The sequence below is a fragment of the Stegodyphus dumicola genome, chromosome 3 (genome assembly GCF_044657685.1).
Source record: "Stegodyphus dumicola isolate Sdum_Otavi_A_Nest chromosome 3, ASM4465768v1".
Lineage (NCBI taxonomy): Eukaryota > Metazoa > Arthropoda > Arachnida > Araneae > Eresidae > Stegodyphus > Stegodyphus dumicola.
In genome coordinates, this window is record NC_140770.1 from 43,018,500 (window position 1) to 44,001,056 (window position 982,557).

Genomic DNA, 982,557 nt, shown 5'->3' on the forward strand with positions numbered 1-982,557 from the left:
AGTCAAAAGTCTTTAATCCAGACGTCCATAATCCGGACCTCAAAGCTACAAACTTTCTGTGCATGCGTAAACGCATGCACATAATACGTTTCCGAATGCACATACTATGTTTATGCATGCGCGTTTAATGTATAACAGACGGCATAAGCTAAGCTAAAATTATCTAATTATCTATTTCAGTTAATGTTGCGGATTGCATTGTTCCTTAATCTTTGAATTGGATCCGGCTTATTATTTTTTGCAGACTGTTAGAGCAATTTTATAAAAGTAAGCTTGAACTTTCGATTATGTCAGCAGAACTTTGTAACTGAACAAGAAATTATGTCTGTTTATAGAATTAAAGAGAAAGTATTAGCACATAAAACAAAGCAACTTAAACAACTTACATTGAAAGAAATATTTAATAAAGTAAACAAATAAATATTAAGCTTTTTTTTGGTAAATTTTGGTACCCTTTACGTCATAATTGCTCTTTATTTCATAAATTATGGTTTCATATTTTTAATTTTATAATTTCTGCATGCCATCTTACCAGATTTAAGCTGATGATCTATAATCCGGAAAAACCGATAATCCGGAATCGCCGAAGTCCCGACGAGTCCGGATTAAAGACTTTTGACTGTACATATCCTAAGTTGCGCTTTCGAGACATGAAAAAGTCAAGTTGAGTTTCATCAGTCAGCCCAGTAGAGTCAGCTGATGACTCATCAATTCCGTATACAGGCATGTTGGTTAGTGTTTTAGATTCTAAAAGAACCACTAGCACAACACAAACCCAAATGGGAAGAATTAATACTTCGTCCTTCATCAGAGAACAAAAAATTAAAAGAAATTTTGACATATTGCCAAAAAACTTATTCTAATATGACTATTGCAAATTAATTTCCAAGAATTAAATATCATTGCTTTCTAGCATCACTTATTAGACTTTTTAACTTTTAACATTCCTGAACTGTTTACACTACTCTGGCGAAGAATTTCTTCAACATTGTCATTTATAGATTTTCGGATTTATGAACATTTTAATACCTTAGTGTTTAAAATGACAGTCTCTAGGTTTTAAATTACAAATTTCTGGAGCTCACTTGTTAACAACTTTGGTTTAATAAGTGGTAATAGTGACTATCTTATGCTTCAACTTATTGATGTATGAACTCATAATCAAGCGGTGATTCTAATAGGTTCCTTATATAGGAGCAAGTACTCTTTATTTAACTTACTTAACTTTTGTATTAAATAAATATTGCATTGTATTGAATGCATAGGACTTTCAAAATTATATTGTCAAAGCAATGTTACTAGGCCATTTCCTTAAATTAATATTTGTTAAGATATCTTGAATTCTATTAATATTTTTTAATTGCCCATATTTTGTTTATATATTGTGTTTATTTATGTTTTTATTTGATATATTATTGTTCCATGTTATCTAGTATGTATTGAATAGCATGATCTTATTGTGTAGTGTTTTATTAATTGTACCATGTAAATATTGTACTGTACTTTGCTGGCATTGTTGCCCATGTAAACATTTTCTTTTGTTTAAAATAAATGCTGCATGGTCTGCCATCCCTCCCTGGTGTGGTGGAGCTTCTGGAGACAAGGGTATATCCTATCTTATGTGAGGTGAACTTCGAGTTCACCAGGCAATGGTGTCCTTGTTCTCTGGTGTAAAAGTGTTTTAGATTCAAAACCAAAACACTTTTTCTTGTGTCTATAAAAACAGATTTTTTGAATTTGAATAATTTCTTTAACAAGATGGAAGGGTAAATAACCCTTTATTATTCAAATAAGATTTAATAGAACTCCGTCTTGTAGTGAACAATAAAAGCCGACACTTGGACTTGAACTTAAGAGACTAAGAATTAAACTAAAACTAATCCAAATTAAAGAGATATAGCCGAAGCTATCAAGATTCTAACCGAGTTGGCCCCTTAACATTAATTGACTGTAAAGCTATCAAGGGCCTAAAGTACTGCCGAGCATAATAATAGCTTACAAGAGAGCGGCCTAAAAAGGCAGACGCGTGCAGACAGGATAGCTGGTAACTCTCTCGCTAAGACCGAAGAACTTCGTGGTTAAGTACCGCTCTTCCTCATTATGTATTCAGACATGATTCTAAAACTATGTTCTAGCCGAAAGTAGTAAGTTGAAGTTAAGAATCGACAGGAAAGAAACTTTAATTTAAAGTTTAACTGTTAATAAAATTAACATAATCCTTAGAACTCATATGAGAGAAAAGGAGGGTGAATACAACAAAGTGTGTGTAATTTGTGTACATGATATATAGGCTATAAATTGTTTTTATGAAAGCAGTAGTATTTTTTAATGGCATTGAGCCTTTCATATTCTTTGTTTGTCATTAGCCATTATTTTACTGTCTTTGTTATTCTGCGGTACTGATATTTCAATTAAATTTAAACTGCATTTGTTGAATGACATTTATATATGCAAATACTGCTGATTGTTTTTCAGGTATGTTATTATGCGAGATTGTTGGCGTTCTGTTCCAGAGTCAAGACCTCAGTTCAGAAATCTTGTGCCAAGAATTAGAGCTATTATTGATAAATATTCTAATTATGAATGCTCTAGCTAAGAGAAATTTAATTTTAATGAAACAAGTTTATGTATTTTAATGTAAAATGTGGTAAATAAAAATATAATAAATATTGTTATAGAAAAGAAAAGCTGAGAAAGGTTGCTTTGTTTTTAAAGAACAAAATGCCCATCATCAGTTGTGGATAAAATCACTAAATACCTATGACATAAGTTGAAGTTATTCAAAATAAATTTGATAACTTGAAATAAATCTTTCTAAATGTTACAGTGCACCAGCAGAAAATCAACTATTTGAGGGTTTCTTTTCTTTTGAAACAAAAAGAATTGTGCAAAAGGGATAACAAGGTTACTGATGTTATTTCTAACACAGAATGTTTTAAATAGTATCAGTAATCTTGCAGTTCCATTTCTGTTTCTATCAGTTTTAAAATTGCTCAGATTCTCTAGAACAGGGGCCGGCAACTCGTTTCTTTTTTTTTTTTACCAAGAGGGCATATTTCAGAAATGTGGGAACATTGGGGTGTCAACAGTAATAATAAAAATAAATATAGAGCAATAAAAAATTTAAAAAAAAATTATAATTATATCAAAACAGAGTTAATTTGTGTGGATTGTAAAAGTTGTAATATTCTAAAAATTTGTTTTGTTACTGCAAAAACATTTATATTGTATCGTTCATAAATGTTACTAGCTAAGCAAGAAAATAGCAAGTTGTTGTGCAACTCAAGCAAGTTGTCGACACACAACAATCAGCTGAACTGAAATGATTTTCTTAGTATCAATCACAGGAAAAGCAATGCTGCCCGTATATTTTCGTTATCTCTTAATTTCAAGAGAAGAATGCATACTCTGCTTACTCAAAATACAAAGTAAACAAATGACAAGTTTATGTACAAAAGAGATTACGGATGTAAAGCTGTGGACAGTATATGAGGATAACGGAGATAGTATGTGTATGGAATCGGATGTTTCTAGCAATCAATGTCGTTCATCTAGTCATTGTACTGTTATCTAAATATCGCCAAGATTCAGTTTTTCTCAGAAGTTTAATTATGCAATTCATGCAACCATTAAAATGACGAAAATAAAGTAAAAATGTTTTGTATAATTATTCATTATAATTATAAGTGCTTATTGTCCGTATTTTTAAAATTTAGAATTTAGGTGCTTAAAACTGTGTGCACTTAAAAATTGCTTCACAGGCACCTTAATACCTGTAGGTATCACGTTGTTGACCCCTGCTTTGGAAGTTTTCAGGTCATTCTTTCACCTATGAATAAAATTCGTTGTTCAACCCTTAAGATTCCATCTCTGACTTAAATTCTTGGTAAATTTATAGCATATTTTGTCAATGTGGTTTATGGCAATACTGGCCAAATTAAAAAGAGCATCAAGAAGTCAATTCTTATGCCCAAAAAGAGGGAAAAAAAAATCTCCAATAGCTACATAGTTGGAAATATAATCAATTTTGACTGCGAAAATTATATATAAGGCTTCTTAAGTTGGTGAATTGGATTTGCGTGAAGCGCTTCACATTAATTAAATTTTCTCTTCTTTAGTTAATGATATTCCAATCCAATTCTTCTTAAAACTTTTAAGATTCTTATATCTTATTTTATATGTGTCGCTACTGTTTTCCTTAATATATGGAGCTACTACTACTTTGATTTGTCTATTACTTCTGATATAAATATGATTGTTATTTTTCTCCTTTTTGCACAGCTTTTTTTTTTTCCCCTTCTGAAGAAGACGGACTTTTATCTGATCGCTCTCGAAGTTGATAGAGATTTGGTCAAAATCTAGGCCAAAATAAGAATCTGTTTTGCCTAATTTTATGTTTTATAATATCCCAAATTGAAATCCGAGACATCCGAGCCTTTAAATAAATGTAAAGTTTTTGTGAATATTTTAACATATCATAAAACAGACTATGTCTACAGTCCCAAATTGTACATCCTAAATTGAAATTTGAGACAGCAAATAAGTCTTTAAATAATGTGAATTTTTCGAGAATATGTTAATGTACCATAAAACAGACTAACATTAACTATGCTATTGTCTTCATTTTCTATCTGAATAAATTGTGGATTTCCTACTCAATAACAGAAAATGTGTAGTCTTAAGTGCTGTGAAAAACAATTACAAATAACTTTGCATCTAATATTGTTAATCTGCCTTACCACTATTATTGCTGTCTTTAGTGAAGATTACTAATACACAGCATACTTAAAGCTTTTTCACCTAGTTGGAAAAATCTTATTTTAAATTCCTTTAAATCTAAAACTGGTCTGAAATTAGAAAATATCAATCATATCTGGGAATTTGTAAATCTCAAAGGAAGAAAAGTTTTATTTTAAATACAAAGTTTGCATTAACTTACTTAAGATGGGGTATTTGTTCTTAATATGGACCTTGAATATTGACCTACATATATTTCCAACTGGAAATAAGGTAGATTTTATAAAAACAGCTCAAGTAAGGGAGTAAACACATTTCATTCAAAGTGCAATTTTTTATGTGTGGCCCACCTAGAGCAGAAAGTTCAGCCAATATATTGTTCACTACACTTTAATAAGATCAAAAGTCTCCATAGATTTGCTACTAAACATTCGCTGAAATATAATAGTTATTTCATGGAGCCAGATGTGAAAGTAATAAATGCTATTTTATCTTAACATGGAATCTGTCTGCAGAAGCCATATAAAAAGTTCAAGGTTTTGCATTTATGGAATTCTCTGATCTACAGCCTTGAAATTGTTTCTCTAAATTTCTTTATCTTATTTTCCTTAAGTATTAATTTTAAACATTCGATCTAGTAAGAATGACTCGTCTCGAATCAATATTTAAGCTAGTAAAAGTGTGCAGATGCTTTTGTCAAATACCATGTGGTTTTACCATAATTATCATTATGTAATTTAGAAGTTTTTCATTCTTTGTGACGTGGTGAGAGTTAGTTACCATCAAAGTAAACGGCAGGTCGGCTTTAGGTCGCCTGGTGAGTTCTATATTCTTCTGCCGACCCTGGAAACAGTAATATATTGTTTACTTTCAGCTCACTCTCTGCATGTGAAAAACACACTTTATTATAATTTTTAACTATAAAATTTTATTTATGAAAGATTCTATTTAGAATTTATAGTTGGGCAGGCTGAAGCTTCTTTTATTGTCATCGCTGTTAAGACATCACTGTAAAAGTACACTGGTGAAGTAAATTAAGAGAATTTTCATATTTGATCTACGATCTCCAGAACTACTGGAGAGATTTTGATAAAATTTAGTGTGAACATAGGTTGATATAATACAAACAAAATAAACATTCAACAGTTATAATAATAGACACACATGTTCGTGTGTAACACTCGCGGGAGTCTAAAGGTCTGAAACAGCGGTTGCAGAAGACACAAAAGAAATGGGTTAATAGGGGGTATGGTCCCCTCTTGCAGCCATACAGGCCTCGCAGCGTGATCGAAATAAGGCAGTTTATCTGTGCCTGTGGCAACTGGTCCCACTCAGTTTTTTGAGTTCCTGAGCTGTTTTCAGTTCCTGGATGGTTCTTGGGGGGGGGTTGCGAGTTGCAATTGCCCTCCCCAGAGCCTTCCAGACATGCTCTATAGGGTTGAGGTCTGGTGACCTGGCTGGCCAATCCACCTAACGAATATCCTCACTCTCAAGAAATTTGTCGACCAGAAGAGCTCCATGTGGCCTCGCGTTATCGTTCTATAAGATGAACTCTCAGCCAACTGCACCCTGGAAAATGCGAAAATAGGGCTTCAAGACATCATCCATATACCTCACACCAGTCACAGAGCCTCTGTCAAAGACGTGGAGAGGTGTGCAGCCATCCAACATGATTGCATGACCATTACACCGCCATAATTGTTGATTTCGAGGACATTGGAGGGTCTCTGGCTCTCTCCGTATGGAAGTACGGCAAGAATCAGTGTTTAGGCTAAAACGGGACTCGTCGGGAAACAGAACGGTCGCCTGTTGCTCTATACTCCAATTACTATGCTGCCTGCACCATGCTAATTGGACTCTCCTGTCCGTAGACGTGAGCAGGACGCAAAGAGCCGGTCTTCTGGCAAGCATCCCTCTCTCCTTCAGTCTTTTGGAAACAGTCACCCTTGTTACACGGGTTCCTATAGCTGCATAAAGGCTTTCTGTGGTCGAATTAATTGAATGAGAAATACTAAATCGTCTGTGAAAAACTGTTTCTTTTCTGTTTTGTTTTCTTAATTTCTTTTATACATCGTTCTGGATTTATTATAGTATTTGAATGGAACATGTGGCAACGATTAGATAATACTTCAAATGATATAAACTTTGTGCATTCTGAGTTATAATGAACGAAATATAACGCTGTTAAGTGAACCTAGCGCCAGAGTATCGCTATGGTAAACAAATACAGTGAATTTTAAAGAGTGCATTTATTCTATTGTAATTTATGTGCTATCGACGAAAATTCAATCCAATAAAGTTTAAATGAAATATAAGAAATATATATCTATCTATATATATTATATATATATATAAATAATTTAATAAGAATATAAAAATAATTTAATATTTGTGCAAGGAAGTCATGTGGTGTACACATCAGATTTCTTTGTTTTGTGATCTGATAATATAGGATATACCATCAAGCATGCTTTGTCACCTGGTTTGTACGAAGCTCTTTGTAGTTGAAGATCATGATATGTTTTTTTCTCTTTTTTTTCTGTTCGATGCGTTCGCTCTTTTATTTCTGCTGTTAAATGGGCAAATCGTTTGAGATATGGGGTTAATCTCAGCCACGAATTTATCTTTCTCGATCGTTCGCTCTTAGATCGTAGGTAATGTCATATGTTGTTTTAATTCTTTCTTAAATTGAAAAACGCTGCTGTGCGATTAGTGATTTCACAACTGGAAGTGTTCATTGAAAACAAATGAGAGGCAGTTTTTCTTCGTAGGAGTCGTGTTCATTTGGAACCAGTATAACGAGTCAGAGTTTCAGTTCACTATTTTTACGTTCAGTTAGATTTGCTTGAGGATTATGCACAGGAATAAGGTTTTGTTTAATTTTGAGAAAACTGCAAGTTTGTTGCAGAATGGCATGCACGAATTGTGACCATTATCACTGATTAAGGAAATTCATATCGTAGATACACTTATTCGATTAACGTTTTGTCGCAGTTTACAGGTCTTGTTTCTTTAAGGGAAAAAAAGTTCTACCCATTTTGTAGTGGTATCTTTATCTTATCAGTATTTATACTGATAAATCCATTTCTTACCAGGTGAAGTCTCTGGAAGAGATCCAAAAAAATAATAAACAAGGTTTCAAACCTCTGGGTATATACTGGAGTTCGAAGAAGACCGGTTGGCTTCTGATTAATCGGTTTATAATTGTTGCATTCGGAAAAAATTTTTACATATTCAGAGATATATTTACGCATTCCTGGAAAGAAGTATCTACAGGCAACTAGTTTATAATTTTCAGCCCCATAGCGTCCAGTGGTTGAAACATGGTACTGATGTAACACTCTATTTCTCTTTTGGATAGGGAACTAGGAGTTGAGTTTCTTCTGTTTCTACTTCAGGCAAGTAACGATTCAGAATACCTTGATTCATAAGATAACCTCTACTAGTCCAGTTTTCATCTTTTGAAACGCTTTCAAAGTAGTCAATTTTTTTTTCCAGTTCTTTGCCCTTTAACTGTTCTCGAATTTCTTTGGACTTCCTAACTGGAAAATCTGCTGATATTGCAAATAAGTCACAAGGATTCATTTACATTCGAGGGTCTAGACAACATGTCTGCAAACACATTAGCTTTACCAGATGTATACTAAATTTTAAAATTGTAAGATTGAGTCTAATGTGTATATTTTGCCAAGCGACCTGATGGTGACTTGATGCTCATAAACCATTTTAACGGTTGGTGGTCAGATGTTATGATTATTTCTTCGTTTTCGCCGTAACCTTGATATTTCTCTGGAGCCCAGACTACTGCAAGCGCCTAATGTTCAGTAGTGAAGTAATTTCGATCTGCTGGGATGAACAGGCTGACTGGCGTACTTGGTAACGTGTTCCTTTTGAGCCTTCTCCTTTCCTAAACCATAATTGCTAGCACCTGTACAGATACGAAACATCTGGTTGTTTTAACACCAGGGGTATTATTAATCTTTTCTTCAATTCTTTGAAAGCTTCTTGGGGTTCAGGACCACAAATTCATTATACACGTTTTGGTAAGATCACTAAGTGGCCTTACAATGTTTGCAAATACCTCCTAAACCATGAGCAAATTCGCAAGAAGGACTGAACGTCCTTCAGATTAGTTGGCACAGGGATTCTGTGAATAGAGGTTGCCTTGCGATTATCCCTCCCCCAATGACCTAAATATTTAACTCGGTCACACGCGAAATTTTGTATTTTTCTGTTAGCAGTGATCATTTCTGCTATTTAAAACGAGATGCAGAAGAGTATGTTATGGGATTCAAAATTTTTTTTGTTTTCGTGTATTATTTTATATTATAAACAAAACGATTGCAGTATGCGTCCTCCAGCAATGGACACGTTCTCTACTGGAAAAAATGAGAAACTGAATTTGGCAAATTCTTGTTCAGAATGTAATATGTAATATTTTTCATTTTTGATTTTACTTTTTGTTCCTTATTCTTTAATTTAATCAATTTACATTTATTTTATTTCCATGAAACGGTCGCGGAGCCCTTGGGAAATGCAGTTGGAGCAGATTGGGTTCACAAAGCACATTTTTGGAGCCGATGGAATACATACTTAATATTTCAAAATACGCATTACGTATATTAATACCTTCAAAGGGGGTAATTTCACTTCTCATATTTCAGCAGAAGTAGCGAGTCTTTTTCAGAGTTAATAATGTCTACTTCTTTAGCTATCTAGATGGTTTGATTCATCATCTCCGTCCACCCTTCGAAAATGTATGAGATATATTCAAAAGAAAGGGAATGCGTCTTAAAAGTCCTCTATAACATCTTTACGAATTTTGAATAAGAGTTTGGGCAGTTTGGATGACTATTCCACAAAATTAAACTAAAATTTTATTTCAATACCAGAACTTGCAAAACAAGTGGTACAAGGCAGAGGTGGACGTATAGAATATTAACTGTGTCGAAATATGTAATGCGTATTTTTACATATGTGTATTTGTTTGTTGTTATGCAAATTGTATTTCTGTCGTTGAACTGAGGAGAGGCGCAGATGCAAATTTGTTAGGATTTTTAAGCGTGTGTTTGGAACTTCATGCTTGCTGGGAATTAACTGGAATTCCAAAGAGAGTAGGTTTTTTAGATGTGCTTCTGAAGCTAGAGGTTTGACGTGTCCTGTCGCCGTTCCTCAGCCAGCGTGATGTTTGAAAAACCAATAAAGAAATTCGGTCAAGATTATGACTCTGAAGTTATTGAAGTTCTATTAAGGTAATCGCAAGTCACCTTACAGTCAACTTTTCATGAACAACGGAATATACAGTATTAATGAATCATTTGTTATATATTACCTACTTTGCAAATTAAGCAAAATCAAAAGTTTTAGTTAATATTCCTTTTAAGTATTTTTTTATTAAACAGTGGCATATTATTTAAAAAATCTTTCTTATTTATATTCATTTCATGTCATTTGGGTTTAAAATTGACTTTTTTTTTCCTAGAAAAATTCAGTAAACTTTATGATGTCCCAGGAAATATACAAAGGGAGATTTATTTTAGAAATATATCGAAGAAATTTCCCAAGATATTGTATTGTTTTTACTTTTCAGGCAGAAAAGTTGTAAGATATCACATGGCAACAATATAGGAACGAAGTCGACAAATTTTATGTTCACATGATGTTTAAAACAGGTGAATGCCCTGACTCATCATCTACGTCTCCGTTTCCATATCACCTACTAAAACATTTCTTTCAGCTGACCAAGCGATTTTCGATGACCTGCAGATAAAAGTGTTCGTGATTTTTAGTTGTCTGGGAGATAAAATTTCAAGTGGTATGATGAAATATTTCGTATGCATGAATGAGGCTACACTGAAGATTTCGGCGAAGATATTATAATAGAAAAGATACCATGAAAATTTTCAACTACTAAATAAATATAAATATCTTTCCTCCAAAGTGTTTTAAAAGGCAATGGAAAATATAATTTAAAGTTCTCAAATTTTATGTGTTTTATTTCTTTTTATTCCTGATGTCTTACGAAAAAGAACAACACAAGAATGAAATTAATATGCTAGGTAAATTTCAGATTTGTTTGTTACACAACATTATTATTCGCATGACTCAGTCCCAGCCAGTCATTAGCATTGATATTGGCCGAATGTCTAAAACTGCAAAACACTGATAATTCGTCTGAATTTAGTTATTAAAAATCAGCTAGACAAGCAAACGCCATGAAAAATAAAAGCAAAGTTTATTTACATCTGGGAGGAAGTTCATTTTTTATGACCTGTACAATAAATGAGATAAACATTGATTAGTGTTCTAAGTAATGTGATAAAGTATTGCTGAAAATATTATTGTTCAGCATTTAAAAGATTTGACACTACATGAAATAAACTTAGTTACCGTTATTAGAGTTTAAATTTAAAAAAATGGGAAGTATTATCTGAAAACCCATCCCCTTTTTTAAATAAAAATGGCACATTTACAGTATTTAATTAATAAATTGGACATAAGAAGTGAAACAAAAACAATTATATTATTTAAAAAATCATTGAAATAAATTTGAAATTATAAAACAAATAAATAACTAATTTTAGATGGAAAATATTTTGGTACTTTGCAAAGAACACACTTTTTACACAATATTTTGTAAATAGGTATCCTCTAAAGTTAATCGATGGAGCCCATTAATCTTGCATGGACTATTTGATTGTTCACAAAAGTACTTGAGTCCGTTCAAGTTTATAAATTTAATTTTCCGAAGACTGGAGACGGAAAATTAAATTATGTCTCTTCACTGAATTTTCACCGTATTAAACTGGCAACGAAATATAACACAAAAGAGTTGCCCCAATTTGCTTCTTATTTTCCTTTCAACTCGGAGAACGAATTCGATGGTAATCACTTGGCCTGCTGGGCGAGCTTGTCAGTTAAATATGCGTTTATGCTTGTCTTTCAAATATAGTTTATAGCTGCATGACGGCAACATTTGTGGAATATGTGCCCTCTATGAGCGACGCATTGTTCAAATGTACGCATAAGTTTATCGGCAGTTGGATCAGGTTTCCCTCTGAGCAAAGCTGAGATTTTCTTATTATGAGCTCTGTTGTAATTCCGATTACGGATACGAGCAGCATAAAAACGAGAAATGCAATGATATCCTTTTTCACCAGCCATCTGTCCCAGCATGCAGCATTGTTCTTCTTTACTTCTGCGATGTCCTGAAAGGATTCATTTAGAAATCAGGGTTAACATACAGGGTAACATAATTTTAATGAAAAATAGAAACATCACTTGAGGGAGAGAAATTAAAGAAAAGCTTTAGAGCAAATGAAATACTTTTAAAGATCACAAATGCAGGTATTCTAAAATGTAACGGCGTGGTTTGTGTGTCTTCTAGCACCATGCATATAGTAGATATCTCGGGAGTCTTAAAAGTTTCTTATCAAGATTGTGAAAGGAGTCGATCGTCATATTACACAGGATAGAGCACCAACTTACTTTTCAAAGATTATGCAAAATATTAAACATTCATTTCCTAAGGTGTACTGGAACCCATTCTTAGGTTATCACCAAGCTCTGTTCTTAAGCTATTGGATTTCTACTGGAGTCATTTAAAACACGGCTAAAGTGAAACACCATCACTTTAAGATAAGAATCATTGAAGCAATCGAACCCATTAAACATTGAGTGATTAATGGCGCAGCACTGGTGATTCGCTCTACATTTATGCTTGGAAAGGACTGGCTTGCGTGAGGTATTTGTAATATTTCTCATGTGTAGCTTGAATACAAGCTAAATTCCTCTGAAGAGTCCCTCTTTGGGGCAACACTTTCCAAGGTAGAGAGCCATGTGTAATTTGTAGCAATTTAACAGTCCATTTCTTTAAAGTAGTTAGAGATTGTAACTTCAGACATTCTTGATGAGGTATGAATGGTAGCCGAATATCGTTGGGAGATGTGCTATGCTATTAATAGCGCGCTTAGAGACACTGTAATGATTTTTAGAATATTTGTTAACTAGAGGGAGAGCCAAAAATAATTGATTGTCTTCAACCGTAAATAGATAAAACGGCGCTGTTACAGTGGATCCTCATAATCAGTATCGTTGGGAGTTTAGTTAAGATAAACACTGGTTTTCGTAATACCTTAATTTTTAACATTATTGTGTTACGTTTCTTTTCCTCCTCAAGTCCTGCAGGCTGCCTCAACGTAGCGAGGGGGTGGCACTGGGTGGAATAGCCGAAGTACGTCGGGAGTATATACTCCTGGTAGGGCCACCCTAGGCGTGAATGCTATTCCGCAATACCTAGCTAAAGCCTACAGGCATCTGAGCCAAGTCAGTCCTCTACCATTGGTGCTCGGGTCTCACGACTTACAGAGGCTGCCCTCTTTTCTTCCACCCATGAGTCATGGAACTTTCTAATGTGATCCATACTGCATCGCCCGTCGCGCAGGTTGAAAAGGGGCACGTTCGAGGTTTAGGAAGAGGACCTCGACCGAAAAATAAACTACTGTCTCCTACATTACGAACTCTTAAAATTATCCAATGTAATGTTAATGGTATTTCAACATTGGCAGCGAAATTTAAACTTGACCAAATACTGAAGTTGGCTGAAGACCAGGGAGTTCAAATTATCGCTCTACAGGAAACTAAACTGAAAGAGAATTCTCAACTAAAAGTTAAGGGATACAACATCATCCGTTTAGATAGACACGCGAAAGGAGGCGGTGGCCTTGTTTTCCTTATCAGAGACATTAACTATATTTCCAAAAGTTATAATGTACTCACTGGTTCAGATTTAGAGTTGCAAGGCGTCACTGTTTTGTGGAGAGGTGGACCACTAAACATCTTTAATTTATATTACCCTCCTAACATTGGTAATCTGCCTGGAGTCCTTGATAATCTTTTATCTGGAAATACTCTACTTCTGGGTGATTTAAATGCTAAGCACCCAGCGTGGTGTTGCTCTTCCCAGAACCAGAGAGGACTTAATCTTCTTCATTCTGTTGATGACTCAGGTTTCATGATCCTTAATGATGGTACTCCAACGCACTCTTCATATAGCTATAACACGTCTGAAGCCCTTGACCTGTCTATAGTAAGCCCCATTATCTTTCCAAATTGCACCTGGACAGTTATGAGGAATATTGGGAGTGACCATTCTCCAATATTAATTGAAATACAGAAGAAACAGTGTACTTTCCTTAATCGTAAAAAACATTGGAATTTTGTTAAGGCAGACTGGAAGGCATTTGGTGGTCTTGTTGACACCCTGGCTGAACCTAGCATTCACTCAAGTGACCTTGATACTAACTGGAATACTTTTCAGCATATGCTCTTTGGAGCAGCTAAAAGAACTATACCTAGAGGAAGGGTAAAGCTTTTTAATCCTTACTTTACTCATGATTCGCCGGTTTTGCAGCCTTTGCTCCAGAAGAGAGAGAACCTGCGACTCGAATTGAAAAACAATAATACAGAGTAAAACAGGACAGAGATGAAAAAAGTCAATGCAGAAATAAAAAGAACTTATATGCTACTTAAGAGGAAAAAATGGATGGATATATGTGAGGGACTTGATGCTAGATCATCTGACACGAAATTGTGGAAATTGATCAAGAATATTAGCAGTGAACAACCTCAGATAAAGAGATGTAATGCTATCTTAGATACGGATGGCAACATCCCTACAGACGAAAAAGCTGCGGCTGATCTCCTCAGGGTACATTACCAGGAGATAAGTGAGATGACTTTTACAGAAGTTGATAAGAAAGTGAGAAAAAGGTCTAGAGATCTTGCACATGGATGTCGTAGTGCTGTCTCGGGCAATCCCCTTTTCTTTAAATCCTTTTCCATGCATGAATTGGAGATGGCACTTGAGTATTTTGACTTGACCAAAACTCCTGGACCTGATGGTATCCATGGCCAGATGATTGGGCATCTTGGCACTCATGCAAAAAAGAAATTTTTGCATATAGTAAATCAATCTTGGAGTCTTGGACGCCTTTCTAAAGAGTGGAAAAGAGCCACGATTATACCTGTTGAGAAACCTGGCCACACCGATGGATCTCCTGGGAGCTTTAGACCCATTGCCCTAACTAGCGTTGCATGAAAAGTCATGGAAAAAATGATCATGGGGCGGTTGCTCTTTCACCTGGACACCCACGACCTCCTACCAAAAGAACAATACGGTTTCAGAAGAGGTCGTAGCACCACTGATCAATTGGTCTATCTCAGCCAGAAGATTAGAGATGCCCAACACAAGCGACCTACCAATCATACTGTGGCTGCTTTTCTAGACTTGTCAAAGGCATTTGGCCGTGTCTGGAAATATAAGCTAATAGTTAAACTCTATGAAGATTTTGGCATTAGGGGTAAAGCCTTGATCTGGATCGCAGATTTCTTAAGAAATAGACTGATAAAAGTAAAGCTTAATTTCACTATGTCAAACACCTTTAAATTGAGCCAAGGCGTCCCCCAGGGTTCTGTGTTGAGCCCAATTCTTTTCTGCCTATATTTGGCTGGAATTGAGAAGATTATATCAATGAGATGTGAGGTTGGTATATTTGCGGATGATGTTGCCCTCTGGAGCTCTGGCCCAGATGTGAGTTCAATTGACAACAATATAAATTTTATCCTTGAAGAAGTGTGGAAATTCTCGAAAGACCACAAATTGAGTTTTAATTCAACTAAATCTATTGTTAATTTTTTTACCACCAGTAAGAAGATTTATAATTATCATCCAAAGGTTTTTATCAATAATTTGCCTCTTACATATGACAAACATCCCAAATATTTGGGCTTCGTTCTCGATCCAGAGATTACTAGTAACAAACATGTGGATGCGCTGGTTTTTAAAGGCGGAAAACGCCTAAACATTCTGAAGTATATCTCGGGACGTGATTGGGGAGCCGATGCTTGCACTTTGAGAACTACTTACTCAGCTAGCATACGACCTATTTTGGAATACGGTTTCCCCGTTTACTGTCGTGCCTCTTCCACCAACCTCCAGAAACTGGAAAGAGTCTAACTCAGTGCTTCTCGCATTATAACTGGCTTGCGCAACATTTGCCCGAATAAAATTGTGTTGTATGAAAGAGACCTTCAACCTCTTAGTCTAAGAAGAAGTGCAGGCCTCGTAAAATATTAAATTAAACTTCTCAGTTACAGCTCCCAGAATAGAACTTCCGAATTTCTGCAACACTTAACCAAAGACTTAAGAAAGAAGAGTAATAACCAAAGACTTAAGAAAAATAGTCCACTTTGTCAAATTGATTATGTTGGTATAATTGACCGTAATGTTGAGCAGCATTCCTTGAAACAATGTTTAGATCCGTATGAGGGACTCTCTGGAGTCGGGTTCCATGCGGAACTTTTGTCTCGAGTTTCTAAGAAAAATGATATTCCGGCCCTGTTACGACAATCTGCCTTGGAAACTATACATGCAATTCCAGCTGAAGCTAGCCTCATCTATACTGATGGGAGTAAATGCGAGGACTCTCGCTCCGGTAGTGGTGTTGTCATTAGATGCACAAATGGAAATATTGTTAAAATAAAGAAAAGAAATTCTGACTTCAGTTCGGTTTTTAAGAGTAAGCTTATAGCCATCGAAGAAGGACTAAATGCTGTTTTGTACTTTACAGATCTTAAGGCAGTTTGGATTTTGTCTGACAGTCGTAGCGCTATCAAATATCTTTCAAACTGGCAAAGAGTTGGTGATAGAGCCGGAGCCGCAATTCTTAGCAAACTTAGGCAGGTCTCGTCACTCTGTGAAGTGCATCTTCAGTGGATTCCTTCCCATGTTGATATTTGGGGGAATGAAATGGCAGACATTCTGGCGAAGGAGGCTTCTGAAGAACCATTGCCAATTATCAATTCACTGACATTTCTTGAACTGCATTCCATTAGAAGACATGCTGACAGGCAAATTTGGCTCGTTCCCCCGAGTCATCCCTGGTATCAAGCAGATTGTCCTGGAAGATCCCTTGCTATAGACTGCGAAAGATGTGTTCAGACAACACCTTCCCGATTCTTCAGTGGGCACCTGAGGGGACTTACTTTTGAGAGTGGTATCAAGATGCACCCAATTTGTTCTAAGCGTCACAATGCACCCGCATCACCGGCACACGTCCTTAAGTGCCTGGAGTTGTCTCTTGTGGACCTTTACAGGTCTCCTAAGCTTGTTTTCGATTTTTTAAAGGTGAATGGACTCGTGGACCTCGTCTAGTATATTCCTAGGCATGGAGATTAGTAACAACAACAACAACAACGTTTCTTTTGAGCTCATGTATTTCATATTTGCTTATGATGGTAGGCTTTCCACCAATGGAAGCTACAATTTTATAATAAGACAATTTGACACACAATAATGTAATACATTAATACAATAACTTATAATAAGACACACAAGGCTCAATTCTCTTGCGGTCAAATTTGGATACGATTTAATTTTTATTCTGTCTTTCGATACGAGTCATCTTAAACCTGTTCTGTTCACGTTTTTTTCCGAAACTTCTAAGTGGTTTTTGATGTCCACGATTTTGATGTACATGCGTTATATTGCTAATCATTTATATGTCTAATGGCCTTATCAGACCTATGGACGTGAAATGCAATAAGAAACATTTCCAAGAAATATGTTTCTCCCAGAAAGAATTTGAAAGCCATGTTTCTGCTCGTAATTTAGGAGAAAATATTACGTTCAGCGATCTGGTTCACGTAGGTTATCCAATTAAAGGAAGATTCTGCTTCTGTATTTCCTACTGAAAAGTATTTTCTAATACTTCTAGAAGAGAAAAAGAAAGAGAAAAGAGAAAAGTCGTAACAGCGATTTTATATTAAGAAAATATTTATTACTTATTCTACAATAAATTATCTTTCCTTTTTTTTAAACTTTCTTGTATGAAGTAAAGGAAGTATTGTAACCCCGAAAGATTTCGTGTATCACATTTTAACGAAAATATCATTTTGACCGCTTTCGAATCCATTTGAACGATGTTTTTGCGTGACATTTGTACTTACGGAAAGAATAAAAAACTATTTTCTCCAAAATGGGTTTAAAATGTTTTCAGAAGAGATTTGTTTCGTGAAGCCTGCCTCAAAAGGTTGAAATTTTGTATATGGGATTGCTATAACATGTAGTTGTGCACCTCCCTTTTTAGTTGCAATCGTCGACACAAAACATGTTTATATATATACCCACTCTGTTACCGAATCGGCGAGCTCAGTTTTTTTATTCTTACACTAGCGACCCGCTCCGGCTTCGCACGAGTATAAAATATATAGCCTATGTCACTCACTGAAAAAATGATTAATATCGATCCAGTAGTTTTGAGTTATTCATTACTGCCCGTGGCCCGCACGCGTTAAATTTGGAGTAAAACAATTCCACTTTCCCTATACCATGAATATTTCCTGCTATCTTTGGACTATCTAAATTCATACACTACATTTTTACTTATTTACTTTTTACATTTTTGCCTATTTATTTTATTTTTATAACAATTAATATATTACAGAATGTCTCCACAGCTTTCTTGTCATTTCTTGTCACGTTCACAGCTTTCTTGTCATTAGTGAATGCGTAGTACAGTGATTGCCTAACTGATACGTTGTCGCGCTGAAAAGCACGTTTTTATTAAGTATATTGTTATTTTCCTCGCTAGAGAGCTCCGATAATAAACTCGTCCTATCGCTGCTAAATTCAAAGTGCTATAGGGAGAACCGCGGTCTCCGACGCGCTATTTATAGGCAGCTCCCGCCGCCCCGGCCGGCCGGTACCGCCGCAAACGCTACGTCCCACAATTTTTAAATCTGTAGACCTTTTCAATGTGTACAATACTTAGTACATTATTTTGATAAATCTCGTAGGGTTCAGCCTGCGTTTGCAATGCAAGTGGAAAAAATGTAATTATTTACGACATCACATTAGAAACCTAAAAAATAACAGTATTTCTCCACTATTTAATGGATGATATACATAATAAACCTTCGTCTTCAATCACTCTATCTATTAAAAAAAACCACATCAAAATCCTTTGTGTAGTTTTAAAGATTTAAGCATACATAGGGATATAGGGACAGAGAAAGAGACTTTGTTTTATACTATGTAGTGATGTTGGCAAATTGTGCATTTGTTTCCTTAAAAATGATTGAATTACTCGTATGTTATGTTTCGTTTAAGGTTTTTATGCCTTTAGTTAATATTCATGGAAAAGTTAAAGAATTATCAACAGTTTAAGTTGTTTAAGTGGTACTAAGCCCAAAGAATTTGTTTATATTTGAAACTCTTAGACGAATACTGATTTAAGTCAATTTATGTATCAACTTTAGTGTTTTTGCAGAGCAGGACCAAAAAGTGAATTTCCAAATTTGTGCAGCGAAAAATCTGTCTTCTCGCCCGCTGACCGAATTGCTTGTTTTTGCGTAGAAACTGTAATTTTAACTGTAAAAATCGTTTTTAATTGTTAACTGTATTTGGTATTTTATGTTTTTCTGTATTTTACAGTTTTTAATGAAGCCAAAATATTATTATTCTCTATTATCCTTTTTATCAAAATATTATCCTTTTTATGTATTTTTGCCTTGCTGCGAAGTGAGATTTGAATTGATTAAATGAAATTAATCAATGAATTATTCTCTAATGAAATTAGAGGAAATAGGTTTAAATGAAGTGCAGCAAGAAATGTGTACAATTTAATAGGCCGTACAAGGAAATCATATGGTATCTACATCAGCCATTTATTTATGAACAATGGACGATATAATTTCTTTCTATACAAGATGTTTAAATAACATTGTAAAGTAACTATGATTAGCTAAAGCAAATTTAAAATAGAAAGTAATTATATGATTAAGGAATTATCTACTAATACGTTTCATGAATTTACTTAAAAGTTATTAAATGCATTAACAAAAAGAGAAAATTTGTTAAAACGCAGTTAGTTAAAAGAAGAAAATGGAGACAAGTAAAATTAATTATTAAGGGCAAGTCTAATGGTTATTAGTACATTTAACGAGCGTAGATAGGAGTTGTAACATAACAGTTTTTGATCACAAATACATGATCTTCGAAATAATCCTCAGTATAGAAACTTTTAATGCAATTTTTGCAAAGTAAAATACTCATATACGGGAATGTGAACATATTTATTGCACATTGCAAAGAGGCACTGAGAGTTGCTTATAGTATGAGTTAATACAGATTTGCCGTTCTTTTTCATCTAGTTAATAGCTTCCTATTTCAACTTGTGCTTGTTATTCTTTTGTACTAACCAAGTTATTTTTCTGACACTGTGATTCTTCTTTCTGATAATTCTCTCTTTACAGCTCATAGTAATAGTTATGGTATTAACTATAAAGAATTCACTCTCTCTCATACACACACACAAAAGAAAAAAAGAATGTAGATTACCAAGAAGTAATGTTACTTTCATAAATGAATAAGTGTTTAGCTGTTTGAATAAACTATCACACACGCAAATTTTATTTCTAGCGTTCATATTTCCGCATCAATTTCTAAGATTTATATATATATATATATATATAAAAAAAAAAAAAAAAAAAAAAAAAAAAAAAAAAAAGGAGAAAGCGAAGGAAATAGTTTTATATTAACTATGGAATTCGCTGATGACAAAAACTAATTATTCAAAAAATTCGTTTATGAAATACACAGAAAATTCTTATTTACCTGTCCTTAAAGGCAATGGCTCAGAAATCCTGATCTCCACCTGTTCGACCAGAATTGACTGTTGTCTTTTTTCCAGGTGCAATAAATATTCTGAAATAAAAACAAGAAGTAATATAATTTTAAAAATCAGTTATGTCAAAGAATTCAAACATCACGCAATTTCTTCATTCCCGGGGAATTTTTTGCGTTTGAATTGCTTACCCTATGTAGTGATCAAGATACAGCTTGTATTCCAAAGTAAATGACAGAAAATAAAGTTCTTTACTGACATTTAGGAAAAAAATATTTTTTGATTGTACAGGTACTATGGGTTTGCTCTTCAGCTCACAGAATGTGATATTTTTACTCGTTATTTTATTTAACTTATTTCAAACGGGAAAATTGTTATCTTCTTCATTGCATATCAGTAAAGTTTAATCGCATTAACTCTTGCTTGAGATCTAAGATAGTAGATGTATCTTTCCAAAACTCTTGAAACAATATTCATTTTTAGAGAATCCAACATAAAGTTTCACATCATTAGCCAAATATTTGGTGGTGCAGCGCTGTGGCTTATCTCACTTATCCTGATTTAATCAGAATAAGTCCACGAATTGTATCGTGGCAACGAGCGCAGATTGCACCTTTCGTTGGTTCCCTATAAGGTGACGGTTCTACTTTGCCCAGCTTCGTTCCCGTTTTGATGAACAGCACCACGAGGGATGGGTCTGAGTGTCTCGTATCCCTCTTCCCCTACCACCAAATCACTCTAGAAGACTTTCGGCTCACCGTCTCTTTTGAGCGCCTCCATACTGCTCAGACATTATACGCTTACAAACATTTTAGCCTTCTTCGAGAATCCAAATCAGCCTGACGAACAATGCAGCGGAACGAAGCACTAAATATATTGATTTAAATATGATTAACTTCACTATAATTTCTCAAGGAATGCTTAAAGGGATCGCTATAGCGGTTTATCATGGTGTGGTGTAGTGGCGAAACCGCTACGCACACCCTGGGTTGTGACACAACATTGATATGAACCTCAAACTCAATTTTTAACAATAACATGAATTTTAACAAGATGAAAACCTTAACAGTTGCATATCTTGACAGTATAGGACTTGGATATATTTACTTCTGTAATTTCAGAATTTTGTTACAGGAAAAATGCTCTAACGCATTATACACGAGGAATGATCGTTCTTAGCAGGCCAACATGCCCATAGCTCCAAACAGGAAAGTTGTCCCCTCTTCTCAGGAAACCACCTTATATATCTCCTTGTGTTTACTTACGCTGAACTCACGGGGAGGGATGAATCTTTCACTCATACATAAAAAAATATCCCTCTCCTGACCTTGACGAAAAGACTTCTTTTACCTCTTTGTCCACTGGTGTGACATTCGAGGCTGCAAACGGAATCATCAACAAAGGCGCAGGATTTCACCACTGATATGAAAACTACTGCACTCTGAAAACTCATCCCAGACAAAAAAACCTTTATGCCACCTTATCACAATGGAATTCAAAGATTCTAGGGAATCCCAGCTGAAAAATTTGATTTTAAATTGCGTCAGGCAAATGTTCCTCCTTATAACATTAAAAACGTAGATTTAATCGCAGAGGTTAATGACAAAAAAGTATCACAGTGTAAGGTTTATCCTAAGTTCTTAACAGTTATCTTGGGTTTAAGCTACTTTTCTATCCTTCTTAATTTCAGCTTACAACTTCCTACCAGAATCTGTTTTTAGAATCGCTATTAATACAAATAAGTAAGAGCGGTATTTAAGTTGAAGTTCCACTGACTTCGTTAGAGAGCCAGAGATTCTGACTAGCTCGCGTTTGCCTTTTGGCTACACTCTCTCTAAGCTATTACTACACTCGACCGTATCTTAGGCCCTTGATAGCTTCGCCAGCTTAATTGATATTTAGGGGCCAACTACTTAGAAATCTTGATAGCTTCGGTTATATCTTTTAGTTAAGCTTTAGTTGAGTTTCATTTCTTACTACCTTGAGTTCAAGCCCAAGTGGAGGCTTTTCTGTACGTCCCGAGAAAGGGACCATCTGCGAACTTCTTATTTTGAGAAGTAAAGGGTAATTAACCCTTATTGAGTTTTACGTATCTGTTCATGAACTAAAGCGAATATTCGCTTACCTGTTCACAAGGTTCCTACACACTTAGCTGTTAGATAAAAGGTTGGAACCCCACAACAGAATCAAACAAATGTATTTATGCATATCCTCTGCTATGCAGGTTTCTATTCTTTTGTTTATATGCTTTATATGTTAGTTACTTGTTACTTACTTAATGCAACGTTATAATAACACAAGCCAAAACAAAGCAAAACTAATGCTAAAATTTTGGAGCTACAAAACTATTGAAGAACAATCTAAAACGGAGAATAACTTTGCAAAAACATAAATAACTAATATAATTATTGACAAAACCCGCTTTGCACTTAGACAACTAAAAATCCTGAAAGGTAAAAGCATATTTTTCCCTTGAACTCTGGTATACAATCCAGAAGCATTGTTCATTATGCAAAAACATTATCAAGGTCGAATTTTATAGTTCTGGAATGTTTTCATCAAACTTCAGAAATTCTCATCAGAAAAACAGATTTAATTAATAGGGGGACCGGAAAGTAATGTTGTTTCTGCGCATGTCGACAACAACATGCTAAGGGCAGAAGTGGAAGCAAATCCATGTCAAACACTCTTAACCATCCTTGGTCGACCATCCAAGAACATTTAAAGCAAAATGGGAACATAAGCAAAGCAGGTGTTTGATCCTCCCATAATCTGTCCGAAAAGAACAAAGCCAACCTATCCATCACATCCAACATATTGCTTCAACGGCACCATACAGAACCCTTTTTTTGATCGTTTGATTAGTGGAGACAAAAAAATAAGTCCTATATGATAATCCAAAACTCAAAAGGCAGTTTTAATAGGGGTTTCAAAGGGTTTACATCCCGAAAAGGCGCTTCTGGGTGTTTGATGGAGTATTCGCGGAATTGTTCATTTTGAATTGCTGAAACCTGGACAAATTGTTAATGCAGACCTTTATTGTGAACAATTGCATGGAGTGAACCAATCTTTAATCGAAAAATATCAATTGTCAACAGAAAAGGCGTCCTTCTGCAACATGAGAATGCAAGACCGCACTGTGCAAGACGAACACTGGAAAAAATTAATGAATTGGGGTGGAAGGTACTGCCATACTCGACCGATATCGCAGCATTGGATTTCCATTTATTCGGATCCCTACAACATTTTCTTAGTGGCAAAAAATTTGTAAATTTGGATCATGTCCAAAATATCCTCTCGAGATATTTTCCTCAAAACCAATTGATTTTTATCGGTCCGGGATTGAAAATCTGCACATTAGATGGCAAAAGGTTGTTGATAACGAGGGTGATTATATTATTGATTAAAAATAAAAACTTGTTAAAAATGTATTCGTTTGAATTTAATGTAAGAAAGCGACATTACTTTCCGGTCCCCCTATTATTTGCACTGCTGAAGTTTTATCTCCAAAATAACTACACTGTTTCAAGTCATACGAGCTGGCCTAATCTCAGTAAACTTTCTTTTACTTACAAGTTTCTAGAGTAAGCCAGCTTGGAAAAAATAAGAATGAAAAAGACGGAATAAAATGAATTCTAAATGGTTAGTCAAAACTTAAATTTTACTTGATTTGCAATTTAATAAAGCAAATGTTGAGTCAATTTTCTTTCGATAAAGATATAGAAAATTAAATGCAATTTATTTTTTCTCAGTAGACTTGCTTCAAGGGGTTCTTAGCAATTTTGGTAAAGAAAATTATTGAGAACATGTTTTCGCCCATCAGTGATCCAGCGGTTAAGACCGCTGAATATCGGCAGTTCAAACTGGATTCGAACCCATGCGAACGAGCTGGCTGCATGGTTAGTTTTCCTCATGTGTAACATGAATACGGCCAATTTCTAGCTGCAAGTCTTCCTTAAAAGCTTCCCTCTCCTTAGTCAGCTACTTCTTGTAAACTTTGCCATATTAAAAAATAAACTCTGACCTAATTAAGTTCTGTCTAAAAATCTGAGAGAAAAGTAATATAATATTTGCTTCGATTTTATACATACTGTAAACATCTTCGAAATCAGGACCTATGTTTATCAGATACGATTAAATACGCTATTTTAGGCCCATGCTTTGTAAATATAGATATTAATAACTAAGGCTTAGAGGTGATTCTTCTTTTAAAAAGAGGATCAGTCTCAAATTAGGCGTTTCAAAAGTTTTCTCCCATTCTATGAGTTTTAATAAGATTTGTACGTTAGTTATTACTCAGAAGTAATTTTTGTTTCGTAGGAAATTTCAGTTTATTCTGCTGCTGAAAATGTTGCTTGCTTATTTTTTGTAGTTTTGTAAAATCTCAATCCAGAAACGCTTAGAAGTATTGCTTTACTTTTCAAATCTTAAACTCATGTCGTGTACGCGTTTTTTTTTTTTTTTTTTTTTTTTGAAAACGGGGAATTATTTAAAATTTTTATTTGATGTTGCCATTCTCGAAGAGAAAATTTTGAATCATCAGAATATGCCATCAAATTTGCTAACTTTTTATTAATTCTTTTATTACTTTTACTATTTCTGCTTTCTTTAGTATTTACCTTTCTTACATCTTCCTTTAAAGAATAGAATAAGTAATTTTTTTTGAAGAAATAAAAAGCACGTTTTTATTTCTTCAGCAAGCACATAAACTTGATTCTTTGTTGAAGACGTAAACAAGGGCAGTATTATGACAAACAGTAATTTTAAAATAACCAAGGCTAATAAAAAAACACAATTTACATATCCATTCAGAGTAACTTCAAAGAACCATATTATTTCTTTAATGTATGCAGAATAAAATAAAATTCAGTTTTAAAAGATCACACGAATGCATTTATTTCACATACCACGTACTCGAATGAAATATTCTAACCAGTATCGAATGATGAAAACAGCTTTAATTTTTTCTCCAAAGTTCAAGGAACCAACACATCGTGAAAGAATTTAATGAGTTGAGAAAACATATTAAAACTTTCTATGGGCTTCATGCGCAGAGTTTATACACGTGTTAAAATGCCTGAAGTGCCGTGAAGCGAAAATAAGTTCAGAAAAAATTTTTTAAAAAAAAGTTTTGTCACTTGTGGGTGGTAAGAATCATAGAATTAAAAAAAAAAAAAAAAAAAAAAAAAAAAGGTTAATTCTCAGTATATCCCATAAAAAGGGCCGTCACCCTTCTTAACGTATCACGTTTCGCTCTTTTCAGAAATATAATTCTATCAGACAGCAAGCGATTTGTTTTCGTCTATTCCCCACCCGAAAAGGAAGAAAAAATAAAGGAAGATCTTAGGATTTGGTTTCATATTCCTCGCGGAGAATGTCGTACATTTTGATCACGCCACCATGATTTGACAGCTGGGATGCTCTTTTTATTTTTGAAGGGTACGCGTGCAACAATTCTCTTGAATACAACTTTCATAGTTAAGTGTCAATACAGAAGACAAATAATGATTCTTTGTGTTAATTTCTAAAATCAGATATAAAGAAACGAGTTTTTGCTGAACTGTGCCATCTGCGCGGAAGATTCCTGTCAAATATACATCTGAAGTGTTATGCAATAACGAAATACATATCCCGCTCTTTGCAAACTGCAGAATCGGATTTAATTTCAACACATTAGTTTATTGTATAACTACAGAAAAGAATATAATAACGTATAACTTGTACCGTATAGTTATTTCCCACCATTGATACCTTTAAAATATTTTTATATCTTGAAAAGTGCGGTATTTCAGAATTAGAAAAATTGAAAGTTAGGCTGATATTGATTTTTATAGCAGTAAGTAAGCCAGTAGTCTCAAACGTGCCGCATGCAATCCCCGATGCTATTTTATACGGCCCGCGAAGACACTTCAATCATGTATTTGTTGCAAATAGGTTGTTTGTTCCGCAAAGTTTACGACTTTAGCTATTTGAAGTCAGAGTTTACATAATTTTTATTTCTATTAAAAGCGAACAGGAATAACACACTAGAAAATCTATAAATGAATTTAATTAATTTATAAAATTCCCAGTCAAAGATTTGAATTATATAATACCTAGTCAAAGACTTGAAGATATAGATTTCATTATCTTCGATTCGTACTTGTCAAAAAAATAAAATAAGCTCAGTTATTAATTTATGCACTAAGATTCATCGCTTTGTTTGGAAATATATTTATATGTTTACAGACTTTTTTTCACATTTAAAAATTAATAAGAAAAGAATCCCATTTATAGTGATACCTACAATTCGCGATGAAGATATTTTCTAATACTTTTTCTCAAAAGCTATAAACTTTGTTAGAATCAAAACGTCAAGTATCAAGCCATAGTACGAAATAAAGAAGCTATCATTATTTACACACACAATATATATATTTTGATTTATGCGTCGAGGAAAAATTTTATAAATAAAAGAAAGAGACTTAAGTTTTTCATTATTTATTCTGAAGTTTTGATCCACTTTAAATTTTCCCTGAAAACTTAGAAAGTTTTGTAATTTGTTTAGTTTTAGTTTTTTGTTTAGTTAGTTGTATTAGTTTAATTGAAAGCAAGTTACTTAATTATTAATTAAACATGTAAATTCTAAGCATTGAATTTTTAGCCTTCAATATATTTGAATTACAAAGTGTAACCCAAAAAAAGAAAAAGTCATGCAGGTACCAAATAGAAAATAAATATAAATTTGAATTTTTTTCTTATGCGATTTATTGGTTTTATTTATTTATGTTTTGATAAATATTTAGTAAATTTAATTTACATTTAAAATTTATTTTTAGTCCAAAGGGATTTCAGTCCCGAAGGACTATTGCTTTCGTTTTGGCATTTTGCGTCGGACTCATAAACGTCGGTTCACTTTTCAAACTGTTGCCACAAAATGTTAGAGTCCTGCATTATATTTGAAGAAATTAAATAATGAAAAATCTGCATAAATGATTGTCTATTTCTCGCATTGTGATAAAACAATGGTACATAGAGCCATCGAATTTTGAATGACGAAATCCTACTGCGAATCTGAAATCCCAAATTTGGAATTTGTTTTATTATAGATTTTATATTTTGTAAAACTTTAACGAATTTTTGATTTACAAACTCAATGCTTTAAAAGCGAAAAATGGCAATGTTATATAGAAAAAAAATACTTTTATCTCCAGCTCGCGAGACTGTGTATATCGGAAATTCTAAAGATATGCTTAATTTAACATTATTTTGCGATATTGCTCTTGAACTGAATTTTATGGTTTAAGTGCAAAGAACATGATATTTAATAAATAAAGGTAACACTCAAAACGTTAAAAAAACGCCCCTTTGGACGTAATTTAAAATCTGAAAAATTTCAGATTTTTTTTATTATTTTATTTTTTATATTTATTTAAAGTATTTTTTTATTTTATGATAATATAATTTTTCTTTTTATTAAAAAAAGCCTTCAGCCGTTTTCCGATCCTGCATGATGCAACTCGCCTGCAATCTGAGTTTCAAACCACGAAAGAATCACAGTTTGATTTCTATTCTTTAACCAATATAAAAACTGCGCAAGAATTCTTTCAAATACAGCTTTTAATATTAAGCAGACTCTTGTGTGTCCTAGACATATGGATCAGAACTGCTTTTGATTAGCATTCAGAATTTTTCGAATAAGAGTTAAAAGGAGACAAATTAACATGCAACAATTTCTTTTCTTTTCCACTTCATGCTGAAATTTTGTTTCAGAGTTACATAGCAGTGTCTCCAAAAATTAAACACTGCACTAATTTAAGAACTGTATATCAGAAATATAGAAACCAAACATTCATTATCTTTTACGATATCATGATTTATTCAACACGACCCAACACTGAATGGCGCAACATCACTACAAACGATGCTGACTGTTCACAGGCAGGCGAGAAGATGGCCACTAGAATGCAATGATGCTTTACGAGTGCCATTGCGTCAGTTCGAGTAGATACATTCTTATCTATAAATATTGTAATATGGCCCTGGAAATTAAAAGCGATGTCATGTGTGGTATTCGAGAAAGTTTTATAAGCGCTGTATCTCATGTCTTCCATTTGGATTTTGACTACAGGCATGCCATTGAATTGTACTTTCCACACTAACTAATGGACACTACGCTCTGATCCTCTCTAAAGTTGTCTATATATGATCCATCTTATGTGGAATACTGAGACGGGATCAGACCTTTTAAGCTCAATAGTAGATTCTCTCAACATCACTCAACTGCTCGCATAATATAAAATGCGACGTCGATGCACTCCAAGCGCGCTATTAGATTCATAAAATGTTGCGATAATTTTAAATTAGCCACAGCATTTCCTGGGATTTTGCATGTACAACTGCACATAAAATTTTGCATATGGTTGAGTTTTTATTCAACCGATAGCGCCAAGTAGAAATCCGTTATTATGATTCGCAAAGGAAGATTCTGCTCATCTTTAGCTTCCTCTAGCTGAGATAATCGTACCATTATTTGAGAAGCAAGACTTTGATCTCAGAATAAAAAGATCGTCATAGAAATCTATATTCCGAACCCTTTCTATAAGCTCGCGTTTTACAGAAAATCTGTGAATCTGTTGTCCAGTCTGATATGTTTACAGTTCGTAGGGTTTCACAAAATTGAACTTCACTCTAATAACTGCGCTAATGCTCGAGTGCTGAGTCTCATTCCTTAGCGTTTTCCATACATTACGATGAGCCGTTATGACAACAATGTCCCCGAAGTTTTAATAAGCTGAGTATTTAGTTATGAAGATTTTGCTTCTGAACTTCATCCGGATGTAGGTTGCTCTCGCAGTGCAATTTATTTATTTTTGTTAAAGATTTACAAATATTTACGAAGTTATTGCCGAAGATTTATATTATGAAAACTCAGAGGGAAATACCAGTGCCGCTTGCTGTCCAAATGTAACGAGCGAAGAAAAACTTAAAGAACTCAAGGTAATTTTTATATACAATGCATACTTTTTTATTTATGCATTGAACTCCTTTGTCAGCATTGAGCAATAATATAAATTTTACATTTTTTGAGAAAATTATTCGGAGGGGGGAAATCTAAAATCTAAAACAATATTTAATAGGAAATAAAAGCGGAAAGAAAGAAACGTCACTTTTTTTTACTTAATGCGATATTACGTTCCAGTTACCTTTTAGAAATTTCAAATTTCACAGTACTGGTATGAGATATATGTAACTACTCGCAATCAACTAAACTATCAAATAAATACAAAAACACTTAACAAAGTAATAGTTAAAAATCCTTAACAAAATTATGCAACTGATGAGGAAAAGATAAACTTCCTTCCAGACATATATTTGACGAAGAAAAATAATTCAGAATTTTTTGCTTATTCCATAGAATTTACTGAACTTGAAACCTTTGAGAGACGTCATCCGGGAACTGGAAATCATTTAAGATGAATATCACGCAACATAGAAGACTGGAACCGAAAGAAAAGGAAACAAGTGGGAAACGAAATGCGAAAGTGAGACAGGACACAGACCTTGAACTGAATACTAATAAAATATGATGTCTTTCCAAGAACAAAATTAAACAAAAAGAAACAAATTAAACATTTTACGATATACATTTCGCGTATTAAATTGAAGTTTAGTGAATTCATTTTTATCTTGGCTTTTAAATTAATAAAATGTACATTTAACTGGAAATTTTGGAGCTAAAGAAAATGAAAGTAAACAGGGCTGCAGTATGTAGAGTAATAAAAGCCTATTGATCTGGAGTAATACGAAATTTAAAAAAAAATTGAAACTTACATATGTCTTTAAATTACAGCCGTCCGGTAAAGTAGATTTTTTAAAAATCGTTTTTGCTGAACTATCATTTTATTTTCCTTCAGATTTGAAAGGAATAGCATTTTATTAAAATTGATCGTTGAGATAGCTGTTTGTTCTTGCATAATTAATAAATGCATCATATCGCAAGTTAATAGTTTTGAGGTCATTCTTATGCACGAAAAATGATAGCACATAAACTGTAATTTTCAGCAAGAAATGAGAATACATGCATTTTCACTATATTTTAAACTTATTCTCTCTTAAGCAAAAAATATTTTAGCTCAATTTTCTACAGCTGATGTTGATCATTTTCTCTGTATGTGATGTGGCTCCTCCCAGTAGAGCGGTGTTTGCAACACCAGGGTGCCTAGGCCAGAGGCCTTACCCCTTGTAGAATATATCTGGTATCATTTAATATTATATCCATAGTTAACCTTTCAATATAAGCATATAAGTAATTTCAAAAATAATATTTTTTTTTTTTTTTAATTTTAAGGTTTTTAGAGGGTAAATTGCTGTTAAGGTGGAAGCCCAGGAAAGCTGTCGAGCCGTGACTACATAATGACAAGGTAGGTGAGTAAGTCAATAGTCTGTATCCATGAAGTACATGATACATGATTCAAAAAATATGAGCAATAATTAATGATACATTAGAAGATAATAAATATGAAAACATACATCACATCAGAGGCAGGTACAAGGTGAGAAAGATAATACATAATGCAGGCATAGGAATGGTTACATAATGTACACATTGAGCTGAGCAAGGGGACGATCAATATTCGCAAGATCATTATAATCATATTCACATATTTTGATGCAAGGATTGTCAATAATTTGCTGCCTATTGTGGAATCTTTTGGCAAGCCTCTAGTAGAATGATCTAAGCTGCATCATGCCCAGCTCTTCATGTATTCTATTATTCCTGATGTACCATTCTGCGTTGGTAATTTGCCTTAAAACAATATTCTGGCAAGCCTGCAGCCTGCCTCTGTTAGTTTTACGTGTGTGGGCCCAGATGGGGCTGGCATAACAGAGTAATGGTCTGAGAATGGACTTGTAAATAAGTAACTTGTTGTCTATAGATAACACACTGTTCCGAGCAATTAAGGGGTTGAGTTGCGCTTTACGAACCCGGAACCTTTGGATAATAGAAGTGATGTGTGGGGACCATGTAAGAGTATTGTTGAGGATCACCCCAAGATATAGGACTTGCTTGGCCCAGGGAATGGTAGTACCAAAGAACTGGAAATTTTTCTTGATCTTGGTTTTCCTAGTGAACAGGATGGCCTTGGTTTTGTCTACATTAACTGCAATCTTCCACTGGGTGAGCCAGGTCTCTAGTGTATGGATGTGATTTTGTAGTCGTTGAATTGCTGGACCAATAAATGCACTTTGTGCCAGGATCGCAGTGTCGTCCGCATACATAGCTAATGTTGTGTCGTGTGTGGTGGGAATATCGTTCACATAAATGTTGAAATATGTAGGTCCAAGCAGGGACCACTGAGGGACCCCTGCAAGGATTGGGTGGAAAGTTGAGTTTGTGCCTGCTACATGAACGACAAAGTATCTACCTGTCAGGTAGGAATTGGTGATGTTAATGATGTATTCTGGGAAACCCAGAACATGTAACTTGTATGTGAGTGCTTCCAGCCAGACTCTATCAAAAGCTTTTGCTATATCAAGAAAAATTCCACCAGTGATCATCTTGTTAGCCATTCCTTCAGCGATGGTCTCAACAACCCTGTAGAGCTGATTTGCAGTGGAGAGTTGCTTCCTGAAGCCGAACTGATGGGGAATCAGAATGTTGTTGTCCTCCAGGTAGGTGTTGATTCTTTTGAGCAAGACTGCTTCGAACACTTTGCTGATGGACGAAAGCAAGCTTATTGGCCTGTATGACTCTGGTTTGTTCGGTGGTTTTCCAGGCTTTAGTATGGGGACTATTTTAGCCTTTTTCCAACACTCAGGAAAGTGTTGCCATTCCAGGATGGTGTTACAGATCTTGGTGAGAATGAAGATAACTTTGACTGGCAGCTTCTTTAGCATGATGTTGGTGATGTTATCAATGTGATGTGGCTACGAGACTTTCCTTATAAAGTCCTTCACGAAAACCTGCTTCCCTTAGGCAAATAACCTTAGTTTGCTTAGCCATAACTCAATAAATACAAGCTAAATCTAAGCTCAGGAAAATATCCGTACACTCAGAGGAAAAGGTTTTATATGATTTAATGTTAAAAAAAATAATGAAGGAGTTCAACATAATACATTAGCACAAATAAAACAAAGTTATCCCGCACTGGTGCTTCTGTGGAGCTTTGTCCAGCATTCGCAAAACGTTGTTTTCGTGGTGGTAAAAGCATTAGAAGTGTAGTGCTTATGTGGTCTGTGGTGAGTTATCGAAAGAAGAAGCACTCCAGCTTAACTTCTACTTGCTGCACTTAAATTTGTATTTCGTTAGATTTTTACTATATGCCTGTAACAGTATTCTCTTAGTCTGCACTTCTATTACAGGTGAAAAGTGAATCGGAAAATCTATAGTATGAATTTTATTGACATTTCTTTGACATTAAAACCATTGTACTTTTGAAATAATGATTTTTCATTTCTTTCACTTCTTTAAAAACACTGAAATGCAAAATACAGGCGTTTTTTAATGATTTACAAAGAATCATCATCATCGACTTACATACAATAATCAGACCTGACAACCTACAATTTATGTTTTTTGGCAAATTTTCAGTTCTGCAAGTGCAAGAGAGCTTGAAAGTATTTTTGCGATCCCATAGCAAATAAATATTAAGAAAGGAGAATGCTACTTTCCCAAATCTGTCATTTCTGAAGCAGCTTTCCATAAATAAACATAAAAAATAAGAACAGAATTTTAAAAAAAATCTGAAAGTTCTCATTTTATATTACGCCTAAAGGGGCGTTTTTTTAACGTTTTGTGTGTTACCTTTATTTATTAAATGTCATGTTCTTCGCATTTAAACCATAAAAAATTCAACAGCAATATCGCAAAATAATTTTAAAATCAGCATAGCTATAGAATTTCCGATACATAGTCTCGTGAGCTGGAGATAAAAAAAAAAAATTTTTTTTTTCTTTTTCTTTTCTTCACCCCCCCCCGTAAACGTAAAGTGTTGCCATTGTTCACTTTGAAATCGTTGATTTTCTTAATCAAAAACTCATAAATGCTTTACAAAATATGAAACAGGTAATAAATCAAATTCCGAATTCCAAATTTAGGCTTCCAAATGCCCATAATCGGTGCAGACGTACTTTATTCAAAAATTGATGGCTCTAGCTACCGTTGTTTTCTCACAATGCGAGAAACATGCATACATTTGCGCAGATTCTTCATTGCGAGAAACATGCATACATTTGCGCAGATTCTTCATTATTTAATTTCTTTAAATATAACACAGGGCAAGATTATTTGGTGGCAAAAATTTGAAAAGTGAAATGGACATTTAAAATTTTCGACGCAAAATGCCAAAACGAAATTAATAGCTCTTCTGGGCTAACGCCCTTTGGATTAAAAATACAAATATAAAATTTCTGTCGAACTTGTATATTTTTGTACAGTGGTCTTAACTAGTAATGACATCATAATAATACATTTAAACATAATAAAGTGAACAATAAATGCTAAATAAAATTAGTACTCCTTAGGCTGCCGCAAGTACATGAAATACTCGTAGTTTAAATGACTTAAATATAATTAAGTGGAACTTTTTTTATATTAATTAATCTCTTCAGTTAATCCTGATCTCAATGTAAATGTTGTACATATTATGATTTTATTCTTGATTTAATGCTTTGAGTAAAGGTCGCATAATTTATTTTGATTGGATTGGATTGGATTGGATTATTCAGTTATGGCAAAGCACACGAGGGCTATCTGCCTAAGGGGAGGGATGCCTTTCGTGGAGGACTTTCTAAGGGAAACTGGCTCGTATACACGTTACACATGGGGAAAACCACGAAAACGCCCATGCAGCCAGCCCGTTCGCGGGATTCGAACCTCAGACCGAACTACCAGTGTTCAGCGTCTTTACCGCTCGGCCGCTGGTGGGCTAATTTATTTTGAATCAAATGCGTACGAGCGCATGGATTCCGGCTGGCGACCGGACACGAAAATGAACTAGTGTTCCTGAATTAATACTGTAATGATTAACAATTAAGTTCATATAAAAGTACTGGATTTGCGGATCTTTGCAAGAAATACAATTTGAATATTTAAACACAGTCATGTGATTTTAAATATTTTATTAATTTAAAATATGATTAATAAAAAAGTTTAAAAAAGTGTAAAGAAAGTGTTATAGAAAACAATATAGCGAAAACAAATTCTAAGCTTTCATAAAAAATATCACACTATTTCTTAAAAACACTTCATGGAACCCAGTGTGAATACCACTGAGCTCTATATTTTTGATTTACTAATATTATAACGTAAGATGCGTCAATATTTCTGAGTAATATTTATCACTATAAAGGCCAGACGATGATATGGACAGTACATTTTGCACCATCTAGCCTGAAAACAAAGAAATAATATGAGGGAAATATTTCATTTCACAGAAATTTTTCGAAATGACGATTATTAAAGCATTTTTTTTTTGAACAGTGGTTTTTCTTTTGGCATAAAAGGAGAAATCTGTCTGATGATGTTTCCGCAGATATTCGTAATTTCCTGTTTCCTGCATGAATATAGAATTTGCAGAATCAACTGAGTTCCAGAAATTAGTTATTCAAATGGACGTCTGAAAGAAACAGCAGTTAAAGAGTTTACGTAGTGAGGTTTTAAAAATATTTTTAACGAGGCTATTAAGATGATAATAGCTATTCAATAAATTAATATTTATCAAACTAATAAATAGTAGAACTTTACCAAGTTGTATTTCATAAAAATCCTTTGGTCCAGTACAGTTTAGGAAAACTGCATTAAAAATATTTAAGTACTAAAGAATTTGCTTTTGTCTAGGTTCCCAACAATAATAATATATATATATATATATATACATATAATCTTTTTATTTCCTATGCATTCTTGCACTAACTGAATTTTTCACTGATATAGGAACTACCAAAATAAAATTTTATTAGTTTTTTAATGCTCGTTATAACCAAATTCCTCTGTTTAAAATAAATTGATTCCTCTGCTTGATAAAAATTGAAAAGAAAAGCTTGATAAAAAATTCTGGAAAAAAATAAGGATTTTTTTTCCGTTTCTTGATTCTACAACTCAAATTATGCCAAAGTGACAAGTTTTGTAAAAATCGCACCAGTACATTTCAAAGAATGAGCTCTCAAAATTATCAGTGTTAATTGAATTGGGTATATATTAATATATCTCTTTTTTATTAAACTTACTTGATTTTCTTCTTTCACAATTAGAAACTTAGGTTACATCCGAATCAAATTCATAGGTACTTTCTGATTTTTTTTTAATTTTGTAGTAATTTTTATGAATTTTTAGAAAAAAAATGAATTATAACCTATGAAAGTTTTACTATCATCTTAAAGTAAGTATTTCTAGGCATACCTACAAAAAAATAAGATATTTTATTGAAAATTTCCCAAGATATACGTAAATTTATATTTTAGCACGTTTTGAAATTTGGCGTATTTGTTACACGCGATAATAACGCCAAATATGGTTTCTGCAATTTGTTAAAAATTATTTTAAGAATGAACGATTCAACTTTCTTTTCCGCTCGTAAGCAATGAGAAAAGGGAAAGGAAAATAGGTTACTAGAAATTAAAAATTTCGCCAAGTGGCTCAAATTCATGGCGCAAATTTTAAAAAAAGTGCGCCAAGATTAATTTTTTAAATTTCTAGGTAAGTTTCTCACCAAATTTTACGATTATTATTTATTTGATTATATTTACGATTATTATTACCAAATTTAATATTTTGGCATAATTTGAGTCGTAGAATCAAAATATGGAAAACAATAGGTATGCCATTTCAGAAAAAAACATATTTCGTGTCAGAATACCTATGTTAGAACAAAGCTGTATGTAAATCTAATAGATATTCTAAGCTGTGCTTTGGAGACATGAAAAATGCAAGTTAAATTTCGTCAGTCGGTCGAGTAGAAGGGGAGATAGAGAACTATCCCATATTATCTGTGCAAAGTGTACCTGAAAAAATACAGGCAAACTTCTCAGATACATATTAATTATTAAATTTTACATTAAAGAAAAACTTAATCATTGGAAACTCTTAGCAAAATGAAATAGAGGTACATAATTTTAAATCGGAGAAAACTTGATAATTTTCATATTTTCATTTCACAAACATTTTAAAGTTACTGAAAAAAAAAAAAAAAAAAAAAAGAACAGAAAATTAAAATGCTTCATTTTAATTTTAAAACCGATATTAAGCTAATCCTTTTCTATTATTTATATTGTAGTAATTTAAAACAATTTTAGCTGTTGTAGTAATTTGTCACATCAAGAATGCTAAGATTTGTATTGTTACATATAAGGACTTTGAAGATGCAAATTCATATAATTTTCAGCTATAGAAATAAAAATGGAGGTTAAAAAAGTTGTTAAAAGTTGTAACAACAAAACAATACAGAAGGATGTGGTATTCACTCCTGCTTATAATGGAATTGTGATAGCATAAAGTTATTTCATCAAACCTAGGTCAGTTAAAGATCAATAAAACAACCCAAATATGATCTTGCTATAAATTCCTCTCAACGCCCGAATTCTTTTAATAAGAAAAGAACCACTTTATTGTAGTTTACAGTAAAGTGCTTCTTTCGTACTCTAATTTAGAGTAAAATAGTTCTTCTACCTTTAAAATGCATTATTTTTTATTATGGTTTATTTAGCAGAAGTTTCTTAATTTATAAAGGTTACCTCTATCGCTTTCATTAAAGAAAAATTGAATTCAACATATTTAAGTAGCCATCACTGATTCAAACTACTATTTTCAGCTAATTAATATCAAAACTAATATTTTTAACTAATTAATATCCAAAAATGAATAAGAGTAATTTATCAAGCACCTTAAAATCTATGATTAACAAAATCTTTTCTTTCTCTTTCTTCCTATAACATCTAAAAATAGTTTGATAATGCAAAGCATTCATAACACAAATTTTCTCAATTACCATAACTCAATTTAAAACTAAATTACAGCCTTTAGTACGAGAACAAGTAAAATATGAATAAAAGTTGTGTCACGTATGACCTTGAATAATAGCAGCTTCATCCGAAATTTAAAGACAAGGAAAGTTGCTAAACCACTCTTCGTGCCTTCTTCGTAATTAGAATTGCTTGCCCCTCCTTACAGACTGCACTTTTGCACCTGTTATTGGATATTGTATTCGAGGCAGGTACATTTTTTTTAACAATTACGGCCATTTCTCTTGCCATACACTAATATAAAGGTTACTTGTATTTTATATAGGCACATGAGATTTAGTAATTTTACAGGTGCATAGATAAAGTAGCATAATAAGAATTTATTCGAATTTAAATATTTCGGTAAATGGAAGACAATCCAAACTATGTATGCTGAATTAAAAAAGCTTTATCTGTGTTTCCACATATTTCTTCCTATTTCATGTTAAGTACATATTTTTCATTTTAAAAATAAAATAAATTGCTTTTTAAAAATAGCTTATGTAATAAATTCAGATTATTTTATACTGCAATTGGGCAAAAGTCATTTTATACTGCAAAAGGGAAGATTAAAAAATTTGATTCTAAATTTGATGGAAAAATATGCATTATTGAAATACTGTTAGAATAAATTTAATCCCTTATATTTGAAAGGAAATGTTTTGTTCAATTATTTATTTTGTTGATAAATTAATAAAATAAGATATAATATTATTATGAATTAGTTACAAAAATCGCAATATAAAAAATTAAGCAGGTCAACTATTTTAAACGAAATGAAATTTACAAGAAAAATTACTGAGTTAAAGAAAGGAATTTTAATCGAAAATCCTTTTTACACATATAAATTCTTTAGATTAACAATAAATAAATAAATAAATAAAATATAAAATAAAAAAATATAATAAAATAAAAAGCTAGAAAAGTTTGTTTAGTTAGAAAAGTTTACATTAAAGTTAAATTTTGATACATAGGAATAAAAGTTCAGTTAGAAACGTTTTTCAGCATTTAATCTTTCAGCTTCAAAAATTAATTGCCAAGAACGTTTAATAAGTGTAATAAAGTTAAGTTTTAATACACATAAAAGATTTAATAGATATATTAAGTTTTAATATATATTCACTCAGATTTTAATATACATTTTAAAGTTAAGTTTTTACATACCCACCCTCCCCACTAAAAAAAAAAAAAAAAAAAAAAAAGCTACTTAATTACTTAATGTTTCAGCTGAAACATTAATGATGGCTCAAACATTAATACATTCAGAAGATTTATTAAATCCCTTTCAAAAATTAATTAAAATGATTTTAAAATTAATTTTTAAAAATCTCACTGTATTTTTAAAAACTGCCTGATCATGAAAATGTCAGGATTTTTTTATAATAAATTTATTATTAAAAATTTTCAGTCTATGATTTAAAATTCTTACAAATTAGATTTTCTAACGAAAGTTCTAAGACCCCTAAAAATTATATAGCTGCATTCTTGAAGCTGCTTGTTCAGGTTTGTTTAGACTTTCCTTAAGAAGAAGGAATGAAATAATAATGGACGGTATGGATTGTAAAAAACCATTGATTTATTTTACTGTTAGCAAATTTTTCATAAGTGCTTACACAAAACGTTTGATTTACTTTTAAAGCGAAATAAAATTTTAACAGTTTTAAAAAATAGCAACTATTAATTTAGTCTGCTTACGAAATTCAGAAGTATCTGTATAAATTTTACGGTGCGAATAATATCAAAGGAAACTATTTATTATATTTCTGTGTTGATATAAAATGAAGTTTTAAAAGTTCTGAATGCAAACTAAACGAGTATAAAAAGAAGAAACATGCTGACGTTCGTTTCGCAAACACATAAGTATTGTTCAGTTAATAAAAAATAATTAAACCTAGAGATAGGTTAGAAATCATTCGACAAATATACTTAATAATAATATTATCAAAAATTAAAACATTCCTCTTTTTTAGACTAGATAGTTTGGTTTGAAAAGACGAAATTGTGACTTGCCCAACACATCCTTCCACAGAAATAAAAAGAGAAGAGCCAGAATTAAGATTAATTACGTAGAAGCTTATTTATGAGTGGGGAAAAAGTAAGAAATAATTACGAACCATCAAAATATCTATATTTCATGTGCAGTGAAGAAGCTATAACCACTACCAACAACAACAAGGCACCTCTGAACAACATCTCGTGCACCCTTGACCGCTGATCCGGATCTGACTAACAAAATCCTGAAGTCGCGTCGGAAAATCACTTTCAAGCTTGACACCTCGGGTGTACTCCAATCGCGATTCGCACACTAAACGCATGCGCTAGTAATCCACTGCCAATTTTCTTTTAACTAGATCTTTTTTCCTTCGTACACACGTGGCGAGGTTCGCGCGCGGTGTTTCTGAGAAATATTCCAGGGAATGTAAACAAACAAATGTTGTCTGGCTCGCCTTCAAGAGTTCAGTACAATCCACTCTTGAGAGATAAAGCGGAATTATGTGTTTGTAGTCCGGGATAAGAATTCGATGGGAATGGAATGGAGATAAATTTGATAATCTATTAGATACGAAGGCACGAGAAAAATTTGTATTCAAGAACAGAACTAGCAATCAGAAAACTTTAGGTAACAGTCTAATACATAATAGAAAAATGCATTATTTAAAAAATTTTAATAAAATAAATTAAAAAAAATCTGTTTAAAGGATTCAGATTTTTAAAAATGCCCCAAAAGGACTGGTTTCTTGAATATGGTTTAGCAAGTCGCGATTATCGATAGAGAATTGTCAGATGGAATAGCGAAGCATTTTGTAAGATACTAGATGAATATATATTTAGGCTTGTAGAGTCATTAGCTAAATGAGTAACAGCTATGGCTAAGGCGGCTCAGAGTAAAGCAAATTCACTCTTAAAAATGACCAGGCAGCAAAAACAACAGGCAAAATCCTGGGCTAACATTGAAGACACATGGAAAAGGTTTTGTCAAAAACCCCGCAAAGAGGCTGTGGCAAACTTCAGACTGCAAACAGGTCACGATTAAAAAATTCTCGCGCGCGATTTTAAAATCTTATAAACGGAGGAAAACCTCTCAGTTCGTTGTAGTTACTTAGTCTGCTGTTGTTTAGAAAACTGCTCTTGTTGACTGTAGCGAATTCGGGGATTAGCTTTCTTTAGCTGTTTTGAATTAAGTTTTCTTGAACGTTTGAGTAGTTAGAAGATAACTACTGTGATTAAGACACAATAACACGCCGAATAAATACTAATTCAGAAGTCAAACAACAAAAATCAGCGTTAATTTACAAAATTTTCACAGGACTAGTTTCGATGGTTTTACCGAACCATCATCTTCAGCTGCAAAACCGCAAATGAACAAGATAGGAAATAATGTTTAGATAAGATAAGAAAGCCTGGACAAGAATAAGCAAGTGGCGCCATCTGTTGGCGAAACCAGAACTAAAACATAATTTCTCTAAAAGCCGAAGGCAAATTTGGATTGGAATTAGGATCGTTAACTAGAACAGAAAGATTTTTATGAATGTGAAATGCCTCTAGAAAATCCAGGTCTCCAATGGAAGATGTTTTTTGAATAATTTTGGCAGCAGAAAAATTGAAAGTGTGATTTTCGGACCAACAATGTTGAGCAACAGAAGACTTCTGTGTTTCCTTTTTTCTAACATATGCCTCATGTTCTTTGACACGAAATTTTAAGGCTCTCTTAGTTTGGCCAATGTAAATTAAACCGCACTGGCAAGGAATCCTATAAATACCCCAGGAATTCATATCCGGAATGGGGTCCTTGAGTATAGAAGTTGGAATTTTATTGATGGGAGAGTAAACAACCCGAAAGTTAAATTTCTGCAAAATATGTGCAACTTTATAGCTAATTGATGGAAAGAAGGGAATGACAACAGAATTTTTATAATCTCCTAAAATAAGAGTGTGTCTTTTAGTGTGTTGAGATGAGAATTTTTTAACTGCTTGATTAATAATGTTGGGTGAAAAGCCCCTGTCAATAGCTATTGCTTTTAAATAATTTAGTTCTTCATCAAGGGCTAGTTTGGAGGAGCAAACTTGAAGAGCACGGAAAACATAGGAATAAAATGAAGCTAACTTTTGTTTAGTCGGATGACATGATTTAAAGTGTGGTGGAAGGCAAACATTTTCCTATCTTGTTCATTTGCGGTTTTGCAGCTGAAGATGATGGTTCGGTAAAACCATCGAAACTAGTCCTGTGAAAATTTTGTAAATTAACGCTGATTTTTGTTCTTTGACTTCTGAATTAAAACTACTGTGATATTTTGTGATACTGCACGATTATTTGAGGACATTTAATCATATTTGTTGTGATAATAATAAATTTTTGTTCATTTTTCATCTGACTTGTGCATTCATTTCGTAACAAACCCGTACACACGCAACAATATGTACAATATGTGATATTTGCTCTGTCTGGCCTAGAGATATCTTAAAAAAGTTCCTAAAAGTTGTTGTCAAGTTATACGGAATGTCTAAATATCGGGAGTTGAGTTTCCGAGACTCTGCTGTATTACATTACGTTACCACAGTGTTTATGATCTGTTAAGAATGGAAAGTATTTCTGTTCTACGAGGCATTTGATTTTTCATTTATCATCCACTCGGATAGACGATTTGCCACTATTCAAAACTTTTGCCATTTCACGTTCTGTAAAATCTTTATTTATCTTTCAAATTAAAACAAAGCATAGATTAACTAACTAGTTTTTAGCTTTAACTGAATAATTTAAGAGCAATATATATTCTTTTTAATGGTTTATTCTTTATTTTTTTAGACTATATGCAATTTATGTATAGTTACAATAAATCTACGTCGTGATTTAAATTACGTTTAACCGACAGTTTTCGTAAACATTTCTCTCCTTCTAATTAATAAAGATGAATTTGATGTTATATATTAACATAAAAGAATAATTATTTTTATAAATTATTCTTTTATGTTAATATATAACATCAAAATCATCCTTATTAATTAGAAATAAATATAAAAAAATAATTATTTTTGTGAATATAATAAAAAATAATAAAAAAAGAATAATAATAATAATTATTTTTGTAATTATTATTATTATTATCCTCATAATAGAATAATTATTTTTGTGCCGTCTTAGAAGGATTTTTTTATTTTTTAATATATTGACTTTGCTAGTTAGAATCGATTTAGTAAAATATTAACTGGTTAAACAGAAGTTTTTATTCTGAAAACTTCACACATTTACAAACGCTGTTAACTGATGAGCTAGCTTTACTCGAGAGAATGGTACATATAATTATTAAACTAGAATTATTAACGAGCTAATTATTTATATATTTACATCTAGCAAGCATGCTGGAAATCTTAACACGTTTCCTTTCATTCGATCGCGCTCGTTTCCTTTCATTCGATCTCGTTATAGCTTCTAAATTTTGCGCCTTCTAACAGCGGCTTTCTTGCAACGCCATCTATCCGCGCTTACATGCATTATAAAAATTAAACATTAGCAGTCTGATTTCTCAAAAATAACGGCAACTGAGTTCGAAACGTGTTTTCATTAAAAAGGAAATCTAAGCTTAATCAAGGCTTTATTGCAATAACTAACCTTGAATTTGACATTTAAGGTTATCACAGACGATTAAAATTACATGCAGATATCAGCGAAGGGTAATCTAAAAAATTAGAACTGTGTTGGAATGCTGTAATACTCAACTATTTCGTTGACAGCATTTCAATTAAGATATTTTTATCGTCATAAGGTTTAAATGTCAATGCCACATTCTGTTTTGAAATAACTCATGCAACCTTAGATCACGAATAATGTAAGTATTTGTAGCTGGCTTGTTTATCATATGCTATGTATCATTTCTTCTGTCTTTAGTCTAATCATAGAAATTTCGAGAAAAAGTAATTTTCGAGAAGCTAACCGTTTTAAGCATTTTCGAATTAGCTACTTTATATGATTAATAATAAGTCGATGCAAGTCCTTGCATACACATTGAACAAAGAATTATAATGGGAATTGTGAATGAAGAATAATCCATAATTCTAAGTAGTCATCAAATTACTCGAACAGTAATTTAAAAGAATTGTTTTATTGATTATTCTAAGCAATGACTATTAAATAGAAAATTAAAAGAATTTTACCAGCACAAGAAGTTTGATTAAAACTGAGAACATCAAAAGTTAGTAATTCAGAAGTCAAACAACAAAAATCAGCGTTATATTTACAAAATTTTCACAGGACTAGTTTCGATGGTTTTACCGAACCATCATCTTCAGCTGCAAAACCGCAAATGAAAAATCATTTATCAAATATAACGCTGATTTTTGTTGTTTGACTTCTGAATTAGTATTTATTCGGCGTGTTATTGTGTCTTAATTATCAAAAGTTAGGTTTGAGAATAAGAATTTTGAAAGTTTTCAGCCAAGAAGTACCAAACAACATCGTAAAAGGATTTATTGCATGTCATTGTGGAATCTTTTAAAGGAGCAATGAAATAAGGAGGAAGAAATTAAATGAAAACTCTTTAAAATTAGCAATTATCAGGGCTTAATTTCTAAAATTAGAAGTGCCGGAGCCCTATGGAAGACTGTAAAGAAAAGAAAGAAAAAAATATTAAATAAATAAAAGAGCTAAATTAAAATAATCAAATAATAAATTTAAAAGAAGATTAATATTGATTTAATTTAATTTAGCAATTAATTAATTAATTATTTAATTAATTATTTTAATTGATTAAATTAAATTAATTAATTGATTAAATCTAATCAATTAAAATAATACATTTAAATTAAGAAAAAGGTAAAGACATAAACAGAAATCTAATAAATTATTAAATTAATTTTAAATAGTTAAATAGAAAAAAAAGTTTCGAACCTTCTCTTATTTGGCGAATCGTCTGGAATTAACAATTCCACATAGATGCTAAGAAGCAGCTAAACCGATCTCCATCTGAATTTATAAGCTCTGATTAGACGTATAATGTACTGTTTCAAGGGATGACAGGTACCACTCTTTTTTTTTGCAGCACACCAAGGAAAAAAGGTAAAACGATTAAAGCTGCACTAAGGAGAATAATGAGAATTCTGGAAACAGTATGAGGATATGGAAAGAAATTTAACGGAAAAGTGTAGTTTTGAAAATAAAGAGTTCAAGACTTTCTGATCGCGATGCCCTGTCGATATAATTCTAGCCGTCAAGTAGAAATTTTCCCTGAATAAATTTTCCTGAATACAGCGTAAGAATAAACACAAGAGTTCTCTGTATAATTGACAGCAGTCTCAACCTCTGTGCAAGGCTTGATTGCGAGGGAAAGACAGGCCTGCATTCAGAAGTTAGTATTGATTTTCAAGGTATATTTACTAATAAAACAAAATTTATGTCCTAAAACTGTGGTTCATTTATACGTGAAAGAAGTGCGGAAGCCATTTTATTTAGGGCTCCGGTGCGCTCCGGCTGAAATTATAATTTATCTCGAAAACTGAGAAGTATCTGAGCGGGGCTCCGGCGCAATTTAAGCTCTGGCAATTATTAAATGTGGATAGGAGTTCCATATATTACCATAGTTTAATACTATGATTTTAGTGACATTTAGCTAACATTCACATATATTTTGTTTTCTGCCTGTGATACAAGAGCTCTTAAAAGCACTAGCGAAAACAAGTGTTCGTATAAGAAGTCTTGTTACAGAGATGTGCCTCAGATCAAAATGTGAAAATCCCTCAATTAGAACAATTCATAGCATTCTAAAAGACATCCTGAGATGTTCTGAAAAATACTTTAATAAGGAATAAAAAGGATTTGTGTTATCGTACTTTATATAACTAAAGGGAAATTCTAAGCGATTTCACGTAGATTAATAGAGTTTATAGCATTGATCCATTAAAGATATTAGAACGTGTATGTGCTTTAAAAAGATCTTTATCCATTTTATTTGACAAAATCTTTGAAATTTTTCCCGCAGGCGTTTGATTTCAGTTTTCTGCTTCCTCCAAAATTATGTTATATCTGACTGTTTGCAAATTTATTTTTCCCATTTAGTTTAGATCTCGAAAGAAGGACATTGCTTTCATTTAACAAATAATAGCCTTTACTGATGAAATCGGGGAATGGAAAGAATGGTTAGAAGCAACTTTTAATAAGCTCTGGTAATGCGCTGAACATAACCTTTAACTTATCTTCTCACAAAGGAAATTCTTAGAATTCTGGCATTCAGCAAAACCGAAGGTCTTTAATTTATCTTTTAAATTTATTTTTTAAATATTTGACGTAGTAATTAGTTTGATACTTATTAGCAAACCGAACGATTTAAAAATAATTTACATATTTATTAATAAATTAAAACTTTATTTTAGTTTCTTCCTATTTATTTAATTGATATTAATTAAAATATATATTTAATTCAAAATACATCCAACTAATAATTTTTACAAACATTTGCGGCTTTACTTAAGTTTAAAAATGCTTCTAATGCCATATATTATGTAATTGTTTTTTAGCTTTTAATTCGATTATTAATTTCTTTATTAGTTTCCCTTAGATTCTTTATTAATAAATTTCCTTGCACGCAGCTCATCCTCTACTCAAAAAACTAATTTTCTTATACAGCGTCCGTTTAATTTTAACACACTGTATAGAAGTTTTCAGTTCATCTGCACTGAATTGTGTGACTACTTATTTAATGCTTTTGATTACTCTAGGCACGAATCAGAAATAGTTTCTGGCAATCGGAGATGATAATTTTGCTGCTTTGACGGACTTGACCTTTCTAGAGGACAATACACCAACAACATCATGCGATAAGACGAGGATTTCCGGTGTCTTATTTAAATCATTTTTATAGCTGTTAAATTTTTGTTTATGTTTGTCTCGAGTCAATAAAGACGTCTGAAGTGAACGGTTTAAGCAAAATTTATCCGTATAAAATACTTAGACAAATATAAGATCTTAAATGTCTTTCTTCTTGAAATCTTCTACTAGAATAAATGTGATCAAATGTGGAGAATTGCATTATAATACCATGGAAACACTAACTTAATTAAAAATTACACGGTGCCTGAAACAAAGTAAACTTATTACAGCGATAATGAACCTTAGGTTAGGTTATTTAATTACGGAAAAGCCTCGAGGGCTAACTGCCTAAGGGGAGGGATGCCTTCGTGGAGGTCTTTCTAAGGAGAACTGGCTCTTATACACGTTACACATGGGGAAAACCACGAAAACACCCATACAGCCAGACCGTTCGCTGGATTCGAACCTCGGACCGAACTACCAGTGTTCAGCGATTTTACCGCTCGGCCGCTGGTGAGCCCCGCAGGCGAAAGAGAGAAACGCAGTTAGTAGCTATTTATACTAGATTTTTTTATTATTTTTTAGGCGCAGAAAGTATTCTAAGCTATGATTGGTTAATTTTAGTTTTAGTTACCTTTTTCAAGCGGCGTTGTGTAACATGGAAAGATCTGGAATTTGGGAGAACATGAATTTAGGGGAAGAGTATAAAATCTAGCATCGTTGATTTTGAGGTCGACAATTATTTTCTTAAAGCAGCTATCGTATATTGTTATATCTGACACACACACACACACACATATATATATATATATATATAAATGCTTATTATACATTTATTTACTTAATTTTCGAAACCGATGATTCAAATTTAAGTAAATAAAAGAAGAAAACAAGGAATAATGAAAAGAATATGTATTTGAAAAAAGCTATTATACAAAACACAGAGAGAATAACCGCTAAGAAAAATGCAAATTCTACAGCTTTGTAAACCATTATTGTAGTAACTCTTACCTTTCATTATTGTTTGAATGAAGTAATACACTGTTTCGAAGTACAATGAATTAAACGTTTTGTTAGAAATCGATCAATAAAAATGCACTTCTTTATCATTATTGAAAGTAATTCAGCATTTTCTTGAAGTGTGTGTATTTAAGAGGAGATATTTAACTACGCAGAAATATACTGTCAAAAAACAATAAAATAAAAATCAGTCGTTGAGTATTCAAAAAAAAAAAAAAAAAAAAAAAAAAAAAACACCATGCTCCGCAGTCTGGCTTTTTTTAGATTAGAAAATGTCCCACTTTTACTACTACTACCTCGCATACTTTTAACAGTGCTTTTGTATTAATGCTAAAAAAGATACAGATTTTTACTTTCAATATGATTAACACCAGTTATTGAATTTTATTCGAGTTTTGCTACATTAATTTGAAATTTTAGATATATGTTGCAACTTCACTCATTAGTCGATGAAGTTAGTAGTGCCTTGTTTAGTATAATACGATGTCTGGTGTTCACTTTAATGTTATTTAAAGAACCGAAAATAAGGTTAGGTTAGGTTAGGTTATTTATTTACGGAAAAGCCTCGAGAGCTATCTGTCTAAGAGAAGGGATGCCTTCGTGGAGGACTTTCTAAGGGGAACTGGCTTGTATACAGGTGACAGGTGAATGCAGGGCCCGGACACCCGGACGGCTTAATATGACAAATCGGGTGTCGTCCGGTACCCGCACCTATTTAGAACAACACAACCCTGGCGACTTCCTGAAAGGGCTGCATCGGAAATATATTAAAGGAGAATATGTGGTATTGACGTGGCCAAACAAGGGCGTATGCATATATATGCTTCAGTATACAATTAATAAAAAGTTTCATACTTAGGTACATTGGTGGTATAGGTACATTGGATACATATGTATATTGGTCTAAGGGGTTAATGAGATAGGCAAACAATAAACACTTATACATTAAAAGAAATGAAACACTGACGCAATTGGCGCAATAATGCAGAAGATGACAATTAATGAATACGCGTAATCGTGTGTCATCCTATATGACTATACATAAACTACTAGAAATGATATGCATAAACACATACAAATGATGGCGATAAATGAAAACATACGTGTATACTGGCTTGTATACACGTTACACATGGGGAAAACCACGAATACGCCCATGCAGGCAGCCAGTTCGCGGGATTCGAACCTCACACCAAAAATAAGGTATGGCCAGCACAAGTAAAGTAGAAACTATCTATGCGGCAATTGCTTAATTTTTTAAGTAAATAAATAAAATAAAAACATAGTTACTCTCAGGTGGTGGTGATTGCATAATTGAATTTGGCTGTTAAAGAGAGTTAGCATACTGTCTATAGAACAGATGAACAAATGAGAGCAGGATTCGGACCCCCGAGCGGCTTTCACGCACTATTCGGGTAAGGTCCAGATCCAGCAACTGTCTTGAATTGAACTCTCCCTGGTCCCCACAAAAACCGCATCGGGAGTTGATTTTATAATGATAAGATGACAGTACAGTGCCATACTGGGGCTATAAGCTTTAAACATTTCTCACAAATGTTACACAAGGGCGATTCTACGGGTTATGCCACCATCCTATATGATGATTCATTATAGATAAGACGTGAAAATACATAGCTGGAACATAAAAAATTCACAACAATATAAACAACAATATGTGTTACTTGATGCAGTTATTTACATGCAGTATGCATAATATAACTCCTATACATGAAATATATATTAAAAAAACACCTACTACGTACATAATAATATATCTTACTTAATGCCTATAATACTATTATTAATACACTACATGGTTGTACACAAACATAGTTTTCATATAATGTGAAATCATGATATGTAATTCATATGCACTATACACCTTATATGTTACACGAGATTTATGCTAATACTTAGGGTTATGTTATCACATAACATAATGTTATTTAGTAAATAAAACATAAGATTATCGCCTTACATAAAGATACATGACAGGTAATAGAAAACAAAATGCATGACTGGTGCATACTTATAGTTTTGCTGTCACCTTACATGACGAACATAATAGATAACACATAAAAATACATAGTACGTGCATAAGGTTGTTCTCTCACCTTGCGTAGAGATTTATAAGAAATTAAATATAGATATACATAAAACGTGTATAACAGTATGTGTTATAGTGCCAATATTCAGCGTACGTGACATAACATCTCTACTATTATTATTATTACACTTGCATGATAATACATTGGCTTTGTATGCGATGAAGCGTGTGTATTACATACCTTATATGTTGCACAAAGGTGACATTGCTATTTAAGTATTGTTATTACCTAACAGAATGATACTTGCTAATTGGAACATGAAATACATGAATAAAACATGTAAATGCATAATGCGAGCGTACTTTTATTTAAGGTTATGTTATCACCTTATATAATGATACATATTTTATAAAAAAAACGAAGATATATGCTTTGTGCATACTAAAAAGGTTTTTATGTCACCTTACATCGAGATACATAATATGTAAAGTATAAAAGTATATAATATGTGCATTCTAATAGTTAAAGTTATGGTATCACCTTATATGAGAAATAAAATTTAAACTGTATAATACCGTACGTACCAGTATAACGTCTTAATATATACACCATAGAATATACGATATTTATTGATCCTACGTTGCAGTTTACTATTATTATTACGTTGCTGTTTTGGCATGAGCCCCTTGTACTACGCGCTGTGCTTTTGAGAATTTTCACGGCTGCGTTTTTACACTGTGCTTTGCGTGAACTTTGCGCGTAATACTAGGGAAGAAGGATATGAATTGATATTTTAGGTTTGTAACGTCTCAGGTACTTGCGGCGGATGTGGTCCCCATAAAGTCTTGCTAAAGTGCCTGCAGTTTGTCCATGTTGTCTTTATTTTCCTTATGACTGCTGGCTCTTTGATAAACAAGTGCTTGAAGGATGATTCATTTTGTACGTGTGGCATGTGCCGCTCTTCTGTGAGAACACATGTTGAGATGTAGTGTTCGGTTGTACCAACTTCACCGTTCTCGCACACGTTGGAGGAGAATATGTCCCTCTCATTAGAAATACACTGGGAACGAACGGACCGTGACCAGTAATGTGTCTAGTCAACTGTGGTGATGAGATGAGTCGACCCGTTGTGATCTGTTGTGACAAAATTCAAGAGTACGGCAAACTTGTGGGACGGTATGCCACTCCTCCTACAACTATTGCATAGCCAATTTTCATGTGTTTCTTTTGAAGTGAGAATGGGGATTTCGTCAATATTGATGTTCTGCGCAGCCTCCTTAACTAATATATCTGCTTCTTCGTTTGCTTAGTGCCGTGCGTGCTCTTTGATCCACAAGATTTGGATAGGTTCTGTTAGTATTCTTTGCTGTAGCAGGGCCTGTATGTCTGCGATGGTGAGGCTGTATGATAAAGGTTTGCTATGGCGAGAATCACCAATTGGCTGTCTGTGTATTTCCTAGTGCTCTGTATCCTTCTTGCATATTTCATTGCTTATTCTATTGCGGCTGCCTCCGCTTGGAATACTGAGTTTCCAGGATTGAGGTGACCCTTCCAAGTAGCGAGAGTCTCAGCCGTCTAGCTTAGAGCCATCAGTGCAGATGCAGATTGCTTGTGCGAGGTCTTCCTGTGCGGGGGGAGGAATCTGTGTGAGCGTGCACTTCCTTTTCATACTCCGCTGAATGTGGCGTTTGCACAGATCTCTTTTCCGCGTAATCACGTGGCTGGTCTTTAAAGGATGTATACTGCCCGAGGAATATTGTCTATAGAGGGAAAAATGAAATGCCATCATCCAAGACAACATAGCTCGTGTTGTATCCCAAACAATTATAACCAAGCCGGGCAACATCACATTTTGAACAAATGATGAATGAGCAAAGAAACTTGGGTTTCTTTGGTCAGATACAGATCCCTGTCTTGCCACAATATCTTATTTTTCCTACTTCCCACTCTATAGCCCGTTGTTATGCCTTACTTAGATGGTTCTGCCTGGTCCATATTTTCAGATAACTGGAATTATTCATAATGAGACAACGGCCATTCTTACTAAAAGAGACGTTTTACTGTTCCTTCCAGATATGCCTGGAACATTGGAGCAAGTGTGAGTATTCCGATGGATGTTAGTTCAAGCGGTACCAGAGTAATAAATTTTTAACGGTACCAGAGTAATAAGTTTTTAACGGTACCAGAGTAATAAGTTTTTAACGGTACCAGAGTAATAAATTTTTAACGGTACCAGAGTAATAAATTTGTAACGGTACCAGAGTAATAAATTTTTAACGGTACCAGAGTAATAAATTTTTAACGGTACCAGAGTAATAAATTTTTAACGGTACCAGAGTAATAAATTTTCACGTTTCAAATAGAGCTTTTTAAACACAGGCGTATTCTGTGAGAAATGAACTAATTATTTTTAAAAGTCCAGACCTTTTAATTTTGTGTGAAGAAGTTACAGACTGGGTAAATGAAGAAACATTGACATATAACACGTTGCGTTTTTGGGATGCAACATACAGTCTTTTAACATGCGTAAGATAAGAAGATAAGTTTAAATATTTTGAGAAATATTTGCTTTTTTATGCACTAACGTAAGGTAAGTAAGTGCTTGGGGTAACACGCAATGTAATGTGACAAAACGTGTCATGATAAGTAAAATTAAAATAATCGCTTTTAATCTTTACTGGTGCACTTGTTTGGAAATTTGTACAAAAATGTAACGATAATCTTTACGTCAAAAACTAGGTTTTCATGAAAAATGCTATTTGCAGCCACAGTTTTTTTATTTTTAGCTGTCATTGTTCTGGTTACATCTATTGCTTTACATTTTATCAAAAACGTTATGTTTACAGTTTCTTTATTATGAGTCTTTGGAAACTGTTTACAAACACAAAAGTTTCAAGCATGCATCTGACATTCAGTTTACTTCACAACAACATTTCTCCTACTCTGTGCGTGATAAACGGTCATATCACTACCGAGCAGACATTTATCGATTTCGTACTATTGATATTTTTGATAACTCTGTCTACGGCTCAACATTTTTAACACAGTTCGAGAGATCATAATATTTACTATCACATCGGAATGGACGCACGTGAAAGACAGTACAAAGGTCCTTTTTTAAAGACCCGGTAGGAACAGAGAAGCATAAGTGAAAGCGTAAAAGGAAATTTGTCTATGGCAAGTGTTCTCCGACGATCAACGTAAGCAGATGATGGCCGTTATTCGTTTGATAAAAACAATGATAATCAGACTGTGTCCTGATATGCTATGTGGCTCTTTGACAAATTTCTAAAAATTCACTATACCATTTAAAAACTTAGATCATGTCACTATAAAAACGTTTATTATAATTTTTTATTGAAAAATTTCAGTAACCATATTTTAAATTGAAAAATTATTATTATACATATTTATCTTTCTCGATGGCTGATATTACGCAGAAAAATTCTCGAAGATAATAAGACATACGAGGTTAATTCTTTTAGGTGAATAATACTTAGTATACATAAGTGCAGGACTGTGAATTAGCCGGATATTCCAAGAATGGAGGCCTTGAAATAAGAAATAAAAAGCTTCAAGCTTTAAAAGTTTGAAGTTTTAAGATTGCTTTGACGTAAAATAGTTTTTTTGATGACTGTTAAATGATTGCAATCTTTATTATAAAAAATTTTTCTATGGATTTTGACATATAACATTTTCGAAAGCATATTGCTGATTACGAAAGTCATGCACAATTATTCCCATTTTTATCTTTGAAATCCAAACACGCGTCTTCTAACACTGCAAGCAATAAAAATCATTATTGTTGAAATTGTTTTTTTTTTTTTTCAATGAATAAAATGCTAGTTTATTATATTCGCGACATAACTTGACTCGATTCTTCTGCTCTCAGCTGCAATTTCATCTGGTAGTTACTATGGTAGATTCCAGAAAATTATATTGTAAAAATTTATTAAACCAAATTTGCTATAAATTTCATTAAAATTTTATTATTACGTTGCAATTAAAAAAAAAACAAGGATGTAAAAAAAATAAGTCAAACCAGTTAGAAAAATGTCAGATTTCATCAAAGTTTGAATTCAAATTTTAGTAATCGTAAGTATCTAAATTTTCTTTTTTTAACATTTGAGCTCAACATTTAAAAAAAAAAAAAAAACAACTGCTTGATTCCCCAATCCTATAATTCGTTATATGATCAATTAATTTTAATTGGAAGGCAACTTAACCGAAACTGAAAGACTGAACCTTTTTGTGCCACAGAATTTTCAAGTCTAAAAGGATCATCGAAGAGCTGTATTACACAATGCTATTAACGTACAAAATCTGTAGAAAGACCTTGCTTTGACCAAGGACAAATACCCCAATAAAAGTTTGGCACACTAATATTTTGCGTTTCGTCTCACAATTTTATATCATCGTACTACTTTTATTAAAAACATTTTATTGCTTTACCCTCACTTAACTCAATTTTCTTTATTCCCTAACTTCAGTCTTCAGATTCGCTTTACACAGCTTGCTAGAAAGTGTGCTTAGAACAGCAAATAAAGACTTTAAAATTCATTGGTGTTTTATATGCTTAGATTGCTTCACTAGACTGTGTAGCTGCTCGAAATATATGCACAACATTTGATGAAGATGCACCGCAATAATAGTGTTTGAGTCTTAGATATGGGGATTTGAGACTTAAAGGCGTGCCATGTACTGTACTCGAATCAGCGATGATTATATAAAGGAACTGGTTGAAGTTAATCCAAAATGAATATGAATTTAACAAAAGAATTTGGTACTTTTATCTAGTGAATTATTGTACTCAACAAGGTTACAAGGTTTGCTCTTTTCGATTAAGGTCAACTAGTGTAGTCACGTCGATGCCCTTGACTCGTCTGAGCAAGTCTGAGTCTGATGACGTCTGAGCAGATAGACACGATGCATCACTATCTTAAACGTCCGAAAAAGAAATGTTTGAACTTGACCGAACATAAACTTTTCTGTCTACTCACCTTGGTACCAACTACATGCAGTTGTGGCAATAGTAAAACAACAAAAAATGGATATTACGCTATTTATTACAGGAAAAAAGTGTAGAAATAATTTGAAATCCGATCTCCTCTGTCCCTGTGTAAGAAAAAGACCCATTCTCGAAATAAATAACAGCATGTAACCAAAAAATATCTTTGAAATAAGACGTGTTATTTCAGTGCTAGGATACAAACGATTTTATCTCTTCTCTGAAAATTTAATATTTACTTTATCAGGCCATACCTTCAGTTTGTTGGCCTGCTGTTGGTTTAATAGCATAGCGTTTTGAAACACGGCGTAATAGGCAAATATATACTCATAATAATATATTAGAAGTTACTCATCAAAACTTGAAAGCAGAGCCCAGCACCCGTATACAAAGCATAGCCCAGATTGGCTTTGGAATCTATCTAACCAATCTGGACTATGCATGTAGAGTACACCCATGCATAGCCCAGATTGGCTTTTGGAAAATAGATAGAGCATTTCTGGTTCATTTTACATCTTCCTGGTTTATCAAAGATTATCTCTTTGAAAAGCTTTGGAAGCGAAGAGTATTTTCAACAAAATTAAGAGGAAAGTCTCTGGTTCGGTAGATTTTTGTATTCTAGAGAAAGAGATTTTTAATCATACGCAGGTATATAAATATTAAGGACGGAGCAGGTTTTTCTCATGTTACATCTCGCAGTAATTTTAGATTGCTACGAAGCTTATTTATGGTACAAATCATAACATCGTCAAAATGTAAAGCTATGTGAAAGATGAACAACAAGGAACAAGAAAGGAATCCATGTAACCTTAATTCGCAAGAGGTTCCGGGCATAGCGGAACAGAAGACAGCAACGTTCATGTAACAGGAGACAGATTAGAAAAAGAGCAGTGCTTAACCATGGAGGTAGGAAGTAAGATGGAGTGGCCCTAAACAGGTTTCTCCCGTACCCTGCTCTGAAGCATTGGCGATCCCTACATGGTTACCAAAACATTGAGTCATTTACCATTAAGTTCAATGGGTTTTGACGCGATCGAATGTAAATATTTTGTAATTACGTCGTAAATATACATATAAATGTATATATTTTCTTTTTCTACAACACTTCAGAGTCCTAAGTATATGAAAGCAACATATTTTTAAACATTTCATTCTGAACGGAATTAAATGCTATACTTTTCTCAGAATGGCTTAATTTGAATGAAATATTTTCACAAGTTTTCGTTAATTACATTAGAAAAAAAAATTTAACGTAATTCGATTTTATTCGGTCAGGTTACAAAAATGAAGATCAAAGTTTATTGTATTATTAATATTAAAATTATGCATTATTTCTTTTCTATTTATAGAGCTTCTTCCTAAAATACTTTCTTAAATATGACATGATTTGTTGGTTTCTGAGGCATCTTTTAAATCGAAAAATATAAGTCAATTTGTAATTAATGCTCTATTCGGTTCATTTTAAATTAGAGAATTATTAGAAATTAGCGAAATACTCTAAATAGTACTTAACATTCTCTGAACATTTCTGAAAGGGAATAAAGTAAGGATTTTATTTTTAAATAACCCAAATAAGTAAAACGTGTAAGCCCAAAGTGATTATTTTTCAGATATATAAAATTAAAACGATGAGTTTAAAATGAGCAGCAGTAAAGCCTCTCCTCTAAAAAATTTTAAAAGATACATGTTACAATAATATATGGATGTGAAAAAAATTTATTTTATTTAAAACATTTTGGCGTTTGTAAAATAAAATAAAAGTAGCGAATACTCTATCAAGGGTATCGAAAGACGTATACAATTTTAAATGTACCGTAAGGTATTTTTCATTCTTTAAACATAATATTTTTCTTAAAATCTATATTTTTGTAGTGCAACAGCTTATAATTTTATAAAACAAATTCATAATCAAAATCGCTGTTGTTAGTTATCGAAAAATAACCAAGATGTGAATTTTGCGTAAATGTCACTAAACTATACAAATTGCTATTATCCATCACACTATGAATGTTCCTTTTATGCGAAAGTGTCCCTTTTTCGATTTGTATAGAACTGTCGTGTGTCGAAATACTATCGGAATACTGCCAAGCGAGCTTCTGAATGTAAACAAAGAACACCCCATCTGGTGACCGAAGCGTCGAAGCAGTGCTTCACTTCTAGTGCCGGTTGGCCCCTCCTTCCTTTCTTACCTCCATGTGCTTAACAGCTGATGTGATCTCCTTTGACTGCCATGTAGATACACGCCGTCTTCATTGCCAATACAACAGCTGAAGCATTATGGCCAGTTCTTGCTGATAGACATACTTTCAAGAATGTCCCACAAGTGTTCGATTGGAAAAATTTTGCAGAGGTATTGTACTTTTCTGACGCAAGTCTGCCAATAATACGTACCTCTTACAGACGTACGCTTATAATGATCTCTGCTGGAAATATACAGCCGACCTTATCGATTCAAGATAATCTGATTCAAGGTGATTTGCTTATTCACAGAGCAGATATACGTATTTAGCTTATAAAGGTTCTGGGAACAGTCCAGAAAAATGTTTTCCAAGCATGTTCCATACATGATTGATGAGATTCAAGTTCAATGATCTTGATGGTTATACCATGCGAAGCAATATTTCTGATTTTAAGTACTGGCCATTATTCCGGACCCTTATGAGCTCACGCTTTGCCCAAAAACATGGAATCAATGTCTATGATTGCAAGAAATAGATAAGTTAAGCAAAGATGTGATATTTATACTGTACTGAAGTTATCACAGCATTGAAGACAAAGATATAAAAATCAGGGCTGTGGTCGATAGGAATCCCTCTTCAAACCATCAAAGCACAACTTATGCATGTGTGCACTTTGTGGATGGGGATAATGAGTTCCAGTTATTCTCTAGACTAGTAGAGAGAATACCCAGTACTAAACTTTACATCACAGTAAAGTGATGGCCTAGTGACTAATCTTTGCATTACAGTTGCTTCATTTTATTTCTAGTTTGATACCTGCAATATTTAATTTTTAATTTATGGAAATAATGTTACGAGCTGGTTATGTGCCAACACTGGATCCTGCCATTGTTTCCTAGCGCGAATTCTATAGCATTCAGTCAATAAGATCTAAATTTTGAAAATTTTTCTCTTGATCAAAACGTTTCACTAAAGTTCACATTTCAATACTCGTCACTTAATCTGTTTATATTAGTGTGTGTATTGAGAATACGGCAAAGCACACTAGGGCTATCTGCCTAAGGGGAGGGATGCCTTCGTGGAGGACTTTCTAAGGGGAACTGGCTCGTATACACGTTACACATGGGGAAAACCACGAAAACGCCCATGCAGCCAGCCCGTTCGCGGGATTCGAACCTCGGACCGAACTACCAGTGTTCAGCGATTTTACCGCTCGGCCGCTGGTGGGCCTCTGTTTATATTAGAGAAATCTTTCTAAACTGGTATTTAATCCCAGTTATACATAGGTTTAAATATTTTGATCTTCAGTCTATGTGTTACCCCTGAATATCCAGGACACGTGATCTTAAATTTCAATATTAAAATTCTCAGCCAATTTTGTCGTACGCCGAAATGTTTTGTGTTTTATTTTTTAGAATGCTTGTATAAACATTTTTTAAATGTAACTGCATGAAAAGGGAGACCGTATAAAAATTTAGATTTCGCAGTTTTTAAAATTTAGATTTTGTTAAAAAATAGAATTTTTTGATTTCTGAAAAGTGCGCATGATATTTCTTTTGATAAAGCTAAACAATGATGTTATTTATTTGTATTCGCTTAAGGACAACTCAGTGCATAATTTTTTATAAAATTAAGCAAAGAATCTAAGCACAAAAACTGATTGCTGTTGTGTTGTACGACAAAAATTCATTTTGCACTCATTCTCTATAAGTATGATTGTTAACTCAAATTTTAATAGGTCAAAACTTTGACCTTAACAAATACAGATAATAGATATACTAATTTCTATTAAAAAAAAACTATTTAAAACTGTGACAGACATTGTAAAAGCAGAAAAGAAAACAGTTTGTTGTTATTTTGTTATTCTACCAGCACTGAATGTCTTATTTTTAGTATCTGTCAATCGACTCCTTGTTGACTTTATGTACGGCGTGTCAATTGTAATTGCTAAGCATACAGAAACGCAAAGTTTCGATCCATTCGCCGTCCAATGAGACGGAAAATTGATTGAACTTCAGAAAGTCGGGGAAAAAATATGAGAAAAATGTAATATGTGTTGCTTTAACCTCAATTTACTACCCTCGTCCCTCCGTATACCAAACGTGTCTCCCGGGTAACAGATCTGCAAACCAATGACAACATCACATCAACGTGTCCAAACAGTTTTTATGACTGGGGAATGTCGCAGCCCATGCGGTCTACGTTTTCGCTGAATTTAAAATCTATGATTTTGCAGAAGTCGCCAGCAAAATGAACTTATATATGCTTAGCAAAGGTGCACTTAAAATGTGAGTAATATACGGATGGCATATAATGAATTTTTTTGCTTAAAACTGCACTTTCTAAAAACGAACATTTCTTTAAATGATAAACAGTTTGGATTGATTTATAATTTATTACACCCGAAGAGTGAGATTCTTTTATTCTCTGGACTATAAAATTAGCCTTATGTCTCGTGCGTCTGAATTTACTTTGTGCTATGATGGAAACATTACATTATGCCCAAAGAGTGTGAAATATGATGAAATTGTACACAGAATTCTTCATTAAGCAACAAAACCTACAAAAAGAAATTGAGATTTTTCTAGTTTAGTATGTGTATTTTCCATTTTAGATATGTAGCTTTGGCTGAAATATATCCATTGACGTTTACGTACAACTTCTTATCTTCATAAATGATAATATCAGACATGACAATATTCACTGTGCAACATAACTTTATGTTCATTTATTTAGCAATAATTTCAGGCCATTTGAATTGTTCTTCCATTACTAGCACTGGAAGTTATAAGATATGATGCACAATTTAAGAGCATTAGAACTCAAGAATTTGACGACATGAACAACGCACAAACGTTTTCGTATTACTTTCTATTGATATGAATACCCGTGGTTTAAAAAGGGTACCTGTGGTTCAGAAAGAAGGAATGGCTATGAAATATATGAGGTATTTTTTATTTGGAAGTTTGAGGATTTAAAATGATTGAAAATTGAAGCTGATTTATTTGCAAAACATCTAACGTGTATGTTGAAATCTGCACGTACAGTGTAAATGCAATTTTGATATTTCTCCAGCATGACGTATATTTCGCCATTTTTTGATTGAAAATGTGACTTCCTTTGAAGCATATCTTTAATTTAATAGAAGCTTTTTAAATTTTACTTCTTGTGTTATTAGCAAGAAGGAAAAGAAAATTGAAACATTTTTGACTCTGCAATTTTATATAACTATATAAAACTATTTTGATTCAATAATGAAAATTTTTATTTAGAAATGAAAATATTTCAGTAACCCTTACCTAAAATTATTGTAGAAAAAATTTTTCGGAGAGAAAAAAGGAATTTCTTTTGGACTGAAATTCTTCTATCAAAATATTCACAAATAAATGCATACGATAAATTTGATTTCAAGACTTAAGAATTTATTCCCTATATTCGAATATGCTCGAAAAGGAGAATTAATTATTTTGTCAATTTGCTACATTGCTTTGAAAATATTTTAAAATCGAGCCTCGATAGTTTATATTTAAACATAATATATGAATGTTTTGATAAAATTAGATTGCTAAATTTATTGGATGTAAGATGAGACACGATATCTCCAGTATAAGACGTAATTCCATAAAATTATAATTTTAATTATGTCAAACGAAGAAGAAACCAACACTAGCTGGGAAATGCGTCCATTAAATGAAAAAGATGGGAGGTGCCACACGTGGCCTAGACGAAGGTAAGTGAATCATTTTGTCACTAGATGGCGCCAGCTAACTAAAGTAATATTTACTAGGTATCAAAAATTAACGGCGGTGCTTCTGCCGTTTTTACGAAGAAAACGGATATGGGAGAGCAATATATAGTAATCGGTGCAAGAAAAGTTTTTATTCAGCCATAAGAAATACTCAAAAAGAAATCTAGCATAACTGATTTTACGTATAAACTATCTGATTTTAATATACATAACATTATTTTGAAATATTTATGCACCAAAAATTTAAATTAGGTTACATTACAATTTTAAAATGCTGAATATTTCTTTAAGGTTAAGTCCTTAATACAGACAACCAAAAGTGTAACCAGAGTCAGGAGGCGACAAGGCCAGATAATTACTATCGGCCACTCTTCGACTCAGTGTATCAATGTGTAGAAGTATAATTTTAATACTTAAAAATATATCATTTAGAAGAAATAATGCTCACAATTTCTTTGTTACATGCGAAAATTATAGCGAAAGATTTAAATGAACGAATATTGTAAATATTATAACTAAAAATTAGAATATTATACCGAAAGATTTTAATGAACAGATCTGTTTTATTGAATACATCACTAGCTTATTATTAGTTATCAGGCTTAATATTTATAGATTCTATAAATATCCAGCCAATCAATATTACTAGCAAGTTTCTCAAACACACAAAATGCAACTTGATTATTTCATCCATCACTGTTCTAGTAGCAGTGGTTCTTTATCTTTTTTTTTTTTTTTTTTTGTTTTGTTTTGTTCCTGGAACATTATATTTGTCCCAAGTTCGCGGCACTTGTTTTATAATACCTCTTACTTGCCATTCACACGTCTAGTTCTTTCGCAACATAGCTGCAGAATTTTTCTCCACATTGTTTGAGAGTCACCATTTTACACCATTATAATCCGATAATAATTACCTTTTCACAATGTCTAATTACTGCCTACATCCAAAAGTCCCGAACCTCAAAATTTTAGGGCTTCAAAGTCATCCCATACTTCCCCATAATCCTACTTTTCCCTTGTAAGGTAATGAAGATGGCTACTGAGGGGCTGAGGGCGAACTATTACATTTTATACCATCTTACAGTCCTCTCTTTGGACACTTCGACGGGCTTCATAAACTGTAGTTTGCTTTAAAGAAAGGACAGTTAAATTATAAGTACTACAACGGACAGTTTTTGCAAACAGTTTTTACAACAATAAAAAAAATGAAATAAAATAAAAAAATAAACCTAACTGGATGCTATTCTGATGGAATAGAAAAGAATAATTTTATATTCTGCCACTAATTCAAGATTCGACTCAAATTAAATTTTTTTTTAGTTCTTAGCGTTGAGACTGATTAGGCCTCTGCAAAAGTGTTCTACCTAAAACTACAGGCTTGCTTAATCACAATCTGCTCTTCGTTTTCTGACAAGACTGCACTGAACTAAATTATTAAGTGGCGACCAATTTAAAGAAAGCATTTAGTGCAGTTTGCTGATTTTTTTAAGTTTCGGTAATTTTTACATACTTCCATAAACAGACTAAGAGGCCCTTTTTATGTAAAGACAATAGAATTTTTTTTGTTTATTTTCGATGAATAAGCAAATAAATAAACATTTTTCATTTACGTTATTCATTATTATTTTTTATTAACATTATTTCATTCGAATAAACACTGCTTATCTTTTTAGTTACAAATCAGAAAAATAAATTAATGGAAACAAAGCAAAACTGTTTCGCCACGACCAAGAGTCCAAGAGTTTATGTTCTAGACTAGGCAACTCCTATACTGCGGTAACGGCTGGTCATAATCCAGTCCCCATTTCTCCCTAAAGGTGGATTTTACGCATTGGATCACAGACATAGGCACCCAGGTCGCCTGATTTCACTTGATTGTGGAATCTCGGAAAACCAGTTTTGTTCTAGACAGACGTCCAATGTTTTACAATCACGCACAACGGAACCTCGATCTGCCAAAACAACGAATGTGGAAAAAGGGTTAAACTGGATAACAATGCAAATAAATGACATATTGCACATAAATAAACATCTTTTACTTTCAAACTGAGTGCCCTACACCAAACAACTGCTTTTTAACAGGAATGTGGTACACTGTCCTCCTTGGATAAATTTTGCATCAACTGAAGATACAGAATTTTCGAGACTTAAAAAAATATTTATGTTCTACATCGTATCCATTTTATTTATTCATAGAAAAGTGCTTTAACTTTCTATAAAACTTTTCAATTATCGGTGAACGTTGTCATGTTCTCTTCTTCATTTTCATCTTCAACATTTTTCTACCATTTCTTCCCACACTTCACAGACCCAAACTGAAAGATAATCTCGAAACGCTCTGAAAGATAGCAAGAACAAAATAATAACTACCAATAATACTTAACAATGCAATAAATTGCAATAAATAAACTTATTGCAACTTTCAGCGAAATAACATTCAGGATTGGTGTTAATAACGCTGATACAGAGCTTAGGAGCACGTGCGTTGCGTTGCTACATTATTATATTACCAGATTTATACTTCAAGGAGAAGGTAAATCAAATTATTAATAAATAACTCATTTTAGAGTTCTTTTCAAAAACGATCCAAGATGGAAAAGAGCAAGTGATTACATTTTAAACCATCTTACAGTCCTCTCTTTGGAGACTTCGTCTGTCTTCATAAAGAGGGCAGTTAGTAAGATTCCTGGGATTGGATTGGATTATTTAATTATGGCAAAGCACACTAGGGCTATCTAAGGGAAGGGATGCCTTCGTGAAGGACTTCCTAAGAGAACCTGGCTCGTATACACGTTACACATGGGGAAAACCACGAAAACGCCCATGCAGCCAACCCGTTCGCGGGATTCGAACCTCGGACCGAACTACCAGTGTTCAGCGTCTTTACCGCTCAGCCACTGGTGGGCTGGAAGTTTGCTGGGAAAGGACAGTTAACGAGCCTTTAGAAAGTCCTCCACGAAGGCATTCCTTCCCTTAGACAGATAGCCCTCGAGTGCTTTGCCTTAATCAAATAGCCCCCCTCCAAAAAAACAAAACAAAACAAAACAAAACAAAAAAAAAAAAAAAAAAAAAAAAAAAACCACTGATTGACCTCAAAATTTTTCATTTATAAACGGGAAGGGGGGAAAGAACACGTCATTTGAACTTTAAAAGTACAGAAAATTTACTTTTAGACTGATGCGGGTCAGAAAAGTAAGTTTCTTACATTGCTCTGCGTTTTTCGAACTCTTTATCAGGAACGTATGAATAACATAAAAGGGTAACGAAACATTGAATGAAAGTGAAGAGAAGTAAAACGATAAAAATTAATTTTGTAAGTAATAAATGCTGTAAACGGATAGGCACTGAAGTAATTGATATTGTTGAGAAATCAATTGCAGATGTTTTTGACAGATTTTCTTAACATTATCGGAAATTAATATTCTCATGAAATGTAACGATTACCCTTGCACAAACGAAAGATGAGTTACAATGTGAGCATACATAATGGAAAATTAACTCACGAGGTTCTAAGCGTAAATAGAAAATAAACATTGATCCTTTTTCACATTTGACGTATTTATTTTATAGAGAAAATGCTTGCTTGCTTGCATTTATTTTATAGAGAAAGCAGATTTCGATAGTTTTAGATGTGTGACATATTATTAGTCTGCGTTTGGATTTTATATCTTAAAAGTAATCAAGCAATTTTAGTTTTCATTTCTATCCCTAGTTCTAAATTTGATACACTGTGATGATGAGATGATTCCAAACTTTTAAAATTATATTTAATTGATTTTAATTTTAGCATTAATTATTCATTTGACGCAGTTTTGTTTAAAATGAAATCAGGCTTATATATGACATTTAGGTATTCTACATCTTTTTAATATTATTCTAAATGTTTGATATTTTCAAATGCATTTTCGAAGATAAATGCTGATTTTACGATTTACATTGAATTGTCGATTATCTGTACTAGTTCACTACTAGAACTATCTGTACTAGTTCATCACGGATAATCGAAAAATCATTTTGAAAAATTATTTTTAGTTAAATAGGTACTCTAAAAATGATGAGTTTTCAGAAGTTTCAAATGAATGGCTATTTGAGACAGGATTTAATTAAAATATTAATGTTAGACTTACCATATATTTCTCATAGGTTTTCATATTTTATAACAGAAAAAGGTCTGCCCTATTCTTTTTCTGAGTTAACATCTTCTTTGTAATACGGCAAATGCTGTGCATGAAAAAGCTATGATATCCTTAAGTTTGAACTCACAAATATTAAGATCTCTCACCCTTGAAATCTCAGAAGTATATATGAATCTACTCATGTAAACATAAATAAAATTAGCTGTTATTATTCTATAAGGAATCTCCACAAAATATATAAATTTATTAAATATGGAGTTTCTAATTGTTAATAATGAACTTTTAACAAAATTTAGGGCAATTCTAAAATTTGGTTTATTCCTAAAACAGCACTGCACTGCCAAATATAATAAGATTTGTAAATTTTCAATTTTCTATTTACATTTATTTATCAGTTAACGTTTTTTAGCACTATGCATTTAAAAAAGAACAAAGGTATACTATATTTCCAACAATGTCAATGTTTTAAAGAAACCTTTCCTCAATTTTTCAACAAAATTGCAATCTGGACTTATTTGTACTTTAAATTGTTTTAGAGAACATGACAGGTGAGTCTACACACTCGAAAAGAAAGCTTTAAATAACCAAGCCCCTATAGATTGTAGAGACATTAGGTATTTTTTGGAAGCAGGAAAAATGAAAATTTTTTTTTTCCGATAATCTTAGATCACGCAAAAACTACAGCCAAGTTTTGTCTTGAAGAACATTGCAGTCTCTTCTTTGAAGTTAATTACGATAAAATTTTTTACGTTTTACTTATGTTACCATGTATACAGAAAATATATAAAAGTCTTTACGTAAAATTTTTTCTCTCAACTATTGGTCACATACACGCAGTTAAATTACAAAAATTGTTTAAGTGATGCAAATGTTTGTATTATAGTACTTTTAAAATTAAAACACCAGTTTTGCAAAAATTAAGAAATGTAACTTTTGTTCCTTGTTCATATAGTTATGTTTATTAACATTTTATTCTCATTTTAAAAAGTAAATTAAAAGAAGTTTCATTACTTTACTGCAAAAGTTGATCGAGATACTTAAGTTTAGAATTTTTCAGATTTTCAAAGCCGGAAAATAGCTTTTGTATCCTTGTTTGAGAGATCTATTAAAAATAAACTAGGATAATACGAGATCCGTTTTCTTTCCATTTAATAACATTCGGCTATATTTCTTTGTGATTTAGTTGTGAATTAAAATTATTTTATTGATTTTGAAAATCTGAAATATCAAAAGCGTTTTCACACAAGTAATTTGCAAATTTTCAGACACAAAAGCACCTTAATATCCTCACGCAGTTTCATGACTTCAGAATCATAACCTAATTATCAAATAAAAGAATCATTCACTACAAATAATTTTTATTTTTAATTTATGCCAATAGAGTTTTTGCTAAAAGTATTAAGCAACTTAAAATATTCATTTATTTAAATAAAAGCTCTAAGGTAAATAAAAACCAAACTTTTTATTATTGAATGCAAGCAATATGTATTTAAATTTTAATATTTGATGTTTCCACTTTTAGTTTTAACTGCAGCACCTACTCTACTCGGTATACTAGCCACTAGTTTACGACTCTCTTTCAGATTTATAGCATTCCAAACTTGATCGAGAGCATTTTTACGGAAAACTTTGGATAGTTTTTTCTTCTAAAGATCTCCAACATGTTCTTTGGGGTGACATAAGGGTATTGTGGTGGTTAATCTAAAATATCGATATTATTATTAAGAATACACTGCACTGAAGTCACCGATTTATGGTACGATATCTTGTTAAAATTTGACGCAATTCATGCTTGCATCCCCAAATAAGTCACTGAAAGTTAAATAATTTATAAAAAGACGGTTTTAGAGTCGTTTCAAGAACATTATGCATTTTTGTTTATTCAAGTGACCTTCACAAGCGAACTTTTTGTTCATATTATTGGCCACCAAGCAGCCCCAGATCACAATATTGCCTACTCCATTGCTTTACAGTGCTGGTAGAGTGGTTAGGGGAGCCTACTACGGTATCAAATGGCCCGGTTTTGATCCCGAAAAAAGCATGGATGCTTGTAAATGTCTAATGGCTTTACAGCATGGCAGCATTCTAAATACATGGCGAGCCGAAAGTCCTCTCTAGAGGTTGGTGGTAGGGGAAGAGGGCTAGGAGACTTCCGGACCATCAAAATTAATGGCGGAACTCACCATCAAAATTGGGGGATGGAGCGACATCGTACTATCACCTGTATGATGCTCAAGGCTGTTGCCAACGATAGGCGCAATATTGCCCTCCCTGCCACAACGAATTTCGTGGGCTTGGTCTGTCGGAAGGTCGCTCCAGTGGACAAAGAGACAAAGAGTCTTTTCATCAGAGTCAGGAGATGGGCACTTTGTTATGTATGAGTGAAAGAATCTTCCCCCTTGGAGTTCAGCTCAAGTAAACACAGGGAAATATATGAGGTGGTTTCCTGAGAAGAGGGGACAATCAACCGGTTAATTCTATAAGAGAAGAGTTCTTGAGAAGCCCGAAGCCGAAAAAAGAAAAGGGAAAAAGGCGCAGAAAACCAAATCGGAAGAAATGTTAGAACAGCTGAGTCAAGAAACTGATGAAAGCCGAATCACGTTCATTAAAGGAATTATCAGAGATATGGAATTTGATGAAGCGGTTTCTACGTTAAAAACATGCGGAAACATAGATGGAGGAAAAGGTGCTAAAAAGGCTCGCACAGAAGGAAAACCTACCAAAGAAAATCCTGCAGAACCGATAGAAAGGGATGGACCATGGACATCTCCTTAAAAGACAGTAAAAATTCATGAGAAGCCAAAACCGATGGAAATTGCGAACAGTAACAGATTCCAGTCACTCGATAAGGTAAATGAGAAGGAGCAGTCCAGCAGGAGACACCTCCACCAATTGTACTTCAAAGCAATACAAGTGATTGGTTGAAAGTTGAGGAACTACTGCGACAAGCATGCGAGAAGGAATTCCTAGCTGATACAAAGGCAAAATAATCTTCGTTAATGTGAAGACCATAGATGATTAGAGGAATGCTACAAAACTGCTGAAAGAAAGGAACATACCATTCCATACCTTCCAATTGAATGCGGAAAAACTACTGAAAGTAGTGCTGAAGAACATCCCGAATAATATAACTGAAGAAGCGATATTCAAGGATCTAGAAAGGAGGAAGTTCCCGATGTTGAAAGTAAAACAGTTCCAAAGAAGTAAGAAAAATAATTCAGAAAAACTGCCCATCTTCTTGCTGGAGCTTGAGAAAACGGAATCAGGATATGCCATACACAACCTGAACTGTATGCTTAGTGTAAACATCAGAATAGAAAGGTTTGCACCGAAAAAGCGACCTATTCAGTGTTATAGATGCCAAAAGTGGGGACACACACGCAGCAGTTATGCACCAATGCAGAAAGGTACTGCAAATATGGAAACAACCACAGAAGCAACCAGTGTAACCTGAAACCAGACGCAGAACCAACGTGCATTTTTTGCCAAGAAAAACACGTTTGCAGTTATCGTGGTTGCGGGGAGTATAAGAAGAAATTTGAAAGAAGGATCCTGCGAAAGACGATTTCACCGCCTAAAAAAGCAGACTTCCCAAAACATATTCAAGCTGAAGTAGACAGAAATCATGAAAACGCCACCAAACCTCTTTACAGCGAGAAACTGCAGAAGAAACTGAAGCACCCCCAGCAGATGCAAGAGAAGCTTTGGACTGGCTTAATAACCGGAAAGTTAATAGTTTCCTTAAAATTATTTATTTCGCAAATAGAAAAAATAAAATCGGCAAAGACGACAGCAGAAAAATTATCAGCAGGTTTCCAAGCTGCGATGACGCTAATGAAGATTGCAAAATCAGATGATTAAGTTGCTGATCGAAGAACTTGGACCCCGATTGGACTTCGAATGACTACCTTGCACCTACCACGACGGTCTGCTAATGCAAAAGACCTTCCAACGTTTAACACCTCACATAGATCGTATGCTCTGCATATTTGTGTTTTTCGCCTTCGGGTGGTGACATGTAAATTTATATGTCCTTATTTTACTCACAACCGCGAACGGCCGTTCTTGATACGGCAACATAGATCGATCAGGTTTAAACTCTTAGAAGTTGATGCCTGTAACGAAAGTAAAGCATAAGGGGAGGCAATCTTTCCTGTTTGAAGCTATCGGCATGTTGGCCGGCTAGAACGATCATTCCTCGTGTATAATATGGTGGAATAGAGCGTAGTGCGTGTATATATCCAAGTCCCATACTGTCAAGATATGCAAATGTTAAGGTTTTCATCCTATTGAAATTCGTGTTATTGTTAAAACTTGAGTTTGAAGTTCAATTCAACCCTGTAGTACAATCCGGGGTTTGTGTAGCGGTTTCGGCCACTACACCACATATTCTTTACCTTTTCTTCATTTCAAGTAGGATGCACTGGGTGCACCAAACATTTAAATGTTAAAGGAAAGGAATGTTAATGTTATGGAACTAATACTACTTTAGTTTATAACCAAAAACAATTTGGATATAAGGCTTTCCTGAAAGTTTTATTCATTAGAAAAAAATATTTGATCATTTTTCCTTTGCAAATCATTTGTACGGCATAATAACCTAAATTTTACCATAATCATCATAATCTAAATTTTCTTTTTCTTTTTTTTCTTTTTTTTTTTTTTAGAATCGAGGTTTCTTTCTAGCTTTACAACTCTTCCGACCAGCTGCTACAAATCTCCTTTTTAAAGTTTTTACAATAATTTGGTAGCTCAATTTTCTCCAACAGCTCTGCAGCAAGCTCACGAGAATTTTTTCTCCGATTTCTTATTGATTTTTGAAACAAAATTCGATCGTCACGTGTCGATGTTACTTTTTCCCGCATAGCTTCTTTTCTATTTAAATGCGAACTTATTTTCTTAAAACGTTTCGAAGTAAATTGCATAGCTCACATGAACATGCAACATTTTTTGGAAATCTCAAACTGAAGTTCTTCTTGCTTTTGATACAATATTAAATTCTTAACGCTTTGACTTTTCTTTTAAGAACCACTTTAATTCTCAAAATTATCAATTAGCCAGCACAACACGATTGCGAAACTTCCACTAAAATAAATGAACTTGACACTATTAAAAAAAACTCGTTTTTTTAAAGAAAATGATAAAAATACATCAAAAGTTGACTTATTTGTTTACTTTAATTTTTAAAAATTGTTATAACGTATAAGAGAAAGTCATAATTGTTTGCTCATAAACAGTTTTGTACCTGAGTACTACTTGCATAGTTATGTTTAAAATATGGGAGTGCCTAATACTGTCGCCAAGGTTGTTAACTTATGAACTAGCGATGTAACAAACTAGAAGTTTTGCAACTTTTTCTAGAATATGTCATCTGCAAAAATTTGTGAATAAGATTGCTTTTTGAAAAAAATTACCTTATTTGAAACTCTTCTCTAATTGATAATTTATATCTATGACCGACGAATGCTGTCGTAATGATTTTTAAGGATTCGGTTTCAGTTAAATTAACTGGAAAGTCAAAAAATTAATCAAGACTTTTATTCTTAAACTATAATTGATTTCTAGGTCTAAACACATACAGTGGGGTTATTGGAGGAGTCAAACAACAAGAATCAGAGTAATATCTATAAATTTTGCTTATAAGTAATATTTGATGTTTTTGCTTGTAAGTATTACAAGAAAACTGTAGGATTAGCCATGGGAAACCCTCTCATTCCCATCCCTGTTGATATCTACATGCATTATTAAGAAGCAAAATTATTTAAAACTTTAAACTTTTCGGTATGGTTCTGCTACGTAGACGATACGTTACCTTGTTTGTCGGTAATAAAGATGATTTAAATAAAGTTCTTTCAATAATGAATTCCATTGATTTTGCTATTCAGTTTACTTTTGAACTTGAGACATGCAATTCTCTTCCGTTTCTCGACATTTTAATCCCACATAACATGTCCAACTTCAGTATTATTGTTTACCGTAAACTTTCATTGGTTTGCTTTTCACCACACTTCAAATCATGTCATCCGATTAAACAGAAGTTAGCTTCATTTTATTCCTTTGTTTTCTGTAACTTCAAGTTTGATCCTCCAGACTGGCTCTTGATCAAGAACTAAATTACCTAAAAACAGTAGTTGCTACTGATAAAGGGCTTTCACCCAACATTATTAACCAAGAGGTTAAAAAATTCTCAACTCAACACATCAAAAGGCAAACTGTCATTTTAGGAGTTTATAAGAATTCTATTTACAGAATCATCTACGTCAGCTACCTAAGTGCAAATGAACGAGATAAGATATGGTGATAAGACAAGATAAGAATAGCTGGACGGAAGTTAAGCTACTGGCTCCATCTATTGATGAAACAAGAAAACTAAAAAATAATTTCTTTAAAGGCTGAAGGTAAAGATGGAGTGGAATTAGTGTCGGTAATTAGAACAGAATGATTTGTTTGAATGTGAAACGCCTCTAGAAAATATAATTCACCAATGGAGGATGCTTATTGAATAAAAGATCCAGAAACTGGAAAGTGTTATTTTCGGACTAACAGTGATAGGCAACAGAGGATTTCTGTGTTTCCTTTCTCCTAACATATCCTTCATAGTTTTTAATGCGAAATTGTAGTGCTCGCGTAGTTTAACCAAAGTGAACCACACTAGCAAGGAATCCTGTAAATACCCCTGGAATTCATATTCGGAATGAGGTCTGTAAGTATATAACAGGGAATTAAATTAATAGGAGAAAAAACCACACGAAAGTTAAATTTCTGTGAAATACATGCAATTTGATAACTAATTGATGGAAAGAAAGGAATGATATCGGAACTAGTCCTGCAAAATTTACGAATATTACTCTCATTCTTGTTGTTTGACTTCTCCAATAATCGTTATTTGGCGTATTATTTTAACCTAAACATACAGTGTGGTTTGGATGCAATTCCAAGATTATACAATCAGGCATTTGAAAACAATTAACAGAGAGTTCAATTGAAAAATCTGATTTATGAGATTTTAAAAGAATATGTAAGGTCTCAGGAAAATAACGTTTGGCAAAGCAAAGAAGAAATCTTCAGCATGAGGTCATCAGTTCAAGATTGTGAGTATGAATATGAATCGAGTAGCACAGTTGAAAGAACAAGGTGAGCTCATAAACTAAGCGGATAAATTAAAAGACCAGAAGATAATATAAAAAAAGTAAAAGTATAAATGCGTGTTTAGAAAGCGTAATATCTCAACTCTTGTTAAAGCCAGTTTAAATTGATTATTTTGCCATTTAAAAAACGCAGGAGCCATTTTCATTTACATTCATCGGAAAAAAAAAATGCTTTTAGATGGATCAATGTTATAACTTTAAATTTTGTTACAAATTAGGTAAATCTGCTGAGGAAATGTTAAAGATGATTCGAACAATATATGGTGATGCCTTTTATCAAGAACAGAATTGTATGAGCAGTACAACCGCTTTAAATATGGGCACGAAAGTGTTGAAGATAAACCAAAGAAAGGGCGCCCTTCAACTTCATGAATGATGAAAATGTAGAGAAAATTCGTTCTTTTAATAAAAGCCGATAGACGTTTAACAACTCAGCAAATTTCAGACGAGGTTAGGATAAGCAGAAAAGGCTCTAATTTATGAAAATGAAGAACGTTTGTGAAAACGATTTTCGCCTCGCATTTTGAGAAAACAGGAAAAAGAAATCACAAAAGCTTTCTGTGAAGTGTTTTGCTTTCTACTGCGAGACAGGGCAACAATTTCTTAAAATATATCATAGCAAAAGGTGAGACCTGGTATCTGCAATATTATCCAGGACAAAGTGCGCATAGTGAAAAGAGCCGCCTTTCCCCCCCCCCTCCCCACCACACAAAAAGAACAGGAATGTCGAAATCAAAGATTAAGGTGATGCTGATTGCATTTTTTTATTACTCAGAACTTATTGACCGTCAATTCGTCTCTGAAAATCAATTAATGATTATTTTTACAAGAAGATGCTTTTTCGATAAAGAAACAGGATAAGGCGAGTTAGGAAGGAAACTTTTGATCCCGGGCAATGGTTTCTTTTACAAGATAATGTTAGGTCGTATACAGCATTGGCTATACAACATTTTACTACGCATGTAACTACAATGATAAATCACAAGCCATATTTTTTCGATTTATCGCATGCTGATTTTTTTCCTTTTTTCAGAAGATAGCTATGAAAGGACAGGCAGCAGACATCTGGGATATTAAATCAAATCTTACGCGTATTTTGCGAATGCTTAGTTCCAACGCTTATAAACAGTGTTTCGATGACCTGAAGAAACGTCATCAGTCAGTTTATTCACCTCTGTAATCTAACAGTTTGCCTACACGTTATAGTTATCACCCATACAATTTATTTTCATTTTACCTTCTACATTCTTTTAACGCTATTCTTGAGCCGTTGCATCAAAAATAGTTTTAGACTGATAAAAGCCTTCATTATTCTTCATTATTTCTATCTGTTCTTCTGTGTTTTATTCATCTATATTCAGGGTGCTGAATACATGAATTGAACAAGAATAACCTATAACATATACCTATAAATACCTCTTGTTGCTCTTCGGCTATATTCATGAAAATATGATCCTAAAGATGTCAAGTTTTTGCACAATGTACACCCTTATCCTCAGATAGACAGCCAAGCATTTTGTTCCGGTTTCTTCTCTCTCTCTCTCTCATCTCTTGGTTATAGGTGTTAGCTAATTTTAAAAGGAATTTATCAGTTTAGTTTCGTTTATTTGAATATGGCAAAGCACACGCAGGCTATCTGCCTAAAAGGGTGGAATGTCTTTGTGGAGAACTTTCTAAGGGAACTGGCTCGTTTACTCGTTATACACGGGAAAAACCACCGAAACGTTCATGCATCCAACCTGTTCGTCAGGGTTCGAACCCTAGACCGAACTACCAGTATTTAGCGACTTTACCGCTCGGCCGCTAGTAGGCTAGGAATTAATTGGTTTTGGTTTGGTTTATTGAGAATACGGCAAAGCACACTAGGGCTATCTGCCTAAGGAGAGAGATGCCTTCGTGGAGGACTTTCTAATGGAAACTGGCTCGTATACACGTTACACATCGGAAAAACCACGAAAACGCCCATGCAGCCAGCCCGTTCGCGGGATTCGAACCTCGGACCGAGCTACCAGTGTTCAGCGATTTTACCGCTCGGCCGCTGGTGGGCTAGGAACTAATTGCAAAGGAGAACTTTAGTAGTTTTCCAGTAACGCAGCGTTACTTTTATTTGATTGAGGAAAAAAAAAAAAAAAAAAAAAAAAAAAAAAAAAAGGAATATCTAAATAAATAAATAAATAAAACTAGATTTTTCTTTGCTTCCTAATCCATATGCTGTCCTCTGAAAAAACAAAACAAATTGATATAGATACCGTGCGCTGCAGAGAAACTTTTATTCAAGATATCAAAATTATTTGAAAAGAAGTGTCATCTTTTTCCAGAAGTTTTGAATAAGAAATAACAGCTTAGTTTTTCCACCAAAATAATATGAGAACGAACATACGTAGATTAATATTAAATAATTGAATTAATTTATTAGATTATAACTGTATAATTATAATTTATTAGATTATAACATTAGATACATCCAGACGGTTCAAGATAAAATTATACATACATTGACTTCAGTTTGTTGTTTAACAAAGCCGTTCAGCAAATCTCATATACATCAACAAAATAACATGCTATCAATGTACTTGTATATTCTACAGTTCCGATAATTATTACGTACTTTAAAATAGATTGGCTACATAACGAGGAATTGTTTGCCTTTTTATTTGTTACTTCGATGATTAGTGTTTGGTGCATAGTTTAAAAGAGATTAAAATTCTTTACACGTAATGTAATTTAAAATGTTAAACTATTGATTGTTATGAAGCGTTTTGTGATGTGATTTCTCTTTCAAATTATAATTATACGCAAAAATAAAAAATTCTGGCTAATATTTACAAAGTGAACCTTATTTAAGAATCAAGGTAGTATATATTTTGGCACATAAATGAAATTTATGCATAATGTTTATCCATACTTGGCATAAATAAATGAAGCCATACATTGAAAACTTATGCGAAGTACTTTTATAATATACAGTCGATAATTAATACAAATAATTAATTGCTTATACTGAAAGCATTGAATCCCGATCTCATTCAATTTTGAAGTATCACACTAAATTATTCATCCTAGAAGGACAAAATATCTAATCCACAGTAAGTCTTCTAAGGTCCTAAGGAATTCTAGTCGCTGTATTATAGATGATTGGATATTCTTTAAGATATTGATGGAGTTATTTCTGACATTCTTTGAATAAAATTAGAATAAGAATCCCTGACATTTTTGTCGTCAACTTAATAGAATAATTTATGAGCGCTGTAATTTCATTTCTTTTGCACTTTGTGTAAAAATGTAAGGGATAAAATTAAAACCCACCCTTCAGTTTTTCGCCATCAGTATGAACAATGGAATAATTTATAACGACTGCAGTTTTTCATCTTCACCTCATGACTTATTCATGTTCTTTCTTTCAACGCAGGAAGAAACACCAGAAGATACAACAGACGAATTTTATATCTGACCCGACCAACTGTAACGTAAGTTCAATTCTCTTTTACCATTCTACAATATAAAACTTTTTGTGTTTTATATATTTATATGTCATGAGCTTCAGCATGCGTCTTTGTTACAAAAGATTTTAATTAATTATTTTGCAAGAAGTTTCTTTTTCTTTATCTATGTGTTTGCATTTTCTGCGTTTTGAATTACTTTATGAGTCATTCCTTGATTGCTTAAAGTGAATTAACTAAGCATTAATATAAACATTTCTCTTACTAACTTTCCAACAGCCGTGAAATGAGTACTAAATATTTTCGAAGCCGAAAGTTAAAAGGTTCTTGAATATCTCGAAACCCTTAAATAAGAAAAATAAGAAAAAATTACACCATATTCAAAATTTTATTAAATCTATTTTTAAAATACAGTGATTTTTCTCTAATAAAAACATCCAGGTTTGCAAATGAGTTTAGTCTTTTGTGGAAGTGGTCATTTTAGAGAGGTTAAAATTCAATACCGATTTGTATTAATGCTTTAGAAATGATGACCACTTTGAGAAACAACGGTATTCTTAGGGAGATGGTCATTAGGAAAGGGTATGCTATATGCGTTTAATGGAAAACGAATTTAAGAATACTGGTTTTAAAAAAGCATCTAAATTCATTAAGAAAATATAAATGAAACTGAGTAGAAGAATCATATAATTAACTCTTAAATCCTGGGGTTAATTTTATCAGCATAACAATATATTTGAATAACAGCTCTAAAATTTTACAGTTTTTGCTAAACCAAAGCAATGGTAGAGGGTGAGGGAGAATTATTTTTCTTCATAAAATTAAGGATGGCGCATTCAGGGCCGCCTTGAAGTTGTACTAGTGATCCAGATCTACTACAGTGGCAAGAATCAAGTTAATTTTTAAAGAATGCTTCTACTGGGTTTCAGGACAGGAAAATAGTAAGTGAAAAGGATGAGTGGGAACCTGGCTTGCACTATTATTTGTAATCAGAACCAGGCTTTCTTATATTAGAGAAATATGTTATATATATATATATATATATATATATATACATTTCCAAGGTGCGTTGTAAAATACGTATAAAGTAGTCTACGATATAAGTTTTGCTATGATTTTTGTGTCTTTGTTGTTAAGATAAACTTTGCTCAAAGCATATTTTTAATATGCTGTAAAGTATGTGTTTTTTGCGATGCTTAATTTATGTTAGGATCGTATCTGATCATCCCTTCCTCCAAGAACTATCTGGTATCTGATGCCTATTTATTGGGAGAAAAAATCGAAAAGAAACTTGTTCTTTTGTACAAAGTTGTGTAGGGAGTTGGCGGAAATTCTTTTTGAGCGCGTTTGGCATCTAGGTCTGCGGGCGTTCCGCAAGGCTCTAGCTTGGCGCCGATATTTTACATTTTGTATGGCAACGACTTCTCCAGTTTCAGAGCCGACCACAGCACGTTCCTGCCTTGTTACGCTGATGATAGAGTTGTTGCTATTACTTTTCCTTATGCAAGCTTCAAAGTGTTCTATTTATTCAAGAAACAATAAGAATAAAAAAAATTGCTATTCTTTTCATAGTTATCATAATCGTGTACAAAAGCATCGTTCAAAAGATAAATTGTATGGCGCTTCCAAATTATTTTGATCCTAAATAATAAAATATACAACCCCAACGAATTTTCACATTAACCTTTGGTGGTGTGATTTAATTTAGAAAATCTGTGCATAAAATAAACACTTTTTATGAGTCACTATGTCATATAAAATTGCTATAATAGGAATTTTATATTTAAATTTGCCCAGTGAGATTCAGGATTGCACCAGCTGCGCAGATCGCATTTCGAAAATCCAAATTATGGATGAACTTGGACCAAGACTAAAAACAGTTGAATGTACGGATTAAATGAAGAAGTTGATGTTTATCCAAAAACAGATGAAAATTGTAAAATTCTATAAAATTTTCTATCTTTAGTCTAGCTTAGTTGTAAAGTTGGCCCTAACAACAGAAGTGACTTTAGTTAATGAAAGTGTTAGAAGTGTGAGGTTAACGTTAGAAAGTTTTCAAACTTTAAAGTCTTAAACAAGGTCGTTTAAAGACCTTTAGCTTGCGACTATTTAAAATCTGGTCGGAAGCTATGTAAGGATTATGTTAATTTTATTAACAGTCAAATTTCGAGCACGTCTGAATACATAATGAGGAAGAGCGATATTTAACCGCGAAGTTCTTCGGTCTTAGGGAGAGAGATACCAGGCATTCTGTCTGCACGTGTTCGCCTTTTTTAGGCTACTCTCTCGTAAGCTATTATCGCGCTCGGCCGTACTTTAGGCCCTTGATAGCTTCGCAGTCTATTAAGGTTAAGAGACCAACTCTGTTAGAATTTTGATAACTTCGGCTGCATCTCTTTAGTTTAGATATTAGGTTAGTTTAGATTAATTCTTAGTATCTTAAGTTCAAGCCTAAGTGTCGGCTTTATTGTACACTCGGAGTTTTGTTAAGCTTTAGTTGGAATAATAAAGGGTTAGTTTACCCTTCTATGTTCTTGTTGTTTTCTGTCACACGTACTGAAGCGATTATTCGCTTATCAGTTCTTAAGATTCTTCACTTCCAACAGCAACTTAGTTAGCAATTACAAAATGAGGAACTTCCAACAGCAACTTAGAAGGTTTTTATGTATTTTTTCCTTGCTGCGAAGTAAGAACCTAATTTTGAGGTTTTATGTATTTTTCCATTGCCGCGAAGTGGTTGAATGAAAAATATATTTCGAATAAAATTCGGCGAAATAAGTTTTAATGAAATGCAGCAAAAAAATGTGCATAATTTAATAGGCCTTACAAGCGAGGTGTGGAGTGTCCACAGCAGATTTTTTAAAATTATTTAAATTTACCCATTTAAACCATAATAATCTTCAATAATTTGTGTTTAAATGGAACATTTATTATGTCGGTGAATATAATTTTAGTACTGAATGGTAGAGAATTTGTTTCTGTTGATACAGACAGGAAACAAATGTTCTCTTTTCATCTTGGTTCAGGAATGTTTTTCAAAATGATAGAGAATATTTCAAATGTTTACGAAAATATTTGTCATGTTTCAATATGAATTATTCATCTACGAATGAAATGAATTTAAAAATAAAGCAAACAATTCCATGCTCGGAGATATATCTCAGATACAGAAACGTTTCCTGAATGAGAGCTTAAATCTTTATTGCAACAGAAAGTTTATTTTGAACGCTACAGAAATTATATTCCCACTTATGGAATTTGTCTAGTTCAGTACAGTACGTACAATAATGGTTTATACATAAGATGATTTTTTCTCTTTTAAACGCTCTTTTGAAAACTATACTCGTTTTGCATGCATAGATTAGTATTCAGGAAATGTTCTAGGAAGTTTCTCAACTCTCCCTTAAATTTTCTTTAAAGGAAAGCATGTTTATTTATTTCCATCTCAAAGTAGGATTATAAGATATTAAAAGCATTCCTCTTATGTCGTGTTTTGGCGTAACGATCAGCACAATCAGGTAGCATCTAGAGCAGGGGTTCTCAACCGGTGGTACGTGTACCACTACACAAGAGCAAAATGTGGTACGCAAAGAAGCAAAGTATTTGTAACTATTAAATTCAAAAATTAAAACCTCAATATCCTGATTGAGTTTTTCTCTAACACTCGTAAATTTATGCGATCTGAGCTTTGTTCAAGAGTGATGGTACTAAAAATTTCCAATTTTTGTTTAGATGATACGCGTTCGTCAAAAGGTTAAGAACCACTCATCTAGAGGATTCTGGTTCCTGTCCCTTCTCAATTGAATCGAAAGTACTAAAATAAAAACATTTTTTCCATGCAGCTTAATAATTCAATAGTCACATACCCAGGTATAGTAACTAGCGGACACGGACTCAGTTTCCGGTTAGGGACAGCTAATCAGCGTATTAAAACAAGTGTATTTGGCGTAATTTTTCCAAACCTTTTAACCAGCTATGTTATTCTATGTTATCATCCATGTGGTTTGCAAGCGTGCCACTGACAACAAAATAAATTCTTTAAGCCGTTAATATATTAACAGTGGACCTGTTAACAATAATCCTGTTAAGAGGAGTTTTTGCCATCTGGAGAGGATCTGCCGTCTTTCTAAACATTAGAAAATGCATAAAAATTTTACAAAATCCATAAAGTTTAATAATAATGTAAGCATCTAAAACAGGAAAATGGAAAAGCTTTGTCTTCATTTTTTAAGTTATTCTTTAATTCGATTTCCTAAAATTCTGTTCCCTTCCTTCTTTATTAGAAAAATTATCACTAGTAGTATAGAAGTATATTCTAGTTCAAGGGTTCTCATTCAGGGGAAATTCAACCCAAGGTGGAATTTCATAGTTTTAGGGAAGGAAATAGTCAGCCTTTTATTTAGCTGTTAAGTATTTGCTTTTAGTTTATAAATAATAATAATAATAATAAACTATTTTTACTGAAGTTTTGGTATTTGCCAATATTTTATACACTTTTTTGTTTAATTTATAAAATAGTCTAAATCTAAATAAATGTGTACATGTATTTTTCAAGTTTTGGGAAGGAAGGGGGTGATATCCTAGTAATGGTGAAAGGGGTGCATGGGGCAAAAAAAATGCTGAAAACCACTGCACTGATTACTGTTTTGTAGAAAATATAACAAGATATCTGAAAGGAATTCGTTCGTAGTCCTTTGGTACTTTTCGGAGCATGTATTACTCTCTGAAGAAACTACAGCTAATCTTTGGAATATGGTAACAGGTAGTTTGGCGACATTTTGGTAAGGCGATAAAGGTTACTAGCTAGGACTTTAGCAGTGTACATGGATAAAGTCAAGAGTGTGCGCAATGTCATTTTTGTGCAGTTCTGAGATGTTCTTTTTAAGTGAAAATAGGTCGACGTGTACATGGATACCGTGTATGTGCAATTCTTAAAAACGCGGCAAGCAGTGGGCGATTCTGCACTTTCTCCCAATTTCGCACCTAATCTTCGTCATGATTAAGCATTTTTGTTCCATAAAAGTTCTAGTATAAGCGTAATTCGGCTAGCAGATTGCTGGAAAAAAATGTTGAGTAAAAAAAAAAAGCCTTTACTTCGTGAAAACAAAATGGCGTCCAACAAAAAACTTGCAGGTTGCTGTAGCAGGGTTGGTCGCCAAAAAATCGCCAAGTTACCATAATTCAAAGATTAACCGAAACTACATTTAAATAACTTACAAAAAATCCAAGAGACTAATTTCCAAGTATGTATCTCGTCTTCCTTAGAAGCAACTGATGCAATTCTCTTTCAGCGATGAGTTTTCATTATTAAAGTCATAGTGATTATAACATTTGTATTTTTAATAAAAAATTTCGATGCCGTAAGAAAGGCGTAGCAGAAATTGATGAATTCTTGTCTTGATTTTTTCGAATGCTGTGTGGAGCATAAAAATAATTTCTATCTTTCTGTCTTCCAATCAATTATGTGAAACAATTTTCACCTCGGGATTCTTGATTTATAATCAGTTTCTTTTTTCTGCCCGAATGATCAATGATTAAGTCTTATAAAATTAAATTTTATGTAAAAAATGTCACTTCTAAATAGTGTGGCGCCATTGGCAAACCGCCACCTCCCTCCCTACCTGTAGCTACATCCCTGCCTGTTAAATAACCGATTTCTAGAATTTTCCCTCTCGATATAGCCTTTAATATATTTTCCAAATTATAGTCGTACTATTTAAAATATTAAGCAATTTGGAGCCGATGAATACATTTTTATATATCTAAAATTTTATGTCACTTTTAGTAATATATCATTTGGTAAAATTCATTATAAATTTAATTGATATAAACTTTATTACTAGTATTTTTCATAAACATTTCTACATCTAATGAAAGTTGCTACTAACACGATATGTTAATTATATCGTGAAAAATCATTTCAATTTTCAATATTTACTGTTGCAGAAACTTTAGACCGTTTAATTGTGCTGTAGAGTTCTTTAATACTAAACCTGTTTAGTTTGTTAATGCAAGAATATAAGTAGGTCTTTTTTTTGTGAAACAGTTTAAAAAATGTCGGATTAAATGACACCATTTAATGTTAGGTCCAATACGGTTAGAATAATTTTATCATCATTCGTAAATATATCAAATAAAGAAGTACAACTGAGCAAATAAAAATTACTTTAATTGTTAAAAGTATTTATGCCGTTTATTGATGCTAGTTCGGGTCCCTATTTGTATGTAGAGACTTACACATTCACAAAAAGACTAATTCATTCCGCACTAATAGAGAAGAATTCTGTGTCATAATCTAAGTAAATGCTAAAGAGAAAATGCGTAAAGATAACAGGAAAATTTCATCTTAACGCACGTAAATCATAATAACAAGCATTTCAGTTTCAACTGGTCTAGTAATCTCTGTGAATATGGCAGTGAAAAAAAAAGATATTTTTTAGATGAAATGGCAACAGTAAATTGCTATTTCGTCTATTGCAACACACTAGATAGAGCGCCCACTAGCGGTTGAGCGGTAGAATCACTGAATACTGAGAGTTTGATGCAGATTCATGTCCCAGAGAAATGGCTGACTGCGTGGGAATTTTCCTGGTTTTCCCTCTGCGTAACGTAAATACTAACCCCTTAATGGTGCATATCAGTGAATTAGTTTAGATCTTCAAATAAACAAATTTCATTGATCTATTTTATAGACTAACCGTTGAGCATATCACACATTTATCTGAAAGTTTAATAATGAGCTTTTCCAATAAATTTATAGACTTAATAACTGTTAACTTAAAATGTCCTTAATAGTAATTATTAGCTTAAAAGATCAAGTAGATAAGCTTAAGCTAATTAACTAACTTTGAAAAGACTAACAGTCATTTGCATTTTTCATATTTCTTACCCTCATTAAGCCACTAATTTCTTAGAACTAACTGAAAACAATGGGGCTTTCCTCCAGCGGCTCCGCTATGGATGTCTGCATTTTTTACAGACAGTTATTACTGGCTTATTCTATGTTATTTTGGCATTATATCAAACTCTTATCTTCTGATATTTTGACATTTTTGCTTTCATTAAATGATCGATTTTCTATAATATCAGCAGCTATTACGTGAGTGTCAAAAGATAGTGCCTTGTATTTATGGGTGATATGTGCTAGCATAATAAAAAGTTACATCATATCAGTTCAAATAAACTCTACTTCTTCTCTTAGGCAGATAGCCTTAATGGGCTTTGTTGTGAAATCTAATAAATCCAAATTCATTAGAATCCATTCACTGTACGGATTAATATAGGCTATTCCACAGGAAATGACAGGGATTGAAATGCAGAGTAAAAATGCGAGACTTGTGATTGTGGTGCCTGCGGAAGAGAAGGAAGAGTTGAATGTAGTACCTATAAGGTATGAAGCCCTCTCTATAGGGGAGTGACGTCATGCAAAATCTCCCTATTCTATCAATTGATATGCAATAGTTGTAATGTTTTCTAGGATTATTCTTGCTTGCTATGATGTCCAATTAGGCAACATTTTGACCTACCTGTTGTTTTGGTTTCTATTCTGTACTTCATCTGCGATTATTATAACGAAAATCTCTGCAGAATCAGGAAATGGATGAATCAGAGAAAAGACTGCAGATCTAACCATATCGTGTATTGGCAGGATTATGGCAAGGAAAAATAAGATTAGTTTGAGCGGAAAATCAAATTATCAAAGCTGAAGAACAATACACAGCAATACTAACTAGACTCACTTTATTGTCTCACACTTTTCACTATTTCGAATGCTTCCAATCCTCATTGATGAACCTGTTCAGTGCTCCTGAGAGTTCTTCAATACGAGGTTTCCGTTTTGAATGTTTTCTGCATTTTCTTATTATCAAGGGCAAGAGTGTTGCTTTAAAATCATATTTATTCATCTTATGCCTTCATGATTGTTCCTAGAATTTTTAAGTTATTAGAAAAATCATTACCTACATCGATCTAGACCAGCATTTGTTAAACCGTGGGTCGCGAACCTCAAGGGGGGGGGACGGGACCTGCAGTAGGGTATCCCCAAAAATTTAACAGTTTTGATATTTCTTTAACTTATTATAATAATTTTACAATTACCAAATATTTTTATACAATGTAGAAAATAGATAAAAATAAGACAATACAGACAAAAACAAAAACAAAACAAAACAAAACAAAACAAAAAAAAAAAAAAAAAAAAAAAAAAAAAAAAAAAAAACAATTCGACTCATTTTTTTTATAATAGAAACGTTCATTTTCTTTGTTTTGCACGTGACGCTGACATTTCTTCTGTTACTTGTTTAAAATTTGCACATTGTTATATATCTTAAAATTAGAAATTAAAGTTAATGATTTAAAACTGCAGTAGTATATTACAGTGCGAAAAAACTGTCAGTTTCACACACTCGTGCGTCAGATTTGCGCAATGCTTATGAGGACCCACAAAATTTTGGTAAATATTATGGGGTCCTGGAGGTCGTGAAAAAATCTCAGAGATAAAAAGGGGTCGCGAATGAAAAAGTTTAAGAAACCTTGAGACAATGATTAGTTGCATTATCGGCGATTGTAAACGTTAACGTACTTATTGCACCTTCTTCTGTACTTATTGTATTCTTCTTCTGTACTTATTGTAACTTCCTGCTGGATGTTTATTATCCTTTTGTATAGTGACATAAATTCCGGCTCTTGACTCTTACTTGAAGAAAAATAATTAAAGTTTCAAATTGAGAGTATTAATTCATTTTTTTAAAAATTATTAGTCATTTCCCTTTATACAAGGCATAAACATTTACTTCAAAAGTTGTAACCGTATTTCGAATTCACCCTGTACACGACTTGTTCCTTTGTTATTTACATTGTTAATTCTAAACATTTTTTGGCCATTTCTACCTACAATTAAGTTGAGGATTATTGATTCTTTGATGCTGAACGAATATACAGAGTTTAAGCGAATCACTTAGTCAGCTCATTCTCCAGAAGGCGAGATATTCTCGATTAAAACTGGGTGGATTTTACAAAATCTTCATATAACCAGCGATGGCATTACAGCATGAATACTAACGTAGTTGTAATATTAGTAGTTTTCTCTTAGATTCGGTTTTTGTCGTTTGTGGTTCTTTCCATATTTAACGTACACACAAGCTAAATATGAAGCCCTTTACGAAAGCATTCCGCCTTTTAATCAGACAGTCCTCGAGTGCATGATTCAATAATTCATCCATTATTACACCCTAAGGTTTCTTGAAGAATTAGCTTGAAGATCTTCAACAGTTAGAACTGTAAATTAAATGAATTATTTTTTTTCATTGAATTATTTTGTATTATTTATAGTAGTTATTATTCTTAAATATGAATATGAAGGCTCAATTTAAATATGAAGTTAAAATACACTCATGTCCATAAATTAAGGATAATTCGGAGTCACGCGGAAATCGAACTCTAAAATAAATATATCACCTGTAAAATCACTACACACATCTTCAAGAATCATATGCAAATTTCAGGAAGTAACCAAATGACACCGATGGTACGTCACAATGACGAGAGTGTAAGAGAGTGATATATAAGGAATACAGGCAAAGAAGTAAAATTGTTCGCAGGCGCTTTATAAGCATTTCAGTGCAATAACCGAATAGTTATGACACAAAGGACGCATTTGGATGATTTTTTAGGTGGTAGAATTATCGGCCGTCTGGAATGTGGGCGTACCCAATTGGAAGTATCAGACGAACTTGGAATTGCCCAGAGTGTCATCTCCAGGCTTTGCCAACGATTCCAAGATGATGGTAATGTGAGTAGATGTTACAGCACAGGTCGCCCCAGAGTTACAACGCCGAATGAGGACCGGTATTTGGCAATTACTGCCAAAAGAAACAGGCGGAGCAAAGCCTCAGACCGATCTCGTCAGCTCTATTCAGCCACTGGTACGACAATTTCAAGGCAGACCGTGTACAGACGCTTAGGGCAGATTGGTCTATATGCTGGTAGATCTGTCAGATGCGTTCCACTTACTGCAACTCACTGTCGCCTGTTTAGCTTGCAGTCTGATTCGCGCCGGACTTTCATATGGAGAGCTCCAGGTACCCGTTACCACCAAGAAAACATCATTGAACGACAACGGTTCTGTGGTGCAAGAGTGCTCGTTTGGGGTGGAATTATTCTGGGTTCCAGAACTGACCTGCATGTTCTAATTGGAACCATGACAAGCCAAATCTATCGGGACGTCATTCTGGAACAACATGTACGTTTTTTTCGGAGCGCAATAGGTGCACAATTTGTGTTTATGGATGACAACGCCCGTCCTCACCGTGCAAACATCGTAAGCGAATGCCTTCAATCGGAGGATATCACCCGTATGGACTGGCCAGCATTGTCACCGGACTTGAATCCAGTAGAGCACGTGTGGGACATGCTTGGCCGACGAGTTGCAGCCCGTCAACCTCCTCCTACATGTCTACCGGAACTTCGGAGAGCATTGCTTTTTGAGTGGTGTAATATCTTCCAAGATCAGATCGATAATTTGATACTCAGCATGCCTAGGAGTTGTACGGACTGTATTGCATCGTCTGGGAGACATACAATGTATTAATAATCATACCAACGATGTAATATTGGTTTTTGTAAATAGGTTTTTTTTGTAATTTGCTCCAGGGAGAAAAAATCGCTAATTTTTTTAATAATATGAAACATATAGCATCTTTTTTTGCTCTTTATCTTTTGTTTAATAAATAAGTTTTACAAATAAGTCAAATTTGTTTTGCTTCTAACTCTTCCTTTGCCTGATTTTGCATTTTACTGAATTTATGGACATGAGTGTAATTTGCACGCCAGCATTTAAACGGATATTAAATGCAAAGAATTTGTCACACCAGTGTCAGTTTGTGAAAGCAGGTAAAAGAGTCTCTGTAAAATATAAAAGATCCCACAAGCTTGTAGGAAAATAAAAAGACTTTTCTAACGTAAATAGCATGCGAGATAAAAAGAAAGCCCATAAACATTACTCTTGGCACTTTAAAAAATAGATGACATTAATGACACTGTTGGACGGATATTTTGAGAAAATGAAAGTAGCCTTTCTAAGTAATGAAAAATAAAATGCTTTGAAGAAAACAAAAAACATATAAAACGCTTGCAGAACACCTGAGAACTTCCTCATCAAAGTCTAGTATCTTCCATATCACACAAGCAGTTATGTTTTTGCCCTTTTTCTTTTTCTTCTAGAGTATATCATAAAATTTTGTGACTGAAATTTAAGCATCGACGCTGTGATGAAGATGAAGTTGCTGTAAAAGTGTAACAGCACTATAAACAATAGTTTATCATCAGAAATGATCGATGGGAAAACAAGACATATTCTAGCGGCTAACATTTTTCCGCTTCAGTTCAACATCAAAAATTTATGCCAAGAAATGCTCGAGCAACTATTTAAGCTACATTTGGGCATTGTTCCAAATATTTTTGCGTAGCATTTTTAAAAGAAAAAATAGCCATCGATATAATGAAGATAATGAATGGAATTTTTGAGAAGAGTTAAAATCTCGCTTAACGTTGCTTCGATATAACATGATTTTTCCCACCCTGAAAAAATGCAGAGCTATTTTCTATGGTTCATTAAAAGATCATTATACCTGAATTTAAAAGAAACCGGTCTAAACTGCGTTGACGTATTACAATCCAACTAATACGTTTACAACTACACTGTTGTAAGTTAGCATATAAAATTTGTTTCGTTATTGTTTAATTGATGAGGAACAATGAAGAAATCCATCACTGAAATTTAAATTTGCTCAGTTTTATAAAAGTTCATTATTAAGTGGCATTTTTTTTTTTTTTTTGCACAAAAGATAATTCGTCAATGAATCTAACAGCGAAGATTTTCCAACCATGAACTGTCAGTTTTTCTTAAAAAGTAAATTTGGATTTCCTCGTCTAAAAATTCATAACAATAAAATACCAGCTACTAACATTCTTAAAATAATAATAGAAAATATTAAAACATGGAGAATTTGATCGCCAACGGCGAACTTCCTGAAAAACTTTTGGCTAACCTGACAAAATTTGGTTATTTATATTGATTCAGCAGTTAATATTTTTTAAACATTATGTGCTTCTTTATCAGCAAAAGCGCTTGCAGTTTTCTGCATAGCGCTTTATTTCCAATAATTTAATGGTTTATAGAAAACGCTTCCTCAGCTTTTCAACAAAACTGCTATTTGCATTTACTTTAAATTAATTCAGGAGGAAAAAAGTGCAATCACTTCTTCACAGTCTAAAAGAAAGCTATTATACTCAATTTAACAGTTAAATTGTGAATGAATTAAAAGTAAGAAAACAAAACAGAAATAAAAATTTTATTAACTGTAAAAGTAAATATTATTTCAGAATTTGCCATATTTTAAGAACTTTTATTTTATCGATAGCTGAAGGTTCAAGAAAATACTCAAAGCCCACCAGCGGCCGAGCGGTAAAGTCGCTGAACACTGCTAGTTCGGTCCGAGGTTCGAATCCCGCGAACGGGCTGGATGCACGGGCGTTTTCGTGGTTTTCCCCATGTGTAACGTGTATACGAGCCAGTTTCCCTTAGAAAGTCCTCCACGAAGGCATTCCTTCCCTTAGGCAGATAGCCATCGAGTGCTTTGCCATAATTAAATACACACACACACAAGAAAATACTCGCACGAAATTTTTCGCCTTGTAAATCATCATTATCTGTCCTTTAAAGTTAACTGTAACTAAATTCTTTATGTTTAAGTTGCCTTATATATGTTCACTTAATGAAGATGCTATTACTTTATAAATATTTTTAATTTTGCAAGCAGCAAATAACTTAATTTTAAGTTGCCGTCATATTTATTGATAAAACCTAAAATTTGGGAGATGTTGGATAAAATTTTAGTTTTAAATTTTCTTTATTTGGTGGAATAAATACATGCAGTGTAGCCTGGATGCTGTTTCAAGATTATAATATGAAGACATTAAAGTGAATAGACTTCTAGCAATAGGAATATTAAATTAAAAGATCTGATTTCTGGGATTTTTAAAAGAATATGAAAATCCAAAAGAAATTGTAACTGTGAGCTAAAGAAAAGAAATCATCATCTCACTAGATGAAAAGATTGACTCTGGAAAATGAATCAGGTAATGGATTTGGAAGCGAATTTAGGTAATCCGTTTTAAATTGTGTGTTAAATCTATTTTAAAATCGGATATTTTGACAATGATGAATCCAAAATAAAAAATCTGATGTGTACACCACATGACTTCCTTGTACGGAATATTAAATTATACGCATTTTTTCTTGCATTTCATTTAAACTTATTGGATTGAATTAAATCTACTTCGCCGACAGCGCATAAACCACAATAGAATAAATGCATTCTTTAAAATTCACTCTAGTATTTGTTTACCATAGCGACACTCTGACGCTAGATTCACTTAACAGTATTAATAATTATATGACAGTTAACTTATATAAAAATTATATAACGGAAACTAAGTTAACTGTTATATAATCCAATAATTATATAACAGTTAACTTATATATTTCGTTCATATTATAACTCATAATGCACAAAATTTATATCATTTAAAGAATAGAATTGTCTAATCGTTGCTACATGTTCTATTCAAATACTATAATAAAGCTGGAATGATGTATAAAAGAAATTAAGTAAACAAAACAAAAAAGAAGCAGTTTTTCACAGACGATTGAATATTTCTCATTTAATTAATTCAGTTCTCACTTCGCGAGAAGGCAAAAATGCATAAAAACTCAAATTATCTATATTAAAAATTACGAAGTAAATCTCAAACACTTATTTCCTCGAAAAAATTCCAGAAAGAATTAAGCATGATTTAATTGGCAATAATAAAGGAATGCATTATCTTTGTTGTTGCGAATCTAAGTTTCTCTAGATTGGCAGCAAATTCACTAGTCTCTCTGTTTCAAACGTAAACATCAATGGCCACCATATAAAAAAGGCTTAGCGGCACTTAGACAACTTTAAAATTGTTGATAATTCTCAAAATATTGCATACAGATTTACTAAAGGCATAAAAACCTTAACCGGAAGATAAAAACAACATAATACAATCATTTTTAAAGCAAAAAATGTACAATTTACAAACATATAAGAGTAAAGAAACTGAGATCACTGAGCCGGGTAACAGAGTGGATATATATATAAACATATTTATATACGTTTGGTGCGGCCGATTGCAACCAAAATACGAGGTGCACATCTACATGTTATAGCAGTCCTATATACAAAATTTCAACGTTCTGAGGCTACTCATTTTTGAGTTATGCGAGATACGTACGTACGCACGTACGTACATACGTTCGTACAGACGCCACGAAAAATTCTCTTCAGAATTAATTTTAAAGCAGTTTTATAATATTTTTTAAGGAAAAGAGTATTTTATTCTGTCCTTACCTACAGATATCACGCAAAAACATCGTTAAATTGCATTCGATAGCGGTCAAAATGTATATTTTCGTTGAAATATGCTGCCTGAAACTTTTCGCTATTACAATACTTCCTTTTTACTTCGTACAAGGAAGTAAAAATCAGTATCAATCTCTTATCATATGGTTTTAAGGAAACGACGATAAACTTTTGGCTTAATATGAAATGAAAAAAAAAATAGTTAAACTAGACCAAAGAAAACTTAATTTTATTTTACGATACCTGTATAAGAAAAATTAACGGCCAAAGGAGAAAGTTATGAAAAAGAGAAAAGAGTTCATGTTTGGAGGAGTTCCCTTCCGCAAAAATATCAGGTAATTGTTTAAGGCATCTTTTATTTCTTCTTTGTATCTTATCGCCTTCGCATTCTGCTTGAAATTTATTAAAAATCCATTTCACCGAAAACTCTGTTATGATTATTGTTCTCTACTTCTTAAAATGTTTCAAAACGGAAAATGACACTGGAAGTCGAAATGTTTATGCTACAAATTGCTACTACTTTATCAAGTCATAGTGTCACATGAAATTTGCATTTACCACCATTTTGAACAAATTTCGCTCATCGAAGAATTAGAATCATCTTCTTTTCCTTTCTCTTTCTCTGAAGACATTTTCTCCAGAATCACTGTCTATTGCTGCATCTAGAGTTGTTCCATTTCTTTCTCACTGAGTTCATTTTTATGGTTTTTTTAGAACTTCTCCAAGTCTTCACTGTGAAATTCCAATCACAAGGTTTTATTTGCAGACAGAATATCGCAGCGAACAAAACCATCCTCACTGCCAATACACTCAAAATTTGTGCCTGCGAAACAATCTGGCACAGTTTCTTCCAGACTGTAATCCTAGTCCTATATTCACTTGTTTCCAGGCTTTTTAATGAGATTTAATCAATGGAAAATATTAAAATGATGTCTGCAGAGATTCAGATTAATGTTACTTTGAAAATAATTTATTGTTGTTTTTGGGGGTTTCGTAATTTGAGACATCATTCGTCACTCAAGGCGTTTTTCGCAATTTATTCGCGAACTGAGAAACCTTTATGTTAAGAGGTTCCACTATACTAAGGCATAAGCTTACTGCAGTTTTCTGATAAGAAACGCGAAAGGTTAGGCACATCACGATTATCAATAAAGTAGTTGAACAGGATACTCAACTTTGCCTCACTGTGTAATATTTTTAAATACGGATAACATCTATAGTCTGGACTTATTATTCACTAGCTTTTTCTATGCTTTCTAGAAATATCACCTTCTTTTCTTGTGTAACATAGTTTCTCGCAATGTATTTTTAGTTAAATTTGTAAAGTGTAAGTTTTCTATAAAGTGACTTGTAACCGTATTGTAAACTATATGTTTCACAAACAACTACGAAATATGTTTTGTTAAGTACTATTTTGAGTATTTCGTCACCTGAAACTGGTTGATAGAAAATAATGCCCAGAAGTACAAAAGCAACAACGCCTTACAAGGTAATATGATTTAACTACAATATATGCAATATATATTTGTACAATATGATATAATTGGATATTTGAAATCAAATGCCCGTGGCACGCGCCCCGAATCCTGCAAGTTAGTTCTGGTAGTGTATATGTGGAGACACAAGACAATACCAGCTAAATCTCTTAGAAGAATGATGATGTCTCCAACTATGTGAATTGTACTCTATCTGTATTATATATTGAGTCCATACTCAGTATATGTGTTATCGCATAAATTGTGTACTACATCTATTGAGCAAAAATAACTATAATATGAGACATAGTTCTATATTGAGTTATACGAATTCCAAGATTTCTTGTACTCTGGCCTAACTTTTCTAAGATTAAATTTCCAATATTTTTGAATTTTAAATAGTTTAGTACTAACAGCCAAAATAAGTATCTTTCGAGTTTCATTTATCCTTTTATATTTCGTTGCGTGCATTGATCAGCGTGACGACTAGCAAATTTTCGAAACTACGTTTTTACTTCCTTGTACGAAGTAAAAAGGAAGTATTGTAATCGCGAAAAGTTTCAGGCAGCATATTTCAACGAAAATATCCATTTTGACCGCTATCGAATGCAAGTTAACGATGATTTTGCGTGATATCTGTACGTAAGGACAGAATAAAATACTCTTTTCCTTCAAAAAAATTATAAAACTGCTTTAAATTTAATTCTGAAGATAATTTTTCGTGGCGTCTGTACGAACGTATGTACGTACGTGCGTATGTACGTGTACGTTCGTGCGTACGTACGTATCTCGCATAACTCAAAAACGAGTAGCCTCAGAACGTTGAAATTTTGTATATAGGACTGCTATAACATGTAGATGTGCACCTCGTATTTTGGTTGCAAAAGGCCGCACCAAACGTATATAAATATATTTATATATATATATCCACTCTATTACCCGGCTCAGTGATCTCAGTTTCTTTACTCTTATATGTTTGTAAATTGTACATTTTTTTCTTTAAAAATGATTGAATTATATAGTTTTTATCTTCCGGTTAAGGATTTTATGCCTTTAGTAAATCTGCGTGCAATATTTTTAGAATTATCAGCAATTTTATTGTTTAATTGCCGCTAAGCCTGTTTTTAATGGCGGCCATTGATGTTTGTTTACATTTGAAACAGGAGACTAGTGGATTTGTTGCCAATCTAGAGAAACTTAGCTTCGCAACAACAAAGATAACGCTTTCATTTATTATTGCCAATTAAATCATGCTTAATTGTTTCTGGAATTTTTTCGAGGAAATAAGCGTTTGAGATTTACTTCGTAATTTTTAATATAGATATTTTGAGTTTTTATGTATTTTTGCCTTCTCGCGAAGTAAGAACTGAATTAATTAAATGAGAAATACTCAATCGTCTGTGACAAATTGTTTCATTTTTGTTTTATTTGCTTAATTTCTTTTATACATAGTTCTAGCTTTATTATAAGTAAGAACTGAATTAATTATTATTATAAGTAAGAACCGAAGTAAGAACTGAATTAATTAAATGAGAAATACTCAATCGTCTGTGACAAATTGTTTCTTTTTTGTTTTATTTGCTTAATTTCTTTTATACATAGTTCTAGCTTTATTATAGTATTTGAATAGAACTGGCAACGATTAGATAATTCTTTAAATGATATACATTTTGTGCATTGTGAGTTATAATATGAATGAAATATAATGCTGTTAAATAAACCTAGCGCCAGAGTGTCGCTATGGTAAACAAAGTGAATTTTAAGGAATGCATTTATTCTATTGTGGTTTATGCGCTGTCGGCGAAGTAGGTTTAATTCAATCTAATAAGTTTAAATAAAATACAAAAAAAAGTGCGTATAATTTAATATTCTGTACAAGGAAGTCATGTGGTGTACACATCAGATTTTTTAAATTTAGAAAGCTGCCGAAGAGCATTGTACTGCCACATCTCGTTATTTTGTATGGTTTCATAACTGTTCTTCTATAGAATATTAAAAAGCTTAAATTTTCACTGTTATGTATTTCTAGATGAGTAATATTATATATGTATATATAGTATACAGGGCGTATCAGTGCAGCGGTGACATACTTTCAGGAGAGATAGAGTACATCTATGCGATGGGAAATCACATAGCAATGCATGGTCGGAAACACTTTCCTGGCACGGTAGTGACGACACAAAAGGGAAAAAAGGAAGGACACAAACAGTGAGACAAAACATCTTTTATTATGTTAAGTACAGCAGAAACCTACAAATAAGAACAAAAACAATCAACGATCGTCATTAAAGACAGTTTTCGAAAATCCCGGGTCGTGATGCAGGCACTTCTCTGCCTCGTGGAAGATCTGCATCACAAACGGAAGATCGCATGCAAAATGCATGATGCCTGTATCACAGTCCAAGTCGTAATTTCAGACACCTTCTTTGATGATGATCGTTATCTTTATGTTGTTTTTTCTTTATTTTTGTTGTACTCAGAATAATAAACGTGTTTTCTTCCATTCGTGTCCTTTCTTGGCTTTTGTGTCGTCACTATCTCGCCAGGAAAGCTTTTCCGACCATGCATTCCTATGTGATTTCCCATCACCCTCCTGCAAGTTTGTCACCGCAGTACTGATACACCCTGTATATTTCCCACTGAAGTACCGAAATAAATAAATCCACACTGAATGAAACATTATTTCTATGGGAAATTAGTAACTCCTTCTTCTCAAATTTTGTTAAAACAAAAATATTTACACATATATCTAAAATTAATGGAAACTAATAAAAGGGTAAAAAGCACAATACCTAACAGAAAACTGTTATTGATTGTTTACAAAATCAAAACGAAAAACATTGTTTTTTAACTAGAAAATAAAATCTTTTTGCACCAATGTTTTTTCTTCTTTCTTCGTTCATCATGTTATGACAAAGAGTTGCATTTTCTAATTTTCGCCTTGTTTTAAGACTCTTTTTTCATTCTCTTCAATCAATTCACATGCTGTTCCAATGGTATTGAATAACTATAATATGAGACATGGCTCCGGGATGAATTAATGTGAAGTTTTTTTCCGTTTTCATATTTTTTTCAATTTCACTTTGTCCTTCATAAGCCCGTTCTTCTTCTGTGCTGATGATTCGTCATCTGATTTCTCGTCATCATTCTGATTCGTCGTCAAGATGCCGAGATTTCGTTAGAATACAGTCGATAACACTGGCAGCGTGAAAGCCTAAATGAAGTCCAAGTTTTATGACTTTGATGATATTATATCCATTTCAAAATCAAAGCCGCAAAAATCATTAGAGCTATAACGAAAAACGTATTTCCACATGCTTTTCATGTTATTTTCACTGACTTCGTTCCATCAGTGTTAGACATTTTCAATAGCATTTCGGACAGTGTAATATTTCCAAAATGTAATGAGGTATTTCTAGCAGAGGTTGCTGCGATTTCAAAGTTTATTTCAACGAGTCATCCAAATCTGCCTTTTTTTTTACATTCCTTTTTTACAGAAGACATTCACCCATCTTCGAAGTATTCTCAATACTTATGTTTGGAGATAATCCAAGTTCTTTATAACGTAGACGTTTTCTTGCGTATTTTCCGTTGCCCAACAATATATAAAGTGGAAAACTATTTTAAACAAGTTATATCTGCTTTTAAACCAGATTCTGACTCGCATTCTAATGTTTTGATTACAGGTTTTCACATTTGCATTTCCATAAAATTTGGTCATTTTATAAGATATTTCTGCCGCTTCCCTACAGTGCCTTCGTGGTGTAGTGGGTCAGCACACTGAGCCGGTATTTCAGAGGTCCGTGGTTCGATTCCTGGCGAAGGCGGTTGCTAATTTTTCATTTCCAAAAAATCCTAATGTCTCTACAGTGGCGCCTGAACTAAAAGGGTGTTGGATGAGGATTCTCCACACCCAGGATTTGGCGATTGAGTCCCAGAAAAACCCCAGTCGCCCGTTAAAAAGGGGAGTATATAAGGTATTTCTCCTGCTTCCCTAGCGTGCCTTCGTGGTGTAGTGGTTCTGCACGCTGGGACGGTATTCCACAGGTCCGTGGTTCGATTCCCGGTGAAGGCGTTTGCTAATTTTTCATCTTGCCTGCTTTCAAAAAATACCTAATATCTCTACAGTTTAAGAAGCACAACTTCATCGAATGGGGATTTTTTACGCCCTTTAGTGTTCGGCAAAATTCCAGTACTTCTAAACAGATGCAAGTGGGTTTTAAATTGCGCTTCTTTTTATTCCGTAATGAACTAATCAATCCTCTAAATATGTTAATTGATTTTAATTTTTTTACATATATTCTTCACCATAAAAGCTAGTTTATTTCTGTACAAGCGACAAATTACCAACAGCAGCAAAGTCCACCTTGTAGTTTAGTGATTAGATGAGGTTAAATAAGATTAATACTACCAAATAATCATAAGAAGTGTCTTTCTTTCTTTAAGTCTTAATTTAAGTATGATTTTCGCTCTTCCCAGAATAATTTTACATCTCTTTAGATCGGCAATTGAATGTAAGAGCAAAACGTAAAAATACTCTATAATGAGAAAATAGTACGTTATCATTAAATAAAACAAAATAACAGGTATTTTCATATTAATGCAATACTTTGGCGCAATTTGTCGATCTTTTACAGAGGAAGTTCGGAGTTTTCTCTCTTTTGTTCTATCAGAAATTTCGGGAGGATTCTTTTAAGAATGCAGAGCAGTTGTTCCCTTCAATGATTTTTACTTCAGACTCTTCCTAGAGAAATATTACTGTAGTCTCTTCGACGTGTAAGTCAATATTTTAAAGTTGTTTTTAAGACAAAAATTATCATGATTTTCTTAAAAAATCATTATAACTTTGCGGACTACGACTAAAAGAATGCACACAAAATGGCGAAATTCTTGTTAAAACTGAAGAATTGTTTTGCGAATGATTACCACAGTATAGCTCAATCTGAAAATTTGGTGACTTCTATTCAGGGTTTGCCTTAACATATAAGTAACAAATAATATAAGCTGAAAATAATTTCTTAAATGTCTGCTTTCAAATCGTTAAACTTATTACACTTTGTTTTTGAGACTAGCTATTTTCACGTCAGTGTACTTCTTAATATTATGCGTCATAAGAACCCATTATTTTGTACACAAAAATACTTTAATGTTACATTTAGAACTGAAAGTTTTCATTCAAATGAAAAGATTTCATTTTCAAAAGTTAAAAAACATTTTGTCAGCTAAAGAGGAAATTGGAGTACTTTCAATTTCCCCGCTTATTTTATTTCGCCAGAAGCAACAGTTTGGAAACTACATTAAGGATTTTATTCGAATTTTTTTATGCATCATCATATCCTGATCGCTTATAGCTTCTACTTTTTGAAAACAGAAATAACTGTCATTTTACACAACCTTCCTTACCTCTGTGGAATTAACAGGCGTGGGGAGGGAAGGAAGAACTTAATTTTCAAATCTGGGCTGGGTGTGGGGTGAAGAAAAGAAAGGTGTAGAGGAAATGCCCAAAGGTTAAAAGCAGAAAACTCATCGAAAAACATTCTTCATCAGCATTAAACTAGGGCTTTTCTAAATCAGTTCTTTGATGTTTAAGACCCTGAAAAGTGTTTAACTTTTTCTTGATTTCTGAGCGATTTGTTACGACATAGCAGATGCACATAAAAAACTAATATCAAGAGAGAAAGAAAAAAAACAGGTTTGTGCCTTCGGGCAGGGAGCGTACATGAATGTCTTCTGCATTTATAGTACGAAAAGTAAGAGTCACTTAATGGAAAAATTAAGTTTTCTCATAAAGGTGTGCCCCAATCACCTGGAGAGTTCTCATAATTGAGTGAATATGTTTACGTGTTCTTTAAATTTCATTTTACATTTCAGTTTCATAAATTCCTACTTTTTGCTGCATCAAAAGTTTGCGTATTTAATAAATAATAATTTAAATTCAGTAAATGATATGAAATTTTATAAAAAGGATCAACTTAAATTAGTTTAATTGTTTAAAAGAGAAACAAATACTTAAGATACAATAACACGCCGAACAAGTATTAATTTGGAAGTCAAACAACAAAAATCAGAGTTATATTTTCAAATTTTCACAGGACTAATTTCGATGGTTTTACGAATCATCATCCTCAGCTGCAAAAGTGCAAATGAACGAGATAAGATATAGTGATTAGATAGAATAAGAAAAACTTTTTGGCTGCAGAAAAATTGAAAGTGTGATTTTCGGACCAACAATGCTGGGCAACAGAAGACTTATGTGTTTCCTTTATTCTAACATGTGCCTGATGTTCCTTCACGCGAAATTTTAAGGCTCTCTTAGTTTAACCAATTTAAATTAAACCACACTGGCAATTAGCTATAAAATTGCACGTATTTTACATAAATTTAACTTTCGTTTCGTTTATTCTCCCATCAATAAAATTCCGAGTTCTATACTCAAGGACCCTATTTCAGATATGAATTCCTGGGGTATTTACAGGATTCCTTGCCAGTGTGGTTTAATTTACATTGGTCAAACTAAGACAGCCTTAAAATTTCTCGTTAAGGAACATGAGGCATATGTTAGAAAAAAGGAAACACAGAGGTCTTCTGTTGCCCAGCATTGTTGGCCCGAAAATCACACTTTCAATTTTTCGACAGCCAAAATTATTCAAAAGACATCTTCTATTGGTGAATTGGATTTTCTAGAGGCATTTCACATTCAAAAAATATTTCTGTTGTAGTTAACGACCTTAATTCCAATCCATCTTTGCCTTCAGCCTGTAAAGAAATTATGTTTTAGTTCTGGTTTCATCAGCAGATGGCGCCAGTAGCTTGACTCGTGTCCAGTCTTTCTTATATATCTCGTTCATTTGCGCTTTTGTAGTTGAGGATGATGGTTCGTAAAACCATCCAAACTAGTCCTGTGAAAATATAACTCTGATTTTTGTTGTTTGACTTCTAAATTAAAACAAATACTTGTTAAAATACCAAAACAATGCTCAGGGATTTAAATAAGAAAACCTACATTTTCTGCCGTTGTACATGAAATGCACTAAGTGTACATAAAATGCACTAATAACTCTCAATATTCACGGTTTCATACTATTACTGACTGAGAGAGCAAAGCTTCAAAGCACTACTCTTTGTTACCGGCAATTGAAGGAGCTGCCCAGTTTAGACAATTCTTCGACTTTTTTGAAGCGAAAATGGATTACTGCGCATTTCTGGAAATTTTCCTATGTGCAACTTAACCCTATGTGGGGCGTAATGCCTGTTTAATATCGTTTCGAAAGTAACTATCATGGACCTTGTAATATACTTTCAAGACTAATAGCAAGAGTTAAATCTGGACGAGTTTTGTTAGGAAGACATTAACAGATTACCAATTGCTTCTCTATGAGCGAAATTAGAAATTAACTCCTCATCTTTCATTAGACACTGTTTATTCCAATTCTTTCGAAGTACCTGTATCTTTATATTCAGTTATCCCACATTTCTTACAAACATCTAGTCAGTATCATGACTGTTTTAATGCTATTGATTCTTCATTTCTTTCCACTTGCATTCTACCAAAATAACTTAAATATTCTCTTACTTTTATTTCATATTCATTTGAAATTTTTTTTGTAAATATGTTTGCAGTTTTTCTATGTCTTTCCAGTCAAAATACCATCGAAAACAAATATTGCCCAAACCATCGACGAATAATTTTTTTTAAACACACATCTATCACATTTGTTTTGAATGAAACTTTTCCTATTTAGAAATTTTGTGAAACAATCATTAAAATTGAAAAGAACTTTTTTTAGCCCGTAAAGAGACTTCTTTAACTCGTGTAGTATCGTCTTTATATAATCAAAGCTTTCTGAAACTGCCATGAGTACTTTTCCATACTTCCGTGTAGAAAAGCAGTTTTTATATCAACCCGCAACATTTGCAACTTGTTCTAACGTAATATTACAAATAATATTCTTAATGTTGCATTGTTTACAACCACACTGTATGTTTTTTTCGAAGTCAATTACTTCTTTCCCAAATCCACTTGCAACAAGCCTAGACTTGAACCGACCATCTTTCCCGAAATTTTTCGTAATCACAATACCTTCTTTACTTCGTTAAAGGAAGTAAAAATCTTACAACAAGGTACATTTTGTTAATCAGAAACTCTTTCGTATAAAGTGAGACAATTTTCATTAGAAAGTTCTCATGAAGACATCCCTGCCCTTAGGCCCTAGGGCGCTTTATAATAATCAAATAACTTTTCATATATAGAACACACTTGATGAAACATAGCTTTTGAATTAGCACAATTTAATCTATGCATCACTAGATCTTTAGCTGTAGGAAAACAAATATGTGTGTCTGATATTCTGTATCTTTCTTAATACACTAATTTTCCCTGTTAACGCGTTCATATCACTTATATTTCCATTTCCTTTACTATGTTATAAAAATCAAATGCCTTGAATAATGTTATTATTTGAAATTTCTATACCTGGAGTGACGTAACATCTCTCAACTTCTCAATATAATTAGGTTCATTTCCATTAAAACAATTCCATTCATATTGTTTCGTGCGTACGAGTTCGTACTGGATTGAATGCACACAGAACTGATAATAGCTCGATAAAATTTATATTCCCAAAAGAAACACTTTACAGTTCTCGAATTTTCTACAAAAGTACTCTTATAGCTGTCAGTAAGATAGAGCGCAATCAATAATTACCCATTCAAACTAGTGAGAATGTTAAACACAAAGCGCATTTAAAAGAGACGCTCACGCGGTGATCTCCAAAACCAATTCTGAAATAAAAGCTGAGCGCTCGTTCCGTTTATGACGTTGCCGCCGCATCTAGCTTTCAAAGCTGCAAGGTGTATAACAGCTATCTTCATTTGGTTGCTTCATGTAGCGATGCAAAGACAGAAATGCCTAAGTGAGTCCTGGAGATAAGATATTGTTGCGTTTTTCTTTTTTTGACACCAGTTGTTACATTATTTTATTCCTTCACTTTCGTACGGGGTTCGTAGATTTGGCGTGAATAGCGACGACACTTGATGAAGTATCGCAACACACTTTTACAGTCGTCGAAGATCTACAATAAACATGCTGGAACAATCAGCGACATAGCCTTCACACTGTCAGGCAATAACGGTCGAAACAGCTTCACTGCAAAGCACCAGACTACAGCTCCCGACTTTGTTCGGTCGTTCTCGGAACTCCACGTACGCTCGAGGAGACTCTCCACGCTACAACTCGCGATGCACTCGACGACACGCAGAACACAGCTCCTGACTCTTCGGTTCAGTCGTTCCCGGAGCTCAACACGCTCTCTCGATAATGCACTAACTGCGATAATCTACGAGACCATTCGTTGAACTCGACGACCCACTCAGTACTCGCTGCCCGGCTGTCAACTCGATCGACTCGGCACGGACTGACTTGCTAGACGAGACACCAAGTAACTCGTAACTATCTATCTCGCACTCTATGCGAGGCACACTCACTAACTGACTGCAGACCAGCAGGGTTTATATAGCTTTTGGCTTGTGTTCGAGAACATTCTGGGCTAAACCGGTAAGAATTCGTTCCAGAAGATTCTCCATCCATTCATGGTATATCGCCAATTTCATTGCCAAACGGACGATTTCTCGCCAACGGTGGCAACCCTGCCTTCCCTTGCCATTTTATGGCAACCCTAAAACTACTTTGCGGGGAAGCCATCTCACCGCGCCTGTACATTTCGTAACAATATAATACATAACATGCAAATTTTTTTTTATAAACTGGAAGACTATACTATACACAATATTTACAACCACTTGCTTTGCATGATGAGTGATGAGAATGAAGTCAAAATCATGCTATAAACACATATTCAGCAGAGATTTTGGACAGAGCACAGACGAAACCAAGCGCTCATGCTCTCACCTCACTTCGGCTAACGAGAAATTTCCAGTACCTTCCGTTTCTCGAATCTACCGGAAGGCATAAACAGTTAGTTTCACGCAGAGCCAGTTACAGCTACTTAGGACAATCGTTGTTAGACAGGGACCGGACCAGACATTCTTTAAATGCTTTAAAATAGAATTTTTTACTTTCATTTAAAAACGCTCAGATCATTTGAAATCCCTTACTTCAGATATTATTCTAACAATCTTAAATCTATGCATTTTAAATACGAATGGTCTCTTGAGGTGTTAATGGTCGAGAACAAATTATGAGACTGCATATCCCATTCACCAAGATATTGTCATCGAAAATGCAATAGAAATTTTCTCATAGAATGGCACCTAGAACCTCTCACTAATGACAGGCACACTCGTTGATGTACAAATAGACAGTAAACTGTTCAACACTTCAAATACATTTTTAGAATAATGCAGAGGATTCTAGAGATGTTTAGTTTTAGAACTGTCTTCTAAATTAATTTATTATCTTTAATTTAAAATCTTTGTTCTTTCAGTTTTAATTAGCTGTTTTAACTTTCTTTTTCCTCCTAGTATTTCTACAAGTATTCCCGTTTCGTTTTATTTCTTTTCATTACATGCTTCAGTAATTCTAGACTTCTTTTTGACATTTATCCTTCGTTTAGATTTCTTTTGATTTTCTATTATTACTTGTACATTTTATATCTGTAAGTTAGTTTCTCTGTGTAACTTCCTTATTGCTTTTAGAAGTTTTAGTTAATATTTTTTCTCCTCAGAAACGCTTCTGAAATGCATTTGTATGCTATCTTTGTTCATATACGACATTTCGGTATAAATTGGATCCATCCAAAGATATATTGCAAAGCTGGGTTTGGAACAATGTAATATGAACTAAAAAGACAAAATATTTGTATCAATACTGATACAGCAACTTAGTAAATTTCTTCTGGTCCGAAACAAAATTAAATCAGCGAGGAAAAGAAATCAGCAGAATAGAGCAATATATTTTCTTTAATAGTAATTTCCTTCTGACAATAAACAGTTCATTAGCAATAGCGACACGCACGCAATTGTCTCAACTACCTTTTTATCTAAATATATATAAAAAAAGTTGGTGTTAGTGTTATGTTCCCAAAATATTAGAAAACGAAGTTATATTATTTTCTTTACTTGCAAAAATAACAATTAATAAAAATGTTAAACAACAGTTGTCTGGATTAGAATAACAATGAAACGAGTCTTTGGAAATTTATTTTTAGCACTAGCTAAAGTAAACAGGAAGAAAAGTAATCCGGCAGCTGCTAATGACTCATAACTATATTTATAAAGCTCTATTGTTGTATTCATTAAAAAACTCTTATTGTTAATATCTGTATAAAATTATTTCAGGCTGAAAGAAAATCAATTATTTAAGTGAAAGACTATTATAAGAATGAAGTAAAATTCAAAATACTAACAGAAGGCAAAGAGTTTATTTATTGATTTATTTATTAATATCTGAAAGAATTAATTGTTTTTTGTGTTTTAATTTGTATAAAACTTATCCGACACAAAACAGGAAGATGTTCCAATATTTAAGATCTTTTCACATTATAAAACTTAAGCAGGAAGTTTGTTGTGAATGCAAAAAACGAGACCATGTGAGAATATATTCATTTTCAAAAATTTCAGTTACCTTTATTATATTAATATAATTAATAAAAGCGTTTATTACACTAGTATATCAAATAAAACGTTTTTAATTACCTACCCCGTCAAACTATCTTTTCTATGTATTTTGTATCTACATCAAAAATAAGATTGAAGGATTATAATAAAACTGGCAACAACTATTCTATATAGTATCTTTCACTTACATTTTCGCCCTCATTTCATTTAAACGACAGATGTTCAATATTTCAGAAATTCTGGTTTGCAAGCCCTAACAAATATGTGCCCGTTAAAAATGTCAAGAAATGCCAAAAATGTCGCATAGTCCGTCAAAAAATGCTGAATAGAATTCAGTTTATTAAAGATCGTAATGTATTATTTAAAATTAGTATTTCGACTGATGAAACTACATTTAATTTTTGAATCGAAAGATATTTACAACCGAAAGTAACAACTTGACCATAGTATTTTTAAATTAAGAGTGAAGCCTTAAGAAATTAAAATAAATAATAATAATAAAAAATCAATACAGCTGCGTTTTGTTGAAAAGCTATAATAGTGGACAACATATTCAAATTACTCGTCAGAAATTTTGTTGTTTGCATGACGGGAAGAACGGGGAGACATTTGTACAGAAGATGAGGAGAACATTCCTTGCAAACATGTACATTTTCAAGATATCATTTTATTTGATTTAGTTTATTTGATTATGGCAAAGCATGTGAGGAATATCTGGCTAAAGGGAGGAATACCTTTGTAAAGGACTTTCTAAGGGAAACTGACTTTTGTTTGTTTACACATGGAAGATAGCGCCCCTCCAGCTAGCTCGTTCGCTTGGAATCGAACCCAGGTAGAATCACCAATGCTCAGCGACTTGAAAAGTGTTGCTATAAACTTTTTTTTTAATGGCACGCACTAGCCTTTCTAGGCTTTGGCCACTACTGAGGCCAGAAGTGGTCGTCATTTTATTATGGAGGTACCTAATAGGCGTCCACCGTTACCTCCTTTGAAGGGACAGACGTGGAGGACTTTCTAAGGGAAACTGGCTTGTATACACGTTACACATGGGGAAAACCACGAAAACGCCCATGCAGCCAGCCCGTTCGCGGGATTCGAACCTCGGACCGAACTACCAGTGTTCAGCGATTTTACCGCTCGGACGCTGGTGGGCTGAGTGCGACAGTCAGAGTTACTAACCACTTTCCCGTCTGGACGGCTTCTTGCCAGAAACTGATTGGCCCTTGCAAGAGCGTACATCATGGATTAAAAAATATTCCTGAAGAGCTGAAATATCTTCAGGTATAAGTACAAATTACAGAAGTCCACTTAAATAATCTGATTGCAAGTTAATATATTCCCTTTGGAAGTTTCAATATACAGTTTAATATACAGCCTGTAAGTCTGATGTCAAATGAAAATGAAGTAATAAATGCAGTTGATGTGTTTTGATGGATTGTTAAATTACGGCAAAGCACACGAGGGCTATCTGCCTAAAGGGAGGAATGCCTTCGTGGAGGAATTTCTAAGGAAACTGGCTCGTATACACGTTACACATGGGGTAAACCATGAAAACGCCGATGCAGCCAACCCGTTCGCGGGATTCGAACCTCGGACCGAACTACCAGTGTTCAACGTCTTTACCGCTCGGCCTCTGATGGGCCCATGATATGTTTTGAAATCTCTTTCTGAGTGTTGTCTAATAAAATGCCATCCAATGCTGCATGCTTGTGTGTTTCTTTCACTTTGCCTAGAATAGAATTATTGTTAATGTGAGATTATTGTAATTTCAATTTAATTTTGAATGCTGTCATTCTTCAAAGTATGATTTAGAAACTTCTCTCTCTCTTTTTTTTTTTTTTTTTTTTTACATTTCGGGGATTTTCTCCCGGGTGTAACACGAATGTTACCCAGTTTTCCTTAGGAACTCCTCCATGAAAGCATCATTTCCCTTAAGCAGCTAGCTTTCGTATGCTCTGCAATAATAAAATAACCTAACCATTTTGGGTCCGTCAATGGCTGAGCGGTAAAGTTGCTGAACAGTGGTAGCTCGGTTGAGGGCTCGAATTCCGGCCAAGGGGATGGCTGCATGGGTTTTTTCATGTTTTTCCTACGTGTAACGTGTATATAAGACCCCCTTAAAAAGCCCTCAATGAAGGCATTCCCATCTAGGCAGATAGCTCTCGAGCGCTTTACCATAATCAAATAAACAAAACCACACCAAACCCCTAGAAAATATATTCAAACAAAGCATGCTGCGTAGCGATTGCTTATTAAATAAAAATAAGACAGTTTCTTCAAAATTCCGCAGAAATGATTGGCGCAACATTGGCGGTTACTCCGCAAGCTTTCATGGTCCGATGGTGGTCAACTTTCAAGACGACGGGATAATACGTAAGTACCTCCTTTCTTTTTATTTTTTCCTCTTTCATTTTGCATTAAAAGAGTAAAATAATATTTAATAGAGCAATTTCTTTTAAACGTACACTCTGCACAAAAAATGAAAGAGCTCAATATCTCCTTTTCTACTCTGTGGATTGACAAAATTTAACTTGCGATTTTCATATCTCAAAAGCGCAGCCTAGGATATATGTTAGATTTATATACAGCATTCTTCTATTCTAGGTTATTTTAACACAAAATCGAACATTTTCTGAAATGGCACACCAAATTTTTCCATATTTCCATTCTACGACTCAAATAATACCAAAGTGCTCAAGTTTCGTAAAAAACGCGCGAGGAGTTTTTTGAAAAATTGTCTCTCAAAATTTTAGCTCCTCAGTGTTAATTGAAATTTGGTCCATATTTAGGTTAGAGTAGATTGAAGGGTACCCTTGTATTATCGCGAAGTTGTTTCATTTATCGACAAGTTTTTGTTTCGTTTATCGCCAACAAGTTGTGGTTTCATTTATGGTAATCTGAGTAGTTGAATGTTACGGAAACCCTATTATGACGTGGGAAAAACCTCGAAAACGTCCATGTTGCCAGCCCGTTTGTGGGATTCGAACCTGGGACCGAACTGTCAGTGTTCAGCGACTTTACCGCTCGGACGTTGGTGGGCTCAAACTACTATGAAAGATAAAATAAATATTTCTAGTAATTACTTTTATTAACAAATGTTTTTATGTTTCAGTATTTATTAAGAAGAAAAGATTAACATTTATGGAATAACAACGCAAGTAACCTTTTCATTGTTTTGCAATACATCTTCATTCGATTACCATTAAAGCACTGATTAATGGCGAATTTATAGTCTACCCGAACGTTTTAAGAGGAGAAATAATGAAAACATTTTCCAAAATTCATAATATTTGGAAAATCGAAAACAACAATATTTAAAAATGTGTATAAAATGCACAGTTGTTTTAATCAGTCAAGTATATATAAAATGGAAGAGAACAAATTATTATTATTTAAGTTTAAAAAGAATTTTATTTCGGTGTTCTGTAATCCTACTCTCGAATAAATCTTATTTACTGAGAGAAAGTCTTATGTTCCTCGAAACAAAGTTATTGAGGATCTGAGATAGCTTTGTAGAGCTTTGCCGACAAGCTTAATGCATTTCGAGACAAGACAGCCTTTGGGGACTTTAGTGGTGCATTATACGAGAGTTCTTTTTTCTTATAGCTTCAAGCTTCACTTGATTGATTTCCCAAGGTACTCAAAGTGAGCCAAATCTTCTTCAGGAGTTACTCGCAATGAATTATCAGTAAGTTATTCAACTCAATAAATTTCCTTTAATTCGTTGGTTAGTGATAACCAATAAGGAAGAAAAATATTATCAAATTAAATGGAAACTTCTGTATTCTGTAGATAATTAGAAAGTATAAAATGCTTGAATTTGATCCCAAAATGATATTATTTATAATTGTTATGAGCTATGTTAGAATAAATTCGTATCACATTTGCATAGTGAAACTCGGCAACATCAGAAAACAAACGACCGCCAAACGATATATTGGCGAGAGAGGATTCTGCTTGAGTTCTGAGGCAGAAGTCTTAAAAAGATTTTGTGCTAACCTTGTACTTGTGCTTCATTTTTTTCAGCATGTTACCTTCTTTTATGGAATATACTCCTGATGATATTGCCTAATAGGTAATCCTCAAGATATTAAAAATTTATAAATGAGTATCTTGTAAGCTGCACTGAAGCCTGAAGATATTTAAAACTTATAAATGAGTATCTTGTAAGTTGCATTGAAGCCTGAAGATATTTAAAACTTATAAATGAGCATCTTGTAAGCTGCATTGAAGCCTGAAGATATTTAAAACTTATAAATGAGCATCTTGTAAGCTGCATTGAAGCTGAAGATATTTAAAACTTATAAATGAATATCTTGTAAGTTGCATTGAAGCTGAAGATATTTAAAATTTATAAATGAGTATCTTGTAAGTTGCACTGAAGCTGAAGATATTTAAAACTTATAAGTGAGTATCTTGAAATTTCAACACTTTGATTTAAATGTTTGTAAAGACTGTTGACTTCGATTTGTATTCTATTTGTGTTTTATGCGAGTTAAGAATATTCTCTAACTTGTTGAATAAAGATTTCATATAGTTATTCTAACTTATGTTCTTTAATAAAACTGTACTAAATAGTGGAAGTATTCTCAAACGCCTTAACTGTGCACGAAATGCTCGAATTAAGAATTGGTCTATTTTGGTAATACTAGAGTCCATAATCCAAGGTGGTCAAACGTTGCGTCAGAAAGCGCCGCACATTAGAATTAAAAAATATTAAAGTGCTGTAACTAGTAATTTATATAACTTTTAAAGAGGTAGGTCAATATTTGGGCAGAATTCTGACATTTGAGTTAAATCAGCAAACATTTCGTATTTTTTAATTAATGTAATTATTTGTAAGTAATCCTTTTACTTCTTAATCCGCATTCAGAACAACATTACCGAGGTATATAAGTTTTAAATTTCTTCATTGATGTGCCGAATATTTCTTTTTTCAAGCAGAATAACCAAATATTTTCTTCGCATTTCTAAAATTTATATTTTAATAATAATTTCCAACTGACTTTAATTGAGTAAATAAAAAAAATGTGCAGAGATTTTTACAATAACATGAAAAGCGTTTAATTAAAATGGAGAATGATAATTTAAAATATTATATTGGCAATTTGTCTTTATTCTTAGTCCATACACACGTCTTTGGTGGAAAAAGAAATAGGACACTTCGTACTGAGGGTAATTTTTAGTTCAAGAAATGAAAATTATTTTAAAATGGCGTGAGCTTACCAATATTTGCACTACACTAATAATTTTGCTTTTTGTGCGCAAAACTAATGTCAAGACACACAGACAGAGGTCCCATTCTCTCTTAAACTAATTATTAATTGAAATGGGAATTCTATAATTAGCAATTTTTTACCTTATAGTGGAAATTACAATTATAAAATATTTGTAGTATTCCTTAGCAAGATTTTGAACACATTGGTATTTGCCCTTTCTGGTATTCTAATAGCCTTTTCGTTTTCTGAAAATCGTATTCCCCCTTTAATAAGTCGCAGAAACAAAATTATTCGACCTTCATTTGCTTTTTTCCTAATCACCTCACCGGCAACTTTCAAAATTCTATTGAAGTTATTATACGGGTAATACAGTTTCAAAAAATTAAAATGCTGATTCTTAAGAAAATTTCATAGAATGGCTTTTACTCGGAATTGTATTGTAAAAATTAAACTAAGGTTTACTACAAAAGAAGCCCATTATTGGAGGAGTTAAAGCAACAAGAATCAGCGTAATATTCAAAATTTGCAGGCATACTGTTTCAAAGGTTTAAATGCAGAATATTCTTCTGCAGCTGAAGCAATGCATTTGCATTCACAGCTGCAGAAGTGCATTTGGCACTTCTGCAGCTGTGAAAGAAGGTACAGAAAAAGGTTCTACATTTAAACCTTCGAAACCAGTCCTGTAAATTTATGAATATTACACAGATTCTTGTTTCTTTAACTCCTCCAATAATCGCCATTCAGCGTATTGTTTTAACTAGAAAAAGAAGCAAGCCAAATTTAATAAGCAAAATAATACAGTTTGGCCATGCTTAGAAGGCGGAAGAAATACCTTATATATCCCTCTTTTAAAGGGCGACTGGGGTTTAGGGGACCCAATCGCCAAATCCTGGTGGTGACGAATCATCATTCACCGCCTTTTAATTCGGGCCCCACTGTACAGACATTAGGTTGTTTGGAAGCATGAAAGATGAGCAATGCCTTCCTCGGAGCTCGAATCATAGACCTCTCAAATCCGCGTCGAGCGTGCTTACCACTACACTACGAAGGCATGCTCAGCCAGAAAAATACCTTATAATACATAATAGCGAATATCCACGGTGTTTATATGTATGTGATATTATGTTATATACTACCTTTCAAATGTAATAGAAGGAATACAAATTTAAAATAAACGATAGAGAAAAAATAGCTAAAACAATATGAAGAAATAAAAGCGGTACTTTTCCGTTTCGATGGCGCAAATCTCGCTAAGCAGACTTTATTGGCGACAACATACAGTATACATATAAAAAATGTTAACGAATGTTAGTTCTGAGAATTTTTTTTATTTTGAATTAATAAACATTTTAATATCGTTTAAAGTTTTGTAAAAAGACAATAAATTTGTAAAAAGACATTAATTTAAGAATTTACTATGCTTTCATGGTACAACATATTGATTCGCCGTTTCGTATCACGTGACCCCCAAGTGATCTCATTTCGTAAAATACGCTACAAAAATCTAATTCTCTCAGTAATTATTTACAATAATTTGAAGCTAAATCTTGATTTGGAATACAAGTTTAAATGCAAGAATGCAAGCTTAAATAATTTTTAATTATATATTATATTTGAGTAAGTTAAGGTGTAAGCAGTCATGAAACGAAAAATTTAGAAGTTAAGAATTAGTGGATTTACATGTTCGTTTGCCAAAAATATTATGAAGACGTCTAACACATACATTTAAAGAGAAATTTAACTATATTCTCGATTCAAGAATTGTTATCGTTATTCAAAAACTGTTATCAGGTCCTAAGGAATTCATGATTCATTGCTGCATGAATTTGAATTTGACAATTTGACAGAGTGGAATTCGAATTTAACCGATTCTGTCCGTAATACATATTAGTTGTTGGTGTTGGAATATTAAACGTCTGAAAGAGGAAACTGAAAAAGCGTTGTGGGCAACTTTGGGAAATGGCTTTTATAATTAAAATAAGGCTTTTCCCAATAACATAATAAGCCATTTAATGAGTGGTGCAATATAACTGCTAAATCAGGTTTATGTGAAACCAAGCCTGATCATGACGGAGAAAAAATATTAATGATTAAAAAATTATTACCTCACGGAGTTAATGATGTTAATTGCAATCTAGCTCTTCTAAGAGTTGTAACTCAGCTTTTATTTATTAATTTTATTAGTATTTTTCTTACACCGACTGTGCTACATTTAATTTGTCTATGCTCTACCCTCTATTTTTTCTATTAACTTAGTTGTCTGCTCCACTTGCTTTTGCTCCAGAAGAAGAGGCACCTATATCAAATCAACATCGAGAACAATATAATTTTGTTCTAAAATTTAAGTGAATATAAAATTGTAATTTGTCTTGATTTAAACCGTGTTTAACGTTTTTTAGTTTCATTAGAAATACTCATGATTTGTTACTTCAATAGCCAGTGATAAATAAGTTTTGAAAACATTTCTCACTGCATTTTGATATTTATAAATACAAAGTACTTTCTCTCAGACGACTACACACAGTTTCAGAAAATGTTGGTCTTTTTTGCATATTCTAGTCAAGGTTTATAAAATCGGTTAAAAAGAAATACTGAAGCAGAAGTGGTTCTTATAGCTTTATTAACACTTTGTCATATTAAAAAAATACGATATATTGCAAAGATAACTAATGGGTGGTATTAAATTTGCAAAGACATTGAAATTTCAATAACATCCATTAGTTATCTTGTAATATATTGAAAAGATATTATAATATCTTTGCAATATATTATAAGTTATTATTTGCAATATATTATAATAAGTATATAATTCATTATATACTTATTATAATATATTACAAAGCTAAGTAATGGATTTATGACAATGGAGGGTATTAAATAATGACGCAACGGCTATCAAACTAAAGAAAGAGTTGTGTTTGGGCAAGATTTTTTTTGGGAAGCTGGTTCATACTCACTTCGCAAATGGGAAAAATCACAAAAGTTCCTTACACGAGAGTTCAGTGATGTTATTTTTTTCGTAGGTTCAAATAAATACGAGATAAAGCAGGAGAAAATAACTTGCACCTAGTTCTTTGAAGCACTTTAGAGAACAAGATTTCAAAATTTATAAAGCAGATCTTATGTGTAAAGAATCAGTTGCGAAACATTTTTGTTATAAATTATGTGTTGGTTATAAAGTTTCTCCTATAAATTTAAATTATTGTTTATTATAATACTCATAAAAGGAAACCTGATTTAACTTTCGCTTTTAGTAAACAATTTGTTTTTCTATAAAAATTAAGCATCGTCATTTCATCTAAAAAATTTAAGCATCAGATTAATCGACTTTCTTAGCGTCAACCAGTTAGCGTTCTTTACTGCCAGATTAATGTGAACAGACTGAAAACAGTTTAGTATCTTTAGGTATTTCAAACTGAATTCTTTTACATATGTTTTTGCAATATCTTAATGTAAGATTAATTACTCAATATATATGAAGTTTGAAACAGAAAAGTATGCGTACACATACTGGTTTCTCGGCTATTAATTTTGAAGCAACTCTGACGAGAAAGAATAACGTCAAAAACAGAAATATGAAACTGCATTTGTGCCTCTTGACTATGAATTTGTTACATGTCAGGAAGATAACACTGCTACGAAATAGGGAAAGACGAAAATTAGCGTGAACAGCTTAGAAGTATAGCCATTTAAAGAGTGGTGCATTGTAACTGCTAACTCAGGTGTATGTGAAATCAGTCCCGATCCTGATGGAGAATAAAATGAATGATTCAAAACTTATTTAGCAACTACTTTCCATAAAACATTTTTGCTGTTGCTGTAAGCAACTGAGAGGCTTTGTTTAGTACATAAAATATTAAATAGTGAAATTAGACACTTTTTTAGTAAATTTGATGCATGTCTCCTGGTTTTATTTAAGTAAGAAAATTATCGCGTTAGAAAATATTATTATAATTATCGGTACCGATTTTGTTACGTTGTGACGTAGCAAACAATGAAGACCTGGATTTGCATGCCTAGGTTAAATAACTTAATAATATATAAAACTATGTACAACAGCTACATTTAAGTGCTTTAAAGTATATTTTTTTCCGCAGCGGAGCGAAAGAAGTTTCTGCTTCTTCTTGTTTTAATTCCAATCTTTTCTCAACTGTCTGAACATCCGTGATGAGGAACTAGATTCTGCCTCTTCGGGCAGAAACGGGGAGAAGCTTCTCTGACCCTTTTCTGATGTCGGCAAAATGGTTTGGTTTATTTGATTATGGCAAAGCATGCAAGGGCTATCTGCCTTTGTGGAGAACGTTCTAAGAGAAACTGGCTCGCATACACGTTACACGTGGGGAAAACCACGAAAAAGCTCATGTAGACGGCACGTTCGCCGAGATTCGAACCCCAGACCGAACTACCGGTAGTAATTTATACTGGCACCAAGTTCTCACCATTGCAAAAAAATTATGACCGACTGTTGGAAAGAAAAATCCAAGCATGGTAAACTAAGGAGAAGTTCTCTTCATGTCTTAGAGTTCCTTGAGAAAAAGGAACATTACATTACCCTTGAAATGCTGAATACTTTCAGATATTCATCTTAGAGATATGATCGCAACAGAGTATTTATTTTATTTAATTGCTAATTTATCACGCATCGCGCAGCAGCACCACAGGTCCTTGGTCGGATCCCCGAGCTGGGCAAGTTTGACTTAGCCTTTCATTCCTCGAGTGAGTCGTTAAAGTGACTACCAAGTCTGCTTTGGAGACTAATCACCTGATCACTTGTCCAGGCCATAAGTTCATGCACCCCAGATCAAAGCACTGCAGGCCGTGGCTCTCTGAGGCCTGTTGTGCCATTTTGTTTAGTTTAATTGGTAATATATAACAAGAAGCATAGTGATGGAACGAAAAGAATGAGGTGTCACATTTGGTTGTGCAAATCCAAAATTATCTCAACGGAAATGCACACAATTGGACTTCTAAAACTAATTTAACATTTAAATCACATTTTTTGGTCCTTAATAATAAGAAATACCATTTCACGGTATCTCGGTGACAAATTTTGTACTATTTTCCTTTTATTATTAAAGCAAGGAATTAAGTAATTGCATCTAAAATAATGTCAGTGAAAAATATTTCAACATAATTATAATGTCTGTTTTACTAACAGGATAGGTAAACATTTTTAACATTTCGTTATCTCTATGCACATAGTTAAAAACATTACTGTTTTAAGAAATTTTGCAATTTAAATTAGAAAGCGCTAGTTTATAATCATGTTTATTTTCCTAAAAGTGTCTTAGAAGCTTCTAGGAGCTTTTAAGAAATTAAAATTAAAGTTTCGGTTGAGTTTCATTTTATTTTAATCAAAAAGTTTTCAGAAGTTCATTGCCTTTGTGAAAATAATTAAGTATTTACTTAAGTGGATAAGCTCTAATTCATTGTACTAACAAAGTAAATGTTAATTGCATACAGCTACCCGCTCTTTACAAAATTGGGAAGAACCATAATAGGAAAGAAATAAAAGAGGAATGTATTTAACTTAAAAGAATTCTGAAAGAAAATTCATTGTCTTCTCTTTAGAATATTTCATTTGCTTTAAAAGTAACTGGAATCCATCATTCGTGAAACATTATGTCGCTTACTTGAAATACTTATATATTTTTCAGTTTGCTTCATTAAGAGTTTACTAACCGCAACAATTTCCTATAATTTTAAAAGGAAAGAAAAGGTACCTATTCTCTGCCTTTTTGTTTTATTTTCTGTCAAGAAGGCGGCACGTTTTAGAGCTATTGCGAGGGAGAAGACTCAGACTTTCATGCTACTACTCCTACGACACAGTTAGTGACCTTGGATATGACTACCATTACATATTATCATATTATGTGCAGTGGAAGCTGGATCTTGTCGGTCGTGTATGGCACTGTAAGAGTGATTATTAAGGCAGAAATGTTTAAGTTCGTAAAGATTATCGTTAATTTTTTAGCCGAAAAAAAAAAAAAAAGATCTGACTTTTAACTCTTGTTGCGATCACATCTCTAGCCTGGCTCATATATGTTAACCTGGCTAAAGTTGGAGAATAATGACCGTCGCATATGGGCTAGTGAGACGTGCTGTAACATGCCCCCCGCCATAGTCTACATTCAGCATCCAGTGTTTCCAAAAGTCATCATAACAATTCGAAAGCGGTTACCATCCGAAACAAAGAATTTTTTGAAGAAGAAAAGAAATGCATCTAGAAAGCTGAAAAAAATTCATTGCAGATCTGAGAATTACTTTGAATAAGGTTATGTTTCGCAAGTAATCTTTTCATTTTCTTTCAATCCTTCTGTTCTTCCTAATCAAATTTGAATGCTCTGTTACATGCCACATAGTTACTTATCTGAAACATGCGAATTTTTGATATGTTATGTCGCATTATAAAAATAGTGTTATAAGTATAGGATCGAACTATATTAAAGGAGCTCTCGCGCGTTTAACCGATGCTTAGCAGCTGACGAGTCATTGGAATAAATCTCTAAGAGATCCATTAACTATTAAATAACATTTAATTCAAAGCAAAAGAAATTACAAACTTGCATCGATGTGTATTTTTCGCATTGTGATTAAAAAAAGATAAATTCTTTAGCTTCTCCATTAAATCCCTTTAATTCAATTTTCGGGAGTTTCAATTAGTAACGTAAGCCCAGAGGAAGTAGTCAATGCAATGCAACTGGCGATCTTGCTGACCAATGCACCGGACTACCCCTGCCGATCCAGCATTGAGGATGCGTTGTTTTCAGGTGGACACGAACATCAAAGCTCTAGTGTGGGAGGCCCCATCATGCTGAAATCATACGGCAGAACGTATCCCTGTGAGCACATGTGCGTCCTCCAATAGCTGCGGCTGTACTTGCTGAAGAAAGATTAGATAGGTTGCATCCGTGAGACGTTGGGGCAACAAGTACAGTTCAATGCACAGCACGACGGAATTTTCAATGGAAGTGATTTAACAGCAGAAGACCATTAAAGATGGCTTGCTGTCACTTTAAACAAGAAATCACGGTTGCTGAGAACTCAAGAGCACAGGCACTCGATTCTTAATTATTAGACAAATGTTGCTGGTCAAAATGAATATATTTTTCTTCTACTTCATTCGAATAACGGGTTCTGAAAGCGCAAACAGAATGAACTCATTGACTCCTTTTGCTTAGTGACAGTTCTTCAAGCTGGAGCCGTGGAATTATGGTTTGGGGAATTTTGAGTGCCAATGGGTCATTTGATTTATCTATGAACATTTCTGAGCCGCATGACGGTATTTCATACAATCGTGGATGACGCACATTTATTTATGGCCGCGATGATTCCTGATGCAGATGGTCATTTTCAATAGGACAATGCTCCTTATCATGGAGAAAGATTGTTCTAAAACTGGTTTGAACAGCATCATTCACAGTTTGAATTGCTCTACGATCAGCTCTATCCAGCATTTACGGAAAGGAGTGGAAAGATTATTCAGAGCTTGAGAAAACAATCATCCAGTTTGAATGAAATCGGAGTTGCTATAATGTCAGCATGGGCAGCAGTGACATTAGCACCATGTTGAGTCCAAGTCCAGAAGAATGTCGATTGTAATCAAAGCTAAAGGTGAAGGCGTTCTTAAGAAGTGTCGCTAATCTTTTGCCTTTATTTATAATACATGCACATGCGTACAAGAACAAAAAAAGCACTGTGAATGCGTAAAAAAGTTTCATTAATTAAAAATTAACGCATTTCTTAAAAGTTGGATTTTTTTTATTTCAAATTTGAAAAATAAAAATGCACTAACATTTAAGTAAAGTAATAAATCTGAAGTTTATCTCGATTTATTCTTTTGTCTACACAATTAATTTACTATTGCCACGACTTATTTGACTCGTCTAAAAGTAAAATTACAAGCCTACGAATGTTATCGTGGCTAGGAGCTCAGAACTGCACATGGTGCTGACATAGGCTTTGAGCATTTTACGGCTGACTGTACGACTTTGTTCAACTCCATTCCAAATTTGAAGAATAATTCCATGGGCAACCCTTTCGAGAGTTTTCTACCTCTACGTACCACCAAACCACTCAAGATTACTTGCCGTACATTTAAGTTATCCCATACCGCAAAAGCACTATACATTTACAAACATCCGAGCTTTCTCCGGGATTAGAGCCCAGGCCTATCTATAAGGCAGCTAAGCATTGTTAACTGCTATGTTGGTCAGGGCGATTTCGTTTTTAATTTATTAACTTGAACATTTAAAGCGTTATTTTAAAAATCATAACGATAATATGGACTAAATACCAAAATTCGGAACAATGTGAAAAGTGAAGAAGAAGGAAAGATCATTTATTAAAAAACTTTTATTTTGGATAAAGAAAGAATTTTTGAGTTTTGATTATTTAGTCTGACGAATTTTACCACCTAAATATCCCATACGTTTAGGTATAAATTTTCATATGAATTGCCAATAATATTAAATAGATACATTTTTAGGGGTTACCTTTCGTATTTTATCTAATATTAAATTTCACTCTTACGGTTTTAAGTAATTTACTGATGCCAAAAAAGAAATATTTATTTAATATTGTAAATTAAAAGTTTCTAGACATTCTGTATGGAATATACAAGACTTAAGGAGACCTTATGAGATAGGCATGTGAGGATTGACTGAGCTATATATGTATAGTTAATGCATGGATAGGAAATCTTATGTGAGCTTACGATCAAAATCGTTACGGATCCGCGAGATATATGAATAGAATACCAGTCTTCAGCTGCATAATTCGCATTATCTTCTTTAGATTCTTTTTAATTAAATGATATCTTGAAATGCATAAGGGGAAAAAATTCAGTAAAATTAGCTGGCGGATAATTTCATAGTAATCCGAGGCCTCACAGGTGGTACGCATTAATTTGAATTATTTAACAATCGCATTGTTATGAATTGTGTTGCGAGGGAAATGATCTACTCAATTTAATTAAACGTTCAAAGTAATGCAAACGAAAGGTATTCTTACTCCTTTAATTACTTTTCTGTACCTACAGAACAATTCGAAATGTTAAAGTATCAAATTATCCATTAAGCCTACAATAAAGTTTATCCAAGCTGTTCGAATAAAACAAAAACTCTGTGTGTTTACAAAATTAAAGTCTTTCTTTTTTTTCGTGTCTTTTGATCCTATTGCAATTTGTTGTGAATACAGATGAACATAGTTACTGCTTGACAATTGCAGTAAGTCTCAGTGTGTATGTTAAAATAATTTTAAAATAGGGTTTAGCTTTTTGTCTGTCTAACTGTAATGGACAACCTCATCACTATATAAGGCCACTTATTATTTCTAAAAAAATTAAATCTGAAGAAGTAACTACCGTGATAAATGCAAAAGCTAATCATTAACAGGTAACTAGTAATTAAAGGTTACACATACTCAGTATAGATATAATTTAAAACATTTGATTATTTTCAGGGTATAAATACTTACGTGTAAGTTGTAATAAAAACTATCCACAGTACTCTAGTATGTCTTCAGCTTAAAGGGGTAAAATGCTAAAGCTTAAACTCTCACTGATGTCTTAAATAAGAATGCTGATTTGTAATTTATTTCCAGACTTAATGTTCGGCGACTACGTTTGTCAGCTTAGTTGAGATTACTAATTACTATAAACGGCATGTCATAAAAACTGCGCAGTAGAAATTACAGCTAATAATCGCGTAACAGGCTCCACTTATCAGCTAGCCTAAGTAGTGCAATTCTTTCATTGAACTATCGGGATAACCAGCAGCCAAACAGTAAAGTCTCCAAACAATGGAATATTGGTCTGAGGTTCGAATCCCGGCTGGCTGGTTGTATGGGAGTTTTCGTGGTTTTCCTTTCTTCGTGTATACGAGCCAGTTTTCCTTAGAAAGTCCTCCACGAAGGCATCCTTCGCCTCAGACAGATAACCTCTTGAGAGCTTTGCCATAATAGAATAAACCAAACCATTTCATTTTATACTCGCTTTTTTTTTTCTGTATTGACTCATGCCGTTAAAAGAACGGTGGGAAGGACAGATCCAGTATAAGGATTTGAAGTATAGATTTAAACCATCAATAACATTATGATTAATTATATGACTGCAAATCAACATAAAAGAAGCTTTTCATACGGGAAAGCGCATTTGTCTTGATTGCTCTCTAAGTTTGAGAAATCGAGTTAATAGAGTTGAAGAATGATGATGAATGAGACGTCATTAGAGTTCTGTCTACACAAATGTTAAAAATATTATTATATTAAATAACTCATTATTATAAAGGTAAGCGTAGAATCGAAAAGAAAAATAATTTAATAATATTTCATTTAATAATATTTTTGTATAAGAAAGCTTTGACTGATTCACTAGGGCAGTGCAGACTGGTTGGTATCGATAGCTTTTGAATAGTTTTTGCTAAAATGTGTTGAACCTAACGCAACATTTTACTTCTTTTATTTTTCATTTTAATTTAATTTTTATTTTCAGCATTCTCGACATTCAGTTATATTATAACAAGGTTATTTTCTCCGCCTTTTCCGCATGAGTTTGTGGTGTAACTGGAAGCGAACTCGACGCGTATTCGAGAGATCCAGAATTCAAGTTCCGGAGAGGGCACTCTACATTTTTCACGTGTCCTGCTTCTACAAGTGGCGCCCGAACTAAAAGATGGGAGATGAGAATTCGCCACCAACAGAATTTGGCGATCGGGTCCCCTAATCTCCAGTCCTCCTTTGAAAGGGGAAGTGTATATTTTCTCCCTCCTTTCCGTATGCCTTCTTAGGATAGTCGGAAGCATACTCGACATGCATTCGAGAGGTTCAGGCTTCGAGTCCCTCCGAGGGTACTGGCCGTTTTTCAGGTCTTCTGCTTCGAAAAAACCTAATGATTCTACAGTTCTTCTGCTTCGAAAGAGCCTAATGACTCTCCAATTTGAATTACAAAATTCCTTCATATTTAAATAGGATTCAAAAGTAATAACTGTTTTAAATAGCAAGGTGACTGTAATGTTAAATTTCATAATTTTCATAGTGAGGAGTTTTTTAACTAACGGATTTTAATTATACAATCTTTCTTAATTATTGAATCTTAACAAATCTTAAACGTTTAAGATTTAATTTAATTAACTAATAAATTACATTCAGCTTAACCTTCCTGTGTTTGCGATGAATTCTTCTCTACTTACTTAGTTAACAAAAAGTCTGAAACTTTAACAACCCAGACAAGAGAGGAAAACTTTACTAGTATTTATTGAAACTCGACCTTCAATATACGCAAAATTTAACAAAACTAATCCGCCGCTGCTGCGGGGCTTAAAACATCAAATGCTTAAATACACGCAATATAAGAACTTGCCTTAATGCTAATCAACCCACCTTCATCTATTCCAAAGACAGAGAGCTTTAGCATGCTGTTCTAAGATCAAATAAACCAAACCAAATCCTTTGTTTTTGACTTCTAACCCAAAGCTAACAAGTTAACTATTAACAAGTTAAAAAGAATCTGATGAGGCCAGTACATAACCTGCTGTCAATTCCATGCTAAGAATGAAACTGTATTGGCGAAATAGCAACGAGCTTTAAGTAAACTGTCACATCCTATTTAAAATAAAATCTAATTTATTTTAAAATTTATGACTTGGTGGTAATTATAAGCATTATTCATTTGTTATTATTCTGTCCTATCATACAATGGACAACGACAACTACACGTGCTGATGTGCACATCCTTTCTCATGCTTTGATTTGAAAATATCGTTTAGTTCACAGTACATCCTTTGGTTGTACAGTACTTTGGATTAATGAATCAGTGACTTCACAATCGAATAATATTTTAAAAGCAACTTATCTTTAGAATCCCCGAAAGAGTACTAAGTATTGCCATATATTTCTTTTCATATTCGCTATATTATTTATATTTGCTATATTATTTCTTTAAAAATAGTAAATAGCGATAACATTTGGTGGTGGAATAATTTTACTTCAAAACTGATTCGACATTAAAAGTGAAACGAACGCAGAATTAATGACCGAGGCAGTTACATTTGATTTCTTTATAACGAGAGCTCGTTTTCATAATGAGCGTATTCTCGCTGCATTTAGCATAAATGCAAGCATACATTAGATGCTTATAAATGTAATATGTTGTTCTCAATCAGATACCTATTTTAAATACCACATTTGAGAAATTTTGAGTTATCTCGAAAGTCTTTTCAAAGCTTTAAAGTAAAACATCACTTCCGTTTTATCAATTTTAGTCAAAACATAATATATTGCTCTCATTGATATAAAAATAAACTCAAATTTGAAAAGTTTGAATGGGGCTTCCTTTAAATTATCACTTCCATTTGTCCAAGTTTACCCCAAATCTAATAAATTTTATATGAATGTAGAAAGCTTAAAACGAAAAACAGAAATTTTATGAATTTATACAAGAGCTATTGTGAACGAAACAGCCTTCACACACATAGACATCATTCTAAAAATAGTAAAAATGTGTTGTAAGGAACCTAATCTGTATTTATTCCCTAAAAACATTACGTCTCTTACCTCTGTGTGTACATTGGGAGCTAAAAATAATGAGAGCCCTTTCTAAATCCCACCGACACATACACACACATTACATGCATACAGATTCATACTTTGGAAGATAATATTTTTGGTCCAAAAACGCAGTTGTAAGTTTTCAGTAAAAACCAAAAATTGGTGTCCCCAATGCACAGAGTCGTAGCTAGGGTTTTCAGCGCCCAGGGAGAACTGAAGATTTCGCGCCCCCTACTGCTTGTCAAGGATGAAGAACATTTAATTCTAAAATGTCGTAACATCAGTTTGGCGCCCCTTAGATTCTGCCCCTGGAGACAGATGCCCCCTTGCCCTCCCCCTCTAGCTACGCCCCTGCCAATGCAGGTTTTTATTATTTTAACATTGTTAACTATGAGTGCACAAGTGTGTAACAATTTTTGCATCCACGCCAGCTCTTACATCAAACTTCAAATATTTCATTTTCCGTATTTAAGCATTCTACATTAATAAAAAGATTTGATTAGATTTTGGATAAAACTAAACGAATGAAAGGAAGCCTATGACAGTTTTTCATTGGACAACCGGAAGTGGGACATGATCACGTACCACATCAGTCCTTTCCCTTTAGGCTGAGACGTCAAGTTCATGGCGTGTTTTGGGCTCACAGTAAACCTGCCTTTATATGCTTCAAGTTAAGTACTACATCTGGTTGCCCAATTTTCCCAAAATCTAATCAACTCTTTATGTAAATGTAGAAAGCTTATTTTCTTCCGCCTTTAAGCATACCTTCGTGGTGTAACGGTAGAGCACTTGGTGAGTATTTGAGAAATCCAGGTTTGAGTATCGGCGAGGCTCTGGCTCATTTTTCACGTCTCTTAATTAAAAAAAAAAAAAAAAAAAAAAAAAAAAAAACATAGTGATTCTACAGTGGCCGGATGATGAACTAAAACAGATGGTGGATGATGATTCTTCACAACCAGGATTTGGCGACTGGGTCACCAAAACCCCAGTCGCCGTTTAAAAGGGGGAGTATGTAAGGTATATTCTCCCTCCTTTCTGCATGCCGTCGAAGTGTAACGGTAGCACACTCGGCGTGTATTTGAGAAGAACAGTTTCGAGTCTCGATGAGAGCATTGCTCATTTTTCAAGTCTCAAGATTTAAATAAACCTAATGTCTCTAGAAGCTCAAGTATAGAAAATCAATATTATTAATATTATTGGGAGTTTAATATAAGAGTTTTCAGGGGCGAAGAAATAGTCCTATACATACATACGGATACACAAACACAAAACAACAGGCAAGTCTCATTCTAAAAATAGTATAAGCGTGTTCTGGGATATTAATTTTTGCTTATTCACTGAAAACTCAGTATAGGATATTCGGACTGAAAACATTACATTTCTTACCTATACATTAAAGTAATAATTCGGCAAATTACATTGATATATTCAAATAAATGACAAGAAATAAACTGATTTTTGGCACGTTATCGAAGTTGCCTGTCAAAGCTACAGTTTCGCTGATTATCAGTATTCAATATAGTTTGAAGCCTGATGAAAGAAATATATATTACAGAAGAGAATTAGCATAAAAATAACGCATTAGCCGAACTAAACCTTATAAATAAAAGTTATTAATTATTGTACTGAAAAGTTCCTGCGATCACATGAAACATAATTTTTGAAATCTTGTAAAAAAAGGCCACATGAAACATTTTCCACCAGAAAAAGTTAAGTAAGATCTTCATAACCAAGAAAGTATTTTTATATCAAGTCAGATTATATTTGTGCCTTATTTTCAGTAGATGTAAATCTTCCAGAAGTGTTTACAAGCACATTATTTTTATACCCCTTTCTGAATAATCTGAGGGAGAACTGACAGTAGTATGGAATAAATCGTAGCTGCAAGTAAAAGCGCAGAAACTCCGCCTTTAAAAGATCCACTGAGAGGTAAAAGGAAATTCAGAATTTTCTCTGAGCGTCGAGACGGCACAAACAAGAACCCAGATGGCCGAATGCGCGGAAATTACTCCCGCAATGGGCACTTGAGTGAAGCAATTAATCTTGTATACAAGCAGATTGGGACTACTTCCAGTTTTCTGGTGGTCTTAAGGAGTTCCCCCATAGACTACACTGCATTTATATTTAAGCAGCTGGGAAAAACTAATGTTTCCTTTCAAAGTATTTACGTCTGCGTAATTTCAGCTTAATTACCTTTTGATTAAATAAAAAAAATTCTGGGATATTTTTGAGAAGTACTGCATTAAATTATCATTTCTACGTTGTATTTCAAACTGTCTCACAGTAATTATCTAAATTACATAGCCGTTTATGAGAAAACAAAATGAAGGAGGGCATAAAAACGCACCTTTTTTGAAATTTTAGTTACTAAACCCCACGTATTCCAAAACTTACGTGGTGCACTTTCACTCAATATCAAGAGGGTCCCACTGCATATTTTTCATGTTTCCTACTTCGACAAGCGTAATGACTCTAAAAACTTAGGATGAAGATGCTCGTATATCAGTCTTCCTTTGATTGTTCAAAATTCAAGCAACAGCGCATTTGTATTAAGGCTTTTGAAATTACTAGAAAAAAAGCATGAATATATTCATGCTTTTGAAAGACGAATTTTAAATGAAAAAGAATGAAATAAATTATTAATTAAAAATTAGTAATAAATTCGGGCTTTCTTGTTAATTTAAACTGTGAAATGAAACAAAGCACTGGAAAATTTTGACTGAAACACTTAAAGATATTTACAAATTATAAATTAGAATAAGATGATAAAGAAAGAGAAACAGCATGCTGTGAATGCATATTGCTATATAAATTACAATTTCTTGCTTATAATATATGCCCAATAATATTGACGTGTCGTGAAAGAAACAGAGTAGCTTTGGTTACCAATAGATGGTGTCAGCATGACAGCGACCTATATACGGATATCGAAAAATATTTCTAAAAGTGCTCTGTTGTTAATACCTTAACAGCAGAGCACTAAGAAAGCCCTTGAAATTTTGTGAGGTTTGTTTTAAACGATAAAATAAAAGAAATGCAAATTCAACATCGAATGAAAATTCATTACGGTGACAATTATTTTGAGGCGTACGGAAATATCTGCATAGACTGAGTTGATGAAGATGACGCCATTGTTATATTCTCCTCGCCCGGATCTAGCAGTTACGATAAACAACATTCTAGCTTTGAAGAATGTTGTTTAGTGTAGAACAACATTCTTCAAATAGGGAAGGAATACATGATAGGGACAGAACACCGAAGGTGTGGACTCCATTACCTGGCATGCCTTTGGGCAGCCTTACATAGTTATACATCCAGCCTTCAGAGACTGTCCGGAGGGGCGCCACTCCCTCCGATCAGTTCACGGGGACTTTACATGTCTCCATCATCTATCACCGAGCCTTGACCGGGGGCCAACGCCCTCCCCGGACAGCCCATGCATCTTAATAAAGGTAATGGGGCCACTATCGGGTATTGTTTTAGAGAAGGGCATCAGATCATTCATGACGGGCTAAAATTCCGCAAAGTGGGGAAAAGATTGCATTAACTACTAAACTACTCACTGTCTAACCTGTCTGAGCTTACGATAAATTCTCATCTACGCTTTTGAGCAGAAGTATGATATTTCTGATGGGTACCCAAGTTATTGATATCTGAAATTGAAGAAAAACATAGCGATGCTTGCAGAGAGCTTCTTCATTAATGTGAAACAAATAATTAAAGTCTTTTAGTAGGATACAGTCACTGGAGATGAAGAGCTGATCCACGGGATACAGTGATAGGTACCAATAAAATGTTGAACTGTGTCCATGACGAATGTACTTCGTTTGCCCATTTGATGCATAAACAGTGTAATTTAACGGAACAAATGGAAAATAACATTTTTGAGAACCCATGGCTTTCGTATATGGAATATTGATTGCGGTCAGATGAATGGCAGTTCAATAAAATGAGCATTTGCAATCATATATTACACACTTTAAAACAAGCGGAGGAGAATGGCTATCTAAAGGATCCCAGAAAATGACTGGGAACTGGGAATTCTTCTGGGAACTAGGAACATTGTCACGAAGATTAGATCAAGGCCGTTTAATGGCTATGACACCTCATCAAGATCTGAACTAATTAAATGAACATTTCCGAGAGGAAGACGCTGCCAAAGAGCTTTCATTTGAGCTCCGATTTTCTGCTAAAGTAGCAGGGCTGCCACTAAAACTTGGAAGTAGCTGTAAGAGCTAATTACGATATTAAATCAGAAATAGAGAGTAGTTAAAATTTTTATTTAAAATACTAGTGACCAATACGGTATGTTCTTGTTTACTCATGTAAATTTTCAAATATGGTTATTTTGACTGGACATGTGTAACATTAGCAGCAGCAACAATAGATACGATATTTCACTCGAAGTAAGTATTTAAATAAATATATCTGTATATCTCGACTTCACTTTTTCTGAAATTCTACGCAAGGAATATATTTTCTCACGAGGGAATTGAGAGAATTAAATATGCAACAAATCTTAAAACGTATGATAGGAATTCTTAACAAGGTTACCTATACTGGAATACAGTGTTAGGTAAGGATGTATTTTGCAATCGTGGATCAGTGAGCGTGAGAGGTTAATGATCAAGAGAATAGTATGAGCTTTACAACTTCCACCTTTAATCATTTTCGCTCTTTTTTCCTTCATTAATATTTAATTTTAAATATAAATTACCATCAGCCTGTTTATTGCTTCTTTAAAACCCTTTACCTAGTAAATTTCTTGCGTATTTTCTACTTTCTGTTCCTTTCTCTTCTTTTAAAAGATTCAATGAATTTTTTATAGCCAGATTTTACAATGCAAACTGTCGTAAGTCTCGAATATTTTCTTCATAGAATGGCCATTTTTTCTGTAAAGGTCGTTTCAAAAGTTATGCCCTTTTCTAGCAGTCCGAATAACGATTACATATGCCTGTAGGTTTAAGGTTACTTGTAGTAAATTTTTAACTACCTTCTTGTGAGGCAGAATTTTCTTTATACCCACCTGCTGTTTTGTTAAAACACTAGTGTTTTAAGCTAATTCAATTTATATACTTGTATAAAAACAGCAGTTAACATAAGAAGGGGTAAAACGTAAATGTGCATTAATTTCCTTTTGCATATATTATCGCAAATATAGTGTTTTCATTAAATTGTATTTCATTAGGTTATTTTGAAGCAGAAGCCATGAAAAATGTGCAACCTCTCGAATATGCGCCGTGTGTACTACCTTTACACCACGAAGTCTTGTTGGGAGGAGAAAGAAAGCCCCTTACCCCCCTTTTAAAGGGCGGCTGGAAATTAGGGGACCCGATCGCCAAATCCTGGTGGTGACGAATTATTGTCCACCACCTTTTAGTTCGGCGGCCAGTTGTAGGGTCATTAGATTTTTCGAAGGACGTGAAAAAATGTGCCGTGTCTTAGCCCGAGCTCGAACCTGGACTTTTCGAATACGTATGGTATCGTTACACCACGAAGGCATGCTCGAAGGAGGGAGAAAATACCTCATAAAATGATCACTAATTTATGTAAAACTGATAATTATGTCATTATGTATAATAGTTATGACAGTGTGTTGGAACATAAGTTGTACAGACATTAAATATTTTTTGGAAGCAGGAGAAGTGAAAAATGAGCAACGCCTTCAACGGGAATCGAACCACAGACATCTGGAATATGCGTCCAGCGTGCAGACCACCACACCACGATGGCATGCCAAGAAGGCGGGAGAAATACCTTATAAGGTACACTCAAAATAATGTATTTACTCATGAGTGAGGTTATCATGATAAATTTTCTCTAATCCTTACCATGCAGATATTCTACAACATGTGTGACTAATTCTGGTTTTTAAGAGTGTAACCAATCCTTTAAAATAAACTATTGGACTAACTGTGACAACAAGAGTGCCCTATGGTGAGTAGCCAGAGAAAGACTTCAATAAAAGTCAAGTGTCTAACCTGACAGGTTGCATCGGTTTCTTAAAGTTAAATGTAATGTCCGTGTGTAACTTAAACCTCATAGAAAGCCTTCCGGGTGCCCTGTCCTGCTGTCACCTGTCACCTGTTAATAAATACTTGTTACACTATACACGACTCTTCTATGAACCTATCTAAAATGACCGATCGCCCCCTCACAAGAGTTATTTCTTTGGTCATAAATTTAAAGATAACGCTGATGTTTTTTATCTCGAAATCCTTTTTAATTGCTTATAAAGCTGTACCAAAATTATACTGTGTCTATTTTTTTTAAAGTTTTGTTACGTTTTAAAGTAGTTCATGTACTCTAAAAGTAGCTTTATATGAGCCTGCAGTATTTTGTGTTTGTATAACTTCAAAATGATAAACTGTTAAAGTCGGTGTCTTTGTTTACGTTTATTCTTGTAATAGTTGCGATGCTATTAATTTAAAAGGCTATTGAAAACACTTCATCATGAACAATCACATGCAGCATAATATTAAATATATATACTATAATAACCTGCCTTTTCATATAATAATATACCTGCCTCTTCATTAATGGCTGAAGATTTCGGTGATTCAAATCAATGCGAAAATTATTTCCATAAACTAAACTATTAGTTTAAAGTCATTCATAAGATATTAATAATTTTTAAAAGAATGCTCTATGTTTTCTTTGATAAATTAGATAATACAGGAAAATGTAAATTTCTATCATGTTTAGTTAGTTAAAAGAATCTATCCAAAAAATCAAAAATAAAATTGTTTCAATATAAAGCGGAACTATAAAGCGGAGGGGGGGGGAGGAACCTGCGTAGATAATGCATGGAGCAAAAAATATCCACAAGCATAAATTTTAAACTGATTCGAACATAACGTCTATTCGAAACATAATAATAACCCATTTACTTCAAACCACTCTGTAATGGATTCGAAGGCTTTTTTTTACCTTTAAGGTATCAGAATTACCCCAAAAAATTGTAGCAAAAAAATTGATTCTTGAGACACACAATTACGCGTAGGGCTTTGAAGACTCCTTTACCTTTTTATATGTAGATAAAGTCAAGTATATCATTGGCTAATATGAAACATTTCATAAGGAATATACAGAGAGCAGTGTCTAGGAGCTTCATCACCTGAGGCTGAACGATAGGTGTACATTCCTACATAAAAATATGCGGTATGTAAATATTTTAAGTACAGTTTTGCTGTTCCGCTCTCTTTTTAGTCGAGATGAATTCTTCTCTAAGCTCTATGTATAAGAAATGGAAGAATTCATTATTTTAAAATTTACATTTAAGGGCATATGTTCATACTGTGTTAATGTGGCTGTTTTGTGCCATAAGGTTTTTCAAAGCTGAATGAAAAACACAAATCACATCATGAATAATTTGCAATGCAGCTTGTTATTCTTTAGAATTTTCCATGTAGAGTAAGTACCCTAAAAATAATGTTTTCACTTGGATCATATACAAAATTTCATGATCAGATTCTTATCCTGCTATAAATTTTACTGTAGAAACACAATATCTGATGGTACAATTCCCAACCGCAAATTTGTTATTTTTTCTTAGACTGAATAAATCATGAATTTGAAAAATTAATTTTAATATCTGCTTTCCGATAACATCTAACACAATGAGATTTTTTTCTTTTAAATTATTTTTGAAAATTTCTAATACACGCTGACATAAATAGAAACGCTTACAAATAATACACTAACTGCACATAAAAATAGAACTTGGCGGAGTAATGTGAAGAAAGGGAGATGAAGAAAAATAGAGAAATCAGTTGAGATAAGAGTAACAAAGAGAGAGAAAATAAAACAAAAACAGAAGAAAAGAGAAAGGTATAGAGAAGAAAACCAGAGTCTCGATCGTAACAGAAACCTGAAAAAACGAATTTGCTGAGCAGTGAGCAACGAATACATCCATAGAATCTGAGAGTTAAGAAATAGCACAGGATTTTCTAACAGAAACTACTATTGGATGCAATAGTTGAAGATTATATTAGCAGTTCATTGTTTGAGGATTGTTACTTATGGTTATCGAGATATACCTCAAGGCAGAAAATAAGACCGAAAGAAGAAAATAACATATAATTAATCTGAACTGTTGAAAAAGCTGTATTATTATAGTTTAGTTCATAACTGTAGGTGAAACAATAGATTTTGTGCATTACTATTCCACCTTCTAGAGTGTATGCATATTATATTATAAGCATTTATCTTTATAAAAGTATTTTTTAAGATGTCAAACATTTAAAACAGTTAAAGGACAATTCAATCTGACAAATATTGATCTTCTTCATTTTTGTCAAATTACAAAGTTACTGAAAAAGGTTTCGGTTTAGTTGAAAAATGCTTTGCTTCAGTTTGTGTGGTAATAAAACTGTGTACTAAAATCTCTTCGTCAAGCATTAGATGAAAACCATTTTAGTGTTTTTATGTCTTTGTCATGAACAGCGTGGAATGCATGGAAATGGAATTCATAATTCGTTCGCACTTCAGCATGAATGTTCGCAGTTGTTCTTTCAATATTCCTGATGAGATTTTGTTTCCTTATAGAAAATATTTTGAAATTTTTATTGCAATTCAAAGTTCTCAATAAATTTGAAAGCAGAAATACAGTGGTGTGGTATCCAGGCACCTCGGAATCCAAGCAACTAAAGATATGTCATTTGCTTGCAAACTGATTCAAAGAACCAAAGAACCTATTCAATTTACTAAGCGAAGGAACGGTGATTCGTCAAGAAAGAGCGACAGCGTTTTCAAAGTTCATTCAGCGAGAGCTGTTGCTGGAAGTGTGCCAAAGAAGTGCGAATCCCAGTTTACTGGAGAAAAGGATGTTTATCATCTCATGTTAAAAGTGAGTTCACTTATCATCATTTTCCAACTTTTTGAATGTTATTTTGTTCTGCAATTTTATTTAGTTCTATGCAGAAAGGAGGTTTTAGGGAATCTCAAAGCTATAGTCAAAGGAAGTCATTTCAAGGAGTGATACGACTGAGTTAATTCTCCCGATTCCGTAGCAAGTTCCATGCTTTCCGCTTTTAGCTCTTTTCTCGCAGACCACTCTTAAATCCACTGCCCTTTCTCGAACTTATTTTTCAAGGGAGCGGTGAGTTTAAAACGAAACTTGCTTAGTTCAGAGAGCAAACGGTTCTGATTTGACCCTATAAAAGAGCGGTTTTATTTGTGGCTAGAAGGAACAGTTTAATTTTGTCAAATCAACTTCGTTTGTAAACTACTGCTTAACACATACTGCAGGATAGTATGAATATGATGTTATGGTGAATCCTTGTGTAAAAGGTTTTTCCATGTCTTCCGTTTAAGGAAATAGTAGGAAAAGTGCTATAACATGAGTAGATGGAAAATAATAAGTGTTTATAGCAATACAGAACTCCGTCACTATTTTTTGACACAAAACAAAGAGCTCTAGAACTAATTTTATTAGGAAAGATGAATGTGTGTGCCGTGGACGCAGTGTTCACCTTTACAGAGTGTTAAATATTATCATATTTTTTTATATTGGCTATAATATTTATATTTGGGAGCCAGTGGAGGCTCGTAATAAGCACTGTGGAACTGCAGCACCTCCTATTTCCACTTATTATTATTTTTAATATTTAATATAGTGTGTCCTTTACAGCTTTACCTTTTAATTATTTCTTTATACATTTACAATACATAATCCTTAAGCTTAATGTCAGTAGCCATCCCCTACTTTGTGAAAAAGGTACGAAATTCTTTGTTTGGAACTGCGCGCTTCACAGTTCCAGCGACGCGCTGTTTGGCTGTTTTGCGCATGCCCACACAGAAAGCAGCACACGAGCCGAGTGGAGAGAAGAGCATTGTCGCTCTTGCAGTATCGAAATTCTGGCATGCTGTTGGAAACGAGATATCTTTTTACTCCGCGCGTGTGGTATTCCTCCACAAGGTAGAACTTCATCATACGGACCATAAACAGAGTTCATGAAAATTTGCATCCTTTAAAAAATTGCCTTACTGAAATTCAAACAACATGAAATGCAGATCAAACTATTGCAAAAGCAACAGGAATTTAAAAATATCTAAATGATGATAATTTCAAGTTTTGGTTAGAGGTTTTTTATCAGATGCTTCATGTTGAAATAATATACAACTAAATGCAATCCAGAGAAATTAGTGTGTTTAAAGTTAACGAATATGTAACAAATTTCAAAACTGCTATTTTACAATTAAGAAACTCAAAGTACTGTAAGAATTTTTCAAAGACGCTGATGGCAGAAGCTACGGGAATATGTGACTTTATACTATGTATTGATATAATGTACATATATTCTTCCACTAAACACTTAGCAGCTGCTAAATTGTTAACACGTTGAGCGCCACGCGTATGTTTTAGGCAGTCCCGTTCAGGCCACGCGCTTCGCTTAAAAGCGCTGGTATTGTAGGGCCATTGATTCGTTTATTACGCATTGACTTTGTATTACCTGATTTATACTGACTTTTTATATTATTTATTTATTTATTTTTTTTACTGTATCGGATATGTGCTGATTAATATTAACTGCATTGTCATATACTGAATTGTTCTATACTGAATTGGTAACGCATTTATAGTGTACTGCCCTTATACTTACTTATATTTCTATTACTCACATGCACTCATATCTTTGATTTGTATTTGTTATGTACCCATGCCATTATTTTATCCTCCCTAATGTACTCTGGCCTATTTAATATATTTAATTTTGATTCAGATTTAGTATTATTGTGATGTCATTAACCAGTAATAGGCCTATTCTGTCTTATCGTGATGCCCTTAACTTATAACACGCCTTCTGTGTTCTGTACTCATTTTCCTGTAACTTGCTTTATCTGGTAATCTTGTAATCTTTACCTCTTATTGTTAAATTTGTACAATCCTTGATATATTGTTAATGTACTTAATTGTATCTCTCTCTGCCCTTGTTTGGCCATGTAAATATTTCTTTTATAAATCTGACGCCTGGGCGACGGGGTGTGGGTCCCCTATGGGCCTTTGGTTCGTTGAACTGCCCTGGGTGGATCCGGCGTTGGGCTTGGTCTTTCTGTGCGCGGCTCTCGTGTGGCCTCTTTGGCTGCTCTAGATCTTGGGGGGCGCGGTGCTGAACTGATTCACCCTATGGTAAAGGTACAGTGCTCGCGTCTTCCGTCAATGGAATGGAATGGAATGGAATGGTAGAAGATAGCAACAAGTTGTGAAAAAGAAGACATTCCGTCGAACAAAAATGCAAGAATATCTAGGAAACGACAACATAAACTCCGAAGAAAACCGGGAAAAGCCTCTGAAGTACGAAAATATTGTAAATTATGTTATGATAAAAATGCAACAGAAGCTGGTAGAGTAATGGTCAGAAAAAAGACTAAAAGAATGTTGTCACATTTTGTAATAGCTGTAACGGAGAACCGTTTTTATATTTACCATGTTTCAGTGAAATCCAATGAATCTGAATCAAAATTAAGTGAATTTTAAATAAATTTTGTGTAATTTCATAAAACAGTGTAAATTTTACAGTTATATATCATGTTACACGCTGTCAGCCAGCGGCGGTCGACGCGGCCTAAACGAAAAGGTCTAGTGTCAGCCACAAATGGCGTCAGCCACGTGGCTAACGCAAAACGGAAAGTTTAGTGCAGCCACAGATGGCTGACGCGGCCTAAACGGAAAATCTAGTGTCAGCCACAGATGGCTCATGCGCCTAAACGGAAAATCTAGTGTCAGCCACAGGTACACGACGACCGGCACCCTCGGTCCGGGTCAGGGTATTTCAACCCAGCATGCCATACGAGGTTTGATGTATCCGGGTCGTAGAAGACCCCTCAGTGGCGGCGCAGACCCCACTGTCTCTGCCCAGCTTTATACATAGCCCCAGTGGGACAGAGATTCACCACTCAGACAGGATCAGAAAAACGCTAGAACACCTTTGCTTCGGGGCACCACTCCCTCAGCTTTAATCAACGTAAATCGGTGCTCCACCTTGCCATGTCAGTCCCCGCTACGAAGACTGAGGAGGCTGAACACCCATCGAAGAGCCCGATGCATCAACCATACAACTCCACCACAGTCGAAGGAACGGACACGACAGTACCAGTACGGTCCCTGCCAAGCCTGAACCTACCTGAGCATAAACACGGGTTCTAGTCCTGTGAAGATAATTTGTTTACCACCGTGGTTGAGACTGCCTAGGTACAGATCCTAACCAGTACTTCCCAGGAATTCTCCTGAGTCAACCCTCGGGGGAGGAGTGTCAGCCACAGATGGCTAACGTGGCGCTCAACGTATTAAACAAGAAATGCTTCGCTAGTTTTAGGCATGAACATTCTACAGAAGAAATAGCACTGGTCACTGAAGCATATGCAATGATTGGCAAAGAAAAGCTTGAAACTGAACTAAAAGTATTGTATTGTAGGTCTGATATCCATGAATACTGCAAATTAATTGAGCTATTGAAATTTATCTTCGAAATTAATCTAGATGATGTTCTTAGTGAAATTACGAAACAGATAAAAATTCTCTTGAGAGTTTCTATGACTACATCAGAGGCAGAACGCTGCTTTTCAACATTGAAAAGAATAAAAACTTTTCTAAGAAGCACTAGGAATTCAGAAAGACTAAATGCGCTTGCAATGCTTTCAATAAAGAAAAATTTCCTCAGTTGTCATCCAGAGATCAAGGAGAAAATTATTTAGCTTTTCGCGCAAATTAAAACAAGAAGAATGGATTTCATTTTTAAATGAATAGACAAAGATTGAACTGTAACACTTTTGGTTAAAGTAATTAAGAAATGTTCAATTTTTTTTTTCTTGTAAGATTTCATGAAGTTTCAAAATAAATTTTCTTTTTATACATGTTTGTTTCCTTTTAGACAATTTTAAAACAAACATAGAAGATTCATTCAATATTTAATTTTTAAGGCCTTAGTTAGAACCCATTACTTTTTATTATTTTATTTTTACCTTTTTGCTTTTCATGCTACTAATTTTTGCGAGGCTTTATTTTGTATTTTAGTGCGGAAGAAAGAGATAAAGTTCCTGATTATATATATACCGTAATTTCCTGCTTATGATGTGCATTCTTTTTGGTTAATTCCATACTACATTTTTTAATTTTCGGTATATTCGCCATACAACAAGCACCGATTTCTTCACGAAGAAACCTGAAAGATATATGTGCAATGCTCCCATTTTTTGAGGTCACTTATTCGAAAATTTTCCTACCTCTCGAACAGTGTTATATCGAAATGATAAGCTGTAAGGGAAAGAATATGTGTGAGGGTTTAAATGCATGAGGGAGTCTATGAAAGATTACAGTATTCAAATGTTGATGGCTGTAGGTACAGTCATTTTTTCACAATGCGAAAAACATACATACATTCATGCAGATTCTTCATTATTTAATTTCTTTAAATATAACACAGGGCTCTAATATTTGGTGGCAACAATTTGAAAAGTGATTCACCATTTATAGTTTTCAAAGCAAAATGCCAAAACGAAATTAATAGTCCTTCAGGGCAAATTGCCCCTTTAATTATTCTTTTCAGATACCGCTTTAATTATTCTTTTCAGATAGATTAAAAGAATTCATTAATGCTGGACATTTTCTCTGATCAACTTTAAATTTATTCGACTTATAATCTTCTATTTTGTTTAGTCTCGCATCCTCCCGTTGAGCTATAAAAAGATTCACATTTGACAGTTTAGTGGCATTAGTTCTTTCAACTTCGAATTAAAGCTGTTGTTTTTTGCATTTTTGGTTTCGTCTCCTGGGAGATTGCTGATTGACATATTTTTCCCTCTTCGAATGCGTGATCCCATACATCTGGTGTAATTAAACATTAGCGTTACGTTTATCTGTCAACACGAAAAGAAAGCGAACGCAGAGAGCTAATTTTTTTAAAAAATAAATGGGAATAGTTGCTAATTTTCGCTCGACATCATCAAACGCAGAACTTAAAAAATAATTTTGCCCTTGCTTTCAATTTCTAAATTAGGAGATAATTGCCGTGTTCAAAATTGATATTTCTGTACCCCAATCTCTTATTGTTTCTCTTCAGTGTAACCAGTGCAGTAATCTTTTGCAAGGGATATTAAGTTTTTCAATAGGACACTCACGGTTTTGTAAATGTTAAGGATTTACATTAGTAACAACATCGTTGTCTTTCAGTTTACTTGAAGTGTTAACTTCAGATTTTACTTGCACATTATCCTTTTGTTTATTTGACCTATCAAATTTATTTCACCTGTTTGGACACTCTTTAGCTAAATGGAAACTGCTGCTATGCATGTAACATTCTCGCGGTTTAAGCGGATGTTTTTGTTCATTTACTGCTGAATTTATTTTAGCCTTTGGTTAACATGTTTAAAATTCTTGTTGAATGAGTCAGGATAAGTGGGCGTTTTCCACCTCGTATCTCGTCGAAAGATCTACCTTTTGTGGTGAAATAAATATCACCCAATTTGCTAATTCTTCAGGACGTACCTAACTTTTACCTTGTCGAAATGCAACATGGAATGCCAAATTATTATCCAACGTTTGCAAAAGTTTATCTGAAATGATTAAGTTCATTAAAGACAGTCAGTGGAAGACGTTGACATTTCTGCTTTTACAATTACATTAACTGACATTCTTTCGATGCCTTTACATTCATTGAATGCTTTTACATCCATTTACATTTCTACTTTTACAATAATTTACCTAAAATGACCTTAAAAGAGAAGGAAACTGCAAATGTGTTGTAGCGTCATTAGGGTTTTTTTTCCCGGCACCTCTTGAATACGCGTCGAATATGCTTCCTGTTACACCATGAATTCACGCGGGAAGGAGGGAGAAAATACCTCATAGAGTTTATGCCATCAACGTTTTAGCTTGGCTCAAATTTTTTAAACATATAATAGTCGATGAGTCATATTCACTAATGATTGAAATTTTAATTTTCTCGTAATCATTCACATCATCAATGCTCACGTGTTTGATCTATTATAGTCAGCTCAAGCCCACGACATTCCTCGTTGCAAGGAGCGCAAGTTTGCACCTGCCGTTGGCAACAGCCTTGAGCACCTTACAGTACGATTTAGCTCCAGTTTACTAAATGCAGTTTTATCTTGCATCATTGTAAATTATAGTAGATACTGTGCTGTAATTTTCAGTGTTAAAATTTCATTTTTACAGTTTTTCACATAATAAGTGTGACTTGAGGTGTTCTTCATTGGATTCAAAGATTAGAATTAATAAGTTTATCTTACTTATTACTCCAAAGGGCCTTTGTCCCCGAAGGACTATTGTTTTCGTTTTACGATTTTACGTTGAATCACTATAAATGTCCGTTTTCACTTTTCAAACTGTTGCCATCGAATTTTGAATGACGTAATCCTCCTACGAATATGGATATGTGGAAGACCAAATTTGAAATTTGGAATTTGTTTTATTACCGATTTCATATTTTGTAAAATTTTAACGAATTTTTAATTAACAAACTAAAGGATTTCAAAGCGAGCAATGGCAACACTCTACGGGAAAAAAAAAAAAAAAAAAAAAAAAAAAAACTTTTTATCTCCAGCGCGCGGAACTGTGTATCGGAAATTCTAAAGATAGGCTCATTTAAAAATTATTTTGCGACACTGCTATTGAACTGAATTTTATGGTTTAAGTGCAAAGAACATGATATTTAATAAATAAAGGTAAAACGCAAAACGTTAAAAAACACCCCTTTGGACCTAATTTAAAATCTGAAACCTTTCAGATTTTTGTTTTTTGTGTTTAATGTTAAGTTGTTTATGTAATTTGCTGACATCATCAATAAATACTGGTATCATCATCATCATTGCTGGCATCATCATCAATAACTACTCATTGAACATAACTAGAGTTTATGACTAATGTTAATCAGAACAAATGAAATACATACTGAATAAATGGTGTAATTTAAATATTTAAAATTTGCCCAAAATTAAAATCCACGTAAGACATCAATATTTTACCGATGTCATATGTTTTTTCATGAGTTGCTACTTCTAATCCTTTCAAAAAAAGTATATAAAAAATAAAGTATGTAAAGTTTTAATATTATAAGTTACAGTAATTTCATGTTATATAAATTTAATTTAAATAATATTATTTAATTAAGAAAGCTAGTTTGAATTAGAAACGAAAATGTTGTAAAATTCAGATTTAACAGTCTGCTGGCTTAGGGAATTTTTATTTGCACATTATTTTTTGTTAATAAACTTTAATAAGGGTTTGTTTACATTTGTTGTAAAATTAGTTTTCGAGTATGCAAATTTGCACGATTGTCTGATTAATATATCTGATGAAGTGAGATTTGATTATGTCAAAGCACTTGAGAACAATATGCCTAAGGGAGGTATAGCCTTTGTGGAGGACTTTCTAAGGGGAAGCCGCTAGAACTCCCAATGCTGCCACCCCGTTCGCCGGGATTCACACCCCGGATTGATTGAACTACCCGTATTCAGCGAATTTACCGCTTGGCTGCTGGTGGACTTGACGAAACAAAAGTCTAAATATTGTTTTGACCTAAGGAAAACAAAAAATGTTTAATGATATTTAATGTTTAATGTTTTTCTGTTAAAAAAACCATATATTTTGTACGATAGATTTTGCTTTAAAATGGGGTGCCTGAACTGATATGATGTAACTCTTTGTTATGTTAGCACATATTCATAAATACAAGGCACCATCTTTTGGCACTCACTTAATAGCTGCTATTACCGACCGGCCATAATTTAATGTAAGCAAAAATGTCAAAATAACAGAAGATAAGAATTTGACATAATGTCAAAATAGCATATAATAAGTATTTTGACATAATGCCAGTAATAACTGCCTGTAAAAATGCAGACATTCATAGCCGAGCTGTTGGAGGGAAAAAACCCAATATTTTCAGTTAGTTCTAAGAAATTAGTGGCTTAATCAGAGTAAGAAATATGAAAAATGCAAATGACTGCTAGTTCTTCCATGGTTAGTTAATTAGCGTAAGCTGATGTACTTGATCTTTTAAGCTAATGATTAGTATTAAAGACCCTTTAAGCTAATGATTATTAACTTTTTAGAAATTTATTCGAAGAGTTTATTATTATACTTGCAGATAAATATGTGATGTGCTCACTGGTTAACCTATAAAATAAAACAATGAGATGTGTTTATTTGAAAATCTAAACTAATTCACTGATATTTACACTAAAGACAGCTACTATGCATAATATGTTTTAAATCACATAATATCACAGGAAAATTAAATACAGTCAAACCTCTTCAATAACGGATTCTCATGAGACTAAGAGATCTGTTTGTTAACGAGGCGTGTCCGCTAAAAGTGAGAGCTACTATGTCAAGAATTTGATTAATGGTAAAGCACATTAGAGAACTAAGAAGAGGGATGCCTTCGTGGAGGACTTTCTAAAGAAAACTTCATTCGAAAACCACGAAAACGCTCATGCAGCCAGCCCGTTTGTCTGGAATCGAATCCAGGTCGGAACTACCAAGTGTTAGCGATTTTACCGCTCGACTACTCGTGTTTCCCGACAGAAATCTGGAAAGGAATTTGTTGTGTCCATAGGGGGATTTAAAACCTATCTAATAAGCTAAATATTTTAATGTTATTATGTTGCAACATAAATAACATTAAAATAATTACATATAATTTATTAATTACGCGGGAATAAATTTGCAAATTAAGAAATAAATCAAAAAGGTGAATAAAGCGAAAAATAATTTAATTTCTGGTTAAAAATCAGGCCTAATATATCATAATTACTGGAGATAATCCCTAAAACTGTTTATTTTTATATGCAAGTTTTTGTTGCAAGTTTGTTTACAAGTTATCGTTTCGAGATGAATTTTAGATTGTCATGAGAGTCCTTTAAAAGCTCAAAATAAAGAATAGAGCTCTTCGCAACCTGATTATTAATGTATATTGTTATGATGCTAAATTAATTTTGAAAAATCCTGTCTTCTGGAAAAACTTTTGAACTAGCTTGGGCTAAGGATAATTCACAGCTTCAAGTACGTCTAAACGATCAGAATTTTGCTGATTACTGGTATATTAATGTATTTGATAAAATGTGCTCAATAATACTCATGACTGTAAAAGAGAGAATTGCTCTTTTATTTAAGGGCTGACACACTGAAAGTATCTGGCGAGGAAAAAAGTTTTTAGGTTTTTAATTTTAACTGTATTATGGTATATCAAGGTATAAACAGCAAAATTCTTTTTTGGGGGGGCGGAGGCTTTTATATCAGATTTAATCGGAAATTTCACTATAATTCCGAATTCCATTTTATCTGATTTGTTGTCTCCCTATTACTCGCAGTCTTTAACACGTTTAATATATTCTTAACATACCTTAGCATTTTTCGTGTGCCTTTCTTTTAAATAACTCCGCTCTTAAATAGACTTATTCTTTTAATCGCATTATGTTGTTCAGGTTATTAAAACTTATGAGTTAGATTAATACACTCAGAAATTAGTATGCCCGTTTTGTAAAAGATAAGACGAAACGTATTTCAGTTGACAAGACATTATTTAAGCTTAACATTTTCTTTTGGCAGGTTATTATTTCGCGTAGGAAATCATGGCACTGAGGCACTTATCGTTCCTAAAAGACAAGTTTGGTCAACTATAACGAGTTTACGCTTAGGAATTATGTTGCGAAGAAAACAACCATCGCAAAAGATACTTTGTTTTCAAAAGTTGCCGTTCACCTGTTGCTGCCAAATTTCTGGCGAGCGCAGATAAAGGATGGGATACTTTCTGAAGATGAGGATTTTTTACGTTGTTGAGGTTAAACTAGAGGTAACAATATGTCTAGAACTTAGAGAGTGGACAGAAGTTCTGCTTTTCTATCAAGAAAGATGCTAATTAAACTTTTTTTTTTTTTCAAAATGGAATGTAAATATTTCTGCAAGAAACAAAGGCATATTTAATCCAGGACTCCAACATGGGTTGTTCTTAGACTACGTCACAATGGCCTTATCACATACTTTTGCCGCCAGTCTGTTAAGAAATGTTGTAATGGTTTTCTGGAATTCATCATTTTCAGTAAAGTGATTTTTACGGAGCTACTATTTTAAATTCTGAAAAGGATGGTAATCGTTGAAAATGAAGTCGGAACTAGAGGTTCCAAGTACTACTAATCCTCTTATGAAATATTCTGAAGTAAATATTGCGTGGATTTGTTGGTACGCGGCCTGGCTTTATCGAGATATATAACCAGTTCTTTGATTAAAAGGGCTTAGCTAACAAAAGAAATCTAGTTCCAAAGAATAGTAACATCATTTCTCAAATTATTGGCCACCGAAATGTATGGCGAATGTATAAAAAAACCGTCTTTCTGAAGAATAAGTGGCACAGTATTATGGTTCAGCAGCTGGAAAAACAAGCTATTATATTGTTACAAAATGTCCAGGCGCGTAAGATAGCCTCCCGCAAAGCAGGATTAGGGTTGCTAGAAAATGACACGGCAAGGCAGGGTTGCCACATTTGGTGAGAAATCGCCCCTTTAGCGACAAACTGGCGATGTGCCATACATGAACCTTCTGGAACGAATTCTTATTGGTTTAGTCCAGAGTCCTCGAACGCAAGCCAAAAGCTATATAAACCCTGGGTAAAATCCCAGGAGAGCTCACACCCTTTGGTAACCAAGTGGGAACGTACGCACTGCTTGGCGCATTTCTCAAAATCGCTATCTTGAAAATAACAAGTCAAAGAACTGCACAAACTCGGTATCCATGTAAACATCGACCTATTTTCACTTAAAAAAACATCAGAGTATTGCACAAACTTTGCATTGCACACTCCCATGACTTTGTACATGTACGCATCAATACTCGCCATAACCAAAATCATTCGCAGGAAGGGTGTGGGCTCTGCTAGGATCCAATCAAACCCTGTTGGTACGCGCACAGTCAGTCAGTGCGAAGTCCATCGAGTTGGTAAACAGTTAGAGATTGCCTATTCGAGTTAGTTAAAGGGTAAGGGAGCGAGTGTCTCGTAGTCTAGTGCTGAGATGGTCGTCAAGTGTATCGCGAATTAGAGTATCGTCGAATTTTATCTTAGAGTGTGTTGAGCTTCGAGAACGACCGGACCGAGTCGGGAGCTGTACTCTGTATCGTCGAGTGCATCGCGAGTTGTAGCGTGGACAGTCTCGAGAGTACGTAGAGTTCTGAGAACGACTGAAAAGAGTCGGGAGCTGTACTCTGGTACTTTACCGTGAAGCTGTCTCCATCGTCTTCATGTCTCCATCTCCAGGCCTGATAGCCTGGAGGCTGTGTCGCCGGTTGCTTCAGCGTGTTTATAGTAGTTGTTCGACGACTGTAAACGCGATTTTGGAGCTGTCTTGGATAATACTGGCTAATAAATTGCTTTTTGATACTTCATCAAATGTCGTCGTTATTCACTCCAAATCCACGAACCTGTACGTACGTAAAGACGAAAAACCCAACATTATGTACTTTGAAAATAAAAAAAAAAGTTTTTGCTGTACAAGCTGCTTTATTTGATTTATATTATCAAGAAAATACCGGTTTTCGGACTTGCTTCGTAGAAGACATGACACTGTTAAAATGCATAGTAGATTGGGGCTGATATATTATCATGTATGCATGCCAATTCGTATGATTACTCAAGTGGCTGGATCGCCTTTCATGCTGTGATGCTAAAACGTAGGTGTGAATGAGGTTAATTTGAAAACTTGCCGAATATTTCATTAGGTTAGATTCAGAATGTGGATAAAGTTAATTATCCTTCAAATTAGAGTAAATTATCCCTTCAAATTAGAGTACGTGCAAATTTAAAGTAAATAATATGTCGGTTATTTTTTAAGTAACATCCGTTTATGAATACTGTTTAAAACTGCAAACATGCGGGAGAATAAGTGTACGCGCAAATTATGGGCATTCGTTGCCCATTCATTCATTTATTAAGGCTAACTCCGCTATTTGACGAAGAAGTGATGTTTCTGAATGATTTTTCAAAAGAATGTAGGTCATATTGACATTATATGGGGAGAAAGCCATTAAAATACCATGCAGCTAGCTCCTTTCCAAAGAACAGAACCCAGGGCGAACTACTTGTGCTCAGCGGCATCAGATATTTTACCTTTGGCAGGTGAGAAAGAGTACTAGGTAACGAAAGTCAGAAGAGCATTGGATAACAAAGAGCCATGGGCGAAATATTAAAGCTCATTGGATAGCGAAGATGCTTATTTTAAAAGACACTCTTATGAAATTTTAAAACTATAACATATTTTACCAAACGTCTTACTTTTTTGCTTTTATTTTTAACTTTAGTGGAAGACAATCTAATAAATGATTACATTTATACACATGTGGAATATTTTTTATTCTTTAAACTGTAAAAGAGATTAGTAAATGATACGTCATAAAAATTAGCTCGAACTAATATTTTCGTTTCTTTAAATAAGTAATTTCTTTGAGAATTAAATACACGAGGAAAGACTATGAGTCTCAAAGAATGGCTACAAAATTACATATTGAAAAACCCGTTGATTTTAACCATCATGAGCTCATATGTAGACGACTGGATATATTGTAGAGATATTAGAATTTTTGATGCCGAGAGACGTGAAAAATGAGCAATGCCCTCGCCGAAACTCGAACCTCGGACCTCTCAAATACGCGCCGAGTGTGCTGGTCATTACACCATGAACTCATGCCAAGAAGGCGGGAGAAATACCTTATATACTCCCCCTTTGAAAGGGCGACTGGGGATTAGGGGACCCAATTGCCAAAACCTGGTGGTGAAGAATCATCATCCACCACCTTTTTGAGTTTGGGCGCCATCTGCATTAGGTTATTTAGAAGCAGAAGAGATGAAAAATGACCAATGCTCTCGCCAGGACTTGAACCTCGGACCTCTCGAATACGCGTCGAGTGTGCTGGCCATTACATTTCAAGAAGATGGGAGAAATACCTCACACAGTTTTTTTAACATTAATGAGTTGATTTTGGTTAAAATTACAGTTAGTGGGGTGGCTTCATAGAATTTTGTCATGTGTAATGTAAACATAAGCTAGTTTTCCTTAAAAATATCGCACAAGTTTAGGTACAAAGACACGGAACACCCGAATTTCAGTATTGGTCGTACAGGAAGTCTCATGGTATTAACTGTCTAGCTCCGCCCCAGTTTTGATGGGGGAACACTCAGGGATATGGGCCTTCAAGTAGCACGGCAACGTCGTAACGACGTTGCAAACTGGTCCGAGAAATTGCAAAGTGGTCGTGGTAACTTTTACGACGTCTTTACAACGGTGCGAAGACTCAAAATATTTGCCGTTGCATCTTGGCAATTTGTCGACGTCGCTTTTAGACGTTTTAGCCCCTTTTTCATAGTTAATCAGCGTTACTTTTAGAATGAAAAGAGACTAAATCTGCCCTTTCAAGAATCAAGTGAAGATTTATTTTGCAATGTTTCATTACTTTATTTCATCTAAATATATTAATCTAAGGTAGATTCATCTAATGAAATATAAATTTAATATAAATACTTGAATTATTAAATTTAATTAGTACTTAAATACGTGCTAAATCATTGTTAAAATTTTGTTAAAATAATTAATACTTAAAATATTTTTTTATAAATATCATAGCAAAATATTTAGAAATGAAACAAATCTATAGTTATTAAGTTATTAAGTTATGATTACTTATTATGTTTATTAAGTTATGATTTATTAAGTTATGTTACTAAGTTATTAAGTTATGATTTTATATATTTTAAAAAATCACATTTTCGAAATGAATGCAAATCACATGTTGGCAATTATTTTACTGCTGAAATATGACTTTATTTATTACTTTTGAAGTAAGGACGAATTTATTTGAATTAATATGCTGACATAATATGAAACATTTTTTACCGCCTACAGAGTAAAAATAACAACTTTCGCGAAGCTATGATTGTGCGTGAAGATGTATTCACGATTATAAATGGGGCGATTTTAAGAATTCCGAGAAAACGTCCAATGTTAAAAGACGTTGCGTATCCATGCATATTTAAATATATATGGCTGCCCAAAATATCTGACGGAAAATTAATGGAAATATTAACACTTTTAATTGGAAACTACAAAATTAAGAGAAACTGTGAACAAAAATACGAAATTCATTACCTATTAAAAGTTCTGATGAACTGTTTGTTATGTTTTTGTCCATCTCCATGCATTTAAAAATGTTTGGTTTAATCCTAGTATACGCCACACTCGGGATTTGGCGATATTGACATTACAAATATTTTAGCGATCGCGATAAATATTTTTTGTAAATATATAACCTTGTGAACATTGTTCGTAATTCTATTCAGTTGAAATAATTCTTCTAAGCCATTTAAAAAAAGATTCTATTAAATTATCAGAAGAACCTTCGAAAGATTTAATGCAATCGTATAACTCGCTGAAAAGTTACACCGAAACGCTGTTCAACCGATTGACATTCCATGCATATAATTTAATGGATAATTATATAAACGAACATCTGAGGTCGAGGCTTGCACGCTTTGGCTAGCTGCCAAATTCGAACAAGTTAGTTAACGGCGCGATAATTTCAGACTCCATCTTATTTTCAGAAATGTTTTCTTCACGGTTTTGCAATTCACAGTCGGAATTAAATAAGAAAGAGAACGACGTACAAGAATACAGTGATGGCAGTTTATTTTGAATTGAGGAGAAATCTTCGCGGTAATGCCGAACTTCTACGTATTTTGTTTGTGAATATCTGCTCCACAAGACCACACCAAAATTTTGAATTTTGGATGCATCGTTTAAAGAAAATATCGAATGCAACTTACTAAAACTGTCCACATACAGTGAAATAGTGTTCTCTTTTGGTATTTTATGTGTTACTAATGATTAAAATTATATGGTGGTTTTTTCCAATCTTCAGTGACCCCAGCGGTGCAATTTTCGATACACGGATTCGGTTAAAGTGCTATATCGTACATCATTCATATTAATCGATTATTGTGTCGGTGCTAAGAATTAATTCATATAAAACCAAAAACAACATACAACGTTAAGGCATTTTTTTATTTTGCTGAAAATGCAATCCATGCAGAAGCAACAACAATTCAAACTGTTATGGTATGCTCATGAGTTTCAAAATAGAAAGAAATTATTGGACTGATACTTAATATGACTGCTGAAGATGAATTAGATATATGTAATAACATATTAGAAAAATACAAGGAATACATTAAAATTAATAATAATGCACAATGTATATTATGTTGTCTTTTGTATAGTATGCAGGAAAGATTAATGATTTTAAAGTGTATGAAATGTATGATCGAAAAAATAGCGTTAAGGAAACATTAGCATTACTATGAAATATTGTAATTTATAATTAAATGATATTTAATCGTGTAATATTAAAAAGCACTAAATATTACTTCCTTGTACGAAGTAAAAAGGAAGTATTGTAATCGCAAAAAGTTTCAGGCAGCATATTTCAATGAAAATATCCATTTTGACCGCTATCGAATGCAATTAAACAATGTTTTTGCGTGATATCTGTACGTAAGGACAGAATAAAATACTCTTTTCCTTCAAAAAAAAATTATAAAACTGCTTTAAAATTAATTCTGAAGAAAATTTATCGTGGCGTCTGTACGAACGTATGTACGTATGTACGTACGTACGTTCGTGCGTACGTACGTATCTCGCATAACTTAAAAACGAGTAGCCTCAGAACGTTGAAATTTTCTATATAGGACTGCTATAACATGTAGATGTGAACCTCGTATTTTGTTTGCAATCGGCCGCACCAAACGTATATAAATATATTTATATATATATATATCCACTCTGTTACCTGGCTCAGTGATCTCAGTTTCTTTACTCTTATATGTTTGTAAATTGTACATTTTTTTGCTTTAAAAATGATTGAATTATGTTGTTTTTATCTTCCGGTTAAGGATTTTATGACTTTAGTAAATCTGTGTGCAATATTTTTGAATTATCAGCAATTTTAAAGTTGCTTAATTCCCGCTAAGCCTTTTTTAATGGCGGCCATTGATGTTTACATTAGAAACAGGAGACTAGTGGATTTGTTGCCAATCTAGAGAAACTTAGCTTCGCAACAACAAAGATAACGCATTCATTTATTATTGCTAGTTAAATCATGCTTAATTCTTTCTGGAATTTTTTCGAGGAAATAAGTGTTTGAGATTTACTTCGTAATTTTTAATATAGATATTTTGAGATTTTATGTATTTTTGCCTTCTCGCGAAGGGAGAACTGAATTAATTAAATGAGAAATACTCAATCGTCTGTGAAAACTGTTTCTTTTTTGTTTTCTTTGCTTAATTTCTTTTATACATCATTCTACCTTTATTATAGTATTCGAATAGAACATGTGGCAACGATTAGATAATTCTATTCTTTAAATGATATAAATTTTGTTCAATATGAGTTATAATATGAACGAAATATATACGTTAACTGTTATATAATTATTGGATTATATAACAGTTAACTTAGTTTCCGTTATATAATTATTATATAAGTTAACTGTTATATAATTATAATTTCTATTAAGTGAATCTAGCGCCATAGTGTCGCTATGGTAAACAAATACTAGAGTGAATTTTAAAGAATTCATTTATTCCATTGTGGTTTATGCGCTGTCGGCGAAGTAGGTTTAATTCAATCCAATAAGTTTAAATGAAATGCAAGAAAAAATGCGTATAATTTAATATTCCAATTTAATATTCCAATATAAGGAATCTGGTGTAGTAGATGATGTAGTGTGCACATCAGATTTTGTTTTATTGATTGCAAATTGCAGTTTTATTACCTTTCGTTTGGTATCTATTCTTCCAAACACTGTATAATTCGCGTTTTTTTAAATATTGCCGTCTAGATTATCTCAATAAATGAATGTTGGAAATTAGGTTTTATGTTTTGTTAAATTTAAGTATATTTTATTTTCTTCTCTTACTTTTTACGTGCTTGTGATAACAAAGAAATTCATAATTAATAGAAACAAAAAGTTTCATCGTGTGCCATTTAACGAAGAGCGTACTTTAACCTATTTAGCTTACTACCGTATACTATATTATTTAAATTATTTCTGTACAGTAACAAAAGGAAAAGTTATTGATTATATAAAGTCCATGAAATAATCATTGTAATCTACCACTATTCTAAAATGTAGAAAATAAAAGTAAATACATTAACATATGATCGAAAGAAATGGTGTTAAAAACATCAGCATTATTAGTAAATACTGCAATCCATAATTATTGCACTTTTAATTGCTTACTATTTAAAAAATACGAATAATTTTTTATTAATTGGAAATTTTAGTTCTGTTACCTTCCTTCTGCTTATTTATACTTTCAAACAGTTCATGTTTTTTTCTGAAATAGTGCTGACATGTTTGTTAGGTTATTATTTCATACAGTGTTTCATTTGGATATCTTGTAGATATAGACGTTAATGGTTATGATTTTTACTATACAACGCGAATAAATTTATACTTGAATTCAGGTAAAATACTGATTATGCTACCTTAAGAACCACTTCCTAATTTATCATGACGGTGGCAATTTTCAATGTCTCTGATATTTAACAGAAAAAAATATGATAATGCTGTTATAATCAGAAACGCTCTTTTTTTCACCCACATATATAACTTTACTTTTATTTATGTCTGATTGAGTTTTATTTACTTAAAACCTACTATTAATGTTATATATTTATAATAACCACTTTGATAATTATTCTCACTTACATACTAAAGGATTAAGGAAAAAAATATGAAATCTTAAATAATCGTGACCTGGAATTTAAGTTAGTTAAAAAATATATTTTAAAGTACTGAAAATAATTAAGGTTATTATTAACTATGCATATTTATTCTAAAGAGAAAAAATTGTATTATCTTCTGGTTTTCAGGAAATGATAAAATATTTAAACTTTAAATAAATACAAGGAATACAAAATTTCAAAAAAGAAGAAAAATATATTAATTATTAAGCTTATTTTTCTGCATAAATTAATATGTAACACAAGGACATAATAATGACATTTTCACAACTGTTGCAAAAAGGTGGAATTGGGCGAACATTTAGGCATCTTTAAGATGTCGTGATACGATGCTTTGACAACCAAAATATCACCTGCGAAAGACGCAATAACGAAGTCTATGCGACAAAAAACTCACCTGCAAAGACGTAATAAAGACGTCTTTGTAACGGTTGCAAAACAGTGGATGTTCGCGGACATCTGGGCGTCTTAAAGACGACATATTGCAATGTTTTTACAACGACATCCGCGACGAGTTTGCAACGTCGTGACGACGTTGCTGTGCTACTTGGGCCGGGGTCTCTTATCCCTCTTTCCTTCTGATTACAAAGGCATTCGAGAGGACTTTTGGAGAGACGATGCTTTGAATATTCCTATACCGTACAGACATTACACACTTACAACCGTCCATGCTTTCTGCAAGATTCCAACCCGGGATCCAGCCCACCAGCGGCCGAACGGTAAAGTCGCTGAACACTGCTAGTTCGGTCCGAGGTTCGAATCCCGCGAACGGGCTGGCTGCATGGGTGTTTTCGTGGTTTTCCTTATGTGTAACGTGTATACGAGCCAGTTTCCCTTAGAAAGTCCTCCACGAAGACATCCCTCCCCTTAGGCAGATAGCCCTAGTGTGCTTTCAAGGCCGAGGAAACGGTCTACAAAAGGCACTTTTCCTTCAGGCAAATATTCTAAGTATTTTGCCTTAATGGACTAACCTGTGTTAAGTTTTATTATACTGTTCTGTTATTCAATATAGCATCAATTCACGTTAACTGGAATAAGCATTGCCATCTGCAAACACGAGGGATGGCTGGGTTTAGTTAAACAAGCATACTCATCATTTCGAAAAAATATTCGAATATTTAAAATAGAAAAATGCGTTGAATTTATTCCTTTTGAATAAAAAATAAATTCACCATCAACGTCCAGCATTGAATAAAAAGAAATGTTTTGAATTATAACGAAAATACTTTGCTCTTTTCGGTTTGAAAAATGTGAGCTTAAAATATGTCCGCATGACAAAGGACGTTATTTTTCAATGTCACTTGTATAATACATGGTATTTCATGTGTTTAAACTTTACTTTTTACTAGTCTTCGTTTAGTTGCGTTTTTGTTTTATAATGTACTCTCAAAGTTTTGATTGACCATGCTTGAAATTCGAATTCTCCACATTTTATTTGCAGAATTCTAGCACATTTAGGGATTTAGTGAAAATAAGCGCAATTGCAAGTTTTATTTGGTACCTCCTCATTCGTTTTACTGCTCGAGTTCTTCCCAGAATAGCTTTGTTCTCCATTAAGTGTAGTGGAAAGAAATATGCCTTTTTAATAGTAAAATGTTTGTCATTATAGAATTGTTTTTATCTCAGCACGCAAAATAACCATGCACTACTTCTTGGTGGTTAATAACTCTGATAACATGAATCTAAAGACTGAGCTTAGTCAAAACTGTACGTTGCTATTTATAGATGAATTCCGATAACTACAGATAAATAACTGAAAATGCATTAAAATAAGCGTGCATCAGTTTAGATGTTTTTGAATTTGTTCGGTATGTTAAAAATGTTCACGTGCAAATGCAGATGTATTTAATCTTCAGAAACGTTTTTAAAATTTTACTTTCTTTTAAATAATTTAATATTTTTTACAATCAGAAGTTATTATATTAAATTTACTTATATTAATTAAATTAATTATTAATTATTACTTATTATATTAAATTTAAGGTTCATAGGCTGAATGCAAGAAAATAACGCTAGAGTGGTATATATTATAAATATAAACGTAGAATTGTATACTAGTTTGGAGAAGAGATTTGGATTTGTGCAAAAGGATTGTGATAAAGCATACGATTAGGTAACTGAGATCTGTTATGAGCTCTGGAGTTCAGTCTCAGATTGACTGTTAATACTCGCTGAAAAACTACTTTATCTAAGCCGTAGGTCAAGCAGTTAATTTCCAGAATCCATTGAGGACATTTCTAGTATGTCATTACCATATCTTTGTCACCTGAACTAACTGAATTAGATAATACACCATTTAGTATAAATAAGTTGCACCTGTAGACCATTTTTCTACTAGAATGACACTACGATAACTCTGTAAGCTAAAATGCCTGATTTAGACAGTGGACCAATAAATTTGAATAAGTAGCACTTATGGGGGACATTTCTGACATGATATTATCATAATCCATAATCCCATAAGGAAATTGTTGAAGGAATTGAAGTAAGTTACATGCTACCATCAATGACTGAAATCACTTGATTTCTTTCAGAATGGCAAATGGCACGTAAACAAAGCTGCTCAACTAATTCCTTATAAGAATATAATTTCCTTAATGAGATCGAATTAAGTTTCTGACAAGCCGCGTAGAATTTGGAGACTGCAGTAAACAATGCCTGACTTCATGGAGCAAATAGAGTGCCTGATTTGATATGTAAGTCGATGAAATGCAGCTGAGCATTGTTTCATCTAAGCTTGGAAAGGTTTACTGACTTAAGGTGGTAGATTTATACACTAGTATTCAAAATTAAGTGAACTTTTACATTTGGTCGATTTTCTCCAAAAATGATGTTCAGATTTTAATGAACTTTGGTGTGAATATAGTTTGATACAAAAAATATACTATACATCAGTCATGGTACACACACATGATCGTGATTCACGCTTATCAACCCTGGAATGTCTAAAATAGGGGCTGTAACATCAAACAATAAAGGAGGCTACTAGGAGGTACGGCTCGTCTAACAGTCACACAGTTGTTACAACTGATTTCATACTGGAGATGAGGCAGTTCATGAGTCCCTGTAGTCGCAATCGGTCCCCATCTTGCAGCAACGTTGTTTTCAGGTGTGAAGAGTACTGTGTAGGGTAATGCAAGATGCAATGCCCTCCCAAGGGCTCTACGGACATATCCTATACAGTTAGGATTAGAGATGTACTATAACCTATACAGTTAGGTTAGAGATCGATTCATCCGATACTATCCTTACGTTTTAGAAAATGAGTTCCCAGGTTAAACGCATGTGAACCAGCGTCATTGTCCACAATTAGGAATGAAGAACTATCTGCACCCCTGAAAAAAATATGAAAACTCTTTGAGATCTGTTTGCACGAACACCTATTATTTGCGCCCCGCTAACTTCTGTGCATAATAGTCTTCTTAGCCTGTGCAGACTACAATTTAGTAAAAGATCATTCTATTAGTGGATCAGATCCAGATTTAGTTTAGCGAGTGAATTTCAATGAAATTTCATCTGTAGAGGACTAAAGGTTGGTTCCTTACCCAGCCTCCAGCATCGGATGAAGAGACCAGTATAGCACTCAGGGTTTGAAGCTCTGGGTAACCATCATATTGTTGGATGGACGCGGAAACTTTAATATATTTGACAGTGGTTATATGGATGCTGGAGGTATGCAAAGAGATTGTGGAATCCCTATTATTGTTTTCTCGGAGTTTCACATGGTCTTCAGTTCAATCTTATGGACAACAATGCTTGTCCTAATATGACTAATATTGCGACTGAATTTCTGATACCTGTCGAACATGCCTAAGACGTTGTTGAGAGGGCAACTGCAACTCGCATAACTCCTTTTCAGAATAATGTAGGATTTTATAAGAGCAATGCTACAGGAGTGGGATCGATTGCCATAGGGACTTTCATTTCAAGTATGAAGCCACGTTATAAAAGTTGTATCATCCTTAAAGGGAACTATGCCCCTTATTATTCTCACTTTTGTCCGATTTTGCAACCTGTGTTTTATACCTTCTTGTGCCTTATGCAAGATCATGCATATATATGACTATTGTAGGATACATTTTCCTGTTATATGTCTGTACCAAATTTTCATAAAAATCTGCCTATCGGTTTTTAAGATTATTGACAAACTGTGAAAGTTTTCTTTGTTTTGAATGATGCTGATACTCTGTAACACGACCATTAAATGGTACATATATTTTTGTATTATATCAACGTACACTGATGTACCAAATTTCATTAAAATCATTGGGTACGGAGATAATAGATCAAATTCAAAAATGTTCTTAATTTTGAACATCAGTATAACACTTCGCAGATTAAAGAGAGGATTTCAAATTCCTCAAATGTTTTGTGATTCTGGTGCTAGGATGCAGTACATCCTGTACTACTGCAGTTGTATAAAACCTTGCAACGATTAGGTATGCATAATTTAACAAAATAAGTAAGCGTAGTATAGTAATAATAAGTAAAACACCATTTAATGGAAAATTAAAAAAAATATACATTATAAAGGAAATATACATACACCAAATATATAACAGAATGTGAAAATTAGATACCGAAATTTTCCCAAAATATAAACAAAGATTTAGGCTGTTTAAGGATGCAATAAAGCGATTTTATGCATATTGTGAGTTCAGTTTAAAATTTTCACTTCGAAATAATATTAGTAATGCAAAAACAAAAAGGGCATGGAAACTGTTATTCTTTTTCAAAGTACATGGTACTGCGCATTAGCAACATTTTTTACTAATTTTTCTGTAGAAGTGTTCTGTAGAAATGTCTGTAAAAATTAAGTGAAATATCTTTAAAATGCGAGAAAGGCCTAAAAAGTATGAAATAAATATAGTATGAAAGTATGAAATAAATATACTATACTCCAAATACTGCAGCCATTGTAAAGGACCAAATGTATAAGGTCACGAAGTATTGGTAATTTAATCCAAGCTCGAATCCCAAGAACGAGATGATATTTGTTTTTTGTTGCTTTCCCGTTATGTGGCTACCACATGTGTAACCCAGCTAGTCCTCTTTATGTTATGCAGTTTCTCGCGGGCATTGTTCTCTAAGACAATTATCCTCCTCCCTAGTATGCTTCATCGTATTCAGTTAAACGAAAAACAAACAACGTACGTAAATTAGAAGTACTGTATAAAAATTTGTTAACTATAGGAAATATTTTAGAAACGTTGGTTGTGCAGCAGATGCTTAAAGAAAAAGCTCACAATTATGACCGATTTAAATATTCCATTTTATTTCTCGTTAGCCAAGCATTTTAATGAGCCAAAAATATGATGAGCACTTGTTACTGAAAAATTACATCGATGCCGATAAATACTTGAAAAATATTTAAGCAGAAAGCGTTAACAGTACAGAAGTAACAGCGAAAATATGACACATTCAAAATGAAATATTCGGATAGAAGATAAAAGTTATGGTTCGCAATCAGTTAGTTTTCGATTTCAACGTATTTACATCTGTCAATTAATAACTCTCCAAAATTATTATTAGATGAAAGCTTTTGTAAGTTATGTGCAGTCATATGATGGCTATTAATTTCGAAATGGCGCAGTTTAGATAGGTTTCTTATAAGCATTTATTATATTTAGAACAAAAAGAGGGAATATCCACATTAAAATGAACGTAGTATCAACTCTTGTCGTTCAGGTCTTGTTAGACTGACAAGTGAATTTTTGTTCCGTGTGCAGCATTACGACAAAAGTCTTTTATGCGGACGAATAAACTTCACTCCTTGAGGGTATTTTAAACTGCACAACTTAGGCTCCAAATTAAAATGTATCGTAGTGAGAGACTACACAAACTGCCCCACTTAGACTGGATCAAAACTTTAAATGGGTTGTATTAATGTCGACTAGTAGAGTGCCTAAATCTGGAATATTCTCTAGCAAAACTGAGCCATAGATCATACACTGCAAGTGTCGCTGCTCTCTGCATAAAACTGATTCAAAGCCCTGTACTTAAAACTTTTCCATCTAATTTGCATCCTGGTGAGGATTATGGGAAAGAGAAGTTATAGTAAAGGTTTAAATCATAATAATTGGTTAATTCATATAAAATACCTTATAAGTTTAAGGACCATTGCAAATTAAAGTTAGAATTTAACTTACATATGTTTATCTTACGCCTTTCTATCTTATATACACCCTTTCTATTCAAAGAGAAAATAATTTAGCAAAAGGAAAACTTTTTAAAGAAAAAGCATTAAAGTGTCAGCAAATGAAGACAAACATGACTGTACAAATATGCAGTCTTACAGAACACAGAAATGTGAGAGCGAAAAAATTTTTATCAAGGACATAGCCTTTAGATTTCACCAAGCGTCATCTTTTTTTCTTTAACATACACCAATGACATAAAATGATGAATAAAAATGATAAATTACGAATGATGCATAAATGATATATAATATGTAAAACAAAGTAATAACTCAAAGATTTCAAAAGTTCTTTGTCATTCGAAATATCATAAAACTGTCCTAAGTTTTTCTGAAGAATAATTATCAATGTACAGGATTTCTGGTGTCCGCCGAAAACGTCGCGGAGAAAACAAGGCAAGGCGAAAACGTGGTGGTACAAAACATCGTGGGAGAAAAGAAAGCAGAGAAAACATCGCAGTTCTAAAAACATCGTGGTACAAAATATCGTAGTCGAAAATAAAGTGGTTAAAAAACTTCGCAGTTTACAAACATCGTCGTTCAAAATGTAATAATAAAAATTAAAGTACAAAAACATCGTCGTTCAAAATGTAATAATAAAAAATAAAGTACAAAAACATTGTCGTTCAGAATGCCACGATGAAAAACATTGTACCTCCAAATCATCGCAGACATGTGTTTTCAGGTTTTGAAAGTTGCAAATGCATGTTCATATAAAGATTTTAGAAAGCAAGAAGGAAAAAGGAATTCTTTTACTTATATATTTCATATTTTTGAACGAACTAATAAATTTTTGTTGAAAAAATAAGAAGGAAACTTAAGTATTTAAACATTGAAATTGAATATAAAATTAATGCAACTTAAAAACTTAATTTTAAATTTATGTAGTTAATTAACAAAGGTCATTAATAAATTAACCTTTCAATTATAATGTTTAACGGATAATTCGTTATGAAAAATACTGTTTTAGAAAAAGGAAGATAAATAACTGCATAAGGTTGTAGGGTTTATATTTATTTTAACTAACATTTATTTTAAGTTTAAACTATCTTTCCTGTCAAGCCTTACTTTCCTCTGGAATTGCCAATGCCAGAGTATGTAAATTTTAGTAGAACGCGCAAGGATTCAAAATAGTCAGCGGAAGTTTCTGAGTTAAATAGAAGGGAAACGAGTTCGAAGGTGTGCTTTCTTACTTCACGAGCGTGGAGGTGGCTAGTTAGAAATTGAAGAACCACGCGTTTCGGCCTGTGTGCTTGCCTCGGCAGTTTGTTAAGCTTTCAACGTAATATTCAGAGTTTGCTGAATTATCAGCGGTATTTTAGAACGCGGTGAGGTTAGTTACGTTTAGAGAGCCTCGTAGTTAGTCACTTGTTACTATTCTTTTCTTAGTTTCTTATTTTTATTTTACCGCCGGGTCGGCGTAGTTTGTGAGCGTCAAGAGCACGCATTTGTAATTTCTAAAGTTGAATAAAAAGGGATTTAAACCCTTCTCAAGACTTTGGTCTCCTTTCCAGTTCTCAGCAGTCACCACTATTGTTGCGTGCAGGTTGGAACCGCGCAACGTTACAAGGTTAGCACTATAAAAATTGCTTAGTTAATGATCAAATTATTTTCTTTCACATTTGTTAAACTGATATTGTTTTAATGAAAATTATACACTGTTATGTTTTCATTTATTTTTAAAATATCGTTAACATTTTCATGTATAGGTTGCAATCAATTTTTTGGATGTCGATTTGTTAGTTCTGACGAAAGTGAGTTACATAATATGTCACTATGCGAGTTGAAAAACGCATATGTGCGATGTTATCGCCATGCAATCATTTGCAGGTACTTTATTTTTAACCACGATTGTTTTCGACGACGATGTTTTTAACCGCTTTATTTTTGACCAGGATATTTTGTACCACGATGTTTTAGATCTGCGATGTTTTTTCCCACGATATTTTGTACCATGATATTTTCGCCTTGCGTTATTTTCTCCGCGACGTTTTCGTCTGTAACCGGATTTCTTGATAATCCTGATTTGAATATTATTACATAATTTTTAGAGTCCTCCTCATGTTAATGTTTTCAAAAAATTTCCATTTTTAAATACAAAACGTAAAAACTTGTATTGCCTATTCATCAAATTATGTTAAACTATGATTATGAATTGGGGACAATTTCTTAAAGCAATGTAAAATGAGCTTATATAGAAAACTAAGGAAATACAGTATTGAAGTAAGCTTTGATAAAAAATGGATAGGTCATCTACAAGGATATCAGCGTAACTACTTACTGATGGTTGTTGAGGGGATTGAATATAATAACAAGTAAAGAATCTTGTAATCTCCAGTGCTATATAGGATAACTTGTATTTAGAATTTCATATTTATGCCAAAGTTATTAGCGTCTGCATCTTCTTTTTTTCATCAGCATATGTATGTAACGTTTCAAATCACTACAGATATACATTATTAAGAATTTTCATATGTTGGTTTTATATCGTTTCGTTCAAGCAATGAATAATTTTAACTTGATAAAGAAAAAAAGATCATATGCTTTGTTTAATGGCTATATATCTGGAAATTGCAGTTTCACAGTGTGCTTCGAGAGATGTTTCTAATCTCGCAAAGTGCTGAACATTTAACGCACGAATAATTCCCGTTTAATTCATGTATGTAGGGATTCGTGACCATTCAATAATCTGTGAATAATTCGTGACGAAAAATTTTATATATAATGTGAAAGATAAAATTTCAAAAATTCATCGTACTAGTAAAACGTTGATGCTAACATCTGCTTTGGTAACAACATATTACAAAAATGTAAGAAAATAAAGTTGAGTTTTGCAGCTTACGTTTCTCAATACACTGTTTTTACTTTTCGCACTTTATAGCTTTAAAAAGGAGAGAACAACCCTGTCACGTCATGACATTTATTTAATCTCGATTTAGATTTTGATGCAGATATTTTCTATTTAATTAATTTCACGAGTGAAAATGTAAACAATTTTTGTTTATGGAAAGTAATATTCTCGAAGCAGAAATTTAATCTAATGCAAGTAAACACTGATGAGACTTTACATGCTTTTTTTTTTCGTGACATCTATGCTTCGGTTATTCTGTCGCAGTATGGAAAAGTATATTTAGATCGTTGTCTAAATAGCTCCCTTGATTCTGTCCAATTTGAAAGGCCGTCTGAGCCTTTCAAATTGGATATTGAAACTTACTTATTTTCGAATGAATTCTTTTATACTTATAAAGGAACCTAAGCAGATTGCTATTTTAATAATATATTTGAAATTATTGACATAATTTGAAAAGATAGTATAACATCAGTTGACTAATTGTTTATTTGTGATTATCAACAGATCGCTTTCATAAAAATAACTAAAAAATATATTCCTTTCCTTCCCAAGAAAATAAAATTAAAAAAAAAAAAAAAAAATCTGAAAGCTTTCAGATTTTATATTATGCCCAAAGGGGCGCTTTCACGCTTTTATACACAGCATACGTTTCGAGAGTATTTAGGCTAACGCCCCGTTGGGTTACAAATGTTTAAAAACAACATATCTTTAGAATTTCCGATAGACAGTCTGATGCTCTAGAAATAAAATTGTTTTACCTGTACAGTGTTGTTACTGCTGGCTTTGAAATCACTGAGTTTTTTAATCAAAAATTAGTTAAAGTTTTACAAAATATGAAATAAATAATAAAACAAATTTGAAATTAAGAATTCGGGCTTCAAGGTAGCTATATTCGGGTGGAGGATGACGTTATCCAAAATCTGACGGCTCCGTTGTTTTTTCACAGTGCAAGCATATTCATGCAGATTCTTCATAATTTAATTTCTGTAAATATAATACAGGTGATCATATATGGTTGCAAATATGATCGCCCTGTATTATAATTTTGAACTGTATTATAATTTATACAACAATTTGAAAAGTGATTCAACACTTTCAGCGATTCGACATAAAATGCCGTTAGAGACTAATAGCTATTCTGGGTTAACGCCCGTTTTGTCTAAAAAGGAGATACAATTTTTCCTACATTTAGGTTCCCAAACGTAAATTAACTAAAGTTAAATGCTTTGCTTAATGTACTTTTTGGCCGTACCTGAGGCACTAATCCAAACCTTATGCAGGGTGTGCATAATGTATGATTTAAATATTCGAGGTCTGATGAAACCACTTCTATACGTTACGTTACTCTTACACATTTATTTACAGCAACATGTGCTTTTTTCTTATTTTATGTGTTCTGTGAGGGCTATTTTAAGTTCCGAAGAACTTAATGAGAAAAGACTTTTAATCAAAGCTTTTTAATGCATGCCAAATGTAGAAGTATATTATTATAATATTGCCACGAATCTACTGTCAGTTAATTTGTTGAAATGGGAACAATTTAAATAAACTTATGAAATTTGTAAAAATTTGTCACCAGTTTTTGCCTTTGTCAGCGGAATTTGCAGTCAGTTTTTGAAACGACTTGTCCGAAAAAATCATCATAATACGCAAATTTTTCTTCATGATCGTTTTTTTGAAAGTTTTTAAGTTTTCATTAAACATCTCGCAATATTTACCCATAATAGCACAACAACTTATGGAGTTTTTCCTTAAGCGTAATGCAGATTGATATTAATTTTAACTGTACTTCAGCTCGAAGAAATCTAATAATAAGTAAAATACTTCGATTTAATTTTGGAGTGCTATCCGAGAGCAGGAGGATTAGAAATAATAATAGAAATATGGTAATCGCAGCGAGACACCCATTCGGCCAGAGCATCGATACATTCGCGCTTTAGAAACAGAATGGGTGGAATAAAGTACCTTTAAGGGTAAACTGCGTAACGATTATTTTTGTATCAATATATGCATCAAAATATGTTTGAATTGTTTTTATTCATTCTTATTTTTAATCCCAAGCTGTTGGGAGTGTAATTGAAATAGCCCATATTTATCACATCTGTTTTAATACCTAATCTTAGATTAGCATATTATGGCATCTTCCGCCGTTATACTAGATAATTAGATAGATGTCTAATATAAATATGTCTAGTATAAACAAAAGGTATACAAGTATCCTCTTCTTCATACCATTTCTCTAGGACACAGCTTCTTAAACATTTTTTCAGTCTCGATCTCCGTTTATCACTGAGATTTTTTTTCGCGACCCGAGGACCCCATAGTATTTACGAAAATTTCGTGGGGCCCCATAAACATTCCGCAAATTAGACACACGCGTGAGTGAAACTGTCAATTTTTTCACTTGTCAAATTTTCACTTTGTAACATACTATTGCAGTTTATAGGTCATTAACTTCAATTTCTAATTTTAAGACACAGAACAATCTGAAAATTTTAAATAAGTAACAGACGAAATAACAGCGCCACGTGCAAAGCAAGTAAAATGAACGCTTATATTATAAAAAGAATGCGTCTAACCCGCGACCCCCATGGAAGTCGCGACCCACAGTTTAAGAAACCCTGCTCTAGGACAACATTAATTGATGAGCTACATTTCTGTTATGGCACTTATTAATGGATTTTTACTTTTTGTTATGTTTGCACATTTTCAATTTTAAATCTAGACATAAAATATTAAACTTTGAAAACTAAATTTTGATAACGAGAGGCAAGGGTTCTTCTTTTGTTATGCCTTTTTACCATTTCTCCTTGACAGCAACATTTGCTATTATTACACTGTTTATTTTACAAAGCTGCTGTTATGATACTAAGTATTACATTAAATAAACTCTAAGGCACGTATCAAAATTTTCAAGATGGAGAGCTGTTTGGTAATTGTTAATGAAGGACACAATTCAGTACCGTAGTACTGGAGTAGAGTCCTTATTTTAATTATTTTAAACCTCGTCTGCTTATTTTTACCAGTTACCTCTTTAACGCTAATAGGTCTTTTGCCAAGAGCTTGCTGCGATGTGCACTTTTAACGAATATATGAAAATATAATGATCAGAATACCCTCTTTCCCCACATATGCAGCTGCCATTGAGAGAGAGAATACTTTTGGGAAAATATGTCTGGAACGGACAGTTTCAACTCAAATATTGATTTAGAGAGAAAGCTAGTATTTTATTTGTAGGCGAAATTCGTGGAGTCTCTTTCTTTGAGAGATATTAGCCCAATCAGTTTGCTATTGCTTGTTTTTTATATTATTTATGTGATAAATACGTAATGATCTTGGCCATTTTATGTCTAGAGTTGCGGCACTGATATTCTGGGCCGCTTCTTTGCTAGTTCGTCTTACCCGACAAGAAATAGTAGTATAAAGATGAGGAATGTTTGCAGATTACTGAAAAATTATCTTGACTATCTTGAAAGAATGCTTCATTTTAGAAAATGCCTCTAATGCCGAAAGACTGTTGCATTTTATCGTTAAATTTGAAAACTTGTGTGTTGTTTCATAATTAATTGTGTATCTAATTGCCAATAGTTCAGCTTAGAATACACTGTGCCCGGTCTTTTAGAAACTTTTGCAAGTAATCTATTGTTTTGATGGCATGAAAATCAAATATGCAGTCAACCTTTCCATCGATATTTGAGCCGTCGTTAAATGCCAATGGTAAGATGCAGTCATGATTACTGTTCTTAGAAATCATTATTCAGTCGATGCGCAGAATGTTTCATTTGTTACAGCATTTAAATTTGTATTTTTCCGGAAGAAAGGTTGTATCTCGCAAGTTGTGGTAGTGTTGCAATGTTTCCTTCTTTTCCTGACTGGATGTATAATGAAGTGATACTTGATAAAAATACCAAGCATTATTAGACGTAATACGGTAGAACTTCGTAGCTTGGAGGAGAAAGGCTTGTAACTGTTTTTTCTTACTTTCATTCATTGGAAGAGCCCAAGCAGCTGCTCCGTAGTTTACAATACGTTTGATATAGGAATTTTCGGATGTGGGGATTTAATCCCCAATTAGAACCCTCACATGCGATACGTTTGGAGTTTTCAAACGCTTGTGCAATTAATGAAGCAATATTTTGAGGATCTGAGAATTTTATATTAATGATGATTCACCAGAATTTAATTTTCAGAAGTTTATTTTGGATTCTATAAGTAAGATTTCTTGTCATTGTTTGGTTCCGTTTGCGAATGGTAAAGTCTGTCAACGTTTCTTCCAAGATCTTGACACACTTACATCCTGGAACATTTGAAGGGAGATGAGAGTGTTTTTCGATGGTGTTCCTCGATTTTTACTGTATTATTACTGTATTACTGTATTATTAAATTATTATTGTTATTTTAATTTATTTTCTTTTTAGTATTAGTAGTATTATCATCGTTTTATTATTTATACATCCTTTCTCAGAAAAGATCCAAGACAAAGGTGGTAAAAAATAGAAAATTGCATCAACTAATTAATGATCCTAGATGCTATCAAAGTAGTCCCCTTGGCTATCTATACACAACTGCCAACGTTTCTGGAGGTCTTGGAAGCAAGCGGGGAAATATCCAACTGCAATGCTTGCAAGTTCATTGCTTTTTGTGCCCATTTGATGTCTGCAATAATCTTGATGAATCTTTCATTTCAGTCACCCTTTCACTCACGGAAACACGAAAAAAATTGCAGTAATTTTTGGCACAAATGTGGGATCACGTCTTGCTCTATACAAAAGTTCAGCAGAAATTCTTCGTCTTCCCTCTTTCTGTTCATCTGTTAATGAGGGACGATTCTTGCATAAAGTTTCCGTTTGCCTAAATCTTCGCGTAAAATCTTATTACAGACATCACAATTTAAATTCAGTACTTCTGATATCATACGCACAGTTACACGACGGTCACCTTGCAATAACTACCTTGCACGCTTCATGTTTGTATCGGTACTAGCTCTGGGATCGTCTTGCACTGAATCTCTGCCTTCACGAAACCTTTTGTACCACTTAAACACACGACTTGTTGAAAGTGCCTCTCCTGCATATGCTAATTAATCATGTTTCACGTTTCCCTAGGGGTTTTCCCGAGCTTAACGCAGAACTTAATATTCACAATAAGCATCCATTGTGTCACCTTAATGAATGCGAACAGTGTGTTCAGATTGTTGTCGAGTTTCCACCTAGTAAATTTGCTCGGAAACATGGCTAAGGTCAATGTCGCGTAAGAAAACATACCAAAATAAAAGCAACATTTGTTCCTTTTTAGTAATGCAAATTTCAGAAATAAAAAAAATTGTCCTGGAACGTTTCTGACAAAGGATGTAGTATATTTTAGTATTCACATTATAGTAGTATTTGTATTATTATATATATTCCTTATTTCTACCATAGCTAGATATTATGTATTATTGGTGTATCATATCTCCTTTCTATTACTGAGTTATTTACTTCTGTAAATGTCGGAGTCTACTTTGTGGAAGACGAAGAGTTTTGTGTTTGTTTCTTATATAAGGTATTTTCTTCGTCCCTTCTACATGTCTTCGTGGTGTAACCGGAAGCACACTTGACTGGAAGGTCCGGAGCTCGAATCTTGGTGAAGGCGTTGCACATTTTTCACGTCTCCAGCATGAAAAAATGCCTTAACGAATCTTCAGTTGCGCCCGAACTAAAAAGATAGTGGACGATAATTTTTCATCACCAAGATTTGGCGATTGGAATCCAACAGTATGACAGTCGATATTACAAGTAACTGTATTAACCAGGGCGAAAGAAAATTTAAATACCTGTTTTGTGAGCAGCCATAACGTTTGTTTCTGCAGATTGATAGCAATATTTAAGTTATTCGTATGTTAATTTAATTTGAATTGGAAACACAGTTTTATTAGCTGCCTGCTATACGTACGTTTTTAATTTCACATATAAATCTAAGTAATTTTAAGTTTGATTTCATTTATTCTGAGTTCTGTTTTATTCTAGTACAGCGGCAAAAACTTCCTGGCACATGCTAAAGAAAATTTTAAGAATAGATGCTGAATAGTCTTTACGGATGTGTGTAAAACGATCGCAGGCGAAAAATCATTATATATTTAAAATTTATTTCTTTATATTTCATATCAAATTCGCACAATGCCAATGACAGAATGCGATTTTCACAGTCGACGACTAGAAATGCGGCATGTACAAAGCAGTTTTATTTTCTCAACTTATTTATTTTTCTATTTGGAAAATAAGAAGTGTTTTCACCTCATGGTTATCCAAGAACTGATACTATCTTCTGGCTCTACTTTAGTCAGATACTGTTTTGATGCTGGTAAAATTATGTGTCACCAATCTAAAAGAATTTAATTTTGTTGTCAATACCCTGTAAAAAATGCTTCCAAGGGCCACCGAATGTGTGAAATGTTCTACATGCTTCCACTTGTGTTTCCAATATTCAAATGCTTGAAGCACAATAATTGGAACTTAATTCGAATATCACTATTCTCAAAGGAGTAGCCAAGCATCAATGATCACTCTGAAAGCTTTAATGATCACAAGGAAGCAGATGTGCCATTAAGCCCATTGCTTCTCAGTTGTATAATATATGCCATAACTGCAGTAATTCTCTTCCCCATGGTAACTGCCGCAGCTACGCGTTAAATATAAAAGCTTCCCTAAAATGAATATTTCACAAAACTCAATTAATTGAAAATATGGAAGCATTATTCATTGTTACCATCCTTCCAAAGAAAATAAACAAGAAATACCATTAAATAGAGTTAGCCCCAAAGCACATATTGAGTCGAGAAATAAAGTTATATTTTGATACAGACTGATACTGTATATTCATATAGAAAATTATTTAATGTTTATGAATATTTATGAATCTTTCTATGAAGCTGTGAGGGCTATTAACCTTAATAGCTAATTTATGAAATTCAGTGATGACGTTCAAAAGTCGTTCCATTAATTTTAATAATATCATATGTACTAATTCAAACATTTAGGGATATTATCATAAATAATTGAATTACCCATCATAAAAAATTAACGAATTTTGTAATAAGCATAGTTATTAGAAGTCAAGTGCGATGAAATATAACATTTAGGATAAATGTTAAAATTTACTGAAGTACTTTCTACTTTGTATTTATTCGAATGCATTTTAGGACGTAAGTACTGCATGCAATAGAATACGGATTATGGAGTCCAGAATTATCCGTGCCCTGCATAATCTGGAATTTGGCAGTATGCTGTTCAGTGAAAGTGATTATTTTTTTTTAGTATAATGCTCACCACAGTAACTTTGTCATGGAAAACTCACAGGAAAGTCAGATGCAGTTTTCATACAGATTCCGTAAACGTAATCGAAATAAGAGGCGTGGGGTGGGAAAAGAAATGCACAACCTATGAAATTGAGGTGATTTTGCAAATCTGGAAAAGAAGACATTAAATAATAATAATAAAAAAATGGCTAAAAAGACGAAGCTACATTAAAATACTTTAAGAAGGCTTGAAAATGATAAAATGCAATGCAGAATGATTTAGTTTTATTATCTTTCATGATATTACTTACAACTTCAGTATCAGAGAATCGTTCACATTAAAATGCAACCAGCACTGTATGCAATTTTACTCGCATTGTTATTATAAATAATGCTAACAGTGTAGAGACATTAGTTATTTCGAAGCAGGAGACATGAAAAATCAGCAATGCCCTCGCCTGCACTGAAATCACGGACCACTCGAATTCGCATCGAGCGTGCTGACCACTACATCACGAAGGCATGCTAAGAAGGCGGGAGAAATACCTTATATACTCCCCCTTTTAAAGGGCGACTGGGTATTAGGAGACCCAATCGCCAAATCCTGGTGGTGGAGAATCATCATCCACCACCTGTTTAGTTCGGGAACCACTGTAGAGACATTAGATATTAGAAGATCTAGTTTAGTTTTGTTAAATGTTATTAAATTCGCGTCGAGAATGCTGACCACTACACCACGAAGCATGCTAAGAAGGCGGGAGAAATACCTTATAACTGTAGAATAAACGGTGCACTTCAAACGCAAGTATCAGTGCATATTTTTATTCATACTTATGCAGCATTAAGTTCCTTATTTTCTCTCTCCTTCCAGCATTCCTTTCTTGGTGTAACGTTCAGCACACTCGGCGCGTATTCAGGAGATCCAGCTTCGAGACCAGCGAGGTCATTGCACATTTTTAATGTATTTCTGCTTTAAAATAACCTATTGTCTGCAGTGGCGCCCGTGGTGGATGATGATTCTTCACCACCAGGATTTGGTGATTGGGTCTCCTAGTATCCAGTCGCCCTTTAAAAGGGGGATTTTTCTCCCTCCTTCCAGCATGCCTTCGTAGTGTAACTGTTAGCACACTCGGGGTGTATTCGAGAGGTCTAGGTTCGAGTCCCGGCGAGGACACTGCACATTTTCCATCTACTGCTGCTGTAAAATAATATAATGTCTGTACAAGCTGAAAATAATATTTTTATGTATATTCTGGATGATGAGTGCACCATGTAAATCGGTGAAAAATTTTAAGTTGGTAAATAATGGACCCAAATAGTTGTGGCCTTCTTTGGTCTTATTCAAGTTTTAGGATAGTCTCCATGTTTTAACGATGTACATTAGCTCGAATAATATAGATACTGACGTACCTTAGTTTTTCATTTCATATTTATCATAAATTAAAATGTAATGAAAAATTACTACTTCCATATATTATTTCTTTAATCAATGCGAAGAAAATTGTTGCTAGGTTTGCAGGCGTTTTTTCGATGCCAAAGTGTATAATATTTGGTGTTAGAATTTTTTTTTGGTTTTTTTGTTAAATACAGCAATAGAGGAAATGTTTACAGACATTATTAGTTAGGCATGTTACATAATATATGAATTATGTTTTAATAGCAGTGTCAGTATGGTATATTTTTGAAAGAATAAAATTAAGAATACTTATTTTAAAAAGATGCTTAATCTTTGTAACTTATTGTTTTTGAGTTCATTAAGTAATATAAGATTTAATTTCAAGAATAAATCACATATTTTGTGCCTTGTGGAATGATAATAACTTGCAGTTTGTCAATGAATGATAAACAGCCGGATGACATAATATAATATAAATTGGAAAAATGGTTGGAATAAGATAATTGTTTCAAACTTCTGTGCTTAGGGCATAACCTGACCTCCCATCATAAATGAGATTCAGTTTATAATTAAACAACAAACATAAAATAAAACGTATAAATGTTACGTTAAATTTCTTGTTCACACACATTAAATTTTCTTGTTCCCACACGTTAAATTTTCTTGTTCCCACACGTTAAATTTTCTTGTCCATGTTCATAAATTCAAAGCTTAATTTCCAGTATAATAAGTACGGGAGTCCTTTTTAGAAATGTATTAGGAACAAAGAGGGTAAACAAACGGGTTAAGGGTAATCCGAACAGAGAAACAAACAAAAACAATAATAATAAAGAAACAAACAAACAAACAAACAAAAAATAGTAATTGAAGCTACGCAAACTATAAACATATTAAAGCTATTAATTTAAAGACAACTAAATATATAGTAAATTTAATTAATTAAATTTTGCATAACCGCATAATGAAATTTTAATTTAATTATTAAATAAATAAAGGTGAGTAAATTAATGAGACCAGGCTATAGGATTGAAAGTTAGAAAAAGAGTAAGAATGTTAAAGAACATTCTTGCGTGGTTAAATAAAATTATTATTTTATGGCTTTCTAATCCGCTACAGCCTTCCCTTGACCTTATAAATGTTCCACTTCCTAAAGAGATAAGATTGTAGTTGGGAATGTTTCTTCTTAGGCTGCTTAAGGTTTCCCACGTATTTTGATCTTCTCGAGAAAAGTATGCATATTTGGTTGCTAATATCAGTTTTACTTAACTGCCAGAAGAAATGCTGCATGAATCACACAATTTTCGCTCAATATTAAGATTCACTTACGGAATAAATTGCCATAGTGTACGTCGTTTGAAGCACCGGCTTGAAATATAACATGTTTGAAAAACTGGAGCTCATCTGGAACAGGAGACCATCCGGGATTAAATCTTACATAAATCACATACGACATCGATCAAAAATTACATGAACAGTTGAAAAAAATCATTAAAAACTATTAACAGATTTTTAATCTGTAAAACTACCGGGTTTGCTTATACTTGCGGACGTTAGCTTGTTGTTATATTTATTTTCATAAAACAGTTAAAATGAAAATAATGATAGAAATTATTGAGTATCACATCTACTAACTTAACGAATTGTTACTAGATCTATAGTTAGTTTTAAGCTTTCCTGACCGCCCCCAAAAATGTGTGCTCCATGTTCCTCAGAGATACGCATACCACAGTTTGAGAACCGCAGAACTAAGACGTTTCTAACATCAAAACGGAGGGTGTGGGAACAAAATAAGACATTTGTTCTCTGGGAATTAACGAAACTTCGAGTATTTGCTTATAATAAATACCTTTATCACTTTCTTTTTATTTGTCCTTTACATAGCTTAGGAACACATACGTAAAAGGCGGATGAGGTCACCGGGGATGCGTGTGCTCAACGACAATAATTCTACGAAAGCGAGACTAATTAGTTCTGAAGTGGGCTTATCGGGTAAAATCCTCTACGCCGAAAACATCGAAGTAGTTGCGCGTAAAACAGGGAGTGCAGGAGACCTAGCGTGCAGTGCAGTCATTGTGGGTGTGGCCCTTCAGGATGAGACAGGCTTTTAAAGGGCACTGAGAGCGGTGAACTTCCACAATCTAATTATCAACTCAATTAGCTGTGACCATCTATTATACCAAGATCAAAACCGTGGAAAAGATAATTTTTTTTTTTGGGCTGAGAGAATATTTAACATTATTAAATGATTTAAGAACTAAGCTTAGGGGAAGCATTTTGATTAATGAATTAATATTACTGCTTGTTACAGCGAAACTTTAAATCATTTTAAAAGTGGGTCATTAACGGGAGATATTCTTAGCTAAATAACAGATCTAACGAATATATATTTCTCACAAATTAAAATAGAGGACGAAGCATTTTATTTTGTAAATTAATACTGTAGCTTATTACTAACGAACTTAATTCTTTTAGAAACAAATCATTAATTTGGAAAGTTAATTCGGAGTCCAGAGCTGTAATTTAGCATTCGAATTGAAACTGCCCTGAAAATATTCCATTCTTCTTATTATAACGATTTATTTAGTATTATTGCAAACGGTTGTACCAAATCATGTTTCTAAAATAAATGCATAGTTGAAATTAACTCAAAGTATAAGAACACTGGTTTTGTATTAATTGCCCATTATGTTTTCGTGAATGTTAGTTATTATTTGTACACTTACTATAAACTCCTTGCCTTTTCTTCTATGTGCAAGTATATCGAATCTTGTCCTATCTCGCAGGTCTGACATTAACAGAATTCTTTCAACATCATGTTATGCTATTTGCAAATGAAAATATTCATGTCACTGCATAGAAACCCAGAAAACATTTGGAATTCAAGAAATATGCCATCATATTTTACTGCCAGGTACAAGAATAGAATTGCGAGTTTAATGTACTGTTATTTCGAAAACACATTAGAATCCCTGAACATTTTAATTTTAAAATTACAGAAAAGCTGTTAAGGATAAGATTTTCCGAAACAAAACTGAAAAAGAATGTCATTTCTCTATACGAATTTTGTTGCATGATACTAGAATAAGACTTCTCTTCACTATTAAATAATTCTTTGAAAATATCAGATCACATAACTAATCCAAAACACACAAAAAAACAATCAGTTTTATTTACATCACAGTTTCTCTGAATGGGTCTTGATTAAAGCTAAGAACGCTTTTTTGATTCTACAGGCAGTACATAATACTGAAGACTACGTGGCAAAATAAAAATGTTTTTAAAAATACTGATCATTTAAACACTTTAAACTTAATCATAAACAATTTCAGCTTTGTATTTTTCCAAAAACGTGTCAATATATCAGTTAGCTCTTACTGCATGTTGTTTAAATAGTATTTGTATGTAAGATTCAATAATGCTTTTACCTAAAATGTATAAAATGTAAGGTAAAATCTGTTTTCCTAAAGCTCTGCGACCAAGACTCCAAACAGGTCTGCATTAGGCAATGATTTCCAAAATGCACAATAGCATGTACTTAGTTCAGATTTGGAAAAAAAAGAGGCGCTTCCGGTAGGAATTTGAATGTACTTTGTCAAGGTCTTTACTGTAATTATAATACATATGAAGACACTAATCATTACAAGTTTAACATATGGGTTGTGGCAGTGAAAAACGTTGCACTGCTCTTCTTCTAACTGAAGTCTGATTTAATACAGCCATAAATATTTTGATGGAAAATGTGAACTGACTACTCATAATTCATCACTGAGATTTAAAAGTACTTTTGGCTAACGTAGAGATAAATACAAGTAATTAACAGCACACCAGGTTCAAATTTCCCACTAACCACTGTTTTTAAGCTTTTAAATTTTTATTTCATGTAATTACAGCTTTAAAACGTAATTTTAATAATTAGCTTCAAAATTTTAGCTTTTAGCAGTTTCCTTTATTTTCTGTTTAATGCTTTAAGATTAACAAAATAAACTCAGGAAAGGTTCTGGAAAATTTAATAATAATAGTAATAGGTTACAGGAAGGAGACGCGAAACACAAACAAAAACAAACAACAAAATTGGGTAAGACGGGTGGTGAAACAAAATTAGCCGCGACACAATAGTTTAAGTAAAAAATATTTTAAATATATTCGTTTAGATGTTTCGATTAAATTTCGACCAAATGAAGGGATGTATTTGAAACGATCATGATTTAAGAAGATTAAAAGCATTCCTTTGTTGAATTCCTTTCTTGTTAGAAGCGTCTCTAGCACGGATGTAACGTATTCGATCTATGTATGTATTCAGTTCTGTTCTGGTAATGTATGAAATTCTGTTTAAAAAAGAATGACTTATGTTTGTACATTTTTTTGGAAAAGAATTCAAAGCACAAAATTCAAATAAAATTCATCCAGGTGATGTAGGGACAACTAACAGTAACAAAGATTATGTTGAAACGTTAGTTGCTAAGAGAACATAAATGCCATTCTAAAATTCCCTCTAGAGGTTATTAAACATATACAGAGTCACGGTAGCGGTTTCTCTGGTGAGTCGATTTTTCAGTTCTTCAATGCTGAGAATCTCTGCAAGTATAAACTCGGTTGGTTTTTCAGGTATGCCAAAGAAACGTAGTCGAGTGAGGAGAATTCTGGAGAACGGGGTGGGCATGAAACTGGCCAACCTCTACCAATCCAACGATCTGGGATTGTTTTAGAAAGGAACACGATACGTATACATTTGTAACCCAATGACGGAAGGTCCCATCCTATTGAAAAAAAAATGGCTGCATTTCTTCTAATTGCAATATGGAAAACAATCTCAAAATATCAACTTAATCATCCGTATTCATTGATGACTCTAAGAAACAAAGGGTCCAATCACTTTGTTATGAAAGGGCTACATTGCTCTATTTCTCATACAAGATGCGGGTTTTCTGGCACTCAAAACCTACAGTTATGTCGATTAATCTCTCCTCAAACCTGCTTCATCATAGCATACTGCTTTATAAAGAAATTGATCACCATTATTGATACGATCAAAATTGTCTAAAGAAAATTCCTTGCGAAAGACTCGATAATTAGGTTTGATTTATTGACAAATCTGTAATTTATACTCAGTCAGTTTCAACCGTTCATGAACAACTTTATGAACAGTCGACCTAGGAATTCCTTTTCGCAGGCTGGCACGGCGAATGGATTTATTGGGACTTCACAAAAACACATGAATGGCAAAAACATTTTCATCACTAACGCTTGGCCTACCTGCATTTGCTTTATTCAGAACATGTACCGTCTCTCGAAACTATTTTAACCATCTTTTAATTGCCTATTTAGTTGGTGGAGGTTTATTAAATTCATGAATGTATCGCCTCTAAAATGTTTTTGGAGATTCCGTTTCCCGTAAAAAGAGAATGCACATTGCTTTTTCAATCCATGAAGCCATTTTCTCTGTAAACAAACGAGTTCCATGTTGTCATTCCCAAAAGTTAGAGAAAGGAAATTCCTGAAGCTAAAGATTATACCGAAATAAAAAGAATTAAGAAATTAAAGAAATTAAGTTTAATTTTGTTATCCGCTGATTAAATTATTGAAACCCTGTGTCTCAGAAAAAGACTTTTAACTCTGCACTTGATCCTCAGATATGTTTTGCGCATGAAACGACTTCATCACTTACTCAGATGGTGATGCAATTACATTTATCGCATATGCTATAGTAAGAAATAAAGTTCGCACTTAACAAGATGGGAATCGAATATGACCACCAAGTTAAATTTGATAGCATAAGTGCATGTTTCGGACGTTATTTCTGCGATTTACGTGATCACATATGGTATAGATTAATATGCATACCTTATATTCCCACTCATAAAATATATTGTTATGAATTTCGTACATAGATAGATGATTTTAATGAAATTTTATGTGAAACTGTTGTCTTTTTCTGTGTAATGAAATGTAAAAAATCTAAACAGAGCAGCTATGGTAAAAAGGTAAGCATACTGGGCAAGTCCATTTCACATTGATTAAATGGGTGTCTCGGTAATTTGGCGAGATATCGCCATGCTGAAAATGGTTTTGGCGACTTATTTTGTAACGAAATTTAGAGAGAAATGGCCAAAAGTCGCCAAATTCGGCGATGTTTCCTTCCGCTTCCTGTATCATCTTAATAAGAATTGTAACCGAATAAAGGTAATTTATCATTGTATCAGCTGTAACCATAATTCGACCCTCAAATTGCTTTCCAGTAATTTCGAGAAGTAGAAAGTATAGTTTGATCGTCTGAAACGCGACCTTGGCTGGCATTCTGCCAAAACACACAATATTCGTCCAAAATGTACTTGTTATTACTTGTTGCGACTCCGGCAAGAGGGAATTTTTATGCCCGAGGGAAAAAAAAGTCTCCCATCCTTCCACCCTCTTTTGGGAATAATTTGGTCCAATTTGCGCTCATGGTCGAGGATGAGGCTTTCGAGCTATACTAGAAAGATCTCGGCGGACAGTTAAAAACTGTATACTATATATACTGTCTCAGTTAGTTGTTGTTCTTATTATTGCAAGTTGTTAGTTCAGCTTCAGTTCGGAGATATTTCCTGGTTAGCTTTCTCCTTAGATCGTTTTGCATTGCGTTGTGTTTAACGTTCTTAGTAATTTGAAGCGTAACTACTGATTGTATGTGATATTCTTAACACCTGTACGAGTATTTCTGGGAAAAATTCTAGAATTTTGAAGGGTTTAATTTGATAAAAATAAAAGTTTTTAACCTATCATCGGACCTGTGTGCATCCAATCTGAACACGTACGCAAGCAGACAGCAATATTATATATATTACATAGCTGCCTTGCCACAAAAATCATTATGATCGAAGCGTACTATTATAGGAAGGGTACTATAATAGTACTATAATAGTATAATAGGAAGCGTACTATTATTCACATAATGATATTGGAGAAGGAAACATGTTCAATATGTTAGAAACATAATCAGCGTCGTAACAGTTAATTATTACTGGTATACTAACAGTAAATTGTACAAGTACAACGTTCTGTCCTAAATTCTTAATATTCGTTAAATTTGTTACACCCTAAAAAACTTTATTTCTTTGAAATATTTCAAAATGTGATATTATTGAGATGAAGAATGAGTAAAAAGTCTTTAACTGTCTAATTTTGTTCAAAATATCAGCAGCCGCAGAATATTGTTTAACTGAATTGAAGAAAAACCAGTATCGAATAGATGTTAATAAAATGCTTGAAATGTGTTCAGTCTATTTTATCGATATATAGGTTTTTAACAATATTATAAATGTATGTAAATAAATGTGATACTTCTGACGCATTTTAAGAGATCTCTTATTTATTCTTATCTTTTAGGGTTCCCTTTTATTAATACAGTCCAAAAGCAGAAAATGACCTTACAGATAAAGAAGAATTTCATCCGAGCTACATAATATAATAGGCTTAAAATATCGTTTGTCAATTTAATGATGAAAATGTCCAGAAAGTTATCGGTTGGTATATTATAATTTCAACTTTGAGTCTTTTAATTTATATCAAACTAATGAGAAAGAGAAAATAAAGGTTTAAATTATTAATAAGTGCATTTATTGCTTTTTTTCATCAGTCAGTATTCTAACCAGCTGTTATATTCGAAATTCGAAAGTTATTATATAATGAATATTCTGCTGATTACATTCGGAAGGAAAATTATAGATATTTTAAACTTTGTTATGCAGCAAGATTCTGAGAATTGACTATTTGAGAATCCGAATATTAATCCGAATTAAAATAAATTTTGTACAATGGCACCACTTAGCAAGTCACATGTTGGTATATGTATTTTATAGTGTGACACGCAACATAATGCCAGCAGCTCAAAAATTTTGCAAAAACGTCACCAAAGATATCCCTATAAATTTAGAATATCATAAGCACTATGCGGGAAAAACGAATCTTCATATTTTATTATTTGTATGCACATTTTGAGATGTTTTCCCACGTGTGTCAGGGCAAGAAGACCACGAAAGAATAATTATTTAAAAATCATAAAGAGATTTATTGCGTCTCCAGGAGATTCCGTTTAAAGTGCCTTTATTTCTAGGCAGTGATTCGGTATTGCTATAATAGTATGATATGTTACTTTTTGATCGCAAGAAGAATGGATTCCCGGTTACAGAGATCTCCAGTTAATGTTAGAGTTTTCACAGCTATAAAAGCGGAATAAGAATATAATTCGTTTACGTATGCAAATTCCTCATAAAAATGAGAAAATTCTTTTTTAAGAATAATCAAATGTAATATATTAATATTTTATTTTGCCTCCTGTTTCCATAGTAAGATTGTAAGTAATTTAATTGTATACTTTAGCGTGTTATTTTCTTTCAAATTTAAGTTACATTTTGATGGCAAAACGTTAAATATATTGCTGTGCAAGCATACTTTGACTAAATCTTATGCCACTCCCCAGCCGCCCTTTAAAAGGAGAGAATGTAAAGAATAATTGAATGTCTCCATGCGTGTTCTTATGATGCTAAGGAGAGTTAGCACATCTTGCTAGCAACTGGAAGATTCGTGATTCGAATCTCAGCGCGAACACAATTGTCTCGTGTTCCTTGCTACGAAACACCTTATATTCTCTCCAAGGAGAGTTTCTAAAATATATTTTATCAGTGACTTGAAAATTTGGATATCATAAAATTATTGCATTCGTTGCAGAGTGAATAACACGTCTGAAGGAAAAACAAAGAGCTTGAAACAAGTTTGTCAGTTTTCAAATGACGCACGTACAAAAATGTTATAATTTGCTATGAACTTGTAGAGTCATTAGGTTATTTCAAAGCAGGAGATATGGAAAATGTGGAATGCCTTCGCCGGAACTCGAACCTGGACCTCTCAAATACGCGCTGAGCGTGCTAACAGTTACACCTTAAAGACATGCTGAAAGGAGGGAGAAAATACTTTTTACCAAATGTTAATAAAAAAATTATGAATAAAGCTTAGAACAACATAAGGCACATTTCTAGAAATTTGAAAAATGCATTTGAAGTATTAAGGAAACATGAAAATATCATACGTAGTATTACATGTCTTATACAATGGTATATCAGGAATTTAATATGTAATGCTACATATTGAATACGTAACAACATACACCTGAAGTATATGTACAGATGTATACACCTGAAGGTTCAAATACAGATGTGTAAATGCATAATATTTTACTGATCATTTGAATGTAATAAAAAAAATTTAATGGAAGCAGGATATTTTGCTTTAACGTTTAATATTGACCAACCAGTGGCCGAGCGGTAAAGTCGCTGAACACTGGTAGCTCGGTCCGAGGTACGAATCTTGCGAACGGGACGGCTGCATGGGCATTTTCGTGTTTTTCTCCATGTGTAACGTGTATACGAACCAAATTCCCTTAGAATGTCTTCCATGAAGGCAACCCTTCCCGTAGGCAGATAGCCCTCGAGGCTTTACCGTGATCACATAAACCAAATCCAAATAACGTTTAATACATATTTTCTTCTCAAAAGTTAAACGCACGAATTTAAATTCTATACAGAAAAAGAGGTTAGTTTTGGTTGAATCAAAATTCACATAAGGATAGACAATTCGTTTGCAATGCATATCTAACACATTACAGTATACAAAATATAATTAAATAAATTTGTAATAATACAAGCGTTGAAGCGAAGTTGCATACTTTTTATTAAGTGGTAAGCTTCAGTAAAGAGAAATAATTATCATTTCTTTAACACAGCAATATATGGCCGTTTGAGAGCTTTTGAAAGGGATACACAAGCAGAGATTACGCCATGAGTATTCAATGACTTTCGATGGAGTTGAGGTCGAATGAATATCGTAATACTCCATATAAGTAACTCTTTCATTCTCAAAGCCATTAACCAAATGTTTTCTTACATACATACACAACATTCATAATGAATGCATGCGTGGTCAGTTTCTACTGCGTGAAGTCTTACAATGAGATCAAGGACTTCAGACCGGGAACATGGACCTATCATATTATCTCTTTTAAGAGCATGACGATTGGTGGGATAATTCAAAGAAGATTAAGACGACACCATTTAAATGTCAGCATTGAAAGCTAACATTCAAAGATACTACATGGATTCCGTGCATCTTCTTCTTCAGTTCATCACACTTTTTATAGGATTCTAACGCAAATCTTGATTCGTAGATGGAAAGGCTTTGGTCTTTTCAGCTGCTTCGAAAACAGTTTTTCATATTAATTTTAATGTCAGCACTGAAAGCTATCATTCAAAGATTCTACATGGCTTCCGTGCATCTTCTTCTCCAGTTCATCACGCTTTTTATAGGATTCTAACGCAAATCTTGACACATAGATGGAAAGGCTTTGGTCTCTTCAGCTGCTTCGAAAACAGTTTTTCATATTAATTTTAATGTCAGCACTGAAAGCTATCATTCAAAGATTCTACATGGCTTCCGTGCATCTTCTTCTCCAGTTCATCACGCTTTTTATAGGATTCTAACGCAAATCTTGACACATAGATGGAAAGGCTTTGGTCTCTTCAGCTGCTTCGAAAACAGTTTTTCATATTAATTTTAATGTCAGCACTGAAAGATAACATTCAAACATATTACATGGCTTCCTTGCATCTTCTTCTCCAGTTCAGCACACTTTTTATAGGATTCTAGCGCAAATATTGACTCATAGAAGGAAAAGCTTTGGTCTCTTCAGCTGCTTCGAACACAGTTTTTCATATTAATTTTAATGTCAGCACTGAAAGATAACATTCAAACATATTACATGGCTTCCTTGCATCTTCTTCTCCAGTTCAGCACACTTTTTATAGGATTCTAGCGCAAATATTGACTCATAGAAGGAAAAGCTTTGGTCTCTTCAGCTGCTTCGAACACAGTTTTTCATATTAATTTTAATGTCAGCACTGAAAGATAACATTCAAACATATTACATGGCTTCCTTGCATCTTCTTCTCCAGTTCAGCACACTTTTTATAGGATTCTAGCGCAAATATTGACTCATAGAAGGAAAAGCTTTGGTCTCTTCAGCTGCTTCGAACACAGTTTTTCATATTAATTTTAATGTCAGCACTGAAAGATAACATTCAAACATATTACATGGCTTCCTTGCATCTTCTTCTCCAGTTCAGCACACTTTTTATAGGATTCTAGCGCAAATATTGACTCATAGAAGGAAAAGCTTTGGTCTCTTCAGCTGCTTCGAACACAGTTTTTCATATTAATTTTAATGTCAGCACTGAAAGATAACATTCAAACATATTACATGGCTTCCTTGCATCTTCTTCTCCAGTTCAGCACACTTTTTATAGGATTCTAGCGCAAATATTGACTCATAGAAGGAAAAGCTTTGGTCTCTTCAGCTGCTTCGAACACAGTTTTTCATATTAATTTTAATGTCAGCACTGAAAGATAACATTCAAACATATTACATGGCTTCCTTGCATCTTCTTCTCCAGTTCAGCACACTTTTTATAGGATTCTAGCGCAAATATTGACTCATAGAAGGAAAAGCTTTGGTCTCTTCAGCTGCTTCGAACACAGTTTTTCATATTAATTTTAATGTCAGCACTGAAAGATAACATTCAAACATATTACATGGCTTCCTTGCATCTTCTTCTCCAGTTCAGCACACTTTTTATAGGATTCTAGCGCAAATATTGACTCATAGAAGGAAAAGCTTTGGTCTCTTCAGCTGCTTCGAACACAGTTTTTCATATTAATTTTAATGTCAGCACTGAAAGATAACATTCAAACATATTACATGGCTTCCTTGCATCTTCTTCTCCAGTTCAGCACACTTTTTATAGGATTCTAGCGCAAATATTGACTCATAGAAGGAAAAGCTTTGGTCTCTTCAGCTGCTTCGAACACAGTTTTTCATATTAATTTTAATGTCAGCACTGAAAGATAACATTCAAACATATTACATGGCTTCCTTGCATCTTCTTCTCCAGTTCAGCACACTTTTTATAGGATTCTAGCGCAAATATTGACTCATAGAAGGAAAAGCTTTGGTCTCTTCAGCTGCTTCGAACACAGTTTTTCATATTAATTTTAATGTCAGCACTGAAAGATAACATTCAAACATATTACATGGCTTCCTTGCATCTTCTTCTCCAGTTCAGCACACTTTTTATAGGATTCTAGCGCAAATATTGACTCATAGAAGGAAAAGCTTTGGTCTCTTCAGCTGCTTCGAACACAGTTTTTCATATTAATTTTAATGTCAGCACTGAAAGATAACATTCAAACATATTACATGGCTTCCTTGCATCTTCTTCTCCAGTTCAGCACACTTTTTATAGGATTCTAGCGCAAATATTGACTCATAGAAGGAAAAGCTTTGGTCTCTTCAGCTGCTTCGAACACAGTTTTTCATATTAATTTTAATGTCAGCACTGAAAGATAACATTCAAACATATTACATGGCTTCCTTGCATCTTCTTCTCCAGTTCAGCACACTTTTTATAGGATTCTAGCGCAAATATTGACTCATAGAAGGAAAAGCTTTGGTCTCTTCAGCTGCTTCGAACACAGTTTTTCATATTAATTTTAATGTCAGCACTGAAAGATAACATTCAAACATATTACATGGCTTCCTTGCATCTTCTTCTCCAGTTCAGCACACTTTTTATAGGATTCTAGCGCAAATATTGACTCATAGAAGGAAAAGCTTTGGTCTCTTCAGCTGCTTCGAACACAGTTTTTCATATTAATTTTAATGTCAGCACTGAAAGATAACATTCAAACATATTACATGGCTTCCTTGCATCTTCTTCTCCAGTTCAGCACACTTTTTATAGGATTCTAGCGCAAATATTGACTCATAGAAGGAAAAGCTTTGGTCTCTTCAGCTGCTTCGAACACAGTTTTTCATATTAATTTTAATGTCAGCACTGAAAGATAACATTCAAACATATTACATGGCTTCCTTGCATCTTCTTCTCCAGTTCAGCACACTTTTTATAGGATTCTAGCGCAAATATTGACTCATAGAAGGAAAAGCTTTGGTCTCTTCAGCTGCTTCGAACACAGTTTTTCATATTAATTTTAATGTCAGCACTGAAAGATAACATTCAAACATATTACATGGCTTCCTTGCATCTTCTTCTCCAGTTCAGCACACTTTTTATAGGATTCTAGCGCAAATATTGACTCATAGAAGGAAAAGCTTTGGTCTCTTCAGCTGCTTCGAACACAGTTTTTCATATTAATTTTAATGTCAGCACTGAAAGATAACATTCAAACATATTACATGGCTTCCTTGCATCTTCTTCTCCAGTTCAGCACACTTTTTATAGGATTCTAGCGCAAATATTGACTCATAGAAGGAAAAGCTTTGGTCTCTTCAGCTGCTTCGAACACAGTTTTTCATATTAATTTTAATGTCAGCACTGAAAGATAACATTCAAACATATTACATGGCTTCCTTGCATCTTCTTCTCCAGTTCAGCACACTTTTTATAGGATTCTAGCGCAAATATTGACTCATAGAAGGAAAAGCTTTGGTCTCTTCAGCTGCTTCGAACACAGTTTTTCATATTAATTTTAATGTCAGCACTGAAAGATAACATTCAAACATATTACATGGCTTCCTTGCATCTTCTTCTCCAGTTCAGCACACTTTTTATAGGATTCTAGCGCAAATATTGACTCATAGAAGGAAAAGCTTTGGTCTCTTCAGCTGCTTCGAACACAGTTTTTCATATTAATTTTAATGTCAGCACTGAAAGATAACATTCAAACATATTACATGGCTTCCTTGCATCTTCTTCTCCAGTTCAGCACACTTTTTATAGGATTCTAGCGCAAATATTGACTCATAGAAGGAAAAGCTTTGGTCTCTTCAGCTGCTTCGAACACAGTTTTTCATATTAATTTTAATGTCAGCACTGAAAGATAACATTCAAACATATTACATGGCTTCCTTGCATCTTCTTCTCCAGTTCAGCACACTTTTTATAGGATTCTAGCGCAAATATTGACTCATAGAAGGAAAAGCTTTGGTCTCTTCAGCTGCTTCGAACACAGTTTTTCATATTAATTTTAATGTCAGCACTGAAAGATAACATTCAAACATATTACATGGCTTCCTTGCATCTTCTTCTCCAGTTCAGCACACTTTTTATAGGATTCTAGCGCAAATATTGACTCATAGAAGGAAAAGCTTTGGTCTCTTCAGCTGCTTCGAACACAGTTTTTCATATTAATTTTAATGTCAGCACTGAAAGATAACATTCAAACATATTACATGGCTTCCTTGCATCTTCTTCTCCAGTTCAGCACACTTTTTATAGGATTCTAGCGCAAATATTGACTCATAGAAGGAAAAGCTTTGGTCTCTTCAGCTGCTTCGAACACAGTTTTTCATATTAATTTTAATGTCAGCACTGAAAGATAACATTCAAACATATTACATGGCTTCCTTGCATCTTCTTCTCCAGTTCAGCACACTTTTTATAGGATTCTAGCGCAAATATTGACTCATAGAAGGAAAAGCTTTGGTCTCTTCAGCTGCTTCGAACACAGTTTTTCATATTAATTTTAATGTCAGCACTGAAAGATAACATTCAAACATATTACATGGCTTCCTTGCATCTTCTTCTCCAGTTCAGCACACTTTTTATAGGATTCTAGCGCAAATATTGACTCATAGAAGGAAAAGCTTTGGTCTCTTCAGCTGCTTCGAACACAGTTTTTCATATTAATTTTAATGTCAGCACTGAAAGATAACATTCAAACATATTACATGGCTTCCTTGCATCTTCTTCTCCAGTTCAGCACACTTTTTATAGGATTCTAGCGCAAATATTGACTCATAGAAGGAAAAGCTTTGGTCTCTTCAGCTGCTTCGAACACAGTTTTTCATATTAATTTTAATGTCAGCACTGAAAGATAACATTCAAACATATTACATGGCTTCCTTGCATCTTCTTCTCCAGTTCAGCACACTTTTTATAGGATTCTAGCGCAAATATTGACTCATAGAAGGAAAAGCTTTGGTCTCTTCAGCTGCTTCGAACACAGTTTTTCATATTAATTTTAATGTCAGCACTGAAAGATAACATTCAAACATATTACATGGCTTCCTTGCATCTTCTTCTCCAGTTCAGCACACTTTTTATAGGATTCTAGCGCAAATATTGACTCATAGAAGGAAAAGCTTTGGTCTCTTCAGCTGCTTCGAACACAGTTTTTCATATTAATTTTAATGTCAGCACTGAAAGATAACATTCAAACATATTACATGGCTTCCTTGCATCTTCTTCTCCAGTTCAGCACACTTTTTATAGGATTCTAGCGCAAATATTGACTCATAGAAGGAAAAGCTTTGGTCTCTTCAGCTGCTTCGAACACAGTTTTTCATATTAATTTTAATGTCAGCACTGAAAGATAACATTCAAACATATTACATGGCTTCCTTGCATCTTCTTCTCCAGTTCAGCACACTTTTTATAGGATTCTAGCGCAAATATTGACTCATAGAAGGAAAAGCTTTGGTCTCTTCAGCTGCTTCGAACACAGTTTTTCATATTAATTTTAATGTCAGCACTGAAAGATAACATTCAAACATATTACATGGCTTCCTTGCATCTTCTTCTCCAGTTCAGCACACTTTTTATAGGATTCTAGCGCAAATATTGACTCATAGAAGGAAAAGCTTTGGTCTCTTCAGCTGCTTCGAACACAGTTTTTCATATTAATTTTAATGTCAGCACTGAAAGATAACATTCAAACATATTACATGGCTTCCTTGCATCTTCTTCTCCAGTTCAGCACACTTTTTATAGGATTCTAGCGCAAATATTGACTCATAGAAGGAAAAGCTTTGGTCTCTTCAGCTGCTTCGAACACAGTTTTTCATATTAATTTTAATGTCAGCACTGAAAGATAACATTCAAACATATTACATGGCTTCCTTGCATCTTCTTCTCCAGTTCAGCACACTTTTTATAGGATTCTAGCGCAAATATTGACTCATAGAAGGAAAAGCTTTGGTCTCTTCAGCTGCTTCGAACACAGTTTTTCATATTAATTTTAATGTCAGCACTGAAAGATAACATTCAAACATATTACATGGCTTCCTTGCATCTTCTTCTCCAGTTCAGCACACTTTTTATAGGATTCTAGCGCAAATATTGACTCATAGAAGGAAAAGCTTTGGTCTCTTCAGCTGCTTCGAACACAGTTTTTCATATTAATTTTAATGTCAGCACTGAAAGATAACATTCAAACATATTACATGGCTTCCTTGCATCTTCTTCTCCAGTTCAGCACACTTTTTATAGGATTCTAGCGCAAATATTGACTCATAGAAGGAAAAGCTTTGGTCTCTTCAGCTGCTTCGAACACAGTTTTTCATATTAATTTTAATGTCAGCACTGAAAGATAACATTCAAACATATTACATGGCTTCCTTGCATCTTCTTCTCCAGTTCAGCACACTTTTTATAGGATTCTAGCGCAAATATTGACTCATAGAAGGAAAAGCTTTGGTCTCTTCAGCTGCTTCGAACACAGTTTTTCATATTAATTTTAATGTCAGCACTGAAAGATAACATTCAAACATATTACATGGCTTCCTTGCATCTTCTTCTCCAGTTCAGCACACTTTTTATAGGATTCTAGCGCAAATATTGACTCATAGAAGGAAAAGCTTTGGTCTCTTCAGCTGCTTCGAACACAGTTTTTCATATTAATTTTAATGTCAGCACTGAAAGATAACATTCAAACATATTACATGGCTTCCTTGCATCTTCTTCTCCAGTTCAGCACACTTTTTATAGGATTCTAGCGCAAATATTGACTCATAGAAGGAAAAGCTTTGGTCTCTTCAGCTGCTTCGAACACAGTTTTTCATATTAATTTTAATGTCAGCACTGAAAGATAACATTCAAACATATTACATGGCTTCCTTGCATCTTCTTCTCCAGTTCAGCACACTTTTTATAGGATTCTAGCGCAAATATTGACTCATAGAAGGAAAAGCTTTGGTCTCTTCAGCTGCTTCGAACACAGTTTTTCATATTAATTTTAATGTCAGCACTGAAAGATAACATTCAAACATATTACATGGCTTCCTTGCATCTTCTTCTCCAGTTCAGCACACTTTTTATAGGATTCTAGCGCAAATATTGACTCATAGAAGGAAAAGCTTTGGTCTCTTCAGCTGCTTCGAACACAGTTTTTCATATTAATTTTAATGTCAGCACTGAAAGATAACATTCAAACATATTACATGGCTTCCTTGCATCTTCTTCTCCAGTTCAGCACACTTTTTATAGGATTCTAGCGCAAATATTGACTCATAGAAGGAAAAGCTTTGGTCTCTTCAGCTGCTTCGAACACAGTTTTTCATATTAATTTTAATGTCAGCACTGAAAGATAACATTCAAACATATTACATGGCTTCCTTGCATCTTCTTCTCCAGTTCAGCACACTTTTTATAGGATTCTAGCGCAAATATTGACTCATAGAAGGAAAAGCTTTGGTCTCTTCAGCTGCTTCGAACACAGTTTTTCATATTAATTTTAATGTCAGCACTGAAAGATAACATTCAAACATATTACATGGCTTCCTTGCATCTTCTTCTCCAGTTCAGCACACTTTTTATAGGATTCTAGCGCAAATATTGACTCATAGAAGGAAAAGCTTTGGTCTCTTCAGCTGCTTCGAACACAGTTTTTCATATTAATTTTAATGTCAGCACTGAAAGATAACATTCAAACATATTACATGGCTTCCTTGCATCTTCTTCTCCAGTTCAGCACACTTTTTATAGGATTCTAGCGCAAATATTGACTCATAGAAGGAAAAGCTTTGGTCTCTTCAGCTGCTTCGAACACAGTTTTTCATATTAATTTTAATGTCAGCACTGAAAGATAACATTCAAACATATTACATGGCTTCCTTGCATCTTCTTCTCCAGTTCAGCACACTTTTTATAGGATTCTAGCGCAAATATTGACTCATAGAAGGAAAAGCTTTGGTCTCTTCAGCTGCTTCGAACACAGTTTTTCATATTAATTTTAATGTCAGCACTGAAAGATAACATTCAAACATATTACATGGCTTCCTTGCATCTTCTTCTCCAGTTCAGCACACTTTTTATAGGATTCTAGCGCAAATATTGACTCATAGAAGGAAAAGCTTTGGTCTCTTCAGCTGCTTCGAACACAGTTTTTCATATTAATTTTTGCCGGTCAGTAGTCTCATAGGTTAACCTTCGTGTTACTGCAGCTGTTAATACTCTTACAGGTGATTCTGTTGTCATCGACTAAAATTAGCTAGTGAACTCTTACACTGATCATTAAAGCGTATGGGGATTTCTAAACTAAAGAGACTTACTTGCTGACCGTCTTTTTTAAAATTATTTGATCGAGAATTTATTGGTAGATCAATTTCAAAGAAAGCAGTGACATCTTAAATAGACTGTGCTACTACTTAAAGCACGTCAGCACTGAGAATCATCTTCTTTGAATCGCGACTGATCGTTTGAATAAAAAAAATAACAAGAATTATCTTTCAAAAATTTTATCAGCAATTAAATTCACCTATTCAAAAATCTTGAGAAAATGTTGTGTTTAACCAAAGTTGCATATTTGTGGAAAGCTCGCAACTCAATGCAGTTTGCATAACGCACCTAACTTTTGGAAGGCAATGCGAAAGGAAACATACAATCCCAACTCATTACATATATTTTACAAAATGTATTCTTGAGGTATGTTGTTTTTGTTCTATTGTTGTTTGTTTAAGATATGTTGTTTGTTTGTTTGGCATTTGCAACATGAGGCATTCATTCGACTTGCTCAATATCCGTTAGTCATTAGCCGTCTCATACCGAGAACGTTGCGTAAAGTCCGAAACAAAGGGCGATCATATATACACTTGAGGAGGACGGGGTAATAGAGATAGTCTAAAACGCTTCAATATAAATTTAATTTATATTTGAGTTCGCTATGTAGATGAATGATTTAAAAACAGATTTAAAGCCTGATTATATTTTACTAATTTCAAATTTTGTGGATGAAACATGTGTTTACAAAACTATAAATCGCTTTTATGTTTGAATTAGATTTATTGATTATATTATTACTGTGATTTGTAATTCATATAATTGGCATGTTTCCAGTATACTTCAATAAACTATAAATTTCAACCTAAACTCCTTCAAAACAAGTTTTAATTTTATTGAACGTTATAGGTGACATGGCTCATATCCATTTTGTATTCTACCTGAACTCACGTGGTCAGAAGAATTCCTTGGATCCTGTTATTCTTTCTTTTAATTAGAACTAGCACTTTACATGCTTGGAATTTCAAAACAACATGAGCTGCACATTATTCAAATGAGTTTTGTAAATTTGAATTGAATATCTACTCCGACAAAGATCATAGGGCCAATTTGTTGTTGATAAATTCTTCAAGGATATGTCTTTTAATATAAAAGGCATTCTACTATATTTAAATAAATAATTTGGTACAGAATGATAGTTGATAGTTGACGGCGGACGTGTGCACCATCCCTTTACCGTAATGGTTAATTGGCATATGCAACACGTCCACCTCTATCTTGAGCCAGATAGGCCACACAGGCGCCTCGCACCATACACCGAAACCCAGCGACCAGGCCATTCAGGTGGCAGTCCAATAGACCAAAGAAGCCCCCAGAAGCATGTTCACACCAACCGCCCGAGCCTAGTATTTATTGAGTCAAAGTTCAACGAATACATGGCCAGACAAGGGCTCAAAAAATAAAATAAATAGATAAATAAAGGGTACATTTGTAGTTTTGACAAAGCATAAGATTACAAAGGTGCAAGTGCCAGTTTTGAATAAATACTATAATCACATAGACATAATTAGAACAAAACACATACAGATAGCGATAACAATAGAAAACCAAAGGAGTAAACGCCATTACAAAACTACTACTGCTACATACTACAATACTACAAAATTACTACTAGAATACTTACAAACAGTACTACAAACTGATACAATGCTAAATATTACAAAATTGCTACTGCTGCTATATACTAGGCTGATAATAATGCTGATAGTATGATATCGGTGATGTAATGATCTTAATACTGATGGTAAGTTCAATACAATAGTTAGTGTACAAAGCAAGGATACAATACATAAATACATTATGCAACTATATAAATACCAATACAAGGTAAAGAGGATACATTATACAATTATATATATATATATATATATATATATATATATATACACATATATATATACACACATACACACATATATACATACATACACATATACAGATATATACCAATACAAGGTAAAACGATACTAATGATTCTATACGAGATGCAAGACAAGATAGATAATTCAATATAAGATCAATAAGCCATATTGTTCAATACAATAGTTAATGCAAAGTTAATAAAACACTATTTATATTACTATACCAACTGTATATTTCCTATATTAGTGCAATTTTATACAAGATGACGCATATCTATACGATGCTCACAATTTAGTATATATTACACAGTACTGTATTGCAGGGAACTTATAATTCAATTTTATACAAGATGATACATATCTATACTATGCTCACAATTTAGTATATATTACACAGTACTGTATTGCAGGGAACTTATAATTCAATTTTATACAAGATGATACATATCTATACTATGCTCACAATTTAATGTATATATTATATAATACAGTATACAGTACAATATGATTTACAACTAATACGTAAGATAATGGATGCTATATCATTTAATTACAAAAGTTAATGCAAAATTAATGATACATTATTTATATTACGATATCAACTACACATTTCCTGTATTGCAGGGGACTTATAGTGCAATTTTATTATGTATACGATGCTCACAACATTGCAATTTCATATAAGAATGTACATATCCATACGAAGCTCACAATTTAATATATATATTATACAATACGGTTATAAGATATAATATAATGTACTGCAAATACATAAGATATGTGATACAATAGGTAAATTAACATGCTTACAGGGTTAGTATACAAGACACAACAATAGGTACAATACAATACTAAGAGTAAATAAATAGAGTATGTGACAGTATATAGACAAATGCAATGTAGAAAAATACATATTGTCAAGTAATTGGTAATAATTCTATGCAATATGCAATATAAGACATATGATACAGTATAACATCGATAAGCTACGTCTATGATACTATTTATAATTTAATGGAATATTTAAAGCAAAATGAGACCAAAATACTACTTTAACTTTCATACAGTATTTTAACACAATTGCTAGTTCAGTAAAATAATTAATACAATATTTAATTCAGTACGTATCTCAGGGTATAAAAAGAAGTGCAATATATATATTCTTAATAGTATGATGCCTATAAGGCAATGTTCTTAATAACTAAAGCGAATTAAATGCAATACTTTGTATACTATACACAAGAGCAACACTTCGGTATAATACTGAGGATAAAAAGACATATTTTGCAACAGTATAAATATACAAGTGCAATGTATAAAAATACCTATGATCAATTCAATATTATTAATTCTGTGCAATATGCGATACAATGCAACAATATAGTTATACCAATATAATATATAAAAAATACTTATGATCAATTCAATATTAATAATTCTGTGCAATATGCAATACACGACATATAATTCAATATAATCAATAAACTAAATCTAAAAACTAAAGTCTAAAATTCTGCATGTAATTCAATAAAATAGTTAATGCCAAGTTGAATCAAGACTACTTATAACGTTATGCTAATAATCCAGCTAATAATCCAGTTTCTGTATTGCAAAGAATTTAATTTACAGTTCCATACTAAAGCATACATAGCGATACGATGTTCGTAATTTCAATATGTTGCATCACATATTCTTATGGTAGAGCTTATAACTCAACATAATATTACATAACTACTAACTTAATAAAATAATTAATGCAAGAATTAAAATAATAAGTAAATTAAGTTAATAGACTAGTTAGAATATAATGCAGTACTTAGGGTGCAAATATTGTATATTGTAATTATAATGAAATATGATACAATGCTAATAGTTTGATGCAATAGTTATTACAATGCTCGATACAATATTTTTGATATATAACCAGATTAGAATACTTAATATGTAGCTTGTAATTCAGTAAGATAGTAATACCATATCTATAGTTTGAGATTGCGAGTATAATACTTATTGTGCAATATCTTATAGTGCATTTAAAATACAATACAATTTGTAATAATATTTGTAACAATACTGGGACTATTAAAAAGAAAGAATATAGTTATAATATGTAAATAGACAAGAATGCAACTGGAGTGTACAAAAATACAATTGTATTATGAAAACACTATGTAAACAGACAAGAATGCAACTGGAGTGTACAAGAATACAGTTGTATTATGAAAACAGGACAAAACCATTAACATTAGACAACCTGACATAGATCAGATCCATAACTGTGGAGAATGTCCATAATTTTTGAGAGTTTTCTGATAAGGTACTTCTGCTTAATTAAAAATTTACTAAATGCTAGTTGATTATCCACAGGGAAAGGAGTGTGAAATTCCTCCGTTAACGGGCATGTAGTAATATAATGTTCAGGTATGCCTAGAGTTCCGCAGACACAATATTCACTATTTGCAATTCCATGCTTGTAAAAGTAGCTTGGAAATGGACCATGCCCTGAGATATATCTTACTAGTTGATGATTTGTTATCTGACGACATTGATCCACATACGTAATATGATTGTACGTTCGTCGACCGGTTTCATCAGTATCCCATTCTAGTTGCCATTGGGATATAACTTTTAAAAGAAGAGCTCGTTTTAAGTGAGATGTTGGCCACTTAAGAATCACTTCTTCAACCTCGGCATCGGTATTTTCGGCAGCTGATTTGGCTAACTTATCTGCCAAAGTATTACCGTGATCCCCAGCATGGCCCTTAGTCCAAGCTAGCGTGATGTTATTTCCCACTTGATTACGAAGTTCACATTGGATGTCCGAGATAAGCGAAGAAGAATGTCTGGTTTTGAATCGCTTGAAGCGACGAAAGATTATCAGTGATAATTATTGCCTCCATAGCACCACTTGTTTTACAGTGTTGAACTGCTTTGAGGATGGCTAGGGCCTCCGCTTGAAATACACTATTATTTCCATGGGAATGACCCAGCCACTGATAAATTGACTGATAGTGCCTTGTAGCCATTATGAAAGGCTACAAGGGCACAGCCTGTCTGTTGATCTATTTTAGCTCCATCAGTGTAATATTGAATGCTTGGGATAGGTGGCAGTGTTACGTCTTTAAGGAAAATCCGAAGTCCTGTTCCTTGAAGGACTGGATGCACATCCAAATGTTGTGAGGGTTGTTCATAGTGCAATGGTGTGAAAAGTTCATCAAATAGGATGAAAGGTTTTTTCAAAACCTTGACGGATTGTATTGCTGCTTCCTGCAGAGTACGTAGATGAAGAGGGATCAGTCCCGCCATGACATTTAATGCACTGAATGAGGTAGTACGAAACGCCCTAGTTATCTGTAAGGCAAATTGACGCTGTAGACTTTGAAAGTGGCGTACTTTGCGACCCTGCATAGGTTCAGCCCAGAAAGAAAATCGCCCCCCCCCATATACACACATATTTATTGTTACAAATAGCCTTTTCTTTAACTAAAATGACCAACGTTATGATGGCCATGAGTAAATATCAGATGTAAATATAAAATGGGTTATGTGTCGAGTCTTTTATGTTAATTGGAGACAATTAAGAAGTAGCTGTTATAAGCAATTCACATGTCTTACTTGATATTAGAAATATATACCAATAATTAGTTATGGCCATAAGGCGTATTTTACACTTCGAGGATGGGTTACCTCTGCCCACATTCGTATCATTAATTAAATACTATGTACTATATTGCAACAATTTTTTTAGTCTTGAGTGTCTTAAAAAGCCCCATCCTCGTTCCCTGATAATCTATATTAATTTAAAACTTTCCTTATAACAAAAAATTTCACTTGTTGTAGTTTACGATCTCCATTTATTGCCGCTTATTAATTTTGTTAGGGGATAGGTAGAAATCTTAGGAACATGAAAATAGTCTTTCTTAACAATATTCACTGAAGAATTTAATGATTACCACTTCTTGTGGAGTAAAATCTTTCAAAGTAATCAGTATTTTGCAGAATTTAAATAAGCATCTGTATTTGTAATTATACACTGTTTTGCAAAACAAAATCGAAGCACCACGAAGGAAGCGGTTGTTTTTGATGAAATTGAATATATGTATAGCTCATACACAGATAATAAAATGATTAAAAAATCAAGGTCATAGTACCTGTCCACGACTCACAATCACCCACTGAGTGTTCAAATTAGTAGTTGGTCGAACCGTCCCTGGCGGCAATGCGTGCTTGAATTCGTTGAGGTAAGGAGTGGTAGAGGTTTCTAATGTCATCCTGTGACACATTCTGACAGGCATTCATCAGTTGTCTCTCCAGATCTGCGATATTTTGTGGTGCCTCTTTGTCGAATCTGGTGGCCTACCATGTCCCAGACATACTCGATTTGAGAAAGGTCTGGTGACCATGCTAGCCAAGGAAGAGTATCAACCGGACGGAGACGGTCCAGAGATATGCGAGCGATATGTATCTTGGCATTATTTTGTTGCAAAATGGTCCCAGGATGACGTGCCATGAAGGGTAATGCAACGGGCCACAGGATGGTATCAACATATCGTTGAGCTGTTAAAGATATACGGAGGATAACTATAGATGACCTGCTGCTATAAGAAATAGCGACCCACAAATCCATCTTGATAGGAGATGGAGGAGATCCCATCTCCCATCAAGATGGCCTTGTCTTCAAAAGTCGGCAATGATACCGTTGGGGCGGTTTGGGCCTGGCGAATAATCTTTCTGTCTTGCCTCGCATTTATGCTCCTCCGTGGTCTTCCACAGTCTTCATTTCGTCGGCAATTTTCTTGTAACAACCATTGTTGCCAATATCTTTGCACAACAGTGTCTGTACGCTGCAGGTGGCGGCCTATTGCTCGGTATGACCACCCAGCTTCACGCAACCCTACAATGCGACCACGTTCGAAGTCCTTTAGTTGTCTGTAACGTCTTCGATACCGTCAGAATGGCATTTTTAATTGCTTCTTTACGGAATTACAATGGCAACAACAAAAAAAAAGAGTTAAATTTTCCACCTCTGTTACTGGTTTTATACTTTGCGAATTGCGCACTGAAAATGCGCGCTATGATCGCAATTTCTGTTCATTTGTCTTGAAACTTTGATCATTTGCATGTTCGATCAAGATGTTTTTGCATACCAAATTTCGTCACGATCGCAAAACTCCTTTATGGTGCTTCGATGTTTTTTGCAAAAGAGTGTAATTATCATCTCGCTAGCCATTCCATATGCTGACCGAGATCATTAAATTAATTTATTAAAGCTACGTATAATATTTCCATTATCATGGTAACGTAAACTTTAATCTGTAATTGAAAGCTTAGAGCCACTGGCAACAGAGCGGCAAACCACTGACGACATGTAATTCGAACGAGATCCAAAATCATTGCAAAAGGATTGGTTTCGAGGCAGTTTTCATGTGTTTTCCTACGGGGAACGTGAATACGAGTCATTTACTTTAAAAATTTTCTGTTTCTCTTAATTTTTTTCTGCCGTCACTAGACGTTTAAACCCAATAATAAAATTGCCGAACATTTTTTCACAAGCGTAAATTTATTTTGGACACAATGGAAGCTATTTTGAGATTATAACTTTTTTTGTTTTTTTACTAAGCCACAATCTAACCCATTTTAACAACCTATATACATATTTAAGGGAGATAAGTTTTCGGTCCTAAAATTCCATAGTGAGTTTTTAGTAGATAAACACGAATTAGAGTCCCTACAATATGTTTTTACTATTCTGACAATGCATATATGTATGTTTGTGAGTATGTGTATAAAGATGTTTTAGTGTGTGATAATTCATATATCAAACACAGAAAAATTTCTATTTTCTATACTGAAGCTTAACTGAATTTCTATAAAGAGTTGATTAGAATTTTGATAAAACTGGGTAACCGAATGTTTTATACTATCTGTAATTCATAACAGTTTTGCAGCAATCAACATAATATATTTTTGAAGCTAAACGAGCACTAAATTCTTCCAGCTGAACCTAAATATCGTGGGAGTATAATGTAGAAGAAACTTAAGTTATGCTATTCGTTACAAAGCATATATTACTTATATATTATAAACTTAATTTTTTTTATTTCTTAATTAAAAACTAAATAAATTATTTGTTATCCAATAGCCCTATAAAATATAATTTTTAATAAAAGAAAATCAATGAGCAAATACTTGGCTACGATTGATTATGCTAGTATTAATTTAGGAAAAGCAGATTTTACACATGCTCAATTATACCCAAAAAATATTTTTCAAAATTTCTTATTACATACTTTTCTATTTATTGGAACTATAAATTAGATTTGCTTTTCAGACGATCAATAAGAAGTAAAACATTACTTAAAACTCGTCGCTATTTCAAACATGAAACTGATGAAAGGTTATGCGTTTCTACATCAGAAATTGTTTTCTTATTGGCCCATGGTATGTTATTACATATTTAGTTTTCAAGTCATCAAATTATTTGAATTTATTTTCACTTTTATTATGTAATTCCTTTTCAGAACTGATGAAACGAGGAATTTTTCTAATATTTTGTCAACCGCAATTTCTATCGAATATTCTTTCAAATCTAAAAAATAATCCCTTGATTTAAGTAAATCGTCTTACGTAAAGTCTGTTAATTAATTTTAAATGTCTTGCTGTAAAAGCTTAAGCAACTTCCAGACTACATTTCATGCATTTACTTTCCAAGTCAAGACATGATTTTGCATTGTCTACTTATTGTCTCCTTAATTCTTTAACTTTGACAATCAACTTGAAGTGCAGATTACAGTTTTACTGAATCTAGGGAACGTTTTCGAAAAAATATTAAAATTATTGGAAGCAAAGCAAGAAGCAAAATTGCTGAAAATGAGTTTTCTTATTTAGAAGCACAAGCAAGAAGCAAAATTGCTAAAAATACTCTATTTAGAAACATATTATTATTATATGCTTCTAAATAAAGGAGTTAACAAACATTAACTGGTATATCGGTGCGAGTAAGAAACTAAAAATGCACAAATCTGCTTGGCAGTGCAGCACTATTTTAGAGATTAATTAAAATTTACAAATTTCATCCGAAAAGTTTGCTGTTGGCGAAGAAATATATCAGAAAATCCGCTATTGGCCATCAAAAACCCTATATTTAACAAGTTTATTTCCAGCCAACATACCAGCTTAACTCGGAGAAACTTAAATATGGTAAATTCATATTTATTTCTTGCGCGTTTCATGATGCGAGGTTGTCGTATGGTATTAAGCAAAAGTGAAACTTTTTTATTTGTTTACTTTAACGTGGAATCAGGGATATAAATACACATATTATTAATATAAATAATAACGTAAATAATAAATATAAGCATATTATTTTAGAAATGTAAAAAGGAGCTATACAATGCACATGAAATAAAAAAAGTATTTCTAAAACTTAAAAACTTACTTGTTTGTTAATTATACGCACATTAATGTTTAGAAAATATGGACATTATCATGTAAGTGTTGACATTTTAATCAAATATTACGTTCGTCAAATTTTCGAAGTGCAAATTTTGTTTAATGGTAAGTGTATTAAAATAGTATACTATTCATTGAACATGAAAAAAATCAATTTTTTTTTATCCTTGTATCAAGTAAATTTTCAAGTTTGTTTTAAAGGGTGTTCTGTTTTCCAACTAAAATTCTCAAATGAACAAAACTCCTATTTTACTTTTTGTAGATAATTTGAGTCAGATGCTGCTTTTAACACAGAAGAAATACAATTTCAGTTGCAAAATATTTCAGAAATGTCAGATGAGAAAGTTATTTTAGAGCTAATTTAGTGTTAAATGGGAAATAAAATTATGAGACCTGAAAAATTCTCAGTGTTATCTCACGCAAATTTATATATTTCCTTAATATTTCTTTCACTAATTTCACATTTTTTGCAAGGCTTTTTAGAACCGGAAGCTTTTTTGGTTCCCAAACAGGCAATCAAAAATAATTCCTACACATTTTTATACATTGTGTAGTGAATGTAAGCATACGACGTGAATATGAATTCCCACCCCTTTCGACCGATTCAAGATTCGAAGCATGCGCATTCTGTCATGACGTCATCGGGTCTTCAGGTGAGGCCCGCGGACCTTTTCCTCTTCATACACTCTATCGCACTCTTCTACATTAAAGACAGAAAATTCGCTCTTCATTTTGTCTTGTTTTTAGAAAAAATTCCTATTCTCTGCAGCAAGAATAAAAATGCAAAATTTTCTTCATACTAAAGCATTATTTACAGTGAATGTAGTTTTGCATTAACTCCATTAAAAACTATTTATAAAGTTTCGAGCAACGGAATGTAACATTGATTAGTGATGTGACATTTTGCTGATAGGTTGGTCAACGCACCCCATGAGGTGAACGCGCGATGTTTGGCATGACATAATAGCAAACGATAAAATGAATAAGCCGTTTGGCGCGCTCCTTAGTTTAGGTGGCACATAAGAATTTGCTCATAAATTACGTTGACGAATGTATTCATATAATTGCGTTTTGTACACTGGAAATTCAAAAATATGTAAAAGGCATACTGCAATAACTTATTTTAATTGCAGACAGAGGTTATGCATTATTTAAAAAAAGTCTGTGGTATATAAATCTGTGCTAACAGAAATAAAAAAAAACTTCCTTTCTGTGCTGAAACTAAAACTAACATTTCTGAAATGAAGTTTACAGCTGGCTTCACTTTTCGCGGAAGCTGATATCTGATTTATTAAGAAGAAAGAAAAGTCAAAATATGTTTTTGGTTAGATATTCGCATCAGTTTTAAAACCGTAGTTAAAATTAGATTCATACCTATCCGTCGCTGGTGCATTTCATTCAAGCGAAGAAACTGTTTTTGGTAACTGAAAGAATAGGTAAAGTCCATTTCTTTTTCTTTTATATTTTCAAAATTCTAATGCTTATAAAATTACACATTTATATCTGCATAATATTTGATTTTATCATCTCACTATAATTAATAATTTCTTCTTTATTTTAAAATGAATGCATAAAGTAATGTTGTCTAAAATGAAATAGTTATCATTAAAGTCTAAAAGTTTACTTTTTAGGCATTTTTATTTTTTTTTAACTGTAGAAGCTTTGATATTTTGTAGTAAATAAAATTTATATATATATGTATGTATGAAAGCTTTGTTAAATAAGAAACAAATAAAATTCTAAGCGAGAAAAATCAATTATCATTAAAGACGGGAATATTTTTGTTACTTCCCCCTGCTTTAAAATCAGTTATTATATGAATTAAGAATGTTGATTGTCCTTTGCCTTGCTTTCGCGAAAGTCTTGCTGAATAATAAACTCCAATATAAATTTCAGGGAATTTTAAATCAATATTAAGAAGTTATATCCGGTGCTTAAATTTGTCTTAATGTATTGAAATTATTTCTATATATCATATTCTGCTACTGAAATGCTGCACTTTGAGTATTTTAAAAAATAATGATATTAATGCTAGCAGAGAAAACCAATGCCGATAATATACATAAAAATTGTACTGGGTACGAAAGCTTTTGAAGTATAATAGAAGAACAATAGGAAAAGAAACAGCAACAAATTATAGCTCTATATAGCTTTTCCATAATTTATATAAATGAAAAATATAAAATTATTGCCTTATTAAATTTATCAGTGTAATGTAATTGCAATTAAGTATTTCTGTCCATAATTTATTTTAAAATGTGTCATTCTATTTGTGAATTTTGTGTGGGTCGAAGATATTTCAGAAAGTAAATTCCCGTTTCAAATATTAACATTTAAACAGAAAAATAATTTTATTTCCTGATATTTATATTTTTTCTTCCAACTCATTTTTCTTTATATCAATAAGGATTTTGATTTTGTTTCTGAGAATACTTTTTTAACTTTGAACAAAAATAGCTTCAAATACTCATAAATTCTCATCTAAATTATTTTACATTGCTATGTATTTAATATTGCGTTAGTGTGATGGATACATATTTGAAAAGAGAAAAATATATAGATATAACCAGAAAAAGTTAATAAATCATAAACCTTGGTCAAACTAATATTGTGTAGCAGATAACATTGTCTTCTGCATATGCATAAAAGTTTATACAAAATGTTAAATACACATTAAGGTATACCAAAAAGACTTCTAACAATGATATACTAAATTCAGCTTAGTCTTGTGAAAAAAAAAAAAAACTGTTTGATATTTTGAATAATAACTCGACTAGGAATACAAACTCGACTAGCGTTCAAATAATCATGATATACAAGAATATTGACTGTTAATCTAAATACCGCACTTGTTATTTTTAGCCAAATTTTAAGATACTGTAAGAGCTACTTTATGAGAAATGAGCATCAAGTCTGAATTCCTAATTTGATCATAGTATATTATTTTATATACTAAAGAAAAAACTATTTAAAATATCATGCAATTTGTATCATTCGCTTTCTCTGCTTTTTCACAAAAGCTATTCAAGTCCTGGCGTAAAACAGTAAATTAAATTTTGAAATATTATCAAAGTGTTGTATCAAAGCCTTTGGATAAACTATTTTTAAGCACTAAAGGCAAAAAATATTAAATAATCTATTGACAGGTGTATTTTTATAAAAGGGCAAAGACAAAACTTAAATATTCCTTCTTGACAGCTGTCTTTCATATTTCATGCATATTCTGGTGAAAACGGAAAAAGCAGAATTTTCTGTAAGTGAAATGTTGCATTTAAAAGTAAAAGCTGAGAGAAGCTTATGGAAAAACGGGGGCACTTAGACACCAAATTCTGAACACACATAGTTCTGCATCCTAACATGTGCATTTCAAAGTTTGACTTTTGAATTTCGAATTTAAGATAATTTATTTTATGTTTGGTGAGAATTTTATGAATTTTTGCTTACTTAACTGAGTGATTTAAAGCAAGGGTTTTCCACTGCTCGAATTAAAACACTTTGATCATCTAAGAGCCAGCGTGTTACCATTCAGCAAAGATTAAATACTTAACTTTCTGATTTAATGATTATCAAACTAAGTAATAAATGTAGCCTTTGATACTAGTATTTAAATCATGATATATAAAATTAATAAACGTTGTTAACATTTGCAAACGTTTTAAAAATCTGCAGAACATCCATTTTTCATAAACTTTATTCCCTTGTACATTTTTAAAGACAAATAGAAGCATTTCAGAGACATTTCTTGCCTAGCTGAATCTGTGATTCGTAGCGAAATTCTTTGGTATTTATTACTTTCAGTACCACCTATTTCATGATATCCGTTAAGCTTCTTTGTCGTGTTTTTCTGAGACTATCCGAAACAGAATTCGTCAGGTTTCCTTGCATAGGAACCAAAAAAAAATTAACTATAGAAATAATATATATGATGAGAAACATTCTATGTGAGCAGACACCAGTACTGCAAATATATACTGATAAGTACACTAGTGTTAAAAAAATTAAGAGAATTCGAACATTATGTCGAATTTCTGAAGACTTAATGGATAGATATTATTGAAATGGAGTACGAATATACATTTGTAGCAGAAAAAGAGATATAGCATTCAAAAGTCATTTTATGCACCTATGATTATCAGTAAAACTCATAGTGCAGAGATGCCTCAAATCCCCGTTGTGATATCTAACTGGAAATGGGTTTAATATGGGTTATGACTCCGGGATGATTCTGGGAGGAGTATGGCGAAATGAAATTGCCCTCCCAAGAGCGTCCGAGATATGCTATATAGATATTCATATAGGCCAGGGGAAGGGGCTGAGCAATCTATGCGGCGAACAATCCAACTTTCCCATTAAGCGTGACCAGCTGAGCCCTATATTGGTGATTGGTGTCCATTAACAGGAACCCAGGCTGAACTGCACCAATAAAAATTCGAACATAGGACTCTAAGATATCCTTTCTATAACAAATAGCAATCTGGGAGCCTTTGTCAAATACATGCAGGGAACTGCAGCCTCCAACATAATGCGTAACCAAACTCTTATACCCCCACCACCGTAATGATCTTTTTCCCTGATGAGGGAGAGATGGTATCGTGTTCCAGGCTGTCTCTAGATACAAGTACGCCGAGAATCAATGTCCAGACTGAATCTCGCCTCATGTGTAAGAAGCTCGGTGTTCCATTGGAGTCTGCAACAAGCTAAACGCGCTCTCTTGTGTACTGCAGTAAACGGGACGTAAACAGCGGATCTTCTGGCATAGAGTCCTATATCATGAAGCATTTGGGCAAGTAAAACCGTAAAATTCGGGTTCCAATGACAACTTACCGCTAACGAGGGAGCTGTGAAGCTGTAGCAGTCCTTTGCGCTTCGCTGAAAGGGTCAAATAACGATCTTCATTCTTCATCGTGGATCTTGGTCGACCTGGTTCAGGTATTCTCGATATGGATCCAGTGTCCTGAAACTGTTTTCACAGATTGCAAGCGACACTGGGCATAAAAGTGAGCTCCGTAGGCACCTGCTCTAATGGTTGGCCCGTCTACAGTCTACCGACAATTTTCCATATCATTTCGTCATCCCTACGTTCGTGGCCAATCATTTTACCCGATACCTTATAAATTTTACTTAACGCTTGGGAGAAACATGGTGAATATCTTGAAGGAGTATGAGCACACGAATCCCGAAAACCTCTCTTATATCCTCCTCACACAGCTCCTGAGACACGCACGAGTATACATATTCGACTCTGCATAATATAATATTTGCATAATTCGTCGGCATAATTTGTATCTTTGGTTCAATAATTTTCTTACTTCTTCTTTTACGAAATTTGAAAATTATCTTAATTTTGTTCACGTGTATAGTTTGGTTTCATTTGAAATAAGCTGATATTTTTTCATTTTCCGTATTTATTTGTTAAACAATAAGATGCGTTTATTCACTAAAAGATAAAATACTTTGAAACCTTTCCCTTCATTCCAGTCTTTGAGCTGTTTTATGAAAGAAATTATGTAACAATGTAGGATTCTGTACTCTTCATTGTATAATTTCTATTTTATCTAAAGTCCAGAATCATTGGACTAAAACGATTAATTGAAATAAAAAAAAATCAGTGAATGTGGCTTTTTATTAAAGACATGAAATATTTTTATGAAATATCCGTAGATTCTGTGAAATTACACTAGCTGAATTCATTAATTTTTTTATGACATCTATTTTAAATGCTTGGTGACGCAAGCAGCTAGGGTAGAAAATTACGTCTTCATTTCAAAGATATAAAAACTGTGCGAGAAATGTAACTGACACAATATTCGTTAAATAGATTTTTATTTGTTATAATGTTTTGCCACATCATTTAAAATGAAGTGTGTTTTATTTATTTATTTTTTTTTGCGGTAAAATTTTGATGTGATAACTAAATCTTTTTAATGCATCTTCAGTTTCAAAATGTCGCTCCTGTAAATAAAATAAAATATTTTGTTGAATTTTTAGATTTTGTCGATAGAGCACAACAGAGAAATTTGGAAAATATGATGACGCGAATTTCGAAATCAAAACCGCTTCAGAAAATGCGACAGCAAATTGCACCTTTTTCTTTACGAATGTTAATACTAAATATATCTTCTTGAACAGAAAGTTTTGCAGATATAGATTCAAACGGAGATTTTTAAACTGATTTCTGTTAGATCAAAATAAATAGTACAAAAAGTGAATTAAAGTTTTCTTTTTTAAAAGGGTAAAAAACAAAACTTTGAGAAAAAATTCACGTTTAAAATTGTTTTAAGTGAATCTTCTTCAAATTCAGGTAATTAGTTTTTTCTTTTGCTTTCTGTGTTTTGTAAGCCAATCATAGTGAAATATGTTTAACGCGAAAACGCTGAAGACGAAATATCGGTTAACACGAAATAAGACAACGGTCCCGGCAAACTGCTATGTATTTTCATGCATTTTTTTCTCTTAACGCGAAACAAAAATCGCTGAACACGAAAAGATATCCTCTCTGGGAATGAACAAATACGGAAAACACCGGCTTCGCAGGCGAGATTTAAGAGGGGGTGTGAAATGAATGAAAAGATGGTTTCACATGTTTCCCTAGAAAGGAGGCTAACTTGGCTTTGAAATATCCTCGGAATAGCCTGCGGCACGAGCCAGTTTTTTTAAATCTAAGCTACTTTCACCTTTCACCTCTACAAAATCCACACAAAATCTCATCTCTCATCAGCTGGCTTTGGAATTCGGTGGCGAGTATATCGCAGTGTGAGTAAAAATTTGTGGGTTTGGTTCATATGTTGCACTTTGCATGGAATTCAGTGACTCCAAAGACGAATGAAAATTGTTTTCGTCATGCACGATTCTCAAAAGCATCAGATTCTTTGGCGCCAAAAGAAATGGAGAAGGGGGATATTGAAACTAAGCTGACACTTAATTAAATGTTTGAGAACGTTTCTGTATTATTGGACTATCCTTAGTGTATTATCTTAAGAATTCGTTGCAGTAGTTGATGATAATATGTGTTCAGCCCCAGTTACGGCAGATAAAGACATTTTGAAGTTTGTTTAAAGCTAAAAAACATCATTCATGCAGATTCCGACGAGGAAAATGAAATGAAAATTGCAGTTCTGTTCCCACGTCATCCGAAATGAGGAACGTCATGAGAAGGATGAGCACTTATTTAGACGCACATTCCAATGGTGAAATGAGTAACAAAATGGACGATATTGAACAAGCTGATGCTAAAAAGACAATGCAAAAAAAATATCAGATAATTTTCCCCAAAACTCTGAATGTTTTGTTTTTCAAAAAACTTGAAAATTTTGTATTCATTTTCATTAAGTTCTTGTGGATGATTTGGTTCATTGATTTTTATTAAATAAATGCACATCTACATATCTACGTAAACAAATATACTCTTATAAACTTAAGTTTGTTGAAGATATGTTTTTTTCAATATATATAACACGAAAAGACATTTCAGTCCCCAAACGACTTTCACTGTGTATTTAGTTAACGCATGATATTACTACACCGCGTATAATGAGACAAAAATTCATTGTTAGAAGGAGGTAATTTCACCAAGTATTTTTAAATTATTTTTTATAAAGAGAGCACTTATTATAATAAACAGCGATGTCCTACAGGTTAAAAAATGTAAAAATACTCTTATATTACTGCGAATAATTGCTTTTCGTTCAGTGTCGTATTTGGTGAGCAATGCAGGCTAATCTGTACATCACACATATTCATCTAAATCAAATTAATAGTTTCTAAAGCATAAACTTAGCATTTTTTTATTATTTAAGTAAACAAAAAAAAAAAAAAAAAAAAAAAAAAAAAACCGAGAAAGTGGTTTAATTTTACTCGACGTAAAATGAAGACCAAGCGATCCTGATAACTCGATGTTTGCATATCTGAAAAATAATAAAAAAAAAAAAATTCTGCTATACTAAATACATCATAGAAATAGGCATAATGTAAACTAACTGATAAAGTACCTGCCTTTGCTAATCACCAAAAAGTATCTTAAATAATACTATCTTATTAATATGAACATCGTAATACTAATTAAAATGCTGGAATTTTATTGCAGTTTTAAGTTTTTAAACGAAGAACGTCCATTTTACTTCCTTGTACGAAGTAAAAAGGAAGTATTGTAATCGCGAAAGAAAAGTTTCAGGCAACATATTTCAACGAAAATATCCATTTTGACCGCTATCGAATGCAATTTAACGATGTTTTTGCGTGATATCTGTACGTAAGGACAGAATAAAAGACTCTTTTCCTCCAAAAAAATTATAAAACTGCTTTAAAATAAATTCTGAAGAGAATTTTTCGTGACGTCTGTACGAACGTATGTACGTACGTACGTGCGTACGTACGTATCTCGCATAACTCAAAAACGAGTAGCCTCAGAACGTTGAAATTTTGTATATAGGACTGCTATAACATGTAGATGTGCATCTCGTATTTTGGTTGCAATCGGCCGCACCAAACGTATATAAATATATTTATATATATATCCACTCTGTTACCCGGCTCAGTGATCTCAGTTTCTTTACTCTTATATGTTTGTAAATTGTACATTTTTTGGTTTAAAAATGATTGAATTATGTTGCTTTTATTTTCCGGTTAAGGTTTTTATGCCTTTCGTAATTCTGGAAGCAATATTTGTACAATTATCAACAATTTAAAAGCTGTTTAAGAGCGGTTAAGTTTTATATAACATGGCGGACATATTTGTTTACATTTGAAACAGCAGAATTGTAGATTTTTTGCCAATCTAGAGAGACTAAGCTTCTCAACACAAAAATAACGCTTTCATTTATTATTGCGAATTAAATCATGCTTAATCCTTTCTGGAATTTTTTCGAGGAAATAAGTGTTTAAGATTTACTTCGTAATTTTTAATGCAGATATTTTGAGTTTTTATTATGTATTTTTGCCTTGTCGCGAAGTGAGAACTGAATTAATTGAATGAGAAATACTAAATCGTCTGTGAAAAACTGTTTCTTTTCTGTTTTGTTTGCTTAATTCCTTTCATACATCATTTTAGCTTTATTATAGTATTTGAGTAGAACATGTGGCAACGATAATTCTTGAAATTACATAAATTTTGTGCATTCTGAGTTATAATATGAATGAAATATAATACTGGTAAGTAAACCTAGCGCCAGAGTGTTGTTATAGTAAGCAAATATAGTGAATTTTAAAAAGTGCATTTATTCTATTGTGGTTTATGCGCTGTCGACGAAGTAGATTTAATTCATTCCAATCAATTTAAATGAAATTCAAGAAAAAAATGCGTATAATTTAATATTCCGTACAAGGAAGTCATGTGGTGTACACATCAGATTTTTTAATACATAGAAAGCAATGTTATCTTAAAAAATAACGCATATTTCAACATTTATGGGCTAAAATAATAACTGATGATAAATAGAAATTTTAAGCGCTTTTTTCAATAAAAATGCAAAATTTGTATTCTTCTATTATTACAGAAATATAGAAATTCAACATAAAAATCACCATACCACATTTTCGATAGGCCCATCCTAGTGAGTTTCTACGGTTTGAAAATAAATTTTGCCTTTTTAAGTTACGTTAATATAGAAATATTTCATTAAAATTAAATACACATTAAATTTCAAAATATTAATTAATTTTAACTTATTTATAATAATTTAATAGGTAGACTTTACTTTTTTACGTGATCTTTTTGATAAAACTACCGAATAAATCGCTTTTATTTTGTCATGCAATTTTAAAGTTTGCTATATAAATTAACTTCGGAATCAAAATTGAAATATCAATTAAAAGTATTTTATTTCTTTAAATTTATTTGGATTCCACTAGAGCTTTTTAGTTATTAAGAAATAAAGCATGTTAGTTTCTTTAAAGTATTATTTTCGTATTTCTTTTAACTTTCTTTAAATTAAGTTGCAGTTATCAGAAGTTACGATTTCATATTCATCAGAATTTCATATTCACGAATGCTTAAGGGATATGTGTAGATTTTAATATTTCTTGCCTTAACCTATTGCTATTAGCATAATTTTCTTTTGTCTGTTCGTCATTTGTTTTCTCAAACGCAGACATTTCCTCTTAGATCTATTAGAAACTCCGTATTATTGTGATTTTGAGGTTTGAAGTTCAGGAAAAAGTTTTAAGCATTTAGATATATCTATCAACAGAAAGATATGATAGATTATTCTGAAAATAAAAAAAAAAATAATTTACGACTGTAATTATCTGAAGCAAAAATCCTTCGAAAACTAAGATTTTTTTTTTTTTTTTTTTTGTTTTGGTTCGATATTGTTTTAGCATATGACGGTAGAAAAAGCAGTGTTAGACTATAATTCAAGTAATTTACATTGAAAAATAAAATCATTCTTACTTATAATTGCAAAAATAAAACTTGCCTTTGAAAACTGCAGATTTTTATAATTAGAGCATAGTTATTGAAATTAAATAAGGAAAAATTTGATTCATAGTCATTTAACTAACAAGAATTCAATAATTCTCTAAAGTAGCTTTCGTATTTATCTAAGGAGTAACAGAAGCAAAGTTTTCAGTTTTAAAAATAATTTTTACTATGGGTTTCTTTAGCGTTGGAATTAACTTTCACTGAACGCGCACAAATTACAAAGGCTTCTGTAAAACAAAAACAACAAAAAATAAAAAAATAAAAAATCTGAAAGGTGCAGATTTTAAATTACGTCCAAAGGGGCGTTTTTTTAACGTTTTGTATGTTATCTTTATTTATTAAATATCATGTTCTTCGCACTTAAACCATAAAATTCAGTTCAGTAGTGATGTCGCAAAATAATTTTAAATGAGCCTATCTTTAAAATTTCCGATACACAATTCCGTGCCCGCTGGAGATTAAAAAGGTATATTTCCTCCCGTAGAGTGTTGCCATTGCTCGCTTTGAAATCTTTGAGTTTGTTAACCAAAAATTTGTTAAAGTTTTACAAAATATGAAATCGATAATAAAACAAATTCCAGATTTCAAATTTGGGCTTCCAGATGTCCATATTCATAGGAGTATTACGTCATTCAGAATTCGATGGCTCTATGTACCGTTGTTTTATCAAAATACGAGAAATATGCATACATTGTTGCAGATTTTTCATTATTTAAGTTCTTCAAATCTAATGCAGGACTCTAACATTTGGTGGCAACAGTTTGAAAAGTGAAACGGATATTTATAGTGATTCAACGCAAAATCGCAAAACGAAAACAATAGTCCTTCAGGCACAAATCCCCTTTGGATTAAAAAATACTATTTATATTAAATTTTTTAAGATTGGTAGTTATAGTAAATTATTATTCTTTCTTATTCTTATTATTTTGTTATTTGAAACATTCAATGCCGCGGAGAAATTTTTGGATTTGGATAATGATTAGTGTAATAAAAATTAGTTGTCTCATTCCCAATTAAAACATACTAACCCATGTCTCTCTTCATTTTTTTTCAAATGATACAATGGAATATTTAGCTTAACGTTATACCACTCTCTGTTAGTTGATGTCAATGGCCTTGAATGTGCTTATATCTGTCTAGGAAACTGCCGATAAACTATTTCCATAACCATCAGCTGTCCATAAATTCTGACGCAAAACTTTTATTTTCTTGATGAGCTGACAGTTAATGCAAAAAGTATTGTAAATTTTAGATACACTCTGTCCTCCTTTCCAACCTCTCTCTTCCCTCGTTGTTTAATTGTTTCTCTATTAAATAATATGAATGTTCATATTGGTAAATATTATACAATCCATACTGGTATAATATATATCGGTATAAATCCGTATTAATATAGTATATATAATGCGCATATTGGTACAGTATACACATCAGAAATATGAATCTAGCATAGCCTTAAATGGTCATTATAATTTAAAATAATTTTTGGCTTGTTGATGCTGTTAGTAGCCCTATTTTTAACTTTCATTATGTAACTTCAATGTTACGTTTGAAAAGGTTTAGCCACCGAAGGATAGAATAAGTATATATTTTACGACAATAATGAGCATTTTATTCCTAATCAAAAAGTGAGTACTTTAATTGATACGAGATCTGGTCGTTAATTAATTAAATGCAGTAAAATACTCAAATGCTTCTGTCTAATTAAAGTAATGCTTTCATGGAAGATTTACTAAGGAAAACTGGCTCACATTTATTTCAAACACGGGAGAGCCTACAGAAATGAGGGTAGAGTTAACACTTTTGACTGGAGTTCAAACCCTTAACCTAACAAAATTTTGGCAGTTTTTATCCATTCAGCTATTGATGGACACGATGTCAGAATAATACTGTCGTACAATCACGGAGAACAAACTTTCGTTGAAATGCTGTGGTGACCGAAATTAACACATGCATTAACAATTAACAAAAATTTAATAAAATGTTTACCTAACATAACTCAACTATAAATATTTTTATATATTACTATATGATTTTATTTAAACATGTATGCAAGCGAATAATATCTCATACGTGAAGAATTAAATGTTTCATACAGTAACTGAAGTATTCAAGAGCTTAAATGTGTGTGTGTGTGTGATTATGACAAAGCCCCGAGGGCTATCTGCCTAACAGGAGGGATGCCTTCGTGGAGGACTTTCTAAGGGAAACTGGCTCGTATACACGTTACACATGGGGAAAACCACGAAAACGCCCATGCAGCCAGTCCGTTCGCGGGATTCGAACCTCGGACCGAACTACCAGTGTTCAGCGACTTTACCGCTCGGTCGCTGGTGGGCCAAGAGCTTAAATGAGCTGCGCGGTTTAAAAGAATCCATTAATGGTATACGTTAACGTTTTTAAAAATATGCTGGAAAGCTTAAAATTTACTACATTAATTTAATTTAAACATGAGAATATACACCTTGACAGAATAACTGTGACATATATTTAAGTATGTAATATTTATTGAAAATTTTAAAGTAAAACCTGTCGGGGATATAACCTAAGAAAGATCATTAGTTTAAGTAAAATGCCTTTGGTTTCAAATATTTTTGTTTCTGTAGGGATGCAAGATAGCGGTGTTATTAAGAACACGAAAATTTTGATGATTATATACAATAGCTAAACATAATTTATTTTTTATGTAAATGAGGGCATTCAGTTAAAAACCGCGTAATATTATAATAAAAATATTTGTTTACCATCATCTTTAAGATTCCGTGGTATCTTAAAGAAATAACTTTTAAATCCTTATATATTCTTATATTCCCTAAAACACATGGATGTAAAAAAATTGCGCAGGAATGTTTTTGCTTTAAGTTTCCTTTAAAAGCTAAACTTTCGCTTAAACGATTTTAAATATTTTTACCGTTAAACTTATTTTTTCCCGTTTCAAAAGCATACATTTTGTTTTAAACTTGAAAGCTGTTGCTCATAGACAATGCTTTCATACTAAAAAAATGGAAAGTATTTTTTCTGATATCAAGGCGTCGATGATATTCATATGTATTTGCTTCTTACTTTCATGGTATCACCATGAGGAAATTCCTGAATTCGAAACACCATTTTCAAGAGTGCATATTCCAAAGAATACCTCTCATATCGGCACAGTAGGACATATTTCTCCCTTTCCCCTTTTGTTATTTATTTATCTTCTATCCATTTTATGTTATAAAGAAAAAATAAAATAGAATTTTTCGAATTTGGAATTTTTTTCAGCAAGTGAACGTTTTTCGAGTTTCAATGAATCCTCAATGAATAATTTTTGCGAGAACGTATTCTCATGTGTGGCTTTGGAAATATGCGTAGTACAAAGCCTACTAAAATGTCAGGAATGTCGGAAAATTCAACTACATAGGATATCTGTTAAATTTTGGAATTATAATGGACTCTGACCGAAATTTCTGTTGCTGAGATAACGAACATATTGTAAAGTTCTCATCAATGTATTTTAAGATTATATTCTATTAAATGGGAATTTAACGAAAGAGAGTTTTTAAATTCTATCTAAATATAGTTCAATCAATTGTAGTATAATTATAGTGAGATTTTGCATCTAAAGTAGATTTATAATGAAATGTTAATTAAAATTATTTTAGTAGTAAAAAGGGATTTTGCACTTGTACTCCAAATATTAGTTTTGCAAATACGGGTAAGACATTTTAGCCTGGACTTTAATCTAAGGTAGCGTCGGCCGCTGTTATTATTCTTACACTTCATTGCTAACTATCTTAGAAACTTTTATCTCTAAACAGTAGCATTAGATATTTAGTTACAGAATTACATGTTGAAGTTCATTCGATTCCGATGAAGTTTCCCATATTTATCATTGATGTCTAGGTACCATAATTTTCAGTCACTGTTGACGAAAAAGTCTTTTTAAATTTCTAAGCAGACATTAACATGTTTAAGAAGCAATATATGGCAAACAAAATAAGTAAAAAGTCAAAGATAAAGTAGATTTAATAAGTAACTAATTCACCATGAGCATTCAGAAGCAGTTTGACGCTGAAAGATGAATATAGATTATGTGCTTAAATCTTCGCTCCTTCATTCCTGTATTAAAATGTCTTAAAGTGTGAAGGAAACAGATATCGAGTTCCTGCTTGACGCCCTTTGAACTATCATAATAGCTGAGTAATATTAAGGTTCGATGATCCGAAAACGTTAAGGTATTTGTAATACTTCATAATCGTCTTCTCTACCCATTTTGAGATGATGAAGGAAATATGTAGCAATTATTGAAGACAATATGTTTATGATCCGCGTATAACCAAGATTAACCATTGCGGAAGGTATTTACATGCGTATTAACTCTTCTCGAATTGGAAAGAAATATAAATGTAATTTAGACCAGGTTCCAAGTCTGATGCTGCATTTATTCCAAGTATAAATATACAGAACAAAATGATACCATTATGCTCCTGAACTACTTTTGATGCTAGTCAATTATTTACAGAGTCGTAGCTAGGGTTTTCAGCGCCTAGGGACAACTGAAGATTTCGCGCCCCCTACTGCTTGCCAAGGATGGAAAACATTTAATTCTAAAATGTCGTAACATCAGTTTGGCGCCCCTTGGATTCTGCGCCCGGGAACAGATGCCCCCCTTGCCCCCCTCTAGCTACGCCCCTGATTATTTATGCATTTGTAGAATAATATGTAGACAGATGGTGGGCAAGTTATCTGCTTTGATATTGGGTCTTTCCTATCGGAATTTATTTACTTAGAGCACCAGGAGGACCGGAAACCCAGACCAAGTTCGGAATTGTCATACACGGTTAATCGCCCCCAACTCTGGAGGCAATCTAAGGAGGCATAACCCTCAATCAAACCAGGGGGAATTATATGATTCACACATTCTGTGTAATTGCACACAAGTCAGAGATGGACGGCAATGCATCCACTAACAAAGAGAAGAATTTAGTAAAACGTAATCCGTCCCCAAGTGTTGATAAAGGGGAGCCAAGCCCTCAAGGACAACCTTCGAAATATAACCATGTAGCCCCCCCCCCACAAATAGGGGGCAGACAAGAGAGTAACATGTGGTCCGAATAAACGATGGCTCTAGTCCTGTGAGTCGCGGTCGAGACTGCCTAAATACAGATCTCAGCCACTAGCTTCCCAGGTTTAACCTACGTAGAACTCCAGGGAGGAGGGGCAGGAATTTATTTTCTCCGACTGTTCCTTTTTTATTGACTTATTATTCAAGATTTTGCTCCTTGACTTTAATACCGGTCATGTTCCTTTATTGCCTATTTGAAGGAAAACGATATTCTGTGTGGACATGCTTGAGCATGATTTTCGATATTAAAGAATAATTTTTACAACTTTATTTGTTGAGGTTTCTGCTATATTCACTCAGATATTATAGTTCCTTTGCAAATTACTGAGATTATCCAGGTAACAAAGTATAAAGCAAAAATTTCCTCGACTTGGTTGTTAAGGTGCAATACTGACAGGTTATATTTTATTACATATCTTTTTCTGTATATGCCCATAGAATCACATCTTAAGCTTTCAATTGTTTCTATTAGAGACTGCATTCTGTTGGGTATTTAATACTTGCAGGAAAACTGGTATATGGTTAAGTTCGGTGAGGTTACATAATTTTGGATATAAAAGAAGAAAAATACGAAACGAAAATAGAGCTCAACCATTTTAAAACTTCAATGCCTTGAATGCTTCTGTGCCCAGTAAACATTTGTGTTGTTAAACGGTCTGGGATATGTAGATGACGTATTAGCAGATCAGTAAGCTCAAGTAGCACGTAACTATAGTTTTTATTTCTGAAAATCCTTGTGCCATACTTATGAAGTTTCATCTGAAAAAATGACGGCTATGCCGAAAAGGCTTCAAGCAGAGTATATATAATATTCAAACGTGGTAGAAATTTCAAGATTTCTGTTGTTTCCTCCTAACATTGGATATATAATACACATACATAAATATTTTTTATTTTCTTTTAAACGTGCTTTTCGCAATATTTCATTTTCTGTTTTAGATAATAATATTTCTGTTTTAGATAATATATTTCTAGAGACTTACAATGTTAGTATTAAAAAGCTAAAAGAATTTTGTTTCTTATTATGAACGTAAATTTGGATGCTGTTGAATGAATAAGAGGCAACTAATTGAGGTAATTCTTGGGAACATTTCAAGAATGGAACCAAGAATCGGTAAAGTTAAACTGACACAAGACTGAAGATATTTTGATGCATAGATGATAATAATCGCTCAGAAGGTATCATTAAAGTTGAGATGCATAAAATTTTCCATCCATTCTCTTTGATCTATAACTCAGGAAAATATGAATTCTTGGACAAAATTGGATCCCGAAAAAATACGACTTGAGTGACTGCAGAACTGCTCAGCTGCTTCGGATGCGTGAAGAATATTCTTCCATTAAAAGATGAACTCAGCATACCTCGCTTTAATGGTCTTTATTCAGAGTACGAAATCTTATAAAACCGTGAATGGAGGAGATATGGATTTTTTTTTCGTTTTATAAACTCAGCTTGATGGTGCCAATGTTCGCTTTAGCAAAGTTGTATTTCTATCTAGAATTGTCCATATTTATGGATGAAAGCCTAGCTTTTTCTTTAAGGAAATGTTCTGTAGTTTTCACAAAATGTCTGATGCTCAAAAGAATGAGCTTTAGTAAGAAAAAAAATCAATCTTATGTTGTGAATTTTGATGTTAATTAATTTATGAGCTCCTTAACTGGAAGTGATGGGGGTTTAAATAGATTTTGTTCGATAATCATAAGATTAACTTTCAGTTTAATTGTGTGGTTATTTATGTTAATTTTTTATCGTTTCAAACAAATGCTATTCTTTGTTAATCATTACTTGCTACTGAATTGATAACACATGAAGATATCTGGCAGATGCATTAAAGTTTATTCTATTTTTTTCAAAATTTTTTATTTATATTCTTTATATTTACAAGAAAATGTTTGATATATATATATAATATAAATATAAATAATATATATATATATTTGTAATAATAAAATTCCATAGTCAAGAATACACTTAAAATCCTAACTGTATGTTCTTTTCATTTTTAATGGTGACCGTCTCTTATTTGAAATATAAATTTGTTTTTCCCGCCTTTTCTACACGTACAGTTTTAGAATGTTCTGGAGATATTTAAAGCGAACTGGATTGGCTGACGAGGCTGACGTCATTTCTTGGAAGCTCCGCCTTTCCAGAGGCTATAAAAGGACTCGTTAAAGAATATCGGGGCTTTTTCTTTAATGTCACTATGCAGTAAACTTCATACAAAAAGTTATTAGTAATTCTTTTTTATTTACTCCGGATATCTGATTTTGTAACTGCTACTTTCTCCTGAAATATAATAAATGGATCTTGTTTTTTAAAACTTATCGTCTGATAATTTAACCTACGACAAAAGCTGGTACATCACATATATATAAAAGAAAGTCTCTGTGTTTGTTTGTTAGCTAATAACTCACTTACTACTATAGATATCGTCACCAAACTTTTTATAATTCTTTTCTGGTTCTTAAAAAAGGTCGACGTAAACTTTTTCCGAAGAAAGTAGTTAGATCAAAGATACCAATTAAAGAGGCTTAAAACGCTAATTTTCACCCTCATTTTTCCGAGTGGCAACAGTGCTGATATCAACAACAATGGCAACAGTGATATATCAGCAACAATGGCTGCGTGCCATTGTTGCCGCTCAAAATAATTCATTTTGATCAAAATAATGATGTATTTGGTTTTATTTTTGACCCAAATGTTTATTCCATACATCATATGGATATATATCCCATATGGTTCTACTATCATTACGTAATCAGTTGTGGTGCATGTACTGAATATTACTTTGTTTCTTTGGCATTTTTTATGCATTACGATGACGCATCATATTCCTTATGACATGTAATATGCTATTACACGAATTTTCAAATGATGTCATGAGTAAAATAATACATTACTCTCAATCTAACTTAACTGGCATCGGGTACGTCCGCTAGTATGAAGTAAAGGTTATACAAAATTTTATTCGATAGACTGTTTGTTTTTCCTTCAATGTTTTCCAAACTCGGTCGAAAAATATGAATAAATGAAGTAAAAATGTTTTGTTGTTTGTTTTTATTGTAAACAAAAGAGGTAAGATGAAATGATGCATTAATTTATTATGATTTAAGGTATTTTCATCACAAAAAAAATAAAGAACCGATGATGAAAGTAGATTAAAAGTGCTTTCATAACGTTACAGTAATTTGGATAAGACTGGCAGAAACTTCTATTAAGAATAAGTTCTTAAACTTCTATATAACTGAGTATTTCGTATTGATTTCCTTTGTAATTAACTGGTGATGTTTCAGGACTGGAGAAAATGTAAGTTGATAGTTATTTTCTCTATGCAAATATGTATCAGAAAAATGTTAAGAAATTGAAAAACATAATTAACTTCTCGTCTTAGCAATTAACGGACTGCTTATTCCAGATAAGTACTGCGTTGTAATTTAGTTTCTTTCCAACTCTGCTATGTAAAGCTGTTCGAGAACATATAGCAAAAAGTGGTTTTCCTCGAAACTGCATTAATTTACAGTGCAACTTCAATTTTTTGCTTTTTTTACATCACCACTGAAAAGGAAATATTTCTATTTTCTCATATAATGATGAACATAGCATTCCTTGCTCATTGCTGAAATTCTGGTATGTTCCATTGATTAGTTTTACATGTTTTAAACAAATAAGACTTGATCTGGTTGCCAAGACTTTCTTTTAATACTGTTTATATTGTTGCTGAGTATCCTTAAAATACAAGCAAAATCGCAGTTAGATTGGGCATTGAAACTGTTTAAGGCATCCGTGGTAACAATTGCACTTTACCCATTTATTTCTAGATATTGATAAAAGGAGTCTGTAGGAATGAGATCCAAAGATCTCGCAGTCTTCTTCCCAAACTAACCTTTCGAGACTCTTCTCCAATTATTAAACTTTCAAGAGCATTTCCAGACTCATGAGTTCAAGCGGTGATGTTCCTCATTGGTACTGCACGCATATATACCTATTTTGATAGAGATACGAGTCCTTGCCGCATAAAGTTGGAGCAGATTTTAAGTCCATTAAACGGCAATATTGCATATATTATAGATATTTTTGAAGAATATGCATTATTTTGTGTCCATCACCGTTGCTACTGTAATATTCGTAAGCGATATATTTAATATTCAACAGTAAAACCGTATTTTTTAATTACAATATTGGTGCAAATGTTCATAGAACTTCAGCTGTACACATTGCAAATCCCAACATTTATATATATTGTAAATTATATCAAAGCGATTTACCATTAATAATGAATAAAGACATGTAATAGCAAGAAGTATATTTTATTGTTTCTCAATAACGCAATTAAAACAACAGTTACACAAAAATGAGAAAACTATACTCAAATTGTCAAAAATAAAGATTTGATAACATGTCCATTGCAGCACTCTAAGAATAAGTTATATGTCGAGCCAGTCTGAAGTTAGGTAAAAGTCACCATGTTTAGAATAACCATGTTTAGAATCACCATTTAGTCACCATGTATTAGAATGGCTAAGCATGTCAGACCGTGTGAGTAATATATGCCCCGGTAATATAAGGTAATATCTTGCCCCCTTTCAAGGCAGAAGATAGCGCAAGCCGCTAAAGAAATTTTCAACATCAAGAAAAGAGCTAAAGATTGTAATATATCTTATATAATCAAACTTTTAACTAAATTTTATGAATATGATGTATATATGCACATATGTAAGATAAACAATATATAAACCAGGATTCTAACTTTTCAAATTTTTTCCTTAAACGATATGTAAACCAAGATTCTTTGCAATACCCTAACTCTTCCTTTTAATTTGGCTGTTTCCTCCTTCTGCCGTAAAAATAGTAATTGGCTTATAACAAAACTTCCTAAACTGTAAAATTTCAAAATTAATCACTGCTATATGATTCTACATGAAACTAATGACTTACATAATGTTTCAGCCAATTAATAATTTCAAATTTCTAAATCGAAATATTTAACAGCCAATCAGGAAAATGTAAATGTAAATTTAATCATATTGAACCAGATTTCATCTTGAGCACGTCGCACTCCTACTCTACTTTTTTATTTATTTAGATCGCTGTCATTGATTTTCCTACAGCATCTAAGAAAATGATTTTTTCAAAAACAGGCGCGGTTATTGCAGGAAGTTATGTGAGGCTGAATCTACCGAGAATGTAAGATATGCTTAACCGGCCTAGTTGACTGCTACTATTTTTATCCTCAAGATTTAATGAATGTATGTAATGTATGGTTTAATGTGTGTATCCTCATAATTATGTATGTGTGTATGTATGTAAATATTTACGAATGGGAGAGAAGACAAAAATTATTTTTAGCCATGGCTACTGGTTATAGATGACGCTGGCATATAGAATGAGTAATTGCGTAGTAGAAGAATGACACTTGCAGTCAAACGTAGCCATAGATACAACAAAATTTTATTTCTGGGCAAAATAATTCTTGAGATGCATTTTCTAATTCACACATCATCCTGTGTACAATCTACACCCAATCTTCATTACGTTTTTGAAGTTTACTACATCTTAAAACAATGGCGGATACAGAAGTTAATGCGTTAGTGGGAAGCAAGGAAGCGGGAAAGAGCGAAACGTTTCAATAAAAGCCTGAGAAAGCCTCAAAAGGTATATTATTGATACTGTCTCTGTCGTCGGTAAACAGACAAAGAACTATATTTCTAGGTCATTACTTTTGAATTTAAAGTCTAACGAAGCATTGTTTTGCCATTTCGAGCTTAACGGAAGATAAAGAAATACGCATAGTTTTTATTATTTTTTTATTTCTCTAGGTAAGAACTTTTCTTTCGAATTCTTACTCCGGGATTTTAGAAGGGGAAAAAAGAACAAACATTGTTCTTTACAAAAGACTTGAATACGATTATGTTCATCAATGCTATAAGTATGATTCTAATAAAAATTTTCTTAGACAATTCTAAGAAATAAACTACTTCGTCACGTTGTCCTCACGTTGGCAGCAATGCCCGTTACTGGTTTATGATTACTCTGTTTACAAACATTTGTTGCTTCCCTTTTCTGTTTGATTTTAAAAACTAAATAAATTTGGCTATTTCATTTGCTAAAATATGTAAGAGTAAAATAGAATTTTGACATAAATAAGTAAATATAGAATTTTATCATACTATGCTAAAACATTCGATTGTTTCCCATTAATTTAATAATTTAGAAGGTTTATACTTAGATTTTTGAATTTATTTCTCGATTTTTAAACCCAACCTTCTAGTTTCAATATTTTAAGCTCTTTTATTTCTATAAAAATACTAAAAATAAATAAAAAATATAAAAAACCTTTATCTTCACTACATTGTAAGTATTTACTTATTGTTTAAAAATCGCTATGTCTTAAATGTTTATTTATTAGTTAATGGAAGGTATAGAATGCCTCCCCAGAATTTCATAACCTATTTTATTGTACGAAGATCAAGTATTTATGATTTTATTGGTTTCTGAGCAGTACTTACAACGCAGCTGAATTTATACCATTATTATTATCGATTGAAAGAGTCCCAGCCCGCATTTCTGCTTGCTCAGAATAAAAATGTTTTTGTGCTTTGCTGATTTCTTTTTCAGTTTTCCCAGGGAAAGCTTGTACTGACTGTAGCTCAGTTTGATAAACTTGATTAAATTGTATTGATATATATGATGTTAGACAAAGAATAATGCTTTACAGCATTGTTTGTTTACTTGAAAAAATACTGCATTAGTATTGTAAAGAATATATGATATATTGGCATTTTACTTTAGTACTAAATTTTCAGGTTTCCTTCGGATTTTATTTAAAGCATTTGCTCCAATATTTTGAATGCTGAAAATATCCCTAACCCATTTCATTCTAAAAAGGCATTTAAAATAAAAATACACATACTGTTGCATTTGAAAATTTCAATGATTTCGTCATATGTTTAGATTTCGAAACTGAAAAAAAAATTATTTTTTATAAGGCACATTTTTAAAGTAGATGACCCACACGTTAAAAATAATTGTGAAGGTTATCGAATCTTGCATTAATACATAGTTAATTTCTTAACTACTGAAATATTTGGAGATTTATATTATTATCGATGTGTAACGTTGAAGAGACATTAGGTAATTTCGAAGCTGGAGAGATGGAAAACGAGCAAAGCCTTCGCCGGGAATCGAAGCACGAACCTCTGGAATACGCACCCAGCGTGTAGACCACTACACTACGAAGGCATGCTAAGATTGTGAGAGAAATACGTTATAAGAGAAAGTAAATGACAACCAGTTTTTCTTAAAAAAGTTCTACAAGAAGGGATCTCTCTTCCTAAGCAGATAGCCCTTGTCTGCTTTGCCATATCTAATGACCTAATTTGGTTTAGAGCAGGTTGTTCTGGATGAATCATATTTATATTTTTGAAGAGATTCACATTTGTGAAAGCCTCAAGTAGTCTTTGACTTAGTTTAGTTAAACTTATGTAAGTTTAATTTGTGTTTGCAAGTTGCTGATGTGTGTCATACATCAGCAACCTTTAATCATACCTTTTATTTCTACCAGTTGTAGAAACAATAATAAATAAATAAATAAATCCAGTTGCGATTCAGATTTGAGTTTTCATTTTCGAAGCAATGATCTTTCGTGGTATGGATGAAAATTCACCAGCAACTAACAAATTCTAACCTTTTATAAGAGCTAGAGTGGACTTGCTTATGACTTGCTTATGACTCCGAGCTGTTTCCTTGATACATTTATAAGGTATTTCTCCCGTCTTCTTAGCGTGCCTTCGTGGTGTAGTGGTCTGCATGCTGCGCGCGTATTCCAGAGGTTCGTGGTTCAATTCCCGGCGAAGGCGTTGCTCACTTTTCATCACTCCTGCTTCCAAAATACCTAATGTCTCTACACATTAATAATCCTGAAATAACAATAATGACAAGATACATGTACTGTTAGGAGATAAGCTGAATGCGTTGTTTGAAATGAGGTAGATTTGAATTCTTACTTTATTTTTCGATTCTTCCTTTCATTGATCATCTTACCGAGTTATGAAGATAAAACCAAATTCCAAAAGAACATACACAAATTCGACTTTCTTCCACGCAATGCAATTAATTATTTTCATATCATTTGCAATTAAAAGTTTCAATATACGTAATGCGTCGTTAATTATTACCTCGTGAAAGAGCATTGAAAGCATTAAACACATGTCCCATGCATAGGAGAGTTTTCATCAATCTGATCTGATATTATGCAACAAGAAATCCCAATATCTCCTACAAGCTTCAGGTTTGTGACCGGTGTATTAAGAATTCTCGATTAAATCAAATTAAGAACCCAATACGTTATAGTTGTTATCAGCCTTTAATACATATTTCTTTCCTATCCACAAATGAGCTTCAGTGTTATGGGCTGTACATATGAAATAAAAACACTTTAATAATGAGCAGGTGTTCTCCTTTTCCAGAGTATATGTCGTTTTATAGTACAAAGTTTCAAAAATGCTACGATAGAAGTCGTAAGCCATGACAGTTTATATAACTATGATATAAAATCTTCTTTGGAGTACAATATTATTAAAATTTCACGGGCGACCATGAGCAACAGACCCAACATTAGAAACATAACTGAAAATTACGCAAGAAAGATGCTGTTAATATTGTTACGGTTTTTGTATTTATTTAATTTAGCTATTTTTAGTAGAATTTGTAATTAAAATTGTTTTATATTCCTGTGCAATGCAGCACGAGACTTATTTCAAGAGAAAGCTAAGCCGGAAAAATTAAATACAGGAGCACGGGCATCTAACGTTTTAATAATATATATCTCGTAATTGTGCTCTCTTAATATCCCGAAAAATCGAGAAAATACGAGAATTTTCTCGTGCATTTAAAAAGTTTATAAAAAGCTGGAGGAAAACATCTCAGTTCAGTTGTTTACTTATTGCTGTTAATGATTGTAGCGAATTCGTGGCGTAATCGGATTAGCTTTGTCTGTTTTGAATTAAGTTCTGTTGAACGTTATTAGTTTAAATGATAACTACTGTGAGATATTGGGATATTGCACATATATGCTAAGGAATTCTAAGCATTTTCTTTTTATTAGCTGTGATAATAATACATTGTTTTCACTTTTTATCGGACTTATACATTCAATTTATTACGAACCCGTACGCACACAACAATATTATTATGTTGTAGAGAGATTAGGTAGTATTTTTTGGGAAACAGGAGAGATGAAAAATAAGCAACGCCATCACCGAAAATCGAACCACGGATCTCTGGAATACGCGCCCAGCGTGCAGACCACTACACTACGAAGACATGCTAAGAAGGCGGGAGAAATACCCTATATACTCCGCCTTTTAAAGGGCGACTGGGGTTTTAGGGGACCTAGTCGCCAAATTCTGGGTGTGGAGAATCATCATCCACCACCCTTTTAGTTCGGGCGCCACTGTAGAGACATTAGGTATTTTTTGGGAAGCAAGAGAGATGAGAAATGAACAACGCCCTCGCCAGGAATAGAACCACGGACCTCTGGAATACGCGCCCAGCGTGCAGACCACAACACTACGAAGGCGGGAGAAATACTTTATAATGTTACGACACTGTTATTCTAATATTATTATGTTATGTAAGCAATGCGACATAAATGAAGAAGTTAGGTTATTTAAGTGCGAAAAAAATCTATGAGTGCTTTCTGCCTTTGAACACGAAGAACAAAAGTGAAGAAGGAATTTAACATAATGCTCTTATAAAATGTTTGGATTTTACTACTTCAAATTGTCTGTTGTACTGATAGCATTGTCTAGAAAATCTCTTGTGAGTAGTTACTCCATATCAATACTAATGTAGGCAGCTCAAAAGTATTTTTGCTATTCTGAATGCTTTATAACTCATAGGTATATAGCAAAGAGCGGAAAACAAACATTTATATGTTAAAATATTTTAAGAAGAATAGGAAACTCGTTATTATTATACTGATTTAAATAAAAGAAAAGAAACACAAAAGGAGGAAAGGATTAAATTGTTCTAAAAAATTGCTTCTGTACTAATTGAGCTTTTTCTTATTACGTGGGTATAAATGAAACAAATATAAAAAAGAAAAACCCTTAACGTCTACTAATAAAAATGCTTCCGTATTTAATTATCAAGTATGTAAGAATTTTAATAATAGTAGTAAAAAGCATTATAAACTTAAGGATTATATTTTTACTTTAGCTATTTTTTCGCATAGCAAACTTCTACGAGAACCTTACCCGCTAATGAGGAAACTAATATGAAAATAATTGCCTTTTTCCTCATAAGCTCTGTATAGTTTGCATATAATTACTCACTTTCTCATAAACTTTAAAGAACACAGTTTATATAGCGTTATGAAGGGAACAAATTTTTTAGCATGAATTAATGCTAATTTATGGGATTAGTATAAGTTCCCTGAGAGACTTAAGTACATAAGCTGGCGAAAATTATGTTGTGTAATTAAAATATGTGATATGGATTCCTAAGAGCTTCGGAATGAATATGCAATGTTTTCAGTTTCATTTTGAACGTGAACAGAAAAAATATGATTTTGAACATATGAGCTGCAAAGGAAAAAGGATTATTAAAAAAACATAAACGGAGCTATGATACGTGTAAAAATTTAACTTTCAGAGAAAGAACTGTAAAAAATGTAAATTTTAGCAGCAGAAGCATATTATTTGAAACAAACGAAATCACAATCGAAGAAATATCATCAGAATCCTTAGACATTTTCTTGAATACTGTGTACATCTTTTGAATTTATAAATAACCGAAACCTGGGAAGCTTAATTTCATGCATAAATTATTTTAATATAACTCATTTTCTAAACTGTAATTAAAAACATTCATATTATTGAGACTAAAAATAATTTTGTTATTAGCTTTGGAAAAGCTATAAACAACTGTACATTAATTTCTAGAAATAATCTAAAAACATTCATATAAACTCAGAGAAATTCTCAAATTAGTTTAAATTTATTTCTGAAGCTTTGAGTTATATCCAAGGATAAAAAACATTCGTGCAGTTTTCTTAAAAATATACTTGTAAATATATTTTAATAACTGCGTTATCTTATCTTACCTGTCAGATATTTTAAAGAAAATATAGTGATTTAAGTATTAATTAACTTGGAAACATTGCATGCAAACTAATTTCACACACTCTGTTTCCGTAATTGCTTACCTTTTCGTAACTCTTACGAAGCTATTCCGAAACCAGTTCTTAAATACTAAGCTTGTGTAGAATCAGTCTAATTATCATATAAATTTTTAATTTTAAAACTACATTTTAATAAATTGCATGTGTAGGGATCACCTGAGAAAGGTGGCTTAACATTCTGTAAACTTTTCCAGTTTAAACTAAAACTGAAAACTATTGCTCTTCCTTTGCGAGGAGTTCAGATTATGTTACATTTCTATCGCTCAAACAACGGTACATTAATTTGTATTACAAGGGTCCTTTGGTGTTAAAAAGAGCATTATTTAAATAGAATAAAATCAGTTAAACTCGTATTTTCTTGCTTGGTTGGTTGCAATTTGGTTAAAACATAGTTATAGATCCTAGAACTTTTGTACAACATAAATGATTCTATGGGTTAAAGTATAAAATTTAACGTTTAACCTACTTTTTATAACATAAATTTACTTCCTCAGTTACATAATAAATTCTTTAAGTTATAAGGCATCTACTCTAACTTCTAAATAGATACAATTATACTTCTAAGTCTGTAAGAAATTGTAGCTTCTCCCAATGCGAGTTCTCATGGTGTAAGAGGTCAGCATATCTGACTAGTTACTGGAAGGTCAGGCTTTCGAATGCCAGCAAAGGACAGCTGATTTTTTTATGTTTTCTATTTCAAGAAAACCAGCAACTGGACGATACGCCGTTGGAGTCTTAGCAAGGACATAGTTGATGTCTCATGTTCTCTTCTTTAAAGACTCTTAATAATTTCTACAAAGTCAAACTAAGGAACCCATGAACATTAATGGGACAGTTCTATATCTGCCGTTCTACAGGGCAGATTAACAAAATTCAAATTGCCTTTTTCATGTCTCGAAAGCGCGACTTAAGATATATATTAGATTTATATATACCACTATTCTAATATAGGTATTTTGACACAAAATCGGACTTTTTCTGAAATAATATCCCAATGTTTTCTCATATTTCGATTTTACGACTCAAATTATGTCTAGATATTAAATTTTCAAACATTTGATGCGAAATTTAAGGAGAAATTCAAAAATTTATCTTGGCGCATTTTTTTTTCAGTTTGCGCCAAGAATAATTCACTTGGCGTACTTCTTAATATATGGCAATCAATTTTCCTTTCCCTTCCATTATGTCGGAGCGGAAAAAAGGCACCTCGTTCCTACCTTTTTACATTGTGCATGAGCGGAAAAAAAGTCACTTCGTTCTTACTTTCAAATAATTTTAGCAAAGTGTCTAAACCACATTTGATGTTTTATCGCTTTCAATAAATATACCAAATTTCAAAACACGCCAACATATAAATTCACGTATATCTTCGGAAATTTTAAATAAAAATCCAATTTTTTGCAGGTCCTCTTAGAAATACCTCTACTTTAAGATGGTGGTAAAAATTTTATAGATTATAATTCAAATTCCTTTTTGAAAAATTTATAAAAATTATTTAAAAATACAAATTGTAAAAATAAATCATAAAAATGGGTGAATTTTATTTGGAATGAATCTGAATTTCGAAATGTGAAAGGAAGAATCAAATAAGTTTAATGAAAAAGTAGAGATTAATAAATATATACCCAACTCAATTAACATTAAAGAGCTAAATTTTTAAAAACTACTCGTGCTATTTTTACAAAACTTGTTAGTTTGGCGTAATTTTAGTCGTAGAATTAAAATATGAAAAAAAAAAGTATGTTATTTAAAAAAATGTCCGATTTTGTGTCAAAATAGTTATATTAGAACAAAGTTATATTAGATAATAAAATAGCTATATTAGAATAAATCTAATACATATCCTAAGTCACGCTTTCGAGACATGAGAAACGCAAGTTGAATTTCGTCATTCGGTCCAGTAGAACGAGAGATATAGAACTGCATCCCTTTTTTTTTTTGCACAAAAAAAAAAAAAAAAAAAAAAAAAAAAATCTGAAATTTTTCAGATTTTAAATTACGTCCAAAGGGGCGTTTTTTAAAGTTTTGAGTGTTACCTTTATTTATTAAATATCATGTTCTTTGCACTTAAACCATAAAATTCAGTTCAAGAGCAATATCGCAAAATAATTTTAAATTAAGCATATCTTTAGAATTTCCGATATACACAGTCTCGCGAGCTGGAGATAAAAGTATTTTTTTTCTATATAACGTTGCCATTTCTCGCTTTTAAAGCATTGAGTTTGTAAATCAAAAATTCGTTAAAGTTTTACAAAATATAAAATCTATAATAAAACAAATTCCAAATTTGGGATTTCAGATTCGCAGTAGGATTTCGTCATTCAAAATTCGATGGCTCTATGTACCATTGTTTTATCACAATGCGAGAAATAGACAATCATTTATGCAGATTTTTCATTATTTAATTTCTTCAAATATAATGCAGGACTCTAACATTTTGTGGCAACAGTTTGAAAAGTGAACCGACGTTTATGAGTCCGACGCAAAATGCCAAAACGAAAGCAATAGTCCTTCGGGACTGAAATCCCTTTGGACTAAAAAATCTGAAATGATTCAGATTTTAAATTACGTCCAAAGGGGCGTTTTTTAACATTTTGTGTGTTAGCTTTCTTTATTAAATATCATGTTCCTCGCACTTAAACCATAAGATCCAGTGCAACAGCAATATCGCAAAATAGTTTTAAAACGAGCATATCTTTAGAATTTCCGATACAGAGACTCACGCGCTGGAGATAAAAATGTTTTTTCTGCACAACGTTGCCATTGCTCGCTTTGAAATCCTTGAGTTTGTTAATCAAAAATTCGTCAAAGTTTTAAAAAATAGGAAATCGATCATAAAACAAATTTCAAATTTCAAATTTGGTCTTCCACATGCTCATATTCGTTGGAGGATTACGTTATTCAAAATTCGATGACTCTATGTACCGTTGTTTTATCACAATACGAGAAATATACATACATTTATGCAGATTTTTCATTATTTAATTTCTTCAAATATAATGCAGGACTCTAACATTTTGTGGCAACAGTTTAAAAAGTGAACCGACATTTATGAGTCCGACGCAAAATGCCAAAACGAAACTAATAGTCCTTCGGGATTCCTTTGGACTAAAAAAAAATGGGACAGTGCTAAATCTCCCGTTCTACTGGGCCGATTGACAAAATTCAAACTACGTTTTTCATGTCTCGAAAGCGCGACTTAGGATATATATTAGATTTATATATAGTACTATTCTAACATAGGTATTTTGACACAAAATCGGACTTTTTCTGAAATAACATACCAATTTTTCTACATATTTCGATTCTACGACTAAATTATGCCAGAATACCAAGTTTTGTAAAAATCGTACGAATAGTTTTTAAAATATTAGCTCTCAAAATTTTAGCTCCTCAACGTTAATTGAATTTGACAAATATTTATTAATATCTCTTTTTTATTAAATTTTTTTGATTTTTTCCTCTCACATTTCGAAATTTTGGTTCATTCCAAATAAAATTTACCCATTTTCTGCGTTTTATTTTTTAAATAATTTCTATACATTTTTCGAAAAAAATTTTGAATTATAACCTATAAAATTTTTACCATAATCTTAAAGTAGGTGTATTTTTAAGCATATCTGCAAAAAATTAGACTTTTTTATTCAAAATTTTCTAAGATATACACGAATTTACATAATTTCGCGTTTTGAAATTTGGCACCTTTTGTTTCAGCGATAATAACGCCAAATGTGGTCTATGGATTTTTGTTACACTGAAATGCCACAGCTATTTTTAACCTTAAACTTCAAGTAAAATTTTACGGAGAATTAATTATATGACATTTTTTTCCCTCAATGATGCGTAATAAATATTTATTAATACTATATGAAAGGCTATTTTTTTTAAATTATAGATGATATTATTCAAATTTTTAACTATTTTTTTTTTAAATTTCTCTCGTATCTTTTCTTTTTTTTAAAAAAATTTAAGAGTAAGTTTTTGTAAGAGTATATTTTTACCTTCGGCGTTTTATCGTCTGCTACTTTACTTCGTTTAAATCGAATTGTCTGAAACTGAGAATTTTCGTTTGATATTTATTTGAATTTTATGACATTAACTGCATAATTTATTTCTAAACAAACTGTTGCTTTTGAAGTGGCTGAAAGAGCGGCTGATACTATTATCCATATTTTTAAAGCACAATATATTTTTATAGAAACATAATATTTAGAATAATCATTTTTTATAAAAGTCAAATTATGATATAAACATACAACCCTCTAGAGACTGAATTAATGGAAGTTCAATGGTTATGTAGAAATGATCTGCAGCTACTTAATGGCTGGATAAGTCAGCAGATTCTGTGGACAAGTAAGAATAATTATATAAACGACACCAACATTCTGGATTCAATAAACAACGAGGATACGATGTTTACTAAATGAATTTAAGAAGTTTTAAAACATAAAAAATCAACTCATTTTTTTCCTAAAATGTATTTTTGTGCGTAGCGTATTTTCATTATATCCTTAAAATTCTAATTTAGAATGTAATTGTCAAGAACTGAATCCTAATCATCAGTAATATAATAAATAATTATTACGGTTATTAATAAATCCTTCTTATAAAGTAATTGCAAATATTTCAAAAAACTTTCTGTCTGAATGCAAACATTTTTCTATGCAAATATTTTTAATTTTATATTAATCAAGATTGCACACCATATTACTTATTTCCACTTCAATTCTTACCGTCAGTTCTAGTAGAATTTACAAATCAATTATATTTAATTAAGGATTGGATTGGATTATTTAATTATGGCAAAGCACACGAGGGCTATCTGCCTAAAGGGAGGGATGCCTTCGTGGAGGACTTTCTAAGGGAAACTGGCTCGTATACACGTTACACATGGGGAAAACCACGAAACTCGAACTGAACTACCAGTGTTCAGCTCAGCTTTACCGCTCGGCCGTTGGTGGGCTATTTAATTAAGGAATGACCATCTAAGTTAAGAAACAGCGTACCGTAACAACATTTCAATTATTGGTTCCGTATCTTTCATGTTACTCCCGATTGGCTAGCTACATGATTTTTAATGAGTATCCGGATTTTACTAGTAACTTCACTTGGAAATCGCGCTTGAACTAGGTTAGTTGGTTATTTGAACATAGAAAGAACATGGGAGCTATTTGATTAAGATGCTTTCATAGAGAATCTTCGTAAAGAGAACCTAGAAAACTACGAAAACCAACCATGCAGCCTGGGTTAGACTGAGCAGCAAACAATTAGTATTTAACAATCTTTTCTTTTTCAAATGCTAGGCAACTGATGAGGCTCCAATTAAATCTCCAATTTAATATTTTATTTGTAAATATTTAAAATATTGTTGTATTCTTTGACACAAAAAGCAGAATTTAAGTTTTGTTAACTCGTTAGTAAACTACCAAGCCGTAGTGAAAATGAATATTCAATTACTTTGGCAATAATTGCATTCACTTAATATTCTTGGAACATGAGCTAAAGAAGGAACGTTCTCGGAAGATTAAAGTAGTGTTTAAATCCAGTGATATTAGGTTTTTGTATAAGCTCAGGATCAAAACGATTCTGCAATTGCCCGAGTAGTTGACTTGTAAATGGATGTGAATTAAGCAGATGACTTTTAATCTTACGTTATTCAGCCAGAAAACGTATTCCAAATGTTTTGTATTGCATGACAATGCATCTTTTCATTATTCAATAACCAGTCGGAGAATCGCTTGTGTTCGGGAAATAAGTATGTATATTCAATCGTCCTGCATGTTCTTCAAATTTGTCTTCCTGTGATTTTTTTTCTTTCTCAAAAACTAAAGTTGCCTCTCAAAGGAAAGTTTCTTGACATTGAAGAGACAAAATTAATATGACATCTACTTTTAGAGGCATGTCAAAAACAGATCTCTACAAACCTTCTCTTCCATTACATGTTGTGCAGTCAGACAAAAAGTTACATCAGCGTAAATTCTATAATCTATTTTTATTACACTCTGATTACTTTATTAACATACAGTGAATATATACTAAATCTTTTACTTTAGCTTAAGTAATTCGGAATTTTTGACGGAATTTTTGTCGGAACTAGGACTTAGAAGATAAGTCAAATTAAATATTTCGATAACCCAGTAAATTCAAATTCGAAATTTCAATATTTTATTTTCGGAGGGAGGGGAAATGTTTTCAGTTTTGGTCCATTATACTAAGTATATTTGCTTCGATTTTTTATTTTTCCATAAAAGCGAAAATTTTACGCATGGTATACATATAACGCATAGCTTCAAATTAAAATTTAATAATATACAGAGTGGTTATAATTAAAGTTCCACATTGAAACGGTCATAAAAGGAAAAGTACTGGATCAAATGTTATCAAACTTGGAAATCGTGTAAAGGAGGTCATGGGAATTTATTTTCCGCGAAAAAAAGGAAGTTCGAAACCTCACCACCAGGAGGGGGAAATGGCTCTGTATGCAATATTGTTAAACGAAATATGGGTCGGAATCTAACTTAACCTTTTGTTAAACGGGTTTAATATGTTGTATACCCTTAAGAAACTTTGAAGTAGGCAAATTACCATTTAAAAACGTTAAATTCGATAAATGTCGAGTGCGCCATTCCTGTAAGTGAGAATTTCGTCCGTGAAAACCACGAATTAGCGATTAGAAAATGTGAGATCGCAAATCACTCTCACAAGTGCGTACAATCTGGAAATAGTTTTCTTACAGATCGCTAATTTGTAATTTTTTAAGCCTGAATTCGGCACTAAAACATGAAGATACTGATTCAAAACGCTTTTAATCGATTTGGGCCAAAGAAATCGCTTATGTTATCTATCTAGTTCCATTGCATTCTCTATTTCATTCGATTGCATAACAGTCATTTCACACCGTTTACTGTTGAATGACAGCTAGTTTTATAACTGAACCATTTTTTTCTGAAGAGCAGTCGACAGCTAGACCACTGCGATTGCAGCTCACTTAGAGCCAATATTAAAATGTTTCGTGATACATGAACTGCAGTAACGTGGCATTTTAGATACTACGATTTTTATGCAGGGCTGGGCACCACCTCAAGAGTGTCGCATAGTTACTTAGGCAACATTTCACGAATGAACGTCTTAGAGGCCAACACTTCCCCTCTTCCCACCAGACCTCAACCTCTGTGACTTTTGGGTATGAGGTTATCTCAAAAGCACTGTTTATGGTGATAATCTAAACAATTTGGCAGAAATGAAAAATGTGATACACTGATAACATTCCTCCTGATATGCTATGTGTAACGTGTATACGAGCCAGTTTCCCTTAAAAAGTCCTCCACGAAGGCATCCCTCCCTTAAGGCAGATAGCCCTCGAGTGCTTTGTCGTAATCTAATAAACCAAACCAAAACCAAACCTGATATGCTAAGAGCTGCTGTTGAGAATGCAGTAACATGATTTAACTTGCTTTCGGAAAATGCTGGACGCTACATTGAACATGCTTTGTAACACGTTTCGGAAAATATTAAACACATTTTAAACAGATGTTTTCGTGTCTTATTTCATTTAACAATATTGTATACAGCGTCATTTTTCCCCTGATGTTGAGTTTTTGAACTCTTTCTTTTTTTTTTTTTTTTTTTTTTTTTTTTTTTTCCGCCGAAAATAAATTCCCATAACCTCCTTTACACGATTCCAAAGTTTGATAACATTTGGTCCGGTAGTTTTCCTTTTATGACCATTTCAAAGTGGAACTTTAATAATAACCACCATGTAAAATAAGCTTTAAAAGTCTGACAGTTTGGTTCAAGTCCCAACTTTAAAAAATATATATATAAATATAAATTTTTACATTAATTCTCTTAGAAAGCATGTTTTAAGAAGCTAATTTTTCTCTCGCGTTATAGATTGTATAAAAAAACATGATCTTTAATATGATTTAGATTGTTTCAGCCGGTATAAGAATCGGGTTACTCTGTGGTACAGAATAAACCCTGCTGGACTGTCTTATTTCTTTGTCATTTAGCAAAAAATCTTTCAATTAAAATATTTATCCTTTGGACTTCGCTTTAAGCTTTATTTATAGCTAAAATGACTAGAAAATGAAAAGCTGTCTTTAGCTGAAACGCAATTCATATAATTGATGTTTTAAAAAATTGACAAGAATGCAAAATGTATGGAAGTCTAGCAGTCGAAAAATCTTAATTTTCTTGTGTGAGCACTGAAAATAACTGTAGAAGGAAAGAAGAAAATTAGGGAGAAAAGTAAGCAAAAATTTGCAGGGAAATTTGTCTGTCAGACGTACCAAGATGTTCAAAAAGTTGGACGCTTTCGAATATACTATCAGGATACTTCAAAGAATTTAGGTGTTCAAAGAGAAAACAGTTGGACGTGTACACCAGCAAATACCATCAATTGAGCTTGTATTAACAGAAAAGACAAAACGATATCATTGCAGATTAAAGCGAAGAGCGACTGGTTTTAAACTATATGGTTGTGTAAATTACGTTATAGAACATCATATCGTATCATAAATGGTGAATCCCATGATTTCCTCAGTCGAATTATTTGAAGATTCAGGAGTTTATCCAGTGATGTATGTAGATGTCACTTAAAGATGTTTTTTTCCCTTCCTGATGAAACAGCGGCCGAGCGGTAAAGTCGCTGAACACTGGTAGTTCGGTCCGAGGTTCGAATCCCGCGAACGGGCTGGCTGCATGGGCGTTTTCGTGGTTTTCCCCATGTGTAACGTGTATGCGAGCTAGTTTCCCTTAGAAAGTCCTCCAGGAAGGCATCCCTCCCCTTAGGCAGGTAGCCGTAGTGTGCTTTGTCATAATAAAATAAACCAAAACCTTTTGATGAAACCAGTCTTTCCTTTCATCTCATAGCTTCAAAATCTTTAGCCTCTAAAGACTGATAAAGGCTCTGACGAAATACTTCGTGAAGAACTTTCTAAGGGAAACCAGCTGTCATACGCGGTACACATGAGAAAATCCACGAAAAGGCCCATGCAACCAGCCCGTTTACCGGGGTTCGAACCTCGGAGTGAACTACCAGTGTTGAGCAACTTTACCGCTCGGCCGTTTGTGAGCCTTTATGAAATGGAAGGCGATAACTTTATTTAAAATGATTGTCAGAAATACCAAAATGTTTCGAAAAGTTGGATACTTTTCAATATACTTTCAGAATGCTTAAAGAAACAGAGAAGAAAAATAAATTTTTTCGTAAAATTTAGTATTCGTATTATTTTAATTTAAAACTTTTCAATCTTATGATATTTGATTCTTGCGATTTCAAAAATAAAATATTTGACTAAAATATGAATAACATTTTAAGAAACCAAATGTAGGATAAAACTGTGTAAAGCAATGGGCACAATGATAAAACTGTTTAAAGCAATGTATGCTAGCCATCCTAAGTTAAAATATCGGTTATACATCTCTCTTATTTATATATATTTTTTCTGAACGGAACATTGAAAGGCGTGTAAAACTGTGCTTTACTGTATTTTCTCTTTTAATATAGTATGCAGTTTTCAAACGCATCGTAGTCTGGGTTACAAAGTATTCTTCCGAAAAATACGCAGTTCAAATAAATAAAATCAAATTCTGGAAAATTGATATTAATAAATATATAAATTATTAAATTAATAAATATATTTAAAATGCTCAGTTCGAAGGAATAAATAGAAAATTTTAAAACAATTATCTGAAGAGACTATGCAACACAAACAATTAAAATAAAAGTATAAAAATTTAAAAATGACCTAAAATAATAGCTATGACGAAAAATATATATAAAGAAAACTATTTGAAAAAAAAAATAAATAAACGCTGCACCTTTATTTACGCAGTTCGAATAGGTAAATAGAAATTTTTAAAACAGTTATTCGGAAAAAAAAAAAAAAAAAAAAAAAAAAAAAAAAAAATGCAACTTAAACAATTAAAATGAAATTCGAAAAAAAAAATTACTTTAATAAGTTATAATTAAAAATATAATATAAAGAATATTATTTGGAAAAAAGGAACGATGGTGACTTTTTTTCCTAAGGAAACTAGGTTGCCATATATTAAGAAGTTCGCCAAGTAAAGTATTCTTGGCGCAAACTGACAAAAAAGTGCCAACATAAATTTGTGAATTTCTCCGTAAATTTCGCTCCAAATTTTACAAAATTTCATATTTAGGCGTAATTTGAGTCGTAGAATCGAAATATGTAAAAAAATTGGTATGTTATTTCAGAAAAAGTCCGATTTTGTGTCAAAATACCTATGTTAGAATAGTGCTATATATAAATCTAATATATATCCTAAGTCGCGCTTTTGAGACATGAAGAACGCAATTTGAATTTTGTCAATCGGCCCAGTAGATCGGGAGATATAGGACTGTCCCATTTTTTTTTTTTTTCCTTTTTTTTTTGAGCAGTGTACATACCTTATGCTCTCTAAGAAACTGAATTTTTAACGGTCAGTAAAATAAAAATAATTCTTATACGTAAACGAAATAATCATCTGTGGTTCAGTTTCCTTTGCCATTGAAAGAGGTATTGAGTAATGATAATTTATTTAGAAAAGCAAACATAATTTAATACATGCTTGTTTTTGAAGTTAACAATAAAATTAAAATATACTAACATGTTCTTTCTGCGAGAGAATTAAGAATGAATAAAATAGTGCTAGGATTAATTGGGATATAGGTGTAAAATTCCAAAAACAACGTAAGATATATGATGAATATTCCAGTCTTAGTCGTTTGTTAATATCTTTAACAAAGAAAACCCTCTTCAAGAATAAGAACTTATAATACTTTTTCTAGATACAAGTAAACAGCTACTATATGTAAGGCCACCTCCATTTTTGTGCACCTTTTTCTTAAGTATAGGAATGAAAGGTTACAGCCAAAAACATCGCAGACGAAAACGTCGCAGAGAAAACAACGCAAGGCGAAAACGTCGTGCTACAAAGCATCGTGGGAGAAAACATCGCAAAGAGAAAACATCGCAGTTCTAAAATATCGCGGTACAAAATATCGTCGTCGAAAATAAAGCGGTTCAAAAACTTCGCAGTTTAAAAACATCGTCGTCGAAAATATCGTGGTAAAAAATAAAGTATCTACAAATCATCGCATGACGATAACATCGCAAATATGCCAACTATAAATGGATATTCCCGTAATGATTTGTGAGCACAAGATGGAAAGAAGGATAATTTGTTGTTCATATTTTATATTAACTATAAATTCTTGCTGAGAAAATAAGAAGGAAACTTAAGCATAGAAAATTTATGCAACTTATAGCACTTAATAGAATTTTAAACCGACATAGTTAACTAACAAAGACCATTAATAAATCATTTTTTATAAAGTTTTTACAGGTAATTTTTCATAAAAAGTATAATCTATAAGTTGCATTTAATTTTCTTTGCTTAAGTTTCCTTCTTAATTTTTCAGCAAAAATTTATTAGTTAATAAAAAAATGTGAAAGTAAAAATTATTCTTTTCATCTTGCGCTCAAAAATTATTATGGGAATATCTATTTACAGTTATTAAAGCCTGAAAAAAGCTTGTCTGCGATGTTATCGTCATGCGATAATTTGTAGATACTTTATTTTTTACCACGATATTTTCGACGACGATGTTTCAAATTGCGAAGTTTTTGAACTGCTTTATTTTCGACGACGTTTTTTACCGCGATGTTTTAGAACTGCGATGTTTTCTCTCACGATGATTTGTAGCACGACGTTTTCGCCTTGCGTTGTTTTCTCCGCGACGTTTTCGTCCGCGATGTTATCGGCGGACACCGAATGAAACCCAGTTAGCTAAATTCTGAAAGCCAGATAATTTTTTATAAATACTAAAAAGCATTCTTTTCTCATTTTCGAAAAATACTTTTGCAAATATATATATCAAATTTATAGCATAGGTCATATTAAAACTAAAGAGATATTAGTAAAACACACACAATAAGAATAAAGTAACTCTTGCTCAAAATATTAGCGATAAAAAATAGAAATAATGGCAAAGTTATTGTTCTGAGCTCCATTCTCGGTTAGCTTCGACCGCATTTTTATGATTCATACTGTATGCAGCATACTAAGTACATATTAAGTAGGTATTCTTAGGAAATCCTTAAACAAAGATTTATTTAAGTATTACTTTTCCTCGCTTATGCTTCAACAAAGGCTTACTTTCGACGTATTATTTCTGCGTATTATTTGCCTAAGTAGGTAAAACTAATCCCAAAGTACATGCTTTAAAATTTAAAAATGTTCAGAAATGAAATTTCTGAATTTCAATGAAACAAAATAGAATTTACTGAAGAATATAAATACAGAGGCATAATAATATTTTACAGCTACTTTTTCAGTGAAAACAAAAGGCTTAAATCGAAAATAAAATTACGAAACAAGTATTTTTCTTGCCATGCCTTTGTGGTGTGGTGGTCTCCACACTTAGCGCCTAATTCAGAGGTCCGTGGTTCGATTCCCGGTGAAGGAGCTGGTAATTTTTCATCTTGCCTGCTTCCAAAAATACATAATGTCTCTACAATGCTACTATAAAAATTCTTTGCTTTTAGTAAGCATTGACCTGATGTACAACGTCATTTTCTAATAGTAAATGTGGTTGCTTTCTGTCAAATGTATTATTTATTTTAATACGTCTTTATATGGTCTTCATTCATTTAAGACAGTAAATAAGATAAATTTCTGACTGAGATTCTTTTAATCTTCTTTTAATTCTAAACTTTTAATCAGTAGACTGGATATGGACGATTCATATGTGATGAAGCCATTTCACAAAACTAAAAAACAGTTTTAGAATACTTTTTTAATGAAGATTCTGATTTAATTAAGATTTTAATGAAGATTCACAATTCTTTCACTATATTTTATCACACAATATTTTGCTTGAACCCTTCCTGCAGATCTGTAATATGTTTCAAAATAAGAACAGTTATATGACAGTAGCACCATTGATTTTAATTTTGCTGAGTCTGGCATAAAATTTAACTAATTTCCATATTATTGAGTTTTCATGCCGTTCATAAAGTGCTTCTGTTATGCCAGGTCAGCGCGGAAATTGTAGCTTTGGAAATTGAAAGGTACGAAATCTTTTCGGCAAGAAATGTTGTGATTGAAATAAGCATTGCCTTATAACTGATTAATAAAAAGTGTCAAAACGAAAAGAAATTTCAGATGTTAGTAACTAGCTGTATCGGTCAGGTATTTGATATCAGACTTAATTATAGGTACAGGCATAAGTAGAAGTATAGAGGACATCAGTTACTTACCAAACGGTGAAGCAGGTATTGTCCCCCATATGCTAATTACCTAAAACCATCAGCACCATGCAGAGTTCTAGACGATATCTATAGAGTCCGTAAAGGATAAACCCTCGATCCATTTCATCCCGCAGGCCTTTCCGCCACCTGCTGCTCGTTTTGGAAATCCCATCCTTTAGTTCGGGTGCTTTATTGGTATCTTGACATATTATCACATAGATTTATATTTATCACTGTATATATGATATTGTTATATTATTACCTGGCTTAAAATTTGCTTGGCACTTTACGCTGCAATAATTTTACTATACCTTTGCAAGAATTATGTTAATTTTATTAACAGTTAAATTTTAAGTTCCTTTCCTGTCAAGTTCTTAACTTCAACTTACTACTTCCGGTCGGAACGTAGTTTTGGAATCATGTCTGAAGACATAATGAGGAAGAGCGGTATTTAACCGCGAAGTTCTACTTGCTGAGTTAGAGAGAATCAGAGTTTCTGATTTGCGCGCGTTTCCCTTTTGGCTACTCTCTCTCAAAGCTGTTATTACGCTCCGGCCGTACTCAGGCCGTTGATAGCTTCGCAGTCAATTAGCGTTAAGGAGCGAACTCGGTTAGAATCTTAATACCTTCGGCTATATCTCTTTAGTTTAGATTAGTTTTAGTTTATTTCTTAGCCTCTTAAGTTCAGGCCCAAGTGTCGGCTTTTATTGTACACTCCAAGACGGAGTTCCGTTAAATCTTATTTGAATAATAAATGGTTATTTACCCTTCCATATTGTTGTTTCTTGTCATACGAACTGAAGCGATTATTCGCTTATCAGTTCTTAAGATTTTTCACGTTCAACTGTAAATTAGCATTTACAAAGTGAGGAACTCTACACCTTTAATATACATATAGAAAATATATTTTATATATGTTTAATAAACAAATATAAAATACATAATATATATACCGCTGGCTATTCAAATTGTAACACCAGGAAGAAATGATCTGACGAACGTCAAAATCACATGAAAGGAAGAAGTTGCGATATGCAAATGATTATCATTTCAGTGCATTTAGACGACGCTGGAGGGAGAAACGACATTTGAAGTACTGCATAAAAGAAAAGTTGTGTAGTGGATTTCTCATTCGAAAAGTGCTTTGTAAGGTTGCAGTTTGCTCAGAATATGTTATGCCTTGAATGCTTACCAGCAAGTTTCGAAATTCGATAGAGGCAGGATCGTTGTCTATCGAAAATATAGACATCATTCTGTAATATCTACGGTCGCACTGTTTGACATCCAACCACTGTCATACGAATATGGAATCAATGGATTGCTGACGGTCATACTGAATGGCATGCAGGATCTCATCTCCCTCCTATGACTAACGCCAGAGAGGACAGCCTTGCAAAACCGTACGACCATTCACGGACTCTTAGTCAGGAAATGGGCATGTTTGCTGCACGCCCAGCATCGGCTCTCTGAAGATATCATATCCTTCAGGCAGATAGCTCTTACGCAGTTTGCACATATTCTAAATAATCCAATGTAATCGGTTCAACTATTTTCGCTTAGTCTTTTCACGTGGTGAAAAAAAACAGTAATGCTTTTGCATCGAAAATATTTGTTGTTAGTTTCCTATTTTCTAATGACTCACTGAATCTTTTCCGAAATTTATATTGCTCAACGCTCTCTTCGAGTTTGTTTAGCACCCCGCTAGCTATGCAGCAATGATGCGTTACCTGTCTTTTGAACGCAGTCTATTTGTATTATTTGAAAACTTACAAAACGCTTTATATACTGTGTTGCGCTTCATCAAATTATCAATTGAAACTCATCATGCAATATGAAAAGAGATAGGTTAATTATTAAAATGTTTAGGTAAAGGTTATTAAAAGGTAATTGGTGCTACTTTGGTAGACGGTTGCACAGATTTTTGGCGATTTACATTGGCGCAATTGTTGGCGCGGTTTTTACAGTCGTCAGCCATCTTGAAAAGTGCTGTTTTTACGTATTTCACGCATAGTAAAGTATTCGAAACTTTAAAAAAATAAATATCGTTAAAAATAATGGATTAATTTTTTGTTGAAAACGTTGTTTTCATTAAGATGGCTGACAAATGTAAATAAATACATTTACTAAGAGTATAAAATGCTAAAGTAAGGTTAAATTATTACTTTCATATAATAGAATAAAATCATCGCGCCAACATTTAATTGGAATAAAATATTACTTAAATTGAATATTGAATTGAAAACATCATACCAACGTTTAAAAGAATTAAAATTTTTCAACTACTTAAATTCAAATCCTTTAAAATAAGTTTTATAGGATATAATTATTTAACATTAAAACATGTGGCAATAAATATCTCAGGAAATTTCAAAAATATGTATTAAATTTTTAATAAAAATTGAGTACTATACGCATATTGATAAGCACCAGGAAAAAAAAAATCTTCATCTGTTATCCACATTTCTCGCATTTCATTGAAGAAGCAATTAGCGAGGTTTCCTTCAAATATTTTAAATAAATTTCCTCTGACCCTTGTAACAATAAATAAATCTTTGAGTAGGAAATCCAGGTTGGCCAAAATGAGGTCTCAAACGGCAATTTTTTTATGCCGATACCAATAATTCTTGGTAATTACCACTAACAACATTCATCTTCGAAACGGAGACATCATTCGCTTTGAAATCTGAGGCATTCGAAGAGATGAATAATAAAATTTTAAAATGGCGCGGTAATGCACAAATATTCAGTTATTCAAGGAGCTGATTACATCACGCCTAGAATTAAAATTATTTAAATAATCATTCATAATAAAATCATATTTAAAAATGCAAAATTAAATTATGTTTTAATATTTAACAGCCATAAATAATGTTTAAAACATTAGATTAAATTTATAGATATTAAAACCAATTACTTTTAAAATAATGTGACGTCATTCATTACATCACTCACAACATAAAATTCCATAAAATATCATAAGCAATAAAATTTTTATTTCAAATAAAAATGCAAAATTAAATTCATTTTTATTATTTAGAAGTCATAAATAATATTTAAAACACGGAATTTATGCATAATAAAACGCATTATTTTTTAAATAAAATGACAACAAAGTATCGGTTACCATAAATAACTTATCTAGCAATGGGTTTACCATAAGTCGTATCGCTCGCCAAAAAGAATTCGCCAAAATTCGTGCAACCGTCTACCAAAGTAGCACCAGGTAATTATTAAAACATTTATAATACTGTACTTGCAAATCGTGCAGAAATTTCTGACACAGTATGCACAGTTGTATGTATCGAAAGAAATATTACTTCGACATACTGTTGACATGACCACAAGTACGGATTGGTTGACATGTGTTTAGAATATTAGATCGGTAGTTAAGTTTCGATCTCTTGGAATAATGAAATGGAATAACTTAAACCATTTATATGAAAGCTCGATTGGCATAATTTAGTGTGACTTTTGGAAAGATTCGTGACTCTCATAATTTTTAACTGCATAATAATCATTTGAAGTGAATAATCAACTGAATGCTTGAATGATTCTTTCAAAAAGGGCTTAATCCACTTGTTTCTTAATTCCTTCTTATTGCTTCTCAGACTAAATCTATAAATCTCTTCAATATTTACTTTTAGGCGATAATGCTCACATTGGGAAACTTTACATATTATAGCTTTAGAATCTATGATTTACTTGTAACTGGACATCTGTTGTTAAAAATTTTAATTCACCATTAGTTAACAAGTTGCAGTAATGCAGTACATGTCAACATGATTTATGAAAGGAAGCAAATGAGAGCGGTTTAAAGAAAAATAGTTTTGTCTCTTGAGAACGTCATCTTTCTTCAGGCTTTTTTACCTAATATTTTTATTTAGAAATTTCTACATAATGTTTCCTGTATACTATAAATAGGAAATGACAAATAGCATTTAGAAGTATTTTCCGCTGTTGGATAGAATAACGGAAATTTAATTGATAACATGTATAATTCAAATAGATATAGTAAAACGCCCTTATAAAATAAACAAGATTCAGGAATTTATGCTATTAAAATCTGTGCGCTTTTTTTTCTTTTTTGTGGCATGTGGCATTATATCCTCTGGAACGGCAGGGAGTTGAGTTTCGAAAGAAGTACTTCCCCGGATTACAAAAATTCTTGGAAAGCCATTTCGACCATTCTCATCTTCGTACAACTTTAATCAGCCGAGATATTAATTAAAAACTTTGAAAATGCTAATTTTGGCATTCATTTTCCCGAGTGGCAACAGTCTTTTGCGTTGAAGACAAAAATCTGCTTTATTTCAAAAAGTGTTGCAACTGCTGGCTTTCAGATCGCAAAGTCAGTAAATAAAAAATTTTAAGTTTTAAAAAATAGGCAAAGCCATTATTATATAACGTCGTATTCTGACGTTCAAGAAAGCACGCAGTTGTATGTGACGTCATTGTAAGTCGAAAATGTTTCGTGAATGTCAGCATTTTAAATAAATAGCTGCTATTGGCAAATTTTTTGTTTCGGTTTAGGATAAATCTCACGATATATTATTGCCACGTTAATTCTTTTATTGATATTGAGAAAAAATTGTTATATTACATTAAACTTAACTCATGAAGTCTTAAGTATTAATCTGAAGTGTCAAACGTTTTTGTTTCCTGGTTTATCAACAAAAAATTATTTACGAATTGGTTGTTGCTTGGAAATAATGAACTCATTTTATTTATAATGAAATTTTTTTAAATACATTTTCTTTTCAGGTGTACATAGAACATATAAATCTTGCCTTGGCTGTAGCTCGCTCATCTGGCTGGCTTTCTCTCTAGTATTAATCTAAAATTTAAATTCAAGAATTTAATTAATAATGCAACTTCATTTTTCTTCTGATTAATTTTTTTAATATACACAGGCAAATCAGCGCATCTGAAAAACACTGAATGCCGTATGTCTGCTCAAGTTTTTAGATCTGAATGTGTTCAACGAAATTTGACAATGAAGAAAGTATTTTAAATCTGAAAATTATTTTGTTTTAGGATGAATACAGAGCTTTGGAAATTCATATTATTTGCATATTATCTGTTTTCTATCCGATTTAATTTTCAGATGAATCATTTGCTCTTTTTACCATCAATCACAAAATTTGACACATTATTAAAACAAATTTCTTGTGTTAGTTATGAATTCCGATTTGCCAAGGAAAAAATCTCTTAGTTCATAAGACTTGGGAATACAGCGTACTTTCGATTATCCGTATGCGGATTATCCGTGCGTGGCAGTGCCCATGTCCGCACACTAAATGCTGTGCTCGAAAGTGTGTAAAAACATCCTAATACAGAAATCGGAAATTTATATAACTGTGAGGAAATGGAGGTAAAAACTGAAGTTGTATGCCAAAAAATTGATAATGTGAAATTCTTAGGAAAGGTCGACCGGGAATGGTTCGATGACGCTTCGATTGAGTTGGACTTTCAATGCTTCAGTGATGCGGATATCGTTTCAAATTTCATAAAAACACAAGAGGCAGAGAGTGATACTGAAAATACAAAGCTTAGTAGATACTGACTATCACATTAGTCCTGAGACAGTAATGACTTTGTTCGACGAGTGGGGATTCGAAATACAATGATAAAAACATCATTTCGAAAAATTTTAAATTCGGCAAATACTTAAATGTTCTCAAAAACAAACCAATTACTGATTTTGTAAGAAATAAACGCATGAAATATGTATGAATATCAATCGATTCGATAATAAATGTTTTTTAATTATACTTGACATGCTTCCCCGCCATTAGCCCGGATAATCGAGAGTACATTGCATCTAACTTCAGAAGTGAGAAGTACACGAACTGCATATGCGCGTAAGAAGTCTTTGAAGATTTAAAATTCCATCACATAACCACTAGAATAGGAGTTTCGGATAAAAAAGTCTCAGTCGCAAGATATATATGAATTTGAAATTTCGTCTGTAATTCACGATTCACACGGTAATCTGAACTTTTTATAACAGTGTATAATGTCTTGGATTTCAAATAAATGTAGTTATACTGTATTTTACTTAATGTCGTTTGGCCACTAGTAATTATTTAGTTTAGTTCCTGGAAAGTGGCAACAAAAGCAATTCATAGAATTAGGAAAATATGTTTGTGTAGTTAGGCTTATTAAAGAATAATGACATGTTATTTACATGAGCGATGTTTTCATATTTAAGTTCCAAACATCTTTTCCGAAAATAAATGAATACATTAGAATAATTTTAGCAGTCTATTAGAGTCCGTGATACGCTGGTAGCGTAACAGTTTATTTTCCAGCGTAAGCGAACAGATAGGATATAAATATCGGTTTCTATGACTTTTGTACTATTGCATGTTTTGTTGTAAAATAATCATTTGCATGAGTTTTGAAGTACATTATTTTTAAATACACCTATCCGAATTTTGGTGTCTAAATGCAGTAATTTCATTCTGAAATACTTTTGAAGCTAAACCACGTACTTGATAAAGCGTCATACATTATAAAAATCCTTAGCTGTTGAATCAGTTTATTTTTCAAAGATAATGTGCTAGTTCTTTAGTAATAACGCTGCAAAATCGTAATACATAACCTCAGAGTGTTTTCTATTCCGTAGTTCTGTTTTATATAAAGAACAAATGTTTAAAGATCTTCAGGATGAATATTTATGATAAATCATATTAAATTTTGTGTCAAACTACAAAATATTATTGCTGATAAATACATTAATTAATTTAAATTTCTTTAACGAAAATGCAAGTTCCTTTACCTTTCATGTGTGCGTTTTAGTTCCCACACTTTAATCAGTAGATATTTAAATAAATGACTTTTAATTATTCCATAATATTAGCACATTTAATGCCTATAATTACACATCTTAAAGCATTAATTATTTGCTAATTTCCCTTTATTCTTTGGTATTCGCTAACTTCCCTTTATTCTTTGCTACAAAGTAATGCCGTGAGCTTCAGAAAGCTTTCAATTTATTCAGTTTTGCCTTTGCGTTTTATATGAACATCTTAATCAATATATTTTAATCAGTTATTTCGTTAAGTATCTTATAACTATTTTACAATTTGAACAGATTTTATGCGGATAATTACACATCTTAAAATCTATAATTATTCACTGATCTCCACTTATTCTTTGTTGAATACAAAAGATACGCTTTTACTTTGAATGTAATGCCGTGATTAAGACAGCCTACAGTCTATTCATTATACATTTTGTTGCGCTCCTTCTCCTTTAAAGATTTCTCCATTCCTGGTAAAGGTATAATTAATAAGGGAACAAGTACTGCTATTTAATGACTCTCTAGAGTTTTCGGAAGTCTTGTGTGCAATCCGTTCAGTCATTCATCCTGCGCCGGCTTAATTATTCACCGTCAAAATAATTCACCTGCATTCCATCAGACATGGAGCATCAGGTGGGCAATCGATACTCCCAAATACCCGACGGAATTGCTGCAGTAGAAGCAAAATTACTGCCATCTAATCGGCGTTATGATATTCATTCTCTAAACATGCAAAGCAATAACAATTTATCATAGCATCCTTGTTTTATAAATATCTTTCTTACGAAAACGCCAATGAAACACTAATAAGTATATGAAATCGGATAACAGTTTTTGTCAATGTATTATTAAGTGTTATCACAAAATGGTTAAAAATACACTTATTGAAAATGGTAATTGTAACTTCAGTGGTAGTTAATAGGAAAAGTAATGTTAAACCTGTAAAGGAAATCTGTGAATAGTTTTGATAATACAGTAAGACCTGGTCTAAAGCTTAACTTGTTTCTTTTCCGATCCCTAAAAATTTGATAAATTAATTCTATAATACTATTAATTCTATAATTAATGATTGAATAAGCGAAACATTTCGCTTGATTAAGAAATTAAATATTTACCAGTTACAAAACGAAACAACAGTTTTTCATTCGACATTTCAAATCATTACGCAAACTAACTTAAATGTAGCATTCGATAATTAATTTGAATATGGCAAAGCACAAAAAGGTATCTGCTTAAGGAAAGAGATGCCGTTGTGGAGAACTTTCTAAAAACTGGCTCATATTCACTTTACCCATGAGCAAAAACACGAAGACGAACCATGTAGCCGGCCGTTTTACCTTGCATTGAAGCCGGCTAGGACTCCCAATATTCAACCGCCTTAACCACTCGGAGGACTTTAAATCCAGAGCGAAGGATACAAAGAATATACATTCTCTAAGAATAATACTACGTTTCGTATTTTAGCAGTAAAAGTTTTAGTTATTAAAAATCATTTCTGAATTATAGATAAAAGAAAGGCAAAAATATTACATAAAATTTACAGTTGCTTGATTTTATAGAATTTATTCCTCACATACTAATTTTTCATCAAACAAGAATCCTTCAATGAATTCATTTCACGTATCAAGCTCACAGCTTTTCACTTTTTTGAATGAATTTGAATTACAGTCTTTCGACAGAGGCACCTTAAAACTTCACTTTTAAAAAACAAAATATTTTAGGTGAGTCAGGCTAATAACTATAAAAAAGTAAAATTAAATATGTATATGATTATTCAAGTTAAGTATGAAAACTGAAACAGAATTAACGTAAATCTCCTTTACTCGTCAGCTGTTTTCCTTATTCCTATTAACTAAACTTCGTTTAATTTTGTTTCATTTAGCCCTCTGCTTCACTAAAACTCATTCTGAGCGTTAACTAGAGTATTCGAGTATTTTATAATTATCAGTTCAATGTTTCTTTTGCATTGTACCTCGATTTACACGTTAACAAAGTTGGCAGCACAGTTGTACTACGAATGCAAATAAAATTCTTTCAAATAAATTTACCTTCAAAAGACACCGATGGTGAAATGTGCTTTTCACATGACATGCATTTCAACTACAAGATATACTTTACTTTTCCAATGGTTATTATAAATACGTAGATCATAAGAGCTCTCAGGTGCACAATAAGTATACTTAACTCTTATTACATATGTACACTTCTTGTTTTCTGAAATTAGGCTTTGTTTTAAAGTACTATGTCTACCGCCAGACAAGTAATTAGGTACTTCGAGAATTCTTCTATATATTCTTGTTATCTCCTGCTGTAAAAGACATATTTCTTTTAACACAACAGGGCCCACAGCGGACAAAGGGTTAAGTTGCTGAATACTCGTAGTTAGGGCTGGGTTCGATTCCAGGCAGACGGACTGATTGCATGAGCTTTTTTGTGGTTTTACCTATATGTGTAAGGTGAGTAGGAACTAGTTTTCCTCAGAAAGTCTTCAACGAAGGCATACCTTCTTTTAAGCAGATAACCCTAGCATGTTATTCGTAACTAAATAAACCAAACCAAACCACATTTCTGATATAATAAATATTAGAATGAAAAGTAGAATAATATATAGCTTTATATATATATATATATAAGCGGCTAAAGTGTGTGTCGCCGATAGTTTATTGTTGCCACTCGGAAAAATGAGCTCGTAAATTAACGTTTCCGCAGTTTTTAATTAATATCTCAGCCGATTAAAGTCATACGAAGATGAGAACGGTATCGATGGATTCGGAGAATTTTTTGGAATCCGAGGATACGCGTCTCGAATTTCAACTACGCGCCGTTCCGTAGATATTCGAGAAAAAAAAATTGGCACGTAGCCAAATCCCTCTAATAGGAAAGCTCAAGAAAGAAAGTGGAAAATGTAGGGGAAAATTTGTTTTTAATTAATATCTCGGCTAATTAATGTCCTAAGAAGACGCGAATGATCAAAATGGCGTGCCACAGACCTGCGGAATCCAACGGTGTGCTTTGCTAATCTCGGGAGCCAGCCGTTTCGGAGGCGATGATGTTAATTCACCCCATATATATATGCGGCTTAAGTGTCTATTTGTCGCCGAAAGTTTATTGGTTGCTTGCGTAACTGTACTAGCCAATGGGGTGAAGTTGCCACGGCACAGGGTTGCCGTTTCAATTGAGACGTAGATAATTTCTTGTAAAACTTGCCTTTGCTATTACCATCCATAAGTCTCAGGGCCAAACGCTTAAGGGTGTTGGCATTTTTTTACCTGAGCCTGCATTTGGACACGGTCAACTTTATGTTGCCTGCTCAAGAGTTCGTGAAAGAACGGGTGTAAAATTAAAAATAATGGATGGTCCTCTGCAAGGCGAGCTTAAAAATGATGCAAAGATCTACGCAAGATATGTTGTGTACAAAGAGATCTTTGACATGTGAATTAACATTTCATTATTTAAATCACTTTTATTTATTGAGCTAGCGGTGGCTCTTAAGAAATGTACCGCCAGCGGTTTCCTTCATTGCACTCTACTTTAAGCAATTAAGCAAGTAGAAGGGGAAACCCCATGGGGCAATAAGTACAGGGGCGTCCTCGCCGCCTGCCCTGGGTAATTCAGTTTGAATTAGCAAACACCTTTGCATAAATCATTTTAATTACAATTTATAATATCTAGAACAGCGGTCATTTCGTATGACTGCCTCGCTTTCTAGTATATATATATATGCGGTATCAGTTAGTTCAACACAGCCACCAAAGAGCATCACGTGTGCGCCGACAGCGACAGCGAGGTGAAAGATAGATGTTGATTCCACGCGAAGGTGGTAACAAAAGAGCTCTGTTAAAATAGCAAGTGCGAGTAGGCGCTGTGTAGCTATTTTAAATACTTAAAGTCATGCACAACTGTATTTGTATCTAACGAGCGCGAGAACGCGCCACGGTACTGTTATTTTAATTCAACTCTGTAGCTATTCTATTATCAATTATTATTCATTAAATGTTTTGTGGTGTGAACGTGTGGAAGTGTTATTTTTTTAAGGATATCATCTTCAACTCTCCACCCGCATATATGTGAAAAATTACTGAAATTATATTTTAAATTTCAGTAAATATTCGAATTGAAATAAAAGTAAACTATAACTATTATAGCTCATTTAAACAGTTAATGGTATAATTAAAAGCAGGAAAAGAAACGTGAAATGTAGAAATAGTATTTCCTTAAATATAATAAATGGTACGTTAAGAGTATTTTAGTAAGCAGTGAGCAATAAACTTTCCGTAATTATGATGCAAGTGTTTAAAGAAGGATGAGAAAGAAGTTTGAGATAAACTGAGCTCCAGAAAAATTGTACTCGTAGCAGATACAAGTTTAATTTTCATATTCAATTGCTGGATAATTTCCGAAAGCATTTAACGTTATTTTTATATTGTTCATTATAATTTCTTTAGATTTTTGGTATTTTTATAATAATTGATTATGCATTCTATACTGTCAATATCTTGGCAGATTTCGTAATTTAAAACTACATAAAATAGTATCCTTAGATTGGTAAAGATTTTGAATAAACTTCTATCGATTTGTAGGATGACCAATCTTAGGTCATTCTTCGCCAGAAGCTAAATAATCTTTAGAAAAATGTTTTGCTTCTAAAGAAGGAGGACCTATATTTAATCACCTCGAAAATCAGTGCAGGTTTTATTCGAAATCTTTGAATTTCTTGCCTAGTTTTAAATTTTAGTTTGGCGACCTTCTCTTTCAATTAAAGATTTCCATATTACGAATTTACTTCTTAGCGGTTATATTTATTCTGCTTACTGTGAAAAACTCCTTCTCTCAATTTCCTTGTTTAATATTTCCTTGTAAAAGAATTATTGTAATCGTGAAAAATTTCCAGTATCTGATTTCAACGGAAATATCCATTTTGACCGTTCCTGAATCAATTTGGATGATTTTTTTCTGAGTGACGTCTGTAAGTACGGTCAGAATAAAGTACTCTTTTTCTCCCAAACATATTGTAAAAGGATTTAAAATGTGTTGAAAAGGGATTTTTTTTCGTGGCGTCTGTACGTAAGTACGGATCTCGCATAGCTCCAAAACGACTAAGCGTAGAACGTTGAAATTTTGTATATGGACTGCTATAACAAGTTATGTAGTTATGTTTATTATTGCAATAGGCAGTACCAAACATACATATATACCTATCCCTATCCGTCTTACCCGGCCGTTTTTTTTGGGGGGGGGTCTAATCGTTTGTCGTGTTATATATACTACTTCCAACTGCAAAAGTGTTTTAAATGACGAAAATATTCATGTTTCGTTGTTGTCGAATTAAAAAAAAAAAATTAATTTTCGGCAAATTCCAAAATCTAATTTTTAATGCGGTTTCTCGGTTCTTATATTTGTGAATATTTTATGCTCGTTAAGAAAAAAAAAAAAAAAAAAAAAAAAAAAAAAACTTGTAAGTTGTCTGCCGTACGACAGATATTGACTGGGATATTTAATTTCAAAATTTGCAGTTTTTGATGTTATTTTGTCGATGCATTAAGTCAATTCTAGGAAATAAATTTTAATGAAGTGCAGCATAAAAATGTGAATAATTAAATTATTCACATTTTAATTACATTAGGCCTTACAATGAATTCATGTTATGTCTACATTAGATTTGCTTTAATTAATAGTCGTATTTTTATGCTTAAGAAAAAGTTTTTATTCTGTTTCATTTACAAATGGCAACGGTTTAACCCAGATTACTCCTACATTTACACTACATTTTAAGTTTTTCTAGTAATTAATTTATACACATTTTCCTCTACTAATATCGTGGTTTCATCTTTGGTGTTAACATTCTGTTCTTCTCTGCATATTTATTTCAGATACTTATAATATGGAATTCACATTATAATTTTAAACCATTAAATGTTTCCAGTTATTAATTAAGTTAATAAATAAGTTAAACAGCTCGAATAGGAAAAATGTATGATTTTTCAGACATCACTCTAAATGGTACGGCTGGTTCCATTTTATATCTATATTAAAGTATTTGCTTCTTTTGTTTAATTGTTTTGTGCTTGTGAAGATGCTACGCTTCTCTTGAGAATATGGATAGCTTTTTCATTTTTAAATACAACTAAATCCTCATTTATAGCAACTGTTACATACTCTTCTGTTTTTATACGTCTTTTGCTGACATAACGCATTTCACAAACTTCTAAACTGCCGTTAATGATTGCTTCAACTTAGTATTTTATATCAGAAATACTTTCAAATGTCTTATTTTGAAATTAATTATTATCGACATTAATTTTACGGGGTAATTCTCCAAAAATGTCAACTGAGCTCTTGTTCCGGTGAGATCTGTAAATCTGATGTTATGCTAACTGCTTTATTTAATCTTTATGTATGCGTTTCACTAAACGATTTCTTATATTTTGTTTTATAAGAGTCGAAAGTAGTAAACTAAAAAGGGAGACCTATTTGGTCAAAAAATTTTGCTCATTGAGCTGCAAAATTTTAAAATACTTGCACAGAAAGAACTGCTGCTTTAAAGCACATTTGATACTGCAGTTCCAGAGTAAAGAAGTTACACCAAGTATAAACAAGAATACAATATTAAAGCAGTAAAAGTTAACGCGAAGAAACTTACTGTAATCATCCCAACAATATATACTTAAAAAACAAAAATGGATTGAGTAAAGACTAAAAAAATTTTACAATCAAAAATATTTTTAGAATGTACGCAAACAAAAACATTTTAAAGGCAAATAAATTATATACAAAGAATTGCAAAAAATGGTAAATTAGCCATGCACCATTTAGATATTTGATTTGTGGGATTACGGCAGAGCACGTAAAGCCCAAAGTCACGAAGCCTCCACGAAGAGAGCCAAAGAGAAGGATAGCCTTCATGCAGGATTTTCAAAAAAAAAAAAAAAAAAAAAAAAAGTCCAGGCAGGCTGCGTGTTTAGCTGGAATTGAATGTTGAACTATCAGAATTCAGACTTTACCGCTGTACCACTGGTTAAGGATGTATGTTCTAGTCTTTTGATTTATATGAAACATTCACGATTCTAACTTCGATTTTAAATTTGTATAGTGAATTTTGCTGCAGCTGCTAATAGTGAACTCCCAAGATTAATTTCGGATTACTTTCTTTCACTTCCCCGAAATAAAATGTGGCAGTTGTAGAACCAAATGATTGGCAAATTTTGCTTTTCTACTTAAAAAACAGAATCAATTATCGTGAAAATAATTTTGTTCCTTCTTGCCATTTTACATTAGTAATGTAATTAAACATTTCTACACTTTAATATTAATTACTTTATCAGATTTACGCAGACTGCTTTAACATTACCGTTGTAGTTTAACTTTTGCCACAGCGCATTTATAGAAGTGTTTTACACATTTTTCTAGAAATCTTGTTGTAACTGATTTTCTGATCTCAAGTAGCGTTGCTCCTTTTCGAGTGAAAATTTATTGTTTTCTTCCCAGGAAAATTTACTGTTATAAGCTCTTTAAGAAGTAAGAATACCTCACACGTTTCTTCATTTTAAAGTTTAGGCAATATAATATTTTGGAAATTATTTATACCATTTTGCTCCAATGAATCAAATGTATTATTAGCATAATATATATTAACATTATATATATTATTAGCATAATATATATTAACATTATATACTATTACTGTTTCATAAATACTGTTGCTAGTTATAGGTTTGTGAATATCTCTTTAAATAATCACTGCGGATGATCAGGAAGAAAGTGACAAATTATCATGAATAGTAATAATAATACATAGCAAAACAAAAGGCTGTGAACAGCTCAAGGAGGACATTAATAATATCCAGTACTACTTGGCTCATGAGAAGTATGATAGATTCTCGATATCACTTACAGAATGAACTATAAAACTTAATTAACTATAAATGTAATAACTCTGTTTGAACTGCAAACTTTCAGTGCTGATTAATAACTGAATCCTCCTGGCTCTCGATGTCGTTTTTATATCGTGTTGTAGAAACGTCTAGAATCTTCGAAAAATCGGTTTTAGTGCTTCGAAAATGCGAAGGCGTGTCAGAAAAGGTAACGAGATAACAGCACCATACTCGCCAATATTTTTCGCTGTGCTGTTTTTATAAATTTTAAGGTTGCTGGATTCAGAACTGAAAGATGTGCAATTCATTACAAGAAATAAAGACTTATATACAAAACATGCGGCGACAAATTCAGTTACACATATTAAATTCTAAAATTATCCCTTCAAAAAACAAAGAAATAATGTACTAAATAAAACATACAAAATATTACCAGAATGTAAAAAAAACAACAATGCGATCAACTGAAATGGAAGATTTACAGGACTTTACAACAATACGAGCAAATTAGATTCTTGTGAAGCCCATGCTATCAGATACTTGCCAAACAATGTGCTTTTATCTAACACGTATACTTTTATGTTCAAGGAATTCTTCAGCTACCATTTTACTGTTTATATCAAATTGCATGTTTTTTAAATCTGTTCAAATGCTGCTTATTGAATATGGTACTTATTTTTTCCCTATCAATAAAAATATTCTAAATTTGAATTAGCGTCACAGTACATCTTTTTTTGGAAGAATAAAAGCCATGATGATGTTTCTTTAATTAGTTTGAATCAGAAGATAGCAATATTTTTAACATCACTTTCTTCATCGCTTGTCATTATTCTCTCTTTTCCTTTTGCTCATTATTTGTTTTAAAAGTAATGTTCTATAGCGCTGCCATTTCTGAATTTTTTTTTGGTTCGTTTGATAAATGGAAGCACCGCTTCCTTCCATTGTTCTGGAACTTCATCTCAGAGTCATGATTTATGGCCTGCCTATATAATTGCATTTTTGTTCTCGGTGTTCGGTTCTTTTACTGCTATGCCTGTTAGCAGAATAAAGCATTTTACTTTTTTAATTGCATATGGAATTCATTATTAATATCAGTTTTGCAAACCTTAATTGAAATAATAGTTATATGAAATTTATTCGCTAATTTAGCATTAAATGTAGCTGACATTAAGGTCTCCTCTTTTGTATTTTAAAAACTTTGTGTCAGGTATTTTAATGAGGAGTTAGCATTCAACGTCATTATTTTATTTTGTTATATATTGTCCAAAGATTTTGAAGATATTGTTTTTATACTTTTCTGACTCAGTTTCCCCATTGCTGCTTGCTTTATATCCAAACGTCTGTACTTAAAAGGATGCTGTCTGATTTTAAATATTTCTTCTTTAAACTTTACAGACGTACATTCAGCTTCCCATTTTCTTATTTTCACCTTGATGACTTAATGTGTGTTTTTCGAAAAGGTTTTCTAATCTCGTTTAAATATAGTAAACTTGATTAAGATTCCTTTCCGGCGTGCCTTTTAAGGTTAAACTCATATTTTTTCCCTTATAATATTTTTAGGATTGTGCAGTTTTCTATATAATGCGTATTATGATGAAACAGAAGTTTTCTGTAACTAATAATTATACAATTACCATTCACAGTGCTAACTTGCATTGGAAATGGATCCGTTTTAAAAGCCCATCTCACAAATGAGCACTTAATTATACTGCAGAGTGGGGTGAAATATAATAACATTTCAACGCAGAACCTGATTTTTACCATTAAAATTACTGTCCTATTTCCAGTACACTTTTAAAAAAGATTATTGTCTCATTGTAGAAATGTTAATGGACTCGAGATTAGGATGTGAAAGTTGATAATATTAACAATGATAGGCCTTTTGAGTAACATAATAAATATAGTGGTCAAGTCTTGATTCGAAACCGACTTTTAGGTAAATAAACAACTAATAATCTGATTTACTCCCTTCAGTAATTTCACGTTGTCATTATTTGACTAATTTCTGCACCTTACTTTCAATTTTAAACTAGTGGTACATACAAGTTTTTTTCTTATGCCACTAATTCATTTTGCGTAAAAGAATTATTATATTTTCACCGCAGGAGGGGCGAAGTTTTTGATACATGGCTTAGAAACATAGTTCCATTAACCCAGTAAAGAGAGGAAAATATAAAAAAATTAAATTAAAATTTGTCCTACGGTCTGTCAGGCCAAACATACAACATTTAAGCGAAGGTAGAGTGGGTAAAATGTAAATAAAAGTCATGTTTTTTTAACATTCGTTGTTTCTTCGTAAACTGATTCATATACAACAAGATGGATCATAACAGGACTTTGAAATCTTGTTATCTGCTGGTCTACTTTAAAAGGCTTACAAATCTAGGGTCACAGGAAGTGATATTGGAGCATCAGAACATATTGATGGAAGTAGTGAAACAGGTCTTTTCAGGAGCTACATATGCAATTATCTATCATCTCTCGAATCTGTGAAGTTATGCAGTTTTCAAATAATACTTAATAAATTACTATGTAGTTGGAAATGAAATAGAGTTGAATTCAAGAAAATATAATGGAAACTTATTATGTGCGCTTCTTGCAAGATGGTGACCGTTTCTTGAAGCTTGCTAAATATACAGTGTTTATGACAGCGAGGTCATTAAAATGCCAGATTTGTAAATAGATTGATGATTAGAGAATAACAGCGTTATTTCCAAGTAATTAGCTAGATTTTTTACGAAGGTTGCCTACTTCAAATTTAAACTCGTACAAATTTATCTTGTCTAAATATAATACGCTTCCTTATGTTGAATATTAGGATGTACCAGAAAGTGCCTTTACTATTGCTAAGAAGTTGGATTCAATATCCATATAAAAATGGCGGCGTGGTTTTTCGTCAGTGTACAGAGTGCCGATTAGATGACTAAACATTCTACTTATAGATGGAGCTAACCCCTGATAGTCAACCGTAGTCTCAAATTTCGATGAATCCTTTAAATTGAAAAACTCAAAAATGCTTCTCATAGCTTCATCTGTTTTTGAATCATTTGTGTAAATATTGAAATTTGTTAGAGGAATAGTTCATGTTTGGCGAAGATACACAGTTTATCAGTGCCTGAGTGATTGTTGCTGTTGTCATAACTATATTACATGGAAAAATGGTCGCCAAAGAGAAACTGGACTTCTATTTTCCACTCTTATTTTGAGGGACAGCTTCCAGGGGGGGAAATCCGAGGGTCCCCCCACATCTCGCCCCTACCACCAAACCACACAAGAGGACTTTCGGCTCAGACCTCATATTTAGCATGCCCCCATGCCGCACGGACGCTGCACATTTACAAACATCTATGTCTTCTCCGGGATTCGAAACCGGGCCCGTTGGTACCGCAGTAAGCTTCCCTAAACACTATACCGTCTGGGCAACGCCTGAGTGATTATAAGTAAGTTATTGTTATACAGTCTATAAGCTGTAAAATTATAAGCTATACAATTTTTTTTCATCTATTTTTTTATAACCTGTTCAAATTAGAAAAATAAAGGCGTTATCGATTAACACTTGCTGCTTCTTTTTGCGTATTCAAGCCAGTTTAATCTGGCTGTTTGATTTTGTAGTCATGAAGGTAGCACAATAATAATTCATTGATTTCTGAACCGATCCCTACCAAAACTCCATAGCTGAAAATCTAGAAAACAGCATCTTTCACAAAACAGCCCACCAGCGGCCGAGAAATAAAAGTCGCTGAACGCTGTAGTTCCGTCCGGCTTGGAGTTCCGGCGAACGGGCTGTCTGTATGGGAGTTTTCTCCAGGTGTAACGTGTATACCAGCCAATTTCCCTTAAAATGTTCTCCATGAGGGCATCCTTTTCTGTAGGCTTTAATGAACACATTTGTAACTGTGAAGCATTAAAAATATTTCTTAAAATGATACTACTAGTAGCATAAATGTTTTCATAATTTCTTCGTTAGGATTTGTTCATTAGCTATTTAATAGATAACTGATTAATTTTACTTATGTATAAAACTATCTGTTTATCAAGGTATTTCGAGTTTCATAAAATGATGTATAATTATTTGCAATCTATTTTATTATCCTACTTTTATTTTTGTACGTAGCTAATTTTTAATTTTTTCGTATGGTCTAGCTGAATATTTTTACAATATTTTTACTTGTGATACTTTTTATCAAAAGTCATTTTTCCTGATTCCTTCATTGTGTTTCCGAAACCGAGAAAAAATTTTATTTATTGATACTGGCAGTGAGTACAGAGCTTACTAAATTCCAATAAATAATTTTTCAAAACAAATTTCTTCTACGCAACCAAAAACTTCACTAAAAGGGCAGATGTGTACACCACATGACTTCCTTGTACGGAATATTAAATTATACTCATTTTTTCTTGCATTTCATTTAAACTTATTGGATTGATAGTCGATAGCGCATAAACCACAATAGAATAAATGCAGCGCTATATTTGTTTACCATAATGACACTCTGGCACTAGGTTCATTTAACAGCGTTACATTTCATTCATATTATTACTTATAAACATATTACCGGAACTATTACACAAAAGTGTAATTTTGCTTGCTCAGTGAGAATGAAGCCTAAAAGGCGCATGACTAAGAGTTTCCCGGCATGGTAATCTCTTTAAGGAGAAAGGGAGGCAACGAGAAGAAAGAAGGGGACGCTTGAAGCTTGAAATCAGAGAAGCGGTCTGACTGATGAATAAGCTAGAATCTAACTGGACTGTTGAAGAAGACGTGAAGAATCAAATTATTACAGCATGGCTGATGTTACAATTAATAATGCAAGTTGGACAATAAAACTCAAATAATGCAGAAACAAAGTGAAAATATGTACACTATATACAATATATAGAAAATTCATTCCGTGAAGCAATGTTTAAGCAATGAAATTATGATCACTGTCAGTGAAAAATTGACTTTGATAAGTCTTGAAGAATTATTCAACATGCTCAGCAGTTATGTTTTCACCTGACGCTTTGGGTGTGTCTTTTGCTCTGATTATTTGAGCTAAATAGTGAATAAGCGATAAGCGATAGAGGACGTGGACACTGTTCCTTTGCCATTAGATTAATCAGTACAGCACCACGTCCACCCTTATCTAGAGTTGGCCAGTTGGTGCGGCCACACGAGAGCATCGCACAATACGTCCAGATCCAGTGCCTAGAGCATCCGCTGGGCAGTCGAACAGACCAATATGCCTCCGGGAATTCACCTTCATCCAATCGCCCGGGCCCAGCATTTATTGAAATCATATCAACCAATATATGGCCATACAAGGGCTTTGTCGACGTGGTATGGCAGACTGTTGTTATTGTTACATAGGACTTACATGACGATGACCTGCTAGACGTTCTTGGTTATTACCTAAATAAACATGCATCGATATAAACATTACAATATATACAATTGTGTATTGTACATTATGCCATACTTTGCGCTATACTGTACCTTATATTACGTCACACATTACATATGATACCTTACTTTTGTACATTTCACTAAATTACAATCTGCGTTTTACCATACACTACATTTTACCACACGTTTCATTACTTTATACATTTGCCTTACATATTTAAACATAAAAACATACATTGAATACATGTTATGAATAATGCCGTATGCTAAGTAGTGGATAACAGAGTCTTTAATAAAGTTGACTAAAGTAGTTAAATCTTCAGGTATTTTTTTTATTTAGCATCATTAATAATATTTTTGTTCAGGCCGTTAATTGTTTTTAATGAGTCGGCATAAGATTTATTTACAATAAATCTATTTGCATATGATTTATTGTAAATTAAGGGTATTTTGCACAACCCTTGAAAGAAGCTGTGTGATTTTGACCACAGTTTGCGCAGGTAGCAGGTTCCCTTTTATCTTTTTTACAAGTTCTAGAATCATGATTTTGACCGCATTTAACACAGCGATAGTCATTATTGCAAGCGCTCTGTGAGGGCTGAAAATTTTGGTGTAGGCCAAGTATTTTATTCTCGTAGTAAATATTAGCAGAAGTTGCTTTTTTGGGGAGTGACACAAGAATTTCGTTTTATTAGATCAGTTTTAATTTCCTCTGGATCCATATCCATTGTAAGATGTCTTTTAACAACTTTCAAATTTCTATCCCCTAAAAGGAAAGAAGCTTTATCATAATTTTTCACCTTTCCAATATCCTAAATTTCTTTAACATAAGAGATTGGATACGACAATCCGAAAGCTTGAAATCTATATTTGCATAGTGAAAATTTATAAACTAAATATGTAAAAGCTTAAACCGTTTACTTCTCGAATTATTTTCACTGAACACATCGTTGTAGTTATCTCTATGATTTGAAAATTACTGCATAATAATATTATGATATGGTACTCATTATGTATATATGTACTCATATACTGGGGAACTATATATTGTAATATAATAATATAACAACATGGTAGTCATACTTAATATATGTATTATAATGTATTAACTTATTATATGTAATAACATGATACTCCTATTTAATATAATATTATAATATAATAATATGGTACTCATGCTTACTATATTGGAGTGCTCATGTAAGAGTATTTCACTTCGAATCTGTTTGAATAATTTTTCAGTTATCATATATTAAAATCAAATCGCATGAATGAGATAAATAAACAACAATAAACTTGGGATTACAAATTCAGACTTTTATGGTCGATAAATGACTTCGCGATGTCTGATTAATCTTTTACTATGGCAAAGCATATGAGAGCTATCTGTCTAAGGGTATGTATGGATGCCTTCGTCGAGAATTTTCTATGTAGTAATATATAAGAAAAAGGAAAATAATAATATCATTTACGTTATTTGGCAGTTTTGCGATACTAATGAAGGCATAATTAAAATTATTTAATATAAAAAGTAATTTAACAACTATAACAAATGTTACAAAATAATAGAAATAAATCTTGGAGTCTAGGATTTAACTTCTGTTCTCAGAAAAATATGATATTCGCTAAATCTGAATGACCCCTAAAATTCATGAAAATTCGTGCTGCGATAAAAGAAAATTAAAGATCGCAGAAATTCATGCTGAGGTAAGCTTTCTGACTTATATATAAGCGACGAATATGGTTAACAATACTTTATCGATTTTTCTAATGTTTGTACTTAGTGTCTTTCAATAACGGTTTTTATGCGAGATTTTGTATTATGTTGAATGCCATTAGCGAAAATCTATAAATAATGGAAATCGATTAATGCTTGTTGGTGTACTGTGCCAAGATGCCATTAAAATTTGAATGACGTATTTTTTAAAATTATCTTCTTAAACAATTATGCAGCATCCGACTATTATCTGATCCCTCCCGTAATAAATTTAATAAAAGTTTTTCTTAACGTGTAAATTTAAACATGCAATGTTAAAAAAAAAAAAATAGAAAGTAAATGCTAGTCTTAACATTTATAAATAAAATAAACGTTACCATTGTTAATCTTTATTATAATTGTATTAATGTTTACTTAAGTTTTCAGTTTTAGTTTAATTAATGTCTGTCTTTACTTCACATTGAATACAATAATTCTTTTGACTCTTCTTTTATAGCAGTGTATTAAATTGCATTTTATATGTATAAGCAACTCATAATTTATTGAAGGTCGATAAACTTGTTTGAATATTCACTGTCCTAAAAGAAACTTAAACCTGTATGCTTAAAAACTTTGGAAAATTTACTGTCAGAAAACTCCAATCTGAGAATATTTTTTATTTTACAAAAATAGGTAATTTAATTGTTCACAATAAAATAGGTATAAAAATGTACAAACAATGTTAAGTCGTTCATTAAAAGAAAATTTCTTATTTGTATCAGCAGAAACAGCCATTAATACTGTGTAGCCATTAATACTCTGCTTCACACTGACTTCTATCGAGGCATAAGAGCCTATCGAGGCAATTATAAACAAAAACAAACAGCAGGAGAATCGTGAAGTGAAAATTGAAACATAATGTTGCTGAGCGGAAATCACTGATAGTCCAAAGCAGATTTAAATCCCAGCAAACGGATGGGATGACTGCGTGAGAATTTTTAAAGTTTTTCCCCATGTGGGAAGTGTATACGAGACAGCTTCCTTTAAAAGTCTTCCACGAAAGTAGTACGTTCTTAAAGCAGATGCCCTACTGTACTTTCCCACATTCCAAATAAACGAAACCCAAACAAAAATAGACAGGAACAGGACGAAACAATGCTTTGATTACTGTAATATTTGTAACCTGACTTACGCTAGTTCCATAGTGGCAAGGTCTTTGTACCCAGGTATCCTGGTGTCAGACACCACCACTATATCATGTGCTCTGACTTACGCGAATTCGAAGTTATGCGGTTTCTTATTTTATGCTTGTAATTAATTTGCATTTGGAAATGCCGACAATTAAAAAAATATTGATAAACAAACTATTACGATACTATAAGAACTATCTAGAAGGTAATATGTATCAAAGCATAAATAATTTATACTAAATGCTATAAAACTCCACACTCTTATTCGAAACTTCTATAGCAAACTCTATAGCAAATTTATATACGCAGTGTAGTTAGTCTTTTACTCTTTGGTGCTTGAAAGTGCAAAATTTTCTTCAGTTTTTCTTTTCTTCCACTTTCTTCCATAATTATGAGCTTAATGATCAGAGGAGTTTGTTACATTTTATGAGGCTTTCGACAATAAAATAACTCCATTTTATGTAGCGCATTTATTTTAATACTGTTGTGTAGTGAAGGGGGATTGTGTGTGGAAATTATATTCTTTATTGTACACTTTGCTTCTAAGGAAGTGTTTTGTTTTCAACTTTTTGTCCTTTTTAACTAAAACCAGACCAAAGGCAAAATTCGGTCTCGACTTAACGCGCTTTTCACAAACCCCACCTAATGCATAATTTCCGAGTCTTACTTTATCGATTTAACTCAAGGAGCTAAATGAACTTATTCTGAAGATTAAACTGCTTGAAAGTACAAGTAAATTATTAACAGTATTTTTTATTAATTAAAACACAAATTAATCCTCTTTCTTTTTTTTAAGTATACTTTAGTACCATTTTCGTATGTTAAGACAATTATTTCTCTCTAATAACTTAAAACGATTATGACTGATATTTATCAAATTAAGTTTTAGTGCAAAAATAATATGTTAGGTACCCTTTAAAATTTTAAAGTTCTAAAATAACATCAACTCATGCCGAAAGACAAAATTTTGCAGTATGTAAGATTTAGAATTGTCTAAACATAAAAGTTTATGAAAAATTCATTAAAACTTTTATTTGTTAATTTTTACAGAAGATAATATGAGAAACATTTCTCAAGGATAATAATTTTTATTTATATGAGAAAAATTTACAGTGAGAAAACTAATGTTTTAAAAGATTCATTCTCCTATATTACAAAACAGATAGCTCTTACGTGCTTTGCCACATTCAAACAACCTACCTGTAATATGCTTGTCTTAAAACGAACGCATACATTTACTTAAATTAGTTTTTTAAATGGATTAAAATAAAAGCAATTAATTTTAACTTTTCAGCAACGTTTTAACTGTTTCCGTTTTTCGTCGATTTTCAGAACACTTACATTATGGTTTCCACGAATCTTTCTCTTTCAGTTTGACCGCACCCTCTTCTAAGTACACCTTCTCTATAATTCTCTTTCTCATCAAATGTCTGTTATTTATGTATAGGCAGATTTTATTTTTGTTAATATGCGAGTGCAACTGATATCTCGCTAGATCTGCAACCTAGAAATTAAGGAAAATAGTTTCAGTACTTTTGTGTTATTTTCTGTGTAATATTTTATGTTGAATAATAATTAAGGAAGTAATACAGGACTAATCTACCCCACATAGTATTATAGATAGGGAATCAATATTCCTAAAAAGTTGGCTTTTAGGAAAATAAGTGATATTGTTCTCCGTTTTTTGTGCCTTTTCATTTAGGAACAATATATATATTTGACGTATATAGTTGTTCGACTTATTTCGCCATGATTTGTAGTTTAAGAGTAAGCTTATAAGCTTACTTTTTAAAAATGAAGTAAGCCATATAGCTGTAATGTGCCCTGGAAAATAAAATGAAGTAAGTAGGTTTTAAAATGTCCTTTTAGAGTCAAAATGTTTATTAACATTTAATATATGCATGACAAAATTTCGTTTATAACTAACAATATTAAATTTCCCCCTAAAATTTATTATTGGTTTGGCAACTAAGTAATTGCGGATTTTTTTTTAGAAAATCAAAGACAATTTTTTTCAGGGAAATAAATAACTTTATTCTATAATGTATTGCCCATTTTGATCAATGACCTTTTGCCATCTTTCAGGCAGCATCATAATCCCACGTTCATAAAACTTCTGGTTTTTATTAGCAAAAAACTGAATCAGGTACGATTTGACATCATCATCATTATTGAAATTTTTACCATTCAAGGAGTTTTGTAAAGATCGAAACAAAAAGTAATCAGATGGTGCAAGGTCAGGACTATATGGTGGATGTGGCAAAACATCCTAACCAAGCTCCAATAATTTTTGCCGACTGACCAAATATATGTGGGGCCTTGCATTGTCATGATGGAATACAACACCTTTTCGATTTGTCAATTCGGGCCGTTTTTCTTCAACTGCATTGTTTAATTTCGTTAGTTGTTCAATGTAGACATCAGAAGTGATCGTTCGGTTGGGTGGTAGGAGTTCAAAGTAGACAATTCCTTTGTAACCCCACCAAACTGATAACAAAACCTTCTTTTGATGAATATCAGCTTTTGATGTTGTTTGAGTTGGTTCACGTGGCCTGCTCCACGATCTTTTCCGCTTGATATTGTTGTAAACAACCCATTTTTTTATCGCCAGTTATCAGTCGTTTTAAAAATGGATCATTTTCATTACGTTTCTTTAGCAAATCGCAGCTGTTATGCGTTGCGTTAAATGCGTTTCTTTCAGTTCGTGAGGAACCCATGTTATCAAGTTTTTGAACATAGCCAAGTTGTTTTAAGTGATTTTTAATGCATGTATGTAATACATGAAGCTTCTCTGCAATTTCATGTGTTGTACTGTGACGATTCGAATCGATTATTGCTTTGATTAGGTCGTCATCAACTTCAACTGGACGACCAGAGCGTTTTTCAACTTTGAGTGAAAAATCACCAGAACGAAATTTGGCAAACCAATTTTGACACTGCCGTTTTTAAGGCTTCACCATAAACAGCACATAACTTTTTATGAGCTTGCGATGCGTTTTTCCCTTTGCGGAAATAAAAAAGTAAAATATGACGAAAATGTTCCTTTTGATTTTCCATTTTTCAACGAACGCTAAACAAAAACTACGTAACCGATCAAAAAACTTTTTTTACTGATTGACAGCTGAATTGCCAACTATCAAATAACAAAATGTGTTTTACATTTGTACTACGTCTGCAACCCTAAAAATTCAACTGAAGCCATCTATGATTGAAATCCGCAATTGTTGCCAACCCTATACAATACAGTTTGAAATTTTGGCTCTCCATTAGGACTCTCCTTTTTCGTAATTCAAGCCGCTAATTGGAACTCTAACGCAACGAAAATGTTCTGAATTTGTTTAATTATTTGATGAGTTGTTATGGTGGCCTTGAACATAAACTAATGTGAAAGACATGATTACTCTTCTGGTTGGTACAGCAATTCGTGAAGCCCAATGACATACTGTTGGGTCTGGTTTCAAACCCCATAAAATACATAGCTGTTTGTAAATTTATAGTGTCTGTGCAGCCACAAAACGCTTAAATTCCATCGAATTGGCATCATTGCAGGAACAGCCGGTAGTAGAACAGCAGCATGAAATCCTTACATTCTGTGCCGTACGATGCTTTTCAGCAAAAGGGGAAAAAAGCTAGGCAAAAGTCGTTTTAACTTAATCTTCACATAGGCCTTAAAGCCCAAGGAGAAAGATGGGAGGAATATCAAAGACAGTTTCGTTACCTTTCTTGGTTATGATGAATTTATGCATTTCATCTGATTCCGGTCATGAGGATAAGTGAGAACAATAAATAAGTGGCTTTCGTGACTAGACAGCTGTTTGAACATGGTTCTACGTAGTCTCAAGCGATAACAGTGTGTCATCGGCTTCATTTATAGAGATTCTTGTAAATCGAAGGTAACATTCAAAACTCACCACAACTTTGAAGTGTTCTACTTCACAAATGCTAAATTTCAGTAAGCAATTTACAAGTAGAATGAAAGCTCGATTATCTTTCAGTCTGGAGACCGTCATCATAATGGAGTACAAAAACTTCTCCAACCGCTGCTATCCCAGATGCAATCGATAGTAAAGATACACATCTTTATAGCGTAGATCATTATGCATAGTATCCACCCCAACCAAAATTATATTTGAAATTTAGACCTAGTGTACGTAAGTTTAATTATGTAAGTACATTAAGAGAATTTTTTATGTTGAGTTTCAAGTTTCGTGTTTAGGTTTCATGAGTCATATTTAAGTTTGGACTTTTATTCTAAATTCAGCTGCAAACGAATTAATTTTGTTTTATAATATGGTCTGCCTGAGATTATGATTTTCCATGTATTGTTTTTATTTTTGATTTTTTGATAAAATCATTACCTTATTGAAAAGTCTAGTAATGAAAGCTTTGTCAAGTAATATAAACTTAAGGTTAAAGATTAAAAGAAATATATCTTTGTTGTGCATACGTAATATTAAGATAAGCAGTTAACTTGGCACAATATTTAGAAACATCTTATGTAGCGCATTATTTACATGTACCAGGGAACAGTATGATTTACAAATTAAGAACGTATTTGGACCACAATTTTATAATATCTAGTTTTTGATTTTACTGTAGGTCCCCAGTTTGTTGAATATGTAGAAACAGTCTTATGAATAGAAGAGAAAAATAAATATGTTTTAAATGAGATGTAAAATTAAACTTTGTTAATAATAAATGTTTTTCACATATTTATTTAAACAATCCTGTAGGAATGATTTATTGAATGAAAATTGGAATAATGGGCTCTTATTACTTTTCAAAATTTAACTTAACCATCCTATGACATTTATTTGAATTGACGCAAATTTAACAAAAGGCGTTTTTTGTAATGACTGCAGTAAAAGAAAATTATGTTTTCGCAGGGCTAGCTCAAATACGTAAAAATTTTCTTCTTACTTATATGTTCAGAAACTTAATAAGAGATGCTAATTTTTAATTCACTACTATATTTTCAGCTTCAATAAGACAACTCAAAATATCAGCCACATGATTCAGAGAAGATGAGTATAGTAACTTAATTTTTATGAGTCTAACGAAATTCTGCAGATTTTGAGAATAATAAGAAGGGATAAATAGGCAGAAACATTGCGTACTTACTCCAAAGATTCTTAACAACATTACGATCAAAAACATTTTACACTATGTGTACCAAATACCGTATATTTTAACTGCCTTGATTCTGAAAAGCATTATCCACAAGAGATGCTTCATGTGGTGAAACTCGTCATCTCAATGATAAGGTTATATTAAGGCTCGTACTCAGTGACTTGATCCCATTACAAGCGGTGCTCACAGTTACAACTGTGAGCACAAGAAGATTGGTCAGTCAGTCTAATGCCGTGTTTCCCAGTCTAATGCCGTGGGGCCCACGCCCCACAAGGGGCAATGCGACTGTTAAGAGGGGCAATTCGAAAATGGACTCGTCCAGAGCTTAAGGGGACAAAATAGGTTCAAACGAGACAAAGGACGTTCTAAATATGTTTCATGAAGTAAAAATTTTTCGAAATTTCATTTCTTATTCCCCAAAATAAAGAAAAATGTAAGTGATGTACACGTAAAAAAGTTTTTAAATTGCGGTGCATTTTAAATATTTTATAAAGAATTCTCGCTGTAGACATGGACATTTAAATGCTTTTAAAGGCATTTAAATAACTGACACATTATGCTTTCCAGACATTTTTCGCACATTTCAGCCAGCGAATTTATTTTATTTTTTACTGTAGGAATGACAACCGGTATATTATTCTTTCCATGAATAGCAACAGCAGCTGCTTTCAGCTTTTTTATATTGATCTTATATTTATTTCTTTCAGCTCTTAGTGAAATGAGGGGTGCAAGCAAGAAAAAAACGTTCGTCGATATTCGTAGGCATATTTAAAATTTGGTTTCATACCCGGTCCATAAACGGTCAACTTTTGTCCTTTTATGCCAATAATGCCTGACCAGCAAATCAATGAAACTAGGTCGTCTTGAGGCACATTTGAAGGCGAAACATAATGCTGATATTAATTCAGATTCGAATTATTTTCACACTTTAAGGAAAATGTTTGAAAATAGAGTATATTTATAAAAATTTACAAGATAATTCCTTTACTCTTCTATATCCTCCATTACCCTCCAGCTAAGGTTTAAGGTAATGTTATCATACCATAAAGAGCCAAAAAATTATAAAGTAAAGTTAATGCCTGCCTTTTTAATATGTAAATTAATAAATTTTGGTGGTACTTGGTTATCAACTTGAACATTAATTAGCTTTATTATTTCTTCCTTTAAATCTTTTATTTCAGTGCATATATTTTTTATTCTGATTATTTGGCTATGAAACGTGTTTTCTATTATTTTTCTAGAGATATTAGAGTTCCAATTAATTAGCTTAATAGTATGAAAATGGAAATTCCTTCTTTTATCATATAATTTAATTTTGCTGTGTTTAATAATTAGCAGCTCTAGGTATTCAATAGTATCTTGATTCGTATTCGTTTTATTAAGCGTTAAACTATTTGGGTAAATTTTGAATTGCTCAAAAGCAGAATTATTATTGAAAGTTATAATATCATCTATGTATCTAAATGTATGTGCAAATAGCTTTAATTCATTATTATTTAAACTTAGTTGGAATTTATATTAATAAGTAAAAAGAAATAGGTTACATATTTATGTAGAACTGTTTGCTCCCATAGGAATTCCTCTCACTTGCTGAAAGATCTTATTATTGAATTTAATGTAGTTATTAAATAATGCACAATTCAGATAAGTATTCCATCTTTCAATACAAAGGATGTCAAGTATGTCAGGAAAAAGTTGTGGGAGTTGCATTAAACTAGTAAAAATTTCTTCTAATGGTAGAGAAGTATAAAGGTTTTCAAAGTCATAGCAGTTAATGTTCTTGATTTCTAAACTTTTAAATCTGCTGAGAACTGGAGCATTATTATAAATAATCCAACTATAGTTGTGTTGTTTGTTAGCGAGTTGTTGGATTAAATTACAGATTTTTTTTTTAAGTTTAGTTGCAAATATGTAATCTATATTCTTTTTATAATTATTTGTACCATTAGCATTACATCTAAATTTGAGTGGTGATTTATGAAATTTTGGGAGAGCATATAGATTTGCTAATCTATTGTAGTTAGATGGTTGTGAAATTTGCAGTTTCTTATGAAATGCTTTTAGCTTTTTTGCAATGACATTTTCTTGTATATTGGTGAGTTTGTAAGTAATTGCATTATTCCGTTCAGTATTAATTAATGCGAAATAAAAAAATTTTCATATTATGCTAAAATTATTATTATATATATATACCGTATTTGCCGGCGTATAAGACGCACTCTTTGCACGTCCATACTGCGTCTTATATGTCGATTTCAGTTTTTGATTACATTTATTTTTGTAAATTTCCTCTACTCGGAGCTACAGAATGGTTTTCTTGTTTCCTTCCTTGAGAGTGGGAATATTGCACTTACGTTGAGTTCAGTAACGCATGCGCATGCGCTGTCATCGACGATTACAGCTGGGTTCGTTTAAACTTTCCAGTTTGGGTGAAAGACTTTTAAGTGTGTGAAATTTCTACTGTTCACTTTTTAAAATTTGTTTACAAGTTATGGCGTAAAAACAACGTCGGCATTGCTATAACATAGCATACAAACTACGTGTGATTGCACGTGCTAAAGAACATGGAAACAGGGCTGCAGAGAGGCATTTCAGGCCACTCCCAACTGAGAAAATGATAAGAACTTGGAGGAATCAGGAAGTGGATCTAAAAAAAGCAACTCATAGATTGGGTATTTGCAGAAAGTATTACTTTGTATTTGTATTACTTTATATTTAAAATACTGTAAATTCGTTATAATGATCAGTAATAAAATTTTATCCTTCAAAAATGTATGTACCGTCAGGGTATGTAAAATGTTATTCAAAAATGTAATTTACCGTCGGGGTAGGCCACAAATGTTTGCAAATAACGAGTGTGTTTTTTTCGGAAAAAGAAAATCTGAGAAAGGAGAACACAGACGGTTGCCAGCGATGCGTTACTTATAGGAGTTCAGTCATCACAAAACGCTTCACAGATAAATTCACGCTTATAGTGTAAAACAGTTTCCCCCAAGTAACGATTCTTATGTATTTTTAGCACGCCGATATCAGTTACCCAATGATATCATTTCCACGACATTAGTCAGTGCCTCTGTATTGATTTAATTAAATCATGCATCAGGAAATGCGAACAAATTAATTAAATGGTGAATGTGGAATATACACGACTAAGAAGATATGTAAGTCCCGTTAGAAGGGACCAGGAGTTTTGACACCGGAGTTGTAAAAATTTCAAAGCTATGCAAGAGGATCTGGATGCAGCAGGTGCTTCCCCACGTCAAATCTTAAAAATTTATATAAAACGTGGTTAAGGAAACGCTCCCTAATAAATTGATTCCTTGTATAGGTGTCGTCCCACAAGTTCCGATAAGTCTTGTGTTTTTGGCTGCCAACTATATTTATGGAATTATCTTAATAGTCGCGTATACAGAAATAGTATATTAACAACAATAATCCAATTGAAGTAAAATATTCGTGATGAGAAAGTTGCAATTTTGTGCTTCATATACCAGCGCATTTTCCAATACTTTCGTGCAAGAGTGGCAAAGGCACGAATATCAGTAATAAAATATTGATGATATTATTTTTTTAATGTTTATTCTACTAAATTAAAGTTCGATAAGATAATTCAATCACATTTTTTTATTTGGTTTCCAAAAATGCAAAATATTTACCTCCTATTCTGTATTTATTTTTATCTTTTCTTAACTCTAGTATGATTTGATGGATTTTGATAAATAAGATTTTTTCAAAGATTCTTACAATTTAATTATTGAATGATTTGCATTAGTTTATTGAAATTTCGAACCAAAATAAGCAAATTCAGAATTTTCTGAAATGCTTTAAATTAAATATTTCAGAATTACTATGTAGTCAGTTTTATTAAAGATGAAAAATCCAAATAATAACATATTTTATAATTTCTGTGGTGCAAAATAACGTACATTCGTTTCTTACACATATAATGACTATCCACAATTTTAAGTTAACATCAGGAATATCGCCACTCGTACTGCTTAATTGCTCAAAGCGACTTCTACTAGTAAGGCTACAGAATCATTAAGATTAATCGACTGCTTTCAATGCAATTCTCATTCAATTAATTCAGTTCGCGACCAGGCAAAAATGCATTAAAACTCAAGATGTCTGTATTGAAAATTATGAAGTAAATCTTAAACACTTATTTCCTCGAATAAATTCCAGAATGGATTAAGCATGATTTAATTCGCAATAATAAAAGAAGGTGTTATCTTTGTTATTGCAAAGCTTACTTTGTCTAGATTGGCAACAAATCTACTATTCTGCTGTTTCAAATGTAAGCAAGCAATGTCCGCCATCGAAAAAATTATTAGGATTAGCAGCACATAAACAACTTTTAAATTGTTAATAATTCTAAAAATATTGCATACCTATGCATATATGCATTTTTATTACTAAAGGCATAAAAAACTTAACCGGAAGATAAGAACAATATAATTCAATCATTTTTAAAGCGAAAAATGCACAATTTACAAACATATAAGAATAAAAAAACTGAGATCACTGAGCCGGGTAACAAACTGGATATATATATATATATACATATAGTTATATAGTTTTGGTTCGGCCGATTGCAACTAAAATACGAGGTGCACATCTACATGTTATAGCAGTTCTATATACAAAATTTCAACATTCTGAGGCTACTCGTTTTTGAATTATGCGAGATACATAAATACGTACGTACAGATGCCAGACGCCACGAAAATATGCACAGACGCCACGAAAAATTCTTTTCAGAATACATTTTAAATTAATTTTACAATTTTTTTTGGGGGAAAAGAGTCCTTTGTCCTGTCCTAACATACAGATGTCACGCAAAAACATCGTTGAATTGCATTCGATAGCGGTGAAAATGGATATGTGGAAGTGTTACTTTATTTATACGTGTATTTGAAGATAAGTTATAGAATCATTAGGAATGTTTTTTTATGCTGGAGATGTAAAAAATGAGCAATGCCCTCGCCGGGACTCGAACCTGGACCTCTCGAATACGCGCCAAATGTTCTAACCATTACACCACGAAATCATACAGAAAGAAGGGAGAAAATACTTGTGTAGTTTTCCTTTGAAATTTATATATTTCAATTATGTGTCTTTTATGCTTCAAATTCAAATCAAGTACCAAATGCAGATTTTTCAAACTACTTGTAGTCAATTTTTAAATCTAATTCTGATAAATAAAGATATTATCAGTTTGTAAATTTAATTCCTTTTTTCTGTCTCCTGACGTAGGAAACATAATGCGAATGTAGGGTTGATTAAATATTTTCGTTTCCTTACGATTTCAAAAATATGTAATCCGTTATAGAAATTTCAAGGATCAGGTTAGTAGCGATTACAAAGTTTTATGCTTAAATGTCGAATCCAATTTTCAAAATGATTAATTATGTTGTACATTTTTACTTTTATGCGCAATTAAAACGTTTGTATCAAGCCTGTAGATAGTAAATATTTCTTTTTTCATGATGGATATTTTTATTCGCTTCTTATGTTTTCATGATAGATATTTTTATTCGCTTCTTACGTTTCTTAAGTGCATTTATTTTTATTCTTACGAAGATATAAGATAAAATGTGTTGCTCTCATTTTCTGAAGGAAAAACTTCGACAGTTCAGTTATGATAATCACAAAATGAAGCCCTTTCCTTTTTTATTTAACGAAAAAGATCTAAAATATTCCATCAGAAATAAAAATCATGAAAAAGAATTTATTTGGTATATTTGTTTCTGTAAAGCACTTTAAGCAGAAAGAGCAGAAAAGAAATTTTTTGTTTTGTTTTCGATTTATTTTCTATCGAAGGCGAGTGGGTACTTTTATTTTATTTTCTGGCGTTGAAATCCATTTACCAATCATACACTTAGAAGATTTGATACTCATACTTTTCTAAATGTTTTGCGAAACCGATTTTCTATTTAGACTGCCTAATGCATAACGACACAAGAATTTATCTTGCTAAATACGAAAATCATAGAGTGGTAGCCGCTTAATGCGATCACGTTTGTCCACGGCTATTTTGATAACGTTAATCGAATGATACTTTTACACAATGGCAAAAACAACCTTCGAAACAGCATTGACATTTAGTTAATTTAACATAAATACAAGAAGAAATATATAAATAAGTACTTCCTCAGGATTCTTGATTAGGAGAATGCAAAAGGTTTTGGGAACTCTTCATAAAATTTCTGGAAATTATCTAACCGATGCTATACGCCTATCCTAATACTTAGAAGGCATCTGTCATTCAGTGGAAGAACGTCTGCAAACATAAAATTTGAAATTAGGAAAAAAAAACTAATCTGTTTGATATTGTTTTCTTCAGGGAAGGTTTTTTTTTTTTTTTTTTTTTTTTTTTTTTTTTTTTTGTTTTCGGGAATAGGGAAAAGAAACTGCAGAAGTTCTATTGCTTCTGAAGAAGAAAATGACCTGCGTCTGATCAGCCTCACAGTCGAAAGAATTATTCAACATCTACACCAAAAAGGTAGCTGTTTTATGTAATTTTAAATGTTTGACTGAAAGCTGTTTGGCTACTTAATCCCTTACTAGGTAATTTTTAGAGGCTCATTTGACCTTCTTGGGCGAATTCACTTCAGGTAAAAAATGATACTGTAATACTTTGATAATAATAATCGAGTTGTTTATAATAATAGGAGATATATATTTTCTATGTTTTCGTATACAAAGGGCGGAACTTCGGCAATTCAATAACAATACTCGAATGATAACATTAATTGCGATCACATTAAACAACGTCTACTGTATCGCATCAATCTAAATAAAATGGACACCCTGTTATTTTCTTCAGGTACAAACACTACCTCAGCTAATTCTATGGTCAAAAACATTACTAAACGTCCTACAACGTACATACTACGAGTATATAGCGTTGTTGAAAAATAAAATACCAAACATAGCGAATCCATTTTGAAATCTGAAAAATATTTATTTCTATTTTGTCCATTTTTTGGACTAGTAAAAATTGTTAAAGAAAGTGGCAGAACACTGGCCAATTATTTTTGCTCTTTTAGAACTTGAAATAAGCGACTATATAAAACATTTTATAAATTATTTATATAAATAACGTGTATATCCGGGTTCTCTGCTGATCAGGCTAATGTGCCAACTAACGCACGTATGAGAATAAATACCTCTGATAGAACTAATTACCCGTACAAGAGATGTACTGAAGGAAGTGAAAGGGGCAATATACCTCAGTAAATATATGAGTATGAATAAGGTAGAATTTTTGCAAACTTTTCACTTAACATAAAATGTTAAGACAGTACAGGATATATAAACATTATACAGCTCGTATGAAATCATTGTCTAAAAGCTATTGTTATGCAGAGTGTATTCATTATAATGCTACAAGATTAGTTGGAGGTACTATATACAAAGACACATCGGAAAAATAACAGTTATACAAGAAGGTTACAACATGAGAAATTAGTTATAATTACAGAAGTGAGTGAAAGGAGGAATAACGGCATTCAGTTCAGTATTAGAGGCACTGATTGCCACTTTACTTTCTTCCAGATATTTCAGCATATTTGTATACATATTTTGATAGTAATTTGTGCCAAAAATCTTCAGTTTCCTGGTGCTGGTTTCTTGAAAACTTTTGAATATAGTTGTTCGAGTCACCTTCCATTAACAGGTATATAGTTCGACATCGTATCCTGTCAGTTATTAGCTAACGGTAAGATATAATGCTGAGAAATTCGTTCCCTGCTTTCGGGAAGTATATATATACTCTACGACTATGTTTCAATTTGTGCTAGATTATCCATAATTAGCTTATGCCATTGCGTGTTTTAACTGTGAATTTGGTAATTGTACTTAAGTGGTATAATTATCCCTCTATAACTGTTCTTCCAGTTTTATGCTGTCTGAATGTACATCCTTTAATTATCCACAATGTAAGGTCTTGCTTTTAACTGCTTAGCACTGCTATTAGCTACGATTACGACTGACCGTAATCTAAAAGATTAGACTTAGATTACCACTGGTCGTATTTTATATAATTTGAAAATGCTGACCACGCAAAAAATGAATAAAAGATAACACAGTTATTATTGACTAATAACCTACAGGCACCAATAACCTACAGACCTTTAAATAATTACAGCTTACGTAGCTTGCAGCTCTATGCACATATGTATATGTCAGGTTATAGCTAAAACGTAAGGATAAAGTATTTTTTATATTAATGTCAGTTAGCATTAAAGGAGCCAAAGAGCATTATGGAGAATCTGTGAAACGGGAGATACATGCGTTTAATAGATAAGCAATAAAAGCTACATATAAACTAATGAACATGGGGTATAATGGAACAGAGAAAGCAAGCATTGCTCATTATTTGATCGAAAGAGAAGGTTAAGAATGTTTGTGCCATTTAAACAGTAACCGTGTTCGAGAATTCAGAAATACTCTCATTTAATGAGAAACAGTGGGCTACAGGACATTTTTCGTAGCAGAAGAAATGGTAAGAACTTAAGTTCATAGATAAAATATACGGAAATTTACATCTTCAGAAGCTTCGTTTCGCTGTTCCTCGTATCACTCACTATAGAAGGACTTGTACACAACGACTTCTTGGATTTTGCAAACTGTTGAATAAATACTTTCTCTGGATCAGTAATGCTATGCCTGCTATCTCTAGCACCGTATGCCCATGTCTGTTATTTTATGTCACGTCATGAGTTCTTCATTGACAATCGGCATTATTGCCCGTTCCATGAGTTTTCCATTATAGTCTTCGATAAGATTTGTAATTTATTGAAACTTAAACATTTACTTCATTTACTTTTACTGAAAGGATGAGCCTTTAATATTTCTATATATTACCTTCTAGTGACTGAATTAAATTCCACTTGAGAAAACTGCCAACAGTTTGCTTTCAGAATAGTATTCGTACCTAAATTTGAGCAGTTCTGCTTATCCGAGAAAGCTGCCAACATATTCTCTCTGGCTGGTTGCTGCTATGCTAATTTAGTTCCGATCAACTCTATTATAATGCGATTACAAGTTATTAACTTCCCTTGCCAAGTGTGATACGAGTGTGATTGCTGTTTCCTCTTCCTTGATGCTTGGATTCCTTAATGTATTTGTTGAAATAAAGTGCTGCTTATTAACTGCACGCGTTTCATTCTTTTGTTTTAAGTTGGCTTTAGCAGCTGTGAGCGGAATAATGTGACTCGAAAAGTGAGAAAAGAGCAGAACAATCTGTGAATTTAACTGGTTAATATAACTTAAAATTAACTTTACAATACAAACCGATGTAAGAAACAAGTAAAAGGTTTTCTGATTAATTGGAAGATATTAAAATGTTCTTTCTATCAGTGTAGGGCAGATTTGTGCTTATGAAATGTTTGCAAGCGAATTGAAATTTTAGATATGAAAAAAGGGTAAAATCAATCCATTGAACATAGTACTGTTTATTTTGTCCTACTTGTCCAAAGGTTTTCAAATACATCGCTTGCAATGGAATTTAAAATGTTTTAAGTGGCTTTATTCTTTTATTTCTATGAATACTTGAAACTGGAAGCAGTCGTTTAAACTGGAAGCAGAAGCGGTTAATTTTTATTAGGAAATTTTAGATATTCTAATAGAAAACAAAGTATGTGCAAGGAACTTTGATAAACTTTTAAAATACTTTTCCTAACATATGCCATATACACGAAGCTTAGAATTTAGAAGTATGTATCGACCTTCTTTTCACATAAAAAAAAAACACATTTGCTAAATTTTACCTAGAGGTGTGATATGTATAAGAACACCATTCCAGTATTAAGCTCATGTATTTCAAGCCATTTATTTGCACGCGCTTGTATATTATCATAATTGAGATAACACGCAGAATCATTCTTTTTTTTAAGTGGTTAAATTTATTCATTGTATATTATTGGGGAATTTCATCGCTGTAGTGCTTCTTTCCGAATGGCTGTTTGTAATCTCTGTTGATAAGCACAACATGAAAACCCTTTCCAGCTATTGGAAACTGTAATTTGAAATTTGCGTTTTCTCACATAAGTTAGAAATAAAAGCACTTATAAGAAAAACGTTCAGATTTCAGGTGAAACGGCAGAAATATTCTGCAAAGAATTTCTGACCGAACAACTATTAGAGAACGCATTTTTCGATTCGAGATCGTAATTGACGCTTTGCATGATTTTTCTGTCTGGATACTTCCATCTACTATAAATGAAGAATCCTTTATTTCGGTTGTTGCTGAGGGTGATTTCCTTTTTTGAGAAAATATTCGTGCGCCGATGCTTTCTTAAATAAATTCCAGGCACGCGCCATTTTTGTCAGCGAAGAATATTGTAGATGTAAGATACATTTATTTTCTTTCATCTTTCCTTTTTGTCATTTCCTCTCTTTTATGAGTAGATTCGAACTTACCAATTTAGAATGTAGTCAGAAAAAAACATATTTGCCGGTTTTATTATTTGACGGTTTTTACGTCTTATTTTACTATATATTTTGACATTTATTAACATAAATAATAATTTTAATTATTTTTTTTGAATTTCTATTAATACATTTTGGTTAGGTAATATTTTTCTTGCCCATGTAATATTTACACGGAGGAAATTTTCCCTTCTGCCAAGATGACTATTAACACTGTAAGACTTTTACAACAAAGTCAGGTCAGTGATTATCTCATGCGGCGCTCAGTAGTTTACACACATTTTAAGAATTAAAAGGCCATTATTTACATAAATAAAGAAATTATCGCTTTCAAGTATTATTCATGTGAAAAGAGCGATACGTCCTTATTATAGCAAATGTTTGTTTTTACAAATGGCGGGCGCTTGCCTATAACGATATTGGCCACTACTAAGGCCAGAAGCGGTGATTATTTTATTATGAAGGCACCTAATAGGCGATCACTGTTAGAACAATTTTGGGACAGAACAATTTTGCCTCCATGCTTTCTCCTGGATTCGAACCCAAGCCCTTTGGTATCGCAGTCAGGCTCCCCTAACCACTATTCCGTCTGGGCAGTTTAATAACGGCATTGGCCTCTCCTAAGGCCAGAAGTGGTGTCCATTTTATTGTGGGAGCACCTAATAGGCGGACACCGCTACCTCCTATGAAGGGATAGATAACTTTACATCCATGCCTTTACCGGGATTCGAAGCCGGGCCCTTCGATAGCGCAGTCAGTCTTCTTTAATCACTATATAGTCTGGGCCAATATTTCGGCTTGTCTCCAAAATCGGAAAATTAATGGCCAAAATTGGCAAACATTATCAAAAAATTTTTAACGTGTAACGTATTTTATTTTTAGAGTGTTTGATTATGATAATGCTACCGTGGTACAATCTATTCGGTATATATTTTTCCCACTACAAACATCTTAAACTTATATTCAATTAGAAAAAAGTAATTTTTTTCGAGATATTTATAACATGCAAAATATTTTATGTTCACCCTCACATTAAATCACGGGATTTAATTTTTTAATTGATTATTTTTTCCTCTAAAATGATGACCATTTTTAGCTTCTATTAATTGAAAAAAAAAAAAAAAAAAAAAAAAAAAAAAAAAAAAACACTGTGGTTTTTTTCCGTAAAATGCTTACCATATTTAATTTATCATCAATAGAAAAAGAAGCAATCCCTCTCCCAAACGCACGGAAGTATCCCAACGCATACTAAGTAAAAGTGCAAAAATGCCCGCAAAACCAAAGCTGCAGAGTAAAAAACGTCTTCGTGCCTGTAAAGGGCCTTTCTCACCGGGGTTTATCTGACCTAACGGAGTCAGTTCCAAGTGTCGACTAGCTCCGCTGTGTCTGCAGTTCAGATTTTTCAACTTGCTGCCCTATGGGAAAACCTGGTTTTCAAGATGGGTCAGCTACGTCAGTTGTATTCGTTAGCTCAGATAAACCCGAGTGGGAAAAGCCCCTAAGTGGTTTCATGGTTCCAGAATTCCTTTTTCTTACGACTAAGGAGATTTAGTTTTAGACCTTCAGATTGTCACAGGAACTCGAATTATACTGCTGAACTACTGCCATTCTGTTGCTGAACAAAGGCTTAATGGGAGTTGGATTATATACCAGAAAACCAACAGTTTGTATCCCATTCACTCGGACTTCCAGAGCGGCGCCTTTAAACTTGTACCGTTATCATATTTAGTGGGGGCCCACCAGCGGCCGAGCGGTAAAGACGCTGAACACTGGTAGTTCGGTCTGAGGTTCGAATCCCGCGAACGGGCTGGCTGCATGGGCGTTTTCGTGGTTTTCCCCATGTGTAACGTGTATACGAGCCAGTTTCCCTTAGAAAGTCCTCCACGAAAGGCATCCCTCCCTTTAGGCAGATAGCCCTCGTGTGCTTTGCCATAATTAAATACACACACACCATATTTAGTGGAGCCAAGAAGACTCGGGCCGAATATTGTTTACTTACGAGTCCAGATATAATCTGAACAGTGATTCTAGACGTTTTTGATCTGAAAAGAGGAAGGAACACGCTAATTTACCTTCCTCTATCCGTGAAACATCCCGTTTCCTCTTTTACTCGCGATCGCGGCTGAATGGCTTTGGGAAGAATCATGACAAATAGTTACACCGAGCTGAAAATCTTTCAAGGAGTTTATATAATTGTTCGAAGATATGTGGAAGAAGTAATAGAACCCCAAATTAGACTGCTGAGGAGTGCTGTCGGCCCAGATTTTTTGCTAAAGGATGACAATGCTCCATCTCATCGAGCATATGTGGCGCCAAAATACTTGAAAACGGAAGATATCACTCGAATGGATTGGCCTCTTACTTTCTCGACTTGAGCCCAACAGAACATGTGTGGGATGCCTTAGGGCGCCTAATTTTAGCGCGAAAAATTCCTCCCCGGACCTTCCAAGAGCTGAAAAGTGCACGTTTAGAAGAGTGGCGTGCAATTCCACAAGATCTTGATCAACATTTTGGTAAATGTCAATGCAATCAAGATGTGAGGGATGCATTTCTATCCAGGATGGCCATACACCATACTAAAGAAAAAAGTTTTCCACAAGAGGTGACTAAATTTTTCCATCATATCCCAATCTTCATAAACTTGATTTTATTTCAATATTTTGCAAATAATCAACAACCAAACGTTTTAATTTATGTTAAGTAATGCTTTTTTACAAATTTCTATTAATAATTTTTCATTAAGCATCAATTATGTTTGTGTCACTATTATCCTTTAATTTTGATGACTTGTGTATTTTTCATTTAGTGTAACCAAACCAGTGTAGTTTTTATTTAATGTTGATGACCAGTGCGTTTGAGAAATACGCTGTTCAAGATCCAAAATTCAGCACCATGAAGGAAATATTCAGTAGGTTTGAAATCAGCATCATGTGTAGACCTCCACAGGATATGCATGTGATTAGCATTGCAGCACATATCTAAATATATGCCGAATTCTTAGGCTACTTCGAAACAGTATAAAACGACAGATTAAAATGAGGAACGTTTCACTCGGGAATCGCGTTTAGTCGTTGTTATTTGTATTGAAGTCGTTTTGTATCTCGTTTGACAACAGAAAACTTGCAACATAACGTATAAATTTGATTGCAGGAGAATCATTGCCTATCGGGACTGGTTTTTATCGTATCACAGAACTGTTGCACATGTTGGCTAAAGTGCAGTGACTGTTATAGGAATTTCCCATCAAGAGATCCAGGAGTGCCATTATATTCAAGAATATTCCTAGTGGCAATAAGGAATATTCAAGAATTTCTCATTGCCACTAGGATCTTAACTGCTCTAACTCCCGACACTTGAGACTACAGACATTTTGACTGCATCGTTATTAAGGAACTTAAGCGACACCCTATCGTCTAAATCAGGAAACTGTTTGTGTCGCATAGCACAAAGTATATTCATACCGATGCATCAGTGGTGTGACATCGAATGATGTGATGGCATGACATCTGCTATGAATCGAATTGTCTGCAAAACGACCATGAAACAATCATTGTTTCGGTTTGAAGCGAAATCGAGGGGAATCTTTTCGTACTATCTTGGACCTTACATGGACTTGATCTCACAAAAACTCTCACTTAGTTTGTTACACTCAGCAGGTGGAGAGCTGATAAAGCTTGTGTCGCCATTTACTACATTTTTCTATTTAATAAATATGCTTCCATATTTTATCTGTGTTTTTCATTTTTCACATTTGGATTGACTTTTAAGGAGGAAAGGAATTTTGCCTAATTAACTAAATTGCTTATCATCTGTAAGCTGCGTTTAGGTGATCATCTTCAACATTGCGATGGCCTTGGTCAAGTGTTTCAGTACCGCAATGACATACATCAGAACCTTAGCATTATACATCAATATACCTGTCCGTCACCTGAAGTTAAGGTTTGGAATGCTACTGGAATTTACTCCCGCACCCGCGCAATACTCATTATAGGCGAATACAGCACTCCACACCAGAAGTTACGAAACTTCTTGTTCACCTTTACCTCGATGACCAAGTTTCAAGACAAGTATATACTACCCACACGGTACGCAACGTTCAAGGTTGATGGTTGGGGAAGAAAGGTAGGAAAGTCTCAGACCGCACTTCGGAATGTTCTCGAACAAAATTGGGGCGAAATTGCACAGTTAATGCGGTGGGACTCTACTTGTACTACCAAAGACGAATTTTTGGAGTCCCGTCCACTTCTACCTGTACCTGACTGTGCATACGCCCTCTGTGGCTACGCCAGGTATAATTCGGTAAAATGTGGAAACAGTATGGATTGGCATACACTGAATACGCTTCCTAAACCTCTTTCTTTCAATGGGCCGAAGAGTTTCGCAACTGTAATTGTCAGTATAACTGTAATTGTCAGTGGCCAGTATAAAAAATATAGGCTTTTTAATATTTCGCAAATCTGACTGGACTGTTAATTTAATTACTTCATTCTTGTACTTTATATTATTTACTCTGTGAATTTGGCTCTGATATTTTTGGTTCTTCAGCGTTTTAAAAAAACAAACATTATAATATTATTATTCATAATACAGCGTTTTCGTTATTACTTCAAATAACAAATTTTCCTTTGAGTATTGTACTAAATGGCATTCTTAATTTATATAAAAAGTAAAAGGCTAGTAAAATGTACGACCACAAATCAAAAACGAAAAATAGTTCGGTATTTTATTCTCGAATATCAAATTTAATCGATAATTTCACAATTAATAACTCACAAATATTCGAAAGACGCGTCATCACACAAAAAATATAATATCGTAATGAAGAAATAGTGTTATGTAATTATTAAAGACAGATTTTATTCACTTATTTGCTCAACATAACGAGAAAAAAGTAAGATCGAAGATAAGTCATTTTCATGACTTTAATTAATGAAAAGAGAAAGACTACTGAAAGCATTTATCGGTTAAAATATATTTTATTTAGTTACTTCATGTTCGTTACTATAACGTAATAAATAATTTTACATAGTTTTAAACTTGAAGTTCTCAGATTTTTTTATTTTTTGCTTTATTAGGAGAAATAGATTTTCTGTATGTGGAAATATGTATTATCAACAGATGTTTGTTCTCCTCTTTTAATTAAAAGCATATATCTAATATTTTATAAACTGCCTTTTATTTTATTTAAAGCGTAATTAGATTTTCTGTTCTTAAAATGTAAATCCGGTTTTCATTTATTCATCTAAATTATTCATAATTTCATTCTCTTGGTTAGACACAATTTGAAGTTTTTTGCATGCGCTAGATGCGATTTGAAAAGCTCATAAATAATACTTAAATTATTCATTTACTATGAGACAAGATGGCTGTCTTCCCTTTTTTCTCATGAAAAATTAAAGTCACTGTTTATTTTATGCATGATGTACAAATTAATTTTTATTACATTTTATTTTAATCATGAGAAGTTTTTAAATTAGGAATTCCTATTTCCGCTAAACATTTTAAAAATTCATAACAAATAGAAAAACTCAACTGATAAGAAATGTTATTAATTGCAAAAGAAGCAAATTATTTTATTACATGTTTCACAAACAAATACATGCATTTCGGGTACTACAGCTCTCATCGATGCATCACTGAGAAGATTTACTTGGAGAACCTAGCTGAAACCACAGCTTAAATTCGCCCCACTACCGAAGAGACAGTTTGCGAGAATATTTCTGACAAAATTGCTACGAAGATGGAAAACATATACGTTGGTATCTTAACAAAATTCTCTACAGAAAAGCACAAGACGCATAGGAAGAAGATACGAACCGGTACTGCAATGATTAGCACGATCTTCGGTTAAGCTATCTGAATATGGCAAAGCACACGAGGGATATCTGCTTAAAAGACTAAATGGCCGCCCAGACGGTATAGTGGTTAGATGACCAGACCGTGGTATTAAAGGGCCCGAGTTCGAATCGGCGGAAGACATGGTTGTAATTGTCCGTCCTTCACAGGGGGCAAAGGTGGCCTACCTATTAGGTACCTCCCTAATAAAGTGACCGCCACGTTTGGCTGAGGGCCCGCCATTGGTTAAAAAATAGACTTCAAGTTAAAGACTTTCTAATGGAACTGGTTACCATTTACGTTACCCATGCAGCCATCACTTTTTCTAGATAAAACCCAGGTTTCACTCGACCAGTAAATATGCAGTTTAACATTTCGACCACTGATGGGGCACTTCATCATCGAATTCAAACTAATTCTGGCGTTTTTGTGAGGAGATTATAAAGAACACTATATTTTTTGCTTAAGGATCTTCGCAACTGATGCTGTGACTATGATATGATGGGACAAATATGTTGAGCAAAATATATTATCGCATAATTGAGTACTGAGAAAAATAAGACACTTTTGTGAAGTGCAGTAGATACATGACTAATACGGGCGAAAGCAAGGACAACGTCCACTGTTAATCCAAAATAATGGCTTTTCCGATAGCAATTGAAAAAAACGCAGGAAAGAGGAATAATCTATATTATAATTAATAGAAGAAATACATTTAACAATTTATGTATATTTTTAAATAGTTTAATTTGAAGAATAAGTGCATTTGCCTAAATAAATTAAATCAAAGTTTAAAACAAGAACAAAACGCTTCAGAGCAGAAGAAACCAAGTTTTTGTTTATAGTACTACTCTTGTTCAATGAGTCAATGGGAAACAGAAATTAATAGCTCTAAATTTACTTTACATTTGTGATTTAATCATTTATTTTTAACGGATAATTAATAATGTTTATATATACCAGATTATATGCAATTAAATCGCTTATTTTTGTGGAGGAATGCGATTGATTCCTAATATTGTGATATCATCAGCTATCACTACTGCTATCCAACGAAGTTTCTCCTCTTTTACATATTTTTAATTGAAATTTTGATTTATTCTGACAAAGTCCTGCTCATCAAATCCCGGTTTGTGGGGATTTGACTGTTTGGTTTATTTAATTACGCCAAAGCTTCCGAGGGCTATCTGTAAGGGAAGAAATGCATTCGTGCAGGAATGCAAGGGGAACAGCACCTTTCCACATTACACATAGGTTAAACCACAAAAATGTCCATGAATCCAGCCCATTCCCCTGGATTCGAACAAACTACGAGTCCCAGGTCAAACTACGAGTGTTCATCTACCGTTGATGGTTCTCGGAAGCTAATTGCATGTTTGAAAACAAGTTAAATTAAAATGAGTCTCATCTTCTCATAGCCAAGCGTCATCAAACTCCATCCTGGCAAGATATGTCAGAACAAATGCCACCCGTTTATCATAATCGTTGATTTTAATTCCTACACGCAGCTTATCTAGTAGTAGTAAAAGTGAAGAACTTTCCTCAAGATTTGCCATGCTAGCTGAAAGATTGAAATTCAACTGTCGCGCTATTCCTTAAGCAATGCTAATACCAGTAATAGTCTCGTGGGTGTCTTCGCCGACTGCCAGCGCGACATCAGTAATTGTCTTTTCTGACAACGTTTCCGTCCTGTACAAAGCCTCTGATAAGATAAGGCAAAGACTTTGTATGTGAAGAAGCAAAACTTCAATAAACGACGTAAGAAACCAGTTTGACTACAGCGTCACTAAATCATGGAAGGACAAATTCTCGTCTCCAAATTGCCAGGTGTACATGTAATTCGGTACAAAAACCAAAGAACACACAGAATCCCTTCTTTGGCAAAACTTTTCACGATAATTTAAACTCTGATTGAGAGATTTTGTTACTGAAAATTAATAATCCATTAATTAATCTACTTGCACAGATCATTGATTTGAATTACGTCGATACGGCGGGGAAAAATGGTATAACAGAACTTTGAACTCTTGACGAACGTGAACTTCGACACTGGCTCGACAGCTATTTCGCGTATGCGCGAAAAAGTGTAAGAACGTTGGATGGTAAGAACGTAGCCTCTGTTAAGCAAACTTCATGTATATCTTCCTGCGGTTTGACTAAGCCTCTCACGTTTCTTTCTTAATCCTAGAAGTTCTTTGGCTAAGAATCCTATTTCTTCAAACTTCTGAATCATGCTTTGACAATGCATTAATTGGTAGAGGGTCTTTACCTAATTGGTAGAAAGTCTCTACCATTTTCTTATGACATCTAAACTCACGAAGAGTGGCAGTAGCGTTCGCTTGATGAAGGTAAACAAATTCACAATTAACACGCGCTGAGATATAGTGAGAGACTGAAATAATGAGGCTGCTGTCATTTATGTAATCCAGCATTTCTATTTTAAAATTTTACCTGCTTTCCATGCAAATTTTCTATTGTGTAGATTAGAACATCACTTTTTCCCTATCAGAGTAACAGAAGTTTCCCTATCAGGCAACTTTCAGAACTTATTTTTCCCCCAAGGAATCGTTTTCAAATGTCATCATTAGTCTCACTATTATTAAATTTGGTGATGTTACAGCTGAGATATGACACATAGCTCTGAGAAGCGTCAGAAAAAATGTACAATCTGTATTTGAAGAATTCTTTTGACTGTTTGTTATTATTTTCATCTGATTCTTTCACAAATTTCATTTCCAGGATAAAACGATTGTTTCCTGAACAAATCAAATTTGTGGTTTTGAGTTGTTTGATTAAGTTCTGCTGAGCTACTGAAATAAAATCAATTAAATATATCTTCTTGTAGCAATTTTTCCTAGAGGAGTTTTGCTCTTTATTTTGTTCATTTCAGCTGACTGTGTTTCCTGTATTATAATATTTATTTCGTTTCTGACGGGAAGTATTTTGTTGGCTGCTTTAATTAAAATTTTTATTACATAGCATAAAATTTAATGCTGATCTAATTTTCATCTAACAGCGCATTATCCATTGACAATAAAATAGTTTCGGTAGGAATAAAAACGATAATTTCTTATAGTGTATTGTTACCTGCCAGACACAGTTCTTGATCTCAAAAGTGGAAGCAGCTGTATAGAACTGTGACAGTAATATTATAAGTTCAACTTAAATACTCAGAGAAATGACTATCTTACAGCAAAACTCAGAATTTCTTACTGATATTTTAAAATTTTAATATGAGCTAAATTAATTTACTTTGCTATAATGTTTTAAAGCTTCGAAAATTTCTCAGGTTCTTACCGATCGTGACTACGATTTAATGATTAATTTTTATTCAATGTGCAAATTCGGTTTCTAATATATACCTTCGTAATTCTAATTGATTCTCAGAGCTTTTAATGCTGTTAATGATAAATAAGTGTTATCTTTTAAATTCTGGAATAGCTAATTTGTTCGAGTTCAAAGCATTGGTATTAGATTTTAGAAAATGAAATTTTGGATTGCTTTCAGTTATAAAAGTAGAGTCATTTTAAACAGAATGATGTAAAAAATCTTATTTTAGATGTCAGAGCACTTCAACAGTTGAGTTGCATTTAATACTAACATAAAAGGCTTTCAACACGAACTGGATTCCATAAATTAATATCAGTTTCACTCTCGTAACTACGCCCATTTAGTTTCCTATCGAAATAAGCAGCGGCCGGAAATCAATTTAGTAATATCCATTTCGAGAAGAGACTGTAATAGCTAAATCAATAAAAATGGTCTATAGTTTTTTAAGCAAGCTATTTTTACTCGATTCACTCGTGACTGAAAGAAACGCCATTTCATTTAATATAGATTGTAAAAGTCAGTTTATCATCCACTCCTCTCATAACTTATCAGACAGGATTTATGAAATAAGTGCTCCTAAATTATGATAGTAAAGACTCAAAACTGGCAACTAGAGGTTCGACATCCAAAAATAACGGGTCTTGATTTATGAATGAATTGATACTTGCATATATACCATTCGCCTTTTTATATAAAATTGCATAACAGCTGTTTTTTATATAAAGATACTTTATGATATAATATTGCACTTAAACTAATCTAAGTGTACCGTAGTATGTATGACATACCTATGTTTGCCTTCCCATATATATATATATATATGTACCGTAAATGTTGCGACAAACTTCTAGGGGAGGTAGGGCACATCATCAGGATTAAGAATTGCATAGGAACCCATACCCGGAAATGTCAGAAGTGAGTGTTAGCAGAAGTAGAAGATGGGAAAGAAACAAGAGTGATTAATTTGAAACATTTATTGGACATGGAAATACAAATGGTGTACAACAGCTTGAATGTTACAACAGATGCTCGAAGTTTGCACATTCAGACGCCAAACATGCCTCACACCGACGGACCATTTATTGCCGGACATGTTCAAACACACCGGGAGTTTCTTTGAATGTAGCAGCTGCGTAGACGAGACACAACAGGATCATGATACGCAACTCTTTTGATGGCTTCCCACAAAACGAAATTAAGGCTCGATAAATCCGGGAGCGTGGGGGGGGGGCAGGGAACTGGTGTCCATCCCGCCCAATCCATCGATGCAGGAATAATCTGTTCAAACGGCTACGAACATCCAGTCCAAAATGAGCAGGGCACTATCATGTTGGAATCACGTGTTGCGCTTCACATTTGGTGGAACATTGTGAAGCAAATCGGGAAGAACCTGCTCCAGAACGATCAAATAATTCGCGGCATTCAAATGGTCCGTCGGTATCAGGCATGTTTGGCGTCTGATGGTGCAAACGTCAAGTATCTGTTGTAACATTTAAGCTATCGTGCACCATTTGTATTTATGTCAAATAAATGTTTCAAATTATTTGCTTCTTTTCCCATCTTCTACCTGTGCTACCACTTACCCCTGATATTTCCTGGTATAGGTTCCTATGCAATTCTTAATCCTCACGATGTGTCCTACCTCCCCTAGAAGGTTTTCGCAACATTTACTGTACACCCAGTATATATCTATACATATACATATACGTATACATATATATATGAAGAAAATCTTGTTACCAAATTAAACTTAATTGGAACGGTGCTTTAAATTCTTAACTCTTATTGCACGCATCCCTCTTCAAGGCTTCATATCACACCAAGTTACATACATCAACCTTTCCCTGCAGTAACAGCAGTGTGAAATCTTTTGCTTACTCGCTGCTCAGGACTGAAACAAAGACTTTTCAAACTTATTAATAGTACCTTAACTAACTTACGCGCCTCTTTCGCCACTTCGTTTTCTTACTGGTTACGTGTCGCTTAGCCTCTGATAGTTCTTCTTCCGTACGTAAGATGTGATTGCGTATCTAAAATTGCGGGGCGCGTATTATTAAAGAAGCTATGTACTGAGAAATTCGTTATCCAAACGTAAGTGATAGTTAATTATAAGCAGGTCGGGCTTATTCTAGAATTCCATCTGGTCATTCCCTGCATCACCGTCTCCAGTCAATTCCGCAGCAGTTCTTTTCTCGGCCTGATTTCAAAGCCCGAGAAATTTCGATTTCAAAGTGAATTAGTGTATTTCCTAATCAAGCTTTTCTAATATAGAGGCTAGACAATTTAGACAATTTTAATTGTAATTACAGAAATAGTTATTTTATCCAAAATTCTTATGTTATAAATGTTCTATTTGACAACCCTTATTTCTCACTATATTTATGCAACGTAATTTCCAAGAGAATAAACGCTTTCGTAGTATCGGAAAACGATTTTATTCCATTGCTCTCGAATAGCTTTCTAAAGTCTAAGGAGGTTGTAGGTCGACGTTTGGACAATGTGCTTTTTACAAATCCAAAAGTGCAAAAATGCAGTCGTTATAGATCAGAAATTTTAGTAGGGATATGAGTGAAGGGTACGGCCTTGATACCAGTTTCTTGTTCCATTTTTTTCTAGGAAATTAACAGTACATTTTGACGTATCGCTGCTTGCTTTGGTTTGATGCAGTTCTACTGATGGATCGCACTGTGTGTAAACAGAAGGTATTTCATATTTGAAAATTAGTTATAAAACATGTTTTCGATAATATGTGGAGTTGATTTTAACATTTTCTCTACTCCTTTTATTTTTAATTCGCCGTTATATAGAAAACCAGCAACAATCATAAATCTCTTAGAAAAAATTTCTTTGTACTCCTTTAGAACCATGTTTTATGATTTTTTCTCCTCTTTGATGATAATAAATGGATCTCTTTTTATTGCAGTCATTTAAGCACACCCAAGATTCGTCTTTTGCGATAATATTTTTCTATTTTTATTCGGATAAATGTTTATCATAAAGAATTCTGGAGCGCGTTCTGCGTTCGGCGATATGTCGTGGAGAAAGACGATACATTTTTTCGCCTTTATGAGATTCAAAGTAGCATTAATCACTTTGTTTATGACTGCCACTCAGCTTTTAATTATTTTTCAATTGTCCTTTAACTTGGCAGATTTTCTTTTAACATTAATAATTTTACTTTTGTAACATTTGAAAAATTCCATTATCTTCTTAGGATACTTATTTGGAACAATTTTTCCACTTGAGGCTAAATTTTGCCGTTTTTATCTTTGGTATTGAGAACATTACCTAGCGTAGCTTTAGATATCAAATATACATGTCTTTTACAACGTTCTTTAATAACTACATTCCGCAAAAGTGAAAGTGCAACCCCAAGAAAGAATGCTTGTAGCATCATGCAAATTGCAGGAGAGAGAGTTAATAAAAACGAAGCAGGAAATACTGTTTCTTAAATATTACTTTGTGGTAGCTACGATAATTTGTCAAATCTTCAAAATACAAGGAAATTTTTTCAGAAGTGTCAAAATGTAACATGAATTTTGCTGTAACATCTAAACAGACTTCAATCTTAGAAAATAAACTACTTATTTCTATTTATGACGTAAAGTTTAGTAAAAAATTTTAATTTTTCATTAAATTTTGCCAAATTCTCAAAATACTTGTAAAATATTGCTTATGAGTGTTATAATGAAGCATAAAGTTTGCTTTAACTTCTAAATGGGAACCAGTTTGAGAAAATAAAGTGCGTATTCATGATTAGATATGAAATTTAGTTAAAAAACCTTATTTTATCCCTATAATAGAAAAAAGTGAAATTTGTCTAGATAAGTATAATAAAAATGATAATTTTTATATATTTATTCAAGATTTTTGAAACAGCATTTTGTTTCTTCCCAGTGATTTAATTTCAATTTTATAAAACTACTCTTACTTTATTTGTATTTACTTATTTATAATCTTTATTTGAACGACCAGAACTTTATAGACTAAGGTATACAACAAAAGAACATTAAGAAATTCAAGAAAAATAAGATAAAGTTTTACATATCTTGCATCATCGCTCAGAGGTTTAGTTCAACGAGATAATGCAAAAATATAGCCTTGTTTCTAAACCACACAATGAGAGCAAGGCAATAATTCTTAGAATATAAATAAATACAAATAATAATTAATTCGTATAAATTAGAATATATACTAGCTAATTGTTCGTTAACGTATTCCAGGTAAACAAGTATATTTATGTTGCAATTTTTGGTCACATTTGTGTTTATTATTTTTAGTAGCCAAAGGAGTTATTAGTCTGGAAACACGATTTTCTGTTATTTTATTTTGATGCGTTCTTTCACTTTTCATTCAAGTGTGTTGTGATTAGGTAAAATGTAAGATATTTATCTTTAAAATTTAATTTGTCTGTTATAAGCTAACAAACTAAACTGCTTAAATTCAATTCATGCAATTCTTAAGAATATTTGAAATTTTAACTTTTTTTATTTAAATAAAAATGAATTTAATTCATAATATAGCTGATTACTAACAATTAAAAATAACATCAAAATTACGTTGCATATCTTTTCTCTTTTAAAGTATACAGGAGATACATACAGTTTCCATATTAGCCTATACATCTACTATTCTATAAAATAATTCGCTGTTCCACGTGGACCATCTCTATTGATAAAACCATATTTAGCTCTGAAACAGTCTTTTTGGACGACAGTTAAAAGTTGAAGACTCTCATATTTATTCCAGGTTTTTTTCTTTTTGGTTCATTTTTGGTTGAACTATTTCTTTTGCGCGGCATTTTTTCTTACATTGTTATATCCCATGGTAAATTTGTGAAAACACCTAGCTTCAATGTACTATTTAGACTAAAATGCGTAAAAAAAATAAAAAAAACCTAAAATGCATTATTACTATTTTTGATATCGAATATCGAATTATGAAAGAGGTTATGCAATTTTATATATGGTGTGGTATTAGGAGCTAAGGAATTTCTGAGATTTTTATGCGTAAAATAGTTCTATGTTTCAAATACTCAATGGCGCAATGTTTCAAATACGAGAATTTGATTGATTCATTTTGCATTGTGTGTATATGTCCTTCCTGCAAATTGAGAGGAGTCTCTTGCTTGGCAGAAGTAGTTACGTTTCTTACAGAAAAAAACTGATGCATATTTATTTCTTTACCTATTAGTAATAAAATATCGTCGACGATTGCTACAAAGACAACGTGTTGTAGTAAGCATTTGATTGCAAAGATCAGTGTAAAAAGTTCTCGGGTGATTAGATTATTCTAAATTCATTTTCGTTAAAGCGAATACTTAGTATAAAATTATTTTCAGTAATATGAAGGATCATTATAACGAGCATGAAATGTATTCCGATACTGTGGTTAGGAGTTTGACATTTTGTTCCTAAACTGGCATCTTAATGAAATCATATTCTAGTTTTGCGCACCATTGCATCATTTCTAATAGTCTCTAATATATCTCAGCTACACAATGAGACTAAGAGTATATCTCTAGACATGCTCAAAACTAAAGTGACATTTCCCTACCAATCCAGTTTTTACTTTTTATTTTACAAATTGGTTTCTTTAAAAATAATTTTTTCTGTATTATTTTTCAATTACCTGGAATCAGATTCACGGATATACTTATATGCTTATATGCCACCGTCAAATATTACAAAGATATGAATACATCAGAATGGAAGGCAGTTATAATGAAATCAGTCGCGTTATGTAAAATGTCGAGCTTATGTTATAGAACTCTTCATTAATTATGTCAGCTTATTATTAAATCAATCACAAACTATGAAGTATATTTATTAGATTACATTTAACATAAAATGTGTATTTTAAAGTTCAGCAAAGTGAAAAAAGATGTCACACTAAGTTGGCACTGTATATAAGCATAAATATATCTCTGCTTATTTTTTCTTGAATTTCTAAAGCAATCTTTCTCTTATCTTATTTCCTAGTGAATGAAGCATTTTACATTTTTGTTTTCTAATTCTAAACAATCTGTGTTTTATGTTATGTATAATGTCAAAAAAAGGAAACATTTTCCATTGTTAGACTTCTGTTTGAATATTACTACAAATCTGTTACTTCTAATACAACACGATTTAAAATAAGTGCTTTGATTTGGGCATTTTTAAAACATAATTCTTTCCCTTTATTTGAGCAAATAATTATGTAGTTTAACTTGTTAAAAAAGTTGTTCTTCATATCATTAAATATAACAATAGAGATATTACAAGCGGAATTTCATGAGTAATATTTGTTTCCTATCGTTTTTAGCATTAAAATCATAGTTTAATGTAACTTACTTCTTGTGTCATAGAGTGACACTAATGCTTAACAGATTGAAGGATACTCTTAAAATAATGCGTATGGATTTTGAATACATGTCGGTTTTTAGTTTTTCTCGCGTATATCTTGATAAACAAATATTTCAACCCACACCGAATTCAGTTACAGCCATAAGGTAAGAGAATTTATATTTAAAGACAGCATATATCAAAAGCTGCAAAATGTTATTCTGAACCGTTAAAATTATATCCGTTAAAATACGAAAATTCATCCTTTTTTAAATCCCTGTTTTACTGTACCTCATAAACTGTTAAAACGAGCTCTGCTTATGGAACCAAAGCAGCCTTAATAAAACTCCTCGAAGCTGTTTCTCACTTGAAAGGAACATAGAATTCCTATTTCGTCACACCTACTATCTGTTAAGCTGTCTTATATTCCTCGCCTCTCTACCTCACAGGCGTCAGTCTCATTTGAATTCTCCCAGTTACGACTTTAATATCTTTCGTGCCTCATTACGCTTTTCCTCTGTGGGATTCTTACTGATGCCCTGTGAAGTTAAGCGAACGTCATTTTCGGTCGTAAGCCATTTTTAAATTTTTATTGAAGCATTTCAGGGAAAGTAAGCGGAAGATAGAGGTTTTCGTTCCATTCCACATCTTATTATTTATTCATTTATATGTTGGCGGTAAGTATACTTAATGTTTGTTTCGAAATTCTCAAGTTAGCGTAACATTATTCAAACTCAGAAGCTTGTAAATACAAAAAAGAAATAAGATATGATGACTTTTGCAAATGATATTTTTCGACTATTTGACTTTTCACATATATTTTAACTTAAAAATAATTTAATGTGTTATATCTGATAACTTATTAATAATGTAATGCATTCCGTTAAAGAAATATTCCATTATCAACAAATTATTTTTCCTTCGTTCTTTGGAATTAAGACCTATTATTAAATATCTTTCGAATCGTGATTTAGCAGCTGTAAGTTCATATCAGCTTTAGTTAGTTGAATACTGCATAACCATCTTAGATGTTAATATGAGTTCGTAACTTTAGGTTGATATCTCCCAAATAAGAGTTTTTACACATCAGCAACAAATTAAGCTTGTCCCAGTCGATCACTATACCATGTGAAATTATATGTGAGACAATACAGACCTGGAAAAAGACAGAATTTCAAAAATATCAATAGGAATTTATATCTTATCTGCAAACTTAAAATTAGTGTGTTTTATCGTTAGTTAATTAAGTGAATGCAGGCAATATCTATGTTTCTCATGTCTTTGAGACAGCAGACTAAAATAACTGTATTTGAAAATAGACGTCTTCCAGAAATGTTGTGACTGTAAAACAAAATGCAACGAAGTGGCGTTCTGTTGGTGGAGACAGAATCAAACTATTACTGTTATACATCACAAACTGGAAATAATAATATAATATGGCATAACTAAGGTTCACTTGTAAAACATTGATTGACAGAGAAAAAATCAACCTACCATCGTTACATATCAAATTAGAGCTCCTAAAGTGATTTTCGACAGCTATACAAAAATAAATTAAGTGCTTTAATTATTTATGAAACTTAATAATAATTTGACGGAAGTCTCTGAATAAAATACGAAAAAAACTGACAAAAGAAATTTTAATTATTCCCAGCTAAGACAATTCATAAAAGGTTAATATTTCATAAATGCCGCTCAGCCTGTATAGTTACAGCAATGAGCTTTGGTTCGAATACCGGAGTAAGCTAGGTTTGTAACTGACCATCCTTTCATAGGATTCAACAATGGCCGCCTATCATGTGCTTCCACAATGAAATCTCCACCACTTCTGGGCTTTGTAGTGGCGCAAGGCTAATGGCTATTAAATAAAGCATCCGGGCATTAAAAAATACTTCATAAATTCAGTAAAAACGAATTATTCGCATTTGTTTTAGCAATTAAAGATATGTATGGCGACGTAATACACAGAATTATGCTCAGTTGGTAAAGAATATGCTTTTTAATTTCAAAAAGCTTGAAAATGATATGAATATTAAGGTTTATTGCCTACATAGCCAGTACAGATTCAGTTTACAAAACAGCATGTATGCTTCGTTTAGTGATTTAAACGAAGAGCAAGGGAAAATGTTCCATCAGGGCATGAAAATTATATAAAATAGGTATTTTACGTAGGCTGTCTGAAACGTTTCTGATCTATCAAAGAAAAAATATATTTTTTCTTCAAAATTATCTTTATTTTTTGATATAATCTCCTTGTAAGTCTATACATTTCTTCCAGCGATGCTGCTATCCTTTTAACCCTCCCAAATAATATGTGGAATCTTTCTCTGTAATGCCTCCCCATTTGACGAAAATCTTTGCCCTCCAGGTACTTCTTAGCTTAGGGAACAAAAAACAAATCACTAGGTGCCGGGTCTGGCGAACAGGGCGGGTCGTCAAGCAGTTCAAGTGGTTGCAATGGATTTTCGCCATTGCAACCGCTGAAGTGTGAGATGAAGCAATGTGTTGGTGAGACAAATTTTTTCTTTTGAAAATGTGGCTATTTTTCCGAAATTTCTGCCTTCAGTTTGTCAAGTAACTTTGCATAGCATGCTCCATTAAGGATTTTTCTTTTCAAGATAATCCATTGAGACAATTTCATAGCTGTCTCAGAAAACTTGCCATCACTTCCCCACAAAAACGAACAGTTTTTGCCATTTTTAGAGCCTATTCTCCCTTTTTCAATCCACTGTTTTGACTGTGATTTTGTTTCTGAGCTGTAATAATGAATCCAGGTTTCATCTACAGTGATTAATAGTCGAAAAATTTCTGATTTGGTGCTCCAACAGAAAGGTGCAAATGTTAATTCGGACTTGTTTTCGGTCCAAAGTGAGCCAAGTTGGTACGGCCTCGTTTAGATGCAGCTGCCAAAAGTTTCACAATAGTAAATGATGGTGCAGATTCCCCGTACACTGTGTCCAACTCCCCTTTAATCTGAGTGTCCTTTCAAAAACGCCTAATCTAATGACATCGCGATTTTTTCCACTTTTGTAAAAACGGTCACGTAAACTCCCAAAAATTAATTGTCAAAAAAATTATAAACACTTTATTTAGCTAAGTTCCATTTTCCTTCCTCGCAGATTTTGGATCTTTTCCGTTATAAGAGAAGATGCGCCAAACAAATTTCTCCGGAAGGTTATATTTGTCGACTTGATATTTTCAGTGAGAAAAACATACTTTCATAATCAGTTCATTTCAACAGCAATACAATTTGTCTTTAGGGTCAGTAAACGGAGAACAACGGATTACTATACTTTAAAATTTTATTCACAATACTTTTTTTGAAAACAACAATATAGTCATAAGAGATAAGAATTTAACTGTGCTTACTAGGCAACTCTGTAGAAAATTGTGAAGTTCGGGTTGTTATAAAACGAAAAATATGATGTACTTTAATATGAGCTATGGTTTCCTTATATAAAGTTTGCAAAGTTGTTTTACCACAGTTGTGTTATTAATGCATCAAACTCAATTACATTTCTTAATTTAAATTACTAATCCTCTGTACACTGCAATATTAATGAAACCTGAGTATGGTTATTATACTGAAACCATTTCGAATTTCTAAAATTATACGAACATGTTTCCGTCATTGGTTGAAATTCTCTTATGCGCAATAAATTTTATAGTTCTTTCATTTTCTTTTCTTTTTTCTTTTTTTTCCCTTTTCTTTTTTTTCTTTTTCTTTTTCTTTTTTTTAAAATTTTTTTTAACGCAAATAATCCTTTTCCAGAAATAATCCTCTTCGGTATGTTAAGTAAAATTGCGACTTTCATTTTAAGCACTTAAAGAGATATTTTTGATCGCGGAAACAAACAGTTCTATCAGAACAACCCCATGAAACCATCGCTTCTAAATCGTATAGTGTCGCGAGCGTTATTATAATAGATTAATCAATGAAATCAGTCTTTTACTATTCACATAATCTTTCATTAGTTAAACTATCCACCCCCGACGAAACGTTTATTTGAGCTTGAGCAGAAATTTATATGCCAAATGCAGAAATTTAAATATGCCAGTAGTTTCGCTGTCAGACACTTTTTTTCCTAATAATCTCATGATGTCTTGACAATAAAAGCATAATTTAAATTTAACAAGATTTAAAGATACTTCATATTTTATCTTTACTTTTATTGCGCCTCATCTATTAACTCAAGAAACTTCTATGTGTTAAATTTCGTGACTATGACATAGGTGTTTATCATTAATTTTTATTCACAGCAGCGAATATTTCCTAATTTTTGTAGCAAGAAGTATATATTTTAAATATATTTTTATATCGATGCCGTTAGAGTCAACGGAACAAAACTAAATTTTTTAAAAGATATTTGTTACGTCAAAATCAATTAATTATATTAGAATTATCCAGAACAGTTTGTCTTAAATTTTTCAAAAAGTACTAAAAATTTTAAACTCCCTTTTTTAAGTTCTCTAAAACTGAAAAATTTATTTTATTGTTTCAATGTAAACAATAGAATTATTAAAAAATATTTATCTTACCTTATATCTTTAAACCAATTTGTTTAATCTTTCAACATCTGCTTCAAAAAAAAACTTTAAATGAAACAATACAGACAGTTTCTGTGATATCTGGCGACTGTTTGGCGATCAACAGAGCATGCTTGGCGCAGGTAGCTCTTCTTCGAGAAGGGTTAATGTATTTATTAGGAGTTGCATGTTAGCCTCGGAAGAGGAAGGTAGTAGATTGTACTATGCGGTAGGAGCGACGTACTGCTCTGAGTAACTATTATATTATGCTTTGAATTATATATTTAATAAATGTTTGTTTCGTCTTGCTAAATGGTGCCTTATTAAACCATGAAGTCATCACAGTTTCCACGCAACATGAATGCGACTACAAGCCAAAAACCTCGATTCATGCGCCTCGTTTATTAGAAAATTTTATAAAAAAAAGTAACTAAAAATCTGAAGGGTTTCAGATTTTAAATTACGTCCAAAGGGGCGTTTTTATAACGTTTTGTGTGTTACCCTTATTTATTAAATATCGTGTTCTTTTAACTTAAACCATAAAATTCAGGTCAATAGCAATGTCGCAAAATAATTTTAAAATGAGGCTATCTTTAGAATTTCCGATACACACTTCCGCGCGCTGGAGATAAAAAGGTTTTTTCTGTACAACGTTGTCATTGCTCTCTTTAAAATCCTCGAGTTTGTTTATCAAAATACATTAAAGGTTTGCAAAATATGAAATCGATGTGCAAGAGTATAGAATTAATATGAAAAAATGCTAAGTTGGCCGCCCAGACGGTACAGTGGATCGGGGAACCTACTGAGACACCAAAATACCCGTGTTTGAATCCCGGAGAAGGCTTAGATGTTTGTAAATGAATAGTATCTTTGCGGCGTGGAGGCACTCTTAATATATTGGCCGAAAGTCCTCTCGTGTGGCAGGTGACAGGAGAGAGCGGCGGGAGACCCCACCTCCCCGGCTTCTGTCCCTCAAAACTCCCCCCGAGGGTTGACTCAGGAGAATTCCTGGGAAGTACTGGTTAGGATCTGTACTTAGGCAGTCTTCTCAACCACGGGGGCACATAATTCGTCTTCACAGGACTAGAACCCGAGTATTGTACTCAGGTAGGTTCAGGCTTGGCAGGGACCGTACTGGTACTGTCGTGTCTGTTCCTCTGGCTGTGGTGGAGATATATAGTGAGATAACATTGACCTATCTCGATGGGGGACCAGCCCTCAGAGTTCCAGCGACGGAGACTGATATAGTAAGGTAGGGCACCCATCTTTTTCAATTCCTGCGCCGAGGTAGTGGGGCCCCGAGGCAAAGGTGTCTGAGCGTTCAATTTTCTTCTGCATTAGCGATTTTCTCTTCGTCCTGCTGAGGCTATGTATAAAGCCGAGCAGGGACTGTGGGGCCTGAGCCGCCATTGAGGGGTCCTGCGTGACCCGGATATCTAAACCTCGTTAAAGGTTGACCAACGTCTCCAGGTCGAGGGTCCTGGTAATGGTGAACGTGTCCCTCAAAATTAGGATGGTAGTAGAAGTCTAATCTCCTTGAGTTTCTGGCATTCATTCTTCCATGAATTATATGGACAAGAGAACAGCAACAACAATAATATGCAAATTTTTGTTTGGATAAGGCTAGCGGGGTTCAAAATGGGTATAGTATAGATAAACTAGAGATGTGGCACTTGATGTTAATTCTGCTCATTGTTTCATCAACAAGAAAGCTTAAGGAGCTAAAGGTTTATTAAGAAAAAGCCTCTTAACAGGACACTGCAGTCAAAGTGAAAATGCATCGAGGTGATTGATTTTCAACAAAAAGGGATAGCCATACAAACTAATTTGTGTCTGTTACCAGACAAAGAATTTGCATTCAAAAATTCATGATTCATGCAACTACTTCAGATACTTTTATGGTTCAGTTGCCTATATTTTAATATAAGATATATTACTGCAGGCTATTTTAGCTTTATTATTAAATAATACTTGAATGTTCATTGTTAAATAAAAATTCAGTGTTGATTAAAGTAGACTTCAGATAGAAAGGCTCAATTTATTTCGAGGAATTCTAGTGAGTTACTTCTGCTATGGTGCAGGTCATTAAATGTTTAACAATGACGTTTTAATTCACTCGCCTTAAATAAAAGTAATATGTATGGCCACCTGTTGAATAGAAATGAAACAAAAATTATTTATTGATTATATATATATATATATATATATATATATATAATCAATAATATATATATTCCATGGCATGTATATATATATATATATATATAAATGGCACACATTGTGAATTTCTATTCTGACTCGCAAATCGATCGTATAATGAAATGGGACAAGGTTTCTGTTTGAAATCCACTGAATTTCATTATCTTCCATTAGGGATGTTCTTATATAACCTACTTAACAACAATTTTCTTATTATTAGCGAATAGCTTTCTTTTAATTACATTTTAAATTTTTCTTTAGTTTCAAAGATAAGGATGTACTTACAGAGTTAACTAGAACTCTCATCTATTAAATAATTCACCTTGGACCTTGTTCTATATGGTCGCCTTGAAAACCGTACAGCATCTCCTGGGGAATGAAGCTCCTTCTGCAAGATTATTATCAGGCTTCGGGAGTGAATTGTTTTCTTTAACGCTCGAAATGACGTATGAAATTTTGATGCAAGCATGCTTATATCTAGGAGTTGCATTTAAAATGATCTAAGATGCACGTGATAAAAGAAGTTTTTTTAACGACATTAGGTAATTTCACATAGAGCTTCTTTACTTGAAATCAACGACAAGCTGACGTTGAGTTCCGTCTGTTTTGTAAGTTTATATTGACAATCGTCTCTGTTTATTTTTTTTTATCAAATGCAGATACTCAAAGGTAAATAAATGACTATCGTGCTGATTTGTTCACATTTTAGATAATGAGAAAGTGAAAATCGATAGCTGTAGCTTCGCATTTTGGTTATTTTTTCTATTGCTTAATTTTCGGTTTATGTTATGAAATTTTGTTACACAATCAGAACTTATATTCGGTATTATTTTGTCTATTATGTTGCTCGAAAAGGCAAAAGAGCATTGAATAAATGCTGAAATGAAGTATAATCTTCTACAGTTACGGAAACTGATATTTTAATCATACGTATGCATACGTATTCTGTAAATCAGACTGTGAGCCATGGAAGAGCACACTACACTCCTGTTCCCAAGTACAGCTGAGATGATCTCGAGATAATTTAAGAGGAGGCCCCTTCACCCTCAGATGACTGCTCGAGATGGTGTGACATCTATAGAAGTGAAACGCAAAAGAAAACCTTTCTCAAGAATTAGGATAAACGGCAGTTCTCTAGAGGCAGTATATCGCAACGATCGCGGAAAGATTCCCTTGAAGAATTTACTTTGTGTTAATTGATCAATCAGTAGCAGTTAAAATCATGGGGACTAAATAAGTTGCTTAACCTCATAAAATACCTGAAAACAATGATTCGTTGAAAAGTTTCACCTGAGAAGCTTTTGTATAGACTGATAACAGTTTCAATGATCTTCACGATTTAGTTTGATACTGATGTCAGAGGCGGAAAATGACAGAACGGCTGACACTTAGAATTCTGGCTTTTTTATACCTCTTTTCGAGATGCTCCGTTACCTTCCCTGCCGTGGCATCATTCAGATCATATTCATTTTCCAAACTTTAGCTGTTTTGCTTTTCTTTCTGAAATCTATAACACAGAGATACAGTTTAAACGTCATTTTTGTTACTAAGAAGTTTCCAGAAAAATATTGGTACGTAAAGTTTTACTGCATGCTCGTTTCCTCGTGCATACATCTCTTACGCATAAGAATTTTGTAGCTGCATGTTTCTTCTTTCATCGAACAGCTGATATTCCCTTTTGCTGTTTAACCTTTTTGGCACCAATTTAACTTTATTCAAGAGTTTGAATATTAAACTCTTTAATATCTGGATGTAACTACGTTCATTGTAAATTCTGACGTAACTATGTTGTGTACTCCAATACCAGACTTCTTTCTTGCTTTTAAGTTCAGATAATTTTACTTCCTTTGCATATGAAAAATGAACTTGTGCTATCAGTTAGCTAAATGCTGTTTGGTAGCTTGTTTGATTCGATAGGGTAAATACGCATTTTATGACACTAAGTACCGTAGAGGGAACATGTGGCTTCAGATTACAGAGATTATCAGTAACCACTGCAGACATTTAACTGATCGGATGATTTAATGCGAATTTAAGAAAACTGTATAGTTAAACCAGAGTGACAATATTTCTTTTTAAATTTTTATTGTACCTTGACTAAGAAATGTTAAATATAAATTTTAAATTTTTTTAGAAGCAGTTGTTTTGAGGAGTCATATATATTTCGGACTAAGTACTATGATCAAGCCGCCCAGACGGTATAGTCGTTAGAGAAGCCTGAGTGCGATACCGAAGGGCCTGGGTTCGAATCCCGGAGAAGGCATGGTTGTAACTGTCCGTCCCTTCATAGAAGGCGATGTTGGCTCACCTATTAGGTGCCTCCATAATAAAGAGACCACCACATATGGGCTTGTTTGGTTTAATGGACTATGTTACACTGTAACTGTTTTCAATCTGCCATCGGAAAAAAAAAGTGTTATGAAAATTAGTTATATCTTTATCGGAGTTATGCTCTGTATATGCCGATGCTAGCCAGATAATATACTTAGTTGTACGCCACAAGAGCACACATAAGTTAAATTAAATAATTCTTTATATTCTCCCTCAAAAGACAACTAGAGAGAGAGGTACGAGACCCAGTCAGCCAAATCCAACCGATAACAAATTAATTTCCTCCACGTTTTAGTCGTTGGGCGCTGTAGACCATAGCGTTTTGCAAAGCCAAAAAGTGAGAAATCAGGTTATGACCGGAATTCGAACTCTGAATCTTCGAATCCTAGATGAGCGCATTAACAATTACGCCACGAGGGAACGTACGAGGGAAGGCGAAATTGTCTTGTAACTTTAGAAATGCTTGATGCAATCTCTAATATTCTGCTTAAAATTCATAAACACAATTTATATTTTCTCCCTAAGGCTTTTGTAAAATTTCTTACACCTAAACAAGGTTTCCTAAATATGAATATTTATTTACAAGCGTAATACTAATCGTCATACATATTCATGTTTCTTAACTTAAGATTATTTCTTAATTTAAATTTACAGCCTGCCACAAAGTTAACTATTCATTCAATTTAACTGAACAAAGACGGTTATATTTTAAAGAAATTCTCATACTGGAAGTCAATTTTACGGCGTCTTTCAGCTTTTTAACACAGAATGAATTACTTTCAGTTACTCATTAGGGAATCTTCAAGAGAAGAAAAACGTTCGCTTTGAACAAATTTAATTGAAAAACCGAACCCATGGAGAGAGAACGTATTGATCGGAAACGGAACTTTAGTAGCTAAATAAGAACGTAGCCCAAAGCTGGGTTGCCTAGTGTCAAGAATCATTATGCGTTTCGGAGAAGAAACACAAATTTTGAGCATATTTAATGAACCTCGGCTCAGCAGGGAAAACTTTTCTGCTGGAGACGGCACTTCTGGAAAGCTTATCAGTAAATGTTTCGTTTCTTTATTTCATATCAAAGAACCTCGTGTAGTCTAACGAGTAAATTTAATGATTTTATTGATGCTTAAAATGGAAATTTTATTCGACCTAAATTAGTATAATTAAATGTATAGAACAAATAAAGATTTTCGGAGTGACAGATAAAAGCACGATTTGCACTTTTGCAACTGAGGATGGTGGTTGGGTAAAACCATCGAAACTACTCCTGTGAAAATTTGAAAATATAACGATGGTTTTTGTTGTTTGACTTCGTAATTTGTTCCATATTGTTAAATAGCTTGGATTACGATTGTTTTCATATATTTGTTTGATTCAGTATTTTGTGGATTGTAGTACTACAGTGCTTCTATTCAATTCCGTCATGCTTACATTTCTTGCACGGAATTCCTTTCCCCCTCTTTTGATGGAAAGCACACCAGGGGGGAGGGGTACGACGGTCTCCCACCCCTCTTACCCTACTACCAATCTCTCGAGAGGATTTTCGGCTTGCCGCATATTTAGAATGCCATGTATTACAGACACTATACATTTACAAACATCCATGTCTTCCCTAGGATTCGAACCCGGGCCCTTCGGTACGGCATATAACGTCGCTAACTACAATCCCGGCTATATGTTTTAGCTGTATTACAACTCTGTTATAGCTCTGTGCTAGGCCATAACACTAACTGGGTCGGAGAGAAAAAGAAAAAAATAACTTTTAACATTTACCGACAGTGATAACGTCAAGCATTCACTTCTACTCGAACGCGCGACTCTCCAGGCAAGCAGCAGCATCTGCGTCTAAACTACATCTACGGCTACAATATCCTTCTCATTCTAACCCATGCCGCTTGCCATAAAATTTGCATAAACATCCGAAGAAACAAGGCATAAATGACAGAATCAATATAAAGTTGATTATAAATAAAATTTAAATAATTTTGATTTAAGTTTTTGCTGTTTGCCTTCGATGCACATAATTTGAACTATTTTATTTCTGTCAGATTTGCTGCACCAATAAATTACACCAAATACTAATAGCATCTTGTTACTTATCTCTATGCGTGGGCTAGTTTCACGGATGAATAAAACCTTGAAGAATTTTACGTCATTTTTACTGCTTAATTGGTATTAGTATTAGTGCAATAAGACTTTTTTTGCCTAATTTTATAAGTATCACTTCGAAAGCAGTATTAGCTCGAAAGGGCGTTAGCCCGAATCGGATATTAGACTCGAAATGGGATTTTGCTTCGTCCACTATAAACGGCTGTATCACTTTTCATCTTGTTGCCATCAAATATTATTGCCCTATATTTTTATAAAGAAATTAAATTATAAAGAATCTGCATGTATGTATGCATGTTTTTTGCTCTGTGGAAAAACGACTTTACCTACAGCCATCAAGTTTTGAATAATGTAGTTATCCACTGGAACATGTGCACTTGGAAGCCTGGATTTTGAATTTCGAATTCTATATTTCATGTTTGTAAAACTTTAATGAAGTTTATATTAACAAGCTCATGGATTTGAAAGTGAGCAGTGACAACAGTGTACAGAATAAAGCATTTTTACTTCAGCTCCACATCGGAAATTCTAAAAATGTACAGATTTTACGTATTTTGCGATTTTGTGTTGAACTCAAATTTTATGCGGCGCAAATGTGAAGAACATGGTACTTAATTAATAATTAACTACCTAACATATGCCGATATGCTGCTTTTAAAATTTTTGTAATTTTGCAATTGAATTACAGATGTTGTAAGTGCGAAGGAAATGATGCAAAATAATAAAGCTAAAAGGACAATAAAAAAGGATTAGCAGGAATGAGTCCAACAGCAGACTGGTATACTACGAAATCAGTGAAAGAATACCTTAAGAAGCGCTTTTGGGCGATTGTTAAAATCTTAGAACTTTTAGATTTTTTTAAATACCTTTCGTTTCCACGAAGAATATGATTGACATAATACCTGAATTCAAAGCATTATCATTTACTAATAAAATGAGTAAGAAGTAAAAGATGTTATTTTCAAAATTATCAAGACAGACAAAAATTGATTTCTTAATATTCCTGGGCTAAAATAATATTAAAAGAAGGTTTTCATTAACATTTCACTGCTTCAATACTAAATAAGTTATTTAATGGTAAGATTATAGAATAGATATCTTAAAATAATTTATTTTTGAAACCAAGATTAAGAGGAAATTTAAGTTTTAATTTATGAAACACATGCGTGCAATCCGAAGAATTTAACTTGGAAATTTGAATCTGTTCTGGTTAAATAAATTTCGAAATTAAATATGTGAGAAAACGTAATTTTTTTCTACTGTAAACTTAAGTTTCAGGAATGCATTATTTAATCCACAATTGGTAACATTTATCAAATGTAAACTTTATTTTAAGAAATTAACCGCGTATATAGAACTATCAGACACAGCATGTTGAATAAGAATAAAAGACTGTAAATTATTTACGCATGTAAATGTTTAGTATCCGTCCAGATTTAAGTAAAACGCAAAGCGGACAGGAGAAATATTTTTATAACGGCAAAATATTATTTGGTTGCATATACAAAATAATTTAACGGAAGAATTTTAAATACATTGTTCGAAATTTAAATTATTCTTGCATTTATATATCTTGCATCCCGAATTCTTGCATTCCGAAAGATAAAATTCCTAAAAACTATTAGATTTGCTTCAAATCTATGCTTTATCTTATAATTAATGCCTTTGGTAATTTTCAAGGTTTAACCCCAGTCCCATCCACAGTAAGTGTTTAAAATGCAGTACTGTACCTTGTGCAATCAACATTTGGTGTATTTTACGAATATATTTGTTGTAATCTTTTACTAAATATTAAAAACTGCTGAGCTAAATTCTTTACTCAGCTTATAATATAAATTGTATATTGAAACAAAATTTAAATTCCACTAACGTCATGTTGGAAAAGGTTTATAGCTGCTTTATTTAAAGCATGATTTCTCTTGAAAATGTACGTTAGTTAATCATTTTATTTTGGTTTTGCAAAACCATTCATTCTTGAAAACCAAAACAAAAATGAGTTCATATAGGTTTCCATAAAGTCAACAAAGAATGCAAAAACTATTCAAATATCCGAGCTTATTATTGTAAGAAATATATTATTTGGATTTATTATCATTCTTATAAGTCATATATTTTATATAGCAGAAACGTAGCTTGTTTATATGATGAAGTTATGAATAATAATTGATTACTTAGGCTTATTCTCTAGAAAAGTGAGTCTTAGAATGTGGCAAGGATAATTAAATTTTTATGAAAACAATCCAAACACGTATGCTTGCATAAATGCGAGAAAGGGTATGCTTTTGCTTTATATATGAGTCTAGTTGGTACTTAGTTACGCATATTTTTATTTTAAGGCATGTATAACTGCGAATAACAACAAGAAACCTTAATTATTTATTTATTTTTCTAGGAAGAAGGCAATGTGAGGAACCACTTTCATGAAATATTTCCCGCCGCATGGTAAGTCATCTGTTTGCTAAAACATAATGCATCAAGCAGGTCTGAATTATTAATTATCTCAGGGAGCAATGTTAATAATTCATTGAGGAGTTGCTAAACCTATGTTTTAACTTATTTATCTACTTGATGCAATAATTTATAATCCAGCAACAGTGCATACAGCGTATTTACCTACCTTCATAAATACCAAATTCTGTGTTTAATGGCTGGAAGTTTGCTTAACTGATTTTTTATTTATCTTGTAAGGAAATTTTCTTTGCGGAAAAAATTGTTTTGCTTGCGTAATTAATTTTGAAAAAAGGTTTTTAGTATAACTACGATTCGTTAAAATTTTGTTACATTCTAAGAGCTCCTGCTTAGCCTATTGAATAAATAGGCTAACAGCATGAAAAGTTTCATGTGTCTTGAAACTCGAAATAATAATAATAAGAAGAAAATAAACATTATTATTTATTCTCATATTGTAGAGAGTTTTGTAGTCCTCTAGACGGAGATCAAAAGACTGTTGAAAAAATTTACATTTTCTCTGAAAATAGAACTCTACATTTCAGACTCTGAGACTGATATACTGACTGGTACATTGAATGAGTACCTAGAAGGAATGTTATTAACTTCGCAAATTCCTTTTCACCTAATTGTTTAGAAATTATTCCAAATACATATATTTGGACATAGCATTTCATATACTGCCAATTTATTCCTGAATTCTATCGGCAGATTTTGCAAGGCTGCAAACATTTCAGCACTGCTTATGTTATTTACAAGCTTTAGATGATTACATGCTTTAAAGCGTCATACACTCACATAAAACTATGCATAAATTTTCAAGAGCACGAAATCCTAAATAAACATACTTACGTGTATATGTACATAATTAATCAAAATGGATTATGTATAACTCTCCAGGCAATTTTGAATTTTAAAATTAAAAGAAATTTTATAAATCGTAAATAAAACTCTGCCGCCCAATCGATGTTAGCGTCGCTGACTACAGTGCCAGAGGGCCCGGGTTCGAATCCCTGAGAAGGCAGGGATGTTTGTAAATGTATAGTGTCGTGCGACATAGGGGCACTCTAAATATGCGGCGAGCCGAAGTCCTCTTGAGAGGTTGCTGCTAGGGAAGAGGGCTGGGAGAAACTCGGACACGCCCCGAGGGGTGCTCTCGATCAAAGTTGGGGGCGGAACTGCAAGACAGTGGATTTAAATCACACTGTCATCTGTAAGGTGTTCAAGACTGTTGCAAATGAGAAGCGTAAACTTGCGATCCTTGCCTCGAGGAATTTTGTAGCCTTGAGTTGGTTAGGTTAGGTTAGGTTAGGTTATTTAATTACGGCAAAGCCTCGAGGGCTATCTCGCCTAAAGGGAGGGATGCCTTTGTGGAGGACTTTCTAAGGGAAACTGGCTCGTATACACGTTACACATGGGGAAAACCACGAAAACACCCATGTAGCCAGCCCGTTCGCCGGATTCGAACCTCGGACTGAACTACCAGTGTTAAGCGACTTTACCGCTCGGCCGTTGGTGGGCTAGCCTTCAGTTGACTATACGTCATACAAGTGAGCATTAGCAACAAAACAACAACAAATAAAACCGTTGATGTAAATATGTAAAGAAACTTTCGGCTAAAAATGACATTATAAATGTAGAAAATTCACACACACATAAAAATAAAACCCTCTAATTTTTGTTAGATTTTTCTGAAATGTAAATCAGTTACTTCTAAAATGTAAATATAGCTGATTTATTGCTTTCAGAGTAAAGCTGAATTTTGGCTAAAAACATTTAAAAAGTACACAATGATTTTTATGATGATGCATTACACAAAAGATGTTTTAAAAACAGATAATGATTTTAATAAGTCCAGCTAGTGTCATTTCATAAAAATAATTTATATTTTTACTTAGATACCTCATGATTTAAATGCATCTTTACATAAATCAAAACTGAAAAGGCAAGAAAAAGGTATTTTTAATAATTGCGATTTTCGCTGTACAATGATTTCATTTGTCATTCACTAAGAGGAAGATTAAATTTGAAAGTTAAATATAATTTACTGAATGGCAATATGCTGGTGCGTGGAGATGATAAGTATTCTATTGAGGAAGTGGCAATTGCTTTCAAATAGCAGAATTTTGGGATTAAAATATAAAGATAAATATGTTATATTTTTCCGAATGGCAATATTCTAGCAAACTGGAGATAGAAGTGCTATTCTAGGATGTTAGAATGGATTGAGTGAGCATGATGTCGCAAAAATGAAACCAAGAAATTCTGAATAATGTAACGTCATTTATTATCATGGCTGCCGTGTAGACTACGAAATACATTGTCAAATACACTTACGCTGACTTAGAGCAAATATCAACGCGATATACATTTCTCTAATAGTTACCATTTACATATATTCATATACCCATATTTTATTAAATTTAAAACAGTTGGTTTCAATGCTTGTGATTTTTCTATACTAGGCAGAAAATCATTCATGTTAAGTATTAAGATTAGAAGACACTTATAAATATTGAATGATGAGTAGCTAACACGGAGGCAATGTCGATTAGTATCTAAGGCAAAAACTAGATGTTTGCGTATGGCAGCGGCCATGATAAATCGTGACGTCATACTGTGACGCTTCATGCTTTCATTTTCATTGCACGAGATATACGGGGGAAGACTACTCAAATCATTCTAACTTTCTTGGTTTTATTTCGAGCAGTGTTGCCACTTCTCGCTTTCAAATAACCGAGTTTGCTGTACAAAAATTCATTATATTTATACGAAATAGGAAATAAATCAAAAACAGATTCAAAATTCAAAATTCGCACTTCAAGGGACCCATGTTTGGGTGGAGGACTCGTGTATTAGAAATTTAAAGAGAGCGAGAAAGAAATTCAAAAATGACAATTCTGATTAAAAATTAATGCCAGATAAAAATATTGCCAAGAGAGAAGAAACGTGTTGTATTTTCCGCGCCTTTTAGAATGAAAGTGAAATTGAAATTGTTTGCCGTAAAGTAAGCAGCTCGCCAAGTGAATTATTCTGAGCACAAGATAAAAAAAAGAGCATTAAACTAAATTCGTAAGTTAGAATAACACTGTATAAATCTGCTCTTCATTTTAAGTTGTGCTTTTGAGACACAAAAAGCACAATTTGAATTTCCGCAATCAGCAGAGCAAAACGGGAAATACAGAACTGTTCTTTTTTTTTTTTTTTTTTACTCCGTGTACATGAATTCGAAGAAACAACATTGAGTTGAACATTGTTGAACATTGAGAAGTTCAACATTGTTGAACATTGAGTAATAGCATCTTGAATTTTATAACAGTGAGATAACACTATATTCATTATTTAATATTATGAAGAGAAGCAGTATCTTTGATGAGAAGCAGAGGTAAAAGTCATTTAATTTCATCCAATTAATTTGAGTTGCTTTGAGGGCGTACATAAAATAGAAAAAAAATACAAGGTGATTAGAAGATACGGCATCCTTAACCTCCAGATAAGGTGTTGGCGTAATATTTTTAAGAACAAGAATGCCAAGAGTTTCGCCATTGCTCTTGATGTGATTGATATCATAATAGGAGGTGAAAGACCAATCATTTTTACTTCCTTGCACGAAGTAAAAAAGAAGTATCGTGTAAAATTTCGGGTATCATATTTCAATGAAAATATCGATTTTAACCACTATCCAATATAATTTAATGATGTTTTTGTGTGATATCTGGAAGTAAGGGCAGAATAAAGGACTCTTTTCCCCCCCAAAAAAAATTATAAAACTGATGTAAAATGAATTCTAAAGAAAATTTTTCGTGGCGTCTGTATAACAAGGCGTACGTACATATCTCGTATAACTCAAAAACGAGTAGCCTCAGAACTTTGAAATTTGTATGTAGGATTGCTATAACATGTAGCTGTGCACGTCGTATTTTGGTTGCAATCGGCCGCACCGAAAGTATATAAATATATATATATATATATATCAACTCTTACTTGGCTCAGTAATCTCAGTTTCTTTATTCTTACATGTTTGTAAATTGTGCATATTTTGATTTAAAAATGATTGAATTCTGTTGTTCTTGTCTTCCGGTTAAGGTTTTTATGCCTTTAGTAAATCTGCATGCAATATTTGTGGAGTTATCTTCAATTTAAAAGTTGTTTAAGTGCGGCTAAACCTGATGAATTTTGCAATGGCGGCAAAGTGTGTTTACATTTGAAACAGCAGAATAGTAGATTTGATGCCAATCTAGAGAATGTAATCTTCGCAAAAGCAGTGATAACGCCTTCGTTTATTATTACGAATTAAATCATGCTTAATCCATTCTGGAATTTATTCGAGGAAATAAGTGTTTAAGATTTACTTCGTAATTTTTAATGTAGATTTTTTTGAGTTTTTATGTATTTTTGCCTTGTCGGGAAGTGAGAACTAAATCGAATGAGAAATAGTGAATCGTCTGTGAAAAATTGTTTCTTTTTTGTTTTGTTTGCTTAATTTCTTTTATACATCGTTTTAGATTTATTATAGTATTTGAATGTAGCAACGATTAGAGAATTCTTCAAATGATATAAATTTATATGCATTCAGAGTTAAAATATGGACGAAATGTAACGCTGTTAAGTGAAGCTAGCGCCAGAGTGTCTCTATGGTTAAAGAGTGCATTTATTCTATCGTGGTTCATGCGCTATCGACGAAGTAGATTTAATTCAATACAATAAGTTTAAATGAAATGCAAGAAAAAATGTGTATAATTTAGTATTCCGTACAAGGAAGTCATGTGGCGTACACAATCAGATTTTTTTTTTCCTGTTGGTGAATAGCATTATTTCCTAGAATGCTTCCATTAGTGGTAAGAGTTCTTGAATTCCAATGTTGATTTCTGTCATTTGATGTCACTTCCATTATAGTTACGAGATGCGAATCGTTCGTATTATTAAGACTTTACCGGACAGTTAGGTTAGATGGAGGATTATAATATATAAATTGTGTTTTATATGATGCATTCGTTGTTTATATCTATTTTGTGCTTTAAATGTAGTATTTATAATAGTATAAATAACCGCAACAGAAGCCCTCTTGAGCTTTTTATTAAGTACATATATATATTAATAATTAATATGTTAGTTAATTTAATTCAGCTTTGGTATTGTGTAATTGCTTTGCTCAATACAACATCAATTATTTTAATAGGTATTTTCAAATTTTACATCTTAACAGTGTTTTTGCCATGCATGTCATTGGTTGACTACGAAACTTCTAACTTCAAGTCTTGAGCACACTACTCCTGCTAGCTAAATAAAATTTAATCATCATAATGAAATTTTCTCATAACACATGTCCTCTTTATTTTTTTCTTCAATTATCTTGAAAGTTGATACGTTTTAATATTTTGGTACTTTTGTTAATATTATTTTACGTACAAAATACGAGTACTGAATCAATCAGAGGATTTAAAATCAAAATTATTTGTGAGATGAATTTTAATTTTATTTAACAGATATTGTGATTGTGCCAGCAGATATAGTTATTATGTTTATTTTAAGAAGAAAAAATGTATTATTTATAATTTATTTTATATTTATTAAAATTTTTGATGACTTTAATTATTTACACTTTTAAAGATAATTTTCAAGGTTTTCAATTGGTTGTCCGAAACTTTCAAATAGCAAGTGTATTTTTTGTTTTCATGCTTGAAGAATGGAGTAATTTTCTTTTGTGGTTAAAATACTTTCTTGCCCCTGAGCTAAAGCAGTTTCCAGCTCAAAGTTGGTCTTTAACGAAAGAAAGCTTAATTTTTTTACCGAATGAAAGAAAGCATCTAAATGTATTTTTAACTTTGTTTCTCGTAAAATCCCAGAAGATTGAAAGAAGATTAAAAATAAGAAAGCTTTCTAAGCATTCTTTTCTTCAAAATTTATCGGAAATTTGGTGTCTGGAAATGGCGTTAAAGCATAATATGGATCCACGTTAAAACGTTCTTTTACTGTAACAGTCTTTCTAATGCTTAAGTAAATTCTCTTAAAATCTCTCGAAATAAGGAATCCTACTTATTTTATGTTTTATTTATATGTCATAATGAAATTATATCATTTTGATTTATATTTTATTTATATTTGAAACCCTATTCGTTTGCAATCCGTTCCTGGAAATGCTTTCACAAAATTTATATAGGATTGATTCGTTTCCTTTACTTGATTAGGTAATATTGTCCAGGAAATGTTTAAACAATGTCAAATTGAGAGCTTTTATGATAAAAAATGTTTTAATATTTCATGAAAGTAAGATTAATATAGATAAACTTACATTAGACAAAATTAAAATATTAGAATATTATAAAATATTAGAATTTTTTCGCATTCATGGAAATTAGCTGTCTTGCCCAGATTAAAATTCTCCAGATTTTCTAGGAAATTTCAAAAAGATATTTTTGATAATTTTATAAAAACGATGTAATAGTACTCGTATAATAAATAAAGAAGCAAATTAACAAGTGCATTCTATAATAGAGCAAAGCAAATAACATCAGTGCTCATATTTTGAGCACTGATTGTCATATGACAATTTAACTGCTAATGCGTTAGGCCTTCATAATCGCGAAAAGTCAGTATTTATTTATCGTAATTTGAATGCATGTACATATTAAATGCATGTACATTTTAAATATAATATATATGATACATACGTTTTGCTAGAAATTAATCACTTTTTCAAAATATGAGCACTGATGTTATTTGCTCTATTATAGATTGCACTTGTTAATTTACTTCTTTATTTATTATACTATTACATCTTTTTTATAACTCATTATATGAAATTATATTACTTGACATAAACCTGTGCCTAATTTTGCTAGGATATCCATTGTTTTGTGCCTTTTTGCACTGCGTATTTTTATTTTACTAAGAATTTACTAAAAGCTTGAATATTTGTTGTTGCCATTTTAATATGAAAATCTTTAGTGAGTGAGCAGTTAGTAATGTAATGTTCAGGCGTTCCCAGCAATACTGATATGTAAGTAGTACATTAAAAGCTTACTTTCCTTAGTATTATCAGCAATTATTTCTAACTTTTTAACTGTGGATGATTTATCATTGGCGATCCCCCTCTCCTCCCCCAAAATGAAATTCAAAACGATTTCCTTTGAATAGTTTAGATAAATAGGATTTTATTTCATTATCAATAAAAATACTAATACCATCTATGATTATCAAATATAAGACTGAACTAAGTTTAAAAACGAATGAGTAAATTGTAGGATTTTTCTTATATAGCTAACGTCAAAAATAAAGTCATTATGTCTGTTGCCAAAATTTGAATTTAGAGGAGCTCCATTTTTTTACATCTCAGTAATAAATCCTGCTTGAAAGATCTGAAAACGCAAATTTTTCGCAGACAACTCAAACAAGTCTGCGAGAAGAATGTGTCATAAAAAAGAAGTTCGTAATTTGATTTGGAACTAGCAGACATTGCTATAGCAACAGGAGTTGGTGTTTGCCGCGTATAGGGTATCCTCTGCATACGAATTTCCCATTTAACAGGAACCATTATTTTTGAGGGCCATTTATCCGTTTAATCGCTTTTACCCGCATTCCGCTATTGGTCAAGGCCAGGAGGATTATTTTCAAGCATTTTAACGGAATTGGTTCAGGCGTCTAAAGCGTTATAATAATATGTAGCCATCATCGAGATTTATTGGAGCGTTTTCCATGATCTATAGATTAACGCCTTAAAATGAATCTATACTTCAGTTACAGAAATCACATTCAAACTATTTTAGCATTTGAATTTGTGTAATATCTCATTTCAGTGACGTTTTCCCTTAAATATGACATTTCTCTCTGACATAATAAAATCTTTCAAAGCAGTTTAATTTTATAAAAATAATTTAATTCCTTGATTAATTTTATTACTTTGGAAACTCATATATTTTAAATTAAATTATTCAGTTTCAGTATAATCACAACTTTTGATGCGTTTCTGCAGTTCATCATCTTTACGTAATCATTTTCGAGATATTATTTTGTTATTTTGTATATGATTTACCTCTACTATGTTATCCCGATCTAAGTAGCTTTCTTACGGATAAGTTATCTCAGCTTTGAGGAAAAAAAAGAATAAGAAAGAAATTAAATAAGTGACAGAATTGATCTTGACTGAACTAAACTGAACACATCTTGATTGAGAATGCTCTGAATAAACGATTTATCTTGTGAAGACGCCCAATAACGTTCCAGGCAATTATATTACTGCAGCCCAGCCGTTAGAGTGGTTAAAGAAGCTCTCTGAGATTCCGAAGAGCCCGCGTTTGAATCCCGGAGAAGGCATGGATGTTGCATAGTGTCTGTGCCGCGTAGGGGCACTTTAAATATGCGGCGAATCGAAAGCCCTCTCGACAGGTTGGTGAAGAAGAGCAATGCAATGAAGAGGGATGAGAGACCCTCGGACCCGTCCCTCCCCTTCAAAATTTGGGGGTGGGCGAAGTGAGCGAAGTCGTACTCGTAGTATTGCCTGTATGGTGTTCAAGGTTGTTGCCAACGGCAGGCACAGTCTTACTCTCCTGGCGGCAATAAATCTGGTGGGCTTGTTCTGATGTTTTACTGTTTTTAAATATTTTGTGATATTGCTGTTGAATTTAATTTTTAGACGGTTTAAGTACAAAAAAAAAAAAAAAAAAAAAAAAAAAAAAAAAGCCGCTTTGAGAAAATATAAAATTAGAAACCTTTCCGATGTTTTTAAAATTTTATTTATTTTTCTGCCAAAAACATATTCAGACTGATAAATTAAATTGTTTGAAGAAGGACAGTGTTAAAAATTATTATGCTGTTACAAATAAAGCTTTATGATGTTACAAATGATGCTTTATTATGATGCTTTATTATGATGTTACAAATAAAGCAACGTAATGCTTAGTAGAAGAGTAGAAGTAGTAATGCTTAGTAGTTTAGTAGAAGAGTTATCACAGATCCTAGAACTTTCTCTTTACATATTTTAATTTTTATTTTATAGCTAGTTTTCCTTAACAGTCTTATATTTAGTGTAGTTGTTACCGTGAAAGACCGAAATTGGAGAATGTCGACTTTCACCGGAGAATATCAGCATTCACCAAATACGTCGGTGAAAGATCGAATATTTTTTTACATTCTTGTACATTCGGAGCCACACCGGCGTATGTCGACAATCACAGATATGCTCTGGTGTAGGTCGAAAAGAGAGGAGTATATGTACACGCTGCCATTCCAAAAGAAAGTGTTCTAGAAATAAATGCAGTTGTAAAAGCAAGGGCCTCTTGTGCAATTCAAAGTGTCATAATAGTTTAAGTTGTTACAATAAATAAGATTTGAATCACATAATTTGGTAAGTTTATAACTTCTATTATTTTCCTTTCTCATTTTGAATGTACTGTGTGTTTTAAGTTCTTATTCTGAGTCTCAAGTGCGTTTTTTCGCGAATGAATTAAGGAGAAGGAAATATAATATTCTTATATGTTCAACATTCACCATTAGTACATGACGAATGTCGACATTCACCGGTGTAAGTCAGAAATAAGAGTATTTGGAAAATATTTCGGACATACACCAAGCGACTATTTGACATTCACCGGTGAAAGTCGACATTTTCCAGATTTTGGTGTTTCACCGTAACATAGTCATTAGAATGGATGGATGTTCCTTCTTCTAAAGCTTAAACGTAGAACACCGATCTATTAAACGGATGCATTAAAGTTATTTTGTAAGTAACGAAACAGAAAAATGTAAAATCGAAAGCGGTTAAATTCTTCTACTTTCTCCCTGCTTAGGCAGAGGAGCGTTTGTAATTGTGCATAGTAGCATTTAATGTAAAATATTGATTATTTATTTAACGCATTTTTATTTAATATGAATAACATTTAACGTAAAGGACTCTGAAATATGTATTAGTAGTTATTAAAATTAAAAATGTTTCGAATTTCTCTTTCTGATATAATACTAATGCCATTATAATTAGATATATTTTGGCCATAATCGTACCTTAAATTAATATATCAGAAATGGCAAGAAGCCTGAGACAACACCGATTAAGGAAGCCATACACTCAGTTAGATTTCGGTAATTGATATTGGGCTGGAGATATTAACTCAGTTCAATCGGAGATATGACTTCTTCCCAATAAGCATGGATTACTAATACATTGCATTGTGTCTTTGCGGAAATTATTTCTTCAGAACATTCTACATTAAGTTTTCTTGTTAACAAAAGAGTATCCCAGATAATAATATTTAAAATTTTCAAAAATATCTTACAAAATAAAAGCAAATTTTTCAAAAAATATGAAATGTTATGTTTCTGCTATCTTGTATACTAATGTATATTTGCCATTTAGAGCACTATCAGTTACATTTTATTTATTCTCTGTCCCTTTATGATTTTATACAACTCTAGATAACACAGCTCCCATGTAATGAATGTTTATAACTAATATTCCTAAAATTAGATTGCCGATATCGTTTTATAAATAGGAATTTTTATGCGAAAGTTTTTTTTTTTCATTAAGAAACGCATATTTCATGATCTTAAAGTTTTACATTTTTAATTAACTGACCTTTTAATTATTTTTTATCTTAATTCGCTTGCTAAATTGGTCCAAATGCAGCCGACACAACAGGGACCGAGCGGTAATGTAGCTGAACACTTGTAGTTCGGTCCGAATTTCGAATCTCCCGAGCGGGCTGGCTGCATGGGCGTTTTCGTGTTTTTTCCCGCGTGTAACGTGTATACGAGCCAGTTTCCCTTACAAATTCCTCCACGAAAGACATCCGTCCTCTTAGACAGATAGCTCCCAAGTGCTTTTCCGTAACCAAATAAACCAAATCAAGCCGCCCAAACGGTATAGTGGTTAGGGAAGCCTGACTGCGATACCGAAGGACTGGGTTCGAATCCCGGAGACGGCATGGTTGTAACTGTCCGTCCCTTTATAGCAGGCGAGGGTGGCCCACCTATCAGGTGCCTCCATAATAAAGAGATCACCACATCTGGCCTTGTATAAATTAACGGACTGTGTTACACTGTAACTGCCATTGGAAAAAATAAATAAATAAACCAAACCAAACCAAAAGCAGCCGAGCGGTAAAGTTGCTGAACACTGGTAGCTCGACCTGAGTTCGTTCGAGGCAAACGGTTGACTGCATGGGGATTTTCATGTTTTTCCCATGCGTAACGTGGATGCAAGCAAATTTCCGTTACAAAGTCCTCCACGAAGATATCACTGTCTTTCAGCGGATAGAAATCATGTGCTTCACTATAATCAGATAAACCACACCAGTCTTTAGCTCAAGCTGACATATAGGACACGTGGTATAAAACCCATTGTGTTTCATATAGGAGTATTCTGTCTTATTTAAATAACATTTAAATAGAAATAATTGAATATGTGTCTATATAGGTTAAAATGCGGTAAATAATAGGTGTTATTTATCGCATGACCTTATCCATCGTAATCTGTTAATCGTGAGCATGACACCAATGAAAGGTATAGATACCCCACAATAAATCAAAGCTTATATTAGCCAGCGGTAAACAGGGCGAGAAGAATTTAACATATTCAGGAGATTAATTCAGATAGTTAAACTCAAACAAGTACAAAAAGCTCAAACCAAGAACCGATTGCTATGCATCTGAAATGGCGTAACCGAAATGGCTCATATGGAGTGAAATCGATTGACATGTTCTCGTTATATTTATTAAAGTAATATTAATGTATTAAAAACAAACATTGCATATTTTTCGCATATAATAATTCTCATGTATATATTTTTTTGAAGTGGGCTAAAACAAAATTTTATAGCACCTACAGGAAGTTTAGTTTGCTACTCTGATTAATAAAAAGAACCAAAAATCTTTTTTTGAGCATCTAGCACAATTGGTCTGTCATCTTTGTTGCAGTTGTTTTTTTCAAGTTATAAATTGATACATTTGTAAAGGTGCCGTCACATTAAAGCTGGATCGTTGCTGTGAAGATATCTGGTCTGAGTAAACTTGCAACTTGCATAAATGCGAGCATTTCTGATTGATAACGGTTACTGTAATTCGGTGGTTTGGAACTGAATAGTTTATATTTTGTATGTAAACACGCTCCAGCCTTTTCGTATCTTCGAATCCATGCCATAAACATTTCAGGGAAATTCCGAGACAATTCCAAGACGTTTTACAATGTTTTATCAGAATGCATTAAACATTTGTTTCTCGAATTGGGGATTTAATATAATGGACTCAGTCTTTGGCTTTCGCAGAGGTCAGAACTTAGATTATGATATTTTTAAATTGCATTTTAGGTTTTTTGAAACTCTAACTCACAATAGACAATTTCAGAATGATGTTCATTTGAAAGAAAGAATAATTGTGAACATTAACTCTGGATATACGTTATTTGGAATTTAAACCTATTCTGAATATTATTTTAGTGAATTATTTATTATAATAATTTTCAAAATTTACGTTAGCTTTAAACTGAAATAAAGCATATCTAAGAACCCAACGCAAAGCATTTATTACACACGAATAAACACTTACTGCCGTTTCTGGATATGTTATGGTGTGTTGTAAATAGCTTTTTTACATTGATGTTTAAGTTATTAATATGGGAATAATAAAATTTAGGCGCTCAGTTTTGCTGACATCACTCGAGAATTATTATCATTGTTGTTTTATAATGTAATATTGCCACAATTCATTAACATAGATAATTTATTGAGTCACTAAAATGAAGTTAGGTTTACAGAGTTAGAAAGGATTAAGTAGACAATTGGTGCTTTTCCAAAAATTGTATGGAAATCTTCGAGCCTTTTTCTTTTTCTGTGGTTTCCAAAAAGGAATTTTTGCGAAATCATAGGTTTCTCGTTTTTCATAAAAGCAAATATTATTACTTCATGAAGTGGGGAAGTAGTATTTTTCAGTCTCAGTCTTTTCAATTCTCGCAGAATAGGAAATCATAAAAAGAAAATCTTAGAAAATGCTTTTTCAATCCATCTTTCTTCCAACGAAGCGCGACTGGAAGTCATTTTAACTTATTTGTTGCGACGCATGTTTTACGCATCTTTGCTCAAATAATATGCATTCGTATCTAATTTGATGCTTCCAGCGTCAAGTTATTTTTTATTTTGTCGGAACAAATAGTTGGAAACGGAAGTTATATAATTTGTTCCAAGTGTCCTTCGGGAAATTTTCGACTCATGCGATTTATTTCTGACAAAACGGAAAGAACTATTGTATTTTTGTTCAGCAGTATTTGAACATACTTCGAAATGAATTTCTGAAAAGCCGTGAAGTTGTTAAATTTTGCCTGTAAAATTCGATAGAAGAAACGCCTTATTTCAGCATTATTTAAAATGCAAAAAACGCTATGCTTTCATTAAAAATACTCTTCTCGGCAATTTTGTATCAATAACAATTTAGTATTTTACAATTAATTTGAAGATAGCAGTTATGTAATCGGGAATGAAATATTTCAAGTGAAATAATCAGGACAAAAGTTCAAATAAAGAAATAAATGCACTGAATTTACTCTTTCTCCTAATAATTGTTCCTAATATATACCTTTGTAATGTGATATCTGCATAAAATGATTTAAGCTGACATACTGTAATATAAAATTCAGTACTTAAAATATCTTCATTTCAGTGAGTTTGCAAAGTAAAATAATTCACGCAGATTCGTCCACAAAATGAAGGGTTTTCTTAAGTAACTGGATAACGCAAGATTTTGATAGCGGTTATATCAGTCGGGTTCTTCCATGAAAGAGCAATATATGATTTTTAGATTAAATTTAGTACCTTTTTCTGCCCCCTGAGGAAAACAGACATGCTGTCAGAACAAGAGGCTTTCACTCCTTTTCCTCTGGAGAAGAAAAGCTACTAACTGTGCACAATGGCCAAAGCCCGGGAGGACAAGAGACATACTTTAAACAACTGTTGTTAAGTTACATATGCCATGTGAATGAGTTACATGGCCTTTAGGAATTGCATTGGAATCCTAAATTGCTACAAACGAAAAGAATATCATAAGCTTAAAAGTTGCACTGCATAATTTATAGGATTATTTACATCACTTTCATAGAATCAAATACTGTGCCAGATGTTATAAGAAAGTTTTACAGAATAATTGCAGGTATCAAAATAATAATTCACAGATCTATTTGCATAATATTTACAAAATAACGGCTTAGATAACGTGAAGAAAACACGTGCTTGACAGACTAAACTTTATGTGAGACTGAGGTAGTCTACTTCGCAGTAGATAGTTCTCAATTAGGAGATACTCGCGGAAGACGTAAATGGTTATCACCATTAGCGTTAATATATGCAATTAACTTGAGCGTTTGCTTTAGACCATTTTCATTTTTCACTAGTTGAGCTCTTCAGATCTGAAGAATTGTTCTGAGAGATGTATGTCCTATGTTAGGGGTGCATTCATGCATGTAAAGTTTCAAATTACCTACTTTACCACAAGGGCATGGGTCCATGTTTCCAAAGCTGAACTTGTGTAGATAGGCCGATGAAGGACATTGTACAATGAGTACATTTCGGTCAGCATCGCAATTTTATGCATTTCTGTCGTAATAAATTATCATGCGATGAAAGTTTCATAAAATATAAATTCTTAAATTCTTTTACCTTTACTTCGAGTTGTAATTCACCTGCTATCGCAAAGACAGCAGGTGCTAATAAATTTATAAAATTCTATTATTATGTTTAATTTTATAAAAAAAATCTGATGTGTACACCACATGACTTCCTTGTACGGAATATTAAATTATACGCATTTTTTCTTACATTTCGTTTAAACTTATTGGATTTAATGAAATCTACTTCGTTGAGAGCGCATAAACCACAATAGAATAAATGTATTCTTTAAAATTCACTCTATTTGTTTACCATAGCGACACTCTGGCGCTAAGTTCACTTAACAGTATTATATTTCATTCATATTATAACTCAGAATGCGCAAACTTTATATCATTTTAAGAATTATCTAATCGTTGCCACATGTTCTATTCCAATAAAATAATGAAGCTAAAACGATGTATAAAAGAAATTAAGCAAGCAAAACAAAACAAAACAACAACAACTAAAAAAAAAAAAAAAAAGAAACAGTTTTTTACAGATGATTGAGTATTTCTCATTCAATGAATTTCAGTTCTCAATTCACGACAAGGCAAAAATACATAAAAAGTCTAAATATCTGTATTAAAAATTACAAAGTAAATCTTAAACACTTATTCCCTCGAAAAAATTCCACAAAGAATTAAGTATGGTTTAATTCGGAATAGTAAATGAAGCCGTTATCTTTGTTTTTGCGAAGCTAAGTTTCTCTAGATTGGCAACAAATCCACTGTCCTGGTGTTTCAAATGTAAACAAGCAATGGCCGCAATCGAAAACATTATTAGGCTTAGCGGCACTTAATCAACTTTAAAATTGTTGATAATTCTAAAAATATTGCATGCAGATTTACTAAAGGCATAAAAACCTTAACCGGAATATAAGAACAATATAATTCAATCATTTTGAAAGCAAAGAATGTACAATTTACAAACATATAAGAGTAAAGAAACTGAGATCACTGAGCCGGGTAACAGAGTGGATATATATATAAATATATTTATCTACGTTTGGTGCTGCCGATTGCAACCAAAATACGAGGTGCACATCTACATGTTATAGCAGTCCTATATACAAAATTTCAACGTTATGAGGCTACTTCCTATTTACTTCGTACAAGGAAGTAAAAAGGATTTCATCTAATTTGTCAAACAGTAATTTAATTCAATTCTAAATTTCAAGTATTGTATGGACAAGACGATCCTGTATACGTATGTGAACACTAAGATGATAATACTAATTAAAAAAGCAATGAATTGCTGGCAACATGGAAGTCTGTAAGAAAGTACCTTTGAAAGTAAGGAAGTCTAAAAAACATGTGTTGTATCGATAGATTGCGCTGTGGATATAGTTACGAAACTTTACTGCATAAGGTGGATAATAAAATGCAAAGGTGCTTTATTAATATAAGTTTTATTAATTTAATGAATACCATCTCTAAACAATGTGATCAACATAAAGCTCTAAACAAAGTCAGCGTGATTGGTTATTTTTTATAACTGAATTACTTTAATTGGTAGTAAGGAAATGCGGTATACTTGCTTTTCTTTATATCACATATAAATTTCTATACTTTCTGAGTATTCTGTCGATTACTTTTACCATTTTAAGAAACTACTGAGTTTCCTCCGTGCTTGTTTTTAAGGTGTAAATGGTTGGCCCAGAAAAAAATTTCTTCGAGATTTTTTTTTCGGTGTTGATTTTTAAAATTCCAAAGTTACATTATTATTAAATTATCATGCAGGTGATAGTTTCTGCCTAATAGCCGTTAGAAGAATCCATTGAACTTATTTGTGCAGACAAAAAAGTATAATTTGTAGTAGTACTTCGTATTCTAAGAATTGTTTAATTTATCATACACTGTGTGAATTTGTGAAGTCTTTGTATCCTATAAAATGAGTCATTCCTAGCATTTTATGTGAACTCCATGAATTATGTTAGTTACACAAAATAATTTGTAACGAATCGAATAATTCGTAACATTTTCTGCAAATTCTGGGAAATTATTGTATCCTGCAAATTATCTAACTTGTAATAATACCTTATGTGAATTCCGTGGAATTTTGTATTTTATTTATTTTATAGTACGTAACATTATCTGTGAATTTCGTGCATTATTTGTATTCTGAAAATTATCTAACTTTTAATATATTATGTGAATTCTTAAAACATAAACTGTATAAGTTATAACACGCGAAAGCTGCTATATTTTTAGCCCATAAATTACGCAGTTTATGATAATGCAGCCGCCCAAATGGTACAATGGTTAGCGTCGCTGATTGCCGTTCGAAACCCCGAGAAGGCATGGATGCTGGTTAACGTATAGTGTTGGTGCGGCATGGCGGCACTCTAAATATGCGTCGAGCCGAAAGTTTTCTCGGGTGGTTTGGTGGAAGGGGAGAGGAGTGGGAGATCCACGGACCCTTGATGAACTCCATCAAAATTGGGGGGGGGGGGGGTTGGGAGACGGAAGAGCTAAATCGCACTGTCACTTTATAAGGTATTTCTCTCCCTTTCAGCGTGCCTTCGTGGTGTAGTGGTCTGCACCCTGGGCCGGTTTTCCAGAGGTTCGTAGTTCGATTCCCGGCAAAGGCGTTTGCTCATTCTTCATCTCGCTTGCTTCCAAAACAATCCTAATGTCTCTACACTGGCGTCTGAACTAAAAGGGTGGTAGATGATGATTCTCCCCACCCAAGATTTTTCGATTGGGTCCCCTAAAAAACCCCAATCTCCTTTTAAAAAGGGGAGTATATAAGGTATTTCTCCCGCTTTCCTAGCAGTGCCTTCGTGGTGTAGTGGTCTGCACGCTGGGTCGGTATTCCAGAGATCCGTGGTTCGATTCCCGGCGAAGGCGTTTGCTCATTTTTCATCTTGCTTGCTTCTAAAACAATCCTATGAATCCTAATCCAATCTGAATGGTGCTCAAGGCTGTTGCCAACGTCAGGCGTAATCTAGCGCTCCTTGCTACGAGGAATTTCGTGGACTTGTGCTGACTACGTAAGACAAGTGAGCATAAGCAACAACAACAACGTGATAATACATACAGAGTGTGATTGTGATCACAGAAAGTGTGTGATTCATGCAATTTGTGATGTTTTTGTGTGAATTACGTGAATTTTTCGCATTTTACAGTGTCTAATATTTAATACTCTCGTAAGCGCTCATACATAGAGGATTTTCTGAATTAGTAAAACCATATATATCTGAGCGCAATAAATTTCTCCTGTTTCTGTAATAGACATTATATCGCCCACCAGGGGCCAAGCGGTAAAGTCATTGAATACTAGTAGTTCAGATCTTGATTTGATTCCAAGCTAATGGACTGGCTGCGTGGGCATTTCGTGGTTTTCTCCATGTACAACGTGTATGTGAGCCAGTTTCTATAAGAACGTTCTCCACGAAGGCACCTCTCACCCCCCTGACGCATTATGTAAATGTCTGCCTAAACGTTATGTAAGAGTCATATGATAAAAATTAATTTTGAAACGACGCGGCTTAGAGAGAATCTTTAGAAGCGTGTTAATGTTTTTAGAACAGAAAGAGGAAAAAACCGAATTAAACTGGAGATTTAAGGGACTTTTACAAGTAAATGTTAGGATTTCGTATTTCATATTCCTTATCTTAAGCAAGGTACAGAATATGTGATATAAAATCCTAGCACTTGAGCGAAAATAGGTAGAAATGCTATAAGGGGTAGCTGCTGCTTTCTCGAGCTTTCACACACATATATATCACACTAATATCAGTTTAGTTTTCCAGTGGTTAAGGTAGTCACTTGCGTAATAAGAAGTGAAGTCTATAAACTTTTCCTGGTTAACAGCTAAATAATACTTTAAATTTTGCTCCTTTTTATGTCGTAATGTCGTATTTCATATATAACTTATAAGGTATTATCTCCCTCGTTTCTGCATGCCTTCGTAATGTAACGGTAGCACACTCGCAAGTGTTCGAGAGCTCCAGGTTCTAGTCCCGTTGAGAGCATTGCACATTTTTCACTTGTCCTGTTAAAAATTCCAAATGTCTCCACAGTGGCGCCCCAATAGGGGACCCATACCACGTAAAAGGTAGTGTATGGTGATTCTTCACCACCAGGATTTAGCGACTGGATCCCCTAAGTCGACCATTAAAAGGGGAAGTGCATAAGGTATTTTCTCCATCGTTTCTGCATACCTTAGTGGTGTAACGGTATCAAACTCGGAGCGTATTCCAGAGGTCCAGATTCGAGTTCCGGCGAGGGCAATGTACATTTTTCATGTCTCCTGCTTAAAAATGCCTAATGTCTCTACAAACTTTTCAGTTTATTCATCTTCAACTAGCAACGCTTCACAGGTTAGATTTAAATGAGGATTGCTTAAACGAAATTGCTAAATTTATGCATTTTATTAACTTTACGGGTACTCAACACTTAGAATTGAATAAAACCTATATAAGTCTTCAGAAAATTGCTAAGAATTGTATATTTTCAGAAAGCGTGCATATGGTTTGCAAAGGTACCTGCATAAATGCGTTAAACCTCACATGTGAGGGAAGCTTTTGAGAACATAATAAAGACTAACTTTATTTAAGGCCAAAGGTAAAACTTGCCCTTGTAATGAAATTTTTTTTTATCTTTCTATTCATGGCAATGCACGTAGCTCTTTTTAAAGTGGGCAGACCGCCAAAATAAATTGGCTCACTTGAAGACTCTTTCAACCGAAATGTCAGGGTTCCAGGCCATCTAGGAAATTTCTTCGGATATTCGAAAGATAAGAAAGAAATCTGGTTTTGATCGAAAATTACGCACATAGAGATATTTTTGCTCTGCGATTCGTCAAATTTTCTAAATAAAAAAATTACCACTTTGCTAAAAGTTTCTAAAGAAAATATGAAATTATTTTCCGATGAAACATCTTGCCGTATTTAACTCAATTATCAGCCACATATCCGCAATTTATTATACTTGACACCTAGAATTTTGCAATAATGAAAACTGAAACCCTATGGTATTGTAGTGAAGGTTAAGAAGAAAACTATCTGTAAAAAGTCTTCTTTAATTGTCACATATAAATTTTAAAAGACACGGAGTATTTTATTCATCATTGTTGCTCAACTAAAGCTTATATTTATTCTGATGATTCTTTTCTAATGATGATTTAAACAATCAAAATATTTTGGAAACCCATGTTGTTTGATATACCAGCAGAAATGAAAGAACAAATTAAATTCACTGCTTATTGAGATTACTTTTATACAGTGCAAAGCAAAAGGCAAAAAGGCTAAAAATAAAAATTATTATATACTGGTAATAATATACTGGTAATATATACTGGCAATATATTGTCAAATATTTATTATACACTGGTCTGCAAAAATTAAGGACGAAGTCGAAAAATTAGCATATCAGCTGAACGAAGAGCCAGAGTGGACAGAAAGACCAATCAGGAGATTAAGTAAGGTGATGTATGGTAGCACATGCGCAGATATGCAGGTAGACGTAATGGGGGAGTGTCTGAGTAGTATAAAGCATGTCGTCGGTGTAAGATCAGTATTTCTGGCAAAGAGATTGCACGCCGTATAGCAGTTAAAATCACACCGAGTTGCTGCCTCAGCGAGAAATGGCGAATAATCAATCTGTTAGACGACATCTGGATGCTTTTACCCGAGGTAGAATCATTGGGAAGTTGGAGGAAGGCCGCAGTGTGACAAGTGTGGCTTCAGAGTTCGGAATTGCTCACAGCATCGTTTCACGACTTTGGAGACAATTTCAAACTACAGGAACAGCTATCCGGGGGTTTAGTAGTAGTCGTCCACGAGGAACCACACCCGCAGATGACCGGTATATTGCCTTACTGGCCAGAAGAAACAGGCGGCAGACAGCGGGAGAAATCGCTAGACACACGACACAGGCGACTGGAAGACCGATATCGCGTTTTACCGTGTCCAGAAGACTGCATGGTGGTGGTCTGTTTGCACGACGCCCTGTACGGTGTGTACCTCTAACGCCTGCCCATCGGAGAAGGCGTTCTCTGTGGTGCCGGAACACCGGAATTGGAGAGACAATGAATGGGGACGAGAACTCTTTACAGATGAGAGCAGATTCAGTCTGAGTAGCGATTCTCATCGCATACTCCTCCGGAGAGAGCGGGGAAGCCGCAATCATCCCTCGAACATCATTGAAAGGGACAGGTATGGAGGTGGCGGTGTTCTCGTTTGGGGAGGCATCATGCTTGGTAGTCGTACAGACCTTCACATCTTCGATGCAGGTTCAGTCAACGGGGCCCGTTATTGTAACGAGATTCTTCTTCCATATGTGCGTCTTTTTAGAGGCGCTATGGGTCCGCAGTTCCTCTTCATGAACGACAATGCACCATGCCATCGCACAGTAGCTGCCGAGCAGCTCTTAGAGAGTGAGAATATTGTACGTATGGATTGGCCGGCACGATCTTCGGATCTCAATCCTATCGAGCATGTATGGGATTTTCTAGGCAGACGCTTGGCAGCTCGTATCTTACCACCAGTAACGATTCCGGAGCTTCGATTGGCGCTGCAAGACGAATGGGCAGCAATGCCTCAACAACTCATTGACACCCTCATTCTCAGCATGGGCAGACGCTGTGAAACCTGCCTAGCAGTCAGGGGAGATCATATCCCCTATTAAAGACCGGATGTTTCTTGCTGGACACCCGTCACAGGGATATTTCGGCCTTCAGTCGCATTGCGCTCCATGCTACTTTTTCAATAAAGCTTCTTTTTATCCCTCTGATTTCTCTTTTAGTAAGCGTTGCTTACATTACTCATGTCCTTACGTATTGGGGATCTTACGGTATTAAATGTGTTGATTTGGAAAGCTTTTGTACAAAGTTGTATTGAAAAAACCGTCTCGTCCTTAATTTTTGCACACCAGTGTATACTGGTCTACAGTCTACTGACGATTTTCATCAGCAGACTGTAGATCTGCTGGATCTACAGCTAGATATGCTGGTCTGTACCTAAATTGGTTGGATCTTCCTACAGACTACAGTCTGTAGGAAGCTTTGCTGTTTATAATGTTTTCGGTTTATCGTTAAATGTTCATTATTTACCGGAAGATTAGTGAAGCTACTTGGTACACCATTCTGATATCTTGATCAGGTGTTGTTGATAATGTTTTCGCTGGCTTTAATGATCGAATATATAGTCTTGCAAAGATCATCACATGCTAGATTTAATTAGATAAGATAGCTTAAAGAAATCTTCACTTTACTGTAATATTTTATTTATTCAACAACGCATTACAGAAAAGAATATTTTAGGCTCACAAACATGAAAACTAATAAGGTTAACTAGAACTATAAATACATTTTAATATGTAGTATGATTCCTTTGCAGCCTTCCGATAAATTTATAACCAACTAGTTTTAAATATTTTTCTCTATCTTGTCCTGCTTTTCATGTCCTTTCCATTACTTCACTTTAGGAGAAATTATGTATTAATCACTACGAAGAAGAGATCTTAAATCATTATAAATACTGTGCGTTAAGGAACTTTGATCATTATTTAAACTGACTTTCGCTGGCGAAAGTTGTCACAACGTTGTTAAAATATTTACTGTCATTTGAATTTGAACGACTGCATATGTTAAGACATGTTATAAGGTATTTCTCTCGCCTACTTAGCATGCCTTCGTAGTGTAGCAGTCAACACGTTCGACACGTATTCGAGAAGTCCGGGACTTCTCGAATACGTGTCGAGGGGATTGCTCATTTTTCATCTGTTCTGTTTTCAAAAAATGTCTCTACAATGTGACTGCATGTGTTCTGAATTTATAACAGATAGACAGATCCAGTACGTTTCCAGGAGCTCATATCAAATAAGTTAGACTTATTGAAATAAAACTTTGAAGGTGTACAGCTGATCTGTAAGAAGCAACGTCTGTTCAGTTCTATAACTTGCAAGTTGAACTTCACTTTTGATTAAAGATGGATTATTCTAATTAATTAATTATTGATAATTCATCGTTTTGATACATACATTAATAATAATAATCATATCACCACTAAGTACTTTAACCTAAGGTCTACTTAGCGACTAAATTTATGCTAGAAGGGAATACCCTTATATGATGTCTCATCTAATTTACACAGTTTCCACAGAAGATCAGCCTAAAATGATACTAAAGACAAGAGCCACCGTAAATGTTTTCCTTCAGTTAGGCACTCAACTTATTGACTGGCAAGCTGTAAATCGCTGTAAACGTTGTAAGTCGTTTTTTAGTTTTCTTTTCGAAATATGATAGAAACTAAGCCACTAAATGAGATGCCTCGCTAATTAAAGCAGATGTTAATTTAGGCCCTGACTGAAATACGATGGTTGAGGTGTTTCATGCTTCTGCCTTTTACAACTAATACAAATAACAGAAGACTCACAATACATATACAATATATTCATACCATTAAGAAGACAAAGAAAACATGCAGTAGTACTAGCAAACTGCTCAACTCTATGACTGCGTGGAAAATGAAATCAACCTATTTTTCAAATCCAATTCGCAAGGAAGATCTTCCAACCTTGAACTTTTATTTTTTGGGAAAATATAGGCATCAGTCTACCCATTTAAAAGGCATAATAGTAAAAAAGCATAATTTTTAATATTTTTTACTTTGGTCCACCAGTGGGAGAGCGGTAAAAGCCGCTGAGTACTGGTAATTCAGTCCGGAATTCGAGTCTCGCAAAGAAGCTGGCTACATGGGTGTTTTCGTGATTTTCCCCATGTATAACGTGGAAATGAGCCAGGTTCGTCAGAAAGACTTCCACGGAGCTTCCCTCTATTTCTATGTAGTATTCAATGGCGGAGCACGTAATAAACAAAACAAAAAAAAAAAAAAAAAAAAAAATGATTATTTAGTTTCGTAATTGCAAAATACAAATACAAACACAATTTCTTTTATTGCTCTCAAAATAGAGTGTATTTCACTTGCAACATGATCAGGCATTTTTAATTTCATTCAATCATCTATAATTTATTGCTTATTTTGAAGTTCTTTGCTGAAGGCAGATTTAAAATACCTTTAGTCAGTTTCAAGTGAATTTGGGTTTGCACACGTATAAAGCAAACCCTGCTTCTTCTTTTACTGTGACTATATTCTAATTTCTAATTTGTACGTAGTAATCTTTGCGAGTACTAATAAAAGTATTACCAGGGACAGAAGAAAACTTTTTGAATTAATTCAAATTGTTTTACAAACGATGTGTATTTACTTATTTTTCTGCATCGTTTACAATTTATTTCTGTGTTAATTTTCCTAACCAAATTAAAACATTTTGAACTAATCTATATTTATACATCGAGCTTGTAGTAAACATAGCTGTTAGTCTGGAACGTGGGCTACTCTAAACTATATTACACAGTTCTCTTCTCGGGTAGAATCTCGACTGAAAATGACTGTAGCACCGGGAAACTGCGAAGAGGCCGGATATTAAAACATCCCACCTCTCCATAAAGTGCTTATATGGAGTTGTTAGCAGTGTTGTAAGATGTTGACATCACCTTACCACCAGCTTTCAACACGCCCACTAACTTTGAGTATAATTCTCTCACATACATTTAAGAAGGTAAAAAAAAAAACGAACTCAGTAAAAAGGAAAAAAAGATATTACATTTTTTTTCCGATTTTGAATCTTGGAATGATGTGTTGAAACCGATAACTAAAAACGTAATCACAATATATTGAATATGCCTATCATCAAGCAGTGGTAAAACACAGCCTCTGCATTTTCACACTAATTAAAAAAGAACATAAAGATCGCTATCTTAAGTGTAGAAAATAAAAAGTGTATTAATTTAGTCATCAAATATTAAAATGTCTTTTATGGAAAAGGAAATGCAAAATTTAAATCTTTTCTGAAATTATGTTTAAGGAATTATTCTACCGTTTCCCTTTTTAATTCCTTTAAAGATGTGTTTTAAAAGTATGTTTCATTCTAGTTCTCTGCAAAATGCAGCCCTTCGCAAACGCATTTTCATACTGATTAGACTTAAGGGGACTCATACACCTTAAAACCCATAAGATGTTCGAATAGGTGACTGTTGCAAGAATTGAGAACTTATTTATTTAAAAGCAAATTACTACCAAATTTTTACAGCTGACTACATAATATAGCTGCTTTCTGAAATAGTAATCAGAAAGTTTGTGTTGCCACAAATATTTTTATAATTTAATCCCCTTTGTGACAACATTTTTCGTCATGTTTCCACCTTGCGCGCACAGTTTAAAATATTCTGTTTCATAACTTAATTCCATATTTAATATATAGCTTTTATAACATTTGGAAACTGCTGTGAACTTAAAATTCTAAAAATTTCATGTTAAATTTTTATTTTATTTTGAGTTCAGTTTATAAAATGTATTTTATTAAAAAAATTTGTACAGTTTTCGTCCATAACATTTTTCAATATTAAAATATTCATCAAATTGTTGGTTCAGTTAGAAAGTAGTGCCCATATAAAGAATTCCATCCTATTTCAAGTATGTACCATTAGCCATTTTTAAAATATCTTGCGCGCAAGGTGGAAACATGGCGAAATATTTTGTCACAAAGAGAATTAAATTACAAAAATATTTGTGGCAACACAAACTTTCTGGTTACTATTTTCCAAAGCAGCTATATTATGTAGTCAGATGTAAAAGGTTGGAAGTAATTGCTTTTAAAATAAATAAACTATTCCAATTCTTGCAACAGTCACATATTCGAAGATCATAAGGGGTTTAAGGTGTATGAGTCCCCTTAAAATAAGATGGTTCTCATTAAATTTAAATACAGTTGCTAAACTTGTGTTATTTTTTTTTATTTTTCAACATTAGGAACAGCTGTTTAACGAAAGGAGAACCAACTTCTCCTCATATATGCTTGTTGTTTTCAACATTTTTCTAAGAAGTTTAGCCTACTGTAGATTTCTTGATTTTTCTTAAAATCAGTATTTTTGAATATAAAACATTGGACATTTTCCCATTCTATTAAAATGTAACTGGTTCATTATTTCAATCACAGTTAAGCAACATGCACAAACATGTTCTGTAGGGCTTAGGTCTAAAAATAGGGTTGGCCAGTCCATTCATCAGTACCATCACTTTCAAGAAAATCATCCAACAGATCAGTCTAATGTAGTTGAGGTTTGTCGCTCATAAAAATAAACTAAGGATCATCTGCACCTCTGGAAAAACACAAATACTTACATACATGTCTTACATACTAAGATCTGTATGTAAGATCTGATGTTTGCGAGGTAGAGTACGAACTGCGCGAAATTTGATCGAAGATCCTCTCCCTCTTACTTAATAGACTTTTTCCTGTTCCCTCTTTCTAAGAACTTGAATTACCAAGAAGATTGGGTGCTACAAAAAGTCATTTATCGCCATTAATGGGTCATTTTATTGAGACGGCAAGCCTCTATTTTCGTTTATCAAATTTGTAAAAAATTGTGCATACAAAACAAATATTAATTTAAAGTCTGGCGGGCGCTTAAGTAAAAATGAACTTCGTTTACACTCATTTTAAAGTTTTATGATGCTTAAAAGAATGATGAGCCAGATCTTTTTTATTCTCTGTACGAATTCAAAACTTTCCAAGTTGTAGATTTTATATATATATATATATATATATATATATATTTTGAATAATAAAATTCATAGATTAATGATGTACACAAAACTGATACATAATCAACCTACCAAATGTCGGATTTGTAACACACCTTAAATAAATTTCTTGTCTAAATAAATATTAACAAATCTTCTTAGATAGCAGATTGGTTTTTAACTTCCAAATTTACCATTTTAGGTAAACAATTCTAATTTAATTTAAACAATTCTCTTTATTAAATCTAAAAATTGGATTTCTTAAGTGGTTCTAAATTCACACTAATATTATTGCAATATATTGCCATAGTAAGCTTTCCATTTTTAGTCATTGAAATTATTTTAAGATTATTTAACTTTCTTACAAAGTCCAGATTTTAATACTAGAAACGTTTAAATATTTATTCTGTTTTCCAATTACTCTACCTGATGTACTTTGGCATATATTTAATTTCTAATACACATTTAATTTAGAAATTGATAATTATGAGCGTCTACAGAATTTTCATAATTAACAAAAAAAAAAAAAAAAAAAAAAAAAAAAATCGAACTCACTTATATTCATATCTTGGAATTTTTAGTTCCCTTTTTTATCCATTCCTTTTTCACATATTGCTGCATTGTATTCAAGTTTTCATGTATGTAGAACTTATATATTTTGTATTGTATTTATGCCAATTTATATTTAAATGATAATTTTTACAAATTTTTGCATCATAACTCTATTTAAGAGAAGATATTTCTAACATCTTGGTAAAGCTTAATCATCAGCATGCAGTTTATTTTATAACCTAGTTTCAGGGTGAATTATTTGTAAAATTAATTATTTGAAATTATTTGTTAACAAAGATGGCCGCTAAATCACGCTAATAATATTTCAAACTGTTGTAATTTATAATGCAACAAGTTCATGTGATTTATAATAAATAGAATTCATTTATAATTTAGCAGTATTGAAATTAATAGCAGATATTGATCATGTTATACATTTAGATTACAATGATTTAGATTGCCATTGCCTTCTTTGCTGATAGCGTTTAGCAATTTGTACTGTTTCTTTGGCTTCATTTTCAAGCAATGGAAATCCTTTAAAATTGTTCGTAACTTCTGGCCAGAGCTGACGTCAGCAAGCTTTCGTTGTTAATTAATGCACCCATGCGAGTTGAAGCATTTAACAGCAGCGTCTTATGTTGAATTGCTTCTAAACTGCCATTAATATATTGTGTTTCTTTCGATTAGTGCAAGGATTCTCAAACAGAAGGGAATGCTTCTTGACAGAAATTTCATAGTTCCTGTTTTTATTTACCATTTGTTAGTCCAAAGGGCCTTTTTTCCTGAAGGACTATTGTTTTCGTTTTGCGATTTTGCGTCGGAACCCTATAAACGGCGTATCAATTTTCAAATCGTTGCCACCAAATACTATCGCAATGTATTATATTTGAAGAAATTACATAATGAAGAATTTATGTATGTATGTTTCTCGCATTGTGATAAAACAACGGTATTTAGAGCCATCCAGTTTTGAATGATGTACTGCCAATATGAGCATCTGAAAGCCCAAATTTGAAATTTGGAATTTGTTTTATTATCGATTTCATATTTTGTAAAATTTTAACTAATTTTTGATTAACAAACACACCGATTGTAAAGCGAGCAACGGTAACACTCTACGGGGGGTGAAAACAAAACTTTTTATCTCTAAAACAGCTCGCGGAACTGTGTATTGGAAATTCTAAAGATATGCTCATTTTAAAATTATTTTGCGACATTGCTGTTGAACTGAGTTTTATGGTTTAAGTACAAAGAACATGATATTTAATAAATAAAGGTAAAAAAACGTTAAAAAAAGACGTTAAAAAAACGCCCCTTTGGGACGTAATTTAAAATCTGAAACATTTCAGAATTTTTTTGTCATTAATTGTATTCTGTAATACAATTGTTATTCAAGTTTTGATATTTATCAATATTTTCAGCACTTTTTTGTATTCAATTCATAAGCACGTCAAAAATAACCTAAATTAAAATAAATGTGTGTGTATTTTTGGAGAATTTTCGAAGTAATCATTAAAAAGTATTATCGCAAGCCTTTCAACGTACCACATATAACTGTAATTCTGACGTTGGACATATTAAATTGAGACAATTATTGTAACACGTACATAAAATCGTGTTCCGCAAATCCGTATTCGGCAAGCTTTATTGTATTATGATGATGAAAGTTGGATTGCCGGTGCCTTCATAATGAGTACAGCAAAGGCAAAGAGAGTAAGAAGAAATAATTTAAGTTGTTGATGTCAAAATAATAAACGAAACGTAATCAATAAAATTTTAACCAATGAAAAAAATTTAAATGAAATTAAATTAAAAAGTTAAGTTAAAAAATTAAAATTAAAATAAAATTAACGTTTTAATTCAAGTGGGGACATTGTATAAAGCAAACCTATTTTGAACTAACCATTTAAATTTTTGCCGTTGTAGAGCTGATTTATCAAATAGATAAATATTTAATACGGGCGATGAAGACAAAAAGATGAGAAAATGTAATGCAGAAACTTAATATCTGATGATGCATACGTTACAACTGAAAAGAAGGTAAAATGAGGTTAAAATGATATGAGGTCAGGAAAAAAAGTAAACCTTGAATTATTTGTTAAATATTTATTATTAGTCTTAGAATACTGCCTTGAATTATTTGATTGTAAAGCATAATTACAAAAAACATTACGAGGTAAAACACGTTGTTAATAATTCAAAGTGAGCAAAACCTTTTGAAAGTCAGTTTTGTCTATCTTTGCATTCACATAAAAGGAGCCAATCTTACATTCAATTTTATTTTTTATCAAATGAATAAATACATTGGCTTTGTTCTTAGATTTTGTTTCTTCTTCCTGTATCAGTAATATTTTGAAAAGGAAACCTCAAAGAAAGATCATCTTACCTTTGGATTAATTAAATTCTGACAATCATCTTAGTCACGATTTTTAAGAACGAGCGTAGTTCTCCGTTATTCGTAATTAACTCTAAATAATTACCTTCCAGAGTGGAAAAGAAGACGTAAAAGTTCGTTCCAAACATTGCTACGAAAATCAATAAGATATCTGTAAATGAAATTTGTATTAGTGCACAGATAACATGATATCAGTGTCATACGAAGCAAAACTAATCTAAAATTTAAATTAAATTTATTTTATTCTTTAAAAAATACGAAGCAAAAAGCTTTGGAAAAGACATGAATGGTACATAACATACTAAAATTATTTTTTAAAACTTAATCGTTTAATTAAAGAGTTGAAAAATAAAAAAAATATTCGTACGTGTTGTGAGAAATGAGTATAATAAACAACAATTACTCTTAAGTTTGCAATAAAGTGCTTGACTAAATTATGGGAAAGTTGTTTTAAAAATTTAAAAACATCTTTTATTACACTGAAGCTCTCTATGCACCACAAATATAAAAACGGGGTTTACAAAAGTACTGACAGGCTAGGATTTGGTACAAAGTTCTTGGGCAACCCCACAAGAATATGATATTCCATACACAATTCACAGGATAGTTTATGCAGTCTTTTGCACGCTCTGTACTCTGTTATCCCTGGTACAATTCGCTGTTTGTTCATATAAGTCATTATTTTATTACATTTCTTTTGATGAATTCTGTGTATACAGCCACTGATGATGAGCAGATATTTCCAGCAGTATAATGATATATAATGAGCAGTATAGTGATAATGTATTTCGAAATTTACTAGGACTGGTGAATTTAGTGACGTTTGGTATTTTCTAAAGTGTTCGATTTGGAAGGTTTAACGTACATTCAAACAGGATTTCTCTATCTTCATTAGCAGCAACGAGATCTAGCGACTGTTGACGCATCAATTCGGTGAATTAATTAAGATGGAAGTTCGGAAAAATGCCGTTTGGTTCATCAATTTATTATGGCAAAACAGACGAGAGCTAGTGACGGATAGCTTCATGAAGGTCTATTAAAGGAAACTGGTATGAATTTATATCACATTTGTGAAAATAATGAACAGTTAATGCATTTAGCGTATTTTCCGGGATACGAACAAGGACTAACCGTCAGTGTTCACTTATGGTATCATCTGGCCACTGGCGAACCAACTCGAAGACAGAATAGAGAATTTTGGGTCTTAGTTAAATGAAAGAGCTTACAATTTTAGTCAGAATTTTAAGTTTGATATTATGTATTTTAATAGAAATTTTATATGCTTTGTCTCTCAGCTTGATATACTTCTATTCATCTTAAATTTCTATTTGTTCGAAGCTTTCAGCTATGTCTTCACTCACACTGTAGCTAAATTTTGAACTCAACTGGATTGAGTCAGATCGATTTTCAGGATTAATAAAGATCAAGTTTCTTTACCTTCAGTCTCGGGAGATTAAACTTGAACCTTTGATATGCAACAATATTGATCATGAATATCGGCAGGCTTCATTATTCTTACATTATTGCTTAATGGACTTCGCTCGAAAATATTTCACAAAAATCTAGTACCAGTTCGAAGAAAGGAATTTTTTCATCCCTTCACAGAAAATATCATGACATAAAATTGCATTACCATTTAATTAATTACCAAAATTTCTGATTGCATTGAGCTAATATTCTTCGAAAAATATTCCTCGAGTATTCTTCGAGATATGTAGAAAAAAAATAAAATCAACGCTAGCATGTAGTCTTCATAAATTTGAAAAGAACAATACCGCTAAAATTAACGTCTGAACATGGAACAAGTATTCTTTGGTAAAAGAAATAGTTCTTTTTAAATTCGTCTTTTTCCTTGTGGAGCTAATTAACTCCGGTATGCAAATAGAATTTGTTTAAAGAAAACTTTTAGATCGAGCAGTTAAAAAAATCCAGTGAAATTTGGTTAAGAAAGTTTGTTTCGCCATCATGCTTGGATAGGAACGTAATATTTTATTATTCTATAATTGGAAAAAGTGTATCTTAAAGTAAATATTCTTCCTGTCGCATACTTTAGGTAGTTGGATATATTTTGATAGTTTCTAAGTAAGCTATAAGTGTTGTTTTCTTCTCAGGAAACTGGTTTTAGAAAATTCTTTCTTAGCACTCCGCTGCACGTGACTTTCTAGGGATTTTTTATCATTTGATTACAACATGCGTGGTTCATACGTACTTTATACATGAAGAAATCCATAAAAGCATGTGTAGTCTGTCCATTCAATGAATGGATCCAGACTCGGAAAAAACTATCAGTGTTTGCTGGGATTAGCAATTCAGTAACAAATGAATCCAACAGTTTCTATTTGTTAATGTTTTAAACCTTGTACATAACACTAAAATACATTGTAGGAAATTAAATAAATTAAATTATATATTTTGTAATATTATATTTTTCCAAGCCTTGCCAAAGCAATTTAAAACATAAGCTCATGAAAGCAAATAAGGAAGTAAAATTCATAAAAGTTCGGTTAGATTACGGAGCGTTACATAAAGATGATACTTCTTCCTTTATAGTTATGATCCTCTTCAGATGCTTTTAATATTCGAATTTACTAAAGGCCTAAAAACATATCAAACCTTGACCTAAAAATACATTCGTTAACTCGAAATGTGTTACTCGAAGTGTAATCTCTAATCTCTGTTAAATTAATTTTGAAAACGCCTGCCACTTGAAAATGTTTTCAAACTTAACTTTCCATATCTTCTAATATTCAGAAAGCTTTATATAAAACGGTGAATGATTTTTAATAGATAATTTGTTTATAATAATTTTTCTGGACTGCGTTTTTCCAAATTAATTCGTTCATGCTTGTTCATGTAATACTATTACATTGAGAATGGCTCTCATACAATCGCAATGGTCAAAACGTTAACAAAGGAACCAAGTCTTTAAATATCGTTGTTATTAGTGCGTAGGCCTTTTTCTCTCCTCGCCTTGCTGCTAGCCACATGGAGTTTGCTTTCTGCCTCGTCTTCTGTTTAAGATGATGTAAGCAGTAAAAAAATTGTGGGGTGTACTTTGCCCCCATAAATGACATTGTGTGGATATGTTTATGCGTATCAAGGCTTGCTCTATTACAAAAAAAAAAAAAAAATATGTGTTCAAATTAGGTGAAATATCCACGTAGCTATTCTCGAATCCTCAAGTCATCTCCTGATCATTTATGTATAATATATTCTGTAGTAATTACAAAAAATTTAAATATAGTATAATTATGCTTGGTATTTTCACAAATTAAGCTGCTGAATAATTATCAGTAAAGACATAAAATAAGAAATTTAGAACTAATTTTACACAAAATCAGAAATCGAGATTCATACGTAATAAATTTCAAAAACTGTTATAAAGGTATAAAAGAATTTAATAAACGTTAAAACTAAAATGCTTCACGCAAGTAAAACTCTAATTCCTAATTTATCTTCTTTTTATACCCTTTTTTGTTCATTAATTTTTTTAATTAGGGTTTTACTAATTTGAAGTATTTTATCTTTATTATTTATTAAATTTTTTTACACATTTATAGGAGTTTTTAAAATGTATTACTTATGAATTTAAATTTTTGGTCATTGTGTAAAATTGGCTTTAAATTTCTTACTTTATATATATATATATGTTAGACTGTATATTTATTGTTACTGAAAATGATACTATTACATAGATATATGTATATATTTATTTAAATACATCTGTATAGTAATATTGTTTTCAAGTATATATGTAAGATATAGTAAAATATGATAGCTGTTTCAAAAAAATATGTAAGATATAATAAAATATGATAGCTGTTTCAAAAAAATAATTGACGACCTCAAAATTAACATTCTAAATTTGGTAATCTGCCCCTAAATTCATCTCTTCTCACAGGTTCCAGAGTTTTCTATCTTACGTAACGTTTTAATGCAGATACCTGTCGTCCAATGAAATTAATTCTAAACCAAAACTGTGAACTGAAACTTCAGCCTTCTTGCTATGAAAGTACTATAACCTTGCCCTTTCCCACGTTAGCTCTCCTGCTGGTAAGACGCTTTTAATCCATGCTGCTGCTGCTTACTTGCTTAAGGTGACGTCGTACTTCAAAATGGGAGTTATTCTATTCAAATATAATTAGGAAACATCTTGTCTGAAAAAGGATGATTTGATATGCATGGAAAAAGTAAATATTGTGATTTTTCAAGATATGTTGTGCTAAATTGCGTCATCATGCTTTCCACTCTGCCACCTTCGAACCACAGTTTCATTACAATAATATGGCGCAGCCGATTTTCGACCCTACAGGCGTGGAATTTCAGTGCAGTTTATTTCAACTAATCTCACATCGTTTAACGAATGGATAAAATAAAAAAGGTAACTATTCATCTGAATTCCCAATCAAGCCACTACGGTCTTCTCGGTCATCTACGCAGTATCGTAAGCTGTTGGGAGGTCCACTGCTTTCATCTACGCATTTGAAATCATTACATATATATATGTAATAATAAAATTCCACAGTCAAGAATACACTTAAAATTCTAAGTGTCCGTTCTTTTCATTTTTAATGGCGACGTTCGCTTATTTGAAAGTACGTGGAATTAAATCCACAGCCCCGTAGTCAAGTTGTTTTCCCCACCTTTTCTACACGTACAGTTATAGAATGTTCTGAAAATATTTAAAGCGAACTGGATTGGCTGACGTCATATTTTTGAAGCTCCGCCTTTCCAGAGGCTATAAAAGGACTCGCTAAGGAATATCGGGATCTTTTTCTTAAATGTCACAATCGTAACTTGTTATTTACACAAATGCAACAATTTTACTGCCAAAGTATACCACAATTGTTTGTAATCAATCATTCATTTTCAATAATGTACTCAGTATTTGAATTAGTGTTGTCTTAAGGGTTCTCTAGATCATGGTGGACGTGGTGCTATACTAATTAACCGTATGGTAGAGGAATAGTGCCCACGTCCCCTGTTCCTTATCCCTTATCCCTTAAATGACACGATGCAGTAAACTTCATACAAAAAGTTATTAGTAATTCTTTTTATTTACTCCGGATATCTGATTTTGTAACTGCTATTTATTCTGAATAATAATAAATGGATCCTGTTTTTTTTTAAACTTATCGTCTGATAATTTAAGTTACGACTAAAGCTAGTACATCACACACACACACATATATATATATACTTTATAGGGTATTTCTCCCGCCTTCTTGGCATGCCTTCCGGCACTTCTAATTTCAGAAATTAAGCCCTGCAGTATCTGTATACACTGATGTGACAAAAGTCATGGGATAGCAATATGCAAATATGCGGATGGCAGTAGTATCGCGTAGAAAATATATAAATGCGAAGTGCTTTGGCAGGGCTTTCATTTGTGTTCAAGTTATTCATTTGAAGAGGCTTTGACGTGATTATGGCCGCACGACGAGAATTAACAGACTTTGAACGCGGAATGGTAGTTGGAGCTAGACGCTTGGGTCATTCCATTTCGGATATCGTTAGGGAATTCAACATTCCGAGATCCACAGTGTCAAGAGTGTGCCGAGAGTATCTAATTTCAGGCATAACATCCCACCATGGACAGCGCAGTGGCCGACCACCTGCACTTAACGACCGAGACCAGCGACATCTGCGTAGAGTTGTCAATGTTCACAGACAAGCAACACTGTGTCAAATAACCGCAGAAATTAATGTGGGACGTACTAGGGACGTGCGGCGAAATTTGTCTTCCGATAAACGATAGGACAGTGCGGCGAAATTTGTCTTCCTTGGGCTATGCCAGCAGAAGACCGACTCGAGTGCCTTTACTGACAACACGACATCGCCTGCAGCGACTCTCGTGGGCTCGTGAGCATATCGGTTGGTCGCTAAACGAATGGAAAACCGTGGCTTGGTCAGATGAGTCACGATTTCAGTTGGTAAGAGCTCATGGTAGTTTTCGAGTGTGGCGCAGACCCCACGAAGCCATGGACCCAAGTTGTCAACAAGGCACTGTTCAAGCTGGTGGTGGTTTCATAATGGTCTGGGCTGTTTTTACATGGCATGGACTCGGTCCTCTGGTGCAACTGAACCGATCATTGACTGGAAATGGATACCTTCAGCTACTTGGAGATCACTTGCAGCCATTCATGGACTTCACGTACTCAAACAACGATGGGATTTTTATGGATGACAATGCGCCATGTCACCGGGCCACAATTGTTCGCGATTGGTTAGAAGAACATTCTGGACAATTCCAGCGAATGATCTGGCCACCTAGATCACCTGACATGAATCCCATCGAACATTTATGGGACATCATCGAGAGGTCAGTTCGTGCCCAAAACCCTGCGTCAACACTTTCACAATTATGGACGTATATAGAGGCAGCATGGCTCAATATTCCTGCAGGGGACTTCCAACGACTTGTTGAGTCCATGCCACGTCGAGTTGCTGCACTTCGCCGGGGAAAAGGAGGACCAACAAAATATTAGGAGGTATCCCATGACTTTTGTCACTTCAGTGTGTGTATATATATATATATATATATATATATATAATAAGAATGTGAATTGTTAATGAAAATTATATTAAAATTCACATTATTTACCATGCAAGCTGAGTCATGAAAAAAGTAGATGTAATTTTCGATTCCTTTTTCTATTTTCAGACGGTTTTATTTTATGCTAATCTTTTACGTTATTTCAAGTATATGTATTTAGCAAATTTCCCAACGTTCCGTAATAAACTTCACTTTTTCTTCTTTTTTTGATAAGACTCGACTAGTCCGCTCTTGATTCTTCGGGAGCTGTTATGTAGTTTATTTGTTGTTGAAACTTGGAACTTATTCCATTGAATTCATTATAAAAATTAATATACGCTTATTTATAGAAAGCAGTTAAAACACATGTGAGTGGAAGATGTAAAAATTTACACGTTGTGTATAAATTTCAAAGAAATGTTTTATTTATTTTCGGAAACGCGATTTTGTGGAATAATGAACTTGAATATAAAATTTCTTTCTAAAAATTAGTTTTAAAACTTTTGATAGCAATGTTCATTCATACTGAAGTTTAATTAAGAATAAGTTATATAAGGGCATTTTATCAGCTTATTTATGATCAACTGTAACTTTCTTAATTTTAAATAAAAATCGCATTTCCAGATTCTTTAACTTTGATCTTACCTAGAGTAATAAATAATTAATTATTTTTTTTGAGAAAATCGGTATGGTCTTGGAATTATAATACATTCTTATTTTAAGAGCAGAACTTAATGATCATTCATCTCTAAAATATTCCTCGAAGAAAGTACGAAATGTTTTATCAACGTTTAAGATAATCTAATGAATGTAAACGAAACAGTTATTTCTTTCCGGTAATTAAAGTTTATTTAATCTCCTTCTACTTTTTTAAGACAGTAGAATGAACTGATGATTTCTTTATGTGAGAAAATAAATAGCATTGAAATAATAAAGCAATAGAATTGATATTAAAATCTTCATTTCAAAGAGAATTCTCAAAAGAAGATAAATACTTTTGTATCTTTTGTAACGTAAAAAAGAATTAATTTATTCAAAACAAGAAAGGTTAAGGAAATGGAAATGTCATAGGATAAGTACAAAAAGAAAATGGTTTATTTGTGCATGCCATCCTTATTTCAGTATTTAAATTATTCGATGATGCAAGAAATTAAACACATATACCTGCATATAAAATACGAAGGAAGTTATTAATCTTGTAAAAGACATCTTCTGGGAAAAAATTGTAAAAGGAGTACTTTTATGTTCACCGTTTGAAAATTAATTTCCTTTACCGATACTTTTTTTCCTAAAGGCATATCTGTATACTAGTAATTTTATTTGAGGCTTAAATGCAGGGAGGAGTAAGTTTATTTTTCTGTAAAACGTTGATTTGCATTTTCATAAAATGTAATATTTTGTAATAAATTGGTAGACTTACGAAAAACTGACATTTACTAAAGCTTTTAACTTGACGCTGTGACACATTTGACTAAATGTGACACATTTGACTAACTTGACGCTGTGACACATTTGACACACTGACATTTACTAAAGCTTTTAACTTGACGCTGTCACACATTTCTAACTTGATATTGTGTATGACAAAGGAAACACAGTAAAAAAAGTTAACGCTTCTGGGAAAAAAAAGCGATATTGCTTTCAAACCTCTGTACGATTTTAAGTTTTTTGGTAATCAAAGTAAACGTTTACAATGACATGTTCGTAATAAGATAATTTAAGGAGCGTGAGAGTAATACTGCCAAAAAATTTTGTTTTAATTAACGATAATATTATTGAAAAGTTGTGAAACAGATTTTTTTACACATACGATGTCTAAAAGAACGTATGATTAAATATTTCTTCAATAGCTTGTTAGAAGATTATTAGTTATTAAAGGCATGAACCAAACAAGTTTCTATCAAAATAAATTGTGGAGACATTAGGTTAATTGGAAGCAGACGAGATGAAAAATGAGCAAAGCCTTCTCCGGGAATCGAACCACGGACCTCCGGAATACGCGCCCAGCATGCAGACTACTACACCACAAACGCACGCCAAGAAGGCGTGAATAAAGTGAACACATGCTTGTTAACGTTGTCCTAAAATAGCCGAACTTCTCGGCCATTTGAAGTCAGTTCTTCACAGTAAACATTGTCTAACACAGAAGTAAAGAGTGTAGGCCAGATAATACATCTATGAGAAGGGGAGATAGATAGCTAAAAACCGCTATGCTTCCTCAGGGGTTAGATCCCAAGCTCAGCGATTTGGCAGGCTGAGCACTGTACCGAACACATGACTGAGTAAAGCTGTTCGAAAATTAAGTTTTTAGTAGGTTTGCAATAGGAAAATAGTTGTCAGTAAGAAAGGTTATTTTTCATTAGCAAACTAAAGCTTCTCGCATCTGCAAAGTATATCTATACTTATAAGATTAATATTATCAATGATATTTCTTACAATAATTAACAAATATGAGATCCACATGTACATTGCGCAAAAAAAGGGGGAGAGTTCTATAGCTCCCGTTCTACTGGCCCGATTGAAAAAATTCAAATTGCGTTTTCCATGCCTCGAAAGCGCGACTTAGGATATATATTAGATTTATATATAGCATTGTTCTAACACAGGTATTTTGACACAAAATCGGACTTTTTCTGAAATAACATCACCAATCTTTTTTTTCCATATTTCAATTCTACGACTCAAATTATGCCTCGATATTAAATTTTGTAAAATTTACGGAGAAACTCAAAAATTTATCTTGGCGCAATTGTTTTAGTTTGCGCCAAGAATAATTCCCTTGGCGAACTTTATAATCTATGGCAACCAATTTTTCTTTCTTTTCCATTACGCCGGAGCGGGAAAACAGGTTCGTTCCTACCTTTTTACATTGCGCATGAGCGGGAAAAAGTCACATCGTTCCTACTTAAATAATTTTAGCAAAGTGTCTAAACCACATTTGATGTCTCATCGCTTTTAACAAATATGCCAAATTTCAAAACGCGCCAATATATAAATTCATGTGTATCTTCGGAAATGTTGAAATTTTGAATAAAATCTGTAATTTTTTGCCGGTATGCTTAGAAATACGTTTACTTTAAGATGATGGTAAAAATCTTATAGATTACAATTCAAAATTTTTATTTTGAAAAATTTATAAAAATTATTTAAAAATACAAATTTTAAAAATAAATCATAAAAAATGGGTGAATTTTATTTGGAATGAACTGGAATTTCAAAATGTGAAAGGAAGAATCAAATAAGTTTAATAAAAAAAGAGAGATTAATAAATATATACCAAACTCAATTAACATTGAGGAGCTAAAATTTTAGAGATAAATTTTTAAAAACTACGCGTGCAGTTTTAACAAAATTTGGTAGTTTGGCGTAATTTGAGTCTTAGAAGTGAAATATGGAAAAAAAAAGGGTATGTTATTTCAGACAAAGTCCGATTTTGTGTGAAAATACCTATATTAGAACAATGCTATATATAAATCTAATACATATCCTAAGTCGAGCTTTCGGGACATGGAAAACGCAAAATGAAGTTCGTCAGTCGGTCCCGTAAAACGGGAAATATAGAACTGTCCTTTTTTTTAGGGGGGGGGGCGGTGTACATTGAAATTACTTAATGTGCATCAGCAGGCAAGTAAAAATGATTTCTGGTGATTCGTTACTGGCTCAATTTCTAGAAAATGCATGTGAATGCATGTTTCTAAGGGAACACTTAGAAAGACATCTGACAAAAGAGTAATATTGCTCGCTTTAAGGGAATTTTTGTAGTGTTTTTCCAGTGTTGCTTGAAGTTATGCATTAGTCTATGCATTAGTTTCCCTTCTTCGCAAAGGCATCTCTCGTTTTAGGCAGAGTACTCCAGTGTCTAATGTATTTTACTGTGGTTCAGTAAATCCAGTCCAATTCCTTGAAAAATCTTCCATGAATGCACCTTTTTCCTAGAGCATCTAGATATTGTCCATTTTACGACTAAACAAACAAATCTTTTCGAAAGGAAAATTTTATATACATTTTATAGTTCCTTGAGCCACAATATAAAATATCATAAATTCGATAAAATACTCAGTAGATAGAACGTTTCTTATGGCTTCATTTCGCATAATTTTGCTTAAATTGTCATTTGGTCCAAAATGTTCAAATCTAAAAGCTTGCTTTTATTTTATTAGTTTCGTAAACTGTACGGTTTTACGATTAGTTGCCTAGTAAATAATTAGTTCTGTTATAGTTTTAAAGCTTACATAATCGCAATACTTGGGTTTGAAAAAAAAATCACAAGATAAAATCTTGAAAAATATTAGATTACCATCTATTTTCAGAACATGTGGAGACCTGTTGTTTTATTTAACTACCATCCTAAAAATACGGTACATGAACAAAACTGGAGAACCTGAGATTAATTTCCTGGTAAATTATATGTAAAAGATACGAGAATTTCCAGTCTCATCCATGTCTGATGCTTTGTGTAATTACGGCTGCTTTGCTTTGTGTTCAAACCACGCGTTGAACTGACAGGTATAAAGATGCAGACATCTTGCATCTTTTATTCGAGTCACGTTTCCATGTTCTCAAAGGAATTCTTAGAATACCTGAAAGCTAGCTACATAAGAGAACGCTACATGGAATATTTAACTCAGACTTCTCTAATGCATTTGTCGGGGTGGGGGAAATTCTTAAATCCTTTATTGAATTTTATAAGGTGCGCATCATACAGTGACTCGTATTTCTCATCGCATTTTAAATAAATTTACTTTCAAAAATTCAACGTTGTAGTCAGAAAAGACAAGAGCAGAATCAAATGTAAATATTATTTGCATTTTAGGCAGGCGTTATCAAATTTCAACCCGTTAATTAATGATTGCCTTTTGCTATGAATAATTATTTTGCTAATTCAATCGACTCCCTACATATATTTGTTTTTATGTATATATTAGAAAAACGTTTTAAAATAATTATTAGCCCAAAGGGCGTTAGCTCAGAAGAGCCATTAATTTCGTTTTGGCATTTTGCATTGGTTCACTATAAATGTCGGTTTACTTTTCTAATCGTTGCCACCAAATATTAAAGCCCTGGGTAAAATTTAAAGAAATTAAATAATGAAGAATTTGCATGAATATATATATGTTTCTCGCATTGTGGTAAAACAACGGAAGCTAGAGTCATCAAATTTTGAATAACGTAATCTTCCACTGAATATGGGCATCAGGAAGCCCGAATTTAGAATTTGAAATTTGTTTTATTATCAATTTCATATTTTATACCAATTTAACGAATTTTTGATTAAGAAACTCAGCGAATTCATAGCGAGCAATGGCAATATTCTACGGGGTAAAAAACCTTTTATCTCCAGCGCGCGAAATGGCCTATCAGAAATTCTAAAGATATACTCACTTTAAAATTTTTTTGCGATATTGCTGTTGAATTAAATTTTATGGTTTAAGTGAAAAGAACATGATATTTAATAAATAAAGGCAGCACACAAACTGATTAAGAAACGCGCCTTTGTGCGTAATGTAAAATCTGAAAGCGTTCAGATTTTTTTTTCTTTTTTTTTAATTCCGTCAGTTTGTTTTTTTCTGTTTAGAATAGTAAGTATACTATTTATTATTTTAACTGCCTCCTTATGATGGCTTTATATGGTTTAAGTCGAATTAATTTAAACACTTTGTAGAGATATTAGGATTTTTTTTTTTTTTTTTTTTTTTTTTTGAAATAGAAGAGATGAAAAATTAGCATTGCCCTCGCCGGGTGCTATTTCGAGAAGCCCGTGGTTCGAGTCCACGGGCTTCTCGAAATTGCGTCGAGCGTGCTGACCACTACACTACGAAGGCATGCTAAGAAGGCGGGAGAAATACCTTAGATGCTTCCCCTTTTAAAGGGCGACTGGGGATTAGGGACCACAATCGCCAAGTCCTGCTGGTGAAGAATCATCATTCACCACCTTTTAGTTCAGGCGCCACTGTAGAGGCATTAGGTATTTTTTTGGAAGCAAGATGAAAAATGAGCAATCGCCTTCACCGGGACTCGAACCACGGGCCTCTCAAATACGCGTCAAGCGTGCTGACCACTGCACCATGACAGGATGCTGGAAGGCGGGAGAAATATCTTATAACTTTAATACTTCTAGCTAAGAATTTCAACAAATCGTCCGAATAAGGTTATGTTAGGTTAATTGCTATGAAAAAGTAAAGAGCAGAAAGTGGAGTTGCATTAAACAGCCATAAATATTTTATGGAGAAAATAAAAATGTTGATTATTAGGCTATCAGGCGTATATTAATGTGATATTAAGTGTTCTTTAAGGAAGGTATATAAATGGTCTAAATCAGAGATGGCCAACCCTCACGCTGCATGCGGCCCGCTGCGAAGTTTACGATATTGTTTCGAAAATGAAATTAAGGAAAATTACAGGTTTCCATAACCGACGAAAACCCGCAACATCACTTGCGATGTGCAAATGCAAGTATTGAGATCGACGGGGAAAAATAAATGAAATAGTAAAGAAAGAAATATCGCACTAATTACAGCAAATATAATAGTATTCAATTATTTTATTAATTTTTTACAAAAGTTATTTATGTATAGTCATAAATAGCTTACTGTTCTATTATTTGTTTATGAATAATAATAAAAATTATAACAATTTTTTTCTGTTTTAAATTTTCACATCAAAAGATTTATATATAACTAATCCATGTCATATGGCTCCAACAGAACATTGCTGATGTAAATGGAACTAAAATTCGAACAACCAATAATAAATTTACAGCAATATTGATTACCCAATCTAAATACACTGGGAACTAAAACTAAAATCAGTTTGATTTAAGATTTCATCCTGAGCAAACCACTCTTGCTTTCTACCTTCGACCTAGCAGGACTACTGGGTGCTGCTCTGTTCCTGCCGCCAAATCTATCAAAAATGTAAACATTTTGAAATAGACAGAAGTAGCGTGCCAAGTTGTTTGTGACCGCAACATGTTTACTGAAATAAAAATGACGATTTAATCTGGCTCGACTGCCAGGTTTGCTGTTAATTACGGATTCGACATTCTACATTCTATGCTATCTACGTTTCTCTACGTTTCTATGGTACCAGTCTTATTGTTAAGTCTGTTTCTTTACATGTACACTGTACACATACACACACACATATATTTATGTCATGAAACTATTCCATTAGATGTAAAAAAATTGCGTTATTATTGAAATAAGACTGCTTTATAAGATGGAATAAGATGATTTGGTAAGAGTTGCAACGGTCTGACTTGGAGAGGACTGCGACTTGGCTGCGTAGTTAGCAAGATGACATTTGAAGAACACACATAACGGTAAATTCCACACATCATTTTATTTTTCAATAATGCATATTCTCGCTGTGGGGGCGCTAGCGCCCCCCACAATTTCCTACAGCTCACATTTTAAACAATAGAAAAGTAAACTTTGCGTAGCTAGCAGAACAGCCGAAAGCAGCACAAGAGACGACGAAGAGAAGAAGAGGGACTTGCGACGTAATTAAGCTTTTTATATACCGAATTCCATTTCAGATCACCTGACACTTTAATGTTCAGGATTTTGGGTTCAGATTTCATCGGCAAGTGCGCATCAGAACTGCAGGGAGTAAAATTTATTCCTGTTACTTTTAGAATGAAACGGAAGTTAAAGGGCTATTAATTTATTATTTGAAAGCTAGATTTTATATTTTACACACACACATAGATAAGACCCACCGGAATAAAATGCAGTTCCAAAGCGGACCTTCAGAGTGTACAGGTCAGGTCTAAATATTATGATTTGGGTAAAATTACATAAATATGTTTTTGTTTTCCAAAGTTAAGAAGTAAGTGACAAATTACCCTATTTTGCATTGGCGTAAGAAATAGCGGACTCTTTCCTAAGTTTTAAATCGTTTTGTTGTATTATAGTACCATTCATTTATAACACACATGTCTTGGTAAGTCTCTTTACTGCGCAAAATGTAAGATCTTTATTTTCCCACTAACTTACGCATAACCAGTTCTCAGAGTGCTGCAGTTCGGCGAAACGTAAGATGTATAATTTATATTTTCAGTATAAAATTTTAATTTGCTTAAAACTCTGAGGGTAAATGATAAATATCTAACTGATAGAAATTGAAGTATGTTTAATTTATAGTATTCCCAGGCAGCACGTCTCCAAAAATATACGTATAATTTTGGTGAAATAAGGGTATGGTATTTTTTGCACGTTACTTTTACGAAATTTATACGAATGAAAAAGGCTGAAGTTACTGTTAACTCTTGATCGTTATTTTCCACACGTTATTTTTACGAAAATTATACGAATCCGAATGTACTGATAAAACTACCACCATGATTGTATATTTTATTCGTCACTTTTACGCATATTATACGAATCCGAATGTTCTGAAAGAAACTACTGCCTTTATGGTTATTTCATTCGTCACTTTTACGGATATTATACGAAGTCTAAAAAGATTGAAAATGAAGTTTATTAATTCAAAATATTTAGTGTATTTCTGGCATTTCACTTTGTTTTCCTTGTCCACGAACATGAAAAAAGGGGCATTCATATATGAGGCTAAAATTTTTCTATAAATTTTAACATGTGAGCTAAATCTTTACGTGCATTTTTGCAAAAAATTATATTTTCTTGATTCAAACATCTTCAAAATAACTTATTTATTTTCTTATATCAAATTTGTTATTTTTATTCATATCAACACTTATATTAATTTACACAATTTAATTTCTTTTATGAAAATCCTATTACCCATTTAACTGGAATAAGCTGTATATTAAATTTGTGTACTTACTGAGTTTGGTACAATACTCTTCTTATTTTATTTAGCAAATGTGGGCAATTGAATTGGAATAAGACTAGCAAATCTTTCATGTCGAGGAATAGAATAATAAATACAGCAGAAGATGCTCGAAAACGTTTAACTTCTTGAACAATAGTTTAATGTAGACCAAAGGATCATTAATTATAATCAAAGATATACTAATATTTTTATTTAATAATAATAATAATAACTCTACGAAATTGCAAGCTGAATCCTGATATTTTACATATATTTCAGTTCCTTTAATCTTTGTTATAAAAATTATATGAGGCTAATTTTTTTAAATTTTGTTTAATGTACGGGAAAAATGATATAGCGATTTTAATAATTTTTATATGAGGAAAAAATTAATAAATAATGTAAATAAATAATTATATTATATTTTATATTTTTCCTGAAACAGTTAAAGACATTCTTAATATGGAGATCTACAGAATAAGTACAAGGGTCCAGTTAAATGAACTCAAAATTTGCATAGTTAATTTTACGCTATAAAAATTAACCGGATTTACGATTATACACTGAGCATGCGCATATACAGACATTTCTATTTTTCGTAGAAAAATTTAATTATTACCTTAATACAGAGATGCTGTGAATATAAATTTATATAATGCAAAAGTAAGTTTATTTCATATGCTAATTTAGAGGCTTTCTTAATATGTTTAATTATAAAGAAAAAAAAAGCGTTGCAATTCTTGTTCACTGACCAATGGCAAAGCAGACACTTTCTACTTCCGGTTGTGGCGGGATATTTGTGAAGTCAGCACTCAGCAATGGCGGTCGAAAAGAATGGTAAAGTCGCAAAGAATGCTGTTTGTTCGTGGATTGGCGTTTGTGACAGAATCCATCGAAGTTACTAATTATTTGAAGAAAGTAAGTGAATATTTTATATTTTCAGTGTTTAATACTCGTACTTTTTTCACCTATATAAAATTTTATAAATAGCGTCTGTGTAGGAAATGTGATTTTCCATGTGTTGTTCTTTTGTGTACGTGCCTAATGATTCATTTTCAGGATTTGGTACTGTTAAATTTTGCACTAGTCTGTTTCTTACTGTTTGTGTCACTCCTTTTTGTATGTGTCTCACCTTTTTATAGTTGTATTATTTTTACTCAAACGTTTTAATATTTATCCTAAAGCATACTGTAATTAAGCAGGAAATAGCTTTTAATGGAAAAAGAAAGGCAATATTAACATGAATAATTGTTCAGAAATCTGTTATGGAAATGTTATCTACCTTATGCCAAAAAATAAAGCATGTAACTTTCATTTATTTATGAAATTCAAAATTTTTTATTTGCTTAGTGTTTTCCCTAAAAATAATTTAATTTCTTATTTTTGAATTTAGTTTTATAAATTTGCTTTAATATATAATATTTAACTCAAAGATATTGTGCTATTAAAAAGGAAACTTTATGCCATAGAAACACAGGTACTTTGTTCCAAATCTGTGTTCATTTTTTTATATATATACTGAATTTTTATGCACTAGTAATTACTGAAATATATCCTTTCATGAATAATAAGTAAGTCCTAATTCCTTTCATGAATGCATTTCTTTTTTGTTTGATTTTGTTGTTTTAAAAGATCTGCCATAGTTAAAGAAAGAAAATAAAGTAAGAATGCTTTACTTTCAGTTTTGAATAAATTTATTACTATTTACTGCAGCTTCAAGTTTCTCTAAACATAATTTTCGAAGTCAAAACTTGATAGTTATGTTGATTATTAGACTTGCATGAAAAAATTTATTGAAAAATTAGTATTTGATCTAAAATACCTTAAATTATTTGAATTATATTTTACTAAATCATGTATTTTGATATAACTAGATAGTTAAAAAAATTTAAATTGTAAATGTGCAGAAATGCTTATATAAAACCAAGAAATTGTTTATATTTTTGTTGCTTTTTCCCTTGTAAATTAATTGTATATATATATTACAGTCTGGGGAGTCAGCACCCTGCTGAATTGTAGTAAACGAGACGTCCAATCTACTAGACCATCAAAGATGCAGATTTGGATTTTCTATTTCATAGTTATTGAAATCATAATGGTATGTTTGTTTAAATTAGTACTGTTTATGAATGTGATAAAAATAAATTCTGATAAGATAAGAAATGATTTATTTTCTATTAATTATGAACTGTAAATAATGTAACCAATTTTCTTCATAGTATATTTACTAAACTTTTTTTTTTTTTTTTTATAAAAGGGAGGTAGTTTTATTTATACAATTCTTGCAGAGATACCAAGAAATAAAACATTTCAGGAATTTTCACTCAGTATATCTTGATGTGTAAAATCGTGTTGTTCAATGCCATATTACTTTTTCACAGGAAAGTAATTTTATTGATCAAACATCTGCATAAATCAAACTTTAAGAATGATTACAGTTTCTAAGCTAACTTAAAATTTTCAGATTTAGAAAATGTATGTTTACTGTAGCATTAGTTTTCCATGGAATAGAAAAGGTTTTCAAAATGTTCAGTTGTTAGAGGGAAATAATATAAATGAGATTGTCCTGATACAGTTTCAGCTGGAAGTGAAACTGAATTTTCGGATAGTGAAGATTTCATTTAAGAATTCTGATAAAAGTGATTAATGTAAATCCTCTGCATTTAAAAATTCTAATAAAACTGATTAATGTAAATCCTCTGCATTTAAAAATTCTAATAAAACTGATTAATGTAAATCCTCTGCATTTAAGAATTCTAATGAAACTGAATAATGTAAATCCTATGATTCATGTAGGTATTCTTCTGTTATCAGGAGATTCAGAAATGTGTGTTTATATGCATGCATTTTTAAATGTAGGTGCTCGTGTGTGCATGTGTATATTCTTTATTTCTTTATGTATGTATGTGTATATGCGCATACATGCATATACACATGCTTACATATCTACAGTGGAACCCTGAGATAAGAGTTTAATTCGTTCCAGCATTCAACTGGTATAGCGAATTTCTCGTATCTAGAAACAAGCTTCCCCATTGAAAATAATGGAAATTCAGTTAACCCGTTCCACACCCCAAAAAATATCATTTTAATATCAAGTCAATTTTTCCTAATAAATAACACTGGTAAATAATATAACAATAGTTTAACTTTGTTACCAACATTTTAACTCATTCTCATTAATCCACACCAACAACAGCTTCTCAACATCTAGGAGTACTTTTATGGTGCTTGGAAGCAACGATAATTCCTTTGGCTACATCAGGTTTCTTAATTTCTTTCTGCTTCTTCAGAATAGTATAGATTTTCGATGTTGAAAGGCCGCAAGTCTTCGCCAATTCCGTCACCATGCTTATGTTTATCTACGATTTCTTTCTTGATATCGACGGCCATGGCCTTCTTATTTTTCTTTGCAGCACCATCTGAGGCAACAATCTTCTTGCGAGGCATCTTGAAATAATTATTTTCACGTTAAATGTCAAAGCAATTAACTTGCAAGTGCACAAACACGTATATAAAAGAACACCGAGTGATCTGACGAGGGGATTCCCCGAGTTGAGCCGGATAGGGAAATGGCGCCACCCATACCAACAGCCTGGCTCATTGCTCGTTACTCGAATTAATCTCGTATTTTGCTCATACTTTCCTCGTATCTCGAGGTTTCATTGTACATTTCTGAATCCCATCCTAATAACGGAGGAGTACCTTTGCCAGTATTGCAACAGAGCTAGAATGAATTATTGTGTTAAATATGTGGAAATTGCATGCTTAAAGTACTGTTATTTTCTAAAAATATTATGTATGTCTATTTTTTACAAGAAGAAAAAATAGCTAAAAGCTGTTAATTTACTCGGATTTATTAGTCCAAAGGGGCTTTGTCCCTAAAAGAACTATTGTTTTTGTTTTGCATTGGTTCACTATAAATATCTGTTTCACTTTTCAAACTGTTCCTACCAAATGTTAGAGTCCCTAGTGTGGGATTAATACTCTCTATCTTAGTGCCCTCTATAACCTATGTTAGGGTTAACCTGTATAACCTACAAGGATTGCCAGTTTAGGCGAGATATCTAGGTAGTCATCATAATACGTACCATATTTTTTATTATTTTTAAATTAAATTGAAAGTAATAAACTAGTTTTCAAGAATGGAGTTAAACTAGATTTGCATTCAACTCTAATTTATTGTATTAATGATGTTTTGCTGTAACAAATATGAATTTTTTGTTTAAGTATAATAATTTAAAATGTTTTTTCTAGAGAATGAAGTACTGCCACTAAGGTAAAGGTGCTAACTTGCAAGGTAATTTTCTATTCTACATTAACTCAATCTTTATGTCCTGTTACAGATATATTGGCAGAAATAATGAAAACCTGACATTCAAAAAGAAAAATAATAATGTTGAATGTAGTATATTAGATAGTTAACTGAGGTTTGGCAACTCATTAATAATCTTACACATATTGAGTAGGAATAACTTTGACAATTACCGGTATTTTCAATAATATAAAATTAGGCAAGAAAGCAGTTTTAGCTTAGCACCGATTTTAAATACAACTCTCTTACCAATATTGGTTTGACGAAGGTAAAGTATAATTGAATTTAATAAGTTGGAAATACTGTCTGCCTTTCCATGAGTTAAAAAATAATTTCAAATAAAACTTCTTTTATTCAGTTTTTCATGTTATTTGTTTAATGTTATTGTAATCTAATTTATCATATTTAGTCACATATTCCATCCCTCTTTGCACTATAGTATATAATTTAAAGGACTTATCAGTTTCAGCAATATTTTTTTTACCAGTATACATTTTTACCATAACTCTGTTTCTAAATCATATCCTGAAAAATTAAGGAGTAAAGTACACAAAGAAGGAAAATATGCAAGTAAATAATGGCATTTAGTGTTGTTTATGTGTCTAATATTTCTACTAGATTGTAAAAGTTATATAATTCTATTAGCTTTTTTAAATTATTCTTTTTGAAATTCAGGTGCTTCTTTGCACCCAAATGGTTAAAGCCCTAGTGTGACTTTGGTACTTTGATCTAACTTCTATATTAATAAATAATCCAGCTGCATACAGTTTACTCAATTTCTGCTATGTGTAAGGTAAACAATATTAGCTTTTTTTAAATATATCTTTTACAACTATTCCATCAGGTAGATTTCTTTCATATTTTGCCTTAATTGAGTCATCCTGCTAATTAAGAATTTATTAAAGTTAATATGTTAAGTTTTTGTGTGTATAATTCATTTTAAGTATGTGCAAGCAAATGCATACATTAACAGTTACGTAGAATTATGTTTTGGGTATCAAATTCAGAAAATTTGGGGCTGTTTTTAGAAGATTTATTAATGATTTATACTATATTAATATTGGTAAAAAAATTCTGTGGCTTTTATATGAGAGTATATATTTTAAAATAGCTGCATGATATGGTAGAGGTAAAAAGCTTCATGTGGATCATAAATTAATATTATGTGGCAATTTTTCATTTATTTAATAAAGAAAATATTCAAGCCACAATTAAAATTTTTTCACTGGATTATTTGCATACAAAGTTTGCAGCAAATATTTCCTGCAACAGAAGTGACAAATTTTATTTTGCCAAGACAGGAAATTTAGTTAGTGAAAGCAGTAACCCTATTTTGAGATGTTAAACAGGAAGGCAAATTTTTGAATTTAAATTGATTTTTGAAGGAAGACTTCATTTAGTCTTGCTATCATTCTACGTGGCTCTTAACTTTTTTATGGTATTTATAATTTTATTGTTATTCAGCATTCTGTTTGCTTAGAATGCACATGAATGTAGACTTGAAATATTTTATATTGCAAACTGAGATGCCATTGTTATCATAATTAAAGATTTTTGCTCTGATTTTGGAGGAATTTACTGATAATACTTTTGATTGTGTATTGGTTTCTGGTTTATTGAAATGTGTAAAATAGCCTGTTAATGCATATACGTATGTTAATGAAATGTATATGTTTATGAAGTATTCTGTTATATGTATATAGTGTTGTGATTAGTTTTCTGCTTACTCTTTATTTAAAAAAAAGTTATCTGTAAGAAAGCGAATATTCTTTACTATATGTAGGAGTAAAATTGAAAAGGCTAATGCAATATAATTAATACAAAATTAAGTTTTTTCTCATGTACTTAAATACAGACATAGCCATTAAAGACTTTCTCAACCTTGCAGTTCTAAACAAATCTTAAGTATTTTTCACTTGAAATTATAGGCATTGTGTAAGGTATATAATTGAAGCTTACTGTGTGATAGTGTGAAATTAAATTTTTAATTACTTAAATGTAAATTTTTAAATATGAAATACTCAGTGCATTTTATATGCATCTTTTAATGCTTCAACTATATTTAAAAACTGAAAACATCTGAAGTGTGAAATTATTACAAATTTTTCTTTTTCTTGTTTAGGAGCTGTTCTCAAAACATTGGGTGACAAAGAATTCACTTTTACAAAAATCGAGCAGGATATTAAAGACAGCGAACTATAGAACAAATATGGCAAAGCTGCATGAAGTCTATGTTGAATTTTATTATTGAAAAAAATATGCTCTTCAGATTTAATGTTAATTTTTATTGTTTAACAGTAATTGCAGTTTTTGAATACCTGTAAAATAAACCTAATTCTTAAATTAATTTCATGTGTATTTCTTTTGCAAGTATTACAGTTCATAATACTTCAAACAACTTGAAATTTTATGCTTGTTAATTTATGTGGGATATGTTCATAATAATTTTATAATTTAAATAACTCATTGTCATCATATGAGCATAATCTAAAATGCACAGCGTTTGACAACAAATTAATAAAAAATTAGCCAACTTCTAATTGCTTTCTTTTGTCCAGTTGCCTCTTTTTAAATCATTTAATACCATAAAGCTATTTGATGAAAAAAATAATTGGTATGTCCACATCAACATGCACATTTATAATGATGTTATAGAAAAAGTCACATGAGATAAATATTAAAAAATTCAATATTCCTAAACAAATTAACTTTTTGAAATTTTATCTGGTATATAAGATAAAATAAAGAACATATTTAGGTAATTTTGAATTTGCATAATTTTATGAACTTATTTATGAAATTAACAGTTACCTTGTAAAAGGGAACTTTTTAAAAATACCTCAATAAAGCATTTCTTTTGTAGAGGTGAACTTTTAGTACTGATCTAATATATTTAAAAGATTTTAAACTGAAAAAGACAACAATAATAGATTACAATACATTGCAAGATTGATTGATAAATGTAAAATTTTTACATATCATAATTATGTGTGTAATTAAAACAGAAGCTACTCTATTAACTTGCATGCAAATTAATATTTTCTTTAACATGTTTGAGATAAACTGAATTTTAATAAATAAATAAGTATATATTTGTGTATTATCTGAAGATATGAATGAAATATTTGTGACATTAGACATTCATCTTCAAGGAAAATAACAAAGTCAACTTGGTAAACTATTGGAAAAGGTAAGTTTTATACAATTTCCTGGTCTATATTTAACAATTTTAAAATTTAGCACACTCATTCAAATAATCTAAACGTATGATGTTTTCTTTTGTGCTACATTCGTTTACTGAATTTGTTAATTAACTATATTGTACTTTAGATAGAAATTAACGTAGATATTCCTTGTATTTTATGGTATAAAAACTTATATATTTGATAATAATTGACCTAAATCTTCCCTATGTTTTCTTTGCATATACGAATGACTTTGGTAAAAATTTAGTCCGATGTCTTCTCCTCTTTACTGTGTAAAGTGCACATTTTTGGTAAAAAATTTGCATAAATCTCCAATTACCTATTTACTGCATTTTTCGTAAAATGTGCTTATTTTAATCTATTTTTTATATAAATCTATGCAAAAATGTTCTGCATATTATGATTAAAAGATAAAATTAATTTAATATCAAATTTTTACATATCCACCTTTTAGGTATGTACAGCAATGTGGAATATATATAACTGGAAAATTTAAATGCAAAAAAATTAATTTCTATTCAAAAATTACATAACACTAAAAGGCTGAAAATCACTTTTAATATTTCATTTAAAAGTGACTACAATATATGCAATAAATTTTGTAAACCTGAGTTCTATGTTTTAAATCAATTAATGCTATCGTTCATTTACATGGCATAAGAAAATGTCCTTCGGAAAAGCAAATAATTTATTTAAAGTGTTATTTAGTAAACAACTGTTGGCTACAGTTGTTTACTAAATTTAAATTTATGAAATAAATTTAGTAAACAAAAATGCAAATGAACGATAGCATTAATTGATTTAAAACACAGAATTGATGTTTACAAAATTTATTGCATATTTTGTAGTGACTTTGAAATGAAATATTAAAAGTAATTTTCAGCCTTTAAGTGTTACATAATTTTTTAATAGAATTTTTTTTTTTTTTTCATTTACTAGTGCATTTAAATTTTCCAGTTATATATATTCCATATTGCTGTACATAACTAAAAGGCAGATATGTAAGAATTTGATATAAAAATTATTTTACCTTTTAATCATAGCATACAGAAAGTTTTTGCATAGATTTATATAAAAAATATGAGATTAAAATAAGTACATTTTATGAAAAATGCAGTGAAAAGGTAATTGGAGATTTATGCAAATTTTTTACCAAAAAATGTGCATTTATACACAGTAAAGTGGAGAATACATCGGATTAAATTTTTACCAGTCATTCGCATATGCAAAGAAAACATAGGGAAGATTTAGGTCAATTACTATCAAATATATACGTTTTTGTACCGTAAATTACAGGAAATATATACGTTAATTTCTATCAAATATATACGTTTTTGTACCGTAAAATACGGGGAATATCTACCTTAATTTTTACCTAATATATACGTTTATATACAGTAAAAATTCGAGGAAATTTACACGAATTTTTACTAAATATATACGCATACGTGAAGCAAAAAATTGAGATTTACGTATATGCGATAAATATACGTAAATTTTTACTAAAAATATACGTAAATCCCTGAAATTTACGTATATTATACGTAAAAGTAGCGAATGAACAGTAGTCTCTCGCGTAAATATACCTAAATTTTACGTAAAAGTTACGTATAGTATAAAGTAAAAATATACGTAAATATTTAGTAATTGCCACTGGACACTTTTTATGATATTTTTACGTTCAACTTGAACGTTTTTTATACGAAAGGCCATTCGTAAATTGCACGTATTTTTCTCGTGCAATTTACGAATGCATGCTGCCTGGGTTACAATCTGATAATTTTTACATGCATCTGTAATATTTTTAAATTTTTAATTACGTGGTGGTGGTAGTTGAGTTAATGGCGCATAACCAGAAAGGTTATATGCACCAAACACATGGTAGTTTATAAAAAGATGGATAAACTTTGTAAAACAACAATTAGCTAAGTCATAAAATCTACATGAAATAATAAAATGGTGAACATTTAAAGAAGTAGTTATTAAAACTCAGCAAATGATATGTAAGAAGCGATGAAACACATTAAAATTACACTATAATAAAAGCTAAATTAAATTAAATAATAGAAACCTGTTTCTTTCAGGTATAGAAATAAATTATTATTGGCCTCTTTCCCGATTAAACGGTCAAGAGGCAAGCCACACTCGTTAAAATGCTTTAGTCTTAGTCTGTTAAAATTCGGACACTCTATTAAAAATGACGAACAGATAAAATGCTATCACAGTAGAGACAAATTGGCTCACTCTCTGCTATGAGAAGATAATTGTGCGTGATTCTGGAGTGGCCGATTCGAATACGAGTCAAGAGTACTTCTTCCCTTCGGTTTCGAGTACTTTTCCAAAGTTGCACTCTAGGCTTCACACTTCTTAGCTTATTATTTATTTGTGCATCCCTAATTTCTTGCCATTTATCTAAAATTTTCTGCTTGATGGTTTGGCTGATATCTCTGAGAGGAATGAGTTGACTAGATTCCTCGACAGCAGCTTTGGCTGTGATATCTGCCAACTCATTACCTTTTATTCCTACGTGTCCAGGAATCCAGCAGTAAAGAAATTTTTAATTACGATAAGAATGTTTAAGCGATTATATTAAGCACGTGGTACAGAATATTTACAACTTTTTTAATGATAGGCTATCTGCTTAAGAAGGTGTGGTTTTCAAGATGACATTTTAAGGGGAAAAATGTCTTATACTGGGGCCAGGATAGGTTTTCTCTCATATTTTTACTCTCCCTTTTTGTATAGAAGGCTATGTGAAAATTTTGGTAAACTTGTAGAAGAAAATTTTGGCAAAAATTGCTTCGAATTTTCACAAAATTAATTTTATTATTTTTAAACATCGCTATGCGCAAATGTTAAAATCTAATCGTTACAATAAATTCTGCAGCAGGGCCTTTGCTTTATGTTTTCTAGTGTTTTATGGAATTAGAGTTCTATCCCTTGCCTTAGGCTTTGACTGTCTGTTTGCAATTACTTAGTTTGCCTTTCGGCATGGAGATGTGATTAAAGATGCAGTAGACCTCAACATAAAAATAAAATAAGAAAGTAGCGTCATGGATTCTCGTATTAAAAGTCCATCTACTAATAATTATTTCCTAGAAATGCATTATATCTAACATAATACGCTAGAAACAAATTAATATGTATTCTGTGAGTAATAGTATAAAAATGTTAATAAACAACAAACATGAACAGGAGCAGTATATGAATGAGGATTAATTTAACTGTGCAGGTTTTAACTTATTTATGGATTGCACTTGCAATGCAGAAATTCCAGTTATAATTACTTTAAGGTTGTCATAACTAGCAGGTTATTAGTCATCAGTAAATATATTAGTCATTATTACTTTATTTCCATCCTCCTTACAACGCGTCTTTCATGCTATAACTGGAAACCACTTCCGGCTGGCAATCGGAAAGTTTGACGTTCGAATCCATGCCAAATGATCTTTACAACTTAGACTTTTAATAAATGAAAATTCTTTCCAAACAATTTAAGCATTAATAGTAAAGTTAATGCTTACGATAATTATTAAACAATGGCTCTCTAAAGATCTTACAATTGTATGATGGATAGATAGTAAATCTTAAAAGTATAAAGGCTTATGATAATTATTTTAAGCAATATATGACTATAATTGAAAATTGATGACATATACTTGAGTATAATGAATTTTGAAAATGCTTAGAAGTATCACAGTTTTACAAATTTAGTTTTAAGAGTTAATTTTGCTTCAGTGTGAAAGACAATGTTTTCATGAACTGAGCAAATTTGTATGAGAAGCACGATTGTTGTAAACTATGAGAACAAAAGTTCATGCAATACTCTTGTAATCTATAAAACTTCCTATGTTCTATTTCTTTTACTATTTAATCTCACAAGTATTATGTTTTTGCACATTGAGAATGGTCTTTCTATCTTCTCCATCTACAAAACTATCTTTATCGGATGCTCTGTCTGCTGCTTCAAGTATTGGATATTTTTGGAAAACAGTTCCCTACTCCCAAACCTGAATAAAAGAAATGAAAGGAACAAAAAGCTTCAATAACCAACGAGAGAAAGAGATTTGCACGATGCATTGCCAGAACCCTAAAGCTTTCAAATTGAATTTTTTGTCAGTGATCAGACTGGAAACGTGATCGGAAGAAGATTCGCAAAATGTGTTGACTGCTTAAAGGAACTTGAATTGAAAATCTCATGGCAATATTGTTAAGTGCTCACATATCACTACGTAGTAAAGCTACGAATGCAATTTCGAGATATTTGCTCATGAAATTGTTTTGGAAATATGGCTTACATTTTCTGAATCTCGTTAAAACATAGGAAACTTGAGAATTTCCTATGTTTTCCTACCTTGTTTTTGCTTTTTGCTGCATGAAACTGAAAAAAGAATGTTTTCACTTGCTTTTAAATTTGACGATCGAAAATTATTTATATCAACAGATTTTAGATATTAGTTATTTTCATTTTAATGCTTTATCCTGTTTTATAATTGACTATTTAATGCTTTATTACTGAAATGAGTATCATCTCATATTTGATACTTCGCGTGCGAAAATAGTAGCATTTCTCCAATTCTGTCTGACGAAAAAATGCTTCTAAATTTTTAATTTTCCTTTTATTATAGTCTTGTAAACGGTTTGATTTGGTATACGGTGCAAATTTTTAGTTTTGTACACAATATGCAGGAATACGTAATTTTCATATAAGAAAATAAAAATTTCAGATATCAGAAATGGAAACTTCTATTTATTCGGGGTTAGGGAGAAACTAAAAGTTTTCTTTTTTTAATCTATTGTTTTCTAATAAACAAGGGAAAAACATTAAAAGAATTAACTGAAATGTAACATCGTGCACTTTAAATATTCTCTTTAAGTTAATCCTTCCTTAAGTTAAGTTCTCTTCCTTCTTTAATAGTTTTAGTTTTTAATCTTCTATCTGTTTCTCATATCCTTCTCATGTTATAAATGCTAAAATATCTCTCACCATCCTTGCTGTTAACGGGATTTTGATTAGCTGCATCTATGTGTGTTTTTTTCTTTTTTGTGACAGACTGTATGACATCAGTGAAACTGTCTTCGATAACCACCGTACGAGGTTGCTTATGAAAATTATCGTGCCATTCATCTTTTGGAATGTCTTTAAAATTGGTATTTTAGAGACATTTTCCAATGATTAGTTTGACTTAAAGTTGATAAGAATGTTTATGATTGCACTTTAACAAAATATGCTGAAAATATGACTATAGGGCTTACTTTTGGCGTCGGATACACGTTATCCAACACCAAAAATGAACCTTATAGAATCAGCCTATTTTTACACTCGTTTCTATTACTGTTGTAAACATCATTTTGTCCTTCTGATCAGTTTCATTTTTCTCTTTTTCCATATACTCTGTCTACATATTCTATCTTCTCCTTAAATATCTACTAGTATGGCTAGAAGACTTTAAATCACATGACTGATTCCACAGGATGTGAGCGAATGCACAGTTTGATACTTATAAACGATTAATCAGCGTCCTAGGTTTTCAGCAGAATTCCGAAATAAAATCATTTAATCGCATATTTTAGGAGATAATTTTATTTTAAAAGCATTCATTTAGGAAAACTAATACTCAATTTATCATCCTTATATTCAGCAATAAAAGTAAAAATATTCTCCATATATTCAATAAAATAAACTACAGCTTCGAACTGGTAATAGAAAGTGCAGGAGAGTTTTGCCGCCAGTTAAGCTGTCTTTAGATTTTGTTATCAGCTGAATCTTTTAAGTACTTTAAATCCACCCTCTCCATTTTTTCGTGTGCAAAAAATAATATTTTTATTTCATCTACAGCGATAATTAATCCATTGAGGTGTTTCATAAATACGTCACCAACACTTTGTAGAGATATTAGGATTTTTTTCGATATCAGGAAACCGAAGAAATGGGCACTGTACTCGCCGGGACTCGAACATGGACCTCTCGAATACGCTCCTAATGTGCTACCGTTACACCATGAATGTATATTGAAAGGGGGGAAAATATCTTTCTAAGGGGCGACTGGGGATTAAGAGATCCAATCGCCAAATCCTGGTGGTGAAGAATCATCATCCACCACCATTTAGTTCGGGCCGCCACTGTAGAGTCTGTTAGGTTATTTTGAAGCAGAAGATATGAGCTTTGCCTTCACCGGGTCTCGAACCTGGACCTCTCGAATACAAGCCAAGTATTCTAACCGTTATACCACGAAGGCATGCAGAAAGGAGGAAGAAAATACCGTATAACTTTATAAACACAGAACTGCTACTGAAAAATATCACATGCAATAAGTGTATTACGTGCGTAATGTTCATATATATTGCAAACATTTGATAGGAGAGAATAGCCAATTTCATATTCATTCAGCATATCAAATATTGCTTGAGACAAAATAGAAGAATTAACAACATCTGAAATTATTTGCACTTGCCAAAAAAACATGACTGCTCTATTTCTCAAATAATAGTTTTTACTAAGGCTGTACACCTTTCCTTTTTCTTGTATGTTTCCTCGCCCACTTCATTTGCTGACTTAGCTGCTGGTTTATTGTTGCTTTCCAAGAAGATCAGTAAAAATAATCGCAAAGAATATCCAGATGGAAGATTTCTTGAATCAGGCATGTATGCTGCTAATTATTGACGTCCAGCTGAGTGATCTAAATTATGCAGTGGGTTGGTTTTAAGCACATTTTCGTCGTATGTTCAAGAGTTCTTTCTCAATTTTGACATGTGTTTGCATTTGAAAACTTCTAGGAGCTGTAGTTTGTCGCTTAATCCCATCTGGACCTGGTTTGAGAACGTTTTTCTTCTTTAAATGAAAATCACTAGTAGTATGTTTCATCAGATTATCGTTTCTCTGTTTTTTAGCGACACAATACAAAAGAAAGAATGCGCGTTTCAATACAACTCGCTTGGGAAAACTCCTTTATTTTGTCAAACGTTTCATTTGTATGATGACCCATACTGATAAAAATTTACTATCACTAAATGCAATTATGTACGTAGGTGTCCAGCCTGATATACTTTCAAAGATAACACAGAAAATTTCAATAGTTCTTTTTCAAAATAATTTAATTTAGCTTTGAAATAATTTTTACATCTTTTAATAAGTAGTTATGCTCAAAGTAATTTAAAGATTTCCCCTAGTATTCCATTATTGCTCATTTTAAGATATCATCATTATTAAATCACTTTTCACGAAAGCCACATGTCTGTCAACAGAACAAATAAAAATCGCATGGAGCTAAATCCTAGTCTCCAGGATCCCAGAGCTCTAGGATCTTTGTCTTCCCATCCTTTCGTCGTTTCGTTTCTATTCTCTCAGCTATTCATTTTCCTTGCTACCCCCCTTTTGGTTTCTTCTTCGGAGGATGGAGCCCACTATGAGATTATATTACAATTATTTTGTCTTTGACTGACCATGATGGGAAAATTGCCTGCACATTGGAGGTGCCATAACTGCTGAGTTTCTTTATATCTGAGACGCGATTTGTTAGCCCCAGCACACTGCTTTCTTTCAGATCAAAATTTAGGCATTTAGAAGTCCCCGATGGGGTCAATCGGCAGTTCAGAAGTCATCACTGTCAGTGTCTTAAATAAACTTTCGGAAGTTCCTGCTTTTGGAAAAGATGACTGTGAACCTTCAGGCTGCGTATAGATTCCGCTAGCCCCGGGACAGGTATCTGCGTCCCCTTGTTTGGCTCAGTGATGAGTGGGGCTTCCTAGTTCGATTATTTTATAGCCTGCAATATGAATTCAAAAACTGAAACAAATACTGAAAATAAAAGTGCTTCCTGTTCAAAAAACTGAAAACGATTCTAAATGGCAATCCCGAAAAACAATCAGCGCGTTTGCTTGTAATAAATTATTTTACAGACTCCTCCAAAAATTCTCCTTTTTGTTATTAAAAATTTCTCCTGTATTGCGGAGCATAAAATATCAACCGGCTGCTCTCTAGAGATCTTTTAATTGAATTTTCTTGGTCAACTCAATCTGTTCCTATATTTCTATTTGAGCAAATCGACACCAATGTGTCAGCGCATAAAACGTAAAATTATTCTGATGGTTTCAGAAGAGGAAATAGTCTCTGAGTTGTAATAAATGTTCATCAATTATTTACTTCTATGATTTTTACATTTTCTCTCTGGTTTTGCACGAAGTGAAATAGCTCAAACAATTATTTGGCACATTACGGCCTATTCGTACTACGAACCATGAATCTTATTACCTTCCCATTGTCACACATGTGCCTCTACATGTCTGCAAGAGAAATTTATTGCCCCACTTTTTTTTTATACGCGGAACTATAAACGTTTGAATTTGCCTATGTATTTAGAAAACAAAACAAAAGAAACATTCTGTCATTCTACTGTTTGTGGTAAGACTGAACTATATGACTGAGATGAATAGTGCAACAAGAGTTGAAGAGTTCTGTACATGGATGGAGAGTGCGTGTAAGAAGGAGATAAATTATAAGGTATTTCTCCTGTCTTCTTATCATGCCTTCGTGGGGTAATGGTCAGCTCACTCGGCGTGTATTCGAGAGGTTCAAAGTTCGAGTCCTGGCGAGAGCATTGCTAATTTTTCACGATTCCTGCTAAAAAAAAAACAGAATTTCTCTACAAAATTACAAACAATATGCTGCGAGTCACTAGACGGCGAGCGTTCCAGGAATTAAAACGAATTTTTCTTTACCTAGATTCCCCCAATTTTTGTTCAAAAAAGATAACCAAAATTTCACATTTAATGAATAATACGAATATTTTTCACATTAATAATTCCCACATATTTAGTAAATATGTAACTGCATAACCCTAACAATATGTTATGCGGTACTGAAATATGATTCACAATTTGTTTAAGAATATTTCTGAGTTTATTGCTTTTAATCCATGCGAAGTATTGTATAGATTTTGATGTTTGAAGTTTTATATTCAGATTTCCACAGCAAGTGAGACACATTACGAGTTAAGTCACGTACTGCGTCAGCTCCGAAGCAGGCGCATAATTCCAATTTTCCAATTTATATCTCTTTCGAGACAATATTCAGCTTTAAAAATTGCATGTATGCAATCAAATGCATCATACTAGAATTGTGGTTGTCCTACCTCAGTATGATAATATCAAAGTTGGAGCCTCGAAACATGAAAGATATACATTATGTATGAAAATATGACTTTATGGATCAGCTAAAAACATAAAATTTGTGATGACGTGCTGAAATATATCTAAAAACGAAGTGTAGAGGGCATCGCCCTTGCGGAAAGAATTTTCCAAGCAACAAATTCTTGCTGATACGACTTCTTGAGAAAGTGACATAATCTCAAACTATGATTTTTTGTAGGAAGGACATTTAAAAAATCGAATAAAGAAAAGAATTGCGTTTAAATTTTTCATGAAAACTACCAAAAATTAGATTAAGTTATTATTGACAGCAACAGTCTCTTAAACACTGCCCTGGAATCTTCGTAGCGTAGTGGACAGAAAATGTTTAAGAAAAATAAAACTAAATAAGGGGGTTTTCTTTCATTTTCTAACTCTAAAAACTTAAAACAAAAGAAACAATGTCATGTGATGAATTATTTTGTTCTTTATTAAATAATGTCTCTGCCAATGGTATGAGATTGTTTAGTGCAGCATATATTTATGCTTTCTTTTTCTAAATCTTAAGCATGCTACAGTCCCACCGAATATATTAAAAATTCGGGTAACCGAGTTGTTTTATGCAATACTTGCCTTAATTCCCGTAAAAAAGGTTTTGTAGTCTTGTTCGGTTGACAACTGGTTTTTCAAGAAATGTATGTACAATCCAACTAGAAATAACGAACTAAAATAAAATACATAAACTCAACTTTCAAAGAAATATTTACTTTATTTCATTAAAAATCAAGAAGAATTTTCTTTCATCAAGCAGATTTTGCATCCTAACAAATTAAAAAGTTTTGTTTGGTCTATTTTACATACCATTAGACAAACACTTTATTATCCCACATTCTATTTACGGTCACTTTGAAGAAGCTACTTTTAGAGTAACATTTTGCTGAATTCTCTTGAAAAATCTAGAAAACGAATTGTGAAGAAAAAATTCTAATTAAGTTTGTGTGTAATATTTCTAAAGTTTACACTTAATGCGAGCACTAGCAAAATTACTTCATCAATGAGAAAATATGACCTACAGAAATGCTGACTAAAGCTAGTGAAGAAACGAAATGGGAAAGAGATAAGTTAACGCTTACAGTATAAAAGCTATTACAATCTAGGCTGTTTCATCTTGTACGTTAACATATCATTGTGCACCTGTAAAATTGAAATACAACTATTATATAAATCGTAAGATATTTACAGTACATAAGTACAGACAATATAAAATATCATATAAATTTATGATTAAACAGATATTTTTCTCCTAAAAGTACATGTAAAAAATATAGCAATATTAAGTGAGTTATAACAATAAAATATACATATGTATTAAATACACAAACAAAATAGCATATATATTCAGGTATACTGTGACAGTATGTTACACTTGTATGGAGTACATTCCATATTAGTGTCACTTGTTTCATTATTCTTTCAGTGCATTAATATTTTTATGAATGTTTTACACCCAAGGTACTTAATCTATTTCAAACGAAATATTTAACTATTTATTCATTCAAACACATAAAGGTCCAAATCATTATCACCACGGCAAGGAATACCTTATTTGAAGAATCTTTTAATGAGAAACTATGCATAATTACATTATGAATAAAGGAATGAAACTCTTCGCAGCGAACCGTTCTACGTTGCGGATCATTAAAACTACTATACCACGAAAAAAAGGGCAGAACAGTCGTGAACATTCCACGAAAAGTAGAATATACTATGATGTGCAAATGATTAGCACTCACAATGTGCAAAGTTCAATAATGTTATCACGAAACAAAATAAAATGCAGATTTAAATGCTGAGTTTTAATTTGAAAATTGCGTTTACTCGTTGTTGTTTGGTGTGAGGTTCAGTTATGTGTCATGTAAAGAAGAGGAAACCCGTACCAAGCCGTCTAATAATTCAATCTTAAGAGAATTTTAGATTGCGAAGACCGAAAATTACCGTACTGAGCATCTTCTTCTTGTGTTGTTGAGATCCGATATTGCTATGAGAATTTGTAATCAGTGAATCCAGACAGGCCCCACAAAAAGACATACAAAGTGGATCTCAACGGCCCCAACCTCACCAGTGCCCAAAATGACAGACTTTTAGTTTATATCGCTGTTTGAGACTGTATAGGCACATCCCTTTGGCGTTTCTTGATATTATATTACAGAATCAGCGCATACAATGGTGTGTTCAACAACTTACATGGACGGATCAATGGCGAGACGAACTTGCATTTTTCATGGTCATAGTGGCCCAACATATGGATTGAAAATATAGGATGCTATTGGGTACACGTTCTATTCATCTCTAGTTTACATATTCGATGCTTTGACCAGCCGTTAGACTACCGAGGTTTTATTACTTGTTGCTCTGCTTTACCTTCGAGGCTTAATGCCCCACAACTGCCATACAAAGTTTATCCGATACTATTTACTCAACCATGTAACAGATGCTATTGCTGCTAAGCGCGAATGCCAGCCGTACTGATTTCTGGATATTTTGTACCCCAGATTACCTGATTCATCCTTTCTGCTATGATGCATATGTAAAATAAATGTAATTATGTTCTTTGTTTTCTTTCGTGGTGCAGCAATTGTGATGACCAGCAATGTATTTGCCAGAAACCGAACCAGTGGACGACTCTTGGACCGTTGCATTCTATTAATACATGAAATACACTTAACAACTGAGCTGAATACTTTCACTCATGTACATGTGTTTGTTCGAGCATTAATGCAACTTACAAGAAAACATTTAAAAAAATGTGCAGCATTTAAATTCCTTACATTACAAATAGATTTAATGTTTCTTTTAATGCTGTTATATGCCATTATAGTTCGCATAACATCTGCAAGAAGAAACAAATTTTGGCAAGAAAACTTCTATATTATTGAAAAACATATCATTCACGCCATAACTCGAAAACGCAGCGACTTCTCTTAATTTCCTTTCAAAACGGGAGTTTTAATGATTCATAAAAATCGCGTAGAAAGATAATTCTGCCATCGTCTGCGATGGATATCCTCTTGCTATTCATTTTGATTTTAAGTTTTATACTTCTTTCAGTCGCTTCTTATTTTTAATGAGAAGAACGAAGATGAATCATCCAACAGCTATACAATGATGTTTTTCTGTTTATTTAATCCCAAAAAGTTAGTTTTTACTCTAAATAAAAATAAACTGGCCCAACGAAAAACGTCGCACTTGGATATTTGGAAAACACGTTCTTCTCTTCATGGTTAAACTCAATAAGCGTTGTTTTTTAAGTTAAACAAATAGAGCACATAATTAAAAGCCAAAAAAATTAATTAAAAGATTCTTCTCGAAAAACAAAAATTTAAATCAATTTCTTGCATCTGTGCTACGAAGCCGATAATACACATCCTGTGGCTAGAAGGAAATTAATTACTTTTATGTTGCGACGTATATATTTTACTTTAGTTAAACAATTCGTAGAATTAAACCTGCGAAAGGAAACGTTCCGTTGTGCATTAAAATTCTCCTTTGTTTAAAGTTGTGAATTACCACCATCAACTTGGTTTTAACTTTATATTTAAATTAAACCTCATACATTAGGAATGTATCGATTATTCCCTGTTCTGAGAAGCATCATATATCTCTCTTTTTTTAATGTATTTTAATGTTCTCAGAGTGGTTAAACAAAAGTAATTTAAGAACTAAGAACTATTACAAAGTAAGAAAGTTTTATACATTCTGTTGTTTTTTACGTAAAGAACTTAGCAATAAAAGCAAAAGGATCACTTGAAAATTATTATTATTATGTAAAACGCTTTTAATTTTTTATACATCTACCCAACGGTAGAGTGATAAGACTGCTGAACACTGATAATTATTCAGATTTAAATCTGTATTAACAAACTAAGTTTATGGAGTTTTTTAATATATATATATATATATTGAATTTAAATAAATTTAATTTAAATACAAATTTAATTAATTCTTTGCGCCATTGCTGCAAGGAATGAAATTTAAATTTAAACAAATTTAAATTTTAACAAACATGTATGTACGTAAAAAAGCAAATTTAAAGTTAAAAATAATAAAAAAGTGTGCAAACATTTAAAAGATTTAATTTTCGAATTAATCTACAATATCATTTAAATTAAGATAGCATAAGCAAATCAAGTGCAAAACCAAACCATGAAAATAAATTCACCAATTTAACAAATTAAAATTAATCTAAAAAATTTTATTAAAAATGCATAAGTGAAGGAGGACCAGCAAGACAACTTCCCCTTGATAAGTTTGTCTCCTGCCTGCTCAACAGTCATTCATTCAACAGTCATTTGCGTCTTGGTCGTGCAGGTGTTTGAGAATATTCTCCGAAACAAATCGGGACTTCTCTAGAAGCCGGGAGAATGTCAGATATGATGAACGCAATGAAATAGAGAGGCATCGATTCTGGTTTTGCCAATGCAGCGGATTGGTTTTGCCAAATATTGATAGCTTTGCCTATTCTTGGTAATCTATAAAGTTTGGAATTAAGGTGGTAGAGTAGCTTTAGCATCAAAATACTTTATTATTTTATTCATTGTCATCGTATGAGAAGGGGCGCTATGAAAATTATAATTAAAACCTGGGTCGCAAATACTGAAAGGTTAAGAAACGCTGATTTATACCATTTTTCTCATATGTGTATATAATATGGCAGAATGCCGAGATTAGTTTCTTCTGGAAATAAATGGCCACTTTAAGCTTTCGTTGGCCCATAAAGCAAAAAGGAAACAATGTTTTTATAACAAGAAATGTTATCGTTAGCATTGAAATTACGATATTTTAAATAAAGCTATCTAAAAACTAATGGCATAAGAATTTTGTTTATGGAAAAACTGATGACATAAAAAACTGATGGCAAAGTGGCTAAAATAAATGATAAAACATCTATCTTTGTCGAGGTTAAGAGAATAAAAATTATCAGCTAATCACTGGTGGAGAAGACGTAGTGTTTATTTACGGTGAATAACTCAGCACTTTTGTCATTAAGCATTACATTAAAGCTGAGTATGTATTTTAAATTAGAGCACAAATTCTAAATCAGTATTATGGTGATTAGATTAGTATATCTTGTTAATCTGAATTATTACCTAACAAATTCTGCTAGCATCTGCATGAACTCGACTGACAAGCCCATCAGAATGAATGCTTCATAGATGATAATAAAAGTTTATAAGGTATTTCTCCTGCCTTCTTAGCGTGCCTTCGTGGTGTAGTGGTCAGCACACTCGGAGCGTATTCGAGAGGCCCGTGGTTTGAGTCCCGACGAAGGCATTGCTCATTTTTCAGGTCTTCTGCTTCCAAAAAATACCTGATAGCTCTACAGTGGCGCCCGAATTAAAAGGGTGATGGATACTCCACTCCAAGGATTTGGCGATTGGGTTATCAGTCGCCCTTTAAAAGGGGGAGTATATAAGGTATTTCTCACACCTTCTTAGCGTGCCTTCGTAGTACAGTGATCAACTCGCTCGGCGCGTATTCGAGAGGTGTGTGGTTCGAGTCCCGGCGAAGGCAGTGATTATTTTTAAAGTTTCCTGCTTCCAAAAAATTCCTAATGTCTCTACAAGGTTAGCTCTTAAGTGGCCGAATTTCAGCCTAGTAACTTACTAATGTAAATGATTTCTGCAGAAGCTTATAAAACGTTCAACTTTTAAAATCACATATAAAATAAATCCTCTTATTTTGTAAATAAAGTAATATGAAATCGAATGGCAATTTTCAAGATATTTTAATCAAAGTTGAATAATCAGTGCTATTAAAATAGGCAATCTCCCTTGCATCAGCAAGCGACGTCTCATATTTCCTCAGTAGCAACTGTGTTTAAGTAACAGAACATTTTCAGAATTAACAATTATCCAAAGACTAAACATTTGAAATTGCCTAAAGCAAACAACATCGTTCAGATACAATATAGTATAGTATCGCGTTAACTGCTGAATTTAAATAACAAAATATATTTCTCAGGTTTTTAAACTTTGAAAATTATTCTACATTGCTTCATGTTATAACCGAGATTTTATTGTTAAGTATTTCAGGGTGTGTATCTTGCTAGTATATTTGCGCCAATGTTGCGTTCGAAAACATATACTTCAGACATATAAAAATAGTTATTCCATTTAATTACTTGGTGTGGGTTGATTTTCATTCTATATTTTTTCTTGTTTGCCTTCCCTTGTGAGTGATATAATAACTACTCATCTTGAATAAAAGTTCTATCACCAAACCGAATGATTTCATCTTGCAAATATTTCCCTAAGGCTGCTTTTTCTCTTAGTTTCTTGACGAGATTTTTACATTTTATGTTTGTTTATTTACAGAGGACGATGGTTTAGCCGTTTTATTAACGCTGGATGAGATTCTTATTCATGTATAAATACGAGTCGGGATCGATTATCTAGAAAACGAAAGCATATGGTATACAAAATGTTATCTAGTAGTTCGTCTGCACTCTGGGCATTTGGGGATAAAGCTTAAGAGTTCTTACTATTAGGCAGATAAACCATAAAAAGGTAGACATGCCTCTTGTACAACAACGCAGGAAATTATCGACAGAATTTTCTGAGAATTGGCTTGATTGAGACTTTATTTATTGTTATAGAAAATTTAGATTAACAGTTGACATACGATATGACATTCTGAGATACAGGCATGAAGTGTAATATATGACATGACTACCAATTAAAAAGTGTCCAAATAATTTCAGAGAACTTCTAGAACATTTTAGACACATTTAGAAGTTTGTGCTTGAAAAATAATTTTCTTCTACCATATAGATGAAGAGTATAGTTAAATGTGTGGCTAAATAAGGAAACAGATTTTAATAAATAAGCCATAGAATTAATATGAATTTCAACGTTAATAACGAACAATAATAATGCGTATGAGGAAAAATCAAACAAATAGATTCTTAAATTTAATACCAGTATTTAGTATATAACACTACATATTTTAAAATAATAAAAGCAACTTGTATTAACATAAAATTCGTGATAAGTTTGTTGTTTCGGCAACATTTCAGAACAGTGATGGCTGTATATTTCTTTATTGTATAAAGATTTAATAGATTACAATTTTAATATATTGAACTGAAACAGCTGTTTTAACTGATTTCTAATCTTGATTTTAAGCATATATAATTATATTGATATGAGCATCTAGTCTCAAATTATTGCGGAGTAAGTTCATGGAAATCACAAAACGAGTGAAGTATATAAAAGTTTATTTTACCCAACAGAACAGATGCTATGGGTAAGTGAAGATGAATAATGAAAACACATTATTACGTGACCAAATAATCTAATTTAGAAACAAATTCATATAGTCAGTTCTTATGTTACAATGAAAATGATAACCCTGTTGACTGTAATTCCTTTTGTAGCAAGAATCAAAGAAAATCAGTCCTTGAAGAATAGCCTCGTAGGGGGACGGCATTTGTGATCCTCAAGCTATGATCTGGTTCATTAATTATATGGGCACTGATTTACTGCCTCATTTCTGCAATCCAGTCAGCTTTTGCTACCGCTAGTTTCTTCTATCGCATTACCACGTTAGCTTTCGGCAACAAGCACATAACCGGATTTCCACTGGGGAGATTAAATAAATGTTCATTACCTGTCCCTTTCAGTATTGCTCAGCTGAAAAGCGTTTGGTTTGCTTTGTATGATTATGGCAAAGCTTCGAGGGCTAGGGAAAACCACGAAAACGCATATGCAGCCAACCCGTTCACGAGATTCCAACCTCGGGCCGAACTACTAGTGTTCAGCAGTTTTACTCCCTGTCGCTGGGGGGGGGGGCTCAACTGAAAAGGGAATGCAAATTTCTGGCACAGTTCTCGAAACGCTGAAAAAAAGGAAGAAAATAATAAAACCCCATTGATTAGTTAAAACTCGAAATCATGACATGTCCTATGTTTGTATCCGCCGAGATTCTTTGTTGAACCGTCGGTGAGCATTTCTGATACAGACACATATTTGTCATTGATTTCTTCCTTCCCACTGATCATGCAACTTTCCACCTAAATAATGAAAACGAATATCAATATGTTTTGTTCTAGAATGACGAATGTTATTTGAATACGGCAAAACATACGAGGTGGTAGGTCTCGTTCCATTTTAAGGAAAGCTGGTTCATACCTACAGTTAACATGAGGGAAACCACTAAAACACTTATACAACCAGTCCGTTTGCCTGGATTAGAACCCAAGTTGAATTACCAGTGTTCAGCTATCTTTACCACTCGGCAACGGTAATCTCTAAAATTGACTAGCTGAATTCGTTACTAAATGTTGTACCCTTAGATCATCATTCCGTAATATAGTTGGTTTTGCTATGTCTCCCGAAACCTAATTCTTTCAACGGTAGGCGGATGTGCATCTTTGGTATTCTGCATCAGTGCTTGATAGTTGCGAGATATTTAAATCTTCTTGGTCTTCTTTCAGAGTTTTCACCTGAAATTGCGTTTTCCTTCAACATCTAATTTCTCTTTATCTATTTTTTCAAAATTTCTTTCATTTTCTGAATTTGTGTAGGAAAATGCTGCGTAAACTCGTTTTTATGAGCTGTTGAATCTTTCAATCGAATTTCAGTTCCAGAAATTTCAAAATCTGAACATCACGATACTGTATTACTTGATAGGTTCCAAGTTCCAGATTTCTATAGACAATATGTTTTTGCTTCCTTTGAGTTTCCAGTATGAATGTATTCATTATTCATTTTCTGGGATAAATTGCTTTCCTCTGCAATTCTTCAATGCAGAAGTCTTAATGACCAATGCAGAAGTCTTAATTACCACAAATATTGGTGCTGGTGCGTGCATTCTCAAGAATGTCATAATTTACTCCATGAGAGAATAATAACATAGTCTGTTTTCATTTTACGTGTTTAACAAAAGAAATTCTCATTATTCTATTTCAAAATCTTTAGACTAAGTAACCAACATCGTAGAATACAATGCTTTTAAATAAGTTTAAATTAAAGTGACCACAGGTTTCATGCTACAGTTCAAACACAGTGTTTGGAGTATTTGCCTCTATGACATTTTTTATTTTAGGTACGTCTTGTTGACGTACAACATACAACCTATTTTGTTTAAACGCTCAGAAGAAAGGTGTTTATTTTTATCTTCAATCCGAGCATAATTATTTTTAAACCAAGCACTGCATTTACGTTGCATCGTTAAGTTGACTGAAATTAAGTTCACTTTCAGTTCAAGAACTTAGAATGCACCATTTAGTATTATACTTTGTGCAGTTGAATTTACAGTTGCATAAGTTTAAACTTTCACTTTGCTTTCAACATTAAAAAATTTGCTGAATGTATCTAATAACACAGTAATATTTTATACTATGCTCTAGTCTCTGTTCGAACAAAATTACTTGCGAAATAGGTTTAGGACAATTATTCAAAGTCTTAGAAGTATGTTAAAAATCTGACAGTTAATGTTATTTGAGGAATTTTTTCATTTAAGGTCTGAGCAATGGAATATTAACTATGTGTGTGTGTGTGTGTGTGATTATGGCAAAGCCTCGAGGGCTATCTGCCTAAGGGGAGGGATGCCTTCGTGGAGGACTTTCTAAGGAAAACTGGCTCGTATACACGTTACACATGGGGAAAACCACGAAAACACCTTTGCAGCCAGCCCGTTCGCGGGATTCGAATCTCGGACTGAACTACCAGTATTCAGCGACTTTACCGCTCGGCCGCTGGTGGGCCCCGAATATTAACTATGAAATAAGTATTTTTTTTTATTTAAAGGAAGAGTACTGAATATTTTTAGATATCTACGCCTAACATAATTGTAAATTCTTAAATCTTTGTTTCTCTTTAAATGAAACATGTGTTTCATTTCACCGGCGTGACAGATAGCGAAATGCATTATACTTTGCTAAGCTACACACAATAATTTGCATTAATATCTAATGAACTTCTCCGAAAATTTCACGCCTTAACACGACTGTCTTGGAGTTTCCTTAAATAAAGCTCAAGTTTCATATTTTATGTAGGAATCTGAGGAGCGAAACTTAATTTAAATGCAGTTCTTTCATAATTTCAGGCTTTCGAATTGAGATTTTGAAAAATGTGACTGTATTACGCTTTGCTATAATAAAATAAGAATTTTAGCGCTTCCTATATCATATATAATTGAAAATGATCTCATGGGTACTAAGAGTTAACAGCTTTACTCTTCTTTGCGCATACCATTTCATCGAAAAAGTGTAACCGGAGAAAAGTTTAAAAAAATAAAACATTAGGGATAAAATTTCTTCCCTTATAATCTCTTCATGATAAATGACATGTGATATTTTAACTTTAACGATAACTTTCCTTATTACATATTTTAAGATACCAAGAAACTAATAAATTAAAAAAAAAAGACTTTGCTGGTAGTAGGAAAATAGTTAAGGTTTGAAAGTTTAAACAAATATCTTGATACTGATGACAACATGGATAAATAAATTAAGAGTTAAGTAGTTCATATTCCTTCAGAAAGATAATTTATATTGATTCTTTCACAAAAATGCGGAAATTTGCAAAGAATCATAGTTTTATATTAAACTTTTAAATGGCATTTTAGTTGCTGAAAGTAAAACCTTTGATACGAGTTTTAAATGTCGTTTGCATGAAATCTAATTTCTGTAAGAACTAGATTTTTATACTTATTTTTCAGAAATCTATAATTTTCTTAAATTTTTATAATGCATTTAATTAGAAACTGAATAGTAGTAAATTTTATTTACCACATATTTTTAGTCTTTCTTTTTCATGCATAAAAACGGGATCCGCAATCATTGCCATTCGATGCATTTAAACTAAATCAAGTAGCAAGTACTATACTTTGACATTAATTGGTAACTCAGTAAAAGAAATTTGAAACAAAACAAGACTACTTTACAGACTATATTCAGCACGTGCTGGAAAAAAGGCAACAATGTCATGTCCCCTATATGGAAGGCTAAATGAAAAAAATATGCTCCAAATACTGAAAGATATGAGATTTCACAGCTCCATGATGTCATTCTGATCAGCTGAATGAAGTGACACACTTGTTGTAATTGCACGTTTATAGTGGAGCAGAGAAAACATACATACATGCAGAACTGAACACTGGCAAATATTAACTGTACCGGAAGTGTACCGAATGCAGCACAGACAAGGAATAAATGAAAGCAAATGGGTGAAAGAAAACAGCGCCTGGAAATTAATTCGTATGTTACAGTTAATAATGGCTATAGTACGAAATCATGGTCTGGTGGTGAGTAAATAGCTGTCCTTTGAATATAAGGTTGATAGAAACGAACTCATCTCAGACAACAAATAACGATATGTTTTTTATTATGCATAATGAAAGATGCAATTTGTATTGCATATTACGTATTGTAACAATACATTATAATAACCTACACAATTCAGTGTTTCACATTATCAAATAATGCATATGACAGTACATACCCACAAATGTCACCTGCTGTGTCATGCATGATGTACCTTATTCATGTATGACACAGCAGGCATTTGTGGGTATGTACGGTCATCTTCATAATTTGATAGTGTTAAGTGGTCAAATGTCTGAACTTTGATCCCAATGCAAGCAAATTCCATTGGTATATTATGAGTTGTTTAATAGATTCAAAGATGCCTGGCAAAGTATTCAATATGAGATCTTTAACGAAATCTATAAATTTCAATTATAATAATCTGCAGGCAGATAAAATATAAAAAAAACAGTTTGGGTATCTTTCTACTCTCTTAACCGGGAGTAAAGACATAGGACTTAGTTCTTATCTCTTGAGCGAGGTGTTATAACGAAAACCATTCTAACGGCATTTTATTTCTTCTATCTCCCGAAAATTCGATGTAGTATTGCACTTCCTGTGGGAATCAAGCAGAAAGTTTTATGAGTTAATTATTGAAAAAAAAGTTGTTCATTATCTTAAATGTATACAGCATCTTTCAGCTTTCAATGTTTTTTTTTCTTTAATTTAATTTAAAACTTTCATAACAAACAGGTTTCTTTCAGATGTAAGAATAGTAACAAGCTCATTTAGTGCATATTCGAAAACAAATCTTTTACTACTTAAAAAAACGCAAACGCTTTGGAATTTGTTTCCAATCTTTAAACATCTTACTATTTACGTAAGCGCTAAATGTGATTCTTATTGATACAAAGTTATTGCTCATTTGTTTCCCCAAAGAATTAATTAAATTTTCTCTCTTATCTCTATGATTATGTGTAACTAACAATTTGCCTCCTAGCCTTTTATAGTGACTAGTGACGCTGACTGCAGAAGCAATGGATAGAGTACGAATCCAGGTGAAGTCATGGATGGTTCGTAAGAACATGTTGTTAGGGCTGCGAGGGGGCAATCAAAATACGCGGCTAGCCGAATGTCCTCTCGGGAGTTTGGTGGTTGAGGAAGAGAGATGAAAAACCCTAGAAGAACCATAATCCCTTCCGAGATGTTTGTCATCAAAACTGGAGCAGAAGCTTAATAATTAGCAAGGTCTCGGGATACCTAATGCCTGCCAGAATTGCTTATACCTGTGTAGATTGTATTAAACAAAGTCACAAAAATACAAAAAAAAAAAAAAAAAAAAAAAAAAAAAAAAAAAAATAAATATTAAAAACTAATAATAAAATAAAGGAATTGCGTAACAGGCGCAAATTTGTCTAAGTGTCATGTGTATCAGTTACGAATAGGAAAAAAAGGTCTTCCGCATCTGAAGAGGAAATCTCCATCAAACGTTTGAAACTATAGTACTCACAAACAAATCTATTTAAGAATAGAAGAGAAACACGCCAATGTGACAATCAAAATCGCAATGACAACCTTGTATTTAGTGTACATATATTGAAACAATTGATTTCGAGGGCAGCTAAAAGTCCCTGCTCATCAGGAGAACGAAATTACTAGAAAGGGGAAAAAAGAAGAAAAATAAAGCATTGGCAAAGGAGTCTCAAGAACACGCTAAATTATTCGAGGTCCAGACTTGGTACGTGAAGGTACAAGTGCCCCTTGCTCCCTATCTTTGACTTTGCTGATTTTTTTTTCCGTTTTAGTCATTGTGTTATATCTTTGATCACATAGCCTGGTTCAGTAAAAGTAGGCGGCCAGTCTAACTCTGATTCAAAATCCGGTTACGACCACGCTCAGTGCTGATAACGACCACGTTTTTCTGAGACTCCTTTGCCAATGCTTTATTTTTCTTCTTTTTCCCCTTTCTAGCAATTTCGTTCTCTTGATGAGGAGGAACCTTTAGCTGCCCTCAATCGATTGAGTATTTCAATATATGTACGCTAAATACAAGGTTTGTTATTGCGATTTTGAAATCTATTCAAGTTATGCAGATTTCCATTGCTTATTATTAGCTTCCTTGCCATTACATAAAATGTTTGAGATTTTAAAGCAAGTTGGTAGGAAACATCAAATGCTATTTTACTATTTTTCCTATACATAATACTTACAGTGGATGGACAAAAATATGTCCATCCACTGTAAGTATTAAGTGGATGGAAACACCTTGTAAAATGCATGTTTGAAAAGAAAGATTGATTTTAATGAAATATGTAGGTGGCGCTGCCATTTTTGACTACTGACGCCACCTATACAACTTCGTAAATGTGCTAAACAGTTCAGTTGTTGTCTGAGTACTGTTATGTGAGGCTGTCATTGCATTATGTCAGAGTTAACAGACTTCGAACGTGGGCAAATTGGTGGAGCACGTATGGTAGGTGCTTCCGTAAGCAAGGTAGCCGAGGTGTTTAGTGTTTCAAGAGGTACTGTATCGCAGATTTATTCCGCATATTTGAAAAGCGGAAAAACATCATCTGCTAAATCACAGCGCAGACGAAAGTGTGTCCTGAGTGATCGTGACAGACGATCATTAAGGGCAATTGTGACGAAAAATAAGAAGACCACAGCTGCAAAAGTTACTGCTGAAATGAATGTTGTGTTACCGAACCCTGTGAGTACCAAAACAATTAGAAGGGAGCTTCATAAACAGGGAATTGTTGGCCGTGCTGCAATTGAGAAGCCACTCATCAGTGATGCTAATGCCCGTAACAGGAAAAGGTGGTGTTTAAGTCATAAAGCCTGGACTATAGAGCAGTGGAAGCGAGTAATATGGTCTGACGAGTCTTCTTTCACATTGTTTCCCACTTCTGGCCGAGTTTACGTCTGGAGAACGCCATCTCAAGCCTATAATACAGACTGCTTGTTGCCAAGAGTGAAACATGGCGGGGGTTTTGTTATGGTTTGGGCAGCCATATCGTGGTTCTCTGCTAGCCCCATGTGTCAGGGCACATGACTGCCAAGACTTATGTGAACATTTTGGCCGATCAAGTCATCCCATGGTACAAACTTTGTTCCCCGATGGTGATGGTGTCTTCCAAGACGACAAAGCCACTGTTCACACAGCTCACATTGTCCAGGACTGATTTTCTGAGCACGAGGATGAGTTGTCCCATCTCCCCTGGCCACCACAGTCACCAGACCTGAATATTATCGAACCTTTGTGGTCTACATTGGAACGGAAAGTGCGTTCTCGTTATCCACCGCCAACATCGTTATCTGAACTTGCCACCGTTTTGCAAGAAGAATGGTATAATATTCCCTTGGCAAACATACATGAACTGTATTTATCCATTCCGAGAAGACTGCAAGCTGTTTTGGATGCCAACGGGTTTCCTACACCATATTAAGCAAAGGAACATGTTTTTTTAAAGGTGTTTCCATATTTTTGTCCAACCCCTGTAGGTGTTATATTGAATAACAGACTCTATTCAGAAAAGTATGACAAGGGAGTTCTGTAAACATCTTTATTGAAAAGATATATACGACAATTAAAGAAAATCCTCATTTCATATCAACATGCCATTCTTCGACACGGAACTTTGCTCCTTCCTCTGTTCCCGCGCGAAACCTAAACTCGTATTCTTTTTCATAGAGGAACAGTGATTCAATTAGACATTATGAAATACTTGGTAATTATTTTTCGGTTGAGACAATTATCGGAAATTTTGCGCCTCGTTAACATCACAATATCATTGCAATGAATTATCATTAAGCATTTTAATATTTGTCGGTATGCTTTCCGACTTTGCATATAGTACGTGGGTAAATGTTTGAAATGTTAAGCGTTTGTTACGCTTACCTTTGATGTGTCATTTTAAATATCCTTCGGATTTCCTGCCCACTCAATATAAAACTAACAGAGATGGGATATCCGCTCGCTGACTGATTCAAAGAACTCATTTATTTTATTGAGCTAACGGTGATTCCGCAAATCGAAACGGTAGCTCCCTTAGAATTCAGCAACCGAAAACTTTATTGGATGAGTGGCAGAATAGTTTTGTTTCTGTCTTAGAGGAGAAAAATATTACTCCTTCGTATTAAAAGTGAATTTATTTGTTATCATTTTTCAAGCTTTTGAAAATTTTTTATCCATGAATTCTGTTGTTAGTTCTTGTTAGAAGGCTTTATGGAATCCTAAAACTACAGTTAAGTCACAACAGTCCAGTGAATTAATGATTCTATTGAGTCAATTCTTCCTATGTCACTACACTTCGATTGTTTCTGCTCTTCGCTCCAACCTTGCATACCACTCTTGATTCACTCGTAACTCAAGATCTTATTCGACAAGTTTATTATTAGTGATCAGCGAGTCATTGAAAAGAACCAGTTTTATTCAGGGAACGAATTCTGATTTGATCCCGTAAAACCGAGGTTTTTGCCTACTTCTAACATCTGATGCAATATAATATTATTAACATATAGTTGATACTACACCTACTTACTAATAACATGGATCTTCCTCTTTCCGACACATTCGTAAATAAGCTATTACTTATATATTTGGAACTTAAACCTCTAACGGGAACAATTTCCTCTTACTTCGCATATTTGCAGCACATTATTTCATACTATATCAATAGCTCTCAACGTTTTCTGTCCCATGCACCACTTTCACGATTGCTAGGAGATCATTACCCCTCTTCTTTCCAAAATTATAAAAATAAAAATACATGCATTTATCTAAATATAGATGATTTTTTAACGTTTTCTATGTTAGATGATTCTTAACGTGTTATAGCAAAATTTGAACATGTTTTATGTTATATGATTTTTTTAACATGTTACGGCAAAAAGTGCAGAAATTGTTAAAAAACCCCAAAACTTCAATAAAAGTAGTTTTTAATATTAACAAGAAAAAAATAAATACTTAACAGCTAAATAGAAGGCTACCCGCCTTCTCCCCTCTGAAACTATAAATTCCCCCGAAGGGGAACTCTTGTTCATAACAATTGCTCTACACATTCTAAAATACATGAAATGTGTTATTTAAGTTTCCTTGTTTCTGGAATTGCCTAATAAGGTGTTACTTTTTATGGTTTGATTTATTATATTATATGTTACGTTTTTCTGTGACTGATATGCATTTATAATCTAAAAAAGACTGGGTTCATATTTTGATGATTCCTGGTTTTCGACAATGACGTGGTCCTTAATCTGTCGAATGAATGTTTATCTTATAATTTAACTTTATTGCAATCAACCGACATCACAAAAACACTGCATTTTGATTCTATGCTAATTTATGCAGGAAACATAATCAATAAATTAGTGGCAATGAAATAAAACCAACAAATTCGAAGTTTAGTTTTTAAAAATCCATTGACGGAATTAGCTGCAGATCAGTATCATAGTTTTTTCCACACAATAATTCTAATTATTCTTCTTAACAACGCTCTTTAGCTATTATTTCCAGGAAAGTAATTTTTCTAGTGAAATTGTGTCTCAGAAATAAAAAATAGCAAGGTTAAAGAAAATTGCTACAAAAATAATTCATACCTTAATGCAAATATGATGTGTCATATAAGCATGAGATTTTAGTGTCATAGATATAAAATCACAGATTATTGTAGCAGTATTCTGATTAAAGTAACGAAAAAGGAAAATGCTGCTGCAAGAAATGATATCACTTGTTTACGAGTTGAATTTTGTATTCTGCATAACTTTTGAATTCAATAAATAATGTACCCGAGGCAGGAGTACGATAGCAGTCTTACAAATAAAAGCGGTAACATACATTTTTCGAATTTTAAAGTAGGAATTTATACACATAAAGGATGACTGCTATGTGCTTTTCGTATTATATGCTTTACGGAACACTGTATTGCGATTCTGGAATATGTTTAACCTTATTTCGTAACTGAAAATATTATTTAAGTAAATGCTTATTTTACAAGAAGTCTTACTAAAATAAAAAAAATTCTCAATTAATAAAGGCAACATCTGAAATCATATAATAATTATGTATTGAAGATATTTTTCGTTTGAGAGAAGAAAAATATATGATAAAGATATCATTAAGAATAGCTGTTTTAAGTTAAAATAAGTAATAAAACTTACGAATAAATAATTCCGATTATCCATTTTAGAATACAGTACAAATTTATAAAAATGATTGACTTGATGTTGTCAAAGCATATTATAAGTACTAATTCAAAAATACATAAATGAAATAAATAAAGGAGAGTTAATGGAGGGAATCCATTTCGGATAACACATCTTCGCAAAAACATGCATGGCCAAGTTTCTTTTTTGAAAAGGATCGAACTAGTTCCTTTTTTGTGAATATATTTTTTGCGTAAAATAAACTTTCCATTTAAAACTATTTATTTTCATTTAAATAACATAAAAGAAATTATGTGCGTTTATGTAAATGTGCGTCTCTAAAAATATCACTTTTATCATTTTAAACTACTAACCATTACAAATGCAATTTGTTTCTGCCACGTGAGAACTTTTAAGATCAGATTAAGTCTTGCAGTCTAAAGACTTTTGTGCTGTGATGTAGTTTTGTGATCTGATTGATTGTAAATATATTGTCATCCATGATAAACTTATAAGGTATTTCTCCCGCCTTCCTAGCGTGCCTTCGTGGTGTAGTGGTTCTGCACGCTGGCCCGGTATCCCAGAGGTCCGTGGTTCAATTCCTGGCGAAGGCGATTGCTCATTTTTCATCTTGCCTGCTTCTAAAAAAATACCTAATGTCTCTGCATTGGCGCCCGAACTAAAAGGGCGATGGATGATTATTCTCCTCACTCGGGATTTTTCGATTGGGTCCTCCCAAAACCCCAGTCGCACTTTAAAAGGGAGAGTATATAAGGTATTTCTCCCGCTTTCCTAGCATGCCTTCGTGGTGTATTGGTTCTGCACGATGGACCGGTATTCGAGAGGTCCGTGGTTCGATTCCCGGCGAAGGCGATTGCTCATTTTTCATCTTGCCTGCTTAAAAAAAAAAAAAAAAAAAAAAAAAAAAAAAAAAAAAAAAACTAATGTCTCTACAAGCTACGTTTTAGTAGTATCAAATGATAACAGTATTAATGAAGTGATAAAAGTAATAATAATGATGTTCAACTTCTAAAAGTGGAAGATGCTAAGAAATAAAAAGCATTTTCATAGCTCGCAAAAAGGAAACGAATTCTTATTTCTGAAGAAAAATCTGTAACATAAATAGATTTTGAGAATTTTCTGAAAAAGCAGGGATAAAAAAGAATGAACTTACTTTCTCTCTAGTACAATTGAATAAAATGCATTTCTTTTCTATTCCTTTTTTTTAAAACTATCATATTCTTTTCTTCACAAGATTTCAGAATTTCTAGGCTCTGGTAAATTTAATATATCATGCTGTAAGCAAGTAGTAAAAATTCATTAAAATCATACAAGAATGCAAGAATATACTACGAGTTCATACACTTTTTTTCGATTCATTCTTAATAATTATTTACATATTTTAGATATTTATAAACTTTTTTAATCCTGATGCCTAACAATATAGCATAATTTTATGTATTATGATAGAAAAATAAAATTTTATGTAAGTTCTATTAATGTTTGCATCGAAGTTTCTTTTCACAAGTATTGCATTAAAAATATTTTATTAAAATTAAAAATCATTGTCATTAAACAATAATATTCCAATAATTATTTTCCGTAACCATTATGTTGATCAGAACATCGCGTCTCAGTTTATGTTTGACGCAGCATAGTCTACATACGATAAGCAGCAAAACTATTTATGTACAAATTAACTGATATGCTTTATTTTCGCAATCAGATTTCTTTGGTTTCCATTTATTCCCAAATAGAAGTTAAGAAAAATTTCGATTGTAAATAATCCAGCTGAATTAGGAATTAACAGCATTGATTAGTTCTGAAAACTGTTGAGATTGCACGGCATCCTGCGCTTTGTTACAAAAATTAATTCATAGACAAACAGAATGTAGAGCCTTTACGGTATTGTAATGACCTGTATATAATTTAAATTTGACTAAAATACACCATACTCTCGACATGAAGAATTCTATTTTGTCACTCTTTAATCTGAATTGCAGCTTTTACAGCTATCACTTCGCTATAAACGAGGCTTTCTAGTGCCTATTAACTGAATATGGCCTAAAGCTTCCTCTATAGAGTAAGCTTTAGGTAATTTGGTTAGCTTTAGAGGAAGCTTTTGTACATTAAGTCTGTTTACAAAAGTTAATTCGGAAGAAATTCCAGTTTCCCGAAAGTTAAATGCTATACATATACTAAACAAGTATGTTTTAAAACGAGACATACTTAATTATCAGTTTCTTTCTACATTTTCCACGTAACTTGGCTGGCTTCATTTTGTTTTATAAAGTTCTACATCGAATAACACGGTATGGTTTGAATTTTTATCGTGGCATGTATCTGCACTATTTTCGTTCCTGAGTAATTTGTTTCATTTATGGTTATTTCTAAAACAGCTATAGTTATTGCTTAAAAGATTAAACGAATTGACGCCAGAGTCTCATTTTCTATTAGGTCTTAAATGTATAAAGTAACACATGACTTATCCTTTTCTGAATGTTACTGTTTATAATAAAATAAGTACAGGTTGAAATAAGGGGAATACTAGATCCTCACAGCTAGATTTTTACAATGAAACAGTAAAATAATTTGTTTAGTCTAAAAGCAAAGAAAAAAAATCTGATGTGTGCATCACATGACTTCCTTATATGGAATATTAAATTATGCGCATTTTTACTTGCATTTTATTTAAACGTATTAGATTGAATTAAACCTACTTCGCCGAAAGCGCATAAAGCACAACAGAATAAATGCATTCTTTAAAATTCACTTTGTTTACCATAGCGACACTCTGGCACTAGGTTTACTTAAGAGTATTATATTTCATTCATATTATAACTCAGAATGCGCAAAATGTATATCATTTAAAGAATTATCTAATCGTTGTCACATGTTCTATTCAAATACTATAATAAAGCTAGAACTATGTATAAAAGAAATCAAGCAAACAAAACAAAACAGAAACAGTTTTTCACAGACGATTGAGTATTTCTCATTTAATTAATTCAGTTCTCACTTCGCAAGAAGGCAAAAATACATAAAAACTCAAAATATCTATATTAAAAATTACGAAGTAAATCTCAAACGCTTATTTCCTCGAAAAAATTCCAGAAAGAATTAAGCATGATTTAATTGGCAATAATAAATGAATGCGTTATCTTTGTTGTTGCGAAGCTAAGTTTCTCTAGATTGGCAACAAATCCACTAGTCTCCTGTTTCAAATGTAAACATCAATGGCCGCCATTAAAAACAGGCTTAGCGGCAATTAAACAACTTTAAAATTGCTGATAATTCTAAAAATATTGTACACAGATTTACTAAAGGCATAAAATTCTTAACCGGGAGATAAAAACAACATAATTCAAACCTTTTTAAAGCAAAAAATTTACAATATACAAACATATAAGAGTAAAGAAACTGAGATTACTGACCCGGGTAATAGAGTGGATATATATATAAATATATTTATATACGTTTGGTGGTGCCGATTGCAAACAAAATACGAGGTGCACATCTACATGTTATAGCAGTCCTATATACAAAATTTCAACGTTCTGAGGCTACTCGTTTTTGAGTTATGCGAGATACGTACGTACGCACGAACGTACGTACGTACGTACATACGTTCGTACAGACGCCACGAAAAATTCTCTTTACAATTAATTTTAAAGCAGTTTTATAATTTTTTTGAAGGAAAAGAGTATTTTATTCTGTCCTTACGTACAGATATGACGCAAAAACATCGTTAAATTGCATTCGATAGCAAGATTGGATATTTTCGTTGAAATATGCTGCCTGAAACTTTTCACGATTAGAATACTTCCTTTTTACTTCGTACAAGGAAGTAAAAAGAAGATTTGAAATTTTTAATTTTGTGGTGGAAGAATAAATACAAACCGTTATTCTAAGGTAATTGATGTGAAGCTTGTATAAAGACACCGATATCCATCAATAACAATCAGTATCGAAAATAATGTTTCAGCCCTGGTAATAAAGGGAATAAATTAAAATTGTGTTTTAATGAAGTATAATAAAAATAAAAGTTTTCCTTTGTTAAAATATTACAAAAAAATCGGTAATATTTAGTTGTAAATACGTTATTTTCAAATCAAATTTAATCAAAGCCTTTATTTACATATTAGTAGTCAAGCAGTTAAGTGCATAATCCCACTGAACACCAATAGTACGACCCAGACTCAACTTTTGCTGTAAACGATGCTTTCATTGTCTTCTCCCACGTGTAACGTGACCAGTTTTCATTAGAGCATTTTCCCACGGGTATTTTATTAGACAGATTACCTTTGTTTGCTGTGTCTTGATTATTTAATGAAACCAAATATAAAATAATTTAATTATTAAGAATCAAATATTATTTAATTATTAAGAATAAAAGTATTCAATATTTACAGTAAGACAGAAAACGAAATGTCTCCTAGTTCATAAAATATTCGTATAATAATTCAGTTAGGAAGGCTAATACATTTATCCTAATTAATCAAATATATTTAATGTATCAAATGAAGGAACGTTCCAAGCGATTTGAAAATTCCTTTTGTGTAAGGAAGGCCGGTCATGCAAACTGTAAGTTCATTTATCGTAGCAAACCTTTAAAAATAACGATTTTATTACGTATTTTAAGTTATATTTTACCATTCTACTGGGAATTAATACCATTTGAAATTGCTCAGAGGAGTTTACAAATTAATCTCTATTTGTCTCCTCTGATGAAATATTATAGTAAAGAAATGGCTAATAACAAAAGGTTTCCGGCATTTGCCAACGTCTTAAACAAATGTATGAAAAAATTACTTCAAGTTCTTTTATCGTAGCAAACCTTTAAAAATAACGATTCTATTACGTAGTTCTTAAGTTGTATTCTACCATTCTAATGGGAATTAATACCATTTGAAATTGCTCAGAGGAGTTTACAAATTAATAGTTTACAAATTAATCTCTATTTGTCTCCTCTGATGAAATATTATAGTAAAGAAATGGCTAATAACAAAAGTTTTCCGGCATTTGCCAACATCTTAAACAAATGTATGAAAAAATTACTTCAAGTTCTTTTATCGCAGCAAACCTTTAAAAATAACGATTTTATTACGTAGTTCTTAAGTTGTATTCTACCATTCTATTGGGAATTAATACCATTAGAAATTGCTCAGAGGAGTTTACAAATTAATCTCTATTTGTCTCCTCTGATGAAATATTATAGTAAAGAAATGGCTAATAACAAAAGGTTTCCGGCATTTGCTAACGTCTTAAACAAATGTATGAAAAAATTACTTCAAGTTCTTTTATCGTAACAAACCTTTAAAAATAACGATTTTATTACGTAGTTCTTAAGTTGTATTCTACCATTCTAATGGGAATTAATACCATTAGAAATTGCTCAGAGGAGTTTACAAATTAATCTCTATTTGTCTCCTCTGATGAAATATTATAGTAAAGAAATGGCTAATAACAAAAGGTTTCCGGCATTTGCCAACGTCTTAAACAAATGTATGAAAAAATTACTTCAAGTTCTTTCATTGTAGCAAACCTTTAAAAATAACGATTTTATTACGTAGTTCTTAAGTTGTATTCTACCATTCTATTGGGAATTAATACCATTAGAAATTGCTCAGAGGAGTTTACAAATTAATCTCTATTTGTCTCCTCTGATGAAATATTATAGTAAAGAAATGGCTAATAACAAAAGGTTTCCGGCATTTGCTAACGTCTTAAACAAATGTATGAAAAAATTACTTCAAGTTCTTTTATCGCAGCAAACCTTTAAAAATAACGATTTTATTACGTAGTTCTTAAGTTGTATTCTACCATTCTAATGGGAATTAATACCATTAGAAATTGCTCAGAGGAGTTTACAAATTAATCTCTATTTGTCTCCTCTGATGAAATATTATAGTAAAGAAATGGCTAATAACAAAAGGTTTCCGGCATTTGCTAACGTCTTAAACAAATGTATGAAAAAATTACTTCAAGTTCTTTTATCGTAGCAAACCTTTAAAAATAATGATTTTATTACGTAGTTCTCAAGTTGTATTCTACCATTCTAATGGGAATTAATACCATTAGAAATTGCTCAGAGGAGTTTACAAATTAATCTCTATTTGTCTCCTCTGATGAAATATTATAGTAAAGAAATGGCTAATAACAAAAGGTTTCCGGCATTTGCCAACGTCTTAAACAAATGTATGAAAAAATTACTTCAAGTTCTTTCATTGTAGCAAACCTTTAAAAATAACGATTCTATTACGTAGTTTTTAAGTTGTATTCTACCATTCTAATGGGAATTAATACCATTTGAAATTGCTCAGAGGAGTTTACAAATTAATCTCTATTTGTCTCCTCTGATGAAATATTATAGTAAAGAAATGGCTAATAACAAAAGGTTTCCGGCATTTGCCAACGTCTTAAACAAATGTATGAAAAAATTACTTCAAGTTCTTTCATTGTAGCAAACCTTTAAAAATAATGATTTTATTACGTAGTTCTCAAGTTGTATTCTACCATTCTAATGGGAATTAATACCATTAGAAATTGCTCAGAGGAGTTTACAAATTAATCTCTATTTGTCTCCTCTGATGAAATATTATAGTAAAGAAATGGCTAATAACAAAAGGTTTCCGGCATTTGCCAACGTCTTAAACAAATGTATGAAAAAATTACTTCAAGTTCTTTCATTGTAGCAAACCTTTAAAAATAACGATTCTATTACGTAGTTTTTAAGTTGTATTCTACCATTCTAATGGGAATTAATACCATTTGAAATTGCTCAGAGGAGTTTACAAATTAATCTCTATTTGTCTCCTCTGATGAAATATTATAGTAAAGAAACGGCTAATAACAAAAGTTTTCCGGCATTTGCCAACATCTTAAACAAATGTATGAAAAAATTACTTCAAGTTCTTTTATCGTAACAAACCTTTAAAAATAACGATTCTATTACGTAGTTTTTAAGTTGTATTCTACCATTCTAATGGGAATTAATACCATTAGAAATTGCTCAGAGGAGTTTACAAATTAATTTCGTCTATAAATTATTAATAATACTATTAATAATTTATATAACGTCTATAAGACTATTTAGACGTCTATAAATTATTATCGTAATTAATAACGTCTTAAACAAATGTATGAAAAAATTACTTCAAGTTCTTTTATCGTAACAAACCTTTAAAAATAACGATTCTATTACGTAGTTTTTAAGTTGTATTCTACCATTCTAATGGGAATTAATACCATTAGAAATTGCTCAGAGGAGTTTACAAATTAATCTCTATTTGTCTCCTCTGATGAAATATTATAGTAAAAAAATGGCTAATAACAAAAGGTTTCTGGCATTTGCCAACATCTTAAACAAATGTATGAAAAAATTACTTCAAGTTCTTTTATCGTAGCAAACCTTTAAAAATAACGATTCTATTACGTAGTTCTTAAGTTGTATTCTACCATTCTAATGGGAATTAATACCATTTGAAATTGCTCAGAGGATTTTACAAATTAATCTCTATTTGTCTCCTCTGATGAAATATTATAGTAAAGAAATGGCTAATAACAAAATGTTTCCGGCATTTGCCAACGTCTTAAACAAATGTATGAAAAAATTACTTCAAGTTCTTTTATCGTAGCAAACCTTTAAAAATAACGATTTTATTACGTAGTTTTTAAGTTGTATTCTACCATTCTAATGGGAATTAATACCATTTGAAAGTGCTCAGAAGAGTTTACAAATTAATCTCTATTTGTCTCCTCTTACTCTGATGAAATATTATAGTAAAGAAATGGCTAATAACTAAAGGTTTCCGGCATTTGCCAACGTCCTAAATAAATGTATGAAAAAAATTACCTCAATAAAAATTGAAGTAGCATGACAGAGATATGCATTTGTCTTTTGTATGTGAAATAAAGCAGCTGCATGTTTGAAGAATATTGAAAAGCTGAATTAATGATAAAAACTCCCGAGAACTAAGATGTGGGATATGAAGCGAGGTTGATGATTATTTAATCCAGTTACAATTTGAAGATTAAATGAGTCCTCCCAATTATGTTAGATGATGAAATCATTCAGCTGTAAAGAAAATATATCACTTAAATATTTATTTGTTTTCAAATCCAAGTAATCTCCAATTCCGAATTAATTCGTATCATCTTCTATACTCTTCAAGGGTGTAATTGTTTAAATTTGTTTATGATTAAGGTTTTATGATTTTCAGTTTGAAGTAACTTCATTAAAAAGCTATGAAAATGAGCTTCTTTCTTCTGTAATTAAATCTAATTTCTGAAAAATAATACAGTGGAAGTACTTCCATGTAACAATTTAATAATTAATACGCGACATTTGTGTTAGATTCAATGCGAATTTTTTCTACCTTTGTCTGACAAGAAGTAAATAAAGCTATATTTTTCGCTGTAAAAAATTTTTTATCCTTTATTATTTTCCATAACAACAAAATGTGAAAATCTTTTCAGTATAAATCTACGCATTAATGATAATTTTGACTTGTAAAACTAACTCTTATTGTCTGAATATCTGTAAAACTATAATAATACCTTATTTATCTTTCTGCTATTACTTCTATAGAAGATGATAGCTTCTTCAAACTGTGAAAAATGTTTAACATATTGAAACATATTTAGCAAAACTGTTTTTCCTCCAATTTAGGTAGGTATATTAAATATTCCGTTTATATTTTATCTTCGTTTTCCTTCATCTTTTACTTCCTTGTGCGAAGTGAAGGAAGTATCGTAATCGCGAAAAGTGTTAAGTATCATATTTCAACAAAAATACCCATTTTGATCTCTCTCAAATTTATTTGAACGATGTTTCTGCGTGACATTAGTATGTGCGGACAGAGTATAGCACTCTTTTTCCAAAACGGATTGTAAAATGGATTTAAAATGGATTCAGAGGAGACGGTTTTCTTAACTTCTGTACGTATGTATATATCTCGCATAACTCAAAAGCGAATAGACTCAGACCATTTCAATTTGTGTAGGCGACTGCTATAACATGTAATTGTGCACCTTCTTTTTTAATTGCAATTGGCAGCACCAAAAGTATAAAAATATAAATTATATATATATATATATACCCATTCTGTAACCCGTCTCCTGAGCTCATTTTTTAAAAAACTTTCTGTGTTGGTAAATTACGCATTTATTTTTTGCTTTAAAAATTATTGAATTATGTTGTTCTTATCTTCCGGTTAAGGTGTTTATGTCTTTATTTAATCTGCATGCAATAGCTGTAGAACTATCAAAAATTTAAAATTTATTTAACTGCTACTAAGCATAACGAGGCCGCCATCTGTTTACATTTGAAAGTTTTAGTAGAACGGTGAATTCAGTTTCTGCACCAACTTCAGTGTTTTTTGCCGAGTGGAACCAAAAGTAAACCGAAAAATCTTCCTTCTTGTCATGCTGGCCGAATTACTTCTTTTTGCGTAGAAACTCTAATTGTAAAAATTATTTTTGTATTGTTTTCAACTGTATTTGGTGTTTTATGTTTTTCTGTATTTTACAATTTTTAATGAAGATGTTTTGAGCTTTTGTATATTTTTGCCTCATGTATATTTTAATTGGCTGAGAACTATGTCTCTAACCAAATTCGATGAAATAAGTTTAAATCAAATGAAGTAAAAAATGTGTATAATTTAATAGGCCATACAAAATAGTCATGTGGTGTCCACATCACATTCTTTAAATTTAATTATCAGTGTCAGATGCTTCATCACATTCGATTTCAAGATTTTCGTAACCAAACTAGGAACACTTTTTAAAAAAATTTTAGTTTTTCTTTTTGTGGATCTCCAGTTGGTAATCCGATAGGATCTTCTTGTCTTTATACCACGAAATGTAGTTTATTTTACGCTTCCGGGAAATGACCAACTTGAGGCAAAGTATACATATATCCTGTAAACTGGAGAGACGTTGGCCTTTTTATTCCAGTATTTTATTCTGTAGCTATCTGAGACATTTCACTTTACACCTGAAAGTGACTATTTATGGTTACCAAGAGGGAAAAACTGCCCAAATTCTATAAGAAGAAAAGCACGTTCTTATAAGACCTGTCATAGTATTTGGTCTGTTGAAAAATAAATTACGTGTGGCGAGAAAAAGCGGACTTAAAAATAGATTGCTTGAGAAGAGGCTTGGTGGTTTTATAGCTACCAAAAAATAAACTACCCCAAAAAGAATACACTACGAGAACGAAGAATACCTATTATAGCAAGTTTACGATGGGCATATTTGGTTATAAGAGTATCAGTATCAAATCAATTAGTAAATGTAAAATTACTTAAATCTCCATTTAGTAAAAATTTTCGAAAGCTGATTTACAGCTTTTGTGAGTTTGGGTAGAAAGAAACCTGTTAGCGGGAAGCATGTCTCTACTCAAGGCTGAAATAATTTACTTTAGAGGTTAAACAAACGGTTTTCAAACATGAGATTTTTAACAGAATGGTGCGGGAACACCTTTCGAATTATATAGACGTATTTCAAATTTCGTTCAACTTCATTAAAAGAGGTATCTACATCAAAAACCTTTAGTAAAATAGCTTTAAACCTTATTGCTAAGGTTTAAAATCGTGAACGTTTGAAAATAGTGGCTGATAAGTTGTGCAATTAAAAACTTAAAGTTAAAATATTTGCTGTTATGTTACCGAAGATAACTTATTTTAAATCTTCAGAAGCATGCTGCTCTCATTATGAACATGAAGTCTTACATTTTGTTCTAAAAATAAGTTATATACCAAGGATAATTCCATTATAAACTCCTGCACGAAAACAACTCTACTCTTCAGCAGATAGTCCTTGGTGCTTTGCCATATTAGAGTAAATAAACGAACAATTAACAACATTCACATTTTAAAGGTTATAAAATCAATAATTATCGCTGATAAAGAAAGATAATGCACATAACAACTTTTAGAAGCAGAATGTGTATTGCACCTCAAATAAATGTATATCTACCGCAATAAATTACCCCTAGGGCAAGGGCTATGAAAAATCAGAAGCATAAAATGAATGTCATTTTGAAATGGTAAATTACACTTTGCACATAAATTTGCTTTTATGGCTGATTTTCAAAAATATCAAATGTTGTGCTGGCTAACGGCAGATATTACGAAATCGTAGATGTACCAGTTTTTTTTTTTCTTGTACGAATATGTAGTGCATTAAGAAGTGCGCACATATGTATTTTTACTATACTTACCTACTGTATCATACATATAGAGGAAGAGAAAGAGAGTAAGAGGTAAAATACGTAATTAATGTAACAAAATATCGGTAATTTTGTAAGCGTAAGGCAACAATTAATTGCAACTGAGTGAATAAGTTGGTTCATTTGTGAAGTCATTAGGGTTTTTTTGAAGAAGAAGACGTTAAAAACGTGCAGTGCCATTTCTGGGACTCGAACCCTGGACCTCTCGAATATGAGCCGAGTATACTTCCAATTACATCACGAAAGCATTCGGAAAAGAGGTAAAAAATATCTTATATACTTCCCTTTTTACAGAGAGAATAGGGATTAGGGGACTCAATAGCCAAATCCTGGTGGTGACGAATTATCATCCATTATCTTTTAGTTCGCGCACCGCTGTAGAGTCGGTTTTATATATATATATATATATATATATATATATATTTTAAAAAGCAGGAGATGTGAGAAATATGTAGTGTTTTGGCCGAGACTCGAACTCTGGACCTCTCGAATATGCGGCGAATATGCTTCCAATGACACCTCGAAGGCATGAGGAAAGGAGAGTGAAAATGCCTTATGCATTAATCAAGAAAATTCTTTAAATTTAAAATAATAATTTATTTTGTTATTAAAGAATTTCTTCGTTTATTTTTTGCAATTCGTTCAGATATAATTCAGAAACATGATTTTAAATTTAAAGAATTTCTTGATTATTTTTATAATTCACCCAGATATAATTCCGAAACATGGCTTTGTTGATAATTCTTTAGACTGCTCCTTTACAAATACCAAAGATTACAAATTACAAATACCATACAATTATCAACTGTTATTTCATATTATATGAATTTTGATTTATTTTTTTTATTAATTTACTTCTATTTCAGTTTTGCTTTCCAAATTATTGATTTAATTGTTTTCAATTTGTGCCTTCTTTATAGAAAATTTGCTACATTTGCTTGGTAATAACTCTCTGTATTTCTTTTTTAAAAATTGATTTCGTAACTTTTTGAGTGCCAGTAACAGTATTTATTAATTAAATATTATTCTTTATAATCTTTGTAGCATAAAAATATATAAAGCAATACACTACAACTTTAATTTGCATTATTCAATTTATAGACAACTTTAATTTGCATTATTCAATTTATAGACAACTTTAATTTGCATTATTCAATTTATAGACAACTTTAATTTGCATTATTCAATTTATAGACAACTTTAATTTGCATTATTCAATTTATAGACAACTTTAATTTGCATTATTCAATTTATAGACAACTTTAATTTGCATTATTCAATTTATAGACAACTTTAATTTGCATTATTCAATTTATAGACAACTTTAATTTGCATTATTCAATTTATAGACAACTTTAATTTGCATTATTCAATTTATAGACAACTTTAATTTGCATTATTCAATTTATAGACAACTTTAATTTGCATTATTCAATTTATAGACAACTTTAATTTGCATTATTCAATTTATAGACAACTTTAATTTGCATTATTCAATTTATAGACAACTTTAATTTGCATTATTCAATTTATAGACAACTTTAATTTGCATTATTCAATTTATAGACAACTTTAATTTGCATTATTCAATTTATAGACAACTTTAATTTGCATTATTCAATTTATAGACAACTTTAATTTGCATTATTCAATTTATAGACAACTTTAATTTGCATTATTCAATTTATAGACAACTTTAATTTGCATTATTCAATTTATAGACAACTTTAATTTGCATTATTCAATTTATAGACAACTTTAATTTGCATTATTCAATTTATAGACAACTTTAATTTGCATTATTCAATTTATAGACAACTTTAATTTGCATTATTCAATTTATAGACAACTTTAATTTGCATTATTCAATTTATAGACAACTTTAATTTGCATTATTCAATTTATAGACAACTTTAATTTGCATTATTCAATTTATAGACAACTTTAATTTGCATTATTCAATTTATAGACAACTTTAATTTGCATTATTCAATTTATAGACAACTTTAATTTGCATTATTCAATTTATAGACAACTTTAATTTGCATTATTCAATTTATAGACAACTTTAATTTGCATTATTCAATTTATAGACAACTTTAATTTGCATTATTCAATTTATAGACAACTTTAATTTGCATTATTCAATTTATAGACAACTTTAATTTGCATTATTCAATTTATAGACAACTTTAATTTGCATTATTCAATTTATAGACAACTTTAATTTGCATTATTCAATTTATAGACAACTTTAATTTGCATTATTCAATTTATAGACAACTTTAATTTGCATTATTCAATTTATAGACAACTTTAATTTGCATTATTCAATTTATAGACAACTTTAATTTGCATTATTCAATTTATAGACAACTTTAATTTGCATTATTCAATTTATAGACAACTTTAATTTGCATTATTCAATTTATAGACAACTTTAATTTGCATTATTCAATTTATAGACAACTTTAATTTGCATTATTCAATTTATAGACAACTTTAATTTGCATTATTCAATTTATAGACAACTTTAATTTGCATTATTCAATTTATAGACAACTTTAATTTGCATTATTCAATTTATAGACAACTTTAATTTGCATTATTCAATTTATAGACAACTTTAATTTGCATTATTCAATTTATAGACAACTTTAATTTGCATTATTCAATTTATAGACAACTTTAATTTGCATTATTCAATTTATAGACAACTTTAATTTGCATTATTCAATTTATAGACAACTTTAATTTGCATTATTCAATTTATAGACAACTTTAATTTGCATTATTCAATTTATAGACAACTTTAATTTGCATTATTCAATTTATAGACAACTTTAATTTGCATTATTCAATTTATAGACAACTTTAATTTGCATTATTCAATTTATAGACAACTTTAATTTGCATTATTCAATTTATAGACAACTTTAATTTGCATTATTCAATTTATAGACAACTTTAATTTGCATTATTCAATTTATAGACAACTTTAATTTGCATTATTCAATTTATAGACAACTTTAATTTGCATTATTCAATTTATAGACAACTTTAATTTGCATTATTCAATTTATAGACAACTTTAATTTGCATTATTCAATTTATAGACAACTTTAATTTGCATTATTCAATTTATAGACAACTTTAATTTGCATTATTCAATTTATAGACAACTTTAATTTGCAATAATTCATTTACCCTCTGTTTTAATCTGGATATTTCAACTTTCTATTTTAAAAATAATAATTGCGTATCTCTAAACTTCGTCATTTCAAAATTAATAAGCATCCTACGAGATTTACATAAAGCTCTGGCATAGATAACTGACATAGCTACTTAATTCAATTATAAATAATTTTACATAGTTATAAATCAGATGATCACGTGCCATAGAAATTCAAATTAACTTATTAGGGAATCATAGCTGTCTGCTTTTGTCCCAGTTTTATTTTGAATCCGTCACAATTTCGTTCTTACTTCTGTCCTCCACAGTTAACGATTGTTGCTTTAAACGAAATTCAAAATTTATCAGTATTAATATAGCTTTCAATAATAGGGGCTTATTGTGCCCATTTATTCTTGTTGGCTCGTTAAAAATGTTTGGCTAATGAGAAATAGAAAGGAATATTTAAATCCGCCATGAATATGAGCTTCTATTTCATGCATCTACTACGCCACATACGTTTCTAAAATATTTAATATTTATATATACCGCTATATTATCGGATCTTGCCGTACAGAAGGATCTGGTTTTGAATCCCAGAGAAGGCACTGATCTTTGTAAGCGTATAGTGAGTTTTCGGTAAGAGGTCAGTCGAAACACGCAACGAGCCGAAGTCCCCTTAAGCTGAAGAAGGGGAGTGAGGGATAGGAGACTCTTGAACTGTCTCCCCAGTGTGCTTCCCCGGCAGTCTAATGCTTAGGAATGGGGTGGAAGCTTAGCAGTTAGTAAGACTCGGCTATCCTAATATATCTATATGGATACATAAGTGTTGGCCTTTAACATATTACTATATTATCGGATCCGCAACAATTTATATCGTATTTCCAGCGAAGGTAAGAAACAAAGGTAACAACAAAGAGATGATATCCGATCACGAAGAGAGGCATCGTAATCCGACAGCATTGTAGGTCTTCCAAGCACTTTTTACAGTCTTTATTTTTTGTCTTCGTGTTATGCACAAATCTTGATTACTCTTTAGTGCACATTCCTTAACTGCAGTTAAAAGAAGTAAGATACAAACTAATATTCTCACACCGATGACATTTATTCCTTTTTCACGAATAAATTTAAATCAAAACTCTGAGAGATGAGATATCCGTGGCTAAATAGTTATAACGGAGATATTTTGAAACATAAAATATTCTCGTACCCAAACAACAAACAACAATCGTAGAAAGAAAAGATAATGAAGTAGAGGTGACATCGCCGAATGCAAATAGGCAACCAAAATTAGCTTAAAACGCAATCCCCAACCACAGCATGCCTCTTTATAAGGCCACAACGCCTTATAAAGAGGCCTGCTGGAGCTATGCGTCAATTCGCAGGCAGCGATAATTCTGTGTAATCTAAGATAGTCAAAGCGGAAAGCAGGAAGGATTAAGACCCCTGTAGAAGACGTGAGCCTGGACCTCGGAGGATTAGCACAACAGCAGATGATCGCATCTTGTTGCTATGTGCAAGACGCCTTAGATTACTAACAATACGGCAAATGGCGTCGCGTCTATATGCTACTGCAGGACGTCTCATATCCCCCCAAACTGCGTCGCGTCGACTGCATGAAAGTGGATTGTGTGTCCGAAGACCTGTATTTTGTATTTTATTGTCCCCAGCGCTTGTCAGAGCGTGGTTAAATTGGGTCCTTGAACATCGCAGTTGGTCACCAGAGCAGTGAGGCCACGTACTGTTAACGGATGAATCTCTATTTAACATCTAGAACAATTCCCGAAGGTCAATGCTTTGGCGAGAGCCAAAGAAACGCTGTCGGACGCCAAACATTGTGGAAAGAGATCATTTCAGAGGCAGAGGCTTACTTCTATGGGCTGGGAAAACAACGAACGGTCACAGCGACCTCTACGTGATTCCTCACAGTCACAGCCCTCTGATATCGAGACGAAATTCTACGCTCTCATGCCGTTCTTTCATCGCTGCAATGGGCATGGACGAGATATTTATGGACGATAATGCCAGCCCGCATAGAGTACGAGCGATGCGGACTTATTTGGGGATTGAAACCATTCCACGTCAGCCGTGGCCTCTAGATCACCGGACCTGGAACCCATACAAAATGTGAGGAACGCGTTGGGACTACGGATAGCAGGTCGCAGTGTGCCACCAGGCACCCTCCACGAGCTACATGCATTATTACAGGATGAGAGCTACTGCGACAACAAGAGATGAACGACATCATTGGCAACTTTTTCCGCCGTTGTCAAACATACATTTCTGCTCGAGGGTATCATACCTTTCACTAGCGTTAAGTTTCCATAGCACATTCTTGCCACGCATTTGGTCTTTCGCGATGTGATGGTCGTGTCTGTGTTTTTGTATGTGTTTACTTCATGGTTTGCTATCTGGTCTAGTAATGCCATACAGACAGACCTCTTGGATCAACTTCATACACATCCATAAAATAGTTTTTGTTTTATTCTGCATTTGGCTGTTATTGCTTATTTTTTAGTAGGAATGTATAACTTCCGATTAATATCAGAGTTTTGAAACAATATAAAAATTTGTAATATTATATTAGAAACTCAAATGCTTCAAAATATTTGTAAAATTATAATTGTAAAACGATCATGTCTTAAAGATCAAACTTTACTTTCACACTCAGCTTGGGTTGTTGTTAAGTAGATTAAAACAATATTAATTCAAATGGAAGAAAAGCAATTCAATATAAAATTTTAAATTAAGGTAAAAAAACAACTCGCTTTAACAGCAACCTCCTCCAGACACAGTACCCCTTTTCCTGAAGCAAAACAATTGCTTTTTCTTGAAGATAAGGCGCTCGAAATTGATCGCCTTTGATCAATTTTCATTAAGATCCAAGCCCATTTTACGGCTTTTCTTTTGAATGGAGAGGAAATTCGAGATGCTTTGAAGATCTGTATTCTTTAATCCCTTCCATATTAACTCATCTGCAGAGTTTCGAGTCGGTCTTGTCGATTAATGTTTGCCTGGTTAAATATAAAACATAAACGCTTCATATATAATTAAGACAAATAAATATGCTTAATTTTGGTAATCTGGAGCTTTAAACATGCACTACCACTGATATTTCTGTAAAGGTTTGGCTTGGTTTTTTTAATTATACACTAGGGCTATCTGTCTAGGAGGAGGTGTTCCTTCGTGGAGGATTTTCTAAGGGAAACTGGCTCGTATACACGCTACACATGGGGAAAACCACGAAAACGCCCACACAGCCAGCCCGTTTGCGGGATTCGAACCACCAGTGTTCAGCGATTTTACCGCTCGGCAGCTGATGGGCCTATTTTTTGTAGAGAACCGGTTAGGTTAGGTTATTTAATTAAGGCAAAGCCTCGAGGGCTATCTGCCTAAAGGGAAGGATGCCTTCGTCGAGGACTTTCTAAGGAAAACTGGCTTGTATACACGTTACACATGGGAAAAACCATGTAAAGAAACGAGTGTTAATGTTTTTTCCAGACGCACGAGAAATTGTTACATCTTTTTTGGCTTAATTCAGAGTTTTCAAGAAACAGCCCTCCATTTCAATTTCTTTAATATCTTGTTTCAGTTTTTGTTGCATTACTTATAAGGTATTTCTCCCATTTCCCTAGCGTGCCTTCGTGGTGTAACGGTAGCACGCTGGGCCGGTGTTCCAGAGGTCCGTGGTTCGATTCCCGGCGAAGGCGATTGCTAATTTTTCATCTCTCTGTCTTCCAAAAAATCCTAATGACTTTACAAGTGGCACCCGAACTAAAAGGGTTGTGGATGATGATTCTCCGCACCCAGGATTTGGCGACTAGGTCCCCTAAAACCCTAGTCGCCCTTTAAAAAGGGGAGTATATAAGGTTTTTCTCCCCCTTCCCTCGCGTGCCTTCGTGGTGTAACGGTAACACGCTGGGCCGGTATTCCAGATGTCCGTTGTTCGATTCCCGGCGAAGGCGATTGCTAATTTTTCATCTCTCTGGCTTCCAAAAAATCCTAATGACTCTACATACTAAGCTAAGTGTGAAAATTAAAATTAGAAACAAACAGCTGCTAACTTATATTCAGGAAACATTGTCTCTTCAAAACATAAAGAGGTCATTGTAAATTAGATGATGTCCATATAAACAAAAAGATAACTACAATTAATGAACGTTTCCCTTTGTAAACATAGAGTTGAAATTAATATAGCAAAAGGATTTATAATAATAAAATATGTAAAATTATTTCAGTATGATTAATTCTCCGCTTAGTTGAAAGATATTCGAAACTATTTTATTTATTGAAAGAACTATCAGTTATGATCCTTTATTATCTACAAATCCAATGATTAGAGTAATATTAATTAGCTATATTACATGTAATTAAGGTATTCAGATTAAAAAAGCAATGGGTATCATTACGATCATTTGAAAACTTTAAATTTCTCTCCGTTGGTCTTCATTTTCTTGGAACTATGAAACTGCATAATTAAAATTTTTCTTTGATAATTAAAACTTATTTAATTAGAATATTTAGAAGATTATTACGGTACTTTCCAGCTAATTGAAACATTCTTTAAACCTAGAAATTCAGTTTAAGTGTAATGCATGTTTCAGTTTATGAATTTAAAGCTTAGTTACAGAATTTTTGCCTACCATCTTAATGTTTGGTTCAAAGAGCATTTGCTTCTTTTATTTATTACAAAAGCAAGGAATATGGATAGAAGTTGGAAGTAACTGTTTTACTCTTTAGGATCTTCGAGACAGATCACATTGGAAAGTTAATTAACTTTCAGGAGATAAATTTTCGTTAATAACTTCAGAATATTTGAATTGTACTGGAAGAAAATTGCTTTTTCATGTCTGATAGCTTTTCTGAAAGTTGTATCCTAAGTGTTAACAACGAAATAGATAAACAGAATAAAGTTTAACCTTTAACTTTCCTCACTTTTGACTAGACTATAACTGTCGAGAAAGAGTTTTCTCTTTATTAAGACTTTAATCAATTCAGTAATCGGCTAAAAATAAGTAAAAGCTTATTGGTAAAGACAGTCTCGTCTATTCATTTATCAAAAGGTAATTAAAACTTATATTCAGGAAACATTTCAGGTTTGACACGGGCATTACAGTTAAGCTCAAGAATGGTAAGTATTTATAATTAAAAATGCTTCAAGATTTTCTGGAGCGGTATTTGCTTAATTTAGAACTCTCATCAACAACTAATCTAGAAAGATTATATAAAATCTCAAATTACTAGAAATTTCGTCTGTATTCACAGACCTTTTAACTTCCAAATTTTAATCTATAAAGATACAACTTTGTAAATCGTATTTAAATTAACTAAGAGAAAGAAAAGAAACCAATTACTCTTTTCCTGCTGTTTAATAGAGTACTTTCATGTCTCATATACTTAATTTATTTGCATTTTAAAGAGAAAATTCAACTCTGGCTAAAATATGGAAGAATCAAGCCCAGATTAAACAGAAGTAGTAATAGCGATTGCCAGAAATTAAGTAGTATCTTACAAAAGGGAATTTTGTTGAGTTTCAAGTTTTGCAATATTAACACAAAAGAAATTGTGTGAATTATTTTTCTCATGTGCCAGTTCGGAATTTTTTTATGTATAAAAATTTAGCTTTTTATATTAAGTATATGCACATGTAAATTGCCTTAATCACTTTTGCTAAAAGGCTAAATTTAAGTTGTTTTTTCAGTTGTTTGTTTGAGTTCAATCGAAAAATGAAATTTCCGCACATGACTTTCTAACTGATTTTTGAAATTTCACGCACACACACACATGTGCACATAGATAACAGACAGAGACAGATATCAGAAATTGAAGAATATTTAATTAATAAATACTACTAATATTGTCTAAAATAGATATTTGCAACATAAATACGCTATTTTGAAAGAATTTGCTTGATATGTGGATACGTATTTATTAGCCCAAAAGAGCGTTAGCCGAGAAGGGCTATTAGTCTCGAAACGCATTTTGCACCGGTTCACTATAAGTGGCGTATCACTTTTTAAATTGTTGCCACCAAATATTATCGCCCTATGTTATATTTAAAAATATTAAATAATGGAGAATCTGTGTGAATGTATGTATGTTTCTTGCATTGTGAAAAAACTACGGTATAGTTTGAACGTCTAAGCGCAACCTTGGTTGGCATTCTTCCAAAACACATAGACTCGTCCAAAAGGGGCGGTATTACTTGCTGCGACGTGAAAGGTCTTCTCTTCTCCGGAAAGAGCTGTGCTGGAGGGAAAGAAAGTCCCCATCCTTCCACCCTATTTTGAGAGTAATTTGGTCCGAATGGCGCATGCGTGTTTGCTCTCAAGGTCGCGGATGAGGCGGTCGAAGTAGATCTAGAGTCATGAAATTTTGAATAACGTAATCCTTCACCGACCATGGGCACCTGGAAGTTTAAATTTTTAATTTCCAATTTCTTTTTTATTATCTATTTTGTATTTTGCAAAACTTTAATGAATTTTTGATTAACATGTAGAGACATTAGGATTTTTTGGAAGCAGGCAAGATGAAAAATTAGCAACACCTTCGCCGGGAATCGAATTGAAGACCTCTTAATTACGCGCTGAGCGTGCAGACCACTACACCACGAAGGCTCGCTAAGAAAGCGCGAGAAATACCTTATAAACAATCTCAACGATTTCAAAACGAGCGATGGCAAACATTGTACGGAAAAAAACATTTTTATATCCTTTTTTATCATCCCATGTTACAACGCTGTTGAATCACATTCATAGTCATTTACAAAAAAGTCCCCGGGCGGGACAATAACTCAGCCTTTCATCCTTTGACTGGGTCGATAAAATGAGTACCAGTTTCGTACTAAACACCGGGGGTCCTACAACAAGCTAATCACTTGCCCAGAGGATATGCTGATGCACTCCGGGGCCCAAGGTCAAGAAAACAGAATTTCGGGGCACTGTAGACCGTGGCCCACCAGGGCTTTTGCGCAACTGACTCTAGTTTTTATAAGATCAACAGAGTAAAAGATGATGTCAGTAAAGTATCCTTTAAGGTTAATTCTCTATTTAATGACCAGAATAATTCTTGTAGGTCTTTGATATGGAGATAATCTGTAATACTAAGCAAAGCATAGCACAGAAGAAATCAGAAGAGGCGGTTTATTTTAAATACACTGCCTAGAGATAAGATGGTTTATTGCTGTGGCAGGAATAGCAATGAACGGCAGTGCTGACATTCGTTTTAATAACAGACGTCTGATATTGCTATAAAATTCTGAATCCTCTTGTTTACCCATTATTGCCACAATGAATATCTATATGGCATTTATGATATATAATATATAATAATTCCCGATCCCTTTAGCTCGCTTCGCTCAGAGGTATATGGAGAGAGACATGGTTCTACGTATGCATTCTAAGCATTAGATTTGAATCTGATGCAGCATGTATTAATCATATTAACAATACAGAATGCAGGTCGCAGTGCCCTGTAAATGCTATCTAAGGTATTTTCTCCTTCCTCTCCGCATATCTTCGTGGTGTAACTGGAAGCATGCTGGACAAGTATTTTGGAGGTCCTAAGTTGGAATCCCGTCTAAGACACTGTACATTTTTCACGTTCCAGCATCAGCATAACCTAATGACTTTACAATGACTTTTTTCTGAATACGACTCAAGGATAGAAAATTATAAAAGATAAGTAAAACTAATAATATAGTTGTTTTTCATTAAATAATGAAAGAATAATTTAACTGAAGTCAGTAAAAGGAAAATAATAAACTAGCCAAATAGTTTTCCCGGAGTCTCATGCGAAGAACTTTATCCGCAACGAGAAATGGTATCATCAGAATTAATAACAGAACAAAAACCGAACAAAATCAGATCAAAGTTTATAAAATCTTTTGACAAGGAAGATTCAGAAAAGAATCAGCGGCCAAACTATATCACAAAAGTTTAATACAAAGGAAGAAAGTTCAAACTGCTGTTACTTGAAGAAACAGGAATGTCTAACTGTGAAAAGTTTAAAGTTCTTATATATATATCACATTTAAGAACTTCGTAATTCATTTTAGAAGACTGATCTATTGGAAGAAAAGAGGAAGGGGAAACTGTTCTTTGATTTAAACGATAAATAGAAAAAAAGCAATCGAATATCAATGTATTTCAACAAATTTTCTTTTTTTTAATGACTCATGGCTTTTAAATATAGCCTAGTGTAATTTCTTCATACTGACGACTGAGGTAATTTCTTAAAGCTTTATTTCAGGTTTAATTAGTTTTACTGTAAATACTGTAATTTCTGATTAGTTCTTGAATAAGTTACATAATTTCTAATCAAGCCAACATGGATAACTGAGAACCCAAATAAAACTGAACACTCGACTCTGATTGAAGGCCTCAAGTATTTCGGTGTAAAGAAAGAAAATGTTTTACCAGTTCTGAAAATATTGATAATTTTTTTTCATATCTCGGTTAATATGATGTCATGAGACAATTTGCATTCTAAAAAGCTTATAATTCTACTTCTCAAAGTAGAGTTTACTGTTAAGTATTTAAAAAAGAATAAAATATCAAACAATGCTTTGTGAAAAGTTGAGATTGTGCATTTTCTGGAGTAAAATTATTACCTATTGCAAAGCCTGAAATCTAAATCTCTATTGTTATTTTAAATTAACATTTAATCTTAAATCAGTCACAGAGCCTCTATTAAAGACATGATGTTCAGCGAGACCGTGCCATATAATATTACGTGCGTACGGTTTCGTAATGAACTGAATGTACGACTTCGATGAAACTTGAATAATTCTTATCACAACAAATAAGAACAAAATGCTTAAATTGCTTAAATTTCCTTAGAGGTATTCATGTAATATGGCAATTATCTCACAGTAGTTATCTTTTAAACTTCTGAAACGTTCAACAGAACTTAATTCAAAACAGGGAAAGCTAAACCGCGAATTTGCTACAGTAAACAGCAACAGTTATGCAAACAACAACTGAATTGAGATGTTTTTATCTCGCTCTTATAAGCTTTTTAAATGCGCACGAGAATATTCTGGTATTTTCTCGATATGCTTCTGGATAGCAAAAGGAACAATTACGAGATATCTATTTGTTAAAATCTTAAATGCGCGTGCTCCAGTATTTTTTCATTTTTCCTACGTAGCTTTCTAATCAAATTTGTGGCGCGCAGCATTGCGCGAGAAAATGAAACAATTTAATAACAATTCTATTAAAAATAGCAAACTAAATAAATACAAAATCTGTAACACTATCTACCTAGACCATTAAATATTTCTTGCCAGAGTGTCGTTTTCTCGGATATTGGTCTGAAGAGGCTGTTCGCCCATTTTTTAGATGATTTTGTTTTGTTGTAAAAACAAATCTGCTGCTTGGAATTGTTTTAAATTGCAGCTATAGTTTTTGAATTACAACATATCATCTGCTACTTGACAGTTTGATTTTCATGTAAAATGTCGCTTTTGAAGAAGCAATGGATGGAAGGCTACGTTTGTGTTTTTTACAAAGAAAATTCGTATCTAATTATTAAAAAACGTTGTGAAAGCCATGGTTTTTCGATATCTAAATCTATGATAGTGCCTATCGTACTATATGATATCGTAAATATATGATCGTAAATATATGATATCGTAAATATATGATATATGCCTATCGTACTTTGTTACCTCTGTATTTCTGTTGTCGACAACAGAGGGAGAAAAAGTCAAAATTTAGCTTCAAGTGGACAGATTGTTCCCAATAAGCATCGAAGGAAAAAATGGAATGTTTCGAATGTTGCAAAAGTAAGGTCCTTAGTGTCAAAAGAAAATCCGCCAAGGTCAAAGAACAGTTGCAAAAATCATTAAAATACTCAGCGTCAACTGCAAACGAACTGATTAATGTTGTTTTGAATCTTAAAAAGGCGAAAAAACATAACGTGCAGCGTCTTTCTCCATGACATACTGCCGAACGCAGAACGCGTTGCAGAATTCCTTAAGAGAAACTTTTATCCGGACAAAAATAGAAAAATGTTTTCATAGTAGATGAATCTTGGCTGTACGTAAATGACTAAAATAAAAATGGATCCATTTATTATCATCAAAAGGAGAAAAAATCTTAAAACATGGTTTAAATAATCTAAAGAAAATTTTTCTAAAGGATTTATGATTGTTACTGGTTTTTGATAAAACGGTAAATTAAAAATAAATAAAGTGGAGAAAAGTGTTCAAATTAACTCCACATATTTTATCAAAACCAAATTTGATACCCAACCTGCAAATATGAAATACCTTCTCTTTACACACAGTGTGATCAATCAGTAGAACTGCATCAAGACAAAGCAAACAGCGGCACGTCAACATCTGCTGTTAATTTCTTGTAAAAATGGAACAAGGAACGGGTATCAAGGCCATACCATTCACTAATATCCTACTGAATCTCCTGATCTACCTCCAATTTATATTCGCGCTTTTTGACTTTTAAAAAGTGGGTTGCCCAAACGCCGATCTACAACCTTCTTAGACTTTCGAAAGCTATTCGAGAGCGATGGGATAAAATCTTTTCCGATACTACAAAAGCGTTTATTCTCTTGGAAATTACGTTGTATAAAGATAGTGAGAAATAAGGGTTATCAAACAGAACATTTATAACATAAGAATTTTGGATAAAATAACTATTTCTGTAATTACAATTAAAATTGTCTAAAATGTGCGAATAGATTAGGAACGCTTGATTAGGAAATACACTAATTCACTTTGAAATCAAAATTTCTCGGACTTTGAAATCAGGTCGAGAAAAGAACTGCTGCGGAATTGACTGGAAACTGTGATGCAGTGGATGACTAGATGGAAATCTGAAAGAAGCTCGACCTGCTTATAATTAACTATCATTTACTTTTGGATAACGAATTTCTCAGTACATAGTTTCTTTAATAATACGAACCCCACAATTTTAGATACACAATCACAGCTTACGTAAGGAAGCTATCAGAGGTTAATCGACACGTAGCCAGTAAGAAAACGAAGTGGCGAAAGAGGCGCGTAAGTTACTTAGGGTACTATTAATAAGCTTGAAAAGTCTTTGTTTCAATCCTGAGCAGCGAGTAAGCAAAAGATTTCACGCTGGGGTTACTGCAGGGAAAGGTTGATGTAACTTGGTGTGATATGGAGCCTTGAAGAAGGATGCGTGCAATAAGAAGTTAAAGGACCGTTTTAATTAAGTTTAATTTGGTAATAAGACTTCATATATATACTGAGTGTACCGTAAATGTTGCGAAAAACTTCTAGGGGAGGTAGGGCACATCATAAGGATTAAAAATTGCATAGGAACCTATACCAGGAAATGTCAGGGGTAAGTGGTAGCACAGAAGATAGTAAAAGAAGCAATTAATTTGAAACATTTATTGGACATAAATACAAATGGTGTACGATAGCTCGAATGTTACAACAGATGACGACCAGCGATACTTGGTCCAAAGTTTATGTTCTGTTCACCACGCTAAATGGTTTCTTTTGCACACAGAAGTGACTGGAAAGCAAACAGCAGGTTTTGCAAACAGCATCGTGCATCTTTCTGAAAATAATAGCCGTTGGTACTGGGCTTTCTATCAAGGCATGAAGGTCATGCAGAGCGTTTAAAAGCTGTTGCATTTTCTTTCACCCACTAAAATGGACAAATGTCTATCTTCATTGAAATTAGACATTTTTGGACGTTCTAGTGAAGTCTTATTTTGTACTGAAAGGCTATTATTAAACTGTTTTCATAAATTGCACACGCCGTTTGAGGTAAAATTCAAATCTCGGCTTCAATGTGCCTTGCTTCCAGTTCCCTGATGATACTCTACTTCATTCCATCATACACACGTGGTGGCCATTCATTTTATTTTTGGTTTTTAAATATCATCTACTGTTGCAAACATTTGGTGAAATTTAAAAGAATGAAGAAAATTGCTGGTGTACAACATTTGCAAAGGAGAGCATTCTAAAAGGCCAATAACAACACAAGAGAGAAGAGTGACATTTTTTACAGGAATTAACAAGTTTTCGACGTGCCGAGCTTCGAAGATGATAACATACTGTATGCAGAAGATTGTTGACAATAATGCTGAACGTAACATTCCAGGAGAAATCTGTATAACTTTACATTTTATGGCATCTTTCAATTTAGAAAATCATGTGGATTTGATGTGTGCACCTTAGATTTTAGATAACCCTAGAAGCAGAAGTCCATCAGAGTGAAGTCGGGAGATCGGGTTGCTAAGAAAGTATAACGCTTCGGGAAATGATTCTATGTTGAAACGTTGTGGACGTTGAAAACCTATAATTCCAATAAACGTTTTTTGTCTCTCTCTCTTGGGCCAATCAATTTGCCTATAAACAATGGGTGTTGCGATTGGAAAATTTCGAAACTTTTTTACTATAATTGTAACCTTGAGAGCTCTATTGTTGTAAATCATCACAATCACGGGCGCTTACCTTCAGATTACAGTACCAAAAATTTCATTTTGATTAGTTGGAAGAATAGGCCAGTAGGACTGATATATCGGTGAAGTTTTTTTTTATGACCACCCTGTACCTACATGGATCTTAGTTAAATATTTACGTTTTCTATTGCTTATAATACTTTCCCTTTCATTATTTACCCATTTGCTGTCATTAAGAAATACCTTACATTTTGTACTTCGTTTCAAACGTAAGATTTCCTCGTTTCTTATTATTTCCGTCTTGGAAGATTCTATGTAGTTTGAACAGTTGATTAGCTGGCTGAGAATACACTGCCAGTGAGAATTACTGAATCTTAATGGTGCAGAAGTCTGTAGCTTGGCCCTCTTTTCTACTAATAATATCTAAGTATTAAAAACTTTAATTCGCGTACTTTCAGAGGATAAGTACATGCTAGTCTGGAAATCGTTTTGAATTTAATAGAAAATGCTAAATGCTGCCTGATTGTGTGAAAACGTGAAACCGGTAGCTATGTGGCCTGTGTCTTTTCTTTCTAACAAGGCCTTGAATTTCAAGACTTGTTAATTTTTTAAACAGTTACACATTACTGCCAATGGTGGTTGACCACAAAAATCTTTCGCATGCTGCGCTATGTAATAATGCGAATATAAAATTACAATTTGTACTTCTATATGTGTATGAGGTGTTTGAAAAACTTGTCTACAGCTTTCATTTCTGAAATATTGAACCTAAACGTAAATTTCCATTTACAAAATTTTCAAAATAACGTAGCGAATATTATCAGTACTGTATGTTTCAACACTGTGGCAGTAAGGCAGCCTTAAATATAGAATATTGCACTCTACAATGCGTCCGTAAAGTCATGCTGCACTTTTGTTTGGTCACAGTAAAGCAACAAAACAAGATAGAAATGTGAAATCTTCACCAAACAATAGGAAAACTTTCCAAGTTTCCGTAGTATTATGTACAAGCATGGGCGCACACAAGTGATGAAGCAGCACCGCGAAATGCGAAGGAGCAGATCAGCCCATTCACGCTCACGCTAGTCGAGACGTTGACCGTACAGAAGAAAGTTCAGTGTGTTCTGTGGCTTGCCAAATTCGAATACGTGACCAATGTTCAACGTGAATATCGTCGCGTGTACAACGAACCGCCATCACATAGAAATAGCATTAATCGGTGGGGTAAGCAGTTGAAGGATACTGGCAGTTTGTTGGATAATTCCCATTTTGGCAGGCCATCGGTCAGTGACGAGTCTGTAGAGGCTATATGGAAGAGTTAACTAAGAAACTCCTGCAAATTGCAGCTGTTGCACACTATCAAACCGACGGATAGACCCAAACGATTTGCGCTTGCTACAGATATGCTTCATGTGGTCGACAATGATAACGGATTTCTGCAGAAGATTGTTTTTAGCGATGAGGGACATTCCTTGTTAGTGGACATGTTCATCGCCATAACATCCGAATATGGGCTGCTGAAAATCGTCATGCCGTCGTAAAGTACGAAAGTAACATCCCTAATAGTGTGGTGTGGCCTGATGCATGATAAAGTGATAGGACCATTCTTTTTTTGGAGTAGGCTGTGACGGCATGAATGGAGCCCACATCAAACTGCACTGAATAGGTATAAAACTTGAGAAGAGATTTTTCTTTTGTTTGGTGAAGATTTCACATTTCTATTTTGTTTTGTTGCTTGTGACCAATCAAAAGTGCACCATGACTTAACAGACGCACTGTATATGATCTACGAAGCGATAAAACATGCAATTAGATATATATTCATTGTGCTTTAATATGTTAAAGCATAACATAAATTTATATTCAAAATACAGTGAGAAACGCAAAATTAATATTTTCCTTGTTCTACATATGCAACAAGTACTGCCATTTTCTTAATATGTAGCCAGTAATCGACAAAACATGAGATTTCTATTCTGTAATTATTGCCTAAATTTTGTCCTAAGAAACTCAGATTTTTCTACCTAACAAGCATTGTTAAGCATTCTAAATCAATAAATCCAGTATCATTACATGAGAAGATTTTAATGATTAATTTTGCACGTGAAACTTTAAATACGACGCATTAAGATGTAATTCAAATTTTGGTAATTTAAGTCTTACTCTTATGGAATCATATATGAGTTAAAAGTTTCATTTCCGATTTACAGAATTCTGTTATTTCTAGAGTTAAAAATTATTATCTTGACAAACCATTATCTTCATTATTTTCATAAAGCTTTAAATTTTGGAAACAGACATCTAATATTTAAAGAAACAAATCCTGTAGCTGTTTTCGAGCGATATAATATTTACACGCATGCGTATAATGATCAACTAATCCCATAAATATGAACGGTATGAGACTGTGTTCTTAGTTTTTTGCTTTTCTAAAGAAAATTCTAATTCTTTAAAATGTTGCTATTTATTGGATACCAGCTTTAATCATGTGTAAATGTAAATGTTATAGTTCAAAACTACATATAAAGAATATTTTTAGGAATTTCCACACACACAATCCTGAGTTCACACAAACATTACAAACCGTATTACGTTTCATGAAACACAGTGAAAATTTACTCTTTGCACCATGTGTATGAGACTAAGTATGCAAATTTAAAATAGAATTGATTTGTTGTTTGAAAGGTGCTTCCTGGGTTAATTTATAACATAATGCAAAACATTATGCATTGATAACATTATGCATAACTGCGCTGTATTCACATAGCCTCTTCTTGATGATTATTACATTTATTTACTTAAAGTAAATTGTTCTTCATAATACACAGCATTATGTTGTTACGTACGTATGGGGTCGTAATGGATTGAATGCACACGAACCAATGAGAGCTTAAAATTTATTTTCCCAAAAGAAACCCTTTACAGTACTCGAACTGCTTTCAAAAGTACTCGTACAGCTGTTCTCAGTATGAAAGAGCACAAGCAGTGGTTACTAACTCAAACTACTAAGAACGTTAAACACAACGCTATGCAAATCGAAGCTCGCTATTGGATCTCTCAATACTTCAAACTGAACTCTGAACTAAAAATTGGGAACTGATGCTCTCTCTATTATAGTTTTCCCTTGGCCAAGAAGCTTCCAGTACCTTCTCGAAATTGCCAAAAGGCGTACAAAATTGCACTTACAAAAAGCCGGATATGGTTACAGTTAAATAATGATAGGACCAGTTATAGGCTGGACAAAACTTTTGCCAAATGGTCGCCAAGTTTGGCAACATTTGGTAATTTGAGGCCAAATTTGGCAACACAGATTAGCGACAGAAAAATCGCCAGTTGGCGATTGCCAAGATTGCCATTTACCTTAATGTTAAACGGACTTTCCCCGATAAACTTTTTTTCCAGCGAAGCTTCCCACTCTTGAGGTCTTTTACATTACATTATATGAGAGATACTACAATTTTGCATATAATTTTACTAAAATTATTTACATATATACAAAATTCGTAACAGTATTATAGTGATTTTCCCCAAAATTGTGAACGGGAGCATATATGTATAGCTTCTCATTCACTATCTTTCTGCACGCTTTATGCGTGAATTATGCATTTTCTTTTAGCTATTGAACCCTCTTCGGATTATGGTTTAATTTATTGTAAGCACATTTGAGATCCCTAATAAGTTTATCGTTACTGCTTTTAATTAAGATCTGTTGTAAACTTTATAACATACGATTTTCCCACGTATAGTAAGCAAAAGCAAAGATGAGCAAAACTTCGTGTAAAAGGTTATCGAAACGTAAATCTACGAAAAATGAAAAAGAATATATTCCTTTATGATCAGATATATGCAAATAATCCAACTGAACATTTTATTTACACACTACATATATAACAGAAGTATCTAAATCGGTGAAAATCATATCGTGTTTAAAAGTAGACAAAATTTAAACTGGTATTGCTTATTTGAAAAAATTCCATCTATATTGACTGCGTAGTATGAGTTGAATTATTCGATAAAAGCAAAGCGCACTTAAAGTATTTATTTTGCTCCATCTCAATTTTTACCGAGAGAATTTTGGGAGACACAATTTAAGGATCTCGCTTTCCTCATTTATTTGCCATCAGCGTTTCTCAGTGACTGTGGATGAAAGATTCATGCCTTATTTAGAGTTCGACTCAAGCCCACGAAGAGTGTAGCCAGGCTTCTGGTAACTACCCTGTTTCACTGTTGCGCCTAACATATTTCTGGAATTCTAGTTGAGATATCCCTTCTTCCTGGAGCTAAAATATTCTATGGAATATTTTTTGTATTTACATTTAGACCAGAAATTCAATCATACAAATTCTTCGGCTTTTGCATGAATATAAGAGCCAGAAACCAACGAAATGCATAATGTATTTTCACAATGCAGATAGCAAACTGTTGCTGAATTTGGCTAAGTTGGAAATTAAAATTAACTATATTAACATATTTGTTGATTTACTATCTGTATCATGCTATATAACATTTCGAAGACAGTGCGATACATTAACTCATTTGCACTTTTATCATCCACTCTTCTTAACAAATCGTCAATTGTCAGAGTGTTGCCATTCAGTGTGGCATAAAATCATTATTTTAGCTTTCTAATTGCATAATTATAGTTAGCTGACAAACTGAGCAGATGAAAATGCGATGAGTGTACTTCTGAAATATCTTATATCTTTAATTATTTTTTTAATAATTAATCTAACGATTCGGTTTGCAAATCATAAAATTTATAAAGCTTTTAAATGAAACAAATTATATTACGTTCAACATATAATATTTTGAACCGTTCCATCAGTACTATTATCAATAAATAATATTTTATTGCTGGCATGGTAAAGAATAATCGTTCGGTTTAAAATTAGTAAATAAAGTGTAGATGGCGTTACATTAATTGCATATGGCGTAGATTAATATAGTTAAAGTACCATGTTACATTTTTATATGGCGTTATGTTAATTTCATATGGATTGTTTATTACGTTACGTTTGAACCGATAATGCTTATTTTATTTTGTTCCTTAATTATTATCTCAATTTTAGAATCAATGCGTATTGAGAAGAATTCATTTTGAGGAGTAACATTTCATTAAAAGAAGAGATTATTTGATGTCCTGAACAAAGTCTAAGAAATGCTAAAATATTCACTATTTTAGGAATACAAGAATTTATCCTGCTTATTTCCTCAGCAGCATTAGCATAAATAAGTTAAAGAGGAACCGCAACGACCAGAGAATAACTTCAAGAAAATCAATTCCAAAAACAGTCATGAATGCATTGCTTTGCTAGAATATCTTTGAAGAAGTTATTTTCGTTCGTATTGTTCGTTCGTTTCGCTTTCGACGTGATTGGGTGTTCTTGTTTTAAAAATAGCGATTCTGTATAATAAAAGTTTCTACGGACTTTGAGAAATAAATTCTTATTTGTAAAAAAAAAAAAAAAAAAAAAAAAAAAAAACGAAAGAATAAAAAAAATATTTCTCGTCATTTTCTGAAAGAAATTTATTCTACTTCAGAAAATTTAAGTGCACTTTATTATATAAAAGTAATCCTTGGACATACTACAAAAATATTTAAATAGAGTAGTAAGATTAAGTAAAACAAACAAAAGACAAACCATTTCTGATATTTCCTTCTATAGAGGAGGATTTAAGTGTGGTAATTTGATATATTTTCTAACCCCATCCATATGTTGGATGTACTTAAAAGTATCTAATTATACAATTACCTTTGAATTTTTTTGAAGTTTTATTGTTTACAGATGTATGCATACAAAATGTATGTGCTTCTTTTTTGATTCGTAGTAATTATTAAATGGTTTTAAAAATTAAAGAATCTTAAATGTGGATCCATAGGTCGTAAGAACTTATTTTATTGAATTAATATCAATTTAAGTACTTTAATATTTTAAAAATAAGTTAAATTCTGTAGTTAATTGATTAGAAGCTAATAATAATCTATCCAAAGAATTTTCATACATTAATGAAAACAGTTATTAAGAAAACGAAATGTTCATTTATAGATAAAATATTCGGATTAGTGGTGAAGTGCAGCGAAATATTTTTCACGTATAAAGTATATTTTTATATCTGAATAACCCTTGATTAGCAAAGCAAACGCAATGCTTAACAAAAATAAATAAATAAATAAAATTGGTTTTCTTTTTAAATGATAAAAAGTTCCCCTTTTCGTACTGAAGTTTACTCAAGCATTAAACATAAAATTCTTTTCTGATGATGGTTTCTTACAATAATTTAGCATATTTGTGTAAGTAAACTACATTTAAATACCCAAACATGAAATCTAAAATAACAATTATCTTTTATAATTTTCATAAAGCTGAATCTCAAACAGAGTATATTTTAATTATAGTATTTCCCAAAAACAGAATATAAAGAAGAAAAGAAAAGTAAAACTCCTCAAAAACATAAAAATTTGTGGAGATCCTTAAAGATTTCAAACTTTTATCAAAGCAAATAGGTATAATGGACTTGCGGTTTGCACAAAAATGTAACACATATAGGATAATTTGTTTTTGAGAGAGGGAGGTAATATTTGCTTCAAATTTTCACTGACATAGTTCCTTTTTTTTCCACTTTCTAACCATGCAATCTGGCTACTCCTCAGCCAAAATATTTCTCTTTTTGCGATGAATTTTCCAAGCAATACCAATTCGTTATATTTATTTGCTAGATTTTGATAATTATTTTAATTCTTTTGTTAGCTTTGGGACAACATGTGTTGCATGTGTTTGCCTTTGATTGTTGAACCTCAAAAAACATGGATAGAGAAATTTGCTTAATAGACAATTAAAACATCAGTAATTTTCCGTGAAGCTTTGTGCATACCTGAATGAAAACAAAATATCTCTCAATGAGCTTGGTCTTTAGTTAACTCACTTTTACAAACATATTGAAAACCATTGATTTCAAGCGTGCAAATCTTTTTTTAACAAAGTCATCTTCGAGCTTCCTAAACGAAACTTGACGATACTTAATAGTAGAAGAAACTATATATTTAAAAAGATTATTAGCCAATTGTTTTCCTGAATTATCAGTTTCACTGAAAAATTAAAAGTTTATGCATGGCAGAAGATTAATGATAAGAAAGTATATTTAAAAAGAAGCGATGAATAAATTGGGCCATTATGTCCTTTTTAGAAGATGCTTTCCTTCTTGTAGCTTTTAACTTGTCTCTGCATTAAATTAAACATGCTAGTTTAAGAAATATCTATGTTTCATTGTAAATGTTTCTGAACATACTTTTAGCAACAGGTAAATAGCCACATAACATTTTATAGTGCTTGCTTTATAGTATTTACGGAGATTTTCTAATTTCTTGGCTGTATGCATTTGTATAATCTTTGGGATCTGTTTTAAAACATCAGTCGCTACATGTAGGATTATGCATGCAGATAATCCAAGTGCATAATTATGTACATTATGCACGTGGCATGCAGGTTTCTAACGCGCATAATTATTCAGAAGTCTTGGTAAACAAGAGGAGATTTGGGTATTTGTGAGTGTCATTTAGATTGCAATCTTCTAATATTTATGAAACGTAGAATATAAAACATTTTCAGCTTGCTCTCGTGGTCGTACGTCCGGCTAGAAAACAGAATATTGATGCGAATGTTCGAAATGTTGCGAGTGTTCGTCGCAATCTGAAATTCCTGACTGAGTCTCCAGCTATTCGCCCTTTAAATGTCTAGAATATAAAAAATTTTTGCCTTTTCCACTAACGTGTTTGTAAATGGTAGCATGTCCGGCTGTCAGTTGGAAGATCTGGATTTCAAGTCCCGACGAGAACATAACTGATTCACGTCTCAGATAGAGCTTAAAATTCTACAAGACAATTTAACAGATTTTCAAAACAACACGTCTAATATATTCTGGCAAATTTTGAACTATTAAAAGCCGCAGGAAGTAAGCAGTTATAAAATTTGCTCCATATTCAATCATACGTGATTACGACTGCAGTATTTCCAATATTTTAATTAATCTCGGTCTCAATCAAAGTAATTTGAAAATTGAATCACTAATAAAATGCTTGAGATAATATGTTCACAACATCGCATTTAGATGAAAATATTATACCAAAAAGCAAAGCATTAATTTTAACACAGTATTCAGGTACTAGTTCTGATGCATAACAAAATGCTTTTCTGCACAGCATGTTATTTATACGAGATATATATATATAAAGAATGTTCGCTAGCTATAAATAAGCAAACAAACGTTTTATTTGAACTTTAAAGTTTTAACTTGTCGTAGCATTTCTAAGATTTACCTTAATTAAACTAAAAACAGAGTTGGGTTTGACTCTATGTAATTCATTGTTTAAATATTTCGCGTTAGGTAAAGAAATTATACCGACAAGCGGTTCTTGAATAATTTACATTTTATAGTTGTGGTATAGTATAAAGATGTGTCTTGATTTGTCTATTTTCCGCAATACTTAGATTTTTCATTCTATCAAATTAAATGTTTCGCAGTAGTTATTCTCAAAATCTTTTGACTTGAAAAACCAAAAAATTATAATTTGTTTTTCTAGAGCCCCTATCGACCAAAGAATGTTTTGAAAATATATCAAATAACGTGCACTTTACGTGGAAAATGAAGAATATCATGATTTAATTATAACTTTATTCTTAAAGACCACCTAATACATGTTGTGTTAGGTAATATTAACAACAGAAATACAAAAAGCATTATTCAGTTTAATGTTTTAAATATTTAGTTTTGCAATACACGAGGTATTCAAAAATACTTTCATCTGTTGATTTGGACATGCAGGATCTTAGAAGGAATTACATGAAAACCTAAGATTCTGTAGAATTTGAAGTGTTTTGTAGTATAGTAATTTATGATGAAAACAACGAAGCAAGATTAATCCTGTCAAAAAGTGATTAGTATTTCATGCTTGAACCCAGTTCAAAGAAACCTCGTGAAATTTGACCCCAAAATATGAGAAAAAATGAATCCATTTATGAAAGTTTACGTCTTGACATGCTTGCAGTGAACTTTCCTCTGTCGTAAAAAGTACACAAAATGTTACATTGTTGTTATGTTACAATGTTACATTTTGAAGAACCATTTCCAGGATGCTTCGGATGACCTTGCAGATGCTGAAATGCACTAGCCTTTAGAAAAGAGGGATTTAGGACGTTTATTTTTCGTAGAGCACATCCCTAAATAAATTACGAATTTCAGAAACAACCGAGGGATTGCATCAAAGAAATGCACTCAAAGAGCTGTCTTGAATAAATTGTACTAAACCGTAGAACGTGTTTTCTTGCACGCTGTAGCTTTAAATGTGAATTTATTCGTTTAGAATAAATTAAGCATTCTAGTTTGGAAACCAGGGATAACACGAGAATGATTTTTGCACATTCTTTACAATGAAATGTAAATAATCACTTGGAATTGTAATGATTCTGTTATGTTAAGGAAATGCTAACACAATTAAATGAAATTTCGAGATTTATAGCATTTGTCTGAAGATATCTTTCTGATCCATTTCCTTAAGGAAATAAAAGCTGTGTAAAGTAATCCTCGATCATAATTAAAATGTACTTTTTATTATAACAGCAGGGAAAGCAGGTGATTTTTAGAAGGTAATTAAAATACGGTAATTTTGAAAAGCTTTGAGCTCATTAACTTGATGGAGATACTTATTTTGATTTTCCTCGAATCCAGGTTTAAACTTTATTGCTTATATATATACGCATGCTTAGGTTTACGTCGTTATTCGCTTATGCTCAATGATTCAAAAGTGTTCAATGATTCAAAAGTATTCAAAAGTAACGAAATCATGGTGGGAGCACTTATGTGGTAAACTGCAGCAACTTTAATATTTAATGGTGCATATTTCAAATAGCATAGTAATTTATTTTTAAGCCGTATTTTTTGTTAATTTTAAAAACTAAATGGAAAGTTACTGAAGGAAGTAAAGTATGTTTAATTTTAATCATATATTGTTATCAGATTTGCCTTTACATGAAAATGTGTTGAATCGTTTAATAAAATATTAGAATATTAAGGTAATGAATGAATACACGAGACAGAAACTCATTACAAATTTTCACTTAATTAAACCGCATAAAAATTTACTCGTTACTAATTGCCACTTGATATAAACTGCATAAAAATTTCTGTTCCCACAATAGGTTTCCTTTTTTAGTTAGTTTGTAAGTAGCTCCTTCAGAAATAATAAAATGTACAAAATAAGTTTAAAAATATGGCTACAATTTTGATTAAATGCAGTGTATTACCGTACACTATAGAGGAAAATGGTAAGTGGTACACTGTTATGTAGCAATCTGAGTTCAGGGATACTTCTAACTGCATATTCGATTTCATGTCAGGAAAGACAAGAGATTTTGGATGTGTTGCAAGTGGATAAACGAAAAGATTGTAAATAAAAAATTCCTTCATTTTCTGCATCTGTAGCAGAGAGAAAGAATGCATTCTGTTGTTTAAATGAACAAAATTGTTTCCGAGTGGCGGAGGCGTGGCGGGGGGGGGGTTGCTCGCTGAGAGAATCGGACGTTGCTTTGAGGGAAAAGACTTCCTTGTGCGCGTAAGGCCTTGAAGCTAAAATTAGGGAAAGTTGGAACATATAGTAAACAAATTCTTTATTGGAAGTCAGATGAGCGGTGGTTTTTGAAAAAAAAAAATCATTTTCACTGAGCGCGGTGTCATTTTATTATTTATATGGTCCTTGGATTGCCAAGGAAACAAATTATAGGCAACCTGTCTACTAGATCTATTTTGTTTAAGAAATGTTTCGTTGATTTCTTTTGCTAACAGCCCAATAAAATACACGAGTCGCCTTTCGTGGGACGAAGTAGGAAAACGTGCGTTGCATATTGCTACTTGCTACTTGCTTGTAATTTATTTGAAACACTGTAGGATGGCTGATTGTGACCAATGCAGAAGGCCGTCAGATGAACGTTTCAAATTAATAGTTAGGTCAAACGTTAAGTAGGCAAAGAAAAGAGAAACTTCATTTATTTATTACAAATATGAATCACATGTCGGAATGTATGTCATTAATCAACATATTGTTAAACATACAGTGGCAAATTGTAATTGAAACATGAAGTATGGTTTACAGTTGCCGATGTTGCAGCTAATCATTGCCAAGATAACAATGGGCAAGATGGTGAGGCTGTGTGACTAGAGGGACATGATTTCAATGCAGTATTTTCGCCTCGGCTGTGAGAAAATAAAAAAAGAACTCTTTTCAACTGGAAACATCCAGTAAAGAAAATCTGAAAGGACTGGCAGTATCACTGACATAGTAACATTCGTAAGGAATGGAATTACTTGAGAAACAGTGAGCAGATTGGGGCAATAAAGTGACTCTGGTAGGCATTACTTTTCAGATTGAAAATTTCAGTCACTATCTTCGACTCACTCTCACCCTATGCATGTTCTGATAAGAAAAATTTTAACGAGTTGGATTCTTTTAGTTTTTGGAGTTTTAAAAAAGAAGATGTTAAGAATTTCTTACCAAACGTTAACATTTTACTTTTCATGTATACTAAAGTGGAAAGGAACTGAACTCAAGTGAGCGCAGTTTTTCTTTCAGTCTCTCTCGCTATAAAAGTGAAAGATTTTCTGATTGGGTCCCACATGCTTATACTGTTTTATCTAAATTTGGACTAATAATTTAAATTGCACTTAAAATGTTCCCTCCATTATCTTATTTTATATTAAGCATATTTTTTCTAGAAGAGACAAATATGTTTAGTATAAAAAGAAAAAATTCATGATGGATGGATTGTTTGAGTGACTGATTTTCCTATTATCTTTCTACTGCTCGAAAATCAAGTCAAAATTTTGTTTTTACTGTGTAAGGATTCTTGTTAACTGTACATATAGTTATTTAATTAATTATGTAATATAAAAGTTCACGAATAAACTGCTACATGAAAATACATTTAGACTAACATGGAAGCATTATGTATCTTCTGTCTACCCGAAAAGTGAGAAAATGCAAAACGTAATTCTATAAAAGTACTTAATGTTTTTAGTTAACTATATCATGAATAAAATGAATTTTTATTTAACTGAATCAGATTAGAAAGTAAAAGTATATCATTCTTAAGAACTAAAACCAAATGTTTAAAATAGAGTAATTTGTTAATAAATAACAGACAAATTAAATTTGAAAGATAATTAGCTTATATTTTGCCGAATGGAAATGGTCTCTAATGAAAAGCAAATCGTGTTTCGAGACAAATAGCCTTCTTGGACTTAAAAAACAAAGTCTTTCAAGAAGCGTTTTCTTGTCAGGACATTACTTCTGAAAACACTTTCTGTTATCATAGCTGCTAATTTGATATCATTCTCCTACATTCTATGTTCATGTTTACAGGTTGAGGTTAAACTTAACACCAAAGTGCCAGAGTAATCAATCTGTGAATTCATTCAGTTATAAGACTGCAGTTTTTGAGTTTAATTACTTATAATTATTTAGAATACAATTAAGCAGATTAATAAATTGAAGACGAGTTTGATCAGGTTATATTAAGTCTTTGATCTACAAAGATATAAAAGATAGTGTTGCCTAAATCTGGAGAAAATACATCGAGGATTCTTTGTTATCGTTACAAGACTTGATGCAGTAAGATCTCTGTTCTGTGAAAGGTAAAACAAGATCTTAAAAACTAAGTGACATTTTCCAGGTTTTAAACGAATAGCCTTTCTAACGGAGTTATTAGCCTCGAGCATTCGCTAGTAGAGGAATCATGCCACAGCCGAATTACCACGATCCAAATCGACGTGATAGCTTCCTCTAGGGAGACATTAAGACACTGATATACCATTTCAATCCATCAATTATGAGGGAACTGAAAATTGCTATCACAAATGAGATCATAAATGTGTTTACCGGTAGATGATAAGTAACTACGAAGACTTAGTTTGGAAATGAGTCAAAATGATGCGAATAGTATGACTACTAAGACCTATCTTTTCCTTCATATTTCTTAAAAGGAAAGAAGCATTGACAAATAAATATCCAAAACAACAGCCAGCCATCTAAAAAATCTATTGAAATTGACAGACACGTAGAGGTATGCAATAAATAATATAAGAATCTGTACTCTCAACTTTAATTCTCAACTTTTAAATTTTTGATAATTTTTCTAATGAGCGTTTTAATGTGAAAATGTGATACTCTGTTACATAAAATATATTATAAATAAAAAATAAAATGATATGTAATAAAAAATTTTAAATGTCAAGTGCAGCAAGTTCGAAATTAATGCATTCAGATTCGTTCTTATCAGCAATGAGAAGCTTTTAAAGCTGGAAATTGTCGTGAGCGGATTCTTATATTATTTACTGCATATCGCTTGTCAATTTTAGAAAATTTTTAAATGTTCAATATTTTTCGTATTTATTCATCAATGCTTCCTTACATTTTGTTTTTAATACGCGTATTAAATTCGGTTCTAAACCAGTACAAGGTGAAATATTACACTTAAATAATGTACAATAGCACAGTATTTTGTGCACGAAATTTGGTGATCAAATGATTTGGAAATAGACAATATGTTCACTGTATATTAAGAAAGACAGTAATTATATCTTAAGTAGTATAATCAAACTACATAAATGGAAATAAATTAAAGATGTAGTATATAAACGTTTGATAGTTTTTATAATTAGCATAAGTGGGAAAACTTAATACTCTTGTAGAGACATTGGGTATTTTTTTTAAAAGCAGGAGAGATGAAAAATTAGCAACGCCGCTGACCTCTGAAATACGCGCCAGCGTGCAGACTACCACACCACGAAGGCACGCTAAGAAGGCGGGAGAAATACCTTATACTCTGTTAGACAAAATTAATCATGAGGCAAAACTAAAATGCTATTTAATATAAAATTAAAAATGTGAAGTGAAACAAATCCAAATTAATGCATTGAGATTCATTTTTATCAGCGGTGGAACGCTTTTAAAGTTGGAAACTATCATGTACAGGTTCTTATACTATTTAGTGAATATCGCTAGAGATGTGACAATTTGAGCACATTTTCAAATGGTTGTTATTTTGCATGTTTCTTCAGCAATATTAATTTTTTTTCGAAAACTATCTTTTGTGTAACTTACGTCATTCATGAATATGTGTTTTAGAAATCATAGTCTGTTTGTTGTACTGGTAACCAGAATCCACGGTCTGTCCTCGGAAATTTTTAATATTTCATTATTCATCTTTGAGTGCGTAATTACTTATTTTATGATGTACGTAACATGTAATCTAAGGTGCACTGCTATTCTTTGAAATATCCACTCAACCCGCCTACTGTACCGTTTTTGAAAAAGTCTAAAAGTAAGTTAGTGGACGTTTATAATTTGATAAAAGCGATCAAAGAAATAGAGAGATTTTATTGGCCCCTTAGAAAAGAGAAATGAAGTATTTCTGTTTTACTTAAAGCAAAAATCAGATATGAATTCTATTTTCTAGATAAAGAAAATTTTGCAGGTAATGTGTTCTTTTCCAATATCCTTTCTTTTTAATAAGATCATCATAAATACGAATTTGTTACGGATTTAGAAAATGAGTCGTACAGAAATATGGCTTTCGTTTTGGCCCGTTGCTACTACTCGCAAGATAAACAAGTATTAATTTTTGTCTTTTCATGAAAGCTAATATCTTGATGGTGTCTCTCGTTTTCTCTTAATAAAAATATTTTCCTGTGGGAAAATGTTAGGAGCAAAGGTTTATTGTAGATAGCCTCTGTATGCTGTCAGAATCAAACGAAGATTAACACGTTCCAGCTTCATTTATCTTGCTTATACCTTCATCACAGATTATACAGAATTCTTTATGAGTATATTAGAAAAGTATGTGAAGCTTAATGTAAAGGTTTAATCAGTTTAAAGAAGATTAATACCTTATATTGCAGTGTATGAAAAGTAAATAAAAATGGCTGTGTAGTATTCCTATTAATAAAACTATATATATTTAATACAACTGTCTCAGAATTTCTGTAGTATATTTTAAGTTTATAGTTAATATTCTTTAAGAGGCTTATATATAGAAAGCAGCTAAATGGAGGTCAATGTTTATCAACTTTAATGAATTCTTTCATTACGAATTATTGTATGCTAGATTATGGACTTTAAAGGATAAAGGACGTTTTGTGGAAACTTATTATATACTTGTCAATCTAATTTATCTAAGTTACAGGAGGGATTCATTTGTGGGATTTTTATTATCAGTATTGACATCACTAGTTTTACATATTTTATATTATTTTTGCGTTATCACTGCGTGAATTTGATTTTAATATTTTAATGTTAGATCCCCAAGAAAATTTACAGGTGAATCGATACAATCTAAAATCGGAACTGCTAATTCTTAGTCATGTAATTACTTAGATTGATTGCGTTTGTGGTAACATAGTTTATAGTCGACACAATTCTTTATATATACAAGCGGCTAAAGTGTGTGTCGCCGATAGTTTATTGTTGCCACTCGGAAAAATGAGCGCGGAAATTAACGTTTCCGCAGTTTTTAATTAATATCTCAACCGATTAAAGTCGTACAAAGATGAGAACGGTATCGATGGATTCGGAGAATTTTTTGGAATCCGAGGATGCGCGTCCCGAATTTCAACTCGGCGCTGTTCCGTAGATATTCGAGAAAAAAGAATTTGGCACGTAGCCAAATCCCTCCAATAGGGAAAACCCAAGAAAGAAAGTGCAAAATTTAGGGAAAACGTAGGGGAAAATTAGCTTATAATTAATATCTCGGCTAATTAAATTCCCACGAAGACGCAAATGGTCAAAATGGCGTGCCACGGACCTGCGGAATCCAACGATGTGCTTCAGTAAGCCCGGGAGCCAGCCGTTTCGGAGGAGATGATGTTTCTTCACCCCATATATATATGCGGCTTAAGTGTCTGCTTGTCGCCGAAAGTTTATTGCTTGCTTGCGTAACTGTACTAGCCAATGGGGTGAACTGCCACGGTACAGGGTTGCCGTTTCAATTGAGAAGTAGACAATTTCCTGTAAAACTTGCCTTTGCTATAACCATCAATAAGTCTCAGTGCCAAACGCTTAAGCGTGTTGGCATTTTTTTATCTGAGCCTGCATTTGGACACGGTCAACTTTATCTTGCCTGCTCAATAGTTCTTGAAAGAACGGACATAAAATTAAAATTAATTGATGGTCCTCTGCAAGGCGAGCTTAAAAATGATGGAAAGATCTACGCAAGAATTGTTTTGCACAAAGAGACCTTTGACTTGTGAATTAACATTTTATTATTTAAATCACCTTTATTTATTGAGCTAGCGGTGGCTCTTAAGAAATATACCGCCAGTGAGTTCCTTCATTGCACTCTACTTTAAGCAATTAAGCAAGTAGAAGGGGGAAACTCCGTGGGGCAGTAAGCAAAGAGTCCTCTCCGCCTGCCCAAAGTAAGTAAAACGTCTGCCCAAAGTAAGCAAAAAGTCCTCTCCGCCTGCCCTGGTTAATTCAATTTGAATTAGCAGACACCTTTGCACAAACCATTTTAATTACAATTTATAATATCTAGAACAGCGGTCATTTCTTATGACCGCCGGGGTTTCTAGTATCATATAACAGCATTACGCGCACGTTTATTTTTAATACGATATAATGTTTTTTGCATCATCTCTGTCCTGGCCGTTTAGACTATGCCGTTTTTTAGATTTGTTATATATGTTTTTTTAACTTTACCGGTATATTTCAATTTATTTATTATGTAAAACGTCAGTTAAATACCAGAGCAGTCGGCTATCTCTAGCTCATATGACTCAAGTTAAAAAAGCCACTAAAGAAGACTAGAAAAAGATTACTTTTCGAAATGCAGTATGTCTGTCACTAGAAAATGCCTTTCTGAATATAAACAAACTTTAAATATTTAAGTTAGTGTACTTAATAACTAATATAGAAAAATAAAAATTTAAGGATATCTAAGGCTCATTGTATGTTTCTACATAACCGGCCTTACTACAAGTATAAATATAAATTTCATCGTTAAATATTGGGGCAATGGACGTAAAACATGTTTTAAATTAAACCCTAAATGGCTTAAACTGGTATAAATCTTTTAATTTAACGGGGTAATGTAACTAGATATCCGTTGCAATGAGAGAAGATTGTCTTATATTAAAGTTTACTTTTCCTATTCATGATATAACTCAAATTTCTTCCTCTGAAACTTTTAATTCCTCACATTTTTCATTTCGCAAAATACTATGTAAAACTAAAAAAAGTTAAAAACATGATTTATTTAAAAATTTACTAGTTATTTTACTTAGCCTCTTTGTTAAAACCAAGTATATTGGGAAAATGCAAATATTATTAACTCGGTTAAAATTGGTGTTCCTGAGATGCAAGAAGCGATATATAATGGGAGAGAGAGGATGGTAACTATCAGATCAATGGTTTCAATCAAATTGGTCTGATGGTTACCAGAGTTATTCTTCTCTCCCATTATATCATTATATTCTTTATATTTAATCGAATTTACTAGTTGTTTTACTTAGCCGGTTTGTTAAAACTAAGTATATTGGGAAAATGTAAATATTATTAACTCAGTTAATAGTGTTCTTGAGATGCAAGAAGCGATATATGTATAATGGTAGAGAGGAATAACTCTGGAAATCATCAGATCAATTCTGTCAAAATACTGCCCCAGTAGGCTGTTTTGTGTTTTTCACTGCATGTTGAATTTTGTAATAAAGTAAAATATTATACAAAGAGTATAACTTTCGGATTATTTGTATTATATTTATAGAATTTAAAATATTAGAATTTTCATATTTTTTATCTTTAAAAATTTAAAATAATAAAAGTCTGTTCAAAACAAAAGTTTTTTTTATGAAAACTGCATTTTATAAAGCTCCTATAGGCATTTGTTTCATTAAATACTAATCCCAAACGTATATTTCCGCCTTGCATAAATTTTTAAAACAGATACACTTTTGAAAAAGCAGTTTTAGTATTAGAAATGAGAACAATCCTTAAAAAATATCATTGTGGGTAATATCCGTTGAGAAAATATTCCAATCACCGCATATTAGTTATGCTTAAATTAAATTTAAAAAATGTTTCATACGCTCATGTCAAAAATTAACGAAGATATGTTTAGTATTTGGTTTTAAGTAACCAGTCACAAATTTTATAATGAGTGCAGCTTTACATAAGCTGAAAGCCATGAAGCGAGCAAATTATATCTTGCATATGTTCCCTGAATTTTTTCTCATGTGTCTTAAATGATATATTGGCAGTACCAATAAAAACTATCTTGGCTTTTATTTATAATAGCAACAGAAAAATGCTATTATTTCTACCAACTCAGGAAATTTATTCTTGAGCATCTTTAGGAATACCGTACTTAAGCATATATCTTTACGCGCCATTTGTGTTTCTGTTCTAACTTACTAGAGTCATAAAGAGTATTTTACTGATTTAAATTTTTTACCTCAAACGTGCAAGCAAGATATAGATTTTATTTTTACAAAATCCCATCATACACAATTTTGGCACTGTTTTCTTAATATTAACCACATCATTTTAAATAACTTTGCAACTGAACATAAATATAAAAATTAATAATCAAGAAAATATTCGAAAAGCCACTTGTTTTCGAAAATGAGCCATTAATTACTAAAACCTTCAGGCTCTGTTTTGTACTTGCTACTTAAATTACCTAAACATATCATACATGGCCTTTTAATGTACATTAATGGGCAGTAAGTTGGAAAATTTCTTTTTGAATGTTTTTGATAAAGATATAAAATATGTTATATTTAAATTATTATCATGTGTAGAATATATTAATAAATGGAAATTTCATTTTACAGAGAGAAGGTAAAATGCAAGACAGATTTTGCATTTATAGAATTTTCAGAGATAAGCATTGATTAAGATTTTCATAGAGCCAGTTTTAAATTTAATAACAAGTGTTAATTTTACTCAAAACGAAGCCTTTAGTTATTAAAACATCCAGTCTCTGTTTTGTACTCGCTTCTTAGCCTCTTAATATATATTAATGGTAAGTAAGCTGGCAAATTTATTTTTTAATGTTTCTGAATAAAGATATAAAATATCTTATATTCAAATTATAAAATGTAGAACATATTAATAAATGGAAATTAATTTAAGGATCCTCAACTTTACGGAGACAAGGTAAAATGCTAGATAGAATTTGTATTTTTAAAAACATCCTTCAACCAGGCTTGAATTCTACAGTGTATATTGTAAAACGTTGAAATTAGATTACATGACTACGAGCAATAGTTTTAGGGAAAAACAAATTGCACTCACTTTGTACGAATTATTCGTATAACGTAACAATATAAGAAAAAATGGCATTCTAAGTAAAACTGACTACGAATAAAATAGAGTTATTGCGCGTTTTCCTAATTTAGAAAAAAATGTCACCAAACAGCGTTATATCTTGCATTTTACCTTCTCTCTGTAAAATGAAATTTCCATTTATTAATATATTCTACACATTATAATAATTTAAATATAACATATTTTATATCTTTATTAAAAACACTCAAAAAGAAATTTTCCAACTTACTGCACATTAATATACGTACGTTTTGTTGTATTCCCACTGAAATTCGTGGTGTATTGAATAAAGAGGAGAAACTACGTTTCTGTTCTGAGAAAAGGGATTTATTAAAAGGCTTGAAAAAAATTTCCAGTTCACCTTTATTAAATTTAAGTAGCTAAATATTTCCATCAGTGTGTGTGTATGAGTATGAGTAGTTTTTATTTTATTTTTTCAACTTTGTTTTTTTACATTTTTTGCAAGATTACCATATCTCGTTTCTTCTATATTATTTTCCAAACTGCATTTTCATTTGCTCAATAGTAGATTCACAATTACGTCAAATGTCACATCTGACCTTTGAATCTTAAATATGGTAAAATATATCCAGGGAAAAGGATCTGAAAATGAGATAATTTCAGAACTTTGTTAATAACTCACAGTATCCATTCTGCGGCAATGCATATGATTGTTGTTGGACACACGAATGCCATTCGTAATTAAAATTTCAACTGTTGTAAGCCACAGGGGTTTGCAATTCGATTCTATTCACGGAATATGAATAATGAGAAATCCAATCTGTAACTGCTCAAATCGATAAATAATAGAACGCGGTTGTGGAACGGCTGAACACTGTATCCATAATTATAAGCCAAATAATAGAGACATCATTCCTTAACTAGAATTTTGGTAAAATTATAAAATATTTAACTAGATCATAAGTGCAGTATTCCTACTCTACTGCAAGATCATTATTTATAATTAGTTTCTTGTGTTTTTCTCAAGTAACTCCCAAGACTACAACACTTAATATTTTAGTTCCTTATTAGGATGTCAACTCAAAGAAGAATGTATTAATTTCTCTTAAAACCCTTTTCTCTGCAATTATGTCGGAAGGTTAATAGAATAAAATGCGATTTTAAGTCAAAAGTTCTTAAAAGGATGCTGGATTATTTTTAGAGCAACGTATACACGTATTGTTTCATTATACAAATATTACTGCAATAAAATCTCTATAAGAGAATATAAAAGTTGTATAAAAACTTGCGCTGCTATAATATCCTTAAATTTGTGCAATTTTTGACTCTAAGCAAAAGTTAAAAACAGTTTTAAATGTGTTCAGATGCACTAAGTCTTACATTTCTAGTAACGTTATAAAGTATTTTATATTAATTAACAAATCTTTTATAATTTGGATCTGTATGTTACTTCACCTTTATGTTGAGCCTCACTAGGATGGCAATAAATAAGTTAAGAGTGTTTAAAAGGAGGATTTTGAATGTTTTAGGTATAAAGCTTCAAATATATCTCAGGGGCGCTTACAGATTTATTGTCGATCAGCTTTGCTAGTAAATATTCCTACAATAGTCATTTGCTAGTCGAAGATAAATTGCACCATTTAAAGTTTGAGCCAGCTTAGTTAGGCTACATTTGTGTAGTCTCGTGTTACGATTCCTTTCTGAGTTTTTAATTCGACTTTATTTTAACATCCGCAAGTGGCGGAGTTTGATTGTACCCATAAGTTGTGTCTTCTGCTCAATTCAAGCTTAAATAAAAATGTTATTTAAACATTAATAAGATTGCGTCGTACATATTTCAGACAAAGTGATAATTCACTTTGCAGTCTAATAGGATTTGAAAGACTAAAAGTCAATATTTCACAATTATAGGACACTATAACGTCTCCATAACCACATTGCATATTGTGAAATCTATACGTATAAGCTGAAGAATGTATGTATCAAAAAAGTACTAAAATACATAATACGTCTACATAGTTATCGGACGAAGTTCGTGTAAAATCAAAAGTTGAAAAAAAAAAAAAAAACAAAGTTCTCACCTTTTAGCCTTCAATACTCAGTCCTTACAAAGTGTGGGTCGTTCAACAGCTGCTTGATTCTTGTGTAGAACTCATCTTTTGGAATACTGTTCAAGTCTTGAATCTCTTTAGTGCTGTTAAAATAATGACCTTCGAGGTAAGACGTCAATTTAGGAAAGAAAAAATAAACTACAGCTTACACATACGGTGATTACATAGCATAGCTGTGAATTTTTACAATTTTCTTTGTTAGAAACTGCTTGATGAGAATGGAATTGTGTTACAACGCACTGACGTGCAGTACAAACCAGTTATTTGATCGAGTCTTTTCAGGCCTAAATGCACTGCAATCTGTACAGAATCTGTCCATTGTATCTTTATAAAACATGGAATTCACCGTCTACACCTCAGGATTAAATTCCTTGTGAATAATCATCTTTTAATCTAAAAATACCCCATGTCATCATAAGACCCGCTGGACAAAAATGTTTCTAGGATGTGAGCTCTGCGGAGGAGACCACATAGCCTTCTATACAGTTTGCCCAAAGTACCCTAAAAATGTAAAAAGATAAGAAAGAATCTCAGACCCTCCACCAAAAAAAGGGATAAACATTATCCAGATTTAAGTAGAGTTTCTATAGCTAAATCTAAAGAGCCAATTAGTGGTGAACAAGCCTTAGCCAATGACATGGTGTCACAGGGTGTCACATGACATGTGGTGTCACATGACATGGTGTCACATGGTGTCATGTGGTGTCACATGACATGGTGTCACATGGTGTTTACGAACTGGATTAAAAATGTTCTAATAAAAATTTAATCACTCGTTTAGAGATTCGAGCTACAGAATTCTCTAATGGGGAAAATAAAAGTAACCATAGAAGACCTTGACTTTTTGACCGAACACACTTGTTAAATGTAATCAGTTACAATTGTTAACTTCAAAAATTATATATTTTTATATTTAACTGTGCTTTATTTTTATATTCTTCATGATGAAGGACCATTCCCTGAACAGTTTATCTTACAAATATTGTCCTTTTTTCTGCAGTGTATAAAGTGAATAGTCTATATCAGGGGTTCTCAACCGGTGGTACGCGGTTCTCAACCGGTAGTACGTACCACTGGTGGTACGCAAGAGAAAAATAGGTGGTACGCAAAGAAGCAAAGTATTTTTAACTATAAAATTCAAAAATTAAAACCTCAGCATCCTAAATGAGTTTTTTCTCTAACACTCGTAAATTTATGTGATCTGAGCTTTGTTCAAGGGTGGTGGTGATAGTAGTACTTTGTAGTGGTGGCACTAAAGGTTTTCAATTTTTGTTTATATGGTACGTGACAGTCAAAAGGTTGAGAACCGCTGGTCTATATGCCATTTCAAAATAGTATTATTATTATAAATGCGTACCATTTCATTTTCCTTAACTCAACAGGAAGAAATTTTGCAGGCGCACATCAGTTGGCGTCACACATTCCACAGACCAACTCACTAAATTTCTTTGTTGACTACATCGGCGACATTTTTTGTGATTTCTATCATAAATAACAACGCTTCAGGGCAAGAGTTTCAAACGCATGGGTAAATATTATTTTTGTAACAAGCCCACTGCAGCTTGCGTTCAGAATTCAGAAATTGATATTCATTGGTCAATCGCGTTCTTTTCTGAGATTTATTTATTTTCAACTGCGAATAACACTGTTCATATATAAATGTACTTTCAAACAAAGCGATTATTACTATTATAAAAATTCGTAGCTGAAGGTATCTTTTGAGTACTGGTAAAAAGTTATCAAATCTGGATCTGCAAATCCTTGAATAAGATTTATGTCACAATTCTAACTTCATTAGCTCCATCTGTGGGTTTTCTGGTGCGTTATTTACGTTCGTTTTAATGATAATGAAATGAATGTAAATTTGGATTCCGATGCATTGCAAGTAATGCATCTTTCTTCAAATTCTTGTTGTAATAATTCTAATTTTCGTGGATGTTTTTGAGATTTTTCATTTAAAATAATAGCGTAAGATATAAGATGTAGGAAATGAGCAAAATATGATTGAACTAATGTTTCACGTAACTGCAGTTTAACTGTAAAAGGTTTAATACAGCCACATATATGTCAATTATATATTATTAATATTCTCTATTTATAGCTAATAATAATAATTATTCATATTCTCTATTTATAGCTTTTTATTGAAAATCTTAAATGCCTCTTTAAGTCAACAAGAAATGCTAAATCCATGTACTATTATGGAACTCATTATGGTTTTATTTACTTATTAATTTTATATCTTTTGAATTTACTTATTAAATTAAAAAACAGTTTTAATAAAGCTCCTCGACATAACTATCTCAGTATAATAAATAATTTCTCTATGGGTCACTTTCGGTGTCTTCAACGAATGCAAAACACTTCGTGACTCAGAGCTTGTCTGTGGATAAAGTTTAAAGTTTCAGTTATTACCTCAGTTGCAGGGTTCACCTTAGTTTTACTAACCAATTATTTTTATTACTATCTTATATGAATTCTCTATTTCCCCTTGCATTTCCTCGCCAGGATGCTAATGAAGTAGGTGAATGAGAGTATTCATGCGTGTGAAACGAGAAGGTTAGACAGAACGTGATTTTGCTAGCATAGCGCAACTTTGCTAGTTTGTCCTCCAGCTATTAATCTTAGTTGCAGGTAAGATTGTTGGCATATCGCCAGTGTAGATTGCTGAGTCAGCCTATTAGATTAAATTAAATTGTGTAACCTCGCACTACTTCTTAACTTTTGAATATATTGTTAAATTATTTTTAAGTTCTCACCGCAAGACGTCGATGCTGTTAACCGCAGGTCCGTGCTTAGGACGTCGATGCTGTTAACCGCAAGTCCGTGCTTAGGACTTTTTACACGTTTTCCCTGGTGTGTTGATCTTCCCACCTGGACGAGAAGTCGCCAGGTTGGACACTAAGATCCAATCACATTGCATGATAGCTAAGAAGTCCAGATCTTACACAATAACCTTATTCAGTTTGCAAACATTTGGCAACGTATTTACAACAAATGCATAACTAAAATGCTTCCGCCAGCCGCATAAAATTGCTTCGGATACCGCATGTAACCTTCCAGTGAGAGATCACTCTTCTAATCAATATTAATTTCCAAAATGAGTCATTTTCATTAAAACGAATCAAACCGTGAGTCATCTTAAGAAAATGAGTTACCGCAAATGGTATTTATCCCTCATTAGTTTAGATGAATGAGGCTATTCTACATTCTTAGAACGCGTTTCGTAATTCCAACAAATAAAAGCATAAAGCATAGTGAAACAAAAAAAAATTTACCGTTTATTTGAAATTAAAGTGAGACTTATAATTTTCATTAGAAAAAAATCTAAAATCTTCTAACTGAATGCTTAGCTGATGCAACGAAAGTTACAAATCATTAGTAAAGAAAAGGCTGAGTTCTGTAACTGGAGATAAAACAAATACTTACTTCCTCTATTCTCTCTTCAGTTTATATATCCTTCTTTATATTTTGTATTTTTTTCTTGTGTTATGTAACATGTTTAAACTTCTTCTTTTTATCATTTCTTTCTCTTTTATAGGCTGTCGGCGGAGGGCGGCGGTCGGCGGAACACTTGGAGGATCGTTACCATGGCAACAAGATTGCTAGTCGCCACGGTAGGCTGCTTGTTCTCTTAATATTCCATATTTTCATTTTTTCTGGACCTTGCCTCGCAAACAAAACTGTTGCGTTTTCCCTAAAAGAACTAAGATGTTATCGAGATGTGTGCTTGGACGAATACAAGAATTTTGTTTTTGGCTCTTCATATATTTTCTTTTGCCACTTTACCACGATGCGTTTTTGAAGCAAGCGTATAAAGTCTTAAAATAGAAACTGCATGATGGTTCTATGTAAATATTGTACTTTATTTGTTGTAGTAAACATTTATTGCTTAAAAAGAGTTCCTACTAGAAGTGGTGAAATTCTATGGGTTTTTCTGCCCATGGTTATTCCATGGATTATTGTGTATTTTTCTGGCACGTTAGCACGCTCAGCAAATGAAAGTTTTTTAACAGGCATTAAGTTTACGACGCTAAAAGACCGAAAAATTCTACTGAATACCTGGAAGGAAGTTGTTTTTCATTATTTATTTTTTCCTTCTTAACAGGTTCAATGTGCTTGCATCAAGCCAATTTTCAGAATATTTTTCCAGAAACTAGTTTCACGCATGCTCAAGAATACATGAGAAGAATGTCTTAATTTTTCATTTTTCCAAGCCTCAAGGCTATTAGTGCGAGGACAGACGGCCCCCAAATAACTGATTAAGTCTGGTTGCGGACAATGTTCAACAACGTAGTTTGGGTGTCAGATGTGCAGAAGAGATCTGTTTGAGAGAATACTAAAATTAAAGAATATATAAAGAATAAAATCGGAGCATTTAAATAACCAACTCAAAGTACAGCGATGACAACGCAAGAAAATGTGGGAGGAATGTCATAATTAAAAATAACTCTTGACTACTCACACCTGTGTGAACAAAATCAGAATATCTTCGTTGTAAGGAACTTTGGTAGATCAGTCTGGATCTGGTTATAGATTATACCCTAAACTGTAGGACGTGAAATATTGAGAATGGAAGAGTTGCTAGTAAGCACTATAGAACACATAGATTGATCCTAACCGTAATCTTTCAATAATCGACTCGAACCGTAAAATCACAAGAACACATGTAAGGAATGTTTTAGCTTTTGCATTTCGTAATGATTCAACAAAAACTAGTTATTCAATTTTTTTCTGCACAGCATCAGAATGACTCCTAGTGAAATACCGACTCTATATGCGTTATGATTGTTTATAATTGTTCGCTTTGTTTTGGACCCCAGATATAGAAAGGACAAATAACTTCAAGAGTAGGAACTCTAGAAAATATGAGCATTAACTTTAAAATCTTTAAACAAATGACAGATTCAGTGTGCTACTAATGGCTACGTAAAAGTGTGACAATTTCTTAAACCCGTAGTTATTTAACAAACCTTGGCTACTGAAAACTTTCTGCTCGAAACAAAAATGTTTCTTTGGAAAGTCCGAGCCTTTTTTAACTTAGCTAATATGTTGGACTTTGCTACTGTAAATTATATATCACTCAAGATGCTGATTAAAGAATGAAAGTCAAAGGACATAAACTTCAACGGTAATTTTACTTGAGATCTGCAATTGTAATATATATATGAACTAAATGAAACTTCACAGATTCGCTACAAATTCAAGCATAAATAAAGAATTTCCCTAGGATTCACTTAATAGTGTTTGATATATTTCAAACCTAGTACTAATTACATTAAAACTCTCTCATCAGCTTTGTTTTACTCTGTTTAACTTACCGTAACACGTACAAGGGAAGCGTTTGAGAGTACACTTGTGGCAACGATTGAATTTCAATTAAAAGTTGCCATATTAACGAAAAGCTTAGAACAGCAAATAGTTTCATATTTGACTTCCAAAATTTTTAGCCTGTAAGTATTATAAAATGGATTATAAAATGGAGAACATATTTCTAAATACTAATAAAGTTATAAAATGGAGAACATATGTCACATTCGAAAGTGGTGACCCGGACGTGATACTTTGAAGGCAACAGCAAGATGAAAAGCAATTAGCAACACTAATGATCGCTGGTTATTGAAACAAGTATGAGACTTTATACCTAAATTTATTCATAGATTAGTTCTGCATATCAGATAGTGAATGACAAATGCAAACCAGTTGCAATGAAACTTGTCAGCAGTAAAACATCTATTAAATGGTTTGTTTTTACATTCATTCACATTTGCTCAGTTAAATCTAAAATACACAGTTATATTCCATATTTTTGAAGGGTACTGAATTAAAAAATATAACAAAATTTAAAACAAGAAACGGGTAGTCGAAAAACAAAAAAAAAAAAAAAAGATTGTGATGACCTATATATGTTCTTACATTTTCTTACATTTGTTCTTACATTTTTATATACTATCCACTTTTAAAGCATTTTTTAAGGTTTTAGAGCAGCTTTGGAGCCTTTTAGGGCATTTTGAAGTATATGAGTAATCAAACAGAAAAATAAAGTTACTCTTGAAACAACAGTGTCTTAAATAATTGTTACAAGGCAGACATGTATTGTCCATAAAAACTGATTATATAATCTGTTAGTCCTATCTATCATAACGGGCGTTTTCCATAATATTCGAACACCGCTTCTAAATCGCCGGAAATCGAACCGCGGACCTCTGGAATACCGGCCCAGTGTGCAGACCACTACACCACGAAGGCTCGCCAAGAAGGTGGGAGAATATACCTTATAACTGTTTGGGTTTCAAAACTATGGGAAAAATATCCCTCGTATTGACAAGAGACACAACCGTTTTTGCAATTGAAGAAAAGTAACGAAAAGGGATGCAATTTATTATTATTATTTTTTTTTTAGTATGCTCCAACAACTCCAGTAGATGTCTGGAAAAGCTGCTAACAATACTAACACTTATATACCGATAGACAATAGAAGATCTTTCATATTCGAAAGCATGCAAAAGACATAATAATTCAGTGCCATTGTAATACATTTTGTGTGAGGTTCAAAATTCGGAAGAAAAAATGTAATTCAAGCAACAAGTACGTGAAATTGTTTAGTTTTAACCCGTTTGTCAGTAATTGCCAAATTGTGTCATTTTTTATATTATTTTTTACTTTGGTGAGAACCGTTCTTTATTTTAAGTGCATATGTTCCATTTTATGTGCATTTCCTAGCCGTTTTTAAGGCGTTTTAAGTAAATTTTTAGGTTATCAAAATCCGGGGCCTGCTCATGAGTAATGTCAGATGTACTGAAAAGATCATCCCTTTAATACATTTTTAACTGAAGATACTCGGATTAAATGGGACCAAAGCTTCTTTGGATATCAAAATTAACTAACCTGAAGACCAAAGACCCACTTATTACAGTTCATGTGGGGGGAATCTTATTTATTTGCTCGAGGATCTGTATTCAAATAAAGATTATGCTGCTATAAAATACTTTCATTTCAAAGAAAAAAATAAAACGCAATTTTTTGGATAAAACTAAACAATAAACGCGAAATGACTTTTTTCCTTAAGCGCATAGTATATTATCAACCTAATTTAAATAAAAATCTTACGTAGGCTCGGAAACTAAATAACTAACTTTTGTACTTTTATTATAAAAAAATAAACAAAGAAAGCATTTTTTGCTAGCTTGAAACGAAATATGTAATCTTTTTCCTTTGCAACTAAAATTGAAAACGCATTTTTCATTGACGTAAGGAATAAAATAATAAGTATAATATTATTGCGTACGTACAGATTCGTAATAGTTTGAATGCACACAAAATCAATGATAGCGTGATAAAATTTTTTTTCCCAAAAAAGAAAAAAATTACAGTTATGGAACTTTCCACGAAAGTACTTGTACAGCTCTTATCACAGAGTACAATTAGTAGTTCTCGTCAAATTTGGCGACAAAAATTAATCGCCAAAACCATTACCAAATTGACGATATCTCGTCAAATTTGGCGATTGATGATATTTTGAGTAGAGCTTCGTCTTTTTAAAGCATTTCATGTTCCATTATGCAAAAAAATACTACAATTTCACATGCAATTTTACTAAAATTATTTACGCATGTATAAAATTCAAAAAGATAGTATGTAAATGTTTTTGAGAAATATATTCTGCAATAATTTTATATCATTTAAGTTAATGGAAACAAAAAATTATGAATAAAATAACCAAATGGTTTAACTTTATTCGGCTAAGAAGAACAGCAAATAATTTGAGTGATGAAGTTTTGGTCAGCAGAACTTAGAATACTGACAGTTTTGCTGTATTATTAAGTAAATTAAGAGCTAAGTTACAAATCTTAAAATTTATCTAAAAAGACAAATTTCATAGTGTAGAACTACCATGAAGTTATTTTACACTCTTTTGTTCATGTAAAGCTGCTTTATAATAATAGCGATTGTAAATCTTTATGTACTAACTGAAGTCCCATAACTTCAAGAAGTCAGAATTAACCCCGTTCTTCTTTTTTGTTACATTACGAAAAGCTGCATCATTTTAAGCTCAGCTGATTCTCGAAAACAATTCCAAGTAAAATCCGATTTTAGAAAATCTGTTAAGGATATAAAACGGAAAAGATAAGCCTTAGATTGGCAGATAATTTATTTAGTTTTCTGTCGATATCTAGAGGGATATATGTCGTTGTTATTCACACAGCAAAAATTCTGAATGTCTTTGCTTCTGGGAAGAGGAAAATACATACGTTGTTTACTAAATAAAAGAATTCAGCGGTTAATCAGAAAAAATTAATTATTTATAGTTTGAAAACTACAACTATTGACGATTTTCTGAAAATGAAGCTTAAGAACAATATTCCGTCTTTTAGGATAAAGCAGTTGATAAGAATCTTCATTACTAATGCTACACTTGCAAAATGTGCCAACCAGCTGCGAAAGACTAATAAAAGAAATGAATAAGCCAATTAATAAAAGAACTGTATTAAGACTGAATGTACTTAACTAATAACTATATTAAAAAGTGTTAAGAAGAACTATATTATAAGGTCAAGTCCAAGACTTTAACTTCTAATGAAACTATATCATTTTCTCAGTAAACATAAACAATTTCAGGTCTTGATTGCACAGATGGTATAGTGGTTAAGGGAGTCAATTGCGAAGGGATCTGCTTCGAATCTCAGCGAAGGCATGGATATTTTTAAATGTATACTGTCTTCGCGGCATGGGGGCATTCTAAATACATGACCAGCCGAAATTGCATTCGAGAGGTTCATGGTAGGGAAAGAGAAGGCGATGGGATCCCGTCTCCCCGGGGTGCTCGCCATCAAACCTGGGACGGAACTGAGCGAAGTCGTACTGTCATCTGTAGTCTGCTTAAGGCTCTAGACAACGACAGGCGCAATCTTGTTCTTCTTGCCGCGATTAATTTCGTGAGCATGTTCTGATGTTGCTCTCAGACAAATGAGACAAATCACAACAACAACACAACAGTTTCAGACCTTTATCATAATTTTTTATCTAAATCTTCATTTTGCCCACTAGCGGCAAAGCGAGGAAGCCGCTGAACACGGGTAGTTTTAATTGGATTCGATTCGATGGAGAAGCGATTTTATTATTTTTTTTTATCTGTAATGGGGATAGGAGTCGGTTTCCCCTAGAACGTTTTCCACGAAGGCGTCCCTTCTCTTAGCCGATAACCCTAGCATGCTTTGCTATAATAAAAAAAAACCGAAACCAAACCAGATCTTTATTTTTATTTACATTTAAGTATGAATGCAATTTCATAAGAATACAATATATAACGACTGCTAAAATGTATAAGAATGCATACAAATCTGCATCCTGTATGTAATGCCTCGTCTATCAGTAAACAATGTATAAAATTTTTAAATATAATTACATTTCATTTCCCCTCCAGCCTCTTGTTTCTTAAATAGCATCTTAAGTAAGAAATTCTGAATGATTAGTGCAGTAGCATCTTGCTACATTTACTTCCTTTAAAAGCTTTAATTAAAAGCAACCGTTCGTCTCTAAATGAATCTAGATCTTAAAAATCTCTAAATTGAATTTCCTTGCACAAGGTCGGTACAACATACTAGCAACACAAAGATGAAACCTGAAGGAGATCTTACATTTGCCGAAGTATTGAGACATTAATTGAATCTCTGCTGAATTCGTTAAAGAATCATCTCCTTTCATTTTAACTAGTTTTTACTTTTTCAGGATACAAAGGAAAAGCAGCTTAAGGGCTCTAAACTATTTGAGGCTATATTGCTTTCCGACTTATTCAGACTCTACGCTTGAGTAACTCAGTCTCGAGAAATTTATTTTAGAAAATTCAATTTATTTGACTTCAAACTGCGCACTGAATTAAGAGATAGAAGTTCCAACGCGAAACGAATTTTAATGGTCTATGATGTTCTTCGATAGGTTAAAATTACTTTAAGGATGTGTGGCATCTTCCAGCGTCATGTTTTGAAGTGCCATAAAATTCTCTAATTCGAGTTTCCAAACTTAATAACAGCTTCTATAATAAGAAATATTTATTTAAGTTATTATATGTAGGTGAAGTATCAATAAGTATAACAAGAAATAGTATAAAAGTCAGACGAGTGGAAATCTTACTTATGAATTTAAATGTATAAATATACGAGAAGAAAAATATTCAAAGGAAATTTATTTAGTTTTTGATTAAATAATACTAATCAAATCAAAAATTAGAACAAAAGTTCGAATACTAATAAAAGTTTATTAGATTTTTTTTTGTTTTGTACCTTAAATGGTAAAATATTGCTCACTATAGAAATAGTTGTTAAATAATAAAATATTTACGCATCATATTGATAGTTGCAAAACTGCTTATTTAATTGTACAATGATTTGGAGTAGAAATTTAACTATTAAAAACAGCGGCCATTTTATATAATTTATTAATTAGTTTGAATAATTCCATGAAAATTTAAGTACAATTATATATTACTGTTACATACCTATATAAATCATCATTTTAATTCATAAATATTCTTTAATCCGTTTTTATTTAGAGTTATCCATTTCTGAGTGGAAGAAACTGCTACACATTGGTAGCGAAGCTTGATTCAAATACAAGAGAATGAGCTGGCTGCATGGGATTTTATTTTTGGTTCGCCTATGTAAAGCTGGCTGAAGTCAGTTTCTCTTCGAAAATTCTCCTTGCTGGCATTCCTTAGCCAAACAGCCTTAGTGTTCTTTATCACAATCAACAATTAACGCAATACTTTTCCATCATCTCTGGAGTACTCATTTTTCTGTAAATGCATCACTCTGAATATCAATTTCTTGTATTTGCTTACTTGCATAATGTTTGCCTTTATGCTTATTTAAAATTCAAAAATTTGCAGGATTAAAACTAAACTCTGAAATCTCGCCCAACAGCATTTAAATCAAAAGTTTCTAATAAGCAACCGTATTAATAAAATAACATGTCTCAAATGGTAAAGTAAACTAAAAGTAAAAGAACTAAAAGCAAAAGAATTTCAAACTACGTTCACCGTCATCTCTCTGATTTTCAAGAAGGTTTACTTGTTCTCAAATTTTATCTCTATCTATTTTCACAGTATTAAACTTAAAATGTAATTAAGTAATTAAAATGTAGCCCGTATTGATTTATATTTTTGTGTTTCTAGTTTTGCATCGCCATTGGTATATTTTTAGAAATTATATATGCATTGAATAGTAGATGACTAGTAAGATGGGAAAATAAAGCATACTTGAATTAATTTTAGTTTGAGTAATCGTTAAAAGTAAATAAATATATATATTTTCCCCTTTATAACTAATTTATCTCACTGCCTGTAGCTTAAAAGCTTTTTAAATTAAGCTTTAAGTGATTTATAATGTAAGGATCCTAAGTTTTACTAACGTTTATTTTATTTTAAATCTTTACTATCACTTCTTATTTTCTACTTCCGGCCAGAATTAAAAGCTTTAACTTATTTATGCAAATTTGTCTTGCTAACGCCAAGTACTTAAGTTGTGGCTTTTTTGCCAAGCAAGAGAGAGGAAGGAGTTATTAGAAGCAGGCCGCTTGCCATAGTAGTTTTTACGCGTTTGCTGGTTGCCTTGAAGGTCAGAGGTTTAGTCCTCTTGATAACTTCAAACGTATCGTAGTTTTAGCAGCTCTCTGTACTACATACGGATTTTGTTAAATAACGGCCAATCTTAAAGTTAGGCACTTGTATATTAATCCAAAGTTAGTTTTAGTTAGAATTTAGTTAGTAGTTTTATATTCTTACGTTCAGACCACAAGTGGTTGGTCTCTGTATTCCGAAGTCCGAAAATCCCTGTAAAGATAGAAAAATAAAGGGTTTCGTATGCCCTTCCTGTGTGTATTGTCTACTTCACAATTTATTGAACATAGCTTGAGTAAGCTCCCTGTTCCGAGTCAGGACAGTTCATGTTTCCAAGGCAAGTAAAGAGGAACACAAGTCCTGATAATAACAGTAAAATTATGCAGTTCCAAGAAAATTGTAAATAAAACATTTCGACGGGCCTTATTATTAGTAAGCTATAATTTTTTATATATATGGATACTGAAATTCTACATAGAATTTGTAATAATATTGCTCTATCGTTCAGATATAATGAAATTTGACTAGCAAAGTTAGTCTAGTTGACTTAAAAATCTTCGAACTTAACTCAAACCAATCTTACCTAGTTCGGTAGAATTATTTCTGTCATAGTTACATTATATATATATACTGGAATTTTAGGTGACATACGAAGATTAAAGTTGAATAAATATCTGTTAGTGCTATATTTAGACTTTGAAAATTAAAAATTAACCAAAGATATCCCCACCGCTACTTGCGGGTTAGAACTACACAAAGTATTTAAGCTTAAACACCACACAAATTTAGCTACAACATAGTTTTCAGCTCCTACTGGGTAAATACGTCAGTGCCTAAATTTCGCTATTAACAGATCATTACAGCACTCACTCGCCAGACGTCACCAGCATAACAACTGTTTAATCGTGGCATCAGGGGGCTCATTAAATAGCTGCGTAAACAGAAACTCAGGCGTCGCCAATTGCAAATCTCTAACTATGAGATACGTTATAGTTACTTAAATTCTTTCTAATATGCATTACGGTAAAGGCTTGGGAGGGAGTACAGAAAATCGTGATTTTTCACGTTGTCTACTTTAAAAAAGTTATGTATTACTTTATACATTTTTCAATACGTATGTACGGAAAAAAATGAACAGAGTAATTACGTTTTAAAGCATATTACTCTGTACACTTTTACACACGTATTACTCTGTTCACTTTTTATCATTGAAGCCAGAAAACAGAGTTTATTATTCCAGCTAAAACGTTAATTCATATAAAATTAACTTTTTTAATCGATTTATGTGAACAAAAATAACGCTGGCGACAGTTTATACATTTTTTTGCGTCTTATATTTATAATATCTGCGGACTTATAACGTCTTCTTTCCCCTTTGAAGTCACAATTAAACGCGTCACTTCGTAAGTCTGCCATTCACAAAGTGATGTTCTGACAATGTTCTTAGTTTCTTAAATGATATTCTGCCTCCAAATCTATGCTTTTAAGGCATTAGACGATTTCCATATTCTTACACTATAGAGACATCAGGTACTTTGGGAAGCAGAAAAGATGAAAAACATGCAACCGCCTTCGCAGGGAATCGAACCACGGACCTCTGGAATACCGGCCCAACATGCTGCCTTTACACCACGAAGGACGCTAGGAAAGTGGAAGAAATACCTTATATACTCCCCTTTTTAAAGGGCGACTAGGGTTTTAGGGGACCTAGTCGCCAAATCCTGGATGTGGAGAATCATCATCCACAACCCTTTTAGTTCGGGCGCCACTGTAGAGTCATAAGGATTTTTTGGAAGCAAGAAAGATTGAAAAATTAGCAACCGCCTTCGCCGGGAATCGAACCACGGACCTCTGGAATACCGGCGCAGCGTGCTACCTTTACATCCCGAAGGCACGCTAGGGAAGTGGGAGAAATACCTTATAACACGTTCATTGATGCAATTTTCTATTAACATCTTAGCTTTCATCGATATTCAACTCCGAATTTTCTCTTACACGCCCTGAGACACCAAATGGTTTGAAAATTATCAACACCGTTGATTGCCGATAAAATCAATTCTATTAACAGCAACAGAGTTCTAGAGCTCCAGTTAATGCTCAGGAATAAGAAATGTGTTAAGCCATGTTTTTATAAGAAAGACAGATATTTTAAGCATTTTCTGTAAAGGTTATAGAGAAGCCAAAGATTTTTTTATATCTGAGCTGTAACAAATTATTATTAAATGTTTTAAAGCTTTAAGGCTTACACATAATTCTTAAGATCTTAAAGTCTACTAAAACAAAGAAAACAGCAGCTATAGTATAAATTATTAATAAAGTTAGTGTTGTCAATAATAGAAGCTACTGAATCCGTTACGAAATTATCGGTCGTTAATGTAGTCTTCGGCAGTTAGCTTGAAAATGAGTACAGATTCTGTGAGGAATAAAAATAATTATAATATGAAGGAAGATTTTAAAGATTACACAAATCTGTAAGAAATGAGGAGAAAAAACGATTAAACTTCATAAATTTAGATAAAAAAATCTGATGTGTACACCACATGACTTCCTTGTACGGAATATTAAATTACAGTGTCTCAAAAAAGTGATGGGACACTTGTGCTTTACAAAAGGAAACTGCAATAAAATAAATTTAAAAAAACATGTAAAATTTTTTGTGTGTGTGTTTCATACTTAAGTTTAGTAACAATTATTACATAACATACATTTTCTCAAAATATTAAAATATTAATTTAATAAAAATACAATTGTTTAGAACGGAGCAGAAAATGGCTCACTTAAGTGATGGGACACTACGTACTATGCAACAAAAATCGTCTGAAGTAAGCAATAAAAATATCTTTTGGGGTATTTATTTTTACCCAAAAGCAATTGCCAATAATTTATAAAATCGTCTGCAGTATTTCTCTCCAGTTTGTTTTGGAATTTTTGTGTTTTTTAGCTCTGTGCAGCCATGAATGCTAAACGAAAAGAAACTTTGCCTGGAATTCGCGAAAATTAGTTATTAATTTGCATATTGAACGTGGAAAATCTATTAGAGAAACTACTGAAACAGTTAACTTCAGTCATTCAACAGTTTTCAATATCATTAAACGATATAAAAAGAATCATATGATTCAGGATAAAAGAAGACCTGGCCGACCATCAAAGCTATCCAATGGAATAAAGCGAATTATCGTTCGAAATATTTAATAAAAATCCAAGAATGAGTGCTCCTAAAGTTGCTGCTGATTTACAAGCATTATATGGAGCAATTGTTAATTCTGAGACTATTAGAAGAGTAATTCGATCTACTGGATATCACGGTAGAGCAGCCAGGAAAAAATTCTTCGTAAGTGAAAAGAATAGAAAACTCAGACTGGCTTTCGCAAAATCCAACATAAATAAGAATTCTGATTAATGGAATGAAGTTATATTTGCTGATAAGAGTAAATTTAATATATTTGGTTCTGACGGTAGAATCTTGGTGTGGAGAAAACCCAGGGAAGAATTTCGCAAACAGAACTTGGTGCCAACAGTAAAACATGGTGGAGGAGGAGTTATGGTATGGGGTGTATGTTGTCCGCTGGAGTTGGTAATCTTGTTTTTATTAACAGTATAATGGATCAGTACAAGTATATTGACATTTTAAATCAAAATTTGAAATCTTCAGTACGAAAATTGAACCTTTTTAACGATTTTAAATTCTACCAGGACAATGACCCCAAGCACAGTGCTTTGAACGTTAGACTCTGACTGCTGTATAACTGTCCTGAAATAATAAAAACGACCCCACAATCTCCACAATTAAATCCCATAGAGAATATTTGGCAAGAATTGGAATCAAGAATTCACAAACACACCATTTCTTCAAAACAACAATTAAAATCGGTGCTTCAAGAAGAATGGGGTAAAATCACTCCAGAAATCACAAAATAATTAGTCGACTCCATCTCAAGAAGATTAAATCATGTTTTAAAAGTAAAAGGAAATCCAACAAAATATTAAAACTTTTTAAAAAGCAAAAGATTTGGATAAATATTTGATGGAAAAGTAAGTGTCCCATCACTTAAGTGAGCAATTTTCTGCTCTGTTCTAAACAATTGTATTTTTATTAAATTAATATTTTAATATTTTGAGAAAATGTATGTTATGTAATAATTGTTACTAAATTTAAGTATGAAACACACCCACAAAAAATTTTACATGTTTTTTAAATTTATTTTATTGCAGTTTCCTTTTGTAAAGCACAAGTGTCCCATCACTTTTTTGAGACATTGTATACGCTTTTTTTTTCATTTTATTTAAACTTATTAGATTGAATTAAACCTACTTCGCCGACAGCGCATAAACCTCAATAGAATAAATGCATTCTTTGAAATTCACTTTGTTTACCATAACATCACTCTGGCGCTAGGTTTACTTAACAGTATTATATTTCATTCATATTATAACTCAGAATGCACAAAATGTATATCATTTAAAGAATTATCTATCGTTGCTACACGTTCTATTCAAATACTATAATAAAGCTAGAACTATGTATAAAAGAAATTAAGCAAATAAAAGAAAAAAGAAACAGTTTTTCACAGACGATTGAGTATTTCTCATTTAATTAATTCAGTTCTTACTTCGCGAGAAGGCAAAAATACATAAAAACTCAAAATATCTATATTAAAAATTACGAAGTAAATCTCAAACGCTTATTTCCTCAAAAAATTCCAGAAAGAATTAAGCATGATTTAATTGGCAATAATAAATGAATGCGTTATCTTTTTTGTTGCGAAGCTAAGTTTCTCTAGATTGGCAACAAATCCACTAGTCTCCTGTTTCAAATGTAATTATCAATGGCCGCCATTAAAACAGGCTTAACGGCAATTAAACAACTTTAAAATTGCTGATAATTCTAAATATATTGCACACAGATTTACTAAAGGCATAAAAACCTTAACCGGAAGATAAAAACAACATAATACAATCATTTTTAAAGCAAAAAATGTACAATTTACAAACATATAAGAGTAAAGAAACTGAGATCACTGAGCCGGGTAACAGAGTGGATATATATATAAATATATTTATATATGTTTGGTGTGGCCGATTGCAACCAAAATACGAGGTGCACATCTACATGTTATAGCAGTCCTATATACAAAATTTCAACGTTCTGAGGCTAGTCGTTTTTGAGTTATGCGAGATACGTACGTACGCACATACGTTCGTACAGACGCCACGAAAAATTCTCTTCAGAATTAATTTTAAAGCAGTTTTATATTTTTTCTTTGAAGGAAAAGAGTATTTTATTCTGTCCTTACGTACAGATATCACGCAAAAAAATTCGTTAAATTGCATTCGGTAACGGTCAAAATGGATATTTTCGTTGAAATATGCTGCCTGAAACTTTTCGCGATTACAATACTTCCTTTTTACTTCGTACAAGGAAGTGAAAAGGAAAGAAATCTAAAATAAAACTCTATGAAAACTGAAAAAAAATCAGAATAAGAATTCCAATTCTTGAATAAAGGTAAATGCATTTGTGTATATGAAAAATATAAAGAAGTACATTTTATCAAATTCAAATTTCTGAATAAATCTGGCAGAACAAAATTGTAAAGACAAGAGACAACGTTTCAACGTTTATTTCCAAAACAGAAACACTCAGACATCTTTCTGCCGTTATTCCGAAACGTTATTCAGAAGTCACGTTTAATAAGAGGTACTAGGATGTTTCTAATTAAGCAAATAAGATGTTCTGATTAGCAAATAAGATGTTTATAATTAGAAACTTTCTGCCGCCGTTAACTTTATTTAGTTTAGTAGTTGTTCTATGATTAACTCAGCTTCCATTACTTGCAATGTTATTAGATTTTTGTTTCATGTATTTTAGTATTTTTTTTTTCAAACTATTAAAATAGTTCTCTATTACTATATATACTTCGTTTTAATTTGCAGCTGACTTAGTTCGCAGCTAATTTTAATAAACTTTCTTAAGACTCGTTTTCTAGTTATATCGTCTGAAATTTATTTATTCACTATATTCTTTTTCTCCGAAGTCGAAAATATAATTTATCCCACTTCTTCTTTATATCATTTATTTTCTCTGACTCATAGCATTGGTGCATTGCTTTGTATTTTTCTTCAAAGCTCTTGCAGATTTCATTACAAAATTCTTCCAATGAATTTGGTTTCTGTTTACGTGTTGTTATACGTAACGTCGTTTATTTATTTTTGTTAATTACAGTCTCTCAAGCAACCTGAAAACCTTTTTCTTTCCGCCCTTTTATTCATCCTTCTACAGGGGAAGGTTGCTATCGATGGGTCACTATTACAAAATGATACTTAAAATCGTTAAATTCGGCAATTTTACAGATTTTTACATGCTACAGTGAATAAAAGTATTATATCTCATACTATAAATGTCTAGGAATAGACGCTATAATTATGAAATGTTCAGTAAATATTAGTGTGTGTGTGTGTGTGTATTTAATTATGGCAAAGCACACTAGGGCTATCTGCCTAAGGGGAGGGATGCCTTTCGTGGAGGACTTTCTAAGGGAAACTGGCTCGTATACACGTTACACATGGGGAAAACCACGAAAACGCCCATGCAGCCAGCCCGTTCGCGGCATTCGAACCTCGGACCGAACTACCAGTGTTCAGCGTCTTTACCGCTCGGCCGCTGGTAAATATTAGAAAACAGAAAATAGGTGCAACGCCTTTATTGAGCCAGGGAGTTTCTATGAATGGGAGGGTAGTTATTTTCTTTTTAATACAGTATCTTCTTAATACAAGTCAATAAAATATTTAAAACTGTTTTGAGCTTGATTCGTAAATAAAATACTGGTTAGGAACCATAATAGACCACTGAAAATACATTGAAAGGTACTGATAGTTTTGCATTATTCACAAGGAATCAGGAGTCAGATTTTAGTTTAGTCTTTATAATCATAAAAAAGACCTAATGTGAGAATCTACGAAATAAAGTTGAATTTCGTTTATTAGAAACAATTTAATGAAAATGATAATTTGAGGGTAATTTATAGTTAGGCTAGTGTATAAAGAACAATAACCATAAATTGAAATTTTTCAAATAGCATAAAATAATTATTAAGCCTATAAATAGCCTATAAATCTTACACAAATTACAGCATCAATTATTCGTTCTTGATGACTTCATTAGTATTTTTTGCAATAATGCATTTTGATCCCCTTTCTGGCACCAGCACCCTTCTCATAAACCCACACTATACACGATAGACATTGAATCATGTCTTTCTTGAAGTCATCACATCAGATAGCACAAAATCATGAATCCTCGTTGGAATTGATAGGCCTTCTATCAGTAAATAGGCAATGAAATTTACCTTACTATTTATTGGTAGGCAATGAAAATTTAGCCTGTACTGTCTTCTTCTGTCCAGAAGTTTGGAGTCGTCTTTTCAAAGCGGTGCCTCTTCTGTTTTTTAGCCATCATGATCTGTTCCTTCTGTTTTTTAAGTCTCTTCCAGGATCTGATTGTATGGGCTACTTATTATCAGTATTGTTTTTTGAGCTTTTTCCAACGAATTGAAGAGTTTTCAATCAAAGAAACTTTAACAACAATGTTGATGCACCAGTTGAAAGTGGTTCTGATTCTCTCCTACTGGAGGTTGCAACAGGCTTTCTCCCTGGAGACTGCATAGCATGTGGCACTCCATTAGTGGAAGCAATTAGGCTTATACTAATTCAGAAGTCAAACAACAAGAATCAATTGATTTTTGTTGTTTGACTTCTGAATTAGTATTTATTCGGCGTGTTATTGTGTCTTAATTAGGCTTATGTCAGGAACTTCTACAACAGGAGCATCCTTTGTCTCAAACTGCACTGTTGCAACAAAATGAGAGTCTTGAAATACATCTCTGTTCACTGGCCAAACTCTTGTTTTAGCAAAACCATTCATTGCTGTACCTACTTGTTGATGCTTGTCCACATGCTTTCCCAAACAATCTTACTTTATGGAACGGGGTGGGGTGTCATAAGACGAGTTTCGTTCGTTAGGTGGGCCGGACTGCGTCCTAAATAAATGGAACAGTGTGGCAACTTGTAATTTTCCTTTTTCCGTCTTTATCGTAGAGACTTTTTTCTTAATGTTTATTAATTTATTCATTGTATAGATACAATTTTAAATCTACAAATATGCAAAAATTACGCAAGAAATAATGAAAATCATTACGAAAATTCCAATAAAATATTCATATTACACACGAATTAGGATACTCCGGTTTAGATTAAAATTAGATTAATAGCTTATAATTATTTTATAACAAAAATTAGATCATTATCTAATTATATATTTAATTACTCCTGATAGCGTTCTACGAGATCTGATAGAGTGACACATTTTATTCTTAAACTTGAAAATGTTAAAAAATATTAGCCTCGATATGGTTTCCATTGTTGAGCAACCAGCCCATTCATAGCAACGCACGTTGGCTCAGTGAAAGCAACTAGCAGTCGGTATGTAACACGTTCGTGATTTTGGTTATAACAAAGTAAACAACCATTGCCAATATAGCCAAATAACGCTACTTTAACACAGTTTTAAATGTTATCAGTAACAACTAAGACACTATTAACGTCTTTCTGATACCTATCTTTTCTTTACATTGATGAATTAGAAGGAAGAATACAAAAATCTTACTTTCTTGTAAAGCAAGTTTGAGCGTGGATCTTTTTCCAATCAAGATGGCGGTTTTCAAGCTTCATGTAGTATTCTAAACAGTGAGGCGTCTTCTGTTAATATCTAGAAAATAACGTAGGTGGCTCAACGAAGGAGCCGGCCTATTGATAGTCCCTTATCCTAATTGTTTTAAAATCATATTTATAATTCACTATGGAAATATTTACATAATATTAGGATAATAAATCCTTCCAGATCTTTAATATCTACCAACCTTTCCATTACATTTTTCTAATAGCTCATGGTCCATTTACAGAATACCTTCATAGATTCGGACTTCACCATACAAATATCTGTACCTGTGGGAATGAAGGCCCGATAGATCATTATCTCTTTCACTGCAACCTTACTAAAGATTGTCACCTTAAAGCATACAAAACTTCTGCTCAGTTATGGTTTCAACAATTATTAACAAGTAATATTCTACGAAATCATCTTCAAAATATAATAAATTATATCTCGGCAAACATCGATAATCTAACAGGAACTTGAAATCATATTATCTATGTTCATTTACCTTACTTAATACGCCATCCTTTTTTGCTACCTTATTTTAATTACTTACTTTTTTAAAAATACGTTTTCATGCTTTCACTCAAGACCATCTTTATTTAAATACATCTTCAAGATCTCCCAAGCTCAATCAAGAATTTAAGAATATTTTCTAACTCCATCTCCTTAATATATTAATTAAGTCTCAACTCAAAATTATTAGTCAAGACTTTTATTCAAGAATTACTTTCTATCAAACATTTCATAGAACTTTTCATTTAAAGTCATCCCAATTCATTCAAAAACTATTTCTCATCAACTTTTATTCAATTACTACTCTTCACTCTCCGTTCAAGAACTCCATAATCAAATACTACGCTCTTATTCTAAACTCTTTACAAAACTTACATTTTCAGCCTCTACTATTCTCATACATTATGTTGTTCATTTTCAAAATTTGTAATGATATACTTAAGTATTTACTTACGTATTTATGTTTCATTTATTTACATATTTATTTAGGTATTATGTATTTATATATTTAATTTTTTTTTAAATTTTATTATATAATTCTCAAAATTCTAATATTATATTGACTTCATATATAACCACATTGTATTTATCTAATTCTAAATTTTTTTTATTGTATCTATTTTTGTATTTATATAATTATTTTTGTTATTTAGTTTTTATTATGTAATTATCAAAATTCTAAAACTTTATTGAATTTTATGTATAACAACACAGTTGGTAGATGATTCCATCAGTTGAGCATAACAGCTAAATGTCTTAGACGGTGCAACTGCTCATATGATGGTAAATAAATAAATATATGATAAAACAACGATCGAGGAATTTGCGTAAAAATATTATTAACATGTTATTGTTTATGTTTAGAAATACGAATAAGACAAAACATAATACCTTCGTGACCTGTAAGAACTTAATGAGAAAATATCTTTTAAAATTAAATTTTCTTTCTAAATAATCTTTAATTCACTGAAGTACAAAAATTCATAAAGATTTTACCTTCTCTTTAAATGTGACAGATTACAAAATTTAGTGAGCGTTTTTATTACTCATTGAAATGTTTGAAATTTATACAAAACATTTGAATATTTTACAAATCGTTTTCATCTGTTGTTTCGGCATTTGAATGACTCGAGCATTTATTCTCTTTCAGGGATTTGTCGTGAGGCCAGTAGAATACACGTTCTTCTACCCTCTAGAGGTGAGTCTGTCTGTAGCTGTAGTCCAAAACAAAATATCAGAACCAGAAAATACACACTAGCTTAGGAATTGATAAGTTAATTATATATAAGAAAGATCGTGCAATTAGGTAAACTTTAATAAATTTGAATTGATTAAGAAGTGAAAAATTAATCTCGAAGAACAAAAGAAGATGCTCCTCTTTATATTACTCCCAATGCAGGATTTGAAAGCTGTTAACAATAGATTTTTAGCGAAATTCAAAATTATGCTGGAAATGAATTCATATTATTCAGTTCGATTCATTCTTATTATTAAGTTAGAGTAATAATAGAATAATATTTCATATTATTACATGTATGTTGCATTTTAAATTTGAGCAAATAATATTTAATATTATTGCACGTATAACACATAAATAAAAAATTATGCATAAATGAATATTTACAATACGTATTTTTGAATGGTACTTAATTGATGAATATTTTGAGAATTACAAATTCCAAAGTAAATGCGACAGATTATTTTGAAAAATTGTAATGAATAGTTTAATAAACTGTTCTAATGTCATCAATGCTAGAAATTTTAATTACAAATTCTTTAACGATTTAAAACTATTGCAACAGGTAGTTGTACTTGATAGCGCCTTGCGTTAGATTTGTTGTCCTTTACAAAAGGTGCAGCTTATTTACGCGTATTAAATAAACTTCAAATAAATTAATACAAAAGCAGCTAAATTTCCTTAAATGTCATTTAAACCCTGGTACCCATGAAACTGATTATGTAAATTTCAAATATATTTTTTAACATTGATTGGAAAGTAATTTATATTGTGAAAGGTATTCCATTCATTTAATTTTATTCCAGAATTTAATTTCCTAAGTATGGCTTCGCTAACATTTGAAATTTGTTTCTACGTTTAGAGATTCATCTAAGCTTTTAATTTAGGTGCTTTGAAGGCTTTTTTGTGTGTAGAATAGGATAATAAAATACGTATTTCATCAGACACTATAATTATTTGTGACGCTATTATTAACCGAATTGGTAGATGGTATGTTCTGAGATTAGTATTTCATGCAAGAACATATAAAGACTACATTTAGAGCTAGTATATTCCTTTCACTGCAAATTTGTTAAACTAATATTTAAGGAAACTTTAAATGGGAAGTTCAGAATAAAACTAATTCTGTACCTTAATTCTGATATTATTAAAAACAAAGGAAATATTTTTTTCTATTGATCACTAATTTATGATTTTTGCACGTAGTATTTTTCTCGCTTATCCAGGTGCCGAAATATTTGTGCAATTCTGTTCGAATGTTATCCGAATATCGCTATTTATCTCAGCTAAAAAATAAACTGAAAGTACATTTTTAATTTTAAGCTTAAAAGAATTTTTTGTAAATTAAAAAAAGTGTTTTTTTTTAAGTTTATGCAAAAAAAGGTTTTATTTAAAACTTATAAAGTAATAAATATTGTAAAAGGAGAAAAATGATTTATCATACAGTTTATTGGCAACAAAAGTTAAAATAGTTCATTTTACAAAATTCCTCAGCGATTTTATATCACGAATAATAAAATCTCGAGGCGTCCTTGATAACTTAATATAGTTTATTGCTTATATTATTGACATTACAATTCGATTATTATATTTTGTTATTTAGGTGCCCATGCTTTTAGTATTCGTGATATAAAATTGAAGATAAATTTTGTTCAGAGAATTGCTTAATCACTTGTTCCATTAAATTCTATGATAAATTATTTTTTTGCTCTTAGTTCATTAATTATTTTATGAATTGTCCATAAATCTCCTTTTATAAAAAGTTCTTTTATTATTTTTATTTTCATTTTTAGCCGCAATGACACATTATAAATGAAATTATGCAATTGAAAATTAATTTTGAAGCCATGAATAACAGGAACAACAGCAACACTTCCAAAAATTCTTCTACATCAAATGGCAAAAGAAATCAAATGATTTTCCCTAAACAATCAGAAAATACTTTAAAATCTGAAATAAACTTAATTTAAAAGCCATTTATTTTCTGCCTTATCCGATAGTGCAAGTAGTAAAATTCTGAGATTTTTATGCTATTCGTTAACGATTCGTTCGTTCATTAATGAGATTTATATGCTGTTCGTTAAACGAAGATATATGCGAAAAATAGTTTCGACATTAAATCGCTCTAATTCGAATTAAAAAATCGCTTCACCACGTTATATTAACAACATTAAAAATCTAGAAAGTTCCCTAACTAATATTTTTTATAGCTGTAGCTAACAGAAAGCTGAATTTCTTTGCAATTATTTCTTTCCTGCAAGGAGGAATCTTTTCGAAAGCGAAAAACGTGAAAACCACAGCAGAACATTGCTATCATATTGTCAAAAATAAAGCGAATCACGTAACGCTTCGGGATGTTAACAGCATATTTCAAAGAAATGTAGAAAATCGCCCAATTAATATATGTTATTCTTGTTTTAAAAGAGAGCGAAGTGCTTATTGTATAATTTATGAAAAACTCAAATATTGTAACAGATATATTTTGAAATGTTAAAATTTTAAAATCATGAAAAGTCCAATAGTAAAAAAAATCGAGTGACTTCATCAAAACAAATCAGACATTTTGTTGAATGTTTCATACAAACTTCATCAGCAAAATATTTTCCTACTTAATCCGATGGTTCAAATAATAAAATTATGAAATTTTTAGTTTATTCGTTAAACATATGTACAAAAATCATTTCAACATTAAATATAAAAACATTTTAACCGAATTTTGAAAAACATCACTTCACAACATTGTATTGGAATTCATACACAGTCTGTGTATAAAAGTTGAACTCGGAAGTTTATCAGAAAATAGTTTTAAAATCGACAACAGACTTTCGATCATAGCAACAAACATCATGAGTAAATTAAATAAAGGTTTATAAATAAAAATTTTAAAGCACAAAATATTTTTCAAAGTAGAATTTTTCAGGAAAATTGCTTGATCAACTAATGTCGTTCCTAGTTCCCATCACAAGGTTTTTTATTTTGAAACAATACGTGACTGTTATTTTAACAGAAGAGAACTTCTTTTACAATAAAGTTTACATGCAAGCCACTTATTGCGGTTTGGTTTGCTTTATTTGATTACAGCAAAACACGCTAAGATTGTCTGCCTAAGGAGGCCTTCGTAGAAGATTTTTCTAAAGAAAACAAACTAGCTCGTATCCACATTAGGAAAAACACGAAAACGAGTATTCAACCAACCCGCTCACCTGGAATCGAACTTAGGTGGAACTACCAGTGTTCAGCCACTTTATCACTTCACCATTGCTGAACCCCGCTATTTTGGACTCGCATGCATAATTATGGACGAAACTCTCAGTAGGGGGTAGAGAGTCAAACCGAGTAAATCAGCATTTAATCTTTGACTTAATTTTTGTAATAAGTTCTAGACATTTCGACAACATTTGACACTGGTTATTTTCTTTCACAGGACGAAACAATTCTGCACTATAATCATATCCATGTTCATTATAGCTTCCGTTGAATATTTTATTTCCTGAAGAAGAAATAGATCAGTCAGAATTTCCGTAAATATATAGAGAATTTGTATAAAATTGATGCCAATATAAGACTAAAATTTCGGTAATCTAAACGCATTATCAAAATTTAACTACTGTCCGGCTTTTACCAGCTCAACATTATCCATAAATATATTCTCAGTAACTGAAAAATAAATTTAATGCGCATATAACTTCTATAAAGAGGTTATGATAACATGTTTTTGTAGTAACAAAACACATCTCAATGTGTCACTGCTCGGCTACCCATTGTATAAAAAATGGAGTCTACCTTAGAGAAGAATTTTGGTTGAATTCATTATGCAAGGAAAATGTCGATGACTGCAGTTCAATGTACATTTAGAAAATAGTTTTGTGCAGAAAGTGAATGCATACTGCAGATATAATTTCACACCTTCAAAATGCAAGAATTTTTTAATAAGAGAAAAACATCGGTTATCCACTTATGAGTAAGAGTGATGCATCAGAAATGAAGACTCTCTTCGACCGAATTCTACAGAATTATACGGAAATCGAGAATTAAGAAAGCCAAGTGAACTTCAGAATGATAAAAAAAGATTTTTTGGACGGTCAACTTAAATTTTTAAGACAGATAACTCATAAAGTAATTGCTTAGCCTGACTTCCCGAGACTTACTTCTAAGAGACTATTTTCTTCTCTCTGCACTAGATATTGACAACAGATATTTTAAAACACATCAGCCATGACGTAAAATTTTTTTCAAAATCTTTGCGTTGAATGATGACGAAATTATGTCCATGTTCTTAAGAGCTATTTAGAAGATTGACGAAAACACGTTCAAAAATGTTTTTGATGAGCTGCATACAGAGTGAATGTATATCGCATGTCTATCATTATATGCATTTCTTTTAAAAAGAATACAATTTAAAATTTTTCAATGCAGTTTTCACTGTGAAACAGTAGTATGCAACTATGCTTAAAAATCCAAAAGTTTATCAATCATTTTGTAACTGTGTAAACTGAAGTTGCTCTGTTTTGGTAATGAGGGAGAGTTGACGCTCATTCATGAAGTAATTGGAAGCTCATCCGGCTACAGTTGGAAGATCTGGAGTTCGAATACTGTGAGAACATTGAAGACTTTCCATGGTTACTGAACACACACACATACACCATACACATTTATGTGACTAAGAAATAAAAAACTACTGTGTTCTAAATTATTTCGTAATTTAATTCATTTTCTTTAAGGTATTGTATTTAATTAATGTATTGCTGTTTCTTTCAAAGACGAGTTTAATTCCGTACTTAAGATAAAATATGCATTTAATTACGGAAAGGAGGATGAGTTTTGCTAAAAGATTTACAAATGGCAATTAATTTACAAATGTTTCCGATAAATTCATTAGCAACATCTCAAACAAAAAAGATCTTTATGAGTTAAAATGGAAAGAAAATCGATATTTTGTTTAACATACAGAATGTATTCAAAGCGTAGCTTTTACAAAAACACTTAAAAAGCTTTGTGTTCTTTCATTTAAGATTAAAATGCAGCTGGTAAACACATTTTTTGCATTCTGCACGGAAATATTTTCTCAGAAAACGATTAATATTCAGTGGTCAGATGCTCATTATCAGGTGCAGCAAAGTAGTTTGCCTTTACGTGCGACTAGATGATGCAGTTTAGATATGCCACAAAAAGGACACAGACGAATAGACGCACATAACATCAAGTCGGATGCGAAAAACAAGAAACCATAATGCCTTCTGTTTTATTCATTGCATGCAATAGGCAAGTGATAATAGGCTGCAGCTGTAACGTGTTTCTTCTCCGGTAGCCCTTCCCAGATGCCTGGCGTGCATCCAAAAGACGCTTTTCATGATTTGTAATTTTTGTTATACCACAAATAACACTACACACCTAATCGTGAATGCTATTTCGAACTAATACTCTTGGGAGGACCGTCCATTAAACTCTAAATAATTCTTGGAAACGTGTAACGAATGTACAATCATGCAAAACAATAGAAAGATTTTTGCATTTGTAGATCCTACAGTTTATGAGACAGCTATTTAATGCTCATTACCGGGCTATCACGTTTTGAAAGCATAAATAGTCTTCATCTGTAAAGGTCACACTAAATATAGCTACGAAAAGAGTCAGACCATCATTGATTGCTACATATTATAGTATTACTTGAAACATGTGTAATTGTTTTACATTCTGATCTTAGTGTTTAATTTATGAAAAGAATAGTAAAATATAACATCAACAATGTATCTGTAATGATCAAGAATTGGAAATCAATTCATTTCATTCGAAAATTAGAATAGCCATATAATTCCAAATCAATTGTTAGACACGGATTGTATTTTTATGTTACATCTGACTATTTTAAGATTGTATAATTGAAATTGTCTTTCTGTTCGTATCATATTTCTATTTATACATAGCTGTTTTAATTTTTTGAAGAAGATATTAACCGAGTTCCTGTATCTTGGCTCCAGTTTTTAAAAATATCATGGACATTGAAATGTTTTAAATAATTAAACTTCTAAGCATCCCATTGTGACAAAGTCGATAAAATCTCTGGTATTTCGATCAGAGTTTGAATTCAGGCGAATATATTGGCTGTATGAGTACTTTTGCAGTTTTCGCCGCTTTTGATTGTAAATACAAACGAGTTTTCTTTAAAAGATAGTCTCCTTAAGCAAATAGTCCTCATGCGCTTTGTCTTATTCGACTGAGAAAGCAATAAGTTTTCAAGGAAAAAAAATTTTTTGAATTATTATTTGCTATGCCAGATGGCAGAATGTAAATATATTTACGGAAATCACTGTTATAAATCACGATAACTGATTGCTTTGCTGGACTAAACGATCAAAGTCAAACATTAACGGATTGTGTCAACAATATGAAAATAATAATACACTGATGGACAATTGCTACGGACGGATCGCCAAAGGCTATACAGCGCTTACAAAAGTAAGTGTGGTTGGATGCCAAGTGAAATATAACAATGCCAGAATACTAGGACGTAAAATAAGAGTACTTTAATGCGCTCTGAAATCTAGAAGGCTTTAAAAGTGTTCAAGGGCCAAAATAGCCATTTTGTTCTGAATACGTGAAACTGAAAAAAACATACTCTTACCATCCGAAGAAATTTTAGCGTACATGTCATTACGGGATATGGCCACCATGGAGGCAATACAATTTTGCACGCATCTTGTATTGCTTTGAACAACATTATCCGGCAGCTGTTGGGGGAATTTATCTCATTCCTCTGTCATTGCACATCTGAATGTTTCCTTGTTTATAGGAAGGCATTGTCGACCAGCAAGACTCCCCCCAAAAACATCCCAAGCATTTTCAATGGAATTCACAATCTGGATAACGTGCTGGCCATACGAGGCGTTGAATATCCTCGCTTTTTAGACACTTTTGAACAGCAAATGTTCTATAGCACGTTGCGTTGTGGTCCATGAAAACAAATTTATCACTCACAGCACCACGGAACATACGAACATCAGGCAGCAGAACATCATTAATGTATAGCTGGCCAGTCATAGTTCCTACTGGAAGCATATAGAGCGACGTATAGCCTTTGGTCATGATCCCAGCCCATACGATGACACTGCATGCAGAATATCGGTCTCTTTTCTGTATGTCTGCCGGGCTATATGCAGTACTTCTCACGCCACAGCAGTTGTCGTCCACAGTCAGACGAGAGACTGAACCTACCTTCATCTGAAAACAGTACACAAGCCCATTGGTCTTCCCTCCAGTTGCGGTGCTGATGACACTATTGTAGAAGGGCGGAACGTTGACGTATAGACAATGAAATGCACACAACAGGACAACCGGCGTATAGTCCTCCTTGATACAAATGTCTGCCTACAGTATTTTGGGGGGATTCGCTTGCCAGTAGAAGCAAGTAATTGATTTGCTACCTGAGTAGTTGTGCTGGGTCGATTCGTTTTTGTTGATTGTACTATGTATCTATCTTCTGTAGGTATCATACTATAAACACAATTTCCCCCATGTAGTTTGCTGCACATTCTACTTGTTTGAAATGATTTTCGAAGCCTTGAAACAACATTGTGGCATATGTATAACCCCCTAGCAATATTTGTTATTTTTAATCCTTCTTCAAGCTTGCCAAAAATCTTGCCACGCTTAAACTCATCTAAGTCATGTCGGGACATACCAAAAATTTCAGGTTCGTCAATTGATTCATTCCCGTTTAATTTTGCTTTTGGATAACAACGGTGTATACGCATCAAACCTTTATATCTCTTATCAGCGCTATCACGTGACGAACAACTTCGGCAATCCAAAATTTGCATATGTACAACACTTCTTACTGTATCCCCCACTCATGCTAATTTGCACACTTTCTTGCCTTCCATTTTGTGGTGACTATCGTTGCTACTGTCATCCATCCTTAGCAGTTGTCCGCAATACGTAACAAATAACAATATAAAATATTTTGTTGTTACATTATATTAATAAACCAATTTATATGAATGTACACAACATGTTCATTGGCTTACAATAGTGGGAAAATAAGTGGCCGTAATTATTAATCTGCAACCAGTTACGTCCTATATATTACTTTAATTAGAAAAATACTTAACTTCGGGTATTGTGCTGTTCATTTACCGCGTGAATCATTGCTTTGTGCCATGACTACTTCTTTTAATAAAATACGTTAAACAAAAAATGCAAAGACATTATGACACATAACTCACCATGCATGAAAGTTCCGACTTAATAAATGCTAGTAAACTTATAAGGTATATCTTTCGCCTTTTAGCATGCCTTCATGGTATAGAGGTCAGCATGCTCGACGTGTATTCGAGAGGTCCGTGGTTCGAGTCCCGGTGAGGGCATTGCTCATTTTTCATCTCTCCTGCTTCGAAATAATGTAATGACTCTACAGTGGCGTCCGAACTAGAAAAGGTGGTGGATGATGATTCCCACCACCGGGATTTGGCGATTGGATCCCTTAATCTCCAGTCAGCCTTTAAAAGGGGAAGCATATAGCGTATTTCTCCCGCCTTCTTAGCATGTCTTCTTGGTGTAGTGGTCCGCACGCTCGACTCGTATTCAAAAGGTCCGTGGTTCGAGTCCCGGCGGGGGCATTGCTCATTGCTCGGTTTTCTGCTTCCAAAATGCCTAATGTCTCTACAAACTATTTTCAGTGACTTTAGTCAATTTTAACAACTTTTATTTCAAATACAAGTAAAAGTTAAAATAATATATAATGTTCGCTTTGTTATTTTACATCAATAATAAACACCATTTTATTTAATTTGAATTGAATACGCAGGTAACAGTAATTTTCTGATTTTATTGTGTTTTAATGCTTACAACTAGAGAACTTATTTTAGTATTTTACTTTAGTGAAAATAGAAGCCTACTTTAGTGTTTTGCAAATGAATAAATTTATTGTTTAAAAAGTGTATTAAAAGTGTATTATTTAAAAAGTTATTTTAAAGAAAATAAACATTTTCTGTTTGTACAACTTTTTCTGGATTAAAATACGATAATACTCTCCCTTAAACTGCAATACATTTGCAATTTTTCGATGAAAAAAGCCCGAATTTTTTTGTTACGAATATACCTTTTGGAGGTCTAACGTGTTTAAATTTTTACTGAAATACTACATACTGCTAAATAACGGATGCTGGAATTTATGCAAAGTTATACCATACGTAAGGGGAAATTTTTAAGTGCATTGTACAACGGATAATGCTTTTAATACTTTAAATATATTTTAAATATTAAAAAGATGATATTGACAAATGAAATCATTTCAAATTTAATCGTGAGAGAAAGGACGATTCTGCAAACCAGAAACCATGGCAACCGAAAGTCTAGCTAAGCAGTGCACCTGCTTTCCGGACATGAACACGCAAAGGCTCTTACTCGACATTGATTGCTGTAGTATGACAGCATGAATAAACCTACATCTGGTTTAGGTCAAGGTAGATCCTACTATTTAGGATGACGGTGTTATAAATGATAGGTATCTTGATATGTTTTAAGATATTTATGTCTTTGATAAAAGGGCATAAAAGCTCAGCTGTGTCAGCGTCGGAAACTGAAACGAGAACTTAAAAATAACAGTGGGAGGCTTGGGGTAGGTCATTTATTATAACCTCAAACACGCCATTTTGCTTGGAATTTCCTACGATTTTGGAATATATTGTATACGAATATATTACTTTTTTGGTGGGAGATATTAAAGCGCATTTGAAAACGATAGCTGCAGGCATTAATTTTTTGCGTATTTATCCTAGACTTATGCGACCAATTATAGAGTTTGTTTATCAAGATATTCTAGAGCATTTTATGGAAACGGTTTTAATATTATAGACGGGAAAAATCAAAATCTAATTTAATATGGTCTTTGTAGAGTAAAAATCCCGCTTAGTGAACTACTTATTTATTTTGATAAATGTTGAAAATAATACGAAACGTTCCATGCGCTTACACGCAAAACTCCTGGAAATATGATAAAACAAATTTGCTTATTTAAACCGCATTTTAGTGTTCAGAATTGACATAAATTCAAGTTTTTTTTTTCCTTTCTATGGGGAGAGAGGGAAGAATCAATTTAAGGAACAAGTCCTATGAAACGAAAGTTTGTTGTTCTGGCATTTAATATTCCTGTATTCGCCAAAATGAGAGTCTTTATTAAATTTATAGATGGCTAATAAAAGTATCCATTGCACATATGTCTGAAAGTTAAAAGATTTAACCATTTGTTCTTAAATTACCAAAAGATGCCGATTCTAGATCTGCGTTGTTTTGAGGCGGTTAGTCCAAATTCTGAAAAGGGTCTTAGATATATTATTTCATCGCGGCGAAAGCACGGTATTTAAAAGTGTGTCAATTCGAAATTTTTTCGATAGACTAATGATAGATAAAAAAATTAAACTTTTGGATTTCATTTCCTGAGCTTAATTCGCCTAAATTAAATAATTTAGTCCAGTGCATATCCTTAAATACTGGTTGTACGTTAAAAACGTGTATCGCTCCATTTTGTTTTTCCATCATAAAGCGCATTGTGGTACTATTCACTATCTTCTTCACCGCATTAATCATCCACTTGCTTTGTAAAATTGCCATATCACACAGATAAATTAGTTGTCTTCCAGTGCAGCAAAGCTTGCCGAAAAAATCAATGTATATTCCTAGGTAATATTTTATGATTTTATATAAAATCAAGTTTTGTGAACATTATAACAATAGCTATATATAATTAATGAAAGCCACATCTAAAACCGTATAAAATGTATCTCAGCTACCAAACTCAAATTTTTTATTTCGATATATTATGGTAAATTCAAGTAGATCAACCACATTAAGCATAAAAGCAGTTTTCATATGAAAACTGGAATTTTTCCTACAACCTGCGTAAATAAGGCGAATTGTGTTCTAAATTTATTTACTTAGAATTTTCATAGCTTAAACTAATTATTCAGAAAGAAATTTTTATACAGAAAGAAAAATTTAAGAATAAGAGAAAGAACTACGTAAGTTAAAAATAAAATGGTCATGTTATCAGACGGCATGAAAAACGATCGTCTGAATTCTTTCCCGTCAGGCCTTTGCAGTAAATGTTTATGTAAACAAATCTTTAGAATCTATGTAACGTATTTTTCTTGTCTTACTAGGCTACTTTTTATTACCTGTTCTATTACGCTTGGAGTTTTCAGTCTAATATGGTTTTGTGTGTGATGTGAATAAAAATAAGAAAAACTGGACAACATATGTTCTTCATTCAAGAATCTCGTTTAAGTGTTTATAATGATGATATTATATTATGTTTTTCAACGTATATATCCGAGTAGCATAATTTATATTATTAAATAAAAATTTAACAAATGACATCATTCACCTGGAATTACTTTGCAATTTAAACCTTTTTTCTAGTAATTATGAGCATTTTTATAGCTTACATGTTTTTAAAAACAAAAATGCTATTTATTTTTCGTTGTCATCTCCAATTTTAAGAAATCCGAGGACCTAAACTCATTTGAGAGAAAACATTTCTCTGCAAATCCACACTCTTTTCATTTATAGCATTAAAAGGCATTTTAATGGGACCCAGTTTCGTATGAAGGGTTGGAAGGAATTATCACATTCTCTCTCTTGCTTACTTTCGGGATATAAGCGGCTAGTACGTTCACCTAGCAAGTGGAAAGTCGTTTTTTTTAATACTACTCGCATCATCTTTACGTTGAAGCCATATTTATGATTCATTAGTTGTCTCTTTTCCAATTATTCCATTCACATAAACTGACATCAATGTTTATTGCGTGTATTGCAATAAACTTGATCAGTCATCATAGTAATGTTCCTACGCAAATTTACGGAAACCATAATGATGTGGGTACTATATTTTAAGGGGTAGCTATAACAACTAATTAGAACAACAGATATGTAATTGACTGACGATAAAATATTTTAGCAGGTTTTGAATACTTAAGTATTTTGAAGTATAACAGAAGTGTTTAAACTACATCTTCCATTAATGCTTTTTTTTTTTTTTGCTTGAACTGTTTTGAAGCGTTGTACAAGGAAACAATTCTATTCTCAGCAACAGTTCTTTATGTTCCAGTATTATTAAGGTGTTCTTAAAACTTAATCTAATCTCAAGCAAAATCCACAAATTAAACACAATGTCGAATAATCCTTATTAATAAAAGGAATCGCATTGTTTTTAAATTAGTCACGATTTACTATTTCGCATTCTTTTTTCTACCTTTGAGTTAAATATATTTAATATTAGATTATATTTTTAAATAAATATTCCAATGTAGCAAACTCTTTAAGTGAAGCTGATCTGAACTTGAACTTAAGTGAAATGGTTCAAATCACCTATAACAAGTATATTGTTGCTCTAAACGTTTCCGAGAATAAATTTAATTGTTTAGCAGTTTTGCGAAATATACATCTTGAACTAAGATATTCTTTGAAAATCCATTATTTATGAGAATGTTTTTTAATTCAACGATATTCCTTTACTTAATATCCCTTTAATTTTGTAGACATATGATAAAAAGACTTTAATATGGAAACATTTCTGAAATTCAAATTCGAAATGAGTTCCTGAATTAATTACGATATTAATTTGTAGAAAATAAATCATTTAATATTTGTTATCTATGCCATAATAAAAGCTTGCCTTCGATTTATGTAAGAAAGGTCCTTACTATGCATTCAAACTTTGCAAATGGTACCATGAAAGCTCATGCCTGTCGTTTATCAAAATGTTCGTCAATCCCTTCTGCGACGTTACCAAGCATGGATACTGGTGGTCGCAATTTTCAACATTTATTGTGAATAATGTATTGCTACAAAGAAGCACTTTGCGCTGATTTTGTACATAAACACATTTTCCTCTCGTGTCGTTTTTTTGCTTTCCTGGCTTAACCCGTCACTTAATCCTATAAATATATGCATGTTTTAGTATGCTACACCACCCCTCGAAGTTTGTCCCATGATCTATGAAACACCCTGTATATATTTACCATAGCGATAAACTGGCGCTAGGTTCACTTACAAGTTCATTCATTTTATAAATCAGAATGCAAAAAATATTATGTCATCTGAAGAATTATCTAATCGTTGCCACTAGAAACTTTGCATTTTCCCCTCAGTCACGTAAATTCATCATATTTTTGTCCAAAATGGCGATATTTATGAATGGAAACTTTCATGGATTTTTTTTTTACATTTTCACCTAATAATTCTTTAACATTGTATAAATACTCTAATCAAACTGTACTCATACTTAAGCACGTAAGCCTAAGCATAGTGAATATCTCTCATCCGTATTATGCAGTGTTCATTCGTGAAAGCAAAGCTTTTTTTTTTTTTCAAATAACAGCATTTGTAAAAATATTTTTACGTTTCAGTTTCCAGTTAGTTAGCACTAACTCCTTAAATTCAAGTACTATATATAAATAAAGATTTATTTCCCACCAAGGCAGAAGGAAAAGAAAAGAGAGAGGAAAAAAGTAAACGGCCTGTTTTTCTTGATGTTTCCTTTACCACCTACATTCGCTTTGATCTTGGTTTCTCTGAAACTTTACTTACTTGAACTTTTTCCTTGAGCAACAGATCTACGAGTTCATGTTTCATGGACATTGTTTCTAAGAAACCTTTTTAGATCAGCTGCTAATGAAATACAGTTTCCTTAACTGCAACTGTTTCGTATTCATTCAGTATTAATGATTGATTAATTGGGGTTACTATTATAATAGTAATAGATTCCTTTGATAAACATGGTATGATAACAGAAAATATAGCTTTTATAAGGTGGTGTGGTGTATTTAACTATGGCAAAGCACACTAGGGCTATCTGCCTAAGAGGAGGGATGCCTTTCGTGGAGGACTTTCTAAGGGAAACTGGCTCGTATACACGTTGCACATGGGAAAAACCACGAAAACACCCATGCAGCCAGCCCGTTCGCGGGATTCGAACCTCGGACCGAACTACCAGTGTTCAGCGACTTTACCGCTCGGCCGCTGGTGGGCCTCTTTTATAAGGAATATGACTACAAGAATTACTTTTGGAACTACAATTAGCAGTATTAAATGCGATATATGCAATTTAAATCAGGAATTCGAAGACGTGTCCAGGCAACCTTTAAATCTGTTACTTCGGAGAAGCCTTAAGATTTTTTTATCGAGGTTATCCTTAAACCATTAAAATATTCAAATTACACGATAATCTCTAACGGTATGTTGATAACTGCAAACGGTTGTATGTCTCTGACGGTATGTGATAATGATATGCTGGACTGATCAACAGATTTACAAACGAGCAACTAATAATGAAATTTACAAATTTACGTAAAATAATTCAGAAATTGATAAATCTTTTAGATCTTTCTTCTTCAGCCTATAACTCCCATTTTTTTAAAGTATTTTCTTCTTTTTACAAAATATTTTTTGTTGAACAACAAACCTTTAGTATATGGCGTGTAAAATTATACAACGGAGAAGAAAAAACGTAAATATTTATTAAAACGTAATACTAAACGTATTTCACGGAACCCCGTTTGAATATGCTAATATAGATCGTAAAGAATATATCTTTACTTTTCGCACCATGTTTTATAAAGTATGTTCAGATTTGTTCCAAATATTACAATTATTATATTCTCTGTCTTAATTCCTTTTTAAATACGTAAGCTCTGATAGAGAAAACTGACTTTGTTTTAATTAGAGTCGGAGTAATATCAAAATCATCACATACTCCGTAAAATTCGATACCTTATAAGATGTTACTTCAGTAGTTATGAAGCAGTGGAATGCGCAATATCTCTGGTGATTTTGCAACGCAAATGCAGCATGAGTTTCCCTCACATTTTTATCTTAGTTCCGTGACGAAGTACTTAGTCGGAAGGAATAATAATCGTGGGGTGAAACCTTATCGACAGGTTAGAACAAAACAAAAGGCTGCTAGAAGGTGTGAAAACTGTCCCAACTCAGTAGAAAGTCAATAAACCCCTCACCTCATAAGTAAACATACGCCGCTCAAAACCTCCATCAAAAGCCTCAACACTACAACAATACTTAAGGACATAATACAAGGCGAAGTGCAGGACGTCAGTTTAAGCTAAAAGACACACGCGAAATATGGAAGAATCTGGATTAGTTTACTTCCAAGATTTAATAAATTACTTAAGTATACATCAATTTGTAGATTTATCAAATAAATTCTCTTAACGGGAAACAGCCGCGTCTCTATAATATTTTCGCGAAAACGGTCAGAATTCCATGTCATATATTATAGTTATTTGAACAGAAAGCTGCATATGCTTTTTTTACTCGTGTAATGAAACTATGAGACAGTTATATTAAGAACATACATTCTGTTTTATAGAGACAGAAAATCAGTACTTTATTATAATTCATTTGCTAAAAATCTCTAAAACAACAACTGAAAATGCTTAGAATTTAAAAAAAGATGGTGTTTAAATGTACAAAAACCTTAAACAGCATTTCAGAACATTTTAGCTGCAATTAAACATTCAAGAAAGCATCATAAATATTTTACTTGCGGAAAGACAGATTTCTTTAGAAAGAACATGGCTTTTCAAATTGTTTTAATGTTGAAAGAGAAAGCTAAAAAGGCAGTTTTTTCAAAAAAAAATCTGATGTGTACACCACATGACTTCCTTGTATTGGAATATTAAATTATAGGAATTTTTTCTTGCATTTCATTTAAACTTATTGGATTGAATTAAATCTACTTCGCCGACAGCGCATAAACCACAATAGAATAAATGCATTCTTTAAAATTCACTCTAGTATTTGTATACCATAGCGACACTCTGGCGCTAGATTCACTTAACAGTATTTATAATTATATAACAGTTAACTTATATAATAATTTTATAACGGAAACTAAGTTAACTGTTATATAATCCAATAATTATATAAGTTAACTTATATATTTCGTTCATATTATAACTTATAATGCACAAAATTTACATCATTTAAAGAATAGAATTATCTAATCGTTGCCACATGTTCTATTCAAATACTATAATAAAGCGATAATGATGTATAAAAGAAATTAAGCAAACAAAACAAAAAAAGAAACAGTTTTTCACAGACGATTGAGTATTTCTCGTTAAATTAATTCAGTTCTCACTTCGCGAGAAGGCAAAAATACATAAAAACTCAAAATATCTGTATCAAAAATTACGAAGTAAATCTTAAACGCTTATTTCCTCGAAAAAATTCCAGAAACAATTAAGCATGATTTAAGTAATAAATGAAGGCGTTATCTTTGTTGCTGCGAAGCTAAGTTTCTCTAAATTGGCAACAAATCCACTAGTCTCCTGTTTCAAATGTAAACATGAATGGCCGCAATTAAAAAAGGTTTAGTGGCAATTAAACAACTTTAAAATTGCTGATAATTCTAAATATATTGCACACAGATTTACTAAAGGCATAAAATCCTTAACCGGAAGATAAAATCATCATAATTCAATCATTTTTAAAGCAAAAAATGTACAATTTACCAACATATAAGAGTAAAGAAACTGAGATCACTGAGCCGGGTAGCAGAGTGGATATATATATAAATATATTTATATACGTTTGGTGCGGCCAATTGCAACCAAAATACGAGGTGCACATCTACATGTTATAGCAGTCGTATATACAAAATTTCAACGTTCTGAGGCTACTCGTCTTTGAGTTATGCGAGATACATACGTACGTACATACGTTCGTACAGACGCCACGAAAAATTCTCTTCAGAATTAATTTTAAAGCAATTTTATAATTTTTTTGAAGGAAAAGAGTATTTTATTCTGTCCTTACGTACAGATATCACGCAAAAACATCGTTAAATTGCATTCGATAGCGGTCAAAATGGATATTTTCGTTGAAATATGCTGCCTGAAACTTTTCGCGATTACAATACTTCCTTTTTACTTCGTACAAGGAAGTAAAAACAACACATTTTAGACTTTTTTAACTCTTTCTTAGCCAGATATGTTTACCATATGCCTCTTTTTAAATCTCTGTGTTCCTAACAGAATCCCTAAAAGAAATAAGCAAGTGTGTAGCAAAAGGAGAGAAACGCCGGAAGAATATTCTATTCCACATCAGATATTTATGATGCATTTCTTTAGAAAGTTATTCATTTCAAAAATTCCTTAAACTTCCATATCTAAAATAATACAGCCTTTGCACTTAAAGCTGTATCTTAGAAGCAGCAGGTATACAAAACGTCTTCTTCAAAATAATGTTTGTATGTGCATTTTGCAGATAAACTCTGATAAGACCTTTACAATTTCACATTTTAGGTTGTTATGAGTAAAAACGTATTTAGTTATAAAATTCTATACATGCATCATGTTTTGAAACTTTGCGCTCAGATATTTCCCATAAATATTCGACGAATAATGTGAACCTGTGTTTTGTTTTCTATCTCGTTAATTTTTCTTTCTTAAAATTGTTTTAAATTTTTGGCAGCTATGAACGACTGAAGACTTCTTGAATGACCTGTAGGTGTTTATGTTTATTTGTTTAGACATTATGTTTGTCTTAAGCATGAAACTTGTACTCTTTGTCTACTCATTAGGATTCGAACATCGAACATTGCACTGCTACTCTTGTAGGATTTTATATTAATTAACCAATTATTTTGATTTTAAATTTGATTTAACTTCTTTTTTCCGTAGTCCTCGCCAGAATTCATATTAGTTCCTTGAGTGCTGAAGTCGAGAGTTTTACAATTAATACTTCTGGCAGCCTTGCTTGCAGTTACGTACTTATCGCTTGCTCTGCCAAAGTTTATTCCGGCTTCAGCCATTTTGCTAGCTGCATTAAAAGCTTGCAGTTAAATATTTTAGCTAGCTTAAATAGATTGTTTTCTGTATATACACAGACTAAATTACTTAAATTGGTACTTAAATGTATGTTACCTTAAATACTTGAAACGATAAGTTCGTTCTGTAACACAATGAGTGCCTTCAGTAAATTTAAAGAGTTAAATGAAAAGATTATTTTGAGCTTTTTGAAAATTTGTCATATGCTTCACATTAGAAAGATATCTAACTCACTTGCCAGGCTAGTAGGGTTTGAAAGACATTAATTTGAGTTTCTATGCAAAGAGGACCCTACATACTATAAAGTCATTCGGTTTGTCGAGGCGGCAAACATGAAAACTTTGGTATTTGCTCGCCGGGACTTAGGCCTTCCGGGCCTTCCAGTTTCCAGCTGGATGTGCTTCCAATTACACAATGTTAGCACGTGATAAAGGAAAAATAATCGTATCATGTTAGCCAGTTACCTCCTTTTTTTGGCCTTTTATTTTCGTTGGTTCCCATCAGGATGCAAATTAATTAATTCATATAAATGCAGAGTTCTTGAGTTTAGGAGAAAGCCTTTGGCAGCACGAATTTTCCTTTAGATTTGCTAGCCTTGCATGCTTGCATGAGTTGAAGGTTTAACCTTCATATTTTAAATACTTAAATTTTATTTAACTTTTTTTCAATCAATGCCGTAAGAACTGTAGACTTACACGAGCTGTTATACTTACACGCACATTATTACATGGCTTGTGAAAATTGTTTGGCTGATGAACTAATAAAAAGGTTTGTTTTAAACATTTGACGTTACTTCGCTGAAAAATTAAGATATGTCGCCCGACTCTCTTCACGAAGCTAGTGTTAACATTTCCAGTGTAAGTAGTTCTGTTCCACAGAAGTTTACGGATTTAGATTTCAGAACATAATTATTATAACATCATACATAATAGCTTAGGGATATGCTAACCTAAATAGTCAGACGTTATAATTACATATGCTGGGATATCCCTTCAACGTTGCTAGTTAACATAAATGATGACAATTATTTTATGATAGAAATTCCGAAGTAATGCACATATTGTAACATATTGCTTCATATCATTTCGCTGAATGGAACATTTCCGACGGCAAAACTATTACGCTGCATGAAATTTGTGTCAGCTGGATTCTACAAACCATCAGTAATTTCAGTCACAGTGAATACGCAATGAATAATTTCGTGTGCTATGACAAAACATTCTTGTTATTTCCCGCTAATAGGCAAGTAAATTCTTGCTATTCTTCTCCTGCATATTTTAGCAGTAATCAATTTCTTAAAGTACACCTTTATACGCTCGTACTTTTCCCCACTTTCCTACCATAAAACGTATTTGCAGGAGCCTAGTTTTGTATTTCTCATAGAATGGCGAATCTATTTTAAAATGATTTTTAAACATGCAGTTTATTGCGCTAATAAATATGATTTATAATTATGCCAAGAATTTTCAAACAAGTTGGATACAATTGCTACAAATAATAATGAATAATATGCCTCAAAAATGCTATATGAAATTTTAAAAGATTAGAAAACGTCTTAACTTGGCGCTGTAAAACTAAACGAGCGGTTAAGTAAAATGATCTTTTAACCGTTACCATAAAACATTTCTTCAGCAAATAGTTTTGTCAAAGAGTATTAGAGTTAATGAAAATGAAACAAACCATTTGTTGTCCTTTTTAAGAATCATAGGAGAAATGAAGCAATAGAATTAAACACTAATGGTGCAGAGTAATCAACTTTTGATAATACCAGTTTACTAAAATAATTACGCTCGTGTGCAGTGAGAAAATGGGGATGATTTTCTGTTATTAATGAAAGAAAATGAGTTTCCAAATGCTTTTCTTATTATCCAGAACGTAGAATTGTAGCGTATTAAGGAATTTTGAGGTTCATTTATTCAAACAATAGAGCTAAAGAAAACTCATTTGTTTCCCAAAATACAGTGCTGATAATAAGATTTTTTGGCACTTAATGATGAATCTAATAGGCAAATATAAAAGATTTAATAATAAAGAAATTTTCCGTTGAGAATGATAATTGGTGTAAATTTAGAAATTATAACATAGTAAGATATTGCTGAACATTTTTATTTTGTATGCATTGTCAAATGTGAATGGATATAAGGACCGTAATCCAGCCAAGGAATTAGTAAAAAGATTTGTTATATTTGTACGGATATATTGCGTGTACTTGGACAATATACAGATGCCACCAATAATATCCAAAGTAAATTATTAAACAAGTGTACTTTCTTTTCACTGAACAAGATATTAAAACTTGTAGATATTTATCTGGATTTTTATTGCAACGAGTATATTAAGTTAAAACCCGTGGTATCGTACGAAATGTCTTTTACGCAATAATTAACTTTTTTTATAGTCCCAGGTCATAAAGCAAGGACGCTCTTAAAATCAAATATATGACCTTTAGTTTAGCATATATCTGATCGTATAAACGCCTGTTAGTGGATAAGATTCTAGTTGAACATGTCCATACATACAGCTGTTTTCAAAAATAAATGAGCAAAGATATATGTTTACCAGGAAGACATCTCTAATTTAATTCGTTAATTCGATAATTTAACGCCAGCAAAAAGATTTTCTCAAAAAAAAAAAAAAAAAAAAACTAGTGACTACAGCTTTTAAATGAAAACTTTTTGATAACCTCTTATCAGTAGGCAGACAACAAAATAACTTTAAAATCTGTTTTGCATGTACTCCTGGCCATTAAAATTACAGCTCTATGGACGAACAATCGATCGACGTGTAAGGTGAAATTTGAATTATAGGACATGAAAATGGTTAACAATACACTTCACATGCAAATAATAGCCACTGTAATGCCACCTAGAGTCGATGTATTACAGAAGAATACAGAACAGTTTTTTCATCTGAGAATCATATTTCATCCTTGTTTCTTTGACTAAAATTGTGGAATATGCTTCGGGTAAGAAGACGGAAAATACAGCAATATATGTCCAAATTAATCGAGAAGAATAATAATATACCATGATTACGGGTTGTCATACTGCCAAACTGCTGCTTGCGTTAGTTGAAATCCGACATCTATCATGAAAAAATGAAATTAGTGGTTCAAGGATCTGACAGCCGAGAGAACAAGCATCTTGTGCGAATGTCTCGTACAGACCGTGCAGCTAGATAGCGCATCCTAACATACAAAATACGACAAAAGTATTAGAACGTTAAGATGAAACATCGTCTTGAGACTTACGTTCTGTTTCCACAGCACTTATTGCTTCACCTACATAATGGTGCGTGTTGACGTACGTTAACGTTTTAATGGTATACGTGTGCGTAAAGACGTCTGGGACTGCAATGTGCGTTAAACGACTTACATTGACTCAAAAATGACGTGTAATTGCATTGTTGAATTGTCTTTCCTCTCTCTATGTGGTATCAAAACAACTTGGATGTATATAGAACCATAGTGCGAAATGCTTGTTTGAAATGTAATGAACAGAAGCTATGATATGGTATGTGATTACGTTCGAGTCGCGCTTGCATCTAGTACGCATATTTTTACTCTAACTATTAAGTTATATTAGAGATGTATTAAAGTTGTGATTGTTTCATGTCTTCAGGAGCATTCTAGAGCCGTCTTGCAACAGGACAATGCGCAACAAGACGCGTTCAACATATCCTTGACACACAAAACAGAGAAAAACACAGGTAAAACCAGGAATTTCCGAATGATTACCGTGCTGCCATGCTAATGATCATGTGTAACAACCACACCGCACTCACTATCTTCCAAAAACTATTTCATGCACTTACTACAGCAGGCTTCAGTTCTGTCCTGGCCAGGCACATCAGATACTTATTTCTGGTATACTCTCTCGTACTATGAAGTTTACCAGCGATAATAGCCGAATAAATCTGACAATGAATTACTGCTGCTTCGACTTCAGTATCGCAAAATTCTATCCAAAGCCTCTTCAACTGTTAATCTCTTCTTATAGCATCGATTATTTTACTCGTGATAACCAAATCCCGTGCATAGCATATTCTCTTAATCCAAACTATCTGAAATTTTAATGATTTCATCTTTCTATTATAAGAAATCTGCAAATTAAATTTATATTATCTGGGGCCTTTGTTAGTGCTGCGATTTAAACGACCGGCAGTGTATTAATGGTGCAATAATAAAGCTAAATCTCTTAAACTTGGCACCTTTCATCAGCTACATAAAATAAATACTTAAGATAAGGTATTTAAAATAGAAATGAAATTATATATATTTATATCTTATTCACATGTATGTATATGAATAAGATATGGAACAATTTATATAACAATTATATATACATACGTACGTAATATTGCACATAATATATACATATATATATATATAATATTTAGAAGCTCAAGCTTTGCTTGAAATTTTAAAATATTGTTCAGGATTTATGTTATGAATTTATTAATTTCCGAAATAATGTATGTAACTGGTATCATGTTGTAGAGCCATTGGGTTATTTCGAAGCAGGAGAGATGAAAAATGAGCAGTGCCCTCGTCGGTACTTGAACCAAAGACCTCTCGAATACGCTCCGAGCGTGCTGGCCACTACACCACAAAGGCCTGCTAAGAAGGCGGGATAAATACCTTATATAAGGCCCCTTTTAAAGGGTGACTGGGGATTAGAAGACCCAGTCGCCAAATCCTGGTGGTGGAGAATCATCATCCACCACCTTTTCTAGTTCGGACGCCACTGTAGAGACATTAGGTTATTTGGAAGCAAGAGAGATGAAAAATAAGCAGTGCCCTCGCCGGAACTCGAACCACAGACCTCTCGAATACGCGTCGAGTGTGCTGACCACTACACCACGAAGGCATGGTAAGAAGGCGAGAGAAATATCTTTTTATGTTATTAATCAATATTGTGTTTAAACTGTCTGTCTCATACTATTATATCTTATTATACAAGAAACATACTTCTTCCAAAAACATTATTACCTATTTATTGGAAATTATTAATCAAATCATACATCGTATACCTCAACATGCAGAATAATTTTTTTAATTACTGCGAAGAATACCCATTCGAAATGAAGATCGTAAATTTAATTTTTGAAACGGGGAACATCTTATTATATTTTTAATTTTTGTCCTCATATTCACTAAAGTATGATTTAAAATGTAAATATGAGTTTTTCCAAAATTAAAAAAAGGTGTATAAAATAATGTTTATAAAAAATTTACTTAAACTTTCTTTATGGCTCTTTTAGTAATTATTACGAACAAAAGATATATCTGTTACATAACAGCATAGTAGTAGTCTTTCATAAGTCAGCATTATTTTCTGTAGCTGGCTTCGCGTTTAATCGCCAAAATTGGCTAACTTAATTGCCCAATTCGTATCGTGAAAATTTCAGTTGTCGCCAACGGCGTGCACTGCCCCCTTTAATAAATAAGTACCACCTTATAGGCACATATTTAAATCTATAATGCGAAATATTTAAAACATGAATTAGAATTATAAGGAGTTAAAGCATGCGTTTTAATTTCCTTATGAGTGAATAAATTCCTTTTATATTCTGATATCTTACCTCGAAGTATAAGTCAAACTGATGTAAAGCAAATATAAAGAATCAAAACTTGATGTTCGGTTTTTGTTTCCTGGAACAGATGGGTATAAACGGTTATAAGTATCTTATCCTCTGAAACAAGTCCAATATTGGTGCTATAAACAACGCAAGAAGTACTTTATGTCCTAATATCATGTCAAACAAACATTAGAGTTCCTTTCTTCATATGATATAGATAGTTAACCGACTTTTTCTATTACGGGCCTTATAATGATGGTACAAAGAGAAAGTATTATATTACATACGTGATTACAGCTTACAGAATGCATTACAGCTTACAGAATGCATTACAGCTTACAGAATGCATTAGGGTAGCTTCCCAAAAATATAAAGAACATGCACCTAAGACGAAATGTTATACTACATAATTTTATTCTCTTAATTGATTTTGTGTGATGTGCCTGTAAATATAAATTATGTTCATGAAATCTAATGATGGTATAAGGCAGATACCTTTCGAGTTATTTCTATTCTTTAATCGATTAACCGCGATTTCTAATGAAGACATCTTTGGTCTTTGCGTGTTTCACAGATATTTTTCGAAATACTAGAAAATTGCAGTTTCGTGCGATAGTTATTGAAATCTAAGTATACATATTTAGAGCAATAGTGGAGACTGTAAGAAAACTACGATATCGAATATCAATCAGTTAATTATGATTTACGTTGTAAATATAATGTAGAAGGAATATCGCTTAATGATATAAATATATATATATTAATTTTGCCAGAAAAATGACAAAAATTTGCATTCTCATAAAAAATTATGTTTATTTGCATTTTATCTTCAAATTTCTTCCTCTTCAATATTGCAGGATTCTTGTAAAAGTATTTAAATACTCTTTTTTTTTTTTTTTTTTTTTTTGACGAAATATTCTTTATGGAAGACCTTTAAGGAAGGATTTCAAAATACAAACATTAAGTATTTGTAATATTTTCACATATCTTAATGCAATTTCGAAAATGCAGATCTATGCGGAAATATCTTGTTTGAACAATATGAAATTTAATGACTATAAAAACCTATTTCAAGTAAGTGATCTTTCAGGTTATTGTAATGATTTGCGAATTTGATACCAAATATAAAAGTCTGTATCACTTACTTTAGGACATTTAAATCCAAATATTTACAAAACATTGAAAAGATTTACAATTTTAATATTTTTCATGTGGATAATTGATCATGTTGTCTGATAAAAATGTTCGTTAATTTTTCTGAAAATTAAATGTAGACAGATAACTGCATAATTCCAGCTTTTGTCTCTTGAAGAAGACAAAATAAGTTAATTAACTCAACCCTTTTTAAAAGATAAAACAAACTGTGAAAAAAATTTTAAAAATATTGAAATCTGACAATAAATGACAATATAAGACTTCATTCTATTAAAACTGCTAATATATTACTTTTTACTGAACCTAAAATCATCTAAACTAATATATAAATAGTCCTACGCAAATTATAATAAAAGTGCGCATAAAGCTTAACAATGTGTGGTTGTTTTAAAGAGACATTAGATTATTTTTGGAACAGCAAGAAGTGAAAAATGAGCAACTCCTTTGCCGGGATTCGAACTACGGGGATCTGGAATAAACGCCCAGCGTGCAGACCACTACACTACGAAGGCACGCTAAGAAGGCGCGGGGGAAATACCTTATAGTTTAATTAAATTATCAATGAGATTATGCTCAAAATTGAATATTTTATTTTCATTTACATTCAATGCAATTTAAAATGTAAAAGTAATCATACATCACGAACGCCACCCCTTCAGTTCGGAAGCCAACGTAGAGATATTAGGTATTTTTGGAAGCAGGCAAAATGAAAAATGAGCAACACCTTCGTCGGGAATCGAACCACGACCCTCGGGAACGCGCCCAGCGTGCAGACCACTACACCACGAAGGCACGCTAAGAAGGCGGGAGAAATACCTTATAGTTTAATTAAATTATCAATGAGATTATGCTCAAAATTGAATATTTGTTTCATTTATATTTAATGCAACTTAAAATGTAAAATTTAAAGTTTATCATGCATCACGTATTATTTATTTGAGAAGAATGAACATACTATATATGCACTCCCAACACTAATTTGTCTTTTACACACATATGTGTAAAAATTGTTACAAAGGGTTAACATATCCCTGAATAAAATTTTACCACGTGCCTTTAACTCAATAAATCAGTTTAATTTGTGTCTGCCAGACATAAACGTCAAGCAGTCTTCAATAAGGTCGATAAATCGATTTCTATAAATAAAATATTTATTGTAATATTTTCACTGAAAATCTACTGAGAGACCTATAATTTCCACTTTCTTCTTGAATAATGCGAATACGAACTGTTCGTTTCATATAAATAACCTTTCATTCTCATTTTAACGTTGTTTTCAGGTCAATCACTAATTAAATCAACGAGGAATTAATCAAAACTGTACAACAGAATAGATGAAGAGCCCGTTCAATCTTTATTAGCAACGATGTCGTAGGTCATGCAGCGTGAAAGTATAAATTTAAATTTCAGTATGGTCTGTTACTGTAATTATTCCTTCGACAGATAATAACATGTCTTCGTTATTGTTTTTATGAAGGTTTCAGCGAGTAATAAAGGATAATATTTTTTGTTAATTAATTTTTTAAAGCAACAGGATACGAATTCTTTTTTTTTTTTAATTTTATCTTGGTTCATTCATAGTAGCAAGGTAAACAAAGACTATCTGTCTAAAGGAATAACTACCTTATAAGGTATTTCTCCCACTTTCTTAGCATGCCTTCGTAGTGTAGTGTTCTGTACGCTCGGTGCGTATTCTAGAGGCCCGTGGTTTGAGTCTCGGCGAAGGTGTTTCTCATTTTTCACATCTCCTTCTTCCAAAAAAACTTAATGTCTCTACAGTGGCACCCGAACTAAAACGGTGGTGGATGATGACTCTCCCCACCAGGATTTGGCGATTGAGGCCCCTAATTCCCATTCGCCCTTTAAAAGGGGGAGTATATAAGGTATTTCTCCCGCTTTCTTAGCGTGCCTTCGTTGTGTAGTGGTGAGCACGCTCGGCGCTTATTCGAGAGGCCCGTGGTTCGAGTCCCGGCAAAGGTATTGCCCATTTTTCATCTCTCCTGTTTCCAAAAAATCCTAATGACTATGTCTACGATGAGGGCACTGCACATCATTCCATCTCCTGCTTCAAAAATTCTAGTGACTCTACAGTGGCGCCCGAACTAATTGGTGAATGCTGATGATTCTTCACCACCAGGATTTGGCGATTGCGTCCCCCAGTCCCCATTCACCCTTTAAAAGGGGAGTATATAGGATATTTTCTCCCTCCTTCATGCATTCGTGTTGTAACGGAGCACACTCGGCGGATATTCAAGAGGTACCATTTCGAATCCCGTTGAGGACGTTTCTCATTTTGTGTGTTTTCTATATCAAAAAACCCTAATGACACTAGAAAGTTAACTGTTAATTTTTATTTCCATGTTACGTGATTAGTGTAGAGTAACTCATTAAACAGATTTGTTTTCTACTCTCCATTTACTTATTATATTAAAAACTGATTCTTTCATTCAGTTGGAGAATAAAGACGTAAGAACCGCATTCGAAATTTCATTAACTTGTGTAAGCTTACAGATTAAATTTTTCAGCCAGCATGGTTAGGTGCCATTTAACCAGTGTTTTATCGGAATTGCTTTGGATGGTGTGGATTCCACAATTAGCCGAGATGTTGATGTATTTAATTATGGCAAAGCACACTAGGGCTATCTGCCTAAGGGGAGGGTTGCTTTCGTGGAGGACTTTCTAAGGGAAACTGGCTTGTATAAACGTTACACATGGGGAAAACCACGAAAACACCCATGCAGCCAGCCCGTTCGCGGGATTCGAACCTCGGACCGAACTACCAGTGTTCAGCGACTTTACCGCTCGGCCGCTGGTGGGCCCAATTAGCCGAGAAAGTTAGCATTTATTGAACGGCGACTAACCAAGTATTCTTTTCAACAATAATTAGCCTTTGAACTTGCAGATTAATAATATTCGTTTTTCAAGAGAAAGCTAAATTATGAGCGAAAGTTTAACTTGCTTCATGCATTTATCCTCAAGAAGTAATAAATACGTTCATATAGACAATATATTGGTCCCTATATTTCATAACGTTAAATTATGATTTCTAGATTTATCTTATTACTTTGGTAATCACCGAAAGTGTAAGGAATTATTGCATTCCTGTATGCGTGGTCTTGCGGTATAAATTAAGCTGGCAAATTTAATAAATATAATAATTTCTATATAAGCGTAAAAACTATTAACTTGTAGCGATGCCCGAACAAAAATATCAGAACGGCAGTTTGTCACCACCTGGATTTGGTCGACTGGGTCTCTCTCTTCTTTCCAGTTTCTCTTTAAATAGAAGTGAATGTAAGGAATTGTCGTATTAGTCGAGCATGTCGTCGTGACTGAACACCTCGGAAAGGAAAGTGGGAGATCGTGAATCGAGTCCTTGATAGGGGGTAGTTATTTTTTACACTTTTTGCCGTTTCAAATCGCAATATTCTCCCCAAAGGTATCGAAATTCTATTCTAAAAATTATTATTAAACGGCGCAAACCGAGCTGTTATACACATGTTAAGATATGTAGATGATTTAGTTTTTTATAATTTATTAAATGTATAACAGATGTCAATGCATGTCTCAAATTTAATATCAGAGTGGATTAGTTGCTCAGACTATTTATTCCTACTCTCGTTTTACGAACCTTAAGCTATGGACTTTTTTTAAATTGAAATACTTCTTACTCAAACGTATTTTTGCTTTATTCAAAATAAATAGATGGCATGAAGTACTTCTGCATTTGTCATGTGCCATTTTTGTACTATATCAGTATTTTGTTAGCAATAATGCATTTTCAGATTATATATATGCACTTAAGTTCTAACAAATTCTTTTAATTCAGAAACCCAATATTTCTGGATATCAGGTAATGTTTCTAGCGGAGAGATATTCATTACGTAATCGCTGTGACACAAGAGCACCTGAATACAGACTGCCGATTGTTACCAGACGCGTTATTAATCAAAGTATTACACTTGAGTTACTGAATAACAATGACATTCACTTGAGCGATGTAGTTTGCTTCGGATAAATTTAGAATTTCAGGTAAATTTGGATCATAATGGAAGAGAACTGCACGTCTCTTCCTAGGAATGTGAAGCTTTTTAACACTGATAATATGATTATTTTCTTACTATTTTCTTGAATTTTTGTTAGGAAAAAATATTTTATTTGTAATATGTTGCATACCATGGACTTCTAATAATACTTAATATTACAAACTTTTATTATACCCTATGCTTTTAAGATGCCTTAAAATACTTTCCTAATTTACACTCATGTCCATAAATTAAGGATAATTCGGAGTCACGCGAAAATCGAACTCTGAAATAAATATATCACCTGAAAAATCACTACACACATCTTCAAGAATTATATGCAAATTTCAGGAAGTAACCAGATGACACCGATGGTATGTCAAAATGACAAGAGTGTAAGAGAGTGATATATAAGGAATACAGGTAAAGAAGTAAAATTGTTCGCAGGCGCTTTATAAGCATTTCAGTGCAATAACCGGAATAGTTATGACACAAAGGACGCATTTGGATGATTTTTTACGTGGTAGAATTATCGGCCGTCTGGAATGTGGGCGTACCCAACTGGAAGTATCAGACGAACTTGGAATTGCCCAGAGTGTCATCTCCAGGCTTTGGCAACGATTCCAAGATGATAGTAATGTGAGTAGACGTTACAGCACAGGTCGCCCAGAGTTAACCGCCTAATGAGGACCGGTATTTGGCAGTTACTGCCAAAAGAAACAGGCGGAGCACAGCATCAGACCTGTCTCGTCAGCCACTGGTACGACAATTTCAACGCAGACCGTGTACAGATGCTTAGGGCAGATTGGTCTATATGCTCGTAGACCTGTCAGATGCTTTCCACTTACTGCAACTCACTGTCGCCTTCGGTTAGCCTGGAGTAGAGAGCATGCATTGTGGACACCGCAACAGTGGGCTTGTGTGATGTTTTCCGACGAGTCCAGATTTAGCTTGCAGTCTGATTCTCGCCAGACTTTCATATGGAGAGCTCCAGGTACCCGTTACCACCAAGAAAACATCATTGAACGACACCGTTACGGTGGTGTAGGAGTGCTGGTTTGGAGTGGAATTATTCTGGGTTCCAGAACTGACCTGCATGTTCAAATTGAAATCATGACAAGCCAAATCTATCGGGACATCATTCTGGAACAACATGTACGTTTGTTTCGGGGCGCCATGCGCGCACAATTTGTGTTTATGGATGACAATGCCCGTCCTCACCGTGCAAACATCGTAAACGGATGCCTTCAATCGGAGAATATCACCCGTATGGAGTGGCCAGCATTCTCACCGGACTTGAATCCAGTAGAGCACGTGTGGGACATGCTTGGCCGACGAGTTGCAGCCCTTCAACCTCCTCCTACATGTCTACCGGAACTTCGGAGAGCATTGCTTTTTGAGTGGTGTAATAACCCTCAAGATCATATCGATAATTTGATACTCAGCATGCCTAGACGTTAAACGGACTGTATTGCATCGTCTGGAGGCATACAATGTATTAACAATCATACCAACCATGTAATATTGGTTTTTTGTAAATAGGTTTTTTTTTTTGTAATTTGCTCCAGGGAGAAAAATTCGCTAATTTTTTTAATAATATCAAACATATAGCATCTTTTTTTGCTCTTTACCTTTTGTTTAATAAATAAGCTTTACAAAGAAGTCAAATTTTTTTGCTTATAAATCTGCCTTTGCCCGATTTTGCATTATCCTTAATTTATAGACATGAGTGTATTTAATTAGTTTGAATTTATGAAATATGTAATTTCTCTTATTCAAATCCCACCAAAATTGTTTGACATAAATAAGACTTCTTTACCAAATGCAGTAATTTTTCTAAAACGGAACTCAAAGTTTATCTGTCTTCAGCAAACTACGATTTCTTTCAGGTCCTTGGTATAATACTTTATAGGCAGAACCTATGAAATATGATAAGCTGTACTGATTCCAAACTTCCTCGATTGGCATATGTGATTATAGAATCATGATTTTATAACATAGCGATTTGAGTTCTTAATTGCTTTTAGCCCAAAGGGACGATTTGCCAAGAAGAGCTATTAATTTCGTTTTGGAATTTTATGTAGTCCACTATAAAACGGCGTTTCACTTTTCAAATTGTTGCCACAGTTGTCCTCTACTCGAATATGGGCATCTTGAAGCTGAAATTTGAAATCTGGAATTTTTTTTATCTATTTCATTTTTTGTGAAACATTAACGAATTTTTGTCAACAAACTCAATTATTTCAAAGCGAACATGCCTGAAAAACGTTCTGGATGGGTTCGATCTATCTCGAAGAATACTTAATGAGAAGGTGTCCGTTGGGACTATTTCCCTTTACTATTAATTTGAAGCCTGCATTTAGTTTGTTTCACAGAGAATATCATGACCCAGTCTTACTGTTGACAGACCAGCATGCAATCTACTCAAAGATGCACCAACTAGTTGCCTTGAACTAATAAGCGTCAGCTTTGTATAAAAACTTCATTGGTATTCTAAAACATGAAATTCTTTAACAGAAAGGTTGCCTGCAGCACAGTGCTGCTAAGAACGCTACTCTGCCCAACCATAAAACATGAACATTGAGTTTTCCTTCCACACAAACTCAATAATAAAATAAAGCATGTTGCAGTAACAAGATTATTGTAAAAATCATAACATAAAATTAAATACTAAGAAAGTAAATAAGGCAAAAGAAAAAAAGAAATGCAAACATTAAATATACGTCCAACACTAAGACTCTTCTGCTTTTAGCTTCACTATTTAATAGTAAAGAATATTCATCAACCTAAATATTGCATTATAAAAGGAGCAAGGCTTAGAAACGTGAATTTAAATTCGAAAATTTCTCGACACATCTTGAGAAGCATCAATTGTTAAAACACTGAACTGGAGAATATACAGAAGAAGCGTACTTAAAATTAAACATCAAACTTGGAAGTTTGAATCCTATTTCAGTACAATATCAACACTAGACATTTTGACACTTTCATTTCAGTGTAACGTCAAAGCAAAAATTTTATTAGTTCAGGAAATGCAAGTCTAAGGCAGCAATTCGGTATAAAAGTAAACAAATTAAGTCACTTACTGTCACATCCTATTCAGGAGAGATGAATAATTAAATTCTCAAATCCTGATGTTGGCATGTTTATTCAAGTGATTATGAATAGATTGTTTGAAGCAGCTTTAATTAAAGAATAAGTAGATGAACATGTTACCGGCTCACAAATAATATGTTAGTATTTGACAGTCCTGAATATGAATATGCATATCCATTTAATCGCTTTATAAGGTATTTCTCCTGCCTTCCTAGCGTGCCTTCGTGGTGTACTGGTTCTGCCGGCTGGGCCGATATTATTCCAGCAGAGGCCCGTGGTTCGATTCTTGGCGAAGGTGTTGGGTAATTTTTCATCTCTCCGGCTTTTCCAATTAACCTAATGTTTCAACAACTTACTCATACATAAGCAACTTGGTTGTAGCATTTATTCAAGATCTTGGCTTTAATAAGTACACGAAGCACTTAATTGATAAATGAGAAAACAGTTTTAAAATGCTTCGTATTTAAGTATAAGAAGGCAAAACATTCTTGAAGAAACGATATGCAATATTTGTCTCTCCCTATCAACTGTTACATACTTTTATGTATGAAATTTAAGTTGATTTGGTAATTATTAGAGTGCATCCCTTGTGACTTCAATTCCAAGCAAAAGGGTTGGTTGCTTTGGAGTTTTTGTAGTTTTCTCATGTGTAACGAGGACACGAGCCAGTTTCTTTAGAAAATACAAAAGCATCCCATCTCATAGTTAAACAACTCTTAGTTAGACAACAATTTAGATTACGGCGTGCTTTGGCGTAATCCAAATAAACCAAACTACATATTTTACGCTAATTTACTTGGTTGCTGTGAACATTATTTGCTGATTACCTTGTTGTCTTCTTTAAAAAAAGAAGTTTCCTACTATGCTGTTACAACTTGATATTTATTACTTAGAGCTTTCTTCCACAGACTGAAGGTTTCACATAACGTAAACAATAGGTACCGTAATAAAACCATTCAAGCAACTGTTTTAAATGCGAACGATGATTTTTTATTCATCCAAATAAGATAAATTCACTGATTTTCCGTGATACAATTGGACACTGTTGCGCATTTATAGGTTACGAATACATTATACTTTCTATTCACGTTTCTACTATTATCCATTACATTACTGTTTCTTATTATCTTCTTCCTATGTTCCGTAAATAAATTAATGAGTTTCTACTAGACTATCTTCTCGTAGAACCACCTATATTTTTTATCCACTTACCGAAAACTGAAGTGTTTTCTTTTCAAGGGTTCTGTACTTATGAGATATGTGACGATGATATCAATAGTTATGGAGTTAATTAGTTGCCACAGATTTCAGCCAAATGGATATTTGAAAAGGGCTGCATGGTGCTTGTGTTTTACTCTCCTCATCTAATGGGAATGCATGGTATGTCATGTTTACAAAAATATGCCTTGTTAATTTGAAGACTTAAAAGCTATATTGGCGAGGCAATCTAGACTAGATAATGATACATCCTGCGAAATACTTGAAATATTCGGCATTGGAAGTATAAAATGCACCTAATGCTGCATTTCTGTGGAATCATTATGCAAAACAAAAATCAATTAATCAATTATTTTTTGTTTCCCTGAGAGGAAATTGGATCGTTTTATTTAGCCAAAGTACCAAGATTATATTTTGCTGCATGTTGATCCCAGACCTTCACACTTTTCTTAATTTTCTCTAGTAAGCTAAATAATTTCACGATAAACTATTTATTTCGATCGTAAAGCGTCGCTTCAGGTGGGTCAGGGTGTTGAATATGTCAGAATTTCGGTGGAGGGATATTTTCAGAAATTTTCAAGGAAAATGCTAGATCATGAATTAAGGCTTGATATTAGCAGCATGCCATGTTTCTGCCTAGAACGTGTATTTGATGTTTTATAGGATTACGTCGCGATATCCGCCGTAACTCATTTATTTTCTTTTTCTTTTCCCTGCTTCATTGTAAATAATTTATTGGCGATACAGAGCATTCATAAACTTGATAAATGTCTAAAATACTTACAAATGATTTTTTGAAAAAGGTAAGAACTCTAAATATGGATTGGTTTTCTATTTTTAGCAATCATACTCTCATTTAAGTGACAGTAATATACAAGTTATCTCTGGAATTATGCAAATAATTAGCTCTGTAACTTATCACTTTTTCCTTAGTAGTTTCCTTAATAGTTTCAAGAACAAGAATGTACACAAAATGTCGGCAAAATATAATATTTTTCAGCTTAAGTTAAAAGAGTTTTCAATGTCATTCAGACCGTTTGAATGTGAAATCTGATGTGTAATTTCTATTTTTCGATACACTTGAATAATCATAATTTATGAGTGAAAATATCTGAAAGGGTGTTTCGAGCTAAGGAGTGGATGAATCATTTATTCAGCATTTGCGAATCTTGAAAAAACAAAGTGGTAAGGAAACACTTTTCGAAATGGTAAATGATAACGAAGCCAATGGTTCAGTATGGTAAATGGTAAATGAAAAGATATTCGTTTTAATGGAGGCTGTTTAAACAATGAAATTTATGTAAAAGTAGTTTGTTATGCAACAGTTGATCTTAGTCAAAAATTGAATTTTGATATACAATAAATGTTTGCGCAATGATAAAAGAGAACAGGTCCGCCTAATTTTCTTGCTACAAAAAGATGCGCATCATAGTAATGATTTCACAATGGAAACAATTTGCATGAACTGAAACCACCGCCATGTCTTTCATGTTACATCAGAAAAAGCGTCACACCCATAAAAAAGCATGTTTTAAACCAAGATGCCTTCCAAAACCTCTAAAGCATTATTCTAAGCATAAAGCAAAGTTAAATATATTAATATTAATGAGAAAAAATGAAGGTGTAAATATTTATGACACATTGTTATTAACTGACATTTTAAGTCATGCTATCGCTAAAAGAATTTTAAATAAGCTTCTGTTTCCTTTTCAATATATTTAAATTAACCTGCTTTAATGCATGAATAATATTAACAGTTTACATAAAAATAAGAGTCATGTACGTGAAGACAAATTTAGGGTATATTCAGTAAACCAACCCTGTGAAGCATACATTAATTAACATTTTCTGCAAAAAATGTAGCATCAAATATACCTTAAACTATTCTACTCTTAAATGCATTCCATTATGTATTTCCATTTCTCATAATAAAATTATATTGAATTCTATTTATAATTACAAACATTTCTAACTAATTACATTACTTTTTACTATGAAGTTTACTACTTACTTTATTAAAGCATATGAATTAAAATCGTAAAATTGTTAGCCATCGGAAGTGAAACAGATTAAAATGCAAGTGCTGTGCTAATTAAATATGTTTTTGAATAAAATATTACTTTTTTTAAGCCGTTGATGTTTTTCTTACTAGGAAGCAGCGTGGGCCATGGATCGGTTCATTCCATCCTCGAGACAGCCTCAGCACTGGAGCAGAAACTACCACGGGTACATTTATCTAATTTCTTGATATTTTTAATAAAAATGAAAACTAATAAAATGTCATCGTCTTTTCATTTTTAAATATTCTTTATTTTAGGCTTCAAAATTGCTTTTTAATTTTTAAGAACATTAATGACTATTAAAATGTCAGTCGTTTATGCTCATATATCTTTTAAACATTACTGACTATTTTAGGAGGAGTGTTATTTATGAAAATCGTATTAGTCATTTAAGACAATCATATTTTCTTCTCGAAAAAGCAAAATTAAAAACAAAGCTAGTCGGACAATTTAGATTACATATAAAGTACACATTAAATATAGATTAAGTTTTTAGTCATTTGTAATCACTGGGACAGCAAACTTTTCCAGTAATTTCCAAATTCCGCAAACTGTTCCAAATTCCAGTAAACGAAAAATTTGATCCATTAATTTTTCTTTAATCTTTGTGCAAGTAAATACATATTCAAATAAGTATTTACTGTGTGAGACTTTTTTATGTATTTATTATATTTATTTAGATTGTTGAAAGGCAAACTACGTTTTTTGCGTATTTGCTTCAGATTTGCAAAATTTCTTTAACTTACTAATTTTCTTTTCATTTTCTCTCATTGCTTGTTTGCTACGTTCATCATCTTCGGATTCTTCTCTAATACTGTGACACAGTCAATACAGTTTCAAGGCAACTTCCATAAACCTACTTGAATATTTCGTAATTTTCCGTTAGAGACTTTGCAACGAATAAATAACTTAATATTTGTATTTTGCAAAAGAACGCAATTTTTCGTCGAACGCGAACATTATTTAACTCATGCCCTAATCTATTGGGGGGATAATATGAAATATTTGGAAGATACTTGCATGTCTCTACAAGGAAATGACAGTAACTCAGTCGATGAATTACGGGTCACCATCTAATATTGGCAGTCCAACAGATCATAGAATGTCGTTAAGGAAATTGAAAGTGTTACAAAGGAAAAGTAATATATATATATATATAAATATAAGAATCAAGTACGTGAGTGTCGAACGCGAACATCATTTAACTCATGCCCTAATCTATTGGGGGGATAATATGAAATATTTTGAAGATACTTGCATGCCTCTACAAGGAAATGACAGTAACTCAGTCGATGGATCACGGGTCACCATCTAACATTGGCAGTCCAACAGTTCATAGAATGTCGTTAAGGAAATTGAAAGTGTTACAAAGGAAAAGTAATATATATATATATATAAGAATCAAGTACGTGAGTAAGGCATTTTTCTTTGCTTACCGCGTGCCTTCGTTGTGTTACTAAGAAGCATTTTCGCCTAACAATCGGAAGGTGCAGAGTTCGAATCCGGACGAGGTTATTGCACATTTTCACCGTCTTCTGATCCAAAATAAAATGTCTAATGATCTCTACTCGTGTTTGGTGCAAATATTTTGCTTACATTTCTAAAATGATGTCGTATCGGTTTGTGGTTCGAGAGCCACATTTTTGAAATCCATTTTCCTGATTTTGATGTTGTTGAGAACTTATAGAGTCTTCGTGTATTCTTTGGAAGAATACACTCTTAAAACTCTATATTGAAGAAGAAGTAGCGAATTCTCGCTATGTCTTCAAGAATAAATACTGCAGATGAAAGGTTTATACAACCTTTTTATTAAATCTAAATTAAAGCAGATGCACAAACTTCGTGCTCACAAATCACCACCATTTGTAGCTAAGTAACGGAAAATAAGAATCTAACAATTCAATAGTAATTTAAGATAATCATGACTGGCTCCTTAGCTCAATTAACGCTAAATCGACTGCACGCAGCAAAGCCGAACCGAAAAATCTCAGAATAAACTGAAAGATGTCAAACACCGAACTAGACAGTTGATTTTAAACATGCAGCATAAACATCGGAACTAATCTCGCTCCTACCTTTTTGAACTCGAAACGCAGCTTAAATACCACTTCTGAAACACGTTTAAAATTTACATCTATATCATGCTAAATTTACATTCCGGCAGGTAACTGAAATCAGGAGAAACAGGAAGGTCCAACTAAAAGTAACTGGCTGGAATAAAGTAAAACCTTACAATATTTCCCGCCAGAATTTAAATTCTTGAGAATAACGACTTTAAACGACCTGTTCAAAAAATTTAAATTCTAACAAGTTTTGAAATTTAACAATAGAAATTAAAGGAACATAGTTTCATCTTAACTAGCTACAATAGTTGAGGCTCATGTCCTTCCAGATCCACTGGAAGAAAACTAATATTATTTGAAGATATTGATAAAACATGCATTTTCATTTGCACAAATTTAACTTTTCCAAACCTAGCTCTCCAGCATATGCATCTACTGAATTTTCCACGTACGTGAAAGTTTGAAAGTGATGTGTTACAACACAAATTTACCACCTGAGCGGCAACCTACATGTTAATAAGCCTCAGACACACTATACTTCAACGGACACCCTGTTTTCGAACTCATCCTAGTGTACTTATTCAATATGCATTAACTTTGTGTCCAGCCGGAGAGCCTAACTAGCATTTAAAATACCTAAGCTAGATTTTAAATTTTTCTACCGCTAGCTTTCATATTTCGCTAAATTTTAAATTTCACTTCCTGAATATTTTTACAACTAATTTTTCAAAGTTGTAACACGGTTGACACCTTTACATTAAACACAGTTGAAAACCATACTACACTCTTTTGCAAAAAAATCAAAGCGCCATGAAGGAAGGGGTTGTTTTTGATGAAATTGAATATGTGTATGGCTCATGCACAGATAATAAAATGGTTAAACAATCAAGGTCCTACCTGTTCACGGCTCATAATCATCTATTGAGTGTTCAAATTAGTAGTTGGTCGAACTGCCCCTGGCGGCAATGCGTGCTTCAGTTCTTCGAGGCAAGGAGTAGTAGAGGTTCCTAATGTTATCCTGCGACACATCTGCCAGTCATTCATCAGTTGTCGCTCCAGATCTGCGATATTTTGTGGCGCCCGAATCTAGCGGTCTAACATGCCCCAGACATGCTCGATTGGTGAAAGGTCTGGTGACCTTGCTGGCCAAGGAAGAGTATCAGCCGCACGGAGACATTCCAGAAATATGCGAGCGGTATGTGACCTGGCATTATCTTGTTGGACAATGGCACCAGAATGATGTGCCATGAAGGGTAATGCAACCGGCCGCAGGATGGTATCAATATATCGTTGAGCTGTTAAAGATATACGGAAGATGACTAAAGATGACCTGCTGTCATAACAAATAGCGACCCACACCATCACACCAGGGGTTGTGGCTGCATGCCTTTGTAAAACAAAGGCTGACTGGGACCGCTGGTCCCGTCCTCTCCAGACACGAACACGGTGGTCATCTGCTTCAAGAGTGAAGCATGATTAATCGCTGAACACTATACGATGCCAGGCTGATGGCGGCCATGATGATCGGCTGCGGCACCACTCCAGACGATTTCGCCAATGTTGTGGGGTCAAAGGCAAACGTCTTAAAGGCCTCTGTGAGCTTAACCCGACTCAGAGACAAGCGCTGTGAGCTGGTGGATGGTACCACTTGGTGAACAGTCATCCTGTCTTGCCTCGTATTGTGCTCCTTGGCCTTCCAGAGCCTTCAGTTTGTCTGCAATTTCCTTGTAGTAACCATTGCTGCCAACATCTTTGCATAGCAGTGTCTGCACGCTGCTGGTGACGGCCTATTGCTCGATATGACCACCCAACTTTACGCTACCCTACAATGCGACCACGTCTCAGTCTTCACGCAACCCTACAATGCGACCACGTTTAGTTGTCTATAAGGTCTTCGATATTGTCGTAATGGCAGGTTTAGTGTCTTCTTTACAGAATTGAAATGGCAGCAACAAAAAAAAAGATAAGGTTTCCGCCTCTGTTACTGTTCTTATACTTTGCGAATTGCGCACTAGAAATGCGCGTTATGATTGCAATTCTTGTTCATTTGCATGTTCGATCAAGATGTTTTCGATTACCTAATTTCGTCACGATCGCAAAAGTCCTTCTTGGTGCTTCAATTGTTTTGCAAAAGTGTGTATAATATATACAAGGTTTCAGTTTCTTACATCCAAAATCTAAACAAAGTTGCTTAGGCATAAATCATTTTATCTTGCCAATTGCATAAAAACAATATCTCGATATCTCGACTAAACGGCGTAATTTCTTAAAGCAAAAAAAAAAAAAAAAAATCGTAGAAAGTAAATTTTACAGCTACTAGCTGCAACAACTAATAAATCCTCTCTTGAGACGAAAACAATTAGACAATTCTGATTAAGTACTTAAAATATCTTTCGACATAGCAGTCTGAATACTTGAAAATGAAGTAAAAGTTTACTTATCTTTTTGATTTGGTGTAGTCACTCTTCCGTTTGAGCTGAAATTCGTCCCAGGATTGAAATGTTCTTGTAGTTGCTACCCGCTGCTTTCTAGTTGATGGTCGTTGTTCCTCCGGTACGGGCTTGGTCCTTCTTGACTTCCTAAGGCAATTATTCTCCTGAGGTGGTCTTTCCCACCCTGGGGACATGTCATCCGTAGACTGTCGTGTAATACCGTTCATTTTGCTGTCTATTCGCTCTCCTTCATTCTTTGTCGCTTGCCCGAGAACCCTCTTGCGTTTTCTGCCGATTGGGGTTGAATCATTCCCGCCGACCGCTGGTGGAACTCTAGCCGTTGTCGTTGCTTCGTAGAGCGTTGTGGCTTTCCTTCTGCAAACCACTGATGGTTACCGTATTATTTGCTGATCGGCGTTGAAAGACTGTTCCAGTTTTTTTTTTTCCTTTCACTAGCTCCTCCCCCTAGTCCCTTGCCTTGTTCCTTTTTTTTCTTTCCTGCATTGACTTCCTGCCTTTTATGCTGCTTAGCTGAAGTTCCGTTTCCTTTCCTCTTAGAAGCCATATCTGGAAGCTGTTTGGCCACTCGCTGGCTGCACTTCTCTCGGAGCTTTATTACCATCGGCATCAGTGCAACTCTGCAATAAATCTTAAAGAAGACTCATTTCAGAAAGATCGTAATATTTTTTTTTATCTGACCGATGTTGGCTTTTGATTATTCGCCATTGGCATTTTTAAGAATCCCTGTTATTTCTCTAATACTACGGCATACTTATGGCTGTTAAATCCGGATGCTCAAAGTTATCTGGATCCTGAAGATATGCATAAATATTTTTAAACTGTGGATCCGTTTTTAGTTCATTCCCCTATTCGTCTAATTTAATGCGAGACAGAGCATCTGCAACGATATTTTCTTTCCTCAGTAAATGTTTCAAGACTAATTTATGTTCCTGAAATTTCAATGCCCACCTTATCAAACGAGGTGATAAGTTTTATCTGAGTAAAATCTAAAAAGAACAACGTGGTAAATGTAGACTGTTGTGGGTTGCTTATATACACGTAATTTTTGCATGGCCAGTAATACAGCTAGTGTTTCACGTTCTGTTGCCGTGTAATTAATTCCTTTGGGTGGGGTTCAACGTTTTACTGAAAAAATTTACTGGTTGCCCCCTTGAGATAAAACGGTTCCCACGGCAAAGTGCGATGCATCCGCAGACATTTCAAGCTAACCTACTGGGTCGGGAATTTTTAGCACTTGTGCTGGTATTAAAGCTGCTTTTAACCGTTAAAGCGTGGTAGGATCAGCTGTATGTAAAATGTTTTAATGAAGGATCTGTAATAAGAGCACATGCCAAGAAACGATGAAAGTTTTTTCGCGATATTTGGTGGAGGGTAGTTTTTAATGTTGATAATTTTTTAGTTATCGGTTTCGATATCTTTAGCGGATATTTTATATTCTAAGTATTTCAATACCTTTGCGGTGAATTTACATTTGTTAGGGTTCTCGTTTAGACCAGCATCTTGTAAGAGTCTAAAAACTTCCGTGAAATGTTCTATGTGCTCATCTATCATATTACCGACGACAATCATATCGTCTAGATAGATGTGAGTGGATTTTCCGAGAAATGACCGAACAATTATCTCCATTGCTCGTTGAAAGGTATCGAGGGCACCACGTAAACAAATTGGCATACCTAAAAATGCGCATATTCCAGATTTTGTGATAAACGCTGTTTTGCTAACATCCTCTGGTTTCACACTGATTTGAAAATATCCAGATGTAAGATCTAACGTTGTCATATATTTTGTGAAATTTGATTGCCTAATTATCTCTTCTATAATCGCTAAGGGGCTACCGGATATTTTGTCATGTTATTTAGTTTCCCGTAATTCATAGCAAAACGCCATGGTTTACTATCCGTAGGGGGCAAATTGTTTTTCTTACGATGTAATACGACTGGGCTTGCGAACGGACTACTAGAAGACACAATTATTTTATGTTTAAGCATTTCTCTGACGTGCTCTTCAATTGTAGCTTCTTTATCATATCTATAGGGCTTAGCCCTATAGGCTAAATATTTCAAAATATATACCGTAGTGTTCACAACATGTATGAAGCTAGGTTGGTCACTAAATAAATCTGCAAAATTCCTTACTAACTTTTGAAGTTTTTCTTTTCGTCCTCTTTCAAATTATTTAACTCCACTGGAGGCTTCACTTCCTCAGATTTTGTCCAGCGTAATGGTGACCTCTTGCAAATTTATTCTTGCTTCTGCTGACTTGAGGAAGTCCATACCTCAAATGGCATTACCTTGGAAATTCTTAACTATAAAGAAAGTAACTTTCAATTGCTCACCTTTTACTTGTACGGCAGTTTTCCCATGCAAGCGCACCTTATTCCTTGTGCTTCAATCACCGCTGTAGCCTTGGTGTTATATAACCTATAATGTCGGAAATTCTGCCTAAAGAATTTTTCCCTCAGAAAACTTTTCTCTGGCCCCGTATCAATTAATGCAATAATTTGTACTTCTGGTAATCGTAAATTTTTAACCACGATTGTATTAAGCTGTATTTGGGAGGAATGTTTCTCTTCTCGGAGCCGCTGACCTCCCATTTTTCCAGCGCCCCTCGGAGGTTAACGCCTTGTATTTTGTTTCTTCCTTCCATTGCTTATCTGTCTTTTCGAATTCATTTCTCTTTGGCGAAACCTTTTTCTTGTGGTCGAAGAACCGCTGCCGTCATTCGTTCATTCGTTAGGTGTGCGGAAATGTTTATACTCTTGCTGATACATTTGCGTGCATTTGTTGTTTGAAATGCGTCGGCATTCGCCAGCTCGAGTAGAGCTTCCAAGGTCGACGGATTCATTATTTCTTGCGCTGCCGCTAGTCATCTCAGCAAGATGATTTGAATTCCTACCTCGCCAGGTTTTCTTCCATATAATAGTTTAAGTACTTGGATTTTACGCAGAATGCAGCTCGTGAGATCTTCCCCGTTCATCTGGTAGCGGCTCTACAGTTTGGCTTCTAAGCACGCACTGTTCTTTACGAATGAAAAGGCTTTTAGCAGGGCTGTTTTAAAGTTTTGTTACGTGTACGTTGGCGTACCTGGTTCTCCAAGCAGAATCTTTCCGTTGCCTTTGTACCAACCCAAGGCTAGTTCTCGGAGGAATGAACTTGAAATTGCTATGCTCTGAATTTTGTCCACTGGATACAAAATGAAGTGGTCATCCAGCTAGTCCATAAATGCTGCTGCTGAACTTTTTCCATCAAATAGGCCCTGGGCCTAATTGCAGCTCTCATGATGTTGACAACGTAGCCAAAACCTTCCATGGGGCGGACTTGAGACACCGGTGCTGTAGACGTGGATGAGGCCAGGTCACTTGTAGAGGTTTCCATTGTTCTAGACTTTTTCGGGCGCCAGTTATAGAATCTGAGTGTATTCTTTGGAAAATACACTCTTAAAACCCTATGTTGAAGACTAAGTAGCGAATTCTCGCTATATTATAAAAAATAAATACTGCAAATGAAAGGTTTCAATAACCTGTTTAGAAATTGAATTAATGACGAAAAAGTTGAAAAAAATTCATTTGTTTAACCAAAATCTTACAACTCAACAAAATATAAAAATAATTTAGCATCATTTTGAAGTATCTGAAGCCATAAAATAAAAACACTTTGCTCAATAAGTGCATAAAGAAATTTTCATCAGGCCTTTTGTTTTCATTTGAAATAATAACGAAACTAAAAACGAAGGAAAAAATCATGAGCTATATCTGCTTCATGAAGGGAATGGTTGATGAATGAAATAATAGTCACGGCAGTCTTAATTCAATTTTAAGTTTTGTTCGTGAGAAAATCAAAACTTTTATTTAGTTTTTATTTCTAATTTTTGATCTAGCGAAACGCCTTTCTTTCAGTTCGTCTTCTAATAACAAAACTGAATGCTTTATAATATGAGGAAAACAGGATACTCAAGATAATAAAATGCCTCTGCATAGAGAACATGTGCATCTTGTAACTAAAACATACGGTACTTTGCAAAGAATACAGTTTGCTCTCCGAGTCATTCCATTTCCCTTTCGTTCATTCTACCAAAATGAATAAACGAATAGAAATGAATACACAAAAATAGAAGCAGAAGAGAGTTTAGCAAGTCACACACAGTTACAATTGTTGATTTATTAATGAAGGTAAATGTCAGAAAAACCAAACACATGGATTGCACATTTATTATTGCTGTCCCGGTTAATAATACCTTCAAAAAGAATATTCGGGAAACTGAGGTTGGCTTTCACATCATATAAGCAGTTCGTTTCACTGATCGAAACATGATTCTTAACTTCTATCAATGAGTCAAATATTTGGTAGAAATTTATATCACTCCTCACCTTTTTTTTTTAGAAAAGTTTCGTAACATTTCTGAAAACAACTTCACATAAAACAGTATAATATCAGAATAAAATTTTAAAATATTCTTATAAAAATTATTAAAAATCAAATGTATAGGCTACAGTATTCATGAAGGCATTTAAAGCAATTGTCAATTTTTGTCAATGCTCTCAAAGATTACTGTATAAGATCTAGTTTTAAATGAAAGAGTACTGAAAGGATGGTTTCTCTGTTAATAAATCTTGATGTTAAAATATTTTCATTAGTGAGTTATGCTTTTGTTCTCAGTGTTAGTTTTGATATATTAGCCTTCTTACTTGTGAAGCATTGCAATTCAGTGTAATCAGATGACCAAGAACCACACACGATATTCTAAGATACGATTTCAAAACTATTTCTTAGTGATCATTTTATTTCAGTGCATGAGATTTTAGGTTTTTTTTTATAACTTTCTTGCTTACGTACATAATGGCCAACTCAAAAGAAGCACCTTTGCTTCCGAAAACTAATTTGTGGCTTCTGCTAAGAAAGAAGTAAAAAGCAAAGAAATGTTTAAAATTTCCTAATTTGTAATAAAATTAGTAACACACTCTTAACTGATTGCTTACATATACTATTTGGTCATAGAATTTACTATAATTAATCTAAATTCATGTTAGAATCATAATCAACAAATTTTGCTTAGTATGCGATAAAAACGTAAATGTAGAAAACCATGTTCATGATGTTTTAATTTTAATGTCATGGTGACAAATGTTATTAAATGCAGTGAAGCGCTTCAAAATCGTTTTCTATTGGACGCCTGGTTATCTAATTCTGTTGAAAAAAGTACTACTATTTTATTTCATTAAAAACGTTAATTAAGGTATTAAAATTTCCTTTTTAGAATGCTACGCAATCTCATATATATCAGTGTAGCATTATCATGTTATGTATATATTACTAAACTTTCGGAAATTATTTTGGATTTTAATTATATTTGACAGAATAAAAGATAAAATATTCGCTTAATTTAATTATTATTCGCTTATTTGAATAATTTTTATCTGTATAAGGATGTAGAGATATTAGGGTTTTTTAAAACAGGAGAGGTGAAAAAGGTGTCCCTCCTTGGGACTCAAACCTCAGACTTCTCGAATATGCGCTGAATGTGCTGACTATTACAACACAAAGGCATGTTAAGAAGGCGAAAGAAATGCTTTATATATTCTCCCTTTTAAAGGGCGACTGGGTATTAGGGAAACCAATCGCCAAATCCTGGTGGTGAAGAATCATCATCCACCACATTTTTTAGTTCGGTCGCCACTGTAGAGACATTAGGATCTTTGATGCTGAGAGACATGAAAAATGTGTAGTGCCCTCTCCTGGACTTCCATTCACGGACCTCTTGAATACGCGTCAAGCGTGCTGACCATTACACCACAAACGCATGATACAAAGGCGGGAGAAATACCTTATAAGGTTTTACGTCTTTTACTACTCCAGATGGGACTTAACCTTTCAGAAGACACTTAACGACTTATCGCATAGTCTAAGAATGTTAAGTACAGAAACTTTCAAAGGTGTAAAGGAACCTTTATTTTAAACTAAACTAGATGAACAAGAATCACTCCCTATGCTTACAAAGTCCTCCTGCACTTATAGGGGAGAAACGTAAGTGAAAATCCAAATGTAGAACTAAATTTAAATATCTAATAGGCAAAGGGCTGCAGAGATTGCGGAAAGTTGGCTCGGACTTCACCGACGTGATTTTAATGAACTACCGGCAAGTAACAATGCCGAAGACTGGAACTCTTATTTATAGGGTAGGGCAAATAAGACCTTAAAATGTTAAACACAAATAACTTTTTTATTTTCTGTTAAATTATTTTTTCTTTTTGTAGATTATAATTGAATTCTTGGAAATTTGTTATAAAACCATACAGTACAAAACAACGCTTTAAATTTATCTAGTTTTTCTATTCTTGACAACGATCAATTGTTATGACGCAGAGTAAATATCGGCAATATTTTAATTCAAGTGTACAGTTGGGTGCGGTGTTATGGAATAGAGTTATCGGGCCATATTTCTTCGAGAATGAGGATAGAACGCCGGAAACGATTTCCGGAGCTTCTTACAGAACAATGATTGAAAACATTTTGTGGCCAATGGTGGAGCAGAATCCTTTTTTATAAGGATGTTTAAAAGACAAAGTGTATGTTAATAAACGTCAGACTATTAGACAGCTGAAGCAGAATATTCGAGACGAAATCCTGAACCTTCAAAAGCGCGTTAAAAAAAGCCAATCTCTGTATTGAGAAAAATGCTGGACATTTGTCTGATGTCATATTTCATACATGATTTCTGTAAAATATATTTAATGTATAAAAATTAATCGAAATAAATTATTATTACAAGAGGTCCACCCTATAGAAGAAGAAACCTAGTACTTTAGCCTTCAAATGGTAGAATACGCTCTGACTTCATAATCTCAAAGCCTCACTTAAACACATGCGAGTTCTTTTGCGTTCTGGTGAAAAAACGGAAAGAGAAAATCACAGTAAAGATTCCTAACGTAAAATAATTGTTATGTAAATAAAATAAACCCCGAGGTTAATTTACATTTACGTTTTTACATTATATTATTTATGATCATAACCATTTTACGCTAATACACATGTATTAATATGCTATGAATTTTAAAAGTTATTCTAGGAACTTTATACTTGCTTATTTATTTAGTTTTCAAATAGAATATCAAAAATATGCATTTCATATTCCAGAGAGCATAAAATATGAAAGAAGGAATAAACATTTTCTTGTCATAGTCTGCATTCTCAATGTGCTTTCGTTTCTCTTTCATCAAACATGCATATGTATTTCTACTTTAGCATGAAAATACTTCTATTCAATGTGAAACGTGAGAAAGAATGAATATGAGAAAAAAAGTAAAAATAGAGAAAAAAAAAGAAAACATTCTGATGCTCGTTAAACCGACAAACAGATATTTTTCAGTTAGAAACTTTAAATATCTCTAGTTTTTGAATAAAAGTTCTTTTTACTATCTTGCAGAAGACAGGATCGTTAATTGAGTAAATATAACGTAATGCTATAAATAAAATAAAATAAGATGAGCATTTTTCAAACACAAAAACCGGAGCAATGTGTTTTCCGTGCATAATGTTTTTGTAAAGAAAAAAGCTATAAAAACGTTTCGGTGCAGAGAAGTGAAAAAAAGACCTCGAAGCTTATAAAACATGAAAGCAAGTACTCATAGACCAGCGTTATTTGAATAGCATTCGCAGTGCAGTGAGATGGTTCAGAAGAAAACGTATCATTTGTAAATATTTGAAAAAATAAATAATGAAAATGAAGCGGCATTTTTTTTGTCGGTATTTTTTTCAGGACATTTCTTTTGTGTAGATTCCTCAAGAGACTTAGTAGTATAGTGTTCAAATAGATAAACAAATGATCAAAAACTGGAGCTAACAAAAGAGTTTTATATACGAGTAGCAATACAATGAATGCGAAAATCAGTATGTGGCAAATACACCCTTGGCAGCTATATATAAGCCGATACTCGGTTGGGCATGCAGTCTTGAAAGTTGCCATCCCTTTTGCGATAGATTGTTCCAAAATGGAGCAACTGATCATAGAGTAGGGACATATTTGTGCACGAATGAATTTGCTAGCTGAGTGTTATTCTGCTGGGAAACAGAACCTGAGCGGCCTTGTACGGAATATTAAATTATATGCATTTTCCTGCATTCTTTTAAACTTATTGAATTAAATTAAATCTTCTTCATAGATAGCGTATAAACCACAATAGAATAAATGCACTCTTTAAAATTCACTAACTTTATTTACCATAGCGAAGTCAGGCACTAGGTTCACTTAACAGCGTTAAATCTCATTTATTTTATCACTCAGAATGCACAAAAATGATATCCTCTGAAGAATTGTATCTAATTATTGCCACATGTTCTATTCAAATACTATAATAAATCTAAAATGATGTATAAAAGAAATTAGACAAATAAAAAAGGAACAGTGTTTCACAGACGATTCAGCGCCGCTTACCTAATGCGCATGCGCTACTCGTAAGATTCTCCTTTGTACGAGACAAACTGGCGACTATATTTGCTCCTAATACGAAACACTTATTTCCTCGAATTTCATTAAAGGTACATTTATCATTCAATTAATTCAGTTTTCACATAGCGGCAAGGCAAAAATACATGAAAACTTAAAATATCTTCATTAAAAATTGAAATCTACAGAAAAACATAAAACACCAAATACAGTTTTAATTCAGTTTCATAACAGTTTGAAACAATTAAAAAAAACAATTTTTATAATTAAAATTAGAGTTTCTACGCAAAAACAAACAATTCGGCCAGCAGGCAAAATGACAGATTTTTTGGTGCACAAAACTGAAAATTTTCCTTTGGCACCACTTTTAGCAAAAAGACACTGAAGGTGCAGAAAGACTCAATTCACTATTCTGCTCAAATTTAAAAAAACGTGGCTGCTATGGTAAGAAAACTTAGGCTTAGCCGCACATAAACAACTTTTAAATTGTTGATAATTCTACAGATTAATTAAAGGCATGAAACCCTTAACCGAAAAAGAAAACCAACTTAATTCAATCTTAGCTCACGGATCTGAGTAACAGAGAGGGTATATATATATATATATATAGTTTTGGTTCGGCCGATTTCAACCAAAATGAGAGGTGCGCAGTTACATATTATAGCAGCTCTCTATATAAATTTTCAACATTCTGAGGCTATTCGTTTTTGAGTTATGCGAGATTCATACGTACATACGTACGTACGTACACAGACGCGCCAAAAAAAATCTCTTCTGAATCCATTTTAAATCAGTTTTATAATTCGTTGGGGGGGGGAAAGGTCCTTCAGTCTGTCCTTAAGTACAGATGTCACGCAAAAATATTGTTAAATTGCATTTAATAGCCGTGAAAATTGATATTTTTGTTCAAATAGGATACCCGGAATTTTTCGTGATTACAATACTTTTTTACTTTTTTTGCTTCGTATAAGAAGTAAAAATAGTAAAACATATTCTCTGTAGATTGACTCTTCTGTAATGGCAACAGAAATTAGAAATTAACTTCAACAATTAACACAACTGCTTATAGAGAATTCTTTCTAAAGAGGGTTTTTTTTTTTTTTTTTTTTTTTTTTTTTTTTAGCGTTTTATTTATTCTTTCTTAAAAAGTTTACCCAAAATATTCTGTAAATTTTAGAAGTATTAATTTCAGTATATTGTCTTATGAATACATGACACAGATAAAAGCAGTTGAAGGTTTCTTAAAGTTCTTAAAAGTTTTTATAAGGACAGTCTGCCAATCATAAATCAAGAGTAGTTTAAAAATCTGTAGTTTTCTTATGGATTTAAAAAAAAGGACATTAGTTAGATATAGCTGATAAATACCTCAGCAAAAAATTAATAAACATGAAACATTTTTATTGCTAAAGGAGGGCTTTCTGAATATCTTTATCAATATTATGAAGAATTTTTCAAATTTTAAATTTTTTCCCTTTACTTCAGTTAATGGCTGCTTTATATATATATATATATATATATTTACATTAAAGTATACTATTTTTGCAGCTGATTTGAATTTTATTGTGCAAACTGAAGTTTTCTTACAATCGTCAATTTGACACTTTGTTTCAGTTTGGTACATGTATGTGTCTGTTACAAAAGTACTGTTCTAATCTTCCTTGCGTCTCACTTGCTCGATGCTTTTAATTCATAACAAGCATGCTAGTTAAATGTATTATACTTATTTTATAAATTAGTTTCATTATTAAAATATTTAGAACATAAATAAATTTAAACCAGACATATATATATATATATATAGCATTAGAAATATATTTCATTAATTAAAATTAACGTTGTTTAGGATGGTTCATGAAACTTTTCAATTGGATTTAATCTAAATATTGTATATATTAAAAATTACATCATTTAATTAAATTAAATTTAAACCTGACTGTAAAAGGTGTTCGTCAACGAGTAAAATTAAACCGAAAGACTACACTAGTGCCTGACGTCCCTCAACACATGTGCCTGCCAAGGCAACTAGTCACCAGTGATCAATGATCACTTTGGCTCAGTCCTTATGCCCCCAGTTATTTTGCTGTTAATGCTGCAGTTAAAGATTTTAGCTAATAGAAAACCTGTCGATTTGATAGTCATTTACCATCTACTCATGTATGACCATGCAAAATGATGCAATAAATTTATGATTTCTAATTAAGGTGTAGAGTTCCTTTGTAATTCTAAGTTACTGTTGGAAGTGAAGAATCGTAAGAACTGATAAGCGAATAATCGCTTCGGTTCACGTGATAGGAAACAACAAGATAGAAGGGTAAACTAAACCTTTATTATTCCAACTAAAGTTTAACAAAACTCCATCTTGGAGTGTACAATAAAGCCGACGCTTGGGCTTGAACTTAAGAGACTAAGAATTAAACTAAACTAATCTTAACTAAAGAGATATAGCCGAAGCTATCAAGATTCTAACAGAGTTGGCCCCTTAGCGTTAACCCCTTAACTGCCGCGGGCGTATATATACGCCTTGCTCAGCCGATGCGTTAACTGCCCCAGATGCGCCCAGATGCGCAGCCGATGCGTTAACTTTGCGAATAATTTTAGGTGTAGCAGCGCAAACCAAATGATAGCAGTTTGGAAGGACGTATATACACGCCTGGGGCAGTTAATTCATCGGCTGAGCAAGGCGTATATATACGCCCGCGGCAGTTAAGGGGTTTTAATAGACTGCGAAGCTATGAAGGGCCTAAAGTACGGCCGAGCGTGACGATAGCTTACGAGAGAGTAGCATAAAAAGGCGGACGCGTGCAGTCAGAATACCTGGTATCTCTCTCACTAAGACCGAAGAATTTTGCGGTTAAATACTGCTCTTCCTCATTATGTATTCAGACGTGATTCTAAAACTACGTTCTGGCCGTAAGTGGTAAGTTGAAGTTAAGAATCGATAGGAAAGGAATTTTAACCCAACATTTCACTGTTAATAAAATTAACATAATCCTTACAAAGGTTAATACGAATGTGACCATATTCATCAAGGCTGTTGGTTACCAATGAGCTAAAAATTGATGCTTACTGGTAGTCAATCACTGAGTCACTGGTGTGAACTGATGCTTCGATCTTTATTGGTCAGCAGTGAGTTGTAAGCTGATAATGACCTAGAACCAAATCGCATATTAGAATCTATTAGTTTACAAAGTACCACAGTTTATTACTTATGACACTTGAAATTCATTGTCCTCGTAATCCTGGTAATGACTGCAGCGGAATCCTCCTTCGCTTAAACGCCTAAATCTCCTCCACATCCACGTTACGATCGTAAATAACGGGAGCATCGTTACAACCTTGAAGTGTCTATAAGTGACGTGGGATTTAGTCATCATTTTAGAGCAGGTCAATGTTTGCTGCAGTGCTAAGATTTGATAATCCAAGTGGAAGCAAGTACATGGTAGCATACCACAACGTAATATGCAAAAATAGATTAGAGAGATTCCACTAAGAAAGTTTCTAACATAATAAAATTTCATTTGTTAATGAATGAGTTTATTTTTCAGTTTATTAGACAATTATAATGCGGAAAAAGAATTAAAAATCTTATGTTTTGCCAATGTTTTTAATGGCGGGTATGGCACTAGACATTGTTAGCTTTCGCCATACTAAGGCCAGAAGTGGTGGTCATTTTATTATGGAGGCACCTAATAGGAGCACCTCCCAGGAGGGAACAAACCATTTACATCCATGTTTTCTCCGGGATTCGAACCCGGGCGGCCTCTAACCACCATACCCGTCTGGGCGAATTTGCCAAAGAGTAGCATTCTGAGAAATAATTCTCCAATCTGCGTCGCTCTAAGGACTGCTTCCCAAAGTAATCTTTCATAAGTTCTTTGAATATTTCATTTTTCATGGAAAAGAAATATTTTCCATGTAGAATGGGTTATGCATGTACGGTAGCGTAATGTTCCACAAATACTAAAAAAAATTCGCAAGAAACATTTTATTGATGATAGTATATATAAAATCAAATTTATTAAAATTTACCTAAATATTGCTATGAATATTAATGTATGATAGGCTGTTTGATTAGGAAATCATTCGACCATTTTAACTCTAAAAAAGCAGGTATTGTTTTTGTTTGCAAATATAGAATAGATTAAGAATAATTAAGTGAACAGCTTCTTAATGGAATCTAAACGAAAACTGGAAAATCAGTAGCGCATTTTAGTGTTTTACGTTCAAACGTCAGGTTGCCAAGAGAAAGATATATTTTTAGCTTTTGTTTTATAAAATGAAGTCCAGAGAATAGTAAAATTTCGTGAACTCTTTCGAAAAAATGAAAATAATTCTAATTTTGACAACGATGAAAATCACGTCGACATGTAATCTAATACAAGAGAAGAATAGTATTTTCAAAATTAGTATTTAAATCTGCCTAAAGCAGAAAGGTTATAAGAATTGATATTTTGTTATAATAAATACCTGACTGTCACTCAGAATTTAACGCTCAGAACTCTCGCATTTTTAAAGATTTTTATTTCAAGAAAAAAAGCTCGAATAATCAATATAATGGTGAATGACGGAGTCTGATCTGAATTCGATTCCAGGTAGGCGGCTGGCTGGTTTTTGTGATTTTCCCCACGTGTAAGGTGGATACTAGCTGGTTTCCCTTAGAAAATCTTCCAAATTCGTCCCTTGAATTAGGAAGAGCTCTCGTACGCTTTGCCATATTCGAGTAATCTAATCTAGCCTTATACATAAATCTGTAAATTAAAGAATAATATTTCTTTTTCGAAAAATTGAAAAATGTCGAGATACTTAAAATACCGAGTTACTGATTTCTAGAACTGTAAATCTGTTTTCTTAGCAGTTGTACTAAATATGCAGAGAAAACACATTTACAAGTCATACTAAGTACAAGTAGACTTGTACTCGTTTAATTACAAGATAGAATGAATTCTACGTTTGAGCATGTTTCAAGAATATCGAAACTCAAATTGCAGGGATATAAACGCTAAGGTTCTTCTAGCCGAAGCAAAAAAAAAAAAAAATCAAACTAAAAAATCTGAAAGGTTTCAGATTTTAAATTACGTCCCAAAGGGCTTTTTTTAACGTTTTGTGTGTTACCTTTATTTATTAAATATCATGTTCTTTGCACTTAAACCATAAAATTCAGTACAGTAGCAATGTCGCAAAATAATTTTAAAATGAGCTTATCCTTTAGAATTTCCGATACAGTTCCGCGTCCACTGGAGATAAAAAGGATTTTTCCCCCGTCGGAGAGTGTTGCCATTGCTCGCTTTTAAATCGTTGAGTTCAAATTCGTTATTTCAAAAATTCGTTAAGCAAAATATGAAATCGATAATTAAATCAAATTCCAAATTTTAAATTTGATCTTCCACATGCCCATATTCGTAGGAGGATTACGTCATTCAAAATTCGATGACTCTATGGTACCGTTGTTTTATCACAATGCGAGAAATAGACATACATTTATGCAGATTTTTCATTATTTAATTTCTTCAAATATAATGCAGGACTCTAACATTTGGTGGCAACAGTTTGAAAAGTGAAACCGACATTTATAGTGATTCAACGCAAAATCGCAAAACGAAAACAATAGTCCTTCGGGAAGAAAGCCCCTTTGGACTAAAAAAAAGAACGACCTGGAAATTCCTTATTACAGCAACATACATATATGCATTTTTGTATAATAAAGAATTTTTTTAATGTTTAATTTTGGTGAGATACTTGATTTTGAACTACTCAGTGATCAGTAACTAGGATACTACCGCTATTAGGAGACATTTTGGTTTTGCGAAATGGTTCTTAAAGGAAATACAAATTAAAGTTGTTTCCCTTCTTCCATGTAATATTAGTAGACCAGCTAAAGCATTTACTCAGTTTATTCCTGGCTGATTTCATGAACGATGTCTCATTTCTCTAGACTAAGCAGTAATATTGTAATATTAAACTCCACTATCGTTAGCTAATTAACAATAAAGGCAGATATTTCAATATGAAATGTTTAAAAGTTGTAGATAAGAATATTAGTGGAAAGTATCTAGCTTAGTAATAAATACAAGTTTTTTACATTGCTTATGCATTTTTGTAAACATGAATTTACAAACATAGAAATGTACAAACATAGTTTTTAAAACTAAAACCGAAAAGAATTTGTTTATTGTTGCTTTATTTACCTTTATATTAATTATTGGTAACGTGTAAAAATTAGTTTAAAATAACAGGCCGAATAATAAGTATTGGAGAAGTCCAACAACAAGAATAGGGGTTACATCTGTGTATTTTGCACGACTAGTTTCGATGCTTTAACTACAGAACCATCTTTTTTCTCGTTCCGTAGCTCCTTCGTTCGCACTTAGGCAGCTGAAGAGGATGGTTCTGTAGTTAAGCTATTGAAAATAGTCCTGAAACATTTACAAATATTACGCTAAATCTTGTTGTTTGCCTTCTCCAATAACGTGTGAAATGTTTACCAGTATTGATTGAATGTTACGCAAAACTCTAAGGGCCACAAAAGGGCATATTAGCATTTGAACCTGAGATTTTATAAACACGAAAGCCGAAAATTTAATCCACGAATGTCGAACATTCTAGTGGAGGAATTAATTCGCCAAAGGAAAATTGAGAGAGAAGGTGAAAAATGTGTTCATTAATAAATTTTGTTCTATCATAATTTTGAACTGGTTTTTGCAGTTCATTACGAACGTGTTGTTTTGAAATCAGTGACGCATTTGTGATATAAAAATCTCTTAGCTTTACTTATCTAGTTGTAAAGAAGGAAAAAAAATATGCATATACAACTTTTAGAGCAATAAAAAAGAATTAAACAATTCTACCTGTTTCATGCAATTAAGTAATGATGATCAAAATCTTCCTGTGGCCATAGTGAGCACAAGTTTAGGCATTTTAAAGTCGCAGTATAAATTTCGATAAATATTGTTGCGAATTTTGTACATAAATAGATGATTTTTGCAATTATATGTGACACCGTTGCACTTTCCTGTACAAATGTAACATGAAAAATCTAGAGATACGATGCTATGCCGGAAAAGTACGAATCCAGGGGCAAGGTCTATTGCTATATCGCTCATTTGGCGAGATATCGCCAAGCTGGCAACGGTTTTAGCGACTACTTTTTGTTGCAAAATTGGCGATAAATTGAGATCTGGCTCGCCAGATCTGACGAGATTTTGGCCCGGTCCCTGTATAACCGTAACGGATATTGTAATTTAATAACTATAATTGATGATCTATGCAGCTGTAACCGTAATTCGGCCCTCATAGGCTTTCCAATAATTTTGAGAAGCAGAATGTACTAGAAATATGTCCGCGGCCGTGTGGAAACTTTATAAGATCGTGAGAGAATTTGCTGTTCAGCGTGAGTTCGGAGTACTGAAGTATCTCCCGGCTAGATTCGTTCTTTAGATGCGCTTTAATGCGCTTCATTCTATTAGATTACACTGTGTTTAACGTTCTTAGTAATTTGAAGTGTAACAACTGATTGTATTCTGTGATACTGTGAAGAGCTGTGCGACTATTTTTGTGGAAAGTTCCAGAACTCTGAAGTGTTCCTTTTGATAAAAATAAATTTATCAACCTATCATCAGAGCTGTGGGCATTCAATCTATTACGAACCCGTACGAACGCAACAATATTACGAAACCTTGTACCATAATCCACCTTCATAGTTTTGTATTTAATTTCTATACAGGATAGTCAACTTGGATGTAAATTTTAATTTATAGCGCAATTACAACTTACAGCATACAGGCATTGATGTTGCATTAAATAAAATTACTAATATTTTCAGATTTTCTGTGTCAAACATTACGTCACAAATTAATTTTAAAACAATATTCATATATTTATTATAACAGGAATCCATATCATGCATTACTGGCAGGAATCCACCAATGGATTACGATTTGAAATGTAAATTGCACGATAAGATTTAGAGTAATATCATTTCCACAGCTGTCAAAATTTAAAAAGATTATTAAATAAAATGTTTATAAACTGCTTTTAAAAGCTTTATCGTCGTTGGGGTAAATATGTTGCTGCTGATAATGGCTTTTGAAGAAAACGTTACAAAATTCATTTACAGTAAACTAGGTTTCTAAAATAAATTAATTTTTCTTAAGTTATGGGACCTACGCTTTGGGGACTTTTGAAGCTATTTTTATACTAATAATTCTATTTATACTAATAATACTACTGTACTATTTTATTCTAGAACAATACTACGTATCGTGAATATTTAAAATCAGGCAAAAAGCAAACAAACTGGCCAGTCTAAATATAATATCATGTCTAAGTTAAAATTTTATATTGATATGTTTCTCTTCCAACTAGACACGTCTCAATTAGCAGTTAAAAGGTACGCTTACGAACAAAAAGTAACAGTTATCTGCATATAATATAATTTATGTACAAATTTTTTTCATTTAATGTATGTCTCATTTTAAGCCGTTTTAAATTAACAATGGTGTTCTAAATGTTAATTGGTAACTAAATTCATTAACTGAATAATTTAGAAATAAATAGTATTTTGCTTTTTCGTTTTGAAAGGCAACTAGGGAAATATGTATGAAACACCGATATTGTATTTTTCTATATATTAGCTTCTCTCAATTTACTGAAAATGAGGAAATGTATTTTTGAATTTTTTAATTATTAACTTTCAGTAAAATATAATATTCTTAAAATTCTAGTAGTGATGTAAGCAAGTGCTTTTCTTTCAAATGAAAAAAATGTCCGTTCTTGAAACGTGTGCAATATCTTTATTTTTTAGTCAAATAACTTAAACTATTTACAAGCATTCATTACAAGATTCTAAGTATTCAGTGCAGAAACTTAAGAGGACTCTATATGTACTTCTATGTTTTCAAAGTCTCTAACTATAATGACAATAAATCAAAAATTTTAAATACTATAAACTAAATGCTGCAAATTATGAAATATAAATTTGCTTTTCAAATATGCTTTATAATAAGAACATTTCAATTTAAATTACATACATAGATATGAAGAAATATGCATTCTACCTTATGGAATTATTGATAATACCTTTGAAATTTAAAAAGGTATTAGCATCATAGTATTGTCCTTGCATTCTTTTTTTATTATCCACAGCATTATTTTTTTTTATTCCGAAAATAGTGGCCTTTAATGAGCTTTCATATAATTGAATGGCATTTGAATGGAAATGCTAGCAAACGATGTTAGAAGAAATGTAATATATAAACACAACATAACAGCGCTGTGTAGCGCTGTATTCCGTTGCATTGCTTATGACAGCTAACATAATCTTATTCTATTGATATTCTTCTTGAGCCAAGGAAATGAGCCAAATGAAACATTTCTCTTTTTTTTTCTGTAGATCCCAAGAGCGCCGCCGGTCCTTTGGTCGCCGCAGGATGTCTCCAGATTCTCAAGTAAGACTGTCAAGCAACATTTTCTGCCTTTCTCTGCCTGTTATCATCTAAGCAGGAAAGATAACATTTTTACTGTACAAATTAATTTTAGTAAATCATAACACATTATAAAAAAGAAAAGTAACAGAAAGGTGAAAGACATCTTGCTGTTATGAAAACAGCAAAAAGAATTTCTAAACATATATTGTTAAATTGTTCATAGATGAGTTTTTTAAACATAGTATAAACTTTTGAAACTACTGAATTTAAAGCATATATCTAAATGTAAGATAAAACGTAAGAATTTGAATAGAGAGAGAAAAACGAAGTACTCTAGAAACGCTCTAGAATATATATATATATATATATAAATAATCTTTGGTAAAAATCGGGTTACTTTTTATAAGTTTTCTTCTAAATACATTGTAGAGTCATTAGGTTATTTTTGAAACAGGAGAGTTGAAAAATGATCAGTGCCCTCGCCGGGAGTAGAACCTTGGACCTCTCGAATACACTTCGAGTATGTTTCCAATCATACTACGAAGGCATTCAGAAAGGAGAGAGAAGATATCTTGTGTACGCTCCCTTTTAAAGGGCGACTGGGGATTAGGGGACCCAATCAGCAAATACTGATGGTTACATCACCTTTTAGCTCGGGCGCCACTTGTAGAGTCAGGTCAGTACGAAGGATGTGCGGAAAGTATTGAGAAAATATCTTATATTTTTCCATGAAATAGATATCATTCTAACTGGAATTTTTATACATTGGTACGTGTCAGAGAATCTAATTTAGGCAAATTTCGAAATAAATCAGTTTTATAGCTGTGAATCTCACTTATTTGCTTTTCTGCACTAAAGAATTCAAGGATACAGTTAATTGTATTTCATTCAATTCAGTGAGCTGCTCTTAAAACATTAAATGCAACTAATACATTTGAAAATACATGAACTGATATAAGTTTAATGAATACGCTTTGTTTTCCTAATTTGAGGTAAAAAGACAAGCTACTAAAAGTTTCAAAGACAAATTCTGCGAGATGCTAACATAATAATTGTGAATAACACTTTTAAAATATCATTTAAAATTGTTCATATTTTCTACGTAATCTCTACGTAAATATTTGTATCAAAGTTATAGTATTTCTGAATTAAATATTTTTACATATAAAACCTCTAACAACTATTCGAGGAGAATTATCGCCCCCTGTGTTATTTCAACTAAGAACTTTACTTAGTAAAACGAAAAGACGCTAAAAAAGAGTAATTAAACACATCTATTCAACCATGGAGTTGAATCTTGTGAAATGTTCTCTCAACTAATTAACAGGATTCCCAAATTCGTTACATAGTTATCTGCTGTATCACTTTCACCAAGGAAATAAATATTGCTGCTAATCTTAGTGTAATTCTACAAACTCACAGGTTTAAAAAGCTGGGCAGTGGTATAAGTCGCAATTAAATTAAACTTCAGATTTCTCCAATAGGATTAAGTAATCTCATTATCCACTTGTACATGACGTAAGAATTACGTCATTTTACAGATTTATCTGAAGACATTAGAGAACGCTATAATAGCAGCAATCTAAAATAACTAAAAACAGAAATTTGAAAACTTCAGGTCACGACTCGAAGAGTTAAACACTGAAAATTCAAAAATTCAAAATATAAAAATCTTAAGGTTAGAATGAAATTGATATCCGATCACAATATGCATATTTTAGTTTAACACCACAAACAATTTTAAGCTTTACAGTTTAAGAAATTGCCAATTTTAATTTATTCCCGGAAATAAAAAAATATAGTACAAAGAATCGTATATTTAAAATAGCGAAATCAAATGGCAGAGTATAAATTTGCTCTGTAAATTATTCTCTCATGGTTATTTATCGCAGATGTAGCTGTGTATATATTTTATTGTACCGTTTGGGCATGAGGCTTACAACAAACACTTCCCTCAAGTGACAATGTTTCCTCGTTTGACAGCATATAAAATCCACAAAACAATAAATGTCACGTAAAGGTTTTCATTGAATGCTTAAAATAACTGGTTACTCAACAGAAAACCTTAAAAGATATACTTTTATTGTTTTATCCCTTTTATTTCTAGATAACTACTACTGAATTTTTTTTTCTTTCTCGAGTAATCCGCAAATTTTACTAACAAATTACTTTTTATATAATTTTGCTTCTTCAGTCTTGAGTTTTTGCATGAGTGGTCAGATTTTTGTGACTGATTTCCTTTTTATCATTGCGTTTAAGAGAAATGAGATCCTGGTTACAAGAATTTTTTTTAACTTATTCATACGCTAAGAGATGCTAGGATAGTAAATGTATGTACGTATTCTTCAATTATTCGCATGAATGGGACAGTTTCAACATAACTATAAACAATCATTCTAGTAGAAATGTATTTTTACTAACTTAAAAAAATAATAACGGAACAATACGTTAAAAGCAATAATAATGCGAAACCGTCGAAGCAATTTTTTTCCTTACGCAATGCTTATTATTTCTTTTTTCAGTGTCAGGTCGATATAAAAACTGAAAACAACTCTGGTGCTTGAAAGTATAATAGAGTGGAGCCTGTTGGTAGATCGATCATGGTAACCAATGATGTTATTTACCAAGCACGCTATCAGTTATCAGGAGCAGGCGCGGCGCTGGCTAAACTCGGAGAAAAGTCTCAAAGACAAAATATGTTTGCTATGTTGTCATCATGAACGGTAACAAAAGAGATATCTCCTTTATCTTGAAACCTCCCGGGGACAAAGACTGCTCGCGTGATCGCGAAACTGAACAGAAAATAAACTAGGAAGTTTACAAAGTAGTTTGCAGCTGCTAGGAATGTAATTGAGAAGACTACATAATAAAGGAGTGTATACCTCTTTAAAAAATGTTTGGCCCTCTGCCAGATAAGTCACGCATCTTCTTTTTTTTTTTTTTTTTTTTTTTTTTTTCTTTTTCTTTTTTGCACCTTATTTATGCTACTAATACAGAGTTTTGACGAAGTGAATTGAAGACAAAATTCTAAATTGATACTTCTTACGTTTAGATGGTTTATATGATAAGGTAGGGTACGTATAAAAACGGTTCTTTGTATTTATAGCTAGTCTTCCACTTAAACGCCAGTAAACAGAAAATAAACGTAAAACTACTGTTATTTTTATGGAGGGTTATTTAAGAGAATGGAGGTTATTGGAGGAAATTTGTAAGAGAAGGTTTTATAAAGATGAAAGACCTTTATGCTAATTTGAACGTAAATTAAACGTAATTAATTCCCATAAACGTAAAATTAGTAAATAATACGAAAAGACAAAACCAAGAAACTGGCTTAATGCTTTTACTCAGTTGAAAGGTTATATATGTATTCTTTCTAACTCGTCATGATAATGGTATATTATCAAAAGTTAACAGCTCCAGAATATTTATTAGGACTATATTCTTATTTCATTTCAATGTAATATTCAAAAGTGTAAATTTGCTATGTAATACTTATGGTGTGGTAATAATATGGTGTGCGAAAAGAAGAATTTATTCATCTAATGACTCATCGCAAACATATACTTCTAATTAGAAATTCCTTACAATAAAGAATTTCTAATTTAAAATACAGTGCAGTGGTTAACCATCTTAACACTGCAGGCCAAGAATATGTAAAAAAAGGGCTTTCGTATGATTCTTTTAGACTTAAACGTTCCAGTAGCAACATCATTATTATGTATTAATGATTTCGGAACATAACTAACATCCCATTGCTTTAAGTGTAAAATTCCCTAAGATAAACTTAATATGATAGATATTTCCTGCAAAAATAAATAAATATTTAATAAAAATATTTTTAATCGAAACAATTAATTCCCAGAATGAGCAAATTTTGTGTCATAGCTGGTCCCTAAATGATCTCAAAATTATATCATTCATATAGATAGACATAGGAACAAATTCAGTGAATTCATATTCATTCGAACATATTTACTATTTTTTTCACACGTAATGATATAAAACTTATTGCTTTAAATTAAGCAAAGAATATTTTTAATTGGTAATGTTATTCTAGCGAACTAAATAAGAAGATACATTTTGTACTGCACAGTCCATCCTTGTCGATGTTACTGAGATTATTTTCATATAGAGATTAGCCTAAACAATAGATTAAATGCTTTTAAATCGAAAAATGTTTGCTTTCATCGGAAGTATTTAATACTGTTATAAAAGAAGTCATTTACTAACTTCCATCTTCCGTTTTCTTTCATGACGAAGCTCCATCTGTCATTTGTCATCATAAGAGAGGTTTTGACGTCAGTCGAGCTATATGGCCGCTAGTGAGGTAGACAATGTTTTGTGTGTTCCTGAATATGCAAAAACGAATTTTGTTACTCTTGCATAGCATCGTTTTAGAATTCTGGTATTGGCGACCGAAAGGGTGTGACTTAGTATGTTGTAACGACTACTTGTAGAAATGCATCAAGGATTAAAGTTTTGTTAATACACTTCCTAAAACTTGGACGTTCCCCCCAAAAAATGCATAATAATAACTGTTATAGCTGTTCATATGGACATTCTGAGACATGTTTAGGTAAAATTTAATTGTAGCCAAATGTGTTACCGATAAAGAATTTGTAGCTCATCTGCGTAAACCTCAGGACATATTCTTCGGTGCAAGTATTTCTGCCGTGTTGTTGAAACTCCTATTTCTGTAAAATTTTGAAAGGATCTATTCCTTTCAGACTAACCTCTTACTATATGTAGTATTATATACAGGGTGTTTCATAGATCATGGGGCAAACTTGGAGGGTTGGTGAAGCATACTAAAACAAGTACGTAGGGTATAAATGTAGGTTCTAAAGTGACGGGTTAAGGCAGTAACGCAAAAAAACGACACGAGAGGAAAGTGTGTTTACGTACAAAATCAACGTAAAGTGCTTCTTTGCAGCAATACAGTATTCACAATAAATGTTCAAAAAAGGGAACAGTAATAGCTGTGATTGGCTGGCAATGCATCGGTAGAGGGTGGTAGTAAGCCGGACAAACCACGATCCTGATGCATCAGAGAATCATTCGCAACTCTGATGGCGAGCATGATGGGTGAGTTTACGCACAGGGAGAAAGCTGACATGCATCTCATATATGGTGCCGCTAATGGGAACGGCTGAGCAGCGCTACGGTTGTACCAGGAATAGGCGTAAGCGTGTTGGCATTTTTTTACCTGAGCCTGCATTTGAACACGGTCAACTTTATGTTGCCTGTTCAAGAGTTCGTGAAAGAACGGACGTAAAGTTAAAAATAATGGATGGTCCTCTGCAAGGCGACCTTAAAAATGATGTAAAGATCATCTACACAAGAAATGTTGTGCACAAAGAGATCTTTGACATGTGAATTAACATTTTATTATTTAAATCACCTTTATTTATTGAGCTAGCGGTGGCTTTTAAGAAATGTACTGCCAATGGTTTCCTTTATTGCACTCTACTTTAAGCAATTAAGCAAGTAGAAGGGGGAACCCCTTGGGGCAGTAAGCAAAGCGGCGTCCTTGCCGCCTGCCCTGGGTAATTCAGTTTGAATTAGCAGACACCTTTGCACAAATCATTTTAACTACAATTTATAATATCTAGAACAGCGGTCATTTCGTATGATCGCCAGGCTTTCTAGTATCAAGATATTCATATACAAAGTTAACAGTATTTGGGGAGGGATGAAATTTGTCGTTTTAAAAGAAAATATTCTTAAATAGAACAGACAGAAAACGTATTTACTGCTAGAGAACCCTGCAAATTGTCACTGAGTAAATTATTACAACCTAAAAACGAAAATTAATTAAAAAAACTGATCATCCTCATTGCAGGCAGAATAAAAAAAGATAATCTTGTTTGCCCAGCTCTTTCCCTGGGAGGAGTATGACAAATATTTATGTACGAAAGCATTTCGTGGTTCTTAAAAGCATTTAGCTGTATAGTTGGTTTCGTTGTTCATTACATGTAATTACTTTTTTCTATTAAAAACAGACATGTACATAAATTATTTTTAAAATTACATAACTTCGCTAAAGATATAAAGAACTGAGTTAATTATGAAGAAAGAAGAAACATCTATTGCTGTTCTCAGTTGAAAATGATTTTTTAATGTAACTAACATTCGCCTATAAACATACATTCTGTTTATTGCTTAAACATAAATGCGGCAAAGAATAATTCAAAAATAAATTCTCAGTAGACCAATTAAAGACATTTCCTTAGTTTTGCCAAGAAATAAAGATGAATATTAATGATTGCTTGCGTGTAAGCTAATAACAGATAGCTAATGGATTCTCAGAGAAAGAACAATTCTCGATTATTTTTAACTCAAAAGTGTGCTGCTGTTTGTAATAGCTAATTCTTCATCAGAAAATATCGGCATTTCCAAAGAATCTTGCGAGGCTGTCTTTTCGGTACACTATTCCATTTTAACGCTCAAATGGCAATTATTTCGAATCTTAGCGTTTTATTAAAAGACAAAACTTTCTATAGTGCACTAATTGCTGATGAATATGATGAATCCTCATGAAAAAGAATGCGCAATAGAGCTTGATTGCTTTTCAAGTATTAACTAATCAATTTGATGATGAAAAGATGGATACGAGTCATATGTATACGTGATTTCTGCTTGTAGTAAACTTTAAGTTAGAAGGTGATAAACTGTGAAATAACATTATTTGCAAATGAAGCAAATGATGTAACGCCAATAGCAGGCTGATACAAATGCCATTTTCACAACACTGTGAAAGGTTAGCAGTTATATTCAGCTGGGGATGAATGGGGACACCTGGTCTTTCCCGCTAGTTAACAGATAGTATAGTGATCATACTAATTCGTGAGAGAAGCAAGCTTTGGATTTCGTGAAGATCAATCAAGATACATTGTTGCTTCCGTGTCGCTTTTTCCTTACTCTTAGTTTTCATGAAAATGAAATAAAAAGCTATCACTTCCAGGATGAATGGATCTCCTGGTCTAAAATTCAGTAATTTTGATTCTGGGCTACATGAAGTGACGACTACACAGACATCATTCTACATCAGTAGTGATAAGGTCAAACGGGCGGGACACTAGAACTTCACCATTAGTCGCACACGTATAGTCCCTGTCACACTAACTGTGGAGTTCCAACCCAGTTTTAATGGAGAATGACTCGAGAGACGGATTAAAGGATCTCCTACACTCGTTTCCGAACACCAAACTACTTGAGAGAGCTTTCGGCTAGCTAGTATTTCAATAGTACTCGTGCCGCACAGATACTGTACGCTTACAAATATCTGTGCTTTTTATGGAATTCGAACACTCGCCCATCAGTATGACAGAAAATATCGCTAATCAGGGGGGTTCCAATAATATAAAAACACAATATGCAACTTCAGGTGATAATGATTTTTACAAAAATCTCTCTGCTTATCCGTATGGCATAGCTTATCTCCAGGTACTGCTCAATAATGATGACCGGCTACATTCACCAACACGACTACATTTATTTTTATTTAGCAAGTACTTTTCTCTATTTTATAAATGAAGAACCTTTATTATAGAAATCTGCAAAGATGAAAATCCTCTGGGACCCGAACTATAGATTTTTCAATTGGCTGCCCGGACACGCTTGTAGGGCTTAATGTAGAGACATTAGGATTTTGTGAAAGCGGGCAAGATGAAAACTTAGAAACGCCTTCGTGAGGAATCGAACCGCGGACCTCTCGAATACGCACCCACCGTGCACACCACCACACCACGAAGGCATGCTAAGAAGGTGGGAGAAATACCTTATACGCTAACCATTTTCATAATGACATCTTGCCGATGGGAATGCAATAACTTTTATTAATTGTGGTCAAAAAATTTGCATAGAAATTCATAAAATTACCAAACGTCCTGCTATAATTTTTCACATTTCTCTGTTAATTGATTTGCTACATTAAAACCTCACTGAAACAGATTTTTTTTCCTTTTAGAGAGATTTAATTATTAATAACATTCCCAGTACACGAGTTTTTGATACAATCTAGTTTTGGATATGATTTGTATTTCAATTCCCGAAAGATTACATTTTTAATCTTTCTGTACTTACTAATGGCCGAGTGAAAACTAATCTTAACACAGATAGTTATTCTGACCATTTACTATCTCTACAAATTAAAACCAGCTCCACATTTGATTTCCATTAACTGAGAGTTTCTGTATCTGAAACAGTCTATTCATTAACATCGAATGAAAACTTTTCGATGGCGCAGAACTCTTTTCCGAACAGTCAGCGGGATGAGTTCTTCTTTGCTGTTGTAAATCCTACTCTACTCTGATGTCAAATCTCTTTTGCTTAGGGTTTGGAAACTTTGCAAAAATTAATAACTTTTATGAAGGTAAATAACTTGTGGAGTTTATACGAACTTCATTAAATAACACTGTTGCCTTTTATTAAGAAACAAAAATCTGTTATAAAGATTATATTACGATATTTAAACTGTGTACAGTTCCGAAGTATTAATATTGCTAAGTTTGGTATATCTTTTAACTTGTAGGGTTTATATTTATTTTAACTAACATTTATTTTAAGTTTAAACTATCTTTCCTGTCAAGCCTTACTTTCCCCTGGAACTGCCAATGCCAGAATATGTAAATTTTAGTAAAACGCGCAAGGATTCAAATTATCAGCGGAAGTATTATGATTTAAATAGAAGGAAACAAGTTCGGTGTGTGAGATTCTTACTGCACGAGCGCGGAGGTAGTTAGCGAGAATTTGAAGGACCCCGCGTTTCGGCCTATGTGCTTGGCGGGAAGTAGTGGTAATCGTTCCAGTGAGCTTCAAGTCTGCTGAATTAGCAGCGGTATTGTAAAACGCGGTGAGTTAGTTATTTTAGAGAGCCTCGTAGTTAGAGTCTTGTCTTTAGTTTCTTTTCAGGTTATTATTTTTATTTGACTGCCGAGTTGGCACCGTCTGTAAGCGTCAAGAGGACGCAATTGTAATTTATTACGTTGAATAAAAAGGGACTTAAACCCTTTACAAGACTCTGTGTTTTATACAGCTTTCACAGTCACCTCTTGGTTGCGTGCAAGTTGGAGGCGCGCAACGTTATAAACTGTATGTTTTTTAAATTGGCTGAAGTCCCGTAACATTTATGCTTTTAAAATAGTTAATAAAGAACTTCGACAAAATTAGCAATATTGACTGTAGGAATATGGAGTATTATGAATGACGCAATACTTCTGGTTTATTTGCTCACCAACAAATGTGCAGAAATCCGTAATTTAAAAGAAAAGAAAATAGATTTTTATGTTCATCGCTTTCAGATTCAAATTCGAATGGATGAGGTTCATACAGTACATACCTAAGAAAGGAACGGATACTTTTTACTGCCCAATACGATGTGTAAATTTAACGAATAATTCAATTAATATTTTCAGACTCAAATTACTTAAGTATTAAAAAGACTCTAAGTACATTTAATGAACTTTCCTTCTTTTACCTTTAGGACAAAGGAACGTCATCCTACAGGCAAGGTAAATTCATGTTATCTTTTAATTTATCAGAATTTAAAGTATGAGAATTGCTCAAAATATTTTTAGCGAAAATCTAATGCTAAGTATTTACTTTACATATACATGAACTATACATGAACTTTGTTTTTCAAATAGGGGTGACGTTGAGAGCAGAGGATCTATTAGTAGATGGAGAAAACAAGTTCGGTTCTGGCTCAAAGACATATCCAGCCAATTACTTAGCCCCCAGACCAGGTAAGTAATGCAGATAGAGCTATTCAAAAGAATGAAATTTTGAAATGAAGAATTCGTGCTCATAACTGAAAAATTAAACCTTTATTATATAGCTTTCAAATAAAAAGGTACTTAAAGTGAAGATTTGTATATACATGCGTTTTCTTTACTTTGAAATAAGATTTCATTCTTAAAATTACCATCCGCTTTAAAATAGAATTCTACTAATTGCATTTTAGTGATTTTAATTGAATTTTAAACGAGTTAAAATTGTTCGTTTATAAACACTTATAATAATTTTCTAAATTCATATTTATGAAAGAAATTTAAAGCCTAATAAGTAAAACCAATGTGAGTTTAAATAACGTAAACGCACTGTTTTATTTACGATAATTCTGAGCCAATTGTTAGAAAGGCAATAAGCTGTCGTAAATTGTTTAAAAATACTATCACTTTCCACTGCCAATGAAAGTAAAATGAAAATTCGCAGGAATAGCAAAGTTTCTGGAGATATAAAAATAATCGAAAATTGAACAGAAAGTATAGAAATCAGCATCATTTATTTAATAATAGGTGCACGAATCAATACAAGCCATCAATACCTGTCATGGCGTACTATTCATGAGGTAATCAATGCTTTTTCTGAAAAGTTATACCTTATTGCATCCAAAATATTAAATCGGCAGTTTCCGTCTCCTATTGCTGTTGCAAAAAAATTACATCCACTTTTTGGAATGACAGTGAAACAGTTGCAGAGAAAACGTAAATATGTCGAATTGATCGAAAGTCTGGAAAAGAGTATGGCAAAATATTGAGTCTATACAGGCTATTTACAGTAAATTCGAGAAACTTGTGGTGAGTTATTATCCTTCTGAAGGATGAAGCCTAGAAAATTATCTTTGTCAGTTCTAGAGGGAAATCATCATACGCTATCTGCTTCTATCTCTACAATCCCATGAGGACTTCCTATTATGTTTAAGCTGTGATTGAGTGTCCTATGGAGGAGGAAATCTACCATCAATGTACACAACACAGAATGGGCAAGTGACATAATTTAAACAAATGTTGTTAAATTACATGGACATACAAAGTCCTTAAAGGAAATACATTCGAATCCCATGTTTCTACAAGTGAACAGTATACGTCATAAGCTTAAAGGTTGTACTTTAGATTATAGGATTTGTTTATATCAGTTTCATAGAAACATATACTGCGCCAGATATCATAGGAACATTTTACTGATACATGCAAGTATCAAAATAACATTTCACAAAAATATTTACAAACCATTTACAAGATTATGGTTTAAATAACGTGAAAAATGTATGCGAGTTACAGAGTAAAGATGAATATGCTAATGATTTAAAAATATAGATAAATAAGAAATACAATAAAGATTAAATGTTACATGAGACTGAGCTATGTTCTTCGCAAAAGACAGTTTAAGTCACGTGCTTTGAGAAAGGGCAAAATTACATCAGCATTAGCGTTAATGTATGCTTATATATAATACTGAGAGCATTCTTCAGACCTTCTTTTTATTTTCCCACTAGTGGAGCTCTCCAGGTCTGAAGATTATTTTCAAAGGGTTCTAAAAGTTGCACGTCCTTTCTTAGAGTGTATTCATGTAAATAAAGTCTCAAATTGCTTATTTTGTCATAGCCGAACTGGTGCGAGCCCCTATGTATGAGCCTATATAGATAGCTGGTCAGCTGAATCAGCATGGAGTTTTCTGATTTTACGGCTGAACCAATTGATGGAAAATAGTCATCGGTGATGTGCTCCGTTGTTATCTCCATTTATATTGAGTTTTCTTTTCAATATTGACTTCAGCCTGAGAATATGTCTCGTAACCAGGAACGTGTAGGTTTCAGCTGCCTTTGCCAACATATCCGCATTCTCATTTCTCTCATTTCCTGCGTCATCTTTGATCTATTGCAGGGTGAGAGAACCATCCTTACTGAGGAGTAGTTACTTGATAGCATGTACCAGTTCATTTTAAAAGGCGCACTAGACATGCTGTCTGTGCGTATTACGCTTCTATAATTTTCAATGAGAGGCCTCCCGAGATCCCTTTACTGCTTTAAGAACTGTAAATAATTCTTTCTGAAATTAAGGATGTTCAGTCTGGTTGACCATAGAAAAATATAGTTATTACCCAACTCGTGCATAAGGAACACGATCCTCACGGCATATATTTCATGCTCTGCTATCTCTTCTGCGATATCGCTAATAACGTCCTTGTGGTTATACCATTTTGCAAGATGGATTTTTCCCGATGGTCCTCTCTTCTTACAATCAGTGCGCAGATATAAGGCATCATATGTGGTGACGCCTATTCTTAACACTTTTACTGCTAATCCCCGTTTTTGAGGTACCAAATATAGTGGTTTGAGGCACACAAGACTAAGTATTGCGTTTGTCGACGCAGTCATGAATGCTATGGTAATTAAGAGGACTATCCGTCTTTGTAGACTGACAATATTTCTGACTTTAAGCGCATTTAATGTGGTACACCAAACTGATGCTCCATGGAAAACTGTTGGCATTGTCACAGCATACCACTGAGTTATAAAAATGCAAGAAATAGAAGAGAATTCCGTTTACTGCTCATGATATTACACAGTAACACTGTGCCGAAGTTTGGCTTCAGTTGAGATCTTTTATGAAACTCTGTTAGTAGTACAAGTAAGCGTTGTCTACATACCACATTCTAGTCATCGTCATGATAAAGATAAATGTCAAATTCATTGTTAAATACAATGCTTTTCCATTCCTATTGCCACCATTCTTTGCATCAGGCTAGTTGCTCAGATAGCATATTGGTCTCAGGTTAATTTCTATTAGCCCGCTACCAACACGCTAAGCTGAGCAATTAGTACGTAACAATAACTGCATTAGTCGCTCTAATGACACATGTTAGATTAGTTCCTGTTGTTCCCATTTCGAAGAATTTAGAGGCAACTTAGATATATAGATACGTTTATTTAATTATACACCCAGTAGTAACCCTGTGGTGCAAACTGTTCCCGATTTATCTTCTTAGCAGGGCAAAATTAAAGAACATATTGCTAATACTATTGCGAACTGTCCATAGATGTGATGTCTTGTCACGACATCACATTCATGGGCAAAGTTTCAGTTCTATCAGAGCTTTCAGACTTGTCATCATTAGAATATGTTTAAGATCCTGGCACATCGAGTCCTCAGTTCCAAACTAAGAGTGAAGCATGGCATCACATATTAATGCTAACTGAGAGCACGTCTCCTTTTGAAAAAATCGTATTGCTTTATTTATTGTCATGCCCATTTTGGATCTTTTCGCACATTCTTAAAACCCTATCAGTTTTGAGAATTTCCTCATCTAGTGCCTTCTGTTTCATGGTGCTGAAATTTCTGTGATAAAAATATGTATTTCAAAAGGAAATTTAAGTTTGATTTTAAATTTCTGTCTTTCATCAATTCATTTGAAATCAAAATTTCAAGTGGGTCTTTTGTAATTCTTAATTTTGGAGGGCATGCATATGTTTAGGCATATTATAGAGAAAGACAACTATGTCGAAAACTTTTGTAACGTTGAGATGTACCGTTAACTTGAATAACCAGTTATTTTATGTTTTGAATCCCTACTGCCACTTCTCTCTTTCCGTTTTCGCGCCAGAATGAAAATTATATCGCGTATATTTATAAAATTATATCGCGTATTTTTAGTGAGTTCCGCGTTACGACATTTGCTTTTCTAGATAAGAGGTTCTGTCTTCGGACTTGCATTATAATTGCCGATAGTTGAAATTCACGCCGGTGAAGTTATGAGCCAACTTCGCGTTAAATTGCTCTATGTACCCTTTTACTATTAGTTTATTTATACGAGTATTTAAGCTTTACATTTGATCTATTGCTTTTAAGTTTCTCGTCATAAATGTTGACGGAGTTGTAACATCTAACACCATTGTTGGCTTCTACTCATCTTATTAGTTTTAAATAAAGGGTCTTTTACACCCTTCGCAAGTTCTTTTGTACCTCAGCGACAAGTCGCTTACGTTTACATAGAGTTCACCATTGGATGATACGCAAAAGAGTAAAACTTCATATGGTTTTGTGTGGCTAAAAAGATTTGTTTTATTCATTCCTTCATTTCATATTAAGCGTTAATGGTAAATTTTAAATAAAAGAGTAAAATAAATAAACATATAGCGTAGTATAAAAGTAAATCAAATGTAAGACAAATACGTATCTTAAATTCTTAATAGCGTTTAATATGAATTTTAAATTTTGTAGCAGGATAACGTTTAATGAAACAACAACAACACAAATTATTATCTAATTTTCTGACTAGAAGAATATTTCTACCTTAAATTAAATTTGAATGGAAGTGAAATGTGTAAACAAAATACAAATCAGATTTTGATTTTATCATGCAATACTCAGACTCCAGAATTATCACTGCGAATAAAGCAAAAAGTATTCGTGAATTTTCAATCAATTTTATGTGAATCATTTTTATGATTTATTTATTATTACATAACATGTTTACCTCATCATGTTTATCATTTTTTTATTATACCATGTTCGAAACTTTGGCAAAGAAAAGTACAAAGAATATTATTTTATATAATCTGCGAAAAATATAAGGATCAGTTCCAGTTTTGAAAAGATTTATTCCGAGACTTATTTGTATTATCATATAAAATTATCCACTATTGTTATATCTGTCCTACAAATGTTTTATATAAAGCATGCTGTAATTGATTCGCGTTTTGTAGAAAATGAAAAAACCCCGTCTTTCAGAATTATTTCGAATGGACGGATTATTTCAACATCAAGCATAAAAATATCCATAAAAGCATAACACAGTAAAAATAATTGCACATTTAATTACTAAGTTTTTTATATCACATAATTGCTACGCGTTGATTGCATGTTACGTCATAAAATAAGAATGAGGAACACAAAGCGTCTTATAAATGTAGCAAACAAAATAAACGAATAAATGGAACAGATTAGGAATAAGTATCCATTCCTTGAAAGAAAGGATCAAGTTTTCTTCCCTTTAATAGTTGCAAAGAACACAGTTGTGTCTGTTTTCTCCCCCCTGTTATCTTTCGCGCTTTAGCAATGCCTCTTTAACCATCGATTTTTCCTGGTAGTGAAAGAGATTAAGAACAAGTATTTTCTAAACTGTTCGAACGAGCTTAGTATACTGGGAACAAATTAATATAAAGTACGTTTTTGTTTCGTTCGAGGACTTAACAAACATAACAGACATATTATTTCGATAAGTAATTAGGTATATATGCTTCATTATGTACAGCACATGAACAAACAGAGAGACAAAAACCTTTTCAGTCAATATTAACTTTGAGTGCATGTTACCTCAATAAGCTAAACCTCACTATATATTCGAAGCAACTAATTTTATTTTTATAGACTTTATAAGTTAAACAACGATAACTTTAACATCTATTCATATGTTGATAGGCGAAGAATAAAGCAGAAGAAAGGTTCTGAAATGGGGATCATCAAAGAGAAAATATACGAGCAGAGATTCAATGACGATAAAAATAACAGCTTTTGTGACTGTGTTAATTAGAAATTTTCTTATTGCATTTTTCTGCATATTCGATGGTTGTATAATCTCACTAGAAATGCTTCTGTTAGATATACAGCATTACTCGAATTAATTCTTTCTAGCTGTAATTCTTCGAACAAAAGAAGAACTTATCCCCAAAAATGATAGTTATGTCGTAAGTTTGATTTTTGACGGGAGATGGTAGAGGTGTCTTCTGTTTATTAAAAGCGGAATTGATTTTTCTCTAATTTTTCTTTGCGCCTTGCAATAAGCATAAGTTTCGGAAATTAGAATGTACAGATATGTCTGCTAAGAGAAAACTCTTTTTAACCCATTTTTTACTCCCTTGTATAAAGTTATAAGGTATTTCTCCCGCCTTCTTAGCATGCCTTCGTAGTGTAGTGGTCAGCACGCTCGGCGCGTATTCGAGAGGCCCGTGGTTCGAGTCCCGGCGAAAGCGTTGCTCATTTTTCATCTTTTCTGCTTTTAAAAAATACCTAATGTCTGTACAAAGTAAAGGAAGTATTGTCATCGCAAAAAAATTCAGGTATTTTTTATAATTTCAGGTATATCAACACAAATACTCATTTTGACCGCTCTGGAATCCATTTGAACAATTGTTTCCGTGACATCTGTACGTACGGACAGAATAAAGGACTCTTTTCCCAAAAAAAAGGATTGAAAAAGGGGTTTAAAATGGATGTCCATGAAAGAAGAGACTTTTTTCGTGATGTGTGTAAGTTCATACGTATGCACATATGTACCTCGCATAACTCAAAAATGAGTAGTCTCAGAACGTTGAAATTTTGTATGTAGGACTGCTATAACTTTTAGTTGTGAATCTCCATTTTGGGTTGCAATCGGCGGCACCGAAAGCATATATATACTATATATATATATACAAGGTGATTCTAAATTATTTTACAAATTAAGAGGGGTGATAGTACTCATCCAAATGAGCAATAATTACCATAGAACATAGGGTCACATTCCACTCTGAGAGGCAGAAAAGAGGCATATTAGAATTCCAACCTGAACTTACAACAGTATTGGGAGAACTAATGAAGGAGACCAAAAGTTGCTCAATCAGTTTAGTGAAAAACTCACAGAGAATGCACAAAACAGATAAAATCGAAAACTTGGCTTTCGAGTGTTAATTCGAGCTCAGACATTGATGGCAAACACTCAAATGCACATATTTGGTTCGCAAGGTCTCTACCTCGCAAACGATAGCAACAAGTTAATTATCTAATCAAGGGCTGAATATTATAAACTAACTCCAACTTCCGCTGTATGCCGAGATTAGAATGAAAAGTTCATGCTCTATTCCGACTGTTAGAACTTAGTGTCCCATAGAAGGGTGCTTCGACTAGAATGAGCGCAACCTTTGTGAGTCCAGGAGGACAGGATAGAAGATGGCAAAGGGAAGAAACTGCTACCTTTTGATAGTATAAAACCTACCATGAGTGAATTAATGGAATGAGAATAATGAAATTGGAGGAAATAAGTTTAAATGCCATTCAGCAAAAAACGTCTATAATTTAACAAGCCGTACAAGGAAGTCAATGGGGTGTCTACATCAGGTATTTTTAAAGAAAGATATGCTTTAACTTACCGAAAGAGATCTGAATGTGATTTTGGATTTTATAAGAAAAGCGAAATTTTAGTTTAGGGTTGTACAATGATAGCGGAAAAATATGACATAATCGTGGAATATTGCACAGGCAAAGGAAATTTTGTTGCATATTTTAATGCTTTCAAAGCAAGAAATGTATGAGCTCAAGCAATCACGTATACTAATGTACATTGGTGTGCAAAACTTAAGCAATAGCAGGGATTTTTGCCATAACTCCACGAGAAATCAACTGAGAGACATGAAATGCAGAAATGAAGGAGAGTATTATATACGTAAAGGATGACGAAAGCATCGGAGCTGAAAATGGAATACAATGCATACGGTATGGAATCAAACAAAAACAAGCTTTATTGAACGCATAGTATCGTGACTCATGATTGTCTATCCAAGAGAAAGAACAACAAGCAGATGTTCCTTAATATGGGATATGCCCTCCCTTCACTGCAATGATTGCTTCGCACCGTCTCCGCATACTCAGAACCAGCTGGTGCAACATTTCGTGCGGTAGGAGTGCCCATTCCTCAATCAGCATCTGTTTCAGTTGTTGGGTGTTCGCCGGAGGATGTAATCGGGCCTCAAGACGGTTCCCCAAAGCATCCCATACATGTTCTAAAGGATTTAAATCAGGGGAGTACGCTGGCCAATCCATTCGAGTGATATCTTCACTTTTTAGTAGATCCTCAACAGCAAGAGTCCGATGTGGCCGTGCTCATCCATAAAAATTAAGTCTGGGCCAATGGCACCTCGGAGCAGACGCACATGGGGAAGGAATACCTCCTCATAATAGCGATCCCCGGTTACAGACCCTCTGTCGAAAACGTGGAGCTCAGTTCGCCCGTTCAGCATAATGCCTCCCCAGACAAGAACTCCAGGTCCACCGTTACGGTGTCTTTCCTTGATGTTACGGGGATAAAACCGGGTCCCGACCTCTCTCCAAATCAAAACGCGTTGAGAATCGCTTCTGGTAATGAACCGACTCTCATCCGTAAAGAGGACACGACTCCATTGATCAGTTGTCCAGTTTTTATGCTTTCTGTGCTCTAGCCATGACCATGAAACCGCGCTCGTGACTGGAAAAAATTTAATTATAAAATACAGCAAATACACTCTAGAGTTCCTCACTTTGTAAATTCTAAGTTACTGTTGAACGTTAAGAATCTTAAGAACTGCTAAGCGATTAATTGTTTGAGCTTGTGTGACAGGAAACAACAAGATAGAAGAGTAAACTAGCCCTTTATTATTCCAATTAAAGTTTAACAAACTCCGTCTTGGAGTGTACAATAAACGCGACACTTGGGCTTTGAACTTAAGTGACTAAGAATAATACTAAACTAATCTAAACTAAAGAAGTATAGCCGAAGCTATCAAAAATTCTAACAGAATTGGCCCCTTAACGTTAATAGACTGCGAAGCTATCAAGGGCCTAAAGTACGGCCGAGCGTGATAATAGCTTACGAGAGGGTAGCCTAAAACGGCGGACGCTTGCAGACAGAATACTTAGTAACTCTCTCACTAAGACCGAAGAACTTCGCGGTTAAATACCGCTCTACCTCATTATGTATTCAAACGTGATTCTAAAACTATGTTCTAGCCAGAAGTAGTAAGCTGAAGTTAAGAATCGACAGGAAAGGAACTTAAAATTTAACTGTTAATAAAATTAACATAATCCTTATAACACAAATAAAAAAATCTGATGTGCGCACTACATGACTTCCTTGTACGGAATATTAAATTATACGCATATTTCGCTGCATTTCATTTAAGTTATTTCCTCGAATTTAATTAGAGATACAGTTCTCATTCAATTTATTCTGTGTTCAGTTCGCGACAAGGCAAAAATACAAAAACCCTCAAAATATCTTCATTAAAGAGTGAAAAATATATAACAAAATAAAATACCCAAAAACTGTTAAAACAATAAAAAAAAAACAATTTTTATAATTAAAATTAGAGTTTCTACGCAAAAACAGGCAATTCGTCCAGCAAGCAACGAGGCAGAGTTTTCGGTACACAAAAAACAAAGTTTAATTTTAGTCCCACTCGGCAAAAAGACACTGAATGTGCAGAAACTGAATTCATTATTCTGCTAAATTTCAAATGTAAACAAATATGGCTGCTATGGTAAACAAAAATTAGGCTTAGCCGCACTTAAACAACTTTTAAATTGTTGATAATTCTACAACTGTTGCATGTTGCATGCAGATTAACTAAAGGCATAAAAACCTTAACCGAAAGATAAGAAAAACATAATTCAATAATTTTTTAAAGCAAAAAATGCGCAATTTACCAAAATATAAGAATAAAAAAACTGACCTCACTATACCGAGAAACAGAGTGGGTATACTATATACTTTATGTGATATATATATACTTTTGGTGCGGCCGATTCCAACCAAAAAGGAAGATGCACAACTTCATACTCGTATTATAGTAGTCCTATATACAAAATTTCAACATTCTGAGTGTACTTGTTTTTGAGTTATGCGAGATACCTGCATACATATGTACGTATCGACGCCACAAAAAAAAAATCTCTACTGATTCCATTTTAAATCAGTTTTACAATTCGTTTGGGCAAAATGAGTCCTTTATTCTGTCCTTACGTATAGATGTCATGCAAAAACATCATTAAATTGCATTCGATAGCGTTCGAAATGGATATTTTCGTTGAAATATGATACTCGGAATTTTTCGTGATTACAATACTTCCTTTACTTCGTAAAAGGAAGAAAAAATAAAGTAAATGAAAGAAATTGAGCACTTCCATTATACTGATTTACGTACGTTTCGCAGGCAAGTATAATAGTACATATATGGCTAGATTCTCAAATTCATAAAGAAATTCTGTAAACCATAAAAAAAGTGAACCATAAATTTTATCCTATAAGTGCACCTTTGGTACAGACTTTTGTAACATTTTAAATTAATCTGCAATAAAATTTCAGCTAAGGCAAATGACATCAAGAAATTTCTTCCAGGTGACCGACGTGCAGCGCTGGGCGGCAGTGCGACCGAGCTGACTCAGTGTGAGCGTCCAAAAGCCCCACTACGTCGCTCTTCAGAAGGCAGCTACGCCCTGCGCAGAAAATCTTCGTCTTCTTCAAATGCAGCAGACGACCCAACGTCCAGTGATCCATCCTCTTCGTGTACAACTTCGTCCTCTTCCTCTTCTGAATCAGGCAAATGAAATTTAACTTTCTCTGTGTGAAGAGGCGGATGTTTTTAATACATTTTCATTTCCATTTAATGGGCACGTTATTGAATTTCATCTGGTTGAACATGCAATAGTAAACTATACACAACAAACATAAATGTACTATTAACATGCTAAAGAGAAGTGTTAACGATCTAAAGGTTACCCACATGTAAAATGAAAATTACAGTTCGTAGCAGGCAACTCATTTTAGACGGAAAAAATTTTGGAATTAAAACTGCCATAACTGCATTAATTTGTTTCTAAATTAAAATGTGTATTTAAATTATAAATTGTAATTAATCATTGACATTAGCCGCACCTGCAAAGCTGATAATAATTTTAAATTTTGCAATCACAAAAAAAAAAAAAAAAAAAAAAAAAAAAAAAGAATTTGTGTGGTCCTAGGTAGTTATTTATTTGTTTTTCACAGCTGTGACTGATTTAACCAGCTAGGAATTTGTGATTAATGTTTAGTAAAATGCGGTTTAATTGTCTAAGATGAGTTTTATAAAGTGGTTTACAGGGCTATAATTTTGGCAATTGTTATTAGGAAATGTTGTTATTTTGGGAATCACACTTACCAAGATTTAATATTACTGCAGCCTCCTCCCCTTTTTTTAAGATCTTTAATTAAGCAAATAGCTAAAACCATTTCCATTTAATTTTGAGGTTGTAACAATTAAAGCAAGGGTTGTTCCTAAATTTTTATATGCCAGTGTAACTTTTAATCCTCTATCATGTTAAGTGGGTGACTTTTTACATTGGAGTATTTTTGAAAGCCTTTCCAATTAACAGCACTTATAACAAAGCCAATGATTCCACAAACTGAGATTTCGACCCCCGACTGTTCACTTTGTAGTGTTCCTTCCTTTTATCTATTAATTAAATGTGAACTGCTAAGCGAATAATCGCTTAAGTCCAGAAACAGAAACATAAAACTCAGGATTAATTACCCTTTGCTATTAAAAATAAAGTCGGCCCCTTTCTCAGGGCGTACAGCAAAGCCTCTACTTGGGCTTAAACTGAAAATTGTAAGAAATAAGAACTTAACTAATGACTAACTAAAGAGATGTAACCGAAGCTAACACAAATATAACTAGTTGATCCCTAAATATCGAACTATCTAGCGAAGCTATCAAGAGCCCGCAATACAGCCGAGCGTAGTAACAGCTTATAGAGACGTGGCCAAAAGGCAAAAGCGCGCTAGTCAGAAACTCTGATTTTCTCTCTCGAAGTCAGTGTAACTTCGACTTAAATACAACTCCTACTCATTTGAATTGAACGCGATTCTAAAAACACATTCTGGTAAGGAATTTGTGAGCTGAAATTACGAGAGATAGGAAAGAAGCTTGAAAAAATAACTGTTATAAACTTAGGATAAACCTTAAAACTTATATCTGTTAAAATTCTAAGCACAACTTTCTGCAAACGTCTTGAAACCTTAAGCATATCTTTGAACATCTGTGTCCATTTTTTTAAATTAATGCCAGTTCAAAATAGACAATAAAAAATATTATTTTTAGGAAAACTTTACAGGGAATTTAAATCATTTTACAGATTCAAAATATCATCAGTAGTCATAGCTAAAAAGTGAATAAATTTTTTTAATAAAAGTCATAGCTAAAACGTGACATTAGAGCAACGTATGTGGCTACAAGTTATGCAATAATCTTTCAGTAATTCGTACTTCTTAAAATGCCATAGTATCCATGCGTTGTAAATACTTATTTTCATTGCTACTCAAAAAAAAATATTTATCCACGAATAAGGCGCAATGTTTTAGATTCACGAGAAGTTTAAAAATTCATATAGACAGTATACACTTTCATAATTAATTTAATAACTCTATAATAAATAAATTTAAATCGGTATTCTGGAAAACGAATTCTACAGAGAAAACGACAAATAGAACTTTTGGCAGCTAATATAACAATTTCTGGTTGCAAGAGATTCCCTACTGTCACACCTATTAAAAGCTCGTCTAGAAAAATGCAACTTTCTATAAATTTTTCATAAGCTTTATCCGTTCTGAAAAAGATATCATTAAAACTTTGAAGTCTCTTCGTGCACTGCCTTAAGTTTAATGCACTTACAAGCAAGAATTATGGTAAACGTTTCACTAAAAATACTTTGCATAAGCTCATTAGATTATTCTTTCTTCAACTGTTTAAAATAAAAATGAAACCTAAACCAAAAACAAAAATAATGCATGTAAATTTTATGCTAAAGAGATTTTTGTAATTCTGTTTACTTTCAGAGTTCATTTATTCTTTCCTTCAAAACGTAACAATTCTAATAAAAACATAGTTTATACTTTTCATTCGTTTCATTATTTGTAAACCCCACACTAAAAATTGAAATATTACTTAAACACTGCAAATAATTACAAAGATTGAATGCAGAAACTGTTTTAATGTTATAATAAAATTTCTGTTTGTTATAAAGCATTATCATGACGAATACTAAACATTGCATTTCGAAAACGTTGAACAGATTTGCGTAAAACATATTTCAGTCTTCATGTAATATGTACCAATAAGTTTTTTTTTAATTTTAAGTACCAGTTTCTCAGTTTTTTATAAAATACTTTATTTTACCAGTACTATAAAAAAAGACTTCATTTTCTCTTCGGTTAAACATTTACACTTGGCAAGTTGGGATCATATAACTCTAAGAGAATGTGAATAATGTAAATAACCCTAAATAAAAAATTAAAAGGTGGCTTCCAGCATAATTATTTTGTTTCGACAAACAATTTCTTAGCCATAGTAGTAATTCGTACTGTAGTAAGTCAAGAATAGAGTTAATTACAGAATTTCTTCTCTTAGGTAGAAAAGCGTTCATAAACAGGGTAAGTCAAAATGAATATAGCGGTTACAAATGGCTATAGCTATTTAGTGGAAAAGAATTTATCGATAAGAGTAACACAGAATGTAGCAAGAACTACAAAATTTGTTTGCGTTAGGCGCAGGTGCGGTGAAGCGGAAGCCTATGCATGCGAGTTGAAACTTCGCAACGACAAGAAACCTGTTCATTCCCGGACGTTTCATTGGTAAAAATGGCAAGTCCTGTACAAAACGCATAGATTTCACCAGCGTTACAAACAAGAACCTCCAAATGCGAACAACATACGCAGATGGCATCAGATGTTTAGAGAAATAGGATGTTTGTGCACTCATAGTCACAATAGAACATTTATGACGTGTGTATACGAAATTTTGAAGTTTCCTCTACATTATGTGTTAATTTTAAAGATAAATTCATTTTCAATAAATAGTTATAGCCATTTATAATCGCTATATTCATTTTGACTTGGCCGGTATTTTAATATAATAAAGTAACAAAACTTCAAGCCGCTGCTATGCGTCATACATAGATGAATTATAAGAAATTACCGTCCTGCAAATGCATATGATACTCTACCAAAAGAAAAAAAAAATAAATAAATAATAAAAAAAAAATCTGAAATGTTTCAGATTTTAAATTACGTCCAAAGGGGCGTTTTTTTAACGTTTTGAGTGTTACCTTTATTCATTAAATATCATGTTCTTTGCACTTAAACCATAAAATTCAGTTCAAGAGCAATATCGCAAAATAATGTTAAATTAAGCATATCTTTAGAATTTCCGATATACACAGTCTCGCGAGCTGGAGATAAAAGTATTTTTTTTATATATATAACGTTGCCATTTCTCGCTTTTAAAGCATTGAGTTTGTAAATCAAAAATTCGTCAAAGTTTTACAAAATATAAAATCTATAATAAAACAAATTCCAAATTTGGGATTTCAGATGCCCATATTCGCAGTAGGATTTCGTCATTCAAAATTCGATGGCTCTATGTACCATTGTTTTATCACAATGCGAGAAATAGACAATCATTTATGCAGATTTTTCATTATTTAATTTCTTCAAATATAATGCAGGACTCTAACATTTTGTGGCAACAATTTGAAAAGTGAACCGACGTTTATGAGTCCGACGCAAAATGCCAAAACGAAAGCAATAGTCCTTCGGGACTGAAATCCCTTTGGACTAATAATAATTTATTTTACTTTATTAGGATGCAATGCTGATTCCGAAACCTGCAACTACTGCCGTTTATCTGAAAGCAGCGATGCTTACGAAGGCAGAGAAAGTAGTACGGATGATGAAAGATCGTCATCTTCATCACCCCCAAAAATCAATGGGTAAGATTAAAATATCTCTATTCCCAATTCATATGCATCTTTTTAACTTAAATCTTCTAAATTATTAACAGGTTCTAGACACTATAGAAAAAGATTAAGTTATTTGGAAAATAGACATTTATGTTCATTTTGTACGTATGTTTTAGATTTAACATTTCTTATTCACTCAGAATTCTAAACAGAACAGGAAATTTGATTTATTTCAAAACGGATGCAGTGAATCTAAACAGAAGTTAAAATATATGTCATATTGTATGACATTTCTAATAATCTTATCAACCTGAATATGAAAAACAAAACATAAGCAAACGATGAATCCACATTTCCCGATTTTTCAAACTTTCGAAAATAGAAATTTTTAAAACATAATGATTGAAAAAACGCAACGGAGAAGCGAACAAAACTACAAAATTAATACAAAAATAATATGATACTTTTGTACATAATCCTAAATATAGCATTTGGTGAATAGTTTTAGATTACGCGAAATAATGCCTCAGTGAGAAGACCACTTCAGACAGCTAGCCAAGAGTGTTCCCCTTAGGCTAACATCAGAGAAGGAAAGAAAGAGGGTGACTGCTGTGACGTAATCGTTTTCTTGCATGAAGAAAATATATTACATATTGTAAACTAAATGACATCTTCAGAAACAGTGAAAGTTAGAATAAAATAGAAGATTCAATGAAGGAATATGTACAATGCAAACAAGGTAAGCACAAACAAAATACAGTGTCAATGAAGAAACAAAATACATACAGCTATTTACAATATTATGTACATGGAAACGAAAATATAAACATGCTTTTAAATATGCCTATAATAAGCATGTTTGACAACTGGCAAAGTTTTGGACTCAAAGGATCTGCATTGCATAAGAACAAATGAAAATGTCGTCTTCTTTGCAATAGGTTATTTCGAATATAATAATGTGCAATAGTTATGAAATGTATAAATTTATTCTGAACAATCTAAGGTTTGAATACTCTTATTATCAGCAATTGCCCATGCTAGACATGCAGAGCAATGAACTGAATAAATAATACTCCTATATAATTTAATTTTGTATTTAGACAACGATTTGATTACATCCAAGTAGAGTATTAAGTTCCTGGATAATTCCTGTGACTTTTCTACGTACATGGTTGACGTGGTCATTCCAAGCGGGACTTTGAACTTATGGTTAAACTTATAGCTGGTCTTTCAAAATACTCCAATTTGAAATTAAAGCGTAATCAAAGGAGGTGAAGTTATTCAAATCTTTTTTTTTTCTAATCATAAGGAACTGAAGTTTGGAGGAGTTAAACATATATTCTCCGTTTTTTGCACGAAATTTCAGTGTTTTTAACAGGGTTTCTGCACGCCTTTTGATATCAAATGATACATTTTGATATCAGAATTAGGTTGAATTGATTTAGCTGCCGCAATTTTATCCTCAGCCAAAACACAAGTGCATTAAACAACAATCGAGATGTTGTTTAGGGAAGTCAATTGCAAAGAAAAGAAACAAAATTGTCCTAAGCAGGAGCGCTAAGATACTCCAGCCTCCTTTCTCCAGAAATAGAAGATGGATGTCCGTAAAAATCCTATTGGATAGAAAAGGGTAAATGAACACATGGCAGTTCACATGTCCAGTTTAATAAGTATATACAAATTCAGTAGCCCCTTACGGTCATAGACGCTGTCATATATGCCTTACAAAGGTATTTTACAATTTTTTACAAAGGTATTCGGATAAATTAGTTTTAATCTGACTCATCTTTACACAAAGGACAGTTGCTATATTAGCTTTAAGTGTCGGAAAAGTTTTCATAGAAAATGAAAGTCCTAAAATTTCATTCAAATTAATTTCATCTATTCTTACTCGTAAATAGCACATATTCCGAACTTAAAAATAAGTTCAAATAAAGAACAGCAAATCTGATTGCTTAACAAAGCTTTAAAAAAAGCTATAGGTATTCCTCAATAAAGCTAGCTTTCCTTCGGGAAAAAACATTTATTTTTTACAAAATCCTTTTTAATTCATCTACACCAAATAGATCCAAACAATTTTGAATAATTCATGAATATGTGACTATATCTAAGAAATTTATAAGCTTGTCTGCAGGTTCTAGTAAGAAAGACGTATTTATTATTGCTTTTTTCTGCGATACTAGGTGTAATTAAATGCGGATGCATTTTATATTTATGAACGCTGGTCAGATAATTTATGATCGATTTCTTAATTACTGTACCGTAATAAGCATCAAATCTTTTAATTAATTATGTTTTCGCTTGAACTGAATTATACATATATTTCATAATTTAATGGGATGAAATATATCATTAAAGTAGTTTATCTGCCCCCCAAATAGCAAGACGTTTGCTCCTCAAGTATTTGCCACATCATTAAAGAAGGAACTAATCAAAATTATGCCAAAGGAAATCATTAGTACTGAATTTAATGAATATGTTAAGCTCAATTAAATTTGAAAATCTACAATATTTTGAAAATAAGTTTTCAAGTTGCAATTATGAACAGAATATTTACTTTTTCCATCTCATTTGTTTAGAATATTAACATCAAATCTACTTTTTTTTTTAAACCTATTTATGTAGCATTAGATCCAGTACGTAATTTAAATTAATAAATGGTATCTAAACCATTGTATAATCGATTTTTGTCAAAATAAGATCTTTCCATAATCAATATTTAAAGCATAAAATTAAAATTTAACATAATCATATTTAGAAATTTTAGGATGATTAAACTTAATTACATTTGAAATCAGCACAGCTAGTTTTCGATCTTTTAACTAATAAAATCTTTATCAAAATTTATTAAATTTTTAAATTTTAGTAATTGGAATTTTCCATCGGAGTTTTTCTTCCTTTTGATGCTAATTGCGACTAATCAAAAAAAAAAAAAAAGTCAGTTTTAGTGCTTTTTAAACATTTTTATTCAAAACTTAGCTTATTTTCAATTATATATAACTTCATGTCAGTTATTTAAAATACATTCATAGATGCATGTTTGTTCATATTGAGCAGTTATTCCTTTCTTTTTTTCGCCCTTAACTGACGTCATAATTACACTGCTAACTCAGTTTTGAGAAACCAAATACGTAGGTACCTTCATGTGGAGTATCATTTATTACTTCAACCTTCAGCCAGTCAGCATTTTCCTCACAGCCAAAGCAGAAGGAAGGGAGAGTACGAAGATTCAGCGTATGATTTAATTTGATTTGGGTTTAGCCTTAGTTAGTAGCTTATGTAGAATGCTTAAGTCTGCTACTTTGAAACAGGCATTTCAAGGTAATTTCTTTTCCACAAGCCATGACTCATAACCATTGCTAACGATTGCTACGAAAAAAAAAAAAGGTCGAATCCTCTAATGTTCTAAAATCTCATAATTTTCTCTGTGTGGTGATGACGACACACTTACAATCGTAAATGAAGAGATGATTGCTCCTTAAGTGCTTATAATTAAAAGTGGATTAATTACGAAATCGCTAATAAACACGACAAAAGGTTACTGAACAGGTAATCTAAATTTGAACCAATTTAAAAATAATTTAATTTACATTAGTTCATCTGATTTTATTTTATAAATAATAAAAATAATTACATATAAGTGAAATTTAAAAGTTCACTTTTGTTGAGATATGATATATGTAGAATCAGTCATTGTCATTAACTAAATTAGACTAATTTAATTTCTAATTACCGAATTCGAGATCATATGACTTCATAAAACACGTAAATGTGTAGCTCACTTACTTAAAAATATATTTCTCTCTAAATAATAATAAATATTTCAAAATTCTAATAATTATAGTTAATTTCTTTGTTCGGTTAAAACAGCAGTATATGTTATTTGTTTTTCCTTCTATATTATAAATGCAATTATAATTTATCAAAATCTTGTATTCTTGCGGTTTCTTTCAATAAACTGCATTGTTTCGACTTTGATTTATCTTGCCACGTTATTTTCGAATATGTGTTTAAATATTAAGAATATATTTGTATTTAATCTGGCTTAAATTTCTTGAAATCTTTAATTTAGCTGATTTAGCATAAGTTTTGTTCATATTAATAAATCATTACATTAGATAAAAGTGTTCTTAGAGTATTATCGAATTATATAGTATTATATAATTATATAATTTAACTCACGACCAAGGATGCATTAATGCATGTTGTCCTCTACGTAGTTTACCATTAACTACATCAATGAAATATACTTTCCTGTTAACATTTAGGGAATGCCGCCGTTTGACTAGAGCTCTGTCGGAGGATTGTAACCCCCCGTCCAGAATGCGGCCAATTCGCCGAACTTCTCCAGGAGAGTATCTCCGACATAAACGAAATCAGATGGAGAAACTCCGAAACGATAGACGGGACTCACCGGGGCGTCGAAGATCTGTGACATTTCAAAGGTGTGATTCCGACCCCCGTCTCAGTTTCAGGAGGAAAGACACAGGATCTCCCAGTCGAGACGTCACCTTCGCTTCACCTACAAGGAACCGTATCCATCGGTCACGGAATCGTGCGCGGGAGAATGTTGACTCTCAGCAACCTGATGGAGTGATAAGTAAAGTTATTTTACCAGTACCCCCCGTGAACGCTCAACCTCTCAGTGTTGCTGACACTAAAAAGCAAAAGAAATCCCCTCTAGCAAAAAATATTTCAGAAAGAAAATCTAGAAGTAAAGAACGTGGTCGAGGTGTTGTTTGCAATGCAGAAGATTCGACGCCTTTCCTAGAGTGTGGTGTGTCTTTTCGATGTGCAGTATGTGACACTGATATTCCGTTCACGAACTGTGTCTTGTGTGATGCAGAAGCAAAACGGAATTTCTTTCCAGAATCTCTAAAAAACGAATCGGCAGAAATCTTTCTTCTAGATGAAGAACTACCGATTCAAGACTCACAAAAAGATTTCATTGCTAATGAAGAACAAAATATAAGGACTTCAGATTCTGCAGGTGACATTGCCCAATCATCCGTAGAAACAAAAGAATTAGAAGAATTTTATGACCGGCCAACACCAGGTAACGTTTTCGTTTACTACCATCATTAATCGGATATAAATAAATCAAATCCATGAAAACATAATCAATTTCATATAAAAATTAATAAAATACAATTTAAGATATGCATTTATTACGCTCTGAGACTTTTGAAATGGAAGTATTTTAAGGCAAAATGGCTTAACACTGAATTATCATTCCAGTATATGCATATAAACTATAAATCGAATAATGCTGAGAAAAGACGCCATGAGAGGAAATGTCAGGTACTTTAAGTTAATTTCAAATTAATATTTTTAATTTAATCCAATTATCAGTTGAATACCTGGAAGTAGAAACTTTCCTGAAGTTAATGCTTAATTATTTCGCTAGTTTGTCGAATGCAAAGGAAAAACAGTAACAAGATTTAAGGTCGTAAAGTCATTAGATTATTTTGAAGCAGGAGGCGTGAAAAATGTGCAAAGACCTCGCCGGGACTCGAACCTGGACCTCTTGAATACGCGCCGAGTGTGCTAACTTCACACCACGACAGGATGCTGGAAGAAGGGAAAAAATACCTTATATACTACCATCATCGGCCGGGAAAGCTGAGGACTTCGCCTTTCTAATAACATTATATACTACCCCTTTTAAAGGGCTATTTTGGATCAGGGGACCCAGTCGCAAATCCTGGTGGTAACGAATTATTATCTGCGACCTTTGAGTTCAGGCGGCAGAGCATGCTTATTTTGCAGAAAGAGACGTGAAAAAAGTGCAATACCCTCGCCAGGACACGAATCTGGACTTCGCGCCGAGTGTGCTAACTTTACAACACGAAGGCATGCTGTAAGGAGGGAGAAAATAGTTTATAAGGTATGATATAAAGCTGGAACGGTATAAACTTGAAAAAAAAAAAAAAAACTTTTGAACTTTCGATAAATGTTTGAATTCTGGTTCAGAAAAATTGTTTTTGACCTTATTATACTGATTTTTTGATATTCTAATTTTAACCATTTAAAACGACTAATAATGATATACATTTAACGATCACTGGTATCGCTTAAAATGGTATACATTCAGCATTAATAAGACAATAAAAGCTATATAAAAGCAAAATTACATTTATAATTTGCTTATCTGACGTAAATAGAAAATGTTGTGAGATATTTCTTCTTATTTCTTTAAATAAAATAAATTTTTATTCATTATTCAGAAACATTAAACCCTAAAAATAATTTAAGGAATATCTGTATTTGTTAAAACTTGCAGCTTGAATCATATGCAAGGTATCTTCCAAACATTCCGTGATATATCGCTTCTTTAATGAAACTTGCAGGTAGTATGCGGCATTTGTAGAATTTGAAACAGTTCATGTTATGTTGACCATTTCATTGCCTTTACAATAGCAGTAGGTGCATTTTTTTTGGGGGGAGGGGTGGCAGGAGGCAGATGATAAACATTATTCGAATAAATATTATTATACATAGCAAAGAAATGCGGCCGAGCGGTAAAATCGCTGAACACTGGTAGTTCGGTCCGAGGTTCGAATCCCGTGAACGGGCTGGCTGCATGGGCGTTTTCGTGGTTTTCCCCATGTGTAACATGTATACGAGCAAGTTTTCCTTAGAAAGTCCTCCACGAAGGCATCCCTCCTCTTAGGCAGTTAGCCCTCAAGGCTTTGCCATAATCACACACACACATAGCAAAGAAAAAGTTGCCTTACTTCAAGAGTGTTTTCGCGATTTTTATCACCCACCTCTATAGCGACAAAACGCTTAAATGATGCCAGCACTGCTCTGAAGAGCTTTAGAAACGTTAAAAAATTTTCGTTTTCGCTGAAAGTGACTACTTTAAAGTACATTATAAATATAAACTTAATTTTTTTTAATAAAACATTCACGAATATTGTTGAAGCTTTCTATTTTTGATTTGACAGTTTATAAATACAGGACGTACTAAATTGTATTTCTGTATATAAAATAATTCGAATGAAGTAGTTTAAAATATACACAAATAATTAGAAAAATACACTTTTATTGGCATTTGTTTCATTCATGTAATTAATTTTATACATATTTCAGGTAATATACCTTCATCTGAGGCTTTAAAGAAGCCTTTAGATGATAAAAGAGTGAAATGGATATCAAAAGGTGCAACTCATAAAAGTTTTAGTAGTGGAGAATTTCATTCTTCGAGGCGTAAAAGTGCTCAGCTTAGAAAGTACCATTCTGAACCCATGCCTCAGACAGAAGACGATGCCACAGATCGATATCTACAAGAAGTTTCGGAACAACGACCATCCAGTGAGCATTCTCAATCAAGAGGTAAGTGATTATTGTATTCATAAAAAAATCAAGATTACATAATTAGGCAGTCAAATGTAATCACACGAGAAACAAATTTATCGTCAGAAATATTTATAAATAAGGAAATTTAGAGGTTCAGACTGTCTGCTATCAAAAATTGTTAAACATTTTACAAAATTGACTAATGTAATTTTGTTAGTTAAATTATTATATTTAAGATGAACTTAAATCAAATAAATATCGATGTAAAAGTCAAATTAAAAACAAATTTACATTTTAACACTTTGATTAAGCAAAGTACTTATCGTGCAAAAATTTAAATATAATAGATAATTTTAAAAATTCCTCTGAATGTTATAAGAAGAAATAATAAGATTAAAAACTTATCTAAAAAAATAAAATAATATTAAAATAAAAATATATTAACAAGTTAAGTTAAGGAGGATATTATAAAAAGCTACACAAATTAAGTCGCTGGGAAATAAATTACAGGGTATGCATTTTTAAGGAAGCCGAAGATAACTAAAAAAAGATTGAATTGAAAGATTAAATTGAATTAAACAACTAAAGAATGATCCAGATAATTGTGAGCAACAGCCTGTAAGGGTTCATTACAAACAAAAACTTTTCCAAACAAATGAATGATTTACTATGAAACTATATGAAATTTACTGCTTATTAACCTTACACAACCTAATTCTATAATTTTTGAAAATTCTATAAGTTTTGTAAGTCTTTCTAATGTGTATTATACATCGATTTTTGCTCAAATGTTAAACTGAAAATATTCCTTATTTTATTGAAACTAATATATGCTTAGATAATTTTAAATTGTATTTCAGCTGAAAGTAGTGCTTCATCTTCAAGCAAATCTGAGAAGAAAGGTGGATATCATGTGGTTAAAGATAGTACCAGAAAAGAGCCCATAGAAAAGGTATTATTCTTTATACAATTTTTCCACCAAAGATTTGATATAAAATACAAGCATATATCTATTTACAACGTAGAGTGCAGATTTAAACATGGCTTTGAGAACTCTATAATATTTACGATTTCGAGCATTTTTAATATAGATTTATTGTAAATAAAGCATTGGTAACTGTTTATTCTACATTTAGGATTCATCTAACCCTTGTCTAGTCTGTGGTAAAACAACAGAAGATGGAGAAACTAAAGAAAAAACGAAAAACAGAACTCTATCACCTGAGGCAGCAACGCAAGAAAAGTGCCCAAGGAGAAGCCCTATCTATCTCAAGCCAGAATTCTACATTGAACCAGAGATTTTACACAGAGCCAATGTAAGAGCCACTTAATACATTCATATTAAAAAAATTCCTTACCAAAGAAGTGAACAATTTGAAGTAAGGTTGTAAACAATTATGAACAGACATAACCTTTGACAAAATACTATATTGTGTTCTTATTTTTTCTATGGGGGAGAAGTTATATTTAATTTTTTGTAAAGCACATTTTTACAAACACAAGACACACGTTTTTATATTTCTTAATCGTAGGAAATCAAAAAAGCGTCCAACATTTCTTCTATTCCTTTCTTCAAATCTAGCCCACAGTTTCAATATAGAATTTTACCATCCTCAAACAAGCAACCGAGTCAAAATGAAGTTGTTGCAATAAGTTGCAATCATGAAAATAAACAGCTCATTTGAAGCCAACATAGTTTTAATAAAAATAACACGCTCAAGAACAAATGCTTAAGGTACTATACAAAAGAATCACTATAAGCTGATCAAGTCTGTCATTAGTTTCGAAAGTTAAATAAAACATTCTTCAGCTGCAACAGTAAAAATATTGTTGCGTGCGTACGGGTTCGTTATGAATTGAATGCCTAAGTCCGATGGAAAATGAATAACATTTATACTTATATTATTATCACAATAAATAAAACAAAAGTGCTTAAATTTCATCAGATATTCGTTCAATACCCCAATACCTCACAGTAGTTATCTTTTAAACTACTAAAAACGTTCAACAGAACTACTTCAAAATAGAGAAACGTAGAGAAAGCTAATCCAATCATTCCGCGAATTCGCTACAGTAAACAACAGCAGTTTTCTAAACAAAACTCATAAAACAACTGAGCTGAGAGGTTTTGATCTCGCTTTTATAAGCTTTTTAAAAAGCACGAGATTGTTCTAGCAATTTTTCAAAATCAGAAAGAGATATTTATTTATTAAATGTTAAATGCACGTGCTCTTGAATTTTTCATTTTCCGGCTTAGCTTTCTCTTAATATTCGTCACGCTCTGCACTGCACGGGAAATAAAGCAATTTAATTTATAATTCTACTAACACTAGCTATTTAAATACCAAATCCGTAATACTGCCCCCTTCCCAAGGATTGCGCGTCCTGGGCAGTACAATCCCTGGACAGGAAGCCAAACTTACAACTAAGGCATAAACGCAATAATAAACATTATATTACAATAAGAAACAACATAAATAATAATTAAAATAGTAACTTAAAACAATTCAAATACTATCAGATACTAAATACAAATCAAATACTAAATACAAGTCAAATCAAATACGCATTTAGAAACAAAAAGGATCATCGTCTTACACTATTTACAGTTATTTACACTACGTACTATGGCCATAGTAAAGTGCTAATCTGTCGTAATGAACGACTTTAGGTTTAGAGTTCCATGACTTATGGATACGAACCACAACGTCGTTCAGCCTGTTTAGGACTGTGTACAGACCATCCCAAGGTGACTGTAATTTAGGCCTGACTCCTTTTCGTCGAATCGTATTCCACAACCACACCTTGTCTCCTTTGTCGAATCGATGTCCAGTAACTACCGTATCGTATCTGGGCTTCACTTTCTCCGTCGCCAAGTTGACTCGCTCTCGTGCAGAACTGTGCATCACTTCAAACTGAGCCTGAATATCTTGGATGTATTCCTCAGCCGATGAAGGCGCATCCGTAGGGCGAACAAACAAGCGGTCACCAGACAGACGAAGATCTCGAAGAGCATCTGGGATGCAGAATATCCGGTAATCTGGTGTTTCTCTTCAACCATAGTAAGATTTCGGTAGCTTTCTGAGCTGCCGAAAAGCAAGACAACATGTCGGCGTTTCCAGGTGAGGATCCCTTCTGAGGATGGATCCTCAAATACTGAAAGGCAGAATGTCCTCAGATGCTAAGGAAAGATGTCCTCAGATGCTAAGCAGTTTGTTGTTTTTGAAGTCTAAGGAAAAATTGTATTTCCTTAAAAAGTCCAATCCGAGTATGCATGGATCTGTAATATCCGCCACATAAGCCGTGTGATGGTAAGCAGCACTTCCAAACGTGATGATCACGTTCAACTTCCCAGCTATGTCGATGTTATCACCAGACATAGTCTAAAGGGTAACACAGGAATGGCGTCCAAATAAGTTTATCTTTAAACTGTTGAGCTAAATCTCTTCGAATGATGGTAACATTAGCTCCTGGGTCAATGATCATATGGGCAAGGAACTCCATCGATATGCCCATTGATGGACAGTCCGTTAATGTTGCCACTCACTGTAGAAATCTTGAGCGCTTTAAAACAAGGTTGTTCATTATCTGGCAACCTCCGCTCCTCGATAAGATCATTAATTTGTTTACTGCATTGTTGCAGAGAAACGGCCTCAATTTCCGTGCTCTGGGGTGTTCTGCAGTTCCTTCGCACGTAGCCTTCAGCTCTGCAGTTCCAGAACTTTGGTTTCTTGTCACTTCTTTTCCGTTCCGTGGCATTTAATTGTCTGTTTAACTCGTCCGTCTTATTTTCCGTGCTCTGGGGTGTTCTGCAATTCCTTAGTATGTAGCCTTCAACATCGCAGTTCCAGCACTTTAGAATTGGGTTCTTTTCACTTCTGTTCGGTCCAAAGCCACTGACTTGTCTGGTAAAATCATCTGTTTTATTTTCCGTACCCTGGGGTGTTTCGCAATTCCGTCGTAGGTGGCCTTCAGTACCACATTTCCAACATCTTAGAGCCACTTTGTTCTCACTCCTACTCCGTATCAAACTTGCCTACTCCGTATCCGTCGACTTGCCTGGATAAATTTTCTAAATGAGCCATCAATTGATCCACTGGCTCGTGGACTCCCACAGCTCTGACTGGTTAGCGATCTCTACGAGTTGCTTGCTGGGCTGTCTCAAATTTCATAGCGTACCCTAAAGCGCTTTTCAGGTCTTTAACATCCGCCATTCGTAGAGCTTTTTGTATTTCAAGATCCCAGATGCCGTCCATAAAGTATTGCAGGGACAGGATTTCCCTTGTTTCTGTCAGGCACTTCAAAAAAGCGAGATGGGACAGCCTTTCAACATCTGTGGCGAGCTCTTGGAGAGTTTCGGTGGGCTTTTGTTGGCGGGATTTTAATTGAAGCCTGCTGTAATCTTTTAATCATTTCTCGCCGAAGCGCAGCTCCAACGCCCTGGATAGAGCTTCGAAGTCTAATCTATGGTTTTCGGAAAGAGTCTGCAGAATATCCACTACGTCTGCTCCCAAAGAAGGAGCGAGATAGACAGACTTAGCTTGGGAATCCCATCCATTCACATCCGCAACTATACAGAACTGGGTCTTACACACTTGCCAGGAGGTCTCCCATCATATGTCGATAGCTTCAGAGAAGGACGAGCAGGCACGTTTAAAAATTTTAAACCATCCGAATTGTTTCCTACCGTCGTTACAAATTACTTTTAAGTATCAATATCTTTGGCAACTGCAGAAACCCTGCCATCAATTTGGTGTTCGATATGTTCTTGGATGGCAGACACTTTTTCTTCAATTTGTTGTTCAATTCGATGTTGGACGGCCGAAACTCTTCCTTCGATTCGTTGCTCCACAGTAGAAACTTTCTCTTCTATTTGTTCTTTCACAGAAGAAACTCTTTCTTGAATTTCTCCAACTTTATTTTCAATAGCGTTTATTCTGCCTTCCATAGAATCAAATTTGTTTTCTATTATGCAGGTAATATCTTCTTAAACTGACTCCTGACCAGCTTCCATCTTTCTTGACCAGCATCCATCTTTTCTTTAAATGATTTCATTTCATCTTTAAGAGATTTCATCTCTTCTTTAAAGGATTTCTTCTCATCTTTAAGGGATTTTATATCTTTTTTAAATGATTTCATCTCATGTTTCACAGAATCTTTCATCTGTTCCTTAAATGCAGCAAAGGCTGCCATGAATTGCCTTAATTGTTCTTTCATCGCTCTTGTAATTGGCATTCAAAATCTCACCGCTGCCATCAAAAAGTGTTGCGTCCGTACGGGTTCGTTATAAATTGAGTGCACAAGTCCAATGAAAAATTAATAAAATTTATTATTATCACAGGAAATAAAACAAAAATGCTTAAATTTCCTCAGATATTCGCACAACGCTCCAATACCTTACAGTATTTATCTTTTTAATTACTAAAAACGTTCAACAGAGCTAATTCAAAATATCGAAACGTAGAGAAAGCTAATTCAATCTCACCAGTAAATAACAGCAGTTTTCTAAACAAAACTCATAAAACAACTGAGTTGAGAGGTTTTGATCCCGCTTTTATAAGCTTTTTAAAAAGCACGAGATTGTTCTAGCAATTTCTCGAAATCAAAAAGAAATATTTATTTATTAAATGTTAAATGCATGTGCTCTTGTATTTTTTATTTTACGGCTTAGCTTTCTCTTAATATTCGTCACGCGCTGCAATTCTACTAACATTAGGTATTTAAATACCAAATCCGTAACAATATTGTAAAAAACTTCCTTATTCAGCTAGAGAAATGAAATTGTTCACTTCTGCAGCTGAAGAACTAAATTATTCGAAACTATAATTCTACAAATTTACGCAACCTTACGCTGATTCTTCTTGCTCTCTTTAACAGTTACACACACTGGCCAATTCTCAAAGTAGAAATCTTTGAGATTTTCATTTAAATGCATGCTATCGGATGGAGAACGCAAATTTTTTATGAAGTGGGTTACACGTGGTTAGAATACTAGTATAAGTAAGGTGTAAGAATGCTTTTCACAATGAATGAAGTAAAATGAAAAAAAAAAAAAAAAACGACAAATCTTTCACCATTTGAAAACGGGTGTATTGTTTTGCCCGTTTAGCAAGGGTCTCGATTTTGAAGACAGAAAATCTCACTGGGTTCTCAAAAGCAGCTATATCAAAGGTTTTCAAAAACTGGAATCAGAACCCACAGACCTTCTCTAGAAGACTTAACTGCGGTTCGAGCACAGTTTTCCAAGAGAGTGATTGGCGTCGTCTCTGACGAAATGTACGGCAGAACAGTGACTCTACTGTGCTTATGGAAGACATCGAATTTGGCTAGAATACCATGAAGCCGTGAATCCATCTTCCCTTACTCGCACTGTGCAAGGGTCTAGTGGGAGTATCATGATATGGGACATGTTCTGCTGGCATGAAAGTGGTGCCCTGATGTTCCTCGAGTGTAAGCGAACAGCCATGAGATACCTAGATATGCTGTCAGATCAAGAGCACCCTGCAATGTTGCATTTTACTGCGATGACGACACGTACTTCATGGACGATAATGATGTAGAGACATGAGGTATGTATTTTTTTCGAAGAAGTGATGAAAAATGAGCAACTTCGGGTGCTGTAGAGACATTAGGTATTTTGGTTTTGGAAGCAGTGATATGGTCACTTTAATTAACTTATTCTAAGTTAACTAAGTTAATAGCACTACGTGGAGGAAGCAGTGATGAAAAATGAGCGACGCCTTCGCCGGGAATCGAACCACGGACCTCTGGAATACTCGCCCAGCATGCAGACCACTACACCACGAAGGCACGCTAAGAAGGCGGGAGAAATACCTTATAATGCAACTATACATCGCGCAGAAGTGCTCAAAATTGGTTCGCTGAACATGAATCTAACTTCCAACACCTTCCTTGGCCACCGCATAGCCCGAATCTTAACCCCATAGAAAAAGTGTGGAATATGGTGTAAAGACGCATCCGACAGCACTCTCCTCTTCTATCTAATTTACAAGATCTAAAAAGCTTAACACCCAATGCATGGTACTCTCTGGACGTAAATGCACTCCAGAAGCATGTAGACTCGATGGACAAAACGAGTCTGAGCAGTTATCCGTGGAAAAGGTGGTCCAACAAAAATATTGATCTTGTGCTTCTGATTCATTGGCCAGTGTGTGTACAAGCGTAATATAAAATGGTAATCGTCTATGTCAGCGGTTTTCAACCTTTTGACTAACGCGTACCATCTAAACAAAAATTGAAAATGTTTAGTACCACCACTACAAAGTACTACTACCACCACCACTCTTGAACGAAGCTGAGATAGCATAAATTTACGAGTGTTAGAGAAAAATCTCAAGCAGGATGCTGGGGTTTTAATTTTTGAGTTTAATAGTTAAAAATACTTTGCTTACCACCTATTTTTCTCTTAAGTATAAACGGTTGAGAACCCTTGGTCTATGTTGTATATTTTACTAAGCACGAGTGTTTCTGTTTCCTTATTTGCCTTTTTATGCTTTATTATACTTACAGTTTCAAACAAAAACCTGAGCTCAGAAAATATTTACATTATAACGAAATGAAATTTTCTGATACATTATTAAACAAAAGCAGTAATGATGCAGAAGAAGATAGTACTACAACAGAAGAAAGTTTTGCCAAGTATGATGAACCTATTAAGCAATGAAAGCGTCTTGTTTAATACCGATTATGATGAAGATAATTGTTACACCGCTAAGCACATAGCAAGACCTTCAGAAATTATATAAGTGCTATTACACGAAATAACTGGATATGAAGCGAGTGCTTGGACTATCTAAAGGAAATGAAGCTTTCTTGAACATAATCACTATAAATTAATGAAATAGGCGGAAACATTAACAAATATACTGAATATATGTTTTCTATATTTTTATAAAATATTTACATCGAAAGTAATTTATGATGTATTGTAAGAAGCACATCCTAAGGAATCCTAAGCAAACCGTAGCACATCGTTTTGCAATAACTGCAATTATTTGCATGGCACATAATTTACAATAATTAGATTAAAGAAATTTCTTACGTTACAGAAATAAGTCTACTACATTTTTTAATTCCTTAAAATTTGAAGGATTAAATTTGCTCTAAAATACTCTGTAATTTGAAATATAACTAACGAGTATAATTTTAGAAAGTTACTAAATACTTAAACAAAACATGTTATTTCATATTCTGTGATTTGATTAATAATTCCTCGAGCATTTTTTCTAACGCAATGAATAATTAAATCATCACATTTTGAAAAACAATGCGATTTTTTGTTTTTTGCTAGTATATTGTATTGCTAGTATTTGGTGACTATCTTAAGTCTGAATAATTTTCTAACGCAAAGATTCCTTAGTTCCGCTGACTTTCGACTAATTAAATTGCTGTTCATTATTCACTACTCTAAACAATGACACAATTATTGCAAGTTAAAAGCAAATTTATCTAAAGTATTATTCATCGGTAACGTAAACGTATTCTAGCGTGGTATAATGTTCAAAGTAAAACTGTAGGGTCTTATGTTAATTCACCCCAATTTACTTATTTTGATTAGTCTACTTTCGTCAACTCCTATGAAGATGCAAATTAGTCAACTTCGAATACAGAGTTCTTGAATTCGAGAAGAATCTTTCCGAAGCTATCGCTTGACGTTTAATGTCTTTCAACTTTATTTTGCTAAATTTCTTTATCGATTATAGATGAAATTATCGATTTCACGAAGAAATAGCGGCTATCGTGACTGTGAAATCTTGAAGGCTGAGTCAAACCTCAATTGGCGGTCGCTGCTTCTTGTATAATTTTTCTTCGCGCAAGTTTCGGATGGGGTGTTCCATTTTATTTTAATATTTTGCATAAAAATCAGGCTGACGTGTTAATAAAAAGATTTATTTTAAACCTTCATCTGAATCTGTATTTATTGTAGTTTAGAAGTTAGACGGGGCAAGTCGTATGTCTGCCTGTATGGTTTTAGAAGCTGACAACCGTACAAGAATCGTTTTAAAATACAATGGCAGACAAATTTTAATTTAGTTTTATAATGTTTGTTCTCTCACTTTACGACAGATATACTATTATTACATTTAAGAATAATTAATTTCAAGAACAGGCAATTATGTTCTGTTATTGAGACATACTGCACACGCCAAAATACATGCCGTATGGAATTTTTCAGCATAAAGTAAATTATATTTCCATTTTATAATCCCTTTAATCTTTCATCCTAATTAAAAATCGTGAGTGGAATAGTAGTTTAATACCAGTTAACCCTTAGCTCTACGTTGGCTGTAACTCCGTACGCTCCGCTGCGGAGCCCAATGTTTTTAGCATGATTAGGCTTAAGATGTTACGGAATCGTCTGCGTTGGCAATTGTTATCTGTAGATAAAACGTGCTCAGTCTCGCTACTGACATTAATTACTTACTTAAGTGGAACATTATTTGACTCATTTTATGGTTAGCAACATGGAGAAAAATAATTATTGTGATGAGAATATAGAGTTGAGTGATAGTGAAGATGTGTTTGATTTTTTATTGTTAGAAGATATTGTGGAAGACAATGTTGATTATAGTTCTGACACTTCAAGTAGTGGTTCCGAAATTATACTACCATTCGTAGAACTACCATTCAATGAAGACTTAGATGAATGGCACGATGTCACGGAAGAATTAAATATTCCGGATAGAATACATTTTAGTGTATCGCCAAAGGTCATTGGACCACAAATTCCTACAAATATTGTACAGCCGACACAATATTTCAAATTATTTTTCTCAAACGAACTGGTAAATGAAATTATAAAAGAAACCAAAAAATTACGCAGAAAATGTTCTAAAGAATAAAGAAATATCTAGTAATTCTATTTGGAAAATGTGGCGTGCGGTGGAAGTTTTGGGCATTTATTGGAGTTATTATCAATATGGGTACGATACCCCTGGCGAATATACAGGATTATTGGTCAGTTAGGAGAATAGTCACATCCCTTTCTTTGGTGAAATATTTACAAGAAAGAGATTTATGCAGATGTTCTGGATGCTGCATTCCGCTGCGAAAATGTGCCGGAGTTGCTGGTAGGCAGTGGTACAAAAACGTGCGGAGCGCTAAGGGTTAATTCAATCTGCAACTCCAATTTTTCATGAGATAGAATTAGTATTAATGTTTACAAACCAATAACTTCGAAAGGAATCTTTGTCTGAGTGAACTTTGAACTGCTCCGCGGGGAGACGAGGTATTTATGAGATTGAGTTTTATTTTAAGTCTTTTACAGTAATTTGCATTCTTTACTACTCGGAAATTTCAAGAAACAATTTGAAACATCTCAAGTTTCTGCATATTCATTTGAGTCTCTTTTTAACATTGCGCGAATTTCCACGAATCTCTCTTTACTCGTTAATAAGATTAAATTTTAGTGAAATTAGCTCGCAGTTAATAATTGTTTCACAGGACTTGTTGGACCTAAAGTACCTCAAATTCGATCTCAGATCAGCAAACGCCCACATAGTTGTATGCTGTGAAGAATTTATGCGTGCAGTTGGGTCGGGGAAAACCACCATACATCCATAGAAATAATTTGCCAGCCCTCAAACTCAGGATGTATTACCAGAGTTTTGCAATTTTAATTTCTCAGGCAATCAGAAGTTCGATTTCTATGCTGTCGGACTTCAGAAGTGTAAAATAAAGTCATTATCTATGAAACAATACATACAAGTCAGAATGCATTTTCTAGAGTATGCAGTCTCAAATATGTTGAATATATTTATATCATGAGGATGCTCATTTTACGAAAGTTTGATATTTACGAGGGCTATCCAGAAAGTAGATTACGTTTTGGAATAAAAAAATAAACAAAGTATAGGAAACAAATTTTATTATATACAGATGAAAGCCACACTCAAATACTACTTTTCTACATAGTCACCATACAAATTAAGGCATTTATCGTAGCGATGTACGAGCTTGGAAATTCCTTCGTCGAAAAATTCGGCCGCCTGCGCCTTCAACCACTTCGTTACCTCTTCTTGCAGCTGTGCGTCGTCATCAAAACGCTGCATAGCCAGCCACTTCTTCATTGCTGGGAATAGGTGGAAGTCGCTCGGTGCCAGGTCGGGACTGTACGGCGGATGAGGAAACAACTCCCACTTAAAAGATTCAAGAACTTTACGAGTGACATTTGCCGTGTGGGGCCGGGCGTTGTCGTGAATCAACAAGATCTTAGAGCTCAACATTCCTCTGCGCTTGTTTTGAATTGCTCTTCTGAGTTTTTGGAGAGTTTGGCAATACCTTTGAGAGTTTATTGTAGTGCCTCTTTCCAGGAAGTCCACCAAAATTACACCTTTTCTGTCCCAAAAAACAGTCGCCATCATCTTCCTTGCCGACATTGTTTGCATGCATTTCTTGGGTTTTTGGGGAGAACTTGTGTGCCCCCACTGCATTGATTGCAATTTCGTTTCACAGTTCACATGTTTCACCCATGTTTCGTCACCAGTAACGATGCGATCGAGTAAAGAGTCACCATCCTTATGGTAAGCGTCCAAAAAGTTCAACGCTGCAGCCATTCGCTGATTTTTGTGGTCCTCTGTCAAGATTTTTGGAATCCATCTTGCACAAAACTTGTGGTAACCAAGCTTTTCGCTGATGATTTCGTGCAACAAACTTCGCGAAATTTGTGGAAAACTCAAAGAAAGTTCCGTTATTGTGAAATTTCGATTTTCACGGACTTTAGCATCGACTTTTTCGAGAAGTTCGGCGGTCACTATGCTGGGTCTCCCACTTCGATCTTCGTCGTGAACATTGGTTCGGCCATTTTGAAATCTTATGACCCACTGACGCACTCCACTTTCAGTGATAATGTTGTCCCCATACACTTCACGAAGCTGCCGATAGATTTCTATCGGTTTACAGTTTTTTGCAGTCAGAAACCTTATTACTGAGCGCACCTCGCAGCTCGCGGGATTTTCAATTAACGCAGACATTTCAAACCGTCACAGTATCTGAACGGAGCACAGCACGAACCTCTCACTAGCACGGCTAGATGCAGACTGAGCTGCGCAACGCTCTGACCCCAAGATGGCCGCGCTAGCCCCGCCTCTAGCGGACACAGACGGAAACGTAATCTACTTCCTGGATGGCCCTCGTATATAGGTTGTTTAAATAAAATAAGTTATGTTAAAGTTTGATTAATATGAATTCTAAATTCCATCCAAAAATATAATCTAATTCTATTAAACATAAGGCACATTATAATTAAACATTAAAACAAATCCAATATTTCTCCTATTAATTTAATTCCTTAAATAACAAGCGCCTTGCTATTCTATATAATCAAAATACCATAATGGCCTATATTTTATATGAGATTGCAACTATTTACTTGCCTCTTTCCATTTGTCTAACAAAAGTTCTAAAGCATTCAGATGGCATCATCTCCACACAGAAGGTCATCTCCACTAAGAAGTCTGCCGCGAAAAAAATTCTTCTAGCACGGTGGTGGCGAACTTATGACACACGTATCATAAGTGACACGCGAACCCATTTCGATGGGCACACATCACGCATTTCCACAGCCGTCAACGGAGACAAAAAATTGCATAATACAAAAATCTTCCTCTCTTGCAACATCTTCGTTATTGCCAACATGGCCTACGTTTACCTCGGGTGCTTTCGTGTGCATTCTTTGCAGACGGATTATTCTGTAACATGGCACCATAGTCAAGTTAGGGCACCACAGTTAAGCAAGGGAATTTCCGCAGATCTAAAAAACTTCGCCTTCACTATACTAGCAGAAAGGGGTCTGTGTCGTCGTCTATAACAGAAGTAAGCTGAAGCTAGAAGGACAGAAAATAAGTTATGATAATCTGCAGCGACTGCTTCTCTAGCTCAAGTATGTAAGTCGAGAATGGATTAAATAAGTTATTAATCGAGTTACAATCATTAATACTTATCTTAAACGTAACTGAATACAAGCAACTGAAGATTGGAGACTTAGACCTGAATTTGCATGTTTAACTGAAGGTAGTTTAAAGAGTATGTATGCTAAACCATTATTTTTCCCATTCTTTTGTCAGATATGTGTTTAATTCATAAAACAAATTATTCTTTAACAGCCATTAGTGGATGAAGCAGAGGTAGAAGTGATTCCCTCGGCAATCGGAGCTTTTCGGCGTCTGTCTGAGGAAGAATTTATCGCAACTTTGAACATCCACGAAGCAGCCAAGAAGGGGGACCTGCACGTTGTTAAACTTCTTACCAAGAAAGACCCAAAGCAGATGGAGTTAGTTATATTTCTCTTTAGTATTATTTTTTTTTCAGAGATGGATGTATTTATAGAGCGGCAAAAAGGAAAATAAATGCCTCACCGGACACAGCTTTTAATTACAGAAATTTAGCGTATTTTGGGAAGGATAATTTTTATCTTTCTTCCTGGCAGAAAAGTTTGTAATACATATATGTAATTTTTCTTAAAACACAACTTACGCGTCTACGGTACGGTAGCAATAATTTCGTGTTTTTTTTTTACAAACAAATGAAAGTAATCTACTTATGTGCAAAATTAAGATAATTTATACTTTATGCCGAATCTATGAAAAACTAATAGACAGGTTTTAATAAAATTTGGTATGAACATACATTTATAACAGAGAAAGAGATGTAAAATTCAATAGTCGTTTTATGTACGCAAGATTAACAGTAAAGCTCACAATGCAAGGATGTCCAAAATCCACTTTCTGCTATCAAACTGAAAATGAATTTAATATGGGCTATGGTCGCTTCTCACAGGCAGATGTGTCGCACAACGTGATGGCACACTGGTCAAGAAGCACTTAAAGGATCCCCTGCAACAGTCAATCCCACTCCTGCAGCAAGGCAGTTTTCAAATCCGGGAACGTTTTCGGAGGGATAAGGGAAAATGAAATTGCCCTCCCAAGAGCGTCCCAGACATGCTATATAGGGTTAAGTCAGAAGATCTGGTTGGTCTTTATGCAGCGAATACCCTCTATTTACTGGTAAGCATCGACCAGCTGATCCCTATGTGGACAACAGTTGTCGTCCATTAACAGGAACCCAGAACCAGCTGCACCCTCAAAATATCAAATCTAGGACTCTAAGATCTCCTCTATATACCTCATAGCAGTCAGGAAGCCTTTGTCAGATACATACAGGGGTTAAGGCATCCAACAAATGCCTGCCCAAATTATCACACCTCCACTACCATAATGATGCTTTTCTCTGATGAGGAAAAGATAGTATAGTGTTAGACACACTTACGCCAAGAATCAGTGTTTGGGCTGAATCTTGACTCATCTGTAAAAAGCATAGTGCTCCACTGAAGTCTGGTCCAAGACTAAGGTTTTTTGCACATCCTAAACAAGCTTTCTTGTAAGCTGCAGTGAGCTGGTCTTCTGGCTTACAGTCCTATCTCATGAAGCCTGCAGCCAACTATAGACTGTACTTTGGGTACCAATGGCTACATACATCTCACAGGACAGACAGATGCAGTAGTCCTCTGTCGCATAGCTGAAAGTGCCAAATAGCGATCCTCATTCTTCGCTGTGAGTCCTGGTTGACCTTGCTCAACCAAGACTCACATTGTGTCCTGAGCATGTCATTGCTCAGGTCTTTTTGGTATAGATACAGTGTTCTAAAACTTTTTCCACAAACTGCAGAAGACACTGAGCGTTAAATTGAGCTATGTTGCCACCTGCGTTTATGTTTGGCCTGCCTCCAGTCTATCGACAGTTGTCCATCTCATTCCATCATCCATAAAAGTTCGTGGCTACCCATCTTACCTGATAACTTTTAAAATTTACGCAACTCTTGTGAGAAACACTGCGAATGTCAAGAATACGAGCACAAAATGGCCGAAAACCCCCTCGTGCTCTTATATTCCCTCCACAATCACAGCTTAGCAGACACGCAGGTGTAAGCTTATGTGTTCAACTCTGAATATTTGCATAATTCTTCGGCGGCAAGAATAGTACCTTTGCTTCAATGCTTTTCATAAAATTAGATATAACTTTAAAATTGTCTTAATATTATATACGAATGTACATTGCACTTTATACAAAAACGAATCACAAGAATAGGATGTTTATAGAGGTTTTACTATTTAATTTAATTGTTCGCAAATGTATGGTGCTTTACTATATCAACAATAACAATTATAGCTAAAATAATGTTAGAAACAAATATTCAGATGCAAGAAACTAGTTTCGTACCACAAAAATTATTTTTAATTTATCAGAAAACCTTCAGAAGGAAATAATCAATACTGTTCGCAGATACTGCACTATTTGCAATCGTTACAATTAATTTGGCGTACTGCGTCTATCGGCGAATAATTGAACTAAATAAGTTTAATTTTAATAGCTTTAAAAAAGGTCACGAAATTGCAATTCATTGATAATTTGTCTGTAGGTATTTTTTCAACAAGTTGTAGAGACATTAAGATTTTTGGAAGTAAGAAAGATGAAAAATTAGCAATTATCTTCGCCGGGAATCGAACCACGGACCTCTGAAATACCGGCTCGGTGTGCTGACCACTACACCACAAAGGGACGCTAGGAAGGCAGGAGAAATACCTTACAAACTAATCAAAACACAAAATTTATAAATCACATACAAATAAGGGTTAAGTAAATATTAATTGAATAATAAATGGATAAATAACTAATCGACTTTTATTCAACAATATCAAATCAATATCTTTAGGAAGTACTTTTAGCATTTCTTTAATCTAGATTATATACTATGGCACAATATCTTCGAATATATTACCAGATTTCGAATTTTTCTAGTCAATCAATGTAAAATTAATTAATGATCCAGGTACCCTTATGCTACACATAATTAGACTACACATAATTAGCACGAGGGTTAAATAAAAAGTAGAAGTCATAGGTCGTTAATTCTGGAAATACTTTATTATAACAGACACAAACACTTGCAATCCCTTAGTATAATCATCCCCCCCCCAAATACATACCACTTTCTGTCAAATTTCTGGAAGATATAGTGCAGCATCAACATGGGCATTTCTGTTGATAGCTCGCAGCGACCACCGCATAGCACGGATAACTTCATCTCTGCTGTTATAGTATTTATTTTATTTTCATTCTGACAAAATGATCGTACTCACACGGGCCTGGTGAGTATGGCAAGTAATTAAATATAGATCCGTGATAGCGCTCGCATTAAGACACAGCACATTGTCCTGAAGGGTGATCAGATTCGACACCTAAGACAACATCTGCGGCCAGTGCTCAACAGAAAACTACAACATCTGTTGACGAATGGTTTCACCCTCCATGACAATGCATAGTGTCATAATGCGAGCTCTGTCATGGATCTCCTGCAATTGTGATGATGCAAGGTGCTGGAACATCCGTCATATTCATCCCGTGCGAATCAGTGCGATTATGATCTCTTCTCCAAACAGAAGATACCATTACGAGAGATGAAGTACAATACAAAGAAAATTACCCGTGCTATAGGACTGATGCAGGACCTGCTGATTGCATACTTCGAGTTCCAGTATTTTGATAGGAAAATGGAAATGTGTGGAAAATATGAAGGCAATTACATTGACGGGCTGCAAGTACTATATGTATAGCAATAAAATTTCTTCAGAACTATCGACATGCTGCCATTACTTTTTTACCCGAGACTTGTATATTTCTCAAATGACAAAAGGAAATATTATCCTAACATCCTGAAGAAATTTTGGGAATAATTATGTCAAATAAATAGAATTTAATTAGTTTTTTGAAAAGCTATAAAGTTAATTTTGCCTGTCCTATTTTTTTCATGCATATCAAAAATAATCTAAACTTTCTTTTCACAGAACAGTTGATGAGAGAGGCTGGACGCCCATTCACCTAGCAGCAGCTCATGGACATGCGGAAGTAGTGAAGGTCTCTTCAATTTATTTCTCAGCAAATATTTTAGAATTTGGTTTTAAAACTTTATTAATAAGAAATAATTTCTCAGAACTATCTTTTGCGATAAAATGTAGTTAAACTGTCCGTTTACTGCGTGAATAGATAATTTATAAGGTGGGCCACAAGTTTTTACAAATCGCAAACTTGTTTTTCTCAAGAACCGTTTGAAAGAGAAGAGCACGAATAGTGATCACTGGTACGTCGGTATTGAGAATTTTACTCACCACAGAAAGCTTCACAGATGAAAGGCATGATTTTAATGTAAAACACTTTTACAAAAATAACGAATTTGATGCAGCTGTACAGCGCCTGTATCTGTTTCATTGTGATTTACAAGACGTAGATCAGTGCCCTACTGTTAAATTTAAAAATATCATGTGTCATGAAATTCAAACAAAGTGGTTTCATCATGAATTTAAAACAAGCACGCTCTCAGCGAAGCGAAGAAAATGTGCAAACTTTTAGATGCTAGACCAAATTGCAAGAATTTGTAAGTTATAAGAAAATGATCTGAATACAGCAGAGATGTGCCACATGCCATATACCTCAAACGTGTCCATAACGAAATAATTCCTAGTAAGTCGATATCTCATAAAGGCGACATCCATATAGTCCGACATAATTTCCGAGAAGTCTGAATCTTTCTCTTCCCCATTTTTTTAAGAAGGCGGGTTATCTTAGCCGCAGGTTTTATTCCATAGACGGGAAGGCATGTTTTTCAATGCTTGTTTGCAAGAGCGCCAAGAACATAAAGGTGAATATCTCGAAAATGTAAATTTCTGGATATGCTTATGCTATTAAACAGAAGTTCCATAAAATAAATTATTTTTCCTCGTCATCTGATTTCTAAAAGGGCAAAAATTTATGGTTCATCATGTGTAAGAAAAAAAATACTGAAAAGGCATTAAAGAGTAGCATAGTCTTTCAGACTAACTTAACTAAAAATAGTACCATAAATTTATAACCAAGTACCTATTACTCATAGCTTTCATTATCGCAACATGAGAAAAAGAAAGACAAGAAAAAAAGCCGAACTTGACTTTTAGCTATTTCGACAGAGAAACTGTCTGTGCAACGGTTTATTTCCTTCGTCAATATTTCTTTTTTAGCCTTGAGTTTCCTTTTAATATTAAATAAACTGATAAAAAGCGTATTTAAGCACATATTTCAGAAGCATACTTTCTTTCGCACTGAAAATTTTTAAATGGAATTTTTTCTCTGAAATATCTGTTACTTCGTACATAACCAGAAAAAGAAAATCTTATTTACAAAAGATTTTATGCAGCCTTTAATTTCGCAACCATTGGTCATAATATATATTTCCAGTTACAAAAATGTTTTATAGGAAGCAAATATTCATGTGTTTATATTTTTAAATTTTAAAAAATAATCAGCTTTGTGCAAAATACAAAGTCTACCTTTTTACGCGTTACTGCGGTCCCTATACTTATATAGGACGATTTTGTACTCCTCCTAAAAAACAAAACACAAAACTATTGACTCCCATACGACAAAAATTGGCCGAGATATTTGATATTAATATCAAGAATCATATTGAGAGGCTGTACACAAACTGAACAGCTAAATGTTGCATTTGTACACAACTAAAAATAAAATTCCGTTTAGATAAAGCTTAATGATATTAAGAGTTAACAGATATTAAGGGTAACTTGCGGAAAGACCTTTTTAAATGAAAGCCAAGGAACTGAGAATAACTAAATGGTACTTCGAAAAGCCTCCGATGTTAAATATGTGCAATAATTTACCTCAAAACACCTCTTAAAAACTTGATACCGTTCATGATCCAAGGCATTTTCTGTCCAATTAATTTGGTCGTGAAGTGATGTTTTCGTGACGCATTTTCAAATAAAATATATTGGTTAATATTTTTCACAATAATATGTAGAATTCTCCACTGTGTAATTTTAAGTTACAGTTGGATGTGAAGAATCTTAAGAACTAGCAAGCGAATAATAGCTTGAGTTCGTAAGACAGTAAATAAACTTGGAAAGGGTTAAAAGACCCTTTATTATTCAAATAAGATTTAACAGAACTCCGTCTTGGAGTTGTACAATAAAGCCGACACTCGGGCTTAAGAGACTAAGAATCAAACTAAACTAATCTTAAGAAATATAGCCGAAGTTATCAAGATTCTAACGGAGTTGGCCTCTTAACGCTAATTGACTAAGAAGCTATCAAGGGCCTAAAGTACGGCATAGCGTAATAATAGCTTAAGAGAGAGTAGCCTAAAAAGGCGGACGCGTGCTAGCCAGAATATCTGGTATCTCTCTCACTAAGACAGTAGAACTTCGCGGTTAAATACCGTTCTTCTTCATTAGTATTCAGACGTGATTCTGAAACTAAGTTCTGGCCGAAAGTGGTAAATTGTAATTAAGAAGCGATAGGAAAAGAAATTTAACTCAAAATTTAACTGTTAACAAAATTAACATAATCCTTACAAAGATATATAGAAATTCTCACCACGCATATTCTCCATATTCTCTTAACATCAGAACCCTTTTCCTAAACGATATTTTATTTTTATTTACGTATAAATATAAAACTTTCTCTCTTCAGTATATGAAAGGTAGATTCAGTGTACCTTTCTCGGTATTAATATCAAATATCTCTGTCAATTTTTGTCCTACGGGTATTAGATTTTTTTGTATTTCATTTTGTACAACGAGTACAAATTTTTCTTAAACATAAGTATAGGAATAGTAGCAACGCGTAAGAAGATAAATTTCATATAAAATTCATTTTTTTTTAAATTTAAACATACGAAAATATTAATCTCTGAGTCATTTAAAACATTTTTATAACTAAAAATATATATCAACGATCAATAGTTGCGATAATAAACGCCGAAAAAAGACTTCCGTACGCACAGTGTATTATCCCGTCACAAAATTACAAAGGAAACAAAACTCATATTTGACATCTTTATCCATAACAGATCTAAAATAAGTGTTTTAAATTGTACATTTCATATAGAAAGGTACCTTGAGAACTCAAATTCTGTATATAATGACATTTAAACTAAATTTAGATTGCATTATTATTCGCTTATTATGTTTCCAAAACGTTTTGAAATAAAATTGACTCAAATTACAAGCATTTGGTGTAGTTCTGTTAGAATTAGCTTTAGCAAGCCCAAAAATTAAATTTCCTTCTTTGGATGTCTACATAGCTTTCTGAAAAACAGTAACCGTATAATGAAATAATTTAGGGCGCTAAAATTATAAAAAATATCTATAAATGGAATGAAATTCATTTGTTGTAATGGAAAACAAAAGTACTACACAGAAGTTCTTTCTTTTTCAGACTTCACATCAATAACCTTGGTTCTGGTACCTTGCTGAAAGTGTTGTATTTTGTAAGCCAGATGGAGTAAATATTTCAAAACATCAATATTTAAAATTTATAGTTAATTAGCAGTTATCAGAAATTTGTGAAAATTTTAAAAGTCGAACAAATTCTATCAAAAATACGAGGATCAGGTATGAAACAATATTAAAATATTTGTACGTGAAAAAAAAATTATTTACCGAACAGAAATAAGTTTACAACCTTCAGTTTTATCTCTTACCATATTCCTAGCTTTTTGCTGAGAAGAAGAAAGGCGCCGAATATCACCAGAATCCTAGTTTTGATTATCTCAGAAATCAAAGGGCTTGCATGCCGGAGGCTTTCTTTCTCTCTTTGAAAATGTCTTTTTCTCAGTGAATCTTTAAATTTAAAAATGGGTTAATACAGTGAGCCCAGGTCTGAGATATAAGATAGATATCTGACACTGAGATCGTATTTATAGAAGCAATACTGTTGAGGTCGATCACTACCTTGCAATAAAATGGCAAACCTTTTCTGAAATTTCACGACTCACTCCACGAAACAGGGCAAAACTGTTATTCTAGAAATGCTGACATTACAATGCATTAACAATATGGTGTTGAGAAATCGCATGATGAAATAGTACACAGTAATCATGTACTACCATTATCATCAGTCTGAGATCCTCAGCTTCGTTTGTCATATGTTTAATCGGGATGGTTATAGGGTGTTACCATTATCTGACTAAAGTGGCTGGTAAAATACTGGCTAGTTTCACTCACAGCGATTATCCTCTCAAGCAATGCTTCATCTCCTCTCTTGTAGTGTTGTCCTAAGAGATACCTTATTTGAATATTAGTAAGTTAACGAAACACCAGTTTTGGTGCAATTTTGTACCAGGCAACCGGCGCAAAACTGTTTAACGCCACATTCTTTCCCTACGGTTAACTTCCAGCTGCATTTTGTACTTGTAAAATAGATAACAAATTTAATCATAATTTAATAAGAATTTTAAGTGGATAACTTTTTGAAAATACGCTTAACGTCGGAAGGAGGAAGATATTTTGACAAAGCATAAGTCAATTGTTCAATGACAGATGTAAAATACCACAAAATAACAATTGCCCAAATACAAAATATAAATTGAGCGAAATTTTACCCATCTAGAGCAATCAGGCTTCCTTAATAACTAAAGTCCGCTTACTTGGAACAGTTGCAACAATACAAGGTATATTTTCAAAATAAATAAGGTGAAATCTCTTATGGCAATTACTTCTAAAAATTGATAGTATTTCTGAGAACAGAAGTGTTAATAATGAACACCACCGACCGTCATACGGGACCGTGAGATCTGTTTCGGCGGTTGCGAAGTAACATGTGAATAACTGAAAAACCTAACTAAACGCATTAATTGTTTGAAATAATAAGATTTTTCATCAAACAACCTTCCCGATCCCCAATTAGGTTCGTTCAATGCAAAAAATACACCATATGACACTTATGGTATATACATATAACGATGTACGATACTCATCAGCACGGGAAGATCTAAAATAGAGATTACACTATCGAACAAAATAGGAGATAATAGGGGGTATGGTTTCCTACAGTCATACAGCTCTCACAACGTGATTTCAAATTTGAAATGAAGTAGTTTGTGGTAGGCGGTTCCAATCCTCCAGATATCAAGCTCTCAAATATTAGAGGCTTCCGAATAGGGAAAGGCGAGTCGCAATTGCTATCCCAAGAGGGTCCCAGATATATTCCATACAGTGACCATGCTAAAGGCTAGATATGGCCATAATAAATGCCGGGCTAGTCACTTAGTCAATCCATCCGGTTAACATGCTCCCTTTCCATTAAAGACCAGCCCTATGTGGACTAGCATTGTCGTCCATAAAAATGAGCTGAAGATCAAGAGCCAATTAACTAAAAAAAAAAAAAAAAAAAAAAGGAAGAAATTATTTTAGAAGATATATTTTTGGTATTTCGATCAGTTCTGAAAAACCACTGTAATAATTCAAGCTATAAAAATTCAAAGGAATTTTCACAGTACCTCGAAAGGTCTGGATATTTATATTTTTTTCAGTGTAAAATTTTTTCACGTGTTTTATGGAATTAATTATAGTTTTTAATTAATCTCTTTACTCGTCACATCTCATTTTCCGGTACCTTTATTCAAAAGCAAAAGTATTAAAAAAAGGGAAAATTATTACTTTACGAAAGTCATTAAAAAAGATGGGATGAAGAAGAAAAATGAAAAATATTCAGAAAAAAGCTCAAACTCGATAACATCCATTCCTTTCCTCTCTGACAGCAGACTTAATCCAAAGTGCAAAACACAATACTTTAAAGATTTTATATGCTTTATACCTTCTAATAAATCAAAAGAATTCATGGATTATTTAGAATTAAATATATGATTGTAAATACTAAAAAGTAACAAAGACGTATTTATTTTATTTTAAAATAACAACCCTTCGGAAAAGCAAATCTTAATTTAGTATTAACAACATGAAAAAAATAACTGAGTTCTAAGAGAATTAAATAAATAAAATAACGCACTAAAACATGAACAAATATTTTCATTATGATAGAATTTTTAAAACACGGTGCTTGTTTATCAGTAAATTGTTATTTAAGAATTCCTTGCGAGTCACTCTCGGAATGAGCTGCTTCTTAGCCCTCGTTAGCCCAGGTAGTGGCCGAGTGGTTAAGGTCGCTGAATACTTATAGTTCAATTCAGACTCGAATCTAAGCAAAAGGACTGGCTGCATGATTGAATTCGCGGTTTGACCAGTGTGTAATAAGCCAGTTTCCCTCAGAAAGTCCTCCACGGAGGCATTTTTACTTCCTTGTATGAAGTAAAAAGGAAGTATTGTAATCGCAAAAAGTTTCAGGCAGCATATTTCAAAGAAAATATCCCATTTTGACCTCTTTCAAATGCAATTTAACGATGTATTTCCGTGATATTTGTATGTAAGGACAGAATAAAACACTCTTTTCCTCCAAAAAAACTTATAAAACTGCTTTAAAATAAATTCTGAAGAGAATTTTTCGTGGCGTCTGTACGAACGTATGTACGTACGTGCGTACGTACGTATCTCGCATAACTCAAAAACGAGTAACCTCAGAACGCTGAAATTTTGTATATAGGACTGCTATAACATGTAGATCTGCACCTCGTATTTTGGTTGCAATCGGCCGCACCAAACGTATATAAATATATTTATATATATATATCCACTCTGTTACCCGGCTCAGTGATCTAAGTTTCTTTACTCTTATATGTTTGTAAATTGTACATTTTTTGCTTTAAAAATGATTGAATTATGTTGTTCTTATTCTTCCGGTTAAGGTTTTTATGCCTTTAGTAAATCTGTATGCAATATTTTTAGAATTATCAACAATTTTAAAATTGTTTAAGTACCGCTAAGCTTAATAATGTTTTTGATGGCGGATATTGCTCTTGTTTACATTTGAAACAGCAGGATAGCGGATTTGTTGCCAATCTAGAGAAACTTACCTTCGCAACAACAAAGATAACGCCTTCATTTATTATTTAAATCATGCTTAATCTTTTCTGGAATTTTTTCGAGGAAATAAACGTTTAAGATTTACTTAATACAAATACCGGTCCTCATTCGGTGTTGTAACTCTGGAGCTACCTGTGCTGTAACGTCTACTCACATTACCATCATCTTGGAATCGTTGCCAAAGCCTGGAGATGACACTCTGGGCAATTCCAAGTTCGTCTGATACTTCCAGTTGGATACGCCCACATTCCAGACGGCCGATAATTCTACTACGTAAAAAATCATCCAAATGCGTCCTTTGTGTCATAACTATTTGGTTATTGCACTGAAATGCTTATAAAGCGCCTGCGAACAATTTTACTTCTTTGCCTGTATTCCTTATATATCACTCTCTTATACTCTCGTCATTGTGACATACCATCGGTGTCATCTGGTTACTTCCTGAAATTTGCATATGATTCTTGAAGATGTGTGTAGTGATTTTTCAGGTGATATATTTATTTTAGAGTTCGATTTCCGCGTGACTCCGAATTATTCTTAATTTTAGGACATGAGTGTATTATTACGAATTAAATCATGCTGAATCGTTTCTGGAATTTTTTCGAGGAAATAAGTGTTTGAGTTTTACTTCGTAATTTTTAATACAGATATTTTGAGTTTTTATGTATTTTTGCCTTATCGCGAAGTGAAAACTGAATTAATTGAATGAGAAATACTCAATCGTCTGTGAAAAACTGTTTCTTTCTTGTTTTGTTTGCTTAATTTCTTTTATACATAATTCTAGCTTTGTTATTTGAATAAAACATGTGGCAACGATTAGATAATTCTTTAAATGATATAAATTTTGTGCATTCTGAGTTATAATAAGAACGAAATATAATACTGTTAAGTGAACCTAGCGCCAGAGTGTCGCTATGGTAAACAAAGTGAATTTTAAAGAATGCATTTTTTCTATTGTGGTTTATGCGCTGTCGGCGAAGTAAGTTTAATTCAATCAAATAAGTTTAAATGAAATGCAAGAAAAAGTGCGTATAATTTAATATTCCGTGCAAGGAAGTCATGTGGTGTACATATCAGATTTTTCCTTTTAAGTAGGTAGCCCTCGTGGTTTTGCCATATTCAAATAACTTAACCATAAGAGTCGGTAAACTGCCTTATAATCAAAATTCAAAGTCTGTTTCTATTAGCAATATTTATTTTCATTATCACATAATGCACATGGTTTCCTGAATTATCAGGAGCATTTAAGATGATATTATTTATATGAAGATAACATTTACCTTTATCAACAGATTTAAATTATATTTTCCTTTACAAATGTATAAAGGATTTTCATTAGGTCATAAGGTCATCAATGGATAAACATTTTCCTTTATCAATAGATTTTTCAATAAGATTTAAATGAAGATAACATTTTCCTTTATTTCCTTTCAAACTGTTGATAACTGTTCTCTGAATTCTGATGGAGGTATTTTTTGGAATGTGTCGTTGAAAGGTCCTAGACAACAATTACGATTCATAATGTTTTCCCCGGGAACTCTTTGTTAACCGAAATGTAGAATGACTATAATTGGCGAGTCTCGTCAGTGAAAATCGCTATGCGCTTTGAAAAGCATTCTACGATTTTAAGACTCATTCTTCTTTTAGAGGCATATATATGAAGAAACAAATGCGCCTTCGGTTTAAAGGAATATATGATAATATTAAAATACTAGGAGTTTTAATATTTGTAAATGCATAATTTATATATAAATTCTCACACATCTAATTTATTATTCTGCAGTATTTAGCAATGGAAGGAGCTCATCTGGCAGCTCTAGATCCCAGTAGCTACACCGCTCTTCATCTGGCAGCTATGAATGGGCATAATTCCTGTTTAGAAGTAAGTAACTAAAATAAGTTTTACAATAACAGCTTCTCTACTGAGTTGAAGAAGGAACTCTGATATAATGAACGAATATATATTATATTTAACGCATTAGTATACAATAACAAAAAGTATAAAATAAAGAAAAAAAGTTAGTTCTTGGGGTCTGTAAATTAGGTCAAAATTTTCCGAGATTTCATTAAAGATTGAAATATTCGCAGCGAAAACCACTGGTAAAGTAAACGCAGTAATGTAATTGCATTTTGCTTATGTTTCAGCAATTTTCTTTGAGCGTATAAAAATAGTTTTAAATAATTTTTGGGAGGCGAGAGGAACTTTGAGTTGACTGTCATGTTCCGAAAAATGTTTGATAAAATTGCTAATATTGCTAGCACCAAACATTTCTCGTATCTGTTTGAATACAGTCAGTAGTTTCGAAATCAAAGTCGTTCTCGCAATCTTTTTCATCCGAATCATGAGACAGGAGGAATAGCCATAGGACTGTCCAGGGAAAAGTTCATTTTGGGATGACTAATAGGGGCAAAGGAATTAGCTGCGTAGCTGATTCCAGCACGAATGGGGAAATTCTTGGTTACCTTCTTAAAATGCTCACAGCCGCGATAGGAACTAACATGTTGGCCGAGGCAGTTACAACAAGTGCGGGTATCCGTCCATTTGAGCTCACACTGGCTTAAAAGGTGATTCTTCGCACACTTCATACAACGTGGTTGCATCTTGCAACATTGCGAGGAATCTCCAATGTTCTGACACTTAATAGCATTGGGAGATGAAGTTCTTACACTTCTTAATCTTGGCCAAGAAGTGCAGCAGGCGTTCTGTACTGTAGATTTCATTAACTTTAGAGGTCGGAATCAGTTGAAGTTGAAAGATGGGTAATAAAGGTTTAGTCCTGAAGTTTCTCAGCTGACCGATTTTAAGGATTTCAAAGTTATGAGCAACAAGAGCTTTGAAGACATTATCAGCAGGGAGAAAATTCGCAAGTCTTTGATGTCTATTTTAATAGGCCGATCGTTCTTATGCTTCAAAAATAATATCCAATAATTTCGGTTCAGATAATCCACAGTTAGGTAGAAGTCACTGAGCGTTTCTAAAATAATTCTCAGACCGAGTCTCTCCTCAACCTTCTGAGGAGACGCACGCGTTTTTATCGCTCCGCTTATTGCCTGCTCATCTTGCGGAAATATTGTGCTAAAGCATACAAATTTCGCATTATCGTTAAGAGGAAGATCTAAGGATTACAAAGATACCAGATTTGTGATAGAGAGATTGATAGAAAATGATTTATGAATTTTCAGATTATTCAAAACTCTGAAATGGCAAAAGTATTGTAATTACGCAAGCTACAACTTTCCACCGTTCTATATGAGCCGCCGCTCATTGGATCTTCAAGCAACTTTTACCATCGGATGTGTAAGCTTTCCAGGAGCATTTTAAAACCAAGCTCAAGTCGTTCTATTAATTAGGGAATTTAATATTATTAAATTTGCGATTTTACACACGGTGTGGAATGCGATTGTGAACTCTGACCTTGAGCAAAAGGCCGTTGCACTCGTCTCCCCCTCCCCAACGGAATTCGCTAAGGAGTGACCGCAAAGAATGCTTCAAAAATAGAGAAGTGGGCGTTTTCATACACAGTGTTTATAGTAGAACTAATTAGTGTACCAAGAGAGGGCTAGCATTTTTGATTTCTGCTCATCGAGACGGATCCAAGTTTCTTTATCTGATGATATTCTGACTAGTGGTTCGCAAATTACGACTTTTTTTTTTTTTTTTTTTTTTTTTTTTAAAGCTTAATTATTCATCTTAGTGTGTTACATCAGTTCTCACAGCGTAGTGTGTATCATGGTGAGTGTGTTGACATCAGTTCTTACAGTGTAGTGCTCATTAGTGCGTTATAGTGATCTGTTCTAATTGTGTTGTGCCTTCGCTTTTGGATTACCTAATTCAACAGATGAAATACATAGAAGATAAACGACCAAGGATTTCCCAGCTGAAAAGAGCAATTCACATAGCAGTGTGACGTAGCAGTACGAATCAGAAACTTTGGTTTTCTCAGCTGAAACCAACAATTAACGTAGTAGTGTGAGCTAATTTGTGATACAATGATAGTGTTGTGCGAATACAGTGTTCTACAGCGTGTGTGTGTAGTACTCAGCACTATTAGTGCTTAATAAATATTATTGTGTTTACTTCATAGAGAACAAAGGAAGCGCAGAAGAAGCCCTGCAATCAAGGTAGGATTGTTTTAATTATCCGGTAAACAAAATATCCGATAATCCTACGAGCAATAATTAAGATTGCATTACATTTACACAATAGCAGTCACCTAAATAGCATCAGGGTAATAATAGCTGTTTAAAACTTATGATTTTGTGCGTTCAATTAGGAGCTGGTAAATTAGCTGCGTATTCATTCCTTAATCCTGTATACCACCCTCCTAAATATTAGCAGTTTTGCAAGGATTCGTTTCAGTGATCGTATCTTGTATATTTTTCTGTTTTATACATTTAACTATACTTATATTTGTGAGTGTTTATATATCAGTAAGTGCTAGTATGTGGTGTATTATATTTCTAGCTGTGCGTTATATAACTATGGCTTACAATAATTTAACTAATTAAGTATTTATGCTGATATTTTGTGTTATATACTTCTAGCTAATAATAATAATTTAATTGATTTAGTTTTTATACAGAGAATAGTTTCAGCGCTTATATTCTGTGTGATATCATGTTCTATACCTTTATTATGCGGCCCATAGACTTTTTCATTGATCTTTACTAATTAAGCAGTGTACAGCGCTACTGCTACTTTATTAATTGAGCAGTGTGTTACCTGTCATATTTGATTGAGCTGAGTATTTGTCATATTTAATTCAGTCATATTTGATTCAGTGATCGTATCTTGTATATTTTCCTGTTTTATACATTTTACCATACTTATATCTGTGAGTGTTTATATATCAGTAAGGGCTAGTATCTTGTGTAATGTATTTCTAGCTTACAAAAATTGAATTAATCAAGTTTTCCCCCTAATGTGTTGTATAATTATATAATTCTGGCTTACAATATTTTAGCTAATTAAGTATTTATGCTGATATTTTGTGTTATATACTTCTAGCTAATAATAATAATTTGATTGAATTAATTTTTATACAGAGAATAGTTTCAGTGCTTGTATTCTGTGTGATATCATGTTCTATACCTTTATTATACGGCCCATAGACTTTTAATTGATCTTTACTAATTAAGAAGTGTACAGCTCTACTGCTACTGTTTTAATTGATCAGTGTGTTACCTGTCATATTTGATTGAGCAGAGTATTACTTGCATTACTTGTCACTTTCCCAGATTGAGCAGAGTATTCCCACTTTCCTGATCGAGCAGTGTATGACCAGTGCTTATGTATACTTATACAACTTATCTAGCGGCATTTCTACACTGGTAAATACAAAATACCCCTTGATTGCTATACTCAACTTCATCATCACCCATATTCCTTCCAGCACAAACCAGCACTATGCCTGATGCAGAAGCGTCAGTGCGCCTTTGCAAATTCGACGCAGCAACAATCGTATTAACTGAAAGTCTTAATTACGAACAAAAGATTAATACACTCTACGAGAAAGCCAAAGACATTGGCACCAGTACAAAAAATAACAAGTACCTGTTACCGACAGAGCAAAGAAAGAAACTATTGGCCATTTTAGAGGCCTTCCGGACTCTAGCCACCAGAGGACCTGCTGCCACTCCACCTCCAGCTAAAACCAACACAGGTGTTAATACTGATGCAGGACTCTCCTACTCTCCACCTCAACCAACAACACACCCAGCAGCAGCTCCGGTTATCGAGCGTTCCTACGCGCAAGTGGCATCACATTCTACAAAACACACACTTCTTATTTACCCAAAAGAAGACTCGAACGCCACAAGGAAAGTACTAAAGGAACACCTGAACGCCAAATTCCCTCTCCCATCACTAGGTGTAAAAATACACTCAGTTAGAAATATCCAGAAGGAGGGGATTGCTGTTGACTGCGCCACCAAAGAGGATCTCACCCACCTCACAAAGACACTAGAAAGCACGCAAGGCAAACAATTTGCCAAAACAAAACTGCCAGCAGTCAGACTACCTAGAGTCGCAATCCACGATGTAAAACTAGACGTCACCAAGGAGGACATTGAACGGGCACTAGGCTCTGAACACAACCTTACCAGCAGCACTACAAAAGTCTTATACCGGCTAAAAGATTAAGCAAATGGCGTCAAATGGGTGCTGGAATGTCAGCCATCAGCCTTCCACCGCATCATGCAATACCCCAGATTGTATCTTGGCTGGAGAGTGCACCGAATTGCTGAATTCTTCAACACCAGACGATGCTTCCAGTGCCAGAAATTCGGGCATACGCAGCAAGACTGCAAGAACAAAGTCTACTGTGCGTACTGCTCCGGAAGCCACAACGTCAAGAACTGCAAATCCGGGACGGCCACCTGCATCAACTGTGCGGACTATAACTACAGAAGTAATAACAAAATATCCTGCGCCCACCCCGCCTATGACATCTCCTGTCCCACCTACAGCAGGTACGTTGAAAGAACCAAACGCAGCACAACCTATGAGTAATAGCACTGCAGACATCCATCAATCTATGCCTACAGACCACAACAACCAAGTAACATTTAGCCCCATAAAATGCGTCCAGATTAATCTACAAAGAGCGCAGGCAGCGACATCTCAAGCAGTCACTCATGCAACATCCTACGATGCAGATCTACTCCTGATACAGGAACCTTATTGTAGAGAGGGTCAAGTAGCAAGCCTTCCCATATCGTGGAAAGTTTATCAGCGTAAAGCAGAAACTAACGAAAAATCCCCCAGAGCCGCAATAGCATGCACCAACCCATCCTGGTCTCCAATAGTCATCAAGCAAGAACGAGACTTCGTTGCCATCTTACTAGCATTCAATAACGCACAGTACATAATAGCTTCAATTTACTCTTCCCCAACGGACAATATCACTGGCACCACCTCATACATTCTTGACACCATACAACGATGCCCTTCAACCCCTCTGCTTCTTAGTGGTGATTTTAATGCGCATAACACCATATGGGGATATGCAGATACTACGACGAAGGGACAGGAGCTTGAGGACTTTCTGGCAGCCAATAACATTCATCTATTAAATACATCCGATTCCCCACCTACATTTGATAATACCTATCGTGTGGGCTGGCCAGATCTCACCCTCTGTTCAAGCAGCATCGCAAACCTAGTGCAAGACTGGACTGTGGTCGATGATGAGAGCTGCTCCGATCACAAATACCTTCACTTTCTCATAAACTGTGACACGAAAATCACAGTCCTACGTAGGTACAGGCTTCCAGGCAACAAGATCCGCCCCCTCAGTCGCTCCTTCACACGCATCTTAAGTAATGAGGAAAACAACCTTGCGCTTCACAACAGCCCAGAAGGCATGGAGATTTTCACAGACCGACTACTTGAAAACCTTAAAGCAGTAGTGTAGTAGTGAACTACTCCCCACACCCCCTTTCTTCGCTGCGCGTGTGGGGAGTAGTGAACTACTCCCGCGCAGCGAAGAAAATACAAGGAGTTAAGTGGTGGACGAAAGAGCTCAGACAACAACGGCAAAAATGCAGAGCTATCAGACGCCGCATACGTTCCACCACCAATGAAGACAGAAAAATCCAACTATTGGCGACATTCCGCAAGGAGCGAGCTCTTTACAAAAACAACATACTAGCGGCCAAAATTACCAGTTGGAGGAAATTTTGCACCGAAAACAGCAATCCGTATGGAATCCTCCACAAGCTAGCCTCAAGTAAAATATATCAGCCAGCTCAAATCTTCATGCAGCCACCAAATACAAGCAACGACAATCCAGTACAAAATACAGCCACCACAATCCTTAACGAAGTTTTCCCCACAGACAACGCGGAGGAAGATACGCCAGCACAAAAAATTGTTCGCATGAATACCACCATCCCACCGACTCCACATGATATACCATTTAGTGACAAGGAAGTCAAGCAAATTTTCCAACACCTACACCTGAAAAAGGCCCCCGGTCCAGACGGCTTGGACTATAGCATCATCAAAGTTGCCTACAAAGCACGTCCCTCCTTCTTCTACAAATTCTTTAACCAACTGTTTGACAACCAAATATTCCCGCAGGCATTCAAGAAAGGACAAGTTGTCCTATTCCTGAAAAAGGATAAAAGCCCGCAAGACCCGCGCTCTTTTCGCCCGATATGCCTTTTGCCAACCCTGGGCAAAATTTACGAGAAATTAATTGTTAACAGACTAAAATATCATCTCCATAGCAACAATCATCTCAGCCCCAGGCAGTATGGCTTTCGCACTGGTCTGTCCACTACGCATGCCCTCTGCAAAATTCGTGAAACAATTCAACGCAATAGCACCACAGGTTTCCATACAGCTTTCATATCCATTGACCTCCAGAGTGCGTTTGACACACTCTGGTGGCCAGCGAGACAGGCCCTCCGAGACGCACAGTGTCCATCCAACCTCTTCAGCGTTTTTAGTAGTTATCTAGAGAATCGTAGTCTTCTCATAGTCATCAACAATGACACTACCTTCAAAGTGCAAGAAAGAGGATGTCCCCAAGGCTCTTGTGCTGGACCGATTCTCTGGAATTTAACATTCAACTCTGTACTGGATGCAAACTCGCCACGACATACAAGTGTCATCGCCTACGCAGACGACGCAGCTCTTCTTGTCAAAGGTCGCACTCGTGCGGAGCTCGAGAAAAACGGCACCGAAGTCTGCTCCCTCCTCGCCAATATCTGCAGCAACTTAAAGCTTACAATCTCCACCGCAAAGTCATCAGCAATAATAATACCCAAAGCAGGCACGAATCCAACGCGCCGCCCCTGCATCAAACTACAAGGAGCCAACATAAAGATTGTCCAAACGCTAAAATACCTAGGTGTAATCTGGGATAAAAAACTAACCTGGATCCCTCATATCCAAGAACTAAAAAACAAAACATCAGCTATAGCCAGAAAGGCCCGCGCCTTCCAAGGTAAAAACTGGGGTCAGAATCATCATATTCAGAAGATCCTCTACCATGTGGTAGCTGAAAAAATAGTCTTGTATGCTGCTGCCGTATGGGCCCAACCGATGGGAGGACGAAAGATCAAACATCTTACATCTCTTCAACGACCATTCGCCCTGAATCTCTGTAAAGCGTACCGCACCACAGCCACCAGCTCAGCGACAGTCCTTGCAGGGCTCATACCACTCCACATACGGGCAGAACAAGAGGCAGTGTACACCACCCTCATATACCTCCGCAAAGATGCAACATTTGGCAACATAACATACAGCCCTCTGCAATTGCAAAGCCCAAGTAACATTCTTCACACTCATCCTGCACGTAAAGGCACAGGAATAAGAATTAACATCTCACGGATACAGCCACTGTCAATGACGCGAGTTTCAAGGGATACGCAAATATACACCGACGGCTCTAAGCAGGAAGATGGAGTAGGCAGCGCCTTTGCACACTATGACAAAGGAAGAATCATCCATGTATGGAAAGGACGCCTTGACTTAAACAACAGTGTGTTCCAGGCGGAGGTGCAAGCAATTATAACCGCGGTAGATTACATTTTCAATAATAATATAGAACGGGCGAAAATTTTCACTGACAGTATGTCAACGCTTCTAGCACTAGATAATCACAACCACACCTCGCCCTTGATCATCAAATTACAACAACTTTTACAGCGCAACCCGCAGAAACATCTCTCCTTAACATGGATCAAGGCACATGCAGAAAATGAGGGGAATGAAGCAGCTGATAGCCTGGCCAAGCAAGCAGCCACTGATCCAGAAGCTGAAAAAATCACAATCCCAGCCCCTCCTTCCTACCTCAAAGGGCTATTACGGGGTCAAGGCCTAAATCTTTGGCAGGAAGACTGGATGCACTGCACAACTGGAAGACGTACATACAGCTACCTCCCGAAAGTCAACACTGAACGCAACATTGCAATAGCTCCTCTTACGGCTTATATTACGGGACACGGCCCATTCCCGACCTACTTCAATAGACATGGCATAACAACCACGGACATATGCGCCTGCGGAGCGGAAGGCTCCCCAGACCACTATGTTTTTGAATGCCATCTGACAGCAGGAAATCACCTCCCTCTTCCTATCAACAATAGTGAAGCTTATCACCGCTTCCTTATAAAGCACAAACCGGCAGTAAATACAATTTGCAAAGTTGTTAACAAGCTCAAGAGAATGGGCCAAGATTTGTGCTCTCCTCATTAACCAAAACTCTCAAGACATGATACACTAACTAAGTCAGCATGCAGTTCCACATTCTCAGACACATAAGTCTACTCCTAAAATTTACATAAGTCCCTATTACAGACACCTTTCAAATAATGTACAATCAAATGTATTTAACATTTCCTCTTCTGTATATGCATAATACTTAATTTTTTATTTATTTATTTATTTATTTTATTTTATTTTATTTATTTATTTTTTTTAATTTTTATTTTTTATTTTTTATTTTTATTCCCCCCCCCTATGAGCCTGTAATTTGATCCTATTATTTTGTAACTGTATTTTTGTATCTGTATATTTAATTTGTATTTTTATTAGAATTTTATTGTGAATGTGCAAAATTACCATAGCAAATTGCAACAACAAATGTCAAAACGGTAAAACGAATGCAATCTGCCCTTGTATGGCCATGTAAATGATCTTGTTAACATCCTAAAAAGCTCCCGAGGCGGCCTCTTGAGGCCCCAGGGAGTTGTTCCTGGTTAGTGGAGGGCGCGGGACACATGCTTGTTTACCTCTGTTAGACATCAGGCGTCCCCGTCCTCCGTTACCAACCAACCAACCAACCAAATAATTCTCAGATAATATGCGAGGAATTTTCCGAAGAATTTAACTTCAGTGATTTCGCCGATTATTATGCAAATCGTATGATGATCAGGCGAGGTTTTAAAATCACATGCGGGGTAGAACTCAGGTTAGAAATGGAGGAATCAACAACTTCGGGATTTTCACTAGTTTCGGCACCAACGTCCATACTTTCTTCAGTCCCTAAGGCAGGGAAATTGTTGATAGGGGGAATATCAGGAGTAGGCAGCTCTTTAGGTGATTGAGAAAGATTCTTTGAAGAGACAAATTCATCAGCGCTACCAGGAAGAGTGCTTTCAGAGTTTTCAGTATGGGGACAATGAATTTTCTGTGGTATGAATTTTATCGTTCATGGCAGTCAAATCGGAAGGAATAAGAAGCACAGGAAAGGGTTTTACTCATTTATGGAATAAACATGCCGCAGGCAATGAACACCAGCCAAAAATGTTTCACACTTACCTCGGAAAGTATCAATGCCGGTCTTGAGCTGGTAGCGTTAAGGCACGTTCGAACAATGAAAAACACCCCCAATTATAACTAAGTCCGTTGGATACAGAAATCAGTCTATCGCCATGGGGACAACGCAACAGTCCGTCTTCATGCAGTAAATAGAACAAAGTTTGACGGGATGTGTGCGCAGCTGAGAGATGCGACGCCACCTTTCGTGCTGTTAGTGATCTAACGCGTCTTGCACATAACAACAGGAAGTGAATGTCTGCCGTTGTGGTAAACCTGCGGTGTCTAGACCCAAGTGTTCTGCAGGGGTTTTGATCCCTTTGGTAACTATTCTACAGCTTGTAGATGACATTACGATAAACATTCAGCTCTCTCGTAACAGCTTGCCGATAGCCCTCCAAAGCATTTCATTGTGAAAATGGTATCTTCGGCTCCTCGCTTTCCGCTTCTCAGATTATACAGAACTGTCGCTGCTTGCGAATTGAAGCATAGGTCCGGCATGCCCCTTTTTAAGTCGTTGTAGTGTGGCTGCGGTATTGTGTTTTGTGATAATTTTGTTTCTCTATTTGCATTCGGTGATGCAACCTCTTTCTCATACGAAAATTATATGTTTTAATTTCCCTTTTTACATTCGTACCTTGTAGGATCGTACCCTTTTTTTTTTTTTTTTTTGCTATCATTCAAGAGATGCAACCTTAATAATAAGCCAGGCGACTTCTCACACAGGCGTGAAGAAATAGCACACATGGAAAGGGTTTAAATTGCCCTTTTAATTTATTAAACTATTTAACAAAAATGCACGTACTTCGTGCTCACATTATCATCGACTACTTGCGGTGGAAACTTGAGAATAATTTAACAATAATTTCAAATGGCAAAGAGTAGTGCCGGACTATTTAAGACTAACAGGCTGACTTAGCAAGCTATACCGCAATCGACTTTAAATAAACGGCCAGAAGGTGCATCAGTAACTTAGAGTAACAAGTGCACTATGTTAGCGAAATCACGCTCTATCTAACCTTTCTCTTTTTTCTCGTTTAAACACCCTTCTTCACTTTAACTTAATTTGCATCCTGGCGAGGAAATTAATGGGAAATTGAGGAGTTCAAAAAGATAACAAAAGTTAGAGCAACTGGTTATTCAAAATAAGGGAAACATTACTAACTTTTCTTTTAGCGTTTGTTGCTTATTTTTTTATCAAGAGTGTATTTATAATAGCATTAGCCAAATCTTCTGTCGATACTATACGTACGAGATGAAAAAAGTTTCTATTAAAACAGTTTTTCTTTTAGGTTCATCCATATCATTCACATAAATAGACACTTGCTGTTGTGAAGAAATGTCTGAATTTCCTGAGCTATAAATAAAACCTAATAGCTTGCATTCGCTTTTCAAAGGTCTTTTCCACAATACTTTTATTTCAACCACTTAAGTTTCAATTTCGTATTTTTGGTAAAATATACATTGCTTTATTGTTGCAAGACTCTGAATGCTTTTTAACACTTCATCTCCGGCATCTATTCGAAGTCCGAGAAGCTGGCGAAAGTTTTCATGAGATTCGACGCTATCATCATTTACATTAATTCGAAATGACATCTCAATAAAAATTCATTTCTCCCAGAGAAGATCATTGTTTTTATTATAGGAATAAGCTTTTCCGATTTTCTTAGCTTAATGAACGCTGGCGATATCAGTTGCATCAACTGTAGATTGCTTGCAGCCAAGATCGATATTTTTTAAAGTAACCCGCAGATAATAAAGAATGCTTATGATATTTCTTCTTCTTGGTGAGTCATGGAATTTTCGTTAGATTCTCTCCAGTTGCGAAAAAGCTGGTTCACTAATTCGCAAATCACGTTTATCTTATTTGCCTACATACCCCTTGGCGAATATTAGGAAACATATACAATACATTCCAACTTTAATTTTAGTATAAGCCAGACATAGGTATTCAAATAATAATGTATATTTCAGTTTTACACTTCCACTGCCAAATGTAAAACCAGGAAACCCTGGAAATTTTTAAGAAAATCAAGTTTTTCATCATCAGTTAATTTACAATTTACAAAATTTGATACATCGTAGTTTTCTTTCTGAAGGGGGATTTTAATTTCAGATAAAACGTTCGTACAGATATCCGAAATTGAATCAAAAGCGTCCCAGATTTTCTTACTATGTCACTCTGTCTGTATTGTTCGATCATAAAATTAATGATGCTTAATATTATTTAATCCTGTTACGCTTCTTTAACGTTATAGGTAAAGAATAAAGGAGTCCGGAGTCTAAGTCTAAATATAGTTAGTTTTTAAGTGTATAAGGTATTTTCTCCCTCCTTCCAGCATGCCTTCGTAGTGTAACGGTAGTACACTGGCGCGTATTTGAGGTGCCCGTTTTATCAAACTACCACTTGATATTCAAAAATGGTTTATTATGAATGGCAGGAAAGAAGGCTAAAGATAGAGCCAATACCGATTCTAAGGATAGTATAGTGCCAATTCTCTTCAGTAGCGCATGGAAGGACAGAAGTGCAAGCATTATAGAGAGAACGGGATATGGATCTAAAAGAACCCAAGAGCTCGTTAATTTTGTTGTTGTTGTTTTAAAGGGCTATTTTGGCAAATAAGATCTGATGGGGGGCTTGGGTTAGTAGCTGGACCCTATCGGCTGTACTTGGTCTTCCAATACATTTTGACTGATACACCCCATCACTTCCTGAAGCTTTTTATTATATGTAAATAATATTTTTTAGCAATATTCTACTACCATCCAACATTTATTAGCCTCACCACTACAATACAATATTGATCCACTGTTTAGGGAATAATAGATATAAGCATTAACAAAACAGACATATATGATCTGTTTCGATAAGAGAGAAACTACAGGATAAGGCACTATAAAAATCCTCTTTCAACAAATAAATTAGCAGAATAATGCCGCCCGTAAGTTTTATGAATTTTTGACACAAGAAAAATATGAGTGCACATGCCCCTTTGCCTCCCCCCACGCCGCTGGACAAAATATTATTTTTCTGTTAGAATCTCGAGCTAAACAGATCTCACTGAAGACAAGGGAAAATATGTATAGAACTGAGAGTAATTTTAGACATTTTTTCTTATACAAGTGTGTTAAGCTTAAAACTTACTGACTGCCTTCTCCTCCGCCCGCATCTTTATTAAATTTTCTAATACTTATTTAACAATTACGAAAAAAAATATAATCTAATTGCAACAATATAAATGTTAATCAGAAAGCACTTGCATATAAACGTGTGATATATGTAGATACAGATATACTGAAAATTTAAAACTCATTACGCAGGAAAAAAAATGGAAAAGTGGACTTTAACTAAAGATATTGTAAACACTGATGAAATCCTAACGTTCCAGAAAAACTAAGCTTTAAATAGCTTGCACTTTGCTTTATCCTAAAAAAAATTCTTCTTTTTCAATTTTCGCACATTTTTGCGCATGAAAATTGCCAACGACGATAGTCTGTCGTTTAAATTCACAAGGATTATTGCCATATGCTTCGTTAAAATATTCTTTCTACGGTCTGCTAGCCAAATATTGAAATATTTATAGATAACTGTGTCACTTGAGTACAAACCCTCTTGTGTAAACTTCTGTATTCTTCCAATAATTTTCTTTTTATGATGACCATACTAAAAAATTACGATAACCAAATTCAACTATGTATTTAGAAAGCAAAACAAAAGAAACGTGCCCTCATTCCTCAATTTGTGATACGAATGAACTGGCTGAGTGAGACGACTAGCGTGGAATGCAAAAGCAGATTTGGATGAATGTAAGCGTAGGTATGTGTATAAGAGAAAGGGAGAGACTCGGAACATCATGCGGAGAGTAGCTAGATGACCAGTGTCACGGGAATTAAACGAATTACCTTTAAATACTCACCAAAGTTCAGTCAAAAGTTTTCGTAAACACTAATTCGCCCTTAATTATTGATATTGGTAAATTTCGCATTCACAAATATGAGACTTAAATATGAGTAATAATTATAATCAATAATTGTGCTAACAGGAAGGACAAAGGCGACCGACTGGCTTTTGATAATTCTATGTCCAGAGCATAAATACGAGTAATAACTATGGATCAAACTTTCCAAAAATAAAGCACATTAAAAGGAAAAAATACTTAGATGAAATTTAGATAGATCTAACATTTTCTTTCCCATAAATCTTGTAATGCTGCAGGATCTATTTTTCAGTGGTTTACTCCAACAGCCAATAATTCAAAAATTCTATAATACTAATCCGAAAATTTTATAAATGCGGGGTTCAATTGTATATTTGTTTTGGAAGTTTATGACAGGTTTTCCGAAAACTAATTTGTTGATCACGAAATGGGACAGGAGACACTATTATGGCAAAGATACTTTTTTTTCATTATGCAATGTAGAATATTACAGGGGCTGTTTCGCACACTTTTTAGACGATTTTTGATTTGCTATAAAAAATCGCCTGTTTGGAAATTTTTTTAACTGAAAACATATTTTTGAAAATGTAAATTGTCTGACTTGACAATTTTTTTTCATGAAAAATAACGCTTTTAAATGAGCAATGGACGGAAGGCTATGTTTATGCTCTTTCCGAAGAACATTCGTATTTAGTTATTAAAAATGCTCTGAAAGCCATGATTTTTCAGTACTTAAAGAAACGATAGATAACATTATCAATAATAAGGCAGAAAAGCGTCAAAGTTTGTCTTCAGGGAGAAAAATTGTTCTAATTACATATCCATGGAAAAAACGGAATGTTTCGAATGCTGCAAAGGTAAGAACTTTAATGTCAAAGGACAAGTCAAAGGAAAGGTGCATAATGATTAAAATGGCCAATAAACAAAGTGAGTAATGTTGATTTGAATTTTAAAACGGCGAAAAAACGTAATGCGCATCGTCTTTCTCCACGACATAGCGCCGAAAGCAGAACACGCTGCAGAATTCGGAGAAACAACTGTTCGGATAAAAAATAGAAAAATATTGTCACATTACATGAATCCTGGGTAGATTTAAATGACCGCAATAAAAAGAGGTCCATTAATTGTCATCACAGAGAAGAAAGAAATCTTAAAACATGGTTCAAAGAATCTAAAGCAAGTTTTTCAAAGGGATTTATGACTGTTGCTGGTTTTTTGATATAATGACAAATAAAAATTGAAGAGTGCAGAAAACTGTTAAGGTCAAATCCATATAAGGAATATATTTTAAACACAGTTTTCAAATATTAAATACTTCTCTTTACCCACAGTGCCATCAATCAGTAAAACTGCATCAAGACAAAGCAAGCAGCAACACGTCAAAATCTACTGTTAATTTCCTGGAAAAAATGGAATAAAAAACGGGAATCAAGGCCATACTCTTCAAATCATATCCCTACTAAATCTCCTGAAGTATCAACCACGGATTTTAGCGCTTTTGGACATTTAAAAAGCGAATTGTCCAAACGTCAACATACGACCCTCTTTGGACTTTGGAAACCTGTTCAAGAGGAATGGGAAAAAATATCTCTTTCGATATTAAAAAAGGCTTGCTTTTCTTGGAAATTACGGTGTAGAAAAATAGTGAAGAATACAGTGTATCAAATGGAGCATTTAAAACACAAAACTTTAGTTAATATATTTCTGTAAATACAATGAAAATCGTGAAAAGAAATGTGCGAACAGCTTCTGTATAACAACATGTTGAAACTAAGATATCTGTTTTATAACAAATAGAATTAATTTTTGCTTCTGGATTAACTTTAAGCTTTCCTTTAGATCCAAAACCAGGTACCGGCAAAACCCTTCAGGAAAAACTTTTCTTAGCATGTTGGAGCCACTTTTAAAAAACTCTATATATTTTTTATTTGTAAAAAATGCTTTTTCCATATCCCTGTTTGATAAATAAACCCACACTTCATTCAACAAAACTAAGTTTTTCTAATTTTCATCAACAAAAATGGTCTCAAAAAGGAGTCTGTAATTGGTTTTTCTTTCATACCGAAAGTCTTCCTGCAGGTGGTGGGGAAGATGGTTGAAAGTTGTTTCAAGATTTTCGCGAATTAATTTTGAACTTTTTGCTGCTGGAATGCTTTTAATACATTTTCTAAACATCTCTGGGTCGGAACATTTGGTGAAAATTTCTGATATTCTGATAATTACTTGTTTTCTTTGGATTAAGTTTTTTACTTCCTTGTACGAAGTAAAAAGGAAGTATTGTAATCGCGAAAAGTTCAAAAGCAGCATATTTTCACGAAAATATCAATTTTGACCGCTATCGAATGCAATTTAACGATGTTTTTCCGTGACATCTGTACGTAAGGATCGAATAAAAGACTCTTTTCCTCCAAAAAAATTATAAAACTGCTTTAAAATGAAATCTAAAGAGAATTTTTCGTGGCGTCTGTACGTACGTATCTCGCATAACTCAAAAACGAGTAGTCTCAGAACATTGAAATTTTGTATATAGGACAGTTATAACATGTAGATGTGCATCTCGTATTTTGGTTGCAATCGGCCGCACCAAACGTAAATAAATGTATATATATCCACTCTGTTACCCAGCTGAGTGATCTCAGTTTCTTTATGATATGTTTGTAAATTGTACATTTTTTGCTTTAAAGATGATTGAATTATGTTGTTCGTATGTTCCGGTTAAGGTTTTTATGCCTTTAGTAAATCTGTACGCAATATTTTTAGAATTATCAGCAATTTTAAAGCTGTTTAAGCGCCGCTGAGCCTAAGAATTTTTTTGATGGCGGTCATTGCTTGTTTACATTTGAAACAGCAAGATAGTGGATTTGTTGCCAATCTAGAGAAACGTAGCTTCGCAACAACAAAGATAACGCCTTCATTATTTTTTGCGAATTAAATCAAGCTGAATCCTTTCTGGAATTTTTTCGAGGAAATAAGTGTTTAAGATTTACTTCGTAATTTTTAATATAGATATTTTGAGTTTTTATGTAGTTTTGCCTTGACGCGAAGTGAGAACTGAATTAATTGAATGAGAAATACTCAATCGTCTGTGAAAAACTGTTTCTTTTTTGTTTTGTTTGCTTAATTTCTTTTATACATCGTTCTATATTTATTACAGTATTTGAATCGAACATGTGACAACGATTAGATAATTCTTCAAATGATATAAATTTTGTGCATTTTGAGTTATAATATGAACGAAATATAACGCTGTTAAGTGAACCTAGCGTCAGAGTGTCGCTATGGTAAACAAATACAATAAACTTTAAAGAGTGCTTTTATTCTATTGTGGTTTATGTGCTATTGACAAAGTAGATTTAATTCAATCCAATAAAGTTTAAATGAAATGCAAGAAAAAATGCGTATAATTTAATATTCCGTACAAGGAGGTCATGTGGTGTACACATCAGATTTTTTATCTTTAAAAAGATTTCACATCTGATTCTTTTAAATGTTGTTTGATTCAACTGGATGTTCGATAATGGCTACAAACTTTTATTTCCTTTTAAATAGTGATCTTAGATGTACTTGCATTTACAAACTTTCTCAAAATAAGGTGAAGAAGTATATACAACATTTTCAAAACTGCAAGTAGGAGAGTTGTATAACTGTGTTTTCTATTTCGTTACGTAGTCAGACAGAGAAAAATTCTGGTGCTTTAAAAATTATAAAATGATCCATATTTTCAAGGCAAAATTCACAAAATTGAATTAATAGTTTTAGTGACTAATTAATACTTTAAGATCTCCTAAAGCAAATTAATTCTCTTTTACCCTAAAAGGAACCAATAATCGCTAAAATAAAGCCTTTTTTTTTCTCAAATTCTCCTAAACCTCGATAGAAGATGAGAGAAATTTTGGGTGCTGAAAAGGATATAACTCAATACATTGGTCTCAAATATCTCCGCGAATTTTACATAAGCATGCAGAAATTCTCATATTTAACATTTTAAAGTACAATGACTATATGACTGTTTGGAAATTCTCTTCACAGAGACCACATATAAAACCATATTTTATACTGGTACAGCCTTCTGAACAGCGGCTTTCAAACTGTTCTCATAAAATTTATTTTATGCTTAGAGACTGACTAGTCCTATTTTAAATAACTCAAAGTATATGGTTTAGAACCATTATTTACTGACGTTTGACCAGTTCTATTTTTAGTAATTCAAAGAGTATGATTAAAACCAATATTTACCGAAATAAAGCCAGTAGACGCTTTTTTCGAACATTTATATAATATAGTTTTACCTAAATATAATGCGGAATACTTTGGTCTAAACTATCACGTCAGATTACGAATTATTTTATGTTTGAAAACATTATTTCTGAATTCTAAAATCTATGCATTAAACAAAATTTAACGCTTACTTATTAAACTATGAAACGTCATCACATATTCTCTTGCACTGAAAACAGAAGATTAAATTTATTATTACAGTATATTACCAAATTCCTTAAGCAACAAAACTTCTGTAACTAAACTAAACATAATTTTGAAAATTCAATCATATACCATTTAGTATTGTATATATTTTTAATATGTCTATATGAGTTGTGCAATTTGTTGCATAATGTTTTAAATATCTATTAAAGAGCTTACCTTTCTAAAAGTAAATTTATGCTTTAACAAAAATATATATTTAAAATTAATTTTATTGCATTTATTTGTGAATTTTTTGTTCCTGTTTTCCTTTATCTTTAAAAGTCAGTAATAACGCAGATTTAAAAAAATGATACATTAAAATCTTCAGGTATTGCTTCCTATGGGTGTTGATGTCGATTCTGTCACTGCAGAAGGATTTACACCTCTTCATCTTGCAGTCATGAAGTAAGTCTTATTTAATTTAATTACTTTAATTTTTAATGAATACTCTGTTTACGTGAAATAAATTTATAAATCTAATTTAAGAACTAAACCGAAAATCTTATTTAAGCAACATATTTGTTAAACAAAATAGCATAATTTTGAAAAGTATAAATGGTTTGTACTTTCGACAGCTTTCATTATACAGAGCAATCCGAAAGTTGTGCATATAAATCTTTCAAAAATTATATAAACTCCCAATGTAAATGAATAAAAAATCATTTCAATGGATCACGTCCTGCAATGTTATTAGAAATATATTACTTGAAATTTCAGCTTCCATTTATGGTCAGCTTTGAAAAATCACTTAGTGCACGATACTCTCAAGCCAAATGAATTTTTACCAATAAGCATTACTTCGTAACGCATTAGAGAAAACTTGTTGAAACGTTTAAAGAGGCCTTCCCGAAGTTCGTGAACTATACAAGACAATGATTTTCCACCTGGTAAGCTAATTTGGAGAAACGGGAAGAATTCTCCGTAGGAAACAAAATGGCCGCCTCCTAAAACTCTCCTAAACGACTCTTTTCAGAAATTGGATAAAGCCAGAGTTGAAATACCACAACTACCAACAAAGAGTTTGAAAAAGATGGCATCGCTATTAAATTTATGGGTTGCGAGGTAATGCTCAATCATAAAATTTCGTGCTGCTTGTAAAAATTTCATGTCCATCTTACACTTAACAAACGGTTTTTAAAGCTGACAGTATAAACTGAAATTTCATTTGATTATTATGCATTTCTTTCCATTTCATTAGACAAATTTCAAATAATTGCAAAAGTATAGAATTATCTATCATCCACTGAAACAATTTGCCGTTAATATTCACTTTAAAACGTCTACAATTTTTAAAGTTAAACGCCCACAGTAGATAGAAAATGACAGTTCTGCATCAGGAGGAGCTGATGAGCTGAGGGCGTGGTCAATGACGTCACACAGAGGGCGGGGCCAAAGGCAACGTCATCACACTAGGAAGCGTGGTCACGAGTGGAGTTGAGTTGTTCGTAGACTGCTGATTGAGTTGTAGACCTCCTGCTTTTCATTAAAAGTTAGTTTTTTTTAGTTTGGCACCGGAGTCATGGCGTCCTCTAGGGATGAAAAAAGAAAATAATCTATTTAGGAATTGCTTATGGCGTCCTCTAGGGATGAAAAAAGAAAATAATCTATTTTAGAAGTTTCTTTTTTTTTTTTAAATGTTCTATGATTCAAAATATAGAATTGAACTCTCAAACAAAATATCTCACCAGCTCAGTAGTTTGAAGATTTTAACCACTAAGCTGATGTGATACATTCAGATTCAGGTAAAAAAGCCTATTTAAGAAAATGGAATTTGAATCGACTCATCAATTTATTCTAATACTTTTATCCTTTCTAGTTTTTCATGAAACTTTAACTTATTTCTCAGGTTTTCTGTTCATAATAACATATTCCTTTACTGTCATATTTTTTTTAATACTTAACGTTTCTAATTTGTAATATTTTATTTAATTTTCACATACTATTTTTTTTTAATACCTTTCATACCATTTCAGCGTACCCTGATTTTTAACTTATATATTATATTTTACAAACGTTACCGCACATGCTGTTTATTTGTTACACTACTTAATTTTAGATGCAATTTCACACTTTTTTTAACGTTATAATGTTCAATATATTCTGAATTTTAACTTCATTTACTTTTTTTTAAACCATTCTAGTATTCTACACACACTTTAACTTAGTGGTTTGAAATTCTATTTAAAAAGAAACGTTTATTTTTCGTGATCTTAGTTCTTTTACTAAATTTTCTACGGAATTTCCAATTTCTTTCACATGTTCAACAATATCTTCCTTACATTACCGAATATTTTTTTTAAAAACTTAAGTCTATAACTGTTAATTGCTTTTCTTACGTTCATGATTTCCCTTCTGTGTTTATATTTCTTAATTCTAGTTTAACTTATTTATTATAATGTTTTTATTTCTGTCTCATCACTCGTAATTCCAACATTTTATCCCTTTTTATTCATTTTAACGATATGAATTGTTTTCATTTACTCCATATTCAAACATTTCCTTACAATTTTTTAAATACTTGTTTTATTCTGCGATCATAATAGATCATCTACAGGTTTTACTCAGAAATTTCCATTCACAACTTTACAGTTTAATACCATTTATATCTAAATGTATTTCTTTCTCATATAGTTTTATGGTCTTCAAAGTTTCTAACATCATGTTTAGTTTTAAATCCCGATTACCTTTAAGTGTGTTGATAATTTTCATTTCTAATTTTACAACCACGTTCAGTGTTTCATCCACACATACCAAAATATTTCTTACATTATCTGATATTTAGTCTATGTCATATTTCAGTACTTCAAATGAATTTACACTGCTCACACTATTATTTTTTCATGTTTTAGAGACACTAACTATACTAATTTTACTATTTTTCCTGCACTAATTGCATCTATGTCAGCACTCATGATAAACTAGCAATTGTTTTGCATCACATGCATAAAGAAATTCTTAAAACCAACTTTTTCAATATCGTACTCAAATTACTGTTTTCCAGATGGGAATTACCAGTATTCTTTGGTTTTACTCTGTTACATCTTTTTAAATTTTAACATCTTACTTTTAATTCTAACATACATCTTTTAAACAGTTTTTTCTTTTAATGATAGCCTTACCTTATTTGTTCAAATTAATTCTTTCATTCACCTTCTTTACTACCTTTCAGTACCTTCATAATTCACTATGCAAACGCAATGTCTTTCACTGACATTCTGTTTAATAATACCACAAGTTTCCTTAATTGACAAAAAGCGAATTATTTCTCATTTCAAAATAGAACTACTATATTTTTGCACAAACATTACCTTTATCCATTCAAACCACCCCTTAACCTGTAACTGACGTAGCGATAGGAAAGGAGATTCTTATCATATGCTCTTTCGACATTTGAGGTTTCTAGAACTTCTTTGACAAGTATATCAATACCATCAGAAAATATACTTAACACTTTTACCCAGTTTAAAGGCAACATACTGTTATAAGAATGGTTTTAGTTAAATTTATAACACAAATAAACGCATTTTGTGCTAAATAGGCATAAACATTTAGATTCAGAATATTTCTTTTTAATCCGATGTAAGACTTGAATTTCATTCATGATACAGATTGTCTCTTGATTTTCTTTTTGTTTACCTTACACTAATAGAAAATTTTTATTTTACAAGTTCAGCTTTTAATGAAATAGAAATAAAAACTACGATACACCTGCTGTTTTTAAGAAAAGGAACTTTGATATATTTCTGGAAATGTAAATGCTTTTAGAGTTTTCTTTCAATAACGTTGATTTTCATTACTTTACTAACTTCAATAATTCTCTTATTAGCTAATATGAATGAAAGAAGATTGTCAAAAATGTGACACAGTATAATTCTTACGAACATATGTACCTTTACCAGCATACAGATATTACCGATTGAAATGAAGAAAGATACAGATATTTTACTCCAATCTACACTAAATTAAAAAAAAATATTTAAACTTTCATACATTCCAAAGAATAAACGAAAACTCAATAGATATTGTCATGTTTGTATATATGAGATAAAAGTTTTATGAATGGTATTTAAAGTAATGCTTAGAACTTCATAAAAGCGAACATTCATTATGTTAATACACATATCATCAGTTATTTACATTAATCAATGTAATATTAATCATTACATGTACTATATGCATATATATTTAAAGTTTAATTGTCTTACAATTGAATAATTAACTATTGAGAGAAAGAGGTTCATATCTTACACTATTTAATTCACATGGAACAAATTTTTCCATCAACCACATTGAACCAAGTTTATTAAATTCGCCAAAGCTCTTTTATTTCTGCATTTTCACACTCACGACACATTTTAAATGTAACTGTTGATTACCATTTCAAACACCGATATCATAACTCAGTGTTAACTCAGTGTAACTACATCATAACTCATTTTTTCCCTACTAACTACAATTTTATATATTCAAGAAGTACATCTAAGACATGATCATTTTCTATGTTCTAGCAAATCGATTCAATTGCGAACATACTATTAAGACTTGCGATTTTAGAAGACTTGCATGTATTAACGATGTCAACGTTTCTTCGTTTTTATAAGATTCACATCAAATCATGTCGCATTCGAATGTGGTGTAAGAGATCACTTTTTCTTTTAAACACTTGTAAACAATGGATGCAATTTATAAGAAGAGAAGTATCATGCTGTTTCAAAACATCATCATCAGCATATTTCTGTTTCTTTTGACACCGGCAAAATTTAAAAAAAAAAAAAAAAAGGTTCGTGAGATTTTCTTCAAATTCTGTTTTACTTGAAAAAATGTCCGAACATTCAATACGATGTAAAGATTCATATTGTTTTAAATTCTTATGCTCACTAAATATTTTTTATCACGATTTACTCTTAAAAGTAACTTTATAAGTTTTCATATCCTTTTTACATGAAAAGAACTTGTGATTATTCACTACAAAATTCTAAGACGAGAAGCTTCGCGACTTTTCAAACTACAAACTTAAATTTCTTAGGACATACACTACATCTGATGTTTCTTTCATGAGATTTCAAATATCTCTTCAGATTACTCGTATTCAAGAAACCTTACAAATATATCAAATAAGTTCAGCGAATAATCGCTTCATAAACTCTTAAATTTTCAACACGAGTGAATCACTTGAAGCATATACTGCACTGTAAACATACAATACTTAAAAAAATTGTTATAAAAAATAAAAATACATTCATTTCACCAAGAAGCTTTTCTATTTAAATACATTTATTTATTTCCAAAGAACAAGTTTCTGTATTATACATAAAATATAGTTAGGATTTTCTTTCATTAGTTAATATCAAATTAACAACAATATCCATTTACTGATATTTGATATACATGTTTGCTTTAAAATTAAAACTAAAATTTCAATATATTTCTATTAAAAAAAAACATAAGGAAAAAAAATACTCATAACATCAACCAAAGACAGAAATTTAAATAGAATAGCTGTACTTATATTAGTGCATTTTTATAATCTTCATAACATTTCGATTCAAAAAACCTATTACAAAATAAATGAAACATTTTTTTCTGCCTTAAAGAATCTCTTATATTTTTAAAATTAATACATAAAAATATATCTTCCCCAATATATTTAATTCTATCCTCAACACTTATTATAATGCAATCATGTCTTGTTTGTGAAGGATGATTTACAATACAACCTTCGCATTTAAATAGTTTTTTAATCACTGAATTTAATTCAGTTTTGATAGAGTTTATGAGTTCTTTAAAAAGTTCATCATCATCACTTACCATATCCGAACAATTGTTTTTACATTTGATTTGCAACGGTAAAATAATTTCAAAAATACTTTTATATAAAGTATTAGATACATCAGGAATAATTTCTTTCAATTTTTTTAAAATATCACAGTTTACTTTTAGGTATGTAGGTTTTAGTTTAAAAGAATTTTCATCTTGTTTAAAAACTTGTTGAAAAATACACTCACCTTCTTTGTTGAAAACTACCAACTCATTATTGCAAATGATGCTGGCAGTCGTATAGACAAGATTAAATTCATATATTTTTGAGGAAAATTCTTGCCATGTTGCAGGAGTTATAACAACACCGCGTGTAGTAGGGTATAATATTTTATTTTGTTCCACACATTCACGTAGATGAATGTTCATTCTGTTTTCAAACTGATTTATGGACACAAAATATCCCCAACCAAGAGTCCACTGTGCAATCAACTTCGAACTTTCTTTTTTCTGTTCTCGATTATTCGGCATGAAGATATTTTCAGGAACAGACTTCATATAGTGGGCAAACCAGTCATCCTCTGGAAGTTCATCCTCATTATCTTCCAAGCGTCGTTTTTTAATTTTCGAAATTTTTATGTTTCGGAATGTGATACTAATTCTAGGATCTTTAACGTCAGGTTGAGAGGGTATTCCGTGCATCCAAAATTGATTCGTTGGGGGTTTCATTACAAGGAGAGTTCCATGAGTTAAGTCCACGCTTCGAGATGTGAAATTTCGCCTGGTAAATACCATTTGACGTATTGCACCTAAACTGATGATAGGTATATCACTTTCAGGTTCGAGACAAGTTTCATTGTCTTTATGCGTTGAAATTTTCGCCACTCCGTCAGGATAATAGTTCAATAAAGCAAAATTATATTTTTTGCCAGTTATCGTTTCAACATAATCTTTTACATTTAGAAGAGTTTGAGTCCATGGTTCTGGTCCATGGTCCATGGTTTCCACAAATGAAGGAATATAGAAGTGAAGGAAGATCCTTGATAAGCGCTGTAGACTTCACGTTATCATGATAACGTGCAGCACTTATCAAGGGTCTTCCTTCACTTCTGTATGTATTGTCAAACTTGGAATAGCAACAACAACCTTAAGATAATATATTCTTTCGCGTATGATTATCAGAGTTTTAGAAATTTTCCATTACTCTATCATGATAAGTGGATGATGCTTTTAAGATTCTCCTTATGCATATATGTAATATCGAGGTTCAGAATAACAACATTAGGACACTATAACTCTTTCCCACTATCCTATCATGATTATTTTTACACATATGACGCCGGAAAGACTGGCTTCACAAACAAGACATGACAAGAATGTATTACGATAAGTGTTGATGAAATCATTTCGTTAATGTATGTTTTAAATAATTTTTGCTATTTAAGAATGCTACGTATTTCTATATCATTCAGAATTGTCGTTAGATTCAGAAGCGAATATGAGGAATATATGTGATACAGAGTTAAATGTGGAATTATACGAAGAATTTTATTCACGAAATGAAGCTGATATTTTGCTAGATGAACTATCAAATTATGATTTTAAAAATATTAGTTTTGAAATTAATGGGACCCAGTACGTTCCACGAAGAAAAGTACTCGGTTTTGGTTATGAAGGACTTAGTTACGAATTCTCTGGAACAAGCATTTGTGCAGAACCATGGACTCAAACTCTTCTAAATGTAAAAGATTATGTTGAAACGATAACTGGCAAAAAATATAATTTTGCTTTATTGAACTATTATCCTGACGGAGTGGCGAAAATTTCAACGCATAAAGACAATGAAACTTGTCTCGAACCTGAAAGTGATATACCTATCATCAGTTTAGGTGCAAAACGTCAAATGGTATTTACCAGGCGAAATTTCACATCTCGAAGCGTGGACTTAACTCATGGAACTCTCCTTGTAATGAAACCCCCAACGAATCAATTTTGGATGCACGGAATACCCTCTCAACCTGACGTTAAAGATCCTAGAATTAGTATCACATTCCGAAACATAAAAATTTCGAAAATTAAAAAACGACGCTTGGAAGATAATGAGGATGAACTTCCAGAGGATGACTGGTTTGCCCACTATATGAAGTCTGTTCCTGAAAATATCTTCATGCCGAATAATCGAGAACAGAAAAAAGAAAGTTCGAAGTTGATTGCACAGTGGACTCTTGGTTGGGGATATTTTGTGTCCATAAATCAGTTTGAAAACAGAATGAACATTCATCTACGTGAATGTGTGGAACAAAATAAAATATTATACCCTACTACACGCGGTGTTGTTATAACTCCTGCAACATGGCAAGAATTTTCCTCAAAAATATATGAATTTAATCTTGTCTATACGACTGCCAGCATCATTTGCAATAATGAGTTGATAGTTTTCAACAAAGAAGGTGAGTGTATTTTTCAACAAGTTTTTAAACAAGATGAAAATTCTTTTAAACTAAAACCTACATACCTAAAAGTAAACTGTGATATTTTAAAAAAATTGAAAGAAATTATTCCTGATGTATCTAATACTTTATATAAAAGTATTTTTGAAATTATTTTACCGTTGCAAATCAAATGTAAAAACAATTGTTCGGATATGGTAAGTGATGATGATGAACTTTTTAAAGAACTCATAAACTCTATCAAAACTGAATTAAATTCAGTGATTAAAAAACTATTTAAATGCGAAGGTTGTATTGTAAATCATCCTTCACAAACAAGACATGATTGCATTATAATAAGTGTTGAGGATAGAATTAAATATATTGGGGAAGATATATTTTTATGTATTAATTTTAAAAATATAAGAGATTCTTTAAGGCAGAAAAAAATGTTTCATTTATTTTGTAATAGGTTTTTTGAATCGAAATGTTATGAAGATTATAAAAATGCACTAATATAAGTACAGCTATTTTATTTAAATTTCTGTCTTTGGTTGATGTTATGAGTATTTTTTTTTCCTTATGTTTTTTTAATAGAAATATATTGAAATTTTAGTTTTAATTTTAAAGCAAACATGTATATCAAATATCAGTAAATGGATATTGTTGTTAATTTGATATTAACTAATGAAAGAAAATCCTAACTATATTTTATGTATAATACAGAAACTTGTTCTTTGGAAATAAATAAATGTATTTAAATAGAAAAGCTTCTTGGTGAAATGAATGTATTTTTATTTTTTATAACAATTTTTTTAAGTATTGTATGTTTACAGTGCAGTATATGCTTCAAGTGATTCACTCGTGTTGAAAATTTAAGAGTTTATGAAGCGATTATTCGCTGAACTTATTTGATATATTTGTAAGGTTTCTTGAATACGAGTAATCTGAAGAGATATTTGAAATCTCATGAAAGAAACATCAGATGTAGTGTATGTCCTAAGAAATTTAAGTTTGTAGTTTGAAAAGTCGCGAAGCTTCTCGTCTTAGAATTTTGTAGTGAATAATCACAAGTTCTTTTCATGTAAAAAGGATATGAAAACTTATAAAGTTACTTTTAAGAGTAAATCGTGATAAAAAATATTTAGTGAGCATAAGAATTTAAAACAATATGAATCTTTACATCGTATTGAATGTTCGGACATTTTTTCAAGTAAAACAGAATTTGAAGAAAATCTCACGAACCTTTTTTTTTTTTTTTTTAAATTTTGCCGGTGTCAAAAGAAACAGAAATATGCTGATGATGATGTTTTGAAACAGCATGATACTTCTCTTCTTATAAATTGCATCCATTGTTTACAAGTGTTTAAAAGAAAAAGTGATCTCTTACACCACATTCGAATGCGACATGATTTGATGTGAATCTTATAAAAACGAAGAAACGTTGACATCGTTAATACATGCAAGTCTTCTAAAATCGCAAGTCTTAATAGTATGTTCGCAATTGAATCGATTTGCTAGAACATAGAAAATGATCATGTCTTAGATGTACTTCTTGAATATATAAAATTGTAGTTAGTAGGGAAAAAATGAGTTATGATGTAGTTACACTGAGTTAACACTGAGTTATGATATCGGTGTTTGAAATGGTAATCAACAGTTACATTTAAAATGTGTCGTGAGTGTGAAAATGCAGAAATAAAAGAGCTTTGGCGAATTTAATAAACTTGGTTCAATGTGGTTGATGGAAAAATTTGTTCCATGTGAATTAAATAGTGTAAGATATGAACCTCTTTCTCTCAATAGTTAATTATTCAATTGTAAGACAATTAAACTTTAAATATATATGCATATAGTACATGTAATGATTAATATTACATTGATTAATGTAAATAACTGATGATATGTGTATTAACATAATGAATGTTCGCTTTTATGAAGTTCTAAGCATTACTTTAAATACCATTCATAAAACTTTTATCTCATATATACAAACATGACAATATCTATTGAGTTTTCGTTTATTCTTTGGAATGTATGAAAGTTTAAATATTTTTTTTTAATTTAGTGTAGATTGGAGTAAAATATCTGTATCTTTCTTCATTTCAATCGGTAATATCTGTATGCTGGTAAAGGTACATATGTTCGTAAGAATTATACTGTGTCACATTTTTGACAATCTTCTTTCATTCATATTAGCTAATAAGAGAATTATTGAAGTTAGTAAAGTAATGAAAATCAACGTTATTGAAAGAAAACTCTAAAAGCATTTACATTTCCAGAAATATATCAAAGTTCCTTTTCTTAAAAACAGCAGGTGTATCGTAGTTTTTATTTCTATTTCATTAAAAGCTGAACTTGTAAAATAAAAATTTTCTATTAGTGTAAGGTAAACAAAAAGAAAATCAAGAGACAATCTGTATCATGAATGAAATTCAAGTCTTACATCGGATTAAAAAGAAATATTCTGAATCTAAATGTTTATGCCTATTTAGCACAAAATGCGTTTATTTGTGTTATAAATTTAACTAAAACCATTCTTATAACAGTATGTTGCCTTTAAACTGGGTAAAAGTGTTAAGTATATTTTCTGATGGTATTGATATACTTGTCAAAGAAGTTCTAGAAACCTCAAATGTCGAAAGAGCATATGATAAGAATCTCCTTTCCTATCGCTACGTCAGTTACAGGTTAAGGGGTGGTTTGAATGGATAAAGGTAATGTTTGTGCAAAAATATAGTAGTTCTATTTTGAAATGAGAAATAATTCGCTTTTTGTCAATTAAGGAAACTTGTGGTATTATTAAACAGAATGTCAGTGAAAGACATTGCGTTTGCATAGTGAATTATGAAGGTACTGAAAGGTAGTAAAGAAGGTGAATGAAAGAATTAATTTGAACAAATAAGGTAAGGCTATCATTAAAAGAAAAAACTGTTTAAAAGATGTATGTTAGAATTAAAAGTAAGATGTTAAAATTTAAAAAGATGTAACAGAGTAAAACCAAAGAATACTGGTAATTCCCATCTGGAAAACAGTAATTTGAGTACGATATTGAAAAAGTTGGTTTTAAGAATTTCTTTATGCATGTGATGCAAAACAATTGCTAGTTTATCATGAGTGCTGACATAGATGCAATTAGTGCAGGAAAAATAGTAAAATTAGTATAGTTAGTGTCTCTAAAACATGAAAAAATAATAGTGTGAGCAGTGTAAATTCATTTGAAGTACTGAAATATGACATAGACTAAATATCAGATAATGTAAGAAATATTTTGGTATGTGTGGATGAAACACTGAACGTGGTTGTAAAATTAGAAATGAAAATTATCAACACACTTAAAGGTAATCGGGATTTAAAACTAAACATGATGTTAGAAACTTTGAAGACCATAAAACTATATGAGAAAGAAATACATTTAGATATAAATGGTATTAAACTGTAAAGTTGTGAATGGAAATTTCTGAGTAAAACCTGTAGATGATCTATTATGATCGCAGAATAAAACAAGTATTTAAAAAATTGTAAGGAAATGTTTGAATATGGAGTAAATGAAAACAATTCATATCGTTAAAATGAATAAAAAGGGATAAAATGTTGGAATTACGAGTGATGAGACAGAAATAAAAACATTATAATAAATAAGTTAAACTAGAATTAAGAAATATAAACACAGAAGGGAAATCATGAACGTAAGAAAAGCAATTAACAGTTATAGACTTAAGTTTTTAAAAAAAATATTCGGTAATGTAAGGAAGATATTGTTGAACATGTGAAAGAAATTGGAAATTCCGTAGAAAATTTAGTAAAAGAACTAAGATCACGAAAAATAAACGTTTCTTTTTAAATAGAATTTCAAACCACTAAGTTAAAGTGTGTGTAGAATACTAGAATGGTTTAAAAAAAAGTAAATGAAGTTAAAATTCAGAATATATTGAACATTATAACGTTAAAAAAAGTGTGAAATTGCATCTAAAATTAAGTAGTGTAACAAATAAACAGCATGTGCGGTAACGTTTGTAAAATATAATATATAAGTTAAAAATCAGGGTACGCTGAAATGGTATGAAAGGTATTAAAAAAAATAGTATGTGAAAATTAAATAAAATATTACAAATTAGAAACGTTAAGTATTAAAAAAAATATGACAGTAAAGGAATATGTTATTATGAACAGAAAACCTGAGAAATAAGTTAAAGTTTCATGAAAAACTAGAAAGGATAAAAGTATTAGAATAAATTGATGAGTCGATTCAAATTCCATTTTCTTAAATAGGCTTTTTTACCTGAATCTGAATGTATCACATCAGCTTAGTGGTTAAAATCTTCAAACTACTGAGCTGGTGAGATATTTTGTTTGAGAGTTCAATTCTATATTTTGAATCATAGAACATTTAAAAAAAAAAAAAGAAACTTCTAAAATAGATTATTTTCTTTTTTCATCCCTAGAGGACGCCATAAGCAATTCCTAAATAGATTATTTTCTTTTTTCATCCCTAGAGGACGCCATGACTCCGTTGCCAAATTAAAAAAACTAACTTTTAATGAAAAGCAGGAGGTCTACAACTCAATCAGCAGTCTACGAACAACTCAACTCCACTCGTGACCACGCTTCCTAGTGTGATGACGTTGCCTTTGGCCCCGCCCTCTGTGTGACGTCATTGACCACGCCCTCAGCTCCTCAGCTCCTCCTGATGCAGAACTGTCATTTTCTATCTACTGGCCACGATTAATGACCCGATATAATGGCCTATAATGTATATGATGTCATAGGCACCAAAAGCATACCTCAATAATATTCTTAAAAATGTTTTTAAATAAAGAAATCATTGCGGAGGATTTAGCATACTTTCTAAATTTAAATAAATTTCATTATAATTCTGAAATACATCGGAAAGGAAAATAATAATATTAAAAAAAAAAAAGACTCGTTTTACTGGATGTTTTTGCAACAGACTTAATTAAAATACGATTTGATATATTTAAACTCCATTTAGGACTTAAGAAATTCCAGGTGTATACAAATACACAAACCACGAACTTCGCAATCCCAGCGCTCAACAGAACAGCGACTTGAAACAGTGATAACTACACATATAAAAGAAGCACTCCAAAGGTATATATGAAATTAGGCAAATAATCAACTCTAGATTAATGCTAGTTTGGGGGAGGAGCTTTTTGATTTCGAGAAAAAGAAGCGTGGGATGTTCAAAAAGCAAAAATATTTTGGAAATTTATAATTCTGCGTTACTTCTACGTATAAGTTTTCTACTATTATTTTAAATGCGTTCTTATCAGTGAGAGTTGCAGAGACATTAAGTTATTTCGAACCAAGCGAAATGGAAAAAGAACAATGCCCTCCCCAGGACTCGAACCTCTCGAATACGCGCCGAGTGTACTGGCCATTACACTACGAAGGTATGCTAAGAAGGCGGGAGAAATACCATATACTCCTCTTCTTAAAGGGCGACTGGTGATTGGGTGCAATCACCAAATCCTGGTGGTGGAGAATCAACATACACTACCTATTTTTTTTAGTTCGGGCACCACTATAGAGACATTAGGAATTTTTGGAAGCAGGAGATGTGAAAACTGAGCAGCACCCTCGTCGGGACTCGAACCATGGACCTCTCGAATACGCTTCGAGTGTGCCCACCATTATACCATGAAGACATGCTAAGAAGGCGGAAAAAAATACCTTATAGAGTGAATCCTGATTACTGCCTTTTTCAATTTCTCAGAAAGAATTTAAGAGAAGAGAAATGAAAGATGCCTGGAAGTATACAAAGAAAAGATCAGATATTTATAAGGCACTAGGAATACTTAAAAAAAAATTTTAAAAAAAGAATGAAAGAATGAATGAATGAGAATAAGTAGCTGTTTAATGTTCTAAAGACACTTTTATTTCAGAAAGACAAGTGTTCTTCTGAAATAAAAGTGTCTCGCGCACAATAAATAAAAGTGTCTCGCAATTCAAGTCTTTCATGGACCACAGTCACTCCAGATGACCGTTTCATGTTGTTAACAATGAAGAGAAACAGGCGAGTATTCATGAGTTTTTTGTACCTACTGGGAATAAGACATATAGTTCTTTATCCTAAAACTGCATGAATGAAGTCTAAGTTCGAAAATGTCGATGGTTTGAATTCTTCCTATTTCAACCGCAAAGAATGGACGTTTCGGAAAATATTAGCAATGGAATGGAATGGACTAGAGTCAAGTTTCCGTCATAGATGATTTTAGCTGTGCAATTTAAATGGGCAATGTCAAAAGCAAGCCACATTTCCCACAATAGTCTAGAAACAAGGACATCCGAAAGAGGAGGAACGGCATTTTAAGGTAGAAAAACCTCAACTGGCTACACAGTTTCTCATGGCTTCCATGATAGTTTCTTAAATACTCAGAAACCTTGAGGCCTATACGTGAAGCATATTAGAGAAAATATCGCTGATTAATTCTTCATAATAAACACTAATGCATAAACTTATCGAGCGATGCTACATTCAGAACACCTGGAAAAGTAACAATATGCCAAAATAGCGTAATTTCCCTTTCTCCGGAATCCAAATGAACACACTTGCGATATTTTAGGTCGCAAGATTTCAGGATTTCAACTGAAATATAAAAACAGGCAGTAAACCTGTTTTTATACATATATATTTATCTATAAACTCCAGGCGCTAAAAGGTGGCTATAAGAGCAGTGGAACATTGTTCTATAAAACCCTTACAAACAGTAAAATTAATCTTTGCCAGATATATGCTTCTGTTTGGAAAAATCATATACTACGTTAATTACATGGAGATCGTGCGTTTTTTACGTTATAATAATTTAACCTTCTTCCTACAAGTTCTTGCTTTCAAAAGCTAATAATAAAACTATATTACCCTAATGTTTTTGAAAACTGCAGCACCATGAAGGAATTATGCCAATTGAACCAAACTTACAGGAAATGTAAAGTGAGGTAAGACATGCAAATGATTAGAATTACAAAGTGATTGCGCATGCGTGGAATGAGAACCGGCCGCTTGTGCCATGTACATAAAGGACTGTAAATTTGCGATCAAACCTGTATATCATCCTCCGTCTGCTGTTTCGTGGTCAATATGCCTCGTCAACAACGGATGGTGCCATATCAACAACTAACGGAGTTTGAACGAGGCAGTATCGTTGATATGTGAGAGGGTGGACTTTCGTATCGAGCAATCGCATCCCGCACGCAACATAATACCACAAGAGTTATGCGTGTTTGGAAGAAATTGACAGAGGAGAACCAAAAAAGTCGAAATCCTGGCAGTGCGGCAAGCAATAGCACAACGGCACGGGACGACAGATACCTCATCCGCATGGCTGTGACGGATGGTAGAGTGTCCTTTCGTGTGTTAGCGCAACGTTGGATCACGACTACAGGTGTTGTGTTGTCTAGCTTCACGGTTCGTTACGTCTGCTGCAGCATAAACTGAGTGCAAGGGTTCCTCTACGCAGGAATCCCCTATCGCAGAATCACAGATCTCCTCCGACTTCGGTGGGTACGGCAACACAGTGCGTGGCTTGCCCTGTGGCAACAAGTTCTTTTCTGTGATGAATCTTGGCATAGTCTGGAGTACAATGATGGAAGAGTACGCGTCAGACGTTACAGAAGGGAACGTCTGCTCCTACAGTGTGTTGTCCAGCGTCATACCGCACAAAAGTCTGGCATCATGCTGTGCGGAGCTATTGGGTATAATTATCGATCCCATGTAGTGAAGATTTCGGGCAGCCTTGAGTGATTGCCAGAGGTCCTCTCCATTCTTCGACGCATTCCGGGCGCTGCATTTCAGCAGGATAATGCCAGTGCACGTTTCTCAGACTGCACAAGCCTTCTTTAGGGCATAACAGGTTTCGCTTCTTCCATGACCTGCTTATTCCCCGGCTATGTCGGCCATAGAGCGAAAGTAATGTGATGTTTGGGATTTCATCGGTCGGCAAGTCGCTCGTACAGCTGATGTGGCAACTGAACTCTGGCATCAAGTCAAAGCCACATGGAATGCCATTCATGTGGAATGTTGTATTTTTCACGAATATTAGTGTGTATTTTCAATTTTCTATACTTTAAAAGTTATGGAAATATAAAAATTTTGTGCACTTAAAAAGGGGGAGTTTCATTTTGTACTTCACCTCATATCTGACAACATACAATATTATTTCTCAGTTACGTAATAATTCTGTTGCAAAATACTTTTTAACAAGCAAAACACTTAAAATTATTATTTAAATTAATTAATAAAAGTAATGTGATTCTGGCAGCATCTTTCAATACCCTACAGATTTGATTCTCAAAATTCATTTAGGGAGCAAATCCACAATGTAACGAAATCTTGCTTTTTGCTTCTAAGAATAAGAGAGGTTTGTGCCTGAGGATCAAGGTATCTTTTATTCGCTGTAATCTAAATGATCGTGCTACTTCTCATATTATTTCCAATACAGCTATCAGGGTCAATGTTCCTTCTTACCTTCTTCGGGAACACAAGGACCTGACTCGGAACAGAGAGCTTACTAAAGCTATGTTCACTAATTGTGGTAAGTAGACAGGATACAGACGAAGGGTATACAAAACCCTTTATTTTTCTCTATATACAATAACTTCCGTACTTCGGAATACACTGACCCGCTACTTGGGGTCTAACGTAAAAGTATAAAAATAAAACTAAACTCTAATTTAACTTTAGAATAATAAACGTGGAAGATTGGCCTTATAATAACAGGAAGCGTATGTAGTACAGAGACTGTGAACACTACAATACGTTTAAATTTATCAAGAGGATTAAAACCTCTGGCCTGGAAGGCAAACAGCAACTGCGTAACTTCTAAGGTAAGCGGCCTGCTTTGACTCACTGCTTCTTCTCTCTCGCTTGGCAAAAAGCCACAACTTAAATACTTGGCGTTCGCCAGACAAACTTTGCATAAATACCTTCACGCTTATAATTCTGGCCGGAAGTAGAAAATAAGAAGTGATAGTAAAGATTTAAAATAAAATAAACGTTAGTAAAACTTAAGATCCTTACACAGCAATCAAAACTGAACTCATAAAATGAAGTATCTGGATGTCTGATATACTACTGAATATACAACGCAGATAAATTAAAAACTATCCTTGAATCACAAAGAGAACCACTTGCTTGATTTGACTACAAAAGTGACTAAATTTTGTAATAATCTGCAAAAACTGTAAATAATACAAGATAAAGTTTCGTGAGTTGTTCTTTAGCCAGTATAAACATAATTCTCCTGCAACGATATCTGTAAAAGCGAATAAACCATGTTCCAGAAGAACAACTACATTTTTCAAAATGATCACAACCCATATTCACAAGGATTATTCAATTAACAGCCTCTTAAGTGCGACAGAATGGCATCTGTCAACTTGAGCGGAAATTTACGATACATGGTATACGTCAGCTGGGATAACAAATTATAAAAACATGTTAAGAATTCCATACTCATAATTTCGGAAGTGAAGCATGAAGGATACATATTCAATGTACATGTATATTCCTATTACTAACCCGTAAGTCCTAGTTGTTCCTTTCATAACCATCAGCCAAGCAATGAAACCTGATATCTGTCAACTTATTACAATACATTACAAAATATTTTGAACAGCTTTTCGGAAGGTCGGTTGTATGCGCCACTTATCGCTGATTTTCACTCGTAATGGACGGCGCAGGCCTTACCAACAGTCAAGTTATAAAAACTACTGAATAGCGGTACTTCAAACAGAGGCAAATAAGCTGATAGCATGGGTGATTTTTGCGGTTTTCCACGTACGTAACTTGAATATGAGCCAGTTTCCTTTAGAAAATTCTCCGTGAAAGCATCCATCTGTTTAGAATGTTTCATAATTTAATAGTCGAAGGAACTGATCCTTAAAATTATACAATTTTTCACTACTTTTATTGAAAGTAAATAGCAAATGTAGAGAAATATCCATTGAATACTGCAGATATTTATCGATATTTTTTCTCCCTTTTTCTTAGTGGTCATTTAGACTGCATTCAAACTTTACTGCAATGGGGATCCAGTCTAGACAAGCGGGACGCTCTGGGAAGAGGAGTCCACGATATGGTTGAAGAGTACAATTTAGAAGAGGTGGCGGCTTTGCTACGGCGATTTCACAAGCAGCTGCATAACTTCAAACACATGCTCGACATGATGCACAGGTACGCACTCGATAACTCAGATTAAAGGTCAACTTCTCAAACGACACTTACAATCAAAAAACTGTATCTTGTACAGGAATGAGGAAAGGAGCACCTCGGAGATTCCAAGAGAGTTTATGGACATTTTGGCCTCAATAGCTGAAGAAAGTGGACCGGAGTGACGACTCAAGAGATTTTACACCTTCAGATCAGTAAAGCATAAATGAAATATACAGTGTTTTCAGGTGATAATGGCTTTGCATATATTTTTTTTTAATGGGCGAAATATCAGGCACGAGAAGACGTTAACACAGTTTTCGTTGATTAACTTAAAACGTGAATTTTAATTTATTACTATTTGTTTTACTAATATTTTGCGAGTTTTTAATCTGACTGAACTGCTAGCAACCAAAGATATATAATTACTGGAAAACAACTCAAATGAGAGCAACAAGCTCTAGAACAGCTTACTATTCTGTTCTTTTTTAACAAAACGGCAATATTTAGCATGCAACCAATCTGATAAAATACAAGATGTTCCATTTGAGTAAAATACCTAGCGCTATCGCGTGCTGCTGACACAATACAGAACACACATAAATTTAACTGTAACAATACCTGTTTTGAGCGATGTCAATTTTATCGCGTCGAAACAAACGTTAGATATGGCCCTTGGTAGTAACTAATGTCCCGAACTGCTCACTAATCAGCAGAATTTGGTTGACATCGTCAACTGCAGCGGTGACTTCTTTCAGTTACTAGACTGCCTATCTTTTTCCTCAGTATTAACCATAAGACTTGATACTATGACTGGAAAACCTCGGAGATATTCAACAAAAGTCGTTACGTCTACTACTGACTTTCTGGAAGTGACACAAGGCCTAACTTTTTTTCAAAAAACCATGAATGTAAATGTACATTGCATAATTATCGATACATTTTTCAATCAAATATAGAATTGGAATTAAACTATTTCAGCATGAAAAGACGACCATCACACTTTTGAAAGGCATATAGAAGTTGCAAACCGCTTTGTCATAAATTAAACCGCTTGAAAGGATCCACCATGATCCAGTAACAGAAAAATAACCTCATTGTTGCGACTAATAATATTAATCATAATCAACTCAGTGCAATATTCGCGAACAAGTATAAGATTGCAAGATGATTGTAATCAACTGTTATTGATAATATGCTAGGCAGCTGTCCCAGATGTACCCATATTACATTCGGCCCAAATTAAATTCCAATATTATACAATTATTTTCTATAGCAAATATTAACTTAGGGCCTTCTGTAACACCTAATTCAATCTCCTGTACTATTTACACTAGTACTAGTGGATAAAGTTCTGAGCGAAACCAACAATTATCGCCATATTCTGAATTATTTTATGTACTGTAATAGTAACATTGATGATTGGAGGGGAATTCCTTTAATATTATAATAATCTTACTTTTTTTGTAATTTGCAAGTTAAGAAAATATTTGCAAAAATAATAATAGAAAAAAAGCAACATTATTATTAAAAAAAAAAGATATGCAAAGCCAGAGTGATCATGAAATGTGTGTGTTCATTTACTTCTATTGTTAAAGAAATCAGGGACCAATATCAAGAAATTTGAGCCACAGAAGCCAACGTTCCTTCCATACGAAGTTGGAACAAATGCTCCAGATATTAAAAATCGTTATAGCTTACAAATATTTATAATTCTTAAAATATTTTTCTATAATTCAGATTTACAAATTTTGATACCCTAGTAACAAATAATATCAATTGCATACCAAATTTTTTGCCTCTTTTTAGATTTTAATATCTTAACTGAAGAGTAACTTCTTGTACTACTAATATCTCACACAAATTACAGGGCATTAAATATAGTACGCAGAAAAGTAATTACATATGTTATTTAGCAAGTTAGAACTGTAGTTAAATAATTTATTTTTTTTTTTTTTTTTTGACATTTGCTTAATAAATACTCCTATTATTTTGCTCATAAAACTAACACAACTGAAAATTTAAATCTTTTAACTTAGCAAAATAGAAAATTTATAAAATAAAAAATATTTAGCAATATATATATATATATATATATATAATTAATACAACTTCATTAATAATCGACCTACTTCAAAGACTTCTAACGTTAATTTTATATCTGCGATTAATAAAAGTCTATGCTAATTCTGCAGAGCAGAAATAAAACAAAATATTCTGAAATCATCTTAGCTATATATCTTGATTTAAACCTATATTGAAAAAATATGAGATCTGCGATTATGTTCGGCAAAATATAGAAAAGTGATATTTGCAGATTGAAAATAAAATTACGTAATGAGATTAATAACAAAAGAAGTTAATGAAAAGCGCAATATTGAAATCAAAAGTTTATGCACAATTATTTAACTTGATTCAAAATATTAAAAGTTGTTTCTCCTCTTTAAAATAATATTGGCATCATATAATATCATAATTTTTATATAAAAATACATTATATAAAAAATTAAAACATATCTGTTAATATCAATATTTCTTAACTTTTAACAATCTCAAAAAATTATTTAGCTTATTTAGCTTCAAAGTCATATCTTCCAAGAAAAATAACAATTTCAATTAAGAGTGAGATATCAGTAGTGTTTTGAAACTCCCTTTTAAACAGTGTATTATTTTACTTTTCTCTCTAATATACAATTTTCTAAAGTTGGGGGAGGCATTTGATGCACACCATTTCTTTAGAGTGGTAGAGTTCAAATTAGAAATAAATGCAGATTTTTTTTTTATCTCTGCATAAGATCAGGTGCTAACAGAATATGCAGTGCCTTCAATAAGCTGCTGTATTCTAAACTGTATTAATCACGTTTCAAAATTCAGTTCAATCAATTAACAAAAGTAAATTATTTAAAAAGAAAAATATTTAAATAAACAGAAACAATTAAGACAATGTTTTAACTTTATCAATAATTTATGCTTTTCTCATAAACTGTAAGCTACTTAAGATGTATGATAAGCTGAGAATCTGAGATTGACATTCTTTAATTAATTTTCCATTTTCATTAATCTATAATAATAACACATTTTTAAATATCCTCTTATATTTCAGATTTACAATTCAATTTATGTTTACCCTTTACTTCCAGCTTGAACTTCTAAGTATTATAATACAAATGAGTATATAAAACATTTATAATTATCAATTTACCCAAACTAACATATTTTCGCTCTAAATTCAAAATACTGTTTCTTTTTTCATTTTTTTTTTTTTTTTCTTTTTACTTTTATACCCTTCCCCACCCTTTTTTTTTTTTTTTTTTCAAAATGATTTTATTAGTTCTGAGAGATATATGAAATCAATTGCATTTACTTAATTCTAACATTAAAGCATTTTATCTTTCTAAGATATTTATCAAATTTTGAATAACTGTATGATTATCTACCATGGGATGAAATTAGGTGGATTTTAACTTCAGTTTTTGAAAAAAAAAATTTTATTCTCAGTTCATTTCAATAATATTTAAGATTACTTGGATGCTCATAATTAGAGCGGGTCAAACAGAACTTCAAAAATAAAGATCATTACATGCAATGCATTCCCCAACTCTAAATGCTTTATTTATTTCTATATTCTCTAATAATTATGTAACTATTTCTATGCATAATAATGAAGAAAAATAGATTTAGTCAATATGCTTTGCATAATGTTAATATTTAAAACTAGTAAGCTCTAGCTATAATTTATTATAAAAATAACTTCAAGTATCTTTCAAAACTTTCATACGAAAATTAAACTAATAGTTAGTATTTCCATCTCCGAGGGTGCCTAAGAGTTCTTCCATGTAAATAACATTTAAATCTTGTAAATAACTTGTGTCACTTTATCTCATTTTGTATGAAATGTTTATCTTATGTAACAATTTTTCAATATGTTTATAAGCTTCTGCACCAAATGCACAGTGTTCATTGATGTTTTAGACCTTGACACTATTATTCGAGCTTCTACAACACCCAATGCCTTTCCACATATAAAATATATCTTATTTTGTCACTCTTTGCCTTCAGTAAAATTTTATTCACTTTGTCTCAAGTCAAATGTTATTTTTTCTTTTCCAGTTATGCTTCCCAAAATGTTCTTATTTGCCAGATATGAATCAAACAAGTCTTATGACTATTTATGGCAAAACAAAACAATTACATAAAGTGAAGTGTCTCAGACAGCCACAATCTCCAACTTACATAGCAGTGTCCTGATGAAAAGTCGCCGAAACTTAGCTTTTTTCAACTTTCTGACATTTGCTTTTTAAGTTAGAAACTGATCGTCAAAGAATGCAGGCATCATAATACTAGAATATTCTTATAAAGCATCATAATACTAGAATATTCTTATAAAGGTTTCTGTCTTTCTTAACAGTTACTGACTTGAATGCTGCTGTGGACTTTATAATACTATTATGAGGCAGTTCTCTTCTGAAGATGACTTTCTATGGGAAACAAATTTACACTTGCTTAACATTATAAGAAAAAGTACATAAATATCACCTTAATATATGCATTTCATACCAGGACAAAACTAATAGTGCTCTGATTTTTAACTATTTACATTAGTTGGCTTTTATTGCAATTCAAGACTAACTGACAGGGGGAAATGTTGAAAAATTTATTATAAGTACAATAAACATTAAATATAACGCCATCATAGATGCAAAAATAGCATGCTATCTTCAAAATGAATAATCAATAAAATGTTGGAGCAGTCTGATACTGTTAACAAAGAGGGAAATGTTTCTATTATATGTCAGTAGCAAAGGTTTATTTACTCATTTATTAGCCCAAAAGGTTATTACAGTCAAAACTTCATTTTGCATTAATTCACATTTAATTTCAAAACTGAAGCTGTCTGCTACTGATAAACAAACAAAGCTATTTAAAGGCAATAGGTTCAGTTCTTAAGAATATTATTTTTTTAACTTTTTAATCTGATTTATTTAAAATGCATTTAATTCATGATATATTTTATTTAAAACATTAAATGTTTATCTAGAATTATGTCACATATATTTTAATTCTTCATATATACAGATGGGATATAACATTCCCATGCTAGTCCAAATGTCTATTTCGTACCCGATAAAATATTTTGCTATTTCATTTGGGCAATCTATTGGTATTCTTTAGTGCTAAACTATATAAAACTGTAAAAAGTCCTTTTGAGCGACCATTAAAATCTGATCCTTTTCAATTTATTTCTTTATTTATTAAATGATGTTAAGAAGCACAGTTTTAAATAATTTTACTATAAAATTCCAGAAAAATAAAACTATTTCACTGAAGAAGGGGAAGGAAGGGCTGCAAAATTATAAAACATATCTAATATGCAGACCTGAATAGCACTGATTATTAGAATAAAACAATTATTCTAAATAAAATGGATCAAATGTATAAAAATATTTCACATCACTTTTTAAAGTTTATGAAAATGTGTAATTAAAACATTCATTACACTTTCATCCCACCATCAAGGTAAGTCTTCGTTACATTAAGAAATAAAGTATGGGTGCAATGACAGCAATTCATAATAAAAGTATATATGCTTTTAAACGCTAATACATTCTATAAATTTTAATTTAACGTTTTTCAAAATTTATACAAAAAATGATGATAATGCAAAAACAATAGGTAAATTTTACTTTATAGAAATGTATACAACAATGGCTGAAAATTTGAATCTCCAAAACCACACAAATAAATTTCTGCTAACTACAAAACTCAGTGTATATAAATGCATATCAATAATTATAAAAAAATAATTTGTATGATATACTTGGACTTATCATGCTTGTCTGACATCAAAGCAAGAACACGAATTTGGTCATGGCTAAGAGTACATAATTACATGTGTTGTTGGCATGGACCTTAAGCACTCATTAGGGAACAGCACAACTTCCCAGTTTCCATGCTATCTTCTGGAGAATGGGACCAAAATCTAAGGATGCCTGAATCTATACTAAATGCATCACTGCGAAATTTCTACAGAACGAAACAAAAAAAAAAAAAAAAAAATTTGATGTGTACACCATATGACGTCCTTGTACGGCCTATTAATCATATGCATGTTCTGTTGCACTTCATTTAAACTTTATTTCCTCGAATTATTCTAATTTAATTAACTGATTCCTCAAGGCAAGTTGAAAATGACATCAAAAACTGCAAATTTTTAAATTAAATAAAATGAAATTAGAAATCAAGTTTTTGTCATGCGTGAGTCAAGCTACATATAATTTTACTTTTCCATAACCAGTATAAAACTTTCCCAAATATAAGTACAGGAACTGAAAGACAGCATTAAAAGTTAAATTTCATTATTTATCGAAAATTAATTTTTTTAAATCTGATGTTTCCAAAATATGAATATTTTCATTATTTAAAATATTTCTTTTACTGGAAGTATACAATTAGGACCAACGATTGCGAAAATAATGGTCAGGTGTAACGGTTTGGGTAATATATATATATGTGTAATGAAAGCAATATTAGAAGTACTAACTCAGACGAAGAAATGTAGGAATGTTTTTTGGCGTAGATACTTGATGCTTAGATCCATATTGAGGAGGAAGAAGTTGAGCCGGATTAAATTCAATTTTTACTTAAATTCACATCTGTGGCCACAATTCATTTCGCACTCTAATCGTGCCTATTAAAGAACATTTACATTTTTTAATAGTTATTGTATTGAAAGAATGCACAGCAAAATAATGTCCAAACAGCAGAGACGTTCAAGCTAAAAGTGTGCAGGGAAGCTCGCCAAGAAGAAGGTTTTGGTTTAGGTTAGACAAGTTTTGTTCTCAAAATTCTGCTTTCAGATTCTAAACTGGCTATGTCATCGGCTTTACGCAAGTTCTGTGGCATAGATTAAACTAGAAATTACGCAATCCAGAAATGTTATTATTATTTTTAGAATAAGGAGGAAATAACCAAATTAAAAATGAGGAATTAAGAAGGTATTATTAAATTAAATTCTAAAGCTGATTTACATATTTTTTATCTTATATACACTCATGTCCATAAATTAAGGATAATTTGGAGTCACGCGGAAATGGAACTCTAAAATAAATATATCACCCGTAAAATCACTACACACATCTTCAAGAATCATATGCAAATTTCAGGAAGAAACCAGATGACACCGATGATACGTCACAATGACGAGAGTGTAAGAGAGTGATAGGCAAAAAGTAAAATTGTTCTCAGGTTTTTTATAAGCATTTCAGCGCAATAACCGAATAGTTATGACACAAAGGACGCATTTGGATGATTTTTTACGTGGTAAAATTATTGGCCGTCTGGAATGTGGGCGTACCCAACTGAAAGTATAAGACGAACTTGAAATTGCCCAGAGTGTCATCTCCAGGCTTTGGCAACGACTCCAAGATGAACGTGAGTAGATGTTACAGCACAGGTCGCCCCAGAGTTACAACGCCGAATGAGGACCGGTATTTGGCAATTACTGCCAAACGAAACAGGCAGAGCACAGACTCAGACCTGTCTCGTCAGCTCTCTTCAGCCACTGTTACAACAATTTCAAGGCAGACCGTATACAGACACTTAGGGCAGATTGGTCTATATGCTCGTAGACCTGTCAGATGCGTTCCACTTACTGCAACTGACTGTCGCCTGCGGTTAGCCTGGAGTAGAGAGCATGCATTGTGGACACCGCAACAATGGGCTTGTGTGATGTTTTCCAACGAGTCCAGGTTTAGCTTGCAGTCTGATTCTCGCTGGACTTTTATATGGAGAGCTCCAGGTTCCCCATTAACAACAAGAAAACATCATTGAACAACACCGTTACGGTGGTGCAGGAGTGCTCATTTCTGTTGGAATTATTCTGGGTTTCAGAACTGACCTGCATGTTCAAATTGGAACCGTGACAAGCCAAATCTATTGGGACGTCATTCTGGAACAACATGTACATTTGTTTCGGGGTGCCATGGGCGCACAATTTGTGTTTATGGATAACAACGTCCGTTCTCACCGTGCAAACATCGTAAGCGAATGCCTTCAATCAGAGGATATTACCCGTATGGACTTGCCAGCATTCTCACCGGACTTGAATCCAGTACAGCACGTGTGGGACATGCTTAACCGACGAGTTGCAGCCCGTCAACCTCCTCCTGCATGTCTACCGGAAATTCGAAGAGCATTGCTTTTTGAGTGGTGTAATATCCCCCCAAGATCAGATCGATAATTTGATACTCAGCATGCCTAGGCGTTGTACGGACTGTATTGCATCGTCTGGGAGACATACAATGTATTAACAATCATACCAACCATGTAATATTGGGTTTTTGTAAACAGGTTTTTTTTTTTTTTTTGTAATTTGCTCTGGGGAGAAAAAATCGCTAATTTTTTTAATAATATCAAACATATAGCATCTTTTTTTGCTCTTTATCTTTTGTTTAATAAATAAGCTTTACAAATAAGTCGAATTTATTTTGCTTCTAACTCTGATTTTGCATTATCCTTAATTTATGGACATGAGTGTATAATATATATATATATATATATATACTAACAAATGATTTTTCAAAAGTTCTCCACATCTTCTACTACGTAACTGATATTTTTAGTGATCTAACCTCAATCCATTCACGACTGCAATATAATATCTTCTTTAGTCAAGCACTCATCTCTCATCAAATAATTGCAAGAAACTAAATCATATATATATATAGTAGTACGAAATTTGTTTTACAACAAATATACACCAAAACATTTCCATGCGAAATTCTGCAGAAATATTAGACAAAAATTAATAAATTTAGAACCTAAAAAACAAAGAAGGAAAGAAATGAAATACAATGCCTAAATCTCCCAATAAAAGTGTAAAAAATGTAAAAAGTTTTTATGTTTTGAATATGAAATATGTTTGTTGGAATGTAAAACGTTTTTATGCTTTTAATATGAAATATGGTTCTTACATTGTTTTTATGGTTGTGAAAAGTTTTTATTGTTTGATTGTGTTACTCTTCCTTATCTTTTTTATACATTTCTGTATTTCTTTTGTTTTAGGGATTTCATCTGGTTTAAATACTCTGAGTTGATAGGGTCTTTTTACAGTTTTTACATTTTTATTGGGACATTTTAAAGGTATTATTTTTGTCTATAATTAATTAGCACACACGCATATATATGTATATCTAATATTTTGGTAGGCAGGCACAGGGATGACGAAGCTTGGCATCAGAGTCTGGGCGTTGTTTGGCGGAGTTGGATGCAGCGAAATGACGACACAAACGAATTTAACTTTATAGCTCCATACCTTTATTCAATTCAGATGGCAGATCATTATTCATTTAGACGAAATTCTCCAAAATTACATATTCAATAGTGATTCAAACTAAATAAGATTAAATTTACTGCGTCATACTATTCGAACAAAGGGAGAAAGATGGGAAGAGCGGCAGCAAAGGTCTCATAGCAGCAGGAGGAGAAAGCAGTCTGATCAAAATGGCACGAACTCAGCATTTATACTAGCTGTTACATAAGTTACATAACATGCCAGAATGTTCTCAAAAGTACTGGTCTAGGGAAAGATTCTAAAATTGTGGAAAAATAATTATAGGTTGCCTGTTCCCGCAGAGCAAAGCCATCATATTTTTTATATTTTACACACACACGCATATATATATGATGCATGATGTAATAAAACTGCATTATTATTGAAATAAGATGACTTGGTGAGAGTTGCAACGGATTGGGTCGAAGAGGACAGCATCATATCTTGAAAACTTTGCTTCGTAGTTAGAATGATGGATGCATAAACCAAAACACTTGCAGACATGGCCTAAATTGAACAAAATCAATGCAAGAACACGAATTTGGTCATGGCTAAGAGTACATAATTACATGTGTTGTTGGCATGGACCTTAAGCACTCAATAGGGAGCAGCACAACTTTCCAGTTTCCATGCTTTCTTCTGGAGAATGGGACCAAAATCCAAGGATGCCCTGAATCTATACTAAATACATCACAGCGAAATTTCTACTGAATGAAACAAAAAGAAAAAAAAAAAATTGATGTGTACACCATATGACGTCCTTGTACAGCCTATTAATCATATGCATGTTCTGTTGCACTTCATTTAAACTTTATTTCCTCGAATTATTCTAACTTAATTTATTTCTTCGATAATGCACATTATCATTGTACATTCGCTATGCACCCCACAATTTTTTGTACAGCTTACATCTTAAACAATGGGCGAACTTAGAAAAGTAAACTCCACAAGGCTAGCGGCAATGTAAACAGCGACATGAAGAAAGAGAAAAGAAGGAAGAGAGGGAGTTGTGATGCAACTGACCTTTTATACGAATTCCATTTCAGATCACAGAACAGTTTAATGTCCAGATTTTTGGGTTCAAATTTCATCGGTAAGTGCGCATCAGAACTGCAGGGAAACAAATTTATTGCTGTTATTTTCAGAATGAAACGGAAATTAAAGGGCTATTATTAATTTTGTTATTTGAAAGCTAGATTTTATTTTTTACATACAAGGTAACCAAAAACGTTCTTGCCGTTTCTGAAATGACACTGGAAGAGTGAACCCCAACATAAAAATAGTCGCCAAACCTGGTGATGAAGTGGTTAGGATGGGAGTCCGGACATTGAAAAAGAGCATAAAACCGAGTTGCATCAGTACTTCAAACATAACTCACAGTGATTGATTGAAATGGATGTGTCAAAGGTGCTCGTTTGCTGTATGATTTTAAAGTGGCCCTGTCAGCAGCAGAATCAAGTCGCCGAATTTGCCAGACCTTTGGAGATGATGCCGTTAACGAACGAACCACTAAGCAATGGTTCTAGAAATTCAGATCAAGGAATATGTCTCTTAGTGATGCACCATGCAGCAGTCGGCCACAAGCGCTGGACGGTGAGGCCCTGAGAGCAGCCATAGAGAGTGACAGTAGCCAAACATGTGGTCATGCCAAACATGCCAAACATTTGCACTGCAGAGGAAAGGCATACAAGCTGAGCAAGTGGGTACCCCACTCATTGTCCGATGCAAACAAGCTACAGCGTGTCGCTGCCTGTTTGTCCCTGCTTACTCGGCAGTGCAGTGCATCCATCCATATTTGATCAAGTACTCACCAGCAATGAAAAGTGGGTCCAGTATGACACACCCAGACATTGGTTGTCACCATGGGACTATGTGCCTCACACTGCCAGACCTTCTCTCCATCCATGCAAGATCATGCTCTGTATCTGGTGGACTAGTCCCCAAGTGGTGCACTATGAGCTCCTGGCAGTGGGCCAAACCATGACAGCAGGCCTGTACTTGCAGCAGTTGGAACGTGTGCATAAGGCACTGATGCATGAAGAGACAGTATTGGTTGTTCTCCTCCTCCATGACAATGCGAGGCCGCATGTGGTTCGGGAGGACAGAGGCACCATCCAGCGACTGGGCTCGGAGACAATACCCCATCCACCATACTTGCCAGAACTCGCACCAACAGACTACCACCTTTTCTATTTTCTGGACAACCATCTTTGTTGGAAATGCTTCAACAAGCGGCCAGACCTCGAAAAGGCCCTCACAGACTTCTTTGCGTCCAAGATTTCTGAGTTTTACCGCGATGGCATCACACATCTAGCCACTCGTTCGCAAAAGGCACTGAATGCCAATGGGATTACTTTGAGGATTAGCTATGATTATTATTTGTTTTATGACTGTTTCTTTCTGACTGTCCAAAACGGCAAGAACTTTTTGGTTTCCTTGTATTAAGATATTTTATATTTTGCTGATGATCTATAATCTGGAAAAACCGATAATCCGGAATCGCCGAAATAAAATTTCAAATAATTTCAATTTGAATAAAAATTTCTTTGAAAAGATAAAAGGAAAATGTATATTTTTCAAAGGAAGGAAAAGTTTGTGAAAAATTTGTATGAACTTTTTAAGCCAGAAAATCTTTCCAGGTAAAATATTTCATGCAAGAAAATTAGACACTGTTAAAATAAGAAAATATTTGAGATTTTATGAAATACCTTAATAGATTTTACTCTATATTACCATTAGAAATTTGAGGCATTTTCCCTTTATCTAATCTGGTAATTACTTCATTGTACTTCAGTTTTCAGAAGCATGAATAGCATTTGTATGACTTTGTAAACAGTAAGGTATTGTGGATATTTTTGAAATCATTATCAATAAGGATATATTGCAATACATTTTCATGATTACACTTATATAGAAAAAAAATTATCAAAATCGTATATCAACAATTTTAATTTTCATAATAATAAATTACATTACACAGCTACAGAAACATGTTAAACATGCTTTTATAAATTTATCAATAAAGTATCAGGATTCGAGACAAATTAATAATGCCTAACGATATTTTTCAGACTTTTTTAATTAATATATGACTTAATTATTGCCAGTTAAAATCTGAGTAAGGACAGCTATTAATCATTAATAATAGACTGAATAATTTTTTTAATGTTTACACTATTTAAATTTATAATGTATTATAATCATACCCAATCTATTCAATGACATATTTAAAATATTTCAAAAAATTTATTCATGATTAGAATTGTATATTATATTGTTAATACAGACAGCACAAAATTGTATACGTGTTGCTTCCCAAGATTCCAAACTAACAATTCAGCTGAATGAATTAAATAAATATTCAAATCCTCTTAAAAACTATGATTGAATCATATCTTAAAAACAGATGGGTACAGCACTATTGATGTTACCACAACTTGATAAATATGTGTCAAATTTGAATCCAATGAAATTGAAATAAACATTCATTCATTCAAGGAAAAAATTAAAGAACAATGCTTACTTCTTATGCATTGACAGATACTGTTTCAATACTGTTGTAATACTAAGATTATCTTGTTATTAATTGTTAAAGAAAGTATAATACTATTAAGTTACTGACTTTCATAAATAGCTAATAAGGGTTACAAATTAAAGGGGTGTCAGTTACTCATCTCACGTGTAACAGCTAAAACTTTTCTCTGTCTAGAATAATGATGTGACAGTTAAAATAGTAATAAAAGCACTGACAGTAATGATGATTACTCAATAGTATGGGCTGGGAGAGGTATATTAATGCTCAAGATTACTAACTATTCAAAGGTGTCATTAGTATGACAGACATTTTTGTTAAAATAGGCAACCAAGAATAGGCATTAAAATAAAGCAGTTATTTTTTAACATGATTAAATGCAATTATGTGATCATAAAATATGAAAATATATCAAAATATTTAACTATTATTACAACATCATAATTTAGGGATAAAAGCTTCAGAGTTCATTACAATAACTGTTTGAAGTGAATTACAGCTAAAAAAGAAAAGATGATCATTTCAAGTGCATATAAAGCTCACAAACTCTAAGAAGTTGCTCTTAGGGCAAAATGACATAAGAATGAACAAACTGAAAGATAATAATGAACTAATTACAAATATGAAAATGTACCATCATCAATTTCAGGGTACGCAACAACTAAGAAACTATAGTAAATATAAAGGTGGTTTTTTTTTTTTTTTTTTTTTTTTTTTTTTTTTACTTACTTCATCAGACATTAATTACAAAGCATTATAACATATTAGTGGACTTTTCTTATTTGAAAGAGGAAATATTCTCACAAACTTACATATAAATCTATAATATCCATACAAACATTTCACACAATTTAGTAAAATTACAAAGGCACAAAAATTAGATTTTACAGCTTTTAAATTTAAGCAATTCACAATTTGAGCACATCATTTATTAAAATTACAGAATTAATTATCAGAATTAATTGTGTCATTTAATATTAATAATTGCCTCATAAAAATATTCTAATATTTCTCTTAAACAGAGAAACATGAGAAACACAATTCTAAAAATATCTCTTACATATGTACATATAACTAAATTTCTGCAGATGGGAAATAATAAATATAAATAAAAATGAGAATTTTAGACATGTGACAAGAAAGAATCAGTTTTATTCCAGTCACAAAAATGTAATCTAGTGCAAGTCACAAGCTAATCTACTGTACTAAAAACTGAGGCAGATGTGTGTTAAAAAAAATCTGTGATTTCCCAGGAAATCCTCTTTGGCTCAGATGTTTACGTATAGATAAAGTATAAAAAATGAGGACACTGATTTCAAAGATAACCTAAATGTATACATTTGTTGAAACTTTAAAGATTATATTATATATAAAGAAATAAAAATATATCATACAGGTCAAAATAAATAATATAAAGTATATAGGAACATAACAAGTACAAAAAATTTTGTAAATAAATTAGCAATATGATTCAAAAACAATGCATACAAATCAGATGCAAATTAATGAATATTATGAATATCTGTGATTGTTTAATCATTTTCAGATTCACAAAAACTTCAGCTTTGATAAAAAAAATTACTAATTTTGTATATAATTAAGTAATTCAAAAAATACATTTAAAACATGCAGGCTAGTGCATAAAACACAATAATAAAAATAATCGAATTTTCCATAAATTAAATTACTTTAATTACTGAATACAAGTTAATAACCAAACAAAGTAAAAAAATTCAAATGATGCTGAAAAATCACAACCTGTGAAATATTTATATGTAATATTCGGCTGAAAATAATATATAAAAATGAATGAAAATTTGGAAATCAGATATATCATTTGAAGATCATTCAGATTCACAGAATACAATAAGAATAAGAATTATAGAGAAAAACAGCAGCAAAATTCACCTCAAAGTAAATAAAAATCAGGTAGTTTTCAAGTAATAAAATAAAATGGTATTAAGCTTTACAACCTACATAAAATTCTATTAAATTAAAAATATCAAAATAAAACATTTAAATGATATAAAAGAGTTTAGTAATCCATTAAGAAATTAGTAATCCATGTTTCCAAGTGTTTAAATCAGTTAACTTACAAGAATTACTCTCTAGATGCATAAAACTTGCCCTTTAAAAATTATGTTTGAAATTACACCAAATTATTAATGAATTTCATCACAACTATAAAAGTATTCAAAAGTTTGATAGTTTTAAAAACAAAAATAAGGAATATAAAACTCAAACTGAAAGTTATTTAATATACTGACTTCTGAATTAGAACTAATACTGGAATTACTTTATGGTGTCTATTAAAAATTAACCTTTTGGAATTATTATAAACTGTATAATTATTATATAATAAATTTACATTTGCTTAGTTAAGTTTTTAAATTCTGATGCATAATTTATTATATATATATATATAAAGATTATACATGTTTTATATATTGTGTGAATTTATATTTCTGAGGTAAGCTTAATGTACTGAATTCTATATTCATTATACCTGATTCTATATTCATTTAATTAGTTGTCATTTAAATTAACCTAATTTAAAAAATTCTGGTTAGATCTTCATGAATAAAATAAGTATTTCAGAACAGGAATTAAATACATTCTTGATTTTTTGTATAAACTGACTAGATGCGAACAGATAGTATATAAACTATATTTTAAAAGTTTAATGCACAGTAACAGTGATTCAACAAAAGGTATATTTACCATTGCACTTATTCATAGAAAAATATTTTTAAATGATATAAAAATTACTGAAATGATGAAAAAAAAGTCTTATGAACATTCTTGAATTTTGACCTGCAAAAATTGTGTTTTGTGTAAAATACATAATGATATAATAGGAATCTTTTTATAATTAATATGTAATTTATATAAAGGTATTTGATATCATACAAATTAATGACCTGTGAAAATCTGTTTGCATGTATCAATGATAAAAAATTTAATTTTATGATAAATAAATCATACTAGAAAAATTATTTAAAATTTAACAGTTTCTGGTGTTTAAAATTATGATGTTTATTTAATTTTAGCATACAATAGGAGCCACTTAATTGTGATCCCATTTGTCCATAATTATTTTGATAACATTAACTGAATGACAACAACATTAAACAATGAGAAAAAATATCCTTTAAATACTGTTTCTAGAAATTAGTAACATTATCTAGAAATTATAACAAATGTTTCTAGAAAAGTAACATTTCTAGAAATTATTTGGCCACCAAATCTTAATATTTAGAAGGCATCACTCATTCAAAAAGAAGTCTATGTAAAATTTTATATTAAGCAAAAAGGCAACCTTAGTTTGTAGTATATGTTTTGTGGGAATTTTGTTTTCAAGAGAAGAGGAAAACTTCTGGAATTCTTTTTTTTTTTTTTTTTTTTTGAGGGGTGGGGGGCGTTTCTGAAGGGGGGAAAAGATTTGTGTCTGATTGCCTTCAAAATCAATAGAGTTAATCAAAATTCTCTTCAGACTGAGGTTGCTTTTTTATCTACTTTTAAATGGTTAACTGAAACTGAAACCAAGCTATTTGGTAATTTAACCCTTCACTTGGAGATATTTCTCCTGTCACTTTTTATAATCCACTTCAACCTTATTTGATGACTTTACTTTGAAAATTTTATTCTATAATAGTTTGATCATGTAACGGATTTGTTGATCATAATAAATCATGTATTTTCCATGTTTTTGTATGCAAACAGGTGGGACTTCAGCAACTCGATAACAGTATGATAACATTAACCAGGATTGCATTAAGCAGGGTCTACTGTAGCTTTATAGATGCTTGATTTGATCCACACTAAACATGGTTAAAATTTTTAAACAAGAGGTGAAAGGGGAAAAAATTCCATTAATTAGTCATAATTAAGCAAAATAATCATCATTATAACTCTAAAGATTAATATTATTAAAAGTAAATATTTTTTAATGTGAAACATAATTTACTCAAATGTAAATGTTTTAAATACAAACTTACATTTAAACACTAACATAATGAAAGGAAATGATAAAATTGCACTTTCTAAACACATAGTTAAAACCCGCCTCATAAAAAAACACACCACAATTATTGCAGTGGACTCTCATTAATGTAGTACTCAAGTAAGTCATATCTTCTCTGTGGGAAGCATTTCTCTTCCCTGCCTGAGGTGCATGGACATTCAATGCTAAAAGACATCATTTAATGGATTTCCAGGATAAAGAACCTATGTATATAGCTTGTTTTGTAAGGTATTCTCATTTCCAGGGGCACATCCATGCATATATAACATAGTCTAGGGTTTAGGTTAAAATAACACACCGAACAATGATTAATTTTAATGATTAATTAAGTCAAACAAAAAAATCAATGTTATATTTGCAAATTTTCCAGGACTAGTTTCGGCGGTTTCTGAGAAAGATGGTTCGGTAATAAAATCATCGAAACTAGTTCTAAAAAATTTGAAAATATAACGCTGATTTTTGTTGTTTGACTTTTAAATTAAAAATAGCCTAATTTTCAGTGGACATCAGCTAAGTTGTTGTTACAAGGGATAATTAAATAAAGTTTATTTTTATTTGAATTGTCTATTTAATCTATACAGGGTACTGTACTGATAACCTAGGATGCTGAAAATGCTGGAGATAAAACTGTTCATCTCTTTCTCAAAAGCAACCTCAGAAATTCTATCCAATTTTTTTAATGTTTAGCTTGAAGATGAAAGAAGATTGGTGGAGTAAATCTAGCACTTTCTTGCTGTTAATGTGAATGGAGCAGGGAGAGTAGACAGCAAAATTACTGCATCTTTAACTTTCATAAGCTTGGAATAAGATCACAGCAGCATTAATTATCAGTCAAAAGATAATGCTGCAGATAATCTTTCAAATACCTTGCAAAACTGGAGAATCATGTTGGGGGGAACACAGAATTAATGCCAAAGAGAGATAAATGTTTATAATGACCAAAAATAATTGACCTCAAGTTAAAAAATTGTGTTTTTACATGACATTAGTTGAAAATACACAATTTTTTGCTACACAAGCATATAGCTTTCAATGAAAATGTTTCTTGAGTATTCATTTATAATACTTATGCCTTTATTACACCTAGAAACATGTGGCAGAATAAGAAACTTCTTCCCAGCACTAGTCTCAACAGGTTTCTAACCAAAAACAAGGTGCATTCAGAGATCTGTTGCATGTAAGTAGCCACAATATTTTATGACATTTGGAGGGGGAGGGGAGAAATGTGCCAGTAGCTCTGTTTCATGTAGGAGACAAAGGAGAGGAACCAACCAGAGGGAGGTGTTCCCCAGAAAATTTCTTTATTGAGTTGTGCATTGATGTATCTGATAAGGATTTCACTTTTACTAATTTATTTATTAACATTTTATATATATACATACTATATTACTATTTAAGTTATGGCTGAATAGAAAGTTTTAATTTTTGAAATGTATATTTTCCCTTTAAGAACCAATTATCATTTGTAAAGACAAAAATCTTTTGACTACCTGCATTCATGAAAGTCCACTGCAGTTATTTCAAAATAACAAAATATAAAATTTTAGGAGCATGCAATCTTTCACACAGAGACAATCTTTCAAACACAAGCAAAATTTGCACAGTATTTACAAATGCTACATGATTGTCTTTAAAAATTACTAAATTGTTAAAAAATATTAAAATCATTTACGAGATTTTTCAGGTACAGATAATCAGGTTACAAAGCTGAACATGCAGTCCTCTTCCTTTTGGTACAACCACAAATTTTGCAACGAACAACCTTAAGAAAAAAATGAGCCAGGCATATTATAGCAGGACTCCTAGTTAAGGCTCTCTTCCACATTTCCATACGTAAAAAATCAAAAGTAGTTTCTTTAGAAATAGATGTAATTTGTTCTATCACAGAACTTTTCTAGCATATAATATTTCACATAAAAAGAGTGTAAATATATATTACAAAATAAAATTATAAAATTCTCTATCTAGATTCTGAAATTCTCTCTTTGGGTTCCTTCTCTGGAATTCTCTCTCCTTGCCTAAGATACCTAAAGCCTGGCTCATGAGAAGGATATTGAGGTCCCCTCCGTTTGTGATGAGGGATGTCCTCTTCTAGGGAAGTAAAAGTTCTAAAAAATGATTGTCCATTTGGGGAAATACTATTCTCTCGTTGATACCTATGGTCAGATTCTGCAACAGATGACTGATTCACAGGCACATTAGCAGGAATATATCCTGGTGAGAAATTCTTGGGGGGAGGAGAACCAGCAGGTCGTTCATAGTCACTATATAACTGATTAACTATTACCTCCTGGCTGATGCCATTTTGTGGAGAACAAGAGTTGTGAGATTCTGAGGAAACAATGTTGGATAACATGAATAAAACAAGTGAATCACAAAAAAAAAAAAAAAAAAGTAAATGATTGCATCAAATTTCAACTAACAGAAAACGAAGAAAAATTAGAATGAAAAAAAAAAAAAAAATTAAATAAAATAACAAAGTTTTGTGCACTAAATGTGAAGATATTTCCTTATTCAGGAATAAAATAAGAAATTAATTTCATTTATAAATCGAATATTCATAAAAAGAACTTTTTATTAGATATTTGTTATCTTTGCACAAAATTTAATACAGATGTACTACTCAATAAGGAATACATCCAATAAGGATATATTCTACATTTTTCAAAAGTTACTTCCTAAATTCATATACAATAAGTATGAAAGTATAATATTTGCATTCAATCTGTTAGTAAATTGTAATTTCCATTATCAAATGAAAGGAATTTTGTTTTACTTTAACACATGCATAACTTTTTTTAGTTACATGAAATTAATGCCAATTTAGCATCAGGCATGCCATTTATTAGCATTTTATGCATATACATTGGATGAATTAATGTTTTAATTTTTTAAAAAAACTTCATCGTTGCACCCCATTTTATAAAATTATTAATTAACTGCTCATCGTGATAACCCCAAATTTTAAATTGCAAAATTAAAATTCCTTTCCTAAAATTATTTTAAATGTTACCTTTTTGGCCAAGATTCACATTTTTGCGCAGCATTTCTTCTGAAAAGGCTTCATCAAACAATCGCAGTAAAAATGCTTTGTCTTTACCTTCCTGAAACAAATATTAATGACAGCAAGTATAAGATATCTATACACAGAAATGAATAATATAAAAGATAAGACATTCATATTATTATTAACAGAAAAGTCATTTAAAAGGAATTTCAGTTCAAAAATATTATCTAATTTCTAGAAATTATGACACTGTGTCAGCTGGCAATTAGATTTTTGGTGCAAAAGAGGAAACTTTTTTATCACAGCTAGAATAGTGTTTGTAACTGAATTGTCAACAGAATCTACTTTAAATAAAAATAATAAAAAAAAATCTGATGTGTACATTACATGACTTCCTTGTATGGAATATTGAATTATATGCATTTTTCTTGCATTTCATTTAAACTTATTGGATTGAATTAAATCTACTGCGTCAATAGCGCATAAGATGCAATAGAATAAATGCACTCTATAAAATTTACTATATTTGTTTACCATAACAACACTCTGGCGCTAGGTTCACTTAACAGCGTTATTTTTCGTTCATATTATAATTCAGAATGCACAAAATTTATATCATTTGAAGAATTATCTAATCATTTTCACATGTTTTATTCAAATACTATAATAAATCTAGAATGATGCATAAAGGAAATTAAGCAAACAAAACCAAAAAGAAACAGTTTTCCACAGACAATTCAGTATTTCTCATTCAATTAATTTAATTCTCACTTCACGACAAGGCAAAAATATATGAAAACTCAAAATATCTATATTAAAAATTACGAAGTAAATCTTAAACACTTATTTCCTCGAAAAAATTCCAGAAAGGATTAAGTATGATTTAGTTCACAATAATAAATGAAGGCATTATCTTTGTTGTTGTAAAGCTTAGTCTCTCTAGATTGACAATAAATTTACAATTCTGCTCTTTCAAATGTAAACAAACATGTCCACCATGTTATTTTAGAAATTAGGCTTAACCGCACTTAAACAGCTTTTAAATTGTTGATAATTCTCAAATATTGCTTGCAGATTTCCTAAAAGCATAAATACCTTAACTGGAAGATAAGAACAACATAATTCAATCATTTTTAAAGCAAAAAATACACAATTTACAAACATAAGAGTAAAGAAACTGAGATCACTGAGCCAGGTAACAGAGTGGATATACATATATAAATATATTTATATACGTTTGGTGTGGCCAATTGCAACCAAAATACAAGGTGCACATCTACATGTTATAGCAGCCCTATATACAAAATTTTAACGTTCTGAGGCTACTCGTTTTTGAGTTATGCGAGATACGTATGTACGCACAGACGCCACGAAAAATTCTCTGCAGAATTAACTTTAAATTAGTTTTACAATTTTTTCGAGGGAAAAGAGTCCTTTATCCTGTCCTTACGTACAGATGTCACACAAAAACATCATTAAATTGCATTCGATAGAAGTCAAAATGGATATTTCCGTTGAAATATGCTGCCTGAAACTTTTCGCAATTACAATACTTCCTTTTTATTTTATACAAGGAAATAAAAAGCAGTGTTTAGGGTAAATCATTTGCGCTTTTGCAGCTGAGGACAGTGGTTCGGTAAAACCAACGAAACTAGTCCTGTGAAAATTTGAAAATATAACGCTGATTTTTGTTGTTTGACTTCTAAACTGCCTGTATGTTGATGATATTATTGATGGTCAACAAAATTTAGAATAAGACCTGAAAACAATCTGAAATCAAACCTGAAATCTGGTCTGCCAAAACTGATTGGGACGATGAACTGCCACCTGATCTTAGTTAATTCAAAATTTACAGAACTGATTATTGAAAGAGAACATGGCAAGTTAAAGCGCAGTGGAGTTACAGCCACTTTAGCCAGCCTTCAAAAGAATACTGGATATCGAAAGGCCGACAGCTTGTGAAGAAGATACTTAGAATCTGTCTTATTTGTAGAAAGTACATAACAAAACCTGCTCACAGATGACTGCACAGCTGCCAAAAGATAGAATAGTTCAGATTCCACCATTTCATTTTTTTGGGGGGTGTAGACTTTGCAAACCCAATTTTGGTTAGATCAGCAACTGGAACTGATAAATCATATATAGTTCTTTTCACCTGTGCCATTACCAGAGCCCTTCATTTAGAGCTAGTATCTAGTATGTCAACAGAAAATTTTTTGATGGCTTTCAGGCGATTCGTATCAAGACGAGGACATTGTTAAACAATTTACTTGGATAGTGACAAAACCTTTCAGAAGGTAAACTGACATTTCGAATACTTTTCAAAAATACTAAAGGATTTCAAATTTCAAGATTTTATTGCCTGTAAGAAAATAAGCTGGAAATTTATTGCAGAACGTGCTGCATGGTAGGGAGGCTTTTACAAACATTTAGTGAAGTCTGTGATGGATTGTCTAAGAAAATTACTTGGAAAAGCCATATTAAATTTTGACGAGTTAACTACTATTTTGACAGAAGTTGACTATGTCATAAATCAAAGACACTTAACTTACACTTAGAATGACTTGGAAGAATCAGAGCCTCTCACACCAGCACACTTTCTCAAGTTGGTAAGAAAAAATCATATTTATCCACTTCATTTTATCGATATGATTGACATCATCTTGAATCGAATAGAAGTTATTTGATCAGAAATCAAATAGAAGTTATTTGATGAAAAGTGTGGTAGCAGAGTTATATAGAGGATGATATCAACATGTTCATTCTTGTTTAATTAAAACGTCCAAAGGACAAATTAAAAGACCAATACAACTCCTATATCCTTTAGAAGTTGTGAACCAACTCGAGAACTATTGACTTTTTTCCAACATTTAATAAGAATGTTTTGAAGTTATTGATTATTTAGTAATTTCTTATTTAGTAATGATTAATTTGTTTTATTTTATATTTAGTAGATGTTCAAAAAATTTGTTCTTCTTTTTAATTTGTGATAGCAAGTAATTGTAAGTAATTTGATTTGGATTTAATTAAAGAGACTTAATTGTGTGAACTCTATGAGTTCGGGTAGGGAGTGTAGAGAAATGTGATGTCATATGGCGATAGGATCGCCCCCACCCGAAGTAAAAAAGTTTAGTTAGATGCTAGATGGGAATGCCGCATTAAGCAATATCTTTTGATTCGTAGAATTATCTATATGTTGATTAATTAACTGATTAACTGTATACAGTGTAAATAAATATTTAACTGAACCTTGCTTTGAGTCAATCATAGACATAGATATGATGTTCTTTATATAGAAAGACAGATCTTAGATATGTTAGAATTTTCGACTTAGAATTAGCCTTTCGCATTAGTGCTTGACAGCATTAATTACCTTTCTTATTTTTCAGAATCAAAATATTCTTAAATCGCACTAATGTCACTTTAAAAAGTAATGTCACTTTAAAATATGACAGGAGAAAATAAAAATGTTTCATTTTATTTCTTAAATATAATTTTAATACATTATCATTACTTTAGTAATATTTATCAATGGTATTAAATTTTTAGGAAAAAAGTCACCAAAAAATTTGAACTCAATTTCTTATACAAATTTATCTTATCACCAAAATGTTGATAATGCTCCAAATTTAGCACCGCACTACAAAACAAAAAACAAAAAAACAACAAAAAAAATTATATTTTGATCGAGGTAGGGCCTCATATTCAGAAACTCTTTTACACTGTTTGCATCAGAAATAGGAACAAATTCAAATGATAACCTATCAAACATATATTTGCCCATGAATCATGAAAAATTACTCCTACAAAATGTTTATGTTAGTAAAATTATAGATCCTCTGCTGATTTTACCTAAAATTAAGGACTTTAGGATCAAAACTCATTTCCCCAAAAAACCTAAAACCTTTCAAGGACCATACAAACCCTGTTTTTTTTTTTTTTTTTTTTTTTCATGGTAAGAATTGTTTCAGAGACTAAAATAACACAACTAGATATTTATCACTGTTCAATATCAGCACAAAAGCTTCTGCTCAATATATGGCTTTTCATTTTACAATGTGCATCATTTTACAATGTTCATCGTTTTACAATGTGCAGTTATTTTTGCAAGTCATTATTTTTTTTCCATTGGGTTTTACAATAATGTTCAAAACAATAATCTTTGATGAACTTAGTAAAGGTAGACCCATGCAATTCACATGCCATTTCTGTTTACTTTTATAAAAAAATAATAAACTTTTATAATTTCTGTTTACTTTTTTTTTTTTTTTTTTTTTTTTTTCTTGAAAAAATTAAGGAAATAAAATAGATGATCGCTAATAGCAAAGTTTACCAAGCAAAAAATTTCAGTGATTTAATACTGAATTCATGTGCTAAAATTGTTCCCTTTGACATGCGCTATATTATTTTTATAATTTTTTTAACTAAAAACTCTAGAAATTTAATATTATGATCCTAGAGATAAGTGATGTATGAAATAAAAAAAATCATATCTTGCCCATTGTTCTGTGGGTGGTGGTCGCACTGTGAAACCAGCGCACGTCTAGAACTTTGAAACTAACTGAGGTTTCAAAACTTATTTTTATTTAAGTTGTTTAGGAATTATATTTTCTTATGACCATTAATATTATATAACATCAGGCAAAAAATTACTTTATTCATGATAAAAATAGCCTTTAGTGTACCACTGAACTAAACACAACATGATACAAGTTACATGCTTTACAGTGTCCTTTATTTTTTATACAAAGAAAATTAAGGACTTAGGAAGTCTTAGTTTAATTATTCACTGTTATTATGAATAGTTAATTTATCCAAACCTCAAACTAAGCACCTACATAAAGAGCAAGAGAAATATCCTGCCACTGTATAAAGAGTAAAGGATTTAACATGTTGTAATACTTCATATTTCTTCACCATTTATATAGTACAAAAAGCGAAGACTATTATAATTTAGCATAAATGAAGACTTCACAAATAAACTATGCTAAAGTGTACATTATCATCAGTTTCAACCTTTTACAAAAGATATCATTTTAACACAAAAGCAAAACATTTGCTTTTCAGAATAGCTGTCAACTGCATCCTAACCAACAAACTGATACAAAAATGAAGTAAGCTTACTTACAAAGAATCTTAATGTTTTGGTCAATGAAAAATTAACAATACAAAACAACTCTATATACATGCATATGTATGCATATACATTATTTTACAAAATTAATTTTCACAAAAAAGTTTCTTTTTAATTTACCATGATTAACTGCTCTCGTATCTTCTTGACAACTGAAATGTGAGCTTTGGCTTGAGCCCTCATATAATAAACCACAACACTAGAAGAATTTTAAAAAATGCTTACAAGACAAAAATTAAATAATGAACAACAATACATATAACAGTAAATATTATGAGAATCATCAGTTTTGCCATTTTTTACCTAAATAAAATTAAAATATTTACTTCCAATAACAAATCTTTAAATCTTTAAGCCATAAAGTGGAAAATATATAATTTTAGTTGGAATATCTCTCAGACTATAATTACATATTTTTTGGACCACACACAGTATTGGTGATATTAGCTACATGACTTTCGAACTAACTGTGTGCTGTTTACTATGAAAGTATCTGTGCTATGATAGTGCTGATAATGCACTAGAAATAACTGTGCTGTTGAGGAAGTACAGTAGAACTGCAATTACCTGAATCAGTTGGAACCGGACCCCATTTGGATAATTTCATTTTTTCCGAAGAAAGGTATGCGTACACTTTAATTAATTACACTATGTTGAAAATGGGAGAAAAAACCATTTTTTAAGAAATAGAGATTTTAATTAATTAAAATGAAAAGGCAAAACTTTTACGTATATGTTATATAGTGTACTGTGCAGTACGTACGTACAAGTGCTGAAAGTCAGTGCTTACTGAACATCTCGGTCAAAGTAAGCCGTCTGACTGTCTTTATCACTTTTCGAGCATATTTTATTTTCAATAAAAAATCAGTCCTGCATGTGGTCATTCATGCTCGAGCTGACACTCTATCTACTTGGAGTAAATATGTTTGAACATTTAGAACAGCTATAAAATCTAACCACACTGCCAGCCCATTCATCTGAGATTAAACTTAAGTCAAATTACCTATATTCAGTGGTCTCAGCCACTTAGCCATGGTGAAGGCCATGGATTATCAAAAGTGTTACCAATAAGACATACTTATATTCTGGTTCATAATTTTGAGACACATAGATAATAAATGAAATAATAGAACATATACTCATTTTAAAAGAGGCATTTTCATTATTTCAATATACATATGCATGAAAGATATTATGTAAGATAAAATTTTAACTCTAATTCATTACCACTCTTTAAGACTTTTCTATTTCTTTTCAAAATAACAAAAATACTTGCATTCTTTTTGAAGATTACCATTTCAAAATTAATAAGTATCATTTTTACATGATGCACAAACTTGCATAATAGCAAATGTTGAAGTAAAACTATTTCATTTTATAGTATTCAATGAATCCCTTCATTATATAGCATTTAATGAAGTCTTTCATTCAACAGCATTGTAAACATCAATAATACACTCTTTATTTTTCTCAGTTCGGCCACTTTTTTTTTACTCACAAGTTTTAACACTAAATAAGGAAAGCATATATTTGAGACTGTTGAACAGTGGATGTGCTTGTCCTGGCACTTAAATCATCTCCTACATTTTAATATTATGAATTATGCTTAAATGAAAATGTTCTGTGAAAATGCTATAACTGCATAAAATCAGTCACCCTCATCATAAATATCACATCCTAAAATTTTAATATGCATAGGATAAAAATTTTATGAATGCAATTTATATTTCTTTTCTGTCATGCAGTTTATATTTCATTTTTAGAGATGCATTAACAAATTATATAATTGCACTAATAAATATTTTCAATAAAAAATCACATTAATGAAAAATTATTTTATGCATAGGATAAAAATTTTATGAATGCAATTTATATTTCATTTCTAGAGATGCATTAACAAATTATATAATTAAACTGAGACATATTTTCAATAAAAAATCACACTAATGAAAATTAAAATTTTGCATTAAAAAAAACTTACCACAAAGCACAAAACACAGCAAACATTACACCAGGAGAGGATAAATATTTGATTATTTCAGAAGCAAGGTATTCCTCACCCTTCTTGAAGAATATATTACGAATCAGATCTCCAGTTTTATCATAGTCTTTAAAAGGACCACACATTGATGGATCTATTCTAAAATCAGAAAGAATAACTATTTCAGATTTAAACACTATGCATAATGTTACACACCAAAAATGTCCAAAAATCTTTAAAGCAATTATTCCTGCTATGTATGTAAGAAACACAGATTAAACTGTTTTGAAAAGAAACGCGTGACTCTTCTTTCACTTATTCTACCAACAAATTTACAAAAATTACAATACAAAGTCTTAGCAATCAGGTTTTATTTTAAAAAACCTGATTGCTAAGACTATAAAACACATCTGAAGTGAAATATACATTTGACTAACTTAAGTTTTTAGTATAAGAATAAAGGCAACTGCAACAGCAGTATTTCAAAATGAAATAAAATGCCTTCACAAAAGAACAAAGGCTTCTGTAGAGCAACATAATGGTCGATTTCCATATATAAAAATTTTGTAACAAATATGAGTCATGCAAGAAATTATATACAGTGCACTTACTGCATTTTACAAAATAAAAAAAATCTGACGAGACAGTTAAATTCAAAAACACTTTTTACTTTTAATTACTTATTAAAATGCATTAAGGACAATCAACTTAAAAATCATACATACAAACAATAAAATTAAATAGAGTAGACCTATATATGTCTAGCTTAAATAATGTCATGATTTAACTGAATACAATCCATATAGACAGTTGTCTTAATATATGTATATATATGAATTCATTTTAATGCAAAGCAAGGAAATTTATTTAGATTGTTGTATTTTATTAGAATGAAGAACTGAGTTAAAATTAAATGTTTCATATCTTGTACTTTTTCTAAATCTCACATAAATTATTTGATCTCAAATTGAAATGAAACAGGTAACTTACAAATTTACTGTGATCAGATAAAAACTGAGATACTCTAAAATTAATAAAGAAAGCCTTAGAATGCAGTCTATGGTAAATAGGAGGAAAGAACTTTTTAGTGCCTTTAGTATTACACAATGAAATACATTCTTTATTCCAATTAGTCAAATGCTTCTTACAATGAAAGAACTTCCAATAACTCTTTGGAATGCTAATATTGAGATCCATGGATAAATTTAAAGCATCTTTAGCTAAGAAATCAGCTCTTTCATTTTCCACAGCATCTATGATGACCACGCACATAAGCAAAATGGATATCAATTCCTATATTTCTATGTGAACTGACAGTTAAAAAAAGTGTTTCGAATATTAATTTGTGGCTGCTGATAAGTGAAGAGAAGAAAGAGAATCGAGCATATATGGTACCTTGAGGAAGCTGTCCCATTATCCTTGACCCACTTGATGGCAAGATAAAGACTGAGAAGTTAAAACACTGATAGGCACTGAGTTGTTTTAATTTCTGCTTGAAAAATCGTGCATTCATTCGGAATACAGTGCTTAAAATAGCAAACCTCACATTGGTCTTCAAAAAGAAGAAATGCATGGCCAACCTTATTGTTCGTTTTAGTGACATTTGTGAAGCAAACCATATGAAAAGACTTGGTGTCTTTTCAGTCACAGAAATATATGGACTCTAAAGCAGCTCAATGAGAAACATCGGGAAAGGTGAAATTTCCATTTATGTAGTCTTCCAAAGTTCAGGTGCCAATGCATCGAAAATATTATTCTTATACAGTCAAAAGTCTTTAATCCGGACTCGTCGGGATTTTGGCGATTTTGGATTATTGGTTTTTCCAGATTATAGATCATCAATTTAAATCTGGTAAAATGACATGCAGAAATTATAAAATTAAAAATATGAAACCGTAATTTATGAAATAAAGAGCAATTATGATCTAAAGGGTATCAAATTTACAAAAAAAAAAAAAAAAAAAAAAAGCTTAATATTTATTTATTTACCTTATTAAACACTTCTTTCAACGCGCGCATGCATAAAGCATACATTACGCATAGTCGAAATTAGAAAATTGCAACCAGAAAACTATTTGATGTGTATTCGTCATATTTATAATAACGGGGAATTTAATCTAAATCATATCAAAGACGGAGTACATCGAGATGAAATACTATATTTAGTAAGGAATTATAAGCCGAATAAATAAAAACATCTGCCCTGAAGATGAGTATAGTGCTGACAGATCAACTTCCAGTTCATTGTGCGTCGCGACGTCCCCCCCCCCCGAACTTGATAAACAGATTTCGGAATGAGAAACAAAGGACATGCCTTTATCCAATTTTTTCAGCAATTCCACTTTTTGTTTGATGGACATCAAAAAATGCTTTCGCTTTGTACATCCTTTGGCAGCTCCAGAATCGGAAATTCTTTTTGACATAATCGAAAGTTCAAGCTTACTTTTATAAAATTGCTCTAACAGTCTGCAAAAAATAATAAGCCGGATCCAATTAGAAGCTTAAGGAACAATGCAATCTGGAACATTAACTGAAATAAATAATTTTAGCTTAGCTTATACTGTCCATTATACATTAAACGCGCATGCGTAAACATATTAAGCGCATGCATAAACGCATTTGTAGCTTTGAGGTCCAAATTGTAGATCATTCCAGATTATGGACATCCGGATTAAAGACTTTTGACTGTATTTTATCATTTATAAAAGCATTATTGAAATTATAGTTTTTACTTTTATTATTACATTTTACAAATTCACACAAGCTGGAAGACCCCACAGCTTTCTCCTAGTACACACATATCCAGCTATTTGGGCAAATTTGCTTTAAGGAACTCCTGCATTAATTTTTCATGAGTGGTTAGTGAACTGCACTAAACATTCCATGTATTAAAAAAAATCACACTCCATTATATGAAAAAATAAAAATCCTGTATAATAAATTAAATAAAGTGGGAGTCTTCAAAGTTTATAAAAGGAACAATTTATATGAGGAGGGTAAAAGGAACAATTATGCAGAGGTTAAACAGGCCTCTGTTTCTAATCAGGTACTTCCTCTACTGGAACTTGTACATCCCATTGGGGCTGAAAGTGATATGAGAAATTTGAGATACAAGGAAAGTATGAGCAAAACATTCGTCTCTAAATATGAGCATTGACTCGGGTAACAAGCAATCAGCGAAGCTGTTGGAATGCATGGCATGTTTTCCGAACTGGCTCTTCTTGGGAATCCCCTCGTCAGATCACTTAGTATTCTTTGATCTATGTATTTGTGCACATGCGAGTTAATTGTTTTTTACATTTAAATTGAAAATAACTATTTCATGATATCTCCCAAGAAGACTGTTGCCTCAGATAGTGCAGCAAAAGAAAAGAAGGAAGCCATGGTAGTTGAAATTAAGAAAGAAATCATAGATAAACATAAGAGTGATGGAATGGGCAAAGATTTATGGCCATTCGACATCGACAATCTGAAGAAGAAAGAAGAAATTAAGAAACTTGATGTGGCCCAAGGAGTTACCATTACTTCCAAGCACTGTCCAAAACTCTTAGAAGATATTGAGAAGCTGTTGTTGGTGTGAATTAAATAGAAGCAGTTAAACGGTGATTCGGTGTTGGAAGCTATCATTTTCACTAACGCTAAGAATCTGTACTTGGACCTTCTCCATAAAACACCAGGTACATCAACTGAAGATGAGATGGCATTTAAGGCAAAAATGGTTCAAAAAAATTTAAGAGAGAACTAGTATTCACAGTGTTGTACGACATGCGGAGGCTCTGAGTTCAATTACAGCTACTACTGATAAATTTTGACGCGAGTTCCAACTATATACTACTAGTGAGGGCTTACTTCAGCAGCAAGTATTTAATTGTGATGAAACAAGTCTTTCTTTGGAAGAAAATGCCTAAGAAGACCTACATGATACAAGAGGAGAAATCTTTGTCTGGCTACAAGCCAATGAAAGATAGGCTTACCTTCCTTGTTTTGTGCCAATGCAAGTGGAGATTGTAAAATAAAGCCACTGCTTGTCTACTACTCAGAAAATCCAAAACTTTTCAAGAGTGGGAAGGTGCAGGAGAACCAACTGAGCATAATGTGGCGGGCCAACAGCAAAGCCTGGATAACACGGCAATTTTTTATCGAGTGATCAATGAGTTTCAATGAAGTTTTTGGTCCCTCAGTGAAGAATTATCTTCATGAAAATAAGATTCCACTCAAAGCTTTGCTGATCCTTGATAATGCTCCTACATATCCTCCAGGGCTTGAAGATGATTTGCTGAAGGAATTTCAGTTCAGAAAAGTCGAAGTTTCTTCCCAACACCACTCCACTTCTCTAGCCTATAGACCAGCACGTTATTTCCAACTTTAAGAAGCTGTACATGAAGGCATTGTTTCAAAGGTGCTTTGAAGTGACTGCAAAGGCAACCCTGATCTTCAGAGAATTTTGGAAGGTTCACTTCAACATCCTCAATTATTTAAAACTCATTGATAAGGCTCATTGGGTTCACCGGGAAGAAGTCTCAGTGGGGACCCTGATTTCAACATGGGAAAAAAACTGTGGATTCAGAGTATTCCTGACTTAGGTTTCGATCCTCAAGCGGTGGACAACAAAATGCAGCTAGTCTAAGAAATTGTACCTCTGGTGAAAAGTATGAGTCTGGATCTGAGTGAGTTAGAGGAGGAGTATAGTGAAGAATTTCCAATGGATAAACTTAAAGAACTTCACAAGGAGCAGCAGCAAGAAGTGGTAGAAGAGCTTTCATTAGGGAAGGAGGGAACAGGAGATGAGGCCCTCTTTTCCAGTAAGATTAAAGAGGTGTTGGCAAAGTAGGAAGAAATGAAAACTTTCTTTGAACAAAATCATTCTAATAAAACAGTGTGTGAGCAAACCATGAACTCGTGTAATGACAATATAGTGCTGCATTTTAGAGGCATCTTAAAAAGGAGACAGTAGCAAGTGTTATTAGATAAGTTTTTGGGAAAGCAACCTGCAACTAAAAGAAAGGTCAGTGATTCTAACCCAGAACCTGCTTCCAGTAGGGTGAAATTCCCAAGAACAGAGGGCCTTCCTGAATCAGAGGGGGACTCTCCTTCTCCACAGTAACCCGTTTCATGTTTCCCACATCCCTATCGCCAGTCAAGATTCTTCATAAAGGTAAACTATGGTTATATTATTTACCAGTGTTATTTATTAGAAAAATTTATTTTTATATTGATATTTCTGTGGGTACAGAATGGATTACCTGGATTTCCATTATTTTCAATGGGGAAGTATGTTTCTAGACAAGAGAAATTCACTATACAAGCTCAATGTTGGAATAAATTAAACTCATATCTCGAGGTTCCACTATACAGGGTTATTCAAAAAGAAAGAGCAGATTTCAAAAATTTATTTCTTCCAAACTACACTAAGATAGAAACATGATTCTAACGTTAATGGATAGAGAAAAGTTTACAATTATAGTATGCATTCAATATGAGCACCGTGTGTTACACGACAAATGTCAAAACGGTGGCTCATTTCTTGCCACACACGAATTAGCTGGTCTTTGGTTATCGAAATCACTGCTTCAATAATTTGATGTCGTAGATCTTCAAGAGTGTCAGGCATAGGAGGAATAAAAACACGCTCTTTTATGTAACCCCAGAGATAAAAATCGCAAGAAGTGATATCTGGAGAATAATTTGCTCTTTCTTTTTGCAATCTGCTCTTTCTTTTTGAATAACTCTGTATAATGAATTAAGGAAATAATATGAAATGCTAGAAAAGCCTAATTTAACTTTCTACTCTTCAGAAGTGACTTTTAGCACAGTCAAATAAATGTATTGAGTGGTGACAGAAAATTGCTTTTACATTTTATAAATCTTATATGATTAACCTCAGATGATGTGAATGATGATGAACATGATGTGCATAAAACGTCCAAAAAAACGTATTATAACAAGCGAACAAAACTAAAAACATTAAAAGAAAGCCATTCTTATATAGATGATTGATTACACATCCACCCACATTTGCCTTGCCCCCCCAAAAAAATCATATTTTAAAATATAAGAAAAATAAAAGTTCAATCTCCAACATCAAAACTAAAATTATTTGGTGCAATCAATAAATTAATACACATGCAGTTCAGAAAGATACATAACATAAGTAACTTAAGATATAAAAGAAAACATACGCAAATATTACATATCCCACAGTGAATGCAGAGAACAGGAACATGAGAAATGTCAGAGTCAGGTAAAATGTCTGAGCTTCATTTACAGACCATAATCTTTTAGGTGGTGTACAATTGTAAGTAACAGAGAGTGTTTTAATGTAAAATAACAGAATCAGCATTACAATAATTAGCACTGGTGCTAACGGAATACAAAAGGCACCTATCCTGAAAAAAAGGGGGAGGGGGAAATGTTATCCATTACATAGAATTAAAATAAATAAATAAATAAAGAGAGCTTGATGAATTTATCATCATTATATATAAATAAATAAAATGGTACTTTTACATTTAAGGACTTAAATAAAATTATAATATTGCCTTTGCAAATGAGAAGTAAACTCATAAACACACATATTTTTAAGTTATACTGTGAAATAGTTTCATGGAAATTTTACATGGATATGCACACTACATTAAAACATAATTGAAATGCTATTCCCTTCTGCTACACAATCTTTACATGTATCAATTTAAGATTTTAATACATAAAACATGGGAGAAAAATCTGACATACAATGCAAAGAAAAATACAACTCAAGTGCCTTAAGAAAAGACAGGGTATAAACAAACATTCAACTTCGTAATAATTAATATGATGATTAAACATAAATAAGTATATTTTATGTAGAATTACTGCATGAAGTTTATTGCACTGGGATCATATAAAATGGTAGATTTGCTTTTATATATGATTTATACAATGTAAAGACTGTTTTCCCTAATATTCTGCACATTATGTTAAGAAATTCTGTGACTAGACGTATATGCCTAAAATTGTTTTTTAAGGAAATAAATTTTCAGCCATAGATATTTCTTTCAGACAGTGTCTGAATTTCTTCACATATAAAAATAAAAATATATACCCATTTTTCCCACAGAGAAAAAAATAGAAAGATGTAAGTTATGGGGCAGAGCACACAAAGATAAAAAAATCCTTGTGTATAGTCCCCTCACCAGTTACAATTCAAAGACCAATGTCAGAAAGTCAAAAAGTCTGCAAAATGTTCCAGACAAAGCTAGTACATTAGAATGTTCTGAAATTCCGAACTAAAGAAATTTTTGTCGATAGGAGAGCTTCAAATAATTGGAAAAAAAAAATTATTACGTACTCCAAAAAGCAATCCACGTAATTATTTCCATGTATTTAATTATTACTCATTAATCCGTTTTTGATACTGTAGTAGTGTTATGATAATGCTAGTAGTACTTCTCATCAATTTATAATGAGTATCATTGAGTTCAGATTGTAGTGAAATATGCAAACTAACTAAAGCATAATCAAACAATCAATCATTACAATGGAGTTGGGACAGTTATTTGAATATGGCTAAGTGTCTGCAGTGGCGGATTGGCCAAAGAAATCGAACCTGGCAGGATAAAATATGCCAGGCCCAAGGCTCCATACGAGATGTCACATACATATAAGTTGTCATCACCCTCATCATAAAAAAAATTTGTAAAATAAATAAAAATATACCTTTGCAAAAAAGTAACACTTTATTCATATATATGCAAATAAACTACAAACTATAAATAACATTGACTGAATAATTATATAAATAAAACTGTGGTTGATTCATGATTAGCCATTTAAATGTTTTATAATTCCAGGTGCCTGGGCAAGTATTTCCTCCATACATCTTCAATTTTTGCTTTAGCCAAAATAGCCTTCTCTATGTTCATCAACTGGAATTACTCCAAATTAGCTTGCTTCATAGTATTTCTTGATTTACTTTCAAAATTTTTAATTTTGAAAAAGCTCTTTCTCATTCAACTTGCATTATAGACTGGGTGAGTAATAAGTAAAAAAGACACTGGTATACGTAACACTATATAAATTATATTTCAAGAGTAATTTATACACACAAGATCTGCAATTTTTGCAAAAATTGCATTTTGCTTTAGATGAATGCTCATTAAATAGATAGAGCTCCCTTCCTTCTGACTCGGTATCAGATTTAAAATGATAATTTTCAATTGAATTTTTTAGCATTTCCCATTTACTTACTAGGTTCTGATATTCATCCTTAAGATTATCAATTGTTACATCTGCATAATATAGATAAACAGGTGAATGATTTTGGCGACAATGGCTTTGAAAAGTTTTGGGGATCGAGAAGAGATATGTCTTCATACAACTTTCTATGCCCTTTAAACCTACTTTCTATTGATGAAATGTTATCCATTATCAAATTAAAGCTAGTAACTTTGAATTTTTTGTAGAGCAACTGAAATTATAGTTGGACGATTCTTTGTCATCCATTTGCATCACTTTTCGGCATCTTCTAGTAGGTAGTTCTTCTATAATTATATCACAACCCAGCCTTTCTAGTTTATTATTGCAATCCATTGCAAATGATTTTGATGCATTAAATATTTAAAGTTTCTAGAAAGGGCTTTTAAAAAGCTTGTAACATTCCTAACCTTATAATGTGCTAGGATGTAATCTAATCCATTAGTCTGCAAATATTTCATTACTGGCTCAGTATGTTGAAATATTTTCAAATGTATGTGAACAGCTAAAATTATTCTAAAAGTTACTTTATCCAGAATAGATTTTGCATTTGTCCTATCTGTGCATTTTGTTTATCATTGGAAGCAATACTTTCGAGTGCAAATATTAATTCTACATATAAACAATTATCTTTGCAATCGAATGTGTCAAAAATTTGTTTTAGAGTGTCTTTTTTCTCGAAGTTTCTGTGCACCTCCTTTGATTTTTCTTTATCCACTCTACGTACCTAAAACATAATGCAAAATAATTCAACTGCAATATTTTTTGCCATAAACTTGCATTATTCAGTGACACAGTAAAATTCACTAGAGTCTTTTTTTAATTACAGTTATAATGCAATGTTTTCAGTTTCACAATTAAATTAGAACATGTCTGTACTGTATTTTCATAAATCTACTTTACGACTGTTGAATATAGGCTCTACCCTATCCCTACCTTACAGCCTACAGAACTGCATCTAATTTGAGTTTGAATGCGATATGCAGTCCGTGCATCCATGTCCCTCTTGCCGAGTCATCTGTGTTGATTCGATCATTCAAGTTTCTTGATCGGCCCTAAATCGCTCCAGCCCTATCCACGGTGGTAAATTATATTTTAATTTAAAACATTTTAACTTTTTACTTAAAACATAATAAAAAATTCTTTTCTATTTAGAGAACAGGTAGCTATGGCCGACTGCTTTCAAATTTTTCTTCTGATTGTCTGACATATTTCTATTCAAAATTTATACTAATCTAAGTGTGCCTTTTTACTTAATTTGAATATTCTAGATTGTTTTTACAAAGTTTAAGATTGTGCCAAATTAGAAAGATGCATATTTTCCAAAATTTATATGAAAATTATTATGCTGTTATTTACCCAGAGTCTCAGCATTAACCACATGGTTAAACTCCACGAATTATGATAACCAGATGCATTTTCACCAATGGTGGTCATTTGCACCTATTGTTGGACAATGAGAATTGCCAATTATTGCCATTAACTCTCACAGTTTCATATCAGTTTTGATCAAGTGCCCATTTTAAAATGATTTATGTTGTAATTTCTTACCTTGAATAGTTATATAATATAATCCATGAATAACCAGGGATGCACCAGGAAAGGGGGTTTATCTGTCATTGGTCATATAATTTAAGCTCAAAGTGATAACAGCATATTCTGCTCATCTCAATATTGATTGAAACCAATGTACAGGATAGAATTCTGGAGTCTTATGCCTCTCTTTCCTCACCATTAAACTCTTGAAAGGATTTCACTGCTAGAAAGAGCCCAGCTCTGCAATGATTTTATTTCACAAAATCCATGACCTAGCCAAGGTTTAAACCCACACTCTTGAATATAATAGCCTCAGCTGGTCACCATATTTACTAGGCAGCTAGAATTATTATGTAAAAGACATTATTTGATTTTCCACCAAATGTAATTTTCTTGAAATTCGTTTTGAGACAATAATTTTGAAAATTTGTGGTTTTTTTATAAGATGCCAGCAATATCATATGTAAATGTGACAAGCAGGTTGTCATAGAATGCATATCTCTTGCAACAAAACTGAAATCAAAAACAACTGCAAAACAAACATTCGAAACTTATATATTAAAATATGTATATGCATAATATGTATACAAACATAACATTTCAAAAGAAGATAAAAGAAAATAGAAAGCATTATGGTTGATGTTTATAAGAAAAAAAGAAAGGGAAAAAACAACATATGTAATGTAAAGCAAATAAATCTCTAAAGACAACAAATTAGTATACACTTTTTAAAATGAATTCATTGAAAATTCTCATTGAAATTTTTCATAAAATTGTCAAAACAGATAATATATACCTATGTATAATAATTTAACAATAACTAAGTATGGAAACAGACATTTTCATTAATGTTTGCCATTACTTACCATGCTAATGTTTGGCAATATATCAAGTCAAGTGTATTGTAAGCAACATCAAATTTGGGTAGCTTTATTGATGGAAAGATATAAACACAGAGCAGTTTCCTAATACATTCTCCAAAAATAGTGAACAGAATAACAGCCACAAGGAAATTAACAATGATAAGGCGGTAAATTTCTTTGCCTAATTCAGTTTCATAACACTAGAAAATTAAAACAAAAGTTATAATGACGATAATTTTAACTTTGAAGACATGAGTTGATCATTTTTATATGATAAAAATGCATAATACAGTTCCTTTACTATAGATTAAGAACTTACCTATTAATTCAAATATTTAACAACTCCTTTTTTTAATTAAATAATGTGGCAGAATAATGATTACATTATCACTTACAGCAACTTTTAAAAAAGGGGGAGGAAATGAATATCTATACTGGAAAGTCATTTATGCAATAAATAAAACTAAATATATAAAAAAAATTAAATAAGTGATTTTATTACCCTCTTCAATAAAATTGACATGCATAGACATTTTGTGCATACACACATTGTATAACTAGTATTTATCATCTTGTACACAGTACTCGCATTTTTATGCCTATATAATAATACTCACAATTCTTCATTATGAATAGAAAAATACATTTAAAGTGAGTGGCAAACTCGAAATATTTAACACTCCTGAATAATTTAACCAATCAAGGACTCGGGAGTTTTCTACCACTATGCTAGTCTGTTGTTCAAAATATAAATCTTTTTATTTCCTTTTTCACTACTTAGAGATCATTATAACATTGTGATCCAAAGATTATGAGACACATAAAGTAAATAATTTTAGAGATGTATAGATAAATATTGCTTAAACACAATATTATGAATTAAAAAAAACTGATGTCTTGAAAGAGACTATAATATATCATATCAGTACTATTATGATAGAGTAAATAATTTTACAAATGTAAGTAATAAATACTGCTTAAATACAATATGAATTCAAAAAGCCTGATTTCTTAAAGAGACTATCATATATCATATCAGTACTATTAAGATAATATTGGAGTTCCAAAGCAATGAATATAAAATGAAAATTATTAAAATTCAACTAGCCTTTTGTCAACAAGAAAGAAGAAATATAAAAATTGTACATGAACATTTATAATGATATAATATCTTTTTTTATTATTTAAACAAAGCTAAAATATTGCCATTAATGTTAAACTACGACTTATCGCATACATGCTCAACAGGACTAATGTCAGGCGAGTATCGAGGCCAAACCATTCAAACAATATTCTCAATTTGAAGGTATTTCACTACCACAGCAGCTTGAAGAAGCTAAGTAATGTTAACCATAAACAAAAAAATTTGGGGCTCATGCTCTAAACAACCTTACTTGAAGATGCATTTCTCCGAGTGACTACAGAACCTCTGTTCTAACTAACTAGCCATTTTACATGATTCCTCCTCAGAAATATAAATCATCACCATAGAAATAGAATTTTTGAGAATATGCATGCAATGGGAAGTTTTATTTTCCAGACTATCTCCAGATGGAATGAGTCAATAAACAATATTTAAATACTAAATACAGAGTCATCCTTGAACAGTACCTGAGCTCAGTTATCTTGGTTCCAATGATAATGAAGACAACATCACTTTAAACATTTTTTCTTGAAAATGCAGAAAGCAGGATGTAATAATTTTCTCATATAAAGACCATATTCTTAAAGCTTTCAGTAAATAATAGGTCAGTTTCTGTTCAGAGATTCCCAAAACAACTATCCAGCAGTTGTATAACAGTTGCTCTACATCAGTAATAAGAAACTGTCATTATTCTCAAATGACCCTTAAACAGCAAAATGATTCAGACCCGTCTTAAATTTAAGATCATTTTGCTTCAGGCTTTCATTCAATACCTTTAAATACAATTAACAACATCTTACTACTTTCTAACTTTATGCTTAACCAAAGAAACATTCCCGAGTCAAAAAAGTTTTTTTTTTTTTTTTTTTTTTTTAATTATTTGTTTAGCTGTGTCTGCATATTACGTTCACAAATGTCTGCAGAATAGTAGATTTTTGTGTTTAGTATGATATAAATTATACTCAACAGGATTTTAGTCAGTTTTTGTTCAATTAAGAAAATTTTCCCAGTTATTCTAATTCAGAACACCAGTATATAATAATAGTAAGTTTATAACTTATTACATCAAAAAGCCAGTAAATAAAATACCAAAATTCGCAGCAACATCTGAGTCTTAACATCAAATTTCTAGGCATTAAAAGGCCCCACTCAAGAAGAAAAATGTGCCCACACAGAATTAAGTAATGAATAAAATTGTTGGCAATTTTCGAGCACAAATACGCCAAAATTAACAAGAAGAGTTTGTTGAAGATAAGCAACAGAACTTGTTGAGACTGAACAAAATATGTTTAAAAGGCCATTATTCTACTAAATAAAATATATCATCTGGCTGAGCATGATTATTTAGGAAAATATATCCTTAGATCTGATAATCCTCCTTTTTCAGATGCTTTAAGATTTAAATAATACCATTTGATATATATTCCTAGAAAGAAACAAGAAAAGAAAAACTAAAAGATAAGTCAGCAGTTGTCGAAATTGAGAAAACATATTATTAATGTGTTTTTGGGTGATATTACAGCAGTTTATGTGATTATAGAAACATTTATTTCATTATTTTGCCAATAAATGAAATTTGCATGATTTATTATTATTTAATTTGCATGATGCTCATCATCCAGTGATGTTCACATGCTGTTCATTATCTCTGTATCTCTCTTACATACTCACTCATCCCACACCAGTTTCCTCACTTTACCAGTTCAGTTATGACATATTTTGCTTTGTTTCCTAAACACATAATTCAACTTAGTGATAATAAATTTTATCAATATAGGTTGCCATAAAAAGGAAATAATTGATAGAACAAAGGGATTTGCACAAGCAGGTTCATGTAATACACATATAATTATATATAAATATTCCTGAAGAAGACCAAAAGGATACTGAAACGAAACATATAACTAATTATAATTATTTAAAGAAGAAAAATGTGCCCACACAGAATTAAGTAATGAATAAAATTGTTGGCAATTTTCGAGCACAAATACGCCAAAATTAACAAGAAGAGTTTGTTGAAGATAAGCAACAGAACTTGTTGAGACTGAACAAAATATGTTTAAAAGGCCATTATTCTACTAAATAAAATGTATCATCTGGCTGAGCATGATTATTTAGGAAAATATATCCTTAGATCTGATAATCCTCCTTTTTCAGATGCTTTAAGATTTAAATAATACCATTTGATATATATTCCTAGAAAGAAACAAGAAAAGAAAAACTAAAAGATAAGTCAGCAGTTGTCGAAATTGAGAAAACATATTATTAATGTGTTTTTGGGTGATATTACAGCAGTTTATGTGATTATAGAAACATTTTTTTCATTATTTTGCCAATAAATGAAAATTTTAATTTTTTGCTTTTTATTTTTTGCAAAAATTTTTTTTTAAATTCCACATGCATACATTATATGTAATTCTGAAATTTAGCCAAAAAATTAGCCTTGTAATAATAAGCTAACTTTTCTCATAGAAATAAATATTAACTTACTATATTTTCCTTACGAGATGGACTATATATTACCATCCAAAAATAAACAATGATTCCTAACATTACTGTCCGCAAAATCATAACTCTGAAATAAAATCAAAACTGATTAATATAACAAATAAAACATACTTGAAACATAAGTTATGCATTATGATTAAGCAATTACTACATGCAAATGTTTACCCAAAATAAATACAGATTTGAAAACAGATAGAAAAATACATATTTATTACAAATGATATGCAACAAGATTGCTTTCAATCAACAAACAGGCATTTAAGTAAACTCAAATAAAAAACTTATGATAAAATGTTGAAACAAATTCTAATCAAAAATGTTTCTGTATTGATCAATTTGGAGGGGTGAAATGGTTACGTTTTCATCAATATTTATTTAAAAAAAGGCCTACTTTATAAAAGTTGCCTAAAAAAGAGACAGGAAATGAAATTGCATTATCACACTTATATATAACTTGCTCAGCAATGCATTTTTTTACATCCTTTTTAAACTCTGTTGCCAAATGTACTATCTTATTTTCTTCAAAAGAAAAATTAATAGTTTACTAAAATTAACATCTGAAACAGTCATTTTTTTCTCACAGATTTCAGCACCATGAATTAATGATAATTTTTATCTTGCTCTTTGTTATATTTTATAAGTTTATGCTTTAATGCTCTTTTGCATATAATGTAAATGCAATGTGAAAAAAAAAAAAAAAAAAGAAAAAGAAATTAAGTGCATCATTATTTTTTTAATTTATTCTAATTTAGAAATACAGGATTTTGTTATATTTTAATAAAACTTATATTGATTCTTTTAAAAACTTTATTAACAGACACTGCCCTCATACCTAATTAATGATTTTTTTAAGCACCATACTTTAACTTGGTGATGAAAATCTGATCCTCCTTAGCTTAACCTTCCTCCATGTATTAAATTTCACTGAACATGCTGATCAGAATGAGTTTCAAATGTCTTTAATATTTTCAGCTATCACAGCTTTTAAAATGAATGCAATCATTAAAACAAATTGAAACTATGACATTAAGTTCCTATACCTAGCATAGGTAATCAAAATTAATGAAATATTTTAAATTATACTGGTCATTTCAGTTTACATTATCATAATTTAAACTGTTGTCTAGAATTAAAATATTATATTAGCTTACTTTTTATATTATGATTAAAGTGTAAATAATTATATGATTAAAGTGTAAATAATTTGTACAGCAAAAATAAATGTAGTTTTCCTTTAGTGGCTGAATATCATTAAATTTCTTTTGCATTTAAAATTCAGGGAAGGCTCTGAAGACTTCTAAAGTATACTGGAGGGCAAAAAAAAAAAGTAGATCAGTTTTATATATCTCATTCTAGCTGGGTGATAGATAAAATTTGGTCTGCATTTGTTATTTCTCAAAAGCATGACTTAAATTATGTATTAAATTTAAATATAGCACTCTTCTAACATGTATTTTAAAACATAATTTATTTTTTTCTGAAATGGCATGAAATTTTTTTTCAGTATTTTGATTCTATGCCTCTAATTATGCCTAAATACCAAATTTAGTAAGAAATGCATAAATACGTTTAAAAAAAGTGTCCAAAATTTTAAACATGTAATAATGATTGAACTTGATTTACCATTGATAATACTGCTTTCTAATTACATTTTCTCACACAATCTGTAATTTTAACATAGCAAACAAGTTCATGCATTTCACCTGAGTTTAAAAAATTTTAACTGATAAATTATTTTTATAATTAATGCTTTGTTTCTAATTACAACCAGTAAAACATTTACATACCATTTTCAAGTATGTATTTTTTATTTCGACTATTCAAAAATTTTATATGTACACAAATATAAATATTTACATGCATTTAAGCATTTAAAATGTTTGGAGAAAATATTTGTTAAATGCAATAACAATATTAAATCTATACACTATATGCTGTTTTCCATTATTCAATTTTACTATAGTAGTAAGTCTTCTTTTTATTTTTCACTTCTTTTATCAATAAAATGTGTACGATTTTTCTCCCTTTTTATTGCATGAATCATGGTGTAGTTGGAAAGCAAATCTGATTAGCAACTAAAAAGTCTGGAGTTCAAGTCAGAATGAGGACACAGCCAATTTTTTGTGTTTCCCGCTTCGAAATAAACTAATGACACTACACATTCAACAGCCTAATTTTTATTAATATAATAAATTAAACATTTTAATTTTAAAATAATGATAAACTAGCAATTTTCACAAAATTACAACTTTATTAAAAACATGGCTACGTAAAATGTAATATTAGGCAAATATGCAACTTTAATTTGGTGTAAATTTAGATTAAAACTCTATAAGATTTTAAAGGCAACAAGATAAAAGAAGAAGCAATATTTTTGGATGGAGAGATTAGATAGCTTTTAAAACAGGTTTTTTTTAGGGGGGGGACGGGAGTTAGTTTTATTTTTTTCAGTATTTGTAAAGATTGAGTGTGCATTAAATATTTTTATTTAGAAAAATAAATTTTAGCATAATTTTGCATAGTTTTAACTTTTTATGGTTATTCTTTTTTTAAATATTAATCTGCAAAGTGTTATTTTTAATTATATTTTCAGGAGACCATGTCCCTTTCAGTGGTGATCATCTTACAGAAATGATTGTTGTAAAATATACATATATGTTTTAAGAAACACCCTATGCTTACTTGTTTAAAAGTCAACTTAATATAACAGTTTTAATTGTTACTCTCTACTGATATATTTTTCAAGATATTAAATTCAAATTCTTTATCTTTGTTATGGCAGAGGATATTAAATATTAAATTTTATTCACAAATGAATGAAATATGAAATTTTAAAGAAATCTGTGTCTTTAAAAGAAATTCAAAGTATTTCTCCAACATCTTTACCATTTTTTAAATTGTACACAGTAAAAAAGGGGGGCATTTTTTAAGAAAAATAAAACATTGTTATTAAAATGTAAACTAATAAGACACAAAATTTAGTTTAAAATCCTGTTAAAACTGGCTGACGATCATTAATTGCAGATTTTCAAAAAATTTCAGGGTACATTAGAAAATCATGAAGTAATATTGTTTTAGGTGGCAAATTGAAAACTTATACTGAATATGAACTTAAATAAATGCAAAGATACTCATATGATTTTTCATTAAATTTAGTATTTAGACATAATTCAAGACACAGAACTGAATTACGGGGAAAAAAAAATCACAATTTTGTTTTAAAAAATGTCTGATTTCATGTCAAAAATTGTATGGAAGAACGATACTATATGTAAACCAAATATCCATTCTAAATCCATTATCGAAACAAGAAAAATGCAAGTTGAATTTTGTTAATCTTAAGTGGGATATGAAGAATTGCTCCCTTCTTTTTTGTATATATCATAATTAATGAATAGGAATTTTATAACCAAAGGTTATTGAACAAAATACTGCATTTTATAAATAAATTTTAGAATAAAACTGAAAAAAATTTTAAATAAAATAAACCTACAAGAGAAATTAAAATTTACCTGATCATAGTCAAATACAATTTTGTTTTTCTTTGAAAATAAAACTCAAGCTTTGTAGCATAATTTAAAAGGAAATAAAATGCACTGGATACTAAAGTCACAGTTAAAGCTAGCGTCATATCTTCAAGTACCTTTATACTAACCTGTAAATATCAAAGTATACAAATAATTCATTAGAATCCACATAGAAATCTTAATTTAACGTACACCAAATTCCCTCTCATCAACAAAAGAAATTAATAATAGCATAAAAATAGCCACTACAGTACAAAGTCCGAAATCCAGATGTCCATTATCCGGAATGATCTAAAATCCGGACCTCAAAACGACCAACAATGTTTTTCGAGTAGGCTTTATGCATACTCCTTTCATTTCCCCCTTTGTGCATAACAAAACATCTGGAGAGTCCCGATTCTTAATTTCACTTTAACACTAAATTATATATTTTGTTATTGATGAAACAATCATTTTAGAATAAATTAGTATGGTTAGTAATTTGGCTCCATTGCTGTGTATCATCTTGGCACACATCTCAAACCGAAACATTCCGATACATCCTTGATCAGCCACCAACCTGGCGAATCATTATTTATTATACTTTCCTTTCATCACCACATGCTTATCAAAAATTGACAACTTGAGTAATGTCTCATGTAGTGATGCATAAACAAATTTTTTTATGTTAGTAATTGAATAATAAAGGAGTATGGTAACCTGTTATGTTGACATTACACTTGGCGATGACTACAGATTTAAGTTAAATGTGCTAAAAAATGTTGACGAGGATACATTTATCAAAAATTTCTTTCCGTATGCTAAAAACAGATTTTGCTGACGATACTCATAGACCCAAAAATTACATTTAGGGCTATTTGAATTAAGAATAACTGATTTGTTATTCACATAAACCCAGAACCAGCAGCAGGGCTCGAATGGCCACACTGAGTCGCAAAATTTAGAGGTTGCATCAGTCGATAAGATATCTAGCGCTGGCCCTCAATAAATCTTAAGTATATATAGGAATTTATATAGAAACTGCATCAGGTGATAAGGTATCTAGCGGTGGAATTCAATAAGTTAAATTACATTTAGGGCTATTTGAATTAAGAATAACTGATCTGTTATTCACATAAACCCAGAACCAGCGGCAGGGCTCGAATGGCCACACTGAGTCGCAAAATTTAGAGGTTGCATCAGTCGATAAGATATCTAGCGCTGGCCCTCAATAAATCTTAAGTATATATAGGAATTTATATAGAAACTGCATCAGGTGATAAGGTATCTAGCGGTGGAATTCAATAAGTTAAATTACATTTAGGGCTATTTGAATTAAGAATAACTGATTTGTTATTCACATAAACCCAGAACCAGCGGCAGGGCTCGAATGGCCACACTGAGTCGCAAAATTTAGAGGTTGCATCAGTCGATAAGATATCTAGCGCTGGCCCTCAATAAATCTTAAGTATATATAGGAATTTATATAGAAACTGCATCTGGTGATAAGGTATCTAGCGGTGGAATTCAATAAGTCTTAAATATATGTGGGAATTTATTTATTCAGAATTCAGAATTCCGATGTGCAAGAAATAGACATAAGTATAATAAATAACTAATACAATTCAGGCTCAATTGTCTCAGTGCACGATAGAAGCAAGATAAAATTTAACGGAACAACTTGTCGTTAGTCACCAAGCTATGCATAGCAAAATATGTATAGTGAAGGATAGCTAAATTTGATGATGATAGCCGCTAATTTTAAAGGTTTCTGGATATCACAAAATAAAGGTGAAATTTTCCAATTAATGGATTTTGTAAAGAAATGTGGAGATGCGGTAATAAATGAAGATGATATAAAACAAGTTTTTCATTGTGATGACAATGCTTCTCAATCATCAATCAATTAATGAATGGTGAAATCTGTAGTATGGTTCTAAATCCAGAAAATATTGCTACTGATAGTGAAGAAAGTAACAGAGAAGTTACTGAAAACAAGAAAATTTCAATTGTCAAGACAGTCGGAATTCTCGAAACAGCAATTATAGGACTTCAACAATGTAACTAAACAAGAGATTATGTCTGTCTACAGAATTAAAGAGAAAGTATTAGCACAAAAAACGAAGCAACTTAAATTGAAAGTGTTTAATAAGGTAGACAAATAAATATTAAACTTTTTTTTTGTAAATTTTGATACCCTTTAGATCATAAATACTTCATTATTTCATAAATCATGATTTCGTATTTTTAATATTATAATTTCTACATGCCATCTTACTAGATTTAAACTGATGAACTAATATCCGGAAAAATCCCACATCTGGAACCGCTGAAGTCTCGACGAGTCTGGATCTCTGACTTTGCACTGTATTATCCTTGAAATGGCCATCCTATATTTGTTCTGACACTGTCACTCAGTATAAGAAGTAGCTGTATGTTATAACAGTAATACATAAAAAACTACTTTAAACTCATGATTTGTATTGTTAAAACAAGTTCTTTATCATTGAAGCAAAGAACAAATATTTGAAGTACTCTATTAACTGTCCATGAAAACCGACAGCAACAGGCATATCAGATCTGCATTGGTGTTTTAATAATTTTCTGCTCATCATTTTGTATTAACCTACAAAAAAATTGCAGAAAAAATATTTGCAGCAAAAAACCACAGCATCAAAAAAACACTATTTACTATGATCACAAATCTCTAGTAATAGTGTACTAGGTTCCCGATTTCTTTTTTTCTTCGAAAACAAGTGTAAAGCATTTAAAATTACTTAGTTACTTAGTAAGTCAGTTCAAGGGTAAAACTACAGCTAGGTTTATTGTATTTCAATCTTATCAGTACCTTGCAATTAGCCTAATTTACACTTTTGTCATTTATGTTTTATAATAGCAATGAAAATCAATACTGAAGCAAACTATACAAATCGTCGTGATAAAAGCTATATGATAAAATAAAATAAGACAGTTACTACTTGAAGAATTTGCCTGTAGAAGATTATTTTAGCATCTAAATGTATCTGGATTTTAGATTGTGAGTTAAGCTCTTCGTCGTCGGTAACGCGCTTCAAGCGTTCTTCTACATTTTAAAACGCTTTCTAACTGTTTACTTGTTTGAGTTTTTATTTTTGTTCTAATACCTCCTAGAGGGCAGTACTAATCAGGCATTATATTTCTAATTGAATTCCCCCCCTCCCGGGCTTTATGAATATTCGTGCCATTTTACATAAGATACAAGACAGTGATAGATCTTCAACGTCCACTCAGCAAAAAAAGATAAAAAATGAAGTTGTGAATTGGAAAGACAAGATGGATATATGTTTGATGAGTACAGTCTATAATAACTCTATGATTGATGTTGAAACACGGAAACGAACTGTAAAAAAACAATAATTGTAAAAGATTACAACAAAATGGGAGGAGTGGAATGCCCGGATCAGATTTTATCAAATTAATCCTGCTGTTAGAAATAAGCAGAGATATTATTACTTTTCCATTATGCTTTATTTCCTTATAATTTTACTTAATATTCATTTACATTCATCTACTACGAAAGTTATGTATGTACAGAGAAAACAACATTACATGCTGCAAAAAACAAAGGGCCGCTGGGGAGAAATTTTCATGGACAGGAGAGGATGGCGAAAGGGTTAAGAAAAAGAAACTTTTAAAATTAGAGGCAACTCCTTGCAACACCCTTAAGTCACGATCAATAAAGCTCAAAATGAACCAGGAGGAGAAGAATTTATTGATCCATTCTGCTGGTAATAAATTAACGCCATTTTAATGGTAATAAACTTATCCTAAGTTATGTTTGAGGAAAGACCGAAAATGAAAATTATTGTTATTAATTGCTTTAGAAGTTTACCACTGTTAATTATAAAACATTTTAACTAAGAATACCATACAAATGTACATGAAAATACCATTTTAAAAAGAATTTGTATATTGAAGATAAATCTTCCATTATGGAACTGACCTGATTAACTAGTTGATATATGAAATCAAATCAAGATTCATATCAACCAGTTGCCTAAAATGCTTGAAAGCTACTGGCCTTTTTTTCAAGAAGGAGGAAATAATTCATCTCTTTCAAAACAACTATTTGATAAACTTATCAAGTACAGTTTTCTTCAAGAAGAAGGATATAATGAATATCTTTCAAGACAACTGTATGAAAAACTTATCAAGTGCAGTCTTCAAAATTTAAGTGAGAGTGTTACCTATCAACTACTAAAATATATTTGTTTTTGATTGCTCTCCATTTAATAGAAGCTGTTGAAATACACAGGTTATTCAGCTCCAGCTGTTTGCTTTATGATAGGAACAAGGTGACAGCATAATTATTACTGTATATTCTGGTGTATAACGTGCACTTTTAACACAAAAAATAAAATTAAAATTTACAGGCCAGTATTATATGTTGAATATAAAAATGATAGATTTAAAAATACAGAAAAGATGAGCATACAAAAATTAGATTTCTATTGGTACTTAAATGTTGTTTATTTAAAAGAAGAGTATACCTTTTGAACTTCCTGAATTTTTTAAGGTAACAAGATACTTTTGCCAAACAATTATTATAATAATGTACTTCTGGAAACAATAATATACTTCTATAACAATAATAATAAATTTATTATATTTTAATGCATTTCTTCTAAACAATAATAATACATTTATTATATTTTAATACATTTCTTCTAAACAATAATAATACATTTATTATAATATACTTCTAGAAACAATAATTATACTTTTATAAAACAATGATATACTTCTAGAAACTTATCAATATGTTGTCCAAATCTTCCAGAAGCCTTTGTGAAACGTTTGTGTTTCCTCGTAGAACTAAAATTATTGTATGCTTAAATCGACTACACCAACTCAAACTTGCTTTAAAGGTTTCACTTTCATTGCATTGTTTTTGGCCACTTAAAAGCAAATAATTGTTAAGTTTCTTGTTCCATTTAATCCATTCCGGTGATTTTCTAGGACCCATTTCGCAACACTTCCTTCTAAGGTAAGCCCTTTTACTACTCCTTTGCGTGAAGCCTATTTATTCTTTGACATATTAATTATTGTGATTCCATTTTTCTTCTACTCACATATGGAGCTCTTACACACACCTAACATACTTGCTGCAGTAGAATTTCTATTCTCTTTCATAAATCGAATGACTTTGCATTTGAAACCAGCAATGTGTTTGTTTCATTGGCAGGAGCCATGTTTATTACTAAAAGGAACACTAGATCAACTGCATTTTAATTACAGCAAACATGATTTACCAAAGCTTTCAATGCTCACTACAAAATCACAACTTTTAATGACTACAAAAAGAGAAACATCTAATTCCTAATTCTGCAAATTCATTCATGTCAGAAGTGTATCTTAATCCCAAATTTTGTTCCCCTTTCTCGAAACCCTAGAATAAACATTCTGATGCACACATGCATTCAATACAACCAACTTTCTTTGCAAAATTATTTACTCTCTCCAGCATTTCCCCTACACATATCTCCAGCACTCCCCCATTCCCCTTATGGCTTATCAATTCAATATACCATTGTTAGAAAGCTAGGGAAAATCTTTCAGTGAATGACTTCAGAAGATAAGAGCATGACACACACATCTTTGAGGTTTCTCATAAAGAAATATGAGCTTTTGAGGCATCATAAAGAAAAGGATGTGTGTTATACGGTGAATATATCTAAAAATTAAAAAATGTAGTTTGAAATTATAGGTGAACATTATATACCAGTGGATGTTATATGCCAGAATATATAAAAATCAACTCAACTGTTGTTAAAAGCATTATAATAGTTTCCTTCCCATTAACTACGGGAAAAACCTCTATCTATTTATCCAGAAAATATCAGTATTTACGAAATACACATAAATAGAAATAATTATATATTTCAAAATTGGAAATCTCATGGATTTATGACTCAAATGAAATCACTATTACCTTTAAACACAAAAAAGGTGATATCAAGTGAATCAATGAAAAAAAAAAAAAAAAAAAAGCATAAGCATATATAAGAACTATTATTTCTCAATTATAACTAAAACATTCAGCAAAAAAAAAAAAGTTACACCCAGAAGAGAGTATTGGATTGAAATGAAATTAACTGTCACCAATAACTATATATGATTAAAAAATGAGAATGGCATGATAAATATTTATTGCATAACATACAAAACATTATAAATCTCAATAAGACACAGGACTACCATTATTTAGGATATGATCTGACCTATGCCCGGGCATTAAGTGAGAAAGTTTCCTAACATAGTCCAGCATTAACTCATCCCATGCAGCTGGGTTTAGTGATAGTAATGGATCCTTGAGAAAGCAGCATATAGCATGGCAGTTTTCCATTCGGGCAGATCTAGCTATACACTTAGCCACCATCAAATGACCATGGTTGGCAAGGAAAGTCTTTGAGATGCCACCAGTACGACAAGAAACACTATCTTTCTAAAATAGAACACTGGAGCAGGCATTCAAAAATGGTCAAAAGAATTCATCAGTGTACCACTGGGCTGCTTGAATTCCCATGATAAGATCAGAGGTGGTCAGGCATTATGTAAAATTGCACCCTATATCATGAACATCCATTTGGATATAAGATGCTTGACAATAACGCATTCACCTTAGCTCTGACTGTAATGCCTTGACATATAGACTGGTTGATTATCTGTACCAAAATAAAAGTAAGACTCATCACTAAAAATTTTTCCCTACTATTCAACATGGCTTCATAATGCTTGCTCATAGTACCACAGCAGTCTGTAATGAGTTGCCATTACATAAAAGACAGATATCATAATGGTCTGCATGGATGTAATCAAGTATATGCAGTTATCTGCTAAAGCACTCACAAGCTGCATCAATGCAGTGATCACTGCTTACAGAATGTCTCCAACCAAAACAGATAGAGTGGTTCCTGTATGCCAGACAATCACTCAATCCTACATTATTATTATCTGTGAAGGTCTCCCACAGCCTGCATATCATGACTGTTTACTATCCTGAATCTACCAATGGCATGTAATAGTAACATCAGCATGACTGATATGGCATAGAATACACAAAATGTCCATCCACCTTCATGCAGTTCCTACAGTGCATACTCAAATGATCTCAAACATACCTAAGTGTTCAAACTACTTAAACTTGTCTCAAAGGCATAGCACATTTTAAACTTATAATTTCAACATTATATTCAATAGTACTACTCAAAACAAAAATTCTACACATTGGAAAGACCCTGTAAAGTGTAGCAGGTATGATAATAAGCCTTCTCCTTGCTGATGTCATTTGAGTAGATGAATGTTAAATTTGAATCATTTGCATACCTAACAGTGATAAACCTCTAAATTTGATGCATCCTTATAACAGTAAGTTTTTTTTATGATGAATATGTATTATTTCAATAATCAATTGAAGTAACTTACTTTAAGAGCCTTCTTTTCCAGTAAATAGTAAATTAGATAACATACAGCAACAGTTACTGTTACAATAAAAATATTCACAAAAATCATGAGAGCTGCTTGAACTATTTTCTCCACTGTATTTTTTTCCTTTTGATTATGTACTTGCATGTATAACAATTCCTGCCAAAAAAAAAAAGTAGGTTTACAAAATGGTGCATTTAAAAAAAAAACAAGCAACATAATAATAAAATATTAGTTAAAGAATAAATTAAAATCAGACATAGCATTCATATCAAAAATGCAAAAATTTCAGAAGAAAAACTGCATACAGCAGAATCATTTAAATACATTAATACAGCTGTTACTCTTAAAATCTTAAAAACCAGAGTATTTTTGCGAGAACACCAGGAGAAAATGGGAGGTTTTCTTCCTATGTGTGGACACCATTTTAAAGGAACTCCAAATTGACTTTAATTCACTTTATAATGCAAGCTTCAACTATTTGTAATTCAATTATAATTCAAGATATATTAACATTCAATTGGTTATCCTAAATTTTGTGTTCTTTGGCTAATTTCACTTTTTAATTTTCTTATACTTTTACACTGAGAAAATCCTGAGTAGTGAAAGAAAGCTTTCTTTTATCAAAGTACTTTTAAATATACTGAAAATAAAATTAATAATTAATATACATAGTATTTGTGTAGATAACCTACATTAACACAACTCAGATTAAATGAAATTTAATAAGAAAATTTAATGAGACAAAGATCAACAAAATGTAATAGAGAAAAAGTAAAATTCAGATGAAATAATTCTGAAAATCATTAGAGGTGTGGGAATGGAATCTGCCTAATTTAAGTTTCATTAATGCAATTTCATTTATTGCTGAGAAACATTTTCCTTAATAAAAGTTAAAAATTAAAAATCAAGATATATGGTGATCTACCGAGAGACCAGAAGATACGATTAAAAATTGGGAAGTTGCCAGATTTACATCATGTTAAATACCATTGAATTCATAAGCTAGATGTAGCTATATTTTTAAAGAATCAAAGCTTTATTCAACTTCAAAATGTATTTATTTATCAATAAATAAATGCTTTCAAGAAAAATCATGCAACATATCAGTTTAAAAATCGATTTAATTATCAGTTTGATAAGTGTAAACAGCAACCAAAATCTATTATTATTATATGATCAAAATAGCCCCAGAAAATGTGTATAACAGTGACACTATGCCGCCCAGATGGTACAGTGGTTAGGGGAGTCAACTGCGATACCAAAGGGCACAGGTTCCAATCCTGAAGAAGGCATGGTTTTAACTGTCTGCCTCTTCATAAGAAAGGTGGCCCACCTATTATCAGACTATTAGGCGCCTCCATAATAAAGTGACCACAACTTCTGGCCTTAGTAGTGGCCAAGCTAAAGTCAGCTGACGGCCTGTTACTGGGGGCAGGGAAGAAGATGTGTATCAGAACATACAAATTCCAATTTAAAGCAAAATTTGGCTTTAAATATAAACTAAGCCCCTTTTCTTTAAATGTAAAGCCTGTGACAGGACAGAAATCGTCTGAAGTTGCAGAACTTGCTCCCAAGCTAGAAGAAGCTAAGACGGTGATTCCTAAGCTCACAGCTGCAGTTTCTATGCTAAAGGATGCCACTACCCACATACCTAGTGTTGTTACACAAATTTCAGTCATGCCTCCACAGCCCCATCATAAGCAATATACCAGTTTCTTTGGAATGCACAGAACTCAACCACTAAACTGCAAGAGTTTCAAAATTTTTTGGATGAGCATGACATAAACAATTGCCTCATCAAAGAGACACATGCAAATCCAAGAAATAATCTAAAAATTTCAAATTATCTGTTTTATTGAAGTAACTGGTTCAGACACCGAAATGGCAATGTCATTATATATGTTAAGTGATTGCTTTGCTCTGGTCTCAACTCAATAGACAACTCTAAAGGTTATCCTACAATAAATGAAATGAATAGCTGTTTTAAACAAGATATAACAATCTTCAAACCAATTTCTCATCCATGTTCTAACATTTTGCTTGTAATTTTTCACATTGCATTTCTATAATTTTTTATTTTATGATGTAGAACTTCATGGAATACAAATTTTTGCATTTTCTACTGTCAGACAAAACGTCATATTTCTGAAGAAATGAAAAACTTTCTTTTCATTAGCTAGCAAACTCCACAGTCCTACTATAATTCATTTAAAGTGAGCAATGTACCCAATGCAAAAATAAGCATTAATAGGAAAAATGACCATCGAATTTAGATGGTGAAAAATCTGCATACACCTGCATACCTGGTTTGCAGCATAAATGCATTTTGGTTACGTCATGGGTTGCGATATAACTATACTTGTGTACAAAATTAAGAGAACTTGAACATTATGTTGAATTTCTGAAAAACTAATGGACAAATTTTAATGAAATTTGGTATGAATATACATTTATAACAGAGATGTACCATTCATAAGTCATTTTATATATGCATGATTATCAGTAAATATCATAGTGCTACAATGTCCAAAATCCACATTGTGATACAGAACTGGAAATGAGTCTAATATGGGGAATGGTCCCCTCTCATAGCAAGGTAGGTGGCGCAGCATGATGGCATAAAAGACAAGAGGCAGTTGAGTTGGCAGTCAATCCCATTCCTGCAGTAAAGCAGTTTTCAACTCTGGGATGGTTCTTGGAGGAAGAAGGCAAGATGAAACTGCCCTGTCAAGAGCATTCAAGACATGCCCTACAGGGTTAATGTCAGAAAATCTGGCTAGCCAAACTATGCAGCAAATATCCTCACTTTTCAGGTAACTGCTGAGCCCTATGAGGATGAGCATTGTCATCTACTAACAAGAACTCAGGAGTAATGGCTGCCCAAACCATTATTCACGATTGTAATGATCCTCTAGGAACTTATCAGAGATAAGGTACTCTCAAAATACAGGTACACTGATAATCAGTGTCCTGGATGAATCTCAACTTATCTGTAAAGAGCATGATGCTCCATTGAAGTTTGATCCAAGACTAAGGTTGTCTATACCATGCTAAACATGCTCTGTTGTATGCTGCAGTGAGTGGGATGCAAACAGCAGATCTTTTCACATGCAGGACTATCTTATGAAGCCTTCGGGCAACTGCACACCATGAAACTTCGATCCCCATGTAAACATACAGCTCATGTGACAACTGTGAAGCTGTAGCATGCTGAAAATGAGAAATAACAATCCTCATTTGTCTTTGTGGATCTTGGTCAATCTAGTCTAATAAAAGTCTAGGTCTTCTTGATACGGATCCAGAGTCCTGAAACTGTTTACACAAATTGCAAATGATGCTGTGCATTATACTGAGCTGTGTAACCACCCGCGCTTGTGATCAACTTGCCTCCAATCTACCGACAATGCTCCATCTCATTCTGTCATTTATACGTTAATGGCTACTCATTTTATCTGATACCTTACAAAATTTATTCAATGCCTGTTAGAAACAGGGTGAATGTCATGAAGGAGTACAACCACACAAATCAGTGAAAACCCCTCAAGTGCTTATATCCCCTCCACAAACACAGCTCCGCAAACATGCATATGTATGCCAGCATATTCAACTCTGAATATCTACACAATTCTTTGGTAGCACAATTAATACCTTAGTTCAATACTTTTCATAAAAATAGGCACAAATTGCAAATTCTATTAATTTTTACAGGTGTATTTTGGCAACACAAGGCAATGCCTTTGGAGGGATGCAAATAATCAAAGAACCTTTATTTTACTAGAATACTATAAAATATTGTATATTCAATACTTATACAAATTAAGAGAATTAAATTTTAAGACATACACAAGACACTAAAAGCAAATGCATTTTATAAGAAAGTTTTCAGCAAAAGATAAAAGTTTTCATAACAAAAATCTGATTAGAATTTACACTATTTCTTCTAGATATCATTGATCTTTCATTTTCAGTATCAGAATAAGAAAGAAAAAAAAAAAAGACTTTTAAAATCACTTTTGATTTGTTAACAACAATAATATACCTATTTAAATTAGTAATTTTTAAAAAGTAATTACTTTGAAATTATTAGTAATGTGACCTAAATATATACTGTTACGAATTTTGTATTTAGATAGCTAATATTAGTAGAATTATAGTTAAACTTGTTTTATTTCCCAGTGCAATGCAGCACGTGATAAATTTTAAGAGAAAGCTAAGCTGAAAAATAAAAATACAGGAGCAAATGCATTTAGCATTGAATAAAGGTTTATCTCGTTAATTTATATTTAATTTGAATAAATGTAATTGACAACTATGTTAGCTGTAACTGTAGTTCTACACTTTTGCTTTCCAGAAATCTCGAGAAGCAAAGAAATTACCAGAGGTCTCTCACGACTGATTTAAAGCTATAAAAAGCCAGACAGTGAACATCTCATTTCAGTTGTTTTGTTAGCTGCTGTTGTTATTGCTTAGAGTTCAGCAAAAGATTTGATTAGCTTTCTCTTTGCATTGCATTGTATTTTAACGTTTTTAGTAGTTTAAATATAGCTACTGATTATATTGTGAAATTGTACGAATATCTCCGAGGAGCAATCCACCATTCTGTTATATTTCTTGTGATAAGAATAAATTTTATTAACCTTTTATCAGACTTGTGCATTCAATCTATTATGAACCCATATGCATGCAACAATACCTTAACATTAAATAAATGGTGCTTCTCTGCTTTTGCCTCCATTTAATTTTCTATGACCAAACAGTGTAAATATTTCTAAATATAGTAGCCAATAATAATTTTTTTTTTTCATCTTTTGTTAAAGTTATTTTTTGACTGAGATTAAAATATCTGTTTTCTTGCAGTGGCAATATTTTAAATGTTTAGAAATGAATTGTCTTCTACATGCTACTGAAGTATAACTGTGAAAATTCACATATTTTCATTTTTTATATCTATCCACATACGTTATATGAATATTTTATAAACAAATTAATTTGTTTAAAATTGCTATCAGTGTTATTATCACACTTGCTTTCTTTCTTAATATATATCATATTTATGTAGTAAAGTTGCTATAATGAAGTATTTACTAGCAAACAAAATCTGAGACTGTACCATACTGAAAAAAATCAGTGTATGTTGTGAGTTCACAGAAAGGTACCAAATAAATTTTTTTAATAAATCAGTACATTTACCTTAATTTCATTACAGAAAGCCCGTTTCCGTAGTCTTGCAGCATCTTCTGTTTCAATACCATAATCCCAAGCAGAAAATATTTTATTGCAGAACACATTTTTCATCTCTCCAGAAGTATCAACATAGTTTTTTTGATAGGCATTGGTAAGCCTGTAATATAAAAATAATAACTGCAAAATTCTGAAAAATAATCCCTTCTTTTACTCATATACATAATGTGCAACTGATTAACTTACATAATGTGCAAAATGATTAACTTACGAATAGCTTACAGCCAGCAGATTTATTAATGAATTTACACCAATGATAAATAAATATGCTAAAGGCATGCTGTAATGAAGACCAGGAAGAACACTAATTGTACTACTTGTGTAATGCCCAAAATAAAATGTTGAATTTGTCATCCAACCCTACAGAAAAATTTTTAAAAATATTATAAACATGACAAATACATATCCAAACACATATATTTTGAATGCATGCATGTACACATATACACATTAATATTAGAATATTATTGCCTACATTTTCAGAATACAGTACAAAGTCTTTAATCTGGACTCGTCGGGAAGTTCGGCAATTCCGGATTAGGGATTTTTCTGGATTATTGATCATCAATTTAAATCTGGCAAGATGGCTTGCAGAAATTATACAATTAAAAATATGAAACCGTAATTTATGAAATAAAAAGCAATTATGATCTAAAGGGTATGAAATTTTACATAAAAAAAAGCTTAATATTTGTTTACTTTATTAAACATTTCTTTCAATGTACGCATATGTAAAGCATGCATTATGCGCATTCTTTATGCATATGCATAAAGTTTGTGTCTTTGAGGTCCGGATTATAAATCATTATAGATCATTCCGGTCCGGATTATAGATCATTCCGGACGTCCGGATTATGGACTTTGTACTGTATAATGAAGGTAAAATGAAAAAAGAAATACAATAAAAATTTTAAATTACAGATTCCCCCCCCCCCTCTGAAAAACAGGGACATATGTTTGATGGTCATCGAAAACGATGTTGTTTTATTCAAAATTTACACCAAATTTAAGTTGCATTTAAATCTAATTTCAAACAACAAAGATGTTAATGCTCCATTTAACATGAGCCAATGATTATTTATTGCTGATAAAAACATATACAAACATATTCAATGAATTTTCATAATGATACAAAAGCATGCTGACTAAAGAGTAGCCTTTCCTCCCCAATTTAACATAAATTTGCACTTATATACATCAGTGCTAAAGCTATAGCATTAAACTTACATACTCTTCCCTCTTGCCGAATCAGTACTTCTTGCATCCAATTAATATAGTTGTTCATTACCAGTAGTATTCACTTTTTATTTATCTTTAAAATGGAATCAAAATTTACACCAAATGCACTGGTAATAAATTTAAAAGACAATTACTTTAGAAGAAAAGTTTATATAAAACAGAAAATTACAACAATAGTTTAGGATACAAATCAATCTATTTTGACAATGAAGGACAAAACTAGCACTGCTGAAAGCATGGAAGGTGCAGTAAAGTTGAAGGGCAGAATCATTACCAAAAAGAGGCTAGGCCTGATCTCAGAGATGGAAAAACTGTTGTTAACCGAAGATCTGACACAGAAGTAGATCTCACTGAGTTTACTAACTATCCAAGAGAAAGCTAGCATCATAGGCAGTAGAGTACATTTAAAACTAGTTCTATATTGTTTGAATGTTTCAAGAAGTGTACGAATCTACACAGCACTAAAATCGTGTGAAACAACAAGTGCAGATAACAGAGGTAAGTAAATTCCTAGAAGTATTTCTCTGGAAAGCAAAATTGTAAATCGGAATATTTGTCTCAGCAAACATGTAATGTTGATGATGCTTTGTTTTGGGAGAGGATGACAGCAAAGACATTTATTGCAAAAGAGGAAATAGCTATGCCTGAATTTCAAGTCACAAAATATAAAATCAATGACATAATGAGCAGTAACACTTCAAGGAACTTGAAACTTAAACCATTTACCAAAGAACAGTATTTCTCTTCCCAAGCATCCACTTTCAGTACCAATTCTCAAAGCGAAATCCAATAATGCAAAATACTGTATTTTCTTTAGTGTTATTTCAGTTTGTTTTTATATTCTTCTATGTATTTTTCATACTTTTATCATTTACTAGACGCGTGCACAACCAATCACCTAAAATGTTTCTCAAAAAAGAAAAAACATAAAATTATTTTTATGAATCCAGCTAGCTTAATTTCATGGATCTGTAATGTAGTGATCTGGTTTCAGTTAGTAATTAATAAAGATGAACTGCATTTAAATTGCTTAGTCTGTTAATAACAGACAGATTTAATTTGAAGGAAAACAAAATATCTTAAGATATTTTGTTTTGTATATATTTGCGAAATGGCAATAATACTGGCACATGGAAGGTAAAAATATTTTACAGTAGGTGGAGACAACATATTCATTTCAAATCACTGTGTTAGTTGATTAAATTTGAAAGACAAATATCTCACAGTTTGCTGAATGTCAAAATGTTTCTTTTAAATTACTCAATTTTCTAATTACATTTTAAACATAAATATGTTATGCTTTCCCCAATGGCAACACACTGCTTTTAAATCACTGAATTTGTTAATTAAAATTTCATTAAATTGGCAAAATTTAAAATCTGGGCTTCAAGGCGCACATGTTCAAGTGCAGGATTGAACAAATTAAAAATTTAGTAGCTCTAAATTCTGTCTTTTTCCTACAATACAAGGAATAAATACCTGTACCTACATAGAGACAGATTTTTCATTATTTAATAGGAGATATCTCAATACATCTTCTCTTCATAAGCTCCACAAACTGGCCAAGGCTGTCTCTTCAAGTTTCTTTCCCTGATCCCATTCAGTGCAATAACCCTCTATGGGTTAATTCCAATTAAACTTAAATCCTCCTCGACATCATCTATCCACCTTTACATAAAGTTTCATTTATAAAATAATAATATAAAAAATATGTAAAAGATAAACTATTAATATGTGGATAAAAAAAAAGATGTAAAAGATAAACTATAATTTAAATATATTAAGCCTCTTAATACTTAATTTCGTATTTCTCTTATGTATTCCAAAAATAGCAATCTTTTCCTACATAGTAGCATTTTGAGATTAATCCATGTCATATGATTCTTGCATAACGCTGGTGACATAAATGGATTTTAAAACTAAAAAAACAGCCAATAATAATTTTACAGCAGTATTAATTATCTAATCAAATGCATTGAGAACCAAAACTAACTCATTCCAAATTGTGTACAAGATTTCGTCTTGTACACAACTGCATTTGCTTTCTACACTTTGGCCTGCTTGTTGAACTGCTGCTTGTTGCTCTCTTCTTACTGCAAAGCTATCAAATATGTAAATGTTTCAAAATAGGCACGAGTAGTATGCCAAGTTGATTATCTCTTTCAAAATAAAGATGAATACTTAATTTGCCTTGGCTGCTAAGTTTTCTATTTCTTAAGGATCAACAATTATGAAATGTAATATTACTACACCTATGTCTCAGTGTTCCTACATCATTTCTTCTAAATTTGTTTTCATTATATATACTATATGTTAGTTAATTACTCACATTACATATATAAGCACAATGCGCAAAATTTTGACCTAAATTGGTCTTTTTTCGTTTGTTCTTACAATCTTACTTATAATTACATATATATGTTACCGGCAAAGTTTGAAATATAATGCCTAAAATTAGCCGGCAATGTATGAAACGATTCATATTTCATACATTTCCTACGCATTCTATAGAATGCCAAATCACAAACAAGTAAAGTTTGAAATACATTTCTGATTCATTTCGGAGAACTGAAACTACTTACCAGAAGTTAATAAATGATGTAAAAAAGCCAAAATGAATAATAAAAAGGAACCATGGGACTACGAGCTGCTGAATCGCTAGGATATGGTGTTTGTGGAAAACAAAAGTATATTCATTCATTCTGTTAAAGAAAGCATCAGTACTATACAGTATTATGTCACCGGATGGTGGGTTATTTCTCATATTTCATGAAAATTCATTTGAGTACTGGACATGGACGACGTGCTTCAACCACATACTATACATTTACAAACACCTATGTCTTAACCCGGGATTCGAACCAGGCACTTCGGTACCAAAGTAGGCTCCCATTAGTTTTTCAAAATAACATTTGAACTTTTGAGGAATGAATGTCTTTTAAATACTAGCCTTGTCATAACCCTTTTTTTCATACTTTGCCTAAAGAGCATTTGTCATTCTATAGAATGCCTAGATATTATATACAATGCCTAGGGAAAGTATGTAATAATTCTCATATTTCATACTTTGCCTAAAAACGGCCATCATTCAATAGAATGCTGGTGTCTCATACTTTGCCCGAAACACATACACACACACACACATATATATATATATATAAGTACTCATTACTTAGATAACAGAAGAGGGGGAGTTGCTGTTTGACAATACACAATTTTAAGGGCAGGGAAGAAAAGTATCCAGACTAGTGTAAATTACAATATAAAAGATTATTTTTTAAAAATGAGCATTCCTACTCAGAATTACCATGTGATTTACTGATCAAATTATATTATAGGATCCATTAAACTATTAGAATCTAGTTGCTTATATTCTTAAATAATAAACTATGTATCTCTCATAAAAACACCTCAAAAGCTATTCTGGATGATAAAAGATAACTCACTTGGTTTGATTAATCCTTTTCCCAGCAATTAAAAAAAAAAAAAAAAAAAACTATGTTTACCAACCTGGAACCTAATAAGAACACTAACCTACTAAATCAATGAGGAATCTACTAAATCAAGCTAGCAAAAGCCTAAAATGTGAGTGAGTGCAGTAATAGCTTAGAGAGAGTGTAGCCAAAAGGCAAGCATGCGCAAGTCAGAATCTCTAGCTTTCTAACTAAGTGAAACTTCGATTTAAGTACTGCTCTTCCTTCATTTGCATTAATCATGACTCTAAAAACCCACTCTGGCAGGAAATTTGTAAGCTGAAATTAGAAGGGACATTAAAGTAACTTTAACTAAAAATAACTGTTAAAAACTTAGGATAAATCTTACAAAGTTTTTAATATTCTCATGGGGAAACTGAAATTCTTGCATAAAACTAATCAATGGCAGAGTAGATAAACCTATTATATGTGGAAAACTTTATTTACCACACAATGCCTAATAAAAGATCGGTTACATGGAATTTTTAATACTTTTGTCATGCATTATAAAAATGAGTCAGTTACTCTTAAAGCATTCTCAAAGAGATAACCCTTCACCAAAGCAATAAGCTTTATATATAAGCTTAATTAAGTAAGCTAATAAAATAAAAACACAAATTTTTAAATTTCAAAGCAATAATTTTTTATTATTTTTTTTTTATTATTATTATTTATTCATAATTTTTGTAGTTTTATTTTAAAACTGAAACAGAGAACAGATTTCTAAAATATTTCTTCTGTTTTCTTCCAATTAAAAATACACTCAAACCCTAATGCATTTAAAGGTAATACAAATGGTAATAATAGGGTATTTTAGGAGTAGAAGAAAATAGAGCATTTAAAAAAAAAAAAAAAAAAAAAATTTAAAAACTGGATAATGAAACACCCCAAAAAAATTAGTTAGCACTGTCAAATCTGTCAAGAGAAGTGATGATTAATTTTCTGATAAATTCATTGGCCACTATCTGCAACATTTGTACAGATATCGAAAGACTGCAACCTCTATGAACAGTGAAGCATTTAAGGAGTGCTTTTCAACACCCTCATGCTTGCCTTTTTCAATATCTTCCTCGCATCCAAATTTTTTCCTATGAGCATAAGTAATTGAATTTTAATTTTTCAGGCATATAATAGCAACCATAAATTTAGATAAACCATATTCTCAGCGGATTCCAACTTGGCTACAGCCATTTGGTAATTTTTTAATAATTCTCACCTTATTTTCAATGCAAAAAGCTTAATATTTATAACTTATTATATAGATGACTTTTCAACAGACAAAATTTTCATCAATACAGTGTGAAGACAGATCAAGTAATATGTGAAGTATTGCCCATGTAGAAAAGCTGAAAATTTCATCACTCACTTGTCCTATCTAATATTTAACGAATATGTATTCATTTCAAGTTATAGCTGTAAGCCAAAAATACAGCCATAACTTGAACCAAGGGGCCAGCCCTTATAAAAAATAATCCAAATCTTGAAAAATACCTAAAAATGCAAAATCCTCATTCCAAACATGAAATTTAAAAGATGTTTTAAAGAACAGAAAAAAAATATAGAGATAAGGATATAAAATTTCTGTTAACAATGAATCATCTCTATAGTGCCACACTTATAAGAATCTAATCATTTTTTCTTGACTAGCAAATATTTTAAAATTCCTGTTACAGCATCAAGCTTGAACAGAGCTCTGTATGATAGCTTAGCCAAAGTATTTGAATGGAATCATGGAACCCACTCAAATTCCTTGGCTCAATGGCCACAGCATCATACATTTTGATCTCTTTGATATGCTTATTGTATGCCTTGATTTTTAAAGAATCAGGTGCTATATCTGCATCTCATAATATTTGTTTAGAACGCACAGAAATGTGGGCATGAAGAATAGTAACATAAAAATGCTTGTTGACATCCTCAGAGTCTAAATATGGATAACTCTTCAAGGGTTAGTAATTTCTTATGTAAAACTTGTAAAAATTATATAAAATATCAATTAAAGAAAAGGGAAACAAACTTTTATGAAGCGTATCTATAAAATGTGTTACATCCAATTTTCAGATATTTGGAGGTTTATTAGCTGTACAAAATAGCTGATAGAATCAAGAAGTTTGTCATAACCAGAAGGTTCATCATACACTATGTTTTTCTAGCAGAGTTTCTCTGTATATCCGTGTATATGCAAAAGAGACACACAAAGCAATTATCATTATTTCTATTGCATATTTAATTAATTCATCTTAATTTGTGAGGCAAGATAACATCATGAAAAAGACATGCAGAATATCAGTTAAAGTATAATGCAATATAAAATTTAAAATTACTTACAGAACCAGTGAGCAAATCTTCTGGAGAAAAAGGTACACTAATATTATGTATACCCGCTTCTGAAGACTCGTAGATGAACTGAGGAATAAGCACAAACAACAAAAGTAAGAAAAAATTGCACAGATTAATATACAAAAGCCAGCGCACGAAAATAAAATACGATGCAACACCAGATCCAAACTGTCCTTGAATGTTTTTGATTGGAGAATGCCAGACAGAAAACAAATACGATAAATTTTTCACTTCATACACAAATTTGTGCCATGCCTGGGAAAAAAAAGAATAATAATTATTATTAAGTTCACAGCTAATAACAAATAAGAAACATAATTTTCTTATCTACAGTTAAAAAAAGGGGGTTATTTCTCAAAATAATAAGCTATTGAGCTCTAAAAAAATCATTTAAGATTTTCATTCACTATTCAATCAATAAAGTAATATACTAACCAATACTAACCAATACCAACATACTAACAGATTTAACTCACTAGCAAAGTGAGAAAAGAGCATAATTCTCCAATATATATTTCTGTTTATAACAGCTTTTAATTTAGCTATTTCTTAATTTTTCAATGCCATTTTAGCACTGATTTATGTTGTAGAATTCCAGGTACAGGACTACTTCTGTGTCTGTGGGTAAATCATTTCAGGACATATTGCAGATAAAAACAAACTTGATATACAACAGGATATTCATAGAAAAATTTGGTGAAACTTGAATCTATGAATCTGGCATAGTAAGACAATATCAATATTAATTAGAAATAAAAACTCTTGCTTGCATATATTAAATAAGAAAGTTTAAAAGTTTAAGGTGATGAATAAATGCCGAGTCAAAAATTATGTCATGCAGGTTCTGTTATAAAGCATAATGGACTATTTCAAAAGATGGGAAAATTTAAAATCTCTTTTTGCAACAAAAAAATTCAAAGAACATTGTGTCTGAAAATTTTACAATGAAACATACCTATACATAACATGTACAATAAGGAAATTTCCCTTAAGGATATATATATATATATATATATGATGTACCAGCTTTTGTCCAGAATAAATAAATTGGTGAAGAATATCATAGATGTAGTTGTAGCTCAAAAGTATCAAACGATAAGTTTAAAAAAACAGGATCCATTTATTATTATTCAGGAGAAATAGCAGTTACAAAGAACTACTAGTAACTTTTGTATGAAGTTTACTGCATCATTACATTAAAAAAAAAAAAAAGACCCTGATATTTCTTTGCGAGTCCTTTTATAGCCTCTGAAAAGGCGGAGCTTCCAAGAAATGACGTCAGCCATTCCAGTTCACTTTAAATATCTCCAGAACATTCTATAACTGTACGTGTAGAAAAGGCGGGAAAAACAACTTGACTATGGGGCTGTGGATTTAATTCCATGTACTTTCAAATAAGAGACCATTGCCATTAAAAATGAAAAGAACATACAGTTAGGTTAGAATTTTAAGTGCATTTTTGACTATGGAATTTTATTATATATATTAATTTGCTATGGGATTCAGTGGCATATAGCATTATGTGGTGATAGCACAATATCTATAATGAGAAATAGTAGAAGAGTTTGGTTGGAGTATGCACTTCACCAAGCTGAGAACATCTGATAAACATGCACGGCTAAAGAGAAAACAATGAAATGAAGGAAAACCAGAACCATAAAAACAACAAGAAATAATTCACAAAAAAACTTTTCCTACATTATTGCTGCAAACACTGGATGTGGATAAATGAAAGATGTCTTTAATGTTATGAACAAATTCAAAACATTTGAACGATAAGCATGGGGATATTGAAACCAGAATTTCTCAGTTGAAGAACCCTAAGGAATCTGAATGAACCAATAAGAACAAGTACATCTGAAAAAACAAATGCAAGAAAGTACAGGCAAGGGCTGCCACTGAAAGAAGAGAGAGAAGATGAAGATCTGCCATACTGGCAAATAATCGCAACCACACATGATTTCTTCATTGAAACCTTGCCTATGTGTGGCTTTGTATGCAAGCATAGCCCGGAACTGTAATTCTGTGCATTCCCCCACTCCATGTTTCAGACAACACTGTCGCACAAAAAACTCCAGTACTTACACATTGAACTGTTACAGCGTGTGTGTATGTATTTTGGGCTTTTATGAGACTTTTCTAATCAGAAAGGTTTGTTATGTGCTTCAGTAAGCCTCACTGATTTTAATAATTCACACTAAATTTTTATCCCTAACATTCAAAATTATGGATCACTTTTTGAAATCTGAAACTTTTAAACTGAAAGAAAGCAATGACTATACAGTCAAAAGTCGTTAATTTGGACACCCATAATCCGGAATAATCTATAATCCGGACCTCAAAGCTACAAACTTTCTGCGCATGCGTCGCATTGACGCATGCGCATAAGACCTTTACGGCTGCGAATTTGCGTGTGCAAAATACGTTTATGAATGCGCGTTTAATGTATAACGGACGGTATAAGCTAAGCGCTAATTATCTATTTCAGTTAATGTTGCAGATTGCGTTGTTCCTTAATCTTCGAATTGGATCCGGCTTATTATTTTTTGCAGACTGTTAGAGCAATTTTATAAAAGTAAGCTTGAACTTTCGATTATGTCAAATAGAATTTCCAATTTATATTTACTAATATGTAACGGATCTACAAAGCGAAAGTATGTTTCAGAGTCCATTAAACAAAAAGTGGAATTGCTGCAAAAAATGGATAAAGGCATATCCTTTGTTTATCTAAACTTTAACGTTTGTTTATCTAAGCTTTGTTTATCTTTAACGCTGGCACGCAATGAATTGGAAGTTGATTTGTCAGCACTATCCTTATCTTCAGGGCAGATGTTTTTTATTTTATTTGGCTTATAATTGCTTACTAAATGTGTAGTATTTCATTTCGATATACTCTGTCTTTGATATGATTTAAATCAAATGCCTCATCATTATAATTCGAAGAAAGTGACACAGAGGTTATTGAAAACGAAAACATTTCGAGGTATTCTCAACACAGCAATTATAGGACTTGAACAGCAGAACTTTGTAACTGAACAAGAAATTATGTATGTTTATAGAATTAAAGAGAATGTATTATCACATAAAAAACGAAGCAACTTAAACAACTTACATTGAAAGAAATGTTTAATAAAGTAAACAAATAAATATTAAGCTTTTTTTTTTTTTTTTTTTTTTTTTTGTAAATTTTGATACACTTTAGGTCATAATTGTTCTTTATTTCGTAAATTATGGTTTCATATTTTTAATTTTATAATTTCTTCATGCCATTTTACCAGATTTAAACTGATGATCTATTATCCGGAAAAATCGATAATCCGGAATCGCCAAAGTCCCAACGAGTCCGGATGAAGGACTTTTGACTGTAGTAACAATCAACAAAGAGAAAATAATGAAATTAACAAGAGTAAACCTACTACAATTCCAAAAGAAGATGCTTAGAAAAAAGGAAAGAAAACTCAATAGTACAACAAAAAAATATCTTAAATTTGGATTCTCATGGACTGGAGATGAAAAAGTACTTTGCGTCATTTACTTAAAAAATAACAAATGAAATCATGAAACCATCCAATTTAAAATAAACTACTTGAGACAAACTATAATCAGTACAAAGATAAACCAAACTTTTTTTTAAAAAAACAAACTAAGGATTTAGCACTCTTGGAATTATTTCAAACTACATATAACTGAAAGCTAGTCTTAAAAATCATTCTACTACTTCTGGCAATGTTGACAGGGATTAAAGACCTGATATTTAAAGAGTGTATTTAAAATTTTTACTTTCATTTTCACATTCTATTGATTTGTTTCATTTCTTTTAATATACAAATACTTTACAAATATCTAATATTTTATTGCACATTATACTTTAAAAAATATAAATGTGTACATACTAAAATACTCCCTTTTCATAAGCTTTTATATGTTTATTAGCAAGTCAAAAATTCTTAACAATCCCCAGTTATTAAAAGTTATATTACAAACAAAGAAGTTACAAAATATTTCAGTACAAATGCTATTGTCTTGTCAATAACATCAAATCTTTCATTATATTGCTTTTCTGCACTTTTAAGCAAAATTTAAAATAAATCATGAGGATAAATACTATTTCCAAGAGTCTGCAGACACTAACATATACATACACTGCAAAAAAAAAAAAAAAAAAAAAAAAAAAAAAAATTGAAAGTTCTATATTTTTTGTTTTACTGGACTGACTGACAAAATTTCATTTGTGTTTTTCGTGTCTCAAAAATGTGATTTAGGATACATATTACATTTATATAAAGTATTGCTTCAACTTATTGATTTCTTCTTTCACAGTTTGAAATTTGGGTTCAATCCAAATAAAATTTGCAGTTATTTCCTGATTTATTTTTTAAATTTGTACTTTTTAGTAATTTTTATAAATTTTTTGAAAAGATTTTTCAATTGTAACCTAAAAGATTTTTATCATCATCTTAAAGTAGATGTATTTCTAGGTATGCCAGCAAAATATTAAAAAGATTTTTATGCAAAATTTCCTAGGAAATATGTCATTTATATATTGGGGCATTTTTTTAATCTGACATATTTGTTATATGTGATAATAAATGTGAAATGTGGTTTACTCACTTTGTTGAAATTATTTGAAAGAATGAATGATAAACCTTTTTTCTGCTTGTGCACAATGAAAAAAGGGAAAAGAAAATAGGTTACTATAAATTAAGAATTTTGCCAGGTAAATTATACTTGGCACAAACTGAAAAAATTGCACCAAGATAAATTTTTTAATTTTTTGGTAAGTTCCTCACCAAATTTTACAAAAGTTAATATTTAAGCATAATTTGAGTCGTAGAATCGAAATATGGAAAAAAAAATCGCATGTCACGTCAGAAAGAAATCTGTTATTGCGTCAAAATACCTATGATAAATAACCGTGCTATATATAAATCTAATATCTATCCTAAGTCGCACTTTCAAGACATGAAAAACTCAAGTTAAATTTCATTGATTGGCCCAGTATAAGAGGAAACATAGAACTGTCCCCCCCCTTTTTTGTGCACAGTGTACATAAATTTCCTACACCGTTCATACGATGTTATACCTCAATATCATATTATATTAATATTATCTTAATACAAGAAAGAAAATTAAAATGCAAATGACTTAAACATATCATCACGTCAAGTTAAAAACCATGCCTCTGGCAATAAGCGAGATCATAATAAAGCACTAAATAATTTTCTTTCAAATTCATTTAAACCAACACATAAGGATGAGATTGCAAAGTAATCTCATACTACAACAATATATGAATTACCATGGAAAGTCTTAGCTTGAATCTGGTAAGTCTGTCTAAAATTTGACTAGCTTCTTTTTCTCTGTATTCAGCATCTAGTTTTTCCTTTACTTGTCTCTTAATGGTTAAACTTTGATGCATTTCTCGTAATGTATTTACTTTTTCTCTTTCAGTCTGATCAGGAATTAAATTCAGTATCTGAAAAAAAGCCATAAGGGTACATGTAATACAAGAAATTAATACAACACAATACCTAAAATTTCAAAAAATGTATGAAAACATGCATATATGCAAAAAAGTCATAAAAAATCAATAATGAAATACACTACCCTTCAAAGTTAAGGAACAGCATGTTTTTGTGCCTAATTTGAGAACGAAGCAACATAAAAACAAGAAAATTACAGGACATGTTCAAGAAACAGTTCTTTAATGAATGCAGCATAAAATATTTCTCAAGTTCAACACAAACATGAATTACAACAAAAAATTGCATTCTTGGCAGAGAAAACCAGCCTTGGAGAAACAATATATCAGTGTTTGAAAAAAAAAAAAAAATGGGGTGGTAATATTACAAAAATGGGTTCTAATAAGGAATGCTTCCAACCCTAACTGCAATACATTGGCGCCAGCGATGTTCCATGCTGTAAATTAACACGTTGACTGCCCAACACGAGATAACTCAAATCAGCGCTCTTCTTCAGGACACCCAATATGAGTTATCTCATAATTTCTTGACTTGCCCCTTTTGCACCATTACGAGTTACATGCTTGCTTAGCGCTTGTTTTAACTGTACCAAAGCGACAAGTCAAAGCATGTCTGTATAAATCAACTTGTAGTGGGCTTCTGCGAAGAGTTTTGTCTAGCAAAAGCTGACTATGAGATAATTCATAGGACCCTTTTTTCTACCAAAAAAAAAAAAAAAAAAAATCCTGTAAACTTTTTAATGATTTTTACGAATTATAATTAATATTTTTAATGATATAATACGATTAAATCCATTTGGCTTCTCAGACCTGAATCCGAAAAGCGCCGTGGCAGTCAACGTGTTAAGTTGTCAGTCAGTGAAATGGGAAGCAACAACCAGACACGCAGTAATCCTTGTTCAAGCTCATCTAAAGCCTTGGAGAAAGACTCAAAGCAACAACCTGTCTTCTAATGTAGTCCCAAAGATGCTCTATTGGATTCAGGTCTGGGGATTGAGCTGGCCATTCCATTCGTTCCATACCGTGACCTTCAAAATATTCTTCAGCAACCCAAGCTCAGTGAGGTTGTGCATTACCATCCATCAAAAGAAATCCAGACCAATAGCAGTGGCATGCAGGTGGACATATTGATCATGGATCTTGTCTCAATATCTCATGCCAGTCAAGTTTCTCCATGGAATATGTGCAGGTCAGTGTGACCACCGAGAGAGATCCCAACTCAAACCATTACTCCACTGCCTCTGTATCATCTTTCCACAGTGTGGGATTGGTTGCATTTTGGTGCGCTATTTCCTCCAGATCAGCCGACGACTTGAATAACTCTCCAATGTGAACCTGGACTTACCTGTGGAGAGAAAAAATACCCATTGTTGACTGGTCCAGAAGACGTGTTCTCTTGCACAATATAAACGAGCACCTCTGTGTCCTCGGGCAAGGAGACACAAACAGCAGGTCATATAGCATACAGAGCTGTACTGTGGAGGTGTCTGCACACTGTAATAGCTGACAGTCTTGTTCCTGTTGCCACTAAATGATCTGCTATAAGCTGAGGCACAGTTATGTTATGCCTCCTTTGGGCTGGAAAGAGCTAAATAACGGTCTCCTGCAGGTGTTTTAACTATAGGTTTGCTCAGAACAGATCTTCCAAACACAAAATCCTCGGATTCAAACTGATTCCACAGTCGGCGGACCACATTATGAGAGACATTGAGAGGTCTAGCAGCATCAGTTTCTGACATCCCCATTTCCATCTATCCCATCACCCACAACCCCAATGAATTGAGCAAAAGACTTCTCCTGGACATTGATAGACTCGCCTGGATATTATCCACGAAACTGTAATAACAAATGAAGATCAAAACTCGTGAACAAAAATTTCAGAAGCTTAAAAAATACAATTTCAAAAGAGGTAATTCCAAAATCTGGAAGCATTATCTTATATATGCAATCCCCAACACAGGATAACCAACAAAAAGCTATCTATTGGCATACTCTCCTACCACAGTGAATAATAGCTCCTTTAAGTATGACACATTTCCAATAATCACACATCAAAGAGAGACACAATGCACTAATATGCAACACAAATTATTTGAAAACTGATTTAAGTATAGATGTAACGCAGAATTTTTTTAGTTCAATATTGTAATTTTTTCCTTTTCAAAACTTGTGAATTAATATTAAGAAAAGTTACAAAAAAGTGTATTTAGACAAATTGAAATCAAGGTCATAAATACACCATAATTTACACATAATGAAAAGCACTGAACATATTGAAACATAATGAAAAAAATCATATCGCAGAATTAATTATGCTGTTAATTCTCTTCCTATACGAGAAAGGTGTGTCGCAAATTTTGCAACTAATCATCTAATTCAGATATACCCAGAGAAGGCTGTAACTGTCTTTAAAGCATGTACCAGATAAGTCCTATTAATGACAAACCTAGTGACCTCTATGGCCATGAAAGAGTATTAAATATTTAAAGACACAGCTATTAAAAATCATGCAGTATGTAATTAAGCACTATTTCATTGGCAAATGGACCAATGAAATAGCGCTTCATGAATCAGGCTTTGGGAGAAACCATACGACAGGCTGCAGAATGTTGTCAGTTTACATGAGGGCCACCATATAACTCTTCAGCATAGTTATAGATGACTAGTTCTCCACTACAGACTGGTATGTAAGACGTGATGACTGTGTCATTCAACAACAAATGAGGGATTGAAACAATAGTTGCCCCACCTCCACATAAGCAATCATCAGAAATAAGACAGATACGGATTTGCTGCTAAAACAACAATCCTCCAATCACACACTAGTCGGGGTGATCAATCCTAACACCTCCGCACATATGTATAATTTGGTGGTAGCCTCTTTAATAAACATTGAAACCTCATGCCAGTTATCTCAACAGTATCCTTTGACAGAATAAGAAATATAAAGGATATAACAAATACTTTTAACCCTCTCTGATGGGTGTCACATATGCATCAGCTGCCAATGTTACCTCACAGCCGGGTGTGTCATATATGAATTCATTTAAATTTACTCTTAGGGTGCAAGTACCTCACATGAATTTTTAGACAGAACATTTAATTAGTATTTTTTATTACCAATATATCTGTTATGGAGGAATTTATTGAGTGGATAATCCATTGCAGTATTTTTTTATTTTTGGTATTTTGGCTTGAAATCAAAATGGAAATTGTGGAGAGAGTAATGCAAATAAAACAAAGCTGATTATTAACTGCATCAGCTGATATAAACACATAGGGATATTCTCGATTTTTCTGAATAATTTTGTTTTGATTTCTGAAGATATGGAAATATATGTCCTATTGTTTTAGAAATTTTATTCATTCCTCTTAATTCTCCACTGCCCCCTGCCAAATGGCTGGACACCTGGCACTGCATATACTTACACTTTACCAAACACACATTTACCTCTTTTACTCAATTAAAAAAATAATCCACATTTACCTCTTTTACTCAAGTAAAAAAATAATCTAGCCACAGCAGCCACTGAGAATGTTGTCCACTGAGAATGTTGTCACTGGGGGTGATCAAATCCCATGAGAAGTGGAAAATTTCATCTCAGTTTTGATACAGAATACCCCAGGGAAGGCCTGAGGTCCTCTACCACACCAGTATTTTAAGAACTCTCTTGTAGCAGAGATACTATATACTTACAAACACCCAAGCCTTCTCAGGGATTCAAAACTGGATCCAGAGATCTGGCAGTTAGCATTGAAGTCTGGCTAACCTTAAGGCAATACTATGCACATTGTTTAGCAGAACACTTTTATACTTCATATGATAAGGAAAATATAAAGTTATAAAATTAATTTTGACAAATACATGAGTGCTCTTTTCATAATGTACAAAAAATTGGAACAGTTGCAGTGTAAATTTAATTTCTGAAAATTTGTTTCCTAAGTTAGGCTTAGCAGTGCAAACTGCACATCCACATAATTTGCATACACATGAAATGAATAAAAAATAAACACAGTAAATCAGCACTGCATAACAAATGCATCTTGAATCCTACATTATTGCAGAGTAAGGCAATATTTACTTCATATATCTTTTCTACATCAAGATTTGCTCGTCTTGCACCAAGAGTAGCATTCTTCAGTTGTAGAGTTCGATAAGTAGAATCCCTTCTACGAAGCCCACTACTCCCATCTCTTTCAACAGAGTCCTCTTTAAACAACTGATCTAAAAAAAAATGCAGGTAAAATAAATTCAAAGCATAAAACAAATAGAAGTAAATCAGAATATAGCAAAAGAATTAAAAATAAAAATCTAAATTTGCTCATCTCGTGATTTAATAATATAATTAAATGATATGTTAACTGAATGACAACGCATTTGTAACGTTTTGCTAAATATATATTGCAGATTTATTAGTTACCCAAAATTAGATTTTTACAAAGCATTTCACTTTATTTCTCTACAAATCTAATAGCAATTACATTAGCTCTTTGCTTTAAATAAAATACATAATTTTATTTTATGCAAATTATCAGCATCTTACATTGCAGATAATTTTTAAAAGTAGCAATTTTAACCAGAAAAATAGTTTCATATCAGATACACCTTGCATATCATATCTAATCTAATCAGGTACATCTTGTCTTGTACATCTTATCTGGTGGTCTTATCAGGTACATCTTAAGATGTAAAATCTTAGCCAAACACACAACAGCATAACAAACAAAATAAAACAAAACAAAATTACAATCTGAAAACTTCAGATAACAGTCTACCACTTTGAAGAATTACTCAATTATTAAAAAAAAAAAAAAAAAAAAAAAAAAAAATTAAAACATCAACATGAGAAAAATTTTTAAATACAAAAATTACAAGAACAAAAAAAAAAACTTCAGTGTGATCTTAGCATGGAGATTTCAATCTCATCTTTCAAGTGTTAATACTTGCAACAATTTTAAACTAAGCAGTTATGACAGACCTACTGATTTAAGAATTAGTCTCTAAGAAATTAAAGAACAGAGAATAAAAGCTAATATTTAAAATATGCTGTAAAATGACACAGTAAGAAAAAATTTGCTATGATATTTTTGGGTGCGTAAAGGTTCATAATAGATTGGATGTACACAGAACCAATGATAGGTTGATAAAATTTATTTTATCAAAAGAAACACTTAAGAGTTCTGAAATTTTCTGCAAAATAGTCACACAACTCTTCATAGTATCACAGAGTACAATCTGTAGTTATACCTCAAATTACTAATAATGTTAAACAGAATGCAATGCAAAGCATATCTAAAGAACAAAGCTAGCCTGGATATCTCTGAACTCATGCTGAAATAACAACTACAACAGAGGGACTGATGCTCTCACTGGTCTTATATAGTTCCCCTCCCCATTGAGATATTTCTAATACTTTCTGCTTATTTAAATTATTGAAATTTTAGCACTTGTTCAGTAGTACAAGAATAATGATGCAGTTATAGTTATCTAGTAAAAAAATTATCATTATTTAAAACAAATTATTACTATGGACAGACAGAAAGAAAAAAAAAAAAAAAAAAAAGGTACAGTCAAAAGTCGTTAATTCGGACACCCATAATCCGGAATGATCTATAATTCGGACCTCAAAGCTACAAACTTTCTGCGCATGCGTCGCGTTCACGCATGCGCACAGGTGTTTACGAGAGCGCGTAAGACCCTTACGGCTGCGAATATGTTTGTGCGCATGCGCGTTTAATGTGTAACGGAGTTATACGCTAAGCTAAAGTTATCTAATTCAGTTAATGTTGCAGATTGCGTTGTTCCTTAATCTTCGAATTGGATCCGGCTTATTATTTTTTGCAGACTGTTAGAGCAATTTTATAAAAGTAAGCTTGAACTTTCGATTATGTCAAATAGAATTTCCGATATATATTTACTACAAAGCGAAAGTATGTTTTGAAATCCGAAATCTGTTTATCAATTTTATGCTGCTCTGCGGTAGAGGGGGGGGGGCAGAAACGTCATTATTAGATTATGATAGATTAGAAAGATTATGTCAAATAGAATTTCCGATATATATTTACTAATATGTAGCTACAAAGTATTTACTAATATGTATCTACAAAGTACTTTTGTATCTACAAAGCGAAAGTATGTTTTGAAATCCGAAATCTGTTTATCAATTTCACGCGGGGGATTGGAAGTTAATCTGTCAGCACTATCCTTATCTTCAGGGCAGATGTTTTTATTTTATTTGGTTTATAATTCCATACTAAGTGTAGTATTTCATCTCGATGTACTCCGTCTTTGATATGATTTAAATCAAGTTCCTCGTCATTATAATTCGCTTCCGATAGTGAAGAAAGTGACCCAGAGGTTATTGAAAACGAAAACATTTCGATTGACAAATTAGTCGGTATTCTCAACACAGCAATTATAGGACTTGAACAGCCGAACTTTGTAACTAAACAAGAAATTATGTCTGTTTAATAGAATTAAAGAGAAAGTATTATCACATGAAACGAAGCAACTTACATTGAAGGAAATGTTTAATAAAGTAAACAAATAAATATTAAGCTTTTTCTTTTTGTAAATTTTGATACCCTTTAGATCATAACTGTTCTTTATTTCATAAATTACGGTTTCATATTTTTAATTTTGTAATTTCTGCATGCCATCTTACCAGATTTAAACTGATGATCTATAATCCGGAAAAATCGATAATCCGGAATCGCCGAAGTCCCGAGGAGTCCGGATTAACGACTTTTGACTGTATTATTTCTAGACACATGAAAAGAGAGCTATGCATGTATCAAAAATATTGACAGAAGAAACTGTTTTCAGTAACAACTGATGGTGCTCCAGCTTTAGAGGAAAAACTGCAGGATTTGTGAAATTAATTAAAAACGAACTTGACTGATCGCTTTTATCATTTTATTGCATCACACATGAAGAAAATCTTTTTACAAAGGCATCTATGCAATGATTTATAAGAAATAACAGAAAAGGTTGTTAAGATCTTAAACATGATAGCAACACTATCAGCATTAGTACCCAAGTACTTCAAAGCTTTCTTGACAGAGACTGAATTGAAATATGGAGATTTGCTGTTATGTTCAGAAATATGATGGTTAAGTTGAGGCAGATTTCTTAATATATTTGTAGAATGTTTTGATGAGATACAAATAAGAAATTGGTATACATGATCTCGGACTCCATGATAAAAAAATGTGTTTTTCATTTTTGTTCTTAACAGACACAATGAATCATTATAATAATTTCAATCTATGACTCAAGTTAAAATGTATGAAGAATGGAAGAGTTTTTCTTAGAAATTATGGTTACTTTAAACAGACATAAAAAAGGAAGAATTTCATTTCTTTCCTTTTAAAAGGGCAGCTTAAAAAAGAAAATATCGATGAGAGCAATCTTGATATATTCAAAAGTTGGGGCAAAATGTTTACTTTTATAATAAAGCCCGATGAAATAGAAGAAAATGTTTTAGGTCTGCAATATTTTCAATACCTTAAAATTTTAAATTTTAGAAATGATTGACATCAAAAGCTCAGTATTTCAGAAGGATAAATTTAAGACTTCGTGGAAAGATTTGGAAAAATCAGATTACGATCTTTTCATAATTAGCAGCGTGTTGGGCATTACTTCCTATGAAGTTTCATTTCAGAAAAATTTGGCTTTGCCACTTTGTCTGCATTCAGATCCTATAAATGTGAGCAAATATTTTTATTGCTTGAAATTAAGTATGATTAGAAGCAGTTTAACTACCGAAAATCAGATACTAGTATTCATCTTAAGATGACTAAACTATAAGCCAGACCTGATTAAATTGGTATCACAAGCTCAGTGTCAAGGGAGCTACTAATATCGAAGACAAAACTAAAGTTCATTCAGTTATGTTTGTTTTTATAACAATTAGAATTATAATTTTAATTTTTATGTTTAAAAGAAATTGTAATTATTTTCTCAATAAAATTTATCATATTATTCATCAAAAAGACTTTTAAAATGTAAATACCAACATTTTAATACACATATTTTGATTTATTCTGACACTCAGCCAAAAAAGGTCGAAACTGCCTGCACTGGACAGTTGTCTGTAAGAAGAAACATTTCATTCTTCAATTCATTATCCCCTTTCAAAAGCCATTCATTAAAAATTCCTGACATAATTTATGCCTTGAATTAAATCTAGTTTACTGGTAAACTCATTACTCCTTTAAAGTATTGGTCGGCATTCCCCCCCCCCAGATTACTAATGTTTTTTTTTTTGTTTGTTTTTGTTCTCCCCCATACTATTGACACAGCATAAAGCAGTCAGACAATCTTTCAATATTTTCTAATTTTGTTAGCTTTCAGTTTTAAATTTACATGTATTTGGAACAATGAATAATACCACAGATTTGTTTTGTCTGTATTATAAATGTTTTCAGACTTGTACACTATAGACAGTTTAAGTCATTCATCGGACAGCCATGTTCCTGCAGCAGGTAAATCGTAATCTTTTTTTTTTTTTTTTTTTCTATTCATGCATTTATAAACAATGTTTTCTTCTTAGGGCTATACCAAACCAACTTTCCCTGTTTTGATAGATAATTCTTGAGCTTTCTTCCACAGCGATAGATTATTAATTATCACATCTTTCTAATGAACTTTTGTAAACCAAACCTTTGACGTTTTCCTAATGTTTCGACTTTTAGCAAGCAAACAGTATCTTCATGATTCTTTAAAATCTTGCATTAGAAGTGTTGAGAAACATTTAAATCTAGATCAACATTCCATTAACTGATTTTGGGAAAAGGTCAGAGTGGTCTAATAAATTGATTTTATCCCTTAGATCATTAAGCCATTTACTAACCACCATATATTAAAAGTATTAAAAGACTCTGAAAGTGCATAGAAATGATACAAACACCTAAAAATGACTCAACAGAATAAAAATAAGTGCTTCCTAAAATATAAGGCATAAAATACTGCAAGGGTTTTCGGCTAAAGTGCAGAATCGGTCACTTATTTGTTTGGCACTTTTTACAAGAGTAAGAAGAATTGGATTTTTGTCAATTTTCTTTGACTTTTAAAGTGAAAATAAGTCGACATGTACATGGATAAAGTCAAGAGAGTGCGCAATGCCATTTTTGTGCAATTCTGGGATGTTTTTTAATGTGAAAATAGGTTGACATGTACATGGATACCGAGTATGTGCAATTCTTAAAAGCAGGCCAAGCAGTGGGCGATTCTGCACTTTCCCGGGTTTTTTTCAAGCTTAAAAGAATTACCTAGTATTCCAACTTTGATAAACTGGCTAGTCCCAACAGATTTTCATAAAACTTGGAAAATATAATCTTTCGTATATAGCTGATTGGTTGATCTTTGGATTATTGTAACTTGGCGATTTTCGGCGAAAATTTGGCGACCAACTCTGCTGCAGCAACCCCCTATTTTTCTGGCTGATTTTTAGAATATGATAACTGGTAGTTTGGCGACATTTTGGAGGCGATAAAGGTTACTACCTGGGACTTTGGTAATAATGTGAGCAGTACTCAGTTCCGATTACGCATTATTTTGTGTGAGGGAAATGAGAGATCATGGGATATGTCATGTGATATTAATGGACGAATTACGGTTCTTTAATCGGAAAAGGGGGGAAATCGGGAAAAAATCTGGAAATTTTGTATTTGGCTTTATTCTGTGTTGTGTGAAACAGTGTTCGTTAATTTTTGGATCCAATGGCCCTAAGTAAAGTGAATTCAAAATGGGTATTTAGTGGGATTGAAAGGGGTAGTAATAAGTGTTTCTTTAAGGTTGTGCGAGATAGAAGTAAAGATGTTTTATTAAGTTATTTATTTTACCTGGTACCTTGCTGTGAACTATAAGTATGAATTTAAAGATCCTGAAACAGAAATAAGAAAAGTTTATCGGACACATAATCAAGATTCTGAAGAAGATTAGGTAAGTTAGTATTTTTAATTATTTGAGGATATTATTTTTATGCATTGTTCTAAATGTAAGGTGGAAGTAAAGTAATTTGATATTATTGGGAAAATTGTTATTAGCAATGATTTAGTTTAAAGTAATTAGGATTGTAAGCTAATTTTTATTAATTTAATGTATGTGCTTATTTATATTTTAAGTAGTAATTTTAAATTTCATTATATTTTAATTAAATGATAGTTATTTTGTGAATTTTATGTTTGTAGGAATTTGTTATACGTTTTAGTTGAAGTAAACGTGCATGGAAATAATTTAAATATTTGACAGTAAGTATTTGTAATGTTTGCGGTATGAATTCGTTGGTGAAATTTATAATATAATAGATAATTTAGAGGTAAAAGTTTTTGGATATTTTATTTATTTTATACGTGGAAATGTTCATATTTGGAAAGGGTATATACTTTTTCATTATTAGGAAATTTCATATATGTTCTTTTTAACGGGTTTTCAGATTCAGAAAATTGTCATGCATTTTCGTGAAATTTTTCTAATTTATGAGAAAAAAGGAGTGTACATGGATATGGTGAAGAGTGTGCGCAATGCCATTTTTGTGCAATTCTGGGATTTTTTTTTAAGTAAAAATAAGTCGACGTGTACATGGTTTAGTGATATTTTAATTAAATGATAGTTATTTTGTGAATTTTATGTTTGTAGGAATTTGGTATACGTTTTAGTTGAAGTAAACGTGCATGGAAATAATTTAAATATTTGACACTAAGTATTTGTAATGCTTGCGGTATGAATTCGTTGGTGACGTTTATAATATAATAGATGATTTAGAGGTAAAAGTTTTTGGATATTTTATTTATTTTATATGTGGAAATGTTCATATTTGGAAAGGGTATACACTTTTTTGCAGTCAGGTAATTTCATATATGTTCTTTTTACCAGGTTTAAAGATTCAGAAAATTGTTATGTATTTTTGTGAAATTTTTCTAATTTATGAGAAGAAAGCAGTGTACATGGATATAGTGAAGAGTGTATGCAATGCCATTTTTGTGTAATTCTGGGATGTTTTTTTAAGTAAAAATAACTCGACGTGTACATGGTTTATGTGTATGTGTTATTTTGAAAAACGCGTAAGGAGTATGGTATTGTGCACTTTTTCCCAATTTTGCAGTGAATATTTGTCATGATTAAGCAGTTTTGTTAGATAAAATTTCTAGCATAAGTGTAATTCGGCTAGTAGATTGTTGGAAGAGGTGTTCAGTAGATAAAAAGAAAAGAAACATGTCTTTACTTCGTGAAGACAAAATGGCGGCAGGAAAAAAAAAATAGAGGGTTGCTGTAGGAGAGTTGGTCGCCAAAGTTTCGCCAAAAAATCGCCAAGTTACCATAATGTAAAGATCAACCATTTTTCTTTTTTCGCCGCCATTTTGTCTTCATGAAGTAAAGACATGTTTCTTTTCTTTTTATTTACTCAACACTTTTTCCAACAATCTGCTACCCGAATTACACTTATGCTAGAAATTTTATGGAACAAAACTGCTTAATCATGACAAATATTAACTGCAAAATTGGGAAAAAGTGCAGAATCGCAAACTCCTTGCCGCGTTTTTCAAAATCGCACATACACAGTAACCATGTACATGTCGACTTATTTTTACTTAAAAAAACATCCCAGAATTGCACAAAAATGGCACTGCGCACACTCTTCACTATATCCATGTACACTGCTTTTTTCTCATAAATTCGAAAAATTTCACGAAAATGCATGAAAATTTTGTGAATCTTTAAACTTGGTAAAAAGAACATATATGAAATTACCTCATCGCGAAAAAGTATATACCCTTTCCAAAGATGAACATTTCCACGTATAAAATAAATAAAATATCCAAAAACTTTTACCTCTAAATTATCTATTATATTATAAACGTCACCAAGGAATTCATACCGCAAGCATTACAAATGGTTACAAATACTTAGTGTCAAATATTTAAATTATTTCCATGCACGTTTACTTCCACTCAAACGTATACCAAATTGCTACAAACATAAAATTCACAAAATAACTATCATTTAATTAAAATATAATTAAACCATGTACACGTCAACTTATTTTTACTTAAAAAAACATCCCAGAATTGCACAAAAATGGCATTGCGCACACTCTTCACTATATCCATGTACACTGCTTTTTGCTCATAAATTAGAAAAATTTCACGAAAATGCATGAAAATTTTGTGAATCTTTAAATTCGGTAAAAAGGACATATATGAAATTACCTGACTGCGAAAAAGTATATACCCTTTCCAAGGATGGATATTTGCACATATAAAATAAATAAAATATCCAAAAACTTTTACCTCTAAATTATCTATTATAAACATCACCAATGAATTTATAACAAAACATTAAAAATGATTACAAATACTTAGTGTCAAATACTTAAATTCTTTCCATGCACATTTACTTCTACTCAAACGTATTCCAAAATACTACAAACATATAACTCTCAAAATCACGATCATTAAATTAAAATATAATTAAATTAAAAAACACTACTTAAAATATAAATAAGCACATACATTAAATTAATAAAAATTAGCTTACTAAAAATTAGCTTAATAAAAATTATTTTAGCTCCTAATTACTTTAAACTAAATCATTGCTAATAACAATTTTCCAATAATACCATATTAATTTATTTACTCCTTATATTTAGAACAATGCATAAAAATAATATCCTCAAATAATTAAAAATACTAACTTACCTAATCTTCTACAGAATCTTGAGTGCATGGCGGATCACAAAATGTCCATTTTCACCAGGTTTCTTGCACCGCCATTCAAACTATCTGTAATATCTTTCCTTTTACACAATCTCATTTCATTCCCACATACTGGACATTCATACTTATCTGCAATTAAGCAATTCTTTTCAATTACACATAAACGTAATAAAAATTTCAGATTTACTTTATATACGGCTATGGGATCCAAATATTAAACAACACCGTTTCACAGAACATAGAATGAAACTACTGCTATAAAGTACAGCAGATATTTTTACAAATATACCCCCTTTTCCGATTAAAGGTTACTACCTAGTGATTCGTCCATTAATGTCACATGACATATCTCATGATCTCTCATTTCCCTCACACAAAATAATGCGTAATCGGAACTAAGTACTTCTCACATTATTCCCAAAGTCCTAGGTAGTAACCTTTATCGCCTCCAAAATGTCGCCAAACTACCTGTTACCATATTCCAAAGATCAGCCAGCTGATTTAATAAAATTAGAAGAAAACATGCCAACTTAAACTTTTAGATTAGGCAAAAAAGCAAGTACAATTTTTCATAGAATTCTTTTTTCAGACAGAAAAAAAAAAAAAAAAAAAAATTTGCAGTTTTTTTTTTTTTTTTTTTTTTTTTTTTTTTTTTTTTAAACTCCTAAGAAGAAAGAATTGTGTCTGATAGCCTTCAAACTCAAATAGTGTGCCAGTTGTTTAAAATCTAAATGAAATGAAGATTGCTTTTTTTGCCTAGCAAACCTGAGCTATTTAGTGACTTAATTCTTTACTTGGTGATGCGTCCAGTCATTAGGCTATTTCCATAATTTAATATTTATTTTTATAATTTATTTATAACTTATAATAGTGATAACCAGACAAATAAATATTCTGTTTTGTTGCCACTTTTAAACATATAAAAATCATCAGACTAATATCTGATAACTTTTCCTTAGGCTGACAGTAATATTTAGTGATGTTCTGCAGTTTGATATTCATGAGATGTTGCTGCTAATTAGAAAAAAACTATAATTTTAAACATAAAACTTATTACTACATAAGACTATTAAACAAGCATAACTGACTAAATCAAACAAAATCTTCCTGTTATTTCCTACTTACCTATTTGATGGCTAGGAAGCTGAGATATTAAAGCTTGAGATATTCTTTTAGTTTTTGGATCTACGTAGCCATATTCATCTTCCTCATAAGTATACCCCACTAAATAAAAATTAAAATAACAGATCAGTTGGAATAATTTCTGATAACTAATTTCTAAGATAATATTTATTTTTATATAAAAAATGCATCTTAAGAACTTTTCAATTATGATACATTTTTAATATAAAAAAATGCACAAGCTGTATAACATCATAAAGATATTTATTAACTTAGAATTCATTACAGCACAAAAACATTTTTTAAACTGATTAAACTTTTTCAAAACAAGGATGATAGTAATAAGGATGATAACAAGAATGTCAGTGCCTTTGCAAAAAAAGGTAAACATACAACTTTATAAATGTATCTAGCAATGTCACCTACTGATTCAACAACCTATCAGAACATCCCAAGAGGTAAGGCAAATGCTTCCTTTCATATGCTTACAAAATGACTGCCTTTTGACCTATCTCTTTCAATTTCGAATCACTTCTAGTCTCTCTACAGCAGTGGTTCTCGACCTTTCTTGCTCATGCATATCTTTTATCATTGTTAGAAGATCATTCACCCTCTCCTTTCCAAAACATCAAAAATATGTATATACATTTATTTAGATTTAGATTATTTTTGAATGTGTTTTATAAACTAAGCAATAAAAATTAAAGAAAATGTTGGTAAATACTAAAATTTGAATAAAAGTAAATTTTTATGTTTGCAAACTAAAACTAAATACTTAACAGCTAAATAAAAGGTTCAGCACTTTAAAGGCCCTTGAAACTATGAAATCCCCCCCAGCTGAGAATCCTGCTCCATAGGGATAAACGTATGAACATCCTTCACACTGCATTACTATATACTCTCAGTCTAGCATTACTATATACTCTCAGTAGTATCAGGTGAAAATTCTTTTCAGAGAACTTCTGAATTTGTTGGTGGTTTCCATGGTAAAATGGCTGAATGTTGTAAGATTAATTAGAAATTTCTGTACAATTTGCAATGAAAGAGAAAAAAGCATTAATTGGTGTATAAATGAAGGTTTATTTAGTTGCCATTATAAGTGTCCTGTTTGTAGGAAGGAAATGCTTATGGACGAACGCTTACGGTTATTTTAGGCTAAAATTATTTCACTTTACGTGGGTTCTGATAAATATTCATCTGAAAGAAAAATTCTTTATTCCCCAGGAGGAAGGACATAAGAAAAATCATTTTCCCTCTCCTCTGTAGGATATCTTCAGCATAAAACATTAATGATGGAAGCACATTTTACATTATTATTAATAATGTCAAAATAAATTAGTTTTTTTTAACATAAATGAGATTTTTTTTAACAGCACCTTGGTAAGCTTGTTTTTCTAGTTGTTCTAAATGTATAATAATATGAACAAAGAACAATAGCAATAAATCTTCAAACACTGGAAATATCAAAGGTCATAGTTTAGTTGTAATTTTGTTGGATTAAAATAATAAAATTGTATGTTTTCCTATTTAATATAATTTACTCTATTGTGCAAACTGCATACAACTATCAACCTATCAATATATGCTAAAAGGTTTATACTATATTGAACTTTTATGTTTCTATAGTAACAATACAAAATATTTTCCCAAAATAAAACGATCTGCTTGTTTATAATATGGGTAACAATAATCACTACTTACAATTCTGCATAGGCAATTCGTCATAGCTTTTTGATCGTCCTGCACTGGATCGACCACTGGAAGACGCCATGTGAAATTGTTGCTAGATTCTACTTGAGAACTGGAAGAGAAAAACGGGATAAAATAATGCATAAAAGCGCCAATGAACTATTTTTTATAAACTGAAAATCAGTTCAAATTCTCCACTCTAACTGAACCAATGAGAGTTGAGACTAAGATAATATTAAATGAAAAATTTCAAAACGCCTACATGACATTTCTCATTTAAGTACCTTTTAAGTACTTAAAAAAATAAGAACACGGCATGCCACAAAATTCATTCAAATGTTTATTTCAAACCCATGTAATGATGACTTACTACCATTATTTCAAATTGTTAAGTGTTCGAAAGAAATCTTAAAAGGTGTAAAAATTACAAACACTTTTTAGCATGGAAAAATACTCCAAATTCCATAAAGTTATTCACCCAAAACTTTTACCTTTAATATTGTGTTTCAAAGGAAATATCCCATTAGTTTAAATTTATTGCAGCTGGCAAATAAATCTATAAACTTTAAGCTTACATTTATCTTTCAACATCAGTAAACTTCAGCAACTAAACAAGATTAAATGCCGAAATTCGGCTAACATAAACAATGTTTACCGCAAAGTTTTCCATACAAATCAACCGGAAGCACGTGATTATGACCGTACTAAGACAAATTGGAAAAAATCAAGGAGGGAAAAAATACATTTCTTATCCCATAAAGATAAAATTACTATAAAAAAGAAGTGCAGTTTTTTAAATAGAAAAAAGAAGATTGAGAAGAAATATTGATATTCACTGTAAATGCAAATGTTAAAAAGTAGTTGTTTCGAATGAAATCATTGAAGAAATTAGAGGAAATGAAAAAGATGATTTTAAAAATAGCTTGGGTTTAACTAGAGCTACTAGAGATTATAACCTTTTTTAGTTAGCCTTAGGTTTAACTTATCTCCTTGAGTCAAAACCGAGAAATTGGGATCTTAGCTGGTCTCACTTCGAAACGAGTGTTACAATGGCATGGAAATGTGATAGAAAAATGGTTTGTGTTATTTGAATATGTGAAAGCAGGCAAGGACTATGAGACTAAGGGAAGGCTACCCTAACGGAAATTCAACTGCATTCGCTAGAGTAGCCTAATACATAGTACTCTAATACTCTAATACATAGGACAGACTACAGAAGTTCCCATGCAGCTAATTCCTATCCTGATTCAAATCTGTATCAAAGTGAACAGCTTTCTAGGGAAAATGGCTCGTATCGCGTTACACTAGAGAAAACCCTCAATCAAAACCAATCATGCATCCAGCCCGTTCACCTGATTTCAAATTCGGGCGGAATAATCAGTACTGAGTAACCACTCTACCGTTGATTCCACTTCAAAATCCGTGGCGTGGCTAGGGTGGGACAAAGAGGGACGTCTGTCTCCCGACGCACCATCCAAGGGGCGTCAAATTAATGCTACGAAATTTTTTAATGTAATATTTTCCACTTGTGGCACACAGAAAGGGACGCAAATTCTTCAGTTGTCCCCGGACGCTGGAAACTTTAGCTACGCCCCTATCTAAAATGGATACAAAATTGCTAGAGATGAACCTATTTCGCCATGACTGTGCTGTGAATATTTCTCTGATTAAGTCATCTTAGGCAGCATTTGATCTTTCTACACATTTCCACAAAATCTCTTGAATTCCATGCTATACTTTTGTATCACAACATGACTTTTAGCATTATTAACATGACTGGCTCCAAGATTCTGGTTTCGCCATCTACTTTGATAACAGAAAATAGTTTTTCCACATTGAGAAGATTTTCAGCATTAATACTTACATCTCAGCAAAATTTTGTGCCTATCAATCCATATATGAATACAATGTGAGTACGTGGAGAAAGGGGCGATAAGGAACACAACCTATCCGATTGCCCCATAACAGAAACTCTACACTTAGGAAGACTCGACTAAAATTACATAGTTTGTTACGTTATGTAATGAAAAATGGACGCCTTAAAGGAAGATACAACTAATGATAGGAAATTTAGCGACAAAATATTGTAAGTAACTGTAACCCTTCCGTGGGCTTTTCCTCGACGTGGTGGTGTGGTGGAAATGCATGAGGACTACCCTGCTTACGCGACTAATCGGGCCCGACACCCCCGAGGTGGTAACTCGCAATGTCTATATGTTGGAAGCGGAAAACACGAAGGAGATTAGCTGCCATCACAGGACGAGAAACCCGTTCCTACGGTAGTCCGTGAGGCTCAACAGGGACTGTAAAAATACTGTCAAATCTGTCTGGGGCTGTGTGATTGCTAAAGAATGTTAAGGTTGTCATTGGGGGATTCAGCCTCCCGGGATCGCGTCCTGACAAAGTGACCAGTATAACCGTACACAAGCTACTTGATTCTGGGTAACTCTCGCTGTGGTGTTCTGTATATAACTGTATATAATTTATATGACAATGAAATTTCAGCTCAGAAGTATTGTGAAGAACTACGTAGTGAATACCAAAATTATAATTATTGAAACCACAATTAAATGCAATGTAACCATATATGACAAATATAAACAATTGTATATAAGCCAAAGTACTAATGCATTCACGTAAATTTTATGTTCCAATAAAGCAACCCAGATAAACGGCAATGAGTCAGATGCCGTTGGCGGTGGCAAGGCCTGCGGTGCGAGATGAGCTGAATGTCTCTGTAGGGTATAGCCAATTATGGGAACCTTCGGAGCTCAGTAAGGCTTTGTTGTATATAAATAATTATTAGACCTGAATCACTTATTGACAAATATCTAGTATCCCCCTGATTATACCTGCACCTATTAATTATAAAAGTTATCTTTATTCCATGTATTCGGCTACTTCACAATTTGTATAATTCTTAGATTTTAGAAGACATTTAGACTTAGTTTATTTAGATTTTAGATCTTAGAAGTTGTGAACAAAAATTAATAACAGCATTTTTATAACTTAAATTAAAATGGTATGTAGTGGTCATTTTGACAAACGATGAAATGGCGGGGAAGTATCAAGAAAATTATACTACACCATACAAAATATGTTGTTGTTGCTTATGCTCATTTGTCTAATATAGTCGGCCAAGCCCACGAAATACCTCGTGGCAAGGAGCGCTAGAATATGCCTGCCGTTGGCAACAGCCTTGAGCACCATTCAGGTGACAGTGAGATTTTGCTCAGTTCCGCACTCCAATTTTGATGGAGAGTACCTCGGGGACCAATTTTGATGGAGAGTACCTCGGGGACCTCCCACCCCTCTCCCCATCCACCACCACACGAGAGGACTTTCGGCTTGCCGCATATTTAGAGTGTCGACATGCCGCACAATTCATTTACAAACATCTATGCCTTCTCCGGGATTCGAACGCGGGCCCTTCGGCACAGCAATCAGCAACGCTAACCACTATACCGGTCGGCGACATACAAAACATACTCATGACAACATATTTAAAGATTAATATATATATACAAATATTACGTGTCAGTGAGACACATGCTAACATTAAAAAAAAGCCAAATCTCAAAACAAAAAAAAGAAAGAAAGAAAAGAAACAAAGAAAACTGACATTAGTTTGGCGTTGATTTTAAAAGAAGAGATTTAATATTTCTAGGAAGAACTAGAAAACCATCCATCTCTAACCGTGACAAATTCTCTGTCAAAATAGGAACATAGTTTGAAGCAGGTGGGTGAAGATTGGTTTTAATTAAAATGAAGCTTTGTCGTCGTTGTGCCATCTGCTGAGACTATCTTTTGAACATTCGAATCCATTAACTGATAAGCCTAGAAAAATTGCTTGCTAATTCAATCCTTGAGTGCTCAAACCAAAAACATAGTTACGTTTCTAGACAAATCGTAAAATTGTTTGAGTTTGTTTGGCGTTCGAATTTATGATAAAAATGTGTTTGCATTTATTTCGACAGAGACACTCAATAGACTTCATCTGTTGAACATCTGTTGAAGATCGTTTTTTTACTAAAGATATTGAGAAACTTAGCTCAAGCCTGTATATTCTTACTTCCTTGTACCAAATAGAGTAAGCATTATAATAGTGAACAATTTTAGATATCATATTTCAACAGAAATATCCACACTGACCGGTTTGGAATCCATTTTAACTTTTTGTTTTGTTTTTTGCTTGGCGTTTGTACAAACGGACAAAACATAGGACTCTTTTCTACAAAACGGACTGTAAAATGGATTTAAAATGCATTAAAAATTGATTTTTTTCCTGACGTCTGTATATATGTACTTACATACGTATCTCGCCTAACACAAAAACAATTAGAATAGAACGTTGAAATTTTGTATATTAGACTGCTGCAACATCTAGTTGTGCACTCCTTTTTTTTTATTACAAATAGCAGTACCAAATGTATCTATCTATCTATATCTATTTTTACTTTAATTCAATCTTTGAGATATGTATATGTATATTTATACTCACTTCCTTACTCAACTTAAAAGCCCTTATCCGACATTTATTTTCGCAATCATTGGTCGTAGTCATATATTTCCAGTAACAGAAGTGTTTGAAAGACGAAAAATTTATGTTTTGGCATGGCCAAATCGCAAAAAAATATTTATTTTGAACAAATAACTAAATCTAACCTGGTTCCTATATTTATATTTGGAAAAGTTTTACACTCGTTAGGAAATATAAAAATACAATAATTTCGACTCTCATGTGACAAAAATTAACCAGGATATTAATTTCAAAGTTTGCAATTTTTGAGCTTATTTTCAATTGGCTTTGCGAAATCGTTAATTAAGTTAGAATAATTCTAGGAAATAAGTTTAAATGAAGTGCAGCAAAACAAAACGTATGTATTTTAATAGGCCGAACGAAGAAGTAATGCGCTGTCCACATCAGACTTTTATAAAATGAATACACTGAAATATCATTAAACAAAAGATTGAATAAAGCTTGATCAAACCCATCTGCCCACAGTGTAAATATGAAATTTTATTGTCATTGCTTGAAAGAGGATAAAGTACCTTTTATTATATGTCAAATAAACTGGCATTATTAAACTAAGTTTTGGAAATTAAGTACCCTTCTTACATGGGATATATGGATTGTGGATCTTGGTTATTAATTAAAAATCTTCATGCTCATCGCATTATGTAACCACAGCTGTGTTTCTCAGGACCATATATCACTTCTGCACCAAAGACATTTCTAATTGGTCACGGATTGGGCTGCCAGAAATTTTTTAACTGGTGTATTGAATCAGGAGCAGTAAGTGACATTTCCGCATATTTTGTCAGAAACTAGCAGTCAGCATATGGTCATTCCCAAGATTTGATTTTTACAGTGGCAAGATTTGATTTTTACAGTTAATGATAAAAGAGACCATTTTAAGACCACAAGCATTTTCGATATAGGTAGCTTTGTGTTAATGTAAATCCTAAAATCTCTGTTTGGAAATACGCTTCTAAAACCTAAGCACGTGACATTAAAATCAAGAAAAATGGAATCGTAAAGCTTTGATTAGCTCTAGATTGCATCTGATCGTGATAAATGTATTTATGCATGAAAGAAAAAAGCATTATATATAAAGTTGAAAACAATATTTAATTTTCATTTACGTCCCATTTGGCTCATTAACAAACTGATGTTTAAACTAGAAGCAAGCAAACAAAATTTTCTTTAGTAAGGTATGTGACCAGCCCAGGCTCTCATACAAGCTTTATGGTGATTGCCTGTGCAGAATGACCTGTGCAGAATGTGAAGAATGACTGGTAAAAAAATAAAGCTTTTTAATCAAAATTTCCAAATATATTTGTGAATTTATATATTTGAGCGTTTTGAAATTTGGCATACTTGTTATAAGCGATAAAAACGCTAAATGTGCTTTACGCATTGCGTCTTTTTTCCCCTCGTGCACATTGAAAAAAAAAAAAGAAAGGAAAGCAGGCTACTATAAATTAAGAACTTCGGCAAGTGAGTTATTTTGAACTGTAATAACGACAAAACTTAGACTATTCGACACTGAGGTTCCAATGGTGAACAAGGCTTCCTACCTTCGGGTTGTCATCAATTCAAAATTTAACTGGAAGGACCGTATCATCAGTGTTCTAGGCAAGACGATAGAAGCTATTCAGAGCCTCATGCCACTCCTGAACTCAGACTCGAAGCTGGATCTAAGAAGGAAGAGACATTTATACATTGCAATAATTCGCCCTATCTTCGCCTACGCTTCACCAGCCTGGGCTGCCATCAGAGATAAGGACTTAGAAAAATTACAGATTAATCAAAATAAACTTCCTCTGACTATGACCAACCCGCATTTCTTCGTCTCCTACAGGACTCTGCATGAACACTTGAAAACTGAACCGATCCTCAATTTCTGGCATAAATTGAATCGTAACTTCTTTACGAGAGCTCTGAACTGCCCTCATATGAAAAACCTTAAGGTGTTTGATTATACACTGGTTATCATAAATTAAGGAAAAATCACAAAAGTAGGTATAATTCCCTCAAAAATAAGCCAAACCGTGTAAAATTTGAATATTTTGCCAAGTAAAAGTAGCTGAGTAAAACTCCAATATGCAAATTAGTGGCGCTGCACTCGGAATACGTCATCTGCGAGGAGAATAAAAGTCCATGTTTGAGAGCAAGCCCACATATTTCACTGTGATAGTGACATCAGAAATCTGAGATAGCCAATCCGTAACAATGACCTCCAGGCATCATTTGCCTGCAGAACTACGATGGAGAGCCATTGAGAGACTAGAGGCAGGATAACGTCAAACAGAAGTTGCCAGATGGCTAAATGTGAATCTTTTTGTGGTTCATAGACTTTGGAGGCGATTTCAAACCACAGATTCGGCATCTAGGAGGTTCAGCCAAGGACGACCAACTGCTACAACGAGCGCCGATGACCGATATTTGACATTATGTGCATGCAGGAATAGAACCGCTACTCCGACTCTTCTTAGATCCTCCCTTGCTGCAGCCACCGGAAGGTTGGTGTCAACTTCAACTGTGCGTAGAAGGCTTCAGGAATGTGGCCTGTATGAGAGGCGACCAGCCATTTGCGTGCCGCTCACGTCACGCCATAGGAGGGACCGTTTGCAGTAGGCGCAACAACATATCTACTGGACCCCTGATCAGTGGAGGGCTGTTCTCTTTACGGATGAGTCTGGGTTTAGTCTAGAAAGCGATAGTAGGCGTTATTTGATATGGAGAGAACCTGGAACCCGCTACCATCCGTCAAACATCCGTTAAAGAGATTCATACGGAAGAGGCAGTGTCTGTGTTTGGGGTGGCATCTCTTTAGGTGGACGCACAGACCTCCATGTCTTTCCAACGGAAATCGTGAATGCTCCGGTTTATAGAGATGATATCCTTGATGCTTATGTGCGCCCATGTGCCGCGGCAATTGGTGATGCTTTCCTGTTATAGGACGATAACGCAAGACCACACAGGGCTCGCATCGTAAATGATTATCTTCAACAGGAAACAATTATGCGCATGGAGTGGCTTACTCGATCCCCGGACTTGAATCCTATCGAGCACGTTTGGGATGCTTTAGAGAGACGTCTAACTACTCTCAATCCGCCCCCTCAGACCCTTGCCGCGCTTGCAATAGCAATGGCTCTCGCTTCCTATGAAACTGGTAGACCGCATAATTGAAAGCATCACGCATCGCTGTATGTGCTGTATTGCTTCTAGAGGCGACCATATTCCATAATGAAGGTACGTTTCCTGTAGCAAACTGACACCTTCGATTTGTTCCTTTTATACATGTGCTAATTTCTATAATACCATAATTATCTGGCAATTTATTTTTATCTTATTTGATACTTTACTATGTGTTGTATATTGTGGGTAAGTTTCATAAAATTCTACATGTAACTTTTTCAGTAATCGTGATTTTTGTGATTCTTCCTTAATTTATGATAACCAGTGTATGATACTGGAGGAAGATAGAGTTGAGACCACTAGCCGCTCACCTCACCGGCGACTTAAACTTCCCGAAATAGCATGCGTATCCATTTGTACATAGTGTATATACAGTATATATGTTTTTCTTTTCTCACTTGCTATGCATTTACAACTATATAATATCTTATATATAACGTATTTAATGTATGTGGATTTGTATCTGCATTTTGTATGTCATATGTTAACGATTGCTTCATTTCAGTCGCGTCTTCGGACTTTACTTATCAGGAATAACTACTTAAGGATGTAGTTTTTGCACTCTTAGCGCTTTCGACCTCTCCAGAGCAAACTGCTCCTAGGCTCCGCACCGTTCGCTATTTGTTTGGCTTTAGCTCCTTCCTGGACCTTGTGACTTATGGTCACTCCCTTTTCTCTCACCTCGGACTCCCCACCCTACCTGCCCAGACACTTTGGAACACAGGTGCCCACTGGGCTGATGTTAGTGACGCGCTAACCCAGGGATAATTGTTCTGATTGATTAATTGTGAGTTATTCTTGACGCAAACTGAAAAAAGTGCGCCAAGATAAATTTTTAAATTTCTCGATAAATTTCTCACCATATTTTATGAAATTTAATATATGGGCATAATTTGAGTCATAGAATCGAAATACAGAAAGAAGTCGATATGTCATCTCAGAAAAAGTTCGATTTTGTGTCAAAATAGCTATGTGAGAACAATGGTATATATAAATATAATATACATCCTTAGTCGCGCTTTCGAGCCATGAAAAATGCAAGTTAAATTTCGTCAATCGGTCCAGTAGAATTGTCATAGCTATAGGTCTCTATGGTGTACAGCCATCCAAGCCTTGGATTGGCTTTTGTAAAATAGTGGAAGCTTTTCAGCTTTGGAATAAGCTGAAAATTTATCGCCACTTAAATCTAATTCACAGATACCATGCCTGCACTTAGAATTTCTTAGCTAGTCGTTACTTGTTTTAAAGGATGAACAACCAAGCTTCTGAGCTAAGATCTTAGCTTTTTCACAAAGAATCGGGCCCGAAATTAGATTTCCCATAGAACACTGCTGCAAAAACCACTTGACAACGACTCTTGAAGTTTCCTTGAAGAACTTCCATCTTTGTTTTCAATCAGGGACACGAAATTTAAAATGTAGTTTGCTTCTTTTAATGTCTGAACGACGAAATGCACTCACAAACAAAACAGCGCACCGACGCAAAAGAGTTTGTTTGTCATGGTACTGTATCATTCAACGAGACACTGACAGACAGCACTGCACAATGAGACGATGACTGTAGTCAATAACAGAACTGCACAATGAGACGATGACTCATCGTCCCAATAATGTTCGCGCTAAGCATACACTAGCTTCGCGGACGGACGGATAGGGCGAGTAAACAGAAACATTATTTTGCGAAACGCAGGACATTTCCACCTTAATTTATTTTTTAAATTCTGAAACCGATTCGGATAGTCAGAGTTCGGATAACTGAAGTTGCATTATATCTATATCTATATCAACTCTATTACTCGGCTCAGTGAGCTCAGTTTTTTTTTTTATTCTTAAGTGTTGGTAAATTGTGCATTCTTTTCTTTAAAAATGATTGATTTATGTTGTTCTTATCTTCCGTTTAAGGTTTTTATGCCTTTAGTTAATCTGCATGCAATAGTCGTAGAATTATCAACAATTTAAAAGTTGTTAAAATGAGACTAAGCCTAACTTTTTTTTTTTTTTTTTTACTATAGCAGCCATATTTGTTTACATTTGAAACTTAGCAGAATAGTGAATTATGTCAGTTTCTGCACCTTCAGTGTCTTTTTGTCGAGTGGGACCAAAAGTAAACATTTTGCTCACCGAAAAATCTGCCTTCTTGCCTGATCGTCGAAGTGCTTGTTTTTGCGTTGAAACTCTAATTTTAATTGCATTTTTTAAAATTGTTTTAACTTTATTTGGTATTTTATGTTTTTCTAATTTTTCAATTTTTAATGAAGATATTTTGAGGTTTTATGTATTTTTGCTTTGAGGCGAAGTGAGAAATTAATTAATTGAATGAGAAATCTATCTCTAATGAAAATTCGAGGAAATAAGTTTAAATGAAATGCCGCAAAATGTGCGTATAATTTAATATTCCGTGCAAGGAACTCATGTGATGTCCGTATCAGATTTTTTTTTAATACTCTGCTTACAACAAATTGTTTTTAAATAGCTTTTGAAAAAACTAAATATAGCATTACAAAATCAGGTGTATTTTTTGTACCTGCTTCATTCACTATATGCGCGAAATTTTTGATATAATCTATATCCATAACATTTAGTGGCTCACTTTTAGTTATATTAATATCGAGTAATTCGTTGAAATATTTAAACCAGCTAATGTAATTTAAAAAAATTAACCCTTTTGTTCGCACATTAGAGTTTTCTTATACGAAGCATGAAACACAATAAGAGAAATAAATATTTTGCAAAATGTAAGAAGTTATTAATATTAAGTAATAATAAATCTGATCATGTAAATTTGAATAAAATGATGGAAAAAAGAAGTGTTTAAGAACAACAATTTTAGTGGCGCCACCTATCGATCCGTAAAGTAGATCGCCTATTGGGAGAATACCGAATGTTCCTTTATATTCGATGAGATGTCTGATATTTGCCAAAACTTCCTGATTCAAATAATGTTTCAAATTACTGTAATGTCCGCAATAAAACTTAATTCTTGTTCCTTAACTTGTCACAAAAGGGCTCTTTTTTGTCGTTTGTTTTTAAAAATCGAGTGGGTGAGAATGAAAATTAATTAATTTCTTAACTTTGTAACATAAAATAAACGCAAATTCTTTAATATACTACAAAGTTAGGAAAAGGGTATATAGAGCCCTTTATTAGATCAAACGAAGTTTAACATTCAGCACCAACTCGTGCTTACAAATGCAAGCAATTTTGGCTTAGATCAAAAGGTAATAAATAACTTAAAAACTGACGAAGTGATGTATAGCCTAACGTCTTAACAGTTTAGTTATCACGAAAGCTGGCTCTGTCTCGAAGTCGGTGTAAACAAGCCTAATAGCAAGAATAACTCAACGCCGTAGAATTCTAATCGCTAGAGAATCGAAACAGAAATCGAACGGAAAACGATTAATCGGAAAACGATTAATCGGAAAACGATTAATCGGAAAACGATTGTTAATCGCTAAGTTAGCAACATGACTTTTAAGCAAATAGAATACGCTCTTATTTCACCCTCCAAAATCTCCCTTTTCCTACCCTAATCTGAATATCTCGTGTGCTGGAAATATGCATTCTGGTAGGGAAATGAAATGAGGTTTTGATAGGAAAGGTACTTAAATAAATACTTAGAAAATTAAATGACACTTTACAACTTAGTAGCATAAATTGATTTCCAATAGTCACACCTAGGAACGTAGGTGATTATTACATATCAGCATACAGAATTAATGAAATCGAATAATTTAGATATATTTATTTACAGACGTTTATGTACAGTAGTAAAAATAAAATACGTACATATATAGAACAGCTTAATTAATTTTTAACTTACAATCAAATTTTTGAGAATATACCTGAAAACTAGTTGCCAAATTAAAAAAATTGAACATTACAATTTGGAGTGAAATAATAAATACAGAAAACGATTCTTCACATTCTTTCACCTTTTGTTTTAAAATATATATGTTTGAAAGACAAAACTTATTAAGATCGCAAAATTTACTTTAACGCAGAAACAAAATTTAACGATGTATCAAGAACGATTCGGTGTAAAAAATTCTTAAATTAATATTTGTGAAAACATAGTTATATCAAATGAAAGTGAATTAAGAAAGTAGCAAATTACGTGAAAATTATGGGTAAATAATATAGCGTAAATAAGATACTTAGAAAATATATCAGACTTAAATTTTGACAAATGAGATGAAGAGTAAATAAGTCCAGTTTTATAGGCCTGCCCTTTATAGAAAATTTCCCTGTGTCTGCATGTTTTTTACAAATCGTTTCAGCCTTAGGTTGTTCGGTATCATCTTCAGGTAAAGATTCTTTCCTTTTTGAGGACATAATAACTTCCTCTGAATTGATTTCTAAAGGATGCAATCTCTGAAGTGGACGTATAATTTTACCTTTTGCTAATTTCAAACGAGGTATACGTTCTTTTCCATCCCTTCCAATGAACAGTTCCACGACTTTTCCTACAGGCCATTTGATCCTTTTAAGATTTTCTGATCCCACACTGTGCCACACAAGGTACTGTATGCAGGTACTGTATCTCCAAGTTGAATGTTTTCTTTACGGCTTTTGACATAAGGATTTCTTACTAATTCTGAAAGTTATTCTTTTTAGAATCGTTTCCTGAAATGCTCTGTTATCCTATCCTATAAACATAACGTAATCTTTTTCTAAAATTATTTCCATCAATTGTATCCAAATCAATTGATATGAAGTCTGAAGGATTTCGTACATCATATACCATGAAGTGAGCAGGTGTTAATAGCATTGGCTTGTTTGGATCTTCATATACATATATTGGTGCTGTTTTGGTAGACGGTTGCACGGATTTTGGCGATTTTTCTTTTGGCGAGTAATCCAACTTAAGGAAAACCCATTGCTGGATAAGTTATTTATGGTAACCGATACTATGTTGTCATTTTATTAAAAAAATAATGCGTTTTATTATGCATAAATTCCGTGTTTTAAATATTATTTATTGCTTCTAAATATTAAAATTCAATTTAATTTTGCATTTTTATTTGAAATAAAAATTTTACTGTTTATAATATTTCATATAATTTTATGTTGTGGATGATGTAATCAATGACGTCCCCTTACTTAAATTGGTTTTATTAATATCTATAAATTTATTTTAATGTTTTAAACATTATTTATGGCTGTTAAATATTAAAATACAATTTAATTTTGCATTTGTTTTAAAATGATTTTATTATGAATGATTATTTAAATAATTTTAATTCTATGCGTGATGTAATCAGCTCCCTGATTGTTTACTGAATATTTGTGCATTACTGCGCCATTTTAAAATTTTATTATTCATCTCTTCGAATTCCAGAGATTTCAAATGGAATGGATATCTCCGTTTCGAAGATGAATGTTGTTATTGCTAATTACCAAGAATTATTGGTATTGGAATAAAACAATTGCCCTTTGAGATCTTTCCTAATCAAAGATTTATTTATAAATTGTTAATAGCTTCAGAGGAAATTTATTTTAAATTTTTGGAGGAAACCTCGCTAATTGCTTCTTCAATGAAGTGCGAGAAATGTGATCACAGATGAAGATGGTTAAAAGAGCCGATTTTCTTGTGGTACTTATCAATAAACAACAGGTTAAATGACTCAAAAAATGTAAGCACATATTCTTCTTTTATTTTATTATTGTATACTTCAATTTTTGTTAAAAATATTAACACACTATTTTCAAAAATTGCTGAGGTAATTACTGCCACATATATTTAATGTTAATTACATTCTATATAACGTATTTTAAAGTATTTGAATTTAATAATATTCTAATTCTTTTAAATGTTGGTATGATGGTTTTTAATTCGATGTTCAATTTCAGTAATATTTTAATCTAATTAAACGTTGGCACAATGCTTTTATAGCGGTGTTTTTATTCTCTTTTTTTGCTATATGAAAGTAATAATAACCTAAATAATATGAAAGTAATAATAAGTATTTTATACTTATAGTAAATGTATTTATGGTACTTTTCCGTTTCGCCGGCGCAAATCTCGCAAAGCAGACTTTATTGGCGACAACATACAGTATACATATAAAAAATATTAAAAAAATGTTAGTTCTAAGAATTCTTTTTTTGAAGGCATAAACATTTTAATATCGCTTAACATTTTTATAAAAAGCCAATAAATTTATAAAAAGACATTGATTTAAGAATTTACTATGCTTTCATGGTTCAACATCCTGATTCGCCGGTTTATATCATGTGACACCAAGCGATCTCATCTCACGTAAACTACTCTACAAAAATCTAATGCTCTCAGTAATTATCTACATTCATTTCAAGTTAAATCTTAATTTGGAACACAAGTTTAAATGCAAGAAATATTTCAATTCGTACGAATAGCTTACTCAGAAACTATGTAAAACTGCAGTGCTTTACTTCGCTAATGCATTCTCATTAGAATGGATGAATTTAACCCTTGACTTTACCTTTTCAATATTTTCGGCTTCGGGTAAGCGCTGTGATTGCATCCTAATTGACTTAATTACCGAAAATGGGCTTAGACATAAAACTGAACTATCTGATAAAAATTCTATGTAATTATATGCCAATATTGAAAGAAACAATGAGTCTGATAAGAAAAAGCTGCGACTTGTTTTGAAAATGAGGCGTAAAAGGTTACCAGCGAGAATATTCCGTTTGGCATCGGTTGTACCATTATTGGCGACTTTATCGCTTGCGCCGGCAAAACGGAAAAGTACCGTATTTATTTATACTTGCCTACCATCTTAAAAAACGACATTTTCAACAAAAAATTAATCCATTACTTTTAACGATATTTATTTATTTATTTTTTTTTTTTTTTATGTTTCGAATACTTTACGTGCGTAAAAACAGCGTTTTTCAAGATGGCTGACGATTGTAAAAATCGCGCCAACAATTGCGCCAACGTAAATCGCCAAAAATCCGTACAAAATCCGTACCAAAGTAGTACCCATATAATTAAGACACAATAACACGCCGAATAAATACTGATTCAGAAGTCAAACAACAAAAGCGGTTTTGCAGCTGAAGATGATGGTTCGGTAAAACCATCGAAACTAGTCCTGTGAAAATTTTGTGAATTAACGCTGATTTTTGTTGTTTGACTTCTGAATTAGTACCCATATATTAATGGTGTCTTCACAGTCACATAAAACTGTCTTTCTTTCTTTGTTTCCACCGACAGCGAGTCAGCCGGTCCACTGGGTAGTTAGCATATCGGCCAGGTAGCCTCGCTGACGGAAATAACTTGATCAAAATAACACACTTATAAATACATATTGTGCTCAAGACGACTGCTGGGGGCAGTGCAAACAAATGCTGGACGAAGACGATTGTGCAGTGATGGAAAAAGGGTGCATTGCGGGTGGCATTTCTTCGAAATTTAAACAAGCTGTTCAAAGATTTCTTTTTAAAAGGTCTTTGATTATGAGAACCATTCGTTCTCACCATTCGCCATACCATGGCGCACTTGGAGGATTGAGGTTTCACTTGATTTCCTCATTCCATATTCAGCTTGAACTGCTTCCCACTTTGGAGAGAAATAATAAATACAGAAAACGATTGTTAACGGTGATAAAAGCAATTTTGGCTCTTAAGATATTACTAAGGTAAGTGCAGATATTACATACTGTTACGGATTTGGTATTTAAATAGCTAATGTTAGTAGACTTATAAATTAAACTATTTTATTTCTCGTGCAGTGCAGCGCGTGACGAATATTAAGAGAAAGCTAAGCCGGAAAATTAAAAATACAAGAGTACGTGCATTTAACATTTTATAAATAAATATCTCTTTTTGATTTCGAGAAATTGCTAGACCAATCTCCTGCGTGATTTAAAAAGCTTATGAAACGGAGTAAAACCTCTCAATTCAGTAGTTGTTTTAGGAGTTTGTTTAGAAAACTGTTGTTGTTTTATTGTAGCGAATTCGCGGACTAGCTTTCTCTATTTCGAAATAGTTCTGTTGAATGTTTTTAGTAGTTTAGAAGATAACTACTGTGAGATATTGAGATTGTGCGAATATCTGAGAAAATTTAAGCATTTTGTTTTATTTGTTGTGATAATAATAAATTTTATTCATTTTTCATCGGACTTGTGCATTCAATTCCTAACGAACCCGTACGCACGCAACAATAGAAACATACAAGTACATACACATCCATATTTATATATATATATAATCAAAAATTTTATTTTAAATACTTCTTTTAGATTACTCGTATTACTCACAAAATACCAGAATACACATCAAATAATATCATAGATAGTTTAGCATACCTTTATCCGGAAAATCTTAAACCATTTGTCAATAGCCTTCTATACAGTATATTTACCATTCTTTACTCATTGTCTTTGTTAAGTATAATCAAATTTAGATTAATAGGCATTTGATATGGTCATACACACAACAATACCATAAGCATATTTTAATTTATGCATGTAACTATACGCATTTATTATTCCTTAAATTAAGACCTTATTATTTTAGCTCCTTTACAGAATTTAAATTTCATAAAAGTTAGTGAATGAACAAATACTAAAAATACTTTCATAACAAATCATTCAGTAATTTAAAATTCACTTGTTTTTTTCTGTATCTTAATATCTTATAGCATGATGCTAACAGCATCTAAAATTCTTTTAATTGAGTTTTTAATTTAATAGTTTCACTTTTGATTTCGAAGCCACGTTAATCTAAGATTGTAAGAAAACATTAATCTACGATTAATTACTTCAGAAATTTAAAATTGAAAACCCCATGAATGCAGGTACTCAACTGTCAAGATAAACGGTATGGATTGCAATAACTATAGATATAAAAATTGATAAATTGATTAGGAGAAATTTTGTTGTACATTACTGTCTGAGCAGCTAATAAATGGATAAAAATAACAAAAAAGCTTCGGAGTATGATGATTCTTTTAAAGAATGCTGTATTATATCCTTCGAATTAAATCTCTGTGATGGATTACGTTATGCGAAGAAGGTATAAAATGAATGATTTAGAAAAATCATTACTTCTTTTATATAAAACCCTTTTTAATTCGATAATTTACTTCTACTTTTTTTTTAAACTGGAAAAGTTGATCTTTGGTTCCTTTAGTATTTAAAATATTCTATTTTGATCTCAAAATTAGACATTTATGTGATTGCCTTAATACATATTTGATGATCTCGGCAGAATTATGTTGTTAAAAACAATATTATAATTGACAGTATCAGTGTTTATTTATGTTCGGAACAGCTTTAGTATAGCCCACCTTCAAAGTTTGGCGAATTTGGTTTGGCGCCAAAGCACATGAAATGCGTTGTTTTGAAAAATGGTTGCCATCCAGATTTTCGACGAAACTCCGTGTCTCAAAATATGGCGGCCATCTTGATTTCACCAGAAATCGTGGATAATGGAAATAAGTTTACGACTATTATACACAATTTTAAGAGAAAGAAATATTAAGAAATGATTAATAAAATGATTAAGGTTAAAAGGATGTAATTTTAAAAACAATACCGGAAACCTTTAGCTATTTCACCTTTAATAAATAATTTGGTGTGACGTCACAAGTTGGCTGTGGTGTTCTCCATGCTACGCGTAATTTCTATTTTCTCTTAAAAAAAATAATGAATTGTTTATTATTGTAAATTAACATCAAATTCTTTAAATTTACATTTCTGAGCTTAGGCGTAACTGAAAATAAGTATAATAAATTGTTTATATTTAAAATTATCATGATACAGTAAGCGAATTCTACCGGTTATTACAACGATAAAGAACGTCGCAGTCTCATACTTGTATTTCATACAGCTTCAGTATTTTCAAATATTTTTAAGCTTTAGCATTTATACAAATAAAAAAAGTTTTTTTAATTAATACTCTGGAACATATCAATTTTATCATATTTACAAATTAACGTTTTGCTACGTAACAACATAATCCCTTATATACCAGTAAGTAGACAATTTTCATTATTTTCTAAAAATTTTAAACTTCACATTAATGAAAAACAGGTTCTTAAATTCCTAAATCACATTATATTCTCTGTAGGCAGGCATACTAGAATTCTACACATAAATAAATAAAAAATTAAATTTCTCGCAATGAAAGAAAATATTATAAGAAAATAAATACTACAAATTAGGAACACTAAGCAATGCTTCCTCACAAAAGTGATGGGACACTTGTGCTTTACAAAAGGAAACTGTAGTAAAACAGATTTAAAAAAACATGTAAAAATTTTTTGTGGGTATGTTTCATACTTAAATTTAGTAAAAATTATTACATAACATACATTTTCTCAAAATATTAATTTAATAAAAATACAATTGTTTAGAACGGAGCAAAAAATGGCTCACATAAGTGATGGGACACTTACTTTTCCATCAAATATTTATCCAAAAAGTTTACTTTATAAAAGGTTTTTCATATTTTGTTGGATTTCCTTTTACTTTGTACAGTTGCGCGCCTCCAACCTGCACGCAACCAAGTGGTGACAGCTGAAACTGGAAATTAGACAGAGTCCTGCGAAGGGTTTAAGTCCCTTTTTATTCAACTTTAGAAATTACAAATGCGTGCTCTTGACGCTCACAAACTACGCCGACCCGGCGGTTAAAATAAATAATAAGAACCTGAAAAGAAATAATAACAAGAGACTAACTACGAGGCTCTCTAAACGTAACTAACCTCACGCGTTTTACAATACCGCTGCTAATTCAGCAAACTTTGAATATCACGTTGAACAATTAACAATTGGCCGAGACAAGCACACAGGTCGAAACGCGTGGTTCTTCAATTTCTGGCTAACTACCTCCGCGCTCGTGAAGTAAGAACAGCACATCTCGAACTCGTTTCCTTTCTATTTAACTCAGAATACTTCCGCTGATAATTTGAATCCTTGCGCGTTCTACAAAAATTTACATACTCTGGCATTGGCAGTTCCAGGGGAAAGTAAGGCTTGACAGGAAAGATAGTTTAAACTTAAAATAAATGTTAGTTAAAATAAATATAAACCCTACAACTTTTAAAACATGATTTAATCTTCTTGGGATGGATTCGACTAATTTTTTTGCGATTTCTGGAGTGATTTTAACCCATTCTTCTTGAAGCACCGATTTTAATTGTTGTTTTGAAGAAATGGTGTGTTTGCGAAATTCTTCCCTGGGTTTTATCCACACCAAGATTCTACCGTCAGAATAAATTTATTAAATTTACTCTCATCAGCAAATATAACTTCATTCCAGTAATCAGAATTCTTATTTATTTTGAATTTTGCGAAAGCCAGTCTGAGGTTTCTATTATTTTCACTCACGAAGAATTTTTTCCTGGCTGCGCTACCGTGATATCCAGCAGATCGAATTACTCTTCCAATAGTCTCAGGATTAACAATTACTCCATATAATGCTTGTAAATCAGCAACAACTTTAGGAGCACTCATTCTTGGATTTTTTTTTAATATTTCGAACGATAATTCGCTTTATTCCATTGGATAGCTTTGATGGTCGGGCAGGTCTTCTTTTATCTTAAATCATATGATTCTTTTTACATCGTTTAATGATATTGAAAACTGTTGAATGACTCAGGTTAACTGTTTCAGCAGTTTCTCTAATAGAATTTCCACGTTCAATATGCAAATTAATAACTAATTTTCGAATTTCAGGCAAAGTTTCTTTTCGTTTAGCATTCATAGCTGCACAGAGATAAAAAACACACACATTCCAAAACAAACTGGAGAGAAATACTGCAGACGATTTTATAAATTATTGCCAATTGCTTTTGAGTAAAAATAAAAAACCCCAAAAATATTTTTATTGCTTACTTCAGACGATTTTTGTTGCATAGCACGTAGTAGTATCTAATGCTGTCCCATCACTTATGGGAACCATTTTTTGCTCCGTTCTAAACAATTGTATTTTTATTAAATTAATATTTTGAGAAAATGTATGTTATGTAATAATTGTTACTAAATTTAAGTATGAAACACACCCACAAAAAATTTTTACATGTTTTTTAAATTTATTTTATTACAGTTTCCTTTTGTAAAGCACAAGTGTTCCATCACTTTTGTGAGACACTGTATTATCAAAGAACTCATATTATCAAGTGCGATTACGATTGCATACACTACGTATGATAATAAAGAGGTAAAAGTTACACAACGATCCGTATTCGCTCGAAAAACATCAAAGCTCGGTGTCCATGTACACATCCATCTACTTCCACCTTAAAAATATCAGAGAATTGCACAACCTCGGCATTGCGCACTACCTTGGCTCTGCCCATGTAGACATCGATCTATTTTCACTTAAAAAAACATCCTTTTGCCCATGTACACATCGATCTATTTTCACTTAAAAAAACATCCTAGAATTGCACAAACTAGGCACCGCGCACTACATTGGCTTTGCCCATGTACACATCGATCTATTTTCTATTAAAAAAACATCCTAGAATTGCCCAAACTAGGCACCGCGCACTACATTGGCTTTGCCCATGTACACATCGATCTATTTTCACTTAAGAAACATCCTAGAATTGCACAAACTAGGTACCGCGCACAACCTCGGCATTGCGCACTACATTGGCTCTGCCCATGTACACATCGATCTATTTTCACTTAAAAAAACATCCTAGAATTGCACAAACTAGGCACCGCGCACAACCTCGGCATTGCGCACTACATTGGCTCTCCCCATGTACACATCGATCTATTTCCACTTAAAAAAGCATCCTAGAATTGCAGAAACTAGGCACCGCTCACAACCTCGGCATTGCGCACTACATTGGCTCTGCCCATGTACACATCGATCTATTTCCACTTAAAAAACATCCTAGAATTGTACAAACTAGCCACCGCGCACAACCTCGGCATTGCGAGCAAAACAGTAATAATGTTTGATGCTATGTATATTTTTTTAATGCTATGTGTAATTTTTAGTGCTATGTATAATCTTCATGCTATGTATGTATGTATGTACAGTATGTCTTTAGTATGTGACACGGACAGATACGCAGCATAGGTTAAGCCAAGTTCACCAATAACGATTTGTAGTGAAGTCCGGACACCTTACTAACTCAATGTACTAAATTTCATGCAGTGCACTTAACCCATTACTACCGATGGAACATTACACAATCAGAGCAATTGTAATTACACGCGCGTATGGATAATACTCAGCTCAGTACAGCACTTACATCTTTTCATGTAGCAGACAACGTCTGCAAAGGTGCCATTGTAACAACCATTACTGTGAATCGATAACTTCTGACTTAGACTCAATAAATGCCGCTGGTTTGCGGGGCTCGCCCTGGCAGTGGCGGAAGTAGATAGTAGATAATTTCTACAGGTCAGGCACTATTCCGATTGGTTATACCTGAGGCCGGAAGCCTGGTCTGTAGTGCTCTGCCCATGTACACATCGATCTATTTTCACTTAAAAAAACATCCTAGAATTGCACAAACTAGGCATCGCGCACAACCTCGGCATTGCTCACTGCATTGGCTTTGCCCATGTATATAGCGATCTCTTTTCACTTAAAAATCAGAAATTGAATAAACTCTGCATTGCTCATATACTAAGAAATCTGCTTTCACTTAAAAGAAATCGGAGAATTGCAGAAATTCGCGCATAAGCAACTCCACTGATTCGTGTTGTAAAATAAATAAATAAATAAATAAATAAATTCTAGAAAAATTGAGCTTACTACAGGCGAATCAAAATCCTAGCCTAATTGATTTCTCAGCCGTACATTTCTTGCAAATACTACCATTCGATGACTTTTTCTGACTAACTAACCAGCATGGTATCTTAATTTTTCACAGAAAACGTTATCCTTCAATAATGGACAATCCATCAAACATCCTCTAAAAAGTTCATACTCTATTGTTAATTCATACATAAAATATCTGTTCCCAAAATTTTACGCTTGTTTGAAAACTCCCACCTTAAATTTTCCTTTATAATCTCCTGATACTTAATTACAACATCACTAACAGCAGTTTTAGAGCAAGCAATAACTAAACGCAAAAATATCACCTCAAGTAGCCAAAAAAATATATACAAAATAGTATTCACGGTATCTGAGCTTTAAACAATCGCCAATAACAGTGTTACGAATTGTGTATTTAAGATATTAATTTTAGTAGAATTCTAATTTAAAATGTTGTATTTCCTCCTGCAACGCAGCGTGAGACAAATTTTAAGAGAAATCTATACCGGAAAAGTAAGAATACAGGGCACGTGCATTAAACTTTGAGTAAACGGATATGTCGGTAATTTGTATTGAAATTGAATAAATGTAACTGACTACTAAATTAGCTGTAACCGTAATTCCATCCTCTTGTTTACATTGCGTTTGGCGAATAGTATGGGTTACCAGATCATATCATTTATCGCCGCTCTTGGCGATATTTTTTTTTTTTTTTTGTTTAAAATTCCGGGTGGGCTATAGTAAAGCTGTGCCCTGTTCTAAAAAGTACTGATTATTTTCAGATGTTCTCAAGATTACTTATTCTTCCATTTGTTTTTGTAAATAATGCACATAACTATTTATCCAAGACATTTTATTTTATCTAAGACTTATTTTTCTTTTCGAACTGTACTCCCGAATTTCTGTAAAGATTTGAAATTATTTCTCATTTTCGATTTGGCCTTTAGGCGGCTTTCCGCTTCATCCCTTCTATTCCAATTGTCTTCTGCATTATTTTCACGACGTTCTGGCTATAGCTGAAAGGTTGATGCCAGACTGGCAATTACGATATTGGTAATGGTAGGTAGTCATTTAAGGAAAGATTTAGACCTAATCGCGTGCAATTATACGTCATATTTTTTTCCTACTTTGATCTACTTTACTTTAAATCTTGACAGGTTTTGGTGATCTATCAAATCTAAAGTAAATTAAGTAGCACATCAGCCATCAGAAATCAAGTCAAGCGCCCGCACGATATCTAATCACGTGATATCAAACAGCAAATATCGCTTTCACTATAAGCGTTTTTAAATAAAATGCCATGTTCTGCAATGAACTATGCTTGTTAACTTTATAAAAATTTGTGTATGTCTATTGCACATATTTTAACATTACGTCAGTGATTAAAAACATTTTTGTAACAGCATGAAAATTAAACATGATGTTTAAATTTCATGAAAGGGATTGATATAAGTTAATTAAAATAAGGATTGTCTATTTAAAACAGCAAAAATTTTAAAAGACAGAATTTAACATTTAAAATGCGTATAAAGGAAACACAATCCTCCGAAATATTATAAGATGATTAGAACTATTAGCAAAATTATTTTAAGCAGTTTACTCACTGTAGCTGTTCAGTTATCCTCTATAACTTCGCAAACTTAACATTCTGATCTGCTGCTTTATCCTTAGCTGAAAGAACCTGAAGTTTCGAAACATCTATGTTTGGTTTCATAAATGCATACAAAAGCTCAAATACTTTATCAGTTGCATTATCACGTAACTAAGTGAAGTTATCTCTGTTTTAATCTCGTTGTCACTCTTTCACTTTCGTGTTGCAGTTTAAAAATGACAAGGTATCAGTCGCAGAAATAGCCTAATTAAAATGAAGAGTTAATGAATCGCATTTTCAATGCTAAGGCTTTGTAATACAAAAAGTACATTTCCTACATGGATATATTGTTACGAATTAAGTATTTAGATAGGCAATTTTAGTATAATTATAATTAAAGCAGCGCCATGCAAAGCAGCGCCAGACAAATTTTAAAAGAAAGTTATGCCGGAAAAGTAAAAATACAGGGGCACGAGCATTTAATATTGAGTAAATGGATATCTCGATAATTTATAATTAAACTGAATAAATGTAATTGACCACTGTGTTAGGTGTAACCGTAATTACACACTTATTTTGCTTTCCAGAAATCTGGAAAAATAGAAAGTGCTACAAATATCTTGCCCCGGTTGAAATCTATAAAAAGGGAGGGGGGAGAGGAAGCGTTTTAGACAGTTGCTTAGCTACTGTTGTTGCGAGTTGTTTAGTTCCGAGTGAACTGAGATATCAGATTTAGCTTTCGCTTTAGATGCGCTTCGCATTGCGCCGTATTTAACGTTTTTAGCCGTTTGAAGTACTTATTATATTGCCTGATATTGCAAACACTTGCATGAATATCTCTGAGGAAAATTCCAGAATTCTGATATATTTCTTCTGATAAGAATACATTTTATTAACCTATTATCGGACTTATGCATTTAATCTATTGCGAACCCGCATGCACGCAACACGTTTTTGTATCAGAAGTGGGATTGAATGCCAGTGAAAAGAGAGACGGAGGGATAATTAAGGCAGTTGGTGGCAGCCTTTGTTACACTGAAAGCAGACGTGAAAGCTGGCCAAGAACCCGTTAAAGAAAAGATGGTAGCTCGTAAAGAGTCCATCAAAGAAAAGATAAAATCGAGCCAAAAGGAAATGAAAAGGGATACTACTGCCATAATAGAGAGCATATTTGAAGCTATGGAAGACAGAATAGACACGGTTGAAAGCAGACTTGGAGGAACTGAAGGAAGAGTTTCAGCCGCCCAAGAACGAATTGAACAACAAATTGGACATAAGGCTTCTGCTGCCGTCGCCAAAGAAGTTGATATCTTTAAAGAAATGAATAGCGACATCAGGAAGCAGTTCTGGTGGTTTTAAACGTTTACCAAAGCCGTCTCGTCGCCGCTTCTCTAAGAGCAGGCGCTGCGGATTTTCTTCAAACTCTTCTTGAAAACCAGAGACTAGATTTCGAAGCTCTATCCGGCGCTTTGGCGAGAAACATCGCACTTCTAAAGCATCGTGGTACAAAATATCGTCGTCGAAAATAAAGCTGTTAAAAAACTTCGTAGTTTAAAAACATCGTCATCGAACATATCGTGGTAAAAAATAAAACACTACAAATCATCGTATGACGATAACATCGCCCACATGGCGTTTTTTAAGTTTTAAAAGCTGTAAATGCATTTTCGCATAATGATTTGGAAGCGCAAGAAGGAAAGAGGGATATTTTTACTTTCATATTTCATATTTTTGAATGAGCTAATAATTTTTTGGCTGAAAAAGTAAGAAGAAAACTTAAGCAGTTAAAAATTTAAAATGAGTAGAAAATTAATGCAACTTGTAGCGCTTAATAGAATTTTACATTTACATAGTTACTTATTAAAAGTCATTAATAAATTAACCTTTTTTATAAAGTTTTATTCATAATTTTTCATGAAAAATACAATCTAAAAATGTTTAGAAAAAGGAAGATAAATAACTGCATGAGGTTACCTTTATAAAAATAACTTAGTTAACTATTAAATTACATTATTTCACGGTTAACATTTCTTGCGCTTCCAAATCTTTATGCGAATATGCGTTTACATCTTTTAAAATCTGGAACTGAGGATGAGGCAACATATGGAAACAGAGATTTATCAGCAGCCAGAGATGAGCTCCAGCTATTGGATGGGAGTTTTGACAGTGATGAGGAGTTGTATATTGTATAAACTTTGATTTCAATAACTTCATGCAATAATTTTTTTCCTATTAAATTGTAATCCAGCAGGCAGTGCAAGTTTGAAAGCCAAGCTCAATTTATGATCGATATGCTTCACATCATGCAATGATCGAAAGAACAAATGAAACGAGATACGACTAGTCCAAATTAAAAAAAAAAAAGCACTGAGCCGAGTAACAGAGGGGATATATATATAGATATATTTGTATACTTTTGGTGTGGCCAATTGCAACTAAAATGAGAGGTGCTCATCTATATGTTATTGCAATCCTATATACAAAATTTCAACGTTCTATTCTTTTGAGGCTACTCGTTTTTGAGTTATATGAGATACATACATAGGTATGTACGTAGGTACAGACGCCACGTAAAAATCTCTTCAGAATCCATTTTAAAGTAGTTCTACATTTCGTTAGGAGAAAAAGAGTCCTTTATTCTGTCCTTACGTACAGATGTCAAGCAAAACCATAGTTAAATTGCTTTCGATTGCGGTCAAAATGAATATTTTCGTTGAAATATGACATTCGAAGTTTTTCGCTATTATAATACGTACTTCCTTTTTATTTCGTACAAAGACGTAAAAGTAAGGATATTTTTTGGTCTAAGATGGTGCCAAATAAATCAAAACCTGTACCATTCTTTTGTTTCTAGTTATAAATGATTCGCCGTAACGAGATAATTGTTATAAATTGCCGAAATATGTGAAATGTGCCTAATGCAGATCTGTACTTTTTTAATTTCTTATAACGCCCAGAAAAATACACAAGTACACAATAATACAAACCGACAATAATAAAATTTATCAGCTATTGCGTCGTCTAGCCTCCCATTAGCGGATACAAAAGTCTCATCCAGAGAAAGCTATGTCTGTTTGCAAATGGGGGATGTGCATATCTTTGGCTTTCATACAAAAGGGATGAATGGGGGAGCACAGAACATTTAAACCAAAACTGTGTTTAGTGGAACAATGAGTAATTAAAAAACGCATTATAAAAACAGCATTCGGCCTTGGGGTATCAGAAATGAATTTTTAATTCACGAACTAAGGCTGGTTGAAATTCTGGAAATAAAATCTTACGAAAATAGTTTTGATGTACGTGTGAGTAACACGTGCATACGAAAATATCCCTAACATTAACTAGGAAAGCCGAAATCTTAGTTCAGATAGACATGTTACAATTAATAATCAAATTTAATAAGGAAAAGTAACAGTTGCCGGGTACATTATAACGGCTTAAGAAATTCAGAGCACAGTACAGATGCGAGCACACAAGATTACATATCTCGGCGAAAACAGAGACGCACACATTTGTTGAAGTAGTTCCACTTGACTGCCGGGGAAAAATCTTCTCTCTCCGTCAGCCTGTAGGTTTGCCAAACGGGTTTACTGTTTCGCCAATTGGCGCTTTTCTGTACAGTTTTTAAGTCCGTATCGCCTGTTTGGCGCTGCCGCTGCATACTCCCTCCGCAGTGTCAACGAAATGTGACATACCGATGCGGGGGTCGGATTATTCGTCCAGAACAGGTGATACAATTGTCCGAAGTTTTTTTCACACTCTTGGAAGCAACTTGAGAAGAGTCCATGGTTACAAAAGCGGGTTTCAGTCTATCTATGGAGATCGTTTGCTTAGTCCCTTTTATTTCGAGATCAAACGTTTTATCTCGTCTTTCTAGCACCTTAAATGGTCCATCATAAGAAGTTTGAAGTGGTTTTCTAACTCCGTCGTGTCGAACAAACACATATGTGGACTTGTGAAGGTGTGGATGAATGAAACATGTTCGCTGGCCGTGGCTAGAAGTCGTGGTCGGGCGGACACTGGCAAAGTGAGATTTTAAATCCTCCAGAAACTGTTTGGGGGACGCATCCGGAGGTGTCGGATTGAAAAATTCTCCTGGGAGCCGGATAGTCTTTCCATACACCAGTTCAGAAGTGGTTGCTCCTATGTCCTCTTTGAGAGCGGCGCGGAAACCCATCAGCAGCGTTGGAAGGGCAGCCACCCAGTCACTGGGATCGTGCGCTTTTAAGGCAGCTTTCAAAGGACGGTGGAATTCCTCGATCAGTCCATTCGCCTGTGGGTGGTACGGAGACGTCCTGATCCTCTTGATTCCCAATAATTGGGAAAGGGCTCGAAATAAGCCGCTTTCAAACTGTCGCCCTTGGTCGGTAGTAATAACAGTCGGACAACCAAATCGAGTAATCCAGTGGTCATAGAAAGCCTGTGCTACTGTGCGTGCTGTTATGTCTGTTAAGGGTACTGCTTCGGGCCATCTAGTAAATCTATCTATCATAGTTAGACAGTAATAATTATTTTGAGAAGGAGGTAGGGGACCAACAAGATCAAGGTGGACGTGATCAAACCTCTGTGATTGGTCTGGAAACTTCATTAACGGGGTTCTAGTATGCCTGCTTACTTTTGCTTTCTGGCACGGAATGCACTGCCGTGCCCATTTCGCGCAATCTTTGCGGATGGAAGACCAAACAAACCGTGAACATACTAACTTTGTTGATGCGCGAATGCCGGGGTGAGACAAATTGTGCAAGGTGGCAAAAACTTTCTCACGGAATGCCGGAGGAATGTAAGGACGGGCGTTACCTGTTGACACATCGCAATATATCGGTAAGCTACAATTCGGTAAGGTAACTTTTTTGAGATGTAGAACTTTTGACTCTTTAAGCAATGTTTGTAATTCTGGGTCGATTTCTTGCATTTTAGCGATTTCCTCATAGTCGATAGGGTTAGACATGCTTATTGCTTCTATACGCGAAAGTACGTCGGCAGCGATATTCTCTGAACCTTTTATATGGCGAATTTCAGTGGTGAATTGGGAGATAAAGTCTAACTGCCTAGCCTGACGAGGTGAACACTTATCCAAACGCTGTCGGAATGCATACATGAGCGGTTTGTGATCGGTGATTAAAGAAAAGTTCCGTGCTTCCAACATATGCTTAAAATGCCTAATAGCAGCATAAGCTGCCAATAGCTCTCGATCATACGCACTATAGTTCCTTTCCGCCTGCGAAAGCTTTCGTGAGAAAAATGCGAGAGGCTGTAAATTTCTATCAACTATTTGTGATAGCGTTCCACCGATCGCGAAGTCTGACGCATCAACCTGTAAAACCAACTGGGCATCTTTCTTCGGGTGTGCCAAAAGAACAGCATTAGCGATTAGCTGTTTGCACTTTTGAAATTCACTCCGCGCTTCCTCAGACAAATTCAGGATTGTCTTATCATTTTTCTTAGCCCCTTTTAAATACGAAGTTAAATGTATTTGATTCTGGGCTACGTTGGGTAAAAATCGACGGTAAAAATTTAAAAATCCTAAAAATCTCTGCAAATCTTTTACCGTTTTAGGAAGTGGGTAGTTAAGTATCGGTTCCACTTTGTTCGTCAGAGACTTGGTACCATCTTTATTGATTATATGGCCTAAAAAAGATATTTCCGGAACGCCGAAAACACATTTCGAAGCGTTAATTGTCAATCCATATGAAGTTAATCTTTCAAAAACAGTACGTAGGTGAGATTTATGCTCATCTTCCGTATCACTAAATATCAAAATATCATCTAAGTAGACGTAGGCGAATTTTAGATCTCCAAGAATTTCGTTCATAAACCTTTGAAAGGTTTGAGCTGCTCCGCACAGTCCGAAATTTAAAAACGGAAATTCGAAAAGACCAAATGGGGTGCAAACTGCAGTTTTCGGTATATGATCTGGATGGACTGGTATATGATGATATGCCCGAACGATATCAATTTTTGAAAAAATTGTCTTTCCGCTAAGCGTATTATTAAAGTCTTGTAAATGCGGGATAGGGTATCTGTCGGGTTCGGTGCACGCGTTTAGTTTTCGGTAGTCTCCTACTGGCCGTATGTCGCCCGAACTTTTAGAAACTACATGAAGAGGTGATGACCATGCTGATTTTGATGGTATACAAATACCTTGATCTATCATAAATTGAAATTCTTTTTTTACTTCTTCGTATAACTTAGGGCTTAACCTACGCGGTTTACTGTGCACAGGAGGACCGTTTGTTTCGATGTAATGAACCGTACTATGCTTTACTCTACCCGAATCGGATTTTAACTTCAGTACTTCTGGAAAGTCTTTCAAGATTCTGTGATGTGGTGAATCACCAGATATTAACTTTACCGAAAAATAATTTTTAGAATCGGAAAGAGAACCAATACGAGTTAATTTCGTAGTATTATCGATAAGCCTACCTCGTTTTAAATCGATTAAAAGATCAAAATGCCTTAAAAAGTCGGCTCCTATTATAGGCACTGGTACATCGGCGATTAAAGTCTAAGTCCTAAATTCACAGTTAACAATTTTGTTCCATACGTAGAAATTCTGGAATTATTCGCGGCAAATAATTGAAGCGAATCAGGATGCATTTTCCTAAACTTAGAAGTCGGTGTCACACATGAAACATCCGAGCCCGAATCAATCAAAAAGTTTAAATTTAATCTGTTATCGTAAACATGTAAACGACATGAATGCGCGACTGCCGATGAATTTCGATCGACAGCCGCTACTACTAGTTTTCCTGGGCCGTAGTGTTCTGAGAAAAGGAACAAGGTACTCGACATTTTCGTGCATTATTACCGAATCGCGAATGAAAATAACAATAATTGTTCACACGCTCTCGGGAATGCCCACGCGAAAAACTACGTGCTGTGTTATGTTGATCCCGGGGGAAATTATTCCTCGTTTTTCCGCGGGAGAGTCGCTCGACTTGTTTACTTAGGGCAGAGATTTCACTCCTTAAGGCCTTAAGCTCCTCGAGGGGGGCACCAGAATCGTTAGGGTTTCTGGGGGAACTCGCCGAAGCTGTCTGGACCGCGAACACGCTGTTGTTCGTTGGCGTGCGCACTTCAGCTATCTTATCAGCCATTTTTGCTAAATTGTCTAAGGATTCCGAACTTATTGATAAAATGGCATGCACCTCGGAAGGTAACCTTTGCAGCCATAATGATTTTAAAAATTCGTCAGTTATACAGTTTCCACCTAATTCTCTCATTTTTCTCAATAAGTGAGATGGTTTGTCGTCCCTTAAATGCAATTCAGAAATAAGTCTGCGTATTTGCTCGCTTTCCGAATCTGAGAATTCTACTATTAACCTAGCTTTAAGGGCATCATATTTAGCCGTCGCTGGGGGATTAAATAAAATATCTGATACTGCGGAAAGAGTTTCAGGGTCTATCGAAGAAACCACGTGGTTGTATTTTGTACTATCGCTACTAATCTTCGCTAAAGCAAAGTTACTTTCAACTTGAATAAACCAAAGTTTAACATTTTTTTTCCATAAAGGGGGAATTTTAACTGCCACGTGTGAGATTTGTGGCTCCTGAACCGCCATATTCGATTCCTCGTTGGTTTGGCCTTCCGATCCTGGCATGGTTGCCAATTATAAATATATCGTAAATCGTAAACTTAATGTTTTGCACTATACCTTATCAAAACAGTATCAATTTAGAATAAAGTAATGAAGACATTCAATATCTCAATAAAAGTGTGAGCACGAATATTACCCAAAGATCAATTTTAAACAATCAATAATTAAATTAAAACTATAATTTTAGAGCAAAACATATCACAAAAACATAATTAAGACCAATCACAGATAATTAAAAAAATTTGACCACATACCTGTAAATCCTCCTTAAGTGTGATAAACCACGTGTAATCCGTACGATAAAATGAGGAGGAAATAAATAGGGTTGAGACTTTATCAGTCATAAGGAAGAGCATTGGCATCAAAATAAGGCATATTTTTAGTTTTTTAACAAAGATTGAGACAGATAGTCAGTAGGGATCGAAACAGAAGGAGCGAGGGACAGGGTCACCAATGATGTACGTGTGAGTAACACGTGCATACGAAAATATCCCTAACATTAACTAGGAAAGCCGAAATCTTAGTTAAGATAGACATGTTACAATTAATAATCAAATTTAATAAGGAAAAGTAACAGTTGCCGGGTACATTATAACGGCTTAAGAAATTCAGAGCACAGTACAGATGCGAGTACACAAGATTACATATCTCGGCGAAAACAGAGACGCACACATTTGTTGAAGTAGTTCCACTTGACTGCCGGGGAAAAATCTTCTCTCTCCGTCAGCCTGTAGGTTTGCCAAACGGGTTTACTGTTTCGCCAATTGGCGCTTTTCTGTACAGTTTTTAAGTCCGTATCGCCTGTTTGGCGCTGCCGCTGCAGTTTCTTTAATGTCATTTTAAAATACTGTTGTTCACAAAACTGTTGCAATAGGCGTGGATGGAAACTGAATAACTACGGCATCCATTCTAACTAAGTTGTTGCTCGTTCATTACCAGGAAAATTGAAATGTGCGGGGATCCATTAGAAGGCTACTATAGAGTTTGTGCCTATATGTGACTGAAAAATTGGCATTTAAGAATCTTGCAGAAATTGGGACGTCCTACAGAGCCAATTGAACTGATAGGTGAATATAAATCAGACAGAATGGCACATTTCCTTGATCTTAACTGCTCACATTTCAACTGGTTGAACGCCTGCGGATAGATTTTATGTTCCTGCTAAAAGAAGTTGTATATTTTCTTACAAACATTAAAATGTAAGTGCTTCACTTAAGACAACAGGGATAACAGTTACAAAACTGTCAATTTTTAATCCATCAATCTATTGCTGCATCCACTCATGCTCTGAAAATAAAAAATATGCAGTCTTCAGAACTAAAGAATTGTCTGACTGGCTTCGTTCTTTAAACGGGTCGAAGCAGATCAAAGGGCCATGACACAGGATCACTAATATGGGTTTATCAGCTTTTATATTTGCTGTTTCATGGATTTCAAGCTTAATTTTTGCCTTTAAGGCCAATTTTATGAAGCCCACCTGGACCTTGAATGAACGTTGATAGATATTAGATCCCCATCTGTTCTGTTAACCTCAATAATATTCCGTACAATTTAAAAATATGGCAACTTACAGAATACAAGGAGATATGCTTGGTCACAATGAGTAAGACGGAGATCTTCCTTCTATGAATTGTGGTGAAAATATCACGGTATTCTATAGAACATTTCCAAAATAGCGTAAATATCGTGCGTAGACAATCTATCAAGCAGCATTCATTACGCAGCGTATCATACTATGATAAAGTTTGATTTTTAAGTGAACAAGACAGCAGCTGGGAAATTGAGGTGACGTTTCTCCTTTTAAGAAAGAATAACTTATAGTGGCTGCAGATATATAACTAACTGGAAGATAACTGATGATGCTTTTCAATTTGTTACTTCCAAAAAAAAAAAAAAAAATGTGAATTAGATGTAAAATACTTAATAACTGAAAATTAACTTGAATTTGCTGAAGCAAAATTAGCAAGTATACAACAAATTAACAAATGTTTGATAAACAATAAATGCAGTAACTGTGTCAAACATTACATTACCTGAATTATGACTCATTGCAAGCAGCGGAGAATAAAATACTTATACTATATGTGGAAACAATGCTTTAAAATTTTTTTATATAAAGCAGCTTTCATTAAAGACAGAAATGCATGTCAAAATGTAAGAAACAATGGTTACTTTTATTCGCTTAAATTTAATGAAAATGTAAATTTATAGAAATTTAAAAACCAAAATTACATTTTAATGTAACTGGAAATGATTTTAAAAAATAGTAAGAATACTGCTACGAATAATAATAATAATGTAAGTGAAATTATACGTGAAAACTGCAGTATTTTTTGCATAATGTAACATGAAGTGCTTGGAAAGAGATGATGCTCTGCCGAAAAAAAAAAAAAAAAAAAAAGAATATCAGGCGTAACGTTAAATACAATTGAACGTAACACTGAACAATACATTTAACATTGAGTAAATAGCTATCTCTCTAAATTGGCGAGATATCGCCAAGCAAACCTATGGCTTTGGTGACTAATTTTTATTTCTGAATTTGTGAAAGCCGCGAAAAGTTGCCAAACTTGGTAACCATTTGGCGATATTTGGTATATGTAGTATATATAAGTGTCAATTTACTCAAGTACTCATATAGTGAATGTATATAGGAAATTGTAATCAACTAATCAAGTGTCCCTATCGCAACCAAGTATTAAAGTATGTAACTGGTATTCAATTGTATAAACTGTACTCATATAGCATAATCATGTATCTATTGTGTCAAATAATGAATGTAAACAGGTTTAATGTATTCAAGTATCTTACTGTAATCAAGATCTCAAGTACATAACTAATGTATCCATGTAACTTACTCATGTATCCAGTGTATCAATGTATTTAATTGACTGATAATATTTAATGTAGTATAGCAAGTATTTAATGTATCTAATAATTATTAGTATTTAATGTATTTAATAATTATGGCAACGTGCGCCAAAGAGCATCGCAAATGCCATTCTAACAGCTAATGCTTATATATTCATGCAGCTAAAGCATTCATGTAATATCATTCAGGTCCCTGTTTATTCATGCCACTTCACAGAGAAGCAAATGCATTCCTGAGGCAGGCCTGCTGGGACTCGGGAGCTGCCGGTTTAAGATAGTGAAGGGGTGGGATTACGTGCTTACCTTTGTTAGACATCAGATGTCCCCGTCCTCACCTGTCACCTGTGATAAGCTGACCGAGTATTTTTGTGGAAAGTTTCAGAATTGTGAAGTTTTTTTTTTTTTTTTTTTTTTTTTTGTAAAATAAATTCTATTATGCTATCATCAATTCGGTGCGCATTCAATCTATTACAAACCCACACACACGCAACAATACTCATGCCTTCTATTTTTGTCTTATTTAACTTGCACGTGATAGTTGCAGTCGGTGCTACATTTAAGGTTGCAAAGATCAAGTTTAAAAATGTAAAAATTTCCTACGTAACGTAACTCAGTTATTATGTGAAAAGATCTATTTAAATAACTAATTTAAGAGCAATATTGATTTGATGAAATACAGGATTGTACATCTAGCAAAGGTTATTTTACAAACGGTATCATTTAGGCACTTCTTATCGTTAAATGTATACATGGAATAGTACTATTATAGCTTTTTACAGCCGAGAGAGAAATAAGTACCTTTGCAGAACATTACACTTGGTATTCTAGTTGAATGTCCAGCGTTAGAATAGCGAACCTGCGAACCTGCTGAGATGCAAGAATTCTACGAAAATTGTTATGCTGAGATGTTCTACATCAAATATCGCTGAAAGGGTGAAGCTTATGATGCTGTCATCAATCACTTCCATGAGCAAGTAGTAAAAGTAGTAAGAGGATATAAAAACAATGGAATACTATCCAAACAGTATGTCGACCACAGCACATTCATGCCCGAGATCAGAAAAGACCGTTTAGCATTGTTCACAATGACCACAAAATTTCAGTTCAAAAGAGCAATGTGCACAACATACCGATGCTGGACCACGGATGATTAGAAGAAAAGACGTATGATCGGACAGATGCATCGTTATAGTGCATCAGATAAAAAGCTGAGAACATATATACTGACTGTCATTGCATTTTACTTTTATATAGATATAAGCAGTTGAATGAGGAGAAATACTTTTTTCATGGAAAACTTTGGAAATAGTTATTATAGCAGAAAAATCCTTGACAGCCGTCAGTAATTGAATATCGTTGCATATCAAGTTCACCCATTTATGTTCACAGTACTTTCCGCTGGTAATGATCGATTCCAGAAACACAATACATAATTCCAAGATCATCATAAAAATTATATAAGTAACATGATGGAGAATTACACTTAATGTCGTGGTTCCAACTCAACATATCTAGAATTGGTGAAGTTGATTTGTGTTTCTTCAGCAGTATATTGAAATTTATGACAAATGGACAATTTATTTTAGATTACAATGCCAGATGTTCTAACACAGCCCAGGGTATAACAGCGCTTCATAGAATCTATGCTTCATATAATTTGCCATTGGTTTACAAATTAAAATACGTTCTAGAAGTTAAAAATACGTTAGTATTTTGAATATTAAAATACGTTAAATACGTACATACGTAAATTAAATACGTATTATTAAAATACGTTAGTATTTTGTTAGGGAAGAAGTCATATGTAACGAACAATTAAGTATTATCAGTAAAATTTACACAAAATACTTTATCACTTCTCAAGACAGTCTGAGTTTCGCTGAATACTTTTGTGTCCTTATTTCTATAGACGTTGAATTCAAATAAACTCATCTGTCTGGCATCTGTTCACAGGCGGTTCTGTCTTATTCTTTGCGATCAATTTCTTTACGGCGAATGCAATCTCCTTTGTCGCAAGGAGTCAAGTGGTAATCGTTTAGCTCCAAACGTAACAAGATATGGAAGTGATTCAAAATCTCTCTTTCTTTGTAACTTCCTAAGCTTCATGTAAGAATGCAATATCAAGTTTTGACAACTAATCATAACTAAGAAAACCGTTATGAGCAGTTCTTGAAGCAAATCGTAATGATTCGCTATTCACTTGCTGGATATGTAATGTTCTAGGATTTAGCCTTTTTAATTCCTGAACAGTTTCAGTTTTAGTTTTAGAGCCGATCGATCAGCGATGAACATTTTTAGGCAATAAGCAGCACCTCTTCTTTTCTCGTAAAGTCCGATTGTCATCGGTAGTTGTACAAATTAAAAGCCATAACTTTTACGCTACATAACATTATTCAAATATTTCGCAAACATTCAACTATTCATCCTATTTGGAGGTGAACTGTGGTGCTTAGTTAGTTGAGAATTTATACTATTGTTACACGCCGTGAAACATGCAGCTTGAGAAACCATAACTGATTACTACTTCTTCGATTGTTACAACCGGCTCAATAGTCTTCCATAATTCTCCACTGCAGCGAAAGTGTTTAGCTTAGTAAGGTTGATAAGACAGTCTACTAAAAATAACTTTGACAAGAAAGATTTCTGTAAAAGTTCTGTGTGAGGAAAAAATACCAAAGCTTAGATTTTCTGCAAAAGATGCGGCTGATAATTCAACCCGCACATCATTTGGAATATGAAAGTGAAAATCAGCTCTACTCAGACAATTTTTAAGAGAAAAGAATTAGTATTATTTGTGAACATTTGTGTATGCTGCGTATAGTTGTAATACGTCATATGTAGTTATCTGAAACTTGCGATAATGTTCTTACTCATCCAAGGTAATGTCTTTACTTGGTGCCGATTTCAGTCTTTCTAATAATTTTCCATATTAATATCTGAATAAAGTATATCATTGCTGTAGAGCTTCCAAAATGTTCTTTTGAATGTTGAGAAAAAATATCTTAATAATTCTTTCGCATTTATATGTGAAAGACTTTGAAAAATCGTGATTGCTTTCAATTATTTGAAACTAATTAGAGAACTGCAGATATATTGTTTGGAAATAGCTATTTCATTCTAAGTAAGACACGTTTATAAATGTCCAAAATAATTATATGCTATTGTTTATATATTGCTTATATAGACATACTCTTATTTCTTTTGTGTAATTTTTCGTTAAGTGGAATGCTTTGTTTTTTGAATTGTAATAGTAGCAGCAAATATGAAAAAACAAAAGCAATGATATTCACCAGAAAAAATCTGTTGAATATAAATATTCCACCCGCTGTTAGTTTAATATCGCTTTTTGAATCTTGATGCTGTAAATATAGCTTAAAGAAATGCTTCTGATTTTGCGTATGAATATTATTCGCTAGCAATTTGAAAAAAGATTTTCTCAAACGAAAACATTGACTTTGGGCATAATCTGAAACACAAATAAGAACTGTAAGCAATATGAGTATAATACAAGACCTGTCAAATCCTCCATCCAATAGGTATAGATATATATACAAAAGGCGAAATATCTCCATTGTGCTTCGTAAAATGCATATACCTGCCGAAAATGAAAAAGCATCTTCAAAAGATTTAACAATAAGAATAGCTTCTTGAAAGAAATGATCAGAATATTCACCTTTATAGCTTGGCAGCAGATCATTAATTTGAGCACAAATACAACCAATCTCTATGCAACACGTGGTGTAGAAAATCATAAATGTTACCAAAATTGCATATATAACATATACTTCAAGAATATCCTCTATTTTGTGAAAAATGTAATAACCAGACATCGAGTTTGATATACACAAATCTATTATATAAGATTTTCCAACACTTAGATCATAAACTTTCGCAGAGCTTCCTGAAAGCAAGCAAATAGCAACAATGAGGATAGCAAACCAATATAAAAGCTTCTTTCTTCTGGAAAACCTATTCCTGCACAAGGGCTCCGACTTGTTTTTTAAGTTACTGAATCGATTTGCGAAATATAAGAAACGGCTTTTTGTCCAAAATATACTCCACCACATTATTATGTTAAATATATGGGCTAAGTACAGAAAAACATATATCTCTCTGTTATACGTACTTGCCAGTAAATTGCAATGTATATGTTTTAAGCAGATGATAATCCAAGCCAAATGATAAACAATTCCGGCTATGCAGCGCAGAAAACATCCGTCTTTTTCTTTGAAACAAATTCCGATCAGCTGGAACAAGTGAAAATAGGAATGCATTTTGTTAGAGAACACTTTGAGTATTGTAGCTGCAAGTTTTTACGATATTCTTTTTCAAATGATTTTGCTTATTAATAATTTTGCTTATCGAAAATATTGCTTTAATTATACAAACTTTAAATCACATATTTATTTTGCGTCTAATAGTCAACTAACACAGTAGTTAATAGATTTTCTTTCAACGTTCGAATCGGATTCTTTATTGAGCTGTATTAGTAGTTTACTGATTTTCATTCAAATTTCGATATGGAGACTTTATTGAATTCTTCAAAGCTTATATCACTCTTTTGAGTTTAAAATATTATTTTACTACGTTAAACAGAACTAGGTTTCCAATTAATTTTAACATTTTCAATTTAAATGAGAGCCGTGGAATGGAATTTACTTACGCAAGCAGTTAAATACGTATCTATAAATAAAATCATCGATTTTTATATTTTAAATTATTAAAACTCATTATTTTTACATAAATATGTAAAGAAACAGCAAGCTCTTTACGCATTTTCTGCAATAAAATATTTTGTTTCCGTTATGCAACCTCGAGGCCTCTCAGATCTATGTAATTTTAAAACTGTTTTATTTTCTGATTTTTCAAGAACAGAATGAAATAACTCACTTTATGAAAATTAAATATGGAGCACATTTCGTTAAATCTGCATCCATTTAAGAATGCCTTAAACAAAAACCTTATTAATAATGAAATATGGAATACGAGTTACGATGTAACTTCATTTTTTATTGATGTAAGGATATCTTAAATCCTTATATTTTTCAGTGTTAGAATTTGTTGGAAAAATTAAACAGCGAAATTTTATAGCTAAACTTCTCTTATTTTTTTCCTTGAAACGTAAAAATATACTTCAATATTCGGAAAACTGATAAAGCACTGCAAACTGGTTATGGATCTAAAAAATTAAGGCAAGTTGCATCGCATACATGGAATTTACGAAACACTTCACTTGAATGCTATCAAATTCCTACATAATAAAAGCGAAACTTCTTTATGGTACTACAAGAAGTACTTTAATATAGTTACAAGGAAAATAGTTTCTTATCTCGTAAGATCTCTCGAATACACAAGTCAGCTTATTGCATTTACATAGAATCATAATTTTAATATTACACAGAAGGTCATTAAAACATTTTTAGGATAATTAATCCTTAGTCAGGTACAAATCAGTTTCAAGTTTTATACTTGATGGAATCTTATAAATTTTTTTTTCATGCATACCCTTTAAATCATCACTTTCACGAAATCATGAAGTATCATCTGGCTCCATGCCTTAAGAACTCAAAATCAGCTATTCTTGCTTCGTGAATAGGGATTTAATACATGTACATAGCCTTGAACAATATCTTAATCAAAAAGATCCAAATTTGCAAATCTAGTGAATAAAAAGATTAATATTTGGTCACTCGTTAGTCAAGCAATAGCAATGACGAAAATTATCTGAAATATGTGTAAATATGAAACCATTCTTCACTGCAATAAGAAAGTTAGAATATCTGTATTTTTAATTAATGGGCGTAATATTTCCGTATGCTGAAAGAAGTAAGTTTTTTCATTTATAAGATATATATTCTTATTATAAAAATATACTACTCTATTAAAGATGATAATCAATCGAAGATGTTCACTTGAGTACGTTTGCGAAAAGGTGACTTACTCGTTCTCTTCTCTAATGCTCTTCATCTCTAGAATTGCACATGCAATAGTTTCATTTATCAAAAATGGACAGCAAGTTAGTGTGTTCTTATCTTCTACTTTCAAGTCTAACGTTAGGAAAGGTGAGGCACTTAAAGGAATAAGTTGACTCGAGAACCATTAAGTTAATTGGGAAATTGAAAGAACAGATGAATTCAGTTGACTTGCGCATGCAATCTAAAAGATTAAAATAAAATGACAGCTTATTCTAAAGATATTAATACTTGAATAGGCAAATTAGAAAACATGGAATCTTTACAACTGTTTTAAAACTGAAGTATGTATCTTATTAGTGAATTGCCATTTAAGATTTAAGGAAGAGATATTTTTATATAAAATATTAAAGGGTGTTAGCAAAATTTTTAAACTACTCTTAGAAAAATAATGCATTTAGATGCATAAAAAATTATATTCGTTCTGATAACTAATTAGAATTTTATCAAAAATGAAATAACTTCCTTCATAATGATTTCATTTTCTTTATAATGAACATTAGTACTAGGTAACCAAGAAAGTTCGTGCAGTTTTTGTCACTCATCAAAAAAGGCCCACAAAAATCTTAACACCCATTCCATTCTTCAAAATAATCACCATTGGCTTTAATTACATGTTCTCAACGAGACATAAGATTACAAATGCCCTTTTTGAAAATTCCTTTTCTCTGGAGTCCAAACATTATAATACAACTTTTGTAACATTGTCACGTTTTCGGAACTGCTGTTCCCACAGGTGGTTATCTGTATGGTTCGGTATAGTCAGATGGGATGATGTCCGGAGAATAAGGTGGCTGAAGCAGAATTTAGCAGTCCAGTGTTTGATCACCTCTCTTTGGTCGCTTTTGCCGTATGAGCTCTTGCATTATCGCGGAGGAGGAGAACTCCTCTTTTTGTTGACCAGTGCTGGTTGCTTCTGGTGCAGGGCTGCTCAAATTCTTTGCAGTTTTGATGAGTAGACCTCGGTTGTTATCGTTTTTCTGCTGTCTAAATATTCGTAGAGGAATATGCCAACTCTGATCCACTATTAGTACACCAAAGTCGACCAATGATTTCTACCGGTTATCATACATGATCCATTTTTTGTCACAAGTCAGGATTTGGTCAAGAAACGAGGTTTTACTATGGCGCAACAGCAAAAACAAGCTGATGGTTAATCGTTCTGGAACAGGACATGAACAATTCACTTGCTTAGTTTCGAAGGTTATGAAGATTTTGATGGAATGGCTTCATTAGATACTTCAAACCTGTGTGCAAACTCCTATCAAGTTTGATGAGGATTCTGCTTGATTTACTCCTCCAGCTGGACTTTGTCGAGCGTGGATGAACGACCAACACGAGGCTTGTGTTCAAGGCTCTCGTCGCCGGAAGAAAATCAACTGAACCTCTTTTGAGCACTAGTTCACTCAATGACGTCTCTCCAAACACATATTCTGTTAATGGCCTCTGGAACTTTGTTTCCTAATTTGTACTCGTAAAGCAAAATAGACCTTAAAATATTCTTTTCCAAGGACATGTTCTTTGAGGATTGCGCTTCCTACAAAACCCCTAGCGAAACGTGCGATGCACCGAACAAATCTCTAGTAAATGAGGTTTGCAAAAGGTGAAAATATATGAAGTCATCAGAATAATTTTTATTACACTAACGCGCTAAAAGTAACTGTTCTCAAAAACAGCACGAACTTTCTTGGTTACCTGTAGTATCTTCATATTTTATACTGATATTATTGCTATTATATTACTACTTCATTTAAGAATTATTACCAACACTTTATTTGTGATACAAAAGTAAGAATTTGTTCGTTATTAACCATCTCGTTACATCAAAAATTACTAATATAGTTAACACTTCAAATGTCAAAATTAGATGGATGAAAGAAGAAAACTATTATTGAACACTTACTAGGAGAATTATTACAGAAAATTTAATAATCCACTCACTGCTCTTCTTAATATTTAACATTTCGCAAACTCCATTTTTTTTTTTTTTACTTTTTTCGATTCATATACCTAACAAAGAATAAATAAATAAATTAAAACAAAAATATTAATATGCTTGCCATACTTTAGTTAATATGAAAATAATATCATTTGATATTATAACTTTTATTCTGATAAAGCTCTTGAAGCTTTTACAAGATAGTATTACAAAGTTTCGCACTTCCTTATTCGATTAGCTAGTTAAAATGTGCAGAGCGAAAATTCTTTTATAACTAGGTAATCGTAAATGCTCGTCATTGAAATTAATATAAAAATGTATGTTAAATCCTAGAATGAAAAATCCAGTTAATTCCAACAATTTACGTTTTGACGTTTTGGTAATAAAAGATATGCTAGAGAGAATTTTGACGTAAAACTACAAATGTTTAGTTTAAAATTATTTAATGTTAAAAATGTTTCCCGATAATTCCATTAAAATTAGTTTTATTTATATAAATTTATAAGGTATTTCTCCCGCCTTCTTAGCATGGCTTTTTGGTGTATTGGTGCGCATACTCGGTGCGTATTCATTAAATGAAATGTTATAATCTACGATCAAGGCGTCTAGGATTATTTAAAAAGGTTAAAAACAAAGCCTGAGTTATTATTCTTCTTACGTAATTTTGTAGCTCATAATTTATTAAAACTACATAACTAAGATCCCACACCGATGCAAATCCATGGTGCTTCAAGGGTTTTCAAAATCCAAAATCTTCTTGGATCCGCTTGGTAATGAATAAAAGGATTGACAATAATACATCACTATCGTAGATTGGTGGACGTATCAGTTACGCTTTTGTGCAGAAAGGAAAATAGGGATTACAAAACTTAGAGACCAATATAATGTACAAGAATTATTGGCTCCAAAAACTAGTGTCGTCTCTATGAAGTAATAAACTTTCAGTAAGCTTCTCTTCACCTAGGAACTCAGCCTGCGATTTCTTTCTCAACAGATGAGCATATAACTGTTCCTCTATAGTAGACAGAGCAGAAGCCTAATTAATTTCTAATATGAGCTGTGCAAATTATGTGCTTTAGCAATTTAATCTGTGTGAAATAATAATTGTAAAACACAATAGGAAAGAAATTGCAAAAAGAAAAAAATATTTTGTTTAATTATTAAAACAATCGAGATTGAAGAGCTCAATTAATGTGTTCAAATTCATTTATAGAACTTACTTAGATAAAAATGTTACTTTTATGTTAATTTTTTGCTGTATTTTCTATTTCTCTCGATAGTTTTCATTTTAAGGAAAATTAGTTTAAATTTATGTAACGGAAGAATTTGTAATTTAGAGAAAGTACTGAGGCAATCATTCTTGTATCTCGTTAACTTCAGAAGAAAAGCATCCCACCTTACCGACCTGTGGATTGGTGACTGATGAGATAATACTGCGTTTAGAATGTTGAGTTAGAATCTCTACTGCTGGAATCGAGTTAACAAATGAAAGTTAAACTGCTCGTTTTCACTGACTCAAATACTTGAATTACTAAAACCTAGCAAGTAATAGCGTATAATTTTATAAGTTTTAGCTGTAACTGCAAGCTGTAGCTCAATGGACGTTTAGTTAACTTGATAATACTTTAAACTGTCATTTTACTTTCGCTCACCTGATGTAAACACATTCGTCCACTGAAATCTCTGAACATTTAAATGTCATTGTTCGACACATTCGGTCCTTCCTCCGGCACACGTTCCTGATTCGTATGCCTTCCAAGAATGCTACAAGCGTGTCATTTAGCAATGGTTATTCGAAAACAATTAGCAATTGTTTCGTTTCAGAGATATTTCTGCTAGTTTGTATTTCCTTATAGTGTAAAATGTACTAAAAATAATTTTGAAAAGCATGGGCTCCTTAAGAAATTTCTCTCTTGGGTGTTCTTTGCCCTAAGAACTTCTAAGGACTCTTCGCGTTTTTATTAAGGATCTTTTCCTTTAGAAAACTGTATGGCCACTTTTCTGAATTTCTTTAAACAATTCTTTTATTAAATACCATTGCAAATATAATATCCTTGTTTCATGCTATGGTTGAAGGAATTATTCAGAGCTTTAAATACAAATACAGCATTTTTTGAGTAAAATTTATTAAATTACAACTAAAATCACTCTCTAAAACATACATTTGTACATACATACAAATGTATGTACTTTTCCATTTGTTTCACTTTCATACCATATTTCTCTACACAGCTTTCAGCATCTTAACTTTTGTAACCAAAACTATTTAATTCTCCCATGCTTCCCATTTACTGTTAGCACTGCTTTGAGCTGGTAAAATATTTTACATATCATTCTTTTTGAGAGCGGTTGCAGTTTAATAATTACTTAAATAACTATTGAAAGTTCTGAATAAGATATTATTTCAGTTGAAAGAGATTATTGCATTGAATCCTAAACTTTTCAGTGCTTTTAGTATTTCATAACACTCAAAGTCTATTTAATGGAATCTAATAATTTCTATTACCTTACTTTACCTCTTGACGTATCATCAATGCGTGATACATAATCGGCCCACGAATTAAACGATTTCTTAAAAGTGTGAATAAGATTAACTTCTCACATGCTTTCGTAGTATCACGCACTTATCACGTGCCATTATTTTTAGTTACCTAAACATGAAACTGGTTCTTTTGAAAGCAAATGTTATGTCGTAAATAGTTTTACTGAATAAAAAGGTAAATCTCAATATATTTTTCTCACATTTATCATTTATATAATTCTGATTTTCGCACTATTTTATCTGAAACTTAAATGAACTTCCGAAATTCTGTAGATATTATATATGATTTTTTTTCGTAGGAAGAAAGCAATTTGACGTGATGAAGTATTGTTAAGTAAAATTAAGAAACTGTCGGTTACATATATATATATATGTATATATGGTACACGCAAGAGCATAAATGTTATGTTTAAAAAGCTATCCGTGTTATATTTCTATATACAACTTGCTAAACATATATACAGTTAATTTTTAAGACATCCTTACGTACTCATTCCTGAATTTAAATAACAGCATAAATAAATGTGCTCTGCGTAGGATGGATTTCATAGCAATTAATAAAAAATTTGTGCTATCATTTTGACTTATCAGAAATACTTTTTGTTATATTGATGGGTTTGGTAATAATGGTTTGGTTGGTAATATTACAATAACTAGATCGTTGATTTAAATTTTAGTAACAGTTAGCGGCATTTCCTTATTACAGAGGCCCCAAAATTTAATCGCTAATCGATTAAGGTGTAGCACGTTGCGAGGTATAAGAATGTGTGGCGAGATATCTCGGATAGTTAGCGATTCAATGTTGGGGGCCTATATAATAATAAAGTACCCAGTTAGTTTTATATTGATTTTAACTTCCTCGTACGAAGAGAAGGAAGTATTGTAATCACGAAAAATTCCATGTATCGTATTTCAACGAAAATATCCATTTTGACCGCTATCGAATGCAATTTAACGATGTTTTGCCTGACATCTATACGTAAGGACAGAATAAAGAACTCGTACGTACGTATGTATTTGGCGTAACTCAAAAACGAGTAGCCTGAGAACGTTGAAATTTTGTATGATATATAGGACTGCTAGAACTGCTATAACATTTAGCTCTGCACTTCCTATTTTGGTTTCAATCGGCCGTACCGAAGTTCCGTTTATTTTTATTTTTATATGTTGCACAATTTACAATTTACAAATTGTGCATTTTTTGTTTCAAAAATGATTGAATTATGTTATTCTTATCTTATTTTTATACCTTTAGTTAATCTGCATACAATAATTGTAGAATTATCAGCAATTTAAAAATTATTTAAGTGCAGCTAAGCCCAATTTTTGTTTACCATAGCAGTCATATTTGTCTACATTTGAAACTTAGCAGAATAGTGAATTAAGGCTTTCTGCAACTTCAGAGTCTTTTTACCCGAGTGGGACCAAAAGGAAACTTTTAGTTTTGTGCACAAAAAAAAAAAAAAAAAAAAAAAAAAAAAAAATCTTCCTGCTGGCCGAATTGCTTGTTTTTGCGTAGAAACTATAATTTTAATTGTAAAAATTGTTCTTTTTATTGTTTTAACTGTATTTGGTGATATACGATTCAGACCGTGTGGTAGCTTTTCGTAGAAATTTTGCAATCATAAGCCAGTCAATAAATTATGGAATAACAGAGAATCGCTGTCAAAGAGAAGTTGAATTTATTGCTTTGTATTTTTTCAGTTATAAATCCCACAAGTCATGAGATTTGGTCTCATGAGTCATGAGAATTTTGGTTGCATCTTGCGTCCTTAGTAAACATTAAGATAGGGGATAACTTGCGAACCAAATGCGTTTATAATAAAAACTAGCCGTTAAGTGCAACAGGTGGCTTGAGTTAAGCAGTTTTAGTTAGACTCCTTTGGTTGCTATGAGTTTGCTGAAACAGAGCATTTAAGAAAAAATTTTAATATTTATAATTAAAATATAAAATATATTAAGAAGAAAACAGATTTGGTGTTAGCATAAAATTGTTCGTAGATAATGTGGTACAGTTCTATGATTTTCATCGTTTATATCTTTTACTATCCGCACTTCTGTATGCCTTTCACTGATTAACATAAGTGATTTCAGCAATGATTGAATCTAACGTCACTTTTCTTCTGCAGAATACTGTTACTTTACGTCATTAAGGTTATTTTTTCCCTACAGATAGAAATTAGATTTGTTAAAAGTACAAGCCTTTAGGTAACAAAAATACACTGGTGTGCAAAAATTAAGGACGAAGTCGAAAAATAAGCATATCAGCTGAACGAAGAGGCAGAGCGGACAGAAAGACCAATCAGGAGATTAAGTAAGGTGATGTACGGTAGCACATGCGCAGATATGCAGGTAGACGTAATGGGGGAGTGCCTGTGTAGTATAAAGCATGTTATCGGTGTAAGATCAGTATTCGACGTCGTGCGGGTCAACCAACTCACTATCAGGCGTAACGGAGAAGTTATTAAGCTTCCCCTGTTTCTCGTTACTCTCACCCGCAAGGAGAAAAACAAGGAGATACACCAGTTAAAATTTGTGCTGGGAATGAAGATTAGTGTTGAGAGATACCGTGGCTGTAAGGAACCCTTGCAGTGTTATCGCTGTCAAGGGTTCCATCACGCCCAATCGCACTGCAATCACGAACCACGTTGTGTTCGTTGCGGTGAACCTCATGAATCATTTAACTGTGACAAGGATAAGGCAACTCCGCCTAAATGTGCCAATTGTCATGAGATAGGTCATACAGCTAACTACAGATTATGTGTGCGTTTTCCAAAACCAAAAACCACTCCGGCTGTGAAAACGTTCTCTGATCGGGTAGTGCATAATAAAACTTATGCACAAGCTTTAAACACCGGCCTCGCTCCTGAATTTCTAACTGAAGCAAAACAAGTTGCAGCTGAGCTACGTATGCTTGTCTCTGCTCTAAAAGAAACTGGATTTACTCTGATGGCAAAATCAAACGTATCTCAAGATCATACTCCTGCAGCCCCTGTTAATGGCTAATTACATGAAAAAGTTTACTCCCGTACAAATAATGATATGGAATGCCTGCGGGCTACCCAAATTACTGAACTGCACCATTTCTTAAGTGAGCATGATATTGACATTGCAATCATATCAGAGACTCATGCAAAACCATGCCAACGCCTGAGAATTGCAAATTATAATTCATACCGTTGTGATAGACTTTCACACAGAGGTGGTGGTGTGGCAATATATGTGAAACGTAATTATGCATCTTGTCTTATATCTGATTCAAGAAATTTTAATTGTGAGCAAACTACTGTGTGTGTCACTCTTCCTGTGTTTAATAACATCAATTTTTGTGCTGTGTATAACCCTCCAACGAATAGACTACTATGTGATAATTTTCTAAATAGCATTCTACCGGATGACATACCTACCCTTGCTGCCGGGGACTTTAATGCTAAGCATATAGACTGGAAATGTCGTCGAACAAACCTAAATGGTAAAATTCTCCATGAATATATTTTACAGCATCCGGTGGCGCTACATGCTTCACCAGAATACACGCGGCTTCATAATAGAATTGAATTTTCTGATATACTAGACATTGCAGTCACTACAACGACTATCCCCGTTGCAATGGAAGTATTTCATGAATTGTCCTCTGACCACCTCCCCATAATCGCAACATTAGGAGTGACAAAAACTTCTGAGTTCTCTACTAAGCGAATTACGAATTGGAATCTCTTCAGCAATATCATGAAAAATTCACCTCCTCGACTGCAAAATCTCAATATCAAACAAGGCATAAACACCGTAATTAATGCCTTAAGTGAAAGCATTCAAGGTGCAATTAAGGAAGCCAGTACTGAAATTACTAATCGTGATAAGGCTTTCAGACTGCCCCTTAATATACGACAGCTTATGAGAGAGCGAAATAGACTCAGGAAATGTTATCATTTAACATGGGACCCGGCACTTAAACGTGAAATAAATCGTAAAAATAAGCAAATTCAGAAGGCCATTAAAACTTTCAAAGAAGAACTATGGGATGATAAAATGTTAAATCTGGATTCTAAAGAAGGTACATTCTGGTCTTTAATCAAAAATTTTAAAACTTTCTTCACAAGTAATCGACCCCTCTATGACAGAGGTAATATTGCCATCTCCAATCAGGAAAAGGCAGAAATCTTCGCAGCACACCACCAAGAACAGTTCTCGCCAAATGATTGGCCAAATGACTCTGATTTCGAATTAAAGACCCCCCCTACGAGTGAGGGATTGGCTCAATGCCCCTTCAGTCAGACTTCCAATTAAATATGCCACTCCTACTGAAACGACTAATATTATCAAACGCCTGAGACAAAAGAAATCTCCAGGAATTGATGAAATCAGCAATACAGCAATTAAAAATTTGCCGCCTAACATCATCTGCAGCCTGACAAGTATTTTTAATGCTTGTCTTGCTCTTTCTTATTTTCCAACACCTTGGAAAATTGCTAAAATTATTTTACTACCTAAACCGGCTAAAGATCACACCCGACCAGACGGATATCGTCCTATTAGTCTACTGCCGAGCTTAAGCAAAATTTTTGAGAGAATTATCCTGAATAGACTGAAACCATATTTTCAGCATCTTCCGCCGGAACAATTTGGGTTCCGTGCTCACCTCTCAACAACGAAGCAACTTGTCCGAATAACCGAATTCGCTGGTGCAGCTCTGCACTGCAAATTTAATGTTGCTATACTCATGCTAGACGTGGCGAAAGCATTCGACCGCGTCTGGCATGAGGGCTTTGTTGCTAAATTAATTGACCTTCAACTGGACAGAGAACTCATTCTGCTAATCCATTCTTTTATCAGGGATCGGACGTTCAGAGTCTCGGTAAAAAATGAATTATCCAGCACTAAAATAATGACTAGCGGTGTTCCACAGGGTTCTGTGACTGGCCCTATACTCTATCTATTCTACGTTTCAGACTTTCCGAGATTGCATTTAAATCATAATTCTATGCTAGCCTGTTATGCAGACGACACTGCCCTGGCAGTGAAGTCTGCTAACATCAATCATGCTATTCGGAAACTCCAAGACACTATTCCCTCCATAGAACAATGGTGTGTATATTGGAAGATACGAATTAACGCTCAAAAATCGCAGCTCCTACTCATAAGGAAAAGGAAGAAAAATGTTCCGATCAGGCAAAGTGTTTATCTTTTTAACGAGGCTGTGCCTATCGTGAAACAAGCCAAATATCTGGGCATCACCATCAACGACAAGCTCACATGGCAGCATCACATCCAACAAATCAGGGATAAAGCGATTAAAGTCATGAAATGTTTATATCCTATGATAGGGAAATATTCAAAACTTGCGTTGGACAAGAAACGACTTATTTATCTAGTCACAATCCGACCCATCATGACGTACGCTTCGCCAGCATGGACTACCGCTACGAAGGGTGAAATCCAAAAATTACAAGTTGTGCAAAACCAATTTTTAAGAATTATTACAAATGCACACACATATGTGAAGAACAAACGTCTCCATGAAGATTTAAAAATGGATACAATAGTGGAATATTTAAGAAGAACTAACACGGCATTTTATGACGCCGCTAAGGAATGCCAACATATGGACATTTTCAACCTATTTCACTATGAAATTTTACACGAGGACAGGCACCTCCGTCCATATGCCGCTTTTCTACTCAGTGGAAACCAGGATTTTCCAACATAATTTGTGTTTTTAAGTATGTAGTACTCTGAAAAACTTATTTGACTTGTAAATAATGATGTTTAGAAATCTTAGCCGGATGATCATGTGACACACACAGCCACGCCCACAAGATATTACTTATATTTTTCCTGTATATACTATTTTACTTTTTGGAATCGTATTTTATTTTCTGCATTTATGACTGCAACACACACCTTTTATGAACTGATTTAGTACTATTTTATGTATAACTATTGTAAAACTTCAGATTTACAGCGCTACGATGCCTGGATACCTCATCGCCAACCAGATGTCTTATCGCTCATCACGTGACATTGGTCACACCCCGTGCATCTGCTATCCTGTCTCCACGAGAACTACTTTCGGCATTTCCTTACCTGCAGCGCTCCTAGAAGCACCAAAGTTCGATAGCCGGAACACAACCTGCGATTTCGCAGGTTAATCGCGGCAAATAAAGCAAGTTGGAGTTGGAGATCAGTATTTTTGGCAAAGAGATTGCACGCCGTATAGCAGTTAAAATCACACCGACTTGCTGCCTCAGCGAAAAATTGGCGAATAATCAATCTGTTAGACGACATCTGGATGCTTTTACCCGAGGTCGAATCATTGGGAAGTTGGAGGAAGGCCGCAGTGTGACAAGTGTGGCTGCAGAGTTCGGAATTGCTCACAGCATCGTTTAACGACTTTGGAGACAATTTCAAACTATAGGAACAGCTATCCGTGGGTTTAGTAGTGGTCGTCCACGAGGAACCACATCCACAGATGACAGGTATATTGCCTTACAAGCCAGAAGAAACAGGCGGCAGACAGCGGGAGAAATTGCTAGACACACGACACAGGCGACTGGACGACCGATATCGCGTTTTACCGTGGCCAGAAGACTGCACGGTAGTGGTCTGTTTGCGACGTACGGTCTGTACGTCGCAAACAGATGTCGCAAACAGATACTCATGTCCTTACGTATTGGGGATCTTACGGTATTAAATGTGTTGATTTGGAAAGCTTTTGTACAAAGTTATATTGAAGAAACCGTCTCGTCCATAATTTTTGCACACCAGTGTAAGAATTAAATAATAAAATTACAATAATTATTTTTGATGAAGCTAAAATTCAGTCAGTGAGAGTAAGTGCATAAAAAGTCGCAAGTTACTTCCAAGTATTCTCAAGTTTTTTTTTTTTTTTAATTGAAGTATCAGTTTTTGATGGAAATTCCAAGCATTTCTAGACTATGCTAGAATAATCCCCCCCAAAAAGGATAATCTGCATACAGAAAATAAGCAATTTAGTGTATATAACTTTTATGCTTATAATTAGAATTCACCTGGTTTAAAAAAATTCGCACTTTTCCATTATGCACCTGCCACCCGTTTTGGCGCCGATGAAAGTGAAGCCAAACACATGCCGAGACCCAACGAGAGCAAAATCTGGGGACAATGGACTATGTGTGTGTTATGCAAACAAGAGTAAATAAATACATTCATTGTAAGAATAGAACTGACAAAATGCGTGGCAGGTGCGTAACGAAAAAATACCAGAAAATTACAAGGTTCACCTCTTCAATTATCAAAACTAATAACCTCCAGACAGATTATTTCATTTAAAAGTTCACGTGCACTAAGAATATTCTAAAACTTTTGATGTGTAAATATTTATTCGTTTTGCATAGAATACTTATAACAGGTAGCATTAAATGTTATGCATGCAGATTAAGCGTACAATGATTGGCGCAAATTTACCAATCGATGAAACAGTTCAACATGAATATTTTGATCGATGGAATAATATGTATTTACCCTTTTGCCTTATGGATTTCTTACACTTGCAATCAGCTACATATTCATTTCAGTTACCTTCCAAAAACATACTAAAGTTGCCGTTTATTTCTTTAATAAGATTCCATCGTGAAGAATCATTCTCTAAGTGCTTTCGAGAAATACTTATATGTTTACTGGAAGATGGATGATGAAGAAGAGAAGACTATTTTGCAGGTAATCTTTTTAATTCCCAAATTTTAAAATGGGGCGGACTATAAATTTGAGTAAAGTTATGCCAAGATTTTAGTAAATTTACGTATTTTTATTACAGACCTCACATATTAATTCATACGGGTAATCAGATTTTTAACGCAAGATTTACCTAAATAGAAATGAATAAAACAACTGCTTAGGTAACATGTAAGTTGTTCGCAAATGCTCAGTTGAGATTATAAGGTATTTCTCCCACCTTCCTAGCGTGCCTTCGGGGTGTAACGGTAGCATGCTGGGCTGGTATTCCAGAGGTCCATGGTTCGATTCCCGGCGAAGGCGTTTGCTATTTTTCATCTTTTCTGCCTCTAAGAAAATCCTAATGACTCTACAAGATAATTTATAAAAGGAATATATCAAATGAAAGTACTGAAGGAAATCTGATACGCCGAGAAATAATTAAAAAAAGCAAACTAAAAACTTACTCTGTTGAAATAATATGTAACAAATGGTCAGTTTCATTCCAGAGCTCCACCAATAATAAAGTGGGAGACTGGATAGTGTGTAAGGTATCTTATGAATATTTATTAAATACTCAATCTAGAGTACTTTGAAGGTAACACAAAAGAAACTGTATTTTCTAATATGAAAGCATATAAAACAAATAAACAATAAAGGATGTGCCTCAATTAACAATTTTGATAATTTTTAAGATCTCTCATCATTTTACCGAATCAAACTTTCAAACTGGAGCTTTGAAGGAGATTTAAAATTTTCTAATAGAATTAATGTAGAAGTGTTCACAACAAATTATATATTAAAAAATATTAATACGCGAGCTAGGACATTTTGAGAAAGATTCAAATTTTCTAATAAAATGCCTTAAAAAGGAAGATTAAAATTGTCGATAAAATTTTTTAAAAAAATTGAGAACACCTGCAAGGAAATGACAACGCATAAAACATTAAAAAATATGTCTAAATTGTAGGTTTTTTAAAACAAATGATTAAAAAAAATCTAGGATTTAATAAAAAAAATGATCAAAAGTTAAATACATGAAGCAATAAATTATAAAAATTATATTTTTGAACAAATATTTTAAAGCATATAAATAATCCCACGAAAAACCAACTCTGTATCAAAAAAAAAAAAAAAAAAAAAAGTAATAAGCGATCTTACGAGGTGAATGTACGATAATGTCTCAGTGAATGCATGATAATGTCGCAATCTTTTACAAGCGAATGGTTTTCTCTGCTGTATGTAGTTTATCTTTTAATAAATAAAAGCAATATATTCTTTTGCCGAACTATTGATCATGAGAACAGCGATTAATTGGTCTTCAGCGTTCCAATTCGACTTCAGAATGTTTACTTTCCTTTTTAAAAAGTTGGACCTTCACAATTTTAAGTCTTTGATAAAAGAAATCGTCTGAAAAGAGAAAAAAATCATCTGAACTCTTGATTTAAAATTTTGGTACTTTCCGTTTCGCCGGCGCAAATCTCGCCAAGCAGACTTTATTGGCGACAACATACAGTATACACATAAAAAATATTAAAAAAATATTAGTTCTAAGAATTCTTTTAAAAAAAGAAGGTGTAAACATTTTAATATCGCTTAAAATTTTATAAAAAGGCAATAAATAAAGAAAATAAATTTGTAAAAAGAGATTAATTTAAGAATTTACTATGCTTTCATGGTTCAACATCCTGATTCGCCGGTTCATATCATGTGACCCCAAGCGATCTCATCTCACGTAAACTACTCTACAAAAATCTAATGCTCTCAGTAATTATCTACATTCATTTTAAGTTAAATCTTAATTTGGAACACAAGTTTAAATGCAAGAAATATTTCAATTCGTACGAATAGCTTACTCAGAAATTATGTAAAAATGCAGTGCTTTACTTCGCTAATGCATTCTCATTAGAATGGATGAATTTAACCCTTGACTTTACCTTTTCTATATTTTCGGCTTCGGATAAGTGCTGTGATTGCATCCCAATTGACTTAATTACCGAAAATGGCCTTAGACATAAACTGAACTATCTGATAAAAATTCTATGTATTCTATATGCCAGTATTGTAAGAAACAACCAGTCTGATAAGAAAAAGCTGCGACTTGTTTTGAAAATGATTCGTAAAAGGTTACCAGCGAGAATATTCCGTTTGGCATCAGTTGTACCGTTATTGGCGACTTTATCGCTTGCGCCGGCAAAACGGAAAAGTACCAAAATTTTATTTTACGTTTTCGTCCTTGAAATAAGATTTTTATTGCTTTTCAAATTTTTTATGTTCATAACTCTTAATAACTCGATTTTAAAATTAATTCGTCATACCCAGATCATAAATCTTTTCCATTTATTTAGAAATAAAATATGGCTTATATATTATTAAACCTTTACCCGTTATAGAGAGTATATTTCAGAATTTGTCATGAACAAGAGATATAATATTTTCCAATGCTTCATTACCAGTCTCGGTTAAAATGTCTTTCGATGGTATAATTTGATTATAATCTAACTGAGTTCTTCCTTTCCGGATAACAACACTAGAAGAATCGATAAATGATATTTACAATCATATCCCTGAGTTAACGTTGCAGACTGCAGGAACTGTAGAAAATACACATAATACACATAAGTTTAAATATTTATTCGTAATTATTCTATGTTTTATTTATAATTAGTTCACATCAAGTGATCTTCTCGGAGCTGAGGTAATTTAAAAATTAACCATAAATTATGTAAATGACATTAGTATGTATCATTCTTAAAATGTAAAAGATGTTTCTCAGTGAAATTAATGTTGCTTGAGATGCTATAAGGAAACTTCCTCTGCAATTGAAGAATCCAACAGAGATATATTGAATCATCTTAGCTTGAATCTAAATCCGACTTCCAGAAAAGCCATTTGAGGGAAGATTCTAATTAATTTGCTACAGCAGTACGCTAAATTTGTCTTACGGTTGCATAGACAAGAACCGTGATCGCTGCCATATCTTACATTGTCTCCAGAAAAATTATCAAAAAAACACTCGCTTTCAATGCTATTTTGTTTCTACGGAAAATTATTTTTAATACACCCTTATTTTGATAGCTAATTTTATACACAAATATAAAGTATATACAGCTTCTAGCAATACAATTTATTGTTCTATTCCAATTTGTCTGTATATCGTTGAGATGATTAAGGATGCTGAAGTGTACAGATATATACGATTAATATACTTGTAATAATAAACTTTCTGTGGTTAATTTGAGTTTAAAAGTCTGACAGCTATGACATAATAATTATAATCTGCATAATGTTAAAGAATAGTTACGATTGACGCCCTTTATCAGACCTTTTGCATTCTAAAATGATAGAATATTATAATGAATGGTCGTTCTAACGATAGTAGATTTAATTCAGCAGTTCAGATGCTTCGTACTAGTCATTGTAGGGGTACATTCGATATAACGGCGGCCATTATATGAAGAGTGAACTGCATAATTCTACTAATATGAGAGATTAATTATAATTTTTATAATATGAGAAATAGGTAAAACTCTTTCTCTTAATAATGGCAATAGTTTTCAACTTTAAGCATATTTAGCGTATATTTTTAGGTGAATAACAGTGATGAAGAACCAGTAAGCAGTTCAAATGAGAATGATAATCCTGAGAGTAAGGAAAACGATGATAAAACTATCAATGTCGTTAACGACGAGGATGTCAAGTCCGACATAAGTAATGATTTTCCTTACAAATTACCAATGCTCCCTCACAGAAAATCTGTGCTTGAAATACAGCTTAAAAAAATCTTACTTGATGAGTCTCACGTTAAAGAAAAAGATTCTGCGTTAGAGCATATTAGAAGATTATCTCATAGTATTCAGGGAGAGAGTTCAGCGATACGGAAGTTATCTTTGATGATGGAAGAAGAAAGTAAACCAGAAATTAAATTACTCGAAGTAAGTGTAAAATATTTTAAGATATAATTGTTAAATTTAAGATGTTTCATTTGCAATACTGTAAGATCTGGTCTTCTTGGCTTTCATAAATTTAACATGATCTTGCAAGGAAACCTGGCGACTTCGCACAGGCGTGAATAATGCCAGCACAGAAGAAGGGTAAAATAACTCTTTATTATTCGTCAAACTCTTAACACAAATGCACGTACTTAGTGCTCACAATAACACCGATGACTCACCGTGGAATTTAATAATACGTTAACAATAAATTCAAAGATAAATATTAGTGTTGGATTAACAATTTGTTTTAAGGCTAACTAAACAACCTACCCGGCGATATACTTATTAAATGGCCTAAAAGCATATCAGAAACTCAGCGTAACAACAGCAAGGACAAAAATAATAACATGCGCTGGCTAGCGAAATTCTGCTCTAAATAAACTACTAGTTTCTACTGTTTTTGCATTCTCTTCACTTAACTTTAAATTTGCATCCTGGCGAGGAAATGCGAGGGAAAATTAGGGGTAACAAACAAAAAACTTAAAATGATAACAAACTTTAAATTATTTTTTATGCAAACTAAGGAAACCCTGCAAGCTCCTAATGTAGAATTTCTCATTTATCACAAAAATTTAATATATAAATAAATATGTATTTTACAAAACTACTGCATACATATTTTTGATAATCATAATGCAAGTTGGCTTATACAAATAGTAAATCATAACCATAATATAATAGTTCATTAAATAAAGACAAGCATTTGAAATAAATAGTGACTGATAAATAAAAAAAAATGTGTTTATTTAATTAACAATAATTATTTAAATTTCCTTGATAGACATGCAAGACAAAAATTTAATATATAAATAAATATGTATTTTACAAAACTACTGCATACATATTTTTGATAATCATAATGCAAGTTGGCTTATACAAATAGTAAATCATAACCATAATAATAGTTCATTAAATAAAGACAAGCATTTGAAATAAATAGTGACTGATAAATAAAAAAAAATGTGTTTATTTAATTAACAATAATTATTTAAATTTCCTTGATAGACATACAACACTGTGATTAGCTTTAAAAGTGCAGACTTTTTTCTAAAACTTTATATTTCCTAAATACATTTTTGAATATATGTGTTAAAAGCCTTTTTTTTTCTTTATACTTTTCCCTTTTAGATATCGTATTTCGTTTCTCAATAGCAAATAAATAATAAAATCTAATAGTATCCTATAAGTCATTAAAGGAAGCTACAGTTGCTAATTTTATCATTTCAAACAGGATATTTTGTTTAAATTTCAACAAAAGATATTTTTCTTTTGAATCATTACCGTATTTATTCACATATTTCCCTCCTTCCATATTCCTAACTTTGCTTTATTAGTAAAGGTGTCTGAATTTTCTTTAAAATTCAGGTGTTTTTCCCTTCCTCAAGGCATTCCGAAAGTCAGCTTCTCTAAACTTTAAAACAGTATTTTGGTCTTACTAATTGATTTTCCCTTGTATTTTGGGTGCTTAGGCTCTGTCTGATGAAGAACTTCAGAAAAAAGGGATACCTAAAAATGTATGCATTAAATTTCACCTGCCTTCTTAACACGCCTTGGTGGTGTAGTGGTCAGCACGCTCGACACGTATTCGAGAGAACGGTGGTTCGAGTTCCGGCGAGGGCATTGCTCATTTTTCACATCTCCTGCTTTAAAAAAATACCTTATGTCTCTATACTCTCTGAAAACCAAGATCTTCGGTCACCTGTTTGCTTGAAATGCCAGTTTTATTAAACTATCTGATAGTTTATAGTAATATATAATAAATAACGGATATATAGTAAATATATGATAGAAATATACATAAACATATTACTGTATATAAATATAGTAATATATTTATAGTAAATACCTGATAGTTTGCTAATGCAATTTATTTTAAGAATTAAAGGAACTTACTATATATATATACATTAGAATTATTGTTTTATATATATATATATATATTAGAATTATTGTTTTATATATATATATTAGAATTATTGTTTTATTATTCTTAGGTTTCGATAGAGCAACCTCTTATTCCAGAGGTGAAAGAACGTGATCCAAAAGAAATAGCTTTTGTACGAAATCTTCCGGTCTCCATGAAAGAAAAAAGGATGTATCTGTAAGATGATTTTTCATTTTTGTCATTGACAGAAAACTAATAATTTACTTAATTTTAATTAACTCTTCAGTGGTTATTACTATGATGGGGGATGAACAAACGGAAAGCATTTTTTTAAATTGTAAATTCTGGAACAATACTAAAATTTAACACCGCTGGTCGTGGCCTTCTAAAATGGGCTCAGTGCGCCCAATTTAAAATTATACCGTTGGATTCACCCACACGATACGATGTGCGGAGAGACTCTTCTTATATTAATTTGGCTCTTTTTCGAAATATTCCTTTTGACTATCACGTGACTGTGGAAAGTTATCTATCCTCAAAGCACAACCTCTCACTCATCGACCTTAACTGTAATTCTTTTAATCAAAATTCTCCGGCTTTCGTCTCTACAAATTGGGACAATTTTCGATATAAACTTAACAATAAAAGTTTTCACCCCCTCGAAATTAAATCTAGTGGTGATATTGACAAGGCTGTTGATCAGTTAACTTCTACCCTCACAGATACTTTTAAAGAAGTATCAAAACCCACCCTTCGCCCCAATTTTAATAAACTTCCAGCTGAAATTTGCGAAAAGAATAAAGTACGATGGCTTTCGCAAAGAATTAGAAGTCCTAACTTAGAATTACAACTTCGTACTCCCCAAAATGAGATCAAGGCTTCATGTGACCAGTTCAACCAATCACGATACTCTAAGCACATTCAGTCCCTAACGACCACAGTCTTTGGCGTGCATCTGCCAGACTTCGCAAACACAAATCTCACATTCCGTCCTTAGCTGAGGACGCAGTGGTGGCTCATACAGACACGAAGAAAGCTGAATTAATTGTTGACAGTCTCCAAACACAATTCACATCGCATGATGAAGGGACTTTTGCTAATGTCGCAAATTCCTTCCAACAGATGTTGAAAGATTTCTAAACTCTTCATGTCAGAGAGACATACAATATACAGCCATGCACGAAGTTAGCGAATATATCGCTAAATTAAATCTTAAGAAAGCTCCCGGATTGGACTCTATTTCTAATCGCTTGATTAAATACCTACCCACCAGCTATCTACTTTTCTTAGTAATGCTCATAAATTATATGTTACTGCATTGCTATTTTTCTCAAAGCTGGAAGAGAGCACTTATTGTGCCTATTCCGAAACCTGGACAGTGCCATTAAAATCCTCAAAATTATAGACCTATCAGCCTCCTATCTGCGTTATCAAAGATTTATGAATTTGTGCTACTTAAACGTCTGAATGATTTTCTCCGGAGCCAAAAAGTGCTTATTGATGAGCAATTTGATTTCCGAGCAAAACACTGCGCAACGCACCAGCTTCTGAGGACAGTGGAGTTCATTCATGAAGGCTTTCGTAGAAAAATGCTTACTGGCGCTCTTTTTCTTGGCATAGCCAAAGCATTTGATAGGACTTGGCATACGGGTATTATTATCAAGCTCATGCGACTTGGTATTCCGGCTCAACTTATTCACATAATTAACTCGTATCTCACTAATCTTTCTTTCTCAGTACGAGTTAATTCTATCATTTCGGCTCCCCGTCCAATCCCAAGTGACGTAGCTCAAGGTAGTCTACTTGGACCAAGTATATTCAACATCTTTATCAACGACATTCCAAAATCATCCAGTATTACTCTAGCACTCTATGCAGATGACACGGCCATCCTAACAAAACACAAACATTTGAATGTTCTGGTTCACAATCTTCAGAGTTATCTCCATAGCCTTGAGCATTGGCTCATTACTTGGAAAATCAAAATTAACGTCATTAAACGTGCTGCCATGATATTCACACGCTCTCGAATCCCGTACCCTACCATTAATTTAAAGTTCTTCGATGACTATGTCCCCTGGTCAAATTCATATATGTATCTAGGAGTGATACTTGATTCCAAATTAATCTGGCATCTTCATATTGATTATACACTCAATAAAGCGGAAACCGTCAGAACCCAACTTTACCCTCTTCTAAGCTGAAAGAGCCCTTTGTCAATTAAAAACAAAGCTCTTCTCTATACTTCCATCATTCGACCAATATTTTTGTATGCTTGCACCATCTGGGATACGCTTCAAAAACACACATAAAAAGCTTCAAGGCTTTCAAAGTAAGACCCTGCGCTTAGTCCTTAATGCAGCGTATTATATCCATACTGATGTGATTCATTCGGATCTTAACATTAAACCCGTAGACGTTGTTATTAAAAAACTTAGTCAAACTTTAAAATTTATTTCTCAAAATTGAACAGATTGATCACTGTACACTTCAACAGTTACCAGCCTACGATCCTGCTATTCGCAGCTCGCAGAAAAGACCTTGTTCCATCATCGGATGCGAATACGGCATCTATCCTCCAGCTTAAAGACGTAGACACGCCCCTTTCTTCTCAGTTCCAGCGCCCCGCCCATGAAGGACGTACTGCCATGTAATTGCTCTGCCATAATTGCTTTCTCCTACTCCAATATTACTGAAAAGGCGGCCCAGTCGGTATAGTGGTCAGGGAAGTTACTGCGATACCGAAGGGCCTGGGTTCGATTTCCGGAGAAGGCATGGTCGCCCTGTTATAGGAAAGGCGATGGTAGCCCACCTATTAGGTGTCTCCATAATAAAGAGACATTTATGGTTAGTTATGGTTTTCTACTAAATTTTTTATTTATTCGCTTATAGTCTCCAGAAAATGCATATTAGCTTAGAATGAAATAATAAATATGCATACATAGATATTGAATCCATAGGTATATGGATTCAATGCTTGATCGTTGCCCCTCTTAGTACAATTTTTCTATTAAGAAGGCATTACAGTATCTCACTAATACTTTATATCGGATTAAAACTGTCAGGTTCGTTATTTAATTGCAGAATTTCTAGTTGATGGAAAATTCATTTATCCTCTCTTTAGTTAGAACAAGAAGTGCTAGGTATACTTTTTGGTGAAGATTCTGGTATTGCTGGAGTTGTAAACTGTTGCTAATACCATCGGTTCTCCACGATCTGAATATAATTTTATTTAATTTTTAATTTATTTAACTTCAGGAGTGTTTAAAGTTTTAATTATATTTTTACGCTTGGTATATAACTTTATATTTGATTTGTACTTCTCTGAAAACGAGCATTCACTAGACATAGAGAAATCCAGCTAAATTAAAAGATATCTTTACATGAGCGTTTAAGGCTAGAATTTGAATTAACGTATTTGCCGGCGTATAAGACGTACGCACTTTTTAATACACATTTTTGAAGGATAAAACTTTATTACTGATCATTATAGCGAATTTACGGTATTTTAAATATAAAGTAATACGAATACAAAATAATCCTTTCTGCAAATACCCAATCTATTCTGGGAAAGAGCACCTTTTAATCTTCGTCAAAACCCAAACACTCATCTTCAGAGCTAAATGAAGAGCATTTGAAATTTCACACCGTTCACAAAAACTGGAAAGTTTAAACAAATCTGTCTGTGATCGTCGATGACAGCGCATACGCATTCACTGAACCCTACGTAACTGTAATATCCCACACTCCGCATGAAAACAAGAAAAAAAAAATCGCATAACTCCGAATAGAGGGAATTTCCAGAAATAAATGTAATCAAAAACTGAATACAGAAGTATAAGACGCAGTATCGGCGTATAAGACGTACCCCGTTTTCAAGACCTATCTTCAAAGAAAAAAAGTTGCGTCTTATACGCCGCAAATATGGTACTTAAAAGAACACGAAATTAGAGGATGTTGTTAGGACTATGTCAGACTGGAAGGAAAAATACTTGCACTTGAAAGTACTGAATATTTTTAACTGTAATAATTAAAAATATTTTAGCAACTCAAAACGATTTAGAAGCAAGCAGTTAAATAAAAATAAATGAAAAATAAATAAATATAAAAAATCTGAAAGGTTTCAGATTTTAAATTACTTCCAAAGGGGCGTTTTTTTAACGTTTTGTGTGTTACCTTTATTTATTAAATATCCTGTTCTTTGCTCTTAAACCATAAAATTCAGTTCAATAGCAATGTCGCAAAATAATTTTAAAATGAGCCTATATTTAGAATTTCCGATACACAGTTCCGCGCGCTAGAGATAAAAAGGTTCCCCCCCCCCGTAGAGTGTTGCCATTCCTCGCTTTGAAATCCTTGCTGCGTTTGTTAATCAAATATTCGTTAAATTTTTACAAAATATGAAATCGATAATAAAACAAATTCCAAATTTCAAATTCGGTCTTGCACATGCCCATATTCGTAGGAAAATTACGTCATTCAAAATTCGATGGCACTATGTGCCGTTGTTTTATCACAATGCAACAAATATACATACATTTACGCAGATTTTCATTACTTAATTTCTTCGAATGTAATGCAGGACTCTAACATCTGGTGGTAACAGTTTGAAAAGTGAAAAGATATTTATACTGATTCAACTCAAAATCGCAAAACAAAAGCAATAGTCCTTCATGGACAAAGCCCCTTTTGACAAATAAATGAAAACCATTTGCCAATTGACCTAACAATTCCTTAATACTGGCACTCTATTCTTTTAATGCTGGATATTATTTCGAAGTGTAACAATAGCAATTTATGATAAAGATACTAAGAGTCGTAGCTGAGTAGCGTGGAGTCTTGCCAGAGCCGCAGAGAGGTTTTTCAGCGCCTGTGGAAAACTGAAGATTTCGTGTTACCTTCCTGTTAGTCAAGAATGGAAAACATTTTATTCTAAAATTAGATAAAATCAGTGAGCCCTCCCTGGATCTTGCCCTTGGATGCTCCGCCTTGCCTCACCCTAGCTACGCCACTGAGCGGCCTGGAGTAGCGAAAGTGCTCTTGCACATCTGTGCAGCGTTCTGGCATCTCTGCTGCGAAAGTGACTAGCTTCAAGAAAGCGTACAGTTTTCTCTGGCCGAAGAAGAGGCAGCTGATTGGTTAGGTTAGCATTTTTAATGCAAGCTTGAGAAAAGGTTAGAAAGTGGACTTTTTCAAACAAAGCTTAGTTTTAAAGGGAAAACCAACAAAATCATAATCAGATTTAGTAAAATCATACAATACTGGGGAAGAATAAAATGCAACAAATACTGAAGCAAATAAATAAGTAACTAAATTAAAATGAAGAATGATGCTAGATAAAACACGTGACTGTCCTGGATAGTCACCTTCCCACGTACAGATCATGAATTAATGCTTGGTTTTTGGAGCAAAAGAGATGCTAAAAAGCTCTTTCTAGCCGGTTACAGCCGAAAACATCGCGGCAATATCATCGCGGACGAAAACGTCGCGGAGGAAAGAACGCAAGGCAAAAACGTCGTGCTACAAAACATCGTGGGAGAAAACATCGCAAAGAGAAAACATCGCAGTTCTAAAACATATTGGTACAAAACATCGTCGTCGAAAATAGAGCAGTTCAAAAACTTCGTCGTCGAAAATAATCGGGGTAAAATATAAAGTATCTACAAATCATCGCATGACGATAACATCGCAGACATGCTTTTTTCAGGATTTAATGATTGTAAATGGATATTCCCCCATGATTATTTGTGAGCGTAAACTGAAAGAAGGATAATTTTTACTTTCATATTTTTTATTAACTAATAAATTTTTGCTGAGAAAATAAGAAGAAAACTTAAGCATATTAAATTAATGCAACTTATAGCACTTAATAGAATTTTAAACCGACATAGTTAACTAATAAAGGCCATTAATAAATCATTGTTTATAAAGTTTTCACTGGTAATTTTTCATGAAAAGTATAACCTATAAGTCGCATTTAATTTTCTATGCTTAAGTTTCCTTCTTACCTTTTCAGCAAAAATTTATTAGTTAATAAAAAAATGTGAAAGTAAAAATTATCCTTCTTCATACTCGCGCTCACAAATCATTATGGGAATATCCATTTACAGTTATTAAAACCTGAAAAAAGCATCACTGCGGTGTTATCGTCATGCGATGATTTGTAGACACTTTATTTTTTACCACGATATTTTCGACGACGATGTTTTTAAACTGCGACATTTTTGAACCGCTTTATTTTCGACGACGATGTTTTGTACCACGATGTTTTATAACTGCGATGTTTTCTCCCACGATATTTGTAGCACGATGTTTTTGCCTTGCGTTGTTTTCTCCGCGATGTTTTTGCCGCGATGTTATCGGCGGACACCTTCTAGCCTGATACAAGTTATCTTCCTCTTAAAACAGAACGATAGCTATAATCACCTTCAAGAAAACAAATCACCCAGACGAATTAAGTGGAATGATAAAAATAATTATGAGAAAGGTTTGTACCAAATTCAGAAAATTCGGATAATTAAAACCGTTTCTTAAGGCTGACTGATTTTAAAGAAGGTGAAAGTTAGTTCAGTTTTGATGTAGTATTTCAGTTTACTTCAGCAGATTAAATAGCCTGAATGTCCGAGTTAGCAATTATTAAGAATAAGGGATAGTTAATTTCTTCTTTTTCTCTCTTTTTCTCTTTTTTTTTTTTTTTTTTTTTTTTGTTCTTTTTCTTTTTTTTTGGGGGGGGGGGTGTAAAATTATGATTCTGAATGGGAAGTTTTTAAAGATATTTTTCGCTGAAAATGTATGTTAATTCGCAATTACATGGAATATTAAAAATGATTCAAGAACTCAAATAAGTATAGTCTCTGAATAATTGAAAAACTGAATTTAAACAGGAAAAAAATGACTCAATAGCTTCAACTTATATAATCCTACCAGCTTATTAGTTAGTTTTTAAACCAACCTATTAGGCATTCCTCAGTGAATGTTAACAAAGGTAAAAGATGCAGGGAAGTTGATGACTTGTGGTTGTTGATGTCGTCTTGTCCATGTTACATGGAACAATGGTTACCAAAGTTCAACTGACTTCGAATTAGGAATCTTGAGTAGCGCGCGTTTGCCTTTGGGTTACGTCTCAACATTCCATGTTATATTCGTTAGCTGTCCATGTTCTTCGTTGATTCGTGTTATATTCGGTTCGCAATATTTTCGGTTCAGAAAAAAATAAGTCCTCCATTTTTAGCTTTCCTGCTTCATCTTGAGTTATGGTAAATTCTTCACTACGACCAGTGACATTAATTGTGAAAAGGTTGTGCAGATCGAATCACAAAGAGTAACATTTCATTTCAATTAAAAAAAAATAAAAAAAAAAAAAAACTTCTGGGAAGAATTTCATTCACAATGAAAGTTATGGAGTACGTTAGAAATATAAACGGTTTCAGTGTATGAATTGGGATATTTGTATAAATTCTGAAATATACTGTTTTCAAGGAGATGAGGAAAAGAATTAATAATATAAGGTTTGGGAAATTTTAATAGGCCCTTGTCATTCCTTTTTCGTCGAAATAATAAACTCTTAAGTTAGCAATTTCATTATGTTTTTTAACTATAGTATTTCTATATTTCTGAAACCAACAGTCATCTTTTTAAGCACTTTCGTAACGTACTATAGGATTATTATTGAATTTTAAGATTATAGTTTGTTTCTATACCATTATTACGGTTTTAAAGAAATTGATTTGAACAAACTTGATGATTAATAGAATATCTCTACAACTAAATCACTATGGTATCTATGTTATGCACTTTTTATATATTACATGATTATAGTCAAAATAATTAAGAATAAGATATTAAGGTTGCTTAGATTTATTTTAATATTTCAGAAGTGGAGTCATATCTGCTGGAAAAGAGTCATGGATAACAAATGTAATTATTTCGTTTCTGAACTAATAATTTCTTCTAATTTCTCATCTGTTTATATATTTCAGTTTGATGGATAGAAACAATGCATCTTTTTTACTCTGAATAGTTTCTTTTTATTAATAAATGAATATTTCCAAAATATTAAATAAGTAACGTTTTCTTCTGTCATCTGTACAAAACAACTTGCTAATATTATGTCGAATTTTTAACTCGTCTACCTTTAGAGCTCACTTATAGTTTTCTTTCATTGCATTTAAATATACGCATCTCCATCTGATATTAGTAATTTAAAACATTAATTTTTAACACAGAAATTTTCACAAACAGTGCGATATTACACATAGTTAAAATCATAACGGATACCTTCTTTTTTCTGCGTGACTTACTTTGACAGAAAATCATCAACAACTATAACTCAAATGTAACATAATTTAAAGTCTACCGTTATCTAGATTGAAATTCAAAAGAACAGCATAATTATAGGAATAATATATATGTTTTCTCTTAGTAACTATCAGAATGGTAAGAATTAGTTACTAGTATTCACTGCGTGATGTCTAAAGCCTATTGGAAGAAACTTACGATGTTACAATAGTGCAACAATAATTCAAAACGTAAAAAACACCAACTCATTCGGCCGCCACAGAATTCTCGAGAATCTTTCTTAGACCAATCTAACTCTTAAAAACAGGAACTGGCCTAAAGACTTCATTTATAACAGGTACACTGCGTAAAAAAAGAAGGATAGTTTTTATATCTCCTCTTCTACTGGTAGGATTGACAAAATTAAAATTGCGTTTTTCATGCACGAAGCACGAGTTCTCGAAAGCACGACTTAGGATATATATCAGATTTATATATAGCATTGTTCTAACGTAGTTATTTTGACACAAAATATCCTGCGCTTTCGTGACATATGATAATATAAGTTGAATTTCGCCAATCGTCCCAGGAGAACGGGAGATATAGAACTGTCCTCTCTTTTCTTCTTCTCTTTTTTTTTTTTTTTTTCCCGCAGTGTACAGTGGCGTTACAGTATTTGCTACAGTTTTTTCTTCCACTCCCCAAAACAGAGAAAGCTACTCCATTTCGAAGATATTTAAGGAAAGCTAGGTTAAATTTTAAGAACTGAATGATTACCTGTATCCAGAATTAAACAAGTAGTTCTCAGAGTTTCTTATAATATACCAAGTAAGAAAGATGCGTTTATACATATTGTGGACCTTGCGTGAAGCTTGGTTTGATATTTGTACACATTTTTAGAACAATTTCGGGGCTGTTAAATTAAAGTTAAAATATAAAATTATTTTTGTAAATGTTCGATATGATAGACTTTTTTATAGATTATACATTCGTATTGTGATTTTCGTGATAAAAGGCTTTTCTTAAAATCTTTAGGAGTATAGATTTCCATTCCTTTCCACTATTTTCCAAAACCCATCAATCTTGGTGAGCTTTGGAGACAGCTCTTTTCAAAGACCAAAGACACAGCAGATTATAGGTGAAACGTCATGAGAACATTGCAGGAATATTTGAAAACGTATATATGCAATATATGTATCAATATTAATTCTTTTCAAGGAATGCAGTGAGGCTTTTGGAAGTATGACTTCTAGCCTCGTTTTGATGAAGTTTCGCCCTTTAAAAGCCATTGGGGGTAAAGAAATATAATTTTTTTTCTGTAAATATTGGACTTAAAACTTTCTTTTAATAGTACTTGGAGTTGATTTTAACATTTTCCTTCCTTTTCGTGTTTTTGATATTCTACTGTAAGACAATTCACGCACAGCAATTTTATACGATTCTAACATGGTATTTTTTATATTGCTTCGTTCGTGCGCCATTCACCTGATTGCTGAAAGCAAATTTCATAAAGTTATGAAATATGCTTTTGATTTAGAAAGCGTTTTTTAGGGATGGAAAACAACGCGTTTTCAGTGATTCTGTTATTCTCCTAACTCTCTCATTCCTTTCAGAAGGACTTGCTTTTTAGAAGCCCTGATTCCTTTTAGAAGGAGAGAGTAAGACTTCGGCCACTGACACACATTACTGTTTTGGGAAAAAATTCAGCATTTGAAAAACAACTCGAGAAGTTATGGTACTGAAGTTTGTTTGTTAACATACCTCATTATTAAACGACGATCGAGAAGCGTCAGATATCTGACTTGATTAGCGCATTGTTCATCGGTGCTACTACAGCATAATTCATATTCAATGCCTTCTCTGCATTTCTTAAACATCTGATATCACTCAAAACTTTTGTTTTTAATAAGATGTTTTTCTCAAAGGCGTTTTACAGCTGTCACTTTCTGTAGCAAAAGTTTACCTTTGCAATAAATTTATTGCACATTTTAAATATATCATTTTCGATATATTTAAATCAAATTAACTTCTGCAGCCTCAGATTTAGCTTGTCGTTATTTCTTAAAAAAAAAAAAAAAAAAAAAAAAAAAAGAACATTCCATCCAAAGTTATTAGTAAAGGATTTTGTCTTTTCACTAAGATAGTCTGCGTATTGAAATAAATTTCAGACAATAAAGCTTTTTTATAGTACTAATATTAGGTTTCTTGTTAAATTTAATATGAAATCTATAATTTAAAACTGCATATTACACATTATTTAATCCAGTCCTTATAAAAATAAACCAATTAATGAAAAGTATTCCGATTTTAATAAATAAAGATAATTTCAAAATAACCTCTTGGAATGAATCTTCTCTAATGAAAATTATATCAAAACAATTTCGATAAGTATTCAGGAAATGTAAATTCAACAAAGTATTTTTTCAGTATCTCATGAACTGAAATTCGTCTCCAGCATACTAATAGGCTGAAAATTCAAGTTAATATAAATTACAAAAAATATACTAAAAATAATACTATTAATATACTAAAAAAATACAAAAATAATACTATTCAGTCGGAATGGAAAGAAAGCTCTTCAGTTGTATCGATAAGGAAAGCTTATTAAAAGTATAAAAAGTATTATTTTATTAAAAGTATAAATCAGGTTATTTTTTAACTGCATTGCCGCTATTAATTTTGCTGTAATACTGCAGTAATAGTCAAAGCAATTGTCACTTAGAAATATATATTTTTCCTATTCATTTTTCTTGTGAACTAGTAGTGAGTGTCATGTTTTCTTCTTTTACAAATAAATATTATTTTTTTTTTCATTAAGGGGAATGGCAAATTTGACATTGTTAAAGAAAAGGCACGGAATGCTTTACCAAAATATGAATTATGGAATAAAACTTTGAAACTGATTGAAGGTAAATAAAATCATATATTTTTTCTAAATTTCATTACCTTATTTGATATGCTTTTTGTAGTTAGTTGTAGAATACTTTAAAATTATACTCTAAACCTGTTTCTTAATGTTATGCACAGGAAGATTCTGAAATCATATATTAAGAGAGGAACAAATTTCGGCAAGATAAAAATGATATCTCGATTTGCATTCTGATATGCAAAATATGAAATACGCACTAAATAAGAGTTTAGATAATGTTATACATATGTATTATAAGTAAACTGATAATTTGTTCCTTTAAAGTAAAAGTCTGCATCGTTATATAGTATGTTAATGAATGACAAAATATTGGTTTGTAGTACGTAGTTCATATGTCTTGAAAATATCGTCCAAAACGACTTTGAAATTATAGTTATATAAATTTCGGGGATATAGAAAGATTTTTTAAAATTTGCAACAGCCTTTGATACCTCATATTCACCGCTAATTAAGCTAAATTCAACATTTGAATGAGAAAAGTCAACAATAAGAATTGCAGAGATATTTTGTTAAACAAAATCTCTTTTTCCTCCTTCCTGTCCCTCTTTCTTTTTAAAGATCTACTCTGCAGCATCTACAAATAACTAAAATGTTAACTTTCGTTACTGCAAAAAATTTTTGAAATTCTACGAACACGTAACTAGTGTTTTCGTATTTTTTGATTCTTTTATAGCTAACAGATTAATAATAGCTTATTTTAGCTATGTACAAATAAGACATAAAAGCGTAAATTAGTCTTAGATACTTTTAAAACGAAAGCTGTCAAAACTTACTTAATATATTCCCCGTTTTCTTACCATATGTCCTATTTACTATTTACAATACTAACAGCATTTATCTAATATTGAAATAAATATCAAAATGCAAATAAACAATACTGGAAAAAAAAATCTGAAAGGTTTCACATTTTAATTTACGTCCAAAGAGGTGTCTTTTTAACATTTTGTGTGTTACCTTGTGTTCTTCGCACTTAAACCATAAATTCAGTTCAACAAGAACATCGCAAAATAATTTTAAATTAAGCATATCTTTAGAATTTTTGTTATACAATCTCACGCGCTGGAGATAAAAATGTTTTTTCTGTACAACGTTGCCATTGCTCGCTTTGAAATCCTTGAATTTGTTAATAAAAAATTCGTTAAAGTCTAACAAAATATGAAATCTATAATAAAACAAATTCCAAATTTGGGCTTCCAGATGTCCATATTCGCAGTAGATAAACGTCATTCAAAATTGGGTGGCTCTAGGTACCGTTGTTTTATCACCAATCCGAGAAATAGGCACACATTTATGCAGATTCTTCATTATTTAATTTCTTCAAATGTAATACAGGGCGATAATATTTGGTGGCAACAGTTTGAAAAGTGAAATGGACATTCAGAGTGATTCGACGCAAAATCGCAAAACGAAAACAGTAATCCCTCAGGGACAAAGCCCCTTTGGACTAACAATAACAAATCCTATGGAAATAGTTCCAAATTCAAAACTGCATCTTTCACCAGGTTACATAATCTCAAATAAAATATAACATTTTGTTAAATAATGAAAAGTAATAACATAAGCTTGAATGTATGAAGGATAATAATGTTCCACGTGAAAATATTCATAGTGCTTCGTAGGTAATATCTTACACACGAATATATATGGCCGAATGTATATTTACTTTTTAAATTGTATTTATTTATCTCAGTGTCTGTAAGTTTCAATTTGTTCACCTGAAACAAATTCATTTTTCCACTTGTTACTAGAAGTTTTAAATGCTTACTTTATTTTAAGGACGTTTCGGAGCTGGTGTTGTTTCGTACTTTCTCTTATTGCGATTCCTTCTTCTTATGAATACTATAATATTTTTGCTGAATTTTGTTTTTATTATCTTACCACAACTTGCAATCGCGGGAAATCTTAAAGATGAGAATTCTACCTCACAATTCCTGATACAAGATATAATAAACAGGGCTAAAACGGGACAAGAGGTAAGTCAAAAAACAAATATTTTTCCTGAGGATTTTTTGAAAATATTGCTGTAGAAGTTCATCGGATCACAAATTGCTACATTTTTTAACAAATACTTTTTCATGTGTTCCAGTTAGGGTTATGCCAAATTCATTATTAACATAATCTAACAAAAAAATACGCCGGAGGACAAATGTTAAAGTAGCTAATAATGAGCAACAAAAATTAGTGTAATGTACATAAATTTGCAGGACTGTAGTTTTGAAGGTAATTAGATCTTCTTCCAGTTGCAGAAGTGAAATTGACGAGATAAAAGTATGTGTTTACACCATAAAACAGACAAAAAGTTACATAGGAGGTTTCCAGTTAAAGGACAGAAAACTAAACTACCGATGCCATTTTTACTTCCTTGTACGAAGTAAAAAGGAAGTATTGTAATCACGAAAAGCTTCAGGCAACATATTTCAACGAAAATATCCATTTTGACCGCTATCGAATGCAATTTAATGATGTTTTTGCGTGATATCTGTACGTAAGGACTGAATAAAAGACTCTTTTCCTCCCAAAAAATTATAAAACTGCTTTAAAATTAATTTCGAAGAGAATTTTTTGTGGCATCTGTACGAACGTACGTACGTACGTATCTCACATAACTCAAAAACGAGTAGCCTCAGAACTAGACTAGAAGAGAAACACGCTAATGTGACAATCAAATTCGTAAAAACAACCTTGTATTTAGCGTAAGTATAATGAAACGCTCAATCGATTTCGAGGGCAGCTAAAGGTCCCTCCTCATCAGGAGAAAGAAATACCTAGAAAGAAGAAAATAAAGGAGAAAGAGTCTCAGAAACACGTGGTTCTTATCAGCACTGCACGTGGTTATAACTGGAATTTTAATCAGAACCTAGGAATTTTTTTGCCGATAGATGGCGTGACCTCCTCGCGTTTGGTACTACCAGAGGGTATTTTTATCCGTTCAGTGGTTGCTTTTCATTCTTCTGCCTGCTATGGGAAAGATTTATGAAAAAATACTAAACAATAGATTAAATGACTTTCTCGAAAATAATGATATTATTGATAGTATGCAATTCGGTTTCAGGAAAGGTCATTCTACTACCCATCAAGTTTTAAATTTAGTCGAAATTATTGCCCCTGCTTTCCAAAAAAAGAGCGCAGTCGCTGCATGCTACCTCGATTTTCAGAAAGCTTTTGATCGAGTGTGGCATGCCGGGCTAATTCATAAGCTCATCAATCTTGAAATTCCTAAAAATCTGGTCAAAATTATTTTTTCTTTCATCCAAAACAGAACCTTCCAAGCTCGCATTGGTAATACCTTATCTAAAAAGAAAAGGATGTTTTGTGGCGTCTCTCAAGGAAGTGTTTTGAGCCCAAAACTTTTCAATATTTATATAAATGATTTACCACAACCTCTTAATGCCAAAGTGTTTAAATATGCCGACGATGCAGTAGTCCTTTCGGAATCCATAAAACCTCAACTTGCCATCAATAATCTACAGATGTATGTCAATAATATTGCACACTGGTGCTCTATATGGAAAATCACACTCAATGCTCATAAATGCAACACAGTTCTCTATAGAAGGTATAAGAAATTGCAAAGTGTTAATACTGAAATCAAAATCAATAACATCCCTATCCTTCATGTTGATGCATATAAATACTTGGGTGTTTATATCGACAAACATCTTACCTTCAAAAACCATCTTCAGTGCATCGCAAATAAGGGGAATGCTGCATATATGGCTATTTACCCACTTATTGGGCGAAATTCCAAACTTAATTTACACACCAAAAAGGTACTTTATACTTCCCTCATCAGACCTATTCTTACGTATGCCGCCCCTGCATGGGCTATTGGGAACAAAAATGAAAGAAAGAAGATTGGGATACTACAAAATAAAATATTACGATCCATCACAAATGCGCCCTGGTTTGTGAGGAACTGAGACATCCAGAAAGATCTGAAAATCCCTGCACTCATGGATTATATCCTTATTTTATCTCACAACTTCTTTGAAAAAATAAGAAACAGCGAATATCAGGCAATCCAAAATATTATAAACTACGACCCTACAATAGAATACACGGTTAAAAGACCCCGTTCCATCCATTATAATCGAAGATGGTGATCATATATTGTAAATAGTGTATATATTATCTATATTTATCCTAGAATTCAATTACTTAAGATAATTTTAAAAGTTATTAAAGAATTTTTTACTGTATATATCATGTGACCGCTCTGGTCGAATTGGAACTTTTGCGGAAACGAACTCTTATGATTTGCTAAGAGACTTCACGTGACCTCACTTGCTTCTAACTGATTTAGGTGCTCCTCCCTCATTCAGGGAACGGACGCCGATGCAGTAGGACGGCTCTTTTCATCTGACCTGACCGTTTGCCACCTGACTACTAGAGATTTGAGATCATGCTTACCGCTGCCAATTGCTTATCTTGATTTCACTAATAATTGCAGGACTTAAGTCTTTGATTTTTTCGCCTCAGTGCGGGTGTTTTACACCACTAATTTATACCATCTAACTGGCTTTTTTTCGCCTCAGTGCGGGTGGTTTACACCACTAATTTATACCATCTAACTGGCTGTATGGCATGATTAAAATAGAATGGATTAAGGCTCTTTGTAGCCAAGGCCATTTTTGTGAAAGTAATAGAATAGAATAGCTTTCCATTATTTGAAGTTCAGATTTTGAGCGTGAAGGTGCATTTGCCCCTCGCTCCCTATTTTAAGTTCGCTAACTTTTCTTGTCCTTTATGCTTTATCAGATAGCCTGGCTCAGTAAAAGTAGGCGGCCAGTGCAACTCTGATTAAATATCCAGTTATAACCATGTGCAGTGCTGATAAGGACCACGTGTTTCTGAGACTCCTTCTCCTTCATTTTCTTGTTTCTAGGTATTTCTTTCTCCTGATGGGGAGGGACCTTTAGCTGCCCTCGAAATCGATTGAGCGTTTCATTATACTTACGCTAAATACAAGGTTGTTTTACGAATTTGATAGCCTCAGAACGTTAAAATTTTGTATATAGGACTGCTATAACACTTCAACCCAGGTAGAACTACCAATGCTAAACGATGTTATCGTTCGGACACTGTTGGATACAAATCTTTTAAATGTTTAAAATGATTCTGAGATAATTTTCACAAAGAACCCTAATGCTTTTGTTGCATATAACGACCTGCGACGATATAAGAAACCTTTTTCAGAAACCGGTTTCTCCTAGCACTATTTTGATCGGTGATTTCTAGTCAAAACAGCTACGCTTGATGATGTGTTGTGGATACGTCCCCAGAACATTTTACGAGGCCGGGGAAAATTTTTCGTTTGCTGCTCTGTCCAGCGTTATCTTCGCCAAAGAACTGGTTTTTGCATAGTCAGCCAGCTTGGAAGCGAAGATACCCCGAAATGTTTCTTTCGTGTACATCAAGATAACTAGTATATTTGTTAGTGAGTTTACTTTAGAGGAGAGCAGAACAACTTAGGGAAATCATGTATTTTATCCTTTTGAAGAAACTACTTTGGAATATTTCTTATAAAATGTTAACATGCGCATTACAACTTACAATAGACATGCAGTCTAGGCTGGCCAGATTTCTGATCTTTTTCATCTACCGCTAACATAATATATTGATGGAATGCTATCTTATGTTTTATCTCCTATGAGATGTGATATAATATACAACACGTGGTAATAAGCACGACGCGTTATATTAAAATCCAAGGCGAAACCACCGCCCCTGAAAGGGTTAAATTATACTAGTAAAATCTTCTAAAGATTATTTGATAGTACAAAACGCTGTTATTAATTTATGTTCCTTTTTGCTAATACAATACAAAAGCAATAACGAGTACTGTTCGGTTATTTTTACAGGTTTAGTGTATGTTAGTTAGTGTTTAGAATGTAACTTAAATTCATATAATACAAAGTTAATTGTACTATCTTTAAAATATTGAGTAAAAACATAATCAAGTGTATCAAGAGCATTTTAACTGCCAAGACGGGATAGTGGTTAGTGACTGAGACTGCCGTAGCGAAGGGCCCGGGTTCGAATCCCAAAGAAGGCACGGATATTTGTAAATGTATAGTGTCTTTGCGGGATAGGAGCACTTTAAATTTATGGTGAGCCGAAAGTCCTCTCGCTTGGTTTGATGGAAGGGGAGATGCATGGGAGACCTCCGGACCAAGCTCCAGACTGCTATACCTCAAAATTCGGGTGAAAATAGAAGTCGAACGCATTGGAACTCTAGCAACCAATCCTCCATGAAATGTGGACTGAATAACAAACAAATAAAAAATATTTTAAAGTTACGAGTAATATTTGAAGCATCACATGTATTGAAACCACAATTGCACCTTTACCTGTACATCTCGTGAAATTTCCCATATCACAAATTAATCTGATTTTAGAAACCGACTTACAAATATCAAAAATCAGTATTGAATTTGTGCAAAATATTATTTGTTATAATTAATTAATTTTATACAATTAATTAATTTTGTCCTCGAAATCTTCTTCTCTAAGCGTTATCTTTACAGTCATACGTATTAACACGTATTTAACAGAATATAATATGCACGTTTTGGCATCTGTTTTTCATTCTGCTTTTCATATTTTGCTTACAGTAATAGAATCTTTTAGATTTTAGATGTTGTTGAAAGAGAAGGAAATAGAACAGATGAGGAAATTATTGCTTATTGTCAACAAATGTACTTGAAAGATATAAAATCAGTCAGTCACGAAACCATTCTAGATCATCTTCAAAACTTACTGCAAGGAACGGTATACATTTTTCTTCTTTTCCACGTTTTCATATTGAAACATTAGTATTCTTTCAGTGCTGTACTAATAAAAGATCTTTCGCGCGAGATCTGATTAAAATATCTATGAAATTTCTGTAAGTTTCTGCTTGTTGTCTTTCTGAATTGTATTTTGCTATGTATTTATTGTTGACAAAAAATTCCGTGCTTGACTAAAAATTAACTAAAGTTTTCCTTATTACTAAGGAACTGCTAAATTACACTTTTCTAAATGTAGATGTAAAATTATGAGCGAACATCAATTGCTGGCATATCAAAATAGCTTACCAGCACCGTTTCATCTGTTATGTTTAAACACGGATCTTTCTGCCAAATAAAGTTTATCCTTTAATCCTTAATGCGCTAAGATGTTTACGTTTTAATGAGAATTATGCTCTTCGAAACGTGAAAAGCTTACTACAAGAAAATGACAAAAAGAAAATTCTATTTAAGACCTTCATTTCTATTTCTTTATAAAATCTATAGCAAATTCAAACCGTTACAGCATAATATACAGTGTCTCACAAAAGTGATGGGACACTTGTGCTTTACAAAAGGAAACTGTAATAAAATAAATTTAAAAACATGTAAAAATTTTTTGTGGGTGTGTTTCATACTTAAATTTAGTAACAATTATTACATAAGACACATTTTCTCAAAATATTAAAATATTAATTTAATAAAAATACAATTGTTCAGAACGGAGCAAAAAATGGCTCACATAAGTGATGGGACACCATTAGATACTACTACGTACTACAATAAAAATATTTTTTGGGGTTTTTATTTTTACTCAAAAGTAATTGGCAATAATTTATAAAATCGTCTGCAGTATTTCTCTCCAGTTTGTTTTGGAAATTTTGTGTTTTTTAGCTCTCTGCAGCCATGAATGCTAAACGAAAAGAAACTTTGCCTGAAATTCGAAAATTAGTTATTAATTTGCATATTGAACGTGGAAAATCTATTAGAGAAACTGCTGAAACAGTTAACTTGAGTCATTCAACAGTTTTCAATATCATTAAACGATATAAAAAGAATCATATGATTCAGGATAAAAGAAGACCTGGCCGACCATCAAAGCTATCCAATAGAATAAAGCGAATTATCGTTCGAAATATTAAAAAAAGTCCAAGAATGAGTGCTCCTAAAGTTGTTGCTGATTTACAAGCATTATATGCAGTAATTGTTAATTCTGAGACTATTAGAAGAGTAATTCGATCTGCTGGATATCACGGTAGAGCAGCCAGGAAAAAATTCTTCGTAAGTGAAAAGAATAGAAAACTCATACTGGCTTTCGCAAAATCCAACATAAATAAGAATTCTGATTACTGGAATGAAGTTATATTTGCTGATGAGAGTAAATTTAATATATTTAGTTCTGACGGTAGAATCTTGGTGTGGAGAAAACCCAGAGAAGAATTTCTCAAACAGAGCTTGGTGCCAGCAGTAAAACATAGTGGAGAAGGAGTTATGGTATGGGGGTGTATGTCGTCCGCTGGAGTTGGTAATCTCGTTTTTATTGACAGTATAATGGATCAATACAAGTATATTGACATTTTAAATCAAAATTTGAAATCTTCAGCACGAAAATTGAACCTTCATAACGATTTTAAATTCTGCCGAGACAATGCCCCCAAGCACACTGCTTTGAACGTTAGACTCTGGCTGCTGTATAACTATCCTGAAATAATAAAAACACCACCACAATCTCTAGACTTAAATCCCATAGAGAATATTTGGCAAGAATTGGAATCAAGAATTCGCAAACACACCATTTCTTCAAAGCAACAATTAAAATCGGTGCTTCAAGAAGAATGGGGTAAAATCGCTCCAGAAATCATAAAAAAATTAGTCGAATCCATACCAAGAAGATTAAATCATGTTTTAAAAGTAAAAGGAAATCCAACAAAATATTAAAACCTTTTAAAAAGTAAAATTTTTGGATAAATATTTGATGGAAAAGTAAGTGTCCCATCACTTATGTGAGCCATTTTTTGCTCCGTTCTAAACAATTGTATTTTTATTAAATTAATATTTTAATATTTTGAAAAAATGTATGTTATGTAATAATTGTTACTAAATTTAAGTATGAAACACACCCACAAAAAATTTTTACATGTTTTTTTAATTTATTTTACTACAGTTTCCTTTCGTAAAGTACAAGTGTCCCATCACTTTTGTGAGACACTGTATCTTGCAGTGCATGCTTTTAAATAAATCAAGTCAATAATAACTTTCAGCAGAAAACATTTAAAAGTAATCACATGTTGGTTTTTAAAAGAAAGGAAATAAATAAAATTACCATTTCAGTAAATATTTTGTTTTTTTCTACAAAGGCTGATAGGGAACAAAAATATGTTAATGTAATTATAACAGTTAAGTGTCTTTATTTATTTATTTCATGCATAATTTTTTGTCAACAACTGTAATGGTAAAATTTAAATAATTTAAGTCCATTTTTAGTCTGCATTTTTGTCTTTAGCAGATCAGAAGTTCATTGTATTCTTTTCTTTATATATATATATATATATATATATATTCATACGTTATAGATATACATTCATACCAGTGGCGTGCGGTAGGTTTTCATGCAGGGTGTGCAGAGAACAACAACAATAATAATAAAATTATAAATATGTACATTAATCACTCCTTTAACTTTTTATTATTAATTTGTACACAAAATCCATACGTCTATCGCATTACTTACAAAATCATTAATTACATGATTATAAAACTCTGGCCTTGACTGTAATAAGTGTAACATTTCTTTTTCTATTGTTATTAGAGATACATTGTTTAATCTATCCTGGCACATTGTATTGCGTGCATAATTTTTTACTCTTTTCAATGCTGAAAATGATCTCTCCACCGAAGCAGTTGAAAATGGAATTGTACAAATTAAATGTGCCAATTTATTTACTTCGCTTAGGGCATCTGTCAAATCATTCAGCATTACATGCTGAATACGTTTCGATAAATTCATTTCGTGGTATAACTCACTACGATAAAGAACGCATAATTTATTGGTTAGCTTTAGAAAATCAAAATGATTTGCATAAGCGTTCTTTAACGAATTAAGGCATTCATCCGGAAATTTACTTTGATATTTCTTAAAAAAACTAAAATTCAATAGTTCAAAAAATTGGAGCGAATTTAATTTTTTAAAACGGACATCTAACTGACATAAATAGTGTCCATTATTTCATAAATTTTTAAAATGTTGGTCTTGGTCTACACTTGAGTTTTGTAAATTTACACGACGTTTTTTTAAATTTGGCGGACCCACTACAGAAATAGTCTCTTCATAAACTTCATCAAATGCAACAAAAGTTCGCATATTTTGAATGAATTGCATCTTTTACTTCCTCTACGTTTTGCCTACCAGCGGCCGAGCGGTAAAGTCGCTGAACACTGGTAGTTCGGTCCGAGGTTCGAATCCGGCGAACGGGCTGGCTGCATGGGTGTTTTCGTGGTTTTCCCCATGTGTAACGTGTATACGAGCCAGTTTCCCTTAGAAAGTCCTCCACGAAGGCATTCCTCCCCTTAGGCAGATAGCCCTAGTGTGCTTTGCCATAATTAAATACACCAACACCTCTACGTTTTGACTAAAATATGCTATATCTAAGTTAGTTTTTTGTAGAATATCAAATAGAACATCAGTATAACTAAACACTTTGGCAAAAATATTTAGGAGAAAATTACCGTTAAATTCTTCAAAAAACATGTGATAAGTCTTTGCAATATTAATTGTATCGTTATCCCAGCCTTCTGGATTCTCAATAATATTTTCAAATAAATCAGATAGGCCTTGCCTTTCGCTTTTTATGGTATTTACCAAACGAGATGAATAGTTTCAACGTGTTGTAGCTAATTTTGGAAATTTTCTTTTAATAATTTTATTTAAAACATGATTTCTTTTTGTAGACACCGAGAAAAATGAGGCTATGCCAGAAATTGTTGCAAAAAATAATTCACAATCTTTTATAAACAATACAGATTGCGACAGAACTAAATTAAGTAGATGTGCGCAACAATGCACAAACATAGCTTCTGGGAAAATGTCTATTACTTTTTTCTGCGTCTCATTCAACGCTCCTGCCATGACTGCCGCCCCATCGTACGTTTGAGCAATCAGTTTATTCTCACACCCCCAACTCAAAATCGTTTCTTGCACAACATTACACAAAGCTTCCGCTGAACGATCACCACTAACATCTTTGAAAAACAAAAATTTTTCCGCTGGTGCACTACAATTATTAACATATCGTAGCACAACCGATAATTGCGATTTGTGAGATATGTCAGATGTTTCCTCCAGCATAATAGCAACGAATGGCGTCTCTTTTACCTCATTTCTAATTTCTGAAATTACAATATTTTTTATCGATGCAATAATATCATTTTATATTCTATTAAGAGGTTCCAGAAAATACAGTTGCAGTTCTTAGATGGGTTGCTAAAAAGTCATCATATTTACTAATTAAAGTTATTAATTCCATATAATTTCCTCGATTAAGGGAAATTATATTCTCATTGTGTCCACGAAATGCATCTTCTTGTTTTGCTAAGTAACAAACTACATGTGTTAATCTCTTGAGAATATTTCTATTTCTTGTTACTTTACACTGTGTTGAACAATCGATGAAGCCTTTTGTTGATCTAACATTAAATCTATCCTGGCGCTACTAAATGTTTTTAATAGTATTACGGCATTTATGCGAGATTGTGTTTTTTCATGTTTCTTTGAAGCTTCGTGGAGATGATTTAAATCACTGTAGCCTTGTTTTGTCCAAATATTCTTGTCCTTAATTCAGAAGTCAAACAACAAAAATCAGCGTTATACCTACAAAATTGTGAAAATTTTGTAGGTATAACGCTGATTTTTGTTGTTTGACTTCTGAATTAGTATTTATTCGGCGTGTTATTGTGTCTTAATTCTTGTCCTTTTCAATTAGAACAAAAAGTAAACATGGCCAACAGTACAACTTATTCGATTCACTACAACCGGTTAACCATTTAAATTTTTCATACGTAGATTTTTGAAAATGTCGTACACACTGTTGTATTTTAATCTTAATGTTTTGCGATAGAATCCGGCATCGGTCCACTTAATTTAACTATTTCGTTTTTTTTTTTTTTTTTTTTTTTTTGTAGTAACATCTCGTCTCGAAAATGGATTTTCCAATAAATCTTTAATTATTGAGACATCTGAGTTCTCCATTCTGAAATGGGTTATTTATTATGATTATAAATTTAAAGAATACAATAAATAAAATATTCACCTACGAGTAGTCGAGGTATTACTATAAAAACAGCTAAACGTACGAGAATTTTACTAGCACTGAAGCAAAAATCATGTCTTGTGGTGTCATATCGGAGGCGAGAAAGCAACGCTTCGGGCTTCCACGAAAAACTTATATTTTCAGCAAACGTAGCACCACACGGTGCCCGTCGCTTCGGTGCCTCATCTTCAGCCTGATGACATCAGGTTGCTTATTGGTGCCGACAAACCGAACGTCTATTACACGTGCAGAGGATTTCACTGCACGCTGGCACAATAGAACGAATTGTTTCTTGTTCGGTCAGTGGATTAAATTATATTTATTAATTGTTTTTAACATTTGGAAATCATATATTCTGCGAAAAACATCTTGACAATTTTTAAAAACAAAACCAGGAATATGGTGTTAGACAGATGTAACTTATATACTGTCTGTAAGACACAATGAATGGTAAAATTTGGACTGTTCTGTTAAAATTCGTTTCTTTTTTGTCTAACAAAACAAAATTGTTTTTCAGCGAATTATTTCTATAAATATAATACATCACCGAAATCACTTTACCACACTAAAACATTTCCCTTTATATTGATGAAATACTTCTTTTATATTTCCATAAAACAAAATCTTACAATATATAAATTCAAACATTAACCGTCTGCAAAATCGTATGGCCAGTTAATCAGATAAAAAAACCAAAAGCGCTTCAGCGCGTAAGTCCCCGCTCTAATACAATGCTTAATAAACCGTGCCTTCAGATGATTCTGAATGCCAAGTGCAGGAAAAATAGCTGCACTTTCCTCAGTGCTATAGTATGCTGTGCTTCTCCAGTAGCACATACATATAAAGCGTGATTTTCTATTAGTGCGCAGTGCGTACACATCAAAACTTCCTATGTTCGTTTGCTTTTGAACGCGCTACGTGGTGCAGCTTAGTACCGCACGCACTGCGGGAATACAAGCAAGCAAATCAACATAATATTTGAATATATTATAAATAATATTTATTATATACCATATAAAGATAGGTCGAGAAAATTATTCTCTCTCATAATTTTGCCAGGGTGTACAAGGATGGAGCTGGTACAAGATTGGTTCTCGAGACACCCTGCACATATGGACCGCACGCCACTGATTCATACATATGCAAAAGGAAAGAAAGACTGTTTAGGAATCTCGTTCCTAGGCTGCATTGATTTAATTAAACATAATCAAATGAATGAAAGGAGAATACTCTTATCAAAATTTCAATAAACTAAAAATTAAGAATGCTGATAAAGAAAACTAAGAATTACAATTTGGATGTACATAAATTACAGTCTACAAAGTCGTAATAGGAATAGAAAGAAAGAAAAATTAAAACCAAAGGTAAAACAAAAATTGATTTTAAAAACCAAAAGTTAAAATGTTATTTTTGAAAAGAATTTCAAATATTTTAAAAGAAAAAAATGGAAAATGGAAAAAATTGCCTTACAAGCACTAGAATAGCAGTGGAAAAGCATATAAATTGAGATTAAAAAATTGCAAGTAAAAATTCTAGCAATTTTATAAACAATTGCCTAAAAATGAACGATTGAAAACATAGCAAAATAATACTGACTCTTCAGGAGAAATTAGAATTATTCATATATATATATATATATACATATATATATATAATTAGAAAACAAACATGCCTAGTATTTTCGCGCATTAAGCTGCAGAAAAATTATCATTAAAGACATAAAGTAAGAAATTTAGAACTAATATATCACCAAGACCAGAAACTGAAATTCATAATTAATAACTTTCAAATAATCATATAAATGCAACAAAGAATTTCAAAATGTTAAAACAAAAACATCCCAAACAAGCAAATTCCCACCCCAAAAAAAATTCATGAAATTTACTGAAAAATTAACAAAAACAGAAGAGGAATTCAATCAACTCCCAATGTCGCTTCATCGGGGGAGGACTTCTGAAATTAATTGAAATCTGTCTTCTACAAAAATCCTTGCTTTTCTGTATCCAGAATCAGCCTATGAACCATTTCAAAGTATTTTAATTACAATTATAATAGTTCACCCGAAAATTCTAGCCCTTCCCAAAAGCAAGGGGAAAACAAAGTAAATTCTAACTAGAAAAATTAGAATAATCTTAAAAAAAGAGAATTCTTTTTCGTTTTAAAAGAATTGAAAGCGAAAGTGAAAAAAATTGAAAACGAAAGGGAAAAAACAATATACTTCAGTGAAGCATTTTAAATCAAAATGTTTACTTTTAAACAGATAATCTATCGAATTAAGATGTAGTTAAAAAAACCATTAACAGCACATGCGTTCTTAATTTTTCCCTGAAGTATATTGTTTTTTCATTTTCGTTTTCAATATTTTTAAAAAGAATTCTCTCTCTCTCTCTCTCTCTCTTTTTTTAAGATTATTCAAATTAGAATTTACTTTGTTTTCCCCTTGCTTGGGAAAGGGCCAGAATTTTCGGGTGAACTATTATAATTAAAATACATTGAAATAGTTCATCGACTGATTCTGGATACAGAAAAGCAATAATTTTTGTAGAAGAGATCCTTCTTCTAATCTTTAATTAGTCAATTAATTTCAAAGTTCCTCCCCCTTGATGAAGTGACATTGGGGTTGATTGCATTCCTCTTCTGTTTTTGTTTATTTTTCATTAAATTTCATGAATTTTTTGGGATTTTGCTTGTTTGCGATGTTTTGGGTTTAACATTTTGAAATTGTTTATTGCATTTATATGATTATTTGAAATTTATTAATTATGAATTTCAATTTCTGGGGAATATGTATCATACAAAGTAGGATAAATTCTAAGAAAAAACTTGTGTTATATTTAATTAAGAAATCTTGCATAGCCTCTTCTGTCCGAAGTTATTCACTCATATGAAACAATTTACATGCATAGAAGAGATATAATCGATATCTTCTCTTATTTCTTCGTTCACAGGGATTTCTGGAGCCCACTCTGTTATTTCTTGGATCTTATGTATCACGGAATCTTCGTATCTACTACACCACTTACCACGTGCCTCTGGCATTTGTCTGCGTATTTGTCGTATCCATTCTGATTTCCTTCTTCCTAATGATCCAGTAGTAAGTTTATTTCATTATGTTTTAAGTTTCATTAGCGTAAATTCAGTACCTGGGGATTTGAAAGTATATTAAAGACCATAAAGTCATTGCTTTTATTTTTTTGCTTGATTTTAGATTTTGTATCAGGATATAATATAAGAATCATACACTAAATCGTCAGGATATCTATTTTTTTTTTAAATCCGACAATAATAATAAAATTTTACTCAAATCTTTTCAGCATAATCTCTTCCACTCTGTATGAATTTTTTTCAGACAAAAGTCAGCTGCTCAGGCACTTAATAAAACTGTCTTAATAGTTAGTTAGATATTCCTGCACTTTGCGGAATATCTAACTAACTATTAAGACAGTTTTATTAAGTGTATGTGCAGTATGTGTCCTTGTAGTTATTAACCCTCTTAATTGTCTTGATCTTAAAGAAAAATCAGAAATTAAGTGATATTAAATTATTAAATTAGGATGGAGCTTGTACCAGATTGGTTCTCGATATTTTATTGGCCACGCAGATTTTAATTTTCAAAGTTGTAAATTTTGTATCCATTTTCTGAAGAAATGCATAGAAGCTAAAAGTAATTTTGTTGAAAAATAGTAAATACTTCAGATTCTAAAGGATAAGGAAATAAGGGGTACATTACTTTTTCTTTTTGAAGATTCGTTTTAGAATGTATAATACCCGTACATAATTCAGAGACGTACTTCTCCTCTTTAGACAAAATAGAGTTAGTTTCATAGTTGTCCTCAAATTAGCATTCACTTAAGCAGTTTTCTTAAAAATTTATCATAAGGCAGTTTCTTTCTTAAACATTAATCGTAAGGCGGTATACTGCCTTTGGCAAGCCAAATATAATGTGATATCGCATAATAATATACGGTATTCTCCTGTAATAACTTTAAGTTGTTTTACATGAATGCGATTTTGTCTAAGTTTAACATCTGCAAAGTATTATTTATGAAGAATAATTTAAATTTCATACAGGAAAAAAAGTTCTGTAAGTTTTTATAAATTTCTGTTCATTCTATTCGTTCTGTAAGTTTCTATTCTAATTTTAAATTCTAAATTTAGCATGAAGTAAGGCTGTAAGGTAGAGAATATTTTTCTAACGAAATTTTTTCTTAGCAAAAAATATCTACAGCTATTTTTAGCCAGTTACGCATTTTTTTTTATTTGCATAAATTCAGTGTGTCTGATTTCGAAATAAAGGATGCAGTTTGAAAACCAAGGTTGGAAAGGAGATAGTAACAGAAAATTTAAGACCAATAAATTGTATCTATGACCCTGTACTGTCACTGTGTTATTTTCTAAACAACTTATATTTCTAGACTATTGTTGTAGATTTTCAAATCAAATTCAGATCTCGATATCAGTTGTTTATACTTGATTGAATAAGAAGTGGCAAAAGTTATACTAGAATTCAACAACGGTTAACATTTAAGGACATTTTAATCCTTACGTGCCGTTCCTGATCTACATTTATACTTCCAGAACCTTGAGTAATATGTAAGAATTACCGCATGTACGTAAAATTGGAAAACGTAACGTGATATTGTGAACAAGCGCCATATAAAAGTGCATGCCCATGTAACATACATAATTATAATTACTCTAATTGAAAAATTATGCAAATATCATGTTATCAATGTTAAACAATAAATACTAAAGTTTTCTATACAAAGTAATGTATCATGCACGTACTACTAAATGAAATGATACAGAATATGCTGCGCACTAAAGTGACGTTAAGATCGTAAATGAGGGGACGGTCGCTATGACCTTCAAGTGCCTATTTTAAAGTTGCAAATTGCAGTTACAGAGATTCCAGATGGTCTTGAAGATGTATGGGAAAACTGCATTGGAGTATTTGAAATTTAAATTTCGAATATGTTATGAATTGATGTCCCTTCGCTTGCATTTTGAAACTTAACCATGTTCTTTTCTTCCCCTCTGTTGCCAAAAATTTTCATAAATGAAACTCTAAGTGATTCAGTTTTTTGCTATATTATAATAAGTTACAGCCGAAAACATCGCGGCGAAAACATCGCAGACGAAAACATCACAGACGAAAACGTCGCGGAGAAAACAACGCAAGGCGAAAACGTCGTGCTACAAAACATCGTCGGAGAAAACATCGCAGTTCTAAAACATCGCGGTACAAAACATCGTCGTCGAAAATAAAGCGGTTCAAAAACTTCGCAGTTTAAAAACATCGTCCTCGAAAATATCGTGGTAAAAAGTAAAGTATCTAAAAATCATCGCATGACGATAACATCGCAGACATACTTTTTTCAGGTTTTAATAATTGTAAATGGATATTCCCGTAATGATTTGTGAGCGCAAGATTGAATAAAGGATAATTTTTACTTTCATATTTTTTATTAATCAATAAATTTTTGCTGAGAAAATAAGGAAACTTAAGCATAGAAAATTAATGCAACTTATAGCACTTAAACCGACATAGTTAACTAACAAAGGCCATTAATAAATCATTGTTTATAAAGTTTTTACTGGTAATTTTTCATGAAAAGTATAATCTATAAGTTGCATTTAATTTTCTATGCTTAAGTTTCCTTCTTACTTTTTCAGCAAAAATTTATTAGTTAATAAAAAAGTGTGAAAGTAAAAATTATCCTTCTTTACATCTTGCGCTCACAAATCATTATGGGAATATCCATTTACAATTATTAAAACCTGAAAAAAGTATGTCTGCGATGTTATCGTCATGCGATGATTTGTAGATACTTTATTTTATACCACGATATTTTCGACGACGATGTTTTTAAACTGCGAAGTTTTTGAACCGCTTTATTTTCGACGACGATATTTTGTACCGCGATGTTTTAGAACTGCGATGTTGTCTCTTTGCGATGTTTTCACCCACGATGTTTTGTAGCCCGACGTTTTTGCCTTGCGTTGTTTTCTCCGCGACGTTTTCGTCCGCGATATTTTTGCCGCGATGTTATCGGCGGACACCTTATAATATGGGGGTATAATTCTACGTGTTGATTTTACACTAGGTTGACGCATAGATTACAATATAAAAATATAAAAATTTAATAAAATAATTTAATATAAACATTTTTGTTAAAAATTTGTGCTTTTTCAGCTCTTCATTTGGTATGAAAGAAGCATTTATGGCAAGAAATGATATCTTTCCATTCTATGCAAATGAAATACTCTGCACTTGGAATCACTGTTTACTTCATACGAAAACTGCTTCGCTTCAACATAGCAGCCTAGTTTTAGCCTTGAAGGTTCGTCAGTTTGGACTTTAATTATTACCATAATTTTTTATTCTACATTTCGAAAGATTTTATTTTCCTGTTTTCGTTATTTAACTCGTATAGATTGACATTAAGTAAAACAATTTTAATTTTCTGGCAGAGCAACTTAGCTGAAGATCGACGAAAGAAAGAAATCCAGAAATGGTCTATTTCTACAAAGATAAAACTATACGCAATTCGATTTGTCATCAATTGCTTGATATTACTTTGGCTATTTCTTTGTTTCTATCTGATATACCTAGCTACATTTTACCAAATGAAGGTACGTATAAATCCTTCTTATACAATTACGAATTTGTTAGCTTTTGTCCATATACCAAAAATAAAGCCATAAATATGCCGAAAGATTATAAACTGTTAGAGATTCCGTGCTTGCTGCTTCACTGCTAAATAAGAAGTCTATTATAAGTGAATCCTTTTCATAAAATAAAATGGAATTTAAGACAACCTTTATCCATCTAAATATTTAAATAAGAATTAGAGAAAGTATGAGATATATTTTTGTAAATGCACTAAATTATATTGCTAAAGATTTTCAAAATTCTGATGAAGTATTTATTGTAATGACATGTTTATTACTTCTTGAGTTAAAATTTATTAATTAGTACATTTATCTTTAGAGATACGGTTTGGGTAACTGCATAATTTAATCTCTAAAATACTTAGTTTTAATAGAAAGAATAATCAGCAGTTAATAGGAGAGTAATTTGATAATTTTCCTTTGTTTTACCTAACAAAATTCATAAATAATTACATTGAGGTTAAAAAATTTGAAGTAAGTCGTAAAACCTGTAACTGTTTTTATGACAATAAAACTATATTTTCAGATAAGAAATCATTAAAAAGAAAAGTTCTAACAGCAAACAACTGTGACAAAAATCTTCTTATGATCCAAAGAATTAAATAAATTTACTCACAATTAATTCAAAACTAATAACTATAATTAACCAATAACTATAATTTGGAAAACAATTTAATTTTATTCGAAGAAGTTAAATTTCTTTTATATTTTCTAACAGAGATAATGTTTAATGCTGGGAATTTTTAGTATTTTTGGTATGTTATGCAGAAATTAGAAAAAAAAATTCTGAAATGAAAAACAATTAAATAAATGATCGATGTTTGGAATAATTCATTAAGCATTCATGATTATTAAAAAAAGGCATCTGAATTTTTCTAATTTTTGAGATAAAATATAAGATATACACGCCTGAACAAAATTAGGTGTAATAAGCATGTAAAGGTAAAGAATCATTACAAATGAATTTTGGTCAGGAAAATAAAAGCATGCCATTGTATTATGTAAAACAAGAAGGGAAAAAAAGGGAATTAAAACATTTTATATTTATTTCAGTTTACGCACATTTTTTAATTTTTCTTTCATCCAGAAGAGCGAATATCAGCATACTAGGTTTGAGCTGGTTTCAAACTCAGGCAAATGTGCTAGATGAATGTCGATTTTCGTGGTTTTCCTAATGAATAATATGAATACCAGTCCGTTTTCTATAGAAATCCCTCTGTAATTTGTCATAGTCATGTAAATTAACCTAACCAACATAGTTGGTCTTCGTGGAGATTTCTGTTGGCAATTAGTTTGTCTTTTCATTGCATTTTGAGCACTTTCAATGAGATAAAATGTTCCATTGGTTGATCCACGCAGTCCACAAACTCATTAGTATAAACTCATTGTGGACGCATTTGTTTTCAATGACAGCGAAATAATGCTGGACTTCGGCAAAAGTTAATATTTCCTCAATATAAGGCACAATAAAAGGACACAGAGATTCTTACTGCTCCATTCCATTGAACCATTTCTGGTTTCACAGAAATCTGACCGTACAGAGGTGTCTCAGTACACGTCATCAGGTCCTTTATACCAAACTGGGCGTATACCGAACGGCGTTTTCTGCAAGAAATAAAAAGAAATATATTCATTCCGTTCTTTGAAAAAAAATTCTACTGCTATTATTATAACATTGTTTAATGCTAAAATAAAAACTCGGTGATTGAAACATATACCGTACATAAATGTAAATTTACCAAAATTATTTATCTCTTTATCTTTCGTCATGTTCGTTTCTGCACCTTGCTGATGTTTGACTCATGTTTGACTCATGTTATTAAAAGTCTGTGCGAAGAACTTTGCTTTTGCCTTTTCCACAGGATGCTGTAGAAATGTGACAGTGTTTGATAATTTCAGACAATGCTATTACGATATGTTTGAACTTTGTTGGGATAGTACCTCTCTGCAAAATTTATGACATTCATTCATTTGATTTTCTTGATTAATGTAAGAGGGGTTTCGTCAAATTCCACCTCTTCTAAATCTGAGGAGAGTGTAGCCATCTTAATATTATTCTTCTCTTTCTCAAATTACTGTAGATTCGCAGTAGGCAGTACTTCTTTGTACCCTGTACTAATTCTTTCATATTGTTATCATTCACATCCAAACCCATAGACTTGCTCAGAGAAGTAATACCCTCTAATATAGGTAAAACCTTAAAGTCACTGCTTCTGGCCATAAATACCTCCAAGCAGTGTTCATCGTTTTGGAGGAAGCTTTCTCCATGCTTTATTCACTAAGAGTTATGTAATGTGTGTGTGTGTGTGATTATGGCAAAGCCTCGAGGGCTATCTGCCTAATAGGAGGGATGCCTTCGTGGAGGACTTTCTAAGGGAAACTGGCTCGTATACACGTTACACATGGTGAAAACCACGAAAACGCCCATGCAGCCAGCCCGTTCGCGGGATTCAAACCTCGGACCGAACTACCAGTGTTTAGCGACTTTACCGCTCGGCCGCTGTTGGGCAGTTATGTAATGAAAAACAGTAAATTGGTCTTCTTTCCAAAACTCTTTTAGGGTTAATTCGTTGCCAAAGGTCACTTTAAAGTATTTCAGAAATAGTGTTTTAGTGTAGAGCTTAAAATTACCGAGAACCTTTTGGTCTATGAACTGAATGAGAGAAGTCATGTTGGAGTGCGGAGAAATTTTGGTTAATTCTGGCAAAACATAGTTCTGCAAGTTTGGGAAGTGAGCTGGAGCATTGTTCATCATGAAGAGGGTCTTTAAAGGAAGATTTTCTTCTTCTCTGAAAGCTTATTTATTCTTGGCTCAAACACAATGTTAAATTACTCGCTGAAATGCTATTCTCTTTTTACCCAAGTCTTGCTGTTTGACTTCCACATCACAAGAAATCTCAGTCTTGTGGACTTTATGTTTTTAAATGTCTTCATTTTTTTTCAAAATGATAAAGTAGTAAAGGCTTCCTTTTTCAATCCCCACTTGCATTGCCACAGAACAAGACAGACCTTCATTTGTTTGTGGCCTGATTCTCTTCTTTTGTAATAGTATAAGTCTGTTAGGTGTCTTCTCCCAAAACTGTCAATTTCATCACAATTAAAAATTCGTTGGGAATTGAGATCTTCAACCTTTTGAAATTCCCCAAACTCTTTAATAAAATAATTAGGCCCATCTTTATCAGCAATTTCTCTATCTCCATGTTTGACAACAGTATGAATGCCAGTCCTGGTCTTTAAATTATCAAAGTAGCCAGGACAGGTTTTAAACAATTAAACTTTTTCACTCGTTCCTGTCTTATTTTTCAAAAGATAGGGGCGTATCAGTTTTTCCTTTTCGCAAATTATCGTCTCTGATACGCTATAGATAGCACACTGTACATCTGATAAACAGATAAAAAGCAATTTCTTAGCATGCTTGAATGTCTCTGATCTGTTTTTGGTAATGGACGTTAGCCCTTCGCAACGTTAGCCGATTTAATAATGGTTTCGTTTTCACAATCACAGATACCGTCGTTTTTGGCATACGGTGCACAATAGCCAAGTTCCGGATACGTATCTTCCATTTTCATACTTTTCAAAAGTCTTTTTTTTTTCCACCTACGCAACGATTTTAATGTTTCTTTTTTTTTTTTTTTTTTTCCGTAGCTTAATTTTCTTTTTAACTTTCTTTAAACTTATTGTTAACGAATTTAAAGAAAATTTAAATAAAAATGTCAAAATCACGTAAAAATTCAGAGTTATTACGCGGCTTGTTTTACTGAATAAGAATAATTTATTTAATGGTTACAATGTTTACGCGGGCAGTTTACTAAAGAATAAACTTTTTCTCGCAGCAAAACTCGCAAAAATCCAAATAAGGTGGTTCGTCCCTACTTGAAGATACTTTCTTGTTACTATAGCGATCAGACTGACTGCAGCATTATCTTGAAAGAGGTAATCAAGGGTACTCCATGCAATTATGATTCACCGAACACCCTGAGCATTCCAAACAAAAACAATTATGTACCAAAAACAGTTTCATATACCAAAAACAATTTCGCAGCCAAACAGAACGTAGCATAAATTACTAAAAATTTTTGAGTTCTTCTTTTGGAAGAGAAGAAAATGTCAGCTCTGAATAGAACAAGTAGTCTTTCATTTAACACTTTTGACAAAAAGAATCTGCGATACACTTGGACTGTTAGAATAATAAAACTTTTTTAGGCATAAGTGAACTAAGATTATTCACATTTCTTACGACATCTATATTCGCTCTTTTAATGAGTACTTTCGAAATGAGTATAATTCTGTCGATGTGTATAACAACGATAAATCCCTGTTTTCATCGAAACTCAGGAAGATGTTAGTTCCAGCTGCGAACCCTTGCTTATTACGTAGATATTAGTACATTTATCAGTACTTATTTTCGTCTGACCGAAATTACTCTGAATCAAATTAAGCTAGTTCGTAGGCAAGAAATTGTTTTTGCAGATTCCACTATCTTTTCAGATGAAAACACGTCGATTAATCAACATCAATTAATAGAACAGATAACGATTTCTTCAGTGTCCAGATCTTTATATTTCACAGCCTGACATTTGATGTTTTAGTTGATTAATCCATAATATCGAGCATACGCAGATCATCCTGTACATGCTCATGAATTCCCATCGTAAAGATCAAATTTTGGGTTAGTTGTTTTGTCTAAAACAGTATCCTGATCTTCTGTTTACTTATCCTATATTTTCAGAATTAATTTCGTTATTTCCTGGAAAACATTTGAAATTCTATTTTTTGCAACAGATTAACCTATTTCATCTTTTTCTAGTGTCTGTTAATTAAAAAAATCTGATCAACTTTGTTAATGAGAAATGACCAAATGTTATTAAAAATAGAAGGCTCATCCGTAGTCCAGTACTGATAAACTCAAAGCTAATTTCAACAAGTTGCAATTATACGCTTAAAACACGTTATAAAGACACAGATGTATATTCGTTAAATTATTTTACAGCGATAGTCAATTATCAGAGTTGGATGATATTATTTTCCTAACGTTACTTAGTTTCTTTTCTAACTTTCTACTTATATTATGTTACTTCATAATTCTATTCAGCAGCATGTTTTAAATAATTTATTTTATTCTATAAATATGCTTTTAATAAAAAATTGCTTTCCTTGAATTATATGTCACATTACTGTGTCAGAAAATTTTCTTAATGATAAAAGAAGCCTAAATATTATTTCCTTTATATTTGTGAAGGTAAGATAAAATTGCTAAATATTAGTTATTTTTTATCTTTTCAAAATAATAATGTATTGGCAGTTCACTTTTATAAAAGAAAATTATAACAAAAAATAAAATGTGTTTATATGAAAATAACACTTATTTCTGGGATTATTATTTCTTTATTTCTATTTTAGGAGGAAAAAGAAGGTCAGTTGGAAAAAAGTGGCATCCGAACTCTAGTTATTCAATATCTGTCAGCAGTTACTATAGTAATTGTCAATAGCGTATCACCTGCCATTTTTGCTTTTCTAGTTTCTTTTGAAAATTATCATGGTCAACAGCAAGTCAACATTTTACTTCTCAGGTAATCTTTATTACTTATCGAAAGGATTTACTTATTTAAATAAAAGATCTGTTTTATAAATTAATTATCACAGTCAGAAAAAAGTCAAAATTTTACTTCTCAGGTGATATTTATTGTTTAAAAGGATTTACTTTTTTAAATAAAAGATTAGTTTTATGGATTAACTTTATAAATGCTTTCTTAACATCACTATAAGAGTTTTAGTGATTCTTACAAAATGGCATACTGCATGAATAGTATTTTTAATTTTTTTTAGGAATGTTTTTCTCTCTCTGGCATCAATTATAGTCATGGTAGGCACTTTCCATCAACAAATTACTTGCCAACCAAGAGATATTTGTGGTTCTGGGACAAGTAAAAACTGCCGCTCTCCTAGAGTAAGATATTCTCTAAAATGATGTATTATACCTTTAATGTCATAAACATTCTGAATTTAAACAAACTAACACACGGTTGGCCATGAAGATTTCAACATCAAAAAGAATAAAAAATTACCTTAACATTCAATTTTTAAGATTCATTAAAATATAAAATTAAAATCCTTAAAATTTCAGGTGTATTGGACAAATACTAAATGCTATGCTCAACATAGTTCGACCGCCTCAGCTGCGACTATGATCACAAACATGCAGGAGCCATTTGTACCCATTTAGTCCCAAATAGGTTTGATGGACATGAACCACATAGTAGGGATTTTTTCTATTCTTAATTTTCCCTGCCTATTCCCAAGGTTTCCAAAGAGCACAGACATAAGATTACTGTTAAGTGATCTAAGCTGAAACAGTAACAGAAAATTACTTTTAAGTGATCTATGATATGTTGATAATGATTTATAATTAGCTATTTTATTACATTGTGTTTAATTTTGTACATTTAATATTTACATAGTCGTAAAAATATAAGTGTTTTCCAAATTATTTTGCTATATACACATTCTTTCAAAATAAAACGTGATAAATAATTTTTATTGTATTAAAACTGTAGTTATAGATTCAGGTTATTTTATATTATAACTGTAATTCTAATTATTCAATTATTACATTTTATTGTACGATTTTTATTATTACTAAGGCTGTTCGCACATTTTTCTTTTCATTGTATTTATAAAGATATTAAAATGTTTGTGTTTTAAATGTTCTTTTCGATAACTCGTATTTGTCACTATCTTTCTACACCTTTATTTCTCAAGACAATAAATCTTTTTTTATTAGCGAAAGAGTTATTTTATCAATTCCTCTTGAACAGCTTTCCAAAGCCCACGGGGTAAAGAGAAGTCATTTCATATTTGAAAATTTGATATTAAATGTATTCCTGATAATATGTGAAGTTTACCTTAACATTTTTCTGCACTCTCTTTAACTTTTATCTGTCGTTATGTCAAAAATCAGAAAAAAACATAAAATCCCTTTGAAAAATTTTATTTAGATCTTTTGAACCCTGTTCTAAGATTTTTTGTCTTCATTTTAATGATAATAAATGGATCTCTTTTGACTGCGGTCATTTAAATATATTCAAGATTCATTTATTGTGATGAAATTTTTCCACTTTTGTTAAAATAATTGTTTTCATAAAGAATTCTGAAGCGTGTTCTGCTTTCGCCGATATGTCCTGGAAAAACACGATGCACATTAAGTTTTTCCGCCTTTTTAAAATTCAAATCACCATTAATTACTTTGTTAACAGTTGACACTCAGCATTTTAATGATTATGCAATTGTTCTTTGAATTCAAAGATTTTCTTTTAACATTAAATTTCTTACCTTTGCAACATTCGAAACATTCCATTTTTTTCCTTGGATGTGTATTTTGAACAATTTTTCTCCTTGAAGCCAAACTTTGTCTTTATTCCCTTTCTTATTGACCATATTATCTATCGTTGCTTTAGATACCAAAAAATCATGGCTTTCAGAGCACATTTTTAATAACTAAATGCGAATAATTTTCTTCGGAAAGAGCACAAACATAGCCGTCCATTACTTCATTAAAAGCGCCATTTTGCATGAAAACAAAATTATGAAATACCAGACGATAATTTGCATTTTCAAAATATAGTTGCAGTTAAAATTTTTTCAAGTAGGCAATTATTTTATAGCGAACCAAAATTGTCTAAAAAATATGCGAACAGCCTCTGTATATACTTATTATAATGAATTTTATTAATTTAATTATTATTATAATTGATTATAATAATTATACAGCAATAAATAATTATTATATTTATATTGTTAATTGATAATTATTCCATTTTTATATTTGAGCTACAATATACTCCTGCAATGTTGATGGCTCGTTTCGTGAAATCAGCTACGATCTAGATGAATGCGAGCGTATGGAATGGAAACCTATTGACGGAATATCATTTTATAGTACAAAAAGAATACTTCTGCTAAAGAATATTTATAGTGTTGCGTGCGTACGGGTTCGTTATGAATTGAATGCAGAAGTTCGATGAAAAATAAATAAAATTTAATAATATCACAACAAATAAACAAAATGCTTGTTTCCTCAGATATTCGTACAATATCACTATATCTCACAGTGGTTGTCTTTTAAACTGCTAAAAACGTTCAACAGAACTAATTCGAAATAGAGAAATATAGTCCGATTTCACCGCGAATTCGCTACAGTAAATAACCACAGTTTTCTAAACAAACTCATAAAACAACTACTGAATGAGATACGTTCCGATGACCTCATTGATCACGTGACTTATGTATACCTTTTATAAACAAGCAATGCAGATGACCTCAGAGATCACGGGACTTATGTATAGCTAATGCAGACAAGCAAAGTCATTCTTCCTTTTCTTCTCTTGCGGAATGCATCTCATTGAGAGGTTTTCCTCCTTTAATAAGCGTTTTATGTCTCGAACGAGCACATCTGGTATTTTCTCGATTTTTCCCGAAAAGCAAAAGCTTACAATTACGAGATATCTATTTATTAAACGCTCGTGCTCCTGTATTTTTCATTTTTCCGACGTAGCTTTCTCTCCAAATAAGTGGCGTGCAGCATTGCACGGGGAAATGAAACAATTTAATAACAATTTTATTTAAAAATAGCTAACTCAATACAAAAACCGTAACAATAGTTCTATGATTTTTAGTGATCTTATCTTCAAAAGCAAGCGATGAAATATGCATTGTTCATATAAAATTCATAAACTATGAAACCAAAAAATTTAACATTCCTGCTTTTCGGGCGGTAAAACCAATGCAAATCTTAGTTATTTCTGAGAAATATGAACCAAAGGTGCGAATACAATTGACGGCAGGATCACCCGAGCACACGGGAACTTACCATCCCTTCGTCTATAAATTCCCTCTTCGAAGCTGGACTTTCACGTGTCCTCTCACCTTGCTGCACGTTAACGCCTCTTTTGGATAATTCTGTGTGACCGAACGCCAGCTAAGGTTGCGCCGAGCCGATCGAACTACACTGGAAGTGGTCATTATGAAAAACAATAACCTATATTATAGTTCGACACACAGACTCGAAGAGATTTTGAATGGCATTTTGGGATATTGCAGTCCAGGCATTTGTAATTAAAAGTGGATATTTCTCTATCAGAAAAATACCATGTGATGTAACATCTTTCCGTTGCCCTTTAATTCATACCTTTTGTAATGAAGGTTGGGTTGAGGTTGGGGTGTTCTAGCAATCCTACATTTTGTAATGATTTGTTTGGATTATTTCGTACAGCATTTCGCTATTATTTTAGTTGCAGATTTCTTAATCTTTTTACTTCCTTGCACGAAGTAAAAAGGGAGCATTGTAATTGCGGAAAATTTCAGGTATCATATTTCAACGAAAATATCCATTCTGACCGCTATCGAATGCAATTTAACTATGTTTTTGCGTGTTACGCAACAACAAAAGGATTCCTTTTCCCCAAACGAATCGTAAAACTAATTTAAAAGGGATTCACATGAGATTTTTTCTTGGCGTCTGTACGTACGTAAGTGCGTGCGTGCGTACGTTTTTTGTATAATTATGAAATAAAGTCAAACATTTTAATAATAGTAATTTTAACTACTGAGATAATTTTTTCTATTTGCAGTGCTGGGAAACTCATGTCGGCCAGCAACTTTACAAGCTAACCCTATCTGATTTATTTATTCGCCTCGGTTTACTTCTCTGCGTTGATATACCAAGAGAGTAAGTTATTTATGCATTTGTTCTGAACTCATTATTTTTTATTTTATACTCAATGAAATTTATTTAATTTTAGAACATGCAGTTATAAATCTTAAAATATATTTTAAAGTTTTATCAAATATCTTTCTTAATTTTAAATGACGTTTAAAATCTAAACATCCGAAAAGCAAATTATTTTATGATTATAATATATTCGACGTTTAAAAAGTAATTTTCTGGTTCTTTAGTTCTTAGTTTTCTCAATTCTCTAATTATTGTTTTGTTTCTTCTCAGACAAATTTGATTTTGCCTGTCACTTCTACTAACAAAATTCGCTCTTTAATAGTTACCGATTTACATTACTCTCCAAAATAATTACGTTATCCTTCAAAATAATTACGGAATTTTCATCAGCATCCACTCTGTTTCGGCCACCAGAGCTCGCTGCCTGTCTGTAAGATATTATTTTGCAATGCGCAGATCGTATGCGCAGCTCGCATTTTATTCTTGTGTTCTTGAAAACGCTAATTGTAACTTTCTCGCTTTACTTTTTGCTGTGTTGTGTTCTAAAGTTGAAACTGCTGAATAAAGGTTAAACTACAGTCCACTCGCATTGACATATTCTTATGTTTACTAATTTAAATTTAAGATACCGCTACGCTACACACTCAGTTGTCATTATTATCTCTATCAGTAATCAACTCAATTTCAAATTTAATGTCTCTTTCATCATCTTTAGACCATTCAGTAACTGTAATTACTATTTGAGTTATTGCGCGCCAAACACTTATGCAAGCAAATATGCCTATAAATAATTACAATAATCTGCAATAAGAATTATTTCTTTACAATAAGAAGGTTTTACGTTCAGTACTTACATATGTTTACTAAGGAATGTACTTTTTCAATACTGCTCATGTAAAGATTTCAGATTTGTAGAAATACAATATCATAGTGTTTTTGTTGGAACCATTTTTTCTGTTTTATAACCGCCTACTGCGTACACGTCCGGGGCGTACGTTTTAGCAAAAACTGGTGCTGTCATATAATATTAGATTGTAAACTGCAGACGGTTTTAAGCAGGTACCAGAAAAATATTTTATCAAAAATTCAATTTCGAAATATTAGATTTTGGCAAATTTATATTGTTTATCCCCCTAAAGTTATATTTCACAATTTTATCGACATCGTTTTTAAAAAGTGCATTTCTAGGGAGAGAAAAGCGGCTTTTCTGCTTCAAAAATAGAAGGAAAGACGAAAGAGCTCTTTTCTGCCTTTAAATTATGCAGAATTTAAAACTGATTTTGATAGTAACTACAATTCAGTTTATAACGTTTATCAAATGAGCGTATTTCCATCCATCTGCTATTCAGAATTATTTGGCTTATTTTCTTTCCCAAGTGGGAAAAGAAGTATCAAGAAACAACATGTTCCGAAATGCTAAGTTATAGGGTCCTATATATAGGGTTATAGGGAGTATAGAAATTAAATTAAAGTCCTACAGGTCCTTGGCAAGCGAATTTCTGCTCCGTCTGAAATATGATGACAAAAGTCTTAAGAAGGTTGTAAGCAACGTTTTTCTTTAAATCTTAATTAAACAAGAGACATTACTTCTGTTCACATTGAAAACACCACCTCTTGCAGGTGTTTAAAATAATATAAGTTGAAGTTCCAACTACATAAGCTATCTCAATATTTTAATAGCACGTTTTACTTCGGTTAGTGAAATGGCTAAATCCGTGATATTTATACTGACAGAGCTGTAAAATATAATATAGACTGCAGATGACGCTATTAAAGCTGTAACATTAAAACATTCAAAATCCTCGACTTAAATAATCTACTAATTAATTTGCATCCTGGTGAGAACTGTGGAAATGGAGAAGTTATTGTAAAGACTTAAGTCATAATAATTTGTTAATTAACATAAAACACTCTACAAAATTTCATGTTCCAAAAATTGAAAGATTATTGCCCATCCTTAACTGGTTTCAGATTCGGATAGACACGTATTTAGTGTAACTCAGTAGACAAAACAATTACTTTAAATGGGCAAAACGTAATTTTAAAACTATTAGTCTTCCGATATCTTTCTTTCTGTAATCGTTTTACATGTGAATGATTTCTCAACTAAATATTTTTCTAAACTTAGTGGAAGTTGCTTAAATCCTCTTCTGATTGCTATGAGATTAATATCTTGAAATTTTAAACCCAAACAAGCTATTCCCAGTAAAATTCGTGTTATGAAAAACAGCACTTGATTTTAATATTTCGATATTAAGTAGACAGGATATTAAGATTAAAGGTAAATAGTTCAGTCTTAAAAGTAAATTAGGTGTACCGTTATTTATCTCCTGTTTTACATTGATTCATATTCACATATAAGAATAAAGGCGGGTGAGGACAGCTTATTCATCATGAAGCGAAGAAGAAACGCGGAAGAAAAGACGATGCCTGCACGCACTTTAAAAAGGGAGTATTTGAATACCGATTTAATTCACTCCACTAAAAAGGTTTAGTGTCTGAATTATACTGTTTCAAAATACAGATAAATTGTTCAAAGCATTTTCCCGTTACCTGCAATATGGTTTATTCCTCTTTTTTAACTGTTCTCCGATTAATTGGAATTTTGAGTTAACCGTTGATGTTGTTGCCCCATGACGTTGTTCAATCCTGGTTCATCAGGAATTTGCTTAGAAATCTTGGGATTTTGCACTTTCTCGGTTTAAGTTAAAAACTTTATTGGTTTCTAAAATCAAGTCAAACTGAATGCCGTATATAATATATTGTTGCGAAATGTCCAGTACCTTCCGCGCAAATCGAGTTGAAAAGCGATGAGCTTAGGGTTTCCAGAATGTGGCAAGAAAGGTATGGTTGCCAGATTTGGCACAAAATCCCCCATTTGGCGATATTTGCGACAAAAATTGGCGATTTGTCAAAAGCGGAGCGAGAACATTTTAGAACGCTTTCTTAGCGTTTTGCTCGGGAATATTTTCGAAGGTAGGTTAAAGCTATGTATACCCTGCCTGTACGGGGAGAAATGTGTCTTAAGTTCAGAGATTAGCTTGAGAGCGATCGATCGAGTCGAGAGCTGTATAAAGCTGTCTTCACTGTTATAGCCTGAAGGCTATGTTTGATTGTTTCAGTGTGTTTGTCATATTTTTTCAACGAGTGTAATTGTGTCTTTGGAACTGTCATGTGTAATAGTGCTTACTGGCAAATAAATTGTGTTTTGATTGTTCATCAAGTGTTATCATCAATAACTCCAAATTCACGAACCCGTAGAACGCAACAATATTTATTTATTTATATCTTTTGCTAATTACGTTCATTTAATAATATTAGATTTATATTACAATCTAACATTCATTTAATTCTTGACGAAATTTAGCCTTTTAGTGAGAAAATTTGACAACAAATTCACAAGATTAGTTGGTCGCAAAGAATTTAATTTGCCGATCGAGGTCCTGGGTCCTGTTTACTTTCAAACAGTTTTATGGTATGTTCAATATTTTAGCAATTTCATTTATGTCAGAATGTTACTCACTGTGTTATATAGTTCATTCCTTTTATTTTACTGACTCACTGGCCAGAAAATTTATTGATATTACCTTTTCTTTAGTTACTATCATAGTTTTAATAATCGGAGATAATTGTGTTCCTACAGTTTTAAGATTTCAAAATATTATGTAAGGAATAATAAAACGCTTTATTACTAGAGTCAGTGCTGGCCTGTTTATGTATACATAGTTATAGATTATAAAAGAATGATTCAAATATTTTTCCAAAGTGATAATTGCTACCAGAACGAATATCGAAATTTAACATTTATTAAGATTATATACTTATTTTTAATTTCTTCTTAAGTAAATCGGGTAACCAAAATGAATATAGTAAAAGGTAATTCTGCAAATGATTAATAGTCATTAAAATTCGAAAGAATTAAATAACAGTAGAAACCAAAGTAAAATCTTTTAGTGGTTAAATAATACGAATATTGCAGTCTTTTAACTAAATTAGTAAGGAACACTGCTTGCCTTTTTATTAATTTAATACATATACTGCATTTTTATACCCTTTTCTTACTATAAGATTTCTACTTAAGTTTTCAGTACTACTGTGTAAAATCTTTGTTTTTACCTTGATTACTTTTCTTTTGCTCTATCAGTTTGACAATTGATTTTGCTTTCTTTCTTAATTAGAATATTTGTATATATATATGTTTCACAAGAAAATAGTAAAGTTAAATTAAATTTAAATAATTCTCTTGCGCCATTGCTGCAAGGAATGAAATTTGAATTTAACAAATATTCTCTATTCGTATAAAGCAAACATAAAATTTAAATTTAAAATTTAATTAAGAAATTTTAATTGCAAAGAAATAAAAATAAAAATAATTATTATTGCTTCTAACTAATTTACAATATCGTTTAAATTCTAAGCGCATATGTAAATTAATTGTACTTATCTAAAACCATGAACTGAAATTTCTTGGAAAGCAAGTAAAGATTACAAATTTGGATGAAATATTTAGTTCCCATAATTAAACCGTTAATGTGGGAAAAAATAGAGTTCTGATTATAGTTGCGAAAAATACGTAATCAAAAAAAGCTTTCCACTTGTTGTAATCTAAAACAGTAAACATTTAGGAAAGAAGTTGTGGCAAATCAAGTAGACTGTGGTAAATTTCTTTCAAAGGATGTGATGAATATAAATTCTCAAAATCATAGTAGTTGATGCTATTAACTTCAAGATTTTAGTTGTAGTAATAATTGGAAAATTGTCTATTAGCAATGAATCTTACTAGCAGATGCAAGTACTTTCGTACAAATTTTCTTAACTTTGAAAGCAATAGTCTTGTAACTAATATGTTGAAAGTTATCTCAATAGACGTAAATTGTTTGTGTATCTTTTTAACCAATTATGGGAAGTATAAAAACTAGAAAGCTTAACAGAAACAAAAGAGTGACTGGAGAAGTGGAATTAATGGTTTACCTGGCTGTTGCTGTCGATTCGAAAGTTAGTTGTCGGAAAATCGTAAGGAGGAGGGGTATCAGTCAATCAAGTGTAATTCTCTAAGCTGTATCTGTTTGATGTCGTTCTCCATCAAAGGTTACATAGAGAAGATTTTGAAAATCGTGTTAACTTTTGTGCGTGAGGTTTTAAGACATGATACCCCAGATATGTCCTGCAGTTTCTTTAGTGACAGAGCAAATTTTACAAATCACGAGCACAGAAATTGCAGAAATATGCCCTATTGGTTAGAAAACAATCTATATTAGCTTCATCACGTGGAGCATCAGCGTTCATGGGGTGTAAATGAGTGGCGTGGTATAATCAACAATCATCTTCTAGGCCCTTTGTTCCCAGAGAGAACAGTAGATTCCAATAAAAATGTTAACCTTACGACAGGTGAATTTCCACACATGTTAGAAAATCTCCTAATACAGAACTTGGAAGAACTTATGTCATCAGCATAATGGTTGCTCAGCAATAGTGCCTGTACTGGCGCTTGCCTTTATCGACAAAAAGACAAGCTCCGTGTACTGGAACTTATCTTTATCGGGACGGATGCAAAAGCCAGGGTAGAAGTCATTTTAAATTAAAATGAGATGAGGTCTCAAAAGCAGCGATATAATTAACAAAAATAAAAAATAATTACAACTTAAACGAAAAACTATTTGCTTCAGAATTAATGATCACATTAAGATTACGCGGCTACTTAAAAATGAGACATCAGAACTGCTAAATATTACAAATAAAATTATCTCATAGACATAAACACATTTTTTTTAAAATTACATATAAAATATATAAAATGTGTGTGTTTTATGTAATAGTGGACGGCTAATGACGGCGGAACATTTGGACGAGTGCGAAGCACTGATAAATTTTCTTGTAGATTTCAGCGCTACTGGCAAGCAAGGAGTTGAATGGCCTAACGGCCAATGTAACTGGCATTTGACAAATAAATAAAATAAAATAAATATATAAAATGTGAATGGCAGATAAAATACATGAAATGTTAGAAAGCGTTAATTGCTTTTCTTTTATTGCCATAACTTTAAAATAATTATTTCATTTATTTACGTATATGTAATATGCATATATTTCTGCTTCATGTTTTTCTTCCATAGGCTTGGGGTTTTTTACTCGCCACTTCTGCCACTAGTAGTCATTTTAAAAATAATAGTGATATTTTATATAAAAAAGGTTTGTAGTAGTTTTTTACGATTTTTTTCAAAAAATGTTAGTTATACAAATAAGTATTTAGAATTATATTTCTCATTAAATCATTTTATTGCTTAAACTAATGTAGTTATCTTTAGCTCAGTTATTTTTCACATTTCTGGAAATGTTTGAAATATTTAACATAATGCTAATTAAATACCTTATTAAATTATATTTAAATACAATGTACGTCCAGAAAGTAAGTTCCGTTTGGTAATAAAAGTAAATTGTGTACAGCTACAGAAAAGTTATTTATTGCACAAAATTCAACAACTCTTAAACTACTTTTCCACATAACTGCCGAAATATTGCAGGCATTTGTCATAGCGTGGCACAAGTTTTTGTATACCTTCTTCATAGAAATTTGCCGTCTTTGTCTTCCACCAGTTGGAAACAGTTTCTTTCAGCTCGTTGTCATTGTTGAAGTGTTGACCGCCAAGGAAAGACTTAAGATGTAAGAACAGATGAAAGTCGCTAGGAGCGAGGTCAGGGCTGTACGGAGGATGGTCAAACACGCCCCAGCCAAATCCCTGTAGGAGGTTTTCCGTCACATTTGCAGTGTGTGGTCGTGCGTTGTCGTGAAGAAAAACAACACCTTTTGACAGCAATCCTCGGCGCTTATTCTGTATTGCGCGGCGCAATTTCCGAAGTGTCTCGCAATAAGCATCTGCTATGATTGTTTGACCACGCGGTAAGAAATCAATGAGTAAGATGCCTTTCCAGTCCCAGAACACTGTGCACATCATTTTTCGAGGTGTCAAGATTTGCTTCGGCTTAACCTTTGCTGGGGATGAAGTGTGCCTCCATTCCATTGATTGCCGCTTACTTTCAGGGGTGTCGTAAGAAACCCAAGTTTCATCTCCTGTGACTATCTGTGTCAGAAATTCTTCGCCGCTTTCAGCATAACGGGTCAAAAACTGAAGTGCACTACCCATCCGTTTCGTTTTGTGTTGTTCAGTAAGAATCTTTGGTAACCAACGTGAGCAAAGTTTACGAAATTTCAGTTTTTCGGTAACAATTTCATGTATTAGTGATCGTGAAATTTGGGGAAATTCCATAGCGAGAGCACTAATTGTAAACCTTCGGTTTTCATGGATCTTGTCATCAATCGCGTGAACCAGTTCTTCTGTAACCAAAGATGGACGCCCACTTCGTTCTTCATCGTGCACATCACTACGTCCGTCATTGAACTTTCGGACCCATCTTCTCACCATTGAATCACTCATCGCTTTTGGTCCGTAAACATCGCAAATTTGCCGATAAATTTCACTAAGTTTCACTTTCCTCGCATTCAGAAAACGAATCACAGATCTGATTTCACAAGCGGCGGAATTTTCAATCAACACCGACATTGTAACCAAGCACAATAAAGCGTACGTGACTGACAGCGGTACGTGACAGTACGTGATTGGATCTCCAAATGGCGCGCGTTTCTTCTCCTTGATACAGAGCGTCTACTGCGCATGTGCGGAACTGCGATCGCAGAGCTGCAGCGGAGATAAATTGAAACGGAACTTACTTTCTGGACGTGCCTCGTAATATATTAAACTATATTAAAGATCTTTGTTTTACACACTTTTAGAAAAAACTAGTACAGATGTTTTCGAAGTTCTCTAGATAAGTTATTCTCTTCAAGTATAGCTGAAAGAAAAAATGTTGGTACAATATTAAATAACACTTTAATCTTACCAAATTATATTAGGTTAATTTAGGCAGCAAGATTCTACGAAAGTTCATAAACATTATATTCTCTTTCTCAAATAAGTTTTGTTTCCCATGAAATGAATATAAAAAGGACTATTGAAAGACTTACACATTTGCAGTCACTTATCATCATAAAACAAAGATTATGATGACACTATTCATTTGCAGAATATTTTTATTTATTCAGCCCTAACAAACTTGTAAATTTTAAAATGGGTGACATCTTTTTTTTAGAAATAATTTATGTATTATTTATTTATTATTATTTTTTGTACTATTTTATTAATTCGATGTGAATTGAATGCATATCCTCAAATAGAACAATTTCAGGAAGGTTTAATACTGTAAAAATGCTATAGTTATGATAGTAACATTCAGATAGATTTAATACAAAAATGAGTTTATCACTTTAAAACTAGAGGATTAAAGATTTAAAATGTGAATAAAGTAAGTTTAACGTTGAAACACAACATTTAACTATGTTATTAAAAGATGTTAATATTGTTAAGAATTTTGTATTTAGTTACTTATTTTTGGTAGAATTAAAATTAAAATTGTTTTATTTCCCCGTGCAACGCAGAACGAAACATATTTTAAAAGAAAGTGACGCCGGAAAAGTAAAAATACAGGAGCATGTGCATTTAACATTTAATAAATAGATATCTCGTAATTTATATTTAAATTGACTACTGTATCAGCTATAACCGTAATTCTACTCTTTTGCTTCCCAGAAATATAGAGAAGCAAAGAAATTGCTGGAACTCTCTCGCGACCAATTGAAAGCTTTAAAGAGCCGGAGGGAAACATCTTAGTCAATTGTTTGCTTAGCTGCTGCAAATATTGTTGATCGGATTACCTTTCTCTGCGCTGTGGATTGCGTTCTATATAAAGTTTTAGTAGTTTAAAGCATAGCTATTAATTATATTTTGTGATATTGTACGAATATCTCTGACGAAAAATCCAGCGTTCTGTTATATGTCTTTTCTTAAGAATATATTTTATTAACCTTTTATTGGACCTTGTGCATTCAATCTGTTATGAACCCGTACGCACTGAACGCTTTTTAATGTCAGGAGTGTGGATGAATGCCAACAATAATAACTTATTTTAATGTTGTTGCTGCACTTTAAGTGTGTTAAATTTTTTAACTTAAGTTAACTTTTACCCCTGTTTCTATTAAAGTTGTCGAATACATATTTTCTGATTGGCGGTAGGTAAATCAATAGTAATTGTAATTCAATCTGGGTTGTGACTGTTTATGCTTTAAATGCTGCTGAAGAAACAATTTATATAGTGCTGACATTTTTTTATGAATTATATTGTTGTGTAATTAGTAGTTTAATTTTTAATTTCCCAAAGTCATTTGTGTTGACTTGGTTCTGAAAATTTTCAAATCCCAACCGTCGGCTTGGAATTCATTCTCGGAATCCCTTATCAGAAGATTACTGCACCCCGAAAATTCTTTCGCCCAAACGAAAAACCATATGTGCGGGTGACGTGTTGGATGTATACACCATCTGGAGTTTCCCGAAAAGATGACCTTGTTTTGCTGGACAGGCGAGCAGGGAAAGGTTATACAGAGTATTTTGAGGAGGGGGAAATAATTGTTGGGTAGGAAGCTTTACATGGTCGACTTGGACCTCGATGCGAGGCTAGATTATCCCCCCTTTGTTTTCGTCTGCGGAGATTGTTGACACATTGGTGTGGCCTTGGAGGCCGAATGATTGAACTGCGCTAACTGGCTCTTCTGGTAGTCGGGAAACCTCTTCCCGTGAAGATTTCCCTGTTTGGGTTGCTAGACTTGGCTTCCCGCTGATCACCTTCTACGCCAAATTTTCAAAAAACGCGCCAGCTATTAAAGTGGCTGCGAATTTTTTCGAAAAAAGATGAGGGAAACATTTTCGATTACACGCTTTTCTTTCTGACGGAGCCAAGGAGACTTTCTCGAAGAAAAGGAACGAGAGATGACTTCTAAGATGCAGAGCGGAGACCAGCAGTCGGGGGTTCCTGGTGAGATGAACGATTAGACAACCTACACAGAAGTAAGGCATATTGAATCAAGAATTCCTGAGTTTGACTGACTTCAGTATGGCCGTTGTTTCGGAGAAGACCGGAGTCCTACCGGTTGGAAGCGGCTGTGGGGTGGAAAGACTTGCCTCCAAAAGGGTTGCACATTATTAATTCTCATATTTTTTATCAATATCACATAATATAATTTCAAATGTATTATTTGCTACTTAACATCATTCTGTGAATCAATGTTCATACCAAATATTGTGGTAGGTAAATGTGTCTATATGGGTAACATAACAAAACATCTCAACCAATATTGTATCAATCAGATAACATAAGAGTTTGAGTAGTTATCATGGTATAACATAAAAAATAAACAATTCTAAATTTCAGGAAGTTGCGTTGTGTGACATAATGTCGGGCAAAAACCCGTTCAAAAGCTATGGTCTAGTGCAAAGTCAAATAATTAAAATAATTGCAAGGCTAAGTAGTTATTAAGGAGAAAATAGTAAGAATATAGTTACATTTTAAAATAGTGGCGACTGGTCATCCTTATATCTGAAGAAACAACTGAAAGGTTACATACCTTCTTTACACATTTAACAAATCACCGTTCACGTTTGGGAGGCATCATACAAAATTTTGGGTACTTGATACAGGCGAAAAACTCATATGGACATTGTCACGATGCAGGTAATAACAATTTTACGTTTGTAGATTACTTTTGTAGGGAAAAAAATATGAGAATTAGTAATGTGCAACCCTTTCGGAGGCCAAGCTTTCCACCCCACAGCCGCTTCCAACCGGTAGGACTCCGGTCTTCCCCGAAACACCGGCCATACTGAAGTCAGTCAAACTCAGGAATTCTTGACTCAATATGCCTTCCTTCTGTGTAGGTTGTCTAATCGTTCATCTCAACAGGAACCCCCGACTGCTGATCTCCGCTCTGCATCTTAGAAGTCATCTCTCGTTCCTTTTCTTCGAGAAAGTCTCCTTGGCTCCGTCAGAAAGAAAAGCGTGTAATCGAAAATGTTTTCCTCGTCTTTTTTCGAAAAAATGCGCAGCCACTTTAATAGCTGGCGCGTTTTTTGAAAATTTGGCGTAGAAGGTGATCAGCAGGAAGCCAAGTCAAGCAACCCAAACAGAGAAATCTTCACAGGAAGGGGTTTCCCGACTACTAGAAGAGCCAGTTAGCGCAGTTCAATCATTCGGCCTCCAAGGCCACACCAATGTGTCAACAATCTCCGCAGACGAAAACAAAGGGGGAGATAATCTAGCCTCGCATCGAGGTCCAAGTTGACCATGTAAAGCTTCCTACCCAACGATTATTTCCCCCTCCTCAAAATACGCTGTATAACCTTTCCCTGCTCGCCTGTCCAAAAAAACAGGGTCCTCTTTTCGAGAAACTCCAGATGGTGTATACATCCAACACGTCACCCGCACATATGGTTTTTCGTTTGGGCGAAAGAATTTTCGGGGTGCAGTAATCCTCTGATAAGGGATCCCGAGAATGAATTCCTAGCCGACGGTTGGGGTGTGAAAATTTTCAGAACCAAGTCAACACAAATGACTGTGGGAAATTAAAAATTAAACTACTAATTACACAACAATATAATTCATAAAAAAATGTCAGCACTATACAAATTGTTTCTTCAGCAACATTTAAAGTATAAACAGTCACAACCCAGATTGAATTACAATTACTATTGATTTACCTACTGCCAGTCAGAAAATATGTATTCGATAACTTTAATAGAAAGAGGGGTAAAAGTTAACTTAAGTTAAAAAAATTAATACATTTAAAGTGCAGCAACAACTTTAAAATGAGTTAAACAACCTTAAATGTCAAAATAAATAAACTTAAGTCACTAAACTCAAACTCAAACTAAACAACTTCAACTCAAGAAAACTTTTAAAGCAACCAAACCTAAATTTTAAAGTTTACAAAAGTTACAGTTTAAACTTACAACCAACTTTAAACAACTAAAGCAAAAAAATTTAGAACTTCAATTACAGATCAAAACTGAAATAGTAAGCAAAACTTAAGCTTGAAAATAATAGCGATTAATACATAACATTCTCCGTGTTGGTAAAAGTGAAGCCCTGTAGTATGTATATGTATTTCTCAACAGTAAAGCTATTTGGTTCATATGAACTAGTACAGTATCAGTATGTTATGTATTTCCTAAAAGTAAAGCTTTTGGTTCATATGAACTCGTACAGTATTAGTATTTTAGCAGCACAGCATTTTTGTCTACAAATTTTAATGTTTAATAGTAAGTTTTCAACATTTGTATTTTTTGTGGCATTTTTATAATTTACGTAAATTTTCTAAGGTTTTATAATGCCAAAAGATTTGGAAAAAAATCAAATCAAAAGAAAAGTTATTTCTTTAGAAACAAAAATTAAAATATTAGATCGTCTAGGTAATACAGAAAAAGTAACAGATGTTGCTAAATTTACTCCATGAACGAAGCCACAATAAGGACAATTAAAAAAGGAAGACTCTATTAGAAAAAGTGCAGCAGCTGGAACTTGCAGCAGTAAGAGCAAAATTTCATAAGAAAGAGATGATACAATGGAAAAGGCATTAGTGATATGGATTGAAGACCAAACAATTCATTCCTGCTGCGACACTTCAGGCGATTATATAATGAAACCACTGGTTATTAACAAATCAAAATCACCAAGCTAATTTAAAGGAATAAATATAAATAACTTTTCCGTTTATTGGATGGCTAATTAAGAAAGCATGGGTTACTACCATAGTTCTCAATTAATGGTTTTATAACATGTTTGCCCCAGATGTCAAAAGTTATTTTAAGTAAAAAGGGATTGACTTTTAAGGCTCTTCTCTTGATAATCCACCTGGTCATCCTCAAGATTTACAACACGAAAGTGTAGAAGTTGTCTTTTTACCAAAGATTACAGCCGTTAGATCCAGGAATAATTTCGACTTTTAAGGCATTGTATATCAAACAAACCTTCAGGTATATTTTAGAACAAATGAAGAATGATGAATCTCTTACTCTTATGGATGCTTGGAAGAAATTTACAGTCTTAGATTGTGTTAAGCATGTTGAACTGCGATGCACTCAGATTAAAGAATCAACGCTCAATGCATGCTGGAAAGCAATATGGCCGGATGCTGCTAAAGATAAGAATGATAGATTACCATTAGAGCATGAATGTTCTCAGATTACTAAATTGGCCCAAGCTGTAGGAGGAGAACGTTTTAAAGATTTAGCTCAGGCAAATATTGAAGAAATAATGGCTGATGAAGAACTAAATGAGAATGAATTAGTTAACATGACTCATGAATTAAATGTACATGATGAAGACAATGACTCTGATGAAGAGCTATTCAACCAGTTGCGCTCACAGCAAAAATCATCAGCGTAGGGCTTGAAATTGGGGAGAAAATTAGGTAACTATTTTTTACAATATGACACGAATGTTGAACGAGCTCTCCGATTCCAACGGGAGCTTAGTAAGTGCTTAAATCAATGTGAAGAAGTTTACAAAGATTTAGGAAAAAAACCTAGGCAATTGTTAATTACGAATTTCACTACAAAGTCTTGTAGATTTGGGATCTTCCCTAGTTCGTCAACCATTGAAGCAGAATTTCATCAAGAACGCTCAAGTGATGAAAGTGACATCATACCAATCAAGAAGAAAAGACTAATAGTTCATGAAAGTGATGACAGCGATTAAAAATATAATAATTTTTTGAATGGTCTTGTATTTCCCTAATGTAAAATAAATTAAATACGAATGTACTTCTGTTACCTACATATGGTCGCTATTTTATGAACTAAGTATAACTTTATTTATTTTAAGACGTCTTAACTTTCGTTTTATGTAAATAAATAACTAAATTATGCACATTTAGCGTGTTTTTCGTTTGACACGGTTTTACATAGAAAAATCCAAGATTTCGATTTACACGTTTCTGTGCGGAACATATGTTCCGTGCAAATCGAGGGATATGGTGTACTAATATATTGCCTTCCTGTGTCTACAAATAACACTAAGCCTTTTTTTTACATCTAATACATGTATGTGACACGTTTCAGCAACAAAACTTATAAAATATATCAGGTTCATTTCTCTGTATACCTATTTTTTTAAATGATTTACTTTTTTAATCTAACATACTCGTTCGTATAATAAATGTACATAATAAGCCATTATTATAGGACTGAATGTGCATCTGAGAAAGCAATTTCTGACAACTGCTGAATATCCTTGTAAGCTTCTCCATATTTTGCTTGTCCAACTTTCGCTGTTTTTCTGTCTGTGCATGTTGATATCTAAAATTATTTGTTTGTCTTATGTATGTTCGGCTCTAATGACATAATCTTGTTTTCAGCTGTTCTGTTTTCAATACAAAATGAGATTTTCATATTTTTTCATATGTACATATCTGTATCTAAAATTATTTATTCTATTTTATATTTTTGCATATCTTATATCGATTGCTGATTTATAGTAGTTTGTTCGTATATTTGGCTTTCGATGATTTTACTTGGTGTTTTGTTCTATTTTCATTATAAAATAAAGCTCAAAATTTAAGCATTTTTTGAGAAACCATAATGCTACACAATTATTAACTACTACTAAAGAACTACAAATTAACTGTAAAGTAAAAACAGTTATTCAAAATATTAGAAGTATATTAAAATGTAAATTACATTTATATCAAGGTAATATTCCATGGATAAGATTATTACCTCAGGTTACTGAAGAATACAATAATAAGCCACATTCCGTCATGAAATTCGCACCATCTTATTTAGAAATTTAGAGGATTTTTAGTCTGATTTAGTGACTTATTTAATGGTTCCTGAATTTCTTGCTTTTTATGTTTCAAGGATGGTTTTTTTACACCAGCTACAATTATGATAGAAATAGTAATAGGGTATTGTATTTTAAAGAAAAATTACCATACGATCTTTTAATCGAAAGTTAAGATATGTATCCACAAACTCAAGAAGCTAAAAAAATTGCTCAGAAAATATATGATGATTACCATAATGTAAACAAAGAAAGATATAACATTCACTTTAAAACAGGTAATTTATACCTCGTGATTTAGTAATGTACGAAGAATTTCAATGTCCTGATACCAGAAAACTCTGTTCTTCTTTTCAGGTGCTTAAAAAAATTTTTTAAAACACTATCTGAACTTTTGAAAGATGTAAATCAATTCGCTTGTTAAAAAGAATTCAAAAATTGCCCTTCTACTAGGCTCAGACCTTTAAACCTAGCAAACTAATTTAAATTAAATGTTAGGAATACAAAAATACCTAAAGCGGAAGTAATTGGTATTACCGATTGCTGATTGAAATGACGGTATTTTAAGGTTATTTTCAAACTTCCAATCATCATCCTCGTGACCTAAACTGGTTAAACTATTCAACTCACACTAGTGTCAAAAGAGAATAGTACCTGAGAAGTTTAATTATCTCGTACAAGACAAGATGGAAGATAAACATATTGCTAAAAAATTTAATTAGGTCAAATGGCTGTATTTTAAGTTCTTTTGAACGGTCAAATTTTTTAAATTATATTTCAAATAAACTAATATAAAGTCAAATATATTAGTTTGTTTGAATAATTTATACTTTTATCTCTTTAGTATTTGATAAGTAAGAAGATTCTCTTTTTTTTTTAATACAGATCAGTGTCTTAAAATATAATGCACCTTCAAGTATACCATACAAGGCATCACGCTTCAATTCTGTGTTTATCAACACTCTCATGATCTCCCTTTTTGCGGTGGTAGTGGTATATCTATATGCATGGACCAGGTAATTGCAAACTCTGTAGGCATTTTAAATTTTTTTATAGCTTAGAGCGACTATTAGTCTCGAACACAAACGATTTTGTGTTCATTTACTTTTAAGTATCCTCCACTGTAAATGCGTTTTTAACTTTCATTCGTACCTGTGGCCATTCGGCAAAATATAAGATGTTGTACCTTACAAATGCAATATTAGAAATGCAATTTCGTTAATTTGTTTACCAAAATCTTTTTTAAATTAATCATATACGTGCTGCATATCTGTTATACTGAATAGTATTTAATTATCGTTATTTGTTTATTTAACATTTATTTATTGTTGTCTTTTGTTTCAGTCTCGAACCTTCACTGGGATGTAGCCCATTTCGATTTTATCGAACTGTATTTCAAGTGGTTACAGACGCAGTGAAAGAACTTTCTTCTGGTTTCCTAAATTTCTTATACTTTATATTTCAAGGATGGTTTTTTATACCAGCTACAATGCTAATAGGGTAATGCATTTTTCTTAATATTTATTTAATACATTATATGACATTAAAAGTGACGCGCTAAGTTTCCCCAATGGGACGAAATTATCTATGTCCATACCTTACGATAAAATATGCAAATTATTAACTTTTGTGGAGTGGTGGAGCTCCAGTGCATTGCAGGGAAGTAATGGTAATCCAATGGTAATTGAGACGCTAAACTGTTCCACCAATCCAGGCGTGAGCACCACAGTATATCCAAAAAATGGTGTATTAAACAGAGGACATTCAATACTAAAAGCATAACCCTTTAGCGAGTGCGGTGCTGTCGACCTACATAGACTATATCAATGCTTCGCAGACGACTTCGCGAGCAATATGAGAAGATATCACCAGCTAAGAGAGAACGTGCATCTGGCCGTACCAATAAATACTATGTTTGACTGACACTCCTGAATTTTGTCTTCCGAGCTGTTTTGCAATACAATTTTTTGGAAGTTTCAGCCCTCTTTCGATATAAGAATCTGCCAGTATATTTTGGTGATAGCAGCTGCAAATGCTGCAGTATCTGTTCTGAAATGCGTAAGCACTGATGCTGTTTATATCACGCTGAGTAGTTAGACCTACACATAATATACAATTTAGGAACTTTTCGCTAGTCGATTTATGCTAAGCATCGAACACCACTCCCAGTTTTGGAGTTGCCGTAGCGTTATTTGGCGCTTCTTAAATTTGTGTGCCATGGGTAATAAACGTGAAACTACTTCCTATTTTGTGTCCTCTAGCTTTTCAATGGAATCTTAAAATTGAATCCTGGCGAAGAAATATGCCTTTCATAATATTATTCTTCATCTGTTAATTTAGTAACCCTTCGAAGCTATTCTTCATTTTTTCCGAATGGCTTCAGAGCTTCATCAATGTTTAGGTACAGCTCCCATGCGTCACTGCACTAGATACAGAGTAACATAATCATGGCACATATAATAAGTCTGGGCTATAGTGCTTCAGTTCTGTAGCAATAATCGATACAAAACACCAGCATGATTAAGCTTTGTCCCCCGACAGTGTAAAACAGTTATATGTTTCGAATGTTAATGACCAGCGTTGCAACTTTGATGATTGTGAAGCATCCTTGGTGATACATAAGAAGGTATGACAACTTCAGAAGCAGAAACTTAGGCGATTGTAAAGGAAATATCCTTCAGAGAAGTAGAAAAAAGAAAGAATGATCCTCATCTTTGACTTACGAAATTTTTCCAAAAGTAGGCAATTTGTGCAAAATTTTCATATAAAGATATCATCTGGATAAAGCAATAGCAAGCTACAGGATTTCCAATGACACTATAATGTATGTCCAGTGTTAATGCCCAGCATTGCAACTTTGGCGACTCTGAATCATTCTTGGTGATAAATACGAGGAGATGACAACTTCAGAAGCAGTAACTTAAGGCGATTGTGAAGGAAATATCTTCAGAATAAAAAGAAGAATGAAAGAATGATCCTAATATTGGTCCCCTGAAAGTTTTGCAAAAGTTGGCAGGATGCAAAATTTTTATTTAATATTAATTTTCCTAATAATTCTTTATACAAAGGTATTATCCCAATAAAGCTGTAGCAAGCTACAACATATGGATTTTCAGTGACACTATCAAATGTTTCTTTAAAAGTATTTAAGTTAACTGAAGCCGTCCAGACGGTATAGTGGTTAGGGGGGCCTACTGCGGTACCGAAGGGCCCGGGTTCGAATCCTGGAGAAGGCAGGGATGTTTGTAAATGTATTATGTATTTGAAGCATGGGGGCAATCTAATATATGGCGAGCCGAAAGTCCTCTCATGTAGTTTGGTGGTAGGGAAGATGGCTGGGAGATTCCCGGACCACCGCCCAGGGTGTTGTCTCTCAAAATTGGGGTAGAAAATAGAAGTTCAACCAACTTGAGGCTCTGTCAACAATTCTTTCATTAAATTGCATGGATAAGACAACAACAACATCAAGTTAAATGGAGGCCCAGTAAGTCTCAAGTATAGTCGAGTGATGCTAAGACATGAAAAATTGATGCCTCAGGAAGGTAGTTACCTAATATTTTTATGGAAAGAAATACCTCTTTTCCAAACAATAGCATCTCTTTCCTTCCTCGTCATCATTACATACGCCGTTCCACATTCTATGCTTCCTACATACTTACAGGTATGGTAAAATTGAATTATGCTATGAGCTAAGTTCTCAAAGTACGATTGCAAAGTTTAAAGAAATAATCGTCTGGGCTTTAAGAACAAATTAATCAATTTTACACTAATTCCTATGAGGAAAATGATTTTAGTTCACAAACTTTTCGCGAACAGAATTCAGGAGCGAATTAAATTCTTGAAACGAAGTTTTACTGCATAAACTCTGCCCTTAATTTTTGTTTCTGGATAAAACGTTTAGTATAGTTTAATTCTCTTGAACTGCTATTTCTAGATCTATCATATTCTACTACTGGAGACTGCTTCAAATACTGAAATGCCTGGTACGGAGACTGAGAGGTCAGCTGCTTCTACAGGGTCGAGATAAACAATTTCTCATCAGACGATTGACGACTCTGGATGAGAAATGATTTCTATTATTTGCCTCTCAAAAAAAAAAATATTGTTTTACCTATCTTTAAAAGTAAGAGTAAGCTGTTTTAAATGTAGGAATCTATATTTTCTGAATAACATTTTTTATGCATTTTATACATTCTTTGTAATTTTAAATTTTATAATTTAACTTTGATTGGATTGACGATAATATTTACTTTAAAGTAAGCTTTAAATAAATACGAGAGAAATTTTAAAGTATAAAATATATAACTAATACTAAATCCTCTCCATATTTCTTTTCAGGGAATTCTTCTGGACTTCATTTTATTCATATGCGCACTTATTTGTACATCCAGTGGACGACAACAGATATTTCTGACTAGAAATAGACCATGACATGTGGGAAGAATTTCTATATAAATATCTTTTTTAATCAAAATTTTTCTGTGCAGCACATAAATGTAGAAAATGAAATATTTACTTTATTTTTCTTTGGACCTAGCTTAAGGTTTGCTGTTTCCTGAATTGCAGACGGTTCTGCAATTTAATTTGTCAAAAGCGGCAGAATTTTTTTATATTTTCCCACTTTTTTGCGCCCTTTTATTTTAGAAGTGTTTAATAATTTTTTTCATTCACCACTTCTGTTTGTGCATATCGTTATCAACAAGACAGCAACTTTAGATGCACTGCAGAGTTATTTAAAAAATTAGCCTCTTATTAAAAGAATAGCAACTGGAATATTTCAAAATTTAATCTCCAAGGAAAAAACGTTCCTTCAATTTCATATATATTCCAAATTGAGATTAAAGGAAAGCTAACTTCATACAAAGTATTTTTTTTTTCTTCATTAATAATTTTATTAATAGTTCGGACAAATTATCTTGTTAGTGCTTAAATTAAATGAATAAGTATACTTTGTAAGAGGAGTGTATACATTCCTAATAATTCTTTAATGCAACAAATGAAGAGAAAAGTCTTTGTTAAAAAAGTCATCTATTACATTACATACTGTAATTTTTTTTTTTTTTGGGGGGGGGGGTCTTGATATCAGCCAGATGACCTTGCTGACTAAATTTGTAATGCTTCCTAAAGACTATGCCTCGCTTTCCATCTTCTTTAAAAAGAAGATGGAAAGCAAGGCATAGAAAAGAAGCAGAATTATATTGTTCATTATTTATGTTTTGAACACATTAAATTTATTTTGAATAAGGTTCTACTGTAGGCTTATAGTCAGGCCACGCAACTATTCTTGATATATTAAAAACCACCTTATTGTATCACCAATAACTCTTGATGTATTCAGTATTTATTGTTAGTGGCTTTAAGGGTTGCCAGATTAAGTAAATCTGCTACAAGATCACAATGAATAACGAAATTTCTTGAGTACAAGCAGAAATATATAAAACTTTAATAATGTATAAAATAATGTATAAAACTTTTTTAGTCTGAAATACTTGTCTTTTCATATGATATACCATATTTCATTCGAAAGCAGTGTAAAACAGTATAGGATAAATTATTACGAGTTTTTGTCTGAAGATTTGTTCGTAATTTTTCTATGGGTCAAGATACACATGAACTCTTTATTTCTCTTACGAGAAGTTTTCTGCATAATTTCTGTACAGATAAATTTTGAACTTAACAGATGATTTACAAATACTAAACATAATTGACATTTGAGCCTTTTTGCTCTAAACGAGCTGTGTATTAAAGGAACACTAAAGATTATTTCTTCTGAAGAGAGTAGGAAAATATTGTTTAGCTTAACTGATAACATAATTAATAATTTTTAGCCGTAATTCCTTAATTTAATTATTTCAGTATACCATTTCTCCGGACTCCGATTTTCTATACGAAAAGACCTTCAAGTTTTCGACAGATTATAGAACTTTCTCTTGCGGGACGCAAGACAACGAATGTTTTATTTTACAAATTTTGTCCTAAATTTTAAAGTCGAAATTTCTATCGTAATACAGTTTCTGCCTTGCTTTTGTGATACCCGAAATTGGCACTGCTTCATTAATCAGTTTCTGTACATCTGTTAATTTAAAATCTGCATCCCGTTTTTGTACAAAAAACAAAATTATCTTCCTCTCCTAATTCTGCTGCCGTTTTCCCGGTAGTTTCATATTTTGCTATTCTTAGATCAAAAGTCGATTCTTTGACGGAGCCATCCGTGCGGCGGTGGTAGCCTTCAATATAGCTACGAATAATTTTAACTACATTCCTGCACACGCGCTCTGCAGTATTTGATTGGGGCCGATAAAAACCATTTTTCAATGAAGTATGCCAAGCCCTGTGCTTAGATCTCCGAATTTTTAGCCAACAAACTAGAGACAGGATAAAATACGGTGCACCACTTAGATAACCCTAAGTGGTGCACCATATTTTAAGATACATTTATTTAAAAAAAAGTTAGATACGATTTTAGCTGGGGCTATTTTAAGAGGAACTATTTCTACCCCTTTCGAGAAATGATCCACAATAACGAGCAAGTATCTAGTTTCATTAATGTCACTGTGCAGGTATGAACCTAACAAATCTATTCCTGTTCATTTATTTGGGAAAGTAGCTTTTATGCTATTTAGGTACCCGGTCGTACTATAATTTACATCGCTAACTAATTGGCAAATATGGCAGAACCTGAGACATTCTGTCACAAATTTTTCAAGTTGCAGAAAAAATATCTCCTCACACATCCTTTCCACCGTTTCTATAATGCCAAGACTGCCTACAGTAGGTACTTCATGCAATTCTTTCAAAATACTGTGCCGTAAACTGGTTGGAATGACCAGTCTTAACTCATTATTCTCATTGTCTGTTTTAGAATAAAACAAGTGATTTTCAATTACTTCTTAATTTGCTGCTTTATTCCTAATGGCCACTATGATCTGGTGTTCAAAATTTTCAGGGTCTTTTAAATATGCATACACATGTCTAAATTCTAGCTCAATTCGGCAATAATAGTTGCGCGAGAGTCCAAGATATTCTACGGTATCATATCACATTTTATCTCATTGCCTTCTTCGTCTAATTTTATTCATGATAAAGCATCGGCCACAATGTTGTCTTTCCCAGATATATATTTGATTCTCGTATTTTCGTAGTTTCTCGTAGTTTCAATGCCCATCTAATGAAGTCTTGGAAATGACTTTTTTTTCCTGACTACAACCGACTCCCAGTAGCCTAATCAGATTATACAGTTGCTCAAAAAAGTCTGCGCACAACTACTATATATTTAAAAAAAAAAAAAAAAAAACAGCAGGCATAAAAGTAAGGAAATTTTTTTTTCATTTTTAAGCTTTTATTTACATCTGTGCAGGTTTCTTAATATCCATATGCTTGATAGTCTCAAACTTACAATAACAATTTGTTGCACGAAACATCTAAAAGAAACAAAAACAAAGAAATTAAATCAAAAAAGTTTGCGTGCACTTCTGCAATTTATATGATCAATTTTCTTAACCCAATTACTTAATGTTTAATAGGTTATCTATTGTGTTTAATTACAGCCTGTAGTCTTTTATTCTTTGAATGAACAAGCTTCTCAATTACGGATGGAGTAATTTTTGCCATTTCTTCTTTCAATTTGCATATTAAATCAGTGTTTGATATTATATTGTGTTTTCAAATGTTTGTTTCAAGTTTTTTCCCACAGATGTTCTATTAGGTTAAGGTCTGGAGATTGAAGAGTGTCTGTAGCTGTCTAGGAATATGATACATCAGGTATTCTTTAATTATCCTAGATATATGCTTAGGATCATTGTCTTGTAGAAAAATGAAATCATCTTTAAAACTCCCAGTTTTTCGGCACTTGTTTTAAAATTTTTCTTTAAAATGTCTAAATAAACAAATCTATACATTATTCTGTCTATTATATGTAACCTTAAGACTCTATTAGAGGACATACACCCTCAAACCCTAACACCACCTCCTCCATACTTGAATAATTGCAAGCAAAGTTTTCACTTCTAATTCCTGATTCGGCTTTGCCCAAACTATACAGCGATCAGTTTCAAGTTAAAAATGGTAAATTTGATTTCGTCTGACCCGATTATTTTGTGCCAGAATTATTCAAATGGCTTTTTCGCAAATTCAGTTCTTTTTTCCAATTAATCTATAACGTTGCGCGCCTCCAAATTGCACGCAACCAAGAGGTGACTGTGAAAACTTGTATAAAAGATAGAGCCTTGTGAAGGGTTTAAGTCCCTTTTTATTCAACGTAATAAATTACAATTGCGTGCTCTTGACGCTCACAGACTGTGCCAACTTGGCTGTCAAATAAAAATAATAACCTGAAAAGAAAGTAAAGACAAGATTCTAACTACGAGGCTCTCTAAAATAACTAACTCACCGCGTTTTACAATATCGCTGCTAATTCAGCAGACTTGAAGCTCACTGGAACGATTACCACTACTTCCCGCCAAGCACATAGGCCGAAACGCGGGGTTCTTCAATTTCTCGCAAACTGCCTCCGCGCTCGTGAAGTAAGAATACCGAACTTGTTTCCTTCTATTTAAATCATAATACTTCCGCTGATAATTTGAATGCTTGCGCGTTCTACTCAAATTTACATATTCTGGCATTGGCAGTTCCAGGGGAAAGTAAGGCTTGACAGGAAAGATAGTTTAAACTTAAAATAAATGTTAGTTAAAATAAATATAAACCCTACATTTGCCGCTGCCAGAATTTGGAAAATTTGGAAGCAGGTCCTACAAACGACCTGTTGTAAGTTTCTCTAATTCTGAACTAATTGGCGAGAACCTCGTTTACACAAAAAAAATATCTTATATAACCATTTGTATACTAAAATTCTGTTGATCGTTACAAAGGTTTCTTCTTACAGCAACTTTTCCTGGACTTCATCAATCAATCTTGGTCTTTCCTTCCAGCATCTGGAAGGAATAAGTATCAGTATCTTTCTACATACATTATAATTTACACTTTCTTGACACAATAAATTTTTGTTTTTAAACGATTCGTTTTTCTTAGTTATTGCTTACTTCACATTCATTCAATTTTTCAAGCATTAATTTAACTTTACCCTGGCTCTCCACCGTGTGTGGTGTCAAACGGGAATATTCGTGTTTTAGTCTTACAACACTTCCCCTAACCACCATGATTTGTTAGAATTCAACGACCAAATAGACACACCTTACTCGACATTCTACAACTCAATGAGCTACTTTAATATTCTTAAAAATTCAAATGTAGGTGGAGAACCCTACAAAACACATTCATTCTAACTTCCCCCTCATTCATCTTTAAACATGCAGGCTTTCGCTCTAAAGCATGACTTTATCTACAATTTACTACTTAAATTTTGACTTCATTGCTTTTAAGCATTCACTTTTAGCATCTACAATTTTATGCTTCTAGACTAAATTCTACTTTTACATAACATGCAAGTATTTACATACATTTACGAAAGTTTAATACATATGCTTTTTACAATTTACCATAAAATGAATAAGAGAAAATAAATTTTTACTTTACTCATTCTTCGCCAAGCTGGCGGCACTGAAAGTAAAATTCTTATTAATACAAGAATACGAAGTTATTTTTATCTTCGGCCAAATTTTGACTTTAACATAACAGAATTAGTCTTTCGACCAACAGAAAATGCTTGTTTTTAGCTTTTACACTTAAAGAAAATAATACTTTTGCCTTAGCTAAATAAAGTAAAACAAAACTAAGTCTCAACCGAGACATATTGACTTTCGTCAAAACATAGAACTTCGTACCTATGCATAACATTTCGGAACAACAGAGAAAAAAAAATTATAGAATGTTTTAACTTATCTTTGAGTTTTCGATGCTTGAAACTCCGTCATCCGTTTTTGGCAGAATTGATCCCAAGTTAGAGGTTTCATGGATGTCAATCTTCTCCTTATTGATCTCCGAGTGTCATCCACGTTGCTTTTTCTTTTGCGTCCTCTACATGCTGGCCTCTTGGCGGAGTAATCGTCTGGTTGTTGGCATTTCCGTTTCTGCCTGGGACGGCTGGTCTTGACGTCCTCCGGTCTGGAGTCCTTCTTGAATTTCTTCTGTTCCTCGTATTTTTGTGCCTCCTGCTGGCATTTCAGTTTCCGAAACGGCGGCCTTGCTGGCACCTGACTCTGTGGCCGTGTGCGCGTTCTCCTTGATGTGTAATTTCTCCTGCTATCCTTTGTAGGTGGTGTTTTTCTCTTTACCACGGTTTCTTTACCCGGTGCATCTGTATTTTTGTTTTTCTTAAACGCTGGAGTTTGAAAATTATTTTTTCTTTTTGATACCGACGTCCGGGTTGTAGAAGTGCTAGGTCTCTCTTCAGTTCTCTGTTTCTTGGGTGGTGGAATAGTTGTTGTAGTCTCTGAACCTTCGTTTAGACTTGAGTCCTGCAAGAAACTTTTAAGGATTTCAAAATCATTTGGATTATAGTATTTTTTCACCTGGTCGGGACTTGCTTTACAGATTTCCCCTCTCTCGTTCTTAAGATATAAGACTACTCCTTTGATTTCCTGAATTACATAGGGGCCTTCAAACTTTGGAGCTAGCTTTGCCATAAAATTGTCTGGGGCACTTGATAAAGAAAATTTCCGCTTCAATACTTTATCCCCAACTTTAAAATCTGCTTCACGGCGTTTTCTATCGTAATATAGTTTCTGCCTATTTCTTGCCGTATCCGAGGTTTTAAGCGCCTGATCAATCAGCTTTTGCACATCTTTTTGTTTAAACTCCTGCTCTCTTTGTTGCACAAAGAATAATTTATCTAAAGGCGTAATTAACTTTCTGCCTAAAAATAATTCTGCTGGAGTTTTTCCCGTAGTATCATGATGTGCCGTTCTTAAAGCATAAGCTAATTCATTTATGTAGCCATCCCAGCGCTTGTGATGTGTGCTCACGTAACTGCGAATTATTTTTACTATGTTTTTATTAACTCTTTCTGCTATGTTAGCCTGTGGTCTATACGGAACCATTTTGATATGGCGTATGCCAAGTCCATTGCATATGTTTTCAAATATTTGACTAATGAATTGTTTTCCGTTATCGCTAATGACTTTTATCGGTGCACCGTATTTTAAAATGTATCTGTGTAAGAATGCATCTGCGACTGTTTTGGCTGACGCGCGTTTAAGAGGAACAATTTCTATCCATTTTGAAAAATGATCTACTATTACTAAAAGAAAACGATTTTTATTTAACTCGCTCTGGGGGAAGGGACCAAGGAGATCTATGCCTAAAATTTCATTCGGAAATGTAGCGCGAATGCTATTTAAGTACCCGGCCGGGCTGTAATTAATATCATTTATTAACTGACATTGATTGCAGGACCTGACATACGCCGTTACTATTTTGTATAATTGCGGGAAATATACCGCCTCGCGTACCCTTTTTATAGTCTTTCTGACCCCGAGGTGGCCCGCTGTTTTTTCTTCGTGCAACTCCTTCAAAATGCTTAATCGAAGCGAGGCTGGGATGATTGGCTTATACTCAAGATTTTCGTTTGTTGTTTTCGTATAGAATAATAAATTATCTATTATTTCATAGTTTTTTGCTCTATTTCTTATCGCATCGATATCTGTCTGCTCAAAGCTTTCGGGGTCTTTCAAATAAGCATAGATATTTCCAAATTCATGATCAGCTTTCAGTTCAGTAATAACCGTATCTCTAGAATCTAAAATTTTTGAAGTCAACACAGCGCATTTAAGTTCATTTCCTTCATCGTCCAGTTTTATACGAGAAAGTGCGTCAGCTACATTGTTTTCCTTACCCGGTTTATATTTTATTGTGATATTATATTCTTGAAGTTTTAAAGCCCATCTTATTAACCTGGGCGTTAGGTTTTTCCCCGAGTAAAGTCTACCAACAGCCGCATGATCCGAAAAGACTGTTACTGGCGATTTGCCGAAATAAACTCGAAATTTGTGTACAGCCATTAATACGGCTAATGTTTCTCTTTCTGTAGCTGTATAATTCCTTTGTGTCTGATTCAACGTTTTACTAAAAAATGCCAGCAGATGGTTATTCTGCATAAGAACCGCACCCACCGCATAGTCTGACGCATCTGCTGCAATTTCCAGGTTTTCGTCCCCCTCCGACACTTTTAAAACAGGGGCATTAATAAGCGCTTCTTTTAATCTTTCAAAAGCTGTGTTAGCTTCCGCTGTCCACGTAAATTTACTTTTTTTTCTTTTGATTACTAAGAGTGGTTCAACAATATTAGCGAAATCTTTTATGAAAGATCGATAGTAAGAACATAATCCAAGGAAAGATGAAAGTTTCTTGGCGGTGTTGGGCGGTGGGAAATTCTTAATAGCTTTTATTTTTGAATCTTGCGTTTCTATACCCTTTTGCGAAATTTTATAACCGAGATATTTAAGTTCTTTAGTTGCGAACTTGCATTTTGAGGCGTTAATTGTAAGACCGGCCTCTTTTAATAATTTAAAAACTTGTTCGAGGTCATTAATGTGTTGTTCCAACGTACTACTCGTTATAATTATATCATCTAGATAAATTAAAGTTGATTTTCCTAGGACAGGCTTTAGAACAATGTCCATAGCTCTCTGGAATGTTGATGGGGCCCCACACAACCCAAAGGGCATGCGTAAAAAGGCATAAGTGCCTGATTTTGTTATAAACGCGGTTTTGTGTATATCTTCGGGTCTCATAGCTATTTGATAGTAGCCAGACGTTAAGTCCAAAGTAGACATATATCTTGTCGATTTGATCTGTGTAATGATCTCGTCTATAACCGGCAAAGGGTAAACTGGAAATTTGGTAATACTATTTAGTTTTCTGTAATCAATAGCAAACCTCCAAGCCCTTTTATCCGAAGGAGGAAACTCGTTCTTTTTCCTACATAGTACGACTGGACTCGCGTACTCACTATTTATGGGCGTTATTATTTTATTCTTTAACATCTCCTGAATATGTTCTTCGATGATTAGGTCTTTTTGTTTATCATAACGATACGGTTTAGTCCTACAAGGTTTTTCGGCATTTAATTGAATCTTGTGAGTCACGATTTGGCAGTTTCCTGGTTTTTCTGATAACAAATGAGAAAAATTACTCACCACTTGCTGTATTGCTTTACTTTCATGGTCATTCAGATGGCTAAGGTCCACTTCAGGTGTCTCCACAGGTTCCACCACCCTCTGGTCCATCTCCAACACCACGGAACTATCTTGAAAATTTAATTTGGCCCTCGCGGCCCTTAAAAAGTCCATACCTAAAATAAGAGAGTGTTGCAGGTCTTTCACCACAAAAATTAATACCTTGAGATTTTCCTCTTTTACCTGTAAGTTTAATGATAATTTCCCGATGCAGTGACATGTTTTTCCTTGCGCCGCTATAATTTCCGTATTTTTGGTTTTAAATAGTCGTATCCTATAAAAATTCTTTTTGAAGAAATTTTCACTCATAAAATTTCCTTCTGCTCCTGTATCGACGAGGGCTTCTACTGGTACATCGCCAACCAGGACTTGTATAATTGGTAGCTGTGAGTTTTTAACGATGACCGTGTTTAAATGTCTATTTGAGGGTTTTTTTAAAACTTCCGGGGTCTGGACCCTCCCTTTCACAGGCCCCTCTAGTCGTTTAAAGCTTTCCTTTCCATCTGTGTCTTCTGGGTACGCGGATGTTTATTTTCAAATTTTCTTTTTGGGCCTTGACCTTCGAGTTTCGATGCGTTAGCTTGATAGTTCTTTCCCCCATAAGAGCGATTTCCATTTCTGGTTTCCTCCTTCCTTCGGGTACTTTGAGAATATGTTTCCCCTCTCGCTTTTTCCGCTATTCTGCGATTTTGAAACTTCACCGCCAATTCGAAAAGTTCCTGCAATGTGCTTGGGTTTCTAATTTCAAAGTAGTCTTGGACAGCGGGTAACAATCTTGGTAATATTATTTCAATTATCTCCGCATCGGGTTTCTTTCCATACAGCATAACCGTTAGCTTGATTTTTCGTAAAATAAAGTCCGTCAATTGTGCTGTATCCCGTTGATAGAAACTATATAGCTCGGGTTCCAGCCGTGCGCGATCTTTCACTATGGGGAAGGCCTTTACTAACGATTTTTTGAAATTTTCAAATATATATGTCGGGCTTCCAAATTCCCCTAATAAAGATTTTCCTATGTTTTTCCACCATAGCGCGGCCTGTCCTCTTAGTGCTGATGTGGCGATGGCAACTTTTTGTCTTTCAGGCACCGGGTAGAGCTGAAAGTGGTTTTCTAGACCTTCTAAAAATACCGACACCGAATTTTTTCCGTCGAAATAGACGTTTGGCTTGATTGATGCTCTCAAAATCTGGACCAGGTATCCAAATCCTTCTAACTGACTTGTCATTTCTTAGTGTTGTCCAGCGGCTTCCATCCAGTTTTCGGCCATTTCAGTTCGATAATTGTTCGGGCGCCAATATAACGTTGCGCGCCTCCAACTTGCACGCAACCAAGAGGTGACTGTGAAAACTTGTATAAAAGATAGAGCCTTGTGAAGGGTTTAAGTCCCTTTTTATTCAACGTGATAAATTACAATTGCGTGCTCTTGACGCTCACAGACTGTGCCAACTTGGCAGTCAAATAAAAATAATAACCTGAAAAGAAAGTAAAGACAAGATTCTAACTACGAGGCTCTCTAAAATAACTAACTCACAATATCGCTGCTAATTCAGCAGACTTGAAGCTCACTGGAACGATTACCACTACTTCCCGCCAAGCACATAGGCCGAAACGCGGGGTTCTTCAATTTCTCGCAAACTACCTCCGCGCTCGTGAAGTAAGAATATCACACACCGAACTTGTTTCCTTCTATTTAAATCATAATACTTCCGCTGATAATTTGAATGCTTGCGCGTTCTACTCAAATTTACATATTATGGCATTGGCAGTTCCAGGGGAAAGTAAGGCTTGACAGGAAAGATAGTTTAAACTTAAAATAAATGTTAGTTAAAATAAATATAAACCCTACAAATCTTCGAAATGTATGATTTTGCTTTGGATATTCTCCCATGATAATCAGCATTTCTAAGTACATTTCACCCAGTTTCTGAGTAAACTCTTTTATTGCATGTCGCATTCAGATCTGCCGCAATAGTAGAAGCAGAAAATTTAGGACTAACTTACGATATTTCGAATTATTTTCCTTTATTCTCTAACAGATATTTTCTTGGGATGCCTACATCTCGGTCGTTCACTAAGCCTTCCTGTATCCAAAATGTTTCATATTACGCGTTGAATACTAGAATGAGGTTTGTCAACAATTTTACCGATTTGCTGAAGAGATTTTCCTTCATCTCTTAGCTTTATTATCAGATGACTTATACCTACAGGAATTTATTTTGCTTTTTTCCATGCTATGACATTAATAATATTTAATCACTTAACATTTACTTTAAAATACCAAATGAAAGCAACTGCTTTTACGTTGAAATCAGCTGTGACTCATTTAACTAGAAATATTACTGATAATATGCAAATTTTTCCAATGGTTATCTGTGCATGCGCGGACATTTTCTGTAGCAGTTTAAAAGTTCATCTGAAAAAAAATTATTAAAATTAGTTGTAATTTATTCAAATATTTTGCAATGCTGTTTTTGTTAATATAATCCAAACTTTAATGGAAAATTTAAATACTGTAATCTTCTAATAAAACAAACTACTTTATAGGGGATTTATGCATTATTAGCAACTGTACGCAAACTTTTCTGAGACTCTGTATTGTCACAGGTAGCTTGTTGAAATACTATACTCTAAATTTCTGCACCGCTAAAAACACAGCCAAAGTTTCCTTCTCTATGGCCGTGTAATTACGCTGTGTTTGGTTGAGAGTTTTACAAAAATAGGCGACGGATTGACCACTCTGCATCGAATCAGAGCCTACAACATAACCTGAGGCATCAGCTGATATTTCAAGATTTTCGCCTCTTCGGGAAATTTTAGTACTGGCCCTTGTATTAACCGTAGTTTTTATCTTCTCAAAAGCCGTATTATCCTCAGCTGATCAAGAAAACCTTGCGATTTTCGTTTAACTGTAACAGCGGTTCGGCTGTTTGAGCGTAGTTCTTTATATATAAATATTCGATGGTAAGAACGCATGCTCAAAAATGAGGTTAATTGCTTCGCTGTGTTGTGGGCGGATAGTTTTTTATTGCAATTATTTTAGAATCTTCAGTTTGTAAGCCCCTTTGAGAAATTTTACAGCCTAGGTGCCTGAGCTCCTTTGCCACGAATTTACATTTGGTCGCATTCCCGTTTTAACCTGCCTCCCTTAATAATGTAAAACTTCATTTACATTTTTGATATGATCATGAATATTTTTGCTGCCTTCTGATCTGCTGACTCATCTCTTGGGGTGGAGCAGATAGCATCTGCCGGAACTGATGCACGCAGAAAGTCTATATGCTAGGTCAGTGGCAATTTCTGGAGATTTCTGGAAATAAATTAAAAAGCTATTTCTACTAGTCACTATTATACTTTCGGAAAAAGAAGTAAATTTTTCATGGACAGGTCTTAAAATTATATCCATTATGCTTTAAAAGATCGCCGGGACTCAGCACAGGCCAAAAGGCATTCTCAGAAAGACATAAGTGCCTGATTTTGTTATGAATGAGATTTTTGGAACATCCTCATGTTTCATAGTTATTTGAAAACACCCCGAGGTAACCTCATTTACAAGCTGGCGAGGAAGCACGCGAGAAATAAGAAATTACAGGAAAGGCTAGCAAATTAAAATAAATATTATTAAAAATAATAGAACCCTACAGTCTAACTTTATTGCTCTTTCAGGAAAGAACAAAATTCTTCTGACGAAAATTGAATACGTTTTTTGAGACGATAAACATCGAGAATCGTGTGAGCAGTGAATATCTCTCTAACATAATGTAATCGCTGTATATGATGTTGATGGCATGGGCTCGATTTCTAGCCATTTTGAGAATGAATCAACAATAATTAAAATGTTTTGACTATAAAATGGAGCTGCATAATCAATCCATTAACAAGATCTTTGAGAACTTGTTACGTCACAAAAGATATTGTGCATGAAACTTAACTTCCTGGCCGATATTACAACTTTTAATTGCATCTACTATATCAAAATCCATATTTAGCAACCATACTAAGCACGTGAACACGTTTGCAAATGCTCTATGAATGAGATAAATGTAATTCTTTTCAAACATGAAATTGAAAAGAAGACGAAATAATGATTCTATTACCTCACTATAAACAATATTTATATAGGATAACTTAGTACACTTTGTATTGCATATTTGATATTCTGAAGAAACCTTTTTTTCTGGAAACGTCCTTAACACCAGTTCAGCATACATACACAGAATTCCATAATTTTACTTTAGCTATTTATTCAGAACATATTGAACAATTTTTAAGATCGCCTAAAAGAGAACTTTAAATGGGGGTAAATTTCTGATTGATAATTTAGCAATCTACGTAATGCATTGCCATTCTGAATTTTCTTACGTGGTCTGTATAGCAGAATAAAACCTCAAGAATTCAATAACATTTTCCATGTAAACGTGCTTACAGATATAACATCTAGTTAGCAAATTATCTCCAAATAGGTTTACAGTCAGTATTGTGAGTTTTATGATCATATAAGCTAGGATACTTCTTGATTTCTTGCTATTATACTTAACACATCCTTATAAATTTGTACGTAATTTAGTTCAGCAGAAAGTAGGATTGTAAATCAAAAGCAACAGGAATTAGCGTACATGAATGTACTTTCTTTCCAGTCCCTTTCCATCTTATATGTTTCTTCAAAACGTTATGGGAAAAAAAACAGTTTTCTACAAAACTTTATTAGGAAGATAATAAAAAATTTAAAAGCTTAAGTCGTTTGTAGTTATTTATTGGTAGGAAATGCGGCAGAGTCTGTGGTTTCAAATTTGGGATATAGATGGATTCACGAATTCTATGTTCCAGGAATTCTATTTCGGTTAAACCAAATTCACATTTTTCTTTATTTACATGCAAATATGTTTCTCTAAAGCGCATCAGAGCTCGTCGCAATCTGTTGGCAAGCTCTTACAAATGCATAAGAATATTATCAAAGTATGGAGTGACATCTTCTAGATTAACATCATCATCTTCTTCTTAACTGGTTTTTCAAAATGAAATATAAATCCCTACAGGGCTTTTTCAAAATAAATTTATCCCTTTTATTTAGATAATAAATTATTTACACTAGGAATTGGATAAGAATGTGTTTTCATCATAATATTTAAAGTTACTTAAATTACTAATTTCATTTAATTTAATAAAGTTTCATCATAATATTTAAAGTTACTTTAAAACCTAATTTCAATGGCCTGCGTGATACTAGATAAAATGTAGACAGTATCTAAGCATAAAAAAATAAAAGGAATCTTTACTTACCAAAATGATATTTTAAGACAACTCAAATTTTCTTATTCCATGAGGCTATAAAACTAACTGTATTAGACAGAACATCAAATAGAAAACACAGATTAATCTTATTGGAGATAAGTTATTAATTACCCCCCCCAAAACGTATACGTTAACTTTTAAGTTTATTTGAAATGAACTGAATCAGATTAAATAAATTCAAAATTAAAATATATTTATGTATAGATTTATGTATAGATTTATGTATAGATTTATGTATAGATTTATGTATAGATGATATACAGAGTAGCACAACGCACGCATGTGAAACAAGGTGGAAATTTTACATCCTTGCTGACCACGAGACAATACCGTGCCAAGGCCCGCCTAGGGTTCGAGGTCATGTGATCCTACATGACGAACGTCCGGACTTTTCCGGACGTCACTAGAGAAAAGTGTACTTCCTAGAGGTAGAATCTTAACTAGAGGAAGTATTCCTTGGAAGTGCGTCTTTCGATGGCGATCATAGTCTGGATTACTATAACACGTCGTTTCTCCTTCAGTTGGCGTCAAGGCAGTTTTCCGGAAAATATCCGAATTTTCTTTTCAGAAGATGATAGCAGAATATTTTTACATGTTTACCAAGATACCCCATTCTGAATACCAACTTTCAAAGAGGCCCATATAATGTGATCTAACGTCATGAACTCAGAGAAAAATGCCACAGCTTTCACCTACAGGAAGTAATTTATTCGATGGTAAGCACAGTCTGGATTACCGTAATAGGCTGTCTCGTTTCGTGTTGTAGAGAAAATTATAGAGAGCATGCGCCACCACGTATGTATAGCTAATTAAAGAGTTTCAGCAGAGAGAGAGTGGAGAGAATGAAAAGAATGACGGGCGTGGTGATGTAGAGATGCGGTATTAAACCAGCTAATCATGTAAAGCCAAAAAATCTGTAAAATATTTGCATATATATTGGGTTGGCCACTAAGTAATTGCGGATTTCATTCATAGTTGGCTTCAGTTGAATTTTTAGAGTTGCAGACGTAGTACAAATGTAAAACACATTTTGTTATTTGATAGTTGGCAATTCAGCTGTCAATCAGTAAAAAACGTTTTTTGATCGGTTGCGTAGTTTTCGTTTGGCGTTCGTTGAAAAATGGAAAATCAAAAGGAACATTTTCGTCATATTTTGATTTTTTATTTCCGCAAAGGGAAAAACGCATCGTAAGCTCATAAAAAGTTATGTGCTGTTTATGGTGACGAAGCCTTAAAAGAACGGCAGTGTCAAAATTGGTTTGCCAAATTTCGTTCTGGTGATTTTTCACTCAAAGATGAAAAACGCTCTGGTCGTCCAGTTGAAGTTGATGACGACCTGATCAAAGCAATAATCGATTCGGATTGTCACAGTACAACACGTGAGATTGCAGAGAAGCTTCATGTATCACATACATGCATTGAAAATCACTTAAAACAACTTGGCTATGTTCAAAAACTCGATACATGGGTTCCTCACGAACTGAAAGAAACGCATTTAACGCAACGCATTAACAGCTGCGATTTGCTAAAGAAACGTAATGAAAATGATCCATTTTTAAAACGACTAATAACTGTCGATGAAAAAAATGGGTTGTTTACAACAATATCAAGCGGAAAAGATCGTGGAGTAGGCCAGGTGAACCAACTCAAACAACATCAAAAGCTGATATTCATCAAAAGAAGGTTTTGTTATCAGTTTGGTGGGATTACAAAGGAATTGTCTACTTTGAACTCTTACCACCCAACCGAACGATCAATTCTGATGTCTACATTGAACAACTAACGAAATTAAACAATGCAGTTGAAGAAAAGCTGCCCGAATTGACAAATCGAAAAGGTGTTGTATTCCATCATGACAATGCAAGGCCACACACATCTTTGGTCACTCGGCAAAAGTTATTGGAGCTTGGTTGGGATGTTTTGCCACATCCACCATATAGTCCTGACCTTGCACCATCTGATTACTTTTTGTTTCGATCTTTACAAAACTCCTTGAATGGTAAAAATTTCAATAATGATGATGATGTCAAATCGTTCCTGATTCAGTTTTTTGCTAATAAAAACCAGAAGTTTTATGAACGTGGGATTATGATGCTGCCTGAAAGATGTCATTGATCAAAATGTGCAATACATTACAGAATAAAGTTATTTAGTTCCATGAAAAAATTGTCTTTGATTTTCTAAAAAAAATCCGCAATTACTTAGTTGCCAACCCAATAGTTTGCCTTATAAAGTAGATTTAGAATTAAAGAAGTGTTTTTATTCACCGCAGCATGACATGAAAAACCACCGATGTTTGAGTCAAATTAAGTATACAGGGTGTTTCATAGATCATGGGACAAACTTGGAAGGGTGGTGGAGAGTACTAAAACATGTATTTTTTACAGAAATGTAGGGTCTAAAGTGACAGGTTAACGCAGGAACAAAACAAAAAATAAATAAAAATAAAAAAAAAAAAAGACACGAGAGGAAAATGTGTTTATTTACAAAATTAACGCAAAGTGCTTCTTTGTAGCAATACAGTATTCACAATAAATGTTCAAAATTGCGACCACCAGTAGTAATACATGCTTGGTACAGTCAGACAGAACGTCGCAGAAAGACGAATATGTTTAAAAACGACAGGCATTTCACGCTCGCTTGAAGCCGCAATGGATAGTCGTGCAACGAGTAAAAAATTCAAGCTGGATAAATCTGGTGAACGGGATGGCCATCGAACAGGTCCACCCCGGCCAATCCATCGGGGCGGAAATGTCTCATCCAAGTAATTGCGGACCCGCACTTGGTTATGAGCTGGTGCACCTTCACACTGGAACCACATGCGATCACGAACGACAGCCGTAACATCCTGTAGGAATTCCGGTAGCACCTCTTGCAGAAAAATATGGTAACATAAACCATTTGTACGTGTAGGTAAGAGGTACGGGCAATCTTTAACAATACCCGCCTACACATTCACGGAGAAGCGGGTTTGGAATACATGTGGACGTGTGCCGTGTGTATTATGAGTTGCCCGCACGTGCATGTTGTAGCTATTGAAGACGTCATCCTGTGACAAAGTTGACTCATACATGAATAGCACATCCGATGGGAACTCCGCCTGCGCCGCACACTGCTGCAAGAATCAATGACAGAAATGAACTCGAAGAGGGTAATCTGTCTCTTGCAAGGCTTGTAGTGTTGGCAAATGGTATGGGTGCAAACCATTTTCATGCAATACTCTACAAACGGTGGAATGACTCAGCTGCAGACGACGTGCAATAGCTCTTGCACTTGTCTGAGGTGATTCATGCACAATGTTCAAGATGGATCTTCAATGACCCGTTTTCACATAGAGACCGATGAAATCTCTCGAACATTGTGTGCTGTGTGCCTCGGCATACGCCTGTTCTTGGTACAACCGTAGCGCTGCTCAGCAGTTCCCATTAGCAGCACCATATATGAGATGCATGTCAGCTTTTTCCCTGTGCGTAAACTCACCCATCATGCTCTACATCAGAGTTGCGAATGATCCTCTGATGCATCCGGATCGTGGTTTGTCCAGCTCACTACCGCCCTCTACCGCTGCATTGCCAGCCAATCACAGCTGTAGTTCCTATTACTGTTAGTATTTCCTTTTTTGAACATTTATTATGAATACTGTATTACTGCAAAGTAGCAAAGTAGCACTTTGCGTTTAATTTGTACATAAACACATTTTCCTCTCGTGTCGTTTTTTCTTTTGCGTTCCTGCCTTAACCCATCACTTTAGACCCTACATTCCAATACAAAAAAATGTATGCTTTAGTACGCTCCACTACCCCTCCAAGTTTTTCCCATGATCTATGAAACACCTTTATTTATACCATAGGTGTCAAGGTTGTTCTCCGGACAACGTCGGAAATGTCTTTCCGGATGACGATGGCGGAAGATTTTTTCGCGTTTACCAAGATACGCCATTCTGTGTACCATTGTTCAAAGAGAGGGGTCTAGTCTGGACACCGGTCGAGATCGATATCGGAAAACCAGTCGGGATTCTTTTTCCACTCGAGTGGCCCCTTCAAATTCCGTCGGCGGAAAATGAAGTGGAAATTCCGTGCGGAAGTGACGTTTATTGTATAGCAACCAGTCTATCTCACCTCTACATTGCTCGAGGCTCAGGGAAAGGGGGGTAGTTTGTTGTCAAAGGGGCTGTATCGTACGTGTTTATTACTGAGGATGGCGGTAGCAAAAAAAAAAAAAAAAAAAAAAAAAAAAAAGCAACGAGTTTCAGTAAATGGTGAAATTTTCCGAAAAAATCCGCTGCTGTTAAGCTGCTGGATAGCACATTTAGTAAAGAGTATGGAAAAAAGAAATGGTGAACGTTAATGGATATTTTAAACGCAGAAAGAAATGGCCTTTTCAAAACTTCAGGTATGTGAAGAAACGTAAGCATTATTTTACGTATGATCTTTTGCAAAATGGAAATTTTCTAAAAGGTTACATGTTGTAAACTATTTGTTAACAGAAATTTTATGATTAAAATACATTATTTTGTCTCAAAATGTTATGCAACAACGTCATTAGTCAAATAATTGAAATATAGCATCACGTACGCGTGTTTAATATTCCTAATGAAAATAATAATTTTTAAATTATTATTTTTTAATTAAATTTATTTAAACTAAATTTTAAATTATTATTACCCATGATTATACGAATAATTTTATTTATTCAGAATTATACTTATCACGTAGCTACAAATATACTATGTATCGTAGATACTAACAGGCAGAAAACTTTGGTTTGATGCATTAAAAGACGATTTACTAGTGAGTAAAAATATAACAAATTTTTAACAAAAGTAATAGGAAGGAAAATTAAAAGAATTAAATAACTGTAGGTTAAATCATAAAACATATCATCTCGCACACACACAAACACACACACACACACATATATATTAAAATTCCATAGTCAAGAATACACTTAAAATTCTATCTGTATGTTCTTTTTCATTTTTAATGCCGATGTTCTCTTATTGGAAAGTACGTGGAATTAAATCCACAGCCCCGTAGTCAAGTTGTTTTTCCCGCCTTCTCTACACGTACAGTTTTAGAATGTTCTGGAGATATTTAAAGCGAACTGGGTTGGCTGACGAGGCTGACGTCATTTCTTGGAAGCTCCGCCTTTCCAGAGGCTATAAAAAGACTAGCAAAAGAATATCGGGGCTTTTTTTTAAATGTCACGATGCAGTAAACTTCATACAAAAAGTTATTAGTAATTCTTTTTATTTACTCCGGATATCTGATTTTGTAACTGCTATTTCTCCTGAATAATAATAAATGGATCCTATTTTTTAAAACTATCGTCTGATAATTTAAGCTATGACTAAAGCTGGTACATCACATATATATATATATTAAAATATGCAGTGAAAGGAAATTGCAATACATATTTCTATTTATGCTCTTTTTAAACCGATCCCACTAGTGGCCGAGCGGTAAAATCTCCGAATACTGGTTGCGCGGTCCGAGGTTCGAATCCCGCGAACGGGCTGGACACATTGGCGTCATTACCAATATATCATTGGTAACTTCCAGAAGCATAGAAGTTTAAGGCACACAAAATCTGTTTTAATTAAATATATATATATATATATATATATATATATATAACTGTATTATAAATATATTAACAGATGCAGTAAAAGAAATTGCAGCACATATTCCTATTTATATTCTTTTTAAATCGATTCCACCAGCGACCGAGCGGTAAAATCGCTGAACACTGGAAGTTCGGTCCAAGGCGGAATCCCGCGAACGGTGTGGCTGCATGGACGTTTTCGTGGTTTTCTCCATGTGTTACGTGTATACGACCTAGTTTCCGTTAGAATGTCCTCCACGAAGGCAACCCTCACTTAAGGCAGAAGCCCTGGAGGCTTTGCCGTAATTACATAAAACCCAAACCAAGCACTTTTTAGATCTGAATAAAAATACAGAAAACTGATGTAATATCTAAAAGTAGACCACATTAAAATATCTGATAACTAATTATAAATCATGCATTATATTATTTACAAGAATTTAGTTTAACCAAAAAGTATATAGGAATTTAACTTGTTTTATACAGGAGATTCTAAAAACTATTGGAAATTGACATTGATATCGGTACAGTTAAAATAACTTAAATTATTTTTAACTCAAAGCAATTTAATGTAAATGTTGAATTTAGGATATGCATAGTTTGAATTATATACTGCAGATTCTTTAATGCATATCTAATGTATTACATTTTTATACACTATACTTTAAAAGTAGAGGGCAATACATTATAATTTAAAACATAAAATTTCAAAATTTACAAATTACTCATCGAAACATGAAATTAAGTACATTGATATATACATTAGTTTAAAAATTACAATTTTAAATTAAAAGTATGCACCTGCAGCGGCAGCGCCAAACAGGCGATACGGACTTAAAAACTGTACAGAAAAGCGCCAATTGGCGAAACAGTAAACCCGTTTGGCAAACCTACAGGCTGACGGAGAGAGAAGATTTTTCCCCGGCAGTCAAGTGGAACTACTTCAACAAATGTGTGCGTCTCTGTTTTCGCCGAGATATGTAAACTTGTGTACTCGCATCTGTACTGTGCTCTGAATTTCTTAAGCCGTTATAATGTACCCGGCAACTGTTACTTTTCCTTATTAAATTTGATTATTAATTGTAACATGTCTATCTTAACTAAGATTTCGGCTTTCCTAGTTAATGTTAGGGATATTTTCGTATGCACGTGTTACTCACACGTACATCATTGGTGACCCTGTCCCTCGCTCCTTCTGTTTCGATCCCTACTGACTATCTGTCTCAATCTTTGTTTAAAAACTAAAAATATGCCTTATTTTGATGCCAATGCTCTTCCTTATGACTGATAAAGGCTCAACCCTATTTATTTCCTCCTCATTTTATCGTACGGATTACACGTGGTTTATCACACTTAAGGAGGATTTACAGGTATGTGGTCAAATTTTTTTAATTATCTGTGATTGGTCTTAATTATGTTTTTGTGATATGTTTTGCTCTAAAATTATAGTTTTAATTTAATTATTGATTGTTTAAAATTGATCTTTGGGTAATATTTGTACTCACACTTTATTGAGATATTGAATGTCTTCATTATTTTATTCTAAATTGATACTGTTATGATAAGGTATAGTGCAAAACATTAAGTTTACGATTTACAATATATTTATAATTGGCAACCATGCCAGGATCGGAAGGCCAAACCAACGAGGAATCGAATATGGCGGTTCAGGAGCCACAAATCTCACACGTGGCAGTTAAAATTCCCCCTTTATGGAAAAAAAATGTTAAACTTTGGTTTATTCAAGTTGAAAGTAACTTTGCTTTAGCGAAGATTAGTAGCGATAGTACAAAATACAACCACGTGGTTTCTTCGATAGACCCTGAAACTCTTTCCGCAGTATCAGATATTTTATTTAATCCCCCAGCGACGGCTAAATATGATGCCCTTAAAGCTAGGTTAATAGTAGAATTCTCAGATTCGGAAAGCGAGCAAATACGCAGACTTATTTCTGAATTGCATTTAGGGGACGACAAACCATCTCACTTATTGAGAAAAATGAGAGAATTAGGTGGAAACTGTATAACTGACGAATTTTTAAAATCATTATGGCTGCAAAGGTTACCTTCCGAGGTGCATGCCATTTTATCAATAAGTTCGGAATCCTTAGACAATTTAGCAAAAATGGCTGATAAGATAGCTGAAGTGCGCACGCCAACGAACAACAGCGTGTTCGCGGTCCAGTCAGCTTCGACGATTTCCCCCAGAAACCCTAACGATTCTGGTGCCCCCCTCGAGGAGCTTAAGGCCTCAAGGAGTGAAATCTCTGCCCTAAGTAAACAAGTCGAGCGACTCTCCCGCGGAAAATCGAGGAATAATTTCCCCCGGGATCAACATAACAAAGCACGTAGTTTTTCGCGTGGGCATTCCCGAGAGCGTGTGAACAATTATTGTTATTTTCATTCGCGATTCGGTAATAATGCACGAAAATGTCGAGCACCTTGTTCCTTTTCTCAGAACACTACGCCCAGGAAAACTAGCAGTAGCGGCTGTCGATCGAAATTCATCGGCAGTCGCGCATTCATGTCGTTTACATGTTTACGATAACAGATTAAATTTAAACTTTTTGATTGATTCGGGCTCGGATGTTTCATGTGTGACACCGACTTCTAAGTTTAGGAAAATGCATCCTGATTCGCTTCAATTATTTGCCGCGAATAATTCCAAAATTTCTACGTATGGAACAAAATTGTTAACTGTGAATTTAGGACTTAGACTTTAATCGCCGATGTACCAGTGCCTATAATAGGAGCCGACTTTTTAAGGCATTTTGATCTTTTAATCGATTTAAAACGAGGTAGGCTTATCGATAATACTACGAAATTAATTCGTATTGGTTCTCTTTCCGATTCTAAAAATTATTTTTCGGTAAAGTTAATATCTGGTGATTCACCATATCACAGAATCTTGAAAGACTTTCCAGAAGTACTGAAGTTAAAATCCGATTCGGGTAGAGTAAAGCATAGTACGGTTCATTACATCGAAACAAACGGTCCTCCTGTGCACAGTAAACCGCGTAGGTTAAGCCCTAAGTTATACGAAGCAGTAAAAAAAGAATTTCAATTTATGATAGATCAAGGTATTTGTATACCATCAAAATCAGCATGGTCATCACCTCTTCATGTAGTTTCTAAAAGTTCGGGCGACATACGGCCAGTAGGAGACTACCGAAAACTAAACGCGTGCACCGAACCCGACAGATACCCTATCCCGCATTTACAAGACTTTAATAATACGCTTAGCGGAAAGACAATTTTTTCAAAAATTGATATCGTTCGGGCATATCATCATATACCAGTCCATCCAGATCATATACCGAAAACTGCAGTTTGCACCCCATTTGGTCTTTTCGAATTTCCGTTTTTAAATTTCGGACTGTGTGGAGCAGCTCAAACCTTTCAAAGGTTTATGAACGAAATTCTTGGAGATCTAAAATTCGCCTACGTCTACTTAGATGATATTTTGATATTTAGTGATACGGAAGATGAGCATAAATCTCACCTACGTACTGTTTTTGAAAGATTAACTTCATATGGATTGATAATTAACGCTTCGAAATGTGTTTTCGGCGTTCCGGAAATATCTTTTTTAGGCCATATAATCAATAAAGATGGTACCAAGCCTCTGACGAACAAAGTGGAACCGATACTTAACTACCCACTTCCTAAAACGGTAAAAGATTTGCAGAGATTTTTAGGATTTTTAAATTTTTACCGTCGATTTTTACCCAACGTAGCCCAGAATCAAATACATTTAACTTCGTATTTAAAAGGGGCTAAGAAAAATGATAAGACAATCCTGAATTTGTCTGAGGAAGCGCGGAGTGAATTTCAAAAGTGCAAACAGCTAATCGCTAATGCTGTTCTTTTGGCACACCCGAAGAAAGATGCCCAGTTGGTTTTACAGGTTGATGCGTCAGACTTCGCGATCGGTGGAACGCTATCACAAATAGTTGATAGAAATTTACAGCCTCTCGCATTTTTCTCACGAAAGCTTTCGCAGGCGGAAAGGAACTATAGTGCGTATGATCGAGAGCTATTGGCAGCTTATGCTGCTATTAGGCATTTTAAGCATATGTTGGAAGCACGGAACTTTTCTTTAATCACCGATCACAAACCGCTCACGTATGCATTCCGACAGCGTTTGGATAAGTGTTCACCTCGTCAGGCTAGGCAGTTAGACTTTATCTCCCAATTCACCACTGAAATTCGCCATATAAAAGGTTCGGAGAATATCGCTGCCGACGTACTTTCGCGTATAGAAGCAATAAGCATGCCTAACCCTCTCGACTATGAGGAAATCGCTAAAATGCAAGAAATCGACCCAGAATTACAAACATTGCTTAAAGAGTCAAAAGTTCTACATCTCAAAAAAGTTACCTTACCGAATTGTAGCTTACCGATATATTGCGATGTGTCAACAGGTAACGCCCGTCCTTACATTCCTCCGGCATTCCGTGAGAAAGTTTTTGCCACCTTGCACAATTTGTCTCACCCCGGCATTCGCGCATCAACAAAGTTAGTATGTTCACGGTTTGTTTGGTCTTCCATCCGCAAAGATTGCGCGAAATGGGCACGGCAGTGCATTCCGTGCCAGAAAGCAAAAGTAAGCAGGCATACTAGAACCCCGTTAATGAAGTTTTCAGACCAATCACAGAGGTTTGATCACGTCCACCTTGACCTTGTTGGTCCCCTACCTCCTTCTCAAAATAATTATTACTGTCTAACTATGATAGATAGATTTACTAGATGGCCCGAAGCAGTACCCTTACCAGACATAACAGCACGCACAGTAGCACAGGCTTTCTATGACCACTGGATTACTCGATTTGGTTGTCCGACTGTTATTACTACCGACCAAGGGCGACAGTTTGAAAGCGGCTTATTTCGAGCCCTTTCCCAATTATTGAGAATCAAGAGGATCAGGACGTCTCCGTACCACCCACAGGCGAATGGACTGATCGAGGAATTCCACCGTCCTTTGAAAGCTGCCTTAAAAGCGCACGATACCAGTGACTGGGTGGCTGCCCTTCCAACGCTGCTGATGGGTTTCCGCGCCGCTCTCAAAGAGGACATAGGAGCAACCACTTCTGAACTGGTGTATGGAAAGACTATCCGTCTCCCAGGAGAATTTTTCAATCCGACACCTCCGGATGCGTCCCCCAAACAGTTTGTGGAGGATTTAAAATCTCACTTTGCCAGTGTCCGCCCGACTACGACTTCTAGCCACGGCCAGCGAACATGTTTCATTCATCCACGCCTTCACAAGTCCACATATGTGTTTGCTCGACACGACGGAGTTGGAAAACCACTTCAAACTCCTTATGATGGACCATATAAGGTGCTAGAAAGACGAGATAAAACGTTTGATCTCGAAATAAAAGGGACTAAGCAAACGATCTCCATAGATAGACTGAAACCCGCTTTTGTAACCATGGACTCTTCTCAAGTTGCTTCCAAGAGTGTGAAAAAAACTTCGGACAATTGTATCACCCGTTCTGGACGATTAATCCGACCCCCGCATCGGTATGTCACATTTCGTTGACACTGCGGAGGGAGTATGCAGCGGCAGCGCCAAACAGGCGATACGGACTTAAAAACTGTACAGAAAAGCGCCAATTGGCGAAACAGTAAACCCGTTTGGCAAACCTACAGGCTGACGGAGAGAGAAGATTTTTCCCCGGCAGTCAAGTGAAACTACTTCAACAAATGTGTGCGTCTCTGTTTTCGCCGAGATATGTAAACTTGTGTACTCGCATCTGTACTGTGCTCTGAATTTCTTAAGCCGTTATAATGTACCCGGCAACTGTTACTTTTCCTTATTAAATTTGATTATTAATTGTAACATGTCTATCTTAACTAAGATTTCGGCTTTCCTAGTTAATGTTAGGGATATTTTCGTATGCACGTGTTACTCACACGTACATCACACCCCTTCTTTATATGTGAAATAGGAAAACACCAAATATATTATTTTCACTAAAATTTAATTAAGGCATTGGTAAAGTGGAATAAATAAATAATGTACAATCGTCAGTATCAAATGCGTTATTTCTATTGCGCAATACTCGAGTTTTTAGCAAATTTTAATAAATTAAAATATGTATTACGTACAATTCCAAAAACAATCCGTGACCTCCTGCCGTCCTCAGTTTAGCTCTAAAACGACAGTCAGAAACATAAACGGCAGCTGTCTGATCTCTGTAATGATCGAGACGATGACACCAGACTTAAGGCTCCTCTAAACCAGGCTGAATCCCCAACTTTTCTCTCTTGGCGAGGGAGTGAACGCGCTGCCAATTCTGGCGCGTTTATCGCGCACGCTGGCTGAATGTCTGCTGTTTTTTTAAAGATTTATTTTATAGACGCGCGGCATTCAGCGCATATAAACTTTTCGGATAATTTATTAATTCTCGAATAGTATATAGACGTTTTCACTTAAATAAAAATTTCGCGTATATTTTGTAAACATATTCAAAATAACGTATTCTTTAGATGTTTTAGTTTCGTTAGCAGACTAAAATAAATAAGATATGAATAAAAACTTTCAATAGTGTCAAATGGGGAATTAGTTAAAGCGTAGAGTTTGCAAATAAATTTATCTTAATGACATTTTAACAAAAATTTCCATAAAAACACTGTAAATTCATACTAAAAAAATAACTTAAGAATATGTTGTCATTTAAGTCTGAGGTATATGGAAATAATTGTGTAAGACTCTGAAGAAACACCTACTTTTAAATGTGTGAAATATTTCATAACATATACGGAAGAAGGAAGCACAGCATTCTGTGTTTTGGATGCTTTTCACCAAATGTAATATAAATACGAACTAGAAACCGTAATAAAAAGTCCTTCCTCTCCAATCAGATCACCTTTGTGTTGCATTGTATTTGTAATACTTCTAAAAATCCAATTTTTACCTAAATTAAAAAACAGTTATTCCATAAAAGATAATAACTTTGAACGTATATAGAATGAATTTTGTAATTTGAGTTATGTTACAAAATAATTCATAGTTTATATATTTTATACTAATAATTTAGATAAAACCTGTCCAATTTAAGAATGTTTGTTAACCACATTCTTAAATTCTAAAAGGACGGACTTAACCACATGTAAATTGTGGACTTAACCACATGTAATTCATTTCAAAGCATAAAAGAAAGCTCATTTTTTATTTTACACAGCAACAGCATTTTCATGCAGTCAAGTTTTTTAACTGCTAGTTATTATACATGATACCTAATTTTAAACCCATTCTTATTAGAAAGCATAACTAAGAAACTTCTTTTTAAAGCACCACAGTGATTGCAAAGAATGTCGTTAAATTTACAAAAGTATTGAAGATATATTGAACAGCATTATAACAAGAAAGTACTGTACAAAATATGTAAATTTAGCATAACTTCTTTTTTAGTATTTGCATAGTTTCCTCCAAATGAACCTTTCCTCCAAATGGGAAGTTACCTTGCGAAAATTTAAAAGTATTAAAATGGCCTCTATTTAAGATGTAACTGCATTTATAATTATTTTGTAATTGCGAATAGATTATATTATTGCAATTAGATTATGCACTTACAACATAATTGCATAAAGTAATGAAATTAAGAGTTCACAGATACAATGTAATATAATTACAATGCAATTACCTAAATTGTAATTATAATCACTTATTTAATACCACAATATTATTACAATCACAATGTAACTTAAATTGAGTACTATATTTGCATACCCTCCACTCAAAAGGAGGTACTGATAAACCTGGAAGTTATTATCAACAAAAAGCCTGTTCAGGACAATTTGATGACAATTTCCACCGAGCGAAAAGTACATTCTTAAGCCCAGGCAAATCATGACAATAAAAATCATTTAGTCTTATGATTCACTATATTTTAAACCCTAAATTTGAATTCTGCACCAAATTATTTACCTATATTTTAACATACTTTATGAATTATTAGAAGCGATATGGCAAATATCTTCTAAAATAACTGTAAAATATTTGTATCCATTAATTGATTCAGATACACACTTTTATTATTTAAGTATATCAAAATAACAGTTTCATGTTCCTGAAATACAAAAATTATGGAAAAAGTTAAAGTAATATTCTTAGAAGCATATGATATTAGTCACCAGATGCAAAATTATAGTTAATTTTTTGCCCTAAATACAAGTTTATTACACAGTAGTCAAATGCGTAACTTAATAACATGTTATATAAAAAATTAATGATAATAACTAATTCAGAAGTCAAACAACAAAAATCAGCGTTATATTTACCAAATTTTCACAGGACTAGTTTCGATGGTTTTACCGAACCACCATCTTCAGCTGCAAAACCGCAAATGGATTTCCATTTGCGGTTTTGCAGCTGAAGATGGTGGTTCGGTAAAACCATCGAAACTAGTCCTGTGAAAATTTGGTAAATATAACGCTGATTTTTGTTGTTTGACTTCTGAATTAGTATTTATTCGGCGTGTTATTGTGTCTTAATTAATGATAATAAGTTTATCAGAAATGAATTAATTCTGTAAATAAACTTTCTGCACTTGAAAATTTTCTATACCTGAGGGGAGGGAGAGATCTAGTAAAATTAGATTTATTATAAATTCAGTTGGACCAAACACCTTCTCTCTCTATATATGCATCACTAAAGAAATAAATAAAATTATCATGCTTAAAAAACAGATATACCATACCAGCTTTTCTTCCTCTTGTTACCCTTTACATTGAGAAATAACAAACAGTACAACACTGAAAAATACTATCCTTGAAATTTTGTTTAAATGAAGAAACACACACCATCTTTTTATTTAAGCATTACACTTCAAAAACAGATACACATACCAATTTATTTTCACTAGCCTGTATACTGATAACATGCCATATAAAAATGAAAATAATTATCCTTGAAATTTAGATAAAATGAAGTAACACAATGGGAAATTTATGCACACGGACATCTTTTTTTCTATTGCATGTTGTCTGACATGATCCACAAGTGCCTAAAAATGTACCCAAAGAAACGCATTTCAATATTAACAAAAAATTGTTTACAGATTAAAATTCATTCATTTCATACCAGTATTATAAAGATCATGCATGAAACAAATCTGCTTTCTCATACTTTTAAGTAAAACTTAACTGAAATTTTATACTGGAAAATAGACTATATTTCTATATATTAGAAACAAGAAAATAATAATTTGAATGTTCTGCATTCATTTCTAAATCTTTACTCCATTGCCAAATTGGGTAAAATCCTAGTATACGGGGCAGCCTTGGCGCGATTTTGAAAATTATCGCCAACACCAAAAATGACCCAAACAACGTCTAACTATACACTATATACATACTCAAACAACGTCTATGTATATACTATACACTATATACTAAGTATATACTATGTATAACTATATATATTCTTTGAATGACCCGTTTACTACTCATCGTATATGTCCCGTTTTTATTGCTCATCATAAAGTCGCCAAAAGTAGCCAAATCCCGTGTGCACCGGATACTAGGATTAACCCCCAAATAAACTTGCACAATCCTTGCAATTATTGAAGTCAGATTATATATATTTTGTCTCACACTATTCAATTTATTCTATTGACTTCAGATGTCAATGTCAAAATTCTGGAAGTTAGAGTAGAAACAGTAGTGGGCACCGTGCATAAGCAACTCATCTAACTTTTTAACAATAGTGATTATAAAATAAAGAAAAAAATTATATATCATTCCAACGATATTGCAACTATAGTATAATGTTACATATATCTTTAGCAAACATTCAGATTTTATCTTGACTTTCCAAATTATTATTTATTTTTTAATAAATTTCAATATACTAATGATTTTCATGTTACATTAGTATAAATTCCACAATTAGCACAGGAAAAGAAATCTGCGCTTTATATTAGAAGAGAAATTTCTTTTCCACATTCAAAACATCCACATTGGCGATGTTTGGCGACGGGTACATTAACCCTAGACTAATTTAATTATAGCTATTATTACAGAAATTAGCAGATACTCAGGTTATTGTACACAAGAATTTCACTTTACTTGCACATTATAAACATCAGAGAAGATATAAACTCTAAATGAAGGCGTAATTAACATTATACTTACTAAGCAAAGTTCAGCGCCTGGACCAGGTTTCCAATTGTCTCTTCGGCAATTATTTACCCATATTTTTCTTCTTTCTTCATTTTTAGGAAATTTTACCAATGTATGACCTTTTCGTGAATGATTTGAACAATTAATAGCTGCACATCCGCCCATTTTACACAAAAAAAAAAAACACAAAAAATTGTTGCACCGTAACTACACAGACAGAGGCCATTAAATCTCCCACTTGGGATCGCGAATGCCTGATGATTCAGCCTGGTATATAGGAGCCTTAATCAGACTAGAGCTACACCAGACGCGCTCTCTGTCGAGTAGATCGCAAAAAACGACCCGTTCTTCTATCTCGACGGTGTCCAGACTAGGGCCCAGACCCAGTTAATATTGAAGTTTTTGGCATGCTGTTTTGAAATCACAACTTGCGTGACGATGGCAGTATCATCGACGAATAGTGCAAGATAAGTTTGGGGATCATGCAGGTTGTCATGAGTATAAATGATAATAAAAATTTGACCCAGCATACTGTCTTGGAAAACTCCGATATTGATGTTGCTAATATCAGAAAGTTGTGAGTTTATACGAAGAGAGAATTTGAAGTTTCTCTAGGAAGGAACTGATATCAGAACGATGCATTATAAAAGAATGTGGAGGAAGTTTTTATACCACTGATACAAAAGCTTAACAATGCCATGTTCTAATTTTAATATCTACAAATGACTAGTAATCATGAATGTATACGAATAAAATTCTATGCTATTATACTAATATCATTTATCATAAAAATAATGAAACATATTTCTAAGGCTGCCTATATTATACGTATCAGTCATTGAATCTTCGACCCCTGTACTGGATTTTAGTTTTTCGTTCTGAACTCAAATTTAAATGTGTGTATAATATATGTAATATATAGTATGTGTGTGCGTGAACAATAACGAGCAGCTACCCTAAGCAAAGCAAGTACCTTATCTTGGGGTGACCTTCTCAAATTCTTTCTCATGAATCTCGCACATAACGAAGAGAAGTTCCCGGCGTGCCAAGATAGACTCTGTCCTTTAACTACCACAAATAACGTTCTATCTACTGATAATAAGTTTAACTTTAATAACTGTAACTATTATTTTTAAATCTACTCTGCAACCCATGTTGGGTTATGGATTTTGAGTCTGGGCTTATTCTTGCAAAACAAACAGAAAAACACAGCAAACTTCTTGGACTGAGGCAAATTGCAGATTAAAATTGCTATATTCATAACAAAAAGCTACATTAAGTTCTTAAACTGTCAAGTTAAGGGCTTATTATTATCAAAAAGAGTTTTAACAAAAGCCAGGAGCAAATCAACAACGCTGAAAAAAAATCTGTAACTATTATTTCAATAATTTATATATATATATGTTATAATAAAATTTCATAGTCAACAATACACTTAAAATTCTGACTGTATGTTCTTTTCATTTTTAATGGCGACGGTCTCTTATTTGAAAGTACGTGGAATTAAATCGACAGCCCCGTAGTCAAGTTGTTTTTCCCGCCTTTTCTACACGTACAGTTATAGACTATTCTGGAAATATTTAAAGCGAACTGGAATGGCTGACGAGGTTGACGTCATTTCTTGTAAGCTCCGCCTTTCCAGAGGCTATAAAAGGACTCGCAAAGGAATATCGGGGTCTTTTCTTTAATGTAACGATGCAATAAAATATATACAAAAAGTTATTAGTAATTCTTTTTTATTTACTCCGGAAATATGATTTTTTGTAACTGCTATTTCTCCTGACCAATAATAAATTGATCCTGTTTTTTAAACTTATCGTCTGATAATTTAAGCTACGACTACATCTATGATTCTTCACCAATCTATTTATTCCGGACAAAAGCTAGTACATCACACACACACACACACACACACACACACACATATATATAAATTAAATTATTTTCCTGTACTTTTCTGAATTATCTGTATATAATTCATTTACATCACCTTTTGATTCTACTTACCTTACTACTGATTAGTAACCATTTCAATGTCTTCCTGTTCAAGGAATTGGTAGATTACTTCCCTACACTTTACATTCTTATTAAAAATTAATTGATAGATTTTTTATTGGTTTTGATTTGGAGTATGGCTTAAGGGCGTTTCGATCATCATTCACCACCATGTAGCGTGTTACGAGAACTGTCTCTAATCTGTTTTTATGAAAAACAGCTCTATGATCCAGCCTCTCATGGACCATGTTAAACTTACGAATGAATAAACTGCGTGAAAAAGTTTGAATGTTCAGTAAAACATGCATTGTATTGTTTTGTTGTAGGTCATTCGCAGTATTAATAAATTAAATCATGTCTCTTTTAAGGAAAAGCTTACAGTTTTATAGTATCGGACGATTATGCGTTTCAAAACATATAAATGGTTTAAATTTCAGTCAACGTAGGCTATGGAGGTAGGATAATATTATCTTTTAAACCGGTCCAAAAGTTGAAATCAAGATCGTTATAAACAATCATTACAGTTATATGAAAAATTTATTTCTGTGTAACATTATTATTAATGCTTATTTCTGTGTAACATTTCAAATTTATTACAATGACTGCGTCATTTCATCAGAGAATGAAATGAATTCTTTATTTTGAGAGAATGATTCGAATTAGAAAAAGATGATTTTAATACATCGTTTATTTGTGCTGTAAATTGTAAGAAATAAGTAGAACTGTATATTGCTGAATTTATATATTTGTTCGCGGTATTGTAGTTTGGGAATAAGTTGCAAATTATGATTTTTAAAGTGAGAAGGTAACTAAATTTTGCTTTTGTTCATAGTTTTTTTCCTTATGTGATGTAAATCCGAATTTGATTCTCTAAAATACCTGTGATGTCTCAATCCGCAAATTTTTGTGAGTTATATAACGGGCGTTGGCTTGTAATTTCGTTATTTTAGAACTTTTATATTGCTTCTACTTAATATATAATAACAAATTTGCAGTTAGAATTATCATTTTCAGTTTTCAGAATTTCAGTTTCATTTTGAGGACTGAGTAAAATTTTAGGTTGAAATATTAGTTCATGGTGAAGGGATGACTTAGTATAAATTTAAATTTTTTATTGTTTTAACGTATGTGATGGATTTTCCAATAAGTAAAACAGCAGCATAGTATACACTGATGTCCAAAAGTTAACCATAATTAATGAAATGTGGAAGAACATGAGTAAATATTAATTAAATTGACCAAAATCACTTGTAAAGAATATTGTTTGAAGGTGAACCACTGTGCATATGCAGAACATTTCAGTCGACGTTGGCCTGCGTAAAACATACGCGCACATCAGAAAGCAAATAAAACCATCTCAAGTGGTTTCAAAGGTTATGTGCAGTTGCTTTGCTGAGGAGTGAGTTAAACAATCAGATAGGCTGAAGGATGGCATAAAGTTGCCAAAAGGGCATGATTTTGAAAGGAAGAGTTATTGAAATGCTGGAATGTGAACAATCTCAAACTGAAGTGTCTCAAATTCTGAACGTCCCTTAGTGTGTGATCTCAAGACTGGCAGTAGTTTTACAGCATGGGAGATGTTACCCACGACCTGTACAAGGTCGATAACCATTTGTCAAGACCGATATTTGACAATAACTGCACAATATTAGAGGGACATTTGTGTTAGAGAACTTGGTTCAGTGTTACAGGAATACGATCTTTGAGGCAAATTGTTTATAGGAGACTCCATCATGCTGGTCTGTATGCCAGACAACCAGCCATTTGCATTCTTCTCTTGGCTGCGCATAATTGCGATTGTATAAACTGCAGTTTGAAACATCAGCAGTGGAGTTTGCAAGAGTGGGCCAGTGTAATTTTCAGTGATGAGTCCCAGTTTGCTGTGAACACTGCAATGCTGTGATTCTCGTTGGATAACAATATGGAGATAACGTGCAACTCATTTTCACCCAAGAAACATCACTGGATTATTTTCCTTGAAAGGTAGTCACGGTGTGGGCAAGCATAGTGCAGGTTGGCCATGCAGACCTTCACATCTTTTTTTACTTCTAAAAGGTACAAAGTCCTTACGCGTATGTTCACATGTTTTGAGGTGCTGTTCATGGATGATAATTTGCCTTCTCACGGTGCAATCCTGGATGACAACTTCATTGAAAGTGAAGATATCCAGTATGTGCAGTAGCCTGCTCATTCTCTTGATTTTACTCCAATTGAGCATGTGTAGAATTTGCTCGGGAGACAAATTGCAACCCTTTAGTACCCATCTAATTTTATTTCAGAATTGAAAAGAGCTGGAACTGTTAATGCTGGGCACTGTTCATCCACTCTCAAAGCACATATAGGCAATCGTTGTGCAGCATGCATGGCTACCAGACGCAACCACACACCTTATTAAACTGAATAATCTTTTCAGTTAGAGAGAAGAGTACCCCATGTATTATAGCCAAGTTGTTTCATTTATGGCAGCCTGAGTAGTTGAATCTTATGGAAACCCTATTGTGGCATAATCGGTTGCATGATTGTGGTGATTGGTCATTTATCGCCAAGTTGTTGTTTCACTTATGGTAGCCTGAGTAGTTGAATATTATGGAATCCCTATTATGGTGCAATCGGTTGCATGATTGTGGTAAATTCACAAGGGCTTATGATGCATGTATTGGTTAGGAAGTATATTACTTGTTTTGTGGTTTAGGCTGTAAAATAGCTGAATGTAGTAAGATTAATTTGAAGTTTCAGTAGGATTTGGAAAGAAAGGGCAAAAGATCCTTTCTTTTTTTATGTTATTTCATTGTTTGATTTAAAATGTAGTGTATTAATATTATATATTTGGCTAATCTTTGGAATATGGTAACAGGCAGTTTGGCGACATTTTGGTAAGGCGATAAAGGTTACTAGCTAGGACTTTAGCAATGTACATGGATAAAGTCAAGAGTGTGCGCAATGCCATTTTTGTGCAATTCTGTAATTTTTTTTAAGTGAAAATAGGTCGACGTGTACATGGATGATCCCGTGTATGTGCAATTCTTAAAAACGCGGCAAGCAGTGGGCGATTCTGCACTTTCTCCCAATTTCGCACCTAATCTTCGTCATGATTAAGCACTTTTGGTACTCTGATATGCGCCCTCAAGTCGCCAAATATTTTTGGCGAGAAACTTCACGCTGCCATATTACTATCTAAATTTTTTGTCTACATTTCGAACTTTAAGCCTAAAATGTCTCCAAAAACAATGTTTTCGCACATGCGAAAACTACGTTTGAACACACGATTTAAGCTAAAAATCCGAAACAAAAACAAAAAACTTAGATAGCAAAAACGTAAAGTTTCTAACCAAAAATATTTGACATGTACACAGCGACATGTTTTAACTTAAAAAAACATCTACGAATGGCACACTGTAGGCAACAAACGAATCTACGAACTACGCACACCTCGCTTTAATAAATTAACATAACAATAATAAATTTCAAAGAATACCATGTACACAGCGTTCTGTTTCAACTTTAAAAAACATCTATGAATTGCACAAGCTACACTAAAAACAAATCAAGAAAATAAACTAAAATAAATTTCAGACAATTCAAAAAACAACAATAAAAACAGAAATTCATACAAAAAACAATGAATATAACATTCTACAAAATAAAAACAATAAAATAAAATGCACTTACTATAATAATGAAAGCTTCTTTTAAAAGCAGAAATATCTTTCCCCCCTATCTTCTCAGATACAGAGCATACAAAGTCCAAAATGCATTCGTTAATAAAATTTCGCCAGTCACACAATGTCTGTGAAGAAAACTTCCACGATTTTGCTATATCACATGCCTTCCTACGATTCAAAATTTCAAAAGTAACAATAAAAACTTCCTCCAACGTTAACTTGCTACACGAAAGCCAAGATCCAAACCTTAAACTCCGCTGACACCCACATACTTTATTAGCAACAATTTTACTGCAAACCCACACAAGTCTATCAGAAACACCATTTTTTGTCAGAGTTCCCATATCAGCTCCGCATTTCGGACACATCAAGCTCCGTTTTAAAAGTCTCGACACCCACAGAAATTCCAAAAATACACTACGATCCCCATAAATACATCCGTGAACAAAAGACTCGTTAACAACTCCAACATCGTACCTTTTCATACTAAATTTATTCTGCACACAATCTAAAATACGCGGCTGAAACCTTCCCACCACGTCTTTCATCGCAACATAGGTCATTTCAAAAACACACGCGACACGAACCAACTAGCAATTATTAACCTACGTCGACATGGTTGCCATACAACGTGCAATCGTGCCAAAAACCAGCGCAAAACACATATCGCCACATTTGGTGAAATTAGGGCGTTTATCAGAGTTGTACCGCACTTTTGTTCCATAAAAGTTGTAGCATAAGCGTAATTCGGCAAGCAGATTGTTGAAAAAAAATTTTGAGTTAAAAAAAAAAATGGCCTTTACTTCGTGAAAACAAAATGGCATCCAAAACAAAATTAGCAGGTTGCTGTAGCAGGGTTGGTCGCCAAATTTTTGCCAAAAAATCGTGAAGTTACCATAATCCAAAGATTAACCGTCGTGTGTACTGCCATTCTGACTTGGATTTCCTTAAATATTAAAACATCAGTTATCTTAATGTTTGCACACCAGTATATATACAGGGGTTGGACAAAAATATGGAAACACCTTTAAAAAAACATGTTTCTTTGCTTAATATGGTGTAGGAAACCCATTGGCATCCAAAACAGCTTGCAGTCTTCTCGGAATGGATAAATACAGTTCCTGTATGTTTGCCAAGGGAATATTATACCATTCTTCCTGCAAAACGGTGGCAAGTTCAGATAACTATGTTGGCGGTGGATAACGAGAACGCACTTTCCGTTCCAACGTAGACCACAAAGGTTCGATAATATTCAGGTCTGGTGACTGTGGTGGCTAGGGGAGATGGGACAACTCATCCTCGTGCTCAGAAAACCAGTCCTGGACAATGTGAGGCTGTGTGAACAGGGGCTTTGTAGTCTTGGATGACACCATCACCATCGGGGAACAAAGTTTGTACCATGGGATGAACTTGGTCGGCCAAAATGTTCACATAAGTCTTGGCAGTCATGTGCCCTGACACAGTTATCATGGGGCTAGCAGAGAACCACGATATGGCTGCCCAAACCATAACAGAACCCCCGCCATGTTTCACTCTTGGCAACAAGCAGTCTGTATTATAGGCTTGAAATGGCGTTCTTCAGATGTAAACTCGGCCAGAAGTGGGAAACAATGTGAAAGAAGACTCGTCAGACCATATTACTCGCTTCCACTGCTCTATAGTCCAGGCTTTATGACTTAAACATCACCTTTTCCTGTTACGGGCATTAGCATCACTGATGAGTGGCTTCTCAATTGCAGCACGGCCAGCAATTCCCTGTTTATGAAGCTCCCTTCTAATTGTTTTGGTACTCACAGGGTTCGGTAACACAACATTCATTTCAGCAGTAACTTTTGCAGCTGTGGTCTTCTTATTTTTCGTCACAATTGCCTTTAATGATCGTCTGTCACGATCACTCAGGACACACTTTCGTCTGCGCTGTGATTTAGCAGATGATGTTTTTCCACTTTTCAAATATGCGGAATAAATCTTCGATACAGTACCTCTTGAAACACTAAACACCTCTGCTACCTTGCTTACGGAAGCACCTACCATACGTGCTCCAACAATTTGCCCACGTTCGAAGTCTGTTAACTCTGACATAATGCAATGACAACCTCACATAACAGTACTCTGACAACAACTGAACTGTTTAGCACATTTACGAAGTTGTATAGGTGGCGTCAGTAGTCAAAAACGCCAGCGCATCCTACATATTTCATTAAAATAAATCAATCTTTTCAAACATGCATTTCACAAGGTGTTTCCATATTTTTGTCCATCCACTGTATATCTCATTAATTCACGATCTTTGCTGTAAATAATGTACTGAATGCATTGGAAATCTGTATATGCAGCTAAACTTCAAAATTGTTTGGTGGTCATTTCATACAGATGAAATGTTAATTCAGAAGTCAAACAACAAAAATCAGCGTTATATTTACAAAATTTTCACAGGACTAGTTTCGATGGTTTTACCGAACCACCATCTTCAGCTGCAAAACCGCAATTTGCGGTTTTGCAGCTGAAGATAGCAAGCTATTGCAGTCATGAAAAATTTCAATTTGATTAAGCATAACAATTTGTTACATAATTATTAACATTTCATATGTTTTGTAGGTTATATTGTAGTTCAAGTGCAATATCTCATCCAACACCAGATGGCTGTGAAAAGGTGTACTCTGACAAAATAAAAAATATTGTTGAAGAAATAGCCAAATTAACTTTAATTGAAGTGGCTGATTTAAATGAATGTTTAAAGGTATGATTTTGTTTCTTTGATTTTACCTTTTAAAATATTTCTTTTGAAATATGATTATCATGCCGTTGTGAATTTTTCATTCAAAATATTAATTTATCTCTCAATTGTGACTATTTCTTATTAAATTGCATTTTTCATTCAAATGATATATTATAAAAGGACCTTAAGTCGGGTTTTCCCCCTTCCAAATTGGGGCTTGTTTGCTTGAAAACAGTGTTTTCTCATATTCCATGGTCGACAACAGTATATATATATATATATGATTATATAGTATTTGCAGCACATGCTTCTTCAGCAACTGTTTCGAGAATTTCTTTTATATTTAATATGGTTCACTCAAAAGGGAAATTAGTGTATGTTTTCAAACACTGTAACACAGATTAACTTACCAAGATCTTAATCTTTATCAACTTTTTTGTTTTGTTGTAGTCTTTAGTCAGATTTTGTATATTGTACGTTGTGTGAACATCAACTTGCATTAATATATATGAAAAAAAATATGCTGATATGTCTTGATATGTGTCAAGCACTAAGTTTAAAATATGGAGCTAATTTGTTTATGATGTATTTGTATTTTAACTTGATAATATGGGAGTAGTTACTAAAGTTTTATTAGAAGCTATCAGGACATCATAAACAAAAGATTAACTGAGTTCACAAAGTTTTTAGTTACAGTTAAACTTATCTGAGTTAACAAAGGTTTTAGTTGCAGTTAAGTTTTCTCTATGTTGTTTTTTTTGTAATGAATGCTTTGAGTTCTGTCAATATTTAATTCCTAATTTTTGTATGATCTTGCATAGCATATGTAAATAATGCTTCCTTTCCTAAAGTAAGGTTATATTAATTCGAGTCCTGTTTCAGGAGACTGCCCGCAGTATTGAGAATAGTGAAGGTGAATATTTATCTGAGAGATATTTAATTTTGAAAATAAAACAGAAATAAAGAAAACTATAGAGTACTAGTACAATTAATGACTGGTATATAAGAAAATATTAACATTTTTATTTCATGATATCTTTTGCAATATAGCATCAGTTATTTATCATCTCTCCATATATTAGGCTACATGTATTCTTAGACTGATTTGCATATTATTTGTTATACTATTGTCTTATGCTAATATGTATGCTATGTAAAACATACCATCTGCTCTTAAAATATTATCCCTTTAATGTAGTATGATTGTAGCTACTGAAAGCAGATCCTCAGTTTATGTATTATGCAGATCTTAGAAAGTTGATTAGATAATATATTGCATTTCAAAAATCCACTTTCTGTGATCTGTAATTTAAAAAATGATAAATGCAAATGTTTAATAATTGTAAAGTTTGATGTGTGATAATTTGAAATAAAAAAATTTAAGTACTTGTATGTTAGCATAACCAGAAGTTACCATTAGAAGCTATCAGGAATGCACCAAACTGTGCCAAACTGTTTCAGAATGCACCAAACTGTGCCAGTAATATTCATAGCAATTCTTCAGGTTTAACGTACAACTCTTTTGGCTGCATCCTCTTTATTTTATTTAAAATCTGCACTTGTGGGCACTGCTTGCAATCAAAGAAACTGTGGCAAAATTTCTCCAGGAATACCATATTTTGCCACTAAGAAAACACTTGCTTTGAAATTCTTAAAATAGATGTTACAAAATTTCTTCACATGCACACACACACACAAAAAAAAAAAAAAAAAAAAAAAAAAGTAAAATAAAACCTGGTTATGAGTAAGCTTGCTGATTAATTTTTTGGGTAAGCATGTAATTAAATTATAACATAGAGCGACAAGCCAAAACATTATGACCATCTTTACATTTTTTAATGGACTCATCTTGATGACATGGAGAGCATGTGATTAAGTGGAAATAGTATTTAACTGTTGCTAAGAAGATAAGGAATTGTTCTTGCACTTTTGTGAGTGGTGGGAAAGGCTGCTGATCTAAGCAAATTTGTTAGTGGGCAGATTGTAATGAACTGAAGACTTAGAATGAGTAGCTCCAAAACTTCACAACTGGTAGGTTGTTCATGAACTGCCATTATTATTTATGCAAAGTGGATAAATGACTGTAAAACCAGCAGTAGACACCAAGGTGCTGGATGTCCATGCATCATCAAATAAAATGGATGTCAGAGACTGTCTCACTTGGTATATATAAAATCGGCACCAGACAGTGGCTCAGCCGACTGCCCTATATGAATATGAACGCAGGTGTAAGTGCAAGTATTTTGGAACACACAGTTCAGTAGTGTGCAGCAGATGTCCCACTCATGTGTCTTTATTGATCAAGCATCATTGTCAAATATGCCTACAGTGGACCCAGGAATTATAAACTGAACCATAGATAAGTGGAAGACAGTTGCCTGGTCGAATGATTCACAATTTTTCATTCATCACATTAATGGTCGTGTCAGGGTAAGTTGTCTTTCAGGTGAACAGTTGCTTCCACGCACAGCACGTCATACTCAGGCGGGTGGTGGTATTATGCTGTGGGGGACATTCTCATGAGTGGTTCTGGGACCCTAAGTTGTGGTAAAACAGACCATGAAAGCTGCGAACTATTTAAATATAATTGCAGATCAGTTGTGCCCTTACATGGCATCTGTTTTCTCAACTGGAAATGGAATCTTTCATCAGAAAAATGGCCCATGTCATAAGCTTCGAACTGTGTTGGATTGTTTTGAGGTGCATAAGGGTGAATTCCAGTTATTGTCCTGGCCACCTAACTCACTGCATCTTAACCCAATAGAGCACATTTGGGATATTATGGAGCAGTAGGTCAGATCTCAAACACCATCATGTCAGAATATCTCGACATTGCGTGACCACTGCTTAGACATCATTTGGTAAAACCTGTCTCCAGTCATCTATCAAGAACTTGTGAATCCATGCCAAGGCGAATTGCAGCTGTTTTCTAGGCTAAAGGTGATGCAACGTCTTATTGAGTAGGTGGTCGTAATGTTTTGACTCTTCTGGTGTATGTATATAATAAATAATTTTGTGCAGTTATAAGGCAACATTCGTTTCCTTCTGTAAAAGTCCCCAGACCGTGCTAAAATGGTTACGTTCTGAAGTTTATATCTCAATTTGCGCTTTTGGCAGTAAGTCATAGATATTAAAACCATACATTAGTTTGATCTGTGTGAATATTAAAAACTTGTACAAATGTAATTTACATAATTTGAACAATAGAGATGTACAGATTTGTATTTATCTTTTACTAAAATGTATTTAAATTGCAGAAAAAATTAAACATCAAAGACACACCAATGATGATGGGTGCCATGCCTGTTGCTGCCCCTTCTAGAGCTGCAGAGGTAACACTTTTTTTGTTTAAAATATTTCACTCATTTAAAGAAATTCATTCATTGCATTGTCTTTTATTTGTGAACAAACAAGAGTATTTGTTGCATTAGTTCATAATTTTAAAATTTGAACATTAGATTCTTTGGATTACATTACTCTGAAAGAAAAAAATATTATTAAACATATAAATTTTTTGGTTTTATTATCAAAGCTTTAAAGTGGAATTAAAATGTTAGATGTTTCATCTCGCTGTAAGAATGTTATAACGAGAAAAAGATGAATAAATGGAATAATGAGAAAAAGATGATAAAAAACTAATGTATATAGTTTATTCTGTGTCAGCATTGCTTTACCTAAAGTTTTTTGACAAAAGAGTTATTTAACATGCTTCAAAGTAAACTGTTTTATTTTATTAACCCCTGAGTGCATTGACTGTCCTTAACCTGTCTCATGAGAATTGTCATTTGATTAAATTACTTTATTTGAAGTATTCTCTTTAGTTATCTAAATAGTACATTAATGAAGGAAAACCAAAACTAAGATAATTAATTACAAAAATTAAACAAACATATGCTTTTTAAATACATTTCCTAATTAGATTTAAAAAAATCGTACCACTCAAAGGGTTAATTACCATAAGACCGACCTTGATAAATATCCGTAATTAAGCTCTGTAAGACTGTTAAAGTGAGATAAAAGAGTAGGAATTATATTTTGCACTAATATCATAATACCGTAATAGTGAATATATAATTTTGTTTCGCATAAAAGCTCAGAAATAAATACTGAAGAATGGTGTACTCACATACACTTTATTCATCTGATCTGGTTCTCATACAGCTTATTGCATAGCACCTCAGTTTGTATTCTCTTTGTCAAACATTAGAAGCTGTGTCATCTAGCGAGCTACCCCCTTTCAATTCTGACACTAGAAACTGAATTCTATATTACTCAAAACAAAAAATAACACTTGATTACAGAAATGCAAATTAAAGAGAAAACAATGGATAGGCATATTATAGTTAAGAAATAACACTTGTTGCAATAAAGTTTAAAGTCTCTGCTGAAGCAAGATGTAAATATGATGAACACTTCTCTGAATATGCTTACCATCTGATAGTAGTTATTTTACAACATATATTTTACCATCATATCATTGCCTGGAAATACCTCAGTAATCCCAACTATCAACCACTTGGGTGGAAAATCTATATAGTTTCACATTACTATTCTAGTAGCAATAATTTTGCAACACATATCTTACTGTCATTGCTTGACAGTACCTCAATTCTAGATATCAACAACTGGGTGGAAAATCTTTTGTAATTACAACAGACCATTACAGTAGTGTTTAATGTTATCTTTTAAAATATTTTTTAATAGCCTTTTTGATCTATGCTGTTGATTATTAAGATAATCGTGCATCTACATTTTCCAAATCTATTGGTTATTTTCTGCGAAGTCTATTTTCAGGCACATCAAGTAAACTCCTCAGCTATAGAGCTTATTTTTTGACTGATTAAAAAATGACCTAGCGACAAAACACGAAAATCATTGGGGTCTGCTGACGTTTGATAGAGGAGGCATAGATTTAGAAAAAAAAACCTCAATTTGCACCACAACTATCAAAGATTTCCGCGAAGTTAATTTAGTATTTTCTTAAATTCATTTCAATGAATGATTTTAGTCCTGACTTCCAGAGGCTGCCAAAATCGAGTGCTCTGGGAGGGATAAGTACCAGTTTACTTTCTGTGGTGGCAAATATCCTGCAAAGAGTTCATCAGAAAATATAATTCTACCTTTGTTCTAGTAAAGGTTTTAGCATTATCCATGAAGATTCATTGTGGTTAACTTCCAGAAGAAAAGTATTTTAAACAAGCAAAGAAAGGTTGTGTTTGTTATAGTTTGTTACAGTTTCCAGGTGTGTGGCATGAATAGCAAGACAAATAAATATTGCTGCATATACTTTGTTGTATACACCTTTTCTTTGATTTTTGTACTTTATAAGAAATGGCCTATAGAAATCAGTTCCTGCTACACCAAATACAAAATTTTGAGTTTCGCAGTTGTGAGGGAAATTCTCTATCACTTGATGAAAAGTTACCACATATGCTCTAAAACAAGTAACACATTCATAATATTTCTACAAAGCTTTCATCCACTGATAGGGCAGTATTTTTCTTGTATATGATACAATAAAGTTTGTAAACCTATGTGGAAACATTTCCTGTGAACATAGATTAAAATCAATGAAAATACTCTAAAATTAAATACTATCTCATGAAATTATAAGCTATTCTAACATCCAGAATAATGGGGAAACCAGGTGCAACTATTTTATTAAACATTTAATCAAACTATTATTACATATCTGAGTTCATATAAGTTTAAAAATATTGCTGTAAATGTGCATGTAATTTTTTTTTTTAATATTATGTTAATGTGATTTTTATTTGCTTTTTGGAAGTTATATGCATGATGTTTCCTTGACATTATTTGTTTTTTAAATCATTTGTAATTTTTCATATTTTAGGATGAGGATGCTCAACCTGAAGTAACAAAATCTTCATTTACTGTAAAATTAATGAAATTTGAAGAATCGAAAAAAGTAGCGGTTATCAAAGAAGTTAAAAATCATATAGAGGGCATGAATTTAGTACAGGTATGATAATCAATTGATTTTATAAAACAGATTTATTTATTAAAGGGGAAATCTTGAAATTATCAATACACATACTTGAAACCTGGTTTTTATAATCACTCTAAACTACTTGCAAAGTAATTATTATTATTATTATTATTATTATTATTATTGAAAAGTAGTCTGATGAAGGTGATATGGTTTACAATCATATGCAATGTTTTTCAGAATTAGTATTTTTAAGTATTTTTTTAAATCTGATTACCTTCCCATTAAGTCTTTTATTATTACATTAGTCATTTAAACTGATATCTGAGAAATTAATTGCTGTCCAGATGTCTGAAAGGTTTTACTGTACAAATTTCATCCTTAACATTCTTGTATATGGTATAAGATGATCTTGAGTTTTTAGTCTTCATACTTTTGAACAAAAACAACAAATGCTATGTTTTTGCAGTTCTGAATTTTAACTCCCAACTGGGAGGTGCAGTCTCACAGACTGCTAGCGTTGGTTTTCTCATTATGTCTCTTCTATTTTTAGCTGAACTGAATTGATTCACCCTGTAACTTCTTTCATGACTTGACTGGATTGGAATATTTTCTTAAAATTTTGGCATCTGTTTCCCCCCCCCCATATTCCAACCATCTGTTTCCACACTGTCTAGAAGATTGCATCTCCCTCTTAATGTTCTGATGAGAATGATGCTGAAACTTTGCCCTTGAAAAGTCATGCAACGTTTTGATCTGTGTAATGAGGCAAAACTTTAAAGACTTCTATAGGGAGTATGAAGACAGAGTTGAAACAATTCAAACAGCTGCATAACACTGAAATGAGAAAATATCTGAAATATGTATGTATATGCTGGTTATCTTTAGAGAAATGCTCAGAATCCTCAACCAATGGAACCCACGTCTTAGGTTTTTAAGGGAAAAGTCAATGCTGCTAGAGTTAAAGGCTCTGCTGAAAGTTATAAAATACCTTAACTAAATGGAGATGTAGTGTTACTTCTACTGTTAAAATTCTGCACCTGCGAGCAATTTAATTGTCCAATCTCAAAATAATGCTAGAAAATAGCATCATGCCTCATTACACAGATCTTGAATAGCATCATGCAGAACAGTCCAAATTTATCCATTGTTTTTAATTTTTTCATTTTCCACATAAGGGTTACTTATGATATTCAATTGTTTTCATCATATACTTATTCAAGAGGGACAATAACTAATTTTATGTTTTTTCAAAATAATATTCAATGCAAGCTATATTCTGACAAAAATTGTATGCTATAAAATATTTTTTTTGTGATAATATATTTAGTAAAATTTAAAAGTATTTTTTAAAAATTAATGTCAATTATGAATATAGTGGAACCTCGAGATGCAAGTTTAATTCATTCGAGCATTGAGCTCATATAGTGAACTTCCCCATTGAAAATAATGGAAACCCAGTTAATTTGTTCGCACCCCCAAAAGTATCAACATGAAAATCATTTTTCTGATAAATAACACTGGTAAATAACATAACCAGAGTTATACCTTTATGATAGCTTCTGACACCGACCTTAACTGGTTCTTGTTAATCTACACCAACAACATCTTCTAGGAGTTTTGGATGATGCTTAGAAGTAATGGTAACTCCTTTGCTTACATCAAGTTTTGTAATTTCTTTCCTTTTCTTCAGAATAGTACAGATCGTTGATGTCGAACGGCCGAAAGTCTTTGCCAATTCCATCACTCTTACACTATGCTTATGTTTATCAATGATTTCTTTTTTAATTTTAGTGGCCATGGCTTTTTTATTTTTCTTTGTAGCACTATCTGAGGCAACAAACTTCTTGGGAGGCATCATGAAATAATTATTTTCACGTTAAATGTAATAAACAACTCACAATCACACAAACACGTAGATCAAAGAACAATGAGTGATCTGACGAGGGGATTCCTTGAGTTCAGCTGGATCAGGAAATGGGCCAGGTATACCAAAAACCTGACTTATTGCTCATTACTCTTCAATGCTCATATTTAGAGACAAATTTTTTGCTTACACTTTCCTCGAATTTCTCATATATAGATATGCTCGTATCGCAAGATTCCACTGCATTGGTAATCATTGGAAAGTGTATAGATTCAAAATCCAGCAATCTAGTGTGTATAACAAATGCATGAGCATCCTTAAAAATATTGTTTCTTATTTTGCAAGAAACCTCTGTGCTCGAATTGTTCCTTGAAAACCTTTTAAATGAAGAATGCCTATGTGCATACAGTAAAACCAGTGTTTCTTGAACACTTGTTTTAAAAACTGATTTATTTTTGGCTATATTTTGGAAGTTACTAAAATGTGTTTTAATGGTAATTTACATTTCATTTCAGGCTAAAAAATTTGTGGAAAGTGCACCTCAGATTTTAAAAGCAGACATTGCTAAAGATGACGCTGAAAAACTGAAAGCAGCTTTGGAAGCTGTGGGTGCTACATGTGAAATCTCATAAATCACCATGAAAACTTCTTATGTAGAAAAACATATAAACATTTGAAAAAATATAAGTTGCTACTACTACTTTTATGAAAGTGTTGCACATACGAATTTTATTAAAACTAGAATCAAACTAAATATTTAAAATCATTGTAAATTAATAAAAATATAAAAAACTTGCTTTTAGCTTTCTCATTTTCTCTTTCGTATTTGCATTGTAATTATGACAAACCAAATAATAAAATTAATGAACTTGTTTAATTATTTTTTCTAATAAATTTTGTTTCATTGATTATAGCATATTTTATTTAGAATGCTTAAGTTTATGATGGGATGTAATTTAAAATATGCATTTGATAAATTTATATTTGACCTTTACTTTATGAAGTAAAAAAATAATTTCTTGTGACATTCTGCTCATTTATTAATTTGTAATGCATTTAATAAAAAATGTACTTTATTGGAGTAAATATTGTGTTACAGTTATATAATTATAGATTAATATTGAAATTTGTATAGAGAAAGAGCCTTGAAATATAATTTAGTGGCATTTGTTGTAATTTTATTAGTGTTTTGAACTGTTTTTTTTTCTCCTAAAAAGTCTGCCTTGAAAAATATTTCGTAAAAATTTTATATTTTGTATTTTTTAATGACTTGTGTGCTTTTTAAAATTTCTTATAAAATAAAATATTAAAACGTACGTAAATGAGAATAAAGTGGCAATTGATATAAGTAATTAATAAGAATATTTGCATTTTATTTAATTTGTACTTGCAAAATAAAGTGCATAAAACAATACTGACTAATATTTTTTGTTAGGTAAAATTTGTTGGTAGACCCTGAAATGTTTTCTGAAAATTTTATGTAAACGTGTTTAATTCTGTAGATATTGCATTAGTTAAAAGAATGGTGTGCAATGATATTGTAATTTTTTATTCATTCATGCATTTATTATTCATTCATTTGAAAATAAAATTTAATTAAAATTTCCTTTTATTTATAATTTTTCATATTCTAGCTTTTCAATCCTGAATTTAGAACAGCATATTTTTTAAATAAAATTATAATAATAGTTTCTCATTCTTTTAAACACAGAAACAAAAAAGAATATGATGCAAATACTGTAAAGCATTTTCATTAAATATGTATGTATTAACTTATCTTGATAAAGCCAGAGTTAATGTAAAGAAGTTATACAGTAGAATTCCAGAAATCCACAAAGCTTGGGACCAGAGGTTGTGCAGATTTTAGGATTTTGCGGATTGCAGGACAGAAAAGATAAAGCATAATATTCAGACTAAAAGTGCAAAATGAATAAGGCATGTTAAATACATTTAATTAAATTATTATATACATTATTGCAATAATTTATTATATGCATTAAATTATTAATTCATATGTAAATTGATTATATTATTCATTGTGTTACATGTACACAACATCGAAGTTTGCCGATTTCGCCCCATGCAAAGATTTCCGGTTTCGGATTCCTGTGTTAGAATGAATCACTGTTGCTGTAAAATTTCAACAGCTTTTCTTTATTTTTCCGTGTATCATACACAATCGTGTTGCAATTCAATACCATTCTGCTATAAATCGAGGAGTAGCACCTACTACCATCTTTTGCAGAATTTACACTTTTTGCGTTACCGCCAATGCAACATGTTTACATTTTTCAACGTTGCAAGCAGTAAAATTACGAGTGCATTTCTGATCTGTCATGTTAAAAAAAGCTGAAATTAAAAATATTTTTAATTTATCCTCAAAATATCCGGATAAAAAAAAAAGCACTAAACAATCTCGTGAAATGAAATAACAAAGCTCAGAAAATACAACAACGTAAATCGTGAACTTGAACAAAGAGTTGAGTGAATTGTCTGCTTCTTTACTTCAATGAAGATTAGAGGGGGGAAAACTTATCTTTTTTATTTTATCTTATTTTTTTAAAACTTTTTTATATCAATAATTTGGTATTTCCGTTTTGACTCATTATTATTCGGTAAGTATTTTTTTCTTTGATATTTCGTACTCAATGTTGTGGTTTCCGGAACCTATAAACTGAATGTTTACATTCTGAGGCAACACATATTTCAGGTCGGCGGATTTTCAGTATTTGACTGTATCTCTGAAATTATGTTTATAAATTTTTTAAGTCTCTTGTAATTTTTACATTGTTTCACATTAACAAAACATTTGTTCTCAGTATAAGAAAATGCTTTTCAGAAAAAAAAAACAGGCAATTTTGCTTAAACTGCTTTCTCCACTATTCATTCTTCGAGAAAATAACTAAAGAAGATTGATTATTAAATGTACTTCTAGGATATTCCAGCTCTTTTAACGAGTAACCACTTTCCTACTTCCTGTTTAACTTTTTGTTTTCTAATAGCTTAGAAGTGATAAAAGTGTGATAAGCATATATGAATTATATATTAAAATCTAAAAACATGTATAATGATTTTCAGCTAATATGTTTTTTTGAGAAACAGTATATTGAAAATCAAAATTCTAGTTGTGTAAAGTGATAGCCTTAAATATCTAATTGGAATATAGTCTATATTTCTAGATCTCTTGCTGATTGGAAATTGTTAGTTATATGTAAAAGTATTTGATGCACCTTTTTATAAGCATTGTAGGTTTGCTGAGAAAAATTCTATTATACCTTTAGCAGAATGTTTCGCATAGCATCGCAAGGCAGTGCCACAGAGAGTGAAAAACGAGAGATTTCGGAAACATCTAGAAGCAAACGAATCAGTGTCTGGGATTGATATTGTAATTTTGCTAGTCTTAATATAGAAGGTTCACAAATGAAGTAGTAACATGGTGGCTGAAGCACACAAACATTTATGGCGTGGAACAAAATGTATACATTCTCTCACACTATGCATTTTATAAAAATGAAGGATCATATGTTTGCAGTAGTGGTGTAATGTTGTACTACACAGAAGATTGAAATGCTCTGTCAGTTTTGTTGGATTTAAGCCGAGGAAGTATTTTTATTGCTGTGAAATTGATTTCCATGGCTGTTATGTAACTGTATGGGCTATCCATGACTTGTGACTGTATGGGTTAGAGTCATAGATAATTTTCTCCTGGATCCATGATTTTTAAAAAATCGCTTAAACATATTTTACAAATTCTGCAACGTCACATTCATAACTATGCATCATTACTATTCATCTTCAGGAGACCAGATTTGTAAGCTTGTAATTTTTAATGTCAAATTTGTATGCAGGGTTTTGTGTCATCACGTATGAGTATGCAACAACTGTTTTGAAATCATTTTGGTAATTGCACCGTCTTGGATCATTTTTTTTCCATTCTCATAAATTCTGTTCCTCTGATTTAATATTTATGGATCTCCAACTCTGTGTTTATCTGAATTTGTTAGTTCTTGTACACTTAATATCTAAAAGAATGCCCTGATGAGGGAAATCTGAAGTATCCCAATTGATAAACAGAATAATTCCTATACATTGAGTGAGTTAAAGCATAATGAGAAAGTATGGAGTACCGCTGCTAATGAAGCATGCCACTTTTGTTATTGGTCATATGTAATGTCTGTTTGGTATTTATTGAACTTTTTAATGTGTAATTAAATAATTTTTCTTCATCTTTCATTCTTTTATTTTATGCTTAATTCTTGCTATTTTCCCTCAACTTATATCCCACTGTTTCACTCTTAGTTGATTTTTGTAATTTGCAACATTATTATTATTTAAGGGACATGAGTAAAAAGTTATTTATTGCCATTTTTATATGTGCAGTGACTTTCACTGTCCATTTGGAAATGTTTCGAGGCCTAACGTGTGAGAAATAATTACATGCCTTTAAATGCATTATTTTAAGATGTGGACTAAAGCTGTGTATGGTAAGACTGCAAAGATCTTTCAATAGAGCATAATGCGAGCTTTAAAAACAGTGTTCATACGGCCCTTAAAAGTCCTTAGATTTTTTTGGAAATGATTTTTGATTCTTAAAAGTCCTTAATTTCGAAGAAAATTGGCAAAAGGTCCTTAATTTTATAGGAAATTTCTCCCTGCCATTTTGAGTGTAAATGAGCATTTTGGAGGAATATTTTTGGCACTGGTTTGACTTACGAGTTATTTTTTGAATTCTTTACTGCTAATAAAACAGGGTTTGTATGGTCCTTAAGAGTTCTTAAAAGTCCCTAAGTTTTTTTAAATCGATTTTTGGTCTTTAAAAAGTCTTTAATTTCGGCCAAAATCGGCAGGAGGTCCTTAATTTTAATTATCTGAAATTTCTGTCTTTTTACGACTTGAAATTTCTTCTTTTTACGACTGCCCTTTTGAGTGTGAATTAGCATTTTGCAGCAATATTTTTGGCGATTCACTGACAAATATGGTTCTTTTTTTGAAGAATTTGTTTCTATTTGTAATATAACTGGTGGAATACTTGAGTTTCTGAGCAAGAAGTGAAACAGAAGCATTTCGAAATTATTTCATTTTTTGTAATGAAGAGCTCTCAAACAACTTTCCACTTTTGGCGATGTGAATTCTTTTAGTACATAGTTCTAAATTTGGCGACTTATCAACATTTTGGCGATTTTAAGATCGGTTTCTATGGAAAATTCTTAATTCCGAAATCTGGGAAATTTTTTGGGACTTTTTTAGAACATTCTAACACCGATAAATTTCATTAAAATAATGGTAATGTATTGGAATTATATTTAAGAAATAACATTAAAATAAAGCATTTTTATTTTTCACTGTCATATTATACAATGTTTTGAACCTGAAAAATAAGCAAAGTATAATGCTATAAAGCACAATTTACGAAACAAGTTTTAGCAAAAACAAAATTGCTATGTAATTAATTAAAAACGTCTTTTTAATTTTTTTCCATTTCTCAGAATATTCATCAGTTTTCTCTTTCTCTACTTTAGTGAAAAGTGACACAAGCATGAAAAATGCTTCTAATGTTATCATATGGACAGGCAGGTGTGTCACTAAATTCTAAAAATTATGCCACACCAGCTCTGTGGCCGGACCTTACTATATGTATTTCATATTTCTTCTGAATGTCCGTATTAGTAAAGAAATAAAATTAGCACCTTTTTCCATACATTCTAAATACATTTTGTCTTTTAGAAAAACAAAAATCTTTAGTTAAATTCTAAAGTGAAAAGGAAATATGTTGAAGAAACGAACTAAATAGGTAAAGAGAAAGAAAATTATTCTTCAGAGATATGTAGTTATTGTTATATAAATTACCCAGCTGTTAACAATTTCAGCTTTTTCTATAATTTCCCATTTCTATTTCCTCACCAGAATGCAAATCACTGAGACAATTTTTAAACTGAGGTTTTTTGGAGTGTAAGACAAGATTGTGTTTCTGACCTCCAGTTGCTACCTGTATTAGTTCCTATCAGCTCGGATGATTTCTATTACCGCTGCTGACATTTGAGTTTATTATGGCGATCGAGTTATTGAACCAGATTAAATTGACCACTAGTCCATATTTTTAGTTTGAATTTGACTCTTCTTGTTTAATTACATCACCACGAGCTGTACATGCCTTTATGTTCTAATTTCTTTTTAAATATGAAGCTTATTTAAACCTCTGATTTATAGTTAGTTTCAGACATAGCCATAATTTGTTTCACATCTCTCGGGGGAGCGGAATGGGACTATTTAACTTTTACTTGATCAAGTAAACCCTCAGTAGTACATTGTGGAGAGGTTAACAGGCAGAAACTAATGAGAACATTGTTTTGCATATTGAGACAAATTTCTAATTGTTATAAAAGATGCTTATGGAGAAAGAAATCAATATAAATTAGCCAAAATGTCTGGCAGGTCTTTACATTAAAAAGACGCATAATTATTTTGTTGCTACATAACATAAATGTTTAATGCCTAGTTATCCTAATATTGTTTAAAAATCAATGTCATAAATTGCATGTATTTTAAACTGTGGAATTTTATTAGATTGTGACATTAATAGGGTTCCTTTAAAAATATTATTAAAATATAAATTAAATTTGATAATGTCCATGTAAATCCATATGACTAAGGTTATCTAATACCAAATTTAATTACTTATAACTAAGTGCTTACCCTTAAAAATTATCTTTGCAAATTAAAGCGAGTTATTGCCTTTCATTAACTTTTACAGTAGTCACAAGGTAAAGCACAAAAATATAAAAATTCACGTAAAACTTATTCTTCGCATCTAGTGAAAATAATGCAAAACAGCTTATCACCTCTAGTGCTTTAGTGGCTTAATAGTACCTTAAAGTATATTAACTGAGTTACAACCCCTGGAACTCTACTCGAAGCTACGACACTAACTGCGTCAGACAGAGCTCAGCTAACTTTCAAAACTTACTAACTGTGCCTACATCAGGCCTGTCAGGTTTGTTCTGATAGCAGGTCTTTCTCTGGGCAAGCAGAAGCGATGACAACAGCCAGTCTTTTGTTATGAATCATGCTGATTATGATTTTAATGCTCATTTTAACCTGTGCTGCTTGACATAAAATCTACTTACTATTTACTAAACCTCTAGACCAGAAATGGGCAAACTTTTTTTTTTTTTAGCAGGCCAATATAAGTTTTTCTAAAATTTTAAAATGAATATACAAGTTAAATATGTTAATGAGATGAATGAAATTGCGATTTCATTTTTAAAAGTTTGTTATATTGAGGTTCGAAGTGAGACGTACTGATTCTAAGGAACGAGCCCAAATCCTCATTTGTCAGTCTACTTCTGAAATAATTCTTTCTAAGGTTTACAGTTGAAAACACTTGTTCACGTATGTAAGATGAAGCAAACATAGCACTGATTTTCTGAGTGTGAGATATTAAATTTGGGAAACTTACTTTCGATAATGATTTATAAAACTTTGGCATATTTAGAAACAACTGCTTGAGATGATTGTTAGATTCCAAATCACTTAATTCAAGCTGCAAATATGACCTCACTGTTTCACAATTTACGTTGAAAGCCATGGTAAAAATATCCCGTTCTGTTTGAATGTCACTGAAATCTGCGTTCGAACTCAAAATGCAGTTTTTTCAAGCCATCTTCATAATTTTAAGCTTCTCTTTATTTACTGAGAGTACTGAATTTAACCTCGGGAAATGAAACAAGTCGTCGTAGCTTAGATGCCCAGCAAACAGATTAAGTTTTCCAAGTTAAGAGGTCTAATTCACCAATACTGGATTCTCATATGTCTGCTCGAGAAAGAGATAACGCTTGTTAGCACCAGTCTATAGCTACAACTAAAAATGAACTTCCGCTTTTAACACTTTACCGATTAAAAGCTGTCTGTTCTTACAATTTCCGTCGATTTATGTTTTGTTGAACAAAAATAGAGAAAGTAAAAATATCATCAGTCCTTTGAAAAAAAAAGGAAGGAAAAAAAAAAAATATTTAAACAAAGTAGAAAAGGAGATGGATATATAATATATAAATATATGCTTCTTTTAATTTGCCTTTGTGGCAACAGTTTGAAAAGTTAACCGATGTTTATGAGTCCGACGCAAAATGCCAAAACGAAACTAATAGTCCTTCGGGATTCAAATCCCTTTGGACTAAAAAATCATCTTGTATTTCTCTGCGCTCCTTACACACCTCAGTGCTTGCCCTGAATTCTAAAACTTTTGCCATCCCTAAATTTTGTTGCTTGGTGCTTTTTTAAATTCTAAAAATTCTGTCACGTGTCTGTGGCGCCAGCCCTGATATTATATTATTTCATATTTAGCCACAGTACTCATATTATTAAAGAATAAAATGAGCAGCTTGTTCTACATATCCTAAGACGTTCTTTAGTATAACATAAATCTTATTAAATCTAAAAACTAGAATGAAGAGGAAACTCAGTGAAAAAGCAATTTATTTTATAAAAGAGAGAAAATTATTCTTCAAGGGTACATTGTTGAAACATTAACAAATTCGGGATGAAGCAGAGACTAGTGGCAACATTCATTTGTTTTTAGAAAAAAATTTAATTAGAAAAAGTTCTAAAGTGAAGGAAATTGATGTGAATTAGCTAAAATATCTGAAAAATTTTTCAAATTAAAATGATCCATAAATATATTTTTAGTTGTTGCTATGAAATATAAATGGTTTGTAGCTTTTAATGTGTAATTATACTAATATCAGTTTAGAATCAATATCATAAATTGCAACTGCTGTGAAATGATCTTTGTGATTTTTAATGGATATTTTTTTAGAAATAAATTTTAAAAAGTATTATAATTGTAATCATGTAAATCTATTGTGTCCAAGACTATCTAACTATGTAATTTAATTATTTATAAGTGACTACTCACCTACAAAAAGAAGAAGTTAGTTCTAGAAGTTATCTCTACATGTTAAGGTGAGTTATTTTCCTTGTGGATGCAAGGTGCAACACAAAAATATAAAAATTCAGCACAAAACTTTATTCCTTGCACATAATGAGACTTAGAATGAAACAAAACAACCTTTTGCCTCTGTTGCGTCAGCGGCTTATTGGAACTTTATATTAAATATTGTATATTAACTGGGTTACAAATGTACATGAAGGTATCACCTTAACTGGGTCAGACAAAGTGCAGCTACTTTCAACATTTGCCAACTGTACCAACGCCAGAGATTCACATCTGTTCTGACCAGTGGTTCTTAGTCTCTAAGCAAGCAATCACGGTGGCAACTGCCAAGTAGATAATTGTTTTAGTTTATCCAGTTTCTGTTTGCTGACCTGTCCTTAATTTTTTTTATTGATGGGCCTTAAAATTCCTTAAAAATACTTGATTTCCACATGCAGAAATGTGTACGAACTCTGAAAAATCACGAAGTGCAGTTATTTAGGACATATTTAGGCAACATGATTTCATCTGAAATGCTCGGGAGATCCACTTAGCTTCCTTATTATTTTGAGCTTTAAATTTTTGTAAACATATCTTAGTTTTATTTTTTACATAAGGTTTAAAACTGTTTTATTTCTTATTCATTTATTTATTAACATCTTCCGGGGGAAGTTGATGCAAAGGATGAATATTCACTATTGACTTGTTTATACATTCGTTTACGATCATGATATGCATGATCAGAATCCCACCAAAAGGCGATTAGTGTTCATGATTGACTTGTTTATGCATTTGTTTGCAATCATAATTTGTTCATGACTGACTTGTTTATACATTTGTTTACATTACCAGATTCTTACCAAAAGGCAATGTGTGTAAGAATAGTGAGTGTACAGCCTTTAAATTCTTAATTCCTTTGAATTCTCGTACTGAATAACAGTAAGGCAAATTCTTACCTTTTCTTGTCATGATTCTTATGTATATATGTGTGTGTGTGTAGAGCAAAATTTTTAAACTTAATTGGAGCCACTTGGCCATACACTTTTAAATTCATTTACCAATTTTCGTCACTTTATAGCATATTATGTCCCTTTTTCCCTGAAATCTCTCTGCACTGCGAAATCTTTAGCCCAGTTGCTGCTCAGGATTCAAATAAAGATATTCTGGCGTATAAAAATGACCACAGTCGACCGGTAGAAATTTTTACCCTTTAAAATATTGATATCTGTATAAACAGCGTATAACGAATAAAAAATGCATCTTCATTAAAAAAAAGTGTAAATGCCAGGGAAAATTACATTTTACCTGATATCTGGTAATTAATATTCCAACAGACTCTCTTCAGGACATGTTTTTTTCTCTCATAAAAAAGTATATAGTTCTATATCGGTGAACCCAAGAATATCAAACTCCATTCTGAAAGTCATCGTTGTATCGCAACGATATTGTTTCTCCGTCTCAATCGATCATGATCATATTCTTTGGATTAAAAAAGGTTGTGTGATCATTGTATTCTTTGGATTAAAAAAGCTTGTTGTAATCATTGACTTAAGAGTTTTAGAGCATAAAACATTAAAATGTCGCCGAGTCGTAATTTCAGAGACAGACTTCCTTATTGTCCCAGAAGAGGAAATTATATGAACTATCCGACCAGATTGTGCTGCTAGGTAGATCAAGGTGCACAGAAAAGATCAGTTGATAAATACGAAACACATGATCTTGAGCTTCAGTCTTCTTCTGCCAACAAGTATTAAGGCCGGATATTGACATTGTTCCGTAAGACTTTACGTACCAAAACTTTTGCGACTCACTTTCAGTTCTAGCGTTTTCGGCCACTCAAAAATATCCGGTCGTCTCGTTGAGCACATTACTCTGTGGAAGGCCACAACATAACTGCTGTGCAAGGGGAATAAAAGTTAAAATTCCTTAAAAGTCCCTGTTTGAACTCCTTTGAGAGCACTACTTCAGAATGTAATAATATCAGGACAAATTCAGAATATCTGGACACTAAGATACATGTGGTAGAAAGGCCAGATATCAAAACACATTTACTTCCAGGTAAAAACCGAAAGAACCAATATCTTCACATAGTACCCATTCTAAGTGAAACAGCAGAAATTAATTATGGCCACCGACATTTCATGCAGCTGTCGCAGCTTGCGGGAACATTTCGTCAATATTAAAGACAGGATCGATGTATATCACAGTAGATAAAAAATGCGGGTTCTGCGACACGGGGTGTGGGGTGTGGGCGTGGTCAATGACGTCGCACAGAAGGCGGGGCCAAAGGCAACGTCATCACACTAGGAGGCGTGGTCACGAGTGGAGTTGAGGTGTTGGTAGATTTCTGGTTGAGTTGTAGACCTCCTGCTTTTCATTTAAAGTTAGTTTTTTTTTAAATTGGCAACGGGAAATATTTTCTGCATCTTAAGTTTGATGAAATGGCGATGCTGCCCTCTCTTGACGAAAAAGTGAATTATATGTTTTAGAAATATATTTTTAAGTCTGGTGTTAAATTATTCAATGCGCGACTCTGAAAACAATGTAAAAGAAACAAATATAAAAAAGACTTTCCTTTAATGATAGTTTATCATATCATCAAAATGAAACTACAAGATAATTTGTTTTTATTACTCAATTTTATTCTGATACTTTTATCCTTTCTAGTTTTCCATGAAACTTTAACTTATTTCTTAGGTTTTCTGTTCATAATAGCATATTCATTTACTGTCATATTTTTTTAATACTTAACGTTTCTAATTTGTAATATTTTATTTAATTTCCACGTACTATTTTTTTTTTTTCATATCTTTCATAAATATCAGAATACCCTGATTTTTAACTTATACGTTATATTTCACAAACGTTCCCGCACGTGCTGTTTATTTGTTACATTACTTAATTTTAGATGCAATTTCACACTTTTTTTAACGTTATAATGTTCAATATATTCTGAATTTTAACTTCATTTACTTTTTTTTTAAACCATTCTAGTATTCTATACACACTTTAACTTAGTGGTATGAAATTGTATTTAAAAAGAAACGTTTATTTTTCATGATTTTAGTTCTTTTACTAAATTTTCTACAGAATTTCTAATTTCTTTCACGTGTTTAACAATATCTTCCTTACATTACCGAATATTTAAAAAAAAAACTTAAGTCTATAACTGTTAATTGCTTTTCTTACGTTCATGATTTCCCTTCTTTGTTTATATTTCTTAATTCTAGCTGAACTTATTTATTATAATGTTTTTATTTCTGTCTCATCACTCGTAATTCCAACATTTTATCCCTTTTTATTCATTTTAACGATATGGATTGTTTTCATTTACTCCATATTCAAATATTTCCTTACAATTTTTATAATACTTGTTTTATTCCTCGATCATAATAGATCATCTACAGGTTTTACTCAGAAATTTCCATTCACAACTTTACAGTTTAATACCATTTATATCTAAATGTATTTCTTTCTCATATAGTTTTATGGTCTTCAAAGTTTCTAACATCATATTTAGTTTTAAATCCCGATTACCTTTAAGTGTGTTGATAATTTTCATTTCTAATTTTACAACCACGTTCAGTGTTTCATCCACACATACCAAAATATTTCTTACATTTTCTGATATTTAGTCTATGTCATATTTCAGTACTTCAAATGAATTTACACTGCTCGCACTATTATTTTTTCATGTTTTAGAGACACTAACTATACTAATTTTACTATTTTTCCTGCACTAATTGCATCTATGTCAGCACTCATGATAAACTAGCAATTGTTTTGCATCACGTGCATAAAGAAATTCTTAAAACCAACTTTTTCAATATCGTACTCAAATTACTGTTTTCCAGATGGGAATTACCAGTATTCTTTGGTTTTACTCTGTTACATCTTTCTAAATTTTAACATCTTACTTTTAATTCTAACACACATCTTTTAAACAGTTTTTTTCTTTTAATGATAGCCTTACCTTATTTGTTCAAATTAATTCTTTCATTCACCTTCTTTACTACCTTTCAGTACCTTCATAATTCACTATGCAAACGCAATGTCTTTCACTGACATTCTGTTTAATAATACCACAAGTTTCCTTAATTGACAAAAAGCGAATTATTTCTCATTTCAAAATAGAACTACTATATTTTTGCACAAACATTACCTTTATCCATTCAAGCCACCCCTTAACCTGTAACTGACGTAGCGATAGGAAAGGAGATTCTTATCATATGCTCTTTCGACATTTGAGGTTTCTAGAACTTCTTTGACAAGTATATCAATACCATCAGAAAATATACTTAACACTTTTAACCAGTTTAAAGGCAACATACTGTTATAAGAATGGTTTTAGTTAAATTTATAACACAAATAAACGCATTTTGTGCTAAATAGGCATAAACATTTAGATTCAGAATATTTCTTTTTAATCCGATGTAAGACTTGAATTTCATTTATGATACGGATTGTCTCTTGATTTTCTTTTTGTTTACCTTACACTAATAGAAAATTTTTATTTTACAAGTTCAGCTTTTAATGAAATATAAATAAAAACTACGATACACCTGCTGTTTTTAAGAAAAGGAACTTATATTATAAGTTCCTTATATATATAATATATATATATAAGGAATATATTTCTGGAAATGTAAATGCTTTTAGAGTTTTCTTTCAATAACGTTGATTTTCATTCAATAATTCTCTTATTAGCTAATATGAATGAAAGAAGATTGTCAAAAATGTGACACAGTATAATTCTTACGAACATATGTACCTTTACCAGCATACAGATATTACCGATTGAAATGAAGAAAGATACAGATATTTTACTCCAATCTACATTAAATTTTAAAAAAAAATATTTAAACTTTCATACATTCCAAAGAATAAACGAAAACTCAATAGATATTGTCATGTTTGTATATATGAGATAAAAGTTTTATGAATGGTATTTAAAGTAATGCTTAGAACTTCTTAAAAGCGAACATTCACTATGTTAATACACATATCATCAGTTATTTACATTAATCAATGTAATATTAATCATTACATGTACTATATGCATATATATTTAAAGTTTAATTGTCTTACAATTGAATAATTAACTATTGAGAGAAAGAGGTTCATATCTTACACTATTTAATTCACATGGAACAAATTTTTTTATCAACCACATTGAACCACGTTTATTAATATCGCCAAAGCTCTTTTATTTCTGCATTTTCACACTCACGACACATTTTAAATGTAACTATTGATTACCATTTCAAACACCGATATCATAACTCAGTGTAAAACTACATCATAACTCATTTTTTCCCTACTAACTACAATTTTATATATTCAAGAAGTACATCTAAGACATGATCATTTTCTATGTTCTAGCAAATCGATTCAATTGCGAACATACTATTAAGACTTGCGATTTTAGAAGACTTGCATGTATTAACGATGTCAACGTTTCTTCGTTTTTGTAAGATTCGTATCAAACCATGTCGCATTCGAATGTGGTGTAAGAGATCACTTTTTCTTTTAAACACTTGTAAACAATGGATGCAATTTATAAGAAGAGAAGTATCATGCTGTTTCAAAACATCATCATCAGTATATTTCTGTTTCTTTTGACACCAGCAAAATTAAAAAAAAAAAAAAAAAAAAGGTTCGTGAGATTTTCTTCAAATTCTGTTTTACTTGAAAAAATGTCCGAACATTCAATACGATGTAAAGATTCATATTGTTTTAAATTCTTATGCTCACTAAATATTTTTATCACGATTTACTCTTAAAAGTAACTTTATAAGTTTTCATATCCTTTTTACATGAAAAGAACTTGTGATTATTCACTACAAAATTCTAAGACGAGAAGCTTCGCGACTTTTCAAACTACAAACTTAAATTTCTTAGGACATACACTACATCTGATGTTTCTTTCATGAGATTTCAAATATCTCTTCAGATTACTCGTATTCAAGCAACCTTACAAATATATCACATAAGTTCAGCGAATAATCGCTTCATAAACTCTTAAATTTTCAACACGAGTGAATCACTTGAAGCATATACTGCACTGTAAACATACAATACTTAAAAAAATTGTTATAAAAAATAAAAATACATTCATTTCACCAAGAAGCTTTTCTATTTAAATACATTTATTTATTTCCAAAGAACAAGTTTCTGTATTATACATAAAATATACTTAGAATTTTCTTTCATTAGTTAATATCAAATTAACAACAATATCCATTTACTGATATTTGATATACATGTTTGCTTTAAAATTAAAACTAAAATTTCAATATATTTCTATTAAAAAAACATAAGGGAAAAAATACTCATAACATCAACCAAAGATAGAAATTTAAATAGAATAGCTGTACTTATATTAGTGCATTTTTATAATCTTCATAACATTTCGATTCAAAAAACCTATTACAAAATAAATGAAACATTTTTTTCTGCCTTAAAGAATCTCTTATATTTTTAAAATTAATACATAAAAATATATCTTCACCAATATATTTAATTCTATCCTCAACACTTATTATAATGCAATCATGTCTTGTTTGTGAAGGATGATTTACAATGCAACCTTCGCATTTATATAGCTTTTTTATCACTGAATTTAATTCAGTTTTGATAGAGTTTATGAGTTCTTTAAAACGTTCATCATCATCACTTACCATATCCGAACAATTGTTTTTACATTTGATTTGCAACGGTAAAATAATTTCAAAAATACTTTTATATAAAGTATTAGATACATCAGGAATAATTTCTTTCAATTTTTTTAAAATATCACAGTTTACTTTTAGGTATGTAGGTTTTAGTTTAAAAGAATTTTCATCTTGTTTAAAAACTTGTTGAAAAATACACTCACCTTCTTTGTTGAAAACTACCAACTCATTATTGCAAATGATGCTGGCACTCGTATAGAGAAGATTAAATTCATATATTTTTGAGGAAAATTCTTGCCATGTTGCAGGAGTTATAACAACACCGCGTGTAGTAGGGTATAATATTTTATTTTGTTCCACATATTCACGTAGATGAATGTTCATTCTGTTTTCAAACTGATTTATGGACACAAAATATCCCCAACCAAGAGTCCACTGTGCAATCAACTTCGAACTTTCTTTTTTCTGTTCTCGATTATTCGGCATGAAGATATTTTCAGGAACAGACTTCATATAGTGGGCAAACCAGTCATCCTCTGGAAGTTCATCCTCATTATCTTCCAAGCGTCGTTTTTTAATTTTCGAAATTTTTATGTTTCGGAATGTGATACTAATTCTAGGATCTTTAACGTCAGGTTGAGAGGGTATTCCTTGCATCCAAAATTGATTCGTTGGGGGTTTCATTACAAGGAGAGTTCCATAAGTTAAGCGCTGCACGTTATCATGATAACGTGAAGTCTACAGCGCTGCACGTTATCATGATAACGTGAAGTCTACAGCGCTTATCAAGGATCTTCCTTCACTTCTGTATGTACTGTCAAATTTGGAATAGCAACAATAACCTTAAGATGATACATTCTTTCGCGTATGATTATCAGAGTTTTAGAAATTTTCCATTACTCTATCATGATAAGTGGATGATGCTTTTAAGATTCTCCTTATGCATATATGTAATATCGAGGTTCAGAATAACAACATTAGGACACTATAACTCTTTCCCACTATCCTATCATGATTATTTTTACACATATGACGCCGGAAAGACTGGCTTCACAAACAAGACATGACAAGAATGTATTACGATAAGTGTTGATGAAATCATTTCGTTAATGTATGTTTTAGGTAATTTTTGCTATTTAAGAATGCTACGTATTTCTATATCATTCAGAATTGTCGTTAGATTCAGAAGCGAATATGAGGAATATATGTGATACAGAGTTAAATGTGGAATTATACGAAGAATTTTATTCACGAAATGAAGCTGATATTTTGCTAGATGAACTATCAAATTATGATTTTAAAAATATTAGTTTTGAAATTAATGGGACCCAGTACGTTCCACGAAGAAAAGTACTCGGTTTTGGTTATGAAGGACTTAGTTACAAATTCTCTGGAACAAGCATTTGTGCAGAACCATGGACTCAAACTCTTCTAAATGTAAAAGATTATGTTGAAACGATAACTGGCAAAAAATATAATTTTGCTTTATTGAACTATTATCCTGACGGAGTGGCGAAAATTTCAACGCATAAAGACAATGAAACTTGTCTCGAACCTGAAAGTGATATACCTATCATCAGTTTAGGTGCAAAACGTCAAATGGTATTTACCAGGCGAAATTTCACATCTCGAAGCGTGGACTTAACTCATGGAACTCTCCTTGTAATGAAACCCCCAACGAATCAATTTTGGATGCACGGAATACCCTCTCAACCTGACGTTAAAGATCCTAGAATTAGTATCACATTCCGAAACATAAAAATTTCGAAAATTAAAAAAACGACGCTTGGAAGATAATGAGGATGAACTTCCAGAGGATGACTGGTTTGCCCACTATATGAAGTCTGTTCCTGAAAATATCTTCATGCCGAATAATCGAGAACAGAAAAAAGAAAGTTCGAAGTTGATTGCACAGTGGACTCTTGGTTGGGGATATTTTGTGTCCATAAATCAGTTTGAAAACAGAATGAACATTCATCTACGTGAATATGTGGAACAAAATAAAATATTATACCCTACTACACGCGGTGTTGTTATAACTCCTGCAACATGGCAAGAATTTTCCTCAAAAATATATGAATTTAATCTTGTCTATACGAGTGCCAGCATCATTTGCAATAATGAGTTGGTAGTTTTCAACAAAGAAGGTGAGTGTATTTTTCAACAAGTTTTTAAACAAGATGAAAATTCTTTTAAACTAAAACCTACATACCTAAAAGTAAACTGTGATATTTTAAAAAAATTGAAAGAAATTATTCCTGATGTATCTAATACTTTATATAAAAGTATTTTTGAAATTATTTTACCGTTGCAAATCAAATGTAAAAACAATTGTTCGGATATGGTAAGTGATGATGATGAACTTTTTAAAGAACTCATAAACTCTATCAAAACTGAATTAAATTCAGTGATAAAAAAGCTATATAAATGCGAAGGTTGCATTGTAAATCATCCTTCACAAACAAGACATGATTGCATTATAATAAGTGTTGAGGATAGAATTAAATATATTGGTGAAGATATATTTTTATGTATTAATTTTAAAAATATAAGAGATTCTTTAAGGCAGAAAAAAATGTTTCATTTATTTTGTAATAGGTTTTTTGAATCGAAATGTTATGAAGATTATAAAAATGCACTAATATAAGTACAGCTATTCTATTTAAATTTCTATCTTTGGTTGATGTTATGAGTATTTTTTCCCTTATGTTTTTTTAATAGAAATATATTGAAATTTTAGTTTTAATTTTAAAGCAAACATGTATATCAAATATCAGTAAATGGATATTGTTGTTAATTTGATATTAACTAATGAAAGAAAATTCTAAGTATATTTTATGTATAATACAGAAACTTGTTCTTTGGAAATAAATAAATGTATTTAAATAGAAAAGCTTCTTGGTGAAATGAATGTATTTTTATTTTTTATAACAATTTTTTTAAATATTGTATGTTTACAGTGCAGTATATGCTTCAAGTGATTCACTCGTGTTGAAAATTTAAGAGTTTATGAAGCGATTATTCGCTGAACTTATGTGATATATTTGTAAGGTTGCTTGAATACGAGTAATCTGAAGAGATATTTGAAATCTCATGAAAGAAACATCAGATGTAGTGTATGTCCTAAGAAATTTAAGTTTGTAGTTTGAAAGGTCGCGAAGCTTCTCGTCTTAGAATTTTGTAGTGAATAATCACAAGTTCTTTTCATGTAAAAAGGATATGAAAACTTATAAAGTTACTTTTAAGAGTAAATCGTGATAAAAATATTTAGTGAGCATAAGAATTTAAAACAATATGAATCTTTACATCGTATTGAATGTTCGGACATTTTTTCAAGTAAAACAGAATTTGAAGAAAATCTCACGAACCTTTTTTTTTTTTTTTAATTTTGCTGGTGTCAAAAGAAACAGAAATATGCTGATGATGATGTTTTGAAACAGCATGATACTTCTCTTCTTATAAATTGCATCCATTGTTTACAAGTGTTTAAAAGAAAAAGTGATCTCTTACACCACATTCGAATGCGACATGGTTTGATACGAATCTTACAAAAACGAAGAAACGTTGACATCGTTAATACATGCAAGTCTTCTAAAATCGCAAGTCTTAATAGTATGTTCGCAATTGAATCGATTTGCTAGAACATAGAAAATGATCATGTCTTAGATGTACTTCTTGAATATATAAAATTGTAGTTAGTAGGGAAAAAATGAGTTATGATGTAGTTTTACACTGAGTTATGATATCGGTGTTTGAAATGGTAATCAATAGTTACATTTAAAATGTGTCGTGAGTGTGAAAATGCAGAAATAAAAGAGCTTTGGCGAATTTAATAAACGTTGTTCAATGTGGTTGATGGAAAAATTTGTTCCATGTGAATTAAATAGTGTAAGATATGAACCTCTTTCTCTCAATAGTTAATTATTCAATTGTAAGACAATTAAACTTTAAATATATATGCATATAGTACATGTAATGATTAATATTACATTGATTAATGTAAATAACTGATGATATGTGTATTAACATAGTGAATGTTCGCTTTTATGAAGTTCTAAGCATTACTTTAAATACCATTCATAAAACTTTTATCTCATATATACAAACATGACAATATCTATTGAGGTTTCGTTTATTCTTTGGAATGTATGAAAGTTTAAATATTTTTTTTTTTAAATTTAATGTAGATTGGAGTAAAATATCTGTATCTTTCTTCATTTCAATCGGTAATATCTGTATGCTGGTAAAGGTACATATGTTCGTAAGAATTATACTGTGTCACATTTTTGACAATTTTCTTTCATTCATATTAGCTAATAAGAGAATTATTGAATGAAAATCAACGTTATTGAAAGAAAACTCTAAAAGCATTTACATTTCCAGAAATATATCAAAGTTCCTTTTCTTAAAAACAGCAGGTGTATCGTAGTTTTTATTTATATTTCATTAAAAGCTGAACTTGTAAAATAAAAATTTTCTATTAGTGTAAGGTAAACAAAAAGAAAATCAAGAGACAATCCGTATCATGAATGAAATTAAAGTCTTACATCGGATTAAAAAGAAATATTCTGAATCTAAATGTTTATGCCTATTTAGCACAAAATGCGTTTATTTGTGTTATAAATTTAACTAAAACCATTCTTATAACAGTATGTTGCCTTTAAACTGGGTAAAAGTGTTAAGTATATTTTCTGATGGTATTGATATACTTGTCAAAGAAGTTCTAGAAACCTCAAATGTCGAAAGAGCATATGATAAGAATCTCCTTTCCTATCGCTACGTCAGTTACAGGTTAAGGGGTGGCTTGAATGGATAAAGGTAATGTTTGTGCAAAAATATAGTAGTTCTATTTTGAAATGAGAAATAATTCGCTTTTTGTCAATTAGGGAAACTTGTGGTATTATTAAACAGAATGTCAGTGAAAGACATTGCATTTGCATAGTGAATTATGAAGGTACTGAAAGGTAGTAAAGAAGGTGAATGAAAGAATTAATTTGAACAAATAAGGTAAGGCTATCATTAAAAGAAAAAAACTGTTTAAAAGATGTATGTTAGAATTAAAAGTAAGATGTTAAAATTTAAAAAGATGTAACAGAGTAAAACCAAAGAATACTGGTAATTCCCATCTGGAAAACAGTAATTTGAGTACGATATTGAAAAAGTTGGTTTTAAGACTTTCTTTATGCATGTGATGCAAAACAATTGCTAGTTTATCATGAGTGCTGACATAGATGCAATTAGTGCAGGAAAAATAGTAAAATTAGTATAGTTAGTGTCTCTAAAACATGAAAAAATAATAGTGTGAGCAGTGTAAATTCATTTGAAGTACTGAAATATGACATAGACTAAATATCAGAAAATGTAAGAAATATTTTGGTATGTGTGGATGAAACACTGAACGTGGTTGTAAAATTAGAAATGAAAATTATCAACACACTTAAAGGTAATCGGGATTTAAAACTAAATATGATGTTAGAAACTTTGAAGACCATAAAACTATATGAGAAAGAAATACATTTAGATACAAATGGTATTAAATTGTGAAGTTGTGAATGGAAATTTCTGAGTAAAACCTGTAGATGATCTATTATGATCGAGGAATAAAACAAGTATTATAAAACTTGTAAGGAAATATTTGAATATGGAGTAAATGAAAACAATCCATATCGTTAAAATGAATAAAAAGGGATAAAATGTTGGAATTACGAGTGATGAGACAGAAATAAAAACATTATAATAAATAAGTTAAGCTAGAATTAAGAAATATAAACACAGAAGGGAAATCATGAACGTAAGAAAAGCAATTAACAGTTATAGACTTAAGTTTTTTTTAAAAATATTCGGTAATGTAAGGAAGATATTGTTAAACACGTGAAAGAAATTAGAAATTCTGTAGAAAATTTAGTAAAAGAACTAAGATCATGAAAAATAAACGTTTCTTTTTAAATACATTTTCATACCACTAAGTTAAAGTGTGTATAGAATACTAGAATGGTTTAAAAAAAGTAAATGAAGTTAAAATTCAGAATATATTGAACATTATAACGTTAAAAAAAGTGTGAAATTGCATACGTATAAGTTAAAAATCAGGGTATTCTGAAATTTATGAAAGATATGAAAAAAAAAAATAGTACGTGGAAATTAAATAAAATATTACAAATTAGAAACGTTAAGTATTAAAAAAATATGACAGTAAATGAATATGCTATTATGAACAGAAAACCTAAGAAATAAGTTAAAGTTTCATGGAAAACTAGAAAGGATAAAAGTATCAGAATAAAATTGAGTAATAAAAACAAATTATCTTGTAGTTTCATTTTGATGACATGATAAACTATCATTAAAGGAAAGTCTTTTTTATATTTGTTTCTTTTAAATTGTTTTCAGAGTCGCGCATTGAATAATTTAACACCAGACTTAAAAATATATTTCTAAAACATATAATTCACTTTTTCGTCAAGAGAGGGCAGCATCGCCATTTCATCAAAATTAAGATGCAGAAAATATTTCCCGTTGCCAATTTAAAAAAAAACTAACTTTAAATGAAAAGCAGGAGGTCTACAACTCAACCAGAAATCTACCAACACCTCAACTCCACTCGTGACCACGCCTCCTAGTGTGATGACGTTGCCTTTGGCCCCGCCTTCTGTGTGACGTCATTGACCACGCCCACACCCCACACCCCGTGTCGCAGAACCCGCATTTTTTATCTACTATCATCCTATGTGTACCAGCAGTTCAGAAACTACTATGATAAAATCTGAGTAGCAAGCTACGCTTCGGAGGTATTCCCTTCACCAGAAAAGGTAATCTAGAGCGTGAGCTTAGAAGATCTAAGAGCGTAGAAGCTAAATTAAAGTAGTCGTGGGGGGCAGATTCTTTACTGCTGTGTTTCCGGACATGTGGGGATAAAAAGGTAACGAGCTAGCAGACATTACATATAAGTCTGTTCTTAAATTGTTCGTCCTTTGAGAGGTATCAGCATAATCATCAAGCGGATGGTAGCTACTCTAGAACGTCCAGTATAAAGCCTAGCGTGGAGTATCAGAAGGCTATTAGAAAACCTAAGGGTACCTTTTAGCTCGCTTTCGAGTTAAATTTAATAACTCGAGACTGATTAATTCAGCGTCGTGTTGTTAAAGACGAGAGATGAGATAAGAGAGTTATTAAATTTAACTTGAGTCATAATTTCCTTCTGGAAGCCGAGAATAAACCTGCCCACTGAAGTTGCAAAGCTACTGAATGAATGCGTCAGATTTAACAGAGTGATCTTATTTTAACAAATTTTCTCTGAAGTATTTTAATGATTTTCATATAACTCTTGAGCATTTAATCTTTCAATATTTAAAAGACACCCATTTTTGCCAATTAAGCTAATGTGATTTTAATGTAGTTCATTAGACACACAAAGTATTTTAATGTATTGCGATTCTGCTTTGTTTTTATATTTGCATTCATCTTAAAATATTATTAATATGTGCATCATATGTTAATTAATTTTAAAATAATTTTTGATTTGTTTTATAAAATTGGTCCCAAATTTTAAGTTATATTGCGTTTGGAGCATTATAAACTTTTCCCCAAATTATTTTTTTACTATCAGCACCCCGACCATTTTTGCATTTGACAGATAGCCCTCATGTACTTTACTATAATCTCCTCCCCCCGTCATACAAATATTTGGAAAATCAGGTTGCGTTCTAAATCGCAAACTTTTTCGAATTACTAATTATTGTGAAGTACCTATTTTTTTCAAATTACTAATTTAAAAAATACATTTTTTCTTATTAAAATTAGATTATCAAAATTTATTTACTCTGTGTATTTAACGGTTTTGTTTCTTGCATTTCCATTTGCTTAGAATCAGTACACCCGCATTTTGGTTGGTGAAGCTGAAATGAAAAGTTCCGTCTCTTAGAATCGATGGCATTTTGAGCAACTCGGTGGATAGTGAGTGCAGTGTCGCCATCTGGGGTTTATATTTTTTATTTCAAATAGTATTCACATTTTATCATTTTCAATGGTTCGAAGTTTATTTGTTCTTGTGCTGGCGATAACTGACCTTGACACTTCAGTACTCTGGCTTCATTTGTTTCATTATAGCAAAGCACACAAGAGCTACCTGTCAGCCAGATCGTTAAATTTAAATCAATTGAACAAATATAGAATTTTAAGTTAGATTTAATGCAAAGCCCACAAGAGCTACATTTGAGACAGATCGTTAAATTTAAATCAATTAAACAAATATAGAATTCTAAGTTAGATTTGAAAACTATTCTATCACTTCACAATCGTTGAAATAAAAGAATCAAATGAGAAAATGCTTGCAATTAATTGCCTTTCTTAAGAGTTTTCAGCTTTCTAAGTTTTATTCACGTGCATATGATATTCCTTCGTTTTCGTACGGATTCATGGAGGATGTTTCTCTTCAAACAGTGTATCTTAAATAGCTTTTACATAGAAAACTATTTCCTTTGTTCATCTCTACTCGACTACTTGCATCAATATATATAAAATTCTTACATAAATACGTATAAAAAAGCAAACAATATCATCTTCGGCTTTCATGGAACATAAAAAGGAAAGCAAAAGCACTGAAGACTAAATTTGTTGCTGAATCATACCATATAATCAGAAAATATCCCTCCTTTTTATGACCCCAAGTTATTGTTGTTTATGAGTCTTTGCAAAGGATTTATGGAAGTAAAGTAACAAATATTTTCGTCAGCTTTCGGATACCTACCTTATTAAGGAGAAGCACCATAAATATGTCTTCAGGCAGAATGTTCGTGACAGCTGTTAAAGAGGACAAGAAAGCTTTCCCGTGTAACGAATTAAACTGACTTTTCGCATAATATAAAGTAATTTTATAGAATACAATTTATGATTATTGCTAAAAATTATCAGCAGAAATTTTTAAAGAATTGCGCTTTTAAAACAATAAACTAAAAAAGATTAAATACAACTGCAGACAGTGTGTAAAGTTTGATGCCACGCATTAGTATACTAATACATTAAGAATAGGTTAATTATTAGGACAAAACTGTGGAGTTTATCTGTCTTAAAGAGGAAATCTTTCCAGACAAAGCATACCAGTCTTGACTTTATACAGCGAATAACTACAGTAACTTCTTGAAGCTATCTTGCTCAGACAATGGAGAACGAACCGATATTTGCCAATTGATGGGTTTAGCGTATATATACATGTGATGTATCAGCTTTTGTCCGGAATAAATAGAATGTTGAAGAATCATAAATGTAGTCGTAGCTTAAATTATCGGACGATAAGTTTAAAAAAAAAGATCCATTTATTATTGGTTAGGAGAAACAGCATTTACAAAATCATATTTCCGGAGTAAATAAAAAGAATTACTAATAACTTTTTGTATGAAGTTTACTGCATCGTTATTTTTAAGAAAAAGCCCCGATATTCCTTTTGCGAGTTCTTTTATAGCCTCTGGAAAGGAGGAGCTTCCAAGAAATGACGTCAGCCTCGTCAGCCAATCCAGTTCGCTTTAAAATATTTCCAGAACATTCTATAACTGTAAGTGTAGAAAAGGCGGGAAAAACAACTTGACTACGGGGCTGTGGATTTAATTCCACGTACTTTCAAATAAGAGAACGTCGCCATTAAAAATAAAAAGAACATACAGTTAGAATTTTAAGTGTATTCTGGACTATGGAATTTTATTATTACATACATGTATATAAAAGGACCTGAGGTGTAATTCGGGTTATCTGATGCTTAAAACTGCAGTTAATGTTACGCTTATGTTAAAGCTATGCTTATATTTAGTACATATTTTTGCGCTTAATTTCAAGAAATGAGAAGTTTCGAAGGCGTATGACATGGAAGACCATCAGAAACAATAAAAAATTATGAATAAATAATAAACAATGAGCAACTGAATAAAATACAAAGAAAGACGAATCTAGATTAATGTTAAGCAGACAAATGCTAAATTAACGCATGTAATTTAAATGAAAGGAAATGGAGGTGCTGTAAATCAAATTAAGGTAAAGAAATTAATATTTGCAGGATATGATATTAGGAAAAGAGTACTTACGTATTAACGCAACCATTACACTAAAAATTAATTACATTAATACATTAAAAAAATAAAACACTTACTTACATTCTTCTTCAAAATCTTTCAGTAATTTTTTATGCTATACGTCTCCCGAAGTATATAGCCATCTATTTTCGCTTAAACAAAATCGGACAGTTGCGAAGAATAGGCTTCGTTGAATCCAAGGCAACAGCGGCTATCGAGGAAATCCATTTCCTCCTTGTTCTCTTTAGAAAATTTTCGGCAAAATTCTGTTTTCTTGCAGAAAGTTTACCGTAGCTTCTTCCATTGCTGGAGAATTCTATAAACTCCTATTTTAATGCTATACTTAAGACAAAACATATCATGACTTGTTTATAAAGACCTTTAGAATTTGGAATACAACAAAAAAGAACGCACAGCAAAATGGTGGCGTTGCTTGACTGAAGGATTATTATGTGCATGGTTGGCGGAGGAATGGTTAAGCTCATGGTTGTCAGAGTTGGCATATTCTGAAAATCTGGTGACTTTTACAAAGGCGGTTGCGTTAATACGTAAGTACCAAGAAAAGTAAATATTTTTCAGAATATTCTTCGCTGTCAAATAAAATTTCACTTTAGTTTTGTCATCTAATTCGATTGCAGCCTCTTCAGCGAGATGGATAGAGACAATTTATTCCATAACCTGAACGGATGGCATTTTGACATATGGTATTTTTTCCTCACTATTTTCCATCGTTTTTTACTCTTCTCTGGGGAAGTTCGAATCCCTCGAACGGGCTGGCTGCATGGGCGTTTTCGTGGTTTTCTCCATGTGTAACGTGCACGAGCCAGTTTCCCATAGAAAGTCCTCCACGAAGGCATCCCTCCCTTAAGGCAGACAGCCCTCGAGGACTTTGCCGTAATATAATAAAACCATACTCTTCTCTGAGAAATGAGACATGTGGTAGAGTTGTATTCACAGTATCCCGGGCTTTTACAGTATTTGAAGCCTTTATCTACACCAGCTTATTCTGGGGCTCCCGAGCAATGTCCATAGTTGACCGTGCCTTAAGACTGTCCTGAATAGGGCATATTTTCAATAGCTTGAAGGAAAATCAGTTTTACAAACTGCCGAATGTTACTAGCAAATCAGAACTGACTGCAAGTATTACTGTTCAGGTAGCCAAAGAATGTGAAATCTCACATCTAATTTGGAGCTACGGTTGAAATTGCTATTTTTCTCAAAATCTGACAAAGTTGTCTTAAAGTTGGGCTCCGGTAAGCATTTTTTAAAGCAAGCATTTAAGTCCTTTTTTTTTTCATATCAAATAAAAAATAGCATTTCAATATAAAGTTTTACTCAAAATGAAAATCTCTGCATTATATACATATTAAGTAAAAATTAAAATAAATTTCTGTCAATGTCAAAATCAAAATGTTGATAAGACATTTTAAAATTTATTTAGATGCATTATGTATTTTCTATTCAGTGGCCTTTATTTAGTTTTGTAGCTCTTGTTTCTTATTTTATGTTTAACATATTGTTCCATGATATTATACTACATTTATTTCGGGGAATTAATTTCGCATTTATTGATAAAGATCTAAATTAAAATGTTATATTACTTTGCAATTTTTGGCATGGGGGTTTAATTCAAAAATACGAGAGAGACGCAACGCGATCGAATTGAATTTTTTGTGATTTTATGGAAAGAGATTAATTCCCCTTGAAAATTCAGGATCTTTCTATGGTATCAACAATAATTGTTCTTGTAAAATATTTCGATTATTAGTCCCAGGGGTTTTGTCCCCGAGGGAATATTCTTTTCGTTTTGCGATTTTGCACCGAATCACTTTGAATGTCCGTTTCACTTTTCAAACTGTTGCCACCAAATATTACCTCCCTGCACTATATCTGAAGAAATTAAATAATGAAGAATCTGCATAAATGTGTGTTTCTCGCAATGTGATAAAACAACGTTACATAGAGCCATCTAATTTTGAATGAGGTAATCCTACTGCGAATAGGGGCAACTGGAAGCCCAACTTGGAAATTTTGAATTTTTTTTATTATTGATTAGCAGCTACGCGGCCAGCCTTCGTCTGGCTTTTAAATGCACCGCAAAAGTGCCTAAAGGGAACACCAAACGCTAAATTTAAAAACTGTGTAGAATTTTACCCTACAGAACAACTTTATCCACCCCCAACCCCCCACAAATTAAAAAAAAGTATTACATATAACAAAATTACAATGAAATAAGCAATATCCCTTAATACAAATATTAATTATTCTAATAAATAAATTAATCAACTTCCCGTTGCAAAATTTTAAGAATTCAAATGGTATAAAGGAAGTTAAAAACTTTGTTTCCTAAAAAATCATGTAAAACTTTTCATTTAATTAAAATTATATAAAATCGAAACATAATACAAAAATAAAAAATAAATCATATTTTCAAGAGAAAACAATCAGCAGTCCAATATCCAAAGCAATGAATAAAAAACTGTTGCCTAAACCACATTTCTAAACGAATCAAATTATCATCAGAAAGCAATAACCAATCAAAATTGTGCTTTGTGGGTGACATAATTCAAAATATACAAACCTTTTTGCCAATAGCTAATAAAGAGAGAGAGGGGGAAAAAAAGGAAATTCTTTCTGCTGTTCTTCGCGAGACACATGCGCGTCAGAATGAGAAGATTGCGATGTGCGTGTTGCGTGTCCAAAAATCAAAAGGAAAAAAGCAGCATTTTATCTCATATTTTCAGCAGTCAGCAGTTCAGTATACAAAGCATTGAATGAAAAACTGTTGCCAAAACCACATTTCTAAATGAACGAAACTATTCAAAATGATACGATAAAATCGAAAAGATAAAATTTAAAAAAATCTGATTCGAATTTTGAAAAAGTCGCTTCGAGGTGCACTGGCTATTGTGTAGATGCACCTATGTACCAAATTTCGTGGCCCTGGGTCTGTTAGCTTACGCGCAGCACGAAAGAAAGACACGCAAACTCTTTCTTTTATTATAGAGATTTCATATTTTGTAAAACTCTTTCTTTTATTATAGAGATTTCATATTTTGTAAACTTGTAACGAATTTATGATTAAGAAACTCAAAGATTTCAAAGCGAGCAATGGCAACATTGTACAGAAAAAAACATTATTATCTTCAACTCGTAAGACTGTGTATCGGAAATTCTAAAGATATTTTCAATTTAAAATTATTTTGCGATATTGCTCTTGAACCGAATTTTATTGTTTAAGTGCGAAGAGCGTGATATTTAATAAATAAATGTAACGCACAAATGCTAAAAACGCCTCTTCGGACGTAATTTAAAACTGAAACCTTAAACATTTTCTTTTCAATTTTTATAGTTTGTATTTTTAATATTAAAATTGTTTCATTAATGTTTATACCTCTTACAATTTTTGCTTTGAAAAATTATTACAAACTTTACTAAATGTTAAAATTAAAAAATCTCCCATTTTATTAGTATTTAATTAAAAATATTCCATTATGTTAGTATTTTCTTATAATTTCTTAGGATGTATTGAAATTGAAATTAACTATTAAAAATATATATATAATGCATAAAAGGAAAATTATAACACAAACTATAACATAAATTTTGATTTAATACATATTCGACTTAACATAGATTAAGTAAATTTTTCCGCAAAAGCCTATAAACCCTTCTGAATAAATAAGAAAAAGGATTCGTTTTGTAATTCAATAAATAACAAGTGCAAATTAAAAAATTTAACATCAATAAAAGAAGAATTTACATCTCCCAGTACTCCTTCTTCAGACGGCTGGTATAGAGAGAAATAAATTAATTAGCCTGTTTCTGAATTGATAATGACATACATTTAATAATTTTAAACTCCATTTAAATTCTAAAAAAAAAAAAAAAAAAAAAAAAAAATCTGAAATGTTTCAGATTTTCAGATTTAAAACGTCCAAAGGGGCGTTTTTTAACATTTTGTGTGTTACCTTTCTTTATTAAATATCATGTTCCTCGCACTTAAACCATAAGATCCAGTGCAACAGCAATATCGCAAAATAGTTTTAAAACGAGCATATCTTTAGAATTTCCGATACAGAGACTCACGCGCTGGAGATAAAAATGTTTTTTCTGCACAACGTTGCCATTGCTCGCTTTGAAATCCTTGAGTTTGTTAATCAAAAATTCGTCAAAGTTTTAAAAAATAGGAAATCGATCATAAAACAAATTTCAAATTTCAAATTTGGTCTTCCACATGCTCATATTCGTTGGAGGATTACGTTATTCAAAATTCGATGACCCTATGTACCGTTATTTTATGAGAATGTGAGAAATATACATACATTTACGCAGATTTTCATTATTTAATTTCTTCAAATATAATGCAGGACTCTAACATTTTATGGCAACAGTTTGAAAAGTGAACCGACATTTATCCGTCCGACGCAAAATGCCAAAACGAAACTAATAGTCCTTCGGGATTCAAATCCCTTTGGACTAATAATATGTGGCTTCATCCTTCCAAGCTTTACTGACTAGAACGTGAAAGGCACCTTATATAAATTCTTAGAAAGCATAATCCGTTCCGATCCAAAAATGTCAAATGAATATTGTGTTAAGTTTTGCATTAAATTTAAATTTTCGTTGTAATTTTTTAATATTGATACTGGTTATTGCACCTTACAGTGCATGATTGGGTTTCGGCTTTGAACTTTTGTTTATTCTCTCTCTATATCTATACTATTAAAATCTGTGTGCCTCTGTCTGTTTGTGTGTTTGTAACATCATCTTCTCAAGAACGGCTGGGTGTAGAGCTTAGCGGAAGGTACCGTTGGATTCAGAATGCCCGTGGCTCGCCATATAGACCATCGGCATCTTCGTGCGACTTTAATTAGCCGAGATATTAATTAAAAACTGCTTTTTCCCCTACGTTTCCCTACGTTTTTCATTTTCTTTCACCCGTTTTCCCTGTTTTAGGGATTTGGCCGAGTGCCAAATTCGTTTTTCTCGAATATCTGCGGAACGGCTCCGAGTTGCGATTCGAAACGCATATCCCCGTATTCGAAAAAAATCAACAAATCCATCGATACCGGTCCCATCTTCGTACGACAATAATCCGCGGAGTTATTAATTAAAAACTGCGAAATCGTTATTTCATTTTTCGGAGTGGCAACCGTCTCGGAATTAGCTGAGATAAAATTGCTTTTTCGAAAGCGCCGGGGGGATGACAATTGCTTCCGCTCGAGATTTGTGCTGGCGAAAGGTCACGCGTCAATTTCTTTTTTCTTAAATATCTATGGAACGGCGCTGAGTTGGAATTCGAGGCAGGTGTCTGCGGATTCCAAAAAATTCTACGAATCCAATGATACCATTCTCATCTTCGTAGGATGTTAATCAGCTGAGATATTAATTAAAAACTGTGAAAACGCTAATTTTCGGGCTCATTTTTCCGATTGCAACAGTTTCTTGAATCGCCGCAGATACAAATCAAGGTTATATTCTAAAGTTGAATAAAGCACGCGATTGCATGTTACCTAACTGTATTTTAAAAATATTTCGTTAATGTAGGCATTTTAAATAAACAGCTGCTTTTCACAATTTTTTTTTAATTTCAGGTTAGGATGATTGTCACGTTAATTCTTTTATTGATATTGAATAAAAGTTATTATATTACATTAAATTTAAATGATGACGTTCTTGAAGTTGTACAACTTTAATCAGCTGGGATATTAATTAAAAAATCTGAAAAAGCTATTTTTTAAAAATATGTTGTTATTTTTTTAATAATAAATTTGATTTTTTGGAATAATATATTTTTTTATGTTATTAGATACGTGCACTTAATTTAGATATTATCTTTTAATGCAAATGATATTTTAAATAAGTTCGCACCAATAAAAATTAAATTCACCCTTTTTTTTTTTTTTTTTTTTTTTTTTTTTAGATTTAAAGATTTTTCTTTGCTCCTTTGAGATGGTATACGGTAACTTTCGAATCCCGGTGAGCAGGCAGGCTACACTCATGTTTTTTGTGATTTTACGCATATCTGTTGTGTATGCAGTGTCTTCTGGATGCATAAATGAATAAAGCTGAACTCTGGTAGTTCGGTCCTAATTTCGAATCCCGGCGAACGGGCTGGGTCCATGGGTGTTTGCGTGATTTTACGCATGTGCCTCGTGTACACAGCATCTTCTGGATGCATAAGTGAATAAAGCGGCCGAAATTCGCTCAAAACCTCTGATTACTGGTAGTTCGGTCCAACTTTCGAATCCAAGCGACCGTGTTGGCTCAATGTGTGTTTTCGGGATTTTTCGCATGTGTAACGTGTATGCGGTATCTTCTGCATGCATACTTGAATAAAGCGGGAGGAGCCCGCGCAAAACTACAGAACACTGGTAGTTCGGTCCAACTTTCGAATTCCGGGGTACTGTACATAAAATTTGGTCGCATACGTGAATACAGCGCGCGGATACCGGGTAAAACCGCTGAACACTGGTAGTTCGGTCAAACATTCGAATCTCTGCGAGCGGGCTGGCTGCATGGGTGTTTTCCTGATTTTCCGCATGTGTATAGTGTATAAAGAGATTTCTGGATGCATGTGTGATAAAAGTGGGCGCAGCCTGCTCAAAACCTCTTAACGCTGGTAGTTCGATCCAACTTTCGGTGTCGGCGAACGAGCTGGCTCCCCGGGTGTTTTCTTGCTTTAACTCATGTGTATCGTTTATGCAGTATCCTCTCCATGCTTATGTGTATAAAGCGGGCGCAGCCCGCTCCACAAATTCGCTGAACACTGGTATTTCGGTCCTACTTTCGAATTCCGGGGTACTGTATATAAAATTTGGATGCATACGTGAATACAGCGCGCGGATACCGGGTAAAACCGCTGAACACTGGTAGTTCGCTCAAACTTTCGAATCTCGGCGAGCGGGCTGGCTGCATGGGTGTTTTCGTGATTGTTCGCATGTGTATCGTTTATAAAGTATCTCATGGATGCATACGTGAAGAAAGCGGGCACAGAATACTGGTAATGCGGTTCTGGTAATGCGGTAATTTCGAATCCCGACGAACTGGCTGGCTCCATGGGTGTTTTCGTGATTTTACGCATGTGTATAGTGTATGGAGTATCTTCTGGGTGTATATGTGAATAAAGCGGGCAGAGCCCGCGCAAAGCCACATAACACTGGTAATTCGGTCCAACTTTCGAATACCGGCGAACAGGCAGGCTCCATGTTTGTTTTCGTGATTTTACGCATGTGTATCGTTTATGCACCATCTTCAGCATGCATACGTGAATAAAGCGGGCACAGCACGCGCAAAATCGCTGAAAAATTGTATTTTGGTCCAAATTTCGAATCGGCAGCGGGCTGGCTGGAGGGGTGTTTTAGTGATTTTACGCATGTGTACGGTGTACGCAGTATATTTTGCATGCACACGTGAACACTGTTTTGGGCGGGCTCCCGCCCAAACGCGCTGAACACTGGTATTTCGGTCCAAATTTCGAATACCCGCGAAAGGGCTGGAAGCATGGTTGTTTTCGTGATTTTCCGCATATGTATAGAGTATGCGGTAACTTTTGGATGCATAGGTGAAAAAAGCGGGGGAAGTCCGCGGAATGCCGCTAAAAAATGGTAGTTCGGTTCAACTTTTCAATACCGGCCAAATTTAACATAGGATATCTTTTAAAAACGAACAATGATAAGCGGGCTTCAGCCCGCTCAGCTGGCGGGCATGCCCGCTAGTCTATACTATTAAAATCTGTGTGCCTCTGTCTGTTTGTCTGTTTGTAACATCATCTCCTCGGGACCGGCTGGGTGTAGAGCTTAGCGGAAGGTACCGCTGGATTCAGAATGCCCGTGGCTCGCCGGATTGACCATCGGCATCTTCGTGCGACTTTAATTAGCCGAGATATTAATTAAAAACTGATTTTCTCCCTACATTTCCCTACGTTTTGCACTTTCTTTCACGGGTTTCCCCTATTTTAGGGATTTGGCCGAGTGCCAAATTCGTTTTTCTCGAATATCTGCGGAACGGCTCCGAGTTGCGATTCGAAACGCATATCCCCGCATTCGAAAAAAATCAACGAATCCATCGATACCGGTCCCATCTTCGTACGAGAATAATCGGCGGAGTTATTAATTAAAAACTGCGAAAACGTTATTTCATTTTTCGGAGTGGCAACCGTCTCGGAATTAGCTGAGATAAAATTGCTTTTTCGAAAGCGCCGGGGGGATGACAATTGCTTCCGCTCGAGATTTGTGCTGGCGAAAGGTCACGTGTCAATTTCTTTTTTCTTAAATATCTATGGAATGGCGCTGAGTTGGAATTCGAGGCAGGTGTCTGCGGATTCCAAAAAATTCTACGAATCCAATGATACCATTCTCATCTTCGTAGGACGTTAATCAGCTGAGATATTAATTAAAAACTGTGAAAACGCTAATTTTCGGGCTCATTTTTCCGATTGCAACAGTTTCTTGAATCGCCGCAGATACAAATCAAGGTTATATTCTAAAGTTGAATAAAGCACGCGATTGCATGTTACCTAACTGTATTTTAAAAATATTTCGTTAATGTAGGCATTTTAAATAAACAGCTGCTTTTCACAATTTTTTTTTAATTTCAGGTTAGGATGATTGTCACGTTAATTCTTTTATTGATATTGAATAAAAGTTATTATATTACATTAAATTTAAATGATGACGTTCTTGAAGTTGTACAACTTTAATCAGCTGGGATATTAATTAAAAAATCTGAAAAAGCTATTTTTTAAAAATATGTTGTTATTTTTTTAATAATAAATTTGATTTTTTGGAATAATATATTTTTTTATGTTATTAGATACGTGCACTTAATTTAGATATTATCTTTTAATGCAAATGATATTTTAAATAAGTTCGCACCAATAAAAATTAAATTCACACTTTTTTTTTTTTTTTTTTAGATTAAACATTTTTCTTTGCTCCTTTGAGATGGTATACGGTAACTTTCGAATCCCGGTGAGCAGGCAGGCTACACTCATGTTTTTTGTGATTTTACGCATATCTGTTGTGTATGCAGTGTCTTCTGGATGCATAAATGAATAAAGCTGAACTCTGGTAGTTCGGTCCTAATTTCGAATCCCGGCGAACGGGCTGGGTCCATGGGTGTTTGCGTGATTTTACGCATGTGCCTCGTGTACGCAGCATCTTCTGGATGCATAAGTGAATAAAGCGGCCGAAATTCGCTCAAAACCTCTGATTACTGGTAGTTCGGTCCAACTTTCGAATCCAAGCGACCGTGTTGGCTCAATGTGTGTTTTCGGGATTTTTCGCATGTGTAACGTGTATGCGGTATCTTCTGCATGCATACTTGAATAAAGCGGGAGCAGCCCGCGCAAAACTACAGAACACTGGTAGTTCGGTCCAACTTTCGAATTCCGGGGTACTGTACATAAAATTTGGTCGCATACGTGAATACAGCGCGCGGATACCGGGTAAAACCGCTGAACACTGGTAGTTCGGTCAAACATTCGAATCTCTGCGAGCAGGCTGGCTGCATGGGTGTTTTCCTGATTTTCCGCATGTGTATAGTGTATAAAGTGATTTCTGGATGCATATGTGATAAAAGTGGGCGCAGCCTGCTCAAAACCTCTTAACGCTGGTAGTTCGATCCAACTTTCGGTGTCGGCGAACGAGCTGGCTCCCCGGGTGTTTTCTTGCTTTAACTCATGTGTATCGTTTATGCACTATCCTCTCCATGCTTATGTGTATAAAGCGGGCGCAGCCCGCTCCACAAAATCGCTGAACACTGGTATTTCGGTCCTACTTTCGAATTCCGGGCTACTGTATATAAAATTTGGATGCATACGTGAATACAGCGCGCGGATACCGGGTAAAACCGCTGAACACTGGTAGTTCGCTCAAACTTTCGAATCTCGGCGAGCAGGCTGGCTGCATGGGTGTTTTCGTGATTGTTCGCATGTGTATCGTTTATAAAGTATCTCATGGATGCATACGTGAATAAAGCGGGCACAGAATACTGGTAATGCGGTTCTGGTAATGCGGTAATTTCGAATCCCGACGAACTGGCTGGCTCCATGGGTGTTTTCGTGATTTTACGCATGTGTATAGTGTATGGAGTATCTTCTGGGTGTATATGTGAATAAAGCGGGCAGACCCCGCGCAAAGCCACATAACACTGGTAATTCGGTCCAACTTTCGAATACCGGCGAACAGGCAGGCTCCATGTTTGTTTTCGTGATTTTACGCATGTGTATCGTTTATGCACCATCTTGAGCATGCATACGTGAATAAAGCGGGCACAGCACGCGCAAAATCGCTGAAAAATTGTATTTCGGTCCAACTTTCGAATCGGCAGCGGGCTGGCTGGAGGGATGTTTTCGTGATTTTACGCATGTGTACGGTGTACGCAGTATCTTTTGCATGCACACGTGAACACTGTTTTGGGCGGGCTCCCGCCCAAAAGCGCTGAACACTGGTATTTCGGTCCAAATTTCGAATACCCGCGAAAGGGCTGGAAGCATGGGTGTTTTCGTGATTTTCCGCATATGTATAGTGTATGCGGTAACTTCTGGATGCATAGGTGAAAAAAGCGGGGGAAGCCCGCGGAATGCCGCTAAAAAATGGTAGTTCGGTTCAACTTTTCAATACCGGCCAAATTTAACATAGGATATCTTTTAAAAACGAACAATGATAAGCGGGCTTCAGCCCGCTCAGCTGGCGGGCTTGCCCGCTAGTCTATACTATTAAAATCTGTGTGCGTCTGTTTGTTTGTTTGTTTGTTTGTTTGTTTGTTTGTAACATCATCTTCTCCAGAACGGCTGGGTGCAGAGCTTAGCGGAAGGTACCGTTGGATTCGGAATGTCCGTGGGAAGCCATTTTGACCATTGGCATCTTCGTGCGATTATAATTGGCCGAGATATTAATTAAAAACTAATTTTCTCCCTACTTTCCCTACGTTTTTCACTTTCTTACTCGAGTTTTCCCTGTTTTAGGGATTTGGCTACGTGCCAAATTCGTTTTTCTCGAATATCTCCGGAACGGCGCCGAGTTGGAATTCGAAACGCATATCTCCGGATGCCAAAAAAATCAACGAATCCATCGATACCGGTCCCATCTTCGTACGACAATAATCGGCGGAGTTATTAATTAAAAACTGCGAAAACGTTATTTCATTTTTCGGAGTGGCAACTGTCTCGGAATTAATTGCTCGGATAAAATTGCTTTTTCCAAAGCGCCGGGGGGGGGAATTGCTTTCGTTTCAGATTTGTGCTGGCGAAAGGTCACGTGTCAATTTCTTTTTTTTTCCAAATATTTATGGAACCGGGTCGAGTTGGAATTCGAGAGAGGTATCGCCGGATTGCAAAAAATTCTCGGAATTCATTGATGTCATTCTCATCTTCGTACGACTTTAATCAGCTGAGATATTAATTAAAAACTGTGAAAATGCTAATTTTCCCGCTCATCTTTCCGAGTGGCTACAGTTTCTTGAACCGCTAGAGATAAAAATCAAGGTTATATTATGTAGTTTTAATAAAACACGCGATTTCATGTTACCTCACGGTGTATTGAAAATATTTCGTTAATGTCAGCATTTTAAACTAACATTCTTTTAATTTCAGGTTTTTATAATTGCCACGATATGTTATTGCCACGTTAATTCTTTTATTACTATTGAGTAAAAGTTGTTATATTACATTAAATTTAAATGATGGCGTTCTTGAAGTTGTACAATTTTAATCAGCTGAGATATTAATTAAAAAACTGAAAGCGCTATTTTTTTAAAATATGTAATTTTTTTGGAATAATAAATTTAATCTTTTTGAATAATATATTTTTTCATGGTTTTGGATACGTCTACTTAATTTACATATGCTTTTTGAATTTAAATGATATCGTAAATTAGTTCGCAACAATAATAATTATTAATTTTTTTTACGATTCAAATTTCTTAATTAAATTTTAATTGAATATGAGCTTTTCCTTGCAGCAACGACGCAAAAGAATTATTTAAATTTAATTTAACTTAACTATATTCTTGTGAAACAACTTTGTTGAAACTTTGTCCGGATTCTGTAAATTTAAACATTTTTTTTTTTCGTTTAGGTTTTAAATTGAACATGTGACCCTTGGAGACGGTATATGAGAACTTTTTTTATTATAAATAATTATGAATTAATAATCGCATTAAAATATATATATTGATACAATTTTGTGTGTGATTATGTTGAAGATTATAAAAAATAAAGGAATTTTAATAACGAATCTATTGTTTGAATAACAAACCCGAAAATTTTCGCGATTTCTCTTTCTACAACGGCCCATTAGCGGCACCGTAAAGTCACTGAACACTGGTAGTTCGGTCCGACTTTCGAATCCCGGCGAACGGGCTGGCTGCATGTGTGCTTTCGTGATTTTCCACATGTATAGTATATTTAGTATCTTCTGGATGCATACATGAATAAAGAGGGCGCAGCCCGCTAAAAACCGCTGAACACTGGTAGTTCGGTGAAACTTTCGAATCCCGGCGAGCAGGCAGGTTACACGGGTGTTTTTGTGATTTTACACATCTCTATCGTGTATGCAGTGTCTTCTAGATACATAAATGAATAAAGCGGCCGCAGCCCGCGCAAGAAAGCAGAACACTGGTAGTTCGCTCCAACTTATGAATCCCGGCGAGCAGGCTGGTTGCATGGGTGTTTTCATGATTTTCCATATGTGTATCGTGGAAGCAGTGTCTTCTTAATACATATGTGCATAAAGCGGGCCCAGCCCTCGCAAAACCGATGAACACTGGTAGTTCGGTCCAACTTTTGAATCCCAGCGAGCAGGCAGGCTACGCATGTGTAATGTGTATGCAATGTCTTCTGTATGCATAAGTGAATAAAGCGGGCGTCATAGTCACTGAACACTGGTAGTTCGGTCCAATTTTCGAGTCCCGGCGAACGGGCTGCTGCATGGGTGCTTTCGTGATTTTCCGGATGCATATAGTATATTCAGTATCTTCTGGATGCATACATGAATAAAGAAAGCGCAGCCCGCTAAAAATCGCTGAACACCGGTAGTTCGGTCCAACTTTTGAATCCCGTCGAGCAGGCGGGTTACACGGGTGTTTTTGTGATTTTACACATCTCTATCGTGTATGTAGTGTCTTCTAGATGCATAAATGAATAAAGCGCGCGCAGCCCGCGCAAGAAAGCTGGACACTGGTAGTTCGCTCCAACATACGAGTCCCGGCGAGCAGGCTGGTTTCATGATTTTCCGCATGTGTATCGTGTATGCAGTGTCTTCTGGATACATATGTGCATAAAGCGCGCGCAGCCCCCTCAAAACCGATGAACACTGGTAGTTCGGTCCAACTTTCGAATCCCGGCCAGCAGGCGGGCTACATGGGTGTTTTTGTGATTTTACGCATGTGTATCGTCTATGCAATGTCTTCTGTATGCATAAGTGAATAAAGCGGACGCAGCCCGCGCAAGAAAGCTAAACACTCGTAGTTCGGTCCAACATACGAGTTCCGGCGAGCAGGCTGGCTGCATGAGTAGTCACCGCTGCACATCGTTAGTTCGTTCCAACTTTCGAATCCCGAAAATTTGCCTGCTGGCTGCATGGGTGTTTTCGTGATTTTACGCATGTGTATCGTGTATACAGTATATTCTGGATGCAAACTTTTATAAAGCGGGGGCAGCCCCCACAAAATCCGCTGGACACTGGTAGTTCGTTCCAACTTTCGAATACCGGCGAAATTACATTAGGAACTCTTATGCACACGAACAATGAATAGCGGCAAAGGCGCTGAACACTGGTGGTTCGTACCAAATTTAAAATCCCCGTGAGAGGGCTGGCTGCATGGGTGTTTTCGTGTATGTGTATCGTGTATGCAGTGACTTCTGGATGCGTATGTGAATAAAGCGGGGGCAGCCCGCGCAAAACCGATGAACACTGGTACTTCGGTCCAACTTTGCATCCCTGCGAACGGGCTGACTCCATGGGTGTTTTCTTGATTTTACGCATGTGTATCTTTTATGCACTATCTTCTGCATGTACACGTGAAAAAAGCGGGCACAGCACGCGCAAAATCGATGAAAAATTGTATTTCGGTCCAACTTTCGAATACCCGCGAAAGGTGCTGGCAGCATGGGTGTTTTCGTCATTCTCCGCATGTGTATCGTGTATGCGGTAACTTCTGGATGCATAGGTGAAAAAAGCGGGGGAAGCCCGCGGAATGCCGCTAAAAAATGGTAGTTCGGTTCAACTATTCAATACCGGCCAAATTTGAACATGGGAATTCTTTTAAAAACGAACAATGATAAGCGGGCTTCAGCCCGCTCAGCTGGCGGGCTTGCCCGCTAGTCTTCGTGCGACTTTAATTAGCCGAGATATTAATTAAAAACTCATTTTTCCCTACGTTTTTGGCGTTTCTTTCGCTTTCTTTGTTGGGTTTTTCCCTATGAAAGGGATATTTCTCCGCGGCAAGGGGCGAAATTAAGGTACTGGAGCATTTTTAGTCATGTCGCTAATTAAGCGTCTAATTGGCCGATCGACTTGCAACAAACGGCATACGTCGTTTGAAGATCCGAGAATTAAAAATTTCGAAATTTCAAGAAAATTGGATGATTGGTTCCCAAATTACGAATTGTCCTTAATTAAACAAAATGAGTCGGAAAAATGCACCAAAAATACGTATCTCCCGATCTAACCGACCGATTTTTTTCAAATTTTGAATTTTGCACTTCCCGGATGCTCAAATGAACGTTAGCGTTGATTGTAAATTGTTTTGCTAATTAGGAGCCTAATTAGCAGGTTCATTAAAAAAGCGCTATTACGTTTATCTCCCCTTCCTAACTCGTGGTTGACGGCCTTCGACTCGGAAAGCGACAGGTGTCGGGGGTGGGAGATGGTATCCGCTCCACTGTTGGAATCGTCAAGGCCATTCGCTGGGAATGAAATTAGCGTAGTGGCGCTTTTTTATTCATTATGCTAATTAATGATCTAATTTTCCAATCAATCTAGAACAAAGAGCATCTTTCATCTGACCATCTATCAGTTGTAAATTTCTAAATTTGGAGCCGATCGCATGATTGGTTCCCGAGATACAAAATTTTACTGAATTTTTCTTAATTACAGAAATTGAGCCGGAAAAATGCACAATAATACGTAACTTTTCTTCAGGGTTTTTAAATTGAATTTCTATTGGTCCGTGGGTGTTTGCGGGATTTTACGCGTATGCATAATTGAATAAAGCGGTCGAACTTCGCGCAAATCCGCTGAACACTGGTAGTTCGGTTCAACTTTCGAATCTCGGCTAACGGGCTAGCTGTATCGGTGTTTTCGTGATATTCCGCATGTGTATAGTGTAGGCAGTATTTTCTGGATGCATATGCAAGTAAAGCGGGCGCAGTCCACGCAGAACCGCTGAGCACTGGTAGTTTGGTCCTACTTTCGAATCCCGGAAAACGGGCTGGGTCCATGGGTGTTTGCGGGATTTTACGCATGTGTACCGTGTATGCAGTATCTTCTGGATGAATTGGTGAATAAAGCGGATGAATCCCGCGAAAAAACGTTGAATGCTGGTAATTCGGTCCAACTTATGAATCCCGGCTAGCGGGTTGGCTGATTGCGTGTTTTCGTGATTTTAGGCATGTGTATCGTATACGGAGTATCTGCTGGATGAATACGTGAATAAAGCGGGCGTAACCCGGTCAAAACCGTTGAACGATGGTAGTTCGGTCCAACTTTGAATCCCAGCCAACACGCTGAATCTATGTGTGTTTCAGTGATTTTCCGCATGTGTAACGTGTATGCATTATCTTCTGGATGCGCACGGGAATAAAGCAGGGGGAACAAGCTCAAAACCCCTGAACACTGGTAGTTCGGTCCAACTTTCGAATACCGGCGAAATTACAATGGACATTGAACAATGAACATTGAACAATGAAAAGCGGGCTTGCCCGCTAGTCTATACTATTAAAATCTGTGTGCCTCTGTCTGTTTGTGTGTTTGTAACATCATCTCCTCGGGAACGGCTGGGTGTAGAGCTTAGCGGAAGGTACCGTTGGATTCAGAATGCCCGTGGCTCGCCGGATTGACCATCGGCATCTTCGTGCGACTTTAATTAGCCGAGATATTAATTAAAAACTGATTTTCTCCCTACATTTCCCTACGTTTTGCACTTTCTTTCACGGGTTTCCCCTATTTTAGGGATTTGGCCGAGTGCCAAATTCGTTTTTCTCGAATATCTGCGGAACGGCTCCGAGTTGCGATTCGAAACGCATATCCCCGTATTCGAAAAAAATCAACGAATCCATCGATACCGGTCCCATCTTCGTACGACAATAATCGGCGGAGTTATTAATTAAAAACTGCGAAAACGTTATTTCATTTTTCGGAGTGGCAACCGTCTCGGAATTAGCTGAGATAAAATTGCTTTTTCGAAAGCGCCGGGGGGATGACAATTGCTTCCGCTCGAGATTTGTGCTGGCGAAAGGTCACGTGTCAATTTCTTTTTTCTTAAATATCTATGGAACGGCGCTGAGTTGGAATTCGAGGCAGGTGTCTGCGGATTCCAAAAAATTCTACGAATCCAATGACACCATTCTCATCTTCGTAGGACGTTAATCAGCTGAGATATTAATTAAAAACTGTGAAAACGCTAATTTTCGGGCTCATTTTTCCGATTGCAACAGTTTCTTGAATCGCCGCAGATACAAATCAAGGTTATATTCTAAAGTTGAATAAAGCACGCGATTGCATGTTACCTAACTGTATTTTAAAAATATTTCGTTAATGTAGGCATTTTAAATAAACAGCTGCTTTTCACAATTTTTTTTTAATTTCAGGTTAGGATGATTGTCACGTTAATTCTTTTATTGATATTGAATAAAAGTTATTATATTACATTAAATTTAAATGATGACGTTCTTGAAGTTGTACAACTTTAATCAGCTGGGATATTAATTAAAAAATCTGAAAAAGCTATTTTTTAAAAATATGTTGTTATTTTTTTAATAATAAATTTGATTTTTTGGAATAATATATTTTTTTATGTTATTAGATACGTGCACTTAATTTAGATATTATCTTTTAATGCAAATGATATTTTAAATAAGTTCGCACCAATAAAAATTAAATTCACACTTTTTTTTTTTTTTTTTTTTTTTTTAGATTAAAGATTTTTCTTTGCTCCTTTGATATGGTATACGGTAACTTTCGAATCCCGGTGAGCAGGCAGGCTACACTCATGTTTTTTGTGATTTTACGCATATCTGTTGTGTATGCAGTGTCTTCTGGATGCATAAATGAATAAAGCTGAACTCTGGTAGTTCGGTCCTAATTTCGAATCCCGGCGAACGGGCTGGGTCCATGGGTGTTTGCGTGATTTTACGCATGTGCCTCGTGTACGCAGCATCTTCTGGATGCATAAGTGAATAAAGCGGCCGAAATTCGCTGAAAACCTCTGATTACTGGTAGTTCGGTCCAACTTTCGAATCCAAGCGACCGTGTTGGCTCAATGTGCGTTTTCGGGATTTTTCGCATGTGTAACGTGTATGCGGTATCTTCTGCATGCATACTTGAATAAAGCGGGAGCAGCCCGCGCAAAACTACAGAACACTGGTAGTTCGGTCCAACTTTCGAATTCCGGGTTACTGTACATAAAATTTGGTCGCATACGTGAATACAGCGCGCGGATACCGGGTAAAACCGCTGAACACTGGTAGTTCGGTCAAACATTCGAATCTCTGCGAGCGGGCTGGCTGCATGGGTGTTTTCCTGATTTTCCGCATGTGTATAGTGTATAAAGTGATTTCTGGATGCATATGTGATAAAAGTGGGCGCAGCCTGCTCAAAACCTCTTAACGCTGGTAGTTCGATCCAACTTTCGGTGTCGGCGAACGAGCTGGCTCCCCGGGTGTTTTCTTGCTTTAACTCATGTGTATCGTTTATGCAGTATCCTCTCCATGCTTATGTGTATAAAGCGGGCGCAGCCCGCTCCACAAAATCGCTGAACACTGGTATTTCGGTCCTACTTTCGAATTCCGGGGTACTGTATATAAAATTTGGATGCATACGTGAATACAGCGCGCAGATACCGGGTAAAACCGCTGAACGCTGGTAGTTCGCTCAAACTTTCGAATCTCGGCGAGCGGGCTGGCTGCATGGGTGTTTTCGTGATTGTTCGCATGTGTATCGTTTATAAAGTATCTCATGGATGCATACGTGAAGAAAGCGGGCACAGAATACTGGTAATGCGGTAATTTCGAATCCCGACGAACTGGCTGGCTCCATGGGTGTTTTCGTGATTTTACGCATGTGTATAGTGTATGGAGTATCTTCTGGGTGTATATGTAAATAAAGCGGGCAGAGCCCGCGCAAAGCCACATAACACTGGTAATTCGGTCCAACTTTCGAATACCGGCGAACAGGCAGGCTCCATGTTTGTTTTCGTGATTTTACGCATGTGTATCGTTTATGCACCATCTTCAGCATGCATACGTTAATAAAGCGGGCACAGCACGCGCAAAATCGCTGAAAAATTGTATTTCGGTCCAACTTTCGAATCGGCAGCGGGCTGGCTGGAGGGGTGTTTTCGTGATTTTACGCATGTGTACGGTGTACGCAGTATCTTTTGCATGCACACGTGAACATTGTTTTGGGCGGGCTCCCGCCCAAAAGCGCTGAACACTGGTAATTCGGTCCAAATTTCGAATACCCGCGAAAGGGCTGGAAGCATGGGTGTTTTCGTGATTTTCCGCATATGTATAGTGTATGCGGTAACTTCTGGATGCATAGGTGAAAAAAGCGGGGGAAGCCCGCGGAATGCCGCTAAAAAATGGTAGTTCGGTTCAACTTTTCAATACCGGCCAAATTTAACATAGGATATCTTTTAAAAACGAACAATGATAAGCGGGCTTCAGCCCGCTCAGCTGGCGGGCTTGCCCGCTAGTATATTATATAAATGCAATACATACACATAATACGATATCATGTTTTACATTAATAAATACTAAAATTGTATTATAGCAGTATTTTCCTATGAACAGCCTCCCAAAGTTGTGATTCACAACTTTTGACTTTTTTTTTACTAGGAAAAAAAAGCATGGTATTACCGCTTTCTTCCGAACCCGCTTTCCTGGTGTAAATGGTAAGCACGTCTAACTAGCAAATAGGAAATTACTATTAAAATCTGTGTGCCTCTGTCTGTTTGTGTGTTTGTAACATCATCTCCTCGGGAACGGCTGGGTGTAGAGCTTAGCGGAAGGTACCGTTGGATTCAGAATGCCCGTGGCTCGCCGTATTGACCATCGGCATCTTCGTGCGACTTTAATTAGCCGAGATATTAATTAAAAACTGATTTTCTCCCTACATGTCCCTACGTTTTGCTCTTTCTTTCACGGGTTTCCCCTATTTTAGGGATTTGGCCGAGTGCCAAATTCGTTTTTCTCGAATATCTGCGGAACGGCTCCGAGTTGCGATTCGAAACGCATATCCCCGTATTCGAAAAAAATCAACGAATCCATCGATACCGGTCCCATCTTCGTACGACAATAATCGGCGGAGTTATTAATTAAAAACTGCGAAAACGTTATTTCATTTTTCGGAGTGGCAACCGTCTCGGAATTAGCTGAGATAAAATTGCTTTTTCGAAAGCGCCGGGGGGATGACAATTGCTTCCGCTCGAGATTTGTGCTGGCGAAAGGTCACGTGTCAATTTCTTTTTTCTTAAATATCTATGGAACGGCGCTGAGTTGGAATTCGAGGCAGGTGTCTGCGGATTCCAAAAAATTCTACGAATCCAATGATACCATTCTCATCTTCGTAGGATGTTAATCAGCTGAGATATTAATTAAAAACTGTGAAAACGCTAATTTTCGGGGTCATTTTTCCGATTGCAACAGTTTCTTGAATCGCCGCAGATACAAATCAAGGTTATATTCTAAAGTTGAATAAAGCACGCGATTGCATGTTACCTAACTGTATTTTAAAAATATTTCGTTAATGTAGGCATTTTAAATAAACAGCTGCTTTTCACAATTTTTTTTTAATTTCAGGTTAGGATGATTGTCACGTTAATTCTTTTATTGATATTGAATAAAAGTTATTATATTACATTAAATTTAAATGATGACGTTCTTGAAGTTGTACAACTTTAATCAGCTGGGATATTAATTAAAAAATCTGAAAAAGCTATTTTTTAAAAATATGTTGTTATTTTTTTAATAATAAATTTGATTTTTTGGAATAATATATTTTTTTATGTTATTAGATACGTGCACTTAATTTAGATATTATCTTTTAATGCAAATGATATTTTAAATAAGTTCGCACCAATAAAAATTAAATTCACACTTTTTTTTTTTTTTTAGATTAAAGATTTTTCTTTGCTCCTTTGAGATGGTATACGGTAACTTTCGAATCCCGGTGAGCAGGCAGGCTACACTCATGTTTTTTGTGATTTTACGCATATCTGTTGTGTATGCAGTGTCTTCTGGATGCATAAATGAATAAAGCTGAACTCTGGTAGTTCGGTCCTAATTTCGAATCCCGGCGAACGGGCTGGGTCCATGGGTGTTTGCGTGATTTTACGCATGTGCCTCGTGTACGCAGCATCTTCTGGATGCATAAGTGAATAAAGCGGCCGAAATTCGCTGAAAACCTCTGATTACTGGTAGTTCGGTCCAACTTTCGAATCCAAGCGACCGTGTTGGCTCAATGTGCGTTTTCGGGATTTTTCGCATGTGTAACGTGTATGCGGTATCTTCTGCATGCATACTTGAATAAAGCGGGAGCAGCCCGCGCAAAACTACAGAACACTGGTAGTTCGGTCCAACTTTCGAATTCCGGGTTACTGTACATAAAATTTGGTCGCATACGTGAATACAGCGCGCGGATACCGGGTAAAACCGCTGAACACTGGTAGTTCGGTCAAACATTCGAATCTCTGCGAGCGGGCTGGCTGCATGGGTGTTTTCCTGATTTTCCGCATGTGTATAGTGTATAAAGTGATTTCTGGATGCATATGTGATAAAAGTGGGCGCAGCCTGCTCAAAACCTCTTAACGCTGGTAGTTCGATCCAACTTTCGGTGTCGGCGAACGAGCTGGCTCCCCGGGTGTTTTCTTGCTTTAACTCATGTGTATCGTTTATGCAGTATCCTCTCCATGCTTATGTGTATAAAGCGGGCGCAGCCCGCTCCACAAAATCGCTGAACACTGGTATTTCGGTCCTACTTTCGAATTCCGGGGTACTGTATATAAAATTTGGATGCATACGTGAATACAGCGCGCAGATACCGGGTAAAACCGCTGAACGCTGGTAGTTCGCTCAAACTTTCGAATCTCGGCGAGCGGGCTGGCTGCATGGGTGTTTTCGTGATTGTTCGCATGTGTATCGTTTATAAAGTATCTCATGGATGCATACGTGAAGAAAGCGGGCACAGAATACTGGTAATGCGGTAATTTCGAATCCCGACGAACTGGCTGGCTCCATGGGTGTTTTCGTGATTTTACGCATGTGTATAGTGTATGGAGTATCTTCTGGGTGTATATGTAAATAAAGCGGGCAGAGCCCGCGCAAAGCCACATAACACTGGTAATTCGGTCCAACTTTCGAATACCGGCGAACAGGCAGGCTCCATGTTTGTTTTCGTGATTTTACGCATGTGTATCGTTTATGCACCATCTTCAGCATGCATACGTTAATAAAGCGGGCACAGCACGCGCAAAATCGCTGAAAAATTGTATTTCGGTCCAACTTTCGAATCGGCAGCGGGCTGGCTGGAGGGGTGTTTTCGTGATTTTACGCATGTGTACGGTGTACGCAGTATCTTTTGCATGCACACGTGAACATTGTTTTGGGCGGGCTCCCGCCCAAAAGCGCTGAACACTGGTAATTCGGTCCAAATTTCGAATACCCGCGAAAGGGCTGGAAGCATGGGTGTTTTCGTGATTTTCCGCATATGTATAGTGTATGCGGTAACTTCTGGATGCATAGGTGAAAAAAGCGGGGGAAGCCCGCGGAATGCCGCTAAAAAATGGTAGTTCGGTTCAACTTTTCAATACCGGCCAAATTTAACATAGGATATCTTTTAAAAACGAACAATGATAAGCGGGCTTCAGCCCGCTCAGCTGGCGGGCTGGCCCGCTAGTATATTATATAAATGCAATACATACACATAATACGATATCATGTTTTACATTAATAAATACTAAAATTGTATTATAGCAGTATTTTCCTATGAACAGCCTCCCAAAGTTGTGATTCACAACTTTTGACTTTTTTTTTACTAGGAAAAAAAAGCATGGTATTACCGCTTTCTTCCGAACCCGCTTTCCTGGTGTAAATGGTAAGCACGTCTAACTAGCAAATAGGAAATTACTATTAAAATCTGTGTGCCTCTGTCTGTTTGTGTGTTTGTAACATCATCTCCTCGGGAACGGCTGGGTGTAGAGCTTAGCGGAAGGTACCGTTGGATTCAGAATGCCCGTGGCTCGCCGTATTGACCATCGGCATCTTCGTGCGACTTTAATTAGCCGAGATATTAATTAAAAACTGATTTTCTCCCTACATGTCCCTACGTTTTGCTCTTTCTTTCACGGGTTTCCCCTATTTTAGGGATTTGGCCGAGTGCCAAATTCGTTTTTCTCGAATATCTGCGGAACGGCTCCGAGTTGCGATTCGAAACGCATATCCCCGTATTCGAAAAAAATCAACGAATCCATCGATACCGGTCCCATCTTCGTACGACAATAATCGGCGGAGTTATTAATTAAAAACTGCGAAAACGTTATTTCATTTTTCGGAGTGGCAACCGTCTCGGAATTAGCTGAGATAAAATTGCTTTTTCGAAAGCGCCGGGGGGATGACAATTGCTTCCGCTCGAGATTTGTGCTGGCGAAAGGTCACGTGTCAATTTCTTTTTTCTTAAATATCTATGGAACGGCGCTGAGTTGGAATTCGAGGCAGGTGTCTGCGGATTCCAAAAAATTCTACGAATCCAATGATACCATTCTCATCTTCGTAGGATGTTAATCAGCTGAGATATTAATTAAAAACTGTGAAAACGCTAATTTTCGGGGTCATTTTTCCGATTGCAACAGTTTCTTGAATCGCCGCAGATACAAATCAAGGTTATATTCTAAAGTTGAATAAAGCACGCGATTGCATGTTACCTAACTGTATTTTAAAAATATTTCGTTAATGTAGGCATTTTAAATAAACAGCTGCTTTTCACAATTTTTTTTTAATTTCAGGTTAGGATGATTGTCACGTTAATTCTTTTATTGATATTGAATAAAAGTTATTATATTACATTAAATTTAAATGATGACGTTCTTGAAGTTGTACAACTTTAATCAGCTGGGATATTAATTAAAAAATCTGAAAAAGCTATTTTTTAAAAATATGTTGTTATTTTTTTAATAATAAATTTGATTTTTTGGAATAATATATTTTTTTATGTTATTAGATACGTGCACTTAATTTAGATATTATCTTTTAATGCAAATGATATTTTAAATAAGTTCGCACCAATAAAAATTAAATTCACACTTTTTTTTTTTTTTTTTTTTTTTTTTTTTTAGATTTAAAGATTTTTCTTTGCTCCTTTGAGATGGTATACGGTAACTTTCGAATCCCGGTGAGCAGGCAGGCTACACTCATGTTTTTTGTGATTTTACGCATATCTGTTGTGTATGCAGTGTCTTCTGGATGCATAAATGAATAAAGCTGAACTCTGGTAGTTCGGTCCTAATTTCGAATCCCGGCGAACGGGCTGGGTCCATGGGTGTTTGCGTGATTTTACGCATGTGCCTCGTGTACGCAGCATCTTCTGGATGCATAAGTGAATAAAGCGGCCGAAATTCGCTCAAAACCTCTGATTACTGGTAGTTCGGTCCAACTTTCGAATCCAAGCGACCGTGTTGGCTCAATGTGTGTTTTCGGGATTTTTCGCATGTGTAACGTGTATGCGGTATCTTCTGCATGCATACTTGAATAAAGCGGGAGCAGCCCGCGCAAAACTACAGAACACTGGTAGTTCGGTCCAACTTTCGAATTCCGGGGTACTGTACATAAAATTTGGTCGCATACGTGAATACAGCGCGCGGATACCGGGTAAAACCGCTGAACACTGGTAGTTCGGTCAAACATTCGAATCTCTGCGAGCAGGCTGGCTGCATGGGTGTTTTCCTGATTTTCCGCATGTGTATAGTGTATAAAGTGATTTCTGGATGCATATGTGATAAAAGTGGGCGCAGCCTGCTCAAAACCTCTTAACGCTGGTAGTTCGATCCAACTTTCGGTGTCGGCGAACGAGCTGGCTCCCCGGGTGTTTTCTTGCTTTAACTCATGTGTATCGTTTATGCACTATCCTCTCCATGCTTATGTGTATAAAGCGGGCGCAGCCCGCTCCACAAAATCGCTGAACACTGGTATTTCGGTCCTACTTTCGAATTCCGGGCTACTGTATATAAAATTTGGATGCATACGTGAATACAGCGCGCGGATACCGGGTAAAACCGCTGAACGCTGGTAGTTCGCTCAAACTTTCGAATCTCGGCGAGCGGGCTGGCTGCATGGGTGTTTTCGTGATTGTTCGCATGTGTATCGTTTATAAAGTATCTCATGGATGCATACGTGAAGAAAGCGGGCACAGAATACTGTAATGCGGTTCTGGTAATGCGGTAATTTCGAATCCCGACGAACTGGCTGGCTCCATGGGTGTTTTCGTGATTTTACGCATGTGTATAGTGTATGGAGTATCTTCTGGGTGTATATGTGAATAAAGCGGGCAGAGCCCGCGCAAAGCCACATAACACTGGTAATTCGGTCCAACTTTCGAATACCGGCGAACAGGCAGGCTCCATGTTTGTTTTCGTGATTTTACGCATGTGTATCGTTTATGCACCATCTTGAGCATGCATACGTGAATAAAGCGGGCACAGCACGCGCAAAATCGCTGAAAAATTGTATTTCGGTCCAACTTTCGAATCGGCAGCGGGCTGGCTGGAGGGATGTTTTCGTGATTTTACGCATGTGTACGGTGTACGCAGTATCTTTTGCATGCACACGTGAACACTGTTTTGGGCGGGCTCCCGCCCAAAAGCGCTGAACACTGGTATTTCGGTCCAAATTTCGAATACCCGCGAAAGGGCTGGAAGCATGGGTGTTTTCGTGATTTTCCGCATATGTATAGTGTATGCGGTAACTTCTGGATGCATAGGTGAAAAAAGCGGGGGAAGCCCGCGGAATGCCGCTAAAAAATGGTAGTTCGGTTCAACTTTTCAATACCGGCCAAATTTAACATAGGATATCTTTTAAAAACGAACAATGATAAGCGGGCTTCAGCCCGCTCAGCTGGCGGGCTTGCCCGCTAGTCTATACTATTAAAATCTGTGTGCGTCTGTTTGTTTGTTTGTTTGTAACATCATCTTCTCCAGAACGGCTGGGTGCAGAGCTTAGCGGAAGGTACCGTTGGATTCGGAATGTCCGTGGGAAGCCATTTTGACCATTGGCATCTTCGTGCGATTATAATTGGCCGAGATATTAATTAAAAACTAATTTTCTCCCTACTTTCCCTACGTTTTTCACTTTCTTACTCGAGTTTTCCCTGTTTTAGGGATTTGGCTACGTGCCAAATTCGTTTTTCTCGAATATCTCCGGAACGGCGCCGAGTTGGAATTCGAAACGCATATCTCCGGATGCCAAAAAAATCAACGAATCCATCGATACCGGTCCCATCTTCGTACGACAATAATCGGCGGAGTTATTATTTAAAAACTGCGAAAACGTTATTTCATTTTTCGGAGTGGCAACTGTCTCGGAATTAATTGCTCGGATAAAATTGCTTTTTCCAAAGCGCCGGGGGGGGGGAATTGCTTCCGTTTCAGATTTGTGCTGGCGAAAGGTCACGTGTCAATTTCTTTTTTTTTTCCAAATATTTATGGAACCGGGTCGAGTTGGAATTCGAGAGAGGTATCGCCGGATTGCAAAAAATTCTCGGAATTCATTGATGTCATTCTCATCTTCGTACGACTTTAATCAGCTGAGATATTAATTAAAAACTGTGAAAATGCTAATTTTCCCGCTCATCTTTCCGAGTGGCTACAGTTTCTTGAACCGCTAGAGATAAAAATCAAGGTTATATTCTGTAGTTTTAATAAAACACGCGATTTCATGTTACCTCACGGTGTATTGAAAATATTTCGTTAATGTCAGCATTTTAAACTAACATTCTTTTAATTTCAGGTTTTAATAATTGCCACGATATGTTATTGCGACGTTAATTCTTTTATTACTATTGAGTAAAAGTTGTTATATTACATTAAATTTAAATGATGGCGTTCTTGAAGTTGTACAATTTTAATCAGCTGAGATATTAATTAAAAAACTGAAAGCGCTATTTTTTTAAAATATGTAATTTTTTTGGAATAATAAATTTAATCTTTTTGAATAATATATTTTTTCATGGTTTTGGATACGTCTACTTAATTTACATATGCTTTTTGAATTTAAATGATATCGTAAATTAGTTCGCAACAATAATAATTATTAATTTTTTTTACGATTCAAATTTCTTAATTAAATTTTAATTGAATATGAGCTTTTCCTTGCAGCAACGACGCAAAAGAATTATTTAAATTTAATTTAACTTAACTATATTCTTGTGAAACAACTTTGTTGAAACTTTGTCCGGATTCTGTAAATTTAAACATTTTTTTTTTTCGTTTAGGTTTTAAATTGAACATGTGACCCTTGGAGACGGTATATGAGAACTTTTTTTATTATAAATAATTATGAATTAATAATCGCATTAAAATATATATATTGATACAATTTTGTGTGTGATTATGTTGAAGATTATAAAAAATAAAGGAATTTTAATAACGAATCTATTGTTTGAATAACAAACCCGAAAATTTTCGCGATTTCTCTTTCTACAACGGCCCATTAGCGGCACCGTAAAATCACTGAACACTGGTAGTTCGGTCCGACTTTCGAATCCCGGCGAACGGGCTGGCTGCATGTGTGCTTTCGTGATTTTCCACATGTATAGTATATTTAGTATCTTCTGGATGCATACATGAATAAAGAGGGCGCAGCCCGCTAAAAACCGCTGAACACTGGTAGTTCGGTGAAACTTTCGAATCCCGGCGAGCAGGCAGGTTACACGGGTGTTTTTGTGATTTTACACATCTCTATCGTGTATGCAGTGTCTTCTAGATACATAAATGAATAAAGCGGCCGCAGCCCGCGCAAGAAAGCAGAACACTGGTAGTTCGCTCCAACTTATGAATCCCGGCGAGCAGGCTGGTTGCATGGGTGTTTTCATGATTTTCCATATGTGTATCGTGGAAGCAGTGTCTTCTTAATACATATGTGCATAAAGCGGGCCCAGCCCTCGCAAAACCGATGAACACTGGTAGTTCGGTCCAACTTTTGAATCCCAGCGAGCAGGCAGGCTACGCATGTGTAATGTGTATGCAATGTCTTCTGTATGCATAAGTGAATAAAGCGGGCGTCATAGTCACTGAACACTGGTAGTTCGGTCCAATTTTCGAGTCCCGGCGAACGGGCTGCTGCATGGGTGCTTTCGTGATTTTCCGGATGTATATAGTATATTCAGTATCTTCTGGATGCATACATGAATAAAGAAAGCGCAGCCCGCTAAAAACCGCTGAACACCGGTAGTTCGGTCCAACTTTTGAATCCCGTCGAGCAGGCGGGTTACACGGGTGTTTTTGTGATTTTACACATCTCTATCGTGTATGTAGTGTCTTCTAGATGCATAAATGAATAAAGCGCGCGCAGCCCGCGCAAGAAAGCTGGACACTGGTAGTTCGTTCCAACATACGAGTCCCGGCGAGCAGGCTGGTTTCATGATTTTCCGCATGTGTATCGTGTATGCAGTGTCTTCTGGATACATATGTGCATAAAGCGCGCGCAGCCCCCGCAAAACCGATGAACACTGGTAGTTCGGTCCAACTTTCGAATCCCGGCCAGCAGGCGGGCTACATGGGTGTTTTTGTGATTTTACGCATGTGTATCGTCTATGCAATGTCTTCTGTATGCATAAGTGAATAAAGCGGACGCAGCCCGCGCAAGAAAGCTAAACACTCGTAGTTCGGTCCAACATACGAGTTCCGGCGAGCAGGCTGGCTGCATGAGTAGTCACCGCTGCACATCGTTAGTTCGTTCCAACTTTCGAATCCCGAAAATTTGCCTGCTGGCTGCATGGGTGTTTTCGTGATTTTACGCATGTGTATCGTGTATACAGTATATTCTGGATGCAAACTTTTATAAAGCGGGGGCAGCCCCCACAAAATCCGCTGGACACTGGTAGTTCGTTCCAACTTTCGAATACCGGCGAAATTACATTAGGAACTCTTATGCACACGAACAATGAATAGCGGCAAAGGCGCTGAACACTGGTGGTTCGTACCAAATTTAAAATCCCCGTGAGAGGGCTGGCTGCATGGGTGTTTTCGTGTATGTGTATCGTGTATGCAGTGACTTCTGGATGCGTATGTGAATAAAGCGGGGGCAGCCCGCGCAAAACCGATGAACACTGGTACTTCGGTCCAACTTTGCATCCCTGCGAACGGGCTGACTCCATGGGTGTTTTCTTGATTTTACGCATGTGTATCTTTTATGCACTATCTTCTGCATGTACACGTGAAAAAAGCGGGCACAGCACGCGCAAAATCGATGAAAAATTGTATTTCGGTCCAACTTTCGAATACCCGCGAAAGGTGCTGGCAGCATGGGTGTTTTCGTCATTCTCCGCATGTGTATCGTGTATGCGGTAACTTCTGGATGCATAGGTGAAAAAAGCGGGGGAAGCCCGCGGAATGCCGCTAAAAAATGGTAGTTCGGTTCAACTATTCAATACCGGCCAAATTTGAACATGGGAATTCTTTTAAAAACGAACAATGATAAGCGGGCTTCAGCCCGCTCAGCTGGCGGGCTTGCCCGCTAGTCTTCGTGCGACTTTAATTAGCCGAGATATTAATTAAAAACTCATTTTTCCCTACGTTTTTGGCGTTTCTTTCGCTTTCTTTGTTGGGTTTTTCCCTATGAAAGGGATATTTCTCCGCGGCAAGGGGCGAAATTAAGGTACTGGAGCATTTTTAGTCATGTCGCTAATTAAGCGTCTAATTGGCCGATCGACTTGCAACAAACGGCATACGTCGTTTGAAGATCCGAGAATTAAAAATTTCGAAATTTCAAGAAAATTGGATGATTGGTTCCCAAATTACGAATTGTCCTTAATTAAACAAAATGAGTCGGAAAAATGCACCAAAAATACGTATCTCCCGATCTAACCGACCGATTTTTTTCAAATTTTGAATTTTGCACTTCCCGGATGCTCAAATGAACGTTAGCGTTGATTGTAAATTGTTTTGCTAATTAGGAGCCTAATTAGCAGGTTCATTAAAAAAGCGCTATTACGTTTATCTCCCCTTCCTAACTCGTGGTTGACGGCCTTCGACTCGGAAAGCGACAGGTGTCGGGGGTGGGAGATGGTATCCGCTCCACTGTTGGAATCGTCAAGGCCATTCGCTGGGAATGAAATTAGCGTAGTGGCGCTTTTTTATTCATTATGCTAATTAATGATCTAATTTTCCAATCAATCTAGAACAAAGAGCATCTTTCATCTGACCATCTATCAGTTGTAAATTTCTAAATTTGGAGCCGATCGCATGATTGGTTCCCGAGATACAAAATTTTACTGAATTTTTCTTAATTACAGAAATTGAGCCGGAAAAATGCACAATAATACGTAACTTTTCTTCAGGGTTTTTAAATTGAATTTCTATTGGTCCGTGGGTGTTTGCGGGATTTTACGCGTATGCATAATTGAATAAAGCGGTCGAACTTCGCGCAAATCCGCTGAACACTGGTAGTTCGGTTCAACTTTCGAATCTCGGCTAACGGGCTAGCTGTATCGGTGTTTTCGTGATATTCCGCATGTGTATAGTGTAGGCAGTATTTTCTGGATGCATATGCAAGTAAAGCGGGCGCAGTCCACGCAGAACCGCTGAGCACTGGTAGTTTGGTCCTACTTTCGAATCCCGGAAAACGGGCTGGGTCCATGGGTGTTTGCGGGATTTTACGCATGTGTACCGTGTATGCAGTATCTTCTGGATGAATTGGTGAATAAAGCGGATGAATCCCGCGAAAAAACGTTGAATGCTGGTAATTCGGTCCAACTTATGAATCCCGGCTAGCGGGTTGGCTGATTGCGTGTTTTCGTGATTTTAGGCATGTGTATCGTATACGGAGTATCTGCTGGATGAATACGTGAATAAAGCGGGCGTAACCCGGTCAAAACCGTTGAACGATGGTAGTTTGGTCCAACTTTGAATCCCAGCCAACACGCTGAATCTATGTGTGTTTCAGTGATTTTCCGCATGTGTAACGTGTATGCATTATCTTCTGGATGCGCACGGGAATAAAGCAGGGGGAACAAGCTCAAAACCCCTGAACACTGGTAGTTCGGTCCAACTTTCGAATACCGGCGAAATTACAATGGACATTGAACAATGAACATTGAACAATGAAAAGCGGGCTTCAGCCCGCTCAGCTGGCGGGCTTGCCCGCTAGTCTATACTATTAAAATCTGTGTGCCTCTGTCTGTTTGTGTGTTTGTAACATCATCTCCTCGGGAACGGCTGGGTGTAGAGCTTAGCGGAAGGTACCGTTGGATTCAGAATGCCCGTGGCTCGCCGGATTGACCATCGGCATCTTCGTGCGACTTTAATTAGCCGAGATATTAATTAAAAACTGATTTTCTCCCTACATTTCCCTACGTTTTGCACTTTCTTTCACGGGTTTCCCCTATTTTAGGGATTTGGCCGAGTGCCAAATTCGTTTTTCTCGAATATCTGCGGAACGGCTCCGAGTTGCGATTCGAAACGCATATCCCCGTATTCGAAAAAAATCAACGAATCCATCGATACCGGTCCCATCTTCGTACGACAATAATCGGCGGAGTTATTAATTAAAAACTGCGAAAACGTTATTTCATTTTTCGGAGTGGCAACCGTCTCGGAATTAGCTGAGATAAAATTGCTTTTTCGAAAGCGCCGGGGGGATGACAATTGCTTCCGCTCGAGATTTGTGCTGGCGAAAGGTCACGTGTCAATTTCTTTTTTCTTAAATATCTATGGAACGGCGCTGAGTTGGAATTCGAGGCAGGTGTCTGCGGATTCCAAAAAATTCTACGAATCCAATGACACCATTCTCATCTTCGTAGGACGTTAATCAGCTGAGATATTAATTAAAAACTGTGAAAACGCTAATTTTCGGGCTCATTTTTCCGATTGCAACAGTTTCTTGAATCGCCGCAGATACAAATCAAGGTTATATTCTAAAGTTGAATAAAGCACGCGATTGCATGTTACCTAACTGTATTTTAAAAATATTTCGTTAATGTAGGCATTTTAAATAAACAGCTGCTTTTCACAATTTTTTTTTAATTTCAGGTTAGGATGATTGTCACGTTAATTCTTTTATTGATGTTGAATAAAAGTTATTATATTACATTAAATTTAAATGATGACGTTCTTGAAGTTGTACAACTTTAATCAGCTGGGATATTAATTAAAAAATCTGAAAAAGCTATTTTTTAAAAATATGTTGTTATTTTTTTAATAATAAATTTGATTTTTTGGAATAATATATTTTTTTATGTTATTAGATACGTGCACTTAATTTAGATATTATCTTTTAATGCAAATGATATTTTAAATAAGTTCGCACCAATAAAAATTAAATTCACACTTTTTTTTTTTTTTTTTTTTTTTTTTTTTTAGATTAAAGATTTTTCTTTGCTCCTTTGAGATGGTATACGGTAACTTTCGAATCCCGGTGAGCAGACAGGCTACACTCATGTTTTTTGTGATTTTACGCATATCTGTTGTGTATGCAGTGTCTTCTGGATGCATAAATGAATAAAGCTGAACTCTGGTAGTTCGGTCCTAATTTCGAATCCCGGCGAACGGGCTGGGTCCATGGGTGTTTGCGTGATTTTACGCATGTGCCTCGTGTACGCAGCATCTTCTGGATGCATAAGTGAATAAAGCGGCCGAAATTCGCTGAAAACCTCTGATTACTGGTAGTTCGGTCCAACTTTCGAATCCAAGCGACCGTGTTGGCTCAATGTGCGTTTTCGGGATTTTTCGCATGTGTAACGTGTATGCGGTATCTTCTGCATGCATACTTGAATAAAGCGGGAGCAGCCCGCGCAAAACTACAGAACACTGGTAGTTCGGTCCAACTTTCGAATTCCGGGGTACTGTACATAAAATTTGGTCGCATACGTGAATACAGCGCGCGGATACCGGATAAAACCGCTGAACACTGGTAGTTCGGTCAAACATTCGAATCTCTGCGAGCGGGCTGGCTGCATGGGTGTTTTCCTGATTTTCCGCATGTGTATAGTGTATAAAGTGATTTCTGGATGCATATGTCATAAAAGTGGGCGCAGCCTGCTCAAAACCTCTTAACGCTGGTAGTTCGATCCAACTTTCGGTGTCGGCGAACGAGCTGGCTCCCCGGGTGTTTTCTTGCTTTAACTCATGTGTATCGTTTATGCAGTATCCTCTCCATGCTTATGTGTATAAAGCGGGCGCAGCCCGCTCCACAAAATCGCTGAACACTGGTATTTCGGTCCTACTTTCGAATTCCGGGGTACTGTATATAAAATTTGGATGCATACGTGAATACAGCGCGCAGATACCGGGTAAAACCGCTGAACGCTGGTAGTTCGCTCAAACTTTCGAATCTCGGCGAGCGGGCTGGCTGCATGGGTGTTTTCGTGATTGTTCGCATGTGTATCGTTTATAAAGTATCTCATGGATGCATACGTGAAGAAAGCGGGCACAGAATACTGGTAATGCGGTAATTTCGAATCCCGACGAACTGGCTGGCTCCATGGGTGTTTTCGTGATTTTACGCATGTGTATAGTGTATGGAGTATCTTCTGGGTGTATATGTAAATAAAGCGGGCAGAGCCCGCGCAAAGCCACATAACACTGGTAATTCGGTCCAACTTTCGAATACCGGCGAACAGGCAGGCTCCATGTTTGTTTTCGTGATTTTACGCATGTGTATCGTTTATGCACCATCTTCAGCATGCATACGTTAATAAAGCGGGCACAGCACGCGCAAAATCGCTGAAAAATTGTATTTCGGTCCAACTTTCGAATCGGCAGCGGGCTGGCTGGAGGGGTGTTTTCGTGATTTTACGCATGTGTACGGTGTACGCAGTATCTTTTGCATGCACACGTGAACATTGTTTTGGGCGGGCTCCCGCCCAAAAGCGCTGAACACTGGTATTTCGGTCCAAATTTCGAATACCCGCGAAAGGGCTGGAAGCATGGGTGTTTTCGTGATTTTCCGCATATGTATAGTGTATGCGGTAACTTCTGGATGCATAGGTGAAAAAAGCGGGGGAAGCCCGCGGAATGCCGCTAAAAAATGGTAGTTCGGTTCAACTTTTCAATACCGGCCAAATTTAACATAGGATATCTTTTAAAAACGAACAATGATAAGCGGGCTTCAGCCCGCTCAGCTGGCGGGCTGGCCCGCTAGTATATTATATAAATGCAATACATACACATAATACGATATCATGTTTTACATTAATAAATATTAAAATTGTATTATAGCAGTATTTTCCTATGAACAGCCTCCCAAAGTTGTGATTCACAACTTTTGACTTTTTTTTACTAGCAAAAAAAAGCATGGTATTACCGCTTTCTTCCGAACCCGCTTTCCTGGTGTAAATGGTAAGCACGTCTAACTAGCAAATAGGAAATTACTATTAAAATCTGTGTGCCTCTGTCTGTTTGTGTGTTTGTAACATCATCTCCTCGGGAACGGCTGGGTGTAGAGCTTAGCGGAAGGTACCGTTGGATTCAGAATGCCCGTGGCTCGCCGGATTGACCATCGGCATCTTCGTGCGACTTTAATTAGCCGAGATATTAATTAAAAACTGATTTTCTCCCTACATTTCCCTACGTTTTGCACTTTCTTTCACGGGTTTCCCCTATTTTAGGGATTTGGCCGAGTGCCAAATTCGTTTTTCTCGAATATCTGCGGAACGGCTCCGAGTTGCGATTCGAAACGCATATCCCCGTATTCGAAAAAAATCAACGAATCCATCGATACCGGTCCCATCTTCGTACGACAATAATCGGCGGAGTTATTAATTAAAAACTGCGAAAACGTTATTTCATTTTTCGGAGTGGCAACCGTCTCGGAATTAGCTGAGATAAAATTGCTTTTTCGAAAGCGCCGGGGGGATGACAATTGCTTCCGCTCGAGATTTGTGCTGGCGAAAGGTCACGTGTCAATTTCTTTTTTCTTAAATATCTATGGAACGGCGCTGAGTTGGAATTCGAGGCAGGTGTCTGCGGATTCCAAAAAATTCTACGAATCCAATGACACCATTCTCATCTTCGTAGGACGTTAATCAGCTGAGATATTAATTAAAAACTGTGAAAACGCTAATTTTCGGGCTCATTTTTCCGATTGCAACAGTTTCTTGAATCGCCGCAGATACAAATCAAGGTTATATTCTAAAGTTGAATAAAGCACGCGATTGCATGTTACCTAACTGTATTTTAAAAATATTTCGTTAATGTAAGCATTTTAAATAAACAGCTGCTTTTCACAATTTTTTTTTAATTTCAGGTTAGGATGATTGTCACGTTAATTCTTTTATTGATATTGAATAAAAGTTATTATATTACATTAAATTTAAATGATGACGTTCTTGAAGTTGTACAACTTTAATCAGCTGGGATATTAATTAAAAAATCTGAAAAAGCTATTTTTTAAAAATATGTTGTTATTTTTTTAATAATAAATTTGATTTTTTGGAATAATATATTTTTTTATGTTATTAGATACGTGCACTTAATTTAGATATTATCTTTTAATGCAAATGATATTTTAAATAAGTTCGCACCAATAAAAATTAAATTCACCCTTTTTTTTTTTTTTTTTTTTTTTTTTTTTAGATTAAAGATTTTTCTTTGCTCCTTTGAGATGGTATACGGTAACTTTCGAATCCCGGTGAGCAGGCAGGCTACACTCATGTTTTTTGTGATTTTACGCATATCTGTTGTGTATGCAGTGTCTTCTGGATGCATAAATGAATAAAGCTGAACTCTGGTAGTTCGGTCCTAATTTCGAATCCCGGCGAACGGGCTGGGTCCATGGGTGTTTGCGTGATTTTACGCATGTGCCTCGTGTACGCAGCATCTTCTGGATGCATAAGTGAATAAAGCGGCCGAAATTCGCTGAAAACCTCTGATTACTGGTAGTTCGGTCCAACTTTCGAATCCAAGCGACCGTGTTGGCTCAATGTGCGTTTTCGGGATTTTTCGCATGTGTAACGTGTATGCGGTATCTTCTGCATGCATACTTGAATAAAGCGGGAGCAGCCCGCGCAAAACTACAGAACACTGGTAGTTCGGTCCAACTTTCGAATTCCGGGGTACTGTACATAAAATTTGGTCGCATACGTGAATACAGCGCGCGGATACCGGATAAAACCGCTGAACACTGGTAGTTCGGTCAAACATTCGAATCTCTGCGAGCGGGCTGGCTGCATGGGTGTTTTCCTGATTTTCCGCATGTGTATAGTGTATAAAGTGATTTCTGGATGCATATGTCATAAAAGTGGGCGCAGCCTGCTCAAAACCTCTTAACGCTGGTAGTTCGATCCAACTTTCGGTGTCGGCGAACGAGCTGGCTCCCCGGGTGTTTTCTTGCTTTAACTCATGTGTATCGTTTATGCAGTATCCTCTCCATGCTTATGTGTATAAAGCGGGCGCAGCCCGCTCCACAAAATCGCTGAACACTGGTATTTCGGTCCTACTTTCGAATTCCGGGGTACTGTATATAAAATTTGGATGCATACGTGAATACAGCGCGCAGATACCGGGTAAAACCGCTGAACGCTGGTAGTTCGCTCAAACTTTCGAATCTCGGCGAGCGGGCTGGCTGCATGGGTGTTTTCGTGATTGTTCGCATGTGTATCGTTTATAAAGTATCTCATGGATGCATACGTGAAGAAAGCGGGCACAGAATACTGGTAATGCGGTAATTTCGAATCCCGACGAACTGGCTGGCTCCATGGGTGTTTTCGTGATTTTACGCATGTGTATAGTGTATGGAGTATCTTCTGGGTGTATATGTAAATAAAGCGGGCAGAGCCCGCGCAAAGCCACATAACACTGGTAATTCGGTCCAACTTTCGAATACCGGCGAACAGGCAGGCTCCATGTTTGTTTTCGTGATTTTACGCATGTGTATCGTTTATGCACCATCTTCAGCATGCATACGTTAATAAAGCGGGCACAGCACGCGCAAAATCGCTGAAAAATTGTATTTCGGTCCAACTTTCGAATCGGCAGCGGGCTGGCTGGAGGGGTGTTTTCGTGATTTTACGCATGTGTACGGTGTACGCAGTATCTTTTGCATGCACACGTGAACATTGTTTTGGGCGGGCTCCCGCCCAAAAGCGCTGAACACTGGTATTTCGGTCCAAATTTCGAATACCCGCGAAAGGGCTGGAAGCATGGGTGTTTTCGTGATTTTCCGCATATGTATAGTGTATGCGGTAACTTCTGGATGCATAGGTGAAAAAAGCGGGGGAAGCCCGCGGAATGCCGCTAAAAAATGGTAGTTCGGTTCAACTTTTCAATACCGGCCAAATTTAACATAGGATATCTTTTAAAAACGAACAATGATAAGCGGGCTTCAGCCCGCTCAGCTGGCGGGCTGGCCCGCTAGTATATTATATAAATGCAATACATACACATAATACGATATCATGTTTTACATTAATAAATATTAAAATTGTATTATAGCAGTATTTTCCTATGAACAGCCTCCCAAAGTTGTGATTCACAACTTTTGACTTTTTTTTACTAGCAAAAAAAAGCATGGTATTACCGCTTTCTTCCGAACCCGCTTTCCTGGTGTAAATGGTAAGCACGTCTAACTAGCAAATAGGAAATTACTATTAAAATCTGTGTGCCTCTGTCTGTTTGTGTGTTTGTAACATCATCTCCTCGGGAACGGCTGGGTGTAGAGCTTAGCGGAAGGTACCGTTGGATTCAGAATGCCCGTGGCTCGCCGGATTGACCATCGGCATCTTCGTGCGACTTTAATTAGCCGAGATATTAATTAAAAACTGATTTTCTCCCTACATTTCCCTACGTTTTGCACTTTCTTTCACGGGTTTCCCCTATTTTAGGGATTTGGCCGAGTGCCAAATTCGTTTTTCTCGAATATCTGCGGAACGGCTCCGAGTTGCGATTCGAAACGCATATCCCCGTATTCGAAAAAAATCAACGAATCCATCGATACCGGTCCCATCTTCGTACGACAATAATCGGCGGAGTTATTAATTAAAAACTGCGAAAACGTTATTTCATTTTTCGGAGTGGCAACCGTCTCGGAATTAGCTGAGATAAAATTGCTTTTTCGAAAGCGCCGGGGGGATGACAATTGCTTCCGCTCGAGATTTGTGCTGGCGAAAGGTCACGTGTCAATTTCTTTTTTCTTAAATATCTATGGAACGGCGCTGAGTTGGAATTCGAGGCAGGTGTCTGCGGATTCCAAAAAATTCTACGAATCCAATGACACCATTCTCATCTTCGTAGGACGTTAATCAGCTGAGATATTAATTAAAAACTGTGAAAACGCTAATTTTCGGGCTCATTTTTCCGATTGCAACAGTTTCTTGAATCGCCGCAGATACAAATCAAGGTTATATTCTAAAGTTGAATAAAGCACGCGATTGCATGTTACCTAACTGTATTTTAAAAATATTTCGTTAATGTAGGCATTTTAAATAAACAGCTGCTTTTCACAATTTTTTTTTAATTTCAGGTTAGGATGATTGTCACGTTAATTCTTTTATTGATATTGAATAAAAGTTATTATATTACATTAAATTTAAATGATGACGTTCTTGAAGTTGTACAACTTTAATCAGCTGGGATATTAATTAAAAAATCTGAAAAAGCTATTTTTTAAAAATATGTTGTTATTTTTTTAATAATAAATTTGATTTTTTGGAATAATATATTTTTTTATGTTATTAGATACGTGCACTTAATTTAGATATTATCTTTTAATGCAAATGATATTTTAAATAAGTTCGCACCAATAAAAATTAAATTCACCCTTTTTTTTTTTTTTTTTTTTTTTTTTTAGATTAAAGATTTTTCTTTGCTCCTTTGAGATGGTATACGGTAACTTTCGAATCCCGGTGAGCAGGCAGGCTACACTCATGTTTTTTGTGATTTTACGCATATCTGTTGTGTATGCAGTGTCTTCTGGATGCATAAATGAATAAAGCTGAACTCTGGTAGTTCGGTCCTAATTTCGAATCCCGGCGAACGGGCTGGGTCCATGGGTGTTTGCGTGATTTTACGCATGTGCCTCGTGTACGCAGCATCTTCTGGATGCATAAGTGAATAAAGCGGCCGAAATTCGCTGAAAACCTCTGATTACTGGTAGTTCGGTCCAACTTTCGAATCCAAGCGACCGTGTTGGCTCAATGTGCGTTTTCGGGATTTTTCGCATGTGTAACGTGTATGCGGTATCTTCTGCATGCATACTTGAATAAAGCGGGAGCAGCCCGCGCAAAACTACAGAACACTGGTAGTTCGGTCCAACTTTCGAATTCCGGGGTACTGTACATAAAATTTGGTCGCATACGTGAATACAGCGCGCGGATACCGGATAAAACCGCTGAACACTGGTAGTTCGGTCAAACATTCGAATCTCTGCGAGCGGGCTGGCTGCATGGGTGTTTTCCTGATTTTCCGCATGTGTATAGTGTATAAAGTGATTTCTGGATGCATATGTCATAAAAGTGGGCGCAGCCTGCTCAAAACCTCTTAACGCTGGTAGTTCGATCCAACTTTCGGTGTCGGCGAACGAGCTGGCTCCCCGGGTGTTTTCTTGCTTTAACTCATGTGTATCGTTTATGCAGTATCCTCTCCATGCTTATGTGTATAAAGCGGGCGCAGCCCGCTCCACAAAATCGCTGAACACTGGTATTTCGGTCCTACTTTCGAATTCCGGGGTACTGTATATAAAATTTGGATGCATACGTGAATACAGCGCGCAGATACCGGGTAAAACCGCTGAACGCTGGTAGTTCGCTCAAACTTTCGAATCTCGGCGAGCGGGCTGGCTGCATGGGTGTTTTCGTGATTGTTCGCATGTGTATCGTTTATAAAGTATCTCATGGATGCATACGTGAAGAAAGCGGGCACAGAATACTGGTAATGCGGTAATTTCGAATCCCGACGAACTGGCTGGCTCCATGGGTGTTTTCGTGATTTTACGCATGTGTATAGTGTATGGAGTATCTTCTGGGTGTATATGTAAATAAAGCGGGCAGAGCCCGCGCAAAGCCACATAACACTGGTAATTCGGTCCAACTTTCGAATACCGGCGAACAGGCAGGCTCCATGTTTGTTTTCGTGATTTTACGCATGTGTATCGTTTATGCACCATCTTCAGCATGCATACGTTAATAAAGCGGGCACAGCACGCGCAAAATCGCTGAAAAATTGTATTTCGGTCCAACTTTCGAATCGGCAGCGGGCTGGCTGGAGGGGTGTTTTCGTGATTTTACGCATGTGTACGGTGTACGCAGTATCTTTTGCATGCACACGTGAACATTGTTTTGGGCGGGCTCCCGCCCAAAAGCGCTGAACACTGGTATTTCGGTCCAAATTTCGAATACCCGCGAAAGGGCTGGAAGCATGGGTGTTTTCGTGATTTTCCGCATATGTATAGTGTATGCGGTAACTTCTGGATGCATAGGTGAAAAAAGCGGGGGAAGCCCGCGGAATGCCGCTAAAAAATGGTAGTTCGGTTCAACTTTTCAATACCGGCCAAATTTAACATAGGATATCTTTTAAAAACGAACAATGATAAGCGGGCTTCAGCCCGCTCAGCTGGCGGGCTGGCCCGCTAGTATATTATATAAATGCAATACATACACATAATACGATATCATGTTTTACATTAATAAATATTAAAATTGTATTATAGCAGTATTTTCCTATGAACAGCCTCCCAAAGTTGTGATTCACAACTTTTGACTTTTTTTTACTAGCAAAAAAAAGCATGGTATTACCGCTTTCTTCCGAACCCGCTTTCCTGGTGTAAATGGTAAGCACGTCTAACTAGCAAATAGGAAATTACTATTAAAATCTGTGTGCCTCTGTCTGTTTGTGTGTTTGTAACATCATCTCCTCGGGAACGGCTGGGTGTAGAGCTTAGCGGAAGGTACCGTTGGATTCAGAATGCCCGTGGCTCGCCGGATTGACCATCGGCATCTTCGTGCGACTTTAATCAGCCGAGATATTAATTAAAAACTGATTTTCTCCCTACATTTCCCTACGTTTTGCACTTTCTTTCACGGGTTTCCCCTATTTTAGGGATTTGGCCGAGTGCCAAATTCGTTTTTCTCGAATATCTGCGGAACGGCTCCGAGTTGCGATTCGAAACGCATATCCCCGTATTCGAAAAAAATCAACGAATCCATCGATACCGGTCCCATCTTCGTACGACAATAATCGGCGGAGTTATTAATTAAAAACTGCGAAAACGTTATTTCATTTTTCGGAGTGGCAACCGTCTCGGAATTAGCTGAGATAAAATTGCTTTTTCGAAAGCGCCGGGGGGATGACAATTGCTTCCGCTCGAGATTTGTGCTGGCGAAAGGTCACGTGTCAATTTCTTTTTTCTTAAATATCTATGGAACGGCGCTGAGTTGGAATTCGAGGCAGGTGTCTGCGGATTCCAAAAAATTCTACGAATCCAATGACACCATTCTCATCTTCGTAGGACGTTAATCAGCTGAGATATTAATTAAAAACTGTGAAAACGCTAATTTTCGGGCTCATTTTTCCGATTGCAACAGTTTCTTGAATCGCCGCAGATACAAATCAAGGTTATATTCTAAAGTTGAATAAAGCACGCGATTGCATGTTACCTAACTGTATTTTAAAAATATTTCGTTAATGTAGGCATTTTAAATAAACAGCTGCTTTTCACAATTTTTTTTTAATTTCAGGTTAGGATGATTGTCACGTTAATTCTTTTATTGATATTGAATAAAAGTTATTATATTACATTAAATTTAAATGATGACGTTCTTGAAGTTGTACAACTTTAATCAGCTGGGATATTAATTAAAAAATCTGAAAAAGCTATTTTTTAAAAATATGTTGTTATTTTTTTAATAATAAATTTGATTTTTTGGAATAATATATTTTTTTATGTTATTAGATACGTGCACTTAATTTAGATATTATCTTTTAATGCAAATGATATTTTAAATAAGTTCGCACCAATAAAAATTAAATTCACACTTTTTTTTTTTTTTTTTTTTTTTTTAGATTAAAGATTTTTCTTTGCTCCTTTGAGATGGTATACGGTAACTTTCGAATCCCGGTGAGCAGGCAGGCTACACTCATGTTTTTTGTGATTTTACGCATATCTGTTGTGTATGCAGTGTCTTCTGGATGCATAAATGAATAAAGCTGAACTCTGGTAGTTCGGTCCTAATTTCGAATCCCGGCGAACGGGCTGGGTCCATGGGTGTTTGCGTGATTTTACGCATGTGCCTCGTGTACGCAGCATCTTCTGGATGCATAAGTGAATAAAGCGGCCGAAATTCGCTGAAAACCTCTGATTACTGGTAGTTCGGTCCAACTTTCGAATCCAAGCGACCGTGTTGGCTCAATGTGCGTTTTCGGGATTTTTCGCATGTGTAACGTGTATGCGGTATCTTCTGCATGCATACTTGAATAAAGCGGGAGCAGCCCGCGCAAAACTACAGAACACTGGTAGTTCGGTCCAACTTTCGAATTCCGGGGTACTGTACATAAAATTTGGTCGCATACGTGAATACAGCGCGCGGATACCGGATAAAACCGCTGAACACTGGTAGTTCGGTCAAACATTCGAATCTCTGCGAGCGGGCTGGCTGCATGGGTGTTTTCCTGATTTTCCGCATGTGTATAGTGTATAAAGTGATTTCTGGATGCATATGTGATAAAAGTGGGCGCAGCCTGCTCAAAACCTCTTAACGCTGGTAGTTCGATCCAACTTTCGGTGTCGGCGAACGAGCTGGCTCCCCGGGTGTTTTCTTGCTTTAACTCATGTGTATCGTTTATGCAGTATCCTCTCCATGCTTATGTGTATAAAGCGGGCGCAGCCCGCTCCACAAAATCGCTGAACACTGGTATTTCGGTCCTACTTTCGAATTCCGGGGTACTGTATATAAAATTTGGATGCATACGTGAATACAGCGCGCAGATACCGGGTAAAACCGCTGAACGCTGGTAGTTCGCTCAAACTTTCGAATCTCGGCGAGCGGGCTGGCTGCATGGGTGTTTTCGTGATTGTTCGCATGTGTATCGTTTATAAAGTATCTCATGGATGCATACGTGAAGAAAGCGGGCACAGAATACTGGTAATGCGGTAATTTCGAATCCCGACGAAATGGCTGGCTCCATGGGTGTTTTCGTGATTTTACGCATGTGTATAGTGTATGGAGTATCTTCTGGGTGTATATGTAAATAAAGCGGGCAGAGCCCGCGCAAAGCCACATAACACTGGTAATTCGGTCCAACTTTCGAATACCGGCGAACAGGCAGGCTCCATGTTTGTTTTCGTGATTTTACGCATGTGTATCGTTTATGCACCATCTTCAGCATGCATACGTTAATAAAGCGGGCACAGCACGCGCAAAATCGCTGAAAAATTGTATTTCGGTCCAACTTTCGAATCGGCAGCGGGCTGGCTGGAGGGGTGTTTTCGTGATTTTACGCATGTGTACGGTGTACGCAGTATCTTTTGCATGCACACGTGAACATTGTTTTGGGCGGGCTCCCGCCCAAAAGCGCTGAACACTGGTATTTCGGTCCAAATTTCGAATACCCGCGAAAGGGCTGGAAGCATGGGTGTTTTCGTGATTTTCCGCATATGTATAGTGTATGCGGTAACTTCTGGATGCATAGGTGAAAAAAGCGGGGGAAGCCCGCGGAATGCCGCTAAAAAATGGTAGTTCGGTTCAACTTTTCAATACCGGCCAAATTTAACATAGGATATCTTTTAAAAACGAACAATGATAAGCGGGCTTCAGCCCGCTCAGCTGGCGGGCTGGCCCGCTAGTATATTATATAAATGCAATACATACACATAATACGATATCATGTTTTACATTAATAAATATTAAAATTGTATTATAGCAGTATTTTCCTATGAACAGCCTCCCAAAGTTGTGATTCACAACTTTTGACTTTTTTTTACTAGCAAAAAAAAGCATGGTATTACCGCTTTCTTCCGAACCCGCTTTCCTGGTGTAAATGGTAAGCACGTCTAACTAGCAAATAGGAAATTACTATTAAAATCTGTGTGCCTCTGTCTGTTTGTGTGTTTGTAACATCATCTCCTCGGGAACGGCTGGGTGTAGAGCTTAGCGGAAGGTACCGTTGGATTCAGAATGCCCGTGGCTCGCCGGATTGACCATCGGCATCTTCGTGCGACTTTAATTAGCCGAGATATTAATTAAAAACTGATTTTCTCCCTACATTTCCCTACGTTTTGCACTTTCTTTCACGGGTTTCCCCTATTTTAGGGATTTGGCCGAGTGCCAAATTCGTTTTTCTCGAATATCTGCGGAACGGCTCCGAGTTGCGATTCGAAACGCATATCCCCGTATTCGAAAAAAATCAACGAATCCATCGATACCGGTCCCATCTTCGTACGACAATAATCGGCGGAGTTATTAATTAAAAACTGCGAAAACGTTATTTCATTTTTCGGAGTGGCAACCGTCTCGGAATTAGCTGAGATAAAATTGCTTTTTCGAAAGCGCCGGGGGGATGACAATTGCTTCCGCTCGAGATTTGTGCTGGCGAAAGGTCACGTGTCAATTTCTTTTTTCTTAAATATCTATGGAACGGCGCTGAGTTGGAATTCGAGGCAGGTGTCTGCGGATTCCAAAAAATTCTACGAATCCAATGACACCATTCTCATCTTCGTAGGACGTTAATCAGCTGAGATATTAATTAAAAACTGTGAAAACGCTAATTTTCGGGCTCATTTTTCCGATTGCAACAGTTTCTTGAATCGCCGCAGATACAAATCAAGGTTATATTCTAAAGTTGAATAAAGCACGCGATTGCATGTTACCTAACTGTATTTTAAAAATATTTCGTTAATGTAGGCATTTTAAATAAACAGCTGCTTTTCACAATTTTTTTTAAATTTCAGGTTAGGATGATTGTCACGTTAATTCTTTTATTGATATTGAATAAAAGTTATTATATTACATTAAATTTAAATGATGACGTTCTTGAAGTTGTACAACTTTAATCAGCTGGGATATTAATTAAAAAATCTGAAAAAGCTATTTTTTAAAAATATGTTGTTATTTTTTTAATAATAAATTTGATTTTTTGGAATAATATATTTTTTTATGTTATTAGATACGTGCACTTAATTTAGATATTATCTTTTAATGCAAATGATATTTTAAATAAGTTCGCACCAATAAAAATTAAATTCACCCTTTTTTTTTTTTTTTTTTTTTTTTTTTTTTTTTTTTTTTAGATTAAAGATTTTTCTTTGCTCCTTTGAGATGGTATACGGTAACTTTCGAATCCCGGTGAGCAGGCAGGCTACACTCATGTTTTTTGTGATTTTACGCATATCTGTTGTGTATGCAGTGTCTTCTGGATGCATAAATGAATAAAGCTGAACTCTGGTAGTTCGGTCCTAATTTCGAATCCCGGCGAACGGGCTGGGTCCATGGGTGTTTGCGTGATTTTACGCATGTGCCTCGTGTACGCAGCATCTTCTGGATGCATAAGTGAATAAAGCGGCCGAAATTTGCTGAAAACCTCTGATTACTGGTAGTTCGGTCCAACTTTCGAATCCAAGCGACCGTGTTGGCTCAATGTGCGTTTTCGGGATTTTTCGCATGTGTAACGTGTATGCGGTATCTTCTGCATGCATACTTGAATAAAGCGGGAGCAGCCCGCGCAAAACTACAGAACACTGGTAGTTCGGTCCAACTTTCGAATTCCGGGGTACTGTACATAAAATTTGGTCGCATACGTGAATACAGCGCGCGGATACCGGATAAAACCGCTGAACACTGGTAGTTCGGTCAAACATTCGAATCTCTGCGAGCGGGCTGGCTGCATGGGTGTTTTCCTGATTTTCCGCATGTGTATAGTGTATAAAGTGATTTCTGGATGCATATGTCATAAAAGTGGGCGCAGCCTGCTCAAAACCTCTTAACGCTGGTAGTTCGATCCAACTTTCGGTGTCGGCGAACGAGCTGGCTCCCCGGGTGTTTTCTTGCTTTAACTCATGTGTATCGTTTATGCAGTATCCTCTCCATGCTTATGTGTATAAAGCGGGCGCAGCCCGCTCCACAAAATCGCTGAACACTGGTATTTCGGTCCTACTTTCGAATTCCGGGGTACTGTATATAAAATTTGGATGCATACGTGAATACAGCGCGCAGATACCGGGTAAAACCGCTGAACGCTGGTAGTTCGCTCAAACTTTCGAATCTCGGCGAGCGGGCTGGCTGCATGGGTGTTTTCGTGATTGTTCGCATGTGTATCGTTTATAAAGTATCTCATGGATGCATACGTGAAGAAAGCGGGCACAGAATACTGGTAATGCGGTAATTTCGAATCCCGACGAACTGGCTGGCTCCATGGGTGTTTTCGTGATTTTACGCATGTGTATAGTGTATGGAGTATCTTCTGGGTGTATATGTAAATAAAGCGGGCAGAGCCCGCGCAAAGCCACATAACACTGGTAATTCGGTCCAACTTTCGAATACCGGCGAACAGGCAGGCTCCATGTTTGTTTTCGTGATTTTACGCATGTGTATCGTTTATGCACCATCTTCAGCATGCATACGTTAATAAAGCGGGCACAGCACGCGCAAAATCGCTGAAAAATTGTATTTCGGTCCAACTTTCGAATCGGCAGCGGGCTGGCTGGAGGGGTGTTTTCGTGATTTTACGCATGTGTACGGTGTACGCAGTATCTTTTGCATGCACACGTGAACATTGTTTTGGGCGGGCTCCCGCCCAAAAGCGCTGAACACTGGTATTTCGGTCCAAATTTCGAATACCCGCGAAAGGGCTGGAAGCATGGGTGTTTTCGTGATTTTCCGCATATGTATAGTGTATGCGGTAACTTCTGGATGCATAGGTGAAAAAAGCGGGGGAAGCCCGCGGAATGCCGCTAAAAAATGGTAGTTCGGTTCAACTTTTCAATACCGGCCAAATTTAACATAGGATATCTTTTAAAAACGAACAATGATAAGCGGGCTTCAGCCCGCTCAGCTGGCGGGCTGGCCCGCTAGTATATTATATAAATGCAATACATACACATAATACGATATCATGTTTTACATTAATAAATATTAAAATTGTATTATAGCAGTATTTTCCTATGAACAGCCTCCCAAAGTTGTGATTCACAACTTTTGACTTTTTTTTACTAGCAAAAAAAAGCATGGTATTACCGCTTTCTTCCGAACCCGCTTTCCTGGTGTAAATGGTAAGCACGTCTAACTAGCAAATAGGAAATTACTATTAAAATCTGTGTGCCTCTGTCTGTTTGTGTGTTTGTAACATCATCTCCTCGGGAACGGCTGGGTGTAGAGCTTAGCGGAAGGTACCGTTGGATTCAGAATGCCCGTGGCTCGCCGGATTGACCATCGGCATCTTCGTGCGACTTTAATTAGCCGAGATATTAATTAAAAACTGATTTTCTCCCTACATTTCCCTACGTTTTGCACTTTCTTTCACGGGTTTCCCCTATTTTAGGGATTTGGCCGAGTGCCAAATTCGTTTTTCTCGAATATCTGCGGAACGGCTCCGAGTTGCGATTCGAAACGCATATCCCCGTATTCGAAAAAAATCAACGAATCCATCGATACCGGTCCCATCTTCGTACGACAATAATCGGCGGAGTTATTAATTAAAAACTGCGAAAACGTTATTTCATTTTTCGGAGTGGCAACCGTCTCGGAATTAGCTGAGATAAAATTGCTTTTTCGAAAGCGCCGGGGGGATGACAATTGCTTCCGCTCGAGATTTGTGCTGGCGAAAGGTCACGTGTCAATTTCTTTTTTCTTAAATATCTATGGAACGGCGCTGAGTTGGAATTCGAGGCAGGTGTCTGCGGATTCCAAAAAATTCTACGAATCCAATGACACCATTCTCATCTTCGTAGGACGTTAATCAGCTGAGATATTAATTAAAAACTGTGAAAACGCTAATTTTCGGGCTCATTTTTCCGATTGCAACAGTTTCTTGAATCGCCGCAGATACAAATCAAGGTTATATTCTAAAGTTGAATAAAGCACGCGATTGCATGTTACCTAACTGTATTTTAAAAATATTTCGTTAATGTAGGCATTTTAAATAAACAGCTGCTTTTCACAATTTTTTTTTAATTTCAGGTTAGGATGATTGTCACGTTAATTCTTTTATTGATATTGAATAAAAGTTATTATATTACATTAAATTTAAATGATGACGTTCTTGAAGTTGTACAACTTTAATCAGCTGGGATATTAATTAAAAAATCTGAAAAAGCTATTTTTTAAAAATATGTTGTTATTTTTTTAATAATAAATTTGATTTTTTGGAATAATATATTTTTTTATGTTATTAGATACGTGCACTTAATTTAGATATTATCTTTTAATGCAAATGATATTTTAAATAAGTTCGCACCAATAAAAATTAAATTCACACTTTTTTTTTTTTTTTTTTTTTTTTTTTTAGATTAAAGATTTTTCTTTGCTCCTTTGAGATGGTATACGGTAACTTTCGAATCCCGGTGAGCAGGCAGGCTACACTCATGTTTTTTGTGATTTTACGCATATCTGTTGTGTATGCAGTGTCTTCTGGATGCATAAATGAATAAAGCTGAACTCTGGTAGTTCGGTCCTAATTTCGAATCCCGGCGAACGGGCTGGGTCCATGGGTGTTTGCGTGATTTTACGCATGTGCCTCGTGTACGCAGCATCTTCTGGATGCATAAGTGAATAAAGCGGCCGAAATTCGCTGAAAACCTCTGATTACTGGTAGTTCGGTCCAACTTTCGAATCCAAGCGACCGTGTTGGCTCAATGTGCGTTTTCGGGATTTTTCGCATGTGTAACGTGTATGCGGTATCTTCTGCATGCATACTTGAATAAAGCGGGAGCAGCCCGCGCAAAACTACAGAACACTGGTAGTTCGGTCCAACTTTCGAATTCCGGGGTACTGTACATAAAATTTGGTCGCATACGTGAATACAGCGCGCGGATACCGGATAAAACCGCTGAACACTGGTAGTTCGGTCAAACATTCGAATCTCTGCGAGCGGGCTGGCTGCATGGGTGTTTTCCTGATTTTCCGCATGTGTATAGTGTATAAAGTGATTTCTGGATGCATATGTCATAAAAGTGGGCGCAGCCTGCTCAAAACCTCTTAACGCTGGTAGTTCGATCCAACTTTCGGTGTCGGCGAACGAGCTGGCTCCCCGGGTGTTTTCTTGCTTTAACTCATGTGTATCGTTTATGCAGTATCCTCTCCATGCTTATGTGTATAAAGCGGGCGCAGCCCGCTCCACAAAATCGCTGAACACTGGTATTTCGGTCCTACTTTCGAATTCCGGGGTACTGTATATAAAATTTGGATGCATACGTGAATACAGCGCGCAGATACCGGGTAAAACCGCTGAACGCTGGTAGTTCGCTCAAACTTTCGAATCTCGGCGAGCGGGCTGGCTGCATGGGTGTTTTCGTGATTGTTCGCATGTGTATCGTTTATAAAGTATCTCATGGATGCATACGTGAAGAAAGCGGGCACAGAATACTGGTAATGCGGTTCTGGTAATGCGGTAATTTCGAATCCCGACGAACTGGATGGCTCCATGGGTGTTTTCGTGATTTTACGCATGTGTATAGTGTATGGAGTATCTTCTGGGTGTATATGTAAATAAAGCGGGCAGAGCCCGCGCAAAGCCACATAACACTGGTAATTCGGTCCAACTTTCGAATACCGGCGAACAGGCAGGCTCCATGTTTGTTTTCGTGATTTTACGCATGTGTATCGTTTATGCACCATCTTCAGCATGCATACGTTAATAAAGCGGGCACAGCACGCGCAAAATCGCTGAAAAATTGTATTTCGGTCCAACTTTCGAATCGGCAGCGGGCTGGCTGGAGGGGTGTTTTCGTGATTTTACGCATGTGTACGGTGTACGCAGTATCTTTTGCATGCACACGTGAACACTGTTTTGGGCGGGCTCCCGCCCAAAAGCGCTGAACACTGGTATTTCGGTCCAAATTTCGAATACCCGCGAAAAGGCTGGAAGCATGGGTGTTTTCGTGATTTTCCGCATATGTATAGTGTATGCGGTAACTTCTGGATGCATAGGTGAAAAAAGCGGGGGAAGCCCGCGGAATGCCGCTAAAAAATGGTAGTTCGGTTCAACTTTTCAATACCGGCCAAATTTAACATAGGATATCTTTTAAAAACGAACAATGATAAGCGGGCTTCAGCCCGCTCAGCTGGCGGGCTTGCCCGCTATATCTATACTATTAAAATCTGTGTGCCTCTGTCTGTTTGTGTGTTTGTAACATCATCTCCTCGGGAACGGCTGGGTGTAGAGCTTAGCGGAAGGTACCGTTGGATTCAGAATGCCCGTGGCTCGCCGGATTGACCATCGGCATCTTCGTGCGACTTTAATTAGCCGAGATATTAATTAAAAACTGATTTTCTCCCTACATTTCCCTACGTTTTGCACTTTCTTTCACGGGTTTCCCCTATTTTAGGGATTTGGCCGAGTGCCAAATTCGTTTTTCTCGAATATCTGCGGAACGGCTCCGAGTTGCGATTCGAAACGCATATCCCCGTATTCGAAAAAAATCAACGAATCCATCGATACCGGTCCCATCTTCGTACGACAATAATCGGCGGAGTTATTAATTAAAAACTGCGAAAACGTTATTTCATTTTTCGGAGTGGCAACCGTCTCGGAATTAGCTGAGATAAAATTGCTTTTTCGAAAGCGCCGGGGGGATGACAATTGCTTCCGCTCGAGATTTGTGCTGGCGAAAGGTCACGTGTCAATTTCTTTTTTCTTAAATATCTATGGAACGGCGCTGAGTTGGAATTCGAGGCAGGTGTCTGCGGATTCCAAAAAATTCTACGAATCCAATGACACCATTCTCATCTTCGTAGGACGTTAATCAGCTGAGATATTAATTAAAAACTGTGAAAACGCTAATTTTCGGGCTCATTTTTCCGATTGCAACAGTTTCTTGAATCGCCGCAGATACAAATCAAGGTTATATTCTAAAGTTGAATAAAGCACGCGATTGCATGTTACCTAACTGTATTTTAAAAATATTTCGTTAATGTAGGCATTTTAAATAAACAGCTGCTTTTCACAATTTTTTTTTAATTTCAGGTTAGGATGATTGTCACGTTAATTCTTTTATTGATATTGAATAAAAGTTATTATATTACATTAAATTTAAATGATGACGTTCTTGAAGTTGTACAACTTTAATCAGCTGGGATATTAATTAAAAAATCTGAAAAAGCTATTTTTTAAAAATATGTTGTTATTTTTTTAATAATAAATTTGATTTTTTGGAATAATATATTTTTTTATGTTATTAGATACGTGCACTTAATTTAGATATTATCTTTTAATGCAAATGATATTTTAAATAAGTTCGCACCAATAAAAATTAAATTCACACTTTTTTTTTTTTTTTTTTTTTTTTTTTTTTTTTTTTTAGATTAAAGATTTTTCTTTGCTCCTTTGAGATGGTATACGGTAACTTTCGAATCCCGGTGAGCAGGCAGGCTACACTCATGTTTTTTGTGATTTTACGCATATCTGTTGTGTATGCAGTGTCTTCTGGATGCATAAATGAATAAAGCTGAACTCTGGTAGTTCGGTCCTAATTTCGAATCCCGGCGAACGGGCTGGGTCCATGGGTGTTTGCGTGATTTTACGCATGTGCCTCGTGTACGCAGCATCTTCTGGATGCATAAGTGAATAAAGCGGCCGAAATTCGCTGAAAACCTCTGATTACTGGTAGTTCGGTCCAACTTTCGAATCCAAGCGACCGTGTTGGCTCAATGTGCGTTTTCGGGATTTTTCGCATGTGTAACGTGTATGCGGTATCTTCTGCATGCATACTTGAATAAAGCGGGAGCAGCCCGCGCAAAACTACAGAACACTGGTAGTTCGGTCCAACTTTCGAATTCCGGGTTACTGTACATAAAATTTGGTCGCATACGTGAATACAGCGCGCGGATACCGGGTAAAACCGCTGAACACTGGTAGTTCGGTCAAACATTCGAATCTCTGCGAGCGGGCTGGCTGCATGGGTGTTTTCCTGATTTTCCGCATGTGTATAGTGTATAAAGTGATTTCTGGATGCATATGTGATAAAAGTGGGCGCAGCCTGCTCAAAACCTCTTAACGCTGGTAGTTCGATCCAACTTTCGGTGTCGGCGAACGAGCTGGCTCCCCGGGTGTTTTCTTGCTTTAACTCATGTGTATCGTTTATGCAGTATCCTCTCCATGCTTATGTGTATAAAGCGGGCGCAGCCCGCTCCACAAAATCGCTGAACACTGGTATTTCGGTCCTACTTTCGAATTCCGGGGTACTGTATATAAAATTTGGATGCATACGTGAATACAGCGCGCAGATACCGGGTAAAACCGCTGAACGCTGGTAGTTCGCTCAAACTTTCGAATCTCGGCGAGCGGGCTGGCTGCATGGGTGTTTTCGTGATTGTTCGCATGTGTATCGTTTATAAAGTATCTCATGGATGCATACGTGAAGAAAGCGGGCACAGAATACTGGTAATGCGGTTCTGGTAATGCGGTAATTTCGAATCCCGACGAACTGGATGGCTCCATGGGTGTTTTCGTGATTTTACGCATGTGTATAGTGTATGGAGTATCTTCTGGGTGTATATGTAAATAAAGCGGGCAGAGCCCGCGCAAAGCCACATAACACTGGTAATTCGGTCCAACTTTCGAATACCGGCGAACAGGCAGGCTCCATGTTTGTTTTCGTGATTTTACGCATGTGTATCGTTTATGCACCATCTTCAGCATGCATACGTTAATAAAGCGGGCACAGCACGCGCAAAATCGCTGAAAAATTGTATTTCGGTCCAACTTTCGAATCGGCAGCGGGCTGGCTGGAGGGGTGTTTTCGTGATTTTACGCATGTGTACGGTGTACGCAGTATCTTTTGCATGCACACGTGAACACTGTTTTGGGCGGGCTCCCGCCCAAAAGCGCTGAACACTGGTATTTCGGTCCAAATTTCGAATACCCGCGAAAAGGCTGGAAGCATGGGTGTTTTCGTGATTTTCCGCATATGTATAGTGTATGCGGTAACTTCTGGATGCATAGGTGAAAAAAGCGGGGGAAGCCCGCGGAATGCCGCTAAAAAATGGTAGTTCGGTTCAACTTTTCAATACCGGCCAAATTTAACATAGGATATCTTTTAAAAACGAACAATGATAAGCGGGCTTCAGCCCGCTCAGCTGGCGGGCTTGCCCGCTATATCTATACTATTAAAATCTGTGTGCCTCTGTCTGTTTGTGTGTTTGTAACATCATCTCCTCGGGAACGGCTGGGTGTAGAGCTTAGCGGAAGGTACCGTTGGATTCAGAATGCCCGTGGCTCGCCGGATTGACCATCGGCATCTTCGTGCGACTTTAATTAGCCGAGATATTAATTAAAAACTGATTTTCTCCCTACATTTCCCTACGTTTTGCACTTTCTTTCACGGGTTTCCCCTATTTTAGGGATTTGGCCGAGTGCCAAATTCGTTTTTCTCGAATATCTGCGGAACGGCTCCGAGTTGCGATTCGAAACGCATATCCCCGTATTCGAAAAAAATCAACGAATCCATCGATACCGGTCCCATCTTCGTACGACAATAATCGGCGGAGTTATTAATTAAAAACTGCGAAAACGTTATTTCATTTTTCGGAGTGGCAACCGTCTCGGAATTAGCTGAGATAAAATTGCTTTTTCGAAAGCGCCGGGGGGATGACAATTGCTTCCGCTCGAGATTTGTGCTGGCGAAAGGTCACGTGTCAATTTCTTTTTTCTTAAATATCTATGGAACGGCGCTGAGTTGGAATTCGAGGCAGGTGTCTGCGGATTCCAAAAAATTCTACGAATCCAATGACACCATTCTCATCTTCGTAGGACGTTAATCAGCTGAGATATTAATTAAAAACTGTGAAAACGCTAATTTTCGGGCTCATTTTTCCGATTGCAACAGTTTCTTGAATCGCCGCAGATACAAATCAAGGTTATATTCTAAAGTTGAATAAAGCACGCGATTGCATGTTACCTAACTGTATTTTAAAAATATTTCGTTAATGTAGGCATTTTAAATAAACAGCTGCTTTTCACAATTTTTTTTTAATTTCAGGTTAGGATGATTGTCACGTTAATTCTTTTATTGATATTGAATAAAAGTTATTATATTACATTAAATTTAAATGATGACGTTCTTGAAGTTGTACAACTTTAATCAGCTGGGATATTAATTAAAAAATCTGAAAAAGCTATTTTTTAAAAATATGTTGTTATTTTTTTAATAATAAATTTGATTTTTTGGAATAATATATTTTTTTATGTTATTAGATACGTGCACTTAATTTAGATATTATCTTTTAATGCAAATGATATTTTAAATAAGTTCGCACCAATAAAAATTAAATTCACACTTTTTTTTTTTTTTTTTTTTTTTTTTTTTTTAGATTAAAGATTTTTCTTTGCTCCTTTGAGATGGTATACGGTAACTTTCGAATCCCGGTGAGCAGGCAGGCTACACTCATGTTTTTTGTGATTTTACGCATATCTGTTGTGTATGCAGTGTCTTCTGGATGCATAAATGAATAAAGCTGAACTCTGGTAGTTCGGTCCTAATTTCGAATCCCGGCGAACGGGCTGGGTCCATGGGTGTTTGCGTGATTTTACGCATGTGCCTCGTGTACGCAGCATCTTCTGGATGCATAAGTGAATAAAGCGGCCGAAATTCGCTGAAAACCTCTGATTACTGGTAGTTCGGTCCAACTTTCGAATCCAAGCGACCGTGTTGGCTCAATGTGCGTTTTCGGGATTTTTCGCATGTGTAACGTGTATGCGGTATCTTCTGCATGCATACTTGAATAAAGCGGGAGCAGCCCGCGCAAAACTACAGAACACTGGTAGTTCGGTCCAACTTTCGAATTCCGAGGTACTGTACATAAAATTTGGTCGCATACGTGAATACAGCGCGCGGATACCGGATAAAACCGCTGAACACTGGTAGTTCGGTCAAACATTCGAATCTCTGCGAGCGGGCTGGCTGCATGGGTGTTTTCCTGATTTTCCGCATGTGTATAGTGTATAAAGTGATTTCTGGATGCATATGTCATAAAAGTGGGCGCAGCCTGCTCAAAACCTCTTAACGCTGGTAGTTCGATCCAACTTTCGGTGTCGGCGAACGAGCTGGCTCCCCGGGTGTTTTCTTGCTTTAACTCATGTGTATCGTTTATGCAGTATCCTCTCCATGCTTATGTGTATAAAGCGGGCGCAGCCCGCTCCACAAAATCGCTGAACACTGGTATTTCGGTCCTACTTTCGAATTCCGGGGTACTGTATATAAAATTTGGATGCATACGTGAATACAGCGCGCAGATACCGGGTAAAACCGCTGAACGCTGGTAGTTCGCTCAAACTTTCGAATCTCGGCGAGCGGGCTGGCTGCATGGGTGTTTTCGTGATTGTTCGCATGTGTATCGTTTATAAAGTATCTCATGGATGCATACGTGAAGAAAGCGGGCACAGAATACTGGTAATGCGGTTCTGGTAATGCGGTAATTTCGAATCCCGACGAACTGGATGGCTCCATGGGTGTTTTCGTGATTTTACGCATGTGTATAGTGTATGGAGTATCTTCTGGGTGTATATGTAAATAAAGCGGGCAGAGCCCGCGCAAAGCCACATAACACTGGTAATTCGGTCCAACTTTCGAATACCGGCGAACAGGCAGGCTCCATGTTTGTTTTCGTGATTTTACGCATGTGTATCGTTTATGCACCATCTTCAGCATGCATACGTTAATAAAGCGGGCACAGCACGCGCAAAATCGCTGAAAAATTGTATTTCGGTCCAACTTTCGAATCGGCAGCGGGCTGGCTGGAGGGGTGTTTTCGTGATTTTACGCATGTGTACGGTGTACGCAGTATCTTTTGCATGCACACGTGAACACTGTTTTGGGCGGGCTCCCGCCCAAAAGCGCTGAACACTGGTATTTCGGTCCAAATTTCGAATACCCGCGAAAAGGCTGGAAGCATGGGTGTTTTCGTGATTTTCCGCATATGTATAGTGTATGCGGTAACTTCTGGATGCATAGGTGAAAAAAGCGGGGGAAGCCCGCGGAATGCCGCTAAAAAATGGTAGTTCGGTTCAACTTTTCAATACCGGCCAAATTTAACATAGGATATCTTTTAAAAACGAACAATGATAAGCGGGCTTCAGCCCGCTCAGCTGGCGGGCTTGCCCGCTATATCTATACTATTAAAATCTGTGTGCCTCTGTCTGTTTGTGTGTTTGTAACATCATCTCCTCGGGAACGGCTGGGTGTAGAGCTTAGCGGAAGGTACCGTTGGATTCAGAATGCCCGTGGCTCGCCGGATTGACCATCGGCATCTTCGTGCGACTTTAATTAGCCGAGATATTAATTAAAAACTGATTTTCTCCCTACATTTCCCTACGTTTTGCACTTTCTTTCACGGGTTTCCCCTATTTTAGGGATTTGGCCGAGTGCCAAATTCGTTTTTCTCGAATATCTGCGGAACGGCTCCGAGTTGCGATTCGAAACGCATATCCCCGTATTCGAAAAAAATCAACGAATCCATCGATACCGGTCCCATCTTCGTACGACAATAATCGGCGGAGTTATTAATTAAAAACTGCGAAAACGTTATTTCATTTTTCGGAGTGGCAACCGTCTCGGAATTAGCTGAGATAAAATTGCTTTTTCGAAAGCGCCGGGGGGATGACAATTGCTTCCGCTCGAGATTTGTGCTGGCGAAAGGTCACGTGTCAATTTCTTTTTTCTTAAATATCTATGGAACGGCGCTGAGTTGGAATTCGAGGCAGGTGTCTGCGGATTCCAAAAAATTCTACGAATCCAATGACACCATTCTCATCTTCGTAGGACGTTAATCAGCTGAGATATTAATTAAAAACTGTGAAAACGCTAATTTTCGGGCTCATTTTTCCGATTGCAACAGTTTCTTGAATCGCCGCAGATACAAATCAAGGTTATATTCTAAAGTTGAATAAAGCACGCGATTGCATGTTACCTAACTGTATTTTAAAAATATTTCGTTAATGTAGGCATTTTAAATAAACAGCTGCTTTTCACAATTTTTTTTTAATTTCAGGTTAGGATGATTGTCACGTTAATTCTTTTATTGATATTGAATAAAAGTTATTATATTACATTAAATTTAAATGATGACGTTCTTGAAGTTGTACAACTTTAATCAGCTGGGATATTAATTAAAAAATCTGAAAAAGCTATTTTTTAAAAATATGTTGTTATTTTTTTAATAATAAATTTGATTTTTTGGAATAATATATTTTTTTATGTTATTAGATACGTGCACTTAATTTAGATATTATCTTTTAATGCAAATGATATTTTAAATAAGTTCGCACCAATAAAAATTAAATTCACACTTTTTTTTTTTTTTTTTTTTTTTTTTTTTTTTTAGATTAAAGATTTTTCTTTGCTCCTTTGAGATGGTATACGGTAACTTTCGAATCCCGGTGAGCAGGCAGGCTACACTCATGTTTTTTGTGATTTTACGCATATCTGTTGTGTATGCAGTGTCTTCTGGATGCATAAATGAATAAAGCTGAACTCTGGTAGTTCGGTCCTAATTTCGAATCCCGGCGAACGGGCTGGGTCCATGGGTGTTTGCGTGATTTTACGCATGTGCCTCGTGTACGCAGCATCTTCTGGATGCATAAGTGAATAAAGCGGCCGAAATTCGCTGAAAACCTCTGATTACTGGTAGTTCGGTCCAACTTTCGAATCCAAGCGACCGTGTTGGCTCAATGTGCGTTTTCGGGATTTTTCGCATGTGTAACGTGTATGCGGTATCTTCTGCATGCATACTTGAATAAAGCGGGAGCAGCCCGCGCAAAACTACAGAACACTGGTAGTTCGGTCCAACTTTCGAATTCCGGGTTACTGTACATAAAATTTGGTCGCATACGTGAATACAGCGCGCGGATACCGGGTAAAACCGCTGAACACTGGTAGTTCGGTCAAACATTCGAATCTCTGCGAGCGGGCTGGCTGCATGGGTGTTTTCCTGATTTTCCGCATGTGTATAGTGTATAAAGTGATTTCTGGATGCATATGTGATAAAAGTGGGCGCAGCCTGCTCAAAACCTCTTAACGCTGGTAGTTCGATCCAACTTTCGGTGTCGGCGAACGAGCTGGCTCCCCGGGTGTTTTCTTGCTTTAACTCATGTGTATCGTTTATGCAGTATCCTCTCCATGCTTATGTGTATAAAGCGGGCGCAGCCCGCTCCACAAAATCGCTGAACACTGGTATTTCGGTCCTACTTTCGAATTCCGGGGTACTGTATATAAAATTTGGATGCATACGTGAATACAGCGCGCAGATACCGGGTAAAACCGCTGAACGCTGGTAGTTCGCTCAAACTTTCGAATCTCGGCGAGCGGGCTGGCTGCATGGGTGTTTTCGTGATTGTTCGCATGTGTATCGTTTATAAAGTATCTCATGGATGCATACGTGAAGAAAGCGGGCACAGAATACTGGTAATGCGGTTCTGGTAATGCGGTAATTTCGAATCCCGACGAACTGGATGGCTCCATGGGTGTTTTCGTGATTTTACGCATGTGTATAGTGTATGGAGTATCTTCTGGGTGTATATGTAAATAAAGCGGGCAGAGCCCGCGCAAAGCCACATAACACTGGTAATTCGGTCCAACTTTCGAATACCGGCGAACAGGCAGGCTCCATGTTTGTTTTCGTGATTTTACGCATGTGTATCGTTTATGCACCATCTTCAGCATGCATACGTTAATAAAGCGGGCACAGCACGCGCAAAATCGCTGAAAAATTGTATTTCGGTCCAACTTTCGAATCGGCAGCGGGCTGGCTGGAGGGGTGTTTTCGTGATTTTACGCATGTGTACGGTGTACGCAGTATCTTTTGCATGCACACGTGAACACTGTTTTGGGCGGGCTCCCGCCCAAAAGCGCTGAACACTGGTATTTCGGTCCAAATTTCGAATACCCGCGAAAAGGCTGGAAGCATGGGTGTTTTCGTGATTTTCCGCATATGTATAGTGTATGCGGTAACTTCTGGATGCATAGGTGAAAAAAGCGGGGGAAGCCCGCGGAATGCCGCTAAAAAATGGTAGTTCGGTTCAACTTTTCAATACCGGCCAAATTTAACATAGGATATCTTTTAAAAACGAACAATGATAAGCGGGCTTCAGCCCGCTCAGCTGGCGGGCTTGCCCGCTATATCTATACTATTAAAATCTGTGTGCCTCTGTCTGTTTGTGTGTTTGTAACATCATCTCCTCGGGAACGGCTGGGTGTAGAGCTTAGCGGAAGGTACCGTTGGATTCAGAATGCCCGTGGCTCGCCGGATTGACCATCGGCATCTTCGTGCGACTTTAATTAGCCGAGATATTAATTAAAAACTGATTTTCTCCCTACATTTCCCTACGTTTTGCACTTTCTTTCACGGGTTTCCCCTATTTTAGGGATTTGGCCGAGTGCCAAATTCGTTTTTCTCGAATATCTGCGGAACGGCTCCGAGTTGCGATTCGAAACGCATATCCCCGTATTCGAAAAAAATCAACGAATCCATCGATACCGGTCCCATCTTCGTACGACAATAATCGGCGGAGTTATTAATTAAAAACTGCGAAAACGTTATTTCATTTTTCGGAGTGGCAACCGTCTCGGAATTAGCTGAGATAAAATTGCTTTTTCGAAAGCGCCGGGGGGATGACAATTGCTTCCGCTCGAGATTTGTGCTGGCGAAAGGTCACGTGTCAATTTCTTTTTTCTTAAATATCTATGGAACGGCGCTGAGTTGGAATTCGAGGCAGGTGTCTGCGGATTCCAAAAAATTCTACGAATCCAATGACACCATTCTCATCTTCGTAGGACGTTAATCAGCTGAGATATTAATTAAAAACTGTGAAAACGCTAATTTTCGGGCTCATTTTTCCGATTGCAACAGTTTCTTGAATCGCCGCAGATACAAATCAAGGTTATATTCTAAAGTTGAATAAAGCACGCGATTGCATGTTACCTAACTGTATTTTAAAAATATTTCGTTAATGTAGGCATTTTAAATAAACAGCTGCTTTTCACAATTTTTTTTTAATTTCAGGTTAGGATGATTGTCACGTTAATTCTTTTATTGATATTGAATAAAAGTTATTATATTACATTAAATTTAAATGATGACGTTCTTGAAGTTGTACAACTTTAATCAGCTGGGATATTAATTAAAAAATCTGAAAAAGCTATTTTTTAAAAATATGTTGTTATTTTTTTAATAATAAATTTGATTTTTTGGAATAATATATTTTTTTATGTTATTAGATACGTGCACTTAATTTAGATATTATCTTTTAATGCAAATGATATTTTAAATAAGTTCGCACCAATAAAAATTAAATTCACACTTTTTTTTTTTTTTTTTTTTTTTTTTTTAGATTAAAGATTTTTCTTTGCTCCTTTGAGATGGTATACGGTAACTTTCGAATCCCGGTGAGCAGGCAGGCTACACTCATGTTTTTTGTGATTTTACGCATATCTGTTGTGTATGCAGTGTCTTCTGGATGCATAAATGAATAAAGCTGAACTCTGGTAGTTCGGTCCTAATTTCGAATCCCGGCGAACGGGCTGGGTCCATGGGTGTTTGCGTGATTTTACGCATGTGCCTCGTGTACGCAGCATCTTCTGGATGCATAAGTGAATAAAGCGGCCGAAATTCGCTGAAAACCTCTGATTACTGGTAGTTCGGTCCAACTTTCGAATCCAAGCGACCGTGTTGGCTCAATGTGCGTTTTCGGGATTTTTCGCATGTGTAACGTGTATGCGGTATCTTCTGCATGCATACTTGAATAAAGCGGGAGCAGCCCGCGCAAAACTACAGAACACTGGTAGTTCGGTCCAACTTTCGAATTCCGGGTTACTGTACATAAAATTTGGTCGCATACGTGAATACAGCGCGCGGATACCGGGTAAAACCGCTGAACACTGGTAGTTCGGTCAAACATTCGAATCTCTGCGAGCGGGCTGGCTGCATGGGTGTTTTCCTGATTTTCCGCATGTGTATAGTGTATAAAGTGATTTCTGGATGCATATGTGATAAAAGTGGGCGCAGCCTGCTCAAAACCTCTTAACGCTGGTAGTTCGATCCAACTTTCGGTGTCGGCGAACGAGCTGGCTCCCCGGGTGTTTTCTTGCTTTAACTCATGTGTATCGTTTATGCAGTATCCTCTCCATGCTTATGTGTATAAAGCGGGCGCAGCCCGCTCCACAAAATCGCTGAACACTGGTATTTCGGTCCTACTTTCGAATTCCGGGGTACTGTATATAAAATTTGGATGCATACGTGAATACAGCGCGCAGATACCGGGTAAAACCGCTGAACGCTGGTAGTTCGCTCAAACTTTCGAATCTCGGCGAGCGGGCTGGCTGCATGGGTGTTTTCGTGATTGTTCGCATGTGTATCGTTTATAAAGTATCTCATGGATGCATACGTGAAGAAAGCGGGCACAGAATACTGGTAATGCGGTAATTTCGAATCCCGACGAACTGGCTGGCTCCATGGGTGTTTTCGTGATTTTACGCATGTGTATAGTGTATGGAGTATCTTCTGGGTGTATATGTAAATAAAGCGGGCAGAGCCCGCGCAAAGCCACATAACACTGGTAATTCGGTCCAACTTTCGAATACCGGCGAACAGGCAGGCTCCATGTTTGTTTTCGTGATTTTACGCATGTGTATCGTTTATGCACCATCTTCAGCATGCATACGTTAATAAAGCGGGCACAGCACGCGCAAAATCGCTGAAAAATTGTATTTCGGTCCAACTTTCGAATCGGCAGCGGGCTGGCTGGAGGGGTGTTTTCGTGATTTTACGCATGTGTACGGTGTACGCAGTATCTTTTGCATGCACACGTGAACATTGTTTTGGGCGGGCTCCCGCCCAAAAGCGCTGAACACTGGTATTTCGGTCCAAATTTCGAATACCCGCGAAAGGGCTGGAAGCATGGGTGTTTTCGTGATTTTCCGCATATGTATAGTGTATGCGGTAACTTCTGGATGCATAGGTGAAAAAAGCGGGGGAAGCCCGCGGAATGCCGCTAAAAAATGGTAGTTCGGTTCAACTTTTCAATACCGGCCAAATTTAACATAGGATATCTTTTAAAAACGAACAATGATAAGCGGGCTTCAGCCCGCTCAGCTGGCGGGCTGGCCCGCTAGTATATTATATAAATGCAATACATACACATAATACGATATCATGTTTTACATTAATAAATATTAAAATTGTATTATAGCAGTATTTTCCTATGAACAGCCTCCCAAAGTTGTGATTCACAACTTTTGACATTTTTTTTACTAGCAAAAAAAAGCATGGTATTACCGCTTTCTTCCGAACCCGCTTTCCTGGTGTAAATGGTAAGCACGTCTAACTAGCAAATAGGAAATTACTATTAAAATCTGTGTGCCTCTGTCTGTTTGTGTGTTTGTAACATCATCTCCTCGGGAACGGCTGGGTGTAGAGCTTAGCGGAAGGTACCGTTGGATTCAGAATGCCCGTGGCTCGCCGTATTGACCATCGGCATCTTCGTGCGACTTTAATTAGCCGAGATATTAATTAAAAACTGATTTTCTCCCTACATGTCCCTACGTTTTGCTCTTTCTTTCACGGGTTTCCCCTATTTTAGGGATTTGGCCGAGTGCCAAATTCGTTTTTCTCGAATATCTGCGGAACGGCTCCGAGTTGCGATTCGAAACGCATATCCCCGTATTCGAAAAAAATCAACGAATCCATCGATACCGGTCCCATCTTCGTACGACAATAATCGGCGGAGTTATTAATTAAAAACTGCGAAAACGTTATTTCATTTTTCGGAGTGGCAACCGTCTCGGAATTAGCTGAGATAAAATTGCTTTTTCGAAAGCGCCGGGGGGATGACAATTGCTTCCGCTCGAGATTTGTGCTGGCGAAAGGTCACGTGTCAATTTCTTTTTTCTTAAATATCTATGGAACGGCGCTGAGTTGGAATTCGAGGCAGGTGTCTGCGGATTCCAAAAAATTCTACGAATCCAATGACACCATTCTCATCTTCGTAGGACGTTAATCAGCTGAGATATTAATTAAAAACTGTGAAAACGCTAATTTTCGGGCTCATTTTTCCGATTGCAACAGTTTCTTGAATCGCCGCAGATACAAATCAAGGTTATATTCTAAAGTTGAATAAAGCACGCGATTGCATGTTACCTAACTGTATTTTAAAAATATTTCGTTAATGTAGGCATTTTAAATAAACAGCTGCTTTTCACAATTTTTTTTTAATTTCAGGTTAGGATGATTGTCACGTTAATTCTTTTATTGATATTGAATAAAAGTTATTATATTACATTAAATTTAAATGATGACGTTCTTGAAGTTGTACAACTTTAATCAGCTGGGATATTAATTAAAAAATCTGAAAAAGCTATTTTTTAAAAATATGTTGTTATTTTTTTAATAATAAATTTGATTTTTTGGAATAATATATTTTTTTATGTTATTAGATACGTGCACTTAATTTAGATATTATCTTTTAATGCAAATGATATTTTAAATAAGTTCGCACCAATAAAAATTAAATTCACACTTTTTTTTTTTTTTTTTTTTTTTTTTTTTTTTTTTTTTTTTTAGATTAAAGATTTTTCTTTGCTCCTTTGAGATGGTATACGGTAACTTTCGAATCCCGGTGAGCAGGCAGGCTACACTCATGTTTTTTGTGATTTTACGCATATCTGTTGTGTATGCAGTGTCTTCTGGATGCATAAATGAATAAAGCTGAACTCTGGTAGTTCGGTCCTAATTTCGAATCCCGGCGAACGGGCTGGGTCCATGGGTGTTTGCGTGATTTTACGCATGTGCCTCGTGTACGCAGCATCTTCTGGATGCATAAGTGAATAAAGCGGCCGAAATTCGCTGAAAACCTCTGATTACTGGTAGTTCGGTCCAACTTTCGAATCCAAGCGACCGTGTTGGCTCAATGTGCGTTTTCGGGATTTTTCGCATGTGTAACGTGTATGCGGTATCTTCTGCATGCATACTTGAATAAAGCGGGAGCAGCCCGCGCAAAACTACAGAACACTGGTAGTTCGGTCCAACTTTCGAATTCCGGGTTACTGTACATAAAATTTGGTCGCATACGTGAATACAGCGCGCGGATACCGGGTAAAACCGCTGAACACTGGTAGTTCGGTCAAACATTCGAATCTCTGCGAGCGGGCTGGCTGCATGGGTGTTTTCCTGATTTTCCGCATGTGTATAGTGTATAAAGTGATTTCTGGATGCATATGTGATAAAAGTGGGCGCAGCCTGCTCAAAACCTCTTAACGCTGGTAGTTCGATCCAACTTTCGGTGTCGGCGAACGAGCTGGCTCCCCGGGTGTTTTCTTGCTTTAACTCATGTGTATCGTTTATGCAGTATCCTCTCCATGCTTATGTGTATAAAGCGGGCGCAGCCCGCTCCACAAAATCGCTGAACACTGGTATTTCGGTCCTACTTTCGAATTCCGGGGTACTGTATATAAAATTTGGATGCATACGTGAATACAGCGCGCAGATACCGGGTAAAACCGCTGAACGCTGGTAGTTCGCTCAAACTTTCGAATCTCGGCGAGCGGGCTGGCTGCATGGGTGTTTTCGTGATTGTTCGCATGTGTATCGTTTATAAAGTATCTCATGGATGCATACGTGAAGAAAGCGGGCACAGAATACTGGTAATGCGGTAATTTCGAATCCCGACGAACTGGCTGGCTCCATGGGTGTTTTCGTGATTTTACGCATGTGTATAGTGTATGGAGTATCTTCTGGGTGTATATGTAAATAAAGCGGGCAGAGCCCGCGCAAAGCCACATAACACTGGTAATTCGGTCCAACTTTCGAATACCGGCGAACAGGCAGGCTCCATGTTTGTTTTCGTGATTTTACGCATGTGTATCGTTTATGCACCATCTTCAGCATGCATACGTTAATAAAGCGGGCACAGCACGCGCAAAATCGCTGAAAAATTGTATTTCGGTCCAACTTTCGAATCGGCAGCGGGCTGGCTGGAGGGGTGTTTTCGTGATTTTACGCATGTGTACGGTGTACGCAGTATCTTTTGCATGCACACGTGAACATTGTTTTGGGCGGGCTCCCGCCCAAAAGCGCTGAACACTGGTATTTCGGTCCAAATTTCGAATACCCGCGAAAGGGCTGGAAGCATGGGTGTTTTCGTGATTTTCCGCATATGTATAGTGTATGCGGTAACTTCTGGATGCATAGGTGAAAAAAGCGGGGGAAGCCCGCGGAATGCCGCTAAAAAATGGTAGTTCGGTTCAACTTTTCAATACCGGCCAAATTTAACATAGGATATCTTTTAAAAACGAACAATGATAAGCGGGCTTCAGCCCGCTCAGCTGGCGGGCTGGCCCGCTAGTATATTATATAAATGCAATACATACACATAATACGATATCATGTTTTACATTAATAAATATTAAAATTGTATTATAGCAGTATTTTCCTATGAACAGCCTCCCAAAGTTGTGATTCACAACTTTTGACATTTTTTTTACTAGCAAAAAAAAGCATGGTATTACCGCTTTCTTCCGAACCCGCTTTCCTGGTGTAAATGGTAAGCACGTCTAACTAGCAAATAGGAAATTACTATTAAAATCTGTGTGCCTCTGTCTGTTTGTGTGTTTGTAACATCATCTCCTCGGGAACGGCTGGGTGTAGAGCTTAGCGGAAGGTACCGTTGGATTCAGAATGCCCGTGGCTCGCCGTATTGACCATCGGCATCTTCGTGCGACTTTAATTAGCCGAGATATTAATTAAAAACTGATTTTCTCCCTACATGTCCCTACGTTTTGCTCTTTCTTTCACGGGTTTCCCCTATTTTAGGGATTTGGCCGAGTGCCAAATTCGTTTTTCTCGAATATCTGCGGAACGGCTCCGAGTTGCGATTCGAAACGCATATCCCCGTATTCGAAAAAAATCAACGAATCCATCGATACCGGTCCCATCTTCGTACGACAATAATCGGCGGAGTTATTAATTAAAAACTGCGAAAACGTTATTTCATTTTTCGGAGTGGCAACCGTCTCGGAATTAGCTGAGATAAAATTGCTTTTTCGAAAGCGCCGGGGGGATGACAATTGCTTCCGCTCGAGATTTGTGCTGGCGAAAGGTCACGTGTCAATTTCTTTTTTCTTAAATATCTATGGAACGGCGCTGAGTTGGAATTCGAGGCAGGTGTCTGCGGATTCCAAAAAATTCTACGAATCCAATGACACCATTCTCATCTTCGTAGGATGTTAATCAGCTGAGATATTAATTAAAAACTGTGAAAACGCTAATTTTCGGGGTCATTTTTCCGATTGCAACAGTTTCTTGAATCGCCGCAGATACAAATCAAGGTTATATTCTAAAGTTGAATAAAGCACGCGATTGCATGTTACCTAACTGTATTTTAAAAATATTTCGTTAATGTAGGCATTTTAAATAAACAGCTGCTTTTCACAATTTTTTTTTAATTTCAGGTTAGGATGATTGTCACGTTAATTCTTTTATTGATATTGAATAAAAGTTATTATATTACATTAAATTTAAATGATGACGTTCTTGAAGTTGTACAACTTTAATCAGCTGGGATATTAATTAAAAAATCTGAAAAAGCTATTTTTTAAAAATATGTTGTTATTTTTTTAATAATAAATTTGATTTTTTGGAATAATATATTTTTTTATGTTATTAGATACGTGCACTTAATTTAGATATTATCTTTTAATGCAAATGATATTTTAAATAAGTTCGCACCAATAAAAATTAAATTCACACTTTTTTTTTTTTTTTTTTTTTTTTTTTTAGATTAAAGATTTTTCTTTGCTCCTTTGAGATGGTATACGGTAACTTTCGAATCCCGGTGAGCAGGCAGGCTACACTCATGTTTTTTGTGATTTTACGCATATCTGTTGTGTATGCAGTGTCTTCTGGATGCATAAATGAATAAAGCTGAACTCTGGTAGTTCGGTCCTAATTTCGAATCCCGGCGAACGGGCTGGGTCCATGGGTGTTTGCGTGATTTTACGCATGTGCCTCGTGTACGCAGCATCTTCTGGATGCATAAGTGAATAAAGCGGCCGAAATTCGCTGAAAACCTCTGATTACTGGTAGTTCGGTCCAACTTTCGAATCCAAGCGACCGTGTTGGCTCAATGTGCGTTTTCGGGATTTTTCGCATGTGTAACGTGTATGCGGTATCTTCTGCATGCATACTTGAATAAAGCGGGAGCAGCCCGCGCAAAACTACAGAACACTGGTAGTTCGGTCCAACTTTCGAATTCCGGGGTACTGTACATAAAATTTGGTCGCATACGTGAATACAGCGCGCGGATACCGGGTAAAACCGCTGAACACTGGTAGTTCGGTCAAACATTCGAATCTCTGCGAGCGGGCTGGCTGCATGGGTGTTTTCCTGATTTTCCGCATGTGTATAGTGTATAAAGTGATTTCTGGATGCATATGTGATAAAAGTGGGCGCAGCCTGCTCAAAACCTCTTAACGCTGGTAGTTCGATCCAACTTTCGGTGTCGGCGAACGAGCTGGCTCCCCGGGTGTTTTCTTGCTTTAACTCATGTGTATCGTTTATGCAGTATCCTCTCCATGCTTATGTGTATAAAGCGGGCGCAGCCCGCTCCACAAAATCGCTGAACACTGGTATTTCGGTCCTACTTTCGAATTCCGGGGTACTGTATATAAAATTTGGATGCATACGTGAATACAGCGCGCAGATACCGGGTAAAACCGCTGAACGCTGGTAGTTCGCTCAAACTTTCGAATCTCGGCGAGCGGGCTGGCTGCATGGGTGTTTTCGTGATTGTTCGCATGTGTATCGTTTATAAAGTATCTCATGGATGCATACGTGAAGAAAGCGGGCACAGAATACTGGTAATGCGGTTCTGGTAATGCGGTAATTTCGAATCCCGACGAACTGGCTGGCTCCATGGGTGTTTTCGTGATTTTACGCATGTGTATAGTGTATGGAGTATCTTCTGGGTGTATATGTAAATAAAGCGGGCAGAGCCCGCGCAAAGCCACATAACACTGGTAATTCGGTCCAACTTTCGAATACCGGCGAACAGGCAGGCTCCATGTTTGTTTTCGTGATTTTACGCATGTGTATCGTTTATGCACCATCTTCAGCATGCATACGTTAATAAAGCGGGCACAGCACGCGCAAAATCGCTGAAAAATTGTATTTCGGTCCAACTTTCGAATCGGCAGCGGGCTGGCTGGAGGGGTGTTTTCGTGATTTTACGCATGTGTACGGTGTACGCAGTATCTTTTGCATGCACACGTGAACATTGTTTTGGGCGGGCTCCCGCCCAAAAGCGCTGAACACTGGTATTTCGGTCCAAATTTCGAATACCCGCGAAAGGGCTGGAAGCATGGGTGTTTTCGTGATTTTCCGCATATGTATAGTGTATGCGGTAACTTCTGGATGCATAGGTGAAAAAAGCGGGGGAAGCCCGCGGAATGCCGCTAAAAAATGGTAGTTCGGTTCAACTTTTCAATACCGGCCAAATTTAACATAGGATATCTTTTAAAAACGAACAATGATAAGCGGGCTTCAGCCCGCTCAGCTGGCGGGCTGGCCCGCTAGTATATTATATAAATGCAATACATACACATAATACGATATCATGTTTTACATTAATAAATATTAAAATTGTATTATAGCAGTATTTTCCTATGAACAGCCTCCCAAAGTTGTGATTCACAACTTTTGACATTTTTTTTACTAGCAAAAAAAAGCATGGTATTACCGCTTTCTTCCGAACCCGCTTTCCTGGTGTAAATGGTAAGCACGTCTAACTAGCAAATAGGAAATTACTATTAAAATCTGTGTGCCTCTGTCTGTTTGTGTGTTTGTAACATCATCTCCTCGGGAACGGCTGGGTGTAGAGCTTAGCGGAAGGTACCGTTGGATTCAGAATGCCCGTGGCTCGCCGTATTGACCATCGGCATCTTCGTGCGACTTTAATTAGCCGAGATATTAATTAAAAACTGATTTTCTCCCTACATGTCCCTACGTTTTGCTCTTTCTTTCACGGGTTTCCCCTATTTTAGGGATTTGGCCGAGTGCCAAATTCGTTTTTCTCGAATATCTGCGGAACGGCTCCGAGTTGCGATTCGAAACGCATATCCCCGTATTCGAAAAAAATCAACGAATCCATCGATACCGGTCCCATCTTCGTACGACAATAATCGGCGGAGTTATTAATTAAAAACTGCGAAAACGTTATTTCATTTTTCGGAGTGGCAACCGTCTCGGAATTAGCTGAGATAAAATTGCTTTTTCGAAAGCGCCGGGGGGATGACAATTGCTTCCGCTCGAGATTTGTGCTGGCGAAAGGTCACGTGTCAATTTCTTTTTTCTTAAATATCTATGGAACGGCGCTGAGTTGGAATTCGAGGCAGGTGTCTGCGGATTCCAAAAAATTCTACGAATCCAATGACACCATTCTCATCTTCGTAGGATGTTAATCAGCTGAGATATTAATTAAAAACTGTGAAAACGCTAATTTTCGGGGTCATTTTTCCGATTGCAACAGTTTCTTGAATCGCCGCAGATACAAATCAAGGTTATATTCTAAAGTTGAATAAAGCACGCGATTGCATGTTACCTAACTGTATTTTAAAAATATTTCGTTAATGTAGGCATTTTAAATAAACAGCTGCTTTTCACAATTTTTTTTTAATTTCAGGTTAGGATGATTGTCACGTTAATTCTTTTATTGATATTGAATAAAAGTTATTATATTACATTAAATTTAAATGATGACGTTCTTGAAGTTGTACAACTTTAATCAGCTGGGATATTAATTAAAAAATCTGAAAAAGCTATTTTTTAAAAATATGTTGTTATTTTTTTAATAATAAATTTGATTTTTTGGAATAATATATTTTTTTATGTTATTAGATACGTGCACTTAATTTAGATATTATCTTTTAATGCAAATGATATTTTAAATAAGTTCGCACCAATAAAAATTAAATTCACACTTTTTTTTTTTTTTTTTTTTTTTTTTTTTTTTTTTAGATTAAAGATTTTTCTTTGCTCCTTTGAGATGGTATACGGTAACTTTCGAATCCCGGTGAGCAGGCAGGCTACACTCATGTTTTTTGTGATTTTACGCATATCTGTTGTGTATGCAGTGTCTTCTGGATGCATAAATGAATAAAGCTGAACTCTGGTAGTTCGGTCCTAATTTCGAATCCCGGCGAACGGGCTGGGTCCATGGGTGTTTGCGTGATTTTACGCATGTGCCTCGTGTACGCAGCATCTTCTGGATGCATAAGTGAATAAAGCGGCCGAAATTCGCTGAAAACCTCTGATTACTGGTAGTTCGGTCCAACTTTCGAATCCAAGCGACCGTGTTGGCTCAATGTGCGTTTTCGGGATTTTTCGCATGTGTAACGTGTATGCGGTATCTTCTGCATGCATACTTGAATAAAGCGGGAGCAGCCCGCGCAAAACTACAGAACACTGGTAGTTCGGTCCAACTTTCGAATTCCGGGGTACTGTACATAAAATTTGGTCGCATACGTGAATACAGCGCGCGGATACCGGGTAAAACCGCTGAACACTGGTAGTTCGGTCAAACATTCGAATCTCTGCGAGCGGGCTGGCTGCATGGGTGTTTTCCTGATTTTCCGCATGTGTATAGTGTATAAAGTGATTTCTGGATGCATATGTGATAAAAGTGGGCGCAGCCTGCTCAAAACCTCTTAACGCTGGTAGTTCGATCCAACTTTCGGTGTCGGCGAACGAGCTGGCTCCCCGGGTGTTTTCTTGCTTTAACTCATGTGTATCGTTTATGCAGTATCCTCTCCATGCTTATGTGTATAAAGCGGGCGCAGCCCGCTCCACAAAATCGCTGAACACTGGTATTTCGGTCCTACTTTCGAATTCCGGGGTACTGTATATAAAATTTGGATGCATACGTGAATACAGCGCGCAGATACCGGGTAAAACCGCTGAACGCTGGTAGTTCGCTCAAACTTTCGAATCTCGGCGAGCGGGCTGGCTGCATGGGTGTTTTCGTGATTGTTCGCATGTGTATCGTTTATAAAGTATCTCATGGATGCATACGTGAAGAAAGCGGGCACAGAATACTGGTAATGCGGTTCTGGTAATGCGGTAATTTCGAATCCCGACGAACTGGCTGGCTCCATGGGTGTTTTCGTGATTTTACGCATGTGTATAGTGTATGGAGTATCTTCTGGGTGTATATGTAAATAAAGCGGGCAGAGCCCGCGCAAAGCCACATAACACTGGTAATTCGGTCCAACTTTCGAATACCGGCGAACAGGCAGGCTCCATGTTTGTTTTCGTGATTTTACGCATGTGTATCGTTTATGCACCATCTTCAGCATGCATACGTTAATAAAGCGGGCACAGCACGCGCAAAATCGCTGAAAAATTGTATTTCGGTCCAACTTTCGAATCGGCAGCGGGCTGGCTGGAGGGGTGTTTTCGTGATTTTACGCATGTGTACGGTGTACGCAGTATCTTTTGCATGCACACGTGAACACTGTTTTGGGCGGGCTCCCGCCCAAAAGCGCTGAACACTGGTATTTCGGTCCAAATTTCGAATACCCGCGAAAGGGCTGGAAGCATGGGTGTTTTCGTGATTTTCCGCATATGTATAGTGTATGCTGTAACTTCTGGATGCATAGGTGAAAAAAGCGGGGGAAGCCCGCGGAATGCCGCTAAAAAATGGTAGTTCGGTTCAACTTTTCAATACCGGCCAAATTTAACATAGGATATCTTTTAAAAACGAACAATGATAAGCGGGCTTCAGCCCGCTCAGCTGGCGGGCTTGCCCGCTAGTATATTATATAAATGCAATACATACACATAATACGATATCATGTTTTACATTAATAAATATTAAAATTGTATTATAGCAGTATTTTCCTATGAACAGCCTCCCAAAGTTGTGATTCACAACTTTTGACTTTTTTTTTACTAGCAAAAAAAAGCATGGTATTACCGCTTTCTTCCGAACCCGCTTTCCTGGTGTAAATGGTAAGCACGTCTAACTAGCAAATAGGAAATCCATGCTTTTGATCTTAGGAGAGAGTAATTAGTTTATCAGGTTTCCGCGTCCAAATATCTAATAATCTTTACCCAAATTAAAATGTGAAGGAAGTAATCACCTGGATTTAGTCGACGGAGTCTAGTGCCTTTACTTACTCATTCACCTTCTAAATGAAAGACAGTGTCTGAAATTAGCACATACCACTTTGCGTACTCCTGCGATATGAGGGGTTAATCATCCAGCAAGCAATCAAGTCTCACGAGAGCACAGCTATTTAATTACGTTTTCTGCCTTCAAAATGCAAATGGTTTCCACGCATCTTCATGAGATTTTTTTTATTTAATTTAATTATTTGATTTTAAAATACTGTGGTAGATCTAATTATTTGTTAGAGGCAGGATAAATATGAGGCTGACCTCAAATGGAGAATCTTATCATGAAAAGTTATAATTCTCAAACAAAAAACAAAATATTTTTTTTGACCAGGAAGGTAGTCATAATCTTCTGAACTAAAATCTTTTGAATGGTATGTTTGAAAATTGAATATTGTAATTTCAACCAATTCTTTCAGCTTAAGAAAATAAAAATGCGCGTAACACTTTTTGTGCTGAATTTTATATACTGTAAAAAGATTAATTAAGCAAACGATTAATCGAAAATTTCGTATGATATAAGAAAAGGTAATTTTTAAAAAAGAATTAATAGTAAGCTTTTTAAAGATTAGATAAAAAAAAAAAGCTAAAATCCAAAAATTATTAATATATAAACACAATACTATTTTTAATGCCTTTGGTCATTGTAAGCATTTGAGTCGCCGAAAAACATCAACAACACATTCGATTGCAATCGAAACTCAGGCAGCGTTTGTTATATAAAGCAGAATGAAATGAACAAAAGCTTAGGGGCCCTATGAAGAAGCTTTTAAATATATGGAACATGGAGAGATAGGTCAAAGACCGAATCACATGACCAATGTTTAAATTTTAAATATAGAGGAAGAGGTTCAGCATAACAGGTCATTGAAAAGATGACGGTTCCAAAAGCCCAAATATTCTCCAAATAAATTTATATTTCAATAGTAGAAACATTTAACGCAAAATGTACCAAATGTGCAGCTTTAATTCGTCCCTTTCGTTATGTCTTTATAAGAAATGTGGTAGAAACACGTTCTATAGAAAGTTATCCAAAAAAGAAAAAAAACGAGGGGGGAAAAAACTTTCTACTCCTTGTTTTGTTTCATTTTTGTTTTATTTATTTACCTTTTTTATTATTATTTCTGGCCCGGTCTTGATCGCTGCAGGGGATAAGAATTCCAGCCTACACTGGCTTCTTGGTACGGCCCCTCCCCCTTCTACGTTACCCCACGATTTCTAAACGAGAGAAAGGGGGTGGGATAGAATACTCTCACCTGCTGATTTAAATGTGAGGGGATGCGCTGGTAAGACGCTCGTTTAAATTAAGGTCGCGTTTGACCCCAACAGCAATTAATGTACTTACGGTAAGTAGACTTTTTCTGGATTTTTTCTTTAATCACTGATGCTGGAAATAGTGGTTCTCAAAGTGGCGTCTTTTAAACTTCTATTTATTTGTATATTTATTCTTTACCAAAAATCAGTATATGTCGCATTAAGCACGGGAAAAATTAAATAATAAGTAAAAAAGAATAAATAAATAAATGAAAGGACTAAAAAATATTAACAATTAATATATAAAATTAAAAAAAAAAAAAGAAAATCCGAAAGGTTTCAGATTTTAAATTAAGTCCAAAGGGGCGTTTTTTAAACATTTCGTGTGTCACCTTTATTTATTAAATATCAGGTTCTTCGCACTTAAACCGTAAAATTCAATTCAACAGTATCGAAAAATAATTTTAGATTGAGCATATCTTTAAAATTTCCGATACGCAGTCTCACGCGCTGGAGATAAAAATGTTTTTTTCTGTACAACGTTGCCATCGCTCACTTTGAAATCCTTGAGTTTGTTAATCAAAAATTCGTTAAAGTTTTGTGTGTGTGTGTATTTAATTATGGCAAAGCACACGAGGGCTATTTGCCTAAGGGGAGGGATGCCTACGTGGAGGACTTTCTAAGGGAAACTGGCTCGCATACACGTTACACATGAGGAAAACCACGAAAACGCCCATGCAGCCTGCCCGTTCGCGGGATTCGAACCTCGGACCGAACTACTAGTGTTCAGCGACTTTTACCGCTCGGCCGCTGGTGGGCTCGTTAAAGTTTTACAAAATATGAAATCGATAATAAAGCAAATTCCACATTTCAAATTTGGGCTTTCAGATGCCCATATTCGCAGTAGGATTACGTCATTTAAAATTGGATGGCTCTAGGTATCGTTGTTTTATCACAATTCGAGAAACATACATACATTTATGCAGATTTTTCATTATTTAATTTCTTCAAATATAATGCAGGCGATAGTATTTGGTGGCAACGATTTGAAAAGTGATACAGAGTTTTAAAGGTTTCAAAAGAAAATCGCCAAACGAAAACAGTAGTCCTTCAGAAAAAAAGCTCCTTTGGACTAATAAAATAATGTAAAAATGAGATAAAATAACATATATAACAAAACAATAAATAAATAAAAATAAATCTGAAAGGTTTCAGATTTTAAATTACGTTAAAAGGGGCGTTTTTACTTCCTTGTACGAAGTAAAAAGGAAGTATTGTAATCGCGAAAAGTTTCAGGCAGCATATTTCAACGAAAATATCCATTTTGACCGCTATCGAATGCAATTTAACGATGTTTTTGCGTGATATCTGTACGTAAGGACAGAATAAAATACTCTTTTCCTTCAAAAAAAAAAAAAAAATTATAAAACTGCTTTAAAATAAATTCTGAAGAGAATTACGTGCGAAGAGATACGTGCGTACGTACGTATCTCGCATAACTCAAAAACGAGTAGCCTCAGAACGTTGAAATTTTGTATATAGGACTGCTATAACACGCAGATGTGCACCTCGTATTTTGGTTGCAATCGGCCGCACCAAACGTATATAAATATGTTTATATATATATCCACTCTGTTACCCGGCTCAGTGATCTCAGTTTCTTTACTCTTATATGTTTGTAAATTGTACATTTTTTGCTTTAAAAATGATTGAATTATGTTGTTTTTATCTTCCGGTTAAGAATTTTATGCCTTTAGTAAATCTGTGTGCAATGTTTTTAGAATTATCAGCAATTTTAAAGTTGTTTAATTGCCGCTAAGCCTTTTTTTAATGGCGGCCATTGATGTTTACATCTGAAACAGGAGACTAGTGGATTTGTTGCCAATCTAGAGAAACTTAGCTTCGCAACAACAAAGATAACGCATTCATTTATTATTGCCAATTAAATCATGCTTAATTCTTTCTGGAATTTTTTCGAGGAAATAAGTGTTTGAGATTTACTTCGTAATTTTTAATATAGATATTTTGAGTTTTTATGTATTTTTGCCTTCTCGCGAAGTGAGAACTGAATTAATTAATTAATTGAGAAATACTCAATCGTCTGTAAAAAACTGTTTCTTTTTTGTTTTGTTTGCTTAATTTCTTTTATACATCTTTCTAGCTTTATTACAGTATTTGAATAGAACATGTGGCAACGATTAGATAATTCTATTCTTTAAATGATATAAATTTTGTACATTATGAGTTATAATATAAACGAAATATTTAAGTTAACTGTTATATAATTATTGTATTATATAACAGTTAACTTAGTTTCCGTTATGTAATTATTATATAAGTTAACTGTTATATAATTATTAATACTGTTAAGTGAATCTAGCGCCAGAGTGTCGCTATGGTAAACAAATACTAGAGTGAATTTTAAAGAATGCATTTATTCTGTTGTGGTTTATGCGCTGTCGGCGAAGTAGATTTAATTCAATCCAATAAGTTTAAATGAAATGCAAGAAAAAATGCGTATAATTTAATATTTCAATACAAGGAAGTCATGTGGTGTACACATCAGATTTTTTTAACATATTGTGTGTTACATTTATTTATTAAATATCACGTTCTTTGCACTTAAACCATAAAATTCAATTCAACAGCAATATGACAAAATAGTTTTAAAATAATTATATCTTTAGAATTTCCGATACTTGAGCGCTGGAGATAAAAATGCTTTTTCTGTACAACGTTGCCATTGCTCGCTTTGAAATCCTTGAGCTTGTTAATCAAAAATTTGTTAAAGTTTAACAAAATATGAAATCGATAATAAAGCAAATTCCAAATTTCAAATTTGGGCTTCCACATACCCATATTCGTAGGAGGATTACGTCAATCAAAATTCGATTTCTCGCATTGTGATAAAGCAACTCCGATGGTACCGTTCTTTTATCACAATGCGAGAAATATACGTACATTTATTCAGATTTTTCATTATTTAATTTCTTCAAATATAATGCAGGTCTCTAACATTTGGCGGCAACAGTTTGAAAAGTGAAACGGACATTTAAAGTGAACCAACGCAAAATCGCAAAACAAAAACAATAGTCCTTCAGGGACGAAGCCCCTTTGGACTAATAAATGATTAAAATAGCAAAAAAATGATGGGAATAATTTTGAATAAATAGATGTTTTTACCGACATCTTAATGATATAAGCTCCAAAGTGCATATTTTATTTTTAAATTTTTAAGTTTGCAGTAAGCGATGAACCATTATGGTTTGTCAGATAAATTATAAATCTTATGCTGCGTCAGATGGCATCAATTTCGTAGAACAGTTTGTTTGCTTGATCATTTGTTTTGTACCGTGCTTTGCTATTTGTAAAGTAACATTATGCAGTTTTACACCAGAGCCAAAACCCAACGAAACCCGGCTCAAACACTTCTCCAGTTTTTAAATAAAGTTGCAGTTACAGCCGGAGACCTGAGCTTAGGTATAATTTAGGATATGATAAGATGTTATTCTTAAGCTCATCTTATATTTAAGATAAGCTTTGGTATTTTAATTTATTATTTGACTTGCTAACTTTTTATTTCTTTACATTTAGTTTTAATTCTTTATTTCTTATTGTTTTATTTATTTATTTTGCACCCCATTCTAAACGTCTTTTGATAAGGCACCTCGATTTCTAATTTTAAAATTTGAGCCTTGTTTTACACTACTTTAAATGCTAACTATTAGAACCGTAAAGAGAAACAGACGTCTTATCGTCCAATCTTGCCTTTTAAGTACAGTAAACAGGACTTAAATGAAGATTTACTATAAAACTATTTTTCAAATTTCAGCCTGATTGCTGCAAAACTGATACAGTGAAAAAAATAAACTATCGGCTTGCGAAAAATACCTTAACAAGTCAACACTCAAGTCAAATATAATATTCGGAAATTAAAATATAATATTCGGAAAAGCGCACCCCTAATTAAGCCTTGTATCAAATCCCAACTATTCGCGAAGCAAACATGGCTTTTAGAATCCAGTAAATCAGATCAAGTTGTACAGACGATTAAACAGAGTCAGTGGTTATAAAAATTTCTAAAAGCTATCTCTCAAGTATTCTGTACTTATATACTTTAACTGATATACATTCTGGAGGGAGTGGATGAAAGTAGAATTGAAACTACAGGAAAATTAATAACTGGGTTTATTAATATAAGAACTTGTAACTTGAGGGTGCAAAAATGGAAGAAGTGATGACATTTTAAATTTTGCATGCTTAAGACCTTATGCAACATTTTCTCATGTGGCAACTGAAATTTCGATGATGTATATCTAATTGATATACATCAATTAGATATACATCAATTATATAAAATTTCAATTATATTAAAAATTCAATTATATAAAATTTCAATTATATAAAATTTCGATGATGTATATCTAATTGATATACATCAATTAGATATACATCATCGAAATTTTCAATCAAAAATTTTCAACTCTAATCATCTATTAAAAATCAGATTAGAGTAGTAAAATCAAAGGCAATTTAGCATGAATTTCGCAATAAATACTTCATACGGTATTTTCACTCTCCTTTCTGCATGCTTTCATGGTATAATTGGGGGCATACTCAAGGTACAGGGTTCGAGTCACGGCGAAGGCACTGCAAATTTTTCACTTTTCCTGCTTCAAAAAAACCTTAATGACTCTTAATGACTCTATAAGTGACGCCCGAACGAAAAGGTGGCGGAAAATAATTGGTCACCACCAGGATTTGGCGATTGAGTAGACTAATATCCAGGCGCACTTAAAGGCCTGGATATTAGTCTACTCAATCGCCAAATCCTGGTGGTGATGGAAAAACTATATAAAGTATTTTATCGCCCCCTTCCAAGTCTGTCTTCGTATTGTAACGGTAATACATTCGGTGCGTATTGGAGAGGACCACAAGGCTTGAGTCCTGGGGAGGACATTTCAAATTTTTCTCGTCTCCTGGCTTGGAAAAAAAAAGTAATGATTGTACAACTTCTAAACAACATGTTAGTAAACAACTATAATTAAATGCAACACATATTTTAAGAAAACCGATAATTTTTTCAAACGCAAAAAGTTCATGTGAAATGATGGCAAGGAATTCACGCCATATGTCTATCTGTTTGGCAGATGTATGTAGCAAATCGCGGTTGAAATTGCACGTTCAAAACGAAATTTTCTCAGGGCAGCAGCCTGTAATTTCCCTCAACCATGATTGCCGAAAGTTTAATTATTTGGTTTTTATATTGTTACGAATTTGGTATTTAAAAAGCTAATGTTAGTTCAATTATAAATTAAATGGTTTTATTTCTCGCGCAGTGCAGCGCGTGACGAATATTAAAAGAAAGCTAAGCCGGAAAAATTAAAAATACAAGAGCGCGTGCGTTAAATAAATAAATATCTCTTTTTGATTTCGAGAAAGTACTGGAAAATTCTAGCGCGTGATTTTAAAAGCTTATAAAAGGAGGAAAACATCTCAGTTTGTAGTAGTTGCTTAGTTTGTTGTTGTTTAGAAAACTACTGTTGTTGATTGTAGCGAATTCGCGGATTAGCGCTCTTTAGCTGTATTGAATTACGTTCTATTGTACATTTGAGTAGTTAAAAGATAACTACTGTGAGATATTGTAATACTGCATGATAATTTGAGAAAATTTAAGCATTTTTGTTGTAATAATAATAAATTTTTATTCATCTTTCATCGGACTTGTGCATTCATTTCATAACGAACCCGTACGCACGCAACAATTTTTGGTGTCAGGAGTGGGGTTTGAATGCCAATAACAAGAGGGATGGAAGAACAATTGAGACAGCTCATTACTGCTTTTGCTGCTTTCCAAGAAAAGATGGAAGCTGGCCAAACATCTTTTAAAGAAGAAATTAAAGAGAAAATGGATGCTGGTCAAAGGTCCGTTAAAGAAGAAATGAAATTGGGCCAGGAATCCCTCAAGGAAGAAATGAAAACGGCACAGGAACAAATGAAGTTGGGCCAGGAATCCGTTAAGGAAGAGATGAAATCTCTTAAAAATGAGATGAAAGCAGGTCAGGACGAAATGAAAACAGAAATTACCTGCGTAATAGAAAATAAATTTGAGGCTATGGAAGGCAGAATAGACGCGGTTGAAACTAAAGTTGGACAAATAGAAGAAAGAGGCCGTCGAACAACAAATTGATGATAGGGTTTCTGCTGCCGTCGCCAAAGAAGTTGACAGCCTAAAGAAGTGCATAGCGACGGTAGGAAACAATTCTGAAGGTTTCAAATGTTTATCGATGCCTGCTCGTTCCGTTCTGAAACTATCTACATATGATGGGAAGACCTCCTGGCAGGTGTATAGGGCACAATTTTCTATCGTTGCGGATGCGAATGGATGGGATTCCCAAGCTAAGGCCTGTCATCTCGCCGCTTCTCTGAGAGCAGACGCAGCGGATATCCTGCAGACGCTTCCCGAAAATCAAAGGCTAGATTTCGAAGCTCTATCCGGCGCTTTGGAGCTGCGCTTCGGCGAGAAATGTTTAAAAGACTACAGCAGGCTCCAATTAAAATCTCGTCAACAGAAGCCTACCGAAACACTTCAGGAGCTCGCCACGGATGTTGAAAGGCTGTCCTATCTCGCCTTTTCGGAATGCCCGACAGAAACAAGGGAAATCCTGTCCTTACAATACTTTATCGACGGCATCCGAGATACTGAAATACAGAAAGCTCTTCGAATGGCAGATGTAAAGGACATAAAAAGCGCTCTGTTGTACGCCATGAAGTTCGAGGCAGCCCAGCAAGCAACTAGTAGAGATCGCTACCCAGTTAGAGCTGTGCGAGTCCATGAGCCAGTGGATCAACTGATGGCTCGTTTAGATGATTTAGCCAGACAAGTCGAAGATTTGATACGGAGTAGAAGCGAGAAGAAAGTGGCTCTAAGGTGTTGGAGATGTGGTAGTGAAGGTCACCTAAGACGGAATTGCAGAACACCCCAGGGTACGGAATATAAAGTAGATGATTTTACCAGACAAGTCAGTGGCTTGAGACGGATAAGAAGTGAAAAGAAACTAATTCTAAAGTGCTGGAACTGCGGAGTTGAAGGCCACATACGAAGAAAGTGCAGAACACCCCGAGGTACGGAAAATAAGACCATTTCCCAGCAACAACACAGTAAACAAATTAGTGACCATATCGAGGAACGGAGGTTGCCAGATAGTGAAAAACCTTGTTTTAAAGCTCTTAAAATTTATACAGTGAGTGGCAACAATAACGGATTGTCAATCAATGGGAATATCGATGGAGTTCCTTGCAGTATGATCATTGACACAGGAGCTAATGTTACCATCATTAGGAAAGATTTAGCTGAACAGTTTAAAGATAAACTTATTTGGACGCCATCCTGTGTTACCCTTCAGACTGCGTCTGGTGACAAGATCGACATAACTGGGAAGTTAAACGTAAACATCACGTTTGGAAGTGCCGCCTACCATCACACGGCATATGTGGCGGATATTACAGATCCTTGCATACTCGGATTGGACTTTTTAAGGAAATACAATTTTTCCTTAGACTTGAAAAACGACAAACTGCTTTCAGGATCTGAAGACATGAGTATCCATCCTAAGAAGGGATCCTTACCTGGAAATGCCGACGCTTTGTCCGAAAGAACCAGCTCGAGAAACAGCCGAAATCATGCTAGGGTCGAAAAGAAACACCAGACTACCAGCTATTCTCCATCTCAGATGCTCTTCGGTCGAGACCTTCGTCTGCCTTGTGACCGCCTGTTTCATCGCCGTACGGATGCGCCTTCATCGCCTGTGGAACACATCCAAGATGTCAAGGCCCGTTTTGAAGTGATGCACCGTTCCGCACGAAAGCGAGTGAACTTGGCGACGGAGAAAGTGAAGACCAGATACAACACGAGAGCTGCTGGACATAGATCCAACGAAGGAGACAAGGTGTGGTTGTGGAACCCGATTCGACGAAAAGGAGCCAGGCCTGATTTACAGTCACCTTGGGATGGTTCGAACACAATCCTAAACAGGCTAAATGACGTCATGGTTCGGATCCGTGAGTCTTCGAACTCTTACGACAGGTCAGCTCATTACTATGGCCATAGTACGTAATGTAAATAATTGTAAATAGTATCAGACCATGGTCCTTTTTGTTTATAAATGTGTATTTAGTATTTGATTTGTATTTAGTATTTGATTTGCATTTAGTATTTGATTTGTATTTAGTATTTGTTTTGTATTTAGTATTTGATAGCATTTGATTTGTTTTATATATTGCATTTATTGTTCATGTTGTTTATTATAGTAATGTAATGCTTATTAATGCATTTATGCCACAGTTGTAAGTTTAGCTTCCTGTCCAGGGATTGTACTGCCCGGGACGTGCAGTCCTTGGGAAGGGGGCAGTGTTACGAATTTGGTATTTAAAAAGCTAATGTTAGTTCAATTATAAATTAAATGGTTTTATTTCTCGCGCAGTGCAGCGCGTGACGAATATTAAAAGAAAGCTAAGCCGGAAAAATTAAAAATACAAGAGCGCGTGCGTTAAATAAATAAATATCTCTTTTTGATTTCGAGAAAGTACTGGAAAATTCTAGCGCGTGATTTTAAAAGCTTATAAAAGGAGGAAAACATCTCAGTTTGTAGTAGTTGCTTAGTTTGTTGTTGTTTAGAAAACTACTGTTGTTGATTGTAGCGAATTCGCGGATTAGCGTTCTTTAGCTGTTTTGAATTACGTTCTATTGTACATTTGAGTAGTTAAAAGATAACTACTGTGAGATATTGTAATACTGCATGATAATTTGAGAAAATTTAAGCATTTTTGTTGTAATAATAATAAATTTTTATTCATCTTTCATCGGACTTGTGCATTCATTTCATAACGAACCCGTACGCACGCAACAATATGAATGTTTACTTAATTTTCTTATCATCTATTGCTAGGAAAGGAACCGATACAATTTTCTAATTTTTTATTATTACTAATACATTTCACAATGATTGTTTCTACATTGAACTTTCACTGTGTTTCGTTCTGCTTGAATTTTTTTAATTAAGATTACAGTCCTTCAAAAAAGCTGGGTGTATATTCATTTATTTAATTATTTTTAATGTGACCCTAGGTGGCTCTGTACAAGGAAAATAAAATCACAGTGTGCCTCGTTTCATGTGCCAGACGAAACAATTTCCTATTATTATGATTACTAAACCACTCGACAGTGATTGTTTTTACATTGAATTTTCGCTTTGTTTATGTCTGCTTAGTACAACGTTTTAGTTAAAATGTACAATTCATCAAAGCTGGGTGTATCTTCATTCAACTATTTTAAGGTGAGTCCTAGGGTAGCTCTATGAAAGGAAAAAAAATCGAAGCGAGCAATGTTTGGCATACAAGGTTGTCAAACCTGGCTATGAATGTTTTCTGTTGAGACTTTTGCAAAAAGTTTTTTTTTTAAATTTTTTATAGATTGAGAATTATTTTCATTTGAAGGAAAGAATGTTTGAAGAAAGTAAGCACTTTCTGCGCGGATCAGGAATTCCGGAAGGATTACCGTATTTATTCGAATATAAATCCCTCATATTTCTTGCATTTTTGGTATACAAGTATTTTGATGAATGAAATTTCAAAATAAAAGAAAGTAATTTCGTTATCATATTATATGGTATAATTAATCTACTAAAATGCTAAGTATTTCACACAAATATAGTGCATATAAACTCTATAACTACCGCTAATCACAGTAGCCCCGCCTACATGATCGATTTCAACTTAGGCCTAGCATCCAGCACAGTAATCACAGATATGCCTGAAAACAGATAGATGACAATGGACCAATGACTTTTCCTTAATTTTTTCCCTACAGTATGGTAAAATATTACACTTAATCGAGTAGCTTATGTTTCATTCTAATTGAAATCGAAGGAATTTTAGTCAGAACTCCTATCAGATATTCATATGCATTTTATTTCTCAAAATTTATCCTAAGATCAAGAGGTCTTAGTTTAAAGTAAGTAAAGTATTTTATTTATTAAGAATAGAGATTTTTTTTCAGAACCTCTTTAAAATTCCAAGATTCTAACATGTATTTTTGATTAAAAAGGAATAGAAGAGAGAAAGGGGGGAAGACCAGTTTTGGAAAGAGGGCAAAAGTGAGACAAGAAGAATCCTACAAAATGAGAACAAAAACTATTAAAATATTTTACGTATATTTTTGAATTTACCTTTTTAATTACATTACCCTGATATAATATTGTTTTAAAATTTCTAAGACCTTTTGATATTTAATAATTCTTCAATACATAGAAAAAGTTTACTTGCTAAACAGTTTCTAGCTTTGTTCCTAGCTTAAAAATTCCGGAAAAGAGAAACTCCTCACTTATGCGCAAAATATTTCCTCTCTTTTCTTGCAAAATAGTGCACTTTTCTTAATTTCTAAACAGCACAGCATACATAAAGTACAGGATGCGTCATATGTTTGTAAAGCTTAACATTCTTGGGCAACTCTATGTATACTTTGAGCGGCTTATCATTGATGAGCGTTATCATTATCATTTGAGCGGCTTATCATTATTGAGCGGCTTATCATCGATGCATGCATTTAAGTTCAAAGGTGTCAGCGTGCAAAAGACACTTTTTAAAAAATTAAATAAAATGAACAAAAGGCACTCCTGGTACTTACAACTCCGGCAATATTTTGAAGAGAAACTCAAAATTAGTAAGTCAACTATAACGTAACTTACGTAATTAGTAACAACGTAATTAACGTAATTAGTAACAACTGTAACTATAAACTAATAGCCAACGCAGAACAATATAACGCGAAGTTGGCTCAGAATTTAACCGGGTTGGATTTCAACTATCGGCAATTGTAATGCAAGGCTGAAGACAGGAACTCCTAGCTAAAGCAGCAGATCTACGAGTAGTAAGGTGGGCTCGAGTGGTAAAACACGCTCTATCATAAGAATCTCAAAACTTCACTTGAATACACGCGAATTAATTTACGTTCTGGTGGGAAAACGAAAAGAGAAAAGTGACAACATAAATTCAAAATAAAAACAGCTATTTATTCAAATTAAAGAAACTTCACACGTTTGTAAAAAGTTAAAAAATATTTTAAAAGAAAGAAGAAATGATGAAAGGGTGAGTGTAGGTTTCAATAACAGTATTGTTTAAGGTTAGGGAGAACTTTTCTTAGCAAAAACAACAATATGTAGTAGAAAAGAGTAGATTTAATAGGTTATATATTTTAACGGTTTAATGGAAATGAGGCTAATTAACTCATTTTTTTATTCTAACTTTCATCAGCTCTCACTAGGATATAAATGCGATATATGCCTTTAACACCAGAATTAGAGACAGCTTTTGCAGCGCCGCTGAGAGTAGAACTCATTCCTCACCCATCTCTGAGAACTGCATTCTTTAGCCTTTCGCCAACCCAGTTACACGCGAAGTAGGTTAGAGTTCAGCGAAACCTTGTTAAGCTTTTGCTCTTATAAATATCCAACCTCAAATTACTACTTAATTTTAATTCACCTTTTATGCTATGAGAAATAATGCAAGCTGCGTAGATAAATATGTAAAAGGTGCATTTGTTAAGTTTAAATTTTTAAATGAATAGGTTTGTTTAAACTTTGTTTTGAGGCCGTTGCTTCATAGCAGGCATTCATTTGAGGCAGTTGCTTTCATAGACGTGGCCTGACAGTCTCAGTAGAGAACAAATAATCATATAAGTAAATAAAACCAAAAAAAGATTGCCAATAAAAGACTGAGCTTTCATTTCGATTCTACTAACAAATGAGCATAAACCATCAACTAGGTCACATTTTCTAAGTTAAACAAAAAAACCAACCTTATTTTCGCTAGAGAATCTGCACAATGAAAGCGAAAGGGTATACAAGCCTATCGCATCATAATGCTGTCTTTAAGTGAAAAAGTTGTGCTGTTTGACGTTACTTCTAAATGGTGGATGAAGTACCATCCCATATTATATGTCCAATAAAGGGATTCATACTAATCATCTTCGGTAAAGATGGAATGATCAGTTAGATCTGCATGAACCAGTGGCGTCCATGATCCCCTGATCACTGATGTCCCATTACTGAATTTTTGATTGTAGTTGTACTTAAAGGTGCGAGTATACCAATCAAAATCTTCCATGTTACTAGACCTGAAGAATGGCATTCAACAAAATGTGATTTCGCTTTATCTCAATATGCCATTGTCATATGTCACTGGAGGTTTTACTAGGTTGAATTGAATCACGTATTGTGAAGAACGTACTATCGAACAGTTACGGCTAAAATAAATAATGCGAATACATTATATTCTCTTTCTTTCCCTTTCAAGACACTTGCAAGCAGCATTTATCAGTTAGCTTTCATATTTTCATCCATTTTTATTTTTTATTTATATATTGTTGCTATTATGTTTACTGAGGAACCTCTTTAGATGCTACTGCAAATCGCATTCTTCGCATTATTTGTTAATTTCGTTATCATATTATATGGTATAATTAATCTACTAAAATGCTAAGTATTTCACACAAATATAGTGCATATAAACTCTATAACTACCGCTAAAACTTTGCAAAATTTTTACAAAGTTTTGACGCGTCTTGGATTTTTGCTACAAAATTCTTCCTCTAACTTTCCTAGTCGTATACTATACTTTCCGTATTGGAAAGGAAAATGGCATAGTCATGACAAAATCCTCTAGCAGAACACGCGTGGTAACATGGATGTATCGAAAATGGGTAGGATCGTGAAATTTTATTCTGTCCTTCAATGATACCTTATTTAATATTTTATACGATACAGGACATTCTTTCGCCCTTTGTAAAAAAATTCTAATTTTCTAAATCAGCTTCTGAAAGTGTCGGATGCTTGATTCATTCCTTGAATTTTGATTAAAATTCAGTGCAAATTCAAAAACATTATCCGTAAATGTCATAAATTAAAGTTTCATGTCCAAATCATTCAGTATCCTAAAATAATATTTTTTTAAACAATAGAATGATTGTTATATCAAAAGGCGGTTGCTAACTTGCACTATTTGGTGAGAGAAAGCAACTTGTTATGAAATTATAATTTGCTATATTCTAGAGAAGATGTACTTCTTAAATATTCTAGGGAAGGTGTTTTAAATTCCAGAGTTTTCTAAGATTTTTTCCTCGAGAGATGGGGATTTCGAAATAGAAAGAACACCAATGCTCGATAATCGGGGTTGGAGATTTTCCGCAAAATAATTCTCGAGCACTTTCGCCAAATTGAACCGTAATGTTGAAACAAACTGTTATTAAAATAGTAAACCCCAAAACCAGTCAGTTAAATTTTTTTAAATGAATATTTCTTGTTTTCTCATTGTTTAAAAAGAAAATACATACTTCCATATGTAAATCGGTCATGGTAAAATGTTTGAAATCTGAACTCTCTGCCCGTGAAATCATCATTCTAAGATGATCTTAAAGATGAAAATGTTTACTTTCATTTATGGATCTTGTCAATTAAAACACGCCTTGTACCAAAAGATTTCTTTGAATGTGCATAAACTACCAAATAGGGAGTGACAAAAATTTCAAAAATTGATTAAAGAAAAAAAGAAAATTTTCCTGATGAATTTTTGGCATGTTACGAGGAATGTTGTCTTTTTATGTATCTAGGTTTTGACACACGTTTCTTGTCTGGGATCTGCCATCAAAGTCTAATCTTTTTTTGACAGTTACCGATGTAATTTCCTTTATACGATTTAAATACAAAAGGTTTAAATTAAATGTAAAACTTATTATTTTTCTAAACATACTGGAAAGCAATAGCAAAAACGATGAGTGCCGAATGAACCATTTCTACTTTTATAATGAAAAAAAACTTACTAGGAATTATTCAGAAAAATAAATTAACTGAAGTTGCTCTTCCAGCATTAGCTTGAATTAATGAGGCTGTTCTGCAGTTATTTAATAGATGTAATTTTCCTTATTATGTCTTTGAGCTCATAAATCAAATTTAAAAATCATATAACATTTATTTTATATTTAACGAGATATGAAAATATAAAGATTATGTACGAATTCCATCTTTCTGCTGAGAAGAAAATGAGAGTTACTCTAAATTTTATTACTTATCCTTCAATATTTAATCCATGGAATAGTATTATATATAATTTCATTTTAGAAATAATATTCATATTTACTCGAGAACATTTTAAAAATTCGTAATAAATAAATTATACAACCGATACGAAATTTACTAGACTAAATCTAACTTAACAGGATAACTTTTAAACATGTCTCCAACGGGCTGAATTTCAGGCAAAAAAACTATTTGTAGGGGCGTTTTCGTAGTTTTCCTGTTTTTCCAATGTGTAATGTGGATCCGATTCAGTTTCTCTTAGAATGTCGTCTACGAGGGCATCCCTCCCCTTAGGCAGTTAGCTCTTGTGTACTTTGCCGCAATAAACCAATCTAAACCAAACGTATTTCACAGATACTTGATGTGTCTGTCATTACTGATAGGGTTAATTTCTTATACAGCACTAAAATCTTAGCACCAATGATCTTGTAGCACAACGCGAAATGGAGCTCAAAGGTTGTATCCTTGCAAACTTTTACAAAACCATATAAAATCATCCTCTTTGTCCTATGTATCCTGTACACGTTTGTACAAATTTGGCTGGGGTACTGTTGTAAATTGTGAAAATGAGGCGGACAACTGTCTTGCTGAAAGAACTAATAATCATGGTTTTTTTTGTTCAGCTAGGGCATAAGTCAGCTTTACACTAGTTGTCGAATCAAATCCTCTTTGCAATTAATAGTAGATATCTTCCGTGTCAACAAAAATGTTGATACGATAAAATGAGTGTTTGTAAAATGTGTGAAAATGATTTATTGGGTCTGCTTCTAAATAGTAAAATTTGCGGTGTTTGCTTGCTTGTTATGAGTTCTTAATATGCTTTAAGAATTATGAATAATCCTGCATTTTGCGAGAGAAGATATCACTTATCGTTCAGCCCTAAACAAAACAAACAAACAAAAAAAAATACAAGTCATTTATATGCAATGCTAAAACAAACAAGATTTTGCTTTACGATAGAACTAATATTCGTCAAATTTCGAATTTTTTTTCTATTGGATATATCAAAAAATGATCTTTTGTTTGAAAAATTTGTTTAGAATATCTGAAGCAATTTACCAATTTTTGGAGATTTTTTAACTTTGATGAACGAGGTGATAGCAAGAATAGCGATGCTACTAACAACGATAGGTTTTCTTATATCAGAAAACTCTTTAAGAGAAATTTAAATGAGCTAAATTTATATTATATCAGCATAGATTCTAAGATCTTGAAAGGAAGATGACGTTAACATTTCGTTGCTGTTACCATTAGGGGGAATCTTTTTCCTACGCTTAGAACCAGTGATTTTCTTACTAATTCTCCACCATCTATAGAATAAAAGAGTATGAAATAAAATACATGAAAATGCTTTTTAAGTTTGGCAGTTTAACTGAATGAAGTAAAATTTAAAAAATAATTATTTAGCTATAGCAAACTTTCTTAGTCGTATTTGACTAATAATACATAATTTGCTTGCATACTAAAATATATATTTGCTTACAAATCTTAGTAAAAAAGTAAATACTTTAATTTAAAAACTAAATTTTATACATTTTTTCTTATACTCATTAACTCAATGCTATTGCTATTAAGGTTTTATTAAAGCAACATGCGAGATGAGCGTGCTGTTGCTTAAAAACGTACCACTAGCATTACTGCCCTATCATTGAAGAAATACGATGAAATTTAGGAAATAAAGCTAATCTAAAGCATCTCTTCTACTGTTTGTGTTTTTCTTTCTAAGATTCGGAAATTCTTGGATTAGTAATTAATCCCTTGAGTGCCGAATTATTTTGAATACATTATTTTCATGAATCTGATTTTATTTTTACTGCATACATAATACCGTATTTTACGGACTATAAGACGCACTTTTTTCTTCCAAAAATCGCCTTCAAAATTTAAGTGCGTCTTATACTGGAAATTAATATAAACAGGTCCAGTGTTTGAATTTAAAATTCCTGTCAGTCTTAAAAGGGGCCATATTTTCGATACTACGGAAAATCTATCTGTATCTGGCAACATTGGATTCAACTAGCAGCAACTGGCAACACTGTCTAGAGTGAGAGAAGATTTTGTTGTTAAATCTTTAAATAAGTGCGGCATAAGTAACGCTCTCGATGGCGGTGAAGACTATCTTATATATGAAGAGGACAACGATGACGATAAAGAGGAAGAAGAAGAAGAAAGTTCCACATGACGATTTTCAAGGATTTCAAAGGTCAGTTCGGTTTCATAAACTGTGAATGTTTTGGTCTATCTTTGCAATATAATAATAAAAATGGTAAAAATGTTATTTCATTAAAAAAATTCCTTAGAAATTAAGGTACGTCTTATAGACCGTATCGTCTTATATTCGGTAAAGTACTGTGTATCTCAATGAAAGTAAAACAACGGATTACAGCAAAAAATTATTTATTTCCATAAAGTAAATTCCCAAGTATTAGCCTTTCTATTAAATCGGGAAATTTATTACACATTACGGAAAAGGAAGTTTCAGAAATAACAGTTTAGAAAAATTATTAATAGTTCTTTAGGAAAAGTTGTGGAGAGAGAATGAGTATAAGGTTAGAAATTGATTTGATTTGCAGAGTCATATTTTTCAAAGTATAGTTGATAAATGCAATGATGCTTAGAAATTTTGACATTCCCAGTTAACCTTTCTTCCGTTTTTGCGCTAATAGCATGCACGGCGCTTTTGAATAATGCTGTTATCTTGCTTTTTACTAGATAATATGTTCTAAAGTTTCAGGTAAATGTCTCCAATATTTATCCTACAAGTAGCCCTTAGTCCTCCTTCTTAACTTACAAGTACCCATACACACTCTCATCAGATTCTGATCAATTAGTCATCAAATTCTAATCAATATTCCTTTTAATCCTAAGAAGATGAGGAATATCCTTATTTAGAGCTATCATAATCAGCCTAAGTACAAATGATGGTTGGGTTTCCCAAACATTTTGGTTTTTCAAGATTAAAAAATTTTTGAATTTGTAATTAATTTATTTCTCGGATTCCAGATTCTCTTTCAGAAATTCTCGAGAATTTTGTGATAATAAATTAGGCAATTTTTTAATGAGGAGGAAAAAATCGAAGGAAAACTTCATGCAAAAGAAAAAAACAGGAGATATTGGTTTTTTACATTTAATCTTTTAATCATTGAAAACATATAAGTATTGGTTTTCAAATTGCTGATAGTTTTTATACAAAATTAGTCACTTAAACATTACTTATTATATACTAAACGGATCTCATGTTTAGACATAAAAATTTAAAAAATAGGGATTTTATTTAAAAACATTTAAAAATAATATTACTAAATTTAAAACATTTATTTTTCAGCATTTCCAAATTCTGTAACCATACAGATTTTTTAATCTCATAGTCAGTAATTGCTTCGACAGCATTTAATAGGGGAAGGCTGAACCCATCAGTCTTTTAGCGAACTCACTTTCGAGAAATTTTCCAAAGGCTAGAACAATACTGAACTTCGAACAAAGGTGAAAAGACACAAACAATCAGGGCTTAGCCAAAATCGAAATCTTATACTGGAATTCCAATTAGTAGTTAGTCTTGAATAAACGTTTACTGACCAGAGCGACATAATCATGAAGGAACGTATTTCTGCTACAAAAGTTTACGTTAAAATTCCTGAGTATACACTATCGTGTACATTGAAAAAGAAACCTCATGTTCATGGTTAAAAGCTGTAGCAGCAGAAATGTAATAATGCTAAATGCATTATTTGAAAATGGATAAATCTCTGAAATTTCATTTCACTCTTCAGTAGTATCTTCTTCACAATTTTGTGCAACAGACGATGAATCAGGTCGCATCTTGTAATAAAATTCTTGCTTCTTAAAGCAATAACTCATCACTTTGATCTCACTTCATTCCAAGGGTCTCTCCAGAATCTCATCCTATCAAACACATTGAACCAAAAAAAATGTCGTAATCTGAGATTTCATTTTCAAATCCTTCGGTATTCATCTGATATTTTACTATTTTAAATAGTGGAATCATGTCGAAAGGCAATAGTTCGCTTATAAGCTTACTATTTAAAATAAATTATATCTAAGAAATCACAATTTCTCATAGGAGTGGAAATATTTTTTTCCTTTTTTTAAAATTTCAGAGAAATTTTCTTTAAAATTGGGATTCCGAATCAGAAATGAAAAAATTCCTATAGACTCCAGATTTTTTTTTTTTTTTTTTATATATTTCGAGAATTCCATCAAAGGCATTCTCAAGCAGAATCTGTGTGGATCGAGATCGAATATCTTTGTACTGAGTGTAATGTTGTTAATTCATAAAATTTTGAAATAATAAATATTTCCAAGAATCTATTCTAATTTTTAGTTGCAGTAAAGTAATTTGAAAACCGATTACTGAACCGATTATGACATAAACTTAAAATAGTGCTACCAGTAGATTTTGTATACCATGTGTTGAAAATAAGAAAATACTTGTCTAATATAATGGATATTGTAATTAGTATGAGTCTCCTATAAAGAAATGATTTAATTAATTAATAAATATGCAATATCAGTATTATTAATACAAAATTGTAAATAATTATCGTATTCTCGCGTGCATGCTCTCGGGATGCAAGAAGTTAGCAGACTCAGCAAACTATTAGAATATCCATAGTTCCAATCTTAAAGAAGAAATAGTTCTTTTCCTCTTAAAGACTTAATTGCCTTTGCAGTGACTCTCGAATTAAAGCATAAAGACGGTAGCTCATCATCACCTAGGGCCGAATGGGTTTCGCACCTCTACCCTGTCGGCCGTTAAGTGTGGGATGAACGTAAGGAATTATCTCATTTCCTCCTTGCATTCTCTTATGATGTAAGTGGCTAGAAAATTCATGTACTAAATGGAAGATGTTTGGTTCTAATACCAATGGCGGCACTATTGATTTTCCCACTTCCTTGCAGTCTTCCCTTCACACTGCTTAAAGTCTGTGGCGCCCAAACTAAGGTGTGGTGGACGATGACGCTGGCGTTTTAAATAGGCGGCGAACTGAAAGTCCTCTAGAGAGGTTGATAGTAGGGAAACAGGTTGGGAGACTCTCGGACACGTTCCTCCGTATTTCTCTCTCCGAAAATTGGGGTCGGAACTGAGCTAAAGTCGGGATGTCCCCTACATGGTGCTCAAGCCTCATGCCAGTGACAGGCGCATTTGAATCCTTGGCACCATTAATGTCATGGCTTGTGCTGACAATTTTCAGGCAAGTGAGATTGGTAACAGTGACAACTGTATTTCTTCTAGCGCGCTCTATTATGATGCAAATTGTCAGCTCGTTTAACTCCTAATTGAAAGGTCCATGGTTCGGATGCTGGCAAAAGCATTCTTGTTTTCCCATTACAGTAGTTCTAATAGTCTATACAAAGTAACCTTAAATTCGCACCATCTGGCATCATCAAAACAATTTGCGCGCTTGTTTGTACATCAGAGACTGCGCATTAACACGAATGGTTTGCACTATAATGCTTTCACATCAAAATATATACCCTTATATCAAAATATATACCCTTATATCAAAATATATACCCTTATATCAAAATATATACCCTTATATCAAAATATATACCCTTATATCAAAATATATACCCTTATATCAAAATATATACCCTTATATCAAAATAAAATTATAGGTTGTGGCTTTTCACTAAAATCTCTGCTAATCTACCTTTCAGCAGTAGAAGATTTTTGTTTTCACACTAAAACACTGTGATTTCTCAAGAGGGTTTCAACTTCTCAAAAGTACGGGAGTAGCATAAATTATTTTTTTTTTTAATGTGTGACACACAGTTTTGAAAGGATATTAGTTTCATCATCTGCTTATTGTTTCCCTGCGTAGTTATGATATTCAAAGTCTTTTTGTTTCATTTTGAATTAATAAAACAAATAAAAGGAAAATTTGATGTGGTTTTATTAAAGAAACTTCTCATGAGGACTGAGTTACATTTACTGTAGTTTACATTTACCTTAAAACACGCTTGCACTATTTTCTACTAGAATAGCATTAGTTATAAGTACTAGTTAGTTGAATAGCTTCAGGAGCTAAAAATAACTTTTGATATTCAAAACTACAGTTTCAAAAACATTTTGAGTGCAATAAACCGATATTACCTGTAGAGTTCCTCATTTTGGAATTCCAAGTTAATGTTGGAAGTGAAAAATCTAAGAACTGATAAACGAATGATCGCTTTAGTTCGGTGACAAGAAACAACAAGATAGAAGGGTAACTAACCCTTTATTATTCCAATAAGATTTAACAAAACTCCGCCTGGGAGTGTACAAGCAAAGTCCGCACTTGGACTTCAACTTAAAAGACTAAGAATTAAACTAAAACTAAGATTAACTAAAGAAGTAATAGCCGAAGCTATCAAGGTTCAAATTGAGCTGGCCCCTTAACTTATTTGACTACGAAACTTAGCTAGGGCCTGAATACGGCCGGGCGTAATAACAGCTTTGAGAGAGAGAGTGGCCAAAAAGGCAGACTCGCGTAAATCAGAAACTCTGATTCTCTCTGCCTCCGTAAGTAACTTCGTGGTTTAAATACCGCTCCTCCTCATTAAATATTCAGCTAGATTCCAAAACTACGTTCTGGCCGGAAGTAGTAAGTTGAAGTTAAGAATTTGACAGGAAAGGAACTTTAACTTAAAATTTAACTGTTAATAAAATTAACACAATCCTTAGATACCAAACTTGGGATTTCAAGAACCGTTTTAATATGTGAGTGGAAAATATCGAAAGATTTTCATTAAAGAAAAAAGAGAGAGAGACAGGGAGAGGGAAAAAAGTAATTGAATTGTGGCAGTGTTTGAAAATGCGTTGTTGTTATAGTCAAACTCAAATAATTAAGATAGGTTAGATTTGGTTAGTTATAAGTGCAGGGGTCAGCAATTATTTACCATGATTAAACAACAGCTTATAAGGTATTTCTCCGGCCTTCTTAGCATGTCTTCGTGGTGTACTGGTCAGCACGTTCGACGCGTAATCGAGAGGACCGTGATTCGAGTCCCAGCGAGGGTATTGCTCCTTTTTCACGACTTCTGCTTCGAAATAACCTAGTGTCTCTACAAGCTTATCTTAGGAAGCTGAAATTTACTTCAAAATAACATGGGATGCAGAAAAATATATGCCGTTGCGTGTTGTTATGCATAACAAAAGGAAACACTATAAAATAATTTCATGAATTGAAAGAAAGAAACACCGTCCTACTTCCGCCGATAGGAACACTGTCCTATTTCCGCCGATAGAAACACTGTCCTATTTCCACCGATAGAAACACTGTCCTACTTCAGCCGTAATTGCAATGAAAAGATTTTCTTCTTTCAAGCGTTTACATAGCGAGTACAATGTTGCTTTGCAATACTTCATTTCTTCTGATTACACATTTCGAGCAATTCCATAGCCTCTGATTTTGTTCCAAGTATGCATCTTTGAGCGGATCAACAGAATTATATTTGTGATTTATAGTTAAGCGTAGTATAACTTCTTCCAAGTGTTGCTTCCAATACCTTTTTCAAATAACCGTAAATGTTAATGAGCTTTCTGCCACGTTGTTTGCCGTAGCGTAATATCACTTAGCAATTCTATAAACAGAAAAAAATAAAAAATGTCACTAGTTATAAAAGAATATTACTTTTGTTGCCAAGAAAAATCTTGGTGCCAAAAAATTATTATTAACAGAATGTGAACCGATATAACCGATAAGTACCAGTTTTCTTGGATTTCCATACGTGTTCCATTTGCTGTATGGAGGCCTAGATGTGATATTCAGTCTCTTAACAGCTGATATAACGATGGGTACTAAAGACCAGTTAATATTTTTCAACGTGCAAGATTACCGGAATAAAAAGTTCTTTGAGTTAATTTTTTTTTTTTTTTTTTTTTGACAGGCTAGAAACTTTGCTTTACTCTACCGATATACTCCTAGCAAAGGTATTTTCAATCTGATTCAGATGACGTAGCCTGACTTTAAATACAGTTTCAAGTTTCCTGCAGCAAATGGAACAATAGATAAATCTTCCAAGGAAGATGAATATTTGCGACTTTTCCCAGTATTTTAGCGTTTTGAATCACTTGCAATATTTATCAGTTTTGGAATAATCTGCTTTCAGATTTTCATTTTTCTTTGACTTCCCTGCAGTTAAAAAGCGTACCCTTTCTAATATTTTACTTCTTTCTAATATTTTACTATGTTTTTGAATTAGATGCGTAAAGTCTCAAGCTCGTCATTGAGGGCCTGCAAACATTAATTAAGAAATAAGATTCTTGTTTTTAAGTTATTTTAAGTTACTATAATTTTTATTCGTACAGTCATTTCGTAACAACCACACAGAGGAAGGAGAAAAAATTAGTGACATTGAGTAACTATAAGATTTATTAGAGATGCTGACATTTGGAAAAGGAAAACATGATACGAAGCAAATAAATTTGTCATCCGGAGGATACCGGATTGATTGAAAAACATAAATTTTTTATATTACGGTTGAGTTCTTTTTCTTATATCGTAAGATTAAAAAGACATTTCAGATGCTATAAAAGACATTTTAAAGTCTTTCGTTCGAGAAACAATAGATATATTGAAAGCGAAATTTAATTTTTATATCCTTTATCATAAAAAGGTCTAGCAATAGGCTTATGGTTTAAGAAAGGTTGCTTATTTACTTTTCTCACAATTTTCTGATTATTTTACTCAATTTATGTATTTGTGCCTGACTAATACGACGATAATATGTTAGTTGCAAAGATAAGACAAATAAATTATAAATTTATAACACTTTCATTATGTTATAGTACCACTCCCAATTTACGGCCAATGCGAATTCGCACTTTGTCAGCTGAGGATGATGGTTCCGTTAAAACAACGAAACTAGACTTTTGAACCATTTGCAAATATAACGCTGATTTCCGTTGCTTGACTTCTACATAAATAGTATTATTGAATGATTAAATCATAGCGTAGCATCACGCAGTGAGATACAATTTGATTGATAATATACTACGCAAAAAAGACATTATCAACATCTAAAAGAGTGTTACTGAAGTATACTGCAAGTTGCATTATGCTTTCTCACGCGCATAAAACTGAGAGATTCTGAAATTTTCGCCTAGTTTCCTAGTTATATAAATCTACTAGAAGATAAATAAAAAAATAATAAATAAATACAACTACTAATTAGAAAAAAATCTAAAAACTTTCAGATTTCATATTACGCCCAAAAGGGCGTTTTATTATTATTATTTTGTGTCTTACCTTTATTTACTAAATATCATGTTCTTCACACTTAAACCATAAAATTCAATTCAACAGCTATATCACAAAATATTAAAAACAGCGTATGTATAGAATTTCCGATACACAGTCTCGCGCACTGGTGATAAAAATGTTTTTTTTTTTTCCTTCCGTACAATTTTCTGTACAAAGCGAGCAATGGCAGCACTGTACGTGCTGCCATTGCTCGCTTTGAAGTCGTTGAGTTTCTCAATCAAAAATTCGTTAAAGTTTTACAAAATATGAAATAGATAATAAAACAAATTCCAAATTTGGGCTTTCAGATGCCCATATTCGAGTGGAGGACTACGTTATTCAAAATTGGATGGCTCTGGGTACCGTTGTTTTCTCACAATGCGAGAATATGCATACATTTATGTAGATTCTTCATTATTTAATTTCTTTAAATATAATACAGGGCTCTAATATTTGGTAGCAACAATTACAAAAGTGATTCGACGTTTATAGTGAATCAATGCAAAATGCAAAAATAAAATTAATAGCCGTTCCGGGCTAACGCCCTAACATGGAGAATAAATGGCTTATTGCGATAAAAAATTCAATTTAATATGATTTAAATAGTATGGAATAAATTTTTTTAACGTGAAGCAAAGTCGCCAAATAAGGCCAAAATAGATCGCAAATTGCCACATGACAAAAAAATGTCGCCAAGTAAAGGGTTAATTTCCAGAAACGTTATGAATGTTATGAACAATCCGTACAGAAACTAACTTCGTAAACTAAATTTTACATTTTCCTAATTTAAATGATGTGAAAGTACCTAATTATGGGTTTATAGCTATATTTATTTGAAATTAGTTAAACTGCTCTGTTATTTTGAAGGATACTGTTTCTCGTCATTTAATGTCATCATTCATTTAAAATCATCGAAATTGACGTGAACAAGTATGATCACATTAGGCGGCGCCTACCGTAAATTTAAGTTGTTTGTGATGATCATATCAATAAAAAGAATGCAAAAGAAGACTACTAAATTATCCTTTATGCTTGCCCCAAGATATTCTAATTAAAATTTAGTATTTCATTTGATAATCTACTATTTTGGTCACTAGAGCTCAAATGGAACTGTAATAAGGACAGGAAGAGGCCACTGAATCTGTTGGAATGAAAATTCTTTCGAATGGCTGATGACTGCAGAAGGACTGCTATCCTGATTAAGGACTGGTTCCTCGCAGTATTGAGCAAAGCCATCTGGTAGATTCCACTGGTAGATTCCAGTGCAAAAGTTCCCTTTAACAAAGCAAAAATGGATTCATTGTGTTTTTTTATTAAATTAATTAATACAGCAAATGGGAAATCAACCTGGATTCGATGTTTTGATTGTATCAATAAACTTACATTGCTGCTACTACTGTAGTTGTACAAATATACTTGTGATTGGAATATACTTGTGATTGGTACAAATATACTTGTGATTGGTACAAATATACTTGTGATTGGTACAATAAACTTGTGATTGGAAAATTCGCTATAAAAACGGCAAAGCAAGTAAATTTCAGCTAGGTTGGTGTTCATCGTCTACATTATCCTAGGTTACAACTAAATCGGATGCTTCTTTCACTTATAATAATGTCATCATTGTTATTTACCAATCTAACGGTCAATTACAGATTGCCCGCTATATATTCTTCAAGGATTTACAGCAACTAGACATGAAATTAGTGGGAGAAAAAGGAAATATTATTTAGTTAAAATACGTTCTTAATGTAGTGAGAATCACACTTCAGTTTATGACTTATATATTTCTTTCTTTCTGTTCTGAGTTATTTTAAAAATAACGTTCATATTCTTAGAGTGTGAAGTAAAAAATTCAGAAGGAGTTTTGGAATTATTTTCGGAATTGACACGGGAAAGAATGAAAAATTTCCAGTATCAAAAATAAAATAGGTTAGTGCATGGAAGTGGTTTTCACCTGTTTTTGAGAATCCATTGCATTTTATAATAAAATTCAAATGTATCAAAATTGAGATAGAAGAAAATTCAGCGGTGGTGTACTATCTCAAAATGCATTACCAATTTCAAGGAATTATTAACTCACATTTTATTAATACTAAATCATTTACTTAAATTTTGAATGCAGCAATCTTCGAGAGTACCTCTACGCTATTTATACAAAATAAATACGATATTTTTTGAGTGAAGATCGTTTAAAAGTATTTTTTCGAAGCGCCGGAATTCGAAATGGTGCACATGCACAGTGTCTGCCACAGTCCTTGTATATAAAAAGACACCATTTTCCCACGGCAAGTATGTGCATGTATCATGTCGGTAGTATGTGCTTTTTTTTCGCGTGATAGAAATTTTCAAGACGATCATGCTGCTCGCTATTTGTAAAATAAAGTCCATTGCTTGATTTCTGAATGCAAGGATACCATGAATGATGCAGTAATTCGTAAGTAGGTGAGACTTAGGAATAAAGTGGTAAACTATGTGATTCTGAAAACAAATGACCTAACGATTGCTATGCTATCAGGCAATTTACCAAAAGTTTTAAAGCCTGCTCTTTAGAAAATTAAGATGGAAAATTTAGATTATAAGAAATTTATCTCTGGATGCGTTCCGAGATGCTTACAGAGAAACATAAAAGGAAGATGTTTGACCCGGTGCTATAAGAAAGGTGATTAACTCTTAAGCGACATCGCCACAGTATATGAGACATGGATGTTTCTTGTGATCCTTGAATCTAAGAAGCAGTTGCTGAAATTATGCAAGCCATTTTCGATGGGAATGAAATTCAAACGAAAAGTTTCAAATGGCAAGTTTATGACAACCATGATCTGGCTGGAGGTGGTGCTTTGCTGATGGACGTAAAGCAGCGAGGGCAGAAATAAATGCTGTTGCGCTTAATCAGACATTGATGAAATTTAGCCGCGTATTCGAGCACAATACCTGGACATCAATCTGCTAGGGTCCTATTGCTTCGAGGCTGTGTGAGGTTTCCAAGCAACCTCGATCTGACACTGTTAGATTATCTGCTCTTTCTGCATCTGAAAAGCATCTTCTCCAGGAAAAGGTTTCTGAAAGAAAAAGAAGTGAAAATAACGATTTAGGAATAATTGAACTCTCAGATATGTCATGAGCAGGAACAATATGATGACAATATCTATGACGCGGGTCTGCATAAATTTATCTCAAGATGCGAGAACCTTTTCCTGAAAAATAAAAATTAATATACAGTGTCTCAAAAAAGTGATGGGACACTTGTGCTTTACAAAAAGAAACTGTAATAAAATAAATTAAAAAAACATGTAAAACTTTTTTGTGGGTGTGTTTCATACTTAAATTTAGTAACAATTATTACATAGCATACATTTTTTCAAAATATTAAAATATTAATTTAATAAAAATACAATTGTTTAGAACGGAACAAAAAATGGCTCACATAAGTGATGGCACACTACGTAATATGCAACAAAAATCGTCTGAAGTAAGCAATGAAAATATCTTTTGGGGTATTTATTTTTACTCAAAAGCAATTGGCAATAATTTATAAAATCGTCTGCAGTATTTCTCTCCAGTTTGTTTTGGAATTTTTGTGTTTTTTAGCTCTGTGCAGCTATGAATGCTAAACGAAAAGAAACTTTGCCTGAAATTCGAAAATTAGTTATTAATTTGCATATTGAACGTGGAAAATCTATTAGAGAAACAGCTGAAACAGTTAACTTGAGTCCTTCAACAGTTTTCAATATCATTAAACGATATAAAAAGAATCATATGATCCAGGATAAAAGAAGACCTGACCGACCATCAAAACTATCCAATGGAACAAAGCGAATTATCGTTCGAAATATTAAAAAAAATCCAAGAATGAGTGCTCCTAAAATTGCTGCTGATTTACAAGCATTATATGGAATAATTGTTAATCCTGAGACTATTAGAAGAGTAATTCGATCTGCTGGATATCACGGTAGAGCAGCCAGGAAAAAATTCTTCGTAAGTGAAAAGAATAGAAGACTCAGACTGGCTTTCGCAAAATCCAACATAAATAAGATTTCTGATTACTGGAATGAAGTTATATTTGCTGATGAGAGTAAATTTAATATATTTGGTTCTGACGGTAGAATCTTGGTGTGGAGAAAACCCAGGGAAGAATTTTGCAAACAGAACTTGATGCCAACAGTAAAACATGGTGGAGGAGGAGTTATGGTATGGGGTGTATGTCGTCCGCTGGAGTTGGTAATCTTGTTTTTATTGACAGTATAATGTATCAATACTAGTGTATTGACATTTTAAATCAAAATTTGAAATCTTCAGCACGAAAATTGAACCTTCATAACAATTTTAAATTCTACCAGGACAATGACCCTAAGCACTCTGCTTTGAACGTTAGACTCTGGCTGCTGTATAACTGTCCTGAAATAATAAAAACACCATCACAATCTCCAGACTTAAATCCCATACAGAATATTTGGCAAGAATTGGAATCAAGAATTCGCAAACACACCATTTCTTCAAAACAACAATTAAAATCGGTGCTTCAAGAAGAATGGGGTAAAATCACTCCAGAAATCACAAAAAAATTAGTGGAATCCATCCCTAGAAGATTAAATCATGTTTTAAAAGGAAAAGGAAATCCAACAAAATATTAAAACCTTTTAAAAAGTAAAATTTTTGGATAAATATTTGATGGAAAAGTAAGTGTCCCATCACTTATGTGTGCCATTTTTTGCTCCGTTCTAAACAATTGCATTTTCATTAAATTAATATTTTAATATTTTGAGAAAATGTATGTTATGTAATAATTGTTACTAAATTTAAGTATGAAACACACCCACAAAAATTTTTATTGTTTTTTAAATTTATTTTACTACAGTTTCCTTTTGTAAATCACAAATGTCCCATCACTCTTTTGAGACACTGTAAATATGTAGAAACATAAGCATATTCTCGAAAATCCACAGTTAAATATTCCTTTTTATCTGATCATAAGAAATTGTCTGTCATTAGTAATTTAAGAAAATAATTTTCAGTCTTTCAGCAGATAGAAAAAGACTCATCTATTAATTATTCTAGCTAACTCTTTTACATAAACATTAGCATGAAAAAATATTATGGAAATAAAGACTTTCACCGCAATATCATATTCTGTCAGCTCCTTTTTCCAACAAACCTGACGTGAACGGCGCTTTTTGCAGGTTTAAGTTTTCAACTAGAAGGGTTAAGATTAATATTTCAATGTTTGTTCGCAAAATACTTCATTCTTGATGGTTGTCAGATCGAATGTACTGCTAAATGTAGGTATACTCAGCTGGAAGTAACTGAATAAGAAGTAGAGATTTTTATCACAATGAAAAATGATGTTTAGGGAAAAGGGTTGTTTCTTCTTTGTTTATTCGTTGGAATTTTGAGCATTTAAACAAGACAAGTTGATAGTATAACATAATTTTTATCCTTTGACGAAATATGGTAAATGTCAAATTTGAGTATAGCAACCATGAAAAAAACTGTTTTCTGTTTTACACAGCCTTTCACTCAGTGTTCGCTTCTAAGATTGATCGTAAGGTTTAGATTATATTATGCTAATTTGTTATACCTGTCAGAATAACAATGAAAGCACAACAAAATATTTTCTTAGCTTCAACAGTTGACGTAAATTTATTAAAATTTACATGGAAAAACTTCCTTTTGAAATTTGACATCTAAATTTTGTATTGTAGTACGCCATAAATAATCGGTAGCTAGCTTTATGTTGCACGTAATCAACTGTTACGTTATACAGTACATTGGATTCTAACGAACGTCTATAGGGACCAACAGAAAAAGACGTTGTATCAAATGGTAATTGTATCTAATGACTCGCTTTTGTGTTTGAATACTGCAAAGCATATTAAGGCATGGGATGTATTCATAGAGGGTTTTCTAAAGAAACAAGTTATTATTTATATACATAGGAATGGAATATGAAATGGAAAGGAAAATAAGCTTAGCCCGTACTTTTTGATGGGTCATTATAGGGATGAGTTGTTATAGTCTGGCTGTTGCTAAAGCAAGTCGACTGTTCGTATTCGAAACAGTCAAGGGCAACATTATATTGTTGTCAACTTCTTCATCAATTTCAACCCAAAATTAAATATACATACCTGCATTTTAAGTCTATAAGGAATTATCACATTTCCCGTTACGTGCTGTAGTGCTGTATGTGGCGGCATTGTCCAGCTAGTAATTGGAAAGTTTATTCATGCTTCTTGCTCAGAAAAAAAAGGCCTAACGTTTTTTCATTGGCGCAGGAATTAAAATGTAGTGCATGAGATTTCGCTACCACCTGAATTTACTCTTCCTTGCCTCAGTCATCCTTCAAATGGGAGAGGATATAAAGAATTATCTGCTTCTCACCCGCGTTTAAGCACGTTTCAGTTGGTAGCTGGAAAATACATGTGGCTCGAATACTTTTGTGAGCATAGCTGATGTTTCGGTTTTCCTGGTACAAAAATCAAAACCTTAAATTTCTTTACAGTAGTTCATAGAAATTTTCTTCATAATCATGACAAATGAATAAGAAGAAATTTAAACTCCTTAATAATTACGAAAAATAAATAAGATGAAATTGAAACTTTATTGAAATAAACAACAAATCATAGAGCATTATAAACAGCTGAAAGTGAGAAACGAGTATTATACAAACTCTTCTTAACATTCGAGATATAATGCGGATCACCAAAACCGTTGACAGAGCAGTCTAAAAGCAGTAATCATCCAGGAAGAAGCTCTCTGGCAAAGCAGCTGCAAATTCTTGAATTAACTGATCGCAGGAATAAAACACACAGAACGAAAATTATTGCTGAGAAAATCGCCGAGATTCGACGTGTCCAGCTCACATCAAGTAGGGGCTTATGAGTCAATGGCATGAATTATTCTGAAATGGTGAACTCGAATATTGAAATTGAATACAGATAGTAACATCCAGTGACTCGTCCAGTTATACGATCTGAAGTCCTGTCAATTACACTCATGTCCATAAATTAAGGATAATGCAAAATCAGGCAAAGGAAGAGTTAGAAGCAAAACAAATTTGACTTATTTATAAAGCTTATTTATTAAACAAAAGTTAAAGAGCAAAAAAAGATGCTATATGTTTGATATTATTAAAAAAATTAGCGATTTTTTCTCCCTGGAGCAAATTACAAAAAAAAAAAACCTATTTACAAAACACCAATATTACATGGTTGGTATGATTGTTAATACATTGTATGTCTCCCAGAGGATGCAATACAGTCCGTACAACGCCTAGGAATGCTGAGTATCAAATTATCGATCTGATATTGGGAAATATTACACCACACAAAAAGCAATGCTCTCCGAAGTTCCGGTAGACATGTAGGAGGAGGTTGACGGGCTGCAACTCGTCGGCCAAGCATGTCCCACACGTGCTGTACTGGATTCAAGTCCGGTGAGAATGCTGGCCAGTCTATACGGGTGATATCCTCCGATTGAAGGCATTCGCTTACGATGTTTGCACGGTGAGGACGGGGTTGTCATCCATAAACACAAATTGTGCGCCCATGTCCCTCCGAAATAAACGTACATGTTGTTCCAGAATGACATCCCGATAGATTTGGCTTGTCATGGTTCCAAATTGAACATGCAGGTAAGTTCTGGAACCCAGAATAATTCCACCCCAAACGAGCACTCCTGCACCACCGTAACGGTGTCGTTCAATGATGTTTTCTTGGTGGTAACGGGTACCTGGAACTCTCCATATGAAAGTCGGGCGAGAAACAGACTGCAAGCTAAACCTGGACTCGTCGGGAAACATCACACAAGCCCACTGTTGCGGTGTCCACATTGCATGCTCTCTACTCCAGGCTAACCGCAGGCGACAGTGAGTTGCAGTAAGTGGAACGCATCTGACAGGTCTACGAGCATATAGACCAATCTGCCTAACCGTCCGTACACGGTCTGCCTTGAAATTGTCGTACCAGTCGCTGAAGAGAGCTGACGAAACAGGTCTGAGGCTGTGCTCCGCCTGTTTCTTTTGGCAGTAACTTCCAAATATCGGTCCTCATTCGGCGTTGTAACTCTGGGGCGACCTGTGCTGTAACGTCTACTCACATTACCATCATCTTGGAATCGTTGCCAAAGCCTGGAGATGACACTCTGGGCAATTCCAAGTTCGTCTGATACTTCTAGTTGGGTACGCCCACATTCCAGACGGCCGATAATTCTACCACGTAAAAAATCATCCAAATGCGTTCTTTGTGTCCTAACTATTCGGTTATTGCACTGAAATGCTTATAAAGCGCCTGCGAACAATTTTACTTCTTTGCCTGTATTCCTTATATATCACTCTCTTTCACTCTCGTTATTGTGACGTAACGTACCATGTCATCTGGTTACTTCCTGAAATTTGCATGATTCTTGAAGATGTTTGTAGTGATTTTACAGGTGATATATTTATTTTAGAATTCGATTTCCGCGTGACTCCGAATTATCCTTCATTTATGGACATGAGTGTAGATGAATTGCGGATCTTGCCACACAGGAGATGAATTAAAGCTTAATGTAACTAAACATAAATTAATAATAAGCTGAGAAAATTAAGCATAGGTAATATTTACCGTTGTGAAGCATTAAAACAATGAAGAAAATGAAGAAATTCAAGCAAAATGTATGAGAAAAACTTACTGTCCGTTCATATTTTAAGTCATGTGACCAGAAGAGTTCGGACCATTAGTCAGTATATGAGATGTAATGTGTGTAAACAATTCCCAATAAAAGTAAAACCAAATACGGTATAAAAGTACAAAACACAGAGAAAAGTGAAAAAAGCGCAAATTTAAAAATACAAAGTTTAAGAATATTCTTGGGAGTCTTCACTAGTAACATGATAAATTAAATTCGGAAGGTAATTTCGAACTCGAGATACTGAATGCATAAATAATTAAAAAAACTCATAAATGAAATAGAAATACTCAAAATATGAAATAGAAAATTATAAAAATTTGAAACCTTTCAGATTTTACATTTGGCCCAAAGGGGTGTTTTTTTAACGTTTTGTGTGTTACCTTTATTTATTAAATATCATGATCTTCGCACGTAAACCATAAAATTTAATTCAACAGCAATATCGTAAAATTAATTTTCAAATGAGCATATCTTTAAAATTTCCAATACAGAGTCTCGCGCGCTGGAGATAATTTTTTTTTGTACAGTTTTGCCATTGCTCGCTTTCAAATCGTTGAGTTTGTTAATCAAAAATTCGTTGAAGTGTTACAAAATATGAAATCGATAATAAAACGAATTCCAAATTCCAAATTAGGGCTTCCAGATGCCTATATTCGGTGAAGGATTACGTTATTGAAAATTTGATGGCTCTTAAGTACCGTCGTTTTTTCACAATGCGAGAAACACACCTACATTCATGCACATCATCCTTCATTTAATTTATTTTAAAATAATACACTGCAATAATATTTGGTGGCAGCAATTTGAAAAGTGAAACGGATTTTTAACGCAAAATGCCAAAACGAAATTAATAGCTGTTCTAGGCTAACGCCCTTTGGGCTAATAAGATGCGGATATAATAGTAAAATCTCTCTTATCCGACATAAACGGGCGGACAGAATGTCAAAAAAGCGAAAATGTCCGAAGAAAGAGTGGTAATAAGGAAAAGGCCTATTAAACATCAAACTGTATTATAATTTTACATATTACAAACTTAATAAATGATTTTGCAACAAAGTAGAAAAAAATTAATAAAAAAAAAAAAACTGAACTAAAGTCGCAGAATTGTCTAACGTTAAATACAGAACGTACATCATTCCATTCCTGTGATGAATGAAAGAAATTTTTATCGTAATCTGCTTTCTTGACTCGTGCCGTTTCTTCGCTGCCAAATCTTGCCAACTTTGCAGTATTATAGTTTTATTTCCTGTAGCTTCTTCTCATTGCTCAATATATTTAATTACACTTTCTAGAACTTTAACTCTGTTCTTAAGTGAAATTTTGCGAGGCTCAACAGCTCATCTTGGTCATCTTGGAATTTCGATTTCATTGCGGGTGACAAAAGGGACAATTTTTTTCATCATTTATTTCATGCTTATCATCACCTTTCATCCAGCATTCAGTTTTTGGCAAAGATGCACTTTAACATCCAGGGATATGCTGCACTAAATGTAGAATGGTTTCTTCGGTTTCATCTGTGCTCTCCCTTTTTATCTTTTCTTCATCGCCTAGCCATGATTTGGCAATTACTGTATCCATATATCAGCACCATGGCCGTGCATCCCAATAAGCAACATCCTTTACATTTATGCCTTTCGATTTTTTCAATCATGCTGTCCTTCAATTTTTTCTATCATTGTGGACAGCAGCTTCCTACGATAGTTCCTTTTTATTGTATCCGAAACGCCTTATCTATAGGTGGGATAAGGCGGTTGCATTAGGGAGGCAGAAACATTGCCTTAATGTCCCCACCTTGAAGTTCATATACATCAGGGTCCGTTGGAGCATTGTCTAATACCAAAACAACTTTTCTGGTTAAATTATTTTATTTTAAAAACTTCTCTGTTGAAGGAATAATTTCCTTAATAATCTGTCTTTGAAAAGTTTTCATTGCTAACGCATGCGTTTTTCCGACTACACTATTTTATAGCAAGAGCGTTTTTTGAAACTGTTTCAAATGCTGTAGAATTTTAGCATGCTAAAATTGTCAGACCTTCCTTATTATGCTTATTGTCAGACGCCTTGGTTCGGTGTCCAAGACTCTTACTATGTAACATTTTGTAATTAAGGCCCGACTCATTACAGTTAAATATCTGATCATCCACTAGGCTTTCAGTTTAAACCAATTCCTGAAATATTTTCTTCACTTCTTTCATTTCTTCAAAATTAGATAATAATTTTCCTTCACAAACACTTAACTGATGAAAAATTCGTTTCGATTTCAGTCTCCTACTGTTACCTGTCTTATGCCAAAGTCGTCAGCTACCTCTTGCATTGTCTCTTCCTTTTAGAATCTCTTGATTGCCTCAAGTTTTGTTCTACCGATACAACAACTTTCTTTCTTTTCGTCACTATACGTTCTGTAAATTTTAGCTTATAAGCATTACAACGATATTCATCAAATTAGACAAATCACACACAGACACATACGCATGAACAGTAACAGACCATAATCCGATGCGAACACAATGATAAACTGCACTGCGCTGAATGACAGATACATAACTCATGCTGTAGACGGGAGCGCCACGCGATACATTCAGAAATAACAGCAGCAGCTTTTGCAATAAAAATGATTACGTTCACAGTTTGTATTCTTATTGTAGACAGACCCTTTTTTTGAGATGGTAAGTCTGATAATACGGAATGTCGGAAAAGCGAAATACGAATAAGCGAGACGCTACTATAATACACACAGGCATGAAATACTGATGGAAAATAGAAGGTAACCTACTATGAGAAACTCAGGAGAATACGATCTGGCTTGAAGCCATCCACCCAAGTACTGATTTCAGCTTATGGTACTTAGATTTTACGCCCAGTTACATGGATGATTTGTTCACTGCGACTCTCTTTCTTAGTCACCAGTCAGAATAAATCGCTAGTGGATTAAGAGATATAAACTATTGACAGAAACAAACAATTAGATAAATAAGAAAGATACAAATATAGGTTATAATATGGAGTACTTGATTACGTAAATAAGAACAAATAAATTCTTGGTTAAATGGCTGAAATTGAACAAATAGATTCTTCAAAAGTATGGGAAATTTTATTGAAGCTAAAAACAATGTAAAGAATAGCATAAGTAGATAAATACGATGTCCAGAACGAAGTAAGGCTCTACTCTTATAAACGCCCTAAGGTCACCAAATGTGGCGATATGTGTTCGACGCTGGTTTTTGGCGCGATGGTTTTGGGGACGACGTTGTTTGCATGGCAACCCTTTTGACGTTGAAACTTAACTCTTTTGCCGCAGTGGTTTAATTGCTCATTGGTTTGTGTCTTGCGTGTTTTAAAATGGCTGATGTTGCAATGATAGACGTGGTGACAAGGTTTCAGTCGCATATTTTAGATTGTTTGGAAAGGTACGATGTTGGAGTTGTTAACTAGTCTTTTGTTCACGGGTGTGTTTATGAGGATCGAAGTGTATTTTTGGAATTTATGTGGGACTTTTAAAACGGAGTCTGAAATGCGGAGCTGCTATGAGAACTCGGACGAAGAAGGGCGTTTCTGAAAGTTCTTGTGTGGATTTGCAGTCAAATGGTTGCTGGTAAAGTATGTGCTGTCAGCGGAGTTTAAGATTTGGATCGTGGTTTTCGTGTAGTAAGTTAACTTTGGAGGAAGTTTTTACCGTTACTTTCGAAATTTTGAATCGCCGAAAGACATGTACTATAGCAAAATCGTGGCACTTTTGTTCACAGACGTTGTGTGACTGGCGAAATTTTATTAACGAATGTATTATGGTAAGTGCATTTTATTTTACTGTTTTTATTTTGTAGAATGTTATGTTAATTGTTTTTTTACTATAAATTTCTGTTGTTATTGTTGTTTTTTGAATTGTTTGTAATTTTAGTTATTTTAGTTTATTTTGTGGATTTGTGTGCAATGCCTAGATTGTGTAATTCGTAGATGTTCTTTTAAGCTTAAACAGGATGCTGTGTACATGGTATTCTTTGAAATTTATTGTTGTTATGTTAATTTATTAAAGCGAGGTGTGCGTAGTTCGTAGATTCTTTCGCTGCTTAGATTGTGCAATTCGTAGATGTTTTTTAAGTTAAAACATATCGCTGTGTACATGGATTGTTGTCAAATATTTTTAGTTAAAAACTTTTTTTGCTATCTAAATTTTTTGTTTTTGTTTTGGATTTTTAGCTTAAATTGTGTGTTCAGAACGTGGTTTTTACATGTGCGAAAACTGCGATTTTGGAGACATTTTAGACTTTCAGTTCGAAAAGTAGACACAAAATTTAGATAGGAATATGGGACAGTGGAGTTTCTCGCCTAAAATATTTGGCGAGAAATTTATCACCAAGCAAG

General features: G+C 33.4%; 7 protein-coding genes and 2 long non-coding RNA genes across 20 annotated transcripts in view; 7 read left to right on the top strand and 2 right to left on the bottom strand.

The window, feature by feature from the left end:
• LOC118181410 (tyrosine-protein kinase receptor torso-like) overlaps positions 1-2,690 on the top strand; it is a 108,370-nt gene extending 105,680 nt beyond the window's left edge. For all 5 annotated transcript variants that reach the window (XM_085812815.1, XM_035350538.2, XM_035350537.2 and 2 more), the window contains one exon: positions 2,476-2,690. In XM_085812815.1, coding sequence (XP_085668941.1) covers positions 2,476-2,596 — 121 coding nt within the window. In that variant the 3' untranslated portion in view covers positions 2,597-2,690. The remainder of the gene's footprint in view (positions 1-2,475) is intronic.
• An 8,263-nt stretch (positions 2,691-10,953) lies between these two features.
• LOC118181409 (uncharacterized) lies at positions 10,954-39,720 on the bottom strand. Its single transcript, XM_035350536.2, has 3 exons — positions 39,518-39,720; positions 20,414-20,503; positions 10,954-11,945 (listed from the first exon to the last, which is right to left on the bottom strand). The coding sequence occupies exons 1-3, from the start codon at positions 39,594-39,596 to the stop codon at positions 11,680-11,682; spliced, it is 435 nt and encodes a 144-aa protein (XP_035206427.1). The 5' UTR covers positions 39,597-39,720; the 3' UTR covers positions 10,954-11,679.
• Positions 39,721-43,092: 3,372 nt separating this feature from the next.
• On the top strand, positions 43,093-172,258 carry LOC146997974 (uncharacterized). Of its 3 annotated transcripts, none has more exons than XR_015039977.1 (4): positions 43,093-43,228; positions 74,898-74,955; positions 104,715-104,797; positions 172,073-172,258. It is a non-coding gene; the product is annotated as an uncharacterized LOC146997974 (long non-coding RNA). The 3 variants fall into 3 exon arrangements; XR_015039975.1 differs by lacking the exon at positions 43,093-43,228 and adding an exon at positions 58,637-60,186; XR_015039976.1 differs by lacking the exons at positions 43,093-43,228; positions 104,715-104,797 and adding an exon at positions 58,637-60,186.
• A 20,858-nt stretch (positions 172,259-193,116) lies between these two features.
• LOC118189393 (uncharacterized) lies at positions 193,117-526,767 on the top strand. Of its 2 annotated transcripts, XM_085812820.1 has the most exons (9): positions 193,117-193,837; positions 299,929-299,978; positions 430,365-430,440; positions 448,811-448,858; positions 483,967-484,040; positions 506,218-506,272; positions 515,736-515,763; positions 515,899-515,997; positions 526,160-526,767. In XM_085812820.1, exons 3-9 carry the CDS (start codon positions 430,414-430,416, stop codon positions 526,366-526,368), a joined length of 540 nt encoding a protein of 179 aa, XP_085668946.1. In that variant the 5' UTR covers positions 193,117-193,837; positions 299,929-299,978; positions 430,365-430,413; the 3' UTR covers positions 526,369-526,767. The 2 variants fall into 2 exon arrangements, with proteins under 2 accessions (XP_085668946.1, XP_085668947.1); XM_085812821.1 differs by lacking the exon at positions 448,811-448,858.
• LOC118189394 (uncharacterized) lies at positions 345,242-351,193 on the top strand. Its single transcript, XR_015040182.1, has 4 exons — positions 345,242-345,391; positions 346,462-346,571; positions 348,731-348,773; positions 350,911-351,193. It is a non-coding gene; the product is annotated as an uncharacterized LOC118189394 (long non-coding RNA).
• Positions 505,667-708,429, bottom strand: LOC118189396 (transmembrane channel-like protein 5). Of its 5 annotated transcripts, none has more exons than XM_085812818.1 (17): positions 708,293-708,429; positions 685,279-685,378; positions 683,581-683,679; positions 673,818-673,960; positions 669,553-669,729; positions 664,242-664,508; positions 657,413-657,561; positions 657,151-657,301; positions 651,958-652,116; positions 644,500-644,642; positions 640,970-641,054; positions 637,339-637,535; positions 632,881-633,087; positions 626,702-626,860; positions 624,841-624,919; positions 619,593-619,683; positions 505,667-506,319 (listed from the first exon to the last, which is right to left on the bottom strand). In XM_085812818.1, exons 2-17 carry the CDS (start codon positions 685,346-685,348, stop codon positions 506,282-506,284), a joined length of 2,214 nt encoding a protein of 737 aa, XP_085668944.1. In that variant the 5' UTR covers positions 685,349-685,378; positions 708,293-708,429; the 3' UTR covers positions 505,667-506,281. The 5 variants fall into 5 exon arrangements, with proteins under 5 accessions (XP_085668944.1, XP_085668945.1, XP_085668943.1 ...); XM_085812819.1 differs by lacking the exon at positions 505,667-506,319 and adding an exon at positions 613,246-614,341; XM_085812817.1 differs by lacking the exon at positions 505,667-506,319 and adding an exon at positions 613,246-618,910.
• Positions 529,239-602,978, top strand: LOC118189395 (uncharacterized). The gene is made up of 12 exons (XM_085812295.1): positions 529,239-529,353; positions 530,439-530,565; positions 534,804-535,591; positions 537,631-537,873; positions 538,698-538,789; positions 538,974-539,153; positions 550,962-551,128; positions 554,699-554,768; positions 563,445-563,543; positions 581,664-581,740; positions 599,534-599,716; positions 599,793-602,978. Exons 1-12 carry the CDS (start codon positions 529,239-529,241, stop codon positions 599,875-599,877), a joined length of 2,226 nt encoding a protein of 741 aa, XP_085668421.1. The 3' UTR covers positions 599,878-602,978.
• A 28,371-nt stretch (positions 708,430-736,800) lies between the features above and the next one.
• On the top strand, positions 736,801-802,652 carry LOC118192429 (transmembrane channel-like protein 7). Its single transcript, XM_085812418.1, has 17 exons — positions 736,801-736,896; positions 740,481-740,825; positions 742,880-742,986; positions 757,029-757,746; positions 760,607-760,747; positions 768,998-769,143; positions 772,246-772,393; positions 772,524-772,685; positions 778,125-778,294; positions 778,551-778,671; positions 782,351-782,448; positions 785,819-785,926; positions 788,565-788,640; positions 798,058-798,188; positions 798,517-798,672; positions 801,107-801,295; positions 801,511-802,652. The coding sequence occupies exons 1-16, from the start codon at positions 736,864-736,866 to the stop codon at positions 801,240-801,242; spliced, it is 2,796 nt and encodes a 931-aa protein (XP_085668544.1). The 5' UTR covers positions 736,801-736,863; the 3' UTR covers positions 801,243-801,295; positions 801,511-802,652.
• A 30,937-nt stretch (positions 802,653-833,589) lies between these two features.
• On the top strand, positions 833,590-849,125 carry mRpL12 (mitochondrial ribosomal protein L12). The gene is made up of 5 exons (XM_035363394.2): positions 833,590-833,776; positions 839,582-839,723; positions 842,960-843,034; positions 845,557-845,685; positions 848,035-849,125. Exons 1-5 carry the CDS (start codon positions 833,676-833,678, stop codon positions 848,149-848,151), a joined length of 564 nt encoding a protein of 187 aa, XP_035219285.1. The 5' UTR covers positions 833,590-833,675; the 3' UTR covers positions 848,152-849,125.
• The last annotated feature ends 133,432 nt before the right edge of the window (positions 849,126-982,557 follow it).

What these genes read in the sequence shown, in the direction of transcription:
- LOC118181409 (XM_035350536.2), bottom strand. Translation starts at nt 39,596, where the DNA reads ATGTTGTTCAGAGGTGCCTTGTTGTTGTTGGTAGTGGTTATAGCTTCT. An exon ending in GAAATATAGATATTTTGATG is followed by an intron (nt 20,504 to 39,517) that starts GTTCGTAATTAT and finishes TTTTTATTTCAG; the next exon opens with AATATTTATTGCACCTGGAA. An exon ending in GCCATTGCCTTTAAGGACAG is followed by an intron (nt 11,946 to 20,413) that starts GTAAATAAGAAT and finishes GAATCCTTTCAG; the next exon opens with GACATCGCAGAAGTAAAGAA.
- LOC118189393 (XM_085812820.1), top strand. Translation starts at nt 430,414, where the DNA reads ATGGCAACAAGATTGCTAGTCGCCACG. An exon ending in CGTTCTTCTACCCTCTAGAG is followed by an intron (nt 448,859 to 483,966) that starts GTGAGTCTGTCT and finishes TTTTCTTACTAG; the next exon opens with GAAGCAGCGTGGGCCATGGA. An exon ending in AACGTCATCCTACAGGCAAG is followed by an intron (nt 515,764 to 515,898) that starts GTAAATTCATGT and finishes TTTTTCAAATAG; the next exon opens with GGGTGACGTTGAGAGCAGAG.
- LOC118189395 (XM_085812295.1), top strand. Translation starts at nt 529,239, where the DNA reads ATGAATATAGCGGTTACAAATGGCTATAGCTATTTAGTGGAAAAGAAT. An exon ending in TCACCCCCAAAAATCAATGG is followed by an intron (nt 530,566 to 534,803) that starts GTAAGATTAAAA and finishes GTTAACATTTAG; the next exon opens with GGAATGCCGCCGTTTGACTA. An exon ending in GACATGCGGAAGTAGTGAAG is followed by an intron (nt 554,769 to 563,444) that starts GTCTCTTCAATT and finishes ATTATTCTGCAG; the next exon opens with TATTTAGCAATGGAAGGAGC.
- LOC118189396 (XM_085812817.1), bottom strand. Translation starts at nt 685,348, where the DNA reads ATGGCGTCTTCCAGTGGTCGATCCAGTGCAGGACGATCAAAAAGCTAT. An exon ending in CTGCTGGCTGTAAGCTATTC is followed by an intron (nt 657,302 to 657,412) that starts GTAAGTTAATCA and finishes TTTATATTACAG; the next exon opens with GCTTACCAATGCCTATCAAA. An exon ending in GCTGTGTTTTGTGCTTTGTG is followed by an intron (nt 624,920 to 626,701) that starts GTAAGTTTTTTT and finishes AAATTCTTCTAG; the next exon opens with TGTTGTGGTTTATTATATGA.
- LOC118192429 (XM_085812418.1), top strand. Translation starts at nt 736,864, where the DNA reads ATGGATGATGAAGAAGAGAAGACTATTTTGCAG. An exon ending in AAAACTGCCGCTCTCCTAGA is followed by an intron (nt 778,672 to 782,350) that starts GTAAGATATTCT and finishes TTCTATTTGCAG; the next exon opens with TGCTGGGAAACTCATGTCGG. An exon ending in CCAGCTACAATGCTAATAGG is followed by an intron (nt 798,673 to 801,106) that starts GTAATGCATTTT and finishes TGCTATTTCTAG; the next exon opens with ATCTATCATATTCTACTACT.
- mRpL12 (XM_035363394.2), top strand. Translation starts at nt 833,676, where the DNA reads ATGTCTCTTTTAAGGAAAAGCTTACAGTTTTATAGTATCGGACGATTA. An exon ending in AGTCAACGTAGGCTATGGAG is followed by an intron (nt 833,777 to 839,581) that starts GTAGGATAATAT and finishes TATGTTTTGTAG; the next exon opens with GTTATATTGTAGTTCAAGTG. An exon ending in ATTTAAATGAATGTTTAAAG is followed by an intron (nt 839,724 to 842,959) that starts GTATGATTTTGT and finishes TTTAAATTGCAG; the next exon opens with AAAAAATTAAACATCAAAGA.